The sequence below is a fragment of the Poecile atricapillus genome, chromosome 4 (assembly GCF_030490865.1).
Source record: "Poecile atricapillus isolate bPoeAtr1 chromosome 4, bPoeAtr1.hap1, whole genome shotgun sequence".
NCBI lineage: Eukaryota > Metazoa > Chordata > Aves > Passeriformes > Paridae > Poecile > Poecile atricapillus.
In genome coordinates this window covers 23,081,593-24,056,767 of record NC_081252.1, presented here as the reverse complement: position 1 = coordinate 24,056,767, position 975,175 = coordinate 23,081,593, and the positions used below count along the sequence as shown (strand labels likewise).

General features: G+C 38.6%; 4 protein-coding genes across 9 annotated transcripts; 2 read left to right on the top strand and 2 right to left on the bottom strand.

The window, feature by feature from the left end:
• Positions 1-1,578: 1,578 nt before the first annotated feature.
• Positions 1,579-612,096, bottom strand: CCSER1 (coiled-coil serine rich protein 1). 4 transcript variants are annotated; one of them, XM_058839028.1, is made up of 11 exons: positions 611,891-612,096; positions 541,048-542,406; positions 538,269-538,456; positions 492,280-492,373; positions 451,876-451,996; positions 366,507-366,717; positions 314,570-314,647; positions 273,917-274,000; positions 230,318-230,395; positions 225,844-225,952; positions 223,075-223,180 (listed from the first exon to the last, which is right to left on the bottom strand). In XM_058839028.1, the coding sequence occupies exons 2-10, from the start codon at positions 542,360-542,362 to the stop codon at positions 225,869-225,871; spliced, it is 2,253 nt and encodes a 750-aa protein (XP_058695011.1). In that variant the 5' UTR covers positions 542,363-542,406; positions 611,891-612,096; the 3' UTR covers positions 223,075-223,180; positions 225,844-225,868. The 4 variants fall into 4 exon arrangements, with proteins under 4 accessions (XP_058695010.1, XP_058695014.1, XP_058695012.1 ...); XM_058839027.1 differs by lacking the exons at positions 223,075-223,180; positions 225,844-225,952 and adding an exon at positions 1,579-2,958; XM_058839031.1 differs by lacking the exons at positions 223,075-223,180; positions 225,844-225,952 and adding an exon at positions 90,268-90,308.
• A 59,395-nt stretch (positions 612,097-671,491) lies between these two features.
• Positions 671,492-711,251, bottom strand: MMRN1 (multimerin 1). Its single transcript, XM_058839072.1, has 8 exons — positions 710,651-711,251; positions 697,811-697,930; positions 695,585-695,691; positions 690,320-690,418; positions 686,251-686,424; positions 679,806-681,785; positions 673,986-674,132; positions 671,492-672,851 (listed from the first exon to the last, which is right to left on the bottom strand). The coding sequence occupies exons 1-8, from the start codon at positions 711,175-711,177 to the stop codon at positions 672,430-672,432; spliced, it is 3,576 nt and encodes a 1,191-aa protein (XP_058695055.1). The 5' UTR covers positions 711,178-711,251; the 3' UTR covers positions 671,492-672,429.
• A 23,440-nt stretch (positions 711,252-734,691) lies between these two features.
• SNCA (synuclein alpha) lies at positions 734,692-797,526 on the top strand. 2 transcript variants are annotated; one of them, XM_058837911.1, is made up of 6 exons: positions 734,692-734,913; positions 736,348-736,493; positions 742,513-742,554; positions 749,849-749,994; positions 795,836-795,925; positions 796,894-797,526. In XM_058837911.1, the coding sequence occupies exons 2-6, from the start codon at positions 736,373-736,375 to the stop codon at positions 796,924-796,926; spliced, it is 432 nt and encodes a 143-aa protein (XP_058693894.1). In that variant the 5' UTR covers positions 734,692-734,913; positions 736,348-736,372; the 3' UTR covers positions 796,927-797,526. The 2 variants fall into 2 exon arrangements, with proteins under 2 accessions (XP_058693894.1, XP_058693895.1); XM_058837912.1 differs by lacking the exon at positions 734,692-734,913 and adding an exon at positions 734,982-735,134.
• A 119,670-nt stretch (positions 797,527-917,196) lies between these two features.
• On the top strand, positions 917,197-950,121 carry GPRIN3 (GPRIN family member 3). Of its 2 annotated transcripts, none has more exons than XM_058838626.1 (2): positions 917,197-917,675; positions 941,461-950,121. In XM_058838626.1, the coding sequence occupies exon 2, from the start codon at positions 941,553-941,555 to the stop codon at positions 943,923-943,925; it is 2,373 nt and encodes a 790-aa protein (XP_058694609.1). In that variant the 5' UTR covers positions 917,197-917,675; positions 941,461-941,552; the 3' UTR covers positions 943,926-950,121. The 2 variants fall into 2 exon arrangements, with proteins under 2 accessions (XP_058694609.1, XP_058694608.1); XM_058838625.1 differs by lacking the exon at positions 917,197-917,675 and adding an exon at positions 917,765-918,159.
• The last annotated feature ends 25,054 nt before the right edge of the window (positions 950,122-975,175 follow it).

Genomic DNA, 975,175 nt, shown 5'->3' with positions numbered 1-975,175 from the left:
ATACCCTTCTCTGGGCGAGATTTACACTTAGTATTACAAATAATGCTGAAAATACTGATACAAAACAGCTTCAAGATGACATTTTAAAAATAACCCTCACTTTCATTGAACTGTTTTTTTCAATTTTTTTTTAAGTTTCAGCTCTATAAAAGATTCTCCAAGAAAATAGTAGCATTTAAAATGCTATTTTTGAAGTCTGTAGATGGATTTTTTTTAATGAAGTGTAATCCAAAAGTCCACTTTCCCAGGAAAAAAACAACTATAGATACAGTACCTAACCTAAAACTGAAGAGGGTATTGGTTTGTTTAGTTTTGGGGTTTTGTTTTTTTTTTTTGGAACAGTACAGTACATTTATATCCTGGAAAAAAAAAAAAATTCCTTGATTACAATGTATGTTTAACTTATTTACAGATCACAAATTGAATTGCATACATCAGCTCTTGAGATGAGCAATACTGAAAAGAATTGTTAGTAAGAATTAATTGTCCTTTCAATCTACCATGACTTTAAGATATTGCTGAGAAGAAAAAGTGATTTTGAGTAGTGAAATTATCTTATTAATATTTTTATCTTGTTTGATAGACTTTAAATTATGAGTCTCAATGCAGCACTGGGGGTCTTGGATATCCACAGTTAATTCGGTAAAGCTGTGTTTGCAATTTTTGCACATTCTGTTTTGGCAGTAGCAATGCACACATGAACACAAAGAATTTTGGCAAATGTTTGTCTTGGTGCTTATGCATCCATCTCTTTGTACCAAAAAATGATCACTACAGAATATTTAGAAAAAAACTGCTCTCTTCAACATCAGATAATGTAATAAAATCAGCTTTAATCAAAATAAAATCCTCAATAAACAGAAGCCTGAAATTTCAGGCTGCTGAAATTACTTTACAGAATATCTGCCAAGCTCATAGTCTATTTTTTTTCTTAGTCCAAGCAAGACTTGTTAATGCAATTTCATCGTATTAATCCAAATATTAAGCAGTGAAGCAGATACATTTAACACTAGGTAAATTTTTGTCTTCATTTCATATACTCCATGTGACTTAACATTTAAAAGTTGCAGATTTTTAGTGGCTGCAGTAGCTTTATTTTATATGTTAAGTCACAATGGCTTGTTTCTGTGTGTGAGAACATGCTGCACCCTTGTCTTTCCCTATTAATCACCAGTTAACGAGAGAGGTGACTTGTCTCAGATCTGACTCAATTGTACTTAAATATGCCAAATTATTTTTAAACTACTAACTGCATGTGCCATTACAACTCAAACAGATTACCCTGCATCAGAGAGGTTGTAAATGAAGTGTCATGTTTCACACACGGCACATGCTTGGAGTAACTGGACTCAGAGGCTTCCAAACCTCTGAGAGGGTAAAACCAGATCTTTTGCTACTGACAGGTCTCTGTGGCATGGTCAGATGACTTCATACTCCTGTGAGACCAGGTAATAAATTAATCTCACTTGTTTGTAACCCGTCAAGACTAACAAACCCACTGAACTGGTGTAAACCAACAGGTCCTTAAATGCAGATGACACAACCCACAGAAATTATGACTGATGCAGGTTGGTTGGCATGGGTAAAAAGATTATTTTATCTTATTATTATTATGTTACTTTAGTCTTTCACACATTTTTTGGTTTGGGAAGTGAAATGAAATTATAGGATGAATTACACAGCAGAATGTCACACTGCATCATGAGTGCTACAGTGCCTGTAAAGCACAAAGATCACCACAATTTGACATGCCCTTATAGAACAGAAACACTCAAAGAAATGTAGTTAAATAAAAGTGTTGAAGAGGGAAGGTTGAGGAAACAAGCTGACATCCTCAGTCTGGGACCTAATTTACTGCCTCAAATACCTGGTGAATCTCTATGAACCTGTTAGAGGAAAATCAATCACTTCCTCCACTTGTGGCATGAGGCACTCATGGAACACATACAGCAGGAAGTGGTAACACTCTGTAAGTGACCAAATTTCACTGTATTAAAAAATAGAAGTGTAAAAAGAGGGTCCTGAAAGATTTCTGACTCCTAATTTCCCTAATGTCTATGAAATTCATGAGGGTTTACTAATTACTTATCTATTTATTCCTCACATCTACTTTAACGGTAATATTATTAAACATACAGGTTTTATTTAAGATCATCTTCTAGAACTCCAGGGAATGATAGTGATTTATAGAGGGGAAAAAATATATTTAGCCAATATTGGACTAGCAGTGCCAGCCAATGGTCCCACTTATTAAACCCATGACTTCTGCAAGACAAATCAGCCCAGTTATTTAACAATCTCGTTCATCCTTTTGCCTCAGTCCGAGGTGGGAAAACATGGAACCTACACACAATGTTCAAACTAAATTTCTTTTTTTTTCACATGAAAGTAGCAGCAGATGAGAACTGAAGAAGAGCTCTAGGTGAGCTTACATCCCTCTTTAATCACCTCTCCTTCCACGGCAAGAAAATAAGCACCTCGTTAGCCATCCTGTTGACCTAAAGTCTGTAGCTCTGCCGTGTGTAAATTGTGGTGGAGGAAAACGTTTTTCCTGCTGTACATGTGTAAAGAGATGGGTCCCCTCGGGGGCTGTCCCAGTCTCCCTGTGAAGGTGGTGTGCTGCCGAGGCACAGCGCTTTGGTCCTTCGGAGCTCCTGAGAACATGGGGAAGCCGTCGGCCGCGGGTGCCGGCTTTGCTGTGCTGGGGGCCAAACCGTTCTGCGTCACCTCTGAAGCCAGGCTTTCGTACGTGCCTCGCGTGTGCTTGATGACTTCCACGATTTCCTTCTCCTTCAGGAGGCTGCTCAGACACAAATTAGACAGCTGACAGCTCTTGCTTTCGTACGCTGCTGCTTGGTTGCCTGGTGGGTGTCTAAAAGGGTCCTCGGTGGGAGTATGTGCTGACTTTCTGTCCCTTGTGCTGAGATTTTGGCTCACCATTCTGATTGGATATGTAGTCTGGGGAAACACAACAAGACAAACCAAAAAGTATTAGTAATAGAACACAGTAGAGAAATGGTGTGGAGTACATAAACCACTCCTCACTACACATGAACAGCACATGGGTCTGGCAGATTAAAATAAAAGACAACTCCGATTGATGGTAAAACTTCCAAAACTTCATTGACATTTAATAGCACTAGGGTTGAAAAATGCTTGCTAGAGGTAACGATTTAGGCACTTTCCTTAAAAAAATAGTTTAAATCAAAGGAGGATTTTTTTTAAAGAACATAATAAATGGATAAAAAGTTTCCATGAATTTTAAGCAGATTTTCAAAAGCATTTCACATAATGAAACAAAGAGAATTTTGACTGCATAGAGTTCAACACTTAATACTCTCAAATCCTTGCAAAATTTAACATATTTTGTAAATATCTTCATGTCTCAGTTAAGCTCAGAACATATTCAATTTTCACTGTCCCTTGAATCCAGGTGTTTTGTTGTGTATTTACAAGTCAAGTACATGCTAGAGAAGAACACAAATTTTATTTCAGCTACATGGAAAAAATACAGTGTAAGAAGGATTCCAGCATGTTACCAAATCCTGAAGCTGTGCAAGCATACATGCATTTGCTTCTGTTGAGATGATGGTCATTTATCTGTGCATGGCACATCAGATCACTGCAGACTTTCAGTGTGTACCTGGTGACAGTACCTTCGTACTGTCCCTAAAACACCTGACTGGGGAGGAGAGATGATGGTACCCTTTCCCAGGGAATGGTTAAAGCAACTGGTTAACTTGAAACAAAAGTCCAGTTTGGTTCCTTACAGGTTTTCTGCAACAGAACTCTGAAAGGACACAGGAGCAGTTTCTTGACATTTACATTGACATATGGGCTCTGATGTTGCAGAACAAAGCTGAGAGAATAAAAAATACTACCAAGCCTTATAACAATATTTGGCTAAAAATATTTCAGGGTATTTCCATGATTCCACAGGAAACTCAGATATATTGTTTCAGAATGAATTGTATCATTTCACATGCATTTCTATTTTAAACAGCACAGAAAAATGATATTGTCAGTATTCACAGCTTATATCCTTTTTTTAGTGGAGGCTAATGGTCATGATTCCATGAAGAGCCATATGTAGATTTGAGTATAAGGACTGCAGTGCATTTTAGGCATCAGAGATGATATTTAAAAAAAAAAAAAAAAAAAAAAAAAATTAGGACTGGAATATCATTTTTTCCCCACTTTATTCAGTGCTGATTGCACGCAGATTTATAAATGGGAGTAGAACACTTCTGGAAAGCATCACTTCAGTTTCTACATCTATAGCACATAGGTGTTGAAATGAAATTCAATTTAATTCCTAGGGTATCATTCTTGGGAGGACCTGTCTGTAAGTTCAAACATTTTCCTTTATATTTATTTCATCTATATATTAATTATTTACTTCCATGCCAGTAAATATAAGCTTCCCACTGGGACAAGAGTCAAATTTAATGCCCTTTCAAAAATCCAAACATTTATTGTAAGGGGATGTTTCTGGAGTTACCATATGTCACCCTGTATCTTTGAAAACCTAAAGATTGATATGAAACCTTAGAGGAACTTCATGGTGGGGCCTCCATGGGACTTCTGGTTAACTCCAGTTTATCCCTCTGGACATTTATGGTCCTTAACCATCTGTTAAGGACCTTCATTGATGTAACCTGTACAGCCTTCTCCTCCAAGAATTTTTCACTATATTACTTTTAGAAAAGGTCTTCCTAATGTCTAAACATTAGTGTCTTTCCAATTTCAAGACCATTCCTTCTCTCTCTCTTGTGAAAATGAAGAAAGAATTACTGTTCAATCTCAAATACTTATTTATGTCTTCAAAGAATGCTGTCAAGCAACCCCTTAATCCTCTCTACTCTAGAATAAAAAATACCACATTGATCTTTTCTCACAGGACTCATCTGCTAGACTCTGAGTCATTCACACTTGTCTTCTATATACATCCCCTTCAGTAATTCCACTATTTTTTTCTTGAAGTAGAAGGCTCAGGAGTACAGTACTCAAGGTAACCTGCCACCATTATGAAACAGAACAAACACTATTAATTCTATGAAGGACTTCTTCATCTGCTTCTTATTAATTACTCCAGTAGGAGGCTAGTAATTTTATTTAGCAACAGCATGAAATTGTTCATTCATGTTCATCTATCTGTCCACAACAGTTTCAGGATTTTTTAATGCAAAATTATATCTAAGTTCATCAGCTGGTTATTGTCACCTATTGCTTTTTAACTTGATGAAATGCTGTTATGACTATCTAGCACTGGGGTGTTCCTTTCCTCTTCCTTATCAAGGTTATATTTCACATGAAATATTTTCAATTTAGAAAATAAATTCTAAATTCTAAAATAAAATAAATTCTAAATTCTTTAGGTCTACAAAATATTGGCTTCTGATGGGGGGAGACTGTGTGTATATGTATCAATAAATATTTAATAATACATATGTGGTTAGTGATGGTCTTAGTTTCATGAAACTGTAACTTGCTGAAATTCCCCACCTACTGAATAATTAAACAAATACCAGGTGGTGACAAATTAAGAGCTAATTTACCTACATTAAAACACCAATAGAAATTCAGAATATGCCATCACAATTTTAAGGAATTGGTTTGGCCCTGTCCCTGCCAATAAGATAGTAAGATGGTTAAAAAGGAAAGACAGACTCATTCTATCAGATGCATAGTTACACATCAAATGAACAGAGAGTTTTATGAAACATTGCCAAAACCCAATACTATTGTTGTTATCTATGATAAATTACTGAAGAATAGCTTTTAATCAGGAAAAGAGAGAACAGGTGTCAGATGGGAGTCAAAATCAACAAGAAATTCTCTCTCCTCTGCTCATCCCAATAACACTATTCTCCCTCCAAAATATTGTCAATAAATCCAGTGCTGCTTTGATTTCCATGCAAGTTATTTTTTGGTATGATTCTAACATTTTTATAAAAATGGCAACACACAATAATTGAAATTAATTAATTTTTCTTTTGATGAATTCAGATAATTTAGTTTGAAAGAATGCAGTGCAACCAAATTTTCTTGCTGGTCCTTTTTATTTAGAATCCTCCTGAATTGGTCAAAATAAGAAAAATGTCCCAGAATGAGATGCACAAAAGTAAAAGCCACACATGCCATACCAAAAAACTCCCAAACCAAACCGACTTTGGACAAACTTAAACATTTATTTTTAACTTATTTCTCCTTATCTTCCTGTAAGTGATTAACACAAATTTTCCAGCGCTGAGCTTTCAGGTACCAACTGCATTCTCTGAGCATTAGCCACGAGCGAGCAAAGCCACAGTCCCAGCGCATCTGTTGGCCAATTCGAAGGCTGAGTCCTTGTCCAAAGCTGAAGGTGGCTTTGTGCCAGTCGTGCTCCAGCCCAGCCTAGAGCAGCTGCAGGGCTGCTGTAAACTGCTGCTTGGCGGAGCTCCAAGGAGCCGATCTGCCAGCTGGTGACTGCTGAACCAAAAAATCCATTCATCTTTTTCCCTTTTATTTTTCAGCAGCTCAGCTAGAACCAACAATTTCTCTGCCCCAGAAATCCCCAATGCCACGCTATAGTCTGCCTAACTGTGGACTCAGGAAATGGGTTGCAATTAGGATGCAAATGGGGTTCTGAAATTTCTTTCAAAAGTAGCCCATTTTAAATATATGCAGCAGAAAGAAAAGACCTCCTTTGTTGTTTCAAATATGTCTTAACCTTTAAGCAAACATCTGGATTTGAATTTCCTGATCATATTAAACACACTCACAAGAAGTGCAGGCCTTCATGCTTGAGTCTATTTCTCAAAAAGGAAAAAAGAAAAAAATTATTAAAATCTGATTGGCTGTAAAATTTTAGTCAGTTTGTATGGTGATCACTTCTGTTTTAAGGTACATAAGAGTGAGAAAGGTCAAAGTACTTTAGATTTCATTATTCCACACTAGTGCTAAATAAATTAGGCTTGAATCAAAATGGGAACTTAATATTCTTAAAATATTCTTTCCATAATTTTTTTTGAGGGTTCATTTTTGTGATTGTAAGTCTAATAACTTTTTCTTATAATAAGAAGAAAAACCCAAGTCCCTTCAACGACTCAGTGTTAAATAATGAAAATGTACTACTTTTATAGAAAGCTCCAGAATGAGAAGTTATAAACAAAACACTGTAGCCATTCATCACTTTCCATTTTCAAAGCCAATGAGTGAAATATGACAAGAGTTAACAACAAGACAACACTGCTGCAGGACATTTGAAAATGAATATTGTTTCTCACTGTCTGGTGATAAAGTACTAATAAAAAATGATGGGAAAAGACATGAATTACAAAAACACCCCAAAAAGTGTGCAGATTTTTAAGATGTCTGTGCCCAGAGGCATTTGGGAGTCTTAGAAGCCTATAATGTAATTATTTGAAGTATAGCAACTTTCTTAAATCCATCATTCTGACATGAGGCATAGAGAATAAAACCAAACAAAACACGCTCTCATCAGTGTACCTGCTGCACCCTGACAACCAAACAATGGTGTAGTTCAAGAACATGGTTTTACCACCCCAAAGGATTTTACACTTTTAGAGGTGTTAATGGAAGCACTCTGTAGATAGCAATTATTCTGACAGGAACCTGAAGACTTTCTGGATTCCATCATGTTTTCTACTGCTTAATTATTTTGTGTTTGCTGATATACAAGGAATGTAAAATGTGTTCTCCAATGTAATATTTACTGCATGGCACAGCATGGTTCCCTTGGGCCCTGTCAGGTCTCAGCTGGATTGCAGCACCTTCTGCAGAACTGTCTCCATTTGCAGGCTAGCCCAGAAACCAGAAAATATAGAGCAACATAAAGGAGTCCAGACACAAAACAAGGTTCTATAGCTCTGTATTTCTTTTAAGGATGGGAAGGATGAAGCCCTTCATGATGCTTTTGAATTTATACACCTTCAGATGCCTTTTGCAGTTCTGACAGTTTATATAAGTGCAGATCTAATTTACCAAAACACAGGTTAACTCAGTGCTTTGATATGCCACATCTGTCACTATGTCAGCCTCTTAATTTCTACACCTCCTCACTTTTGTGCTTACCAGCTTCCAGGCTAGAGATGATCCAACACAAAATGTAATTTAGCTGTAGCAGGTAATTGTTCTTCATTCAAGTCTCTTAAAAATCACTCACTCTTATTGATTTCAGTAGCACCTGGACTGAGAGAGTAGCTTTTACAATCCAGACCTGCATCTATTGAACATCTGATGCTGCCCTCTGGCAACAGGGGACAAATGAAGGAAATAAAGTCCAGCATGGCAAAATAAGGCATGGACTTGCATCAACAGGTTATGGGTAAGAACCAGCTGCTGATCAATTTGTAAGCTCTGCTGTCGTCCTTTACAAGACAAATGCAGTCAACCTAAGTCACAAACATTTTTCTTTATGCCTTTCAAACGATTCATTTTCTTACTGAAAGCAAAAATTATGAGATGCTAAAATGCTGTCTCTTTGCCATAAGGCCATTTAAACAAACAGGCAAACTGAATAAAAGTTAACTATAGTGGTGAGTTAATGTCCTAAAAGAATTTTATAGTAGTGATGATACAATGTGGTAAGTAACAGACTGAGTGCTTAAAAAGGATCTTCATCTTCTCGCAACATGGAATTACTCTTGACAATTTATCTGAGCAATAATGCACAGTTAAGACAACAAGATGTAAAAGATGTAGTGCTGTTTTATAAAGCAGGAAGAAAACAAATAACTTCCCATTAATTTCTAGTAACAGTAAATCACTGCTCTGTATTCTCAATATTGCATTTCAAGGGTTAAGTGGAGGATTTTGCTCATTAGTAAAGATGAGAAGATTCTGCATTTTACAGCTGTTTGCCACACCTCCCAGATTAAACAATTGTAACTTTGGAGCTGTTGATTGCATTCCTCAAAAATACTATAAAATTTATTTAGATTATACTAACACCTTGTAATACCTTATGTTTTAAAATTTTAAAAAACTCCAAAAATACTTAGGAAAATGAAAGCCACTAAGTTGTGTGGATCCTTCAATGACAGCACTACCAAACAGCAGGACATACTATGTGAAATAATAAATCTTATGTTTCTCAGTCTGCAAATCTAGGGAAGTCTAAGTCTTCCTTAAGATCAGAAGGTCAAAACAGAAAAGGTAATGAACCTTTCTTTTACTGCAGTTGGAGAAAAAAATGGTAAAAAAGATGCAATGGACTTTTACACACATTTAAAAGATCTGCTAAATCCCTAATCTCAGAAACATCATGTCTTTAGCAAATACTAGGTCCCCAATCTCCAGCAATTCTCACAACACCTCTGCTTCTACAGAAGCCTTCAGCATCTTTCTACTGATCTTGTACCCCCTCAGGTTCTTTGGGCAGACTATTGCAGCCAACAATGAGGAAAATCTCTTCATTAAGCTCTTTTTATACACAGGCTCCATCTTTGGTTACAGGGAGCAGAGTCTAGAATAAGATGCCAAGTCAAACTTGCCCTTGGGCCTCCCAGGCTGCATTCCAGGAGACTGGATAGGCCCCATGATCACCCAGCACTTTGGGTCTCACTATCTCTGTGCAACCCAAGAGAAATTAGGGCCACTTATGCCATCCTTTTAGCTACAGCCATATGGAAAGCCATAGGTGTGTACAGTCAAGGTCCTCTTTGGCACAACTGATGCAAAATGAACTGATAGGAAAGGAGAAGTGGACCCATGGGAACATGAGGGTCACTTCAAAAGACCACAGTTTGTGCAGTGTGGGCAGTGAAGTAAGACACAGCGGTCTTAAGGAAACACTAAGGGATTTTGCTCTGGACTTACAAGCAGGAAAACTGCACAAGTGCTAATTAGCTCTTCTGAAAGTGTGTGCTACTCAGCTGACATTTACTGCTATGCTGACAGGGAGCCCTGGCTTTGCAAGCTAAGCCAGTGTTTCTGTACAGCATTTGATGTGCCATGTAGACATAATATGTTGTTCAAGGATCTCTGCCTTGTGCCTTACCTATTTTATTGATGAACAGCTGACTGAAAGCTGGGAAGTCCATTTCTAGCCTCAGGACTGACATGTGGTCACCAAAACCTGATTATTGTGCCTGTAGATCATCTGAATGAAAACTGACTTGTAGGTGGCAAGTACCTTTAACAACTACTAATACACACACACTTAGTCTTTACTAAATTTCCAATTATACACTTACGTGTTTTCTTAATCTAATACCATCTAGCATGATTTCCCAGAGTATTAGAAATTTCATATATAAATGTATTCCCTTAGATAATATACCAGCAGACAGCAGCCTTAGAAGTGGTAGTCTCAGGAAGCTTTTAAAATGCATTGTACAGCTGCTTCTATCCTATATTGCTCTATATCTGAAAAATACTTCTAGGAAAAGAAAGTCAAACTATAGATATTATGCTTACAGATGGTATGTTTAGGATAAGAATCTTAATAGTTTGGCATGTGAGGCTTTTGCTTTAATAGCTGGGCATATTATAGGGTCTCAAATTGTGTCTCTGTGTATTTTTTGTATCTTACCTTCTATGAAGAAAATAATCATATATGTCTATCTTTGAGTTCAACACTTTCTCATCTAGCTTTCAATCAGTGAATGCCACAAACCAGATTTCTAATGAATGTGTGCCTTCTGAAATAAGCACTGCTTGCTTTTTCATAAAAAAAACACACAAAACCCCAGATGGATTGTACCTAGCCAACACTTATCTTTTTTCATTACACTATTTAACAACAATAAAAAATACTTCTATTCAATTTTCATAAATGAGTTCCGTAAATTAGCATCCTTACTGTTGAAAGCCATAAGGGCTGAACTTATAACTACAGTGGGGAAAATTGCTTACACTGGCAAAGGATGATCAGCTAATGTCATACTAATCAATGACACTGTCCCCTTAGGTCAATATACAGTCTGCAAAGGAGAAATCAGTAGACCAATACAAAGGGCAAATTTTATCCTGATGACAAGGAAAGAAATCCTATCTGCCCTTAAACTGACTGGACTTCTTATTTTTATGATGAGATTAATGAGACCAAGATAGTCTAGAAGGGAAAGGGAAAATATTAATTTTATTTTAATATTTATATATGAGGGCACCTGTTTTCGGAATGAAATATTACAGAGTAGTAATTTTTTTTTTTATCCCAAAACTAAATTTTTGTAATTAAGCCTTGCCTTGTGGCTGGACCAAAAAATTATAACATAACTATAATCAATCTCTAGCCTTGTTTGGTTTAGTGTGTTGAACAAGATGAAGAAATAGACTCCTATGACAGGATGAAGCATTACTGTGCCAGAAAGATACTGAATCTCTGTGTAGGACTGAGTCAGGGAAAAAAAAAAACTATATGAACTTTGCACCACAGGACAATACTGAGTGAATCAGACTCCATTCATAACAGAAAAAATTACCTTAAAATATTTTCTCCAAAGATCTTACTATGATGGTTATAAATTTATGCTGAGTGAATCATTCCATGCCTAATTTTTTTTTAAGGTATTGGCAATCTAAGAAATAGAAAAAGAACAAATAGGATTCTCTTGGAATATGGAATATCTGTAACTTTTTTCTTTTTTTTTCTTTTTTCTTTTTCTGTTATGACCCAAGAATGTTTTGGCCTTGTTGGTATGGAATTGCTTCATATAAATTCTGTTCTCTAATCTCCATCTGTTAGTATCAAATATATTTACAGCAAGAAAATCTCGTCAGAGAGAGGAAAGGGATTCCCAGACAAGAGGTATAAGTAATTGTAAAGGAAATGTGACCTCCATAAGGATTCCACACAACTGATTTATGTGAAAGAAAACTTGCTTTAACAAAACAGTGTTTGCAGTAGTCACAGAACCACAGAATGATTTGGATTGGAAGGGACCTTAAACATCAATTCATTGAGCAATGATTCATCATTGTTCCAACTCCCTGCCACAGCCAGAGACATCTTCCTCTAGACCAGGTTGCTCCAAGCCCTATCCAACTGTTGGTTCTCAACACTTCCAGGGATGGGACATCCATATCTCTGGGCCATCTGTTCCAGTGCCTCACTACCCTCTGAGTAAAGAATTTCTTCACAATATCTAGTCTAAATCTCTCGTCTTTTAGTTTAAAACCATTTACCCTTGCCCTGTCACTATCTCTCTCTGTGTAAAAAGTCATGCTTCCTCTTTTTTCTAAGCCCCCTTTAAGTACTGGAATGAGCTGTAAGGTGTCCCCAGAGTGTTCCCATTTCCAGGATGAACAGTCACAGCTCTCTCAGCCTGTCTTCATGGGAGAGGTGCTCCAGCCCTCTGTTCATCTTTGTGGCCCTCCTCTGGACTTGCTGCCACAGGTCCATATCCTTCCCAAGCTGAGGAGCCCAGAGCTGATGCAGCCCTGCAGGTGGGGTCTGAGCAGAGCAGAGCAGAGCAGAGGGGCAGAATCCCCTCCCTCCCCTGCTTCCCATGCTGCTCTGGATGCAGGACATGATCCAGGACATGTTTGGCTTTCGGGGCTGTGAGTGACCATTGCTGGGTCATGTCCAGCCTCTCATCCACCAGCACCCCGAGTCCTTCTGGGCAGGGCTGCTCTCAATCCATCTCTGCCCAGCCTGTGTTTGTTTGGGATTGTCCTGACCCACAGGCTGAACTTTGCACTAGGCCTCACTGAACTTCCTGAGGTTCCCATGGGCTCCCCTCTCCAGCCTGTCCAGGTCCCTCTGGATGCCCTCCCTCCCCTCCAGCGTGGCAGCCACACCACACAGCTTGGTGTCATCACCAAACTTGCTGAGGGTGCTCCCAGTCCCACTGTCCATGTGGGACAGCGATGTTAAACAGGGCTGGTCCCAACACTGACCCCTGAGGTCACCACTGGTCACTGAGTTCCACCTGGACACTCAGCCATTGACCACAACGCTTTGAGTGTGACCACCCAGCCAGCTCCTTATCCAGACAGGTCCACCCATCACATCCATGTGACTCCAGTTCAGAGACAAGGATGTCATGTGGGACAGTGTGAGATGCTTTGCACAAGCCCAGGTAGATTATGTCACTTGCTCTTCCCTAAACCACCTGCAACTCTGCCACAGAAGACCACCAGATTTGTCAGGCCCTTAGCAGTGCCATGCTGGCTGTCATTAATCCATTATGTTTTAAAAATATCCAAAATCTTATTTCCTTAAAATTTCTAAATTTTCAGTAGTTGGTGGTGATAGAAAATTTTCCTTACTGTGTAATTTCAGACAAACCAAGTTTCACATAGGTAAAAAAACCCATCAGATAAGTACATGAAATAACCTCTTTCTGCCTACTCTAGCAGCTTACACAAAAGAAGAAAAATATTTCATAGCATTTTTACTGTACCTCTCTAAGGATCCATTCAGTCCAGCTCTCTTTAACCCAGCTAGGGCAGGACAGTGTTCATTATGAGACACACTACTCAGTGTCCAGGAAAATGAACTCTAACAAGGTAAAACTATTTCATGTATTTCATGCATTTTAAGGCTAGAAAATGTCGTTATAATCATCTTGTTTGCCCTTCTCTGCACTGGAAGCCATAGATTTCTCTTGGTGAATCAGGTAATCCAGAAGAGGGAGTGGAATTACAGCACGATTTAGAAGTCTAGAAGTTATGGAAAATGTATTTTATTTCTTCTTAATCCACTAAAATATTTTTAGAACAATGCTATCCAGGTCCTTAGTGGAAATGTTGCTGTATTCTGGTGACAAATCCTACATTAGTATTTGAACAAGAAAAAGTAGGAATATTACTGCTGACAAAACCGCTGCTAGGAGACAGTGTCCCTACAGAGCAGAGGAGACTAGTGCCCAAGACGTTTAGGAATATGGAATTTTTGTAGAAAGTGCTGGTTAGATTTGGAACCAAACCAGTCTGGAGAAAGTTTTGGTCATTTAATAGTCTGATGTATGATTTGAAGGCCCTATTGTCTTACATAAATGATTATACAGGATGAATGACCATGAGGAAGCCAGTACAGCCTTCAAATGAGAAAGAACCCAAAACTTCAAAAAACCCCAAGCCTACAGTACCAAGATCATGTTACATAGAAAAGTAACCTTCCTTTCTATCTTATTTTCCTGGAAATATTGGGGAAGGGTGTGTGTGTGTGTTTAAAAAAAAGGCAGTTATTTAACAATATTCAGCATAAAAGCTCCTTATTTCCTTCAGCAAAACTATATTACACAAACTTAGCAAGGGAAAATGAACAAAAGAAAACAAAACCAAACATCCACTGACATTTTATTTTTTGCCTTTCCTTCTACGAGAACTGACATAAAAAATATGGCAAAAATCCTGGACTACTTCTGTTGGTTTCTGCTTTCCTATTCCTATGCCTAGCTCAGGGAAAGTTAGCAAGATTGTATTTCGTATTATACCTCCAATTTTCTGTAAAAAAGCACATAGGAAAGCACTTACCTACTGCCTGTTACAGCAAAACCTTTCTCTGTAAAAAGTTTACTCTTTCTTTTCTTTACAGGCCATAATGTGAGTTTCTCTCTTGAAAAAAAACAACATAGATTATTTGCTCACCACTGTCACTAGGACTAAAGCTCTGAGCTGGTGCTTGGTCCTAAATAAGACCAGAAGAATTTATAGCTAAATCTGGTAAGGAATACAAACTTTTCCAAGGGGTGAGTCCTTTCACCAGCTTAAGTGGCACGACCTGCATGGTTTGCAGTCAAGCCACTCGAGCAACAAATATCTCTCAAAGCAGTCTCCAGAGGAGAGATCTGTGACCTGATCATCCGATTTTCTGCTGCAAACTGAAATCCCTTTGAATCTGAATTCCTCAATTTCGCAGTGTTATTACTGTTGCAGATCTTCTCAGTGTTTTCCCTCGCCAGCCAAAACTGAACATTGTTAAATGGCTGCTTACCTACAACAGATCCATTTAACATAAGCCACAGGCAATGAACCTGCCTTCTGGCTGAGGTACCAACAACACTTAAACTGGCTAAAAATTCAGCCAATACAGCCAAAACTGCTTCAACTCAGGAAAGCTACAAGCTGGAAAAGAAAACTTTGTACACAGACAGCAAAGCTGTCTAAGGCGATAACCCAGACACTCCAATTAACTGTACAGTGAGACATAAAAGATGAGCCATGTTTGGAATTCATGGAGGAGAACAATGTGAGTGCACACACTCACACACACCCTGAGGACTGATAAAAGATAGTCTCACATTTGACTGACATCCACCAACTCCTAAAAGCCTATAAAACATGCACAAACAACTCCCAGACTATTCCAACCCAAAGCTGGCTCTGCAGGCTGTGCTTACCACGCATAGGTGATCATTATTTGGGAGGGGATATTTTACAAGCTGCCTATCTCACCTCTGGATTTCTGCCTCTCAGCCAGTGGTAAATTGCTCCCCTCACTTTTGTAAACCTTGCAGGAAACAGGGAATACTCTCTAATTCAGTGCACACACCCACTCTGCTGCCTCCAGACATTCAGCTAGTGCATGTCACCTACATTTCGGTCTCTTCAACACAATCTCTGTTGTGATCTGGAAGATGCTTAGACACTAGTTTGACAGTTCTTTGCTCTGGTCCCAAAGTGAAATCCTTCCTCAGCTGTGGAAAGAGAGATTGATTAAGCAGGTGTCCTGGAGTAAAAACAAATATGCTGATGACTATACTGCTAGGTGTGTTGAAAAAGCACCCTTGTCTTATTAGGAATCTCACGTAGAAATTTTTGAAAATGTAATTTGCAAGCATTTTCCTATTAACCAGAAGTGAATACGATGAATAAATTTTGGGGCACTGGAGCACATTGGAACCCAACTCAGCCAATTTGTCCTAACATATATCTAATTTATGGCTGCCAGGATAGTCCCAAGATTGCATTTCCCTTTGACTGGCTGAGCAATTTCAAGGAGAGCTACGAGTAACCTCAGGAAGTTTGGCAAGCAGTAGGACACCCACCAACTGGTACCTGCCACGTGCAATAAACAGCTCCCAGGCACCCTGTCAGAGCAGTCTCAACAGCTCATCTCCACAGGCCAAACAGGTTAACAGCCAACTCCTGGCCTTCCACGTAGGAATAATTACACACTTCTCAGCAGACAAACTCCCGTGCTGACATCTGCCTGCATAGAGCTAGGGAAGGAAATTAAATGCAGAAGCTCTACATGAATCCTGATTATCCCAAATGTGCAACACAGCCCTGCAACACAGCCCAGCCACCTTGACCAGTTATCCTTTAATGCACAGTACATTGCTGCTTTGGGAAAACTCAGGTTCAAGAAGCATCCCTGTTTCATTTTTCTCTTCCTTGTCCTTCTCTTTTTCCATTTCCTCATTTTTCTGGAGGTACAGCTGCAAGGAAGAACTTACAGCTTGCAGTCGCGTCTACGCCAAAAATCAATCTGTCCAACAGTCACAGTGACAATATGTCGAGTAATGACAACAGAAAATGTTGAATGTGCCTGAGTGCCAGGCTGCAGTGCAGAGAGCTACTCCTGCCCTGAGCGCCAAAGATTTTGAACAACCCTGCCAGAAGAGGAGCAGACTATCAAAGCTGGAGTCATGCTCTTTCTGCAAGCTTGACCAAGGACATGACACCGTGATCCCCTTTCCATGAACTATCCTCTCTAGAAATGTGGGAAACACACACACTTGAAATCTTTTAATGAGATGCAGTGATCTATGGAGTAAATTGGGTTGCAAAAAACCATCAGACTGACTCTTTTGCAAACTGGGTTTGAACTGAAATGGGGATCTTAACTTTTCAGACCGCTTCCCTTTAAATTCAGAAAAGCATGTGTAGGAAAACAAGTAATAAGCAGCTGCTGTGGAGAAAGAAAAACACTCTCTTTTTAGTACCTGAAGAGCAATGCTGAAGGAGTATGTGAATATAAATCTTTATAGGTGAAGAAAAATACATCCCATGCCAATGCAAAAATGAAACTGCTTTTAAATGGCAGAAACATAGGCTATCCCTTCACTTCAGAAATTATTTCTTTGAAAAATAGTCTGCATTCAAAAAATTTGATTTTGAGATAAGAGTACCATTGCTTTGAAAGCATAATGGTGGATTTACCTAAATTTATGCTGTACATTCAACAACAAACCCTTATGAGAATCTATAACCAAAATGACCAACTGTAAGTTTTCATTAATATTAAAACATCCTCCTGAAAGCTCTAATAAGGACATATAATATTTTCTTTTTCTTTTTTTAACTTGGTAGCAGTCACTAAGCTTTATTTTAATAAAATTTAAATATCACAATATCACCTTAAAATAAGATGAAGCAGACTTTCATCTTAACATTCAGAAAAAGAATTAAAAATGATACCTACAGTACAAACTTCTCTTTCTATGTTTGTTAGATATTTACACAGAAAAAAATATTATTGATTGTTATTTAAGATTCTCCTTAATAAAAATATTTTACTTCCTTCTTGGAGCTTTTAATAATAAATAGTGTTGAAACAATGTTGCCTTGAACAAATCTCATGAATATAGAGAAGGAAAAAACTCGCACAGATATCAAAATGCAGAAAGGAAAAAAAATCCTTTACCCTAGTGAAAAAAAATGATGAATTTCTTACCCACAAGAAGTGTAAGAACAGGTCAGGTCACATTGCACAGGTAATATTTTCTATAATGTTGCTAGAAATGCTGAAATGATGTACTGGCTGAATTTGACCAGTGTAGATGTGAAATATTATATTTTATGTATGTATGTATGTATGTATGTATGTATGTATGTATGTATGTATGTATGTATCTATCTATCTATCTATCTATCTATCTATCTATCTATATGTATAGCCAGTGTAGATGTTAAATTAAAAGCACACTAAATCTAACTAGCCTACAATGCCATAAACAATACCTACTATATGTTACTTCATTCTCTTGGGAAAGAAATATATGGTAATTTGCTAAGCTATTTTCACTTTATTCTTAACATTTATGGCTATTACTGGTAGAAGACAACAACAACTTGACTTTTTAGCATGCAAAATGCATGATCTGAAAAAGACATGAAAGAAAAACATGCAGCTTCCCATTTGTACTGTGTCAGCAAAATCTTTAGGCATCCTTAGTAGAGTATCAGTAATCAGAGGTGAATCCTGGTTCTTACAAATTATCACGGGAAGACAAGGAATTGAGGTATGAGAATGAAATAATTTATAGGGGTGTGGTATTAAAAAAACCCCTTATGTCCCTATCTTGCCAAAGCTCCAAAGCCTGTTTCAGAAATGCCCCACACAGAGCTGACTCTGTTCAGACTGTGTTTGCTGCCTTAAACTGTGGTTATTGCTTTGTTCTCAAACACGAGGCTGTAACAGGATGTCTACCAAGTAGGGAATCACCTCAAGCAGGGTATAGCATTCACAGAGCATTATTTAAACTTCTACCCTGGAGACTTGGGGTTCTCTACAGGATACTTCTCTTGGGAACCACACCTTTTAAAATTACAGCAACTAAAACAGTCCCTGCTAACATGAGGCAGAACCCTTTGTGTGCAAAACCTACCCCACTGTATTAAGTTTTGTACTTTTGCCATCTTTACTGTTTAACTTTCTGCAGCCATCCCTGCTAATTCCCTTGTGCCAGCGTCAGGGTTCGAGTGGCTATGCAGTGAATTAAATAAGGACGCTGGCGTGGATGAAAACTACATCCTTCAAATCTCTATGCGCAAAGTTATTTTTCAACCAAAACAGTTCACTGATCAAATGCTTTTCAGTCACACAAGAAAAGCAGCCAGAACAATTAGCTGGAGAGAAAGAGGGAGACCAAGGTGTTTTTTTTGCCCAAGAGGGCAGTGATGTGGAAAGTGAAAGCAAGTTATGCAAGGAAGTTTGGTGGAGATCCATCTCCTCCCTGCCTGAGCTCTGCTGCCAGATGCAGAGCACTTCTGCCTCTCCTGTGCTGCGGTGCACCAGTGGCATTTGCTCCTGAAGGGAAGCAAGACTCCTGCAGACACAGGGCATTCTAAAGGATCCCAGCCACCTGCAGTGCCAGAGTTTTTCCTGCTCATAACTACAATCTTCCTGCTCCTTGTCCTAAGCCACTGCCGCCTCCATCCAGCCTCCATGGCTATTGGATCTGCCACATTCGTCTCTGAGACTTATTCCTAGGTCTGGTTTGTCCAGGCATGGAAGCAGCTGCAAGTAGTGGTTGAACTTTCTCTAAATTATTTCATTTTCATACCTCATTTCCTTGTCTTCCCCAGAAAATTTGTAAGAACCAGAATTCACCTATTATTAGCATGGTCTACTAAGAATGCCTGAACTTTTCTCTATGTGACATCAGTGGGAGTCATCAACTCTGGAATTTCCCAAGGGTACAATCTAACCTGACTTTGCTGTTAAGATACTTCATATTCACCGCTTCAGGAGGAAAAAGCCATAAACATCCAACTATCTTGGTTCCTATTAGGCTGTTAAATGAAAGCCCTCATCAGGGTAAATGTCATGTCTTCAAGTAAATGATGACAAAACCCAAAGCAAAACCTAAAATATATACAGAGCCCTTCGTTATTCTTTCTAGGATGTAAATTATTGATAAAAATTGTATTAGAATAAACTTATTTACATGGGATTTGCATGGGCTCTACATCATCCTAAAGCACTAGCTGTCAACTGACTTCCACTGAGGTTGGATTTGTTTAAAACCGGACATAATATATTGGTCTGTGATGACATTTCTAAAAAACTACATGCAAAAGTGTGAAGTATGTATATTTTCCAGGTTTTAAAAAGAAGCTGTAAAGACAAAATGTATTACTAAATTTGGGAGATAAAATGATTCAGTAAATGCCTCTGTGAAAGCCTACTGGTCCGAGGAGGATGTAAAACATTCTTGTCCATATTATGGAAGTACCAGTTGAAGGATGATAGTATAGCCAGGTATAAAGTACTTGAGTGTTTCATCTCTCAGAAGTTCAGCTTAAATAATTCTTTTTCATTTTAATGGGTCCACTCATACAAAAACTATTAATACAATTATTCTGATTACAATCAAGGGAGAAAAGGATGAAATATCAGCTAATAGACACATGACAAAGAGAGAAGGATTTCCTGATTTTACACAAGAATCTTTCTAACCCAGGACTAACTCCAGCATTCTGGATTCTAGTCCAGAAGAACATTGTTCTTACACCTTCACTGCTTGTAAAATGTACCTGCTTTTACACAGAGCAAATAAAAGGTACATAGTTTGTTTCTACAGAAGAGATAATAAAATTCTCAATGCACTCTTATCCTGCAACACCCAAAGTCCATCTGTTCTGGTCTGGCAGGCATTTGCTTTTTTTTAAAATGTGACAGACTCTTTATCAGATTATTATTTATCACCATTACTGCTATTCTCAGACACACTATTCAATGTAGGATAAATAAATCAGCATCACTTCTATGCCCTGTTACATATATTGAAAAAGGAGTTTCCAAAAATTTTGCAACTTTGAATTACTGTGATATTTCTATACTGAGAGTGAGGGTAATAAGGTTTTTGCTTATCCACACTGCTCATAACCAAGTGATGTAATGACCCAGACAAAGCCTTTTTCATAATTAAACCTTTTTTTTCTTTACAGATTTCTGGGAGGAGATCCTGAATTTAGACAAATGACTGCAGATGGGGATATAAAGCCATACAGAAGACAAATGTAGCTGTGGCTTTCGGGTGAAGCTGTTTTATGCCGAGCCCTTGTAAGGTCTCCAGAACATTTTGTTGCTGAAAATAGAACTTCGCTATGATTTAAGTCTTTTGTATGCACTTATGCCCGCTGCTTACAAAGAGCACTTGCTCAGTGGCTCTGAGCATACACCAACGTTACTCTTACTGAAGGTTTGGGGCTTAAAGGAATATACTTAAAAGGCTCTTTTGGTTGGCTGTTTGGTTTTCCCCCCCTTCTGATATCTTCTTAGTAACTGGAAATATGAGAGCAAGTAACTCCCAGATGTATCAAGTGAGAACTTATTGTCCCTGACTTTACAGATAGCATACCAGATAAGTGAGAAGGAAGAAATTGCTTTTCTTCTTTGTTATGTATATGGTGAAATGTGTATGATCAGATTTTAGAGGCAGATATTGCTATCAGAGTATATTTTAAGGATGTATTTTAAGTATTTTTTAAAGACCATTAAGGACACAATCCTAGTTTTTGAGCTTTTAGAGCAAGGATGCAAAAGGGAAATCCACCTTTACCTCCCACTTTCTCCATTATAATGGAAACTCAGCCACTGCAATAGAAGATTTGTTGCAATACAAGAATCCTTTGCTCTTCATTTTTCTGTCAAGTCTCTGAACTCTGCCCAGAAGGTGATGGAGAGGTTTCCTGAGGCCAAGAACAATTGCATAAGGTGCATGTATTCCATGTCTATATCCTTCCATCCATTGCACATAGTGTTTTCAAAACAATCCAACAGATTTATTTTGATGCCACAAGTTTAGGCTGTGAGTTTTCTGAAAACCTTACTTGAGGTTTAAATTAAAGCTCTCTGAAGACAGTGCATACATCCCTCAGTAGTCTGAACATATTTGTTGAAAACATCTTTAATCCCACCTCACATTTCTGGTTTTCTTTATACTCATCTTATTTCTTAACTTCTTCAAAATTATTTTTTTTCTGGGTTTTTGTTTTTTTTTGTTTTGTTTTTTTTTGGTATTTTTTATTTCCTCCCCCTGCCTTTCTTTTGATGATTCATATCAATTCACTGCTACTTTTACTGTCACCTCACTCATTTGGGATTACTGTCCTGTCTGAAAAGGGTAACTTCTGACCTTCTTCCCCAGCATTGCTAACTGCATCATATATATTAACTTTAAGAATTATGTAGAAAGAATCTAATTTATATTCCCAGGTGCACTTATATAAAATTCTTAAGGGCTTCAATTCAGCCCTTAAATGATAGAACTCAGTGGTTTCTTACCAAGGAATTTACAAATTAATCCACTAACTTTAGAGAGCTCCAAATTAGGCCTTTCATAATTGGAATTTACTTCTGAATGTTTTAATGTGCAGGAGTAGTACATTAGGACCCTGCTGGAAAGAGAGTTCTCTAATACTATATTAATATATCAGACATTTTAGAAGAGGAGCTCATAATGCTACTCTGATCATGAGTGATATATCCCAAGTAAGACTGAGTGCTTAAATGGAAATAACCAAAACATCATTCCTCCTCTCAAATTAACTCCATTAGTTTGGCCAAAATGTACCATTATCATGCAGCAGAACAGCAGACTGAATTTCAATAAAATCCCTACTAAAACTAATTACAGAAAAGGAGAAAAATCTCAAAAAATTTGCCTAATGATTGAGGTTTGAGCTTTGTTAACATTTTGACTAATCCTTAAAAAAATCCTTAAAAAAATGTCCAGAGGAAATATATAGGACCTTTTGCAATTTCAATTGACTGACCCGGTTTGAAAGATAGAGCATGGTATTTAGTTTTCTGAAAAGTCACAATAAAATGTAATGATGTAGTATTTAAATTCAGTCTGAAGACTAGAAACGAGGGAGTATTTAAGCAAAGAGGGTATTCTGCATTATTTTTTCCCTGTTGTTTTGATAAAGAAAAAAGAAAAGGAAGATAATTATTTTTTAACAGAAAGCTATTTCTGTATTATTTTTTATTAACTTTATTCCTGAAGTTGCTTCCTCAGAGTCAAGCTAACTCAGTCTTCACTGAAACAAATGGCAAAACCTGCCATTTTATTTCATTCCTCTTTGGGTGAGAATATCAATGGATTGCTGTAATTCTGTGGTCTTTGTTTCTTCCTTCTCCTTCAGCACAGGAAAATTAACTGGAAAAGACTGTATATAACTTAGAAGAAAATAATCTTTTGTACTCTCAATTTAAATTTGGGATTGCCAGCTCACTGAAAATTGGCACAGTTCTCTTAGTTTTACCACATCTGACAGTCAGTTCACTATGTTTTATATGGAAAACCAGTTTTATAAAGAACACATTAAATCTTTAGGATGCAAGGCAGGCAGAGTTGGGATATCATTATGTTAAAATTAGACGTGTCTAGATATTTCAGATGCTAAAACTTGTTTGTGCTCTCAAGGAAGGGACACCTACCTGCCTCAGAGGTTCTGTTAAAGTTAAAAAGAGCTGCTTGTCCTAGGACTGAAATTATGCAATGTCTGAATAATGCCAATATTAGCCATTCTTTGTCACTCACATTACATGGGATGGGGAGTTGTTTGGATTGCTGTGGTTTATGACCAGTTCCCTGTGTTCAACACGCTCTCTTACAGACAAAAATGAATATTGACCCTTTTCTCCTCTTGAAGATGCAAAATTTATTAGCATTAAAACTGTCAAGTGATTTAACGTGAGAATTTTCACTCTGAAACTGCTCAGACTACAAAATGCTGGTAATAGTAACAAAAAATTGGAAAACAGAAAAATGCGGACAAAAATGTGGAGCACTCCTATGACAAACTGCAAAAGCATATGACATCTTATCTTTTGAAATATTTATCAAATATTCTGATTTATCAAATACTAATATAGTTAGCATTACAGTACACATTGAATTGCAGATAATACTTTAAGATTCTTTTCTGAAACCACCACAGAATATTTTCAGCCCATTTCTTGCTCAGCCAGCAAAGTGTCTCATTCTGTTGGTAAGGCTACTGTACAGCAGCACAGTCAACAGTCAGCAAAAGAAAACAGCATGGATTCTAATGACAGAGTTTGTAAGCAATTTTACTCTATTTTAAGCAGTAAAGCGGCAAACCTATCATCTTGAAGGAGCCAAAATCAGATCTGGATCCAAACTTGTTTAAAACTGGCAGCTTGGAGCTCATAGAGCTCTGTGAAAAGCAACATTCAAATTTCCACTCTAACACTGTGGTTCAAATTTGCCAGGGGAAAGATTGAAACACAAGCTCTGTGTTTTCAAGGTAACAAGAAGATAGATGATAACCGACAGGAATTTATTTTGTTGTTTTATTAATTTTGCACAGTCAAATAGTAATAAGAAACATTGTAATTCTTCTGACTAATCAATATTCTGCAATGATCTTGTTCAGAACAATTCTCAAGAAGAAACAGAAGCCCTCCTTATTTTATGCTGTGTAATAAAATGGTCACAATGCACACTATTCTCCATCCTCAGTCTTATAATAATGCATTACTAGCAAAGCAATAGTAAAGATTACACTGCATTCTGGAATTTAATTAGGGAACATTTGTCTATGACTCAGTACCCCCAGGTTTTATGTTTTTCACCAAGCGACAAATTTTTATTCTAACTAAGAATGATACACCACTGTGAAGTGTAAAGGGATTGCTGGACCCCTGCATGCAGGGCTTGACCTAAATTTATTTTCAGATTAATAATAAAGTGAAACTTCCCTGGGGGGGAAGCAAAGGAGAGGGCAGTGAAGCTCCAAGCAACACACCACAGGGCACAGCTGAGCCCCTCAGTGCCTTGGGCAAAGTGTGTTTGAGAAGACGCAGAAGATGCTGGGCAGAGAGAGGATGAGGGGAAAAGCCACATACACAGTCTATGATACAAACTTCAATAACCTGGAGGGAGGGAAGGGAGGAAGGGCAGAAGGGAGGAATGGGAAAAGGAGGAAAGGGAGGGAGGGAGGGAGGGAGGGAGGGAGGGAGGGAGGCACCCAATGTGAACATTAAGAATTAAGATTCAACAGAACTTTTTTTCCATCTCTTATTCATGAAGCCATCAATTAATGTGCTTAGCATAGCTTTGCTGTTTACATGGTGCACAAAAATATGCTGAAAGCTGATCAGCTGGGCAGGTTGAGCACTTGTAATGAATAATGAGATGTAATTTTTGGTGTGTCTTTAATTCTATTTCTTTTACTTGGACATGAAAAAACATTCAGAGAAGAAACTGGCTCATATACTCCTTGAAATTAAAGAAGTTAGCAAACTATTAGCCTGAAATAATTCCTTTAGAAGTATTTTTGGACTGTATTTTATTGATGAATATTACCTTCAGATTTATTACCAGAGCCATTCAGTACAACCTGAAGTGTATTTTAGCACCTCAACAACTAATATCTTTTAGGATTTCAAACCTCACGGTTGCTTTATCAGCGTGAATAACAAAAGAACAAATAAGCTTTTCATAAGCCTTCTATTCCTGACTTGGTGGGGTTTTTCCTCATAGTTACAGAAAGTCTTGCAGCAATATAAGTACTGTGCACAGGCTTTTGTTTTCCAGATTTGTTGCCTTAAAAATGTATTTTTATTATTAATCTGAAAAGCAGTTTCAGTGTTCAGTGGATATGAAAATGATTCATAATCGAGAGGAAAATGCTCTTGGGATATGAAGTGCTTCAGGGAAGAGATGCAATACACATACAAAAAGTAAACAAATTCCCTCTCACTGCCCTCTGATGTGTTTTTTTTTTTATAAATACCTACAACACATTCTGTCAATACTCATGTTCAGAACATGTTTCAAACATGTGACATGGGAAAGGGAACACAAGAAAAACTCATTAAAAAGTATCTTCTTTTTTTTAGCCTAGACCAGGAAAATCAAGAGAATGCTTTCTCAGTAACAGATAAAGTAATTCTCATACTGCTCTGGCAGATTCACATTCCAAGAGGGGTTTTCTAATCCTCTGCAAAAAATAAACTTGCTAAGTAGAGTCACATTATAGATTATTTTCAATTCTGTTTGGAAGATAAAGAAATGACAGGAGCAGGACTACAAATTATCAACATTGCAGGTTCTAATATTATCATGGTAAGTCCCATCACAATGTCTAATTATCTAATGCTCATGGAAAATAAACCTAAATTAACACAAATGCAATAAAAATAATTCACATTAGTTAGTCACATTTGTTTTTATATTAGTTTTTGTATGATTCTATGGGGCTTCACATTCACTTCAATAGCACATCCCCAAGAAGTTTTATTAAATAATGACAGATTCTTACCAGATTAGACAGATTCTTTAGGTACTTTAGCTAAATTAATTCAGTACAGCAGGATGATATGCAAATACAGATGATTTGTGATGTTATGAGGGTCTGATACATTAGGTAGTGATGTGACATGACCTGACACTGTAAATCCTACGTGTGACTCTCAGGGCTTTCTCAAAGCTTCTAATTCCAAGTTTACTATTAGGAAAGCATCCAAGAATTTGGGTATATAACATTGTAACTTTACATGTGTTCTACATATATGTGGATATGTACTGCACACTGAAAATCAGTACATAACTAAACTTGAGGGTTTCTTTATTGCCCTCTCTGGTTCCTTTTTATTTCACAGTGCTCTTTTGATGATGAGCTCTTTCTAATGAGAAACACTAGGGGATAAACAGTTGACAAAGAGATATAAAATCTCCCGTTTGCTGACTGTCTGAAACTCACAACAGAATCCACGTGCATGGATCTGCCAATATCCATGGATCTGTCACTTTGGTGTTTAATGCACACAAATGCTAAACTACTGGCTACAAAACTCCAGGAGGACAGAAGGGTAATTTAGAATTCCATCAGTGATCTTAGCAATTCTCATAACTTAAGAACTGAGCAGAACATGTTTTACTTTATCCTTGTAATGTTATTTGCCGAAAGCAGGGGTCCTGCTTTTTCATGGTATATGTCCACTGTTTTAAATTACCTTAAAGCTCTAGGAATTAAGTTAGCTGATCAAACTTCAGTGAAGGCTATACTACAGAGAAATATTAGTCAATTATAGTCAATATTCAGGCACCTTCTACAAACACAAATAATTCTTGAAGTGATGAGGAGCATTGAGTGTTTAATTTCTATAATAAATGAGACAGTTTATAAAGGTCTTTCCATAAATTGAGAAAATCAAACTATGAAATTTTGTAGAGCTGAACAAAAGGAGACAAAAATAATATCAATGTAATGAAACAGGAACATGGAACAGTTTCTAGAGGAAGAGGTTGTCTAGTTCCTGACTTTTAAAAAAATCTTCTGACTTTTTGAATATACAGCTTTGACAATAGCAATCTCCTTATAGAAGTGAGATCTGTCATTTTTGCTGAAAGACTTCTGCTTAGCAAAACTGAATTTTCACCTTCAAGGGCACTGTGAAATATTGCCATAGAGACCACCTATTTTTAGAAAGAACTATCTAATGTGCATCTAGAGCTCTGCACTTGCACTTTCTTGATCTGCATAATGTGGAGAATACTCCTTTGGAAGTCAGAGGGGAAGTATTGTTGATATTGAACATTGAAAGGAAAATAAATCAAAGTGGGAAGGGAGGAGGTTGTATAAAGTAGGAAAGGGTAAAACAGAAGAGAGACTTGAGTTTCACTGGGTTTTAATTTTAGTGGTAAGCTTTTGTCTTCTCACCAGTCTGGAAAATGTGTCTTTTCTTCATGTGAGGAATCTTGATTTGCATAATTGAAGTTCTCCAATTCTGGCTGCACAACATGCAATCATTCCCTTGAAGGAGATAAACTACCCCTTATATGCTTGAATAGTACATCAGTGAAAGCTTTGCTATCATTTTCTGCTTTTGTTTACTTATTTATTTCTGGTTCAGCATGTGATTCCTTGACTATGGACATTTTTTCTCAGTTTTTCTGGCACCTGTTCCACTGGAGGTTGGTGGAGGAAAGCCACAAAAGGCTTAGAGAGTGTTGATAAGCAAACCTGTCGTGCTTGAAGCCCTTGCAGTAAGAAACTAGCACAGCATGATTAATTGAAACAGTAGGGCATAGCCCCTATCTGCATTGTCCTGGCTGGGTTAGCTCACTGATAGGAGCATTTTCTGCAGCTGAAAATCTCCTCTAAGCTGGTTTGTGTAACTACTCTAGATCTCTTGTAGAAGAAAAGTGATTTTCTACTCTCTATGGCATAAAAGTTTAACTTCATATACTTCCCCTTCTCCTGTAAACCAAGAACACCAATAAGGCCAGAAATAAAAAGTGCACATGATAGAAAGGTGAGGAAAAACCTGAGAAATTCCTTTTCACATTTTGTTCACCTCACAGAACTATGACTTGTGCTTGATGCCAGCTATGCCTCATGATTGGTCTGAAGACTAAAAGCTTTTTAAAGATTCATGGAATAATGAATCAAATCCATCTGTTCTATCATAAATGTCTATTCAAGAAAAGTCAAACCTTCCCCTTTCAATTTTTAGATTTTTATCACTTACATATGTGGCACATTAACATGTATTTCTTACTGGAGAGAAATACATAAAAAGATAAGACAGTTTTAGTGACCCATAACAGCACAGACATGAATTACTACTAATGTGACTTATTATTCATGGTCTTAAATAAATTCTAAATTATTATATTCAAAGCTGTCTTCACTTGTTTTGCTTTTTAGCCACCATCATCTGGACGGGCTTTTATGGTTTGACATCATTCACACATCAATAACTTTTTTATTATACCAATTCTTCCTTATGTAAAAATCCTTTTTATAGGAATTTTTAATTTCTTTCCTGTTTCAATGAGTGTTATTTATTTCAATGAGACCCCACACATTCAGTAAAGTTTTATTTTGTGCAAACAGAATACTAGGCTCCAGCTTGGGATTTTCCTCATTTCTCTCCACATACTGTGTTCAACAAGATCTGATTTTTATCTTATTTATTTTACTTTCCTTCTTTCCTGTTCCCTGGACTCCAAAGGAAAATGTTTCAAAACCAGAACTATAGTGCATGCTTATAGCAGTAAGTAATCTCACTAGAAAGTTTTTTAAACTGATGGGTTAAGAACAGTAAGACTGATTTTATTTCAGATAGCATTTCATTTGCCACAGTTAGTAAGCATTTATGGTTTTTCCCCCTTTCTTTTCAACAGGATTTGATTTGCTGTGCTGTGCTAGGGACCCATGTGTCCATGTCACACATGGAACAGGTAGTGAGCTTCACACCAGATGTTGGTTCTACTCAGCTGTGTACACACAGAGGGTGCAAGAGGGACTTTGTCTTTTCATGGCAAACAGTTCTTGTGGGCAAAGCTGGATGCAGCTACACCAGGAGGAAAGTCAGCTCAAAGAAACCCTCAAACTCACACCAAAGCTCAGAGGCGACACTCAGACACATGAGGCAGAACTGTCCCTGCAGGATGAAACTCTTGGGAACAAGACTTGGGGGTTACTTTAGCTTAGCGACAGAGGTGTTACATCATCTTGCTTTAAAAATTGTTTGAATTCTGCTTTTTAAATGCCACAAAGGGAGATGGGGTGCTTGGAACAGCTTTTCTGGTGTTTCTCAGAATTTTCTCTCCAAGTTTCTAATAGTGAATTGATTCATCCCATTCAATTGTCAGTGTGTATGAGCTACAGTATTTCCTTAACAAAAATTAAACTGCACACAGACTTTTCTTCACTATCTATTTCTAGAGAAAAAAACCCTAAGTCTAGCATTCAATAATAGTCACAGGGACACTGGGAAGTTTTGGTTTGTTTGTTTTTTTTTCCTTTCTTCCTTTTACTTTAAAAAAAATATGTATCATAGACTTATATAAGAAATCACCCTGGAAAAGGCATAATACATCAAGAGCAGTGGTAACAGCATTTATAAACCAAAACCCTAGCAGAGAAAATAGTATTTCATTACCATGCAGTACCAGCATTTATATATTGATATACAAAAAAAGCTCATTAATAAGAAATCATGAAACACGTTATTTGGAAACACAGCTGATGACATTTGCATTGCAGAATGTGCATTATAAGAATTCATACTACCAAAAGAGAAAGCAGTGACTAAACAGGTTGACAAATTACTTTTTGATCTATGGATAAATCTGCTGATTCAAACTTTCAGAAGGGTGAAAGAGAGGAGCATCTATCCTATATAAAATTCTTCAGCTTCTCATCTGAAACACCACATAATCCTCCCAAATAAGAAAACTGAAAACCTGTATTCTGCAAAGGCTGATTGCAACAACTTGCACAAATGTCAATGGTTTTTCTGCTCCATGCTGCTCTGACTCTCAACCATGTGAAAAAGTTCCAGTGGCAGCGAGCAGTAAAATCTCAAACACTTGTTGTGAGCACAAAGATAAACTCCCAGGGTTTTCTGCAGGGTGACAGCAAGGTACAAATTCAGAACCTGCTGAAAGAGCTGCTCAAGTGGTAACACATAACAGCACAGTAATAATGCTACAGATAAGAAAACCTGAAACAGCTCTTCCCTATATAACACAAAGCTGCTGAGCAAGAAACGTTTTGTGCACTAAAAACAATAACCTCTAAGGTCAGTGTGGTGCAGATTCCTCATATTCAGTAGAATTAGAAATACTAATTTAATATATTTTAGTTGTAGTTTTAACATCCTAAATTCAAAGCAATGGCTTGAATACAAGTACTCATGTTTTTTTTTATTGGAGAGATTAATAAAATTCTGAATTTTCTGTGCAAAGTAATGCTTATTTTGGGAGATTATACCTTGAGTTTATTTGGGACTAGGCTGAAATATATGGGTCTGGATTGGGCAGGATGAACACACTTTCGTATTCTAACTTTTGTGGGGAAAGTGAGATCAACCCAGCAGACTGGGGTTTTGCCTACAGCAAATAATGATTCATCATGAAGGATTTTTATGAAAAATTTCCATTAGTGCACACGGAGTACTTCAAGCTTTCCAAATGCACTCTGTTTAGTGGTAAGGTTACAACAAAATGATCGCTTCTGAAGTTTCAGCATAATTTCTACCTGAATTCACTGTCCTCTAACTAGATAAAGGAACAAATCCAGTGTAAATCATATCAATTCCACTTCATGTGTACATTAATAATATGACCCTAAGACAGCAGAGGAAAGAGAAATGGCAAGACTTTGAGAAACCATTTGACCTATGCACCTAGGAACGTCCATTGGTTCTTAAGTCACACTCAATACTTCTTATTTTTTTCATGCAAGCTCTCAGTGGACAACTGTGTAGCTTGAGTGACTCCTCCCATATCCTGGTAGGAATTACCTAGTGTAGCAAATATGTATTTTTGTTGCTGGGAACATTCAGCATTTGAACTACCATTTTTTTACTGAAAGCTTTTCTGAATAAAGACTTTCTCTCTTACTTCCCAGAACACCCACAAAGTTCACACTTTAAACATTTTATCTTGAGAAGAAGATGCTGCCATTACAGCTCCCCACCACCAGCAGTTCTTCTTTTGCCTTTGGTAACCTACAGGTAACATTTCTAGTCTTTGGAAGTAATGTAAGAGGAAGCCATTACCCTTCTTCTGTATTCCTCTTCCCCAAAACTTAGGGAATTGTATGATTGCTTAGGCATATCACACAAAGACTAGCTACTTCTCTCTTTAAATACAATACCTGAACAACTGATTTCTTTCATGACTGAGATCAATTACAGAGGCATCAAAAAGCAAAATAGATAGTATATGCTTGGGCATCAGATATAAAACAGATCAAAGCCATTTAATAATTTCATATTTCAAAAAAAAGAGCATTTAACGGTTTGATGCCACCTTCAGGAGTAATTTGTGGACTAGAGGTACTTTCTTCGATGAAATCTTTATTTTCATTTCCCGATCCTTCTAAAAGTCTCACAAGAAATAGTCTCATAAAGGTCCAGTGATTTCATGGTGCTCCATCAAAGTTGCACAGAGGAGAATCTATCTGGGTCACAATTTTTTGCCAACATTGCTTACAATCTGAAGACAGAAGCATATGAAAATTTTTAATAATTCAAAAATTTTATCAGGCTTCCAAAAACATAGCAGGTTAGGAAACTGCCTGGCTTTTGGCAATGTAGACATTCTGAGGAAGGAGTTTATTCATGTATCCTACCTGTCATATCTGAGAGTCTTGAATCAAGGCCCTTCATAGTAGCCAGTAATGAGCATTACAGATACACACACATTTTTATTTTGCAGAAAAAACTGCTCAGTCTTGTTGTATAGCAACATGTTGACCACCATATGCTCAAATGCTAGACTCACATCCACAGAATTTCTCTCCTTCACTAAAATGGAATAAGGAAATGGCCTCCGAGAAGAAATAAAGACGGTGATATTCAAGGCAAATTATGAAGAAAAAGGATTCCTGACAAGCAGGTAGAATTTTGTCTCAACTTAGTAATTAATCCTGTAATGTAAATTCCTTAAACAGGAACTCCTTGCAGAAAGGTTTTCTGCACTAGGATTTCCTTTCTGGTACATGGGACATTTGTCATGGGACATATGACCCCACAAAAATATATATGAACCAGCAGAAAGGTAAAACAAATAGAGGGTTTGACAACTGAAACATGAGTCTCTAGCAATACTTCTTCATTTCATATCTATGGAAAACTCCTTGAATTGCTACCCTGTACTTCATACCCAGCCATCTGTACAGCTACAACTAAATATGCCACCTTAACAACTGAAATGAGAAATACGATGATAGGAGACATTAATACTCTCCATACAGACCACCATGCTATATATGAATTAGTTTCACTCACTGAATCTATTACTCTAAATGTTACTGTAGTTCTCTTGATTTGTATTAAATTGTTTTTTCTTTAATGTCCTACCTAATACTATCGACAAACAAGTCAGCCACTGACACGGCGATTTGTACAGCATTATATAAATGAAGGTTTCCTCCTTATTTTTCTCTTTTCTGTTCTGGTTTTGTTTTAATGTTCTAAGATGGATGTTCACACAGAGGAATGTGTGTGCGCTCCTGTAATATACAGGGAGGCAGACAACTGTACTAGCAGCTCACAAAGACACAAAGGAGAAGATTCATCACACAAAAAGCTTTACAGATGGGGATGCCACCTATGATCTGATACATTTCATGGGATCAACACTGACAATGATACAGTCAAGCTGCTAAAGTTACATCAGCTCTTCAAATGTTGTGAACATTTTTGTACTCCTGAGGGTAAGATCATTAACAATTGTCAGATAACTTTTTTGTTCCAGTAACAACCATCACTTTCCTTCCCCCATTATTCTATGTTCAGTTGTTTATTTATTATTATTATTACTCAACAAACTCAAAAAAGAGTGCCAGCTGAAAAAGGAATTTAATCTTTGATGTTAAGTACTGCAAAAAGGGAATTATCCCAGTAGGGTGGCATTGAAACAGCACATTTCAGATGCAAGCATGAGAACAAGCTGACAAACTGCGGGAGACCTACACATGGGAACACAAATATGCTGCTCAAAATGTTATTTTTATATTCTATGCATGTGTGCATGTATATATGTATCTTATATATATATCTACACACGAAAGAGACCTTATTGTATATGCATTCATGGTAATTATCACAGGTCTGGAAATAATCATTGTATGTTACAGTACTAGCTGAGAAAAGCGCCAGACTTCTTCCTGTTTATTCTTACAAAGATAATTTTGACTTAAAAAATCTTAGAGTTCTACCAGGCAGACTGCACGAGAGTCCATCATATCTACAGGTACATCTCAGCTTCCTATGCTATAAACCTTTGGTAAAAATCCTTTCTGTAGGTATTTCCATAAGAACACTCAGCAGCAAGAGGCTTCTGGCAACTGAGATCTGTGACCTCTGACCACCAAGCAGCTTCAGTGACACTGCCATGACCAGGGCTTTGCCCCACAGCAAGCTCCAGCATGCTACTCACAGTCAGTTTGATGTTAAAGCTGTTTGTGGATTTCTTTTTCTTTCACTTGAAACTTAAACAAGGTTTTTCTTCACTTTCACCTCCTCCAAAAGTGGATGATGCATATCTGGATAACCACCTTGTAAAAACTTAAAATAGTACATTCTCCCATTATATCCATCACAAAAGCCGAACTAGGAGACAAGATACTTTAATTTTTAATTCATTTTCAGAAGGGTGGCATAAATGGGAAGACTCAAGTGAGGATGATTTCATATATTGTGTGTGATAAGTGCAAAGCAACAGGAATGTAATTAAGAAGATGAGATGCAGACAATAAGGGATTGGTCAGGAGAGTGAAAAACTAGTGGGTGTTTTAGATTGGCATTTGTATAGTGGATATATCATACAGGAAAGTGTGCGATAAGGCAGCGTTTGTGGAGGATAAGACAAGGAGAACTCATGAAGAAACACTTGGGGACATCATAATGGACTTATGCCAGGAGGGGATCTGGTATTGACAATCAGGAAAAAGTGAATGAACAGAAAACAGGAACGAGAGCAAGACAAGAAAATCACAGCTTCAAGGTACAGAGCTGAGCTTTTACAATCATAAAAGTTCATTTTGGGGGAAACTTGAAAATAACATCATTCCCGGGTATTACCTAGCTACAATCAAGTTTTAGGAACAATGCGTTGGTGCTGTTCAGGGACTAGATGTGATTTTAGATTAAAATCTTTTGTATTGTAAAAAAAGGATTGCATCTGCACTGTGTGCCAGGAGCTGCAACTATGCAGACAGCACAGTTCAATCCATTACCGTTCAAGTTCTTCACAGAGTTTGGAATAGAGAGCTACTGTGAAGATCAGTGTGACAGCAAGTTATCACCAGATACACTGCCTGGTACATTGAATTGTACAGTACAGATACTGTGTTCTTCACACAGCAAAAGATGCATTTTGTTTTTAACATACCCTGGTAAATGTCCACAGCTGTTGTAAAGTGCTGCATAGAAATCCACAGATAGTTTTTTTCTTGGACTGTCCTTTAGAATGTGTAAACTTGGGGCAAACATCAACATATGCTGAGCCTCCTGCATGGCTAATCTGCACGATTACCAGATGTTACTTATTTTAAAGGGATTCTGCGACTCAGAGAAGACCCCAGCAGAATGCTAGGTAAATGAATTATTAAACAGATGTTGAAATGACAGAAATGAATGCAGGAAAAAAACCCTCAAACTTTTTTAGAGTGGTAACATCAAATCTGCAATTTGTGCAACTGGGATTAAAGATGAGATTGAGTTAATAAGAGATTTTTAGAGAATATTGCATTCTGTGTTAGAGGTTTTACATTTAAATCCTCGTGTCAACCCAAAAACTGAGCTTTATGCTTCAACTCAAACCTAGTTTTGCTCTGCAAACAGGTTGTGTTAAAAGACAGCAGCTGGATTCATCAGTTCAAAGGCACTATTTTGTTGCAGGGGCATGACTGTTGGGGAATAGATTTTCAGAAGAAAAGCAGTGGACTGCAACGAAGGCCTAACATGCTGCCTTGGCAGCTTGATTAACCACGAGATCAAGAGCAATAATCAATTGCTGCCATGCAGGGATTCCTATTAGCACCCAGTCCAGGTTCCAGCCTCACTCAAAACTAACAGGATGAAAATTTGCCTGTTACTTTGTCTATGTAAATATAATTGCACAAACCACTGTTTTTCTTTACCTTGTTTCATTATAATAGAGCATTAAAGTTTCACGCTATTTTCAATTCCATGTAGCTTTATGTATGGGCAGAAATGTATCGATCTGGGAATTAAGCAAATGCCTGAAGAGCTGATTGAGTAATCCAGGGGAAAAAAGGGCCCATACAGAGGAAGAGGGGCTCTCTTGTTAGCAGTTTTCTCAGAGAATTGGTATCCTCTAACTGCTTCTTCCAACCAGCTCAGTCTTGCTTCCAAAGAACAGAGGTAAAATGATTAGAAAAACAAGACCAGGAGTACTGTAGCATGAGATTGGCAATTGGAAGTACATATCCCCTGAGCTGGTGGTCAAACAAAGTGCTTGATTTTCAAATCTGATTTAGTCTGCAAATCAGGAGGAAGACATTTCTGGAGCTCTAGAAACAGCCAGAAGTGGCTTGGTGGAAAATGAAGACTGAGTATTACCTAGAAAGATGGGAGCCTTTAGTGCCGAGGAAAAGTTTCAAGTTAAATGACTGTCTGCTTGCCACCTTTGCTAACATACCCTTCATGTTAGAAGTTAGCAAAAATAGAGTTGATACAGAAAAAGGAAAACACACATTTATGACTTCAAAACACCAGGTCAGTGCAGCTTCTGAGTGTCATGTAGAAAATGCTGCGCTAGGGACATGTTGTTGGACAAGGAATACTGCAAACGGGTGAGGGAGAGAAAATCCAGACAACTTAGTCGGACATAGAGTAGGTGTGATAACATCTGCTAACCTCACAATGCTAGAGAATCAACAGACTATTGCTGAAGAAAAATAACATGACATAATAAACCATCTGCTTAATGGGAAGACTAAATGGAGTCTTTCACCATTTGGAACAAAAACATTACGAGCAAGGTGAAAGAGCTGGCAAACTCCTGGCAGCAAATTTAAATCTGCAAGGTGTGCAAATAAGCAAAATTTATAACAAGCTAGAATAAAGCCAATGAGTTTCATAGATTTTATGGAGATATCCATATACATAACTGTAACATTCATATTTACAATTATCTCAGGCATCTGCTAAATAATTATCTTCTCAAAGGTAATGAACACTGAAAACATGGAAAAGGGATCCATTTTCTTGTAAGAAATAAACAGGTCATTAAGTAACTAAATATAGATACTGGTTTGTCTGAGTGGTTTTATAAATGATTCTATGATCATCCAATTCTGGAACTAAAAGCATTTGGAAAGCCGAGTTAAAAAAAAAAAACAACACATCCGCACCCTATTTAATAGAGAAGGCCACAACACTTAGAAACAGAATCCACCTCCTTAGCCGGGACAAAAAAAAGGGAAAAAAACCCCGAAAAAAAGCCAAAACCCCCAACCCTCTCCCCCCCCAAAAAGAGAAGGACAACAGCAACAACAAAAGGCTAAAATACTGAGCATGTAGGACAATGCATGCATTATGTTGGGCATAGCAAGGACAGGGTTTCACAGGCACACCACATACACATGTAAGGTATGTAAAGTTCTGTGGTTCAACCTACTGTGGCATTACATCTTTTTACAAAGAGAAGGGGGACTGACAGCAGGATGGAGTTAAAAGTGTGATATAATTTTATTCCGACTTTTAATACCTGAGATTTAACTGTAAGATAATCAGGTTCAGAGAATATTTCTGAGAAAAGAAACCAACTTTGTGTTTCCCTTTAATTTATGATTTATTACTGTCTTTTACAACACATTCATTAGATCTGTCCTAAGGCATTTATTTCTCATGTGCAGAGGGCAGTAAAAGACAGAAAAAAAATGCAAAATTAAGTTTTTTTTTGGTTTAAATAATAAAAAAGTTGCCTGCCAACTAATTTTTAAATAAAATATCAAATAGAATAATCTTATTTGCATACCATGGTGGCTTTTCTCCTTGACCTTACTGTATTCATTGAATTTGATCTAACTTCATGAACTGAACATCTGCTGAGCTTGTTCAGCGACATTTTGTTAAGTTCTACTTCTTATAAGGCTTTTATATTAAGTTGGACCATTTACTGAGAAAGTAGCATGCTTCTTGTAGCCTCTTTTGGTTCCATTCTTCTTAAAACACATTTGTTTAACCAGTTCCTTCCTGATATTATAAATAATAATTATTGAAATAATTAGTTTTAATGAATAATTAAAATTGAATACATATACAAATATTTGTCCACAAGTACTTAGTACTGAAAATGAGGAACTTTTCAAGTAAAGGCAAATCAAAATAAAGGTTGAATATTGCTGCCACACCATCTCTAGCTCCTGAAAGTATGGCAATTATCAACTGCCTATTGCTTTTTACTGGTCAACCAGGGTCATTTATTTCAGGTGTCCCATGGCATAAATACTATGAAGATTTACTGTTTGTTTGATAGATATAACGTGATGCAATTTAGTAATGACTTGTTCTCATCTAGAAAAGCGCTTAAACAACAGTCTGAAATTGAAGCCTTTTAGCTACTGTCATTGACTTCAGTCAGGCTACTTATGTGCTAAGTATTACAGTGGTATAAAGAATGGAGGAACTGAAAACTTTTGGGAACTTTTTCCTTTACAGAAAAAGAAAAAATGTATTTTCTTCCTAAAACTCATTTCGAAATTGGAAACTCCTGTTATTGCTTCTAATTGACAGAGGAAAAAATGTCAGAAATTGATAGAGAAAACCTACAGCTTGTCTAGGACTTATCCCTGTGCTAAACCACTGTTATTGCCCTACAGTAGTTCAGCTCTTCCTAAATTAAACTTCTGTCAGTGACAGCTCATAAAGAAGGCAAAATCCTTTGATTCCTCTGTAATACAGGAAAGGAAACCTGAAATATCCTGTCCTTCATATTGCTAATTCTATAAGTTGTTTCTATAAATTAACTGAATTCCACACCAGAAAAGTCAGCTGAAAAACAGCCATGGATCAAAAGCACTAAAACTCTTTGTTAACATTTACTTGTATAATAAACCACTCAATTACCATGCCAGAACAGTGCACCTATGGCTTTTACCATTCCCTGTATATTTATTGGTCTGCATGTACATTTCATAGGAGCATTTTCCTGTCCTATTCACCAGAGAAGAATATCCTGTAGCACTTTTGGTATCTAATGATTGCAGTAGCTGTACCATTATTATGCCCTTGGTACCACAGGCTCCCCCTGGCATTTTTAAAAGCTGCTGTTGCTAGCAAGCAAAACTCCCTAATGCACTACTGGAACGGAGCTATGAGAAGTCAAGGTAGAATTTTTTTAATGCTGCTACAAAGTGAAAGAAATCTCAAAGGAAAAAAGCAAACTATGAGAATAAAAGCTCCATTAATAGCCAAATAATTTTCAGTGCAAAGATAGTGGAAGTCTGCAAAAACAATAGGGTCTCTTCCTCAAAGAGCTATTTCTAATGGAGTTTAATTAAAAAGTGTCTGATGCATTTGTCTTTGAATACAGCTGTGACTTGTTTCAACTTCAGTGGCACAGCATTCATTCATGGCACAACATTTTAGAACAGAATAACTCCAAATGACATAGCAAATTCCATTATTCTAGTGCTCTTGCAGAGAGACACAGGAATTTTGGAGCAAAGTTCCTTCCCTGGTGATCCTTTACCCTTTCAAAGTCTAGGAGCCCCAGTTCAAGCAGATAGCTAAGACACAGACACGGGAACTGAAAACTTTTCTCTGCAATTGAAAACCTCATAATCACACTTGATATGCCATATCTAACATTTTGTTCAGTAGCCCCACTACCATCTGGACTACAGTTTACACATTTATATATTACAAAGCTCTTGCCAGTCTCCCTTGTCTCCTTGCTAAACAGAACCCTCACCATTATTTAAAGAGGAGACACATAAATAAATAATAATAAATAAATAAATATAGAACAGTAGAAGAATATGAAAATTAACTTTTCAGTGAATGATATTTGGAAAAAGACACAATGTGGATTTCTGATGAAATAAAATTATTTAATGTATTAATTGCTATATATATTGGAGTTGAATGGTTTCACTGATGAAAACCATTGTGGCAAGTAAAACTGCTTCCAAAACACCAAATAAAAGGCAAAGATACTACTTGCTACTGTACTGCTAAAGAGTCACTGTAGAGTAACACAGCATAGTTCACCATCCTGCTTAGTGGACTGTATTTTCTCCTTCCACATGCATTAAAAATGGAGTTGTTAGAGTTGCCCACAACTTCACGAAAATATGGTTTCACTTTTCCCTATCATTTTGCAACAAAGAAGCAAACAAAAAGGGGACACATTTATTAGTTACTATGCAGAAATATTTAAACTATAAACCTGTCATGATTCAGGTATGTAAATTGACTCCTTCTAACATTCTCCCATTTCCTCCACAATCCACAGCTTTTCTGAGCTTGTCAAATCATCCTTTTGTCCTCTGAAGTATTCTAGAACAATATCTTCTGATGACAGTGACATTTAGTGATGACAGTAGAGCTGATAAACTGATTATTGGGTTAATATCATTTCCTATTCTCCTCCCCCCTTTTCTATAAAACTAGAATAGAAAAAAAAAGTCCTCTACCTGCACTGCATTAACCGGTTCTTTTAGCCTTCCCTGTGAAGCTGAACCACCTGCAGATTGAAGAAAAATGATGCTAATGTGAACTGTTGTTTCTTGTCCTTACAAAAGTACACTCATGTCTACATTATATCAAGGAAAACATTGTGCTGCTAATATTATATTCATGAGCAAGAGATTTGTAGCTGATTCTGCTATTTAACATGTACATGTTGGTTATCTCAGTTGTCAAGGAAGAGACCCTCTCAATGCTGCAACTTCATTTGAATGGAATGGAACAGAGGGGAACGGGGCACTGGGGAGAAGAGTTCAGCACCTCCCTCTCCAGGTCCCCTCCTCAGGAAGCTGTGCAGAGCAATGAGGTCTTCCCTCAGCCCCCTTCTCTTCAAACTAGACAAACCCAGAATCCTCAGCCAGTCCTGACAGAGCTCTCAGCCCCTTCACCAGCCCACCTGCCCTCCTCTGGACACATTTAAGTGCCTTTCACATGCTTCTTAAATTGTGGAGCTCAGAGCTGCACACGGTGCTCGAGGTGATGCTGCACCAGCACTGAATACAACAGGATAAAATGTCCTCGTTTGACCAGCTGGTGTTTGATGCACCCCAGGATACAGCTGACCCACACTGACTCTGCTGCCAACCTGAAAACCCCCATCCCTTTCTGCAGGGCTGCTCTCCAGTCACTCCTCTCTCCTTTTTTATGCCTATGTCCAGAATATTTTCCATTAACTAGTCTTTCCTTCAAAATCCTTCTGTGTACCCGGTGAAAACAAAAAGTTTCTGTATCTTTTTGCAACTAATTATCTTCCTATCTTTGACAAGTATCCTTAAAACAGATACAGGAATATGCAAGCCAACTACAATTGATTTCTGCCTAAAGACTGTTTAGCTTCATATTTGCAAATGTTACTTTTTTTTTGTTTTCTACTAAGCTCAAGTTTCACTTTGTTCACAGTCAATTAGGTATAGCAGGCTGCAATCTATATTTTAAAGTCAAGTTAAAACCTGGCAAAAAGAATTTGAGAGCGTATCTTACCATGTTTCTAATAATTGGGTAAATATTGTTACTCTTCATTAGAGAAATGCAGACAGAAGGAGAATCCAACCCTTGCAGTAGCCTGCAAGTCTTGATTATCTAGAAACAGAACAAATTAATCCTAACTCCCCGTTGTTTCCAGTCTACTACATAATGCACTCGTTACCTGTACTTTCAAAGCATTTGATTAATGAGTGCATATGCAGGAGGAGACTTAATCAAATCTTCCCCTTGCTCCATCTGGGTGAAGGCACTCAAGCTTTGGCTAAGAGAACCTTCCTGCTACTTGGCACTGTCCTCTCCCTCATCAGAAGAGAGCGTTTCTCGTGAGCAGTTCCAGCAGCCTGACTCCACGGTCTTCTCGGTCAGTGCCTACCTGTGCTTGCTAATGAAAACACATCAATTTCTATCAGCTTCTAGTCCAGTCCTGGAGCTTAAACAGAAAAAAAAGTCTTCTGTGTTTGGTCATGGCAAGAATCCTAATTAGTATGAGATCTCTGTTTATGCAATGGGATATCAGTTACGAATTCATGGAAGTTAAGACTCCAAGTCTTGCCTTCTGTGAAGGCAGATCAAGATCGCCATGTGAAAAGAATACAGTATTTTTCTCTTTGTCACCATCAACTCTTGTTTCTGTATTGCTATTAACTTCTGCAGAATAAGATAAAGATAAATATAAGTCAGGATATTAAATCTGCTTCATATTTAATGCCCCTGAGAGATATTGTAACTATCCACTTTAGCAGCTCCTCCATTTCAAAAATGCTGTAAAATTTTATAATGTAATTTTCATCAACTTTGCACTTAGGAAATGGCAGCAGATGTTCTACTTCTTTCTCGTACAACAAAACCAGTAGAGTAAAACATGCTTCCCCTGTCAAAGGTGAACCATTAGGGTGCGTCCATCTGACTGAGCACTGAGTGGTCAAAACTGCAAATAGCTTTCAACATATACTCCAGGCTTTGATAAAAATGGAGTTTCCTGCATGCACTGTGTCCTGCCATCTCACTTCAGCCTTTTGGAAATTGTCTCACTTAAGATTTCCAACATGCAAGTTTCCTTTTTTCTAATAAAGGAATCAATGCTGATAATGTTTCCCCTAAGATTCTTTTCTTCTGACAAATAATAGAACATATTCTGTTTCTCAGAACTTCAATCTGTGTGTCAGTAAAACTCCCACCTCTTTAAGCTCTATTCCCCTTTTTAAACAAAACATGAAAGATGATGCAAACACACAAGCATAAGTGAAACCCTAAATGTCTTTTTACACATCCATGAAAATGTAAAAATCTCCCCCCATTTTTGTTATACTTCATTTCTCCTAAAGTCCCTTCTTACTTCCTCCTGCATCCACACAATCTCCCAGCAGTTTTTAGTATTCCACATTTCATAATCAATATACAGAGAATTTTGCTTTCTGAGAATTGTGCTTTTCTTTGAGTGAACTGGACTACTACTCTAATGACTGAAAGATCCTCCATTAATTCTTGTAAACTTGATGTGTTCCACCTGCTTTACATCCTCCAACCAAGCAAAATGACTTTGAATGAGAATTGTTCTTATTCCTTCCCTCTCTCTGTCTAATAGATTGAGAGATATAAATGACAAGTGGTGTGATGCCTACAACTGCAAAATAAAATTCGCACTGCCAGACATATTACTTTATGGCAAAAAACCCAAAACAAACCCACAGAACAAAAAAGACAAAAAAGAACAAAAAAGCTACAATCTTGCAACTACTTTGTGAAAAGTGACTAGAATCAAAACAGAGCTATTCTGGGAGTATTTGCAGCCTTTTAAAATTTACCTCTTTACAGCATTCATTGACAACATCAGACACTAGATTAAGACCTCAGCATTTATCTCTACACAATCCAACCCATTTTAACAACACTTCAATAAAATAAAAATAAAATCTACCACAGCACAGAGACTAAGGAGGTACAAGAATGCAAGCAAATTATAATCCAATAACATTATTTTACCACAACCTATACCCAGCTAGTCAAAAATGTTTAAAGAAGGGAAAGCATCCTGAAAAGGGTAGATCTGTCATTCCTGTTTAGAGAGCAGAGAAAAAAGCTGAACATAAAAGAGAATCAGATTCTTCATCAAGCCGTTGTTTGCTGTGTGACCTTGACAACTGAATGCTCTACAAAGTGCACAGTGACTCAATAGGCAGACTTTCTGAAGTACCAGAAGTTGAGATGGGAATGGTTGAGGGAACAAAAGGGCCTTGAATCTCGTTTTCTCACACGTGCCTTTTCAGCAATGATCACAGCAAATGAGTCACTCTTCTGGTAGGGAGATGACTGAGCTCTCTGCTAGGGGAGCAAGTAGCCTTCTCCATGCCCACCTGATGCCAGTATTACTCAGCACCACTCATTCTGTAGTGCTTCTATTAACTCTTGCAGAAAAGGCTTTAAATGGTAGCTCAAATGTTGAATAATTATGCTTCCACAGAAAAGGTGAATGCATTAATCTAAATGATTAAAAAAAAAGAAAAAAAAAGCCAAGAAGAAAAAAAACCCAGGAAAAATACGAAGTATTGCAAGTATAAGATTAATCAGTATAGAGACAGAAGGGTGTACTGGGCATGGTTTGTGGATATTCAATGACCACCTTTCTCAAGCACAGAGGACTCTGGGGGAGCAGGTGCTTCAGAAGGCCTAGGGTAGGTTTTACTACAGGTAAATTTGCAGGTCAGAAAGACCAGTAATTAACATTAAAAGCAAATATTTCAACTAAGTAAAATATTTCCCTAAAAACAGCACTTATGTTTTATTTTTGAACTGTAAATTTTACTCCTATCTCAAAGTACAATATCTTGAGCTGCCACAAAGACTGGTAAACAAACTGACAAAGGACATCTCCTTAGTGGGAGCCCTGAGACATCCCTGATAAGCTCTGCTGAAACCCTGATAGGGACCAGTTGCAGGACAAAGAAACTTTGATAGGTGTAAGGCAGAGATCTTGATGGGTGCAGGACAAAAAAAGAAAACCTGATGGGTGTAGGACAAAAACCTGGAAGGGTACAGGACAAAGAAACCATGATAAGGAACTGACCTTTCAGGAAAACATAAAGCAGCAAGAGTAACCCTGGGAACTGATGTCTGACATTCAGTTACACCAAAAGCGATAAAAAGTGAACTGCTACATGCCCAAAATGAACTTCTCTGCACAAGACCTCCTGGGCAGCCTGGGGCCCTGGCTAGGGACACCTGACTGACTCTGGACTCCACAATGTAGGTCAGATTTGAGGTGAGATTTTCTGTCACTGATTTGCTCCACTGCTGGGAGTGGTTTGCTGAATATCACAGCGGTAACACCTCACATAATACATAATTTATAGGTGTGCACAGGTAAAGGTTTGCAATGATATACTTGTTTCACTAGCTGGAATTTTGTAATGAGTTTTGGTACATGTATTTGCCTCTCTAGTGGTAATTTTGTAGTGGGTGGTTGGCAATACTAGTGTGTTTATATCTTTACTAATGGTAAAGATTACTAACTTGTAATAATTACTACAAACCTGGAGCAACATGTCTTTGTGTATTGCAGAATCCTGGGACCCCCACCCTCACATTCTTTACACAACTGTGGGTCAGGTAACCCTCAAAAACTGTGTCACTACAGACATAAGAAACTTTCCATCAAAAATTTGGCACCCATTTATCTCTTCATAGGGCCAGCATTTCATGCTTACACTGATTTATCAGTTTTCTCTCCTGAACACATTGTCAGCAGATCTGGATTAAGCATTTAACTTCCAAGAGGAAGGGGAGAGGATTTTTTGTTCACTGTCAATCCTTTAGCAGTTATTTCACTGTATCTTTGAAAACCTGTGGCAACGTAGTCCAACAGTAAGTTCAATTTAACAATTTGCCTCAAGATAGACTGTGAGAAACCCTGAGGTTAAAAATACATAAGTTTTAAAGACAAAAGTTATCAAAATATTATGAAAATTAGCTAAGTGAATAAATAGAGCTTCTTAAAAAGTAGAATTCCTAAATACGTATAGACTTTACTGTAAATCCTGAAATAGTATTTGTGTGAAGATGTTTATAAAATTATACAGTCTTTTATTACTCAGTATTAAACCATGGCACAATAATTACCATTACTGCTGACTGTTTGAACTGCTTTTATGCTCAACAGACAGTATTCAAAATAATCCTATCTCCAAGAATTTCCTTCCTCAAAGTGAAAATCAATGTTGCTGCTGTGTACATTACTTATTCTCTCAAATCTTTCCATTAGTTTACGGCCTTGTCTCCCACCAAGGAGCTGAGCAGCTTTCCAGAAGCTTCTGTATTCCTTCCATCTCCAACACAATGATGGCTCTCTCCTTCAGGTAAGGTCCCTCTCTTTCAAAACATTCTTTATCCATATTACCTTTTAGGCCTGGAGCTTCCTGGTGTATTTTAATACTCCCTTAACTGTCTCTGTTTTGAGGCTTCCCTCACTGTGTCCAGTTTCTAAGAGGTGGCAGCAGATCCATGAGAGCTTCCTACCTCCTGAGCACCCTGAGCTGCTGCTCTTGGCAGGTTTGTGCTGGATGCACGGGGGAGGCTCCGTCTCCAGGCACACCAGGCCCTTGGGAAGGCTCCTGCCACAAACACGAGCTCAGTGTTCTGGTGGTGTGTTCGACACTGCAGTACCTCAATGCTAAACTCAGTCTGGAATTAGGATTTGCAGGATGCAGCTCTGACTGATTTAGCGCAATGATTGAGACATGTTCCATTTTTTCTGTGCATTCATTATTATGATGGGTTTGGTTCAGGGCACAAATGGAAGCCATTATGAAATTAGAGTTAAGAGAGCACAGAAAATTTTTATTCCCTGAACCAATCTAAATGTTTCATGTCCATTAGTAAAAGATGTCGCTTTCTAACATGGAGACACTCTCTTAGGCTTGATGCTGTTACCTGAGCAACGCAGGAAACTTGCCAGAAGATCTCTGAACATATTTATCACATCAGCCTGCTCCACCAAGATGCTAGACTATTCTCACTGGTACCTCCACTGTTTTTCACCTAATTTCAGGTGGATTCAGGACATTGCTTCCATCATTTCTTTCAAGGGATAGCAGAATAGCTTTCACTCATTTTCCCTCCAACCTTACAAGATATTATTCCTCCTTACCAAGCCAGAGCATGACTCCTGTATTTCAGGCATACAAATCTGATACAAAACCCCAAACCAATCATGCTGTATACATTCAAACCCCAACTAAGAGAAACACAGCATCTCTAGTACCAGTGAAAAAGAGATATACCAGGAAAAAAAAAAAACCCAATGAAAAAACAAATACTTCTGCATTATTTTACGAAGGACAGAATGAAAATGAAAAAAATACCCCACTATCTATCCCGGAATTTCTACTATTAAATCAAACTGCTTGGAATTTGGGAGCTTTCTTCTCCCTTAATAATAATGTAAGAATCGCTGGCAAGTGACCTCACATCCCATCACAGTACATGCCAGTCCCTCTGAGATATCCCCACCATTTAACTTTGCTGGTTCTTTTAATGCCCCAAACACTGATGAAAAAAATTATCTACTTGCCAGTGTAAAGTCACTATATGGGTAATTTCTTGGGGAACTGCTTACACGAATAATGACGATTACAGTAACAGACTATGGATTTTTGTTCTCTGGGAAGACAAAGGAGAATCCAGTTGGATGAACTGCCATAATGTTATGTTTCAGGTGCATTAGGAAAGTTTTCCTATGTCTGCAAACTATATTTTTTTTTTTTTTTAAAAAAGCTCAAAAGTTATAGAAACACTTCTGTACCACAAAATGATCGGCGGAGTAGAACAATGGTGGGTGAGAGTGTGGGGAAGGGTAGAGAAAACACAATTTATACAATGTTGATTCAGGAAAAGAGGAATTTGCGTCTTGTCTAAAGACACTCTAAGTTGAGGAAAAGACCTAAATGAACTTTCACAAACCCTGGCCTCTACAGTGGTGCCCAGAAAGGCAAAAAGTTGCTGCAAGATAAGCAACAGAGTACAGAAAGGAAAGATTTTCTACACAGATACTTACAAGGCTGAGAAAAGCATGTTTGCACCAACACCTGTCTGAAGCCACAGTCTTTTTTTAGCTATATACAGCTATTTCTGTAGTTGTGTCTGTATTCATGCCAGTTGAATGCAATTTCTCTCAATGCTGATAACAAGCCAAAGACTTTTAAAGTTAATGAGTCTCGCTGTTAAAAAACATAATTTTTCTAATTTATTGCAAGTATTAGTAGTAATTGCCTTTATGGTGATTTGAAGATGTATATCTGACATGCTTTCAAAGGTAAATTTGAATTAACATCTTACAGAATTAGAGATAATATGAAAAAGAGGGGTTTTTTATAATCTAAGACTCAGAAATATTTTATTACGTTTTCAATAAGGCTTTCAAAGGAAAAGAATTGTCAACAACCCATGAAGTAATTTATCTAATTAGCAATCATTTCTATCTTTGTTTTGAAAATAATTGAATGCTTGGTATATATTTTGATGTGCAAAGATTGTTCAAAAACACGGCAATCATAAATACTATTTTTAAATTATTTTTCTGCTGTCTTATTAGTCACAAGTGAGCTTTGGCCATAAATATGGAAGAAATTATTTAAGTTGTACACAATAAGAAACAGAAATTTTTAAAGCAATTATATACAGTATCTTTTTTTAGTGTTAGGTTTGTCAAATGAGAAATGAATCCTATTCATTATCTCCAATCCAATATTGCTGCATGGACAATTAGAAAATGAAGCTATTGATAAACAAGAATTGATGCTTGAATATCACAATTCTGTTTCTTGCAAGAGACTTGCAAAAATAAAACAAATGCATATTAAATCCAGTCAGAATAATAATAAACTCACATGCAGAAAGCTAGTCTATTTTAATAATGCTGAAGTGAAGTGAATAATGTGAATAATGTGAAGTGTGTGTAAAATTAACTCTGAGCTGCCAGGTTTTCTTAAAAGTGAGCTTTCTTGCAGGCAGCTTTCTCTAAATGAATAATCTATAAAATGTTAAGTCATTTGTATGATAAAGCAAAACAGAAAAATAACATCAGATCTTCTACCTGATCTTGTACGGTTTGTGGAACCAATGATACAGCTACCACCCTTAACTGGAGGCACCAAAATGTGATTCTTTACCATTTTTATTCCACATGTTATCTGACTCTCACACACACACACGTTTATTCCTACTAATACTGGTTGAAACATTAAAAAAAAAATATTCATTTTCTCAATAAGAGCTTCCTTAAGGTTTTATTTTACCAAACCAGATGTGAGACATAAACAAATATTCAATTTTGCCTTTGAGCTGCAAGTAAATTCCCACCAAGTCATGTTTTTTTGTTATAAAAAATGAGGCAGGTAAGTGTTAAGTACAAAGAATAGCTCAGATGAACAATTTCCTTCTGTGGAAAGTTAAATTAATTGCAATTCAGCGAATTTATTATGCCTATAACAAAGGCAGGGCTATTTAAGCTGACTGGGAAATCTTGTATATGGAACATAATTTCCTTTCTCTATTGCTTTAAAGCTATATAAAATATACATGCCAAATTCATTTATTCTAAATGATGCCTTGCTGCAACCTGACAATTCTTCTGACCTGTCACTTAGGCAGTATCCTTCTTTACTCTCAGCAATCTCTCAAAGGCATGCTGTGCAATGGCCCACATGCAATAACACTTCATCTTAAACATATATTGAATTTCAATGTGTTTTACTTCTCTGCTACAAAGTAAGCTGAACATTTTATTTACATATGCAGCACTGCTTTCACTGTACAGAGAGAAGATGACATCCACTTCCCATACTACCACAACACAAAGCTTAGATTTGCCCCCTCTCTCCCAAAAAAGGTTTCTCTTCAATGCACTGTTCTAGTGTGTTCCATCAAAACACAATTTTTCTGGCCTTTTCTCTCTAGCCTAATATCCTCTGGAAAAAAAAGGTATGTTGAGCTTGGGCAGATTGATTCAGACTCAGATTGATCTATCCAATGGATAGATTTAATGCTGCTCATGCAAAAAGTAGTTGCGTGCGTCAGTACTGAGTTTATTTTAGTCCATGTTCCCTGCAACAAAATGAAAAAAACCTTCTAGGAGCCTACATACCACTTCCATGGCACTTCCATGGAAGGACAGAATAGGCAAACAATTAGAAAGCTACATTTTTGAAACTCAGAGAGTAATTTTGATACAAAAAATTAAGAATCATTATGATAAAACCATTCTGTTTTTTTTTCCCAATCCCCAAGACTAATGTGTCCCACCCACTGGATAGAAAGTGGACCCATTTTCAATTTTTGTTAGAAAATTAGTAAAGAAAATCCATGTGCTGAGCTTTATAAATCAAAACAACTATACTAAAACATCACACTTAGCTTCCCAGAAAAAAATAGAAATTGCAACTTGAACAGAGAGGTGAAAATAACAAGAGAGTAGAGGTGACGCTGCATTGCAGATACACCAAACTGGAAACATTATAAACCATTTCTGACTCTAGAAATAAATTCAATCACTGTTTCCAAGAGTTACACCCCTTACTTGCTGCCACCAAACTAAGGGTAGACCCTGATTAGCTCTCTGATAGTGCTGAACACCCACATCATCTTAAGCACTAACAGCAGGGAAATGAACACAGGTAAATGCGGCACAAGGCAAGCATTGCGTGTGGTTACAGAGGAATAGACAGAATGTAGCAAATGTGAAAACATAATTAGTAAAATAAAACATTAAAAAACCCACCCCAAAACATGGCACGTTTGATTCTTTACACTTCCCGTCTGGGTTATACGAAATAAAAGGCTATTACAAAATCATGAGGAAACCTATTTAGACAGAAGTGTTCGCATTCTGTTCATACACAAGCATATCCTTGGGTCAGCATGAAACATTTATGAAATACAGCCTTACTAACAATAAGCCCATTCTGAGTCTTGTCAAGCACAAATTTTCCTCATAGGGCTTCACATTATGCCTGCTGGTGCAACCATACTTAGAAGAAGTGCTAATACACAGTAAATATCAAGTGTCAATTCTTAAACTTATGCTTTATAAGTGAATCAATCAAAAGTCTTTTCAAACTTGGCAGTATATAATTATATTTATTCTTTAATGGAAGCATCAGATGCTACAGCTTTGCCACAGAAGATGCTTGTCTCTGAGCTCCAGAAATCTATGTGCTCAATTTCTCTTTTATTTCCATTGTCCCTTCAGAGACTACAGCATGCAACTCATACATAATGGCTGGGCCGCAGTTCTGGAGCCAGGACCTTATTCAAGTACTGCAAATATTTACCCCAGTTCTATTGGTTTGGCTAGAACAGAGTTTAACTTCTTCACAGTAGCTTGTATTGTGCTGAGCTTTGGATTTGTGACCAAAGCAGTGCCGGTAAGACCCAGAGTGATGTTTGAACTCTTGCTGAGCAGTGCTTGCACAGTATCAAGGCCTTTTCTGCTCCTCACAGCACCCCAACAGCGAGTGGGCTGGGGGTGCACAAGGAGCTGGGAGGGGACACACCTGGGACAGCTGCAGGTTCAATGAAGTCCCAACACTCAGATGCCTGGAAGGTGTTCTAAGTGAATATCACAGATGGAAACATCTAAATGGGTCACTCTGCTTTACATTATATTTTCTGTGTGAAAATAAGCTGTTGGACAATGACTTGAGGGTTACTCTAGTACACCATAGAGTGAAAGATGATCTGTGTTTCCACTCATTCCAGTCATCACCATTAGTCTAGGTCTTCTGAAGAACAGCTGATACTTGAATTCCTACCCCTGTTGACTTCCCAATGAAAAATTGCAAGGAGTTCTCTTTATCATATAATGACAAAAAACATCTGGAAAATATTTGTTGCTAGATTCCAAAAAATGAGAATACGGATATGTGCTCCATTACTAACAACAAAGAGAAAGACAGAGTCTGATTTATCAAGGACAACTTAGTATTCCTCAAGAAATGACCAGGAGAGAAATGTGGACGGAAAAGAACTAGTATGGATGGTAGCTGAAAAAGCTTCAGATGGTGAGATACATGGGGATAGACTGTTGGCCCTCAGAAGAAAGAACAACTGGCCTACAAAATTATAAAAAAATAGCATTTTAAAAAGTTGAAATGATAGCAGTGTAAAATTTGAATTAACCAAAGACATAAGAGACTAGACTGTATCTATTTGAAATAATAAGACCAGTGGGCAGAATAGCTGGAATGTGGCTAAATTCAACATGTGCATCAAACTTCAAGGGAATAAAATGAAAATAACAGTGTGTTTTAAGGCAGAGAGGAATCTCAGCAACACAAATTTTATTAAAGTAGCAGCCAGGACAGGAAGAAGACATATATTGTCAAAGCTGGGTACAGCCAAAACCATGTGGAAGCAAACAGACTGAGGCACGGAAGTAAGAATAAGTGAAAAGAGAGGAACTGAGAAAGATTAACAGAACATACAAAATAGTATTGACACTGACTACAGGAGTTAGAAAGTAAATAATACATTGCTGCAATGCCACAGCTCTGTGATATTTGCCTGGAAAAGCAGACTGACAAAAAAAAAAAACCTTACTGGAATGTATGAATATTAGTGAAGGAGACTGAGTGAAAGACATACAAACAGTAATTAAATTAGAATCTCAGCATGGATGAACAGATATAAAAGCAGCCAGTGAAATAAAAATAGCACAGAAAATAAAGATGAATTGCAAGCAAGTCTTTAAAAATCCAGGATATGAGCATGATGAAGAGACAGTAGGACCATTAAGGGACAAGAGTGACATTGTGGTGACAGATGAAATCAAATTGCAGACAGGTTGAAGTCTCTCTGCCTATTTTTTAAACAGTGAAAGCTGGAGGTGATCCCCTGAGAGAGATATCTTTCTGATGGAGAAGTGCTTTACTTACTATTTTGATTACCACAAGGTAAAAGAACACTTGATAATGGGACATGACTTTAGGCATGGACTAAATATTTAATATCCTGGAATCAATTAGAGAGTTCATTGCGCTGGTAGCCAAGACCTGAAGGATGCACTGAAACAATTAGAAGGTCACAGGCCCAGAAATTAATGAGGAAAAGAGGAAAACCTTTGGCAAGTGGATTTGTCATACACACCATCCTAAACAAACTCCAGGAGATCTCAAATATGTGCAGATACCCCCATAGGTAAAAAACCAACAAGATGAAGAAATGGTTCTGTCTTCAGCTGTGAGGACACATTTATAAGAGAGAAAGATTATATGCAGCGAAGGGCCAGCCAGCCCACGTCCATGAAAAGAGGATTGCACCTGTCAGACATGCCTGAGATCCTCCAAGCACACTACTGAACTGGGAAGCAAAATTGTGAAGTAATGGATATGATTTGTCTGAAGTGAGAAACTGTCTTGCAGTGTAAGATTCATGGCTGCAGTAAGGTTTGCTTGTGTCAGAGTGTCACAGGAGAAACGCATTATTAAAATGAATTAAAGCCCACTTACAGCTAAAAGAAAAGCTGTATTAATTCTTAGCAAGAATTAATTATTAAAAATGGAAGAAGATAAAAGGTGAACCTACCTATGCCACAAAGCTTAGTCTTGGTCTCGGGATTTTATTTTTTATGTATGAGTATTCAGGGCCATGAATATTTTCCAAGTACAATGGAACAAAGGAAGTATTTTCAAGATGGGGATGAAGTATCTTCATCAGCAAGGCATGGTTAAGAGGTGAACTGAATGCCTCTTCTAAACTATCCTAATATGCAGGTGATAGGTCTCACAAGAAAGCGTGCAGTAAAGTGAAAATTGTAACTATTGTAAGAAAAGAGTGTGGCCGTGTGTCCCCCCAGCCGGTTCTGCTTTAGCAATAGCCACCTGTGGCAGTCAGGATGGTCACATCTGGCTTAAGCTGAGGGCTGTAAATCTTTATCAACAGCTAAAGTTGGTTGACCGTGCACCAGCCAAACTACAATTGGTACACAAATATAATTCAGTCATCTCACTCCATAAATAGTGAGCAGCCCACAGCCTGCTGGACTCTCCTGCATTGTCAGTGGGCTGCACACAAGGATCTCCCCTGGAGGAGAGACATCCCTCCAGGTTGGTCCTTGAGGCTGAGAGAATCCTTATTTGTGACAGGTAAGTGAATTGGAACTTGTTAAGTGAATTGGGAATAAGTTCACTGAGACTTTGAAATCTCAGCTAAGTGAGATGAAGGATTGACTGTGCACATATAATCCTCCAGACATAAACCATTGACCAAATGTGGATCCAGACACACCTAAAATCTCCCCAGAAAAGAAGTAAGAATCCAAGGGGCTCTTTTCTGAACCCCATGACTCGACAGGAGGGTCTCCCTGGCAGTTTTGTGTGACTCTGTCCTCCATGAAGCTATCCAATCTTGTTAGACCACAGCCACATTTTACTATCAAACCATGTTTAATCACTGTTTTACACCAATAAACATATTGCTACTTCTCTCTTAAGAGTGAAGTATGTCACTGCATCCATGACAAAGAGACGTATAGAGAAACAATGAAAGTCATCTTCAAAAGAAAATCTGAAAGGTACCAAAAATGAGATTATCTTATTTCTGCCAGTTATTAACCAGCAAAGAGCCACACATACATACCCCTCCAACTTACACATTGATAACTATTTCCAACTGATAAGTATTCCAGAGTGTGGTCCTTCCTGTGGAATTCCTATGGAATGCTCAACTGAAACATTGTGCTGAGTACGTCTTGTTTTAATACATTCAATGTACCTTTGATTGGAATGAGTATCAGTAGTTGCCTAGCCTGATTCACCATTCCTGAATCACAATTTGAGCTGCTCCCATCCCCCTGATGGTTACAAACAAGGCAATTAAAGCTGTGTTCATATCTCACAGACATGCACAGCCAACGGCTATGAGACTCTCCGGTCTATTTTTTAATCCTGTCCACAAGTTTTAAATAACAGTGTAATTCAACTTCATTTCAAGCACAGCAACATTTTCAGTGCTTTATAGACAGGAGAAGGAAAAAAACCAAAAAACCTGCAAAAAGCAACAAAAGAAAAAAAAAAAAAACAAACCAAGAGAAAATATCAGCTGCAGAAGGTTTGTGATTTTCACTCATCATCCCTTAATGTTCTGTGAAGAGTTTAAGGAAAGGCTGACTGAACTGCTTGCAACTAACTCTTGCTGATTGCTGTAGGAAAGTAAGATCAATTTTAGGAACAGTCTAAATCCTCAGACAAAATAGTAAAAGAAGTGATGTTCCCCTGACATCTGATAATTTAAATTATCATTCAGATATTTTTACAGCTATCAAAAAAGGGTATTTATGTATAACACTATGTTGGTTTTAGCATAATGTAAATGTGAACAAACACTTTTTTAAAACACTTGTTAAAAACATAAAAAAACCAGATAATTTTAACATTTTTGCTTTATATTAAAATATGCAGAAGTTTTATTCTTCAGAAAATTTAATCTTATTCATCAAGTTTGGAATGGGAAGTAAAGTGTTCCGCATTTGATATTCCAGGCATATAGAAAGCACCACTTCTTCCTTGCAAGGAATGCAAATGGTTACATAAATTGGTGCAAGAAAAGTAGAAAGTATAGGCAAGAGGAGTGAGTGCAAATAAATAACAAAAGATGAACCCAAGTTACATGTCTGTGAGAAAGAAATAAAGAGGAAAGGGGAAATGGGAAAAGAAAGGGCAGGGTAAGATGACTCATATGTGAGGTGAGAGAAAAGGAAGTTAAAAAATGGTATAGCCAGCATTGACAAAAAAAAACTTCCTATCTTTATCACTCATTAAAAATCTGAGGTCTAGTAATTTATCAGAAACTCTGCATCTGCTTTATGTGATAGAGAGGCAACCACTTTTGTTTCTCTTCATTTATGTTAGCCTAAGTAAGACGAGAATTTTCAATGCCAGGCTATGCAATGAGATTACCTTACTGAAATCTCAAGGCAGAATTGTAAAAATATAACTCTGCATTTGTGAATAGAAAGTTAAACTACATTTCTCCGGATTACTGCCCCACCTTTATTTTTAAACCTTTATGTGAAACATTTTTGCTCTCACAACCCCGGTGAACACAAACGTGCTGATTTTAAATAGATAAATAGGTAGAAGTGGCCTGATTTGACACATTTCTGCATATCCCTCAAGGCAAAAGACACTGCAGAACTTAGATGCAATGTTCACAAAGTGCCTATTTTCTGAAAAGAAATGAAATCCTAGCAGCACTTTTACTTACCTACTTTTGAGTAGGATTAATTACCTACTTTTGAGTAGGATTTCCATTTGAGATGTATTCCTTTAGAAGGCCAAAAGAAGCTGACCTTCCCTTAAGTGTAGTCTACTTCTCATTTAGCAAATAATAGGCATTCTGCACCTGGACTGCTCAGCTGGGCATTAGACAGCAGAGATTTAACTTTGGCTTGTGAATCACAGTATACAACGTATGTGAGCCACCACAGATTGTTAAGTATTGATGCTGCTGTACACTGACAGCAAAATCTTGCTTTCCAAAACCAGGTGAGATTGAAAAAGGGTATTAACCCCAAATTCTTGTGAATACTGCAGTGATGGTGAGACCATTGATTTAGCAAAATCTTATCTTACACTACTATAAAAACGTCATTTATACCTGTGAGCTTTGCCTAAATGCACTCAAGCTGTCTAGAATTAAACTAAAAATCTGCTATGTTCAGCACTGAACCTACATCACTGGCTTTTGTGAATCCATTTTAACACTGCATCAACAGAGGTGCCTTCTCGTGTCATCATGCTGGAAAACATTTGGAGTTCAGAGAAACATGAGTGCTAAAATCCTACTACTGAAAACACGCGGCATGACAAACAAATCAGGAATGCTCTAGTGTCTTCTACTTCATGTGGCATAGTTGCTATAATTAAACATAATAAGCCTTTGTATACTGTTTCCCTTTCACTTCTGGCCATGTTATTTGAAAAGAAGAATTCAATTTCATCAAGAATATCATCAGCTTGAGAGCAAGTAAAACCACATTGATGGCTGACATTCCTTTTAAGAGAAAAACAGCTTGTGTCTATATTGTTCATCACTCCTTGTCTGCACAAGCCTCAAGACAAGCATCATTTTACAGATTATCACCCTGTTAGCACAAGGAAGGAGAAAGTATAATGTAGCATAGATTATAAAATATAATTAAAGCTTGCACAGAAGAAACATCATTAAAATTATGTCAGCCTGCTATAAAAAAAGAAAAAAAGCTGATTAATTATAATGAGGCAGAGAGATGAGAAGAAAGTGGCAAGTAACAAACTTATCTCTAGATGCTCTGATTAATTTCCCCCATAAAACTGTCAGTACACCATGGCACATATAAATTCCATAAATACAATTTGGATGACTTTGCAATGACGGTAGACATGAATAATGTGCACACTAAGTATGTGAGGACTGCATATGAAGATTAAAGCCTAAGGTCACAAGTTATGATCGCAGAGAAAGTACTGAATATGGAATTTGCATAAATGCTAGAATCAATTTTGAGCCACTGGTGAAGAGATGAAACTGACAAAAAGAATCCCTGCAATATCTAAAAATACATTTTCTGGCATAAAAGGTGCTTATGCACATATTTTATTATATTACAGTATGCAATATATTACATATAATCTATTCCTGTGCGCAGCTTTAGGCATTTGAACTTGCAGCAGAGCACTACAAAAGTACACAAGTACATTTTGTATGGATGGATCAATGCACAAAGCCAAACTTCCTTTCTTCCAGGAAGAAGACCCAATACAGTGGAATAATTTGTTTTGCACTAACTGTGAAAAAATGCTGCACAAATAACTGCAATAAGGAAAAGAAATACTAATGTATCAGAAAATGAAACATTCTCTAATAACCTAAAGAACTTCTGAAAGAAAATGCTTCAAATATTTATTACCACAGAATGTACCACAGAATCTGTCAAAAACTTGTCACTCACCCTTCACTTTGATTTCATTTTTTTCTATCTAGTTAAACTTACGTTAGGAACTCTTAACTTCTCCCATTCTCCATTAGAATTTCAAAACACACAACAAATTTAGTCATACACTGGTGGAAAGAGGCATACACACCACAGAAAATGCTGAACACTATAAAGCATGTATTTTTATGGTAGCCTTTTTTATCTGAGAAACTGCAGCCTTGAGGGTCCCAATCAGAGACAATGCTCATCCTTCAACCTTGGAAAAGGGAAAAAACCGGTTTAAAGTTAAAACCAAATAAAGCAACCCTATGTATCCCTTTAGGAGAAGGCAACTTTCATACACTTCCTTTTGTTCAGTTCACAATGTACTCATTCAGAGAATGGTGGAGAGTATTAAATATGTCCAGCTCAAGACAAAAAATATTTGAATCTTTATGTTAAAAAGAATGAATGTGAAACCCCTTATCTAAGCAAGGGTCATAATCACAGGGCTATACAACATTCTGAGATAACATCCAGCACTTTTCCTGTTCGTATTCTTTATGAAAAACTTGAAAATGTGCTGAAATAGGGACTAAAATACAGGCATTACCTTCCCAAATGTTCACAGCCACCTATATACACTCTTTTTAATTCCTCCACTACAAACAAGCCCATAATGTGTTTGAAAGAAAACACAGAAAAGAACCAACAGGAAAGTCTGCAAGTAAGTCACCTCTTGATACGTGATAACTCTATGTCTGGGACAGGAGATGGAAACTGGGTTTTCAAATTCTTCAGTCAAAGCAAAAATTCAATCCAGGTTTTCTCCCAGAGGAGGAAAAAAAGAGTTCACGTTAGGCTACAAAGGCAACTGAGAAGCATTGGAACAATTTCTGAACTGAACTTCAAGGACATAATTTTACAACATATAAAGACAGGTCACTACAGAGATGTATATATAAAAAAAACAACAATTACACATGCAAAAACATATTCAGAAATATGAGATTTTAAGTAAACCTTGAGAGTAAGAAAAAATACAGCAAAGTTAAATAATGCAATCTCTATTTTGTAAAGGAGTGAACAATGTAGTATTTAAATTTCAAGTCCTAAACCACCAATCTCTCCCATACAAACTTCAATCTCAAATTAAAATATGATCAATCAAACTTGTTTCTACAGCTTAAATGGAACTTGAATTGTGATCCACAGTGGTTTCTTCGGTTCAGTTTCTTACTCCCAAAACCTTAAAATTATCTATTTATTTTTAATGAAGACTATGAGAGTGGTAAGATATGCTGAGTTCAGTCACTTAGGGATCTGCAGGGAGAGAATGAAAATTCTCTCCTCTGGGGTAATACTCAAGATAATATAATCATTGATAACAATATAATACTTTGTATAATACAATCAGTAGATAATAAGCACTCCTAGAACAGCCTGCCATGTTGTTTTATGCTAAGTTAACAAAAAAAAATAAACAAAGCAAACCAAAACCAAAACCTAATCAAAAGCTGAACTCTCTCCTTTTTGCCATATGAACTATGAACATATTCCAGTCTTTCCTGCAGGAGTAGCCCTTCACTGTGTCATACGTACTTTTATAAAGCTCTCATCACAGCAGTATCCATCCATATTTACATTCTGTTTCAGCAACACCTTCTTTTCTGGAAAAAATAGAAGGCATCTCTCTAGTTTCTTCAGTGCTTCATAAGAGTTATGTTTCAAGTAGTTTAGTCAGGGACAGAAGAGAAGCTCTTACTACTTGAAGATTTCTGCAAGCACTGATAAAAACTGGAAACAGCACAGAAACTGAAGTTCAGTTCCAGGATATCAGTGCAGGGATGTAGGCATGGGAAGTTCCTTTGCTTCAACAGAAGGAAATTGCAATACTTCATTTTCTGGCAGCGCTGTTCTTTCTTGAAGCTCTTATGTGGTCTTCATGGCACTAAGATTTGAGTGGCTAACATATGCTGCACAACTGTGCCTGTCAAAGGATAAATTTTGGCTCAAGAATAATGTATTTATTATCATATTAAAAAAAAATATAAAAATTTGGGCTATAGAAGCGGTATCCTTTTATGGAGCCATGAACTGAGAATAAATGGCTGGCCCACTCAGTGTCTGCAGAAAGGAGCTTCACCAGGCAGAAAAGTGAACTTCCCCAGCATGTACCTGGATTTCTGACATTAGATCAGGGCATGGTAGCAATGCCACACACGGATGTCCCTTCAAAGGACAATGCATCCACCAAGGACTTCTCAGTACCTGCCTGCCTGTCACTTGAGATAAGAGCTTTGGCCACATCACGCACACTGCAACGACGCACAAGTTCGTGCGCAGTACTTGAAGACTTCTGCAAGAGCTAATTGAAAAAGTTCAAATCAAATCTGTGTGGTGTTTGTACACCCCTTTCTAATTGCATCAAAAAACTGAAATGTTAGAGAAGACCAGCTCCAGTAAGGATGGGAGTAATAATTTTTCAGCTAGTGATTACATCTTTGTCTTGAGAACCTCTTATAGCCTAACATCTAATAAATCATCAACTTCTGCTACTATCACCACTAACTTCCCAAATAATTCTCACAAATTGAAGGGGTTTTCTGGCAGACTTCTGCCTAACTAAAATACTTTTTGTTAAAGCTCAAGTTTCTTTGGTACATTCTGAGAGTATTTACTTCCTAATAATGATCTAAACTGAACTTGCCCTTAATTGCTGTGCTTGTCCAGCCTTGTAGCTGGACTACAGGTAAAACACCTGGTTCCAATCAATTCTTGAAAAGGTTTTCTATTTTCCATTACATCCAAAGTGCATATTAAAAATATGGTTTGGCAAACTAGTGTTTTGCTGAATTTCTCCTTGTCACACAGACAACTGTCCCTTTGTCTGGCCCAGTTCCTGCTTATGCAATGACCTACCACAGTCATCCTCTCCCAGTACTGTGAGTCTGACTTTTCTTACTAACATTAATTGACCTAAAAAATTCAAAAGCACTAGCTTATTGTTCCTATTACAAATAATTGGTGAGGAGCACCATATTCTCACAACTCCCCATATTTCCTTCTTTAAGGTCAAAAAGTACTGCTTACTTCAAATATTTGATTTATACTTATTACATGTTTACTATATTATTTAGTATCAAGAATAACCGGAAGCAGTAAATAAAGTAAAATATCTCAAAGTTGAAATGAGTTTGTCACTTTTTCTGGTGTTTTCTGGAAGACAATAAGATCACCTAAGGGGCTGGTCAGGCTGGGTTTTTGCTGGCTTTATTACCCAGCAGATGGAATGGCAAATGTGTGACATACGGAGAGAGCTATCTTATATGCCAGTTTGTTAAACAGATTGTCTTCATCATCTGACCACTGTTAGAAAGGCAATTGAAAACCACAGGCTTCTAGCTTCTCCATAATGAATGTTAAAAATGCAAATATGGAGCCATTTCTCACCCTTCAAAACGACTGTCAAAACCACACATAAAGCTAAAAACTCTACGCAAGACAAGGTGAGCCAGTATCAGCAATAATCCCTGTCCTAAAAGCTTTCCATGTGACTCAGTGAGAATTTAAATCTTAAGAAACTGGTCCTTGGATCCATTTTCATGGTATTAAGTGGGAAAAGATTTCAAAAGTCTGTCAGTGCACACCCACAATAAACACTGCCTCCAACTTGAAAATCTACCAAAAAAAACCCCAACAAAATCCAAGAATAAATGGAGGGGAAAAAAATGCTCTTCATCTCTTGGTCTGCACACAGTATCTTGGTGTTGGAAAATCAGGGGGATAACTTCTGTTGCATTGTATGTGCTGCTAGTGCTGCAACTCTGCAACTGCTACAATTGCAAGTAGGATGCAAACCAAGGTAAAGTAGCATAAGTTAGTGGTACCAACATGTCCGAGGTACTTGGTGTGTATCAGCTCTCACACTTGAGTAGACCAATGTTGTGGACACATCATATTTTGGACACTCTGCTCCCATTGGGTCATTATGATCACTGGGGCTTTGGTATGTGCTGTGGGGTTATATAAGGGAGTTTTACATAATGCTGACACCAATGCTGCAGAGACCTGGGACATCAGCAGCACTGCTGTCCTCTCACCTGGGGTCATGTTAAAGGTTCTGCCTCAAACCTTTTCCAACAGATTTTGAGACTGCCAGAGACAGCTGCACCTGTCCCGTGCTTGGGGTTAGGATTTTGTGGGTATCACCAGCCTTTTACCATGGCACTACGTTCAATTACAGATACACCATTTTTTTGGTCCTTTACATAATTACATAAGGTAATTATGTGTGTGCTGCTGCTGAATGTTTACATTCTTTTCTAAAAAGGACATTTGAAATAGAAACCCTTATCCATATTAGCAAATGTAATCTTTAAAGCTTTTTTCTTCCCATTAAGCCAAGCCCAGTTAGACAGGAAGTCCTGCAAGGAGGACAAAATGCACAGGTATGATCAGAAAGGCACTTGGCAATATTATCATGTAAGAGATGCAAACTTTCCTGCAAGCCTACAGCAATCTCTCTAATGCATATGTTGCTTAGCATGTGAACAGTTGTAATACATTTTAAATCAAGAGAATAACACTCTCCTTCCCTCAGGGAATTTCAAAGGTTACCATTGCTTCAAACACTTGCAAAGAAGCTACATACAGCTCACAGTCACTTGGTTCAGTGCTGAACATAATGCTGGCTTAAGTGTCAGTGAGATGTATTTTACTGAGAAATGCACCATTTCTTTCGACCGTTATTAAGCCATGAACACAAACAATTAGCAGAACTACAACTGCTAGAATCATGCTGTCAGACCATTTACATTAATACAGCCCAATGCCATGACACAGTTTCAGGCTGTGCCACTGGAAGGCATTCATTAATTTCCCCCTCTATGGATTCACTCTGCTCATGTGCCTTATTATTTGAATTTTTTTTTTTTCTATTTCCATACCATTGCTTTCTTTGGTACATGATTTACCTGAGCCTATGCCTTAAGGAAAAAAAAAAAAAAAATCAATTAAACAGTTAATGTCATTTTGAAACTTGAGCTTTTCACTTCATGAAGACATTTAAAACTAAGTTATACTATTTACTACTTTTTAAGATCTTTCCTTTCAGCTGTTTTCTGATTATTCACAATACTTTGATGCAATTAAATCTCATTACTCTGCCTTTAAAGAAGGGGAAAAAAGACAAAATTAAGTGGTATCTTAAGGCGCTGTCAGTAGTAACAGATACATGAAAATGAAGATAAATGAATATTTTGGAAACTTTTTTTAAACAAAAACTTAGGCTTATCTTTTTTAGAAGAAAAGTATTTCCTTTGAGCTTTTCTCAAAGGACTGAAATAATGTGGTTTCTTCTGAAAACATTATGTCCTTTCAATTTTCAGCTCAATTTTTTTAAATGAGGTGGCACAATTTTCTGCTGTGTCATGAATATGGAGATATTTTCTGCCCAGCCATGTTTAGACTTGCAGTTCAACACTCCAGCTGCTGCTGCACATTCACAAAGTTTGAACTCTAGATCCCTCAATAAAATGCATAAACACACCCAATAGCCAAATACCTTTTCTTTTGAATACTGACTGCTGCTGTATTTTCACCTATTTCCATGTTTCAAAAACAACCCATAAGCTTGAGAGTTGAGCAAATGGGGCATGTGAATGAAAAAGCCTGCTCAACCCAAGAGGAGACTGCCGGGCTTGATGCATGATGGGAATCTTTTTGGAAATCACAATGTAGAATCATCATTCATAATCTGAAATCAAAGAAAGGCAGACATCCTTCTTTTAATACAAAACAGAAAGAAAAGTAAATATATTTTTTTAAAAATAACAGCCTTATCTGGAGAACTGTGGACAACTAGGCAATCATATACCATTTCTTACTTTGACACCTTGGGTTGAACAGCTTTTGAATGTTTTACAATGTGTAAAGCTGCTGTAGTTCTGTATCAGATTCAAACCAGAAATTCTTAGTGGAGTTACAGCAGACTATTTCTCAGGTTGATTTCTACCGAATTTATTAGGACTATTTTCAAGAAAGATAATATGCAGTGTAAATAAAGATATAATTCAAAACATTAAGCTTCATGAAGAATTACTCATTCCAGTCCATCTTAACTAGTGTACATTCACAAGCAACAAGGAGCAGTAGAAATCCCCAGGATTTGCTCAAACAGCCCAAGGCAATTCAAAGACAGGAGAAGAAACCCAGAAGAACTATCAGATCAGTCTAATCTTTGATCCTAAATATAGAGGAATTTTCAAAGTCACTCACATGTCTAAATGCTTATCTATTTTCCCCATTTTTCCCCCCTTCACTTGTATTCTGTTGTCCATGAATTATAAGAGAAGTAATGCTTCCAGGTCACTTAGCTGCTTTTGCAAATCCTTGCTAAAGGCTAGATTTTCAAAGCAGCCTGGTGATCAACACATCCTAATCTCAATGAAACAAACAGCAACTATACCAAACTTCCATGGCATCCTTCAAAAACCCTGTCAGAAAATCAAAACAGTGAGTGTCAGAAGACACAAAAGATTTTTTCTAGTGAACTTCAGTGACCCATTACAACTAGTTTCCCTCAAGAGTTGATAGCAGTGCAGATCACTATCACACAGAAAAACAAAAGTTGAGTCAACTGCTATTTGCAGTTAGAGATCAGGCTAGGCATGAGGGAAGAGATAAATAAATAATTTTGTTTCTTCTAGTACACTAACTTAGTAGAGGTCTCAACAGGGAATATTAATTATTCCAAACGCAGATAATTTTTCTAGACGGAAATTAGGTCATACCGTGTAATTCAGAGGGCAGACAGTGAAGCATATGAATATTTGCCTTTTAGGTAAGTGGTCTTTAATATCTCCAACACTTGCTTTTACAGTATTATCTGCATTTTTAATTGTAAGTGAAATGTTTCTATTGTAAGCGATGACCTCTGACAATGAATGCAGTTGCAAACAACCAGCTCTTACTGCTTTGAAGCTGTTAACATAGGAAGATTTATCCTAAGATTCTGGTAAGAATGCATACTTCTTTCTAACTGGAATTTAATTGCACTTTGTCTCTTTAAAATTATATTCTGAATATTTTTCAATGGTTTAAATTAACTTGAGGAATTAAAAAAAAAGAATAAAGATCACTTAGTTCATTCATGGACACACCCCCCACCTCCACCCCAAACTATACACACAAGATTGAAAAAAGCCACCTTTGTCTCAAAACATGGTTAGAATTTGTAGTGATTTCAGTAGAAGCTGATTCAGGTCAATGCTGAAATTTGTAAATCTGACCTCAATTACTCATCATCAGATTCAGTACAAATTGTAACAGCTAAAAAAAAGGAAGAAAAAAATTTCTCCCTTTTTTAAAAATCCCATTACACCTGCCAATGAATCTTCCTAATTAATAAACATTCATTTCTTTGAATACTGTATCTTCATCAAAGCTTTTATCACAACCACATGCAGAAGACATTAACCTTTAAAATCTGCCCTTCAGTGCAGCTTAAATTACTCTGTTCATTGTTAACCCAAGGAGCGAAATATCACAAGTGCTTTAATCACTTAAATTAAAATTGGTAGTTGTGAGAAAACATGAAAAAAAAATAAATTCTGATTTTATATGCTGATGTTCTCTTATATGTAGAGTTCAACATACCATGAGAGGATTTTTCCATTGCAGCTTCCTATTGCTGCAGTACTTGGCCACAGATTTTATTGTACCTAGTTAAGTAGACATCAACTGAGACAGTAAAGCACCTCTTACTGAATCTGCAGCAAATTTGTGAATATCCATCAGAATTTTTTTAACTCAGGAGCTTGTCTTTAGACTTGCAGAGTTTACACAGGAAAACAGATGCAATAAATTTTGGACTTCTTCAATAACTTATTGCAACAAGAGAGCAGCTTGTGAGTGGGATGAAGAATGTTAAGTCTGATAAATTAACGAGAAATCTTTTTCTCAGAGTACAGGAGCCGAGTAGGACTCTTCTATTAGACCATTTATTTGTGCATTGCTTTATATTAAACAAGTCCTAGAAGGAAAGATACAGAAAAATCTGTAGGAATGTGCAAATGCCAGCTTGTTACAGGCAGGAAACTGATACACACACCAAGGATCAAATCTGTACACCTGACTGGTGTGGAGTGAAATCCTTCACATCATGTTATGACATGTGTAATCTGGTCCAGCAGAAGCAGCTATCTTGTATCCCAGAGCAGGCAACGAGGACCAAAACTAGAACTTTGACTGAGTCTAAAAGCAATTCTTCCATCTTTGCATGAAAATTATTTGCAAAGAAGAATATGAATAACCACTTGTTCAGGCTAAGGACATCCCTTCCTGTAAATAATACAACCAACAAATACTGAAAAGCTATGAAAATGAAAAGTAATTGCAATACTTCTAAGTGTTAAAAAAAATTAGTATGTACTGGTCACTGCCTTCTTCCTATAGCTGAGAAGCTATTTCAGATTCTTAAATTAGGAAGAAAAGAATAAAATCAAGGTTTGTTTGCATATGAAAAACAGCTGAAAATATACGAAAATCAATTCTTCCTTTCAACAGTGATCTTGCCATAGGCTTCTTGGCTACTACACCTGCGTGTGATGTTTGGATGACAGTGCAGAGGATGCAACAATACATTTGGTAATGTGTGGATGTGTGCTCACTGCTGCAGGGATGCCACATCTGCCCACAGTAGTGTTTTACAGTCAGCAGGAGTGAAACTCTGCTGAAAGTTACACTTAAGACATGTATACAAAGTTTTAGAGAGAAAAAAGGCATGAGCACAAATGGAATTCATGCACTCATTGCAGCGAATCACTTTAGACTGTCGCCACATCCATGCGTTTGCATTTTTCACTGCAGGCAAGTGCTTCCCACTGACCCACACGCAGGGCAGGCACTAAGGTCAGTAACATGACACAAACTGTGAGAGGCCAGGTGATCATTGTGATAATGTAATTCTCCAAAAGGATAGTATTATTTAAAGGGTAATAATTTTAAACAACTCTTATAACAGAAATTGAATTATGCTTCTGCTGCTGTCATTCAACAACAAAACATCTAAAAAGATACATCCCACAAAAACCAGCAGTAAAAGCCAGTGTAAAGACCTTGCAAATGTCTTTTTATTACTCTATCAACTGACTTTTCTTTTTTCCTCTGCCTCTGGAGGAATAAAGAATGACAGTAAATTAACTATTTATGGTTATAAAAATAGTGACTTCCATCTGCTATAACTTGGAACTGCTGTCCCAACAACTTGCGTGCTTGATGAGATATGAAGAGCAGAATATAATTAGGTAATGTGAGTGATGTATGGTCACTTTTCACAAAAATACTCTTCGAAACAAAGAATACTAATATGCCAACTTGACAGTATGTCCTAGGTATACCCAGAAAATGAGAAGACTTAAAAAAATTTTGGAACATTATCTAGAATATTCTTCCTCTTTGGAGAGCTCTAGGGGACTAATATCTCAGCATTGCCATCCACAAACGAGTACATTACTAAGACAAGCAGCAAGCAAGTTTAATAATAGATAATATTTAGACAATGATACTAAGAGTCTGGGGAAAAAGATACAAGATGAGAGTACAGCTGTTCTCATTTTTAGCCTGAAGTGTCTGAGCAACAAAAATTAAAACTTTTCAAAGTGTTTATGTGATACCTGATAGAACCATCTATTTTTCGTGTAACTGTGTTTTTTTAAAAATCTAAATAACAATTCAATTATCCTTTGTAATAGCCAGTAGAGACACTGCTGTCAAATGAAGATCTCACTGAAAATAACAACTGGCAAACCAAAGCATCTCATCATTTCCAGAAATATTAAATGCACTTTACTCCCAAATGAGCACATCTAAAGTTTGTGAAAAAATACACTAAATAAATGAGGTTCTCACTTTATCTTACCCTGAGTGAATCACTCCATTTAGGAAATTCCTAAAGACTTGTCACTTGGGGCATTTTGGGGGAAGTTGCAATGCTAGTGTTAAAATTATAAATGTTCTTCAGAAAAGATTTTTCCAAGAAACTTTTGTCAACAATATTTTTTTTTTTTCAGGTGGAAGAGGAGAAACAAAATTATATTTAAATATGCCTTGAGGTCTAGCAAATAATTTAGCTTTATTAAGGTCTTCTAGTGCTACTCAGAAAAAACTGAACTCTCAAATCTGCAGACATTATGGACAGCTCATCCATAAAGCTGTCCATAATGTCCATAACTAAAGCCAGAGGTTTTGTTTCTTTAGGAGAATCAAATCCCTTTGTTTCCTCACCGAGAAAAATATGACTTCAAATGATACTTTGAGTACTTTATGTCATATTTTCTCTTCAATTATTGTTACAATTTATTTTTCACAGACAATCAGCCTTTTTGAATGGGACATTCTCTTCTTCCTGTTAAGATATCTGTCTCACAAGTTGGTGACTGAGCGAAAGTGGAAATTCTAATTTAAATGTCGAAAGATTTTCATTTTCAGAAGAGTCCAGATGATTACTTCACTGAAACAAATGCATAGGAAGGAAGCTCTCAAGAAATAAGTTTTAAATAATCTCTTCAAGTATATGAGTACATTTCGTTTTTCTATTTAATCATTGCAGGCATTAACTCCTACAAAACACTCATAATTTAGGCAGGGTTAAATAGCATGATAATAAACACCTTTGAGTTGTTGAGGACAACAAAATCCTCCAATGTGATTTGTTTCAAATAACTGTGGTTAATCCTAACATTCACCTTTCTAGAAAAACTAAATGTGGGGTCATAATGATCCCTAAATCCCCCTGACTGCAAGGGTACTCAGGTTCCCAAATGTTTCTGACATGTGAGGAGAAACCTCTGCCTTCTATTGTAAGACAGCCTCTGATTATCTTGCCTACACTAAGGAATGAATCACTTCCCACGTTATGATTATTGAAGAAGTCCTCACTTTTCCAATATAGACAATATCTCTACAATGAAGGTTAAAAACCCATTGTTTCCCCTGCTGGCCCTCCAGAACATAATTAGCTTTTTTTTTTCACATAAAGAATATGTGAATGAACAAGTTGAAAAAACTGAAAGCTAAGGTAGCCGGAGTTTGTTTGTATTTTTTCACAATGGAAGTCAGAAAAAATGCAGATGATCTACCTACTTGCAACCACCCTGAAGCGCACCCATGAAGACATGAATCTTCCTAAATGCAGGATTCAGTGGTTCCATTTCCCACCACATTATAGCCTTTATTTATGCACATACACACTGATGTGCTCATGGCCTTTAAAGTCTGCACCCACAGTGCTCTGCAACTTCATTTTATTTCTAAACTCTCACCCTCACACTGGTGGACAGAGTTGTAACACAAGTATTTGCCTGATCAAAGGACTGCAAACTCATTTTAACAATCCATTTCAATTCAGGAGAGATGGGCTTATTGCATGCACATAAGATTTCATAAAATGATTTGTACAGATATTTTCTTTCTTTCAGTTGTTTATTTCTGATTGTATGTATCTTAGGAAAGGCCAGGCATGAAATTGGAGTTGTAAAGTAAGTCAGAATTTATTGATACAACTCTGCTCTGGGAGCTCAATAGGTGTGCAGCAAAGCAAGAAGGGTAAGGGGGCTGAATTATTCATTGAACCTTTAAGCATCAACAAATAACACTGTGAAGAATTCCTGTTTTGCAAGAGTAGGTGTGAAGTGTACACATAAAAGAAAATGATGTTACAAAACCTGTCCTTTCAGAATTCAACCATTGAATCTTTCTCTTATTAGTAATTTGGAGGGGAAATAGGACTACCAAGTTATTTACAGAAGGTACACAGCCACAGCATGATTTTTTTTTTTTTAGTTTTACTTACGAAAACATCTTGAATACTGTACCTACTGTATCAGCTTCAAGGGAAAAGAAAAACTGATGAAAACTGATAGAAGGAAAAGCCTTTCTAATCAAGCAATTACAGTATTAGCATAAACCAGCTGTTATTAGCTTAAACTTAGTATAAGCAATGAAAATGTGTGAACAACACCTAACAAACTACATATATAACAATATATAACAGATACTATAACACAAGCAAATTGTTGCTTTTAGGTTCCAACTTCCATACCTAACTCCACTTCTCTGATATTTCTAAACAGATCCTTTCAGTCAAAAATTATCTTTGAGCTAAAATGTTATTATTTTCTTATTTTTCAGATATTTAAATTTTAAAAGAATGTATTTTTTTCCTCTAATCTCACATCTGTATTTTACTCACATCACATTTTATGGAGAGAGACATTCAATTAATTGATAAAGCTGATCAAGTCAGATGGCTGCAAAACTTTTTAACAATGCAAATGGAAAGCTGATATTACACCAAAAGAGGCAATATTGTTTTCAGATTGAATTAACTTTTGACCAAAGATATTTATATTGCAGTTTTACCATTTGGTATTGCCATGGGGTGACTTTACCTTTAAGATAGCTTTGGGAGCTAAGGAAGCTGAAGCTGCTGGAGGCTGATGGGAGTCTTTTCTCCTGACCAATTATCGGTCATTACTGAGAATTGACAGCAGTTTTAACCATTGAGAAGTGAGATCAACTTGTGAACACCACCTTAAGACGTAAAGCCAGGGCTCTCTGGCTCTCTTTGGTTTCCGGCTTCTGAAGAGATAACAGGGCTCTGTCTCGGCCTCCTCCCCCCACTCCAGGCCGGACAAGGCCGCAGAGGACGGGGGGGGGGGGGGGAGAAGCAGAGCCGGCCAGCTGGGCTTAGTTTTCAGTTTTTGCTGCTGAACTGAAACCTGACACCATGAACATCTGCAGCTTTCCAAAACTTCAACTCTTTTACTACCTGGATGAGGCTTAAAGATTATTCCTTTTTCCCAGAGAGAGACAGAGAGAGAAAGACAATCAACATGAAGAAGACATCATAAAACCATCAAAAACATTGAAGAAAATAGTTAAGTTTTAGATGAAGAAGAGAAAATAAAGAGATGCTTTAATTAAGCTGAAGTATTTTTCTGTTAAAACTATAGAGATAGACAATAGTGTTCCAAAAAAGAGATCCTTTAATTCATGACAGAGTATATTATGAAGAATAGAGTGTTCAAAGTGTAGATTTTGAGCAAATAGTGAAGTGATTGTAATGCTGTGAAATACTGAAACAGAGGGGGAGAAGTAATAGTTAAAGATTTGTAGCCTTTTGAGAGGCAGAGAAAAAACTTCTGTTTCCAGGGAAGCTCACAAAAACAGATGAAGAGGACTTTTGCCTTTGAATAACTCATCCTTAAAAATGACATCCCTAGACTCATAGCCCATAACACACCTTAGAGTGATGTGAAATGAGAAGAGTAGACTAATGACAGATGAGAAGAGTAGACTGATGCCAGGCAGCTGGCATCAGAGAAATAGAAAGCTATAACAAAAATAGTTTTCTTGTGAAAAACTCCATAGATTAACAGAAGACTTCTGTTTCTCTACAAAGACTGATAAAAAGACTCTAACAAGAATTAAGACCGATTTAAACACCAAAGTTCCGAGTTTTTTGTTTCTATGTTGTCATGTGAACAAAGAAATAGGTAGTGAGAGAGAAAGAAGTTTTCTAAAAGTTATTCTGGTTTTCTTATAGTTCTGTTAATAAACTTTATTCCTTTTAGGTTTTAAGCCTGTTTTGCTCTTGTTCTAATCCATATCTCACAGCAAAAAATAAGTTTTCTAGTAATTTTTTAGTTACTGCTTTAAAACCATAACATTTATTTAGTGCATTAGCCAAAAAAACAAAATTAACAAATCTAAACCACTACAGGTATTTTTGATAGATCCAGTAACATTAACATTTCTTATCCTCAACTATCTTTCAGTGTTCATGCTTCTGATGCTTTGATTTTTTTTTTTTTTATTTCATCTGCTGCAGGCCTAATCCTAACAGATCACTGCTTTATCTTCCAAAGGACCACTTGCAGTATCATTTGGGAGAAAAAGAAAATAATATTGTAAAATCTATTCTATTACCTTTTAGTACATAAATGAGTTAAAATTTTATCCTTTTAATTTTGATTGCCTTTTGCCTCATCATAAAGATTTTCCAAGTCTCCTGCCTGCTGCTCATGAAATGGAGAACACAGAAGGAAATAGCTAAAATTGTGGCAGCCCAGCATCCTACCTCTGACTGCAGCCAAGAACTAATGCCTAGGGCAGGGCTAAAGACTCTGGGCAATCACACATTCAAAATTCCCAAATTTCCCCACCAGCCTTCAGAAGGTAGCACACAGATTTCTGCCTTGGCTTTTCTTTGTGATTCTTCAAGAATGTCATATGAATGAGTTAGGAACTGCTGCTCTTAACAAAAGCAAGACAGCAAGGCATGGGAATTTTCTTTCCTGCAGACCACATCAAAATACCACAAAGATGCTCGAGTACACTGGCCAATGCACCTGCAGCAGAAACAAAAGCATGTCCCGGGCCCAGCGAGTGCAGCTCAGTGTTGGGAGTACAGAACTGGCACAGCTGTCCAGACACACACTGCTATTCACTGCTCCTGCTGTGGCTTTACTTATCCTTCCACAGAGGGTGGGCAACACATGTTGGTAATCTCTCATAGCTGCAGCAATCACAGCAGAAAAAATAATGGTGACATTTGACATGGCAGTAAGACTATTGCATCACTTCATAAAAACACTTACAAAACCATCACCTGTATTCCAGCATGACACAGCTTCCCGCATGTGACAAAAATAATTTCCTTAGTGAATTACCATTTGCAAACATCCACGTGTGCTTTACCTCTGCCAGGCCCATGTACCATCATAAAGTAAAAGAGTTTAGAGTTTGAAGCTCTCAAAGAGTAAAACTAGATTGTGATGAATTCTCCTCTTATTTCCTAATAATATAACCCTTATGTAAAAGAAATGACTTGTCATCTTGAAGTCCTCATGAAACAAATAGTCTTTCTAGAAAGTGGAATAATTAAATTGCATTTCCACTTTTAATTATCTGCAGCAACTATTTATTATTTTGCTGCACTACAAAGAATGAGAGCTATGTATGAAATGAAATAAAAATAAAGCTTTTCATTTAATTCAATGTTACACCTTTGGCACAAGTTTTGTGAACTCCTTGATACCACGGTGAAAACAAACAGCTGAATGATTCTGTGAATGTGAGTAGAACACAGACATCTCGAGCTAGAGCAGGGTCCTGTTATTGTAGGACTTGTGTAAGTCATGACAAGGTCCATTGTTATCTGAAAAACTTCCACTTTGGTAGACAAAATGATAGAGGTACAAAAGTGTAAAGCAAAATCATAAAGCAAATTGGGGCAATATATTCACAGCTGATTTACCATTGCACCCACTGGAATGGTGGATGTGCTGCCCTTATGTTTCTAGTCCTCACTAGTAAGCCCAGAGCTGATTTTAAAAGGACCAGCTCTCCCTAGACAGCTGCCTTCTGCTCAAGAAGATGGTTCAGGACTGTATTAAGATTGACAATTATTAAGAATGTTCATATTAGTAACTGAGAGAACTGGAGCAGAAACTCTCAGGGACAAACTCTACTTTTGCAGAGGGGTGTGAATGGCCTACCACCACAGCACACAGCTCATGGTCACCGTGCTTTGGACCCTGCGTTGCCTCTGGAACACTTACAGAATAAACTGAGCTGGAACTAAACTGTAGGAAAAGGTTGAAGATCAAAATCTATCAAGCACTGCTCTGCTAGGAAGAAACAGATCCACAATCTGCATCAGATTTGGTTTTTTATATCTTTTATCTTTACATCATTTGAGGAAGCAATTAGACCCCACAAGGAGAATGCAGCCTCATTACTCTTTGCTCTCTATCACATGGATTTTACACTTCCACCTAGTCCTGTCTCCAGACTGGCATCCTGTACAGTATTTATTAACTTCTGGCTAGCAAGTGCATGTTCCCTTTTAAGTCCTTTACCCTGTGTGATTGTTATTCTGTATTTCTCTACGTGTAACTGGAAATCCATCTATCCAACTTGAAGCCAAGCTTGTCTAAATCACTCCCTACTTCATTGCTTTCTTCAGCAGTTCCAGCTCAACAGAGGATTTCATCATGTTTCAAGTTCTTTCTCTTAAATCTTTAATCACATACCAAACAAAATGCTACTTAATAGGTTCCTGTCAGGAACACAGTTGTTTCACCCCCCTGGTATCAAACTGCATCCACTCACATATCTGGCTGCTACTCTCTGACATGACCCTCAGTCCTCTGCCACAGTTTCTGACTTTTGAACTGTAGTTATTTAAGGTGGAATTCCAACCAATTATTCAATAAAGTTTCCCCACTGTCAATCCAGAGAGAAGAGATATGTTTTAACATCTCTCCACAAAGTTTACTGTATGAAATCCTCCAAAACTTCGGGGGGGGAAGGAAAAGAGGAAAAATTGCATGTGGCAAACCATCCACTGCCAGAGATGTCTATCAAAGGGATCACTCTCTAAGCTCCAGATGGCAGGTCTCTTACAGGAAGCAGCTGGTCCTTTGGCAGCATGTCCTCAAGAAGCGCCAATGGCTAAGTCTGTCTGTGGTAATTCAAGGCCACCACAGGAATTTTGTGCTGAAATTATTTCAGCTGTACAAGCCAAACTTTTGCTCTTCGGCAGACCAGAGCCAGTAGCTCTATCACAGATCCACTGCTCTATCACATAGGCCCTCCATCTCTGTGAGGGGGCACATGGGGGTACTGTGTGCTTTGAACCAATTTTAACATAACCACAAAAGTTGGTGAAGCTGATTTATTAGTCAAGCCACTGTCTGCAACTTCTTCATGCAGTGATGTGCTACTGCCTGTGTGAAACAGCCACCAAACCTATGGAAATAAGGAGTGTAAGGAAATGAACACTAGGTCATCTCTCACATGCAGGGAATGATACCCTAATTTTCTTACTAGATGGTTTTATTCAGCCCTTTAGCAAATGAATTATTCTAATTTAAGTTGAATATTACTTGTTTTATTACAATTTCTAAACTTAATATATTCCATAGATAAAAATTAACCATAAAAAGATTCTGTTTTCAAATTTCTCCTATTTCTGATCAGCATTTTTGGTGCATTAGTTCCATCTTATTTCCTCTCTTCTTGCACTGTAGCAGTCCTGTAGAATCTCTTTGGGACAGAAGATAGGTAGCTTGCTTTCCATCACACTTTTAAAGCCATAAAATGTGTAGGTTCTCTCTCTCTTTTTTTTTTTTTTTTTTTTAATAGAACTCTCCTCAGTACTTTCAAAATGTAAGATGAGCACCTAACTTCTGCAGACAGAAACCCAGCCCTGTGGGTGTCCAGCAGACTTGTTCTGCCCGAGTGTGCAATGTACTCACAGTTCACAGCAATGATCTTCCTAAACCAGCTGCGCCAGTCCACAGAGAATGCAATTCCCTAAAACTTAGAATACCTTCTATCTTACCTGAGCACAGTAATAGCTTAGGAACCAGACAATGACACACAATGTCAAGATTTCCAGTCGGGCTGCAAAGCCCTGCTCGCTCCACACATCAGTGGCACCAGCTGTAGCCCAATTAAACTCAACAGTGCACAGGTGTTCCCAGAAATGAGTAACAAAATCAAACTCCCCTTTAGGGTTCTGAAAAAAAAAATTTAAGACTTCTTTAGCTTTTTTAGGTGTCCATACACCAAATGGATTGGAAATTAGAGAGAAAAAATGAGGAATACAGAGGAATAACAATAATAGGAATTACAATTTTATGTAATTCAATATATATTTAGACTAGAAAATAACATTTGTTCATAGTTTACCTGTACAAACCGAGACTCCTGAAACATTTTATTCCCATTTTTGTTTTAGCTCTGTGTTAAAGGAGTTCATCTAACCTGGGAAAATAGTATTATTCAGAGGACAAAATGCAGTATTTCTAAATAATATTCTGAAGTTTTTTTTAATCAACATTTAAAAGCTATCTGCAGCAAAGACATTTTGGTGTAAAGGTAACTCAACTACACATCTACAAATCTGGGCAACATTTCAGTGTGTCTGTGAACAGAATGGAATAAATTAATATAAAATAGGAAATAAAAAATGTAATCATCTCATTTGAAAAATGTAAAAAAGTTTCTAATTGCAATATTCCAAAGGCCTAATTGAAAGACAGAATGAAGGAAAACAATTCCATGGAAATGTATTAATGGGAAAAAAAAAAAAAAAAAGCAGCTATATTAAATTCATGTTGGAATAACCCTTTTAAGAAATACACTTAATTTTCATGGTAAGAAATTAATCAAGCTGAAGATTTGGATAGTTTCATTCACCAGTAAAACATTATTACATTATACCAATAAACTTGCTCCAACAAAATGAACAAATGTATGTTTATTAATTAAACTACTGGAGAGCCAAGATACTAAAGCAGAGTTGTCAGCACATAAGATTCATAGATTCACATTCTCTTAATAAAAGTAAGAGAACTTATACCAAGTAATTGATCTTATATTCTTAATAGACGTTATAAAAGAAGCTGTGGGGCTGTACAGAGAGCACAAACAACAAAAATTTAATAATACCATCAACAACAGCCTTTTCAATTTAAGGCAATATTTACCTCTATTGATAGAGCGAGCCAATATCATAGAATGTAACTAGCAGATGGCCAATTGTATTATAAATTTTTCTAATACACTAAGTGGCAAGACAGTGGATTTTCAGTTCATAAAAAGATATTAATTAGTAATACTGTTAATACTCATGGAACAGAATTGTTTGGGCAATTTTATGAAGTGACAGTAGTTCTACAAAATGAATAGGTCAATAAACAAGAAGTGGGTGTTCAGAAACTCAAGAGAGTTAAAATCATAAAAGAAAATAATTCAGCTTCATTTGGTAGACCACGAAACAACATTAACTCCTAAAATAGTAATTTCAACTGCAGCATGATAATGTGGAAAATTTTTGGTCCTAATTCAGGCAGATATAATGAACTTATTAAAAGATGACATTCTTAATACTTTTGCTTATCTGACATGTTAGCAGCTAAGAAAGATAAAGAGTGCACAAACACAGACGTGGGAAAAGGGAGCAGGACCAAAAAGAGATTTTGCAAGCCCCCAGAAGTAGTTTGGAAAAGTAGTGATTCTGGCTAATAGATCTCATGTATTCAGCCAAACTCTGTGATATTTTAAGATGGAATTTAAGAATGAAATAAGGCAAGGGAAACAATATATTGTGAACAAAAGATGGCAAATGAATGACTGAGTCTCTGGGACCAGAAACCAGAATTTCATACAATTTATGGCAATGTGTATGACTGTTTACTGACTCATGCTTTTACTGCATGAAAACAAAGCACTTCCAAAGAGACAAAACCAGACAAAGTTCCACAGACCTCCTGAGAAACCTATTCACATAAATTCTTTTTATTTACTCTGGAGGAAACGCCTAACAGACAGGATTGGATTTTTCTTGCTGAGCTCAGATCACACCCTTACTTTGTAAACACCTGATGCAAATGGCAATACTTACACAAATTTCAAATCAATAGTAATTTATATTGTTTTGTCAAACTGTATGCAAAAACTATGAGGCTTCTCATTCTTAATAGGATTGCAGATGATGCTTGATGATAATTGTACTTGTGATATACTTTTTTAAATTTTTTTTTGCTTTTTTTTTTTTTTTTTTTTTCTTGTGGTTACATGGAGATAGAGACCTGAGTGTGAAAAATCTGAAAAGTTTGTCAGCAGGCTTCATGAGACTTAGTCCATTGTATCAGTTATACACTGTGAAGGTCAGTGAGGAAATCGGCCTTTCAAAAAGCTTTTCACACACTTGGCCCAGCTCCCTGCCAAGTGCCAAATGGAAAACCAGTGCTGTAGACACCTCAAAACTTCTGCCCAGGTCCAGTTTGAAAAAGAGACTTTTATTAGTTTGAGAGTAAAATTTCTGCTTTGCCAGGACTACTGTACTTTGACAAAGACTCAAATGGTCAAAGGCATTGTATACAAACATCATAAAGTCACGCCAGGACACTCAGCCATGAAGGTGAAAGCCAAGAAAAGGTGACATGATGTCACAGTTGTCATCAGCAGTAACAGTTTCCTTGTTCATGGCTTGGAAACACTGCTACACTACTAATGGGACATAGTGCTTTCCACCTGCCTTCAGGAGTCACTTAGAGTTACCAGGGGTGGAACAGCTCTCTTCTAAAAACTTGCTTAATATTGGGAAACAACTGGATGAAAACAATCAAGAAAGGAATTATTTTTTTTTTGAACATTTGAATTCATGACTTTTGCTCTGGGTAGTCTGTAAACAAAACTAGTGTTCACTCGACAGTGTGTGTAGCTGACATTCCCTGAGAAGAAAATAGAGAGATTTTCTTTTCCCTCTTTGCTAGTTCATCAGATTTTGGAAAAATGGCTGCAATCAAGCCTAGACTTGGCTATTATTTTTCAATAACACTAGGGAAAATTCTGGAGAGATTGCATTAGGGTAAGAAAGTATTTTCCAAACCAGCTCTAGGCAAATAAATATTAAAGAAAAGCTACAGGTACCACTAAATACGTCACACTTGTCAGGTAAGTATTATACTTGTGATACACAATTTATTTAAAAGGTAGATTATAAGTGACAGCAGCTGTCACATAAACACAAACTTGTGATTGCTGGGTTGGGGTTTTTTGTCATAATCTCTGAGCAAAGGGTTGAAGGAAGATAAAAAAATATGGCTCAAAACAGCTTTGCCATGACCCTCCCAAGAATGAGACTACAGTGATTACATCACTTACTAAGCTACAAAACCTTATCAATAAGAAAAGAAACAGAAGCAGTTCCACCATTAAATGTAAATCTCAGGGAACAAGGGAGCTTTAACAGACACTTAGTTCCTTCTAGAGGAAGCATGACAATTTGGTCTTAATTTCAGCAATAACCCACTATTTTATCCTAGTTTAATTCCACTGGTCTGGAGGGCTTTTCTATAAAGCTTGGAGATGAAACAGAAATAAAATAAAAATATAAAAATCCTTTTGATTGCAAGTACAACCAAGGGAGAACTTAATTTCAAAAAGCCTTAAAAGGCATTAAAATGTTATCTTTTTTCCCTCCCCTCATTATACAACAGTAGATAATCCTCTGAATTACAAATCACGTTTTACATATAGTCTTAAATTACGTTGCTAAAATATTGATACAGCCAGACCTGGTTAATTCAAGCCAGTTTTCTTCTCATTAAGATTTAACAGAGGCTGAAGCCTTTATGGTATAATGTCATGCAGATTTAGGGACAAAGGGAATACAGCAAGTGTGAATTAGATGGAAATTCAACAGCAACAGAATTACATTAGAAATAAAGAGAATATTTGATGTGGAGAAAACAATGTTCTCTTGGGCTAATGGCAGTGGATGAAGACAAGGCCAGCCACTCTCCTCAGAGAGAGGTTCCATGTTAGCAAGACTTTGTTGGCCCCTTCTCATATGCCACCATCTCTGCCCAGTGGGTACCACTGGTGTGCGTCAAACACCTCCCTGAATGTCACACAAGCCTTGCTACCTCCCAGGTGACCCCATTTCAACTCCAGCCCCCACCGCTTTAGATCAATATAAGCTATAACTTCATTTAATCCAGAAGAAACAACAGCGTGTAGCAATTGTGACAACAATAACAAATTTATACCTGAGAAGTGTTGGAAACATGTGACAAAGATGTTCCAGGCGATTGTAAGTTGCCTGTTCTATCACAGACTGCAGACCAGTCAACAGCAGCAAAATATCTTGAAAACAGGAACCTTAATGAGTTCTTGTTTTCAAGACATTTTGCTGCTGTTGACTGGTAACTTGCTACTTGTAATGAACTTCAATGAGGCAAAAATAAGCAAAAACTTTCACAAGCTCAGATCCAGTCCCAAGACACTCAGCTGAAGCAGGATTGCTGTTATGGCTGTTATTTCCAACCAGAAATTGCCTAACCTGAAGACTAAGTGGCACGATACAAACTTAAGCAAAAAAAAATCAAGGTTTTCATTCTTATAGAATTCAAGTACCTAATGATGAATAAAGTTGTTCATGAGAAAATTTGTTACAAAATACAGAAACTGGAAAATCCAAATAATTGCAGATTAAAAAAAGCACGCTCCAAACACATTCCTACAACATTATATCTCTTAACAACAACAACAAAATCCATAAATATAAATGAAACATTCAACCCAGTAGATAAGAGAACTTGCTGGTCTACATTGTGGTCATGCATTACTCCCTCAAAGTAGTTGCAAATGCATGGGAATATCAAGAAGGAAAAAAGAAACATTCTTACTAATGAACAGTAAAATTACTATTAAATTCCAGAGGGAAATAGCAAATGCTATCTTTAATAGTATGAAACTGGAATCTACAGAAATGTTGATTTGGAATTAAGTTATTTAATTTATTTAGGGAAAAAAACTCAGGTAACTTTTCTTAGTGTTTCTGAGTTTGAAAAAGGTTCCAAAACTTTCAGGGTTCCAGCAACAGGAATAAATGTGCAGTAAATCAACACACAATGTTTTAAAATTAGAAAATCTGTAATCACACCCAAACTTGCCTGTTATGGCCACTTACACATGGATGGTATGGAGTATATTTAAAATTTAGGAGTTTCAGGAGCTTATTTAAGTGAAATGACACAGCTCCAGGAAGACAGAGGCTTGCTTTCAGCAGAAAAGAAGTCCACTCCCTGTATGCAGTGACAAAACCAGAATTTCCCTGATTGAACATTTATCCTTCAGCTATCCCACTGCCTTTCTGCCAGCAGAAAAGACGAACACATCCTCCCATAACATCAGACTACACCATCCATCTCACCAATAATTAAAGAGCAGATAAATGATTCCTAGTTTTTTACTGTACATCAGAACCAGAGTTCTTAAGAATGTAAAAATCAAAGACTATAACTCATACTGGGCATACTAATTTACATTGCATTTGAAGGCACTTCCAGGCCTTACAACAGAACTAAAACACAACTCTCCAAGCTGTTTCACAAAAGGAGCTTGATATCTTAATTCCCGCATTTTTAAGTGTGACAGCTCTGCACAGCTCTACAGAGGTTAAGTGAACTAGAGACTAAAATTCTGCAAACCTTTCTTGAGCAAAAAGCTGCAGCTACAGCTTAACTGTGATGAGGTAAGGAAAATTTTTTTGGTGACACAGGACTTGTCACTTGCGCTCTTACTTCTGACAAACGCAGAGTGTATAAATAGTAAATAAATCACAATCTCTATTATTTATCATGCAGCAACCTGGAACTTCCTTCTGACGTCTACAGAAAAGTAACTAAAATATTCACAAGCGTCCTAGTTTTCAATATTCACTACAACTGTAGTGAGTAACTACAACTGCAGCCAAGCTCTGCTGGTTTCACATAGAAGTCTTAGCTGGTTTCCTCGGAGAGGAGCAAGGCAGGATTGGAACCAGGGTGTTCTCCACAAAGGCACCAGTGCCCAGCTGTTTTCCAGTTCCTCTGCTAAGTTCCTCTGGTACCTCACCAGGTAGTGTGACACTGTCATTGGGCTAAGCAAAACCGGGAAGCACTATCAATTTTTTCCTACTTCTGCATAAAGCAGAAAACCAGCTAACCTTCCCAACCTGTGTGTGAGAGATGAGAAAGAGATTTCTGCTAAACAGGAAAGAGACTCTGATACTGAAATATAAAGTAAATATAGAAGCTTGAAGACAATGAAGTTAATGCTACAAATGTGCCTACCAGGACAATGTTGAACAGTCCAGTAAAAGGCTACAAGATACACTAATGAAATTAGTATGAAAAAATGGTGTTATCACTGTCAAAATAGATTGCTACTTAGATGTAATTAAGTGAAAAATTCAGAGAACATATTCTTCAGAGTTATGGGAAAGACTCATTAAAAAGTTGTGAACAGCATGTCAAATTTAATGACAAATTACATTAAAATACTGAAAATACTATGTTAGTGGGTTTTAAGAAAGGAAACTATCACTGGATTAATACTGAGATCTGCATGTTCCTTTTACAGCTTCTTTGAGTCGTGGTTCAGACTACTATTTCTTAGTAGGTGGGAGGACAGATCCTACATCCAGTTATTCCTATTAATACTATTACCACTGTTATTATTATTATTAAATCAAACCTTGCTTTTACAGATTATCCAATGGCAGCAAAAGAGGCAACACCTCATATCTGAATAAAAGAAATGCCTTTATGCTGGCTTTATGGTACTTAAGGCCAGGCTAGTCCTGAACCAACATAAGTCCTTCCAGACAAAACTGACCTGTCAAGATTATTTGAGCCAAAGAGTGAGTTTATTCTGGACTGGCACTTCATTTGATATGACTGTGACATTTCTGATTTGTATACTAAGAGGTCTGCACACACTGTTACACTGCTCTCTTCTACTGAGGAGTCCAGAGTTTGGGTTCTGCTTTGGCGAGAACATTTAGGTCCAGGCATCATTCACTTTACAAAAGGAATTTTTTTCATCGGTCACTGCTGCCCCCAAAACAACCAATTTGCTAAATTCTCTTCCATAGACAAGGAACTGGAAACGAGGAATGATTCATCATTCAGTTCCCCCCAAAGGATTTAGTGAGATGAGACATGTAGAGGCACTAATAGACTGTGAAAGAAGTGTGGGCTGAACTAATTGAGTAGTATTGATCCACCAGTGCCAGTGAGATTATCATGAGCGCCTACAAGTCCTCACAATATGGAAGCTTTGAGAACAAGTGAGTGAATTGGGAAAAAATTCATCCCTCCAACTAACTCTCAACCGTGCACTTAGCAACCCTGTCACAGTAGTACTTAACAAACACACACTGCATAGCCTGATTTATCTTCAGAGCTTCACAAATATTAGCTAATTAATCTTTCACCATTGTAGTTTCACTCCACAGCACATCTTAATTTTTCTTTATAATTGAAGCTAAAGATTTAAGCTGGCACAGAAGTGTGCACTATTTCTAAGGAAAACTCTCAATGACCTCATCCTACTTAATTTGTCACAGCTAAAAACTTAAAAAAATGGATAGAGAAAATATGCATGTTTATAAAATGAACTACAATAATTTCTCTGATTACTATTTAAAATAAAATGCATGTTGACAGTCATAGCAGTCAGTAATCCTATTTTACTGGAAGTTTAATGAGGGATTTGTAGTTGAAGTTGGTACTTTTGCATTGCAGCCGGCTGAAGTGCTAAAATGTCAAACACTGACTGATTACTGTTTAATTACAGACTCATAAACAACTTTATATGGCTACAGAATTATTCCCCTAGGTCTTCACAGAGTTACCATCAAGACTAATTTTGAATAGGTGCTTAACTTGTGCACTATACTTGACATAAAGTTTTCTTAGTGGACTTTTTGGCATCAGCACTGTTTAAAATCTGGATGAAACTTTCCCAGATATCTTTGCAACAAAAAAGCTTTGCCTCTTGCTTCTGGTAATCATTTATTAATTTGTTTTTACTCCTAGACTTTACTTGCTATTGAAGCTGAAAATTGTACCAATAGATATGGCAATTTTGTGAATACATCAATGTTAGCTCAAGACAAGAAAAACAACAATTCACTGCGACTCAGTAGTGAAGAGATAGAAAATTTAGAGTGTGTATTGCTGTGTCACTTCTTAGAGCATTCATAAACACAGCACAATACATAATTATTATATATATATATATAATAATATTATATATAATATATTATATATGATATATTTGTATATATATATATTATTATGTAATTATTTACAAAATCCTGTAAAGGTGAGAAACCTTTCTGAGCTCTTTTGAAATCATACATGACATGACCTGCATCCCTTCTACAATATGGCAAACAGGCAAAGTGAAATTTGAACTGTGCTCAATTATGACTCTTGCCACCAGCTGATTTAAAAGAAAAAAGATACAAGTACAAAGAGCCGAAAGTGAGAGCAGGGCATGAGGAATGTGTCTTTCACTAAAGATAGGGAAAAAAGGTAGATGGTTGTTCCTAACAGACTGATTTTGGAACAATGTTACATTATGAAATCTTTGCCTTCAGCTTTAGATTATCTGACTTCATGAAATACCTAAACAACAACAGACAAGGACAATTTCATTTGGATTGAAATTGATAAAAGATTAGTGTGCCATCAACCTCTGCAAATCCAAATTGTCCCCAAGAACACAAAAACCAGATTTTAATAATAAAATGTTTTATTACTCACACATGTTTTAATAAAATTTTAAGTTAGCAATACAATTGATATGACTTTTACTAGTATATTAGCATTTTTATGAAATTGCATCATTAATTTAAGTATAAAATGACATGCTATAGTGCATCCGTCATTAAGGACACTTCTTCACCTGTTTTACACTGATTCTGTTTATTACCACATCTGCTATTTATTTCTTAATGTCTTATTAAACAGCCTATCTCATTACCTAACTATATCACACACATTTTACACCGCCACACTGTGAGGTCAATTAAAGTTTTTGTTAAAATAACACAGGAATGGAGTATATGATTTCCTTCGTGTGTACTTTAAAAGCCAGCCCCAGGTTTGTTTGATTATTTTGTGGTTTATGCAAATAATCCATTAAGCTTGCAAGGAAAATTTCACATTTCCCAACACATTTTCAATTCATTTTTGTAATCTGAAAGTGTAAACCTAATTTGAGAAGTGTACAGCTTCAGCACCACTGCTGTGTATAATGCATTTCCTTCACAGCAAAAGTTATTCTTAACCATTTTTCTAATAAATAGACTATTGTAGTTGTTGCATATTACATTTTTGTTTGTATCTCAGCATATTTTACTTCACATAAAAATAGTATTTTCACTGCTCTTGTAAGACTTCAGTAGATTTTCTTAAGAACTTGGCTGACTGAACAGCCTAAAAAATGTTGACTATTTGAAACACCTGGCCATTTCCATTGCATTCTCTACTGCTGACTGTCTTATAAATCTACAGCTTTTACCACAAAATTGCAGTTCCATGAATCTTTATACCATTATGTTTACACCTCTTTTCTGCTTCTCTCCAGGAACTGCCTTACAACTCTGGTAAGAGGAAACAAACCCACAACTGGTCTTGACTACCAAGCCCAGCAAGACAGATTTGCACGGGGTGGTGGCACCGGCACCCGCAGTGCTGTCATGACACTTATTTCCATCTTATTTAGCATGTTTTAATCTTGGCACCTTGGCTAAAGTCTCATTCAGACCTAGATCACCTACCTCCATGGTCTTTTGTACAATCTTATTCTAAGTTGGTATAAACATACTAAAGGAATGCTTTTTCTTCCCCCCTAAGGAGATGTAAAATCACTTTGGTTTTGTGACTGACAATGAAGCTGCTCAAATGAGTTTCCCACCTATCTGTCCCTTGACTGCTCATTCCTGTCTTCCGAGTGTCAAAATCTCTACCTGAGCTGTGCTGTTATAATTTATGGCACAGCTGCTCAGTAAACTAAATCCCTAATTTGCTATTGATTAAAAATAAACTTGAAATTTATTTAAAAGTTAACCCATTCAATCTGTGCCGTTTCTATGAAATGGAAAACAGATATGAAAAATGATCCAGAAAGCACTGCTTTGGCATGTTTGACAGTGTGACAGCATTTTTTTAAGATCAAAATTAATAAGCTTCTGGCTGCCACTTTCTACTATGGCCAATAATAAATGAGTGACTATCATTTACCTTTACTTACATCTTCTCTTGAAAGGTTTCATACAGATAATAACTCATATTTAAAATTTCCCACATTGGTCAGAGAATGAAGAGGAGCATTACTGCCAACAATTAGATATTCAGCTGTAGGCTTTTCAAATCTAACTTGTACAGCTATTAAAATGCCATGCTTCTCCTTTTCCTAAGAGTAGAAATGTGAATTTATTGGTTTTTTTCATTCTACACTGGAAAATATATAAAAACAACCTGAAAGCATACCATTATCATAGATTATACTATTATCACAAGTTTAGATTACATTCTGAGTTTCACTCTGTTATGTGAATGCATTGATTTACCCTGACTATAATTTCTGTGCCTCCAACATTTGGAATAAAATACGCACTTACTGCTTTCTTTTTCTCTTCTATTGCCCCATCTACTTCACAACTTCTGCAATTTTTCCTTTCTGCTTATAGAGATTTTCCTGACAGTGGCTAATCAATCATTGTCCCTTAAACATGCTATGAAGTTTCCACAGAGCTGGAGCTTCCTAAATTAGTACATAAATACACCTATTATCTTTATGCTGCTGACTCAGGACTGCAACATTTGCACCTATTAGGGTACCCCAGGGCATGGTGTCCTCTCTGGCAAGGAGGCCCCATCCCATCTCGGAGAGAAAGGCAGAAGCCTCTCACTCCTGGTGCAAAACAGGGGCAGAAGGGGAAGGCAGGCACTTAGGGGGTAATTTTTTTAAACAATATTGTTCTTATCCCCTCCTCAGCTGCATGGCCAAAGTAATTTACCTCTAAGCTCCTTCTAAGGGGCCGCTGCAGTGGCAGAGGATCATGGAGAGCAGAGTACTCACTGCTCATCCTAATGATGCTGTACCACTGTCAAAGGGGAGATTTATGGGCTCGGAAAGAACACAAGTGGTAGAGAGCATGACTGAGGATCTTTGAGGCTAGGGCACTCAGTAGACATTACTTCTAAACTGACATCACAAAGAACAGCAACCGACTAAAACCAGAAACCACATTTAAGGTAAGGCTGCCACCAGAGCTACATGCAAACAAGGACAGAAGAACTGGAAGGGGAAAGGGACCTGTTCAGTAACAGGTTGAAATCTTGATTCTACCTAAAATACTCATTAAATTATCTATAACTGATTTAATGACAACTTTTCTTTTGCTCCTCATGCTTTCAGTTTTCTTGCATCCTGTGCAGGTCAGATTGATTACAACAACTTCTCCATCACGGTTGCCCGCTGTCTTATTCCTCAGTTAGCCTCTGTATTTTTCCCCAATTATGGTTGACTGCATTGCACTGTTACACCTCTCATCCATTTCTCACCAACTTGCTATTTATTTGAAACAAGTTCTATACCTCTGAGCAGAATTATGTCTCCGTTACATTATTTCTATATGGGGTGTTTATGTGTAAGTGGTGAAAATGAGAAGGCTTGGTTAGACAAGACAGCAGAAGCACGTGTTTTCCTGGGTGAAGTATCTGAAGCAAAAAACAAATAAATTATGCTTAAGAAGTGAAGCAAAAGAAATAAAAGTAAGAGTGAATTGCTACTTTGGAAAGCCCTAAATATACAGAGTTTCAAAGGCTCCTCAGCATTGTGAGAAAATTTTGAGTGATGAAAAGGGAAAAGGCAGGACATTTTCCTGGAATAAACTTTTGTTCATATTCATCCTGCCTAAACTCCCTCGTGCCCTTCTTCAGGTAAGGTTTGAAATTACAAGCCACCAACACCTGTGGCAGAATTTTATCTTAAAATGTAAATTATTACTGAAAGTCAGAATGTCCTGCTGAGAAGCAGGAGGCCTGGGGCCTTGGACACAGATATCCCTGCCCATATTTTAAGGCTTCCTGTGGTGTCTGTTCTCCAGTGAACAAAAATCTTGTTGGCTAATTAGCAGTGTGCATAAATAACTTCTGTGGGAAAGACACGTTTTGGAAGTAGTAATTGGCACGCTGTCTAGCTCTGATTTGCAGTTATATTGCGTGACCAACATACGGCTGGAAAGAAGAAATCATTCATTGCCTCAGCCTACTGTACTATCTACTTAAGTAGCTTAGATGAGTGGAAGCGGAAATAAAGTGATTATTCCAATTATCAAAGGCTCAGAGGAATACATTGAGCCATGAGAAATTCACTCTCACTTAATAAACTGCTTAAAATTAGCACTGAAAAACAGCAGGAGAGTCAAAAGCTGTGAGAAGTTCAGCTGACCTCACTGCAGTGGCACAGGACAGCAGCAGGTACCAAGCAAACTGGGACACACTCATCTACCCAGTCTGTGCCAAAAAAACACCAACTAACATCTCTAAAGTACTCTGGCTAGACTTGAAAACAAGAAGAATGACATTTAAATTGAGTTTGAATATCATTAATCTATTTAGATTTACAGAAACATGCTGCCCTTTGCTTCCATCCTCTGGCATTTGTCCATTAAAGCTGTGTGCCAAAAGTGAGTTGTTTCATTAAAATCTGAAACAAAAGGGACTGATGTTTCAAGTTACAAAAATTAGTCTTTTTAAAAAATAGTATTTGTCAATAGAGAACATCTGATCACCATGATTCATTGTCTGCACTTAATTCCATCAAGCATTCATATTCCCAGTGCATTTCAAATACACCCAGAAGCACATTTCAGAGAAACTGTAATAGTATTTTCTTTATAAAATAAAATTACAGATAGATTTGATTTCTTGCTTTTACACAAAATTTTAACAGTCTATAATTTCAGCCTCTTCAAGAGTGGAACTACAGAGATTTCCTTTAACTTGAGTCTTTGGGGGATTGGAGTTCTTTTCAGCATTTAATATGTTCTGCATAAAACCAAAACAGACTCAGAAGAAAATCCTCCAGCAGATTTTTAATGATCTGGGTGAAAGAACACTTTGAAATCTCACAATTTCATCTCAGAATAGCATCTGGATATAACCTGAAATATCAATTATTCATTGTCTAATGTAAAAGCATAGTACTTGTGCATAATTACATGGGAATTCCACATTACCTTTACTATATGTCTTAGAAACAAAATTAAAAGTAATAAAAAATATAAAGTATTTAAATGTCAATTGCCATAGACATACAAGCTCATTGAGGTATTTCAGATTGCCGTGACAAAAAAAAAAAAGGTATTTACAAGTGAAAATACACAGAACAGAAAGTTCAGTGGCACAAGCCAGATACAAGTAGCACTCCTTGCTTAGCTTCATTTAGTACTGATTACATCTAAAAACTGTGCAATCATTTAAGGGATATTTGTGATTAGTAGTGTAATACAAACAATGTAATCACAGAAGGCTTAGATTACCAGGACTGCAATTTAAATAGCAGCAGCTAAATACATCTTTTCTTTTTCCTCAACTTACTGCAAATTCATGATCCATATGCTTTAAGAATGCTTTTGTGTGCATTGCCCTACTTTCTTACCAGCAACATACAATGCAAAAATAGGCAGAATTATTTGGTAGATTTTATTAGCACTGTTGTGAGCAGTGCTAAAAATGAGGGTTTCCTGTTTGTTCTCAGACTGTTCCCAGAAGCAAAATACAGACTTGCATATTTTATTCAGGTCCTGTTCTCCTCCCTTATCATAGACATTCACTCTAAAAATTATTTTGAATGACTACAGTTACTGAACTTTGACCACCAGGTTATGCTAAAAAAATGTAAGAAAAGAGCTGCTGGGATTATATGGTCCTCAAATACTGAAAGAGGTGTTTGAACTGCAGGAATGATCTTGAGATTACAAAACCTTAGTAGAAGTGGAATATTTAAATCTGCAAACAGATTTAAGTCTTATTTTAAGCATAACAGGTATACTGTGTGCTTCTGTGACCCAAAAGTACTGTTTATAATGTGGAATTGTGTCTAGTAATCTGAGTCCAAAAATGCTGCAAAATGACTGAGCCCACCAGTGGAATTAGACTCAGTTATACAACTATTCATCCATCCATTACATACGTCTCTAGTTATCTCAATGTTTCCAGCTATTCCTTCTCTCGGAAGCTCATTGTTCAAAACAAATAAATTTTTAATTATTTGAAGTTAAATTTGTGCTTTTGCAAATGGTTCTACAGCAGGTACCATAACAAAGCCATTACCTCATGTGATTACAACAACTTAACCACGATCCTTATCCAACGGCTTAACTGTGCCAATTACTAGATAATTTTACATCCCACATATTTTGCCTTACTAATAAGTAAGGAAAATCCATTAATGTAATTATGCAAGGTTGGAACACAACAAGGGAGCAACCATAGTTCATTTAGCCTTGACCTCACAACAATGCACCTTGCAGCTTGCATGCTACAAAGCTGCAGCTTGCATCTGTTTAGAACAGTGTCCTATTTATGCCAATAAACCTCCTGAATACCTCCAGTTTGTGAATGAGGTACTGAGATGGATCTTAGCAGCTCCAAGTGCTGTTCTCACTCAATACAAGAAAAAGTTGTACACCTAAATCCAGCTGTTCCAGAGTATTACTTTAAAAAGAAGTACTTGACACTTCTCTTTTCCTAATTTATTACCATTTACCTAATTTTTTTACCATTTTACAGTCTGAAGTAGAAGGGACAGACTAAAGACTAAATAACTAGTGTTCTACCTATAGAGGAACTGATACAGTAAGTTAAAAATATTTACATTGGAAAATGACTATGCTGTTAAAATTGTTGCAGAAACACTGGATATCAGAATGAAAAAGCTGAGATACAACTAAAAAGCCTAGAAATAGTCACTGTGTAATTTTCAACAGTTGTTTTTTCCTCTTTCAGAGAAAGTTATACCTCTAGGTACATTGCAGCTTAGAGACCCATAAGGACTGTAAGTTGATCCAAAATAAGTTTTGAACTGAAAGGACTGACATGGTGTAGAAATGGTGTATGAGATGTGTCACCATCAGAAGCAATTGGGTTGCATTAATTTTTACCAGCTTTGGATTTTGTAGTTTGCATTTAGAAGGAACACTTGTTCCTTTTTATTTCTTGTAAGAAGAATGCATAGGAAGACATGATTCATGTTCCACATGTCTTGGTATAATAAATGTGCATAAGCTCATGAACTCACAATAATGATATTAATTTTAATCCCTGAAATGCAGGTCGTAAGACATGCTTTCTCACTATTGCTAAAAACAGTTTCTTGCAAGAGCTCTTTAATGAAATTTTCTTCTGCCAAGCGCAAAAGTAATCAAGCTATGAGTCAGTGATGTTCAGAAACATCATTAAAAGTTGTAAAAATCTGCATGTAAATGAGCATCTTCAGGATCTTACTACTTTCTTAAAAAAATCTGCTAGCCATGTAGCAATCTGCAAATAACATGTTTCTAAAGGCCACATAAACGCTAAGGAAAGAAAGTTTAGATACTAGAAAAAAACTAGAACAATAAGGATGGACAAAAGCACTAATTTATCCATCTGTATTTGCCATTACAGAGGTGAGAGTATCAGGCTTCTAACATAAACCAGCAACAATCAGAATAAAAGAGAACAATGCAGCTCAGGGATTTTAAAAAAGTGAAACTTAGCAGATATTAATCCATTAAAAAGATTACAGGTTCCAGGCCATAACCTGTGGACAACCAAAAACCCATATAGTACTGCTTTTTAGTCCCTAAGAAAGACAGTACCTCTTTGATCTGGAAAATTAAACTTTTTTTTAAAAAAATACGTTAATTTTAAAAGTCACTTTCCTGCAGCAATGTTATTTCATATCGAATGGGAAAGGAAGACAGGAAGAAAAGAGGTTAACGTAGGAGAAATCTGCTAAGCACAACACTGAATAGGGTTGGGAACACACAAACATGTTTTTTGACATGTGACACCGTACCTGGTGACGTGGGAAAATGCCTTCACACGGTGGTGACGATTACACAGACTGTAATCAAGAATGCAATGCGTGACAATGGATAGATGGAAGGTAAGAGAGAAAAAAAAAAGAGAGAAGGAATGAGAATGATATTCAAACACATATAACAAAAATGAACAACTTCATGGACATACTGAAGTAACCCCTTCAACTCACTTGAGATCTCTAAACTAAACTGATCATCTTTAGAAATGTTATGTTGATTTCTGCTTACTTTCTGCTTGAAGTGGCAATAAAGAAGGACTGGTCCTCTCTGAATGTAACATTTCCTCCACTGTTAGAGTATTACAGACTGGAAACAAGTTCCACCACTGTCACCAGAGTGCAACTGGGCTTTTGTTGTTGAGCACCTTGACCTTACGTGTTACATTAGGTTATGAACACATGCAGTGAGGTGTTTAACATCTTTTCAACCACAGGGGAAAAATCTTGGCTAAATTAACAAAAGAAGAAGCATTTAAAATTTATCTTGACATATTCCAACGAGGGTTAGATGATTATAAAGAAGGTTATAAAATATACATATAAAATATACATATCAAAATATATAACAACCACCTCCACTAAAACTTCACCCTGTGACTGTATCTTCTGTTTTTGATATATCCACAAGAAGAAACAAATGTGGGGTTAGAGAAGTACAGATCACACCAAGCTGTGGCTCTAAGCTTCAGCGGGGTACCCAAGGGGAGCTAAACAACGTGGTGTGATCCACTTGCTTTCAGAAAGCCCAGTCAAGGCATTATTTGACTTTTTGTGAATTCGGTTCCCCACAATTTTTTAAGTGCTGAAACACCACTTAGGAGGTTCCTGTTGTTTGTTCCTTCACTGATGTGTTTAGGCTCTCCCCTCCTGAGCGAGGCCATCACGTAACAGAAGGGAAGGGATGTGCTGTGGTTTGAGGGAGCGCAGATGGATGGCAGCAAAGGGATGGGACCTCTCTAACCTCTGCTGGCAACAAAGCAAGGCAACATTAAGCAGCAGCAAGATTGCTCACAACTCCTATATTCAGCCTTTCAAGTGATACATGATCAGAAAAATAAAACTACAGATAACCTTAGACTCACCTGTCATTTATATCTAGTGTTTTAATTACCTTGTTGCACTAAAATTGGAATTACAAATTTTCTTATATGTTGGTCCACTAATGGAATAGAGCCTATTGCAAGATGTAATCACTGCTGAAAGCCATTCACAGAAAGAGATACAAATGAAATTACTACAGAAGGATCTTCTGTTGTTACTTATTGTATGGTTTGGGGTTTTCCTTTCTGTAAGAGTAAATAGCCAGATTACTGACTGTGGGAGAAGGAAAAGTTTAACTGCAATTCCCTCTTATGCATAGACAGTGCTCAGGATGGAAGGAGCTGAGGGACTGCTGATAAACATTATTGTGTGTGTACACTAAGCAAATTTTATGTATTTCATGTGTACACAGATCATGTTCATTTTCTGAACACTACCTAACCATGACAATTTGGAAATAAATGCAATGTCTTCTAAGATGATAAGTAAAAGAACAATAAATTTATTATAAACAATTAAACAATTCTGTTTACTAAGAACTGAGCCGGCATTCACCTTATGCATTTTTTTTTTTCTTGGAAACTTCAGGTTAAGTGCTCTTAGGGGTTTTGGTTTATATATTTGACTAGTGTAATTGGAAAAGCATGACAAATGAATAAAACTGAGAAATCAAATACAACAAAAGCAACCATATAATGATGAAAAATTGCATGATTTTTTCCTGTTATTCAGTTGATTTATCTGAGAAATCATTAATACTATACTTAAATTAATTTAAATTACATTATAAATCAGCAATAATTAGATTATAGACTGAAATCCCATGTTTCAAAGCAAAACTGCTACATATCATGGAGCCAACTGATGGTTCAAAGTGAAACGTTGGAATCAAGGCAGGCTGATTCTTTTATGCTACCATTCTCCTTAGTGCACCATCACAGCTTTCAATTACTGAGAAAATACATCTAAAAATAAACCACAGAAGTAAAACGCAGAAAGTTATGTTCTAAAGTCACATATAAATCAAAGAAGTGAAAGCCATTGTAATAACGTACGAAGTTCAAGGCACCAGGATGAAACAGCAGTTGAATCCACTGATGCAGGAAGCAAAGTCACCGTGTTATCCCACCTCTTCCTAATATTTTCATTAAAATTGGGAAAGTTTTCAGTAGTTTCAAATAGAGACTTTGCTAAAATTTTGATGGTAGGTCAGCAAAGCCATGGTTAACTGATAGAGGTTAAACATCTTCTATTACTAATTGGCTACACTAAGATCTGAAGGAAGACCCAAAACAAATGGTGTTTAACCAAGTTGACTGGAACTGAAACTAAAAACTATTGTCAAGAAATCTGTTGAGGATTGGTAACAGAGGTGATCCCATGCCATGAATAAAAATAATCCTAAATGCAAAAGACTACCAGAATCAAGATTCAAATTCAAACTGCTGAATGCAAGGGGTCCTGCTGAAGCCACACAATTCTCTTGCACACCTCAACCACTGGGCTTCATTCCTGGAATTCCACATGCAAACCCACAGTCATCTAAATACTCATCCAATTCCTAGGATTTTGTTTTCACCTTACATGTTAATGCAATTCAATAAAAAGATTAGATTGAGGTAAAAGAATAGATCGAGGTATAAGATTAGATTGAGGTAAAAGAAATGCCCACTAATTGCCCTACTCCTCCATCCTTTGCATGGAGATCGATCTCATCTTCCCACATGGATATATCAGTACTTTAGAGGGGGTGGGTTTTGTCTGCTGTTGAAATCCGCTCGAAGAGATGTTGTGTCACTTATTACTGAGTGTGGTTGTCCAGAAGAAGACCTGGAAGACATTTTTTCCTCTTTCCCCACAGCCCTACACAGTCTCGAGACACCTGCTCTCGCTGCTGATGTGGGCAGAGTTTGCAGCTGTAAGATCTAAAAGCAAACACTGATGTGAAAAGGTACAAAATCCTAAGGTGGGAAATCTCCTATAACTAAAATAAAAGTAATCCAAATTAACCAACCAACCAACCAAACTAAAAACAACCAAAACCCCCAACACCGCAAGGATCAAGGTAAAGCTACCCAGCAGCAGGATCAGCTCCAGGTGCAACTGTAGGACATTTCCCCATTCAACTGGCCAACAGGGACTGAAAACAGTAGGAGACTGGTTTCTCTGAGTATTGTTTTTTAGGTGTTGGTTGGTTGGTTGGGGTTTTTTTTTTTTTTTTTTTTTGTGACATTCTTTCAGATCATTCAGTGCATCAAGTGGCAATTTCTTTCATTAATTTCTTCTGGGTAAACTCTATTCTTCCGAATGTCATTTTCCCTTCCCTTGCACTGATTCCCATGGGTTTGCCTATGGATTTTATTCAGAATCCTTGTTACTACTGTCTCAAACTATGAACTATTCCCAGCAGAAAACATAAAGTCTGTTTGCCTCAAAAGTTTTGTTTCCTATTTTAGGAAGCAAATTAGTTATTTTCTGTATTTTTTTCATGCAATTCCTTTCATGAATATCATCAGTATTACACTTCTAGGTATGTCTTTATTTGAAGGGTTCACAATTGTCTTATCAGTGTTTCTTTACTGGGGAAGAAAAATGTTTCTGTTTGGAACCATCCAATAACCACTTGGAAACTTTCCATAAGAATAGTTGCAAAGTGAATGTTTATAAATACTTCCTTGATGCGAATAGATTTCCTGACACTTTATAATAAAACTCCAAATTGAAGACATAGCCCTAAGTAAATATCTAACATTTGGTAAAGCATTTTATATTATCTCTTCAGTAGAGCATGCCTAATAAGTCTTTTGGCATGAAAGGGAATAGTTACAATTAATTATTCCTATGATGGTTAACCAGCATGCAAGTACTGCACATTTAATCTTTCAACAACAAATTTTATATGGCAGTGTAAGAGAGAGAGAGAGAGATTTATAGCAAGACTGGAAAAAAAACTCACTTTAGTAAATTTTCATGGGGGTTAACTCCACATGTAGCAACAGCAAAGAAACTGGAGGTTAAGGAAGGGATTTGTGAGTTTGTCCTCGATGGAAGCTTTGAATGCTTGAGAGTGACAGGACACAATTTAACAGGGGCTGGCTCACAAGCATTTGTATTCAACCTTGAAACTGAGAATGAGACTTTTACATTTAGTTCTCAAAGCAAGGGATCAAAGAGTCCAGCGCAATAACTCCTCACATAAATCATGCTCCAGTACCTCACTCCGTAAGTAGATATACTGATTTTAATTAATCAATCCATTTATTTCCAGTCATTCTAGTGACTAGAAAAAAATCCTCCTTTCCAAACTCACTGACTTCCTACTTTAATTTGCTTTATTTCATAGAAGTAGGAGCACTTTGGGCCATCGAGATGCATGATACCCTTCAGCTATGCACAGTCTTGTCCTTGGCAAAAACACAACAGCAAAACAAGAGTTGGGTGCCAAGCATTGTCAATAAATGGCAAGAGAAGAATACAAATATTGTCCTCTACACACTATTTTGGCCAGTGCCCGGATCTCACATCTTCTGCAAGGCCCTGTTGGAAGCCACAGAGTATTCTGACATTGGTGTGCTAAAACAATATCTGAAACTGTTTGCTTAACTGCTTTATCAATGTTACCCTGGGATTTCTCTGAGCAAAGAACAAACTTCTTTCCTCTTGAAGCACCCAAGGCTGCTACCCAAATTCATTGTTACACAGCTGCTGCTATTCACAAGGATGAATTAGTTTTAAACAGACTTTTGTAGTGATTTCATTTTGTCAGAATTATCCCTTGCACCCTCTTAACAGTAGTACATACTTTTCAATTGAAATATTGTATCACTTCTCACCATATAAAACCTAAACTCGACAGCAGCATAATTGCAAAATGGTGTCTAATATTTCATGTTCCACCAGCCCAGAGGACAGACATGTAGGATCATATCTACCACTGGCCCATCCCAAACTAACTATTATAATTTAAAGGAAAAAAAAAGAAGCTATCCCACCAAAAATAAGACTGATTGAAGAAAAGAGGGCTAAGAAAATTGCTATTATGAGTCCGTATGGAGCACAGCATATGCCAAAACCTCCTTACACTGAAAGGGATTTGAATACCATTTCCTGCAGAAGCTCAGAATTTTACAGCGTGGCTAGACACTCATCAATGTTAATGAAATCAAATTCTTTACAATTTTCAGCAATAAAAACATGCAGAAAATCATTAAACATGCAGTTAGGTACCCTCAATACCCTAAGCTAGAGAAGCTGTAACAAAGTTAATATACTTGTGTCTTATTCTAAACTACTCTGGAGGGAAAGGGGAAGATGGAGGACAACACGCCTCTTCCAGGATCCACACTGGTGTGGACCTACTGCAGATCAACTTATGAGAAACCTGAACTTTTTTAATAGACTCCAAAAATTCATCAGACCTTGTAGACCATTAGTTGACCACGTGTAAATATATAAAAAGAAACCAACTCTGTGCCACAGAAAGATGGTCTCATGTAATGGAAACACATTTAAAAAAATAAAATGGGGGTGGTGAGAATAAGGAGAGCAGAAAAATATCAAAACTCCTCAATGATTATAGCACGTATAGGATACTCCAGCACATCAGCCTGAAGGAACGTGTGAACTTCTGAGAGATGACTTCAGTAGAAGCAAGGGACATTTGCCTATTCTGTACAGTCAACGCTTTGAAGAATTGGTCCTTGAGGGATTTTTGTTTGTTTGCTCTACAGAAAAATCCTAATTGGGAGTGAATGACAAACTGGGGGCATGAGGGATCCTAATGGGTGAATTTTGTACATTTAACTTGTACAATGTGTCTAAACATGCAGCTTGCAGCAATTATTTCATCAGCTCTAGTACAAATTTTTTTATTTTTTTTTTTAATTCCCAGTGCTAATGAATTGAGTAGATGTAAATAAAAATATATTGCCAAGGAATCAAATGTATCTCATGCTTCTCTCTGAGGGTATCAAGACAAAAAAAAAAAAAAAAAAAAAAAAGAAGAAAAAAACAATCTTACTCGGAACATTTAGCTTAATTTATGTAATTCCTTCTGGAAAGCTTTCCCCTTCCCAGACTTATTCATCTTTGCTATAGATTAAAACCCTACTTATGATTTTTAAGTTAAGAAAATTCATCAGTATTTTTTAATATTGTATTGGTCATTGATCTTGCATTAATAATTTAGAATAAGGATGGTTATGCATAACTTATATAGTTCTATAACTGTATAAAAAAAAGAACAATAGTATCAGAAAGAAAAGCGAGTGGTTTACTGGCAAAAGTGAAAAGATTTTTTTGCAGATATCTTCAAGAAGACCATAAAATAGTGTAAGACAAAATACTATTACTCAATTTCAAGATGGAAGTTTCATGCATATATATTTTAAATAATTCCATAATTGCTATGACATTTCAATTTACATGTACACACCCCCTCCATGTCCTCCTCAGAGGAGGTCAGAACATGATAATCAGTTAAGTCTGTCAAACTGAATGGTCTTATGTACAATAGCATGGAATGCTATTGGCTCAGTTATTTCACTGACCTAGAAAGTCCTATTGGATGCCTTAATTTTTTCTTTTTTTTTCACTTTCTTTGACTTTATTTTCCATGTCTGAGCTTCAAAAAGGTTATCTGGGTTTGCAAAGTCTTTTGAAGGCTAAGTAGAATTTCACTTATGGAATAATAGGTGGCGCATACTTGCAAAAATGCATGTGCAAACACTTTGAAAGACAGTCGAGTTTTTACTTCTAGTTTTCCTACTGAAAATCATCCAAGAATTATGGCAACATGTATACTGTGATTTGTACCATCTTGCTAATTCTTCTGTTCAGCCTCATGGCTAGGCAGAAGAGTTTTCAACATGAAAGTTTCAGAAATTGGCAATGTCCAAGAGTTTGAACTAAATGTCATTTCCATCCTCGATGATGCTGTCAGTTTTATGAGCTGAGGCACACACAGAATATATTGTACACTTAGAGCATGCTCAGCAGTGTTATTTTAAAACCATGACAGATGTACAGCCCCAGCAGGATCTCACATTACAGAAGCCACAGCAACCCTGCCATACAGCTGATCCCTCTGTCCAAGCAGGCAGAGTATCACCCAGGAAAACCAACTCTCCAAACCCACAACATTCTTCCGTCTCTTAGAGCTCCTAATGTATTCCAGCTCCACGTCTACCTCTCAATCTGAAACTTGTAAGATCTTTCTAAGAATCACTGAGACAATTACTGGATATACTTTTCATTTCCTAAGTGCTCATCCTTAAAAGGAGAAAAGCACAGAAGAACATCGCCCCCAGCACAGAAGATGGGTCACTTCACTTGGCATAATGTGACTAATTTTCAGAACAGGTCTGGAGAGCTCTGAAGTTCACCACCTTCAGACCAACCTTCACATATGCTTCTTTCTTCAAGCACATCCACAATATAAACCAGCAAAAAAAAGAAAGTGAGTGGGAATCCACTCTTTGTATTTCCAATGAGAATTTGATGTAATCGAGTGCCAAGGGTGACAAATGAATAAAAGATGAACTGCTATAATTGAGAGAACATTATGGTAGGATCTTTAGTTAGCATCTTTCACATACATTATATTTTTTTTTTTTTTTTTTTTAAACTCATGCCATCTTTAAAACAAGTTTTTATATACACCCAATTATACATCAAACAATAATCTTTCTGTCTCCTGGTGAGAAACATAAAGTTATGAATCTATACCAAGCAAAAATCCATATGAGAAGCATTCTAACCATCTGAAATGACAATTCTGTCATGAGAAAGTATCTATTTGATGAGAAGTAATAATTCTTTTTCAGCATTTTTCCGGTTTTTCTAGCCCAAGCAGACTTTCTCTTTTGAATTGGCTTTTCACTTGTGGCCAAAAAGTATCAACTGTCTTTGTGAGGTTATGATGTAATTTTTTATATTACAGTTCTTTTGTTGTTTTCTTTTCTTTTTTGCCTTCCACTGCTAGTTACGCTGTATATCAGATAGCCTCAGGCATGTCTGCTTACTTTTAGGAACTCAAAAGAACAAGAAGTTTTGAATTTCCTATGGAAACAGCAGGACTGGATAGGTATTTAAAGTTTTTTGTAGGTAGAAGGATAAAATATGGTTCTCCTCATGTCCCTCTTTTATGAGAGAGACACAAATATCCCTTATTGCGCCTGAGAGCCAGTGCAAATATGAGCATAACTGACCTATCAAGAGTATCACTGTTTAAGGAAGAAATCCAAAGAAAGCAGCTGTAGTCGGAGCATCTTTTCTTAGAAAGAGTGTGGATTCCAAGATCAGGATCCTTAGTTCTGCAGCCCACAGCCACATATACCATTTTAATCCTGCTGCAAAGCTCTTCCTCTAAGAAGGCAGCAAATTAGGCCAAGAATAACTTCAGTGAGAAGCTGTTATAGAGCCATATTAGCATGTAATACACACAAAGAAAATTTCACCAGAAACAAAAGGAAAGTCAAGCAATTACTCTTGCAAATAGAAAAAAAAAAAATATTAATGTTCCACTAAACAACTGATTCATAAAGTTGTGACTAATGAATAAACATCTCTATTTTTCCAAGATAAAAGTAATGGGTAATTTTCAAGCCCTCAGTATTCTAAGCTATTAATATTTAATTGTGATTTCAGCCCATTTTTCTTGCCTAGGATCGAAAGAGAAACATAACAGTGCAAAGCACTAAGGATGTGTGGGCACATTATTTCTAGCACAGAGAAAGTAATAAAAGAAGAAAGATCTGTGAATTGGCTCATGCATTAACCATAGAGAATGCTGGCAATGCAAGTAAGCAACGCTCACTACAAAAAATGGGTGAGACCACAAGTCTGATTTGAGACATCACACTACAAGGCTGTGCCACATGCTGTAATCAGTGCTTTTCTGCAGAATGCTAACTACATTGAAAGCAACCTTGGCCAAAAAAAAATTTTTACTCGTGGTCTTTTGAATGTCTCATAAAGTTGATGATAAAAGAGACTGTCTTCACTGCCCCCATATTTAAAAAGGTGGCATAAAAAGCAGCACAGAGAGTTAACTGAATAAAAAGATTGACAATATATCTAAAGCATCATGAATTTCTGTGGGCTGTTTTTGATGCTTTGTTGCTATAACAGAACTTTACATTTTAGCAGGAGGTCAAGCAGCATGGCCCAGCCCAGCACCTCAGAGTTAATGTGGCAGTGCACCCCAGTAAACTCAGTTTTAAATATACTTGGGGTATAGTTTATTCCTCAGAAAATAACCCTGTCTCCCAAGCGTACAGTAAACCAAAAGCAGCAGTTCATGAACATATCCCTGTAGCTTCATTTCTTGTTTTTTTAAATGCTCTACTGTCTAGACTCCATCTGTTTTCATTCACATCACTAGGAAATAATTACTCTTGGGGCCTGAGAAAATATCTGGACAGGGCCATCATGGGCCAGTCAATAGCTTGGTGGATAAACTTTCACTTTCCTCTCCAAGACAGAGAAATGTAGCTTATACAAAATATTTGTGAGTTAAGTCATGGCTTCACTATGTCATGACCTACAGAACATCTGAAAAAGCTTCTCCACTGAAGTGGTTATGCCTCATAAGGCTCCTGTAAAGGAGCTGGCAGGATAGAAAGAAGCAATCAGGTAGATCAAAAGGACTTAAGGAGTACTTGATCACTGGAGTATCAGTGAAATGAAATCAGGTTTCAGCAAGTCAAGCTACTCTGAATACCTGCACAGTAAGAGCAATAAAGAGTAAAAGCACCAAGACAACTGGCAGGTAAACTTTGGATGTGTCTCTGCAAGTTGCCCTAAACACTGCACTGGTAGTTTCCATTTTAAGCAAACCATTGATCTATTGCTGTTTCTCTTTTAACCAAACTCACTGACATATATTGCTGTGTCTCGTATTTAAAATACTGAAAAGTGAATTGTACAAATGAAATATTATTTATATATAAGGAGGTTCTCATTAGGTCTCAAATGCTTATAAATGACCAATTTTATTAGCAAAACAGTGGGGAAGTTCTGGAACCAAAACTAAATACTAAACATACCTGAACAGTGTATAAGTGTCTTAATATTTAAAGTCCAAACTGTAATTCTTAAAGTATCTTCCACTGCTAGTAAAGATAAGGATGGAAATGTTGAAACCTGAAATTATTGTCAGATTTAACAAGTTGTGTGAGAAGAAGCCTCCAAAGAGTAAGCATCTGGAGTTAATTTCTCTACCTTCCTTTGTGTTTAACTTACATGATAGGTGCTCAGAATTGTAATTACTAATATTTTCCTTTCCTCAGGTGTATTCAAAATAGCAAACTACTGTGTGGCACCAGAGGTAAGAAAAAACCCAAAATGCCCGCTTCTGTATCTAAGGGAACTACACCAGATACAGGTTAGTTTTTTTGCTGACCCACAACAAATCAGCCACACACTGATAATAAGTGTGGGAACAGCACGACTATGGCTAGCCCTCTTCTGTGTCCTGTGGTGACCCTAGGTGGTTTCTTGAGAGCGATGGGGGAAAATTAAGAACCATGTTGAACAGACACATACTTGGAAAACACACTCCATTGTGTGTCTGGGATAATACAGATCTGTCAAACTTTTCAGCAGTGGGTTTATTCAAATTTGGTCAATGTAGCATAGGGCGCAGTAGCGTCTGCTTTATGCTCTCCCACGGCGTTGTTCTAGACAGGCGTGGAATTGCAGAGTGCTGACATTAAGAGACATCAATGATAACTTTGATTATTTGCAATCTATAGTGCAAATATTTACTGACTATGGGCAGGAACTGACTGGGGTGATCTACCTGCCTGACAGGTGCAGTGTGTTGGTAGCGAATGCGCATGCTGGGCAAGCACAGAAACAAAATGTTATTCAGTAATTTGGATATTGTGGGTGCAACTTAGATTACTTCACTTGGTGGCTTTTAGAGAGCCCATAATTAATCACAAAATAACAGGACCAAAAAAAAACCAAAACAAGAGTGTGAGAGAACTACAGGGATCCAAATAAAGAAAGGTCATTAAGTTCCTCACAAAAAGTAGCTGAGACATGATGAAACACAGAGATCTTGTACAGAATGCGTTTTTTGCACTCCTGACTTTTTTGTATAAGAATATACACCTATAAGCTTCTTTTAAGGCTATTCAATCAAAAAGGTTATCTTTGTGGGCTTTTTTCATACTGTATGGAAAGATTATTTATAGTTCAAGATGCAAAACTCATTACAATAACTGCTTCTATCAGTAAGTTTGATAGCAATTTATTACAGTAATTAATTAGTATTTTCAATATTTTAAAAGAAATTTATTATACCTGTCCTGAAAATAATGGATTTTTTGACAAATCAAAGAAATGCTGTCACTGAAAAATATTGGTTTGTAAATATAACCATTACTTTATCACATTACTTTTTGCATTTATGATGAAGTTATTATGTGGCTTTGTAATTGAATCTTTATCTAAAAAGTTCTCAACTTCCAGGCAAAAAAGCTAAGCTGCTAGTATTTCTGCAAGGCTTAAATATTCAGGTGGCAAAACTGAAATACATACTGCATATTAGTATTTAGCTCATATTCATATTCAGAATTTGATTAGGGAGCTGGAAGTTTCTTTTTTTTCTGGAAAGATACTATCAGGTAATTCCACACCATGATCTTATTTTAAACAAATAAATTTATGGTTTTATGCAGAGATGGACCAAAAATCATGAAATTATTCCTAGGGATTAATTAATCACACCACAAATAATAGAAGGCAAAATTTCCCAGCTGCGTTCTTATGAAGAACTAAACCATGACATTCAGAAGTGATGTTTATTTGAGTCTCAAACATACCAGGTGTTTCCAGACTCTCACTCCACTTGTGGAGAGAAAAAACAAGACTGAGTGTTTGATGACCATGAAGTAAAATAAATGGTAGTGCTCCTAATCTTCCCAGAAGAAGCAGTGAGGACAGCATCACCCCCTGAAACCAACTTGTGCCAGGAGACACAAGCACAGGCTCTGTTTCCATCTCTGAGAGCACTGTGTGAGGAGCAGAAACCAGCTCATGTCCCTCTCCTGGCATCAGGCAGTCCATCAGCTCACCTCCCTGGCCTTTGTCTTGATTGCCTCTCAGGACTGATTTCAGAAATGTTAATTTCTGTTTCCTTGTGTGACCTCTGAGAAACCTGGTCCTAGCACTCTCCAATCAATGTAAAAATCCAAGAGGCCTCTAATTTTTTTTTAAAAAATATTGCAGAATCTTTCTTTTTTTTGATAAGGTACTACAGTTTAAATTAACTTAAAAGACAGCTGAGAAGTTTGTTTCTCATGGCTCATTATAATGCAGTATCTCATCCCCAAATTTTGTATTTTGTAGTCTAAGTTTTTCATGTCTTAACAGTACCACCACCAATAGCAAATTTGCTGGAATATAATGAAAAGCACCTTCCAAAAGGCCACAACATTCTGAAAGTCAGAGACTACAAAATCATCATTGCTTTATAATTGTACAGGGCTGGACTGAGTCCTTTGTGAGTCAGACACAATCCTGCACATGCACAAAGACAGGGGCTCAAAGTGAGCCAGCTCAGCTCTGGGCCCCGACTGTGCCATTTGCTCCTCCTGTATTCCTCCTTCACGTTCAGGCAGTGTCTGGCACTGTGCACGTTCAGGTGCCTGTTACCTTAACACTTTAATGCTCAGTTGAACAAGTTGTTGAGTTGTATTATTTCTGCACATGCACTGACTCAGCTGCTGGCTCCCACGGTACCTTATCCCGCATCCTCCTCACGTGCTTTGCTTTATTCATCAGATGCAATAATGACAAGGCTACAACCTGTCTGGGAATAACTTTCTCCTCCAATTGCAGTCTCTATGATGACAGATTTTCATAATGGGGCTAGGAAAACCATGAAACAAAGGAAACAATATCAGGGATGCTTTATAGACACACACAGTGTCTACATATGAAGCTGCAGAACTGCATCCTACAGCACAGCAGGAGCAGAGCACACAGCTATTCATTTGTGTCTCTCTGCTACGGATAGACTAATTGGATTAATACTGAGGGGTAAGGAATATCCTGAACTCTTCAGGCTTAACAGCTCGGTAGAGATGCTTAATCCTTCACAGGAATTCCTCTGTGAAAGGAGAGAAATACAAATCATGTTACCCTGATCGGCCTAGAACAAAACATCCTTTTCCAATTAAGAGCATTTGCTGCATTCACCAGCTGAGCACTGATAAAAGCTACAACAAAATGAAATTAAAATCCATATTTAACCCCCAGCTGAACAAACTAAAATTTGGTGGTGGTGAAAAATATATAAAACTTCAGGTGCCAATTACTTTTTTGCCACCCTACAGATCAAACTAAAACCTGCAAATTAGGTACTCTTATGCAAATGAACACACATGATTAAGTACTTCTGTTCCTGGAGGTGCTACCTTCACCTGTAGTGAAACAGGTCACACTTTTTAAGAACTACCTGAATAACATACAGCAATTTACTGTAAAAGACTGTTGGTGTCTGTACATCCTGGATGTCACCTACTATCCTACTGTGGCACCTATACCAAAAGTCACTAAACAGGTACACCTAGCACCAGAAGATGATCAGTATTCAAAGAAATCTTCCCAGAGACCTATCTTCTATAATTCAAGCAGTTAATTATCCTGACTAAGCTCACCATCAAAAACCTCTTCTGTGACAACCAATGCCTCAGGAAGAGTTTCATCATGAGTGCTGCCTGTGTGTAAAACAATATGTGCGTAATTTGTTGACCCTTTTAATCAATTACTGGCATAAGTACTTCCCAGATATTTACTTTTCTCCTAGAAGAATCTCAATTATATATAGTAACACACAATTATAAAGTAATTATTTGCTTCTTGTCTCCATAGTGAATGAAACATATTTATTTGTCTTTTCTCCTTACACACCGTTTTTCTGCACCCTTTTGCTACTACATCTTCTCTGCCTCAGAAGTATCAGTTAGTGTTCCACTCACATAAATACATGGATGCATGTCTAAAACCCATAGCTCTTGGTTTTGGTTAGAAATTGGCTGTGTCTGTGGAGTATAAGTCCTTTCATGGACTTATAAAACTGTTGTTGAATATGATGACACTTCGATTCACTTGACGGTACTTTGATTCAAACAGTGAATAAATGCTACTTCTCTTCTGAAGTTTCCCTTCAAGAACTAATATTAAATAAAGGTGTAATTTTAATGCTCAGGTTGCAATTTAAAAGGGCAAGCTCCCCTGAGAGATCATATTTTTGTTTTCCAGGATGAAAATCAATAGTGCCAGCAATCTCTATTGCTTTGCACAGACAAAGAACACAGCAGTTTATCAAGTAAGTTCACTCCAGGACCCAATGATTGGCATTGACTTTGAAGCCTTTGAGCACTTAGGCAATGCTATCTGAACATAACCTAATGACTGTATTATATCTGAACTCACAATTTTCTTGTATTAAAGTTCATATATGTCATATAATAACGTTCCACAGACACTGAAGTATTCTAAATATAAACCAGAGCTATTTCTTAGGAGGCAACTTTAAAAAAAACAATAAAATATGTCACTTCAACATTTTTTTTCCTCTTTTTATCCTATAGTCTTCTTGTATTACAGCTCTTACAAGAAAGAATGCAAACAATATCTTTTTAAATAGGCAAATTATTCCAAGATCACCTCCTGAGAGATACAACCTCCTGTGTGCTTCACTTAAAGGGAATGCTGTGAGAGATTTGGGTATTTATTATAAATAAATGATACCTAAAACATTATGGATTTAACACAGTAGTATAGTCTAGATATTTTACAGTTTTTCATAGAACTTGAACCTTGAGTAGGTTCTGGTTTAAACCACAAATAAATAAAATAAAATTAAAAACAACAAACCAAAGCAAATGTAGGAAAACAGATGAATGGCCAAAGTAATACTGTGTTTGTGAGGTCTGTTATGTTTGAATAAAAATGTATGTACTCCTTTTCTTGGGTTTTTCAAGGGAGTAGGTAAAAAACACTACATACCTGAAACTGAGGATAAGACCTCAAAGAGAAAGTGGAAGTTGGGAGGTGACTCAGCAGACAAAGTATTTCTAATTTTTCTGTATTTGCCTTATGCTCAGACATACAAAAATGACTTAAGAAAGGAAGCAAAGTGTTTTGTAGTAGTATAAAAATATTATCTAGTATAGTAGTATATAAATATTTGTAGTAGTATAAAAATAGTATCTTTGGTATAAAAATACAAATACTCAGGTAATTTCCAGCCTGCAACTGTTGGAATTAACCAGATGACTTGAAGTCAGTCAGCAAATAGTTAATGCTGATCTCAATGAGCCGGAATAGATCTGCACACAGGAATTAACACCCATCCAGACAAGTCCAAATAGAAGTAGTTGAGCATAAATAATTGCTTAAGGTTTTGATATTTGCCTGGTGTCTCAATCTGAGAACGCAGTCCTCCAAGCAATGCTCTATTTTCTAATAATAATAATGGCAATAAAGGTACTGATAGGGTTAAAAAGGTTAAAATTATAGATGAATGCATATTTCAAAAATATTTATGTAGTGCAATTTAGACTGCAATTAAGGAATACATTATTTATATATATATTTTCATTCTGCCTTCTTTAATACATTGCTGTGTACAATAGAAAGTCTGTCTTGAAATAAGCAAGAAGCAGAACTTTCATGAGAATATGACGTCTCTGGCTTGAAAGTTATGATGGATTATCAAGAAAACTAAAACCACTGAGTCCTCAGGTCAATTATTTAAGCTTCACTGACAAACAGAAATATTTCTTCCACCAAAGGCTTAAGTTGACTTCATGGAATTAGTTTAATTGGAACACTCAATGTAAGATTTCATTTTATTCAATGTGACACCACTGCTGCCAGCACAAAAATTGTATGCAGACTCTTATCTCAGACAGATCTGCACCAAGGGTATGAAAGATGTTCTTTCATCTTTTTTCTGCCTTTTCATCCCATTAAAAAACTACAGGTTAATGTATGCTTAATGGCATCTGATTATAAAGAGTGATTTATAGATCATGGGAAATGACCAAAATTATTTCTGATATCCAAGATTTTCCAGAAAAGTCATACAAATAGTCTCACTTTTTGGCCTGACCTAAGGCTGGGCACAACCTAGTAACATACATTGAAGATGTTAAGCTTCAAATAGAATTATATCCGCTACATTATTTAAAATGTGTTACTCTTCATACTTCAAAGGAATTATTTACGACCCTGCTTTGTGTAGGATTTGATGAAGCTCTTCAACTAAATCAGAAGGACACGAACACCTATATCTCTCCTTCAATTTAGCAATTCACTGATCTGGGTAGAGAATAGTCCTTCCCCAGTGCTGTCATTACATAAAATGTGTATTAACACCAATCCTATACATCAAAATTTAATTAAAATCATAAGCTATCCCCAATTATGAGAAGATAACAATGTCTAATCATTATGAGCTTCTGGTTTTAAGAAGGTAAGTAACTTCAAACCTGTGAAATATATATTTATAAACATCAAGCATTTCAAAATTACTCACACAAATGCAAACAACCAAGGACAAAATTTAACTGGCAAAAAAAAAACCAAACAAAAAACCAAAAAAAACCAAACCCTCAAAACTTAAAATGCTGGTAGAGCTAAAATCATGAATGTCAATGGACCAAATACTAAAATAATTGATATCAGTGGATCAGCATTCCACTGTCTAGGTAAAGCACCAAAGACAAGCACTTAAATTTTCTCATTGAGAAATTTATAGTTTATAATGAAATTTACAATGAACAGACAAATTCAAAGCAAAATGAAAATCTCCAAGGCTACCTGACAGAAAAGAATAAGGAAAATTTAAGCTAAGTCTGAAAATAGCTCGTAATGTTTGCTTGAAGCACAAATAAGCATTTAATACTTTTGACGTCAGGATCTCAAGGTGAAAACAGCATGCAAAATTTTGTAATGAGAATCACCCTGAAGCCTTTGCAAAGTATGTGTTGGAAATAGGATTGTAACAACTCTGTCTGGTTTTACAGATTTGCATTCTTATCACTGATTTCAACTGGGAGTGTGCATGATGCATTTTGTGTTTTACTTCAGAGGTCTGATTGGGAAATATTCTCTTTACCTGAGGGGACCTGCATTGTTTCCTTGGCAGTGGCTGATTCCAGGGGAGCTAAAATGCCATTGTGCACCACAGTCTTTTAGTACAGCTGTACTGTCTTCAAGTAAATAATTTAAGCAATCAGCAGAGTCCCTCTGCTGCCACTGTTGCTTCTCCACCAAGCATTAATAAAAACAGGATAGGGAAAACACGAGGTACCTGTGGTGGGACTCCACATCAACAATGAGAAGGATTTACATACATCATGGTTTAGATAATACTCAGTTCATACTATTTAGGCTAAGGAAGGGCAAGGTTTCACATGTCACTGACTCATGACTCATGCCTTCACAAGGGCTTGTGGATTTTTTTTGCAGCACAAGACTTGGCCACCTTAATCTGGACAGTCTATAAACACCTTTGTAGATTCATTTGGCTATTCATTTCAAATCAGCACAGGAAAGTGCAATAACTTCCCTTTGCAACTAAAACTAGCACTAGACCTCATACCTGCTAAGAGCCACATTTGGATGGTGAGGGTCAGCATATGCAGCTCCCTCAGCGGGATTAGAATGTTAATTGCTACATGCTCGAATTATTTGCTTTCAGCTACTTTAAATACATCATCCATCAAAGATAAATTACAGTATTTAAATTGCCTTATGCTTGTTGTTTTTCAAAGGGGAAAAAAATTCCAAATCAGTCGTCAAACAGTTACTAAATAGGAAATATGAAGAATTACTTCATATTTGTCTTGCTTTATTTTCCAGCTAATTCAGAAGCAGAGCAAATGGTTACACAATACATCTGAAAAACTGTAACAATATAGCACCTCATCCTGTAATTATTTAGTTAGGTATTTTTAGGGAATGTTTGTTCCATGTCATTATAAATCCATTAGGAAAAGAAATCTTCCTGTAGTGGTTGCTTTTGTATTTAATAGCTCAGTGTAAAAGTAAATGCTGAATCTGGAGTGAGGCATCCTGTGCTTACGGCCATGAAACACACGTTTGGCAGACAGAAGTACTCAGACTCAGTAATTTTCCTTCAAATTAATTTGCAGACAAATTAATACTGCAGGGTATTTTCCACATTATTGTTTTATTCTATATGACTTATTACACAAATTGCATTTAAATTTTAGCACTGAAGTAAAAGTGAACTGTAAAATGTCCAGATGTGACTCCCATTTTAGTCAGTGGCTGCATCAGACAGTTCATTTTAAAATATTTGAAGTATTTATAGTACCATAAACATAATATTTAATATCATACTCAGAAAATAATAGAAGTATCTTTTATTCTATGTATTCTTTTAGTCTTTGCATCTAAAATCAGATTCTACTTCACAAAGATGAGTATAGAAATAATTTTTCAAATCTTGAGACCCATGCTCATACTTGACCTGGACAGCAAAACCGGAATGAATGGAATTACTGCTTCCTCAAAGCTTTCAGTAGAGCAACAGCTCTGTTACTCCTAACAGAAAACTTGGATCAGTGACTTGCTGTCAAATTTCACAGCTGGATGTGAGATCTTCCAAGGTTTTGTGTTTTATAAATTAATGAAACTCCTTCACCCCGTCACATGAAAGCTGCCTAAATGCCCTGATCCTCTTGCTGTGTGGTTCTCTGAGGCGAGAGAACACACAATCAGCCAGGGGATGGAAACACATCCAGCCCTACTCCAAGAACAGAAACATTTATTCCTACATAGGAACAGTCTCACTTTCTCCTGTTCACAGCCCCGAAGTTAAGCATGTACAATGGCCCGTCTGGGTAAGAGGCATATTAGAGGAAAAAAAAAATAAAAAAAATTATTTTTATAGGTGAGAAGTGGAACACACACTTCACATACAGAGTATCCCACCTCCCACACCTTGGTGTCCTATTCACTCACACAGGATGCCTGTTGTTGAGCCAAGCGGTGCCACAAACCTATGACTACTATTGTCATCCAGTTATGGCACACCTGCATCATAAACTTCTGACACATTAGACAAAAGAAGACAAAAAGAAGAAAGGGGGGTTTATGCTCTGTCCTTCATGCTATGCTAAAGGACAGCCATAGTGCTCCCAACCTACAGTAGCAGTTGCTTTGTTTTAATTAACACAGCTTAGAGAAGTGACTCTTAGCTTGTTTCATTAAGTTAGAAAAAAATTTCAACATACAACCACTGTTACTGAAAGACAAAACCACAGGGGTTTTCAGCTAGGTGACAGCAGCCAAGTTTTACCATCTTTTGTATGGTCCAAAAAATGTCATTCTTTAAAATTTCCCAGCAAAAGAACATGAACAGACCAACAGAAATCTTTAGCTGAATCCAGTATATGCTCACATGCCATTGCCCAAGAAAAGTTTCACACAGTCATTGAAGCTAAAATAACAACTACACTGCAAGGAGAACTAAGGTACAGTCATAAGCCGGTAGGCAAGACCACCATCCATGTGCAGGCACCACCATACATGCCATAGCTGAGAGCTACCAAACAAGGTGAGGTGACAGGAGGTCTCCACGGAAGCTCATCACCTGGGAACTCTGCCCTATCAAGACTGGCCCTGGCTGCCTGCAAAAAAAAAAAGGCCTGTTTGGCCTCAGCCTCTGTGTTCTTCATGGGAGGACTCCTTAACCCTTTCTAATGAATATCAGAAATAGTTTATATTATACTGATATTATGCTGATTATAATTCATTCAGGTGAGTAGGCAAAACTGACAGTATCAGATACACTGCACATGGACAAGATAGCCAAAACTCATTTGAAAGAACTCAAACTTCAACAGCTTTCTCCAAGCCCCAGTGAAAAAAATCACAACACACTGATCATCTCTGTCAAAGTTTTGTCTACAAAAACAGTAGCTCAGAGTAGAAATTCAGACACAAGCTGTAAGCAAGTGAGGATTACAAAACAGTAGCTAGTTACAAGTACAGACCAAGCTGACCCCACAGTAGTATTGTCTCTTTGCTCAACCTCCACAGATTTTTATTTCTGTTTGAAAAATACCACTATGAATAAATAGAATAATAAGGCTTTTCACATCAGGAACTATTTTTGATGTTACAGGAGATAAAATATAGTCAGCAAGAACAGGTTGTGTTGAAAGGACAGCCCAGAAGCAGACAGGGTCACAAGATGACACTGGAACAGTAGGGAGTGTTCTGTACATAAACCCACGACTACTGCAGGCCAATCCAACCTCAGTCTTCCTGGGAGAAATACACAAGAACATGAATTCGTGCTTCTGGACTGTTTCTGTGTCTAACTAGTGAATCACACCTTTGTACCACTGCCTATGAATGTCTTTCAAACACCTCTGTGTGCATGATGGCATTTTGCCTGTTTGGAGTCATGCTTCAGTTAGCTTAAGTGCCTGATCCCTAAATTTCAATGTCTGAGCCTACACATAAAAACTAAATACAAGCAGCCCAGGGGTAATGATGATAATCTAATGAGTAAAAGAGTAAATGCTAGCATGAGGCCAACTTTATGCATATACTCATTATCCTAACAAATAAAGGTCTCTGTTAACTCTTCTTACAGTTTTTACCTGTAAAAACATGGAATACTGCATCCTTTTGCTAGAGAGGGGAAAGAGGGAAATTTACACAATACAAGTCATGGAACATTTCTACTTTCTGGTTTGCTAGTCTAGGTCTAGGGTCATTCCCAGAGAGCTGGCAGTAGACTGTGGTAGAAGTATGACAAATCCCCACAAGAGAAACTGAACAATTCTTTCAACTTGGAATTACCAGTGGGTTTCTTCAGCTATACTCTTTGTACAGAGGATAAGAATTTTCACTGCTAAAACACGTAATTTTAAAATAACTAATAAAACCCTCAAACATCTTTATTATCTATGGTAGAATTCCTTTTTTCATCTCTTTTCTTTGGTCTTTTAAAACCCCAAAGATCAGATACACAGGAAAATGTCAACATTTATAGTAACAGTAACAACATTACTCCTTTCTTTAAAAAAGTTCTGAAAGAAGTAAAGTTCATATAATATCCTATTTTAACAACCAAATGGAGACAATTATTAGCATTTTGAAGAGAAGGGATCTAAAAATTATTGTTACTCTATAGAAAAGCTTAACGAGGTTTTCTATACTGCTTTTATTGTATTTTTTTATAACAAATGCTTGAAATAGCCTCCAGAAAACATTCAGGAGATATTTATTTCCCAACAATAGATGACTCTAACAAAGCATATAAAAGCCTCTCATTCTTTTCCTGTGTGTTTCAACTTCAGCAGTATGACCAAATGACAATAATGAATTGATTTTTCTATAAAAGCAAAGCAGCGGATACTTTGCAGATATTAGAAATGAATGGATGAAAAGGAGGAAATATTCTGAGAAAAATAACTGGACGAGGAATAAATTGAGGTAAAAATATACATATAATGCTGCTTAAAACTGTATGATGCCAAATATTCGTTTTTAGCAAACCATACCGCATTAATTGTATTTATAGTTCCTATGGATGAACTTGATAAATACCCATAGATAATTCAAGCATAAGCAATGTCTTGCTCCATCACCTTAAAAACAAGTAATTCTAATTAGGGGTCTATGAAACATGTGAAATCCATGGTGTTTATGGGAAAACAATGGACTGGATCATTTGTGTAGCTTCTCTCTAGAAAGGTACAGACTGTCTCTTGTCTGTGAGGAAGAGAACAGCAAAGGGGGCATTCACATACACACTTGTGTGACACAGAGAAATGGTGAATATTTTTACTCCAACATTTAAGTCTTTTCAACCATCTGAAGCAAAATGCAAAAGAGATTGCAATAATAACTCTTGCAAAATCTCAGAAGGGAAATCTGGGACAAAAAATTCATGCCATGTTGATTAAACGCAGTGTTTTTTTAATCTATTCAATGGATTTAAATACTATATAGAAAACTGTTAAATCGTTCAATAGCTGTAGGAGAAGAATGACAATGCCATCATTCATTATTCAGCCTATACACATCTGTAGGAATGCCAAGCAAAACATTCTCATGATACCTCTGGTCACATATGTAACAACCAGCAGTGTGGCAGGAAGTGTCATTCCATGGGATCTCTCGACAGCATTTAATGGATGCTAATGGGAATGACTTGGAAACTTCTGAGCACTGACTTGCCTGTTAAGCCTTCCAGTAAATTAAAAAAACATCTTTAGCACTCCCAAATTTCATTAATCCTCTGAAGACAATACTGACCAAAACAGCGAATAAAAGAGTTTTTCACATGAGAGAAAAGCACTATCCATTATAATGATTATTCAAAAAGCAAATGCAGTCTCTGTAATTGTAAATGCTGAATGTCACCCAAGGTAACTAAAATACAAGTGTCTAGGCTATAAGTCATCATAAACTGATTTTGTAACTCCTCACATCTTGGAATAATTATTTTTTATGACTGCACATATAAATCAGAAAAACATGGGTAAATATGTTTCTTAGTTTAAATTCTGCCTGAGACTGCTTTGCTCAAGTCTTCTCCAACATCAATGAGAAGACTGGTATCTGAAGCCATGAAGTCTCTGACACTCAAAGGTCCTGAGAAAGAGTCTTTTAGACTCAGGTATCATATTTTCTGAGCAGAAATGTTCACTCTTCTTCACATTTATTCTATCAAATCCTTTCTCTATCAGTTTCTTTCACTGGAAGCTTTATTTTGAATTTCTTTGTACTCTTCCACTATCCTATTTCTATATTCTATCTCTATGTATTCTTCTACTATTATTCTCATTAAGGAGAATAAAGCAAGTATTTTTTCTTTATTTGCCTGATGCTTTTCTTATATAAAAATCTGTAACTATGTAAGCAACAGAACATTTATAAAAAACCAAACAGCTAAGCTGGTAGTAGGACAAGTTTCTCACAGCAAAATTTATCAATAAGCAATCTGAAAGCATGCATCACTATTATTACAGCATGGTAGATGGTCACTGGAGAAAGAGAATGATTTTTTTGTGTGTGTGTAAAAGTCCAGGAGCAGCAGTAACATTACAGTGGGCAAAGGGGAATCACTGAATGAGGGAAATTACTCCACTGACAAAGCACAAGTTAACATATGGCTACACTGACAATTCAAATATACCTCTAAAAAAAAAAGAAAAAAAAAATCACTGTCAGATTTTAGATAACTGACTAATCAGAAATAGGATTACTTTGAGATGTAATTTATTCAGAATAAATGAAACCCTGAATTTACTCCTGAGGGAGATCTATCAGAGATTCAATTTCGTTACTCAAAATTGAGTTAGGTGAATAAGGGACTCTTCAGTTTGATGCCTGAATTAAAGTGATCAGATCAATCAGAAATATTTTGTTAGGCCTAAAATTAAATATTACTTTAATTGAAGAATTATTTACTGTGTTAACCTTATTTTTAGAATTAAAAAAGTATCACCACGTGGAAAAGTCAATCTCATTTGGAAAACCTGAAAGCAATCATTATCCACTTAAAAAGATAAATTACCAGGTTTAGTGGCTAAAGTTTCTTAGATTAACTGCACATGAATTGAAAACAGCGAATAAACTTGAAAGAAAGATGCAGCTTCAGAGACTGTGCATTTTTTCCCTTCTTTCCATCCACAGAAGTGCTTCCCAAATTACAGACTGAGAGAAGCCTTGGCTGGGAGGGGTTTGTGGAGGTTTTCCTTCACTACTTTCTGATTGTGACAGACACAAATTCCAGCATTAGACATATGGAACTGTCAGCTCCCTATTCATGGAAAAGTTGAATGAATTTCTGTGGAAAATACAGAGCTCAGTCTTTTTAGGAAAGGAGTTATTAATATATTTAATTACATATTTTTTTCTGAGATGCTTAGAGGGAAAGAGGTCCTACAGACTTTCTTCCATTTTGTATTGAGCACAGAAAATACTAATAAAAATAATAAAAAAAACCCCAACAAAACAAAACAACTTGAGAGTGTAAACTACATCTATTGGAAGCTGACATTTCTGCTTATTTTCATGGGAACAAAGAGTTTACAAACCACCATAATATTAAAGGGTTTCATACAGAAATTACTTCAAAATAAATCTTTACTAATGAACTATATTTTATGGAGGTTTTGAAGGGAATATTTTCAGAAACATTCAATTACAGAAACTTGAGGCAGCTCAAGAAGCCCAGAGAAAGCTTTCTTTTGAAAATCTCCTAGTGGTTTAAAATTTATTTAGCAAGAGCCTCCCTAATTTCAGTGGATTACTTCAGTTTTCATCTTTTAACTTTCAAAATCAGTGCAAAACAATGTATCTCATTTTTACACACTATAAATGGCAGCGAAAGAAAGGGCAACAAGCAGAAAAAGGAGCTCTTCAAGCTCATGGCTTCCATACTCTTCCTTGACTGAGGTGTAATCAAATCTATGAATTCAAAGCAGGAATCTCGCCCTGAGAGACTATTTATTCCAAAGATGAAAGACTAAGTTTTTGAAGGGCTATTCTACTTAAACCAGACACAGTATCTGTTTTTTAATCAAATTATGGCCACAGCCTTTTTCCTTGCTCAGTGATAAGTCAGCCAAGACGGACAATGCCACAGTAAGACAGCAACAACGTATTTGCTTTCTTCTTCCATATTCAAAGTATGCAAACCAAACTGTCTTTTAACATAGCACTGCACAAAGCAGTCCAATAAATACTACTCTCCCTCTTCAAGCACAAACCGATGAATAACAGAATTATCCTTCTTTTCAATCATGGGATGAAGAAACAAAGGCAAATAAAACCACATGTTAAGCTGTCACATAAAAACCTTTTATTTCTATTTTATATCTAAGTTCTATGGTTTTTATGAGTGGGTTCCAAATTTGCTAAATGAAATCTCCAGTCTTCAATGTTTTAAAATAATCACTTTTTAAAAATTTTCATTGTGCTAATGTTTGTTCCCATGGAAACAGGAATGAAAGCAGAAGGTGCTGTTAAAAAGAATTAGAATTCTCTCCCACAAATGAAAGACTTAAAAATAATAACATATTAATAAAAAAATTGTCAGAATATACATTTTCTCATTTTGCAAAAGCAGAGCATGATCTTACATTCACTGGAGTTAATAGGGCTGTAACTTTTGATTACATTACAATTAGCCTAAATCACTAAGAACATATTACCCAGGTAAAAAAACTGATCAACAGATTATTCAGTTAAATAGATAATTTTCAGATGCATTTTTAAATTAAACTTAGGAGGTGATTGTCATATGAGGCCTTTTTTGGAAATAGCACAATGAAGAATTACAAGCCAAAAATGTAAACCAATATATACTAAAGATTATTTCTATTTACATAATTTAAATCTAATACTGTTGTTTAATTCTCTTGAAAGTGAATTAAAACCTGATGGGAATTTTTTTACAATTAGTCAGATACACTCCTATGCCCTAGCCAAACACTAATGGAATATGTATCTCTGAGCTTAATATTCTGTAGCATTTTTTCTAAGTCAGATTTTCACTCTGAAGAACTTACATTTGGCCTATGGTTGGAAGGAGGGTTTTGCATTCTTCTGTGAGTGTAAAACTTCCTTAAAAAGCTCAAAATACACTGATCTATTTTCCTATGCTTAAAATTTTTATCCAACATAGAAGAGAATTCTGATAGATAAAACTTTATTACTATGGTATGACTTTACAAACATTCAGGTATTTTAATGAGCTTTTATAAAGCATTAACCAAACTACGACTTACATCTCAGATCCATATCTTTTGATCAACTCTACAAGAAAATGACTGCCACTACTTTCTCCTAAGAGACTCTGTTTTCACTAGTATGCTAGCCTATTCATTATGAGTTTCATTAAAACTCTGAAATAAAACATTTAAAATCTTTTCATTCACAACTTATTCATTTACCACAACCACCTTGAATTTTTCCCTTCATCAGAAAACCACTCCATTGAAAAAGGCTTCTTCCTCTGCAACGCACCATGAACCAAAAAAGCGGTTAACTTCTCAGCATTTTCTTATTTCCTTGTTTTCTCCTTCTGGAAGTTTTCTCCTTCCTACAAAGAAGCTGTCTAGTGCTTTGAAATAACTTGACAGAGGACAAGAACAACTGTCTACCTTACAAACTTTACTCTCGTATTTCCGTTTTACCTATTTTCTGCTGTAATTAAAATCACCACAATTTAAAACTCTGATGTATATGTATTTGTCCTAAGTAATTAAACCTTGTGAGATTGCAACATTAAAATGCTATTTGTGAACCAACCAAGAATCCCTTATTTTTGATGCTAGGTTGTTTTATTTTTAATTTTCCATTGTATGAAATTCCAAGCCTAGAAGGTTAGTTTAGCTGCACTCAACTTCTGGTGCTTTTCTTACCATTAGATGGTATGAAATTCTTTGGATATAATATGGTTATTTCAAGCATCTGATCCATTTTTTTTCCTGTTTGTAAAGTTAATTGTCAGATACCACATAACTGTATTGATTTTTGCTGCCATCCTACTCTGTTTCAGGAACATCTATTATAGCAAGGCTCTTTCAATTCTATTTCTTCCCATTGAATTCCTCTAAATAGTGCTAATCAAAACAGGTAAGCATTTTTCATTTCCCCAACTATATGTAAACCATAATATATATTTTTTAAAACTACTACCACTGTCACATTCAATTAGCAATTATTTTCAGTCTGAGAACATTTCAGGTCAAATAAGAAAAAATGTTTGGAATAAAGTCTTTACAAAAAGGACCACAGATATAAAAACGTTAAAGCGCTGTCATCTGGTGCAAGATCCACAATGGTTTAACACACAATATAAACCTACAATCCTGACTCTAACATGTACTTTTGCAGGACAAGGGTGGAGTTTAAAGGAAATCTTGCAACAAACATATGTGCTTTTAGAATTGTGGGGTTTACCCTACTCCATGTATTTCACTGGCGCATTTGTGCTTCCACTCCATGTGATGAACAAGTGACAGGAGAAAACATGAGAGCTTTTTTCTCCCTAAGGCAATTATAGTGCAATTCTCCAGCTACATTTTGTTGTGATACTACATTTTATTTAGTCATAACTCTATTTTGTAAATCTGTGTTTTGCCTTTAGGTCAGCAGTACTCCAATGACCAAAGCTCTGTCAGACAGCTATCATTAGACTTCTGAGGACATCTATATTGACCTTGGACTCCCATTCAGTTTATCCTCTGTCCTTGCATCGTATTTTGTTGCTAATTACAGATGCTCTCGTATTTTTTGTTAGTTTGAATTGTCCATTCCTTTTTTCCCCATTCCTGGTGGTGCTTTTATTGTAAAACAGAAACAAAGTTGCAATCCATTCAAATTCAGAAAGCAAGTTTTTATCTTGTGGAAAGGAGTCATAACTCCCATATTGTAATTTATTTGCTATCATTATACTCAGTGTCTCAGAATTTATAGCCACAGTGTTAAAGTGTCCTATGAGCAGAAGATATTTATTTTGAAATGGCTTATAAACAGCATCTCAGTCTCAACCATTTTCTGCTTTTCCACATTTCACCAGCAGCTCCTCTGGACCCTGAGCTCCAGGAGCAAATGTCCTAACACAGCACTGGCACAGACGCCACTCCACATCCACAACAGCTTTGGATGCCCTGAGGTGACGTCCCAGTGACTTCCAACAGCACCACTGAGCCCCCACTGCTCACTCTGCAGGTGAAGCAGCCACAAGTGCTCTGTAGTCTAAAACATATCACATGAACCGAGATAGATCACTCTTGCCTCTTCCACTGCAGTAGAGTTACTGTAGGATCACTGGTCACACCACCTGGAAGAAAACATTCCTGCTACTTTTCAGTAATAGGACACAGCACTCGTTCAGTAGCATTGCTCCTCTGGATTGCCACACATCCTCGTTTCTCATTTTGGTACATGAACAGTAACCTCCAGTGCTTTGCAAGGACCAGAAAAGCTATCCCCAACAAGTAAAAGACAAGCTCAGGATGTTAAAGCTCTAAGTTTAGCTTCCTGTTAGACCTTCACCACAACATACTCATGGTTCTATATAACCTTTGCCCACCAAAACATATAAAAGAAGAAAACAGCTGGCTGAATTAGTTCATCTGGATATTATGACTTCCCTATTATGACATGGGGCTCTTTGTTTCCTTTTGCTTCACAGTTATGCATTCTATATATGCTGCTTTAAACTTACTTCTCACATCTCACCATTTCAGTGATGTTAGTTTTACTGTTATTTCATCAAAAAAGAGTGGAAATTCTGACCACTTCTTCCAGCCTACCCATTCACATATTTAACCCAACCATTATCCGTTCCTCTGTATACTTCAGAGTTCTGCATCTTCATTTTGTTACACAAATTTTAACCTGTCTTTGCCAGATAAAACGTTCTGTGCTTCCCACACCTTCCCTTATGTTCGAATCCCTGACATTTCATTCTGTGACAGTTCATCATTCACCTCAAACAGGGGCTCCATACAAGGAAGGAAGGAAGCTGTCAACAGTGGACATGCTGGTTACTTATAACTAAACATGTTATAGCATGTTATTGTTTCAGTGTGTTTCCAAAGTCTTTACTGAGGTTGTTAATCATGTAAATCAGTGGCAGGACTAATTTAAATGAGGGTAAGCCAGCCAGAAATTTAAATTTTCCTTTTAGCAGACTGCTAAGTGACATACATATTGGATGAAAAATAACTTCAGCATTGTTTTCCTGAAGGACGCACTGAGAATATTAATTTTTTCCATGATACCTTAAATGACTGTAATAGGAGCACAATTATATTTCATGAAGAGTGTTACATCTCAGTATTTTTTTCTTCCCTTAGATATACCCAGTGGGATAGGAACATCTTAGATAATTGCACAAAAGAAAGGACAGTCATATACAGATCATATTTTTTGTTACTTCTGCAAGACCCACACTCATAGACAAATGCCGTATGCTTTCCTAGGAATACACAAGAGCAGCGCCAGTGAATTTACGCAAGCAACATGTTTCAAGACCGCCAACAATGAAGCGTCAAACTGCACTGTATTTATGAATAAGCCTGTAATGTTATATTATAATGAATCTGTTTCACATTCAGCGGTGTGATGCAGTGCACAGTAATTATAGTAATGCAGTGCATGGCTGTAGCTCTTTATATGCACATGGAAGACACCAATGCCTTTAGGATGGACATTAACTCAAGGTAGGAGGAGAAAGACAGAAATAAGGAATGTAAGAAAGTCCTCATCTCAAAGTCTGATGGTATTCTCAGGATCTATGTATTCAATATACACACTCGCACATGAACACTGTTAATGCAGCAGAGGGATCATCTGGAATTGGAATGCAAGCCTTTATCTTCTTTTTTTTCTTTTTTTAAAATATATAGCACATTTTGTTTATGATTTCTAGGAGTTTTGGTGGACGACGGGGGAATTTATTTTAATTTAAAAGAAAGATTATTTTTTGTCAATAATTCCAATGGATTTAAGAAAAAAAATGAATGAAATCCCTTTCTAAAAGTTCCCTTTTCTCCTCAACTCAGCAGATGGACTTGTTCTTCAAATTAATTAGAAGTAAAGTCCTATAAGGAATACAACTGGTCTCAGTAATGTCTGCCTTACACTACATTGTTTGATTTTTCCATTTCTTTATTTTTTGAGGTCCAGATTATTATTTTTTTTTTTTGTCTGCACAATGGAGAGATTAATTTGAACGACAGGAAAAAGAGATGCTTTAGTTTTAACAATACTAGTCATTACTATGTTGCACACATGATCTGGTAATGTTATTCTTATTCCCCTCCAGACTTTGAGTCATTATGGTATTTTCTTCCCTGCTTGCAAGTCTATAGTGCACAGCGCAGCCCCATTTCATGATGTGTTGAACAAAACACAACAAAGAAATAAAGAAGGGGTCAATAGAAGCTGTTAGCTACAAACACATTACAGGCAATATACAACACCAGCGGTTGAATATTGACCTCAGGGCATTAACTCTAGATTGGCATGCCATGCTACAGCACATGAACACATAGTCATCTTTACAACACAGAGCGGAATTTAAGAGACTCACATAATTGCCTGCGAGAAGGTACAGGAGCACTTCCAAATGCTGTGCCCTGTAAATAAAACACATTTTTTTTTTTTTTTTGGAGCAAAGGATGTCAGATTAACAGCAGCAGCAAATGAAAAAATGACAGGACATGAAGAAAATGAAGGCAGTGAATTGAAATAGAGACTGTTTAGATAAAGGAGTTTATTATTTTCAGAAGAACTGAAGTTCCTATTTTCAGATAAACATAAATTATAGTGGAGAAGGTTCTATGAGTAATCCACCCATCAGTGAACACAATGAACCAAAAAGAGAGAAAAGAGAGAGAAAGAAAGAAGACAGAAAAAAGTATCAGCATAAGACGGGCATGCTCACACTTGTCAAAAACTAAATTTGATGGAAAGGACAATGTACAGACTGTATATTAATATGAATTCCTTTACAATAATAAGAAGGCTCAATGACACCAGTGTCTTAACTGATACTGTCACTGCTTGAAGGTACATTTCAAACAGGTAGGAAGGAGAGTGTGCGCAGTACTGGTTGGTTCCTGCCACTTCATCTTGTCTCCGTAATTCTTTTACACATCCTCACTGAGTCAGTTTAATGCCAGCTGACGAGAAACAGCTCTGTTAAATCCCTGATAAATACACATGGTACGCTCTTCCAATAGATAGAATGCTTCATCTTTTGTGTATTATGCCAGCAATTACCACATATCTCTGAAATACCAACTGTGCATGTAAACCAAACATGAACCAAATACCAAACAAGTCACACCAGTCAGGATCTGCAGGAAAATCTCTTCCCAGTGTGATCCCCTATTACCACAATATCCCTCAGCCCACTCCCCCCCAAACCAACCAATCAATCCCAGAAAAATAACAACAGAAAGAGAGAAGATGACTAGGTAAAGAGAAAGTCTAGTATATAAAATTTGAAAAGTACTGTTAAAACAATGTTGTCTCATTTTGAATCTAGATCATGAATCAGAGCTTTGAGTTGATGTCCAAGATTGCATCCTCCTTCCCAGTGTTAAAGGGCTTACTAATCATTTGGACTGGGTAGCCAAGCACGACTAATTACAATAATATTTATATCTGAAGTACTGCCTTAAAAAAATAAGTGATCATACACCTGTAACTTATGAGTCTTGAGTGGATCTTGGTTTCCATTTTGACTTCCATCATCTTTTTGAAGACAAGGCTGGGAACTGATTTACCAGACATTTAGACAGGGCTAGGCACTGGTTTTTGGAGATAATTTTCTCTTTCAGGTCCTGTGAAATTCCATTTTCCTTTGCCTAGGAGGAGTAAAGCATATACATGCATATCTAGAGACCCAGATCGAGAAGAGCCACCACTGATTCCCATACCACATTTTTAAGGAAAACCAGAATAATTAGAGATCACAGTTGTGCCGCTGAGACCACAGCTTGCCATGCTGTGGCCATATGCAGTGCAGGGCAGCTCTGCAGAAACCATTTATCTCACTACACCCCAAGCTTGTCACTCCAAGACCCCCTCCTGAAACTGCAGTAGGAGGCCACAGTCACGGCAACAAAGAATCAAAGGGGCAAGCAGGGACTAAATTGTGCTGGGGCAGCGAAAAACCCACCAGCTGCATCCCCTGTTTTCAAGGTTGACAGGCTGCCAGGAAAAGGCAGAAAGCTCTACCCCATCTTTGTCTCTAGTTAACTTATCAGAGTAGTCAAAGGACAAACTGGTTTGGGTACCAAATTCAGTTGCACATTTAGGACTTTTCTTCAGTGGCTGCTAAAGCTTTACCTACTACTTCCAGTACTTTAAATTTTTTTGAAAGCAAAATACAGTTATTTGAGATACTAAGTATATTTACCTAAACCAAAGCTAGAAATACTGAAGAAAACACACTGCATGAGGGCAGTACTACTGTCTCCCCATTCTCCAAATTCTAAGTTATTCTAGGATGCTTAAAGGCAGCTTTCTAGAAAAGCTAAGGTACCTCCTCAAAGTAGTTTCCAGATCATCATTTAAGGACATTGAAATGACTTGTGAAATCATATATACAGAACAAAAAGCACAAAGTAAATAGGTCTGACAATGGTTAAAAAACTGCTTGCTTATTTAACCAAAAGGGTTTTGGTTTTTGTTTTTTTTTTTTTTTTCTGTAATTTGAATGTGTAGCATCTGCATTGTACCCTCCATGAATCAAAAAGAAAACCTTTACACAGCCTCAACTTACACAGATCCATCAACCAAAGAATTGGGAACTTAATTATTTGTTGCTGGTTACTATCATCACTCCTGACACAAATTCTGTATCTCTAATTACATAACGCTCCTCTGAAAAGCAAGATGCCAATGAATTGGACTGCATTACTTTCTCACATTTCTGATTTCCAGCGTAATTTGCCTTCTCAAGGGAAAGGATATATACCTGTACCTTTTAACCAGGCCTTCCTTTCCTTTTCTCTGTGCATACTCCAGAAATAAATGTTTTCCTTCAGTATTATCTGGCCCAATAATAGTGTTTATAGCCAGTTTTCAGATACTCTCTATAGAAAATGCAGGCTCTGCTAGAACTCACGGCAGTTCAACTGTTTCAGTCACATACAACTTCTTTTCTGTCCTCTCTATGTCCATTCACTTAATCCTGAAAGTGCCTAGGACTGTCAGTGGTCAATACTGTGCTAAGTTTTCCAAGTCGTGTGATTTATAGAAATGCAGAGCCTTACACAAAGAAAATAATGTATCAATAATGTAGAGGCATTGTAGATGACTAGTTACCCTGTAGGTGCTAAGTTAATGGTTTATGAAAGTTAGCACATTCATCTGAAGTTGTAAGTGGTGAACCCTTCCCCATATTTTTGCTTTGCAATTTTAAGTAGGAGATAAAATACACAACATCTCTCAAATGACACTGATTTTTATACACTTTAAATGTATTTTTGAATATACATGTGAGAAGAAAATAGACAGGACTACCTGACAAGCTGGAGCTCAGGTTCCCATCAAGATCTGGAAGCCTCTGAAAGTGTCAGGATGACTCATTTATAACACCTGGCCTATTCAGAAGGCCAATGAAGGCAGTTTTTTAGGACTGCTTTGCACATGAACACAGTATGACTAGAAAATACACCTGCTCAGGTCTTGATTCCTGCCTACATCATAGCCTTTGTTATAAAATATATTGAGATTTCAGCCTGAAGTGCTTGCTGGCCTGGGAGGGCCAGAGTGGCTTAATCAGATGCATCTGACGTGCAATCAGATTCTTTTATTTAATATTTACCATAGAATCAGATGTTGAACTAAACAGTAATCACCTAATTAACTCATGCTTAGCATAGATTCCCATGTTCCCGGTGAAAGAAGGGCACAGACTAACATTTCTATATGTTCCTGTGCCATGCAGTTCAGTGCTAGTCTCTGTTCCTCAAAAGGGAAAAATAAGAGAGGCTTTTATTTTATCTTTTCTGCCTTCATGTAACATTTCTGCAGCATCCCCTCATTACTACTGCAGGAATGTTTGATTACCCAAGACAGCTCTAAAGTGAATGTGGATTTTATGCACCAAACAAGCAGATATACAGTTGTTCGTTTACATTCCTTCAGTCAGTCATTCCTAATTTCTTTTCACTTAGTTTTCAGAAATGCAATCAGAACATTACAACAAAACTCAGTTCTTTTTGAAAACACTATCAATTTTTAATCTTGTCAAGGTGAGAGTATGACACTGTTTCTGTCAGAAGTCACAGTTAAGTATTCACTGAAAACTCCAATGAACTCTGTAAGGGAATATGGCATTTAGTTCCCACTGTTGTTTTGCTTCTCACATCCTCACGTTGAACAAAAGTTACTGTCAGCTTTTCAATGTAATGACTGAAAACACCAACCACTCTAAATATTTATGACTGTAGCTATTCTGGGACAACAGTAGCAAGGAAGTCCAAGTGAAAAGGGTTCGTAATTCCACCTCTTCAACAAAGCAAAACATCCAAGTATTAGTTTGCTGTTCAAAGGAAGCTTTTCACTAAAAATACTTTACCAATTTTATATGTTTCCTACATCTGCCTGAACTCTAGAGTTATGATTTCACCTGTTATAAATTGAATATAGTGACTGAAGTCCTCTGGGTTCACCTTGAGCAACTTGAAAATTTGAGTATTGCAATATATGTAACGATCAAATAATACAGCTAAATACCCCCTCTGCAGCATAACTATACAAATATTGCTGTTCTTTTTTTGTCACTTTCTATGAGGAATCTCCACAAAGATGTGTATTGACAACAGACCAATCAATGTCAGAAATAAATAGAAGAGCTCGCTACCCATCAAATGAGTGTTTTTCCAATAAATGCCCTCTTTTCCCTTAGAGCACAAACCTACCTAGTACATGATTAAAAGGTAGATAAAAAAAAAATCAAACAACCCAAAAATTCTCAACCATTCCAACCTCATGTTATGATTTTAAAAGAGGCTAACTCATGATACAATATTTCCCCTAGAAGTTTCCCTAGCCCATAGTAGTTTGACATGAACTTAGAAAATGAACATATCCCTTTTTTCTCATCACAGAAATCAGACCAGTACCACAGAATGTTTCAGAACACTGCTAAGAACTAAAAAGCACAATCTTAGAAGACAGGCTATACTGAAGTCTTAGTAATTACCACATTAAAAAAAAAAAAGTCAACTGATCTCATAACTGTTAAGAAAGATAATTTCACATCAGTACACAATGACAAAATACCACTGTAAGATTTCCTAGAGACAGAAGGACTTGCTGTATCACTCCCACATTCTCCTGTAACAGCAGAATATGTTACTTTCACAAAGACAGTAAATATTAAAGTGGTGAGATGTGCTTTGGTGTGATGGCTTTCACTTGCATTACGCAGCACTTCACCAGCAGAGCACAACAATGAAGTGACACACAAAGTATTCTGCTGCTACTCTGAGCTCTGGAGCGAGTTCAGTAAAGGCTGCCTTGGATCTACGGATTTTCCAATGCAGTATCTCTTGAAAGGTTTTATATGTGTTAGTTAATTCAATATAATGACATGAGCATGTCTTCAGATATGGTGCCACCACATTCTAAGAGATGAAGACTTCTATCAGACTTCAGGTTCTTTCTTCAAAGTTTTAATTTTGGTGCAACAAACTTATTAATGAACACCTTCTTGATCGTTGAATTTTACTGTGCACACTCAACCTGCACTTATTTTGTTTTCAAAATTTTTACCATCTTGACAGAAAAATCTGCTTTTTGTCACATGACCTATTTTTTGTGTGAGCTGACTCAATGGGACTATGTCAGTTAGAACAGCTTTGTCCTGTTTTCTGCCTGAAATTCATACACATCCTTTTAGTCTAAACTCCATTTCTAATTAAAAAAAAATAAATCCCATTAAAAATTTTATTTAAAAAAAATCCCATTTAAAATTTTAAATGTTGAAACAACTTCTACTTATGTAGAAACCCCCCATCCTTGAGGCTTATTTTGACAAGTTGAATACAGAGAAGGGGAGATCTTGAGACTTTGGAAGATAAATCATCTGCATAAACATAAATGAAAAATCAGAGTCAAAGCAGTAGTATTGAAGAGGAACACTAGTGTTTTAAAGCCAAGCTCAAGCAGGACAGAAACTTTCTTTTTAAAGACAGGATTAGAAAATGCTAAAAAACCCCTCAATCAACCCCCTTCTCCCATTATTTTTCACTGACAACTGTTTACAACTTATTATCTTCCATAGCATTATCCAACTTTAATAATATTCAGTCTTTACATTCCCCATGATGAAATACTGCTTATCATTTGTGCCTTTTTCTTTTATTAGATTTCAGATCACAGTGTGCTTTACCTTTAACAAAGAAAGAAGAAAAAAATGTTTTGTTCCTGTGGCAGCGTAAAATAACGTAAGGCCTCCATACAATTCCAAAATATTTAAATGTATATGCAATTGAAGATGATTGCACATAATCACATACATTTATTTTCATTTTCTTGAAAGCTATGCCAGGCATGAACAAAATTACTAAAAGAAAATATCCCCAAAAACAAATGTGGCTCTGTAGACTATAGATGCATTAATATAAATATATTCCTCCTCAAAACACATTCCAAACTGAACTTATAGCTCAATAAGGAAGACATATTTCCATCTTAAAGTTATCAGTAAATATTTTACTGGAAGTCTCCTGGCACATTTTCAACTCTGACTCAACATTTACATACACTTTTCAGCAATCTGCTTCCACATATAAGTGAAGGATCCTAAAATACACTTTAACACCAGAGTTTGGATTGCAATCTCATGAGGCCAAACTACAATACTACCTTAGATCTAGATATAATCAGACAAGGCAGTAAGAGTCTTTCTGGGTACTTACCTGATACTGATAGGATGCCTGTTTCAAATGGATAGTCCAAGGAATGTTTCTGTACAACTAGCTTCCCTCCAACTTGAATGTTTTCCTTGTACTACCTCCTGAGAAACAAAAACCTGCTCAAGTTGCTTAGGTAGAAATTTCTAATAAATTGTGGAGCCCTGCATGTCCCAACATCTGCTGAAAGACTGTTCCTACATTTAAAGAAAAGTTTTTGTAAACATAACAAAAAAAGTAAATAGGAGAATATGAACTCATTTGCAGACATCTCATTCACGCTGTAGATGTTTTGTTACATTAATTGCTTATTCACTAGATCTCCTGATTCCTTCTCCTTCTGGGAATCTTGACTTAAGAGAACTTGAATTTTGCTATCCCTGCCTTCAGTTTTACACAAGTTGTTTTAAAGCCACCCTGCTTTGCTCATTTAAGTCTTTTGTGAACTTGATTTTTCAGGTCTCTTAGGCACTAATGCCTATGACGTCTTTCATTTAAAGCATATCCTCTGTAAACAGTTCAGTAGAAGTGTTCCTATTTTAGGGCTGATTCAGAATGAATTTCCAATGGGCAGCCTCAGTACTTAGCCAACTTCCACCCCTTCTCCCATTCTTCTAAGCCCCTTGCTCCTGCCAAAAGCCACCCTTCTGCTGACAGTCTGATCTAGGCTGATCCCATGTGTTTAGGTCCTCTGACGTGAACCAAGAGTACCACAGATGGCCACTTATTTGTCTTGCACCTGGTTCATAACTATGAGATCCAACTCTGCAAAATGAAGTTCAGCCACTGTTTGGCAGAACATACATGATTTCTTGAAAGACAACAACAACAACAAAGTAATTCATTGCATTATATAGCAAGTCAATTTGGCATCTATTTTAAGGACAATTAGAGACCTTCACTGCTTTAAATTACCACATTCATTAGACAGTGTGTCACAGAAGACCAAAACTTCCCACCATTTAAATTTATTTCATGTCAGAAAAATACTTTTTGATGATCTATGTTTAGTACAGAGCTCTGGACGGCTTAATGAGTCCTGGATACCTTCACTGCCTCTCAGTGCACATTACCTTTCCAGGTGGAGCAGATGTCAAAGCAACCCCTGTGGGGAATCTGATATTCCCCAGGAGCAGACACAGTGATTCTGAGACATGGCTACACTGGGCTGGGTTGTTGGGTTGTTTTGAAGGCTGTTCTTAGTAGTAACTACATTACTAAGTTACTTGCTGCATCAACTATAGGAAACTTTTTTCACTAGAGTCCAAGGGAGGCAAAAAGACAAATGATTCTGTTTGTGAAGTTAATTATTATCACATCCCAAATTTAGCTATTGTTTTTGCCTATACAACTATCTTCAGATATAACATGTGCATTAGAAGTGCATACAGAACATTCAAAAACCACTTAAAAATTACATATTGTATAGATGTGTGCACATCCTATTGATTTATTGATACACAACCCACACCATTCTAGTTGAAAGAAACCTTTGCTGGTCACATAGTTCCCCCTCCTGCTCAAAGACCCTTGTCAAAAATGAATTCTGACTTAACCACCCCTAAATTAAAAATTCAGTAGAGGTAAGGGCAGAGACCATTGGATGATTATATCTAGATCAGAATATAATGCTGCAATAAATGTTTGTACAAAGCTTAACTAAATGCCTAGGGATTCATATTCCAATTTAAATTTAATCAGAAGATAATGCTGAAGCACACATTTACAGCTACCTTTTCAGCTCAGCTCATATTTTGACTAGAACTCATTTATTTCTAAAAAATTCCCTCTGTGGTTTCATGAAAAATAATGTTAATGCTAAAAAGAAATATACGACAATGAACAACAGTGCTGGTTTTGGCTGGAGTAGAGTTAATTTTCTCCACAGTGGCTGGTATGGGGCTACTTTTTGGATTTCTGCTGAACACAGGTTCAGTAATATAGAGATGTTTTTGCTACTGCTGAGCAGGGCTTAAACAGACCCAAGGCCTTTTCTGGTTCTCGTACTGCCATGCTGGAAGGGAATTTTGGGGTCCACAGGAAGCTGGAAGGAGACCCAGACATGACTGGTGACCCAAACTGACCAAAGGGCTATTCCATATCCTATGAAATCATGCTCAGTATATAAAGAGGGGGGAAGAAGAAGAAAGGGAAGGACATTTGGAGGGATGATGTTTGTCATCCCAAGTCACCGTTACATGTGCTGAGACCCTGCTCTCCTGGGGATGGCTGAACACCTGCCTGCCCATGGGAAGCACTGAATTAATTCCTTGGTTTGCTTTGCTTGCATGTGTGGCTTTTGCTTTATCTATTAAACTGTCTCTGTCTCAACCCATGAGCTTTCTATCTTTGCCCTTCTGATTCTCTCCCTGATCTCACTAGTGAGGGAGTGGGTGAGTAGCTGTGTGGTTGTTGGCTGGGGTTAAAACATGATAACAACCTTTGAAATTTTTCTCCCTCTTTCGAACTGCAAATCTATTCACATGCCTAGAAAGTGCAGATCTGCTATGTTTGCTTTGCCATATTATATAAATCCTTCCACATACTTTACATAAATACTTCCAAGGTTCTGTATACGAGTTTCTGTAATTGTCACTGCCAGAAATATCCCAGCAAGTCAAACTAATTTTCCTATTTTTAAGGGGTGAAACTTGTACAAATCACCATAAATGATTACCAGTGCCAGTTTTGATGTGATTACATTACAGGTCTGACCAGAAGTCACAGGAAGTTTTTCTCATCCCAAAGTATATTCTTCTTGTGTAAGCTCAAGTACAGTATAGAGCGTTCTCTGTATCAATTAGTTGTCCACATGAAAGTAGGTACTCACAATCCAGGCAGAAGAATAATTGTAAAAGACCCTGTTTAATTAAATTAATTTAAATGTTATTTGTAGCAAATGATGTATGTAGCTAACACCAGTAACTCATTAATATAAATAACTCATGTTATTAAACTAATTGAATGTCTCTATTAGGAATGTGGATTATTGTTAAAAAATAATTATCTACAAATAAAAGAAATCATATGATTATACACAAATGACTAACTGGCAAGAAAGAAAAGGAAGGGTTATTACAAGATGAACTATCTCATCCATTATGATAGCAACTGCCCTTGATCAACGTTTGATGGTCCCCATGTCAGGACTCCTGGACCGAACAGGTAAATGCTCACACTACAACAAAGCACTGCTGCAGGGGTGTGGGGATGAGGTAGGCAAGGAGGTAAAAAACATTATCATTCTTACTCAGCATAAATAAAAAAAAAAAAAAAAAGATTGGATACAAGTTCTTCTCTTATGCCCAAAGCTGAAGAAAACTGAGAAAGATTTTGTTGCTGAGTGTATGATTTGTATCACCTTCAAACACAAGACTTTTTTTTTTTTTTTCAGTCTGTTGATTCAGCTTCTTTTCAAAAGCAAATTAAAATATAAATAAAACACAGTCTACACAAGAAAAGGGACATGATTCTGGATACATCTCATTTTGATTTTTTTTTTTTTACAGGCAATATGACAAGCTCTCAGAATTTAATTTCCAATTGCCTGGAACTAAACATCTTAATTTCTCAGCTCCCGAAGACAGCTTTCTTTTCTGACTATTCTTTTCCCTTGAAAAGAAAATCTTTCTTTTTTATTTTCCAAATTATGTAGATGGGAGTGTCTTGCCAGTTAAATCTTACAGGTAATAATAATTATAAAAATCCCATCAGGAAAATTAAAACCACAAAAGTTTTTATGATTCCTGTATCTAAACCACAGTCTGACTAATGTGCTTATGCTTTGATCCACTTTTTTCAACACCTGAGCTTTTGAATTGAAACAATAAAAAGTGATTCTTTGTTGAATGGATGGTCAATCACAACAGTTTGCTTTAGATTTAGCTTTGCTGTTTCTTGTCTTTGTTTTCATGTAGTTTTATACATATAGATATATGAGTTAGTTGGACCTATGTTCACCTGAGCAATAATACAGTGTTTCACCTTTTTTGGCACGTCCAGATGCAAATCAGTGATGAGAGGCACCCCTCAGGGGTCTACTGGGACCAGTACTGTTTAATATCTTTATGGAGTACTGTTTAATATCTTTAATATGGGATGGAGTGCACCTCCACCAGGTTTGTAGAGGACACCAAGGTGAGGGATGTGTTTGACATGCCTGAAGGACAGGACACCACCCAGAGGGACCTGGACAAGCTTGACAAGCGGGCCCATTGAAATCTCACTTTAACAAGACCAAGTATCAGGTCCTGCACTTGGGTGAAATCAACCCCCAGTATCATCCTGGAGGATGAACAGATCCAGAGCAGCCCTGCCCAGAAGGACTCAGGGGTGCTGAGGGGTGAGAGGTTGGACATGAGCTGGCAATGGTCACTCCCAGCCCAGGAAACCAAATGTGTCCTGGGCTGCATCCAGAGCAGCATGGCCAGCAGGGAAGGGAGGGGATTCTGCCCCTCTGCTCTGCTCTGCTCTGCTCTGCTCTGCTCTGCTCTGCTCTGCTCTGGTGGGACCCTACCTGCAGGGCTGCACCAGCTCTGGGGTCCCAGCACAGGACAGACATGGGCCTGATGGATCGGGTTCTGAGGAGGGTCAGCAAGATGATGAGAGGTGTGGAGCACCTCTCAAAGGCTGAGAGACTTCGGGTTGATCAGCCTGGAGAAGACTTCAGGGAGACCTTATAGCAACCTTCAAGTACCTAAGGAGGGCCTGCAAGAAAGATGGGAAAGATCACAGCAGGGCCTGTTGCAATAGGACAAGGGGCAATGGTTTTAAACCGAAGGAGGGCCAGTTAGAGTTAGGTTAGATACAAGGAAGAAGTCTTTTTTACAATTATGGTGGTAAAACACTGGCACGAGTTGCCTAAAGAAATTGTGCGTGTCTCATGCCTGGAAACATTCTTGACTAGGTCAGATGGGATTCTGAGCAACCTGTTGAAGATTCTCCTGCTCGTTGCAGGGGAACAGGATTAGGTGGTCTTTAAAGGTCCCTTCCAACCCAAACCACTCTATGATTCTGTATAATACAGGGCTTCCCATCAGCTTTTTACAGAAGCATTTTAGCACAGTGTTTCAATGGTATCTGTTTAAGGAATTTATCGTAAAAAACACACAAACCCACAACACAAATGCAGGGAATTATTCTGTTACCAGCCTTTGTGGTGCTATTACCATTTTTTCTGTTCCTACTTGATTTTATAGTTCTTTCAGTGTGAGGGCTGGCACACCTTTCAGACACACTCTATTCCATTTGGGTCTGCCCCTTCCCCAACGTCTATCTAAAAATAATCAGCTGAGCACTACTTTTTCCAACCTCATATAAATAGGCATTTTCAAAACAAGTGAATGCCTTGTAACTACATTAAAACATTTTGAACACAATCCCTTGCCTCTGTTGCTTGTCAGATGCCCTGATGTCTTGTTAATGCATATTTTCCTAAGAATACCATGCTGCATGCTTCACACAAAGCATGTGTGGCACAACAAAACCTAATCTGGCACAAAAAATTTCTTTCCTCCCACACTCTCCAATTGAACTAATATTTTTATGCAGTCCCAAAACAGAAAAGTCTTTTTAGTACTTAATATATTAAAATTCACTACTCTCATTAGATCTACTGCTAGCGTATATGCATTAATAAATTCCAACATTTTACTGAATGGACAGTAGGATATGAAGAGAAAAAGAGTACCTATTTTATCAATTTATTCATTTATCAATGAAGCATAAAACAAGAGAATACTATAGGTGGGGACAGAAATGAGGAATCAGAAGAAATGGACAAGCCTGGAAGGAGGCGATGGCCTAAGAGTCTGCTTCTCTTATTAGAATCATTAACAATGCCAAGTCAAGATCTCAGCTGCAGCTTATGGATGATGACGTGTGGAAATTACTTCTAATAAATGTAGGTTGCAACATGACTGAAAATAAGGCAGATGACATTTCTACTTTGAACTCCAAACTGCTGCACACATTCTGGGTTTAGGTTTGGGGATCTTTGCAATTCTCATTTGATTAGAAGTCTGTGCAGCCAGAGACACACTCAAGCTGTGTTGAGCCTTTTAACTGAAATTTCATAACTTCCCAAATCACAGGGATAACCACTACAAAACAGAGACTAGATTATTAAACACTGTAGAATTCAAACCTGAATGAAAAGACAAGAAGTTACAAGGGGTCTTTTGTGAGGGTAGTGTTAGTTACACATTTAAATACACGCAGGATTTGATACCATATCAGTTTTCAGAAGTACAACAAAAATGAGAGCAATATCTGTTTGTTTTCTATATCACTGATGAGAGTCACCTTGACTTTTCATTATTATTTTGTGATTTTTTTTTTTATTTTTAATTTTTTTAGCCTTGAGGCTACTGTCAAGGAACGTCCACCAGCTATTAAGAACAGATTATCAGCTATGATGAACAAAACTGTCCTAGAGTGAGTGTTATTATAACAAACTTGTGTTTTGAAAATGTTTTCCCTCTCCCTTTTAGAGAATGTCTGCTACAATGAGAAAGAGGTATTACCAAGAACACAAAGAATAAATGCAGCCACTTGTTTGGAGGTTCAGGGCATATTTCTTCTGTCTCGCAAATTAACAAACATATAAATTAATAAAAAGAAATCAAAGGAAAAAAACCCTACTCATCCTTCAACTTTCAATATGCTCTATGCCTTAGAACTCGAAAGTTTCTCATTCTGGCACTAACAGTGTATTTTTCACCCCATCAAAGAGCTTGTACCTCTGAGTATTTCTTATCAGTATGCATCTCATAAAAAACAAGTGTTTTACTATTATAAACAAAAAAAATATTATCACTGCAACAACTATTTAAAAGCTGTCAAGACATGATTAACAGCAACTAATGTTACATTTAGAAATCAAACTCTCATTTACATATTATCCACTGTCCTAATGATCCATCTTCAAATACAGACCCCTTTTCAATAGAATTGCTTTTTTTGAAGTTAAAGTCTTATGATTAAAATAGTGTATTTCACTACCCACTAAAAAACATTTTTGAGAATGAAAGATTATTGAGAATTTTATGGCACACAGCACTTCAATATTTTGGCACATAACCCTGTCATTAGCTTGCAGGGAAAAGAGGCACAGCTCTAACTGCACTTTGAATAACTTGAAATATTTGTACACACACACACACACACACACATACACAACTTCTCAATGTAACTCATGCTCCAATGCCTCACAAACAGGAATCTTCTTTTTCTCTAAAAGGATATATAATGCCTGCTCACACTGCCACTATGCCTTCCTGAGTCAGACATACAGCAGGAAAAAATTTCACTATCCTTGCCTTGAAAAGCTCTTCAAATTCTTTTTCATTAACTCAAGAAGACTCTGACAGAGAAAAGGCAGAGAATGAATGGTGAAGAGGTAACACTTGCCAAGAAACCAGAGTTATTATTAAGCAACCCTTCTCCTTCTCTGCCCTTCACATGGTACCTACAGTCACAGAAGGAAGGGTGGGTGGGAAGATCATCTACAGTGTATGGACAGGGCAGGGGCAGAAAAGTAGATTTGAAAGTGCTGTTCACTTTCAAATTCTACTAACCTCCAAGACTTTAAAATCTTCACAAAATCCAGGAGAGGTAGAGAAGAGAATATATATATATATTTTTTATTTTGTTTTTTTTTAGCAAGCTGTACCTCTGAAACCTCAAGAAGGAATTAAGGTGAATAAAGTATGAAAATCCTCCAGTATGCAGCATGTCAGTGGAGCTCCATCCTACTGTGAAGCACCTGCAAAGATATACTCAAACAGCAACCAGGATTGCCCAGAAAATAAGTGTTACATGGCACAGGGAGGTAACTTCAGTGACAAAAGCCCCAAAGCCCCAGTTAATATTCACTGCAGGAACCAAAGGAAAAAAGCGTAAGACAGGTGAAGAAAAGATGAATTCAGAGGTTTTGGAGGTCAGCAAAGAAACACAGCACCCACCCAAATATAAGCAAGAAAACCAGCCAAAAAGCAGTCTGAAAAGGAGAAGCACATGGGTTTGCTGACCCTCCAGCAATTGATACAGTCAAAATGGACATAAAGGATGAGAACTGAAGAGCTGCAGATCAGAATGTCAGCAATTTCCTGTTTTCTTGTGCTTTACAAATACGGATGAGGCCACCAAGGTCCTTCTTGTGTTCCCACAGAGAACCTGGGCTGTGCCCAGGACCAAGAGGTGGAAGGGTAATGTACTGACTTGCACCACTGGCTCACCACTTCCACACATATGTTCACGGGTCTCATTTGAGCTAGCTGAGCTAGTGCTAGTTAAAATGTGCCAAAACCAATTAGTGAATAAAGATGCTGCTATAGCAACGGCATCTAATTTTCCAATTAGTAATAATTGCTGAAACACCTGCCATAAAACATAAATACATTTGGATTGGGGGTCTCTGAAACAAACTTTGCTTTTAAGTTCCTTTTCTTTCTTTTTTTAACTTGACCTGTATCATGATAATTAAAGACAATAAAGAGCTACTTCTTTTTTTGCTGTAACACAATACAAATAGACAAAGTATTATTTATTTTTAAGGGAGCCCCAAGAACATGTCCTAAGGTCTTAAACTAATTAACTATGCTTAGATATTCTCAGGCAAGGGAAAATAAAAAATCCAGATGGCACTCAGTTTACAAAGCAGAGCAGTGCAATGAATGCAATATTGCAATTCCACCTGTAGGATAGAAGTGCTCTGATTCACAGAGGTCAAGGCAAAGCAGTAGCAGCAATGCCACAGCACACTTAGTGCTATGGAATGCATCAGTGCTACAGTAAACAATTGTGGGATCAGGCAATGGAAATGGGACTCACATTTGCTCTGTGTTACATCTCAGAGATTTTTAGCACCCTTTTGAATCAGCCACCACCCACCCACACATTGGACTGAAGTCAGTAATCTAATGCTGATTTCCACTCTTAGACTGCACTGCATGAGAGTGCACATGGTCTTGCAGTACTTCAGTTTTCCGTGTTTCAAACATTTACCCTCGCTCTCCACCTGTGGAGATACTAAACACCAGGGCAACTATACAATCAAGTACTTACAGGTTTCAGTGAGGTAGAAGAAAGTGTGCCACTTTTTCCTCTGCAGTGAAATGATTGATCATACAACAGCAGAGCAATTCAGCAATTCAGACTGTAAAAGACCAGCCACATACTAATTCCCTGCTTGTAAGAGCTTAAAATCACCCATAAGGATTCCCACTTAAGCCTCTTCAGAGACCCTAATCAGAGTGAACATAAGCAGTTAATCAGAAAAGCAAGTTTCCCAACAAATGTAAGAAATTCCCAAATGGCCAAGCCCAGCAGTGCTTCTTGAAACAGCAGCAGTAAACAGATGTTGTTGTTTCACACAGATAAGTTTTTAACAAACACTTGAAGACATGGCTCAAAATGTTTTATTTCTGTACCACAACGGAATGTAAACTTTTTTTTTTTTAATTATTATTTGAATAGGAAAGGAGAACAACAGTGATAAATGACAAATTTACACTTTTAGCAATGTACACTGCTCATTGCATTTACATTTGTAAACTGGTTATGCCATCTGTTGGGACCAACAGAAACAATTTGTAGACCCATTTTTTTCCCCAGGGACTTTTTAGTTTATCAAAAATAAGCTTTTTTTTAATTTTATTTTAATAAAACGATCTAAGTAACTTTTTACAGAAGTGCCCTCTCAGTTACATGCTAGTGTATCGTGCTTCAGAGTTTTAAATAACATGTTAGCTTCAGTAATTTACATAAAATCATGCTGCTCACCCAGTTCTTATTCCTGAACTCCAAAGGGGCATCTTTGGATAGAGGAACTTATCTAAAAATGACTATTTCATTAAGCAAGTCACTTTCCCATCATCTCTGAAAGGTGCTGCCACAACAACAAATACATTTTGAGATAACAGTTTGTGATAAAGGTTCTTCCAGCATTATGAATTATGCTCACACTCCAAGTGCTTAGAAATAAGATAAGCCCCTTTTATATGCTTAAACCATACTAAGGCACATAAGGTGCCATGGAAATTACTGAAAATCTTACCATTTAAATGAATGCAAAATTGTGTCAAGGTTGAAGAAAAGCCTTAGCGGTTCCATTAAACGGCATAAGGGGTTGTTTTTTCCCTTGATTTATTTCAGCCTCTGCAGAACTGGCTTTTCATCCTTACACCACCTTCTAGGACTTCTATAAGCCAAGAGAACACGTAGACAAAAGAACAAACCAACCTCTGAACAGCCAACTAACCAAAACCATCCTATTTGTTATTAGACAGCAACAGAATGCACTGTAATTACAGTTAATGACCAGCTTTCCATAGAAGGCCTCTTTCCTGTATTTCTAAATCAGGCAGGAAATTCAGTGTGCTTGAAATGCCAGAAGAACTCCTTCAACCCAACTTTTTTGGGGCAGTTTTTAAAACCATTGTATTTATGAGATTATTTCTGGCTGTAAAAGAACAGAAATGTTTTCTGAACCTTCACATCGGTGCAGGACATAAAGCCACTTGCTTTAAGCATTGGTAACATCACTGACACCGATAAAATTGCTCATGCTTTGAAAATTAAGTGATTAAGTATGTTCTTACATTTTTTTTTCTGGACTGGACCTCTAGGTAAGAGGCTTAACACACTGAACAGGCTGTGCCCAGCTTTTACATGATGGACTTTGTTCTAAAACAGCTCAATAAGACAAGCCTAATGTTTATCTCTGGTATTTCTGAACATGTTATTCTTTCAGGGGGACAAGTAAGGTGCTCCCAGGCTAGCCCAGGCTAGCATGGAAATTGAAGAGGGTAGAAGATACGCAATTACTTCACAAAAGGACAGATCGACAAAGCATTGACAACAGGCTACACTGCAGGGAATGAGATAAGGTTTGTACTGTGAATTAAGATTTAATGAGTCCCTGGGCAAGTTTTATCAAAGAAATTAAAGGGGGAAAAAACCAAAAACTGCTTGATCATGGATTAGCTAAATGAAAATGCTACGTATGTTAAAAATAAAATCTATCCAAGACAGAGTGACCTTGAACACTTAGCTACAGCACCAGCCATCAGGAGGTAAAGTATTCTGTTATTTCAGTGTAATGATGAATTGGCTGCAATGAAAATAAGACTACATTGTAAGAGTACTGCCAAATCAGAGGGGCATATCTGTAATAAGCGTTTTCTGATAATAAGAGATTGCAAATATGATTTTTTTTCTTTATGGAAAGGTTAAAAAAAAGGAACAGTTTTCTAAAACAAGTATAATAATCAGTGAAACGTACAAAATTTTTAATAGACTCTCCCTTTTTTTCCTTATTACCTCATGGAGACAGTAACCTTTAATTAAGTGGGCATCATATCACATTCAACACACAAATACAACTATCAAGAATAACTATCTAAATGATGGTAAGAGTTCAGTGTATGAAGTGATTTTTTTACTTTGATAACTACACTGAGGAACTGGTTTACAGGACAAATAGAGCAAATAGAGTTTCTGGACTGGTGCAGATTTATCATAGGCATAAAGTGGTCATTTGGACAAAACATTTCAGTTTGTCATAGAAGTAATTCCATTTCCTTTTTCCAACTGATGATAATTTTAAATGTAATTGATGGTAAATTATTTGTGGAGCTAGGAACTAGAGGTTTTAAAATCATAAATTTGAGAACATTTTTCAACAGTTTTTATTCTATATTAGACATAAATTGACACAGAGAACAGTGGTGAACATTTTCTTCCTAAAAAACTGAAGTCATCCATGTAAGGCATAATCACAGTCCAGATTTCAAGTGCCATAACTGCTGACTAAGAGCACAGCTACTAAGGAGAAAAAGTGTGATCCAATGTCTTCTGAAAGAGCTCATTGACTATTATACATTTCATAAAATAACAGCAAAAATAGCAATTTTACTCTCTTTAAGAGACTCAATGTTCTTCTGTAAAAGTGCAGGACAAAAAGTTCTCTATGGAAAGGCAAGAATTGTCAAAAAACTTAATTCTTGTAACTAGGGTCATACTCAAAGGCAAGGCCAGAGGCATAAACCTGATGAGAAGCATTAGTGCTTTTCCCCGTGAGTTGATGGAAGTCGCAGGAGTTTCTAACCATGCCCTGAAAAAAATGCTCACTTTTATTTTCTATGAGAACCATGGTCAGTAAGTTAAGAGTTCAAGATCCCCATGAGATACATGGGGATACAATAGCAAAGAGCCCCCCACTAAAATGATACCATCCCAGTAACAAGAACATATTTATACTTCTTTTCTACTCAGGACACATACTATCAAGTGAATTAAACCCCCCTAATTCTATTCAATCAATGCTAGAAAAATACTTTTTGATGCAGTCTTCAAAAATCACAAACTTTACTTACATTTTACATTACTTTTTTACATTTTTACATTACTTTGACCCTGACCAAAGTAATTTGGGTTTTGGCTTCACCTTTTGCTTTCTCTTCCTTTTCATAAAGCAGCTGCTAGCAGCTGTCCTTTGTTTCAATAAGCTTTTGGGTACATGTTCCCTATCAATCAACACCAAGACTTATTAAAGACAAACAAGGTGGAAGAAAATCCAAGCAACATGAGAGAAATTCTGATCCAATGATGCCAGCCGCAAAACTTCTATTTCTGTGTGACCAGTGCATTGTTTCTAGGCAATTCTCCAGAGAGAGGTAAAGTGGTCTAATGGTTTCAGCTCAAGTCAGAAAATGTGCAGAACTGCCAGATTTCAGGTATGACCTCGAGCAAGTCACACAGCTGCTCTCAATATTCTCATCTGTAACACACAGGTAACGAATCTGGCAAATGTACACTGCCATAAAATAGCTAAGCATGATTATTGATTTTTGCCTTATAAAAGGCAACAGTACAGAACTCAACTTAAGAACTCTGTATCCCAGAGCTAGTAAGCAGGAGAATCTGGGAGGAAAGTGATTGTCTACTTTTATAATTATTGATTTTTAAGGGGTTCGTATCACTTTATTACCTTGACACTCTTTGAATATGGAGCTTCTTCAGGAATTAACAAACCAAATACAAGAAGAAACTGACCTTATATAAATGTCTGTAGCAGACCTGCTTTAAATTAGAAAAATGAAAGAAATGCTATTAAGTAGGCTAAATGTCAGAGACTCCTGAGTGTTCAAACTTAATTAGAGGAAGACTTTGTTTTAGTAACATTCAGAATCTAAGAGAGTTCACAGCTGAATACCTGCGAAGAATAATCACCACAGATTTCTAAATTCTATGAATGTGAAAAACTGGAAAAGGCTTTTTTGTGTACGTTCTGTTGGGGAGATCTGTGAAGTACAGCTAAGCATCCTCATATATATATGTATATATGTATATATATATATATATATATATATATATATATGAATGAAACACAGAAGCTACTTCTGGGGTTTCTCCTAAAAACTAATACCGTTTGGTCCCTAATTGTTTGCCACCAGGACTTTAATCCTGCAAGGTCCACTCAGAAGGCCCAGGTGCCCTGTCCATCTGTCCATGCAGGACAAAAAAAATGAACTCATCAAGAGCTAAACTTTTTCCCCATGGAAACTAAGGTAGAAATCCACACAAGAATTTCTTTTACATTTTTTTTTTGTTTTTTCAAAGTCTGCTGAAAGGTGCTCCTATCTCCACCCTGTTCTAGTTCCTCCCTGCTCCCTGCACTGCATCATTTAAATCACAGGCAGTAATTGCCACTGTAGCTGAGCCAGAGCCTGGCAAAGAGCAGAGGGAAAAGGAAGGGATCATAACCTTTCTGACCAGCTTTTTAGAAGAGAAATCATGATACTGCTAAGTACTGGCAAATATACAACACTTTTATTGCAGAACATCAGGAAGGTTGCTGCGACTACCATTCTGATCGCAAAAAATATCAGCAACACTGACATGTTACAGCTCCATGTGGCAAGCCAAGGATCAACACTGTTTGCCACCTCATGGACAAACAGTATAATACAGACTGAGGGTATATTCACAGCTGGTAGCAACTGGAAGTGGGATTAGAGGCTTCCAGATGAAAACTTGTTCGGCTCAGATGAACAGGATTTGTAGTCTTTCACAACAGTACTGAATATTGATTATAGCTACATGTACTTGGATCTAGCATTTTCAAATCCCTTGCAAATAAGAGAAAAAAATCTGCCTTCCTGAACAGACTTGTAAGTTTCAAAAGAGGTAAACAAGAAATCAGAAAAAGAAAAATGGAGAGGGACCATTATCTAGCTTTCTAGACCAATGATGATTCTAATGTGCAATTTAAAGAGCAAGTTTACTTGCATACAGCTCAACAGAAGTAAAAATCTATACCTATGCAGAAACTCATCTCAAATACTCAACATCACAGCTTATCATAAACTACATTTTTCAGAGAAACTAACATGCATGATTATTGAATATCAGGATAAAGCATGTGCTGCAAATTCCTCTCCCTCCTTGTGCACCAATGTTTAGTAGCACCTTTTCTCTTTCAGTCTAATATCATTTGTGAGGTGCTAATCAACTGGCCCCAGATTCCCTACCCTTGTCCTAGAAAGTTCCAGAACCTGACCTGCTCCTCATTCCAGTCAGAGACTGCATAGAAAACATATGTTCAGCCTCTTGCTTTCCTTCTCAGTCTGTGACTAGATTCTTTGAAAAATCCCTCACTAAACAGAGAATTTCTGCCATTTGTCTTAAAAGGGTTGTTAGCATTAACTAGTTGCTGGTGCCATTAATCAGCATGCTAGTTAAACTCCTAGATGAAACACAAAGGCTCAACCTGAGTTTTTAAAATGTCATTATTCAGAAAAAGGATTAATTTGTAATAACTGGAAGGGATTATATTAACTTCAAATCTAAGTACTACTGTAGAATAAGAATCCACAACACATTCAACCATCTACCAATAAACCACACATTTTCTGGGAGACAAAACAGATTGCTTCATTAGTCTCTGCCTTATACATAGTTCTGCCCCTCAAAACTGTGCAAGTGTCTAATTTGGTACAATATTTGAGTAACATTTTGATTTGTATAAAAACTGGAGTATGAAAATTGAGAACAGGTGAATGTAAACTGACAACTATATGACAAATTAGTTGGAGTTACTAATTTGCTTCTACTTCTTACTGAGTATGCTGTTTTTATTTCCCATAATCCATAGTTTGGTTTGTTCACTGTTTAAGAAGTGCAGTCTGCCTCAGGCAGAGTAATTGTACTTACCAAAGATGGAATAAAAATATCCAATTTAGAGTGCAAACTGTCTCTGTCTATAACGTATGTTAAAAACGTAAACGAATCTCAGATCAATAAAACTTAAACTAATTCTTAAATTGAAACTCTGCAGATCTTTTAAACTTACATTTATATTTTGGCGGTTCACTGCACTTGGTTGCACAATTTTCTTTAGCAGGTTTTTCAGCACTTTGGAGATGGTTAGTATGACAAATGCTGAGTCTCCAAGAGATTGTGCTTTCAGCTCTTGCTCACATTCAGATATGTGGAAGGTGGCACTTTTTAAAAAAAAAAGACCCCTAGTAACTAATAAAGAAACTCACCCCTTCCTGCTGAAATCAGGACTCTAGATATTACATTTAGACCTTTCCTGCAGTATTTTCCATAGACCAGTATATTACAACTCAGTGATCTTTCCTCCAGTTCAAAAGCAAAAACAAAGACAGAATCATAGCAGGACCTGGATCTTGCTTTTAATGATAACAAAACCAAAAACAAAACAAAAAATAAACAGACAAACAATCACTTTATGGGGAAACTCATCAAGAAGAAAGGTGAAACAAATCTAGAGACCTCTTGACAAATTGAATAAAACACCTGCAAGCAAACTAGTCTGCTGACTTATTCTAATGGAAACAGAATGTAGACAATTGCTCTCTTTCCTCTTATTTTATTCATTTAAGGCCACCTTAATGATGTGGATACATTTAACTGAAATAGAAACTCCAGTTCTGAGCACAGCCAAACTGTTGGTTATTAATCGTAGTTTCCTCCCTACTCCTCCACTTTCTTTATATATCCTGAGAACCATCTCATTAAAAGACAAAATGAAACTAGACTAGATATATGTGAATTAGTTCAGTTTCCAAGTACTTTTTCCTCTGAGAGCAGAATCCAACAGGCTAGCTGGATTTTGTGCCAATTGTATTTATGCTATATACATGTTCACTACAGCTGCTGTCAATTCTACAAATCAGTTACTATTCAAATATTAAAACATTTAAAAGTAATGAAACACACCAATGCAATCACAATGGCCAGTGGAAACATCTCAAAAAATGATATCCATATCATAATGGAAGAAACAAGTCTCCTTACCTGACTCTTTCCTAGAGCTGACTCTAGACCAGTATTTCTCATAAACTGCTCATCTCTCCTTCCTTCCCTTCTTTCCTCCCTCCCATGTTTTTCTGCAACTTTCATGTCACCAGTATTATGCTTTTAATATTTTAATTATATATTAATTTTATATATTTAATTTTTAAATTATATATTAATGCTTTGTCCTCAAATCTATGTCTCAGCTCTTGGTAATGCTGAGAGTTCCCCTTTTTTTCAGGCTTCACATACCTTACCCAGACTTACTGTTGCTTTATGCTATCAGAAGGCCTGGGATGGCAAGCCTCTCCTCACTCCCCAGTGAAAGCTTTCTGAGATACTGCTCTTAGATCCTCTCTGGTGAAAAACCTGTAACTGATCTGATTTAAATTCTAATCTCCCATTTCTTTAATTTTTCTATCAACTTCCTTGCTAAACCTCTTGGCTTCTCTTCAGTTTCTTCCAGCACATAGCTGCATCTTCCTGCAGCACTAATGTCTGCAGGGTTTTTTGCCAGTCTATTAGAACTACTGATTATACTTCTTTTTTTCCTTTTTCTCTCAACTGAACATGACAAGCAGGAAAAAATATCTTAATAAAAATCAGCATAATCACAACAAATTAATCTGAACAGCATTTTTTCCAAGTGAGTTGCCAGCAAAAGTGGAAAAAAGAAGATCATAGTCACAAGCCATCACTCTGTACTGGAAGCAGAAATAACTGTCCCCCAATCCCATTTTGCAAAGAAAACCACATTAAGTGCTTTCTCAAGCACTGAAAAATATACCAGGACTGGAGTACATGCTTCCTTTCTGTTTCTAAAACTCTCTGACACACTCTGCAGGTCACAAGGCGTCATGTCATCGTGTTATAGTCTAAGTAACAGAGGAAAGCAGATCAGGACCTAAGGAAGGAAAAGCAGACTGTGAAGACTCTTTGAGTGGGGAAGAGAAGTTAGTAATAATTTTAAAAAGTAAATACAGGTATACAGCTGTATATTCAAGAAAATATTACATGAAAATAAAAAATTACATGAAAAAAAAGCTGGAATTCAAGAGCTTTCTCTTCAAAGACCAAATATCCTGCTTGCACAGGAATTTAAAGAGATTTCAAAGTTTACCCAAATATGTTATCTTACTGCTAAGTTAGGATGCTGGCTTTCTTGTCCATGTCATGTCTCCTTTTCTTGGAGAAGCACTAGGATGGCAAGAGAGCCAGAGGTGAGGCAAAAGGGATCAGTGTAGTATGGACACAGAGGAATACAGTAATGTTTGCCTGAGGAAAGAGGAGGAGGAAGGACATTCTCCACCTGTGAAGGACAGTGACCACATTGTGGTGGCTCCTGCCAAAATGCTGACACCAGCCACTGCAACCAACGACCCTTGCAATTCACTGGTCTGCATAAAGACCAAGTCCTTTAATCCCAGCAGAGCTTCCTGGTGCTCCTCCACCTCTTTAGCTGTCTGTACCGCATCAGAATTGAACAGAAACTCTCCCATTTTGTCAAGTATGCTGCTGATGCCTGTTATCCCATGATTACGGTGTCTGGAAAAGGAGGAAACCCAAAGATGTGCAGTACAATACCATTCACATGATTTAAACGTTTGCAAAATTTCAGAGTGAGCAAAGATGGTGAATCAAACTCCAGCACAGATTGAAGCTTAAACTGAAGAAAACAGTGAATTTAAGTGCGGAGGGGGAAGGGAAGTAAACCTCATGAAGCAGCCACAACACTCAAATTAATTTTAAACATTTCTGTGGAATAACTCCTGCATGTAATTTCCAAAGCTAGTTAGCACATCGTAGGTGCTGCTAGAGTAAATATGTACTCTCACATGTAGGTGTGAATTTTATGACTACAGGCTATACCTCTGAACCTGCCACTGCTGCTTTCTTGAGAGGAGCTTTCAACCGTGACACCTGGCTCCCTGTCTGTAAATGTTCTCTTCATATAAATGATGTTTGTTCTACAGCTCAGCAGGAGAGACTCCCCAGAAACAGGGAACAAAGAAGTAAAAATATTTTCAATTTCTTTAGTAGCAAAGGAAAGAATTTTCTATAGTTTTACTTTACACTTCTAGTTTACCCTGAAAAGCAAATTCTGCTGCAGGAAACAGAGCTGCTTAAAACATAGGAGCCCTTAAATGGAACAATCATCTGTACAGACATGAGTGGCACCCACGGATTCACCACTACTGATTCTAATTTCAGAAGTACAAATTTCCAAAGGACCAGTTGATATACACAATTTATAAACATTCATTTTGGCAGGATGTTTTCCAGATATGAGAATTGCTTTTTATGTCAAAAATAGCTTGATGATATCTGCTAAACAGTGCAATTTCAACCAAGACATCACGTAAGAAAAGTGGTATAAAATAGGCAGGTACAAGGCACCCTTGTGCTTTGGCATTCCTTGTTAAAACCATTTTTCATAAATATACTTCATCCAGAAAGGAAACTTTGGCCATGATGTATCATTTACAATTGCAGAGGCAGATTTATTGCAGGAGGATCTTGGATTTAAAAAAAATAATAACAAGTGATATAATGGAAAGTTCAATTCAAGCTTCAATATTGGAATAGTTACCACTGCATTATACTCTAGAGATGGATGGCTGGATAAAGAACTACAAAAAAATGCAAAAGGGCTTTATAGGAAGCCAGCCAAACACTGATGCTGGAGAAAAAAAAAAAAAAATCTAAATCTTGCTGAATTACTTGAAAGGACAGAAAACTTATCATTATGGAAGCAAGATAAATCTAAATAACAAAGATATATTAAAATACAGTACAGTTCTTTTGGTTTAATTCTTTTTCCAATACTGACAGCTTTGTGAGGTATTTATAATAAAAGTACTTTAAAAAAAGGTTATTCAATTTGAAACAACAGATCACATTCAAATCTTGTCATAATATTTCTTCTTCCCTCCAAGTCCATCATGTCTATATTTTGTGAATATATATGCAACAAAAAAAGGAACTTTCAGCAATTAAACAACTAAAACAAATACTTCTACAGAAGCTTGTCAGGGTATCATATTTATTATATTTTATGCTGCTAGCCTAATGAGACTAATTTGTTAAGCTGACAATCATTTAAGCTGGGATGAGCTAAACAATTTGGTAATTATATTCTTTAATAAAGACGCCTTTTTGTTTGGTTCTCTTGCAGACGAATCCTTACAAAAACAAGCAAGCAGCTGGTAGCCAAAAGCTACCTTGTACTGCACAACTGTTTACACCAGACAACTAGGAAATATAATGTAAGCAGTATTTCAAGCATTTACATTCCTACACAGAGTTATACACAAAGCCCTGATTAATTTTTACAAGAAAAACTATTGGTTTCTATTCACAGTTTTTTAATAATTATCCTATGCAGCAATAAAGTTGCCAAGGCAGTACAACCCCACTTTTGGAAGCACTCTCCTGACCTTCAGTCATGCTGTCCAATCCCAAAACTCACAGATGCTGAGGAAATTTCATGCTTACCTGACTAAGACAGGTTGACAAATACCATAGTTCCACCCTTTACCATCCATAAAGAACTTTACACACTTTACTGTGTCTCCAGACACACTAACCTCTAGGCATAGAAAATCACAACTGCAATGTTGGCCACAAATTCTTACTCATACAAAATTTTCAAATTTGGCAGGGAAAATAATAAAATTAGGGAGAAATGTCTTCTTTTGATTATTTAACAGTCAAGCACGAAGGGATGTGTAATTTAGCAGTGCCATAGTTACATAAGCATACATTTGAACACACGTCCAATTCAAAAACCCCCACCCTCTGGGAATCTGTGCCCTAGTTTCCCGGTAGCCTACAGCACATGCCAAATTTGAAATGGAAATATTTCCCTAATCAGCTAAATCTGGGTCAAAATGTCAACTCGGCTTAGGTCCAAGTCATTGCCACTCGTGATCTCTGGAACGGCCATAATGAATATTTGTGCAGCATGAGGGACTCCAGACGCTGACCGTGGGGCACAGCCTCCTGACAACTGCCACAAAGGGAAAAGTATACTCACACTTTGGTACACTTCCTCAGGAAACTGAGCATCAGGAAAGACACACTGCACTTGTCTCCTCTGCACTTGTCTCCAGTTGCTCTTGTGCCCCCTGCACAATAGCTCCTGTTCCATAAAAAGGCCCTTTGCAATTGTGACTCCTGCTGGGATGCAGTTAATCTGCACAGAAGCACTTCTGCATTGGAACCACAGCAAAGCCAAGGCACTGATCTTTCAGTCAAATATGCTACTTTAACTAAGATACATAATGTTTTCAGGTAAAAGACCACTTGCAAGGAAGAGTCAGACACACAACACTTAACAGGAATTGCTCAACTGTACTGAAGAGCAGGATGTTATGCCAGCTAAACTTGGGAGTTAAGCAGGTGAGTCTCACTGGCATATCCAGAGTTCCAAACCATCCACAGTCCGTGGGTATTCATATTTTGCACACTAAGACAGTGAAGACATTATTAGCTGTTGATTTTCAGTTGTTCAGTACTACTTAAAATAAAAAAGAACATTACAAAGAAAGCAAAGCTCTCACCCTGCTAACTGCCAAAAAAGATGGTGATTTATTAATTACTAAGAAAAACTTTGCCTATGCAACTACTGTCTTCAGCAAGTTATACAGAGCAAGAGGACAAAACTAAACCCAGCTCTTAAAGATAGCCTACCATCTGACTTTACCAGGTTTAACCAATTTTCACCAGCAGCATGTCTAGGTCTCTGCTATGACACTGCCCTTCCTTTAAATCGCTAATGCATAATCTCAACACTACTTTCAAATAATTCTTCTACTCTGTGAAAAGGCTACATACATTTGATGTGTATGCATACAAGCACATCCATGTAAAGACATGTTAGAGAAACTTAATTTTTAATGTGTTCAAAATTGCCCTCCCTTACCTGCAAACAGTTCCCCTTTTGATGGAATTGGCCCATTAACCAACAAAATGCAGGTTTTCCATAGTAAAATGGCATTATTTGATTGTCTTGGACTGCACCATTACACAGTCTGGAAGTAAGACACTTTAACTCATAGAAAGCTATGCCCTTCACCTAAACCTGATGTTTTTGCATGTGATACATATTGTGGGAAGTTCTCTTTTATGGGGGAAATATCTTTTATACCTGAGGCAATGCCTAACCTGATGTTGAGAGCAGCAAGCAGCTCCCCTCAGCTACAAAGAATACTGCTTCAGGGGTTAATCACCAGGGATTGTTTGAACAGAGGGACATCTGGCACACCTCCCCACAGAGACCAAACAAATAATTTCTAATCTTCCTTTACTGTATCTGGGTCTGGGTCTCATCCAGTACTAATTTGCAATTTTACTATGCATTCCATCATTTTTACAATACCACGTAGTTAAAATACACAGCTTTACATTTATTCCAGCAGAGCTTTAAACTGACAAAAGGAAGTTTATTTTTCTAAAGAACACTCACCTAGCACTATTATTGTTTTTAAGAATACATCTATGCTATTTTTCAGAGCTACTGAATTGTGCAAAACCAAAAGTGCGAAGAATAAACAGTAAAATGTGGCAATACAAAATGTATGTTATTTGAGATAATAGAAAGGGTGAAATGAAAAATGATACTCTTAGAAGTACCAGTTCTATAAAAATTTCAAACCATCAATTTTACATAGCAAAATGAACAAAGCAGCTCTACAAGCAAAGCAATTACTTATTTCTCTTTGTACTAAATGCAGAAGAAATGGAATTAAACAGAAACATTGATTTTTCACTGTGAACATAAAAGTTTGAAGTTTCCTATATGAAAAGACTTCAGGCCCTTTTTCCCCCTTTAATTATTTTTTATTTGTTCTACTCTCACTTTTCATCTGAACCCCACAAAGGGGCCACTGTGGTGGAGATAAACAGGTGAAGCTTTGACTGGGATAAAATCCATTACATTTCCTTTGAAAGATGAAGAGGTAGAAAGAAAATAAAATCCTCTGAGAAGTATATCACAAGGCATCTGTGTCAAGCAGGGTAGGAAATATGACTGTATCACCCAGCTGTGCTAAGCAGAGTACCATAAACTAATTTGAGATTCTATCTCCTAGTTTCATCTGTTAGCATATGTCCTGTTTTTCAGGGAATAACCTAATGCAATGTAATTTAGAGGTAATAAACTGTAAAAGTCTTTGAACAGATTATCACCTCAACAAAGAAATCAAGTCATTAACTATATTCAGATATATCCAGGGACTCTTTCATCATGGAGCAATATTCCTGCTATGCATCTTGGGAGGTACACTGCATTTTAAAATGTTGCTGTTCTACACTTGGACTTAGGAGGTGGTGGACAAGCAGGCTGAGTGAGGGCCTTTATTGCTGGACTGCTAAGTGGTGGCAATGCCATCACTCAGTGATGGAAACTCCACAGCCTTTCTGACATTTTCGTATTTTTACTCCCCAGTCAAACAGGAATCAGCCTAGACACTTGGAATATGAAAGACTATTTACATGAAACCTCTAAACTCAGTTTATCTCCTGGTACCACAGCTCATTTCCCTAGAAGAAATGATGACAGTGATAAATACCATAATACTGAAAACTTTATGTCTGGAAAAAAAAAAAAAATTCTGTAGACCCCGCAATATTCAGTAATTAATTAATTTTCAGGAGAAAGTGTAACTGGCCTTTGCATCTCCACAGCAACAATATAAAAGTGAGCTGATCCATGGATGTTCACCTTGAAGGGCCCTAAACATTGAGAGTTAGTTATGAAAATGTTACTGAACACAATTTAATCCATTATTTATTCATACTTTAAGCTGAGGAGGCTGAACAGAAGCTATAATAATGCGATACTAAGATTCCAAAGTGGAAAAGATAAATGACATTTGCGGAGCAACATCATGGCTTCTGTATATTTAATGATACACACTAGAGAATCTGCTAACATTTGCCAAGAAAGTGATATATTAAGCAGAAAATTGGTCAAGTTAATAACAGGAAGGGTTTGTAATTTAACTATTGAAACTTCACTATTACAGAAAGGCATTTATATATGAATAAATACACACACACATATAGCTGAATGGGCCCATACATAATACTAAGCCATACTAGTACTTGTCAGGGAAGCTAAAATACACAGTATTATTTCTGTGTAATTGTCTGCAAGAAGAAACAATTTACAACAGAATATTTACATTTCTATGGCTTTAGATACACAGCTTACTTAAATATTAACATAAGGACATTTGCAGGCAATTATTTTTTTGTCTATGCAATTATTTTTACAGTATTTTACATTATTTTTATTTGTGTACATACTCTAGACTACAAATATATTCATATGTAGGCATTAAAAATATATGTAAACAAAGACAATGTGTATTTCTATTTTACAGCTAAATTTAAGTGGGCTGGATTTCAGATAGTGTAAACTACTTACTTCTCATAAAAGAAATTGTGTTCTCAAATTTTGGCACACTTAGACAAGTGACAGTTTTTATCTTCAAACTTTTATCTGTTATTAATATGATTTCTAAAAATATGTAAGCTAATTAAACATCATTCTGACCGGAAGGTTTTTGAGCAGAACCGTTTCACTTTCTAGAACCAGAAATATCTTGGTTAATAAGCTTCAGTAATGTGGGGTCACTTAATTCTGAATTGGGGCGGGTTGTGGAAGAAAAAGTCAGTCTGTGGCACAGAGATGTTTCATTCATCCTGCCTTATGGATGTTTGCCTATACAACATTTCAGATACATTTCCAATTGTCTTATGTATCATATGTATGTATACATACATATTTAAATACTTTACACTATTGAAAGACATATTAATATTAATACTTATTAACATAAAATTTATTTTATTGTTTTTATATTATTGTATTTATTAATATATTAATATTTCTATTGACTATTAATATATCTACACAGAATTGGGAGCAATAAATGTTAATTAACTGCATTTCTAAGACTGTACAACCTCACCTTGAAAAAAAAAACCAAACAATCAATTTCCTGGAGTTTCCTAAGCACCTTCAAAGAACATGAAATTATATGTCCGTATATAATTATATATATATAAAATAAATATAAATATATATAAATAAATAAACAAAACCAAAATTTATATATTTATTTTAGATTTATATTTTATACTATTTATATATTTGTTTTATATTTATAGTCTATACTATTTATATATTTATTTTATGTTTATCTATTATATACTAATAATTATATAAATATAAATAAACATATCTATAAAAGAAATACAAATAATCTGTATACAACCAGCCTAGCAGCTAAGTCACAGCAGGCATGACTTTAACCCACTTAACAACTCATCTTTACAATTTCTACTGGAGATAGAAGAGCCCTGGAAAAGACAGAGTTAAAAGGCTATTTATAACTACAAGCAGGATTTTATCTTCTAGGAAGATGCAGATTTTTATCATCTGGAGAAGAGCCACACGGATAACAGACAGCAGCCTTGTTCTGGGTGCCACGTGCTGGTCATCAAGCCTGGCATTTTATTTGCAATAAATGTTACACAGACCGGAAAAGACCAGTTCACAACCTCTAAAAGTGGTTTGTGATGCTGCCACGTAGGTTGAGATAGAAGTAGAAATGAACCACTGAAATTTTTTTTAACAGAACCCATTTATGTTTAGACAACTCGGACTGTGCTACTGGAAACAGCATAATAGATGTCAGAATCAAAGCAAATAGGCACTTGCTCTGAAAGTATATAAAATAATCCCTGATCAGACCCCCTTACATCTTAACAATATCAAACAAAAGAACTTTCATGTGAAAAGAATTTTCATGTGAATATTTCTTGACATTACTTGCTGAAGAACAGAATAATTCTGATACATAAGCCCAGTATTATTTTACAAAGCAACACTAAGATGAACTTTATCTAATCAATGGTATCACACAGATCATGTAAATAGATTTACTAACAGCTGGAGAGATTAATATTTTGAAAGAAATGATCACTCAGTGCTTTATAGTTTTGGAAGTGATGTATTTTTTTTTAATTTCTGAAATAAAGTTTCAAATATGCCATTTTTAACAAGTTTCAAAAATTTGCTAGAAGCCAAAAAATGCATGTCATATATAAAATAAGAACATGCTTGCAATGACTTTTTTGAAACTTTAACTTCAATACATGCTATAAAAATAGCATTTTATAATGTGATTATTTTCAATGACCAAATTCTTTACTTTGTGAATTTTCTCTTTCATTAGAGCTGGATGATAATGTCACCTCTGTGACCTCCATTCTTCAGTCATCTTTTTGATCCTTATATCTGTAAGCATCAATGTTATAGTATTCCAAGTAAGGCCATAATAATGATTTACAGGTTTAATAGAATTTTCTGCATTTTTCCTGTACCCTAATCTCTTCTGAAAGAGAGTGGGAGGGATTTATACACTATTTCAGATCTTCTCAGTGTCTCAATTCCAAGTCCTTGTACAGGTATCAGAAAGAGCTAAACTCTGAATTTATGTGATAGGGACAGAATGTAAAAGAATTTTAATAATATTCAGAATTATCATAGGAATAACAGGCAAGCAAATGTTATTTCTCCTAACACTCTGAATGACAACTGTAAACTTAATGGAAACACAAAATTTGAAATCTTGTAGAGAAAATGAAACAATTAGTCCATGAAATATTATGTGATTCCTGACCTTCAAAAATGACAGTGCAAATCATCAGGTGTTTGCACTATAAGTAAACTAATTAAGCCAAGATAATGGCATGAGTTGTATACAGTAGTAGGTTGTGAGAGAAACATAAAATGCACTTATGAATAAACAATTGAAGCTGCTTCTGTGGCAGAAAGGCACTTGCCAAATCTACTAATGCTACAAAGGAACAATTCCCTCTTTCTAGAGTCTGAAAAATGCCTTCTGAAACCACAGAGAAGACACATCACACAGCCAGCAGCCACATCAACTACATCTGACCATTTCTGGGAGATTCTCAGTGCTGGCATAACATGCAAATAAACAGCAAAGAATAACCACTAGAAAGGTATCAAATCAGTCTGAAAAATCCTAAGGAAGTTAGGAATTCTTACTCTTGTACCATGCTTTGTGTAAAATTTCTGAGGAGACCAAACAGTATTATATCACTCTTAAGAAAACACTTTAAAATTAATTTTCTAAGAAAAACTCAGCATTCTGGATTCTGAGAAAAAACATGTCACCAAAACAACAATAAATAAACAACAAAACAAAAACCAAAACAAACAAAAACCTGAAACATAAATAAATAAACAGCTATTTTTTCCAGGAAGCTTATTCTGGCTGAAGCTTATTCTGGTATGAGGTTTTCTTTGATATAACCCCACCTGCAACCATGAACTGTACTTTTTATTATAAAACTAACAAGATTGATTATGCATTTCTTCCTTCAAGCTTGATATACCTGTAAAAATTTTATATGTCTCTCCATCCAAAATTGTAGTTCTGTCTTCGATTGAACTGCATCTATTCTAACAGAAAATGTGTTTTCTAGGCTGACTGTGTCTAACTATAACTTGAAATGCTGGCTTTTTCTTTTATTTTCTGTGGCACATCTGTGAGGACTAAAATGGGATTTAGATTGCTTAATCAATAACAGGTTATGAAGCACACCATTAGGAATGGAGTTTACTTGAAGGGAAGAGCCCATCAAAAGCTGAAAGTGCAATAGCATGATCAGCAGTTCACCCTCTTGTTGCCCAAATAATAAATTACTTCAAGGAAGAGGCACAAGAGAGCAACCACAGTACCTGGGGATCTACAATCAAAATGCTGGATTACTACATATTTGCATTTCACGAATGCTGGATTTTTATTATTATTAGGAAAAAAAAAGACAAGAGAAGAAAGACCTGCTGAGAAAAACAAAGCTGTCTTTCACAAGTTACAGTGCAAGAGACAACTGCAAATACCTTAATTTCCAAAACAGAACTCAAATTTTAAAATAATTATTAATTTAAGCAGCCTGCATATTTTACCATTTATAGTACATTTTGTTAATAGATTTTATTAACAATAAGGAATGGCTACTAAAGCTAAGAAAATGCCTTCATTTGTGAGTCAAAATTCTGAGGGTGTTGAATAATATCTGAGACTCAGCTATTCTGGTATAGCCTACTTCCACATCAATAAATACCACATTTTATAGGACAAATCTTGAACTAGCTCTTCAGGATGCTGCAGTGTCGCTCTGAAAACTCAGCTTCTGAGCTTGCTGACATGGTTTTTTAAAGACTTTCCCAGGACAGTAACTGTAAACATAGATATGTGTACATTCTTTCTGTTACACGTCTTGTGATGGACATCTCTCATGGCCAGTGCAGTGAGAAAGTGTTATCCTGACCATCCAATCCCTGGCCGTGGTCAGAAACCTATAAATCCTGGGAGGAAAAATAAACTCTCTCTTCCTTTCACCACACCTCAACCTGTGTCCGTGTGATCTATTCATCTTCAGCAGCAACACTGCAGCATTAGCAACAGCGCAATGGCAGCCAAACAAAGTAAATCAACTTTCCCACGGCTTTCAATAGCGAGATTTTACAACTTGTGACACCACAAGCCTTCTGGAGAAGCAAAGTGTATGTGTTTGTTTGCATGGCACTGAAAATTTTGGGTGTCACCATGATAATGCCAGCAGCAAAGACTTTTGGATTCAATCCAAGTGACAGGTTGAACTATCTTCTTTAAAAGCTTAGCATTTGCTTGGATAGTGACTACGCTAATGGGATGTGAACTTTCCTGCTGAAAATAGTTTGCAAGTGCTTCAAAAATAAGTATCTCAGCTACATCTCAGAATTCATCTGTCATTGCTTAGATAATACGAAGAGAAACACACACTTGCATTCTATTATATTTTAACTACATTCATTTGGGTTTGTTGGGTTTTTTCCTTCACCATCAGAAGACAGAGTATCTGTGAGGCTTTTGGTCTCTCCTAGAGCAGGACAGTTTGGTGTACCTTTGACAGCTGCAGTGGGATGCTACTGCTCCACCTTTTCTCCCCTTCCTGTCCCTCCCATAGATAGACAAAGAACAAGGTGGGAAAATAAAGTGATTTTAGACATAGTACACAGGCAGCTTGCAGAATACAGGACTAACCAATTTAATGTAGTAGAAGGCTGGGGAATTTGCATCCTGGCAGGGTTTCCATTAGTGTTAAAATTTGCTTCTCCTGTCCCAAGCCTGCTTACATCTGGTGAACTTCCAGGTGATTTCGTATTTTTAAAGCAATTCCCCATTTTGATTTTTTGCAAATATCTTTCACTGCTTTCTGTTTATGGTATCTGTCTCATTTACAAAGTCTCCTTTCCAACTATTTTACTAATCTATAACAATACTAAACTGTAATGGGACTGCCTAAACTCATTTCTTCAGGACAAATTACATTAGCACAAGGCAGTTTTAAAAACAGAAAATATTACAGCATGTCTTAATGCCATGCAGCAGACTGCTTTGATCTCTAAAAAGACATTTCAGCACTGTGACTCCTGTAACATAAAGCACGTTTACTGAAAGTACGACCAAAAATTGGAAAGGATCAGTTAATAAAAGATCTTCATTGTTTCAAGCGCCAGTTTCTACTCAACTTCTTTGAATACTCATTCGCCTTCTTAACCAGGGCATCCAAAAAAATAATGAAAATATGTATTTTGGGAGTGGGACAACCACAAGGTTTATATATGAAAGAAAGACTTAAAATCCCATATTAAAAAGTCCTAAAAAGAACTGAAAAATTCCTAAATCATAATTCTACAATCATTCCTGAATTCTAGCTCTCAGAGGTAGTCACTTGGATTTAAAGTTTTCTGTAATATAAACTGATAATTTAAATTGCCTCAGCACTGGCTTATTCTCTTAAGTAATTACAGCAAACTGAAGTACCCTTCAGTGTTTCTCAAATAAGAAAACAGTTTGTAGACTTGGCAATTCTGTTCATCTTTATACAAAAGTAAATGAGACTTGAACTAGAAGTAATTTCTGAAATGTGATTAATTTTATGTACATTTTACATATGAATATCTTCTATCATCCTTCCTCAAAGAACCCAGATCTAAAATATATTAGAAGGGGATTAGGAGGTAAGGATGCTGCCTGCATTTTGAAGCCAACAGAAGCAAATTTATGAGCACTGTAGAATATGCAGAATACTTATTACCTTTTGGTTTTCATGCACACACTTCAGGATCAATAGTTTGAAAAACAGTGAAGGATTCTACAATCATGACATAAAGAATATATCTATTACATATAACTTGGAAAAAAAATCCTTTCTTAGCAGAGCATAGCATTTAGATTGAAGTGTTTTACTTCATCTAAATAATTTATTAACATTTTGCTTGTCATTTCCTCTTGTCTCATAGAGTTCTCAATATTTGTCCAAGAATGGAATTGGATTTTCAAGTCATCTAACTTTTGATATTTCACAATAACTTCCTTTTAAAATAAGCAGTAGAAAAGCAAGCTGACTGTGGTCAGGAGAAAGGTGGGATGGAAAGAAAGGCTGTAACTGAGGTTATAAGCAAAGCTGGCTGTGACTCAAGAATTCTACCAGCTGAACTACTGAATTAATTGTTGGCTTGAATTCTCATTATACACTGCTTCAAAATTATACTGCCCAATTAAGCTGGCAATCTAATATTCTAACTACACCTTAGATTTTCTGCGTAGTACCCAGCAGTGAATTCCAAGAACTAATTAGATAGTCAATTTGAATCCTTGTTCATTGTTTTAATAACTTTAAATGCAAGACTTTGTTATTTGCTGCTGTCTTAACTAAAAATCCCTTTTAATTCTTCCCTTCCCTCCAATTTGAAGAAACATGGTGGGAGGATGTCACATGAGTGATATAACAATATTTCAACACATGAATGATTCACTAATTCTTGGTCAATAATTCAAAATTAGGTTTCCAACTAATGGCAGTTCTTAGCTGTACGTCAAGCAGTCTCATACGCTTTTGTAAACCACCACTGGGACTTTGTCAGAGTTCATTTGCTTTTGTAACAGCCCATCAGCACACCCTTCCAACCCCTCCAAGTTAAGTAATGGTTTAGTTCAGCACTTGGGCAGAAGTTAGACTCAATGCATTAGTCTGCTAGGGCCAACATGGTTACAAATGTGTTTCCAAATGCTTGCTGACAACATGGCAAATGCCTCAAGTCTGCTATTCAGCTTTATCACAGAACACAGAGGTTCATAATGGCACTGGGAATAAAAGGTAAATGAAAACTGTCAATTCAAAATGACTTTTCCTCATATAAATTAGACTCTGTATGAACAAATGGATTGGTACTTGTTTCTTCCACACTTGGTCAACAACTATACTTCTCAGTTCTGAGCTCGGGTGTCAAGGCTGAAAGGACTAGCAGCCTTGACAGGGAAGAAAGAAAAAAGGGAGGGTAAGAACAAAGGAAAGAATACTTGAGGTGTTTTCTCCTCTTGCATTGCTGCAACAGACCAGTACTCCAAACACACTGCAAGCAACCCTTTGCCTGTTAAGGTACCGACTGTGCAATGCTCCTCATAAAGGGTAACGTGGTAGAATAAAACCTTGGTCAAACACACAATTTAACCTAAAAATCTAGAGACAATGGTGTTAGAAAATGCAGAGAATGAAGAAAAACCCCATATACTGTATATATGAGATTCCTGGCCAAGTTGAAATATTCTTTTTTTCCTATGAATGGTTTTACAGGCATTCTATGAAGACAGTAAACTTTCACAGTCCTACTAATAATTAAACACTACATGTACAGGAGATAATGTAACATAACTTGCTCTCTGCTTTGATTAAAGTAACATGAGAATATACTCCATTCCCTAACACAAACATAAAAGCACTAGCATGTATGACACCATTGATCAAATCATTGCTCTGCTCAATCTATACTGAGCAAACATAATGAAATCTGAAAGAATTTAAATGTGAGGAGATACTAGACAGCATACGTAAGGGTAAGAGGAACTTGTTATCAGTGATTTCTCTGTAGTTAAATAGATTCCAGTCATGCCATTTCCCAGGTGTGAAAAGCCAGTGCCCAAGATTACACATAAAAACTACTCCTTGTTAAATAATCTCTGTGCTTTTGTACACACTGTTCTCTTAGACATCCACATATTTCACTTATAGAGGCAACTTTTTCTGGGAGCTTTAATCAGGAACTCTATTGTCAATTGATGGTTAGTTGTTGGGGGTTTTCTGAGGAAGGAAAGAAAGAAAGCAATTTCATTGCCAAGCTAACAATATAAACCCCTCAGCACCCAGTGCTTTAATTGAAGCTCATTTCCACTCAAGCTAGCTTGAAATGAATAGCAGAGGTACCTCAGCAGCGTTTTAAGTCCCACACAGGCTACCCAAGCCCATTCAAGTGCCTGTATACTTAGACAATGCTGTGTAGATAAGCCCTAAAACGTAAAATGATACTGAAATGATACCTTGAAGTCCCCAGGTAGTGCCTAGTAATTGACAATGCAGATTTACCACAGCAGATCCTGTACACTTACTAGGAATAAGAAACAAAAGATGCATAGATAAGAAAAAGCAGCTTCCTGCCCCACTTAATATGCTGTACTATCACTACAGGGAGATCGTGGATGTGAATTTCTCTGGAGCCACCTGCAGCTCTGCCTTCAGCCCTGCTGCTGAAAGGGAGCCACAGTTTGATGACCTTGCTCACCTCTGCTTCTCTTCCTGCACTTATGCCTCTCCCTGGAGCAGCCTGACACAGCCCCAGCCACCGAGGTCAAGCCCAAGGCTGTGTTTGGTTAAATGATGCACCCCCTGGGGCTGCCCTTGGGGCTGCTGAACACTCTGCACTTGGGAAACGTGGCAGGATATGCAGCTCTGGGTGTGTGTGCACTTCTGCACGAGCAACGTGCAGGAACACCTACGGCATCAGCTGGTCGTGCAGCGTGAGACAGTTACACTATCACCTGTGCAACCTGTGCTTTCCAAGGAATCTCTGCTATGAATTATTATCTTCCTTTTAATCCATAGTCTAGCTGAAACAAGAAACATCCAAGACTACCCAGTCCCTCTACTCCTATGAATATAAGCACGTATGAGACCCACAGACCTGACATATGGGGCAAAGGATGGAGAGATAGAATAATGAAATGTTAATTTTTCTTTTTTCGGTCAGGGCTTTGCCCCTTGTACAAAAATTAATCCGCTCTGCCACTAAGTCCTTTTTTTCATCAATACTTTGAGAATTTGCTCTTTGACATCCTACTGAATTTATCCAGCACATGAATTCGGCGAATTTATTTCAAATTTACATTCCTCTACTGATAGTCTGAAAGCAGGAGATTATTATTCTATGTGTATCATGGTTTTTTATTTGCCTGAAAACATGGAAAGTAAGTATTGAAGTTTATTTGGAATAAACGAACAAGGTAAAACATGCTTTCTTAATTTCCCTTAAAAAAAGGTATTATCATAAATTATTCCTGATTTTTTTAAGAATGTAGCTGAAATCTATCCTACATAAAGACATAACACTAAAGTTTCACCACAATCAGGATTTTTCTGCAGTTTTGCTTTTGAAACTGTACCAATATATGTATGTATATAACTTTTATAATACATTGGTAATACCTATTCAAAATTAGCACTGATTGCATCGTATTATGGGAATGCCTATGGAAAATGTAATTAATAATAGATCAGTTATTTTTCCATACATTTATTTAATTATTTCTGAATATTTTACTACCGTATGATAGTACCTGTCTCACCCTTGTATCAGGCAATTTTGATTCCTCTGTGGGTTCCAAACTTACTTATTCCAGGGTATTTACACATTTCCTTCTGAAAAAAGCATTGAACGGTGACAAAAACAATCATTGGGGAAAGCATATTTTTCCTTTCCAAGAGAAGTGGAATTGAAGTATATTGACTTTTTTCTATCACCAGGACAATTTTGAAGGCGTGTTTCTATTGCTAGACACAAACCACTTACCCAGAAGCCAGCTACTGCATTTTATACTGTCCAAAAAACCCAACAATCTGTGATCAACAAAAATGTTATAACCACAGTCTCCAATTTAAATTAAGAAATAAAAGGACCTTATGATGCAGGTATGGATACCTTGCATTCCAGGGCCAAAAAATGCAAGCCTAGCTGCTCAGTTTGCTTTCCCTTGGAAATTGCTTTCAACAGTACCTGGACCTTCCACACGCTAAAAACTCTCCATTTGAATTTGCTCAGTTCTAGTGAAAGACAATGACCCCTGCAAAAGCTCAGGCTTGGGGTCGAGCTCACTCTATGATACACTGACAAATCTGCCACACTGCAAAACTCACCAGGTCTCCCAGAGGGGTAGGATTACCTGACAGCGTGAAGTCACCTCTCTGAACTAATTAATGTACTTTGAAGTCAGCTGGATTCTGGGGTAAGAGGAAAAAAAGGGTGTGGGGTTGTAAATTCTTACAGACCATTCTGAAAATACTTGTTATTTTCCTGATTCTCTTGAGATGGTATCTCTCATGAAAGATAACCATGGGAGCAGCAAGAGATAAGGTGTATCACAGAGAATACCAACAGTGTTCTAAGAAATAACAGGAAAATATCTAAAAGAACTATTTGAAAGTGTAGCTCATTCTGGCTAGTACAGTTTGTGTTGCTCCGGGAACAGAGACAGAAATTATGAGGCACAGATGAGGGATGAATTTAGGGGACTGGGAAGACACTAAAATGTGAAACAATCTCCAAAATAGAGAAAATTCTGCTGTCTTGGATGCTGATCTACAAGCACGCCTATCTGTTGCAAACTTGTTGACTTTGAAGCAAGGCTAATCTTGCCAAAATTAGGCTCATAATTTTTAGACTGTGCTGTTCACTAGTCTTAATGGACTGCTTTCCAGGGCATTGGAAGGAAGCATTGATCACAACTGCAACATACTTGGAAAGCTGAAGCAAATCCCATATCAGAAATGATCTACAAAATACCTGAACAGTTGCCTTCTATCTTGAAAAAGCTGCAGAAACACAATCCTGACACAGACACTCAGGGCTCTAAGACAAATAATCATTTCAGGACTCCCAGCACATTGCACATAGAGACTGAAGAGAATTAGTCTCTTAATCCTGAATTCATACCAGTGACATCTTCAACAACCCCCAATAAAGCTTTTTTAAGCCTTCAGGTAGAATAAAAGGAAAAGTTTCTAATCACACAGGAATGTAATAAAAACAAACAAAAAACAAAACCAAAACAGCAACATAAACAAACAAAACCCCAAAACCAAAAAATACCCAAATCCACAAAAAAAAAAACCAAACCAACAAAACAGTTTCAGAATACCAACAGATATCAGCAGAGTGTAGACCTAAGCCACTATTCATCATATTTGAGAAGTCATGACAGTCTCTTGAAGTTCCCACTGACTGGAAAAGGAAAAACATAACCCCCATTTTTAAAAAGGAAAATAAAGCAAGACCCAGGTACCTACGGGCTGGTGAGTCTCACCCCAGTGCCCACCAAGATCATGAAGCAGATCCTCCTGTAAACTTTGGTAAGGCACATGGAAAGTAAAGACATGATTTGTGACAGCCACCAGGGCTTCGCTACAAGAAAATCACGGCTGACAAATTTTGTGGTCTTCTCCAGTGGAGTTACAGTGGTGGTGGGTGAGGGAACAGCAACTGAAATAACATTCTTAGAATTATGTAAAGTGTTTGACACTGTCCCACATGACATCTTTGTCTCTAAACTGGAGAGAAATGGATGTGATGGATGGATGACCTGGTGGATAAGGAATTGCCTGGATGGTTGCATTCAAAGCGTTGTGGTCAATGGCTGAGTGTCCAGGTGGAGCTCAGTGACCAGTGGTGACCTCAGGGGTCAGTGTTGGGACCAGCCCTGTTTAACATCACTGTTGGTGACACAGACAGTGGGATCAAGAGCAACATTCCGCCACTGGTCATCTCATGCTGTGCCAGATGAACAATTCTATCTTTTGCAAACATTTGGGTCTAAAATACAATGTTATGGGAGGCTTCTTCCACAAAGCACATGCAGAGAGTAAACAAATTAATGAAACCAGCCCAAAGCCACAGGGACCATGTCTGCACTGTGGATAAAAGGAACAACAATGCAGTTATAATACTTCTTTCCTCTATATCACCTCTCATCTGACATTATTTTCAACACATGCATTATTAAAGCTTCATAACACTCCCAGGCTTCAGAATATTTAAATTTGAGTTTGTTTTTCTACTGTAAGATGATTTGACCATTCCACAACTAGTTTCTCAAGAGAATCTTATTGCAAATTTGTTTCCAAACTTGATTTTTTAAAAGATTGCTTAAGATCAGTGTAAATGTGTGAAGATTGCCCTCTCTTTGGTGAGATGTGTTCATAAAATCCAAAGGAAGCAGTTCTATCTATTTATAAATAAATATATCTTTAGCCATAGACAAGTCCAAAATTTCTGCATTGTACAGAAGAATGTGAAATCAACAAACCTATTTCATTATCCTTGTAGATGAAGGAAAGAAACTAACTGCATAAATGAGGAGAGAAATAGTATTTAATGACATAATTAAAACTATTATCCATGTCCAACAACAATTTGGTAACTTTTTTGTGAACCCATAAATATAAAAATATTTTGACTTCAAATTTTGACTTCTGGATTAACCTCCAAAAAGATTTTATAATTTGATGACAGACTAGGAATAGCTATCACCTCATCTTCCCGTTTCTTTTGGATGTCGGAAAGAATATACAAATATGGGTTAGGAATATGGAAAATAATGGAAATTTTTTTATGACTCAAAGCCATTGTCTTCCCTGAAGACAGTCACTGTATCAGATGACTAGATTCTGTTAATTCAGCAAAAGAGAAAAATAGCTAGATTTTAAATTTTTATGCTGTATTTTAATATCATTTTCTTAACATGAGGTATATAAACCATTGAATTGAATTGTATAATAGCCTATTGTTGAAAAAAATAATCTACCAAACCCCACAATCTATAAAAAAAAATAAAATATTTTATGCAATATAGAATATAACAAACACCAAAAACTAATACTTTTATACTGAGATGGAATATTCTGGATGAAGTCTCTAAGTAAACAGATAAACGAAGTAAAAATGTACTGATGTGGACACTTAACTAATCCTCCGTATTAACCCACAGAGACTAAATGAGTGTCAAGTCAAATATATTTATTTTAGACTTAGTAATTTCAGTCTTTGCCAGTTCCTAGGCAAACTGATATATGAGATTGAGAAAGCATGAAAGTACATTTGTTGACATTTTTTACCATTAAATCATAGAATGTACATGAAGGATACACTACTAAAAAGATGCCAATTTGAGTGTTTGCTCTGCTTTAAAAGTCAAAGTGTTGACTGTTTTATAAGGCTTCAAAGACAAAGAAATTAATTAAATTATCTTCTGAGGCTTTCATCTGGTAGTTTCCACAGTCAGCTAGAGGTATTCCCTACTGTGAGACAACTATTGTTTGCAAAATTAAGTTCATATCAATTAGATGTCAATGTTCTTAAAAAGGACAACAGCCACAGCACAGAGAAAAGTGATCTTTTTTTGTGAGAAATTCCACTCCTTCCAGAGAAATCATTGGTTTCTCCAATAATAAACTGGCATTTGCTTTGGTAGCAGCAATTATCGGAGTAATTTTGAGGGCATAACATAGACATGAGCAGAATGTGGTAAATTGCTGCTCATGTCTGCCATTCCCTCGTGCTCTCAAGTAGGAGTCTGAACCAGATAAAAGGGTTAAGAACCCAATCTCTATCCACAAATATGTAATATTATCTCTTATACTGGTGCTTCAGAGCATAACCACTGCATCTTGGAAATGGCTATGTTGGCTTGGTTATGGAGAAAGAGAGCCAGAGTAACACTTCAGGAATTCAAAGATGGTTATAACAATATCACAATGCCATGTTCAACATAAAGACTACGATCGCTTTCATCACAGAGCTACTGGGATCTGATGCTACAAAGAATGAGAGATTCCAAGAAATTTAAGATATTAGCATCATAACCTGTGAGTGAACAATTAAACAATTTTACCTGTGGAAAGAGAAAACAAAAACTTGATAAAAAATTAGGGGAAGATGTAAAGGAAAAAAAACAGGTATCAAGGCTTCAGAACTTGTGAAGGGGCTCTTAAGACATTAAGAGCTCCTCAAGGAGAAGGGGTGGTTTACCCTTTACCCTATGAAGCAGGGAGAAAGCCAGTGCCAGTCTGCAGTCATCTGTGAGTCTGTAGGATACAACAGTATAACTACGGCAAAGCAACTCCTCTGTTAACCCCAATTTCTTGCTTGTCTGAAGAACACAATCAAAAAATTCAGTATTGATAACGAGAGAGGAAGGATATCAAGGATACTGCTTTAGAGCTTAGGCTAAAGCCTTGACATTTCTAGGAGGCACAATTCAGTCAATCAGCACATCCAGATGATACAAATACACAGAGAAACTTCTTCCTCCCAAAATACAAGTATAATTTTTTACATACTTCTGAAGATGACATTTAATGCAGCTATATGGAGACATACACACATGTATATACTTTTGTAGACCAAGACAATACGCTAGAATGAAAAACTGAATCAGTGAAAAGTCCAGAATTGTATGGTTTGCATTTGGTAGTCATGTTTGCATATTCTGTATGCTAAGACAACATTTATACTTGCTGAGAAACAAATCAACCAAAAAGCAACAGGCAGATAACAATACAGCCACTAATTCGTTGCTAAGGGTAAAGTCTTAGCCAAGAGGGAGAAAAAACTGGCTGAAGAATCCCACAAGAGACATGAGACTGTAAATCATCCTTTTAAAAACAGCTCTGAGTGACACTCTTGGCTAAACTTGCCTTTTTGCCATGCAATGCCTTCTCCTATAATGTTAGTGACACAATAATTGCTGGAAAACTGTCTGGGAAAGTCCGCTAATGACTAATTAAAGGGACTGCTTGTTAAAGACGGCATGATGACAGTCTGACCTACCTCCCCCATTTTTATACTTCCCCCAAACACATTGCTGTTTTTCTGATTTGTGTAATAACCATGATATCATTCAAGTATAATTATATATGTGAGAGAAAGCAATCTTTCCAAAGCATGCATAAAGACTGAATATTAAAACAAAAGCAGATGATTGCAAATTACTTGAAAGAGCAAGTGATTACGCTTAAATGCTTGTAATTTAAAAAGTACAGGCACAGCACCCTCACCTACACACTTGCAGAGTTCTCTCAAGCAAACACAAGCCAGCTCAGCTCACTAGGTATTTTTAGTGTTATTTATTCTATACAGAGCGCTACATAAGAGAAAAAAAAACAAAAACAAACCAAACAAAAAACCAAAAACAAGAAGAACAAAAAAACCCCAACAAAATAATCCTTGTTTTCTCCAGTGGCCAAATTTTGATGGCATATGTTCATGAGTTCTACATGAATACTACAAAGACCAATAAAAAACAACTTTGAACTGAGTATATGATACACATTCCTTTCAGGTTAGGCTGCTACTTGAATATATTTAAGCACTGAATTCAGTATGTCATTATGCAGCAAAATATATTTAAAGCCACACATACTCCTGAGAGTAAGAACAACAGCTTTCTCCTTCCTTCTAGTACAGAATATAATTTCACACATCACTATGCATATTCAGTGTTGAATATGATTTTCTGACAGCATTTTTATTTTTATTTATTTTTTTTTCTCTTTCTTGCAGTTTCTCCAGGTGTATTACAGGAATCCGATTTGCACACAGTACAGCAACACATAAACTGTTTGCTAACTTGCTCTGCCCTAATTACAGACTGCATCTGGATCATACCTCTCACTTGGTCCCAGCAGAATACTGTGGCAAAAGATCTGGAAGTCACAGTAATTAGTCACATTCCGACAAGAGCAAAAGATGCATTTGTTTGAAACTATTATTTTTTTTTTTTTTCTTAAGGGACCACAAAATCCCAAACACAAACTGGAACAAAATTCTCTGCATATGGGAGTTAGTTGATTATCTCTGTGGAGACACTGAATATAATATTCACAGCACACTTTTGGAAAGAAGCTCAGAGTTGGCTACAAAAAAGGAACAGGAGAATTTCAGTGGCAGACTGGGGCATGGATATGAAAATGACATTTACTACTTCACCATCACATCTTGTCAATTCTCTTTGAAATAAGAAATGATAATTCAGCCTATACACTGATTACAGTGAGTATTCAATATACAGAGAATTCAGCCTAAATAAACAGATGTGTCTGATCGACTACTTAGGACTCTAAGAAAACATTTTTCTCAGCTTCCTCCTCTGAATAAGCTCTGTGAACTCAGAGAGCTTTGTCTGTAAGTGCAAAGATTTTGAATCAAAATAAGTTTCACTTTAATGATTAAACTGCAGGCTTAGACAGATATGAAAGTCAACAGGATTGATTAAAAGTGCTTTGATTCAGCTTTTACATCCTCATCGCTAGATTAATAATGAGCTGTTTTCTTTACCACTGATGTAACTCTAGGTGTCTATGCAGAGGAACTGAAGCGCCCTAATTAGCAGATAAAGAAGCCAATCTACCATGACAGAAAGTACTCCTCAGAACTACAAATTACGTACACATTTGAAATTAGCATGAACAGTTGTGCATTTTTTTCCTTTGAACACTGACTTCATGGCTGATAACCCCAAGTAAAGGTGTAAATTGCTATGGATCTTCTTGACATGCATTTGTTATGGATCTTCTTGACAAGCATTGGAGAGGCTCTTGACCTTGCTTGGGCAAGATAATCTTACTGTTCTATCAGAGAAAGACTCACTTTTTTTTTTTTTTTTCTTTTTTTTTTTCTATTATGGAGTTGATAATGTTCAAGACTCTTGTTGCATATGTGAAATAAAAAGTGGCCCTACTCAACCTCCACTGGCTGACTTTTATTTGGTAACTTCTCTCTCTCCCATGCTTGATATTCTTCTTTTACTAAATGCTTGACAGTATTGCTGGCATACAAAGGTGTCAAAGCAAGGGTCAAAGAAAGTGGTTAAATTGCCAAAGACACTGTCACTGATATTAACATTCCCACAGAGATGCCCAATGTCATGTACCAAACCCAAACAGCCTTCAGGCTCAAAGATTGATTTTTCTTTTTTTTAAATAATCTCTGCTTTTCCTAGTTGCCCTTATCTTTCTTAAACATCTGTCAGACTGAGAATATCCAAGCACAGTAACATCATTATGGAGGTGTGAAATATTGAAGTACTTTTCCATACAGACTGGCATCAATTATGGTCTGATTTGGGGTCATTGTGAGCATTCTTAACTTCCACTGAGTTCAGGAGAGTTTTATAATGCTGAGTGTGAGTCAAAACAAAGGGGTAGATTCAGATGTCAACAGGCTTCACAGGAGTGTGCCTGTGATCTCAAACCATTCTCTACCTGTCATTGAAACAGGAAGAATGACACCTCTGAGATCATGATGTTCCTTTAGAAGACTTTGAGAAAGAGCAGAGTCCAGCTTCAATCACAAAAGTGAAACAGTGAAAAAGACTGTTAGTCAAAACCACTTGCATAGGAATACCCTAAAGATCTCAATAGTGTTCACAAAAAAAAACAAAAAAAAACAAAAAAAAAAAAAAGAGAAAGAGAGAGAGAGAAGTATTTTTTTTACATTTTCCTTCTGGAATTACTGCAACTATACAGTTGAATTACTGCAACTATACAGTTATTTGTAGTCAATACAGGCTTTTAATTTTTATTTTCTAATCTTTTTGGTAATGCACAGGATAAAAAGATTATAGGCTGAGCTGATAGCTCAGTTCTTTGTATTATTCTGGTTACTGAATTCTTCTCTATATAGAACTTTTTAAAATTGCTTATCACTTGCTAATTTTTTAATAGTCTGGGCTAGTAATTCCTGAAACTCAAGTGCAACTCTTTAAAAAATGGACTCTTAAAAATTTGAACTTGAAATAAGTTGACAAAGTTTGAGAATGGTGCCAAAGCAGAACACTCTATGGTAGAGTTCCCAAAATGACACCATTCACTCCACAATTTTATTTCCTCGGAGTTATAAGGTTAGAGAATCTTTTTGTCTGTTTCTTGGATACATCCTCTGTTTTTCTTACAGAAAGGAAACTAAATATGGGAAAATAACAAGCCACTGAAAAGCCTTCTTCACAGAGCTTCATGGAAGACATGCTATGTTGGCATTTGGCATCTACATTTTCTTTTTTTTTTTTTTGTTTCTATGTGCAAAAAAAACCTACTTCCTCAAGTCCCAAATGTGCCTACAATGCTGCAGGCAGCAGAGCAGGACTTCACTGGCACTCACTCCTCCCACCACATGTCCAGGTTTTTGTCTGCAGTTCCTAATGGGCTTTCAATCCCTTCCCTAACTCCCAATTATCCACTTGGCAGATGCTCAAGCTCTGTGGAAAATGAAAAAGCAATTGTTTTAAAGACAAGAAATTGAGAGGAAAGTCAGAAGAAAGGCCACAGGACCCAGAGTGAGAGGAGAAAAAAGAAAGAGAAGGCAAGAATAAAAGCAGAGGTATATGCATGCAGACACAGTAAATGAGGACATTAGTAAATCAGATGCAGGCTAAAGCTGCTAAATTTCACAGATTATGAAAAGAAAAGGCTACAACTGCTAGACTCTCTGTTCTGGGACAAAACCAACTTTCCTTAGTCTCAGAATCACCTGCGGAATTTCTCCAACACAAGCAAATCTCTATCGTGCTCCTTGGTGAAAAAAAAAAAAAAAGTTTCATCAGAATTCACTGAAGTAACAAATTCAAACATTGTCAAGAGAGATCAGAACCTGATAATCACACATTTTCCCCTAGAGTGCCTCTCTGATTCAGTGCCCAAGGTAAGTACTGCCTGGTGACTGATCCTGCTAGCTATACAGACCCTTGATATGGAACTGGAGGATGTTAAATAACAGATCAATGAAGTTACAGAAAAACACCTATGGAATCAGATCCTTGCTTCCACCATTAAGTTTCTAAATGCAGCAAAGCCAAAAACCCCCAAGCTTTCACAGCTATCCACAAGCCTGTTTATTCTATATTTGCAGGGTTATGTGAGGTATTTAGGGTTTAATTTAATAAAGTACAGAAAGGCCAGGATTGCAAATTAGCTTATCTGAAACCAAGTTTTAAAAATCACAAAAATAAAAACAAAGAATAGTAAAAAACCAATACAGATTAAAAAAAAACACCAAACAACTGCACATTTTTGACCATTTGAAATCTTAGCATCCCTTTGCCTCAGTTTTGCACACATGAAATAATCATACAACATTGTTATGACAAAGTCATTCTGTTTGGGTGCATTTACTACAGAATAGCACTATGGGACTCAGTTGAGGCTGCAAGAATTTTAATTCCACTAGTTCTAACCAAATTTCAAGCTGTAATAATCTCTTAGAATAGCTGTTGAAATGCAGTTTCCGAACACATCAGCATATCAAACACAATAATGTGCCATTAACCTTTGGAATCCAGGCACATTAGATATACATGCATATTCTAATAATGTCCCCTCATATGACCATCATTATATATTCCTGGAATCTGCAGACAAGAATTTAAGAGAGTACCTAAAAACAACATCCCCCTTGCCAACATTTTACCATCATAAACCTATAAAAATTCATTCCTTTTTGCAACAGGTTTTCAATGCATATGGGACATCTCTACCTAACATTTTCAAAACACTGCGTGGTTGCTTCTGAGGCCTCAGAATAGAAGCAAAGTGATTGTTTATCTTTTGGCAAACTGAATTTTATACAAACCAACATGCTTTCAGGACTGCTTAGGAGAGGAAAAAGGCTGATGTAATCTGATTAGAAATTTAATGAGATTATGCATGCACAAATGCATATGATTTCTACTTAACTGAGAAAAGAGAGAAAAATATCCATCTTGCCTCTAATTCCTATAAAGGAAAAATAATAAAAATTAGTTTTCTCATGTGCTTTTCCAAAAGCTGATAAGGAATGAGATCATTTAGCTGGCTGCAACTTCTGCTAAAGTACGAAATGGCAATACAATTAATAGCTCCTTTAACTGTCACGAACCGTACACACAAATTGCCTTCATAGTAGCAGCATCTAACATTGACTACATTCCACAAGAGCTGTGTGGAAGCACAAATAACCCAAGAACTCCAAACTTAGCACTGCATAAATGACAAAATGTCAGAGGTTCCAAGAAAAAATTTCTTGCCCTGCCTTTACAGAGTATCACCTCTGTATGAGAAGAAAATTAATGAATTTTTCACTGTCCTAATGAAGGGAGATGAAGGTGGAATATAGTGGCCCTTTGCTAATCTCTTAGCCAGGGAGCAATGTTTCAAGTGACAGACAAAGGTCAAAATGAGAGAGAATGCCCCAGAAAAAAAATAGTCTTTTCTAACAGCAATAATCAGAGCAAAACTATGATGAAAGAAATCCTAGGGCTGGGGGGCAGGGCAAACAATTAGCCACATTTTTAAATCACCTTATGGTTTTAGTTAATGATAACATAGAAAGATAAAAAATTGAGCCTTATTTTCATTCAAATGTGAGACAAACAAATGGGGATCTAAACAATCCAAATTGAAGACTTGATATAAACACCTAAGTAAAACTTAGACTTCCTCAATATCCAACTCCCTCAGTTTGCTCAATATCCAACTCATTCTGCATTAATGCCATGCCCAAAACATTTCCTTTATCAATGGTGGTCCTGAACACACATTTTGACTCTGCATTTATTTTTTCCTCAAAGTTTCATTTTGTTTGCTTTTTAGATTAAGTTTGACTTTAACCCTCTATAGAAGTAAGGGTTAGTCATTCATGTGAGATTGCATTAAGCCTTTTTATAGAGAGGGTAGATTTTTTGCTTGTTTTAAGATACGTTTGCTCTACTATAAACCTAGATAACAGTTCCTTATGGGGATACAGTTTCAAGCCCAAAAGTACAAACTTTGAAAACTAATCTTGACCGTTTTTATTGCAGATGGGCAAGGGAGGAAAAAAAAAGACAACAACAATTAATGAAGCAACAGAGAAACCAGTCAGAAAACTGCCAATTCAGAATATTCTGATCAATCAAGATAAACTTGTGGGGTGTTTTCTTTCTTAGAGGCATATCAAACTGTAAGCTGAAATCAGAGAAATCAAATAAATTTAAAATGGACATTTTAAATACAATTTTAAAAATAAACCTGCAAATTCAGCTGGAGCATCAGGTGTGCTCTACTTAAGGTGATGAGAAAGAAAACTGCAATAACACATAGAACATTAATATTCCGATTATTTCAGTACAAAGTGACTCAACATGGCTATAAAGTTAATTGTTATCCACTTAAAAAATTAATGTTACAACCTCAGGCCACAACCTCAGACTGTTTTCAAGTTTGAGCAGAGGCAGTAATCCCATTCTCTGGAACCACTTGCCTTGAAGAGCAAAATTCACATGACCCAGCAGCCTCTCTAAAGGTTATGGATAGACATCTGCTTTAGATGATCACAGCTCATCAAAGTTTGTGTTTCCTCCAAGAGAAAGTATTTTTTGAGTAGAGGAGACAGGCGAAGTCTGAAATCTTCCTCGCATAATTCCCCAAGGACTGGCAGCTAAGGAGCTTCCCCAGTTATAGAAAAACAACTATTTCCCACACTACTGCTGCTAGACAGAGCTGTTCAGCACAGACTAAGCCTTGGAACATTCCTGGATGGTAGACGAAGATATTTTGTACCTCTGACAAGAACTCCAGGAAAGATTTTCATTCATGCTTATCAAAAATGACAAAAATGACAGCATACTAATTAAAATACAAAAGGATTTTTGGATGAGCTAGTATTTGTCATTAAACTCAGAAAATGTAAAAAATCTAAAATCTAAAAAAACACCAATGTGACCACTATAATCAGAATCTTGGTGTTGATGGGAAATACTATAGATCGTGGAAGACTCTGGCTTTTATGTATGGAGATTGTTTGCATAATCCCCTTCCTAAATACACAATTAACAATCTCATACAGCTGCTACCAAGAAACCGCTGACTCTTCCACTAACTTTGGGCATGATCTTTTTACCTTTCAAAGTGTTTTTGAGATGGCAGATCACTTAGAACATCAATGTAGTATAATTAGGGATTGATATCCTGAATCGGATAAAGACATGATAACGAAAGAAGGGCTAAGATAGATGGTCATGAAAAGCACCAGTTGTGCCACAAAATTTTATTACCTATTCAATATTTTAATCTCTCAGGAATCTGCCCAACTTCTGAAATCACCACAGTACTTCAAACACAGCCAACATGACATTAGGTAAAGAAGGATTCATGTAAATAGCTGTCACTTTTACTACTGCTGTCCTCTTATTTAATATAAAATATGAACATCGCACCTTTCCTTCAGTTTGAAATATTACAGTTTGAAGCTGCTGAATTTCTATTTCCAAATGATATCATTGTGCATTTATAGTGTAGAAGGTCAGCTATTTAGAACCTAAAAGTTATTTTACATCAGCTTTATTTCTAAAATTGCTTTTAGTTTGAGTTGATATAGAAAAAAAGTAATTGTTATAACAACAGACAGTCCCAACCCAAAATATATCTTAAGTTTGGTTCCTCTCCATGGAAGGGCATCAGATGCTCTGCAAATAGTCCAAGTAAGTCTTTTATACAGAGAGAGATCTCTTTAAAGCACAAGTTTGAGCCAACAGTTCTTATGATCTTTTACTAGTTGGAAGGAATACAAAAAATTTGATTTTTTGTATCAGCTCCCAGGACCATACCAGGAAGCACACTGATATTGTCTACTGCCTCTGCTGAATGGGGATGGCTGCCAGGGCTAGCTTTGAACTCTTCATCCAAAGACTGTAGTCATTCCTCTGTCTGGGCTACTTTATCATGCAATTACACTGCAAGTTACTGGCAATATTCAGAGGTCATTAGGCCAGAATATACAGGCTTCCCAGGAAACTTTCAGCTTAATCCATCCGAATGTGACAATACAACTTCCAGGGAACAAAAAATCTTCTAAATCACTGCAGCTCCTAGAAACAGTACAAGCAAACACTTTCTCTTACAGCCCAACAATTGTCAGAGCAAGGTGTGAGTTTTAAAGAAAGCAAGTCCACTTAAATGACTTATTATTATTATCATTATTATTCCTATTATAATTATTGGCAGGAGAATATAGAATTTGCCTGCATTTATCACTTTTTCTGGGAAGCCCATATACCCCCAAATGCTGATACAAGGGAATAAAAATAAAATTTTCTATATATTCAATTTTCTGAAGACTTTTAAAAGCTCTACTTAAAATTGCACTTTTACTTGTCCACAAATTATATAATACAAATATACAGTGTTCCAAAAACTGTATTTTGGATTAAAAAACTTCCTCTATTAAAATTAATTATTTTCAGCTTTGTGCTACTTGCTGAGTTTAACATCTAGTTAAAAGCCTAGGTAATGCCTAGGCTTTCTAATGTCCTGCTTCCTCAGCTCATTCATCTGAGTCTCAGTGCTAGGAAAACAATTAATTGGTTTTCCCTCTAGCTTGTTCCTCTACTCCTGATACTCCTGCCTTCTCCTCTCACTTGTGAAGTATTTGTTAAAAGGTATGTGCTCTGCTAAATGGCAGGAGCTCTGAATATCTTCTGAGATTTACCACAAGAACTGATACTTGAACTTAAGACTTTAATGGCACACTTACAACCTCATAATTCTGAGATAATTTCATTGAGGGTAATTCACTAATATCAATCAGATCTAAAAAAAGAGTGGGAAAAGAAAAAAATGAAACTAGCAAGTAATGTACGAATGAGACTCTAAGAGAACACCTTCCATTAATTCAAATTTCTAATTAACTACTGAAAGCTTGCAAATCAGAGACAATGAACATCTACAAATCAAGTAAAAAGAAAAAAGCCACTAAGCTTGCCACGGAGACCACCATTAGGCTGTGTAATCTGATTTAATAAACTATGTGCAGATATTTCTGTGTGTGCAGAAATCCAAACTTGAAGGTCAAATATGACCAAAGCATTGGATTCTCATTTATCATTTTTCATGTCTGCATTAATTTTCATCCCTAAATTATCCCCCTGTGTTTACGGTAAGTTATGCAGAATGACTTCCAAGCTGAGACAAGCTCAGCAGCATCCCCGCTGGTTTTGCCAGAGGCAGGCTTTGTTCTGGCTCACCTGGCAGAGCTGTACCCATTCCTGTGCCTCAGGAAAACTGCAGGTCTCACCTCCGCTGTGGCAATGGGAATACGGTACACTGTGGAGTTTGTGAAGGATACTGTAACCCAAATTAGTAAATGGGCAATCAATCTCTATTAATCATCAAGAAAGGGCTTAGAATAAAATTTTCTGTTATTACTTTGCTTTGTTTTGACAACTGTAGCTTAAATTTTACCCTGGGTTTTTTTTCCCCTCTTGCACTGCCTAAAAGCAAAACCACTAATATGTAGTCCTGACTTATTCGAAATTCAAAATACGAAAGGTAAAATACTCAGAAACCTAAAGTGGACTAAGGAGAGAATAAAACTGCATTGCTCGAGCATGAAAAACACATCCAAAGCCACTACAAAAGCAACACATCTCATTGCACACAACAAACATACAGCAAGGCTCCTCTTCCTACATACACCTGAGAATGACACTGGAGAATAATTATTCCTGCTCAACTCTTAGAGAATCCCCAGCATGAATGCATTCTCTTTCCTTCCTTTCTGAAGGGACTTTGGCAAAAGGCATAGCAGCTGGCCCTAGGACATAAACTGGAGGCATCTATGTAGTTTCACAGTATGCCCGTTTATTTCTGATACCACAGGAACAGGTGCACAGTCTCACCCTGGGATGTTCCTATTTGCATAATGGCATTGGGATACTTGTAAATAGTGATTTTTTCATATAATAACTAATGTTTTATTTAGAGAACTGAAATCATATACTCTTAGGAACTACAAACTCTGTATGATAAGTGAACAGTTGTATTTTTCCCAAGAGAACAGAAAGTTGATGTGTCCTATAAAGAATAAAGTATACAGCTGCTAAAACTACGGATGATTTAATCCCATCTTGGTTATTTTTTTAAACCTCAAGAGAGAATGTGTGGCAGACTGATTTGAAACGAGGTTACCTTCACAAACCCGTGTGATCCCTTCTCTCTGTAAGTCTGCTGGAAGTGCCTTCCACACGCGCACCCAGGGGCTTTGCTGCCTGTGTAACAAGGACCCTGGCTCTGATCTCACCCAGCTGTACTGCCCTGACTCAGATGGCCAAAAAAAGACCTTTCGGAATCATAGAATGGCCTGGATTGGAAGGGTTCTTAAAGACCATCTAGTTCCAACCCTTCTGCCGTGAGCAGGGACACCTTCCACTAGACCAGGGTGCTCAGAGCTTCATCCAACCTGCCCTTGAACATTTCCAGGCATGGGTCATCCACAACCTCTCTGAGCAACCTATTCAGTGTGTCACCACCCTCACAGTAAAGAATTTATTAACATCTAATCAAAACCTATTCTCTTTCCAGTTTGAAAACATTCCCCCTTGTCCTGTCACTACTGGCCTTCTAAAATCCCCTCTCCATTTTTCTTGTAGGCTCCCGTCTGGTACTGGAAGGCAACAATTAAGTCAAACCAAAGCTTCCCATTTTCCAGGCTGAACAAGCCCAAATCTCTCAGCCTTCCCTCACAGGAAAGGTGCTCCACACCTCTCATCATCTTGCTGACGCTCCTCAGGACCCGATCCATCAGGCCCATGTCTGTCCTGTGCTGGGACCCCAGAGCTGGTGCAGCCCTGCAGGTGGGGTCCCACCAGAGCAGAGCAGAGCAGAGCAGAGCAGAGCAGAGGGGCAGAATCCCCTCCCTCCCCTGCTGGCCATGCTGCTCTGGATGCAGCCCAGGACACATTTGGCTTTCTGGGCTGGGAGTGACCATTGCCAGCTCATCCCCCAGCACCAAGTCCTTCTCAGGATCCAAAATCTGGAAAGGCAAGACATGAAGGTCCACTACATCCTTGCTAAATATAGCACAGTTCCAGATCTACTTTCTTGACATGGACCTTGGCTTTTCTGCCACCCACATTGCACAGGCGCCCCTTGGGAGGCAGCTGCAGATACTACAAGGTGAGTACTCGTTCCTCCTAAGACCTTGTTGAATATGTAAATGAGTATTCATGAGAACAGATAACTGTATCTTGATCTCCCACTTCATGAGTGACAAATGAATACAGCCAAAGAGAATCATGTCTTTTTCCACTGTCCTAGCTGCTCCTTTATATATAAGTAGTTTGAAAGGAATTTAAAAAAGCTTTATCAGAATACTGCTAACAGTTTCAAGTCATTGCCTCTACCCTCCCCTGCAAGACTGGAGTTCATAACTGGTACCGCCTCTTTGGTTTACTCACTTGTAACAGATTCATTTAATGTCCAGGGCTCATGGAAAGTTTTTGGGGTGAAGAAAGGAGGAAGAAAGAAGGTTGATGTAGGCAATGGTAGAAGAAAATTATCTTATAGGTGAGACTTTAAAAGCTTTCTATGGATTTGGATACTCAAATCAGTGTTAATTCTTACAGCTTCTTAAAGAAAAAAAATCATGCAAACCCTTTGGAAGAGCACATTCTAATTCTCTAGACATGCAGTCTGCACCACTTAATGAAGCTCAGATGAGAAACAGTGCTGAGATGAGCAAGGAAATGGACTAGAAGTTACTTTCTGATTTATCCATATGTTTTCTGTGCAAGCTACTTGCATTTAAGTCTGGACATAAACTTACATTTTTCCCTTTTATAGGTTGCAAATTTAAGCACAGGATATATGAAGACATTTTCTGTAGACTATATATTAGCCCTGCAAAAGGACAACATATCTCATAAAGATGAGGAAAATGACAGCATTCAGCAGTATAATATCACTCAGTTTTATGGTGATGAAAAGGGAAGTTAGATCACAATATAAATGATGTGATTTTAACAAATAACACTTGAAGGTACAATAATGTACTAACAACAGAATTCCTCTCAGATCCTTATGACATTATTGGTAATACTTAGTAGAAGGAATTGGTAATATGTGGTTATATCTTTACGCTTAGGAGCTTAATGAAAGTGACATGGAAAGCACTATTTAAGGTTACTAAGATCAGTATCTGCTTTTAAAGTAAATTAAATTACATTTTAATCTTTCCTTCTTCATATATGTTTGTACTCAGCATGCAGCATTTGATTTGCTGTCTAGCAATTGGTTCTGCAGGAGTATTTATTACCTGTTTAGCTGGTAGTGAACTGCCTGCTTTTATTTCCTGAGCACACTTCAGCTATTGCCATTCCTTCCAGTAAGCAAACTGAACCTCTTGTGCTGACACAGCCAGCGCTCGCCTCAAGAGCACCTGGTGAAGGATGCTTCGGAACACACCCAGGAGTACCCCTCGGGAAACACTGCAGGTTAAACTGGAGCACATCAGAGACAGTAACGGGCAATTATTCCTGCAGAGTCCTGAGTCTGAAACACAGAGTTCTACAGGGTGAGAGCCAGCCCAAGTGTCAGGCCAGAGGCACTGCTCAGCTCAGGATGCCTCCAGCAGGCTTTCTCCTGGGGCACACCCACATGGCAAGCTATAAAACTACCCTACGAGTCAGTCATGGTCCTTGAAGGAAACCTCAGACAGACCTCGCTCAGAGCAGGCCATGGGCAGCCAAGGCTTCTCCTGGAAAGACTTTGGCCAGTATGTCTTTTGGGTGTCACACAACGCCACTCACACTGAGAGCCACACTGTCAGCTACCGCGATTACAAATCGCAGCTGGTTTATGTGAGCAGTAAGGTACATCTGACTAATGGCTATTCCTTGATGAGGTTCAGAATTGACAGGAACTCTCAGGATTCTACCAGCTGAGCAACAGAGTAATTTGCTTTTCTGACTCCCTTCAGCAAATCTACCCAGTCACTATGCAACTTCTTCATGTTACATATCAGAGTAATCATTGCTAATTTCCCATAATTGAGTCCTGTATCTTCTTCAGAGCTGCTGTTCCATTAATGCCTTTTCCCAATCAAATTCAAAAATCAATCTATGAAATAATTACCAGTTATGAGGATGTTACGGTTAACATAAAAGGAAATTTTAAAATGGAAATACTCATTTGTGGTACCTTTTGAATTACAGTTTCATGATGAAAAAATCATATCCATAATATAAAAGACTTCTATGTGCTCAAAACACCAACCAAACAAAACATTTATTTTTCTTCTCTTGTCCTGACCCATTTTTGGCCTTTTTTGCCATAAAGTTTCAGTTACCTGTATAGCTATGCATAATCTCTTACCAAGATATGTACCACGGGCATTTGTACACTTTACCAGTGGCAAAAAAAGGATATTTAGACAAGGGAGAAGCAGCACCTGCAGGACCCTGCTGTGCCTACATTGGGTTTTTAACTCACCTGACCTAAGATACTGAGTCACTTTGAACAAAAGTGTAACTTGTAAATATCTATCTCCTGTAAGCAAGCACCTTTCAGCAGAACAATGACAGTCCATATTTCAATTGCATAAAATATGAATCCAGAAAATGTCAAAAGCCTGAATACATTTGAATCCATCTCTTTATGACAGCATCAACATTACCGCACGTTAACTCTCACATACGTGGATTCCATACATTGTTTGAGCCATCTTTCATGAAAGACACATGACAAACTAGGCCCTACATAAATATTGAAGTTGTTTCATCAGAAGCAACCTAATCTCACCTCAAGACATTTGGGTAAACTTACCAGAAAAAAAAAAAGACAAAAATTAAAATAAAATACAAGAAGTACATGCACAGCTGAACAATAAGGAACTCTATAATGTCAGTTCCTCTGTTCTCCCTGCTCCAAATCTGTCAATCAGAGATGTCTGGTCTGTCACATAAAACAGAACTCAATTGGTCTCTGTTTACAAGACACAGACTCTGATACTACCCAGTGTCATATTTTAAAGCCTATGTAGGAAAAAAATATTTGAAAACCTCAAGATCTTTTTCAAGGCTTTTGTGACAACATCTAGAAATAAAAATATAAAGGGAGCAGAGAATTTTTCACAGCATATTTTAAGGTGAACAAGAACAATTTTAAACAATCTAAGCTTGGGGAGCACCAAGTTAAAAAAAAAAAATAAAAATTAATGATTTGTGTGGCCTTTGGGGGTAGCTAGATTCTAATAAGGGTAACGTAAGAAAAGCTTATGTGACACTGCATATTAAAATACAGCATCTTGATACCACATACATGGTAGTGCTCATGCAATTTGGAAAGCAGAGTATTTTCTTAATAAAAGAAAGAACCTTAATGTCCAACAATTAAATAACTGTTTTCACTGTTCCACACAGACTGTGGCATTCCCATGCAATTTCACAAACTGCACTCAGTCCACAGAAAAAAAACACATCTCAGCAAAGTTGAGAGAGTAGTGACAATAAATGAGACATGCAAGGAACAGAAGAAAAAATCATTAACACTGCATTTTTATAAACATAATTATATAGTGAGGTCCCAAAACCCTAAATTACATGACAAGGTCACATGGGGCGCCTTTGGCAAATCTGAGATGTTAATACAGACACGCCAAATCCCAGTTCGGTACCACACCATGTGTAACTTTCCTAGCTCTAAGTTTATACCTGTGCAGATCTTGACAAAAGTAGTTCAAATTAAGAGGAAATGCAAAAATCATACACTAAATTGTTCAGCCTGGACAGTGTATTAGATACAGCTTATGCTGCTTTGCTTGAATACTCCTTTTATTTTGCTTTAAAACGCCCATTTCAAGGAGAGTCTATTTCCACTGCAACCAATCAGATCAGGAAGGGGTTTTATTAAATAACTCTAAGTGTGGAAAAAAATAAAATCATACATTACTCAGCCTGAGCTGATACTGTTAGCTCCTTGTTTAAATAGGCAGACAGAAAGAACTGCTCATACTTGTTATTCAGTGGGAAAAAGAGAAGAATGCTAACTTGTGCCAGATCTTTTTAAGTGTTATGAATTTACATCAGCTCAGAAGTACATGCTTCTGAACACCGAATTTTAAAGTGGGTTAGATTTTTCTTCTGTTCCTTAAAATGCTTTTTCTTCACTATAAAAATATGTCACAGAGGGAAAATGAATATACAACAGACTGACTTTTGTAATCCAGCATGCGTGACAGTTAAATCTTCATGATGAAAGCTGCAAACTGGTGTTTGCTTATGTTTAAATGACTTATAGGTCTTGTCTATGAACAACACCAGTTCTGATCATTCTGAGACAGAAACATTACCTAGATGAAATGACAGATACTGAGATGTTTCTTGTCTCTCCTCCCATTTAATCCTGAAAATAAAGTCCTTTTTATCTTGTTCCACTGCCACAGAAAAAACCTTTGTCTATTATTTACTATGCAGTTATTTCTGTAATCAATATCCAAGATGCAGTATGTCAGTCATATGAAGAGATCCAGCCAATTTGAGAATGACAGTGTTTAAAACCTTATGTATATATACACAAAATAAACCTTGTTTCTAGCTGGCATATTCATTGTGAGCATTAAAAAGGTAAACACTGGTGTGGATAATGGATGATCTAAAAAAAGAACATACTTGGTGCCAAAAACACCTACAGAGCCAAAAAGAAAACTGGGAACTGAAACCAATGGAAGAACTAAGAAATGCACTCAAAAATGCTAATCAAACAATAAATGCAACATGTGACAGGGTTAAAACAAGTTTTGTTTCCAGTGAAACATATTAGCACAACAGTGTATTTTTTGGTTTGGGTTTATTTTTGACTGGTGTATGAAGCATTTCTACATGACCAAAATTGTTTTCTAGCTAATATAGAGAATACAGCTCCCCCAAAAAAGCTATGTTGTGTAGCTGAGAGTTTTTGTAGTTTAGTATTTTAGTTTCACTTATTACAAAAGCAGTTTGTAAATACAAACAAAGTACAGGCATATGTAATAGAAACCTTCTATGTTTTTAATAGCCTGAATTGTACTAGGCTTTAGCCCACTTTCTTGGGAAAAAGGGGATGGCAGACAGGAACCCTTTCTGCACATTGCTTGCATGACAGAAGATGGGAACTGCACTATGCCAGCTGTTTTGCTCAGGAATGAATCAATATTGGCAGAAGGGTCAGACCAATATACTGAGATTGTATTTATTCTCCTATCTGTCATTCTCCTCTCTCCCCTCATGCAGCCAAACCACAGCAAAGCTGGTGAATCACAGCGAACATATCCATGAGGCTGATGTCACCAGACAACAACACAAAGCCAAAGCAGGTGCTAAAGCAGCACTGCTCACCCTGGAAGGTGCCTTCGGCTGTGTCCCTCTCCCTCCCATTCCCACACCTACCCAGTCTAAAGGAGACTCCATCTGTTCCATTTGCAGATGATCTAATTTCTGAGATCATAAGTTAGGGCAAATGAGGCTGACAGGTGATATAAAAGCACAGATTTTTTTTTTTTTCTTAAATTGCCTTTTGTTTTTAATTACTATGGTGTGGGAGTTACACTTTTTGATGATCTATTATGTTTCTATTTAGGATATTTTTATGTATTTATTTACTGACCTGAGGTCAACAACAGCTAAGATTGTAAGCAAACATAAAAATCTACAAACAAGCAACCTGTGTTGCAAAAACTAAGTAACCCTTTTGGAAGCATTCTGGTGTCAGGTAATATGTATTTTATGGCTATTTTATATAATACAATATCACCCTGATGCTGCAGGGTGACAGAGACAGCAACTCCAGATGCTTGCTTACTTACAGTGTTGAAAGTTTTTTAAGTGTTTCCACAGCTCCCCAGTAAACATGCACAGTACTATTCAGCAGATCATCTCCCTGCAGAAGCCTCTTGGAATACCTGGAATGCTGAAGGGACCACAGCTGTATGTGCACACCACACACAAGGGTTCACGAATTGTTAAGGCTGGAAATGACCTCTTGGATGATTGAGTCCAACCATTCTCCACTTCCAGGAAAACCAATGTCACACAGGGCTAACTAGTGGATGTATTCATAACATGTACCTTTGTACAGATCAGAAACCAAACCATAGGCTACGAAGATGCCTAAATTCAAACCAAAACCAAACCAAAACCAGAAGTGGTGTTTTAACCCCAAAAAATGCATCCCAACCTTCTGCTGCTATTCTGTTCTTTAAGGTAGTTCTTTTCAAGCAACAGAACAGACTTTAATCTGGAATTCAGCAGCATGGCTCCTATCTCACTCACACCATTTTTGTTCTCTATTTATTTAATCAATAGATTCATTTTATGTAACAAAACACAGTCTGGACTTTTAATCAAGTTAGTTTAAGTCCCCGCTTTAAATTATAAGCAGATAAACCATTGCAACCAGTGGAAGTTAGAAGTATAAAAGCTTAATCTGACTAATTTTCTTCCTAAACCAAAAATGTTATATTTTCTATTTTATCTTGCATTGTACCAGCCTCAGCATCTGCACACCCAGAAAATATTTTCATGTTAATATTTTAATAACATTAAAATCTCACCTAATTATAGCACCAAAGATCAGATTTTTCCTGAATTGGATTACCAAAAATGTTTCTCAAACATCACTACCAAATGGCTTGTTCAAAGCTCTACAGAAAGGGCACTGCTCATTGAGAAACAGTGTCTGATCTTTGCTGTCAGAATTATCCACAGGGGACACATTCTGCCATCTCATAATGTTTCTAAACCTTTTGAATTACTTCTGTGGTCTCATAAAGATTTCCCTTGATACCCTGTAAACAAAAGGTCAGATCTGCATTTACCCAGGTTCCACAGTTATGGGAGATTTATCACTGCATTATCTGAAGATATGGCATGGGCAAGCAAGCTGGAGCACTGTATTTCATTTCAAGCAGACGAGGCCTCCAGCTCTTATTTTGCCTTTTTTGATATTCTTTTTTTTCCCTCTTAGCAGAACTGAAAACAAAGCTCAACAGAACATTTTGGCTTGTCTTCCAGGTCACCTAAATCATTCAATTAAATAATTAAGTGATAAAATAAGCTATTCATGTGAAGAAGCACCAACAAGAAATTTTGATTCTTTTGCTAGGTTTGGCTGATGAGCAGTCTTGAAATAAACAAGCTATCTGGAGATACATTTTTGGCACAGAAATTAGTCCTGATTATCAAGCATTGAAGGAACAGTAACCGTTTAAACATCCTAAGTGAGCCTGGAGAAGCTTTACATAGTACAGTACAGTTATTCTCAATCAAATAGCAATGAAACAATATTTGCTTCCCACTTGTTTGCTTTGGGCATATGACAGAACTTTCTGTGCAGATTGTTTTCTCTGCAGTGTCAATCCTCTCTGCTGTCTCTACAGTCAGACAGCACCAGGCACAAGCAGAGGACCAGAAGCTATTTTAAAGTTTTTGCTTCCATCCCTCTTTTTTGCTTCCCTTAATTAGCTAGGTTCATGTCCACGTTTTCCCTTTAAGCTAGAAATTGCCTGAGCTCTTAGTATGAGGTTTTAGCAACAGATGGTACACTTCCCTCTGAGTTAATTCTGAACCAGTATCTCAGGGTTGAAATTGCTAGAGGTGTTATCTTTCAGCAGAGATCCTGATTTTATAATCATTACCCATCCAAAGTCAGCTTAAAAAAAAGTTGTCAAGCTCTGCTGTGGCATTATTCTGTGTCAAACAGCTGCTTCAATGCATCTAAGAGAAATATGCCAACAGAATGCTGAGTGAAACAGGGTATTATATGCAGAGTTGTTCACTATTTGCAACTGAATAAAATACCCTCTCTCTCTCACACAAATGACACCCACATTTCTGCACGTTCTTGCCAATACAACAGCTTTCCTCTACCTGGGGTGAAGGCAAAAGTATGTAACACAAAATTAGAACAAACCTGGAGAGAAGATTAGGACAATTTGATAAATTTAAAAGGGGAACAGGAGATAGTTCTTGGCCAATAAAGATAGGGAGTGCAGTGTAAGGAATCCATGGAAACCTGAGAAGATGAGTAAAACCGTGCAAGAAAGAGAGCAGCAATGGGAAGGGCAGAGAAGATGAAATTGCCCAGTCAGGAAAATGCTACTGGACCAAACTGTGAAACTGAGATCTGATGACAAGAGATTCAATAAGTTCTAGAAAGATGTTGTGAATTTAGCAGATGGATACAACAGATACATATTTTTAATTTAACATGTTTTTACAAAAGCTAGCGTGTTAGCATCATGGGTCATGAATCTATTAAAAATATGGAAATAAAGGGAAAAATGAAAGGAACTTAGTTCGGTTCTCAGTACTCTTGATGCCTTGCATGAAGAGCAAAATTCAATTGAAATATTTCCTGAGGCAAAGAAAGATTAAAAGAAAATTAATGGTACTCTATGGGCACAAATAACATTTCATAGGGTATGTCTGTGGTTATCATAGCTGAAGGCTAAATGAAATATTAAGTCTGGGTAGAAGTTTGAACATATGATATGCAGTTGCTTTTACTCCTTGTTGGCTAAATAAATTCCTTTGCACCAATGAGCAAAGAGCTGCAACTCTTTAAAGTCCTACTATTTCAGCCCATACCAAAACCTCTACATTTAGGTATCAAAAGGTTAGATAACCTGTTTGATTTGAGGAGGTTTTTTCCCCCAAGAGATGCTGAGGCTACTTAATTAACACAGAGCTCTTATACAGCAGCCTCTGAATTCTCCCACAGGTAATCTCACTTGCCCTTTAGCTGCTGTCTTTTGAGCACATTGACCTTTATCCTTATTTATGCCCAATACTTTCAAACTATCATAAAATTGTGCAGAATTTATTTTGCAAGGGATCCTTAAATTTGTCTGCAAGAAGGACATTTGTCTTTAGTAATTTAAAACCAAAATTCAACCACTTATTCCCAGTAATTATATCTGTGGAGCAACTGGGATCTATTAAAACATGTATGGCATAATGAATAACTTTTGTCCTAAACATTATTCTTTGATCTGCTCTACTTCTTTCAATCCAAATTCACCATGTCATCACTACTCACTTCAGGAGGAGTTCTCTTCATCTCCCTTCCTCTCCTGTTCATAAATTCTGTAATTCATGTCCAATATAGAATTCTGCTTATTTTTTACGTGACATATAATTCAGAAGGAATCCCCCCAAAAATACACAGAAGGAAAGAAATATACTGTTGCTTGTAATTAGCATGGACCCAATTGCTAGCTTGCTTCTTATCTTGCAGGGCCTGATAGTTTTCTACGAGCAACAAATCTCTGAAGCCATTGACATTTTGTGATATAAATTGTTAAAATAACTAAATTATTCTTGGCATAAAAGTGAACTATCCAACCATTGTTAGAAATACAGACTATAAAACATTATAGCTACGCTACAAAACCAGGAGGGATTCAAATATGCTTCATTTGCTCAGCTACATAAGCTCTTGTGCCCTTTCTCTCTAGGTAATATGAAAAGCAGGGAGGGTTTTTTTTTGGCCCTGAAGCACATATAAACTCCTGGCCTTGGAGGACAGGATTAGGAACATACCATCTGTCTGAATGAGCTGTCAGCTCATTCCCATGGGAGGTAAGCAGGGCACACAGGCTGGAAGAGAGCTACAAATCATTGTAAGAGGTTCTCCACTCAGGCAAACGGGGACAAGGGTGGCACAGCAGCAGGCATCAGTCCTGCAGGGTAGACACAGCCTCAGAGCACCAAATCATCTACTGGTGCTCAGCACTGATGTTCTATCACCAAACAATTTTGTCCAGAATGAGTTCATTAGTTTTTCTCCAAAGATGTTTACAAGATGAATAGGCTAATGGTTTATTAAATCAGCACTTACAGCTTATATACTTGCTTTTAAATTCAGTCTGTACTCCAGCATGACCATTTTTCATTTAAAATGCAAACCCTTTGGGGAAAAACAAACAAACAAAAAAAAAAACACCCAAAAAACCAAAAAATAAAATAAAATAAAATAAAATAAAATAAAATATCAAAATCCAGAAAGAATGTGGCAGAAAATACTTAGAAGTATTTTTCCCAAATCAGCTTTGATCTTCCTGTTTATCCCCTTCTTTACTTTATTTCCTAGTTGTGTATAAATTGCACAATGATATACTTCAAACACAGAACTGCATCTGTGGAGCACCAGACAACACCCCAGTCCCATCCCCTAGAAGCACTTGAGGGCCATCACAGTATGCAATGTTAAAATTAAAGTGTTTTCAATGCTTTTCTGCATATCTTATCATAGCACTGCTGAAGAAGGCTGTGATGCTCTTCAGCAGATCTCCCTAGAAACCAGATGTGTGTTGAGGTTTTAAATTGTTACTTATTGCACCATACTAAAGATTTCATGCTGTGAGAAACAACATATAATGTACTTGATGTGTGTGCTTGTCCCCTGGCATCTCCTGGCTGAACCAGGATCCCTCAATGCCTTCTTAATAGCATTTACTTTGAAAACAGCAGCAAGAAATTAAAAAAAAAAAAAATACACCTCTTAACTCATCATTTGGGATTATACAGATTAAGGAATATTTTTGTTTAGCTCTGACTTCCTTTAAAGACATCTGGGTCAATTTCTGTTGCCCTGTCCAGAGCTAGAAGATAATCAAGAGGATGAGAACTTTTCACTGAGTAAGATCCTGGACAGGAATTTATTTAATTCAAGAAACCTTCTAGCTTGCAAGTTTTGACCTCTTCTGTACTGAGGGTCTGAGTTAGAGTTGACAGTGTCTGGCCTGCAGTCAGTACAAAACAACATGCTCTACAGAACTGAGAAGCTTTCTGGAACTGTGAGCAAGTAATATTGCTAAAAGAACTATGAACGATGCAGTAAAGAGTAGCATTAGACTTCAAATCTCTTTTTTTCAAAGGCAGCAAACAGGGTGTGCATCAGTGGTGGCCATCACAGACAGTAACAGCCTGATTTAAAGTAATATTTCTTTTTGGAAGTGGAAATGCAGGAACGGAGCAATGCAGGTGGCACAGACAAACATCAGCCACAATTACTTCGGCCAGGTAGAAAAGACCTCCCAAAGTTATAAAGTTAAAACCTCTTACTGGTGGAAGTAGATAATACTTGTTCACTTTAAAATAAAGTCCACTTATTTTAATAGCAGATAACCAAAGCATTTTGGAAACATTAGTATAGAATATCTCATATAATTTTCCCTTGCATATGGAAAGCAACTTAAGAATTAAATTAGCCCAGCTTCACAACAACCTTAAAAGTAGATTTCTCACTTTGTAGAATGGACTACTTAAGAGCCAGGTTTTGTCATGAAAACCTTTACAGCTTCTTATGGCAGCCCTCTCAAGGCTAGCTATCTCTCTTCCCTGTATGTTGAACTTTTATATCTAAATGCTTTACAAAAAGTTCTGAATATTTAAACAGAGCAGAAGAACCAAGTGGACAACATGCAGTGCTTAACAACAATTTTGGTCTCAGTAGTATGTGCAACAACCTTATTCACCCTACATTTAGTGCTGCCCCAATCCTAAATATCTCCTATCCTGAAATGAACATCTCATCCAATGTTGTAGTGCATCTAAAAATCTTGGTACCTCCCAAGGGTAAAACTCACCTGTGGGTTGTGTAATGTTAGTTCCTACCTGAGAACCTTCTTTCCCTTCCCCCTTCCCATTGGCTGTGACCTCCCTGCATCCCCTAATCACCCCTGCCCCCTGGTATAAGAGATAAGACCCTGAGCATTTCGGTCTCTCTCTTGCCCCGGATGGACGACAGACAATAAACCCGGGATTATTCCAGCAAGTTTGAGCCTCCTGTGTCTAGATACTTTGAGTCCGTGTTGTATCCACTCCAGGACCCCCTCAGCCGCCTGTGCCTTGAGACGAGCAGGCTCGCACCACGGGGGGTGGGACAGAGGGGTCCCACCGAGGAGAGGGACAGCGACAATCCAACTGGTGTTTACAGAACATAAGTAGAAATAAGTAAGAAAATACACTAGATTAAACTATTTCTCAAACATCACGCGCTTTTGAATCCAGTCTGGACTTAAATTTTATTATACTCACAATTATTTCCCCCTTTCATAGGCTGACGAACAATGCGACATCTGGAATCTTACTAAGCAGAGCAAAGCAAGGGTAAGGAAAAGCAGAATGTCACAGCCTATGCAAAGGAGAACTTGGAGAATGTCAACAGATTGTTTGGATAGACTGCAAGCCACATTTAAGCTGCACAGGACAGACAAGCTCAGCTCTTTGAAATCAATCTCACCTTTCATGTAACAAGGCCTCACTTCTGAAGATGTTTAAGTACTTTGCTCCCAGTAAAATCAGAGATCACAGTAGTGCTCAAAAGGCCTTTGAGGATGTATGTGGTTGCCAGCAATCTAACGGGGTAAGCCTATAGGCTTTTTACTGAGGATGTGAAATAGGACAAATATCGGATGGAATTCACAAAAGGCAGGGTGCTGAATAAAACAGTTCTTCCAGCAGAAACTGGGAGGCATTAGCCTGAGCCCTAAGAAGTCATAACCAAAATTTAAGTTGGTAGAACATGCACCCAGAATGTGAGAAAACAGTTTGATTTCCCTATTCAGACTCAGGAGATTTGATTCTCCCAGCAGGATGCTCTAATTAGCAAGCTGTCCCCTATTGCGGAGTGGGAAGCTTTAATCTTTCCCACCGAAGCTATTTGACTTTTCAGAGAGCAGGAATGCTGCAGCTGCACTGTGCAGAGACACAAGAGTCCCTGACCCTGCTCCAATGGCTGCTCAATGCACCTGAAATGCATTAAAGCATAAACCACATCTCTCATTTCCTCTCCCAGGCATGTGTTTCAATGGCTGCAGTGACAGAATCACAGAAAAGTTTGGGTTAAAAGGGACCTTCTACAGTCATTTCCTGCAGCAAGCAGGAAAATCTTCAAGTAGATCAAGTTGCTCAGAGCCCCAAATAATAAATCCTTCAGTGTTTCCAGGGATCAGGCACTAAACACCTTTCTGGGCAACCAGTTTCAAAACCCTTATTGTAAAAGATACCTTCCTTATATCTAGTCTGAAAATCCACAGATTCTCTACAACTGCTTCAACACAGGATCTAGTTGGGAGTGTCAGGGACAGCGCATAGGCTGGTGGGTAGGTCACTTTCTGCAGTTCCTTAAATAGAAAGGTGCACAGATATTTGGTTTCCTGAATCTTTGCTATCTTAGAATATGAATGTCTGAATTTTTTACTTAGGGATTGCACAGACAAAAATATAGGAATGGTTTGACATCTCTTGATTGAAGATAAAAGGAGTCATTTGCACTCATAACATTGATGCATAAATGCCAATGACCTTTTGTGTTTCAAAAGGCAACTTTGCATACTATATGTTTACAAAAGCAAAACCAGGGTTCTCATTTTACAGCCCTTCTGACAGGTCTGGATTATGCAGACACACACATGTGCGTGGCCCTAGGGGAATTAAAACAAACAAGTATTAACTACTAACATTCACTACTAACATCTCTTAAATAATAAGCAAACACTATAGTGAAATACTTTTAAACATCACTCCATGTACTCATATTTTTGCTCTGCCTTTCCTGTTTTGTGTTATTTTCTTTTTCTATGCCAAGAAAGGGAAACTTGCTTTGTAGTTTGACATCTGAAGAGTCACTTTCAAACTTGAACTCCTTTAATTGTTATTCAACACTGTAGGAACCAACCTGGCTTGCAAAGGAGGCCAGGTGAATCCCCAAGGTTCAGAGTTCTGTTTCATTTCTATACCCGGTCACTAACTGTGAGACCATTTGGCAGCAGCAGCCTTTAAACCTTCAAATAATTAGTTCTTGCAAAGGTAGGTGGAGACTGCAGAAGGAATACTGCGTGGAAGACTACAACAAAAAGAAACCAAAAAACAAAACAAAAGCCCCAAAACTCAATTACCTACACTTCTGCAATGTGCCCAACTTGGAATCACTTGAAGAAGTTTTTCAGCTAAGTTTTTACCTTTATATACCCTCATACTCCAATTAAAAGCACTGCAAGAGTGCTTTCTTAAAAACCTTTAAGAACTGAATTGGGGTGAGAACAAAGGAAAAAACCAATTAATCTCAGCAATTAAAATTGGCTGTAAACAAAAGAGAATTGGGTGTGTATGTGTAATTTTCTCATTAAATATTCTGTAGAGGTCCACAATAGTATTTTCAAAGATCACTTTGAAGAAATGTTAATATAAAGAGACATATTTCAAAAGCATCTTTAAAAAACTTTTACATGCCTAAAAAATAGAAGAGTGGTAAGATTCTCCCATCATCAGATCTGTGGTGTGTTTGTTCATTTGTTTGTGGTTTTTGATCAATATTCTCAGTAGTCCTAAAAAACCACAGCTTTTCTGAAATCATGGCTCAGCTGGAACTGAGATCTCATCCCTGTATCTCAGACTCCGAGTTCTGAAGGAAGTGTCTTTAATGAAACCATCCCTGAGTTGAGTATATTTCAATGACAAACACAAAAGTTGAGAACTGGTGATAACAAGAACAAACAATCCACCAGCTGATCTTTACATCTTAGAAATGACCTGTGGGACCTGGGAGCAGTGGCTAGATTTTGTCAGCCACTAAGAGACTGCAGATGGGAGAAGGGGTCTTCAAAAATCACACATTTGCCTAAAAATGGTGCCAGAAGTTGGAGGATGTTCTTTGCTGGTTTGCCTGCTACCATTTATTTCAGATGTAAAGCTGGACCCAGCATCCTGGTGATTTGAAAAGACTACTGGGAGATATTCCTCTCCCATACAACTGACACTCAGCACTTGAACAGGTTCCTTCTACCCCGAATGTCTCCAGTCAGTACCTTTTTTTGTAAAAAAAGTAATTCAAAATTATTTTTCTCTATTCTCAACTTTTACTCCTCTTTCGATCAAGAAAGTATCATATCTATCAAGTTACTCCTTTCTTATTTTATTTTTATTTATTTGGTGTTAATATTTTTCTTTTAAAAATACTCTTGAAATACTTGCTTGTGAAAAATCAGAGACAATATTTGCTTGTGAAAAATCAAATTTGCTTTGATGTATCGCCAAGCTGGAAACTGCTAACTGGGGATTCTCACAGAGACCAGATGTCATAATTTTTTTCTTTTCTGTGGAAGATAATGAAAAAAGCGAAAGGACAAATACTAAAAAAAAAATATATATCTTTTCCTGCTAGTATTGTGATATTGATATGATTACATTATAATATTTCTCTTATACATTATGCAAAAATTTTTAAGTCTTTGGATAGAAAACAATGCCTCTAAAAGAAAACCCCAGCACTCCCTTGTCTCATGTGCTCCTTCTGGACCCAGAAGCTTAATGAAATTTGATAATGTTAACTTCCTTTAAATTACACATGCAATAAAAAGCAAACTGGCTCAGGGGAGGGAGGAAAAGAGTGCAAAATATACAAAAATAATGCTGCTGTGATAGAAAAGTTCTTTACTGTAAAGTGTTGACTGTTGCATTATCAACAGATGGCATTCTACCCATGACAAACTCATCCTATTTAAGTCCATTTCCTAGATCTCCTTATGCTTCCATTTATGAATGTGTCTTTTAGAAGTGCACGAAAGGTATTCTAGGTATTAACATTTCAAATTTTAATTCATGTTTAGGTAAGTTTAGGAAATAAAAATATTTCATTCTGATGTTTGGAGCTGGGAAGTAGTGAAAGGCCTGAATTATGAAAATTATACAACTTAACCCTTCCCATATATTTCACAGCTGCTAATAGCCAACTATACAATTAAACATCCTATGGGTAATATAATAAAAATTAATGCTCGATATTCAATTACTAACTAATTAGAAGCATTTACTGTGTTTAACTACCACACTGTGTGATAGCAGAGCAGTGATTTCAATGAATGCACTAACATTTTATTAATCACATGGCAATTATTGTAATAAATTTAAATAGAAGTGGTGTTAGGGGACCATAATTCCAATCACAATTCTTTATTGAAATCCTTGTTAAAGTCAGACAATTATCAACAATCAAGAGGAGATATCCTGCCTATTGCTCATATGGTTCCACAAAAATCACAATACAAGGATGAGATGGGAGCACTGCCTGCCTCTCTTCAGGAGTTTCTGAGGAGGAGGCAGCTACAGGTGGTCACAATGGCTGTGAAGTGTCTGCCTCCTGCTCCTCAACAAGGACAGGGAGCTCATCCGAGCAGGGATGAGACTCCTAATAATTTTGTGTTGCCATTGCTATCTTGCCAGGTCCAGAAGACTAAAACCACCAGCAGAGCTCCAAGAGAGCTTTAATTGCTTTGTGCCCTTTAGATCATCAGTGCCAAAGGACAAAACAGGTCCTGGAAGGGATAGGTAAGTAGCACTTCAGGCCCACGTCAGCAAAAAATACCCTGCAATAACCAAAAATTAGGCCTTGAACCAACACTTATTTTGATAGCAAGCCTTTCATCTCCATGAAATTTTGCTGCTTTTGGGTGAACGAAACAACAGATCTGGCCACTGAGCTGTGATTTGATCTTGCTTTAGAGACGGCAGAAAAACTATAGTGCTTTTAATCTTCATGAGGTTGTGCTGAAGTTCCAGACAAAGCTCTCATACAAATAAATGCAAACAATCATATTTATGCAGCCATTCCCATGGTTCTAAAATGAAGCTCTTTGTGAAGACCACTCTTTCTCTGCTAAAGAGTCTGATGGGACAGGGTCAGATTTTGCCAGCTTGAAGGCCCTTGTTTAGATGCAGGTACTTGGCAGAGTTTGGTTTGGGTAGATTCTGCAACACACAGGAAGGAACTAAAAATGCAGGAGATATTCAAAGGGACAGAAGTGGAGCTGAGCAGCTGTGTGCCATGTTCTCCCAGAGATCAGTAACAACAACACACCGGTACAACTTGCAGATGCCATTTGTTATCAGTGTGCTTTGTCTCCCATGTATCCCAGTCTCATAACTCGGCAATTAACTGAAATTTGCGGGATTTCTGCGTCATAAACTATTGGAATACCATACTGTGTAAAAAGCCCTGAAAAACCTCATAGTAGTAACAGCTATGAGCTCATAGGTCCTCAACAAAGTTGAAGAAATCACAACAGCATGGAACTGGTGTAAGCTACAGGGAGCAAAGCCCCCTTTTAAAATACAGTAATTCAAGAAGATTCATGAAAAATAAAATACAGTATTACTAGGAATATACACGCACGATTGCTGTTGTACTATAATGATGCATTCAGTAACTGCTTATGTTTTAGCATTAATTTTGCGGTAAGCATTTAAAAAATGAAATAAATTACGTGGCTTCTCTTTGTATAAAGTTTACTAAAAGCAGGATTGTAGATTCACAGCAAAATTTGGGAACAAAAGAAAAATTCAATTACTTGTTCTAAGGAACAGTTGACTCAGAAAAAAAATACACATCTTACATAGTTAAAATACTGTATTAAGTATCCATTTTAAGAAGATACTGACATTTATCTTGAGTTAACACTAAGTTTCTTATTTTTAAATTAACTAAATCTGTTCACATTCACAAACTTAGATGAATTTCTCTGTTGTAAGTGAGCAGATGCAACATACTTTTAATAAAAAAAAGCCAAACATTTTCAACCTGTGGTATATTTCCTCTGTAGTGAAGCAAATTACCTAACCCTTAGTTACACAGCAGCTGGGATTTACTTTTCTAAACAGAAATTTTATGCTGGCACCATCAGTTCTGCTTCATTTGTGACAGACCCAGAGTTTTTATTTTTCTCCTATGAAAACAATGAAAATGGAACACCTGGCAGCATGTCATTGTCAAAACAATGTATTGCAGCCTATGGCAACCTCCATACCTAGGGACTTCTTGCATAATGACATGGGAACTCTTCAGTTCTAGCCTTCTCCTGCAAGAGGACTGTAATAGTCTACTGCTCATATTTTATACATTATTGCCCCACTATTAAGCCATTCCGGATTTTCATCTATTAACAAACACTAGAGAAAAACTGTTCCATTGACTCAGATGCTTGCAACTCTTAAAAAAAAAAAGAATTGTCTCCTATACCTCTCAATTTTTGTTTTTACAAAGTTCGTAAAAACTGTTTAAAACATGTTCCTACATACAACTTCTTGGCCCCAGAAAAACCCAACCCACCACTTAGGGGTGCAGGAAAGCTCCACCTAAGAAATCAGAAAGCTAAATTTAGAGCAAGCGTGACTCAAACAACATCCCTTCCTCCGTCAGGTCAGGCTTTGGTGACACAACGTCTCTTACACGGCGCCCCAAAGCCGCTCGCTGTACCTCACACCGCGCACCAAGGCCAGGCTCTCGGCTCAGGCCTGCATCTCCCACAGTCCCAGCCCACACTGCCGGTCCCGAGCTCTCACACCTGGCCTTGGCACTCCTCACCTGGGAGAAACCCCCTTCCGTCCTGGGTAGCAAGCCAACAAACCCAAATCCTCCACCCTGGCTCCACAATGGCCCAGGGAGGGGTGGGGATGCAGGATCAATATCTCCCTGTTCTCCCCCTCCCGGAAGACAGGAATACAAAACACTTGCAGCTGGCCCTGTATTAGAGTGCAGATTTCAAAGATAAGGCAGAGAACTACCCCAGTCCTCATTATTCTTTCCTGATGACATAGCCTCCCGCTGCTATTTGCCTTAACCATATTTCTCCACACTCCCCTTCAACCAATCTTCCCCAAGGTAACACCACATTGCCCCCTCTGGGCACCCATGCCCTTAACTACCTCTGGGAGAACGTGAAAACCATCTCAACGCTCTCCCAAAGGAGAACATCAAGAAAAAACTAGTAACATAGACCTTAACACTGAAAACTACTTAGATGACTCTAGAATGCTGAAAGACAAATTCCTTCACCAGGCTCTTAGGGATAACTGCAAACACACCTGAAAGGTACCCAAAAGGTACCCTCCTGACCTTTTGAAAGAAATCAGCAGCTCCAATTGTTAAATGCAGTTTAGAATTTAAAATACAATTGAAAAGAACCAAGTGATATTACTTTGTTCAGTACTAGGACAATACAGTCTGACATTAATTTAAAGTGTGCAAGGAAATTCTGAGCCACATTAATGGACCTTTCAGCAAGAATTTGAATTCCTAGTTGTCTTTGTTTCATACATTCTCTCACTGATATTTCCCCCATGCGCAAAGAGACAATATCTTAAAATGTGTTTGCATAGGGCAAAGAACAAAACACAGTACAGAAAATAAAGAATCAGACCTCAAAAATCAGAATTATCATCTAAATTCATTGTTATGTTTAGAGGCATCAGCAACACAAATCATTCTCACTTTAGCATGACACCATTCTAATGTTCCCTCCCATGCTCTTCTTGCTCTGATGCCAATACAATTAGCATCTAACACAATAAATGTTTCACTCATTGCTGAATTTCAAACTCCTCTCTCCCCTGCCTTTGGCACATATGATTTCCTTAATCCAACATGCAACAGATGAAACAGGAAATACTGCTTCTAACCCTCTGCTGAGTTCCTTGATGAAGTATCTGGAACAGTGCTCTCTCTTGAGAACATCAATCATTTGACTGATACTCTGTCAGAAAAACCCAGACAATTTAACCTACCTTATTATCCCATAATTTTGACAGAACTGATTAAAAAAATCCTCAATCAATCCATACATGAACTACCCTACTTTCTTTTACTTTATAAACCCTTAAATGAAATACCTTCCGCTCATGAGATTAAACTTTCAGGAATTCCTGTGTATTCCTGACTCACCGTGTACATTTGTAATACAGATGTGCTTTAGCCTCATGACCTTACTGGGGCAAATTTCCCAACACAAACCCACTGTAAAATCCAACACCATCATCACCTTAATAAGGGAACACATTGCATCTGTAAACACAAAAAAAGCTTGATTGATATAAGATCCCATGATGGTGCCTTGGCTATGCACTCCTTTTCTATAACAGATATCACACTGATACACAAAATATTTAAATTATGAGATCCATTCATTGTATTTTTATTTTTTCCAGGAACTGAAGACATGGTCAAGGACAGCTATGTAAAGTACTGTATATTCCCAACAAGTGAGACCTCATTTAGTTGAGAGGAAAAGGGAGATTTCTTAAAATTGATGACTGCATCAAAAAGGAAGTTTAATGAAATTCTCTCACTAACACATGTATCAGTCTTTTTTTAGCAGGTGGCATTAAAAAGTTTAGCTAGTGTTTCTCCCATTTACTTCACAACACTGTTATTTTAAAGTGGCAAAATTGCTTATGGGACAGTGGAATGAGAGATGGCATTTTGTTATGTTATAGCAGCATTTTATTTCAAACAAAGGAAACAGAGGATAGAAAATAAACAAAGAGGGCAGCATCCTACACTAAAAATATCTGTGGTTCATGGATAGATACATGATCTGACAAGAGATTTATCTGCACTTATGAAGATTGAGTAACACTGCTGGGGCTACCCTCTTCTGCACAGTTAGGCTCTGGAAAAAAAGATAAGAAAAATATTTTCTTTTATATTTCAAATTGTTTCTGTCTTATGCCACAATCGATTATTAATCTTGGCACAATATAAATTGCATTTTAATGAGTAAAAAAAAAGTCAGAAAATATTTAGTTATACTATGTACAATCAATAATGAAAAGGTTAAATATATGTTATCAAAAAAAATCAAAGAAATGTTGAACCTACTCGAACTATAGTAACATAGCTAAATATTTAATTTTCATGCTCTTTTTGTAGAGCTCTCAGTATGGATTTTGTTCTCAAAGTAGTAATCTGATTCATTGCCAGCCTCATTAGTAATTTATTACAGATCTACTTTTTCTAAAGAATCCTGATTTCTTGATCAGATTAAATGAAATGTTTATAACTTTGATTAAGCTTTCATTACATGCTTCTGAATGACAATTCTGATTATAGGATGAGAAACAGAGAATGTCACAAGATCCATAGGCTAAAGATAAGAATTTATTAGAAATTAAGAACGCTCTTCATCTGTCATTGATCTAGGATAAGTAATTTACTTTATCTCTACCACTATTTAACCATCTGTAATAATGTTTGTCTGTATGTATTCACAAATTTCCTTTCATCTAATCTTAGTTTTGTAAATCCCTTCTGTGTTTTCCTTGACATAATTTGGAGATACTTCTAACAACTGATTTCCTCCCCCAGGCCTATAAACTGTATAAATTGACAAAATATCTTTAAAATACCGGGGGGAAAAATAAAAAATAAAAAAATCATCAACTTGTACTTGAATGGAACACGCAAAAATAAAAAAAAAATGCATGAAATTTTCCATGCTAAACACGTCTTCAACTTTGCCTTGTTTAAGAATAGGACTAGGAAAGGATTCATCAAGTCACTCAAATTAACACTTTAGTGCTTTCTTACACTGTAGTACCTGGGCTACAAACCTTCCTTTACTTACACGTGTGAACAGTCAATGCAATCCAATGACAGGCCATGGAGTCCATCATTTCCAGAAAGCATTATTTAATAAAAACATGAAGTTAATGGGATCACACCAATTGCGTACAGACTTTAGGCTTCAGCCCTCAAATGGGGAAAACTAAGATGCAGAACTACAGTGTGTTCTGCAAAATGATGTTTATACAACTGTTCATGCTGCTGTCTTCAAGAAGAACAAGACATGTACCAGCCTGTGAAACGTTCCCTTTTAGAGACTGAGGTTTATTTTTATTTCTGTGTTGTAGTACATCTTGAAGAATAAAAATAATGTTTGCTAAGCTCAGAACTGTTCTGTGCCAATTTATTTTGAAACAGGTCCGAAATGAAATTACTGCCTAATTTATCTCCTAACTATAATTTCCAGCTTTGGGGGATACAGTCCTTTACAAACACACAGTATTTGTGATACAGGGAATATTTAGATGCACACATGTGCATATATACACCCACACATCCCCACTAGGGGACAGACAGACCAAATCTGCACAAGACTAACAGGGTAAAAAAATCTCATTTTGGAAAGTCTAACATAATTAAAAAAATTAGAAACCTCCTTCACATCCCTTCAAGTGAAGGACAGTTTTATGGTTCCTCATACTCTTCTGTCCTTGTCCTTGCCTTGCAGATAGGCACAGAGGCTGCCAAAGGCTGGCACCGCATTGCTGCCTACAACAGAGTTACACAGATTTATTTGTGACCTCCTGCTCTTCAGTTCTTTCCCTGTTCAGGGTTTTAATTATCACTCCTGTGCTCATGATTGGAAAATTCAGTCCTTCTCCATCGTCACTGCTTGTACATTATTTCTCCATGTTTATAGCTCAAACATAAATTTTATAAACATCCTGCCACCCAACAACCACATTAAATTATAACAACATTGCAGTATGTATAGTGAGGTAAAAAGGAGCACTAGATAGTGTGTTTATCTGCTAGCATTATCTGACCTGGGGGAAAAAAAAAAAAAAAAGCTGCAGAAACCAAATAGAAAGAATAAATAATTCTTTTAATCCCACTCATCAATAAATTTCAAATTAAACTGAGTCATGCAAAGAAAATGTTTTTGTTACTGTTTTTCTTCCTGCAAAACATATTAATCATCTGATCATTCCTTTCATTCCAAGGTCTACAATACAAGTAATTAAGTCCCCCTGTTTTTGAAAATACTGCATTTCAATTTTTTCCGTTCCGGAGTAACTGCGAAGAAAGCCTTGCCATGAGTTACTATTACCTGCATCTTGATCTTCCCATTCCTTAAGCTAATAATGCATTTCTGACACACTAAAATGTGTATTAAAGATAATTAAATGACTGCCAGTGCTACTTTAAATTCATTCCTTCTAGACCAAACTCTTATCTTTCCAAAATTGGTAATTTCAATATCAGATCTTTTGGAGACTATCCCCATTACATTCACCAGAACTGGAGCTTTCTGCATCCATTTGCTGTGCACACAGAAATAATCAGAGAACTATTATGAGCATGAAGAATACAAAAAAAAAAGAAAAAGGATTTTATACTACTGCAACACCAAATGTGGTTTCTGCAGTGCAAATAATATAAATAAGTAACTAGATAAATAAATAGTATTTATAAGCTTTCCCTCTGTGTGGTGAATTTTTTACAAACTATTAGTAGTTGCTAAAAAATTTGTGGCTCAAATGCAAATAGAAAAGAACCACTACTTTGTTCCTCCCAACAAAACAACAAAAAAAAAAACCCTTACTGTTAATTTCAAATCCCTCTCTAGAGGTTAGCTTGTATTCTATTCTGCCTTTTTCTTTGAAATCTATTCATGAAATGGGACAAAATGCAATGAAATAAAGACCCTTTTCCAAAACCGTGCTGAAGGAATGTTATTTCCATGACTTCTCATGCTTGATGCATCACTGCCAGCACATTTCACCGTAGGTTAAAAGGACACATGTGAAAACGCAATTATAGGGATTTTTATTATAAAAGACAGCACTGTTTGGATACACTGCACTAAAAGACTGCAGTACCATTGTACCTGTACCACTGGATATTTACCACTTCACTGCAGGTGATGTCCAGAATTGCATTAAGTCCTACATCTATGCCGGGGGGTTTTAGGATATATTGTGGTGACAAACCCACCCACGGAAAAGGTGTGACAAGGAACTTGTAGGGACATCAAAAGCACAGGGAAGGCATGCTGATCTGAGATCAGGTTCACACAAGCTGGCCTCCAGGTACAAGCCAAACACATGCTTGAACACTTCCTCCAGGAAACGAAATATCTTCAACTTTCATCATTATTACCCAATAAACTATTCTTTTTATTACACATATCTTCCAGCTAATGGTGTGCAAAAACATGGCTTCTCACTTAGAACAGGAGAGTTTAAATCTGTTTAACAGGCTTTAGAACTTTATGATAGGTATTAACTCAGGAAGTACTTACAAAGTTTTAAATTTTTACAGTCGGGTACAACAGAGGCAAAATAAAAAAAATTGACCAGTCAGTATATTTGTTGCTGGTTGCTGTTGGTCTTTTTTTTACAACTACTTGAATAAAGGCAGCTATAGAATCTGAAGCCCTGCAATCCCAGGCTGTTGTGCTAGCAATGCTTTAGGGTTATGGACTGTGAGGTCAGAAGGACACAGTGATTTTACTGTGAGTGTTTAAGCAACTACCACCATTTCAATATGTTGAAGAGAATATGTGCAGTATGAAAAGTATATATAATTAATTAAATTTCTCCACTGGCAAATCCCAAATAATCTACTACTGGTGCAGTATGATATAGTCAAAGCTAGATAGTTCAAAATCAAACATGATTTGAATCAAATATGTTTTTGGGAGAGAAGTTCATTATATGCAAGTGGAAGATAAAAACACACAGTGACTGAAAAAAATTAAAAAGTACATCTCTTCTCTTCTTTGGATAGTACATCTTGGTTAGCCATAAATAAAGTAAATGTGAGGGATGATGGTTATCTCTTAAGAGCCAAGATAATGTTCTAAAGTATTATGGCCCCATTTCTAGCTCTGCTATAAATTTCCATTCCTGCCTGAGGATGGAGTTTAGTGTTTCCATTCCAACTCAACAAAACTCCAGTGTGTGTACTTCTGCCTAGCTTAGGTTTCTACAAAATGAAAATGGGTTATAAATATATCAAATATGTTACTGAATTACAGACTGTTTCTCAGAGACCTCTCCTACCTCTCTGGGCCTTTTAAGTACTTAATGAGCAAGGATACATGAACACCCTCAACCCATCCAAGTGTTCATACATACATAACTGAATAATCATTTTCTCAGAGAAAAAGCAAGCATTTAACGTATCTGCAAGACAGAGAAAAAAATGCTGTTTCAAATTTAGTATGCTGTACCTGTTAAAAAAAAAACAGAAGAGAAAATATTTTAGGAACAACAAAACAGAGAATATAGACATAGCTGTGGGATCAACTGTCCTTATTTGTTCGAATCAGATTTCTTTTAGTCAGAAGAGAAAAAAAGGTCCTACAAATTCTGGGAACCTGCACAGGCTGCACCAATGCACAGTATTTACAAAAGATGCATTTCAGTGAGATTCTCCATTTTCCTGTATTTTCTCAAGTACATACTTAGAGTACCAGTATTAAGACAACAAAAACAGCCTGGAAAATTTTTGACTTCAAATACTTCTAAAGCAGTGATCAGGGTCACTGGACTTTAGACTTTTTTGGAAGACTTCTATCTACAAAACCAGATTTTTGTATTTGATTTCTAACTTGATGTTTGTAAAACGTTTAATTTTCACAAGTCACTTAAAGCAATGCAAAAATCTCTGGAACTACTCATGTTCTTGTTCTGAGACATTTTATTACATTTAATAAAGCAATGCAATGCGGCTGGTAAATCGTGTCCGGAAGTTTAACAACAAGATTGAACTAATTTGGCTTTAATGTATCACTAGATGAATCACAACCAGTGCCAACTAATAAGTAAAACTGATGGTAACAGAATTTCACCAAGTGTAGATGGAACACAGCCTACTCCATGATCAGCTAGATGAGTGTTAAAGCTTCACCAGACTTCTACTAATAGTCATTAAATGAAGAAGCCATTAATTAAACCTGCAAATGATGCAATATGTGGGAAGAGTTTTAAGTGCTAGACAGATGAAAAGAAAAAGTGGGCCTATGTTAATAAGAATTACCAAATTGAGAATTAAAAAATGCTACTTAGTACCTCTAAGGTAGATAAGTTAAATTTTATGTATATAAAAGGTATTCGCTTTATGTTTCTATATAAATGTACAATAGCACTAACAATGCACTGAAAGACATAAGATTGAAGATAAAACCAGCACCTACCCCACCTCTCTCCTAAATATTAAAAACTGCAAAATCTGCAACAGCAGTTCCAAAAACTTAAATTGAAACTCTCTAGCAGACTGCTCCTTTGCTGTAGCTTGGAATACGTTAACAAGCTTCCCTACAAAATGTGGTTGTATTTCTCAGGTTACCTGAGGAACAAAAGTTTAGAAAAACATTGGCTGCCCTCCTCTAACTTCACCTCTAACAGATTCAGACAGACTGACTTCTGATAATCACTCCCTGGGAGGTCTCAAGGGTATAGTCAAATACAAACGGTGGGGAGGAGTAGTTCAGCCCTCAAATTTCTGTCTTCACCAAAAACTTGTACTGTTATCATCAGCTAACGAAGCTTTATGAAAACCCTGCTGCTGCTTACACTGTGCTAGATACCGATAGGATTGCAGTGGCATTTTTTTCTGAGGATAAAGTGAACTATTTTGATATATGGACAGGCTCTCTGTAGATCTCCATACAATCTACAGATCTAATATAAACAACCATGAACCAAAATTGCTGTCTTTCCGTATGGGAAATCAGTTAAGTGTTTGGTTTTGTCCTTTATGGAATACAAACTACTGGATCTAAGTAAACAAATTACCATAGCACAGAAAATAATCCTAAGTTTAAGTTTTCTGTATATAGTGGGGTTTTCATTGTACCTTTGTTTTTGTGTGTTTCTTAAAGCAAAGTAAAGATTTATTTCCTTTTATTTTATGTTAATATTGCTGTCTTTTTTATGGCCTAACTCTGATTTTACAGTGTTTTTATACATAAACATTACTATGCTGTGACTCAGGAATAGCATCCAGATCTTCAGCAATCCCTCACAGTGCCTTACATAAAGTTGCATATTTTATTTAATCTTCCTTTCCATTGATGCCCACCCACATGAGACACATTACTCAGATCCAAAGATTATAGCATTGTTATGCTGATGATACCTTGATTTATTTCCCTATTAAACATTAATGATGTGGTATCCTGGCATAAATTCTGAGTGCATTTTCAGATGTACAAACTTGAAGACAGCCATGAAATATATCAGTTTTTCTGCAAAATAAATTTTATACTGTTAGTTAACTGCTACTATTTTACTTTGTCTCTTTGAAATAATTAACCAAGAAACCACATTCATGCTTATATTTTCAGCCATTCCTGGTTACACTGTAAATCAGATGAGAAAAATAACAGAAAATAAAATACTTTACAGGTATTAATACTTATATAAAGATGATACAGAAATGACTTATGTACCACTTACAGTTGTACATAACTTGAAGCTCACTCTCCTGTTGGCATATTTTCTCCTATTCTTTCAGAACAGAATGAGATTTTTAAAGGACTGACATGTTTGCAATGCTTTTTTTTTTAAAAATACCCATGTTATCTATCATTCAGCACATCTCCCACAATTTAAACAACCTGCTGCCTCAGCAAATGGTTGGTTTGCAGCTTACAGGCTGACTTTCACAAAGCAGCTCATGTTTTCCACCATGGGATCTGTATCCTACTGGAAAAGCAGAGATCCTTGAAAAAGCAACAGCAAACTCAGAGGAAAAGTGAAAAAAGATAAATAGATTGCTGCCCCCCACAGCATTTTCCATTTTCTTTATCCCTAGCAATTCTGCTGCAGAGGTCAATTTTGGAGTCACCACTTGCCTGAATGAAACTCTTTGATGGATAATATTTCAAGCAAATGATACAATTCTCACTAAACTGGCTGTTACATTAAGACATGTACGACTACAAAATGTTTTTAAAATACACAAGTACAACTAACTTTGTCATAATAGACAATATTTTCCTCGGGACCAAATCCTCTACAGTTCTCTGTATTATAATGACTTCTTGAAAGCATGGGGGCAGTAAGACATAAGTGCAGGTATTAGGGTTTACAATGTTTGCATTTTACTGAAGTAATGATATTCAGAGTAGCCAAGGAAGGTGCAGTCTGAGTTGGCTGTGTTTGGAGACACCAAACAATTTCTTCTACACTTCAAGAGGAATAAAACAAACCCAAAGTAGCACTACTGAATGGCTTGCAAAATTGAACTTGGTCCAAGTCCTTACAAAGTAACCCGCAGACATGTCTATCTGCAACCAGAAAGTGTTTAATTAACATGCCACCTTATTTTGCTGATACGTTACCGAAAGAAAATAGCAATCCCTACATCAAATCCACCAGAAAAGCGGAATATAAAATTGCAAGTCAGTTGACTGATCATCCATAAAAAAAAAAAAAAAAAGACAGTAAGACTCACTGATTCCAAGAAAATTCTGAATTTTTGAATTGTATTTCACTTTTTCATCTAAGTGTGATAATTTAGAAGCTCAACCTTGCTGTGGAATAGAAGGCTATGGCAGCCCACAGGGAAAATTAGACACATCAAGAATGATGGATTTGGGAACATCACAAGGCTCATGGGATAGGTTGCTGTCCAGCTGGGCTGTATTTTGTGATTCATTAATCAAAAGTGCATCAACTACAGTAGAAGTTAATCCCATCATGGCACAGTAAAGCAGAACAAGGCTCCATGTCATGCTCCCACACACCTTCAGTAAAATAACACCACACACACCACTGGAGAATCCTTCACATGTGCTTAACTGTGATTCGTGCTAAATCAAGGGACAGGTATTACAGATATCAAGGGAGCTTCCGGGGCAAGTGTGCAAAAGGTATTTCTGCACATGTACTTATAGAAGACAAATATGAAGGGACTTTTTATTTTTGTTTGTTTTGCAATGAAAAACCTTATTTAATAATCAAAAGTTTCAAAATTAAGCATCCAAACCCACATAGGCAATAATCTTCACCAGACTAAGTTCTAGTTTTAGAAACCTGTCATTTTTCCAGTAATGACAGATGAATTATATTTTAGAAATCAGTATTAATCTCAATACCATAGAATGTATTTTCAGATTAAAATCCTCCAGATTTATTAAAAAGTATTTTACCTCAGTAGCAGTAAAACAACAAACCATATTGCAAAGTATCCAAATATTAGCCCTTCTCCTCCTGACAAACGAACAAATAACAAATGGCAGAAAAATTACCCAACAAAAACTTTTGGGTAAAAGCATGTGAGTCTCTGGTAAGTATTCCAGTTCAAACAAGGAAAAAAAAGAATAATTTTGATGCTTCCATTCCTGGATTGTTGAAAATTTATGATTCACTATGTATCTCGTTGCACTATTTTTCAAGTTATGTAAAGACAGGAAAGGGTTTTAAAATTGCCTATTTTAACTGCTAATAACAAGCTGAATAAATTTCGCATCATGAACAATCATTTTTACTTTGAAATGCTGACACAAAGCCATCATAGCTGTTACCTCTACTGAACTGAGAGGATTGCAGTAAGACAAATATAAATATTTTATGCAAATATCAATTGAAAAAAGCTTTTCATAAATTATTATAAATTCATAAATTACCTTTTCATAATAAAGAGTAATTTTGAACATTCAGAGAATTCAAAGCACTTAAATGGCGAGTAAGGAAACCAAGGTAGAGAAAGGAAAAATGTCCAAGGTGAGATCACACATGACTTCAGTGGGAGAACGGGGTCAGAAAACAGGTTTTCTGAAAATTAAATTTGAGAGCCTCACTGCTAAATCATGCTGTGATAAGAAAAAATAAATAAATAAAAAGGCGCAGGTACAGAAAGGTAAAACAGAAATTCCAGAACAATACTTAAAACACTGACATTACAATTACATATATAACATAAGACAGCAATGAAGATAAAGCAAAAATACCAATATAAATGTATCATTAATTCATCACTCCTTTCAGAGGTCTAAAAGATATTCAAGCATTTTATCTTCAAGAAGTACCTAATTACCTAGAACTACTATTGTATTTTTTTCAAATGCTATGAATTGGTTTGAGTGGTGAATGTGTAGAAAGTATAATTTTCATGTATGGCATGCTTTAGTCACAGCACCTACAACTCAGGCATGAACTATTTCTGTTATGATAGACTAATTTAGACTCATGTACCCTTTTAAGATAAAGAGAGGTGCTCTCAGCTTCAGCTGCACCATCCTATGACTATCAGAATCCCTCATTCTGATACTTAATCTTTTTAAAATAATACTGTGTATGTTTATTTGGGTGGTGTGTAAATGGGTTTATAAGCACCACTTTTCAGTATCATGTTTAAATGTTTCCATTTCTCAGAAGGAATCATCATGTCACCATCCCATACCTTCAGCAGCTGCCCATAAAAGATGAGATCACCAAGAAGCACCTGTGTGTGCTTCCAGTGATACTCACAGCACACAGACAGTGGGGGAAGCCAAGTGCCAGCTTGTCTAAGTTTTCCCTCTCACAACTACAAGGTGGTGCATTTTGCCAGAACCAACCTGCTGCTGCAGGGGCAAGCTGCACTGAAAGCAGTCAGCGGGTTCTTACATGCCTTCACTCATTTATGCCAGCTGTAAAGCTCAGGGTGCTGCAGGACAAGCTGGTGCAGATGGAGCCCTCTGACCATGCACACTGACCTGCACAGTGGCTCCACGATGACCAAACCCAACGCTACACAGAAAGCTGAACCCACTCCAGTCAGCACCTTGCTGTCAGAGCGCCGTAAGCAGTGCAGAACGACATTATTAGTGATTGCTTTTCTTCCTTCCCTCCCTCCTCCAGCCTACAAGAAAAATATTCATCTTGTCCCAGAAGATCTAGTAACAGTTGACTGAACAGCCATCAAAAAAATAAAGAAATCAACACTGGGAACTAATATACTATGTAAACATCTTCTCACTCCTATACTCCAGGGGTTGCAGGATGCTAGATTAAGGATAGAGCACAAAGATACTTCAGCTGAGTTTGGGAATATATTTAAGGATGGGTGCTTCTGAAAACATTATGATAAATTTGTCTAGATGAAATATTGATGAACAGATATTTATTTCTCGCCAGCCTTACATTAATAGCAATGAGTTTTTCTAGCAAACATAAAACTCCATCTTTCAGGCTTCCCTTTCAATAGCTTCAGGGTTTCAGCATTATGGTGCATATGGTAACTGAACTACTTTTAATGACCCAATTGAGAACACAGTTAACAAAATTAGTATTTTTACTTCCATTTATTCAGAAAAGCAAGTCCATCAACTTACTGCATTATGTGGAAGTTTGAGATTGATTACTCATGATTTAAAACATTTATGAAGACTGGCAAGAATCTATACTGCAGGCACAACCCTGAGTATACCCATACTCCTGTTATGGCTTGAACTCCAGCTAATTCCACCCCATTTAAACTTTACACCGATTTCCACTTATCGCTGTGAATTCTCAAGCCTGAGTCATGACTTCTCTGACCCCACATTGAAAAACTTGTTGGATCAACTGAGTATTGGGTTAATTTTTAGTTCAATTCTTTACACCAGTGAGAGATATTACTCTTCCAGAGCACAAAAAGTCAAAGTTTGGACTCCATGATCTTGTCCTGCAGCCCTAACCATTCTAACCCAGGCAGCAGCAATTCCATCACATATTCCTCTTGTGGTGAGATCCCCAAGACAAGGGGCCATGCAAACATCTGAAAATCACTGTCCACTATGGGGAAAAAGGAAAAAGCCATTCTCTCTTGTCCCTAGGCCTTCTGCTTTCATGGAGACCTTAAGTGCTACACCAACCAGCTGTAGCCTGCAGCAATGGTATTGTTGGGCCTCCTGCTGTTCTTTTCTTAAAAGCACCACTGGTTTTACACCCCAGGGAGCCTGGGCAGGACCTCAGGAAAATCCGAGAGAGAAGGGAGTGCTGTCCTGGATTGCCTCTCTAGGTTATCTGGGGAGAGCTAGTGAAAATTCAGTGTCAAACTGTCAATAACAGGTTTAGCTGGAGTGACTCACATCTTCCACGAGGTGCTAGTCTTCCCTATGATCACCTACTCTTCCCAGTTTCATGATATTGATCTTCACACTGCCACATCTGGCTTTAAACAGTTCTCAAACTGAGGCAGCTAATAGAAAACTGCTCACTTTTTGAAGTGAAGATGTAAATTCATAAGGTAAGTGATGACTTTCAGCATGACTGAAATGGGCAGCAGGAAGTGAGACGTTCACTCGGTGATGGAACTGAACCCCAGGGTGATCCATCTCAGGTAACCTCAGATCTGTATCACTGAAGGCTGCTTTTGCTAATAAATATTTTTTTTCCTTCCCAGGTTTCTATTAATAAAGAATTATTGACATTTTCCTCTTTCCCACTTAGCTTTAACTGTCTCAACTTTACTATCATTTATATGCAACATTAAAGCTGCAAAAGATCTGACACACAGTTTTTGCAGAAACTCTAAGCTTAGAGATCCATGTCAGTCTCTAGTATGGCTTTCCTTAAGCTATTCAGATTCCAGCTAATTCTCTGAACAAGAGATGGTTTCTTGTCTTTTGCTCATCTCCTTCTAGTTCCTTTGGACTTTCACAAATTATTAATTTCCAGTCTTGAAATGCTGCCCCAAAACACAGCAACAATCCTAGGAAATCCTAGGAAACTTTACCAGCACCCAGCTGACAAAAAGAATTATTTTGGGTGTCTTTGGGCCAAATTTCTGATCTACTTGTGTGTATACAGATATATACAAAATGTAGCCCTCCCTCCTGACAGGTAACTGGTGTTGCCACTGTAATCACTTGGCATTCTTAAGGCATTGAAAAAGATGAAATGTTTAAACATCACATTTAAGTAATTATTACAGTGTAAGTGAATACCTAAATGAGGACACATGTGGAGACTAAAAATTACCTTAGCAGTGATTACTTCCAGCCCTTGCAAGTCCCTGGCAAACACTACATAAATTACTGTTGGATCACAACTTGTGGACAGCTCTTGAAGTTCAATAGCGATTTTATTTTAAGAACAACAACACATAAATAATGCAGTTTAAGGTTTAAAAATAATTGTGAAACAGGGACGTACTGAATAACTGTATACTATCTTAACTGAACCCCAGTGAAGGGAAAGTTGTTCTATTTCTATTACAGGGTATTTTAATTTTGAAGACTTTTGTCCAAGAAAAATCCTTACACAGAAAGAAGCACACAAATTTTAGAGTAACAACTGTCAGAACTCAAAGATCAGATCTGTACGCGTGAATGAGATCTGTCTCTTTTAAAGATAAAACTTTGAGGAAATTACACACGTAATGTGAGATAGGCAAATGTACAGAAAACTGCCAAAATTTCAGTGACACAGCAGTGTGACAACATATGAATATGAATTAAACTGCTTTTTGTAGACCTGTAGAATTAATAGGAGGTTAAGAGCAAAGAGCTTGGTTTCAGAACTTAAAAGAAGGGAAGCGACAGTCTGTGGAAGGTTAAATAGCTGTAACTAGCAATGAAAACTTGCATAAAGAGGATTGGGTTCAAGTTTTCTGAAGTAAATTAAAACATTTAATTAAAACATTTGAGAGGACCTCGTCTTCCTACTTTGATCCCAATAATGCTTTGTTGTTGAATATAGAATACTGGTCTTTTTCTGGCCGAAAAAAAACACAAACAAAATATTACAATGAAAAAAAAATAAAAAATATGCATTAAAGAGTGTGGTTGAGTCTCAACAGTCACAGATGGATCATGCACTACTGAGTAATCAGATCTTCAAATACCAGCTACGCCCCAGGAAGTAAAAGAGCATTTATTGTTCTGTCCAATCTGTTTGATGTGCAAAGAATCCCCCTCCAATGAAATCATGTCAGAAGCTTTCCTTGGAGACTTTTTTTTAACAATTAATAAAAAACTCAAAGGCATATGCATGTAAAGAGCTACAACATTCATGAAAAAAATCACAAAACTGTTCCTTAAGACTGATGTCCATTTTTGACTCACAAGAATCAGTAAAACACACCATAACCTGAAAAAAATAAAGATAATAAAGTTGGTCATTTTAAAAATACTACCAAGTGTAATTACAAGCCCCAAAAGTGAAATTCATGGACTTACTAACACACAGAAAAATGGCCCAAAGAGAAAAGACACTGGATAGTCTAACAAAAGCTATCACTAGCTTATTTTAATAACATCCAAGTTAGGCTTACTGAGGTGTTTCAGTGAGTTTTTATAAATGTAACTTTTCATCAGTCTGTATTGCAGCTTTCCACATATTGAATACAGATAATTTACCCACTACCACAGCATTGAATTATGTGACCAGAGGTAAAAAATAGGCTACATCTCTGACTTGCATTATGTCTCACATTATAAAGCCCAATGTTAAAACTGGCAGCAAGGTCAAGACCTACTCTGGAATCCTCCATTTATTTAAATTAGGAACTTACACTAGTAGTGTAGAAAATACAGCAACCAAAATAATAAAATGATTGAGTTGTCTGAGATCAAATTTAAATTTAAATAAATATTTAAAGTCTTTACCAATAATTTCAGGTTTACTTATTTATACTATTGCTGGCATATCCAATAACCACAACAACAACATAGCCAAAACCAACAAATATTTCGCTAAGCAGCATATAATCACCAATTACTGTTAATAGCTATGATTCTATGAGATGGTTGAAGTGTACTTTTTACCTACTGATAGTAAATGTTTATAAAAAACATTTTTTGACTCATGGTAGGGAACCAAAAAGTTAAAATTCTTCGAAAGCAGTGAACAGATTTAAATACAAGTTAATGATTGGGTTTCAGCTATAGGTTTTACTTTCGTTTAGAAAGAGGTAGTTTGTAAAAGACCAGCTGCAAAAATAATATCTGCTAGCTTTTATATTTAGCATATCATAGTTGAAAATTAATACTTTGCTTTAACTACCACATTGCACAAATTACCCATTTCATCACAACATGTATATATACTTTTTAATCTGCCTCTGGAAACAGAACCAAAAATTAAGGCCTCTGAGAAATTTTTTTCTCCTTGAGAATTTTAGATTCTTGTATTTATGAATGGGCAAAAAGTGTATATATATAAAAAAAATCTAAGGTATTTATTATTACTAAGATATTTATTATCACAAGAAATTGGTTATATTGCACATGGACCCATGCATTTTTAGCATGCTGTGATTAAGTTTATTACTACATAAAGTTTTAGCTTTCCAAGAATAAAATTCATCAAGATATTAAAAGGGTAAAGGTTGAGATTTTCCTTCCTTTTTAAGAATAGGCAAATTCAATTAAATCTATAGCAATTGTTAATGCCACTATTTCAATTCAACAAAAGATGAACCTAGGTAAAAAATCAGGAGTGTAATGTTTATGTTATTTTTCTCTGTTCACAGAGCACTAAGATGAGTAATTAGAAAAAAACTGTTTGCAAATGCAAATACAATGAAGCAGCCGTTAATTAGCACATGCAAATGTAAGTTCACAAAATTGCTTATTATCTACAATTATTTCAAAATGTTAAGTTCTATTTATACAAAATTAGAGATTATATTCTGTCTAATTAGGTGTAAATTTTAAGGATATGCATTAATTATAATTTGTCTTTGCAAATAGGATTAATTAGTGTTTGCAATAAGCACATGCAAGTGAAGATTAACCACGAATCACACTTGCTCAAGTAACGGACTAAATGAATCAGCATCACTTTTTAAAAAAAATAAATTTTTAAACAAAGAGAACCATGTACTTCAGTATCATTTCAGAAACTTCCACAGCAAAAACACACAACGGGCATGTGATCGTGCCCGTAGAAAAGGCAGAGCAATGCACGTTGCTTATGATGGAGCAGAATTCCCGGGTGGAATGCTCCCATTTTGCACAGACTAGGATCCCGGGGTTCAGTGTGACAGCTCAGAAAAGGTGACAGAATATTCACTTCCCTTTGCCTCAGAAGTGACAGAGCTGAACACTCACACTGTGTCCCTCCATGTAAAGCATGGTTTCATCACAAAATGAGGTCTGACCAGAACCTTCAATACAGCACAAAAGCCATACAAAGCCAGAGCAGGGCCTGAATTATAAGTAATTTTTGAATTTGGAGAGCCAAAGAAATAAAGCATCAAGAAATTTCTGTCCCACATTTCTTACTACCTGCAAATAGCTTTTACTTCCATCTTTGCATATGCATTCACAGGAACTGTAATAAAGAAATAAAAAAACATACTATTCTATTTATGTTCATGCAAATAAATGACCATCATATTCAATTTCAGATCCCATTAGAAGAAAAAAAGGAAAAAAAAGGATGGTTCCCATCTCTGGCACCCTTTATAGCAGCCTTTTAAAGGCAAAGCATATTTTTATTCTAGTAATGGTGAACCCTCTTTCAGGCAAACACAGTGACAAGTCCCTGTGTGTAGGACATGACAGTTTCATGCATCCATATAAAGTGACACAGCAATTTATACTCATCAATACAAGATGGAAATTTTAGCACCTTTCACATACAAAAGGTCCACACTGGAAAGCCTCCATTGTGCTAATAGAGAAAACAATGATGGACAAAAGGAGTAGCACTAATGAAAAAGAGCTCTTTTAAGTAAGAAATACAAAAACAAACGAAAAAAACCCAACCAAATACCAAATACCATTCTCCGGACTTAAAAATAATAATTATTTCCTCTACAAACCTACAGCTCCTCATATTTTTATAAAAAGTTGTGCCTGGGTCACTGACATTACAAAGATTCTTAAAATTCCAACAGCTATCTTAATACAAATCCATAATCAACATTAAGGTTTTTGAAGGATGTTGACTACAACTGGTAGCTAAAAATGGTTTTGCACTCAGGCCAACGTGCAACAAAATTCAGAATGTAAAGGCATCTCCTTGTAAGTTCCAGGTAAGGATCTGTGTAGTTCATCTGACCTAGTTCACCGACTAAGATACTGTTCAAAATGGAAGTTTATATTTTGCTAAAAGAAGGCCCTAGATCTTAAATATAATTTAGTGGTACCTTAGAGCCTAGTGGTGTATTACACAGCTAAAACTAACTGTTCTTCTGAAACAAGAAAACTACAGTTAGATGTTATCAAAGTTAATTTACTGCAGCAAGCAACTTTACTCTTCTTAAAGTATGTTATTAAGAGAGACCCAAGAAAAAAGCCCCTTTGGCTATCTTACTTTATATAAGCTTTAGAGATCCTTTGACACTTTACGCTGTGATTTGGATTTTGTTTCCATTTAGGGCTAGAGATGAAATGGTAGTCCTTATGTAGGTAGTATAATCATGTACAATCACAAACTGGTTTCCCAACTTTGCCTAACCTCAGGTCTCATAAATAATTTAAACAACAAAACCAAAAGTTTTCAAGCATGGCTATTCGTCTATCTGTAAAAGCCAGAGTTACTACTGGCCAATTCCTACCTTGGTAAATTGAAATTAAGAGCTGTCAACACCAGCACACTGCTTCTTATAATCATGTATCACTTGATCAGCTACTTTGGAAAGGTTGCACTGAATTCAAAGCACTTACAACAAGGCAGCTTTTGTATATTATGGTATGTCTAGTGCTTGTGTGCCATTTTTAACATGGAACAATAGCAATTGGTGATTAAATAAAGCAATCTAGCTAGAAACACATTCTGTGGCCTTTTTCTAACCAGGCAACAGTTTGAATCTAAGGATGAGAATCTAAAGTGCCCTGTGGATTAAATATTCTCTCTCCCAAAACTTCTCCTATCCCCACAGAGCTCAGCAAAGTAATTTTAAAGGAACATTTTAAAAGAAACGCTACATGTTGGTTTTCTTGATTATTTTAGTTCTGACTAAAGATAAGCAAAATATAAATCAGCAGGAAAGGAAGTGGTATAAGCTCCTGAATTTTCAAGGGTCACTGCCATTCTCTGACAGCTCTGCAGATATCAAAACCAGGCCTAACTGGCAGAGCTTTTCCCCACAGTGCAAGGACCAAAGCAACACTATTTAGACACAGAAACATCTCTAGCAAAAATTATGATTAAAGTGCAGAGCCCATCATGTAGGTCCTCCAGTTGTCAGCTGCAGCTGAAACTTGCCACAGATACTGACTCTGTAGTCAGATACCGGCTTCTAAAGTCAAAACAGGTGAAAATGATAGCAAACATAGGAGGAAGAGTCAGAATATTTAAATATCCTCATTATTATTTCTGGAGTGCCTGTGCACCAGTCAAAGCTTACTTGCATCAGTAATACTGATGTGCTAATTCAATATGCATTCAGGAAACCCACACCAGGTGCAGTAACTCAACACTAACCAAGAGCTTGGAGAATTGCAGGGGAAAAATAAGTAAGTAAATAAACAAGGATTTTGTGACAATCTTTGATGTAACTTATTTTCATAACATGGCCACACAACCTACTTTGCAATAACTGATAGAGATGCTGAGTAAGGCAAAGAAGTGTTAGAAAAATTTACGCAGTAACTTTTTCCAATTGGAAATTTCATTCTACAGTCAAAAGCTTTCCCTCCTGGCTTCACTGGTACTTCCATATAAACTTGAATTTCAAGACTTGAAACTATTGGTTCTGCACTATCAATATGACTCTGAAGAAAATAAAAAAGACATATTTCAAGGAGAGATGCTGAGCAAAAATAGAACTGCAGATGGGGAAGATGACTTCACAAATGAGCACAGAAGTAGCATGGAAACCAAAGTGCTGACAAAGAAAAAGTTTTGGAGGAAAGGAAAAGGGATACAGGGAGGAATAGAGACTAGGGAATTAGAGAATTGTAATGGGTCAACGAGGCAAGCTTACAAGACAAGGAAGTGAAAGCACTGGAAGTTTCCAGAGAACATTTCAGAGAAAGATAGAAAAAATATTAAGAAAAATTGAACACTCTATGAAATATATTGTAGAGTTTTCATCCCTGATTCCCTCCCCAATGCCTTTCACACTTGCACTTTCCAAAAGAAAATAGCTTCCTGTAGGCAGCAGACCTCTTTCAGCAATAATGCATTTGTTAACCTGTGAGAACTGACCTAGACTTCAGTCTTGGGAGAGCTGTAAGAGAGAAAAAATGTCATGTGCTGTGGGAGCTTTCCCTGCTGTTTACTTGAAATATCAACATCAGCTCTTACACACACACACACACACACACACACACACACACACACACAGTGTAACAAATTTATGCAAATAAGGGTTGGAGGACAACATTTCACATTACTGTTGAGGTTATATTTAATGAGTTTTAGCAAAAAGGAGGGGGAAAAAAAAGCTTAGTATGTGCAAAAGAAACTCCAGATAACTAAGAAAATGTGCAGAAGAGATTTTGAAAGACTCACCCTAAAGCCTTGGGGTAGTTCAATATAATGTTCTGGCATCCCAAACTGAACAAGGAAATTGAGTCAGGCTGCTTACATTTCCTTCTCCGTCAATCAAAACAGAGCTTCCTCTGGCTACAGGTATTGAGCTGTACACTGCAAATATTTCTGTAGTTTTCTCAGTCTGATTGCTAGGAGTCTGAAGCAGCAGCAGGCTTCCCCTGGGCAAGAATGACCTAGACAACAGGACAGTTCTATAACCTGGCCTTTAAAAGGGCTCCTGTGAAAAGGAGGTGAAATCCTGCCATGCAAAATCTTGATTGGATATGATTTGCCAGGTACATTTAATGAGATTTTTATTTGGTCCTGCAATAATCTGCTCAAATTAATACAAGAACAAGATGAGTATTTTATGAACACATGGCCCCAAGTCTTTGAGCATGTTTTTTTATGCTAATGGAGAAATACTGGTACTAATCACAGATTAATTAACTTTATCATAAGTAAAGGAGCATATTATATCCACTACTTACAACTGAAGGGCAAGAGGAGCAACAGCTGGAACAGTGCAGGATAGAAATGAAGCAGAAATGAGTGTCCTCCGAAGGAAAGCTGCCCAATGTTGTAAAGATATTAAATTTGCCTATCTTTACCATAACATGAAGTAACTCATCCAGACTTCTAAAGAGCTTCAAGAATTGAAGCAATCTTCTTGTTGTGCAACAACAAAATCTGATGCCTGAAGATGTGAGATCTTTTTTGGTCCAGGCCAGCAATATGGACAGCAAATATCTCACATTTGTCCTCTTTGCATCCTCCAATTTACTGCCCTAGAATCTTCCACAAATGTGTGGTATGACCAACATGAATAAATCATTCTGTATTTAGCCAGAATGGTGGCTGAAAATCCAATACATTATGGGTAACAATGTATTGGTAATAATTTTACTAATGTAAAATAAGCCTTCTGGGAGTCTAAAAAGTTTTCTGTAGATCCCAAAAAGAATCTAAAAGCATTTTAATTTATTTGTGCATCTTCATGGTCAGCTAAAAATGTTTTTTCTTTATGCAATCCAAACTGACAGCACATAGTACAACTTCCCTGGTATTCCTTTCAGAGTATGTTACAAATAGTTCAAGAAAACCAAATGGTGGATAAACAAGTTTTACAGGAATTTATTTTTTGGAATAAGATAGAGTAAACCAATATCATTTTCTAGACAGTTAAAAATAGATAAATAGAATTATCTTAACCTCCATAGAATTGAAAATGGCATTGTTTTCTTTTCACAGATTTTGAACATAGCAACTAGCATTTAGAACTACAGAAAAGGTACTACCTCCTAGAACCCAAGAATTATTCTGTATGGGTAGTTTTGCTTTAAATGTATTTTTCTCGCTTTCCTTCTGCCTAAAAAGAAGAAAAAGACTGAGGCAAAACAGAATTTACAAGGAAAATTGTGACTTTCCAGTTTTTAGTATTGTTGAAGTTTTAGAAGCATGCTTTATGGGCGATAAAAATCATGTTTTATAGAAAAGAAAGGAAAGGATGAGCCAAATGGGACTGTAATGTGGAGAGAGAATAAAAACAATACAGCAAGATAAAAGGAAATGAGCAAAGGAGCAACAGCAGGGGAAAATAATGAGCCAGAACAAAAGCCCCACCACTAACAGAGTTTGCAAATATTTCCAACAGCAAGAGAAATTTGCAGACATGGAAACAAGAGAAAGGAAAACAGAAAAAGCTGATATTTAGGAATGGAATCAACCAACTAATTTCTTCCCTTCCTCCTAAAGTGATGCAATGCCCAATTCCTGCAGCAAAAAAATAAATCTCTTGGCCTGGAGCACCAATGGGAGTCAATGGATGTATGCACAGCAGTCATCACCAACACACCAGTCTCAGTGGATCCAGGCATTTTGGAACAGAAGTAATGTAGTTCCACTTGTTCCTGAATTTGTTAGGGACCTAAACTCCCACCTCTAACCAGCCACTTGATAATACTCATCTCTCACATGTTAACAGATCTGTAACTCCATGAAAGTGTTTTCCGAACATAAAAAACAATTTTAATATTATTAATGTTCATCCCATTCAGGTCAGCTGTAGGGTTATGCTTTGCCTTTGCTTTTCCATGAGTTTATGTGGCAAGGTGCTGGCAGTGAGAGAGCTGCAGGATGGCCTCTGTGGGAAAAGACCAGACACAAATACGCTGCCAGGCAGCTCCACAATGAACCCACACACAGGACACAGTGAGCGTCACTAAAGCTGGTGTCACCTCTCTGAAAACATACAGAAAAGCAAGAAAAAACCACCAGGATGCAGAGAAGTGAAGGAAAAAAAGGTGAGGAAGAAGACTGTGAGCCTCCAAACCAGTGAAGAAGGACAAGATGGTGTTCCAGGGACAGAAGAAGACACACACACTGTGGCCTCTGGAGAGAACTGGACTGGAGCAGATGGATCTGCCCTGAAGGAACTACAGCCCATGGAGAGCCCACACTGGAGCATTTCCTGAAGCACAGTAAGACACTCAGTCCCAGATCCAAATTAAAACCAGGAAAGCACAAATGACACAATCTCTTACCCCTGCCTTGAATTCACTGAAATGCTCTCATAATTTCCTGAGTCCCAAAAGTAACATTACCTATGGCTTCAGCTCATTTTATATTTAGATTTGCAATACAGCAAGCTTCTGACACAGAAAAAAATGGGGTCACTTCTGTCCAGGTATCAGAATGTTAGAATGATTAAAAATTCCTGTATTTACTTTGCTATACATATATAAATATATATATGTATATATGAACTAGAGTCAGAGGACAGTTCCACAAACCTTCAAAGAAACTTGTGATGGTGGGAGCATGAGCAGATACAAGAAAATGTCTGAAAAACCAACTGTTCATCATTGGTCTCACAATTTTTGTTCACGTTCAATTTCTGTTCAGTTACTTGACTGTTTTTCAGGCTATCTGGATGCTTGCAAAACATACATGATCTCAAAAGCTGACTTCATTGAAGTCTGACAGAACCACTGAATTGGTCCACTTTGTAATTTTGCCTCTAACCAGTGAAACTTTCCTTTTTTCACGTTCTTTGTTTCTGTAATATCTGAAATTTGGCAATTTCTTAGAAGTCCTCTTGGCAGAATTTATTTGTAACAAAACAGGACTCCAGTAGTAGATTTATCTCTGCGTTTTTTTCTCCTGAATCATTTCACAGACTGGAAAATGAAATAATAGACATACACACTTACAGAAAGTTATATTCACACAGATGCTTTTTAATACTTGCACATTGGGAAGTTCTTGTCTTTGATGTGTGCACTTAAAATTGTTTAATATGTTTGAGATACAAAGATCCTACTGTCTCCATCACCTGTTTCATGCAGTTGTGCTTTCCCCATTCTTTGCTTAAAATGTATTATGTCAGTGCAGGTGTTGGCATTTCTCTCCCAAATAGTTGATAGTATGCATGCATCATTACACAATATAGATCAAGCCCCTCTATTTTAGTATCAAATACAAAGCTACCACTTAATTTCACCATTAAGCTTATCATTAACAGCTTTTCCTTGGTATTTTTAGATGAATTAAATTCTCCCTGAAAGTAATGAAGCTGGTACTGATTATAAAGTTGTGATATGGTATCTAATTCATGCACTTTCAACTCCAGCATGATTTAATAGGTGCACATACAAAAATATATCTTTGCAAGGTTTTTTTTGGTAATGCATTTGCTAGCAACCAAACAGAACTTTTTTTTTCCTTTTATTGCTGGTATCCAGTAGATTTTGCCATCAGTTTAATGCCTTTTTGTACAATACAAAAGAAACATATTACTACTTCCCAAATCTCATTTATAATCCTTTCTCTTCATGCTCCTTCTTGCTGTTTTATCATTAATGTTAATGTTCTGTTGACTCTTAAGAAGCAGAAGCTTACATTACTAAAAATGAATACTAAGAGAGCACTGTTTTGAAATGAAGGTCGAGTACACAGCCTGGACATAGTTCTCACTGCAGTTCTATTGAGGAAGAAATAGTAATAGGTCAAGGACAGGAATGGCACTTACTGTTTCTTTAGTAAAACATCTATTATATACTGGCTTTAGCCTCCTAAGTTTTAACACTTAGCTAAAATTCTAAAGCATACTGAGCAGTTTAAACTAGTGAAGTAGCCAAATTGCATAAATATACCTAAAAGCCAATGGTTAAAACTGGGTAAACTCAGTTTCAGAAGAAAGGCCACTAATCTCCTGTCTACTCAAAACCAACAAAATTTCCAGCCCTTTCACCATTCACACGGTACCCACACCCACAAAAAGTCTCAATGATCACATTACAAATTATTTTAAATGCATTTTATAAACATAACAAGCTACAGGAATTCTTTATTGCTCCAAATGCAATTGAGTTACAACAGAATAATTCCTATGCCAGTATTCATACTGCTCTGTGTTTTCATATTGAAACTGCTTCAGAAAATTATTTTTAAAAAACCCAAGAATAAAATTCTGACTGAAAAAAAAAAAAATCAGCCTTCAATTCAAGCAGGATGTAACCTTTCTGCCTCTCTACAGTACCCCAGGTTTTTTGAGGCTTGTCTGCCTTTTGACTGCTCATAACTGTTAAAATCATTCCTGTTCCTTCTCAGCCTTTCAACATTTATCACAGAATACTTGCTCTAGCTGTAACATTCTTGCACCTGTTACTGTGTTAAGCGTCCATTCACTCAACTTCTACCTTTCCCCCTCCTGTGCTGCACGAAACAGCCTTGCACTCGCGCATTCAGAAGTCCCTGGAGGAAAGCGCAGAAAGCAAACTCAGGTTGTCTGGTACCACTTGCAAAGCATCAAATGGAGATAAACACTGTGCTAGGTAAAATAACAAATCTCTGCACCTGTTAAATGCCAATGCTCAGAATGAAAACAAAGTATTCTGCTAATACTGTTGTAGCGCTCTATCTCTGTTAACACAGTGTTACCATTGTTTGGAAAAAGACACAGCCTTTGGATCAAGCTAATGACATGGGAATAATTTGTTTTTGCCTGGCCCACTTGGATATTTACAGAAGACTATGTATGAATATTTACAGGATAATTTACTTAAGCTCTAAAGGGCAGTTACCAAATGACCAGGTTACTATTACTCTTTTTGCACCAGCTGTTCAGTATTTTATAGCTATGTGGTGTAACACCTTTTACAGAATTTACTTGGCAAAGTTTTGGTGGTGGGGAGGGGGGCAGGTTTGGCTTTGTCAGCTAGATGTTTGTGTCTTACAGGTACCAGTAACAAGTACTTACTCTGTGAATGATCTTCCAGTAACAAGCAGTCCAGCTAATTACTGGCAGTGGATGACAGCAGAGGCTCCATGGCTATGAAGTTATTCAGCATCAAAGGAAAGAAATCTTTGGAGCAGGGTAAAACCAGTCATAAGGGTTACAGGAAAGTCACATGCACTTGATATCAATGGTAAGAGCAAGGTGTACAACATGTTAACAAACATATAAGAGAGATCCCAACTGGACTGCAGAGTGAGGAAAAAGAAATCAATGTTACTATCAGACTCCTACAAGCAATATTAATAGCAGATTTACTGCAATGCTCCCACAACTGACCAGATGCCACTGACCTTCAGATCCCAAATGGCTGTGCAAGAGTGAGCAGTAAAATACATCATAGAAAGAGATAGGTACTAGGAATATTATAGAGATTTAATTTTTGACTGTTCGAACTAGATGTGCTGTGTCACTGCAATAATAATTTTTTTTAAAAAATTCTTTGATCAGACTGTTAAGACTTTAATTAAACTAGCATTAAGTTCTTGCCTATGCATACAAACTATTGATTGTGTGTCCTTGAAGTCTAAACAGTACCTGTCAGTCATGATTTTTTCCATATAATTTAAATGCTAGGTGAGCAAAACATCAAACTGAGAAATTTTTATCGGTTGATAGTACTTTGTAAAGATATACAAAAATGAAAGGAAACCAAAGAAATTTAAAAAAAAAAAAAAAAGGTACTGTAAGTTATGGGTAATTTAACAGCAAAGTTAAAAATCCAACTCTTACATTCTATCCCAAAAGCCAAAGGGCTGGGTTCAGTTTTGCATTGAAATGATGGCTGCTTGCAATGTCTCTATGATATACAAATACAGAAATAAACTAGCTCTTTGAGTATTTTAAAGCGTTCTTTCACAGACTTTGGAGGAACAGGCAAAAAACTTCTTTATTTAGAAAGTGAAACTTGCTTCTTTCTCACTGGAATCCTGGAAACATTTTTTTAATTCTACTATTCTTCTTTCATTAACTTACACAATTTTTCACAACCCTCTCCATTACCCATATATATTTCTTTAAGTGAAATACAGATCTCTGTGCCAAAAAATCACAATGAAAAACGTTCTCTCTATCCTCTTCCAAAGAACAGTACCTGACAAAGACTGAAAATATTACCATAATAAAGAAAGTGATGAAAAAAGAAAGCATGACAGATGGAAGCAATAGGTTGGCATTTCTACACTTATCAGTGATTACAAAAAAGATTTTTGTCCAAGGAAAGGAGGAAGAATGGTGAAGTTCAAAAAGGAAGGTGAAGTTCAAAAGCATAATATGCACATGCTTGCTTCCGTTATTTCCTCAGGTTACACATTTGCTACTTAATTGCTTTTACAAGATACTTCCAACAATACAGTAAGCACTATGCAATTATACACACAAAGAAATTCCAGGCAGCCTGACCAAGAGGGCAAGAGAGGATGCTGAAGGATGACTGTTAGGATCAAAGAGAAGACAATGTAAGACTGAGAAACAGTAATATCATGTTAAGTGGTGCAGAATCAGCCAACATAATGCAACATCCCCTGTGAAGAAGGTTCATTCACTTTAAAGACTGGCATGAATATTTAGCTGAATAATTTTATTTTCAGTTTCAGTAAATGTTACTTTTGAACTAGTGCAGTATGTCCTCTGTTTGAAACTAAAGCTACAGGTGCTAAACTGTTGCTCCAGTTGAGTAACTGTTCATATCACATGAAGCCTGACTGAAATGGCAGAATAAAAAGAGTCAAGCATTGTTTATTATCAGTAAGAAAATATGTTAGGAGAAAAGGGTAAAAGAACACTGCTGGCACAAGCACTTTCTTATCTTACCTGGCAAAGGTGGGTGTAAAGTACCTCCTGGTGAATGAAGTCCTTCCTGAGTAAGGTTACACTGAAGCAACAGACAGTGTTGAACTTCATTGGTTTCTTGCTGAATAAAACCCTAAACTTGGAATTACCCTTCTCCCCCCACCCCCATCCCACCCCCTCTGGATAACAATTATGATCCACTCAAGCAGCACAGTCAATTCCAGCAAACACGACGCTTACTTCGCCCCCATGGATGCTCTCTTAGCAATGTCTCTTAGAAGCAGGAAAGTTAGATAGAAAGCAGAGTAAACTATGGTTCTAATGTATAAAAAAATCAGAGTGTATGTTTTTAGGTTCAGCTCTTCTGTTTCCTGGGATAAAGCTGGGTAAATTCTGGCCTTCTACAAGCTTGCCAAATACCCTACAGAAACGTTTCTTGAATCCCACGTAGAATTACGTACATCATTATGAACATTTATAAGACCACCACACAGGTCCTGACCCTGTATTCACAGTGTTATTCTGAAAAGGTAAAATACACATTTTAAAAAATAATGGTTTCCTCAGGTTTCCAGCTCCTGAAGACATATTTTTTCCATCTCAAGAGACAAGCATGACTGAAGGATTTTCTTATTTTCTTACTTGAAGTGAATCACCAATGGATGACTAAGTGCACAAAATGGTAAGAATAATTTTTATTTCAAATAATAACTTTGTCATAGCTTACTAATAATTTATTAATAGATACACTTAATAATGAAGATACTCCTCCAAAAAATTATGTTTGACTGTTCATAATACAAATATTATCTTAAGATTTTTGTCAGCAATGGTAACTCGTAGCTCATTTCATATACAGCAGTATTTAATTATATCCGTAAGTGCAGAGTGTCCAGATGTTGCTTTTTAATTTAATAATGATGGAACCAATGAGATGCTGATAGGTTTGTAAACTAAGCCTTCAGAACATGGAGAGTTCCACAGGGCCTTTAAAAACAAACAAACAAACAAAAAAAAAGAAAAAAGAAAAAAATGAAATTAAATGAAATGTTAGTGATGTATGGTTTGATGGCAACACAAAGCAAATGAAAAATGACTGTTTCTGCTGTATGCAGTCATGCAGGCAGCACATAATAATAAAGCTTCTTTCACACTAATGATCAACACAACAATGAATTAAGTGAAAATGCAGAGAAAACCAGGAATATGGCTGGTCAGCTTGTGTGTGACACTGTTCTAGTCAGAAAATCCTTATGTACAACAGATGCTATGTTTTTACTGGAAAAAGGTCACCAGACTGAACTATGCTAACGGAGGAAATCTACATGCAACATGCACACAACATTAAAACATTTCCACGTTACAATAAAACTGTGTAAGTAAATAATTCTGTAATAAAAAACAGTCACCCTAAGTATACTAATGTAGCAAAACCCCTACACATTGCTTATCATGCTGAGATTATCCATGCTTCATTTCTCAATTTTGTTTGTTGATCTTTTCTTCAAGGTGAAATCAAATTTTTCTCCATTTTAAGAAAATATACTCAAGGCCTATTGCAAAATGCTGCTATTTCTCAGAATATTTTGATTGTTATTGAAGGTATATTACTAAAAGGTTTAGTGCTGTTATTTTCTGCCCTTACAAGAAAGACACTGCTAGTATTCAACATAATGCCTGAACAGAGTCAGCAAGGTATAATCTTGTGGACAGCTTTTTTATTTCAATCAAATAAACCTATTCAAATATCCTGTTTGTCAGTGTCCTACTTCTTTCTATCCTTAATGAAACAGGTCAGAGTGGCTATAGAAAGAACATGCTATTAATTCTAGGGCTAGCTGTTCACTCAGTTCCTACTGAGAGCAATCATGAACTTCTTGGTAGCACCTTTACAATAGAAATAACGCAACTAGAACATACTGAAAATACACTACTGCAAATAAACTTTGGTAAGTCATACTCATAAGTATAGCACAAAAATTAAAGTAAGAAATAAGACAAAAAGGCTAGATGGACAATTTAAGTGAAAAAGCAAACTTCTGGAGAACTCTAAGGAGGAGATAGTGATGGAGCTAAAGCAGAAAAAGTGGGAAGAGTTCTATCTGAACCCAACAGAACTTCCAGGATGAAAAATTAGGAATATCTAAACACCTTTCTTTGCTTCTCCCCCTACTCATCTCCCCTACCCCAAGACACCTAAGCAAAAAATTACTAAGTTTGGGAAATACTTCAAAGTACCTCATATTTTATTGCACTTTCAAACAAGACAGCAGCAGAATAACTGCAGATACAAAGACAGAGGGTTATGACAGAAAAATGTAGAGTAAGTAGAAAGATTTAAAACATTGTACTGTTAATGAATATTATATCAAAGGAAAGCAGTGTTTTTTAAAGATCCAGAGACTACTAGTACTATATTCATTCCAGATCTGTGAGGAAACTCAGTTATATCATCATCATATTGCTACAAATATATAAACAGCACAGAGCTTATCTGTACAACCTGCATGCCACAAATCAAAACTGAAGATCATTCATACCAACTAAGCATCACTGCAGAATGCAAATTTTATTGTTCTTTACTCCTAGAGATGGCAAAATTAAATTCAGAACACCCTGTTGATAACCAGCCACAGAATGAAAGTCTCTTTTTTTCATATGGCACACCTCAGTTTCAGTTCCAGAATCCATTTATTGCTGAAGTTTATGTGAAAACCTGTTTTTTATATAGCACCACAGACACCAAATCCTCATCACAAGCATTTATCCTCCGGCGAATTTGGCACCAGTAACTTGAACTGTTTTTCTTTGTCACAAGCAGGTGCAACAATTCATTCCTGTTCATGACTTGGTGGTTAAATAATTCAAACACCAAGTATGTATGGGTTTGATGGTGTAGCAATATGTTTCATAAAGGTTGGTGGAAGGCAATCATTAAAACTAAAAGAAGTATCATCCCAGTTTGACATCATCAAAGCTTGATAATTTACACACATAACACCAAAAAGAATAATAAAGAATAAAGAAAGCATCATAGATTTTAAAATGATATTTTGAAGTTGTATAGTAAAAAATGGAAATTGCAAATGAGAAGAAGAGAAAATGAATGCTAAAGGAAGTTGTAGGAATGGATGTAGCATATTAAGAACAACTGGGATATCCAGATATGAATAAGTACACAGACATACAATCAAAGCAAATACTGAAATGGTTAATGGCTGATTTGATTTCTAAAGGTATTTTTTAAAAAAAAGTAATTATGCATGACCAAAGGGTATATTATGCACAAGTTTTTATTATTTCCCTGTATATGTGAGACAACAAACTCAGAGAAGAAATAAATAAATGGAGAAAAAATAACCTAGTAGTAAAATACAACAGCAGACGCCCATCAGCCTCCAAGGGAAGGAGCACAGGCAGAAGTAGGATGTATTTTCCAGTTTAGGCAGCAAAACACAACACATTTCATGCTGTAGCAAACCACACAAACACTTTGGACAGGAACATGTTTAGACTGGAAAGTTCAATAAGTTCAAGTACTTCAGTATTCCGTTCCCTGCAAAGACAGTATCCATAATTTGTGCTGGCTGGCTGCTGGGGAGGAGCAGGAGCACAGCAGGGAGGCGGAGTGGAACAGTTAGAGTACCCACCTCCCTGTCTTCCACTTCCTCCTAATCAAACACAGAGGCTCTGCAGGAGGCAGCACCCAGGTTTTGAGAGGTTAAGGGAGGCATGCTGTCCAAGGTAATGCAGAGCGAGCTACAAAACAAATACCGTAAAATATGTATCAGTACAGATTTTAATATTGCATGATTGTACAGGTGATAAAAGTCAGTGCCTTCTTATCTGTCTCACAGCACCACTGTAAACACAGTGCTGGTGATCACCATAGAAAGGTAATTTTTGTCTGTAGCTGTGCAAACCAAACTGCAGCAGACTGACAGCAGCAGTACACAAGTTTGTTGCCTGAGACATCAGAAGCATCACACAAACTGTAAGGACCACTACACTGGAAAGAATGTTCATTAAACAGGGAATGAATTTAGGACCAGTCCAAAACTTGTTTACATCAGCTTTACTCCCAGTATGAAAGACAAAGAGCAAAAAGGATAGCAGTTCTCAGATATGAAATCTGTAACACCAGTAGAAGGCAAACATAGAAAAGACATTGCAGAAATCACATCAGGTCTTAGGAATTTCTATTTTGTGGAGAATAAAATTACGTACAAACTCTTTCAATCCAAAGGCTGATAAAGATTGACAAAGTGGTGCTGAGTTGTACTTCCCTTGCTGACAGAAATAAGAATTGTCCTGTGATTGCTTAATTCTGTTTTGAGACACATTTTAATGAAAACTAACCAGCAGTGGCAGATGCTGCAGAGTGCTTGTGTGATGCCTGCATGATACTTTGGACTACCTATTTAGCTGGCAGCCATTATTAGATTTGTACCCGTTAACAAAATCTTGTAATCAGTCCCAGTGCCAGCTGATTGCATCTATTCCTCTTCCGGTCCACCTTAGCAACCTGATTGACATGAACGAAATTATTCCTTGATCTCTCAATAAAGGAAGACTTTGAGAGCACAGGAAGGTGAAAGAGGTTAAAACTGGCATTGATTGTTGAAGACACATTAATAATCTATTATTTAGCAGCCTCGATATCAATCTGTTGTGCATATGGCTCTTTCTGCAAGACTCCCAACATGTTCTAAATGATTCCCAGTACACATACTGAAAACCAGAATAAATTCAGGTCAATTACAAGATGAAGATTCCCTGACATGCTGCACTAAAAAGCGACTAGCCTTTATGGAAAACATGAGTCCCTTCCAATGTTTTCCCTGGAATACTGTTGTTGTGTTGATATTTTACTTTCAGTTTCCTCAAGTAGCAAAGTCGTCAAGTTAATCACTTAAGGACACTGAAGCATTTCTCATCAGGGAAGACCTTCTTTTTTCCTTATCCAAAATGATTTTAAACTATGTTTTAATTCCATAATTAAGTTTTGCATTAGGCCATTTTAATACAGAAAAGACATTAAGCAGTTTGCTATCCAGTTCAAACAGTTCTTTATGAGAAACATTATCTTTACTGCTACAGACTTTATCTTCTACATGCTTACTGAAACAGTACTCTAAAGCAATTTCCACTGAAAAATCTCTGTGCTGTATGGGGAAAAACCCAGAGCTCTATCAGAAGTATTATCTAACAATTCAAAGGTATTGCAGGAGATTGCATCATCCAAATTTTACTGATCACCTTGACAGTCAGAATCTGACTGTAATTACATTATAGCCACTAACCTAAAATAGGCTGTAACAACTTCCATTCTGGTAACTGCTTACACACTTACCAAAATGCTCATTCAATACTGTTTATGCTTTTTCAGAGCAGTCCACAAGAACAGGAACATTTCCTCTCTGTGAAACACTGCATTTCCTCCTTCTTCACCCATTCCTTCCTAAATATAGACTCGCCTCCAGCTTTATTTCATTACTGTACACCCTACGGACAAAAGGCTTAATTCCTCATCTAAGTCAAAGTCAAAACTTCCATTTACTTTTAATGACACATCTAAATGAACTCCAAGACTAAAGAACTGTCTCAACTATTGGAGATGTCCAGAAACAAAAAAAAAAGCCAAGCAGTGCTTTATTTTGGGGACTAACCTTTTTTCAAGTTTTTTCAACTGCAAAACAGGTAACTCAAGATTGCACAATGGAACACAAGAATATATGAGAATATAAACCAAACTAATCATAGAGGCATCGTTTTAAGCATTTCTGAATTAATACACTGTATAGTGTATATCAATATTTGTATTACATTTATGAAATAATGCTATGCAAATTCCTGGTAGCACTTTTATCCAACTATTAGTAGCTTCTAAATTTGAATTAAGGAAAAATAAAAATGTGAGGGGTTTTGTTTGTTGTTGTTTGTTTGTTCTAAATGAAAGCAGCAAGTTTGTAATGATGAAATGAAGTTAAATTTTTTGCTTATCTCTTAAACCAGATCAATGTAGATCATAGTATTCAATGTATACTATTCTCAGAATGTGACTAATGGGGTGAAAAATACATCTTGTATTGTCTTATCTGTTTTCTATTATTTTATTTAATTGAATTTCATATTAGCACAATATTCTTGTAGTTGTATGCACTTACTGACATCCTGAATAAAATGATGTACAGATACTAGCCACAGTTATAACTTGCTCTTTAAAATCTCACGCAAAAGCAAAGAAAGTAAATGTAATTGCCACTTGGATTCAACAGAAACACAGCTCAACCAACCATTAATAGCTATCCTTCACAGAAAAGCTACACAATCTGATAAATAAAAGAGAAAAAAGTTTAAACAATATTACAAGAAGTGTTAACACTATTTATTTGCACATTCCTCCTCGATGAGTTCCCCTCATTGTGATCACAGCAGGCATGTGTTATTTCTGTAAATTCATTCAAATTTCTCTGCAATCAATCCCTTGCAATGGAATTTTCACAAGAACTCTGTACCACATAAATACAGGTGAAGTGCTCTTCCATAGAAAAAGCATTCAACATTTCCTTCTGTTCTTGCATTACAAAAGCCTGTATGAGATAATACATTATTGCAACCGTGACAAGGTGGGGGCATTTTACCAGGGATGTCTCCAAAGTATTAGTTCCACTAATTGAAGAGAATGCTGCTAAAAAAAAGGATTTATTTAACTTATTGTTGTTATTATGACATTTAACAGTCAAATCTCAGCCAGAAAACTGTACCTGTCTGGGGGAGGAGGTTCTAATGCTATTTTTTACTCCCCACCAAACTCCAAGGGAACACTCACTAGAAAAGGGCAAAAATATGTAATCTACTGACAGTGTGAATTCCTGCAGCATGAATACTACATATTTGATTTGGGAGAAAACAACCTAATGCGTAAGTCACATCTGCTTAAAAAAACCTCAAGCAAACAACATAACCCAAAAATAAATGAAACAACACAAAAAATCCCCCAAACTTTACATATTTCCTATTACCATTTTCAGTGGAAGAATTTTATTTAACATCTAATGTATAAGAAAGTATTGTGAAGGATAATTGTCACAGAAGACGTGGGTAGAGATTGCAACATACGAAAATGATTTAGTATTTTTGAATATTATGGATTTTTCATCAGTAATATATACACACCTTGGAGTTCCAGTAAATTCCACCAGACATGCCTTCACAGACACAGTAGAACGTAAGGGTTCATGTTTGGTAACCCACAAAAAAGAAGTTAGTGCAGATAAAACTGTTCATACTAGAATGTGAAATTTTGATGTTTCTATCCTCAGAAGACAAAATTTTAAGGCTCCACCGACACAAAACTAAAAGGAAGGTTTCAAAGCCTGCTTTAATTCCAGAGTTCTTTCCATAAATTTGAAACAGCATGTTGATCTATATCAATGCACAACCATAGCACTACTTTGCAGAACAGTTTTTAAGAATTTATTGTTAGACTTTGCAGAGGTCACAGAATGGAACCGTGCTAAATGTTCCACAAAGATTATTCAAGAGGCTCATGTTGGCACAAGAATCTCTTACATACATTCAAGCAACATTCCACAGACAGAATACTTGCAGTTAGAAGAAGTGGGGAAATAGTATTTCTACAGTTAAGGAATCTTCCTTAACTGTATTCTTGCATGAGGATACATACTATCAGTACAAATTCTAGGAGAAATTCTGGCAGATGCTCTTTAGGGAACAGAATTTTAACATCACTTGGCAAAACTGTACTTATTCCATTATCTTTCAAATTTCAAATCCTGTTTGGACAGCACATGACAATTCTAAACATAATGACCTCATTAACTGTCAGTAAGTGTGCAAATAAATACTGAAAAAAACCCCAACTTACAAAACACTAATACATACCATTCACATTCATTTATGCAAATTCTCAGCTCTTCATAAAATTAACAGGGCATTGGTGTGCTGGCAGGTAGCTGTAATTATCTTCTCATGTTTCTGAAGGTACGTTAGAATCACCAAATCCATGCACGGACACAACAACAGCAGAGGCAAACCAGCTGACAGAAGTCTGAACACCCACAAAGATGATAAAAAATACTGTTTGATACAGCTACTTACATCATGTCCTACGAGTTCTGTCTGTGTGGATTTATCTGCTTGGGAAGCAAGAGCCTTCTGAAAGCACTGAGCCTTTTCCTGTAAAACAAAATAACATTGCATAGGTGAGTCATGTTTTTCCTCACTGGGCTTTGCAGCTCCAAACATCCAGAGAAATTCAAAACTCATGCATGGACAGCTGGTATGAAATAGATTTATTATGGCACTATTCACACTGGGAGGTTTATTTCCTTCCTATTATATGCTTTTATAAATTTATCTTTGCCTTACACAGAGTAGACTCAGCCAGTCTAACTCTGTGATAGAGAGGGACCCACAAGAAGCATGTCACTGGGGCAGACACAGAGCCACAAACCACCAAGCAGCTGTGGGGAACACCAGCACCACTCCAACAGCAGAGAAATAATTTACTTTTTAAACATTAAGAAAATTGCAGACCACAACACTGAGATGACTTCTGCCCTCCCCTAATGCAAACATGTTAGCAAATCCTAAGCATTTCTTGGGTGTTACACTGGTTTCTGCTTTTCCCATCCTTGTCCCTCTGTAGCTCAGTCATTTTTAGAAGTGTCGCATGGAATCAATGAACAGGCTTGAGCAAAGATATCCGGCTGCTTTGACACAAAAAACCCTGGATTCTGATACTTCATTTGAATCTCATCACTAAACATGCTAATCCTCATCAGGGCTTTGAGCATACTATTTTAGTTTCCAGGAGAAGACATTTTATAAAACAACTGTAAATATGTAGGTAAGGTATGAAACGGCACACAGGAGAGGAAGGAAAATGCAAAGTTATTTACTTCATTGATTTATGTTTTCCTGTTTACTGATTCAGTTTAATATTTCAGTTGTATCTGTAAAAAATACTTACCTTGAACTCAAATTCTTCAACATCTACAAAATATAATTGAATGCTACTGACAGGCATGTATTGCAACAAAACAGAATTCGTTTAAATTGAATTTCAAGTTAATTGACTCTCAAGTTCTCATATTATTTGATTCACGGGAAGGTATGCACATCACTTAATTGAGTAAACAGCAGAAAGATTGTGATTCTCATCTCAGTGATTCTCATCTCCAGTATTTCAACTCTTCAAGTACAGGGTGGGGAAACAGAATTCAGACTGATCTCTTCACTTGTACAAAACTCCTGAGCCCAAATTTGCTGATGTAAGAACCAAGTTAAAATTGAACTCATAGAAAAGGAAATCCTAGTTCTGACAGAAATGCTTTGTCCTCTTGAGATCTGAATTTACTAGTCCACTGTCCAATGGACTTTTACATGTTTAAAAAATAAGCATTATTATACATCTATCTTATTTAACCATATTTTACTGCTCAGAAGTTCCATTTTCTAGCTATAAACTGACACTGACAGATATTGGGTGTTCAAGTGATGTAGTGATTGGAGCAAAATCAGCATTAAACTGTGTATCTGATCAAATTTAACATTGTATGGATTCACAAATACATGTTTTGAAAAAAAAAAGAAATTGAAAAGCAGGGAGAAAAAAACCCAACCAGAATAAAGCCAAATATTCATTAAGGCAAAAAATTAACTGTGAAAGCTAGAAAGGTTGGAATAACAAAACCCTTTCCTTTTCCCAGAGCTGCTCATTTAACTCGGTATATGCAGTGAGATCCATTTTTAACATATCCAAGCTCTGGTTCTACATTAACATGGTAATATTTTTTATTTACTTTTAATGAGCTAACTAATAAAACGGGAAAAATTGAAACTTCTAGATGTCCAGGTACCGGAAAAGAAAGTTTGGAACTAAAACCCTCTTCTATTTTCTCAAGTATAGCAAAAGAGAAAATGGAAGATCTTTACAAGCCAGGTAGCATGTTTAACCTTGATTCATAACGAAGAAGTTACCTGGACATCTATTCCCACAGCAGCCTTCTACTACACTCACAGCATTACTCCTAGGAATGATTACAATTATAAGGTAACATTGTAAAGAAATTTTTCAAGTTTTTTCAAGTCCTGAAACTTCCTTGAGACATTCTACAAGACAAAAATGACCTTCTTTCAGATGCTTTCGAATGAAATTGAAAAATTATTGACTTTTTCCATATGTGACCCAGTCCTGCTTTCTGCCCTTCCTCTGTGTATCTGAGAGGAGTCAACTCCCCCTCTTCTAAGATACTACCTAGTAAAAAGATGCAAATAGATTTTTCCTTATTCTTTTTCTTTACAGGGTAAACAAAACAGGTATCTTTGCCTCTCTAAAGACCAAGAAGGGACCAAATAATTTATTTAAAAATATTTTTAGGATCAACCAAAGTACTTCGAGGTGACTTTTTTAAAGTGAGAGCATTAATGAGCATCTTCTCTTACCATTCTGTATGTTGTTATTGCCTCTTATTAAAATAAACAGCACAAAAGTACATTTGCAGGTGACACAGATAAGAGCATGAAAAACTTTTATTTCCTGGGTTCATCCTAATCAGCAAAAAGGCAGGAAGAGCTGCTGCCCTTTTTAACAGCAACACTGCCAGGAATATTCAGTGCAGCCCTCTCTCTGATGTACCTGTGTGTGTGTATCACAGTGTGTGTTTTGAGGGGGGAGAGAGAAAGAGAAACTACATGGAAGGGCATGTTCTCAATCATTGCAGTTGCTTCAATTACTGAGATCACTGACTGTGGTATTTCAACAACCACAGTGCAAAGCATTAGACCATGACCAATAAAGATCATGTTCCTGTCTGTTTCTTCCCATGGGAATAAGTTCACACATAGTTTGTATCTCAAACCAGCTCTGATACAAGAGTGTCACGGTTTGAATACTTAGATTTTATTACTATGCTTGTAGTAAGTCACCAAAAGGTGCTGAAATAGGAAGACAACAGACATTAGCTGAAAACTGATGCAAGGAAAAATAGTACAAATAAAATAGAAAAGTGAAATGTGAGATAAAAAAGTGAGAAAATTACTTAGTCTTCACTACTGAAAGACAGTAGGAAAAAAGTAGTCAGTTACCTAGATTTAGGCAGTCAGTAAAGCCTGATACATCTTGAAACACTATACTGGTTTTCTGAAACATTCCTTCACCAAACAGATGAGCATTAAAACAATTTTCAAAGCTTTGACTGTGCACATGTCAAAGTTATTTTTTGTGACTGTTTTCTTATCCCATTCCCTACCAGTGACACCATGGTGACCACTTGTGGTGCTTTGTTTAATTGCAAATTCCAAAAAGAAAATGCTTGAAAATTACTTTGAATGCTCAAATCAAAGAGCAAAACTTACTGCCTCAGGTGTTTTGGAGGACTCAAAACTTTACTGTCCAGTACAGCTGTGGCCTTCATCTCTAAAGAATGTATTTTGTCTAGTCGATAGCATAGTAAAGACTTTTTTTTCCCTTAATGGCTGTTTCACCTTTATTGTTACTTAGATTAAAAAATATAAAATCTCATAAATTAACCTTTTACCTCTGTTTCCTACAGTCTTTACAGATTATTCTAAAACCTTATGAAGATAAATGTGGTGTTTTGTCTCAGCATACATCCAGAACAGCCTTCAGCAGTCACCAACATTGCAGTCAGGTTTGCAACTCACATGTGATTGTTTCCCTTGCTTCAGGCATGAACCCCACTGTGAATAACAACTTATGTTCACCATAGAACTGGGGCAAAAAAACAGTTTTTCAGAAGAGCTATAAAAATGTAAAGTCTTTTAATTCCAATGTGATTTGGGATTAAACTTAATCAACAGCAGCAGTTAGGAAGAGAGCAAAGGGATAACAAGTAGGAAAAAACCCGCTTTCCACCATCTATTCTACCTAATTTACAGACTACAATGAGCTACAGAATTTACTTTATGACAGCTATTTCCATAGAAATTGAGTCCCTATTGGTTTCAGTCTCAGTTTGGGAAGAAAACATATCATATACAGCATAGCTCCAGTGATCAGCTGCAGTACAGCTGAGTCACATCACACTTGAAAACACTTTGTGAAGCCCAGCAAAAAGCCCAGCTGTCTCTTGAGCACAGCATGAGAAAACAGCTAGAACTTGGTTCAGCTATCCATACATAAATGTACTAAGAACTGAGGTGCTAAATAGCAACAATAAATTTAGAGGCATTATTCTGCAACCACAGTAACAAACAGGTGTGACCATCCCCAAGGGAACTATCCCATTGATCAGGAGAAAAATATGAGAAAACTCGGTGGGAATGCATCCAAGTATGCACAAATGCAGGTTTCACTGAGGGTTATAGTTCTGTCAAATCACTGTAAACAACACCAAAACTACATGGAATTTCAGAGAACATTTCATTGCTTTTGTTGGAGTCTGGAATACAGAGTGTGCACCCTTGTTTCTGATACTTAGTTCTAAGATCCAGAAAAACAATGAATTTCATATAACATGGAATTCATGAGCATGTTTTCATGGTGATACATGAAAACAACTGTTAAAATTAGATAGAAAAAGCTAAAAGTGTAGGTGTGTAGATTAGAAAGTTTTCTTAAATCACTGGGTGAAAAAGTTAGAGAACAGGAGACAAAATGGAGGATTTAGGGTGCTGTCTCTTGTCTTTCTTCTCTCTTCTTCATGTTCTTCTCCTAGAGGTTTTTGGGTAATAGTAAGTGATTGGATAGAGAATGCCGCAGTGCAGCACATAGGTAAAGGGTCATTAAGAAAAATAATATACATGTCTATTGTTAGTTAGGTAAAAATAGGTATAAAGATAAAAGAACTGAATATTTCGGGGTCATTTTGTGCATCAAGCACAGGGTGAGCCACAAGACCTTGTTGTACCAAATGTACCCAATTGCAAAGATATAACCTTGTGCACTTAGCCTGGAGAGACCTGCCAAGTTTTGTGATGACCTTCTAATAAACATGAGAAACAAGGTTGTAACGAGCTCTGGAGTTTTCTTCAAACCTAAAGAACTGATATAAGCAGGGCTCCCCACAAGGGAGGATCCCAAAAGAATTCAGTCCAAAGGAGGCTGAGAAAACCAGAAAGAGAAAGAAAAATACAGAAGAAATGCAGCAGAAACAGAGAAACACAAAAAGGGTTTTTTAGAGAAAAGTTACAGCTTTCACATTGGACTCTTACACAAAACAAAACAGTTTTTCAGCTTTTACGTTATAAGACTTTTGTAAAACACAAGGCAGATTTCTATGCATATGGTCAGCATGTGGAATCAAAGACAGCACACCTGCTTTGATTTCCATCAAAACACGATATCCAGGTATGAATCAAGAAAGGCTATGACAAGCCTGTCTCCAAGCAGTTTGCAATACCTCAATAATTAGCTACTGCTGAGATTTAACATATCTAATGAAAAAAGACAGTTTCTAAAAATTCAATCACTTCATGATAGGTCTTTGAAGATCAACAATACCTAGCATAGTTTAAAATCTCTAACAGAGTTACGAGTCCTGCTGTAGACATGGCAGCTAACCTTCCAGTACTGCAAAGGTTTACTAGAGCCTAACCAGAGAGGGTTTATTACTGTTTCAAGTTTTACAATCCTTATAATCCCAAGTTTTGTCTTAAACTTTTCATCTCCAAGTTCCGTAATATAAAAACTTTCCTCTTTCGCTGAGTGCTGTATGACCTTACCAAAAAAATATGACTCCTGACTTTGAGAGCCCAGTCTATCTAATTAGAAAGAGAAAACACACCAAGAGTGAATCTCCTAGTCCACTGAGCTGACAAATGTCAGAGACAGGAAAACAGTCTCAAAAATGGTATTTTCTGACTCATTTATTTGACTGGACAGTGCTGTACTGTAAAAATTGCCATTACCACTCGTGTATGTGCTGCAAAATTAAAAATAAATGTTTACAGGTATGTGACACCATCTCAAAATTTCAGAACAAGGACTTTGCAAATGTACTTGAGTTTTTAAGTTATTTTTCAAAAGCATCCTGGGAAGATGTTTTAAAATATAGCATTAAACGGTGGGAGGTATCTGTTTATTTATCTGTTTATTCCATGTGAAAAAACCCCTACTGCATTTCTTGGATCAGGAGAATTTCTTGACAGTAGATGTATTTTGATTAATTATTTACTGTTTTATATGTTGCATCAACAGAATGCTAAATTGCTATTAGAATTTATGATTTACATTTTAAAGCCATACCTGAATATTGTTTATTTCTATCATTCAGTCATTCAGTAAATTTGAATAGCCAACTGTCATTTCCTTACTGATTATGGCTCTCATGGCTACTTTTAGATATACACCTATGTAAACATGTCACTAAACAACAGAAGAACCTTTTCTAGTGATCACATCCCAAAAAAAAAGAAAAAATCACATACATATGGCCCAGACATGGCCATGTGTGCTCTGAATAATGCAATGCAATAAAAATTTTATATGGTCACACTCTGTGAATAATATGGCCATAACAAGTGATGCCAATCTTAACACCCCAACAACAAAAACCAAGACCTGAGAAAGTTACTGGAAGGAAAGGAAAAAACAAGCAGCTGTGCAGTCATAACCCTTCAAAAGGCTGACACATCAAGCACAGGAGTGCATGTAGAAATTATCTCTACAAACAGTCTTGAACCTTTAATAAACATGGTTGTTAGTTTTAATTTGTGTTGTGGTTGCACCCAGATGTCCAAGGTGTTATTACTAAGTCTTATAGTAGCTCACCTAATGGAGAGGATGATGTGAGTTAACCATGTCTTTCAACCCATATATCCTTGGGTTATCACTGCTACACCAACTGCTAGGACCACCTAGACAAATAAAATCCTGTCCCAAAATATAAAACACCCAACAGACAAGATGAGGAGACAGTATTACCCCAGTTTGATAGCTCAGAAATGGTGATACTGGGAAACCAAGCCTTACAGCAGCAAAACACAAAAAACCCTCACATTAGCGCTATTGACTTGATCATTCCACAAATATTTGAAGAACAACAGTCAAGAAGTGATTTATTTTTCAATGTCATGTGAAGCTACATGAAGAGTTATGGTGTGCTGCATAAATATGTAGTCCAAATCTCGTGTCCTTGAAAGGCAGACTTCCTCACACCATTAAATTCAACACACTCACTTTAGCTGGGAATTTCTGGGCTCAGTTAGAGTCTCAGAGCCCACAACAGAGCAACATTCAGTACAACACTGAATTGGAAAATTACTGCAAAGAAGAGTTACACATTCAGATTCGAAGATCCAACTTGCACGCCATTGATTCACAGTACTTTTACACAGCGTTTTTATCTAAATGGACATCACAGACAACGCAGTGGAATGCTCTTCAATTCGTGCTCTCATTTACTTAACTGAACAGTATTAAATACCTCCTCTTAAGATACCAAACAAACTTATTGGTTTTATATACACCAATTTTTGACCTTTAAAGAACTTGATCATCAAAAAGAAGCAAGTTTAAATCCACGTAAGTTCTGCTTCTCTTGTATTTACTAGCTGAAAATAGAGATGAGACAAACTCTCTAATTAAACTGCTTGCAAACTCATGTTCAGGTTTTTCAGAAATAACTGCAACTTAGAAAATAATACGTCTTGAACAAGGATATAAACGTATTTATTTCAAGTATTTGTCTCATGGGGCAGCACAGTACTTTTCTCACAGTCTAGCATGAACTAAGAACCTGGAGTAGGAAAAAATGAATTAGATTATTTATGCCCTTTTGCTTTCATTGCAATATACTGCCACAACATCACCTCTAGGTGGTATGCTCATGATTCAGGCTGGCAGTTGTGCTGACACACACACACATACACACATAAAGCTAACATGTAAATGGACACAAACCTACTAAATTTAGTTAAGAAAGGAAGCACCATTTATAACTTTAAGGTTTTTTCTTCCTTTATCCCTTTCCAGAACAACCACATTTACCACTTTTATGGTGTACATGACTTTAAATGCTGCCAGGTTCTGCATGGGTACACAAACAGAATTTCAGTCTGTTCAGAACATTTGTTTTGGAAGGGTTGGAGTTATTTTTTTGTAATTTCTCTCATGGTTTTCTTGGTGATGATCACTATTCATCAAAGGAGGAACTCTCTGCTTAAACAAATACAGTACAACATAACAACATTATGAAAATCCTGTAGCATTACTAGAAGATGATGCTACAAAACATTCAATGTAAGGTTTTACTTGGAGAAGCTGTTTAATTAACTTTTGAAATTATCAAAGGCATTAGTTAACTTTTTGTTATGTTTTTCTTCCCTACCTACCACATGAAATGCTAACATCCTTTAGGCATCTAAGAGGAGACATTTATGTTCATTGTCTGCCAGATATTTCAAATATTTCAGCTGGTCTGATGCTTCCTCTGCCTCTGTGCACACAGGGACATTGGTGGGACGTGATTCACGTCAGTGCCAGTCACTTGACACAGAGATTTAACAGAACATGCATTAAACAGAGTACAAGAATCATTAAATCACCACAGTCCAAATTGCAACTGTTGTTTATTGAAGGCTTCTGGCATTAATTAAACTTCACACAGCTAAGTATTTGCAATAATTTTATAGATTGATGTCCTGAGGAATGAGATTCATGATTGTGGCATTAGGAGCATACAGTACAAATGAAATGAAAGGGTCATTTTTGAGTTGTCTCAGCAGCAACTGCATGAGGCAGGCAGATTTTGATCATTTGTTGGTCAAATGAATAGAGAAGAATAATCACATAAATCAAATAAGTGCTGCCATCACTGAAATCAACAAATCCCTGGACCAATCTCTGTGCTAAATAAGGCTGCAGTTTTATTCACTGATATCAACAACATATAATCCCTGCATCATTGTAAATAAACCCAGCAATATTGAAAACAACCCACAGCTGCAACTCTGAGCTGTTGTCCCTGTGACATTATGTCAATTACTCAATAAATTTTGGCAGGTGTTTTGGACAGAACTATCAGTTTGGGTTTAGCACAGAACTGGCCAGAACAGGACAACTCTGACTTGCTTTTGTCCTGCACTCGTGTGCAGCCCATTAAATGTACACATTCAAATGCACACACTGGAAGTGATCATGCTGCCTTGTCCTTCAAAATTATTTTTTTACAGTGGTCAATACTAACTGGTCCAAGCAACAGAGTGAGTTTCATGAAAATCACTCTGGACAGATGAGAAGGGCGTCAGCTGGCAAGGGGCTTCAGCAGGAGCTTCAACCTGAAAGTCAGCCCAGAGGCAACCAGCAGAGAGCTGCACAGCACCTTCTGCCCAGGTAACCCTTTGTAGCCCAGAAGGGTTTGTAGGGATTTTATGGAAAAGTGAGGCATGGAGAATTACAGGGAAACAGAGAGCTTCAATAAAAGACTAAGGAGACATACTCAGAACAGGATTTAGTGGCACAGCTCAGGAAAAAGCTTCAGTCACTACACCAGGCACTCAGACTGCAAAGACTTTTTCCTGGGCAATTAACTGCTTAAGCAAGGACCAAAAGGCACTTTTACCCTTTGTGAACCTTCTCTCAGGGGAAGTCACAGCATGGTTTTTGCCAGTAATTGACACTGGAATGTTATTAGATAGCTTTTTACTGTGAGTTCAGGTTCATCATTCATGCCCTCCATTTTTACACAGTCACCTCAACCGAGACACTGAAAATTGAGTATGAAGCACATCATCTTCAATTCACTAAGACAAAACCAACACACTTTAATATGCATTATCAGGTATTCCAAATAGTATTGCAGGCTCACAGGTAATTTTCAGCAGCTTTGTATTACTCTGCTGAAGCAGAATAGTTGTGACCAGACAAGAAAATTTTCTTTCACTTTTACAATACCAAAGCAATCCAGAAGAGAGGAGCGTATCAATCTCCTCTTCTTTCAGACATGTCTTTAATTAATTCAGAAACTTCCCCAATAATGTGAGTTTGACTTTGTGAGAGCTGTGAGACTGTTACAAATTCTACAGCAAACCATTTGAGTGCTGTGACTTAGTCAAGCACTTTAGCAATGACATTTTGACTTCAACTGGTGAAAAGAACAAAATTCATAGCAAAGTGTTTTCATTATCATATAAAAATTGGAGCTTTCCAAGCACCTGCAAATGATAATAACAAGTATTATATTGTACAAGGAAAGTAACAATTACATTCAGATTTTTGCTGTGATGGCTATGCAAAAAGGCAACTGTTGCACAGAGAATTGAAATAGGATTTTTCTTACTATTTCCAGAAGAATTATAGGATCTTTAGGAAAGAGTACTGAATAAAGATCCATCATCTTTTCTTCCTTCTTAAAATATAATTTCTCATCATTTAAGGAAATGGTTACTAGACCTTTATTTCCCACTGACATATTTCATAAGCAAAACACGTTGCTATGGTACCCAGATTGCTGCTGCAATCAAACCAAAAAGGATGACTTATAATCATGACCATAAAGCAGCTGTCACTTAAAACTATTCAAAGAGGGAAATCTCAACTGAAACTATGATATATTCATAAAAACATGAGAATTACATTATACATGTCTAAAGAGACACCCTGATACTTCTTATAGTGTATTTCAGACAAAAGAAGAATAAATTCTCATTTTGCTTCAGAAAATACGTGAAAAAGATATGAAGGTGAATCTACAGCATTTGAAAATCATTAGTAGTCAGTTTATGCTGTAACATAAACTCACTCTACCAAATAAACCATCATTATTGTCTCATAATCAGCCTGTTGGTACACTACTGCTGGTAACAACTGTTCTGCTAAAATTTTTACAAGTGCTTTTTAATGCTGTCCCAGTGCAGTCTGAGCTCATTGTGTACACCTATTATCAAAAAAGGATTTGTTTGCAAATGCTGCTTTTTGATAAGCCAGTGTTGCCTAGGAAGATGCCTCATTTCTCAACATATGCAGAAAGAAGATGAATTCTGTCTGTTGGCCAAAGACCAGGGACTCCCTCTGATATCCAAGTGTAAACAAAAAAACAGCTTGGAAACAAAAGCACTTTCAATCCAGGCAGGTTAAAAGATGCAGTGAATGGCTGCAGTAGTAGATGGAGCTATAAAACTACAAACACTGTCCAGTTGGACTGCACCAATGAGCAGCAGAAATCCTTTAGGGGTTAATAAACAACCACGTAAAAAGCATTTCAGGAGACCCCTTGAGCTGCAAAGTGATGGACTGGGAGAACATTGAAGAAAATACTGAATTTCTTCAAATGCCAGCTTTTCTGAAAGCAGCTGCTTGTGGCCACCACTGGAGACAGACAGCTGAAGGGCTGGATAAACCCTTGCACTGACCCAGTACAGTTTTTCTTACTTCATATTTGAAAGACTAACCCAAATCCACTATGTTTTGTAATACTGCAATATCAGACTCGCAAGAACCCAGCTCATATTGTTTCAATGGACAAGAAAATTGGTTTCCTCTGTTTTTCATCCAGTTGTTCCTTGTTCCTCAATAACCAAAAGATACTTTGAGTAGACACAATAAAACCCTCCTTTTTAATCTGTAAGAAATCCAGACAACCTATTTCAACCTGTAACTCTTCAGGATCCATATGGCAGCTCTCTATCAACTTTCAAAATTTCAAGCTGAATGGAAATTATCAAACAAATAAAAAAAAAACAAATCAAAAGAAACAAGTGACCTATTAACATGGAAGTGAAAAGAGACTCTAAAGAACCCTCAAAAGTTGAATCAAAAAGGTAGTGGGAAAAGAATTTACCTGTGAGACCCTGCCTCTACACCCTACTATTGATATTTGGTTCAGATTTCTGTTTTCCTCAGAAATTTCCTGCACTGTCCTCTCTAAGATATCTGTGGATTTAAGAATCAAGTATCACCTGGAACTACTAAGTGAAAGCTGTGCAAAAAGCTAAGCCCATTTTTCATTTTTGTTCACGGTTGATTTAATAAAATCAAAAAAGGTAAAAATCTTGATTTTGCTCTGTTCCTTAAATGGGTTTTGCAGAACCCAAATTAGACTACGTCTTTTTGGGTTTTTGGTTTGTTGGTTTGTTTTTTTTTTTTTTGTTTTCTTATCCAATTAGTCAATTCATTTGTCTCCTGATTTTCTGGTATTGAAACCCGAACTGGTTCAACAGACTAACAACTCAAAACATCACTGAACTTTCAAAGTCAGATGTATGTGAATAAACTGGTTCAGATTGCTGCCTATTTGATGATCACAGAAGGTTTGACATTGTCAAGTCTTGAGCATTCATGGCATGTTATTCCATTCACAGTAACCAGAGTTCCATTCCTCCAAATCCGACTCATCTACAAAAGTCTGTCACACGTCTATTTCCAAACTGAATAAAAAATGAAATACAAAAGCAGAAAATAAAACAGAATTACTTGAGCAAACATCATTTTTAAAGCACAGATGTGGTAGATGTATCTTGTTTTCTATGGAAAATTAGCTGAGTTTTTCATGAATTCTACAGAATTTCTCAAGCAGACTGTCTTAAGCTTTCAAGTTCTTCTAGCTATTTGTTCAAGTAATACTGCAGAAATAAATGGACTTGTTATTTATAAGCACCACTCTATATCAAGAGTGGAAAGCTTGAAAAGTAATGCAGTGTTGGTATTCCTAAGAAGAGAAGTTCAGTTTATTCTGTTTACACTGGCTTTTCTAGCATCACTTACAGAGACAGTATTTGCTTTCCTGTCACAATATGCATACAAGCAGAAGTAAAGAAAGCACCTATTTTTTGAAGTGCCCAAATTGCACCCAACCTGCGAAAGAATAAATTGCTTTTGGCAGCCTAAGTCTCTAATTCTACCACAGTAACTATGGTAGACATTATAATCAGGAGAATTTTCCTTTTTTATTCTTCTGAGTGCATTTCATTTCTATCCTAGCCTTAGCTTGTTTTCCTGAGGCATTCTAGAGATCTTCCATGACAATTGATCCTATATATTCAGCTCAGCCCCACTCATATGCAAAGCTTTACCTGCTGCTCAGAATATAATGTTTCATTATTTGTTTGTTTTGCTTATTTACTGGTCCTGGTGGAGGTCACTACACAGACTCTCAACTAGAAGGAAACGAAGTCATGCAGAGACGTAGTCTAAGAACCTACACACACCACATGGAATGGGCAACGCAAACAAATCATTTGTTTGCCAGTGGATCTATAAACTGGGATTATAAGAGAACTTCAGATGACCATCTTTAGCCCTACAGCTGGTCTCTCATCAGCTCAGGTGGTACTATTCAAGCTCAGCTTTCTAAGGCTGGTGTAATTTGTGTAAACTTTACATTGCTAAAGAGCCCCAATAACACACTTTATTCCACTGATAAAAAACAAGGAAAAGGAAAAAAATCAACACAGCCCCCCATCCAAAATTACACATGCAGCTTCCTCATTATTAGTGATCAGGATAGCTAAGAATTGGACTCAAATGCTACAAAACTAAAATTCTGACACAAAATTCTCAGCTCTATTCATCTGAGTTCAAGTCCTCTTTTCTCTTTTCATCTGCACTAGATTTGAGATGATCGTCTCTTGTATTCCTTGTTTTCCACTCATATTATCTCCTTGTAGACCTGTTCCTTCCTTTGTAACTTTTCCTGGTCCTTTCTTTCCTTGCTACGAAATGGCTGATAAACTTTGTTCTTTTGCTGCCACTGACACACTTCACTCTTCCCTTTAGACTTCAGTCTCTGATAGGTGCGACCCTGAAATCCAAGGTCTCTCCCCATTGCTGTAACTTCAGTTCAGGGGCAGCCACAACAATTGGCTTCTGAAGTGTCAGGGCTGCCACCTTTTGCTAAGTTCTTTCTAAAGTAGTAAAGGTGTTGGAGAAGGGACAAAAAATGGAGCTCACTTCACTGCAGAAGTTCTCTCTGAACTGATACTTTCATGGCATTAGAACATCCCAAGGCATGAAAATATAAACACAACATCTCTGTTATTCTCCTTACCTTTTTTCTTTTTTTTCTCAGCAGGGAGAGCACCTGTTTTCTCCATCAGAGGATAATTTGCAAACTGAGCATATTTGGTTTATATTATGTCCTAAATGTGGATCTATACTAAGAGCCCTTCAGAGGGCAGGGTGATGTCCCTCACCTTCTGCTTCCTCTTCCAACCACTGCCTCACATGGGATCTTTTTGTTCCTCCATCTGGCCAAGCTCCAGGGAAGTTACCCTGCAACCAAGAGTGGAGCTACAGCCGAGTGTGTAGCTGGGACTCCACAGTATCATCCTGAGTACAGACTGCCCAGTCACACTAATGGCAGAGCAGCACAGCCTCCACCACACTGCACAGTGCCAGTCTTCACCCTATTTTCCTACATCTTATCCACTCCCAGAACTCTTCTGCCTTCAGCAAGGCAGCCTGCACAGCTCAGATTTTACAGAAAAAACTGAGCCAACTGGAACATTAAATAGGTCAATGTGGAGGACATAGCCAATGCACCTTGTCAATACACGCTCCTGCAATACCAAGTTCTCAGTAGAGAAACCAAGACCACCCTTTTCATTAATCTGCTGTACCCAGAGCTGGCACATTTATCATATTGGGCTTCATGAGAGACAGGTAAGAATGCTTTTAATGAAATGGAATCTTTTATGGATCTTGTCCTAGGAGCTAGTTGATATTGATTCCTTAGCTTATTGTGGCAGGAAAAAATAGAGCCCTTACATGCTGACCTTACATGGTTCAAAGTAGAAAAAGAATACATTTTTAAAAACTTTCATTAAATATATGTTTATGCACAGATGCCAGAGTCAGTAAAGGAGGGGCTGGAGGTGCTCCAGCTGCTGGAGCAGGGATTCCCCTGCAGCCTGAGGTAAAGCCTGTAGTGAAGCAACTGTGTCCCTGCAGCCCATGGAGGTCCATGGTGGAGAGACATCCACCTGCAGCCCCTGGAACACTCCATGATGGAGCAGGTGGATGGGCACAGGAGCCTCTTACTCTGTCTGAAGCCTGTGCTTAGAGGAGAGACTCCCAGCAGGACCTGTGGCCCCATGGAGAGAGGAGAGCACACTAGAACAGGTCTGCTGACAGGACCTGTGACCCTATGGGGCACTGACCCTGGAACAGCCTGAAAGACTGAACCCCTGTGAAAGGGATCCGTGCTGGAACAGTTTGTGAAGAACTGCAGCTCATGGGAGTGACCCATAATGCAAAAGTTGGTAGAGAACAGGTCCCCTGTGGGTGGGACCTGATGCTGAGTGTGAGGAAGCTTCCCCATGGCAGGGAAGGAGCCACAGAGACAGCATGTGATGAACTGCACACAGCCCCATTCCCTGCCCCCTGCAATGCTGTCACAAGGGGCTAGAGAAAATCCAGAGCAAAGTTAAGCCTGGAAAGAAGGGAGGGGTGAGTGAAAGGCTTTTTAAAAGATTTGATTTTGTCTTTATCCTGATTTTATTGTGAATAAATTAAACTGACTTCCACAAGTCAAGTCTGTTTGTGTCAGTAAGGGGTACAAGACCTCTCCCTGTCCTTATCTCAGCCCATGGAGCCTTTAACTACACTTTCTCTCCCCTGTCCAGCTGAGGAGGGGGACTGATGGAGCAGCTTTGGTGGCACCTGGCACCCAGCCAGGGTCAGCCCACCACACTTGGTTAACTGTGAGCCTACAGGAGATGTGCTCTGCAGCTGATGTGCCCCCAGACAAGCAGAATAAAATTTTACATGTACCAGCAGCACAGAAGTGTATCACTGCACTGGGCCTTTACTGCTAGAGGGCAAAATGACTGAAAACTCCATTACAGCGTCCAAAAGAAATGTTGCAGAATCTCATCATGTATCTCATAATACATCAATATTACAACAGTCTCGAAGTACTGAAGTTATACCTCCTAGAGTGTAAATAGCTGCCTTGCATTCTAGAAAAAACCCAAAGATTTTGAATTTAATTTAACACACATTTTTAGCAATTCATTTTCAGGCAGGAAAAAAAACCTAAACCGCACTGCCTTTGATGCTACCCTTTCAGGGAAATCTTTAAATTAGACGTAATGAGAGATCCAAGGTCAAAAGGGAAAGGAGATGTGATGTACCATACCTCTCTCCGAGATACCCTTTCCTCTTCTATTTTCATTCATTTTGCAGTTCAGAAAGGTAGTCACCAGAAATTCAATGTTCTATATCAATGATTCTCACCAAATTGCCTTGCAGTACAGGTCACACAGTTCATATACTCCCCTCTGTTCTGTCTGCTCATGTGTTTCAGCTGACTGCTTTAGACAGGTGGTTTCTTTATCCGTATCTGAATTTCTATTCCCTATAGTTACTGAGTGGTAGTCTCGGATGCTACTCTGAAAGAACAGTAATTCTGATTTTCCCAAGTGTACTGTGTTATTATAATCTGTCAGGTTAGCATATCCAGCTTATCACTTCATTCCTCATTCAAAAAAGAAGCTCCAAAATAATGTATACCCTTTAGACTTTTTTGCAAAAGTAAACCATGAGCACATCATCATGTTTTACTCACAAGCACAATGACAGAATACATGAGTGTAATATCAAACTAAACTTTGTGGAAAATCTGGAGAAAAACAGTAAGATCCTGCTGCATGCTTGAGCAAATATTATTTATATAATTCAGAATGTCACAAAATTAGTTGTCTAGACCTTGTAATCTACCATGAAACTATCTTCTTCATGTGAAACAATGTGGTAGTAGACACATATTTTTTAAAATGCTTTGGGACCTGTGGGAAATCAAGTACAGTCAGACATTACTTCAAACAAAATATTCCAGTGAATCAGGTTCCACAGATGAAACAAATAAAAAACCAAAAAACCAACACCCCAAACCACAAAAACCAAAAAAAAGTAAGCTCAGTTATATAGCAGGAAGTTGTCAAAATGTTTGTTTTGTATGTCACAGACACAACTTGCAGTATTATAAAGATCACTGTTTTCTAAGTTCTCGGTGGCTTTTCTGTTTCGTTTTGAGTTTTTGAACTCATTTGTTTTAATAGAATACCACCATATAAGCATATTGTCCTCTTATTTGTCCCTTAATAGTAAAAACTTTACAAAACACTGGGCAACATTTACTGTTTCTCAAAAGGGATAGTTTTCCCAAAACAATAATTTCAATGAAGTTCAGCCCTCTCAGTTTTTTGGTTTTTTTTTATTAAGAGTTATTTTATCTTGGGATTTTTTTTTTTTTTTTTTTTGTTTTAGGGTTAAGTGTTTAATTTGTTATCAAAAACTTAATCCATGTGAAACACAACTTTTTAATTGATTTCTAAGGCCTCCATCTTCCAGCAGCAATTACTGGCATGAATGGGCAAATTTCCAAGGCTTAGAGCTCACAAGGAATTACATTTTGTATTTGGCAGAAAAGAAAAAAACAAAATCTGAACTGCAAAGCACACAATGACTATATTAAACACAATAAACTCTCATCAGAAGATTAATTTCTTCCTCTTTTAGGGGCTGGGGTGAGGAAAGGGGAAGCAGGAAGCTGGCTCATGTAACTTTAAATTTTATCACTGCCAGCAGGAACATGAGCAGAAACAAAGCCAGTCTTCTGTACTTCCCAAGGGAGTGCTTTGCTTTGCAGCCTTCATTTTCCTTCAAGGCTTTGTAATTATATTTCCATAACTTAGCCACATAAACAATATTATGACTTAGGTACTTCTTAATTTTATCCCACAAAAAGAGCAAGTTTGAATTTTCCACTTATCACTGTAATGGCCAACTTATTAAAAACATGCAGCAGAGTTAAGTGATAATAGGATATCCTTTCTTTCCAATATTTCTTTTAGAAATAGCTTTTACATATCTCCTTGGAATAGAGGTACTTGAACAGTATGGCTTTCTTCACTGCAAAGTGACTCTATCAAAATGAAATTCATGTAGCTGGTTGATGGACTTCCTTGTGAAACAAAATTGTAAAGTTCTGGGGTGGGTTTTTGGAGGGGTGAGTATGGACTTCTGTTTTTGTTTGGGGATTTCATTTGTTAGGTTTTTTTATTACAATGCAGTTCTGGATTAAGCTGTTAAATCCATAAATAATCAGTTTTTCAAATGCTAGAAGTACACAATTATCTGTATTAGCTTACATGAGGCTCTCAAATACCAACTGTATTTGAAGACTTATGCAATTTTCAAGGTAAGGACACAGAAACCAAAATTTCATGAGAATAAAAAAAATACAAGATAAGCACTTAGTGTCCAAAACTTGTCTGTATGATAAATTCATGCTCTTACACCAGAAAAGCAGAGAAAAGGGAGTTAAGTACTTTTCTTACTACAGCATCTAACTAAACTAATTTTTATATATTAACAAAACAAAATTATTTCACCAACTGAATTAAGTTTTGAATGGCCAGTGAGCAACAATTGTTCCTGTCAAGTTGTCAAGTGAAACTAAATTTAATGAAAACCTTAAGCATCAGCACAGAAGTAAAGACATTTAAAAATAAATGTAAATACAAGAAAATAAGTTGCAGAAAATGAAGATTATTTCAAAAAATACTATGAAAACTAAATCCTGGGGATTGAAGAATGGGTATATTGAGTGTGAAACTAATTCCAGAGAACAGTTTGGAAAAATTTAGCAGATATTATTTCTTCTATTTTGTAGACTGAAATAGCCAATCAAATATCTACTTAATCTACCTTGCATTTCTTACCAATACAGTAACTTTCAATTACACTCTCAATGATTAAAATTGTTAAAAGAATCAGATTGAAAAATGTTTCAGTGCTGTACTGCCTTTGGTCATTAATTCAAGTTATGGCAACAAGTCTTGAATTTACAAAGGTTGAAGCCAATTAAGGGTGATATATTATAAATACTGAATTTGCACCACATTTCAGCTTGAGCATCGCAGTGTGAATCCAAACATCATCAATCAAAATTGCTACATCATCACCATCGTAGCTTCAGGTATAAAACAGGACAAAAACCTGTATTTAATCTGACATAAGCAATTCATCACCATATTCCTAATACCATTTCAGTATTAATGTGGAAAGAGAAACTTGCAAGCACTTGCAGTTTAAGCAGAGGCTTTACTTTGCAGTCAGAAGGTTTTAGTTTCTCAGTAATTATTCCTGCTATGCATTGTTACACAGTGATAGTCATGAGATTTTAATATTTTCTTAAGTTTCACATAAAATGGCATATCTGGGGAAAACTAAAACCCATACTTACTTTTGAAAGAGCAAAGAAACAGGCATGCAGAAATTAAGTACAGAAGCAGCAAACTAAAAAAAGTTGCTCTAATATAATGGGGGAAAAAACTTGAAAAAATTATTAAAATAAGTATCTGGCAGTTTAGGGAGCCATGAAAGATGGTAATGAAGGAGATACAGTCACTGCTTATTAACAGCATACATAAAGGCATTCTACCAAGAACACCAGCTGGTGGCTGCACCTCCCAGCAACAGGACTTGTAGGGACCTTGCTTTGGAACAAAGAGCTCCTGTATGAACTGGGATATTTCACTGGGTCAACACAGGTACCACAGATGTCAGAACACTGACAATTTAGATCTGAACATCAAATGATGAGAAAGGCACGGTTCAAACTTGTTTATTTTGGTGAAGAAAGAACATAGAGTAACTTAACTATATTTTCTAAACCTCTGGAATTATATAACCATGTAAGAATATATTTCTTACAAGAAATACCACCAGCACAATCCTGAGACAAAGCAAGGCAGTAGTTGGAAAGCATTGCAGAGAACCAAACTGAACCAACACATTTCTGCCAGCATTTCTTTTCAGTCTAAAGCCTAGGGAGGGCTTGCTCCTCAAAGTACAAGTCATTATTTTTGGTATGAATCAGTTCAAACTCCTCAAGCACACAGAACATAGAATTACCTACTACTTAGGTGAGTGAAAACTGCTGGATCAACATATATATATATATATACACACCAAGTGCAGTTCCAGATTAATTACCAGCTATATGAATTTTTGAGGTATATTGAAAAGAAATTCTGCAGAGAATTAGAGCATTCAGTATGAAACACACTATATTTGGCAATATGCCCAGCCTACCTTCATTTCCTTCGTGGCAGCTCAATCCAATGTTTTTCTATTGCACAAATATGAATTCTTAACACTACACTCTCACTGAAGAGATAGGGAGCAATGGCAGGTGCTTTGCATTCCAGACCTTTTAGATGCACTTTCTTAGACAACCAGAAACTCAGCCACAGATTAGGTATCTATCTCTAGATACCTCTTGTTCAAATAAGCAATCCCCTAAATGTGAACGAGGTAGCAGCCATACTGTGTTCTCAAAAAACAATTAAGTTTAAAAGCATACACAGATTAGAAATCAGGATTATGAAAGACATATTTATATGTAAACATGTGCAAAAGAATCCAAGAGTTTTAACTATCCAGAAGAAATTCTAGTTTTAACTGCCTTCTGAAAATCTGAGACAGTACAAGTTTGACTCACTTATTGTACTGCAATACTCTGAAGCAAAACTCATTGAAAATACCTTGCTATCGGCTCTACCCTGCCAAATTCCATTCCTCTGTGCTAAATTCCACAAAATACATTTAATATATCCAAATAAAGGAAATTTGCAAATCACTAAGCATCATGTGCGTTGACCTTCGCTCTTCTTTTGAATTTGCAGTATGGTTCATTTTAGTCAAGCTGTTGAAACATTTGTGCTATAATGCATCAAATTAAAGCAACCAGCTGTGATGTTTAATTTAGGCTAAAAGTTTATGATCTACAACTACACAGTACCTTAGGGAATAACTGATATTTCATGTTACTAAGCTAAATGCACTTCAAAATTGTTACAATCGTCACCACGTTCTACACAGAGCACATTGTCATTTAAGCTTTGGGTCTGTAAACAGTACAGGCATTCAGTCAAAGCTGCATATTATGGAGAATAAATGAACAAACAGTTCTAGCCTTTGCTGAAAACACAGTTTCAAAGCCTTCTGTCTAATGTGTTGTTCGATTATGGCTATATTTTATCCTTTATTATGTGTAATGGAGTTTCTCCATTTGTGAGAAAGAAAATTAGGAAAAGTCATTAACTATTTTGTCACAATGCATTTTTAGCAGATATTTTGTTCAAACAAATACAGTACATAGAGCTGAATAGTTAGAATGAAACAATTAAAAAACCACAAAGCCAAGCATTTTCTAACTATGAAGCACTTGTGAAAGAAAATCCCCTCCAACAGTGGTTAAACTATTTTCTTGACAATGGCAATGTATAAAAGGAGAAAGGAACAACACTTTCTGGATGATTAAATAACAATACCTTTTGGAATGTCTTCTGAGATTAATAAAGGAGATAAAAACTATGACATGTATATTTATCACATGCAAAAAGTGTGAAAATCAATGCAATGGAAGTTAAAACTTCGGGTTAACCATTTAGAAAGGAACTGATTCAGCAAAAATATTGATATATGGCAAAACCATCATGCACCAGCTCACTATTTGGTTCTATGGGTGGCTAGCTATTCTTTTTAAAGATTTAACCTACAGATGTCATGGCTTATAAATACAGGACACCTAACACACATATCGTAACTAGAAAGACACTGAAAAATTTCTGACAATGTGCCTTCCAATGTGGTTTAGAAACATGATTCTCACTGATTCTGCGGTGTTCTTGGTAGCTCTTTCACTTCAGCAATCTTTTGCAGAGCCAAGGCACACAGAAAATGCCAGTAAAAGTAACAAAAAAAAAAGCCCCAAACAAAAAAGCCACAAGAAAACCACAAAATAAAAAACCACAAAACAAAACCCAAAATAAAACCACAAAATAAAAAACCACAAAACAAAACCCAAACAAAAAACAAACACAAAAACAACCAAAAAAAAAACCCCAACCAAGAATCAAACCAAACAAACAAAAAATAAAACCATCTTCATGCTTACTGCAGCCTTCTGGAAAGAAGCTGTGTCATGGGCAAAGAGATTCAAAGATAAGGATGGTCCGTAATGGATGCAGCTCCAGTACAGGGGTGCATTGGAGCCTCTGGCTATTTTTTAACTAGCACAAAGTCCATATGAAGGCAGGAAGCTATAAAAGAATAATTAAATCAACTATTTTGTGGATTCATTTTATTTGGGTTAGTGCAGCTTCCCTTTTTGGAAACTGGAAAATTACTACTAGTTTAGTGAAATCTATTCAAACTCACCGCAACTAAAAAGGGAAAAAAAATGCCTGTTATTCTTGTTACTGCAAGAACAATGAGAAACTCTTCACCTTTAACGCTCAGATACTCACAGCAATTTTAAATATATTTTAATAAAATAGAAGTCCATTTTTATTTCTCTAAATTCCTTTTAATCATCACTCTGCTTCCCCACCATATTACACTCATGCATGATTGCAGTGGGCAGTTTCATCAAACGATCATGCGATTGAGAAAGGCTACTTGAAAGCTGATTACAATACCAACATGTTCGTGACAAAACCATTGCTTTCTAGGGAAGGGTAGAATCTGTTACTTTCACTACTATATTCTGTTTGATACCCCTCTGGACTCAGAAGTCTCCTGTACTAACATTAGAAATCTTCAGATTACCTGGTATAAACAAAAATTTGAAATATTATTTCAGAGTCTTTCCTTTAGATTCAGAAAAAAAACACCCCAAAAATCTAAAAATTAAGAAAGCCAAGCCAAGCCTTAGGATGGTTTATAACGTTGTCAACAATTATTTAGAGGATTTTTAAAGTGAAAATTCCTGGCTTGATCCTTATTAACACAGTGATAACACAACAACCATTAAAACACTCACATAAAGGTTTAGGCAAACCCTGTAACATCCATATAATCTCAAACAATGCAATAATTTGCCAGAGAGTACTACAAACCATGAAAAAACAAAGTGCTTTTAGTATACAAGATATTGGAAGTCATTACTCTAATATAGACAGGATTTTCAAAAGATTAGAATCTGTCACTCAAACAGACACTAGCTACAACTCAGACAGGAACAAAATAAACCCAACTGCAAAATAAAGATCCATAATAATTATATTTAAACACAAAACACTTGACAGTCCTTTGTTTGCCTGCCAATACTGAAGTCAGAATGTTACGTTACTCTGGTAACTGCAAAATAGATCAAGTGTCCATAAAAGCAGGCTTTAAATTTTGTAGTAAGAATACACTAGATCAAGATCTGTGGAAAAAAAAACAAACCAACAAACCCAAACAGAATAGGAAACAACAACACAACAGCCTACCCCAAAAAACCCTCAAAAACCCAAACTGCAAAAAGTTATTCCTTAACTTATAATTTTCAAGGTAAAAAAAGTCCTGAGTTGAAGCATTTTGTCATTACGCTTAAAAACACCAATAAAATTTTAATAATGAACGATTAATAGCTAACAAAGTGTATTTCAAACTCAGTAGCACTTTCCTTAGTGGTCTTGTAAACACTAGGAAAATGTACTGAAAAAAAAATCTGACTTTTCTCTAAAAATCAGCTGTGTCAAGTCTTCCTGGAGTCACTGGCATCTTTAAAATTCTTTTGGAATCCTTGCAGGGAGGGGAACCCAATGGTGCTTTGCTCTGATGTTTGCTCTTTTTTTTAATCAATAAAATTCCTACAAATATTACTTCTTTATTATTCCAGGTTAGAAGTTCATGTTTAACAAGAAACATATGACAGAATCCCACTTGAATTTTATTCTGGAGTTCATTTTATCTTCTCCTAAAGTGCTGATGACCAAAATTGGTGTAACTTGCAGGAATAAGCATCTAAAAATGTAAAATTATCTCACTACTGTAATCGAATCTATACATGCAGTATGTAACTTTGAAATGCTGCTTACAAATGTTGGACTTGGTTGAATATCACCTGAATTTGCATTTTGTAGCAACATTATAGTACACAAAATGGTATTTTCTGTCAGAAGAAATTCAGACCTGCCAGCATTGATAGATGAATGTGTCAAAGTCTGGACAGTGCAATGGAAGTAATACGCCTTCAAGAATCTTAATATGAAAAATAGTGTTGTTTGCTATTTTGTCTTGTGGAACAGGAAAAAAGCAGGCAAGGAAGCTTTCCAGAAGTAGTTTCTATTCTGCAACTCCTACTGTAATATTTTGCTGAAGTATTACCTATCAAACAATAGTAATGTTCTGTATTCTATTCTACAGCAGCTTTGCTGACTACAGGTTTCCTACACATTATTTTCTGATAGATTAAACATTTCAGAAGAAAACAATCCTTTTTGTAATTCTTAAAACTTGATGTTTATTTTTCCTAAGGATATGTGTATAATTCCTCAGAAGTTTTCTTTTTTTGACAAATCAGTGAGGAAAAAAAGTTGTTATATTTTGCAAAGACAACTGTTAAATAACAACAGTTAAGATCTGAGCCCTTTTGGAGGCAAAAGGAGCAGGGGAAAGAGGGTAGCAATTCTTGTGTTTTTCTACTAATCAGAATTTATCAGCTTTACAGGAAACAACAAGGATGGCTCATGGAAATGTAAGTTCTGGTTATACCAAGAATTATATTGCCAAAGATTGCAGGTTAAACACATTTGGAAAGTATTTAATTTTCCCACCATGGACTATGCTACAATCAGGATAGAAATACATGTCAAAACCTATGCAATCTTTCTAAAACACACTGGCAATGTATTCAATTTTTCACATTTAAATTTTTCCCAGACAATCTCAAGAAAACTAGAAATTCCTAACAGCTCTCATCTAAAACTAGTCAATAAGCTTTTTAAAGACATAATCATAGATTTACAGCTTTAGAACTGTATGTTACAGAGTAGATTCCTGTGAGGAAAATCCCCTTTGATCCTAAAGTTTCAGGACACTACCAAGAGCGAAACTACTTCAGCAGTACATTCACTAAAGACTCTAATGGAACGATGGAAACACACTTTCTCCCTTCCAAAATAAAAGCTTTGCTCGTCCTTAGACTTTTCCTTGCATTGAAGAGATTAATAAATGACTTTATAATTACAAGGAAGTCTACAGTTTTATGGGTATGGAAATGTTTTTGGAAGAACAGTGTTGTTGTTGTGTTAAGTTTGATTTCCATGGTTGGACAGCCCTTCCAGACATCGAGTCAGTCACTTGCAAGCCACGGCACCTCTGGCTCAGCAAAACACAGAAGGTGCTATTGTCCATGAGGAAAAGGGTGCAAAGATGCCACACTTGCTCCTTCCATAGTGCAAGGAGAACAGGAATGTCCTGAAAGGAGCAGGAATGAGCTACCTGTGCTTCCAGGGACTGTAGAGGAGACCTGCACAAGCTTCTGGGGGAAGAGAGCAACAGAAGCCACAAATTCCTTCTGAGCAGTATTGGGTTTACACACCCAACAGTGCCATGCCAAAGGATCACAGACATTTCCAAGCCCAATGTAACTGCACAGCCTCATCAGCCTGTGAGAGCTGTATCACAGTGAATTGCTGATACTGAGGTGCTGACTTTATTCTCATCCACAGATCTGAAGGAAGACTTAAAATTTATTTATCAGATGAATACTTATGAGACTTAGAGTACATATCATTACCCATGGAGCCAGTGTTAGTTTCTTAATTCTGCATTAAGGGAAGCAAGGAAATGGAAAGTGACACAAATTAGTCATGTTGAATACTGATGGATTTTGGGTAGGAATATGAAGTAATATTAAAAACATTTGTATATGTATGTAAATGAATAAATATTCTCATCTAGTATATTAGATAAAATGATCCAAAATGAAGCAACTAATTAAATTTTTATACAGTTTATAAAATATTAACACCTCAGCAATTTTAAGTAAATGCATTTTGTTCATATTTAATTCTATTATGCTCAAAATATTGAAAAATAAATTAGTTAGTAACAACCCATTTTTTTTCTTTTTTTTATCTTCCAACTTGGGGATATTCTATGTTGCTAAATAATGCCTCTCACAGATAGAACATATTGTGGATGCAGAAAATGTAGAGTGTTTTAGAAATTTATTTAGTGGAACTGGAGAAGGGAAAAAAACACCATCAGTGTTGATAGGACATAAAGATAAAACTTAACTCAACTGCTCAAAGACAGAAAATTATGTTAAAATGGAAAGCTTTGTTAGCAAAACAGTAGTGTAGTATCTTCCCCAAGACATCTGCTACTGACTATTAGCGATAAGGCTTGGTATGAGACAAATAGTTCAGCTGAACCAAAGGATGATGTTTCTCATAATTTTAGAAATATGTGAATGTTCTTATACTCCTTATATTTTTATGGCCTTACAGAGAAATCTGCAAGCATTACAATGGAACAGGCAATACAGCTCACAGTGAAATCTTAGAAAAATTAAAGCCTCACTTTCGGCCAAGCAGTTAAACACATGCCTAATTTTAAGGTCATGAATAATTCAAGTCACTTTAAAAAAACCCTAAGTATTTAAATCACACATACTACTCAAATGCTTTGCTGCAGCAGCAAGAAACCCAGAGGATGATAGAGAATTGCTCATACCCTGCCTAACTTTTCAGCTTTAGGCTCATCTCCAGTTTATTATAAAGAAGAGTTTCTGCATACATTTGACTTGATGAGTGTCTTAAGAGTTTGGATACACCTTTACATACTTGACATCACCACTAATGCATTTGAAAACTGAACCAAATATCTCCAATGTTTTAATAAAGCTGGATCATTGAAGTCATTAAATGAGACTATGAAAGGCATAATTGTGGTTAAATATGGTTAAAATAGTAATTTAAAAAATGTCAGTGTTAGGCTGTTCATCTGTAGTACCTCATATGTAACCTAATGAAAATGAAGTTTTACTTTCAATATATATGTGTATTTGGAAGTAGGTGCTTCCACTTCACAACAGAAATAAGCTACTGAAGCAAAATGTTCCCTTTTGTGTGCTACAAAACAGGCACTGAATATTAAATTTAATATTTAATATTAATATTACTGATTGAATATTAAAATTATTTCCCTTAACATTACAAAATAGAAACAGAGTTATGGAGATGTGAGAAAACTGTACCCAGAAAATACACTTAAATAATTTCAGTGTGTTTCTGTACTAACATTTCTGTGGCAAAATACATTTTTCTCTCATTTATGATCTTCTACACTGTCCTATATGGCAGTACCTTTGTTATGCTCATAGGACAAAAAGGAGATGTCGAAATACCTCTCCGGAAAAATCAATTTGATCCTACTAATGATAGCACTTGGTAATTTATTAAACTTCCAACATCAGGTAAATCTTTAACACAGTAATTGAAAAATACATAGAATACCCTGACAGAGCCAAATGGTTCCTCAGAACAGAGGCTGTAGATTGCTCCATCTTTCAGACCTACTCTTCAGAGACTTCTGCATGCTCACAGTGCAACAAATAAACTCTGCTACGAACACTGCATCACTCACAAAGCAATCTCAACTGGCATAAGAGCTTTTGAGCAGCAGTAAATAGATCCAAACCAGGACTTGCATTACATAAAATTATACTTAATGATTTTAAAGAAGAAACTGTAGGAGCACAACAAATTTTCAAAGCAACAGCCACCTCTATCTTGCAAAACACATCTGATTTGGCTTAAATTGACTGCACCAGCTGAGTAGATCAGCACAATGCATGAAGAGTTAGATTATACTCTAATGCCCTTGCTATTCTTAATTCCATAATCATAGCCCTTCAGCTCAGGGAATTTGACCAAAGTATAGGTACATCCTGGTAGTGCTGACTCTTAATGAAATAGTCCATTCACAGCTTCCAAAAGAGCTGCTTCCCACTCATATAAAGAAAAAGAAACACGCTTATAACCGCAAAGCAACCATCTTATGCTTCACATATTAAACTAAACACTGAAACAGTGAGGAGAGAAAGCTCTGTTTTTTAACAGGTGGCTTAATGGAAAATCTCATTTAATGGGAAGACAATTTTCTACCCCACCAACTCATTTTTTTCAGTAATTCAGGACCCCTGTTCCTATTTAATGTCAATTTACATAAACAGTTCCCAATTTAATGTCAATTGAAAAACTGAACTTCCTGACTGTGACAGCAGTTAATGTCAGGTACTACATGTCACACAGATACCTTTTTTCAATCTTTCAATAAAATATATGCCATCTATTTATGGTTTCATTCAAAGTTATTTCAGTGAAGGACTAGAAAATAATAGTTTCAAAAAAAACAGGACTGAGAAAAGCACTATATAGTGATAATTGATAAAGTGAGGATAAATGGCTAAGTGATATAGTGATAATGCCTTTATAATCACACTTAAAACATAAGAACAAATAGTCAATTAAGAATCCTGCATAGTATAAAAAAAATAATCCTAAAACATTCTGGAAATCTCTTCAGATTACGGGAAAAAACTTTCAATTTCCTTCAACTTTTTATAAAAAGAAACAACTTGTGTAACTACACAAGTATTCTGACAAGAAAACTGCAAAACCTTGGGACAAGAAACATCTTACCCAAAGGACATTTTTTAAGATTTTGTTGAATCTTCTGAAGGCTAGTAAGACTTCTCATAACAGCACTTCAAACATAAGGTGATTGGAATTATGCCAGTGTTATTAATCCATGTGAGAAGTGACTTTTTTCGGAAGCACTTCCCAAAACACCGAGTCTTTCTCAAATTATCAATAAGGACTTAGAAGAAACATGCACAGCATTTAGGACAAGGTTGTCCTGTTCACTGCTAACACAAAAGTGATTTTACTTTCTCCATAATTTAAGGTTTCTAATGCTTGAGAGTGTGGTCAAGGATAAATCTTTCTAGGGTGTGACCTCTCATTCCAAAGCTGTGAAAAATACACTAAGAGCCACACTGTCAAAAAAATCCTCTTTAGGTGCCTGGAGATCGAGTCCAAGTTATCCAAGTGGAATAAACCTATTCAAGGTTTTGGTTTTAATGTTTGCGGGGTTTTCCATTATGTTTTGCTTAAAATACGGATGCAGAGATCTAAAAATTCATTCTGTACAGCAACACACTCTACACATATTATCAATTCTGGAAGTGAGCATCACTTCATGTAAATATGGAAATCAGATGTTGGCTTTGAAATTTTTGAGAACTAAACACAACAGGGATACAAAAGATGTTTTAATCAATAAATTTAAGGGAAATGCATAGTGAGACACACCATCCAGTGAGATAACAGAGATAACCACACAAAATTGAGGTTAAATGTGAGCAAAGCCCAATAATGAAGCATAGACCTCTTCCCCAGCAAATTCAGTTTCTTTGTATCCATAACCATATGGAAAAAAATCCGATCTAATCAAACATAACAGAAATTCTGACATCAGCTTCTAGAAGTGACTGGTATCTGCTTGTCTGAAATTGTAGAATTGCAGAGGTTTTTAATATGATGAAACACTCAGAGATAATCAGAGATAATTAAATTAATTCTGCACTGCTTCATTCATAAACTGCAAAATTTTATGCTATCACCCTGTATTCAAAATCTCATTCTCTCTTTAGATCGACCCTGAAAATATCACTCTGGCATGAATGCTACAAGAATGGAAATAGCAGGATTTTTATAAACTGTTTAGGAACTGAAAGGGACAGATAATTCGTCCACTTACAATCTGTGCATCTTTAAAGGAACTCACAGTCACCAAAAAAGCAGAAAAACATGGAATTTTTGTGAATTTCAATAATTTCTTAGAGAAAGAAGAAGACTTCGAAACACTATGATCATTTCATGGTACTTTTTTCAAACATCAAGTAAATTTTTTAGTGCTTACTGGCACATGTATGTGCCTACACCCAGAAGTGTTGCAGAACTCCAATTAAAAAAAAAAAACAAAACCACAAAAACAATCAAACAAAAAAGAAAACCTGGTTTGTAATGGATGGCTTTTTAAAGCAGGCCCAGAAAAGAATCAATACTTACTGTCTGTATCTGAAATGAAAACAAGCTCTTCCAAACCCCTAAAACTAACAACAAAGCCAACATTATTTTTAATAAAAATTTTGTACTACATAAAAGGTCGTGGCAATAAAATAAAAAAAAATTTTAGAATTGCAGTATCCTGACAACAGGAAGTGAACAAACTTTTCACTTTCAGAAGTAACCTGCAAAAAATTATTAATCCTTGCTGGAACTGCACACAGAAAGCTTTAAACTGCTGAATTTTTATTCCTCATGAAGAGAGGTCCCCACAGTGGTTTAAACAGAGTTCATCATTATTTTAAACAGCATTTAAAAAAAAAAAAAAATAGCCTGCATGGCACTGTATGTTCAGCCATACTTTAGGAACAAATAAAAAAACCCTGTGTTAAATAGACTGTAGGGGGTTCTCAGATGGAACCCCATCCTCTAAAGCTTAAAGGGTAATGTACTGTTTTAAACCTCTGCAACACCATATTGCATATCTCACCTTAAAAACTACCTTCATATCTCTCTAGGTACTCAGCACACTATAATCTATCTATGTACAAAAAATGCCCTATTTTTCCCCTCCAATAAAGTTGTGGTTTACCAAAGTAATGAAGAGAATAATTTAGTTCTGTTAAGCTTCCTTTGGATGACCAAGGAAGGTGTGAGATACCAAAGAACACAAACATTCTTTCTTCTGTTCATGGTAAATCTCCCCCAAGAGGGGTAGACTTAAATATATTTAATTCCGCTATTTCATCACTAAGAGAGTCTGCAGTAAAAGCAGTGTCCAATTTCTTTTCACAAAAAAAAAAAAAAAAAAAAAAAATTCATATAATATGTAGATTTTGGTAACTCCTTTGTCAAGGTTAACATAATTCTGATTTGGAAAAACCTATTTTTTTTTTTTCCCTAGGACAACCAAAATACTCATTTAAGCTGACGCTAGTGCCTAAACCCCTCTCAAAGCCAGTTCCTTCCTATGCTTCATTAAAGCTTAGACATATTCTAATGTGTTTCTGATTCCCCTTGGGGGCAAAAGAATTACAGGATTCACAGCTGTTGAAGTGAAAAGAACAGTAATGATCACCTCCAACAGCCGACCTTGTCAACAGAGATTTTCTAGAGCATTCTAGCGCACAATTTTTTTCAAATCTTTCCTAACAAGGAACCATTCTGGTTGATTTTCAGATTGCACTCTTACAGCTGTGATTGTGTCCTTTAGCCACTATAAACCAGGGAAGTCTCAGAAAATAGAAGAAATTACTAGACCTTCAAAGTTATTCTCTTGTTTTCTTTGTTTTTATCACAGCAAGTCTATGAAAAACTTGCTATTTCGCTTTAGAAAGATTAGTTTTCAATTTTCTATAGAGATAAGGGTGTGTGGGTGTTTGTGTGGGATACCATATGGTCCTGTCAACTCTTTCCTTTCTTCATTTCCATCCTGATGTTAAAAATAACACCTTGTTCTTTTTGGGTATTTAATTAAGGAGGTCACACCATAAATCATGAAGGGAGGCAGTCAGCTTCATTAACACTAGCCCTTCTTGCACTTTTCTATTTCCAATGCAGTGCACAAATCATCTTTAAATCAAAAGGCACAACCTGATCTAATCAATGGCAAAGTAAATTGCCAACAATCTTTACATGGGAGGTGCTACATTAATATACCTGTCTACCAAAAGCATGTTAAGCAAATGAACCGTTCTATCATTCTCTTACAAAATGGATATTTACACTGTTCCCCTCTAGGCTTACAATGACAGACCTTGATGTAAACCAGCATGGCCCATCAGCACATCATGTAGCTATGCTTCCACATGGCCACTACAGACTTACCCCTTACTGAAAAAGAAATCACCATGAGCAGAAATTAGAGCTTTCTTTCCTCTTACTTCACATTGAAATCATGCAGAAAAAAAGCATAAGCCACAAAAAATATATTTTCTTTTTTTTTTCCTACATGATAAAATGGCTTAATTGTGCTTATGGTACACAAGATCTCACTTTGAATTTGTTTTGCTTATTTGGTTCTTTTTTTTTTGAAGACTTTTTGCTTCTGCTAAACAACATACGTGGGTATTAATGCAAACAAAGATAGTTGCCAGAAATGAAGCCTACACATGAGAGCTTTCATGCCATGATTTAAGGCACTTCCCAACCTTGTGTAAGAAACAGAAAACAGTACTCTGGGGCTGGCATAAGTGAATGAGAAAAAGGCTGAGTTATTACTTCAGTTATTACTCCAGTGGAATAAGAGATTACCTGGTTGGAACCCTAAAACATGAATGGGATGCCATTAACATGTTTGTGCATTTACATTCAAAGCAGACGCAATAGGGAATCAAGTCCAAGGTAGATGTTCATGTATGGCTGAGAGCTGAGATTAATAAACACTTTTTTCTTTTTTTCTGCTTTTAACAGCAAAGAACCATGCACAAGCCTGTCCATGCAAATCTCTCACAATAATTACATATGAAAAACCAAAGCAGATGTTTCACAGATAAAGGAAGGATAGCTACTTTCACTTATTTTAGCATAAAAACAGAGGAGCTGTGAAAGCTGTCACCTTGTACATGATCATTCTCAATAGCATGAATTAGTCATAATTATAAAATTCTACTCCCTTACCTTCTGAAAACATAATACAACTTATAGTACAATTCAGGACCTACTTCACCCAGTGTAGGAGACTAGCAACATTACTGGACTCTGGAATATTCTGTGTTTTATTTATTGACATCATTCCATTACAGGTACAAGGACTCCAGCACCACAAAACACAAAGAGGGATGTTAATAGAGCTCTACTAAAGGAAAAGTGAAAACCATGATGAAATGTCAAATAATGGGGTTTGACATGTCTCTAACATTCTTCACCAATAAACATTTTTAATTCTACAGCCTGATGTAATGACTGAGAAAGCTGATCAAGAAACACTGAGGCATTCATAGAGCTAAACTCCTGTAACCTGTTGATGTGAGGCCCATGAGAGCCCTTTAAAGATGCTGTCCCATAGGTTTGATGTATGGTGCAATACAGGTGTGAAGAGATGATCAGCAAACTAAACGAGCAAACCGCCATCAACATTTTATGCTGACATTTTCAATGTACACCAGTCTAAGTAGACAAAAAAGCCTGAAAAGCGTTCCAGAAGTCACCTCACACAAACCCCTCTCCTGTGTAGAGCATTTATCTAGGCAGCAGCTCTCCAGGGAAAAGTGAATAGATTCCTCACCCTTCTAAACAAACTTATTTGTCTTGGTGAAGCCTATTAGCCCAGGATGTTCTTTCTATTAATTATATTATACTAAGTCAGAAAATAATTAAAGTACAAAGCATTCTGTGCAAAAGAAGGAGACTAAATTAGAACAGCAAGACATAACCATTAAAAACTTGGGTTTTTTTTTTTGAGCAGTGCTTGCATGACTATCTATGCATACTGAATAAACTGGTAAAACTAAAAGCTATGACAGTAAATTTTATAAACTGTATTGGTCAAAGCTGTGAGAAAAGAAAGTGAGAAGTCTGCTCTGAAAAGTGGTCCTTCAATGCCTTCAATACCTTATCTGAGGAAGAAAGACTCATTATGGAGTAATTGTATGCTGTTCTTACTGAGACAAAGCACAGCAACATCTAGTTGGTGCACCTGGTGCTCATCTGATACTCAGTTACATGCAGAACCGAAATTGTGAGCTGTAATCACCCTACCCACTTGTACTCCATCATTTCATCTATTTTAGCTTTATACTCCCCTTGACAAGAAAAATGTTTTCCCACACACTATTTCCCTAAAGATATATCCCATTTAAGTGTAGTTTCTCAGGCATTCCTAAGGATTCAGTTTAACAGAGGCAATGCTGAGTTCTCAGCTCTATGAAGTATCTTCTACTGGGACAGTGGTGATTATCCCAAATGCCAGTGGTCATGTACAGATTCTATGTAAATATATGCCTTCTTGGGATACTTGGAGCCAAGATGTAGGACTAGGGCACCCTCTGAGGTTCTTCACTCCTAATTTACCTATTGTCTTGTTACCTGCTTAGGTTCTAAAAAAAATAAAATATCAAAACTGCCTGTATCAACAACTCTCTGGCAACACAGTCACTGCTAGGCTTTTGCTGTTTCTAATACTTCTTATGCCAAATTCTATGTATTCCTTATCAGACCAGCCTTCCATGAAGTTAGGGCCTTCATATGTATGGAAGGTTTTAATAACTCGTGAAAAATAAATAAAATAAATTATCAAAATTAATTTAAAAAGGAAAAACAAAGCTGAAATGGAAGTAAGATAAAAATTCTACTGACCTGTTTCATTACTGATTCTGGTAATTTTCCAAGTCTTAGCCTTGTTTTTGTCGCACTTTTAGGGTTCTTTCTATGCAGACAAACAGGCATGAACACAACTTGAAGCTTCCTGATTCCCAGGATCTTACAGGTTAAGAACAATTGCGCTTCCCACTTAATTGTCACCTTACAGTTTAGAAAGTCATTTTCTCACTCTCTCTCTCTCCCCCCCTCAATCTGCTTACATGATTACAAAAATCTGGTTTGACACTTCTCTAACATTCTTCACCAATAAACATTTTTCTGCAGAATAACATACGTGAAAGAAACTCTCTGCCTGGATACTCCTTTAATTTTGCTGGCTCAGCAGAATGGTCCATCAGTTTTTAGGTTAAAGTCAAGACAAACAGATATAAACATTACTAGCTGTGATTTGACAAATAAAGACAAAATAGTACTAGAGCAGATCTCTTAAGCTACTTGTGGTTCATTAGCTCCTTTCTCTGTAGCCTCATCACCCCAGTGGCTCTGAACTGGAGGGACAAAAAGAAGCAAATATCTTTGTCACTTAAGAACTGAATTCCATTTCCATAAATTGAATGAGTTGCAACAAGATGACTTCTAAAAAATTGCAGAAAATGGCCAAAGCTTCCTTATTCACACTGGCTAAATGAGGATCCTTTGCACAGCATTTTCTATTTATTTGCACAGCAATTTTCTAACCATGCCTCCGTCTGCAGTGTTCTTACAAGGTATATATCCAGGGACAACCCAAAAATCCTGTCCTCTCTCTACCACTCTTCCATTCAGAGCCCAACACCCTGCTCTTGAAAGCAGTATGATAAACACACAGTTCAGCTAAAAAACAGAACAAGTTGTTCAGCTGCTTCAGATGATCCTTTAATTGCACCACTTCGTATTTTTCAAGCCTGTTAACCTGAGCTCCACTGCAAGCAGCCCCACCAGACGGGTGCAAGTTTACACAGTTTTATTCCTTCCCATCACCATACTACCAGCACAATAGCTCCACTTGTTTTTTCTAAAGCCATAATAATAGAGCATCCTATTTCTCAACTAGCTTAGTTGAGTGAAACCCTCATCTATAAGCCGAAACACAAATATCACACTTGGAGAAAGTCTGGTTTTATAAATCCCTGTGCTAATAATCAGTGAATTCTGATAAATACCACAGCCTGCAAACTCTATTACTCTTCTGGCAAGTCACAAGAGCTCCCTTTGAGAAAAACAATATCATCTGTAAGTCAAATTGGGAACTGTAAGATAAATGTCTTCCATTATTACCAGAAAACGCTAAAATACGTTAAGTACATTTCAAACGTACTGAATTATTCATGAAGAACAGCTCAGAAAAAAAACCTCACCAATCAAGTCAAAAAAGATATATTTTCACTCTATATTCTCTAGTCAACAAAGAATATTAAGAAACAGTTCATTGCTTTTATTTTCCTAGCCATACAGAGCAATCTAATGAAAAAACAGTCAGAATTGAGTACTGAGAATGCAGACAAACCAAATAAATGTACAAGTGAGATTAAGCTGACCTAATATTAACCAGTACCTTATTTTCTCCTTGTAATTTAACTGTAATATGTGGCTAAAAGTCAGTAAGATTGGTGTTTTATTTGATTTTTTGATGATGACCATATACTATTGTTTTATTTTCTTCTAATCAAGATACAAAGGAATATAAAATGTTCATTCCATTACACTCAGAGGAGACAAAACAGGAAAGGAGATTACTTGAGCAATAATTTTTGGAAATAGCTTACCAATGAAGGTAGAAATTTGCAAGCCAGCTAGCTCTCTGCTAGGACACTACTCAGGCTTTTGTACATAGTCTTGTAACACACTTTTGTATCAATGATATCCCCACAAGGGGGTTTTTACTACCACTTGGCATGAATGCATTACAGCTCTTCAGTCATCTGCCTCCTCCCTGCAGGGCGATGAAGGGCATTTGTACAGCCCACTGCCTATCTCAGCAAACACCCAGCCTAAATACAGGGTAACCAGCAGGTAATTTCTGAAAGCTTTGCTACAGAACCCCTTCCCTTCTTGGTGCATTGGGATATTGATAAAATCTCATCAGAGCCAAAAATATTACAGCTGTGCAGCACTACAAATGCCTAAGCTTGAAAAAAGTCTCTACACAAAAACCAGAAGCAGGCATCAATAAGCTTCTGGATAAAGAATTGATAAAACATGCACAGGACATTAAAAGATGTGCTGACTGCATGTGGTTTTTATAGAAAGAAAGAGGGGAACAGTATTTCAAAAGATGAAGAAAGATGCAGGAAATCAGAACAGCAGAAGAAAGAATCCAAGGGGAGCATTAGAGACCTGGATGGAAGAAAGAGGCTTGACACTGTGACCAAAACCTACCTCTTGTAAGATTGCTATTCTGATTAAAAAAGAAAAAAAAGAAAAAGGCATTTATCTAACATCTCTGAAATAAATGGCCACTTCAGCAGCTCTCCAGCCCCAGCATCAGTCCCACCCTTCCTAGGCTAATAACAGAGGTAAGAGAGGGCTTGCAGTATAATGATTAGCTGCTCAAATTTAGAAGCTCAGTAGTACCGTATTCTATTAATTCACTTCTCCAAACCATGGGAAACAGCTATGGTAAAAGGCATTTTTGCTCTTCAAAAACTGGAAGGGGCAACTTTCCCAATTTCAGAGCTAAAACCTCACATGGATGAATTAGGTAGGAATCAGAACTTTCCTGTGGGAGTTCTACTAAAACTCCACATACCCACCCCAGCTCTACACAGAACTTAGTCACTAAAGAATGCGTTTCAAAGAAGGCAGAGCACCTGAGGAAGTGTTTGAGCATCCTTCAAACCATGCAACATTCATGATGCCAAAGTACAGAAGGTATCTTCAGTGAGAAAGTGCTCAGTCTTTGAAAAATAATTTGAAATGGATTCTTTGTTGACTCTCTTAAATCTTGTTCATTTCAAATAACAAACAAATGGATAATGGAGCAACAAAAAATATACTTGGAGAGGATCTACAGAGTCAGTCTCTGAGAAGCAATATTAGTGAATGCATGAAATACTTTAATACAACTCATTTCTTGTTAGGTTACTTAATTTAGGAAAAGAACAGATACTGCAGTTCAGCTTTTTGGTGTCTTAGGAACAGTTTATCAATTCTAACATCCAAGTATTTAATTTTATTTTTTTTTCCTAAAAATGCCCATGTGTGAACAACAATGTGTTATTTACAGACAAAAATATACGATGTCTTTAAATTCTGGAATATACTGAAACAAATGAAAAAATTTTCATTGACAATGAAACCTGCATTACACCCTTCCTCAAAAAACTTCACTAGCATGCAAAGAAAAAATATATTTTGGTATTAAAATGCAGATGATTCTTCATTTTTGATGACTGCTATACTAGTGTGTATGTACAGACTTTTGTGTTAATTATGGCCAGCTATGGCAAAGAAAACTGGGCATGACACTAAACTAAGATTGAGGGGAGAAAAGAAAAACCAAACAAAACATTCTTTTTCTATCAGATCCTTAGCAAATTGCACAGACAGATATCCCCACATCATGAAAAGCAAAAATATTTCCCCAATCAGAAAACTAATTATTAGAAGACAAAACACTACCAATTGATTCATTAAACACTGTAGTGCAGAGGTGAGGATAATGCATTTATCAATCTGAAAGTCATCCATCTCAGACAATTACAATAAAAATGCATCACACGCATGCTTTTAGCCACATACTAAAGGTGTTAAGTCATAGAAATTAAACTGTTGATCTTCAGAAGCAAAACAAGCTTCCCAGCATACCTACATTTGCTTTTAATCAATATTACTTTTCTCTGTTCTCTTATAAGCACATACATAACAGTATTTCATTAGATGATACCAACAGCAGTCATTTTCATGCCAGCTCAAACTTGAGTACTTCTTTGAGAATTTATCTCATATCACAAACTTGCAATCAAGCAACAATGAATTTTAATACTGTTAAGCCAACTTTCATCCTACAAAGGAAAACATCTACAAAGCTGAACTGCAACACACAAAAGTCTTCCTTCCCTATACATCCCCAAGATGCCGTTTCCATTTGTCCTGTTGTCAGCTGTCTTTACATCTCCACTAGAGTAAAAATTGGTTAAAAATATTAAGTGAAAAAGAAAGGAAAGGTGACATTGAGACATACATTTTGTCCTTTTCAGACAGATCAAAAATTAAAGTTTTCCTAAATTTTGGCCTAAGGCCAGATCAGAATTTCCTGCTTATACTAGAAGGCCCATCAGAAAAACACTGCACATCTCATGAAGGCAGCTGCCTACAAGTGACACTCCTGCCAAAGATAAGCACACAAGGTGCATTATTATTGAAGGAGGGCAAGCCTTGGCACTGTGTCTCAAGGGAGACTTTGGACAAATTTTATATTTCAGGTCTGCTCATTCTGCAGTGTTATTTTTATAAAATACTCCAGAGCAGAGCCTCAGTAAGACCAGGAACTCGCTCTGTGCTTGAGACCTATTTTTTTATCTATGCCAAACGCCATGATACAATGTTTTGTAGTATGAACTTAAACTCATATGTAGAATCGCCTCTAAAAGCACCCATGAATATTAAAGATCCTATCTGACTGGCAGCTTTTCATCAAGGGACTGGTGTAGATAAAGAGTTGGAGCCTAATCCCATTGTGGGTTATAGGATATTGCCATTTTCACATTCCATGTCTGTCTTGTGGAACTGATTCAGAGAGTAATTACTGCTCAGATAAGCCTCTTCTGGAATATGTGCAATTAATTCTCCTGCAAAAAAGGGGGAAGATGCCTGACACTTTAATAATGTTTAAGTACACCTAATCTATTTCTTTTCTACTCCTAATTTTTCCTAAATATGGTGAAGAGGATTTGGAACTACTTACAAATGCTGGTTCTTATGTAAATTATCCATGGGTCTATAATACCCTCTCATAAAAACAGCCAACATGAAATAATACTACAAACTGAAAGAATGTAAAGCAAATGGGTAATTAGTGTAAAGATTAATCTAGATTTCTTTTTCCAAAAATAAGGACTATTATCCTTTCCAAATGGGAACTATCTAATACCTTTAAAATTCCAAGGACAGCTGTTTTTAAAATGTTGAAAGTAGCCTGGACTAATGAAAATTTCTCTTTTTCACAACAATTCAAAGAATTATTTTCCCCATGTGTTCATGACATTTTTATCTGCATCTCATTCTCTGCCTGTCAAAAGAAGTTGTGATGTTAAGACTGTAAAATTCAAGGGATCTGTACTGGCATAACTACATTTTGAGGTGATTTTTACACTTAACCTAAGTGTCTTTCGTAAATAGTTCATCAGCAGGATTCAAATGCATCTAAGGTTTTCTGTTACACTTCAAAGCTGAATAACAAGTACTCATCTTCACCATACTTCAAAAATTGAGCAATTGGCTAATTGCCCACCATTACTGAAATCAACCTACAGGAAACAACTAAGCTTGCCATTGCCATTGCCCTCCAGGAATACACTGTATTTAGGATACAGCAAATAAATGAACAAATGCGAAAATCTGCTCCTCACCAAAAACAATCACCCATCAACCCCTTCCTCCCAAACCACATCACAAGTCCCATGCCCTCTCAAATAATTTAAGTTTTGGGCAGGGAGATAGAGCTTGTTTATGATTTGAAAAGATGAGAAAAAAAGTTTAACAAATAAAAATAGGGTAGCTGTGTTTTGTTGAGCTAACTCCAGAGGATCTAGTCCTAAAGCAGTAACTTCTGCTTGAGGTAAAGCCCACTTAGGTAGCACTGTACCTCGCTATTCCATAAATGCACCAAGTCCAACATTTGATAAAGAGCCACCTCCACAGCAGAAAAATATCCCCAACAGCTGGCTATAAGGGGGATTAATTTCCTGACCTAACTTTGCCTCCAGTTCCACTCAGAATCCATCCCAACTGCCTCGCTACATTTTTCATTTTGGTGGTACAACATACGACTTAAGTCACACAGGGAATCAAGGTTGAAAGGATAATGTTGTTAAGACTCATTTTTCAGCATGAATGTTGCTGTACCAATGACAGCAATAGAATAAATGTTACTGTAAATAGCAGTCAGTTATTTTTGCCAATACAGCATGAAAATATTTTCTGCTTAAGTCATTCTAAGTGCTCACACTGCAGCGGAAAAAGATCGATTTGGGAAAATATATGTAAAGATGCAGTTGCAAGCTGACTCGGGTATGAGACAGCTGAGGTTTCAAACATCTTCATGCCCAATGAAAACTAAATTATTCATTTATTTTGGTTATTTTAGGGGGAAAAAAAGAAGAAAAGAGAAAAGAAAAGCACATTCCCAGCAGAATGGATATGCTTAATTTGATTTCTTGGATAATATTTTCACAAATGAGTACAGTTTTGAGACAAATGATAGTTTGAAGCCAAATTTTCAATTCCTCCTGAGGTTTACCATTTCCAGGTACCTCTAGAACAGGTTTGGGTGCCCGACATTTCCAAAGCAGGCATTTTTCAGGAGATAATGGAAGCGTGGAAAAATTAATTCCACTTCCTTACCAACCTGTATTTATTTCTCCAAAGACAGACACACTTCTGGTGACAAAGGGAGACAACATAAATTAATCACTAAAAAAGAGAACAAACAAAAAATCTGAGACTATTCTGTTCTTCTTTTTTTTACTAGGAGGTAGATGATGGCTCCTTCCAGTTTATCCTTTCTACCTGAGTATTGTAGCTGAGCATCTAAACCCCTATTTTCATTTCTCTAGTATTTAGCCTTTTCTCCATAAAAAAGGTATGTAACAATTACAAGTTCTGAAGCTTCCTCAGCTCAACTCAAGGTTTCCTTCATAATGCACTCTAATGAGGTAGAAATGCTTTTTTAAAAAGTATTTAAAAATTAGGAAAAAAAAACAGCAGAGGGGAAAACTACTAGAAAAGTCTAGAAAATCTAGAGGAAAACAAGAAGCAAAAGCTCCCAGAGAGCCAAGATTTACTGAAGCTCACTTTCAGTTAGCTGAAGAGTTTTGCTGTAAAACCAGCTAAGCAAGGGTTTTACATCTACATGCAAACATTCAACTTGAATGCTGGAAAGTACAGATTTTCACGTACTTCTCAAGAAGCACAAAACTGACTCCTACTCAAATCAATTTTTATGTGCTATTTTTGAATTAGCATTATGATGCCATGATTTCAAGACAGGCAAGTTGCATTTACAAATTTTATATTTCCATATTCAGAGTGACAAAGGGAACATAGGCTGCCCCAAGACACAAGAACAAAAGTTCTAGTTTTCTATTAAGTGAAAATAGTCTATGCCTGTAATAAATTGCAGCAATGTGAAATCATGCACAGTTTCATTAGCCAAAAATGACTGCTCTTAAGTTGTGTAAACAATCACTTTCAAAATATTTAGTCTTAATAAATAAGTCTTACAAACACATAAGTAAACATAGCAATTGCAGTATATTAAAGCATGTTTCACATCAATTTTAGGTGAATTTTATGCAAGCAAGGAAAACATTATCAGAATTTCCTGGAAATCATTAAAAATTTAATTCAATTTTAACAGCTCTAAGAGACAGCTTACTTTCCCTCAAGAGTGCACTGCGAAAAGTTTCTAAGAGCATCTCACACAATCAGGAGCCAACTTCATGAAGTGCCTCGGTGGCAGAACCCAGGGCACCTCCAGAAAAGGGGCACTGGATGTGCAGTATTGCAGAAGATGCAGTAGAGATTTAAAAAGTACATCTATGACTGTACTTAGACAACTCAAAAAAACCCAACAAAAACCAAACCCAAAAAATAAAAACCCACACCACAAAAAAAACAACAAGTACTTTTTTTCCTATGTTGTAGGTACCTAGTCATTTTTTTTTCTAGGTTTCATAAACTAAAATAGTTTTTGTCGTATTCACTTTCCAACCTGGCTTTATTCAGTTCAATCAGGAGTAAACCAGTTCCGCTGAGTCCTTTCAAAGCTTAATGTCAAATGACTAAACATGGTCTCAATAATCCCACCTGCACTCCTTTACAAGACTTAGAGTGTCAAAACTGAAGTCAATCATGGATACAAAATTTGTATAATGGATTAAATCCATGATACTTTCAATCATACAGAAATCCTTATTTCATGGTCCTGGGAAGTTGTACTTTTTGTCTATTTTGACAGTTCCTTGTGGGTCTTTTTTTCTTCAAATGTCGTATGTACAAATGAACTTTGGCAACAGTTAACAGCAAATGAGCTACAGCTCCCTGTATCAATATGGGTAATTTTACACTGACAAAATTGTCCACCAGTTAAATAGCATATGTTCTGAACTAGACAGATATAAAATTAATGCTCCAGGATTGTGGAGAAGCTTGATGCACCCTGTGTCCCATTTTGTCATTTAATTTTAGATAATAATTACACAATACATCATTTCTTAATGTAGCCAAATACAAAGCAAAGAATATTGATGATGTGTATTTTTTTTGCAGATGCTAATATAGCAAAGAAATTTTTCACTCTTGGGCAGGATTACATTTTTCCCATGGAACCTGAAATTCAGTTATTTGGCATAAAAGTGTACTCCTGCTTTTAGTGAGTATCAAAAAACGCAGTAATAGCTAGACCTGAATTAATTTTGTTTGAGTTCTGAGCTGGCAGGAGAGGCACAAGAGAGAAAGGCACAAAAAACACTGAGGTAGATCAGCTAATTAAGATCTAATTAGGGAAAAAATCCCTTGTCCCAAAGGGTGCTTAGACAAAATCTTAGGTGCCACACAGCTGCAGCTTTCATGGAAGGAATGTATGTGCTGAATGTCCTCCTGAATGTGGTGACCCTACAGGATTTCTCTGCAGTGTTTAAGTTCTCTGCTGTGAGAGCGGAGGTGGAAACTCCCTCTCTATTTAAAAATACTGAAAACATCCATGCTTTAATCACATTCCATCAGAAAAAGAATCTTAAAATTCTGTTATAACGAACAGCCTTAACAATACAATAAAACACATTTTCATGTGCTTAGTTTTTTTTAATCACTGTATCACTTATTTAACTTCAGTCACTGGAAAATATTTTGCCAATCCTTAAAGCAGCAGTAGCCAAGCATTACTAGCTCATATGCTAAGGAAAGGTACAGCAAGTGTAAGAATATTTCTTATTTTATGCAAAGACATCTATTATGGAGAAAAAAATGTATTTAATTTTCTACTAAAGGATCTCAAAGATGTGAGAAGCAGCTCATGGAAAAAGTAGTGACAGTTTATCAGGCATGTGCATGGCCCTTCAAGATTGCTGGCACATGTGCTTATCTGCTTCTGATCAGACAACTGTCAACACAATCTCTTCAAAGAAGCCTTTACAAGCAGTGAACCTAGACAGTAGCCACTTCAGAGGCTGACAAGTCCCTAGAAAAGTACAGTCAGTGTTATCAGTGTTTAGCTGAATGATTAACATAGCCTTAGGCTAGTAATTCTATAGCAGGTGTGAAACTGTGTATCTTTAATTTCAGGTCTTGGAGTTACATTATCAGGTAAATGAACCCAAAACCACCACCAAAACTCCCCCCATTGCTTCTCTCGCTTACCAGCTCCTCACGAAGCTGGGCTATGAGTTCGTCTCTCTCCTTCAGCTGCAGCTTCAGCAGTGAGCATTCATCTTTTATTCCATCCTAGAAAAACATCAAAAGAGATGTTATAATAGGCTTAACGCTTCTACTTTGCTCATGACAAGAAAAGGCTGTTTCACATAGTGTGAGATAATTACATTCAAATAATGAAACTCAATTTTCCTTTGTCATGTGTGGTATTTTCAATAACATTTTCTAAGTTGCAGCATAAACAAATTAATGTATCCAAAGACATTGCATAGAAATTTGAATAGCTCCCTGCACAGAAGTCCATTTCATTGTTTCCTGAATCTTTTAACTCTTTTTACTGAAGATCCTATCAGGTTATTCCTCCTCATTTGAGAAACAGCTATGAAATGTTGTATTTTTTATCATACAAAACAACATTAGAGAAATATCAATTTAGAGCATTATTGCAGAGATGTTGATCTTGGAGAGATGAGAAAGAGCACAACAGACACACACAGGCAAAGGAAAACACCCTCTCCATCTTTTGTCCCACATCAGGTAAACCAGCAGCAGTTCTGGTATTAACTGGGGGAGGAAAGAATACAGTTACCACTTAGTGAAATAATCACTGTAAGTCAATTTGACCTACACAAAAGTGACCCTAATAGCTAAAACTTTAGCCAAACCCATGTCCAGGAGATAGGCTGCAAGCAGTCCCCAGGAAATCTCATGAGTTCATGTAAGTCTCAACATCATATTTGAAGAAGAAATATCAATCATGTAGTTTTCTGTTGTTCTGATAGACATCCCAGATGATAAACTCAATTCACAGACAGAAATGTTATAAACTAAAAACCTAGCAAACTAACCAGCCATCTAGCTGGTTATACAGCTGTAGCTGAAGAACTCTATTTTCACATCCTTCTAGCAGGGAAACATTTAGTTTGGGAACTTTATTAATCTGGAGTATTATTATTGAAATTAAAAAAAACAATGTAAACCCACAATACATATATGACAAGAAAACTTTTGGAAATCTGGTGGTACATTCACAACACTTATTGTGAAAATAAAAAAAAACTAGACCTCTAGTTATCAGCTAATAACAGCGTAAGAGTGCAGAAATTATTTTGATTGTGTAGAGTTAAGAGGTGTAAAGGGCATAGCCAATATGATAAACTTGCACTCTGCCAGTACTAATGTGTTTGTAAATCCAAATAAACACAGAAATACAGGACAAAAATAGTAGAGTGTGATCCCATTTTCCTCACAAAAAAAGTTGTTATTATTATCTTTCAAAGTAATTATATTGCTCATCATCTCCTCTAACAGAATTGGAAGAAGAAACAAGACACACATCAATATTGCAAATATTTAAAACAACTGCAATAGAAAGAGTTACACCATTTCTGGCCACTTACACACTACTTCAGTGCTACTATAGATCTTCTGAAAGATACAAACTTAGAAAAAAGCCAGAACTCACATTATTTCTGTTAGGGAAAAACTCATGGAAGTTTTCTCAATTACATGCTATAGAAGCATTTTACCATCTACTAGGAGATTGATGTTTAGGCACATTAGCTGAAAATAAAATTTTAGCGAGTGCCAGAATACAGCCCGCAGCACTGAATATGCTATTAGTACATGTTTAACATTACTGTTAGCCAAAATATCTGCTTCTAAAAAAATATGGTTTTAAGTATCAGCAACTATTATTTTATCAAAATGAGGTCTTTATCTAACAAAATGGTTTTAAAAACAGTGTGGCATTAGCTACGGTACCTCAAATTTTTGTTACATTGTTCTGAGTTCTTTTTGCCAGCACAGCTTTACACTGTTGCTACCTTTTGAATTTCTACTTTTTAACTTAGAATAAAACAGTTCAATACACAGTGGAGAAAGAAAAGCATCAAGGTCCCATAGTCAAGACTATTTCAAAAAGATCTTCTGGAAAGTATACCCAAGAAAATACAGCAATGAGGCCTTGTAACAGCGTGCCTCAACCACAGCAGGAAAGATTTTTGAGATGAGCTTTGGCACTAGGTTTTGTCTAAAAGGCGAAGCAGAACTCCCTTGGACTAGTGAGAGCCTGAAGAAAGATTCTGCCCCACAGAGCTTCCAAAGACTTAAAACCTCTCCTGGCAAAAAGCAGTCGAGCAGCCAGCTGGATCTTCCTCACGTGTGCAAGGCACAGTTCTCCAGGCACTTAACTTCCATATTCCGTGCAACAATTGTCACATAAAATTTGGACTGTAACTATCCTTAGAGCTTGGAGAAAAGCATGTAGGGCTAAGGTTTTTCCCTTGCATTGCTTCATTTCAGCACAACTCTGATGCACACTTCCAGTGGGACGTGGTGCTTGGAAATCAGTGCACAGCATTATCAACTCCTTATTATCAATGTGCAGGCTACCATGGCCTTGTAAAAGAGCACTCCGCAATTTCTGCAGTACTTGAGACTCTTAGGTTTGGACTCCACAATGATTTTGGCTGAGGTAGAGTTAACTTTCTTCACAGCAGCTTGTATGGCACTGTGGATTTGATTTGGTCTGGAAGCAGTGTTGATAACACAGAGATTATTGTGGTTTTTCCAAGCAGCAATTACACAGCGTCAAAGCCTTTTCTGCTCCCCGTGCTGCTGCTGCAGTGAGGAGAGAGGGGCGGCACAAAGGAGCTGGGAGGGGACACAGCCAAAACAGCCAACCGATCCAAGGAACATTCCATAAAATATGGCATCATGATGGGTACATAAAGCAAGGGAAAGAAAGAGGAAGGAGTGATGGTGCTCATCTTCCCAAATCACCACTACACACAATAGAGCCCTGCTTTCTTGGAGCAGCAAGATAGCTGTTTGTTGTTGAATGCAGAGCAGAATTAGGATTTTATAATCTCATTTTGCTGCACAGTATCTGCAAAAGCATCAATCTTTCTTCAAATGCAAAAGCGTGAATAAAAGAAAGAAAACACATTGTCAAGCATTGACTGCAAAGAGGTTTGGGCAATTTCAATATCCCATACACCTGTCTGAATGTAGCACTAACAGAATAAAAAATGCTGCGGAAAAACTATTGCAAAAACACTGAATATAGACCCTCCAGAAAATAACTACTGAAAGCTATGGCAGGAGAAGAGGCTTGGAAAATCCTTTTGTCATGCATGAACCAAAATATTTCAGTGAAGGATTGTGTGAATGATATCGAAGAAATCACGTTACTGAAAGGTGTGGAAGGCAGCAAAAACTGGTGGAATGCTGCGCTATTCATTAGTCTGTGGGCAAACAGCAATGTATATCTGATAGTGTGAATTCAGGAATGGATCATTTCTACTCCTTAGGAGGTCTGAAATGCTTCATTATCTGCTGAGAAACTATAATACAGGGCAAAGCTGCTGTGAAAAGACCAAAAATTTTTTTAAGAAAAGCTTCTCAAGGTGAATGAGAAATGGCAGACACAGTCTGATGGGGATTTATAGTAAAAAACACAACAACAAAATAAAGCCCAAACCCAAACCTCCCAAAAAACCCAGTAATGCCACCTAATGAATTGTCACAGCAACAGATCATGAAGAGGAAATAACTTGAAAAGGATGGCCTGCTTTTAGGAAAGCATGCACTCAGTGTATGCTAAATCTACACTGCAATTACTAAGCTGAAAAAAAAACATTTCCCTCATAAAGTAGGGCTTTCTAAATAGGATTTGAATACTCTGGGGCTGTGAGAGCTGGCCTCTTAGCTATCTCCACATTCTAATAGATAACTGACCATGTATTCCTTTGTTTAGAAAAATAAGCCAAATTATAGTGCTGGCATGACCACATTTGCAAAATATGTCTGCTCCTTACAATATTCATAGAGTGTAAAAGAGCAGACTGTTATATAAATGGCGTTCAGAAGCCAACTAAAAGCAATTAAATGCCCACAGATATAAAAGTCTGCTAGGTGACATTTACTCTTGTATTTACTGGACCAATACCCTCTGCCACTTTGATTTCTTATGTTTCTGCAAAATGAGTTTCTGCCAATATTTTATCAAGGCTACCAGTCCAATAAGAACATGAGTACTATGAAATTATCAGTCCAAATAATTCAATCTATGCTCTAGGCATGTTTTCAGAAGCTACTCATACACACTTTAGCTTTCAGGCCATTTTGCAGAGCTTAATAAATTATATATACTATATATTACATTGTCATTATTATTCTCATTGTTTTTTATGAATGCTGTTCATTATTTTATTAAGAAAAAAAGGGTAATAATTCTGCTTTCAATTGTAGTAAGCATGTCCATGACTCTGGAAATGCTTGATAAAAAGTCAATTAACACCTCATTGTTAAAGAGAACTGTCAGACAGTATAATCTGTAAATAGTACATCTTCAATCTATTTTTATTTTATTAAATATAGATAATCAAAGCAAGTTTTGCAGACTAAATTCCAAGTGTATTTCATAAAAATGCAGAAGTACCTGTGTGCAAAAAGCTATCTATCATTTTCCTCACTTGTATCCCCTGATACTTAAACAATCCACTATTTAGGTGCAAGTTCATGATAGATCTGCTGTTATTATTGCATACACTTATGGTCAGAATATTCTTCAAATTATCACCCTTTTAGTTATTTTCAGCTGCTAGCTATGACAGTGATTGCTATCTCTCAGCGCCAGTATTTTCCTATTTTAGTTTAATTCTGCTCATTCGGGAAAATAATAGCAAATCTGTTTCTCCTCATATCAGGTCACAAGATGAAAAACTGTGCTATGTGTGAAGACAGCTGCAGCAGGTTATGCATAAGTGCCAAAAAGAATAATCATTTTAATTTGAAAACCTACGTTATATTTCTTCATGCTTTGGAACAAAGAGGCATGACGTGCTTACTGTAATCAAAGTGCTATAAACAGAACTAACCAAGTATTCTGGAAGATAAATTTGGTGCTTTTCCTCTGATACTAAACAGAATACATTTCCAAAGAAATACCATAAAATTAGAATATAATAAAACTCATTTGATAAATGTGCTGAATTTCAGATGCTAAATAGATTGTTTACCAACTTGGTACTGCAAAAAACAATAAACACTTAGAATATAGTGTCTTAAGAAATAACCCTGGAATAAATAAAACTAAGAAATTTAAAACTGAACATCAGGTCCAGAAAGGCACACAAATGCTGCAACAGTTGAAGCTTCCTCCAAGTTATGCATTAAGCAGATGTATGCATTAAAATTAAAAAATTTCTGGATAACTGTCTAGAACATTCAGAGAAAACACAAGGTTTAACACACACAGTATTTTTCTGTGAACAGCATAGGAATCTAGACTCAGGATTGTGGGTATCTTCTATGGTTCACTTTATACCACCTGAAAAGCAACAAGTAGTTTTGTGGATCTCAGATGAAATTTGCAGAGGAGCGCTAGTATCTTTCTCCTAAGACACCACTTGTGTTAACATGTTTTACAAAAGGAAGAGCATCTACCTATTTGAGATTACATAAGCAGACTGCTGGATATTACAGACCATGTTTTTAGTAATCAGTTTTCAGTCAGACCATGAGTACTTGCAGTGTTCATTGTTACTCTTGTTTTAATGAGTCTTAAAGACCCTAAGATTAGCAGGGAGACCAATTCTGCATTATTTGTTTCAAGTGTCAAAATGAAGTCACTGCTCTGGTCCCTGCTGTAAGTACACCATAGCACCTCACGTACACAAGTGTGTCTTTTCCCATTATGTGCTCTCTTCTAGCTCTACCTACAGATCACTTCGTATCTGTTGTATCAATTCCTTTCAATCACACCAGGAGAGAAATGATTTGGCTGGCTGCATTTCTTCACATGTGCAAGGCACATTGATTTTGTTCCTTTGGCTCATCTGCTGTTTTGGTGCCTTGCCAGACCAGTTAGTCTTGGCTGGAGTCCCAACGACGCTCCCAAAGAGCATCCCTGCTGACTGCAGGCAATGGCCACACTTAACTTGCCTGCTTCTCATGTCACACTGCCCTGACAGCTGTTGCTGAGGCCCAGAACAAGGGTGAGAGCACGTCCTTGCTTCAGAAATTCCCATTAAAACATAACACAACATCCCAGAGCCATCTCCCACGACCACCTTGACCCAGCATATGCAGTGTCACTCCAAGTTACCCTTCCATTAGGAAAACCACAAATAAATAAAATCCTTAATCAACTTTGTAAACCGTGTTCATGTCAGAAAAAGACATCATTCCACACAGCTCCAGTATTTAAATGACACTTCTAAAGGAACAGCTCTCTACTTCGTTTCTTGATCAGGAAATCAAATGGAGTTTGGGGATCACAGGATCTGATCTTCTAATGATAAATAAGGGTGATTAACCCTAAAAAAAAGACCTATGCAATACTATAACAAGTTCAGTTACATGTCAATAAATATTTTACTGGGTGAATTAGGGCAGTTATATCAATTTAAATACTAGAATTCAATTGATAGCCTACTGTGAAGGTAACACTCAAAGAAGCTATATAGACTATGCTACTTTGACTTCAGACATTTATGAGTAAAAAGCCAAATTAACAGTGTTTTCTTCATAGTGAGCCAATTCTGTTAACTCTGAAATACAGATTGAGCAAATTGATTTTGATTTTTTTTTTACTCCAGTTGAAATTTTCTCTCTTTCTGAGTGATAATAAAAAACATTAAGTTTAAAAGAATGAAGCTTGATTAATAAACTGTAGAACATAAAAACTGAATGATTATACCAGGTGAAGCCCAAGAAATAACCTAATCATGAATAGCAGCCAAGAGTATAACAAAAGAGATGAATGAATTCTTCCCAATATAATCAATCCACCTATTCTCCTTTTATGGCCAGAATTCACATACACAGTACAATGTCTCCTTTGGTGATATCCCTAAATAAATTCTACATTCATGTAGAGAAAACAAGTGAAACAAAACCCCTTAAACTTTTTCTGGTTTTCAGCCCGCTGTGGAACAATGTCATTGTTCCTGTTTCCTTAAGACAAGACAGGAGTATTTCCTATTCATCTCCTCCATGACTTCCATTGTTTTATAAATCCACATGTGTACTGCCTAACTACTGTTATCTCTGTTTGAAGCTAGCAAATATCTTATTCCTTACATAGGACATCCTGTATCTCTGATCAAAACTTATCCTCCACTCTTCCCAGTTGGATTGTGTCATTCCTTTGAACCAGGTAATCAGGATTCTACTAAGAATAAATGTAGTGTGATGAAATTTTTCTTCAGCATTTCAAACTCCATTTGAATTCCGATTATTCTGGACCTTCTAGAAGCAGAATTCTTCCTTTAATAAATGACTACTTATGTCTTTTGTACTGTACACCTAATCTGCCATTAATCCAAAAGAAGACTTTTCTACTCATCTTCTTAGTTTTTAAAAGCCCTTGATGAAGGGCTTTGTTGAAAGGTTTTTGGAAATTGATTAAACTACAGAAAACAGATCACCCTTACTCGCATGCATGACTCTTCCAGCAGACTTCTGAGGTCTGACTAAAATCTCAGGTAGTCAGCTCTGCTCTTCCCCCTTTATTACATTCATTCATGGTCCAAGCAAATCTGTTTTCCAGAACACTTTCTACTAGTTTAACCAGTAACAAACTCAAAACAAAAGAACTGTTTTAAATAAACCCAACAAACAAAAAAAAACCCCACCAAACAAAACGCTGACATTCAGCAACAAAGACCAGAGCAATAGAGAGCAGGCAGGAGTTAGCAGTTCAACAATTTCTCAGATCAGTCTCAGAATGAGTAGCTGGTGCAAGAGATTTCCTATTCTCTGCTGTTCCATTACTATATTCTCAGATATCAAACTGGCATCTCAAGACTCATTCCTCGGATTACTTCCCCCAGTGCTGCGGTGCATCTATTGGTGTGGAAACAAACACCACATTTTTAATTATACTTTTTCTTCACTATAGTATTTTTTGCCAAAAAGTGCTTCCTTAACCACTGTTTTTCTTCCAGCATTGCAAATTCTCTGGAAGACCTCATTGCACTTACTAATTTGACAAAAGGCTTCTGTAATCAGGGTGGGGTTTTGTTTGTTTGTAATCATATGTTTAGAATTTTAATATTGTCCTATCAACTCTCATTATCATCAGGGATAAAATATTCATATCTATTTTTTTCCCTAATACCAAATCAGCAAAACCAAAACCTCTTCACACTTTTACAGACAAACAACCTTATTAATCATGTAATACACATAGCCTGTGTTACAAGAAAAAATACTCATAAAATCGATAACTTTGTGCAAATATAATTTAATTTACAATGGAAATGCAGCCACTTTTCAATTTGTATGTCAGTTTCTTTCCACCAAGCAGCATGATAGAAAATGTTCAGGCCAAAAAAGTAAAGTAAAAATATCTGCCAACCTGCAGCATTTTGCAGAAGTTTCATTATTTTCATTTACCAGTAAATGTATTTCTTCATATTTGGAGAAAATGACCTAAACAAAACCTCATTTGTCTAAACAGAAGGAGACAAGTCCAAATTGGATCCTGGCTGCCCTGTGAGTCGATCAATAGAAAAGTTTCTCCTAGCTCCAACACGGCACAGGCCACTAAGCTCAAATATCCCCTGAATCCACTGCAGTATTCTACTATCAGCTTGTATATGTGATACAATTTTCACCATTTTATGCTTAATTCAATATATCAGCTTTAAAACATTCTTTGTCCTGCCTCCTGAAATCACAAGAAAATTTCAGAGAGGAGGAAAGGGAAGTGTTATGAAATAGTGACTTTGGTTCTTCCAGTTGTGAGGAAAAACGCGACAAAACAACATCTTGTGTGCAAAGAGGACAGAATATATATTTTTTTTATTTTACTATTACTGCTTTTAAAGCCAAATCAAGTTTTTCTTTAGGATCTGAATAAAAATATATAAAAATAACTTTAGATTGATGAGGATGATTCAGGGAAGAAAGCGATGAATATGTTTTTAGATCTTCCAAGTACATTAGAATTAACAGAAGTAATCTTATTAAACGCTCTCAAGAGTGTAAGAAAGGAGAAGAGATCCAGCCAGCTCTGATTGAAGTTATAAATTTTAAAATAATGTGTCATTCCAGGAAAGTCTAGGATCACATACACAAATGCTTGCATGCATGGATATCATCTGCAAAGTACAAATAACTTTTCTTTGACCATCTTTGAGTACAGCAGCCTAACTAATTTATTCCAAAATGTTCCCTAGATCCAACATGGTAACAGAGAAAAGAAAGAAACCCTCATATTTAGATAAAATGAAACCTCAGACGTTCCACTGACTCTGTTTATATATATATATAATGAAGGTGTATTGAGAGAACATGAGGTCCTCTATACTTGTATATATATATATATACTTGTATTTGTATATATGTAATATTACTGACCCTTTAAAGAAATTATGAATGAATAGCAAAATGATTCACAGCTGGTGAGCAAATCAGCAAATCATTTTGATATTTCAGAACACATTGCTGCACTTTATGTAAAATTTACACATATAAAACGTTAAGATTGTTTCCTGCTTTATCACACTTGCCAAGCACAGTCAGATTTGTTTCTCCACATAAAAACAGTTGTATCTCCTCTTTCACCTACAGCCAATTAGTCGACTGAGCTCTGACACACAGTGCTTCTCAAGAACCACTGAGGTTTTATCTCTTCTTATCAGTAGTCAAGAACAGATTCCAAATTAGAGCAAATGTAGTCCACTGTAGTGAAGTCAGCTCAGCTTAACTAGACTGTATGGTCAGCAGGACTCCCTCCTCTACTGCATATTCAATTACCTACTGACCTTAAATGGAAACACATTTTTTCAGCTGAGAATAAACTCTTGTTCAACCAATAGGACATTTTGATGCAAGTTTATGCAGATATAGCAATCTTCAAATACCTTCCACTTTGCATACATACAGAAAATCAAATTTCTGGACTAACATTATGGTCATTGCAAAAGACAAGACTTGTTTGTCTTAATGATTTCTTGAGGGGAAAAAAGGCTTTTGAGAAAAACAAGGCTTTGTCAAATAACATAGACAAACAAAATTCAGCTATCATAAGACAATTGTCCTATGACAGCATAACTACAAAGATACTACAAAATTTAAGTCTCTTCAGACAATAAATACCAAGTATAAATACCTACCTAGTTTGGCAAGTATAGAAAATGGTACAGTCTAATTAATACACCACTCACCAGCATAATGAACATGCTAATACACAATAAGAGCTGCTCTCCCTGTTTCTGAGCTACCCTGTAAAGAAACATATAAATGCACTAAGCCAAATAGAGATAAAATTCCATGCATAAACTAATATAAAAATATGCCTGTGGGATTTGACATAAGAGCATTGGAATGCTAGTAAGAACCAGGTAATTCCATTAGTTAGCTGTGATTTGCTATTACTAGACTTTATCTGTTACAGATGGAGAAAGTTGTGGGGTTCGAATCAAAGAAAAATAGGCGTTTTTTCTAGATGTATATTTGCATGAATCATCTTTTTCCACTCATAAATCTTATGGCTTAATTCTCCAATATTTGTCATTACGAAATTGGTTATGAAATAACCTTGTAAGCTCTTCTCTGCTCATTTGGAGCAAACAAAGAAAAAAGCCAAGAAACTCAGCCAAAAATGAGTTTGATGTTATTTTCTTTAGGCAGTTTCCCCAGAGAGCCAGTTACTAAGAGATTTTTTTTAAAAATCATATTTTATATGATGTGTATGTGCCACAAAAGCATTAATTATTCTATCACTTGCAGTGCAATACTAGACCTCGTTAAGTTCCTGCATGATTCTTCCTTCACCACCATTAGAGGGACTTAGCTGCTCAGCCTTTCCAATTCTGATTATTAAAAAGCATATTCCAGTTTGAGCATACCTCTGCTTTCTCCTGTTTTTATGTAAAAAATAGGAAAATAGATGCATTTCAGTGTCCATTCTTTTCCTGGGCATGTGTTCCATCCTATACTGCCAGAGAAGCTTAGTCAAGAGATGTGGTGAGCAAGACTGGATAGATTAATGAGCTCATTATAATTCATTAAAGAGTGATGTGGGGATGACTGCCCACTTTAATTAGTTTTATTACTCTAGGAAATTGTTTCATATGCCAAGCTCATCACCAAGCATGCCGGGAAAATGTTAGAGTAGTAATCAGACTTGATATGAGAACCTTTCATTACCCTGCAAGGCTAAAGGCACTTATCATGACAAGGAAAACATTAAGAAGATGGACATGAGAGTGGCTAGCATAAAATAATTTATTGTGCCTAATAATTCAGTGATAAACTTCACAACTGTGATTTCAAGTTAAAAATTTGGTGGAACAGCTGTATTTCCATAGCACACCATGTGATCTTCCTGTAATCATGACATTAACTGACAGTAATAGATTTAGAAGGTTTAATAGGTCAGGTTTGCTCAGATAATAAATCCTAATGCAAATTAACTATGACTCAAATATTTTAATGAAAATCTTAATTGGTAACTGGATTTTCCTCAGGAATACGTGAGCCTCTTTTCCCAGACATGCCTCAGATTAGCAAACACATTTCCACTCATTTTCTGACAATTTTAAGTTGCAGGTAAACAGGTAAAAAATATTTGTAGACAAAGACAGATAAAAATATGCAGATCAAATTGTAGAAGATTTAGAAGAAATAGAAAAATAGCATGAGTTTTGTTCAGTCTGCAAAAGCCCCACTGAAGAAAGGATTATGTTCAAGGATCCATATTTTCAATGTTTAAAGGCCTAGAACATACTCACAATCAAGGTCTCTCAACATTAATCAAATGGTTTAAGGTGTCATCTCTGTAACTTCAATAATTTACTCCAATCATGGCTACCGTATCATTTTAATTACACTCTCTTTCACTCTAAGCAACAGTAAACATTTGTAAGCCCTACCTTCATGATTAGTTGCATTTTGAATAAATTGCTTAGTATTATCAGGTTCTATAACTAATCAAGAGTTTGGCATTTGTTTTAATACAAATGCTAAGGAAATACCTATAAGTACCCCTGTTCCATTCATGAGCAGAGAAAGTCACAAGACTATAGTATAAATTAATAATTTATAAGATCGTAGATGATCAAATTTTTCAACAGCATATTGTAATGAAGCATGGCAAATTATGGCTGAGCATATCTTTAGTGATAGAAATTCTTTCCATTTTAAGATAATTTTTGGGTGGTTTTAGAGTGGCATATTGGAAGACTCCCAATCTCCCACTATGTGAGGTAATTAAACAGTGTACAAAAAAAACTGCTTCCCAGCTCCCAAACATACCATTATATTTTCATGCATTATGTTGTTGAGCCACTCCAAACGCCCACTACCTCAAAGCAATTCTTTCATCTCAAATTTTCACAAGCAAAACACTAGTTACTCTTGAATTTTCTAGTGCAAAAAACCAGGTTATCTTTCTGACTTCACATCAGAGCAACTGTCCATTGTTATTTTGCCTCGTATGAAAATCGGTGTTCCTAGTACCTCGTCCTTTGCAACATTCCCCTCAGGAAGTGACCCCACCAGCTATTAGTTGAGTATGATACTACTGGGACTGACAGGGCTAACAAAAACAAAGCAAGCCAACACACAGATTTTGGTAAGAATTCTTTACAGTTCTGTGTGCTAAAGGCAGTTAGTTCTGTGTTATCCTAAAGTTAGTTGTTCCTACTGCACTGTGGCTCAAACTAATGAAATAAACCTCACAAAAGCCTTCTGACATAGGTCATTGTCATGATCTCAGAGAATAACAAAAGGACAGTGAAAAAGATCTCAGACTAAGACTCAGGTTTTTCTTTTCCATTTTCTGCCATGACCATAACTCGACTGTCTTTTGCTTGTTATGGCTCTCAGGCCCCTTAATCCTCTTTAACCTGTATTACACCTGCATCAGGCATAATTAAGGACTTTATAGTTTTCCTAAGCCGTGCTGGTTTTGAGTCAGGACTTCATACTCCCAGAAGTTTTTCAGGCACTTGAGAGTGGGTAGGGTGAACCTAAAATTCAAATTATTTACCACAGAATTCCTGACTCTACTTTCAATCATTGAAATAGATGGAAGGACTTTTGCATGTCCTGTTTTAGGATTGATTAATACTGATTTCCCAACCTGTTAGAATTTGTATACTTCTCCCTCTTGTACATAATCTTTTAGAAGGTCAACAGTATCCCTAGCAACTATACTATGAGTACCTAGTCAACATGTGAACGGGGAAACATTTTATATTTTAATAATCCAAAGTAAGGAAAAACATTTTCTGCAGTTTGAGATGTGAAACAGTGAAAATAGAAACGAAACAACCCCTGCCCACCATACAAGCCCCTTTCACATCCAGGTGGGAGGATTTGAGCTGATGTTGGCAGAGTCATCTGACAATTGTACACATTTTATTTTTATAAGGCTACACAACCAAACTATTTGTGCCTTTAATACATAAAATTCTTGTGACAAACCTGTTGTTTAGATGTTTTGTAAATTACTATGCTGTACACAATAAAGACATAGTAGGAAAATGATATCATTATGTGTGAAGAGAACACTTCTTTAGAACACTACCTAAATTTTTCATCAGTATAACTCATTCATGACAAATGACTTATGCAAATAACATCACTGATGTTTATCAATCTGTACTAGAACTCAGTCTTCAGGCCTCCCACTTCAAAAATGTACAAGATCTCAGTCATTCACTTTTATTCTTTTTTTTCCTTTTTAAAAAAAAGTATTTACTGTCCTATAGTTCGTACTCTTCCTACATACATTTTTAAAAAAGCTTGAACCCAAGCATCAGCCCCATTCATAAAAAGAAATTATGAGGTAGAGAAAAAAAAATTAAGGGAACTAAATAAAAAGTATCTGCAAAACAAGGCTAGAATATTAAAGATCACACGTTTATGTGCTTAAAATAAAAAGCAGATTCTGCCTACTAACCTGGACCCTGATTTTCTTAGCACATATATGTTTAATAACTGTTAGCATTGAGTCCCTCTCATTTAGCTAATTGTGTGTTTTTATATTTCAAAATTCTTTGTCTTCTTGCTGAATTCAAATTACACAGAACAATTAGCTTATGTCAGGAAGAGAAGAAAGCGCTATTTTCTCCTCAGTTACACCTCTTGATTGGAGATGAAATGCAAATGTGAATGAAAGAAGCTGATGGCTCTCACTCTAGCTGGTAGACCCAGAGTACTGGGAAGCTCCAGTGAGGATCTGTCTGCCTTTGTCAATGCTTTAAACATTTGTCATTCAAAGATTCCCAGTTTGACAGAAAAAAAAAGTGGAATTTAGGCCCAGCTATTAGCTGCTGCTATATTTATACACCATTTGTAGTAACTTTGTCCTAGAAAAGTCAAATCCTATCCATGGAAACAGAAAATGGCTGATTTTGCAGTAAAAAGGCAGAAGTTTTTGCTAAAATTAATAGGAAAAAAAATCATTGAAGTGTGAAATTTGCTGTGGTAATAATACGCATGGTTTCATGTGACTGCCTTCACCCCCAACTCAAAACTCAGATGTGTGAAAATCCTATGACAACAGCAACAGAATGACTTAGAAAATTATTTAAGTCCTGGGGACTCTCCTTCAGCACCTTTCACACATTGGACGAGTAGTTTAATTAAGGCTATAAACTAGAGAGAGGGGTGACATCCATATCTACTATATATGATAAAACATCATATCCCAGTGAGGTCCTGGTCTTTAAAAATGGTATTAAGCACTCTCAATCTTACAGGTTAAACCTCTGAAGCAAACAGTAAAACTGACTTTCATTGTTGATTAAATGACTCATTTTCACAGAAGTTTCCATCCCATTAAAAGGTATCTCCAAAGAAATCTCTTTTATGCTATACTGAGACACAGCTTAGGCCTTGAAAACCTTAACACCACAGCTGTGACCTAAACCAAAGAAACCAGCCACATTCAGTGTGGGGCATGCTCACACCTTGAAGCAAACTGCAAAGCATTGGAACACTTACTGCCATTTTAACAGGCTTAAGTAAAACAGAACCTAGCAAAGGTGAGGAACTCAATCTTTTGTTGTTGTTGAAAACTTGAGAATTTTCAAGGGTAAAGAAGTTTGCCTGTATATTTAACAGATACAAATGTGGTATCCAGACATAACACCACTGAAGCTGCAGCACAGCCTTTCTTCCATGTACACAGAAGCAGATCATGCCCAGGTGAACACTGCTGCAATTACTACAATTGTGCAAAACAATTACTTTTGCACAAAATTCACCCTCTGGCTCTTCACCAAAAGGCTCCTGTCACAATATTCATGTAATCAGATTATCATCTTTATATATCTCCACAGCTGTACAAAGACAGATGATGATTCTCCCTATGCATTTTCCCAACCCGTAAGAACGGGCTTAACACTTACTACTAGGTGTTAGGAAAATTAATGGAGCTATGAAAATTAGAAAGCCTGTGTTATACACCTACAGGAGTGAACAGCAACTTTTTATATCCTGCAGAGAGATGAGTATAGTTTTCAGAAAACTAAAAAACCCAGACTGATTTCACAGAGGTGTCAAACAGAATGAAAACCCCAAAGGAGAATTTTTTCATTAAAACAGAGGCATAGATTTTTTATTGATTCAGTGGAAAGAAACACCTTGGTTTATGGTATCATGAAGATCAATCTGGGAAACCCCCATTTTCTCCACAAGAGCAATGTGTGTTCTCTTAGGTATCTTACTGCCCAGCTAAATTATAATTTTTTTATTCAAATCCCTTTAACTTTTAACATTGTTGATATGTAGTCAAACCTGTTGACAAAATGATGAAATTATTTCACTCTTCATAAAGTATCAGATGAATTATTTAGCCTTTAACCCTACTTTCAGTGTTCTACTAAACCTCACAACAATGAAAATCCTTTTGCACAGGTACTAATCAGCTGTTGCATAATCTTTACGAATGCTATTAGCCTTTGTAATCCAGTCCATTAAAAGCAAAGTAGTCTATATGCATTAACTACAAATGACATCAAAAGGCATTAAACTACTCACCAAAAGTAAAATCCTAGTCTATTAGAAAAAGAGCTATTTGCTCATCATTTTCTGCACAAGAAGTTTGCTGGCTGAATTTATTCTGACTTTCTCAATGCTAAAATTCAATACAATATGGACACAACTGAGCATGAAAATTTATATAAACCAGCTGATTTTTGAGAGAGAAGCCCGTTATGCACAACAGAAATTCACGGATTTGGATGCTGATGTGAGGTGTAGAAACCTGTCCCGTGACAGGTTCATGAACAGCTGCCAAAGGCTACATTGACAGAAAAGCTCAATCCCAGTTCAGACAAAGTTTCTTATCCAGAAAACCTGCTGGCTGAAACTGGGATGGGAAAGGATTAATCTTATTTTCAAAGTGATGTTTTCTCCTCTGCTTATGCAGAACACCAGAAAGCCTAATAAGTGTCCAGGCTTGTGTATGTGGTGGCAAAAACAAACCCTCCAATCTGTGAAAGAAGGGTAAATGATTAAATAAGACACCACGAAAAGAAGATTACATGAAAGAACAAATAAGGAAAATAATGAAAGACAAATTAAGCTAGAGGAAGTTGGCAAAAATAATGGAAGAAAAGTTTACAGTTTTGATAACAAAATATGATTAAAATGAAAGATAAACAGAATAAATGCCACAGAAAACCTGAAACTTTTTTTTTTTTCTGCTACAATTTGCACTGATCAACATCAGAACAGTTTCACATCATGTATAAGCAGAATCTAATTTTCTTGTACAAGAATTTCAAATGAATGTTTTAGGAAGTGTCTGAACTTTTGATGTGCTAAGAAAGTAATTTGCTGAAAGACTTGGTGCAGTATTCATCTTTCGTTCTTGCCTTGAAAAGCATGCACTCCTGCAGAAATCGTCTAGAAAAAATAATGGCTTAAGGAAGGAAGTCAGGGTTACATGAAAAAATGCCAAGAGTTGAAAAATTCTATGTATTCAACAATTTTTAGAGGCAGACCCATTGAAAAATTGCTGTTCCAGCAGAAAAAGAGACAACGAAAAGGGAGAAAAGGACAAAGAGAAGAGTTCGATGTTACAGACCATAAGAGACAACATTTTTGAGTTAGGAAAAAGCCCACAAAGATCAACTGGATCTTGAGAAGACAGTTCATCTGGACAGGAACATAAGCTAAGGATCATTTCCCATCAGGGGAAGCTGAGAAATACAGACAGAAAATAAAGAGCCAGAACAAATGACATGGCAGAGGAGAACCTCTGGATGCTTGGTGGGAAGTGTGGGGCTTGACAGAAAGGAAAATATGCCTCATATTTTCCAGTCTAATTTTTTTCCTGTTCCCTGAGAAATGCTATGGTAACTATATATTTTGGTAACTATATATATATTGGTAAAAACTATTGGTATAGCTTTCAGTCTCTGGATTCAGATAAAAGTCACCTCACACGTGGCTGGCAGAGCACTTGATCTCTGCCTCTTCAATTCAACCTGTATCTTAAATAGCCACATACTGGGCTCATTCTCCTCAGAAAGAAAGGATGGATCACCAACTCATGCATGCTTCACTAGTTAAGATTTCATAAATGGTTTATGACTTTATATAGCACCTATTCCAGTATCAACAGAATGGTAATCATAATGAATGTGATTTAATGGAGGAATGTGTATATCACTAGACAGAATTGACAGAAAATCATACAAATTTACTCTAAGCTTCATATAATAATCAAAATTAAATACCAGATGGCATTGTTTTTGCACTGACAGAAACATTCTCTCTGTGCTTTATGGCACTGTAAAATTCTCTGTGATAGAAAATGAGTTAACATATTGATTACTCCCCCACTCCTTTAATGCACAGAAAACTACTATAAGAAGGTATCTGGCTTATTTTTAAACATAGAATGACTGAAGAGACACCTAACTAATCAGAAGATAGTACCAAGATCCACAGCTTAAGAACCAAGAAAGAAACTATACCTCATTGTATTCCCTTTTTAAGCTTTCCACTGATGAAAGCCAGGATAGTCATGATCTTACTGTTCACCAACGATTCTGACATTCTTAAAAGCACAGTACAAAAAAAAAAAAAAATTAACTAACAATTTGTTTATTACAGAGGTCTTCTAAATTGACCAATCAATAGCTTACATCAGTAATTTGCTAAAGGATAAGTGTAAGAGGACAAGAACACTTTGAAAAACAGGTTAATTTATATACAGAGAACAAAACACTCCCACCTGCAACAAAAGGCAACACTTTCCTTCGGGGGTTTGTGGGGTTTCAACCAGACTGCTGGGCAGGATGGTGAGATTAATCTCATAGCATTTATGGGCTAGAAGAGGTCCCACTTGGGCTGCTGAACTCAAATTGCATATATCAGAGCTGAGAACCATGACTAGAAAGCTCAGCAAGAGCTTGTTGCAGTCACAGGAGAGCCAGTAAAGGGAATACTGCAGTCCAGAGCACAGCCTACAGGGAGGGCAATGAAAGGGTGCACAGTCATAAAAATGTACAGCAACTAAGAATGGGGTGGAAGAAGACATTAATCCAAGGAGTGACTTCCTCTTTCATGAGAGTACTTATTAAAAAAGGCTACTGTTACTCTGCCCAGAAAGAAATGCAATGAGAATTCAGATTTCTAAAATAGAAATAACCCCAAACACAGCAAGTGTGAGAGACTCACACTAAAAATGTCACGACTTTTACAGTAATTGAAAGGATAAGAGATGTGAAAAGATATGGAATTTGGGTCCAGAAAGACAGCACAAGGAAGTTTGATTGTTTCAGCATGGATCTAAAAGCCAATGTGGGGCTTTTGCTTCATAAAGCCCACTGAGTCAGGAAGGCACCCCTTGAGAGAAGGTGGGGAGGATGTATAGGCTTGAAACATACTGAAGGTGGAGTGGCTTTCTGTAAACTTCTGAGAGAGAATATTACACAGATCAGATGAAGTACAGGACAATTTCAAAGTGACGAATGCTCTGGTTTACACCCTGCCACAGCCAGACATAAAATACGTCAAATAATTTCTAAAATTTACAAGTTTATGATCAGGCATAAAACTTGGATCTTTCATTACATGAGCTACAGCTAAAGTACGTGTAAAAAACACTTTCTAATTCAGCTGCTCAATAAAATATTTTAAATTAAAATTAGATTAAAATATATAATTTCAATATGCAATTACAACTTCTCAGAAGTGCTAATGCTATGCAACCTTAGCTAATAAAGCTGTAATAAACACATGATCAAACCAGGGAGATGCCAGTAGGCTGTATGTGAACAAATAAAACAGAAATTTATCTTTTCCTAGGCTCTACTAAGAGGCTTCATAAAAATCAGAATATTTACTAAGTCTACTTAGTCAAAGTTATCTGACTCTCATCAGGTAACTAATGAAAAGAAATTGCGCTCATTTACACTGTCATTGCAAGCATTTTCTGAATATATTTTTTGGCTTGAAAAATCTTTCAAAATTAATAATAATTTGACAGAATTTCATCTGTACAACTATATTCTTAAGGCATGAAACACTTCATATTATTTGATAAATGGCTAACCCAGTGCTCCGGTACTTGTGTAACTTTGCACCAAACAAAAAAGCAACACGTATCTATTTTGGAATACCAGGTTGCAGCTATATCACTATCAGAAAGGTTAAAGAGATTTATCTCTCAGGTACAGATTGGATGGTCTTGAGATTCATCAAACATTCCTCGTGGGATCACAGATCTGTGCTTTCTTTCAGCAGACACTGATTACTGTGCACTCACTTGGCAGATGCACAATATCCAAACTGCCTCGTTGCCATGTGATGGCAATTCATCCCCAGCATCAGCTTTGCGGGAATGATTTCCCTACATATCTGAGGGCATGACACCACTTCTGCTCCAGTATTTTTAAGCTGTTTGTACAATAGCACTCCCACATAAAGACATTGGCAGTAAAGGTAGCAGAACATCACATTTCATTCTGAATTTGACATGCCCACATAATAAAGGAATGCTAGATAAATCCTGAGGTTCTTTTGGTTTTTTTTTTTAAAGGAAAGAATCGCTATCACAACATCACTTGAAACAGAATACTATTGTATTATGAATATGCAAAAGATTTTCAGTTGACTTGCTTGAGCGCTGTTGAATTCTGCTTTTACGTATTGAGTTCCAGCAGCTGAGACCACTGCTTAAGGAAATGTTCAGTATGGCTGCTTTCTTTTTGAAAAGCACACTTTTAATGACTCTTGAATTTCATTTCTCCAGCACTGAAAATACCAGAGATGTGCATTAATGAACCCAAGCACCCATGCAAAGAAAAACATATGCTATTACACCTTCTTTGAAGGAAGCTGTTGCAGTTAGTTACGTTTCTCAAAATATTTTTTACTTCAAGGAGTGCAGTATGGTAAAGTGTCTTGAAAGACCACATGCAGAAATCCTATGTCTTCAGCAAGACATCAGAGGTATAGAAATAACTTTTCATGAAAACTGAAAGATACTTTTGGGAGAACTACTGGAAAAATCAATATATTGACAGAGGCATCAAAGTTATATGGACATTTCTTGCAGCATCTTAAAATTCAGTTGATAAATTTATTAAATAAAAAGTTGAGAGCAATTTAGAGATTGCACTTTAAACAACAGGAAAAATATATGCACTACAGTGAATATGGACTTGAATAAGCTTTTCAAATAGAAGGGAGAGTTTTATAGCCTTACTTCTTTAGAAATATATTTAAAGTACTAAAATAAGTAGGTGCCTTGTATACCACTTTGGATATATATTTGGGTGTGCATTTTACAAACCGTGTACAATTCCCAAATTCTATTTTCAGACAATTTTAGTTCTCCACATGCTGTGTAAATGACACAGCTACTTTTTATAAGGAAGACTTCATTTATATAAATAGCAACCATGACCAGAGTAAGCTTTCTTCTATTTTAATCATCATCAAAGATCACATTGATCACATGAATGCTTCTAACTCATATTAAGCCCTTTTGCATATTCAAATGAATCAGTAATGGATCTGACAGTAACTACTAGAAATATTTTGGAAGACTTTGAGAACGTGTTTGCAGACAGCCCTCAAAGATAAAGTCATAAGCTACCTAAAACATAAACTACTGTCAATTTAAGCTTAAACACCATAGATGAGTATGCTGTTTGTAATTTCCAAACATTAAACTGTACTAAGTTCTGTGGCGTAGCAGGCACAAACTGCTCAGAAGAGCAGATTTCTTTTTCGTACAGATGATGTTTACCAGTGGCTCTTAAGTAATCTTTAATTTTAGGTAACAGCAACCCTAAAGAGACTTGCCTTGAAGAAACTACTGCGTATTTGAGTGCAAAATACTATTCCTTTTCAGGTCTTATGCTAACAGTATAAAACCTAAGGAGCTTACATCTCTAGGCACTCCTACAAACCTCAGCTAAAACCAGCCAGTTTTGAGCAACAACATAACTACATTTGAAAGGACTACATTTAATAAAGAATGTCTTTCCTGAAATCACACCATTTATGCTTAGGCTTCTTCGCTTTACAGACTCTTAGGGGTGGATGAGGGAAGAAGAAGAAGAACCAAACGAGAAAAACAACTATTTTGTTTACTTCTGACAACCTTGAAACCTCTGAAACTTCAGCCACAGCCATATTGTCCTGATTTATTTTAGCACTGAACTGCACACTTGACTCTAAATATCCAATTAATCTCCTGTCTCTCTCCCCTTCCTCCCCCATGGAAACTCCAATGATGGAGAAGTGCATTTTCACGTTAGGAAAAAAAAAAAATTTAGTGATTTTCATTTGATCGGGCAGAACTATTTTTTTCTTAGACATTGCTGATGCATTCTTTCTTGCACAGGCGAAATTTCACAAATCAAATACAATGCTTTCCAAAGAGCAAGAGAAAAAATGTTTCTGCAGAAGCTTACTCTAACAGCTCCTGGAAAGGCACACTGAATTCATTAGCCTTTCTGAATACATAAGATAGTTTAAGTGGGATCTTTACCTTCTTAGTACAGAAAAAATATTCCAAGCAATTTGAGAGGAACTGGACAAAAAGCTGAGGAGAGATTATTTGGCATCACGCAGTGTTGAAAAGATTTAATAGAAAATGGCTGATGTGATTATAAAGGAACGACAGAATTTTTCCTCCCTTTCCATCACCACATAGAACAGGGAAGATAGCTGCAGTATGCAGTTGAATTACCCAGGAAAAGCTGAAACCCCCACTTCAAATGCTCTTTGTCCTTTAACCTTCATTGCTGCAAACAGGGTTGGCAACTTCTGTTCAAGTGGATTTTGGAAAACCTATCATTTCCCAAAATACCAAGCAGGTGGCATACTCCAAATAATGGAGAAAGTAGTGGCAGCTACAAGACCCACCAATGAGAGTGCCTGCAGCCCAGTGAAGTCACAGAAACCCTGCTCAAGCCTCTGCCCATGAGTAAATTCTCATGCTAGCACAGATCCCACCTGAAATGATCCTCTTACATAGCCATAGCCTTTTCCACAGAAATTACCAGAGTAAAACTGCCTCCACCATTGTGAGGGATGCTGTCCTCCAATCCATCCAGCAGTCTCATACTTGCTCCCTTCTCCAAAACTAGTCCTTGGCAGGAGCTTCCCAGCTCTCCAGCCTCCTCCTGCCCCTATAAAGAGAGTCTGAACAGATGGGAATTCAGCAGCAGAAAGCCATCTACTTCTCATTGTAACCTTTGCATCAGGAAACTAACCTTGTTACCCTGAGTCCACCAGGACAAGCTGGCACTACGCAACTGCTAAGCCATGACATTTGGATACAGATTGGTCAACAAGCTTGAGAAGGCATCAAGCCCTTGACTTCTCTTCCTGAAGGCAGGGTATGGCCCATCAGCCATTTGGTGGGCATCCCTAATTTAGGTATCTTCTACTACTCTTTGCCTTGTGGTTTTCTTACTACTTACGTTTCTGCTGTTCTCAAAAAACGTTCATGCGTTATGAGGTGTATGATCCCATGACACCTTTAATCTTTCCATTATGGCATTTAAGGTTTTCTTTTATCTGCATTCTGTTAATTGCTTTGCTAAAATTTAATTTCAGCTAATTGAAACACTGCTATCATACTCTAATAGCTACAAAAATTTGATAGATATATTTAGGAGTAATAAATTAGTGCTGTAACAGAATTGAACATGAATCTGTCTTCAAAGGCAATGTCTACTGAAATTGTATTCTTGTTTTTCATTCAGAAATTCTATCTTCCTTTCCCTAATGAGTGAACAATCATCTCTGAGCTTATTTTCTACCAAAACAAACAGGACCAAATCTTGTGGCTTTGAGTAGTTCTTTTTGTTTTATATTACATAATTGGAAAGATGAAACAGTAGTGTCATAGTTATAATTACATGACATTTTTACTCATCTACCTGTTCCTAGTCTCTCATTCACCTGCATGGCAGGAAATGGAAGAATAAAGCCAGTTATTTCTTTAAAGGAATTTTAATTATTATTAGAATTTCGATTTCGTTATCTGTTAAATATTAAAGAAGTATTTGTTTCCTCTTGTGATATAAGGGAAGGGGAAAGAGACTCTAGAAGAGAGAATAATCGGTTTGGAAATATTGCTTAGAATTCAATGATAAAGATTCTTATCCTAAACTTTATGACATTATGTAAATTATGAAATAGATGACTACTAAGAACTTAATAAACAAACTTTTAAGACCAGCAGCCATTTGTAAAATATATTCAATCTTATATTTTTTATGACAGCTCTCTTGATCCAAACTTATTTATTAGGGGCAATGTGACTTAGAGGGGAACCTGATTTTCACTGAAACTGTCAAATATAATGTTTTCTAATCTCATCATATGCATGAGATTAAAAAACACTAGAGCAAGGTGATTTTAACATGTTTCCTGTAATGTAAGGTGTCAATCTTTCTGAAGCTCTGTTACGTCCATAGTAGGAAAAAAACTAATTAAGACACAGCACAGCAGATAGTTATTATAGGCAAGATATTGTCCATTCCTTTTATGGATACCAGATCTAATCTTACCAGCTCAATGGAACATCCTCAGACATGCCACAAAGCAGTAATTAATTCACAGCATTCATAAAAGTCAAAAAGTCAGATGCCAGTGTAGACTATTTATGTGAATGAATACGATTAGCTCCCCCAGGTTTTCAGAATGCAGCCTCTAGGATCATGTTCACTGCCCTATTTTCACATATTTTGGCATCTAGAACACTTGCAAGAACCAGTATTTTGCACATATACCATGGCAGCCTTCTGAACACTTAAAAGGATTAATACAATTAGTCTGACTATGCCACTAAAAAGAATAAATGTACTCTGGCAGTTCTGCAGATAGAATTTAAATCACCTAATTTCCCCCAGGAAGATATGCTGTTTCTGGGCCACAAGTTCTGTATCCTCCGATTTTCAATTTTGTACCTTAAACCCAAGGCCATCTTTCTCTATAAACCACTAATACAGCACAAAGCTTGCACTAGTTGCAATTTAAACACATTTTTTGTAATTCACAAATGGAAATTTCCACCCCTCCAATCGTCTGCCTTTTGTACACCCAGAAAGAGAAAGAAAAATCCAGCATTCCTTTTGGACAATCACAGGTATATTCAACCCTTTCTTCTCCTGGGGCTCTTGATAAGAACCTTTGATTGGCATTTGATTTACTTTTCCTCCCATTTTCTTTTAATGCCTTTTTTTCCTCATGAAACAAAGGAGAAAGAGAAGATGAGTAGGTTGCTGTCAAGAGCTACACAGATACAGCTCTGAACAAAAGCAGTTTTAATTAAAAAAAAAGCAACCAAAAAATGACAGCATGTTTACAGTAAGTGTGTCTGTAAGAAATGTATACCTGAGTCTGTGGGTGGGTAGGTATCAGGGTGAAATCAGTTCCCCAGGAAGCCTGCTAGTAAACCTTATACTAAATACACTATATAATAAACTTTCTTAAAACTCCATGAAGTCAACATAGTCTTTAATTCACACAGCTCAGAAGGTCTGCTAGGATTAAAACAAAAACATGTAACTTTTCAAGCAGAGGAAAGTTTTGAGTTTTCTAGGGATGGCTGAAGAGAACCACAGTAACTCCTCAGCTGCCCCCCTTTGCCATGGGAATTGTCTTGTCCTGGCTTCAGCATGTCCCATAACACTCCACTACCTTCTACATTCTGTCATTAAACTGAATTTTCTCTGTGACAAGAGCAACCTGTGTGTTGCTGGGTTTACCCCAGCCACACACACAGCCACTCAGTCCCTCACCAGGAGGAGAAAAGAGAGGATCACAAGAGAAAAAGCTATAAAACTTGTGGGTTGAAAGAAACACCAGTTTAATAGGGAAAGCAAAATCCACATACACAAGCAAAGAAAACAAGGAATTTATTCAGCACTTCCAATGCAGGTGTTCAGCCATCTCCAGGACAGCAGGGCCCCATCACAGATAACAGTTATTTAAGAAGACAAACAGCATCACTCCAAATTTTCTCCATGTTCCCCTTTCCCCCTCCATTTTATACACTGAGCATGACCTCATATGGTCTGGAATATGATCCTTAGATCAGTTTGGGTCACCTGGCCTGGCTCAGTCTCCTCCCACCTCCCACACACCCCTAAATTCCCTACCAGTACAAAATGCAGAAAAGGCCTTGGCCCTGTGCAAGCCCTGCTCAGCAATAACACAAACATCTCTATATTATCAACCCTATGTTCAGCACAAATCCAAAACACAGCCACACACCAGCCACTGGGAAGAAAATTAACTTTACACCAAGATGAAACCAGCACACAGTCATGAAAAATTGAATTCTCTCTTCTATTCCACTCCTGTCATCTGTAACACATCTTGGCTATGTCTTGTGGAGCTTCTTTGTGAACCAAAGTGCCACCATCCAAGAAACTACGCCCTCATTCCAGGCACCTTTGATTTACACTGGTTATCCTTCCAGTGGGAGCATATTCTAGTTGAAGCTGTAAGCTAACATGTTCTTGATCAGACCAGATCATGGTCACCCATAGATTTACTGATTGCTGTTTCATTCAGATAATTTTGCTCCAGCTTTTTACACAAGGAAAAAAGTTGTCATGGGTTTTGGGTTTGGTTGGCTTTATGGTTTTGATTTTATTAAACTAATTATAGAACTTACTGCAAGTAAGTTGTTTTGATCTTATAGTTCAATTAATAATTAATCAAAATCAGCGTGTGCTGTGCCAAGAGACCAGGTCTCTGCCCTTTCCTCAACCCCACCTCATTTCCCACCTGTATGCAAGCAAGCAGAGTAAAACCAGAACAGAGATCTCTCATACAAATGTGATGACAAAAGAGAAGCAAGACTGGAATGTGACTACTTCTGGAAACCTACCACTATACCAAGTCTGAAAAGAGATTAAGCCAGAGAAGCAACCAGTAACAAACTGGAAGATCATGAGATCTGGATCTGTCACTGACAAACTTTTTATTGAAGTCACAGCTCAATGCTGCACTCTTCCTGTCTCATTTTTACTTTAAATTAGAAAAAAATCTTTTTTTTTTTTAAAAAAAAGATAATAATCAACTTTTTATAGAAAAGAACCAGGGAGGTTCACACCTCCTGGGGGATTTATGACCTTGAGAAAACCACCCAATAATTTCATGTCTGCAGAACAGAGCATGGCAGCCTATCTGCACTGTAGATACATTGCTGCAGTGAGTTTTTAAATACTCTTAAAGAATTTCACACATTTAATAAAGACTGACAAGCATACAATTCATTCTGCAGGTCATCTGCTACACAGATATGTTTTCCATCCCTTCTCTGAACAACTTTCTTTTGTTAAAACAAGGTCATTTTGGATTATCAGACACTATTCTGTATTACCAAATTTTCTCAGTTGAAATTATAATCGATCCATGATCCTCTCATCTATTTATGAATTTGTAGCATTTTTCACACAACTCTAAAATTAAAGAAAGTAGCCATATTCCACCTCTGTGGGAAGACTGCACAGGCCTTTTACAAAACTGTGGATCCTTGCTCAAATACCAAGAATCCAGTGTTACACAGACTCACTGAGATGACAGCTGTCATACAAACAATATTATCTCTACAAGTAAATTGTTCTGCTAAGGCTGCAACATTATCATATTCTTAAGTAAGTGACTAGGAGCTCAGATCTTTTAATATCTATTTTGTAGTCATTTTACCATTTAGACTCTTACAGTGCTTTTAAATCAATTTACAGTTAAAGTTGTAGCTTAAGTAAGTGTCAGCAATTTCTGTGTTTCTTTGAATTGCATTTGTTTATATCACCATGATACCTGTAAACATTAATTTTCATGCCAAATGTATTTAACATCAGAAATGGTTATCACCATTTGTTAAGAGCACTGAGACAGTTCTTCTTTGATCAACAGTGTAACAAGGGGCAATCAACCTAATCTGCAAGCGGCTCCTAATAACACCACTGGGGACAAATCTGTACTGCTGTATTTCCTAATCACAGTAGGAAATACAATCAGCTCACTGTAAAAATCCCAACAAGCCTCCAAATCCTTATTTTTAAAAATTCAATTGCCTAAAGGACTGTGAAGGAGTAAGAGTCAATCTACAAGAAGCTTGTTTGACACAGTAAACTTCCCCACGATGCTCATCTTTTTCACATCTTTTTGCAATGGCACAAGAGGAATCCTCAATTCATACTAGCAGGGTTTCTCATCATGTACCACAGAAGGACTTTAATTTAAAAACAGGATTAACATTAACTGTATTTGAACCCTCTCTTAGGTAAAATATTTATAGAGGAGAGATTTTTCCAGTGTTAGCCATGTGATATTTTGTGCAGTACCGTTGTTCTGTAGGAGTTGTTCTGTAGGAGTTGATATCACAGAGACAAAAATTGACTCAAGAAGACAAAATTATGAACGTGCTGTTATTTAAGGAAGGAAACAAACAAGAAAAAAACCAACACCCAAACTATCATGCAACCAGATGGAAAGAGCTGCTTGATAAACTGAACTCTTGCAGGGAAAAGAAAGATGGCTTCTGTTGATTGAACCTAACAACTGACCAGTTCTTGAAACATCATTGTTGTAAACATTTTGGTTTTCCTGCCAAATGCTGTTTTGCTCCACAATATAATGCTGCATTAACCACAGTGTGACAGTCAGGTGGGTTTCTTCCACCCTCATGACAGCCACACACCGAGAAATGAAGGTGTTACTTGATTCATTTAAAGGAACAGAACTTCCTTAACCCAAGTTCCTTTAGCCATCCCTAAGCCTAACTTCTTTTTATGAAAACTATATCCCAACTGGAAAAGAAAACAAAAAAAAAAACCCAAAACTGATGAGGCTGGCATGGCTGAAGAGTACAAAAAGTAGCACAGCACAGCTTATGTACATTATATACCTGCAGGGGTATCTTTCCAGATGAACCCTTTGATGAATTTCCCTGGCAGCACTTTAAGTTTTGGAATGTAGAGAAGTCAGGTTACAAGTATCTCATCTACATTAATCTGCCTTTAGACTAAGGCAGGCACAAAGAATGGTATTAGTCACATTGATTAGGATGGTAATTTCAAATTAATACTGCAGTCACTGGACTGAACTATAGGTCAGTCCTCTATGTGCACACAGGATGCTTTGGAATGGACCTGAGGAAGAGTTAATCCTTCATTAACAGGGAGACAAGTGGCATGGTCCATCTGACATTATCCATCCATCTGTCCAGCCATTCATCCATTTTTAACTGGACACCTCAGAAAGCCTGGAATTGCAGGGCTCATGCTCCCTTTCACTCTTGCTGAGTGACATAATAAGCCCCAAACTCTGGCCCACAAGAATCTACAGAATCACCAGACACATAGAGCAGGTGCTTCATTTGCTTCTGACCTTTTCTTTAAGTAAAGTGACTGTTTCTTGACTACTTCTTTCTCTGCCATTAGGCTCACACTGCCATTAAATGCCAGCTTTACTAGCAGTCACCTCTTTCTTACCTTTCTCCTGACAAACTATCCACAGTCAGAGGCACAAAGGCACCTGAAAAAGTGATCAGCTGCACTCCAGTTCACATCCCCACATTTAGTTATTTTTTTTTTAAACTGCCAGTAGAGCCTGAAAGGATGAAGCTGCTGCAATTGGGCAGTCAAATGTAGATGCATCACAGAAGAACATCTGATGTCCTTAACATCACTATCAAAAGCCAATTTAAATTAAAACTGGTGAGGGAAGCACTTACTTAGATTCAGTTTCGCCTTTTTGGACCCTTCTGAATCCTCTTTCAAGGTAATTGCAGCACAAAGCCTGCTTGCACTCTTGCTTTGGATGATTCATAGAGGCTGCAGGACATTTGTATGTACAAGTAACCATGATTTCCATAAGCCACAAAATAAACGCATGAATACACGAGAAGAGGGATTAAACAATTACACCTCATCTCCTTGAGCCACTAAATTCTTAGTCTGCCATTTATGTTTCCACACTTCAAGCCCTTGGCATGCAAATACCCAGTGGGGAAAAAAAAACTTAAAACAGAAAATAAAGGAACTCACTTCTTTATGAGATGAGAAGGACTCCATAGATAGAAAATAAAGAACTATATGAAGGAGTATTTAACACTCTGCATTTCCCATCAAATAATATGTTACGTATTTGTGTGTTTGTATGTTTGTATATACGAATTATTTTTCATGTTACCTTTCTGTTCCTATAAGCAAAAAAGTTTCATTATAATACAGAGAACTGAAGCATCACACAATACCAGTGACTTCTCTGTTTAACGCTGTAATGAAATGAAAGCTATCTAAAAAAATAATATATATTCCTCAGATGCCACTTCTTTATTTAAAGAGAAATTATCTTTCCCTGCGCTGGACTGTGAATGGGAAAATCTGTTTGCAGCGTGGGCTTCACTTCCCAGAGCTGCAGCAAAGGAATTGCAGAATTCTTCTTCTGAGTGGGAATATTAGCTCTTTGAGTAAGACACAGGTCAGTGAGGAATTACAAACAACTGGAAACTGAAGCCAGGAAAAGCAGGATCAGTTCCCCAGCCCAAGACCAGGACAGCGCACAGGATCACTGATATGAATACCTGAAGCCTCTTTCTGTGAAAGGAAGATAACACCTCTCCACCCTATAGGAGTGTTACAAGGATTAGTGTTTGCAAAAGCCTCTGCACCTCAGAATTAATTAATATTTATGATGATCAGTCCCATCAAATTTGCATACTGAAGACATCTAGTTAACATGTGAGTAGCATTTATTTGACTGTGGTACTGACACATAAAAAAATGACAGCTTCATAACATTTGTTAATTTTTCCCCAATTAATTTCATTTACTCTAAGGACCTCTCTCTGTCTAAGAGGTGAGCAATGCTTTATAAAATAGATTAAACCCAATATAATGCTGACTTAATTTATGGACAGCTATTTCTATGGGATTTTTTTCTTGTTATGATAAGGAATTATCATTTTGCTAACAAATTTGCATTCATCTTCACACATCACTAAGGATAATTATGGAAATGAAGAGTACTGGAATCATCCATTCTGCAGCTGTAGAAGGGAAGAGGACAGAGATATTCAGAAGAGGAGATGAAAGCAAAAGGTTTAAAGAATTCATAACTTAAAAACCTATATATATTATTAATTCAAAACATTTATAACCATGGCAATAAATATCAAATACACAAACTTGCAATTGAAGGATCATCCTCAAGAATACAGCAAAGCATAAACAAAATACTGAAGATAGAAGAAGCCACAAGTAGCATTCTGGCCATTTCTGATCCTGACAAATACCTCCCTATCACAGCTAAAGACTTTGCTGCTTAGAGCTGGGCTGGCCAAATGACACACATTATGATCTGCCTGTGTCATTCCAGGCCACAAGAAAATACTGGCATTCATTCCAGGTCCTGAAATATTTGGCATTTCCATGGTAGAGGAAAGCTGTTTCTTGTCCAAATTTAATTGTGTATTGATATGACAACTCTCATTTAAATGATCAAGTTGTATAAAATCCCTCTTTCCAGTGCTGCTCAGCGAGCAAAGCTCACTATGGACAAAGTAGCAAACCCAGAATTGCCTACACAAAGATGCCAGCCTATTAGGCTTGCAATGGCAGGAAACGTTTATATCCAAAGAGACTGAAGTTTTGATCAAAGAAAACTGACCTAGAGGAATCCAAACAATCCCTGAGAAATATTAACAAAGTCAACTTTATTGTCCAAGTTCTCCACTCACACAGTATCCCAACTTCATCCTACTTCACATCTGCAATACCAGAATGAAACCAATATTCAACAGCTTTAAACTTTTTCTCTCATAGTACTAAAAAATTGATACTTTGTGTGTGAAAATCTCCTACATTCAGTAACACTGGCATGCCAAACTATTTTAAACTTCACTGTCACCAGTTTTCTTATTTGTTTTTTCCCTTGGTTTCCATTGCAGCTGTTCTTCTATGATACATAATTATACCCTGCAGATTTCCACTTAGACTACGTTTCCTAAGCATTTTAAATTTGATGCAGACATACCAGTCTGAAAATGGTAAGGCTTTAGGCATTTTACTGAACAGCAAACAAAAAACTTCAGGAAACATCTTTGTTTCATGTTGCTTGTAAAAACTATCTCATCTTCATTCCTAAATTTTCCCTTGGTTCAGCTGTAGAGAAACATTTCCCCCACCCCCGAACTTCATCTCTTTTCACTGACTTATTGAAATAAACTGGCAAATCATTAGAAAAACCAGAAATAAATATTACTCTGTACAGTTATGTGGAGGATGATGTGCTTCTCCTGTTCACTTAAATATGAAACTGTGTAGAAAAAACCCAAATAAACAACAATCAGTCCCGCTTGTTCATTCCTTTCTTGGTTACTGACAACATCCAGCAATGTGATGATTATAACAAATGGTAATCAGATATGTACCTAAAGAAAACTTTTTTCCACTGCGCCCTCCTTAATCTTAATTTAATCTTTCAGAACTCTGACGACAGATGATAACTCTAATGATACAATTTTCACAAGGCTACCCATAACAGTGTATCACATAGCTGTACAAGTCTAAAATGCTAAGAAAATATTATACAACTTAAAAATTTGCTATTCCTTCTCATCCGTAGCATTCAGGCCTGCTTGAAAATATCAAAACTAAAAAAACTGCTGAATATTTAGCTCATTACTCACTAGGACAAAATGAAGTGATTAAGTCTTTTGAGGGGCTTTTCCCCCCTTTATCACTCCTTCAACCACAAAAGTTGTGCTTTTTCCCTTGGTCTGCCTTTCACTACCAATAATCAAAGTATTGAACCATTATAGGAGCAAGGAGAAGGGCAGAGAAGAAACTGAATGCACATACTATGGTTTAAAATCAGAGTACACAATACCTTTCAAAAACAAGAAATTTACTCCAGTACTACCATAATGATGTTATAATCTTTAAATACAGGGGAAAGCATTTTTTTTCTCCAAACAGAATTAGCTTTAATGTTATATAACAACGCAAAGATTGGTGGAAACAGGAGCAGCACTTCAGAAGTCTCTGCCTAACAATGTAAGTCACCATTGCACCAGGCAATCAAAGCCTCCCAGACAAGCCACGTTCCTCAGTAAAATTAAACAGCTCATTATTAACATGCGGTTCACAAAGGAGTTCATAACTTACCAAGAGGAAAAGCATGACCAAGTGACCAACTTAAACGAAAAGAAACCAGGAGCACAACAAAAATCAAACTACAGCACAACAGCTTTCATCACCTCTCAACACTTGGCTCCGCCAGAAAGTTAGCCAGAGGAAAGGCAGAATAGACCTTTCAGAAGTGGCTCAAGGTGTGTCTATGTGTCAGCAATTAGATCTTGCCTTTCATTTCAGTTAATGGCTGTCTAAATTGCCCACAAAAATACCTGTTTCTTTAAACTCTCGGTGAACATTTTCAAAATCATCCAGTTATTTTTAGTGTCATAATTTTGAGACATTTAACTTGATAAGGATTTCAAAATGCCAACCCTCAATTTCGTACTGTAATGGATTATGTCTGAAAACACATGGCTGGGTCATTAACATTACTCAGTACTAGCAAAGTTGTTTATACATGTTCTAATGGAAGAGTCAAGTATCAGATGCTTTCCATTTAAAATCATTAATTTGACTAAGTCAAAACTTTTGGTCAAAAAACATGTCAAGTTTCCACGCCTATGATTTTCAGAGGCTTTCTGGATGAAAAAACAGTAGTCCTTGGCCAGAAAAGGAGAGAGAGAGAGAGGACCTGCTACAGTGAAAATACATATCTAAGATGTATAAAACCCATTTTCAAGTCCCCAGTTTAATTTATTCTAGGAAGAAAACATTCATAACACATACTGCAAAGTGAATAATTATTATTAAATAAACTCCTGTATTGCAAACAGTTCTACATTTTCTCTCACCATAATTTATGAAAGCACTTGAATTTTACCTCATTTACAACAACTGCAGAAAGTACTCTTGGGTTGAAATGGTCAAAATGGGTTTACATTTTCACCTTTAAAATAATTGAGAGGGTTAAAATGGTCAACACAGATGAACATTTTCACTTCTAAACTAATTGATGCCTCTGACATAATCCACGCCATCCATGGCCTGATGGCACATGCCACTACAGTCAGTGGGCATTGTGCCATTGATTTAGATGAAATTTTACTCCAAAAACTTTATAATGATTCTGCTCACTAACAAAAAAAAACAACCCAAAAAATCCTAAAAAAAAAAACCCAAGTGAAAAATAAAACCCATTCATCATATTTTACAAATGCCTGATAAGAAAACATCCCTGTTTGACCATCCAGGTGCCCCTCTGGCACTACCTGAGCTGGAACTTAGGAGCTTTTGCAGCTACACCCTCCACCAGGTTTCCCAGACCAGTCTCAGAGTTCCAGACCCTCAATACCATTTAATCACGCTGCAATAACAAAATAACAAGTAACAGCTCCAGCTGGTGCCTCCAAGGAGCAACCCCAAACAAAAAAAATCCTGGGCTTTTACACCCTCACAGTCTAAGTGCAGTCAAGTCTGGAGTCACCAGCTCCTGAGTGCCGGGTCCCCTGGCTGGGCAACAGGGACCTTTGTGTGTCTCCTGCCCAGGGTTTGGGCTGCTGCCCCCAGAGCTGAACCTGCAGCTGCACCCTGAGCTGCCTGCACTGAATGGATTCCTCAACACACCAATGCACTCCCCCAGATTTACTGATGCCTATCAGTCCCAAGACAGGGAAATTAGGAGGATTTACGGTCTGTACTGAGATGATTAGATAAGCACTGTAAGTGCTCTTAGTGGGTCTATCAGAATCCTCCCACGGAGTTTCAAGAAAATCTTTTTTCATAGTCTTAGTGATCAAATCTTGTCAGCAACCTATAATGTTACAAGTTTTATGACTTTTAAATATTGGATATAGAGTACTCAGCAGGAAAAGCTTACTTTGTAGGTACGCATCAGGATTCATTGTGTGAGCATGTGTCTGCCTGAGGGAAGGAACCGGAATGAACCCAATATTTACCCTTGCAGTGCTGATTATATAAAACATTAAGTTACATTGGAAACCCTGTTATCTGAAAAAAGTGATGATGATCCTTCTGCATGCCTTTGTTGAAGCATCACTTGTGTTTCTAGTCGCTTTTAAAGATTTTGGTAAGACATACATTAATCATTTTCCTATATGTGGCTCACTAAGTAAATAACTGAATTTATAGCATTAAAAGCCTCAGTTTTGCCTAAGATAGGAATTGTAATTTTGGAATACTGCATTAGCGGTCAACCTATGATGAAAGCTTCAATAAAATGAGGGTGAATACACTAAAAAATGCCTGTACAAAAAAAATTGGAAAGAAAGGAAACTATGATCAAGGCACAGAGGCACAAAGAAATTAGACAATACGTGTGTAGTTCCCAGTCTCATTGCTGATCCTTTCAGTCATTACTAAATATTAGTAAATATGTTAGTATTTAGTATATATATCAGTGACATTCAGAAATTACAGATATTGTACCTACACTCTCCAGAATAAAAATAATGTTTTATTTACTCATTAAACAGGTGATGTGGTTCTAGTCAGACAGACTTCCTGGCAGAGCTCTTTTTCTTAGGAAAAATGTGCATAGAATTACTGAGAAAAGGGAAAAGACAGTGAATAAATGCACAGAAGCTTCTTGTAACAGGGTCCATAATACCTACTTCACACTCCTCCAGAATCAATTCAGTGCTTTTCAAGATCTCATATCCTATGATGATAAACACTGTGAAACAAATCAGATGTATTAATTTTTTTGAGAAATGACAAATGGAAGGCTTGCACCAAAGGCAGAAAGCTGCTGTGCTGACATGACTTTTAAAAGTCTGTGCTATACCAGTAAGACATAAGGAGTCAAAGAAAGGAAATACTGACATGGGAAATAACAACTCAGAGTGGGAGGAATCGATTAAACCACTGAAGAATGGTGACAGACTGGTTTAAAATAGCCTGGAGATTGAGGCAGCAGAACAGTAAAGGTGGGGTTGTGTGAGTCATACTTCTACAACTCTACTCACTTTACTAGAAATATCAAAAACATCTCCAAAACAAACAAAAAGCCAAAACCACTGAGGCTTCAGATGCTTCTCAGCAGAAGCAGCAATTCAGCTGGAGGGTGGAATGAGAGGGACAAGAGCTAATGAGGCCTCCAGCCCACTAAAGAGCATCACTGAACCCTAACCCACTGTACCTGCCATGGGGTCACAATGCCTATGTGATTATTTCAGTCTGTTCTGAAAACAAAGCAGTGCATTAAAATCTTCTTATTTAAGGAAGTGTCAGCAAATACTTCAAATATTGGAAAAAGTGCATTTAAAGTAGAGAGAGTAAATAAGCTGGCTGTATCAAGCAGCATAGGAAGCCTTTGGAACTATAGGCCCAGCTTGCTGCCATCATTGCTGAATAAGTCAGGAAAAGACCTCATTCTACACCTAGAAATATAAAGTCACACTCAAAGATGAGTTCCCTGAGCTAATGAGTGATCATTATGTTGACTTTCATATTGATTATTCCAAATATCTGCAGTAAAATTAAATTGTGATTACAGAGCAAATGGAAAATGTATCTCTTGCTAATTGTAGGCACAAATGTAATGAGCTGCCAGAGTCATGTGCATAAGTGACTGCAATGATTTGCATTTCCAGAGCCTGTAAAGCTGCAGGATGAATGGCAAAACTCTAAGTATAGACATTATTTAGTATAGATTACACTTCACTAGACCTACACCAGTCGTAACACTACTGAGGAATGCCAGCTTTTGCTACTTGACCTGCCACTTCTGTTTTCTTACTCAAAGAATTTGCATCAAGGGTATTAATTACAGAAGTCAGAACACAGTGAAACAGTGAACACTGACGGAAATTCTCAGCTCCCTCAAAGGAGAAAGGAAATAATGTAAGAATTTTCTTCTTCCATTTAATGCCAATTAGCAAAGCATGGTTGAGATTAATCATAGAACTGAAACACAATTAAACATCACTACAATAAATTACTATTATGGTTATTATTTACAACTTGGCTGTGGCTAATAACCAGTGAGACTGATGCTCATTACAACAGATAATGTATAATTAGCTAATATTAGATATTTGATGTACTAAATGGCTGTCATAGATCTCTTCTTAAAAGACTGTCACTACATTTTAAAGTTACTTAAAAATAATAAAATACTATTAGAATAAAGTACAGCATAATGAGTAGGAGAAAAGAACAGGTTCTAAAAAATGGATGAGACATTGCTTGGTAAGTTGACCTTTTAGAAATACCCACTCCTTCACTTATCTTCTAAACGAAAGGCAGGATTATTTTAATTCCAGTTAATGAGAGCAGATATAAGTGCTCATAATTAAAAGTCACTCACATTTGAGCCAGCTACACTTTGCTATTATAACATAGAATAACACTTCAGTTAAGGTTGCATGACAAATACAATTCTTCTCTGTTATATTCCAAATCTTCGTTCCGAAATATTTAAATTGTGACATAACTTTTTCCCACAAGACAGAGACATAATTCTTCAAGAAATATTATAAAGGAACAGAAGAAAAAAACTTCTGTTCAAAAGAAGATCCTACCTACATGGAAATTTAAGTGCAAAACCACCAACAGTGTCCTTTTCTGAGAGGAGAAACAAACTTCTTCCACAATATAGGAGAAGATCTTCCTAAACTCTTTTCTAAAGAGTTTTAACCATGGAAAAGAGCAGAGAACTGAAAGCTGGAATATGACATAAAAATAACGCTCACTAAAAAGAAATGTCTATGATGGCTTTATCAAAAATGGTTGTAGAAAAGTTTTGCAAAAGTGTCTGTGTACATGGCTGAACTGGATTTTTCCCTAATATTCTGAAGGGCACAGCTAAGGAAGACTGCTCTGAACATCTGGGTATTGCTACCTGCACAGGGAGAAGGAACCCAAAGCCACACAGAAATTTGCTGTACTGGCTGCTGTGCTAAGTTGTTCCTTCTTCAAGGAAAACCAAATCTACCATTTACTACACTTACAGGGGATAGGTTGCTGAATGGCATTACCTATATGTTTATCTGGTAATTTTCTCATGGTCGGTTTAGGATTCCACAGCTCTGGAGTTGGCTACCTTTACTTCTTACCCGATTGTTTTGTACTCCTTTTGCTGGGTATCAGTGATAATCTTTTAAAGGTGCTGTCCTGATGTAAGTAAAGCCCAATGATTCAATTAAAGTAATGGTGTATGATGGATTCACGTGGACTATCTCTTGCTGCACTGGGAAATATCTTCCTCCAAACACTCCTGAGCAGGGTCTTATCCGATTTGGATATTTCTGCTACAAGTCACAGCACGTGCAATATACTGGAAGAATGGCAGCTGAGGTTGGTGTTAGCAAAGCTGAGATGCAACTTACAAGTATTTCCAGGGAAATCTGGTTTCTAACTTTCATTAGATTAAATTCAAAATCTTACAATGGTTTTGTGCAAGCTTAGGTTCTCCATATTTTTCCAGCACATATCCTGTGGGACTAAAAATGACAGGCATCTGCTTTGGTGAAGTTAGATGTGCACAAAGCCTACAGTGACAGGATTTGCATTCTTTCCTTATGAAGAAATGCAGACTTTCTTTTGAAGGAGAATTGTTAAAACCCAAGGAAGGACAGTTCCCTTTCTTGGTATAAAATGAGATATGATTGAGAACACAGGCCTGGTTTCATTTCACAGTCTAATATAAAAGCTCATTAGCTCAGAGAACTTCAGCTGTCCCAAAGAGAGGCAGTTTATAGGGCCCTGCTTCGTTACACCTGTGTTTTCAGAACCACAGAATGGAATTTCTTTTTCATTCTCCCTCTCAACAGCAAGGATGTAGGAAAGGTTATTATCATGTTGCTAAGGGAAATGCACCATCACATCATCAAAAGCCAATATTATTGACTGACAGTATTCGGAGAGGGTTATGGCTTGTAAAACCAGTCATTCACATTACAACTGGAACAATAGTGCTCCCTCTTGGCATGAGTGAAGGAGAAATAACAGAAAATATTACGTTTTATATTATTTTTATTTCTACTAAATGCTGTGAAATGCACTTAACTTTTTCCTGGTCTGACCTGCGTTTTACTTGAATTGCAAAGGAAAATGTTTCCTGGTTTGAAAACTGACTGAAAATGAAAGATTAAGTAATGCTCTCTGCCCTATTTTTCTGTTTCTTTTACCATTTCTACCATACTTTTAATATTAAAAAAAAATCTTTATTGCTTTGTTAGAGCAACTATTCCGCTTCAAATAAGTAATTTTCAACCCATTTTGGGTTATAGGAGCACCATTTCCTTCAAAAATAAAGGCATTACAGTGTACTGTAGTGCACGCAACACAAACAGAGCAATGTTTGATTACCTCAGCGTGAGAATTATTAAGTTAGATTTTCTTACCTCTTACACCTTTATCTGAGCTGAGCAGCCCATTTCTTTGTACATGTCATATCTTAGTGGTTTTCCAGGCACTGGGAGATTCAACTACTGAATCTGACTTAGAATGCTGAGCAGACTTCAATGCACATTTAAAGTGGTGTTCCAAAGAAATAAAGATGCGTACCCTGGTATCTTCGCACAAAATTGGTCAATTTCAGCCAAATCCGACTGAGATGGGTCTTAAGAGTGTTAAATCCGAAAGAGGAATAAGAATCAGTGAATAGCTGATCACTGATATCCAATCTGTACCTCCACTGATGAAACAAGTGAGCAAGCACAATCCTCAACCCTTCTAATAGCAAGAATCAGCTGGCTGGTTGTACAACTGTTGCACAAACACTGAAAATATGGGGGAAAAAAAGGAGTTTCTTTCCTGGGCTTGGCCAGGTCTGAAGGACACTGTTATTTTTTGCGCTGGAAGAAGTTCAGGGCACACAGAGACTTTCCATCATCAAACTTCTTTAATTCCAGTTACTCAGTTTTAACTTAGCATCATCACAAAGCGACTAAAGCTCAATCCAGTCAACTGATTGTATGCACACGAAATGTGCAAACTTACTTGGGAGAGGCAAAACTTTAAAAGGGATATTCCTGTGTGTTGCTCTATTAAGGAACGGCCAGAAAGAGATGACACAGACTCTCATGGAGTCAGAACAGGAGAATTCCTTAGTTTATTGCTTCAGCTATGTTTTATAGACTAGTTCGTGGAAAGTACAGAAAGGAAACTCTTATTGGTTAGTAAACTGCTACATCACCATCATTGGTCAGTGGTGAATAACACCCTCTGACTTTCTCTTGCAAAGACAACAAGAGACAGGAAAACAGCACCTAGCAGTTGTTTTCTGTCTCTAAGAATTGTTTTGATTCCTCCTTAAAACTTCCCAGGCTACTTTCTCAGGCTGGACTTGAGAAAGCTATGGGGCCTGCAGTTTCTGCAGCTCCCTGCAGCCTGTTCCAAAGCTAGCATCCACACCTGTGAGTGTAACTTATGACACCTACTGAGTCAATGGTGCTGAAAACCAAAGTTCCTCTTCCTTATCTAAGCAAACACCTGGCAAGGTGACCTCTTTGCCAGATGATGCAGCACTGCTCTGAGTACCTGGGTGGCCTCAGGAGACCTCTTCCACAAGTTAGGATTTTCCTAAGGCTATTCTGCGTCCCAGGGATGGATACCATGGTGTCAGCTGAAAAAGTGACACACGGCAACTCACTCGTCACAGCTTAAACCTCATGAAGTTGCGGACATCGTCCCAACATTTATTATTAACTAAAACTCCAGGCCTGTGGCTTACACTTGACTCATGCCAAAACTGTTCTTTAACAGACCTTTAATGTCTCCTGAATCCTTGGAGAAACTAATCATCGTTTTGTTAAAAGATATAGGTGAAATACAAAATAAAGAGAAAATCTGTTGACGACACACACTTATACAGGAATGCACATATCCAAATGGGATAATGGATAACAATACAGTCTTACAAATAACACTTCACAGCTGTAGTCATCTGGAAAAATATTCAAAACCAACATTGTATTCTAGGTATTTCTTGAAAATTGCATGGACACAGAACATCTTGTGACATCACAGTAATTTTAAGAAAAGGAAGAATAATAGCAGTTCACAGTATAGCAGGTAACATGATAAGCCAAGATTAATAGACAATATTTATGATTAAATTAATTAACTGTACCTTGAAAAACAACGGCTCCTCAGGAAGCGGGCTAACAGGGAGGGAGGTTGTGCTACTGGCTGGACTCATGTCTGTACTCTGAAAGAAAAGCACACAGGAGTTTGCATTTTCAATCAAGTTCTATGGACAACTTTTTTACATTTTGGGGGAAGGTGAATGAAAGAGCTTGAAAACAGCACTGAAAATTCAATAGAATTAGACTGACAACTGCAACCTGTACTTTATTTGCTTGTAATTAGTTCAAGTATTTCACTAATGGGTAAGTACTTGCATTTTATTTTGAATTAACTCCCCACTCAAAGATGGAAACACATGCACAAGTACACAAACACACAGTTCATATTTGTTCATATAGAAAAATTTATTCTTCTCGAAAGAAAGTATGACAAAATTTTAAATTACTTTTGGGATGGCTCAATAGTATATTTAGAAGGAAAAATTAAGAGGAAAGCAATATATTTCAGAAAAATATTCTGTTCAATGATTAAAAAAAGGTCCTATTCACATGAGTCAATACACCTTACAAACAAGCACTAATACAAGAAAAGAAACAGTGAAGACCAAAGTTAATAAAAATAGTTCAGCATACTTCAATGGATCTGTCAAGTCAAAATGCCTGAAAGATTGACCTAGAACCCCCACCCTCTTCAGATCATATTTCAGTAACTCATTGGTTAGCATAGTCATTATTTTTACAGATGTGACATATTAAAACCGAGTATGTGACTCTTAACAATACAGAATGGTAATAACAGAAGAACAAAATCTGGAGTTTAAAAACATAAACAATATCACAATTGTTCCAGAGACAACTAGAATAAGGCTACTTCTTGTGGAAAAAAGTCCCGAAGTGCTAAAATGAAAAAAAATCTACCATGACCACAAATAAAAAAGAAATTAAGAATATTAAAAAAAAAAGTCAACAAGTTTGCAATTGCAATGTAGAACGATTTAATAAATTCAACTTGTGCACTTGACTAATCCAATACCTCTTTTTGCGTAACTATGAATCAATTCTAAATCCTTTGATAAATGCAAATTCTCCAAGTGAAGCGCACCGCTCCACTCAGTAATTTCTAACAGCTCATTCATCAGAAGATGTTTATGGACAGACACTGCATTTTACTCAGCCAACTGGTAGGGGATGATAAAAGACAAAATTTTGGGTACGAAATCTCTGTGTCAAATCCAAGACAGGGCACAGAGACTTTGAAGTTAACACCCTCTGAGAAAATGTGAATTAAATTAGATACCTATCAGTTACACCATAGCTGAAAGAAAAGACAACAGTTACTTGCTAAATAATAGGGATGCAAGTAAATGAGAAAGAAGGGGATCATGGTAATTATATCTTAAGAAAGAGACAAGTAATTTATAACCTACAGAACACAGAGATGATGTTGAGGAATAAAGAGAGATTACAGCATGTCAGAAGGCCAGTATCTTTGTAGAATCCACTGTATTCAGAAACATTACGAATTTTAACCTGGGCTCCTGCACCTCATCATCAAGAAAACTGGCCAATAATATTTAGAAAATGAAGTGCAACTTAGATGTTCTACATTAAATACAGAGTGCAGGCAAAACTAGACACTTCTGTGGGAATGTTTTGCCACGAATTCCAGCAGCTCAGCAGAAATTTTCCTTTTAATTTACATGGAATAGGAAAAAAAAAACAAAAACAAACTAAGATGGGAAAGAAAAATCAAGCATCTGATTTCCAAGCCAAATTGAATGCCCTAATTTGTAATGAGAAGTGTGCAGGAGGGCAGACCCATCTTTAAGCATTGAAACAGCATCACTACAAAAATCTGCAAAGCATGAGCTGCACGTTGTTCAGGGATAGCTGGAGTCTAAGGAGGGTTTAACAGCCCTGAGGATGACGCTGGTGTTGTCACAGAACATCTCAGGGCACATCCACAGGGTGGCCTCAGAAAAGCATCTGCTCTTCTGTGCTGGCTGGACAGGAGCCAGTGCAGCTCTGATGTCACACTGCACCAAAAGGACTCAGGGGGGAGGGAGGTTGTGTGCATTAGGAGGGGCACCACGACCAGACTGGCTTCTGGACTGAAAATAATTTGAGTCTGGCCAGACAGGAGCACTGGCAGAAGAGCCTGTGTCTGCCTAGAGCTATCCACATGTACATACTCTCAGTGGCCCCTTCAACACCTTCAGTAATTTTCCTCTCCAAGGAAAGCAGAGCAGTATCTGTGCCTGTGTAAATTAATTAAACCCAGTGGCACTAACACAGTTTATTATAGTGGAGAATTGAGTGAGACAGTACCAAAAGGGTTGTTTCTCGAGCTATTAAAAAACCCAAACCCTTACAAACTAATCACTGCTATGAAAGATGTTGATAGCTTGCCCTCCTGAAGCAATATACTAACAATTTCAAACAACACCACACTCCCTGCTTAAATTTGCTTTCTATGGTGTGCTTATCATAATCACACTTTGCAGTCTAAAGTACATATACATGTACTCCCCATATATATATTAGAAAAAAAAAAGAAATCACTGTGAGGAATTTACTCAATGGAGACTTTTTATTTGATCTTGTCTAAACCAATTGTGTTCTCATAAAAGCAGCCACTCTCTTCAAGTCCAGCATAAACTTGATAGGTTTTGGTTATAAATTAACAACAAGATGCTATACCATTAGGCTATAATTATATCTTGTAAGTCATTGCAAATGCTAAATAAACATAATTTGTATCTTAATTCAAAATATTAGGCAAAATTAGGACATCTAATTTTGCAGTACTTTGCTGTGCAACTATAATTTTAGTATGTATTTTTTATGCACAAAATGCACAGCTGGGTTTTGTTGACTGAGCCTTTTCCATGTGTCACTGGAAATCTCTCCGTTTACCAGAGGGCAGAAAATTTGCACAGCTTTAATCACCTAAACTACATTTTCAAAATATCTGAATACCAAGCAATTCAAGTATTTCTCAGAACAACAGTTTAGAAAAATACTGTCTTGCCCACATGAAAAAAAACCCTGTGAGCTTTTCTCTCAGTGCTTCCTTCTAGGTAATTTTTTTTTTGTTTGTTTGTTTGTAACAGGCTGTTAATATCCAGAAAACTGACATTATTAGAATTTTGTCAATAATTCTTCCATAATTGCAAAGATCAATGCTCGAGTCTTATTCTAATTTCTAGAATCAGTCTAAATATACATCATCCTTATTGTGCAGTTGAACAGGTACCCTGGAGTCACTGATAGGCCATTTATGCTTGGAGAGCAATGTTAAAACATTGATTAGGAAGCTTCCTGATAATGAGGCGAAGGAAGAAAACAAGTCTAAAAATACAAACTTTTCCCATTTCTATATTCATTTTAGAGATCCAAGGTCAGGATCTTGTTTGAGGACAAGTTCTCACCATTTGAGCTAGATCAAAATGAAAGCAGCTGTTTCTAGAGCTCTTTTAAAGTAGTTACAGGTTTGGTTTTGTTTTATTCCACTCATCTCTACGTTCCTCAAAAGCAGAACGTTTCACAAAGCTATGTTACAATGGAAACTGTCTAACAGCAGATTAGAGAATGTAGTCTGTGGTTCTCCACAAGAAGGTATGTGCAGAGTGTTAAAAACACTCTGAAACTCTTGAAAAGGACTCTTTTTTTTTTTTTTAAGAATCATCTTCCAGTCTTCAGCAACTCTTCTATAAATGAAAGCAGATTCACCTCTTAAATTCAGATTTTTCTTGCTACAAACCCTTGCCTTTAATCTGATGTTCTTTAGGAAGAGGCCTATCTATCAACCTTCGTTAACTGTGCCATAAAATAAGGACCATCCACCAAGAGAAGCCAATTTAATTTGCTACAACTGCCTTTCGACAGGTAAACATGGCAGTGGTAGCTGGCACACACTCAGGAGATCAGTACAGCAATTTATTGATCTGAGGAGTTAATACTGACAGAGAAAACCTTCAGTGGATATTAGAGCTAGAGATCCAATAAATCTTTATAATAACTGAAGAAAAGACAATCTGTGTACTTTATAGCTTTTTCTAAGGGGTAGCGGATGAGTGTTGAAGTGACTTTCAGAGTGATAGTTTTAGTTGTATCATAAGTTATGTCAGAAAATATCATTTTATAATCTAGAAGTTGAGTAGAACTAGGAAATTAAATAAGTGCAGTCAGCAAGCTCAGTAGTGACATTTTGATATACTGAGGGTAATCAAAGACCTGCAAATGGATTTATTAATGGGTCTGCACAGCATCTTTATGAAATATTGTACTTAAATATCATTATCCCATTTTATCCATGAAAGTGAAAAAGAAGGAAAAGTGATTTGCTCACAGCTATGAAGGGAGGTTAAAAACAAAGACAGAATCATCCAGTTATTCATCCAGGGTGTGCAATGCTCTCCTACACACTTTTGGAGTGCTCTGATTTCCGTAATATCTGTATTATTTAATGTCATGAGGAGGTTTTCATCATACATATGCTTCCTGCAAATAAATTTTCTATAAAATAACTGAGGCCAGAAAAGTGAAAACTAGTTTAGATTTAAAAATATGGTAGAGACACAATAAAAGCTTTCACTTCCACCCTCCATCAGGTTTGAGTAACACTCCCCAACATCTCCCATCTCTCTCACTAAGAATGGAGTGAGAGCCTCCTTAAAATGTGTTTTGCAGTATCTATGAATACAGTTTAGGTGGTTATTTATTAATCCATGTCATGTCTCCTTCCTTAGAAGATACAATTAAGTATTCTAATTACTAATGCATGCAATTAACAGCTGAGACATTTAAGTATTATTTTCCAGTATCTGCCTGGAGCTGGCTGCTCCCATAGCTAGGAAGGCTGCATGGGTCTTGCATCTGACCTCAGTTATTGTAGCTCCCATTCCAGGGGTGAAGCCTAAATTACAGCTACTGTGTCTTGCTACCTCTTTTTATGCTACATGAGGTACAGATGGCCAAGTAGGTTTTCAGCGGTTCAATTACTCACTAATTCTCAATCAGCAATTAGTATACAGGCACACAGATTAGTCCCGATTCCTCTCACAATCTAAGCAAAGCCTGTCACCTGGGGAAGCTGGGAAATCTCACCTCATGAAAGACAAGATACTGATCTGTCACTTAGCAGTATTTGTGTGTCCAGTACTGTTTACTCTAGGAGAGTCTGAGTTTTCAGGATGTCTTTTAAATCTAATACTTAGCACAATTATTTTTCTTCCACTGAGGAGGGGTTAGTATGAAGAAAACTGTGTTGACTGATATTTATTTCCATTTGGAAAAATAGCTGAAAAGATGCTCTTTCAACTTTCTAATTAGGCTAAATCAATTATAAAGCCCTTACCCAGCAAGTAATAAAGTGTACATGGTTTGTTGAAAGGCTATTGTGTTTGAAATAGTTTAGACTCAGACTATATTTTCACACTGCTTTATATTTAACATAAACTTAATTTACTCAAATATTTAAATTTACTAAGTTACCTATACCTCTTCTCCTTATATTAATTGTGGAAGTGTAAGAACACCAAAGCACAAATTACTATCTGTTTTTCACTTTCTAAAATGGCAATATGAAATTACTTAACATAAAAATATGTTGGTAGGCCGGACAAGGACAACACCTTCATAAACATTTTGAAATTTGTAAAGGAAGTAGAAAGCTGAACTATTGAGAATGGCAGATTGCTGGTTTACAATTGAGTACATACAGAGTGGGGGGAAAAGTCTGTTTTTATAAGCACAGAAATACCACATTTCTTACAACAGACGATGACATACATGTCATTACATAACTAACACATTTATTTAACAGCAAATATATCTTCCTTTCTGCTCTTTATTTTCACCTGGATTTTAATCTTGCTCATCCTCCCACTCTGCCTTTTCTCCCTGCTTTCCTCCACAAAACTTGTTATAAACAGAGGCACAAGTTTCCCTGTCAGACAACCTCCTGCCACAGAAAGGTTACACCAAGGGCCCATTAATATGTAGGAGAAAACCATTTTTACCTTCCCAACAGCAAATTCACTGCAAGTTAATCTCTAAAAACCTCCTTCACTTCTACTGTAAGCAGAATCCAATTTCAGAACTAATTTGGACAATGACTTTGGGGTTAACATCTCTTAGAGAGGAGACCTGCGGGATCATCAATGACTGTCACTCTCTCAGTTGGGACTGCTACCATGACACACAATATCAAATGCAACTCCAGTCATTTTTATCCTAGTGAAAACCAGGGGGTTGCTTTCAAAGATGCAAATGCTTTGTTGACAACACAGTGGAGAACTGATTTCCTTAAGCAAAACTCTACTCCCTCTTCAGTTTCTATTGTTTCTCTCATACTTCATTGACTGTACTATCCAGCCTTGACATTTTGTTATTGTATATTCCTCCCTAATAATATCCTATAAAATCTGCTTTTTCTGCTCTTTCAGCAGGCAATTGAGAGAACCAAGTGCTCTCCTGGGATTTTAATCTGCAGGCTGCCTATTTCAATTGCTTTTCTTTCCTTGCAGGAGATCTTTCAGGTTCAAATGTACACATTTTTTTTCTCAAACTGCTTTCAGCTTTGTAGAAAATATGGCTGTTGTCTCTCACAGTAGGTTCGGTGTGTTGTTTTTTTTTTAACTCTAATCACAAAGACTCTTTCTCCAAAGCCTGCATCACAGCACTCACAGTAACCACCTGATACTCCACAGCACAGTCATAATCTGAATCTGAAAGAAAATGTCTGGTCTGCATCCACTCAAAGAAGAGACTATCAGCAGAGAATCTCTCAGCTCCCTCAAATTCTACACCTTCCCTGCACAGAAATCCATTGTTTTCCTGCACTTCCAAATAAAACACTTAGAACAGAACCAATCAATTAATCAAACTGAGAAGGGTCAAATCGCAGAGAAGAATTGACTCCTCTCCCTCCCTTCCACACACAGGTATGTTATGCATCATTACATAACATACTGGGACCAAGATACAAGGTGGAACTAAAAAGGATTAGATACCAATACAAACAATAAATGCACCTATAATTACATTAAAGAGGACAAAAATATAAATAGAATATACATTTATTTGGTGCTGGATATGGGGAAGCAACTGGCTTGATGGGTTAGGAAGAAAATGCTCCCCAAACCAGGTTGTTCTCAAAGTTCCTCTGAATTACCCACAGACAGCCACTTTTGGAAGCCAGACATGGATTTAGGTGCCAGTTTCAGCACAACAGTTCTTATGCTCACAATTCACTGCTCTTCATGAAGCTCTGAAAGAAGTTTGTGATCTTACAGCCAGTGTAATGTCTTTTTTTAGTCTACAGAAGACACGATTCCTTCAAGACAGAATCTATTTGTACTTGCTATTAATGAATATCTTTCTTTAAGGCACACATTTTAGCATACATCAAACTCACATCCAAAAACTACACATGCTTTACTGTCCAGTATATCCCTTTGCCCATAAGTACATAGAGATATGGGTGGTATCCCCTCCAATATTTTGGTCAGTTAACTGACCACAGTTTCCCTGGTTTACAGTGCTTTCATTTAAATGAAGACAATGTTTCATAATATTGACAAAACTTATTTTTTAAATTTAAACATAATGAAGCCAACCTGACTTTCATTAATAATTTTCTGCTAAATTGTCCAGTTGTTTCCTACATTTATTTTACTTTGTAAGCATCATGGACAACTTTGCCAGAGTTTCACAACTGTGTTTTAATCTGAGGCTATGTTTTATTTTTCTGTGATTCCCAAAAAATATTCACACGACTTCAATTTCTATGCATTTCATTGAGGTTTTAACAAGCTATTTTGCACTTCCTAAATGTTGTGATTGCAATTATTCTCACTTCTTCATCAGTTCTCAGAAGGGTTTTTACAATTTCAGTATGGAACCACTCCTGACAGGGTATTTAAACTTATTTAGATGCAGTAGCTTCATTCTCAAAACTGTCTTGAATTACCCAATAACAGCTTAAAAGAAACATTTTAAACATCTGTATGTATCTGCTACTAAATCAAGGAAGACAGGCTGGGTGTTTTTTCCATGCTACATGAAAAGAAACAAGTGACATTTTACAATTTGAAATACATTTTTCCTGGCTGCAGTACTTGTTCTTGCTCTTCTATCAACTTATGTTGATAGAAGTAAAAGCTAAAAAATTAGTCAGTTGCACTATGTTATTTGCTTCACCGTGTTTTCAATAGTAATGTTCTCCAATGACTTTCGAAAGTTGAATCTATGTGGCATATATATATATATATATATATATATAAGGCAATTTATCTTCTGAAATGTAGAAATGTAGAAATTCTGATTGCCACAGACAGTTTCTAGAATGCTAAGCCCACTTTTTTAGTTTAAGAAGAAGATTCCACAGTGGAGTTGGTCAAAGCAGAACAAAAATTCCTGGATTTTGTAAAAATGTGATATGCTAAGTTTTCGTCTTCACACACCAGCTTTCATTCTTAAGGGAAAAGTTAAAGGTAAGGCACAACACGAACTTTGACTCCCACCCTGTCAGAAGGTTCAGTGTAGGTTTTGTCAACAGTACAGTAAGCTCTCCACAGTCCTTCCAGCTCCACTTGTATTCCTTTTTACTTTCCAGTGCTAAATGATATCTTCTTGTGCTGGGACCCCAGAGCTGGTGTAGCCCTGCAGGTGGGGTCCCACCAGAGCAGAGCAGAGCAGAGCAGAGCAGAGCAGAGCAGAGCAGAGCAGAGCAGAGCAGAGCAGAGCAGAGCAGAGCAGAGCAGAGGGGCAGAATCCCCTCCCTCCCTTCCCTGCTGCCCACACTGCTTTGGATGCAGCCCAGGACATGTTTGGCCTTCTGGGCTAGGAGTGACCATTGCCAGCTCATGTCCAGCCTCTCATCCCTCAGCACCCCCAAGACCATCTTCAAGACTGTCTGCTCCTTCTTACTTCTTAGTTTACTTGCACAGCATCTCCCATTTCTCCCACTCCTGCACCCATTCCATCACCAACACTAGCCCACTTGTGCCATCCATCTGAACCTGAAAGTATTCCCACCTTCTCTACCTTTCTCCCTTCAGCCAACACCTGTCCCTTTCAGTCTGCATGGAGGCTAATACATATATGAAACTACATCTAATATATCTAAAGCATATACAGTGTATATATATATATACACACAAAATTGACTAAAGGAATCTTTCTGTAGCTTCTGTGATGTAGCTGGCATAGAATTAGCTTGCTGCTGAAAAGATAAATACACAGTGAAGCTGGTAAAGTAACAAATGTGTGAAAAAGTTGTAGGATTTTGCTACAGAGAACCTTAATTTTGACACAACTCAGCCTCAAGCTCTGTGAAGTCTGGGGAGGCCAAGCTATGCTGTTTAAGAAACTGATACCATTTGCAAAGAAACAGAGGAGTTCAAAGCTGCTGTACTAGTACTTAGGCAATGCATTATTGTTATTTTTAGAGCCCTCAGCTGAGCATTTTTTTCATTTTTATGTTTTGCAACAGAATTATATACTAAATTTGCTGAGATATCTAAATAGTGTTTTATAAAGCCATTATCAATAAAATATTCATTTTTCATTTATATTATGTCCAGGAATACAAATGAGCATAATTTCTTCCTACCCTTCAACATTAATAGGGAAACCAAGGAGAAAAATTAAACTCACCTTTTGCATTCATTTAACTACAATAAAACATAAAGAGCCTTTCAAATTAAAAAAAAACTTAAAAATAATACTGTCTATTTTCTTTGTAGATACTGTTACAGGCATCTCCACTATTTTATTAATGTATTTTATTTTATTTTATCTAGTTTTGTAATTCCACAAGGCAAGGATAAGGTACTGGCTCCATCAATGTGTGATACATCAGTATTCCTTGAAACAGCTTTGGTAAAACTACAAAAATGAAACATCAAGAGACAAAGGAAATGAGGAAACATGTTAACTCCTAAGCTCATGCTACAGGCTAGGAGTTTATCCATAGTCACTTTACGCCATGGAGCAATTGGCATTCTGGCTTATCTGACGGCAGCCTCTCTACATGGCTCCAGCGAGTTACTTTTATCTGCTCCTTTTCCCTTCCCTTCCACCACTATGATTTTAGCTCTCAGCAGCTGCCACTGCTTACACAAGAATCTCTGTAGGCTCAGTTATGGTAAAAACAGAAGCTTTCCTTGGCAGAGTCGTTGGATCTTTCCCTGCTCGGCACCACAGAGGTGATGGCAGGTGCTAACATCTCCTGGCTGCTGCACGGAGGCCCTGTGGTTGTCACTGCTGCCCTCCCACCTGCAAGCAAAAGCTGGTCCCCCCTCTTCTTCCTAAAACCCTCAAGAACTCGGAAAGAAACTAACATCCAAAAGTATATAAAACAATCCCCTGAGAGATGGCAGGTAGCAGCAATGTCCTGGGTTTAAATGATGTCCACCAGCAGAGCTGGCCTGAAAAGGCTGGCTTACAATTATTCCTGTTGAACTCTATCTCTTACCCTACTGCTGCTCTCAACATTTCAGGAGCGAGAAGTTCAGTACAAAAATTTCACCAGTCTGCTTTCTCATGCCTCTTAAAGTTGGGCCAATTTACTATGTCTGCATCAGGTACTGCATACAATGAAGAATCTTGAAAAGGAGGAGGTTGCCCTGAGAATAGTGGGGTATTTTTGCACTGGAATACAGGAAACAGATAAAATATAAGAAACCTCAAGCACATACACCAAAGACGCAAAAACATACTTGTGGAACACTGCATTTTCAACAGAAGAAATCAATATTGAGGAAATAGTAAAAGCAATATCACCCATGCCTATCTATTTCACTGTAACTTCCATTTAATAGCCATGGACCTTTTTTGCCCCAAGTCCTGCATCAATCAGAGCACATGATGATGGCCTTTAAAAGCTTCTCAGTACTTTTTTTAACATACAGGACTCATATTGCAGCACCAGGATATTGCAAAGGGTCTGGAAGCTGCCCACATGTGATCAGACAAAAATTCTGCTGCCATGTTTCAATCTTTTCTAGTCTAATGCTCCCATTTCTTTCACTCAGTTCTGATTACTCTTCAGTAGTATAAAGTCTAAATGGCTCTTGCATTAAAGGGCAATGGACAGCTGCCCAGAAGCAGTTTTAATCCTTGCTCTCAGCAGAGAGACAGAGTTTAGTGCCAGGAGCTCTGAAAAAGCCTTACATTAAACAAAACCCCATCAATACATATTTTTTAAAAATAATTTTCAACTTTTACTAATAGCTCTTAAAACTGAGATAGTAACAGTGAATACAAATGACTTTTACATTACTTTTCCTTGTTTGTTTGCTGCAAATTAGTGTGTCATAGCTTGAATGCAGGAAGAAGAAAAAAAAAAAAAAGCCGTGTTGTAGCTTTTTAATAGATGCAAGCAAAAATCCAACAGAAAAATCCTCATCATTTAAGTATGGTTTTCCTGAGGGAAAATGAAAATTCTCATAGGATTCTCATTGCTTTAAAAAGGTTTCAGGCAGGTACCTGAAGTAAAAATTCTGTGTTCAAGGAAGCTATTTGCAGGTACATATTTTTCAGAGGATTTCTACAAAATCACACAAAATACACCATTAATATTTTTAATTTCCATCTGTTTACTCAAGTTTCCTAAAACAGAAGTTGTTTGTTTTCACAATGTCACTAGTGTTTTTACAATGCCACTAGGCTCCAAGCTGCAATGTGTGACAGACCCACTGGAAGGACAGGATGCCATTCAAAGGGACCTGGACAAGCCCGAGAGGTGGGAACCTCCCGCGGTTCAAGAAGGCCACGCGCGAGGTGCTGCACCTGGACTGGGACAGCCCCAACACAGGCTGGGGGATGAAGCAACAGAAAACAGAAAGGTTGAGAGAAGTGGGTTTGTTCACCCTTGAGAAGGCTCCAGGGAGACCTCACTGAAGCCTTTCAGGACTTGAAGGGGGCCTGTAAGAAATATGGGGGAAGGGGGTGCTGCCCTAGTACCAGGAGTAATGGTTTTAAACTAAAAGAAAGTCGATTTAGCTTAGATAAAAGGAAGAAGTTTCTTACTGTGCAGGTAGTGAACTGGAACAGGCTGCACTGAGATGTGATGCTCCATCCCTGAAAACATTCAAGGTCAGGTTGGACAGGGCTCTGAGCAACCTGATCTAGTGGAAGATGTCCCTTCAACTCATTGCAGGACTAAATGACCTTTAAAGGGTTTGATATATATATATTTTTTTTTCCCTTGAACACAAGATATCACAGAATTCCAAATGTTCAAAAAGGCAAGCGTGGGCCTTCAACAGATTTCTGCAGCAGCGACTAATGCCCAATAGTCACAAATTTAAGTTACTGATGTTCCTGTTTTTCAAGCCATTTCAAGCAGATGAAGAGTACTGCCCGCATGGAGTGTCATGTATAAATGGGGCCTGAAATAATGAATAAAAGTTCAATTTATGGAATCAACAGCAGTGGAAAAATACAAGGAAAAAATTATGCAGGAAAAAAATGTAAAAATGCAAAAATGCATGAACATCAAAATAGCATTGATAACTTTATTTTCTATTTTCTATTTCAAGCAGTATGATCACTTCTGCAGTCTAATTTGAATTTATTTATAAATAAAGCTGATTAATGCTTTATAGTATAAAATGAATTCAAGTTTCAATTCTTACGATAATTTAAATACTTTTCAAGAGAAACATGTTTTTCTTCAGCTGCTTCTCATTTAAATCTGTGCCTCAGGTGCACAAATTTAACCTTTATCTTACAGCACTTGTATAAGCAAGGCTAAATTAATCTATGAGTCAAAGCCAGCCAGTTCTTCCGGGACAAAAGTATCTTCTCCCCACAGACTGCACAAGTAGGGAGCTACTACTGCAGTTAGTCAGGACATGAACATACATAAGGAATGATCTGTTCTGATCTAACTTTCCACAAGAGAACTCTTCACACAACTGCCAGTGTGAAATACAACTAAACTATTTAAAAACTGGAAGAAACACACTGCTCCGTAAATGTAAATTGTAACTGCGCAATAAGCACCTCCTCTGGATAAAAAACAATTTCCTCCCATGCTTTACATTTATAAAGCAAAATAGGGAATCTGGAGATCTGAAAAGGTCAAAGCCTTTTGTACATCATCATGCAATTCTCCAGCTAAGAGTACAGTGTTCTTAACAATTCAGCCTAAGGTTTGCCAAGTGATTATTATCAGAATAATTTCTAAAAATAGCATCAATTGCTAGATGCTGTGAGGAAAGAGAAAAGGGTGTGATTGCTGAAAAATAAGCCTGAAAAAAGAGAACTTATGCCTTTTGTGCTTATTTTGACACAATCTTTTCAGCATTTGACTTGCTGAATTTCAGCTGCCTACACAAAGATACACCACTCATCCAATATATTATGTTTAAAGAAAATTTCCCTTATTTTTACATGTTTTGTGAAATATGGAGTCTGAGGTATTTTATGCTAAGCATACTAAAAAATAAAATTCAACAGCATGCTGAGTGAAAATAATAAAATACTGAGTTGCTATAGAAATTTCAGAAATTGAGGATGAAAGTCAGATTCCAGGAGTATATTAAATACTGACAGTAATTTCTATAAAATATAGTATTATTTTTCATGCATTAAGAAAGTCACAGAACAAATCTCAAAAACCACACACCTCTCAAAAAAAGATCTGCCCTACAACTCAATCAAGAGCTAGAATGAATTGTCTACTTTTTGTTTACTCCTTATGAAGAATGGGTGGCATCAGGCTTCTAATGCTGCATGATTGCCTTGTGAAAACAAATCACTCTTCAGATGTGTTTTTTGAAGGCCAGCAGACAAGAACAGAGACATTTTGTTTCTGGTTGCCAGGGGATACAGAAGACCGTTTTCACACAGTGCATCATCGCTGCTTTTGAAAAATGGCGTTAGCAGGAATTTCACTGATGTGCGGATGTCTCCTTCTCTTTCTCACCTTCAGTGAGACTGCAGCGACCTGCAGTCCTGCAGGATGAGGTACCTGAGGGGTTTTAATATTCAATAATTATCTATCCCCATGGCCTTTACAAAGAATATACTGCCATTAGCACATCCAAAACTTATAAGCATGATTATACAGGGGCTGAAACACTTCTTTGGAACAACAAGTTGTGCAATTCACAACCTATTCAATTGTCTAATAATGTATACATGCAGAGTAAAAACATTTGGTATGACCGAAGTCTCACATGAGATAATTTTCACCTAGTTAAATGACAACTAAAGACTTCACAAACAATGGGACAGCAGTGTCTGACAATTTACTCCAGTGGTTTCAGTCAGCATTCTGATGTGTAGGTTTTGTGCAAATCCACTTGCACACCACATATGGGGACTGCCATAAAAAGCAACATCAGTTGCAGTTAATTTCCACTGAGCAAGAGAAACTTGGAGGAGGGAAGGGAAGCCTTCAAAAGATAATTTCTGTCATGAAAAGTATGTCAGGCCAAAAATAGACTTTGCTGCTTACTAAAGGATTGTGTCAATAAGACAGCTCCTGAAAAACATCTCAGCGGCATACCATCAACAAGTTTTGTATCTTCCATCAGTAATTCTGTACATTTTTCATATTTTATTTTAAGAAAGCCAAACAATACGTTTCAGAATGCAAAAATTAATAGAAAAGTCATTATTATATCTTTATCAGTTCAGCTGATACCTGAACTGCTTGCTCATGACATGAAGAATCACCCAGAAGAACTGAGAACTAAAGCATTTTACTGGCACATTCTTGTAAGAACATGAAAAAATCAGGAAGCCGAATACAATGGCATCCTAATGGTGTCACTGATTCCAGAACAGTGCACATAATTAATTTCAGAAGCATGTTGCAAGATAAAGTTAGGATGGATTGATATCAGGGCATCAACAACATTACATGTGGCTATACAGGGGGTTTATCTCTGAGCCCATTCGGATCTGTTTTCAACAAAACAAGAACTGGCTGTAGAAGATTATGAAATCCCCAAGTTAACCTTTTATTTGACAGATTAATGTAGTCAGATGAGATAATTCAGTGAGGTGTGAATGAAGCAGAAAAGGACACTGATGTGATTGATGGCATCCGACAGTGTGCTGGTGAGAGAGCCAGGGCATTCTGTACTGCAGAAACCACTCAAGAGTCAGAAGCAGGAGAGACAAACACCCAGTGACGCCAAAAAGGACAAGACTTGAAGAAGAATGTCCTGACATATGTAGTTGGCAGCTCTAAAATAGTGGGGACGGAGCAAAGGTTTTTAAGTGAAAGAGATGATGGAAGGACTTAAGGAAAGGCTGACAGGAGAAGCACAAGTCTAAGCACAGGATTCTCCATAAATCTGAAAGAAGTCAATAAAGTGGTCCCAAGGTTACCTGCAGTTACCTCAGAAGACATTAAAACAGACCTGTGTTGTGACAAATAAGGCTGGGGAGAACAAGTAGGAGTATACACTTGCAATATGTTTCCTGAAGAAAGCTAATCAAAATCCAGGGTCTGACCAGGGCAAGTGGGGAGACTGGAGAGCATGAACAAGTGAGGATCTTGGTACGGCCTCAACATACAGCCCAATGGAAGCTACAAAGGAAAGGAATTCCACAGAAGAGGATAGTAGAAGAAGGTATTGCCCAATTTCTTATCTCTAAAGAGGGCAAAAAACACAAAGAAATAAAGCAACACAGCATCCTCAATACTTGGTTTGTTCTTCTTCAGTTTCACAGTGAAAAGTCTTCCTATTCCTATCCCAGTAACAGATTTCTTGTACCATTTCATGCGTGTGTTGTATTATGGTTTTTGCATGTAACCATAGTACTGCTAGATCTGAAAATAGAATAAAATAACAAAAAAGTGACAAAATAAAGATTAAGCACTAAAATCAGTCTGAGACACTAGCCAGTAAAAAGGATAAAGTCATTTCATGTGCTTACAAAGAAAACCAAACCAAATTATATTAGAGCAGGCTATATTAATGCAAGTGTTTGTCACCTTGTTTAACAATTTTTGACTAAGAAAAAAAATACTATGGTTGTGTCTCTACCTATTCATCCATCCTTAATGCACTTACTCAAGTACTTAGGCTTCACTCTCCAACGATGCTTAAACAAAAAAAAAAGTGTTTTTACTTTCCTGCAGGAGCACCCTAAAAGACACACGAAAACATAGACAAGCTATGATGTCTTGTGAGATACTTTACAGTGCCCAGTGCAATATACAGTGTGATACAAATGCAATTAACCATGTAATTAGACTGACTTCTTTTCCCAGAAGAGCTCACCATTTGTTTTTTATTCTCAGACAATTCATTGATATTATATGCAAACCACCTAGTTTGTAACACATATGGGCCTGGAACAGAATATTTTCTTGAAACCCTAAAAGGAACTGAAATGTCAATTTAAGATCAAGAAGTCTATCAGCGAAGGAAATGGAAAGCAGAAACCATGATAGTTATTGATGTATTTAACAAAATAAACCTAGTAAGAGCACCAAAAAAAGAAACTACCCACAAGTATCATGTAAAACTCTTCATCGTCTTGCAATATAACACTAAACTTATATCAGACCACTTCCCATGTTTCATTTTGATGGTTTTGTTCTGACACCTGAAGGGGAAGCATGCAAATTAAAGATCTTACAAATACTGAAAGATTTCAGTTTGTCTTACTGATTTGGCAGGCACACAAAGTTATGTTTTAAGTTTTAAGTTATGTTTTAAGTTAAGTTTCAAGAAATGTCTGTCTTGGAAACACTTAATTGTTTCCGAGATTAAGGCCCCCGGGTACACAGAAGACAGCTTGTAATGACACCTACAGGCAGCCTGCCAAATGTTTTTCATGTTAAAGAATTCCTCTGACCTTTTCTTCAAAGCTTTCATGCACCACTCTCCTCTGCAGGTCTTTTATATTTAGTTCAGAAAACAGCCTTGAACTGAAGAAGTGACTTTTGTCTCAAGAAATATTGCTGAGGTATAAACCACTTAAAAGTACCATTTCACCACACTTTTTTCACATTCCCTGGGAAAATGTTGGCAGATTACCTAAAACACTAACCCATCAAAAAACTTAGCTCACTGCACTATTGAAATACTACTGTGTGCTACTGAATCCCTAAGGGAATAGCTGTGAGCTGTCAGTGGGAGGAAACTGCCCATCTGCTGTATCATACAAACCAGTTTCTATCAGGAAATAAAGAACTTTCCACTTGAATTGAACCATAAAGTGAAATCTATGGACACACACACACAAAAAAAATCCTTAAAATGAAATTTTAAGACACCACACGAGATTATATGGTTTGACATGTGATCTTTATCACCTAGAACTGTAGTAGCACATACCAGATGCAACACCTACTTACAAGGAAACTATTCAGGATAGTCATTCCATCAGGTTCAAACTGTCAAACTGTTTACATTTCAGTTGTGCCTCCTGACTGCTGATGTAGCTGACAATCACAGACATGTGGGCAGCTGCTGTGAGAGCAGGCAGGAGATGCAGGAAGTTCCTGAGAATTGCACATGACATGTACAGGACGGTGGAAGCAAAATGTGCCACTGTATCTGCCAGCAGAATTACCAGTCCTCATCTGGTGGGATATATAATATATTTTCTGATGCACATCTGGGAACATGGGAGCAAATTCTCTGAAGATGAAGTGCTACAGCAGTTCCTTGCAGGTTGGCATGGGAAGATACACAAGTTGCTTCGGTTTGAAGGCCAGCCCAGGAAAAGACAGCCATGCATGGAAGCTCTCTGTGCCTTAATACTGGTGACCCTCAGATCAACAGCAGCAAACAGAGCAGTTTTGTCTTAATGCCCCTGCTCTACTACAAGGCCATCATTTCACAAATAAAGTGTTTGAAAGTCAGACACCTCAACTGTCTGATAATGTTGTTCAGTCTCAAAATGCTGGCAAAATAAATAAAGACTCAAGAGATCTCACGTAACCTAGATTAATGTCATGAAAACAAAAAAGAACCATAGAGCTTTCTTATTACAATTTAACATTACTCAGCAGTCATTAGCAGGCATGTTTATTCAGCACCCTGAATGTTCTTCCTGTGCTGTTCAAACACACTAAAGAGATTAGCTATGACTCCTTTTCAAGATGAAAGGGGTTGCTACCAAGTCTTGTCTGTCAATCTGAAGCCAGAGAGTGAGACTCAGCTCTGTGCTGGCTGAAAAGCAAGCTTCACCTGATCCAGTCATTTTTCATCTCAAGTGACCAGCTTTCTGGAAGCATCAGTGAGAAGAGGGACACAGGAGCACAGAATGGAAGCCTGCACCAGTGATGGAGATGGATGGAGGCTGTTACAGACAGGCCACACAGACTGACGTGGTTTTCATGCTCATTTGCACAGACAAACTCAGCAACGTGTAGGCATTGAGTCTGTGTGTAACAGGTATGCTAAAGCCATGGCTTCACTCACTGCAAAGGAAATGGTTATTGGCACCAGGACAGTTTTGGCAATGGCATTTCATCTGATTAATACTGCATGTTGCCTACTCAAACCATCGTCCTTGAACCTGTGAAAATTAGACTAGAATATGCACCCTTTATGCATATGTATTTTTAAGTGCAGGTGTCTGTAAGCTGGTCTGTATAACAAATGTGCAGAATACTAATCAACAATTTTTCAGTTAATTTTTTTGAAGTTGGGAGTTCACTGCCTTAAAATTACAATTCCACTTAAGCAACAAGCATTCCCGATGAACTTCCCCTGTAGTGGTAACTACAGGGAATGAAAGAAACTGAAAGCATTAACAGCAGTCTGCAATCAAAATTATAGTATGTGCAATGTGTAACTTTTCCTTTTTTTTCATGCTTCTCAGAAGTTCTGGGGATTTCTTCAGAACCAAAAGAGGTCAACGGGAAAAACATCCAAGTTAGTACAGTAAGCCTTCAAAGCAAGCAGCCTCAAGTGAACCAACACAAATCACTGGTTTCAGAAGAGGTTTTGATGCTCTAGTATTTTTGGCCTATAAAAATTGCAGCGAACAATTAAGTGTAAATGTGGCAAGTTTAGAAGCAAACAGAGCCCAAAGACCTGCAAATCTCTACTTTTGACTGATTCCTCCAGCATGTCTAGCAGCCTTTCAGATTTGCTAAAATAAGATTTAGACTCAAGTATCAATCATGGTATTCAAGCACTTTTGGCTAGTGCCAGGGAAACAAAGAGGATGTGCCAAACTGGTTATTATCCTCATCAGTGCAGATCAACTCAAACTGAAAAACAGCTGCTTCAGCTGAAACTTATTGAGCAAACACCTTCATTCTGCTGCTTAGCTAACCAGCACTCCCTGATTTGTGTCTGCAAATCAGACTCAAAACCAACACCCCCCCCCCTTACCGCTATGGACAAAGACAGTAACACAGACATGTACCGTGTTATATCACAGTGATAATTAAACCCAATACAAATGAATTCATTTTGCCAAAGGTCTACCATGCAAAAAGCAAAAAAATGGCCCAAGAATCAAAGACCCCATTGCTGATGCAGTACTAATCTTATATTTGCCAGTGTCTCAAATCAGAGCTTCACCCACATAATCTTTTTACACCCTTACTGGCTTTAATCACTTGCTCACAAACCACAAAGAGCTTACAAAGCAAAATGAACCATAAGAGTAATGTAAACACATCATTGCAATAAAAACACTTTCTTCCTGAAAACAACTTATTTCACAGAGGTTACAGGCTAAATCAAGAAACAATAAAAGAGAGTTGAAACAAATTCTACGAAGCTGGGAGGAAAAAAATGAGAAATACAGAAACAGTACATGTTAACTAGGCACTATGATGATAATATACTTTCACATCCTACTATCTCCACATGGCATCAGAGTCTTCTGTAAGATATTGGGATGCTTTTTACTGCATTTTCAAAATTTTAAAGTGATAACTAAAATTATTGTTGGCACTGTCTGAGTGGAAAAACTAAATCACTGATATCTATCCCTGATTTGTCATGGAACAAAAAGAACCAAAAAGGAAGGGACTAGAAAGCACTGTAAGCCCTTCATCTCCTGCTCAGCTCACAAAGCAGCTTGCTCAACAAGCAGTTAGGGAATGATATGTTGCATTTTTCTGCACCACATATGGTGAAGAAGTTTTAAAGAATGACAAATTTTGAGCTTCCAAACTCAAAAGACATAACCCTACAAACAGTAAAAGAGGACCATGCTGATTCTCATCTCAGCAAATCCAGATACTTGTAAAGCTAACATGAAGTGTGCAGCCTTAATTTGAAAAGGGTGATTAGTTAGCCTAAGCTCTTTCCAAATTATCATTGCACAATATCACAATCACACACCAATTTTGTCAGACTTTGGCATGACATTCTGCATGGTTCCTCCCAGGGCTTGGCAGTCTCTTCTCCAGCACCTGTTTCTAGTAAATTGTAAAACTCCTGTTCTCCTCTCTCTGAAGACAGTCAGAACCCTGTTCCCAGCATTCCGTGTCACAGATGTAGCAGAGCCTTTTCTCATACTCTCTCCTTATTCACAAGCAGTTCTGATTTTTTAAAATCCCTCTTTGTTTACACACTAACAGTACTTAACCATTAGAGCAGAACCAACCCAAAAAGCCCAAATAAAGACTTACACAAACACACTACATTATATAAAAACCATGAACTCTAGTGACTTCTTAGCACAACACAAGTAGGTCTGAAAAATGTAAGGACACAAAGAGGAAAAATAAAAGCAAATAGCTTTCATTATGGGAAGTCCTGATGCCCTAGGGGCTCTCTCTCCAGTGCTTTCAATTGCTGGTGCTGGTCTTAAGCATTTATTGTTTTGAATTTCAAGAATGGCCCAAGAGGCACATCAATTTAGGATTTAGGTGTCTTTGATGCAAATCTAAAGTACAAATATTTGGGACAGATGCTTCCTCTCAGATTTTTAACATATATCTCATTAAAAAACTCCTTTCTCAGCAATGTTAAAGGCATTTATAAACTTCTCTTTCATCAAAATTTTCTGCTCTAGATGTGACACTAGTTTATCAGGAATAAATGCAATAAAATTCAGTATACAGGAACACACAAGGAGTGCCATATCAAATGCAATAAAACCCCACAGTTGGGAGTACTTAGTCTCTTGATTTACATAAGTCATTCCATCCCTGTCTCATGTTTAGGGATACTCATGATACAAGCTCAGGAGAAATAGTGTGAATGAAGTCCTTAACGGCAAAACTTTACAATAAATTGCTACAGAAGAGGAGAAAGACCTGAAGAGAAAGGCAGAATAGAAGAAAGGAAACCAAGTTCCAGATATTTTATATCTTGCAGCTAAGTTCCTTACAAAAACACAGGCTTCCAGAAGGAAGCAGAGCATTTATTCCTTTAATTAAACAGCTTGGCTCCCAACTATTTGTAGCTGTTCATATTGTTATTAAGATTTTATTTCCCTACATCATCCTAATTTTTAATATTTGTACTGGAATTAGATGGCAAGGTTTCAGTAGAAGGGAATAGCACTTTAAGGGGGCTTCTGTGGGAAGAAGAGCCAATGCCAGCCAACTCCCAGACAGACCCACTGCTGCCCACAGCTGAACTCATCAGAAATGAAGGCGCCTCTGGGATAACAGATTTAGGAAAGAGTAAAAAAGGCTGTGCAGCATGCAGAAAGAGGAGTGAGAACATTTGAGAGAGACAGCTCTTCAGACACCAACATCAGTGCAGAAGGAAGGGCAGGAGATGCTCCAGGTGCAGGAGCAGAGATTCCCCTACAGCTCCTGGTAAAGCCCTTGGCGAAGGTTTAGGAGGGGTAGGTTGTGTTTGACCAACCTGGTCTCCTTTTATGACCAGGTCACCCACCTGGTGGATGCAGGAAAGGCTGTGGACATTGTGTACCTGGACTTCAGCAAGGCCTTTGACACTGTCTCCCACAGCACACTCCTGGAGCAGCTGGCAGCCCTTGGCTTGGACAGGAGCACTCTGGGCTGGGTTAGGAACTGGCTGGATGGCCAAGCCCAGAGAGTGGTGGTCAATGGTGCTGGATCCAGCTGGGGGCCAGACACCAGTGGTGTCCCTCAGGTGTCTGTGCTAGGGCTCTGTTCAGTATTTTTATTGATGACATGGATGAAGGTATTGAGTCTTTCATTAGTAAATTTGCAGATGACACTAAGCTGGGAGCGTGTGTTGATCTGTTGGAGGGTAGGAGGGCTCTGCAGAGAGACCTGGAACAGTTGGATGGATGGGCAGAATCCAATGGGATGAAGTTTAATAAATCCAAGTGTTGAATCCTGTATTTTGGCCACAATAACCCCCTACAATGTTACAGGCTGGGGATGGTGTGGCTGGACAGGGCCCAGGCAGAAAGGGATCTGGGGGTGCTGGTGACAGCAGCTGAACATGAGCCAGCAGTGTGCCCTGGGGGCCAAGAAGGCCAGTGGCTGCTGGCCTGTGTCAGGAATAGTGTGGCCAGCAGGAGCAGGGAGCTCATTCTTCCCCTGTATTCAGCACTGGTGAGGCCACACCTGAGTGCTGTGTCCAGTTCTGGGCCCTCAGTTTGGGAAGGACATTGAGACACTTGAGCGCATCCAGAGGAGGCAACGAGGCTGGTGAGGGGCTTGGAACACAAACCCTGTGAGGAATGGCTGAGGGAGCTGGGGTTGTTCAGCCTGGAGAAAAGGAGACTCAGAGGTGACCTTGTCACTCTCTACAACTCCCTGAAAGCTGGCTGTGGGCAGGTGGGGTCAGTCTCTTTCACCAGGCAGCAACTGACAGAATAAGAGGACACAGTCTCAAGCTGTGCCAGGGGAAATATAAGTTGGATGTTAGGAAAAAGTTTTTCACAGAAAGGGTGATAAAGTATTGGAATTGTCTGCCCAGGGAGTCACCATCCCTGGATGTGTTTAAAAAAAGACTGGATATGGCACTTGGTGCCATGGTTTAGTTGAGGTATTAGGGCTTGGGTTGGATTCTATGATCTTGAAGGTCCCTTCCAACCTTCTGATTCTGTGACGCTAGTGTCCCCCTGCAGCCCAGGGAGGTTCACATCAGAGAAGAGTTGCACCTGCAGTCCACACTGGATGATGTGGAAGTTACCTGAAGGAAGCTGAAGCCTGTGGAAAGTCTACACTGAGCACTCCACTCTTGCAGGACTGAACCCTATGACCAGAACCCACACTGAAGCCAATTCTTGAAGCACTGCAGCTACTGAGAAGGACCCAGGATAGAGAACTTTGTGAAGCTTGTATCTTTTAGGATGGACCCCATGCTGGAGAGAGGGAAGAGCATGGGGAGAAAGGAGCAGCAGAGATGAAGTGTTATGTACTGACCACACAACCCCTATTCCCTGTTCCCTGCGTCACTCAGGGCTTTTGCAGGGGAGAACAGGAGGAGATAAGAGGACTGAGCTTGTGAAGAAGGGAAAGGTAGGGGTAAGGTGTTCCTAGTTTTTCTATGTTTTTCTCTATCCTACTCTATTACAATTAATTAGCAATGAAATAAAAACAATTAAATTAATTTTCTCAAGCAAAGCCTGGTTTGCCCCCTTCAGTAATGAGTAAGAAATCTCCTTGCCCTTAATGGTATCCATGAGCTTTTCAATGCATATCGCTCCCCTGTGTCATGTCCATGAAGGTCCACCAAGAGTGGTGGTGGGCAATTAGCAGTCAGCTAAGGTTAACACAAAGGAATAATGCACCATGGCAAAACCATTAGCATTAAGAACCTGCAGAGTTGAAAAATTCTGATTTGCTGTAAAAAGATTAGATGAGGCCCTCTTTATTTGGAAATCTCTTTGACAAAGCTACAAATGACAGGTGTCTGCTTTCACCATCAGCTACACAGTAGATAACAACAAAATAATATTTGAAAGGAACTGTGACCAAAGTGGATGCAATATTGAGCATCCTTCCAAGGGAGATTATCTGGACAGATGGCCAAGTATGCATGAGTGAAATGGACTGACAACCTGATATCATAAAGAGGAACATAAAAATAATACAGATAAAATTTCAAAGACTTGAGATACTGTTCCTCATGAAAAATGAAAATTAAAGGCACTATTTAAGAAGCATAATGTGTGAAAACTGAACATTAAAATGATGAAGCTTGAATCCAAGTGCAAGTGTGTACCTTCATAACTCATCAACTGAATCAGAACTCATTTCCACCAGCATACTTCAGGACACCACTCTTGCTAACTACTTTTAGAACTCAGACCCTCAAATGCATGTTCATAAGGCTCCTTTGTTAGAGTCACTGGAGAGGCAACAAGGACTGACTGTAGGAATAAGCCACAATATTACTACAGGAATCTATAATAATGGACTAAAAAGATCAGGCCCTCAAGTAGTTAACTAAAATACTGTGCACACAAAGATAAAAAAGGAATGAAGGCTTTTAAATTGTCATATTTCAGAAATTCATTGCTTTAATAATGAGTAAAATAATCCTGCATTTTCCACATCAACTTTATTAGCAACTACAACCATCTCTATTTTAGAACAGTCTAAGCCCAGATAAGTAGTCTCAGACAACTACATCTTACACAGAATTTATAGAATATATACAGTATATACAAACGTTAAAAACCACATCAGAATGTATAACAAAATGAAGCTGCATGTCATGTAACTTCCATAAGTCATATACCAACAAATAAAGGGACCAAGCTACTGTATAATGTGACATTGCCTTGACTCTGCCTTAAAAGAATAATGAAAATTCCAGTTAATTTTTCTTTCACATAACCACATTCATAGCGCATTTGAAATCCAGCTTCTACACATTGATCTCTTATTCCATACTTCTGCTACATATTGTTTATCTTAGGGTATATAGCTTATGGTTATTGTTTTTGATTTTTCTGTTCAAGTACAATACACCTGGAAGACTTCCCAGTATTTACTGGTCCTAGCAATAGAGCCCAAGTCCTAGGCAGGTCAGCTTTCATTCCCTCTGACTCTTAAGCTGTCAATTCTAAAGCCTTATGTCCTGCAAAGAAGATTGGGAAGCGAGTGATGCAATAATAATTAAGTTATTTTTCTAAAGACATCTAAACATATTCTAACATGGAGCAATATTAATTGTGCAAATGTCCCAAATATTCCCAAACTCACTTAACAAAAACACTTTATTTCTTCACCAGAAACTTACTTGGAGGAAAGACACAATTTTCCAACTGAACAAAATGCAGTGTTTTTTCTTCCACATAAGGATTTTTTAAGTGGACATCTACACCCACTTATTCATGTTAATTTTTGGTGAAGAACAGTGACCTTAACCATGATCAACAACATAAAGATGGCCAGAAGAGGGGAAAACTACACAATAGAAAAGAAAATGCCTCTAGGTTATAGGAACCAAAGAGGGAGAGTGTGAGGGAGGAAAGGAAGGAATGAAAGAGTCAAGCTGCTGCCAGTGGCATTGAGGGACATAAATATGAAGGAAATTACCTAAAAACTTACCTGCTTTATAATAGGAGGGGGAAATCAATAAAATTAGGAACAAATACTTCCATAAAAAGCACTCCTAGGAATTGCGGACTATAAAGGTTCCCTTGGCAGGACACATCTTAGAAAGACAAATCATGAGCTTCAAATCACAGGGTTTAGCAGAGGCAGACTGTAAAAGGGAGGCTTTCTAGCTCTTTTCAGTCCTGCTTGATGCCAAGCACTCCTGGAATTTCCACTGGCAGTCTCTCCATTTGTAGTTAATGCATTGCAAGATGGTTTGCAGACAGTGTTTGTGGGTTTCATATAACCTGCCCACAAAAGTAGTGTGCATTGGGCAACAAAGTTCCCCAAACTGTGGAGATTCACATTTCATCAAGGAAAAGCTTATGTGGATTACAAAGAAGGGGAGAATTGATCCTGAAAATGCCAAGTTGTCCATAGATGACAGATTCTCCCTTTCCCTTGTGAGGGAAAGCGAAAATACTTTTCAATAAATTTGTATGCATACCTTACTTTATCTTCTTCAAATTGTCTTGAAACCTTTAGTCCTGTAGGCTGCCCATTTTCTAAAACCTGTATATCACTATTACATCAAAACAAAGCCTACGACAAGATTTCTGCTGGTTAATACAGAAACTGCACGTTATGTGATATTTTTCACTTCTTTAGAAACCTGAGATTCAATTTCAGTGACCAATTTAATGCTTCAGGCCAGAAGAAAAAACAGTAATTCTCCCAGAATTGATGAAACTGCCAAATGAATGAGCATATCAGCTAGAGGCATCTCTCCTTAGGTGGAAGTTAATGAAGCCAAGATCCTGACTTTGGTATTAGACTATGTTCATAATACATGACCTGCAGTTTGCTAAGTGCCAAGGGAAAAACCAAAAGGCAAGGCAGACCAAAATAATATTTTCCAAGATCCCTGCTTAGGAAACTCAGAACTTACAACTGCTCTTCAAAGAATTTGATTTATGTGGTATTTTTTGCTTTTTTGTTATTCAGCTGACTGAAGAAGGCTTTTTAACTTCCAATAGCAGTATATTAATATATATTATTCATAATACCAATATATTAATGCTTTACTTAAAGCCAGCTGTCTGCTTTCCACATTAGCACAGTGATCCAAAATAATTTCTGCAATACTTTAAATTACTCCAGCATTTTTTATATAACTGTTCTTGCTATGTTAGTCATTCCCAAGAATGACTCGAATGAATTTTCATTCAAAAAGCACTGCATTAAATACAGACATACTCCCAGGATCCAGTGGGGGGGGGGGGGGGGGGGGGAAAAAGACATTTCCTTCCTAGACAAGTGTTGAACAAAGACCAATGCAAAATCACCCTCACTGATATATAATGATTATTGTTTTTTTCTCTCTCCCCAAGACAATTAATCTTCGATACATTTCTGCACAGAGACACAATATTGGAAGAAGAAATAGAGAACATTTACCTTCTGCCTTCATGAGCTGCTTGCCCAATTGCCAGAAGTGGGTCTGAATTTACTTGGGTGCAAGAAGAACGTAATCCCTCCCTAACATAATCCAACATCCCTCCCACCCTGCTGTTGTGAAAAAGGAGGTGCTGCTGCTCCCACTTTCTATGTCTGCTTGCTAAAAATCAGTGGGACTGGTGAGGACACCTGGCTTTACTGACATTCAGCAAACACAACCACAAAAACACGTACAAGAGAGTCCCTTGAGTGCAGGTGGATGAAGAGACAGTTCCCAGCCTTGAGCCAGACTCTATATGAGTAAGGACAGCATTCTGGCAACCTCACAATAGACAGCATTTGCTAGACTCCAGTTTAGCACTTCAGCAACAACATTCCCAAGTCACTTTTAAATGATTGAAGCTTCTTTGAATCCAGACCATTAAAAGTTCTGCATGATCAGTAAGAGTTAGCTTTATAAAAATAGAAGTGCTTACAACTAGATGAACATGTTTGAAAATGGTGAAATATATATGTAAATATCTGTCAGCACCTAATCAAATAGAGATTTTTGCTTTTCCACATCACTGGCAAAATGCACCAGCCATTTGGCAGGGCACATGCTTGATTCAAAATATGCCTACATAATCCAAACACAAGTATGCAATAAAAATAAGTTTAGTAATGCTCCCAGTTGCAAAGTTACCCTCTTAAAATGGGTAATACACTTAGAGCCAAAATAGGATTTTCTAATATTCCCACTGTACAAGCAATATAACCATCACTACATTGCTTTTTACCATAATTTGTAAGAACATGATTAATTTTCCATACACACATACGGATAATGCATGTTAATACACACATTTACAGACATGAATACACATACATGCTTAAACTATGTTTTGCATACTTCAACATATATGCCATTTATAAGCCAAAAATGCATGTTCCTTTATTTTAACACAATTCAGAAACTTGAAATACCTCTTGAAGTTACATCTAATAACTTCGATTGCATTTGTTTTTTTCTTTTTGTCAACAATAATTATGTAGTTAAACTCTTTTGAATGTCACTCAATTATATCTCAAGAGACAGATTCTGTGCTTTGCATTTAATTTGATGGAAAGAAGTTTAGATTAAAATAATTTATTCTTATGCCAGTAGATACTCCTTTAAATAAGTAACTACCCACTTACATACCTGCATCAAACTTCTGTGATACTTTTTTCAGACACATTTTGACTTTATTCTTTTGCTGATCAGTGGATCAGTGATCAATAGCCTGGATCGATCTGAACCCTATATTCTTTAAAACAAAACCTGAAATGAAGATAAGTCTTCTTTCTAATGATAAGAGGGAATCAGAACATCATGATTCCCATATCTCATATCATTCATACAAGCCACAGCTAAAACTAACTTCACAAAAATGACACTCTCCTGGAGGGCCATGTCAAGGCAACTTCATCTCTATGCCACCACAGGGCACCACAGTAGTATGGAGACCTGGTTGTGAGCTGATGGAAGTTCAGCCTGGCTCATTTGAAAGGTTTTAGAACCGTCAGTGTTTTGGCTGGATGGTTCAGAAGGAGGTGAGCACAGGGTAGTCTACAACATGCTCAAGGCGTTCTCCAGGCTGGATTAACAGAGTGATGCATCAAGCTCTGCAGAGAACAAGGTGGCAAAGATCACTTTCACACACTTCTGGGAAAAAAGAAAGGCCTTAAAATCTGCCTCCTTTTCTGCAGGGGTGTTACTTAACAGTCATTAATCTATGATGTAAGTAATAGTTATTTGAGAAACAAAAATGAGAAGCATTTCAGGGCTAAAAAAGGAAGAGTCACTTTTAGCCTGAATATTAGCATCACAATTAAGAATACCTTTCATTGCCTTCAAAGATTAAGCTCAAGGTAGACAGGATAGGGTTTGGTTTCTTTCTTGAAAGAAAGACTGTTGTAAAGAGTGACCAGCTAGTACAAATTTTTCCTGCTCCTCTGGGGGATTTCACAATGCATGTGTAATGCCCTCCACTTCCAAGCAAATCAATTTTCCATCAGGTACCTCTTCACATGCTATACTTACAAACTCCTAATAGTAAACTGCAGTCACTGGTGTAACTGCAATGTCATATTCTCACATCTTCAGATAGCATGCTGAATTTTTAGATATGGGCAGATTTGCCTGTATTAACACATTTACCCTGATTTCAAACAATGTTTTCTCACAAAAGATGCTTCACTACTGACTTTCTGAACACTAAGGGAAAAAGAAAATATGAGACTCTAGGTAGATAATTAGGCCAATAAGCAGTCCTTCCTCTCCTCCTTGTGTTATATTGATCCTTATAGGCTGCAGCTGAAGCGAGATGCTTACAGTATTGATGTTCACATAAACAGATTCTTGGTTTCTAGGCAGGCCTTTCCTGCACAAAATCAGGAACTGAGGCCCCTGTTTCAGAATAAGAGTAAAAAAATCACTACCACTGCTCCCTCTTTAGACAAATACATTCAATCTATGCAGGCGTTTGCATTCCACAGACTTCCAAAATACCTTAAAATGTGCTCAGATGCTACTTTGAGGAAAAGCTTTTTTTTGAGAATTGCATGGAATATACATGTGGCTATACAGCTGGTAAGGGACATTTAACTGACTTCAGTAGTATTTAGATCATGCCCTACATAACTCCATGAATTCCAGAGAAGACATAAGAGAACAAATCAGGGTTCGAGTAGTTATTCCAAGACTAGCTCACTATCACAGCTGCACTGACTTTTAATTCTCTCATCCCAACAAGATAATGAAATAGATTGTTGTAAGTTAAATTCAGTATGACATTCAGCTCTGTCAGTAATTCAGGAAGCAAACTAAAAGGGTCTTTGGTACTTAAACCTCCACTACATAGACTATATTTTCAACAGAAGAGTCTGAATTCACAATTCTGCAGAATATTAAGGAAGAGTAAGTAAGCAAAGAGATTTAAAAGACAACGCAAGAGGAGAGGTAGCTAGGAAGCTGTGAGGCACACAGGGTGAGTTTATGGACAGAAGCTGAAAATCTATATCTACATGTTCCATACAGCCAGAAGAAAGTTAAAACCTCCTCCTGGTTAGTAAATACAAACCACCACTGAACTATGTTTGCTCTTTCAGAATCCAAATTTAAAGACTCCTAAATTATAATTAAGGAGGCAACTGAGACAGAAACCTTCTTTAGCATGAAAACTGTATATATTATTTCACAATGTTTCTATTTGAGAAGCTTTGCTGGCATTTTTCTATGTGCTCTTTGATGCCACATTGTCATTCAAAATGTAAACCACTTTTTCTCTCTTTTAGTAAACTGCACAAGATGAAAAGTGAAGGTATAAGGTAAGAGACAGTTTCAGGGCTTCCTGACAAGCAAAACTAAAGCCATGATTTCTTAATTTTCCCATACTGAAAATGATACAGGCAAAGAAAAAGACATCCAAGCTATTATTGTGTCACATTGAATTATAGCAAAGGGCACTCTGGAAAGCTGAACATAAAATGAATCCCTCATTTCAGCAAACAAACCTTATTTAGTGAAGAAAATGTGATATCCTAACATAACACCAGAAATGAATGAAAATGATTCTGATTGTTCAGGATCAAGAATCAAAGATGTCATCACAGAAACACAGCACCTTCTAATTTATAGTAATTTCTACCCACAACATCCAGATGGAGGATGAAAAAGCTTTTCTGTACACATATACCAGAAAATACTGTTGCCAAGTGCTTCCAATTTAATTTGATTTATGGGGAAACAGTCTATTATCCTCCAGGATCTGCTATCCTGAAACATTAAAAAAATGAACTGTCCAAGGTATCTATCTTGCCTACATGCATAGTATGAGCCTTGAGGCAAACTTAGTTAACAAGAATGGGGGGGGGGGGGGGAATAAAAAGGGCAAGGAGCAAAACCTCTAGAGGGGATGAACCGAATTAAGGGAAAACCAATGATCTGCATCATTCCAAGTGTTACTCCTCAGATTGCTAATTCTTCCTAGGTACCTATCAGGCACTGGGAAAGAGAAGGGAAAAGAGGAAACTAGAACGGAAGACTGTGGTCTCTACTTGTCTCTATTAATAAAATAGAATGAAAACCAGAACACAAATTCTTTCAGTATTTTAAACAGTGTAAAAAATCACTGCCAAAAAGCAGTTTTGGTTCCAGTATTGCCTATGGAATAGGGGTGGCAGAGCACGTCGTGTGGGCACATGCATGGATGTAACTCAGGAAATGGGATGTGGATTCCCACTGCCTGATGGCCCCACTGTGTCACAACCTAGCCTGCCTCTCCAGCTGGAAAGCAGAGCATTCTGGAAAAGAGAACTTTGATGGGAAATGTTCCAGTCTTCAGACTCTTGGTGACAACACATCAGTATTGCTGCAGTTCCTTTAACCACCCCAGACTGATGGTTCCTTGCTAAGCTGCAGTAGCTGGAGCAGGGAAGGTCTCCCGGAGCCCCCTGGATGTTACCACAGCTCAGAAACAGTCCCAGCTCACAGAGAGCAGCTGAAAAACCAAGTGCTTTTGCAGAATGCCAACTGGTTGGTTTAAAACCACTAATTCACTGTAAAAAAAAAAATGGCAAAAGGACCTGACCTCAACTATGACAAGACAGAGGATGGGACAGGCCAATTTACTTCTTCAATAGCTTGAATTCTGTTTTGATTTATCAGTTGTAGTTTTTAGCCTGGTTTCTGGCCTTCACCCAAGCTAGAGGCACATAAGCTATTTTAGACATAAAATTACTTCACACTACAGGCAATTAGTGAGGCCAAGAAGCCACCAGAGAGCTGCACGTGATGAATGTAATTGCTAGTAGGAAATCCTTCAGGGTTTTTGACCTCGTTGCTAATTTTTTTTTTTCCTCTTCGGGAATACCCTGAAAAGATCACACAGCTGGGACAACACTGTTACCTCAGAAAGAAATGATGAGGTAATTTGCTCATTAAAGAATTAATAGCTTCAGAGGCCAGAGAGTTTATGAACAAGATCATTAAAAAGATCTTTGTACCACTACATAGGAAATTTTTAATAGCAGTCTGTTCAAGTTAAAACCTGACAATGTTCATTGCATAAATAGCTAAATAACTAAATAAAAAATGTATTTTCAGTAGAAGAAGAAACAACAACATTCTGCAGAAACCCAGACCAAAGGTAGAGAGGTGGGAAGCACCTGCTGCCTTCCAAGTAACACCACCCAAAACACAAAGAAATAACAGAATTGAAGCAGCTGCAATGAATTTGTAGTATTTGCCTTCATATTTCTTTCCAAAATTTAAAAGAGCAGTTCCTTAAGCCAATACAGCATTGAAGCTATAGTGAAGGATGTACCAAAATCACTGCTGCTCAGCAGGACACCTCCACACCCAGCATTCAACCAGCTAAACTGGGAACTGCCAGCAAGGAAGCTGGAGTAGCCTGGAGTTCACACCAGCACTAAGAGCTTTAGAGCCTTACTCAAAGACACCAGTGGCTTTTGAAATTTGAAATTAATGGTGTGGCAGCCACATCACATTAGTCCAAGTCTACCCATACAAGCTGCAGACACTGCAGTGCAGATATTTGCTGCGCTTGCTCCTTTTTCAGCTCAGTGTTGACAGCTCCCTTAGACAGGTTTGTATCTTTGGGATGTGTAGAGAGGTGCTCTGAGGAGGTTAAGCCTCCTCAACAGAGGGAAAGATTAACAGCCAAGAGTAGTGCTCCTTCTCTTGCATACAGAGAAACTGATAAAAAACAAGCACTAGATTAAAAAAAAAATAAACCAACCAAAAAAAAAGCATCAAAGTCTAACAGGAAATGTAATAACACTCCTTGGGTAATCGCAAGGAATGCTCTGAGCTTCACTGGAGTTTGTCACCACATACAGTGACAAATATGTATTCACATAAATCATTATGCCCACGCTGATGGATAATACTTTACTCCAGCTGCTTATTACACAGAAGGCATTTCAACATCCTCTTGCAGAACCTCAATAAAAGGAGCATCAAACGGAAGGTTTAATTTTTCATCATCACACGAACACTCTGATTCCCACGGGAGTGCTCTGAGCAAAGGCAGGTGGATTGTGCCATCAGAGAAACGCAGCAGACCTCTGCCTTATAATGAAATCAAACAGCTCACTAAATCTAATACACACTCTAGCTGGAATTTGAGCTTCAAAAGCAACAGCCCATAACTTCAGAAATTAAACCTAGCAGAAAAGCACTGATGGCACTCTTAGATGTGCTATTTTAGTGTCGTTCTTGCCTCACATGAAAAGTTTCTTCTGAAAGATAGAGCCAAGCTGTGTGGGCTTGATACTGCTATTAAGTCATGTAACAGCATTATTTCATTGCATGCTTAACAATGCTGAAAAATGGAGATTTAGGTTTTCTTGTCTAAAGGGCAAGGAGACTTCCACATAAACCGAATTTAATGGTTTCTGCTTGTGGATTGATTTTTTTTGTTTTGTATGGGGCTTTTTGTTGGCTTTTTCACATACCTGTTCATGATCTTGTTCTTAAAAACATGCTGCAAGAATGAAAGCAGTTTATCTTATTTTTTAATAGGGAAAACAGAATGCACACCCCCACACATGAGTAGCCCTAGCATAGCAAACACATTTAGAACTATCATCATTCATGCTTTATATTCTATTGCTCTCTACAGTATTACAAAAAGGCAACAACAGAATCACAGAATGGTTTGTGTTGGGAGGGACTTTTAAAGTCATCTTGTCCAATCCCTGCAATGATTTCTACATCCAGATCAGGTTGCTCAGAGCTCCATCCAACCTAACCTTGAATGTTTTCAGGGATGGGGCATCCTCCACCTCTCTGGGCAACCTGCTCCATCACCTTCATTGTAAAAAATCCCTTCCAGTAGGTTGCAGTTCCTTTAACCTGTTTGGTTTCTGATTTGAGGTTGCAGGAGCAGGTCAGTTTCCTAAATGTAAGTATCTCTGAGAATATCCTAAGGTGCTTCAGTAGAGGGCAGGAAATATGACACAGGACATGGAGGAGACCCTCCTAGAGCTGGAGCTAGAAGCTGGATGAGATTACCATGCAGCATATTCACTGACACTCAACATTTACAGTAAGGGAACTGAAATGAGCACTTCAATACTTAAACATATTTACTTTATGCCTTGCTAGTGTACTTGGAAGAGTGCAGTTCCTAGTAAGGTAGAAGTTTGTAAGAATGTCTGTAGGAAGACTGGATTCTTCCCCTTAAAATACCCTGAGCATGAAATGAGGTTTTGCCACTTCAGGAAGTGCAACTTTTGAAGCTCTCATCAAAATTGCTGACCTTCAAGTGGAACCTTAAGAATAGTTTATCCAAAAGAATAATCTTTGCTGAGGTTTATATTGAATTATTTATTTATTATTTGTCTTCACCTGTTCCTTTTTTACTTCTTGATATGTATGGAATTATGAAAATACAGCATAAAAATCTCATGTGGCTCATGCAAGACTCACATTACACTCCACAAGCCACTGAAGGCTCTCTGGCTTTTCTGGATGAAGTTGAAGGCAGCTGAACAAACCACCATGGTGTTTGTTCAAGTCTATATGGTTTTGTTAACAGTAAACCATGATAATTCCACCCAAACCTGAGTCCCAGCATGACCACATAGTGAAAGAGGCATTAGCACAACACTTCTCACCAATGAACTCTGAATGCCATTGTAACTCAATTATATAAGACACTACTTTTTACTTACAGAAGTAGTATGAAAAAATTTCATGGCACACACTACCACCCCTAATCTTGTCCTTCTTCAGAATTCAGTGTAGTATGTCTGAAAATAAACAAGCATTTCCAAGGTTCTTATTATACTTTTACACTGTTTTAAAGAAATCTCTTTCCATTCTTGTATTCTCATATCCTTCCTTGTGTACATATTAGCAAACAGATTCAGGAAGTGTGCTCCTATTTCCTCATATTCTGTTATTGATGGATATATCTAATTTTCTGTTTTCCACACCTTACCACTCATATCCAGGGCCCATAACACTCTCTTGCCTCTCACATACACACACCTGCATTTTCTTCTCTAGTCTGTCTGACAAAGGGACAGTATTATACTCAAGACCACACCCAAATGCTTTTATATCTTTGGGAGACTCTTCTCAATGAGGTAACAGCTGCAACAACAGCCTTTACTGTTCTTGAACCTACCATTAAAAATAGTCAATGAAGATCTAATTTTACATATTTGGGGTCTTTTAGGAAAATGTTCATCTCCCATTTCTCACCACAATTTTGATTAAGTATCAAAATTAAATATCCTTTCAATGATCTTTCACATTGTCTTCCAGACAGCAGTACACATTAGCCCTTCTCTCTCCTCCCTGTACTTCTTTATTAATGTAAACTCAAGGTCTCCTGCCCCCTTTCATAATTTCTAATTACCTATATGTAATATAAGGAATGTCCATTAGCATAAAGATTATTTTTGGCCTGAGAAGCCACATTTTAAGGCTATCAATCTTTTTCGAAACTGAAAATTATATTTTTTGCCACCTCTGGGTTTTACCTTACAGCTTTTTAAAAGCAGCATTCCATGCAGAGGTTATATTCACTGCATTCTCTTTTAATTTTATTCACAGCTATTTTTATTCCACTACATTCCAATTTTAAATTGAAGCTTGCTATCACTTATAATGACTGACAGAAATTTAAAAAAGGATAATTTCATCTTTTCTTACATTCAGAAACAGTGTTTAGAGTTTGGTCTGTCATTCTGTGAAACTGGCTTGGATCTGCAATCTGCAAATGTACTTCTAAATACCAAAAAACATCTCTGTGAACATCAGGTAGAAAACAAGTTCACCATTTGATAAGGCTTGTCATTTGAAAATATAAGTAGGACATATGTGGCTCATAAATGCAAGCCTTCCTTGTAGGAAGAAATGTCTCGTTAGTTTTCTGTTCAAGCTCATTTATTCTTCAATATTTAAAGGTAAACCTGCACGTGACAAATATGAGAACATTCACAGAGGCATTGTAAAACACACGTGCATGCTTATATTACACATTCAGTGGTAAACTAGGAAACACAACAACTCATTGCTTGCTCTGTGTGTTTGCAAAACGCCAGTAAATACTGCTTAATTTGAAAATAAAGGCAGGCGTTTTTTGGTACATGGAAACTGCAGAAGGAAGCCAGAATTTACCAGTGTGCTCTCAGCCACACAAACTGCCTCCTCCTCCAACTTTACTTCTATCCAGAAATTTCTCTGGTCTAGTGACTCCCCTGGTGACTGCCCAGTGGACTCTCTCTTCCTACCACTGGGGTGCTGAAGATGTCCATCGAAAGAACACAGAGGTTTAGTTGTCCTGAGTTGTAGTCAGTGCAGCAGAGTAGGCACGAGGAAGGAAATGAGATGACCTCTTGGAAGAGCTGTACTAGTTCCTTTATCTTTCCTGATCTTGCCTGAAAGAACAGCAAGGCAGGAAATGAAACATCATTTCTTCTCTGGCCTCCTCTGAGTAAGAGCAGCAGTTACCAGCTGCTCCTGGTGCTGACGTGTGCTGAAAGACTGATGCTACCCCAATCCGTGCACATTCTCATAAGGGAATGAGAAAGCACCAGATTAAAATCTCCTGGATTTCTATCACATTTTTCAGAATGAAAAACTAAGACTACTGGAAATATTTGCTAGAGGTTTTGAAATGGAAAGAAACAGAATACACCACTAAGTTCTTGCCATTCCATACATTGTCTGTAAAACGGACAAAAATTGTCTGCTTCTGCTCCCTGAACAGTGGTCACTGTTAACAGCTGCTAAGCATGTAAAACTATCTACTTTAAATGCCTCTTCGAATTTTTCCAAACAACTTGTTCATCTTCCACACAAACACATTTAATAATAAAAAAAAAATAAAATCTATTTCCACCTAGAAACAGTTCAGAGGTAATCTCAGGTACCCCAAGAAAGCTTTTCTCTGCATGCCATCAATCTTAAATCCTTCTTTGCAAAGCTGTGTTTGCCCTTTCTTCCCAGGTCTATTGCTTCTGATAATCTGATTAAGCCACCCTATTTATTAAGAAAACCCCAAAACCCTACCGCACACAAAGACAAATAACTGCAGATTTTTCAGGTGCTACTAAAATTCTTGAAGATTGAGCATAAGCATATGATGAGCATATGATTTCATTTGAAACTATGTATTGACTCAGAATATATTTACAAACTATTATTCTGCTTTTACTGGAACTTAAGATGACCTTGTTTCTACTTCCAAAAGCTTGTATCTATATAAAAATGCATGCATTTCAAAATCACTTCAGTTACATTTCTGAAAGCCATCAACACTACATTTGTATAACAAAAATATGTAAACATTTCAGCAACAGGGCTTGCAAAATCTAAAAATCATAAATACTGTACAAGATGTAGTAAGCATGTATGTGCCCTAAACAGAGAACTGTATGACCTTAGTGATTTATATTTGTCTTTTAACAAATGAAGGTGAAAACACAACAAAGCAAATGTATAGGGTTCCACAAAAAATATTAAATTTTTAATAGGCCTTTCGGGTCCTAAAAAATTCTGTAGTAACTGTACAGTAATCTATTCAATTTTAGAGGATAGATAAAAAACCCCTAACAAACACCTATCTTTCCATATCAAACCCTGCAGAATTTATTTAAAAGGAACTGGAAAAACTTGGAATATCTTCTCAATTGGCACCTATTCAACTAACCTTTTGTATGTCAGATGGACACAAAGATGGATATTAGAAAAAGTTATATGAATGTATGGAGCAAGAGGCCAGTGACAGCAGCAGAAATTTGTTATGAATTAATCAGCTTACTCCTGGATGGAGTAAGAAACAAGGAAAATACTGGTGTCTCACAACATTCATGGGACACAAATGCTTAAAAGACAAGTGACAAATGCAGATCAGGAACAGTGTCATCCCCATTCTCTAGAAGTAGGTGTGAACAGCCTTTTCTTCAGCTCCTAGCTGGAATGGGATGGCACACTGGAGGTACAGGTGAAACAATCATGAACACACCTTTGCTAACACCTAACTTCTGAAATTGAATTGGCTTTAAAAAGTCTTAATGTTTCATTAAAGCATGACAATATTTATTCTAGTTACAGGTAAAGAATTGTTTTGTAAACAGATTTAGCCTGCACTAACCTAAACTGTAACTCTTCTGTGCTGCAATCAATCAAATGACAATAATAACAACAAAGCTTTTTAATTTCCACAGCCAAGAATCTTTTCCCTGCCTAGTCAAAGACAAAACAACTGCAATAAGCAGACGTTAAAAATAAAACTGATGGCTGCACAAATCCCCGTTAGTATGCAGAAGAACGGAGTGACAAACCTAGCACTGATCAGGATACATCTGTGCTGCACAGAGACACAGAAGCTTCTTCTGTGCCCACAAAGGCCTTGTATGTGAAAACTCTGTCAAGCTGTTCAGATCCCTGGCTCTCAAAAATTAAACTAGGTTCTTCAGTGCTTTCTTTCTTTTTTTTTTTTTTTTTTTTTACCCTGTAGGTGAAGAACCTTTTGCTGATATCCAAATTAAACCTCTCGAGTCACAGCTTCATGTTGCTGCCTTGGGTCAGGAGAGTGAAGAGATCAGTACCTGTCCCCCTGCTCCCCCCTCCATGAGGAAGCTGTAGACCATGATGAGATCTCCCCCCTCATACTCATCTTCTCCTGGCTGAACAAACCAAGTGACCTCAATCTCTCTTCCTACGGCTTCCCCCCTAAACCCTAAATGTACCTGCAAAATCATACTGCCATCACTTTCTTTACTGCAACAGAAGCATCACAATCACCAGTGTAAGTCCACCATTCAGTGTTACTGAAATCTAAGGATGTGCTTAAAAACATTAGTTTCTACACAGAATCTGTGTAGGAAAAAGTGCCTGTTTCCAGAAGTTAGTTTTAGTGCCTACATTTTGCTTTACAAGAACAGAAGTGGGAGGTTTTTTTTCCCTAGAAGTGCCCACTGTGCAACAAATGACAATAATAATGACAATTATTTCATGTCAACTTGCCTGATCCATGGACAGCTGATCCAGGCTGGGTCTTTATAGATGGTCAGTGCATGAGGAGTGCCTGTGTAGAGGTTATTTTAAATCCAAGCTGCCAGACTGACTTTGTGTGTTTCATCAAGGTCTGTGTATCATGATGCAACTGAGCTGCTGTGCATTGGAGTCAAGTAGAAAACTGGAATTCAGGCACCCATGGCAAAAACTGTGCTAGGTTTTGATTATCTGATTATTTCTGCTGCAAGACTATGACTTGAAGCAGGATCAGCACTTGAAACTGAAAAGAATGGCAGATTTCAGATTTGTTCTCAGTCAAAATTAAAACTGTTGAAATGAGTTCACATAAAAACCAGAAAAATACACAAACTACAGTTGATGCTTGAGTTGACTTAAAAATTTAGCCCTGCTTTCATTAATATCATTATTTTAATTTCAATTGTACTTTGCCAATCACGGTCTATAACTGAACAGTGCTTTGGTACAAGCCCCCTCTTTGCTGCTATCCAGGGTTCAATATATCTTCTCAAACTGCCAGTATGACAAGCTACCAGTGCTTTTTGCTGGGCAGAAACCTTTCTAAATAAAGCTCTGACTTAAGCCTTAATACAGGAATAAAAAAGTTAAGTCTCACAACCTCATTACCATCACCCTTCTAAGTCAGAATAAATGCTGTGCATTATACAATTATAAACACTTTTTTTTTTCTCTGTCCTTTCACTCCTAATGTTTTTTCCTTCCAAAGCAGCTGAGTGAACTTCTTACCATAGTGGCAATGAGCAAGAAGAACCTGAAAAATGTCATGGACCAAAGCCATGAGGATTTCTTTCATCAGACAATATATGAATATTTTATGCTACTGCTCCAAAAGCCATCTGGAATAATGGATATCCCAAACCTTAGTCCTCTTACTTTCCCTTGTGGTTGGAGCTCATAATCTTGTGACAGCAAACTGTATTAACCCCCCATCACACCAAAAAAACAAAATAAAAAAGCCCTAGAACAAACCAACCAACAACAACAACAAAAAAAACCCCACCAAAAATAATTAAAAAAACCACCAAAAAACAAAACAAAAAATCTCCACCACCTTAGGACAGCTAAAGAGCTCAGCTGTTTGATCTTACTTCTGGATTTCATGTGTAACACTTGCTAAAGTGTACACACACAAACCACAGAAGACAGATGATAAGAAGACCCAAAACCAAGAAATTTAGCATATTTGTCCTTAGAAACAAGAGACAAAATGTTAACCTTAGTGCAATAGGATGCTCGCAGTACTGGCAAAGTTACTGTCAGGATAAATGAGTTGCTTCAGCAAATACCAAACACAGAAGCAGGCCTGCCAGGGTGCCAGACTAGCTCAAACAACCACCTCGCTCCCAGCAAAGCATTTCTACATTTAGTTCATATTCTGCCACTTTTCTCCTGTTCCTGTTTTTGCATCTGTGCCTCATTCCCTCTCCCTTTTGCAGCTATATTCCAGATAATGGCAGGAATTTGTAATTTGACATTAAAACCAAGATGGAATAAATGAAGGAGTTTTTTTTTTGGGTATAACTTGCACAGAGAATCCTTTCTGAATGACACACAGGAGTAAAGCTATCACTGCTAGTATTGCATTTCTCCAAAAGATCTGAATGCAAAAGTAGTTTAAAGGTATGTAAGTTTTTATTATCCTGACACATTGAAACAGTTCTATAAGAAAAAGGATTTTCAGTTTCCAGCATGTCCAAAAAGGTTCATTCCTATCTCTATTCCATAAAAAATAGAATAAAGTTCTGCAATGGAACCATGGCACAGACAAAACTAAATGAAATCTTAAAAAAATAAAAATCAGCACAAGAATAATATGCTCTTGAAGACTCACCATATATCTATCTATACATGGATTCTACTACATGAATAAAAGTAAGCACTAGCTTTGAAATTATCACCCTACTACATGTTCTTGAACTCTAATGGAAACATTCCATAAGACACTGTATCCAACTACTAAAAATCTCTTTTTTTTCCAATAGGCTCTGGAAGACCACACTGCATTTCATTTATCTGTCCACAGAATATCACTTATAAACAGTACCCATTTAAAAACTAAGGACACAGCACTATGCAATGACAACATTATAGGACCAAAGTTCATACAAAAATTATTTTTTTCTATGATTTAAAATACTGTCAAAATATTTTTAAATGCTTCTGTAAGATCCTCTGCAGCATTCAGATACAAATACATAGGGGAAGGAAACTGAATAATATCAAAATTTTCAAAATAATGAGAAGAAATAATGAGAAGAATATTCTGTACTAATTCTAATACTAGTATTCTATTTTATACTAATTCTTACAAATCCTAGCCAATTAAGCTGCACATAATACAAGTCCTGAAGTGACTAGAATGTGAGAAAATAATTTATCCGAATAATACTATGTAATTCTATTTTCGTAAAAGCTGGGATATAAATAGTGACAAATTGTATTTTGAGCCAGTAAATCACCCTAATAAATTGTTCAGTAAGCTAGAAAAAGATGCCATAAACACAAGATAATCAGAAAGATGCTTAAGTTGTGGAAAAAAAAAAATCAATTATATGAATAAACAAACCAAGAGCCAAACACTGTGTTGTATCAGCAAACGACAGCATATGGTAGAATATGGCCTACAAAATATAATGATGAATCTTGCACTGTCAAAACATAATGGCATCTTAATAAAGACAGACACAACTTAGAAAAAGCTTAATCACCAAAGTCAAAAGAAATACATTAAAAGTTCATATTCATTAAAAAATCACTTGTGAAAGAACAATGCAATGACAGAATGATGCAGGTTAGGAAAGCTCAGTATCTTAACAACAGCCTAAGAAACATATTTTAAAAATGCTTTCTACTGGAAGTTACCTAACAGATTTTTGGTATGGATTCACTTTTTAGCAGCAAATTCAATGCAACCATCAGTGTCACTAGCAAGAGACAGTGGTGTATTTTAGGTATATCTGTGAGAACTGTTATTACACACATCAAAAAAAAGCACATGTATCTCCCTGAGTAATTTATTGTAAAAATGTATAAATACTACACAGCTATATACCCACAGACTCATACACACATCATACAATCACAATGAAAGAGGCTGTCAGGCCCACCAGAATGCGAATTATAATCACAACCACATGCAAACAGAACCTGTGAGTGTGAATCCATTTCAATGTCATTGTTGTACTCCTTCAGGAGGTCCAGAGCTCACTAACATCAAAGCAGAGCTCTCCACTGCCTCAACGAACTTTGAAAGAGAGCTTTGCTGAAATAAAAAACTAGACAGTAAAACTTATGATAGTTGACTGGTTTTACAGAAGTCAGTATGATCCACAATATTTTTATCATGGGTTATCTAAAACTCTACCTTGAATGATCAGTTTGAGTACTCCGAAGAGGCTAATCTCTGTTTCAGCATACAAGCAATCTACACAAAAGGAATAAAAAGTTCTCCTTTCTGATGGGGCAAATGAGGAAAGGTCCTGCTCACGTGGGAGATCTGCACACTTACTTACAAGTGATGATTGTGGTTAAATCTTTTAGCTAGCTATAAAACATCCAGACCCACTCAACAGTTTGTCTCTACATGCACCCTGCCAGTCTTAATTTTGAAAGCAATTGTTGTTCCATAGTACTGTGCATGAGGGTAGGAGCACAAGTTTAAGACACCAACGGATTCAAAGCTGCATCACAAAGCGTAGAGGCAGAAAACAAAAAGGGGCTGGGGACTGGTGAGGAAAATGCTCATTTTCATAGCAAATGACTGACCCAAACACTGCCTTCTTTCTCTGTCCTACTATCAGAAGTTTATTAGCAGCAGAGGTCTTACAGAAATGAGCAAGGCTGGCATGGCTATACACTGGAGATACAAGAACTTATTTCACCACTGATATAATTTAATACCATAGTTTAAATGAAATGTGAAGAACCATCTTCAGAAGAGATTTCTGCATGGGGTGGCAAGTAATGGAAACTGCTCCTCTATTTCCACAGTGGCAGTTTTTAGATGTGACCAGAAATTTGTTTTCTTCATATAATAAAGCAAAAGAAAGAGTTTAAGAACAAAAGTAAACAGCCCTTCCCCCCCCCCCCAAAAAAAAAAACCCAAAAAACAAAACCAAAAAAAACACCACACTGATTTGCCCAGAAGGGACAGGGGAAATTGTGCCACATAAGAGAAATAAAACTCCTAGGGTATAAGTGATCTTTGGCTAGTCATTTATTCTATTTATTCTGCTTGAAAGAGGTGTAAGGATACAGTCTGACAACTTTCTTGGCTGCTTTATGACATGCTGAATTTTTACTGAGGCAACATCAGTTATCTCTGAACATGTATTTGTTCCTATTTAGATTATCTTCACAGAGATCTGACACAAGAGCTGTTCATGAAAAGAATAATCTTTCTCTTTAGCTTGCAAATGAGGATATTGCTTTTACCTGACAACTCTGCAGTACTTTTTGTTGAGTCCAGGAGGGAAAACAGAGGAGAGTTTTCAATTAAAATTTAAAAACAATTCCTAGCATGAGTAACTTTGCATGAAACATCCAGGAGCTCTTCATTACGTGGATGATTATTGTCTCTCAGAAAGACACTCACCATGAACCCAAACATGCATGGAGAAAGAAAGATGAAGAGAGCAGCATTCTGACAAGGCACCCAGTACCAGCTGGATTAAATGTACCTGTGCTATTTTCCACCCAGCTGAGGCTCTGACCAGAGGCAGAGAACTGCTGTATCTGCAATATTAAGGTACGTAAGGGAGTGAAATGCAGTCAATTGGACATACTGAATATTTCTTTAGATACACTACATGCTCATGAAAAATACGTGTGTCTACCAACTGGCTCTGGACAATTACATAACCAGGTGCAGGATATGTCCCTGATGTGCAATTTCTAAGTCCTTTTCCAAAAAATGTTTATTTTTCTGTCACTGGGATTCATCATGTAAGCCGTGAAACAAACAATTTCATCTTTATAAATTCAAGTGGCACCAGACTGCACAGAATCAGCACCATTATTTTCTGTCAAAACCATAAAATCATAACAGTCCAACTGCTCTGCAGTGACAGAGATGACATCTACTAGATCAGGGTGCTCAGTTGTAAGCATGCTGTATCAGCATTTCTCATATCTTTTCTTTCTTCCACTAGAAAAATAATCAGGACTGTTCTGATAACTGGGCTGCAAAGTAATAGAATGCAGGGTGCAGAGAAAACATTGAACAAACCTACAGCACAGAGCAATGCCAGGATCCAGCTGCGCTACAAACTGGGAGAATTTCTCCTGTGACTACACTAGCACTTGCTTCAGATATTCTGGATTATCAAGGCACTAGATATAATTAAGAGATCAAATTTAAATTTCTGCAGAATCATTCTTATGGTCATATATGGACACAAATATTGAAATGGGTAACTACATGTACAGTTGGCACTCCACTGCCTGAGTATTAGACCTACATTCTTATCTGTTACCTTTTACTCTTCTTGGACATCCATTTACAGCAGCAACAGCTGCATATTGCCAGTTTTACTGCTTTATCTACAGAACCAGTCATTTTTCAGTGTCAGGAAAACTCTGAAACCTATCATGAGGAATAAAAAAATCCTAACATGTAGAGGGAATACCGTGTATGGCTTCAGAAGTTGAGAGACTAGTTAGATGAAGACAATTATTTTTGGTTTTAACCTACTGGACTTGAAGATAATGGCACCAGCTACAAAACTCATATGAAATGCTCTTTATAAATTACAAAACAGTTTGATGAGTTGGTATTTTCATAACAATAATAAATTTGCAGGGAAATAAATTAAAATGAAGCTTTGGTGCTATGCACTCATCTTCAACCCAGTCCTATTTAATTTTTTTTTTCTCTTAAAAAAACTGGGTAATTGGATAACTGATTGGGAATTTTTTTAGACCTGGCAGCATTGTGCATTTTTTAATCTGAAATTCTTCCATCTACCTCCTGTTATTTAACTCAAATTACTCATGAGCCTTAATAACTTAGTATAATCAATTTCTTCTATAGACTCCTGCAGACATTCAGGATTTCTTCCCCTGCTTGCTCATCATTGTGCAATGCACTTCTTGCTATTTGCCAATTTATCACAAAATGCAATTGGTGCGATCAGCTCCATTGGTGGGATTTACCTGACTGACCTGCAGCACCTGATCAAAACCATGGAAGTACTAAATGAGAAAATGGTTTCAGTTTTGCAACAGTTATAATTTTATGGTGTTCAGCCACAGGTTAATCACAGCCAATTGCACAGAAGTGCTGATGTAGCGACATTACATGTTAACAGGGTTACTATTTTTAATGCCTGTCTGCAAGGTACTGCTAAGACCTGGCTTCTTGAGGAGGCTGGGGCACAATCTATGCAAATTTTTGCTGACCTGGAGCAAGCTGCCCTGCCAAATGAAAATGTTTCACTCAGACAACCACAGGAGAAATAAGAACTCTTCACTTGCTTTCTGAATATTTGGAGTAGACACTTCTATCACCACCACCTCTACATGTGGAAGAGAATTTGTTTCATGGTAAAACTGGTTTGAGCCAGGCTGCAGCACATTCATATAATCACACATGTAATCTACAAAGACTAAGCCACTAAACCAGTGGCAGAACGAACAGAACTGAAATTTTCCATTTTGAGTATTAAAAACATTCTGAATGTAGCCTTCAAGAGAACTTCGATGTGAGCATGGGCAACAACAAACTGGTAACTGAGCTGAACCAATTCAAAAGGTCTTTTATTGAGCCAGGATCAGTGTGCCTCCACAGGGGCCCAGAGCTGTGCGCCCATCCCAACCTGTAAGCTCACACTCTGAAGTACCCAGAGTATCAGCAAATGAATAAACTGCCCAGGATCATCTGTTTTAAGGTACAAAGATCCTTAAGAGAAAAGGAGTCCAGGAAGGTTGTACATTCTTCAGGAAAGAAATCTTAATGGCACAGGAGAAGCCCATCCCCATATGCCAAAAGACAAGCTGCAGGGAAGATAACCAGCATGGCTGAACAGCGAGCTTTGACCAGAACTTTAGGAAAAAAAAATAAATAGAGAATTTGAGATCTTTGCAAGAAGAGGTAAGAAACTCAGGAGGACTAAAAAGACTTCATGAGGTTATGCTGGGAGAAAATTAGAAGGGACAAAACCCAAGTAGAACTTAATTTGTCCGCTGCCATATAAAATAACAAAAAGAGCTTCTATAAGTACATAAGAAACAAAAGAAGGGTTAAGGAGACTCTCTATCCTTTACTGGATGCAGGGGAAAACAAAGTGACAAAGGATTAGGAATTTAGTGCTGTTTCATCATCCATCTTTAGTAGTAAAATAAGTTGTCCTCAGGAGACAACTCAGAGCTGGAAGACAGGGATGGGGAGCAGAATGAAACCACATAATCCAAGTGGAAATGGCCAGCAGCCTGCTAGACATGCACACATCTACGGGGCCAGACAGGATCCACCCAAGGGTACTGAGGGAGCTGGTGGAAGAGCCCACTGAGCCATTTTCAGTCATTTACTGCTGTCCTGGCTCACAGGGGAGGTCCCAGCTGATTGAAGGGTAGCAAATGGGATGCCTTTGTACAAGAAGGGCTGGAAGGAGGCAGCCACAGGCCTGTCAGCTTGGTGCCAGATCCACCTGAGTGCCATCACATGGAATGGACAGAATTGCTCCTGTACATGAAGGATGAATAACTAAATAACTGGGTTTGCTCTTTGTTATTAAATATAATGGATAATCTTAGAATAAAACATCTTCACTAACAAAGTGAATACCTGATTATATCCACTTGTTCCAAACATTCTCTACTACTCTGGCATACACTCCTAGGAAAAAAAAAACACAGAAAGTGCAACAATGGGGTGTCATGTGTGGCTTTGCAACCAGCTGGGCATGGGGATGGAAATGTATATTTCCGAGTGAAAAAGCCAATTTAACATGATAAATTTAAATCCTATTACTAAATCTAGTACATTTTTATTATTAGTTAGTTAAATTTATGAGTATATGCAGTGTCAACATACCATGAAATGAAGGAATTACCAATTTCCAGCATGAATTACTTGAAAAAAGGGACTGTGTTAGATGCAGAGCTGTTGAATAAATCAGCAATGCTACAGTGGTTAATTACAAAGTTACTTAAAGGAAGAAAACCTGCAGTATTTTACAGTGTATTAAATTTGCTATTGGTTCCTAGTGTGGCTAACACAATATTAGAAATCTAATACATTTCATGAAGGAAATGCCTTAATGCCTGTAAAAACCATAGTTTAAGGCCAAGTCCATATTGACCAGCAATCAGACTACAAAATATCCTAACAGCAATTAGCTTTTTCTCAGCACTTTCCATCAGTGGACTGCAAGTGTATAAAAGGGGACTCTATAATTATGCTTATTTTACTGATGAGGTGAAAGATGCATGGGGAGAAGTAATGCAGCCAGCGATATCTGACAGACTAATTGCAGCCTGAGTGGTATCACTCTGCCCCTCTAATCTCAGGCAACCTTAATGGCCAGTCTCACAGCAATTTTGACATAATTTTCCACATTTCTCTTTTTTTTTTTGAGGTTGGTTTTTTTTCCAAGTGTAATCTAAAGACACTGTATTGGACACATTAACTTTTAATGACAGCCACAGGCAGCTGCAATTTCTCTCAGTAAAATAAATGATTAATTAGTAAAACACAGTATGCAATATATGTCCAAAGTGACTTAGTCCTATTGCTAATTGTAGCAATTAGCTACAGCTCCATAGCCTGCATGGTGTTTTGCAGAGCTCCAAAAAAAAGCATGGGCTGAATAATTTATATTCCAAATTACACAAACATAGACAACATATCTTAATTTTCTAGATTAGCAACCAGTAAGGTCACTTCCAATAGCCCCATAAAAATCCCTAAAAGTAGAATTATGCAGCTGGTAAACTATATATTTCATAAAGAATACATGGAAAATATGACCTTATTTCCTTCCACAAGCCTGAAGATTTTCTTTTTATTATGGTGCTCAGTAAAATTAATCAACAAGCTCAACAACTAAGGGTTGAACAAAACCCCATTATCACTGACTAAATGGATTCCTTCCCAATACAACTACATTTTTCCATTATGTTTATTTCAGCATAAAGACCTTCTCTTGCAAGGAACAAAGCCAAAACCATACAAGTTTTAGCTCACATGTTTGTGCCTGAAACGTTCGACCAAAAATTTTAGAAAAGGCAAAACCCTTAAATGTCCCCTCAATTACCCAGACTTCAATATTGCCTAAGCCAGCTATAACTCAAGCCATAAAAAAGTTAACAGATGGAAATAATTTCATTCTCATCTGGAAGAGTACAGGAAAGCCAACATATTGCTTGGTTAAGAGGCATTATATACTCATTATTGCTGATAGTAATGAGTGAGAGTGAAGCTAGTCTAGTTTTCAGAAGCTCATTGGCTGAACACAATCAGTTACCAGAAACATTATAAAACATAGAAAGTATAGAACATCAATTACTTGATACTTTCCTCCTGCAATGGGGGAGAAAACAAATGACAGATTAATTGAAGAAGCATTCAGAGCAGAGAGGCCGGTCTCAAGTCAAAAGGTACAGAATCAATTTCTTAGGAGTGGACAAAGCTCCCAAATTTCATCCATCCAACTCCTTATTTTCTTGTCTTCTCTCTTTCAAATGAGAGGAGTTACTACTGGCAAAAAGATCAGTACTATAAAGACTGTGAGAAAAGAAAAAACCAAAAACCAAACAGTCAAAATAAACATCCAAGAGCTGCAGAGAAAAGGGAGACCAAGACATCACGGACAGGCTGCAAAACAGCTTGCATTGTCTGTTGTGCTGAAGTGGCTTCTATCAAGCTGCCCATGCTGGGTAATATGGGTAACACTCTGGTAGTACTTGTTTGTGAAATTCTGCATCCCACAGGTGTTGGTTACACAATTCATTGCAGATTTGTCTGTCAGAAATGGAAAATCCATGAGAAAAAGTTGCAGATGAGATTGAGAGAGATCTTCCAGAGCACTTGGAAAATGACTGTATTTCCTCACATGCCACGGCCCTCCAGACTGCTCAGCTTTGTTCAGTGAGGTTTTCCAAAACATTGGGGAACAATCTGCCTTATGAGCCTTACATGGCCAAACCCATAAAGAATTATCAGTAGACATTCTCAAGGCTTTTTCACTGAAAGTGAAATGGTAATTAATTCTCTTAATTGAACGATCATTCATTAGCTTTTTACTAAATAACATTCTCAATCTTGAGAGTTACTGCCATGCCTTCTATTTCCCTTTTCAAGATAAGACTAATAACAAGCCTCTAAGTCTGCAGCACAGTACAGCATACATTGTATGCAGTTTTTCCATTTAGATTCTTCAATTACAAGCAACTGCAACAAAAAAAAAAGCTTATTTTACTAGCTAGTATTAAATTTTGGCAGATCATAATTAAATTATTCCTTAGAAGCAGTGCTCAGTGCTTAAGAAGAAGGATTACATTGAATAACAGGGCTAATATTTTAACTCAATTAGCATGTTATTTTTCAATAAAGAGGTACACACTACTATAATTCCTTCTTCAATAGGTAATATCAGCTATAAAACAAATAGTGCAACTTCTTTTTCTGGTAACCTGTTTAATTTTCCCCATGAAGTTTGTAGGCTTTATATTTTTGAAGTGGATGAAAATACATGACATATTATTACTTTTATAAATATATAATCTTATTTTACACACTTGCAAGCATAAAATACTTCCATTCTATAAGAGACTGCCAGAGACTATGTTTGACTACATCTAAAAATGCCTGAGCATTCCATGGTAAGGAAAGAACTTTTCTTTTATGTCTTTTGTTCTGTACCGTTCTGAGTTTGATTTATAATATTGGTTGGGGCAGAAGTGATTTTTGGATGAAAAAATTACATCTAGTTGCAATGGAAGTAAAGGATCCTCTCCATGGAAACTGTCTGCTAAATATGCTCACATGACTTATTTATCAGATTCTTCAATGCAATATTTCAGTTTTATGGAATTACATTTTCCTGTAATCTTTCACTAAAAATTTAAAAGTGACAAATGTATAAATATCTGAATTTCTGAAGATAATCAAGTGATGTCATTTCAATATAAATTTCCAACATATTTTACGGTCATGTCCTTGGTTGTTCAAAGTAGCCACCTGGGTTCTTTTGAGGTAAGTTACAGCACATATGGACATCCAAATGTAGGATTAGGAAAAGGCCATTTTGATGTCATAGGGCAAGAGAAGAAAACTACAGACACACACTGTGTCCCAGTCAGCTGAGGAGAGGAAAATGATACAGTGCAAATGAACAAATAAGTAAAAGAGTGAATGATTGCGATGAAAAAATAAGATCAATGAGTTACATAAGGAGGTATTAGTAACTGGACATGAAACTCCCATGAGTCACATGAAATACCTCATGTTCCTTTTGTGGAGATCACCTGGTGAATGTTTTTAAAGATGAAGTACTGAAAGGTACAATGTATTTCCAAACAGAAAATAACAGTAGTTTCTTACACAAGTTTAATGGAACTCTAAGTTAAAACTAAAATTCTTACGCTTACCATCATGGTAAGAAAGACCTTTTCTGAGCATTATAGACTTATCCACACTAGAAGCAATAGAGAATGCTGCCAATATCACCACATGAATGTTAGAACTGCTATGTCATATAATATTTGTTATTTATTTCCAGTAAAATTAAGTTACAAATCCTTTAAATTCACTCTATATTCTCACATTATATAAAAAGCAACTAATGGAGAATTAATGATTTCAGTCCTGGATTCAGTAACCCAGAAGTGCATTACGGATCCATACAGCACAAATCAAGCTTCTGATGAAGCTTCAGTGAACTGAAGGAAACTGGAAAGCCTGGGGCTCGCCAATGAGCAAAAAACATGCTGTTTAGGAGCATTAATTGCAAGCTACCATGGGTAAACCTTGGATAAACCTTTTCAGATAGGACAACAGTCAGTTGAATTTAGATACAGATCATCAGGAAGTGAGCAATAAAAGCCCCCCTATTTATTTTTAGTCTTTATTATATGAAGCTTCAAGAGGAGAAATTCTGTTTCAATCTTCAGGAAAGAAGTTACAATGATGTAGTCACATACTGGAATGGTTACCCAGAGATGATGTGGAGACCCCATTAAGGTACCAAAAGTTTAAGTCCACAAGGATCTGAACAACCTCTTCTGAGGCAGCCTTACTTTGAGTAGAGAAGATGGACCTCCAGAGAGTCCTCTGAACATAAATTATTCTGTATTTCTATGAACTATATATATAAAAACAAACTTTCTTGTAGATCGAAGTAATGCAAACTGCAATTTGCTAACAACAAGGATGAAAGTTCACAGTGTATACCTGAGTAAAGGCTCCACAGCTAGAAAGTATAAAAAAAAATTTCCAAGTAATTTTATTTCTCTAAAATTCTAGAAACAGACACAAAAGAAAATTTTCAAAGCAACACCAGCAGTCTATAGAGGAAGAAGGAGAGAATATAGCATGACAGGACAAGCTAGGACTCTTGAAATTGTTAGGAATGGCCCAGTGAATGGCACACAAAATCAGATTTCAGCAATCATTTACAAACTCACACTGGTAACCTTTTAGAACTGTTTCTTAAGAGTTTGTTTTGGTTTTTTTTAATCTCTGCATTTCTCCTCTAAATGAATTGCATGCAACTTCATAATGCGTAACAACTGTAGTAAGAAAATTGAAAAGCTCTGAAATACTGGAAGAAAACAATACAGTGTATTTTGACCTGAAGCAGCTGGCCTCCCCTGTCCCCTTTTCTGTAAAAGCACAAGAAAAAAGCATTACACTCTGGACACCAAGATAGCAGGATCATTTAAATTCTGCTGAAGAATAAACTTTCCAACCTTCACCATGTTGAGGCATGACTATTTATACTTCTGCATCAATTTCTTGTATTCAAGACATATTAAAAGACATCAAGTCCATAAACTTTACTGACCCTTTTCTGCTGCTTAGCTCATTAATGCTTAAATATATTAATCTGACAAATAAGTGGGTGATTACCTCTTGAAGAACCCTCTTCATTTTCAGAAGCAATGTCTTCACAGCTGTGCAGTCTTGGAGCATCAATCTGAAGGGCAGAGACTCAATGCCTCCACCTTCTTCCAGACCAGTGAAAGGCCACTCCACAGATGGGCTGCCAGCCAGCTGGCTGACACGAGGGTACCTGGCTTCCCCTTGCTCCACCTCCTTCGACAGCTTCAGGGATAGATTCCTTGTGAGAGAAAACAGAAAGGTCAACACTAAAATATGAAAAGGAACTAATAAGTTGGGGGGTGGTAATTCCTCTGAGCTTAGACACTTAGGCATTTGCTTTTTGAGCCTACTAGCATGAACAGCCTTTAAAACACACATGTAGCGTATGGCGTTAGCAATAAAATATGCATTTATAAAGGGAACACATTCTACAGGAATTAAAGCCATGCTCTAGCTCACACCCTACAAAAGAAAGCCATTTTCTTAAAACAAAATATCCTATGGGCAAAACTTCTACAGGTCTATTTTATTTCAGTTGAGCTTTACAAAAAAAAAGAATCTGTCATGCACTTTCAGAAGCTAAATCAAATCACAATCTTCCATGCTCTTTGACTTAGAACTCAGAAAGAAAACTGCAAAAAAGAAGACTCCCTTCTGGGCTGGCCCAGTGACATAAGATGAACCTGTCATATAAAAGAGAATATGGAATTTAACTAAACTGCACTAACGTTTAGGTTTAGTTACTACTAAAGCTATATAAGCAGAGCATGAAACAAAACAACAGTATGTTGTGGCTGAGAATGCATTAAAGACACAAATATTTTGATGGGCTTTAAAGGCAATGAAAGACCATTATTTTGCTGCATACATACTATCTTCCTTTAATATCAGAGCAAGTTATCTAACCACTTTTCCCATGATGAAGAAAGGCATACAAAATTAACTCAGTACAATTAAAGCTGCTAGCATAAGCAGTGAAGAAAATCACAACTATTATTATTATTCTTTTAAAATATTATTTCAATTTACTGTTCCATTTGAATTTTTATGCAACACAAACTGATTCTGCCATAGTTTGGAAGGACAAAGAATTTTCCCACATGAAATTTTTCCTTAGCTTTGGTTTATAGGATCCACAGATAAAACCAGATTAATATGATTTCTTAAGATAAATAATTCCCACTGCCATACTAAAAAAAAATGGAAATTAAGATACTATATTTTATGGAGGGTTCATCTTTATATTTTGAAAGTTATTCAATATGCAGTAAATAAAACATGTTAGATCAAGCAATGTACCACAGATTACACACATGGAGAGATCCTCATCATGGCCAACGGAACTAAAATTTCAGGCTCTTCAAGATTCATAAAACAACAAAAATTAGTCTGTTTTAATTTTAAAATGTGTTTAAACATCTTTGCATAGAATATTTTTCATCCTTTAAAATAAAAATATGAGGTGGATGTTAAAGTTCCTTTTGATTGAAGGATATTAAACCACTGCTGTTTTATAGCCTTTAAACAAAACCCAGGTATAAATCATGCAAAGAAATAACAATTTAGGAAACTGAAGTATCATAACATAGGCCACTTTAAAGGTTTATAAAAGAAGCCATATTCAAACTATTGGAATCTACACTTGCATATGATTTATGTACCCAGAAAAGCACATTATTTAAATTAAGATGAAACAACAAGTTTCCCTTTTTTCTCCCACCCAGTGCCTGCATATTAGAAGATGGATTATTCTTTAGAATATTCTGCGCATTCACTTTGTAAGTCTCACTGAAGTTTCATCTTCCCCACACTCCTGGTACAGGCATCCTGTAAGGGTCCCACCCTGACCCTGAGAAAGGACCAATTTAAGATGAACTGTCTCCCATAAGAAGTCTTTTACTGCCCACTATTAGGAAGAAGCACCTGGTATCACCAGCCATGCCCTGCTCCCCGGTGAGGAGGAAATAAGTGGTATTCTTGGAAAACTATCCTCCTCTCTGGAAGAGATACTGTGTTTATGTATAGGCTATAGATGTACTGGAAATACAGCAATTCTGAATTTCAAATAAAGAAAATATTTTCAGTTACATCAGTGGGCTTTACATTGATATCACAGCACTCAACACACAAAATTACCATCTTTTCAAACACAGAATCTTGTACTAAAGTATGAAAAGCACCATAATAACATATTACCACTCACAGTCTTAAGAGTTTAAAAGCTGACTCAATTGCTACTTGAAAATGGTGACTCAGAGTTAGTTGGTATACAAAGAGTAATCAGACTATACAGTCCTTCCTGATAGTTCAGAGGTGCTTTAACTGATCTATGACAGAAAAACTCTGCACTTCCTGATACAACTCATCCTACATGCTGCAGAAAAAAGAAGCTCATTTAAAATTAATTCCAGAAATAGTATTTCATTAAGTTCCTTATTAACAACATCTAGGTGGTCTGTTACATTATTATTATGGTAATCCACTGCAATTCATCTCAAAGCAGCAGTCAAGATTCAGAAAGGAAAAAAACAAACCCCATTCTTCCTAAATTAGAAGTTTCACTTTATTAGTAAAACATCTCAGCCTGCAAAGTTGGAGTAGGGACTGGTTCCGTGGCTGGTAGTGCAGGAGGTCCTTACAGATGGCCAGACCCTCCACCTTCCCAACATGCATTCACTGTAATAGAAACATTTCACAGGCAAATATTATCTGTGACAAACTTAAGCCCTTGGAAAAAAGCCTCAAAAGGTCTACTTTAATGACCAAAACCAATGTATTTCATCTGAGTGACAGCATTAAATATATATTATCAACATCCAGTATTTCAGAAAACCAATTTGGCTACTTTTAAATACATGGCTATGGCCTGAGCTCTAAATTCACCTGCCATATGCTCAGACTAAATTCCTACTTTAATAAAAACATACCTGAAAATGTTCTGAGCACTGCAAGTCAGTCTCAAAACACTTCTAAAATGGTTTGACCACTCTTTTCAATGATTCACTGGCATGGTTTGGTTATCACTACAGGCAAATTGGATGGCACCACTCCATTCTGGAGGATGTCAGTAGTGCAGATGAGCACTGAAACCCCATCCCATAGAAATGTCTCCTCAAATCCCTGAGCCTGGTCATGGAGCCCTGAATGGCAACAGAGAAAGGGACACAATGTTAGTAGAATTACTGCCATCATATGGTCAGAAAATCCACAAAAACATTGTTACAAGTCTGTAACCATTAAATAGGGTGAAAACTTGTGCAACTCAAAGGTATTTCCAGCCTGCTGGCTTGTTCCTTATTTATCTGGACATATCTACTGAGCACTACAAATCTATTTCCCCATTTCTAATTGATACTAAGAATCAGAAGCTGCAACATCCACAGTCAGTAAAATGGTAGTGCCATTAACGCAGATTTCTATTTCAAAAGCCATCTTTACTGAAATAGTATGCTAGCATTAAAATAATCAATCAGTGGCTTGCAGCATTTAATAGCCTCCATCAATCCAATGCAACCACATGTTAAGTGAGTAAGAGACACAGTTGTGCAGCTCCTTTGAAAGCTCCTTTTCGTTAGGAAGGTAGAACAAAGCCAATTTTCTTATACTAAAGAATTCTTGAAGTATTTTATTAAAAAGAAATAGGAAAAAAAGGGGGGGGGGGGGGAGGGAAAAGAAAAAAAAAAAAAAAAGGACCCAAAGACATGGATTTGCAGCTTGAGCTTAAGTTATTCTTCCCTTCTTACTGATCCTCAGATCAATGACTTAAACAGCTTATGGTAATTTGAACTTCACTTACATAAAGATCCCCAGATTATGTGGACTTTAATCTTCTTAGTTTTCATCAGCAGTGCTCAAGATGTTGCTAAAGCAGAATTAGCCTAAACTAACACAATTGGTTCCCCTGAGTCTGCTTCTCTTGATATCAGCTTAACAGAGGAGAACCCGTGTAACACTGTTGGCATCAGGAAGGCTCTGAAAGCAGAGCAAAAGACCCCAGACTCTATGAGAAGAGCTGAACACACCTCCTTTCTTCCCTGAGGGCTCATCTTCTAAAGCAGGGTCTTAGAAAAAGCCTTAAATCTCTAATTTTCAGTGTTTCAGAATGCAGCTCTCTGTATATATATTCATAAATAAAGATACCATATATATACACACACATTTTTATAGCTGTATATATATGTATGGTTATAGAACTCATATACATTTATATATAAACTCATAAAAATTTGGTCTTCATAAATTTTTCAGAAAAACAAGTAGTTCTTATTTGTCCATTGCCTGGCCCATCCTTTTACATTTGAAGAAAAATAGTTTTAGTTTCATACAGGTTTTATGTCCTGAAATGCTATTTCGTATTCATCTAGAAAGCCTTCAAGTCATATTTATTTTTCTTCACAGTAAATAAATTTTCCTCCATCAGAAAATTAACTAGTTACTATTCTGATGAAGATCCCCCAGCTGGACCACCTAAGACACACAAGAGCAATTGCTTCTGATTTTTAGAGGAAAAGCTGCCTACCTCAAATACTCCCAAAATCTAGCTCGAAGCACTCTGTGGCACCACTAAATGAAGTACATAACCCATGAAGCCCTACTATCATCCCATACTGAATCTTAATTCCTGAGTGATCTTCTACCAATCTCATCTAGCAAAGAGACATGTTCTATCCCAAACAGTGGACAACTGAAACACAGGGACATCTTTTGGAAAAAAGAAAGGCCCCTCATAATATTTAACAGAATTAAGGCACAGACTTGAAAAAGCACGTTCCTAAATATTACAATGAACATATAAAAGAATTCCCTACTCAGTGCCTAAATGTTCTCAAGCTCTAGTCAAGGAGGACAAAAAAATAGGCAAATTCACTCAGTTCTTAAAACACAGGCTTTGCAATACTAAGATAAAAAGCTAACCAGAACTTAAACACTTGGCTAATTACCCATAATAGCATTCTTTGTGATCAAAATTTCTACCTCTGTCTCACACAATTTCTAACCATTGCTTCTGTCCTAACAGAGTGCTTCAGAAATTGTAGGGATAAGATTTTGGAAACTTCTGCATCAGTGTGTCATAAGGTACACGCTGTTTGACATCTTACAGCTTTTAGAGCTGTGTATCCTTTATTGATGTTATGATTTTTCAAGGTCAGCCTTTTAGAGAAATTATGTCCAGTATCTGTCACTATCAAACTCTCCACCCACACTCTAATGGCTGTGGCTGCTCTAAGTTAAGAGACTGTCAACCCTTTTCATTAAAACTGCTTTTCTTTCCAAGGTTTCTATCACAAAGACATCCTTTGGGCTAGAACATGGTGATCAAGAAATACAGAATCAAATTTTTAAAAAAATGTAAAAGAGCCCTCGATCTTTCAGCTGCTGGTAAAGTACAGCTGTTAAGGGCCTGTCAAGCATTTCTTTCCTTTCTCCAAACTCCACAGGAATTAAGAGCTCTGTTTATATCCCCTCATCTATCACACACCACTTCAAACTTCAGCTCTTTTCTTCCTCCTGGAACCTATTAGGAAAATTTAAATGTGATAAAAAAAGATTATGCAATGAATAATCAGATAAAGTGCAAAAAATAGCTACTTGGAAAAGACCAGTGGGGCTTTTTCACTTTCAAATATTAACAGTGCAGTAGTAAGTAAAGCATTAAAGACAAACCAGCAAAAGCAAATGAGACTGGCTTGGCACTAAGACTTTGGTAGCTTCAGTCTTTTAAATCCCCCTCGCCCCCCAAAAAAACAAGTCAGCTGGAGATCATTTTTGAAACCATTTTATTGCTATTAATTAACATTATGTCTCTGTTCAGGATATTAAAAAAACCCAAAAACAATCTTTTCTGTTCCTGTCCATGGCAGTGGAGTTGGAACTAGATGAACTTGAAGCTCCTTTCCAACCCTGTGATTCTTTTATTTGGACAAAGGCTACATTCCCCTGCAGACACTGCAGTGTTTGTAAAAACCACCCATCTCTGACTGGCTGCTGCCTCGGTACAGACCAGGATAGAGACACTTGGTGTTCCCTCTGAATCTCACTCCAAATGCACTCCACAGAAGGGATCAACTCAGCTCATCTGGCACTAGTACCACAACATTTTAATCTAACCTATTAATGTCAGGCACTGAAACGTGTCCAGAAAGTTTGATACTATTGGGGGAAATGGGAAAAAAAATGACGAGGGAAATCTGTTTTGTCACCGTCATCTTCTAGATCAGAACAACATTTCTCTTCAGGTTTGCTCTAAATGCTTCAGTCTTTCCTTTAGAAAATGTGCAGATGCAACAAAACTTTCAAGCTTTTACTAGATAAAAAAAACCCCTTGAAAAATCACAATGGACACTGGATTTCAAGCACAAGTAGTACATTCCCTTCATTCAGTTACCAAACTAGGTTTCATTACTTAAAAATAAATTGTCAAATGCTTCCTACTCCAGGTAGTATTTTTTGCTACCAAAACTTTATGAAGTCCTGATCAAAATTATCTGTATTTTAAATGAAAGAAGAAAAAAGAGGCAAATAATTTTCTGTGCTCAATTAGAAAGTACTGAACTGCTACTACAGTCTTTAGTGGGAAGACAGGTATGCTAATGGAAAAGGTTAAATCCACTACAAGACAAAAGGACTGCAAGAATATTTGCTTAATGCCAAGCAGAATTCACAGACATGGGTAAGACAGACAAAGATAGACTTACAGTAAGACAGAAACTTAAGTGAAAAATTCATATTCTTTATAAAGGAGACAAGCCACTCACTTCAAGACCTATCTGAATTGTTTTTTTAATACCTGGGAAACACCTAATCATATTATTATTGCCTAACCCAAGATATTATCTTTTGATGAGCTATTAGCATTAAGAACACTTCTGTGGAGCAAGCAAGCAATTCATTATACCTCGTATTGGCCAAGAGGTTCATCTAAGATATATAACAGATTTTAAAAACATCTAATTAACATTTACTAAAGTACCTTCTGCATTCTGCTAACTTCCCCTACATCCCAAACCCTGCCTGACTCCCCACTCATCAGGTCACTTAAGGAAATCTTCCTGGTTTGGGTTCAATTATAAAAACATCTAGGTTTCTGACCATGCAGGGCTTAAAACCAGATACAGACATCTAAATAATCATCCTACAGGTTATCATGCCACAGCCACACACATTCCACCATTAGCAAAAATGCACATGCCTACAGGATTAGATGGTGGAGACTTAAAGAAAGAAGAATAAAATGTCAGAGGAGCTGAGCAGTTAAGGGATGTCCTGTAAAACAATAAAGTAGTTAGAACTGTGTGGGTGTGCAGGAAATTCCAACTAGTGACCCTAAAATTTAGCACTAACTCTACATTTTCATATAGTGAAATATAAAGTCAGTAACAGAACATTAACTCCAAAATACTCACTAATTACAAACACAGCTTTCTGAGTGATAATACCTTTCAATACTCTCCAATGGAATCAACACAGCGGACTTTTATTTTGGTGAAAATATAAGATTAAACCAATGTATCCCTTCTCACTGCCCTCTAATAGTATTAGAATAAGGAGTAGAAAACAGTGTCATCTAAATTCAGAGGATACCATCCATCTATAGTATGTAGCAAACTTATAAATATGTCAGGAGCAAACTGCAACTTTGAAACAAATCCTTGTCATTATCACATACAACAGCTGGAACCTAATGTTAAGACTAAAAGAGCTTTTATGCTAAATCCTCTTTTATGACCAATAAATGAAAGCATGTAATAGATTCAGGAACATAATTTATGACCAGACCATGTATGTAACTACATATCCTTTCTTGAAGATATCAATCTACCAGCAATTTTTTTTTCCCAAGGTTATATTGTGTTCTTCTCAGAAGTTATTGGGAAACATTATGGAAGCCTGATCCACACAAGAATAACAAAACAACACAAGAATTCCAGTACCAGTGCTAGTTTATTGCTTCAGTGCAAACAGCTCACACTCCATCATCTTGATATAAAAGAGTCTGAGAACTTCACAACCACCAAGATTTCTCCAGAACCACTCACCTCCCAAAGGCACAAAAACCTCTCCTCCTCCCCTGAGCACTGCACAGCTCCAGACACCACCTTACAAAAACTGCCCCCAACACAAACAGATGCCAAAAACTTCAGAAAAATTCCCAGCTACGTACATGAATGAAAACCTTTAAGTTGTGGGACCCCTGGTGTTCTTTCCTTGGGAATTTCCTCTCAAGCAACCAGAGGGCTTAAATTAACTCAGAATAGTTTCACTTACAAGGCAGGTGTTTGCAATGTCTGCACTTGGAACCTAATTAGTGAAATGAAAGCCCTGCAACAGCACATGCTCAATTTTTTAAACAAAGGCATTAAGAGACCAAACAAAAAGAAAGCAATAAACTAATTAATGTGTAAATTAGCCTAATTGCTTTGTTCTCACATGAGGTTATCAATCACTAAGTGCCACAGCAAAAACATGTTATTTTATCATATGGTGAAATTAGCCCACCTACAAGAGATTTCTTTGACTTTGCCAGTATGGTCTTCAGTGTTTTTATTTTTGATTGTAAATAACTCATTAAAAACAATGAGAATATTTAATTTCATTTGACTACAGCATTGCAGTAATGCTTCCATACTGTTCTTTTGCAGAAGAAAACTTTCTTGTCCCTTCTCTCCCCCATAATGGGGCCTGCTCTGAAAAAGGAAATCTAATGAATTCTCAAACTGAGGCCAGAGACACATGAAAAAGACAATGGTTTTTGGTTTGGTTGACTATGAAGGACCTAAGCTCAGATCTCTAAATCATACTGAAATATCTCCAAATATTTATTTGTACAGCAGCACAGAGGAGGAAATAAGCATGCTAAACCTTCAATAGTAGCTCAGCTCTTCATGGTTACAATATTTTTGTTCGACAGGTAAGTGCCTACAGACTATGTCCCATCAGAAGCTTTATTCTCTCTGCAGTGCCTCCTGCCTCTCTTCACTTTGAGGGCATCAGCTCTGCTGTCTTTCAAGACAGGGTTTTGAGACTGTCATACTAAAATTCAATGTTTATTTCAGCTGTTTAGTCTCTGGCTGCTACAATCTCTAGTTTGGGGATTCTGCTTGAATTACCTGAATATTTGGGGTTACTGCAGCAGCTTCTAGTTTACAGTGCCAGTTTGCACTTTAAGGCTCAGAATAACATGAAGAGCAATATTGTGCAAAACTACATAAGTCTAGAAAGGCTGCATCTCACTGAAAGCACACAGCCTGTGATTTCAGTTTGATGTCTCATGTCTGAATCCTTTTACACTGCACATCTTCAAATTTTAAGCAGTAAATGACAGTTAAATTTAGAACACAATTTCTCTTAATTTAACATTACTGCGGTAACTTGTGCCATTAATTTATTAAAGCTTGCAACAAATATGGTAAAAAACACACTTGTAAAAGTTGCTGTAAGGAAGTTATTAAAAATTTAGTATGATTATTAATTTATAATAGAATTTGTAGCATTTCTTCTGTGAAACACTAAATGTACATTACATAATAGCATAATTAATAATTTTAGCTACTGATTTTGCAAACTATTTGTCAGGAGAGCAGCCCTAATAATTGTTGGAGCGTATGTTAAAACTTGCTGTCCGCAGCTCCATCTAGACTGAGATTAAAATGGAACTTGCCACCTCATTTATTTTCAAAGCACCTCGCAGTACCAGCCCAGCTTTTGGAATAAATTCCATTTTTAAAAATAAAATGCACAAAATGTCAACTTCTGGCCCACACTGTTGCCAGATACAGCATAACATTTTGATCTAAGCTCAACCTATAGATTTTGGACACAGAAAACAAAGCACTCAAAGGATACACCTGTGCACATATGCCTCTTTGAGGTTCAATACTGCTTGACTTATGAGTCTGAACCTTTTGTGGCAAGGCCACTCTCCTACCTTTGCTTTCAGGGACCAGAGATCCATCAGCCACTTGGATTGGCATGCATATTACTGGCCAGGCTATTGTTGCCTAAATCTGACACAGCAAACCTAAAGAACATGCTAGGATGTGAGTGTATTAATAGGGAAAATGTTGTAAAACTACAAATTAGACATGGACAGACAAGAAGAGAAGAGTCACAATTCATGGTCAAGTGGTAATGGAAGCATGAACAGGAATTTGCCTGCTATTACCTGAATGTTGTGGTTTTCTCTTTGACTTCAATACCTTTTTCTGCAGGGGTTTTTTGGTTGTTTTTTTTTTTTTTTTTTTTTTGCTGCTGTTGTTTGGTTTTTTTAAATTTTGGGGGGGTTTGTTTGTCTGTGAGGTTTGGGGGGTTGTTTGGTTTTTGGTTGGTTGGTTGCTTGTTTGAGGAAAAAACAAAACCATCAATTTGAACACTCAATGAAATATTTTGAGAATAGCCATCAAATCATAGATTGTTTTGGGTTATAAGGAATGTTGGATAGTCATCTACACCTATCTACCCACAACGTGCAGGAACATCTTCAACTAGATCAGGTTAGTCAGAGCCTCACTGAGCCAGACCCTGAATGTTTCTATTCAAGGGATGGGACATCCATCACCTCTGGGCAACTGTTTCAGAGCCTCACCACCCATATTCTAAAATACTTCTTCCTTTTATTTAACATTAAACCTTGTCCTATCACAACAGATCCTGCTAAAAATTCTGTCCCACCACTCTTAAGGGAACTCTTGATGTTGCAAAAAAATAGATAAACCAGTAGCCTTCACTTAAATACACAATTCTTAGGCCCCAAAAATCTGAATGTCATCTTTTAGTCTGCATCAAGCCAGTTATGAAGATTTTTACCACCTAACCCAAAGTTGTTCTTACTGGTTATAACAGCAAGTTGATGTGAAGTGTGATCAAATCTTCAGACAGGAAAGAGAGCACTGAAGTCCTATGGAAATGCAGAATGCCTATTTTTAGTCACTTCTTTGAGTGGCCAGGAATTTTTCATATTCCTCTGAAGCAATATCGAAGAGTAGGGATAGCTGTCCTTGAAATTTTTTATTCCATCTCACCTGGTTGGTCTGCTCGTGTGCCTGCAGCCTGTGTACCAGCATGTCCCACCCTTAACATCTGGCAGCAACCTCTCAAAATTGCTAAGGAGCTGTTTCCACATAGGAAGGAGATTCTCTCCTCTGACACACCCACAAGAGGCCACCAGCTTTCCCATGAAAGATTTCATGCAGGCAGCGTAAAAAACTGACATAACTGAGCACAGTCAAGCTACACTGACAACAGGGTGGTTGACCATCAGTAGCACGAGGGTTTCAACAGAACTCCAAGCATAATCCGTAAGCTTTTCTCCATCCCAGCAGAACGACTGTCCATTTTTTGCTGAAATACATTTTCAGCTTGGCCAGGGTCGTATGGCAAAACACAGAGTTTGCCAGCAAAATCTGGCAGCAGAGAATTAAATAAGTAAGTTTTCCCTTAGAGACATTTTTATTAGTTCTAGAAGCAGAATTTTGAAATTTCACTGTCATTTTTCAGACTAAATGAGCCCTGGTGGGCAGAAGCCAGCATTTCTTTTACACAACATCATTTATCAAGTTTTCTTGTTTCATTTTCAAGAACAAATGCGATGTTGGGAAAAGACAAAGAAACAGAAATGCATAGATCAGAGCACAGATTAAGCAAAAATCTCTTCTAAATTACTTTCTAAGTCCTGTAATATTACTAATTGTTTGTAGAAAACAGAAAATACAGTAAGAAATAATTAAGCTAAAGCAGATTTTGTTCTCCTGAATAAAGGCTGTCACAAGAACGACTAAGAGATGAGTGAAGCAAGTCATTTAAATGCCAGCAAAAGCCAAAAGACAGATGACTAACACTTTTATCCATGTGCCAGAAAACAGAGACAAAATAATCCAAGCCTACTGGACCTCTGACTGGCATTTGTAAAACTCTCACCAAAAGGCAGGAGATCTTTACTCTTCCTCCTTAGCATAAGCTAGTAGAGGTTTTGACATGCAAAACTTGCATGGTACAAGCCATGTTCTCTTGACACAGCAATAATAAAGAGGAGAGAAAATGTAAAAATATAAGGCTGATGCAACAGGAATATTAACTTCATTTTCCAAACAAATGAAGTGAGGACAACCAAAGAAATAATTGCAATTCTCACGCCTTCAAGTGAGAGACTAGACTTTGCATTTTCCAAACTGTGATCATCTCACTACCAACAGGGAGGAACCCTGTGGATCCTACAAGGACAATTAAATTACCCAGGAATAAATGATCATCCCTTCAGAACATGAGCCAGAGAATTCACTTGCATATTTACTGCAGACACTGCAGTATCAATGTAAGTGTTGAGGCAGCCACTGAAACAAATAAAAGTTGTAAGGAAGAAAGTTTTAGATGGTGTATCTTTATTAGCCTCTACCATTCTTTGTTTTCATCTTGCTTGGCTCACTAAGTGAGACAAGTGGTAATGCTATTTGTGCAGACAACACGTTTCCTCACAGCATCATCTAAAACAACAAGCATTTTATACTTAATTACTTTCTTTTCAATTGTTTGTGTGCTACAAGTTTTAAAAAAAAAAAAAAGTCTGGCATTTTAATTGGCTTTAAATTCCAGTACGTCAAGACTCAGTGGGTAACTACAATTGTAAAAGGCAAGGAATAACAAACACGATAAAATAGCAATTCCACACCTTGCGTGATATATTTAGACCTGTCTCTTTAAATCTATCTTCATCCCTGAAGAGTTAAAACTGTGGAAGTTTGGAAAACGCATACATGTTCTTAATTCACAAAATTCGTGGAATTTAGCCAACTAAACCAAACCACAAGTGCTTTTGTTTATAGGCCAAAGGTTATCAATAGAAACAGGTGCAAAATGAGTATTAGAGAGATCTGGTAGCTGGAAGTTTTGTTGTTTTGCGAATATCTGTACATGGTCCCTCTTGTATTCTTGATATTCACAGCAAAAAAAATGACAGCCCTGGATAAGTGCACTTAACTGCTTATTTCAGACACTTAAGTTAAAAGATAAAAACCTATTTGCCACTGAAATACAAATTTCTCTTTCTAAACTAGGAAAAATCTCTTCAAGTTTTTGAACAGCGCACTGTCCAGTTTAAAAGCAGAAATTTAGAAGCATCAATTACAAATAACGCCTGAGACTATTACTCTTACATGAGAAATATTTGGGATCTTAATAACATAACATAGGCAAGAATTCTATTTTATATCACTGCTTAAGCTGGCACATTTTATCATCACACTAAACTATTCCTTAAATAAGAGAAGAAAGTACAGAGCCTCTCATTAGCACTGCTGGCTACAGAGGAAGTCATTTCATGGCAGTCCTACATCCAAACGCTGGTAATAATACATAAAATATTTCTTGAGAAGTTTTCAGAGAGGAAGAAAAATAATGTAGAGTGAACATAGAAGGATGAGGTACTTGCTGAAGGACATCCTCTTCCCAGCCTGGGGGACGCTACTTCACCTGTGTTCCTGCAGTCTACCTCTGTGTATGTTCCAACTAAGAGGAAGATCAAACGCACTTTCATATTCTGCTGAGGCATTTCAGAGCTTATCACACTATTTGTGCAACTTCTGCTGTGGTCTCTCCTGACTCTCTCCACTGCATCTCAAATTCCAACATCTAAGTGGGAAAAAAGTCCATTTTCAGGTAACTCGCTGTCAGTATTTGAGTAACAAAGCAGAGTTTAGAAGGGGAACTTTTGAAAAAAGTCTTCTACTAAAAAAACCTGAAGAGTAGGGGCAGCTCTTGCTCTGGGATCTGTAGGGCCCATCATCACCAGAACAGGTCAGCTTGGTCAGGTATTGCTCAACCATTTTACCCTTGTATTAAAGGCACAATGGACATGGCAATGCCAAACCCAACACTGCAGAACACCACGACCAAAAGTGTATTTTGCCTCCCTCTATTTTGTGGTTGTAGAAATTAGAATGAAGATTTAGATACGTAAAAGAAGGAGCTCCATGTAGCAGAATGCTGATCTCTACCTGATGTGGCAAAGGCTACTGCTGATCAAGGGAACATTTTAGATGAAAAAACAACTTTCATTTATGTGAAAGTATGAATCTTATCCAAACTATCTCAGTTGATTTACTTGGATTTAATGCATGGTGTAATTAATGCTGACCCTTGACTGATCCAAGATTCCCAGCAGAGGTGAACAAACTGCACTTCAGTAGGGGAGAGCGGGAGGAAGCTCCCAGCCACAGCATTGATGCAGGGGCTCAAGTGAAAACAGGCAGAACAAGAGAGAAAGGACATAAAATCAAAAATACTCCCTTCTTCAAGGACTTGTGTGGGAAAGCAGAGGGTATAGAAGAAAAATTATCACCTCATTTTCTGCTGCTAATCCCCCAACCTATCCTTCCAAACATATTCCAGTAATGCCAGACAGATGGCAAAGAGTAATTTCAGTGGTTCCAGGTGAAGACACCTGGCTAAAAGCTTTATTATTCATTTGTTTCCTTGATTCTACCAAAGACATCCAAGAACAATTTCCCTTGCTAGTGTTTTCTAACATTTCTTTATACTTCCCCCATTGCACTTGCTTGCAAGAGACAACACCTTGCAAATAGGCAGAGTGACTTCATTTAAGGCAATACAGTCATAAGAAAATAAGAATACTGTTTGAAGATCTAAGTGATATTTTTTCCTGCTCTTTAGGGAGACCTGCTTGGAAGCAAAGAAGGACAACAAAAGAGTATTTTTGGCTGCCCGAATGCAAAAATCCAGGAACTTCTGTTCTGGATATTCTTGCCAAAATGTTATTGCTCTGTTTTGAAAATCCTACCAAGCATCAAAGCCCAAGAGCCACACCAGATTACCAATCCACTTCTCATGACTGTTTCCTAGTAGAAGTAATGATTGGAAAGACAAATAAACATCAAGACAGGCATTTCATAAGGAAGTGAAGTGTAGAAGCTGAAATAAAATGTCTCAGTGAAGCACTAACAAATAAATAAATACAATATGAACCAGCTCTAAAGAGAAAATCAATACCTAAGTATGAGATTGACAGTAAGTGCAATTTGACACAGAGAATGATGGCTCTGAAAAGCAAGAGAAAGAAAGTGTAAATATGTACAGTATCTGGAGTACCCAGTGATGAGACACAGCTGGTACAACACTCACAGTTGTACCTTACTTAATCACTCAGGACACCCCCAAAATCCAGAAAGAGAGAATGGGAACTGTATTTTACAAACTACATGTCCTAGTCACACAGTCTAAGCACATGTAACGGGACAAATACTAAATATAAGTATTTCAAGCTCCACTTTGGTTTAGCATCACCTGTGATATTAAATAGTTCCAAGCAGACTATGAACTATAAGGTAAGAATACAGCTGCAGGTAAGTCCTGACTGACAGCCAAGAATCACTGTCACCCACACACAGATGAAAAACTCAGGCATAGATTTACGTTTTTCATCAAAACTGACTTAAGCAGTGCCATATTTGAACCCCAACTGGCACCTAAGTACCATGCTTAACCCCCCACCAGTGGGGCAGGAGAGATAATTGAATAATTTGAAGTGAAAAAAAAACCCTTGTGGGTTGAGTTAAAGACAGTTTAATGTGTAAATCAAGAACTGTGCACACAAGCAAAGCAAAACAAAGTAAGGCATTCATTCAGTGCTTCACATGGGCAGGCAGGTGTTCAGCTATTCCCAGGAGAGCAGGGCTCCATCACATGTAAAAAAGCCATCACTCCAAACATCTCCACTTCCTCCTTCTATCCCTGGCTGTATATGCTGAGCAGATGCCATATGGTCTGGGACATCCCCTTGGTCAGCTGGGGTCACCTGTCCTGGCTGTGTCCCCTCCCAGCTCCTTGTGCACCCTCACCTCCTCACCCTTTCCAGCACAAATCCAAAACATAGTCCCAAACCAGCTACTGAGAAAAAAACTAACTCTATCCAAGCCAAAACCAGCACAAGAGCTTTTATATCAGATCTCAAAACAAAAACCAAAGCATTTCAGTGAGAAACAAGTTACTCTGTTTAACAAAAATTTTGCCCATTTGTATTTGTGCATGAACAGAAACAAAAGGAGAGTTTAACTGGCATTTTAATACATTTTCATTAACAAAAAGAAAAGAAAAAAAGAAATCCTGATGAGATCCTGAAATTCAGAACGAATTTATCCAGATTTATTACTTTTATGAAACCATCATTCTCAGATTTATTTGATTTCACTACACATTCTAGAGTAATTACAAAACATATTAGCTTGAGCCTAGAAAACAAAATTAAAAACAGACTTAAAATTCAGCATGACTGGTTCCTTGTCTAATGTTCCTTTGCTGTAATTTTTTCAAGTTACAGCCATCACATTAATCTTCTAAATATAGTATTTTTAGCTCATACCTAGAAATAGTCTTTTTTTTTTTTCTTTAAATACCTTCCTACACAGTAGAAATAACATGTTACACATCATTCTTGCACATGGGGCAAAATGGCAGAAGTAGAGAAGTAGATGCTCAGCTGAGAAGTTTTAAAAATAGAATAATATGGGGAAAGAAGAGAAGAAATAAATATAGAACACAAAATATGCTGAGTAGAAAGGGACTTGCAAGACTTGTCGACTCCAGTGCTTGGCCCTGCAAAGGACCATCCCCAATAATAATCTTAGAAATTTCAAGTATTACCTAATTGCTGCTGCAATTCTACTTGTATGATCAGTAAAATATTTTAATCTGATGAAGAAGTTAAGGGAAGATTCTCTGCCACACAGTGTTCCTTTGCAGACCTGACATTTACAGCTATATGTTTATATCCTTGTAGCAAAAGTGCACAAAAGCAATAGGTGAATCCAGTCACTCTATACAATCTCATTCAGAATAAAATCTAACGATTTATTTCACTTAATGTGAAAATCATTTCTAACGATTAATGTTTTCATAAAGAGTTCCATCTCCACTGTCAGAAAAATTTAAAACCCAGAGGGAACTTCTGAAGCATAAACAGGATTAAGATTTCTTGATGCTTTTTATGTAACGCATTTCATACCCCAGGATGAAAAATCTTCGTGTATGAATGTTCCCATAAGCCTTTTCTATGCAGATGCTTTTCTTTTTTATCCCAAAGCACGAATACAGTATAAATAGCAATGACAGAGTTTCAGCCTTCATGATGTTAGCTTATAAAATAAATATTAAAGATCGCATAAAGGGACACTTCCCATTGTAAGAATGTACAGCAGGCAGCAGGCTTTGGTTCTCTCCCTATGGAAAATGTGCCAAACATGCTCTTCTGTATAAAGTACATAACTGAAAAATTCAAATTGTGAAACCTTTGTTCTCCTGCATTTAAATTGCCTTCTCAGTATTGCGTGCCAGAAGGGTTTGTTATGCCAACAGGAAAGCAGACGGGGAAAGGAAACAGCAGGAAGTCAGATGTGAATTTGGTGTTACTCTAAGATGTATAGAATACATTTTAAATATGAAAATCAGTAAGACAAAGAATGAGGTAAGCTACTGCTGCAGCTACCAGGTGTGGCAGGTATCTCAGAAACTGAGGCAAGCTTGGGAAAGCTGCTGCAATTCTTACAAAGCAAGGTTACTGGGGCAATGGCCAGGATGACCTGCTTGAAAAACACAAGAAATGGCTTCCTCAAGGTGATCTCCTGGCCTCCTTCAGCAACACTCCATGAACAGACACCTTTATATCAACTATTTTCAACACAACACATTCTGAGAGACCTCAGCTCTCCAAAAATCTACCATGCTGGCTGCACTTAAAACACTGACATAAAAGGGTTCACCTCTCACATAAATAGTTCATCTCTGTGTCAATTTTATCAGTCAGGTCAATATTATCTTTGTATGCTTTCTGGATGACATTGTGAACCACTGTTAAATACAGAACACCTGAAACAGAAAAATTAAACACTAGATCTTCTTTTATTGCTCAGTTGTTAATTCTACTGTTAATTCTACTTGAATTAACTAATTTTTCACTGTAAAAGCAAGCATTCCAGTTTGACTTGCAAACAAACAGAGCTAACTTTTTTACTAGAAATGAGCCTCTTTTTTACTAGAAATGTTAAAGAAAAAAATTTCAGTATTGAATCAGAATAAAACATACACTGAAAAGTCCAAGGCAACCCATGAATGGAGTCTGCTATGTCCTGTTATCATCATTGCTCTGGTGATATGGAAACAGTAACTTCAGTGTGTAATCTAAGTTTCTGCTTTGGACTACAGTAAAGCCATTACTGTAAAGCAAAGTAAGGAACCAGCTTCAGAGCTTGAAATTCTTTGCATAGCTTTTTTTTTTCTGCTTGTTGCAGAAAGTGAGACTGTGTTTTCTTTCCTTGACGAAACTGTTGGTATATTCTAAATGGAAAGCTCTCTCTTTGATAGTACATTTTTAGAGGCTGTTTGCACATACAGTCTAAATTTTAGTCAATGGCATGGGCTATACATTTATAGCATCTAAATCCTCTCAGAAACACACTCACACTCGGACAAGAGTTTAGCTCTCTCAGTGTGAATTTTGCTGCTCTTGGTTTCAGAACTCTCAAAAGTGTTCAAAAGTCATGTATTTTACCCTTGATCAGTGACATGCTATCCCACTGCTTATCACTACCAAGCCTGGTTTTATCCCCTTCCCCCTTCAAATCTAGTTTCAGTCTATTTCAGTAAGCTCTGTTAACTCTTACATGAAATCCTTTTGCCCCTTTGACACTGGTGTACCCTGTCTCTTGCCAGCAGCCTGGTGTCATGTAGACCAACCCATTAGGAAAGAACCCAAAATTCTCCTGGTGACAGCAGTCACCAAGCCTGTTACTGGTCAGCAGGGTCTGCCTGCTCCTTCCAACATCACTCTCTGCAGCTGGTAGGACAGAGGCTTTACTGCTTGTGCTCCTTACCGCTTAACCAGTCATCCCAAGGCCCTGCCTTCTCTTTTGATTGCCCTTGGACTCCTTACTGCAGTTTCATCACAATGTGTGATGCTCCAGCAATAAAAGTAATAAGGATCCATTTATATCACATATCAGGAAGGGTAATTTTCTCAGACTTGTAACAATGGAAAAGTAAGAAGTTGAACATTTACTCAAACACAGACGGAATGACAGATAATACAACATTAAATCCAAGAGAAAAGAGAGAGATGACTTTTTATGACTGCAACTGTTTGAACTATTTTTTCCTGTACAGGAGTCTATGTAAATGGAAGAGCACAGTGCATGTAAACTTTGCAGTCCATATGCTTTTTTTAATGGGTGAGAATTTGAAAAGTTTGATTCAATGCAGGGAAATGTATTGAAAGAAAACCAGAAAGTAAAGGTTAACCTATGAACTCCATGCCATATTTATAGCAGCTCCCTTCCAGACTATGGTACTAGTTTGTGGTAGAAAAAAAAATTGACTTTAAAAAAAAAATAAATTTCTACATGAGTGAATGCACATGAAAATATTACAAAGAGAAGTTTGGAGTTTGTGTGCTTTTAAAAAACAAACCATAACAACAGCATTGAAATTACAACTTTTTTTTTTCCACCCCTCCTGTTGTCAAGAAAATTCTGGGGTTTTTTTCCACAGGAGATATTAGACAGTGGTTTGAAAGAAACACAGCTGAATGTAGCCAAATAATGCCCAGTGAGAGGTGGCAAATCAGTTGCATCCCATTTGCCATTTTGAGGCTTCTGAAGAAGAAATTAATAAGATGAATTTGTGCCAGGGAAGAGGTTAATCCCTAGCCTTATCTTTCCAAGTTCAAAATCCATTTCTAGGCTTAGTTCCTTAGGTTTGGACTAATCACCTCTGCTTTAAAGTACTTTTGTGGTATTATTTCTTTTACCTTAGTTTCCTTCCTCTTCTACAAAATCTACATTGTCTACTTTCATCAATATCCTTTTGATTTCTTCCTTCATCGTTTCCTCATCTCCACCTCACAAAACATAGCATTTTCTCTTATATTGCCAATCTTTTGCCATCTGATATCTTTTAAAAAAAACATACCATGGAAATTTGTTGATTTGTTACAGACTTCCTATCAGGTGTCTGACATTTTCCTAGGCCTGACTGAATCTGTAACACTTAGTGATTCTGAAACCTTTAATTTCACTTTCTGCTGCTGTTCTTCTCATACCTAAAGCTTTCACCTTTAAAGTCTACAGATACTTTTCAATTTGAACTCGAACCCTCTTCTTTCATCATTGCATCCATTCTAGACTCAATCAAAAACTCCTGCTCTGCATCTTGATATGCCTTGGTTGCATACCCATTCCTTTTAATTTAGTTTCCTTGCTTCAGCTTCTGCACATGCTTTGCTACTCCAAAATCTACAAAAAATGTGTATTATTTAAACACAACTTGGTGACTTTGTATACCATTTACTACACTGCCTTTTCCACCTGGTATACATGAATGTAATTATCAGTGAGGGGGGAAAAGCCTCCCCTATGCCTGGTAAGGCCCCAAATGTGGCAGTGACCAACCAACACCTTCCTCCTACCTCCTAATTACCTACAGAGATAACCTGCACCTTTCCTACTACCAAACTCTCCTTACCAAAGGCTTCTCCAAAAACCTTTATTTTCCAAGATGACAGGCTTGCAATTCAGCACTACAGAGCTCAACCACTCAGAAGGAAGCACCTCAAGAAGTACAAGAGTACGGCATAGATTTTCTGGATGCAATCTGCAAACTGGCAAAAAATCAGTGCCATAAATTTCAAATTATCTGGGGACAACAAGTACCAGCAGGATCTTGTCACAGCACCGTAAGAGGCTGAGGGAATGACACAGTGTCATGTAGTGATTGGCAAAGCAACTCTGCTAAGAACCTCCTGTTCCAAAATTTCTTGAACAGAGAATCTGCAGCTCCTTTAAGATCCAAATGCTATGCTTCTTTCTGATGAGAGCTTTAATGTTAGCAGACCACTGGTCTGCAGTGCAATTAACATCTTGCTGTGCTGGGTTCCACAGTTACTGTATCAGGGTCCATAATTACTGACATGGCATGCGGCATTATTTTAACATTATGTTTTGTGCACCGGTTAACAGGCACAGCTCAAAATGTGTGCACAGGAAACTCTTTCATCATGGATTATCAGCACAATCTGCTCCCTGTCACCAGTAAAAAAACAGGGGTTTCAGACAGCCAGACAGTCTTGTCTACGTAAAGTGGTTTATCAATGCCTAGGCCCCAGGCTGTAGGCCGCATATTTATTTTCTGTGAAGCATTCACCTCAGCTAATACGGTTGTGAAGCTGGAGAATGCTTCCAAGAGCAAATCAAACATGGTATGAATTGCCATTCATTCAGCACACCTAGGTAAGGTATGTAATTTTATGAAGGTTTTGAAAAGGCTGTTTATTTATTTATTTATTTATAATACTGACGATGGCAGGGAGGAGTTGCTTCCTTTTGTTTTCTATGAACAGGAGAAAAAGTAGGTTCAAATATTGATTGTCTACATACCAATCTATTGATAGAAAATAGAAAAGGTTTACTAGCCACTAGCACTGAGAATAGAATTCAGCTACAGAAAATTCATTACACTGCATCTCACAGGGGAAATCAATTAACCTAGGAAGGATCTCATACTTATTATGGTGCTCAATTTTGATGTGAAGTGCCTCACAGTGCAGCAACTGCTTTTTTTTTGGCAGATCTCTCTGCTAGTTTCTTAAATGTGCCTCTCTACAATGAAAAGAAATTAAACAGCAAGAAGCATAAAGTGAGTTGTATCAGCAGTTTGTGAGAAAACAGCACTGGAAAGTTACTTGAGAATCAATATTACAGAAGCAGTTTCAATTATTCAGCTGCTTATCAAGAAGCAACAAAAATTTGAATTGCATTGCCTAACACTATTTTGGGCTCATGCCTGTGTGACAACAAAAACCCTTAAAAAGCAAGCTTAGTGCCCATCTAATTTAGATTTTTTTCATAGTCTTAGTCAAACAATATGAATTAAACCAAATGGCTTTTGTTTTACAAAAATCTTCATGCAAATGATGATATAAAGCCAAATGTTTCGCAGTTAGAAATTTAGGGCCATGTATCATTTTATTGGCACAGTAAAAGGCTACAGCCATATTAACATCTCCGTGTATAAAGTGTCAATTTGGCTTTTAATGTCTATCCTCCTCTATTGAGAACCATGAAAATCAGTCTTTTGTTGGCTTTTGAATAACTGCTGACTTCCTTTGGCTCAAAAACTTTCATGTACTTCCTTTCTCACCCACATGTGGGGCCAGCCATAAAATGTACAGTAGAAGTTGAAGAGTGGAGCACCTGAAGGGTTATGGAGACTATTTCCCCATCTCCGTGCTCACTTCTGTGCCTTCACACTTCATTTGTGTGCCACTACTAAGGTATTATGAGGTTTAGTAAAACTGAACAGCATAATAACAACTGACTCCAATGTCTGCGGCACAAAGAAGGGAAGAGCTCACATTGCTCAAGTGCTTTGAAGCTTGGCTCTTGATACCCAGAGCCAAAGCTCTCCTCTTTTGTTGTGCAGTGAGAAGGGTGAGGACACCATCAGATCCATGGAATGCCCTACAGCCCCAAGGTCCACTCCTGACAGATAAGTACTCACCAGAAGTCAATTTATTCTCCTTCCCCTTCATCTGCCAAGAGAGATTTCTGCTAGACCTCTGGTAAAGCCCCGTCTTTCTGCTCCCAGCCCAACTTTATGGATGCAAGAGGTTTCACCTGATCCCAAGTTACAGGATGTACAGTGCAGCTTTTGAACCCTTCAGAAAAGCCTCCACAGCTACTGGGAAATATCTCAGCCTCCTACCACTTCCAACAGTAACTGAGCCCCTCGTAGAGCTGACAAGCCGTGGGGTAAATGAGACTTGGATAGCAATGATCCTAAGAGGAATGGTATTGGAAGAGACCAATACCACAGGCAGTAATGTGATAATCTACTGTGCAGAAGACGCTGTACCACAATTCCTGTGTGATCAACTAAAAAGGTCACAAAATGTAATGCTAAAATTATACAGTAATTTTCAGTTGCTATTAGTAAAATTATTGCTTTAGGAAAGTACCTAAGAAACAACCATTCAAAGAAATGATAAAAAATGATGGCTTTGCAAAGCTGGAATCACTCTGCTCCATCTGTCCTGGGGTGAATTAAAAGAGAACACATTTCGCATTCCAAGTTTGAAGTATTAACAGCCTGGAAAGCACCATATGGATTTTGGCATTCCCTAGTTAAAAAAAAAAATAATTAAAAAATAAAAAAATCATCAACTATGAATTGTCAAAAAGACTGACTGAGGGGTTTTGGGTTTTTTTATCTTATTGTGAAATGTAGGCCTACATGATTGAAAATGTTTAAAAATAACAGAAGTTGTCACATGCCATGGTTACTCTGAAATAATCTTCCAAAACCCCTCAAATTTTCCTTCTTTTGCCTTTTATTAAATTTCTGCAAGTACTAGAGCATTTTAACAGAAAAAGGCAATTCCAAAGTAAAATCTACTTGGTTTTGGTATTTGGTGTATAAGTAATCTTGTCAATAGAAGATAATAAAATACATTTGTCCTTAGAATTCCATTTTGGTTGAGCTTCAGAATAGGAAATGCATCAATATGATGCAGATAGAGACTGAATACTAAGAGCTGAAACCCTCAAGAACAAAATCAAAACTTATAATTAAGGCAGCGTAATAAAAGCAAGTGACAATTTACATTTGTGAATTAAATTCTCTTCTCTAAGTAGCAAGAAAAATGCAAAACTTATTCCAGGCAGCACTATTCAAATGGATGTTTTTTACTTTTTTTTCCCCCAAAAATTAAATAGAAGAGCCTAAAGCTAGTAGCACACACGACTTATTCCTTGAAACATCTCTTGAAACAGTGAAATACAGTATTTATGATTTGAAGCAGTTCCTGTAATATATTGTAAAAGATGTTATCGTATGCTATAATCAATTAGAGAACAGGATAGAAAGGGCACTTTGCTTCATTATCATTGCTTATTATTTATGGTGGAAGAAAATGAAATTTGGAAGAAAACCAGGATCAAACACGCTGAACATGACAAATATACATAACAAAGAGTGCAAATAGGAGCAAAATCTTCATTCTACAAGCAGTAACAACATTCATGATGAAAATGGTAAACTCTGGTGTCATTTGCATGTTTTTGTTTTGGTGTTCTGCAGTAAATGACACTTCTTCAGATATAAACTGTCTTTTAAAAATAAAACAGAGAAGAATTTTAAATGCAAATTTTTTATATCTCAGCACAAAAACATCCTTCATTAGAGATGGTACTGGCATCAGAAATGATAATTATACCACTGCTTGTTTTTGCAGCTTAAGGAGTTTAGAATTTCTTGGAGTTGTTTAGCACTTTGCAGTGTTGGTGTCAGGCTGCCTGACTTTTCATAAAAGGAGATTAAGCACTAGGCACAGTGTCTCATACTAAGGATTATCACTGAATTTCAGAGAATGGTTTGGGTTGGAAGGGAATCTTAAAGATCATTTTGTTCCAAACCTTTGCCATGGGCAGGGACACCTTCCACTAGACGAAGTTGCTAAGAGCCCCATCCAACCTGGATCCAACTGGAATACTTCCAGGGATGAAGCACTCCCAGCTCCTCTGGGCAGCCTGTTCTAGTGCCTCCCCACCCTCACAGTAAAGAATTTCTTCCTGATATCTAACCTAAACCTACCCTGTGCCAGTTAAAGCAACTCCCCCTTGAATGCCTACATGCCCTTGTGAAATCCCTCTCTGACAGTCATGTAAGCCCCCATTAGGAACTGAAAGGCTGCTCTAAGTTCTCCCTGGAGCTTTATCTCCTCCCAGCTCACTCAGCCTATCTGCAGGGGAGACTCTAATAGGTATTAATATGAAACAATTTATAAATACAAAATTAAAAATATAGACTGATTCATTCATTCCTGCTCATTACAGATTAAATTACTGGCATCCTGATGCCTTTCCAACAGTTCGTGTTCTCTGTTCTAGTTTTTCTTACCCTGAGACAGCACATCTGCCCAGCAAAATGAATATCACAAAAGTTGTTGTTATTCATTTTGCTTCCCAACAATCTAGAGGAAGCGTGATCAAATATAGTTTTGAAAATGAAATATGGTATATGCTGCCTATGATACCTAACTAGATTGGAAAAAATGAGCTTAACATAAGTAAGGGGGGGGAAGCTAAAGTCTAATTTTTTCCTTCTTAGAATGAAATTAAATACGCTTTTAGAGCTAGATAATTAAATGGCAATATAACACAAATATATCTCATAGTGAATTCCAACTTGCAAGGCCCATTTCTAATATAAACCACCAGTATTACTGTGTCTCAGAAAGGGTGAACTTTAATAATGTAAGCTGATACATTATTTTTTCATCCTGTTCTTTTCTTTTTCCCCAAAAAAGGGCTGGAGATAAGACAACCACTAGGTCTTGCAAATAACCTGTTCATACTTGCCTAAATCGATCACTTTGTTCACAGACATACCTTTTGTTTGGAAGTGACATAAAGAAAAATTTGATTTTTTTTCCTCATAATGGCTGTGGAGTCAACCTTTATTTACTGAGATATATCAGAGAGATTAGGAAATTAAGAAAAATGCTTAAATTAATTCACAGTTTGATTTTTAATTTACTATTATGTGTAGCATGCAGTGCATGGAATTTCAGATAGCACTGTCATAAAGATGCAGAAGACAAAGACAGGAAATACTATTTTGTAGGAATAGTCTGACTCTCTTACTTCACTTTGTTGACTTCTACCTTCATTGCTATAACTCTTACCTGCTAGTTTTATTCATTTTAGACATCTAAAAACCAAAGCTTTACACACCCAAATAAAATAAGGACAGTTAGCCAAAGAATTACAGGTAACAAGCTACTGATATTATTACCCCCATCAAAGCCTTTAATCTGTGGAAGGTATCATCAATATATGTACTAAAACTACTTCAGGTTTTCTCTAGAAAATATACTTCAGGTGTATTACAAAAAGTATGTTTAAGGAGCTAAGGACACATAAAATGTGAAACTAAGGAGACAGCCAAGTTTTAAATGTGGTCACTGTCACCACAAACACAGAACCAATTCTTTCCTACAAAACACATCGATAACATGAAATCCAGGTTTCACCTACCTGCTATAGAACAGAAATTTGTGTTGGTCTGACATAGTTTTTTAAAGGATTATTCTGCTTTTACATGCATGTGACTGAATGCATCCTCACTGACAACATCTCTACAGATCTCTGAGGTTCAACTGTCCAGGCTTGGTGATGTTTTCAGCTTTTTCATAAATACAGTCTGAAGCACTCTTCCCTTGTGACCTGCCAATTCAAACTGCAGCTCTTCAGATTATCATTTGTACCAGAAGATTTCCCAAAGTGAATGAAGTTTGATGCAAAGAGGGAAATCTTTCTTCAAATACAGATGTTCTTTATATTCTTCTTTCTCAGAATAGCAGATGCAGAAGCAAAATAGCATAAATTATGATTGACCTCAGCAGGAATAATTTATGCTCCCAAGCCACTTCATGTGCGTTGCCAGGAGGGAGCTGTCTGACTGTATGAATTTTTACACATCTTTCAGCTAATTTACAGATCTGGTGTAAAGCTCAAGGACGTCATAAATATTTGTGCCATCCTCTAAAGAACTTCGGGTTCATAAACCAATTAATCTATTACAATGATCCACAAATTATCCTCTTCATCTCCAACAGAAACAATCTTCATTTCACTGAAAAACAACATAGGAGAGGGCAGATCAAGGATGTTTTTTTCACTGTATGAAATGTGTCTCTTTGCAGCAGGAAGAAATCCACATGATGACCTTTTCTAAGACATACCAAAGAATTTGTAACCACTTCAGTCAAATACTGGAAACCAGAGTGGGGGCCATGCATTACTTGTCATCCACTGCAGTTATCAGAAAGTTAGTATCTACTTAGAGGTCTCCATCTGTTAATGGAACTAGAGCTTATATTTTGAACTTCTCACCTTCCAGAAATTCATTTATTTTTAACAATCACTAACATGTCCTTCTTAAAAATTACCAATGTGTCGTTTTATAAACAATAGGGGACATCTTGAAAAACAGGGTCAGACCTCACATGGTTTAATTATCTAAACTCTGTCAATTTTCATCTGAAGAGGCTGGTCTGCAGTACTAAAAAATTTGGATACTAAATTCAAAACACAGCATGATGATAAACAACCATTCTTGATACAGGTATGCTGCCACAAAAAAAAAATTGCCCACAGATGGGAAACTGTATTTCCAGACATCATCTTGCAGAGAGTCCCACAGTCTGCCAATTGCAGGAATATTCTCGAAAGGAGCCAAACTCAGCACTAAATGATAACAAGAATTTAAATGCCCACAGAGAATATATTCCCTAGTTTTAGAGTCTCAGCCTCTCTCACCCTTACATTTTTAAGTTATTTATGCTCTATTTATTTTACTTAGTAACTTACAAAGAAAAACTGCAATGACAAGAAAACAGAAAGCAATATGCAACAAACGTATTTATTTTCTTTTGCAGTGCTGACAAGTATTATTTGTTTCAGGTTAAAACATTTCAGAAAAAAAATATTCTACGCTTCTCCATTAAAACCACTGAAAAAAACCCCAGAAACAGTTTAAATTTTGTTGAGTCTTCTGCTGGCAATGCAAAACATGGAAATCAGTATTATTTCCATCAATTTTACCAATTCAGTTTTTCACAGATACTTCCTCACTCCTCCACTGAACTGTGGAGCAGAACACATCAGTGTTGCACAAAAAGGAAACAGTTAATTTCAAGCAGAATTTTATCAGATGAGACAAGTGGGAAAGTATCATACAAACAACACCTCTATCACCATATTAGATTAGTAGGGTAATGGAATGACAGCCTGCATTCATTCGGTAGTCACAATATAATTACACAGCACTCTCGAAAGATCCCACAAAGGGCCACATTACTGAAGCCAAGGTTATTATAAGAAATAGCAGCATGTGGTTGTGGGAATGTAAGGTGAAACAAGTTAATAACTTCCTATTATCTACTGGTAAAGCTGCTACCTCCGTATGTGAAAATAAATTACATGAGAGAAAAGCTAAATTAAACAACCAGTAATTTATGTGAGGTAGAAATGGAGTGCAGATGGTGATCCTAAGTTGCACATATCACAGCAACAGTAAAAATCACTTCCTTCTATTGGGAAAACACTCATTTCAATGGCTTCTTTAGTGAAAAGCATGCTAAGGTAGAAAGCCCTTAAAAGCATTAGAGAAACATTAGGGTAACTACTCTTACACATTAGCAGAAAACGAAACCATGAGCTGCTAAGCCTCTTTATTCCACAGCCTGATAATAAGAATCTGGGAGAACATTCAGATGTCCTGGACTCAAATCCCTCATCTGCCTCAGGGACTTTTGACCTACATGTTTCTACTCCTCCTCATATTTCAACCACAAAACTACAGGGAGTTTTTCAGGAAGTGTTGAATGCTTCACTGATTTTCTGACCAATTTAAACAGGAGAGCTCCAGCAAAACTGATGGAAATATCCTCAGAATACTAACTTAATTCAGGAGCTCTACTTGGTTCTAGGGCTTCGTGTCTTCTATGCTAGAAAGACTGAAATAGAGTCTTCTCAAATATAGTCCAATTTTCAAGACACTGACCTACTGGATAAAGCAGAAGTCTGATTCACCTGTTCCAAAATTTCCTGTCACGCCAGCTAGGTTTTTCTTTTCCAGCACAAAAACAGTGTTCAAGTGGAGAAACACATGAGAATCAAATCACTGAGAAACTGGTAGAAATACTTTTGTCAAGCTAAAAGAGGTTTATGTGAGAGAGTTGATAAAACCAGAAACTGCTCCTCCATGTGTTTTCAGTGGCTTTTTGAAAGAACACTGTTAGCATCCTTCTAACATCTGGTTCCACAGGTGAAGAAGTCAGGGCAATGCCTATTCTATGAATCCCAAAGGAGATGAAAAAAGGAGGCAGAAGTCAAGATAAACTGACTTTGAGCATATCTAGAGGCATACACTTGGTAACCACAAATTACATAAAGATTTTGTGAATAGTGAAAGTGTCTGGAAGTTCTTACTTACATTTTTAAAGCTATTAGGTTACCTATATTTCCCTAGCCACTGTCTCAAGTGGACTTCTTTCTATACATTTATTTCTGACTTTGATATTGCAAAAAACATTATTTAGTTCTATGGGTGTTTTTTTAATTCTGTAGGAAAGCCGTAGCGCTTGTCTGAATTCTGCAGAATTATGCACCCAAATGTACAAGATGTTAAACATTCTTTAAAAATATTATCAGTAGATTTGTAACAGATTTTGCAATATTTTTACTTAATTATATATCTAATATTGCACAAATATCTACAGGCTTCTCAATTCAAAGCCTGAAAAGACTGAAATGCATGTTGCCTCCATTGTCATGTAGGCCAATTTAGAGGAGTTTTAATCCTTTGCCACTATGTTCAGAAAATCACTTCTCTTAGAAGAAGCATGGCAGGAATATATCACATGTACTGTTCAACTAACATAAACGTTTCAATGGGAATTTCCATGAATGCGTAATGAAATAGCTGTGCAGAATCAGAGCCACAGAACATCCTGAATTGGAAACAAACGGAAAGGATATTGAAGTCCAGCTCCGGGCTGTGCACACACAGCCATAACCACATCTGTTGTCTAAAAGCTTCTTGAAGGCTGGCAGGTTTGGTGCTGTGACCACTGCCCTGGGGAGCAGTGCCCAAACACCCTCTGGGTAAAGAACCTTTTCCTAATATCTAACCTAAACCTCCCCTGACACAACTTCAGACTATTCCCTCAGGTCCTGCCACTGGTGACCACAGAAACAAAATCAGTGCCTTCCCCTCCTCTTCCCCTCATGAGAAGCTGTAACTGCAGTGAGGTCTCCCCTCAGCCTTCTCTTCTCCAAGCTGAACAGTCCAAGTCACCTCATCCTCTTCTTGTAAGGCTTCCCCTTCAACAACTTGCACTACCTTTTTATCTCTCCTTTGGATGCTGTCTAATAACTTAATGTCTTGCATTGTGGCAACCAAAACTGCCCCCAGCACTGGAGGTGAGGCTGCCCCAGTGCAGAGCAGAGCAGGACAATCCCCTCCCTTGCCCAGCCGGCCATGCTGTGCCTGATGCCCCCAGGGCACAGCTGCCCCTCCTCTTCCCATAAGAATCCGGGTGTGGTAGCTACACAGGTACAGCCACCAAAAGGAGCAGTCTGCAGTTATCCCAGCCACAGAATACAGACACACACATATATCCACTGCAAACTCTTTAAGTGATGTGCCCTACCTTTATCTTGCATGCTTGTATCATGTCAGCACAGCTTGAGTCCTAATATCTCTGATAAGGAGTTCTCAGCGAGACCTCTTGCGGTACAAAGACAATAAAAATTGTCCAAGACAGACCAAAAGAATTTCAAATCACAATTTAGAAGTGAGAGCAGCAGCAGAGATCTTGTATCTTCTTTTCAGGAGCATAGAAAGAGACAAAAAGTCAAACATGAAATTCAGTAACTTATGTCCTACAGAAAAAAAAAACAACAAACTGCTTCCCTCTCGTAATATTACATGATATTACAGATAGCAGCACTGAGACAAATGGTCTGTCAGCATATAAAGAACACTGGAAATCAGTGGGAAAAGTTAAGCAAAGTTTTAAAAAGCCATACACATTTCCATTTAAACAACCATCAGGTATTTTCATTCTCTGTAACATTTAAGATATATATCTAGAATAATTAACTGCCTCTGAGAGATTCAGATTAAGAACAAGGCACATAATCCTTGCTTTCTACTTCCACTAATGGCTGGAACACTCCACGAGAATAATCAAAATTGAACATTTTTATCTCTATCTAAAAATTATCATTGATTTAATGACATACACAGTCATACAGTTGTTTCCAACAGCTTTCACCTCACAAAAAGGAAAAAAAGAGGTTATCTGCTAAAAATCAACAGAGCTCTATATTCTTCTCAAGAAAACAGCCCAGATTGCTGCTGCACAAATAGGTTCGTGCTGTGTCTGCTCTAACTTAGCTGCTTTTGTCAAGATTTACACACCTCTTCACATGAACTTGATTCTTCCTTTATTAACTTGCCCTAATGCCAAGTAACTATGGAACAGTGTCTACAAATTAATCTAGCACTAAGACAACTGTGTTAAAACCCCATCACCTATACTGTGGAAGGTTTCTGTGATGCTGCTGGGAGCATCTGCCAGGAAAGCTGCTCTAGATTTTCCATTCCAAGCTGAATTTTATATGCCAAGCTTTTTGAACCTTGAAGCTGACATCTACCAAATGAGTTGTCAAGTTCCAAAAGAGATTTTCAAAGACATTCAGAAAATACTGTGCTTGTAAAAGAGTTGTTTCCAGCATTCAGAAAACCCTTAGCAACAACTAATTCACTTCATTGCAAATGTATTCCACCTCACTTTTGATTTAATTGCCAAGTACTTCTCCCTCTTATCTTATTCAGGCTTCTGTTACCTTTAGACACCAAATTCTTTTGCTCAAAGATGAAACTGTATGACTTCCCCAGACACCTACTAATAATATGGGGATTTAAAAATACTTCTACAATATTAACACTCATAAATAACAAATGATATCCTGATTTTAACTTCCACCATTGATTTCTGTGTTTTCCTGGATACATACAAACGATGAAGTTAGTATTATCTTTATTCCCTGTCTACCCTTCTGTTTCTATGCTCTTTGTCTCCTGGAAATAGAAACAGAGAAATTAAACCTCCGGTAGCATTTCCTCTTAAACACACAGTACAACCCTACATACAAAATTAGGACTCAAAAATGCAGTTTCCTCTTGAAGAACTTAAATTCTAAATGGTTTTAGGGAAATCACTTACTGATCTTCTCCATATCACAATATTCAATTAAAAAGTAACAATCAGCTAATTAATACTGTCTAGAGAACCACAAATTAAGCTAATTTCTTTCACAGCTCTATGCAAGATGATGAGTCTAGTAGGGTTGAGTGTGATCCACTTTTGCTATAGGGATTGTTCCACTAAGCACTGTCTCCTTTGAGGGCTTGAACAAGTAATTTTATACTGCCAATAGCACTTACAGAGCAAAGAGGTGCTGCAGAGTGGCCTCAGATACCTAGAACTCTGCTTTAATACCACTCACTTTAAAATATGTAAATACCACACAAAAAAAAAGAAATTAAATACAAAGGAAAAATGTATAGTAAGAATTATTAACTCACAAATTATACTGCATTCTTGCTTCTTTAAAAGTAGTGTCACAATGCTATGATGAGTGTGGTTTCTTTTTTTCCTGGACTAATGATGCTTTAGCACTCTGTCCTTAAAGCTCACATTGCTGGGATGAAGTCAATAGCAGTATCACAACAATTCAAATTTGTATTACCTACTGAAATGTCAGCATTATCCTTTATATTCTTTCTTCACTTGCTCCCAGATTTTCATCAGCCTTTTTAAATGCATAATGTACAGTGTAGGTCCTTTCAAAGGAAAAATCCCAACAATCCACGTGGTGGCAGGTGCAGGCTTGCTGACACAGAGTGCTCAGGCTACATTCAGACCTGTGTTCCACAGTCACACTTTTCAACAGCTGACAGGAGTATAGGACTACACAATAAAAATGTTTTACTGGTAAAAATGATTACTAGTTGTGAACAAAACTATTCCATAACACCTTGTGATTGGTGTCTTGACATTTCCCAAATCACTACTCTCCATAAACCCTGAATGATTCACAAAAATCAATGGCTACTGGCAGAACAATATTTTACAGAGGTGACAGGCAACAGGCAGTGCAATGTTATCCTTTCTAACCTGTGTGGCAGTACAGACGATATTATTGCTGTATTTTTAGGCATACATGGCTCTTAATACATATAAATGTGGCTGGAACCAAACAAGTAAATAAAGAATAGTTGTTGAATCAATGGGATTAAGGACTGAATGCACGCACACCACAGAGGAGTAACAACAAGGAAAATAAGGTTGAGGGTAGAGAGAATAAACACTAAAATATATGAACACATCACGGCTATCTTATGTATTCTAGCTTTTCACAGGAAAAATTTAAAAAAAATACGTTTTGCATACACAGGGACTATTTGCTTACGTATGAAGAAAATGGTTACCTACTACTAGCATTATTTGTTCATGTAATCATAGCCCAAGATGAAATCTAATACCCATCAAAAAAGGGATGACTGCTTCAGTCATTATTTCTGGTACAAAAAGTCTTAGCCCCTGCTCTATGAGATCAATAAGTGCACTGTCTTAAACCCTATGTTCACAGTAATGAAAATCAAAGGGCTTTGTTGGAAATATAGGCCAGAAGACACAAGAATTAACTGTATCTCAAAAAAAAAAATAAAAAATAAGAAAAGGAAATACAGAGTACTGAAGAACAGCAATGAAACAAGTGAGATATTAAAATAATAGCTTCATAAATAATTGAAGAAAAATTGGTAAGAGGAGCTATAGGACAAAGTTAAAATACTTATTTACAGTATCAACTCAAAATTAAGTAACAAATTATAATTCATATGCACTCTGATTTTCCAGGATTCTGCATCCAACTTGTGGTGTTATTCACTGTTGTCAGATGCCTGGTCTCCTTATTGCCTCCAAAAACATGAAGCACTGATCATATAGAGCAGAAAAAAATGTTCATGTCTGAATAGAAGCATACCAAAACTAAGGATCTAAATAGTGCTTGCTGCTTCCCTTATCTCCAGAGCATGTCAGTACAGTAAATAAGTTCTAGCTAGCAGTAGATTTTTGAAAAATACAAGGATGAAAGACCTGTGCTGCAAAATTAAGTCGTTGATACATGAGGGAATGAATTTATGCTGTGAAGCCCTTACCCTTGGATCTGTTCAGAAAAGAGAGTTACTGAGAATAGTCAAGGATATTCTTAACGGCACTGACACAGAGAGGCAACCCAAACCAGGTCACCTGGAGTCAGAACTACATTCATGGAGTAATTCAGTCTGGGAAGTAAATATAGAAACAGAGAAGTTGCAGAAGCACTTCTTATATGAGGGGTTTCTCCATATTATCTCCTTGTTTACTTTTTACTTTCCACAATAAAGAACTTTTCTTTGCATTTAATCACCTATGAAAAGATAACCGTGTTGGCTTTTAATATCCTTAAGTCCCAAAAGCTCCTTCTTATCAAAAAAGTTTGAAAATTCCATAGCTGCTTCGTTGATGTTAACACAGGAATGAAGCCATCAGACTCCAAAAGGTGTGTTCTTCAGCCTTTCTTTGGGACAGGCAGGAAACAGGCATGAGTGGGACGGGATGAAAATACTGCATTTGCTAAACCTAGAGGGTACAAGCCAGAAAATAATAACTGAGGCTGTGCTAGTCACAATATTTAAAAAACACCACTCTGAACTTTCTGTTTTCTCTTGTAGTTTATACAGAAATATAGAAAAGCACTTTGCTGCCCATGAAATGGTGAAAAATTGTTGGGGGGCTGGGAAGAGGCCAGAACCACTACAATAAAATTCAAGAACACTTTTACTCTCTATCCTTTTCATTTCAATAAACAGAGGAGCTGATCACTTATGATGTTCAAGATTCCCAGAGAAGAGGCTGTAAGAAACAATGGGAGAAATTAAGAAGCTATTTGAAGTAAAAAATTTTCCTATGTTCTGTAATTTAAGGCAAATAGATACTTACCCTAAACTTCACTAATGACTGCTTCTAAAACATGAATCATTACTTCTAAAATATGAAATATACAACCTATATCTGAAACCAAAAGTTTTAATTCCAGGTTTCAGAAATTATGACCCTTTATGCTGTTACTACCTATCTGTGACCTCTACTAACTCTTTCTGCCTCAACCAAGGTACTGCTAATTTTCTTGCCTTCCTCAGGCCCTCTATATGTTACCCAACTCACAGTTTAAAGTTCCGTGATGGTTGAAATAAACTCCTGTCTGTCTCACATAAAACATCCTTACATAAGGGAAAGTGACTAGATCCACTTTCACTGGACTAGCAAATCCATTGAACTTAGTTATAAGTATACCTTGCTATAATATTCTTAGTACTTGAATGAAATTCTTGTTTTTATTTGAAGGAAGAGGTCACACATGAGGACCTGCTGATCCCAACCAGCTAGGGGAATCTATGAATTATTTACTATCTTTACTGTATGATCAGAATTCATATTTTTTACAAGTTCTACGGTTGGCCTTGGTTTATTTATGCCAAATACATAAGAATGAAACTCAAGGTATCAGGGGTTTATACTGGCATGAGCAGTAACATAATGAAACAAAAATCTGTACACTGGAAAGCAAACAGGTCAGATGCCAGGTTTCTAAGCAGGAATTAAATCCTGCTGTAATTTGAGGTCATAACCTAGAACTTAAAATCTCATCAATATTCATTAATCTTGTGTATTCACATAGAGGGTGTGGGGTGTGCGTGAGAAATCTCCAAAGAGGCTTCATCTAGTCAAGATTTCTCTATTTGTGTTCTTCTGATAGAGCAGACAGGATAGCATAAAAAAAAAAATAGAACAGCTTCCTCTTGACCTACAAGATCTAACCAAGACTTTTGACTGAAAATTATGTGAACTGACTTACTGATAAAACTAAATCCCTATCATGCTTCATAAAACTAATTTCTTAGTTCTAGAAAAGATGCAGAAATATAAACAGGAAGTGTGCCCTCCTATTGATATTTAGTTAGACAGACAGTTTTATGAGAATTAAAATAGTAAGGGAAGTTCATTCTTCTCACAATTTCCTTTGCTCTAAGACATATTTATTAAGATATTTTGATTGAATCCCAGTACATTCACTGCTTGCAGCCATCATCGACATCTGCAAAAAGCTACAGATCTTTTCAACAGGAAATACTTCATTTCTAGCAGATCTTATTTGCAACTTTGGCAAATTCCCCTCAAGCCAATGACTCACATTTGTATTTGGCCTCACTCTAGTGCACTGGGAATTTTACATTCTAGTCTGTACTCACAGCCTGTCTTTCACTATTTAGATAAAAGAAAGCAAACTGACAGCACAACAACGTGAGTATTTCTTGCAGTGCAACTATAAAGTCTCAAGGATTACTCCTCAGCAAAGAGAACTGGAAGCTGCAAATCAATGTGGCTGAGAGTTCCTAATATTACAAGTAGTAGGGGATCACTAAGCTCTCAGCAGCATGGGGCTATAAACAGCCTTTTGTGAACTGTGACAACCAAATATGAACCTAGAAGTCCTCATAGGACAGCTGGAGTACACAGTATTGTGTGTGTGCCTGCCAGGTCTTCCCCTCACTGGTATAGGTCTCAGACATCTATAAATCCATGGCAAGAAGATACAGGTGTGCAACCATTCCCTGCACTACGGATACACCTATGCACTTGAGTTCTAGTCCAGCATAACCTATTAACCACCAATTTATCAGTGACCAGCAACCTGATCCCAAAAACCAAGCCTGATATCAAATTTTTGAGAAGAGTACTGTCGGTATTGATATTGGATTCCAAAGTCTTCAAGAAATTCAGCATTACAGGGAAGCTGACGGGTCAGAAAGCAGAAATGGATGACATCAATTTTCCTCGTTATAGCTTTCAAGTGAAAACTAGTTTGTCAAAAGTAACTTTGATGAGGTAATCAGTCTCACTTTATTAAAATACAAGAATTATTTCCTCCATCCTTGTATTTATAAAAGAGCTTGTTATATAAGGACTAAAGTACCAATGCTATTATGTACACTGCTAAAAATAAAAATGGGGGTATAAATTTTACAGCTTTATTGGAACTCGGTTGATATAAGAAGAATCCACAGAACTATCAACTCAAGAGCCACCATATATAGCAAACTAAGAAGGATTCCCTTTCAAACCTGTCCTTTTGCAAAGAAAATCAATACCATTTTATGATTGTTAGGCTGATTTAGTCTCCCTCTATATTCAAACACTATCTATAGTTCTTTATTTACATAATCCATTACAGTATTGACTTTTCCTCATTTCAAACTGCCTATATAAACATCCTACCATTCCTGACTATTTCAAGCATGCCTACTGTTATTTCATAAAGAGTGGGTGATGTATCATCTCTAGTTTAGGCAAAGCACCATGTTTAATATGGTATGTCAGAATAAGTTCTATTCTGCATGCAATTACTTTCAAATATGTTCCCCATCTCTTTTAATAGTCAGTCGTAATCGGTTTTCTTGCTTGTGTCTGACTTTTGTATTAATTTTAACTTTTTTTTTCTGTGTGGGTAACTTCAATATTCCAAGAGAATTATATCCTCCCACCTTTTGAGTGGTACTGAAGTCATACTCATTCTCTTGTGCTTTATCAACCAGATATCATCTTTTTGTTCAACATTAACCTGTGAGCCACCATGCCTAAAAAAAGCCTCTAAGTAAAATAAAAAATAAGGCACTATTTTACTTTATGTTACTGTAGCCTAATGCATCTTACATCACACAATTCTTGTTTCTCTCATATGATCTAGTTCAGATGAATGAACAGTGAAAAGATCTTCCAACAAATTTAATTGAACTTTTGCCCTTCACATAAATGTAATAAATAATTCACTTATGAAATAAGTTGGTCCTTGTCTACCAGTTGACAAAGACAAATACTGCCATTTTTAAGCAAACTGCAATTCTTTAAATCTAAATTTAACAATAGCCAACTGAAGACTCAGGGCAAAGGCCAGAGGGAGATCAAAAGTCACATTTACCAACTAATCCTCCCCAAGAGATACTACATCTAAATTTTTACTGAAATATTCTCTCAGTGATGTTCTTTAAATTTCTTCTAGATTTAAACTTCATAGAACATTATGGTGTTCTCCTTCCCCCCCACCTCAAATTTGCATCTTAATAAATGTGGACCATAATGTACATGTGTGTAATAACACTGAAGAGTACAAACACTGCATTGAACACATTAATTAATAATTACTTAATTAAGTAATAGTTACTGCTACTGCTGGTGGTGTGTCAACTAAAAGACTGCTATGGCTGACCTCACCACACATGAGGACAATCCCTGCTTCAAGACATTACAGAATCTTCTGTAATAATGAATTAACAACAATAATTACCGAAGCCTTAGGGGGAAAAAAAAGGTTGCTAAATTCATCTTTTTTATATACCTTTACTTTCTTTATACCGTAACAAAAGAAAAAACAGATGAAGGGATTTTCTGACAGTGGGCTGTGTCTGGTGGATTGAGCAACAGCAGCTCTTCTGTGAAAATAATTCTCCTAAGACATTTTTTCCTGGCTGACTGATGGCCTGGTACTATGACTTGGTTCCAGGAACAGGGAGAAAATCCAGATTCATAAAAAGGATAAAAATGCAGTTCTGTGGTATATGTACTTGGAATTTGTAATTCAGTTTTAAAATCTGTTTTAAATATGTACATTAACTCAAGCATATATACATTAAATCAATTTCTTTGAATTCAAGCCAAAAATTCCATTTGAAAGTTTTCATAAAGTGTTTAGAAGTCTGGCTTTATTGAATACAATAAGATTTTGACATTATTTCTACTGAATTACAGATTTACATGACAGCTATTTTATAAATTTCATAATACTTCGCTCTATTTAAGACTTTAATCATAACTTTCAAGGATTTTCTTTCTCTTCACAAAAAAAATCTGTACAACTTGTGCTGACTTCTGTGAGAATGAGTAATAGGAGAGGGAGAAAAGCCCCTCAGCAAGCAGGGTTTTTGTTCTGTTTCCCATCTTATACATTAATCCACCTTGAACAAATGCACATAATCCCTCTTTTCCCTATTGAAAACTCAGTTTTTGAGTGGCAGAGGTGTTTGGGTGATGAAGGTAACATGGCCAGGATTTCTGGACTATTGACCAAAATAAATCAGGGTATGTGGATTTTGTGCAGAGCACAGAAGACCCACAGTACTCAAGTAGGACAGACGATGCCCTCCAATGCCAGACAACAGAATTTAGGGGCAGACAAGGTGCACTTTTGGAAAGCGAGTTTTTACAGCAGCAGTCTTTGAGCAGAGATGTGAAATCTTCCATGTCAAATGCAAAAGAGCAATGGAAGTTCTAGTATGCAAAACAATGATTCAGTACAAGCAGGTTTTTAATTCTATAAACTAATTTCAATAATTATCTCCTTCTAGCATGAAATTCTGTAAGCTTATTCATCACTCTGAACTTTAAATAATAAGTAGAAATTTAAAAAAAGCCCAAAACATTCAACATTTTTTCTTCTGCAAAGAAAATGTAAGATTTTAAACGTAATCAACGTTTCAAACCCATGTTCAGATGAACTCTATTCATCAGCAGATCCACTGCTAATAAACCCTACAAGATCTTACAAAGTAGTCTGTCTGAGAAATGGTATATATTGGTAGAAAAGACACAGCAATAAGTAAGTGAGAGTGCTGAGTAGTAAAATATTTAAAATTAAAAAAAAAAAAACAATCAAAAATCTTAAGAAAGATGTCTCTTGACTAGAGTTGATATGTTCTTACAGAATGCTGAATTCATCAAAAGAAGCCTCACGCTTTCACTGCTGTAAAGAATGTCACATTCAATATTTTATTTTCTCCAGCAGTTGAAACACCACATGATGGGATTTAGAGTCAGTCACAAACTTAGTATTAACCCAAGGCAATTGATTACCACTGGGTCTGGTCTCAGCCCAGAGCTATCAATGGGCTTCACAAATTAATCCAGTATAGATGTTTGTATTATGTAGAGTTGTTCTCTCTCTCTAGGATAATATGGAATAAAATGTTCAAGCACTGGACTTTATTGATAAAGCGTAAATATTGAGTCATCCAGAAACAGGGAAAGGAGGAAGTTTTCACTTTGTTGAGTCAAGTAGTTATTAACACACATCACAATTTCAGGAGATGACACCTGTTCACAAAGCAACAGGTATTTGTGTCTCCAGTGAGACATGCTAGTTCCTCCTTTAGAAACTTGAAATTATGCAGAAATACATTGTGGGATTCATTGTAGAAGGTCCCTCCCAGGTTACTGTGTAATCACTTCCCAGATTCACAAGTCAAAGGAAAGTCTAGTAAAGGAAACACATGGAAAATTTGAAATTTCTCCATTTTTCTAAGAGCTGCCTACAACTTCCTCAAACAAAAAAAGATGGAATAGGCAGGGGAGCTGCTGCAGCTCTAACAGCACCACAGGAGCGTGCAATGATTGCTTCCATTGCTACTGCAGGTAACCACAAATAACTGAGCAGGTTGATGCAAGAAGAGGGATTGCTCTGGGGCCAGGAACTCATGGCAAAACTCCTGCAGCGAGTACAATGTCCAGAAAAGGACCATGTAACCAAGTAAGTTACAGAGATGGATAAGCCTACACACATACACATTCCAAGGAGGAACATGAAATCTAGGCATTCTAAACATACAGAGGAGCCAGAATTTTGGCTCTTTGATGCAGACTGTAAAGCTACTGCAAGGAAAACATTCTTTGCCTACTCAATTTACCTCCTCAGCCTTCATTAAAAACAAAAAATTAAAGGGCAAAGAAACTGCTCTAGTTTTACATGAACGCAAAATGGATTCTATCGAACGGAAAAAGAATTACAGCTCCAAGCAAATTTTATTGGAAATTCTTTGAAAAAATAGAAATAGTTAGTCCTTATAATTTAAAAAAATATGCAATTTTCAGTTGGAAGGAAATCTTGTTACTAAAATAGCATTTTATTTTTAAAAAGGCCAAGAGAAACCATTAAAAGTTTGAAACAGAGCAAAATATTTTGAGGCTATCCAGCTTATATTCAGTTGCACATTTGCCAATAAAGGCTTTAATTCCAAATTGGAAGAAAATAGTTTTAAACTGCCGAGTAACCAAAGCATAATAATGCAATTGCATTATACTCAGGCTTTCTGAATTGCTTATTCAAACCCTACAAGCTGACTATGAAGAACACCGAATGTTGTAGAAAACAATGAGATTTGGGTAACTTGAGTATTTAAAGATCTTAAAGTGAAAATAAATTTGAGATCGTTGTTCAAATCAAGCTACATATCAGCTCATCATATGGAAGTTACAAAATTGTATTAGTTACAGGAAAACATCACTTATGGGCTCTCTCAGTCTAAGAATAGGCAATGAAGGCAAATAGAGGCAAATTTAAATTTATACTAACTTTTAATGCAGCATAGAACTAGAAAAAGAACTAAACAACCTGTCAGGTTACTGGTTAAAACAGAAAGTGCTCAGTGTTAATAAAATGTTAGCCTCTTCTCATCTGTCTTCATCAGAGTGCTGTCCACACTGCTGTTCTGCTTTTAAAACTGACAGGCACAAAGTAACAGAGTGATGTCATTTTTATTAATGCAAAGAATGCAAAACGCTAAGATTCTGGATTTAAATAGGGTTAAAGATACAAGCAGAAGGGATTTCTCCATCTTCAGAACCTAACAAGAGCTTTTACTGGAAAACAGGTCTGAGTGTTTGGCCAGCCAGTACCCTTTCCAATACCATCTTCACTGAAACTTCTCCAGATGCAGAGGCCAAATCTGACCACTTACACACACAGAAACAATTTCTTCCATGCCCAACAGACAAATGCATATAGTGATATGAGGGTCCATCACGTTGCTGACACAGACTTTAGCACTGTGTGATTTGCAATATAAAATAGCAGAGCCGATTTACTCTGTGATTCTCAGACTCTTTCTTCAATTTAATTAAGAAATACCACCCACTAAGAACTTGAAAAGCTTATTTTCACTGATAACTGGGTTTTCTATACCTTTTCTCTAGCCAAAACTTTTAACTGTAAGAAGTCAGCCATCAATTCACCATTAAGTACTGCTGACCTGCATACATAAGAGTTAATATTTGTATTCTTCAGAAGTGCAGAATCACATGCCTGAGCCCATTACAGCTTCCTGGGCAGAAATGAAACATTTTACAAACGCAACTATGAAAAATGAAAGTTTAGCTTTAAATGGGTGTGAAGCTGGAAAAGAAACCACTGGAAGCTCCTTGTTAGAACTGTGCCAAGCGTTGGTGTTTTACAGAATATGTTGAAGTTTACTGTCTTTCTACATGTTGTTAAAACCATCTTTATCAGAAAATGTAAACCTATAGGCACATAGAAATTATTGTAAGAAGTCAGACTTAACTATTAAAAGATCTGATGGTGCCAGCCAGCTAGTAGGTCTTTTCCCCATTTTCTCAGAGTCTGTCCCTATGGCCCCACTGCTCTGTTTGCTGAAACTACCATTTGGTATCTGCAAATTTCTCTCTAAAGTAATAGAAACTGTCCTGTTAAGACAAAGGCTTTTAGGGGAACATGCAAGCAAGCAGAGAGATGCAAAGAAACACCCCCCCTCTGCTGAACAAATGTAATGTTCCAAATTTATCAAGGGTAACCCTGAGGGCACTGCTTGGCTTCAAAGGAAATGCCCAGGAGGAGCTGTGGGGGAAGTCTGTCCAGTTGCCTGTGCTTCAATTGAACCACGCCAGTATAGCTGGTGATCCTGAAGCATTTCAGGTTTCATTTAAACTACAGTTACAAAATTATGTTACTCTAAACTTAATCAGTGCCCTTTAAATTGAAAAAAAAAAGATTAATCCCCAAGGCCATTATTCAAGAAGGAGCTCTGTTTTTGTTTTTTTTTTATCTTGCTCTACCCACTTGCTTTCCAGTTTTGATTTATCAGGTTTCCTACTAAAAATTCTCTCAAATGAGAAACTAAAACAGGTGAACCATACTTGCATAAAAACAACTTAACTAGGGTGCATGAAGCTTAACTTGATAGCTATTCTATGATTGATGCAATTGTTACCAGCAATAGGGAGAAAAAAGGGGAAACAATTTGTGAGAGAAAGAGCAATGTCTATAAACTTGACTGGCATAGATGCTCTTCTCACTTTCTTGTGTGAAGATTTGTTTTCATCTAAACTACAGAATATTTCAGAGAACTGAATGTGATCTGACAGCCAATCTTAAATTGTGTCACTATATAAAAAAGGGGAGCAAGAGAAAGTCCACAGACACTACATTATCTATCATATTTTGAGGAAGTTTTATAGGGCTGAAGCAACTCTCCCACAAAGACAGGCTGAGAGAGCTGGGGTTATTCAGTGTGGAGAAGAGAAGGCTACAGGAAGACCTTTTTGTGGCCTTCCAGTAGTTAAAGGGAGCCTATAAGAAAGCCAGAGAAGGGTTTTGTATAAGGGCAGGCAGTGACAGGACAAGGGGCAATGGCTTCAGACTGAAAGAGTAGGTTTAGGTTAGATACTAGGAAGAAAATCATCACTGAGACTGCTGAGACACTGGAGCAGACCGCCCAGAGAAGCTGTGGCTGCCCCATCCCTGGAAGTGGTCAAGGCCAGGTTGGATGGGGCCCTGGTCTAATGGAAGGTGTCCCTGCCCACAGCAGGAGGGTTGGAACTGGATGGCCTTTAAGGTTTCTTCCAACCCAAAACATTGTTTTCAAATCTAATACATAATGTAAGCATTTACTGAAAAGGCTGCTTGATACGTTCTGCAGTCTTTCTTGAGATCCATCCTATGGAATTCCTATAGAATTGATATTTCTGCTGCGATGAGGAATTATCAGGCCCCTTTCTCAAGCTCAGAGTACATTTACAGACAGGAGTCTCACTGTCCCATGAAGAGATCATTGAGCAAGATGCCACACAAATGCCTCTAAACACTGTGCCCTCCATGGCACGCTAGAATCACTTCCCCCTAAACCACCTGGGGCTTGAATGAACTCATCAACCAAAAATTTCTACTGAATATGCCCAGCCTTCAATTTCACAGGCTTTTGTTTTCAGAATCGAGACAAAAGCCCTTCAAGGAGTGTGGAGCGCAGTGACAGACATTGCTCCATTTGAACACTGCAGCCACAAACATCAACTGCTCAAAGAGCAAAGGTCAAGTGGTTGACACAAAGTCTCCTCTGGCTTAGAACAACCTTATATATATTTGCTGAATAATATAATAAATATAATAAAAACATTTTAAAAATTTTAGGCATTCATATAAGGTGTCTAAAATAAGAGAGATCCCAGGTAAAAATCTAACAATTATTCTAATTCTTTGCCCACAATCAAAACAGCAAAAGATAGCATTTAAAAAATCCTATTCTTTCTTTAGAAGTTTGCCTTTTTATCAATCAAAATTCCACAAAGTTTCAATAAGACTGACTGGACAATCAAACTTTAAAAACTTTGAAAACAGATCTTCTGTTTCCAAAAGTACTCAAGTTGGGTAGTAAACAGAATCTCCACACACCTAGAAGCTTGGGTCTTTTGTAACCTCCCATTCAGCCACAACACACGTTCATGCTAGTATGCACCCTAATCATACGTATTCCAAACTTTCTTGTAATTGAAGAATTACAGTCAGCTGTCATCTAGGCTATCTGTGCACTGTACACTTCACTGGGTGCAGTGAAACCTAAGAGCTTGAGTTTTTGTAGCAGAAACATTTGATGTGCTTTGCACTTACAGACACTTCGGAAAACAGTTCCTTCTAGCAAATGTAATATACATTTTATCCTTTTATTTCAACATCTTATTTTAGTAGTATTTTTGAAAATTAGAGGGATTTTTAACATCAGCTTTTTGGAAGAGGTTCTTACATCAAACCTTTCTGCATTTGATTTTGAAATCACAACTCTCTTTTGGACAAAATGCTAGTAATACAGAAAAGACAAAGCTGGCTGATACTAATAACAGGGAGTTTGCATGTAATACTTGCATGTAACACATATCTAAGGCCAGACTATGAAGACTAGGAAGAGATCTACAAACCAAACACCATTTTCACTAATATCATGTAACAAGCAACTTTACTACTATAATCAGTCTTTCTTACCTAGGTTACATGTTCATCAAAATATTTTCCTGTGGTTACCAGTTTTGAACACTCCTCTTCAAAAGATTTGTTTCAATTAATGCCAATCCTGCTAGGATCTGTCACAACAAAACACACCAACTTCATAAATTCTTTTGTTCGTAAAAGACCTGGTAGACAGCATTATGAAACAGCATTGCTTAAAGTTTTTTAGAAAAGCTATGGCACAAGAAAGGGTGGCATTTGCATTGAGCAAACTCTTGTGAATGAGGTTCAGTCTCCACTATAAGGTAAGACATCTTGCCTGTTGCCAGATTAATAGTTTACCTGTGTAGACCTCCAGATTTGCTAGACTACCTCCTTTTAATTATTTTTTTCAGATTGTTCACAGTGATACATTTAATCTGCAGCCAAAGATGGAAATAAATCATAGAAATAGACCAAATGCATTCTGGAGCCGATATATGAACTATATCCTAACTGGAAGCCATTCAGGTTTGCTCTGAGATGCACAGGTCACAAGTAAATAGCAGCCCAGATGCCATTTGCAGTCAGTCCTGGACCACTCCAGCATTTGTGCTTAGGTTTGATTTCCACAAAAACCACGGCACATTCAGGAGGACAGGGGTGATGTGTACACAGCTGACACAGCTGGAGAGCAGCCTTCCCAGGAAAGCGCCTTTTTTTAAGCACAACTTTCTTCCCTCCACAAGCTAACCCCAACATTCACCTTTGACTCTCCCTTGGGCGTGGATTCTGACATTTTGAGAAGCCTGGGTTGCCTATTACACTCAAAACAGGGACTGCTTAGATAACACCACTCCTCTTGGCATTTGTTGCTGAAAGGCTTTTCATTCCCTCAGGGCTTTATCTGGTTTAGGTTGTGCTCTAGAGGACAAGAGAAGCAGTAACTGTTCATGTATTTTTTCATTATTTCTTCTTTAAGAAACTCGATCTTAATACTACACTCTTCCTTTCTCTTTACACAGAAGACTGCTTCTGCTTATTCCTCTACTCCCTAAACCAAATTAATCTTGGAGATCCTTTTGTACTTCAGCCCATTCTAGCACTAGAAAATGAGGGCAATTAATGGCTCCTGTTTTGGATCTATTCTAACACTTTGCTTATATCAAAGAAAAAAAAAATAAAAAGAAAAAAGTGAAGTCCTAACAAAAAATCATCTGAAAGTCAAGATTTTAAAATGCAAAGCACAACATTTCAGTATGCCCAGCAAAAGAAGGGTCTAACAAGGTGCCTACAAAATCTGTTTTCTATTATCTGTTCATAACTATAACCTTGGCACTTACACAGATTATGGAGACACTGTAACTCTAAACAGGAAACAACAGAAAAAAAAACCAAACACACCAACAAACCTGATCTAAGGTAGTCAAAGTTTATTCACATAAATAGTGATCCAATCTAACTTGTCAGTATCTAAAAAGCACAATAATTCTTATCACATCAGTTTATTAGTCTGCCAGTCAGCTTTGTCTTATTTTCTACTAGCAATGGCAATGACTGGGTTCTAAATGTATTTATTTTCCTTTGACAGCTCTACATATGCACTTGCACATTGACATCATTGTAAAGAACAAAAAATATCCAGCTATATGTGCAAACAAATAGGTGACATATATTTGTGAGGAATAATGGGCACTAACTTGTCCTGCTAGAGAGAAAGAATTATTTACTCTCATGAAGAGTCAGCCAAATCTCACAGGAAATACGCTATGATAGATTGTGATTTTCAGCTTGCTATCATAGGAAGTACTTCAATGCAGGAAAAAGAATAAAAGGTATGACAAAAGGAGTAAGATCAACTTGATGATATAGCATATATTTTGAATCTGAGGTATGAATTTCATGCAATTAAGACTGTGATTTTAAAAATATTTGACAAAGCCGTTCTTTGGGGCTATTCAGATACTTCATTTAACACGTACTCTCTTCACAAGCATTAAACCAGAAAAAACAAGCTAAATATGTCAAGTAAATTATGCAGAGTGATCCAGTCACTTGTGGCAAGATACAAAAGACACTTAAAGGTTGTGACACTGAACAAGGCAACAGATGCTGAGAACCCAGCTCCTTGGAGCAGAAAGCACAGCCCTAACTTGGGCACCTAAAGTTACTGTAAAGTGGGTAGAGAAGTTGCCTAAAAGTAGAACAGGCTCAGAACAGAAACACGTAAACAATCCACAAGAAATATTCACAGAAGACCTTCTTAAATCTTTTCAATTTACAATGACTAAAGTGGATGTCAGAGACATCCCAAACTGGAAAATTGTAACCTGCGTTGTCCAACACCTGCTCTGTTACAGATTACAATCGTCAGACTGAGACTCAGATTTTGTTTATTGTGTTTAGGCATCTAAGCCATGAGAACATGCTCCACCCTTATTTTACCAAATGAGTGCAAGCCAGAAGAAGGAAGCAAGGATGGAGCTGTTTTCCTGTCCCCAAGATTACACCGGGCACCAACACAGCATGGGCACAGACAAGATAAAAAACTGCTTTGCACAAAAGAACTTCAGACTCCTGGTGGACAAGTGAAGAGTGGTCAGAGCATGTCTTCCTTACTTCCTTGTGCCTCTAAGGATTTCTACTGTGGGAGCACATAAAAGCAGATAAAAATTAAGGGCTAACCACTCAATAGTTTGTATATGGTACAGAGTTGCTAACAGTGAATATTCACTGAATCATTTTGATTGGCTTACTGATTAATAGGAACATATACACCATATGTAAACACGTTAAGAATCCCAGACAACTCCTAAAATATGACACTCAAACTAAGTTTAGACTGCCAAAAAAAGATTAATTTACACACCACTGAAATACCGCTAGGTTGGAAAAATATTCCTGTTCTCGCTCTTAAAATAATAACAGAGATATAATAAAGCAAAGACATAAAAACCTAACTGAATAAAGCTTCCTAGTTTGTGGTTTCTAAATCTGCAATTACCTGAATCCTTTCCAAAAGAAAATAAGTAATAAAATATATAAGGTAATACTTAATTTGTTTTACAGGTTTGAAATTCTACGTGCCAATACAATTTCATTCTTATCTTAGGAAAAAACTAACTGCCAGATAAATACTGGATGTGTTTAAGAGAGATACAATGTAGTAGTAATATTCTCAATGTGAAAAATTGAATTATTTATCTACAGTGTTGTTTCATAACCTTGATAAAATACTAAATTAAAAAAATAAAATGCTTAGGCTTTTGGAGAAATTAGTTTAATATATCATCCCAAGGAAGAGATAAATAATCAAGCTACAGCATTTTGGAAAAAAATCTGTGAAGTGAATCTGTAGCTCTCAAACAGTAGCAAAAAATGAACAGTATGAACTGAAAAATATATGTGACAAGTTGTAGACCTGAAATATTTGGATATATAAATTTTATTTTAACATGGCCAGGTTTTGTTGGCAAATCTTGCAACAAGTTGACTAATGCTCCAGCTGGTATCAATGACAGAGCTCTCACTGATTCCAAGCAACTGCTCCCATTCAGAGAAACAAAATGCTTTCCCAGCCCAGGGGCATATCTTAAATTCTTTCACAACATACATAAAAATAGAAAGAAACAAACAGAAAATAAAACCATAACTCCCTTTGCTTTTCTCTGCATACTCCATGCAGTTGTTTCTCCCAAATCTCCTTCCAAGTGAGTTTAATGACAAGACTACTCAACAAAACCAGTAAATATTTAGGAAATTCAGAGAAAGTAAGATTATACCATGTTAACACAGCCAAATATAGAAGAGGAACAACTGAAACACACCATTATAAACTCCACAAATCAAAAATCAACATCCCTTGCCATTCTCCAACAGGTACTGAAAACCCTACCAAGCTCACAAAAGCATTCAAGAGACACAAACCTAGATTCTTCTATCACCTATAAATCCTGTAATTTATTAACTTAGCTCCTTCCACCATGACTTTTGATCACAGGAAAGGAAACCAGTAATTGCAGGCATTAGAATCTTGGAAAGAATCATGCTGTTTTTATCATGATAATTTACTTACACTCATCTGAGAATGGTACAGTACTGATAAATTAAATAAATCCTCATAAAAAGGGGGTGGGTGGCAGGGGGAGGGGAAGAGGCAGAAGAGCAAATCAACATGCCACAAAAGCCAGCTGAGTCTACAAAGGGATTTATTTCAGTTTTCCCCAGCAAGGAATGCCTTCTTTTAACACCTTTAGGTTTTCAAATTGATGACTCAAAGACCTTTTCCACCACTAACTGCTGTCAGCTGAGACTCAATAATTTAGCACTGGTTTGTCACATGGCTCTGACAAGCAATGTTTGATCTTCACCATCCCGTCACAGGATGCCATGAGACGAGACGAGCACACAGTAACATGCTAAGAAGTTAAGAAATGACAAACGCTTCCCTCTGTCTCAAGTCCAAAGGAACTCAATCATGATCTTGCACAAGATATAACCTATTAATATGGAAAACAGAATATAGCTACAGAGTCAGCTCATACTGATGACAAAAACAGGGACATTGCCTCCAGCACATGGCTGTGCACCCACAACTCTGCACTGGGATCAAAAATAACTTACATGAAAAAGTTCCGCAGTTTTGACCCAATGGGACGAGTTTGTTCCACCAGTCCAGATAGTTCTGTTTTCTGAGCTACGGCTGCTAAAGCCAAAATGTGACACTGAACTGTTAGATGAAAAAATATCTTGAAAAATCTTGAAAAATTAATTCTCAGAGAAGTCATGTAAGTGAGAGGTAGGAAATACATTGTGACAGGTGTGCAGAATAAGAGGAGCTATCTTTTTTTTTCCCCTCATTATTTTTATGCATACTAAATCTTCTGCACTGCCAATGACCCAGCATTTCCTACTTTGCCACCTTATTACCTAGCTGCTAGATCTCTTTAACCCTCTACTTAAAACACCACCCATTTCACACAAAACTCATCTCCATTATTAAAATTTCAGTGCTTTTTATATATTATTTCCAAATGCTTATTTCCATAGCTGATGAACCCTAGGATATTAAAAAAGCACCTCTATTTCACTAAGCTAAATTTTATGCTGTTGTGGCTTTGTGAGATAACAGTCTGTTCAAGACTTACAAGAGGCAATGACAAACCTTTTCATTAAATTATTGTGGCAGATTAGGATTCCCGCTTGAGTATTTCTATTTCATAGTCCACATTCTGCGCCTCTATCTAATTACTCAAACAACCGATGCATATTGTGCAACAGAGATGTACACCTCCACGAATCATTAGTTACATATATACACCCTAACACACAGTGAGCTCAAAATTAATTTTAAAAAAATTGATAAAAGATATGCCATTTTATGTGTGATGGCAGAATCACAGTAAACCGCATTAAACTGGTATTCAAATGGATGAGTTAAAAACAGTTCAACATGCAGAATTGCCTGACTGGATGCTTATGGTGCTTCTGTAGAGCTAATCCTGCCAAGGAAGAAAATTATTATTCATTTCATCTGAGCAGCTAAGCATAAGGTAATATAATGAGGAAGCTCAGCTAGCAGACTACTTAACTTTTCTTCCTTGAAGCACTGAAAACCCTATTAAATTTCTGTACTGAGACTTAAGGAAAAAATCTAAGCACCTTATGATTAACTGGTGCTTGCTAGAGAAAGCACTGTAAAATCATCAACTGCAATAGCACAGCAGAGGAAGGCTTTAACAAACAGACAAAAGAAACCTGCAATCAGAGCTACCACTTTTCGTCAAGATCTGCATGCACAGGTCAAATACAATTTTCTCCTGTAGTCTTAATGCAGCAATAACAATTGATTTTTAGGATGCTACTGTTTACTTGTAGGGCATAATAAGGCTGACCTAAGGTCTCAAGCAAAGGCTGTCTTCTTCAATGAGCCTTTCTGGGCAACATGAATTCACCACTACTTTATAAGGCACTGCTCATGGACAAAAGCAGTTGGTGGAGGGCACAAACTTGCAGGAAAAAATGGGAAACAGGTTTGATGACAGAAAAACTAATTCCTAATGATTCATCTTTGGCTATGATCACTGAATGATTAATTTTTGTTTTCAACTTTCATCAATTCTTTCAAAGGGATTTAATCCTGGTCAGGACAGCTCCTCCATGAATTAGTTTGAAATCATCTCTCTGACTTGTGTGTATTCACACCATCATGGGATTTGAAACTGTATTCTATCAACATTGAAACATTTTCCCCTTAGAGAATTCCCTAGCCATGTGTTTGCTGTAATCCTGGGTGAATTCTGACAGCTCTCCAGAAACCCAGAGATTTGCCTGGTCCACCCACTTTTGACTGGATACCTGCAAAATGAAGCAGTTTTGTTCTACAGCTGGAAAAGCACAGCATGAGCAAAATACTAGTTTTGTGCAGTCACATTCAAACTGAGAGGAACTAAAGAGAACTGAGGTGATCCCAAAGCATCGCAGTTTCTTTAGCTGAATCTGAAAACACATAGCTGCTTATTCCGATCTTTCCAAAACCATAAAGTTCCGTCATAAGATGAATTTCTAGTAAAGACTCACATTGGTGTTTTCTGTCTCAGTATTTGGCAGGAACATCAACAAAAAGAAAATACAGCCTCACCACATTTTGGCTTTTGCAATTGTCATCCTGTCCAAGAAAGCAACATAGCAGAGCACAGAGCAGTTTTAGAATCTTCAAATAATCAGTTTTACCAATGTTTCTCAGTAACATATGACATAGATAGGAGACTCATCCCTCCACCCTGAGCACCAGCTAAGCATCTAGTGACATGACAAAGCATTTATCCTCTGGAACAGTAGAAACACAAAAAGCAGTGGAAAATAGAGTGAAGTTCATACCACTAGTCTGGCTCTACCAGCAAATCCTCAATGGCTGTGCCAAGCTGCCATTTATTGTAGCAGACTAAACTCTGCAGGCACAGTTTGGGCACTGTGTGCACTACAAAAAAAAAACAGCCAAAATGGTAAAATACCAACTTGACTTTATTAAGGAATTATTATTTCTAAGCAGGACAAGAATCTGTAAATGCATTATCTGGTACACAATGGTATCAAGTTTTGCATTTATCTTGTTCCCTCTGGAGTAAGCAGGCAGAGTTCCATGCGTCAGGCTCTTAAAAAGTGACTGGTGGACTGCAGAAGGTATTTCTACTGTCCTGGAAAATTACATAAATCAAATGCTCAGTGATTTTCATTTTCCAGCTAAATGCTATTATAAATAACTGTTTATATGGACTTAACATTTTTTTCCTACCTGTCAGCTACTGATAAAGATTCACTCCCTAAATCACGGTAATTTCCTTTTAGCTGTCAGAAAGGAGATTTAATATGGTGAAAAAGAAATACATGAAAACAAGTGTGATTTACTTTCTAGAGCAGTTATGTAATTTTGTGTACCTGTTTCAAAAGCGTTGTGCTTTTATTTCTTAGTTCATGTCCAAATAATGACACCAATTTATTGTAATATATGTATAATAATCTCTTTGCAAACTTTGATACAAATAACTTCATAAAGTTTCTTCTCCCCGCTCATACTTAGCACAAAAAATTAGTTTGGAAATAATGTCTATTATCAGGATGTTTTAAAATTGTTTAAAGTAGAATCACAAAATCAGTCTCTCATAATTTTATTAGAATTAGCATTCAAAGCTGAATATGTCATCATTTGAAATATCACAGAGATCAGCCTAATGGATTTTACTCTGAGTACCTGAAAACAAAAATTCTGTCAGAGCCATAAGAACTCCTGAATTCACATCTAATATCACAGTAGTATTAACTGCAAAGACTATTGTGTGAATGGCAAATTTGAGGGGTAAAAATTAGACAGACAGAATATATAAGATTTGAATGTAAGAAATTAAGTCTTGCTCAGTTGTCTACAGTTCCACTTCTACATTCTCCCATGACATCACGAAGGATGGCAGGAACTGGAAGTGGAGAATCTGGTATTTTTTCCATCTCCCTAAATAATAAAATTTTTAAATCTAAAAATACTTTTTAAAGTAAAACTGTGCAAAACTCATTACAGTAAGAAATGAAAATTGCAAACAGGAAAAGGAGCCCTTCAGATAGTGGTTACCAAACACAAATATACAAAGATATTGTGTTGATCAAGAGTTTTAAACAGAGGGAATGATATATTTCTACGGGTAAACAATACCTTTGAGTTGTGATCACCCTCTGGCAGCATTGAAATGGCATATGTAATTGCTAAAATCAACAGATTTTCTTCAAGAGCTTTGCTGCTTATGTTTTCTATCCAATTTTACAGAGATTAGTTTCACAAAACCAGAATTTTTATATTACAATATCCCCAGGGGTATGCAGTCATCAGTTTGCATAATGATATTTTAGAAGATAGAAGAATAGTAAGAGTCTCACAAAGAAATAGAGCTCATCCTTTTAAAAATGTACACAAAAGAAAACAAAAATTTAATCCAGAATGTATTCATCTTCATTTCCTCTCTTTTCTGATGGTTGAAAACAGAAATTTTCAACCACAAATGTTACTTTTGATTTTTCAACAAATAAAATGGTCTGCTGTGGAGAATGAAAATATTCATCTTTCCAAAACACAAGTTTTTGTGTCTGGCTTCATACTTAGAAATTAAGATAGTTCAATGCTGCCATGGCAGACACAAACACCAGTGATGTCCTGTGCTGCTCCAGGTGGGAATTCTGGGGTGGTTAAAATGGCTATTTTATGTTAGCTTCTTTTCAAATATCATTTCCCAAATCTCACACCTGGTTTTTACACCTGCACTTGGAAATGACAGACAACTGGTTTTGGTGTAAACCTTCACTGTCAGTAATGTTTTATACCTGATGCAGGTTTATAAACCAGCTTTTCTTGCAATGCCTTCCTTCACTTCAGACAAACTCTCCCTTCCCACAGCCTGGAGGTGATGTATGGCAGAGGGCAGCCAGGCAGACTCTGGCTTTATGAGGACATTTTCACTACTAACTTCCCAGGTGAACCATTTCAGTCATGAAAGAAGAACATTAAATGAACTGACTGACAGATCCCAACAGGCAGAGGTAAGGGCAACATATGTCTTCCCAACCTTTACTTGCTCAAACTGCTTTTTGTCCTTCCAGCATCCCTCAACTTTACAGGATAGAGAGTTCTTAGCCAACTTCTTTCTTTGACAAATTTTCTTCCTTCCACAGATAGGGTCAGTGTTCCTGTTATGCCGAGAAAGATATATTGACCTGACTCTGGATAGGTTTTCATCACAAAGGAGTCACCAGTCATCACTTCAACCAAGCAGATACCACTGACCCTATCTGAAGAGGTAATCTTTTACAGTTGAATTTATTGGTGTTTTTTATTGATGGCACCAATATAAACTTGAGCAAGGCCTTGAAAATAAAAATTAAATGTTACAACAGCTCCTCTTTTTCATTGTCCCTGTAAATCCTATCAGATTTAGTATTTAGGCATTTGTGGTAACGAGTATGATTCCCATTGGGCTTATCTGACTTCACAGACCTGAACAGTAAGTGAACAGAATATGTGCGGATATAATGCACATTTACCAGAGATTTTCCTGGCACACTGAGGAACAGTGCTTTCAATTCTGTTCTCGACTCTGTAAGCAAAGTTTAGTATTTCTGGTTACATCTATCCAGGAGTCACAACAAGTATTTTTTAATGCAGATTAAAACCAGACTTTCCTCTGAGAACAAAAGACTCAAGGAAAAGAGCCAAAAGTGGACAGATGTCAATAATACTGTTTGTTGCTTTTGTTTTTTTAGTTTTCTGGATATTTACTAGATTCCTGAGAATTACAAGAAAGAAATGTGCCCTGTTACTTTTCCATACTAAAATCAGTGAAGTCTCACATCAAACCAGTTGCATTTCAGAACAATAACCAGTTTTTCCTTATTTTATTTCCTTATTAAGTTTTCCTTTATTTTTCCTTTCCACTACTTCTCTCTAAATGGTAGAAAGTATTTTAGTATTTCTGAATTTAATGCTGTAGCCATTTTCTGCATTTTAATATTCCAGCACAGGGTCCATGTAAAGAAGCAGAGTCTATATAATTTTCTGTAACTTCAATTCAATGTTATTTAGAGGAAAAAAATTAAAACTCATCCTCACAAAAGCATAAAGGTTTGTCATGCCATTAAAGGACTACAGAAATAACTAAAATAGTCCTTTAAACAAGTACAGTGATCAGATTTTTTTTCAGTAGTTCAAGGATAACCTGATGTTTGGAGCAATCCCTTTGAAATGGATGACACTGTTTTTGCATTTCCTGTCCTTCAAATGATTCTGTGTGTATCCATACCATAATCTGTTGGAAAAGGGGTTTCTGAAACGTTCTTTTAAGGAACATGAAATTGCCACACTCTCACAGCATTCTGTGATTGCTGGTGCTATGATGAGGCTTACTTCCCTCTCCAAGTTTAAGTATCCAAAGGTTGATTAAAATAAAATAAAATCGACATAATGCCAGATTGGTGAAAGGAAGGCAAGAAGAAAGAAAAAAAAAAGGTTTCAAATTATAAACTTTAAAAAGCCATGTAGTCCTCAAGTTCACTGTATCCATCTGTCATTATTCAGGCATAGGTACAGTGAGCTAATTAAATGTTAATGAAATATAAATAATCTGCTGGTCGCAGAGCATTAGCTAAGGAGCAGTAACTGCACAACAGCTGCTGTAGCTCACTGAAAGTGCTCATGTCAGCACCTCAAACAGCATCTAAAATCTGGCTTCTAAACATCTGAATGAAATAATAATGACTTCTTCATGTAACTCATTTCAGAAGACCTGCAGTTATTTTTGTTTAAGACAGAGGTTAAAGGTCCATGTGAGAGCAAAAAAGAGCTGAACAGTTCAGCAGAACTGAACAGAGCAGAACAATATAATTAAATGTGGGATTTTTCATCTTCTGTTTTGTTAAAATCTTTATAAGTCAAGCACTGTGTCTTTAAAAGCAGAGTTGTATTGGGATGCTAATGAAATCGATAAAAGAAACTCATGCCAGAAATACTGTTAGAGACACAAAGCCTTTGCTCCTCTTCTGTAGCATGATGGTCAAAGATAAGTGCATTGGACAAAGATAAGATTTAAGCTCACTCCTCATTTAAAGCCTGATTTTTTTTAATGCACAAACTTTCTCCTAGCTTTCATCTTACTGGAGTCCAGCTGGAGTCCATGAGGAAGACAGAAGGGACTGGGCTGTCCAGTGAAATGTCACACACCCAACATGCAAGAAGGTCAGCTGGAACCTGAGACAGATCACAGGATATGCAGAGAACGAAGCACACTACACCTTATCCATCACAGGCAATTTAAACACCAGCCCCAAAAATCTCATGTTTAAAGTTCATCCTTCAAATTCCTTAAATGGAAATCTCTCTCAGGAGCGTTGGGCACGTTCCCTCAGCTCAGGCTGCACTCTTACAGCCTCCTCCTGCAAGCCAGAGACTCAGGATTGAGTTTGGGGATCCCATATGGGCACAGTTCAGATGGTCCAAGACAGGTGCCTGTGCTCCCTAGCTTGCCATAAACAGAGATGCCATTTACAAGGAGGGGATTCTGAACATCTTGTTTGAAGTCCTATGGTGTCATAACTTAGGAAGAATCCTTAAACTCTCAAAAATTGCCAGTTCACAATAAGGCAAATTCTTTTCCTCCCTTGACCTCTTGCTGAGTCAACCATTTGACTTCACCCTAAGTCAGATAAAGGCAGTGTTCCCAAGACAGCAAATCACTTCTCCCCATCTTTAAGCCCACCTGTGCAAGAACAGAATGGTAAAGAACATTTTGTCTTCTCAGACATGAATGAGACATATTTATCAAAACCACCTTTGGTGTGAGTGTTGTGTGACAGACTTTATAGCTGCCTTCTATCCCATGTACCTGCTGTAGCCAGGTCTCCACAGAAAGCAAAGCAATGCAATGGCTGGAACCTGCTAGGATGGACTCCAGCTTTCAGTCTTCAGTTGTGATGGCCAAGGGACTGTACTTTATTCCACCCCACTGCCTAGACACAGGCTGTGAGATGAAGCTCAGGCTCTTCCTGCCAAGGCCAAATTAGCGCTGTCACCAAACTCCTTGAAAACAAGCAGATCCATCATTGTCTGCATGTTTACAAGGACAGACACAAAATCACATATAAATCACTCCACAAAAAATTCAGCATGCAATATTAATGCAGGCATTCCTATGCGCACACAAACACACAACAGCATGCATTACAAAATCACGCCTAATAACTAGGAAAGGTTATTGACTGATGGTTTCTAGGGGCCTTCTAAGCAAGCTATAAATACAAGGCTGTTGATTGAAGCTCCTCATATTGACGCAGTATCAAGAAAAAGGGTTTCTACTCCATACCAAAAGCCATTCACCCCAAATATACACAATTTTACTGCAAAAATGTATTATTTTCCTGTAAGAGGTACAGCAAAAATATTCTTGCAAATACAAAGCACCCATACATAAACTCTCTCTGTTAAATGCCATAAAAGTCCATCTGACACATAAGTGTGACTCTGAAGCTATAATGGAAATGTTTCACTCCACTGTTGAATAATCTGGCATCTCTTCACCCAGGAAGAAATTTTCTGCAAATGAGTTGAGAATCTTGATCATCGGGTATGCTAGTCACATTCACCCCTTTCAAATAATGCACAGGAATATTAAACAAACTACATTGTCACAAAGAGACAATGCCAAAATCAATGGAAAACTTCAGATTCCTTGTTCTAAAATCAGGGGACCTCTTGTTATATTCTAAACAGAAGTAGTAATTCTATTTACTACAGACATAGCACACCAATCTCTTTATGCACGTGGGCACACGTATAAACATTGGCATTTGTTACACAAGAAATCTACACTTCTTTGTTCAGATACAAAAACTGAACACAAATGGTTTTGAACCATTAGTCAGGAATTTTCCAGCAACTTGTGGCATTTGGAAAATGCAATCCCTTTTCATCTCCTTGACAGAGATTATTACATACATCACCAGTCACCATCACCACATTATTGCATACATCATCAGTGTTTATTACAACAGGCCAGACATTTGTCCAGCATATGTAAATTCACACTGCCTGTGTTGATGCTGAAACTGTAATCTCTACCTAGCAAAAGCATCCTTTTCCAGATGAATCCAGAAACTTCTGACCTAACTAGCAAACAACTTAGCTCTGTGCTGAACAGCAATCTCCTTCAGGCTGAAAACTATGGGCTGAGCAACATCAAAGCAACTCATACCAGGGATTCAGAATGGGAAACAAGGAATGTCACATCTAACCAAAACTCCAGTGAGAATGAAGTAATCACCATGCAACTAACAAAAACTGAATTTGGCCAGGACATGAGGGTATATCCCCAAAAGCACCGTGGGATCTTTCATGGCCACAAATGGTTAGAATCATGTTTTTACACTTTATTCAAAAACAAGACCTCATTACTTTGATCCCTTAAGATCTGAGTTTGCAATCAAGTTCAGAACAACACCTGATAAATCACCAGCATCAATCTCCTTTTTCTTTAGGAATGCCTCACCCAAGAATGCATCTAATCAGAATTATTTAAAAACATACATCATAGTATCTGTAGTTATTGTGGCAAAAAGTAGAAGAAAATCTTGCTCATATTGTGTTTCATACCACAACTTATCTACCCCTAAAAAAACACTATTAGGTGATACCGTCATTCCAGATTTCAAAATATGTTAGTATGAAAAAGATGAAACACAATGGAAAATTACTGTCATCTTCAAAGTTTTCCTACTTGGGGAAACACAAAGAGGTTTCAAGCTTTTCTCCTCTTTTTTTTTTTTTCCTCTAACATTTAGATCATATCTTTCATCTTTTGAAGATGTCATTATGCTCTTTTAATCTTTTATATTTTGCTTCTTTTTAAGCTCTTGTCCATACCCAGGGAGGCAATTAAGGACTGGTTTTTGTGTGCAACTGCAAATAGATAGGTTTAATGAGTCTCTCACTTACACCACGAAGACATATTCAAGAATGCATTAGCCTAAGCAATATCTAAGGACCATTAAAAAAACACCCATCACACTTATTTCTGTGGAGAAAATGCAAGAAATGTGGTAATATCAGTGTTTTATTCTCATTCTGTATTCTGAATTTTCAGAAAACCCCAAAAGCTTTCCTAACTTCTTCTATCAAAGGATACAATAAGAAAAGTCAACATAGACATGACAGGCCTGAAGCCTCCATTATTTCCCCTAAGTATGGTGAAAATCTATGTCATTCAGGGAACCAAAAGCCAGAAACTGACTTCTGGCTTTTTACCTCTCGACCTGCACTCTGATTACTAACTCTGACTATTCTCTATGCAACTAAGTGAATGCAGCATATATTGGTCTAAAAAATTAGTCATCTGATTAAAAAATAAAAAATCATGAAAACAGGATCCTCTCCATTGTAATTGTCTGGGAGCTTTTTTTCCTCCCTCCCTCTCTGAAATGCAGTACGATTCTTTGACAGGCCATCGCTGGAGAGTAATCTTGGATGCACGTCATGAAGCTCCAAAGCCTGTTCTGAAAGGATGGCATCAGGCAATTTCCCAGGAGAGACAGGTTCCTAAATCTTAATTTGCTGTCTCATCATTAATAAAGACAAAATACTTTCCCCATGATCACTGTATACTCCAGTACACAGTGGAGGCTTTCAAGAGCAGCACTGGAGTAAACTAGAACGCCCTTTTTGCAGAATTTCAGTATCACACTCATCCTGACAAGACAGCTGAAGGAACATTAACTGATGAACTGGCATTCCAAACTCTATCTATACTCAGCACATCATTCCTGTGACATACTTGGCACAGAAATTTGAATGTGAACACCAAATAGTTTGAAGCAATATATACAAATACACTTGTGAACACATTAGAAAGTATCAATACTTTCTGTAGCACCTCAGTTGGCATAGCCACTGCTCATTAATTCATGCAGAAAACAAAGTTAGCTAGTCTGCACTCTCATTCTCCAAGACACATACTTTTAAAGAACTCCCTATTAACAAAAGTTTTCCCCTTTTTTGCCCATGTTCTGGTTTGCTTGGCTGGTTTTTTGCATTCTTCATTCTATTTTATGGGTGTATTTTAGATGTAGAAGCAAGAAAAAAATGTAACTATTGCTGATATACAGCCAGTGCCAGGAATGACATGGGGATAGGAACAAGAATAACCACAGCCAGCAACTCAGACACGAAACTGGTGTTTCATCATGCAAAGTGCTGAATAAAACACAACATAGTATCATGTGAAGAGACAGGACAGTGGGATTTAAAAAGCTACACTAACCAGATTTCACTCCAGATTTGCCCCTCCAGCTGTTGACTGACTGCACATAATTTACAAAAGTTCAAAGTTCATCAGTTCAAGTGAACAATAATGATGAACGAAATGCTAAATTGTGGGCCTTCCCCAGATTTTGAGATAATTTTTGTTACTCCTTCCTTTTGTCAGGCTCATGTAACTGAAGAGTGTACTTAAAACAAACACAACAGAGGCCTTCGATATGCTTTTCCTTCCAGACTAAAAGACTGTCGCTTTCTTCCCTACTATTAAGAACTACATGGCAACAAGGATAGAACCGTAAGAAAACTGTTTAAATTCCAGCCTACTGTGAGATTAATAAACCATAGAGATGTGACATTACTGCAGATGCAGAGTATTAATTCCTTTTGGCAAAGCCTACAAAAACATATTTGGTAAAGATATAGACAAAATACTTCATTTTATATGGGGGAAAGGGGTGGCATCAATGTTTGACTTCAAAAGTAACTGCTGTTTCCTGAAATGCTACCCCACCTGTACAGTGTAGTTTTGTTCTATTTCAAAATAATTGCAACAGAAATGATCACTGAGAAACACAATCCAGTATGTTCAAGTCAACATATTTAGGATTTTCAGGGTATCAAGACCACTCCCCAAGGCCTGCCCGTGTGCCTACTGTGCCACCACCCCCAGCTGAGCTGTCCCCACACATCTCCCACATCACCACATTCAGCTACTGCAGCTGCTCTTGTCTACTCGTCCACAGCATCCACCCTTCAGCATTTGCTACATTCAGCTTCCATGCACCATACGGATGGCTGCTGCCCAGTATAATTAATTTCCTAGGCTTCTCTGGGAAACCATCCTGTCACTTGGCAAGGAATGCTGCTTTCCATCTGACTCCTAACATGACTCAAGATTACAGTGCAGGGAATAGAGTTCACGCTTTCATACAGAATGATCTGAAATACAAAAGTCACTATATGTTGATCCTCAAGCTAAACAGCATTGGTAGTGTTTTTTCAAAGTTGGGAAAATAGATATCTGTAAATAAGGATTACATTTAATTGCCATTACAAATCATAAACATCAGTGTATAAAAAATATCATATAAATATCAATGGTAAAAATTCTACAGTCATAATCCTTTTAGAAACCGGGGTCCTCAGTGCAAACATAACAACAGTTGGTGCAATTTCATAGCATCAGCCTCCTTCAGGCACCCACCAAGGCAGAAGCTCTGGTAAGGTGCTGCTGTCCCAAGGAGGATTCTACCAGAACAAAAGCACAGGTTTGATGTGTGGGCTTCACTTCCACCCTTCACACTCCAACACGTACAGTAACACCTTTTATGTCCAGTGAAATGAAGATGACCTGCACAAGCTAAGTCTTCCTCATTCCCTTTTGGGAATAAACTAATTTCAGAGTCTTAAATATCAGCAATATGACCTGGCCAGATGGGGAGGAGCTGAGAGGCAGGGCTGGGACAGTGAAGCTGGGCAAAGGCAATACTCAACTGTGTATGTACTCAACTGTGTAAGTACTCAACTGTGTAAGGTTGCTTGGCACCTGAGACTGCCGGGCTTCTAAAACTGGATTTTAAACATGGGGTTGGTGGCTGGCAGCAATGGTTTTGGTTACTCTGGATGTGAGTAGGCAAAGGTGTGAGCAAGGAGTTCACACAAATTACATCTGTTGTGAGTTATGTGGTGTGGTGGCAAAACTCCGGTTTAGCACAGCCATAAGAGGAAAAACACAGAGCTTGCATCTAGAACTGGCTGAATCTTCAAGAAAGAGGGCTGTGGGCAGGAACTAGGGCCAAAGTAATCATGAGAAACAGGAGAAACCTAGTCAATGGGAAATCAAGTTGATTCTCATCTTCAGTAAGGTTTTACCACCTGGAGATAAAGATCCAGCTGTGTATTTGCAGTGAGAAGGCAGCTTGCAATTAGCCATGTTAGAGATGGATATTGAGGGCTCAGTGATATATTTTATGATAAAGATTGGGATTTTTCATTCATTTTAGCTTCACTATAGCAACTATTATCAATTGCACATGGCAATTTGCACTATAATCCATTAAAGTAATATGAAATTGCCTGGAAATCTCATATTTTTTTATTTATAGAACTTTGCAGTACTATTGAAATACAGAGGCAACATGAGAATGCAGCATAATATATGATACAAATACAAATTTAAGAGCAATAAAATGTTTCAGTAATAAAATAAGACTTCTTGCCAAATCACAGATTTGACAGCAAAAAAGTAATGGTTTATTTATCTTCTGTGATGTTAATATTTGTTGATATTCCCTAAGGTCAAATATATCCATGCAAGCTTATGTTTTTATATGAAACCATAATATTGCACAAGAGATGATCTTTTACATTATTTTCATAAGGAGGAAAAAAGGAGGCCCATTTCAAATTCTCAATCATTCAAGTGAATCTTCAACAGTTTACAAGGCATTGTATATATCCAAACAAAGGATATTACACCAAGGAGTTTTATCTGTGTAGGTATCTGTGCATGCCTGACCAAAGGCAGAGGCCATTCTTCACATGATGTATCTTCTCATCATACACCCACAACTTCTAAATTCAAGATATACAAACCTGAAAATTTTAATCTTGCATTAGATGTTGCAAATCAGAACAGAACATTTTCAGTTTTCCATGGATTCCATCTGCTTACACTGCTCATTGCCACATTGGCTTTGAACACCCTAAATATAGTCTGCCCTGCTCAGAATGAAAACAAAGAATTCTTGATAAAGGACAAGATTTTTCTCTGGAACTTGATTAGATTATACAGCTGAGCATTTCAGATTACCAAACCCTAAAGCAAATGCACAAAATCCTCATGTAAGCAGGTAAGCAAGCTAAAGGCATTGCATTATGAGAACCAGCTTCCAGTGGAGGGACGGAGAGCACAAAAAGTATCCAAAAGCATTTTTTCCAATACATCATTTTTATATGTATCATACACCATCTAAAAATCTTGTGCAAAACTAATGAAGTTTTTTATATTTTGCTACATTTGGTAAATGACTTCTCTGCTCCTCAGATCTTACACAGTACTAACAACACTAATATCTTTCAAAGGAACATTTTAACATCTCCTCTTGCATGATGATATAATTCAAGTAAGATTCTTTTTCTTCAATGTGTTTATAATAAAATGTTTGCAACAGTGAGAAAATTGAGATTTAAAGCAATATTGTTTGGCTTCAAACAGCATGAGTTCACTGGAACAAGCAGAAAAAATATCTTAACCTAATCACTTTGCTTTAGCAAGCACTTCATAAATTCGGATTAAAAAACAAACAAACAAAAACAAACAAACCCAAAAGCCCACATTCATTTTTAGATGGCGATCACAGTATTTAAAAAAAAAAAACAAAAAACTGACCTGTACAATCAATGTTCTTGTATTTTTCTTTTCCCCAACCACATTTCAATTCTATAAACAGAACTATACATTTCTATCTCCTTGTGCAGTGATATTTTAAGAAACTCTACTTGTTCAATTGCTTCCAGGAACACTGGACATCACCGGGAGCTTTGACCAGGCTGTCACAAATGAACCTCTACAGAAGAAACATTAATAAGAGTGAGAGGTCTACCCTTCACTAAGCAAAGACAATGTAACAGCTACAGCTCCTGTAACCAGTGGTATTTTACAAGTGGAAATGCAGACTTGCGTGAAATACATTGCACAGGAGGCTGAGAGAAAAGGCAGCCATACCTCACCCTTGCAAAATCCCAAGATGCTATTACACTGATTTTTCAGTGTTAGAGTTAGTTGTATAAATCAGAGCAGTTATTTGTATAAATCAAATACACTATGGAGTTCAGTAAATGAAAGCAACCAATGGCTGAACAACTAAGGGGGCAGGGAGAAGTCTCTGCCCTAGTAACAAATCATCTCTTCTGAGATTGTTTTCTGCTTTTATCTGTGTCTTGTCAAATATACTACACTAGGCAAATGAAGATTTATGAATTTTGAAACTACTGAATGCGACTTTTTAGCAACCTTTGTTTTTTTTCTAAAAAAAGCATATTTAATAATCTCAAAATAGTTTTGACTGATAAAAATTTGGTATTTTATTATCTGCCTAACAGGATTCCATAGAAGAGTCTTTGGAGGAAATGTGGAAGGATTGTCCCTAACATTAAGGGTGCAGATTAGTTTCCATATGCTCTGAGCTCAGTAGGAATAAACACTCCCTCAGGTTCTGTTCTTAGGCTATGCCGAATACAGACCATTAGATTTCAGAATAAAATCTGGATTTTATTCTGGAAGAAAAAATCAGCCTTGAACCAGCTCAAAAAGGCTGCATTATTTGGGTTAAATGGTACCACTATAACTTTTAGAGAGAAAGATGGCATTACATTCCCTGTTGCATCCCTTAGAAAGACAGTCCACGTATCATACTTTTATAAGTGTACTCACAAATGAGTGAGTTTCCAAGAAAATCTCACAACAAAGTGTGATAAATATTAAAAGGAAGATATCAAGCTTTTAAAACCTTAGAAATATTTGGAATAGCTTCAAATGCCTATCTAAAAACTTAGTTAATAGAAAGGCATGCTGTCTTTGGCTGACACTTTTTGAACAGGGCTGTTCTTTCCTACAACAGTATTATATTAATTTTAGAAATTCATTAGTACCAGAAACTACAAGTCAGCATTAATTGAAGTCTTCTATACAGTCTATTCCAGGTGTAGATAAAGAGCCAGGGTTAGACATCTATCAATGCCTCCGGCCCCTGACATCCAACAGAGTGCTGCTATTCTTTTATTTAACTAGATTTGCTCATTCTTGCATTTTAACAAACAGAGATTAGATGTGGTTTGCACTCAGACCACTGCATTTAATTAAACATAAATGGCTCATACTCAGACCTCGGGTATGCATGGGTAACTCCTATTCAGCTGAGCCACTGATTTCAACTCCCATTGATCAATTTCCTTTAATTTGAAGAACAAAACAATGACCAAAGAACAAGTCCATATGAGGCAGAAGTGAAGGAATATGACACACAGTGAATACGAACACTGCTTCTGAGAATTCGATCCAGAGTGACTACAAGATGCTTTAGGATTTTGATGCAACAGAATTTTTTTTTTAAGTGAAGAATTTTCTGTCATAAAAGATGTACCTCTAAACTATGTCAGCATCAGTATCTTTTTTGAATAGAAAAGACAAACATTTGTCACTATAACTGCACAATACACATGTAGCTCAAAGTTTCCACTGTACGGACCTGTAGCTGTACACCAAGATTTTGGTATGACTTCACACTTCTCAGTTCTCTTTCAAACAGCATCATGGAAAATCAGCTAAGGCACAGTGTTCACGGACAGCTGTGTTATCAGCAGTTCCCACAGGACTATCGTGGTTTAACCCCAGCTGTCAAGTAAGCACCACACAGCTGCTCACTCACTGCCCTGCTAGTGGGACTGGCGACAGAATCAGAACAGCAAAAGCTACAAAACTCGTGGGTTCACATAACACTTCAATGGGTAAAGCAAAAGCTGCACATGCAAGCAAAGCAAGGAATTCATTCAGTGCTCCCCATGGGCAGGCAGGTGTTCAGTCATTCCCAGAAGAGCGGGGCTCCATCATATGCAACAGTCACTTGGGAAGACAAATGCCATCATGGTCCAAACATCCCTCGTTCTTCCCCCAGCTGTACAGACTGAGCAGAAACCATATGGTCTGGGATACCCCCTTGGTCAGTTGGGGTCACCTGTCCTGGCTGTGTCCTATCCCAGCTCCTTGTGCACCCTCAGTCCCCTCAATGCTGAGGAAGTAAGAGAAACAGGAAAGGTTTTGATGCCTGATTTTTCTTTTAAAAAAATTACCTCATCTTCTGTTTTCAACCTGTATACTAAAAATCCTAATGAGCTGAGACCTATTTTAATGAGTATTGAGATTTGTTCATAGTTAAGATTTATTTTAATGGTTGTTCCTAATGAGTTGCTATTTGTTTCAATGATTGTCACAGAAGGATTAGTTTTACATAGCAAGTATAAAGAAAATATGTGAAAAGCGGTACACTCTACTGGATATTCTATTTTGTTATTCGAGGGCAGGGACTTTCACTGGGATGGGTTTTACAAAAAGTCCCACTTCTGTTAATATCTACTGCAGCACACTAAATTTTCTCCAGACATTCATTCCTCTCCCTCAGTTGTCTGTTTTGGGTTTCTGCTCTCAAGTGATGCTGAAGCAAGCAGGCAGGTGCTCATCCCAGCCCCACCTAATTTCTAAGTGGGTCTGGGATGAAGGACATGCTGCAATAAGGCAGGCATGAACTTTACTTTTTATGATCCATAGCTGAGAGTAACTATGGCCTAAGCCAATGCTGCATGAACTCAGAACACTGCTGACGGTTTTCAATTTCCAGTTCAAGCAAATTGTGCCACTATGTAGAAACCTCTACCTAACTGCTCAGGGGTAAGATTGCAGGTTAAGACTCCCTCACTCCTGGAAGGTTTCACTGCAGTGCCGATCACCATGAACAACATTTGGAGCCTGCAGAAGGTGACGCTTGGGAAAGCTTCTGTGCAAGGTGTAGAGCTACCACCTGATTTAACTGGACTATGGGAATAACTTCTTGACTTTTTCAGAACATGATTTGGAACCTTTATCCATCAGGAGTGTGTAAGATCTAGATTAAGCATCACCATCTGGAAAAAGTAGGATCTTAAGTACCTAATAACTAATACTTACTTAGAACTCCATTACCCTGAAAGATTTGAGTCTTCCCTAGTGAAATCACTACGGGTAGCAAATTGAATTCTAAGTATGATTAATATCAAAAGTGAATTTTAAATGTACATGTAATGAAGGACAGAAAAGGTAAGACATCACCAAATTTCTTTTTAATGGTCAAAACGGTACAAGAGATTTTATCACTCTACAATGTTCACCTCAAAAGAAAGAAATGGTTTAAAATATTCAAAATGAAAAGAGTCCACTCTTTACAAGGGCACTACCTTCATCTGTTTGAATTTGTCCTTTGTATTTTCCCATAGCTGAAAATTTCTGACTAGTTCTGTTAGAAATAAGAATGCTTTTATCTCTAATTTCTGTGTTTCAGTACTTATTTTCCTAAAGTTCTTTAAATATTGCCATGCAAATGTACTTACATTTACATTTCACAGACATATATCATCCCAGCTACTTTGCTGAATGAAAGAACATTGGATAAAACAGCACAAGCTTGCCACAAAGACTTATGCACAGGCTTAAATTTCAATGGACCAGTCATTTGCTTAAATTTGAATAACTATGCAGATCTTCACAGTACTGTAGCTGAATTTTTAACATATATTAACTTCATTATGACAGTTTCAGACTTCCAATAAAAGTGCATTTGTGCTAAGTTAGTTGGGTTCTGCAAAACTTAATACATCAGAACCTATGACTTTCAGACACAGAAGTAATAAGAAAAGAATTTTCAAATCATCTCCTATACTTCTGTCTTGCCAGTGGGGGGTTTGAGCATTGAATCATGCATATGAACCTGACAGATTCTCATGAACTTTGTTGATTTCACAATGTTCTAACACACAGAGCCGCTGTATTTCAGCAAAAACAAACAAACAAACAAAAAACCCAAACAAAACCCAACAAAACAACCTCTGCTATTTCCACAAAGAGAATAAAAATCAATAGCTACTTGATTTCTAAAGGTGCTATTCAAACATGCTGAAGGCCCCCATTTTACAAGCACATATGCATATAAGGGTAAGTTCTCTGCTGGTTTTTTGCAGAGCAGCAGCACTACTCCTGGCCAGTAAAAATTACTGGGCAAAATCATCCAGCATAAGGCAGTATCCGGCATTTTAGCATTAAATACATAAACCTTTTAATGTCAGGAAATTAAATTTTACATAGTAAATCTCAACTATTCAACTGCTTTACCACTGTATGTGCATTAATATAGGAAAAGGGAGATTGTAATTAGTCTTTTGAAGACAGCAAAGCAGCTGCCACATTTATATTTATGCAGCTATTTAATTCATGGTTTAAAGTTCCTACTTTTAAATATCTTAATTCATCACTATCTGGAGGAAGTAGCAACTTCATTACAGGCATGATCTTCTTGAATCAAACTTTCCTAATAAATTTTGGCTGACCAAAGGTTTTCCTTCATTTCTGTTTTGGTAGATGGATAAAGTCATTCTGAATAAACTTCTAAGAACCACAGCCTTTGACCAATACATGATGTGATGTGCTCACACAGCCACCAACAGGCATCCAAAGTGACAGATCTTTAGAACAAACATGAATTTTTCATAGGTGTGCTTGAATGAACAAGTTTATCCCTGTGTCATCAATCTACAATGGGATTCACAGCCCCAAGAAACCTGAGGAGCAGACAGCAAGACAGCAAACCTGCTTCCTGCTCATCGGCATTCATAGGATGCACAGGGCTGAACTGCATGTTTCCAGCAGCACTCCTGACCATATTATACACAGCATTGTTAGAAAACAATGTCCTGATGCAAGCAAGTACAGATTCAAGATTAGATGCCTCACAAAACACAACAGCTCTATCAAAATGATCAAATGCTAATTCCTCTTGTAAAAAAGCAAGACTGAACAAAGATTAACATTTGTTTTTCTGTTCACCGCCACCAATGAAGAGCGTTGACATGATACATGACTCAGTATGACAGATAAACTATCTAGTTCTATCTATATATACTATAAACTATCAAGTTCTTTCTTACAGAATCTACAAAGTTACAAAAAAAAGGAAAAAAAAATTAAAAAAAAAAAAAAATCTAAACCATACTTGCCAAAACCATTTCTTACACTGATTTATTCTATCAAACAAAAAATAAATTGTTAAAAATAATTGATCCGTGATTATTTCCAGGCAGCTAGTTGACAGTATATCACTACTGGACATACTCCAATCACTTTAGGTAGCATTTGATTCAAGGTACAATGGTCCATGTTTCAGTAAAGCTAACAAGTGAAGAAGAAATTAAGTTAACTCTTGTTTCTGCAATCCAAGGAAGGTTGCTCACCTGTTTTAGGCTTCTTGTCGTGGCATTGTATTGAACCACTGACACCTACAGGCATAATTGCATATAGTTATTCAAGAAATATCTGTGCAGCTTCCCTGTTATGAGACAAGACACCTCTGAGGATAAGCAGTGGAAGTGCCTTGGACAGCCTGATTTATTGGCAAGGTACGTATGAATCTAATGCAGATGGCACAGGCATCCCATTGCACGTGAAGTATTTCTCCCCATTCACCCCAACAAAACTGCAGCTAACAAGTAAATAAAATTCTTTCTGCATTACCAGGGGTTCCCTAAGCCTGTATCTTTATCCTGGTTTTGCCTTGATATAAAGAATAAGTAGGCAACACAACTGACCTTTATGAATCTCACATATGGTCAATTAAAGACCCCCAAAGATGCACTGCCTATGTATCTTCCCTGTAGATTTGAAATTCTTACTGCCTCCAAAAGCTAGTGCTCTGAGGATGATCACAGGGTAGTGTGATGTATTATTAAGTAAACTCATTTATAATCTCTGCTCTTACATTTGACTGTTTACTACTGACTTTATTTCATTATATATAATAAGGAAGCTATATTTGGAAAATATACTAGAAATTATTCAAAGCCTAGGGAAAATTAGTTTGAAATTAAAGAACACTGCCTACTTCACCTAACTTTAGGCAAATTGCAGCATAGAAAAGTAGCCCTATCCCTCAAGAACATGTATGATAATCATAAATAACTATTTTAAAGACAAGATTTTAAAGAATAAATTAATTACCTGGACCATTAAGAATGACTCTACCAAACTTTCCACAGAACTATGCTTTCTTTATAGCCAGTGCCAGCAGAAACAGGGCACAAAAGAAAGCTTTCTGAATGATCCATTTTGCCCTTTGCTAACTTTGCAAAGGTTATTTAATAAAACACATAAATGTAGCAAATCAGGCCAATGCCACCTGTAAGATTAAGGGATACAAGGTCTCTCTTACTTCATCGAAAAGAAACTTATCATTTTATGAAGTATTGACTGCCCCAAATACGAATACAGAGCACCTGTAAGACTACTTATGAAGCCTTAGCAGTGGCTAGTCTTGAGTCAGCTTCCTCCAGCCCAGGTGAGGGAAGCAATCTATAAAAATATACTCATTACCTCTCCTTGTCTAAAGCCAGGCTTCTTGTCTGTCTTTTATTACTTTTCCTGACACGGTCTGAGGTCATCTTTGGAGCAGCCGTCAACAAGCCAAGATAAACAGCCCCTGCCTTGTGTCAGTGGCACAGAACTTATTGCCCAGCCGGAGGAGCCCATCCGTGCCCCTTCCAGCCATGTACAGGCTGTGCCTGCTTTCACTGCTCTTTTCCTTGGTTATCAGAATTACCACCAGCCTAGATGATGGGAAACACAGCTCAGGCAAGGATTTCAAACAGGTACTGCTGAGCACCAAACTCACTTCAGTCCTGGCAACAATTTCTCTGCAGACAGCACAACAGATTTGTCTCAGTCCCCATTAAAAGCAATTTCATCCCCTTTTCAATATGGCTTTGAAAAGGCTCAGGATGGCAGGAGAGCAGCACATGAATATTGTGGCAGCTACACATTTGGAGCCTATGCCCCCCCACAGTGGGGTTCAGTGGGAATTCCACAGAGGACTACTGACAGAGGTCAGCACAAAACCATCAGAAACACAACTTCCTGGCCTCCTTCTTCATGGAGGAGGATGTCAAGGCCAATGAATATCTGGGAAGTTGAGAAGGTCACTGAGCTACCCAGCATTACCTCACCCTAGTAGTTTTCTATTCTCTTGTTCCTGACAACAATTTGAAGTTACAGGTTATTAAATGATCTAGACAAATGAGGGTGAAAGTGAAAATCAGTTATGAAGAGATATGTTTTCCCCAAATGCAGAATCCAGAAAGGTTCATTTTGTAAATGAAATGTGTTGCAAGATATAGAACACATCCTTCCTTTTTAATGATGACTTGTAAGAAAACAACACCTGTATACACAAGCAAAATAAAGGTCTCAAACAAACAAAAATGGGTCTAAATGTAGAGACTTTCCCCTCACCTATGACTGTACACACAGATGTCAGTTACTGCCAGGTCTCTCAATCGGGATACAGAAGGACTGACTTCCTGCAACAATAAAGTCTTTTTCTTTTTCATATACAGCTGTGAAAAATACTGTGCATCAACCTCATAATAAATATTGCATCCAAAAAGAGTCACGACTTTTAGTGTATCTCCTTAGTGCCCCTAAACATGTTTTTCTCAAAATATAGTACTCTTGCTTCAGTATTAAAAATAAAAGAGCTGTATGGTACTTAGCATCACAAGGTAGGCACTCAGAAGTAAAGCACAGAAAATTAGATGACAAATTTAGCATAATTTATGTAACTGCTGGATTGTAGTTCAATGTCAGCATATTCCCACATCTGAAGTTTGAAAGATACACAGAAATAGCACAGTATTGTTTAAAACATATTTAAATAATAGCTGATAACACAGCTTTCAGACAGCTTATTTCTTTTAAAAGAAATCAAAGAACCTTCTCCATGTTAAACTGACTGCCATGTCATGAAAATAAATATGCTCATTCACTTGAGCTACTATTTATTTTATTCCAAGGGACCACATTTCAGATGATTCCCAGCCTTGCAGATTATGCCAGCTTCCATGCAGGGCTGAGCATTCCTGATTATTAACCTTTTAAAGTTTCACCAATAGATAAACACACCCTCTGATTTAGATCAAGTATAAAATATCTAAATTATATTATATATAAATAATATCTAAATTATATTATAAATAAATATTGTATATTTTAACATTTGGTCTACTGCAAAGTTGATGCTGTAATTAGTACCTGTCTGATATTCTTTTATTTTAGCAAATACAAAAAACTGATGAAACAATAATAACTAATAAAAAAAAAGGCAAAACAGAAAAGTGTTAACACCTGCCTGAGCAAGAATATTAAGTACAGCATACATAACATGACTGTGCAACTCCATTAGAAAGCACTCCAGCTTTAGTGAAATACAGAGTTGATAATTTTCCCCACTTTTTCCTCGTCTAACTTGTGTCTTCATTACTTCCAGATTACGAGAATAAACAGAAAATACGTGAGAGAAAGTGTGAAACTATAGTACAAATGCCTTCACCTAGGCAAATTTATGAAAAAGGATTAAATCTCTTATAAATAGACCCAGAAATAGAATAACACATCCACGTTGCTCTTTCTTTCACTAATCCTCTTTGCAAAGCACTTTTTGCTGCACAACTCAAAAAACCTCTAACTCAAAAAAATTAGTGGCAGAAAAACGGGGAAAAAGCAGGAAGAGAGAATACAAAACCACCAACATATTATATAGAGATATTTTACAGCTTTTGTTTTAAATATTTCTTATTATTTAGCCTTTTCCTTGAAAAGCTTTCATAGCTTCTTGGATTCAGAAGAACATAATTTCTCTTGTATACACACAGTCGCTTGCAATACTGAAAAACCTTTCTTTATCTGTTCCCATAGTAACCCAAACCATTCTTTGTATTTAATTGTTGCCTTTTCAAATATTATCTGTTTTTGTAGCTAGAATCAGTGTGTTCTTTTGTCATCTAAATTATGGATTCCCTGAAGTCAATCAGGCATTCATTATAAATTCAGGTTTGCTTTCATTAATTTGAAATTTAAGGCACTTACTACATTTAAGTATGAAGTATTACACTAATAAAATAATTCAGGAAGAATGCAGATACAGCACAAAGCTGGAAGCATCAAATATTGTTTTGAACAGGTGAATTTTAGTAAGTTCAACTTCAAATACGAGGAAAACCAAAACTTGCTAAAGCTCATATCAAAATTCCCTACCTGAATAGAGATACGACTCCTTTTTGAACTGTGGCTCAGCTTTGTGATTCATTCCTGTTACATATATGGACTGAATTCCAAGCCCTGTGAATGTATGCCTGGTTTTGGGTGACATCTTCGAAAAATAGAAGTAATTTCCCGGAGAATAAATCACAGAATGATGATTTGCCTGCTTATGTTTTCTTAAATTTAATGTTTTGTGTTGGCACTGTATTTATTCTCTGGCTTGAATCTACAGCACAGTTAAGAGTAGAGAACTTTCAGATAGCATTTGTTACTACTACTACACACCTTAGTTGCATTGTTCCATTTCAAGTCCATCTGGTATCAAACACTGGTTTTATGTATATTTGTTCTGACAACACCAGCACAGGCTTTAGAAAATAATAGGTAATCTTAATTCTGAACACCTGTGCTTTCTCACTGAACTATAAATGTTATTTTCTATCTCCTCCATAAATTATCCCAAATAGAGTGCACTGTTCCTTGGACAAGAAAATGAGGGGGGTTTTATTTACCCATTTGTGCTGAAGCACACTTTGTCAGAACTAACAACAAATAATCAATATAGAAATGTTTATCTAGACTGTAGCTCTGAAAATGTTTATACAGAACATTTAAATTTTTCCAGTCAAAAGTATCAATAGCTTCTATTTACACAGGTCTAGATAAAGAATACAAAAATAAGATTGCAACATTAGATTAAGTTTTAAAAGGGATTACGAAGAAAGGGCCTAAAAGGCAGCCCTGTTAATGGAGGGCTCTTGTAGGACAAAATAACTTGACACCACCTTACCATTTAGTTCATCTGTTAAAAATGAATTGTTTCTTCTGCTCTGCCTTTAAACTGTGTGCATGTGACCTTTTAGATAGATGTAATTAAAACACCAAGAAATGTATTCTAAAATAAAAGGATGTTTTTCATTGCTGGTTCTCATAATGTTTATTCCAGGTTGCTTTGTGGCTCTGACTTGAGGTCTCTGTCATTTTGCACCTATGGCTGCAAGGAGAGATGAGCCCTGCTCAACTTCATATGTTCTAAAGCAGCAATCTGAGCATATATTAAAATTGTATGCAAATATGTCAATTTTACAAAAGGTCATAATAACTGGAAGTGAGGCTGGAATGTTCCTGAAAAATCAGTATTAAAAAGTTTGAATGAAGCGTTGGGGATAGAGCAGTAGATCAGTACAAAAATTAGAGCAACATTACCATATTTTTGGATGAATACTCTATAGGCTTTCTGCATGAACAAATCGACAGATAGAAGAAGAGTTTTATCAAGAGTGTAGTTTATAAGCATGACTAATTAAAACATGGAGATGTTTACCTCAAAGCTACCTCACTTTTCTCCCCACCTGTGCTTCCCTTGGTTTTTCCCAGTAGTTCACTCCTGGTAACCTCCTATATGTATTCCTCTCTCCTACTTGTATTGCTCATCACAGGAACTCTCTTGGTATTAGGAGGATGTACTGAACACACAAAACAGCTGATCTGGGAGAAAAAAGGGGTTGTAACCTATCATATTTTGATGTATATCTGCTTGCTTTTGAAAACACTAGCTCACATATACGATGAAAGCATTGGTCTCTTTCTTTCCCCACTTCTATTTTTTGAAAACATTTATAAAAGCTGTACACAAGCTGATGTTGTGGGCTGCTGCGATGAAAGCTCTAAATCTGGATTATTACTAATATTAGGTGGATATATCTGGAATACATGCTGCTACACATTTATTCAATGTATTAGCAGTGAGTATTTTCTGATGTGAAACAAAAGCTACATACTACTCCTTTATGTAATGATTAAGAGAGGATTAAAATATCAAAAACAAAACAATTGGAGTGAAATCCTAACACATCCACAAAGAATTAGTAAATGGACCTGGAAGCACATGAAATATTTTGAGCTTCAGCACAGGAAAAGAAAACCAAAAAGTATTCTTCCCTCACCAACATCTTTTCAGATGGTGGCTACCGCAGCTATTGCTGATAAAAAGCAGCTGGGCAAAGTGATGTCCTCAGTTTAACAGAGCTTAATCCTTCTCCTGGAGCACAGGAGGAAGAACTTACATTTGTACTCACTTCATAACTATACAAATAGTTTTTGCAGCATTTGGCTTTTTTAAATTCACTCTTATTTGGTACAATATTTTGTCTTTATGGCTTAACTCTACCGCAATGTAATTGCAAATTTATGTCTTAATCCAACTGCACCAAAGCTGCCTGTGTCCTAGTGTGATGATGCACAGTCTTTTCACTTTTATTTCCTCTGCTTCCCACCTCCCCATTTCCCATCTTACTTTTCATTGGGTTTTTTATGCTGTAGGTGTTTTATATATCCCATATGGTGGCCAATGCAGCCAATGTATTGACTGGTAAAAAACAGGAGGGTGAAGTCAAGATAAAGAAAGAGCAATAGTACTACTTCTCCTTTTTTAGATATAGTGTTTCACTTCTGCTATCAGTAAATCCATGCAAGTAAAAATAATGTATTCAGTACTCACTGAAACATAGTTTTTGATAGGTTATTAAAATTACTGCTCCAATGACTATTCACAGATATACAGAAAAATGTACATTGTAGAGAAAGAGGAATATTGCCTCTATTTCTTTGTTACTTCCAGGAAAAAAAAAGTAAGAACAGAACAAACTTGAGCTAGAGGTGGGGCTAAGGAGATTGTTTTTAAAATTATTTCTGTCCTTCTCTAATATCACTTTTTTACTCTGTAAAACAGACCAAATCTTGCTCTTCAAAATACTAATATTCAGATTATGCACACTTCCGGAGCATCCCTCTGCATTTAATTGTGCTAAATAAAAAGAAAACTCCTCCTGATAGTATGTGAAACATAGCATGAAGGTACAGATATTTTTTCACATAATTCATTCCCTCTAGGATGCTGGTAATCTCTCAACCTTAAGCACCAGGAAGCACTCTATATATTTTTAAGCAGTATGCTGATTGAACTTTCATTTGCTGCAGTGGTATTCCTATTTAAGTCACGATAATATGACTCAGGAGTAGTATATTTTCTAACAAAGCTAACTCTAATACAGTTACTGCACAGGATGATGGTTTTCAGGAATGTTCTGCAAAATACCTGGTTTAGAAAACCCCTCAATAAGCCAGTAATGATTCCACAATAATACCATTCTTTTTCACCCATCAGATTCAAAAGAATACCTGATAATGCTTTCACAGGAATCATACAATGAGCTTTGAAACACAAATAGTCCAATAGTTACACCATGCAATTATAAATGCAAATCTACCTAGTTTTTCCGTGACATCCCTTCTTTTCCCACCTTCCAGTGACAGTAAGAAATAACAAATGCTGTTCTTTGTTATGCTTCAGAGAAATTATTAAATTACTGTGAAAGTGAAACAAATACATTTCTGCTATGCACTTGAATTGTTTTTTCTGGTTTTAATCTACAATACATTTGTCTAACCAAATAAAGTACTTTGCAATCCTAGCATTACATGTACAAGTGTATTTTCTTCGTATTTTTTCTTTTTACGGTGCTTTAATTGTTCACAAGTAATAACATAGTTGATTAATTTTTATATTTGATGTTGCAATTATGTTTTGAAATCTAATTTGTAAGAATTGAGGCTGCACTTTAATACAAACACCACAGGCTTCTAAATTAAAAACCAAACGATCCCCTGGTGCCTCCTCCCCCACCACCCCACCCTCATCTCCTCAACATTTAGGTAATTCTGCCCCAGATCGATGTTTCTGCTGCACAAAGGTATACAGACTGCCTTAATTTCCTTGAAGGATGATAAAATACAGCCACTGGTCTCAAACAGAACTTCAGTTACAGCTTAGCAACAACCTATGCTTTTACAGACTAGAATAGAATTCTGTTTCTTGAGTGGTTCCCAAGACTGAGCACTTCCACTTAAGTTAGTGAAAGGTTGAGTAAAAGAAGTTTAACAACTATATTTGTCCAAATTTTACAGCAAAATAATTTCTGTATACTTTCAAGATTTTGGACGTACAAGAAAAAGGAATAAAATGGGCACAGCTAGTACTTCTCTCCTTATTTGAGTGAAGTGGGCTTGCTCCCAAATCTTTGGTTCTGTACTTTAAAAGCATCTTCCCTTGGTGAAGCTTCACAGCAACTGTAAATTCTCATTAGGCAACACCAGGCATCTTGATTAACAACAGAATCTAACACTGCCCTCCCAGCTGATAGAGGATGTTACAAGGACTGGTTATTGAAACACAAATTCAGAAACTGCTATATGATCTAACTTTCTAAGCCTATCTAAAAAATTTCTTTTTTGAAATGAAGCAAAGTCCAGTAAAGCCATTATTTTGAGGATTCTTCGTGCTGCCCCAGAATCAAGTGCCTTCAGCCCCTTAAATATGTACCTGGTAAATAAAAACCGTGGATCTCCTTTAACACCTGAAACTGAGAGCGTAACAATAATTCTTGTTCTGAGTGTCTACACTGGACATGAATTTAGGCTGGATGAAATTGAAGTCTGTTTTTTCTTTTAAATCTGAAGTAAATGAGTAAGTCATTTTCCACGTGTCCCACCCCAGCCCTGTCTCTGAAGAACATCATGCTGGGGTGGCTTTGCAGTCATCCCAGCAGATGATGGGTGTGCTCTTCAGAGCTTAGGCAGCTGCCACATGAGATAATGCAAAATTCTCTAATTTTATTAGAATAACAAAGGTTGTGAGTGACCAGCACTACAACTTAGAACAGCGGCTCTTCAGATGGAGATGTCCAGATAAAATAATTTATTTTCAATTTCCTAAGCATGTGTCTGCTTGCATTACCTACAGTAATTGAATCAGATAAGATTTTATTTACTTCAACTACATCTCCTTTTAGAATTGTTACTGACATGATGGAGTTTTGATATATATAAAAAATAATTTCTATTTCATTGCACAGCAAAAATCTCAGCCCAAAATTAATATTCAAAACTGTGTCTTATGGTTCATTCTTCTAATTAAAATGTACTTGCCAAGAATATTTTGCAATGATTACTCAAGGCTATCAGTTTAGAAGAGTTCTTAGTTGCCAAGTCTGAGATTGCCACTTTGGAATTAAGTTGCTATTGGTGGTCTGACTCATAATTTTCAGTTATGCAAATAAAGCAGACACCTCCAGACACTGCAGTGCATACAGGATAAAATCTGCACTCTGGAACCAAGTCTACCTTAAGCACCTGGCCATATATGTATGTAAGAAAGGCATATTTTTAAATAATCTCTATAACTGAATAGTGTAAAATTACTTATATTGACGTATTTCTTTTGGGGAAATTTGCAGACATGAAGGAGAAGCAAGTCATGTAATTAAAACTTCCTCTATTGCAGAAACGCCCAGTGGAAAACATGATGATTTATAGAAGGATGCAAGGGAAGGCACAGATTTTAATTTAATTTACAAATTAAAAAAATTTCTCAGATCTGATAAATAAATTGATCATCTTACTCCAAATAACATTCTTTTTAGGGTGATGGCCAAAACCAGAATGACGTTATGGTATCATAAAGGTATACAATTTAACGCATGTCAAAGAAACAAAGTGATCTTGCTGTAGGCAAAGCTGTTTTCTAAATGTCACTGTGATTTGGTGACAATGTTTTTTCTTATGACAACTGAGATCTAGTTCAGAAACTGTAGTTGTAGATGCAGTTATGTTGTCCAGTGCTTGCTGTTGAGGCAGAGGAAATTTGTATTCCCAATTACCATAACTGCGCTGTCCTTTGTTTGTGCAGCTCAGTGTTTCAAATCAGCTTTGGCCACACTCTGCCAATGTACATTACAATAACTATTTTGACTCGAAAAGTTCTATCCAAATTTTCACCATCTGGTGCTCAGAAACATCAGCAGCAAAGCTGTATTATTCCTATATATTTTTATTTCCTCAGTTTTCTTTTATTAATAAAGACCAGCTACACAATGATACAATGCACTCACCTTATTTTGAAGTTACAATTATCTCAGCTAGAAAATTATGTAGTTTTCTTGATCCTCCACATTTTGATTCAAAGTGGCCTCATTAATTACCTTGCTTAAGATTCCATCCCTGTATCTTTTTATCAAGTTGAGTTCAGTCACATCAGTAATACTTTAAGGGAAATGATTGAAGCATTCATAGTTGATTGTGTATTAGAAACCAAATCTCCTCTCATAGGAAAGAGGAAGCTTTCCAAACAATGACTATACTTGCAAAGTGTCAAAGCTTCCTTGGTAGGGCTATAGATAAATCTACATGGCACCCTTCCTCCACAGGACAGCTGCCATCATTCCTCTGCCTCCTGCATTATTCACCACCACACAGGAGGAAAAGATAGGAGTTGAACTACAAAATATTGAAAACAGTAAGTGCAGTAACTGCAATTATTTAGTGGCTCTCAAAAACCAGCTTATTCAACATTTGCAACTCATGATCAAATTAAGCTGTAAAAAACTGCTTAATCCCTTGGCTGCAAACAATTGCCTAAAATATTTAAATTACGTTATGTAGATTGCTTTCCTGTCAATCTCTCCTATAAATTCATGGTTACAGTGACTGAGAAGGAACATGAGAACTGATAATACTCCTGTTCTATAACCAGATATAAGGTTTCTTCTATACTCACTTTGCAGTGCAATTTTATTTCCTTTGCATAACTGTTACTTATAACTGATTTTACAAACTCATTCTCATTTTTGAAGTGGCTGGACACAGGGAAAAAATAGAAACAACTGAGTCTGGTTTAGTGGGTTTTTTTCCTCAAAGCAAGAAGAAAGAAGCTGTTTGGGCAGCTTAGACAAGAGGCAATGTCAGGTAGGAGTTTCAGCTAGTTAGCAGCCAATAGAAGAAGTGTAAGTATAGTATTTTTACTATTTTCTGAAAAGATTCCCATTTCAAAAGAGATAGAAGTACATCAAAATAACTTGTTTTTCCATTATGTGCAAAAAGCAATACAGGATGTACAAGGAGACCACCTGACAGACAACACAGAAAATAGAAATTTTCAGTTCCCCTTGAAGTTGCTAAATAGAGCTTAAAGACTAACTAGCAAAATAGATAAAAGAATGTAGAAGTAGACCACTGACAGCATAAATGCTTTGCTTATGTTTACTCCATTTCAAAGTATCTGCTTTAAAGAAATGGATATAAATGCTACCTCTCCTATCTGTCATCACTAAAATGTAGTAGCAGCGAGTATACTGCAATCTAGCTGATGTCTCGAGTTTTTCAGCTGAGCTGGAACCACAGCTTTCAAAACATGGTCTATAGCCCATTGCCCAATCATCCAGAAACTGAAACAGTACAACCATCTTTTATCCACTTTTCCAAACAAGTGTGAAAACCCTTCCTGTTTCACATTACTGAAAGAAGCCTTTTGAAAGGGATGTTAGAGCAGACATGAATTGTGATGTGGACACCACCACCTGACAACCTGGCTGTTTTAGAGACCACACTTCACATCACCACTGAGGGGCTGTAAGGACTTAAACACTGTTTGAGACAGGGAAATGTGATTTTAACACCACAGAAGCATTTTGCCATGAGATAAGCACGGGATGGAGTTGCAGGCTGGCCTGGCTCATCCTAGGTAATACTTCCAGACAAGGGTTCCCACTTCTGTGGAAACTGTGGAGCAGCAACTGCTTGTACACATATTGCTGTTATCACCTCAACCCTTTGTTTACACCTTAATTCGGGCAGAGGCATCTCTCAATAACAGGATCATAACAGAAGCATCAAAAAGTACAGAGGTAAAATAACATCACTGCTGCTTCAAGAGGAAAAAATCTTCCTAGGGATTTATCAAAAATGAAAAAAAAAATCATAGGGAAAAAAATGAAAAGAGAATCCACAACTGAATAAGTGAAGAATAATACACAATCAGCTTGGTTTGAACTTCTTTTGAAAGGAATTAGGCAGGACTGAAGGAGTCAAAAAGGATTACCAGTCTTCTGATGTAACAATTACACATTTACAACTTGAAACTCTGAGAGAGGAAAAAAAGCTCCTATATTTTGGAGTATGCTTTCTGCAGCTAATAAATTTAGTCTATATATGCACCAAAATCTTCATAGATTCCAATCTGGATCGGTACCAAAGTCCTGGGTTAGCATCTGCACTAATCAGTGCTGTGCAAAATGGCGTTAGAGCTGTAACTCTCCCCCTTAGCAATCTGTTTCCATCAGCAAGCACACAGTGATTTCAAGAAGTTTTCTCATGTATTTGAGCTCACACTTAAGAATCTTGCTCAGGTAAGTACAAGTTGCAAGGTACAAGTGAAACAGCTTTGGCACAGACAGAATATTAAAAAGACTCACTACATAGGCTCATTCAGGCATTTATCAGAAAAAATCTGATTTGATCTTAAGAGCCTGAAGAGCTGTCAAATGATCTGTGACATTTAGAATCTTAAAATAAAATCACAGAATACATCTGAGTTTGAAGGGACCTTTAAAGGCCACCTTATCCAATCCTACTGCAATAAGCAGGGACACCTTCAGCTGGATCAGTTTGCTCAGAGCCCCGTCCAACATCCCTTGAATGTTTCCAGGGATGGGGAATCCGTGACTTCTCTGGGCAGCATGTTCCAGTGTTTCAGCACCCTCACTGTAAAAGCCTTCTTCCTTAGATCCAGTCTGAATTCACCTTCTTTCAGTTTAAAAACATTACCACTCGTCCTATCATTTTTCTAGGATCTTCATCTGTAAATCTCATCTAAAACTCAGGAAAATATTTCTGACACGAAAAAGAGCTGTCAAATTACTGTGTCTGCTTCATGACATAACAAGAACTGTAGCTCTAAGAGCACTTCAACAGCAAATAATATCTTTAAGTAAAAATCAAAATCAGAAATATGACAGCAGTTGGAGTACTAATGCACGAATCACCTTTAAATCAGCCAGCTCAGATGGCTGCAATCACCACTCTGAACTGCTGGGCAGTCATACCCAAAGAAACACATCAAATGAAACATACAATTATCAGCTTAACATTAAATCTGATTAAAAAATGATGCACCTGAATTTCATCATACTTTCTTCATGCACCAATAGCACATGAATGGTTTTCTGTGTTTACCTATGAGCATCACAGAGCAGCAGAACACTGTCTGCTCCAGGACTCATGTGTCTTTAGACACTTCTTTTCCACACTGCCCCTCGTAGGCTGACCTTTCAGCCAGGAGTTTGCCCAGTGAAGCTGAAGCTAAGTTGATTTAGAGCATAAAATACAGTTCCCTGGGCCATGCTTCCTCTCCCATGCTGCCTCCTAAGAACTTCAAATAGAAGTGAGAATTCCTCATGCCATTGCTCTGTGCCAGCAGCTGATTTATTTATATTTGAATTCAGATAGGAAGGATCAAAACTGGGACTCCAAGCAGAATTCACTGCTCAAAATGTTCCAATTGTTTTAGCATCTGGGCACCTTTGAGAACAACTGACTGATGTATCACTATGGCAACACAAAGAGGCCTCTATAACTTGAACTATTAAGACAGCAAGAGGTTTTTAAGACTTGTATTTCTACAAAATATAGCAAAGCTAATGCAACATCCTAGACAAAGTAGAAGACCGAGAAGACAAAATAAGGGAGAGCTCACATTTCCTGTTTTTCACCCCAACCTCACACTGACCATGCATTTCACTGCCTCCGTGGAGTGGAAAGACAAAAAGTGAAAAGGCACACTCTTCCTCTTGCCAAATTCATTCCTGGTGAATAACTGAGGTAGGGATTTTGGTCAGTGCCCAAGCAATGAGTCAGCAATTACCTGAGCATCACTATGAAATTACTCCCTGATGAAATGGTTTGAGCTTCCAAGAAGAAATACAGAGGGGAAAAAAAAAATTGGCCCTTTACTCCTGCAGTCCTGATACGATCTAATCATGGACACTTAAAGTCTCGTTAAGATTTGCTGCTACCACTTCTGGCACCATTTGCTGCTTACAAAAAAAATACATTAAGCAAATACATTATTTAAAGCCACTAAACAGTTTCTTTCTAGGACAAAATAACATTATTAATCAAATATTATACAAGTAGCATTGAAAGCTTTTATTTTTTTTTTCTGACCAGTCTTCACAGCTTGTGTCCTGAATGTCTTGGATGTAATTTTACTGTGGCACACAAGATAATTATTTTTAGCTATTTGTAACTGTTTAACATTTTATTATCATTAATATGCATTTTATCTGGTTTGGATTACACACTCTCTCATGTAGCTTTAGAAAGCATTAGTTATCCTAAACATAGTCTGTCCCTGTAGGGCATGAAGGCAGAAACTTCTCCCTACAGGACCTGGATGGCTGGCTACTGCTCAGCCCTCTGTGATATGCACAATTTTTGGACATGCAAGTCAAAACCATGTAGATACACAAAGATAAGAATAAAAATCAAAGCATCAATGTTGTTTTCCACATGAATTGAATACCAATAACTATAATCCACACATGCACACCAGCTCATACATGGAGTCTGCATTCCAGTCAATGGAATTCAACAAACGCCAAGGGCACGTCTGTATTGGAGACAGATGACACTGGGATGCTTAGACATGGGAATTAGGATCTGTTATGCTTCCATTAACTGGATATGAAGAAAACTATCTGCATGTAGAAAGCACAGGGTGAAATGCAAGATCAGTATGCTGATGTTTCATTCATAATGATGAAGATTTTCTTGACGCTGCATCCTTTCACCTCCCTACAATTACTCTTAAGGTTTCTACAAAATTTACCAAATTCCAGTTGCAAACCTTTTCCAGCAAGATGGTTCTTTTTAATTTCAAATATACTTGTCAGAAATGTTGGCTTAAGGACACTTATACACTGATACAGTTTCATACGGAGAAGTTCAAATAGGTTTAATCTGTTTAAGCACAAACTTATTTCTAGTTTAAAGAATTCCAGAGGCACAGGTTGTATTTTTAAACATGAGTATTGGAAGAGTAACAGAGGTTAGAGCATGTTTCTGAGACCTCTGAGTGCTTATGAAAAGTTATGTCTGTGTTCTTAGAAGATAACACTAATCAGGCTGTAAAGAAAAAATAAAAACCCAAACATGCCAAAAATCTGGGAGATGGCTTCATTCAGCACATGCTAACCAGATATCAATTTCCTAATTTGAATTCATAAGAGATTATTAAATGCTGAATCTCATCATAGTAGACAAAAAAGCCAATCAAACAGCAGTGCAGGTTTCCCTTTTAGTGAAGACAAGAAAAAATGTTCTATGCTGCTTTGAACTAACCAGAAAGATGATTCAGGATATCAGCACAGTATTTTACAGCCCATTGCCTTTCCAATCTCTTGGCATTCAGAGCGCCACACAAGGGAAGCACTACAACAATTAGATGCTCACAGCACTTTAAACACAAGGCCATGGCAGTAACACCTGGATAACAGGTAATGCACAGTGTTAAATTTTAAGTACAGGTAATTGAGATGAAAAGGGTTTATCACCACCTTGAAAAAGATACCACAGCCAGATACAGACTTAAGTCATAGATCTGTAGCAAGATCACAACCTACCTAATCTACTCTAATCCACCAGTGGTGTTTTGGATGTTTCAGGGATTTTGGGGAAGTGAGGGAATGTTTTAATTTTCTTACAGTAATTGGCATGCAAGCCAGGACTCCACGGATTATTTTAAACTTGTATATACCAAGGGAAGCAGAAAACTAAACAGAAATGGTAAATACACAAGTGATGTTATACATTGTCATGTTTTTTAATACCTTCCACACTTTAAAAAGTACAGACCTCAAGTCTGTGTTGTGGAAAAGCCTTACAATTGTGTTTTCTTTCTTTTCATGTAAACAAAACTACCTTTATTTCCCAAAGACTCAATCATTAAGAAATAACCATCCTGCCTGGTATTGCAAGGCACATGTTACTGTACACTCTGTGGTTATGATCTTTATTTAATGCAAAACACCAAAATACACTGTAATTAAGTAGACAGAATTTCCCTGGAAGAACACACTACCACACTTTTGAAGATGTCATTGTATCTCGCATCACAGAGGTAAAATGGTCCCTGAAAAATACTGAAATATATCAGATGAGCTGAGTATTTATCAATCACCTCCTCTATAAAAATCAACTACTTGCAAGAATGAAAGGACTATTCAAACAAAAAGAATCACCTTATCAAATCTGTTAAAAAGTCAGTTTCTTGGCATATAAAGGCCCTCAATATTCCCTCTATAAATGTCATTACCAAAAGTCTTGGGAAAAAATGTAGGCTAATGAACAAAAGCAGCAGCTTAGCCTCAGGCCAGTTTCTACTTTTGGAAACACCTATGAAAGCCCTGATGAAAGAGAAAGGAGGGTGTATATACATATCCATGAGAAGGAATCTGGCCTGGTGTTTAAATTGCACTGGTAAAAGATCATGTTATTTGAATAACTCACTGTTTGGACACATCAGGCATTATCATCTGCTCTTTTTTCCTTGTATCCACTGTCGTCTCCACAGGGGTAAGTACTACAGCAGCACATGACACTATTGACTGGTATGAGTCCTCCCGGCACACTGCAAAGATAAAAAGCATCAGTGTTAAACAGTGAACTCAGTTTCCACTTGAAAGGGGGAAAAAAATAAAAATATTCATACTGTGATAAACACAAATGCAGATAATTAATCAGGCTTTACTGTGGCTACATGCAATGAAAATGCCATTGTTTTTCACATTTCCTAATGGGCTCACTTTGCATGTTTTTACCATTGACTGATCATTCACTAAGTTTTACCTGGCATAGGATCTGTTGTCAGTCTGCTCTAGCTCATTGGTGTGGCTGAGTCCTATAAAAATTTGTATTTCATAAATGACATCAGAGTTTGATTCACTTCCTAGTTCTTTTTCATCACAGACTGAAAATAAGGGTGAAAATAATGGACTCTTTCAGGGCAAAACTCGCACCTTCAAAAATTTCACACTTTGTAAGAAAATAGATTTAAGAAAATCTAATTAGTGATTACTTTTCACCTTTAACTGTTATGACTCACTTTACTCAGAAAGTCTAGAAGTGGTATCTGATATATTGACTCATGCTTTCTTTTAATAAAAACTGTATCTGTATTGCTGTGCTGAATGTTACAATTTAAGACAGTGTTTAGAGCCAGAAAAATGATCACACATTTGAGCTGAGCATTTGGCTCAGCACTAATAAATGAATATCCAAAGTTTCTGACCTCTGAACAGACAATTATATATGTTACCAGTCATAAACATTCTTAAATTCTAAATTTTAAGTGTCACTAGTAATTCAGCTTTTAGTAGCAACCACTCCTACTGATTTTGAAGCTATGGATTTCCTTTACAGCTAAGGCACATCTTTCTGAAACAAATGAAAGCTGAAATCAAGAGTTAATTTCATAGCACAAAGCATGGCAGCTTCTTATTTTACATTTGGTAATGTATTACATATAATCAAGAAGAAATGTTTAAACAGAAAGACACACAATATTTTATAACATACAGAACCCTTTCATGACAGTGAACACATGCTCACAGACCCAATAACATAGCCTGTAAAACCAGAATGACTGTGGCAAATTCTCAGCAATTCAAACACATTTCACAAGTACACACAATCATGCAAGATTGGAACTGGGAAAGTTGAACTGCGACTTTTATTTATTATTATTCAATTTTTCACAATCATGCCCTTATCATATCCTTATTGCTCACAGATAACACACCTTTGGCACAGCCTATACTCCCCTTAGAAAAGAAGCAAAACTGGAGTAAAATTTCACCCATACTGACCTGACTGGGTCAAGAACAGCTAATTGTGCCATTTTACCCCAAGGGCATGAATTACCTTCAGCCCAAACTCAGCAGAGACCAACAGGACGCGCTGGTGCTCCACAAACAGCCTGAAACACTAACAGGAACAGGTCAGGTGGGGACTGGGTATTTCTGCAAAGGTCTCTTCTTGCTTTCTGAGCAGTTCTGAGCCACTCAGCAAGCAGCACAAATGGCTGGAGCACGGCAGCTCTATCAGGAAGGAAACCTTTCATGGAGTGCTTGTAATTGCATTGAATTCATCTGATGTTGTCCAGCATTGTTCATGTTCTTATTTTAAATATTAATGTACACACTGTGCTAAATGACTAAGCCACCTAAGATGCTTGGTATTGAAGCCTTACTTTTTTTCCTTTGGAACCAGCATTACTCAGTATTTTGTCCCTATCATAGACACACGTCTCCAACAGATAGTCATACACAAAGAGAACTTGCTATATTGACTGCAGGCAGGCAAGTAGGATTTATGTTATAGCTTGATGCACAACAGATTAAGATGAAACTAATGCAAGATACATTGAACTAAAGAGACAATATAAGAAAAAATAGAATTTTAGGTGATTTTACATCCTACTGTATTATGTACAACCAGCAGACCGACCATCTACGAGCACGATTCTGCATGGTAGGCACCAAGTAATTTACGAAACAGTATTTTCTCATTACAACCAGCAACTGAGTATGTGCAAATAAGAACATTTATGTCTCTTTGTCTCTTTATTTACAGTCAAAGAATTGAAAAAAAAATAGGCTTGTCATAATGCACCAGTGATATTCAGTACCTGAATTTTAACCAGAAACACTGATAAAACAGGGGAGCATAAAGGATGAAGCAAACACATATTTTTCTTCAGAAGACCTGTCTTATTACTAGAATATCAAGTTATTACTTTAGAACTCGTAAAAGGTCTGATGGCAAGCATCACAGGGGAGAGTTTGCCCTAGATCAGGCACCATCCATCAGAGCAGTTACAAAGAAAAATAAAAGAGGTAATCACAAGTAACAAAGAAGACACTGCAAATCTCTCACTCTTTACAGGAATTTCATGAATGAATAAAACTGTGAAATTGCTTTTATTTAATAATTAATGCTATACAGGAGTTGTATAATCCCCTAATTTACAGCTGAAGAAAAACCCAGTGGTCATCCAGTGATTGGAGCTCATGGAATGTATTATCCCCCCATTTTAGGCAGCAATACTCTTTGGTCTTGCTTTTGAAAATCACTACAATTCCTCCTTTTTATCTCAATTCTCTGTGCACAGTCGTAAGTCATTATTGGACAGTATAATTAACTAAAATGTCATGAAATGGAGATGGCACAGCAGCAAGTAATTTTCATCTACTGGAGTGAATGCTCTTACTATCTGTTCATAACTTGCACTGAAGTAATGAGAACCTGCTTGAATGTGGACTCTCAACTTTAATACTGATGGGGATGGGCCGTGTTCACTTAAGATTGTTTCCATTTTACATTCCAAACTCAACTCGTAAGTGTAGCTTCATTTCTACAACTTCATTTTTTAATCTACAAATGGCTAGCATTACCCCAAAAAAGATCATTCACGACGACCACACACTGTACTCTTCATGAACTGAAATCTGTTCAAGCCTCAAAATATCACAATTACTCCAAGGGATCGCTCCTTTTAATCATAAATCCTCTCACACATCACACTTGCTTCTTAACATCCAGCAAAAACTTAAAAATTTAGCCTTCCCACATCAACTGGTAAGGAAAGCAGTATTTTCAGTCATCTGAGTTAGTGTTTGGGAAAGCCATCAATGTAATCAGCTGTCTCAGCCTACAACATTATTCCTGATGCACACATGCAGAATGGTAGAAAAAACTGTACAAGTTATCAACAACAAGGGGAACAATCAGCCAATTTTATACTTCTTGTAGCAGTTTCTTTAAGAAACTAGTATCTTTAGTATCTCAGAATGAGTTATACTGAATATCTGCAGGAAAAAAAAAAGCAATTTGAATGCAAGTGAGATGGTATTTTTCAGTCCTTTATTCACAATTCAACCATTACACCAACAAGCTAACAATTGTAATGAAATAACACAACCAGAGGAACATCTACATGTTATCATTAAAGAAACGTATTTTTCTTAGTGAAACAAAAGATACTACCTACAAATTACAAGTCATGTAAAGGAGAACTCTACAGAAAGGGAAAACAGTCTTAACTTCATAGACTACTATTATAAAAGATCTGTACTACTTTTGAAGCTGCATGGTTTCTCCCCAGATCCTTCAGTTTAATGATGCTTGCAGCTTGTTTTCTTCCATTGCCAAGTGTTTTAAAAGTACCCCATATATTTATCACTAGGAGTGCTGGCTTGGATTTACCCTAGCTGGTTTAGGCAATCCCAGAACATTATTCACTATCAAAACAGATCTTTACATCTGGAGAAGAAAAACATTAGGTTCTGTTTTTTTTCCTTGCCATTTCTTTCAAGAACAATGAAAGTGACTAATTAAACATTTTTCTTCTACTTTGAACCAATCAGTGAAAAATTTTTAATTCCCCAAATAGTAGAACAATAGGAAGCCTTCAAGAGCTACAGAACAGAATGTGTTTCTCCAGAGAATAAAATGATTTTTAAGCTCTAGGGATGTCATTTACATCATATATTTCAAACACTCAATTGTACACACTTCCTCCCCCCCCTCCTTTTTTTAACTGAGGAGAAAGAAAACCTGGTTATCATTTCTTGATATCAAAATAAGTCTCCCTTGACACAAGATGCAAGATGAAATTAGCAACAAGTACTACCTGCTTAGAGAAAACAGAAGGGAAATGTTCATATGCAGTGTGCAATGAAGCATAAGGGAATCATGACACAGGGACACAAAAACAGTGAAGTATTTCTGGATTTCAGAAAGCTGGGCACTTATCCTGACAATCCAAAGTATTTACATTTATGCCTATGAAGTTTAAAATTATCAGCTCTCATCATTCAAGAGACAGATCAAGTCTGGAAACAGACGCTGTTTTATACCAAAAATCCTTCTGCTTTGGTAAAAAACTAGGCAAGGAGCCAGGAGCATGGAAGGCACCTAAATGCATTACTCTGAAAGATCAGTCAGCTGCCACTGTAGGAGACAGGCAACTAGAGCATGAGGGAGCAACATCTGGGTCCCAAGTATCCAACCCCACATCCCTTTTACTACTGAAGGCCAGATGTTATGTTTTAATAACTCCTGAACACCAATTCTCCTTGCAGGCACTGAGAACATTCTGGCACATGGTTTCCTAAATACCTTTCTGCCATTAAAAGGCTCAGGAAATGAGTCAACCTCTGAATAGCTCTGAACAAAGGACAAGAAAGAGCTAAAAAATATGTAACCATATGTAATATGTAACAGGTTCTTCAGACAAGGGAAATTCAGGACCAAGAACTGTTACACTTAAAACAGAGCTTTTGCTAAAACAAACAAATAAACTAAACCCAAACCACAAACACACCAACCAACCAAAGAGGAAGAGTGGATACACTGTAAATTCCTTCAGTATATTAGAACAAGTGAAGAGCTGAGGAAAGAAAAAGAACACTTATAATATGCAACTCAAGTTATTTTGCCAGGAGAGCTGCTGACATTAGCAATAGCAAATAAGAGAGGATCTTGAAATCCAGTCTATTAATTCTGGTATGTCCAGGAAGAACTGTGACTAACCAGCAAGTTAATCCCTTCCTGACTGCACAGATACAGCCTCTGATAGTCCTGGGCCACTCAGAGGGCCCAGAAAAGAACCAGTGTTCTGACTTGTTACTCCATCAACCCTGCATGAAACACTGCAGCACAACCAAGTGTAGGAATTCAGTTCCATACCCTCTTTCTCAGATCCAGAAACACAACAGTCTTTTTCTACTTTGTTATTAAACCCTAAAGCCCAAGGAGACTTTTGGTCTCTTTAAAGCAACACAAAAGGTCAAGGTACTTTATGTGAAAGCTATTTTTGCCCATCTACTTATATTAAAAAAAAGCTCAATATTAAAAAATAATAATAACAAGGCCTAATTTTCCTGCTGCTTGATCCTAGATTTGATTATGGTCTTTGGAGAAAAAAAGAAACTAAATGGATCTCTATTTTTTATTAGTTCAACAGTTATTCTAGGCCTCTTGTTCCCTAGAAACAGCTACATTTCACAATATTGGCCAAGTGAATACTTAAGAGAATGAGTGTATATGCTCACAGTCCCCAAAGGGTTTGCTGTAATAATTCTGCAATAAAACCACAGGCCTGGTTCTTAAACACAACATAGTCACAATCAGAAATTTTGTAATAGCAACAATTACAAGCCCATTATGGGCAAATGAATTACTTTCTATCAGGTTCTTATGTTTCATGGCTCTTTTATACAAAGGCTGCACACACATATTTGCTTTGTGCTATCTACACTGGCACACAAACACGAGGGGTACAAAATGCAGCATTAAGCAGGAACTAGGGAATTTCTCTAACACACTAGCAGTTCTGCAGTGATTGTCTGTACCCTTGCTTTTGTATCCTAAGTTTGTTTGTTGTCACAAGTCACTGTGATAATACAGTAAGAGCCACAAGTGAAATCTGGGTCTGGTGACTTGTACTTCATGTATAAGAAATTAAACTGTAATTTTTCAACGTTCATGCATAATGGAATGCTGAATGAAAGGGTATGCCCTGATCACCTAAGGACCTATTCTACGGACACAGCAAGTGATAGAAACACCAATTCCTAAAATAATCTCAATGACAAAACTGATGACCCACTTCTTGCATATTTCCTGTTAGCTTCACTGTATTGAGAGATCGACTGCAGTTTGGTTTCTCCTGAGACAGAAAGATGACACAGGCACCTCAACTCCTGATCAGACTTCTCAAGCAGCCTCCCCCAGCTTACAGTGACTTGCAGACTTTCTTCTACAACGTGGTTGTGCCTGTATTTACTAATCCCTCAGGGATTTTATGAATTTGTTCAGTTACTTATGTTCTAGCATAAATTTGTAGCATCCACAATGTCCTGTAAACCTCCAAAGCTGAATATATGTTATGTGAAGAAATACTCCCACCAGTCCACTTTGAACTTGCCACCAGCTTCTTTCATCTGACTCCCCCAGTTTAAGTCTTGGAGAGGACAATGCACAAATACCCCTTCATCTTCTGCTCTGCATTTTTCAGACTTCTTCTGGATACTTAGCCAGCCATTTCTTTTACAGGCTTCATTATCTGCATTTGTTCCTATTTAAAACCTGTTCCATAAATCTGGTCACCTTGCTGACCTCTTCAAAACCAACCATTCCTTGCTGCAGTTCCTGCAATGATGGATCACTGTAGCAAGGCCAGGAGAAACTCTAACTGCATTTGCAGAAAATTAAGTGGGTTAGTTTTTCCACTGTAACTACTGTACACCTAAAACATTCTAAGTACATCTATTTGTGCTTGAGGCTGCTTCTGAGATACTTTTTTATTCACAGTGAAGTACTTAAAACAAATATTGTTCCAAGCAGCCTACACAGGAATTGAAAAATCAACCTTTAAAAATAAAGGCATATTCTATATCCAGTAGGTAGATCTCGCTTCTCAATGTCAAAAAGCATTGGCTTACAGTTAATAATAGAACTTTTAAAATGACTACTAAGTTTCATTAGCTTTTGGCAACACTATCAGTCAGGATGATGTCACAGGCTTGTATTTTTAGCCCTCTAGCCTATGACTTGTTTTGTGACAAAAGCATGAATAAGAACTGTGTGCATAAATACATAATGCTGTGAGGGAAAGGTTATAATGAAAGACTAATGATCTGAATCCTACCAATCATATCTAATTCTGCCAAATTCTAATTCATTCTAATTCCAGGAAGTCTCATAATATGAACATCTATTAGAGTAAGAAGTAGAGGCTTAGTCATTTAGTCTAGGATGCGTGGTGCTCATCACCATGTGGCCCAACCAAGTGCATTCATTTCTTCCCAAAGAGCCTTTGAAGACAACCGGTTAAATTCATTAAATTAATTTATCATACAGTGCAGCTGCAGGTTGGTTCATGGGGGAAACAAGGCTCACCCAGACCTCCCGTTCTCGTAGCCTCTGCCATTCTTGGCAAGGCTGCCTCACTGGGTAATAAGAAAGAAAAACACCACAGGTCCTGGGTGATAGAAGGAAACAGAACAGCCCAAAATTCCAGCTTTCCAGTAAGAATGGAAAAGGTAGTGCTGAAAGTGCCAGTTTCAGGTGCAAGCCTAAAGCCATGCCCTGGCAATAGCCAGAAGGTACCATAAACTGGGAAGCCTTTGTCTCTTCCCACAGGGCATGGAGGAAATCCCAACAGGGATGCCACCAGCTGCAAGAGCCATCTGCCTCAAAGCTCCTTTTTCAGCCAAGAGAAGAATAATAGTTTTAGTTCTGCTTTTGATCACATTTGGGTTTCTATTTATGTTATGTGATGCCTTCAAGAAAAGGAGAGAAAAAGGAGTGACTGTGACACTGGCATCTTAAACGAAGGAATATGAAAAGGCCTGCAGGGCATTTCTGCAGGCATAATACAATCCCCTGAAGGAATGACTACTCTAACAACAATATCCTCGACTGTCACTCACTGCAAGTGAAACTGTCAAAACTCAATAGCAAGTGTTTTCAAGAGCACAGTCTCCTGGCTTCAAATATTATTCCTGGCCTAGCTGAAATAAAGACTGACAGGCAAGCAAGATTAATTTATTGTGGTTTGTACTGAATGGCTGTAGTCAAAAGACATTTACTTAAACAATTAATACACAGATAAGCCTCCAAAAGTACAGTTTCCCAAGAGAAATTATTAAATAAAATCACAACATGAAGTTTCCTTGCCTATTCGAAAAGCTCACTAGGAAAATTACACAAGGTATTTTTGTTTTGCAGGAGTATGAGGCTACTGGGTTTTCTATTACAGCCATGCTGGCAGTCACTAGCAGGAGCACCAGGTACAGCTGCCAGGAGAGCTGTACATCATTCCAGCTGTAGAATGACAGCTTTTGTCAACCCCAGTGACAAGCAATTCAGTCCCTACAGCAGCACATTGGTCACAGCCATTCCAGACTCATTCCTGCCTTCTCAGAAGTCACTCACATAACAACTATTAGAAATTTACACCAGACATTGAAACGAATAGAGGATCCGTAACAAAGAAGATCTCACTCTTTTCTCAGGGGAGATATTTTCCATATTTGTTATAAAATACAAGCCATTTATTTTGTATCTTTGCTCTCTTTAAGGTGATACACTCATACAGGAAAGCAAATTCAGCCCAAGTGTCTCTGCAGTCATTTAACAATCCTGTAAACCAGCATGCATAAGCAAGCGGCTGGCTACTGCTCCAGGGTAACCACAAAGCAGGGGAGAAATGAGGAAAGTAGGTGGGTTATCACCCACAGTCTTACCACTCAGCACTCCCACAGCAAAGGGACGGGCCAGCAGGAGCACCTAGTGATAGACCTCTGAAGCAAGAGGGGAAATGGAGAGGTTTAAAGGAAGAGAAGGTTAAATGATGGGGTATATAGAGAATACATAATACCTTCTTCCTGTGGGCACCTATGGCAGGCACCCACCAAACCTGGGTGTGAAGGAAGAACACTTGGATGTTCAAAGAGCGGCCAAGTAAAGGCTCTTCACAGGTAGGTTGTGACAGCAAGCAAGGGATGGACTCCAGAAGATAATCAGTACGGCAATTTCCTAGGCTGTTCACACAGCTTTTCATGCAATACCAGGGAAATCACCTTCACAGGTTGGCTAGGTGACAAGAAAGGTTAGTGGCAGTTGTACAATGATACAAAGCATCCCATGCCACAAAGAAGACTGGGGAAGAGAATACTATTTGATGTACCTGCAGTTTTAAAAGTCTACCCATTTGCACAGCTTGCAGATTTTGCTATGCTTTGTACTTACTGCATATGATTTACTAGACTTCAAGGCCAAATGAAACTACTGGGATCATCTGATCTGACATGTGGGACAGGCACATCCGGTGGTTCTAAAAGTTCAATATTACAGTGCTGATGCAAAACTTTGAAGAGTACAGGTCACTGCTATGCCAGGCTTGTGAATGATCTGAGGAGTTCTTCCAATTAATGGTCAAAATAAGAGTGCAATTTTTCCAATTGATCTGCAGAAGTACAGACTTCTAGCCATACATCTATGCTGCAGATAAAGCATATGCCAAGTAATATATATGCATCTTTCTGAAAAGCAATAAAACAATCAATCATTATGCTGATGCCTTCTCACACTTTCTCTAAAAGTTTCAATTATTCTAAAAAAAAAAAAAACAAACTAAATTCACTAGGGCCTGAAATCCAACCAAGTTTTGAGAGCAATATATTTTACCTTAAAGACAAATAAATTGCAATAGGAATAGACTGTGTTTGGCAAAAATGGTCAGGATCAAACTGACAGGAATGTGAGACAAGCTCAGCAATCTTGAAGAGCCATTAAACCAGATAATTATAACAAATACTGTTTAAATGGAGCCCAGTGCAGGATTACAGAAAGAAAGAGTGCAGACTATCATCACTATGCCTCTGAAGTACAGCTTTGGTTCAGAGCAAACTCGGTGTGCTGCCACTGCAAAAATGTCCAACATAAGCACTGGCTATACAAAGATGGAACTGGTGAACCAAAGTCACTGAAGTCATGCTCAACTTGGTTACCATTTTAACTTCTCAAAAAGATGACTGAAAGATACACTACACTGTATGTGATCCAGCATGGGTGGAAATTCCAGTCCTCCCTAAATAAGCTGAAGTCAAACTGGAGGATTAAAAGTAATTAAATTATTGGGGAAAAAAAACCCACACACACTCAAAATCGGTGACTGTCTGTCTAGACATATTTAAAGATTAAAACCAAGATGTGTGTTTGTCAAGTATGTATTTTGAAGTTGCACAGCACAACTTGGCAAAGTATAATCACCTTGCTATTTGGGAGATTAGACTTGATGAACTGAGGTCTCCCTCTGTTAGAGTCACAAAAGTTGGCTGGTCCAAGTCACACTTCAAGGGTGTGACATAGATGCTCCAGTTGTACTGACCTTTAAAACCTGGTGTTTTTAATTATACAAGCAGTCATGGCAAGCCAAATAGCCTTAGCATATATAGAAGCATTTTGGAGGCTGTTTTCTTTAAGAAAATTATCTAAACCATTTTCCCCTAGCCCTAATTTTCAAATCTGACATTGATATTTACATTGCAGCCCCACAGAACTCAATGGAGGAAAAGAAAAATCACATATTAGGAAATGAGATATAAAACTACATAGGGTTAATTTCTTCAAAAAATATTTTCCTCTGAATAGGTAATAACATGAAGATGTCTGTTAAGTGACCACGTACTGACACAACCACACGAAAAAGTCTGAAAAACCTGAGAGCAGACCACCACAGGACAACAATGCATCATTCATACAGACTGATGCTGCAAAAAGAATAACCAGAATTCAGTGGCAACCACCCAGGTTCGTATTAGATTTGCTCTAACCTCATTAAACATCAAAAAAAATTAACAAAGAGTAATTCAAATTCCTAACATGAATCAAATAAAAATTTAACTTGCAAAGAAATTCAGTTGCTTCTCTTCATGCTATGGGTGAAGTTCTCCACAGAAGGAGTCATACAAACCTTTGAAGCAATGCAACAGATAGAGCCAAGCCATTACAAATTCATCAGCTTCTGTTCAGATTCTACCAGTCATACCAAATGCAAAGCAAAGAATGAACAAATAAGTCAGTTTTCTGTTAGTGACAAACAACAATTTGGAGACTAGATAATAAGAAAATAAACATTTGCGTATTATTCCTCAACTTTGATTTAAACACCTTTCCTCTGGTTTTGGTTCTGAAAAGGAAATAGTGCCATTCAGTGGTCAGGTAGATTTGCTGCACTTTCTAAACTGAATGCAGTAGTGCACACTGACAATATTAGCATGGAAATTGCAAATGCTGAGCATTGGCACAGTCACTAATACTGTTATTTTTACTTGAGGAAATACTGTAAATGTTTTTTTGAGAAGTATGATGTTTTATTCAAAGCATGATTTAGAACCTGCACTAAATCTTTTTGCCTTGTCTCCCTCAAGAGCAAAGAACTACACACTTTTCCTCCTGCATTCCACCAGGTGACAAACAAAACTCTAAATTTTATGAATACAGAAAAGGATACTGGGAAATCCTGTAAGAGCTGGCAGGAAGGTAACTCAAAAACCTGTTCCACAGAAAAAGTCATTATGTTCTAAACCAGCAAAAGATGTACAGAAAATAGGAGTAAAATCTACATTACTGATTTTCACTGAATAACACTCCAGCTGAAGATAAAAATAAAATTGCCAGATTCACTGGGACCTTTCTCTGGATTCACCAACACCAGAATTTCTGAACCCAAGGTGAACTGGTTAAATAGAAGCAAAAAGAAGAAAGCTCAATTCTCAAATAGCACCATTTGTCAAAGCAGCTGAAGCGTTCATGAATATGGAAGACTGGTTGGGCATCTGTGAATCCAGCAAAATCTGGCCTAATGACTATTTAAATAGTGACAACACATTCACAGCCCCACGTTCACTTTCCCTTGAGAAATCTTCGATCTTTACTTCAGATGTCATGCCAGAGGCATCCAAGGAACCAGTCAAGTACAACAGATCCTGCTGAAAGTTAGCTGAGTGCAAGTGGACCAGATTTCTAGAGGTAGCTAAAAATTAAGACAAACCACTTTTTTTTCCTAATCCACAGTGATTCTGGAGTGATTTTTTTATATACAACTGCATCTCAGGAGATGTAGCCTCATAAAAACTCAGCTATATCCATCAGCCTTCACTGCTTGCTTTCAAGGGAGACAAGACTCTACTGCACATTTATGCAGCTGGCTCCTAAAGGGTGGCACACAGAAACAACACATGCACAAAGAGGTCCAGGCTCCAGAAAAGTTGTAACCTACACAGAGAATCAGAACAAATGGGCTCCAAAGTTTCTAAAATGTGGAGCACTCAATGACACTGCTCCATTCTCATCCAAATGTCAACAGCCATCCCCTGCACGACGCAATTTAAAATCCTGGCACTCACTGGAAGGAGTCCCACTAACTTCAAGAATACTCCAGACACCAGGGCGCAAAGGTTACCCTTGTCTCTTCAAAGGGAGGGTGACTAATGGGATATTCAGCATGCAGAGCGCTTCCTTGCACTTCGGAGCACATGGCCACCAATTCTGGAAGTTCCTTCCCACCACTTCTCTAAGCCATGCAATACAAGAAGGTTAATTTACTTCACTCTCTACTGAACAATTATGCTCTTAGCTGATTAGAATTTAAGAGCAAGCCTAAGATTAACACTTGACATTTGCTAGAAGCCCTCAAATTTAAAAACAAGAATTATTTGGAAGTCACCCAATATTTGAAATATCATATGTATTAATCAAAATAAAACTTCACTTCTGAGAAAATCTTCAATATAAATGTTATGTACTGCAGTTAATCTACAAAAATACCCAAAATACAAAGATCCAAAAGGTGAAGGAAACACACTTAACACATCATCTTCCTTAAAAACACCCCTTATAATTGTACTATACCATTAATTTTTATCCACCAGTGGCATTTGAAGTAGCTAGATGCTTTATACACTCAACAGCATAAAAAATATGAGAAATCAGCTATCTAAATTATCTTTATTGCATTTGAAAAAGGAATTCCTGTACTCTGATGTGGGAAGTCATGCATAAAATGTGCTAAAGCACCCATTTAGATCTAAGAAGTGGGCAACACATTTTCTACCCAGCAAAGATTTCTCACTGTATGCTTTTACTTTTTCTTCATGTATTCACTATCTCTTTAATAATGGCTTTGATATCAGAGGTACTGCCTAGTCTACATAAAACATAAAGTACTGTTATGAAATAGCTGCAATCCCCTGGGATTAAACACATGACCAAGGTTTCATTTGAGTACCTCTCCCTGTCAGCCTCTATACCAGTGCTCCAGCACTATGGATGGCAATGATTATGTACAGAACTGCTACCCACATATGAAAATGCTAAGGAAGACCAATAAATTAAAATTTTTGATTGATCCTACTTCTGAATTCCCAGCATCTAGTTTGATTTTTAGATCTGCTAATGGATTTGTTACCGAAATGTGTTTATTAGATGAAGCAATACACTAAACATTTTGCAACCTGTCAATGCTGAGACAGCAGAAAGACTGTTCAATCTAACTAGCAAATGATTCCTAGAGCTGTACTGTCAGTATTAATGATGCCAAAACATAAAACATGAAAGGAAAGAGTGATTTCTTTACATAGCCATCGTTCCTTCTGATAGAGCAGGAAGTGAAGGTTGCACAGCAAGGTATGGGTTCACTGCAGCTTCACACAGGATATGTGAAGCCCCTCATCCCACAAGAAAGGTCAAGAATGAGAGAGGAACAGCACTCCTCAATCCCTTGGAATTCAAGTCACAAGTAGCAAAAGGCTGAAAAAAAAAAAAGAGGAGTCAGGATGACTGTGGGATCAAGGCTGACCATGGAGATCTCAAAGACACACATTACTGTGGGATACATGAAAGTTTCTTTCTTAGATAACTAATTTAAACTATTTATAAAAAAAAAAGTCAGCAAGTGGTGTATTTTCAGGATGGTGGAAATCAGGATTTCTGGCTCTGTCAGCCAGAAGAACTAACAGTCCTCAGCCTGGTGTCTGACTTAGCAGCTAAAACCTGTGGGGCAGGAAGTTTCTATCAGTTCTGGGGCTCTCAACACTTACGTTACCCTTTTCGTTTTTTCTGTTGACATAGCTTTGAAGAACACAGCTCTGAAGAATCCAGTTGAGAGCAAGAGAACTGTTTGTAAACTAGAAGGAGTTAGCAAACCAGAAAGAAACTGTGAGTTGATACAATCTCTACTTCAGCTTCTTTGTTCAGAAAAAGGTTTATGTTAAAATCACCCAGTTATGCCTCTGAACAAAAAAAAAAATAAACAAAACTGCAGTGAAAAGGTGTCTGCAGAGTGTATCCAAATTAAAACCTTACGTAAAATCCGGGATACAGCTGATGTGCCCAGTAGCTATTCTGAATAGGAGTTTCCCACACCTCAGTTAAAGACTAGCACGAAGATGTGGGGCCTGCTGTGGCACTTAAGCATCCATGAGGTCCTGCTGATGTATAGAGACTGTACAGACAATCATGACACATACTGAGCTCTGTTCTCTCTTCCTGGGTGGTGATACATTGAAAGCAAGGGAAGTAACAACCATTTGGGGTTTTATACTTTCTCACAGGACAACGAAACATCACAAGTTTGTGGGCCAAGACACTACTACAACTAGAAGCATCAGAAGGCACTCAGTCAGACAGCTACATCCCCAGTGACATGTCCTTGGAAGATGGAAAAACACTGCCATCTTGTCGGAATTTTTGGGTAACATACACCGATACTTACACAATGTCTTCTAAACAAGTACAAATAGAACTGAAGAGATTATGAACTGATGTGAAAGAGAAAGGGCTCCCTTGATAGGCTAACCATGACTCAAGAAATTTCTGCAGTAGTACTGCCTTCCAGCCTCCAGCTTCTTACCTTGAAATCTCAACAGAACAGTTTTGTTTGCAGAGCCAATGAAAGGAAACACAAAAAAAAATTTTACAAACCTGCCTGGTTTGCTAGTCAATATAAGGTATGAAAAAAGAATTCTTTTGTTTTGTTTCTTAAGGGCTTAATACCAATTAAGTATCACTTACTCAAAAAGGGAGTATTTTTTCCCTTTCGCAAGAATAGTGTATTTATTCAGGCTCTCACACAGAGACTCAATAGTGTTAGTTTACTCACACAAAAAAAAAAACAAAAACACCCCAAAACAAAGCAAAACCCCCTCTAGTTTAGGGATTGCAACACTACCAGATACAATCCTGGTGCAGCACTGTACTGCTCCAGACTTATCCTAGCAGAAATCCCAGAAGACAAGGAGGACTGAAAGGGACCATGGGCTCCACCACACACTGCAGTGATGCTCTGGGAGGGAAGAAGGTTCTAGGTGCTGGGTTAGAGCCCTACCCTCTAAGATTTTCATGCTGACAGAGTATCTGATCAGCAAAGTTACTGCTAATGTCAAAAAGCCCTTTGGTTCACTAAGAGAAAAAACACAATCACGCCTTAAATGTCAACTGCTTTTCAAACCTTTTCAATGCCTAAATTTGTTATGGACTTCAGATACAGACCACTGCCTTCCTCATACAGCAAGTCCATGTACCATGAAGACCTTACACTGTTAAAATACCCCACAGGGAGGTTTTATGCAAAGGAATAAGCAGGGCCATGACCCTGATATTTAATGGAACAATGGCAGAGGTATACTTTGTAGAAAGATTTGCTGTTTAAGAATCTGATTAACCTTTATTAATTAGGTATTGGACAGAGAGGGACTACCATCCAAATTCTCAGTACCTTGTGTTGATTTTACAGTGATAAGAGGAAATTTGTAATTGCTCTACATGAAATATTCCTCTTGCTTTTTGTTTTCATTGGTGTGGCTTGTTAGGCAGACTGCTAAACATGTGAGATCACAGTCTCTGCACATGTAATTACCTTCTCACCAGGTTGCTAATTACTGCTGAAATTACTAGTGTCATATAAGATTTTAAAACAATTATATAAGATGCAGGTAAAGACTAAATTTACTGACACATGAGCAAATAAACACTATCAGAATTCTTCTGCCTATAAAACACTCTTTGTGTCCAAGGTCACAGCTTAGGACCGCAAACTGTCCCACCAACAGGTTTTGGAACTCACTGGCATCAGATACAATAACAATTGTTGTTTTCTTGTAACAATTGTTAATTATTGTAACAACAATACAAAAACAATTTTGGTGGAAGGATCAGACGGGACATGTAGAAGGATAAAATAATTTCTCCACATTCTCCCATATATTAGAAAATCAAGCTGAACAAATTTTCCCTAATGCTTAAGAATACTATTGGGGTACAGAAAATTAAACAAGAGATGAATTTGGCATTTTGTGCTGTTATTTTCTTTCTGGTTTTGAGTAAAAAGTTTGAGCATATGCCATGTTATAATAGAAATAGATTAAGTTCTGCAATATCTTTTCTACAAAAAGATGAGTTTAAATTCTTTTTTATTAAGGTCTCACAGGTAAAGACTGGAGAATGAATGAGAACAGACATAGTTCTAATCCAGAACAGAAACTCCCAAGTTACCATGCTATTCTGGCCTTTTTATAATATTTTCTATATATAGGAATTCCCTGTTCTTACAAATCAATTTTTATGAAATGAATTATCACCCCTTTACTGAATTATTTATATCTAACTCCTTATTATCCCAAATGTAGCTAGACAACAATCACAGGTAGGGTGAGAAATAAAATAATTAAGAATTATCAATTTCTACCAAATGTGGCCTTAATGTTGGTATTTCAAGCACTTTATAGCCAGTGAATTGCTTCTTCCTTAATTCACATATTCAATTTAAGCATTTTACAGCCACTGAATCACAGCTTTCCTTTAGACCTTCATTTTCCAATCAATGCTCATAGTTGAAACTGTATTTGCAGGAGCATAAAAGCATATTTCTCTGCATTGTAATAAGCTGTTTTGAAATACTATTTTAAGCTTAAGGATTTGTAAAAGTAGTTAGGCGTACAAGGTATCACAGTCAAACTGGACATTTTGAGTGAACCTTGAAATAACCTTCTTCAGGTAAAACTGGAGTGCAGATGAAGAGGCTGGACACAACAAAAAGTGGCCATCATTCCTAAATCCATCACCAGTTCAGCAAAACTCCTGTGAGTAGATAAATGTGCACATGTTTTCTGAATTTCAGCCTCCCATTCTGTCCATTGTGTACAAAAGTAAAGCTAAGGCACAGCTTTTTAACACAGATGTGCATGTTGCTTTGCTGAGACTGTAGGACTTAACTGAACCAAGCTTCAGTAGATACAAAAGTTTTAACAAGTACAAAATACACCACCTCGCTCTCTTTGGATGCTTCAGTCTGATCTCAACAGTCCATCAGTAGTTCAACAGGACTGTCTAATCAGTAATTTTGGTAGCCTGGGAACACAAGCAGTTGAAATCTTCCTAGAACCAGCAAGAGCCAGCCTAGCTAGTTGGAGCAGGTATGAACAATAACGGAGTCCCTGTGTAAGACTGATGTCTCTTCATACACATAGAAAATTAGCTGGGGTGGGGTTGCTCTGCTTCTAGTTATCCTCTTAGCACTGAGAATTTTTTGAAGTAAATGTTAATTTGAATTTTAAGTATCATCCTCTGAAGCCACCATTTATTACGCAGCTCAGTTAAGGACAGCTAACACCTTAAAATGCTACAGCATTAATTATCTACATAAATCACTACACAAAGGACACGCAGCTAATTTTAATCATTAATTAATTGTTTGCTGTTTTCGTTGCAAAGACCCAAGGCTTAATTAAGTACCACAGGAATAGTCTTTCATGTTCTCTGACAGACACTGTCATAGATGAAAGTGTTCAGAGACTTTCTTCCTCCTCCCAATTAGACTGGCATCCTCCGCACTCATCCTGCCAATTCAAGGCACTGTAACAAAGTGTATGAAGACACCTCACGGAGACAGGCACGACAGAAGCAGCTACCTGCAGCTGACCACACACCCCCAGAGCTCTTCCCTCAATGCCTCTGAGGCTCTATTGAGTACTCACTCAAACAACTGAACACTGTCATAACATCATTTATGCTGCACATAGTGGAGATACATCACTCATTTTCCAGCTACTCTGAAGTTTTCAGAGACTATTAGAGAGTCTTAGATGGCTGAGGCTGCTTTTACAGTTCAAATTTAGTGACTTTGGAGACCTGAACACCACAAGAATCAACCCACACTGTGCTGTTCAGGCAGTTTATTGAAAGGAGTCACAACCTCTTTTGCTAGGGAGGAAAGGATAAAACTGTGCTGACACTTATATATGAAAAAGAGCTTCAGCAACAGAAGCAATAGTTAATTTAAAATAAAGCAGTGCTTTATTTTAAATTAACTAATAGTTAATTTAAAATAAAGTTATGCTGAGGTAACTGTATGTCCATCTATGCAGCAGTTATGCTCCTCCAGTTTCTAAATGAATATTCTGCCTGGTAAAATTTATCATACACAGCCTTATGATAGAGCCTCAGATAAAACTTCAGTCTTCTGTCACTAAGAACTTTTTGTAAGCAGTTAAAAGCTAGAACTCTCTTAAAAGCTACAGCTCTGGATAATCTGAAAGGAATCTTACTTGTTTGCTAAAATTTAGCTTGTTCACACTATAGTTGTCAACGTAAATCCTTCAAGCTGCATCCCAGTTCTCTTTTACAACAAAGATCGTACAAAGAGAAACGTGTAAAACAGAGGGAGTTTGTTCCTATTTTGAAAGATCATCATTTTATTATTTCATAGCAGTTGTATTCATTCAGAGCAACTGACACCAAACAGAAGATACTAAGGATTATGGTAAAGAAACATAAGTTTCTTATGTTTCTTATGAGCAGCTGCTGCTGAGGAATGTGTGATCCTGACATCCTACACATCTTCACCTTTAACCCTGGAAGCGTGCTCACTACCTTTAATACCTTCCAGGATCTCCTCAGTCATAACATATTCAGGAGTCTAACCTTTTCTTCAACCCTGAGACACAGAAACTGAGAACTGAACTGAGTTCTGTTGTTATTTGTTTTTCATGTAAACAAGGAACATTTTGGGAAATATACTTCATTTAATGACACCCAGGCTGAGAATAACAAGTTACCTTTCAAGAGCAACATGAGCACCAAAATCAATCTACTGAAACTGGTACTATTCAAGCCCATATTTATTAGGCACCTTGTAATCATTCATGGATGGTCAAACAAAGATGAAGTGCAGACCTGAAAGTTCAAGTGCAACTTCAACTGACCGAAGTGAAACCACTTGCCTTCTTGGAGGGTTTCAGACACAAGAATATTTGTATTACTTTGGGAACAGGTGTATGTACTCACTGAAAACATTACCCCAGCGTGACTCTGTGTGGCAGAGTCTCGCAATGCCCTGCATTTATTCTTAAAATAATTCCAGAGCAACTATGTTCCATTTATTACCATAACCTTTTATTTTCCCTCATGGGAACATCAGAATGCTTAACATGGCCTCTGGGTTTCTTTTTAGGCTAATGAACCATTGCTAATAAAAATCAAAAGCAAGTCACAGTTCTGTTGATTGAAAAACCTGTTGATTAGGAACAAGAAGAGAAAAATAGTTGGCTTTTTCCTTTTTATACTCTTTCTTCCACTAATTATTTCAAAGATTAAATGCAACATACAAGTCTAGATACTCAGTTTTGCCAGAAAGTGAGCAGATTAGAATAAGAATATGCTACAGAAGCTAACTTACTTAACAAGATGGTATTTACCTGGACATTTTCCTTACCAAAATGAAGAAATCATATTGTTTCATGGAAATTATGAATGAAAACAAATATAATGTGGTAACTGACTGTATTTTTAGCTCTGTGTGTGTTAACAGACTGAACTCAATCTCTTTTTCAATGAGGTTTAAGCTATCAGTTGATTAGCACATCACTTAGATCTATGAATGCTAAATAAAAATCGAAGTAAGAAAAACAAAACAACATGGAAAACTATCAAGGCAATTGGCTGTAGTTTCATAACTGAGATAACAGAAAGCTGATAGGAAACACACTGTAGGAAAAATCCTGTACTGGCAGAAAAAAAGAAAGAAGAAAAACAAACAAAAACCAACAAAAACAAATGTGCCAGATGAGGTAATTAGCTCTTCCCATCTGTAACTTCTGTGCTATCAAACTCTACTAGGTGATCTGAATGCTGGTGAGGTGATTTGCAGTGAAAGAGGTAAAACTGGCATGTAAAATTTCAACAGTAAAGCTTGAGGGTTATTTGCCTACTGTTGGCAATGGACAGTTTATCCTAGCTGGAGCAATAACGACAAATTCTTCTTCAAATACATTGGCTTTCACTGCAGGTATTTGGAAATAACCCAGCAAAATGAGGCTTGTTAGACATAGCTGGAGACTGAGTTTATCTCATATTTAGGAAGTCATCGCCAGAGTTGCTGAAGTTAGCAACTTAATTTGCTTTGAATTTAAAAACTAAAATTAATGACAGCAAAAGAAAACAATTTTCAGCTCAATTTCAGCATAATGAACAGGAGCTGCATACATAAACAACAGAAGTGGTCTGCATTTTAAAATTACATGGTGAACTTGATTCTCCAGCAGTTCTTCAAATGGAATTCCCATTTCAGTCAATTACAGATTGTTTACTTCATTGTTTTTTGAGCCTTCAAATACCACTGCATTTAATTAATTAAACAAATAAGCAACAGTTTGATTAATCAAGTATATAACCAAAAAGCCATTAAAAATCAGGATCAAGTAAACTTTCCCAGCAACTTCAAGACTCTTTACAAGATCACATCAATAATGTTTTGTCAGGAAAATAAATAAAAGATAAATAATAGCGGTGACATTCTCTAGATACACAATTGCATGTATGTGACTACAGCTGTACCACAGAACCTAAGAGGCATCTGGTACTTCTCAAATACAATCCAGCTGTATGTGTAAGCAAAAGCAAGCAACTGAAATAATTTTAAAATGCAGAATATAACACATGGTGTAAGAGGGATGCGGAAGGAATACAAACATACCAAGAAAAAAACCCAAAACCAAAAACATCTCAGAATTCCTGTTTGCGTAAATGACTGACACTAATTATGACAATGACATGAAACTCCAGTGCATGAAGAAATATTCATCCTACAAAAATGTTTCACATTAATATAATTAGGCTACATTCATGTATCAATAATTGACACTACTTATTTCTTCCAGCTAAGTGATTTCAAATTACTTCATAGAAAACACAATGAATATAGGTTACTATGGTGATCAGTGTAATTCAGGAATAATTGGTTTATATTTTAAACAAACACATTTGGTTCTTCAACCTGAGGCTCAGAAAACATTCAGTAGGCACTTTGAACTTCAGCTTTCCTGACCAAAGTCCATGACACAGTGAGGAAACTAAGACCTCCTCCAAGAGAATAACGCATTAAAATATTCTGCCCATGATGCTAAATTATGTATGAAACCACACCATTCTGCCAATGATTTTTGTTGAGCAATGATATTTGAAACTTACAAAAAACAATTACCAGGCAGTTTGCCTGCAAATTGATATGACTCCATTTAAGTGATCATTTTTCAGGCATAATATTCCAGGCAGCAACCTCCCCGCCACAACATACACTGCATCAGGCAGACCTGATCAGCACTTAGATGAGGAAGCACTGGAAGAGCAGGAAACGCCTGTGTCCTGGGGATGGGTTGCTTCTTCAACAAGAGCACTAGTTCCCTGTCCCAGTACCAAACAACATCATACTGTGCCTTTTAACAGTTACAGCATCGACAGACGCTTAGTTCGTTAACACAAGCCAAACTGCTGGGGTTTTTTTCCAGAACTAAAGCAATTCATATCGGCTCATAAAATCTGTGTTCATTGGCTGGAGGAACAATGTCAAAATATTTTCACAAGGGTATGGATGGTCAATTATGTGTTCTTTCAAAATTTCATCATCTGATTTTGAAAGAAAGCATTTCTCTACTTCTGCAAATAAACAGATATTAGAAATATCATAATTACTAAGTTCTACACTAGAAGCATCTAAAATCTCAATACTAGTGGATACAAGAAAACAGTACAGAGAAGGTCTAATACCCACAGAATCCAGAAAGTCACAGAACAATCCCATCTATGATTTGGTATGAAGCATTCTGGTAAGTATAGTTTACAAAAAAATGGCTCAGGTGGTTCGTAGTATTTTTGCCTTGTTGTAGTTTGTTCTCCAAATTGTGCTTTAAACCAAGAATACAATTAATGAGACAATTCCATAATGCAACTCAAAATGTTATTTTGAAATAAAATAATTTGAGATTCTTCAGGATGCAGAGCTTCAGTTAAAATATGGCTGCATGTACAGAAAACATATTTGTGAATGAAATACACTTCACATATTGGTAGGCTATGTATGATGAGAGCACACCTATAGATCTGCCAAAGACAGAGTGACAGCACAGGGCACTGGAGCCCTTGGACCAGCCCCTTCCTCAGTACAGACTCGTTATGACAGCCTGAGGATGCAGCACTTGATGCTCTTCATTCCTGATATTCCACATCAAAATCTCCTGTTTGCTTCTATTCACTGTCAATCAAGACACTAAGCTCCCTGTGGAGCAATTTGTTTCATCACTGTCAATTTGAAAGCTATTTACTTTCTCTTTTGTTGAGAGTAAACCTCACTTGCAAAATTACAGCAGAAGAAGGTGTAAAAAGAAATTCCTTAAACAATCCAGTCAGTATCAGAATCTTATTTGCAAAACACTTACTGCAAGTTATTAAATTTCAGGATACATTATAGCACTTGGAATCACAGTACATGAAAACCTATGAAAAAAAAAATGCATCCCAAAAGGATCCTTATGTGAGAGATAAATACTGATGAGCAGAGTACCTTGTAGAGGATTATACAAGACAACCTGTGGCACAGACAGAAGCAAATCTCAAATTTCCTGAAGCGAGACTACACACTTTTCTTGTCAGCTATATGATTTATTTTTGCTTGCCCACAGTACATCTGTAATTATTTTAAAGCTTCTGGGAAGGCCATAAAACATACCCTAAAAAAACTGTCCAGGATACAAAATACAAAGATAAGTGGGAAGTTACTGATGGTTTGATTTAGGTTATTTATAAAGTAAAACTAGTTTAAAAATATATTCATTCTTTGTTAATGTTTACACAGCCTTTACCTGTACACAGTTTATTAAAAAAAATAAAAATCAAAACTAAGAAGGAAAACATTTCTTCCCTTCTCAGTGACTCTTTCCTTTTTTCCTTCTCCAATACCAGAAATCAAACAAAGTAAACCACAACATTTCTGTGACAGCCTAATTATTGACTTCTGGATCAGAAGAGCTGCAGAGAATGCACAAATCTGCACAATACCCTTGCGTGTTAGATGTCTCTGCTAGAATTCGTCTGAATTATGTGAAAGATATACGAGATCTCAGGTTTGTTACCAGACAGTTCCCTATTGGGTCCAAATGAGAAGAGGATCATTGCTCAAATGTCACTCTCCCCAAAGTCACTGTCGTAAATTCTTTCATCTGACTCAAGAGTCAAATATTTAAAATAATAGTCCTTGATTCAATAAATCATCACAACTATCTTTTACTTTGTTTTAGCATTTAAAACACACTGTATCTCTAAGGAAGCTAACAAGTCTACACTAGAAGAAATGAGTCTTCGAAACTCAGGTTTATCCTTCATCCTCCTCAGTTTCTTTAGAGCTGAACCAACTCTAACATCATAAAACACTAAGGAAGACAGTCTGAAAACATAACATAAGCAAGGTGGTTTGCATTTCTTAACTGGAGCAAAATTACATTTTTACCAAGCAATTTGCTAGGGTTACTTTCAAAAGCAAAGCCAACCTCTGCATTCATTTGGAAACTGAAATCAAGTTCCTAACACAAATTTTTTTTGAAGTAAATCTGTTTATAAAATTATAGGGACCACAGAAAACACTTGTTGTTCTCAAAGCTGATATGCAACTAGAAGTTTATCACTATCTTAGAAATGTTTTATCTTACCAAAAATGCTGAGAAAAACAATCTAACATAAGAAACATATTGAATATTACATTCCCTTCCAAACCATTCCCTAAATACTGAGAAAGTGCTGCAGGGCATGAAGAGGTCCCTAGATCACAACCGCAAAATCTCATTTGCCACATTAACAGAAAGAATTGCTCCTTGAAAAATGACTGAATTTCAGTTACCCTTCACTGGAAACTCTGTAACTCTCACACTGTCCATGAGAATTCCCTTTTTACAACATCTGCTGCGTCACCTCCAGAACAGCTGACAGCTTCTTCCCACTTGCAAGTGAAAAACTGTGGAAGTAATACCCAACAATGAGTCAGCAGCATTGTGTAGCTGCCATGTCAAAATTAAGAAAATAAACAAGGAGTTTTAAGTATTTTCAGCATGCAGGAAGTCCTGTTTCTCTAATATTGCCTCACACAAACATGCTTAGATCTTCACAGACAGTACTAGTTTAGGGAAAGGGTTTGAGAAAAGAAAAAAAATCACAGAAAATAGTCCAAAGCTGTACAATGTATATTGTACATTGCACAATGTAATGTACATTGTAATACTCATTACAGTGCTTCCTATGGAAAAGACAATTACAACTTTTTAAGCTAATACACTAAACCATAAGGTGAAAGACTGAAAAAAACCCAAAGAAATAGAAGTTTCTAAATCCTATCCTCTGCTCAGAGGGCACACCGGCTTTAAAATAATTAGGTGCACTAAATGCAGGAAAAGCTATTAGCTTATTCTTGCAATCTGAACAGCTATACTACACAGAATAATCTGTATGAATTGCAAGATAGAAGAAGGAAGAAAAACAAAAACAAGCCACCAAAACTACTGAGATCACGAAGAAGCAGAAATCCAAGTTGCACTGCACCAGCACATGAGAAATTACAGCTCACCACATTATTAACAACCACACAATGGCTCCATAGACCAACTTCTTCCTGTAAGCAGTCTGTACCTAACCTCCCTTATTTTTCCATCCAGGCATATCCTACTCACTGCATGCATGCAATGAATCAGATAAAGAAAATATGGACAGAGTTTTCATTTTTACCAAATCGTAACACCTTATACTTGAGCTGTCAGTGCCCCGTAACTCCATACAACCACTTTAATCAGAGCACAACACCTCAATAAATTATTTGATTACTTGGTACCTGAACAGCAGGGGAAGGAGTAGAGGTTAAATCACTTAATGGCACAGACTACATACTCACGTAGGAGTCAAGACGCCATTAAAACACATTAGAATTAGCCACTGCTTGTTGAGAAAAAAAACGCTTTTCCTGAAATTGTGATTTGATTCCACAACACAAAAACTCTTACAAAGTAATCTCCAAGTCTTTCCCTGGGTTTTGACTAATTTTTCCCAGTGGGAGTATTCTAGATGTTAGCATTATATCATGTAAGAGATGGGAAAGCTTATAAAAATCCTGTGCTCAAAAAATCTTGTGTGGAAGAGAGCAATTTTAGTCACCTACTGGGAAAATCTATTGGAAACTACATGCTCAAGATACAAAAATCAGAAATTAAACTGTGAGATGATGGTCTTTGATTAGGTAAGAAAATCAAAAATCCTCATTAAGAATCCCATATTCAAATTTATTATTTTTTTTATTCCTTTAGTTTTTTAGAAAGCTACATATGTGATCAAGGCTGCCAGGAAAAACAAAGTTAGACCCAGACCATTCAACTTGTTAGGCTGACAGTGGAAATTACCTACAAGTAAAATAATAATTTCTTCTGATAGATGGAAAATACCAAGGCATCATATTTATGCAAAAGAACAAAATTATTTTAAGATCAGAGATAGCAAAGTACCTAATCAGCTTCTTACCTCTTTCTACTTTATATTAAAGAACCAGTCTCACAGCACTTCTAAACAGGGCTGTAGTGGGTTAAAAGGCATGCTGAGATTTTAAATTAACATCATCTAAATTAACCTTGAATAAGTTATTTTTGCTGTGGGTTTTCTTTTTCCTCCTCATAATTGCTTCCAAGGTCTGATCAGACTATTGAGTGTACCAAGTCTTATAAAAGAAATAAATCTTCTTAATAAAAATTTTCTTTAGGAAGAAAGCCTTCTTACTACCTATTTCTACAGCGCTTGGATGATTAAGAAATAGTCAGAAATTATGTGCTCATTGTTTTGGGAAAATAGCAGAGTTTGTATGGACTAAGACTCGCTAGGGAGGAGTATTTTCTGAAGGCTTTTTTTCTCAAAAAGATATTAACATTTTAATTTAAAGAAGCACACTGTGCTTTGCTACCGATTCTAATTTTCCTTGCAATATAAATAAAAATGCTGTGCTATCTTCAAATCTTTCTTTCAAATCCATTCCTAGAAAAAATTTGAAATTAAAGAGACATGGCACCCCCAAAAAATAATCATTACCCACAATATGACCTTTTGTTCCTCTAAACGATGCTGCTGTTGCTAATAAATCCGTCCATGCATTAGCTATAACTACAAATTTCCAATACAGTTTACTCTTTTACCATATGTTAGCAATACTGTACTCACATACACTTTTAGCCACAGCATGATTGTGTTTAAGGCAAATGACAGAAACTGAGTAGCTATAAAAAAATCAGTCTCACGGGAGGCACTGGATGTACCAAGCCCAGGCTCCTAAGACCAGGGTCACTCATGAATGAGCTTAAATCAGAAGTCTACGTTCCCCCTGCCTTCAGTGGAGCTACCTATATGCCTTAGGCTAAATATACTCAATTCTCTACTGAGATATTCTCACAGCAAATTGTTGAAGCACCAAAAAAATTCCTGTTTCCCAAAGGAAAAACATGTTTTTTCTAGAAATCGTTGATACACTAGTAATGTTTTTCCCCAAAAATAGAGAACATGCATTTATACAAATGAGTTAAGACACAGAATACATTTGAATCCATAATGAACTCTAAAAAGATAGATCAAAGGGGTAAGTGGTAAATGTAAAACATGCTGAATCATCCTTCATTGTAGATAAGAAGTTGAACACAACAGTAAATGCGATGACCTAAGCCCTGATAAAATATCAGAATTTCAAATATGTTTTTGCAGCAGTAAGTGTAAGGACAACTTATTCCCACATGTAATTAGAAAGTATTCTAATCTCCAAGGACTTCTGATGACTCCAGAATGCCTAAACTGTATTTTATAAATACAACTAGCATTATTAAATAATCATGGTAATTCTATTTTACATCTAGAGTCTACTGGGAGACTGAAGTCTTCATTATTATAGCTATAAAAATCTGTCATACTTATCTCAGCTGTCTGGACTTCTAAGCCTGAAAGTAAGCAAAACTCACCACCTTTAACCTACAGTTTCAAATATTACTGTTACCTGAATAAACTTAACTGAAATCAAGAACTAATCAAAGGTTGAAAATATACAAAATACAGAGGCTGTCTGCATCCCACTCCTCAATACGAGATTTAAACAAGAATGTACAGTAGGAAAAAGCCCATCAAACCACAATTCTTTAATAGAAAGCAAACAGAACTTGGCCAAGAGAAGGACTAAAGATGAAAAAGTAATGGTTTTTTTTTTTTGCATGACAACTCCAAAATGAGCTGAATTTGCAAAAGTAGTAACTGATTTTATAAAGCTGTAATTGTAATAAATCGTAAAAAATCCACAAGCCATCTAAGGTGACATAGGCTCCTACTATTTCAGGAAAATACAGAAAGCCTGGCAGGTAAGAGAGGAAAAGATGTGTTAAATGGGACTGTGGAAGGGGAAGCAAAACAACCTCACTTCTAGTTAAGAAGAAAGTGACAGAACTGGAAGTGTGTTTCTTTACCTACAATTTGAAAATATGGGAAATATAAATTCTCCCACTGGAAGAAAGTGCAGTCTTTCCTGTCACCTCCTCCGGCCTTGCTGCGTGTCCTTTGCAACCCACTGAGCTGATTCAACAGCTCATTATTCCCGCATTCCAAGGGAAAAGATCCTCAGAAGTTTTTCTTGCAGATGAGATAAGAGAGCAGGCTGTTGTGAAACTAGATGTACAGGCTAACATCCAACTCTCCATCACTCCTTCCTCTGTGTTTGCCATGGGGATGAGGGGGAGCAGCACATGCAGGAGGAACACACGTGCTCCAGAGAGCCCCTGCAGCCTGAGAAACACAAATCACCCGGGTTTCTTTCAACCTCTTGACTTCTTTTCAGAAGAGAGGGACAGAATTATACTTCTGTGAGAGTCTGAAAAATTCATTTAAGCTGCTTGTTCTATATTATTCTGGATGAAGTTTAGAGAAACTTCATTCCAAACCATGTTATTTTTCCCAGAAGCTAAAGGTGAGCTTTTTCCACACCAGTTTTCCTTCTTGCCTCTATTCTTTTCCCCTTCCTGCCTACCTCTACTCTTTACTACCTGTGTTAATTCAGTGTCAAAGGATCACAGTGTGGGTTTCCACAAAAATTCATTACAAGGCAATGGCTTTTACCTGGTCAACCTCATCCCCCAACCAAACCCACCCCTTCCAGATGCTCAATGACACACCCAACAGTTTCTCCATGTAGCTTCACACAGCTCTGCACAGCCCATCTGTGAACACAGATCTGCTGTATTTGCAAACTGAGGGGTTTGACTGAATATGCTCAGAACCTGGAGCTATTTGCATTTAATCCAGCACATGCTGACAATAAGATGGTTAAAGTAATGTATTTATGTAATTCTAGCTTAAACCCTGTAATTTACAAGTACATCACATCAGTAATGTTATATTAAGTAGCATAAAGAATACTTTTTCCTGAACTCCCAATCCTGCAAAAATCTCCAAATGAGTCAAACAAATTAAAGATTAAGTAGGGAAAAAACAATGAAACTGAACCTTGGAAATAGAGTTATTTCATGTTTTATTAAAGAAGAAAATGCATTAGAAATACAGAGACTTGTCAAAACTATTTTCTGTGAAATTAACAGCTTTGGGAAAAAGCACAAAAAATAATATTACGACACAGCTGTGCTTTCATTTTATCTACATCCTGCTTTTCAACCTCCAAATAAGTATATTTTTATAATAAATTGCTTTTTTTTATGAAGAAAAATCTCTGTGAGAAAAAACTGGTCAAGTCAGGAAGATCTTCAACAGGTTAATCATGGTGCCTTGGCTTTTGACAGTCAGCAAAATCAATTTATTATAATAAAAAGTTTACTACCAACTTTTTTTTTTTTCATAATAGTTTCTCAGGCCTTAGGGCCTCTCTGGTTTCCTTAACCTTTGCAAAGACATTGCTGTAATCCTTTTTTTTTTCCTAAAACATATGAAGAGAAAATGAGCGCATTATCCATCCTGCAATCAAAAGGCACTACACTTATTTACCATCAATTTCCTGTTTCCTTCCTCACCATTCCAGATTCAGCATCTACTATGTTACAAAGAAGCATCACTATCAAAACCTGGATGTAAGGAATTAAAGTATTTTAAACACTGAAATAGCTCAGAGGAATGCCTTTGGTCTCTCAGGTCTCTTCCATGTTTGTGTACATGCTAGTCCTTAGGCACAGACATTAATGCAAAGGTTGTTTTAGGTACATGCACACAAAGCACTGTGGGCTGAGGGATGCTGCACGGGGCCAGTGACTCCAGTAATCAGCTTTTCACAGCCACTTTTTAGTGTATGGCTCAGCAACTCCTCAAATATCAAACTCACAAATGCTTAGCCCTTTGTCGAAAAAAAAAGGGAAAAAAAATCATTATAGGGATACCCATAGCTTTAGTAACACTGCAGTATGTAATGTGTAATAACAGTTTGTGCATGACTTGCTATTTGCAGATCCATGCATATATGTGTCACCCATCCTGCAACAGAGCACTTGTTTCTTTGCTCTTGAAAGTGCATTCGGAATACCTCCCACTGCAACCACACTGCCCTTTACATTTTAATTGAAAACAGACTCTATTTCCTGAAGACATCACAACATTACAAAAACAGGAGGGAAAAAGAACCCCCAAAACCCCACAACACTGATGTGACCCCCAGGAGGCCCAAGGAATGCACTGTCCTGTGATGAAGCTGCTGGAGCAGTGGCAGGCAAACTTTGCTTTGACAAACTTTAACGGTGAAGCTTTGACAAACTTTCAGTGTAAAGCTGTTCCCTTCAGTAAGGACTGCATGGAAAAATTCTGAGAACTGGAATGTGATAAGTAGATTGCTGGGCATTATTCACTTTGGGTCAGATGGAATATTCCTAACATAAGCCTAAGTAGAGAAGGTACAACTGGAAAATTTCTTCAAGGTTACCTTTTAGAGTTTTATGTCAAATTGTTCCCTTGGCAGAGAAAAGTGTACAATGTCCTTCTTACTGCAGAAAACTAGCTAAGCTATACAAACCAAAAGCACAGCCTTCTTCTAGGAGTCCCTGAGAGGACAAAACATTCTCAGGAAGACCCTGTATCCCCAACCAACCTCCAAAGCATTTGCTACCTCTTGATCCCCCCTTCTGAAGCCGAACCTAGGCTGCAATAAATTTCAGGGTTTACTACCTGCACAGCATTTATTTCTGAATTCCTTCCCCCTCAAGGGAAGTTGGAGGTGAAAACAAAAATGAAATTCAACAAAATACAAGCAGTATGAAGGATTTGATAGAATACTCACAGGGATGAAGGAAGAGACAACAGGCTCTCTCATCACAAGACATTCAGGTAAAGACATACAAAAATAAAGTCACCTAATATTTTCAAACAGTACAACCGATTTGACCCAATCTTTGAGTAATGATGGATTTTGGGAAGATTTAAAAAGTAATTTATATTTGAGCCCAGGCTTTAGTTGATTAGTATGACAGGCTTCTGTAATATTTTTTCCTCCTGGTGTATAAAGAAACTTGTTTACTTTGTCATTTTTTCTGCAGAAGTAAATAAAACAATCACAGGAGCAGTAACAGTAGTGATACACCAGCAACAGCAGTGGCAGTGTCTGTTCCACTTCCTGTAATGACACATGAAGAGGCACAAACCAGAACATAATTGGCCTCTAAAGACTGAAATTACTCTAGTTATTACAGCAGCTCCATCCCATTGGTATCATGAGTATCTCTCAGACTTTAATGCCAAACCCCCATGACTACTGGAGTACCACTTATGTACTACAAATAAATTAAGTGATGAGCCCATGGTAACACTGGAAATCAGCATCAGAGAATCCAGCTCAACCCAGGAGACTTACACTCGAGTTTTAACCACAGACTATTTCTTTTCTTTACCTAAGAGTGAAGCTACAATGATCCCAGAGATAAATATCTCAAAAGGTCAAAAGCCATCACTAACTCACAGTTTCAGTCTGACCTTGAAGTAGGATCACTGCAGAAGTTGTATGGAAGGAGCAATTGTTTTTTATATAAACAGAGTTATGGCTGTTCTGTAAAATAATTATAAGCTCATAATTGTTTTTCTTGCTTCCTAAATCTCTCACAAAAGTGAGAAGACAGGCCATACTCCTCTGAAGTTCTCATCACATTTTCATTTTAGCAAGACATCCAGTCCAGATCTTTGTAAATTTACAAAGCAGGAGCGAAAAGCAGTATTTGGCATCCTACTTAAACTTTGCCATCTAAAAGTGAAGAATTGCTTTAAATAGGCCACTATGCTTTGATTTGTCATAATGTTTATTATTGCATTTATTTTCTGCCTGCAGATATTATTAAAGATGATGTTTCATCTCAATGTATGTATAAAATCAAAGGAATGAAGAAAGGCAATCCGCCTAATTTAATTACTGTCCTGGTTCTTTCAGTAAATGATGGTTAAGCATACCAATATGAATAAGGATTTGTAACTAAATGTCACACTATAATTATGAAGGAACAGGAAATTTAGATACAGACTCAGAATCTAACTGTTCTATGATAATCATACAAATGCATCTCACTCAAGTATTCTTTAATGACCCTGAAGTTCGTGACCGTGCTCTTTTGCCCTTCTTGTCCATTAAGGAAAAGATCTCTTGGTATCTAAATTGTAACATGATGCTGTGTGATACTGCTCCACTTAACTGAGTAGGATTTACAAGTACATATCACTAAAAAATATGTAACAGTACGATAGGAATCTAACATCCATACATCATTTGAATATCTCATTCCTTCACCACTCTTCACACCAAAACAAAGAGCTAAAAATACCAGTTTGCTCAGGAAACTGAGTATTTTCCTTGATCCACTGAGAACACACAACACAGGCAGATTACCTATATCCCAGACATGTTTTAAGCATATTCTGAGGAAAGTGTAGCTAGAAACTAGTCTTACATGCTTCCTGTGGCTCATCAACTAGGTTTGGTTACAGTTCAACTTTTAAAGTAAAATCTAAAAGAGATTGAGGATAAAGTTAATTTGGTAGCAATTCTAGGCTGTGTTTTGATTTTCTCAATGAAAACTGAAATAAGATTGCACAATTCATTTACATAAATAAGGGAACAGAAACAGTGCATTCAATGGAGTATTTGTTTTCAAGAATATGGACAAGGGTGCTCGAGGATGCTGGAAGTCTAAACTTACATTAGCCTAGGATTTCTAACTAGTTCCATTCCACTTTAATACTAACTTCACTATTTCTTCTCCTTCTTACTCTCAACAGTTTACACTTCTAGTATCCTAAGGCAAGCCTAGCCACAAGTGTGCAATGGTTATTTGCAACTAACACAAATATGCTCTTTTTATTTGATACTGCCACACATACTTCCACTTGCAAACCCAGCAAAAATCCCTTTCCTCCATGCTCAGAACTCTTTCAGAAGCTGTAGATCATGGTTAGAAGAGTTTAGAAGAGGCCAACTTTTATTTTGTTCCCTGGAGACCTTAGGTTACTCCATTACTGGGCAGTATTTATTAAACAATGCTTCAGGAGAAAACATGCAGCTTAGTAGAACAGGTCATGCTGAAACTATAAAAAAAGCCCTCTCTTATAACTTTTCCTATATATATATATATATATATATATATATATATATGGAATATATATGTATAGTGGCATGTGACTTTCTACTCTATATTTCAAATCCACGCAGAAGTTTGATGGAGGAATGGCAGGCATTCATTCAGCAAGACTTCTTCTCTTGCAAAACTGAAAACTAACATGAACTTTCCCTTTTAACCGGTGTTAGAATAGATGTTTAGTGGTATAATTAATTCAGTGAAGTCACACATCACTTTTTCTTTTGTTCATTATTAGCACTGTGTACTTTTTCGTTACCTTATTATCCAAAATGTGTAGTGACAAGGCAAGATGCTAGTTAGCTAAATAATCTTTAAACCTGCTCTTTGGCAGAGATACAGAGTTCTCCACCACTTTACTGTCACAATTTTTATTCTGTTCAAAACCTTTAAGTACAAACCAAACTGCTTATTACACATTTCAAACAGAAATCTAAAGAAATGCTCCTCTAGTTTAGTCTGATCTGTAACACATACAACTCTAAAAGATGGCATTTGGCAATGATGAGGGTTTCAGAAATGCTCAAGGAGCTGTGTCCAGCTACAGTTAAAAATCAAAATAGGTCATTGTTTGTAAACACAGAAACATAATCTGTTGCCAAAAACACATTCATGAGCAAAGCAATACATTCAAATTACTTAAGTATTTCTTCTCTAGTTCTAAGTTTTATCTAGTTTGATAAAAGTGCATAGTTACGGTCTTTTTTTCCTATTATCTATTTAAAAGCAAATTGGAACCTTTGAAAAATTTTCTTTCCTTGCACTGACAAACTTATGGTCAAAAAAAACCCACCAAAAGACCAAAGGAGTTTCATCACAGCTCAGCACTCCTACCGCCTACTAAAAAATTAATAAAAATAATTAATACATTGAATTAATAAGACACAGGAGGAACTCCAAACTCACCACAGAATTTTCACACAGTTTATTCATCACATTCAAAATACCTCAGCAACTACCTAATTAATATCACTGGGTCATTACACAACAGTTCAGTTTGGGTACTGATGGCAATTGATCTTCAGGTTAGCTGGATTTAAAAGAAACACAACACAAATGCCAGACCTTCTGCTTCCTAAAAAAACAAGTACACTGTGATTTTGTTGGTGAGGCTGCTAATATCTAATGCAGTGATGTTACTAAAAGACCATATTCTGATATAATGAATGACTCTAATTTGATACTTATGTAAGTATTCTCATGTGTACACCTCAAACCCTTTCTGCCTTCCCCTCAGTCTGCAAAACCCATGCTGTAATCCATCATTTCATTCATAAACCTTGAGCGAGAATCAAAACATGCATTACCACAGCATTTAGAACACACTTAAAATGCTTCTAACAGACATAATCTTAACTTAGGTTTGATCAAAATCCATTCCATCTCTAAAAGTGTGTGTTTTTTTAAGAGCTAAAAGATATTCTGATGAATTTGGATGGATTGTAAAGTTTCATATTCATATAAATTTTCATATTTCCACTTTTTTGTTCCCATCAATTTAGATAAATAATTTCACTTCTGAAATATGCTGGGTGAAGTAACTATGCTTCATGTATACACTGGGTCACAGCTTTTCAGGTGAGGCTGAGGCATTTAATCCAAAATGGCTAAAGCACCAGCCGAAGACAAATCTCTCCTAAAAATTTTAGCAAGTTACATTATTCAAAACTATTCAGCAAGCATTCCAGCAGCAACATGATGGATGCACGGGCCGGTACGGGTACACAGCTAATCAATATCAAACCCATGAATAGTCAGTGTGCAGTGTGTAACCTGATGGGGAAGAGACAGGAGCATGTGCTTAATATTCAGCACCAGGAGCAGGCCCCCAACTTCCAGCCAGACCACTTGCTCCAAATCCCAGCTACACACACACATCTTTTACACCTGTTTATGCCACCCATGGCAAATAGTTAAGGAATTACCAAAGCCCTTGGATAGCTGTGCTTCACTGAACTTTCAGAAAAGGCTACTATTTACTGCAGTCCTGATTTAATGACAACCACATAAAACCATTTGTTTTTCAAGAGGCTATGGCACAACACCAGCACACAACACACGCACATTAATGTGCATTACTTGAATAAATTCCCCACTGCTTGTATCACTGAATATAAGGTCTTCCTCATACATTTGACTAATCAATACTTGGAATCAAATACACTGCATTTCATGAGGGAAAAGGAAAATGAATGAGGTTAAATTAATGCTGTCACTTTCTATAAACCTGCAATGATTTCCCACTATAGAAACCACTGACTTCATTATTTTACAGCTGGAAATCAAAGATGCAGCATATTTTAAAAGCCTAATTTACTCAGATTAATAAAAAGGCACCCTCAAGACTCATCATTTATGTCATATTATGCTTTGTTTTAAGCATTCCAGCTTAAGAACAGTGTGCAAAACTCTCTGCAAATCACATTGATTAATACTTTGAATTTGTATGCAGCAGCGCACTGCACTCACAAAGTACTATATAAATATTATTTTATTAAATTTCAAAGCAATTGTGTTAGGTGGGACAATAAAATGTCTCTGTCTTACATCCTTTATCTCAACAATACAGCCTTTAAAACAGAAGCAAAAGTAGTAAACTCATAAATTTGCATATGGAGGAAAAAGTTGGGAATGAGAGAATTCCAGACTTCTAAAGCTGTGCTAAGACCAGCAAAGCACAGACATCTATGTCCAAAGTAGAAGCATCTGCCAGAGGTTTGCAGATGTCTCCTATCTTCTGTTGTATGGTGGGAGAAAAAGGTAGGGATATTTTTCAATTCCCTAGTACTCAAAAGCATTTACAGCATCTTTTTGGAGGAACCTCATTTCATGAGGATGCTGCTGGAGGGCAACCAGCTCATTAGGGAAAATCTGAGAGGACAGAACAAGGACACAAGTGAAAAATTAGTTGGAGTAATAAATAAATAAATTAAAACCACCACATATAACAAAAAGAGGTAACAGATCTTTGTCTCTTTCTCCTTTCTACCTCTCTATTTTAATTAACACAGCAGACCACTTTCTGAAACGTCTCCTTTCCTACCAACTGGCTTGTAGCTCCTCTTGAAAGCTTCTTAATAGCAAATTCTCCCAGAAATCTTTCCAATATAATCTTATTTTCTATTCATAAATGGTCACTAAAACAATGGTAGATCACTGTAATACAATTATTTGTTAAATTAGTATTGTATTGTAAGCTTCAGTACAAAGTCGGAGACATATCCTCACACTAACAAATATTGTTCTTTAAAAGTATGGCAGCTAAAAGCAGAGACTATGGTAAATAATGTCTTAACTATCAAATCTCTAAAACCCTGGAGCACCTAATGGCATTTAAGAGAATTTCTCCATTTGCCATTAATCGGCTCATCAAGAGTGTTTATTAATTGGGGCAGTACCCTTCAGAATTGTTATGTCTAAATAATACAGCTTGATGTATACAGCCTCCTCACCAAAAAGGTATAATTTTTGATATTCATGGTAGAAACGTGATGTTAGCCCTTGTACTCATGTAATTTGCCATTAGAAATGTTCATAGTTTTTTAAAGAATAGTTATTTCTAGCTATTCCTTAGTTATCCCTCTGTAACAACTGAAGAAAGAACTGAATAATTTTCCAATTATACCTCTTCATATTCAATCTATTTGTTAAAATACTGAACAGAGGTTCTCTTGGAACATTTCTCCCCACAGTAATCCCCCACAGAATTGTTTATCAAGAGCCAAATGGGGCATAAGTGAATGCCAATATGGCTCTAGGACTGATGGCTTTAACCAAACAAATGCTGTAATCAGCATCAACAAATAGGACATCAACAGGATTTTTACTGTACTACAAATAGTCACAGTACTGCTAATACCTTTGACTTCTGGAGGAGCATAATTTTAATGTTTCCATTCAAAAAGCAGCATTTTGAGCAGTATTTTTATACTCATGAATGCCTTTATTTTGATAACAAACTAAGAACACATGCATTAACTCTCAGTTGACTTCAGTATGACACACGTGTGAATGTCAGATACACAGATCCCCTGCAAGCTTTAGAGAAACATGAGGAACTTGTTAGGAAGGTAAACAAATACTACAATAAAATGGATTAAATATGTAAAGCTGACATAACACAGGGCTGAATCTTCTATAGAAGAGACAGCACATCTAACCTCCAACTAAAGGAGGCTCACAAATCTGTACATCTGCAATTGTCTTGACCGAATTTTACTGAAGCGAGCCATAGGTAAACTCTCAAGTCCATCACTTCAAAGAAGCCTTTACCTGTAACTGGCAAAAAATTACAGAAAATCATCTACTTTTCAAGCAGTCATATACTTGAGAACTAAACAGTCCTTCAGTTTAATTCAAAATCTATTAGAATAATATATTCTGCAGCAATATGTGTATGCCCAGAAATATGACCAATTTCAATCTCATGAGTTTATGAAAGTGTAAAGTTCTTCATTAAATTAACTGTATGTCTTCAACATGATCACCTGATCAATTCTGTATTCTGGTGCCTGAAGAAAAAATTGCATCAAAAATATTTGGTAATATAATTTAATTGAAGAAATTTAGAAGAGTTCTATTTAGGTATGAACCGAGATGCCTCCTGGAAAAAAAACTAAAAAACAAGCAAGCCCAGAAGTGAAAACAAAGAATGGATTGATTTGGAATTACTGAAAAGAATTTTTGTTGTAAAGTCTTAAATCCTGGAAGCTGGCCACAACTTAAACTTTCCAGAGGAATCAGAAATGTTGTTGTTGAAAGTGTTTAGATGTCAGTATCTAGTTCAAGGCTTTTATGAAGTTCGGTGGTATTTAAATGCTAAATCAATAAAAGTCATGCATACTACCTCAATATCTTAATGCAAACTAAGATGATGACTTACAACCATATTAACCATTTTGTGCCAGATCCTCATGCAATATAAAGACATCAGCTTTATTTGGTGAAATTGAGTCAACTCCATACTGTGACTCTGTCCTTCCAAATCTTTCTTCCAAGTGAATGACTTAAAAAAACAGTGACAGCTAGGAAAAGCCTACATTTTTTTCAGCTAGATTTACCACCAAACAAATAAAACCAAAGAGCAAATATTACTAAAATAAACACATTTGTGTTTAAAGACAATGTGCATACTGCACTATGTGTCTTTACATTATTACTCAGAATACAACTGGTCACCATTCTTCACAGGACAATGTAGCATCTCATTTGCTCTGGATAATGAGCCAAGAGTGGGAAGATTATGTGTCATTTCACATCTCCATCTTAATTACTTCTCTATCAAGTATGTCATTCAGACTTTATGACTTTAGCTGTTCTAGAAGCTGCTACAAAATCTTTGTAATCACATACATGTCCTAGGGTGACTTTATGATGCTTGTATCCCCAATCATCTGTTCTATTTATGCTGGATATTAAGTTCTACACTATGGAGGCTAGCTTTGGAGCAGGCTGTAGGCCCATGGCCTGTCAGCCTGCCTGAGAAGCTAGCCTGGGAAATTCATGGGAGGATTCAAAACAATCCTCAAAGACAGAAAACAGCCTGCAGGTGCTGTTTTCTGATTCCCGTGTTTTCCTTGCAGGAGAAGGTCAGGGGGTGGTGAACCCCACTGACCAATGATGGTAATGTAGCACTTTACTAACCAATAAGAGTTTCCTTTCTGTACTCTTCACGAACTAGTCTATATAACATGACTGTAACAATAAACTAGAGATTCTCTCCTGTTCTGACTCCCTTGAGAGTCCGTGTCGTTCTTTCCGCCGTTCCCAATTAGAACGACACTACACCTTTTTTTTCCACTTTTCTCCAAAGAAATCTTCCCAAACCAGCTGGGGGAGAGGCCACTTGCATCTGCTTTCTAGAGGCATCCCTTCAGAAGTTTCCAGGATGCTGGACATAACATTTTTTTCAGTGTTAATTCAGTAATTTGCAAAAAAAAAAAGAAGGAAAACAAAGGTCAGGCAAAGTGCAACACATCAGAGTTTATTTATGGAAAGCAGTTCTGCCAGTTAATGTATTTCTAACCAGTCCAGGGAATAAACAAGTCTGAACCTCATATGATTTCTTATAAAATGCAGTGTTTGTTTTTGAAGCTTTTTGAAACCACATTTCTTTATCCATCATTTAACTTTCTGTTAACTGTTAACAGCACTATTCAGAACGGGTTTGAAAGGGCCTTTTCTCTGCAGTTCATTTACCGCATCCCAGCTTCCAATAATTTAGAAAATTATAATCATGCACATATTTCTGCTGCAACCCTCCATACTCTCTACCGAAGAAAATAGGTGTTCTATCCTAAAAGTAGATATGCAAACAGGTTTAAAAAGCACAATACGATGGTTACACAGAATTATCAGAGATAATTCAGATATGTTCACAGAATAATCATACATAGAAAATATCAAACAGGAGCACAGTTCAAGAAGTTTCTCTGTAGCCATTGCTAAATTTGCATCTATGAAGGGATCAGAACTGAAGATGATCCACACTAGACAGAACATGTCTCCAAAACCCCACTTCCACACGAGTTTGCAAGGATGTGCACTATGTGCACCTACGTGGGCAAATGGAGAAACAGATCAGGGAACAGCAGATAAAAGAAAAGGTGAGAATTACTCTGCTTAAATGCATAGCACTGTCAGAATAGAGCATCAGAGCAGAGAACAAACTCAGAACTCTACCTGGGATCAAGCACAAGTCCCATATAGGTTTGAAGACTCTCCAAACCCTGCTGAGTTAGCAGGACTTCAATTCACAGACCCCTGCTGTTCCACATCCCAGCCAGAGAGACTGCAGCATTCCTCACTGCAGGTTCCACAACTTACCTCACATAACCCAATTATAAAATGGCCATAAACACAATACATAGCAATAGTTTACTGCTATTAATCAAAGTAGTGCAATAAGACTTTAACCAACCATGACAGAAACCATCAAGTTACACTCCTGCTTCAAACCAAACCTTCTTTATTTGAAGAATATTATTCTAGCACACACAAAATGTGATCACAATTATTTCACCAATGCTCTTTTGTTAAGTGCCTGGGGTAGGCAGCAGTCATTTTAAGTATTTAGAAAAACAGATGGGTCTGCCCTTGGTACTGAAATTCTGTAGCTGTAAAAATCACTTCCATTTCATAACTGACCATATGAAGTCCAAGTGCTGTGTAAATAGCATTTTTCTGATTAATTACAAACACATCCAGAAATAACTCTAAAAAAGGAATACCATACCACTCTCCTCCTTCCAAGAAAATTACTTCTTTTTATTTCCAAGTAATTGCACTGAACATATTTGCTTTATATTTCTAGAACAACAATACATCACTGAAGACAGACAGCATTTATCTGACTTACCAGAACGATGGTGATGTTGCTCTTCCAGGAACTCCAAGTCAAGCATTAGGTCATCTTCATCCAACTCACAGGAACCCAAGTTATTCAAAACATCCTAGTACAGATTAAAAAAGGAAAAGAAGCATTAGAAGCATTTAGACAGATCTTTTAGACAAATTGCTCAGCACAAAATGATTTCTAATCACATTTGGAAAATATGTTTAAGGAGGAGCTGCAGAAAATTTTTCTTCTAACTTTAGACCAGTGAGAAACAGTATGAAACAACTGCCTAACCTGAAACGTGTGTCACTGTTGTCTTTTTAGAGGGTATCAAATATTTAACAACAAACCCTAGAAGTACAACTAATACCACCTACCTTTTTTTTTTTTTTTCACTGTTCAGTGATGGTTTTGTGCCTTTGTAAGCTTAACCAGAACTTTTTATGAAGAATAAAAATGTTATTTTTAGCACAACAGTATCAGTGAGTGTTTTTTATTAAATTTTGGAATTCTAAACGCTGCCTGCTCTTTCCAATATACTTTGAAGAGAGATTGACTGTTCTATTGATCCAAAGAATAAAGACACACAAATTTAGCATGAACACGAAATTCAGGCATGAATTATCAACTTGTGAATTTTTGTGGCAAAGGCTTACATAGACAGAGAATTCTGACTCTTAAATGTAGCTGCTTATGACCCCATTACCTTTGTTTGCCAAGTCTTAACCACAGACAGATAAGGCAGGTTTACAGACAGGGATAGTAATAATTCTCCATTTTCTTCCCATGTGTATTTTATTCTGTGGTCATTTATTTTGACCTGGTACTAATACATTGATTTTCTCCACAGTCACCAACACATAATCCAAGCTAATTTAATTCCTTGTCCAGCTGGCATTTTGTTTGCTGCTCAACAAGCAGGGCTCAATTCTTCAGTCCCTCCACAGGCAAGAGGCTGCATGGGATGGATGCTGGCACCCACCACTGCACATGCTCCCAACACTAATGCAACATAACAAATCACAGTAAAAAAGGCCAGGTTATTGTCTCAAAGCATTGAACTGTCTGGGAGATCCCTGCATGGCAATCTGCTCTATAGAAAGTAGTGAAATACCACAGTAGTATACATTAAACTAGTAAAAGCCCTTCTTGACTTCAGTTCCAACCTTATTTTTTTAGGTTCCTTCTAATTCTTTAAAGTTTTTTCCCACCACAATAGATGTCACCTCTCATTCCTACTCACCACTTGTACCTATTCAACCCTTCGGAATAATTATTTCTTCAAACCCTGTTTTCTTCTCTTTCACACAAGCAAAGGATTAGGCAACACAAGGACTTTTTCTTGCATTCTTTCCCTGACTTACCATCAGCACAAGAAACCTTTCATGACATACAGAACCCCTTGCTCAGGCTGTTACGATATTTTTTGCTCCCTTTTAAATTTAGATGCTATTATGCAGGCAAGCTGAATCAAATGGTAAACTCAGAGAATGTAAAACATATTTTGTTTATGTATTGTTTTTACAATGTAACAAAAAAAAAAAAAATTAAAAAAATAAAAAATAAAAATTGGTGAAAATATCCAGAACAATCCCTGCAATTTTTGAGCAATAGCTGGGAGTTTTTCATGCCAGTAGAGGCAAAAGGTAAAAATGTTGGAGTACACAGGTTTGTTCTTTACCCTAAAATTTTTGTCTATTCTAGAGCTGACCAACTGAATCACATTGATATCAATGCTGAGCATCCTTTGATAAGCTAAATTAGCAAGGAGCAATGAATTCATGCTGACCATCTCCTACATCTTGTGCAGAAATTTATGTGTGGTCTGAAATCCTGGGAGATTGCCTGCAAAAACATAGTGACTCACAGTCTTCATCAAGAAACAAATTCCATTTGATTTGGAATTAACAAACACAAACAGAACTTTCTGAACTGAAGAGCTGAAGAACTGTGTAAGAGGGACCAAAAGAAAAAGTCTGTATTCAACTCTTCTCCTGCTTATTACTGCTTTTTGGGAAGATGTTCACTACCTGAGTAACTCTCCAAGTGGAGGCAAACCATGGTCTGTCTATCCTCTCTGTGCTGCAAGGCTGATGTACATCCTGCTCCACGCAGCAACATCTCTTCTTGTCCACCTGAGCTCAGGGCTCTACCAGCTGCTCTCCCAAAACACCTGTGATCCCCTTGCCTTCCCTTTCCTACAGCCTCTTCAACTGCACCAACAACAGCAGGCAACCTAAAATGACAAAGAAAAGCCACTCTGTGTTTATTCTTTCCTAAGTACCTCCTCCAGGGAAACAGTCTCCCTCTGCTCCCAAGAATTGACTTTATAAAGGGACAAATCATAGGACTGGGACCAAACAAATCAGAGCAGCTACTGTCCATCATGGCAAGAACCAGGGTTTGATAGGATTGCTCCACCTCCAAGGATGTTAATGATGGCAGTGTCCAGCTGATTCTCTGCTCTGCCAGCTCACCTGTGGGCAGTGTTCTTCCATGGACACAAAACACAAATGAACTCATGAATGCATAAAAGCCCACCCAAGCAGAGAGCATCAGTTAGATTCCCAGGGCTATTCCAAGTAAGCAATATTTTCTGAAAACATATAATTAGAAAATAAGAGAGCCAAGCTCCCCGACTGACCTGCCTAATGTCACAGCACAGCTCAGAGATACTGCTGCGAGTACACACCAACATCCTCCACCCCTCTGCCTCCTCACCAGGATTCATTACTCCTCTGTTGCTATGACAATTAGCGAAAAATTTAATTTCCTTTAAAGTTTAATATCTCTTGACCCTTTGCCCATTCTTCCCCTCACCACTGCCACAGCAGTCTTTGAAGAATAACACAATTAAATATTAAAAAAATAAAATAAGAGAGAGATCGAGCCCTAAAGAGCATTCCAAGTGAATAATTTCGAGGCTTTTCTACATAAACAAAAAAGAAATTAAATCTTCCATCAAGGTCTTAAGGAACCATTGGTTGTCTATTTAGGGCAGCATAGCTTTTACTTATTTTAGGAGGCAAACCATTTAGTTAAGGCACAACTTTGCAGCAAAAACCTCTTTATTGAGCCTGTCATAGCCCTACAGAAGCCTTAAGACAAACTTCCTACTTCCAGGGTCTGCTTGACTTCTACTACCATTTTGACTTTAGAACAGACTCAAAATTAATATGATGGTGGTTTTTTTCTTCTAATCAATCTGCAAGTTGATCGTAAGCCCTGACAAGAACATGTTAACCCAATCAATCATTTACCCACACATCTCAGATTTTCCAGGTCAACACAGCCTGCAAATAGTTTAAGAACTAATAAATTCGTTTTCCAGCCATACTTTCCACCTCTGACTTGGCAGACTACCACAGTTATTTTAAGAAGTTTCTATTCACACAATGATTCAGCAATAATAATTTAAACATTACAAACACAGAATGAACAACAGCAATTCATACAATTTCTCAGGATGTGTTTGATAACCAATAATGTCTATAAGCAGAACAGCTTGCTAATCTAAGACTATTTCAAGGCATCAGTAAATTCTTATTAACAAATTTCCTATATAAAATTCTTTCAGCAACCACAAGAAGTACAAACTGCTATTTTCATCCAACTGGGTATCTTATACCAGACTCACTGAATTCAATGGCACCCAACTTAGTCTGGGCCTAGTCACAACTTCCTTAACATTCTTAAGAAAAATGACCTATAAATAGTTTTAGTATCAAAAGGTACCCAGTGATTTACATGGGAAAAGTTCAGAAACAGCTGAAAGCTTTTAGTAATAAAGATGTACCAGGCACACAGTTCCCCCAGCCAGGAAGTTTAGTCAGGCTTGTTGAAGGGGATTTCCTTCCTACACCTTAGCTCCCTCCCTATCTCCTTTCTCTCTTCCCAGTTTCCCTTCCTAAGAACAGAAATTCAAAAGAAATCTAGTGCATAATACATAATTTTTGTCCCTTTCCAGAATAACAAAGTATTTAATTATTTTTATTGCTGTTCAGTTCAGAGGACAGCACTAAAAATGAGTTTGAAAGCTGAAATAAATAACAGCTTCAGCAGTAAATATAAAATGTCTAAGATAACAGGTCTCAAACTTACCATTGAGTATTAAGTAATAAAAAGTAAATAACTTCTCTTTATGAAGACTTCTTTACTATAGGGTTTTTTTTCTAATTATTCCAGGTAACTAGCTTATACATATAAATACCTAGTCAAATTACTGTTTATGCAATTACAGCATAGTCCTCTAAAAATTGACTACTCTGCTCTTCAAAAATGGCAATAAAACACACATATGAATATGCAAATACACTAATGTATATTATTTTGTTAAGCAATGATATTCAATTCCACATGGACCAAGCAAAACTCTATTAATTGCGTAATATATATATGCCAAGCAGGCTAAACCCATGCAGAATTGAGTATTTACAACTAATAGATAAAACCAAGTTTAATAATTTGGTTTAGGTAACAAATCTCCCCATTTGAACCAGCCAGTAATCAGTGGCACCAATCAAAAGATTAATTTCTTCATGTTTTCACACAACTTTATTCTATACTTCTTGCTCTTCTAAACCAAGTAACAGCCAGATCCCAAAGGCTGCAGACACAGATTCCCTGTCATAACCAGCATTTTTGTAATGTTTTATCTGTTATTTTGTAATTTTTATTCTAATTAGCATGCAGTCCCTGGTCAATACGATATTCAAACAACTTTGGTATATTTTTCAAGTGCTATAGTGGTAATCTTGAGAGAGATTCAGCCCTGATAAATCTTGCTTTGCTGAGCAAGGGGGTGCAATTTTTTTTTTCTGCCTAGTGTTTTTGGTTACCACACACAGGTTGATTTCCAGGTTTTTTCACACAGATTGAGATTTCCATTTCATTGCTGTATTGTGTTACTGCAACAAAATCTTGCTCAGAGATTGTTCAAGGGCTTTGCAAACCTGAGACCCAGGAAACTTAAACTACGAGACTTAAGCATTGGAATGTTTGCAATTACTCAGTTCAAAAATATTTCCCTGAAACACATCCATGACTGAAGAAAATATACACAAGTTAATTCTTGTTATAAATACATTGCTATAACCTTACTGTCACGAACATGAACATATCAACTACGTTTCAATCTTTAATGGATCTTTTGGTCAAGCTTTGCACTGTTTGACACACTTTTGTCACTGCAGTTACTCTGATGCTTGCCTTGCAAAATTCTCACTGCTGCTGCAACTTAAACTGAGCAGATGAGATTTGGTCATGGGCATCCCTCTTGGAAACCTGCATCTTGTACACACACTCACACACACAGATATTTTTCCTGTCTGTAATTCTGCCCCACTGCCTCTTTAGACTGTGTCAGGTAAGCCCTAAACATCAGGGGAATAATTTTTTCCCCAGAAATAAGAGCAAGGGTCTCATTTGCATGCTTATACAGTGATCACTGGATTTTCAAAGATATTTTTAGAACTACAAGAAGTAGTTCTAAATTGAACTCAAGTGAGTTCAATTTTGCTTTCCTTTCCTCTCATACTGGCCTCTAGACATCTTTCTAATTGTCCTTCTCTGTGTTACTGCTCTTAACTATTTTCTAAATACAGATTTTCATATATTATTAGTAGGAGAGGGAAGAACATTTCCAAAATGTAAGGATTTAATGTTTGTGCCTCCCCATTGAAATGATGTACTAAATGTGGTTTGTAAAATTCCTCTCAGAGTATAACAGTATGTTAATATTTAATATTATAGATTCCTTTTTTCCTTCACTGTAGAAATATATGTAGGAGGCCATTTGAGATCAATGCCTTTGCAAGAGTATATAGAAAACACACTCTAGGGAGAATAATTTATTTTTTGTAAAGTCACATGTATGAAAATTCACCTGTATCAACTGAGGGTCACTGAATATCTGATGCTGGAGAAGAACAGAATTAAATACTTATTTCAAGACTGAAATGATTTCTAAAGATTGCCAAAGGATAGTAGTACTTCATCAAAATTGTATTCAACAAAGGAACATGGCATACAATCAGCATAAGAATGAAAACTGAGACATACTCAAGGAAAAAGAAAGACCTTGAGCTATTTAAAGTAATGTTAGCTGCTAGAACTGTACCTGAATAATTCATGGACATAATGAAGTATTTCCCCTTCTGCTCTCTCCCACACACTTCAAAGGGAAAATGAAAGTACATGAAATCCAGCAAACAGAAAAACTTTAAAAACATAGAATCTCTGCCAACAGCCTCAAAATCTTTGCATCAAATGTAAAGCTTATGGATTACTTTCGTATACCAACAGCAGCTTAAAACTTTTTTTTTCCTGAAAGCCACCACCCAAAAAGTGTATTATTCCCTACACGAATAAATGGAAGATTTTTGAAAAGGAAAAGTAAATGTTGCCATGGTTGGTAAGAATATCTTCTGTAGCTAGAATGTGAAAATCCAGTTATATAATCAATTAATGTGCCCTTAAGAACCAAAACCAGAAAATTAGCAGTGGAGGGAACAGTCTAACTACAGAGCTCAGACCCATCATACTATTCTTCAAAATATTTTCTGCATGCACTCTTTCAGCCACGTAAGGGAAGAGCAGTACTTTCCATGTGATTGCTGCTTCTGCCCTTTCGATTCTCTCTGTGCATTAAATCGATGTCTGCAATGATGCCCCTCTTGCCTGAGTGATTATAACTAATGGATTCTCCCAACAGGACTCAAGCTGGCACTCACCCACGCAGGGCTCATTGTGCCACAGATCCAGCCAGCTCCCTGGAGCCACACAAGGGGAATACAGACAAGCCCAAGCCCTGCTGGGGGCAGGAACAGGACCTGCCCATGGCTCCTGTCCTGCCACAGAGTCACTCAAAAATAGAGGGACAATAGCCAGTGTTTTGGTAGCACAGGAAAGCCACCAATAGTATAACTGGTAACAAGACAAAAGTATTCCTGCTAAGCACAGGAATATGAATAACAGGCTGTTCCAAAGACTCAAACAGAGAATAGTGCTATATTTGCACCAACCATGTGTAGGAAAACACACAAAAAACCTCAGAAATATGATAACAAAGGAGGTGTGACAAGCAAGAGAGAGACAAGTGATGGAATCAGAACTAGTCCGCATTCCAAAAATTAGATAACCTATAGGAGAGGTGGATAAAGTCCCCTCCCTTTCCTTTTTGGGGTGGAGGCTGGTAAGAACAAAGCCATCAAGGATGGGTGTGCAAAGATGAGGAAGGAAGTAGCACACTTCGGATCCAGCTTCCAGTACTTGAGAGAACAGAGCCTGGCCTCCACAGACCCAGTGAGGGCAATGGCAAGGACCAGCCCAGCAAGACTAGCCTTGCTCCTTATCTCCTAAACAGTCCTGTTTTTAGTTCAGCAGCTGTCTTTAATTCATACACGTGTGTACGTGCACACAGCCACTTGCAACACAGGCACAGAGAAACAGCTCTGGAGAGAGCTGGGAGGCAACAGGTGGCTTCAGCATTTAAGTTTTAGTTTTAAACAATTTTAAACAAATTTAAACAATTTTTAAGCATCCATATTTATTTGTTATTATTAATTACTTATAAGCATCTATCTATATTTTAAGCATTCTAAATCCATGGTCAAGTCAACCCTAGATGAGGATCAGCTCTTGACAGACCTGATAAAAGACAGCAGTCACCTAATCCTGAATTCACTATTTGTCAAGAATTTTAAATTAAAACCCACCCTGAAAATGTGCCAAAGCTTCTGTGCAGCAGAAAGCCTAAGGACTGTATCTGTGAAAAAAAGGAAAAACTCTCAGACAGAGAGGTGCTCTGCTGAATGGTTGCCACTGTTACAAATAATTTTAGAGTGTTGAGATTCATTTTGGTTGTAAACAGAATCAAGAAAATGGGATTTTGTGTGTTCAAAAAGGTACATACATTTTTCATACATCAATCTGCAATTTCATTAACAGAATCCTAGGGAAAAAAAAAAACAAAAAACCACTCTTAAGAAAGTATGAAAATACAGTTAAAGAAATGTAATAAAGCTTAAAGGGACCAAATAAAGCCTCCTTAAACAGATTTTTTTTTTTTTTCTCCTTACTCAGACACACATATGCTTTCCTCCCAGAAGAGGGATACATCTGCAACATGTAATCTGCTTTGTGGATTAGTTAATGTTTTTACAGCTTTTGTAATAGGCAAAGCGTTATGCAAGCATTCTAGCGCAGTCATTATCAGCACACAGCTTTGGGAAATTTTTTCTATTCTCTTGCCAGATTTTTCTGCCAAACACAGAAAAAGCTCCTTGAGCATCTCTCTCCTGCATTTATATAGGATATAATTTAGACCAGTCTGTGAAGCTCATTTGTATATATCTTAGAGATGTGAGTTCATCTAAACAGTGTCCAACAGGTTATTCAACACATGGATTGCTCAGTTGTTTTTTTCCAAAACCACTCAAATCACAAACATAACTAAGATCTAAACCTTCTGTCAACTGAAACTTCTTCGTCCATGTCCTGAAAACACCCAAGTCAGTGCTTCTAGCCAACATTTAAAGGATCCAAATTTGCTTTATGACTTCTAAGGAATCTTGAATTCTGTTTTTGCCTTTTCTCAACCAGTAGTACAGAAAAGGGAAGAAAAAATAATAACTGTAGAACTAGTGAGAACCTGAGTGCCATAACAAGAAAAATTTATTACCGGGGATACAAGAGGGAGAACCTCAGTATTTACAGTCATGACAAACCCCTACCACTCCTGTGTGAAACTCTTATCTAAACAATATCATTGTTCTGACAAACTACATCAGAACAATTCACCTATTGTTGCAATCCAGCACCAGCCACAGTAATCTGGCAGACACAGTTGAATTCAAACTCCTTTCCCCAACCAGGTACATACCAAGCGGAAGAACTGATTGATTTTTCTTGCAAATAAAAGGATGTTCCAGTTCTAGTTATATCAGGAATGCTGTTGGAGTCAGCACTTTTGGATGCCAAATGAGGATAATCTCTTTTATGGCTTGAGCATAATTTTATTTTTAAGAAAAGACTAAGAACTTTCTGCATATCAAAAACCCAAAACTTGTTTAGACATATGATTAAATAAATATTTTTTTCCTTCCCAATACTATTATAAGCCAATTAAGGCTGAACCTTCCATTTCTAATTTTAAATTCTAGCCTCCAATATTGGTAGATAATCACTGAAAAGCGAGGCTTGTAAACGGATCCACAAGTGAGCCTTTGGTATAGTGTCATTAATGCAATATATAATCAATACGCTATGGCTAATATTATTTGAATTCTTTCTGTTTCCATGGCAACTTTGGCCTACGGCTGCTCTGGTAAACAGGGATTTAGAGCGTTCTTTGAGAAATTCTTCTGCTCAAATGGCACTTTACCACTACTGCAAACTTGTCTCCACTTTCTTCGGTTTAATTTTTGTTTAGATTTCTTTTTTATTGGAAGAAAAAGTGTAATGTCAATTATTGGTCCAGAAGAAAATTGTTGTAGTTTTTGGGGTTTTTTTTAAATTATTATCACAGTTGAGTGGGCAGTGAATTGGGAACTTGAAGAAAGGCAAACTTGTACAAGCTTTGACTAACACCAGCAATACAAAATCCAACATCCCATCTTGGAGAGTTATCAAAATCACAAAGACAGAAACCATAACCACTTGCTAGAAATCCTACATTGCAGCCATTTGACTGGCTTTGTTATTTCTCCCCTGTACTTTCAAAACTATTTCATGCTTAAGACACCAATCTCTTTCAGCATCCACATCTGCATCATCTTCTAACAAATATTTGGCTCTAGACCACAGAATGGAAGAACAGCATCAATATCCATGAAACAGTGTCCAATTTGTTCCCATGATTTACACAGGTACTTCACCTGCACAGAAAAATCTGGCATGCCAGGCATCCCAGCTTAAGAACAGAACACTGTATGTGGGTATCAGAGTTCACCTGGCTGTTATGTCTGAATTCAGAGATGACCAAAACTTTACCAAAGCTGCCACTCACCTTGCCAACCACAACAAGGGACAACAAACAGAATCTGGCTGTGTCGCAGCATTCGCCTCCCCAAAAATATGTGTGTTGATGAAGTCATTGTGCAATTAAGAGGGTGATCTCCTTGACAGAGCAAAGGGGAAAGGCCTGAGAACACAACACTCTTGCAGAGGTATAACATATCTTGAGCCAGGGAAGCTAATTAGGCTAGCTTAAAGCTTTTGGGCACCCCTGCCTGTCCAGTGATAAAACAGCGCTAGTTTTATCACTGCTTCAGAGCCTAAAGACGAGGCTGAAGAAGATCCTCTTCATAAGGCAATGACCTTAGTTCATTTTAAGTACAACATAACCCTCAGCAATGCTAATTGCCTCACCACACTGTTACATGTTTGCAGGACATTCAATCCTTCAGTAATTTGAGTCAACACAGCAGATTTAAAATCAGACTGATGTCAGGCTTATCAGACTGAGAAAATGTAGTTGCTGATGTATTCCAATAATTCAAATTTAATGTCACATGAAACATATGTGTTATATATATATGCATATGGAGCACAAATGTCATACAAATATTGTAGAGATTGGATCAGCATCTGGATCAGAAGAGCACAACATTCTAAAACATTAGGTATATGATTTATCACAAAGCAAAGCAAAAAACTCGTTCTTCACTCTGCTTACAGGTCTTTTACCCCCAATTCTGTTTCCATTTCTTTCCATTAGCTGTCTGTTTTTTTAAATGATATCTGCTTTTGACAGATTATTATTCTTTGACAATTCCCATTCTTCCAATAAATGTAACAGAAATAATGTGCATACAATATAGAATAGCAAAGAAATAGCACATTTTTGGCTTAGAAGGGCAGTGAGTGAAAAAATGTAGTCACTGAATCAGCAACTCTATATTTAAAGGTCTCTGGTTTGCTATTAAATATCATACATGAAATCACAGAATTGTTCATCCTGAGCATGTGACAAGCATGGTGTTTGAACAAATGGAGATGGGTGGCTTATTACACTGACAAGTTAGACCTCAGACAGTCTAGAAAGGCTCAGCTCTGCTAGGAAGTACTCCAAAGACATTTTTCACTAATCAACATTTATGCATCTTCAGTCTAGAGAGCAATTTAAATTCTTTGAGGTCATAGTGACACTGGCAGAAACTTTCTCAAATCTCAACCAAAAAAGACTGTCATTATAATGATTTTTACTTGCCATTCATTCCCAGCTGCCTAATTTAGTATGGTAGAAAGCAGTCCCCCCAGTACTAATTGGAATAAATTTTTAATTTAATAGTCTAATGTGCTCCAGTTTGTTTTTTTTTTTCTTTCATCGAATCAATGTTCTTATTATTTGTTAAGAGCTAGGAGCTCAGGGCAAATTGTTAAGAAGCCTAAAAAAAGGCAGCCTCCTGGTCAATAGTCTGGATTTTAAGAGGATCACAAGGTAAGCTACAATTTTCTTTCAGAACTAAGTAAAACAGAGTCTTCTGATTTGAATGAGGTAGTGGCATTTACAGGTTCAGATAACAAACTGTTTCTGTTTCATTCCCACTCTGAGTAGGCAACACCACAAAAAACCCCAGACTTGCTCAGTGCTGGTCAGGTTTTTATCCCATAATATGAATGACATGAATCCTCATGGACAAAGCTTCAGTAGGTCCATCACAATGAACTTATTTAGAAAATACTTGCCACAAAACCTTATTCAGCATATAACAATTTTTAAATTTATACTGAAAAGAACTTAGTCTCTTAAGTGAGTGAGACCAGTCTTCCATGTCTATATAGTCAGGACTTACTAGACAATAAGCTGATGTTTTAAACAGAAATATTTTCTGTCTTAGAATTGACAGACTGCCATTACTTTCAAACGTTTACTAGACTGAGGAAGTCTACTCGTACTATACTTTTGAGTATCTTACTCTGGAGTATTGCACTATATCACTACTACTCATGTTAGAATTACTTACTCAACCAGATTCGAACCTCGCTTCAGTCCAACACCACTTTTTACAAGGATTAGCAGACATCTTCAGACATCCAAAATAAAGTGGCATGTTGCTTCTTCGTCAGCATACCTATTTTTAAGATGATTTTCTGTGTCTAAGCTTCTTCTCCTAGCTGCTGCTGCTTTTAGTGCAAAATAAAAGCATAGAGGTAAAGAGGTTCCAGAAATAGGCAGCAGAAGCTACACACAGACTAGATACTACTAAATGTGCTGAGCAAAAAAATCTGATCAAATATCAATGCCCATCCCTTCTGCAGCCTTAATTCTGTATGTATAGACCATATTAAGCAAAAATTAGGTTTTGTTTCCTTTCCACTTACTGGAGTCGTAAACACAATCATTGTAAAAAGAAGCCAGCACACGTAAAGACCGTTCTGGAGTTCAGTACTATGCAGTACTATTATTTCCAGGTCTGCAGTGAAAGAGTACAGGAAATTTACAAGCAACAACTTATTAGCCTACTTTCCTAAAGAATAAGGATGATGCCATCCTATTGTCTAAGCACTTTTTTTTTTTACCTTTCCCTGGGAAATTTTGAACCTCTTTACTAACATTCACTAAATTGGAAAGTGACAGTCTCAAAGGCATAATGCAGAAGCTGAGCTACAGCAGATATTTGGAAGAGTAAGATACAAGCACCATAATGGCTTCCTTCAGTTGCAGCATCCTGGGCCTATGCAGAATGACAAAGGTGTCTTTTAATTGGTATCTCTATGTAGGGTTAAACAGAGAAAATTCACACAGTATATTTTTTTCCATTATGTCATATTGCATGAAATTTAGTTTTTTCATTTGGGTACAGTGCCTATTACTAAATGATCCTTTTCTGAAATGTCTTGAGACAATGTATAGTGAAAAGGAAACCAAGTCTGAAGTCTCTTATGCATCGATTCAGTAGGATTTTATTTTCCTCTCCATACAATACCTGCATTTCTACTAAGCAACAGCTCTGAACAATTAGATACTCTCACTCTGCTACTCAAAAAGCTCAAAATTTGTTTTACAGCTAGTTGATGTTTACAGAGGCAGAGTAAAAGCATGCTGAGCTGGCCTGTCCATCACCTCACTGAAAGCTCTCCTCCACATCACAAGAAAACGCCTTAGCCTGCCAGCTGCCCAATGCCTTTAAGCATCTCTTCCCCTTAGGCAACACCACGGAACTCTGAAGTTGAAGTGACCTTGCCGAGCTCCAGCATAAGGATGTCACTTGCCATGGTATTCTTCTATTTGTCAGGATTCTTTACTCCTCAAAGATCCCATACCCTTCCCAACCCCAAGGACAAGGCACTGCCAGTTTCTTAGCACTGCAGGGTTACAGCTCCCTGGTTATGACAGTGGCACCATCAGAAATAAAAAGCTCAAAGAGGTTTCCTTGCCGAGGGCCTTACCTGCCGAGAAATCAAAAGAACCCTGCTTGCTCTCTTCCCAAAGCCTCAACAGGGTTTTCTACACTGCAGAGTGGCACACTGCTCCTAAATGCTCTCCAAATATTATCTGACTGCTATTTGTATAAAATAAGGAAAACATAAACCATGTTTTAATCAAAAGGCTTAGCTATCAGACTACACAAGAAATCGAGCAGCCTTCTACTCTGAAGCCCGGCAAGTTTTACAGCAGCTTTACATCATTCTGAAGAAGCCTAGTGCCACCAAGTGGCTGAGTGGAAAAATTAGCTCCTGGGTAAAATGCACTGTATCTGCAGAAAGCAGACACATTTCCCAAAAGAACGACTTAGAATTGCAGTTGGCAGTCAGTTTGTGTTGAGAAAATCAGGTAATCAAAAATTAATTTCTAGGCAAAACAGTCAACAGACAACTTCATGGATCTGTGAATGAGACAAATGGGCTACTGACACGACAGAATAATTGCCTTCAGTTTTTGCATCAGAGTTCTAGATTGTAAATTTAGAGTATAATGGAAAGGTTTATACATTTAAATATTAATGCTACTCAGAACGTAAGAAGTACAACATAATTGCTGTTATCAGTGGCAGACCTGATAACTTGCTGGCACCCTGTAAAATTAACTCTGGGTGCAGAAGATACAAGTGCATTCTCTGTTACACTTGTATTCCAACCAGCCACACATATGCTTTTCCTTTTAAACTAAAACCATGATAATTTAGTACTCACTGCCTTTTCCCTTGATGTATATGAACTTTATACTTCAAAATTTCACTGCAAAAAAAAAAAAAGAGTTTCTAAAAAGTGAATTGAAGGAAAGTTATGTCAAACAGGTGTTTTTTTTAAATCCTGCAAAGAAAGTTCCCCTTAAAAAAAACCAAACTTCAAGTAGTGATAGACAATCATCTGTCACACTCCTTATTTCTTCATGGGAGTTCTTAAACTGAGTATAATCTTGTTATGGGACTCTGGCCCACTGCTGGTGATTTGAATAACTACAAAACATGGTACAAGTTCTTCAGTGGCAACTTGTTATTTTTTCTTACTGACATTTAAAAAAGCTCTAGTATAATAATCAACCTAATATAATAATCATACCAGCTTTCTGTATCCATATAAATCACATTACATATCATGTAATACATTACACCATGTAGATATTCTTAATTTCTCTGTTCCATTGTCAATAAAAATAACTGTTCAGGGTAGTAAACACTGTTTCCTGTTCCATGTGATATACACAACTAGTTGATGCTTTTAACCCAAGCACAAAGAAAAAATTATGTTTTTTAGGTTTATTTCTGTACATCTGAAACTGCCTCTACTCAGGTCAGAGAAAATAACAGCCTCTGACATACGCATTCTTACTGTACTCTAAGTCAGCAACGTGCAAGAAGAAAAGCTGCTAAAGACTACATTTCTTTTTGAATACTGGGTGGTGGTGCAATTCCATATCAAGATAAATCTATTCATAGATTGTCTGTGCACTCAGAAAAGAGCTATTAATTTAATCTCTACACTATAACTAATAATCTTTGCCGCTTTAGCCGATAATACAGCCTTTAACACAATGTGATACAAATGGAACTAAAAGCAGCCATCATTAGTGTTGGGAAGGTCAAGGAGAAGACAGAAATAGGCTTTTCACAGTACTGCATGGCCCAGAGGACAAGAGAGACATAAACTGAAATGAAGTTTAGACCTGACATATGGAGAAACACATTCCACAGGAAAGCAGACAGGTACTGAAACACTTCCTTGAGGCTGTGTGGTCTCAGCTTTGAAGACTTCCAAGACCCAGCTGGACCAAGCCTGGAACAACTTGATCTGCTCTCATATGTGGCCCTGCTGTGAGCAGGGGGTCAGACTAGAGACCTCATAAGGTCCCTTCCAGCCTGAATGACAGTATTAGTACAAAACGCTATTCCTTCATCAATGGTTACTGCTTGACGTTATATTGCTGTTTCTGACATGATCATATTCCAGGAGTGATAAGGTGATAAAACTAGAGTTTTTTTCTCAGACAACTCTCACATTAAATACATGTAACAGAAGAGGTTCCCATTTGTAGAAACCCTGAGACTTTTCTGGAATTTATTAGGGCAAATTAAATGAGATTTCTTATGAAATAACATAGTACTTTCAATGATCTCCAAGAATTTGCAATCTTTGGCACATCAAATTTCATCCTATTCTTTCACTCACCAGACTCCTTATGTTACACTTCTCTTTTACTGATCAGTCACATATTGTGTTTACATTTAAGAGAAGCCATTCCTTTTCTACTTATGTGTAAATCCTGTAAAAGCTTGACTTCTAGTCAGGCAGCTGGTGAATGTTCTTGGTTCCCAGCTCATGGCTGGGGGTCAACCAACAGCAATTATAAATACAAATGATAACTATTTCCCCGAGGACATGGTACAGAAGGAGAGGTTAATTCACACAGCATTCAAATCTGCAACCAAAGCATCTTCTCCATTCTGTGGCTATTTCATGCACTGAATATTTTTCTATGGTTGTGTAAAAACAGTCTCCCCTTCTGAATCAGACTCCAAATTTTTGAGTTATGAAATTACTGTATGACACCACAGTTTCTTATTATAGTACTGCTGAAGAAAAATTTCTAAGTCATTTGCATCTGCTGATACAATATCAGAGGATTATGTTTTGTTCTGACAGATAAGGCAGTCATTACTACTGCCAAATTTTAATAATAAAAGTTAGCAATTAAAGATAGGTTTTTGTAATTAATTTTGATGCTTAATTTGAGTCTCTGAACAGTAAACTCTAATGAGCAGCAAAACTCCATGCGAAATCTAAGTAACATGAGGTCTGTCCACATGTGTACTCAGAGCTCACACCACAATAAGTTCACAGCATAGCAGCACAGTAAGTTCAAAGCATATCACCTTTATCCAAAGGTGATACCTCATGGAATCAGCTGGTTGGCAAAAACAACAAAGCAGCCATGAGTTTATATGCTTTGTCCCTCGGACTGTCCTTCTATCCCACAGACTTGCAAATTAATCAAACACCACCCTAAGAACATTTTGAACTATTCCTTATCTCATACTCCTTTAGACATAAGCTGTTCTCAGAAAAAAGGGTTACATTCTACCAGCTTGAAATGCAAAGCTAAGCATTGAATAAAAGCAGCCAGGAACAAGACCAAGAAACGGCACTTCTGAATTTGTTCACTTATGAATGAAATTATTTCCCCAACAGTGCAGTCTGCAGTGAAAAACACTTCTACCTTTTAAGGAGCAAGTGAGCAGAAATGCGTGACTAACAGCTGGGCATGAGTGAGATTATTTCAAAGTGCTTATTCTGAAGCAAGCCTGTAACTGAGCATCTTAGCATCACTGCCTCTCCTAGATGTTTCACCTGGGCCCTTTACTTACTGTTTTAGTCTGTTCCTTGGCTTCACATGGGTTGACATGGAATGGGAGTGCTGTTTAATAGTTTTGCCAGCCGTGCAAGCCAAAATGCTCTTCTCATTCTTTGGAATTTAAATTAAAAAAAATTTTAAAAGCTTAGCAAAAGAGATTTTTTTTGTGAAAGAAGCACTAATTAATGCTTCTAATAAAGTCCCAGAAGCTTAAAGTATGTAAATTCAGTGAAATATAATTTCTTTTAAAACAAACAAAATCTTGAAACCTCCTACCTACATTTCACTTTAGCTGGACCTTCAGCCCTTCTTTCCCCAGGTCCCTGACAGTCTGATAAAATTACAGGAGAAATCATGGAAATACTAGACAAATCTTGCATGAACACAAACCAATTCCGTATTATTAGGAATCAGAAATTTTGACCTTTTTAGCAGTGTCCAAGGTTGTTGCAGAGAGATATAGCTGCCTTATAATTTTCACAAGTATAATTTGACCATATGGAATAATTCACAAAAGTTACAGTTTTGATTCAGCTGGTTTTATTACCATCCAAACCTAGTACCAAATCATCAACACTCCTGACCAAAGCCAAGCTTAGCAAGCATCAATGCTTTGCTCTTCCTTCATTTCTCATCTCAGGATCCAAGATAATTCAGCACATGGACTACAATTAACAGCTAGGCAAAAACTGCATTTCTCAAATGTCTTACTGACATCACACAATTAAAAAAGAAATGCAGTCACCATTCCTGTGCTGCAGCCAATTCTCCACATGAGTACAGTTCTATCAAAATGGGCCTACCAGCAATTCTTTATTTCAATAAAGTAAAACCTCCAACTACTGTATTAGTACTAATTCTGTAGTGTTAGGCTTCAGACCAAGATAAATCCTCCAGTGAAGACACAGAATAAGTATAAAAAATTATTCTTTCATCAGTGGTCATCACAGATATAAACATAAGACAGGGACTACCTCAATGCCCAGCAGATTTTTGGGGGCTGGAAGAACAAATGACCTACATACAGTATTACATCAGCACATCATTAAAGTGCAGTTCTCATCTGAAATTAATCACATTCTTATAAGGTGGCACATTGACTAATAAGAAAAAGTACTTGCTGGAGGCTGCAATTTTTTCCTGTTAGTAATGCTTCTGCTCATCCCAATTATTCTCATGAGCACCATAGCACAGTATTTAATCAAGGGTAGAAAGAGAAAGGGAATAGAAAATGAAGTGGTAAATGGGGAAAATGACGGGACACCCTTAGCAGAGCTATCTTCTATCTTAAAATACTGAATATTTTTCTTCTGAACTACAGTTAATATATTCAGTGAATACTAAGATATCATTTTAACTACATAAAATGTAAGTTACAGGATAAATTAATTGCTGCAGGAATTTCAGACAATTCTGTGACATAAAGAGAATGACCTACCACAGCAATTTTTTGTGTAGGGTCGGGTGGGAGGGTTTAAAACAATACTCCATTCCCTGAAAAGTTTGCCCATTGTTTTTGGGGAAGAAAAATAATGCCAATTCTACTTTCGAACACAGGACAAGTTATCCCTTTTCCCCTCATTAATATAACTATATAAGAATATTTTCATACACAGTCTCGGTTTCAGATTGCTTTAATTCCATCTAAGTCACTCTACCAAGTATTTGCTGTTGCTGTTTGTCTCAAGGATCTGCAGTAGCCAACAGGAAGCACTAAAGACAGAAGAAATTAGTGGAATTTAAGATGACTGATCCTTGAAATGCTTCAAACATCTCAAGACTCAGAACAGAAAATGCTGCCCCTGGAAAAGAGAGTGGAATTACATCAGTTTGGTAGACAAAATGGGCAGTTATCCTTCCAGCAGCTTGCTGATATGCCAGCATTCCTTGGAATGTGTAACCAAAGGAATTTTGCAACATGTCACTGTAGAAATGTTCATAGAAATATCCTGGTTGCCAAAGTAAAAAAAAAACCTTTAAGACATTTGTAATGTAGTTTTTCAGAGTGATTGTGATGCAAAGAAACACATCCTGTGAGTTTCTGGACATTTGAACTCATGACAAATTCCTGTACTTACACATACATATGCACACACGAGCCAGTTCAGAACAATTAATGTCACACACAGATATGCCCTCCAGAACCTCTCTCAGATACAAGATACGGATCCAGTTAACAGACCAAACACAAAAAATACCTTCAGTTAATGGTGATCTAATAGTGCTTTCTATCCACTGCTCATCTAAAATGTTCTTAGAGAGATTCACAGTGATGTAGATTCCACAATACATTTATTATTCAGACTATCTGGTTTTTACCACCCTTACCATCAGAAACCATTTCCTAATACACTTCCCTTGTCCTTCCTTAATGCAAATCAAATTAATATCAAGAGGAACCTCATCAAGAAACAAAGGCACCAATAACCAGATGTGCTAGAGTACACTTAAGTTAAAATGGAGGTATTAAGGGGAAGGTAAAGACAAGTTCCAGATGCATAAGGAAAAAGCCATGGAAAGGTGGCCAATTATATGCCTCCTGCTGGGTATTTCTGGGCTGCCACCTATGAATCTGTATCACAACTGTAACATGAACAACACTAGAGAAAGCTGAATTTCAACTACTTGCATTTTAAACTCTTTTATCCCGTCACTAGTACTTGCCCATGCCTTTCATAGGCACAGGCAGTTCTTCCCAAGTTAGCATAACACACCAAACCAGCTCATTAGTTTTGGAAGAATGCTACCACTAATGAACACAAATTAATATGTAAAAACTCATATATATTTCAATACAAAAGGAGACTGCAGTGCATGCAGGTGGACATACCAGCAGAGGAGCTTATTTCTTATTTCCACCGCTCTCTTCCCCTTATGCAAGAAGCAGAGTTGGCCCTGGCTTTTCAGACTCTTCTCCTGAATATAAATTCAGGACAATTTCTCCTCCAGTGGAGGAGACAACCTCCAATGGCTCAGACTGCCCACCAGCAATGTGTTTTTTTCTGCTGGGCCAAGTTTAATATAACTGAAAAATTGTGTTCTAAAAAACACTATTTCATGCCTTGAGCCTGAAGCAGCAATATTTTTGTAGCACTTTATTTATCCACGACAGGCTATATGGAGCTCAGCATCAGTATCTCTTAATCTATAAAAGTGTGTTTTATTATCGTGCTGGTGAGTGAGAGACCAGCTACCTCACTGTATAATGTACTCTCAGCACTGCAAATTCAAACTTGGGTTTCTCATCCCCAGTTCTGCAGGCTGAGCTGATCTGTAAGATTAGAGCAGAGCCCAGCCAGGGACGATTGCTCCCCTGGTGATACAGAATTTTGTTAACTTGATCAAGGGTTGTATTAAAGCATTAAGTAAACCTGTAAATCACTGCCTGTTGCAGCTCTTGCAGAGACACTCATACTCCTAAAATGTATTACTATGGGCAACCATATCAATAAAAACAGCGTATGAACACACAACAGCAAGTAAAATATAAAATTGCTTATCTCAGTGAATGCACAGAATTAACATCAGATTATTCCTCATTCCTCCACAGAAAACTTCAAGGGATTTTTTTTTTTCCCCTCTATTTTAACATTTTATGCACTTTCCTTTTATAAATAAATACATAAAAATCAAGAACACCAACCCACGGGTATCTGTACACAGCAGATGAAATATTTACATTCAATACAATAAGAAAGTTAAATGCTTCGTTCTGCCTAACTGTCCTTACAGTATGATTTAGACATCATTATTTCATGTCCATAGGTAAAATTACCAAAAGACAAACAAATGAAATACAGTATTTCAAAAGGAAAAAGCAAAACCCACCACCTGTACTCGCCACTGAAGTACTGCTTGCAACAGGATCACTACTGGTCACAAGTCAAAAGGAGAAACGGTTTTATCCAAAAAAGTCTGGAGAAAATCACTCTTCCACTTGGAACCCAGAGAATCAAGTCAGCCTAAATTCAGCATTTTTCACACAGGCTACTAAAAAGTTCAAAAGTGAAAGTGGAGGGCAATTTGTTTTCTAGTTACATTAATAAAGCAATACAGTTTTAGACTTCTACCATGGATAGCTGCTTTCCTACTCCTACTTGACATACAAAGTAACACTCCAAGGTTTCCAGAAAAGCAAAACTCATACTTTAACCAAGTCTGACTGCATACTCCCAACAATTCCATTGAGGATCACAGTTCCTAGTGTCTCAGTGAACTGCAGTCAAAACACATCTTAAGTTTAAAATGCAGTAAGCTTCAGATGCACCCTTCAAATTGTTTCTCAAGAGAAACAATTTGAAGCATTCTGGTAAGGCCCAGTTTTCAATTTTCAATATTCTTTTTCAGAATACTCATTCTTATGCTGAGGTTTTTTGCATCCAAATTGTTGTATACTCTAAGGTGACCACCATGTGCCTCTATAGCACTTGGAGAATTAATGGCAAATTTTAGCACTATGTTTATCCAGAGAAAAAGAAATGCAAAACCTAATAGGAGGTAGTTCTAAAAACCAAAGGGCTAGTGCCCTCACAAAGGGTACCTCTGTCACAAGTATGAAAGCCTCTAATTGCCAAACAAATAGATTATTAGTTTACCTGCACAATATTTTGCTGAATTTCCCTTACAGGTCTCTCTTATCAAATGTATTCTACATACATGTAATTTTCTGCTCCAGATAAACAGCTTAGGTTCATCGTAACAGCTCAGCCATGCTTGCAGGCTAACTGCAGTCAGAGTTTTCATTTTCAACCTAAGATTGGATGCGCTTGGCCAGTCAATGCACCACAAACCTCATTTTTTTCCTCTAGTAATATAAACGCAATAAAGGCAGGGAAGTTAATGGAGGTTTGCACTACAGTAAAAAACAGGAGAACAGGTTGGCTGGGGAGATAGCTGGTTGATTTTTAAGTGCAATAGGAAGGACACAAAGTTAACCTTCTTCCCAGATTAAGGAAATCTAAGATTTTCCTTAAGCATGTCATCAAAGTATCTCCTTTTCCCATGTGAATAGTAGTTCTTGAAATAAATGTTTTACTGACATAAAAGGGTGATTTTTGCTTACTGCTTGTAATGCTAACAGGAAAAAAGAAATTACTTTCCTCTTGACAAATATCACAAGGCTGAAATGTCAATAGCCCCATAAAACAGATTGATACCTATAACTTTACCTGTGACATTTTTAATGAATTGAAAATTAATTCTGAACAAAATAATAGCAACTTGTTAGTTAAGTCAACATTTTAAAGTCTATTTCCAGCCCCAAAACCACCAGTGGAATTATAGCAATAATAAACTGGAGAATATAACATTAAGTAGCTACCTCACAATTACAAGCATAAATCTTTATCTTTCTTTTGTCATGCATATATGCACAGCTGCTTTCAACGCTATTCATTACAGCAAAATCCAGGGCTCACACAGGCCTTTAGCGCTGCCATACATTCAGACACTACACTGAAAAGCACAGATTAGGAGATAGCAAAACCCTTCAGTAAAATATCTTTTATGCACCTAGGGAAGATAACCCCTCATTACATCAGCATCTTCACAGCCAGCAAGATGAGTGTATTTTTTTTCCAGTTGGGGAAAAAATAAGGTAACTTAGCTCAGGCTATGCAGTGAGCCTGTGACAAAGCCTCACAGTTACCATCTCCTCATCTTTTTACAGCTAGGCACCACAAATCAAAGTTCTTTTCCAAAAAATAAAACTCAAAAAAAACTGTTCAGCTTTTACTACCCCTTTTATATCCCTTCACTGTGTTATCTGAGAAAAACAAGATACATTCATGCTATATTCCACCTTATGTACAAAGGGTATAACTAACAGGAAATACTCTCTATTATGGCAAACAAACCTGTACTACCCAAAGATCTGGATGAAATTATCACAGATATTTTCAAGTTTGTACAGCATTCCAAGCATACCACAAGCTTTGTACAGAGATAACAGTAAAGCTGTGACTATAAAGAGTATTCAAGTTAAACAGATCAGACACATGGAGCTCTCCAACAGTCCTGGACACAAAAAAAACTGAAATGGAAAACCAACATGACTGATGATAGCCGTTAATAACCATGATGGAGGGTTCCAAGCAAGAAGACTGAATAGGAAGAATTCAAGGTCACAGTGACTGCAGGATTTTCCAGAAAGAAATGGGACAATATAATGATCAGGCTATAACTTTCTATCATAATGTTAAGCTCCCTATTTATAACATATGTATTTGTGTTAAAGAGCTAAATGCCTGCACATAACATTGAAGTGTGACTGCACACAATGCTCTGAGTATTACTGGGGGAACCAGCTATGCACAACAACCATCAATGTATGTTTATTTTTCATTATTTGTCATTACAACGCACTGTTGATCCTTCTACTGTTCTTACACAGTGCTTCTATCATTGCAAGGAAGGACAGAAGGAAGAAGCCTCTAATCCCTAAAGGTCCTATTTATATGAGTTGTCAACATGCAAAGGCCTACAACCATTTTTCTTTCTTAGGAATGTAATGAGTGAAATGTAGTGCATCAAGCCTAAAGCAGATTTTACCCTGGAATCAGTAAGCAGGAGAACTGAAGTAGATGATAAAGTGCTATGTAATATGCATGCATTTAGAAATAAATCCCAAAGAGAGCAGCAAACCAAACTACCATAATACATCAATCAACAGAGGGAAGCAGGTAATGCAAGAGCATTATCTGCTCTTGAAATCTTAACCTGTTATCTCTGATCTTTTATTTTCATATTCATTGTTTCTACCTCCATCTCTATTGTCAACTTATCGGCTAAACTCAGATTAAAATTTGCTTTACCCTACTAGGATATTTTAATACCTGTTTACAACCCAGTAATCCCTTTCCTATTCTTGTTGCACGCTTTTTCAACTCTCTATGAGGGGGCATTGACACAGCAAGCATTTTTCATCTCAGTTTGTTTTTTTTCTCCAGCAGTAGGTGCATTTACTGTAACAAGTACTTGTCAGTCTTTTTGCAAAAATGAGAAGAGAAAATTCTTGTACTACCACAGGCAGTTTTGAGAGCAATGTTACTTTTTGTTTTTTGTGACCATGTTTTCCAAGATAGTGGGTTAAGAAAAAAGGGACTTGAAGTACTGTTTTGAAAGCATGTTTTTATTTTCTCAGGCAAAAAGTAGACTACTTGCTTGGTGATTGACATTTCTGTGTTGATGATATTAAAGGTTTATTTGCTCACCAGAAAATCTAGTGTGCTCCTTCACTCATTTCTCAGGTCTTCAATTCCAGGATCATAAAATAAGAGAGTATGGTATCACGTCAATTCTTGTAAGAATTCATAAAAATGTAACTTCATTACAAAGAAGCCTTTTACTAAATTTGTACTATTTTTTTTCCAGACTTCAAATGAAAATGCCATACTGAGAAAGGGGTTTAAATGGATCCTAAAGTAAGCAATCTAAACTTCAGGTATCTTCCACTTTTTGACAATGCAGTTTATATTTTAATGCCATGAAGAATAATGGTATGATCTTGGCTATATCCAACCATTTACACCATATCTTTCCTCATGCAAAATTTCAATTGATTTTTATTAGAAGTTCCCCAATACATTTCTTCTAGTCTAATAAAAAATACAATCATAAGACAAAATGTCAGGGACTCTGTATACACTGATGTTCTAGGAAATTAAAGAGGGAGGATATATTTTTTCCCAAGGTAATAAGAATCTTATTTCAGATAACACTAAGAACTAAATCTCCTCGGCATGCAGTTTGAAGTGTTATTAAAAAAATGCTAATCAAATCTAAGAATTTCAGAGCAATAGCTGTAGAAGTCAGTCTCAGTTTCATCTTGCAAGCCTGAAACAAAGTATTTATCTCTGAGATTGACTGACATGGGTGAGGCCAGGATGAAAAGTATGTAAATGTGTAGTAACCACAGACTGCCCAGACTATTATATTCAAATGCATTTTCAGGTATGAATATGGTTTCTTGACTTCAAGGAACACTGAGTTAAGGGAGGAAAGCTGTACTTAAAAAAACTGCTGTAACTTGGTGGTTTGTTTCATGGCTTATAGTATTTGTGCTGAAGGTTAAGCCAAATCATGTTTCTACCATTTCTGTTAATGATGAATAACACCCTACTGCTGGACACAAGAATATCTGGATGAAATCTGCTCCTTAGTAAATTTGTCTTCCATCTCCTCCCCCTAAGTCAATCCCTTTACCAAAAGACTTCTAAGTGCAGCAAATTAAAACAAAACCTCAAATGAATTCTTTTCCCTGATTTGCTGCAACTGTTAGGGATGCCCTCTGATACCCTTGTAGCCAAGATTTCTGGATTTATTTATTTTTTTTATTTAACAACAAGGCTAAGACAAACACAAACAAACAAAAACATGGAAAAACTGTTCTGAACACATTTCCAAAGAAAACACAAATCCAAAGCAGGGCAGCATAAAAAAATGCTGGCTCACATCTATTATACATACCAGTACCAGTCAGTATGTGTAAGAAAAAGGCCACTGTAAAATCTGACAGAGTATTTATTTAGCTACATTAAACCAATTCCTACTTAATGAAAAGGGAACTACCAGTGTACAGAATCTCAAGTGGTACTTTAAATGATATCAACTAGCTCAGATCGAATCAAGTTAAAAACTTAACCAAAAGCCCCTGCAGATATTTAAGAATCTAGCTAACCCAACATGACAGAGAGACAAAGGGACAAATCTATCAGCTGAAATGGGTAACTGTTGGCTGGATCCACACAGCAGAGGATTTGTTAGCACAGAGAAAAAAAGAGCAGCCAAACTGAGTCAAATGCTTTAGTAGTGAACCAGCCCAATGATGTTAATCTCTGGAGGTCCTCTCAACAGTCAGCAAGGGAGAGCAGTGAGGAAATCTTCACATGGTTTAGAAAGGAGGTTAACATTAGCTAATCTTACCTTACCTCCTAGAGGAGCCTTTTTCTCCACTGACTACAAAATCCACCTCCAATATAAATCATCCAATAAAAGTTTTACAAATAGGTCCTACAGGTACTTGCTATACAAGATTACAGGGAACAAATGTCCAGTGTAGAGAGATGAGATATGCAGTCAAAATAAGGCAATAGGTAAGTAATTCATTTATTACACTAGAGTAAATACAAAACATTCTCAAGAGCTAGCTGAAGCTTCTCTTTCTTTAGCTCTAGCCTCAAATACTTTCTCTGTAAGAAAACAGATCTTTTAAAATATTTTAAAAAATCTTCAGTATATAAATGATAAATGTTGGGCAGTTAGGCAAAATATGATCAACTTTGCTTGCAAACTGCAAGATGGCCCAGAAGGAATAAAGCTGCTCATGCCCATTCCTCAAAACACTTGGTCAAGGCCAGATTCACTAAGTCTTCAGAAAAGACAAGTGAAAAGCAGACAGGGAAATACTGAATGTCTGAAGCCCTGCAAGAAGTTAAAAGCATGAGCAGTCCTTCAGCATGGAAGAACCAGTAGTTAGTGATATTTAGAAGTCAGAAGGAAAATATGTGGGGCCAACACAGACTTGAAGCGATGGCAAATAGGCTCCCTCTTAAACAGGCTTGTGCGTTCACAAATGTATTTATCTTAAAAGTGGGGACCCCTCTGAACTCACAAAGAGAGAACTAAGCCAATCTGCCACCAGGACAAACCAAAGCAAGTTCCAGATTACGGCAGCTACCAGACAGGGACAGCTCTACTCATCCCCTTCACAAGCTCTTTTTTCTAAGGAAAGGAAGGATGGCAACCCAGCACAATAAGAAATTCAGTTGATAATGTCTTTGTTCTCTATAGAGGTAATCAGAAACAGCACAAGGAAACCAAACAGCCCACAGATTCTCAACAACATCAGGTGCAGAAAGCTTAATCTTCAGGAGCTTCAGCATCAGGAGTTTTTCTTGCCATCCTTTTACATGGCACTATCAGGTAACTACATTTCTTCATTCCATTTCCTTAGCATTTATTCCTGTGGATATCTACATAAGCTTTCAGCTGTCGATAAATAAAAGAAATGTTTTCAAAATACAGTTCTGCAGCCATCACATCCACAACTGGGACATAAGGCTGAAGACTGGCTTTCTTAATCATGAGGGATGGGCTTGTGATTAGCAGAGAAACTTGCAATCAGTCCAGCTATATCACACACCTCTCAGTTGTTCTCTCCTGTCCACTTCTCTTAGGAGAAACAACCCTGTCAGAAAGGACCAAGGAGACAGCAGCAGTCTCTGCAGCTATCACACTAAGATATACAAAGCATCGTTAATTACAATGCAATCAAAGTGCAAGTCCCTGAGCTCATCACTTCCACTACGTACAAATGAGATTTTCTGTTACCATCAACTCCTTCTATTAGCTTATGTCACCTCCTGCAGCACCTCATGAGCAAATGTTGTAAGAGCACTTTACAGGTTGACAGTTCCAGTTAACAAGTGTAGAGAAAATAACATGACAAGCGGGTGGAAATGACACAAGTATCCCCCTGGTGAGCTTAACCCCCTAATAGGGCTTGGCAGCTTTCACCTACAAATGTAAATGATGAAAGCTGACAAATTAAGAAATGCTCCATTTTCTATTTCTTTTAAATCCAGAAAATAACTACAAAGAAATAGGAGTTTGCAGTGAATAGCTGCAGTGGGAGATAAGCAACAGCATCACCTTTATAAAAAGCAGCTATACAGAAAAAGTGGATAAACCACATATATATTTTTAATTTTTCTGATCTATTACTACTTTTCCAGACTTTTCAATGTCTGAATGACAGATAGCTTACATTCTGCTTGTGTTGGTTGAAAGCACCTAATACCAGGGAGATGGGCTGCTGAAAAGCTACATTAGCAGAATTGTTGCAAGCATGACTGACTGAAAAACTAAGAAAACCAAGGTTTACTAGAAGAAACAGTATCTTTTACCAGGCCAGTTTTACAGCTAGAAAAAAATAGACGTATTCCCTAGACACAAACACTTCTTCCAAGATAATTACTTATTACCTAAGGAACTGGCCCTGAAAAAGGATTTCTGTAACAAAAGCTTGTTCATTTTTTTTCCTGTTTCAATTAGACTAATAAATTACATTACTTGTACTGCTCACGTCTTTCTGCACCATGATACAGCACATCTCCTGACAAAAAAAAATATCCCTTCACAGCATCTGCGGAATTCAGTGCAAGTGGATGACAGATGAAGAATAGTCACCTAAAGGCTGACAGACATAAGCAGTTATGATCAGCAGCCCTTCCATAAAAAAATATATGTAGTCCTCAGGCAAATAAAAACCATTAAGAACAACAGCAACAAAGAAAATCCAAAGCAAATTATTTCCTATAGCACACTGGAATAATTCCCTACGTCATCCTACTGAGCTACAACAGGACTCTTGCTTCAATGAATACAACTGATAACACAAAATGTGTGTTACTGCCTATACTTTGTTTTCTTAAATGCATATATAGTTGCATCACCCTCACAGGAAACAGCAGTGGAAAATTATCAGCTCTGCACAAATTTACAAAGAGCCATTTTCTTTACAGAGCAAAATGCTTTATGAGGGACTAGATATTCATATCATTTGCATGAGCTAACATCCAGGTGAAGTCAATACACCTTGCAGCAAACAAATTTATCTTCTTGGGAGGTGCAAAATTAAGATATTTATTGCTAATGTAGCTATTGACTATGCAAATGAGTAGGACAGGAATGAGATGGTGAATTTTGTCTTTCTGTACCAGTTTATTTTCACAAATATTTATTTTTTTAGAATCAAATAGTAGGGTTTATTTTTTTTCCTTCTGCTTAACCTACCCTCCTTAAAAAAATTTATGAAGCCAAGTAAAAATCATAAAACCCATAAAATTACTCAAAATGTTTTGCAAAGTAAGATATGTAAAGATCTCAATCTGCTCAAATACAAAGAAGAAAATACCAAGGAGGTAGCTTTATCATTTACAAGTAGCTTTAATGGACAGAAATATTCCACTTACTAAAAGATGGAGTTAAGTCTAGACACAGAAGACAAACTGAAGCCTAATGGAAGTAAAAACACAGCTACCATTAATTTAGGAATCAGGCGTGGTTTTCTCACAGTCTGTTTTTGGTGGTTTGGTCCATTGGCTGTTGTTTAGTTTGTTTTGTTGTTTTTTTTTTTAAATCTCACATCTTTGAAATAACCTACCAAGTGAAGCCCATTTATTCCATCTCTTCCTATTTTTCATTCCTTATTCCAACAGAACTCATTGTCCTTGACCCAGAGGTAACTGGTAGCCTTTTATGCCGAGTCCCATACAAAAGGTCTACCAGAGAATGGTCCTTTCCAGTTCTAAAAAGTTAGCAACCTTTTTTTCCTGTTGAAACCTGTGGGCACATACAGGCCAGACATTTCTTTGATATCCACACACAGCCAAGCAAATGCTCTGTTCTCCTCTACTCTGTGATCCCAACATCTCTTTTAATTCAACACACAGAGGACACAGTGCTTGGACACAGCACTGCCACTTTACCATCAGCACTCTACTTAAAAACAAGTACAGAAAACAAAATGGCCTGCTTTTGGTCCAGAAATAGTGTTAGTAAAATAATTTCCAACAGTGAGTCTAAGGGGGAAAAAAAGCAAAAATAAAAGGTTTCTTAGGCAATATTCATGGATGTATTTGACCTATGGCTATTCCCTATAAATACCTACTAACATTAATAGGCTAATTGGCTTTTGTAATGCTAGTGGGAAAACCTTGTATGCAGCAACAGAGTATCAAAATGGAACTCTGATCTTAAATGAAATCCTAATTCATGTTAGGATCTGCTAAACCCTTCTGGTCACCTTGAGTACGAAAATAGCTTGCAATACATCAATGCAAAAATGTTCTCTCTCTACCTTATGCAGAATATGCAGAATGTATGAAAATTGAAATTTATTTTATTTGCCAAACAATTCTAATCATAAACAAAGCCCTTGACGGATTCTGCATGGTTAGCACTATTTTTGGAAAATAGATAGTTTCCATCACAGCACAGAGGCAGAAAAGAAGTGTTAAGTTTGCTCACCACCTATTATAATATGCAACAATGATCAAAGTATCTGATCGTGAAAAAGTTTTTATTTACCATTAGGAACATTGGCTTTTCTTTCTTTACAACAACAACCAGGCTCACAAACAATTTCATTTTGGCAGTTTCATGTGCTAGCTCCAAAATGGAGAGCTCCATTAAACAAACTGAAATGCATATTAGAGGGACAACAAAGCATCCTAAAACCTTTTTAACTGACACCCTGCTGCATGGAGTTTTTTAAAAAATAAATATTGAACAACAAGAGATATCTTTGAACTCCTCTGGTTAATAGACCTTACAGGCCTCCCACTGAGCAGCAATAAATATGCCCCAAGAAATCAGTCTTCATACCATTTCTTCATACCATTTAATAATGCCACAATTGCTTTTGTTATGCAGACTGTATAGACGGGTGAATGCTATCTGAGAGCAAAACCATGCATTCACAGGGCTTTTCTTTCTTGTGTTAGCCAGCATAGCATCCCTTATTCAGTCCTATTCTCTTCCACCTGTAGGTCCTTCCAGTAGACAGCTGAGTCCACTTGAAGAATCCAGATAGAATAGTTTGGCATCCACTTTCCCAACTGAAGTTATTAAAACGAACTACTGTGATTCATGAACCATGGCTGAGTGGTTGACTATTCCTTTCACTTAGGTTCAAGATTTTTATTCATGTATCTGTATCTCTTTGAAATAAAAACCTCACAAAGACACCAACACGCTGAGATTCAATGTCTCATCTTATCAGTGCCTAATAGTGGCAATGAAGTATCTGACATCCACAACTCCCATTCTAAATCTGTCTGTTCTGACAATTTCATTTGCACAAATAAGCTTTGTTGGTTGCTTCTCAATGGAATATTTTATTCTTGATTTTGTGTCTGGGCACAGTAAAGTAAGAAGGACATTTTACTTTTGTACTATTATTTATTATTAACATTCTTTTATGAGATCTGGTCATATCTTCTTACTAAACTACTGCTTTGAGGAATTAACTTTATTTCTGCATCCCTTCTGTTCTTAGAACCTGGAAAGCAGTATGAATAGCTTGACAGCTTGTCTATAGAGATAGTTCTCTGTCACTGATGATTATTTGGGTTTGTTTCAAAGATATAGAAATTTTCCCACTGTGATCATATCACAGAAAATAATCCTTTTTTTGTTTTTAAAAACTTTAGAAGCGACTCAGTGTAAAAACAAGTTAACCTATGCATAATTTGATAGACTGAGAACTAACTTTAGTTGGGCATTTTACAACATCAAACCACACCCTTAACATGTGCCCAGGAGCAAGCAATATCTGAAGCCCCATGATGATTTCTTCTTATGTTCCTTTATTCATTTTTCTTTCTGCATAATCTTTAATGATTGCACACACTTCCTCTAGCCTAGGAATGGGGAATACAAAGGATATCGCAAACTATAAGGAAAGCAGAAGCTACCTTATCTCAGACACAGGGAAAAATTGTCCTGATTCTATATCTGTGATGACTAGTGCAGGTGTGAACAAGGCATGTTACTCAGGCATCTCAGAAAAACTTTGTGATTTAACTTTAACCAGAGACAACATGAACGGAAGTTACATGCGTTAATTTTTATTCATAAAGATGCAAAAATATTCCTTTTCCTTTTTTTTCTTTTTTTCTACAGGCTGAGAGAAGGCAAAGACAGAGGAAAGACAGAGTTTTGATAATAATATCAAATTGCTTTCACCGCGTCACATATGTCCTTAAAGAATAAAGACAAATATGACAACTTTTTATTCTCATCTGGAGGAAAAGCTCAGCTGAAATGTGGCTAATGAAAATACTTAAACTATTGTGCATACTGCCACACTTTCTGCAGGAAAACTGCATTACTTCCCTCTTCTAGCTGAAATGCCTGACAGCTTTGTGCCAACAATGCATATTTTAGATGCTGCTGTATTTTCTTCTGAGTATCATCCCCTATAGGGAATATTCCAAGAAGATAAAACTACTGAATTTCAATGTTTCAGGTAACAGAAGGATTACAAATTTCTCTTGACAACCAGTTCTGTAAGCTCTTGACCTCCTTAGCTCCCAGCTTCTCCCTCAATTCCCAACGGATTAATAAAAATATAGATAACCTCTCCCATCTTTCCAGCTTCTTAAACTGAACTACTTCCCATCCTCTTAACTTTCAGATCTCCTCGACAAAAATTTCTCATGAACTTTTTTCCTTCCTAATGCTTCACCTCTTCCTTTTCCATAGCACTGGCAGTGAAGTCCATCCCATTCTTAATGACAATTTTCTTATATTTAACTCTTCCTTTCTTATCAGCACTTCATAATCCCACCCATTTTCTAATGGGAACACAGCCCAGTCTCAGTTATGTCCTGCCCTTTATCCTCCTTGCTTCTCTCTGGATCAGGTTCTCATTTTCCCTATTGTACTTCCTCCACTCCAGTAAGGAGACAGATTTCCAAAGTTGGCAAATTTAGAAAGATGAAAGTCTTCCAGGATAACTGTCTGCCAAGGCAACAGATTTATAAAGACAATTTCATTTAGCAAAGTGTTCCCTCCCACTATTTACTCATGTTGCTTCACATAACACAAGTTTCACAATGCTTATTTTGGGATAGTTTCTTCAAAATATACTCCCAACACTTTCAATCTAATCATTTTGGTTAGAGTGACTAAGTCAAAACTGCTGGGTTTTACTTCTATCAACTAAAAGATGCCAAAAAAAAAAAAAAGATGACAGGAGACTTCCGATTTTTGGAGCAGTCAAAACTAACCTCATTTCCTTAGTTGTCCTAAAAAAAGTTATTCAGTGAAGAATCTTGTAGGAGCCATTTTTAGGAGACAGGAGTTCTACTACAGTGCTGCCTGTTGCACAGCATCAGACATAACAGGGTGGGTATGTGGGAGTAACTTAAAACACATATAAACAAAAAACAATTAAGAAAGAAAAACTGAAGCCCTTTCTATCCAAGATATCTGTCTAAGCAACAGAAAGAGACTTTAGTGAACAACCTCCTATTAGTTTTCACTTGATTAAAACTCCCCATCCTGTTGCAGATGTTCAAGATCCTTGTCATGGGGTGACTTTACCTTTAAGGTGGTTTTGGGAGCTAAGGAAGTTGAAGTTGCTTGGGACTGACGGGAGTCTTTTCTCCTGACCAATTATTGGTCATTACTGAGAATTGACAGCAGTGTTGACCATTGAAAAGTGGGATCAACTTGTGAACCCTACCTTAAGATGTAAAGTCAAGGCACTTTAGTTCTCTTTGTTTCCTGGCTGTGAAAGGTAACAAAGCTCCGGCTGGCCTCCTGTTCCCTGCCCAGGCCATGGGGCCCGGGAGGGGGCTGGGCTGGGCCCAGGGGCTCCCGGCCGGGAGATGGGGCCTGCGGGGCTTGCCCCGGGCTCTGGCCGGGCCAGGCCGGTCCCTGGCTCTGCTGCAGTGACGGAGTTCACCAGGGACTGCCAAGTAAAGAAGGAGAAAAAACTCAGAACCTGCAGCGAACTGAGACAGCGACTACACTCTCCAGAGCAGTCATGGGGAATTTTCTATCGCAGACGGCTCCAGCTCCTGCACCGGCAGAAGTCACGGAACCATCTACAAAACCTGAGCAAGATTTTAACCCTTTCATTACCCAGATGAGACTTGCAGATTAATCCTTTTATCCGGAGAGAAGAAAAGAGAGTGATCAGCATGTAAAGGGACTTTATGGACTGTCAGAGACAGTATGGAAAGAGAGAATAAGGAGATGCTTTACAGCTGAAATATCTTTCTGTTAAAGCTATGGAGATGGACAATAGTAGTTTAAAAAAGCTCCTTTAATTCATGACAGAGTATGGGGAGGAATAGAGTGTTAAAAGTGTAAATTTTGAGTAAAAAGTAGAATAATTGTGATACAGTGAAGTGCTGGAAGATTTGAAGCCTTCAGAGGCAATGAGAAAACTGTTTTCTAGTAGAGCCCACAGAGACAAATGAAGAAAACTTTTGCCTTTGAATAACTCATCCTTAAAATGACATCCCTAGACTCATGGCCCATACACACCTCAGAGTGATGTGAAATGGGAGGAGTGAGCTCTGATACCAGCATTTCTGAGCAGCTGACATCAGGGAAATAGAAAACTTTAACAAAAATAGTTTTCTTGTGAGAAACTCCATAGATTAGCAGAAAGAGACTTCTGTTTCTCTACAAAGGTTGATGAAAAGACTCTAGCAAGAATTGGGATTGTTTTTAAAAACCAAAGTTCCAAAGTTTTTTGTCTCTGTTGTCATGTGAACAAGGGAATGGTGAATAGTATGAGATAAAAAGGGTTTTCTGGAAGTTTATTCTGGTGTTCTTATTATTATAGTTTGTTAACAAACTTTCTTTATTCCTTTTAAGTTTTAAGCCTGTTTTGCTCTTGTTCTAATCCATATCTCACAGCAAAAAATAAGTATTTTTTTTTTTTTTAGTTACTGCTTTAAAACCACGACAATCCTGAAGCAGTCTGTTACTAAATACCCTAACTTCCTTCCTCACGTTTTCTTTGGTATCAAGGCATTTTGTGTCATGCAATGAATTGCTCCACCTATTACTAACAACTACTTCTCAAGTACCAGCATTCCTCTGATTACCAGTCAGCTCCAAATCACAACAGCTACCCAGACTGTTGATGCAAATATTAATCTTACACATTTATCCAGCACTAATACCCTTCAAAGTCCAAAAAGCCTGTCATAGAACAAAATCACAGAATGTTTGTTACTTTATAAGAATTTAAATAAAAAATATACATTATAAGTGTAATAATTTTGGAAGGTTTGTGTTGTCTGGGGGGTTGTACGCAATTTGTTCATGAAAACATCTACACAGCAACTATGAAAAGTTTACGAGATAGATACTAAGTTATTCACCAGGTCTATGTTTTTTCAATTAATTTAATTAGTTTTAGTGAATGAATGCTATGAATACAGAAAATTATCTCAGAGGAAACAAAATGTGGTTTAGCATCTCATTCCTTTCCTGAATGATACACTCTTTCCTACTCCTTCATTAAAATGTGAAGGAATCTAGATAAACATTCCCAATCCTGATTTCCATGTATCAAATCACAAAGGGCAATCCTGATTCTTTCATGGGCTAGCATGCACTTGACTTTAAACCAGAAAAATCTCCTGTTCTAAATGGCAAGCCTCAGGGCCCACAGCTAATTTTCCAGCCCCTGCCAAATCCCTAATCCAGGGTTCATCTAGTATTGTCTCCAGCAACACACTGGCAAGACAAGGACTGCAAATACAAATGACCTAACAAGTGACCCAACAGAATTTCCATTTCTCACCCCATTACCTTCTTTTTATCAATCAAAGGGATCAAAGGCCTGGAAGAATAACCCAACCCGGAATTGCTATAGCCTGGGGAAAAAAAAATACTGTATTTATTCTGAGTTTATTCTCACATAAGCAAAAGAATACAAATAGGTAGCTTAAAGAAAAGCATTCCAGAACTGGCACTACATAACCAGTTTATGGACACACTGTTTGAGGGACCCACACAGCAGGAAATTATGTGTATAAGAAAGGACTAGGGCAAAATAAGTCACTCTAAGAGCAAAGCCAGGGCAATTTTCCATTTTTATTTTCATAAAAAGTAAGTTAATGCTAACTATCTATGAATCATCTGACTTACAGGATGATAAACCCAAGATACTGATTTCTTTACACTAGCCATAAATTTCAAGTTCAGTGAATTAGCTGCCCATTAACTGTCTACCTTAGAAAAGTCCTCTAAAAATTTCAGTTTTCCTACTGCATGTATTACTTGCATATGCTAACCCAAGAAGATATACCACAGCTGCAAAAATACTGCCCATGCTAAGGGCATCTCCGAAGATTAAAGACATGACTAATCTTCTAGGGCATAGCAAACATTCAAGTAAGGTAATTTACTTTCTTTTCCTGAGGAAGTACTTTCTCTTACCAATAATGGATAGAAAGATTTTTCCACTTAAGCATTACTCATTGCACAAAGGCTCCTCTTTTATTTAAAAATCAAGTGTAATAAAATACCAACATTAGATCAGTCACACTAGTTCAGACAACTCTCTAACCTATCTCCACCAATGGTAACTTCCATGTTCCCCTGACCTCTGTCCTTCTGCAGGGAAGAGATCCCAGTATGCAAGCAGAGGTTGCATCAGGTTTTGCCACCTCTTACAATTCTTTCAGAAACACTTGTTCAAGTCTGTTGTGGTTTTAAACCAGTAATTAACAAAAAGGGGAAAAAAAAAATTACTTATTTCTTGTTGTGAGATATGGATTAAAACAAGAGCAAAACAGGCATAAAACTTAAAAGGAATAAAGAAAGTTTATTGACAAATTACAATAATAAGAACACCAGAATAAACTTCCAGAAAAACCTTTTCATTTCTTACTGCTCACCATTCTTTTGTTCACATGACAACAGACAGAAACTTTAGAACTTTGATGGTTTAAACAGTCCTAATTCTTTTTACAGTCCCTTCACCAGTCTCTGTAGAGAAACAGAAATTCTTTTCTGTTAATTTATGGAGTTTCTCACAAGAAAACTATTTTTGTTATAGTTTTCCGTTTCCCTGATATCAGCTGCCCAGAGCTGCTGTTATCAGAGCCCACCCCTCCTATTCCACATCACTCTGAAATGTGTTATGGGTCATGAGTTTGGGGATAGCATTTTTAAGGATAAGTTATTCAAAGGCAAAAAGTATTCTTCATCTGTTTCTGTGAGCTTCACTAGAAAACAGTTTTCTCATTGCCTCTGAAGGCTTCAAATCTCTCAGCACTTCACTATACCATAATTACTCTACTTTTTACTCAAATTTACACTTTGAACACTCTATTCCTCCCCATACTCCATCATGAATTAAAGGAGTTCTTTTCAGGACTTTATTGTCCATCCCCATAGTTTTAACAGAAAGATATTTCAGCTTAATTAAAGCATCTTCTTAATTTTCTACCTTTCTTGAAGCTTCTTTTCTTTCTTGCCACCAGTAGTTTATAAAGTCTTTTTTCATGTTGATCACTCTCCTTTTCTCTCTCTGGATAAAAAGATTAATCCGCAAGTCTCATCTGGATAAGAAAGAGTTAAAATCCTGCTCAAGCTTTTGTAGATGGTTCGGTGATCTCTGCTGAACAGGAGCTGGAGCTGTCTGCGATGGAAAGTTCCTCATAGCTGCTCTGGAGAGTGTGGTCAGTGTCTCTGCTTGCTGCAAGCTCAGAGCTCCTCTCCTTCTTTACTCGGCAGTTTTCTGGTAAATTCCATCACGGCAAAACCTGCAGCCAAGCCAGGAACCGGCCTCACCCGGCTCAGCCCGGAGCAAGCTCCCGCAGGCCCCATCTCCCGGCCGGGAGAACGGCAGGCCCAGCCCAGCCCCCGCATGGCCTGGGCAGGGAACAGGAGGCCAGCCGGAGCTCTGTTACCTTTCACAGCCAAAAAACAAAGAGAACAAGAGAGTTCTGGTTTTTTACTTTAAGGTGGGGTTCACAAGTTGATCCCACTTTTCAATGGCTAAAACTGCTGTCAATTCTCAGCAATGATGGATAATTGGTCAGGAGAAAAGACTCCAGGCAGTCCCCAGCAACTCCAACTTTCCTTAAAGGTAAAGTAACTCTATGACAAAGTCCTTGTGGCCTCTCCACCCTCTCATACTTCTACTTCCCACCTGCCATCACTGGATATCACAGGAACTCCCTATAAACCATCTCCTTCTCTGGCACACCTGCTCCACAAAGTAGGATGGGGAAACATAAGAGACTGTGTGTCTCTTATGATCTCAGTTCCTGTGACTTCATAATTTCTGCCCAACACAGCACATTTGCAGGCAGAATGACTGGGCAGAACCCAAAGGCAGAGCAAATGAGTTTGTAGCACAGTGGGGGGTGTCAAGAGAGCTGTTTAGAATTCCTTTTCGCTCCCTATCCTTCAATACTGGACTTATCCCTTCTCAGTATCCAAGGCCTTTGAGAATCTGACATACAAGGGTGGTCATGGGTGTTAAAGACAGAGCCAGACTCCTCTTAGTGCTGTCCAGGGAATAGAGAAGAGCAAACTGAAATACAAAAAAAACCCAAGAAATAACTTTGTTCTTTTTTTAAACCATAAATCTGGATAAACACCTGGACAGGATACCAAGGGAGGCTCTGGAGCCTCTACCCTCAGAAACACTCTAAATCCAACTACACACATCCCTGGGTGAAGAGATGCCATCCCTGACCCTAATTTGAGCAGAGGTGTTGGACCAGATCATCCTCAAAGGTGCCTTCATGCATCAGTGACTCTTTCTCTCCTAATATTGATTAACGTACCGTGAGAGCTGGCAGCATCCATTAGATTTTTCACAGGATTGATTCATCCTTGGTGAATCCCTGACCTCTTTCACAGGTCCACAGCGTGACAGGCACTGAGCAGAAGGTAGGTATCTTCACCACAAACAAGTAACTTCTTTGGTGATGGCATGATAGGTGGTGACAAAGATTTTAGTAGCCCACATGCACAAACAGACTGAGGGGTTGACTTCAAGAAGACTGCATAACAATTTTGCTGCAGCACTCACCTATATTCAGAAGGTTTTTACTGAGCATATGGAAAACACAGTAATGAACAGGAAAGTAAAACGTAAAAGTCATAATAAAACAGGAAAATTACCAAGCTGCTTTTGCTTGACAATTGTATCTCTCTATTTAAACAATATTGATCCCTAGGGTGCATTTTAACATATTACCAGATATTTCTGTGCAGAAAAGTCTTTCCCTTCATGTGGAAAAAGAAATCCATAAAAATATTATCAACTCTAAATGATGAGCAGCTTCAGAACAAGCTATCTTTTACATTAACTGGCAAAACTATTTGGGGGATTCAACAAGACTAGCACAGAAGTGCATTTTGTTAGAAAAATCCATCAACTGCCTGTACTTTACACTTATATTTTGAGTCTCAATAAATAAATAAATGTTTTTTTCTGAAAAATATTAAACCAGAAAACTAGACACAGTGCATTACAGGGGACACCCACCTATAGTTTTACAAGTTCAGTATCCTGTAAATTAGTTCAGACAACACTTAGAGCAAATATTCCTGCAAGTCTTCTAAAAAAAATATCTGCTACCAAATTTGTACTGGTTTTGGATGAGACAGAATACCATTTTTGTAATTATAAAAACTGAATTACATTTTTATGGTGCTGTACTGTATATTTGTGACCAAATCAGTGTTATCAAAACAGCCATATATGCGTTAGGTATTGCTGAGCAGGGCTCGCACAACTGTCAAGGCTTTTTCTGCTCCTCACATTGCCCTGCCACCGAAGAGACTGGGAGTGAGCTAGAACTTGGAGGGGACACAGCTGGTACAGCTGACCCCACCTGACCAAAGGGATCTGGTCATATGCTGAACTGTGTTCAGCAGTTCAAGTTGGGAAGGAAGAAGGAAGGGGGAATGTTTGCACTCTTGACGTTTATCCTCCAAAGTACCCACTAGGTGTGACGGATGGACGGATGGCTGCATATCTGTCTGCCCCTGGGAACTACTAAATTAACTCCTTTGTGTGCTTTGTTTGTGTGTGCAGCTTTTGCCTTCCCTGTTAAATTGTCCTTACCTCAGTGTGCAAGTTTTCACACTTTTACCTTTCCACTTCTCATCCTGCCAGAGGGAGTTTAGGCAGTGCCTGAGGAGTGCGGTTCACCCACTGCAGTTAACCCATAAAAGCACGGGAAGAACTAATTCTGTTCTATTTTTGCTACTCAACAAAGACATCCATCCACTGCCATGATGATTCTGGATTTAAAATTGCCAACAGCTCTACCTTCTACCCGTATTAACATAACAATACATAAAATTCAATTTAAATCATTACTCCAATGCTAGAGTAACAGTTTATCCTTTTCTGGGCCATGATTATGTCCTTAAAGAAGATCACAGAACATTACAGCATAAGCATTAAGTCACATCTAAATTAATTTCTGTAACTTGATCTCAAGAATTAATTCAAAGTGTCTAACAACGGCAATCTGATTTTCACAAGCCCTCCATTTGTTAAGAAACACACATTACACTACAGACATGAATTTCCCACAGGGTAGTTACCCAAAAAGCTTCTAGTTGAGTCAACCTAAAAATCACAGCCAAAATGCTTCAATCCGTATCTGCCATTTCCATTTTTTTATCCTATTAGGATGTGAAAGGCTCCACGCTAAATTAGGAAGATAAGGCTCAAATTGCTAAGTACCTATAGTCAGCAGTTTATTCCTATCTAGATAGCACTGTTCAGCCTTATAGTATCAAAGTAGTCCTGACAGTTCTTGCTTTAAGTGGCTTCAACAGTTTCTTTTCACAGAGGAGCCAAATGCCAAATTCATTGCAAAAAAGGGAATTTTGTTATGTTAGTACAAATCTAGTTATAAATTAATGCTGTCAAGTCCACTTTCCATGAAGGGTGAACCACTGCCTTACAGGGTTTGCTTGAACAGTTCAGCAACAATTGATGCTCCTAAATATTCTCCCTCAAGAAGCCCAGCATAGCAGAGATGAATCTGAATTAAGCAGAAATACTGTAATTCAGTGACACAAAAAGAATGGCATATCTATTTTAGCCATGACAAAGCTTTCATGAACACCACAGATACCTGAGATAATACACCCTATAGCAAGTTAAAGAAACAGGTTGCAGCAATTCAGAGCACACATAACATTGCTAGTTCTAAAGAAGGTTGCACAGAAGACAGTAAAGAAATGTGTGCATTTTGCTTATCTAGTTCATATTTTTGTAAAAGTCTTGGCATATCTAAAAAAGGCAGTTTTGTTTAAGGGTTTTTTTCAACCTGAACTGAAGCCCTGAGCACTCAAATCTTCGCTCTAACCTTTCATTCACTGCCTTTCCAGGGCAGGCTGTTAAGGCATTAATAATTAACACCAGCCTGTAGAAGAAGAACATATCCCACAAGGTTTTATCAGGCCATTACAGGTCACATTTATGGGTCACAAAAACAGCCACATTCAACTCCACCTTCAAATCTACTCATTGGTCATCCTCTGAAACTTATTCAACTCAAGAATTTTCAACAGCAGCTTCCACCTCATGTAATAGCCACACACTCCAAAAATCACAGCTTCCAGAAGGTCAGTGTTGAAGTAACCTCAAGCAAATATGACAATTACTTCAATTCTCTCTAGACTAGCAGCCAACCTAGTCTGATTCATACTCTGTGCTTAATAATACATCAGCAAAATATCATACAACTCAGCATGGGCAAGAGGAACATAAAAAACATTTTAGCCCTTATTCATGTACATTCACTGAAGTCCATAGGGGCAAAGGATCCTGCTGTTTCTGTCATGATGTAGCCACTGGATTAAAACTGGTGCTTGATAATAAATAAGGGTACTCAGGTAACATTAAAAATAAATCTATCTGTGAGAAGCAATAAACACACTTTCATGAACTACAGGTTTTGGTGTAGCCTGATAAGGTAGAATATCAAACACAGAAAGATTTTAGTACAGAGGTTTGGATAATTGCTCCAAGTTCATTGCAAGTACTACTTCTGAAGTAAACTAGAAACTGGACTATTAACTTCTAAGTCACCCCAAATCACTTAGGTAACAAAACGGAGGTAGCATTACACACACACAATATCCAGGACACCAGCCACAATTTAGACACCAGCTGCTAATTGGATAATTATCACAGATGTTCTTGCCATAACATACTTTCATTAACGACCTCTGCTTTGACTTTCTGCTCCCTCCAAACACACTAGGAGTCTCAAATATTTGCAGTTATTCTCTCTTTTGCAAGCATATGCCTGTGTCAATCATTTACCTTTATTCTATATTCCCAAAATGTCAGATGGCCCCCTCAATACTGTTATTAAATTATTATTTTTTTAATTTAATGTTTAACTAACATACTCAATTAATTCCATTATCAAATTGCATTCCTGCCCATTAAATACTGTCCTGTATTCTGACACGTGGTTTAGCATTCACTGTTCATAATTTATGCTGTAAGTACGTTTACCAAGATGTTCAGTACTTGGAGCATCCCCACATAACAAGCATAGGACAAGTGTGAGAAAAGGGGGATTTTGGCTGAGCATCAGCACTGGATGGCTAAGCCAAAAAAAGCTCAGTAAAAACCTTAATAACACAGTACCAGCATGCACCTTGAAAATTTATCTTTAGGCAAGGCAAAAAAGTAAAGTAAAAATTGAGAAAGGAAATGAAGCAAATGTTGTGGTAACTGCAGTTACCCAAGTGCATGATAGGCAGTATGGAAGAAAACACAAATGGAATTATTTGACAGCTTGGCAACGGGGCCGCTCTTAAAGCCGAAGGGGAAAAGGCCAGGATGTCCTTAGGCCTCAGAAGTCCTTGGTTTTATATCTAATAGATAGGAACCACAGGAAAGATCAAAGAAAGAAATGGCACACTCAAAGCAACAATCCAGAAAAATAAGTTGTGCTGCTCTAATTGGGCTGGCACAGGCGGCAAGGCTGCTTTGCTCCAGGCAAAGGAAGCTGATGATGCAGCACTGAGGGCAAGCACAAAAGTTTTTACCTGCAAGGGTGAAAAGTTGAAGCTGAATTTAAGATGCAAGAAATAGACAACACTTAGAAAAGATGCAAGTATGAGAAAATGAAGAGAAAACAGCTAAAGAGTGGCCAGAGAAACAGAGTCCTGCAGAACATAATGTTCACCCACGGAGACAAGAAGTTGAAAAATAAGGGGGTTTTTTAAGTGGTACATATGCTGATAGACAAGTGTGGGCAAGGGTGCAATTGTAAAGACAAATAACTATTTTTCTTGTAAAGAATAGCAGAGAGGCAGAAGGGCAGATCTGCAAGAGCCAAATATAAGTGGGCAGTCTTGATCCACTGCACATATGCAGCCATATTTCTAGGCAGAGTGAAAACACATGTATGCATACAGCACAGTGTAACTCACATCTTTAAATTGGGCAGTGTGATCTAGGTGCTCCCACTATGCTCTTGTCCTAGTTTAGGGCAAATTAGGGAGGAAAACTCCAAATGGGGATTTCCCCAGAGAAATGCCCCCTCCCCACCAACTGGTCCGGGAAAGGGAAAAAAATTCCTTGGAGAGAAGTGGAAAAAGCTGTTTATTTAACAGGAATTGTATAATACTAAATAATAAAACCTCTTGCTGTTTGATGGGATGGCAAATCTAGGAAGAAAAGTCCTTTTCATGTGGTGTAGCTCGGCTCACTCAGTTTCTTATCAGTCCCTCCTGCGCTGGAAAGTGCCAAGGCCCAGGCCCCGGTGGGCCACAGGCGTGAGCTCCTGGGGTTTGGCTGGGTGTTCAGTCCAGAGCAGGCTTGCACAGATCCAAGAAAAAAAGGAAAAAAACAAAGGTCCAGGGAACTCCTCTGCCTCAGCTAGCTAAAGCTAACTAAAAACCAGAGAGAAGCTCTGTGCCGCTGTCTGTCCGTGCTGCAGACACCACAGTCCAGGAGCGAGATGTGTGGGAGTGATGTTTTTCTTTAACACAAACTGCGCGCTTCTTCTTCCCCCTCTCTTGCCCTCAAAGCCAGTCTTAAAGGTGCAGAACTTAATATATAACATAAACCAGACGATTGGGGATACCAGTATCATAAAGTCACCCCAGGACAGCTCTCAAGTTTGGTTTTTTTAAACTTGACGTACTGCACAGTTACTTCCATTCATATCATCCTTCATGACTATCTGGTCTTAATGACTTTAAGTTTCTAGCATTTAAAAATCTCTACCATACATTAAAAACAATTTAACTTTTTGTCTCTGTACTGATAAATGTGATATTCCATATTGGCCACTACTATGAAAAGTGATAGATAATTCTGTTGCTCACTCATATCTCACTTTCTCTTAGTACCAAGTAATGTTACACATCAAGTTTTTTTTCCCTGCTGTTCTGTCTCCTAATCCCGTTAAAGAACAAACTTGATGGTCTGATCGTTTTTTGGTGGTTTTTTTTTTCCAGTGTGGTAAATCTAATTCCCACTGAGTCAACTACACACGTTTACACTTTTCACTGGTCTTGCAGGACTACATATTTCAGAGCATTCAGGTCTTTTGCCTGTGCTGATTCGCATTTTTCTTTCTTCTTGTCTCTCTTACACATTGGAAAAGAAGAATCACCTAGTTAGAAACAGTAGGTGAAACAACTTCTACCAACCTTCTGAGACATAGTTAACTAGTTTATATGTTATGTCAAAAGATTACAATTTGTTTAATCATGAGTTCATTGCTGGAGCATTAGAATGACGAGTCATTCCAAAACACTCTCCAAAACCATTTCTGGTGAAACGGTGCCCTCTTGTAGCAGAAATCGGCCACTGCAAGAAGAGCAGCTTTGTAAACACATAATTGGCAATCCAATACACCTCAAGTGTTTGTTCCACATCATTATTTACAGTATTACGAAATTGGCACGTTTGCAGAGTTATTTCAAAAGATTTTTTTCTTCACTTACTTTCATTTACAAACAGCATTGGTCTGAGAACCAAACTTTTACTTGTCATCTTCAAAAAAACCTGACAATTATGCAAGCATACCCTGCTGAGAAAGATGTTTAGGATAAAAAACAGCTTCTCAGATGCTAACTTTTTTTTTTACTTCCTGTCTCCTGTGAAAAATCTTGCATCCCTTCAGCAAGACATTCTGGCTCCTCAGTCCCAGTCCCTCAAGTAGAAGCAGCTCACACTGCCTGCCAACAAGGAAAAGAATACAAGCCAGCGAAAATATACAGGTACACAGTTTCTTCAGCTTAACAAGACACCTGGGTGACGCCAGAAAACCTGCATCAGCAGCCACAGCCACTCACTCAGTGCCACAGAGCAGAACCGCGCAGCAATGCTGCCCTTGCCACAGGGGCCTCGGCTCTTCCCTAGAGATTTGACATCCCTTAAATGTTTGCGATACATTTTTCTCCAGAACTGAACAAAATTAATACAGACAGCCATGTGACTCATGCTGTTCTAGCCACGTACGAGAGTTAGGTTAAGGCTTTTCACAATACTTTGTGTAGTAACACCGATTCTTTACCTAATATTTATTCTTCATTAGCATCATTCATTGGTAGCAATCTGCTACTGTAGTGTTAAACATTAATTGATTGTGACAAGTATTTGAAGAGGCCTTTTACCATTCAAATACGTATTACTCTGAACCTTCAAATTATTAGTATTTTTTTTTTTTCTTTTGCTTCCAGAAAACTCTGGTTTATTCTTTTGTCTTCTGGTTGTTTGTGGGGAGGAAAGGGTGGAAAAGGTGTTTTCAGGTTTGGTTTCATTTCATTTACTTCCTAAACCTCACTTTTTACTAAAAATCTCCTTTTTCTTAAGATGAGAAGATAGTATCCATACATACTGGGGGGAAAGCAAGAATAATTCTACCTTCACTTATGAGCCTGCTCTCTAATCCTGTTTTAGAAGTCCTTGGTGTGTGACTGTAATGCCAATAAGCATGAGCAAATCATGTCAATCTGTGGACAATTTTGCTTTTTGCTAATGGCAGTGGGGGAAAAAGCTCATAGATTTTATAAACAAAACACAAGGAAGAGATCAGATTACCACCTAATCCCATCCACACGTTCTCTACTTCCTGTTTTTCCTGGATTGTCACCTTCCCACTTCCACCATTAATATGGAGCTAAACAGAATGAAGTGCTACAGCATCAGTGTAGCCTAGTATTTAAATAAACACAAAGATCTGCCTAACAGCTTTGGTCTAACAAGCCAGAAAAGGTTCACAGGCCTGAGCAACGGTTAACCAGTATTTTAGGGCATAAAATGCATTTGTGTAATGCTTTGTATGCCTACATGAAACAGCATCTTTAAAGGTTATCACATTCTTCCTGGCTCTAAAAAATTACATTTAATTCACTTATATTTGGATGCAAACTTCCTGCAAAAGCAGACAAACGTGAAAAGCTCCATGCTTTAATAGCTCAAGCAAATCACCAACACATGTCACCAAGAAACTCTTCCCAGAAAGTACACAAACCTTTTCACAGCGCCACATCCTGCAAAAAATGCTTCCAATACCTGAAGCTGAGCCTAGATCACATTATGGAAGCCTGAGACAGCTCCTGCCCTCTTTATTACTGTTAAATCTGTGAAGTCACTGCTTCTCACTATAGCTACAGCAATCAGAGAAAAACATCAGCTTAGGCATGTGGGAATAAAACTCACCATGCTGTTCATTTTGGAAGACGATGAGCTTGCTCTCTGCTTCCTTAGGCTGTTAAGCTCTTCTGCATTTCCATCCCTTGGTTTTATGATCAGCCGGCTGCCCCCAGCTGTACCTTCTGAAGAGGACCTCAGCCGTTTCTCAACAAATCTGCCTTCCCGGTACGGACTGAGACTATTGGCAAGATCAACTACAAAGAGAGAAGCAACCAGCAATTGTTACAGGGAATTGCTCTCTACAAATATTTTCCTAATCAGAACACTGCTTTGCTTGAAATAATTACACTGAAATGAGTTCACATGAGAAACGTTCTGTGGAAAGCAGACCGTGCTTACCTAGATAAAGGTGTCACCTGGGCCCTCAGCTCACTGCTCAGCCCCAATGACAGGCATGCTCAGCACACTACAGCCCACTCCAGGACTCCCCATAGAATCCAGAAGGACTCTTTGCTCCATCCTTTTCTTTCTCCCCTCACCATGGATACTTCCAAATTGCTGAAAACCTACCAGAGAAATTTGTCCAATGGTGCCAAAAAACAACCTGCCTTACCCTATGCCCAAAGGCAAGTCCAGCTTTTGAAGGGCCAGGTGACAACTTTGTTAACTCTGCATAAGACAGGGATGCAAATCAGTTTCCATTTCTGTTCAGCATTCCTAGTTTAGCCTTACACCTGCACCCTCTAAACTCAGTCTGCAGTCAGTGGGCAAAATCACAGTCCAGTTAAAAGAATAACATCAGAAAAGAGGAGAAAAAAATACATTTTGACATGTTAAGGCAGATTTAGAAATGGGGAAACATAAAAGCATAATAGCATTATAAATGTCACACATACAGAAAATCTTATCTTCTTTTGGCTTTTGCAAGAGAAGAGACATTTTCTCTAAGAGTTCTCAAAAAAAAATCTGTATCACATTAAAATGCATAAAGGTATATACTAAGAAATATATGGCACATCAAACCTGCTCATAAATTAACGTCACATTCACAATGCTATCTATAATGGTATCTGCTATGAGACCAGGTACAGAAGAGAAAATATCTATTACCAAAGAAAATGCATAGAAATATTTTGTGTTCAAATCTAGGTTTAAATACTGTTTTAGAAAACCAAATGTTCAAACCAGTCTGTTTGCAACAGGTGTAAGTATTTATAACCATATCTTACTGAGTGCCATAAAGGAAGCTTTTTCTGTATTCGACTCATTTCATATGGTAGGATTTTATCTTATTTTCAGTGGTTCCCTTGTACACTTGGCCAATTTCTAATTTGGAACACATTCTTCACAACACTAGAAAAACAAAAAGTATTTTGAACAGCACTAAAAAACCAGAACAATTAATCATCAGCTTTTACATAGTGCAGTATTAGCTTGAGTGTTTCTGTGAACATGAATCAAATTTACACAAATCCTCTTGTCATGATTTCAACTTCCTTTAGCTGCTTTACTGAAATACAGATTAAATATCCAATTGCCAATGCATGAGTCTGAAATACAGTGTGTATTTCTAAACATCCCCCCAAGCTGCTCACTTGGTTTTTCTGCAGTACACTCTAGCAAGGCAGATTCTGAATAAGAGCTCATTCACAGATGAGAAAATGTGGCAAGGAAGACAAACTGAGTGCTCAGGACCAGTAATATAGATAAATGGATAGAACAGATAAATAATATCTTTTTTCCCCAAAGTGACTGAGGTTCCAAGGGAAAGAGGTTCCCTCTGGTGAAAGCTAATTCAGTAGATTAATTTGACTTTCTATTGCCATTTATGTACAAGATCTGCAACTAAGCCTAGCAGTGACTAATAATTCAAAAAGCAAGATTGCTTTCGACTGCTTATAATCTACACGCCTTGATAAATATTCAAGTAGAATGATGGGTGTGAATCTATATGAGTTTATACTTACCATCATTCATCTTCTAATACAATCACCAGAAACACTGTCTTGTTAACCCTCAAATTCTGGCCCACCACATACCGCCTCAGAATTAAGCAAGAAAGCACCAGTCATTAAGCTGGCTCAAGAAAACAAACTGTCAGAGATAAATGTCTTCTGACAGGTGTCCTTCACTCAAGGGCCTGGTGCATTATTTATCTGTATCTCTATAGACTGGGATTTCTAGGAACAGTCTTTCCACTTAATCTTGTTAGTATTTCCAAATCACTCTTCATAAACTAAAGACTCAGTGTGAAATTTAGATGGTAATTAACTCCCTCAGTTCCATAGATGACAAAATGAGAATTTGGACACTTATTTCAGATGGAGCCAGAAACAGGGTATCTCATACTTTGACAAGATATCCACTCTGAGTTACTCTATAAAATCAGTTGAATAGACAAAGCAAGACTCTAGAAATGTTTAAACCCAGACCAATATAAACTCAATTGCATTATTTCCCATAATCAGATTACAGGAATGTTTGTTTCTCTGGTGATGCTTCCATCACAAATTATGCCACCCCATGGTTCAAGTCTAAAATAGTCATGTCTCAAGAAATCACAGCTTTGCTGGGAGTCAATACTGGCATTCCTAATTAATTTTCTATTAAATAAAGCATAGCCACAAATAGCAATGATGAGTGTTTGCAAACACTAAAACACAAACTCAAAAGACTGATAAACTTTGCCTTTAACACATAAAAAAAAAAGTTCTACTTTTTGAACATCATAGCTAGCACTTGAAATTCTTAAAAACACTTCATGACAAAACAACCATTATAGAAGAAATGAGGCCAGACCCCCAAAACCCACCAAACTCAAAAATGAAAAGACCATGAAACATACCTTTAGGATGGTTTGATTCATAACCCTGTTGGGTTTTAAGGGACTGAGGTTCAGAACATGGAACAGTCCTGGACTCAACTACAGGAATTACGTCTCTCACGTGCTTGGATGGAGTGCTTTCATCTCTGCTCTCACTTAAGGTCTGTGCCTTTGGAGAGAGTGTCACTAGTTCTTCACTACGCTGTAACGTCAAGGTTTCTAGATGTGCATTTTCTGAGTTAATTTTTTCTGTGTGCCTGGCATCATTTATATGTAGTCCATTGGCTTGCAACAGCACTTTTGTTTGATTAGGAACTGAGGTTTTGAATAAGGTACTGGATTCCACGCTGCAAGAGCTTGCATGACTCACAGGAGATACACCAGCAGAATGGCCAGTACTTTGTACAGTATCCATCTCCCTCGCAGGAGCAGCAGCAGGATTAAAGAAGATCTGAGAGGTAGAGACATCATGGCCAAAATCCTCTGCAAGCAGTGCCCCAGGCCCACTGCTAGGCAGGGCATCAGCCTCTGAAACAGAGTCCTCGGTCAGAGCGACAAAGTCTGAGGGGGTCTGGGCAGCCGTGAGGTCAGCCGAGAGCAGCGGGGACTGCAGGGAGCTGCCCATGCACTCCGTCGTCTCAGCCGAGCATGGAGGAGACGACTTGGCCATCACAGGTTCGCTTTCCACGTAGGATTTAACTTCCAGAAAGCACCTGGGCTGCTGCACGGAGGAAACTGACTGACTCTCTGGAACTGGTTTGGAAAATTTGTAGTGTGATGAAAATGATTTAGTAAGAAGTTTTCGTGTGGACTGTTTGACGGAATATCGGCTTCGCTCTTCTGCAAAGCCTGAATCATCACCCTCATTCTTCCCAGAGCTTATGCAGTTGATAAAGACATTCTTATTAGCAGAGGGCTCCTTTCCCTTTTCAAAATCGTCTGTCAAAGACCTTGTTATCTTCTTGTTACGGGAGCTGCCAAAGCCAACTGAATGCCTTCCTCTGCTTTTTATGTGCTCGTCTAAGCTGAGTTTTTGAAAAGTGCTAAGAGAGGACTGGGCACCATTTGAGATGTTAACATTCTGACTTGCTGAGTCAGGCTTCTGCTCACTGCCTTTCTTGTTATGGAAGCTAATGGAAGGAGTGCGGAAAATACTCCGGCGCTTTCCTGTGCTCCCTGAGCTGGAGTTAGTGCTGGATGGAGAGGAGGTGTGGACACCAATGGCATTGGCAGAAGAAGGCGAGGAAGGCAGGGAGTCGTGTCTCCGGCTAACGCTTCTCCTGAATATTGGCAACCGAGACACAAGAGTCGCTCGTCTGGATCCCGAGTCCCCCATCAGGACACAAAGGGTCCGTGGCTCTTCACAGCCAATAAAATAATCTGGGATGAGAGAAAAATAAAGGGGAGGAGGGAAAGAAAATAAATTATTCAGCCTCAAAGACTACTCAAATAGATTTGTCAGTCAGCCTGAATACACAAGATGTCAACATCAATTTGTTGCATACACATTACTGAAGACTTTCAGCATTTCAAAGCGATGTTCAACACCCTGCACTAAGAATTGAGCAACATGTGGCTGAAAATATTCTGCTAACAAAAGATACAATTTTATATGTGGTATTGTACAACAGTATTGTACACTGTTACACTGGGTAATGGTATAAAATCTAAATGCCAAAAGATATACAAATATATCACCCAAGCATCCTTGTTTTTAAGTTACTATAAAGCGTAAGCACTCTCAGCAAATAGTTGATTTTTCATTATCTGAGTAGAACAACTCACTATTTTGTATTTCTAAATACTGAGATTTTTGCATGAAAGAAGAGGATTTAAATTTTACAACCTTCACTGAACTTTCAGTTGGATTTTAATTACTTTATGTGTTTCTGTTAAAGGCTGTATGTATCACTTCACAGTACAGAATATTATGGCATTGCAGTCCAGCCAAAATATGCAACACCAAAAAATCTTCCTAAAGAACTGTAAGTTCAAAGAATTTACTATCAAAATACAGGATTATATTTCTAGATTTGAGCTGTAATGTTTCCTTTGAACACTTCTCTGAAATCCTCTCACAGCTTATTTGCTTATAATTAGCTAATTTTTCATGTTTTTTTGAAATTAGTGATAAGTGCTTCCACGCACATGCACTTGGCGTTTTTTTATAAACATTTAAACAAAACTTATTTTGATCAGCACTGCAGATGTACTGGAAGAATATTAATCTTTATGAAATATATGCCAGTTCTATCTCCTTTTTGTTCTCGTTACAATAAACTACCACTGTGAAAGACAGGACCACAGAGAGAGAGAGCAATAAAAACGTGTAATATATAATCACAAGAACACGAGAGGCTGTACGAATTTTGCCCCAATGTAACTTCATGAGCTGCTGGTGTTCAGTACATAAAAATAAACCCGAAGTCATTTGTCTGGACTATGTTTGTATGTCAAGTGCAAAAAAAAGCAATTCATCTAATGAGCAATTTAATATGTATTATGTGGCTAAAGCAAGTATCTGTGAGCAGTATTATGCATTTAGGTAGTGTATACATGCACACATATACATATATATATATAAATTGAAACGGAATTTTTAATTATTAGTAAACCTACATATATGTTAAGTAACTGTGAAAGGAAGGGCAACAAGTAAGTTCAAAGACTGTTTCTGACTAGAGATAGGACTGGACTTTCTGCAGTTGACATTTTTTATAAAATGCTAGTACAGCTCCACTCCAAACATACAGTGCCAAGCAGCCACACTATTCACAAACACCAGGAATCAATAAGCAATTTTGTAGTTTAGGATGAGAAAAAGAGCTGGAGAATAGCTACTAATTGCTAGAAGTCACTGGTGACCCCTGATGGCAAGCTAAAGCCTGACCTAGACAATGCCCAGGTTCTTTGATTGAAACCCCTCCATGAATTCAGTCTAACTGGGGGGAAACCGTCAATACAGGACAGGAGTTACCAGAATAACTTTACATCCACTGGGAACTGAAGCACAGCCAGCTGCTCCATTCCACTGACAGCTGTGAAAGTTTGCACTCAGACCACTGTATAAGAGCCACTGCAGGGGGGCACAGCGCAGAAAATCCCAGGCCCTGTGAGCTCCCCCAGGAGCTGGTGTTATCCCAACTTGTTCATCTTTCCGTAACTCTACCTAAAGAAAATTGCCTTTTTGAAAGCCACATGAAACTCTCTTCATCCTTCCCCTTCTCTGGCTTCTATAACCACTTCAAGACCCTAACTGTGTCAGGGTTTCTTTGCTGTTGTGAATCTCTATCTGCAGGCTTACTGGTATGTATGGATAAGCACATACACACAAGATTTTTAGAGATTGTGAGGGTTCTTCCCTCACAAGGTATTTTAAGGAGAGATCATAATTGCTGAAACAAAGACTTTATAATGCAGTTTAACAATAGCAGTAGATAAAGTAGTTTTTTGAAATACATTAAACTTCTATACACATTTTATGGTTGTATAAAACATTTGCTGCCACTGTTCTCTCTCCAGCCCAGAGCTTAAATTGTCACTTCACTGAAGAACAAGTCATCCTAGTTTATAACTACTAAATTTTCCAAGCTGAGAGCAAAAAGAAACAAAAAACAGAGCAAAAACCCCAATGTAACTAGCACTGGGAATGCAAAGACTGTGTCTAAATAAGAAGAGATTATTCCTAAGGATTGACCCTGAATAAACATAGCCTTAGCCTTCCAGGTGGTAATAAATTTTAATATAATACATTGCCTTTAACAGCAGATAACAAAATGGCATTTATTCGGTTGATTCCTCCTTTCCTGTCTCTTGAAGGAAGAAAACAAACTGTCAGCATTCCTCTTATTGTCTAAGCAGCAGAAATCCTCACCCATAAAATATCAACTAAGCACGATATACTGCTCTTCCTAGGTCTACAATTGCCACCAGAAAACAGTCTTAAAACATACAATGTTGTACAAATATACCTGTATATATATGCATGTCCGTGTGCGTGCACTGTTTGAATGTTGTAAACGTTCTAATAATATTTTTGATATTAATTAATTAATTATATATCACTTAAAAACACACATACATTTTGCATTCTTAAACTGCCAAAGTTTAGCACAAAGTTAAAATGACAACTTTTCTACTTGTAACACAAGGAAAAATAACTAGTATTTCAAGGTACCAATACTTTCAGATACTAATGAAACCTCACCTTCCATTAATCTTTTTTCTTACAGCAGAGGAGTTATAAACTGTCATATGACTTATCAACATAGGAGGTGTTTCCTTTCAGTCTCCACATTTAATGTATTTGTACCTACAACTTTATAGCAGTAACCCTTATTACAGAGTGAAATTCACTCCAGCTCCAGCTACATCTTCTCTACAAAACCATCAATTTTCTTTATTTATAGGATTTTCCCTTGTCCCTACTGGCATCACTCTTAAAATCTTCAACAGAGGAAAAAGAAAAGGGCAGAGAAAGACACCTTTGTTTAGGCTTCTTTCTTAGTACAAAATATAATAGCACATAATGAGAATACTCAAGAAAACAGTCCCACTATTCTGTATGGAGTTCTGAATCTTGATCAAATACACAACCATTACTTTGTAATACTTTTGAATTCTAAAATCCAGTTACTGCTGAAACTGAAGTGTTTACTCAGTGCTGAAAAAGACAATTTTTACTTTTTATGGAATGGATTTTTGATGCACATTTTTGCAGCTGGCATTACACAAGACAGAGTTTGATATAATGACAGAAAATGAGTAAGCTGCTTTGAAAACAATTACAGGCAGAGTAATAGTGGTTTGTTTCAGAATCTTCTCTTCCTCAAGAGCTTGGCTACAGCTCAGAGTTTCTGAACTCCTGTGCTCAGACCAATGGAATTGAGAAACCCAAGTGTGAGCAAAATACTTTCCCTCTCAAAAGAAATTAAAAAAAGTTAACCAGATGGAAATAGCCTCCTTTCATGTTGGTCTGCGCCAAGATATTGCAAAATGCAAATTAATCTCAAAAATATCTTAATGTCACATGTTTAATTGCCAGAGAAAACCAAGGAGTCAAGATTTTTATACTTTGGCCTTATTCTTTCCCCACAGGAGATCTTCGGAGGAACAATTCAGCTAATATTGTAATATCAGGCCTTTATCTTGCCTACAGAAGTTGTCTGACTAAAAAAAACACATAGGGTAAAAATTATACAAGCAGCTCTGTACTGTATATATTATTGTATCTTGTCAAAAGAGACAAATTGCTCAACTTTCAGACAGTGAATGTAACTGCAGGAAGAAAACCATAAGTGTTAAAATAGGCAATATTTTCAAAATATTACACCAGTATTTCCAGAGAAATCTATCAATTCACCAGCTTAAAAATAAAATGCAGTACTTTTTATTTCAACTTTTGACTAGCAGCTACTCTCACAAGTGTGCCAGGACTCAGTGCTTTCAGTAAATAGCAATTTCTTGTGCTTCTGGTTTTGAACCCCAGCAGATGGAGCCATGGATCTACTTTCTCAGTAACTGCAAAGATGAAAAAGCAACAGTCTGTGCCCACTAAATTTCTCATTGCCTTTGAGGCGAAATTTAGGAATTGAATTTATTTGTGAACTTTACCATTATCATAATTACATGTACATGCCAAAAGATAATATATGTTTTTTCAACGCTGTAGTGTGTAGGGGAGTGCAAACACTCCATAAATAAACCAACCTGCTACTATCTCTCAACACTTTCTAAACAAAGCTTTCCTAAAGAGATTCTCATTAAAAATGCACTTCCTAGAAATATTAAACAAAAAAACTTCCACACAAAAAGCAAAACTGAATTAGCTATCAAAGTTTAAACTGGGAGATGACGTAACACATAGCTGAAAGGCCTCAAACCTTAAATCAGAGCAGAATTATCAATAAGGATCTGGAAGATTGTTTGGTTTCACTCATAGCTGAATGATGATGATACATTTTCTTTATTGCTTAGAACTGGGAACCGTACAATAAAGCAGAACACACAGAACTAAGATGTGCATTTGCACTGTGAATATTCCATCCCTCACTACCTACATGAGCATTACCACGCAGCAGGAAGCAAGGACCACATCGGAGATACGGTCTCTATAGATCAGCTGGCTCCAACCTTACATTGAAATTAAATTTGCCCCAGGATACTGCAAATACCCACAAAACTACATGAAAATAAGTATTTTTAATTGTCATTGAATCAACAGAAGTCCTGATGCAGCTGAAACACTTGTAAGAAGCAGTCCTTTGGTCCATGGGGTAACCTCAAAGCCTGTGGTTCCCACCCAAATTGCTGTTTCCATCTTTTGGATTGCAGCACTGTATTGTCCTCAGCATTTAAGCATTACTGCCTTCAATACAGTTCTAGTTCAATTCTAGCAATATTTGTCTCTCTAGTACATTTGTGACTTGGTTTTGCCCACACAGCTCCCAGACATCACTATGTGTGATCAAGCCTGTCCATGAGGACAAGGTAAGAGTCTAAAAAAGCCATTAAAAATCAGTTTACATTTAAAACAAAAGCAAACAAATAAACACCAGATAAATACTCAGAGCTTTAACAGTTACCAAGGACAACGTAAGCAAATTAATAGGATCTTATTGAAAACACCAGCAAAGCCAAAGACTTGAACAACAGAAGGCACTAGCTAGGAAAGGGGAGACTGAGATCATGAAACTGTGATCCTGAAACAATCTGGGTTTGCAAATTAAATGAGCGGAACTCCCTCTAATACATAACAGCTCCACTTGCTTGTGTGAATAACACTCTTCCCTTTTCCTTCCTTCTGCATGTAACCCTTGTGGCACGGTACAGAGCTAGAGAGTTTATTCTGTGGAACAGCAGCCACAGTCACAATTCTCACAGTGAATTTTTCTAAGCTCCTACCACGTCCACATCTGCTTGGAGGTCAGTTTTCCTGAACAGGTTTTATAAGCAACAGTAGAGTACCTAACAAAGGGCACCAGACCTTTAAAAGTTATGTATGTCTATACATGCACACATGTACAACTCCACCCTCTTACTCCCCTCTGTACTGAAAAACTAATTGGGCAAAGAAAGCTTTTATGTATCTAGGAACAGCTTTTATATATCTGGAAAAAAAAAAAACAACAAAAAACAAAACAACATGAACACAGAATCCAAACACTGAATTACCCTAAGGCAAGAAATGAGATTTCTTTCAGTTTCCTGCATTCTGCAGCCCAGGCCTATCTTTATTTTCAAATACTTCTGTGCTTTCAGGAAATGAGAGAGGATACAAGCAGATAAATTTGCAATAAAGAAGTCTGAAGCCACACAAATACATCAAAAGCCCATCTCTCATTTTGACTGGTCTTGTACCAGTTGAAGACATTGATTTCATATATCCATTAATGCTATTCTCAGTGTTGTGATGAAATTAGAAGTGCAACAATCATTCAAAGACAACAACTGTAGATAAGTTATCTATGTATCTTTTTCTGACTTTAAATTAGCCAGAAGGCAAACATTAGCATAGGACAAGTTACACACAAATCATTCTATCATTTATTATCACTGGGTATGTAAATTTATCCCACTTGTACCATGTGAATGAAGTTGTACTAAAGGAGAACCAAGGTAACAGATCTTCAGAAACCTAGAGGGCACGGTTCTCTCACATTTGAACCACCCCCTCCCTATTTCAAATGTCTGTGTCACAGCTAAGGTTATCTCAAAGCACTTCAGTATAATATACAAAATAACAGAAGTGAACCAATCTTATTGTTAGTCTTTAGATACACCCAGCAGCCAGCTGCTCTTCAGTAAGAGCTGGGAGAAGCTACTGGCAAATAATTGATTGCATGAGGAAGATAATTCACTTTCACACATTCAACAATCAGACATAAAAAAGGACAGAAATGGGGTAAGGACTATACCACATTGAAGAAGCAGTCACATTCATGTTTTGGTGTTGTGTTGCTTTTCTAATGGAGAACAAACAGCACCTCTCTCATCTCTGTTGCTCATATGGATTCTGGAGAAGTATACAACGGATTTCTTACAGTATCTGGTATTCCCAATATTTAAGTTTAATTAAAAACAGTTACAAGTATAAGTAATAACCTGGAAATGCAAGCATCAAAGAGCATGAGCTTACTTTGTGATTCGAATGCCACGGCATCAACTCCCCCAGTTATCTTCCTCAAATATGCTTACATGCAATGAATTACTCACTTTTAACAAGTGAAGGGGACTTACACAGGTCCCTAAGTATACATGGGAATTATACCATGAAGAGACAAAGAAAAATTGAGTAATTTTGAGACATCTTGGGTGGACAGAGATAGCAGTCTGGGGACTGGGAAGGATTCAATAGGATTAAATGTCATCCTTCCTCCCTCACATCTTTCTCTCCTCTCACCGCATTCTTGATGCCCATAATTGTGTCTCTACAGTGCTTAGAGATAGAAGAAAAGCATGTTCAAATAATATTTTAAGGAAAATAGTTATATTTGTACTTCACACTAAATATTAGTATTTAGTCATAAACATAAGATGTGCTTATATATAGACAGAAATTTGACTTCTAGCTGTGCTTTATTTTAACTAAAAGGGAAAAGCAACCTACAGACAATCAAGGGTATTTTTTTCTTTCATGCATGAAAAATAGCTGTAAGATGCCTACTAGAGCACATTGAAAAACAGCAGATCTAGCATTTGCCTCAGCCCAGGACATAAAAAGAGGAAGAGACTTCTTGCCAGACATTTGCTCTGGAATTCGAGTGGAACAGATCACTACTGCACAAGGCAGTTGGTATTCTCGAGAGGAAAATACCAGGAATAACACAGCCCTAGCTCTGTGCAGTTCAGTGCATAAAATCTGTTGGCAGAGTGAAGCAAAGCACCAATATTGGCTACTAGTCCCACAGGTATTCAAAGCATCTCTATCAGTGCTGTCTCCCCCCACAAAAAACACCACAGTAACAACCACACACCAAAAAAACAAACAAGCTTCCTGAAAAAATCCTGCTGTCTCACAAGACCACAAGACATCATAAGGGTCTCTAAAGCATAATCCATTTGATTTGCACAGTTAGTAGTCCATTCAAGTTCAGCTTTCATGTGCTCCTTCTAAAATCTGTCTCTCTTGCTCACTTCAAGCAACCACCTCACAACACTGTGCGGTCCCAGCAGAGCTCCAAGTCTTTGTTCAGTGCTCTCTCTCTATTCCTCTTACCTTCCTGAATCACAGCTCCAATGTCAGCAGCAATTCACTTTTTATGATAAAGCTCCCTGCACATTTCCCAGTCTGGCTCCTTTTCGGTCTCAAGTGCTGCCTGCCTCTGCTGTGTATATGGCAACCACAGTGACAACAAGGGTTGGGGTCATTTATTACCTGTCACTGGTTCAATGTGTGACCTTAACTGCATTAAAAAGGACCAAATCCTCATCTGCTGTAAATTCAACAGGCTCCAGTGAAGTGAATCATGCTGATTTAAACCATTTGGCCTTTCATCCTTATAAGCCTCTATCACCCCATCTGTAATTCTTCATTAACTCTTGCAAAAGCAACACTTGGACATGCATGATCCAATCAGTCCCAGTGCAGACTCGTATTTTAAGTAGATGGAAGAAGGGATTTCTCTGTTTTCTTTTTTTGTTTTCTTTTTTTTTTCTTTTTTATTTTTAATGCTGACCAAGGACAGAATCCCTTAATGGATTTCAACGAAAATTAATAAAACCCTAGCAAATTAATCATGCAGTTCTGAAGAGCCATACTCCTGTTCCAATTCCAGCTTTTCCCTATGTGTCTGCTTAGAGCTGTGTTAAAAACAGAGCACTGAGACAGACAAAGACAGCACTAAAAACTCTCACAAGAATCCACTGCAATTATGTCCCATTGAAGTCAATAGGACCACTCATGTCTTGAAAGACGTATGTGCTTTTGAAGGAAGTGATTTTAAAAATACAACATATCTGTGGCTATTAGTATTCATGAAATAAACTGTGAAAACTCTGCCTAACACTAGGCATTTAATTTACAGACTCGTCCTCAATTAATAAAAAGATAATGGCAGTATATCACTGTTGCAGCTGTTGACTGCATTACCACAAAATAATGTAACAGCAATGCTCTTTTCCAAATTCCTCTAAGCTAAACAGAAAAGAACAATTCCCAACTCATGGCTTGAAAGAAATCTGGTGATGCAAAATGAACTGATAACACTCAGAGTGAGGATCCAGATTGACTGAAAACTTCCAGGCGAGCTACTCACAGCTTACTAGCTCTAATGAATGGGAACCACATGATTCCTGCTCCCTGCAGTTTTTACCACACATATGATGTGTGCCTCATGGGGATGAGTATTAAATACATTCATAATTACCATCCTCAATACTATGCAATTTCATTATTTTAATTGCAAACTAACTGCTTACATTTATTTATATGCTGATGTGCTCCACTGGACACTGCTTGTAAGAAGAACAGATATTTAGGAATCGATCATACTACACTTAGAACTAAATAATGATACTTATGTTCTACCTAAGACTTCCATGAACCTCAGCAAAGACTCAGGCAAGACCCCTTTTGTTATATTGAAATTATAATTATTTCTAGATTAAATTTATCACACTCACTTCCACCTTTCTTCTTGCTAATAAAAACAGTGAAAGAGAAGAACACTAGACAAATCCATATATTCATATACTCAAACTCTAATTGGAAGTTGTTAATTAAACATTAAAACACAATGGCTCACATTTCTGTAGCATTAAGTATAGCAACCTTAAAGATAACCAAGTGCCATAGTAATGACTGGAACCACATGTACAAGTTCACACAAACACAGTACAGACCTGCATTTTGTTTTGAAAACTGAAGGTTAACAAAGTCTAAGCATGAAAGTGAGCCCACAAAGCAAGCATAGAAAGAAATAAAAGAAACCAACTTGAAAACTCAGAGCTGCCTAAAGAGAACAAAAACACCATGGAAGTTTTAAAAACTCCAGAAAAAAAGAACACTTAGTTTGTTTCTCTGGGCTTAAGAACCCAATTATCTGGCACTTCACAGCTTGTAGTCACAACTCAACACAAACTTCCACTAATGTTAGTATTCAACCCTAAGTTCAACACAGAAAGTCTACAAAAAGATAGCATATCCCAGTTTCCATATATCCCAGGTATTACATAAATATCCACGTGTTAAGTGGAAGTGTAAAGGATGCCATCAGCTGTGTTTCCCCTACTTAGAATTCACCTGCTCAGTAACCAAGGGACCCATATCCCTCTCATCAGAATAACAGGAATATTTTAACCTAATAGGTATTTTAACTTCATGTTTAGATTTTAGAGTCCTTAGATACAATAATTTTTTCACTGTATGTTCCTGAATATCTCTGGTGTGCTTGGTCACTGTTAACCACTGTACAGCTTCCAAAAGATTTTAATCAGAATCCATCATTATGTCCAAGTTGGTATCATTTGCTCCCCTTTATCACCAAACCTAACTCTCAAAGCTAGTCTGATTTCTTGAAACATCAGGGACATTAAGTGACAGCATTCTTACAAGAACGGGTGCTTTATGCCATTCCTGGAAGTCCAATCAAATAATTACCTTCTTAACAGGGGTGCGTTTCATTTGTCTTCTGCCTCCTGGTCAGGATGACAGAAAGTAGAGATTAATTACACCATGCCTAGAAGTTTGGTAGGAAGACAAATGTCTATTTCTTTACAACATGTTCCCTCATATCTAAGCAACACAAATCACATTTTGCCTCCAACAATTTCAGCATATACAAAGGATGAACAAATAGATAGAAACAGAAATGTCGTGAGCAAGGATGCCAATTATCAGTGGAGCAATATCAATGATGGTAGCAATAACCTCTAATATCAATTTAGAGTGAGCAATTTGGAGACCTGTCTCCCAACAGGAGAGATGCCTATGTAGATACACAACTGCTCAGAAACTCAAGCAAGCAATTCAACTCACCTCTCAACCTAGAGAGAAGATAAATGTCTAGAACAGAGAGGTAAAGAAAAAGATGTCAGAAATGCAAAATACATTTCAAAAGTTAACAAGAGACAAAAATTGAAATGAGAAGTTTGATGATAAAACCATGTCTGAATGAGGACGAGTCCTAAAGTCATCCCAATTTATTTTTTAATTCCATTGAAAGCTACATCACAGTATATGACTTAGTGCATAATGACATTCTCTCAGAGCCAGTCAATCTCAAACTGGAACGTACAAAAAGGTTCAGTTTTTCTTGTGCTAACTCATAGATGTTAACTAATTCAGTTCTACCAAGCACTTAAGCACATGCTTGACTTTGAGAATAATCTTACCCCTATTCAGTAAAACACTTAAAAGCACACACTTCTTCTAAAACATAAGTGATCCCATTGACTTCAAATGGGACATAAGCACAATGCCGAACGCTTTGCTGGATCAGTGCACAAAGACATAATTTAGCCCCCTTCACTGGATGAATTGGACATCCTGTGTCTTGCCATTTCATAATAAAAGACCAAAAAAATGCAAAACAAACCTTAATGGGTCAAATTAACTACGTTGTAACGTTAACCTAAATTGTCCTATTCTGAATGCTTTTTATGGCTATTGTGAAAGCTGAAATGAATTCTCACTATACTTTATATACTAAGAACAAATGAATGCATTATTTTTTCAAATTTATGCACAAGCCTAATTGCTATGCAGGCACAATTAAGAAGATCTAAGAAATGCAAAACCAAGATACCATATGGTTCTCAGTTCCAAAAATCAGACATAAGAGCAGATTTCACACACTTGTGTGTGAACACAAAACTCAGATTAAAAGACAGCTAAATGCAGCAGGTCTCCAGTCTTGAATGTATTAAAGAGGTGTCAAAAAAACAAGTACAGATATTTCCCAATTACCTCAATAAGTAAACAGTTTGCACAGTAATTATTTAAAGGCTAATAATACCAGGTTTAAAAAGATGGATTCAGAGGGACATGTTAGTTCATTTCTGCATGTATACTTACGAGATACCAATCCCTGACCTCTGATTCCACACAAATGTGAAATATTGCTGATTTGGTTATGGTCTTTTGAGGGAAGTAAGATGAGCGGTTTTCACATATTTCATTTTACACAAGCATATTTTGTCTGCTTTAGTAGCACAGGGTGAGTCTGAACAAAGTTGAAGGGGAGAGATAACAGAAGAGAAAATTTGGAAAATCAGGCTGTGCAATCTCAGTGACTACATCAGCACTTAAAACTGTGTAATTACAAGCTCACAGCTGAAAGTTTTGGACAGCTTTAAGTTTTAGCTCATGACAGTGTCTAGTCATGACTTACTCCATCACATCTAAGCTCTTCAGTATTAAATAGAAATAGAACTGCCACACTCTCAAAGTTGCCTACAAGTATCAGAGGGCATATTATGAATGCACATGTATAGTCTCACAGTGCTCGCAAAAGCAGTAATTCAAAACCCATCTTTCTCCATGGCCCACAATGATCAGATAACAAAACTCACTCCTGGCTGTAAATATTACTCCTATTGCAGCTGGTGTTACACAGACTAGCCTTTCCCATTTTAAAGGCTTGCTTTGACATAATAATTTTAGCTCCTTCTGCTTAGTTGTATCTTGTTCAAGTGAAAAATGTCAGTCAGAAAGCTTTACTGCACCTGAAAGTGAAGCCAACAAATGATTTATCACAGTCAATAACTCAGTGTCCACATGGACACCACCAACCACTCATGTTCCTCAAGGTTTGCACTGGGACCAGTGTTACTGAATATCTTCATAAATAATAAAGACAGTGAAAGCAAGTGCACCCTCCACAAGTCTGTGGATGACACCAAGAACAGCTCTAAAGTGGAACTATGTTGGTTTAGATTAAACATAAAGAAGAAACTTTTTATGATAAGAGTGGTAAGACACTGGAGCAAGTTGCTCAAAAATGCTCCATTCCTGGAAGTGCTGACCAAGATGGGTTGGGCTTTGAACAACGTGGTAGAGTGGAAAGTATTCCTGCCCATGGCAGTGGGGTTGAAACAAGGTAATATTTAAAGGTCCCATCCAACCCAAACCATTCTGTGAGTGTGCCCAACTGCCAAAGCTGCAGTGTTGAAAGGCACCTAAAAGTTGTCAGCTGCATAAAGCCTGCTAAAACAACTTTCTAAAGCAAGAGACTTTGCATACTGATGACAAAGGTAAATTCCTCAAAGGTACCTCAGAAGTGATTTTGGGATGGGTGGTGCTACAAAAGTCCTTTAATGAGCAACATGAAAATAAAAAAAACACAGCCTGCACCACAATTCAGATTCTGCACACCAGGAGGAAAAACATCTTCTGTTTAGAACTGCTTAACACAGCTGCTGAACCAGGCCCTCCTACACTGCAGCACAACATGTCAATGTATTCCCAAAACACAGCCCACTTACATCTGATTACAGAAACATCTACTGATAGCCACATACTCTAATTCTCACATCTCCCTTGATCTTTTTATTTGTTACATAATGAAGCTTTCAAACTGGAACCAACAGGTAGGTTAAGGGACTTTTAAGCCACTGATATTGCCAACTTCTATGAATAAGAACTCTTGTTACAAAACGAAACGAGCAACAGTGAATCTCTTTGCATATTTGCTCTCCTTGTATTTTCATGTATTTATTTTCCAAAAATGGTATGTGTTCCTTGATTATTCTTCTTTAGGAAAAAAAGAAAAGACAAAATTATCTAACCAAAACACTCTGCTACTTGTTAAACACAAACATGGAATGTTCTGTGAGAAGATGGGAACTGCAAACAAAACTGAAAAGAGCAACATCACCTGAATTCCAACAGCAGGAGTAAGATGAAGAAATCTTATTTTGAAAACTTAAAGCATGTTCTGAACCCTGGTAGAATACACCTACTTGTTATTCTTGTGAAGATATACATAGATGGCATATACAGATAGGCAAAAATACAGACAGCATGAATGAAGAGCAAGCACACACTGTCTAGAAGTCTCACTAGGATGGTGAGTATATTAATACTTAATCTAGTAGCTCTTCTTAGACAACAGGCAGTCACTTTGCACTTTTAAATGCCTTTAAGCAAGCATCCTGCTTGCAGACTGTCTCTGCACACAGTAAAAACACTGGTAACAAAATGACACAGAGAGATGGAGTTAAAGTCCACAGCGGGGATATAATCAGAAGCAATAAAGAAGGGGTCTGTTCCTGGACAGCAAACTGCCAGATTCAGTGCCATCAAACCTTCTCCTTTAGCAGAGCAGGATATATTTTACATGAAAGTTCTAGAACTTTAAAAGTGTTACCAAGAAATTCAACTAGTGACAGCACCATGCCATCCACCAGCTTGGATGAAATGTTCCAAAACATCTGATGCACAGCAGTCTTAACTAGTCAATCTTGCTGAGATCTTTTGAAAAATCAAAACTCTGCGCAAAGGGACAAAGAGGACTTCTAAAAATCTACTGTATCTGACTACAGCTTACACAGACAATAGCAAAATAATGCATAAGCTTCTTGAGATAATTTCCCTGACTGTTACATCCAATGTCTTTATGTTCAGTGATGACAGACGATGACAACAGCAAATCTCCCTCATTTTCTTCTGTCAAGAACATATGTCTCAAAGGCAAGTACCACATGCAGGAGATGTCTACGAAACGAGGCAATAATCTTCCAGCATCTGACAGCAACCAGACAGTGCAACTTTAGTAGAGTAAAACACTGAATAGAAATGAAGTCTTTTTTTAAAAAGAAAATGCTGCTACAAGAAGCTTCAAGATAGTTTTTCTACTTCAACTGATAAAAATACCTTGTATTAAGAATAAAAGGAGCTCCTTACTTCAGAAGCCATGTATTATTTTGACTAGATCAATGCTTGTAGGTCCTGTCTCAGTCACCCTATTTATTTACTCATACCCACATTTAAGAAAATATGGTCAATACTTCACTCAGCTTCAAATTCAAATACAAAACAAATCTAAATATGCAAAGGTGAAGGATGAAATTTAAAGGACAGTATAGAAACTGGTCATTTTGTCATAGTATAAAGTTTTCTCCTATGGTTCTAAATTAGTCTTAAAAATATGGATTACACATTACATAGACCTCTGATGGAAATCAGTAGAAATTGGTTCTATGCTGCTAATTTAATGCCCAATTATCAAATCAATTTTAAAAAATTATTGTAGTTGTTTCACACTTATGAAATTTTAAATTTTTATTAATGTTTTTGAAAGATCATGTATCATATCTGCGCCTCTCTCTCTTTCTGTCTTCTCTCTCCAGCTGCAAAGAGGATGGAGTTCTTTAATTTTCATCCCATATGGAAAATTACACAGTGGCTGCATTACTTTTCCCTTAATATCAGTATATTAACATCAGTTAATATCAGTATATTATTATTATTATATTATTAATATTATAATATTAATATATTATTAACAGATATCAGTAAAATTAACATCTCTCCTTTAGTCCTAAATTCCCATCAAAAAGAGCATAGATTGCACCCTCTATTACCATTTAAAGTCATTACTACTCTAATAATTATGTCAAGGGTTATAACATTTTTTGGCTGTGAGCCAAAGGCCGCCCTGCAAAATATTACGGTGTATTCTCTTCCAGTGTCTTTTTTGGATCCTATCACAAACAATTTCAGAGGACACAGCCAGCTAAAAAATGGGTGTCGCTTCAGTAAAATCCAACAGCAGCCTCATGAGTTACTTTACCTTCATTATGTACCTGGCATAAACATAACCCCACAATTCTTCATCCTGCTGAAATACCAAATCTATGTATTTTCTTAGATTCCTACGGTCAAGCTCAATTTCTCTCTTAGATTTATCTCTGATTTAAAGCAATGGGGCAGGCTTTTCTCATGTCCAGACTCCAGCTGACTGCTTTTGTGCTCTATCTCATCCTTGACTCAGAACTCTATGAGTTCTTCACAACAGAAGGTAAAACAGGCAGGTACGACATGCACAAGTCAGGTAAGACGGACAGCCCTCTCCATGGCCACTCTCTTCCCAGCAGCTCTGACCTCTGCAGCTGTCCCGCCTGGGTCACGCTCACGTAGGACGCGCCTCGCCGGGACCTGCAGCGGCAAGGCCCGGACACAGGGAGCCAGTCCTGCTGTGCCCAGCTGGCTGTCACCAGGAGGTCCTGGCAGGTGGCCTGCTGGAGCAGCTCAGTGAGGTTTGGCTCCTCCCTGCCCTTGCAGGAAAGCCAGGAGACACTCGAGAGCGCTGAGCGATGGGGCTCAGCCAGGTGGGACGGTGCCAGGCAGCTGCGAGCCAGGACCCGCCCCAGCCTTGGGCCAACAACATGCAGGGCAAGGGCTGAGAGCCCACGGGGAGGAAAAGCTTGGGCAGGCACCAAAGCTGCTCTGCCTCCTTTGCCCAGTCCCAGGAGGTAGAGGTGGGTCTCAGCTGCTGCAGAGGAAACCAGGATAGGCTGACAAACAAGGGGAACAAGACAGAGCCTGCCTGAAGCCTTTTCCACATGGGACAGCCCAGCGAGGCCTGAGTTTGTCCCAGAGAGGCCAAGCCCAGATAGAGAGCTCTCAGCCCCTTGAGACCACACTGCCCCTTGCATTTTGATCCCTTCCTTGTGCCTTCTATGAGATGGGCCAGACACCCTCAGCTTCTCCAGGAACATGCTGCAAGGATGACTGCTCCTGCAAGAACTATGAGCTATCTGCTGGCTTTATGAAAACCCTGACTTGATGAAGAGGTACCTAAGGCATCTGCACCATTGCTACCTGCAGGGAGACATTCTCCATAGGAAAAAAAACAAACAATGGGAAGGCTTGGAAGAGAAAGAGACATTTGTCTACTTGACATACATTCACAGCAAGGCTTGGGGGGGGAAAGATACTGCAGGCAACATCACAGTTACTATAACTGTGTCTTTGACCAATTCTTGCCAATTTAAGTATTGCTATGAATCAACGCAGGGATGTGGGAACCCGTCACTGAGACTTCCCATTGCGAATAAGGAAAACTAATCCAACTTCTGCTCAAGACAGAGGATAGAGAAGTTATAACCACAAGATACCCTATGGTTTTACCTGTGAGACCACGGAGAAGATGTGAGCAACCGGGATGGAAAATTTCTCAACCCTAGAGACAAAGGTACATGAATTGCAAGGAAAAACAACCACAAATGGGAGTTCCTTCAGGAAAGCTGCTGCTGCTGCAGTCTGCAGGAGGCAATCTCCCAGGCACAGAGGTAAAGCTGACTTTACTCTTGATCCTATGGAAAGAAATTATTTAAGATATAAGTGAAGCATCCTACAATGAGTATTAGAGGGGTCTTGCCTCCAGCCAAGAGGATATGAGGGACTGTTGTGAGGTGCCTCTGGGAGGCAAGGATTTAGTTTCAGATAAGCATTGTTAACGTGGGAGGCATGGCTGTAAGCCAAGCTAGTGAATTTTGACCTCCTGCTTTGGGGGATGGGCGTGTGAACTCTGGATGAAGTTGACCCACCCCAAACCCCTTGTGAAGGGCAGCCCAGGAATTCTGATTGGGTTTGAGTCCCTGGGGGTTTCTTCTTTGCTGTGTTCCTAGTGGTCCCTGACCCTGAACTCCATCCTAGTTCTGTCCCTCAAAACCCATCACCTGCCTTTGTTCGAGGCTCTCTGTCTCTGAAGGAGTTTGTTCCAATGCTGAATAAAAGATTTCATGAACAGAGGGCCTTCTCCTTCATGTCCCATGCTGGTTCTCAGTAACCGTAGCTTCCCTGGATATGATCCTGCAGTGGCTGACTACAACAAGGGACAACTGGATTTACTGGACTGTGTGGATCCAGTGGCTTGGAACATCAGAAACACAGGAGTACAAGGCTCTAGCAGATACCAGTACAAAGGGTACCCTGATGGCATTGAACTATGCCGTGGCCTTGTACAGCTGACAAAGGAAATTAAACAGCTGTCCATCTTGCCTGGTCTCTCGAGGACCCTCCTCTCATGGGATTCCTGAAGGCTGAAGGACCACAGGTACTGATCATTACCATTAACAGTGCACGAGCAGCAATGTCACATCTACCAAGACCCCATGCTTCTCATCCACAAACTAAGTCACCAACTGGATCACCAGAGTCATTAGTAGGAACTGCTCACTCGTTAACAGCCCCATATGGCCAATGGGAAAGTCTGAGAATGGCAATTAACAGCAGACTATCGTGACATGACTGAAATCAACCTGCTGCTATACTAGATATGCTTCAACCTTAATTGAGTCAAAGGCAGCCCAGTGGTATATAAAAACTGGTACCACTAATGTGTTTTTCTCAATCCCTTTGGCAAGAGAGCTCACTTGCACTTGGAGAGGTGCCCTGGAATCCCCCACCCCTGGGGGAGGGACACAGCTCTACCATCTGTCATGGACCAATCCAGGCTGCATTGGAACAAGGAGAAGCTCAGGAACACCTGCAGTAAACTGATGACAGTTGTGGAATAATACAGCTGAAGAAGCTTTTGAGAAACAGAAAAAATACCTCAAATATTTCTGAAAGTTGGTTTTGCTGTTATACAAAGTAAGGTCAAGCGACCTGCACAGGAATGAAATGGTAAGACAGAGTTCACTAGACCCCAGTGGGTGTGATCAACAATACCACACCTGCATATCCACCAATTACTAAGAAACACACACAAGCTTTCTTAGGCACTGTATGTTTCTGGAGAACACACATTCCAAATGACTGATTGCCAGCTCTCTCTATCAAGTGATCCAGAAGAACAATTTCACACGGGGCTCTGAGCAACAGCAAGCCTTCAAATAAATCAAACAGGTGACAGCTCATGCAGCAGCCCACAGACCAGTTTAGACAGGACAAGATATAAAAAACAAACAAAACAGCCATGGAGAGCCAACCTTATTGGAGGCCCTGGCAGAAAGCACCAGGGGAGCCCTGAGGTCAGCAGCTAGTGATTTGGAGTCAGGAGCACAGAGGATCTGAGGCCTGCTATACTCCAAATGAAGAAATACTGCCAGAGAAACTGTTTTGAAAAGTTTTGGAAACAGTTTCCAACTGTTTTGGAAAGTATATTGTGCTAATAATAAGGAAAGCAAAGTACTCAAGTATATGAAAGCTGGTTACTCCTGCTGAAAAGATGGGATGCCGTTCTTCAATAAACAGCTTTAACGAGAAATGGTTTCATACTGGTAAGAGAGCTGATAATTTTCAAATTTGAAGCCTGGGAGTTTCACTTTTTCATCAAATAAAGTGATTTAGACTCAGAAGAAAAGACATGGAAGAAAAAGAGATGTGTTCCAGAGCCACAGCTGACTATCCTGCAAAAACATAGAACAAGACGAAAGTGAACTGATGCCTGTCATAAAGTCATGGAATATCCTAAATTTGAAAGAATCCAAAGGATCAGCAGTCCATGGGTCCTGGCCTGCACGGGACCAAGAATCACACCATGTGTCTTTAGGAGAGAGGAAAGTTAATGACACAGCAACTTTCTCACCCTCACAACACCTTAATTTTTAACAAAACAGACCTTCATTAAACTCCATTCATTTCTATTAACAGTCAGACTGAAACCTCTGCAGGGCCAGGATTTCATGTTTGCACCTAATAGAAAGTCAGCTTAGAGCAGCAGCACATTGCTTGTATATTTCCTGCACTTTTAACTCCTAGAGGAAAATCAGAGAGGTTGGACAAGGAAAAAAAAAAAAACCAACCTTTCCAGAAGCAAAAAAATTATCATTCTATGAATGCAGCTGTAGAAAACTGTAGAAAAACAGAGGTAGTGAAGAAAAAAATCCCTTAATTTAGGTGAATCTTATAACTGGACAACTCAAAAATGAGGTCAACATCCCTAGAGGCAGTTTCAGGAAGGTCCAGGGCAAAAAAAGCTAACAGCATGGTATTTCCTTTGGAAAAGATCTGGAATGGTGTCAGGAACTACAACAAACTGAAAGTGATTGAGAGGCTGCTTCTTCAGCTCCATTAGAAAAAGTAAGTCCAACTGACAAGATGTGCTGAATGCTAAATTTAATGACTGTCTTCATAGAGAAAATAATACCAAATATTCACCACCAGAACTACAGTCCATATCCCAGGAAAGAAAAGAATATTAATGCAACTAGCTCACTTTTCTGATCACTCATCCAGATCATTAAGAAATATCACTGAACAATGGACGGATTTTTTTTTCCTTGTATTTTACCCTCCAAAGACACTTTGAATAATGTAGTGACCCAATAAGGCAAAATAATTCAAATGGCAACAAATAAATCTATTACAAGTTTGTCTGTATACAAAACACTTCCCATTTTCCCCCATTTACTGCACTCTTCATAACTTTCTGCATAACAAAGAAATGAGTCTTCAGCTTTGACTCATCCTCAATTAGATAAGGGATGGAGATCTAACATCAGCCTGCAAAATTACTACTAAGACAGGATCTGACAATTATTGATTGGCTTAAGCAGAATTAAAGGAAAAAAAAACAAACAACAAAATAGGTCATGAACTTGTAATGAGCTGTAAATAAACCGTAGAAAGATACAACAACACTTCATAGGGAACAGATCAAGTTTCACACTTGACAAAAGTACTAAAATGCTTTTAAATGTAATAAAAAATAGTCAATAAAAACTAAGTGTTCTGCTTTCCTTACAGCTTTGCAGCTATTTTCAAGAACTTAAGAACCAAAGTCCCATAAGACTACATGTCTCTCTAGCCAAGGGCAATGCAAGAAGGTTACAAGATCATTAGTTTTCCAATGAAGGAAATATTATACACATTTCTACACATTATACTCATATTGGATATTTTTTCATAGAACTGTAAGGCTGAATTTAAAAAAGGAAGTAAATCAATACATTTCTCAGGAGGCTATAAAGGTTAACATACTACTCACAACAAACAACACAAGACCACTCTTAAAGAACATGACCAGACAGGAACAATTTTAACTGACACTTTAAAAAAATATATCCTATTACAGCCAGACAATCCCCTTCCACTTCCCAAAGCAAGGCTGATTTAGTGAACTTTTAATTCAGATTATATTCTACTCAAAGCATAAACTGACCTATCAAAACTTGCAGTGCAAACTTGGTATTTTCCTCTGGTTTAATTGTCTTGCACCCTGGTCCAACATAACTTTATACCTACCTTCCACAGTATTAGAAAGCAAGCTCCTTCTATGAGTAGAGAATACTAGAATTACCATCCAGCTTATGTAATTCCCTTTATTAATGAAATATAAAGTATTCAAAAGAGGTAAAGAGAGTGAGGAGACAATGTCTTTGAGCACTGCCTTCAAGGTGGCACTTTGTCATTCACCAGATGCCATGCTCTTGGCTGCTCCCCATCGACCCTCCAGCTGTGGCTGTCTTGTCAGAAACATCAGTCTTGAAGACACCAGTGGTGCCCCCTGCATTTCTGTGGTGCCTGGTGTGATCTTGGGGAAGCCACCTACTCATCCAAGCATTAAAATGGATAATGCCTTCAGGGTTATTGGATAGTTATAAGAAAATGTCTACATTAGAGTTCTAAAATCTTTAAGTGACAAGACCTTCTGAAACAAATAAGCACAGCACAGTAGGGAAAAACAGCAAAAAAAAGAAACTGCCTTAGAAATGCCAAAGATTGATTATTCATTATTTTAGTATTATCCCAAACGTTCAAATGGGAAAGTTCCATTGCTAAATGTTAGACTGTACATCTGCTGCTTGTGGAGAGCATATGGTGCAATTTTAATGGAACTGCTGTCTAAGGGAATACAACACTTTATTTGGAAGCACTTTCATTGTTCATCTTTCACTAACCACATAGAAACTCCTCTGCTATTCATAAAGCCATAGAATGGCATTAAACAACACCTTTTTACGTCATCTACTTCCAACCCTCTGCCATGGCAGGGACACCTTCCACTAGCCAGGCTGCTCAGAGCCCCAGCCAGCCGGGCCTCGAACATTTCCAGGGATGGGGCACATCCACAACCGCTCAGCTTTCTGCAGAGTGCCTCACAACCTTCACATTGAAGGATTTCTTCCTAGTATCTAATCTAATGCTACTCTCTTTCAGTTTAAAGCCATTTTTTTCCCCCTTGTCCTACCCCTACATGCCTTTGTAAGAAGTCCCTCTCTGGCTTTCTTGTAGTTCCCTACAAGATATTGGAAGGTGGTCTATCATCTAATCAGAGCCTTCTCTCCTCCAGCCCGAGCAACCCCCAGCTTACTCAGCCTGAGAAGGAGAGGAGCTCCAGCCCCCTGATCACCTTTGTGGCCTCCTTTGAACATGTTTTAACAGGACCAGGTCTCTGGTGTTTGAGGCCCCAGAGCTGATGCAGCACTGCAGGTGGGGTCTCACCAGAGCAGAGGGGCAGAATCCTCTCCTTCACCCACCTGGTTACACTGTTTGTGATACAGTCCAGTTGTGTGTTTCAAGCACACACTGACAGGTCATGCCCAATCTCTCATGCACCAGCACCCCAAAATCTTTCCTTTCAGGGCTGCTCTCAGACCATTCTCCACTCATTGCATATCAGGATTAGGGCACATGTTTGCATGGCCTTGTTTTGAATTTTGAGTTTGATACATATTATGTATCTATTTTTTTTTTTTTTTTTCTAAATATGTACCTGGGACAAAGTCACTCAATAGATTAAATAATTCAAAAGTAAAGAATATCTCTCACCTCAGTCAAGCTAAACTCTGGAGAAAAAAAGTAGTTTCAGAATTATCTTTGTTTCAGTAATTATTTTTTTTAAAGAGTCTCCAGGTGACAGCATCAGACTTACAATCTGTTCTGGAAGTTTACAACAATTTCTATATGTAAAATAAGCCCATCAAAAGCCTTCTAATTTCTGTTAGATTAACTAATTTAAAATGTATAGGTAAATGTAAACAATTTCATATTCACTTGAACTTGTTATTACTCCAGTTCTGGAGCACCACCTACTCTTCACCAAGCAAAACACTCCTGTGTGTATTTGAGCAGATGAATTGCCTAATTTGACACAAAGGAGAGTGTAAATATTGGACACTATGGATTAGTCCTGCTGTCTTTCATCTGCTTTCAACAGATAAAAGGGATATTCAACATCTTACTGCTCCTTTTACTAAGACTTCTGTTTTCCTTACATTCTTACGATGAATTGTAAAATGCGCTTTCCTCTTATTCAGCTTTGACAAATTAGCAGTCTGAATTTGCCAAGCACATGGATTTGGCATTCTATACTTTATTGTATGAGGAAGTCATTAACAGATCAAAGCTCAAATGCTGGTGTGCCTGTTTAAAGCTATTTGCATTCTTACACAAATACTTCACAGGCATGCAGTGCACACGGCACTTTCACACACTCATTCCTGGCTGGTTTGAGGATACCATACACAAACAAGTATTTGCAATATTCAGGCCAATATATTAACCATTTATGGTCTCATCTTTATGGATTCTGACTGCAGCTTTAAGAGTCTCCATTTATAAGGAGGATCTGAAGAAAATTACAAACAAAATGCTGACACACCCATGAAATGAAGACAACAGCTAATGATTCAGTCTTTAAACTTTGATCAGGAAAATGGCTGTTTGAATACAAGGAACAAAACGCATAGGAATTGTAAACAGAAAATACAAGGAAAGTGAGATTTAGGCACATATTAACTAAAAATGGAGGTGGATCCAAACTCTCAAAGTACTAAAGATACACAGCAGATAGGTGTGGACAGACAATTCAGATTGTAATGAAAATGTAATTATAGTCATTTAATAGAAGAAAGTACTACAGATAGCACATTACAGCCCAACACAAAACTTTCAGTCCACAAAAAACGAAGGATTATTAAGAATATCCACACCAAAGACACTGACAAAAAAAATCCAGAAGCCTAATGCCAGCCTTACTACAGCTAATTTTAAGCTATTATATGTATGTATATGTACTTGCAATACATGAATTTGTTCTTTAATCCAGACCAGCTGAAGTTATATGAAAAGAGCAAATCATTGAGTGCTAACCCTGCCCCTGATCACCCAGTTCTTATGTGTCATCTGCAAACACTAAAGATGTTGTGAAAGAATAAACTTGTTTGAAAGAAGAGGTGAATCCGTATTCTTTTTCATTCTCTGTTCCCACAACTCCTGCTCTGGCCTTATTCTCTTTAGGATAGTAGCTTGTGTTGTGTAAAGGTTCCAAGCTGGGGACATCAGCACAAGGCACGTACCTGCATGGCTGCCCCTGGTCTGGCCCTGACACCTGTCCATGGCTCCAGCAGAACTCTCACAACTTGCCCAGGGACCTGTTCCAAAATTCCCCAACTTCAGCCTGTAACATCTAAAAGACCTCCAAAAGCTTCCCAAGTGAATAGCCAAAGTGACAGCTATTATCCTCAAGCTCTGACAAATAGAAAAGACAGAAGAACTGATCAAAGAGCACAAATCCGGGTTTCCCTCTGCAGTTTCCAAAACTGAGAATACCAGGCAGCACAGTGAGCTTCTGGAAAAGCAGTAAATGCAGAATGTGCTGTACCAAGGCAAAAGCAATGCCTCGAGACACAAATTCCAGGGCAGTGTGTACTATGTACAGATGACAGCATTATAACATAACATTATGTCATGCTTGTGTCACTCCTCTGGAGCTTATGAGAATATCAAGTCTCAATGCTGTGAACAAGAGTGCTGAAATACTTAAGGCAGATCCACTGAAAGAGTTAGATTTTATAAAATGTCTCCTCCATCTTTTTACACAACTAAGACCATTTAATAGTTTCAAAGGCTACTGTTCCCAGACATAAGTAAAAGGCAATGTTGAATGAGAGAAGAAAAGGCTTGCAAGGTTGGTCAGGAATGCATACTTGAGTCATTCCCCCATTTAGGAATGAGCTATACAGGAGTACAATACCAAACAGGAAACATTTCCAAAGTAAAAACTGGAAGAGTAGCTGGAAACAATTCCCTGATGCTCTCTTTTGGGCTACATTAATTATTTTGTGTTTTTATTTGAGGGAGACAGAAATACTTGAGAGAAATAAAAACCCAAAGACAAGCTCCCATTTGATAAACTCACTTTAAAGTGCATGGGAAAAGCCAACTGAAAGGGTTTAATTGATTTGGTCACTAAACAGTCAATTCAACTTCTGAGAATGTATTTCCTCCTTCCCACTATGAGGAAGGAAGAAACATTTATTGTCCTGATAAATGTCTGAGCATAACAAGCCAGGTGCAGTGATGGCACAATGATATAAACAGCTACAATGCTCCCAGGAGACGACGGCCACAGCTGAGTCACAAGAAGGTGACATCTCACATCAGCCTAAATGACATCAACCTGACAGGATTCAGCTGCAAGGGTCCTGTGAAGCTTCACCTGTAAACACAGTACACAGCTCACAATCAGAACTGCCCAAGGCACAACAGGTCCCACAATAACAGTGCACAACTCATACTACATTAGAAAAAGAAGGACAGATTATACCCAATTATATCTTGCTTGCCCATCTACCCACTTAATTTAATGTTAATGTGTTATTATATCACTGCTACTTCAAAATCTGGAAAAGTTTTATTTTGTGTCCAGGCTTTACTGGACTCCACCTGAAACACAGATGTTCATTATCCATTACCACAACAGCCTGTCTGCTGATTAGGTAAGAGAAGAAGTGGGTTTCTGCAACATCTTTGTTTAATGCTGGTTTTATCAGTAAGCTGCAAATAGCACCCATCGCAGTCATCAACACAGGACAAACACAGGAACAGTAAGAAAACTACACAGCACTTGTCTGTTAGTGGATATAGGACACATCACAGCTTTCACTTCGATGTCTCTTTCGGAACTGTTATTTTGGTGGCATTGGTATCAAACCACTAAAAATGACTGACTGCTATCAAATGGAGCAGGCACCCACAGCCCCTAGCACCTAAAAACCAGTACTGTTATTTAGGTTAGCAACAAGGAGCTGCATACTGTGCCCCCAGGCCAGACTCCAGGGTAACCACTGCTTTCCCACTGTTTTTTGTAACAGCATAAATATGGATGCGAGTCAAAGGCAGCTTGTGGATACTTCAGAGGGCTCCTCAAGGACTTGACCTGAAGAAGCAGCTGTCTATGAGAATGCGGCCTATGACTTCAGGCCTTGCACCTTTATTAAGCATTTTCCAGTCATTATTCCTCCCAAACAAATGTCAGCAGCAGATGACAGGTGGTAGCATCAAAACCAGACAGTGGCCTTCTTCTCATTTTGTAACAAAGAGGAGACTGCATTATGCGGCATTAGAGCCACGTTTATGAATCCACCGGCAAAAAACAATGAGTTCCTTTCCCCTCCAAGAAAGCCAAAGAAATTGTTTCAGTTAGCACTTATCTGCTTACTTTCAGAAAATAAAGAGAATTTTATTTCTTTGGTTTTAACTAATGAAGTAATGTAAATTAAAATCTTATAATTACTGAATAATAAAACTGATTTTTTATAATACTGCTTAAGACTTCTTTATTCTTGCTGACACTACAATACTTGAAAATAAAACTGAAGTTAATTTTATGATGACTTACCCCAAGTGTTACTGAAGCACAGTATACATCTCAGTAGCAAAGTGATCAATATGACCAGTTGAAGACTTTTCTGAAAAGCTGTTATTTTTAAGAGAATTGAACACACACAAAACACTATCATGATTTATCTCAAATTCCTTTACCGTACAAAATTATTCAAAAAGGTAGATTTTCATACCATATTGAAAGTATGTTTTTAAAAAAAACACAGACAATCAAAAAATAAGTTTGTGTTCATCAGCAATCTTTTTCATCTTTTTTCTAATCTGAAAGTCATGTTACAGATGAGCCTGACAGTTAAAGCCCAATTAAATCAACTTTGAGATGGACAATGACAATTGAAGTTTCATCAGTAGCCCAACATGAAATATTTTTAGAAACAGAAAAACAGAGAAACAGAATAGCTAATAATCATATACAAAAGTACCAGTTGCTCATGAATACATTTTTAAGTGCTAAAAAACATAATTCAGAAATATGCATGCTAATTATCAGGTATTGTACTGGCAACATATTCATGAGCCAGAAAAAAATCTCCAATTACGGGCAATTGCTGGAGACTCAACCGTGGTTCATCTACCTACGGTGTGACCCAGTGCTCACTCCTAGGCTGTTCACCTGGGAAAGGATTTCTTCCACAGATCAACTGTCAGCACTGGATATTCAATGCCAGTTCATGGCCCTTGTTCTCAACAAGTTAAACTTTATGAACTGTTTTCTGTAGTCTGAAGTAAGCAAGTTGAGAAAGTGTTTTTGTACTGACAGTAAAACAGAAAATGGGTGGATCTCGATAAATTGGGTCATTGGTGCATCGTACTCCATATGCTGTGTGGGCAAGTATTGCTAGGAAGACTTTGCTGCTATAACCTATGCATAAATGAAATGCCAATGCTTCTAAGTGCTAAAAAGATATTTTTAGCAAAAAAATAGTAATTACTATTCTTAACAGTGCTAATACTTCCTCAATTGCCATGAACAACAGTGGTTTTTCTCTAGTCTAAGAATGAAATGCTTTTTTTGTTTTAAAGAGGCAGAAATAACTGCAAATGCACTAAGACATACTTTCTGTGCAGCTGTAATGATAGGAAGACAATTTCATACATTAGCTAATGTGCTCATTGAAAAGAGCAGATGCAAGTCCCCCTTGAACAGCATTACATCACATTTCCACTCAGAAAGGGATTTTTGTGAGCTTGGGTTCAACAGCTGACACAGCAGCTCAAAAACTTGGATGCTGCCTTATTATTACAGGTTCTATTATAATCACTGTAATTAAAGAACTGACAGCACTTTCATTATGAATTCTTATCCAGGGGTTAATAATTGAGCTGTAAAATCTGCTTTGGGATGGAATATTGCATCTAGGTATGAATGCCTTTCTCATTCCATGAAGGAAAAAAAAGGGTCTGTGATTTTTCCACTTTTCTCTGAATACGGAGAATTATAATGCCTAAAAACATTTAAAAGCATTCTGAAATACAGTGCCTGTAACAACAGAGAAGCCCTCCCAGAGACTTTAAAGAAAATTATTCAATAAAAATGTCTTATTTTGGTCTGTGGCCATAAGACAGAGGTTTATGAGATACGGAGTCCAGCCAGTGGACACACTTGTGTCTTTAGACAGGTAATGTCTCTGTGCTTCACCTTCCCTGTCTCTGGAAGGAGAATAATGGGCATAATGATCTGCACATGAAATGCACTCATTGAAACCTCAGGAACGCGCTGTGTAGCTGACATGTCTATTTTAACATAATACATGACTGCTGACCCTTGTACAGCTGCAAACTTTATATTCTTCCTTCACATGGATCCACACAGATCCTGTGCACGCAACAAGTCAGACCACCTATGAACATCTGATGCCAATTTCATAAATACACTTGTCCCCATATAATCAGTTAGGGCTAATATCAGAGTTTCAAGATCCTGACTACACCTGAAAGTTGAAGGCTTAACTGCAGGAGTCCAGAGAGCTTATCATGCATACTACAATAGCCTAACTGCTTGTAAGTACCCACTTAATTTACTCTACACAGAAATTTTTTCTAAGCTGTATAATCAACCAGGAAAAAATGTGAATGAAGCTTTAGCTTACTCCAAGATTTTAACACTTATTACTGATGGTATTACCTTTTGCCATCTCCCTCCATATACCTGATCAGAAATCTGTGTTATAAAAACTCATATTTTTGAACTCTAAAGAACCTCTCAAAAGCAGAATCTCTCATATGTGAAAGGTAAATCAACACCAGAACAGCTTTTGGAAGTAGTACCATTAGAAGAACTGCCCTACTTTCAAAACTCTGAACAAATTAACTCTACTAGGCATGGGTACATCTCTTCCCTGATGTTTTTTAAACAGAAGGATTCACAGCAAGAGACATCAAGTCTGATGCTGCAAGTGATGCCATCAATAGAATTTCAAAGCAGTTTGCAAACAGAGATATTGCAGTTGTCAGTCTCTTCAATATTGTATTTTCTCTGCTTGACTTGATTCACAGTCATTGAGGATTGTGGTATCACTATCCATGGCATAATACTGACCAGAATAAAGTACTGTTATAGCTGTACAGGGAAAATGAGCTTTAGGCTTTAATCCTCTGACACTACGTTCACAATCATTTAATACTTCCAATGCTACTTCTCTAAGACTATAATAGCACCCTTAAAAACATTAAAAAAGCTGCACCATAAGTAGTTAAGGCATGAGCTAAATGACAGCAGAAATCAGAACACGTGAAATAGCTGAAATTAACACTTCATTGTACCGGTACCACTTAAAATGTACACATGTTCTCTCTTTAGATATAAAAGCACAGTATTTGTTTTTAACAGTATTGGTTTTAACTTGAGGGAACATTAAAAATTGCCCTTGTATCACTACAAGAATTATATTATTCCTTCAACTAAACCCAAATAAGAAAAAAAAAAAAAGGCCTTGTTTTCCTGCAGGTAAGTGGCACCAACACAATTTCAAACCATCAACATTAATTTCTTGCTGACATCGCTAATGATGTCAGTAGGACCGTATGAAAAGACTTGGAATTTCAATCATGAGAATTAGATTGTGTGAACTGCAGTGCAGTACCTGGGAGGCTGTTACCTTGTTTGAGCCTCTTCAGCACTTTACCCAGCACTGAAGAGGAACAGGAAGAGCAACTCCCAAAGGTCTAGTCCACAAGGAGCCTGTACCAACAGCCTGTCTGTCTCTCTCTACCTGCTCTAATGCAGTTAGCTTACCCAGTTTACCAAACGCTGGAGCCCATATTATAATCAAACAAGATGACACAGCAATTTACAGCCACAAAAAAAGGTTTCACATTTTACAACTGAAATTAGATGCAGAAAAAAGTTGGCAAGCACCAAATAACCTCCAAGAAAAACTACTACCAAGAAAACCTACCTAGAAGTAACTGTGCGAGGTCAGGAGCACATTTTATCACAGTTTTAAATACTGTTTCAGGAAGAGAGAAATTAAAAATACAGAAGAAACAAACAAAATCAACAAAAACACCACCCTCAAACCTCAAACTGCTGCTTTTACAACTACATTGTAAAATCCTCATCCATTTAAAGACCTCTCAATCTTTTCATACAAATACCGTGGTTTGTAGGTGTTGTCTAAGCCACACACCCATCTTACACACAGTGACATTACAGAAGGATAACACAGACAAAGGATACAAGGCTCTCACTGACAGTCAAGTATCAAAACCCACAAACATGGTAGTTTTTAGAATGAAATTTGTTCATTGTTAAATTAAGAGTATGTGTACGTGTCTGTGTAGACCTCCAAATAAATCTGTTCCTTGTACAGCGAAGTACATTAAAATCTCCATTTTTCAGTACCTTCCTTCTTCTAAGAAAAGGTAAGAGTCTTCTCAATCCTACTGAGGGTGCGCAAAGTTCAGACAGCTCCTTTACTCTTACAAACTTCACTACGAAATTACAACTGCAGTTGGAATGAAGAAATGAGTCAATATGTGCTGCTTTGCCTTTTCCATAAGCAAATAAGGTAAGAGGTTTATCTCTCCAAAATCAATATTGACAAAGAAAATCCATACCAGCAAAGAAAGTTAATACCCTGTTGATTTAACCAGGTGAAAAATTACTACATCTTCATTTTTTGCCTGAAAGAACATAAACCAATTATTTGCAGAATGAGTTGTAACTGGCATTAGTCAGCTGCTAAATTTTGTACGCTGCTTCACTCTCTCTTAGTAAATACACAGATGTGTAAGCTGCACAATTCCACAAATGGTAACTACTCAACTGTCCCAAAGAAGCCAATTTTGTACAGCAAAATTTTACTCTGCCTCAAATAAGAAAAAGAGCAAAGGCCCCCAAAGATTTACTGAAAATACTGTCATATGATACCCTTAAAAATTAAAAAGTCTTGTGAGACAAGGAAATAACTTTTGAACTACATGGCCTTACTTCTTAAGCATACTGTCTGTCATAGGATTCACTGCAAAATTCAGCAGAACAGGATCATATATGAAGTAAATTAACTGGAATCTAAACAATAGTCATGGGGAGAAAAATTCCTATAATTGGTTTTAAATTTAAATGTAATTTTAAATATATAAATAAATGAAGAAGCAAGACATGGAAAGTTATGCTACTGCATTTCCGGTTCACACACTTCATTTCTTATAGGTTTTTTACAATGAAATACAGCATTTCATGAACAAGATGCACCAGCAGTGTTCTCTTTATGGCCACCCTAAGGCAAGCAGGCTAAGAACTGTTCATCCAGGTTTTAGCTCCAGACATTCAAAGGTACTTCTGGGTGGTGCCAGATAAGTTTGTAGAAATTGAAGGGTAAGCATCTGAAGCACAGTCATCGATCACAAGTCAGCAGGCAAAAAAACAGCAGAGTTAGCAAGAAAGGTTACAGCTAAGAATTCTACAAGAACCCTGAGGAAAAGAAGAAGACTTGGGAAAAGATAAGGGAAAATAAGTTTTGTAGATGAAAGTGAGCTTACAAAGAGGAGAGTGAGGAATGTCAGAAGAGACAAAGACTATGACATTTGAGAGATGGAAAAAAAAAACCAACCTTACTGCTAAGAGAAGTGCAGAGGCAGAATTTCGGTTCCCTCGTTCTATTTTTGGAAGCTCAGCTATCTTCACTCTGCCTCATTTCAGCTGTCTGTGCACAGATCCCAGGACTTACATGGAGCTTGCACTAATTTAACTGAACACTGCACTTTTGCATCTGGGCACATTAGACCAAAGAAATGAAGCCTGATTAATTTTCTAAATGGCACAGTAAATTGATCAATTTTAGGGACATGAAAGGCATTACTAAAACTGTATTAAAACATTATTAAAACAGTGTAACCTTACTTCATAATTCTGTATCATCAACCTCTTCCCTGTTCACTTGCTACATATACCCATTTCCTCCCCTTCATCACAAGCCTACACCCCCACAGCCCAATAGCTTTTATTAGTCTTTCATTCCTATGTCCTTTAATTTCATATTCTGAGTGGTCTTCTGGACATGACTCTTCTACCAGCAACTGCATGGCTGTGGAGGTTGTAATCTTTTAAAGTAAAATCAGATCAAAATTCCTTTTTTAAAACTTGTCCACTGCCTCGCAGGGAAAACAGGAAGCACTGCTCACCTCACAGATTTTCCACTTTCTTCAACACCAATAAAAATTCACCCACAGTCTGTGTTGAGCCTCCTACCCCTTCCCTCTTGCTTTTCCCACAGCATCATCTGTGGTGGATGCAGTCACCCTGCAGGTGTAGCTGCTCAGGTAACAGAAGGAGGCAGAAAGGTGTTGGGACAGGGTGAAGGACCAGCTGGCCCTTGGCAAGGTTCCAAGTGCCTTCCATGAACATGAGCCAAATCCAGCTGCCAGGGACAGAGAAAAGCAAGGCCACAGTTTCCCTCTCTGCATGAATCCGAACAGACATGTGAACCAAGGACTGTTTTCCAAGCACTATCACTCTGACAGGGTGTAGTGATCCTGGGGACTCTCTACATCAGTCTCTCCTGTCAAACCAATTCCATTTTGCACCAAATACAAATATGCACTCAGCAGGAGAAAAGAAAGAAAGTGAAGTGAGTGATCCCAGAGTCACCTATCTCGCAAAAGTCAAATCAGGACACCTGAGAGAGAAGAAAAGTATCAACAGTCCTATTTTTTTTTCCTGCAAACCCCGGGAACCTTAAATCTTTTCTTTCTACTCAAATGTGGTCAAGAATCATAATAAAATAGTACTTTTTCTGTCTTAAAACAATTTTTCCTGGTTTACTTCAGTCTGCCATATAATGGAGCAATAATCTTGACTAGCTAATGATTTTTTTTTTAAATTTACTTTATAATTCAGCCTCCAAACTAAACCTCAAAAAATTTCAGATCTCAGCCTTTTAGTACCTCAGTACAACTTCTATAGCTTTCAAGGATTAAGAATCTAGAAACCAAAGATCAATAATTTGAAAACCCTCCACCTGTGTAACAGCCCATTAATTTTTTTTTTTTTATTTGATTTAGGCATTTTTGCAAGAAGGACATTCTATAATAAATTAAAAGAGAACAGGTAGACACAATTACCCAAGAAGTGTAAAGAAGTATAAGCAACATTGCTGCACCAAATGGTAACAGAAACAATTCCACTTCATTCTTAAAACCTACCAGTCCTCTTGTACAATTTTTAAAATACACAATGCTCATTACACACAAGCACTGTCAACATTCGTAAAAATACACACATTACATTCTAAATTAGACTTAGTAAGTGCAGTCCTATTAAACAGAAAACAGCATTGCTGTAACACAGGCTGGGATAAAACTCCCTTTCTACTGCAATAATGTTTTCTAGAAAGGAGAAAAAATCTCAAATAAAATTAAGTGGAAAGGGCCACATGATGTTTTTATATGCAATTACACTTAAATCAACCAGCTGCAATATGCAGAGTGTTAGATGTTCATGTGACAAATATGGTAATCTTAAATTAGTCACATGTACATAGATACTGAGATTAGCAAAACTGTTTGTACTGTACACATATTAAAGAAACAGAAAACAATCCTCAATCTTTTCCATTTCTCAGTACAAGTATCACATAATGTATGTGTAACCGTGAAGCTGGTTCTAATGAATTAAAGTAAGTTAAATGAACAGAAGAGTCTGGCACCAGGAGAGTTTCAATATACGTATGTACAAATGTACCTTCCTACCCTTCCTAAATAAATGTGGCTTCAAAATACACCTTCACACTAATCCAGCAGACCTTGCACTGAAAACAAATCATGAACTGGGGACTGACATCTCAGAAGTGCTATATAATTTTGTAAGTCTTCAAATTGATCATGGTGCAAACTGTACTCCCACTACAAGGCTCCTAAGGAAATGTACATGTAAAGATCTGTCTGGGAGACAGGATGAACCTCACATTCATCAGCTACATCATCCTGTCGAAAACAAAATTACACATATTAGCTAACATATAGAATACAACCAGAAATCTACTTCAGAGAGATCCCACTTCTGACTAAAGTGTTATGATTTTGAGATTTGCTCTCTAAAATCAGGACCTAGATTTCTCCCAGTTTAGAAATTCCTCTATTTCCAAAGATGTAAACTGCTTTTAATCTTAAGAGATTTTGTTTGCTGAATTTACACGGCAGCTGCAGCTTTCGGTTACAATAAAACTGCATGTAGCAGGAGCATAAATCACCTCCTTCCTAGATATATTCACAAAAGCTGGAAACAAAGATTTTTTCATACATCAACAAACAAGAAATACATATTCTTAAGTGAATCATTTGAATCTATTAGAAAAGGAGGAACTTTAGCATTCACTTTAGTGATTAATCTAAGAATCATCCAAGTGCTAAAAAAATGACATTAAGAGTTTTACCTATCCATTTATGCAATCTTTTACATGTTTTCCAAAAGCTATTTTTCCTCATTCCTTTTACCATTCATGCATTCAGGAACATGCTTTCTGAGTTTTAATTTGGAATCTCTAATAAGGGTGAAACAAGAGACTCCAACTATCATTTATCAATTAACATTAATCACAGAAAATCATAATGCAGCTGTGTTTCAGAGAGAAAGCATTTCCATGGATGAGACAAGAGGTAGCAATTTTAATGAAAAAAAAATTCATAAGCATCACCACCAAGCTTAATGCACATTCTGAGAATTTAATAAGGGTGATCTCAACATGCAGTAGGTCTGAACTACTGAACTGTAATTAGCAAAACAATTTTCAAATGTGTATGGATAGAAAAAGACAAAGAATACACACCAGATGGAGAGATGGGACAGTGTAGCTATGCTTTGTAAAGTAATACATTAACTGGAAAAATACAAGAGCTAGCTCAAGGACTTGTTTACCAAGTGTTAAATACATTTTACACAACTTCACTGGGTTGTGGAAAGAATTCTCAAACGAAGCAATGGGAATTCTACCTGTCAGCAATGCACTGGCCACACAGAACAGTCATGCCCTCGGCAATGCTCTAAAACACAAAAGCACAGGTCAGACAGGCCCTTAGGTGTTAAGAAAGGAAATTCCCCATGGAGCCTCACAAAATCCCCTGCCATCCTTCACACAAGAGCAGCTGAGGGAGGGGGTATAAAGACCGACATGTAGAAAGTGCAGTCCAGTCTGAATTGCAGAAGGAGTCAGAACAACATCTGGGGCAGGAGGTGCAACCTGCATCCTAAGCAATTCAAGCTGCTTGGCTGCTGCACCAGCACATCCAGCAGCAGCTGGAAATTCCTCCTGGCTGTCACACTGCTGTCTGGACATGCTGATTTCCATCGAGATAGCTCTCCATCATAAATGTGTGTATCCCAGCAATATTCAAAAGTAAAAGGATAGTAATTGCAGACCAAATCTAGCACTACAAATTTCATCTTTGTTCTCAGTATTGGAAGAAATGCATTTTTTCTTTAATTTTCCTCCTTCGTAGTTATTTTGATTTTTTGTTTGGTTGGTTGGTTTTGGTTTTTTTTGTTTTCACACCTGTCAAATTACCCCACAAACAGCTGAGAGACACTTCAAACCATCTTCCCATTGCAAATAGGCTCTGACTTCCTCTCCCACTCAGCTGGGACTCACTGCACCATCACCCTTTCCTCCAGGGATGGGTGCAGTTAGAGCACAGAATAGATCAAGTTAGAGAATTTAACCATTGAAATCTAATCAGACACAAGCAGAGTGATTTCTCCATAAGCTTAATTATGATGCTGTTATGATGAAGAACAGACACACAATGAATGCTAAGGCCTGGGACAAAAACAATGGTAGAATTATCCTTATGGTGGCAGCATGGACATCTGAGGAATTTAAGTAATTCTAACCATAGCTGCAACATGTAATAATGTTTAGCAGTCAAAAATGAAGTGGCAGTACACTGTCTTGATATACTTTTGCAAAGTTTAATTTTACAACATGTCTCAAATGGTTTGTTCACCCTGATCCTCTAGGGGTAAAGTAAGGCTTTGTCAAAAGCACTAACCATCAGTATTCTTTGCTTCTAATTTGCTACCCTTATAGAATGCATCCTGCTCCATCTTAAGCCAGTGACCAAGAAAAGTTTTGTAAGAAAACTAATAATGCTAATGTCAGAAATCATTCACTATAGATTAAAAGGTGATCATTACTTCTCCAACTTCAAGCCCAAGAAAAGCTCATTTTCCTATTTGGCCCCAGAAAATGCCCAAAGATATGCAAACCTATACCCTAATATATGGATAGCTCACATTCCATCCAGGAAACACCTGCGTACATGTAAGGGAACTCTACCATTTCCGCTGAGTTTCAAACAAATTATTCCTTCCTTCCTTTCTGAATGAGTGGCTAAAATTTGTTCTCCTGTGAGCTGACTAAAGGATAACATTTTAACCTTTACACATTTCCAAATTTTTGCAGGAAGCTTTCGCACTGCTCTCACCATCTCCTTCCTGTAACCATAAGGCTGAACAAAGACCTCTCTTCTCCTTCACATGTATTCTGCAGCAGAGAGACTTTTGCAAGCTATTCTATGCTGGTTTGCCAAGAGAACTTCTCTGCAGACAGGAAGACTGCCCTGTCACCACAAATAGTGTTACAGGTACAATAACTGTACAGCCAGCACCAGCCAAACCTAGGACGCGCACATCCTCCCACTTCTCAAGCATCCTAATCTGAGCTGCTGTCAAATCTATCCTACATTCACCTTGCACCCTCAATAGCATTCTGACTAGTTCCAAGGAGGGGGAAGACTTCACAGATTTTCACATCATTTCCTATTTAGGCCAGTATCTTCTCATGCCACCTCAAGAGAACAGTATTCCCTTACACACAGTGTTAAGAACCAATGTATGAGGGTTTGTGATAATTATTACATGTCTTCTATCCTTCAGGGATGAACACAGGACAAATTTCCACCTTCCAAGTCTGATTTTGTGCCTCATTTCTTGTGATCCCTCTATGGAAAGAAACTGAAGGACTCTCCAGAGCAGTTCCGCTCCCCGGATTTGAAGGAAAGAGATACATATTGTCTAATGCTAGATATAATTTCATAAAAGAACGTATATTTCTGGAAAGCTTTTAGGGAAGTTCATTCCTCTACAGCCTCTAATTTTAAGCCATCCATAGCCTTCATTTTTGTATCTTGCAACAGCAATTTCCACTAGTCAGAACAGATGAAGAAGCTGGTTTATTACATTATACCAGTTAGTTTTCCAAAACAACCACTTTTGTGCTCCAGGAAAATCAGTTCTCTAGAGAAAAAGAGGCACCACAAAGAAAAACAACATTTGCTTACACGTATTCCAAAATACAATTCCCTCCTTCTCAACCTTCCACTGAGCTTTGATAAGAGATATATTTGATTAATTATGTCCTGGCTCTGGGTCCAAAGTACAAATGAACGCTATTTTCTTGAGGGCCATGTGCCAGAGAAAGTAGGGGAGGCGGGGAGGAAACCTGTTCTTGTCAGAGCTTCAGCTCCCCTTGGATGATGCTGAGGATGGCAGGAAGATGGCAAAAGAAAGATCTGTGTCAAACAGATTTCTGGAAACTTTTATCACATTACTGTTAGAAGCAAGGCAAAAAAATGCTCCAGAATTGAAAGAAAATATCCTGAGGATGCATCTTTCTCCTCCTGTTCTATTGCTACTAATAGAAGTAAGAAGTTCTAACAGAACTTCTCTACAGTTTTACTGAATCTCTAAGGATAATCAGTTTATTTACTGTTTATATTTACACTTATTGGTTTGAATACTTCTTTCCACGCTACTTTCAATAAATTAGAGCAACAGAACCAAACCAAAGACAATTCCAAGCCCTACAACCATCTCTTTAATGCATTGCCCTTTTTTTTTTCCCATGTCTTTCTTTTCCTTTTATTTTTTTTAATTCTAAATCCATGCAAGGTTTGCAATAAAATGTAAGATCCTTGTAAATTTTTCTTTAGGCATGTTCTATCTTACTTAGGAGTTCCTTTTTCTAGCTGTAAGAAGACATAAATTTATCGCACTTGAAGCTATTTCCCTCTGAACAGGGAATGCAGGAAGGCACCAGTTGTCAGAATAATAAAATAAGATCCGTGAATGCCTCTAAAAATATGTATCAATTAAAATTAATGTTTTCAATATCAAATTAACAGTACTCCATCCTGAGACTCTTTCTTTGTACAGAAAAGCAGCATCTACTGTGACAGTGCCTTTAATTTTAGCATTCACCTTCTTTCTGAGGGAGAGTTCGTAGCCCTGTGACTGAAGTGTCTGTCACAATGGCATTTTCTGTGAAGCTGGAAACTGAGAGTTGGTTTAACCCCACCAAAGAATTGCACTAATTGGAGGATCCTGCTTTCAAACAAACACCTTTCAATTGTGTCAAGAAATTTCAGTGAAATAAACATATTAGAGTGATGTTTGAGAAGCCTGGTGCTCCCACCAAGTGGCTATAAAATGTGTGTCATTAGCTACATTTGATCAACCCCCACACCTCACTGTGGTGTACCAAACAGAACTGACATCACTTGATGCAAATGCTTCTTGAGGGGGAAAGAATCCTGCAAAGGAATGGGTTTGGAGTTACAGGGACTGAACAGAATATTTAAAACAAGCTGGGCTCTGCAGAAGCAATGTTTCAACAGCTCCCATGCTAGCAGCACCTCTCCTTTGAAAGGCAGCACCTGAGCTTTCTCTGCCTGTAGTGCTGAAACACAATGCAGCTGAACAGCTAAGTCTGGAGCTGACTTTTATTGATTCTGGACCGTTTCATCATCACACCTCTGTGTTCAGACTGCATGTTAAATTGCTGTAACATATACATCTTTGTGATTGATTGGGAGCACTAAACAGAAATCTAGAAGGTCACAACATGACATTAGTTTTTCACTCATTTTCTTGAGAAGCTGAGAAAGAAAGCATTGAAGAAAAGGCAACTTAATTTAATAGACACAGCTTTAAACTAAATGAATATGAGAAAAACTCAGAAATAATTCCAGTAAGGGGATTACAAATCACTTTCAATTGCATTTTAAATTCTCTCAATCTCAACAGTGGCTACATATGTTCACAGATGTGATCTGATATGCCACTTCAAGCAGGGGACAGATGCCCTCAGGGTACAAACATTCACATTGAGTCTAATTTAGGCTTTATCAGAATCTAGCTATTGCTTTGGGAAGGTCTGGTCCTGCACTGCAGAGAGAACATGCTTGTAGAGATCGGACTCATCTCACTGCCTGTCTCTCTATGGTTCAGAGGCTTTACATAGCATACTCACACAGAGGAGGAAAGGATTAAAAAACTTCCATGAGGGCAAACATTTGTTCAGCAGCTTGTTCAGTAAAAATGTGTTGAACTCAAGACACAGCACCAGGATATGATCATCCAGTTAGATGTAATTAATTCTGCTAATCATCAACTTTGTAGGCAAGCAATATCTCTACCAGTGAATATTAACAGTCAACCAGGCATTCCAAAATCTTATTGACAGCTAATCTATAATACAATAAAAATATTATGCTTTCTTATAAATTGTGACACTCTTATTTAAAAAAAAAAAAACCATCAGCTTTTCAAAACTCTCTGATCTTCAAACTAAAAGCAATAAAAAAGCTTGAACTCTTTTCATCCTCCCAGCTTTTTCCTTTTAGAGTTGCCACAGACAGAATCAAGTGAGAAACTTGGGTGACTTTGCAATTCATTTTTACTTGTGATTTTTTTTTTAATGTCCCAAGTATTTCTGGCACACATTTAAGAAAATATATCTTTATTGATTGCAATGAGAGGCACGTATAACAGTTTGATTTTTACTCTTGAAAACAGAAGTATATGTGTATGACTAAGCATGACAGAATATAATTACCCCTGTTGTTCCCTGTTCTGTCTTCAGAGACTGGCACAAAATAAGAAGCAGTCTATATGATTCAATCTTAAATGGACTGACTATGTTTTCATAATGAGCAGGAAATAATATTCCACATGTGGGATAAAATTTTCCACTTAAATATTCTCAAAGTAATGAGTTTCAAAGTCAAAATATAATTATTTGCAGAAAATACCTGTTCCTAAGCAAATACTAGTGTTTTAAACTGACACTCTAAAGACAGAGACGGCTGCTAGTCTGCCTTCATTTCTATTAAAACAACAGTTTTTCATTTTAATCTAAAGTAATTTATTTTCAAGTAAAAGATGAAAATATCCATAAAACTTTTTGTCAAAAAAAAAAAAAATACATAGATTCCATCAAAACACTCTGTACAAAGACACCACTGCAACCCAAACTTGTACCCTGTTCCATGTTTCAATACAGCAAATTCTATTATCAAGTCATTGAAAAAAGACATGTTTTTGTGACATTTTAACAGCTGCTGCCATGACTGTGGGAAGCAGCACATAGAAGCCACAGCAGCTGGAGCTGAACCCTAAATGGAGCCAAGCAAGGCTGTGCTGAGCTCGCAGGGGCATTGCTGCCTCCCTGAGCACTGAGGTCCAGATAAAGCCCCACTCCCACTGCAGGGCTCTCCCACCAGCTCTGAGGATGCCACAAGTCACTGCCATGCTGCTCTCTGAGCTCATTTTTTTGGTGTCAAGTTATTTCACAGACTGGAAGGATGCAAAGAACAATGCTAAAGCCTGTGCAGTCTGTAATTAACTCCATCCTCTAACACAGACAGCAGCTTTCCTGGTTTGAATTCCCTACATTTGCAAATCTGTGCTTCTGACAATGGAACAGCTCTTAAATTTAGTCATTGAGATACTGTATTTTTATCTCCAGATTTATGTATTTATTATTCTCAAAAGGGATGAAGCCTTGCAAGTCCACTGCACTCACTAGCCTGGCATCATATAAATTATTCTAAGACTATTTTATTTATGTTTGCCTTTACTGTAATCCCAAATATTCCCCAGAAAGAGTTATAGATCATTAAAATATTTTTCTGGTTTATGTCCTTTCTGACAAGCTTGACTTGTCAACTGAATGTAGCACTCTCAGATTTATATGTTTGATTTTACTTTCATTATGGGATTATAAAGCGATATGTATACATATTTCAAACCAACAACATCATTTTAAACATTTTCTCATTTGATACTGTTCTCTTCTAATGTCAGCCAAAGTGTCTTTGGCCATTCTGCTGCTTGGCATGGCACATTTCTTTTGCATGAAAACACCCTGTTTGATCAAGAACACTAAGAATATGCTACTGCAAGAGATAGAAACAACAGACAGTACATAAACACTGTCAGCTTGGGACTACTTTTTAACATTTCTTTTTTCATATGAAAATCACTGAAGCAAGAAGCTCCAAGAATGTATTTTTGCATTTCAGTATGTTTTATTTCAGCTGAGTGAGAAACTCATTTCTTACACCAAGGGAACTGAATCAAGATGCAAATATTCATAAATTGAGCAACTTTATGATCTCACTGCAGCAACCTTTGGGCTCCTTTCCCAGGCCTGGCCAACTGAACACTGTCTCCCTGGTTCCCATGGCCTCCTATCAGGCTGAAAGTCCCAAGGACTAGGAACTTGCTGTTTGTACTTTAAGGAACATAGACTTGAGAGAAGTCGCCTCATTGCCAGGCATTTGCTAATAAATTATTTCTGATTTTTCTTTTTGAAAACAAACAAAAAGAATACAACAAAAAAACCAAACCAAACAACAAAGCAAGCCCCCCTTGAATTGAAAATTATACAAAGTCAGAAAAACAGATAATGGTGAGTCGAGATGGGATCCCTTGAGGAAGTGAACGCTGACCCTGATCCAACAAAGCACTTTGCCAATGATTAACTTCAAGTACACAAAGTGATCCTAATGCAGCTCTCACCAAGCCATTTAAAAAATCTGCATGTCAGCCATAGAAAAAGCTTGATTGCTCACAATTATTCCTGCAATTGCGTGCCAGTTCTGCAGGTCAGTGATGGAGATCCAAAAGCAGTACTTCTGCACATTGCAATTGTTACCATTTTAATGTATTAGTAAGTCAGATAACTCCAAACACTTGTGCCACACACAAGAGAAGTTTTACACAAAGTCGCTCAACTAATTACTTTGTATCAACCCCCAAGCACATGTATAATACTTAAAAAACTATCTCCGATCATAACTCCAAACTTCTCATTTGTGAAACGTCCAAAATTGAAATTTCCCAGACAGCATTAAGACTATTTTTGCAGAGAAAAAATCACAGATTCATTACAACAAAGTTATTTTTGTCACCCACCCACCCCCCCCGCATTGTAATAAATTTTTTTAAGCGTGTACCACAATACTTTATTATCCCATCTTGAATGAGATGTTTGAAAGCATCTGGAGTTTGTCACTTTCCAAGACATATATAACACATTTTGAAAATACCATTTCATAGTAATTGCAATATTTGCTCTTTATCACCAATCTTTTATGGAAAAGTTTGTCTAAAATGTAAAGGAATGATACCAAATTCCAGGCGGTTTTCCACCACGTAATGCAAATATTAGTGAAATTGGGTAGAGGATTTCCACCATACCTGAGAAAGTATATCATGACTTTAGCTTCCCTAAGCATCCTCTGCAAAGTACAGTGGGCTCCAGAACAAATCAAGGAAGTAATCCAATTTAAATGTTCTGAATTGCTTTACAGACAAGACTCTCAGTGTTCACTAACCACAGAGAAAGAACAGACTTTTAATATAAGAATCTCAGTTATGTGGCTGAAGTTAGAAGATGTGGATGCTTCTTCCCCTCAAAAATTCATACCTTGACAATCAAAACACATTCTGAAATATAACTCTTACTGCTTGATTAGCAAAACTGAAGACACATCTTGAAAACATGAATCCCTATGTCACATCTCACTTCCCCTGAAGAAGAAACCAACTGGTGTTGCATCCCCCACTGCTATCAGTGCTAACGGGACCTGTGGCAATTGCAGGTACACAATTCTGCTCTGAAACACTGTAAATAACCCACAGACCAGTTCACTCACTGGCTTGTAAGCCAAGACAGCAGTTGTCACATTAAACCCTGCTTTCTTCTCCAAGCAGGTAAGACAGGATAAGTTTTATACTATCTACACTCATGTCTCACTAGTACCACTGGCAGAAATGCCATTCTGACCTGTTCCTCACTTCACATGGGCCCCAACATGCAGCAGAGACAACAAGAAGCCCCCTCTTCTCCACAAACATTGTCTGAAGTCACTTGGTTTTAGTCCAATAAAGCTAAAACACCACCAGCAATCTCACTGCCATTGCTGTGATAATGCTGTAATAAAGCACCACGGCCCTGGAGAGGTGCAAGCTCAGAGCCTCTATTTACTGACACGGGAGATTAGGAAGGGTTATGGAGAAAACATCACTTCCAGGAGCATGTTCAACTAATGTCAAATTATTTATTATCTACAATGCAATGCTATGCAGAGGTTACCTTAGAAATCTTACAAATACAGTCCACCATATTTTGAGGGTAGCAGAAAATACTCCAAAGTTTTCCCGATGCATATTAGAAGATTAAACCCAGCAAATTAACCAGTTTGGTCATATTAAGCTTAGTTGGCATTAAGCTAACCATCTGTTCTTAATCAATAGGAAAAATTAAACCACAGTCTCAAATGAAAAAAGAAAAAAAAAAAAAATCCAATTTGCAAAAATGTAATGAAATATAGTCCATTGCAGCAAAGTTTGGAATTGTTGCCCACACAAAGTATTCTCAGTAAGGTTTTTAAAATGAAACATTGCTACTGCCAGAACATTTAAATTAACAACTTTAGAAACACAAGGAAATAGAATTCCTTGGTAGAAAATGGTAAGGTTTCCATTCCAGGGCTGTTTCTGTGTAAATGACACACAATGAACTTCATGTCAATTTTCAAGCAACAATTTCACTTGATTTTTTTGAGTTTATTTAAATGAAAAACATAGCAGCAGATACTTTAAGACGAAAGGAAAAGGGGAAAAGTTGGTGTGTTATTTTTATTTCACCTGAAGCACAAGCTAACAAAGATTTTTTTCAAACTGATGTTCATACTATAACTTACATGTTGACTCTGAGCTAGTAATTGACAGTTTTTACCAGCTGTACACATTTCTAGAAGCCAGTTTCTTTCTTCAGAAATGGTAATTCCTGTAGATTAAATTAATGTATCATACAAACCACTATAAAGCAGGTAGTCCTTCCTGGCAATGAACTTAAAAAAGCATTACAGGTTTTACTGTTTGAACACTAGGCTGGCTTCTAAGTGAGGCAACCACGCCTGCATTTTAATCCCTGGTCAGGTTAGAAGAGATGAGAACCTTCTAGCCCATGTGCCACCAATATAATTTCCAAGGGAAAATTTACATAAGAAGCTTAGTAATCATCCTCAGCAAATTCTAAATAAACTGCCGATAGTTACTACTCTTGCAACTTGCATAGTCTTGAAATAAACTTCTCTTGCACAAGTCTGTACCTAAGACACTGGATTAAATCTTCTTTATGGAAGAATATTTGGCATAAACAATGAGAATGTCATCACCCATTGCAATAACTAACAGAAGTTCTACTTCGTATTTTCCAATATTAATACCATAGCTGCAAGAGCAAAAGATGCACACTTAGGAGTTACATTTTCATAAATACATAAATACACCTGTCTTTTGCTCTTTCCAAAGCTATGCCATACTTTTGTCAGAGTAACTTCACTGTTCCTGGATAAATCAGTTTCTCCCTTCCTGAGGAGCCATAATGAGCATGAAAGACTTTTCAATTTTTAAAGCCATCTTTTTAATCATCATTTCCAACTAGCTCTCACAATTAAAGAGAATAAAAGTGCAAATATTTATAGTATCTATAATATTTATAGTATCAGAGGATGGCGTGTAGAAATGCAGTCACACTCAAAACCAAGAATTCCTTCTGTCTCCTATGCCTCTAATCTAAGAAATCAAATTTAAAAGGTCTCTGCAATTTCTAAGACTTAGGTAAAAACCTTGCTGAAATGCTGATTTCTGTGCAGCGTTCCTGACATTTCACATCGGCACCAGACAAACTACATACTCTCTGAGAGCTCAATCACAGCTATATAAGAAGTCATTTACTGTGTCCCATAACAGACTGCTAGACCAATTTCACATGAGAATTACAGTAACCACCAGCATGAAAAAGGAGTTAGATACTCAATTAAATAAGTGGATTGTTTTTTCCTCTGCAGCTTAAAGTTGAAAAGAAGGGAGGGAATCCCTCTTACAGGCAAGCTTAAGACATCTGCACATCCCCAGCTCTTATTTTGTGACTACAAGATCAAAAAGAGGTGGAAAGAGGGGGAACCCTAAGTCCTCTGCAATCCTCTGCAATCTAAATCATTAGTCTTCTGTAAAATGAAACAAAAAAACTATGCATTTTTTTCCACTTAACCATTAAATGTGCAGAGCATTAAAGCTTATCCTATTCACACATCAAGTCTCCTTGAATTATCTCTTGATCAGGACAGTGAGTAATGTTAGGTGGGCCTGTAGCCTCAATGCACCAAATGATTACAACACATGCTGCAGAGCAATAGCCCACAAATGGCAGAGTATTGTCTTCAATAAAGCATCTCAGCCTAGGCAGGTTCCAATTTTACAGTTAAATTTGCAATGAGGGATAAAGTTCAATTCTAAATGGCTTGAGACAGAATATAGTTGGGTTCCTTTGATTATTGTTTTTGTTTGGTTTAGTAAAAAGCCCATATTTCAGTTTACTGCAAGGTCAGTACACAGTAAACAAATATTCAACACCTCCAATATTCCTTCATCACCCCATCAATTACGGAAATGTGAAGAAAAAAGGAAATGTAAAGAAGAAAACAGACTCCCAGAAAAATGTGAGGAGAGGAACAGATAAGGAGATTAAGTATTTTGAGTGACAAGCTAACCATATTCTAGGCCAACAGCTCTCCCCTTAAGCATTCAAAACCTAACTATAAGGAAATCCTCTATATACCAAGACTGGTTATAAGAGTAAAACACATTTCAGCACATACTCAGCTGCTGGATCAGTGTGTTCCAGCACCAATTAATTTCCAAAGAACATGGTACCTTCTGCTCAGTAGTCTTTCCTAAAGTCTAGATCAACAGAGAAGATGCGTAAAAATTGCAGCCAATCCTGAATAAGGAGATATTAAGAAGTAGAATGTTTTTTTCTCCCAAGCTGACTCCCAAGGTGCATGTACCCTGCCTCCTCTCATATCACTGACTGCAAATTTTATCTAAAAAGTATGATAAAGCAACAAACAATAAACATTTTACTCACTTTAAAGTTCAATTTTTATTCTATGCTTCCTTGTATGAACTTTTTCAGTAAACAAACAGATTAAAGCTGTTCAGCTCTGATTTGCTCCTGTAATAGTCTCAGTTCTACCCACCTTTTCCAAAAAGCTTACCAGATTCCCTCTATCGAGGTATCCATCTGTACTGACATGGAGATTAAGAGTTCTTAATCCACTTGTAAATTCTCTAACTCATACGAAGCTGCTCCTATTCCTTTACCCTAAATAATGTTGTGGACAATAGTCACCAGAGCACTTTATCTCTCCATGGTGCTGCACCAACCCTCTTGCAACATCTCTGCATTTCAAGCATCTCACTGGAATAGATAGAATGATGCAACATCCACTCTATAAGCTGAGATCACTGAACTTTTAAATCTACTATTTCTCTTTTTACAAAGGTGATTCAGCTCTAAGAGAGCAGCTCTTGTGCTGCTCTAAAGTGAGCAGGGAAGAGACCCCACAGGTCCCCACTGGAATCAGCTTATACAGCAAAGCATGATTATCTTTGCATGCCTAACTGCTAATGCTGTTATGGGGTATTAAATTATCCAGCCCTGCTAGAATCCAACTCCCATACTTAACTCACTGACCTCAAGCAGGCCGTGTGCAATGACATTTCCTGCTAGAAAACATCCCACGATTTAAATTGCAAAAATTGCCTGGGTATGCAGTGTTTATGCTCAGTGCTTCCACAAGGAATGTCCCAGTACAGATGCAAAAACACCCATCTCACTATCTCACCATTAAGCTCATAGTAACATCCAGACAGCTAGAAAAAACTGGCTGTTCTTATCACTCTTTTTTGTCCTATATTCATTCATGTTTTAGTACTTAACCATGAACATCAACATGCTTGATAAAGCCAATCATCTTTCAGTTCAATGGTTTCTAGTCTTTTACTGAAATAATTGGATAATCATCTGTTTGGACATAAACACAGAAAAACCCTACTGTCCTTTCCAGTTACCACAGGGTCAGCCTAAATTTGAGATCAAATTCCACCCATTATCAGTATTCCCACTACCTGAGGTGTTCCAAGCCCTGACTGACCATTGATCAACCACATTGTACCTACTTTGATCCTAGAAATCATAATATGACTTGTATATGCAATAGCCCAAACATGTTTTTTGAGATATCTGATACTCAATCTACTATCCTGGGATGTATATTATGTATATTTCTAGGCTGCAGAGATGTTTTAACTTCTGTTAATCTTCTAGGGTTACTATGCACAACACTATTCTGGTAATTTTCCAAAAAATTGTACAAACAAATAGGATCTGATATTCAGGAAATTAAAAAGCTTAGGATTGCAAATAAGAGACTTCAGCATAATGTCAATTTTTTTTTTAATTACTCCTAGCTAATATGGAAATTCAGCCTTCTTAATAAGCAGCAATTAGAACCTCACATGTAAAAAAAACTTCAGCATTCCTTCCCTGATCACAAGATTCACCATTCTTGCAAGAACCTCACCTGCTAAAACAAAGAGAAAATCCTATGTTCCAAAGGTAAGTTTTTCAGTGTAAGTAGATAGAAAACAAAGCAGAGTTATTTCTCTGAATTAAGACCAGAAGTATAGGCCTATGTGTAACAATGCTCTGCTTATATTCATATAAGCAATGCATGAACTTTGTAATCCAAATATCTACTTAAGAACTTCACCAGCTCACTGCTCAGATGAGATAAAACGTTCAGATAACATGTAACCAACTGTGACCAGACACAGTGCAATAAGATACCAGAACAAGAGTAGAATTGCTGCCTATGGAGGTGACAAACTGGGTGTTTAATTACACCTACTGGGACCAGTCTTTTTTAAAAAAAAAATTATTAGCTACTTCAGCTTTCTTCCAAAAAAAAAATACTAAATATTAGTATGTACTATGGTAGAGAAGGCTATGCACATAAAAATGGAGAGGACTTGAAGAGAACTGGAGAGCATCATTAAGGAAAGAGGAGTACTAAAACTAAAATCTAAAAAGCAAAGTGAGCTTTTATCTCCAAGTAACTTGTGTATCTATACGTTAACTTTCCAGTTGGTTACGGCTTTACTACAACAAGGTGCCTCTAACAAATATTCATCCAGCCTTAAGTGCCCCTTGAAATAAAAGCACAAACACACCAACACTGAAGATAATCTGTGCTAATTATGGTGTTTAGAGTCTAGCTGCCTTTTTCAACTGAAAAAAAAAAAAATCCCACTGTCATTTAAAGGTCAGCATTTTGCTGCACACAATGATCAAAGTCTGCAGTTCTACTGGATTTTAACACACTTTTAGGTACTTCACAACACAGTGATTTATGTCCCCAACTCCCATTTCTTGAGAGTACGAAGAATTGCAGATACCTGCTGGCCCATTACCAGCTGTAAAGGACAGAATTCAGAATGAAACAAAAATTGTGTTTAACTCCAAGAAGAAAATGCTGATGGCTGGAGTCTTTAATGCCAACATCCTGCCCAAATATGTTAAATCTCAACTTTCAGGGCCTTTAGCAAGTCATTTATGACTTGCACAAAGGGACAAATGCTCCTGAAGCAGGCCCAGCAGAGAGTGACAAGGATGATTAAGGGGTTGGAGCATCTTTTTTGCAAGGCCAAGGGAAGCTGGGCCTGTTAAGCCTTGAGAAGAGACAGCTAAGAGGGAACTATATCAATGTCTGTGAGTATCTGAAGAGAGGACATCAAGAGGATGGATCTAGGCCCTTCTAAGTTGTGCTGAGCAAAAGGCAATGGGCAGAAACTGAGGCACAGAAAGTTCCATTTGAACACAAGGAAGAGCTTCTTTAATGTGTGTGACTGTGCACTGGAACAGATCGCCCAGAGAGGCTCAGGAGTCTCCCTTGGTGCAGATATCCAAGAACCACCTGGATGCAATCCTGTGCCATGTGCTCTAAGATGACCCTGCCTGAGCAGGGAGGTTGGACTAGATGACCACACTGTTGACCCTTGCAACCTGACCAACTCTATGATTTTGTAATCAATAGTAATTATCATCAATAGTTACCTTCAATGACTACAGCCTATTAGGAAAGAATGGGATCCATCTGACTAGGAAAAGCAAGGGAATGTTTGGCAGCAGGCTGGCCAACTTGGAGAGGCAGGCTCTAAACTGGTGGGCTCAGGGAGCAGGGCCCAAACTGGCAATACTCATGCCAGTGCACCCAACTGGGGAATACGCCAGGCCCACAAGAGCAGCAATGAATGGTCATTAGCTGCCTCTCAAGAACCAGAGGACGCCTAGGGAGATTCTCATTGGACACAATTGGAAAATTTTTCACAATGAGAACCATCAGCCCCCAGAATAACCTCCCAAGGGAAGTGGACAGCTATGCAACATTGGACACTTCCAAGAATCAGCTGGACCAGGTGCTAGGTCATCCTGCCTGGACTGTGCTTTTGATAAGAAAAGATTGAATCAGATTATCCTTGAGGTCCCTTACAACCTGGTATTCTATTACCCTGTGACCATTTCAGATGATTCTCGATAAATAATCATTTGTCATAATTATCAGCTTATCAAATTTCTGTTTCTAAAAGATCAAGAAAAATTGTCTTTAAATAGGAAGCCAAGCAATTTTTTGTTTAAATGCCAATACCATTTCCTGAATCTGTAGCAAACATTCTCCTACAAAAAAAAACTACCTGTAGCCAGTAGCACATTAATACAAGATTAAAAAAAAAAAAAAAAAAAAAAACTCTGCCTCATTTGAATATTAATTGCCTTCCCTTAGTTCCATTAGTTCATCTGAATTAATTTCCTCCTTTCTTGGCACCTTCTTCCTTTTCCTACCCAATCTTTTAACTCCGCATTCCTGTGGGATCACTGGAAACGACATCCTGTTCTTGGACAGGATGGGGTAAGACACAAACAAAACCAGCACACTCAATCCTGCAAGATGCAGTCCAGGCAACTAAGGCAGATCAGAGGGAACCCACGGCACACGTAATAACCACACCTCACCAAACACACAGAAACACAACAGCAAGGCTATGCCTGTAACTGGCAGCTGCAGGTGAGGAGACTCTAGCAGCAGCAGTCCTGCTTTTGATGTACCAGTGAAAAAAGAGCACTGGAAAGACGCATTTCAGCGCTTCTGAAGTGCTCAGAAGGAACACAGGTTAACGTGCTTGGTAACAAACTGGGATTTAAAGAGATTTGTGCTGACTCCTCTGCAGCCAAAATGCAACACACAGTCCACTGCAGTACATGGGTGTGGTCTGAGACAATAGTTTTGGCTGTTGCTGCTCAGTTAACTTACCAGGCCATTGCTAATTAATCTATTAAGGAAACTAAATAGCAATTAATTTCCACAAAAGTTCTCAGGTGTATGCACTCACTATCTGACTGAGAACCCAATTCAACATGCATGGATATTGGCTTTTCCTTTTCTCTGACTTAAGCGTGGGATGTGAAATATATTCCATCTCTTAACTCCTGTTATCTTACTCTTTTTCATAATTCAAAGCACTTCTGTTTTCCATATTAAGACAATCTTATTCATTCACTTAAAGAGAAGCTATTTGCCAGAAGTCCAATATGTTATTTCCAATTCTGTCTTCTCTGAACTTTAATTTTTTTTTTACATCTCCAAAATAGGGAAATGTCAACTTCATTAGACTCCTCGAATCACTATTTGGAAAGCACCACGTAAATGCTAATCACTGCTCATTTGAGAAACACTATGTAAATATAGCAGTACTAAATGTTTTCCAGTGAAAATCTTAGTGGGCCTAAAATGATACATGATGCAAGACTTCAAGGTGTATTCTCAGAGGAGAGATTAATTAAGAAATATACAGGGTGGACTTCTCCAGATAAGAGCTGTCAAGACGGAAGGACAATGAAAGGTGGCTGACACCATCTTTACACCAGGAAATAATGAGGTGTAGCAGGACACACAGCTCTGCTGGTCTGGCTGTCCCCAACTGCTCCCACCCACATGTCTGCACAGTGCAGCTTTTCCAAGAGAGGAAAACAATTAATTAATATATGTAAAGTGCTTCTGGAAAAGTCAAGCACTGTGTAAGCACTAAAAAGAACTTATATCCTATGGTAAGGAGATGGGAAATTATTTAAACAGCTTAAAAATGTATGTTTTTTTCTTTTAATACAGCATTATTTATTCTTATAGCAGAACAGGTACTTGTTCTTAAGTTTTAAGCCACCTTTAACTAGACCACAGTTCACAGAGAAAAGTAAATTTAAAAAAACCCAACTATTTCTAAGATCACCACTGCAGAAATCCTGACAAAAACATTTATTCAAACTGAACATAAAATTTTCACCAGGCAGTAATGAATATCTTTATCATAGAAATCATTTATGAAAAAGGAGTGAAGCTTATGTAAATATGTACATTTTGCACAGCATATATGCACAAACACAGCGTGAGTTATGTTTGTTCAGAATTTTTCCCTGATAAAAAGAGAAGGGAAGCAACATTCACTGTCAGCTATCCATCTGACACTGCCTTTTCTACAAAAGCCTCTGCTGGTGTCCAGCTTAACTGGTTAATTTTGAAGAGCTACAGCTGTCCAGCTGTGATGTGGCAAAAGGAGCATAATCCAAGGTCAGCAGTTCTACTGTCATGCCCTAAAGACAATACCAAGCTCCTAGCACACAACCTGTACACGTACACCCAAAACATCTCTCTTCCCTTGAGGCCAATTGCTCCATTTCCTTCTCACAAGCCCTTTAATTCTGTCCCTCTCTAGCTATATCACTCATTGTCCACACTTTTCCATAAGGGCACATTTCCATTTCTCTCACAGGCACCACCAATGTCCTGAGAATTCCTCTTTTGCTATAACCTGAGCTATGGTATTAAAGAGGATGATCCACACCAGTCCCGGAATTTATCCACTGCAGCTGACTGGGCAGAAACAAGGACAGTCCTTGGAGCAGGGGAACCCCACCAAAATCCCTCAGTCAAACAATTACAAGCAACCTCTTAACCAGAAACCAGTGCTCCCACTCTATAGTCTCTTGCTATCACAGTGTAACAGCAGTTTTAGCTGATGCACAAAAGGCAGCCTTTAAATACACCCTTTACTTAAAATTTCCTAAACATCTCAGGCTCAGCTTTGCCACAGATGCTGTATTTTGTGGTTTTGTCTTTGTCATATTTCATGAGCACAGATTAAGTATTAAATAATATTTTAATAAATAAATGGATGGCGCTTTACACTTCAAGTCATTAAAACAGTGAATTTCTCTCTATGTCATTAGCTGTATATGTCTGCTGAGTCTTTAATTGTATTCTGAAGAACAAGAAATCAGACATGGAAACCACATGAGAGAAATGGCCTCAATCCAAAATGAAATCATGTATAATCCTAAACTACATAACTCAGTAGTAGTTTAATGATAGCTTATCTAATTATACCTTACGCCACTTACTGTGCAATAGTGTAGCATAAAATCAGCTCTCATCTATATTTATATACACATTCACACACACAAACATGCATCACCTATATAAAGCAAGCATTATGTCTTTGCTGATACACAAGAACATCACAAGTCCACAGTCTGCCAACAAACATGCCATATGTCCTCCATAACTTTACCCCATGAAATGCTTCCATTACAAGCTTCTGAAATACGCAGCTGCAGCAAAGTTGATGACAACGTACAGTATTTGTCGAGTACCTGCTTTTTCAGTTTGTGTCAATATGTTTGACAATAACTCTCAGCACAAATATTTCTTTCAAAGTATGAAGAAATAAATAAAGAAAACATATCATATGCTAAATTTCTAAAAATACAGTGGATCATGGTGGAAATAAATTAAAGAGACCTGGTTAAATTAGGGTGTATGTATGGGATGGCTCAGATAAAAGACTGGTAATGCACACTTTCATTTTCCGTGGATTCAGATTTACAGGTACCGCAACTAGATATTCACTAGAGTCCAAGAAAATATCAATATGTCATAACATACTATATCAATGTTCGTAACAGTTTCAAGACATGTACTGACTGCATGAAGTTTCTTATGAAACTCCAGGTCAGCACTGAACCCCCCTGCAGAAACAGAGTCAATACACTAATATACAACAAAGTATAAATATTTCCCTCCTTAATCTCCAGATGATAATGGACTTTATTAAACAGATGCCACCCATCTTTCATTTCAGTTAGCTGAAAGAACCAATTAGATGCACATTTTCATAATGAAAATGTGAATTCAATGTGAAGCTTTGTCTAACAACAAGCTTGTACAGCAAAGCCTAAGCAGAGCTAAGCCATGGTCTCCAAGGGCTCCTCCCGGCACAGAATGCTAATGTGGGATAGAGACTGACTAACTGCACGCACCCACAGATGTAAAAGGCAAAAATCCGGCAGATAACGTGGAAACAAGTTGGTTATGAGTGGGGGAGAAGAAACACACGTTTCTGGTTAGAAAAATCCATAATCAGTCAGTTTCTAAGTTAGAAAGATACCTGATCTTTTTCATTCAGCACGCTCAGCAAAGCAAGGCTTTTAAGTTGCTCATCCCCAACAGCATTGTAAGCTTTTAGAAAACCCACTCATGCCAGCAGGAGAAGCCACCATGAGCACTGGCCAGCCATGTGAACCATCCAGAGAACAGCCTGTGGGCTACACCAGGCACAGGAGACATTTCCATCTGGCCTGTCACCTGCAGGAGACATGGAACAGCTGCTCAGTGATCACACACATAGCAGCTGAACACCTCCTCTCCAGCACGGTCTGGCACACGACATGGGTGCCACTTGTGCAGTGGTCTGGGGATAACATTTGCTGCCAAGGATGGAGGAAAGCACTTTTCAGGTTCAAAACACATCCCAAACTTTTCAGGTCCAAAACACTTTCCAGGTCCCAAAAACACGAGCCATCCTATCCCTTAGGCCACATCAAAGTAAACTCCTCCAAACAGATTTTAAGCCAAATTCAACTCACTCTATTAGGCTTATAGAAAACAGCCTTCTATGAGAAAATTAGCTGTATCCATATTTATTTTTATAACTCCCATGGAAACCAATTAAATTAATTAACCTCTCTCCATCAAATTTTCTATTAAGTCTGTCCTCATGTGTAAGAACATGAAGATTGAAGAGGCTAGATCATTTCCCTACTCTAAGCTGTAAAAAAAAATAAATTAACGGACAGAGTAATCAGCATGTAGAGTGAAAACTGCTTCCATTTTTAAAATATTTTCAACAGAAAATGCCTGGGCTCTCCTAAAATAATTACTTTTTTAATCCATCCATCACAGAGTCTTAAAATAAAATTTACCATGTGATTGTGTGCATCCCAGCAATAGTTCTATTATTCTCAGATTTTAAGGATGAAGTAGCCAAAATGAGGATTGCTTCTGACCTCTGATCTAACAGTATACACAAATTAGTTCCTTCATATTCATATTCCAGGTTTTATAGAAGCACTTTTTGTACTCCAACTCCTAAAAACCATTCTATTTCAGGAACCTTCCTCTCACCTACACTTGTACTTCCATATTTGTATTCATCAAGTTCTTTTTCCTCCTGTTAAATCAAACAAGCAGACCTTTTTTAACCCCTCAGGGTAGAACATTTTCTCATTTTTGAATAAGCTTCCCTCATTTTTCTTTAAATCCTCCACAAAAGGACATCCTATTTTTCAATGTAAGACACCAAACTGACTTGTTCCAGCAAGCCTCGCCAACAAAACACACACCACAAAAACCACCTCCTTTATTTCTGCTCAGTAGTTGCCCATGCAGAGACACACTGCAGCCTCATCTCCTGTATGACAAGGGGATTGGTAACCCACTACTCCAGTGAGTCACTGCTTTTCTAATGTAGTTTAAGAGTGACCTAAATCTTTGCTTCCTATTCGTTCAATGTTTCATTTAGCTTATTAAAATGAACCCTGTACAAGTGAGCTCATCTTATTATGCAGCACAGATCACTCTGCAATTGAATTCCTCTTATTATGTATACACCAACAACCTTTCTGTTCACGTAGAATCTCAAAGTTTAAGAACTAATTTTTGAAAAGAAGCGATGCCAGTCATGACCGCAGTGCTCTTCACACCTCTATCTATTAAAGGGTCAAAAAAACGTATTAAAGTGGATGTGTGACACACACACTATATAAGAAAGTAAGGGAGATCAGATGTAAAACACAAAGACCTCTAGAGTGAGGATTTTTTTCTTCCTGTGAATAGAGCTGAGAAGCTAAAATATCATTAGCTATGAGAAATCTAATGTTAATCTGAAGTCATGTTACAGAATCTGAAATTAATTCAGCTGCCAAGAAATTGCTGCTATCATTAGATACGTAGAAAACAAGATCTCTCTCCCTTGTTTAGCCACGTGGGACAGTGGATTATCAAAGTTCAAAAAACAAAAATATCAGCAGCATTCCCTGAGCTCACAGAATAAGACTGTCAGCTCATGCAATTTGCATTACCTTGGGCACTGCAGACATAACCAGCTCTCATGGAGACTTTCAGTTCTTAATTTCTACAATTTTACACACTTTTGAGGATGCGTTGTGAAGGCAGAACTTGAATCTGGTGCAGCCATTCCTACAATGCAGCCAGGCCACACACATGCAAAATCTTCTCCTCAGGAATAATGTAAGATACCAACCCCCCCTAAAGTATTCTTCCTACCATTTTCATGCCAGAATTTCTGCATACTTGGTAACACCAACTGGACTTCACATCAACTTGTCCTGCATTCCCTTTAGAACACATAGGCTTTTAAAAATCAACACACATTTTGGCATGAAGCTTCAAGTTTACACACCCTCCGCATGAAGGAGGGTGTGTAAAAATGAAAAAAATTCATTTTTTTTAAACTGGCTACAGCTACTTTCATTTGCCACAGCCAGTGATAAACAATAAACAAAAATAATGTATTTTAAGCATAAAAAAACATTACCAATACCATTTTTCACACCACAGCTGATCCAGAGAATGTATACATTGTGGAGGCAAAAATTATTTAAGCCAAAAATCTTTAAAACTTGATGATTATATTTCCTAAGAGCACTCTTTCCTACCTTTAAGCTGTGTGAATAACTCCAAAGCCCAGCCTTTTCTCTGAAAGCCACAACTTTATTATAATGGATTTTCATCATAAAATTAAAATCTTTTAGGTCTCCATGCCTAATTGTATCCAAGCAGTGACATCAACAATTTCATATCTTGAAGTAATACTTAATTTCATTATAGCCTAAGGAGTAGAAATAACAGCATACCTGAAACCTCTATCATAACCCAAAAAGATTAGAAAGAAAAATCCTAAAATGAGGGAATCACTGAAATGGTGTTTTAAATACACTTTAAATATTTAAAATATTTTGCTAAATTATTCATTGAATGTTTAAAAATACAGAGATTCGCTCTCAAATTTGGTATCTGTATATTATTTTCCTGATCTCCATCATTTTCCTGGTCTGCGCTTTCTAGGGAAGAGTCTTGAAACCCCATTAGCAGCCTGAATTACTTTTGGATTTAGGGAGAATTTGACCCAGCTTTTCAGCAATGACAGTATCTCCTCAAAAGCCATGGTGGTTGTTACTAGCTTTTAATAACATAGTGTTTAATAACATGAAGTTTATTACACTCAGTGCATGGATAAAATGTGATTTAGATGAATGAAGTACTTCAGCATGAACAACATCATTGTAAATCGTGCACCCTCCTCAGCTCTCCCAGAGACATCAGTCTGTTCCTCCAGACAATCACAAGCAATCATATTCCTTTCAACTGCACTAACTCATGCACACCAGAAAGCAGGCTAGGAGCTGCAGGAAAGCTATTGTCCTGCTAGAAGTATATGCTATCCCCCTCCTTCTGCGGTTTCAAATCCAGGCAGATCTCCCCCACAGACAGAAACAGTGAAGTGTCAGGTGAGGACAAAGGATGAGCCTGATGCAATGTGCCCAAAGGGTGCAGTCATTTACATGGTGGGGATCTGGAGATGCACTCAGCTAACAAGAAGATTCTGTGTAAAACCATTCCACAGGCACTAAAATCCCAAGGATGAAGGAGCAGGAAAACACACTGTTCCTCTTGCTAGAAAAGACCTAGAAGATCTCTTCCTTGTGATAACTCCACTGCAAGCTGTTGTCAAGAGGTACACAATAAAAAGAAGGTCCCAAATTCAAAGCTGCTAGGTTAAACAACTGAAGCATAGGATATGAGGATCTGCATTGTTCCGGTAAAACAGAAGACCCAGATGCTGCTCCATTTGAACAGAGTCCAAAAGAGAGACAGAAGGTAAAATCACCCTAAGAGGCTGCTAACCTCACACGGGGAGGCTGTCTAGCCTCTCACAATACATCCTTATGGTAAACGAACGGTAAGCACCAGGACAGATGGCAGAAACTTTTAAAGCCTACCAGAGGCCTTTTTTTCTTTTGTAATCAGATGTAGCTGAACAGCTTAGTACAACATTGTACACAGTTTGAGGATTACACACTGAAATTCATCTCTGCATGTATCTACTCCTAAGCAAATAAACAAACACAAAACATATTCCATTTCATCTCCAGCCAGGTTATGCTTTCATCTTCCATCAAACCTGACCTCTTCAGTAAATCCCACTCCACTGGCAATCCCTCAGGGCATTATAAGGGACAAAGTGAGGCATGCAAACACTCTGTTGTAGCATTGAGGAATACACCTGGTGCAGGTAGCTCGGCTTGCAAGCTGCAAGATTGAAATGCAGATTGAGGTCTGGCTGGAAACCCAGACAAGAGGCCATGAACTGCCAACCCTTGGGATAACAAAGAGCATGAAGACGGGTGACACCAGCCAGCTGGATGGAGACACAGGGTAGCAGGAGCCTAAGACTGAGGAAGAAAAGCAAAAATACCCCTGAAATAATTTTACCTGTACATATCCCAGTGACTTCCCTTAATGCCATGAACATATGCAGAATATTACTTTGTTCACTTATACAGACTTCACTAGGAGAATACTTTGAGAAAGGATTGAAGGACGGGAAATAAAGAGAATCACATTTTGCTCATAATAGCTTTTGACTTGGGAATCCAGAAGACATCCATGCAGCATATTCTGGTTAATTTATTTTGATATGTGAAGATTAACCCCAGGGAAATAAAAATAATACAGTCAAGGATTCTTTCTACCACCCCTGTAATTGTTTCTATTGTCACAGATTCATTAAATCCCTCTGGTAAATCCATAAGTATTACAAGCTGCTGTATTCAAGATAATAAAGTAGCCCATGAAATAACTTTCTTCAATAACCATCATACATAATAGATAAAATACAAAAGGTCTTTTTAACAGACACACAGAGTAACCAGAGCTTGACTTAAGTCCAACCAGCACTGTCTGAAGCACAACTAACAGGAGCAAAAGCAGAACTATCACAGTGCCAAAGGAAGAATCCCAGCTTAAAATAGAATGGCTCACCCTTGAGTCACTTTACTGTACCCTTCATAGCAGTTTATCTCAGCTGAAATTGTCATTCCCATAAACAGGTGCATTTTTTGCACACAAGCTCAGTAAATGTTTTTTTACTTGAACGCAGAAACACCTGCCTGACAGAGCAAACCAAGCTCATTTTATATCTGAACATGACTTGAATAATCACAGTATTGCCCTGCTTTCCAAAATAAACAAACACATGAAGGGGGTTTTGATGTTGTTACTGTGCCAAACACTTACACAATATCATTATTTTTCATAGTCACTATCTACAACATTTTTCTGTGCGTTCTTCACCATAATTTGTGCTCAGGTATAGTTCAGAAAAGTAATATGCTTTCTAAATCTTAGCATAAAGACTGAAGTACTGAAAGGTAACATTCCCTTAAGTTTCTTATGACACAAAAACTCCCTTGCTTTCTTTCTAAGCTCATTTTCACAAACTACTTAAAACACCTCAGTAGGAATGCACTCTATTTGAATACAAATATCTGGATTCTGCATTCACAACCAATTGCTAAGCATTTTTGCTATTGCACAGAAAAACAGATGCCTCTGAAGTTTTCTCCTACTTCCCTATTTTTAACAAACCTTCTCAAACCAGAGGTACCAGAGAGAAGCTGAATGGCAACAGAGCATAAATTACTGGTTTTCCACCTTCAGGTGTGTATCTCTAACTGGGATCTTTCCCTCAATTACACTGTGGTCAGCCAGCCCAATACTCACTTCACTAAGCAGGCACAGATTCTGTCCGTTCTTTCAAGCACTCACGTTAGTTCAAAGCAAAACCAATTCAACTGCACCTTCTTCACAGTGGGGTTTGTTTGGGCTTTCCATTCTTTTCTGACACCACAGAACAAAACCAAGACTGGCCTTCTTTGCTTCTGCCAATAGATGAGCTGAGTGTCAATGTGAACAGAACAATTAAAAACACACAATACGTGCTATCTTTCCAGTCAAAAGCTGAATAAAACAAAAGGTTCATGGCTGTAATGTGCTTGCTTGAGGACTTCAGGTTAAGTAAGTAATTAAAAAAAATGAGAAGCTAATCTTCAGGTGTTGTAAATGGATACAACATAAGGGCTTAAACAAATCAATTCTCATCAAGCAGGCGTCAGTCCAACACCCTGAATAAGTGCTCCACCCCATACTTTCAAAAAAGGTGATATAAAATAACCCAGAGGAAGGGAGGAAGACCATTAAGAAAAAACAAATCAAGCCCCAAACGAACAACAACTTCAGAAAAGCACTCCAATTTTTTTTTTCGTCATATGCCATTATGAATGCCAGACCTAACAAGGCCTAGTTGCCTACAGATTTGCATGTTGTGGTTGGTTCATTTCAATGTCTAAGAAGCTCTGAGCAGCCAGCTGGGACATACACAAGACTCCTCTCCTAGGTAGACTCTTTGACACTGATCATAAAATGCAGCCCTTCTATCAGCCAGAGAATTTACATGAGTGTCTCTCCTCCAATCTCTCAAAACTTAATAAAACCTGAATTAATTTTTGATACTTACAATCTTTTGTCAAATACTGCTGAAAGCAACTAGGAAGTTCAAAAACATCTGGTGCAGCTTGTGCAGTAGGATCCTTGGAAGGTAGGATAAACAAGTATTGTTTCCATAGAAAATGAGGATAAATTGTTTTCTCTGTAATGTGTTTTCATTTTTTGTCCAAGCAGCATAATTTACCTAAGGTTTGCAAGCTTCATTTTTAACTACTAGGACAGAAAACCAGTTTCAAGAGGAACAGAGGAGAACCAACAACATACCAAGGAAGGGATGCTAGAGGCACTGCAGATCAAAAGCTATTGCATTTTCTGCCTACTCCATCCTTCTTACACTGCCATCAGCAGCCACTGCTCAGCCTAATAAATAAAAATAGGAGCTACAAGCAATATATGTGTTGAGCTCCATTGAAGGAAGCAGTTCTGTAGCAGTAGCTGAAGATCAAGAACCACAAGTACATTTAACAACAGCTTTAAATTCCTTTCTTATTTATTACCAAAAAATCTTCTGTAGATTTCATATAGCTACTGTTTTTATTATCTAAATTACAAAGAAATAGTGGTTTCTAAAAACCTACTAATAAAAAACTTGGCAACAAAAGGGGTTTAAACTCCCTTTTTTTTTTTTGACTGAAGGGGGTAGGCATCTTCACTGTCCTTCCAAGCCTTCCAAAAATCCTTCACTTGAAACAGTTGTTTAATTTCTCACAGTTCCTCACCTATAGATCTCATGCCTCTCTCAAGCTGTTCTGTGTCATGTCAAGTCTTGTTTTGTTTTAACTATACAAACTCTTTATGACAAGGATTTAGTCTATATTTAGAAAATGCTGAAGAAGATATAGTGCTGTGGAAGTGTTGTACAGTTTCTCTGGTATTCAAATTCAGCATTTTGGAAGTCACATGCATTGTCCTATGCAAACTATAAGAATCGTTACTGTGATTAGGGAATTGCTTCTTTTATACATACATTTTTTCCCCCCTTAAACTATTTTCAAAGCACACAGAATCACAATGAAATATTTAAAATGCAGAACATAAAAAAATTCAAATAAAAGCATGAGAAAAAAGACAAAAATCTAAAATTTTCACACCCTTTTCCAACCGTAACTTCTTGCTCACCTTCTTTAATAAACAGTACCATCCATCCTAAGGCCGTCTCAAATCAAGGCTACAAATAACGTGTATATTGCAATAATAGAGCTTTGAGAAGCATCTCACCCACAACAAAATAAACTCCTTAAAACCAGGATAAGTAGCATTTTATTTGCTTTTGTTATTTTCTGCCTACCCCTGCCCCCAGTTATTAACTACTTGGATATCTGAGAGTGGACTTCTATTCCAATTTTGCTGTTCCTAAAGCAATAAATGAAAGAAATCCCTTTTTTTTTCTGAACCATTCTCTCTTCCATATTAAAAACAGTGTAGCTTTCAACTGAAACCACCACTGATGACCATCTTCCTTTGAAAAATTTGTATTTTATACACACACACACATATGCAGTATACACCCCAGAAAATTTATCTTCACAGTGCCTCAGGAATACTACATATTCCTGTAAGCAACTCACAGGATGGGTTAGCTAAAAACTTCATTAAAAGCATATTAACATCCTAGTCTTCTTCACCTGCTAACACCCTGACATCGAAACTATTACAGGTAAAAATGATATGCATCTCTTGACAAAGAGGATTTAGATGTGTAAGTTATTATGCCTTTAGCTAAGCCATGTAAGGTGGTTATTTGCAGGTTCTTAGCTCATGCCAAATACTAAATGAAAAGAGCTAACTAGCAAAACTATTAACAGTGTAAAACAGCCTTGTAGCTTCTGGTTCTGATTTCTGCTTGTAAAAAGTTTAAATCTGTAACAAAACCTATCATTAACAGAAAACTGTACATTACTCCCTTATTAAGGAGTAATGTACTAACATTGTAACATGTATTATTGTAATATGTAATATGTATTAATGAGCAAGTACTAAAGACTAGTGTAAAACTTGCTGAAATGCTTCCAGAGGCAGACACCAAAACCATAATTGACCAAGATCAGGATGCTGGGACAAGGATTTAGAGACAATAGAGATTACCTTGCAGCTCATGTGACTAATCCCTAAATTTCTTCTAATACGCTTTCCGTGGTTGAGGCAGACATGGAAGAACAGAACTACTGATCTTCCCTTAATTCCCTACCACCTCTACTCTATGTCTTTTTCTTTCCCATCTCAGCAAATGCCTCAGAGTTTGCTAGCTATAAAATAAAGATCAGCAGATAAAAAGAAGTCATTTGTGGTGTCAGCTCTTATCATTTGACAAACTAATTTCTTCATATTTCTTTTATTTCCTCCTTATCTACTCCATATGCATGTTTTTCACAACTCTCCAGACAATATTATTTTGAAATAGCTTTCCCAAATCTTTTATTCTTACTTCTACATTCCCATTATTCCTCTATTTATGAAAATTTTAAATCTAGGCAAACATTTTAACTACCCTAGTCTTTTGAATCTCTGCTCCAGCTCGACTTCATAAAAATTAAAAATGCCATGTGTTGTCCCCTTGCATAATCACCATTAGTATAAAATAGGTACCTACAGCTACAAAGCCATTTGTTTTCAGACATTGAACTTATTCACATCACTTGTATTTGCAGTCTTAAACATTCTAAAATTCCTGTTCTTTTGGACTTAGTGTAAGAAACATTCTTATAACCTAATTTTTAGAAGTACTAAGAATTTAATGATGTAACAAAAAACATCAAAACAGTACAAGCTCAGTAACTTTTCAAAATCAGTCCTTGATAAAAATAAATGTTGTACAAAGCAAACAGACAGACAATAAAATACTATTTAAGGGTATAATCAAGGCCTCATTAAAACCAGTAGCAGTTTTGCCACTGGGCTACAGGGCCAACATTTGTCTCTGAGCTTGCAGCCACTATATTGAAAAAATGGGTTCAAAACTGTAACAAATCAGGATGCTTGAGAGTCCTACTCCCAGTATAATCTCTGTACTAACTAGATAAAAAACACTACATAGTTACATAATTCAAAATTTACATTTCCATAAAACAAAACCATTTTATTTGGCTATTCACAGAGATGGCTGAGCCTGCTATCACATTCCTTATACCACAACTACTTTGACATAGGGAAACAGCAAAACCAGAAGAAAACAGAAGATACGTATATGGCTCTCCCAGCCCAGGATCCCTGACAGCTTATTAACCTCCAACAGAAGAAATCAACTGGAATGCCTTTAAAGGCTGCCTCTGGAAGACATGCAGGTGTGCCTTCACATGCTGGGTGGGCTGTTTTCGAAACAGCCACAAGTAAAGGGTCTGGAACATAAAACCTATGAGGAGAGACTGAGGGTTATACAGGTTGGGGAAAATGAGTCTCAGGAGAGACCTTTTCACTCTCCACAAGTACCTAAAATGAGGCTGTGGGTCAGCCTCTTCTCCCAGGCAACTGGGAGCAGGACAAAGTTGAGACAGACTGAAGTTGCACCAAGGGAAGTTCAGACTGGATATTAAGAAAAAATTCTTCACTGGAAGAGTGGTTAAGCATTGGAACAGTCTGCCCAGGAAAGTGGTGGAGTCACAGTCCCTGGAAGTATTAAAAAAATTAGACACGGCACTTTGTGATATGGTTTAGTGGGCATTTTGGTATTTGACAAAAGGTTGGACTCAATCTTGGAGATCATTTCCAACCGTAATGACTCTATGATTCTATTATACTACGATGCTTGTGCTTCCACACGCAAATTGACATCAACTTGGACATGCCATTTCCTGCAGATGCTGTGTGGCCCAATTTAAAAAATACTTGGTTTAAGTATCAAGAAATATTAAAAGCTTAACATGCCACTTTAAGCACAATTTACACCTTACACTCACAGCTGAAGACATGATCTGCACTCAAAGCATTTGAGAGGTCTCAATGAATGTGAAAGAACGTACATCATCTTGCAACATCCCTTTAAACAAATATGGAGAAAGCCACATCATTTTTCCTATTGCCATTTTCTCCCACTCACGTCCCTTCAGCAAAATCAAGAGAAAAAAAATGAATATATTATTGCAGAATTTGCTTTTGAAGGCAGTTTATTAATATTTCTGAATACTCCAAATGAAATTAGCTTCTTAGCGTTTTCATCCTTCCAATATATACACTATATTCTTATTTAAAGTTTCCGTGTTAACAAGAAAATAAATATTCTTGCACAGAATAAAGTAATAAGTGTGGTGACAACTAATAAAAAAATATGAAAGGCAATCTATTCTTGTCAGGACTGTAACTCTATTTCCATTGCCTCTGTGCCACAACACGTTCAGTTGGTCATCAAGAATCTAGCCAGCATATTTTAATGTCATAAAACCTGACAAAACAGTTATCAAGGCTCCTATTCCAATCAGTAGCAATTCTGCCACTGGCCAATACTTCTTCAAGGATAGATGGTAAAACTTTGCTCATCTCCTCTCTCCTTGCCAGTCATTTAGTAAAAAAAAAAAGTAAGACAAAACACTTTAGATTAATAAAAAAAAGAGCCAGGGCAGTTCTGAAATATAGCCCCACAAATTGGCACTGCACTAAATTAAAGCTAGGAGACACTGTAGAATTTGGAATTAGTACCCAGCACACAGTTACTAATTCCTTTTTAATTGTACAAAATACAAAGCACAAACTGCTGGTGTATTGGGATATTGGCAGAGTAGGCAGAGACTGCCACTGCCACCTGAGCTCAGCATACCTCTCTGACCACATTTCAGATGTACTGGGTGACTCCATCTTTCTCCCAGTATGAGATCTGGCTGGCATGGCACAGTGACAGTTTAACATCATTGGGAAGTGACATCTGAACAGATGTCATTGCTTCTTAGGTAAATGACAAGGTTTGGACTACACCACAAGCAACACACAGTTGAAAAACCTGTTCAGGACCTCTGTACTCTCACCCAAATCTAAATCCCACTGTACTATACAAAATCAGTACATCACTTAGAGCTGTTATTTTCTTACTAAAATGTTTAAAGAGATCACATAAAGATGGCACAAAGTAGGATCAGTAAAGGGGTCCAAAATAAGCATGAAATCAGCAAAAAAAAATGAGAGCTGAATATGTAATGGAACCAATTTACTTTCAGAAGCAATGATTTGCACTACCAAAATTTATAAAGAAGTGATTTTAAAAGCTTCCCACCATCACAACTGGTTTTTTTACACTGGAAAACAGCTATGGTCCTCAGAAGCATTACTGACTGAGCTGGATCTCAAATTCCTGATATGCTAGATGATTATAAAAAATTAAGTGGTATTTCCTTAAATAATGTAAAAGCATCACTACATTCTACGAGTGCAGAACTGCTTTCTCTCAAACTTAACAACACAATGAAATCCAGGAAAAGCTCTTTTGCCTAGACTGAAAAAAGTCATCTGACAGTAATTACTCTATGTTGAGAAAATGCTGCATAACTTTACACACAATCCTGTAATTGGATCTGTAAGAAGTTTCCACATCTATGCCAAGTTACCAAACAAACTATATAAACACAGTTAATCCATTAAGACTGTCAGACGTTCAGCTGCCTTTATCACAAATCAGCTGTGTGATTCCCCCATATCACTGCTTCAATGTCCCATGTATGAGGAAAAGAACTACACGTCCATACCTCAACACTCATGTAGGCCTTCAAAGCAATAATCAGGGCGAAAAAATAGCACCATGTATAGGCAACATACAGTGCTTGCATACAAAACCATCATCACTCAGATGTGGAAATCCCTCTTAACAGTGTGGTTTTAATTTTTAGGTTTTAGTTTTCGCAGAATTACAAAACACACGCAACAAGTCTGCAGTGTGCATTTAACAAAAATCTTGCTTCTTCCACATCTAGGACTTTACTACTCTTACTTATTGCCTGTCTGTAGCTTCTTTTCCCTTACTATAAACCAACTATCCTCTATAGGACAGTCACATTTCAGGTAAAAGCAGCAGACTTCACAGACAACCTTATTACTACTACTATTATTATTATCATTACTAGTATTATCATTTCACTGCCATACAAGAGAGAAATTACACTACAACCTTCAGTCATGGAGTAAGTTTGTATTATCTAAATGACATACACCATGATGTAGTAGAGTGAGAACAAGTCATGAAGCAGTAAGTAAAAGTAACCACATATTTAACTAGCAAACAGCTATAGAGGTTTAATACTGATGCCTGTAAAATACACAGCTGAATCTTCCATACTGTTAAAGTAACAGGCCCTTGCTAAAGCACAGGAATGTGTAAGAAATCTTACCAGTACAAATGACAATACATATTTTAGGTACTTGCAAGTTCTGTTATTTTACATGCCATCTGTCCTGTGGCCTCTCACACAGCCAGTATGCTCAACAGTAAAGTGTAATACAAAAGCACTTTATCAAAGTAACCCCTTATTTACTTTATCAAGGTAACCCAGTTTACTGTCACTGCAGAAAACTGCCAGAGGCAATACTGAGAGGAAAAACCTAACAAAACTGCAGTCATTTTTCAAGAAACAAACACAGCCCCTACTTGCCATTATTTATGCCTGCATTTCCTTTTGTTTCCCTCCCTCCCACCTGGTGATGAGCCCCTCCAACTACAGCAAAACTATTCTCAAGGGGAAGACCTGAGGCACTGACTCTTATAATCAAGAGTAAATTCTGCAAGATAGAAGATAAAGTTCAGTTCCTCATCACAACAAGCTAGTAGCTATTTAATTTGACTAAGTGTTCATAAAGATTTCTTTTACATTGATATGTTCTCTGACACATGTTAAGTTATTTCATGTCTTGCTTTACTAGTATCAATCAACTTCAGACAAATCACGTGCAACCAAGTGCAACATTCACTTCTTCCCTTGCCTCAAGGGAAGGTAAACATGCAGCCTCCTTTTATTAGGAGGCCTCCAAAAGTACAGTGAAAACAATCCAATTAAAGTATCATGGTTCTAGAATATGTAGAGAGAGTTACAATTTTTAAAAACTATCATTGAGTTTAATTTTACAAATTAAATGCTCTTTACAAATTTACAAACGCTCTTCTCAGTAACTTACTTGTATCTCTGTAATTCCCAACATCATAAAAAATGCAGTGGCATTATTCTTGCTAGTACTCCAGATGGGCTAATCCAACAAAGCCATAGTATCGTCCATGAACTTTCATGGAAGAGTGAGAATTTTTCCCCATGGAGCAACTTCTCTACATCTCTTTTTCGATTTATGAAACACTAGCAAAATAAGCTCCAAAACACTGCCAAATCTAACTTCTTCAAAGGCTCATGTGACTTAGGTTTGAATCAAAAAGGAGAAATCCAGCCACACACAGCTTACACAGCACAAGAGATTGTGCTCTCACACAACCACATGCACAGACCTGAGGATACAAGATGCGTCTTCTGTGACTAACAGACTTAAAAACCAAACATTAACCCATCAGACATGGTACGTGCCCTATGTGCTGTTTCAGGTCATCCTGCTGGTACAGCTCCCCATATCAGTTGCCCTACTCAGGCCTGCACTGAGCTTTCCAGAAGGCAGGCCACACTCAAGCCACCAGCTACTCCAAAAAGGAATAGAGCCAAGGATTAGAGCCAGGGTTACAAGACTTCACCCTGTGGGCTGGCTTTCCCACTGAACTAAATTCCCTCACCAAACTATGGCAGAAAGCTGCTGTACTTACTTTTCTTACAAGCCAAACTGGGGAAGTTACACTATGGGGAGCACTGCACTCCAGACTCAAAGAGGTAAAGGAACCTCAGTTTGCAGAAAATACCCCTTGCTTCTCTGTCTCTGTTTCAGCAGATACTGGACAGCTGGGTATTATTACCTTCTCCTGAGCCAGTGCTGCCTCTTTATGGGATGTTGCTCTCTGGGATGCAAACAATGAATAATATCTCAGTCGTCATCATGATGTTCCTAAGAGGACCTTCCAAGACTAGTTATTCCTCTGGGTTATTCCAGGTCTGAGTCAGCCCTTTCCATTTATATTTCCAAGAAAGCATTCTTGAAATATTTTTTTACTGTTTTTACTGTTTCTGAAATAAATCCTTTATAATCGCAGCTAAAGGAAGCTACTCCAGAGATCATCATTAATGCCAAAAAAATCCCAAATGTTCTACTGCTACTTACAGCTAAATACAAACGTTAAATCCTTTATACCAACTGCATTTGTAGTACAGGCACACATACAACAAGAGCTGTAAAGAGGACAAGAACCCTCCTGAATGATTAGGCACAATGTCTTTGCTATCTGAGCTTTTTCAGTTCATTAATATTTCACTTTTATATATTCCTCAGCCGCTTTTACAACATGTTTCTTTCTCTCCTTCTTAAGTATGAGCAAGGAGGATTGTTTGAAGTAACTAGTAGACCTTGCCTCACATCCCCACCTCCGTGCCCCCCGAGAGTTTAACACTTCAATTGCAATATATACTAGATAGAAAAACACATCTGGCATAGAGACGGATAAGAGAATACTCTGAGTCTCCTTTCTAGTTACATTCAACTAGAAAGGTGTGTAGTAAGAAAATAAAGCACGCTGCAGTTTGTATATGCCAAGACACTTAGTGCTTTCAATCCCAAAGGAGAGACAGAGACATAGAGGTGGGAGGGAGGGGGGATCCCTTCCCTGTGGAAGAGCAAAATAACCCCGTTCCTTTGCAAGACAACTTGCAGCAGCATCCTTTCCTTGCCAAAAGTCAAAGACAACCTCCTTAGCTAGGAGAAGCAACACAAAAACTAACTAGAGGAAATAAAGGATTTCCATGAACCTCTTCCATAATATAAGCACTACCCTCACCATCTGCTCCACTTTTTAAGCTTGCCATGCGATTTTGGAAAGCACACGCAGCATCCTCCAGCTCCTGCCTCCAAATCCATGGCAAAGGTCACACATGACCGCCAGTGGCCGGGCCCTACCCGTTCCCATTTCTGAAACCACTTCTCATCGTTTTCACAGGTTAACTGCAGATTGTCTGTCTAACACACACGGAGGAAAAGCGGGGGAAACGGAAAGAACAAACGCCAAAAAATAAACAAAAAAAGCATGCGATTTCTTCCCTGTCACCTGCAGCAGCGAGGCCAGAGCGATGGCCAGCGAGGTTCAGCCGCCGGCTGCCCGTGCCGTGCCCCCCCAGGCCGGGCCCGACGAGCCCCGCGATGCCCTCAGGCCAGCCCGGCAGCACCGCGGCCCCGCTGGCGCTGCCCGTGCCCCGGGCTGGGCCGGCCCCCGGGTGACACCTGCGGGCGCGGAGCCCCGGCCGCCCCGCCACAAAGACGCCGGTGCCGCTGGCCCCGCGCCGCCCGCCCTCGCTCGCAAATCCCCGGCGCTACCGGAGCGCTGCTGCCGGGGATCAGCGCGGAGCTGCGGCACCGGCAGCCCCGATCCTCCGCCGCCCCCACCGCCGCAGCCGCGGGTCGGCGCAGGGCGCCCGGCGGCCGCCGCCCCGCCGGCGGAGAAGGCGAGGCCAAGGCAGGGGGGGCCGCCCGCGCCCCGGGGCGACACCCGCCGGGGCACCTCGGCACCTGCCGAGCGGGGCGAGGCGGCCCCGCCACCCCGGGGCACCCGCACGCCGGGGACCCGGCGGCGCCCCGCGGCCTGGCCCGGCTCTGCCCGGCGATACCGCCCCGCAAGGGACGCGTTACCTGGCCGGGCTCCTCCAGCGCCCGACGCGCTCGCCGTTCGCCGGCGGGGGCTGGGACCCTCCTGGCAGCGCCGCACCGGCACCGCCCCCGCCCCGCTGGGTCGCTGCGTCCGGCCGGCGCGGGGAGGATAATCCGTGCGGAGCGGCGGTGCCCCGGTCTGTCAGTCTGTCCGCCCGCCCGTCATGTTGCGGCCGGTGTGTGTGTGCGCGGCGGGCAGGGAGGAGGGAGGGCGGCAGGAGGAGGGAGGGATGCGGGGGCGGTCCGGGGCGGCGCTTCGCGCGTGTGCCGGTGCGGGGCGCGTGTTCCGCGGCGGGAGCGGGGCTGCCTCGGTGTTTGCGTGTGCAAGGGATGATGAGCGTGTGCCCGCCTGTGCGGGTGGGCCGCTGTGTGCGCTGCGCCGGGTCTGTCCGTGTCCGTGTGCCCCCAGCTGGAGCAGCTTCCCCGGCCTCCTCGGGCGAGAGGCGAGCAGCGGAGAGAAGAAAGTCCCAGTGCCCCGCGGGAGGAACTCAGCTCCGCTCCGGTGTGCTTACACTCACCATCTGCTATGGGGTTCTTACTTATTTTTCCCTTTCCCGAAGGGCGGCGGAGCCCTCTGGTTTCACTTCCTCGTCCTCTTTTCCAGACATGTGTTTTGTAATTATTTCCCAATTGTTCCGTGGCCATCCCGGTGCATTGCTGGTCCTAGGCAGGGAAAAAGGAAAGGAGACTTAAGAAGCAGCTCCACACCAAGGACAGTTCTCGGCTGCAGCGGTCTAGGATCAGGAATGATTTCCCTGGAATATCCGGTGAGGGCAGAGGTCAATTACATGGCGTTTAGATGTAATGAATTAAGTTCCTTATTTAATTCAGAAGGATAAGGGAAAGCAGAGAAATAGCCGTGTTCTCAGTAACTAATACTTAAGGAATATGAGTTTTCATACCCAGTGTTTTTTTGGCCAGTGTATACAAGATCTCTCCTGTATCACCCACCAAAGTGAGCTACTTTGCCTCATTAAAAACAATTGAGTAAAATGAGTGATGACTCAAAAGTGACAGGCTGCAGATATGTGCCGTGTCCTCTTACGCCAAAAAATAACAAGCATAAAACTCCTGGTACTGAAGAAACTCATTGACTTTGCAGACTTCATTCTGAACAGGAGTAAAATGTGTTCATTCTGTAACATTAGTGCTCGTGATGCAACTGCAACCCAAAGAACTTTCAACTGTTACGCTACAGAAAAAATGGATCCAGAATGGAGTCAAAGAGAGTTTTGAAGAATTTTGAGTAAAACAGATTTTGACAAAATGCAGCTACAACTTAACAGCAACAATGTGGTTCCACTGAAATTCTGAATAAGAATTGTGTGAGAGTGCAGAACTCAGTGTCATACTTGATATGAAAGTATCAAGAAACTGAATGCTTATAAATGTCTTTACAAAACTAAACTTTCAAACAAATGAGTTCACCAAACCTAATTATTTTTAAATATCACTTTCAATCTGTTCAACACGTTCACAAGATTTTTCAATGAAATGTGATAACCAAATCTGAAGGCATTTCTGTTTCTTCTTGGGCAGGAAAATAAACCTAAACCACATAAAATATTTTACAGTCACAGAGGAAGATTTGGCATATGCAGCACAAAGCAGTAGCACAAAAAATGCTATGTGGAGAGAACTATTTTTAGTAACCTGTCATCTGCATTTAAAATGCAAAAGATCTCATGTGACACAGCCCCAAGAGTGTTCATTATTGAAAGTACCTATCTTCACAATTTGGGAATTTCAAACCAGAGTATGCAGTAACTTGATGACTTTACTGAGAGGTGGTTTACAAAGTATTTTCACCTGCAAAATGTTCAAGCAACTGCATGGGCATGAGCTGTCTCAATGAAGATGAGGGTATTTGTCACAAGTAAAATTATAGGCCTACTTAGCCGCTTTGTTAAGCTGAGTCAGCCTTGACTGTAGAGGCAGAGGTATCTGTGTTTTGCTCCTGAGAGTGTTGCATGATTTTTGAACTCCATCTCCCCACCCTCCTTCATCCTTGTACTCAGCAGAAGATTCACAGAGCCTTCTAATGGTTAACTCTGCCTCTCCGGTTTCTGTCAGTTCTCTTTCCTGCCGTTGCCCTGAAAGGGTAAAAAAGCCCCTGTGATTAACCAGAATTTCCAGACACACTCACAAGTGATGCTTCTAGTGAAGCTGTCAAGGCTTTGATCAGTCCAGTGTCACATACAGACAAACAGCAGAGACAGCAGCTAGAAGTTGTATGGGACACTGTCACCTTTTCCAAATTCTAGGGATTAGGAGGGACAAAAAAATGCCTAAAGTGGTCCTAAACTTAAGCCTTGAGCATATAATAACTGTTCTGAAATAGATTTACTACCTGAGGCCCCAGCAGATAGCTATGGGGGTTACTGGAGGAGGAACACTTGTGGTCACCACACCCCAAATCTCTACAAGCATGTGTAACCTAATTCTCTTTTCCCTCCAGTTTCCTTCTGGTGTGGCCCTGGTGACTTCAGCAGAAAGCCTCTCTAGGAGGCTAGGACAGGGTGTTTCACCAAAATCTTCATTAGGTTTTGCTAGCACAAGGAAGCCTTAAAAGAAATTATCAGATTGAGAGGTGCAGGTTCCTGGTGATTCACCAGGATCAAGACATTCTCATTGAGATAGGTGTTGTGAAAGTCAATACAGCTGATGCATCTAATTCCCTTGCATCATTTGTCTGGACTTTGTATTTTCTCTTCTGGCATTCATTTCTTGTTGCATGAGCAAGGATTTCACATAATCCCTGTGCTTGATGCTGTCTCTTTCCAAAAAATAAGAGGAATTCATGTTTTTCGCACTTTTATCCCTTTGTGGTTTTGTTTCCACATGTGTGGATCCAGCATAGACAGGCACAGGGGAAGCTGAAATATGTAAGATCAAATTGGTTTCAAAAGCTGTGTCCATCAGGGTTGAACATGTATCCCTGTGTGAACTTCTTCAAGGTCTCAGCCCTTCACCTTTTTATTCTTGAGAGAAGTCTTGAGGCACAGAGTAGCATTAGTCTGTCTTGTTCAGTCGACCAGACATGCAGTGGTTGTCTGCCTAAGTGATCCTAATTGCACAAATTTTGAGTCTGGCCAGAGCTATAAACAGTCCGTGGGGGTAAAACAGATTGATTTCTGTTTTGTAGGAACATTTTATGACCCTGAAAGGAACCAGTTTTGGAGGACAGCTAAGTATGCCAAACAGTGCTTCATGACCACAGGCTGGGAGAGCGACCTGACCTTGGCACTGGGGTACACAGACAATCTTGGGAGTCTAGGGGACATATGGGTTTCATTAAATGTTTTTCTCTCACAGTACTGTTTGAGCCAGGTTGGCATTAGGGGTGTTGTCATACCATGGTGAGCATGGAGCACTCTGGTCAGGTCCTGGTTTACCTTACCATCAAAGGAGAAAGGAAGCCTCCCGTACCAAATTGCTTCCGCTCTCCTTTCAAGAGACATCTGTTCAGTGAAGCATTGTGACACTAATCAATATGTATTGGTTTTGTATTGCATATGATCATATCCACTTACACCTTTGGAGCAAGGATTAATTGAGTGACCTTCCCCTTATTGTATTGTATGTTGTATGCGTATGTATAACGTACTGAATGAATTCTGGAACCAGCTAGTTTGTTAATATCATGCTACCACTGAAACCTCAAAGGAAGTTGAAGTTCACTTTAGTTAATCATGAAATAATAATAATACAAAGGCAGTTTTTGAATTAAGGTTCATGCATTTTTTTTCCCTGCTTTTAAACAGGCTGTAAATTGATTTATACTCTGACTCTTGGCTCCCTCATCGCCAATGGCAAAAAAGACACCACTTTCTAGAACTATAACCATCTTCACTACTGAAGCCAGAAAGAGCAGTTACAACTAGAAAAGATAGAATTTCTATTCATGCAAAAAGATAAATGCTCCTTACACTTCAAAATTCAGTTTAGTAAATTGAACAAAGAAAGGTTATTTGACTCCCAGTTGTGAGAGAACTGACATGGATTTATCTTTGATGAAAAATCTCCAGTTTGGCATTAAAAAAGGATCAATCCCCATACCTGTACTTTTCTCCATGTTTAGTCTGTTAGAACAGCTCATCTATTTTGGCTTTACTTTGTCCTTTCAGTTAATGCAGATATCATCATTGCTCATTGCTGGAAATTGTGATGCCAAGGAATATATAACCACCATAGAAGAACAGTAAAAATGCTTCCCTTTAACAAAACAGCTTTGTGAATATATTTTTCTAGTTAATCTGATTTCAAACACCCAGTATGAAAGTTTCTTTACTGTTATCAGTATAATCAAAAGCATAAAAATCTTATTAGTTTTGATATTCATATAAATTAGATTAGTGGTAAAGTTTGTTTACAAGTCCATAGAGAAACATGCCATAACTGGAGAACAAAATTTTGTTTATTTAATTCAGTGTTTCACTGGCAAAACTGTCTTGGTGAAGAAAATAATGCTTCTAACTCAGAGGTGTAGTTCCCCAGTAAAATCTGTGTACACTGGCTGAGGATCTAATCCTGAAGTAGGTGAGCAAACTTCTGTTTCTTCACTGTAATCCCCAAAGCTCCACATGGATACACAAACCTGAAGGATTCCAAAGGACTTGAGCATTGTATTTTCACAAACAGCAGCTAATAAAAGCCTCCAATAGCTGCCTTGTGTGTTTCTGTGCCTTTTTATTTGAACAAAGGAAGTCTGCATGAATGCAGTTTTACTTTTCATTCTGAACTCTTCCACTTGGAGGATCCCCATGACAAAATATTTTGGTTCTGCAGGCTACCAGGGTTTATTTGTAAATTATCTGTTCATCTTTCTAATCTTACTTAAATTGTGGAAATATTTTGGTTTGCCTAGGAATTCTTTTTTTTGTGATTATTTTTTATAACATTAACATGTTTGGCAAAACTGAAGTTATCAAGCATTCTTTTCTGCCTTGTAATTTATCCATTGTACAAAATAGGAAAAGGAAGGAAATCTGCTGAAAGGAATAACTATATTTCTGTTTGTAATAGATTGAGTGCTAGCATTGAAAACATTGTCTGAGGGTGGTATTCTGTACCAGAAAATAGAGGATTAAAAAAGAATAATATGTGCTGTATTTTATGGTGTCTGTGACTCCAATACATCATCACAGCAGGAGCTTTCTTCAGTATCAGTGAACCTGGGGGGGCTGAGAAAATTCTGCATTTAAGTCTCATTAATTTGTTTTGCCTTGGGCCAAAATAGCACCTCAAGTTGTTCATTTGGCACGGAATTATTAAAGTTTTCCTTGTGTGTTTAGTGAGAAGCACCTTCTCTGCAGACGAAAGATTACAGACAAAAAACCCAGGAAAAAATCAGGTAGGCATCATATGAGATTATGTAGAAAAATGTAGAATACCCAGCTGTAAAAATTAATACACCAAAACATATAAGGTGCACATATATATTATGTAGAGTAACACCTAAAAGGCCAGTTACTGGAAAGGCTTCCAAAACAGGTGGGCTTCTATTGTTGCAGCTGTTACAGACAATCCATTCCACAGGATTTGCTCAGTACCATTCACCCATGCAGAGCAAAGCCAGCTTTCCAGCACAAACATCCCAAATTCTCCCTTTTACTTCTCCTGCTGTACTTTTAACTTCTCTCCTGAAATGTCCATATTCTTCATCAGCCTATCAACTGATCCAGACTTCACAGAAAACATTCATCTACTCCTTTAGCTTAGTAAATTAAAAAAAAATTAAAATTGTCTCCTAGTAAGAACCTCTAGATAGCCTTCAAACATTAATAAGAATTAATGTCAAAATCAGAAGAACATGTCATGAATCCTATATTATTCAACTGGCTTGTATGATCAATAACCAGCCTCTTGGCAACACCCAGAAAAATGTGTAAGCTCATTCACTTACTCATGTTCTTCCATGAAGCCTTTCAGCCTGGTGTTCAGGAATAGGAATCTACCTAAAAAATAAGACTAGAAATAGATACGCAATAACTTCTAGGTTCTATCATGCATTGTAGCTACCATGCAGTTGTCACATGAGCAAGAATTCAGAAATCTGAACTTGGATGGTCACCATTGTTTTTTCAGGGAGGCAAAGGATTTGGTCTTTGCATAAAACACCAGCTCCATATTTCCCCAAGCACAGGAAAAAACAGTTTTTACATCTTTAGTAGTCACACAAACCAACCTGTAGTAGGCCTCAAATGGTAATACAACAGTAAAGATACGCCCAAGTTAAAATTAAAGCATTTTAGACTTAACCAAAACCTTGATTTTTTTTTTATCCAGCAGAAATATTGTTTGTGAACTATTGCACTATGGTGTGCCTGGATAATCAGCATGCACTTTCCTGAGTCCTGTCTGAGGCTGCAGCTAGAGAATGGACTTATGGGACTAAAAGAACTGAGAGTATTGCATTGGCAGTCCCTTGCTGAATTGGGGCTAGAGAAAAACACACACACACACACCCCACCCCCCAAATGAAAAACCCCACAAAAAACCCAAATAAAAAACAAAACAACAACAACAAAAAAAAAAAACAAACAAAAAACAAACACCAAACAAAAATACCTTCTCAGCCTGGCCTCATTGCCCTTTCCACAGCACCACCCTTACTTGGTATTTGCTGCAATGCACACTGCGGTCTGAGGCAGGTCTATGTAAATGTGAAATTGCATTTTTACAGAGCACCATTTGCATGGAAATTTCCAAATCAGCACCAAAGTCTAAGAGAGGTTAGTGCCCTGCATTTCACTTCAGGTTCCTATTACAGCAGGGATGGGTTTGCCTCATCTGCCACTGCAGTGGCTTGTGTGATCACAAGGCTCAAGGAGAGAAGGCATCGAGCCACCGGGCCTCACAATGTGCAATCAGACTGAGGCACAAAGACACGCTAAGATGCCTCCATTCCCACATTCATGTCTATTATACCTAGCTTCATATTTAGTATTTATGAAAGCAAGGGCATTTTCTTTATTCAGACATCTCATTTTAAAGTCTGTTTCCAAGTCTCCATCAAAGACAAATGCATGTTGTGATTTTGATGTAAGTGCAAGGTCTGCTGCTAGGGGCTGGAAATCTAGTCTGCTTAATGAATTTATTAGGCTTTGCCTTAAATCCTAGTGGATATTTATTACTCCATTGCATACTCTATTATTACACAGTATTATTTTGATGAACATCACAAATACCTGTGATGTATAGCTCTACCCTAGTCTGTAAGAAAAAAAAATCAGCACACTTCCCCAAATATAGAAATGCTGAGTGTTGCCTCATGCACTGAATATTTGAACAGGCTCGTATTTTGGCTCAGGTCCCTAAAGCACATATCCCTTCCTAGGAAACATGCATCTGGAAAAGATGATCTATGTTAACAGGACAAGTCTGGTGTTCAGAGAAAGGCACCAGCTCCCTGCTGCACTTCTCCCAGGGAAGTTCCTGTTCAGTTGGTGATGGGTTTAAATGACCTGAAGGATGACACCAGCAAGGTCCGTTGACATTACCCTGGGTAATTTCTTAATTTATGCTATTTATAGTCACATAAAAGTGATAACTGCCATTAAACAGACACATTTTCAGTAGTGTGGATTTCAAAATCTTTAGCAAATGCAGAAGCATAGCAGATGCATGGAGGAAGGTACCAGAAATTGGTGGAGTTCAGTAGAGCCCAAAGATTACCAAATAGATACTCTTCACAAGCCAATAATTAAGAAAAACTGTTTAAAACACAAAACTTGTTTCACTAATATATAATGACAATAATTCACACAGCATGTTTTATGACCTTCATGTCCCTATTTACTCTTCCCTGAATATATTTCTATATTTATCAAGACAATCTTCAAAGCATATCCAGACAATAAATAGGATCCTTCTGAGATACACGTAGAGAATAGTTATGAAATAGACACAGATATTTATCACTAGCTCTACTTCATTATCAGGTTTTCAGATTACTTTAACACATCAGTACCTAGGCCATAGACATTTTAGTGCCACTGGAGCTGGCATTAAATAAAAATGGAAAACGAAAACCTGAGTGTTGCAAGTAAAACATGCAAGTATATTAAATATGTGTTCATTAACACATACACACAGAAGTGCAGTGTGTTTTTCCCTCCCAAGGGCAACAGTAAGTTACGCCTCAACAAGCAGCATGGATTTATGTCCCTAAATGCTTCTCTCTTCAATAAACATTTGTGTACCTGCCATGAAACTTGAGGAATCATATGTCCTTTAGCTAATTCCAAGATACTGAATTAATCTTTGAATAAAAAATGTATTAGGTAATTCATTTAATTAATTAATTAAATGAGGAATTAAATAAACCAAAACACTATAGAAGGACAAAATATCTTTTTCTAGAATGTAAATGTAGGACATTTTTAACACAATCCTGTGGTTTCTGTGCTTTGACCGGACCCTACCTTTGAAGTAATATATAGAGGATTCTTTCAGGCAGAAACTCTAACTGGGTCTGTGGTTTAGCCCAGCAGGATTCTGGTCTTCATTGCAAATCTTGGGGAATAAATAAGTCAGAGATTCTGGAGAGCATATAGGAGCTAAGGACCTAAATCTTATTAAAATACCAGGATACTAACTCCCACAGACTTCCACAAATATTCCATCTGAAATGAATGTTCTTTTCAAGACTACACTTTGTTTTAAGTCTGTATTTCCTCTTGCAAAAGTGGGACTGCTCAAAATAAAATTATGCCCACAGATTTTAGTTAGAAATTATCATCATCATCTGATTATGTAAGACCACAACACTTGAAAGACAAAGAGAAAGCTTGCTAGGGAAGCTGATAAGCAAACATTCATGTATTTTGCAAATACCCAAGTGGAGAACACAAACTTATGCATATGCTGAACATGATAGCAAAGGTCCTAATAATTTTTGTAGGAGTAGCACTGGAGTCATATCACTAGGTGAATTATCTGTAACTACAGTACTAAACACATCCCCTATGTAAGGTGAGTACATTTTTAAAAGGTGAGTACATTTTTAAAATCCCAAGAATTTCCCCATGCCTCTTTGAAAATAAAATGGAATTTAGGCCTTAGCTAATAGGATCAGAGCAGGGCTTGGAGCTGTATATTTTAAAGCATCCGTAGCATTAATAGCTAGAATATAAAATCCAGATGGGAGGATGATTACACTTTAATAGCTTTTATAAAAAGCTAATTACACATATTTTGGGGCCTGATCCAAAAACTGTTGAAAACATGTCAAGGAAAAAAAAAACAGTTGTCTGCAGAAAGCACCTAGAGTTACTGAGCTGCCGTTCCTTCAAATTGCTCCCACAGTAGTGAATGTGGCAATAAAGATGACTTATTAAAATTTGTTCTTCTGTAATGTTGGCCTTTTAATTTTAAAAAAGGCATAAAAGATAATAAAATGTCTTTAAAATAAAATAAATAAAAAATGTCTTTTAGAACTCTATGTATTCTAAATCTACAAATACATAGAGCCCATTTCTGTGATTAGAGGCGGAATTTTATCCTATTGCAACTTTCCACAGCAAGCTTTTCCACAAGGACACACTTTCAGAAGCACTAAACAGAACAAATTATTTACTATTTGCGAATGGAGAAACACATCTTTAAAAATTACTTAAACTTGCCATCAAAATGCATGCAGAAATTTCTGAATTATCATTGATAGGATAAGCTGTGTTCAAACAAAACTCACTGTTAGGCTCAACTATCAACACCACTCTGCTTTAGCTCTTAAATAGTGTGAAAAAAGAGGGTGGGAGAAGAAAGGCAGCAGAAGTGCTAATGCAATTGTTTGATGTGTGTCTGTGAGAGGCAGTGAGGAGGAGGCAGCGTTCTGCTAGGCAGGCTGCTAGCAATGGGAATCGCGGGCTTTGTGCTTCCCCCGCACCTCCTTTAGTGGGAAATAATTACAGCTGCACATAAGAATCACACTGTCGAATTTTATTGGTCTAATGTTGCTATTACTTATCTCTCCACAGAACAGGCCATTTTGCACTGAGTCTCTTTCCTACCAATTTCTGTGCGTTGTAGCCAGTGAAGAGCTGTGAGCGCGTCTGTCCCTGCGCCATTCCACATGGCAACGTGCCAGGGAGAGTGACTGACTTCACTTCAAAACATTTTCTGTTTAATTAGTGTGAAAAAGCCCAGCAACCCAATTATCTAAAAGGACCTCACAGGTTCTCTTCACAGTGAGGGAAATAATGCCACTGGATGCTCTCTAGTGTAGAAATACCGAGGTTGTTTCATCAGAAGAGTGATCAGATATTTAAGAGTGTATTCCTAGAGAAGCCAGTTTGGCTCTAGAGTCTTGAATTCCTTAACTAGCCTACAAAGAGAATGCTGCTTTAGAGTTTTAGCCCTTAAATCCTGGGTTCAACCATTTTCTTCCAGCCTGCTGCCTGCTCCTTCCCCGTGCCCTGCGCAGAAAATAGGTGCCTGAAGCAGGTATACCCTCAGCACAGCACGATTAATATAAATCAGGTTTTTCAGCATCTTTCTTGGCTCTAACATCCTGTATTGACCAAAATCAATTGGAAAATTACCTTTGACTTCAACATTGGGCTCACTGCAGTCTAATTTTGACTTGGACTTGATCCAGATTCACTTATTTGAATTCCACTCATATTAATCTGGCTAAGCATGTGAGTCGGGCTGAGGGCTGAAGCTGCTCTTGCAGAAGAGTTCTTTTTATTGTAATGAAATTCCGGAAAATATTGTTTTTACCTTTCATATAAACTAGTAAATTGATTTACAATTAAAGTGCATACTTCTTAATGCATACTGAAGCATTTTACTCCTGAAAACCAGAGGGGGAAAAAGCCCAAACCAAACATTTTCCTTTGCTGTAGAAAATCCATTACATCAATGGAATTTTATGTATGCATGTGTCTAGAAATTCAGAGTTTTACATAGCATTATTTGGATCGATATTGCCATATTGTGGGAATATGCTCTCACCTACTGCAGCATACATTTCTAGAAAATCAGATTCTAGTATTTATCCAGCACTTAAAGAAAAGATTTTATGTTCAGCACTGGTCATAAAACACATTTGTGTCCATAACTGCAGTATTTATAGAAGGGAGTCTCCTAATACCATAGAGTTAGACTTTCTTTCTTGAAAAAAACCAAAACAAAACAAAATAAAAACAGGCAGAAGTCCTCCTAGACCTCATGGTGGTCATGCCAAGGGTGAGATTTGCCAGGAAAAAGGAGGGCACTTTTTAGCTTCACTCAGGGATTGCTTCTATCCCTCGGTGCTGGGATGGCTGCTACCGTGGTTTGCAAACATGGTTTTGACATTGATAAGCAGTTTTCAGCAGATATAGGGATGTTCCCTAAAGCGCTAGAGAGCTTTTGAAGGTGTAGCAAATACCAAAAGATCTACTAGTGCAGTGAAGCCAGCGAGCCACATCCAGGTGCCCCTCAACCCAGCTGCTTGATTCAGGTAAGCATGCTAACCAGAAAGCTATTGTCTGTTCTTCGCTGTGTACACTTCATTAATGACTCCATATTTACTGACCCAGCCTTTTGCGTCTGCAGGAAATTACAGTAACCTATGGAGCCAACAACCAGCTGTCTCTTTGTCGAGGTAAACTCCTCCAAAGAAACCAAAGGAGACCTGAGCTCTCCGGAGTATCTATTAACCTGTTTGTCAGGATAGCCCCTCAAGGAGTAGAACAGAGGGATTCGTGTTTTCGTGAAACAGGCAGGACAGGACTATGAACTTGGGTCTCTCACATGCCACTGCTTTAATCACAAGCCATGGGAAGCAGGGCAGTGTTGTTGTGTGCCCCTCCACCCAGTTCCTCCTGGGCAGGAATTATTTAGTTCAGAAGTGACCTCAGAAAGACACCTGGTACAAACCCTGCTCGAAGCAGGGCTGTTAAAAGATGCATTTAACTAATGCCACATTTGGAATAAACCCCCAGAAAAGGGTCACACTTGGGACCCCAAAGGAAGAGGAGGGTGGCACATACATAAACTCCAGTTCTTCCTTTTAATATTCACTTCTTAGCTGTTACAAGCAGTATGGGTTTTCCTGCTTTGAGAGGACTCCTTTCTCTGACTTCTTAACCTTTTCTCCAAGGAGCCCAGATGCCCAGCTGAGGCCTGAATGCTGAATACATGGTGGAAATAGTTCAGACACAGGTGGAAAATCCTGATGAGATGATGGTGCTGGGAGCCCTGGCTACTCTGCAAGCCCTGCAGCACCCTGGAACATCTTTACTCTGACAGACATTTGTCTGTGGACCCTCTAAAATATCAAATCAGCCCCTGCCAAAGAGGGATAGCCTGATAAAATCACAAGGCAATGGAGAGGAAAATGGCTTTAACATGAGAGCTCTAACATTGCTTTTATCTCTGGCAAACTACTGCAAATAGTACAGGCATCCTACTCAGTTTTTCACAAGGGATTTTAAGAAGCCCACTGCTTGCTGATTATCCATGTCAGCTATTGGAAAAAAAATAAAATCTCAAATCTAAAAAGATCTTTACAATGGAAAGTATAGACAAACTTCAGCTAAGAGCTACTCTTCTAGAAACAGGCTCAAACAAAATCCCATTAGCATGTGAATTATTACCTGAATAAAGAAAAGGCAGAAAATCATATGAGTAAAGTTGATTATGGAAGAAAAAATACAGTACAGGTACAGTAAAAGAAAGTATGACTCAGTGCCAGTCACCCTAACACATGACAGAGCTTGTGATGTGGTAGAGAGCTGTGGGGGATAGGCTGTGTACTAACCAGCCTCTTCACAAGCTGGCAAAAATTCTTAGGAAAGTAAGAAAAATGAACAAATAAAACTATTTGAACATTAAAATGGTAGGTACACAGAAAATTAACTACAATGGGTTAGGACCAAGCAACAGGAAAATTCTAACTTTAACAAACCTTGCTTTTCTAGTCAGAGATCCTAAACAACACCAAAAGGGTCAATGACCAAGGGGTAGTGATTCACCTCTCAGTTATAACTACAGCTAGACACAGCTAAAATTCGAAGTTTAATCAAGCCATGCTGTATGGCATAACATTACATGAGTCAGTTGATCATCTTGTTTCACTACTATTTCACATGGATGCCTGAAAATCTGAGATTATTTAATCCATAAAACCTCAAAAATAACAAATATTCAAGAGAATTAGATGTCTTTGATCATTACAAACTAATTGGTAGAGAAAGCTGGTCTGCTAGATAAAAGAAAGACTCTTTTCCCAAAAGGTATGGTGAGGGTTGTTGACATCTGGGTGGATCTGGGGTTATTGCGATGGTCAGAGCGCCCATCCATGCCCTGCTGACATACAGCCACAGGAATCTCTATCAAGTCTTGTGCCAGAAATAAACATGCTTTGATCTCTTTAGCACACAGACCGTGTGAACCAGGGCAGAACCAGACATTCAAGTCTGTCCACCTGCTGGGAAAGCGAACACCAGCCCTCTGGCTGGCGCGCCTCCCATCCCCGTGGGAGAGGCCAGGCTGAGTGCACAGCCAGGTGCTTGGGGAGAGGAGAGAAGGGTCCTGCTCAGCCCAAGGGGCTGCTTTGCCCTGATGGACTCCCAGTGTTTGCTCTCCTCTAAGCACCCATCTGACACAGGCTGAGCACGGTTTCTCACTGTCCCGCTTCTTCCTTAACCCCGAGGCGCAGGTTGAGGACAGGACCTGAGGCAAGCCCTCCAAACAAAATTTCACAGTGGTCCTCTGCAGTATTTCAAGTGTATTTGCATCCAAGGAAAAGGCACAAATCCAGCATCTGCAGGTAGGAGCTGGTAAGCAGCGCTCTCACACCAGCCAGCCAGCACATTGCTAGCACCCAAATAATTTCTTATCAGCAGGGAGAAGTGGTGTGTGTACATCATGAAAACATTCTCTTCGCACTGTGACAGCAGTGTGTTGGCAAACATTTTACTCTATTTTTTCAGTTGTTCCCTGGCTTCTTAGCAGCTGAGGAATAAAGGCCACAAGGCCCTCTGAGTACTGAAGCTGGATGAATGGGGAACATTCCTGCCACATGTGATGGGCTCTCCACAAGTCCTCCAGCCATGGGGAAGTGACCCCACACTCAGAGAAGTGAAGAGCGAGACAAGGAGGCCCTTCAGAAAATCCTGGGAGCAGGCCAGAGAAAAAACTCTCGCTCTGGTAGTTTTTTTGTTAACAAAACTTAAGCAGTTCAAGCTTACCTTTCAAATGAAGTAAAACTTGTACATGACCTTTCATCTTCTCATTCCTTGTTAAATGATATAGAACACGCACCCACAAATCCAATTTATGAAATAAAAGTTCTTCCTGACTGTGTCTTTCTTAGGAGAAAAAAAATTCCTAACAAATACTATATCAGCACATCAAACTAATGCAAACCCATGTTTATAGGTGACCTTTAATAATAGCATTGCACATCTGAGATATTTCCTTCTTTCTGCTAACCACAATGTGGAGAAAATTATGTCTTATCATACAAACAAAAAATATCCTAGGAAAGGAAAGCATATATATTTAGTTATTCTTTGTTGCTGTGCATTCAATCAAGTCTATCACAGTTGACAAGGCCAATTTTGCACCTTCCTATTGTTTTGTCATATAAGACTGGGATGTCATTCCACTGGGAAAAATAATTACCAACAATAAAGAGGTTTCTATGACATTCACGAAGATATTGCAGAAAAAATACCTTTAGTATGGATCACTTCACCTCACCAAGTAGGATAACTGACTGGGAACTAAGCTCTAAAGCTCAATGTGCCTAATATGAAATTGCAATATCTACATTCCCCATAGTTTAAAGGAGGACATACCCCCTGCCAGGCAATATATACATGCACACATTCTGCTCACTCTGCCTCAAGTTCACACTGCAAGGTAACAAATGGCTGTTCATAGACACATAAATTTATTCTTGGTGAAAAAAAAAAAAAAAAGAAAAACAATGCTAAGATCAGGATTGACATGTCTGCAATATCAGCATAATTGTTTGACTGGTTCAGAAAAATAACCTTGAAAGTCCAGTGACAGTGAAAGCCCATTGGTAGCTCCATATCCATAAAGATATGGAGCACTCATGGTTAAAATAATCTGTGGCATATGGTAAATGTCTCAAGGCTAAATAGGCCTTAGGGGCAGAGGGAAAAGGAAGCTCAGTCACATTCCCTGACCTGACTCTCATTTTCCAGCACTGCACATAATGTGTTCCCAAACAAAAGACACAGTTTTGTAGTGATCTTGATTTTCCCTAATTTCATGAGAAAAATCATTACACATTAGGCTGTGAGGCACATGGTTAGGTAGTTTTTCAGTGGTTATCTGATAACGTGTGACAATTTACACTGATTGTCTTCGGAGCTAAACGCTTGCAGTGTCATCAAAATCAGTCAGGGAGGTTTTATTTGACATGCAAATTAAGAAGCTTGAGGAAATTAAGAAATACACCGCAGAATTTTTTTGAAGAAGAATGCTCAGGCAGATGTAAGAAGAGTCTCAGAACAGTGTTTCATCTTTTTCTTTTTTTTAAATCATCAGCATGATTACATTATACATGGGCTTCCTCAGCCTATACAAGAATAACTTAAACAACAGGGATTATTTTCAGTGCCTTCAATGCTGTACCAATTGGACTGACTCAGCTGGTGCTTAGAAGGAGCAAGAGAGATGACATCCTCCCTTCAGTTTCCCCTGATATTTGAGGCTCTCAGAGACAAACCTGCCCTTGGTTTCTACTGCAGGTCCTGGGAGCTGATGGTTGTTTCAGAATCTGTGTGATTTCTACCCATACCAACTCCCAGCCCACTGAAGTATCTTTTATGCCTGCCTGGAACAAGAAGGAATAACTGCAGAAAAAACAAACCCCTGGCATCTCCTCCCATTCCCGAGCAAAGTAGGACCTGCTTTGTATTCTGACTTACAGAAGCTGTGCTAAATGCCTTGGTTTTTTTTTCCATCTTCTTTCCCAATTTGCTGCTGCTTTTGCTCCACACTTTAGACAACTGCATCATTAGCAAAGTTCAAGTACCAGACATATTTTTCTTACAACTTAACATCAGTCCTTTCCCTGTGAACTTTATTGCTCAGCCAACTTCAAATAATCTTAAATAGCTGCTGCTTCTATCTAGTGTTTTGTCCACATTTAAAAAAAAAAAAAAAAAGTCTTGCAAATACCAGCTCATGATGAGCAAGGCTGTACCTTGTGCCAGGATTTTCTTTTTAATCTGCATGTCTGTTCAGTAGTAAAATGTTGCACACACATTAGTTTGTTTTTTTTTTTAAAAAGGGAAGGAGGAGGTGTTTCCATAATTCCTCTCAAGACACTTTGCTGAAAGCTCAATCCTTAATTTTTTTCCAGGTTGCTATCCATCCATATGTATCTATTGCAAATATCTGAGGTATTTAGAAAGTTAATGTAAGGTCAGTAATAATTAAAATTAATTGTGGAACCTAATTACAATGTAATAGAATAAACAGCAACAGTAATATCTGCATTAAAATATACTGTCAATAGCTGTGTGCACTTGAGGGCTCATAAACAGACTCAGATATTTCTTGTAGCTGTGTATGGATTTACCACATAAGCAAATCACAGGATGTGTGAATTCATGGTAAACTATTTGAAAGTGCAGTGATTAATGCCACTAGATAATTGCACAGCACAAAGGGCTATAATGACAGCGCTCATGTAGGCACTGAAGGGAAAGAAAAAGATCATAACTACTAGTACTGTTACAGAGCCATATCAGATTAATTCAGAAAGGGGATTTAAATTGTTATGCCTTATTTATGATTTAGATATAAAATTCACAAAACAAATAAGTGCTTATCCTTGGGATTCATTCCACTCAATATTCTGCTTTTCATAAAGCCCAGTTTGTCTTTGTTCATGAACTATCCATTGCAAATCAGACGGCACTCGACAGAGCATTTTTGTATTTCATCTTTTTAGCAAAGCAGAGCAGCAATTGCCAATAGAGAATGCACACAAATGAGACCAAGTATCCACAGAAAATGCAGTCAACTGCTTCTATTGTTATTTCAAGCACATAAGAAGATGGGCCTGCATCTCACTTAACCCATTTACACTCTATTTTATACTTATAAAAATGAGCTGATGTGTAGAGACGGCTGCAGGGTGATTTGTGGTTACAAGCACAAAAAACGGTCCAGAGGTCTGGACTGTCAGTGGTTTTCATGGACTGGGGGTACTCATACCTACGTTTATAGTTGGTCAAAAATACTGCCTCACATTTGAACATACTTCTCTGGCAGGCAATTTTGCATTGATTGAATTAAAGTAGCAGCAAAAAAAAGTCAAAATTCCTCCAGTTTTTCTCTTTTTGGGTGGGAAATTGCATAAAAGAAAATCAGCCAAGGTTACTAACTCGGGTAGTCCCACACGCTCATGGGTTGCAAATATCCCACTATACAGACTGAACAAGTTGAAGAAATGGTACAAAAACACTTTTAAAGCATTACAAGGAGCTGGAAGATGAGAAATGGAGTCTAATTTGGCTTTTTCCCCGGTTTATTTTTGTCTATTGAGAACTACTGAGCAGTTTCTTTTTTATCTATCAAAAGAAGACATAAGAGGTCTGGAAGTCACTGTACCCATTAACAAGAGATAATTCTGCATGTGCTTACTCCGCCTCTGCTATAAGACAGTTTGGTAGGGGAAACCAAAGTGAACAACTGCACTGTCAGATGCAGAGAGCTGGATAAAGTACTGACCCACAGGAACAAGCTCAGGGTAAGCTGAGCTGCCTGACTCTATACTTACCCAAGAGCAGCCTGGGAACATCACAGTGAGCCTAGAAAACCTCACATTATGAACAGAACTCTCCTCTTTAGCAATGTCAGTCATTCATGAACTTCCCAGGGCAAGCTGACTCCCAGCACTCTCCAAGGAGATTAAAAAAAAGATAAATTAAAACTGCATCTTTAGCCCATCAGACTTCCCCAGGGCTCTCCCAGAGACCAAGCTTGGAGACTGTACAACAGCTCTGCCTCAAGCATGACCCCTGGCATAGCCAGAGGCTGTCCCTCAGATCTCCAGCAATGAGGCACCTTGAAAGAGACACAGACAGACACTGGCAGACAGACTGTCAGCACAAGGTGCTGGGAGGCTGCAAGGGAGCCCTCTGCATTGGAGGAGGTTGGACACTGAAGATGCAAGTCTGCAGCATTTCTTGCTTCTTGCTGTAATCACTGTACCCACACATAGGTAATTCTGATAACACCCATTAGCAATGTTTACAGAAGCATAAGTTTTTGTTTGCTTTATAGAAGTCCTGTTCGTATGAGAGACCAAAGCTGGGAGGATTGGTTTGGGATGATGCTTTATGTCTGCAGATGAGATACATGGAACAGGGAAGAACTGGGTTTGTAAGAAATGCCTGGGTCCAGTGGCAAGCTGCTTCATCAGTGAGAACCTATGTTGTGCTTGAGATAATTCTCTGCTGCAGGGAACCCGATCAAAAAGGAAGAAGTGCTCTAGGCACCTGCTACATCCCTTCTGCCAAAGTACACTCAGCTTCTTCCCAAATCTGCTCCAGACTATCACACAGGAATAGTCACTTTTTTCCAGCTCTCACTGGATATGCATTTACGTGGCTTGGATTTATTTCACCTGATACATTCAGAAATCAATCTACCGGTCAAAGAACCATGTCAGCTCTAACTATAGATGCTATCAGACAAACATATGATAAACCAAAAATTTCCTTAATACAGTTCATTCAGGAGCAGATGGTATTCAGTACAGGAATAAAAGCACAAAAATAATCACCCTGAGCCTGGCTGCATTGCTGGATAGAAATGTGCAGAGAAACTGAGCATTTTGTCTACACAAAAGAAAACTAAATAATTTTCACATCCTGTAGCTTAAGATCGACTCCCCAAGTCCTCCCTCTCCACAAAGCTGTCACAGCACTGGCACAGACTGGAGGACATGGGGAATTTCAACACTGAATCTCCTCTGCCAGCTCTCAGAGAGGTCAACAGCACATGAAATAGTGACAGCGTGACACACAGCAGTGCTGACATAACACAAAGGAGATTTTGCATCTCATTCCACAGGGACAAACACCAAGTATCTTTAAAATTCCTGTCACCCCATCTGAGCCATCAGGTACTCACTGATGAGCAGGATTTCATAACAATAAAAAAATAAAAATAAAAAAATTGCCCAAATGGGGTCCAGAAAAAGTAAAATATTTCAACTAGGCAACACAGTTAAATCAACCTTTCTGAACTGCAAAACATAATGCAGAGTTTGTTACAAAGCCTTTAGTTCCCAAGCTCAGGAAAGCCTCCTGCATTAGCCAAAGCCATCTCACATGATACTTTTTCCTGTTGAATCTTGAGTACAGATAATTGGTTTTTATGAGATTTTCCTGACCACAGTAGATGACTACATCTTTCTGACAACTATTTTCATTAGAACAGGAAACAGCATTTAATCCTTCTCCAAGAGTGCAATCTGGTGGTTACCTTCACTGATCAAAGAGCAAAATGTTACCACTGATAGGTCTAAATTCACTACATAAGAGGTGTTGTTATAAATACCTTGTATGAGCTCACTTACTTGACTAGACCAGATTAAAACCTAATCTAGAGATGCCTACATTAGAATTAGCTTTTGCTTGAAGCGTAAAACATATATCCAGATCTAAAGATGTCAAATGAAGGAAATTTTTTTTTTCTCTCCAGGCATTTTTGTTCTAATGACTAATTGCTCTTAAAAGTAAATACTAAAATTCATAATTAGCTTTCTTGATTACTCAGAATACTTTGACCTTTATGTTATTCATTTTTCATGTTACATTTAATAAGCAATAGGCAGGGGGCTAGAGAGGGAAAGAAATCTATGATTTCTGCAGGAGAAAGGAGATGGAAATGAGAAAACCCCAGGAAAACAGAGATTCGTCACTGAATGGAAAAATTTTCACAATGTAAAAACCTAGAGAGCTCCACTGAGCTCATTAATTGTACCAATTAAGTCTAGTTGATAATGGGATCTTATTTTTAATGCTTAAATCTTTCTATGTTGACTTATCAAGTCAAAGGACAAAGTATCTAAGCAGAGTCTAAAGAAAAGCTTTAACCCATTTCAGTGATAGTTTCATAGATTGCATAGAGGGTCTCCCAAGATCCACTTACATTCACTCCAGGTCAAAGCTTTACATTAAGATTGGCAAAAGACTCTTGCTCTTAATATACAGAATACACAAAATACATTCACAGCCATAAATCAAGTCCAGCATTTTCTAACCATTTATTTCCTCTTTTCCTGTACCTGCAGAGAATATCTTCTCACATATTACCCTAACACATCACTATCACAGACAGATATTTGATACTCAGTTTTATGAACTGTTTATCACCTGAAACAGAGAGTTTGATTTTTAGAGCCAGCATCATCAAAATGCCCAGCCACCTGGTAGGAAAATCTCACATTTGCTGCTTAGCTCCTACCTAAATTCCCTTCCAGCCTCCAAAAGGACAACTTGGCAACAGTGGCAATGTCTGTCCCCTGTGCTCTGAGGGGCAGAGAGGCAAGTTTACTGGTATCAGAAACCCCTTGGATTCCTGTGGCAAGCCCTCATTTTCAGGAGCGCTGAAGTAATCACTTCCTAGGTACCTCTCTGATATACCTGATATATTGGTTTACTTTTTTTTGTTTCTGACTGTGGATTCACAGGCTTCAAATGAAGACAATAAAACAACTGGTCTCTTTTTTTTAACTCTATATTTTCTTTACAATGAAGATGTCATCTCATGAAATTGACCTTAAAATATTGATAAGAAATAATTATACCCACATGTATATATTTAATTGTCAATCATCAATCAATCTGTTAGGCTGAAGAAACTTTTCTGTAGAAAGTAGACTGTAGCACAAAGGTGCAAGTGGGTAACATCATACACAGTAACTTACCCAGAATTTTTAGGTAAGTTAGTATTTCCTGCAGCAGCTCATAAGCTAAAATTTAAACCACTAGGAAAAATAAAGAAAATCCAGCTTCTCTGCCTGGTAGGGTCTAGTGCAACCTTGCCTTTGAGCAACAACAGCACAGCAATACAACAATTCTGAAATCTGAGGACTCCTTGGCAGAATATGGGAAGACATGCACTGTGACCCTTTATTTGCTGACTTCTTGGACCTCATCTATCCTTGGAAAGAAAAATGTTGGCACCTTCTAGTAAGCACTGACACAGAGGAACTGTTTTCATGTGTTCTGTAAGTTCAGTTTTTGCTTTGGCAGTAAGTTATATTTCACAATATCTCTGCAGAAGTAATCTTGGAAGAGAGCAATAATTTCCTGGAAAGACATAATAGATAATAGTGACCCCTTCATTACTAGAAGTGGAATCTGCTAAATAAGAATTTATCACTATCATAGGATACACATATCTCAGCCAAAATCACACCTTTTTACCCTGGGTGTGATATATATATATATATATATAACAAAACAATCTATCTTTAAAACAAAGCTTAATAGGTGGTAGCATTGCACATCTGAAATATGGAACAGTAAGGAGGAAGTTTTAGAGAGAGCTAGCAAACATCCTCTCATTGTCAGTTTTCTGCACAAGCATGTTCAGAAAGCCATGCACATCCTTCATTTTAGACTTCATCACCCACTGCATACACCCTGGGGAAGGAGAACAAATGAAGCATGCAAGGGAAAGGAAATCCATCAAACCCCTGAATGCTGGGAGAGCTCTTCTGCTGGAAGGAGTGACAAGTTAGGTAAGGAGACCCTGGGGCAAAAACCCTTGCTTGAATAGTGTGTCTATTGATGCATATAAATAAATACAAGAATCTACACATACATATATTGTACACAGCAAACATATTTTGTATAGGTACACATTTGAATCAAAGAATAGCTATCTTCTCATTCCTTTGCATTATAGGGTATGAGAACAGTTAAAATACCTGTGATCCAAAACATATGAATTCCCCACTATTTTGTGGGGAACAAATTCTTGGGAATATTTGTTTGCTCAACAAGTGCTGCATAGACACAAAGCACTTCATCTTCTAGATCTAGACTTTGAAATCTACTATAGCTATATTAATAGTATTAACTACATGGGAAAGGCTTCTAATTGCTTCTGCAGAGAAAGGAGCTTAGACATCTCTTAATGCACAGCTGTTCTCTAAGCTGACTTTCCAATACCTAGATTTATCTCTTGTATTTCAAAAGCAGTTTGTAGGGCTAGGATGTTAAGAGACAACACTTCCCACTGGTTCTTTTCTAGTTTGCTTTTGTGTTCTTGTTTCAGTCCTCCTAGATAAGAATGCATTTTAATTTTGTATTTTCCTAATTAGATATTATGATAACAAGCATATTATGGATCTAGTTAAGAATATACCGTGAAATTTCATTTCTCTCCAGTCTACCAATTGAACTGCTAGTCAGTCACTGCATATCAACTGTGCAAATGCTGCAAACTGAAAACAATTTTACACAGATAAATAAATGCAAAATTGTCTTTCAGGAAGACTATTTGCTGTAATCATTTTGTTGCAGTTACAATCCAGTCCAGGCAAAACAGCGAAACTCAGCATCTCTCCCTTATTCCCTTTCTGCTCAGCTGAAGAAGCTATTTTCTCTTCATCACTCTAGACTTACCTTTGCACTGCTGCTTTAGCCTTTGAAAGAAACACTTTGAGACCAGGGAGACAAAGCACTTGGCTGCTTGGAGTTGTAGTTTCTGGATGCTGAGAGCAGTCAAGGGGGCCTTTTCCCAGTTCTCTTATATTTCCTCCTTGGACCTCATTTGCAGAGGGCACAAACACATGTGAATAGAAGTACCTGCTCTGACTATTCACCATACAACTCACATAAGGCACCTCTCTTGTTTAGGATACGAGGCAATGAAGAAGAGGAAGATCTCTTTTGGCTGGCATATATTGTTAGAAACTTGTGATGTAGACATGTGTTGCTGGTAAAGGCCCTTAAAGAAACAATACTAAAACTCAATTTCCATTAAAAAATAACAGAAGACAAATCAGAAAACTAATCTCATTATAAACTGAAATCAAACTGATCTCCTGACTTTTTCCAGGCATCTCAAGCTAAAAAAAGGTGGTGTATTTCTTCCAAGACTCATCATTCTGTTTCATTCCACCTGAGATTTGTTACAGGACTTAACAAGCACAGGACAATAAATGCCAGAGCTGTTCTACTTAGCCAGACATTTTCTCCACATTTTAAACAGAAAAAATAGTATAACTGCACCTGCAGACAAAGAGAAAAAAAGAAAATAACAAGCCTTTCCTTGTTTTCCTTTGGTGAGGCCACAGGAGCCCTTGAATGGTAAAATATAAATTCTTCTATGCCCAAAAGCAGGCCCCAGGGGCTTCTTCTCACCTGAAGCAGGACCCTGTTTAAATCTCCCAGCTGAACTGATTTAAAAGGGCTTTTATTTTTATTACCAAGCAGGGTTGCCTACTCAGCAGTGACCATTTTTAGTGTATTTCAGGTGTGGGTTTTTTCCCGTGAAGCTGAATTTAACATAATTTGCTGTAAAGTTGAAAAGGAGAAGTTGTTTAGAAAACATGGAAATTTTCATACAATTTAAAATGGATATAGCATGTTCATTTCATTTACAAAAATGGCTAACTAAGCTGAAAGTGAAAATCTTTATTCTGCATAAAAGAATTGTTCTATATTAGACAACACATTTATTCTTAATTTTTGTCAAGACATTTGAACAAATGCCTTTTTTTAAAAGGGGTGAATTCTAAGATCAAAATAGGAATAAGTAAAAGGGAAAAGAATCAGATATTACAGCAAGCTGAGGGGGTGAGGACTAGAATCTCATTATGCCAATACCTGGGTGCATTGAAAAAATTAATTAATTTTCATTGCATTTTTTGTGAGTTGAGGGGATGATAGTATCTCTGTTCTACAGAAAGGAACTGAAACACAGACATCTTCATCGTGGCGATCTGGTTTGATTGCTGTAGAACATGATGTTTCAGAGCATACAGTGTTACATAGCACTTGGCATGATTAAAGTTCAGCACTTCCACACAATTTCTCTAAAAAAAACAAGTACAGCATCATCAGTCAGCTCTTTGAAACAGTATGTTCTTAGCATTCTCATTCTAGAGTATGAATTGTGAATTAACAGTTAATAGTAGAGGGTTAAAAAAATAACAACAACAATAATAATTTAAGAATCCCCTCATAGTTTCTGTAACACCTGAGATTATTAGCACTTTATATAATAAATCTTTATAAGAACAGATAGAAACCTTTGCAGTTAGCATTGGTGTGTGTATGGGAATTAATGTGGAGTGGTCTATTTTCAGTGTCAGCTACTCTTCATTTCCTGAGACCCATATCTGATGTTAATGATACAACAGGAGCTAATTAGTGAATAGTCAATAGTGAATAGTCAATAGTCAAGAATACTAGAGAAATCCTACCTTTTTCCCCTACTTCTGAAGGTAAAACTCATGGCCATTCCCTGCTAATTGCATTGTATGGATTACTTAAGTGCCAGCGTAAGGTGTATGAAGAAGATAACCGCTAAATTGGGAGATAAGCAGAAAGGATCTGACCTTCTTAGTCAAGGTCATTGATAGTGCAATTATTCTGATAAGCCAGGCATAATGATCTCCTGGACTATCAAGACACCCAGGCTATTCAGTTCAGCAAAGACATGCTGCAGTTTCCAGTATAGTCCATACTTACGCTCTTTAAACCTGTGTCATAGGTTAAAGCTACGCATTCTAAACTGCTTGACCACAGGACTGTGTGTCAGGGTAAAACTGCCAGTGGAGAAAAGAAAGGTGTTGGAAAGGTTTGTTGCATGCAAGGCTGTCCTGGGTATCTCTCCTATTAGACAGTCAAAAACAGGAGGACCCAAGTTTCTTGGTTCTAGAGAGGAACCTTTTGCCCTGTGAGGTTGGGGGTGTGAGTGGCACAGGAGAGCAGCCTCAGCCCTTGCTGCAAAAGAGCCCAGTGTTAGTGTACAAGGTCTGGGGAGCACCACCAAACTCCCCAGCGCCTGCAGCATCCCAGAGTAGGATCAAACTTCAGGTGCAGGGCTATTTCTTGGGAGAGGGCCAAAGCTGAGAGGAAGATATCTCACGGGCCACACCAGAAATTCTGGCTAAATCAATTGCTTTTCCTTCTGTGGAGTCAAACGTTACTGTCCCACCAGCACTACTGAAAACTTCAGGGGGAAAAAAAAAAAAGGAAAAGGAGAAATCTATTCTCTCCCACTGACCTGTGTTTCTAGAATCAGATTAAATGAGTCCATGTGGGCTGTACAGCAGGGTGCAAAGTTTAGAGGGAATTTCTCTCTTTCCCAGCAAACAGCATGCTGAAAGCAAGCTCAGCCCTCATAATAATCAGTGAATTTGAAAAACCCTTAATCATTATTCAAGAGGTAATCCCTTATGCATGCACAATTGACAGGATAAAATGGAAGTTTCATTGAACTTCAATCTGGCTGCACTTACTTCTTTTTCCTTCCTTAGGCTCTACAGATAAACTTTACCATATCCAGGAGGAACAGTGTTATATCACACAGGTTCCTATGGAATCAAGACAAGGATTTTTGGCATGTAGAAAACACACCTGGCCTGTGACTGAGACACTTGAGCAATGCAACACAAACTGCTTGTATTTAACACATGAACAACCACTGTGGGCTGTTTTGTGTGACTGGCAGGAAATTCTGTACCCACCCCACTGGGACAGCTACTCCCCACTGATCAAGAGCAGATGGGGAAAGGCCTGGGCAGCTCTTGGGAAGGCAGCACAGGAAAGGCTTCAGAAGGAATCAGCCCTCTGAGGGTGTGCAGAGCCTCCTGCCAGAGCTGGAAGCAGATTTGTGCCTGTCTGGGGAAACACAGCTGCAAAGAAATAATCCTATAGTATTAAAACTAAATGAAGTCGATTCCAACGAACCACATCAGTGTTTCAAGATCCTGAAGTTCTACCACAGGTCACCTGTCTTTTGGAGCCCTTTTTGTGCTGGATTATGTATTTATTTGATAAGAGCAAAGTCTTTGTGGTCTCAGAGGGGAATACAGTGTTCCCCATTGCAGATATCACAATTTTATGGTGGTCTGTGCCTTGTTCTGTGTATCTGTTGCTCAACAATATCGTATGCTCATTAGCTTCTGGGCTGGGGTAAATGTTTGTACTGCCACACAATCTTCTAATCAGAGTGTCATCTCTGCTCCTGGTTTTTTGTTCACAGGTTTAATATAACTGTAAGTAAAGCAACAGAGATGTAAATAATTAATCCTTAAGATAATTAAAATCATCACGTTGTAGTGATGTGATTTTTTGTGCCTTTGCATGTATTTCATTATCCTACTGTCTATGGCATAACACAAACACAGAAGTTCAAAAGATTTATAAAATATGCAAACTGATGGACAGGCACATACAATGGAGAATAACAGAGAATAACAGAGAACATACCTTCCTATTCCAGAATAACTCCTAAATCATAATTTTCTTCTGTTACAGATGTTCACACAGAATGTTTTTGTTTTCACAACCACTGAGGCTGGTTTTAGGGCTGAGACTGAACAGCTCGGAAGTAACACTGGAGTGGTATTTCTATCTTATTTCCAGATCTAGTTCATCATGAGTCCAAGGCAAGAAAAGTCAAACAAGCACTGCGAAACAACGTGATTTGGGAAAGTAATCTCCTTGACCATTTAATTGTCACTTAACTACAGTCTCAAAGGATGAGATGGAATGGTTTTGTCCTCAGGGACATAGCCACTTTAATCCTTGGCTACAATCTTTCAGCTTTTCTTTTCAAGACTAGGATATTTGTTCTTTGACTCTGCAATACCATATTCTTTCATCTGACTCCACACAGGTACGTCCTTTCTTCTCGATTTCAGGTCAGGGAAGGTGCTAACTACACTCTGCACAATAGAAGTCACTGAATTGCTATGTAAGCTGTTGCGAAAATTAATGTATTCAAGTCTCTGCAAACCTCCTTCTTCCTTAATCCCCATTTCAGGGTTGGCAAATCTTCTTTTCCTTGGTGACTCTACCTCTCCCGTGCAATATGTGTCTTTAATTACATTTTGCTACACATAATCCAAGCCATCCAGGGTTGTATGTGTGACAACATAGAAAATGGTTTGGAAGCTGGGATGGCAGTAAGGCTGAGGGAAGGCTGTCAGGAATACAAAGAAATACAGTGTGTTGTTTCCTGCATTTTGAAAGATTCAAGGGTCATAGGTAAAAACAAAATGAAAAATCAGAAGTGTTTTAGGTTTCACTAATTTCCCATTGTTACACTGTAAATAAAAAAAAAATCAGCAAACAGCCCTTCAAATCTAAAATATCTTAAACTCTTTATATTCACTGTCTTTCTAGGTTTATACAAATCACTTTTCTCCTGCTTTGATACTCAGACAGAAAGCTTTCTCTGAAAAAGAAATGCCTTTTCTTATGTGTCTGTACTGCATCCTTCACAAGGTTCACAGCAGCTGTGGAAAAATAATCAGTTAAAAACTATTGCTTTAACAGGAAAAGCACACTCCATAGCCTTTCATGCAGTAGTCATCCGCGGGACTAATTTGAATATATGAGAAAACAAAAGGCTTCTGAGGGCTGCAGTCATAATCAAAGGAATTGCCTGGGTTGGATAGGGAATCAAAAGCAAGGACGCTCAGTACATGATGGAGCACTGCCCACACAGGCCAAGGATGATGTTTGAAAGTTGCTTTTACAGCTGCTAAGATGATGACAGACTGCTGTCCCAGGTGAGATAATGTTTCTTGAGTGTCACTCGGGAACAAGCAGACCCTGCATTTGCCTTGTCCTTCGGCTCATGCAGTATCTTCCGCCAATCAAGGCCAGGGTGCCTTGATTTTTTCAGTGTATCTTGCTCTGCCTTGCCATAATTATGTAATTGCTTTACAGAGTCATAAATGTCATCCCCTTTGTAGGCACTGCAAATTGGACAGACAGGAAAATCAAGATATTCCTAATAACTGATCATTTTCAAAACTGTTACCCCAAGTGCTTTTAAAACCAAAACCATGTTACAAGTACATTAGCAGTGCCAGGCATTTTTAGAGCTCCCTTGGGTCTTATATGCCATTAAAACATTTGATTGGAGGTGCCTCAAGTATGGTCCTCCTGTTACACTGTCTGTTGCTGTATTTCTGCCCCTGTTAATTAAGCAAGAAATTTCCTTCCCCCCCCCCCCCTCCCGACTTTAGTAAATTAGACTGCTTGCTTTAGTCTGCTCCATATGGTCATTAGTTGAGTTATATTTCATATGCAGGATAAGAAGATGGGATTTACTGTAGATATCCCACAATTCCAGATGTGGTTGCATGGTCAGGGACTGAAAAAGTCAATTGTCTGCCCTGCCCCCACTCCATTTCTGTGTCAGATATTGCTTCTTAGTAGTCAAGTTACACACCAATGCCATCTGAGAGGGGGCACAGAAGAAGAGAGGGGGCACCATATAAGCAAAATTAATAAAAATTCCAGTTTTCTCCTATAAAAAGAATAAAAAACCTGTAAGATTATTCTCAGCTATGGGGAAGCAAATATAGCACAAGTGAACAATAAGCATGGATGGAAGGATTACAGATTCCTCAGTTCCAAACAAATTATCTTCATTAAGCAAGTCTTTCTTCTCTCTTCATCTCTCCTTTTTTCCTGCAATTATTTTACTCAACAATGAATATTCTGCTCAGTCTGCTATACACTAACGAAAAAGAGCAGCTGCATGTCTGTTTCCACAGCAGTCAAAGGAAAAGGCAAATAATCTTTTTATTTCCCTTTTCCTTTTGCAATCATGCATTTCTGATACGAGCAGTGGGGTTTAGACATTTAGCCCAGTGCATGTCAAGAATGCTACAGTGATTAAATATTATCTTGTCACATCTGTTCAGAAGCAATACATAACTCTTAAAATATCTAGGTTGTTATTGCTTATTAACCACCTATCTATGAGGGCAAGATACGGTATCTTAGGTCAGATTAAGACTCATGCTGAGAAAGAAAGTCAAGGAGCAATGTGGGAGTAGTTAATAGGTCTGAGAGGAAACCTCAAACCTTGTATTTTCAAATAAAATCTCCTTTAAAAAAAAAATGAAATGGGGAACAAATTCACGCTGAGAGGATTAAGCAAATAATGATCCTGTTATAAGCAAGGAGAAGCCATGTCATAGTTTGCGGTACTCTGCAGAAAAATTAAGAGCAGGACATGTTTCTGGTAAGAGACAACAGAGTGTGGGAGCTCTGGGTCAAAATCTTTCATATGGAAAGTTTCTCTAAAACTGTTCAGTGTTCTATGGAGTTTATTTTCTCTAAATTTTTCACTACACAGAATTTCTCTTTATGGTTGAGGTCTACTAACAAGACTATACAAAACAAAATTATCATCTGATTCTGATGGACGTTGAAGAGCATTCTGATGGGTGTTGAAGAGCATAACTAATTATAAAATTTAATTTTCCAGAAATGGGAACTAGAATTATGTTCCCCATGACAACTAGCATGCTAATGAGCTGTCTGTGTAGTCCAGGTTACTCTTCTGATCATGGTACTCTGTAAATGATGAACACAAATAGTACAGAAACATCAACTTCTGGGTGTTTTCAAGTTTTGGGAGAGGTGTATTCTTTATTTTGTGCATGTTTCACTGCAGCATCCTTGAACAGATGGAGGCAAATGTGCAGTTGTTGCAGTGAAGAAAAGTCCAGGTGTAATTAAGTGTCTTTGCTCTGTGTTTCCAGCCATCAGCATGGAAACATTTAGAAGAGACAGAGTATGGTTGGGAGATTGTTGCCATGTTTCCTATGTCTTCTTCCAGGTGTACAGATTTAGAGAGAAAAACTGGGTGGCTCCTTGTCCTCTACAATCCACATACCCACAGATCAGGTAAATCTGTGTTTGCCAATACTTTCCTGTATTCTGCTTCATGAGATGTCAGCTACAAATCCATGTAGCATCCTTGCCTCAGTTTAGGCAACTGATCTTTGTTTATTTATCATTAATCCCAAGCTCCAAATTACATTTTTATATAATTTGTCAAAACCTCTTGCAATCTTCCCTCGGTTTAGGTTACAACCCAACGTGTGTGAAGGTGGACACCTGTGCCTGTCTGGATCTGTATGGAGGGATGGCATGGCCTGGAGCCAAGGACTGTAAACTGTGGATTTTTATTTTGTTGTATGGTACATTTTGGATTTTCAGGGTCTTGTCATAGAAAGGTATTAATTAACAGAGAAAACTACAGTAGAAAGTAGAATAAGCGCTTTGAAATGGTGAATGAAATTCAAGAGTTAAAGGAACCAGAATTTACCTATTTGGATTTTAGCCAGTAATTTGACTAAGAGGAACTCTGAATAAATACAACACTAAGAAATCTTTGCCAGTAATACATATTTAAGTAGTAGAGGCTGATCTGGAGCACAAATCCAGCTGATACAGCTGATTGTGGGTTTTTCTTCCATTTCTGTTGTGGGTTTTTTTCTTAGTTCGCTCTTTTATGATCTGTTCTTCCCCAGCTAACAATTTTAGAGACTGGGAGGTTTTAACATGATGAGAGCTCCTGGGAAATAAGCAATCAAATTGCTTATGCCATTTCTTTTGGGAATGCTTTTGTGTATTTCTTCTAATCCTAGTGTTTTGGTCACATAAATAGAGATTACATGAAAGAATACAAAAGATGGTAAGCTACAGAATCTCCTCCCTCTTGTGAGCACAGATGGCAGTACCTTGGCTGGAAATCTTTCAGATGTAGGAGTCCAGGGGAGGGTAAAGGAGATTTCTTTTGAGTGATGTAGGCTGGGCTCCTTTTCCAGATTTCAGTCTGATCACTCAGGTTAACAGCAAAGAATTAGCAGCACTGAAGGGACCAATCTGGCGGGAAGCTTTGGCAGCTGCAGTTCTGCACCATGTGTGTTACGCAGCACCTGTCATTGGTAGTCAGTTAAAGCATATTGGAAGCCAAAAATTCAAGCATGCACTTACAAAGGAAGTGTGTGAAATTACAGGGTGCAGGAAAACAGAACCTTGTACCTGTTTGATGGTGTGGTGGCAGAGCTTCAGGAAGAGCACAGTGGTGACTTCACCAGCAGCAAAGCTCACAAGGCCTTCCTGTCACATTGAAACTAATGGCAGTTTTGCAAATTAACTTGAATGAGAAGCAGGTGTTTTGTAGAAGAAACTTGTGCAGCAGCATGAAATATGCCACCAAACACGATGTGCCAAAAGAAGTGACAGGATACTGATGGGAATTTCTTCTTTCCTCCTTCCAGCATAAATGCACCTCTTCTGAAGTCTCATCTTTGCAGTGGTTGATTTGTGACACAAACTAATTTTCAGCAGAAATAATGAATTGAGTACATATTTTGTCAAAAGTAGAAACAGCTTACTCCTGAAGCTAAAGTGCCCTGGACCTCTCCGAAGGGAGAGGTGGGAGAGCGAGGGAGAGCTGCAGAGGAATGTGTCATGGGCACACTTCATCTCTTCATACTTTCAGAACCACCAAAGAAAGGGAAAGAACCACCAAACCATATGTGGGTGTCTAAAAACATACACGTGCTATTGCTTCATAGAGAGTTGCAAGGAAGAGAAAGTCCTGAAACGGGAGGGAAAACAAGAACAGAGCAGAAAATAACCAGCAGTGAATGAGACAAGGTGGAGAAAGGCAATGGGCTATTGCTAGATTACAAAGCTAAGGGTGATAATAAACACCTATTTAATGGAGCAGGCATAAAAGAAGAACCAGGGACCAGCACTGAAAAGCAAAGAATTTTATAATAGTGAGGTTAATGACCTGCTGTCTTTTATAAGTCACCCAGAAGAGGAAAATGATAAAGAGGTATGAGACACTACGCATTAATGAAGACCTAGACAATAGGGAAGAAACAAGTTGACAAGTAATGGAATAATGCTGTGGAAACTTTAGGAAGACATTTTAGTTAAGTGATAGGAATAATAAAAGTGTGTTGAAATCTCCATAGCTGTTCAAATTTGAGCTACAAAATTTTCAGTAAAGCTAAAAAAATTGCTGCTATGCCAGGGCCCTATTTAAGGGCTGATGCAGATAACAGTGTCCATAAACACTCAGACACTGTTTTCTTGTCCTTTATGGGCTTGGATTCAAATCTGAACAGGTCATGTGGGGTGCTTAGTCGTGCAAAGTGGAGAGACTCTGGACTTTGTAAAAAAAATTGCTTCAATAGGCAGTAAAATTTAAAGTACAGAAGTTGCTGTCTTATCTGCCATGTGATTCTGAAGTTGCTCCTAGTTAAGCACTTGCTTTGCTCAGCCTGGACTGTATCACTCTGCAGTTTTTAAGACTGACCCCTTCTGAATTTGGTGTTTCCACCTTTCCAAGCTCTGCAGTTGGAACTTGGTGGTACCCAATGCGCAGGAGCTGCCCTGTTTTGCAACATGCATTTCCCACAAGGGAAGGAATGAACTAGATCCATAAATATGTTGTTACAACAGAAGAATTAAAATGAGTGCTATTTCTTTTGAAGCGGGGTTATCCTCCCCTGTGTCCACAGTGGAAGCCATTAACTTCTGATCAAGGTAAAACACAGTAAAAGAAGTAGAAAGTGACTGGTAATCATTTCTTTTAGTAATAGTCTGCAAAACAGCTGCAGTTCTTGACACACATCATCAGTGAATTCCAAAAGCTGCAGTTTCTGTGGGCATAGGTTTATACTGTGTAAAAAAAAGAAAATATGTTGATACTGGTTTAAGGCGTTTTCACACAAAGGGATTTCTGCATTGAAATTAGAAATGCACAAATGAAAGTGGGAATGAAAAGTCTGCTTTCTAACTTGATAAATACATGTAGAATTGATAGACAGATTTGTGATTGCTAATTAGAAAGGGGCCAATTCCTTAGTTAGGAAGACATTTCTATTCAAATTCATGTATTTCTGCATTAAAAGAGGACTAAAAAATTATTAACTTTTTAATGTTCCAGTTAGCAATCATATATCCTAGCATCTCAATATTTAAATTTAAAATATTTTTATGTGCTGCCTGGAAAATTATTTGTATAAGTGCTTTTTCTTTTAGAAACTTTATTAAAAGTAGGGCAGCAAGACATTCTGCTGTTGGCAAGAGGCAAATCAAATCATCACCCTCACAGTCCTTCTAATCCAGTTATGTGTTTACAGGGAAGAAAGTGTATGTAGGTACCATGTGCCCCCAGCAGGATAAGGCTGCTAGAATTGGAGGGTGGTTTGTCTTTGGATTTTGGCTTTTCCTAAAGTGTGGATTTTCCTGTAATGCAGGAGGGTGCTTATGAAAACAGATTTCATCCTCCTAGAAATCTCAGGTTAGTTTAAACTTAGCTTTATGTGAGATATGAACTCTCTAGGATTGGACAAGTGGATAAAAATTATGTAGTTCTTTTTACTTGAGCCTTTTTGAAAAATAATATAATCATTTCATTCTGTATGTGTTAAAAATGTTACAAAGCACTAACTCATTTCTTATCAGACTAAGAGAAGTGTGCTTATTTAAATCTGTAATATTTCAAATGAAAGATTGCTCTTCAAAAATCTGTTCATCTAAGCAGTTACTCCTTCCTTCTCAACATGCCTTCTATTTTTCAGTCTCCTGATAAAATGATTGTATTATTTCTCTGTTGAAATACTAACTCATTTCATCTGACCTGTCTTCTTTTTTTGTCAGAAGTGCTGTCAAACACAATCTCAGAAATTACTTTTCTTACTAGAGGGGGAAAAAAATAAAGAGCTTTCACTGACATATGCTACCTGATCTGAAAGCAAAGTGTCACTAGATATTTTTAAAATAAAATATAAAGAGGATTTATGTATTTGACTCTTCTCAACACTGTTGTGGTTTAACACCAGATGGCAACTGAGCACCAGACAGCCACTTGCTCACTGTCCCACTGGTGGGATGGGGGAAAGAACTGTAAGAATAAAAGTGGGAAAACTCATGGGTTGACATAAAGACAAATAGATAAAGCAAAAGCTGTGTGCACAAGCAAAGCAAAATAAGGCATTCAGTCACCACTTCCCGTGGGCGAGCAGGTGTTCAGTCATCCCTGGAAGGCGGGGCCCCATCACATCCAGTGGTGATGGGAAAACAAAAGTCATCACTCCAAACATCACCCCCTTCCTTCTTCCTCCAGCTTTATATACTGGAATGACACCATATGGGATGGAGCATCCCTTGGGTCAGTTTGGGTCAGCTGTCCTGGATATCTCCCATCCCAGCTCCTTGTGCACCCCAGCCCCTCACTAGTGGGGTGGTACAAGGAGGAGAACAGGCCTTGACACTTTGCACATACCACTCAACAACAACTAAAGCATCCCTGAATGTGGTACTTCCATTCATGTTTTGGAAAATCCCTACGTCCAGGCATTGCTTCTGTCCTGATTCTAAAATATTTGAGTCCTCCTTCTTTGTGATACATTCAGGATATTCAAACATCAACATTTCTGTAAAGAATACAAAATTTAAAGCAGTATTTCTAATACATAAGAAAAGTACTGGGTGCTATACATCTAGCTTTCCATCTTCATCATGATAATAATTCTTATGAAGATAATTTTGGCAATCTAGGTTGGACATCTTACAATTTCAGAAGGAGTCCTAAATGCAATGGAGTAGGGAATACAACGGCATGACCTCTGAGGAGAGACGCTAATAAGACAGTGTGTGTAAAATGTTCACTAGAGACTGTATTGATCATGAAAGATCATCTTAATCGTAGATGAAAGAATGCCAATACTAGTTAAATTCAAAGAATGATTGGGGTAATGTGTGTGCTTTTGTATATATATTGCATAAATATATAAATCAAGAGGTCTGGAAATTCTGCATTAGTGTGATAGTAACTGTAGAGCAGCGGGAGCAAGCATTTCCAAAAGTACCTACCATAAGAATTGCAGAATTGTGATATTGTGCTGCTTCTGTGTGCTTTTTGTGCCTCTAGGGAAAGAGAAAAAGCAGGGCTGGGATAACAATGCAACAAAAATAAACTAAACCATCAGCAAAGTGAAGGTACAGGTCAAGATGAGGACACATGCTCGTGTTTACAAGTCTTGTGTAAGAGTGATAGGGATGAATGTATAATACAAGGTCTGTCCTGCTGCTGTCCTGCTAAAAGTCTAAGCCAGACCAGGTTATTGGTGCATTGGCCGGGAGACTCAAATTGGTGAACCTAAACCACTACTCCTGGAAAAACGATGAAAATATTATTTTTCAAAGTCTAAATATAATTCAAGATCTGCCTTGGTTTCAAGATGAGTTATAATGAAACACGGTGGCTTCGAAATCTCTGGGAAAGAAACATTCTGGGAAGACGATTATTTTACTTGGAAATCCTTTTTTTTTGAAAACCAAAGGCATTTAATTCTGAAAATATTAAAATATACCATAATAAAGAACTGACTGAAGTCATTGCATCTATAAGCAATTCATTTTGCAATGTCAAAACGGTACCAAGCTTTGCTTCTTTTAGTATCAGTATTGGAGAACAGGAGGGTAGCAGAGGTTTGAGAAAGGGACAAAGAGCCTCTGCTCTAGATGGGGAATGTATCAAGAGGAACAGATTAGAGGGTTTCTGACTATGCCATCAGATGGGTGCTGCTTTCTTGGAAGGGCAGGGTTGCAGTATCAGAACTATCAGCAGAAAAGCTCTGTTTTGTCCTTTTCCCTCAGTGTCTCCCCCCAGCCTTCCCCCTGTTGTGGGTTTAGCGTGTGTGGTGGGCTGCCTCCCCTCACATGCCCTCGTTAACCACATCTTCAGTTTCTGCTTCCATTTCTCGCTTGGTACACTTGCTGTCACCAGTAATATATTCCCTTTGATTCCCTTCCTCACTTTCTTCCTTCCATAGCCCTCCAGAAGACATGAGGAAATTTGCATTTCCCTCTTAACAGTGCGAGACTGAGGAAGAGCGAAGATAACTCCTGACACACGCAGCGGGGAACGGCATCACAGACAAGTGTTATTTGACATATATGCAGGAGTGCCCTACATAGCTCCTTTGGCAAAGCACTGCTCCCCAGCCAGCCTGATTCCTCTTGTGATAAGAGCCATTCAGCTCACATTTTCAAAGACATCTCCACACACGTCTAGCAAAACGGGAGATATCAGTGCTCCTACCCTCCACACTCTCCAACCCCCTCAGCAGAGATATTTGCAAGGAAATAGATTTTTCTCAAAATAAGCATTCAGAAAAAAAGTGCTGGGAATGTCAACATATTCCCATCACACACATTATTGTACACTTTATGTCAAGAGTAGTTTCAGCCACGTTTCAACTGTATTATTCTACACGAGGTGCTTGCTAGGTGGAAAGCTACTCTTTGGTCTTTCTTGTGTCCCTTATTTTTTTCAAGAGAAAACAGATGAGTTTGTTTCAACATTTAGTTTTTAAATACTGCATGAGTGATTGTTTTGTCTTGATACATGATTTGCTTTAGAGGATTTTTCAGACTTTGCTGGTTGTATCCAAAGGTCTCCTTGGTCTTCCAAAATACAGCTAATGCAACCAAAGCATTCGGTCACTCCAGAAGAACTGCAGGTGTGCCTAAATTTAGGATTATGTTTCATGGTTTTTGTGCCTATATTATATATTATTATATTACATGTTTAATATTATATTATATATTTGTGCTTTTTTTTTTTCTGGCAGGGCACAGAGCACCTCTAAATATTAAAGCCACAGATCCATCGTTCAGGCTCTAACAGCTGCTTCTCTTTAGATTGTTCAGTAAAATAACAGACTTAGCCACTCTGTTTCTGTGGTGTTTGCTGATGAATTTTTAAAATAAAAAGATTACTGGAATAATGTCATTGTAGTTCTCAAATTCACCTTAATATAATGGATTTATTGTTAGCAGAATGGAGCAGTGAGTCACAACTGGTCTGACAATGGGGAAAACATGCCAGCTTTATAACAAGGGGATTAAATCTGAGGTGTTCCTGTCTTGACCACTGAAAAGGATTCTACTGTAGATACCACTCAGATTAAAAACACAACCTTATAAGAAAACTGAAGACAAAACCTGTGGTTAATAAAACTTAGACTTACATACAGCTATCCAGTGTTTTAAAGATAAAATTCTAGTTCAAACACTGTAGATGAACACACTTGAGTTCAGTGCAAGTGTAAAACTCGATTATATCAACACACATAGGCCCCTAAAGGACAACAAGAAGAGAACTTCTTTCTGATCACAATTAGCAGCTGGCTGACATCCCTCAGCAGGAAGACCAACATCCTTTCTTAGATTTCATTCTAATGAGTGCAATGGTGGAAATAGCATTATTATTTATGTAGGCCCCAATCCAAGACAGCACTTAATCTTATCAGCAGGAATTTTAACCCCACCATACGGCTGAGGCAAAGAGGTTAGTAGGATTAAAGAGCGATTAGTTGTTCACAGCCATGGTTCAAGAAAGTGTTTGTGTGTGCAAAGAGCACTTCAGCATTCAGGTCCTAGAGACAACCAGCCCAAGCTTTTTTGTTGACTTCCCCCTGGGAAGGCTGGAGGAGTAGGGACAGCATGTGACAAAGGGGGCAGCTTCCCTGGGACACTACAGGCTCTTGGGAGCAGCTGGAGTAGAAACAGACTAAACCAGCACTGCCCAAAGCAGCAGTACACAGCAAGTACTACAGCAATGGCACAATAATTACTTTCTTTTCCTCTCCCTTTGCTTGCCCTGCCAAGTCCAGCTTGGCTGTACTGACAACTTTCAATGCCTCAAGAAGCTGTAGTTCATGCTACAGAGACTTTACATCTTGCTCACTGCTTGGAAACCTTGCAGCAATGCAAAGAAATCACCAAGAAAAAAAATACGGGCCTTTACACTTTGGATATGGAGAGTATATATTGATATTAAAGAAAAACCTGATGGGAAAAAAAATGAGAAATGCAAGTAAAGCCACCCACTGCATAAATTCTCAATTGGTTTTGGGGGTTTCACCCCCCTTTTTTTAAAAAAAAAAAAAAAAAAAAAGTTTAGTTTTCCCTTCTTTGTGTCAGTGTCTCCTAAAGAATAGCATATACCTGTGGCTTCAGAAAGTCTCTCTGCTTTAATTGCTGTGCTTTCCAGGACGTGCTACAGGTTTCATATTTTCTTCCTGGAAATTGGAATCCTTCATATCCATTGTTTTTTAATTTGCTGCATGGCTACCTTTACTGAAACTATATTAAAAAGGATGTATTGTTAACTCCTTATGTTTTAAAACTTTTATCCTGATATCCACTGTTTCTATGTGTGTTTTGTAGCAGTAATATTACACTTTTGCAAGACTTTTAAAGTCCTTAACTTTGACCTTGGAAAATTCTTAGCCTTTGGTTTTAAAGTTGGTTTTTTTCCATTTTTTAAGCAAGAAAGACAAAAAATAGTGCAAATAGAGGGAGAGTCTTAAGCAAATCATGTGTCTTGTTACTTTAGTCTTTGATACAGCTTGGCTGTACTACTTGGAAGCTTTCATCTGCTTTATGAACATTCATGATTATTTTAGAACAGTGCTTTATTGCCACCTCCCAGCTAAGCAGCTTTTCTAGGCCTGTGTGAAGGCTTTGAGGCTACAGAGAAAAGTTAGCCAGATTGTTCTAAAATGCCTTCAGTGGTGATTCAACTTAATTTGTCCCATTATCTTGAAATAGGCCACATTCCCTTAGTCCATCAGGACATGCTGCCCCTGGGAAGAGTGGTGACAGAGAGTGGTAGAACCAACTTCAGTTTAGCTACACCATCACAGAAAGACAAGTTAAATTACCTTCATGAAACTATCAATATTCCCATTCACTGATCCACCCTGAAATGGATTTCTACTGCCATTTTACTTCCTTTTCTCTTCAGGGAATCTATTCTATATGTTGTCATATGTATGTGTGGCATACAGTATTTGAAAGAGTTTGTATTGTGTTTTATTTCTCTCAAGCAAAAGAATAGTAGTAAATAACCTGTACAGCTATGTTGAGGTCAAAGCAATATCTCCTAATATAATTACAAGCCCATAAAAGCCTGAGGCACACATGCAGGTCCATAAGACAGCATTCATCACCACAATAACTAATTTAGAGCTTCTTGTTGATTCTGCCTCCCCACCCCCCTTACAATACCTAGAAGCATCTGACTTTTTATTTTCCTATGCCTATGAAATCCATAGACCTGCTCTGGGCTGGTGTCTTCTGCCTTACTGGGACACAAGTAGAAGGTCACATTTGTGGGGTCCTGAGTACTCAGTGTGTATTACTTATGGCTGATGTGACCTTAAGGCACACCAGGTTTTAAGCTGCATGTACTGAAATATTACTTCTTGCAGAACCAATATTACTTAGCCCTTAAAGAAATGGTGCATCGGGCAGGTTAAATCTCCTCACTGATAAGAAAAATCGCATCAGCCAAGTTTGGTAAATGAAGTGTTCACCCTTCCCCTCACCCACCATTTCATAATCCTCAACTCTAAAATACAACATTTTATCTTATCTTTTTGCCCAAGACTTGAATGGCATGTGCTGTTCTGTGCTCTGCAAAGGCTAAATTGACATTTTTAAGTCATCACCTTGAGAACAACTGAAGGTGCACAGAAACCTTGGCACACCTTCCCATATCCTTACGGCATTAAAAAACAAATGTTCTTGACACAGAAAGAGCAGGAGTCACATGCTGTGGTTGCTTAAAAGATATAATAAGGTGTGCCAGTCATTTGGCATTTCTCAGAACAACTGAGACCAGCCCAAAGCTATTATTTATTGCTTTCACACCCTATAATCCCTTCGCCCTCCCTTTGCAGAGAGATTATAATTGTTTTAAAAACACCTGTATTAGAGGCAAATTCAGCTCAGGTAAAAATTTGATTTAGTCTTCTAAAAAGGAGAATTTGGACTGGAATCAAAAACACAGCATTACAAACTGTCGCCTACCAACCTCACTAATCAAGACACACTTTACCTGTTCTGTTCACAATACAGACCAAAGTCATCTGCACTTTTCACACCAACATTATCAGCCCAGCTTTAATATTTATTGCTAGTGACGTAAAAAAATATGAACACATCAAAGCATTTTTTTTCTCTCTCAAACTCAATTTGCAACATGGTCTGCAAAGCTGACAAAAATGTAATTTTTTTCTTCCCTATGGCAAACTGAGCTCCCACTGGATTTCTGGCATTTTCTTCCCTCTGTTTCAGAGAAGAATTGGGGTCTCCCATACAGGTTATTTGTGTAGAGGTTTTCATCTCTGTCAGAGCCCCTTCACTTGGGTAAATTTCCCTTGAGTCCCAGCTGGGGGTCCATGGAGGAAGCCTCATACCAAGTTGAATTGTCTTCCTCATGGGGTCTTTAAAGGGACACAGGAAAGGGACCTCTTTAAGAGCCTGTGTTTGAAAATCTGCGTGTGCACACTCCCAAGGGCCTGTCCTAGGTGATTTTGAAAACCATGGGTTATGCTCAAGACAAGGAGAGCCTTGTGAAAGGAGATGTCTGGTGTCACCATAGGTGGCCACTGTGGTCCATGGAGCAAGAGTTTAATCCAAACTAGAGATATGAGTTACTGCAGGCTGGACTGAAGTGTCTGGGGTAATTTTGTAATATTCTTCTGTTCCCTAAGTATCAGTCTCCAAAATACATCACAGGACTAGAAGTATTTTCAGCCTTAGTCGGAAGGTTACTGAATAAAATGGATGGAGTATTGCCATTCTCTTTTTCCTTTCCACATATTTCAGATTCCCCCCCCCCCTTTTATTTTGCTAAGAATATGCTTTACTGCTAATACACATATTGCTGATGCTATAGAAAAAACGCAGTTCCCAGACTCCTAAAAAAATAATTTTTTTATTGATCAAAGCACTGCAAATATTCTAAGAAGGGTTCATTTTAAATTATGCAGCACAGAATCAACTTGGAAATTTCAAAGTGCATCATGAGATGCTTTGAAAATGCTTCAATCAACCCTCACATAGCTTAAAAATCCCTCTGTTCTGATTTTGCATAAACAAGCATGCCCTGTCCTTACTGATGCTGTGAGCACTACCAGCAAGGTGCTAATGAGGATTTTTGTGTGTGTGTGAGAGCAGGGATGTATCTCTTAACAAAGAATTGAACTAATCTGACAAGGTCACTTCTATATAAGCAGCCAAACATCTGTCAGCCTGTAATGACTTCTTCTGATCAATAGTGACATGGCCAGATTTGAAACTGGCAACCTGGAGGCAAAAGGCTTTGTACCCTGTTACTAATCTCCTGAGCTCTCTAGCCCCCTCCAAGGTGCCGCTTTCTAATGAATACATTCTACATTCAAAATGACAAATAGCTTCAATTAACAGGAGATCTTGGGGAAAACATTCCCGCTGTTGAATGGAAGACCCCACAGCATTACTCATTTATTCTTTTAGGCCACTGGAGTTAATATGTCAGTTCTATAAATTAAAAATTTCTATGTGAATTATGAAGAAAGATGCCTGGGAGCTGCATCACCTTGAGACACGAGCCGCTCCTCCTGTGCTCACCAGGAGGTGGGAAGCATGTGCTGGGATCAAGAGAGATGCACCCCTGAAAATGTCACTAGTGTCCACAGAATGGAAGCCCTGCCTCTCAAGACTTTGCAGTGGCTTTTAAAATACAGCAAGGATTGCAGACACTGCAACAGGGAGGAAACTGGGTGAGCTCAGTTATCATGAGGGGAAGAACTCGCTGTTTCCCTCATCACTGTGAAGCTGGGTGGAAGAGGTAGAAAGGCCAGCTTCTGCAAAACTGAACTTTAACAAGAACAATTATTTGTCATGCCATTACCTACAACACAAGCGCTTTCTTTCAGCCTTGGTTGCTGGCAACAGATGGAAGGCTAGCACAGGGGTCTAAGTGCACAATTGCCTGCTTTGTGCACCCCACAGACCTTCTGACCACTTTGACGGTGCGCTTTTCAAAGTTAAGCCTTTAATTCAGATATTCAGAGTCTGATCCTGATGTTCCTTCTGAAGCCTGAGGTCAAGTGAAAGCTGTGCAGTTCATAATGTTCCTCACAGACATGCACACCAGGCAATCCTGAGTCCACCTGAGCTGCAGAGCAGCAAGTTCAGGAGGTGAGGAGGAGAGACTGTGCTGGAAGAAATCTGTAAAAAACCTTGCCTTGATTTTAAACAAAATATTATAGAAGCATATATAGGTGGTAGGGCAATAAGAAATGCAGTGAAGTTTATTGGATCACATAACTCGATTAAGCTTAAGCTTTGCTGCTTAAGCACTCTTGAGGGAGCTGAATGAGGACAGAGGCAGAGACGATAGAGCAGCCCTGAAGCTTTTTGGCCTGAGCTCTTCACTGCTGAGTCTTACAGAGGATTTGTATGCACCCTGCAGCCCCCAAATCCCCTGAGCCAGGCAGTCTGCGATCAGCTATCCCAGTACAACTTGGACCAGCTCCACCAATTTACATCCCACTCTTGTCTCACAGCTGGATGCCTCAGGAGTGGCTTCACATGGCCTGTGCTGCCCTGAGCTCTGTTGTGCAAAGAGGCCCTCACCTTGCTCTCTGCTACAGCTGCCCCTCTGGGATCCCTCTTTCAGGTCAATATTTCAATCTCTGATGGTTTGTGACCAGTTGCCTCTACATTAAATTCCACCAGAGGCAAACTGGGCATGAAGTGTGACCATGGGAGCTCTTCTAAAACGTCTCCCTGCTACTTCTACTGGCACGAAGGCACAAAGCAGAAGGCAGCAGGAAATTAGATCAGGAGTTTTAAAGTGGTTAGAAGCTGCTCCAGAGGATTATATTGTCTGTAAAAAAGAACTCAGAGGCAGGAAATCACACTACTGCTTTGGAACCTCTTCTATTCATGACACTGCTGTGAAATATGAACTTTCCCTTCCTCTCCCCAAACTCTTCAAAGAGTTTTCTCTGACTTGACTGAAAGGTCATCTAGGTGGTTGGGTCCAGGAATTCCAATCTGTCATTTTTCAGGTTCAGGGGTTACCAACTCTACTTGTCTCAGCAATTTGAAAAGCCTTCAGATACTATTACCTTCAGTTCAGACCAGTGAAGGTTTCTGCTAATGAGCTCCAAGAAGAAAAAAATTATTGTCTCATAAGGAAATACTAAAATGACAAAGATGATTCTTCTTGTCAACTGAATAGCTAAAAAAAGCCCAACACAGCTGAACTGCTGCAGTTCTGGATCATGTCTGTGCTCATTTCTGTAAGACTCCAGGGTGTAAAAGTACCCACCAGTTCAAATGAGAACCTGATGAACTGAAATCCTCTAGACCTGATTACACAAAAAGTTCAGGAAAATTATCATCTGCAGGCCTTGTTCATTAGCAGTGATGCCATTGTCAAAGAAATTGTGAAAGGGGCGCAGCACATATGCAAGTTGAATGCCTGCAATGACACAAAATTAGATGTTATCACAGCATATCCTAAACACTTACGCAGTACTATACAGTTTTCACAAGTACAAAATTACCTGCCTTCACTTTCACACTAAAAGCCATTGCTGCCATATCATCAAATTGCAAAAGTGGCTAGTACAAAAAAAAGCAGTGAACTAATAGTAAAAGACCACTCACCATAGCCCTGTCTTAAGTGTATCTTGCTCTGTGCCTTGAAACTTCAGCAAAGTCAAAGCCACAATAAAGTCTCTCGTTAATTATCTAAGATGTGACATGGCTGAGGGATAGCCAGTTTGGCTTTTGGCTGAATTCTGAGCACATTCTGGGTACACCTTTAGTCTGATGTGCCTTATACCTACAAAAATGTTCAGTTTGTACACACGCGGTGATTATACCCTCTGCCATTATCTGAATCCAGGATACACAACCCACTAAACTTCACTCTGCATTTACAGGAATTCATTTAAATGAAGCTTTCACAGGTCCATTCAGCCATCTAGTGTATCGCTCCATTTAAAGTCTATTACACAAAGCATAGCAGCAGGCAGATAGGAAACTTGGCCTTCATTTTTTTTGGCTCTGATCTTGAAGATCTGGAACTTGAAATCCATCCTAGCAAGATATCTGTGCGATAATTTATTTTAGCTTTGTAACAAACATGAATTCTCTGGTGCTTCTCTCCTACTGTATGAAATGCTGAGGAGTCTGTTCAGATTTACAGTTCACTGATCTGTGCTTAAAGTATCTATTACAATAAGCAGAGGAATGAATGGAAGGGAAAATTGTCTATCAGCACTCTCAGAGAGGTGAAGTTTTCAAGAACAGCAATCACAAAAGTTATGAAACAACTCCATTTTGCAAGTGTAGCTCTGAGAACATTTCCCCATCAGCTCCAGTAAATTGCAACATGGCTGGGTGTATCAGTCAGTATATTAATGTCACTATTAGACACCTGAGAGAAACAGGGTGTCTGCAGAATTGGAGAGTGAGAAATGAACACCAGCACTTAAAAAGCAATTCAGTGGTAATTGCCTGTGTTTTCACTGGGAAGCAGCTACACAGAGCCAGCTGAACTGCAGTTCAGGGCTGTTGGGAGCATTCAGAGGGCTTTAACCTGAAGAAGCACCAAATGTCACTACAGTTACTTACATAACTGTCCAAACTGCTTTGTAACAAGTCATTTAAGGGCTTAAGGTATTTTAAGGATTTTCTTGATAGTTACACTGATGTTGCCACGGCACTTACTTTACAGTTTGCTAATATTTTTGATAAAATTTTTATAAAGATTCAAAACTCTAAACAATAGCCTAAATTCAGGAAAAAACCTACAAAACAAAATCAAACAACCAGATAAAACCCCATATGATCTATGTTAGAAAAGACAAACTTTTATGTCAGTTTCAGTACTGTAGTTTTCTACTTCATGTAACTGGTATGATTTGAAGGTCTAAGAGGAAACTCGCCTTGCTAGCAGGCTTGCCTATCTTCCTGAATACATTTCTAGTGAGGATCCAAAGGGCTAAATTACTTTGAAAGAGTAATTTATTCTTACAGGTGCTGCAGAAATATTATTATTAGTAATATTAGTATTATCAAAAGAACATGAGGGACTCTCCTGACCCCTACATCCCATCAACACTAACCAAGCACCATCTGTAGGATCTTCATCAAGCCCAAATCTGTAACTCAGCTGCACCTTAGCACCTGGGGATGAGGATTATTGGTAACAATTGCTGATTCATTTCATTGTTTTCGTGCTTGGGGGTGGCACTGCCTCCTTTCATGTCTGTCAGCACTCAACAGACAATAACAGTTAATTGTAATTGGTAAACACCACTAAACCTGTGCCAAAGCCCAATTTGACTTCAGATTCCTGGCTGAAATACTAGAAGCATGTATAAACTGCACACATTTCACTACTCCTTACTCCCCAAAACAGCGAGGCTTTCTGCTTTTCTGGGCAGGATCAGCTGGAAGATCCTTAGTGCTCATGAGATGTAAGGACCTAGATCTTATCCACCCGTTCTTTCTTTCTTTGTGGGCTGTAAAGGCTGCACCTCAGCACCAGTCATGGCAGCTCACAGAGGTGGCAACTTTGTAGGTGCTCTCCTTTATCACTGGCTCAGGCTTTCTTGGCTCCTCCAAGCTACAGCAGAAACTTCAACCCAGTTTCCCTAGGATAAATGTCATCATCATGAGTTATCACAACCAGCATCAAGTATTTTCAACACCCTATAAAAAAAACCCCAAACAACACAGGGATCTGCAGTGCAGGATTTAAAGTGATTCTGCCCTGTGCAATGACTTAAGTGTTGAAATGTCTCAGCATGTCAGCTCAGACAGCCAACACAATGTCATCACCCTGCTGAAAAGCAGGGTTAGCCACCATGGGAAAAGCAAGGAAGAGTGGGATAATACTCCAACTCTCATGCATCATGCTGAAGGGCTGCAGCCTGTGGGAGGCATGGACAACACCCGCTGTCAGCAACCTGGGCCTGAAACACCCTGAAGTTAGAGGAGTACCTTTGCCATCACATAATTAATGCTTCCCTTCTCTCTTCCGTTTGCTCACAAAGTATCTTGGGAAAGACAAAGTGGTGCAGCTGAAGTGGGAAATACTGCTGCTGAGGTAAGCGGGCACACCAGCTGTTTCAAACAAAGAGCTGGACCAAAAGGAAATGAAAAGTGGCAAGAGCAAAAATTTTACAAATTGTACTTCAAAGGGCATGACAAGCCACCACAGGGGAGTCAGTATCCAAAGCTGCATTGTAGCTCATGCATCAGTACCCCCACAGATTCACAGCTCACTCAGAGGTAACTGGTTTTACTCAGGGCTTCAAAATCCCAGTGGGAAAGAAGTGGTTGTGAGTGGATTCCTGTCCAAAATAACAGCTGGGTAACAACTGAACTGAAAGTCCATGCAGGTGGAAGCTGGATCACTGGAGATAGCCCTGAATGGTCTTGCAGCTAGCTGTCAGGGTGAGGGGTGCTACAGTCAATGTAAGACTTGTTTTCCTAAAAAAACAGAGCTACAATATATACAGCCATCAGGGAATGTGGAGGTGCCTCTTGTTTTATTTAATTATAGAGCAGCCTCTTATTTCTTACTGCTTCTGGCCGGGTGTGTGTGTCTCATCACCTGGAGTGCCAGTAGCTCCTGTTGGAATGTCTCACGCCCTCCAATGCCCAGCTCCTTGTGACCACTGCCATCTGCCTGGGCAGACATCAAGTGCTGATTGCCCAATACCGCTCCACTCCCCCTCTCTTTAGCCTCATTGGGTGTGTAAAAGAGAGAACTCCTATCCACAGCCTCCTCATTACAGCCCGCAGTGTGGTGCCCTTAAATAGCACCTTTTTTGTTTGGGTCTAATTGGCCAATATAGAGTGGCTGCCATTGGCTCCTCTGAGTGCTTGCACAGTGTGCTGGGCATGCATGCATGTAATTTATCATGTCAAACTCATTTTCTTCTACATGGTATTGTCCCTGCCTTTCTTCTTCCACAGAGTTATTATTCTGCATGAATTTCCTTTGTAATTAAGTGGCTTGGTTGCCATTCCTGGCTCTGGAAAAATGACAAAGGGAAAACACGAAAAGCTGCAGCCTCAAATTGGTTTGCATTCAGCAGGGTTGCCTGCCATTTGCGGAGACCAGCAGATGTCAGCCTAAATTGAAAGATGGAAAAGAAATACTGTATCATAATGTTAGCATCTCCCATGCCAGATGGGAGCCTTACAGAATATGGCAGGAGCAGTTAGCCAGCAGTGGTTAAAATTCAGCGTTGGAGCAAGTATGGTTACGCTGCATGCACCAATAGTGTATTTTGATTATAGAACTTAATTGTATCATAGATCAATGATAGTTTAATTTATGAGGATTGATTTTGTTAATTCAAGCAGCTCAAGAGGCACTGTTAAAGTTTCAGTTCATTTAACTATATCTGACTTCAGCTTTGCTCATGCTATCAGAAGATAAATGACTGTATATAATCTAATAACCTCACCTCCCTATTTGTATATTTATTTCAGCATCTGTCACTAACTGTGAGTTACATTTAAATGTAAAGTGTTAGCTGGGTGGGATACAGCACTGGGCTTTGAGTACTTAAATTCCAGTAACAAAAGTGGCACATGATTATTTGCACATGAACACTTACCGGTTCTTCTGATGATTTATTGTTGCTATATCCCTGATTTTCATAATAGATAATTGTTGCACTCGTACTAAATAGCAACAGGACAATTGTGAATGCTGTGTCAAGCAAAGAAACATGGGAAAGCCTATTTGAGACATGGCTTATATAGATCACAACTCACCAGATGTGAAACATGAACCTGACGTCCAGTAAAAGTAAACACACTGTTAAACTCCCAGCAGTCTCACAGGACCTTTTTTGAAGATCCAGATCATAAAACAAGGGTTTACATGAAAATCTTGACATTTACTCAAAACTGACATTTCCCACCAATCCACTCCACACGCTTTTCTCTCCCTGATTTTTTGGCCAAAATAACTGGGAGTCAGAAAATCAGGCAAACAAAATCCCCATGAAAAAGCCATGAATTAGCTTGGGGCTTAATGATTTTTATGCAAGTGCAATTCATTTTCTAACCCATGAGAATTCTCACCTGAATGTGAAAGCAATTTCCTGAAATGAGTCAAATCACAGGCAGGAACTGGTTTGTCAGCTTTAAATCAACAATTGACAAGGAAAAGCAGTCATACATGCACCTTAATTTCCCACTGACTTTTGCATCTTCCTTTGGTTCTGGCTTAAACGGATAAAATCAGATGAAACTTACTCCACCCTTGTGCTGCCCATGACAAGCCAAATCCACAGAGGATGCACCTTGCTTCAACCTCTGCACTTATACAGTGAGTCTGAGAAGATTTTTGTCACCACAACCAGGCAATCAATAAACATATGTTTCCACTTGTTTGTTTTAATCCTTAATCCCATGCTTATCCTGTATCGCTTGTACTGGAGTGGAGGGAAGGAATAGAATCATAGAATATCTCAAATTGGAAGGAACCCATGTATTGATCTTATAAGAAACAAGAAGAGGAGATGCATATTTCTCAGAGACCCAAACAATCAGGAAGGCTTGCCACCATGTGACTAGCATGAGCTGTGCAGAGATACTCGAAAAGCAAATAAATTATCTTTCTGTCAACAAAGTGCCATATCACAGGAGACTGCAAAATGGAAAGCTTTTATAATATCTATTCTCATTCTACAGCATTGGTCAAAAAATGAGAAACAGAATAATATCTATCACTATTAATTTTGTGTGGTAATGTTAGGGAGAAATTCCTCTTCCCTTCACTGCACTCTAATATCAGCCCTTCAAGCCAGCTTTGCTTCACCTGTTTAGAATTCAGTGGAGCAGTGCCAACTCAGACCATCTGATGCTTTCTTGAGATTTTGGGAGATACGGCAGAAAAGGATTCATTATATAGTTGACAATCGTAGCACCAATAAAAATACAAATTACAAAATTAAATCAGAGCACAAAGAGAAAATTTCACACAGGAAAATATTAAGCCACAAATTGCAGGTGGCAACAACAGTGACAACCAACAAAAGGGATAAAAACCAAAATGAAAAAAATGGTCCAAAACACATATTGTGTTCATCCCTGTGCCCTGTCTATTCCTTCCATATCTTTAACAATTAAAGTCAACATACCCATAGCCAAGTTGTGGCTCCAGGGATCTCTCAACACTAATACACTGACAGCAGGTGCTTTCCCAGGGCATGTCAGCCACTGTCTCCTTCCCAGGCCAAACATTCCCGAACCTCCTGAGCAGGGGCTTTCCTGTCCCTTTGGAACAGGGAGCAGGACATGCTCTAACTAGGTCTTCACGTTTCCTTTGCTGGTTTTAGGGTTTCTCAGACAGATTTTCGTTTTACAGCAGAGGTGGAGAGAGATCAGACAACTCTGAGCTCCAAAAAGAATATCAACTCTTCCTTCCAAAGCAGCAAGAAAGTGTTCTTGATTCCTAATCAACAGTCAGTCTCCCCCACATCTCCCCAGCAAAGGGATGTTCTTTCCTTGGAAATGGCAAATTGGAGGGGACAAAGCAGAGCAGGTGGCCTTATCCTCTTACCAAGTTTTCCTATTTGAGTCAAGGCACTTTTTCAGAAAAACTGTCATGGGCCCCAAGGTGTTTCATCTCTTTTCAAGCTTTACCTTTAAAGAAAGCTCATCCGTTTTCCATTCTGAATCCCCCAAGATTTACTTTGTCTCTCCCATCCCTAATTCATTTAACAAAAGCTATAATAACATATATTGGTGGGGAAGAAACCAAGCAGTAGCAATTTGTAATAGATTTCTGCAGAACAGCACAATCACAAATTGATCCAGTTTAAAAGAGCAGTAGTGTATGAAAACATGCTCTGCTCATCATAAAAATCTTTTTGTTCTTCCACATATGGCATTTGGTATTAAACCATCAAACCTTATATAAATGCTGAATTTTGGTCAAGGGGGTCGGCTGACTGGGTACAATGGCGCTGCCTACCTGAAATGCTTGAGTCACACAGAAAGAAAATCAGTAGTAGGACAAAAATACTTTCTCATTGTCTCTCCTGCTCTTTTTTTATCTTGCTCATCAGATGGATTCATTCTGCCTTCCTTGAGGAGATCTGAATCTATTCTGAAGCATACCATGAGCAGAGTTTCAGCCCTCTGGAAATCACAGAGACCCCTTGAGTGTTAACTAATGAATCACTGCCTACTGTTATTTTACCCTTGTATTTTCTTTTGTTCTTAATCCTGCTGCTTCAGTATGTCTCTTGTCAAATACCTCTGTTCCTTTATTTCTTGCTGCTTTCCAGTTTTGGATGCTCTTCAGCAGCATGGCAGCCTTCATGTCACAGTACATGTCCCCTTTCCCCATGAGGTATTTCCCTAGTGCTGACTTCTCTCACTCCAGGAATATAATCCCTGTCATTGTTATCAGGACTCATCTCACACCTAGGCTTTTCAGGGTTGCATATTCTCAAAACAGTTCCTCCTTTTCTCCCTCTCCCACTTTCATTTTCTGGTGACATTCCCAGGATTGGATCCTGTTGTGCAGCCCATTGTTGGAAAGCAGAAAACAGGAGCCTCTGGGGACTGGACTACAATGTTTCTCTGCTCAGTGATATTATGGCTGTGGGCAGGTGGTGTGCCACTCACTACGGCACACACACAAATGTGTTGGACTGGTACAGCATTAAAACCATTCAAGGGATGTAGATCCTGTAGGAGAGAGATTGGAAATCTGAAACAGAGCCACGTGGTTACCAGCAGAACATAAGTGAACTCCTGACAGTGTAATTATACTCACTAGAGCACTCAAAAATAATTGCTATCCTCAAGAATCAAGCTGGCTTGTTTTAATCTTTATGGGGAAAACTGTTCTAGAGAGTATTGGTAGCAAGGAAGGAGAGGCCAGACAAAGCAAGATGCTTTCCTTTTTTTTTTTTCATTTGGTTTGTCTTTAAGACTTGAATTTTTACCCTTCTGTACATCTGCAAAATACAATAATTATCAAATTAGTTGCCATCAGTACTCATTCCATATGTTTGGATAAAAGGATCATGAGGACATGGGAAATAAAGAAATTTAATTAGGAGGATTCTAGGTTGGGAGGAATATCTGGTAATTCAGGTAATACTGACAACATACAGTTAAATAAGAGTAAGCTCTCAAAGCAAAATGTCATTATTTTCTGAAAGAATATAACAGCTCAACAGTCTGAATAGTTTTGTGGAAAAATGGGTTCTCAGCTCCTAGGAGAATATGGGAAATCTTTGTGACTTCAAACTGTGCCATTTTGATCTGCCAGCTGAAAGGAGAGTTAGTCTCATAATGAAACAGGGCATGAGTCAGAGGGGACTTTAAAAAGGGTTGCAACAGTTTGTGTGAAAACATTTTTGTATCTACATACTTCAGCAAATTCTTTTTGAATTCTGAAGTGCTTCGCTTCAAGTGTTTTGGGGACTCCAGAAGAGCACATATTTCCAAGCTAACTGTTTGAAATGCTGTGACAAATAGTCCCTCTCCAAGAAGAAAGTATTGGACATCAAAGTCATCCCAGGAGGAGGGTAAAACAGAATCAATCAATATATTTTAAATTACTTTTCACCATCAGAATGAATGAAGTCATGTATGATGCCAAATAAGGAGCTAAAGCTTCTGCAGTTACCAGAAAGTGTAGTTTTTATTGAAATTATTTTTTTATGCTGAGAGACGCAGCACTTACTCATTTATTCTCAGCTGTGGGTGTTTGTGGCATTTTTTTGTTCCATGTAAAACCCTGCTCTCAAGTCAGTTGTCCCCAGGCCAGGCAGGAAAGCCTGAAATTTTCAATTGCAACCCTTGTCACAGAAAGAGACACAAGTGCCTGAGAAACAGGGAAGGGAAATGTATTGAAGTGCAGCCTTGAAGGGAAGCTACCTCTAAAGAAGAGTTTAATTTTTTAAAGCCCACCTGAATGAGTTTTCTGGGAGAAACCAAAGTGGTAAATGCCCAGACCAGACCCTAAAGAGCTGCATTAGAACCAGCCATGTTTTTAAAGTTCATGAGACAAAGCAGATCAGAGAGCACAACACACACCTCCTGAAAACCAAACACAGAGGTGTACTGAGGTGGGAAAGAACGATGCTGTTCCCAAGGCAATTTCTTTAACACTCCAGGATTATGGAAGTAATCGGATTTGAATGCAAATTCCCAAAGCAAGTACTTGGTAGATAAAACAGTGAATCATCAGCATAACAATGATGGTGGAAAATATATTACATGTTGCCTGCTCCAAAGAAATGTAAAAACTCAAAACAGCATGGATGTAAAAATTGAGCCCCAGTGAGTCTCCGGTGTGTCTGGAGTCAACTGGCAGGAAATAAAAGTAAGTTAAAAGCATTAAACTGTATGGGATTCACTACAGCAAGATTGAAATGTTGCAGAAGTATTGACCACTTGAGAGGTGAATTGCTGTGATCAGTCCTGTCAGGTTTGAGAGACAAGACCAACATCATCAGTGCGTGCAGCACGCTGTTCTCAGCACGCACAAGTGCAGGGCTGCTGCTGTAACTCTGCAGAGGAGAGCCACCATGCTGAGGGAAGACCAAAAGTCAAACAAAAATTTCTCATTAAAGATGATTGCTGGAAAGGAGTTGTCATTGCTGGCACTTTGGAAAATAATTGTGTAAAGAGAAGTAGTAAACCAGATGGTGATGAAAGACTACTCCAGGAAAGACCTTTTCCCACCAGACATCAATATTTTAGTCAGTAGTTGTGAAGCAAGATCTATCAAATTTACAAAGACACCTCCATAAATGGTTATAGCCTTCAATTCATCCTGAGATCAGCAACCCACCCTAACTCTCACAGTGGCTTTGACAAGGTACCAGTCCTCACTGGTTTGGTGATATTCTCCAGAGATGGCAAACAGATTTTTGCTGTTCTTAAAATGCACTCTGGTTGCAGGCTCTGAGGCTCACAAGCACACCTTAGATTGGCCTGAGGACCAAAAGGTACAGACACAACAGGAGACTGGCAAAAATCTTGAGCAGGAGCCTGGCCCTCAACCTGTTAATGCTGTCAGGCATTCTTCTTTGTTACTTCAACATTTTATATGCCTGTTGTGTTAATTTACTTCTGTCAAATATTTCTCTATATTCTTGCAGCAGAGTACTTGCTGTGCACGTGATTCTCCATGTAGCTCTATTCCATCAGGTAGGAGGACTGACACACACACAGCTTGATACTTATTGCTATAACCTCCTAAGCCTGAGATTTAAAAAAGAATTGCCACAATAATACTGCCACTAGCACTGCTCTCTGTATTCAGGAGGAATTGCTCTCCTCCCTTCTGCACGTTCAATGCTGTTAGCAGAACTAAAGGGCTGCTGCAAAACCAACTCTGCATTTTTATCTTCCCTCAAATTTACACTGAAAAACTTATACTGAAAAGAGATGTTGGACATCTTCTGCTGTAGTGTTTAAGTATATCTTGGGATTTTTAAATGCAAAATGTAGTCTCACTATTTTCTTAAACAAATATTTTGTAATTACTTGGCTTAAATTCAACTGAGCAGTTCTCCTTCAGATAAGGATTCAATCTTTTTCCACAGTAAGTTATTGCAAGAGTACTCAGAATTGCAGGCAGCTGACATCCAGGTAATTTGACATGAGATAGACACTTCACTCCATGAGTGTATTTCTATCAGTGCTCATAAGCCAAGGGAAGCTCTGTAGATACACACCAAAGCACCAGCTGGGGTTAGGCTGGTTACATACCTATACCCAGTTTTCCTCTAACACTTGAAGATGGCACAGTAGCACCTGAGATGGCCCCAGGTGCCCCAGATGGCCCCAGCTTAACTCAGTTCTTCCCAGTAAGAAAGCCAGCACACTGTTCAGACCCACCCAGCCTCAGTTGTGCTGCTCCTGTTGATGGCCTTCCTGCTGAGCTTCAGAAGCTGCATGATTCTTCATTCTCACTTCCACTCTTAGGTGGGCATCAAGACCTTCCTTATGTTTAAATTCTTCAATGAAATCTCCTTTTACAGATCTATGTCTTGCCATATGTTCTCTGTCTCATATGTTCTCTGTCTTCAGTAAACAGGAAGTTTTTCTGATCAGCACAGAAGAGAATTTTTCATCTAACTCCTCATCTGATCTGAGCAATGTTAAAAAGTCTTACAAGCCTACCCTATGCGTTGAGCAACAAATTCATACACCAACCCTTGACTACCTCTTTCTGCAATGTTTTTAACTATTCTCTGGTTTTAACTGTCCTCTTCTAACTTTGTATCTTTGAACCTGCTTCTATTCCTGTTTCAAAAGATAGATCAAAGTCTGCCTGATGGCTACAGTCTTCTGCTGGGCAGCATTGCTGGGTGACCAGCAGTGTACCTTAACCTGAAAGTATTTTTATAGCAGATGGATTGTTTTTCACTGCTGATACAGGGCCTTTGACATACACATGTTTTCACAGTCACTGGAAAAATGGCCTGAGGTAGTACAACCTGCAGGCAGAGCTGTGAAACTGGCTACCAAATGAGTCGAGGGATTGTAAATACACCTGTAAAAAATGAAAAGCATCGCATGGAGCTCAAAATGGGACACTAGACAGCTTCTCACCCATGTGCACTTTTTTCTCTAACTAAAGTGTATATCACCTGGTTGAAAAGTAATCACCAGATTTTCCTGTTCTTGCCTGAAAAAAAAAAGGTATATATATATATATATACATATATATACATATATACACACACACACACATATATATATATATATTTATTTATTTATTTATCCTCGAAAGGCAACAATGAAATACTGTATTTGTGTAGAAATAGATTCAAAGAATGCTCTATCCCTTCTTCCAAACAAGCTTTTTGGAGTTTTGTTTTGTACTATAACGGAACTAAAATGGCAGTAATTGGGGTGCCCGTAACAGTTAGCAAACTGAAAGTAACAGAAGGAAAGAAAAATCTGTCCTTATTTTATGGCTCAGAAGAAATGTGGTGCAAGGATTTTGCATCACAACCAATTTCCAAAGTCACTGCAGTCTGGTCATTCAAACAAACAGCAGGGAAGCAGGAAGAAATGCAGGGTAGGAGACAGGGAAGGCAGAGAAAAGGCAGGGCTGTGGTTCAGTCCCAGTGAATGCACGTGGGTGCTGTGAGAGCTGGGAGAGTAATCCCTTTCAGCTGGGCATTTTAACTGTTGACAAAGACTCATCTCTTTTAGTTTATTTTCCTCTTCATTCTTATTTAGTAAAGCAAGTGTAGTGTTATTTATGCATTTTCTTACAAATATGTCCTGCATTATTTTCCTGATTTGTACCTTTCTCTCACAATTATTTAAGCATCTGACCCTCCTTTGGGGCCATAATGACCATACGTCCTTGCTAAGTCAAAGTCCAAACTGTACAAACAAGGTAAGCCCACAGACAAACTGAAGGGTTGTCCTTGATCTGCATCTCCTGCTCTAGAAGCTAGGAGTTTCTTATAGCTTTCATCACACTTCAGTTTAGTTCATGCAAATAATTTCACATATAAAGGAATGAAGTTTAGCAATTTTTGCCAAGGTGCGCTGTATTTAATGCACATTTGGCCTCTCCTCCCAGGCAACTGGTGACAGGACGAGAGAACAAGGCCTCAAGCTGTGCCATGGAAGGTTCAGGTTGAACATCAGGAGGAATTTCTGCATGGAACATTAGAACAGACTGCCCAGGGAGATGGTGGAATCACCATCCCTGGAAGTGTTCAAGAAATGAACAAGGTGACAACTGACAATTGACAAGGTGGCGATCAAAGACTGGACACAATGACCACAGAGGTCTTTTCCAACCTAAATGATTCTGTCATTCATTGCTGATGACATTCCAGTTTCCTTTCCTACATTTTACCTCTTAGTGAATCTCTCTCCTTTTTTTGTAAGCACAGTTTCTGCTTTTCCAGAATTAAATGTTTTATGATAGTGTATACCTATTAAGAAGCTGTAATAATGCCAGGTGTTAAGGCCAAGGTAACAGCGATTAACTTAGACCCTAAAAATTATTGATGAAAACTACACTTGAAACCTACTGTGTTCCCCTAGAATGTGTCTAAATGCTAAGCCTGAAAATTGTCCTTGCTTGAGTAAGCTGGTAATGGCCCTTTCTCTGAAAGGAAATAATAGTACACAATTTTCTCACGTGTATTTTTTCTCTTCAGTAAGTAGCAATAAGTAGCCTAGCAATGGATGGCTGAACCTTTTTTTTTCCCCTTCCAAGGCAATTTGCAGAGAATTCAGAGACATCACATAGAGCTGAGGATAATTCTTTTTCTAAACAAGTCTGTCATTTTAGGATTTTGTTTTGGTTGCCACCATTCTTGACTTTGACATTCATCATGCTAAATCTGTGTGGATGTGAGACATACTAGTTTCCAACGGCTCAAGAAGAATTTAGAAAGCTTATCGTATTTATAAAGGACTTCTGGGAACTTCAGATCATTTTTATGGCATCTCCCAACTCCTGCAGATTTGAACAGCAAGCTTTCTGGAAGTAGTTGCTCACTGTTTGTAAACAGCCATGGTCTGTTTTATTTGCAACTTGCTTTTTCTAAGATAAGAATTTTCAACAGCAGACACGGCAATCAATGTTTTCAGAAACACTTTGGTTTGTTTATATGTAACATGTGAGTGCAGAAGACTGTTTTCAGCTCACAGCCACCACAGATTTCTGAGGATGGGGGAGCAGGGCAAGGAAGTTCATTACAAGCCAGTGTGTTGGTTGTAACATATCTATAGCAACTTCAGCTAGGAAGCAGCTTGCTGATAAAGCTTTCCTAGCATGCACTCTTGACTGGAGCCCCATCTGAACAGAGTGTTTTATTTTATCTCCCCCTTGAGAACTCTTCTGCCGTCGGGGCCATCATACAAAGGCAGCCTTGCAAAGAGAAAATTACTGCAATGGAACTGCTGTATGTTTTAGAAACAAAGTAGTGATAAATATTTGTACTTCTTATAAAACCACTGAAAATATGATTACACCAGATACTTTACTAAGTACAAAAACTTCTTTCACAACAATTAAAGAAGGTTTCCATCTTCTGCTGTTGATTATACTGTAGCATGGGAACAGGAGTATGTGTCTCAGGCTTTCCAGCAGTCAACTAAGGATAGGAAGAAGTATGGATAAATAAAATTAAAACTGAATGAAAAAATCTAGACATTGTTAATTCTTTGTGACACACCTGATGGCCTGAAGGAGTTAATGAAAGGCATAGAGCTGCTAGGCAATTGTTTCTGCAGCCAGGTAGCAGCCACCAGTGACAGATGTGCAAAGCCATGGTGAACTTTGGTTCTTTGGAAACGTCCAAACTGTTTGTGTGCTGTCTTATTTTGTTTTGCACTCTCCTGCTCACCTATCCAATTGAGCTGCTAGGGAGATTCAGTTTTGCAATTGCCTCAATGCACTTATTATCCCACAGTCAAAGGTACTTAATCACCAGGTACCCACTGATTTTGGTGAGATTTAGCTGCAGTGTTGCTCCTAATAGCTGTTTTCAGTCACTGCCTGAATTCAGAAATAATGGTTTCTTTCCTGCTTGCTGCTAATGTTGATGTTATTATCACAGAGAAAAATAATTGAACAAAAACATCCCAGATGTAGGGACAGACAGCAATACCCACAAGACAGACCCAGGCAGGTCTGGGTTAGTAGTGGAGCTTGGCACGAGCTGCGCTGGCTATGCAGCTAGAAATGGTACGTGCGGAAAACCAGTCGCTGTCCTCAGTGTGAATTCTAAGCGTATGAGGGGCTGGGTTCAGCCATAACTCACTTGGTATAGGTGAGGAAATGATAATACAAACTCTGGAGTAAATTGGATGGGCTTGTCAGAGCCAGACCAGACAAAATGTTGCCATGGTTATCGAGTCTCCCAAATAAAGAGAACACTGTTCACTCTGAAGTACAAAGGCTCAGGCTGGCTTTGTGGTCCCTCACAAGGGCTGTGGGCAGAGATGAGCATTGAGATCTGCTGCCTGCTGTTATTAGGGAATTCAAATCAGAGCATGAAGATGAAAGCAGAGGGGTGACAAAGTGCCTCAGGAGCCACCTATCCTGGTTGATGCTTAAAAAGTTCTCCTGGGATTGCAGACTGATTGTTTCCTATTCTGCATAATGGTAGGCTGACTGATCTTATTGATCCTCACTTATTTTTCAGTGGTTCGCATTGTGAGTCCAGCCAGCTCAGGTACAGCCACAAGCCCATAAAATAAGCTTCAGTGACATACAAAACTATTTTCATAGTGAACAATCATATTAGTTTTTAAAAATAAACAAAGTCAACAGTAATTAGTTTCAAGACATCTGAAGAAATATTCAAATGGATTGTTAAACAGTAAAAAAATGAGAGTATACTTTTAATACCATTTTAAAGTATTATTTTTTTCCCATATTTTAAATACAATGAGAACTCATTTCAGTAGTATTCCTATTAGGGAAATCAGTCTTCTAAGTGTTAGTCATACATACGTGGTGTTAATCAGAATTCTTACTTTACCCCAATGAATCTGTTGTTTGTGAGAGGAGAAAAAAAAAAGGGGGGGAGAAAAGAGGAAAGAAAACCAGTACAATGACACAGAAATTATATGATTGCTGGAGGAAAACAGTGCCTGTGAAGATGAGGACCCAGCTTGAAGGATTTAGTGGGAAGGGCAGCAAGGGCAAAGAAAGTCACATTAAAAGCGAGATGCAATCTCTGGTGGGTCATTTGAATTTCATCTTCAGAGTAATTTTCATGCCATTTAGCCATAACAGCCATAGCAGGAATAAAGGGGACTAAACACATTAAAGTGGCAAAGTCATACAAGGAGGGATTGTGGTTTATATTCATTTGGTAACATTCAGTGATACAGTAAGCTGAGTTAGTGCCATATCAAAGATACTGAGTATTTACAGAAAAAAATATGGTATGCAACAGGAGAAAGGTCTGTAAGCACACTCATTCAGGGTCCACGGTACATTAAGAACCCATTAATTACAGAGAAGAAAGGATTCCTGGCCTCAGAAAAAACCTCAAAAAGAAGTGGGTTTGGATTGAAAACCTTCATCAGTTCTTAACTGTTGGTGCTTAACCACAAGCAATGCTAAGATGCCCCCTGAAGTTGGAGGGACACTGCACATTTCTGTTGTTCAGGTAGCCAGCACCCAGAGGCACATGGAGACAGTTCAGCACCACTGCTTCTGGCAGGGAATGCTCATTTCCGTTTGGAACAACAAAATGCACATGTATGCATCTGAGGGAAGATATTGTGGATTCTCTTATCCACATACAACATGGCAGGAACTCAGTCATTTCATGGACATTCATCTTTAGATCTTGTAAGGTACGTAAATAATACTAAGAAGAGACCTGAAGATTCCCACGTGTTTTTCAAGAAAAGTTCCTGATAGTGGAAAACAAAATAATTCAGGGAGCTCCAAAACATTCTGTGCTTCAGTAGATTGGCATAGATCATAATTAGATTTTTCCAGCTGTTAAGAAAAGGGAGTGAAACGAACACAGAGACACAGAAAAACCTGGTCAAATATCGTTAACAAAGGCAATAACCAGAAACAAACCTGACCAGTCACAGCAGGGAACAGGATATCAAGAAACTGCAGCAGCCTGGGACTTTGCAAAGAATAAGAATAAAAACCTGAGGGTTTGTTTTTTCAGACAGTCAGGCATCAGTTCAAAATATTTGTTTATTGGATTGGTGGTTGAAAAATCACACGCAGACTGAAGTTCATTTAATCTTGCCATAGTCGTTAGTGAATATAATGCAGAAACAAATGAAATCGTAGATTTATAGAACTCAAACTGAGAAAATACTTTGGTTATATCATTTAATCTTGTGTACTTTATAGGTCAAATGCTAAAATCTGTGTGAAGCCAATATAACAATGTTTTCTTAAAACATATCACCCAAGGAAAATCCAGCTGTAGTTTAAATATTTCAAGCAGCAGAGAGAATCTACCAAATCCATTATGGTGTTTATCCTATGACAAATTAAACTACTAAAAAGACCTTCTTTCTAATCTGAATGTATTCCTCTTGGGGTTTTTGCTGCCAGATTCAAAAAACCTAGTTTATCCTCATACTGGTTACATAAAAAAATCATGAATCAATTAAATACTGCCATATCAAAGTATGTGGTGGATAATGGTAGGCAAAATGAAAAAGAAATATATTTTTTCCAAACAGAATATATACACATGATTATCAATTGATATAATGAGCTAAGTAGTAACCCAGCATCTGAGTCATCAAAATCTATCCATCACTTGTGATTTACAGTCAGGGTGTAAAGGAATGATCAAAACAAGCTTTCTCTTGAGACGTGATTCTCAGCCATCTTGTCTAAGTATGTCTGTGCAATGTAACAGCAGAACAGAATTAGATTTGTACTTCCCAGTCATATTAATATGAGGAAGATGCTTTGTTTTCCCCCATCTCCAACCTGTGGACTCCTTGGGGTTGTGCACATGGCTACAATCAAAGAACATCTTGGAGGACCAGCACTAGAAAAGCCATTACATTGGGAAGCTTAGTGCCGTTAAAGAAGCAAAGCATTCAAATTCAAAGTTAAATTCACCCACAGGTTGCTTCATTTGACTACCAGCTCACATTTGGGACTTAGGTACGATACAACAAGTAACCACTAAATGTAGTTACTGGTGGATACTTGGCTGGTATAGAGCCAGCTGCCAGTCTGAGCCAGACTTCCTGACCATAATTTAATTCTAATAAGGCATTTCCAGTAATTACTCTGTCAGTGTACTTGTTGTTATTAATATTTTCAGCCTGAAAAGTGAGTTTGTCTATTCCATCAATGACCAGATAGCCAGAGGCACGTGGACTAAATGATTCAATGGTATATTCAAAAACATAGACCCCCAGGTATGGAACGTGGAACTTCCCTGTTGCTGGGGCAAATGAGGCACCGTAGTTGACATCCAGATTGTTAAATCTGATGGGTCCTGGAGTTGTCATTCCATATGTATGAGAAGCAAAAAAAGCCACCATAGGTGCATATCGGTATGATCCTTTTGAAAAATCTGGAAAGGAATAAAGAACAATTTCAAGTGATGTTACATTGTAGAAAGGCAACTTGGACTAGCCAGAAGACCAAATGCAGATTTTCTGATGTCACATTATCTTGTGGATGACAGAACTTGAGCAACTGAAACATAGTATTTCTGCATAAACACATCTTCTTATATTGTATAAAAAGTAATTTTCTTCACAATTAGTGCTAGGTGTATCCGCCAGCGAAAAATTTAGCAACAGCAAGTGAACTTTATGTTAGTATATACTATGTTATCATTAAGGAAGCTTTCTTTCCACCCTACACCCCCTCCTAGTTTTTCCCACCCCAGGATCTCTTTCATTGTTCTTGTGAGTGAGCTGAAGCCAGGAATTTTGGCACAAATCTTAGACAAACAGTGAGGAGGTTTAGCACTCATCATGTTAAATGAGGGGATAAAAGTATATGGGTTTCTCTTCAAGCTGAGCCTGTACGCTATCATTCCCTGCTTCTGTAAAAATGATTTCATTCACTATTCATATGCTGTCATGAATAAAAATCAGGCAAATGACTGCTGAAAGATGCATAAAATTCACATTCCGTGTGGCCTGGGTGGAAATTATTTATTTGTTTTCTGGACTGAATAAGCATAATTTTCACTTTTTTTTTTTTCCTTTTCTTTTGAAATCTTTCAAGGGTTGCATCCTTTGTTGATGAAAGCCAGAGGCAGGCCTAAAATGATTCCTTGAGGGCACAGTCCCACACATCCTGGTAGCTACTAGTATTTATAGAATATTTATGGCTGCATTGAAGTTAGCATTTCCCAGTGATGTGATTTTACCTCCCCCTTCAAAATCCATGACATCGTGTTCAAATCCATCTAATGCACGCCCTCCCAACTCTGCACATTTCATCAGGGAGCTTTCCAGCTATTATGGCAGGTCCCAAACCAATTTAATCCCATCATCTGGTCATATTAAAAAAAGAGATCACGAGTCACCCATGGGGACTGATGTCTTCAGCACCAAAACACAGGGCTCTGCTGCTTGAGTTGTCACTCATCAAAGTGAAACGTGAGACCTCTGACCAGCAAATGCTCTGTAATTAGGCCTTGGGGCAGATGCCTGGACTGATTCTGTATTGCACAGCTAAATTCTGTACTTGCCAACACTCAGGGAGTTGTCATTCACCAGCTTCACGCTACAGTTGACTCCTCCAAAGGGGTGGCGACAGGCACAGACAAAACTCTGTCTGTCATTGACACAGGTTCCTCCATTCTGGCATGGAGAACTGGCACACGCTGAAAACTGCCCTGTGAAAGAGAGTGAGGAAAACCAACAGCCTCAGTTGTAATGTCGTGACAGTGACACCTCCTAAGTATGCAGTATTTTGGAAAGGCTCGTTGTCAATTCACAATTTCTGCTGATGTTCTTTGTGAAGGCCAACTTCAGATCCAGTCCAGCTTCCCTCTTCACCTGAACACAGCATACCCCCAGCTGTCCTCTAAGATATTCAAGATTAGCTGTAAATTCTGAGTTCTGGTGGTCTCAGAGCATCACGTACATAGAAGATCCTCCAAAGAAGTTAGATCAGGCTGCTCTTTCTGGACTGAGACATCTTATCCTTGGCTGAACTAGAAGAGATTTGTACTGCTGGTGCACAGGTTGGACTGTTTTGTCTATGACATTTTTCACCCAGGCATGTAACAAACATTGCAGGAGAGTCAGGGTCCTGGTGATGAAGGGTCCTAAATGCTATACCAGACACTTCAAGTACTTGTCCATAAATAAGTCCCTAATTCCAGTATGTCTACAAAGGTTGATGCAGAAGTTTTGTATTGCAAGCAAGAAAAATTATACCAAACAGGTGACTTTGCAGAGCACCCTGACTGAGGATATCCTAGCCTCTGTCCCCAGTCAGGTATGAGCTGGCCAAATTACACTTAACCAATACAGAGAAATCTTTCAGGCCAGTGCTGCTGACCTCTGAGACAAAACTACTGACTGTAATTGAATAATGTGTTGTCATAGCAGTTTTTTGGGGGGGAAAAAAATTCAGGTCACATTAAAAATTAAATATTGCTATGAAAATTCTGAACACAAGGCATTCCCAAACCACACATTTATTTTTGCTTTCTCTTGGTTTGGTCAAATAAAAGCCAGATATTTTAGAAAACAAACCTTTTCTTTGCCAGGAATTACGAGCAGAACTCTGGAAAGAGAACCCCACACAGTCCTGTTAGGGAAAATCTAACTTTGGTTGGTCAGAAATGAAGAAGGTTTGCATAAAGGCATCTAGTTATTGCCAGGAAAATGCTGACCTGGATTTCACATAGATAGTTCAGTAATTCCAGTGTTATCTTCATTTTCCCAGCCTGATATTTCACAGACTGCTGCATTAAGGCAAACTGTTTCTGTGTGATATTTTTGTTCAGTGAGCAGAATGCTGAGGCACATTGTACAGTGGCACTTGAATTTGCTCTGATATAGCATATGGATTTATAAACACAACAGTCATTCTTTTCACAGAAAATTATGTCTATTCTGTAATGCCTGAAATAAAGCAATTTAGGACTGTCATGACTGGGGTCACAGCACAGGCAACTGGATATGAGAAAATAATGGTTTCCTTCTCAGATTTGCTACATCCTTCATGGAAGTTATTTTTCACTCACATTTACCAAGCACCCACAACATTTCACTGATATTTACCAAGCATCCACATATTTACCAAGTGTCAAAGAAAAGCAGAAAGGAAGGAAAACAGCTGATTGTGCTGACTGTATCATACTCCCAAAATACAAAAGCTTCCTGTAAGAACACAGCAGTCTCTCTGCTAATTGGCCTCTACTTATCAAAAACAAGAAGTAAACCCAAGAAACAGGAAAAAGATCACTAAAGGAAATGATAATGAGACTGAGACTAGCATTTTGGAAGTCTGCTGTGGAGTGATTCTGCCCGAACTTAACCTTGGAGTTAATTCAAATTCAGACATAGCTTTATCTACATTAAATTAACCCTCCCGATGAAGCACTGCTTAACAGCAACAGGGAAGCTCCTCCATTTCCTAGAATAGAAGAAGTTGTGTGGGGGTTTGTGTCAAATTAGGATTTTCAGTGCAAGATGCAAATGCTGCAGGTCTGCATTGTGCCAATCATCTCTTTGTAACTATGCTACAATAGCATCTTTCTGCTATCATTTCTGGCTTCCCCTCTGCCCAGTATTTTCTCTTTTCTTGCTGAAGTGTCCTGAGAAACTGTATCTGAATTATCTCCTTGGTGTAAAAAGGCCAGAAAGTTCAGATTAGGAAAGGATCTCCCACTAAAGCAAATATTTTACTGTTAATTAATGTTTCACAACTTGGTAGTACAGATGAGTAAAAGAGAGAGAAACTATAAATTAAAGGCTTGAATTGTCACTATTACTAGCAGAAAATAAAATGTAGTTGCTAGTTACACTTGGTATGGTAGTAATGAGAAGAGCCAGTTAATGCTCAGTTTTGCTACTCTTTGAGAGGGCAGACAGCCAGAGGCTCTTTTGGGAAATAGACTGCCAATGCTGTGCAAACAAATCTCAAACAAATAATGAAGCTCTGTCAGTATCTACTGGGGTGTTGTTAGAAGCAAAACAAATATTCAGCAATTTAATGGTCTCCTTATGGAAAGGTTTGACTCCAGTAGCTCAGTATGGAAATTCTTCTGACCAGAAGGTAACCTAAAAACATATTCTCAGCATTTAGTTACCAGTACCTGCTTCTCAGGAAGCCCTAGGAGACTGGAAGAGTGGGGGAATCTACTGAACCACCCTGCTTGCACAGGGTCAAACTGCTTGCCAGCCTATAATTAATCACCTCTGTCTCAGCACTCTGACAGTGGGCAAAAGGCAAGGAGAGGGCTTGCCCTCCAGTTTTGGGTGGGGCAGAGTGTCAGGGCCTATCTGAGCTACTTGGACTTTAGCAATGCTGCTTCTCTGTTAAGCAGAGGTATCTAATTATTCCAGTGTGATGATTTTAGGCTCACCAAATTAAAAACAACACAACAGTTTCATCAACCCATTAGCCTAAAAAGTAAATATGTAAATTTGAAGTGTATGTCACCAAGCTGAACTGGAATAACCATCTCATTTGTGCAGTTAAAACACAAGATGGAAAACATTTGAATAGGCTAATTTCACTTGAAATTAAGGCTTGAATGATAAAGCAACAATGGGAGCTTGAATTTCTGTTAGGAGTTAAAAATCTTGTGAAAACAAAATTAGAAATAAGACACAAAGAAAGTGAGAATGAAATGAAATTACCTCTCACACAGGTGCACTCTTTAAAATACATAAATATAACACATCTTGACTCTCAGTTATTCATGTTGATGGGAGGGTGGCATAATCTGAATAAAGCAAAATCCACAACTAACACAAGACATGCAACAAGAGAGTACATTCACTTTTGGAAAGCACAGCAGCCTCTAGATTCACTATAGGACAGCACTAATAGCAACAGGAAAATAGGAACTGAGCTAAACTGCCCTCACACTGCACCACACATTTCTGCAGGAGAAGCACATTGGAAAGTAGGACCAGTCATAACCCAAACTCAAGACTAATTAAGAGTTACTTTAATGTTGTCATCTCCTCTTAGATATTTAAACTATCTTAAGAAAATCACTTTTTTATCCACCCTGACTTGCTGTTAGAGTCAGTGTCAGGTGAAGTGTATTTGCTTTCACCCCTCATACACGTATTGCAGCCTCTACTTGACGAAGAACCTTTCTTTAGTTCATTCCACAATACGGGAAGTCTGCAAGGTTTTATACCCCTGCATATGCAATGCAAACTCACATTGCTTTCTTCTGATTTCAACTAATTACTTTGGAAAGTATTACATCAGGGTCAGATCCTGAGCATATTAAAGCAAATTAAACCACTAATGTGTTAAAGTTCAAATATTGGACATATTGGAGTCAATAAAAATTGTCATTCACCTCTTTCTAGAATTTTATTCTTTTTTTTTTTCAGCTGAAAAAGGAAATCTAAGATTGAATACATTTTATAATTAGCCAATTATGCCTTAGAATTTCTTCAAGAAATTTTAGCAGAGGCAGCACAAATCTCTGGTGTCCTAGAACTTGCGAGAAAAAGCTTTTATGGAGAAGTAAAATCTACCCAGGCAGAAGATGGATATTTGTTAATTAGGGTAATGGTCTTGCCTCTTTAACTTACAGAAATATAATGTATGGCTTTGCTAAGCATGAAATTTATTAAGTACAAAATCTCATTACCAATGGAAAAGTCAGCATAAACATTGCTATGTAGAAACCTCATATAAAAATAGGGCTTCTCAACATCTGCAAAGAGCTGCACTTCCTCTAAGTGAGCATATACTCAATGCTATCAAGAAAGTTATTTGTTAAAATTGAGTATAAATAATAAAAGAGAAAGACATTAATTCAACAACATGAAGTGAAAACCAGAGCAGGTGGCACCTTCCTGTGCTCCAGGCAGGTAGCACCAGTGATATTTTCCAACGAAGTACGTGGTGTGGAAAGGATAAAAGACATCTCTCATTTTCTCTTAATTTCAAGTTTGAACAAAGATTTTGAATTACCATCCTGTGCAGTGCCAGTAACAGACATAAAACAAAAATGACTGAGGAAGAATTGCAATTCTGAATACCAAAATATTCAAATTACTTCATGCATTCTTAAGTGTGATTGCCTCTTCTAGCAGCTGTGTCCCCTCTCTAACTGAAAAGATAACCAAGGACTGAAATCCTTCAGTGGGAATGACTCATCAGAAACCAAGCTACTCATGGGATTATGGCTTTACAAAGGATCCTTTGCATTGATCACTGAGAAATGCTGTCCCTGAGACAGGAAGAGATGTAGAAGCAAAGTGAAAAGGAAAGAAAAAAGCATGTAGAGGGAAAAGGGGATCTCCCATGGCCTTAGCACATGAACAAGATTAATAACTTTTACCACCTCTACATCTGCTTGCAATAGGGACCAAATACTGGTTTAGAAATGTTCATAACTTTAAGAGCATTTTACCAAAAATATCTGGATCTTCAAGAGTATCTGGACATGTCTCTGTCATTAAGAAATCTGTCTAATTTTAGTGTGAATTAGAGTCATCTCAGTATTTTGAATCACTCATCCACCCTTAATTTCTGTATTGTGCCAGAAATACTTCCATAAAACATTATCTTGTGCTATTGATTTTCACTCAAGTATGATTGCAGAAGTCACAACTCAAAGACTTTGTACTTCTGTGAATTCATTCATAATTCATTTCACATGATGGCATTTGAATTTAACTTCAGAAGCAGATCACACTCAAAAGTTTCTTTTTAAGAATGGCAGCTCCTGCTTAGCTGAACTGCTCTCCAGGTGGACTGGAGCCAAATTTACTTTATTGGCTGGATTCCTGCTTTTTCAGGAACACACTGCTGTAATTGCACTTCTCAATGAAGTCCTGAAGGAGCCAGCAAAAGCCTCATTACTGTCATTTTTGTTCCCTTGCTTCAGGTTTTTGATACCTTTCTTCCCTGCTGATGCTGCAAAGTACTGACACAACTCCATATTTCTCTCCCAGCTTGCATACTTTTTTTTTCCTACTGAAATTGCTAATTGAGATTAATTGTTTTTTAGATTTTGTCCAAACAATCATAATTATTTGTCCAAACAATCAGTAACTTTTCAAAGGTCAGATTCTCAGCTGAGAACATGTATATCTACATGTGTGTGCATGTATATATACCTTAAACTGACCAGATGGGAATCTATTAAGGAAAATTAAATGGAGTGCAAAATCTCACAAGCAAAATAAATTCTATTGTAAGCAAGAGATTAATCTCAGGTTCCTCTGAAACGCCCTTTACAGCAGTCTTTAGACTTTTTATTTACTCAGTCAAGTTCTGCCACTCAGTTCATCACAATGGTTACATAAGTCTTTATAAAACATACCTTGACTTTTAGTAGAGTAAAATGCATTACCTGGATCTATTGCATTATCTGTATTTCTCTGGCTTCGGCTTGCCAGGCTCGTGGTGGCATTTCCTGCCACTTTTTTTGCTGGGGAGGGTTTCTTTATAACTGGTTTCAACTGCTTCTGAAGTTTGGTGATATTGTTCATTGCATTTAGCATTGATGTGTCAACATGCTGGGTTAAATTTGTCAAAATAGTTCCTGCTTTTACTTCAAGCACAGTTTCAATGAGCTCCTTGAGGCCTCTCTGCAGCAGGGGGATATCTGGCTGAGCCAATTTAATTAGCACAGGTATGCTTGCATTCACTTTCTGGATGCTGCTGTTGGCATCCTGGCACAGCCCCCAGGCCTCATGAGAAGTCTTGTTCACAAGTGGAATGACATTTGAGAAACGGATCGACTTGGCTTCCAGGGCCTTGATCCTGGAACTCAGTGCCTGGAGCTGAAGTGAGAACAGCTGTTCTTTCTCTGTTGAGGCAGATTTGGTTGTTTTTATTGAAACACAGTTGTTTGCCAAAAACTTGGAAATTTTTGACTCTACATTCAGAAGGCGAACTTCATGGTCCTTTGAACCCTCCACAGAGTCAAGTAGTTTTTCTTCCAGGAGGCTGATATCTTGTTGCTGCTTTTCCACTTTTGATGATGTATCATTTAAAATATAGAAAACTCTACTGAAATTGTGGAGGATAGTTTTGTCAGACTCTTTGTAAGGAAGATCAGAAAGAGATGATGCTACTTGTGATGTAATTTGGTGTCTCTTGCTATAAAGCAGTGACTGGAGGGATTCATTCAACTGTTGGAACTGGGGAATAAAGGCCAGGAGGCTGTCCAGCTCCTCAGCTCTGCCACAGCAAACTTCAGTCTCATTTCTTAGAGCATGTAGCATGTCTTTCAGTGCATAATTATCTTGAATAGAATCAATAGCACTGTTTACTACTATCATGGTCTTGTTTAATCCATCTTCTATTTCCATGGAGCATTCATTAACACGACTCTCAAACAGTTCCTGATAAGCCTGAGATTCATTTTTGAGTCCTTCCTGAGTTTTAGAAAGTTCCTTCATTTCAGAGCTGATTCTGTTAATGACAATAGTAAGGTTTTCAAGCTTCTCTTTGAATTCTTTAGCTTGGATTTGTTGCTCATACTCTGAAGTCAGAGTAAAAGGTATCCCTTGTTCAATCAAGGGTTGCAGGATCTCCATATCATAGCACAAGTCATTAATTTGCTCATTCATTCTGTCCATCCTATTGCCCAATGGAAGGAACATATCAGAGATACTCTTGTTTAGAGCAATCACACTCTCTTGAACTGCTGCCAGCTGTGCTTGGAAATCTGTCCTGCTCTCTGACAACATGTCATCACAGACCCCCAGAACAGAGTCTCTCTGAATTTCCAGTGCAACACTGAGATTGCTGATCTTGCTATCTTGGACTCTTAAGTCATCATAGATCTCCAGCACCATCATGCCTTGTCTCTTAACTTTCTCATGCAATGTGATCATGTACTCTGAAATGTTGTACTCCATGACTTCGTCTACTGAGGGGAGGTTTTGTATTGAAGACTGCTCAGCTGATAGCAGTTGTTCATGAGCTTCTCTCATTTCAGTAAGTGTCCTGTTCAAAGATTGATAATAAATTGCACTTCTGGACTGTTGATGCTCCAAGTGAACTTCCAAGGACTTCTGCTTTTCTTGTAAAGCTTTCAAAGGCTTGTCACAAGTGAGGGCCATTTCCTCTCTAATCTGCACCATATGACTCTTCAGCTCCAGAACGTCAAGCTCTGTTGGCCCACTATCTTTCTCCTGAGCAAATTTATTTTGGGTTTCATTCAGTTGCTTGACTAATTCTTTTGTATTTTCAAGGTCACCTGACATACTAGACACAGTCTTGAAAATTTGAGCCATGCTCTCTTGCATTTCATTTTGAAATACTTGAAAGTTTTCTCCAACTATGTCTTTGATTAAGCCACTAATACTTCTGGATTTGGGACCTTCAGGGAAAAAGAAAAATATGGAAACAGTCAAATCAACTGTGTTAGTAGCATCTAAGTTTTTCCCACAGTGTGAGCAACCACAGTGCTGCACAGAGATGAAACACATTCCTGCCCCAATTTACCCACATATGAGTAAAATATGCAGCTGAAGAATGTAGAGGATGCTTACAGTTCATATACAGCTATAGTGTTTGAGGATTCATCCCTGTTTCTACTGAAATCAATGGGGCTTTTTCTGTTATTTTGAAAGGGCAAACTCAAACTCTCCATGTGGTATCAACTTTGACCTGCTACCTAAGCTTTTTCTGAGCACTGAAAGGAGAAGATATGTGTGCTTCTGTGGCTTGCTCATAAAGACTGATGTGTCCTTTCTCCACTAGGAAAGTAAGGCAAAAAAACATCTGCTATACAACATTATGGCCAAGAAATGAAAGCAGATATTATTTTACATTCCTACTGTATTGTATATGCCTAGGTGATGATGCAACACACTATTGTGAAAAGGAAGCAAAATAAAAAGAATAGGTTTATTGAACAGCTAAAGCCACAACGGCTGCAAAATGCAGGTATTTTAAAGGTAGAAACTTTAAGTCTTGCATACTACAACTCCTTAAATAGCTCCTAGGAATTCTGATCCTGAAAAGCACTAGGCAGAAGTGAATTCTGCCCCAACGAGCAACTTGAAAATATGTTTCCCATATAGCCTTATAGAGGTCAAGACAAGCATAAAAGTGTTCTACATAATATATTTCAATCAATTAGAGCAGTAGTTCTGCTCTGGTGTGAGATTAGAAGGAATTTTATTAATTTATTCTCCAAAGGTAGCACCTCTGTCCAACTAAAACACTGAAGAATTCCTTGCACAATTTTCATAAACCCAAAGAACAGACTGTGATATAATGATTCAGCTCTTCAGCCTCTACTATGTCTCAGTGACCACAGGTTCTCTGATTAAAACTGTATTGATAAAGGCAGAAATTATATGTTCCTTTCTTCCATTTTTTTTCTCAATTAATTCTACGTCCTGGAATTTATTTCTTTAACTCTAAAACACTGAGGCATGTTTTGAAAACTTACTTGAAGGTACATTCTCAGCAAGTGCAGTAAAAAATCAGACCCAAGTTTGCTAGCCCAGGAAAGAGCCACATCAGACATCTAACATGAAGTTTCCTAAGAATTAAATTCCATTATTGTCAACTGAGGTCCAAAATGTCCCAGCAATTTTACATGAAGTGTAATAAACAACAGTGATAATACTGACATTACCTTTATTATCTTCCTTTTATCTACCTAAAGAGCAAGTCAATGACTAGACAGATGCATGTACACGAATATGCACGTGTATCTGAACACTGAAATATCTGAGAATAAAGGCATCCTGGCAGCTGGGAGGAAAAACCAAGATATGAACCAAGGTAAAAAACTGACACGTAGAAAAACCATTCCAAGAGATGATTTGGTCAGGTTACTTTATGATGCTGAAAAATGTTCTGTGCTCTGACACACAATGAGCTGTGAAGAAAAATTTAATGGCTGTGGAAAGAACCAAGATTACTTTAAACCTTCTGTGAGGAATCAATTAAATTTGTTCATCTCAGCAACAAATCTTGATAACAGACCATTCATCTGAAAGAGGTGTTCCAGAGGGTCTATACCAACCTTTTCTTTCTGTGACAGCCAAGAAGGTGCCAGCCTCTCTGCTATTCCAGCTCCATGTAGTTGGATAGTAAGTGTAGTACAGAGCTCAGCTCTGGTTTTCAGGTGTTCCCATTCCCAGGTGAGTGTGGAGCCTGATAAACCAGACAGCTTTGGGTTTGTCTCTACCCTGCTTTCTGGCTAGGACAACTGGGTTGCTCATAAACAAAGTGCAGCAGAGGCTATGTGAGCACACTCGTCCACACAAAGACCTGACCCAGACTTGGTGACAACTGGGTCATTATATTGTTAAGCTTGAGCTGCAAATACATGTGTGCACTCATGGATATAACTCAATTTCTCTGTTGCTCATTTTGAAATAGAAAGGTACAAACTACCTGTGAACGTTAAAGATCTCTTGCACTTTTTATGAGATAATAAATTTTAATGTTTGCTTCCTGGCTGAAAACCAAAGGGTGTAATTACTCTGTGTCAACATATATTCTCTTTGCAGTTTCAATTATTTGAAGAATAATGTGCAAAAATAAATGTATGTACACAGGAAACTGGACTGCGGTTATATATGCAGCTGTAAATGACATTTCTGACTTGGAAGTGATTAACACTCCATTATTGAGTTCATTTTGAAAGGAGTGTACATTTTAATAATGAAGAGGAAAGGTGTGTATTAAATACAGAGTTAAAGGAGGAAGAAAAGAATAGCTGGAAGTAAGTAGAGTTTCTTAAATTAAAAAGAGCACAAAATTATTTTCCCTAAGTAACAAAGGGGAACAGCTGAGTACTGAAGGCAATTTTTAAAATGCCCAGCAGCTTTCATTAACAAAATAGAGAAGCATATCAGTTACTCCAGTGAGTGTTGCCCTCTAGCAACAGATGACATGTTTGTGTCACCAAAGTCATATATGGAACCAAGAGTTAAAGACTTTTTAAACTGTATTGAATTGTTTGGTCACAGAATCGCACCAAACAAACCCTGATAAAAAGCTGGGCAGAATATTAGAATTTCTGTGATAAGAAAAAAGGTGATGTATGGACTGTGAGCAAAGGACCTGGCACAACAGCAGGAAAGTGGAAAAGTAGGTGAAGAAGGAAAATATCTGAATAGCATGAAGCAACATGCTACTGTTAGTTTTAACAGACTTCACTGTGCTTCAAAAGCAGGTTGCTTCAGGATGGCATTGGTACTGGGAAAGTTGTGGTTTGCTTCAGGTGAGCTTCTAAGAGTAACTTTTAGCAAGGTAGGGAGGCCAGTGTTACAGGACAGTATGGAAGATCCTTTCAGGTCCTGCTACTCTGGGATGCTGTTTATGCATTTGAATACAACAGACTGATATTTCCTGGACAGAAACTGCACTTGCCATTTGTCAAGCCAACAGACACCAACCTTTCCTTTCTCCCCTCCTTTTCTGCTGTTTACCTATGTAGAAACCAAGAAGTACCTGTGCTGGAATGCTCATAAACTAGAGCCAAGAAATGTAGTTGATAGCACCTTTTTCATTGGAGCTACTTGATTAGGAGATAGACTGAGAAAATAAATCAAAAAAGGGACATGAGCTGGAGAAACAATAAAGGCTTGAAGCACATTTTCAAAGAAGGGGGCATTTTGAACAGCACATTTTAATTAAGACTTTGACCCTGAAATACAGTTAGGGAGTGCAGAAGCAGAAACACAGGATGCTAAAAAACACCTCTTAGACTAGCATGAAAATAACAGCTAGAACAAGTAAAATATAAAATGAGAATGAGGAGAAAGCAGAAAGGAAATGGAAAATATTCAAAGACAAATTAAATGTGCATCCAAAGGTCAAGAATGCCATCTAGCAATATGTGGAGAGGTGAAAGCAGGTCACCGATCAAGAGACGGAATAAACCTGCATACAAGAGAGCCATCTAGCATGTGGCAGGAACAGCTCAGGAGACAGAAGACTGAAAATACAAAACATGGGGCCCAACTTCTTAGATTTGAGGAAGATAAAAAAAAACACTTATTGTTTCATTAAGTTTTATCTCAATGCAAAGAACTCCAGAACATCTGTTCTATTTTTAAATAATAGAAAAGTCCTCTGGATTCTCAAGTGTAAAATACGGTTTGGGGAATATTCCTGAAAAATGAGAAAAATATTGCACATTGAGGAAATAAAAGTTTCAGTCTGAATCCACTTGTTAAGCAACACTTTTAGCTGGGTAACACACAGATCTTGCTTCAGCACTCACAATGGATGGATGCATAATTCTGCTGCTGAGGATCTGCCCAGGCTCCTGATCTCTAGCTGTGTCTTTCTCATATACTGAACATGAGTACAGGTGTTTATCAAAGATAGCCTAACACAATCAGGGACAAATTATTCAGCAGAATTTTTGCTGTATTATAAATACAACCATGAAAGAATTCCTTATAGTTTGCCCTGGGTGTGTGTGAATTATGTATTAAAGTACGTTAGTTAGACTTGGTAACAAAATAAATACTACATCCTTTAGTGGCTGCCAGATAAACAAAAACAGACATAGGAATATTTGCAGATGCTCTAAGTAAATGAAAATGCCTTGATAGTGGCTTAACCCACCATATAGTTGATGAAACATCCAAGAATATATCTTTTTTGTCACTATGGAAGGCACCATAGCAAATGTTGAAATAAACAATTCCCCTCTTATAAAACGAAATTTTTAAAATGAGTTCTCCCCACAAGCGTTCAGTTATAGAAAAGGACAGTCTAGGAAAATTTTTAGTTTTTTTTTTTTTTTTTTTTTGTTCCCTGCCACATCTAACAGAGTGAGTGATTACATTAATTTATTTTTTTTTTACCTTTTAGAAAGGACTGGAAGTCTCTGCCCTTATCTTCATTGATTTTGCCTTCCAGAGAAGAAAGCATCTTGCTCACATCATTCATTGCAGCAGCAATGCTGTCAACCTTCTTCTGTAGAAAAGTCAGTTTCATCTCCTGACTGCTAATCTTCTCGTTCATTTTCTGAAATAGGGCTTGGTCAGGAAACAAAATGAGAAAAAACCCAACAAGTATTGTTAAACATTGTGGAGCAAATAAAAAAGAAGGTATAATTGACTGAGAGACATTAGCTAAAAGTGGGGTGAAAAGTTTCTGAATTTTTAGTTTTGAGTGAATCATCTTGATTTTTGTCATGTATCATGTATTAGTGAGATTCAGCAGCACAGCAGTTACTAATTACTGAAGCATATGTATCCATTATAAAGTATTTATGATTCTACAAGAGTATTCTGAATAGTTAGCTTATTTTAATCAACATCATTCCATTATTCCTTCACCTAGCACCCTACAGGGTATTCAGTTAACTCTCATTTAGTCAATCTCCTTTAACACAATCACAAAAGCATTAATTTTTACTTAGCATTTATAACACAACTTCATGAATTTGCAAGGCTTGTGTCTCAAGGAATACATCTTCTTTCAGTTGTTTGGTTCTAAATAAAGACTTGTTCAACACAGCAGCAAGGCAGAAAAACAGCTAATAGATAAATCATTTTGGAATAATGATTAGTCTATCATTAAAAATAGAAGCTTAACCTACAAAATCAAGTTTCTTTTAAAATCTACCCAAATTGTTCTTGAAACCCATAGTCTCCTCAGAAATAAAAAGGCCTAGATAGATGCTTTAAAGATAGGCAATGGTGCAGTGTCTTGATGTTGAAAATTAGGACTCCACATGACTTCAGCCAGTCAACTGAGTTTGATGGGTGACAGGTATCAAACTTAGTCTGGTGTGGGAAACAATAAAAGTAAGAAGACTTTCTGAAGCTGTGAAAACAGGCCTCAGAAAAGAAAAAACAGAGCACTTACAGCTAGCTGCAGCTGCAAAGCCGGAAAGTAAAGAAGATACAATAATACAATACACAAGGACATGAAACAATAGTTGAGTTTTTAGGCTTGGCTAAGATAGACCTTAAGGCTGCAGAAAAATATGCTTACCAAGATAGAAGAAAGTTTTAAGCTTAACAACGGAGTATTGTGTATTGTTAATAGAAAGCACACAAACAAGCATTGTTTGAAGCAGGTGTATGTGTGCTCTTAGTGATTGGCTAGAACAATTGTCTGTAAGCTTTAGCAATATGTTACTGGCTGAAAAACTTTTAAAATGTTCTGTAACAAAGAGATCTTTGGCTGCTTGTGGCAGATGTGAGCTTGTGCCATCTTCTGTGTCTGTAACTGAGACTGGTGCCCAAAATAAAAGCTCGTGATGCATCACCCAGCAGTCACATCCCGCGTGTGAAAAATTAACCTTCAACAGTCTGGGATTTTCAGAAGATGCTGATAAAATTAGATGTTTGAATTCCTGTAAGAAAAGCTAGAAAACCTCCAATAATTCAGCCTAAATGGCCTATGTTAGGCATATGATCTGGGTTACACTATGAATCAAACTGCTATGGAAGAGATTCTTTAGCATTGTATACGAATATTTATTAGTGTAAGTTTACAGTATTGCTATTGATCCTTTGTCACTTTTCATTACAGCATCAGTGTCTACTGCTATGGCAGCAAACAGCTCTAATCAGAAATCCTGTCAAAGTACAGGGGCCTAAAGGCTTCAAAAACCCCAAGCAAGTAACATGCAAAAAGGCATATTCTTCTGATGACTTGTATTCCTTAAAATTCTAATATGTAGAGATACATACAGATGCAGATGAAGCAGGCTAACACCCATTAGAATGCTCTCCTGTAGAAGCATGTTGGTTGTAAAGGCCATTGAAAGTGAGAGCCTGGAGAGTAAGGCCCTTGTAAGTTAGGACCTCCAACTGTACTCTCTGCCTAAGGTATCTACTTACACAGATACTAAATTGTTTCTAACTCAACCACCTCGTTTAGACTCTGGCAATTCTTCTGACTGTCCATACAAAGACACAGGCCATTGACAGACCTTTGTCTTCATAGTACTTTGCGAGAGACAAACAGGTCTGGACACTTCTGCTTCTGGTTGAATTGCTACTATGAAAAAGAGATTTGAATTCATTAGTTGCTCATGCACAGTCACCCAAACTGATAAATAACCTGCAGGGTGTAATGCTTTTTTTAGCTTGGTTTCTATTCTTTCCCACTGAGGGAGGAAGAGAAGTTAGATGAACCTGAAGGTGAGGTTTTGTGCCTGAAAGTGGCTGCATTGTGGGAACTGGAATCTGGCTTGTAGAGCCACAGCAGGTGCTGATGGAATGACGGACCAAGGCAGTCAGTCCTGGCCCCAGGCCGTGTTTGCCAGGTTGATGGCCCAAACAGGTATCTTTCTCTTTCTAGACTTACCCAATTTGATTTAAAAATAACTGAAAAGCAATTAACATGGAGGTTAGAGATTCCAATTTCAGATTTATTTCTCAGAGCAGAATTCCTACTAACAGAAGTGGCATGTCTTAGTGCTCTATTGATCAAGCTCACTTTTTCATAATAGCTCCTGTCTGATTTACTAAACATCCTCCTCCCTTCAGCCCTGAGAGACTTGATTGCTCACACAGTATTCACCAAGGCACAACAGCCTAACTCCCTTTTGAAAATACCATTCTATATCTCCATGACAGATTCAATCTTTCCCTTTCTTTTTTTTTCTGTCTATAAAGATCTAAAATAAAGCACATATGTGCATATAAGCACACGCATGTGTAAAATCTCCATAAAACTCTGTGGCAATCTTAATTATGACATCCTGTTCTCTCAGCCCACAAAAAGGTATTTAAAACAGCAAAACAAAGACCTGGGAATACAATATACCTCATTTATTTGCTTCAGTAAAATGTTTCTGGATATAGGCCAATAGGTGAATGACAACAACACCACAGCATGGAACAGATGATGGTTATACAAAAAGCCGATGTAGACAAAAATAGCAGAAGCATCAATAGATTCAAAAGAAAAGGAAGGTAGTAAAAAAGTTCAAGGAATATACTCCCATTAAATAGTCCTTCACATCAGGGCCATTTTTGGCTCCTCACCATGAATAGTACATTTTTCAAGTAGGAAAAGGCTGACAATCGAGACCCAAGTCACATGCTGTCTCCAAAAATCATGAACATTGCAGGATTTCTCCCAGAACAAAGCTGCCAGCAATTAGCAACCAAAATGTGGAGTTTTTCAGACTACAGTCATCTACAGTCATCTAGTTCTTGATATAGATCACTATTTGAATAAATTTTTTTTGTTACTAATCAGCTCTTACAAGTCTAATTTTTATGTACTTACTTCTGTGAGACAACGCTGACATTATATTCCAAAAACATAATATCTAAATTATATAAAGTAAACACTATAATGAGCAAATGAATAAGGCAATAAGAAATACTCTCAAGCATCTCTGGTATTAATGTGTAAACTCTCGCTGTGTTTCTTAGTTATTTGATTATCCTAGACATGGTAGCTTAAGACAAGCCTGAGTTGCTCTTGTTAAGGTTTGAAACATCTTTGTACTGATTTTGAATAAAGAACCAATTTTGGTAAGAAAATATATGTAATCACATATTCAGATAGTCAATAACTTCATTATATTTTCTTCTATGTGCAATGCTGGTCTATACTACTCCTGTAGTTGGGCTGGGGTTTTTTCCTTTGTTTATCAGCTTAATTTTCTTTTTTTTTCCTCCATTAATTTATTGTATTCAATAACATAATATTTAAACATTTCTATACCAAATACATCCCTGACTTTAATTTAGGCACAAAGCCATCTGTAATGTCTAACCTCTAGTACATTTAAATTCAGTATCTTCTGCCCATCTTTATCAGAAGAGCAAACCACTGCACCATGACTGATAGAAATTGACATTGTATTCAGGTTCCCTCAGTAAGCAGAGATTTTCCTCAAATTGTTTTTGCAGTGATCTCAGTGACTGGGTAGAGGTGAGAGCAGTTTTAACAACTGACCTGGCCCACTGGGGTCCTGCAGAGCTCCTGGTGTCCCCTCACTGTCACTTCTGCTGCTTTCAGCCTGGTTGCTGTGTATAACAGATTGCTGATCTTGAGCTAGGAAAGGGAGAAAAAGGAAAGCAAAGGATGTGAATGAACCACAGAACATGATAATTGGGATGATTACACAACATTTTTTTTTCCTTATTCTGTACCAAAGCCTAATCATCCGCAGTGACTCTTATCTGCTTCATGCAGTGTGGGACCACATTGCTGAAGATGTTGACTGGCTTTATAAAAGTCTTCTCAAGATTGGCAGGGGCTGGTGTTAATATTAAAATGTCAAAATTTGCTTTATAATGAAGAGAATTTTTAAATGCCCAGGGCTAAAAATTCTCCAGGAATATATTAGAACAACATAAAACAGCAGTTCGAAGACAATATAGAGATTGTCAGCTGTAAAATTATTTAGGGATTTTTAATGGTTACAAAATTAACCATGTTTGTTGAAACTGATTTTTGGGTTGGTTTTCCTTTGTTGTTTTTTTTTTACAGATTACACAGATCTTCAACCACAGAAATCTTACTACTAAAGGCAATGGTGATACTACATTTTTGCAGCACCTAAAAAATAAAAAACAATTTCAAAACATAATCAAATTCTAAGTTCCAACAAATAGCATCTGAGATTTACAACTGGCACACATATAAAAAAATTCACAAAGGTGGCAATTTTGTAAGTCTTTTCTCTGGTGATGGCAGATGGGATTATCTGTGCTTATTTTACATTTCAGTCCAAAAGATCTGAAAGCAATTTTCAAATAACTGGACTAACATTATTATTAATTTAATAACACAGCTGGGGAAACTGAAGTCTAGCAAGCTAAGTGCCTTCACTCACAAAAAGTAATGAACTGATGAGATAACTGGGAACTAAACTGAGATTTCCATATTCCTGACATACATTCTCTAGCCATCAGGCTTAATGTTGTTGTTTTCATCTAATTATTTTTTTTTAAAAACAAAAATATGTGCAAATTAGGTAACAAATTTTCTAGCGTAAATTGATACAAATTTTTATATACTTGCTCAGTTCATGGAACATTTTGAAGTCAATGTTCCAAGAGGAGCATATCTAAGGAATACCATTAATGAGATTTCCAACCTCTAGTACAGTACAAGCAGAATAACTTGGGTATGGTGACATTATTTTACACTTCAAACATAAAAATCTAGTTTAGCCATAATGTGAGTTTCCAGGGAAACAGTTTAAAATGCTGAGTCAAGAAATTCCCTGTTCCACATAGTTCATTTGAAGATAAATAGACTACAATTAGGACAAAATAAGGTGTTTAAGTTTTAAATTAAGGGTGTTATAAAAATTAGGATAGGAGCTCAGAGGAAATTATCATGTGGACCAATAGTTTGATAGACTCTTTTGAAATTGCCTGATAAGAAATACAAAATCCTTAAATGGTTGTGATTTCAACAGCTTCTGTTATCTTTCTGTGGCATGGCTATTGACAGAAGCTAAACTCTTGCAATCAGCCCAACTCATTACACAGGATTTCTCAGGTGGTCTTGTGATAATACAATCTATGGCAAGGGAGTCGGTTACTTGCCTGTGAACAAGACCAGCTGATCACTGTCCTTTTATTCTTTCATTTACTGATCTTTCTGTTGCTCTAAATGCATTCACTGACACAGTGGGTTCTACAGACATCACTTTTTTTTTTATATATATATATATACTATCCACCTAATCTTTCATCCTCCCTAATAAATCAATTGTCCCACGTTCTAGAATACCCAAACCCTTACAGTTTTATTCACTCCTTAAGTTCCAAGAATACATATTTCCTCCCGTGTTCTTGTTTCACTTATGCTTTAAAATTGTTCAGGTAACATTATGGCTGTAAGACCAAGGACCTAGCATCTCTGTCAGAGCAAACCAGCCATGGAGTAAGCACAAAGTGCACTGCACTGCCTCTGACAGCAGCAAGGACTGGAGCCAGTGATGCACACACGCACAAACCTCACCCACAGACCATCACACGTTGTATACTTATTAAATTTCACAGCAGTACAGGAAAGGTACTCTGCAAGTAGCATTAGAAATTCAGGCTTTTCATTTGTGAAACATTCAGAGGAGTCACTGGCAATATAGCTTCTCCTACATCATTCTTCCAGCATGGCTCAGGCATTTTCCAAAGGAATCACTCCAGGACATCATATGGTGATTACATTTATGTGCCACTTATTCCCACAGCTGAGATTTCCCATTGTAGATGCTGGATAACAGCAGGTGTGATGGGAGCACCAGACCAAAAACCTAATACACATACTTTATAGGGTAGAAATAGCCATCAAATGAGTTACATTTGAGATCTTTTAAAAATTAGATATGTCATGATCAGTTTAAACCATAAAAAATAAAATATGAAATTCAAATTAGACAGCTAGACCCACCTTAGAGGTGCCATTTGCAATAACAAAACACCACAAACAGAAACAAAATCCTGAGCAATAGGTTCTTCCAGTTGTATCAGAAAAACAGGCAATGCATACAGAAATTTAACATTAGGTGTCTAACATCCAATATATTGGCCTAGATGTATAATTTATTGTCCCATGTATTTTTAAACACAGCACTCAAAATCACTTCACAGAATATTAAAAAAATGGAGATCGGGTCCTTTTGACTCAATACGTCTTTATTGAAGCAGGAGTGGCTGAAGGGGTTTTTCCCAGAGATGGGATTAGGTAGTTTCCTGTCGTTCCCTGTGTCTCAAGGCCAATTGCCACCTTTTCTGTGTGCTGCTCACCGCACGGCCATCTGCTGGAGAAATGGCATCCCTGCCACGCCAGGGAATTCCGTGCTTCCAGCGCCTGGGGCAGAGACGGCTGCTGGCTCTGAACCGCATGGTTCGGTGTTCCGAATTGCACATGAGGGAACCGGGATTTCATTACTACACACACGAAGTTGAAATAAAGTTGTGTTTAGTAAAAGTGACGTGTCATGAAGTCTGCAATTCAGAATTTAAGTGTCCTTTTGTTTTAGGGGTTTTGCTCCCAGTTAAGCATTTGATACTCCCAGGTCAAAATGATGATACTTTAATTGTTGAATTGTCCATATTAAGTTGTCTTGTTAGACTTATAATAAATTATGTCTACATTTTTTCATTCTTATAAATTTTCTAATAAAATTGCATTGTCCATGTTGGAATAGGATCCACATTTTAGCCAATTTGGTCATGTGTTGCCATAGGGAAGGTAAGGTTAAAAACAGTGATCTGAACACATCACTTCCATCTCTCTCACTACTGCACTATCTTGAGAAGCATCTGTAACCAAGCGGTTACAACAGGGCTACCAAATAAGACTTTCAGATGTCTGGTAATAACTATCAGGTGGTGGTAAGTGGTTCCTCCTGCCTTGGCTATCAGACTGAAAAAGCTACATATGACTTCACTCTGTCTGAGAGAGAAGTTAAACCAGAAGGAATTTAAAATGAGCATTTACTACAAGCAACCCACATCACACTAACAGTGCCTTTCCAGGATCTAAAGGATTGTCAGAACACCCCAGTTCCCATGGCACAGAAACCCTTCAGTAGCAGTTCTGTAGTTGAACAACAGAGAGGCCAAGTGGGAGGCTCAATGACTCAGGAGAGCCCCACTCAGCACTCTCAGTGTCTCTCCCCTGCTGTTGAAGAGCGCAGGAAGACAAGGCCATTGGGCTCCCAGCTGTTCAAGTTCATTAGCCGCCGTCCCTCCATGGGAATTGAATAATACAGGCAGGCTTGTGCTGGTGGTCTGCTCCTCATGGGAGGCAGGATTCCAGAAGCAAGGAAGAAAAGCTTCTCTGACATAACACCTTTCATCCCAATCTCTTTAAGCACTTCCACAAGCATTAATTAATTAAATATCCCAGTGCCCCTGTGAGATAAGTGTCATCTCAATTTTCTAGATGGGTAAACTTGGTTATGCAGATTATAAGTGGCTTCCCCGAGTTATTCAGCAAGCCAGAAGAGGTTTGAAAAATACAGCCCAGGAGATGTAACACTCACTCCTATAACACTTCACAGCACTTTCCTTTATTCTTGTTTTTTACACAGATGCCACTACAAATTGAGTTATACAGCTTTTCTTCCTGGTCAATGTTTGCCTGTTATTTTGATGCCATTTCAATTTTAGCAACTGTGACCTCCCCCCTTCAACGCTACCCTTCCCGTTTTTTTTAATCTATTTTTGCTAATGCTTGCTTTTTTCTGTAAGGAAACATATAAAACACTTGATCCATCCTTACTGGACAGCCCTGCTGACTGACTGTGCTCTGTTATATCTGTTAACATCTGGCTCCACACTCTGCTGTGCAGAGGAGAATTTTGTGCCTGCCAAGGTTCTGGCTCTTTGGCACTGAAATTTCCCTCCTGGATGTGAACAATAGTAATTTTTCTTCATTCCTCTACATTAATTTTTAATCACAGCCCTTTACTTTACCACTGCTGATTGAATTCCCTATCACATCTAATAGCCTCTCTTGCAATATTCATTCATTTAAAACCTTTATGCTGATGCCATATCTAATTTTTCAAGGACTGCTTGCTTAAGGCCAGCAGCAAGGAAATAGCTATTATACAGATGTAAAACTACAATATGATGCCACATTATGTTTGATCACCAGGGCAGAGGTAAAAGGCTCTTCTGTAAAAGAGTGCACAATTATACAGGGATCATGTGTAAAACCTAGAAAAATTCAGTCACTGTTGAAATGACAGCAAAAGAATCACAAAATTCAGAGAAGTAAAAAAAAAAGTTGATACATTATTTTATCACAAACAAAATATATTCTTAGAGCCTGAAACCAAAAGGCAAAAGAGTAACAGTGCTGCAGAGGAATATTACAACAAGTATTCAGTAGAGGACCTGGATTTTATATCCCCAGCACTGCAATACTTAATAACTAAAAGGTCAAAAGTAGTGACACACCAAATGCAAACTCCATATTTTAGCAAAATTAAATATGGCTGGAGAGGCATATTTTATGAGCTTTCTTTAGAGTGGAAGAGGGGAAAGGACATTTTTCTTAACTGTTCTGGAAATTCACATGAAGGGAAGAGCCAACACCCCAAAATATTTTAATTTACTGTGCATTTTTTCTGGTTTTAAATTAACAGAAAGCACTGCATTGGCTTTTGACAGAGCCATTTGCTCACAGATCAAACTTGCATTGTTTTCTTTTGCTGAAGTGAATAGCTCAGACTCTCACAATCCTACTCACCTTTGGGTTGGCAGTTTTGCCCACTGTACCCAGGACAGCACTTCCACTCCAGTGATGTCATTATTTTATGCTTGATTCTGTAAGCCTGGTGTGTTGTTGTCTGGGACCTGTGAAAAGAGAAAAATTTAAATCTATTTTAGGTAACCAAAGAGGAGCTGTAAAATACCTGCATAACTACATTAAATTATCTCACTTTTCATATCTATCCTTCCATTACTGCTTGAAATTCTAAGTGAATTCTAACCAGGGTTTGGGGTTTCACTAGAAAACACAGCATTCATATTGCAGCCTTCAGATTATCTGCATGGATTTTAAAGACACTTGATGACTATACAGATTTCTTCCCAGAATATCTTATTCAGGATTCAAATAAAGCAATATTAATTGTAATGTCTTCCATAAAAGAACGACTAAACTGAAAAGTGAGCCAAAAATACAATTGCCATATACCGCTTTTCTTTGAAATTGGTGGAAAAATGCATTCATAATAAATTTACGCCACATCAGCACACATTAAGGGAACACTGGAAACCTCCCCTTCTGATTATTTTAAACAAGATAATACAAACATTAATCCAATAAAGTGTGAAAAATTCCACTCTGGACTTCAGGGAAAGGAGGGCCTGGATATGCAATTGGGAGGCCTCTGTTATCACTTTTACAGCATGCAACTGCAGAGGCAGCAGCAATTTTATTTGTGTTCCAACAGATTCTGCATGTCCTGGCTACCCCATTGCTTCTCCTAGGTTTCTTAATGTCACAGAGAAGTCAGTTTAGAATGAATATGCTGCAGTAGGGCATACAGAATAAACTACAGCAAATCTCCTTGCCCTTTTAAGATGTTAAATACAAAAGTTCAAATAAAAATAATACCACACTCTATTACTAGTTACTGAACACTAACACAAAGAACACCTAAAATCTCAGAAGACATGATGATGAAACAATTACTGAATTGTTTTGTACTCACAATATTTGTATAAATCATTCCAGAAGAAGAGACAAATTTAAAGGCTGTCACACCAAAAAATATCTTCCCAATGCATTAAAAAATGCCACCATATTTTACACTCCAGTTAATGTTGTCACCCCTTCACAAGGGACGTAGTATAATATATATTAAAATTCTCATAGCAGCTGGCAGGAGCTTCACATATGTCCCCAGCCAGCTTTGGCTCTAAGAAATGGCTTTTTCAGCAGCAAGAACTCAATAAAGATTAAGGTGATCTGAATTCAAGAGAGGATTCAGTTATTTTGCTGTATGGATGGTCTTATAAAAACACCTTATTCTGCATTAGCATAATCTATTTCTAAAACTACTTATAAAAATGAAGTGTCCATGAAAGGAGTTAATCAGGAATAGCAATTTCAAAAATAATCCACATAAAAAAATCCATATAAATGAGTCTAATTTAGAAATTTATGTGGCAGAGCATTATTTATAGGAGCAGTACAAGGACCTAAAGTGATTGACTTAGGAAAAAGCTAAAACAAAATAACAAAACTGGTAACATTTCAAGCACAGCGTCCACTCCACAGTTTTGCCATGTAATCGACTGCATTCCAGAGTCACCAAACGCTAAGGACGCTCCATTCCCAGTTTCAACTCAAAGCTTTAAGCGTGTTCTGGCATACCATCTAGAGGACAATTCTCAGAACAGTCAAACTGACTTTTAAGAGGCTTTTAAAATTTGTCAAGGGGAAAATACATTACAATCTCCATTTTGTTGGTACCGTTTCAGTTTATCATTTTCCAAATTCATGCATTAAAATCTAATTTCACTTATGACTGAAATCCAACATTTGGAGAATACAATGAGGCACCCAAACCACAAAGGACAACCTGAATGTTTAACAGAGGTATTATTTACAAGTTCCATCCAGGCCAATTGCTTGTCTAGGTTCACTGCCTGACCAAAGCTGTGCCAGAAAGAAGCACTCAGCAGAGATAGTAACAAAAATATTTATGCCTCTCAGGGGAAACCTTTTGCTTCAACAGAGCATAAGTTTGGAAAACTGCACAGAAATTATTTTCTTCCCTGCACGTGCTTTAAAGCTTTGTTCTTGAGCACCTCTCTTTGACTCGAAGACTTTGAACTGACTGGAGGGTACCAGAGTGAGGGCATGTTCCCTCTTGTTTCCCTTTTAAAGTTATAATCACATTTATGGTGTATTTGGTTGTAATTAAAGTACTTGAAAGTACTCTTTCTTCCCAGTTCTCCATACCTCTGAGCACAGGATCCAATTTGCCAAGTGCAAGGCTTTGCTCTGCCTGATGAGAAGGTTTCCAGGTTGTCCACCACAACTGTAGGTATGAGTCTGGTATGGACATAAGCACACCAGTTTCTGTAGAACAGAGAAGGTAAAATGATTGAAAGTACAAATAACATTTTCCACCATATGATGATATATGACACTTAATTGTGAAAGTTAAAACCATAATTTACAAATAGGAGTAAGTTACAAAAATTAAATTTGTTTCACTCAAACTGCTGATGACGTCTTGGGCAATTACTTAGTCTTTGTGCTTCAGCAAAGAAAACAGATAATAATTTCTCCATCTCTACATACATTCATACTGCAAATCTAAATTTTAATTTGTAAACATCTGTGGAGCTCCAAGAAGAAAGAAGTTCTTCTAGACTGCAGTAATGACAGGTTTTAAAATACACCTACATTTCAGACTACAGAAACTGTTTATCCAGAATTCAAAGGATTGTTCATTGAGGTTTTAAGTCACCCACGGCTTTTACTTTATGGACAGCTATTCTAGTGTTTCTCCCTTTCCTCAGCAGTACTGTGACTACAGTATTGTTTTCCAGTGCACTGTGTGGTCAAAGACACACAGAGCAAACACATGGCTCCACACCTCCCTGTACCTCTGGATGCCCATCCAGAGGAGGCAGTCACATAAAAAAACAAACTCTAGATCACTGCAGCGCAGGGGACCACAGCTGGTGTCTGCAAGTGCAGGCTTGCTGGGTTTTTTTGAAAATGTTTTTAAGGAGGTTGAAAGCAAATGCAAACTGTTAAATCAGATTTTGAAACTTGGCTACAGTAGAGAATAGAATTAAGTCAGGTTATAATGTGAAAAATGGCTCAGGACAGATTTGTAGTGGGAAATTATGCCACAGAGATATATTGGTATTCCTTGAATCAGAAGCAAGTAGATAAATTTGTGATTTTCAGAGGCTTTTAACAAGGTCACTCACCAAAAGATATTGGGGGTGGAAGCAATCTATTACATAGTAAGAAGACAGATCCTATTATAAATAAATAAGGCATTAAATCAGAGAGATGAAAGACTAGTTTGCTTTTTCAAGAAGCAGTTTATCAACACTCCCACATTCATCTGTAATAGGCACTATATTCATTAACTAGAGGAGAAGCAAGTAAACAGGGGGATGGCAGGGTTTATACAGAATTTTACAAAATCATTTTGTCCAGTAAAAAATGCTGAACTTGAAGAATTGCAGAATTCTCGTGATACTGAATTTCCACCTAAGCGCGTGTCAGAAAAGAATCTTGTAATGCAGAATCAGTCACAAAGACAGGCTTACAGAGATAATATCACTACATAACTTTCATCAGGTGAAAAAATTTGCGTAATCATTAATGGCTCTCTGAATAGGCCAATTTATTGGTTTGCCCTAATTAAGCTAGGTAATCAAATACTATAAATTATTAGGGAAGAACTAATAAACAAACAGGAATCACCACTGTTTCAGTACATCAGCTCTTTGTTGCTGTATATGAGTTTATAAACTGTTGCAGCAGAGAATTAAGGTTTCATCCTACATCCTAAAGAGTGGTGGAAAAAAAGACAAATAGAAGAGCAGGAGAGATATGAAGTCATGATATTAATTATTCAGTTGGTCTTGTTACGATAAATGGATATCAAAACAAAACTGGTTTAAATTAAAGAAGACAAAAATGAAGGGTCAAGCAGCATTTCCATAGCCATAGATTGTGCTGAATTTGGAAGACAAAAGGGTTTTAAAAAGTAGTAGTACTATTTCATGAAAAAAGCATGCCATTAGGGTATTATCAGTTTGGTTTTTGTAACAATCATTGAATTGTAACTATAACCTTTGTCTCAGGAAGTCTCCCAGCTGTAGACTGGAAGGCATCCTGAAGTATTACTGTGTTTCTGCTGGTGGAACAAATGTTTAATTGGCTTAGTGCTGACTTTTCTCTTTCATCTTTAACTTAGTACAGCCTTTCTCAGGATCATGCTATTCCCTTGTGCATGCTGAAACATATTTAATTTTTGACTTGGCAAGTTAGTGTCTAGACATTGTTTCAGTTGTAGGATTTGTGGAGCTGCAAGGACTTCCAAACAGTGTTTGCATATGAGAACTTAAAGTTCATCTTTGTGTGTTGTGCTTTTCTGCTAACACTTTCTTCCAGTTGTAGTAGTTCTGTTCATGTTTCATGATCCAGTAAGGGGATATATATATTTACTCCAGAAGTCATATCTTGCTATGGGCTCCTTAGAGTGGAAGTCAAAATACAATTAAGACCAGATTAGTTCCACTTACTTAAGTGGCATTAGTACAGATTTACAGTGCTTCAAACATGAACAACAGCACAAAACAGTATCAGCATCTATCCTTAAGTGATTGTTTTTGTCTACTGAGATCCTACCAGTGTATGCACATTATGTGTATGCTCAATAGTCCTGAATTCTCAGGAATCCTGAGAAAAAAGCAGGATACGCCAGAAATATGTTAAAACTAACAGATTATCTCTACTGCCAATATTGCAGCACTCCCTTTCACAACACACATTGTTTATTTGAGGAATAATGTGCCTCATATAAAATGGGCTCTTATTGAGTGCCTTTGATCTGATTTTGCTCACTCACTCTCCACTTGCTTGAGAGTTTTCATTAAGATAGTATTTCTTCTTAATTAGGTATAAAAAGGCTGTGCTTTTTTTGATGTTTCCTTTACGTTCTCACTCCTTTAGTTACCGTCTTTTATCTGTGTGTATTAATTAAAGACTCCATGAATATTTTCTAAAAGTTAAATGTAGCTATCAAGCTTGAGCATAGAGATTAGATACTCTGCTCACTTTCTCTGGGGAAGTCAGGAGCAACTATATACAAGTTTGAGACACATAAATTTGGCAAAAACAAGAGGAAATTTAAGTCTTTCAAGTTTTGCAGAGGAATAATGAAGTTACCCACCCCTCCAGGTGGGGCATGTGGGTTCTTTACAGTCTCCTGTATCACAGAGTGGCAGTAGTAACTAAAGCATAATGATATTTGAGTTAAACACCAGCAGCAGTAAGCCAGAGACAGAGTTTATAGCTGCATCTCTTCCAGCACACCTCTGCAGCAGCAAGGGAGGACAGGCATCCTCTCTCGCCAAGAGATCAACAGGAGCCAGACACAGAGGGGACTTGGGGCCCTTGGAAGCACTGCCAGGAAAACAGCTCTTCCAGGGGGCTTCCTCACTAAGCATCAGGCAGCACAAGAGTGGGGTTTCTTCCTAAGAGAAGGGTCAGTCACACAAGCCAGGCACTGACCTCACCAGCAGCAGAGCTAGCACAGCAACAGGAACCTGCAGGCAGCAGTGGGGTTGCAGGAACAGGTCAATGAGCAGCCCACCAGGAACCAAGTAAGGAGCCAGGTCCAAAAGGACTGCTAGAGCCAAGCATCCTCATAAGGAAAATAACATGAGCTCAATGCCAGCCCAGGGCAGGTGGAGGCTACGAGTGGGGTTGCTTAGGACCATCAAAGCTTGTTATCCTGCTCAGTACAGGCATGAAAGGTCTTCCTTTTCACAGATGTGGGGAGGGTTCTGCAAATTCATACCCAAGATTAAAAACTGGTTTTTTATCCTCAGAAGTGTAGCACAGAGATTAAAAAAAAAAAAAAATAAAAAATCTCAGCATATGAATGGGATACTAAATATTTCTTAACAGATGCAGGAAGTGATTCTGGGCCACACCGACACTGATCTATTCAGGAGGAGCTCTGACTAAGCATGGGGATTTGCTTACGATTTAAACTAAGTATAGAGAATGTAAACATCTAAATTCCTAAATAATTCTCAGCAATTAACTGATGGCATATAAAATCTGCTCAGAAAACCTCTGAAGCAATAATGCCATCTCTAGCTGTTATGCAGTAGCACATGTGCTTTCCTGTTGCACATTAGCTCTCTAGAAAGTGAGGAACTAGCGCTTTGGGCAGCTGGGTGCTAAGCATCCCACCTTGGAAAATAAGTTAAATGTAGGGGTCAGGTTTTAAAATCTGCTCCACAGTATGGCAGGTGAGATTAGGGACCTGGGCCTGTGGCTCCCTAGCCTGCACTTTACCCTTGCCTGCAGATCTGACAGCTCACCAGAGAAAGAGATTAAGCAGAAGACATACAACAATATTGTCATTGATAACCTGTTCTGCAGTGCACATGCTTGGGGTATGCATTCTAGTAACTGAGAGCCATTTTACACCTGAGCTAATGCGGTCGATGAAAAGATAAAAGAATGAAAACAGGCATTAAAAAAAATTGCAAAAGACATGAAAGCACTGGAATATAGATTTCAGTTAAGAAAACAAACAACCCTACCCCCCAAAACCTTTAAAAAATTCACACTCTTGTTGTTATTATTATTATTATTACTATTACTATTATTAAGGGTGCCTAGCTTTGAGGAACAGCTATTGGAACTTGTCTGTTTGGAGATGCCTTCCAAAGGCAAAAATGTTACAGTACCCCCCAAATGTTAAGGGTGATTCTTGTTTTTTAAAGACAGTCTGAACTCAGCCTCTGGTCTCTATCAAAACTGTAACAAACTTGAGCAGATTGTTTCCATTTAAAATATTTAACTCATTCTTAATGTACATGAGTGTGATGTCTGAAGCTGTGGTTCTCACACAGCCCAGCAATCTTTGATCAGGCTAAATTGGAGGAAATATTCACAGCAAAAGAGCCCCTGGTGTGACTCGTAATTAGGTTTATGCTACCAATGAAATAAGCTCATTTAGAGACGTTAAGAATGTAAATATAATTTTGAAATCAAATTGTCTGAAAAAATGTAGATTTGGAAATAGAAGATGAAGCGTGGCGGAAGAACTATGACAGGCTGCCTTAATGCAAAGGCAGAACAGAAGACAACTGATTTGCATAACAGGACTTTAAACCTGAAAATCCTCTTTACCCTCCCTGGAATAATTTATTCCAGATCATCAACAAAGGCTTCTAACATGCAGATTTTGATGAGAGCTGGAGGAGCCTAGTGTCTCTTTTGCATTGAGCCTGATTTCAATCAGGAAAGCCGTATTTAAAAACAAAACAAAATCCTCACAACACACAACAGAAATCCAGGCTGGAAAGAGCGAGTCCTCAGCTGGCATAAAGCCCAAGTGACAGGTTTCATCCTCCTCTTGCATGTCTTGGCCAGGAACCTGCACTGATGGCAGTGTGTGGGAGAACCGTCAGGCCTTTGAAGCAGCCTCCTTGATGTGGTATTTGCTGCCGTATTTTCAGCTTAAATCAAATTATTTCTAGCCCAGCTCTGCACTCAGCGGGGTGCGCCTGCACCCAAACGTGACATCCCACCGTGAGGGCTGAGGAAGCAGGGCACGGTAGCAAGAGCAGCATTTGCTTCTGCTGGAAGCTGTGAGCACGCCTGTCCGCTCGGCAGCCTCGGCAGCCAGAGCCCCCTGGGCCCAGCGGGCACGGACTCACCAGTGACACCCAGCGCTGCCTTTAAGCCTTTCTTTAGCTTTTGGGATCCCTGCCTCCTGGCTCGGGGGACACTCGAGAGCCCTTGAAGCCGCCTTTGCGCTGTCAAAGCCTCTCTCGTCAGCTCTCAGCCGGGCCCAGGCCGGGCCTCGCCCGCCGGCAGTGCCGCGCTCGGCTGGCAGGGGGCGGCCGCAGCCCGCGGAGGGGCCGGCGCTGGAGCACCTGGTGCTGCTGAAAAGCGAACTACAACCCGCTCCGGTTCTTCCAGGGTCCCTGCAGCCCCCCTTCCACAGCACATTTCCCTTGTAAAATGTCCCGTGTCCATTGCCGAGGAAAAAAGCAAAACCTCGCAGAAGGTGTCGGCAACGCCTGTACGTGATTGCTTCCTCTGCTTCCTTTTAAGTGGTCCTAGAGCCACCCCGCGGGATCACCAATGCTAGTCGGACCACAAAGGGTACAGAATCAGTTCTGGCCCCTTCATATGGTATCTGAAAATGACTGATTTTTGTCTGTGAGTAAATTAGATTACCCGGCTTTTAATAGAAATGCTATTGAATCAGCCCAGCTGAACATCACTGAATCCTGAAAATGAGATTACTCTGTTGTTGATGGAATACAAAAGGACCCAGAGCTGGGGCTCTCGTCAATGTCCATGCCCAGCTTGGTGCTTGTGCCTCATTTTTGTTGCATGCAGCTTATTAGTATTTCGCAGCATAGTTACCGAGTTACTCATCTTGATTCTACAAGAGTTTTAATTTTATATTATCCTTCACGTCTGAGCAAAGGGGATGTAGAAAGATGCTACAAGCATCTAGAGTCACGAGATGCTGTCTTTTCAATCTGCTTTAAACAACCTGCCAAGTTTGGATGAGGAGAGATAATGTTGACTGACACAGTGTAAACACTCAGATTATAAGGATAGCAAGCACCCTCACAAGGTTCTTTTTTGCTATTGCATGGGAGACTGGTTTTAGCAATTTCCTTTAAATTCCACTAGGTGACCACAGAGACTTCTCACTGTGCTATAGTAAAGTCTATATCTTTAAGTGAATGTCGGTCATCTTTCAAAAAGATAATCTCTATTTCAAAGAGAAATTATAAGCTTGAACCAAAACCAGTTAATTCTTTAGTTAATTCTGCCCAACTTCCTTTGCTCTGAAATGTATGAATCTGAGCTGCAATAAAAACTCAGTACTCACTAGGGACTGGCCATAAACAAATAAAATTGGAAAATGTGTTTTACGAGCTGGCTGGAATGGAAGAAATGAAAAGGTGTATATGACATGTAATATAAAATATTGTGACATGTAATATAAAATAGTATGTGAAAATATGTCATAGGATATGTTTTTACCCCTGAGAAACAGCTGACTTGTTGACACTGACTGGAGCAATAGGTGTCACAGATTTGTTTAATGTTTTTTTTTCAGGACTCAGTGTCCTGACATTTTGTCCTGTCTATTACAAAACACAAATTCTGCTCTCATCATTCATTTCCTATTTTTTTGTATTGCAGTGCTGAAGCCTTGGACTGCAAACAGCTTCTTTGTTTCATCTGAATTTTTATTTACTGTTTGTCCTCCCTAGTGCTGCAAAAATTAATTCACAATTTCCACTTATCTAGCACTTCACCAATATGTTTTAGCATTTAAAATGTTCTCTAGTTGCAAATAAGATCACCTCTTTGATACATAATTTTCCACTCTGTGTTCAGAGCCCTTTAACAAAATCAAACTTTTCCAGATAGAATTTAGACTTTGGAGAAGATATCTATTAATCTCAAATCTTTAAGAATTATCCAGTGAAGCACATCTGAAAATGCAGACAAACTGCTCTTTAAAAAGGTCTGAATTCTGCCTTTTTACTTCTGGAATATAAATTTATTTTCCATCTTCTAATCAACCCAGAGTATAAAATTCATTAAGGATGTTCTGGTTTAGTTTACTGTCAGTGCTTTTCAGGTAACCTTCAACGGTATTGGTTTTCACTGCTTTTTTATTGCTTTTGTGATCTACAGAAAAGGAGATTTCAGTATGTCAGTGATAGCTTCTCTACTTTGAGACATACTGACAACTCAAAAAAAAACCCTTTGTAAGTGACAAAATTAAAATATAAAAATTAACATCCATTACAGTTTCAGGCGGAATTTGTCCTTGTTTATAGTGTTGTTTTGGGCCGCTTCTCTTTTCTTGCTTCCCTTCATTAAACGATTAAAAACCTTGACAGTTTCTTTGTATCTGAATTGCCACTTAATCATACAGATACATATCTTTATGCTGTCACTGTCTGATCTTACGGGGCTCTTGAACAGAAAGGATCTGAGCCAAAATCCATGAAATTCAAGGTGATTTTTTTTCCACAGGCTTTTCCTCATGACCAATGGTGTTGCTTACCTGGAATATGATGCAGAATAGATGCTCTGTATCAGATTTGGCAGGAAAATTGACATTTGAAATACTTGCATTCTCTATCTGGCGACACAGATAAAGCCTTTGGAAAACATATGGGACACCTTGTTGCTGTCCTCTCCTTGCCAAGTCTATTCTAGAATTAGGGTCAGTTCTCTAAAATGTTAATTATATTCAGATTTGTAAGAACGCCTATTTTCTGTGCATACCCTAGCAGATGTTTAAATGAAATGCCACGAAGAGTTGACTATTTGCAGTGGCTAGGAGGAAAATCCTAACACTGTGTCTGGTTTGGCACAGTAATCCTGAACTATTCAGAAAGGTGAGGGGACACTGCAGGAAAACAGTTTTTTCCTAATCCTTGCTGTTCCCATGGCAGATGAAACAAAGAACAAGAGCAAGATAAGCATGAGCATTAAGGCAATAGTTAGTGTAATGAGACAAACAGAAACTTTCCTTACCATCCTGAAAATGACCTCAGAAATCATCTGTATGGTGGTGTCTTATCTGATCACAGAGAAACTAAACAATGAGACTCTGAGGAGGCTAAGTATTTTGCGAGTGTCTCAAAAACAACTTTGCTGAAGAAGTGATCTTTCTTTTTTCGTGGTGCTGTGTTTCCTGCTGAAAACAGTCTGTCATGACTCTACCAGCAATCATTGCTTTGGGACTGCCATGGGAGTAACACTGAGCATGTGTAGGAAAATTGGATTGTGGGCTTACAGCCGAGCATCAGAATGTATTCAAAGTGCTGCTGAATGAGAGTGACTTATTGCAACCACCTTCTGCATAGCTGTAGTACAACATTCTGGGGACAAATATTGTCAAACACACCCTGACACAGCCACCAAGGCAACTTCAGGCCTGTGTAAGAGCTTCTTCCTTCTAGGTCACAGTGAATATACCTAGTGAGGCAGAAAACTAAGCCATGTGTGACTGTGTTTTTTTGTAAATGCACACTGATGCAAAATCTTAGGAAATCGATTAAAAAATTGTTCTCTCTGCTCCATTAAAAAGTGACAGGATGAAAAGAGACTGTGAACCTTACATTAACTAGGCAGTTAAATCAGGTTTCTATGTGTCTCATGTATCTGAACCGTCTGCTGATCTTAGCCATTCATTTTAATTTGTCAGTACACTAGATTCCTACCAAGCTGATACAGGCAAAAGCAATTTCCAGGGAGAAATGCAGACGTCTGGTCGTGAGAATGAAATATTTCAGCACTCCTATCACATGTGACAGCTAAGCAAATCTGTCCCTGATGCTGACTCTATTAAACCCTTCTGTGTTTAGTAATAAAATACTGTCACCTCACCACTACCCAAGGTAATGGTAAAGGAAGTCAATAAAAACCCTCAGTGGCTTCAAGATAACTGGGAAAGGTGTAATGCACACATAATAAGAGAAAAGAGTAATGTAGAGCCACTCAGCAATGTGAGGATACTGTGCTTAATTTACAGCCTGAATGAAGGTCTCATGTATTCGGGAGCTTCCTTGGATAGTAATTAATAAAATCAGGTTCAGAATGAAAAGATGAGTGTGCTGGTCTCAGGACTCCACCTGAGACTCCATTGCACCACTGCTGTTTAAGCTGCTTTATGCAGTGAAATACTGCAATTGTCTCTCTCCACAGGCTGAAAAACATGTATATCAAATGAACTCAGTTGAAAAGAATGTATCATAATTTTTCTTCTTTCACACCAAATTGGCACTCAGATTTATGTCACTGAATTTTGGAGAAATTCTCTCACTATAGGTTTCCATTATTTCTTTATTCACTGATATGGATTGCATAAAACTTTGAAGATAGGTAGAAATAGAAAAGAAAAAAAAGCATATTTATAGAAAAATTAAGTTTCGCATTTCAGAACATAAGTCAAATTCATTACTAGGAGTGAAGAAATTAATTTTCCTTCAGCTCAGACCATTGCAGATGTGTTTCCTATGAAGTTTTCTTATCCTCATGAAAGCTTGGGTGCAGACTCTGCCTGAAGCAGGGATACCTCACCACAGAAAACATTCTTCTTAACTGGTTGGAGAGCAGACAGTGACAAATTGTGTTCTCTTGTACTTATTCTAAGGTTAATTGTAAAATTGTTACAATGTGAAGGAAAAGGATTTAATTGCATTTCTGTGCCAGTGAAGAATAAGGAAGAGATTAATGTTTTTAGAGAAAAGGATGTGTCCAATATTTAGCCCTTGTAATACCACATCAGGATGTGATAGAGAGAGGTTCAAAGCCTAGCCTAGTTCTAGAGTGCATGTGATAAGATATGGGTGCATAATACTGTCCTCACATAACCTAGGGTAGCAGTAGTAAGGGAATTATCTTTGTGATTAAGCCATTAAGGCACATGGCCTCCTTCAGAAAGTCGTATTTGGCCAATTAAGTTTGTACAATGGATGCATATTGTACATAATAATAATTGTGGATAATCTGACAGCCTTGCAGACTCTCTAACAAAGTGTATGCACTGGCATTTTTTAAATTAGAAATATGTTTAAAAATAAATATTCACTCTTGTCTGTTTTCCTTCCTCTTGTCTCTCACAGATCTCTCTCTATTGTTCCTTCTGTATGGAGCCTCCTAACATCAGCATCTCTGCACATATGTGAGCACAATGGGTTGCCATAAAGGATTACAGAGTCATGCAGTTCCTACAAGGTCACTCAAAAATTCAGGTTGGAGTACAGACTATAACCAAAGAGGCTGTCTAATTCAAACTAAATTCAAAAAGCAAATCATTCTTCCAAATTTCCTCAGAGACAGTACACTTTACAGCTGTGGAATCTGCTATTGAATCATGCTGTGCTCAGGCTTCAAAGAATAAAACCTTGACGAAAGCTGTGTCTTTAATGGAATTCTTACAGTATCTTTTTCACTTCATTTGTGATAAATATTAAAAAAAAAAGAAATTATATGGTACAAATTATTTAGGGTGTAGTCAATGGCACCTACACTTAATAAATAAAAAATTTTATCTTCTTATGCATATTTTCTCAGCAGTAGCTTTTCAGGTGTTTCACAGCAGTGATTGGTAACAATGAGCACCCTAGGTATTTTCTCATGTCTTTGCTGAAAAAGAAAAATTATTCACAAGCAAGTTTATTATTCATCCAGGTCTAATCCATAAGGAAAGGAAGATGGAACAGCAAAGTCACTTAAGTTGTGGTCCAGCTCATGGCAAAAGTGGAAGGAAAGTTCAAAGCAGCACATCTGATTGTAAAAACACTCATACACTGTGGGAAGACAAACTTTGCAGCGCAAGAATCTTACTGTGAAAAGGACTGAGCCACACCTAAAACTGTAGATATTTGCTAGAGAGGGAGAGGTATGTAGCTCAGCAGTTTGAGCAAGAGTAGGAATTCAGCATTGGATTTTATGCTGGGGTTTCATGCTGCTACACATTCCTGTAGATTTGATATGCAATCCTGGCTTTATTGCTAGCTGGCTCAGTGGACATATGCATGTTGCACAGCAGGTTGTTCCTTGACCATTCATGAAATTTGGTGCTGGCAAATACAAGATTTGCCTCTCTGCAGTTGCAACCGTGTATTGTTATGATAAAATAAGTAACCATCTTCACCAGAGACTTTTTGCTATTTGTATTTATATCTCATGTAAAAGGTAGAACTCTGCTAATTCACGGAGTTTTGCTGAAGATTAATTTAATTGGAATACTGTTCTTGAAGAAAGCTGTGAAAGTTAAAGACCAAGGTTAGCATGTATTAGGATTTATTTCAGTAGAGATTTAGCTATCAGCAGCCATGTAAAAAGAGACTCCATTTAACTCAGGTGAACTCAGACACTCTGTCAAACCCTGTGGTAAGGTGGTATAAGAGATGACTTTCTGAACTTAAGGAGTATGCTGGGAAAGCTGTCTGGGAAACACAGCTCCTTTACTGGTCTCTCTCTTCCAAGCAAAAAGAGCCAAAGGACTCCTTTGCTTTGGGTCCTTATGCATTCCTTCCCTTATGAATCACCCAAAACATGCTCAGGTTAATGGGAATCTTTTCTTTCACTTGAAGGAACATTAACTCCCAGCCAAACAAAGCAAGATAATTGTAGGAGGGATGATTTATTCTACTTTCCAGGAATTTGTATGCTACCATGTGGGAAAGTACTATCATAAGAATAAATGTATATTCTGAAAGCCCACTCTCCATAAATACTATGGAAAACAACCAAACCTTTTGTGTCTTTCATTTTTTACCAGTATCTGATTATATATCAGCAATTAAGGGAAACTTGCAATATCTGCAAAGTCAGTGTTAATATCCCCATTGGGAACTGAATACATTTGGGAAAAAAGAAAAGAATTGAGTGTTCCAGAACTATAAAACTAGACAGTGCAGTTTGATATACTCTTTTATGCACAGCTATTGTGTATTGTTATAGAGCTCTGAATGCACGTTCACCTACAACATCACTATTCATAAGTATGTAGTATAATTATTTTCATAAGTAAGTAGTATAATCCTAAGAATAGGATGCTTCAGATTGTCAGACATTGATGCATTTTGTACATTTAATTGCTTGTATTTTTGATTTACTGGAGAAGTTTACAAACACAATATTTTTTAATGGGTTTAAAATAAAATAGTGCATTTGCAATTTCTTTGCAAAAGAAAGAAGAAAAAAAAATCAACAGCAGTTTACTGTGCATAAAACAGGGGGCCATCTACTGTAGTCCTTTCCTACCCATATATGATAATGACTTCTCTGTTGATTTTGAGATAACCACCCTAAGGAATAAAACATTGCTGCATTTACTCTGTTAGAAATGTTACCATGGTAAGCCTGAGTAAATGCTGCCAGTTTGGTCCCTTGCTTGTTTTAGATGGTCTTTTTAAGGTCAAAAAATAATTGTATTGAAATTGCTAGGACTTTTTCCATTTATGTCACTGGAAACAGGAAAATAAGCAGTACATAGGAGACAAGAAAAAATACATAGCTTACTTTCCCTTGGTAGTTTCAAAGCTGGATGCTTTGGAGTTGGCATTCTGCTGGCCCCTGATGATGCCGGTGCTGCGAGAGGATTGCTTGACAGATCTGTTCCCTGTAGCTGTATCCAGGCTTGTAGTGACTCCTTTCTGGAGAAGGATCTCTCTAGCAGTGCTTTGTAGAGTTGTCCCTTTGCTGAAAGATGAGCTTCCCATCTTGTCTCTACTAGAGTCACCATCACTGTGTCCATTTGATTGACTTGCAGGGGTAGATATTGTAGGGCTGGAAGTTTTCTTCACTGTTGTCATTCCCAGTGTCTCGCCTGCAGATGCAAAAGGAGGTCCCTGTGAGGCACTTGCTTTGGCAGCTTGGATTTCAGAATGAGGTGAACCCCTAATTGTAGTGAAAGATGGAATTGAGTCTGAATGATGTGTCTGGGTTTCATCGCCTTGTCCTGTGGTCCAGAGTTTTCCTAGAGCGTTAAATCCAGTGCTGCCCCTGTGTAAGTACAATAGGAGCAGCAAGAAAATTATCTCTTTCATTCTGATGGTTTTTAAATACTACAAGTTATCTCACATTTATCTCCTAAACAAGAAATCCTGTAGTTTCTCCCTCCTCCTGGGCTGCTGCTCAGATAATGAGCCTACCCAGAGGATGCCCTGACAGGCTTTATATCTGTAGAAAGGAAACAGGTTTTGGTGTTTCAAAACTGACTGAGGAAGCCTGGCTTCCTGTTTCTGTGGATCCCTCTTCAACCTGTGACCCCTTGGAGAGCAGGATCCTGGCAGCCTATGTGGGAGGGAAAAAAGAAGTCCACAGAAGGCACAGGATAAAGATTAATGGTGTGATAGAAATGTGGAAAAATATGTACTGTGAAGCAATCCTGAGGGATAAAACCTGAAATTATTAGCTAATTTTCCTTTCACATGTACATGGACAGACAAGTGACTTATCACATGTGCCCTTTGGATGGGTCAAACTTATGACCTTGTTATTGGCAAAACTGGTGTGCTGCACAAAGCTCAACATTTGCTGTGTCTTCTCTTTTTTCTCTGAACATTTAAGCACACTCTGCTAACAGTGCAGAGATAAGGAAGAGATTCACACTGTATCTGTTACCTCTGTCTCTCTTTTCTTTGCCTCCTTTGGGCTCTGTTCTCTGTGGATATATCTTTTCTTTAGTCTCTCAGCCTTCTCTGGGCTCAATTCTCTGTGAATACAGCTTTCTATAATCTCCCAGCCTCCTCTGGGCTGAATTTTCTGTAGATACAGCCTTTCTATAGTTCCCCAGCCTTCTCTGGGCTGAATTCTCTGTGAATACAGTTCTTCTCTAATTCTCCAGCCTCCTCTGGGCTGAATTCTCCCGGGATCCTCCCTCGTGGGGAGTTCCACTTATCTCAGTTCTCATTATTCGAAGTAAACTCTGGAGCTCGTTAGAATCTTGTTTCTCGTGTTTATTGCAGGATCCTTACAAAAGTTAACAGGTTTCTTCAGGCTGGTTACAAGGTTAATCTTTGCAATTTGGTACATTTCTTTCTTCTGATGGTACAAACAAGGCCTTGTGGCACACTTCATGTCTGATACACAAAATGGCCTCGAACTACGCAGTTCTTTTATCTTTATACTTATTTTTATCCAATTAACAATAGACACGTATATTATTTTTCTTAATGACCCAATGACCCGTCACCTCTGTGATGCACTGCGGCATTTTCTATCCAATTACTAACTATTACCCAAAAACCTCCAGGAGAAGGACATGAAGAAGAAAGAAGAAGGACAAGAGACAACACCCTAAATCCTCCATATTGTCTCCTGTTCTCTAAACTACTTTTTCACCCAGTGATTTAAGAAACTTTCTAATCTACACACCTACCTTTCTTATCTAACTTCAGCATTTGTTTTCATGTATCACTATGAAAACATGCTCATGAATTTCATGTTATATGAAATTCAGTGTTTTCTTGAATCTCAGAACTAAACATTAAAAGCAAGGGCACACAGTCTGTATTTCAGACTCCAACAGTATCCACCACTAATCTCCATGCCTGGAGATATTCAAAACTTGACTCAAAACTCCAAGACAAGACCCTGAGCAATATGATCTCAGCCCTGCTCAGAGTTGGATTTTGGACCAGATGACCTTTGGATGTCTTTTCCAGTATACATCACTCTATGAAATTATGCTTAGTAAATTCAAGGTTGAACACTGCTGCCAGGAAAGAAGAGATGAAAGCTTTCCTCCTCTACTGCCATTCTCCAGCTCTCTGAGAGTAAGGCTGCTCTGCTTAGTTTCTTGTTGAAGGAAAAGAAAGGGAAAAGGTAATTGCTGAAGAAATTGCATAGAGAAATACTACATGAAATTTTAAAGTGGGTACAAAGCAGCAACAGAATAGACCTGTCAAGAGCCATATAGATCTGAGAGGCCATTGCACACCAGTTCAAAAAGCCTCTGGCAACTGACACAAGTGCTGTACTATGGACAAGACATCCCTGAATGCAAGATCCCACACCAGCAAACAGAACAGCAGTTTCTGGGTGTACTTTATATTACTTGAGGATCACCTTTTCTCAAAAACAGATGCAAAATCCCCATTCCATGGAAATCTAATGACTAACAGGGACACAGTGGAAAAGCTGGTAAATTACTTGCATATTTTTTCAGAAAATACTTACAAAAAAGCCCCCAAACCAATAAAACCAAGAGCAAAACAGCAAACATGGGGGATAAACCAGCAGCTCTTGTTGCATTCAAATAAATCTCTGTGGTGGTTGTTCCTGTTTAGAAGATTTGGATAACAGTGCCTTGCTTTCAGTTTCCAGGTGAACAAGTTCAGGTGTGCTAAAGGGTTGGGTTTTCCCTCTCTTATGGTTTATTTTTCTGTTTTATTGTCTTGGAAAGCACGGGCTTCTATTGTGTAAGAAAACCAGATGCAATTTTATGATACAACACACTAGAAAAGATATGAAGTTGTGCTTTCTTTTGGAGACTATTTCCCCTCTCTTTTTTTCTTATTCATAGTAAAACCCATACAAGACCTTTGAATGTAGGACACAGGAGACAATCTAATGAGCCATTTAATTTAAAGACTAACACAAGAAATTTCATGTGAGCACTTATCTTTTTGAGCTTTATTTTTAAGATTTTTGAGATTTTGAATTAGTACCATTAGTACCACTACCTGAATTAGCATATGGCATCCCATATTTTTTTTAGAAATTCCAAGACAAAGGGTAAATTAGTGTTGACTGTATTTGCAACTTAAACACAAGCTGACTTTAAAAATAATATATACAGCAGCTACATACTGTGTTTATTTATGCAACAAGAGTGTCTAATAGCAAAAAATCCTTGGATTCTGCTTTGTGTCACTCCACTGCAAGTGTTAATTCTACCTCTAAATTCAGAGGAGTGACTTCAGATTTCCACTGGTGCAAAGAAAAGTAATGCAGAAGAGTCTGGCTTTTGGTGGTTGGTAGATTTCACTACAGCAGTGTTTATTTCCCTGTCTGAATACTCCAAAATGAAAATCTATTATTAATATTACTTCATTAGCACATGCCTGGGCTTTAGATTAAAAGATAAAATTGTTTGAAGGCTGCAAAACAATCTTGGCACTGTAAGAAACTCATGATATCTATTTTCAGATTGTTGTATGTTGGATCTGAATCCCAAGCTCATTATAAGTCTTGTTTCAGCACTAGTTCACATCCAAGTGCTGCTTGTCTTGGTGCAAACTGAACCTAGGAAAAGATCAGCACTTGGATGCATTTGATGAAACTTGGGTAGAACTAGATTCAAAATTATCCTGATAACTCCCACTCAACATGTTGCCCACTCCAGTAAGCATAAATCCATAGGTGCCACTTTTTTTTGTATCAGTTGCATATTCATGTTACTGAAATCCCTGCATGTTGGGCTGGCCTCATGGGTTTTTCTTGGAAATTTTAAAAGTTGAGCTTTTAAAGTTGAGCAGAGGCAGGATCTCAATTTCCAATCAGTATTAAGTGTCCATATTGGAGTCTACGCTCATGCATGCTGCTGAACACATATTCTTTCACTCAGTGAGGTTTAACTCTATAGGTATTGGCACATTCAGCAGGAGTCATGGAGAGCCTCTCATCACCCATGAGAGCACAAAATAGTAAAATAAGATGTTTTCTGGGAGGTGGAAATTGATTGTGAAGATGCAAATGCATTCCTGGGGGAGTCATGTAAGTCACCAGGCTACATTATATAAAAAAGCAATATCCTTCTGCTCACAGAAGAGTTATCCCTGTTCTGTACTGCAGAAGAGCACCATTTATTTTCAGGGTCACAACTGTGGTGCTTTAGACAAGGCAAATACTTTACTAATGCTTGAGTGAGCTGACCAAAGACTGTGATTTTAGAAACACTTTTATATTTTACATCTGCTAGCAGCACACACTCATCACTGTGACTCCAGACAAATCCCTGAACATCTCATTGCATAACCTCAGCCATCTTCGAGAACTCTCCCCAAGCACTGTAAGGGGAGCATCAGTTACCAGACTGCATAGCCACCGTGGCAGAGTTACTGTTGATCCTCCAGATTATCTAACAACTTCAATAAGATCACCATAGCTACACAGCCACAGTCCACCATCCTCATTCTTTGAGATTTACCAGCAGAAAACCTATTCCCAGTCTTAGGCAGAGTAGTCTGAATCCATAAGGATTAGTCACCCAGAACTATTCAGGCCAAGGACTGCACATCCAGATTATCTCCCCTACCTCTGCTGGCAGCAACAGCATCTGTAAAACACTGCTCATTCAATGGGCTCTCTGTCTGCTTAGCACCTGGGGTCACAAGTGATAAGGTAAAAAATGAGAGTTTCTATGCGAGTGTTGTCGTTCAACCCCAGGCAGCAAGCAAGCCTCACACAATCTCTCTCTCAGTCCTTCACCAGTAGGATCAGGAAGAAAATCAGAAAGGCAAAAGGTAGAAAACTCATGTGTTGAGATACAGACAGTTCACTAAGAAAAGCAAAAGCCACACATGTAAGCAAAGCAGAACAAGGAATTAATTCAGTGCTCCCACAGGCAGGAAGGTGTTCAGCCATCTCCAGAAAGCAGGGCCTCACCATATGTAATGGTTACTTGGGAAGACAGCTGCCATCATGCCAAACATACCCCCTTCCTCCTTCTTCCCCCCGCTCTATACACTGAGCATAATCCATATGGTGTGGAATAGCCCTTTGGTCATTTTGGAGTCAACCATCCCAGCTGTAGCTCCTCCCAACCTCCCACCCCAAAATTCCCTGCTAGTGTGGCAGCACAAAAAGCAGAAAAGGCCTTAGCTCTGTGCAAGCCCTGCTCAGCAATAACACAAACATCTCTATATTATCAGCCCTGTGCTCAGCACAAATCCAAAACACAGCCACACACCAACCACTGGGGAGAATTTTAACTCTACCCCAGTCAAAACCAGCACAGTGAGAAAGACGTTATTGAATAGCTCTTTATTTCGCTAGTGTGCTTACTGCTGGGAGAATTTTGCTTTCCCTTGCTCCAGATCAAACACACTTGTATTTGACATAAATTCTCACATTTCCTGCAGTGCCTCTTGGTACCAGCTGGATGGTCCAGTGAAAAAGCTGCTTTGCTTTCCTTTCTCATATACAGACGCACAGGGCAGCACTTAAGACAGCAAAATAGGCACCTCAGGATAAGGAAAATGAAATCGCTTCTGCAATAATTCAGAAAATTCCTGTCAGGTTGTGAAGAGCTCTAAATAGCTCTATATCAAAAGAAAAAGAATCTTTTTCTCATAATAATTTTTTCTCTGTAAGGTCCAAAAGCATACTGAAGACTCCTGAGCAATACCCACACTTACTCTTTGGTTTGGTTTGAGTTTTGTTTTTTATTTATGTTTGTTTTAAGTTTTTGTTTTTTATTTAGGGTGGCTGGCTAGCATGAATTAAAAGCAAACATTACAAAATATGCTATCATGCTTAAGGTGACCATTGCATACTTAGAAAATAATAGTTCTCTATGTCTACCTAGGAAGTTCAAATTTTGCATCTAAAATAGGATTCCATGAATCAGTAAGATTTCTTTAGGTTTGTCCTAATTACATAATAAAATAATTCCTTTGAATCTTAGTTTGCTTAGAATGGTAGTAACAGGACAAACCATTACTTTATGTAAAAAGACATAGCAGCAGAAGGATTTTCCAGTTGAAGGTCAGGACATGAAGTTTGCATGATTACAGCACGAACTCTTAGTGTTTCTAAAGGCTCAGCTGTGATTGGGATCCAGCTAAGGCAAAGAGTCCTATTCCATCATCAGCATCACTCTTGATCAAACTAAGCAAACAAAATACCCTACAGTATCTGAGTACACTTTTGCTGAAGTATCATGTAAAGCTTTGTTTTTAAAGTGTATTCCAGTATATTCTTTTCCTTTGCCTGTGGGCATGTTTTTAGCCTTCAGAGGCATTTATGTATTCTTTTTACTTGGGAGCAGTGGCAGCTGATGAAGGAGATTGCTGTCTGCTTCAGACTATCCTTGGGGCAAAGCTGACATCAGATAAGTGGCAACTGGCAATCATCTGGTTACTTTAAAAAAAAACAAACCCTATGTGAGCTGCTTCTAGCATTTCTTTTCTAGAAATGACTTTGATAGGCAAATAAACCAAAGAACACTACTTTGTTTTTTTTCCTAGAACAAAAGAAATAACTTCTTGGTGCAGAGATCTCACTTTGGCCTTTTTTTTCACAGCATTGTCTCCCAGGTGTGATGAAGCCACCAGTCTTTGATGATCATTGCAGCCTCTTTTACCAGCCTCAAGGTGATGGTGCTATAAACCAGTTTAGTTGAGGTATTGCTCACACTGTTCTGAAGACCAAACCATTCCCAAGAGCCAGGAAATCAGCAAGAGACCTAGGAAAACAAGTTACCTATAGAGGCTTTAAATCCAACACTAGGAAAGGCATGGCTTTATCTTCAAGAAAATGTGGCAAGCTGGGAAATAAGTAATGATCCCTGAAGGACAGAAACTTCCTGAATGCACTTTTCATCTGTCTGATAGTTTCACTAGCAACAATCTGTGGAAAACAAACCTGTGCTACTGACAAGCCCCCATGCCAGCTCATTCCCCGGTGTATCCATCAATAACATTCTGTGGAAACTAGAAAAAAGCCAGGACTGTGACAAAAGACCAGAGCAGCAAAAATTTCCTCTGCTGGAAGCACACATCCATGTCTGTGCTGGGCTGCTCTCCTGCAGCTGAAGGTGACTCCACAAGGTGACCAACCCTCCTGAAGCACAGTGCTGCATGTGACTGGAAGAGCAGCATTTCCCTGAACTCTGGGAGCAGCCAAACCCCTTGGCATTCCTTAAGGGCAGGTGCTGTGAATTCTTCTGGAGTGTGTACCATACTTGTTCTGTAGTGTCGAGGGCTAAGGGACAGCATTGACCATGTTTATCTCTCTCCTTTGGCAAAAGTAGTTGCTTCATTTTGTTCACATCAGTAGGGATGAGAAGGGAAACTGGGATGTTTCCACTACACCTTTGGTAGCAAAAATAATAAAGAAAGGAAAGAGAGGTGACTGAAAAGGAAGAGGGCATCAAAGGGAAAGGAAACTGGTAAGAGGCAAAAACCAGGGAGATGATGACTACAGAAGTAGTGACAACCCTGGAAAGGGAACCCTGTGCTAAAATTTGTGTTTGTTACTTCAATTTAAGCTTTCTTAGACCCTGGAAGTGATTTTAATGTCAAGTTTTTCCTCATATGTGTGGAAAAAAAAGCTTCCAAAAGCAGAATACCAGAACTAGGCCTGCACTGCTTTGTCTTCAGGAGGTGTCCAAAGAAGTCCCTTTCCTTCCTTATAGTGTGTGCCTCTACTAGGATGTAAAGAAACAGGCAAACCTGTGAATGAAATATGCATCAAGGCAGCTGCTGGCCTCACAAAAAATGAGGTGAGTGTCCAGAGTAAGGTGAGAGCCTTTTTCACTCTTTCCACTTAATTCCTTATATTTCCTAAATATTGTAAAGGATCCCTAGGACATTTCAAAAGTAGCAGCCAGAGATGACCCATAATCACCCAGATAATAAAACTAGAGGGTCTGTCAAGCTGCATGAGGAGCAGCCTACTGTTAGCCAGTTTGCTATGACTGCATTTTGCAGAAATGCAGACTGAAGTGATAGTTGATATTCCTCCCATCACTGTGTTTCTTAAAACTGCTGTTTCCATGGCAAATATACAGACTTAGCTTTCTACAATCACAGTCTTTTACCACTTTTCTTGTAGGTATATATTTAACGGGAAAATATATGTCTTCTCCCTTCCCTCTTCCACTCCCTGCAAGCAACTCAGTCTGGAGTGAGAGCCACAGATCCTTTAAAGGATGGTGAGAACGCATTTGCTTCTTACTAAGGAGAATGAATGTTGTGTAAGTTATGCAAAGAACAAGGCTTTATGGAGCCAATCAAGATTAAAAAGCTGCATGTGATTTCCTAAGACTACAGGAGCTTTGCTCATGATGTTTTGTTTTTCTGCATTTTGCTCTTCCAAGACATCTTTGGGTCAATTTCATTTTTGCCATTTTATACACAGAATTCCTCTTTCCATTTTTCCAGCAGTGAGGCCCCAGCAACTGGTAGTATGCAGATAGCCGTGAAGTTCTTCCATTACTCATGAGCTATGGCCTGTTGCCAAACTCTGGGGCATTTGGAAAGGCTTAGTGGGACAGAAACCTAAAAGGGAAGGTGATAATACAGCTGTAGACATTTCAGTATACATAAATTTAAGTTTATGCGTATTTCTGTCTCCTAATTTTTGCTGCTGTGCTTGAAATTTGTCCAGGTTTGGTTGGATACATGACCAGAGCTTGTTGCAGTTCTCAGGGTGAGTGTATGTAATGCACAGGAATAAATATGTCAGTCTCTAGTTTTTGTAGTGACCATGGTGTTCTAGTTCATTGGGGTAAGAAATTTGATTTTCTGGGTGTCCCAGCTGGTATCTCTGTGATTTGAAGTGTATTGTGTCAGAATATGGTAGTGTCTTATTTCCTTCAGATATGACTATGGGGTAAGTTAAGTCACAGACCTAAACCAGTTCAGGAGGATGTAAAAATATCTCTCCAAAGACTGGGGCAGTCTGATGGCAGTTTTGTCTTGGGTTTGCAAGCGGGTTTTTATACGAATAGGTTTGGTAGAAGAGCTAAGGATGTGGAATATCTATACAAGAGAATAACCTGATTCACAATGTTTAGTTGGTCTCAATTTCCAACACTGACTTTGATTTAACCTGCTCAGTTTCTCTTACAGAATTGCTTGATCATGTTGTTCTCCCTTTTACCCCACTTAAATAGATACTTGGGGATTTATGTTCCTTAAGACCTCATTTAAAGGTAGGACAAATTATCTACAGATTGACCAGTGATGATGTGTTTTAATTCTCCAGTCAGAAAATGGTGTATAAGCATGGAGAAGCCAAGGATTTGTCAGAAAGGAGATTCCAAACCCACTCAAATTTACTCTTCAATGTAGCCTTTAACACAAGAACTTTGAAATTATCCTTTTCACTCAGATTTAAAACCTCACATTCAGCTACTGTGTGGATTGCTACTATATGGAGCCATATTTTGTTTTCCTGGAAGGCTTGATAATATGTAAAACTAATCTACATTGAAGGCTTCTCAAAATTCTCTGATCTTGCAACAGAAGGAGGTTGCTCCAAGCCCTAGGAGCAAGCTCTCTGCTATTTACAAAGAAGCTTTTTCTATCGTATGGAAAATAAATTTGAGAGAGTTTTCTCTGGCTCACACGATTAGTTCTATTCCTAGAAAATTAGTTAGCAGTCTTGACGTGCCCTGGGAGAAAAACAAAGGGAAGGCAACACAAACCTCAGTGTGTAATCTTCTATTAGAGCAAATGTGGGTTATTCGTAGTGACTAATTTTTCCCTTGGAACAAAAAAGTGAAGGAGGGTAGAGTAATGTGTGATGCAATGGTTGCTGCAGCTGGGAGTTTAGAGTTGGACTGGAGCCTGAAGTGGCTTCATTTAGAAAATAAAGAGCTTTAGGAGCAAGTACTAAATCTAAATACATGCATGTGTGCTCATGTATAGCAGCCATGACAAAATCAGTGCCAAATGAAAGCTTGGATTTTGAAAGATATTGGAAGGATTTCTTAGCTGTATCAGTAAAAGGAAAACTGGAGGTTAAGAGAGTGTCAGAGGAGGTCAGAGCAGGCCGTAATGACCACCAGCAAATTATTCCAGTTGGAAGAGCTGGAAAACCTAGTACCAAGTGTGTAAGCATGATTTCTTACTTCCCAAATTGCCTTCTTTGACAGGAGCTTTAAAGGACAGGGAAAGGATCATGTCAGCACACTCATGACTCAGCACTGGTCAGTTGTTAGAAAGAAGATACAAATAAGTTATCAAAGGAAAGCAGCCTCAGCAGTATATATATATATATATATAACCAGTTCTAGTGGGAAGGGAACAAAAAATTACTATATAACATAAGCTAAACTCACAAATGAAGGTGCAGCATGGTATCACAGACCAAGGTAAAAAGAGCAGAGCGTAGATGCTCTTACCAAATATAATATTGATCTCAACCACTGGTCCTGGTTTGAGAAGGGAGAAGCAATATCCCATTCCTCCCAGGGAGGAGATGCTGAGTGTGCTATAACTCCCTGTCCATGGCCTGGAGGTATCAGCATTCATACCCAGAGGGGCAGTGCAAAGGTGAGCACAGTAACAGAGAACGGGGAGAGGTTCTAGGAAGTTTGTGTATACGTCATTTCTAATCATATTTCATCTGAACCATGTAAGTATCATTGTAACTGCACCAAAAATAATTATTTAATTCCATGGTTTAGAGTTTCATTAAACTAAAAATAAGTTGTTCATTTTGCATATAAGGTGTTCCCCTTTTTGCTCATGAATTTGGAGTATAATGGTGGAGAATTTAGGCAATGCAGTCTTTGATACGGATGCATCAAACTGCAGAGCAGAATCTGTACTGTGAGAAGCAGACTGGAGATAACAGAGGAAAACCCATCAGCGTGTGTTGCAGTCCAGGACAAGCCTTGCCAGTAACCTGGGCCACTTATCAGGGATGTTTCCAATAACTGGAGGGAGAGCTTCATTGGATTAATTTTTGTAAAATGGCTCATTGTCAATGACATGCGATTCTGGTGAAAAGACAAAGAAAATGTCACAGAACAGGGCAGGCCAGGCTGTGCCTGGCTTCCGATGAAGCTCCATGGTTCTATAAAATGGGTTGTATGGTTTGCTGGGAAATGCAGGCTTCACCAATTTATGAGGCGCAGTAAAATAAAATGATTAATGGCTCATTCCTGGCTTTTCAAACTGCTTGAACTGAGCAACACATTTTCCTGTCATGTGGGGGTAGGGCCTAAGAGGAGTGCTTATGTTTCTGTGCAAACTGCGCTTACCCTCTGCAGTAATAAAATTTTCGCTATGAGCCCCATTTCAATTTCCACATGTTTCCAGTGTTTTTGACACTGCTGGCTGCATCTACTGAGTTTCAAACAGTCCTAACTGATAAATATCTGAGCTGGAGGGGTGGAAAAGACAGCTTTAGTTTGGGATAGTGGCAGTTGCTGTGCAAGAAAATACGTATACTTAAAGCAACAGTCTAAAGCCTTCCTAAAGCCACTAAGCAAGGCACTGTAGGGTATATAGAAGAATATGGGAACACTTGACTGAAGGTGCATTGTGATGTTGAGTAACCCACAGTGGCAAGTGTGTAATGAATCTGTTTAATAGACAGGATCTGTGTATGCTCTCTTTAGTGTGCATCAACATTCAGCCTCACTCTTGTCCAGATCAAGCGTGTGGTGTAAGAGAACCATGGCTCCCCCATCCTGAGTGCCAGATCTCCTTCTTAGGGCCACAGAAAACTAGTGGAGAGGTTGGGAGGTGACTAGGGACCATCTTTTCTGGGCTGACCAGGTTATATTTCCATGGTTTTTTCCCTCATTTTGCATTGTGACTTTACATTGGTAAAAAACCAATGAACAGTCCATTTACTCAAAAAGAAGTAGGGGGAATCTCAGACAGACAATCTGCTGTGTATTAATAGTATGTTTCCAAAGGAATTTTGAACTCACCCTCTGCAGAATAGCTATGAGGTTTTGTACATGGGAGGTCAGCCAAAGGATGAAGAGGATGAAGGCCCAGTTACACCAGTCAGAAAGGTTACAATCAGAGAGGTCTGTATTACAGCCATTTGCAAGAGGACAAAAGATGGGTTAAAGTTGTAGGTGATTTCCTTTCTAAAGAGAGCAGAGAGCCCAATAAGCCAACTAGGCTCAGCCCATGGGAGCATCTGCTGCCTCCCTGGGACCTGCATTAAGGATATCACCAAGAAACCTCCTAGCCTGGTGCAGCCCTCAGAGTACCCCAGTACGTATCTCCTACACAGGGGGCAATGAAATGGCAACACGTAGTCCAAGGGCCATCAAAACAGGACTTCAGGGCCTTGGGACATTTGGTAAGGAAGTCTGGGGCATAAGTTATATTCTCTTCCAGATTTCCAGTTGAAGGTAGCAACACTGGAAGAAACAGACAGGCTGAGTCTATTAATACATGGTTCCATGGCTGATCAATATTTTGGGGGTTTTGACAGTGGAATGCATAGCACCAAGCAAGCTGGCATCAGATGGGAGTCACCTTTCTCAGCAAGTCTTTGCTAAGGAACTAGCAGGAACTGGCAGAGCTTCAAACTGTGTGTGATAGGGGAGTGACAGACATGGCACACAGCAATGTCAGGATTGTTCCTGGGGTGATATGCAAAGGTTAGAGGGACAGGGTACCAGCGAAGCCCCTCTGCCAGGGACTCTGAAATGTGTGAGCCACACTAGAGCATACTTCCTGTCTCACAGGAATGAGTCAGGCATTCCTGAGGTATAGGACCAACAGGGAAACAGAAAAAGCCAAACAACAGAGAAATACCTCAAAGGTATTAAGGGGTGTTTCCCTAAGAAGGTGACACAGCCAGCAGCCGAGCTGAGGTGTCTTTACACCAAAGCATGAAGCATGGGCAACAAACAGGAGGAGTTTGTTGATTTCAGCAATACAGGAGGAGGTTAATGACATTTTTTTTTGGTATTCTGCTTTTTTCTTGCAAGATGCTCAGAAATGTTTGAATAGTTCAACTCAATGAGCAGACAGGGATCAGGTATATACCTGAACTATAAAATGTTTAGGCACACTTCCTGCCAAAAATGTAATCTCTATAAAAATTTATGGAAATTACATTGAAGACAAAAATCTCAATCTACTCTCTTACAGGTGTAGAGCTGAAGAAATTGCTAAGAACAGAGGAAGAAAAGGAGTTGGGCAGGAGATGAGCTGGAATCAGAGCTTATAACTGAACATATACATTGCTCCATTTCTTTATTTTGTCTCATCCAGTGTGGTGACTGAGGCGAGTGTGATGAGCTCAAGACATGAAAGTAGAAACTCCAGCCCATGAGCAAATCTGAGACCCAAAATGATGAAGAAGAGTGGGGAGAGGAGAAAGCAAGTGCAGTCATCTTTATTATATTAAGCATTACAAATTTTGTCGAGGGCTTTCCAGCAACACCTAATCATTATTAAGCACTTAGCAAGTAAAATTTCCTTGGAATTTTAAGGAGAGCAATTTATCCTGTTGATTAAATAAAAATTAAACAGTAGCCCTTTCAAATAAAACGTAATAGAAAATTTTTTAGGTTTTGGTTGGGTTGGTTTTTCCCCCTTGGTTTAAACCTTGCTGACACATTTCAAATGGATTATAAATCTACTTTTTTTTTCCCTTGATAGAATGTGTTTGAACTTGTGCTTCAAGAAGGGTTAAGTCCTTTCTTTGACTGAAGTTTTTAGAGTTTGAAATATAACTTAAAAAGTATGATGTCATTGCAAGACATTTTCATGTGATGACTTGGGGGAAATGATTTGTCAGAAAAGGACTATTAGCACAGAATATGTGCACATGATACTGAAGGATGAAAATCTAACATCCATAATACAAGTTACATCCTCAAAGTGCATTTATGATAGACTTCAAGGAAAACTTAGTATTGCGACAACTCAAAAGTCCTGGAGACAGTAATTTATAGAATATGTATAGAATATGATGAGTCATATTGTCATATTGATATGTTGAGTCATATGTCAGGACTCTTGTCTACAAATTGAGCATTAAACGTGTGAAGTCTGGCTTGCTGCTGTGCATACTTCTAATTTAAGAACATGCTGATATACACTGTTGAATTGAGGAGTCTGAGCTACCAGTGCTCCATAAAGAAAAATTATTTTTCATACAGGCAGATCACCATAAAAAATTATTGGAATGTAACAATTTTGAAGCCTTATTGTATTGAAAGATAGTGCAGAGTTTGGTGAGACTTTTACATGTCTAAGCATTGAGAGTCTTGTCACTTTAACTGAATTTTGAAGAGTTTAATTTTTCTTAAAAATCTAAAAATCTGAAGTCCTCCACTGAAAATTATCACCACATTAATGTAGAATGTGACAGAATCTTTTCTTAGGAGGAAATTGAGTACCTCTTATCAATTCTGCTTTGGTGTTCAATAGCTTAAACATGAAGTTATCTTTTTGATTGAGGTAAATTTAAAAAGAAAAACCCATGCAATTTGGCAGGAGAGTTGCTTGCTATCTGACAATTTCAATTACTGTTGGAAAACAGGCATATACAAATTCTGTGTAATATATGATTTCCAGCATAATTTTTCAGTGAATATTCAGGGTGGAAATGTGTGTGGAAGAAGGAGGCACTTCAGATGAAGACGTAACTTGAGAAGTGCATACACTGGTTGTTAAGGTAACAGAAGAAGGAACAAGCAGAAGTTTTCATCAAAGACTAACTCTTATTGAGCTCAACACACCCTGGCTGCCTAGAGAGTTCAGTATCTAAAAATTGGAAAGAGCATAGCAAAAGGTCAAATACAGAGATGTTTTAATCCTTTGGAGGAAATAGTTGATGAGTCTGCTTGAGTTACTGAACCTCTTCTTCAACCACAACATAATGACACGCTCTTCATGTCCCCCAATGTGAGCCTTGTACCTTAAAAAGAGAGAGTGTAACTCGCAAAGTATAACAGGATAGGAGAGCTAGTGACACAGCAGAGCATCTCAGAGAAACAGGTGTAGAGCTGAGCTTCTAATATTAATGGCTGCTCACGTGGTTGAGAGAAAGTCTGGAAGTTTGCAAACCACACTGAAAGCCTATTCAACTGAAACTAAGTGTACTGGTTTATCTGGGACGAAGTTAAATTCCTTCATAGTGGCTTGTATAAGGGTAGGTTTTGGATTCATGCTGGAAACAGGGTTGATAACACAGGGATGTTCTAGTTATTGCTGAGCAGCTCTTACACAGCGTCAAGGCCTTTTCCACCTGCCACACACCCCACCAGCAAAGAGGCTGGGGCTGTAAAAGGAGTTGGGAGGGGACACACTGGGACAGCTGAGCACAACTGACCCAAAGGGTACTGCGTACCATATCGTGTCATATTCTGCAATAAAATCTCAGGAAAGAAGAAAGAGGGCACATTCCTAATTATGGCCTTTAACATTCCAAGTACCCAATACATGTGATGGAGACCTGCTTTCTTAGAAAATGGCTCTGGAAACGGAAAATGGAACACTGGCTCGTGGATGGGAGCTAGTGAATGAATTCCTTAAGTGTGTTTTGCTTGTTTGTGCAGCTTTTCCTTAACCTTTTAAAGTGTTTTTATCCCGATGCACAAATTTCTGTACTTTTACCCTTCTGATTCTTCCCCCATCCCACTGTGGGGGAGGGAGTGAGTGGCTGCACTCACTGATCACCAAGCTTAAACCATGAAACAAGGCAAAGCTTGAGAACAAGACTAAACATGCAGGAGGCATGTGAGCTGAAGTATTGATCTACTCTATAAATGAGACTCACTAAGATTTTTATAGAAGATGCAGCAACATAGACGAGCTAGCTAAGCCTGCGGAGGCAGCGTACCCTTGGCTAGAGAGGGCCCTTTTGTTTCCATGAATTACATTGATTGGAAGCTGTACATCACACTGAGCTTCTCAGCAGAGCTGAGTTATGCTATTACAGCCTCCCAGAATGATCTCACTTTCTTCCAGCAGACTGAGGTCTTCCTACACGTGCCTATGCAGACATGTTGTTGAGAGAAACACATTTGATCTTCATCATATTCTCAGCTAGAAAAAATAAGTCTGTCTTTGTGGACTTACACAGATAGGGTTTTATTGCAAGAAATATCTTTCTCCTTACAATTACAAAGGAATACTGCAACAGGATCCTGCTGATCTATTGATTAACACTATTCTGCTGTTTCTACAATGAATACTAAATGCATTGCTCTCTTCTTTCAAGCATCTCTGGCTCTTACAGTTTTCTCCCTCTATCATATGTAGGCTGTCTGTCTGAAATCTGCAATCACAAAATCTCAAACAGACTGTGCCACTAACACTTGGGTCAATGCTCCATGCTAAAATGTCATTTGCTTTCTACATGCTCAGACCATCACCATCATCAGCGTGGGATTTCAGTTCAATATCTGACCTATGTAGTGTCTCCAGATTTACAAGGGTGCACGACACAGCCGTGTCTGCAACAAAGCTCTGTCTGAACAGGATATAACATTTAAATGAATAAATGTTTTGGATCTCAGGCTAGCCTAAGAGGGTGTGAATGCTTTCTTGGTTGATGAGAAATGGCCCAAGAAGACTGGATCAGGAAGACTTCTGAGAAGGCAAAAAGAGATTGTAACCTCTTTAGCAGAGTGGTAAGGGAGGGAAGGTCCTATGGCAGGGCCATACCGCACCACCTGCAGCCAGAAGCCTATAGCTCACAGAGCTTGTGGAATGGCACTGAAGAGCAGAGCAGCTCCCTGGCCTCAGGTGGGGCTGAAGGACTTTCCAGGGACCAAAGGGCGACATGCAGGGCTTGCTTGCTGCAACTCAGAAAGACAATGAGCTCGTCTGGAAGCACAAGCTTCTGCCAGAACACGGCAATATGGAACAAAGTCAAGTATAAATATTTTTATTTTCAGTTGGGCTAATTACTTGGTCTGATCTAACCTTACTTCACTAGAAAATGTTGTTTATTTGCTAAGATTCTACTCAGAATCTAAGAAAATACCTAGCTGTTTGAATGTTTTGATCTATTGAGACAGGGACAAGATAGATCCACCTCATAGCTTTGGCTGACTCAGCATCTCATACCAGGCCATATATAAAGTAAGTTCTGTGGTCCCAGTGTGGAATCAGTCTTCCAAAGAGCTGGTCTAAATGGCAGCCCAAATCAGACAGGTAAAGTCAAATAGAGATCATGGAAATAAAAAATAGGAGAGGGTGGTTTTCGGTGACTACACATGAGATATGTCAAAACTGCAAAACTGTAACATTGTGATAAAAAGGTACTGGATGGGAGCAACATAGCTGACTTATGAAAAATGTTAAAGAGACTGAAAAGGCTGTTCTCAGACTGAGATGGCTTAATGAAGTGTCAAGGTCTCATTTTCTCATTCAAGCTCTTAGTACTTTGCAGCACAGATGACCCCTGCAGAGTAAATGCTGTATTACTCACAACAGACAGAAGTAGCAGTAACTGAAGCACAATCTTTTAAAATCACTAAATGTATATATAATACTCAACATTTCTCTAAGGTGTTCAGCACAATGATTTTAAGTGAAGAACATTAAAGTTAATTTAGGAATTGGAATGTTCCGTTTAAAAGCATGTAGTCAGACATATTTCAAATTGAAGCTCAAGTTTGCTGATGATAGGAAATGCCTTTCTTCACCAGAGCATTCAGACTAGTCATAGAATAATGAATTTTGCATTTGGGTCATAGAGAGCAAGAGGAAATTCTGATTTATGCCTATTTCAAGTAGTTCTACAAGAGTTTAATTTTTGGAGGAAACTTCATAAGCACCTGGTAACTGGGTTATGAGGATGCCAGCAGAAAATACTATTGATGAGTATGCACCACAGGTACAAAGAATTTACTGCTACAGAAATGTCAAACTCTCATTTCACAGGGCAGTTGGTACCTAGGAAGGCAGTGATCTGTGATTATCAGTTACTGTGAACAGTTCACCTGTTTCATTCTCACTACTTCTGAAATTCTTCATTTGTGCTTTATTCCCCTGTTGGTATCTTGTCATGAAACCAAGATAAGATAAGCCCCTTTGAGCCAAGAAAATTGTCTGATCATGGCTATAAAATATCAAGCCTGGGGCATTCATCAGCAGTTACAAGTAAAATGAATATCAAAATATATTGATAGGGGAAAAAAAGATTTTATTTTTTGAACATTTTGAATGTTTCCTGTAGATTGGTACCATGAGAAGAAGGTGAATTCCCAAGACACTGATTCTGCACAAATTCTACATCTCTATTTCAAATCACAAAAGGAAATCTTCACACATGAAAAGTCATTCTCCAGAAATCTGCACTTAGCTCACTGACAACCTGCAATCTCTTTCTGGACAAATCCCTCATTGAGATAACTACACAAATTTGACTTGGGTTTGACCATGGCCTTTAATTTTGACCACTGCCACCCTGTTTGCTGCTTTGTCTTCCTTTTGTCTCTTACCTAACTGTCCTGTCTCTTACTGAAGTGATATTTTGAGTCTTTTTCTCCTGCCTCTTGGGCATCACTGCAAATGTGAATGCTTCAAACTGCTTGTGAATTGAAACAAATTGGAGAGCACAACAGAAATTAAATGTTTCTAAGGTAGGGAATTTTTTTTCCAAGGTCTAAGCTTGAGGCTGTAACTGGAATGGTAATTTAAATTAAATTTACAAGTACATTTATTTTGTGCGTGATTATGAGGAAAAGTAATTTTATTTTTTTTAATTGTCTATATTGCCCAAGTCTGAGTCTACATCCCCTTGTGGAGAAATCTGAAATGGCTCCCCACAGTTATTCTGTGCCCTGCTTAGTGTTCCATATGGATAGGTGTTAATAGCCCAGGGTGTTGCCTTAAAATTAAGAACTTTAGATCAAGAAAAGTTCCTCTATGTTTTGTGGTAATACAAACATCAACAAGAAGGCACAGGCCTGTGGGTTGGAGATTGCACGAAAATAGGATTTCAGTAAGTGATTCCATGTAATAAATAAAGGAACCAAAGAAACCAGAACAGATAATAATGTGCTTATAGTGATATTTCCTTTGCTATTTTTGGTTCCCCTGAGTCAATCTCTGGTTTAATGTCAGCACGAATGGGAGTTGAATTGGACCAGTAGCTGGTGTTACAAAAAAAGTGCTGGCAACTGAAAACAGTGTTACGAGTTTATGGTGATTGGAGTGGCACCAGCAAAAATATCCAAAGGACAACTTGACTGGGAAGCTAGAACGTAGGAATCAGAGAACTGAGAAGAGAATCATGTGTTACTAGAGAAGACTTTAGTTTTTCCCTATGGGTTAATATCTGAATGAAAATCTCTGCTGTTCTTTTATGTGATGTTTACTTTCCTTTAGAAATTACAGAAGACAGTTTGATAGAATGAAGTATGCTCCTGTTTGGGTTTTCCACCTGTTCAAACAGTTTTTTGGTAACTAACTGTAGTATCTAATTAAAGCTGCTGCCTTCCTGGTGCACCTCTTGAGAAATGCTGCCATCCAGGTAATTAATGCGCTGTGCCTGCACTGGCTCAGATGCCTATATTTGCAGCAGGCTACTTTAGAACATGCTGAATTATCACTGACCTTGGAGACATCTGGTGCTGGCTTCTCAATCAAACAGAACCTGGGACAAGACAGGCATCAGACCTGACTCTGGTTTGGTGATTTCCACTTTTTTAGCATTAGCATTTTCAGTTATATGAGGTTCTGATAACACATCACATCACATGTGAGGAAGGTGATTTTTCCTTCAGGTAAAATCAATTCATTGGCGCTATGCAACTTGGCCTGCTCAGACTGGAGGAGATTGAGGGGAGACATTGGAGTTTACAACTTCCTTGTGAGGGGAAGAGCAAGGGTAAACACTGATCTCTTCTCTGTGGTGACGAGTGATAGGACTGAGGGAATGCCCTGAAGCTCCCTGAAGCATCAGGGAGATTTAGGATGGGTATCAGGAAAAGGGTCTTCACCCAGAGAGAGGTTTGGCACCAGAACAGGCTCCCCAGGGAAGTGGTTGCAGCACTGAGCCTGCCAGATCAAGAAGCCCTCAGACGATGTTCTCAGGCACATGGTGTGACTCCTGGGGATGTTCCTGTGCAGGGCTAAGAGAAGGACTCAGTGAGGTCCCTCTCAACTCAGCATAGTCTGTAATTCTGTGGGAAACATCTTGAAGAACAATCAACACTGATTTTGCCAGGCATCCTTAGGTCAGCCTCATCTGACCTACTGGCTGTCTCTGAGTAGAAACATGCTGCCAGATGGCTTCCTTGGCACTCAAGATACTGCTTTTCAGAGTAAAGCTTTGCTTAACATTCCAGGTGCAACAGTCAGAGTTTCTGTGCCCTTCAGGACTGAATTTCTAGCCCAGACAAGTAAATTATTTTAAGAAATGTTACCATTGCTTATGAAAGCTGTGACGGCTCTAACTTCACCATTGACTGCAAGTGAAGGAGAGGTAAAGGTCTGGAAGGCTTTGCCTGTAACAGAGGTGGTATAAAGCTGTGCACCCTTCTGCCTGGTGGTTAGAGTCATGTCAAGATTAGTGCAGCTGAGCTGAAATCCACCAAATGAGAGACATACATCAATCTTCCTGAGATATATGTATATGTACATCTTTGTGTGTAGGTGTGTACATCCTTCCAAGTACTCCAATACGATGTATATATGTCATACATGTCTATATCAATTAAAACTTTTTTCATCAGTTCTATTTGCATCCCTTGGCAATGGTTACGTGACACTGGACATCCAATAACCCAGCCCATAATGAGCACCCAGTTATATCTATCAAAACAGTTCACAAACAGAAATCTTTGCAATGGGGGACTGAACTGGAAAGGACAACTGCTGCATAATAATGAATAATAATTTTAAATTAATAAACAGAATGTTTCCACTGGGAAATTAACTCTGATATGAGTTGCATCTTGATTGTATAAAGGCTTTAATACACATGTGCTTAACTTTCAGTTGAGTAAACATCATGGGAACACAATGCATGCTCTAGAGTGTTAAATCACAACACTTATGAGCATGGTAAGTATTAAGATAATGGTTTGCTAAATCTCAGGCTTACCTATAAGCAAAGATGAGGTCTTCTTTATTTTTTTATTTTATTTTTTTTTAAATTGAGCTTATTTTTGAGTCCTCAGAAAGGGGCCATGCACACAGGTAGTTATAGCATTGTCAGTAAAGACAGCAATGATCCACAGAGGGAGCTGAGTGGGAATAGAAATGCAGATGTTATGATGCAAGAGTCTAGCAAACTGATCTGAACTCCCAGTTGCCTCTAAAGCAATCCACATAGTAAACTGATCCGTAAGAAAGCCGAAGACTGGACTATATATGCATAAAGAGTTCACAGTTTCTCACAGTTAATGTATTTATCCAATTAAGACCATTTTCAGATTATCTGCAATCAGCAGAAGGACCTTGCAGTGGAGTAATCAATGTTAACTGTGAACAGACTGCCCCAAAACAGCTTCCCTTCATACTGCAGCTTTCAGGTTTTCAAAGGCACCTTTCCTCTGAGGAGCATCACCTATGAATTCTGTGGTAACACAGGGAGCCTGTGTGAGCCAGTAATCCAAAACCAGTAAATTCTGATCAATTTTACTCTGCAACTTTTTTCAATTGTCCAGAATTGTTCTTTTCATAGTGATTAAGTAGATATACTTGATCACTAGCAAGTAAACCAATAAGTTAGTCTTCAAGGCAAGAGGGATTAAAGAAGATTTTAGTACTACTTAATTGATTTTTGCTTTAGATGCTCCTGTGAGATAAACAGTGTCATTAAATAAAGATTTGTTTTAAATGTGATCAGTGGGCAATCTGTTTGCTACTATCCTTTCTTCAGACAGAAAAGGCTTCAGGGGAGAACTTACTGTGATACTAATAGTACTGAAGAGACAACCTAAAAAAAGCCCCAACCAGCTGTTGTAGACAATGTGGTTTAAATAGGAATTGCCTTGGAGATGCAATGCCCATTCTCTACCATATTTAATTCTGTTTTCCACTTAAGTCCCATTCATTTTCAGAATGAAGTATTTCTTGTGTCAACATTTGTACTCTATTGTTTCTTACTGTGCCTCTTACCCTATGATTTAGAATTTAGCAGCTGCCTAGTTTGAATACTACAGTTGAAATTTTAAGCTTTACTTCTGCTGTGGCAACTGATCCCGCTTGCCTTTACCTCTCTATTTCTAGCTGCATGATTTTTGTTAAAGGACAAGCTGTTACTTTGTTTAACAGCAGAACATAATGCCTGCCTTTGATAAACATAAGGCAAAAAAAAGACTGCTTGCAAAAGCTAGGAGTTGCAAACATCTGAGCTCTTCTTTGTAAAGTTTTCAGAAATAGAGCCATAAATGTACAAGGTTGTTAATCATACTGGATTATCTGTTTCTCCTAACATAATTAAGTACAATAAGTCTATCTAGATTTATATCAACAGAAAAAAAGGCAACATTTCATACTCATAGCCATTTTCATGCTGGAAAAACAAAAGCCTTCTTTAAACCTGGAAGATAATACTTAGATAAGGAGTGCAATATTCACTTTAATTCTAATTTGGGGTCTAAGTTTACTGCTCAAGGTATTAGAGAATGACTGACAGAAGGGTTTTCAATGAACCAAATCACGTACTAAGATACATAAATTGGGCAAGTTAGCATGTGCAAGGAGTATGATTTTGATTAAATTTTATTTATTGTCTGGAACTGTACCTATTGTCCTCTTGCCAAAACAGGAAGAAAATAGAAACACACAACTAGCTGTTGCTCTGCTATCTATGAATGTGTTGCATAGGATGAATGAGGGGGAGATACCTTATGTAATTTAATTTCTGGGCTTTTTTTTCTTGACGGCAGAATTATGAGAAAATGATTTGTATTATGAGTCTGAACATACTTATACAAAGAAGTAAAATCTACTGCCTAATGCTTGGTTGATTAAAACTACTTACTAGAATGAAGCAAAAGCAAGTTTACCAAACAATACAGAAATATTATGACTTACAAAGAAACCTGACAAGAATAAGATCTTGCACTACATGTTCAGCATGGAAACAAAACCAGAGATGCATCAGCTGTCTGCATGGGATGATGGATGAAAGATGCTCCTCGCAGCTCACAACCTTGTATCTCATCTATGCCACGTTCTGTTTCTCCTTTTGGAGTGCAATAAAACCCAATCTGTTTCTGTAAGTCTTGCAGGATTTGAATTGATGTACTGAAGCTGAAGGTCCATCTGTTCTAGTGCCTTGTCTCCTGCTGATCTTGGCTTCTCATGCTTAAATTCTGTGACCAAAATAGACAAGTTTGATAGGTTTCCCTTTCTGGGGAGAAAGTGACTTCTCTGCATGAGCTTAAGATTCAGGTGGCAGCGGCCACCGGTGTGGTGGAGGATGCCAGCAGAGGAGTAAGGGTTGGGCAAATCTGGCCGCACTGCTCTTCACTTGGGATGAAAATTCTCGTATGTGCGTGCAACAGAGTTAAGACTCGAATTACACCTGCAAGAGCACCACCTCCCGTGCTTAAAATGAGCTGGAATCATGAATCTTGTGAGAACAGTCACATTGAACTGCAGCCATTCAAGGTGGAAGATTTGGAAGTAGATGAAAAACCAATTAGAAGCTGGGGGAAATTTTCTCGGGCTTTGGTGAAGTGACTCGGGGCTGTGCCGCATCAACAGCTCCCTTACGCTTCTAAGATGAGGCGCTCCAGGCTTTGGGGGGAGCGGTGACAGCGCGGAGTCCCAGCGGGACCAAGTCGCCCGGCCTGCCTCCTACCCCCAGGGCACAGGCGCTCCTGTTTGTCACGCCTCCCACCTCACTGCCACGGAGGACGTGGTGGGGTGGGCGCAGGGGGCCGGGCGGGGGGCGCATACTCAACAGGGAGCCAGAGCCTCCGCTCCTCCCTCCCGCGGCGCGTCCTCCCGCCCTCGCCTCTCGCCGGCACTCGCCGCCTGCGGGGCTGCCGCCGGGGTGGTGCCAGCAGAGCCGGCCGGCTCCGCTCCTCGGCATGTGCTGAGCAGGGGCCGCTCCCCGGGGCCGCTCCGCGCCTCGCCCGCCCGCAGCCCGCGCCGCCCCTCGCCTGCTCGGAACGGGTCGCTGGCCGGCGGCGGAGGAGCCCGGCGGTGAGTGCGGGCAGGGCGGGGGCGGCTCGGGGGGCAGCGCGACTGTGCCTGCGGAGGATTAGGGGTGTATGTGTAATGCCGGAGATAGCCGGCTGGATACATCCCGTTGAGCCTTCTGGTGTGGGCGCGGGGGAGGGAGGAGAAGCCGGGCGCCGTGTGCCGACGGCGTGTCCGCGGGAGCCCGTGGGTGCCCATATGGTCGCGCCGCTCTGCTTCCCTCGGTAGGTGCCTCGCTGTGTGTATGTATTTATACGTATGTCTGTGTTTGTATATGTACAGCTACATACACACGCGCGTACATACGGGCGCGACGCCCCGCTCCCTCTCTCCTCCCTCTGCAGGTGCCCGTGTGTGGTTTGATACACACCCGCGGTGCCAGGTGCCCCAGGGCCCCCCCTGGGCCGGGGGACGCTGCCGGTGCAGGAGCCGGAGGGTCCCGCGGGCGGTGCTGCCTCCCCCGGCGCGGTGTGTAAAGCCCCCGGCCATCCCCAGGGCAGCAGGTACCGTGGGCAGCTTGGCTGGAGCACAAGCGCTGCCTTTCTTCGCACGCTCGTCACGAGTTCGTGGAAAGCTGCGACAGCCCAGATGCCTTCTTAGACATCCATTCCTCCTACTCAGCCTCTGGCAAAGAAGAGGAGATAACAGGCGGCACTTCTGTCTGTGTGGGTGGAGGAAGAGAAAGGACTATTGATAATGGATTTGTTGAAGGGACACTGATTCTGGGTTTTAATTACTGTTTCGGTGGTTTCGGTGTAGCACTGGGTTGAATTGCTGCCAGAGGACTCTCTTGGTAGCTTTAGTGCAGTGTTTTTAAAATCCTGTGCTCTTGCTTTTGCTTTTTAGTAAAATATTTTCTTTGCTGTGATGCAGGCAAGGAACCCATTCAGGAAAACTCAGTTTCCAAAAGAATGATGTGGACTGTGTGTAAAATGCTGGACTAATGGAAATGCAGCATTTTTTGTTTCTCCCAGTCCCAAGTTGTAATGGCATTTTCTTAAAACAAGTGAACATTTGTCATTTATGTGAGGTTTTGGTTTGTGTGGTTTGGTTTTCAGGTTGGTCTGTTTGGTTTTTTAAGTTGCTGGTATTTATTTAAGTTGACTTTTTTTCTCTGGATGAGAATCACAGGGCTAAATCTTGCATTCAGCACATGAGCAGAACTGTCCTTTGGGAGAAATGATGCCTTGATAGGCAAGAAGGCATTTATATCAATGGAACTGTCTTCCAGTCAGAACTGCATTTTTGACAACCTCTCCATAGGATTCTGTGGAAATAGGATATCTGTTTCATATAGCTATACAATTTTGGGGTATAAATAATATCATTTAAAGTCATTGTGATCCCATTCAGTTAGAATATTTTTTTCCCTTTCTGGGATAAAAAGCTGAAAAAAAACCTTACTGAAAGTGTGTACTTTTTTTTTTTTCCCTCTAGAGCTGTGTGAAGAAAGTCTTCAGCCATGGATGTGTTCATGAAAGGGCTTTCCAAGGCAAAGGAGGGAGTCGTAGCAGCAGCAGAAAAAACCAAGCAGGGTGTGGCAGAGGCAGCAGGAAAGACGAAAGAGGGAGTCCTCTATGTGGGTAGGTGGGCAGCAGCCAGCACGCTGCTGGTCGGTGCACCCAGACGTTCACATCTGGATCCTCATCAGACCTATTCTTCTGCAAAAAAATATGTAATTGTTCATAGGAGACCATTGCAAAGGGAACAAGAGGCAAGCTGTGCCTTCCTGAGCTCCGGTTCTTTGAAGCCAAGTGCCTTACAGTGCAGGTCATTGGCTGGCACTCCATGCAACAAGTTTTCTAGATCAAGGCTCAAGGGTGGTTGGTACAGTAAAAATAAATATGGAAAAATGTAGAAGCTGGAGGTGAAGGTGGCTTCGCAGCATTCTACAGAGCATGTGGGGCTTGAATAGGATTTCAGGAAGAGAGACTTGAGAGGTTAGCTCAGGAGTTGAGTAGTAGACATGCCGACTGCTTGGTACATTGACAGTAATGTTTTGTACGGCAAGGTGTTATCTTCTGAAATTAATTTCATGTTCTGTAATTACTATTGCAAATTCATGGCAGATATTTTCCACGACCTCTCAAGGAAAAGCCTCTACAGTTGATGAGGCAGGGCAGGTAGACCCCAAGGTAACAAAGCAGTTGTTAGTGTCTTATTCTAGGCCACACAAGTCTTGCATAGAAAGCCTGGGATAAAATTCTTTTCAGATCCCTGACTGGTTCTTCAATGCATGATAGTCATCTTCATTTAGCAAATATTGGGCTTTAGAAGAGTGTCTTGCAAATGCTGTCATAAAAAATTCACAGAAAAACAATCTGCCAAGACTATATGAGCAAGTGGTTATTTATAAAAAAAAGATTATGGATCTGTTTCTCTTATTCATCAAATAAAGCTAGTCCATAAAAGAATGGAGGGGGGAAAAAATAGCCTTGTCTTTAGGTAGTTTCTGTTCTGTTGATTTTGCAGTAGGTTAGTTCTGTAATGCACCCTGTGTATACTGAGGGAGATGTGCACACGTATCAGAGAGAAGTTAAACAGAGCTGAAAACCATAGGCATTTCTTTTCAATGGGAGTACTGAGGTCTCTGGTATTCCAGTGCCTTTTTTGGATTCCCTCTATTGTTGCAGGCTAGTGCCAGTCTGTAAGAAATTATTTCTGCTCCAGATAGTGTGGACTACTCATTTGGAATATGCTTCCCTCCCTTTTAAGCCATAGCAAAGCTCAGTGCTCTTGCCAACAGGGATGGCAGTCATTTTGAGCACTAATTGTAGGATGAATCTATTTTAAAAGGAGCATCTGCTCATTTTCAAGATATTGAAATAGATGTTCTTCCACTGTATATTGTGCTTGATGTTGGAATTATTTTCCAGCAGTAGGACTTTCTTTTATTTTGTTTTCTTGTAGTCCTGGCCAAGCTTCTGGGGTCATCGATTTCTTTGTATTAGAAACCTGCATTGTGTGCTAAATTAATCTTTGTGTCTGACCTGTTCTCCAGACCATAATAACATTTGAACCTAGTTCTGTTCCCAAAGGCAACAGATTTCCTATTGTCTTCAGAGATGCTTTTGCTGAGGTTGAACTTCGGAGGGCAGGCTTTCTATTTTTTTCAAGAAATTACTGGGGACAGCAGAGCCCTGAGCCATGATAGGGACCTGTGCATGTGACTGTAGTAACAGTGGAGGATCCTTCTCCCACCAGGTCCCTCCTTTTCAGGAGGCACAGGCTGTGTGCACGGTGTGTTGTGCAGGGAAAAGAGCCTTTGGTTGGAAGCTGTCTCCAGAAGCTCTGGCAGCTTGTGTCCAGTTGTGTACTTGCCCATACAGGCAGGAGGTTTCAGCAAGTTCAGATAGGGAAAGGAGGAGCTGGATGTTTCTGTCTACTTCCCAATCACACAGCAGAGGTGTGTCTTCCCCTGTGCAGCATTGGCAAAGGCCAGTGTGATACTCTCATGTTCTGCAGGCTGATAATGATTGTACTGAGGAAGGTGGTTAAAGCCCCTTTATGAGCAGAGGAGAGGAGCAGCACAATTCATTAGAGCTCATGAAGACTTCTCAGTCCCTTTTTATATAGTTGGGTTTTCAGATTTGAGATTCACAGCCAGATTATACTGTGAAAGCTGCCTGACATATTGCAAAGAAGAACCTAACAACACTGGGCTGAGTGGGACCTGTTAATCATTTTCAGTTTCATAACATTCAGCCTCCAATTGCTGCTGGAGAATTAAGAAGATGCAGAGTCTTTGGTCCAGATCCCCTAGGTGATGTGGTTTCCCACTGAAATCAGTGCAATTTAAATCTGGAAAATATCTGGACTTTTCTGTCCAGGCTGCTGTTAGCTATTATGTGAAAGACTGTAACCTAATTCTACCTGGTAAGAGTTCTATTTACAACAGCTGCTGTTTGGGATGAAATGTGGTCACTGTAATTCTTTTATTCTTGTTTTGGTTTTAGCAATTTTTTTGGCACAAGGAAAATTTCTCTTGACAAAGGGAGAAACTTAGAGCTATGTAGGAGAGCAGTATATTGGAGGATTAATTGAGGATTTTTTTTTTTTCCTGTCCATGCTGAAGTCTAATTTCTTCCCTCAGTCCACTGTCAAGCCTCCTTTTGAGTACCCAAGATCCCTTCAATACAGTCTACAATGTGTTTTTCTGCTTTCAAGGTTTTTTTCTGCTTAAGTTTCTCTGCCAATGGGCTTCAGCATTGGCTAGCTGAAATTGGTGGTTCTCTCTTAACTCTTTCAAGCACAGCATCAGGACCTTTCTTGATGTCAACCAATGGCCTGGTCATTGTTTAGAAAGGACTGAGGCTCAGCAGTCCTGTGTGTGCTGTAAATTTAAAGCTGCATCTTTCTCTATCCTTCAAGAGCTGTTAGTGTGAAGCAGAGAGGAAGTGAGTGGCACTACTTAATCCTCTCTCGCTTTGAAACCAGGAACTGAGTAAGAAGGATGTGCTCACACACTCTTGGCAATGCAGTGTGCAAGATGTCTGTGGAGCTTCATGTGTGCTTCCAGGGAGCTGGAGTTTTTGCTCAGATTGACTCTTGAGTGCATGTTCGGTGCCCAGGAATGGAAGTTTCCAGTCTGATCGTTTTTGGTTTGTCATAAGCTTACAGAACAAAGGAATAGTGGCTGTACTATGGCTGACAGTTGTTTACTACTCCCTGTGCTGGTGCATGGCCTTAGAGTAGAGTATAGCACTCATGACCTATTTGGCAAAGCCATCCAAATTCCTCCACTCCCTTTTCATAATCTTTCTTATTTTCCTTTGGTAGTATAAAAGCCAGCAGAGCAGTTGAGGGACTCAAGGTCGGTATGGTGGAATAATAGGCTTCAGCACTTGGAAGCAAGTGTTTTCCTTAAACATTGATGGCCCCTTCCTCTGATTTGGGTTTATGTCTCCCAGTCTGTAACCAGTTCTGACTAAGCAATATGAACAGTCCATTGGTCTCTCAAATAGTCCAGAAACGAGTGTATTTGCAAACTGCTGATATACTCCTTCGTTCTGGCACAATGACAGCAATGATAATAAATCATGAAGAGACTTTATGGTACTTTTTATAATTGAAAAAAAAAAACCAAAAATGCTGTTTAGTATTCTTCCTCCCCTCACACAGATGTCTACTATAGCTAGGAAAAGTAGCATTACCATGTACTACTATTGCTTCTTGGTTTAAGTTAGAGCCATGTTCCTTGCTCTTTATATTATCCCTACTTGGATTCCTCTGTTCCCCTTGTTATGCGGGGTATAATGAGCAAGACTGTTGGTATTTTGGGAATGCCAGGATGAAAGACAGCTAGTTTCTCCCAGAAACAACCAGCTTTCCTTCATGGCCAGCCAGAAGTCGTCCTACTGAATTCAGCTGTTGTTATTTATAGGCCTGTTCTGGCAGATCCTAATGTGCTTCTAGATGCTGTTGTAGCTGCGATGGCAGGAACAGCTACTTGCATGCAAGTGTGCAGCAGTGGGGCAAGTGCTCTTGAGCTCTAACATATGCTGTAGGGTCTGGAACACCAATTGGCTGGTAGTTTGCTAATTAATGGATCTGGCTATACATACCCCTGTTCCATATGGGTCTGTGAGCTTTTATTTTTTTAAAGAAAAATCTGTCTTCCACTAAAGAGACCGGCATTCCTGTGCGAGTTGTGCTTATAGCAGTGTTTTGTCTGGGCAAGTGAGGTGAGAATCGACTTGGAATAGGTCCCTCTGGAGGTGTGTGCATTGCACGGGTCCTCAGGGAATTCTGGCCATCCTTCCCTTTCTGGCCTCGGGGAACTGAGTGCTTGCTAATTCACAGGTTTCCATGTCTTTAATGGCTTGGCTTGCAAACAGTCATTTCAACAACATGAACGAGATATTGGCCAGGTCTAACAATAACTTTAAAAGCATGTGCTTAATATTGAGTATTCCAATAGACACACTGTAAGCCTGGAGTGGTGTTTAGTTGCTAGAAGTCAGTAGAACCATCACCTGCTTGAATTCCAGCATGTGCTTTGCTTCTTCAGGTCTCATGGTGGTACAAAATTGAGAACCGAAGTCCTAAAACAAGTCCTTAGGTGGGAGCACTTTACACATAATGAAACTTCACATTGTTCAGTGGTAAACATTTTTCAGTGAGAAAAAGCAAACTTCTTTAAAAGATAAAATTGGAATAAAGAGGGAAAAAGACTTCTCAGCTGTTTAACCTCATCATTAGCTAAAGGAACATTTTATTTTACTTCATGCAGTATTTTTTCCCTTGTATCTATCATGGGTTAGTATTCTACTCTTGCTCATGAGTAAGAGAGCCTTTTCAATCATGTAATCAATCTAATAGTGCCAGAACTATATGGCTAAAGTTCCATAAATTTGCAGTAGTAGTGAGTAGGACATATTGATGAATGAACTTATATTGTGTTTCTGTGTTTAATTGTATTTTTGTAAACAATTTTGGACAAAAAGTTGGTTTTTTTTTTCTAATATTTTTCTGGTTATGCATTTTCTTCTAAGTGTAAAGTTAGAAGTATAAATTATAATGTCTCAAATACTGAATGACAGCCAAAAAATTGCATTACAAATAAGGTCATTTCTATGTTGGTAAGAAAAATAAAATGTCATTCTATCTCTGCCAGACTAGGTAAAATGATTAACTAGGAGCCATAAAGTCTGTTAATTGCACATTGTTAAGCATCATAGTCCACAGATGGATACAAGTCCCTGAAATGTAGCCAAATTATGGAACCTGACAAGGGCAAGTAGAGGGCTGGTAGGGAAAAAGACATCCGGTTATGTTTTAAACAGCAGTGCTAATTTGTTTCACTTCCCCTTAAGGACACAGGAGATTGTTCGCTTTCATGCAGCATGGTCAAAAGTCATGGGGTTTTTTTTGCAGGGATGTTGCAGAAATCAGTTTGGTCTTCAGCGTGGCAGAGTTACATTGCTTACATAGTTCTGGTGTTGTGCCTCAGTTTAGCACAAGCTCCAGGTTTCTGCCTGCAAATCGTATGTGAGCTGTGGCATGTGCCTCTGACAGTGGATGCAGCAGACCTTGGGTGTGACCTGGGGGGAATTTCCATGTTGAAATCCTATCTACTGCTTAAAGTTGTTCTTTTGGATTAGTTGATGTCTAAAACTGGCTGGCATTTCTATCTCCCCGTGAATTTAACCTCTTTGTGTAGTTCAGTAGTGATTGTCAAGCCCTGCAAGCTGAGATCTGGCAAAGATGAAATTTTGATGATCTTCTGGAAACTGTGGCTCAGAGCTTCTACAAATGTGTACATGATCCTCCTTGGGACATTAACATGATTTCTGTGCAGAGTCATTTGTGTGAGTTTGCCATGTGGGAGACCTAACACAGCTATTCAGAAAATGGCGGGGAAGTCAGTATGTACTGCAGAAGTGTTTCCAGTATTATTCACCTTTCCACAGTTGATACCCATCCATGCATGGTTTTGCCTCTTCCCTTAGACTGAATTCCTTTTTAATTTCTTTTGATGGCATTGGAAAATACTGTATGCAATGGTATGCAGCCTACATATTGATCCCTCTTTATCATCTGTCTAGTCTTTACCAGTACTTAAGAATATGTGTTTTCAACCTAATATTTTTCTTTGTTTAGGTTCCAGGACCAAGGAGGGAGTTGTTCATGGTGTTACAACAGGTAAGATAATCATCTCTTGATTTTAGCTTCTTTCCTCCGTGAGATTAACCAGCCATATAGCTGTTAAAAATTCTGTTTTTTTGAGACCACTACAATTTATGAAAGATGGAAAAGCATAGGCAAATTGAGAAATCTGGTTGGGTGGGAAGACTGAATGGAAATGGCTTACAGGAAAGAAACAAATTTCAGAGTTTTGATTGGAATTTGTCACAGTTATGAGTGTTTTGAAATGCTGTTTTTTTAAACTGACTAATCTTTCAGTAGCAAGAGTACTTTCAAACTTGGAATTTGATGCCAGGCATGTATCTTTACAATAACATTTCTACACTAAGAAAGAGTGAATTTGCATTTTAAATTGATTTTCAGGGTTCATCTTAAGTATGAACTGAAACCAGTAACCAATAATTTGTTTTAAGGGGAAAAATGAATGAAAGTCTTTGATATCTGTGGAGTACAGAAAAGCCTTAGTTGACCACAGGGCATTGAATAAAATGTATAATTTTCTGCTGTAGAATGTGGGAGTTCTGGTGATGTGAAGAGAATGTATGGTCAAGAAATTTAAGTTGTTTTTGCCCTAACACATTCAGAAACAAATAAGAGAGTAGAAAAGGATTTCTTTTTCCTCAGTGTACAGCCAGTGTGTCATTCAGCTCACATATCAGTGTGTCATGCTCACATAAGCCAAGGCAAAGGATAAACAGTGGTAGGTAAACAAATGTCAGTACTTAATACACAACCCACGTAAGTGGTTGAAAAGTGAGTCAAGAGTGTTTCTAGTAAGAAAATGGAGCAGAATATCGAGGCTAGTCCTTCAGAATTTAGCCTCAGCATGTGTGCTGCTGTTATGAGATTTGAAATATCAGCTCATTAGACCTCAATTAAGAGAAATATTCAGAGGGATCATTGCTATGACCAGTAGAGGATTGCAGCAGAATGAGATTTGGGGCACATATACTCAATATCATCACAGATGTGGGAGCAGCAACTGAGAGCACTAGGAAGCGAGTTAATAGAGGTGATGTTCACCAAGCTGAGATGTGGCAGGATTGAAGTCAAGGGCATTTTGCACATGGATGAAATTTGCTGAAGCAGTGGGATTCTAGTGGGCTAGCTCAGTAGGGGACTTGCTCATCCTGGAAGAAACTACTGATTTCAAATGCTGTACCTCTCTTCATATGATGGCCAGATATTTAGTTCGCCAGGAAATTTTCAGTAGGTAAATAGAATTTTTAATGGATTTGAAAATATGTTAAATTTTCTTCTGGAAGGTATAAAACAGACTGTAAACCCAAACATAAGGGGGATGTATCTGTTATGTGCTGTGCCTGTAAATAGAAAATTTGAAAAAGTTATTGTTGATTTTAAGCAAAACAGTAGCTGCTCCTCACACACTTTAGGAAATGGGTGACACAAAGTGAAACACCCAAAACTTGGGAATAATGGGTTGTGTGCTGCAGTTTGCTTCCTTCTGACCTTTCAGGCTGTTTGAGATGAGTTTGGCTGTTGAATGAAAATGGAAAATAAACAGGGAGTGAACAGGTTGAAATGTGGCAGTGGTAAGACTTCAGGCAAAATCTGAGAGATCACGGCTTCCAAAATGAAACAATATGGACTTGCTAATGTAAGAAAGGAGGAACTGCTTGGAATATCATTTTAAGAATAAAGAAATAAAAATAGTTGTTCTGGCAATAAGAGAAGGTAGATAAAAACAGATTTGGATTCACTGTAGTGATTCTTTGAGGTATAACATGAAGACAGATGCTAGTGAAGTTGCCGGAGAAGTCAAATCCATTTAAATCAATACTGTTAAAGTTGATGCGACAAAAATGCCTTTTAAGTCACTTGTAAAGACCTGCTTGTCTCTTTTCATATGACTGGGAGTTCACAAGTTGTGCTGGTCTTATGATATGAACTCCCCAGTGCATCATTTGAAACCTCAGGTGAAGTAAACACTTTGTTATGTAAATACAAATGGTTTGAGAGGTTGGAGACAGTCGGGTACAAACTAGAATCACAGGTTAAAATGAGTGTTTATAGTTTTGCAGTCAGTCTTCTTAATGTCTGGGTTCCGAAATCTTGATATTTTTGGTGTCTTTGAATAAGCTGTGATTTAACCCCTTATGCTGGTGAAATGACATACCTTAAAGAGCTAAGAAACCTAAATGCATTCCTCAGTCAGTTAATTTCCAAACCCAGAATTACTGGACTGAGGTGTTTCTTGCTTTAAATGTGACCTGATTGTACCATGACATCAGGATACTGTGAAATGAGGATTCCAGGCTGTGATTCACAGGAATATGGTGAGTGTGTTATTTGTCAGGTCACCCTTTCTCTGACCTTCTGATGATAAAGCAGCTTTGCTTATTGGTTTTATGGGGTGTATGCTTGTGTTTAGATTTGCCTTCCTAATTAAAATGTCTCCTGGCCGTTGACTGTAAATGCAAAATTCACATATCTTACTTATCTCCCAGAAATGAACAGTATCAAAGATGAAATATTTACAATCCATCTCCTGATATTCTAAATAAAGCACTATTTGTAAAAAATTCAGGGCAAAAAAGCTCTTAGTCCTTCAATCATGTGAGTGAAGGCACAATATTGATGGTAGTAACCACAGTCACCTGTCTTGCTTAATTCTTTTATCTGATTATTCTTGTTTTTCTTAACATTCTTAGTCAATGGTATTCCTGCTCTTTAACTCCATAAGGTATCTTACCAAAAAATTGCATAAATTAAAGAACCACCGTATTTATGGCATCTTCATAAGTAAATTCTTCAAGTACTTAAGACAAACTCACTCTTTGAAATACATACTCAAAAGCATATTTGTAACAATGAGAGTAAGTTCATTAATTCATTAATTCAGAGAAATTTTGTGGTTTGAATCTACTTTTATTGTTCAAGGTTGAAAGTAGCTAGTTATTATTTTGAATTGCTCCAGAGGTTTTACATTGATATGCTACCCAGTTGTTTGTAATAAGTAATGAAAAGGCAACTGCAATGCCAATACTTTTTGCATAGTTCTATAGACAGAATTTAAACTCAAAGTTGGCCTTGGTGTGGTGATTGTTCATTGTCCCAGGGTCATTTAATGGAATGGACAGTCTCTGCATAGATAAAAGAAGTAATCAGGCCATAGTACAGCAAAGCTCTGCAGAAGCTGGTTTGCTCTGGTTCTCAACAACATGCAAAGCAGATATCAATTTTACAAAGACTTATGGCTTAAGATCATTAAGCAACCTGGTATTCAGATAAATTTAATATGTTGGAATCAACCCCCTGCATTCTGAACTGATTTGTTTGTGCACACTTAATGCTTTCCCCATTACTACTTAGTGTAAGCAATAAAATACAAGAGACTAGAAATCTGTTTTGGTTTTTCTTCTCCTGTTGTGGGGATTTTCATATCTGGAGGGTCACCAGGCTGGAGCTCATTATCACTCTGGCAATGATGTTGTCTAGTTATTCCTTAGAGACAGGAAAGACAATTCTCTCCTTACTATGAATGCTTTTGCCAATCTGTGCTATTTATGTAGTTTACTGAATTTATCTTCATGGCTCTGATTTCTGAAGCAGTGTGTGAGAGATCTTCCATGGTAACTCCTTTGTCAGCTTTGTCTGTGTGCTGGTTTTGGCTGGGATGGAGGTAATTTTCTTCATAGTACCTGGTATGGGGCTGTTTGGGATTTGTGCTGGAACCAGTGTTGATAAAATAGGGATATTGTAGTTACTGCTCAGCAGGGCTTACACAATGCTTACAGCATTTTGTGTTTCTCATCTCACCCCACCAGTGAGGAGGCTGGGGGTTCACGAGGAATTGGGGGAAGACACAGCCAGGACAGCTGACCATAAGGTTATTCCACACTGTATGGCATCATACTGGGCAGTAAAACCATGGGGAGGGTTGGTGGGGGTCATCTGCTTGGGGACTGGCTGGGCATTGGTTAGTGGTGAGAGTAAAATTGTTTTAATTTGCATCACCTGTGGGATTTATGTCTTTATTTTCCTTTTTATTACTATTATTGTTTTATTTAAATTCAACCATACTTAGCCTATGAGTTTTCTTACTTTTACCTTTCCAATTCCCATTCCGGTGTGGGAGTTCTGGAGATGTTCTCCCCATCCTGCTGGGGGAAGAAGTGACTGAGACCTGTGTGGTGCTTAGTTGCCAACTGGGGTTAAACCATGGCTGTCTGAAATAGTAGCAATCTTAAGTATGCTGTTTTTGTTACTACTTTTATCAGTATCTTGCTGTTGTGCAAGTAGCGGTGTTAGTGGCCTGATTCTTTCCTTTTTCATTTGGGTTTGTATGTACTAGTCCTTTCCTAGGATAATGTGTTTCTGGGAGGAGGAAATGTACTTCAGACAGTGCCTTCCCAAACTGCTGTAGTATTGGGAACAGCAGCAACTGTAGAGCTGCTCTTGTTAGGTGGTTGTACTGGCCCTGACAACATATAGTAAGAAATGTGAGTATAATAATGGCATTGAGAATCAGGTGGCTTATACTGCAGCATCCACAGTGCACTCAATTCCACTGTTTCTTGGTATTTTGGGGTGCAGTTGCTTTAAGAGCTTGAGGTAATGAGATTAATTGTGCCTGTGACAATCAGCACTATACAACCATGCTTTATCATTTTATCAGAAAGGATGATGCTCAAGGCCAACTGAACCCTTGTCAGCATCAAGTCTACTGAATTTGTCTTTTACGTGTTCTGCCATTCAACCTTTTTTGGAAAGGGCAGTTTTCAAAACAAAGTGTGTCACTTCCATACAAGAAAATTTAACAGGATGAAAGGACCCTGAATTAAAGATTCATAGAAATGGTTTGAGTTGGAAAAGACCTTAAAGATTATCTGATACTAGCCCCCTTACATGGGCAGAAATGCCCATGCCAGGGCAGGTTGCTCCTGGCCCCCTGGCCTTGAGCCCAGAGATGGGGCAAACCAAACTTCTCTGGGCAACCTGTTCCAGTGCTTCACCACTCTCATAGTAAAGAATTTCTTCCATATCTAAACCAATTCTCTTTTAGTTTCAAGTCATCCACTTCTGCCCTGTCCCAATATGATCCTGTAAAAATTCCCTCTTCACCTTTCTTGTCGGGTTTTAGGTACCGGAAGGCCACAATTAGGGTCTTGCCAGCTCTCTGTCTTCATAGGAGGGATGCTCCATCCCTCTGGTCGTCTTGGTGGCATCCCCTGGACTCACTCCATCAGGCCCATGTCTGTCCTGTGCTGGGACCCCAGAGCTGATGCAGCCCTGCAGGTGGGGTCCCACCAGAGCAGAGCAGAGGGGCAGAATCCCCTCCCTTGACTTGCTGGTTTGCTGCTTTGGATGCAGCCCAGGAACTCTCCCAGAAAATGAATGACACAGAGGAAAAACAAAAAGCAGTACTGAAACGTACCCAAAACATATCTCCACTTCTTTTAAATTGTTTAAAATTTAAATATTTATAGGGAAATTGGATTTTTGAATCTACTTTTGTAAGGTGCGATTTATTTTTTTAGAATTCTTTCTGCCATTTGGAGCAGCATGAATGAGTTTGTTTCATAGTTTCTTTCTGAAAGACTCCAAGCAAAACTGGGTCTCACTAGGCTTTGCAAGATACAGCGTGTTATGAGGACACACATCTTAAGATATATGCTTGCAAGAACTAGTGGAAAGCTTCCTATATAAATTTCATGCATAGCATCCAAAGCTTTTTGTGGTCTGTAGCTGGTAATAATCAAATGGGACATCTTAACAGATGTCTTTTTGCACTTGCTAGCATTAAGTCAAACCTTCCCTGAGGGCAACATTTGCTTTTCAGCAAAACCGACTTTAGATTATCTTTTTTTTTTTTTTTTTTTCTGAAAAAAAGCATGGCGGTAGAGTAATGGATGTGTACGGTAAAATTTCTTATGAACTTTTAGATTGTTAGTGTGTATACTGTGGGAGATATTTGAAAGACTTTTTCTGTTTCCAATTTCAGACAATGTTGTTCTACTCATTAATGAAAGCTCCTGGTCATAATAGAGATAATACTTAATTAGTTACTAACTTTTTCCTCTAAATTAGCTAGAATGAGCATTAAATTATCTGCCTCCATTTCCAATCAGCAGATATTTATAATTTGGGTCTTCAATAAAAATTGCATATTAGTCATGTTGTTTAACTTTCTAGCTTTTTCCTAATTTTTGCTTTTTAATATCAATCATAGTAATGCATGCTGCATGCCCTTTAATATGGACAACTGATGCTCTTTTATGTGAGGAATTAAAGAAATGTAATTTATCCACAGAAAGTCTAATTTTCATATGTGCTTTTTCAAAAAAAGACCCAGAAATGGTGGCCTAACTTTCAAGAAAAATCCATCCCACACTCATAAAGGATGCAGATAAGCTATATTCGATCCATTTTATTTTATCCATTTTATGGATCAGATGGGGACTTAGCCTGAGGGAGAGTATAGGATGAGTTAGAATGGCAAAAACATACAATGGATGTTTTTGGAGAACATTCCCTGGTTTAGAGGAGTTCATGTGTGTTTTGCTAGAAATCTGGGTATGTGACTTCAAGCCATGAAGTCATCCCATCCCTTTTCTTAGAGCAGTTTCACTGTAGTTCAAGCTGCTGTCAGAAAGAGCCCTTGGGGATGAATGAGCAGAAAATCCCCAGTGATATTGTGAAAGGTAGAATGGCAACTGCTGATGTATATGTGGGCTAAATGAGTTGTTTCCCTGGGGCTTGGAAGTTGGCTATTAATCCAGTTTGCTTTGGCATTCAGTCTTTTTATAAATTAGTATATTATGTTTCAGCATTGGAGCAAAAATCTCAAGTGAGTCAGATAATAGGTTCTGTTTGGAATTCTCTGGTTGACCATTGACAGATCTGCTTTTTAATGAAATATATATTAGAAAATAAAAAGATTAATCAATTTTTTTTGAGTCTAATGCAAAAAATCTTGTCTTCCATGCCCTGTATGATGCAGCAAGTGTTTGGTGGACTGATTGGAACGCTTTTCCAAACTAGGATATATTATACAATGAGATGCACGTCTAAAGTGCAGTTAGACATGAATGAAAATGTCAGATGTCTTTCACATAAAAGAAATTGAGCCCCAGCTGAGGCTTATTTTTACCTCTGCTGCTCCAGTGTTACCAGATGGATAGTTTAATTTCTGAAGATCCACTTGGGGTACAGAAAATATAATGGCCTTATGGCTTTTCATGATGTTGGGCTGTCAGTGATAAATTCTCTGAGAAACTTACAGCTCCCAGAGGCATAATGTGTTTTTCCATCTTCTGCTTCTCCTCAGTGGCCGAGAAGACCAAAGAGCAGGTGTCTAATGTTGGGGGAGCTGTGGTGACAGGAGTGACAGCAGTGGCGCAAAAGACGGTGGAAGGAGCAGGGAACATCGCCGCAGCCACTGGCTTGGTGAAGAAGGATCAGTTGGCCAAACAGGTTTGTTTATTTGCAGCCTTTTCCAGGTGAAGAAGTGAGCAGCAAGGGGCTCATGAGCTGAGAGGCAGATGGAGTGCTTTCTGTCTCTCAGCCGTATGAAAGCAGGATGAATTGTGTTATGCCAAACGAAGAGCAAAGAAGATGTCTGCTGTTTATAGCTTGTATTTTGAGTGACTTCCCAGGATCTGGGAACTTGAGTAGGATTAGGCATGGAACTTTACTGTTCTGTAATGTCTTAGTTAATTTGGATCATGGTTTAAAAGCATGATCTAGTGGTGGTTCTGAACTCAGCAGCCTCTGGCGGAGGCCAGCTGCTGTAGGGATAGCTGTATAGTTTTGTGGAAATAAAACTGGTTTTCCCACTAATTTAGAATTGAAAAGCAGTCTGCTAGTGCTGAAAGGTTAAAGAGCAAATCTCAGGTTTAACAGCACAAGTTGTATCCTCTCTGGTTGTAGAGAGGAGGGTTTGTGTACCAATACATTGACTGGTTAGACACATTGCATCTAAAGTCAAAATCTAGCTGGAGAGTCACTGTCTTCCATTAATACAGTGACACTATCTCAAAAATGCCTCCAAATAGCCTCCAGTATTCAGACTAAATATGCCCTAGGTCAGCCTGTAAAACACTGTAGGTATTTTTATTCATACACTGTATTTATATTCTTCCACTGGCACTAGGTGAAAAGTGACCCCCAGCTGGTGGGAGCAATGCTTTCCAAAATGTGTATAGTGGTTTTTTGGAGACAAAAATAAGCCAGAAGAGACAGATACCTCCTTTTGTGCTCTTTTCTGTATGAACATTTAAGAGTCAGACAAAAACAGGATTAGGAAGAGTATTTAGTATTTACACAAAAATATGGCTGTCATGGAATTTAGCATGGAGTTCTATTGTGTATCTTATTTGCAGTTAGTGTTCAGGGGAGCTGTAAAAATTGACTCCTTAAAAACTAAAGTTTTTTATCCTTCCTGAAGTGTAGTCCTGTCTGCCTGGCAAATCCTACTGGTGCTTTACCTTGGGGAGCAAAAATGGATATTACGTTATGCTGGGCATTCATTTCCCTGTGGTGGATTGTCTTGAAAACATCACACAAGCCGTTTTATTCTCTTTCAAATCAATATTCCTAGGGGATTTTTTTAGTCCTTTTATTCAGCTATAAGTAAAACATTGCTTTTGATGTGGTCATGGACCTTTGTAAAAGCTGTGTGGGAAGATTTGCAAAATGGAGAATCTAATGAACTGCCAGGGGATACATGAATATGGCATGGTCACAGTAGTCTCTGCCCTTCGTTTCTGCTAAAGCTCTTGCGTACTTTTGTGCTGAGAATATTCTTTTCTGTTCACAGCTCTTGAAACTCAGTGTAATATGGATCATCACTGCTGTAATGCACAATTACCCCCTTTAGTATTGACCATAACTAATGCCTTTTTATCTCTCTCTACAGAGAGAGATCCCTGTAATTATAGAGTATAAGACAAATGTCTGCCGACTTTGATTTAAATCTGTTCTCTGTATTGTAAAGCTTAAATATGTCGTGATGGGTGTAACAGAATAAAATCACATCTGAGAAATGAAAGAACGTCCATAATGTACATGCATATTATTCCTATAAATAGCAATATTATTCTGAACTGGTGCTTTGTTCTTTAGATATGTAAAATCATTCATTTGAGACTTGATACCGATATTTTTAGACTGAGATTCTCAGTCATCTATGCAGTATGGCCATGTAGCTGATGAGTATCTGTGGCTGCTCCTGGACTGCCTTGCTTCATCTCTATCTTATACTGGTTTTGCAAGGGATGAGTAGCCATTTTGAAAATGTTAATATCAAAACTGAGTCACATAAACCTATTTTAAAATCTAGTGGGTTTGCATTCCTTTGCAGCTCGGAGGCACATGAGATAGGTTTTCTTTTTTTTTTGCTTGGATTTTCCAGGTAAACTGACAGTTGGGTAGGGCAGGTGTGGAAATCCAGAATAGCAGTGGGACACAGGTCCCTTGAAGGAAGCAGGGTGAGTCTTTCTGAGATAACAGGAGGTGCCAACCAGGCATTCAAAGTATCTCTGTAAGGTTATGTGTATTAAGGCTGCCTGCTTGTGTGAAAGCCTGCAGTCTTGCCTGATGACTGGCATTTTTCTTGTGCCATGATGGAAGTTTGTGCTTTGGAGCATGAAGCACAAGCTTAAGCAGCCAAGTGAGGCCAGGCTGGAGGGCTGCTGTGACACCCCACTGTCACCCACCTGCCCTGCAGCTGGTGTAAGCAGGCAGTGTGGAGTGACAGCTGAGACAGTGAGAGACAGGGACGACTTGAGAGTGCCCATCTGAGACTGCCTGGGGGAGTTCTGCTTTGGCAGAAGCTCACTGCTAAACAAGCCAGGGTAGTGGTGCTTAGTAGGCTCAAATTAATTATAGAAGGGCTAATGTACTGTCAACAGTATTTTACTGAACAGCAAAACATTTACCGTGTCCCTGTGTGTTTTTACTTCTGTGTACAGTGTGTATTCTAAATAAGTTTTTGAAATGTAAAAATTATTGATAGTTGCATTTAATACAGCGATGAACATGAATGTTCTATTTGCAAGTCAGCCTGAAGGTATGGATACAAATGGCAGGGAAGTGTACCAGCAAATGAGTATTTAGTGCATAATATTGTGTGAAAACAAAATATGGATTGCAAAGTTTATTGTTTTCAGATAGGTAATTAATAAATTGAAGTTCTTAACCTCACTGCATCCATGTCATTTGGTTCCCTGGCATCTCAAGAATAAACAGTTGCCAAATTCTACGATTTCCATGCTGAGTAATTTTATTTTTACTGTTCTAGCACCAAAATTCTCAGTCAAGCTGAAACCTCAAGGTTCTTTGAGTGCCCTATGATGCTATAGTGATATGGATTTCATGTGCTGTAGATTTTACTAAAGTAAATAGATGAACAGATCTTGTCTTCAGTATTTTTTGGGTTCTGTATGGATCATGTTTGGTATTTCTAAATCCTTTTGTTTCTATTGTCTCTTAATTTAGTGCATTTGCAGTAAATAGCACTGAAACCACAAAATTACAGTAGCAGGTAACAGGTAGGCGATACACTTCCAGAGCAGGTAGAACAACTCGTTGGTTTAATTATGAAGCTTTCGGTGAAAAAGTCTCTGTGTCAAGACTGACGATTTATGCATTTGTTGTTTTCTTCTATAGAAAATATGAATTAACCAGGAGCCCTTGCTAATTGTATTTAATGTGAAAATCAATATAGAAGAGCAGTGTGAGGCTTGCTGTATCTCCCCTTCCCACCCCCTGCATTTCCTGGCACTCCTTAGAATTCAAGCAGTGTCATAGCATGAACATTCAGTGCAGTGGAACCCAGAGGTTTAGAGTATGTCTTGTCTTACTACGTTTCTTTTCTAGAACAGCTGATCTTGTGGATCTTGTGAACAACCAACATTTTCCACAGACATTATATTTTGTTCAGAGCCAGGGTGAATGAATCCACTTTGGGGAATCACCATAATCAAATATAAAAATATGTAGAAGCCTTTTTGATCCTTCTTACAGGGAAGCTCCATAAGACATGGTGCAGTGCTGAGACTAAAGACATGATGGAACACCTTTTAATTTTGCTGAGAGCAACTCAGTTGTAAGACACCAAATATCACAGTGAACTCCAGTCATCTGTTACTTGTTTATTTGGGAAATCTTACTAGTAGAAGGAATGCAAACCCTGTGAGTATCTTTGCAAATTTGTCTTTCAGTGGCAAAAGGAAGAATAGATTTCTACTTTATTATGCACCAATTTCTTAAGTGTAAGTGTTACCACTTCTTTCAAATATTTGATTTGTCTGGTTGCAAATTGAGATTCCTGTGTCTTCCCAAAGAAGTTTTGAATACCATCTGTAGTTTAAAAACCAAAAAAAGCTGAATATGAAGTCTTGAGGTTTTGCACTTTACACATTGATTTTCCAAACAGAAATCAGTTTAGAAACACTTCTGTAGAAATCTTAAGCAGAAAAAACTTCGGGATGGCATTTGACTTCAACTTAAGTTATTTCTTGGGTATCAGTCCCCAAAATATGAATAATAACATTAAAGTCTCCAACACTGCTCTAGTCCTCTCCTTGTTACCTGCATACAATAAAAATGTCTAGCTTAGTAATTGAAAAGCTTCAACAGGGATTTTCTTCTTTTGTCTCTTTTTATCTTTTTGAGAGCTATTTAGTATATTTTCTTTGCTACAGTGCCATAATACTGACATGACACATGGAAAATTCCTGAAACTTTTAAAAATAATTTTAATGTGCTTTTTTTGTTGTAACTAAGATTCTAGAAGTAGGTCTAATCATTGCAGAATTTGGGTGTAGGTGGAACCACATATTTTGATAGAGTAAGATGATCTGCTGGTTCTCTGACCATCTTACTGTTCAGTAATACTGTACAGGATGCTTGGTTTATTGAAGGATCACCATTTCCCATCTTTCCAGTCTATCCATTAGTCAATTGATTTTGAAAAGCTTGGCTAAAACCACAGAGGAAAAGCTGTGGAGCACAAATGTCCGATTTCCTTCTTCAGAAAGAGAATTAGAGAGTTTTTTCACCTTTGCATTCCATTTTTTGCTATTTGCGAGATGTGTCCCAAAAGGCTAATAGACCCAATGAAAAGCAGGATGGTAAGTGCAAATTGCATGAGACTTAAACTCTTGTTCTTTAGTTGGAATAAGCAGATTTCCCAGAACATTTAGTACGAGCAAAACATTAAGCCTTGATTTAAGCAAGGAAACTTCAGTAAGATTTTGATGTGCCAAATGCAGAAATAGCCTCCACCCAATTAACTTCTGGAGTTAAATATTTTTTGTGGATACTGTGGAGCAAGCAGGCTTTAGGGGTACAATATCTAATTGCCCTCCTCAACTACTTCTTACCTTTTATGGATCTAATAAAAGTCACAGTAGAGAATGGGTAAATTTGATTAAATATAATAAAAAATCTAGGACCCTAGCAGGCCTGTCAGGCAGTTTTAGGTCTAACCCTTTATGCCTTGGGCATAAAGCAGTGCCAGTTTGTCTTGTGCAATGTAGAGATGGGCTCTCTGGTTGTTCAGGGTGGGCCTCACCATTGTGCTGATGTGACACTCCTGGCTGGTGTGTGGGAGCAATTACAGCAGCAGTTTGGAAACATAAGATTATTTGGGTTGGAAGGGAGTTTTAAGATCACCTAGTATCAAACCCACTGCCACAAGCAGGGACACTTTCCACAGGGCCAGGCTGCTCCATGCCCCATCAACATGGCCCTACAGGATTGTGTGGTGTGGTTTCTGGTAGGGTAACTGGCACACAGTCAGTCTTCCACAAGGAAGCCAACAGGGTTTAGGTGTTTTTTAGGAGAAGGCCTGCTCAGACAGTCACAGCTGAACATCAGTGCTGAACATCAGTCAGACAACACTTGCTCTCAAACTTCTATTTGCATCATAATGTGCAGAGCATATCGTCTGGGGCAGGTGTTCTTTTCTCCTTATTGTTTTATTCTCGATCTATGCATAATGTATGAGTGACTGCTGCAAAACAAAGAGGATCTTTAGCAGCTATTAGCAATGTTTCCTTTTTTAATGTCTGTAGATTGATTGAGAGTGGAAGAAGTAGGGATAGATTTCCCATTAGGGGATCCACACTGCTCAGGAGCTGATTCACAGAAGACCCTCTTAAGAGAAAGCCTTTGTTAGCTGTTTTTTTAAATTCTTGAAGGAATTGGAACTGTCAGTGAGCTGACATACCTCTTTGGTTGGAGCGTAGCTGGACTGATTTATTCTGGTAGAGCTTTTCTTACCGATCTCAGAATTGATGATGGCGTGTTGTACTAAAATATCTGTAACAAATTCATTCTATAAAGCAAATCCATATTCCAGAAACAGCAAACTCTGATTTGTTATGAATTGTAAGGCACCCATAGGCAGGTGATATTAAAGTTCTGAATCTGCTTTATGTATGCAGTCCAATCTCCTCCTCATGACAGCACATGTATATTTTTGATGGGAAAGCTCATGAATCATCTAGATTGTACAGAGCTATGAATGTCAGTAGACCTGTGAAATTGTGTTACAATCCAGTATGAATTCTGAGTGTTGGAATGCAAGTGGCTTTGATTTAGTGGTTTGAGTTTATTTTGGAAACACATTGCAGTTGCAACTGAGGCCCCTTAATGCAGTTCTGTTTTCTTTTGGTGTTTCCACATGGGCAAGCCACCCATATGTAGTTTAGTATATGTTGACACTGCCTATTGGCACGGTAAAGAACAGTGTGGAGTGTGTGAACGAGATTCCAATGTTTACAGGAAGTTTTATTTGATGAAATGTGCTAATGATGCCCACAGAAAATATGCTGATTAATAGGAAGGGTACAGAAGTCGCAAAGCCAGCAAGGAAATAGAATGTTTTTCTTCTACCTTTCTTTTGCTTTATAAGATTTTCTTACCCGTCACTTCCCTCTTGGCAGGTATGCGCACATTTTGGTAGCGCTTCTGGATGTGAGGAGATTAATTTTATGTCAGTTTGAACACCACTGTTTGAAATACTTAAAATTAGGCTGAGCAATATAGAAATGAATATGCACAGAAAATAACAATACTTGGGGGAAAAAAAAAGAAAGTTGAAAATGGGTGACTAGGTAGAAGTGCTAGAGTTTTTGTGGTTGTTGAAGAGTGTGTTGAATTGCTGATAGAATTCTAAATAGCAACTTCTGCTTGACCTCCCTGGTTGAAAGAGAAGATACTTTTCCTACTGTGGGGAATGTTGCCAGGATTTTTTCTCAGAGGGCACAATAGCATTTGAAGGAAGACCATGTTCTCTCTGTGAAAGCATTTCCATGAATTCATATCTGTGACTTAAGCAGCACCTGAGGAAAGAAAACTTGTAAGGTGTTATAAAAATATCCTGGAGGTTATTGCTCTTCATTAATTCAGGAGCAAATGTCAGTGTAATAGAAAGGTCTTGCAAGTTTTCCTGTTTTCCTAATGGCTTCCATGCTGAGAGAACATTTTAGTGCAGACTGATGTTCATGGTCTACCTGCTGCCTTCATGACTTCTGACCATTATGGATTCCTAATTACCTGTGGAGAGATGGAGTTAAGGAGCTTTTGGGTGGCATCATATTGTTATTTGTTTTCTAGCAATTGCTTAACCTCAGATTTATCTTTGACTGTGGAGAAATTAAGTACCCCATCTTAAACTGAATATGCCTGTCTCCCTTGGTCTCAAAGAAGAATTGTTTGCCAGCTGATAGGAGGGTAAACAAGTTCTCCACTAGGAACTGTTCATGTCATGCTAATAAGATAATATTTGTAAAATCTACAGATAGAACATAATTTTTAATTTCTTTTTGTTTGACTTATGAGGGAGAAGCAAAAGGTATTCCCCATCCTTTACCAGGAGTCTGCCTTTTGCATTTATTACAAAGGTTTGCTTGTCTGCAGTCTGCTCTGTTTCCTCCCTCTTCTTTAATCTGGTCTCCCTTCTACCTCCTATATCCTCCATCTCCTGTTTCCATGTAACTCACCTAATATGCCCCCACAGTACATTCCAGGCTTCTGTGTTCATCTCCCCTGTGTAGGTATGGACATTGCATTATGGAATTCTCTCAGGCTAGCTATGGAACCAGTTCCATTTCATAGTGTTGCAGTCTTTCCTATGCATCCATCTATGGGATTTCATGCAGAGCTCACAGAATTTTTTATTTTTTTTTTCCCTGTTCTAAATAGTTGCCAATCCTATGCTAAATATTCAGGAAGGTGCTACTTGGTGAGAGGAATGCTTTTCAGTTCATTTGGGGATGATATATATATTCATGCCAACTATTCCTGTTCTTGCCCACTTTGTGAGAAAGATTCAGCAATTTCCGATGGGAAATAGTTTCATGTAACCCATGATAGCTGGGAAAACTGTAATGCAGCGATTTTGTGCAACATAAGGTAAGAATTTTACAAGCTTCCAAATATTAGCAGGTTACTGTAAGTGTCTCCTTAGCATCTTCTGCCACATTTCAGTGCTCCTTTCCTCTGCTGGCCAAGAAGGAGAGTGTAAGCCTTGGAAGGTAAGAAGCTTAAACATGATTCCTTCTGTGCCTATCTGGAACTCATTGTCTCTGGAGGATTTGTGATGGTAGCTGGTTGCTGATGTTGTAAAAGCCAAGGACTGCAGCTGGCAGGTTTTTTTAGCTAGCAGTGAAAGTTTATGGTGCTGAAATGACGTTTTGGCAAAGCACTGCAATGTGTGTATATGTCTGCCAGTCTGTTCAGCAACGCACTGCAGTGGGATGTTTAATAGGCATGAGTAGCAAATTGGGGTCTTGGATTGATGTGATGATGAGGTTTGTATAAACTTCAAGAACTGAAATGTGGAGTAAATACCTGTCTGTGGAGATAGAGATTAATCTATATTTTCAGAATGTCAATCCAATGTCATCACCCTCCCAAAGAAATCCTGTAGGTTGAGAGGGAGGATGAAAGTAAGGTGGGATGCTTTATTGGGACTACCTTATTACTGGCAGTGCTGTTGTTACTTTCAGAGGAAAGGAAGTTTGTATCAGAGTACTGGTGATGATTAGCAAATATTAGTGTCATATGATACATGCAATTTTTGAGGCGATTTTAACCACTGATAGAACTTCCTAAAGGATCTGTGGAGTAATAGATAAAAGCCTGGACATAGCCTGCAGATGTCTGTGACTTTTTTTCAAGATGCTAGGACATAATGAAAGAGAAGAGATGATCCTGATCCATCTTTTCTACAGTAAACTGTTATTAAACTCTGGCTCTCACCTGCTTTCAACTGTGTTAACGTGTTTGTTAGAGGAAGTTAAGTGGCATGGATAAGGATGAGTGGTAATAGTTTTTCAGTTTTTAAGTACTTGTCTGAGTGTTTCAAAAGTTTCCATGATATATCTGGACACTGGAATTTTTTACTGGACAAAGCTACCTTGAATGTCTCAGAAATGCATCTGAACATTTAGACTGCAAACATCTTTTTTGCCAGTGGCTTATCTAATGTGAAATATTCCCTGTGAGGAAACTGGAGGTGTAAGCTGCTAAAGTTGTCCTTCAAAAAAACATGCTTTTTGCAAGACTGAAGCAGGCAGAAAGCCTGATTCTCAAGTGTATTGGACATATTGATCGTCCTCCAAGCTTTTGGTGTTAGCTTTCAGAGCTATTTCCTTGTGCTTTATTAGCACATGCCCTGGAGGTTTGCCAGGCTTGGGTCAGAAAAGTCAAAACCAAGCTCAAGATGAGGAGGTGCAGCCAGTATAGAACTACTTTTACCCTGCTTGGTGGGTTAGCTAGAACAGAAAGAGGAGCTGTCTGTAATTGCCTCTCCTTCAGAAGCACATAAAACAGGATTTGTGCCTTTGAAGCACCTAATCCCTCTGTCCCACCTCCCACTCCATCCTCTATAGAAGGGGCATCACCTAGAGCAGCTGATACCCTGCCAGTATTATGTCAGCCATACATATTTCTTCTCAGGGGCTGTGGGATGAAGCAAAGGCTCTGGGCTTTTTGGCTGACCTCTGCTATACCTTTTAATTGTGTAATTAGTTCTTTCTTCATGTGCCCCTATATGTAGGAAAGATATGTGGGTTTTTTTTTTTTCCCCTTCTAATTCCCTGTAATAGTTTTAAGGCCCAGAGTGTTCATTCTGGTGGTCTAAATGAACATGCGTTGCCCTGGAGTGGTGCCCTGGTGAAAAATTCAATTAAGGTGTCAGGTTGTGTGTCAGTCATGAGAAATCTCTACTTATCCATAGAGACAGTATTTCTAAGAGGGAATATCCTTTCAAGATGAAGAAGGCAAGAAGCAGTGGTTGAAACAGGCTATCACATCTAAAGAAAATTATTTTTACACCTTGTAATGCAAAATGTGCTTGGGGGAGGAAATGACAACAGCAACTGAGCTGGGTTACAGAGCATTTTTAAGACTTGTAGGTCCTCTTGATTCTGTGTGAGCCTTCAGGAAGGAGGCTGGAAGCTGTAAAACCTGTTGGCACCTCTGGTGTTGAGAACTCGCTGTGAGCTTCTGATTGCTTCTAATTTGAAGTGTTTTTAGTTATTAAGCTAATAATTTGTAATAAGTTAATGCTTTAAAGGTATTGAAATGTGTGGTTTAATTGTAAGTGTGTATGCAGTTGCTGGCCAGTTTGGTAGAATTTATATCCATAATGCAGTTTAGAGATGATAATGTGTGCATGAAACACTTATAATTTGCCTAATGAATATACTTATGTCAATTAAAAATAATAACATTACTCTGGTGGCATCAAACACTTCAGTTCATTACTTAACAACCAACATATCCTAGCCATGTAAGAACTGCACTCCGAGATGCTTGTTTGACCCCTGTCTGACTTAGCTAATACTTAACATGGTTGATCTGAATAAATGATTCTGTTCAGATTCCTAGTAGCATGAGCTTTAATGGCTGGGTCATTTTTAATTTAGTGCATGTGGCAAATCATCTTACAAGTCCCTCAAGATACAACTGACTGAATTCAGACATACTGTATGCAAATTGTTTTGTAGAGAAAGGTCAGAGATCAAATAGAGCTGGAGGCTGAATTAATTTCCCTCTCTGGAAAAAATTTTCCAACAGGTCAAGAGTGAAGTCACTGGCTTTGCACAGGTCTTCAGATGGAAGAAAGATTTCCTCCCTTCTCCTTACCCCTACTGTGGTCTTAGAATTTTTTCTGAAGTGCGTTTGTTGTATTTGATGATGCTGGGACAATGTGTTTAGAAGCTAAACTCTCTTCCTTGTCCACAGCATGGAGACAGGCTTTATAAGCATATTCTTGCATAGCAAAAGTTTAAAAGGTGAAGGCAGAAAGGAGGGATTAGTGATGGCTGTTGTGATATAATGCAGTGCAGCGTTGTCAGACCAACAGGTGGAAGATGGAAACTTTTACCAGGAGCCTCATGTCAGCCTTTTGTTCACATGGAATTTATAAGACAGCTTCTTGAAATGAAGGTACTTTTCTTTTTTGAGAACCACTATTTTCAATAGATTCCATGTGTTTACTTTCAAAAAAAAGCCTAAGTAATAGCTCTTCCAGTAGCTTTGAAGGAGGGCATGTGTTCACATAGAGCTGACCTGATGTCTGAGCCAGAGTAGTGAGCTTGCTTTTTCACAGTCACCAGCATAATGTTTCCTCTGTGGTCTATTTTTGGAAGGGGTGGTGTACTCATCATTCACAGGAAAGGTAACAGATTTAGCAGTGCCTCTTTCCACCTCCTACACACCATCTATGAGATGGAATTTTTAAGTCTTAGCTGTCTCTGTAGATTTTTCCCAGAGCTGCATTTCGGATGTACGCTTTATAATGCGGCTGGTTGGACTGCTGTAAATCCCAGCTGTTGTCCAAACTGAGAAATAGGGGAGGCTGGGAGAAGTAATGAAACCACTTCAAAAAGCAAATCTTAGACCTTACTCTGAAATCTATTTGGAGTAATGTAAACATCTTGGTGACAGTTGAGTAGTGGTGGATTTGTTTTTGTTTCTTTTCCTAGCCTGTGTTCCTTAGCTCAGCTCTATGCCTCTAGAGTGTGTGTGATACATTATGGGAAGGGAAGCCTTTGCAGGCCTCCTGAAGGAGAATCAGACTTGGGAATCCATCCCTGGTATGCAGGCTACATGAAGAGAACCTGGAGACCTATTGGTTGTACTTGAAATAAAATGGATGATCATAGCTGGTCAAGGTGTCAGGTTAATGTGTTCCACAGAGACCTAAGCATATTCAGTTGCTTCAAGTTTTCTCTGTTTATCTTGGATTTAAAGTTGGCCTAAGAAAACAGTAACTTATTTGACTGAGACAGATGGCAAACCCAACCTTTCTCTGCATCTTCAAGTTAGCAAAAGTCTGTTTGCGGGATCAAAGCCAATGGTGGGGATGAGCTGGGTTTGGGAAGGATGAAAAGACTGGGTAGGGGATATTTGATCATTGAGGAGAAAAGAGTGGCCATATATGAGAGAAGGTAGTTCTTGACTCCCCTTGTGTTCAAGCACCATGAGGCAACCGTACCATGGGGTATGGGACGCTGGCACAGAACTCGCTCTCCAGAAATCTCTTTCTGCTTCTGAGAACTCAGAAGAAGGGCTCAAACTGTGATATGGGATGTGCAGTGGATTCCACCTTTGCCTTATACCCAGCAGCTTTTGCCAGCAAAATAGTGTCTGGGAAGTTGAGCTGCCCTGGAACTTGAATATTTCAGCCTGATCTTTTGCCTTTTTGGTGAGCATTGATAACCAACACGAATCCTTTGGGAAGAAGAAATTGCATTTTAGATTCTTTTTTTTTATATAAGTGCTCTGCAGCTGTCCTAATGTTGATCCCTTTGCTAATTGCCAGAAAACTTATTTGTATTAGAGCTTTGTAAGTGCTGACTGCTTTTGAATACCTATCCCAGCCCCTAAAATTTGAGTAGTTTGGAAAAGCGGGGCATTTGAGTGGTTGTTTCAAAGGGACATAGATTCAGCTAAGATTTCAAATTATCTGAATGGATCTGTATAGGATTTATCATGTCATGTCCTCTACTTCTGCTTGCATGTTCCACCCTTCAATGCCTGAGGCATATTTTGAGCTCTATGCTAGCCATCATATCCACCCAAATGTTCCTGGAGTGTATGCTGACATCTCACTAGCTCACCTAATTAGTACCCCTTGCCCCAGGGAGAAAGAAACTTCTCAGATTCTGAGAATCTTGAATTTGGATGGGTTTGTATGCTTGAAAGAAGGACAAAATGAATTTTTAAAGATTATTAAGTTTAAGAAAAATCTACAGCCATGTGCTTTGTGTTTATTGATTATCCATGTTTAAGATAAAATCAGAATACGTTCTAAATTTTCCAATGAGTTAAAATCTGTCCAGTGAGCTCTATAATCTGTTAAAATCTGGGCCTTAGGTCCATCTGTCCTACAAGTACTCTTTTATCCTGTAGAGGAGCCCTGGCCTTTTGGTTTCCCTCAGGTGCACAGTGTTTGATCACCTATTCCATCAGTCCAGTACAACATCATATTGCTCTATCAAAGAATCATGGAATGGCTTGGGTTGGAAGGGACATTAAGGATTGTCTGCTTCCAACCTCCCTGCCATTATCTTTCCTGGTCCTTTGCCAGGATCTCTGCAGCAGTCCTGTGGAAGCAATGACGACTGCTGTATGTTGATAGAAGCCAATATCCCTTTTGCCAGGATGGTAAGGGGAGCGACTGCCTGTCATTGGGCGTGATACTGACACTCGAGGGAATGCCAACTCTTTCAGCAAAGTATGAGGAATTTACACAGAGTGTTTGTGATGGGCCCTTCCTGCCCCGATCTCCCAGGCAGACTGGTAGGAGATCAGAACCGGATTGGTGCTTTCCTGCTTTTCTTACAAATCATCAATATGCAAGTCAAGGTAGGCTTTTTATTACCCTCATGCTCATGCTCCATTTTTGTAAATGAAGGCTACCTTGTCCATGGGTAAACAGTGTAAGACTTTTATCCACAGTGGCTATGTAGGAGAAATTGAGTATGTAGCTTGGCTAGATACATCTTTATTAAAATATAGCAATGATCCAGGAGAAGTAAGAGCTCAAGTTGACTTTTAGGGGTTTCTTTACATTTAGCTGAACATATCTGGCATTCAAGGAGAGAAACAAACCTGTCATAGCATTTACCAAACATTTTTCAGAAGGAAGAAAACTTGAAATAATTAGTATTTTTTTGTTTTGACATGGACTGTCGACTACTAGCAAAAAAACAATGTAGCTGTTGAAATCATGACTTCCTTTCAAGCTACAGTATGTAGCATATTTATGAAGAGCTTTTGTGTTGCAGTATCTCATCTGTTATGTCCTTTATTGTAATACCATGATGTAATTTCTGATTGTGATATCTGACATGCATTGGATTGTTTGGCATTTTTAAAATCTTTTCTGGAGAGAAGGCAGGAATTTGGCTGGCTCATCCCCAGACATTGTGGCTTGTCTTTCAAAACACCCAACTATCTGTTGATCACTGTCTCTGTTGAAGAACACACTGTGCTTTCACAAAGTGTCATTCTGTGTGGCCAGCATTTGAGATTGATTTGAGAAGTGGGGGCAAAGAAGTGCAGAAATTCAAGTTATCTTTGACTAAGAGGAGCTAATCTTCCTCACTATGAGACATTGCAGGGATGTTCTTTCCCCACTTGTTTTGGATGAGTAGCTAATAGAAGCTTGGAAGGGCTGCTGCTAGTAGGATCCAAGCTATACAAGGAGTGGGGGAGATAGCCCAAGAAGCTCCTGTTTTGGCTGATGACTTGATCTGTTTCTCTCAAGAATCACAGGTTGCTTCAATTCCAAAATCAAAGCACAGGAGTGCAGCACCTGCATGTTCTGTGGACTAGCACGGGGAAGACTTGGGATGTGCATAAGAATCCTTAATTGAAAAAATATGCTTATGCTTGAGTGCATTATTCTTGTGATTGTCTTTGTTCAGGAATGCTTAACACGATTAAGTGCTTTAGTACATCTATATTAAAACTAGAGGTGCATCAAGGGTAAGATTCTTTTGTGCTTCAGCCACCCAGCAGTGCTTTGGTGAGCAGGTAATCAGAACTGCAGCCACTGAGGCCTCTCAGAAATGCCAGGGAGGTTTGACAGGTGATTGCAGGAAAAACAAGCAGAAGTGAAAGGGCATGTTGATAACATAAAATAACATGTGCATCTGTAGAATTGTTTAGGTGAAACTCTAATGTATTTTAACAATGCTGTATGTAATTCCGTAGTAGGCTTTCTCAGTCAGGTCTCTAAGTGAACTGGCTAAAAGGAGTGTGTGGTTTCATTAAGACAGCCCTTGGGATGTTGCCATATCTGGGCTTTTTTGAACTCTGTATTTGAACAGTTGAGTTGTTTCTGCTTATCTTCTACTGTTGGAGCAGTGCATGCTGCAGTGTTCAGATTTTTGCAAATCTCAGCCATCATCTGGTGAAGTTGTATATGAGAGAAAAAATATAGTAATTGTGCTTGACAAAACAAAAAACCAAAACCCTGAGAGTTTTGCCACCAGGTTTTATTGAGTAATGGTTAAATAAGTCTCTAGTGAGTGAAAATAAATGGGATGTGTAATTTTTCTGGCTTTAAATGTGACATGAAAATGTTTTGTTCTTTATTGTTCCTTGTTTTGTTCTCCTCAGCATCTGGAGCGTTATCTTCTCCATTGTGGGAGTCAGCATTAGTCATCTGGGCAGCTGCTCTTCCAGAGGCATCAAGCAGTGGGTGGATAATATCCAAATAGTACAGAGCAGCAAATAACATCAGTGTCTTAAGATGCAAAATGGTTTTGGGGTCTGTTAAATTCATCCCTTCTTCCTATTTGATATGTTGGGCTGCATGAAGAAGGGCGATTATGAGCCTGTCAGCTGTCAGGTCTGTCTTGTACTCTTCATCAGCCTGATATGCCTTCTAGATTGGCAAGGTTTGAAAGAAGCTAGAATTGACTAAGAACAAGAGGGTAAGGCTGGTACAGTGACAGCTGGTGGCAGTTAAGTTTTCTTACTTCCTTTGACAGTAGGTTTTTATTTCACTGCTTGTTCAGCCACCTCAGTGTGGACTGTCACTCTTTGACAGCAAGTACAGCAAGTAAGGATGATCTTGTCAGTCAAACCTACTCAACAGAAAACTTGTTCCATTTACTTGGTGTTTGATTTCTATTTTGCCTTCTATTCAAAATTGTTCTGGTCTTTGAGTACTTCATTATGCCATATAAATAGTTCTGTTTTTCAAGACTATGTAGACGGAACATCTGAAAATCTGAGATGATTTGGTTCATAGCCATATTTCTTACTGAATACTTTATTGTATTTCTTGGTTATCAGTAGTAACGTAATTGGGATATTAGTAAAAAGTACAAATGCCAGGCAGCAGGATATTCATGTCAGGGAGACTGCTTCTTCAGCTGTCAATATATAAAATAATGATCAGTCGAGCATTGCACAGAAGTGCTTTGCAATTAAAAAACGTAGCACAGATGTTAGCTATGCTCTTGGACAGATCATCCAGACTGTCATCTGTTTGTTTTCCTGAAGTACTATTGTATCTATATGCATTTAGTCTATTGTGATGGCATATACTGCCTTTTAACTCTTTTTCCCTTCTGAAAGATCACTATATTAACTCTGAGGTTAAGTAGTAATAATTTACAGCTGTCTTTTTTTTTTTTTTTTTTTTTTTTTCTTTTTACTGTTTTCCCTTTCACCTTTTCCAAGCCAAGCAGTTTGGTTCTTCATTGCCTTAGACTCTGAAATACAGTAAGCTATTAGAGTCTTCTTTATACTGCCACAGAAGCAGACAATTACTGTGAGGTGATGGCAGTTTTTCATTTGATATGAGATAGCGATCAGAAGGCTGGTGGCCTTTGAGCTTTTAGTTACTTTATGAAGCCAGAATGGTAGAATAGCCTATCCTTTAGTCCCTGCCCATGTCCATCGCTGGGAAAAAAGGTGTTTAGGTGGAAAATTGAAAAGGGGGAATTTTGTGATTGCTATGGAGTTTGGATTATTTGGTTTGGTTTTTTTTCAGTCTTATTACTGGTAATCAAGAATGAAGATGTTTACAACAGGGGGTCTTTTAAGAGGAGTAGACATGCAGCTCTTAAAATATCTGTGGGATGTGTAAAACTTTGTACAAAATTAATTACACTTTTAATTTCAGGGAAAGAATTTTGCCTTGCTTGTTTTTAGCATGCCTTCTAGTGCATGTACTAGTTCCTTCCTCCTTGTGATTTAAGTCTCATCTTAGTAGTTGGGCTGTATTTGAAGTATTTCCTACCAGAACATACATGCAGTAGCATGAGATGTGATAGCAGTGCCATTCTGTGCCTGTTTTTCTCAACAATCTCTTCCTTCTGTGTCACATTATTTAGACAGGATTGGCTCAAGTGCCACATACAAATATCTATTTCTGTTTGAGAAAAGAGGTGGGGAACTGAATTAAGCGTTCAGTGCCAGATACTGATACAAAGATGCAGTTAAACAGTATGTATTTAGACTACCTGAACAGGCATCAGTCCAGATATGATAGACATAGATGCTGCAGAAATAACTGTATTTGCATGGCCCTAGTCCATTTTAGAAGATGGAGAGCCCATGAGTCCTAGTGGATTTCTCAGCATTAACTACATTACCTTCAAGTCCAATCCTTGCGGAGAGTAAATCATCTCACCTCTTGTATGGCTGGGGAGGAGGATGCCTTGTGCCTTAGTGGATTGCATTGAAGAGGAACACACACAGACTGGTGTTGGCCTGAAGCTTCTGTGTTGATACTTTCCTTTTTGTACTTGTAAGCGTGGGCCAGACCCACAAAACCATGTTTCCGAGTCACAGGGGTCGTCCTCTAAGCAGCCACAGTGCTCTCCTCACATGCAGTCCAAACTGTAAGTAGAACACAATGTTTTTTTGTAGTCCTTGGGTGAAGACTCCTGTAATGATTGTCTGAAGTCACGCTGCATCCAAAAGAGTGTAGTTTGGATAGAAAGAGTGGAATACCCCTCTCAAGGCTTTGCAGCTGTACAGGCTTTGTTGCATTGGGATTTACTTGTATTTTATCCAGGAAAAAAAATGTGACAGAAATGTAGCTCACTAGAACAGGATCCTGAAACATCCAAACTGACAAAAATCATTAGTCCTTACACTCTGAAAAGCATGGGGATTATTTTGAAGAACTTAAAAGCAAATGTCACTTTTCATCTTCAGAACAGATGCTTCTACTCTGTTGGAAGTGCAAGGCAGGAAGCTTGGATTTCTCTTGCTGTTTGAGAAGTAGAAGAATATGAGCTACATCGAGTCCTGTTAGTAGTGTTGATGTCAGAGGTATGAGCCTGAATTGGTTGACTGTCTGCCAAACATGGACATGTAAGCACAGGTTCACTACCACAATATTGATTTAGACACCTTCCGGGAGTGTTTAAAACGTTGATTGGAGCATCCTCTGTGGCTTCACCTGCAGCTATTTACTGGTTAATGCACACCAGCACTCCTAAAGCATTTTAGAAACTGTGCTTTCTACAGTTTCTGAACACTGAAAAAAATCTTAATGCCATCTGTCTAGTTAGGCACAGCCCAACCCAGATGAATTGCTTGTCCTCTTAGATTTAAATTAATTAAAATTTTAGTTGGGTGATGACTGTCCTCAGTTTTTTTAAAATAAAGTTTCTTGTAGTAACAGGAAAACAAATTTTAGTGGCATCTCTTTGAACAACATTATTATTTAAAAGCTTCTAATACAAAGCAAGGGAGAGTTGCAGAGAGCAGCATGAAATTCAAATGTGACACTGAGTTGTTCGGATTCAGAGCTACATCTTTTGATATTGCTGCTTCAGTGCTCAGCATTGGGCCAGGTTTCCAGTGTAGATTTAAGTTGTCCATTGTGCTTTTTGAAATTACAACCATCACTGAAATGTTTGAAGATTCTTATGATGTTATTATTTTGCTCATTTTTGGAAGGAAAAAAATGGGCATTAGATGTCTTAGTTATTTAGTTTATAAGTGCATCAGGTAGAAGAAACTAAGAAGAGTGATAAAATTGATGTAGCATGTGAATCTCATCTGGAAGATGCAGGACATGCAGGGTATGGTCTCGCTCTTCCCGTGCCAGGAGGGATTTTCAATTCAGGGACTTCCTAACCAGAGGTGTCAGAACCATTGTATGAAAAGTACTGTTTTTCATTGTGGTACCTCTCAACTTGTCAAGCAGTTGTTTGAATCTGTGTAACCCTCTGCAGCTGGTGTCCCACCTGAAGATTTTTATTGTGGCACTGGTGGCTGTATTTGATGTCCTTTTTTTTTATCTGTGAAAACAGCTGATCTATCATTCCTTATCTCTGTGCTGTTTAGCAGGCAAAGGTCAAGTTGATGATCAAAGAAATATCAAATCTGAGCTCTTTGAGATGCTCTTCATCCTGATATTTTTTAATGTTGACTGAGTTTTTATTTGCACTTCTTGAAAAATATGCACCTTGCAATTAAATGGGAAAGGGGAAATCCTACATTTTTATGTAACTTCCTCATCCAGTAGAGCTGCGCTGTTTTTGTCTTAGACTGAATGATTATAAGAAACTGGGAAGGGCAAAAAAAAAGATAATCTTCCAGTCTTGGTCCAGGTAGCTATCTTTTCTCCTGTAGTATCTTCTAATACTTATTTCAAAACTTTGTTTTGCAGAGATTTTAGCTATTGTGTCCATAAATGATGTGTGAACAGATTTCAATTTCCATTAATTTTCCCATTATTCAAAATTATTTGGCTGTTTCAACCTATCAGTTACTCTGTCTGTTATTTGCACTGTGCGTTTGGTCACTGATTGCACAGAATGTTCTTGCTCTTGGATAGAAAGTCTTCCAAGCTCACAAAGCCCTTTTTGAAGGAACTGTGCAAATACATTACTGCGTGCATATTTGCAGTGGCTTCTCATATGTATGATAATAGAATGTAAATAAAGGGAATGAGGAATGTTGTTGAAATGGTTACAAGAGTTGTGTTTGCATGAGTGTTCTGAAATATTTCGTAATGGCTTAGTGTGACTGTGGCTTCTTATGGATACTTATTAAAATAGGCATTGTAAAGACAGTGTCTTCAATTGTGGGTATTATGAGCTTTAGCTGGATGCTGGTTTTGTAGCAAGACTTACTGAGATAGTTTTGCTGACCTTTAAAGCCTTGTTCTTTGTTTTCTGACCTAACAGCCAGAAGTGAAGGGGAGATGTGGCATCTCTGAGCTGTCATCTGGGTATTTTTGGGATTTTACATGTGCATGTAACAGTTACACTTGGCTCACGCTTTCAAGATTTCCTGCTACAAATAGTTGGGGTTTTTTTTTTAAGTGAACTTTAAGCTTATGAACAAATCATTTCTGGGAAAAATTCTGGAAGTTTAATGTTTGAAATGCAGTTTTTAGAGTTTTGTGTTCCTGTTTTGCTGCCAGTAATCAGAATTTCTTCAACTTCATTACCACTTCTAAATCTGTGACTAGTACACTGTCTTTTCTACCACAGATCTTTTAAGGAAGATATTTTTAAAAAATCCTTTTAGTAACTGATGAGACACCTTCCTTCAAACTGAAACACTGTCATTTGTTGTTATTCTCTCTTTACAGCTTAAATTCAAAAGGCCTTGTTGTTTTTGGTTTTTTTCAAATCAATTTGAGTTAATTTGTAAATTAAGATTTTTGAGGTACAACACCAGTTGCCTGGGTAAAATCTAACTAGATTAATTTAACTGTGCACCCATAATTGACTAGTTTTATGATTCTGTGCAAAAGAAGCAATCTTGTTGGGCAAGATTTGCTCTGGTGTTTTATTGCCTGTGCTTCTGTTTCCGTCCAGGAGCAGGATTTTCAGCTGTGTGTAGTTGTTGGCCCTTGCAATCAGGGCGAGAGTTACTGATTTTCCCTGTGAGAGCAGCTTTAGTGCCTCTGGTGCAGCTCTTAAATCCCCTAACTGTTCATGAAATGCCAATGCTTGTCACTTGACTTTCATCAATGTTCATTTTGGACCACCTAAACATCTGGTCAAGTATTTGGTAGAATATTTGGTCAGAGGATAGCCAGACTTTCAAAAAATCTTAAGGTATTTTACTTCTAGGGGATTGGGATTTTTTTTTTTTAACTTTGTGTAGGCTTGTACTGGTTATTTTATTCCTTCCAAAACAACTAGGGGGAAGGTTTCCTTCAAATGTGATGCTCTTACTCTAAGGCTGTGAAAGAGAAGCAATGTTTGCATGAAAAAAATGGAATAACATACACATTTTAGCTTTTTAATGATGCAGTTCTCTCCCATCAACCTCTGCTTTCTGTGCAATGGGGGCCTGTTTTTGGCAGTGGAGAAGCAATTCAGTGAAGATTTATTTGCAGATAACTCTTCGATTTTGACTCTTTCCCTGTGAAGGAAACTGAAATTGCTTGTTGTCCTGTTCAAAAGAACCAACTAATTACTTTGTTTCCCTCTCAGCAGCAATAAAGTAGATTATATCATTTGAGCATTAAAAATTAGGTCAGTGTCCACGGCAACTGTTGAGTGACCCATAATTAGGATTCTAACTTCAGGGTGTGTAATCTGAGGTTACTTATTCTGAAATAGGTGTCCCTAAAGTCCTTCCAATAGGGCTTCTCAGTGTTACTAATTCTGAACCACTCTTAAATGAGCACAGCTTTGGCCAAAATGTCCAACAACAAAAATTCCTCCAGCTGGTGATTAAAACCCCACACTCCACCCAAATGCGTGCCATAAATAAGTGACATACTCCTACCATGACAAAATTAGTTGAGGAGAAAAAAGACTCATGGTAAAACTCATAAATGTCATCTTTGTTAGCATGGGACATGTAGGAGCCTTTTCTGAAAAGGAGGGTTCAGTGCTCTGTGAATAGATGAGTTCAGACTCGTGAATAACATAGTAAATCTCAGTGTCTTGCATTATGCAATGTGATGTTGGGAATGCTGTTTCTCACTGCTTAATTTGTAAGACGTATTGTTCTTGCCAGCTACAGCACAGCACTGAAATTAGTGCTCCTTTGGGGAAAAGGAAATGAAATAAGGTCACTGGTTTCATTTGTTTGGGCCTCTGAGAAAGATGGGATTTTGTAGTGTTCAAAACAAATGTGGTGTAGAGTTGTCAGGGGGTCTGGGGACTCCAAGTGCGTAACAGTGCGAGTACAAATGAGGGCAAGTCAGACAGAAACCTTATTTACTGTGGCCCTAGAGAGAGAGAACTGAGGTGGCATCTCCCCCTCCCTGGTATTACCCAAGCTCATAAATGTTGGGAGTTGGAAACCATCATGGGCTGCTCGCTTTTAGTCCAAAGGAATGTTCTTTTAGGTCAGATCAACTTCTTAGCCAGACCATTCCATTTTAAATCCTAATGGTTTTGCCACCACAGAGTGACTGAGAGAAAGCAAGGAGCATGTAAAATTCAGATTTTTCTAAAGGCTGTAACTGTAGCCACTAGGGCAAAAGGAATGATTGTGATTTTGGAAGTTGAGGAGTTGAGCTTTTCACTATTGTTGGCTTAATTTCCCTTACAATTGCTTACAGTTCAGCATCTTTTATGTTTCAAGTAAGTTATTCCCTGTTAAAATACAATTTGATACATTATTCTGCAAGTTTTATTAGGCTTCTTAGTAATTTTTCTGAATGACCTGAGAAACTCTTAAGGAGTCTGACTCAAAAAGAAACAAGACAAACTGAGATTTAGAATGGGGGTAGCAGGGAAATAAAATATGGCCACAATGTTTGTCAAAAATCTCATTTGTGAAGATCCTAGTGATGAGTTATGACTCCTGCTGGAAACTGGCAAGGAGATCCCTGCACCACTAAAACCTGGGACTGCATGTCCAGCCATCATAACCCTACTGTGAGCAATTTGAACTGAGCATCAGACACCTGGTGAAGCCTGGTCCTAGAGCTTTGCTTTCATGGCATGGCCACCAATTGTCCCAAGGAGGAACATGCAGCTCACAGGTGACAGGCTTAGCTACACCTTGAGGACCCAACTCCAGATCCTGCTGGAACAGAAAATAAACCCACATAATCGTTTCAGCAGAAGAGAAGCCACGGATGTTGCATGCTCTCCACCTTCCTTTTTCTTCTCCTAACTAAGGACAATGAACAGAAGTGCCAGGGGTTACAGAAGGAATGACAGGTAGTGTAGTTCCTGCAAGCATTTAGTGACTGGCTAGTTTTCTCTGGTTGAAAGCATGGGAGCTGAATGAATATCAGAGTTTGTAAATTACATGAAGTAATGAGGGGAATGTAGCCAAAACAGAGATACACAACTTGTGGCTAAGGTAATGATGGGAGCTATATAATTGGGAAAACAATCTCTGTTTTTTCCAAACAACATAATGTGAAAATAATTTTAAAAACATTAGTTCAACAGGAAAAAAGAAATTGAAGTAGTGTCAGCATATAAAGTGATCAGCAAAGATCTGGCAAGGTATGCAATGCAGAGAATGTGGCTGAAAAACAATTTAAGGCTTCCTTTTTCTTCAGGAACAATAGGAGTTTTGGCCAAAAACAATAATAATTAAAAAAAATGAATGTTCATCCTGATCCACGTTATTTGGGTGGTACAAAATTTCATGTGGCTCCCACTGAAAACCTGTTTAAATGAGGAAAACTTCATTCTACATTTTGGATTATGGGTTTATGTCCTATTTCACTGCTAAGGACTGGGAAGGGAGCTGTGTGTGTGTGAAGCACATGCCAAGAGGGTTCTCTTCAGAAATAAGGCATTCAAAGGATAAGGACGATTTTTCATATGGTGAAACTGGGGAAGATAGAATATGTGAAGGCTTTGTCAAAGCATCTTTAGATAAGCTGGAGTGTAGTTATGAAGCTGGTGGATTTTGTACATGTGATCATTAACAATTAGATGTTCTGTCCTGGTAAACACTGGCAATAATGCAGGGTAACTTGCTTGATGACAGACAAGCACGTAGTCAAGAGAAGCTCCACAAAAATATGGGAGGTGACATTTGCAGCTGGTGACCCCACAGTGAACTCTGTGCATCCTCACAGATGTCAGGAGAAAATCAGAAATTAATATATTATGTTGTACTGTAAAAACACAAGTAATTTCCCTGAATTGTTCTGAGGGAAATGGGGACAGTGATACTCAGTTAAGGATTAGCGCAGGAAGCAGGGAAGAAAATTCAAGTTTGGATTGATCAAATAAAGCTTTTTCCAGGTTCTTTCAGTACCAGTTGTAAATGAAATGGCTGATACTAAGCCCAAGCTGCCTCTGTAACAAAAAGGATCACTGAAGCAACTTCTTATGAAAGTACAATTACTTAAGGGCATGTTGCTAGGCAAAATTAATTTTTTAACTCCAGAGCTTAAAATGCCTTGGATGCACTTTGAGCTACTTTGAAATTTAGATCCATGGACGGAGGCTGCTGGAGAAGTAGGAGGAACGTTTCTGGTCTATCATAAACTGGCTGCAACTTTGCATTTAATCACTGACTATCTAGTAAGTCTGTTTCTCTACCTGCAGAGCTGGTAGACTGTTTCTGCCTTATCTGTGTAAAATATGAACTTGGCATGCCATTGTAAGCAAGGGGAAGACTTCTGCAGAGGTGAACATCAGCACACTGTTTAGTAAAGCAATCAGAAGGCTGAAAATCATGGATGTGGCTGACAGAGGTCTGTAGACTTTGTTTGATCTCCCTTTAACTCCATGACAGAGGTTGAGCTCCACTCTTCCCAAAAATCATTCTTATGCAAGACAGGTTAGGTCTGGATATTTTGTGCTGAGTGATCCGTTGGCCAGAAGTTGATTAAGTGAAGTTGGAGTCTTCCAATAGCTGGGGCTCATAGGTAACACAATGGTAACGTTAGGAAAAAATTAAAAATTGAAGCATTACATGGAAGTGATGGGGTGAGGGATTGAATGTATGTCAAGCTGTCCTACTGGCTTTGGGGTTTTGCTTTTATTTATTTCTTTATGGGTTTTGAGTAGTTGAGAGATCCCTTTCCTTACTTCATTCGCATATTTTCTATCAGAATCTCTAGAGAAAGAGAGCAATCAAAAGCATGGAATAATGGTTTCATCAAACCTACTGTGAGACTTTTCCTTTCATTAGACAATGGCCATTGGATGAGTAATGATACCTTTTGCTATTTTATTTGTTTTTCATATTGATTTAACCCAGTAAGATCTTAAGAGAATAAATATTTCCTGTGCTATTTAAATATTTTGTTTACGTATATTTTTTTATTTTATGCCAAGTTATTGGATGCCAAATAGCATAGAATTATTTTCTACATTTAAGTACATAATTGTTTTAAAGAAGGAAAAAGGTATAAGTCTGTGAACTTGTGCATGTCAGAATAAATTTCATCTAAAAAATATTACTTTGCAATTGGTAGAAGAAGCTACTTTTCCTCTTTGTTCCTCTTTGTGTTGCTAGGAAATGGTTATATAGGATCCCTAATTATTCTCACTTTGCAGGCAACAAGACACTTGGCTTGACTTTTCCAATCAGGAAAAGTTACTACAGAAAGATAGGACCATACTTTTTTGCCTGTGGAAGAGACTCATTAATGGTTTTCCTCACATGGTTTTCCACAAATGGTTTTTCTTCTGTAGCTGTTTGCTGGTGATTTTTGGACTCTGCTTACATGGTTACTCTTAAAAACCATGCTCCTCTGCTCCTCCTCACTGTCCACATATCCTCTCTCTCCTGGGACCAAGGCTGTGATTTCCTCATGGTTCACCACAGGGTAATTGAAGGATCTGGGATGTGGAGAAAGATACTGCCACTGGCCTTTTCTTCAACTACTGTATGCTTCCTGAAATTTTGATACCTTCTAATATTACTTCCATTTCCTACTTGCCTTCACCTGCACTAACATTCAGGTTAAGAATTCTGGTAGTGCTAGATCAGTCCATATGATGTAGATGGGTTAACAGCATCATATTTTGGTTTTTATTATCATTTCTAAGCATCCAAGACTCCTAAGCCTACGATACAAATGACAGCTCAATCCAAAACTAAGTTTTTGGCAGTTATGGCACTGAATTTGGATCTGAGCCTTCTGCTTAATGCCAAGTATGTTAGCTCTATATGGTTTTGATCAGGTAAAATATAAACTTGAAGTGTCAATAAAAGAGATGTTGGAAGCTGGCTAATTAGTTCAAAGATGCCTTCTAGACATGTATTGCTGACTACTGTTAATGGCAGCTGTTGATTGCTGCTGAGGTGGTCATTTGGTTTGATTTGCAGTAGGTTGAAAAGATGGATTCCTGCATGTGTGGATGTCTGTCTGCTTCCCCCTAACAGCTCTGCTGGTAGTAGTGGCCAGAGATCAGCCAAGCAGATCGTCTTGTGAGCTCTCCTCTCATTCTTAAAACTAATGTCTAAAAACTGACCATAATTTAAATGTTTGATTTAGATGATCTGCACTGGCAGACACACAATTAAAAATCTGACCTGGTTTCTGGAAGGACTAACTGAAGAGGATATTATTTGAGAAATAAGTTTCTAAAATTTGTCTTGTTTTTAATATTCAACCACCCTCTAATAATTCATCCAAAAAGAAATCCCTACAGGCAACTTAAAATTTCTTGTCTCTACTGTCAAGAGTTACTTGCAGTGTATAAACTATAATGATATACGTGTCCACTGCTTAAGGAGTTTTGCTTTACTGTGCAGTTAAATTATATTGCTAAATATAGTATACCCTATAAGATTTCAAATTTTCTATTTCCGCAATATTTTACACATTTTGTCTGTGCTTTCTTAATCTAGTATAATATAAGAAGGAACTCCTGGGTTTGGTGCTGTAGGTTTTGTTTGACATATCAAATAAATGTTTTAATTTTAGTACTGCTGTTCTACCAATTTCTGTATTTCCTGCTGTGAAGAAACATGTCTTGGCCCACATGGCTCTCAGGAAACCTCTGTGCACAAAACTGTGTATTAGAAATGCCAACAAAAAAAAAAATTGCAATTTGGAAAATAGACTGAGGCTTGTTGCTGTTGCAGCAGGAAGGCACAAAACTCATTAAGTAGTTAATGAGCTGGGTGGTTTTAAATGTGGGGGAGAAATGGCTGTGCTTTATTGAGGCTGGAAGGAGAGAGGGAGGTGACTTTGTAAGAAACATTCAAATGTTCTGAAATCCTGGTTTTCCCCTCTCTCTTGACAGGGGCAGGGAGGAAACTGTAACAATAAGAAAATTACAAACTTTGTTGTTTCACATTGAAAAATACAGATCAGAAAAGACATGAAACTTTGAAAAATGCATTGCACAAATCAGAGTGCCAGAAAGACCAGGACTTGATTGTGTAGAGGACCAAGTGTGTGCTCAGGTTCATTCTTCTATGTGTGTATATGGACTCAAGTGTGTGTATGCAAAAAGTCCTGAGTGGGATTTGGGTACCAGGGTGCTGTGGTTAAATTAAGTTCAGGGAGGTGACTGTTTTCAGTTTATTCTTCCTCGTGGGACCCCCAGTGCTTGGGCTGAGTGAGGGTTGTGGGGGTCAGGGCAGCATCATCTTCCTTTAAGTCTCCTTGTGCCAGCTACCTTGGCTTGTGCATATTTCTTCTTTAATACACACTGCATTAAAATAGCTCCTAACCTGAGGGCAAGTGCTCTGTTTTCTGGCTGTGATAGATGCTGCTGGTGGTACAGGTCTCGCATGAGTCAGACGTGAGTCACGGAGCCTCCCGCAAAGATGCAGCTGTAACATGCCTGCAGAGAACAGAGCTCGTTCACATGGTGCAGCCCCTACTTTCCAGTTCAAACAGGAGAAGCAGGACCATGAGGTTAAAGACTTGGGATCTTATTAAATGCCAAGGATGAGGCTGAGGTTTTGGCTGGCACCTCTGCTAGGGATGCAATGGGGAGAGAGAGCAGGGCAATAATGGATTTGTTTCCCAGCTGCTGGCTACATACAGAGGAGCCCAAATCATTTGGGTCCCAGCTCAGCTGTGCTGAGTTGTTGAAAAACACCTGTGAGCAGCATTTCCTTGGCTGCCCTGGTCTCAGCAGGCAGTGGCAGTGACATACTTTGTGTTTCAGAATAGCAAAAGCTTTCTTCACTTTATATAAAAATAAAAGCTGTGTGAAGCAGCTGAGTAAGATGTAATCCTGACAGTGTAAAGCTGGCAAGAGAGGCAGAGGCTGCACTTCTTCTCCTGGGTGCCCACATGAGGAGATAATGAGACTGTAATCAATATGGGGCTCAGTGTTTGAGTATTGCCTGGCTTCCAAAGGCACAGCGTTTGGTTGACTTCTCTGACTTCTGGGATATTCTGTGGTCACAGTTAAAAGCAGATTTTTTGGGAGTGTGTTACCCTGGGTTTTAAGTGTGGTTATCCCTTTGGTACCCCTGTGGAAGCTGAGCTACTCGGAAAGATAGCCCCTGGAGTATGCTTAATATCATTACAAATTTTAGCAGTTAAATTCTATCTAAACAGTGCAAACTTTCCTGCTTTTCTGAGCTGCTGACTTGCACTAGTTTTCCTCAGGCATTAAGCATATTGGATTTTTTTTTTTTAGTTTATTTTAAATAAACTGCTATTGTATAATTTTTATTATGGAAGCTGAGAGCATAAGAAAAACACCCAACATCATGAGGAGGGTGACTAATGTTTGCAACACTGGTGATGCTGATAGACATTAGAAGATAAAAGAGAGCAGATGGTGTTTCATAATTTTCTGAGTGCTTTGCTTATCTTTGCATCTCTAATGCAGTCTTTTGAAGAACATTACCTGAATTTAAACCTTTTCCTTCTCTCACCAAAAAAAAAGTTATAATAATCATATTTTTTTCAAAGCAGAGATGCTGTTATGGTCACATCTGGTACCTAGATTACCTCTGCATGTGTGCAAGCATATGTGCTTGGAAGGCACTGCTTTGTATCAGCAGTGAGCATTTTATTTTTTGACTTTTCTCTCTAAGGCTTCCCAAAGCAAACAGAAATCACAAGTAAACATGGCACACCCTTGACTTCAAACCCATGGCAATCCTCTGGGATTACTTTGCTTTGTAGCAGTGTGAAGCACATCACACTTCCAAGTGAACCTCAAGAAACAATCTGGGAAATGGAGAGGTTATCCAGGGAATGGACTAGGAGCTGGTTCCTGCTGTGCAGTTTGTAAAGAGAAATCATCAGAGGGGCTTTTTTTTCCCCCCTTTTTTTTTTTTTTTTTTGTTTGTACTTTACAGATTTTGAAATAGGCTCTTTCTCAGCAGTGTTGTGGTGCTGGGAGACAATAATTAGCTACACAGTCTAATAATTGATGGGAAAGGACATAAATGTTGTCAGAGAAGTGCTGGCACATCTATACTATTCCCAGTCTGGCAAGTGCAGAGTTAAATCTGTCACTGACTGTACAAAAAGCTTGAACAGATTCTGTGTGTATCATGGGAGGATGTGATAGATGTCTGAAGAAAGATTATATTTAGAAGGTAGACAGATATTGGTAGAGCTCTCTGAGGAACTTCATCCCAAATGTCAACAAAGCTTTTATAGTAAAAAAAGAAAAAAAAATGGAGAAAGTTTTTCAGAATATGCTGGTGGAAGAGCTGCATTGCAAGGATTGGTGTGGGTAGATACAACAGAGGGCCCTGGGACCTGTGGCCCAGCCAGAGCTCTGGACACTCAGGGGCACAGCAGGAGCTGCTGATTCCATACTTTCCCACCCTTAGACTGTGAGGCTACAAAATCTCAGGGGCTCCTTTGTTCTGAGGCCCTCCTCAGAGGCACCAGCTTGAGCTGTAATTTTGTTATTTTACCATGATTAAGGTACTTAAAAGATGGAGGCATCTGAAACTGTTCTGTGGGAATCCTGGGGTCCAGCCAGTGAGGAAAGCTGTTCTGTGTGAGCGTGGGGGGTGTTGCTATGCAGGGGCCTCAGTCCCAGCTCAGGTGGGATGAGAGTGTTGGACATGGAAGTGTCCTTAACAAGCTCAGCAGCTGAAGTTAGTTGCTTTAAGTTGCCATGTAGAAAGACAACTTTTAACTGCCATTGATTCAGTTTGGGCTTTTGAACAGTGTCAGATTGCCCTGACTTAAAACATTGTGTTGTGGAAGGAAATAAAAAGTTGATTTATTTGAACTGGAAAGCTCCTTCAGTATTTTCATGAGTACTCTTACTGTGCTGGCACGCTCAGACAGCCACTGGATAGTTTACTGAGATTTCAAGTCTTTGAGTCAGTTAAAATGCAGAGTTGATGTGATGAAGACACAGCACTGATGTTGCTCAAGCTGGAGTGCTGAGTGGTGTTATAGGTTCAGTCAGTAGTGCGTTTTAGCAGTTTTCAACTATTGGGCCAGTGTTATGGAATTGCACTGACAGCCATCCAGCAACGAGCAGGGCTTGGAGCAAGGCAGGTAGTCCTTTGGGGATGTAGAGGAGAGAAGCTTCATCCCTTTGAAAAGTCTGGCCCCTTCAGCCAGGACATTTTCCCATGTAACAGAAGAGCATTCCTTACACGGGTCAGTGCTGACTGGCCTTGGACTGCTCTTTCCAAGGTGAAAAGCACAGCAAGATGAGGATGATGATGTCCTCTCTGAGGGGCCACTCACCAGAGGAGCTGGGACTTTGAGGGGCAACAACACGTGGTTGCTGGGCTTGCACTTAGTAATCTTAAAGTGCAAAACCAAAACAAGAAAAAATCTAAGGCAGACGGGGAAACAAAATGTATTTCAGGCATAAAAGCAATGCTGCCTATGACATGGGCTCAGCTGATCTGTGAGTGTTGTCAGGTGTGGGCTGCCCCTTTGCTGCCATGAGCTCAGGTCTCAGTCTGTTGTCTTACAGCAAAATATATTGCTCATATGTAGCATGTCTAAAAGTAGGGTCTTTTCTGTGCCAGAAAGGTACTTATTTTCAGCAGGCAAGGGAAGAAGGAATGAACACTTCCTTTAGGGTAGCTGCAGACACTTGTCCTGTGGAATGAAATTGAGTAGTGTTTTCAAGATACAAATCTGGGGAGTTACCCACATAGCCTGCTACATCCAGCCTTAATGGTGTTACAGGCTTTTGTAGGTTCAATCTGGTAGTCCCAGTCAGGGAAGAAGCTGTCCCCTTCCTTTGTAGAGGGAGCTGTACATGAAGATGGCTGCTTTTGGCTTGGATGAAGCATATCTCTTGAGCTGAAGTTAACCAGCTATCTGGGAATTGGTGCTCCAGTAATACAAATTGGTTGATAAGGAATCTGTTGGGATGGAGAAGTGATCAGTCATGGGGTCTGAAGTCAGTGCAAGTGCTCTGGTATACACCTGCCAAATACGTGGTTCTAGCTGGATACCCCATATGTGGTATCTAGTGTGTATTTTAAGGTAGTGATGTGTCAAGGAGTGGTACAGCTTTGATGCATTGCTTACATATCTGTCAGGTTTCTGATATATATCTACCGTGTCTGGGATCTGACCTCTGTATCAAATGGTTCACCCGTGGAATGGTGTGGCAAGTTAGAAGAGAGAACTGTTCTTTTAGTCCCTATGGTGAAGCCTCTCACATTGTCTACATGATTGACAGGTGCTTTGACATTTTATAAGAGAAGAAATTGATGGGCTAACCGGTGGGTGGACATAAATTTACATCAGTTAGTTTAGCTGTTAGTTTTTGCTAACAGCACACTTTGCCCTGGAGTTTATTTGTGTGAAACCCATTTTAAGCTAGAGTAGGAAGTTGTATTACTTTGTAGTTAGCGTTAAAAAAGGTCATCTGTAAAATGGAATAAAATGAAGTCAGTACAGAAATAATTAAGAAACAGTAATTGAAATCCAAAGAGATGTAAAAAAGGAACTGTGAATGTAATCTAGTGGTGGCTGGGATACAAGAGAAAGTGCCCACAGACCATGAAAGGTCAGTGCTTCCTTGTCACAACCTGCAGCTCTTATCAGTGGCTTTCCCATTCTCATAACACATACAGAGCCCTTTTCAGCATATTTTGAGAGAATTTGTTTCTCTTCCCCTGAAGGATAAATCAATTTGCAGTACAGTGCATTCATTCTGTACTTTAGGTTTTTCATACTGTTGGACAAGCTAAGTCAGTGTTTTTTCTGCAGGAAAGGTGGACTATGGTACATGGCTAGTTCTCTATCTGAGCCTATCCCTGGGAATACACCAGCAGTGACCAGTTGGCCACCCACACAATTTCAGAATCACATTTCGAACACAGTTATTTTGGCTCATAAAAAATATCCAGGAATTACCCAACACTGGGTTGGAAAAACCAGATTCTGACCGTAAGGTATTTTCTGTGAAGCTGTAAAGTCCTTGCTGAGGGCCTGACCCACAAACCCCATTGCTGTGTTTGTAATGCTGAAGCCTGAATTAGCGGGGACTCTGAGCAAACCGCAGAAGCCAGTGCACTCAAGGTGATTAATGAGAAGTCTGAGCTGGTGCTTTACGATGAAGATGAGTCATTAATATAACAGGCATGCTAACAAACACGGGAGAGGGTTGGTGTGGGAGGCTGCAGGAGCCATCTCTCCTCAGGCTGCTGGCAGAGTTGAGCCAGAGCAACAGGGCTGCTTACAGCTCAGTGCTCCCTGGGGCTTAATTTCAGCTCGTAGGTTAGAGAGACGCATCTCCTTATGGAGTGTGAGGAATACTGTGATGAAAACAATCACGTGTACTTCAGTGGGATTAACGGGTTCAAGTGCAGTAGAGAGGTATTGGTGCCCTCAGGACCAAAGCCCTGCACCTCTGAAGAGGGTAGTGGCAGTGCTGCCTTCAACAAGTTGAGCATGTCCCCAGCCAATATTTGCAAGGCACTTAGTTTTGAAGGGGACAGGGTAATTAAAATTTATTTTTTAAACCCCTAAGATGTACATGTGCTCTGTGCATGCAGATTATCTAGCTTGTGGAGTTCACAGCTCTATCTTCTGTCTGTTTATATTACTTATGTCTTATTTTTTCATTAGTTTAGAAGTCAGATCAATTTTTAATTGAAGGGATTTTTTTTTTTCTCTAAGGAAAACGGTAGGCAAATGGTGATACATTGTATTCACATAAAGGAAGCAGTATAAGATTTAAAACCAGATAAACCATCACAGAAGGGAAAAAAAACCCCTTCTTCCTGACTGCTAAATATTTAACAGGCCACTGATCAAAGGTCCCTCTAGGATTTTAAAATGACAAGATAGGAGCGAGTTTAAATTCCCCAACATTTGCATTTGTGACAGAAAGAATGTGAGAAGCAATGTCAAATCCTTGAAGTCCTCCCACTTGCACAGTGATCACTGAGTCATTTTACTGATAGAAGCCAATTCAGAATACTTTATCCCTTCTATAAATGTTGAACCAAACTCAGCTGGGAAATGGGAGCATCACCCACACAACACAAAGCACTAGAGCATTTTCCCTCTGCACAGGGTAATCAGCAGCAGTAAAAAAAAATCCTCAAGTGCTGAAGGGATTCTGTTCCTGCAGTGAATAGTCGTTGGGGGAATGTTGTCTCCTAAATTTGCTTTGCCTTGAATCTTGGTTTCCACGGGGTTGTTGGAACTGGTGTTAGGAACACATTTTGTTTGGATACTGTCTCTTTATATCTGAATCTTAGTGCTCCTATTGTGATGAGGGTACAGTAGAAGAGCTCACTTATCACTGATTTAATCTGGGAGATTACAGATGGATGGATACATGCTGAGTCTGTCTCCTGGATGAGAGTGGTTTGCATCAAATTTCCAAGATGTCCTGCCTTACCATATTAAGTAGTTTGCTTTTTGGCACTTGAAACACTTTGGATATCTTAAGGTCATTCTTGATTCGCTACAGCATTCTGTTAGTATTAAACCTGTGTAAAAAGCTTTGGCTTCTGTACAACTTATTACTTGCTTAAGTGTAGGCTTGAAAATCTTTTGCTGAATCAAATGAATTAATTTAATGAATTTACAATGAATTTAAATGTTTAAAAATAATTTAAGTTGAAGTAGATCAGCTTTTGAGCTTTCAGTAGTAATGTTATTTCAAGCTTCTCTTATCAGATTGCTTCCATATTTGTCATGGTGTAAGTCCAGCTGGAAAATAAGTACCATGTAGCCACACAATATGATTTAGTTGTTGTTGTTGCAAAGAATGCATTGAACTTTTCTGCAATAATCTGCTCAGAAAAATTGTTCTGGATACTTGGGCACTAGTTCTTCTTCTGTAAAAAGATTTTGAGGGTGCTAAGTGGTCCAGAGCACATCCTGGCAGAAGCAACTTTAGGTAAATGTAGCCCACTAAGCATCCACACTTCACATGTTTGAAATGTTACAGGTGTGGGAAAGAGGTCAATAACATTAGAGCACTCAGCTGTTGCTTTTTCCAATGCTACTGCCTTTCTTGGATAATTCCAGGCAGATGAGTAACTAAACCAGACAAGGACCAGTTGGTTTGTTGCCTGCTTGTATCAGAAATGATACACATGTGCAAGAGAAATCACTGCAATATTTCCTCATTGAATCTGTTTGTTGAACAATGCATGTCACGGAACAGTAAACACATAATTTGTGTTTACTTGACTACAAAAATTATCATACTTTAATGAGAGCCATTGCAATACCCCTATTGAGGGAATGCACAAATACCTATCAGATAACTGAAACAAAATTATTTGGAGGCTGTCATCAAAAGATGATAATACAGCATAATGCTGAATTTCATTTAGTTTGTTTGTTCATGTCAAAGTACATTTACTCTTAGCCTTGTATTCCATAGAATATTTTCTATTATGAGTTATTTCTAAAATTGTGTTTGCCCGTAAACTCGCCAGCTGAGGGCCTAACTGATACTGCTTGAGCATTTAGAAGCACTTGGACATCCAGCTGTGGCAGTCTTTCAGGTCAGTTGGGTTCAGATCTGCATGGGTCATTCTCAAGATCTGGCTCTGATTCTTGTCCAAATGTTCCTCAGGCAGCAGGTATAGAGAAACATCTTTATGGCTAGTAGCAGATAGGTTTTTGTGTTGTTTTTGAACTACAGGGAGTCATTTTGTAAGTACACATCTTTTTCTGAAGCATGGACTCATCCTGCCAGTTGTTTTGTTTCATCCTCAGTTCTGAAAATACTAAAGAACAGCATTTAGGTTCTCAGTGTGATGGAGGAAATGTTGTATTGCTTCAGGCAGTGTATTGTTCAGGAACTGCAAGTATGGCTTGTAGGAGAAAGAACTGTACCAACTGTAACTAATTTGCTCCATGTGTTCTCTCACTCCTTCTGTGTTTTAACTGAACGTTCTTCTCTCTCATAGAATAAGCATTGTTGGTAATCCATCTCATTGATGTGACATACATGAAATTGTTCTTCCTCAGCTTGATCTGAGCTTCCATAAATCCCATGTAGCTGACTGTTATGCCATGAGTTCTAAGTGGTTTCGTTTTTCCTATCTATCCCCAAAGTAGATGGTATAATGGGTGCAATTACTAAGCAGTATTCCACTCAAAACTTCCTGGCAGAATTATGGTTTTACCTGCTATTCTGGACGTTGTGAACAGAATAAATTCTTTTAGCTCAACTACTTTTTTGTGTGCTACCACTATGGTGTGAGTGCATCATTTTTTCTTCTGGTATGCTTAAATATAAATGGGATGAGGGCTGGAGTATGATTAGAATCCCCTCTCTCAAATCAGAAGAGTAGATGTGAAAAGTTATATTTCCCTTTTGTTCCTGGTGTCTGTGGGACTGACTGCTTCCTGTGAATTCTAGCAGATTATGGTGATAACTTCACTGTGACTTAAATGCATTCCAGGGGCAGCCCCTGCTTTGCTGGTGAACTTTGGGGAGCTATTGTGATTAATAATAAGGACGAGAGGGAAAGTGTAATTTTAACAATTCTAATTACTAATATTCAATGCTTTGATCCTTTAAAAGCAGCTCTGCATTTTAATGCCAAATGGTTTAACAGAGTTTATTAATAGAAGGCTCCTTCTGGTAAAAATAGTGCAGCAGTAGCTCCCCTTTGAAGTTTCATCTATGTCTGAAATCATCATCAGTTGATGCTGGTTCAGGTAGTTTTTGGACTTTTGGCACCATTGGGGCTTGCCCTTCTTTTTCTCCTCAGCAACATGCTGAGCAGCATCTCTGCCCCGCTTGACTCTGCTCCAACACCAAGCAGCCACGTCCCAACTCTAGCAAGGTATAACTTGTCTGCAGTTCTCATAAATGAGTACCACAGGTACAGGGTAGTGGAGGCTCCACAGGTTGTTCCTGACTGTGTTGTGTGGACAGAAAAAGCTGGGTTAGCCCAGAGAAGATTGGAATGGGTCAGGGTAAACTGTTTTTTTCCCAGTATCAAATGTTTGTTACTTTAAACCTTTGTCTTTTCCCAGACATTTGTTGGGAACTATGTGGGGAAAGCTGCCTAAAACAGAGGTGCAACTTGTGTGACTCCTCAAAGGCCATCCAAACTTGCACTCTTCATGACTTCTCATATGTGAAGCAGCAGTGAAGGTTTTTCCGGTGTTCATCCCTTTTGGGACAGCAGCAGGTGTCTGAAAAGGGGGTCATAAACCCAGGCTGCTCTCAGACATACAGGTGTAAGTATGGAAGTGGCTTGGTGAGGGGGAGAGCTACACCAGGCTTATACTGACTAAGAGCAGAATTTGGCCTGGGAAACTGTTGCTTTGAAATCCACTCTCATGCAGTGTAGAGGATGGCAGACTTCAGTCTGCTGCTTTCTTGCATCTGAGCCAGAAGTGAAAAGCAAAGAAAACAATAGCAGTGCTGGGGTAGGAGAGAAAGACAACACAAATACTTCTGTATTGTATATTTAGGCACTGATACTTTAAGAGTCTCCTTGCATACTACACCTTACTAAGTAGACTTTATTAAAAAATTCTTTCCACTTAGTTAAAAGGAGTTATTTCTTCTTCTATGGGAGAAGAATAAGCTGAAGAGATGTTCATGATATTTGTGTTTCATGCCACTGAACTGTGAAGTAACCTTTCCCAATCCAGTGAAAGCTCAGAATAGTTGTGTACTTGCTTCTAGATGAAGAGTGTCGCTTCAGGAGTATAAAATTTAAAATGCAGGCTGTCTCTCTAGTCTTTTGTAGTGTTTGATCTGCTGCTGAATAGATCACAATTGCAGGAAATACTCCTGAAACTTTTGTCATTCAAATAATTGTTGCAAGGGCTTTTTTTTTAAGTAAGTGCTGGTTTACTCTGTAGAAGAAATATATTTTAAAATTCCCCAGCTGGGTAAAGTGCTGTAATAGGTTGGAATTGAAGGAATGCTTTAGAGAAGATGCTCACTGATAATAACTGAACGGTGACCACTTAATTCATAGCGTGTCCTGTCAATCAATTCCAGCCTTTGAAGGTGACATCCTACCTGCCACTAGATCACCTGTGAGCCCACAGCTCAGTGTGATGGAGAGTACAAGCAAATGAATCAGTTCTCATTGCATTAGCTTGTCTGCTCATACTGTAGGGAAAAGCAAAAGGGAGAAAAACCTGCCCTCTTCCCACTGCCTGAAGAGAGAATCTTCCCCTTTCTTTAAGAATTTCCTTGGGAGTGAGTGATGTTGCTTCAGTGCTTTGTGACTACAGTCAAAGGAGACAGGATACAGAGCTGAAATGTGTGCTCCCTCTGGGGCCATGTGAGTGGGAACTCATGCTGTTCATAATGCCAAAGGGTGGCTGGGTCTGCAGCTCTGTGTACAGGACTTTTTCTAAGATTAGGAGAAGTAGCTATGGTTTAGATGTTGCTGATTTAGGTAATACAGCTTTGGATCAACTGTTTGTGTAACTGGAGAATTCTTGAAGAGGAAATTAATTTTTCTCCTTTAACTTTTTTTTTAGAGAATATATGCTCATGGAGTCTATACAATAACTTCTGGAATTTATCTGTACTAAAAATTGGAATTAACATTGAATTTTGATTATGATATTCAGACTTTTAAATAAGTATGGTAAAATAACATTGGAGTTCTGGCTGAGACCACACTATTTAAAATCATCTTTACTGACCTAGTAGAGCCAAGTCTGACCAATATTGCTCATTTCTATGCTGAGTTCCAAGCTGATGTGTACCATTCTTCTAGTTAATGTGATCCATCAGGGTCATGTGCTGTGTTCTAGTTTTATTTAATGAAGGTTACATTCAGATACCATCCTTGGAGGTTGTTCTTGGTAATGGGTTCACACAGAATGGAGACTCCTCCATTACAGAAAGGGACAGATGGGTTTAGCTAATTCCATGGAGCTCCTGACAGACATAGCATCTGACAGATTCCTTCATTTTCCTCTCTTCAAGGATGTGATCATTCCTGCTGTTCTCCTTTGGGATCTCCCAACATCCCCAGCCAAGTGGATTGTGTAGACTGAATTCTGTGTTCAGGAGAAGGCTCCCTGGGGCTGGATAGGCCTTCTTGATACATGAGAGAATGGCTTCCCTTTTTTTGCCCTAAGGTGACATTTTTGGCTAATGTTACTCTTTGACTTTGTAATTCTTTTCTGTGCACTGTTTGCCCATCATCTTTGATTTGGTGAGGGCCTAAGTGACACTTACTTACACATTTTCCTATTGAGGTGCACATTATTTATTTCAGTCACTCAGTTTTAGCAAGGTGTCTCTGAGTTATATTGTAAGAACATAAAAATAAACTTGGGCTGTTTATTGTTCCTTCTTACTGCATAAGAGCAAGCAAACAGTTCAGTGCAGTCTTTGGCCCCTCTTCCAAATCCTTATTGGAATTAGTGCTATTATTTGACTGGAGATTTTAGTGGAACTACAGTCTGAAATTTCAGTCTTGAGAATGTAAATAATTAAGTTGATAGTGGCTATTTGTTGTGTATAGTAACAGATATACTTCGAGCAGGTCTGTTACTCTAAAGTATTATTATTACCTTGTTCAGGAGAATAGAGGCAGAGAGGCAGATCTGGGCCACATCTCTGATGTGACATTTAGTTAACATCACTCCCCCTATATTGCAATTAGAAATAACTTCAGTCTTTCCAAATTATGTGCTCTAGGTTTTTCTTTCTCATGGAGTTTTCAATGTCACCACGGATTTGGGATGCAGAAAAGGATGAAGCTGAAAGGGCTGCGTGTCCTGGATGCATTCACACGTGTTGCTGATGTCACATTGACTCAGGCCCTAGGCAGCCTCTTACTTTAAGTCACCTGGAATTGATGCACATGTCCATCTCTGTAGAACTCATAAGAACTTCTGGTCTGGCCTCTGCAATGAGCAGGTTCTCCATGTAATCATCATTTATCAACAAGTAGCAACATTCCAGCAGCTCTAATTATGAACTTTACCAGCCTGGTTAGTGCAAATATGAATCTGAGTTTCAGCAAATTTGATTTCTCACAGAAATGTTCCTGTTGTACTCTGAAGGCATCTTATCTGTACAAGTAATACTGGGGAAATTTAAAGAAAGGAAAGAAAATATATATATATAATCTATGTTGTACTGAAATTTTTTTTTCAAGGCATTTACAACAGTTTGTAAATTGTTGTAAACAGAAATTATTTCCACCTATTTGTAGACACCAAGGTGGAACTGTGGTTACAGGTTACCACAAGCACTTTATTCCTCTCTCTGTAAGCCTCTGTTGTTTTCCTTTTCACTTTTGTCATTGTCAACTGAAAGGCATAAAAATGCAAATCAGAATGCAGCTGTAGAACTTGCAGGCAGTATTTTAGCCTTTCACTGGAATTGTGCTAATGTTGATACTTATTTGTTTAATTAAATGTCTCTTCTTCATTTCAACTCTCCATTTGAGGAAAAGGAGGGAGACAGTCTCATTTCATTATTGGTACTCTAAATGAGTTGTGCACTGGAACAGCTAGTTTCTTTCACACATAATGCTTCCTCATCATTTCCTTCACTTAGGTGTTCTGCTTAGGGATAATTAAAACAGTTAACTTTATTTCTAGCTAGTGCACAGATACATCTCTATCTCTGGAGTGAAACAACTGGACTGATGATGATGCTTTGTCATTTACAGCTGAGTCTTGGAGGCGCTGACTATTGCAATGAATGAGCAGGAGCTTTAAAGCATCCTAAGCTGACCTGGCAACTCAGTTATAACTGTATCACTCAGTCAGTCCCATGAATATAATATCTTAGGACTAGGAAAGTAAATGAATTGAGGCCATTTTAAGAAATCTTCGGTTTTCCTTTTGTTGGATTTTTTGTTCTAGGGTTTCTTTCCCGTCCAGAGAAGTTGGGCTTTATGGTCAAAATATCTGTAAAAAATTATGTACAAAATGGGGAAGACAGTTATTTTTTCACTTCAGTACAGTATTCAGGTGGAGTATATTTTGGAGGAGAAGGAATGCAAATTATTTTATTTTCAAAGGGGAATTTTAAACCCATAAGCACAGCAAATTGTTAATCAGCTTGTAGCATGAGGCAAATTTGCACAGGAACAATAACAGCTGCACTGGGGGTATAAAAAGGAATCCCAAAATTTTACTTTAAACTCCACCATATAATGACTGACAGCTCCTGGCAAAGGCTCTCACAACGTGGGTAATACTAAAATGAAATGGGCTTAGTCAAGCTGTAGGGAAATGGAGCTTCCAGTTGTAAGGGCTTGAGGCAGCCGTGTCAGTTGTAGGTTTGGGATGCGGTAGCAGGCACAAGACCAATAGCTTTAGGGATAAACAATTTTATCCCTAAATAAATGCAGACAGATTACTAGTGCAATCATCCAGACTGTAACAACAGCAAATTCAATAATTCACTAATATTGGGCTGCAATTAACATCTAGGCTCACAAAGATGTACACGCCCATGGCTGGCAGGCAGGTGTTACTCTATCAGTATGTGATAACTTTTTAAGGTAATCATGCTTTTAGATGTGTGTTTTCTTATTTTGAGCTCCCACAGTTACCAACTGCTGTGTATGTACAACAGATTGGACTGTGTTAAACTGCTTTGCATGGAACATTTTGTTGGGGTCTCAAAGGACTTTCCAGAAGATTACCTTGTAAACCAGCTTTTTTCCCTATTCTAGTTCACTGCTATTTCCATAATGCCTCTTGTCTTGGTTCATAGCTTTTTTTGATTCACAGTTTTAATTTCATTAATTTACACAGATTTAATTCAATCAAATTTAATTGGTTCACAGTTTTACATTATAAAACACTCAATAACAGACTGGCAAGTGATGTAGAGTGACCAGTGCTCATCGAATTTTAATAATCTGTTTTGTTGAAACAAACTATGATTTCTCAGTTTACATTAATCTTTTAGGTGCTTGAGGCAAGCCTCACCTTATTTATTGTAGGTCGTAGGGCTTTCAGCTACAGACAAGGTCCTCCCACAATATCTGTATGGGAAATTCCATACATAAAATCAGCAACTGTGAAACATGAATGTGAGTTTCGACGCAGGGGGGGAAGTTTATCAATGAGTGGGGGTGGAGATAAAGGAGATTGAACCAGGCTTTTCAGTGGTGCCCAGTGAAATGGCAGGGAGCAGTGGGCACTAAATGAAATGCAAGAAACTCCACTTAAATGCAGAAAAAAGGTTTTTCACTGCGTATTCAGTTGAACGTTGGATGAGGTTATCCAGCGAGGTTGTGGAGTCTCTGTCTGTGGGAATGGTTAAAACTCTATCAGGAGTGGCCCTGAGCAAGGTGGGTGATTTCTGGAGGTCTCTTCTGACCTCTGTGGTTTGTGGCTTCCAAGGTGATTGCCTCTTGCCAGTATCAGTGTTTTAAGAGCAGACAGTTTGGTAGCCTGGTTTATTTATCTCAGGATGTAGAATCACTCCAGAAGGAATTAGTCTACAGTAATCATGAGAATTATGCATGACTTTAAGAGTCCATCAGTGTTCATAAAGGAGAGAAAAAACATGATTAACCAGGGAGATGGCAAAGTATAGTGTTTAGATCAGCCACTAAATTGCAATTACAATGCTTCCTTTTGAAGTTGCTCTTGTCTATGCCATGGGATAAATTACCTTCTTCCTGATGGGAATAACTTGGCATTACAACACCAACACATCACCAAGAGGACAGAATGCACTCTCCTTAAAGTGACCCTTTCACTACAAGGTGCTGGCATAGGAGCAGTATCAGGAGTGGACCACTTGGTCAGTTTTCCATGGATAGGGGATCTTGAACAGTCTCTTCCCTTCCACCAAGAGTGTTACAAGGTGGGAAAGAGAGTGAAGGGAAAGAATGAGGTGCAGTTTTCACCAAAAACACTGAGGTAAGAAAGACCTGTTTGGTGACATATCCATGGTAAAAGGAAGAGTCTTGAAGTTTTGTCAAATATTCTGTATTTTAACAGGGTCAGGTCTTCAGGAGGAGTTTTTAATTAGCTTGATTGCTGTTTTGTTGCAAAACTGTGTCATTTCACACTGTTGTGCACAGACCTTAGCAGGATTCATTACCATAGTAAAAGAGGAGGAATCAGTATTTTGGAGCCATTGCAGCAGTTCTGCTTCATGCTCTTGTGAACAATTATATTCATACCTGTTCTTTGAGTTACATCTGGTGCCCAGGGTCATGCAAAAATGTCACTTCACAATGGTGGGACACCATCTCCCCTTTGTTTATAAAAGGACCCAAGTTGCTTGGTAAAATGAGAGCTCATGAAAGAGAGGGTATACACTGTGTAAAGTTGCCACAGATTCCTGGGAAAAGGGTGGGTGGGCTTGCCAGGTGTCCTGGAGGCACATGGGCTTTGTGCAGGTCTGATGGGCACATGCAAGCAGAAGTGCTGATAGCACAGTGACACTCCTGTTAATGCCTGAGAATGGCAGTGTGGGCTACTCTGCTTGGGATAGTGCAAAAGCTTTTTTCCTGTAACATGGGGTCTGAGGGCACGAGATTCTCTGGAGTCAAAATACAAGACCTACCCAGAGTGACCATGCTTCGAACTGATACATAGGTGGGTATTCATTTTTCTTCAAGGGAAACCTTAGGGGACAAGCAGAAGTCCTCACCTCACCATTCTTCTAACACAGGGTTTATTGGGTGAGTTGTAATTTTCCCTTTTAAAAGTGTTTTCCCAGCAAGAATTCATGCTCCCCAGTTAAAAACTGCCTTCATCTCTGAGAAGCTTTAGTTGAGCTTTTCAGATGATCTAATATAAAAAAATATTTCCCTCTGGAAATGCCCTTCAGTGTGGTTGAGAGAGGTTGCAGCTTCTAGAGAAAAATGTATCTTTTGAACTAAGACAAGGATTGGTCTTTTGGGTGGTTTTCCTCTTGCATAACTGAATTAGGATATGGAATTACTGATCATGACAATGTAAAATTGCATTTCTTTGCTTTAAAGGAAGTAAATTATGATTTAAGGTGTACCTTAGATGGCTCTGCGTTGCTGGGTGGTTTCGTTTTGTGATACCCTTACTTTGGGGGACTGTACATCAGAAGCAGGGCATGCCACCATTCAGAATGAGGTTGTCACATTTGCTATACATTTTTATGTAACAGACAACCTTGACTAATGTCATCCTCATCTGAACTGCAGTGACATCAACTTGAGAGGTGGAGTTTGTGTTGCTGTTTGCAGCTGGGCAAAGGCGATAAACCTTTCCCAGGCAAGGAGTTCCCTTGGAGGTTTGTTATGGTTTTTGATTTACTTCCTTTGAAAAAATAGTGGTGCTGTGGTTGATGTTGTGTTTTTCTAGTGCTGCCGATTGTTTTATTTGAAGCTGTAGAGAAATCTCTGTCCTGAACTTCCTAAAGGGACTTGGAAAGATGATAAATTCACTCTTTCAGGCCTTGTGTCTCAGTAATCCTGATGGACAGTCCAGATCCATTGCAGAAGTTCCTAACAAAAAAACAGCATAGAAACTTTGAAGCTCTTATTTGAATTTCAGCTGGAAAGTGTTTTTCCTTGTCATTAATAATGTCCTGGCAGTTTCATTTGCTTTTTTTTTTTTTTTTTTCCTGCTACAAATAACATTAAGCTGCATGCATGCTTTCTTGTGCACCCTCAAGCCTGGTTTTGGGCACAGTTTACTTCATGAACTGATTGTTAGCTGAAGCTGTTCCTTAATGATTGGGGGAAGCAGGAATTAAATTATATTTTGGATTAAGCAGGAGAGCACGTGCTGGGAGCTTTAGGTCCTTAGAGCTGGTCTGTTAGATCAAGGGCACAGTAACAGCTGTAAAATTTGCATTGCACACTCTATTTGGCTATTTCAGTCAAAACTAATAGGGATTGATGCTACTTTTCGTAAAAGCAAACAGGCATAAATGCTATTAAAAATTTGTTTAGAAGCTAAGGTAGGTAAATACTGAAATCAAGTAATATGAGGAGATCAAGTGTTTTAATAAGATGAGGCAGAAGTGTAATTGAACCTAGTTTTTCCTCATAATTTCAAGACTGAAAAATTACCTTTCATGTTGAACACCCCGAATTTTTTGGCAGTTCAGGAAGATACCAGTGCCTATTCGATATCTAAATAAAGGTACTTGCAACGTTATTCATCAGCCTCCTTTGGCTTTTTGGAATTTGTCCACGTTGTCTCTGCCAGAGAGCAGCTCAGGGTGTTGACTCAGAGCAGGGTTTGCCTGGAGGGAACTTGGCAGAGCAGACTCCACACAGACTCTGCTGCTTACCTCCAAAGGAAAAAGCACATCTGGCCCCACAGAGAAGTAATAGGACCAGATATCTCCTCATACTGGACCTTTTAAAGTCTGAAATAAGAGCTGAAGAGAAGAATCTATATTATGGATATAAATTCTGCACATCGTAAACTTCGATGATGAGGATAAAAAATAAGCATACCTACACATGTATCAGATAGGTGACTGATCCAAGGAAGAACAGGGTTGGTATCTGGTAGATGAAGTAACAGTTTGAGCTTGGGGTGGTGCAGAAAGTGAGGAACAGAGTGTTTTGACTAAGGTCACCTGGTTAAACCAGAGAGGGAGCCAATATGTGGCAAATGGAGAAGCACAATAAATACTGTGTGAAGGTAAAGAGGGTTTAGTGCCACCTCTTTTGCATTTTATAATCTATATTGTGTTAAGCTTTCAGAGGTGGATTTCAGGTTTAACTTCTCTTATCCTCATTTTGTCTGTATCCTAAATTTAATTTAGCACCACTATCTTATAATTTGTAGATTTTGAAGAATTACCTCATTAGTCTGGTTTATGATTTACTTAATTTTGTATTTCTGTCTATTCTACCAGGTGGGGGTTTTAAAATTAATTTCTTCCTGAGTGTCTGTAATTGGTTTTTAGTGTGTTTCTGTCTAGATTGACACCTGTTATAAATCAGCATGGTCACAATAGAGCCATTGAGACACTCTGCCTGTTTTCATATCAATTTTCTTACAGTTCAGGGTGAACTCCAGCAGCCTCTGCTCTGGCAGCACTCATGTTTCTTCTCTGTGAACTTCTGGAGTAACAAGTGCAAAGAGGATTGACCCAATTAAAATGTTGTGGGTTTTTTCCTTTGTGTTTGTTTCATATGGTGCAGAGTATCCGTAGTTCTAGAATAATCTTCCTTTAGTAATCTTATTCAACATGTTATTCCTCACAACATTACCATCTTGTTAATTCCAAGAATCTCTTACTAAAATTGCTGTGTAAAATAGAAGTGTTCCTATAATAAAGAAAAAAATGCAAGAAGCTGGGTAAAAGGTACCATACCATTTTTCATATACCAGTAGTGCATAGAGTAACATGCTGGCTGACATAAGAAAGCATGTAAAGGTATGACCCATTAAAGGAAAAAAGCATTTTCCAATACAGATAAGTTCTAAAACAGAGGGAAAAAATCAGCATATTTCCCCCTTTCTGCAATGTATTGCAAAATTGTAAGACTGACACTTTAAAATAAACAATGGTTTACAAGACGATGGATGTGTCCCTACCATTAAAAAATAAATAATTGAATTGCTGTTTCATTTGTGTGTCTTGATATTGGCCTGTTTTTACAGGCATTTTTGCATACTGTGTTCCCCAAAGCAGTTAAACGTGAATTAATAGGTGATAACTTAAAATGATACTTGAACTGTTTGTGTGGGACTTTGTTTCCCAGATCAGTTTCTTAAGACACAAAACACATTTGTTTTGGTTTGCTTCATGACTCGACTGAAGCATTTCTGTGGGCTTGAAATATTTTCCAAAGATATTCAGCAAGTTGGTGGTGGTACTGTTCTTTTATTCAGATTGACTTCTTGGCCTGTCCCTGACAAGGGAAAAATGGGGTCTCAGCTCTTCAAAAAGATGATAGTTGTCATTCCCATGGAGATACCCCTGTGAATCATGGGGAAGATCTCTCTGCAGCTAATGTCCCCTCACTCCCCGCAACCCTTGGCAGCATCCCACAACCAAAGGACAGGCCAAGAAGTCAACCACTGATGGGGAGGAAACTCACACGGGTGGAAATGATGAGGCAAGCAGTCACTGTCACTTTTCTTTCCCTGTTTTAAATGTAGAATGAAGAAGGTTTCCTGCAGGAGGGAATGGTGAACAATACAGGTGTTCCTGTGGATCCTGAGAACGAGGCTTACGAAATGCCTCCAGAGGTAAATCTCTTGTGGTGTTTTCTGTGGGTGCATGTAAGAGAAGGACACAGGAGGAGGCTGCATGCTCGAGTTACATGACCCTGGTCCAGGCTGATGCTGGGAGCTGCAAGTGCACAGAAGAAACAGTCTCTCTGGCCAAGATCTGCCAGAGGTATATTGCTGGGAATCAGAAAATTAATTGCTTTTTTGATAGTAAAGAAGTTAAATGGGAAAATATTTTGAGTGTTTCAAAACACTTGTTCTGGGTTTTGAGGAATCCTGTTTTGTGTGTTTAATTGGGAATCCAGGACAAGCTGAATCTTCATAGATTGTTTTAATAGTTTGGCCACTCACCAATGCATTGTGCTTTGTGAAGCATGGTCTTGAGTTAATGCAATTATGGGAGTAAATTATTTTGTTGGTTTTTATGAAAGGGCTATTTAAAATATTACTACAGTGTCTGGCGTGATACACTGGTAGTTGCACTAGCAGTTTTATGGTAGAGCAGATAATAAGACTGGAAATGAGAGGTATAAAATAATTTAGGCCATGATCCAATAAAAGACTTAAAGGCTTGAATACAACATCTTGAATATCACTGAAATTATGGATGCTTCTCATGTGGCCATAGTTAAACCCTCTTTTACATTATTTACTGACTCATATGAGGATGTGCAGCACCTGGTGTGCTGTTCAGCCCAGAGGCAGTCCTCCTTCCTCTCCAATTGAATTGTCTTGGGTGGGCTTAGGAGTTCCTGTCAGCATCAGCTGAATGACGTGTTATTCACTGTAAAAGTCTAATTCTTCTCCAAGTATCATGACAGTACAGAATCTGGGAAATGTAACAAAGTCCAAATATGTTTCGTATCTTGGTCACATAAGAATCCATAATATTTGGGCATTGATTCCACCAGGAATAGAATAAATAGAGAAAACAGGATGTCTTTATCTGAAATACCATTTGTGTTGATTTCTCTCCCCCTCAATAGGAAGAGTATCAAGACTATGAACCTGAAGCATGAGAGTCCTTTCCTCCCTTTCTATCACCTGAAATCAACTAACTACTAAAGACGTCCCATCCTGTACAAGTGCTGAGTTCCAATGTGCCCAGTCGTTAAATTTTTTTACAGTTTTTACGGTGTATTTTGAAGTCTTCCATCAGCAATGATTGGAGTTTCTGTGACTGCATCCACCTTGTTTCAGCATTTCCCTCCTGCTGAAATGAAAGCCGGTTGGCAGGGTCATTGTTGTGCTGTGGATATTGTGGCTTCAAGTTTAAAAGTTAAAAAAGAAAATATTACGTAAAAACACCTAAGTGTCTACTGCTTATTTCTAATTCTGTACATGTTTTGTTGATAGGCTGTCAGTAATTTGATATTGTTTATGATACAGTTTTTATTTGTTTCCTATGACTATTCTTTCTGTGCAGAGATGACTTATTGTGAGAGCTTTATATATATGTGTATGTATTATACATATAAAAAAAGTAATTGAGCATGAACTATGCACCTATAAATATTAGCTGTTGAAATTTTATTGTTTTGTGATGTGTTTTATTAACTTGTGTCTGTAAATAATGGTGTTCAACTGAAGCAAATAAAACATAACCCATTAAAAATTAATTTCTAAATTAGTGATGATTTCTAACAGCACCTTTCCCTTCCAAAAGCCCCTGTTGAAGCATTTAAGCTGTGTTGCTTCTTTTGAAGGAACTGGAGGAGCAAAATCAGAAAATGGATGCCCAGTCTGTACAAAAAACATGGTGAAGAATGAGAAAATCAGGGCTGCTACTGCAGCTGGGTGCAGCTTTGCTGACAGATTTGTTTGTAGGGCTAATAAACTTGCTGTTGTAAGGACAACCTGAAAGTGAATGAAGCCATTAATAATGGGCTGCAGCAGATTATCAGGAAATCATGAGGTCCTTTGAAAAATTGCTGTTGCAAGGTTGTTAAAGTGCTGGAATATACAGTGATGGCTTAGTTGCAATGAATTTGTCTTGTATGAAGGCCTATTTTGCAGAAGTACAGTCTACTGGCCATTTTTAGACATGTGCTGCCTGGATATTTTTCCATATAGAAAAAAGATTTAAATGTAAGATGGTTTTGCTTCTGTCATGTTTTATTATTTGTTATCTTGGATCAAGTGTCACCTCTAACCTGAAGTGGTTTTGTGTTTAAGGTTTTGAACTTGACTTGCAGCTGCTCTTTCCAGTGTTCTAAAACAGGTAGATAGCGTTGTCTGGTTTTGAAAGTGGGGAAACTTAGGCACAACCACATAATGTGTGTTACTGGTATGCTCAAAAAGAGACACAGACCCATGGAGGATGAGCTCTCCAACTTGTTGGAGCTGAGCTCCTTTCTGGCTTTCTGTAACCTTCCTGGTACAATCATGCCAAATATGAAACAGATCTTTCCAACTGTGTGCCCATCCCATCAGGTAGACAGTGGGAACTGATGATGTAGTACTGTGTACCAAAATCACATGAACACGCTGGTTTCATGATGCTTAGAAAATCAGTGCTTCAATTTCCCATGCCATCACCCAGTCCCTACCCAATATTTCTCAGGGATTTCATTTATTTCAGAAGAATTGCTATTGAGCTCTTTTTTATTTTTCTTCAAAGCAATGAAAAATCCCTTTGATCATTTTAAACAATTTTCAGGTGTTTTCATCAATAGTTTAATTGCTTGATGAAATCTAAAGTCCTGTGGTTTCTTTTCAGAAGTCTTTCATGGTAATCTGTAGCAACCTGCCAACAGTTTGCAGTCTCCTTCACAGGTGATATGTCAAAGGAGTTTCTTGACCTGGACATCTTTACTGTGAAAAATGAATGCCTCAGTGACAAATCTATTGATTGCATTCCTGGAAAATTACATTGTATTATATCATCATTGTATTATAAAATTACAATGTAACATACTGCTTTCATATATATCTTTGTGTTGTTTAAGGATCTTTCTATTCTAGGAGAAGGATTTGGAAAGAAAAGCTCAGTGCTATAGTGTGATTTTTTTTTTCCCCCACTATGGCAGCAGGGAATCATCCACCAAAAGCAGCAACTGAGATGAGTCTTGTGCCTGGTACTTCAGAAAATAACACTGGAAACAGCAGCCTAAATAGAATATGTATTTCTGTTGCTCATCTTTACTTCCACAGCCCACAGGTCTTGATTTCTCTATTGTTTCTTTATCAGGAAATCAATTTAAACTGGCTGTTCACTTGTTGCAAATAAGTTGTGCACATCTTAAATAAGCTGTGGGGAGCGTTATATCACAAGGAACAGTAATAAGTTTCTTCCTGAGACTGGTCCGTTTTCTGAACATGTAACAATTAATTTTTTTTTATTGGTAATATCAGCAAATCATTCAGAGATTGTAGGTCATTTAAAATGTACCAAAGGCGATGGGTTTGGTTCTTGTGTGCCTCTTGCAAACATGCCCTCAGATGGCCCCAAAAGTCCATGGGATCCTGGTTACTATGGCAACACAGTGTCATGCACTGCTCTGGTAACAAGCTGCATTTTAATTAGATTCCTTTAAGGGCTGCCTGACCATCCTTTCCAGGTAAACCAAGTGTCATTGTGTCTTTCTTGCAGTGAGATGGATACTGGCATGCAGGTGGCAAACGTCAGAACTGTGTTGGGTGCTAAAGCTGAACTAAATATTACTGCTGAATTCAGATGCTTCTGCTGGTGTGCTAAAAATTTTTTTAAACAATGTCTGCCAGAGAGGAATATAACTCGGAGCTCTTTTTTTCTAAGAGCTTGGATTTTAACTCAAAAGCAATCTTCTATTGTCTAATTAAGAGTTAATAATGAGTCTCACTGTATCCTACTCCTCCAGGGGAAAAACACATGTTGCTTTTTTGTTCTGTTTTGACAACTTTAATTGTCAAATTAATTGGTCTTGTGATGGTTCCTAATTAAACACATTGTAATAATGTTTTTATTACTGTAAATCATAGTGTTAATACTTGTGTTACATGACTTTCATATAATGAATTTCAAAAGTTTCCTCTCCACACCAAGACTTTCCTTCATTCCCTCAAGACAGTTGTAGGCAAATGAAGGTAAATTGCTAAGTCATAAACTCAAAGAAAAGTAATGTGCCTGTATCTCTACGGGAAGCACAGATTTTATTCATCCTGGTTTTCATAGCATGGGCAGTCTAGGCCTAGGGATTCTCATGTGGGAGAATCAGACATGGGCAGTGGGTCAAACAGCTGCAGCAAACTCAGAGACCTCTGCCTCCAAGAACTGGGAGACTGGAAGATCCACAGCTGTCCCCTTTAATGGCTGAAATCATTCCAGGAGCACAGCGAAAGACAGGTACAGAAAGGCTGCCTACACATATTCATAAAATCTTAACATACAAAACAGGACTACTTAATTGCCCCTAAGATTTGATCCGAAGTTCACTGAAATCTGTGAAAAGATTCCTACTGGCTTCACATGGATGTGTTATGACAGCTGTAGCTCCTGTATACATTTGATCTTCTCATACAAATTGTGTAGCAGTCTGCACTGACATGGTGAGTTTCCAGTTCTTTTCTGTATGCTTTTTTTGGGAGAAAATAACTGCTGAAACTCTTGATTCTAGAGTTTCCTGAGGCACTGGCTATACAGCATTTTTTTTGTCAGAGAGATGATATGTGGTGGAGGTGATGCTCCCTGATCCCTAAGTTGCTGAAAGGAAGTTCTTTGCAAAATATCTAAGAATAGCAAAAGTAGCAGGAGAAAAAAAAAAAAAAGAAAGAAAGGATAGAGACCTTAATAATCCCATATCTTAGCCCTTACCAGACTTTTTCAGCATAGCTGTGGTGCTGTATGCTGGCAAAATATACCTTAAATGCTGGGTTTGAATGGGGTAGTTGCCCTTAAGTACTACAACCTTTGAGTTAATTATTCTTTCAGGTAATTGATGTTTATTCACACATTAATCCAAACTAACTCTTTGTGTGCTGCTCTGAAATAGCTTAGGAGGTAAGTGGGAGAAAACAGGTGGTTCCCTGTTAGTGGTTTTGGATTCCAGTGACTTTACCTAAATTACCTGGTAACTTTTTTGGTCCCTAGTTTGAGGCTTTCAATATTACTAGAGAAGACACTAACGATGAACTTCACAGGGTGTGGTCATTCTGCTTGGATGTACAAAGGTCTGAAATAATAGTATGAGTTTTCACACAAGCAGGGCCTACCTGTGAGTTGCAATAACCAAGTGCAAATGACATCTTAGCCTTTAGTGTCTCCATAATGCACTTTTAATGGAAATATCGTCTGTTTAAATGCAGACATAAACAACTTTCCTCCAGCCTGCCTGACATTTAACGTCTAACTCAGAAGTTTCCTCTGATATAAGAAAGACTGGCAGATGGAGAAACAGCAGGTGGAACCTCAGATGAGACAGCCAGGAGGTAACAAACAGAATAGGAAACTAGGTCAGATGAGATTTCTCCCATGTTGAAATAAATGCTTTCACAAATGCTTCCTCCAGTGGATGCATTAAAGTGGGGTTTCATGATCTTCCACTAATATTCACATCTCTGCATAGGTCAGAGTCTACCAGCAACTGATATATCTGTAGGGTACATTTCTGCAGAAAAGGTGAATGTCTGAGATTACAAGTATGTGTTTTTCAGCTGCAGCATGGGAGAGCTCTTCACAGGAAGCCAAAGCACCCATGTGCTTCTGATGATTAATGTGAGATTTAACTAGAATAATGTTTTATGAAAAGGCAGCTGCTGAGATACCTCAACTTTTCTTTTTCTTTCTCTTCATCACTATCCCATGGTTTCTTTATCTCCATTAATCTGCTAAGTTTTCAAAAGTTCAGATCTTACCCTCTACCTATTGCTGAGTGTCCATTTTATTGCAAAATTTTACTCCATCCATTGTGTCTAATACATTGTGATGAGGCTGTAAGCATGCCTGGGGGGCTGGGGTTTTTACTCTTTCATCCTCTCTCTGAAAAGAGGACAGTTTGTCTCCTCCTTGCTGTGCTTCATCCCTACTGCAGCCAAAGACACGGCAAGGCAGAGGCAGTGCCCGAAGGGGAGGCTGTTCAAGGACGGCCGAGGAGGCTGGAGAAAAAAAGCCAGTCATGAGAGCCTTGCTGAGAACTGGCTGGCATTCATCCTGCCTCCCTCCCCCAGGCACTGCTTCTGGTGTCAGAGGCTAATGATAGAAAATAGTCCATGGCTTTACAGTGCTTCCAGGGACTGGTACCTCGAGGAACCAGGTAAATTCAGAACAGGGATGCTTCACTCTCCGTGAGCCAGAATTCCTGTCCTGTCGGAGGAGACCTCGCTTTCTATGCTGAACTTCCTTTTCTATTTTTATGTTTTTTAAATCCTCTGTACCAGCAAAACAAAAGCAGTTGACCGAGGAGTGCACTAGATTAATAAATGAAAAACAAAATATGAAATCTGATTTTATCAGTCTTCTAAACAGAAGAGGAAACTGCACAATGCTCTTAGGATTTTATCCTCTTTTTTTTGGCCTGGCATTTTATTCACGTGAATTTCAGTTGTAAAATTCCATGAATCCTTGTAAAAACAACAAAGATGGTCATCTAATGTTAGCAGTTGTTAAGACAGCATCCTGCTGAAATTGCTGCATTGCCTACTTCCCAAAACCAGAAAAATCTCAAAAGAAGCAGCCTTAGCACAAAGGCATAACAGTGCTGTTGAGTAACACAGGAAAACATGTTAATGGTGAGAATATAAAGAACAGTGATTTACAAGCAATACATAATAATGCCAAAAAGAAATGAAATCTGTGATCTCAGTCCACTAAGTAAGTGTCAACTTTGCTTAGCAGAGGAAGGTGATGGCATCTCTGACAAAAACCCTTGAAACAAAATTCCTCCTATTTATTCAGCTTCCTTGTTCCAAAACTTGAGTTCCTTTCTGGCCCAGATTTTTGCAGCAAGAGAATGATACCTTTTATTTGAATAACTGAGTGCTCTGAGGTGTGAAATAAATGGACTTTTGAAAGCCTTCAATTTTCATTCTCAGTTTTATGAAAGCTCAACAAATTCAAATATAATGATGATTCCAGTCTGTTAGTCTGTGCAAAGGCAGTTGCTGTTCACTAGAGCAACAACTCTCCTGTACTCTGCATTTCACAGACAGATGAGTCTTTTCTTGCTGTTAATTGTTGTTCAGTATGTGAACATACTGAAGTATGATACACATTCCTGAGTATGTGTATCATTAGATATCATTGGATACCATAAGTGATACTCTTTTAATAATTGTCTTCAGGGGTGAGGGATTATCCCAAATTCAAGGAATCCATTTTTAAGGCATTTAATATAAATACTAGGTGGCATACTTGAAAGCTGCCAAATTCAAGCCTCACAATGAACAGCCCAAACCTGCATTAGCAGAGTTTTGCAGGTATAACCACGTAACTGTATAAATCCATATGTGGTTTATCTTACCTGCAGTGCAGCATTACTGACATTATTTGTTCCTTTATATTGAAATACACTGTGTAATAAAGATGCACTGTTGCTACTACACCTCTGGACTAGGTACTCCTGATGGTACAGCTCCATCAGCTGAGATTCATGGTTTTTCTCCCCCACATTGTACTTAATGCTCTTTCTGAAGTGCTTGTCATAGTGCCAGTTCCACTCAAATAAGCTTGATAATAAAAGCACCCTACCCAGACACCCTGGAAATTCCTGGTAACACATGGAATTTTTTGGCCAATCTTCTGCTCCTAAGAACAGCATGGCTTTTCTGAACCCAAGTGCCAGCAGGACACTGGCTCCTCTGTGGCTGCCAACAAGCTCTTCCTATCAAGGGCAGGCCATCGTGCAAACAATCACGCTAAGTCGAGGTAGTCTGTCTCTCTGTCATAAAGAGATAAACGATGCTGCTTAAATAAAGGGAATTATCCTGAGTTTGACTATGCAGCTGAATAGATGAGGGTCAGCAGAGCAGTTCTGCTACGGAGCAGCTTGATGGCAAGGCAGCTCTGGGAGGATGTCAGCTGACTAATGCAAGTCAGTCCAGAAGTGAGAGCACAAGTGCTCACTCCCTCAGGATCCAAAAGGCAAGAACTGGTGAAGAGAGGAGAGCTTTCGAGGACAAACTGCATTTAATACGTCGATCAATTGCCCATCTTTTTTTTTTCTTTAATCACTTTTTCTTGTCTTACACATCATAAGGTTGCTGGAAGGAAAGGTCATTGCTTCTTCCACAACTGTTCAACAGGACCTCAAATACTACTGAAACTTAAGTGAAGTAAAAGGATAATAGTATTAAACTGGAGTTCAGGAAAATGGAGTCAAGTGTGTTGCCTCTGGAGACGCTTTTGAAATCTTCAGGAAAATGGTACAAGTAGTGTTGGAGCAGAGTTCAGCTCTCAGTCCCTGTGGGCTACTTCAACCCATTGTAAATTGTTGCCTAAGTTCCTGCCAGGCTTCTCATTAGACAAAGCACAGGTACTGTCATGAAAAAAGTTTGAGTTTACCCAATATCAAAGAATTTTGCATTGTTTAAAATCATGCATCTGTGTGTTACCAGCTCCATCTCCAGCTTAGTGCCTGAACCAGCTCCGTCTCCACCTGGCTGACAGGGATGTAGATTCCAGAGAAGATTCTGGCTTTGAAGTGGGATTTACTTTAGCTCAGAAACTGAAAAGGGAAGGGAAGGAAAGGAAAAAGAGTGTGTGACTGCAATGTTGTAAAAAGCAGATGCTTTCTAGAGGTAAGTGGGAAGTATTGCTTTACTGCTTCTTTAGTACCTGCAGAAGCTATATAGGGCTGTGCCTTCAGCTTTTTGTGTCTGTGATGGGCATGAAGGGTTTCAATCAGAAAACTAAATCAATGGGCAAGTACAGATCACACAGCACTGGGACAACAAGGGTGTCCTTCAGTAATGGAAGATAGAGAGGCAGACTTTAATTCAAATTCTGCTATTTGCTTATGATGTTGTGGTAGGGAAATCACCTCAACTGAACTTAAGACCCCAACTGTAAACCAGAAATAGCTGTTCTTGCAAAGTGCTTGCAGATCTAAGAGGTGTTGTTACTGCTAGTTCTGAAACTACCCTGACTTCATTTAATAATGCGGACATAATACAGCAGAAAAAGATAAGAAAATGGAAATTAATTTGTAGCTAGTTGCCATAGTTCAATGTTTCTTTTCGTCTCTTCTCCTGTCACACTTTTTATGTCTTTTACCTAAACAGCTAAACAGCTCTCATGACTTTAAGAAACACAAGACAAAATCAACTAGAAAGTGTAAAAGAATGAGTTTGCAGGTTTCCCTGTTGTCATGCAAGTATTCCTGTTAAAATGACCAAGCCATATTATTTATAGATGGCTGTTTTTTTTTTGAAAGGAAACATTACCAAAGTGTTTTGCTTTGTATTTTTTAATTACCTCATTTATCATTCTGTGGTGGAAAAGAGCAACAGCAGGTCTTTTCTTCCAACTTCTTAATTTAAATTGAAAACAAGGAATAGGCTCAGTTAGATGTGAAATGCAAACAGTTCTCTATTTTTTTCATTAAATAAACTGGAACATGAATATTCACATGGACATCATTGATTTGCACAACATCAGTTTGCAGGCAAGGTACCTGAAGATAATTGTTTTTCCATCTTCCCTGGCTTGAGATCATGCCACAGCCACGTGCTCATCCCAAGACTGGGGTTTGTACCCCAATGACACCTGGGCTAGAGGAAAACTGTGACTTGCTCTCATCAGCTCTGAACTTGTCAACTGGGACAGCGAGAGTCCAGTCTGAGCTCTGGCACTGTGTGCCCAAGTGTCAGGAGTAGGTGCATCCTTCCTAGACTTTTCTTTCAGGATTTGGGAGGAATTTCACTCACACACTATTTCCATCACACTCTTGCCAAAGAACAATCTATTCTCTCTTAACTTTCATCCTTGTCTTTCTGCTGATCTTACAGTGTTCACTTACAGCATTACAAAGCCCAAGATATGTTGACTCTCAGGTCACAGCCTTGCACATCCCCAATTCCCAGTGGAATCTCTTTAAAGACAGAAAGTGCAGGGTTAGTACAATGGACATGTGCTGATTTTTTAAAAGCAAATCTGCTCTATTTTTGGTTTTCTTTCCAAAAAGAAAGAAAGTCTTTCAAAACTAGATGGTTATGAGTACGTTAATTTTTCTGGGCACATTACTAGACATTCAATTGGAGTCTTGGTTGTCTGAAGGGAAATAGAGCCACAGAGATAGAGAATGGAAACCAGCACTGCAATGGCTTCTCCATAGGCATTTTTCTGTGTCAGTGATTTTAGTTACACATCACAATGTAGTGCAGAGCCTAGAGGGAACTTTGGAATAAATGGCCCAGGTGAGAACCAGGTGTGAACATGCACCAGAGGAGCAAAATCTACTTTCAACTATAGGGACAATTAAAAGTCAGCCAGACCTCAGAGGCCAGATTTAATTCATCTGCTCATTGAAATACAAAAAGTTTATTTCCACACTTGTCAATCTGATTTCCAGAAGGGGAGTCACCTTGCTGTTGCTTTTGAATCCCACTTTGCACAGTGTTTTGCTACACAAAAATCTTAAAATAAGTAATTTCCTTCTCCTGCTTCACATTTCTGCTTTTGGGCTTCAGATTTCTGCCTCTCTCTATGCTGATGCTTATCAGATTTACCTTTAAAAGTAACTTGCTACAATTTTTGTGGATATGCAAGGCTTCACCTATCACTTAAGAAAAGCTTGCTGAAACACTGAGGGACCTATCATTTTCCTGTTGGCTTTCACCCAGCTTCACAGACTGGTGTATTTCCAGTGCCATTTTTAATGATACTGGTTGTAGGAAGATCAGTGTTTGTGACTGTCATGTACAGTTTATCAGCCAGCTTTCTGGTGTCATTTTTGTGGGTTTTATGAGATTATAAATACTCTGGAGAAGTTGGCAGCCTGTTTCACCTCTCAGTAGTTGCATAAATTCCAGGGGCTTCAGTTACTATTTGTTGCTGGTGATAGGAGAGCATCCTCAGGCCCTAGACATGATTGGGCTAAGGGGCTCAAAAATACTTGGTTGGAGAAACAAACCTGACAAAGAAGGTAAATGCATTAGCTGCTATTTACAAAGCTGAAAGAGAGGTGAGTTTTTGTGTCTTTTTAGAACATCTGGCATATTCCCAGTGCCATGCAAATAACATTACAGAGAAAGGCTGTGAAATACTTTTGTTTTAAATGGCAGCAGTCCCCTATTTGCCACCAATCACATACACCTGAAGGTGAGGGAGATTGTTTTTCAGAATCAATTGGGAAAAAAAGCCCTGGCTTGTAGACTGACCCACTGGGGATTGCATTCTGACCTCCAATGCAATGTTCTTGCATTTGCTGATGAAAGGCTGATGTGGGCAGTTCAACCTCAGGTATTCAGATAAGCCAGCACTCAGCATGCTCCTCACTTTTTTAGGATGCCACCAGAAGGGCTTCCTCCCTTTACCTCCCTCCCCCAGCAAATTCTGTTAATTTGTAGATTTATCACTACTATTAATTTAGATGAACGATCCCTCCCTCCCCAAATGCTGAGTCTAACCTTGCTGTGGTTAGAAAAACCATCATCACCTTTCAGGGCCATGTCTGAATATACTTTAAAAGCCCTATCAAGAATGTTTTTCATGTGTCATCATTCATGTTCTGTTTTCAAATGAATTCTTATTGAAAAGGGCTTAAAAGAACCACCAGAATCCTCTCATCTGATTTGTAGCAGCAACATGCCTGGTTTTTTCTTTTCTTAAACACAATTTGCCATTCAGGCTGTCAGACAAGGAGCTGAGGAGCATTCAGTCTGCTTAGAGCAGAGACCTTTGAACAATTGATTCACCAGATAATAGCATGCTGTTTATATTCCAGCTACTCCAGTGACAAAAGGGTGTAAAATTAATTCCAAGTGAGGCAAGGCAGTGAGTGCATCTGAATCACGGTGCCTGCTTATCTCTGCCTGACTGCTGATCCTGCTCTACCATTTTCTCCTTCCTTTGGCACATGTGCAGATGCAGCCTGAGCTGTCTTGTGCAGCTGAACAGGCTGATCAAGCCTGAGGAGTTTCCAAGTCAAGCCTTTAGTGGACACACAGAAATACAAATATCAGGGTTGCAGATAGATGCAACCTTTTGTTGGATCATATTTCCAGGAAGTCAGGGTTACTGTGCTAACACCTAAAATGCTTCACCTCTGTATTTAAATAGCAGCTTTGTGTAAACACTTTTTAAAATCTGGCTTCACAGGTGTTTAGCTTTAGAGATGTCAGGAGAGAAGTCAGTGCAATGGGCATGACTAGGAAGATTTTTTTGGTTTTTCCTTTTATTTGGGAGCAGGTTCTTGTCTTTGCAGCCTGCCTGGTACTTTTGGGCAGTCATACCACACAGACTGCTCTTGATTTTTAAATTACTGTTGATTAGAAGTCATCATCCTTTGGTCTCTTGTAGGCTGTGACACCGAGGGAAACATCTACTAGAACGGAAGAAAAGAGTATAAAAAGTAAAGCAAAATTAATATGTTCTGTTTAAGCTGTTCTAAAACCGGACATTTAACTTTTTTACTAGATATATCTCATTTCATATTAGTGAATATGTATTTCTTGCATCAACTCTGACTTTCAGGAAGCCTCTTCCCTGTTGCACTCACCTTGGACTACCTCAGCAGTCATTTTACAGGGGACAGAGGGTATATGCTTTGAGGTGGGGAATGCTTTTGCTATGCAATTTTTAATTGTGTTTTTAATTTATTCTTTCAGCAAGTTAAAAACTCAGTGGCAAGTCCCCAAGGAAGGTGTGGGAGTGAAGCCAGTTTGTTCTCTTCCAATCCCTGGAAACAGTATAGAAATGCTCAGCAAGGGACATCCTCCAGTCTGTCCTATTCACACCAGAAGCCTCCTGGGTTTGGTTTATTTTTTTTGTCTGCTTGTGTACTACCTGTTTCTCTTCTTACCCAGCTGCAGCTCAAGGCAGTCTTGGGTGTCTGGGGAAAGCCCAGCATTCATACACTGATACTTCACAGTATTCTGCTGGGGCTTCTAGGGAATGGTTTTTATTTTTTGCACCAAGCATGCAAAGGCTAGAAGAGAGGAGACATGCAGAAATGCTGAGAAGTTCTGTTGTGAGGAAAGGGAGAACAGGGAGACAGTGACTCTGCCTTATTCTCTGTCCATAGGTGCTGGTAGGTGTGCTCTGTTTGCTTGAAAATCTGGGTCTTCCCTCTCAGAACAACTGTGGCCACTACCATGTCTAGAAATATAAAAATAAGTTGCTGCTTGGTAGCGGTAACATTGATGAACTGAGGCAGGACTCAAGCTGATGCCTCAGTGTAAAATAGCCTACTGTAATTATGGCCTGCCGTTTGTTTTGGATCCACCTGCTGCTGCACGTTGTTTATTTGTTTAATATTGCTTTATTCATGCATTGCACCACCACTCTTATCCATCCTTTGCCAAAATTATATTGCTAATGATAAACTGCATGTGGCACTCCTGCAGTGGGGTGCTCAGTACTGGGTTATTTTGTGCAGTGCTGTAGCAAAGGAGCGAGTGAGAAAATTCAAACCTGGAAAAGCAATAATTTGTTACAGTAGAAATGAGCACAGAATGAGTCACACTGCTGACAGATTCTGACATACAACCAATTTATTAGAGGTCTGCTCTTGTGCAAGACTTTCTTGCTCTCTCTGTTCCAGATGTGGTCTTCATAAAGGCTGCATGGACAAATATTTGATACACAGAAAAATATTTCCTATCTTGAAGCTTTCTGTCTCTTCTTATCTACAAAGGCTTTTGAAAAAAGATCCTAAACCTGAAAATTGTTAAATGTGTGAAAATGTATCAGGACTTTTCTTATGATGATTTGATATTGTTAATGGAAGATGAATATTAACACCAAGTATTTTGGGACTATAAAATACAGCCTGGAAGGGATAGCTACCTGATCTGTGAAAGGCTATTTGTGTTAGTCAAGTTTTTCCAAGGGATCTGTGTCTGGATTTTAGGGCATTTGCTCACTACTAAGAGATGAAAATTTAGGTTAAGGCAGCACTTTAAGGTGCATCTTTACTTCCAGATTCATACTATAAATACTGGATCAATCATCCTTTACCTCTTAATGGTGGGCAGTCTTCCTAAAGAGTAGGGTATTGAAACCTGCTAGTATTTCCTTTGGGACTGAAGGCTGTGATTTACTGTGTGGGTGACCCTGCCCAGGCAGGTCGTGGAGTCTCCATCCCTGGAGATATTCAAGAACTACCTGGGTGCAATCCTGTGCAATTTGCTCCAGGGCACACTGCTTGAGCAGGTAGATTGGACCAGATGACCCCACTAATGCTCCCTTCCAACCTTTCCCATTCGAAATTCTGTGATTAGAAGCCTTGGTTATCTCCCTGTCTACAGAATAGTTCTTCTTTCTTGATACAGAGCTGAGCAAAGGGGCAAAAGGCAGGAATCCTCTTGTGGAAACTGCTGCCTTCTCCACAGATAAATGATAGGTATCTTGCATGATTAGTCAGCCTTCTAAATCCAAAGAACAGCTATATTTTGCACTGTGGGCTGGAGGGGGGCTGAAGAATGGGATTGAACTTCATTAGTAATCCTTATGTGCAAACAGTTTATGAATCTCAGCAGGAGTTGCTAAGAAAACAGTATGAAATAATACTGACAGTGACAAGGGCTGCATAAAACTCTGACACTTCCTCAGCCCTGCATTATTCCTTAAAGAGAAGCAAAATCAGCCCAGGAAAATGGTAAATGCTTGATTCTGTGCATAAAGATACAGACAGAATATTGAGAAACTCAAGCAAATCCTTCTGAGAAGAATGACTTCTGCTTAAATTTAGTGTTCATCTGCTAGCTTTAGTGGTTTGTCTGGAGGAGGTAGGCTTGTTGTCTCCTCTGATGCCATCAGAAAAACTGAGATGACTCAAACCGATGAACTGTTTAATAGGTGCCCTTAGCAGAGGCAAAGAGCTTTTGTTGCATTTTGCATCAACTTTAAGTTGTTTTGAACATGTATGTTAACCTGGCCTGCATTGCTGGAATCATAAAAACTGCTTCTTTAAGAGCTTGAAGAATCCAAAATATTCTTTTTTGTGTGTAATTGTTTTTGTGTGTATTGGGGTTTTGCTTGTTTGTGTGTTTGATGATGATGGTGGTTGTTGTTGTCATTATTTAATATCCTTTGCTAAATGTTTGGTTAAAAATGTGAAGAAAACTTTATAAAATATCTGCCAGCCAGCTCTGATTAGCACCCAAAAGCTTAAAATTTTTGATTGATGTCTTGCAGACTTCTATTGCAAATAATAAATAGGATTATGTACTTCTCAACTGTGCACCAGAGTTATAGTCAGTCTTGTTTCTCAGAGGATTAATGCAGTGTATTTCTTTGCCCAGGTGAGAGAGCAGTATGGCAAATGTGCTGTGGGCCAGTGGGACCTCCAGGGATTTGCTCATCAGTTTTATCATGGAGAGAGCAAGGAAAGGGGTGAAGATGAAGCCTGGTAAAGATGCTACAGAAAGTATGTTTGGGGCATTGCATTTCAGTGGTACAAACAGGCACAGAAATGAGCACAGCAGAAAAGGTCATGACCGAGTCTCTGAGAGTGTTTTCAGCAGACACTTGACTTAAGGGTTTCCTTTGGTGGCTGGAAGGTAGGAGGGAAGGCAGCTCTGCACATCTGCTGTATGCTATGTCCTCGGTGAGTTCAAAGAAGGGGAGGTGAAGAAGCAGCAGCAGGGGTGGGCCCTGGCATGAAGTCATAGGCAGTGTGGAGACAGAGCTGAACCTCTTGGTTTTAAAGCTCCACCAGCTTACATGGAGCTGTTAATGGGCTGGGTTTTGTGTTTGCTTTTTTTAAAAAAACTTTTTCTGAGAAAACTGTCCTGTTGCCAGCCTGACCTTATTGTCTGGAGAGGGAATTAAGGCAAGGCTCACTCTGGCAGACACAGCTGGTGGTTCAAACAGGGCTTTCAGGAAAGGAAGCTCTTGGCTTAAGCTGCTTCATCTGCAAAGGCTTTGCTTCCCACCAGAGACCTTGGGTGCACAGTATTTTAAATTTAGCTGTGTTATTAACAATAGCAGACTGTAAAAGAAGAGGAAGCAATCTTTACATCCTGGCATGCATGGTTATATGTACTCTGAAATGGGCCTTTGGCTTTGGCACACAGTCACCTCCTGTTCTTAAAGCTCTGGCAGACTTCCATGCACAGGGAAGGGTTTTTAGATTAGCCTTGAAATGGGATCTTTGCTATCCCTACAGCAGTGGCTGTGTATATGTGCAGTCTGTGCTTTCAGCTGCCTTTCTGTCTTGCACTAGGAGGTGGAAGGTGTTGGGTAAGGTTGCCTGCATCTCTCCTACCAGAAAGGTTTCTGGAGAGATGGAGAAACAGGTACAGTTCTGTCCGTCACTGCCTACAAGACCAGGGAATGGATTCTGTCTGCCAGAATTTTGCCTATGGTGTGGTATTATTCCTGAAAAATGTTTTTTAGCTGCAGCTAAAAAACATGTGAAGACTGGAGATTGGAGAATGTTCCCAATGGGCAGGAAGAAAGGTGTAACTGTTGGTATTTATTTGCATTTTAGCTCTCAAAACAGCTTGATGTCTGCACCACATACAGTTATTACACGACTGGAGAGGATGTTTTGTGGTGAGTAATCAGTATTGGAGCATGGATGGTGGGAGAGCTGGAGAAGTGCAGGGGGAGCAGAACACTGCTGCATAGGCCAGGCAACGTGTCCACTTATAAGCACTGGTAAGAAAGGATTCATACAAGTGAAATTAATCACTACAGTAGATGTAGCACCTCTGCGGACTGTTCTTCAGTGACTGGAGGCCAGTGGCACCAGAATGTTTCTAGCATTAAAGGAGCTGAGGTCAAGTCTCTTTGGCGGTCATTTGAATTTTAAAAAAAACCCAAGCAAACAAGCAAAAAAGATTTTCTGGTGCCAAGAAGACTTTCTCCCCCGGTACATGTATATTCAGATGTAGTTCCTTTATTTTCCTGTAGGGAATCTATTACATGGGCATCATAATGGTAAAGAGTTTTAGTTTTGGTTTTAATTATCTTTGTTTTCTCATTGCCTCCATAAAACTCATTATTTCTTCCCCAGCTTTTTATGTCTCCCTTCTGAAGACAGATGCTGTTTATGGGTGCACTGTTGTTCTCCTTCCCCTTTATACATTTTTATCACTATTTCCAGTTTCAGTGAACAAGTTTGTTTCTATCTAGAGCAGGTGCAGAGGGCTGGAGAGTTGCAATTTGCCTTTTAATTTAATTTAACTTTTTATTTAATAATAAATGCCTTTAAACTTCACAATTGAAAATTTGCTGATAGAGCATTTGATGTCTCAGGTCCAAACTGGGTTCCAGTTCAGTATAAGAACTCAGTTCTGGTTGTTGCCTTGTCAATGCAATAGAGATTATCTTAGAATTGTATCCAATTCCCAGCAATGCCTGGGCTGGAATTTATTTTAGAAAAGATGGAAACAAATGCCTTCTTTCTGCTCATGTTTACAGATCTTTCACAAGCTACCAGACCCTGTATTACATTTCCAACCTGTGTGGCTTCCTGAAAATAATAATTAAAAAATAAAAATAAAAAAAAATAATAAAAAAGATGTGATTAGGCCAGCTTTTGGAACATTGCCTATAAAGTATAAATGGTAAATCAGCTTTCCAGACAAAGCCTTTGAGGAGTACAGCCTGCTTTTCAAAGCACTGGCAAGGTTCTCCTTCTTGCCTCTTTAGCTGATGTGATGTTCTGTCTTGGCTGCTGGTATTTTTTCTTTCTGGATCTGTTTTTCTCTAGTGTTGTTTTTTTCATGAGAGAGACCTTAATCAGTTGAAATATGGGAAGCAATAGCATCAGTCATCATTCTTCTCCTTTCTTTTATTTTTAAAAACATATATTTCACTGTTGGCTTTTTCCTTTTTCTAATTAAGATCCAATCATTTATCAGAAGTTTGTCCATGATGCTCAGCTTCAGTTTTTTTGGAAGTGCTTGAGTTTTTCTGTGAACTAATGATATCTTATTCTGTGCTCAATAATCACAACCCATTGATACTTCCTTTTTTGGTCCTGGGTGAAAAATATTCTTAGTCAATGGCCCTTAAATACTTAGACAATTCAGAGCAATGGAATGAGAAGCAGACCTGCCTTCCATTCTAGTAATAGAACATTTTTCAAAGGAACTGGCAGCATTTAGATACCTAGAGGCTTTGTACTGCAATTTGTTTATTTTACTCCAGGTAAGACTTCAATCTTCTTTTAGTGCTTCAGACACAACTCCAAGCCCAACATGAAGTGATGGAGTCTGCCTCTAAGGGAACTTGCATCAAGACAAAGAACTAGTTTTATTGATGATGGTGTCTTCAAACAAAAAATGACAAGTTGCTTTTAATAATCCATTTTTTTCCCCTACCTGTTGTGGAAAAGTTTCTGTCCATAAATTCTATGTCTCTTGTGCTACATAAGGCTTTATTCTATTGAAAAATTTCCATAACTTCTGGCATTTAAATTATTATTAATGTATTTCTGTGTACTGTCCATGGGCAAAGAAAAGTACAAATTTTTGCTGGGATGTAAATAGATATGCATGTAATTTATTAGGCATCTGTTTTTAAAACCAAACTGCTCACATGGGGGCTTGCACATCTTGTTTGACTGTGTGCAGTAGTCTTCTACTCAGGGCAAGGTGGGGAGCTGGTGTATAGATGCTGTTTATGTGTGTATTTTCCTGCTCCCTACCTTTTAAATCTCTGTGTGACCAGCCTGCTCCTCTGCTCTGCACAAGTTCTGTGTCATCTGGTGCTGTCCAGGGCAATCCAGAAAGAGTGGAGCTTGTGAATCCACTGCTCTGAGTGGGGGTACCTGTGCCCAAAATGTGTGCTTCAAGCTGGGGGAATGTCTTCCCTGCTTCCTCCTGCTGAAGTGGGAATCCAGCTCAGAAAAGTGTCTTCAAGCAGTGCTACATCAGTATTTCAAAAGGCAGTATTTCAAAAGGATTTAGATAACGGAGTTAGGTCCTTGTCCCTATGTGTCTGGTTTTTCTACCACAAAGATGACAGAATGATATTCTCAGCCAGGATTTTGAGGGAAAATCGACAAAAGAGCATATGAGCACAAAAAAATGAATGCCTTCAAAATCACCAGAATGTTTTGTGTGTGAAAAATCAATCACCTCTGCTGAGGAATAACTCCCAGTACATATGAAGGAATTTCCAGAAGCTGTGAGAATAGAACAGCACAAAAAAACACCAGCAGAGATCTCTTAGGTGTGAGAACAGCAGAACCTCAAGGAAGGCAATCCTATGAGAAGTTCTGGATGCAAGTTTCTGTCAACAGATGAAAGCAAACCTCCCAGGAGATGGACTGCTTTATGGGGAAAGGAAAGCAAAAGCATTTCTGTCCCCTCTTGCTCATTGCTTTCCTGAACAAGAACTGTCATTTCCTGGGCCTCTTCATTGCCCTTCTATTATGTTTATCCACAAATTGTTTAAATTGCTCCTTCTGTGACCCACAGAAGCACTATGACTACTCTGCTACCAGCTCAAGTGCCTCCATGTGCTGGATTCAAACACAGAGTTTGGAAAGACTCAGGACCTGGGGAAAGGTGCTGCCCTCCCTTAGGTGTAACAGAAATGCAGACTCAGGCACAGGGATACATGCTCTGATTTGAAGTTACCAGATGGAAATGTGGTGATAAAAGGAAGTCCAAACAGGATCTTTCTCTTCTAGATGTATCCCTGCATTGAATGGTATATAAATTTTCAGTGAAGAATAGCAATTTTGTTGTCTTTTGGCACTCAAATTTTTTATCTTGCTATATTGTAGTACAGCTTTCCTTTTCAAACCAGAAAAGAATGCAACATCGTTTCTTGTAAGACAGAATGCTTGTGCTTTTAAAAGATTTTAGATTAATAACTGTATTTATCTGCCGTCTGTTTTTTTGCTTCTTTTTCTTCTGCCCATCATTTTTGTAACTATGCTGTTGGAAATGTTATTATTAGAGGTAAATATCAGTACAAATATGAATGCACCTGTGTTTCCTGATACCTGACTAAGCAAGGCTTTCTTCCTTCCATTTGTGAAGAAATTCTATTTCTTTTAATAATTAGTTTTAGGCTCATTTCCTTTCTGCCATTCACAGTTATTGACTGTTACTCAGGAGGGCATATTTACCATATTCTTATATTTCCATAGCAACATGGTCAGCCTGTGTTTTAATTCTTACTGTTAATATGGTTATTAATTGTTGGGTGGCAGTGTCTAAGGGTTTCAGCCTGATCAAGCTTCAAAATTCTCTTGTGCTAGGTGCTGTAGAGTCATAAATATACATTTCATGCCCCAGATTCTTTCTAATTGCTCATAATTTGGGTTATTGCTAATAATTTGGGTTATTGTACTGGTGACTGATACCTAAATTTACTTATTGCCATTGTTTATATTGGAGAGATCTTTTGAAGAGCCAGGGGCTACACTATTACCAGGAATCAGGTAATGGCAGGTGTTTACTTTTCACAGTATTTGAAGGCAAATCTCTGTTAGCACTTACTGTTGCCTTGTAACACTTGGAAAAGGAAAAAATGTGTCACGCTAGTCTGTGTACACAGTGAAGGCAAGTGTTCAAGAAGTTGAATGATCATTTATTTAATTTATTGAAGCTCAGCAGGTTTGATGTAATATATTAAATGTCAGGTGTAAACAAAGCTGCAGAGATTTTCTTTAGGAACACAAGTTTTTGTCTCTCCTGGGAAGCTGTATGCTCAGTGTGTCTCTGAGGAAAAGGGAGGTGCTGCAGAGCTTGGTGATGCCTCCCTTGGAGGTGCTGGTCACTTGCCTGCTGAAGAGTATTCCTGTTCTCTGCCCACAGCAGACACTGCCCCTCTGGGTAATTGTTGCCTGGTTAAGGCTTCTCATACTTCAGACTGAGAAAAATACATTCATGTGACATTTATGGACAGGCCTCAAATCCACTTGATATTTCAGTTTTGGCACAGCCCTGGGTTTGGCATTGGGTTGGTGTCGGTGAACCTCGTTAATTCCAGTGGAGGGGGAAAATCTGACATCAGTACTGATAGTTTCTGATCTGTCATCTGCTTAGAAGTCCAGGTATTAAGAGATCTAAGTAACTGGTGTCTGTATCACTGGCCACTGTCCTTAACTTGTCACATATGGGGCTCTCACTGAGGCATATGTATAGAGCAGGGCTGAGGTGTTCTCTGCAGAGACCTGGAAGCGAAGAACTCCGGGTTCAGCTCTCTCCAGGAGGACATGGTGTCTTTGCATTTCCCATGTCTGGGCCAAGAAATGAGCATGGACAGCGTTGTGCCTCCCCTGAGTTGTTGTCACTGACAGCAGGGAGATTGCATAAGGCACCTTCAAACACTATTCCGAACAAACCTGACACAGTGCTGCCCTGCTAACTTCCCTGACACCAATGAAGGCTAGAGCCAGGTGTTTGGGAGGTGTTTTGTGGCAACCTATTTACAGTACAGCAGCTTTCTTCTACTGTCCACAGAATGTATCCTGAGTGCCTGAAGTAGGTAACAACTTGGGTCTTTGTGAAACAATAGTATAGATATTAAACAAGAATTTGCAAATATTCTTGCTTTCCAAGGTAAAGATTTTGCTGGCCTCTTATTGTTTGGTGGGTTTTTCAGTAAAATAAGGTGGCAAGAGTATCTTTTTTCTGTTCTCCAGCTTGTGTATAGGGGCTACGAACTCTCACAGGTATGTGTGGCACAACAGGAAGAATTGTTGCATTGGCAAAGAACTATTGGCCAAAAATTGAGTTTGTGTAATCAGAACTCTGCTAGGTGTTCCATAGATAGCAGTTTTTCCAATCTTTCCCTGTGCTGTAGGCAAGACTTCACAGTGAAGTTTGTCTGTGGAAGAGGCCATTGCTGCCTTCCACCCCTCAGGCAGGATTTGTGAAATAGCAAAATGTATTCATGCCTGATCCCTGTTTGTCCTTTATGCTCATCAAGGTGGGCTTTGGAGCACCGCCAGCATACCCTTACTAGTGTAGGACTCCAAGAGGAGTTAGGAAGATGAGTAAGAAAGGGATGGGGAAGTGTCTCATACAGATGTCGAATCTCTGCTAGTCAGGGGTCCCTTGGTGGTCCTAATTGGTTGTCACAGGTTAGAACAAGCCTAGATTGCTCTGGCTTATTGCCAGGGCCAGGACTGGAGCCAGTGGCTGAGAGCTGACCTTGAAGACTCCCACTGTACTTTTGTTAAGATGCTGTTTAGTCAGGATCAGAGCCAGCTCCTGAACCTTCCCCTGGGGAAAAGCACAGGGAAACCTTGCCAAGGAGGGATTAGCCAAGGGGTTGGAGGTGCAGAAATAAAAAGCAGTGCAGTGGAGGTTAATATAAGTGCATTTAATCCACAGTCCTCCTCTCAGCATTCAACATTTCCATCTGTGAAATGTGCTGCTGTTGCTGTCAGAGTTGTTCCTTGTCCAGCTGGCTATTGCTGCTTATGCACATAATCCCAGACATTCCCAGAAGCCAGGATCATTAATGCCATGAATCACACAGCCTCAGCTGGCTCCAGGGCTGGGCTTTGTTTCAGGGACCTTTGTGTCTGCACAGTTTCTGTTTTCTTGCTCATCTTGAGAAATGCAGCAGGGTTTAGGCTGTCATGCTTACCCTTTTCCCCATGTGATATTTGATTTGTTACCTGTTTTGCTATTTTAATTGACACTTAGCAGATCCACGTGAATGCCACAGGAATATGTGAATGCTTCTTTCCGCTTGTCAGTAAATTTGCATCTCTTGCATCTGTGCTATTTAATTTCTGGGGATAAGGGATGCTGCCTTTTGTTCTGAGTTTATGAAGCACTGAAGCAGTACGTAGTGACGTGTTCAGGCCCTTGAAGTCTGCTGCAGGACCTGTTTTTCTTTCATACCATGACACAGAGACTTCAGGGTGGGATTTCTGAATATTGTGGCAGTCTTCCTTGAGTTGCTGCTCCAGAATGGATATTGTCATCTTCTAAACTTGTTCTGTAATTTGTGTGTTTAAATACAGTGCTTTGCACTGAAACCTGTTAAAATGAAAATTTCATCCCTCTCAGATTGTCTCTGTCATTTTCTATGACTGCTTGTCTGTCTTAATATTTTCATTCTACTCATCATTGTAATCTGAAAATCTGATCATCAAAGTTTTTAAAAATACTTCTAGATGCCTAATGAAAATTATTGAGCTATATCAGATCTAATTTACTTCAATCCAAAAAACAAATCTCTAGAAACAATGTGATTTCAATTGTTTTCAATAAATTTGTGTCTGCCAGTCTGTCAATTCATCAAATCCATGTATTTGAACCAGTTTTTATCAGAACACACCGCAAAGATTAACTGAGCACTTCAGCAAGGTCTATGTATACTATACTATATTATACTAAATTATATACTTATATTTTCCCCCATTAAACAAACCATACATCCCTAAGGATGTTTCCCTTAAAACTGTGTTGATGGCATTAATTGCATCCTTCGCTGGCTATCAGTTCAGTCTTGTAATAATGTCCCCATGATTTTGCTTGGGACTGATATTAACTTAATTTCCCTAGGTCATCTTCATTTTTTTTTTTAATTTTTGGATGGGAAAATTCACTAAATTTGCATGCCAGAATTAATGTATAAAATATTTTTTTGAGTTTCTGGTATACCTGGTGTCCCAGGTATAAGCTTTTACATTACTCACATGAATCTTAGGGACATCAGTTGATTTCTTGCTTCTCCTGAAAATGGATATAGATTAACACTTAATTTATTATTAATTAATTGCTTGGTAGTCAAACAATTGATGTATGTTTGTCTATTTATTTGTTTAAAACAACATCTGCTGGAGAAAGTTCATTGCATTCTTTGTAGGAGCTGAAAAGAAACTAAAGTCTTCATTAGCTGAACACTTGATTTTGTTATTTTTCTGGTATGCCCATATTGTTTTCTTCAGTAGTTCTTTGACAGAAGTTGCCAGGAATAAAATATTGGCAGGGAAAAAATCAGGGACACTGTAGGGTCAGCAATAGTGCCTTAATCTGCAGAGGAAAAAGGATTCTGTTTGTTTAAAATTAAGGATATTTTTGCTGATGAAAATATATGCATTTTAGCAGTTTTCTTTGTCTTTTGGTCACCAGAAAGATTACTATTCTATTCTTAGATGTAAGAACTTTTAACATTAATTGTATACATGGCTTTACACTGCCTATTGATTCTGATGCCATTGGAATTCTCTGGGCTCTGATGACATTAGGCTGCTCCTGACTGTGGCTCATTGGAGACTGAGCAGGGGTTTCAAAACTTCTTCCCTCAACTTCTCTCTCTTTTTTTTCTTTTTTTTTTTCTTTTTTTTTCTTTCTTTTTTTTCTTTTTTTTTTTTTTTTATAGAAGGTGAAAAAGTATTAGTACTTACACCATTTAATTTGTTCTGCTCCAGGTCTTCAGCTTTGAGTTGCTGTAATTGCATTTGAGAATTGAAGTCTCTCATGCTCGTATTAATACCATTTTTCACTTTAGCTTTTTTATTCCTAACAAGTAGGTACATGCAGAAAAGAAAATAGATCATAGTACTAAAATTATAATCTGAAATTTTCAGAACATGGACGCTATGGTGTGCGAACAATAGAGATCTTTATTTTCTAACAGTAACTATAACTTGAAAACTATTTGTAACATCATTGGCATGCAAATGTGCCAACTGAGAAATTAAAAAGGTGCTTAATGAATAGAGCTTGACTGATTTTTATATTTTTCAGGTTTCATGGATAATTCCCAGATGATTAGAAGGTTTGTCAGAACATGCTGGAGGTGTGTGTTTAGGTTCTGGAACTTAATGTTCCTTTGTTTCTTTTTTTCCCTTAGTCTGACCGATTCCATGTTTGGGTATACTCTGTACAGTGAGAATCCTCTTAGTCTGAGCCAAAACTCATCAGAGTCCAGTCCAACATTTGCAAAGACCTTCAGGTTGTGTTCTGTTTTCCCCCTAATGTTTTAAAGGTTAGTAAGAATCTTGGGTATGACATAGAAATATACTTACTCTGCAGATGAGGAAAATATTCAGTGTATTCAGTGTATCAATTGCATGTGAGAGCCTTAGAGCCTTACCGAGTTTTCATGCCCCCACCACAACCCTCCTTTGTATTCTTCGAATACTCAGTTTATGATAAAATGAAAAAAGTTCATAGGTCTTTTGGCTAAGAGCACTCCAAAGCTTCTTGGGTCCAACATATCTCAGTATTCAAGAGAGGTGTCTTTGCTCCCTTTGTCATCTAGATACATATTCTAGTGTTTTACAGTTCCTAACTTAATGATCCAATTTGCTATGGATCTGAGAAAGAGGATGAGGCTGCTTAATGCCTGGGAATTAAAAAAAAAAATAAAAATCCACAAGGTAGAGTGTGGATATAAATAAATACAATAAATATAACAAGAAAGAAAAAAGAAAAAAAATAAGAAAATAAGAAAAAAATCCACACAACCAAACCATTGCTTTGGCTTGCACTTTATCTCACTACTACCAGCTCTTTTTGTACTCAGATTAGGCAAGCAGCATGTTGACACAGTCCAGACTGCATGTTCTTACATGAAAAAGCAGCATTTTTAATTAAACACAATTGCTGCTTTTTTTCATAGTGACAAGCCTGCTGCAGTTTACAGTGTTATTCATTCTATTGAAAACCGAATTTCTTATCTTTTTTTCCCAACCAAGAGCTTTTTTTCTCAAACTCATAATTTTCTTTGTCTGCAGTATTTGCCTTTGTTCACAAGAACAGTGACATATTAAGGTTCCTTAATTTTCCCTAGAAATTATGCATCTGGTGATTTTTCACTTCACCCATTGCAGTGAGTCCAGTGTTCTCTTTTCCTCTCCTTTCCATCTTCAGCCTAAGGTACACACATTATCTAGTGGATTTAACCAATTAAGTTGCATGCAAGTATTGCAAATTGCAAATGTCTTAAGTAAGATTAATACAATTACATTACAGCCAGATGTTCAATTAAGCTATTAATAGGAATAATGAAATGGGAGAAAAACTACCCCACCCTAAAACCCCTTTTATATCCCACAATGTTGGTAAGTAAACATTTAGCAAGCAGGTTGAAACATAGGCAGAATATTTATGTCCTTCTGTTTATTGCAGCCTTTTAGCTCCTGCTTAGGGATTAACAATGACAGCAATGTCTTCTTGGATTCATTTTCTTTAAATTATATTTACTCTTTCTTGGAAACATTTTGGTATGAGACTGATGTTACCAGTCCCTCTCTGCCTTTTGTAATGAAGTAAACAGACCCAAAGACCACTCCTAGCTGTGCAAAGGCTTTTGAGAAAAACATTTTGAAGGCTGTCTGACAGCCAGGGTAACTTGAACTGCCAAGTTTAATTTTTCCAGGAAAATCTGGAGCAAATGCATTGCAAAGTTGTTCATTTGAGGTAAGAGTGCTTCTGGGCTTAAAAGTAAATCCAGCCCCAAAACAGTATTGATGAATCATAGTCCACAGACATCTGTCAACAGGGAAGAAAGGCTGAACAAATATGTGTTTGCAACTTCTCTCCTTACCTCTAATTTATATAATTTAAAAAATGTTTACTAGAGTTTTAATGGATCTAGTAAATCATGTCAAAGATGCCTATGGAGCTAATTTTCTAAAGCAACTGAAGATGAATATATTATTTTGTCTTTGTTGTATCACTACTCCAAATAACATCTCCAAATTGCCTCTAAATATGGAGGAAATCATCACCAAAGGCACTGGCTGATGTTCCTGCTGGAATCAAGTTCTTGCTTAGGGGGTCTGGGCACCTCCTGGCTTCAAGGGTGTTTCATCACAGCAGCCTTTGCTGGCTCCAGTATCTGAGCAATTACTGATGGTGTTCACCACAGACGTTCTCTAGTCACTTGTAATTTTGTGGGTTTGGGGGCACTGTACTGTTAAAGCTTTCTCTGGAGAACAGGCTGGGGTCAGACAGTCAGGTGCACTCATCAGGAAGGCTGTTCTTAAGTGCAAGCAGTAGGAGCCTGTTCTCTTGCTGGCAACAAGGAAGAGTGTGCTGAGTTTCTGAGGCCACGGGAGTTCTCATCAGGTAAGGAGAGACTGAGCACCACACTTTGTATTGGGACAGTCTTGGCCATTTCATGAGAAAAGTGATTTCCCACTCTCCCCATCACTTCAGTCAGCCTCAACGATGAGACTTGGCATCATGGGGCCAGCAGGCAGCAGCTGGGCAAATTCCAGCAGAAATTCCCTGCTGGAATGCTGCCAGCTGGCTCCCTTTCTCCTGCAGCTGGAGCCATTCTTCCCCAGGTACACTTGCACACAGGCAGCTGTGCAGGTCCTGCTTTTATGGCCGGTGCTGGATGTCACAAGCCCTGATTTCTTTGCTTCTGGCATGGAGATTTTGCAGTTCAAGTTGGCTGCCTGCACAGTAAGATCCCCGTTCTGCAGAGAAACAGCAAAGTCCTGCTCTAGGAGCACTCCAGCAGAATAAGAAAGATGCAATGCATTAGGCTGATGAAATTAAACCAGGTGTCTGTGTCACTAGGGAGGACAAAGAACATGAGAATTATGATGGAAGGTTTTCTAAAGTGTTTTTGGGGGTGAAAGGGAAAGGCATAGGTTTAAACAAAGCTGCTGTGCTTTGAGCCTTTGGGAAAGGCAATGTAGGAGAGAAGTTGAGTATGGAACTTTTAGGTGTTGGGTGTTAAATATGCCACCTAAAGGGCTTTCACTATTCTTAACCCTAATGCCTTTTGCCCATGAATTTGGACATGTTTAAGTTTTGGTTGTTGCGTCTGCAGGTGAACAAATCCCACCACTTGGTTCATACAGAAAAGGAATACATTGTCCCTTCAGTTCTCTGTTCCAGAATGGAACTGCTCTGAAAGAACTCAGTGCTGCAGCACTCAACATTGACCAAAGGCTCCTTCCTGGGGCTGGATCTTGCCAGAGCCATGCTACTCTGTAGCATTAGAACTGGCTCCTGGAATGAATATTCCAGGCTGAATAGTTCCCAGAGGACAGCTGGATGCTGTAGTTCCAAAGCTGTTCCTGATGAGCCGCTGGACGTCAAAGTTCCCAAACACCAACTGGCCAGCGCTACAGACTGCTCTTACTTCAAATCCCAGAGCAGGGGGACTGACTGCACCTTTCTCCTAGTGAAATCCAGGATGCTCTTTCCCTCAAGGCAGGGAAACCCCAAATCCTCAATAAATGCAGGAAACAGAGAGTTAAAGACAGCAGGCTTTTTCAAAGAAAATGGGCCAGGGCTAGTCAGTGAAGTGTCATGATTATGTGAGATTTTATGTATCAATAACCATTGAAGTGTAGTGATATTAACAGCTGCACATTCTTTCTGCTTCTGTTCCCTCTAGTGCAGAGCCAGGAGTTGTTATTAGCTGTCCAATTTGCATGGACTATTACTCAGAGGTAAGGATGCACCTCTTGTCATCCTTTGTGCTTTGTGGGAGGAGGAAGAAGCCAAAAGGGGAAGTGCACAAGTCAGCTGGCTGATGTGAGCAGCTGGCTGGAAGCACAGCCCTTGCTGGGAAGCTCCACAAGTCCCTTCTTGCTGGTGAATGTAGAGGGAGAAGCCCTTGCCAGGATGGCACTGGCAGATGTGTGGGATTGCAGATGCTCTCAAGTCTCATTTGCCTGCTGCCAATAGAGCAGCAAACTCCAATTCTTTCCTCCCAATACATATGGTTGTTGTTTTCTTTCTTCCAGATTGTGCAAAGTGGACGATTGATGGTGGCAACTATGTGTGGCCACATGTTCTGCAGCGCGTGCCTCCCCGTAGCCCTGGAGACCACCGGCATGTGCCCAACCTGCAGAGAGGAACTCGATGTAGAAATGTATTTTCCAATTTATTTATGAGAGTTTCTGCTGCTCAGGGCAGTCTCAGGTGCATCTTGGAGAAGAGGAGGAGTAGAGGCCTGTTTCTTTATGTATATAGTTTTTTCTGTACATAGTTTCATTTTTACTGTGTTCAGTTATAAATAAAGTATTGATTGACTTAAATCTAGTCTGTCTGCTCTTCTGTGTTGGACTGTGCTGATAGACAGAGACGTTGTTTAACAGATGGAGATAAGGCTCTTGGTTTCAGCAGTCAGAAGCTCGTTCTTTTCATCACACCATAGTCACTGATTTGGGGGAAATGTGCTAAAGCCATGGGCTTTGGAGTCCTTCAGGCCAATAAATAAGAATTGAATAATAATTGAATAATAATTGTGGCTAACAAAGTGTGTGTTGTACAGGGAAAAGAAAGAGACGCTGCTTGGGATGCAAGGTCTTGTACTTCTCAGGCCACCATTGGGTGGATGTTTAGGTGCAAATGTCATGATTTCAGTGCTGAGAAGATGGAGAGAGGAGCAGGTTGTGCACACACCCAAAGAAAGGAATTTTCTTGGAGAATAACTGGCATGTGAACAAACTGCTGCATTTAGTCTTGCAAGGTTTCATCAGAGTTCGAATCTGGAGTCTTTGCTGGGGGTTCTTTGTGGGGTCCTTTGGGCACAGGAAGGCTCCAGTGATGCTCAGGTGCCTGAGGCTGAAGGCAGCGGGAGGCGCAGCTGTGCCCGTGAGGCCGCGCGTGCGGAGCTGTGTCCAGCTGGGCCCAGCAGGAGCGGGATGTGCCTGTGGAGCAGGGCTGGAGGCGGCCCTGGGCATGTCTGGAGGCCTGGAGCAGCTGTCCTGTGCAGCCAGGCTGGGAGAGCCGGGGCTGTGCAGCCAGGAGAGGAGCAGGGGCCGGGGAGGCCTGACTGTGGCCCAGAGGGGGCAGAGAGCCATGGGGGAAGGGGAAGGTTGGGATCTGATGTTTGCAAGAGCTGGGAGGGTGCTGAGCCTGTGGAACAGGCTGCCCAGAGAAGCTGTGGATGCCCTGTCCCTGCAAGGTTCCAGGCCAGGCAAGACAGGGCCCTGAGCACCCTGATGGAGCAGGTGGCAGCAGAACCAGGCCATGGCTGCGGTGCCTCCATGGTAATGAGAGATTGCCAGCTTATTCACGACCCTTCACAGGAGTAAAAGTGAATGCCGTTTATTTCTAGGCTTAGCACACCTTTTATAGGGTTTTACAGGGTCCGCAGGCAGAGCAAGCTATTAGCTAACACACACAAGTTTACATTTTTTCTCCTACACACAAGGATATTGTTTTGCTTTACTCTCTCTTCTGCAGGAAGGTTTCAAGGACTTTAGCCTTTAATATCACGACTTATTTCAAAGGCTGGTTTGTGCAGACAGGCCTTTATGAATATATCAAATATATCAACACCATGGCTTTCTGGAACTCCATGGGTGAGCAAAGCGCAGCCCCGTTAGCTGGGCATGGAATGTTGGCACCGGTTGCCAGGGGCACTCCTGCTCCCAAGGTTCTGTTGACACGGACTCTCTTGAGCCAGTTGACGGATTCTCTGCTGCGCATCAGACGCGGAGCATCCGTCTTCTCCATCCTGGCTGGGAATACACAGACGTCTGTTGAGCAGCTTTCTGTCACACCAAAAACACCTGCAGTGGGCTACCCAAAGGAACCAAAGGGATCGATCCCATCCCTGAAGTTCCTTTTTTGGTGTTTGTCCCACTTCCATTGCCGCTGCTTTTAGATCACAAATCACCATGAGCTCAGTAAGTACATTGCTACTCACTGCTGATCTGAATCTTGAAATATTTTATGGGATACATCTAGGAAGTATTTCAAGAGTTTGTAGTAAAAGCACAAGAATGGAAACCTTTGAAAACTTTATGTAACGTGATATTCTGGAATGCTGAAAGTTTTGGATGTCTATGGGTGTTAGCTGTAATTCAAAAAAGCTTACAGTGTGAGCAGCAGCCTGCTAGAATTGGGAACTGGTCTCCTCATTTTCAAGCCATTGGGACAGGCTCCTGCTTGGTGAGGAAGCTTGTCAGAGTTCAGGGCTGATGTCTTTTCTCTGAGGAGATGCACTTAGGTGGGAATGGCCCATAGCACCATGGGATGCATATTGCAGCCTTTGCAGGAGTGTTTTGTGTATCCTTGTGTGCTGTCATTGGGGTGGCAAAAACCAAGTGCCACGTTAATATTAGTGCCACAGAAAATGCTAAGGCTTTGTTCTCTCTCAGGGTGAGCGAAAGCGCCCTGGAGAGGCGCTGGATTCCGGTCCAGCTCAGAAACGGAGCAGGCTGCTGCCCTCCAGAGCTGGTGGAACTGTGCAGACAGAGCCAATAGAGCCTGGTAAGAAGAGAAACTGCTTCTGGAGGGTTGGAGTTCATTTGAACATGTGTTTTTGCCAGTTCAACGTGTGGGGGTATGTCAGAAAATGGGGGTTACTTGCTTCAAATCCCAGAGCAGGGGGACTGACTACACCTTTTTTCAACCAGGATCCTTCAGGGCAGGGAGACCCCAAATCCTCAATAAATGCAGGAAACAGAGAGTTAAAGACAGCAGGCTTCTTCAAAGAAAATGGGCCAGGGCTAGTCAGTGTAGTTGCTGATTATTTGAGATTTTATGTATCAATTACCACTCAAGTGTAGTGATATTAACAGCTGCACATTCTTTCTACTTCTGTTCCCTCTAGTGCAGAGCCAGGAGTTGTTATTAGCTGTCCAATTTGCATGGATTATTACTCAGAGGTAAGGATGCACCTCTTGTCATCCTTTGTGCTTTGTGGGAGGAGGAAGAAGCCAAAAGGGGAAGTGCACAAGTCAGCTGGCTGATGTGAGCAGCTGGCTGGAAGCACAGCCCTTGCTGGGAAGCTCCACAAGTCCCTTCTTGCTGGTGAATGTAGAAGGAGAAGCCCTTGCCAGGATGGCACTGGCAGATGTGTGGGTCCCTCATTGTTCTAACTGATTGCAGATGCTCTCAAGTCTCATTTGCCTGCTGCCAATAGAGCAGCAAACTCCAATTCTTTCCTCCCAATACATGTGGTTGTTGTTTTCTTTCTTCCAGATTGTGCAAAGTGGACGATTGATGGTGGCAACTATGTGTGGCCACATGTTCTGCAGCGCGTGCCTCCCCATAGCCCTGGAGACCACCGGCATGTGCCCAACCTGCAGAGAGGAACTCGATGTAGAAATGTATTTTCCAATTTATTTATGAGAGTTTCTGCTGCTCAGGGCAGTCTCAGGTGCATCTTGGAGAATAGGCGGTGAAGAGGCTTGTATCTTTATGTATGTAGTTCTTTTTGTACATAGTTTCACTTTTGCTGAGTTCAGTTATAAATAAAGTATTGATTGATTTAAATCTAGTCTGTCTGCTCTTCTGTGTTGGACTGTGCTGATAGACAGAGACGTTGTTCCACAGGTGGAAATAAGGCTCTTGGTTTGAGCAGTCAGAAGCTCGTTCTTTTCATCACACCATAGTCACTGATTTGGGGGAAATGTGCTAAAGCCATGGGCTTTGGAGTCCTTCAGGCCAATAAATAAGAATTGAATAATAATTGAATAATAATTGTGGCTAACAAAGTGTGTGTTGTACAGGGAAAAGAAAGAGACGCTGCTTGAGATGCAAGGTCTTGTACTTCTCAGGCCACCATTGGGTGGATGTTTAGGTGCAAATGTCATGATTTCAGTGCTGAGAAGATGGAGAGAGGAGCAGGTTGTGCACACACCCAAAGAAAGGAATTTTCTTGGAGAATAACTGGCATGTGAACAAACTGCTGCATTTAGTCCTGCAAGGTTTCACCAGAGTTCGAATCTGGAGGCTTTTGAAGGAATGTGTGTTTGAATGGATGAAGTTGGTTCCTGACTTGGAGCTGTTAGCAGTACACTGTGTTGTAGCTCCATTTCCTTCAAATACAGCAGTGTAATCCAAAGTTACACTGAAGAGAAATGCAATTGTCCAGAGATATAATAATTGGACATAAGAGAGGAAAGAAAATTACTTCTGTTATATAAAAGTAAAAAAGAGACAAAGGCAGATCTCAGGTCAACAATGCAACAGGGAATTCGTTGTGCCATGAAACAGAAAACTCAGATGACCAAATTGAACTAAGTCCTCTAGGTGTAAAAATTGGGTTATCTGTGTGGACATGCATCCTTAAGTTGGGGTTTTCATTTTTGTCTTTATTGTGTTATATACCTGCATCCTCAGTCATACTTCAAGATGTCTGAGTATTGCCATATTTAGGCAGAGGTAGTAATAAACAAGGTTCATTGTAGCCGATAATTTTGATTTAGTTTGATCTTCATAAAAAAACCCAAAACATTAGTATTAGCCTGATAAAGTGATCTTTTGATTTCTCCTATTCATGACAACTACTTGAGTTGTCAAAATTACTCCAAGATAACACTTCAACAGACACTCATCAAATGATTTACTTATAGGGTAGCTATAAAGTTTAGACCAATGTTTTCTGTTTCTCGGTCTTGCTCGACTTTGAACTTCTTGGTGGATGCAATGACAGTAAGCAGAAATGTCTTTTTAAATAGCTTTATTCATAGGTGACATGCTATGCTAGGTATTTTCATTGGAAAGAGCATTTCAAGAAAGCATTTATGGTCAAGTAAATTTGATCTTAATTAACCTGCAATAAAATGGCACTCAGCTGATTTTATCAGAAGTTGAAACGGATGTTGGTTTGGCTCAACAGCATCAGCTGAGGCAGTTTTCTTTTCAAATTTTTGGTGTTTTAAAATTTAAAAAGTTTTTTCAATCTTGGTGCACAGTTGTCAGCAGAAGGAAAAGCACATTTTCAGCTCATTCCATCATTGATCTGTAGGCATAGAAGAATTGAGGTTTTTTCAGCTTCAGAAGCCCAGAACAGAGAGACAACATATTTGCACTGTCCATCTCTCCTATTCAGTGCTTTGGGACCCATACAAGGAGCTTAATTATTCATGTATTAAGTGTATATTTGGAATTGCTTTAGCATCTTAGCATTTTTCTATAAAGCATTGAATCTCCTTTAGGCTTTTTTCAAAAAATGGAAGAGTCATCCCCACCCATTCTTCATCACTTGATTACCTAATTACCCAAAAGGATAAATTGTAGTAAGAGAGAAATTTTTGTAAGAAGTGAGGCTCCTCATGTAGAGCACGAGTTGAACATATCCTTGTGCTCTCCACAACCCTGGATCAATTTCCGCTGTTCTCCCCACTCCAGAGGGCACCCAACCAAAGGGACCAGGGGCTGAGGAGCACTCCTGCATCTGGCAGGGCTGACATGGGTTCCCTGGTGTCCTCAGGAGCCCCAGCCCATCCTTCTCAACACAAGTCCCGTCACAGAGTGGCTAGAAGGAAAACTGATTATTAATTCTGCTGTTTTGCTGTGTCACCTTGGAGAGCAGAGCAGGGCCTCAGGAGGGAGGTGCTGTCCCTGGGAGCAGAGCAAAGCTCCTCAGGCCTGTTGGGAAATTCTAGTAGAGGAGTAGTTCAACACCTGACAATGTCAAGATTTCAGAGACTTGAAATAAGGATCTGAATGGTTAGATAGTTGCAACAGTCTGAGAAAAAAAAAAACTCCAACAAACTTGGATTCTGTTTTAATTGCTATTTACTCACGTTCAAGTTAAAGCAGTCCCATAAGAGTTAAAGCAGCAAGAGACCAATAAAGCTGGAGGAGGAGGGTTAAGGAAGGGCTTAAATTTCTTTTTGCTTTGGAGAGGTGTGGTTTGCTGGGGGTTCTTTGGGCACAGGAAGGCTCCAATGGTGCTCAGGTGCCTGAGGCTGAAGGCAGCGGGAGGCGCAGCTGTGCCCGTGAGGCCGCGCGTGCGGAGCTGTGTCCAGCTGGGCCCAGCAGGAGCGGGATGTGCCTGTGGAGCAGGGCTGGAGGCGGCCCTGGGCATGTCTGGAGGCCTGGAGCAGCTGTCCCGTGCAGCCAGGCTGGGAGAGCCGGGGCTGTGCAGCCGGGAGAGGAGCAGGGGCCGGGGAGGCCTGACTGTGGCCTTCCAGGGGCCAGAGGGGGCAGAGAGCCATGGGGGAAGGGGAAGTGTAATAAATTCACTCAAAGAGAGTGATATGACTTAATTAAGAAAGAGTTTATTAATTATAGCAAGCGAGCAATAAGCAAAAATAACAGCGCTGGACGGCCGGGAAGCGATCCCTCTTCACCGATGCCGTGCTTCCGTTTTCCATGTGTCCTCTTTTAATCGGTCCGGCTCTCCGATGACGTGTCCTTTCTCGGGTGTCTCTGCGAATGCGTCTTCATTGGTTTAGGGGTCTTTCTCTGCCTTATCTTCTTAACCTTTTTCACTGTTCTCTTTAAAGGCTTAGCTCAGAAACTTTCTGGAATTCAAGGAATCTTAGCAAGGCCATAATAATTATACAAGCGTCAGTAGTAACCTTCAATATAATCTTGATTTTACAGAACATAGCATTACAGAGTATCATATCTGCATGTTTAGTCGAACAAAAGGGTCTCTGTTTATCACAGGAAGGTTGGGATCAGATGTTTGCAAGAGCTTGGAGGGTGCTGAGCCAGTGCAACAGGCTGCCCAGAGAAGCTGTGGATGCCCTGTCCCTGCAAGGTTCCAGGCCAGGCAGAACAGGGCCCTGAGCACCCTGATGGAGCAGGTGGCAGCAGAACCAGGCCATGGCTGCGGTGCCTCCATGGCCTTCTGGAACTCCATGGGTGAGCAAAGCGCAGCCCCGTTACCTGGGCATGGAATATTGGCACCGGTTGCCAGGGACACTCCTGCTCCCAAGGTTCTGTTGACACGGAGTCTCTTGAGCCAGTTGACGGATTCTCTGCTGCGCAGCAGACACGGAGCATCCGTCTTCTCCATCCCGGCTGGGAAGAGAGGCGTCTGTTGAGCAGTTTTCTGCAACTCCAAAAAATCAACAGTGGGCTACCAAAAGGAACCAAAGGGATTGATCCCATCCCTGAAGTTCCTTTTTTGGTGTTTGTCCCACTTTCTTTGCCGCTGCTTTTAGATCACAAAACACCATGAGCTCAGTAAGTACATAGTTACTCCACGCTGATCTGAATCATGAAACATTTAACGGGATACGTCTAGGAAGTATTTCAGGAGTTTGTAGTAAAAGCACAAGAATGGAAACCTTTGAAAACTTTATGTTACGTGATCTTCTGAAATCCTGAAAGTTTTGGATCTCTGTGGGTGTTAGCTGTAATTCAAAAACGCTTACAGTGTGAGCAGCAGCCTGCTAGAATTGGGAACTGGTCTCCTCATTTTCAAGCCATTGGGACAGGCTCCTTCTTGGTGAGGCAGCTTGTCGTAGATCAGAGGTGATGTCTTTTCTCTGAGGAGATGCACTTAGGTGGGAATGGTCCATAGCACCATGGGATGCATATTGCAGCCTTTGTGGGAGTGTTTTGTGTATCCTTGTGTGCTGTCATTGGGGTGGTAAAAACCAAGTGCCACGTTAATATTAGTGCCACAGAAAATGCTAAGGCTTTGTTCTCTCTCAGGGTGAGCGAAAGCACCCTGGAGAGGCGCTGGATTCCAGTCCAGCTCAGAAACGAAGCAGGCAGCTGCCCTCCAGAGCTGGTGGAGCTGTGCAGACACAGTCAATAGAGCCTGGTAAGAAGAGAAACTGCTTCTGGAGGGTTGGAGTTCATTTGAGCGTGTGCTTTTGCCAGTTCCTAGGCCCTTTCCTGGGGAGGAAGGGAACCTTGGAGTTGATGCCTGGTATGGCATCTCTAAACCACAAAACCAAAGACAACCATTTTGGTTTGTTACTGGACTCTGTCCATTGGCCTCTAGTGGGAGATGGGTTGTGTAGCCAAGTCCCCAAGTGCTGCTCATACACCTGAATGGGTGCACTGACGAGCTGGCAGTGACTGCAGCTGCCACAGTGGAGGTGGCAGGCTGAGTTTGGGATCTCCCAAGCTGGAGAAAGATGAAGAAAAGTTAGTCATTAGCTGTGGCCCATTCTTCAGGGCAGCATGGATAGCATGGTACTTAGAATTAGGATCCCCTCTAGTTTTGATATTTTTTTTCTCCTGTGTGCTAAACATTCCCCCATGCAAGAGGAATGATCTGTTGGTGTGAAGCTCCCATAAGCTGTTGTCATCCAACAGTACTTGTGAGGAGCTCAGGTGCTCTTCCTCTTGTTTTGTCCCTTCAGGGGACAGGGCAATGCTCACCAGGACACATGAGGCAATGCACAGAGGACAATGCTCCCTGTGGACTGTTGAGGGCAAAGCTTGAGTGAAACGTTGGACACATTCCTGAAAAAAGACACCTTGGGCACAGGAAATCCAAGCACAGTCTGTTCCACAGTGGCAGCCCATTTCATTCCTCTGCAGTTTCTGACCTCAGTTCTAACCTTCTCTTTTTCAACTGCTGAAGAAGTCACAGATCTCACAGGAGGTTCTCCGGAGCCTGAAGTCATCACTACCAGTGACGATGAATCTCCTGTGGTAAGTAGTGACTGGCACACTCCTCTCCATGTTGCATCCATACGAATTTTCTTGCCCTCTGCAATCTTGCTAAGTCCCCTGGCCTCAAAGGTTGAAAGATGGCTCTGATTTACCACTTTAGACACAGTTCCCAGTCAGTCCCAAACACACTCCCAAACACATCAGCATGCCTGAGGATCAGTTGCAGATGAACAAGCTAAAAGAGGTTGTTGCTTCAGTGATTCAAAAGAGAGCACAGGAAGTCTTTGATTTGAAGAAGTGTTTTAGCTGCAGCATCAGTTTAAGGTCCCCCTGTCACTGAGGTGTCAAAAGCAACTGCAGCTGAATGGGGTACACACTAATTCTCTTTCTTATTCCCCTAAGTCTTTAAAAGGGGCACATTTGGGATTTTTTCTTTTTCCCCAACTATTTTCAAAGAATATGCTTTGATGCAGCCCTCAGAGCAATGTGTCTGCTCAAATTTGGGATGCCTCTACTGCTGTGCAAATCAGATGCATGCAACAAACACTCCATGGCAATTATTTCCTGACAGGGTTGTTCCTGAACCCATGCAAAGAAAGGGCCACCAATTTCACAACAGACCTTGCATGACCCACCTCCACTTACACCAAACACAAGAACACGTTTGGGGCTAGGGGTTTTTTTCTCTTCAGCAGCTGTTCCTATAAAAAGTAGTGCTCAGGCTATCACAGGTGAACTTGCCAGTTGGAGGGAGGAAGAGGCAAAGAAATAGCTCTGGCCCAAATCCAATTAGGGAACTGAAATGGGGGAGCAGGAAGTGTCAAGTTCCACTGCTTCCTAAGTGTGTCCATTTCTATCCCGTTCTACCCCTGTAGCAGAGCCAGCAGCAGCCACATCTTTCCAGGGCCTCAGAGAATTCAGCTGAGCCACTGGAACAGAACGATGGAGAAGAAGCAAAAGAAGATGATGGGTATGTGAGAGAGAAAGTGTCTATTAAAACTCTAATTTCATATATGTGATAGAAAGAGGTTTTTGCCAAGCTGTTGGGTTCTGCAGAACTCTGTGCAAATACTTCAGACCTGCAATATATTATCATGTATTATATAATATATATATTATATATAATATATATAATATATTATATATATTATATATATGATATATAATATACAGACCTCCTCCTGGTCTGCCTGTGGGAGAATTAAAATAAACCCAGCAAAATCCAGCAGAAACCATCCTTCTCTGTTTGTAAAGCCTTAGCTTCTTAGAAGCGGTCCATCTAAATTTGAATGTCAGGGAATGGCACACCAAAATGCTTGCAGTACATAAGAATTCTTGCAATGGTTGTGTTTCTGGGGGAGAATGTTTCTTATTCAGAATAGGGGATGTTTTAAGTAGCAGCATTTTCTTTCTTGGGAACCCTTGGTGCCCAGGGAAATTCTTGGCTCCATGTTGAAATGCCTGCATGTTCTTTCTGGTCCTGTTCCCTCTAGGGCACAGCCAGCAGATCCTGCTAGTCCTCTGAGTAGGGAGGATGACAACTCAGAGGAGCAGGACAGGGAGCAGAGTCAGCTGTACACACAGGAATCCAGCAAGGAAGAGACTTCAGCTGAGCTCTGGCTGAGTGAGGATGAAGAGGAAGCAAGAGACAACGATGAGTATGTAACAGATGATGTGTCTTCCCAAAGTGTCATTTCTGACATACGGTAGACACAGGGTTTTGCCAAACTGCTGGATTCTGCTTGATTCTGTGGGAAGGAATCTGATTTGCACCATAGTATACTGTCTGGAAGGGAACTAATGGATCCCAGCCCCTAAAGCCCAGCAAAATCCAGGAGAAACCTTCCTTCTCCATTCCGGAAGTCATTATTGACTGTTTCTTTACATTATGGATTGTGATACACTGAAATGCTTGCAGTCCATTAAAGCTCTTGCGCTGCCACTGTTTCTGGAATAGGATGTTGCTAAATCAGAATAAGGGATTGTTTCAATTTCTGCCATTTTCTATCTCTGTGCACTTTGAAATTGATGGCTGCATGTTCTTCTGGTTCTTCTCCCTCTAGTGCAAGGACAGCAAGTCTCATTAATCCTCTAATTCCTGAGGATGACACCGCAGAGGTCAGGATCCGTGGCCCTTGCTGGGAAGCTCCAACTTGCACGTCCCTCCAAGTCCCTCCTTGCTGGTGTCCATAGAGGGAGAAGCCCTTGCCAGGATGGCACTGGCACAGCTGTGTGTTCCTTGCAGTTCTAGCATTGCACATACTCCAAGTCCTGTTTGCCTGGTGCCAATAGAGCAGCAAACGGGAATTCTTTGCTCCAAATTCCTGCTGTTCTTTGTGTTCTTTAGAAGCTGCTCGTCCAACATGAAGTGTTTAGACAGATCATTGGGCCTTTTTGGGGAGAAAGAGGGAAAGAAAAGACTCCAGCCCAAATCCATATAAGGAGCTGATACACAAGAGCAGGCTGTTCAGGAATTGTCAGGCGCCTCCTAATCTCTGTCCATTTTTACCCCATTGCTGGAGCAGAGCCAGGCATACCCACTCAGTTCCAGATCAGTAGAGGATGCAGCTGAAGTCCTGGCAAATGAGAATGAAGAGGAGCCACAAGATATTGAAATGTATGTGACAGATAAAGAGTCTCTCCAAAGTCTAATCTCTGCTAGATGGTAGAAACAGGCTTCTGCCAAGCTTTAGGACAGTTCTACTCTGTAGATGTAGTCTTAGTTGAAGGTATCTTTCAGTAACCCTTGAGGGACACTGAAGAGTCGGAAGTACATAGAAGTAATTGAAATGATTGTGCTGTTGGGCTGGAATGTTGCTAAATCAGAATAAGGGATGTTTTATTTTCTTGCACTTCTGTAGCAGTGACAACTCATGCATGGTGAAATTAACTGGCTGCATGTTTTTCTGCATCTGTTTTCTGTAGAACAAGGCCCTCTGGTAGTCTCCTCTGTGTGATTTGCAGGGGTTGCTACTCACAGGTAAGAATCCACAAGCTGTCATTTCTGCTTTGTGGAAGGGGAGGGAAAAAAAGGGGAGCTGCACAACTCAGTTGTCTTAGGTGAGTGCTACAGGCAGCTGGCTGGCAGCATAGCCCTTGCTGGGAAGCTCCAAGTTCCTGCAGCCCATTCCTGCAAGTCCCTCCTTGCTGGTGTCCATAGAGGGAGAAGCCCTTGCCAGGATGGCACTGGCAAATCCATGTGTTCCTTGTGATTCTAGCATTGACTGATAGAGTTCTTTATTGGCAAAGCCTGTTGTGGTTTCCTTTCTTCAGCAGCTCTTCCATCTAACATGAAGTGTTTAGAGTTAAAATAGCAGAATTTTCCAGTTTTCGGGGAGAACAAGGGAAAGAAACAGCTCCAGGCAAAATTGAATTAGGGCACAGGAAGAGGGGAGGAGGGAGGAGGGTTTTCAGGTGCTTCCTAAGCTGCCTCTGTTTGTACCCTGCTGCACCAATGAGAGCAGAATCAGCAGCAGCCACTTGGTTGTTTTCAGGGCAGCAGCTGTTTGTGCTCTGGCTTTGAATGTTCTATAGCCAACTTGGAGGGTGATAGCCTAGCCTTCCTCACTCCTCTGCTAGAACTGCTTTCTGAGCTGAGGTTTGCATGCAGCACAGGGGGCTCACCCAATCTAATTGTATCTTCTTTTCTTTCCCTTCTCATGTTATGCATCAATGGAAGCTTCTTCAAGGTGAGTTGATGTTTGACACTTGGTAATGATCTAGATTTGATCTAGAATGTAATCATGACTTTTGTTCTTTGCCAAGAACCTGGAGCAGCAGGGCTTGGAAGTGCTTGTAGTAAAAGGCAGAGGACAGGCTGAAGCTGCTAGCCACTGTCTTAGAGAATGGATCCAGTGTGTGTGTGGTGGCCTCTATCAGTCACAGTGGAAAATCCCTGCCAGAAAAGTTGAGGCTGAATACTTAGGCAGAAGGAACTGGAATTTGGTGACGCTTCCTACACTTTTCATTGATTAGTGAATGATTAGTATCACATGGAGAATGGAATTGCAGAAGTCATTGATGCCTGCATTTTCTGAGAGTTCAAAAGCAAGCAGCATTTCTTGACCCTCTGACTCTAACAGACCAGGCCATTTTAAATTGATCTCTCTTGAACTTGGTCAAGATGTTGCCCACAAAAACTGGATTGGTTACTGGGTTTGGTGCAACAGGTCAATAGTTGTACAACTGGGAGAGACATTGATTGTTTATTTCAGTGCTGCACTTTCAGTCGGGGTGCTCAGTGTTATTTCACCTATCAGGCACACTCACTATCCAAACTTGTATTATTTACAAATTTGAAGAAACAAAGAAATTAGCATTGATTGGTTACAAGTGACACTGTCATCTTCCTAATTAGTCTTCTGTCTTCTTTTGGTGAGACCAATTGTCTCACTTCTCCCTAGAATTAGACCAATCAGTCCATTGCTCAGTCTCTCTCTTCTTTTGGGCTGGGCAGTTTCTGGAGTTGCTGCTCCTTGAGTCGGTGCTCGCAATCTCCCCATGCAGGAATTACTTTTTACCAGTCCAAAGTGCTTTCAGGAGAGTTGCGTTTCTTAGTTGCTTCCTAATCTTGGGAGTTGTGTTGGATGTCCTTTTGGCCCCTCAATTCTGCATTCTTTGTGTCCACTCTCAGTGGGCATCCTTCTACTGAAGCTTTGTGAACCTTCCCCTGGCTCTGAGCTCCTTGAAGCATGCCAAGGCCTGAAGCTTAACAAGGCAATTCTACCAACAAGGAATTTGTTTTTCTAACCCATGGGCATCACTTAGAGCTTGGTTGTTAGTTGCTGTCTATTTCATGGATTAAATCTCCCTTCCGCTTGATTTGGCTTGAAAATATACAAGGATGGAATAGATCAATAGAAAGAGTATCCTTCCTTAAGAGCTCTTTTATATGTTCTACATTTTCTATCCCATATAACTTACAAAAATTAAATTTCAGTTTATGACCAGCAAAGGAGTAATTCCGCCCTGAGCAGATTCCAAGAGGTGGATGGCTACAGTCATGGAACTGGAGCTAATGCTGCACCTGTGGCTAACACACGCCCTGCAGGACATGGAGCAGAGGAGGGAATTGCACGTTCAGAGTATGTATGGCTCATGCCCCACCAAAACCAGAATTTTTGCCTTTTTTCTTTTCAATCTAGAACTGTTATGTTGCTCTGCCTGGTTTATGTTTGAAGCCTTCCCTACTCTACTTATTTCCCTCCTTCTCCCATGTTGCATGATGATGAAATGATCCCATTTGCATTTTGAGAGAAAAAGGCTGCCCAAGGCAGATGTACAACTTTGCACAGAACCTTAGAGACAAGTGTGGGGGTATGTCAGAAAATGGGGGTTACTTGCTTCAAATCCCAGAGATGGGTGACTGACTACACCTTTTTTCAACCAGGACCCTTCAGGGCAGGGAGAGCCCAAATCCTCAATAAATGCAGGAAACAGACTTAAAGGCAGCAGGCTTCTTCAAAGGAAATGGGCCAGGGATAGTCAGTGTAGTTACCTGATTATTTGAGATTTTATGTATCAATAACCACTGAAGTGTAGTGATATTAACAGCTGCACATTCTTTCTACTTCTGTTCCCTCTAGTGCAGAGCCAGGAGTTGTAATTAGATGTCCAATTTGCATGGATTATTACTCAGAGGTAAGGATGCACCTCTTGTCAACCTTTGTGTTTTGTGGGAGGAGGAAGAAGACAAAAGGGGAGTTGCACAAGTCAGCTGGCTGATGTGGGCAGCTGGCTGGAAGCACAGCCCTTGCTGGGAAGCTCCACAAGTCCCTTCTTGCTGGTGAATGTAGAAGGAGAAGCCCTTGCCAGGATGGCACTGGCAGATGTGTGGGTCCCTCATTGTTCTAACTGATTGCAGATGCTCTCAAGTCTCATTTGCCTGCTGCCAATAGAGCAGCAAACTCCAATTCTTTCCTCCCAATACATATGGTTGTTGTTTTCTTTCTTCCAGATTGTGCAAAGTGGACGATTGATGGTGGCAACTATGTGTGGCCACATGTTCTGCAGCGCGTGCCTCCCCGTTGCCCTGGAGACCACCGGCATGTGCCCAACCTGCAGAGAGGAACTCGATGCAGAAATGTATTTTCCAATTTATTTATGAGAGTTTCTGCTGCTCAGGGCAGTCTCAGGTGCATCTTGGAGAAGAGGAGGAGTAGAGGCCTGTTTCTTTATGTATATAGTTGTTTTTGTACAGAGTTTCATTTTTGCTGAATTCAGTTATAAATAAAGTTTTGATTCACCTAAATCTAGTCTGTCTGCTCTTGTGTGTTGGACTGTGCTGATAGACAGAGATGTTGTTCCACAGGTGGAAATAAGGCTCTTGGTTTGAGCAGTCAGAAGCTCGTTCTTTTCATCACACCATAGTCACTGTTTTGGGGGAAATGTGCTAAAGCCATGGGCTTTGGAGTCCTTCAGGCCAATAAATAAGAATTGAATAATAATTGAATAATAATTGTGGCAAACAAAGTGTGTGTTGTACAGGGAAAAGAAAGAGACGCTGCTTGGGATGCAAGGCCTTGTACTTCTCAGGCCACCATCGGGTGGATGTTTAGGTGCAAATGTCATGATTTCAGTGCTGAGAAGATGGAGAGAGGAGCAGGTTGTGCACACACCCAAAGAAAGGAATTTTCTTGGAGAATAACTGGCATGTGAACAAACTGCTGCATTTAGTCTTGCAAGGTTTCACCAGAGTTCGAATCTGGAGGCTTTTGAAGGAATGTGTGTTTGAATGGATGAAGTTGGTTCCTGACTTGGGGCTGTTAGCAGTACACTGTGTTGTAGCTCCATTTCCTTCAAATACAGCAGTGTAATCCAAAGTTACACTGAAGAGAAATGCAATTGTCCAGAGATATACTAATTGGACGTGAGAGGGGAAAGAAAATGACTTCTGTTATATAAAAGTAAAAAAGAGGCAAAGCAGATCTCAGGTCAACAATGCAACAGGGAATTCCTTGTGGCATGAAACAGAAAACTCAGATGACCAAATTGAACTAAGTCCTCTAGGTGTAAAAATTGGGTTATCTGTGTGGACATGCATCCTTAAGTTGGGGTTTTCATTTTTGTCTTTATTGTGTTATTTACCTGCATCCTCAGTCATACTTCAAGATGTCTGAGTATTGCCATATTTAGGCAGAGGTAGTAATAAACAAGGTTCTTTTTATCTGCTACTTTTGATTTGGTTTGATCTTCATAAAAAAACCCAAAACATTAGTATTAGCCTGATAAAGTGATCTTTTGATTTCTCCTATTCATGACAACTACTTGAGTTGTCAAAATTACTCCTAGATAACACTTCAACAGACACACATCAAATGATTTACTTATAGGATAACCATAAAGTTTAGACCAATATTTTCTGTTTCTCGGTCTTGCTCGACTTTGAACTTCTTGGTGGATGCAATGACAGTAAGCAGAAATGTCTTTTTAAATAGCTTTATTCATAGGTGACATGCTATGCTAGGTATTTTCATTGGAAAGAGCATTTCAAGAAAGCATTTATGGTCAAGTAAATTTGATCTTAATTAACCTGCAATGAAGTGGCACTCAGCTGATTTTATCAGAAGTTGAAACGGATGTTGGTTTGGCTCAACAGCATCAGCTGAGGCAGTTTTCTTTTCAAATTTTTGGTGTTTTAAAATTTGTTTTTGATCTTGGTGCACAGTTGTCAGCAGAAGAAAAAGCACATTTTCAGCTCATTCCATGATTGATCTGTAGGCATAGAAGAATTGAGGTTTTTTTGAGCTTCAGAAGCCCAGAGCAGAGAGACGGCATATTTGCACTGTCCATTTATCCTATTCAGTGCTTTGGGACCCATACAAGGAGCTTAATTATTCATGTATTAAGTGTATATTTGGAATTGCTTTACATCTTAGCATTTTTCTATAAAGCATTGAATCTCCTTTAGGCTTTTTTTCAAAAAATGGAAGAGTCATCCCCACCCATTCTCCAACACTTTGTACCTAAATACCCAAAAGGATGAATTATAGTAACTGAGAAATTCCCCAGTCATCTTTGTGTGCCCATAGTGCCAGTTTTCACTGAGATGCAACTGAACAAGAAGCAGAAATTCTTTAGGGCACAGTTCGGAAAACGCAAGGAAAGCAGCAGCATGCCTATTGTTGATCCCTGTAGATGTTTACCAAACCTCTTCTTAAGGGAAAACCCGTTGATTAAATTCATTCTCTTCGTCCTTCTTTGCTTTGCTAAATATTGCTGCTGGTGATCGTTTTTAAATTAATAATTTTTTTGAGTGAAAGCAGTGATGGATCAGAGCTGTAGTTCCTTCTACTCCCACTTCAGATATTGTTTTAAAGATTCTTGCATTTACTGATTTTGGCAAAATTGTGTATAGTTCTATCTTGTGCAGATGTTAAGGCTGAAGTTACTTCATGCTCTTTTGGAACTAAGGCACGCTGCAATACAGCTGTACCAAGCATCCTTGTTATGGTTTTATCCACCTGCAGAAAAGCAATAGGAACTGTCCTCAAATAAACTTTTATTCTAGAGAACAGTACCATATGGAGATCACTGAACAGCCAGGAGCCACTGTTTATGAGACATTATTTGATTCTTTTAATTTGATTTCTTCCATTTCTAGCAGAAATCTGTGAACCAGAAATCAAAGAGAACTGCATTTCAGAAGCACCTGAATGTAGCATATTTGAAGAAAAATATTTTACTCAAAGCTGCTCCATAATATTCTTGTTGCTGGCTCTGAGGTCTGTGAAGCAGCAAGGGAGTCCCTGGTGTGTTCGTCCCATGGGCATCCCTGCTGTATAAATTGCTTCAGAGCAGCCCAAAGCTTCCAGCTGCTCCATCCCAGCTCTTTCATGGGAACACTGGCATTTATTAGGAGCCCTATGTCCACCTCTTTTAGGATGTTATTACCCTGGAAGCAGGAGCAGTGTGGTCAGATTCTGAGCCTTGAATTCATTAACTCAGTACCCAGGGACCCAGAAGAGTGTTGAAGAAATCAAAATCTCAGAGTAACTGGACTAAAGTGAAATGTCAGACTTACATTCTTCATTACTTGTTGTAAGGTTCCTGCAGACAGCATTTTAAATTATTTAGCTTGAGACAGAATTTGGATGCCACAAATGGGGAATGTTTGCACAGCTTTAGACGTATCAGGCATAGCTTTTTATTTTCAGAGAGATTTATAAAACAAACCAATTACCTCCAAACATGACACAGCAGTATTGACTCCAAATCCTTCCAACTCATGCCTAGCAGGCTTGACTTTGATTTAAAAGGTAATTCTGAAGAATGGTTTAATTTTTGCTTTCCTTCCTGTAGATACGCTGCAGGTATTTGACAAAAAAATATTCCTGAGGTAAATGTTACTACTCACAGTCCCTACATTGTCACTGCAAATTATTCACGTTTGTGTATTGTGAGAGTGGTAAAAAACCATTGGAAATTATATCAACATTTTCTTACAATAGCATTGTACATCTAATTCCTCTCTTCCTGGTGACATTCTCAGATGTGTAAAGTGATTGGATCTTTTCCAAGCCATTCTGTAGAGCTTACAGAAATCTTTTCAACAACTCAATACTGAATACAATAAGCACGATACATTGATTAGACTAATAGTTGGCTTGGACTATAATTTACATAGTTTCCTACTTTAATTTAGATGCATGCAATATGGAGTGTAACAGCCACACAATTACAAAGATTCTTTCTTAGAAATTGCCCAGCAGGGATGGATGATCCCCATTCAAATTTTCTGTTGAAAATTACAAAGATACAGGAACTGCAGTTTTAGATTTTTTAAATTTTTTTTTCCCCAGCTGAGGAATTTGTCTGTAAGCCTCAGGACACATTCATGTGTATCTGAATGTATCTTTTTTTGTGTGTGTGTGTTAAAAATTCAGCTATAGAGCCAAGTTGAATTTATACTACACAGTAAAACTCAGAGATATAACAGTACTGATCTCTGTTGATGTCAAGAGAAATCCTGAAAATGTCATAGGACTGAACTCTGAATAATTTGGGACCCATTCATATAGTTCTGGAAATTTCATGGGAAAATCATAGTCTTAAGGATAAGAATTCTACTGGCTCCATGATGTAAAACTGCTGCATGTTCTTATTCTTCAGAAGATGATGATTGAATATGTAATTTTATTTTTCAGACTAGAATGTTCATAAGACAGCTAGCAAGCCTGCTTCAGATTGATCTGACTTGCAAGAACATCTTTCACATATTTTTTATTTCATGGCTCAGGACATATTTGTTCTCTTCATCTTCTGGTAGTTTTCATTCTGGTTCTAGGCACAAATGAAGAAACAGTCTTCCAGTAGAAAATCTGATGAGTCTGATATAATCTAGAGAGGGACTTGGACGCCTAGTCCTGCCTCACCTGTGTATGCTTTCCCAGCCGAGCTGGGCTTCTGCTTCTAAGCTATCAATGCAGAGCAGATATTGTCAACAAACTAATCAATAATCTACAGGGGATGGGTGTCCCCTCCTTTTCTGTTCTTTATATACAGTTCTGCATTTCAGTGATGTGTCCTTCTGTGATGTTCAGCACACAGTATCCAGTTTTATCTTTGCAACTATTACCTGGTTGATGATTTCCCATTGCTCTGAAAAGGCTAAATATTTTCTTCTTTCTCCTGAGACACTTTTACTTATTATCTTTTCAAGCTTCTGCTTTGAGCTGAAACCCCTCCAGAGAGTTCTTAGAAGGTCAGGTCTGGTTTATTTTTAAGAATGCAGTATTCAGCTAATTCCCAGCAGTTGTTTAACAGTTGAGTACCTTTTTTTCCCCCACTCAGGCCTGCTCTGGCCCTTTCTGTTCATTTCAGTCATGGGAATGCTGAAATTTGGGGGTTGGTACTCAGGTTGCACCAACAGTGGATTGTGATATGAGTGTTCAACAGACGCAGATGAGGGTCACAGAATAAGCTCTCTTCACCTCTTCTGGGATTTCCAGGCCCTGGAAGCATCTCCCTAGTGGTCTGCACAGGTGATCTAGAGACAAATTGCCTTTAGCTGCTTATGTACCAAGCCAACCACTTTGGTGCCACAATATCACCAGGCCAATATACAACTGGGTCTTGGTTTTAAACCCAGTTGCTCTTAAAAGAGTGACAGGTTCTTCAGTTGCAAGTTAAAAAAAAAACAAACAAACAAAAAAAAAAACCCAAAAAAAAAAAAAAACCAAGACCTAATAATTAAAAAAAGTAATAAAACAAAACCTACCACTGACAGACAGGTTTGAACTTTTAGGGATGACTTTTACTTTTGTTTAGGCACATGAAACTCATCTCTTTAAGGTAAAATAAACATGAGAATTTTTATCATCTGCAGAGCAAACAAGACTATTGTACATTTGGCAAGCAAATTTCTACTTCTAAGTCAAAAACTAATTAATCTAAAGACCTAAACTGGGGGTCACAACTTGAGGAGGTAAAATGTTGCAGAGGTCTGTGTTTTCATGCTCCATGATGGCATTTACAGCACCCAGGAACTGGATGTACCTGCTGGTGTCCCAGATGCTGGCATGGACAGACTTCAGAACGAACTCATGCATACTCCTGAAATAGTTGCTTTGATGTTGACCTAGAGAAGAGTTTGGGCTTGCTTTTAAGTAGAGCTGTAATTGTGAACACAGCTCTGTTAGTAGGTTTGGCAGATAATGGGCTTGTTTCCCTCCTCTTCAGTCAAATCTAAACTCTCAGCATCTAATGAGCATCTGCTCGTTCTTCTTTGAACTCTGTAAAATTTCAAGGTAGGTACAAGTTTGCCATCGTGGCAACTTCTTTATTTAATGAATACTACTGACACAGACTGAGGCATCGTGAAAGGAAACCCAGACAGACACCGAAAATAAAAATTCTCTGTGATGTTAATGCTCTTTCTCCTGATGTCGTCCTTTTCTTTCCCCACCTGCACCTCAAACTCCCACTCTATAGAGGCTTCCTTTGTGCATGATTAGTCACAGCTTCTTCCTGCCAAAATAAACCTGCCTACATTCTTATTGTTATCATATCTGAGTGCCCTGAAATTCTCTGACTTTCTTTGTTTGAGCAGTTCATCCCTTCTCCTTTCTTCCCTTCTTCTTGCAGGTAGAAGGTGTTCATTAAAGGGCGTGAGAGGCCAGGAGAGGTCAGTGAAAGTTGTAGGTGCCTTTTCACTCAACTGTTTATTAGTGGTAGGTAACATTTTTGCAGAGCTGTGCTCAATATGAAATCTTTTCAGGGCAGCTTTAGAAATTGTGCATCTTTTGTGATTTTTTCTTTGCAGAGCTATATCCAGCAAAACTGAAATGACTAACAGAAATATTTCATCTTGTAACTCTGAAATTCCACCCATCATATGGTTTTGATGGGAGCTTATGGTTACAAAAGTACAGCAGAACCATGCTGCCTCAGAGAATGCAAGAAAAAGCCCATATTTAACTTAGACAATATTTTCTTTTAAATATTATGAAAATTTCTTCTCATTTCCCTCCGAAGAAACAGCTCTGAGTGTTCTAGCTGAATTACAAGTAGTTGCTGGGCTCTAAGAGATGGAAAGGATTGACACAAGTAATAACACACTATAGAAATCTTAGTGATAGACTATAGAAAATTAATTGAGTCCTCATTGTAGATAGAGATGGAAACTGCATTAACATTTTTTAATTCATATATCCTTTTCTCAACAGGCGTTATTGCTCAAAGGTCTTCCAGACTCGGGGAATATGATCTGAGGTTATTGAGTTTTTCAGAACACAGACAGAAAGTCTCCTTATAGGGGAGGAAGGGTGGCCCAATACAATCTAAGCAGCTCATCTGAGAGTACTGGAGATCTCTGGTTGTTGTGAGTCACTTCCAGATAACTGAATGGAACAGTCATCCAAAGGAATTCTTAGGCTTGAGTATTCTTGTTGCCACATCTCAGCTGGCCCAAAGGACTACACAGAGTCATAGAATAAACTGAGCTGGAAGAGACCCACAAGGATCATCAAGTCCAACTCCTGGCCCTGCACAGGAGTGTCCCAAGAATCACACCCTGTGCCTGAGAGCACAAAGGCTTCTTGAGCTCTGTCAGGCTTGGTGCTGTGACCACTTCCCTGGAAATCCTGTTCCAGTGCCCAAACACCCTCAGGGTGAAGAACCTTTTCCTAATTAACATGCAACCTAAACCTCTCCTGACACAACTTCAGGCCATTCTCTTATGCCCGTCCACTGGTGGCCAGAGAGAAGAGGTCAGTGCCTGACCCTCCTCTTCCTCTCACAAGGAACATACATACTTATTGCAAATATGCAGATAGGGTGTGTGCAGGAAAATTTGCTGTATTTATTAAAGATTTTAATATTATATATATATATATATATATATATTATTTTAGAAATAGGTGGGAAAATAAAGTGAGAGACAAATGTCAGGAATAAATCTTGCTCCTTTCTGAACAGGATCTACCAGCTCTCACAGTGGTAAGTAGAGATTTACCTGCTGAGCAGTGGAGGAAAGCTCAGTAAGGAACTGCCCGACATTGTCCCGTACTAAAACCACCAGATGTGCTCGGGGGAGGGCGGTGCCGGCCCCAGGGATGTTCTCCAGGCCGGGAGCATCTCCCGTGGGGAAGCTGCCGGGAGCGCTGGCTTTCGCTGGCCGTGCATCGCCACCTGGTGCCTGGCGGCGAGAGGAGCCTTAGACCCGTCTTTGGCACCGTGGTCGCTGCCAGGGCATCTCCCCCTCCGCTGTGCCCCCTCTGCCAGCCGCGAGTCCCTCTCCAAGGCCCGCAGCCGGGGCGAGAGCAGGCGGGAAATGCTGCTAAAATGCCGCCGATAGCTTTGCAAGGGGTGTTGCAGGTATTAGTTGTGGCCAAGGGGGGGTGATGCTCTTGGGCTCTAAAACTGGTGCTGTTTGCTGTCCTGTCCTCCCAGTTTAAGGATCTTTTTCTTCTGTCAGCTTTGAAGATGGTATTTTCCACATTCATTCTGTGTCACCAAATCTAGTTTTTCCCTTAAAATGTGGGGGAGAAGTAGGGAAATGTAGGGGAAGCTGGTGATCTGAGAAGTATAAACATTATATATATATATATACTTGGTGAAGCATTGCTTAATGTTGGAACAAATCCCTTTTTTTCACCTACATGATCTTTTTCTTTGTACAAAAAGGCACAAATAATGTAAGAAATTAAGTGAAATTAAGAAAAATTATGTCGTTCTGCTCATGCATCACAGATGACGGCACAACAGAGAGAGACAGAGCCCAAGTGAATCGAGACATTCAGACTGCAAGATGCTCAGTCTGACAGGGGGAGGTGGCCCATTCTAACTACCAAAAATACTCAGGATATCTTTTCTTTGTTCAGACAGACAAGCAAACTAACAAACAATAAAAAACTAGCCCAGACTTTAGCATATTAAGATGAAGAAATCATTTAAGCTTTAGGAAGTCTAAAGGAATCGCTAGAACCAGGAAACACTTGATACTGTGGATACGTAGAAAAGATACCTAAGACCTCAAATACAGTAGCTGAATGGTTATTTTTGCCAAAAGTATCTAATCTTTGAGAATGAAGGAAAAACTCTTTGTGGGGTAAAGTTACTATAGTTAGAAGACCAACTATAGGTATAAAATATATTTATACATTGATTTTATCTACATAATGAGCAGTATGAAAGCTCCTGATGTTAATTGCACTTCACTTTGAGCACATTAATTACGCTAATTAGAAAATCAGCATGAAAAGTCTTATTAACAAGTAGCAACATGTTTTAAAATTACACTATTTTTTAATATTAGTTTTATATTAATATTTATTATATTACGTAAATAATCATTTAAAAAATTTGGTCTGAGCCCCAGGAAAACTTCACATGTGGGAAAATTAGCTATGATTATAGATGTTTAGCTGAAAGGATTTTCTGGAAGTGCAACATTAGCAAATCTTCTTTCTTTTAATCTGGCTGAAGGTCCTGTAAACACTGACCAGTACAGTGCTCAGTGCCCACTCCAGAAGTTTAGAATAATGGTCAGTGTTTCATACACCCTTTGGGAAATCAGGTTGTATAAGCACGAGGCTACAGCAGAAGACAGTTGTATTGTGCAGAGCCAAACAAAAGAAAGATACCCTTGGAGGAGATTAATTCTAGACTCAAATGAACTAAGAAACCATCACCTGTAAGGAATATTGTTGCTTGAAAGAGAGGTGCATCCGTTCATTGCCTAGAGGCACAAACAAGTAATAATGGTGGTCAAAAATCTGGTTATATAAATAAAAATAATCATTGAGGGAGCAGTGAGCAAAGAGCCACAGCATTTCAAGAAATCTACATAGTACTGTAATTTGTACATATACTGCTTAAATCTGTAAGTCCTGCATTATTTTAATGGCAGATAATAAACTCAATCTATAAAAGTAACAAAAAGCAAAATTATTTTTCATTCCATAAATTGCAAGTCTTAAAGTAATCAGAGCATTACATTTCAAAGATGAGTAACTACAAAACAGCTTCTACTGAATTAAAAGAACTTTAAGTATTTGCAAATACACTCTCGCCTGTTTCTATTTACAATTCTGGTTTTATAACTAATTGGAGGCTACTTTTTTTATTTTTCCATACAGAAGAAGCCAAGAGAAATGGCTTCTGTAAGATACCTTGAAGATTAAAGGTGAGTGGGCTGAACCCTGTCCATGATGAAGAGTGAATCTGCTAAGTGAATGGATGATCACAGACCCAGGGAGGCTCCAGGGAGCTGGATGAAGGTCACCAGCACATCATAGCTTGTCGTGCAGCAGGGCACATTTCTCAAGACCTGTCTCCAAACATTACAGAGGTTTAGTAGTTGAGGAAAAAATTATTAAAAAAATAAAGTTTAAAAAAAAAGTTTAAAAAACAAAACAAAAAAACCCAAAAAACTCCTGCATGTAGTTTATTCAGCAAGTTAAGTTTCTTTAAACAGCTGATCACTAGACTCAACAAAAGAATATTGCCTTCCCCTTATTGCGGGTTAAGCTTATAAGGCTACAAGTAGCTGCAGTTAAATTAATTAGACACATTGTACTGTTTGGTACCATCTTTTATTTGTACTAAGACAGAATGCAAGCCAGGTCCCTAAAATGTTTCCCATCCAGTCTGTAGCACCTGTTAGGGTTCCCCTGTAACCAGTGTCCTTTCCATTCCTTGGTTTTACTGGCACACAAGCTGTGATTGAAGTGTCCATACATGCAGATGTCCCACCTCCTCCAGGAGAAGAGAAATTGATTACACACAGAAAGGCACTTTCTGCTCTTAACAGTACCCACAGTCTGTCATTTTCAGGTAGTTTTGGCTGCTCAATTGCCCAGTCATCATGAGCCTAACAAAGTGGCGGAGTACTTGTGTTCCTTGGACAGAGCCAGATGTGCTCTCCTAGGCCACTTGCTGTTCTCTATTTTGCTTTCTCAGTTGTTTTCATTTCACAGCTTTACTTTAAGTGTAATTGGGTTTTACTCTCTTACTGCTGGAACATCAAGGCATGGAAAAGACATAGAAAAAACAGAATGAAATAGCTGTTCAGGAATGAGACTACAAAGTTCCTTTTCTTTTTCTTTTTTTTTCTGTTCTGTTCTGAAAGGGGTTCCTACCAGGTAAAGTTTCAAAAAGAAAAAAAACAGCCTGCACAAAAAGCAATTAGGGCTACTCTCTGAATATACATGCATCTTAGAAAATCTCATTTTAATGTGTAAAGAAACTGTCCTTTGAGCTGTTCATAGCCCCATGACTCTCGCTGCTTTGCTGTTGGCAGATCATTCACTCATGGTAGTTTTCTTCAGGAAAAACCAAAAGTACAGTATTGCATGGCAGTGTCGTGGTGTGGCACAGGTCTTGGGACAGGGCCTGCAACCCTCACCTGGAGAAACAGCATTGCTGACAAAGGACAGCTGGTGGATTATCTGGCTTTAAAAAGTCTGTGCAGATTACTACAGCTAGGAAGGCTGTAGTTTCTATGGCCTCAAGCCTACCTCATCTTTGGGCTAGCACAAATATTTGTGTAGTCAGGTGACAGGTGAGACTCTTGGAGCTGAATAATAGCCTTGCCACAACCAATGAAGATATTAATTTTTCAGTCTTCTCAGTACTGCAGAATATTCACAGAAAAGCTTGTGCTAGCAGAATGAAGGAGTGTGGAAACAAACAACAGGGGAGAAGGGCAGGAATGCCTCTTTTGGTAGCTGTGCTTGCTTCGGTAGGCTGCATGTGTCATCTGAAGTACAGCTAAAGGCTACTCATCTGAAAATGTTTCAGTCACTGCACAGCCCAGCTTGATTCCCTCTCCTTTAGAAAACACAACTCAGGCTGTCAGTGCTGTTAAGGAATCTAAAATTTGCCATGTTTCCCCTGTCTAGATCCTTACTTTGGGAGGTAATCTTGAGTAAATCTGGGGGGAAAACAATCAGACTGGGTGACATGCCACCACTGTTGGTTGTGTTAAAGTCTTTTTCAATTTAGCACACAGGGAAAGAAGATCCTTGAGAGGTTTGGCTTTGCCTGCTACTGCCACTGAAATGGGAGCAGGTTTGTACACACCATGATTTGCTTATGGCAGCTGGCTCTTAAGGCCATTAAATCTTGACTCATTTCTCTTGCTGTGATGCTTAGGAGAGGGTTACATGGACATTTCCTCATTGAAGAGAAGGAACTGAGACCTAGACATTTGTCTGCTCTGATGTCAAGGACTTTGTGAAATATCTGCAGGAAAGCTGTGATACTAACTGTGTCATTAACACAGAGGTACTGTAAATATGAATGGGTTGGTGTCTATCCACCACAAAAAAAACCCAAAACCTTATTTCAGATGTACTGATGGGATAAAAGCTTATATCTTCCTTTAGCTAAGCAGGTATTTTCTCTAGCTTAGGCTATAGAGGTGCATGTTTACAGACAGCTCTTTAAAGTGTCATTTTTAAAGGTTACCCACTACCTCATCTGTCCAACCTGAGAGATTACCAGTATGGAAGGAAAATTATAGTGCTAGGAATGTTTTACTGTATGACATTGTGACCAGACCAAAGGTGTCTGCTGATGTTAATCCATGTGATCTTGTAATAAGTATCAGCAATGAGTCAAGCAAAAAATGGCTAATGTTAACTGAAGCCAGTCAGACCTGGTGGGCAGCAATATTTAGCAGATCATTGCAGAAAGATTGCCAGAGGTGTGGAGGGTGTGAAACAGCTGCCTGACATACAGGAAACTGCAATGGCAGCAGAAGCAGCAGCAGCAGCTGGGAAAGCCACTGAAGTACAAGCACTGACAAGGTCTGAGACAGGCTGTAGACATTTATAATAAATTAGTCTGGGATGAAGAGATAAAGAAGACCTTGTAAAATCACATCAGAAGTCAGAGCATACCATTCCAAAGGGAAGCAGTACCTGCAAGTAATGTAGTCTAATCTTAGCAAGAAAAAAAAACAAAATCAAGGTCATTCTAACTTGCAGCAAAGGTTTTCTTGTTTTAAGAAAGGCAGCAAAATACTTTGTGTGTGAAACATGTCAGAAAGGCTTTGACAAAAAGTGTGAAAGGAAAAGTCTGTTTACCTTGAGCCAATGAATAGGGACAGGGCTTACAAGGTCAGCATTTATTAGCTACATTTATAAAGTATGATCAGAAGTGACAGAGTTACACAATTTGTCATCATTCACCTCTTAACAGTGGTAACTCCTGTAAAAGTTGATGGGCATTGCAGCCAATGGAAAATAAAGCTCACACAAACACAGTGAGGTAATAGGCAGAAGTGTACCCACATAAGACTAAGCTTGAGCTGTATCCTTAGGTACCAACTAACCAAGATTGATATTTAATATTCTAGTCCAATAGTGATGATTTTCCTGTTACCTTGAGAGTTTATGGTTTAATTGTCTGAATATATACAAGCATACAAATCTAAAGATAAGGCATGATATAGCCCCAGGGCTTCTTCCCAAACATATGTTCTCAGTAAAAAGCAAAAATTCAAACTAAGTTTATCTTTCAGAGTCTGATTTGGCACTTGATTCTTCCAGCACGTTCCAGCCATCAACCAAAAGATATGACCTTCAGTTGCCTTCAAAGCAACCTGTTCAGGAGCTTTACAGATTTCCAAAGGTAATAGAACTTTAATGAAAAATGAAATACATATTGCTGCCAAGTAAAGTGGTTGATGCTGAAGAGAGAAATTCACTCTTTTTTTCTTTGGGGGGAGGGTGTATTTTCATAGATGTGGACTTTCCAAGAGCTTTCTACTTCACACATAGGTGTGAAGTGACATCTAAGAATCCAGAAAAGTGTTGGGCTGGAGGATGCAGAACAAAAAAGAAACATCCATTAGATGAGACATTGTCGCTCTATTAAGGAACGGCTGGGAAGAGACGACACAGACTCTCATGGAGTCAGAACGGGAGAATTTCTCTAGTTTATTACTTCAGGCTTGTTTTATAGACTGGTTCATGGAAAGTACAGAAAGGAAACTCTTATTGGTTAGTAAACTGCTACATCACCATCATTGGTCAGTGGTGCACAACACCCTCTGACTTTCTCTTGCAAAGAAAACAAGAGACAGACAACAACACCTGCAAGGGCTGTTTTCTGTCTTTGAGGATTGTTTTTAAATCCTCCCATGAATTTCTCAGGCTAGCTCTCAGGCAGGACTGAGAGCTATGCGGCCTGTAATAACTACAGGCACCCTGGTTCAGATTTAGCATCCATAAGACATGTGCTTAGCTCTGAACTCATACCCGTTTTATGCTGTGTTAGTCACCCTTAAGTACAACACCTCATGCATGCCTCATGCACGTTCAGTCAAGCCCCTGTTGTGTCCTCGGAGCACTTGACAGTTTTGGGCTACTCTTGCCTTAATTTGAAGTTCACTGAAGATATGTTAGAAAAGCTGCTTTTGTTTGTCTGTATATGTGGAGAAATACAGCCCTAGCAAGAGTCACCATGGTATGCAGAAGAGTGCAAAAGGATGTGTCTGAGAACTAGGCTGCAGAAGAGCACCAGAATGCTTCCCTTGAGAGGGGCACAGGGTAAGACAAAGCTGTCCATCCATTACAGAAAGAATCAGAGCAGGCTAAGCTGGGAAGACTAGAAGATGTGAAAATATATAAAACTGGGTGTAAGTGTTAATCAAGAGCTAATTACCTTCAGTAAACAACTGACTCACAGATGTTCTGAGCCTCACAAAAGGAGACAGGAAATTGTGAGGTAACAACAACAGCATTGCAAAACCTGTGTTACTGTCTGTTGCATTTTTGTGTAAATAATGCATTTTACTTTTTGGAAAGCAGACTTAGAGAAAACGAATTGTAGCTGCAGTGGAGAATTACCACCAGTTCCACTTTGTGACTGAGATGGCTGGTGCATGTAGCCAGGCTAAGGCTGCATGGAGAAATGCAAGTGTGGAGCCTTTTATTTGTTGTTTCTGTTTGAATTTATGAATTTTCATGTGGAATCATAGGAAATGTCAGCACAGGAAAAGGAATTGGGCAACTGGTAATGTGAACTAATAGATCGAGAGAGGTCCTCCAGTCAGTTGGGGTTACAACGCTCCATGATGAACCTTTTACTATAGTGGTGGTAAACACTCTTTTAATACTACTCTGGTGAATTATCCTCATGCCCCTGATGGAAGACTATTCTGGAAGCTCAGACCCAGCACTGAACCCTCAAAACATCCAAGTGAAATTAATTTATAACTGCTTGGTGCCTGTTCAATTTGCTGCCAGTACAGTCCAGTAGTTTAAATAGCATTCTCCATTTGTAGCAGCTATCATTCTGCAATTTTCCTGAGGAAAAATCCTACCCTCTTCTAGGTTTTCTTTTGGTAGCTAGATAAGCTATGCTCTTTCAGTTTTTTTCTCATAGGCTGCTTGCAGGCATGTAAAACTTCAAGCAAAAATACAGTGAAAACACTGAGAAAGAAAATTTCTATGCAGTGAGAAAGGAGTGGAAGGGACTGTTTCAAAAGAAGAACAGAGGAGAAAAGGAAACAAAAATGTCTGGACAGAGTTGTATAAGGCAATGTGCAGCTGACAAATTTGGCTAAACCTTCTAACCTAACCTGATTTCTTTGTGACCTGTTTAAAAAAAAGAAAAAAAAAAAAAAAAAAAAGAAGAATTTTGTTGATCTATAAATCATTCTTCATAAAATTGATAGATGCAGAATTGTGAAGAACTGTTTTTCATCTTTGAAGGAGTGATCTGCCTCTTCTGCACCATTTTGAGAAACGCAGATTTCCAAATACTTGCTCAGAAGACTGCAGTGAAAGGTGTGGGTATGGGTGTAACTAGAAATGGTTGCTGTTTGTCTGTAGAAAACTATTGTCCTGTTCTTCACCATCATTCCTGTACTCACCTGCCAGCCAGATGTGCTGATGACAAACTTGTGTTAGCAGACCCTACTGGAGCTGATGATGTCTTTTCTGATGTGATACCAGAGTCATTCTGCATCCATAGAAAACCAAAAATGCTTTCTTGACTGCTTGCCATTGTTCAGAAGCAGGAAACAAAATGGTAAGCTGATTCAGTACCAGTGCTTGTTGCGCTCTCCATATTTGTGCTATGACCAGACTGCTCTGCAGCAGGTCCTTCAAGTATTTTTGAAGATGCAATTTGTTCTACGTGCATGAACTCGTGCGTTTGGGCTGCAAGGTCTGACTATGATAAGTGGCAAAGCTTTGTGTGGCTCAAATTAAAAGCAGACAGACTGGGCTATGGACTCAGACCCTGCTTGGTTTTTTGCATATCATGCTTCCAAAATTGTTGATATGGTCCTGAACTCAAGCTGTGCTCTGTCATCACTGCATTGTATTTGTATCAACAGGAAAGAATTACCTGGGGGTATTAGTATTGCTTGAAAACCAGAAGAGAATTCAGGAAAATTTAGGCTTTTTTTTTTTTTAATGTGTTTTGATTAAGCAATAAAGGTTATAGAGGTCCTTCTAACATTAAAATGAATGTCTGGGAAAAAAGACATTAAAAAAAAATAAGACGACTCATTAAATAAATTTTTAACAGAGATAAGCACTACCTAAAATGCTTGCACAAATGGAAAATAAAAAATAAGTCCATATTTGGAAGTAAATACATCATGTAAATAGATCTGTCTCACACTGAGACTTAAATTTCTGGTTTTTACACAGAAGTTAACTACCTCTTAGGCAAATTACATTTCCAGGCAGAAGGTGTGTCACAAATGTAAAACTAACCAAGTACAATTTGCATTTTGAACAGGTAACATGAAAGAAAAATTGCATTTCAATGGCTTATTCAACCTTTGTCAGATCTTTTGAGGCTCTTCAGACAGCATCAATGTAATACCATTATTTTCTGTAAATGTGCTATTTTCCTCTGCAGTTATTACGAAGAGTTCACAAGAGAACAACAAAATGATCTGAATATGCCTTTTTCAGACAGTGTTTTATTCCACCATGAGGCTGCTTGCTGGGTAGAGATGGAAAATCGTGAATTTTGCTCACAGTGCATATAGAGCTTCTGTGATTTACCAGAAAACCCAGTAACTGGTTTTGTTTAACATATACTTAAATGCATGTCAAGCAGAGCAAAGAAAGCCATTCCAACCCTTCTGCTTTGAGGAACAATGCAAAGTCCCTGACCGTCCATATATGGGGAAAGGATTCCTAACCTGAACTCTTGGTTGAAGGAGGTTGGTAATTTGGAGAAAAACAGGCTGATGATGGCAAAAATGTCACAATAATCTGCCTGTAAAATGGCATTTACCTTTTATTTCAATCGTATTTGTCTGCTTATTCTCTTTAGAGAATTTATAAATTTATGATATTTTAAAAATTTAATAATAATGATATTCTGATTGCTATTTATTTTAGTAAGAAAGGATAATAAAAACTGCACTAGGGGGATATTAAAAAGGATATTAGGAGATTATAGAATAATGATAAAGTAAAAATTGCTGCTGCTCAGGCCATGCAAAGGAAATTGGAAGAGTCTCACAGAGGAAAAAAAGAAAGGGCACAATGGTGTAAAGAGGTGGATCAAATTCAGCACCGTTGGCATCAGTTTTCAATGAAGATTGCAGCAGAGGCTTCTCTGGCCTATAGAAATAAATAATTGAGTATTGAACTGGGTAAAAAATATTCTACAGGTTAAAAAAGAGGAAATAGGATAGAGCTCCATATCAGAGCTCTGGCCCAAGGTGTCAAAGATTTAATTTTTTTATTTTAAATGAACACTGAAACAAGATGCCATAAATACCATGACCATTAAAAAGCAAATGAATAGCTTTTTTTATTTTAAAGAGAAACCTTAAAGAACAAGTTGCACAAACATTGCATCCTGTCATCTGACCTCTGAATGCACAAAACTCTGAAACCTGACAGAGAAAAATAAAAGCCTTGAGCAGTGGCCTATGGCAGATGGAAGCAAGATCCATGAGATACATGATTATTTTTTCTTAGAGATGAGAAAGCAGAAAGTAGTGTCATCTACATACACTTAGAGCACAGTATTTGATTTCATACCACCAGAAAAAAAAAAATATTTAAACTGAGGGAGACAAGATTTAACAACAACAACAACAACAGCAAAACATATGGATATGGATATTGATATGGATATGGGTATGGATATGGGTATGGATATGGATATGGATATGGATATGGATATGGATATGGATATGGATATGGATATGGATATGGATATGGATATGGATATATATAAAGCAGATAAACTGCTCGAAGGACACAGGGCAGTGAGCAGTCAGGAGACAGCCTGGCTGGGGAGGTAAGAAGGAGCAGGATTGGGGATGAGGAGTGTGGGCCTTCATGATTGTTCAGATGAGCTGCTATCACATAAGCTAACAATGATTGCTAAGCATTTGGTACTGCATGACATGGATTCTATTTGTGCATTCCAGGTGCTCAGGACACAGAGATGCTTGGGTAGCAGGTGGCATGTGTGGCTTCTCTGGTGGCAGTGCCACGACTGGCCACATGCATGTTCTTCAGGGAAGCTACACAGCTTGGTGGGACTTGCTGGCTGAGTCCAGAGCAAATGCTGTGCTAAACAGCCAAGCTCTTAAGCTCAGAGCTGCTTCTTGAGCTCCGTGGAAAAGCTGAGGAATGTGAACAGCCTCTGTCTCAAGACAGGTGAGACACAGGCGACTCTGAAACAGAGCAGGCCAGCACTGTCACCAGAACACGGAGCTGGGCAGATTGCAGGGTCCACACTCTGCATTTAAATAAGTCTTTGTGATGCTCAGTTAGTAGCATTTTTGTGTGACTGGTGTCCCTTAGCAAAATGAGACAAGCATCTCCCCAGATATTGTCCCTTTTCCACACATTACAACAAAGTATGAGATTTTTACCAATCACTTCACTTGGCTGAACAAGATGATTGCAGTGAATGGCAAATAAACAGACAAACATAACAAAGAAAGGATTCTGTAAAGTTACTAGCACTGAGTTTGAATTTTAAGAAATGTAAAAATAAGGAGAAGCAGCCTATTAATTCCATCTAAATGACTGGCCTGATTTCTATTCTAAAAATCTTTTTTAACTCCATGTAATCACAATATTGCATTGATTAGCTCACTGAAATGTAATCTTATTAGTGGTTCAAAAGGTTACATTTAATCTAGCTGATTATGCTAGCGCATCTCTGAGTAGTTAGTTTTCTATTGCTGTGGTTCCTAAAGAACTGACTGTGCATTAAAATTCACCAAAAAAAAGTTACTACCTAGCTTATCCTTTTTTTGTTCTAGTGTTCTGCATACACTAGTTGTTTGTCCTTTATTTGAAGTCTTATGCAAACTTTCTATTGCTAAAAAGGCACCAAATTCCCATATAGCATATGCTTTCTGTATGTCAGGATGTATTTGTAGTCTTCATAATTAATAACAAATAAACAAACAAACAGGTTTTCTTTCCATGGGTACCAGTGTAGTTTGTTTCTGCACTCGCTCTGTTGATTACTTACTCGATGAAGAGTGCCTGACTTAGTAGCTTCGCAGTTCTATTTGCAGAAAGAAATTACAGCTGCAAGACAGACTTTGCAGTGATTTCATGTTCTTTCAATGCTTATTTCTTACATTAATCGCTATTAAGACAAGTAATTGTTTATAGAGAGAAGCTTTAATAGCAGTGCTAAGTTTTTTTCACTCAGCCTTTGCTTGTGTATTGAAAGCCACTCAACTGTGAAAGATTACATTTCCATCTGGAGACTTGTGCCGAGAGAAAAGGAAGGTCATACCTCGCAAATGGACAACAAAAACACTTCAGGCTGCAGTGGCTGGTTTGCTACAAGTGTTAAAAGCCAGGACAATGGAGCTGTGGCTGGTTAGGAAAAAGAAAATGTCGAACAAAAGAACAATTTTAGCCTGGTTATAAGGAGGTTGCAACTGAAGCCACTGTAATTACACCAGGGCTGAATTGAGCCATGCTCTCTTCAAAGAAACAAGCTGTAGCTGGGAAGAATAAAAAAAGTGTAAGTATTTGGTACTTCATCAGAGAAAGTGTTTGGTACAGCCTTTTGAAGGTGCATTAGCTGAAGAGTAACATCTTTTGCCATCCCTCTCTCAGCACCCAACACCACAGAGATCTGGAGAGTGCAATGTATCCATCTTTCTGCTGCCCTCCTCACTGCTGGTCTAATGTATCTTCCTGGAAAGGACACCCTTGCCCCTGACCTGTCCAGATGAGGCTCAGCCTTGCAGGTCTCTGTGATGGGGAAGAGTGTTGCGAATCTAGAGCGTGCAGTGATGCTTGCACACATTTTCCAGATGTTTATTCCCTGTGTGTTTAAAGCAGAATTTGCTGTAAAACTGCATCTGAAGCTGTTCAAGATACATCTGAGGGGATGAAGAGATAACATTTAAATGGCAGTTTGCAGTTAATGAAAATGGGGAAAGGACTTAGACTTGGGGGAATGGGCTGTTTTTCTACCTCAATCTCCACCTCCACCTACCAGTGTGAGATGGCCTAAACTGCTCAGTGCTTCCTCACATCTCAGGGGACTCTTGATTATGAAACACTGCCAGAGTGATACTCAGTGCACCCTCTGCTCACTTGCTGAGATGAGGCATGTGTTAGCAGCACTAAAACTGCCCAAATGCTGTGTGTCAACATACACCTACATTTGGCACCACCAGGATGTGCTCCTGTGCACAGTGGTTGTGTGGTGTTAATGTGCATTTTGAGCGCTCAGACTTTTTTCCATCCATCTATCAAATTGAGCGTGACCAAAAAGGCAAGAATCATTACAGCTGTTGTTAAGGTGGTATAAACCTAGAACTGGAACTGAGGGATGTAAAATTGCCTGAATTTACTGCTTGTAATTATTATGTAGTTAAAACAGATGCCTTACACTAAAGGGTGAATAACAGTTTCATAATATCTGTGTGAGCCCCCTCAGGCTAATTTTGTTTCTAGCTTATGGTGATGGGAATAAGCAGCCAAACCTTGCATCCATCTCTAGGCCACCCTGTATACATACTCAGTGAAAATACTATCTCCTTCTCCCTGAGTGAGGAGGCTGTGAGATCAAATGTAGTATTATCATATTAGACATAAGCTGCCTCTGAGGTCACAGTTTCTTGCTGAACCAGACATTCTCTGTGCTGTAGGAGCAGCTTCAGATGTAAGCAGACAGCCCAGAGGCTGGAAAGAAGGAGCTTCTGCTGTGTTATCTACAGAGAAACAGCAAGTGGACACAACAATAACAGTAATAAGCTTGTTGGACAACAAATCACAGAGTGGCTGAGGCTAGAAGGGACACATGGAGGTCATCTGGTCCAATCCTTCCTGCTAAGCAGACTGCCTGGGATCACATCCAGATGGCTTTTGAGAATCTTCAATGATGTAGACTCCACAAGCGCTCTGGGAACACTGCGCCAGTGCTCAGTTACTGTCATACTGAAAAAGCTGTTACACTTGGCTTCTATGTACTGGGTCAGATACTTAACTGGAACCATCCTTGCAGTTGATTTAGTCTGCAGTCCACTCTTCTGCTCTGTACTGAGTCCTTTCAAGACCCTGAATCTGCCATTCTCTTCTTGGGGTGTTAGGGACTGCCCCAGGCTGACAAGATGAATGAAAGTTTTCAGAGTGGAAGAGAATTTGTGTGGGTTTTTTCCCCCTTCGTCCTACATGTTTTTGAAAAAAAAAAACCTAAAAATCGTGACCCAAAGTCTGGGTAGCACAGTGTGGTGCCACGTGGGGAAACCAGAGTACCCAACACTGCTTCTGCTCTGCATTCTGTGTGAATGCAATGGACCACACTGACAATTAATAGCAATTGATTAACTTTGCACATAGTTTGTAACAGCAGCCTGTGCAGGAATAGAGATTTTTCAAATATAAGTTTTCAGGAGAAAGACAGCCTGTCTTATGCCCATCACTGTGTCAAATTTTCAGGAAAATTGCTGTTCTAGTTCCCAGTTTATGTAACTTTATGTGATTTGGTGCCACCAGCAATTAAAAAAGGACAACGGTTCATGATGGTGCTTCAGCTCCCACATCCCCTTTCCAAGCTCCATGGGAGAGGGGAGCATTCATGGGACTATCAGACACATCAAAGGTTTCCATTTCCTGCCCCGTGGCAGTGCTGCCGCAGAAGTGCCGAGTGTGTGCTCCATACATGCCTCCTGTCCCCGTGACTTCCCACTGCTCCACACTGGCTCCCGACAAACAGCTTCCTACAGGAGCAAGGGAAGCTACAGCTAGGAGCACGTCTCTCCACCCTGATTAAATGCCTGCTTTTCATTCATGGCTCCTTCCTCTCTGATAAACATCAGAAACAGCCTAATTATGTTTTTCTCTCTGCCCAACTTGTGTTCATTAATCTTATCTACATGCATCTCTGCATTGTACCATAGAGACTTGGAGTCAGATTTTTCAAAGGCTTTTAAGCACCTCGTACACGATGATTTCTATCAACCATGACATGGGCAATTTCTATAAATTCTCATTTTCACCAATCAATGTAAAGAAAGCAAGCAGCCTAGAAAAACATAACACAAATTATCTGAGGCAAAGTGAGGCAGAGAATGGAAAGTCTGATTGTCTGGGGTTTTTCAGATTTCCAAATTAAGTTTCATACTAAACAGAACAATGACCTTGAAACCAAATCAATTTCAACACTCTGTATTCCTTTATACCACAGGAAATTGCTAAATAAAACACCTAAAACTAAATTCTTACGAAAAGTGGCATGTTGTATTATTGTTAAAATTCTTTCCCTCTCAGGCAGAGTTTTGCCAAATTAGTACAATTTCATGAAGTTCAGTTTCAAGAAAAATGCATTTTCAAGGGAAATTAAGATCTTGATCACAGCACATCCAGCCTCACCTGAGCTGTTTTTTGTATCAGTTGAGCATGCCCATGAATTCTTTCCTGGGTTTCTAATGAAAACATGACTTAAGTCTTCCCTCTGGGATTATGTGAAAGTTCCAGCTCCAGTTCCGTGTTTTGGTACACTCACTGTGCAAATATGGACATTCTTCTTTCTATGAAATCCTCATCTGTAGAAATACCTTGAATAAAGTTGATGAGAGATGCTTTTTAGTGGAGCAGCCATCAGGCTAAAGGTGCACATCAATTCCATATGTCAGTGATATGACAGACAGCAGAAGAAAACTGTGCTGTCATGTACACAGACCTTTTAACTGGGCCTGCTATAGGGCAGGTTCGGCTTTAAATGATTTTAAGCTAAAAGAGGGCAGATTCAGACTAAGATATAAGGAAGAAATCATTTACAATGAGGATGGTGAAACCCTGGAACAGGTTGCCCTGAGAGATGGTAAATGCCCCATCCCTAGAAACATTCAAGGTCAGGCTGGACAAGTCTCTGAGCAAACTGATCCAACAGGAGAATTTGACTAGGTGACCTTAAAATGTCCCCTCCAACCCAAACCATTCTATGAGTCTACATTCTCCAGAGATACGTGGCTGAGAGAGAAGTTATAGATCTTCTCTCAAGCGTGGCTGTCAAGATGATGAATATCCTCAGTTACAGAAACGAGGAGGATCACACGGACAAGCTGCTGCAATGTTCTTTGGCCTGCCTGGAGAGCCTTTCCTGCACTGTTGCTGGTTTGCATTTGATGTTCTGCTGGAAATCAGCTCCAGGAAGGGAATTTAGTGCTACCAAAAGATATTATATTTAGTAGCATGGGGAAAACCCTGGAAATCCTGCTACCAAACATGAAAACAAATAAATGCGTATTATTTGTGAAGTGAGACCTTCATGAACAGGGAAAAGCCAAGAGCATCTAATACCACAAAGGCACTGAATATGGCAGAGATTATCAGAGGAACCATTAATCTTGTACCCCATGTCCTTTTAATAAATCTGATTGTCTTCATCTACTTAGAACAATTTTAGATTATTTGCTATCTTTTGAGACAGCTGCATGAATGTTAACAGACTTCGGTGTTCAAAGTGACTTTGAAAGCTAAAATGGCTGAAAAGTCAAAATGGCTGAAATTATCAGTTACTACAGCTGAGGCTGTTTTCAACTATGTTGTTTTGTTGGGGGTTTTGTTTGTGTTTTTTTTTAAAGTTTTTATGTCACAGAATCCAGAAAAAAAAGACAAAACCAGAAAAAATCTCAGGCACACAATTTATAGCTATGTGCACTCTTCAGTGTTGAGGTAAAATGTGTACGTAATACTGAGCCTAATTTTGATAACAATTACAGAAAATTACATAAACTGGGAACTAGAACAGCAATCTCCTGAAAATTTGACACAGTGATGGGCATAAGACAAGCTGTCTTTCTCCTGAAAACTTACATTTGGAAAATATTATTGTCCAGGCTGCTGTTATAAACTATGTGCTACGTTAATCAATTGCTATTAATTTTCAGTGTGGTCCATTGCATTCACACAGAATTACCAGCGCAGAACATTGGATTGGTAATAGCCCAAATAAACAGATACTTTAGACAGAGAGCTTTCTACAGCCTTTAAATTACTTTCCTGAGACAGTGTCTTGGGGACACACTCTTGAGGCAGCAATTTCTCCTAATGAAATCCTAGCTTACAGATTTTCACTCCTTTAGGTCCCTACGGAGTATATTTCTTTGTGCTTGAGTAAGCCAAGGAGAAAACTAGCCTTTGTCAGGGAGCCAATAGACAATTTAATTTAAATGCACCCCAAGCAATTCTGTGACCCTGACTTCTGTTTCTTCTCAGAGCCATCTGCCCAAGCCTCTGTGTCTGGCAAGCTGTCATGAGTGTCCAGGCTCTCCATGAAATTCCAGGCTGTGGCTGATGTGGTGCCACTGGGGAGAGGAACTTGCATGACCCATGACTGATTTTGTTCACTGACAGATGCTGTGAGCTCACACCTCACCAGTGCTGAGCCTTTAAAAGCTAAATTACATGTTCAAATAATATAATTAAATTTCCTCATGCTTTGAGTCAGGAAGCAGGAAATAAATTATAAGCACACAGAACTCAGAAGATTCTTACCATGTTCAAAATATTGCCACAACATGATGCCTGTAAGTTGGAAAGATTCTGTATGCTATTTAGATTTAGTGTTAAATCCAGATTTCAGTGCTACATGTGACAGAGATGATGGACTTTGGATGGTTTTCTATCTCCAGGTTTAACTCAATGTCCCAGATCAGGGGAAGACATTGGGAGGATACCAGCATGATACAGCATGAAGTCCCAGGGAAGTTTGCTACCGAGGCAGAGAATTTGCTGGCTGGAAAATGAAGTGCCTCAAGTCCCAGTTTGTTGCCTTACACAGTGATCTCCGTGCCTGAACTGTGGTAAGCTGAAAACTGTGTCTCCCATTTTAGGCCCTTACAGAGGATCCTAATAACGATGTTGTGGCAGAGGTGTAAGTTCAGTGGTGGAAAAGCTGCTCTAACACTTGAACAAAGCCTAATATAACCTTGAACGTTGCTGGCATAATCAGTCAGTGACTAAAATCCCATGTGTTTGGACAAGTGCAGTGTCCTCTGTCATGAAAAAGCTCTATGTGTTCTTAAACTGCTCTTCAGCTGAGCCTTCTGTCTTCAAAGGAGCCTCTTGGTGTGCCCACAGCACTCACAGCACCAGATAAACACTGGGGAAAAAAAAAAAAAAAAGAAAAAAGAAAAAAAGGAAAAGCTTAAAGGCTTTATATATAAAGTTATGTGTATTTTGATCTGCAAGGAAAGGAATCCATGAAAACATTTAGAGTTTAATGGGGACTCGATGCTTATTACTTGTTCCTTTGGGGGGTTGCAGCATTTTTCATTACCAACCTTGGACCAGCAGAGGTGGACAGATTGCCAGGGGTGCATACGAATTTTAAATTGTCCCCTCAGTGGGCAACTGCAGAGTTACAGAAGCAGGGCTGGGAGCAGGATTTAGCTCACGTAGCCTTCCAGGGAGCAAGGAGTGGGGAAACACAAATGGCAGTCAACAAAGCCTCTGGAGGAGGCTGATGTGAGTGGATTGCCACTGCCACTGGCTCAGGAGCTCAAGCTGTGAAACAGAGTGACAGAATACAAATCCAGAGATGGCAACCAGACACACGCTATTTTGCTTTATAAAAAAAGATGCCACTCGGTCTGTAGATGCTTCTTAATGAGAAATAGGAATGAAAATCTGTCTTAGAATGGCTTGTGACAGTGGACAGAAGAGTTGGATATTTTATACCAATCTGTCTTTCTTGCTGATGTCTGTAAACACTGGTTCTTAGTTCTTGGAATTCCTATTTATTCTGTTCTGGTATTATTATCTCTCCATCATTAGCAACAAATGTGGAGTTAGCCATCTGGAAAAAAAAAAAAATAAAAGCACATTCTAAATTATGTTTCTCTCTCTACTGTCATGTGAGTATTAACCCAGATAAATGAATTTAAGCTGTTCCTGGGCCCATTTTCAAACCACTGGAGAATGACAGTAAATTACTCTCTAGCTTTTTAAAAAACATTTTGAGATCTAGGTAGTAAGAGCATCAAATAGTAATTCACCTTTCTGAAGAATAATACCAGTCTTTACAGCACCTGTTCTCGCACTTTTATCTGTGAGTCAGAACTGCAGCTTGCCACAGCTTTTCCCCATGATCTACAGGGAGAGGTGTTTGGGGGGAAATGCTTTTTAGTCATTACGAAATGGGTCATATTTTTTCTGACAGCTCTTCAGAACTGGTATGAATTTCTTTCAGTGCCTGCCAAATTTATTTTACTGCTGACCACACATAGATATTAATTGCATCTTGCCAGCATGTTTTTGCTCAGATGAAGCATAGCATTCAATGAGATTCCACAGATACAACTCTGAAAAGTAGTATTTCATGATTTAGCTGATAATTCTAGTAGAGAAAATGGAAAGGGCTGCGTTTCATTCAGTTTTAGAAACAGAAACTCTGCACAGCTTTTGAAAGAAAGAAAGTAATGCTGCAGTTATCAGATATAAACATGAAAAAAACCTGCTGACTCAGAAAAATCCATTGTGAGACACTTAGTCTTATTTTAGATGAGTATTTAGGATGTCTCTTATCTGAGTCATGTACTGAGATTTTGGGAGGGTTTTGCAGGTACTTCAGAGAAGTTATTTTTCAGTAACATCATGTTTACTGACATGTGTCTAAATTTCCTTATGAACTATCAGCCAGCCTTTCAAAATTGAAAGTGAACATGTTTCCCTACAATGAATTGAATTCTTTCCCTATTTATTTTCCTTTTGTTACTTTTTTGGGAATATATATTTTCCATATATACTTTCATTTTAGATATACATATAAAGATAGTTTGTATAATACAGGGATATTATGCATTTTTTAAATATATATATATATATGTTTGGTTTTTTAATATCATATAGCATATACCTTGTGTATACACTCCCCCAGTGTAATGCTACAGTGACTTGGGAATTGTACAAAGTGGCCCATGGTTCTAATCTTAGCAAAGCCATAAGAAATGAAAAGAAAGTACAAATTGTAAACCTAAGGCATCACATTCTCTTTCATTACATCTCATGGATTTTTCTGCATTTTAATGGGCCTCCAGGGGTCTGCACAATAAATTTTACATAGGTTTTGATATGAACTCTTCTGTAAGGAGTCATGAACATTGTAGCAGTTCTCTCATTAGAGATCAAAGCAAGGGAAGATGCTGTGAGAGTTTTTCTATGAGCCTGACTGCCTTGTCTTCATAGATCTTGACAAAGAGTGTCCATCATTTAAGTTAATGTAGAAACGGGTAAAACTCTTATTTTTCAACTCTACCAGAAATCAACATCATCTTTTGAAAAATTTGATCCATATCCCCTGACTTTCTTATTTTATGGGGAAAAGGGAAGAGGGATTTCTTCTTCCAAGAGCTTGTGTCTATCTTACACCTTAAATACTAATAATCCTCTTGCCTAACTGAGCTCTACTCTTTGTAAGTGTAGAAAACCAGTTAAGCTATTCCTTTATGCAATACTCAGTCTTTTGGTGGATGTATCCACAAGACAAACTATTTTCTGGCCTTAGTTTTGCAGCAGTATGATGACAGCAACATTTAGTCTCCTCCTCTTGTCAGGGAAAACAACAGTAAATAAAGAAATCAATTTTCAAGTGAAACTCCTAGTGAACTAGTAGAGAATGCTTAGTGAACATAAAACCATATATGTAATTTCAATCTTGGCTGTATCTAGCATAAAAATGCAGAATTAAAAAACAAACCATGAATTAGATTGTTTGCTGTAACTAAATTATCAGGTCCTGGGTCCTCTCATAAATCAAGGATTCATATAACAAGGCCATGGGATGTCCTCTACACCCCAAGTCTCTCCTTCAGGCTGTCCTTCCTGAAAGAGATTACAGGGGTACACCTGCTTGCATGGGTGCCCTTCCTACCTGCATTTTGTCTGGTGCATGTCTCTGGCTCCCACAGATCAGATTTCCTCCAGTGCCCTGGAAGGGTTCCAGCATCTGAGTGACAGCTCGCATCCTTCCTCTTTCACCCACTCCCATGAACAGACTAGGACTCCACATCCCAGAAACTGGATATAATTTCACTAGTGTAATAACTAGGTCCAGCTCCAAACTTTACCAACATTAGTGAATAAATGCTATCACTGTGGGGCCTTTGGATAAGCTTAGCATTTAAGGGCAGAAATTGGCAACAGTCTTAGAATGGATGGACTTGCTGGTGAGCATGTTTTATAGAGCACTTCTATTCTCCCCTCCACATAAACAGTGGGCTGAAATTACCAATTTATTTTTGCTGCTGGCGAAAGGTCGATAGCTGTTCTCCTTCATTTAGTGGAAAGAAACCAGAAGAAGGACTGTGACTTAGCCCTTCCATCTCTGCATTAGATTAATTATAGCTAAAATGATCAAATTCTCAAGTCCACAGGCAGCATTCACTTGAAGGGGAAATCATCTTCCTTGCTGTTTTTTGTATGAAGGTGTGCTAACCAATATTTTTAATATATTAGAAGTTGGGTTGGTTTTTTTTTTTTTTCTATAATAGCAACTTGTAATAGTGAGAAAACTAAGTGAAGCTGTGCCAGTTCAGTACAAGATGAAAACTCAAGACTTTCAAAGGGGAATTATTGAAAATGCAAATAGTTGTCTCTAATATAGTTCTTCAGGTGCTAAGCCTCCAAGATTTTTGGCAACTTCCAAAAATGATGAATAGCATTGATTTATTTTTTTTAAATTGGCTGGGGAAAGCAAGAATGACTCTGTAGGCAACTGGCTGCTGATGGGATGCGGACACACTCTGCAATTGGATTCCTTGTTGATGCAGAGTTGCTAAGATACATGATTCATTCCTGGCACTGTGACTTGCTGTCACCACGTAATTCCCACGTCCTGCCTAATGCCTGAGGAAGTAATGAACGTGGTGAGTCTCTCTGTCTGATGACTGTGCAATTACCATATACAAAATGCAACAGCAAGAGAAATTAAGGCAATTCTGCTACAGGGTGAGATAGGGAAATATGTAGAGAGAAATTACCTCAAGAAGGGGAAGGAAAAGTAGCTGAGCTTCTGGCATCCCAGACTATTAAGTCAGTAGCTGAAAGACCAAGGTGTTGCAGTAGGGTTCACAGAAACTTCTTGAATACATGCCAGTTTTGACACCAGAGACTAGGCAGGTGGAAATGAAACATCTAGATGTGGAGCACCTCATTGCTCTGCACTTTAGAATCTTAATTGCCCTGGAATTTCACTGGTGAGAGCCCTGATCTGCAGAAACCTTACAAACCCTGGGAGGCATGTGGTCAACAAGCAGGAGAATGAAGAGTTGACTTCTCAGCTCACACTGGGCTTTTAGGCAGTACTACAGTTTCTATGTGCTTTTGTAGATAAAGTGCTCAATTAAATATTATTAATCTAGTATAAATGGGGTTTTTAATTCCTATTTGGATAATAGACACATTATTACAATTGATTTAGGGAAACTACAGCCCTTAATACTAAATGGTGTCTGCCACTGTGTGTAATATTAAGGTCTTCAAATTAGTAGTTCATCTCTACCTACCTTAGAAGGGTGTGAAAAAAATTTCTTAAATGTGTTGGTTTTAAAACAACGTTACGAAACAAGAAAAATAAATAGATGTACTTCTCTAATTAAATGAGTGAGGCAACCTCTACTTCATTAAAAAAATACAATATCAAAGGAAAAATCTCACAGTCAATAATTCTACCCTGGGAGAAAAGAGAAGCAAAGATTAATATGAAATTCTGTTAGTACATGCCCATATATATGAGTGTGAGAGTAATTACCTTCTATAATGAGACTGGACAAAATTATACATTTCTGCACACAGTAGATGGAAAAAAAATATGTCTCTAATTCAAATAAATTTTCAAAGGCGGCAAATTAGTGCATTCCTAAATAATGTCTGAGTAATATTTCTCTATAATCTATTTTATAATTTTCTTCTGTAATATTTATTCTTACAGGTTTCCCTGTATATTGTGTAAATGTGTATATCAGGTTTGTTTGTATATTTTCTTATCCAGGATCAGAGGAAAGAGTCACATTTCTGAGCATGTCTAAAACAATTATCCAATCCTATTGTAAAGGGAGCCAAACTTTTGGCCTAGATGAGATGGAAAAAATAAATTGCATGTGTGAATTTTCCTTTCATGCAATTCTTACAGTTCCCTGCTTCTCATATAGCTATGGGATGACCCTGAATATAGTGAGAAGATCACAGTGCAGGATACTTTATTAACCAAATGTGTGTCCTAAGTTTGCTATGCCATCAAGAAATAGGAATGTTGTTTCTGCATCAGGTCTTTTGCTGTCTTTCCACTCCATTTCCTTCCTGCCCAAGGAAAAAAACAGAAGTGAAAAACCAACAGAAATATTTACTTCTGCACTAGTCTGCTTGAAAGAATTTTGGTTTGTGGAGTTCTCACAGAATATTTCAAAACTATTCCCCCCAGCTAATGGACCTGAAAACTGCTGAGCACTGGCTGCTGTGCATCAAAGCATGTGTGCAGGTAAGTTTAAGCATGTATTTAAGTGTTTTGCAGGATCAAGGATAGAGTTATCAGCACTTTGTTGTACAAAGGATAACAAAGTACCTAGTCCAGCAAAGGAGCATTGAAAATTCAGGTTTTGGGCATCCACTCAAGAGCAGTGAAAGGAATCAGATTTTAATCAGATACATTAAATACATTAAGATGTAGAGGGTTGATCTGTGGATAGGAAGCAGACCAAGGTGTTTTCCCAGAGAACAGGGCTAATGGCAAAGAAAACCATTCTTGAGTTTTGCACCTCTTTCTGCAGAATTGCAGGTGTTCATGACAGAACACAGTACCAAAGTCTCAGCTGTCTTAGATGAAATAGGAGCTGCAACATGCTGACATTTTTAATAGCCACTATTTTTCCAAATAGGTGAGTACCCATTGGGAGTACCAGGAAGAGAAACACAAGCTTTCCATTCTTCATTAAAAGATTTAAGTCACCTAAAAACTCCACCCCATTCTCTTCCTCCTTTTCTCTTTGTCTTGTTTTCAAACCCACCTGATCCTAATAATAAATAATTCTAATATGGGCACATAAGAATAGCTGTCATGCACAATTTTGGGATTTTAAATCTTTCTTTCATAGATTTTTCACAGGACCTGAGATGGGAATAGATAATAAACTCTCTGACTATAGAAATTTTCTGGCAATGCATTACACGGTCTATAAATTCTTGTTGAACTGTAGGGATCAAAAGTAATCCAGGAATACAAAAGAGCTACTTACCTTATACTCCTGGAATTCATTTGCTTGCTCCAAAACCCTGGCTAGGAACCAAGGCTGTCATTTCAGGACACTGGAAGGATGAAATACACAGCGAAAATAATTAATTCTGAGATTTGTGACCTGAAGGGAATTGAATCATATATATCATACACATATTTATGTGTATGATATAATATATATATCATATATGATATATGCTGTTATACCCATATTTAACATTTAGTTTTACATTCATTTCTTCAGCATGCTAACACAGTTTATAACTGACTTCTAAGGCTGTAAATTGTTCTAAGGCTAATAATTTGTTTTAACACATATCCATCTGGTCTTCATGTGTCAACCTGAATAATAATGATGACAATAATAATAATAATAATAATAATAATAATAATAATAATAATAATAATAATAATAATATATCATTGAACCTAAAGACAATCTCTAAAACCATTTTCATTCCACAGGCTTGTAACAATATGCTACTTATGACAAGAAAGTGCAAATGGTATGTTAAATGTAAATGGAAGTCACCAAAAATTTCTACTGCAGTATCTAGGAACAGCACACCATCAGAAATAAAAGAAATTGAAATGATCTATCCTTATGTCCAGTGCAGGAGTAAAGGAAACAGAAGATTATGTGAGATGTCTACAGTATATGAAGTGGCATACTGTATCCACACTACCAGTGGAAGGAATCCCTGCACAGGAATTATAATGAAATCTAGATGTATGTTTTTCATTTTCTCAGAACCTGTTAAAATACTATCTAGGACAAGCCAAAGGTAAAAATCTTCCTGAAGCAAACATTTTCTTTGAAGTGTGGAAGAACAGCAGCAACAGTTTTCCATGTTGCTGGTTATAGAAAAAGAATCAACGCAAAATACCAGGAGAGGTGAGAACCTTTATCCCACGTAGACAGATTACTGAAATATTGGCACAACACAATTTGGCTGCACTTTGCTGCTTTTCCTGCAGGTTCACAGCCTTGTTCTTTCCAGATCCTGCACACACACTGTTGTTACCCTCACACACAGCTGTCAAGGGAAATTAGTCCCCTGTCAGGGTTTCTGGGTATCCTTTTGTTGTACTGAGTGCTGTGTAGCTCAGTGGCAGAACTCCAGTGGTTGAGAGTTTACAGGAGAGTTCAGGTTGCAGAAGTTAATATTGTGATTATCCTGTTAGCTGTGAATAACCACTGCCCGGCCTGAGATAAAAAGTGTGGACATGTTGATATTCTGGCAAACATCTGGTTTGCTTAAATACAGATGTTTACATGGGTGCTGATGTCATTTTCCTAGACAGCTAGGATCTTTTTCCTTCCAGGATATCTGAGCTGACATGTCCAAATACACTCAAACATATGGATACTAATATATAAATGCTAGCATACTAGTTTATGTCTCTAATATATCCCCACAACTAAAACAGTCTTTCGTGCCATTTGACAAGGTCACGTTTTCTGGAAATTCTTGCATCATTCTTAAAAGAGGCTTCAAAAACTTTTTTAAATGTATCAAAATTCATATTACTAAAATATATCCTTAGGAATGTTTCAAAGGCATAAATGCTTGCAATTAATGAAAAAAAAAAACAAAAACAAACAAACAACAACAACAAAAAAAATCATGATTTTGCACTTCATTTTTTCCTTTATAAACATATTTATAATTGTGGGTAAATTAGATCATTTTGCTTGCAATGTGGCAATGCATCGGGGCAATTGCTTTCACACCATGTTTTTTCATCAGAGAGTGAGAACAGTGAAACAACAGGCAAAACCTAGTTTTTCTGAGTGAGAGGTGAATCTCATTTGGCACCTGATCTGACCTTCACACCTAAAATATCTAAGTGATTCCCATTCTTTAATACATTTATCCTCACAATTTATCAATCCTTGTGATAGGACACAATCTCTCTGTCTTATGGAACTATGCTTCAGCAAAGTTAAAATATTGCTCACATAACAGACAGGAGCCTGCTGTGGATTTCCTCATTATATTATCCTATTCACTTGGTGGACTGGATATACCTACCCAAAGTAAAGCATTTGAACTTCCTTCTGCATAGAATTACTCTGGTATCTCTGAAAGACAAAATTCCATGGACAATCATATGCCCAAGAAACAAATTTCTTTTTTACATTTTGCTGAACTTCCACTGCTCTGCTACATTTGTATGAAGCAACACTGGCTTTGCAGACCAAGGATGCTCTGCCTTTCTCTCACAAATGGCAATATCATAGGAGAGGGGGAACTCTGCCGTTAGGACATCAACATTTTGGTGTTCCTGTGAGAATTGTGATGCTTGATCCACCAAATACAGATCAAGCAACAGCGTTAGAATAGAGGATAGCACCTAATCCAGCATCACAGAACAAACATTTTCCCATAAACTCTAGTTGTGTGCATCCCCCTGCAAAGTCACCAGAACAGTCTGTTGCAAGCAGATTTTCTATTTCACAGTGACACCTGCAGTGTTAGGAGGAAAGTGCCACTAGCAAGAGCAGTGCTCTTCAGTTGTTTGACATTAAGAGACATGCTGATTAGCTTTGAGGGCTGGATCACAGGCTTGAAGGACACTTTCCAAAAAGCACAGGTCCACCACAAGTTCATTTATGGGCTTGATTAAGAGCATGGGCTGATTACTTGGTGTTACTAAGGAAGCCACAATTTTACCTCTCCACTCTCTGGAACAGGGGGAAATCACATCTTGTGAAGATTTGAAGCCTTCCTGAAGGATTTCAGCTTTCAGAATCACAAAATGGATAAGGTTGTAGGGGCCCAATGGGGATCATCTAGTCCAACATTCATGCTCAAGCAGGGCCCCCTAAGAGCATGTTACTCAGGATTGTCTCCAGACAGCTTTTTGTCTCCTCAAGGAAAAAGAATGTGCAACCTCTCTGGGCACCTTGTTCCATTGCTCAGTCACCCCCACAGTGAGCTCTTCCTCATGTTTGAGTGGAACTTCCTGTGTTCCATTTTCTGCCTGTTACCTCTTGTCCTATTACTTGGCATTACCAAGCAGAGCCTGGCTTTGTCCTCCTGGCACCCTCCCTTCAGCTACTTAATGACAAGATCCCCTCTCTATCCTCGTAAGAGAGATGCTCCACTCCCTTAATCATCTTTGTTGCCTTCCACATGGACTCCAGGAGCTCCATGTGCCTCTTGGCCTGAGGAGCCCAGAGCTGGACACAGCACTCCAGGTGAACCTCACTAGAGCTGAGTAGAGGGGCAGGAGCACCTTCCTTGACCTGGTGTCAATGCTCTTCCTAATGCACCCCAGGACAGCATTGGGCACCAGGCCACTGCTGGCTCACAGACAGCTTGTTCTCCACCAGGACCCTCAGACAACTGAAATAGAGATATACCAATCCAAAAATCCTCTGAAGAAATCAACACATCAAAACAGATGTTTCAGTACAATACATGCAATCTACATTGTGCAATTTCCCAAACTTCTTTCAAGAAACAGTCTAGTTCTTTAATTTTCATATTATTTGCTATGAGAATTCCTTCCTATGATTTTCTTCTATAAGACAAGTCACAAAGCATTAAAAATTCTTTCATATCATCCAAAGGAGGTTGGGGGTAAGGTGACAGATAGGGATTTGGGAAACTTGGTTATGCTTCCTGGCTTTACTGGCAAACCTTTCCATTGTGTTGAATGTCATTCAAGCCTTCTCCACTGCTGCTTGCCTGTCCTGAAAGCCCTAAAGTTCAACAACACCTTGCATGTTTGTACAACACTCAGCATTCTACAGCCCTTATCCCCATCTGTGTTGTGAGATTCCCTATCAAACATTGCTTACCTGCAGGGCCTCTCTGAGAGCAGCTTGGACAAATGTATACTCCTACAAGGTGCTAAAGGACCTGGTTTAATAGAACTTTGTAAGAATTTTCCTGGTTTTCCTACATAAAAGTGTAGTAATTCTTGTCCAGATTTTGATCAGCTTTCAAAGCTATACTCTAAGTAGAGCAGCCTCTCTGTGCCCCTCAATTAGATCTGTCTGATGATTCAAACCATACAATTTCTGTGTGACTCAAAGCATGAACCCTTTTATACCCCTTAACATTTTTGTATTCACCAATCAGCCCAGAAATCCTTCCTACCTTGTGGTCCCACTGCATTCATTAACTTCCATAGGCTATCTCGAACAGGGACCATTGACACATATTGTCTTTGATAATTCTATCTAAATATCTAAAATATTAGATCATTATCATCATCATCATCATCATCATCATCATTATTACTTTCTTTCTATTACTACTCATTTACCCAGTTACTCAGCCACATTTTAATTTCTTGTTTTGCAACATACACATAATCTTCCACATAATCATCTTTCACAGAACACAGGGCAATTTTGATAAATATATCATGAATCAAAATGTATATATGTCTTGTCTACTGATTTGACTTTCAAGTCAGTGGTGTCATTTCTTACCTGGTGCTGACTGAACCTGCTTTTCTAGTCTGTTCTAGTGAATAACCACAGCTGGATTTGACATGGTAAGGCAGGAATAGCTACACCTAGAGGAGCTATATCATCTTTTTCAGGTCAGAATTCAGCTGAATATGTATAAACCATCTGTCCTTTGGTTCTGAAGTTATCTTGGTTGGAATACTTGCGTGATCTAATCCTTTATAACTTAAAATATGCTCTGCTGTTTTCTACAGGTCTCAGATACTACAGATTAGACTAAAATGTGAAACCCTTGCTACTTCAGCAGTGTTTCACTTATTCCCAGAAGTATTTCTGTTCTCCTGGGGAGGCTGAGGTGGGGAGCCAGGCAGGTTGTGAGGACAAGGGATAAAACGAATCATTTGTTCTGAGCACGTTGCAGAAATCCCATAAGGAAAGAGAATACAGAGAAAACTCAATTATCTCCTGCATGCTGTATGCCCTATTGCTCAGGACATGGATAAAAAGACAGAAGGATTTAACCAAGTTCTAATAGTTACTGAACAAGTTAATAACAGTCAGAAACAGATCTTGGCCCAGCACCTGGAGCACATGGGCAAGGTGGGGATGTCAGCACCTCAAATGCAAGCCTGTGAGACCCTGACCTCACCCCCTGGATAACCAGGAGAAATTACATTCATTCTGGATGTGCAAAACCATCTTCTTTTTTAAAGAGTGACATGGAAGAGCTCTCTAGATTTGCTGTGAAAGCGAAGTAAAACTTAGAAAGTAGAGCAAAACAAGCAGAGTAAACTTTACAAAGGGGCCTCCCAAACACATGCTGATTTTAAAACACAGAATATGATGCTAATGGATTACTTCTTGTAACAATAGGGTTTTTTTTTTTGCTTCTACTCTTCTTTTTATTTGTTTGGTTGGATTTGGAGTTTTTGTAGCTAGACTACAAACAGTGTGGGATAATGGTTCTGGCAGCAAACATCCTTCTCTGACACCCACTTGGTAACAGTCATCTCCTGCCAGAAAAATTGACTGTTTTTCTGGAGCCACTCAGCACTGCTCCACAGGTTGGTGGGGACAAAATCAAGAGCAGAGGGCATCAAAACTGAAGACAAGTAAAAAAAAAAGTGGGCTGTATAATTTTCATCTGATGATTTCAAACTTGTGAGAACCTGGGAAATTCCTTCATTTTTTTCTTACAGCAAATTGGACAGACATTTTCTCTACTGATTTATGGCTCACATCTTTGATGGTCAGAATCACATAGGGAATTAGGATGCCTAAAAGAATTGTGCACAGCTGAGAGCACAGTGTTACTCTGGTAATGCAAAGGAAGGATGTAGGCAGCCCATCAGCTTTGGATGGCTCTCAGTTGGAGGAGACAAATGTGAACCAGACAGGCACATGGGACAGGAAAATCTGAGGATATAAGGCTGAGCTGGCCAGTTCAGGGGGTGAATAAAACCTGAGGTGTTTTCCTGAGCAGGAAAGGAATGAAGGCAATATTTTGCATCAATTTAACACTTTTAAAGATTAAATAAGTAGTTTCAGTCACTAGCAATATTCACCAACTATTTACCCAATGCCTCTAATTTTTAGGCTGCAGCTTCTGTTTCATGTTAATTAGTATTAGTGTGCTCCATTTTGACCTCACACCAAAAGCCATGAAAACCATCTCTGCCTGTAGTCACTGGTAGCTAGATATTACAGCAGTTTCCTTTGTGATGCTCTACATGACAAAGCAAAAAATAAAAACAAACAAAAAAAAAGGATGAAGCCCCTGCTTCATATAATAACAGGTGTCTCTGTCAGCAGTAGCCTGGTATTTGGGTAGGGATGTGCCCTTGTTTCTGTAAATCACACCTGGATGTAAATTGAACGCTTAAAGAAAACACATTCAGTAGTTAAAGCAGCACATTTTAAAGGCATTTAGTGTAACTCATACAAATCCCCTCTGTGCCTTGGTGCTGTGCTGGGAGGAACACCAGACACAGGGGCTGCCAGGAGTGGTTTTGGCCCAGGAGCAGGTCTCAATGTCTGGCTCCTTCAGTGGCAGCCCGGGGCTGCCATGAGCTCTTTGGAGAGGCGCAGGAAAATGCCTTTCAGATTCCTCTAGATGGCACAGCACCTTGACAAATCTGAGAGTGAACATGCTTGGCAGATGGTGAGAGCCATACAGCCTCCTCTCCTTTCCAGAGAATGGCTTTTCCTTCTGAATTGAGGTTATTTGTTCTAATTCTGCTGTTAGGATGGCGCTTCTTCTTAGGGCAAGGTAAGCTTTTGTGCCCAAAGTCTTGCCTTCCCCATCAGCCTCCCAGGTATGCAGGCTTTTTGCTGCCAGCTCTGGGCACTCAGGCAGGGAAAGGGCAGGGATGTAACATCCCACTGGAGGTTATGCCTTGTGTAATGTCTGGAAAAGATGAAGTCAAAAATTTTGGGTGGTGTCTCATCCTTACTCTGCAGCTACGATCAGAATTCAGCAAAAAGCTGTTATTTGGTCAAACACCTTGCTCTCTAATACAGGCAATCTTTTCATGAACAGATTCCATGAAGCCACTAAGTGGCATTGCTGTCCTGTAAGAGTAGACCTGAGAGAGAGACACTGAATTGTTCCTACAGAGCTGCAAGCCAGGTTGCTCCTTTTGTTACTGAAGCAAAGCAGTCAGACCAAGCACATCCAGCTTTCAATAACATGAATAACATGACCTCTCCAATGCCAAATTCCCTTCCACTGGTTAGGTCATCTGCTGAGTCCCTGCTCTTTCTTCTGTAGCTTCTGTCTCTAAGGGTGGATCACTAATTGCTTCAATTCTCACCTTTCTTGTGAGGACAGAATAGCTGTGGGTTTTTTATAACCTCTGAGCTGAGGACTGATCCCAATGCCAGAATTTCTTGGCTTTATTAGTAAACCTGCCTGGCACTTCTGCTGCTTAACACTGGTGAGCATGTAACTTCTTTTATCTCCTAGAAAAGTTCTACGGACTGGTCCTAATTAAACAGTTAGCAATTATATATTTGCCCCCCTGCCAGGCTCTTTGCCTTCCCAATATTTTGTTTATAGTTAAAGCCACAGTAATCTGGGAGAAAGATCTTACCATACAGCAAATGGACTAAATTATACCTCCACTGATACAGAGCATGGGAGATTTACAGAAGACTGATCAAATTGAGATATGCACCAAAGGGGAAAGTACATTTCCCTTGACCACACAATGCTCATCAAAAGATAATGAATATGCAAACGACTTTTGACATGCACAGAAAGTTGTGGGCCCCAATTGCACTGGTTGTACTCTAGCAGCCTTTTCCTCCCAAAGTCACCTTGGCCACTTTGCTGGTCTGGGAATGTATAAAAATACAAATGAGAAGAGTGTTTTTCACCAAGGCCACTGCTGTTCTTTAACATGCAAAATGTTATAGATCATTAGAACACCCTGCTTCAAGCACATGGTACTTTTAGATGTAATATTTCTCAAGGCACAATAGATCTGGAATCAAAACCAAGCAGAGGTTTTTAATTTGTGATTGAGCTGGCTTCCTTTTGAGTGGCAGCTTGTTAAGGTACAGACTCTTGATGTGTGAGCTGAAGTGTGAACCAAGATCATCATGCTGCTTGTTTCTAGTTTACTCAGTTTTCTTGTTTTGCACTAGATGTGCTGCTATACAAGCACAGAGAAAGAAAATAAATTCAAGATAGGCAGGAGAAGAGTGACTAACCAAAGTCTGCCTACTTTGAGTGATTGCAGTGTTTGAAGACTTCCAAGTTTTACTGCACAAAGGCCTCCCTTTGAGTCAAATCATATTACCATTTGTACTTACAGCTTGTAAGCTAAAACAGAGTCATGCATTTTCCTGTATGGTCTGCTGCTCTCTGGTTATAGAGAGCCCCATCTGCTATAGCACTTTTCCTTACACCACATAATGATGGTGTATTAGTAATCAGAAAGCAGCTATGAGCTGTCATGGCAGGCACCACCTGTTTTCAATCATGTATAGGGAGATTTTGTATAAAATGAATAATTTAAATGCTCATCTTCTTGTGTGCTGCAGTCACCAAAGCCCTTTCTCATTGACCTTCTCCCTCAAGGTGGCAAAAAAATTGGAAGGACTTTCAGTACTTAAAGGGGTCTTTAAAAGATAGTGTTAAAACAAGGCAGAACAGTCCTAAACTAAAAGAAGAGAGATTTAGATAAGATGCTAGGAAGAAAATCATTACTGTGAGGGTGGTGAGGCACTGGCACAGTTTCCCAGGGAATCTGTGGATGCCCCATCAATGGAAGTGTTCAAGGCCAGATAGAAGGCTGAGTCTATCCTAGTCTAGACTGGAAATTCTATGATTCCATGACCTCTGGATCAGGACTTCCAGCAAAACTGCATCAGCCCTAGTAGCAGAAGAGAGATTCTCGAGGGAAAGCATAAGTTTGCAAAGTCTAACGATGTCATCCTGCTGTTGTGTATAAGCCTGCTCTGTGTATACTACCACCAGTAATTCTGAGAAGTGAAGACCAGTGTGACTTCACTTGCAAGATTAGTTTTGCATCTGTAATTGCCCAGGTTGCATGTTGTACAAAGTCCTACGGCTTTGGAGGGCTCAGCCCACCGCCATATAATAATCTCTGGATTATTAAAGGGACTCAGGGGTTTAAAATCAACACTACTGCCAGAAAGCTTGCACCTGTTATTGCCGTAAGGAACAGCTCACATCACCCAGGCAGGGCAGCAAACACTGAATCAGCCCATGTCAGGCTCTGGTGAGTGAACAGATGGTTTTCAAGCCTCATTTGCCCCTACTTGCTTGTCTTCCACCACGCATTGCTCAGAGCCATCGTACAGCTGAGACTCGCTGGTTTTATTCAGAGAGGAGCTAAGCACAGAAACACAGCACTGTGTTTCCCCTCTGCCCCCACCCCGAAGGCATCAGGAGAGCTCTGTATCTGTCAGGGTTAAGTCATTCATGCCATTTACCCGGCAGGGATAAGTCACTAACATATGTAGAAACAGCAGTGGAAAGGAAAACAAGATGGACAGGTATGTGCTGCTTTGGCATAACTTTGACTAGAAAGAAAGTGGTGCTGAACTGCTGAAAATATTACTCGCTAGCAAAGCAGTTGTGATGGGGCATGTGTTTTTTGTGTATAGTCTCATTCTTGCCTGATCTTTAGCAGTACCATAATAAAATGGATGAATAATTAAAACTTTATCCCAATACACATTTATAGTTTCAATCCTATGCTAATCCTAGCAGTACAGTCTATTGTACCTGAGAGGAAAGGGGCAAAAAATCCCAACCCTGGCTACAAGCTAAGTAACTGTTTCCTCTGAAAAGGTAATTAACAGCTGGTCTCCATGGAGTCTTTATCACAAAATCAATAGAAGTCAGTTCTGATTTGCCTCATTCTTCTCTACTTTGTGTTGATTTCACTGTTTATAAAAATGTTTGTAGGTTTGGCTGATGGACTCATTGGAAAACTGAGGCTAAGAGGGTCGTGTCTACTGAGTGCATGAAAACAAGTAGGTTTGCTTTGTTCAGAGAGGTATTGACAGACAGCAGAGAATCCTTTCAGGATTTCACCCTATCTTCACTTTCCTGAGCCTTCTATTGCAAACTGCCATTATTATCTCCCTTGTGCCATCACAGAAATTATATCAGAATTCTGACTTTATATTGATTCTAAAATCAAAAATACAACATGAGACTCTTTTTTCTTTTAAAACTTCTGTGGCAGCAGGTGTCCAAAAACAGAGGAAGATTTAAGAGTAAAGCCAATGTCAAAGTGGAAGATGGAGCTGTTTGTACAGCTGTTCACACAGCTTAGGCTCCCTCTAGGATCATCTGGAAAGGCTTTAGAATCCTGAAGTGGCACAGTCAGCATGACTTGTAGATCTCTTTTCATATCTCTTCCAAGAAAATAGGACTCTTTTATCTTGCACTGAGTCCACAGAGGACTCAGAAATTGTCTGACTTCCCACGCCTTTCCAGATCAGCTAATGATTTAGATTTTCTTTCTCACTACCATTTTCTTGGCTCTTCTAATTCTCATTCACCCTGACCTTCAGAACTGTAATAAGAAGGGACTTGAAGGTGGAGTATGTTCTCTTATCTGTTGGCTGCATCCCAAGAGAGCAGAGCTGCCTGGGAACACAGGCTTTATGGGGTACCAGGGTGTTAAATATTTATTCTATAGTGTGCAACCTACACACCATAAAGGCCTTCTTTCCTTCCTGTCCCCCTTTCCACCTGCTGTTTTCACCCCTAATAAACTTACTTAGCTACAAACAAGAAAATCAGAACTTAAAGCAAGCTCTGCTGCTCTTACTGTTATTGGCAGGGAGCAAACTGTTGTCGATAACAAAGCAGAATTATATCAGGGGGACTTCTTTCTCACATGCAGTGTACAGTGCCCTGGATTTTTTTCCTATGGATTCTGTATCGGTTTTTCCCCTGACTGTTTGTAACAAAATGGGGAAATGAGATTAAAAATTCAATACTGAATGCAAACAGGCCATTATGTTATACTTTGTTCAGTAGTGCTCCATGTTTACTTTACCGATATAACCTTTCCAGACATTAGCCCCTTCTGGTATGATAAATAAATATTATCTTTAAAATAGAAGCCTTACATCACTGCATACGTAATAGGTCTGAGAACACGGACACTTTCTAATCACCATAAATAACAAATGGCCATTTATAGGTATTGAGCTGCCTGTCAAGTGTGAGCTTTCATACACACAGGGAGACAAAGAGTGAGATGAAAAGTGAAAACAGGCTGGCCCAAGCCCCACCTGTAAAAGCACCATCTCTATGGACTCTGAGGAAATAAAAGCTCTCTAGAGGAATTGTCAGATATGATGGGTTTTTTAGGAGCTCAGATACTCCTTGATCTTCTTTCTGCAATATAAATAAATAAATACATAAATAAATAAATAAATAAATAAATGGACGAGTCACCATCGTTCCAGAAAAAATACAGAAAGCAAATGCACCTCTTTCTAGATATACTGATATTTTAGGAAGAAAAAAGTAGCAGCTAGTCCAAGCTGGGCATGAATAAGGATTTCTGGGTCAGGGTCCAAGCTGCCACCATACTTGGGAATTGAAACTGGGACTGAGACTCACTGGGGCAAATAAGTGGTCTCCTTTTGCCACTTACCCTCGATCCCAGGAGTTTTTATCCCAGCACTGTCAGTCAGGGGGTTCATTTTAAGAAATACTAAATATCAACAAATTAATTCCTGTCCCTTCCAAAGTCAATAAAAATATGTATTTAAATAATTTAGTGTAGCCAAGTTGTCACATTGCATTGAGATGAATTGAGATTACTATTTCACTTTCATCTCTATAAATTATGGAGAATTTTTATAAGGTCATCTCCAACCATGCAATTCTGCAGGATCTGAAGGTTTTTCTATACTCTTGGGTGATTACTTAGCTCCTAATAATATGCAAATATTATGTTTCTTTCAACATTATAGGCACAGTACTAGAACAGTCGCAATCCTCTGTTTGATATCTGCAAATATCTTCGGCTAAGCAGGTAGCTTCTGAAGGTGCTGAGTGTATAGCTGAATTTTCTCAATTTGCTGGCAAAACTGGCAAATGACTACCAAGATGCAAGAATATTAGCAAGAAATGTAGCCAAAAAAAAAAAGACTGAGCATAGTAATTCACAGATGAAACTGAGGGAGAAAAGTTTTCCTTTATTCTTGTTTACCTGCTGTGATAGGGTGGCTACTCCCTATACATTAACTGTATGAAGTAATGAAATTAATTTTCATGTCATGGAAAGGATGTCTTATTTTCTTTTCTGCTGAAATTACTCTCTCCCTACTCTTTTCTTATGTCATACTCATTTGTGTTCTGTTTCAAGACAAGCTCTAAGAAACAGATGCTCCTCTGGAAGAGACAGGTTCTTTATTCTTCCAATTTAGAGAGTTCCACAGAAAAAATTTGGATTTTCAGTGTGTAGCTTCTGGCTTGTCTATTAATTCAGCACATCTGTGATGAATACCTGGGCTAGAATCAGCTCTGCTCTGTAGATCTGAATCTGATTTGATATTAAGTTTGCACTTTGCTTAATTCCACTCATAGTTTTGGATCTTCTGACCTTAAACACCAGGCATGAAGGTGGTAAAGGGCAACATACTATTGTAGTTGTTATTTTTAGAGCAACAGCAAAGTGAATTTTAAAAGCAATGTGAAATTAGATGGAACAGCAAAAAAGGCAAAATATATTTTTATCTATTGACTCCCTTTCAAGATTTTGCAAGGATAACTTTAAAAGCAACCTTTAGTTACTGTTTGTGAACAGCAGCTCATGTGGGTGCCTAGGGGAGTCCAGTTAAGGCAAAAATTCATTTGGTTAAACACTTTTGTCTGGCTGTGTGACTGTTTTATTTCAAACAAGTTTGGCTGGAATGAATTAAGTCTAATTTTGTAGGAACTATCAATTGTAAATGAGATTTTTAAATGCCAGAACCACATGTAAACTGTCAATCCAGTTTAAGCTCATTTAGCTGGTTGCTATTTGAAGAGCTACAGAATAAATGATCATGTAACTATACCTTAGGAATCAGTTTGAGGAAATAATTTCCTACAGCAAGTAGTAGAGATAGCCAAAGTAGGCATAGTATTTGCTTTTCTCTTTACATCATTGTTTGAACACTGAAATACAAACAATCTTGGTAGATAATTGAAGCAATTTTAGCAAAAAAATTTTGCAAAGGTCTTCTTTTCATCAAAATTCACAATTTCATAACCAAATTTTATTAACATGATATATTTTAAATTTTTGAATTATCTTAGAAAACATAAAAAGATTCCCATTTAAATGAATGAAGATGACTGCCCAAAAACATGGAAAATGTGCAGCCTCCATTAAAAATTGTTACAAAGATTGAGGAGCAAGAAATCACATCAGTACAGGGAAAAGGGAAATTGCAGCCCATTCCATGCAGTTACAATTTGGAATGCCAAAACGCTTAGATTGGAAACGAAAAATATTCTCATGTTAGGAACTCATTTCAATTTGCTCTCCTGATGCTCTTCTTGACAGTGTAAGTGCATGAAATCCTGACAGATTGGGCTCTTTAGCAGGTTTTGGAAACGTCTAGGAGATAGCTTTGCCTGGTTCCACCCACTTGAACAGGCACTGGGAATCCCTGAGGCAGCTTTTACAGTTTTGCTTTAGGCTTTTCTCTGCCTCTCTAAACAAATACGCTGGGGCTGCCATTGCAGGAAAGGATGAAGTAAACGACAGACACAGAGTGTCAGTGTTGGTCAAAAGTTAAGGTGACCCTGAAGCCCTTGCATGCCTTGGCAAGCGTCACCAAGCAAAGGGCTGAAGCGGACACTTGATGGAGACAGCAAAGACTTGGAACAACTGCAGGTGTGCAGCACAGAGGAGAAGAGCTTGGGCAGCTAGGGACACCCTGAGATAATCAGCCTGCAAGGGATAGCAAAGGTCCCAGTGCTGTAGAGGAACACCATGGACAAGGAGGAGGAGATGGATCTCTCCCGGTGCCTGTGTATCTAAAGGTTCAAAATATTCCACTGAGCCCTCAAGCAGCAGCAGCAGCAGCAGCAGCAGCGACTCAAACCAGAGCTGCATTCCCTTAAGTGAGGATGGCAAAGAGGGGATGAAAGAATGGAGGTGTTTACATGGCTCTTGAACCAAGCAGACTGTCCAAATGTGCAGGTTGTCCCTCTGCTGCCTGCTGTGACTCCTCCTCCATGTCTCCGTGGGATTGGAGCATCCAGCAAAAACCTTTCTTCTCTGTCTGTGGAGTCCTTATTGAATGTATCTTACACTGTGGCTTGAGATATGCTGAAATGCTTGCAGAACATAAAAGTTCTTGGAAATACCGTGTTTCTGGTCTGGGATGTTGCTAATTTAGGATAGGGAACATTTCTATTTATGAGATTTTGTTTATCAGTAACCCTCATTGCACAATAGAATGAATACCTGCATGTTCTTCTGGCTCTGCTCTCCCTAGTGCATGGTCAGCTGGTCTGGGTAGTTCTCCACTTTGGGTGGATGACAACTCAGAGGTGAGGACTCATACGTTGTCATTCTTTCTGTGACAGGGAATGGAACTGAGAGGGAGCTGTGCAACTCAGCTAATTTGGAATGATCTGTGCAGCTGGCTTGAAGCACAGATGATGCTTTGAAGCTTCCAGAGTTATTTTTTGGTGGTGAAGGTAGAGGGAGAAACCTTTGCCAAGATGGCACCGGCAGATATGTGGGTCCCTCATTATTCTAACAGTAACAGACTGAGTTCAGATACTCCAAGTCCTAAAGACCTGGTGCCAATAGGGGCAGCAAACTCAAATTCTTTCCTCCCAATACATGTTGTGATTTCCTTATTTCCAGGTGGTGCAAAGTGAATGACTGATTTTGTCAACCCTGCTGTGGCTGTGCCTTCTGCATTCAGTGCCTCTCTGTTGTCCTTGAGACTGCCAGCATTTGCCTAACTTGCAGGACAGAACTCAAAGAATGTGATCCCATTTATAGGTGAGTACTTCTATTTCTCAGCACAGACTCAGGTGGATTTTGGGGGTTAGGCAATATAAAGACTTTTCCTTCATGTATATAGTCGTTGTTGTATATGGTTCCATTTTTCCTGAACTTAATTATAAGCAAAATACTTATTAATTTAAATATAGTCAAGTCTGTCTGCTCAACTGTGTTAGACTGTTAGTAGACAGACTTCTTCTAGCAGGTGAAAATGACAGTCTTGGTTTGATCAGTCAGAAGTATGTGTTCTTTTCATCCCACTGTAGTCATTGATTTGGGGGAAAAAGTGCTAAAGGCATAAGATTTGCCACTCTTGTGGCCATTGTGTGTTGTAGGGGGAAAAGGAAACAGGCCCTGCTTGGGGCACAAAGCCTTCTGTTTCTCTGGATGGGTTCAGGTGGATGTTTAGGTGAAAATGTCATGCTTTCAGTGCTCTGAAGATCGAAAGAGCAGCAGGCTGTACACACATCCAAGAAAACTGTTTTCTTTGAGAATAACACGTTGGAATCTAGACAGCTTGTTTACGGTCCAAGCTGCTCCTTGTTGTGTCCATGGTTATAATGTTCCTTTGATGACTGCCAGCTGATGACAGGAGCACTGACAGTTTCTCTGAAACTCTTTCTCTTTTCCAAAGCCTGTAAGCTTAAGGGCAATCTGAAGAGCATGGCAGTGTAAACCGCTGTGTTCTGCATTTAGCCCGCAAAATGGAAGACACTTTAAGTGGTGAGATAAAGACATTGAGTGACACCTGGGGAGCACAGCACCACCATGGTCATCACCCTCACTATCATCTTCATCACCACCACCATTTATTTTTCCCACTGCACTGTAGCTATATATTTAATGGGGCAGATGTTATCTATTCCTTGCTCAAAAAGTGAATTCATGTTGAAGTCCATGCAATGTTTCCCTGAACAAGACCAAGGTAGAGTGTTTGTTAGAGCCTCACCAAAACAGTATTCAAATTAATGGTCACACTTTAGTTGAATTTCAGGGCACACAGTTGGGTGGTGCATGTAGTGTGAGAAGCATCCTCAATTATTATGACTTAAAATCACTGCTGGTAGCTAAAGTCAATTTGGCTATGCCAGCTTGTGCCAATAAATTCTCTTCTCTGTGTGGAGATACAGGAATAAAATACCTTGCACATGGAGAGAGCCTGTAAGGCCACACAGGAAAATAATTGGAACTGTGGGAGGACTGTAAATAATTTCAGCAACTATTCATTAGAAAATAGAAAATAATATCTCCAGCTCATTATTTTCAAGCAGTTGCATGCTGGCCTGTGAAAAGATGGGATATTTTTCTTTTAAGAAAAAGATGTAACACTAATACTGTTACATCCACCATATACACTGCAAGTATTAGAGTACATATTTGAGAGAGTTGCTTAAAACAGGAGAACTGAAGGTTTTTCTATATACTCTAAGATATTTCTCCTTTTATCTGGAGCTAACATATTTTCCAAAATCAGATATTGATAACTAAATAACTGTTTGACCATCCTATCATTCTTACTGGGGAAAAGTCAAGTCACTCTGCATGGAAACTGTATCTCCTGTGTAATAACGTTCAGAGAAAAACCCGGTCTATACTTCACTCAAGGCAGTATTTATTTGGGGTATTCATGTTGGCTAAGCATAGCCTAACACATTCACTCCACCCAACCAGAGGCTGCATCCTTGTGAGACTCTTGCCCAGGTAAAACACCTATTGAAGTTGTGGCACTTCTTTAATACTTTTTAAATAGTCATATGAATTTCTGCGCATCTTCAGGGCTTTCTAGCACCAGCTCAAAACTCATCACAGTGACTACAAGGAACACATGCACAGTGATGAATTAGCAGTTTGGGATCACAGAGCCTGATTTGGGACAGCTGTGGGTGTCCCCTATCTGTCAGGGAAAGGGATGTTCTCTGCTTTTGCTAGCATTGTTAGCACTGAGTGTATGGGGAGAGCTACATCTTCTAACATGGCCAAATTAATCATGCATTAAGTGTGATAGGTTTCTGAATGCCAGTGGAATGAAAAAAGTGCACAAACAAAGCAGTCTAACACCTGTCTTACAGCTCTTCGCAATTCCAAGTAAGCTGTGGTCAGAGCGGATTCCAACAGGGAGAGCCACAAGAGCAGCAATGACTTCCTCTCTTGTCCATGCACACTATGCAGGCACAGCTTGGTCCTGATCCCAGTTGCTGGCACACTGGTCTAAATACCCCTCATAAGGACTTCTTCAGCTTCCCAGCTGTCACGGGAGTGGCATCCCACAGTGAGGAGCTGGCAGAGGAAACTGAGGCAGATTGCTTCTCAGACCCTTCCTCATCCAACAGGCTTCATGTCCTTGTGCTTCTCTGGAAATCTGTCTGCATCTCCATTCCACAGCAGGGAATAAAGAGGGGCATGTTATCTACAATTCATTCTTTCATGGCTGTGTACTACGACCACTAAAATCTAAGGGCAAAGCTCTTTCCCTTACCCCCCACAAAAGGGAAACATGTGCTGAGGCCTCCATCACCAGTGTGTCTTGTTTCCAGCTCACACCTTCCCACTCATTTTCCTACAGCCTTTCCACTGCTTTTCCAGCTTTGTAGAAACACTTCAAAAACCTGTCTCATCTCCGTACAGCAAGTGCACAGCAATGCCAGGACTGGCCAGGGTTAGCAGCAGGAAATTTCAAATCCTGCACCAGATGGCTGAGAGAGTCTAGCAGCTCCTAACAGTGGGGGAGGCAGAGGAGTGACAGCCTGGCATGGTTATAAGGAAACATTTCTTTGCTCCCCAGCACACTTGTCTCAGCATTTGCGGAGCTGCTAAGCCATACGGTACTCTGTAAGGAGAAACAAGCTTTGGGGAGGGAAGCAGGGAGCACCCCTTCAGACAATGGGCTGCCTTCCTACAGACAATTTTTACTTCTCTTCATCCCGTTGCTTTCCTTGCCTTAATGCTGGCTGCTGTTGAAGAAAGGGCTTGATGAAGGAACCTTGCTGGTTCCTGAAAACGGGCTTTTTTGGTTGCTCTTTTTATTTTATTATGGGCTACATTGAGGTTGGGGCATGTTTCTGAGTGCTAGGAAAGGGGCTTGCCAAGGACAATAATTTTTTACCTTCTATTATAACAGCTGCCAAAAAGGGGTAACTGATTCTACACTCTTTTTGTTCAGCCTTCAAAGCTTTTAAACTGCTCCATCTCCTGCCTGTATTGATGAGACAAACTGCAGCTTGTCACATTTCTGAAAGTGACCTCAATTACATTAAAGCAGACCACAGTATCCTGGAGGAGCTTGATCCCCACATCACAAAGCCACTGTAAAACATCAACCCTTTGTGCCACCAGGCTGCAGAAGTATTGAAAGGTGAGTATGTGCTGCAGAATGTAGGAATAACTGAACTAGATGAGATCTTTTCTAGTAATATCTGAGCTGTAGAAGCTCTGTGCTTCTGGCTACATGATGCCAGGCAGGGTGTGGGACTTGGTACTGACTGGGTTGAGCTACTCAGTGCTGATACTTCAGGGCAGCCTGGATATCTCCCTCCCCTCTCCACTGCAAAGGTGCAGCAGGGATGTAACTTTGGAGGCTGCTCCTAAATCCAAATGTTTAAAGTCACATCAGACAAAGAGAAGGGTAAGGGAAGTAGAATTTACCCACTTCTGCAGCTGATCTGGCTGCAGTTGGGTAAGGTTGTGCCTCTGTAGCCTGTGCAGAGCTAGAAACAGAAAGTCACATTCTCAAGTCCTGGCTGGTCACTGTGCTTGACCAGAAAGACAAAGAACATTGGGAATGCCAAAGCTTCACAAGGCTGCTGACAAAGACTGTGTTACAAAGAAATGGTCTCCCAGCATATTCATAAGCAAATACTGCCATAAAATGAAAGTTACTCTTTCCTGCAGCAGAGCCTATCAATCTGACAATTCATGTAACCAGATTTCGTTTATGCTTCCAAACTCGCACTTCGAGCAATTTCCCTGTATTTTTTTAATTGGCTGCACAACCCTAATGTGGACTGAGCACAGATGTAGCAGCACTTCAAATAAACAGGCTCTCTGCCCCAAGACAAATTCACCACAGTGACCGTGACCTACATAATTCAACTGATATGCTAGGGGAACCGGAGGTGTGTTCAGCTCAAGATGTGCGCTGCTGTGGCAATAACATTAGCGGCTCCAAGCCAAGAAAGTAAACAAAATGATGAAACCCTTTGGGATGAGCATTAATCAAAACCTGAAGGAACCTGGGGCAGGTTGAGAGGAGGATCCATGCTCTGTATGTTAGACCCCTTCTGGCAGCCTTGGCGCTGCTCCCACGTAGCCATATTGTGACATTACAGATCATCTGACAAGTGGTGGATGCCATACAGGCACAGCCAGGAAGAGCACTGTTCCCTCCCCAAAAGGTTATGCAATTCGTGGTTTTCCTTTAAAGCTTGCCACTACATTCCTGTCTCCAGCATGTAAGTGCCTTTTACCTTGAGCCTTACCATCCCAGGACTGATTTTTTGTCATTCCGGCCCACTCTTCTTTCCACCAGGATTTCTCGGCCTGCAAAACATAAGTATGCTGAGATACCTATTCCCACAGGGAATGCCTTCAGTCCCAGACTGTGTACAGCAAGCAGCATGAGAGCTCATGGCTGAGCAAGCGTACTTCTGGCATGAAAATAAAATGTACTTCTCCCTGGTAGAGTGGCCAGGAAGAAACAGAGGCCTGTAGCTCCACAGAAGTTGTAGAATCAGGCCCCTCAAACCTCCCCTGCCCACTCTCCCCCAGGTGACAGAAGTCTCATTGGGATCAAACATTCTTTTCTGTTTTCTTTCTGTTCTCAAAAACCCTATGAAATTTTTGGATAGGTAGAGGTTTCCCTACATATCTAACCAGAAAAACAGTATTTGCCTCTCTTGAGATCACTTTCTTTTCTTCACCTTTCAGTGGTTTTTTTCAGACAACCAGAGAATTTAAACAGTGTCATTTTATAGAGGGTATTGGATCAGACCACCTTGCAAACAGAACAGCTGGAGCAAATAGCACACATTCAAACTGTAAACTGGGTTAGGTTTACATTTGCATTTATAGCTGAAAACTGAACAGTTGTCCCTAAGCCATTCATGCACAGAAGAAAAGAAATGCCATCAAACACATTATTTTCTAGAGAACACTTACTGACATTTATTTTAAAATCAGTCTTTAAAAATGGAAACACCATGAAATTGTGAAACACAGGATAAGAGTAGGTGAAACTTATTTGACATTGGAAGTGTAATTATTGTTATTTTTCTCTAGGTATTTATTACATGTTTAAAATAATTTGTTTTCTGCCCCTTAAGTCATTGCAAAAACAAACCAGCAAAATTGGTGCTACTATTGCAGTAACAAATACAGACAAATAAAAATATCTCCTCTCATTTTAGTTAACTAAATGAAGTTTGTGGTTAATTTCTAAATAACTTGGACCTAAGAATGATAGTGTTGGTAAAAGGAAGGAAATCATTCAGTAGATGACAGCTGATTAAATTATTAGAATGCTTATGGCAGCAAAAGGAGCTTATGCTGTAATGCATATACCCAAAATATACTGGAAAGAAAAAACACAGCCCTGAATGAGCTTGTTCCTGCTTGCATTAGAAGTTGTGGCACACCAAGTTGAACTCAGGTCTTCTGTAAATGGTCTGGTTCTGTCCTGTTTTGAAAGCACAGTTTGAGGCTTAGGGTGCTGCAAACCTGCCTGGGCATTGTGGTGAGCTGGTCTGTGAGCAAAGAGATCTCCAGCATGAGCAAGGCAATGACAGGGAATTTTCTTGTTCTCATCAAGGCCCTGAAAGCAATCACAACAGGCTCTGGGATTCTCAGGTCAGCTCTGGGGAAAAGGAACCATAGCCATTTTTTGTCACTGATAATTTTTATTTCCATCTCCAGCCTGCCACCTTCATGGTCTGCTGTCTTGGGCTATCATGTACCAGGATTCCTCTCTCTAACTGGGATCACATCAAGTTATGAACTTAAGCCCAACTCCTGAAGTGTGAAGAACTGATTATTTGGCTCAGTTTGTATTGTACCACTGACAGAAACCAAATCTCTTTTGTGCTGAGAGCTAACCAAATGAAAATGTGCTCCCTTTCCCTGCATGTTCTCTTTAAAATGACTAGCTCTCTTTTTGAGTGGAGTGGTTGTATTTTCTGGAACATGCAAAGGGTAAGAACAAACATTTTCAGATTAAGAAATAAGTGTAGCAAGTCTTCAGTGGCATTTCTTAATAAGACTGAGGTTGGTGCAGCTTAAGAGCTAAGGGGAAGAGACAGCAGATGAGCAGTGAGAGTGAACTGCAGTATTTACAAACTGCTATGTTTGTGTAGATAAGCTCTGCAGGCACCTACACTCTTGTTTCATTCTGCACTTTGAGATGCACAGGGTTATTCTGTAACACATCTAAGATGGTAGTAGAAGGACTGAGCCAGAGCTGGGGATTTTCAGTGCCAGAAACACTAAGAACAAAATGGCCTTAAATTCTGCTGCTTGGCCCTAGTCATGCTCATGGCAGAAGCTGTTATTTTGCGTTTTGGCCCTCTGCCTACAAAAACTAAACATGCAATTAATTTTAAAAGGAAAATGAGATCAAACTAAGATATTTTTCCCTGTGGACCTTTAGGATTGAAAGGTTTTTCTTCTTCTATTTTAACAGACTTTGGTGCAAAGCCAAAAAAATAACAGGCCACTGACGTGGAGCAAAAGTTAAAGCCTTATACTTGACAAAGTAAAAAAGTTGAAAACAAAGTAATATGTCCTTTTTTATATCCCTTATTATGCCTAGAGATGGGAGGCTGGCAACAGGGTGTTCATTCATAGACAGGAGCCCCTTTTGCAGACTGCATCAGTGATTATTTTGCATCCATTGCCTTATTTTCATCTTCTACATCATGCTTTAATATATTGCTTGTCAGCGTCAGGGTTATGGACTTCCTGCAGGTGAATGCTAGCAAGTGTTATGTATTTCAGCAGTGATTTATTTTCACTTTAAAGTACGAAAAAGGAACATTGACTGCTAGCTTATGGGGGAAAAAAAGGAAAAATCTATATTAGATTAAATCTAATATGACTGGAAACATTCCACAGTTTCCTTTAGCACTCACAATCAGACACATCCTTGTTGTTTCTATTTCATTTGCTCACAGTGATGTAGGATATCACAAAACATTTTCACATTCTTTGAGCTAAAGGAATTGAAATACAACAGAGACAACACATGAAATCACCTATTTTATTCCTTTCCCCAGTGCCCCTGGACCCACAGTTGTAATTTCATCTGGTCAAAATGTGGATGTCTGGCTCTGCCCCAGTTGCACCAAAAGAGGAGGAATGGCCAGCCAGGGCTGCAAACATCCTGTGCAGGAGTGCAGAGGAGTGGGTGTCCAAACCTTCCCACCCAGCTGGTCACAAAGGCTCTGGTGGCTGCAGAAGGTGTGCTCTGGCTGTACCTGAGCCTGCCTCCTCTTCAACTGCAGTGCAGTGAAGCTGGCCTAAAGACTGCCTCCAGCCTGGAGCTGTCCTATAGCTCAGTGCCACTGGCATGGGGTTAGCTGAGAGAGGCCAGTGGCATGGCTGTGCTTAGAAAGACCATGAAGGGTCAGAACAACCATCCAGGTCCTTCATGATTTGAATAATGAGCTTTTTTGAGATTCTCTTTACCTGCATTTGGTATCTAGAAAAACCTATCATGGACCAACAGCCTGGCTAAGGCATAATTTTATTCATTTGGTTAAACAGTTCTGTCTGGCCATAAGATTGCTTAGTTTTAAACTAGTTCAGCTGCAATGAATTAAGTCTCATTTTGAAGGAACTATCAATTGTAAATCAGATTTAAAATGCCACAACCACACGTAAACTCTCAATCCAGTTTACATTCATTTAGCTGGCTCCTATTTTTACAGCTATGGCATCAAGGATTGTAGAACCACAGCTTAGAAACCAATTTGAGAAAAAATTTAAAAAGCAAACCACCAAACAAACAAAATCATTTAGGCCTTTTTCTCAAAATTGCCTTGTAAGGTATTTAGGTAAAAGGCAAATTGCCAATCAAGAGACCAGTTCTGAAATCAGCCAGCCAAGCCCCCAGCACTGATATGATGCTTACCGCATAGGTAAAGCATGTAGAGACATTTTGTTTTCCAAGTCAAACTTCATGTACTCTTCAGTAAAGATTTCCTACAGCAAGTAATAGAGGTAGTCAGAGAAGGCATAGTATTTTCTTTTCTCTTTACATAATTGTTTGAACATTGAAATATTAACCATCTCTTTAAGCAATTGAGGAGATTTTAGCAAAAAAGACCTTGCAAAGGTCCTCTTCTGGCCAAAATTCACAATTTCATAACCAAATTTTATTAACATGATATATTTAAAATTTTTGAATTATCTTAGAAAACATAAAAAGATTCCCATTTAAATGAATGAAGATGACTGCCCAAAAACATGGAAAATGTGCAGCCTCCATTAAAAATTGTTAGGAAGACTGAAGGAGCAAGAAATCACATCAGTACAGGGAAAAGGGAAATTGCAGCCCATTCCATGCAGTTACAATTTGGAATGCCAAAACGCTTAGATTGGAAACTAAGAATATTCTCACATTAGGAACTCATTTCACTTTGCTCTCCTGATGCTCTTCTTGACAGTGTAAGTGCATGAAATCCTGACAGATTGGGCTCTTTAGCAGGTTTTGGAAACGTCTAGGAGATAGCTTTGCCTGGTTCCACCCACTTGAACAGGCACTGGGAATCCCTGAGGCAGCTTTTACAGTTTTGCTTTAGGCTTTTCTCTGCCTCTCTAAACAAATACGCTGGGGCTGCCATTGCAGGAAAGGATGAAGTAAACGACAGACACAGAGTGTCAATGTTGGTCAAAACTTAAGGTGACCCTGAAGCCCTTGCATGCCTTGGCAAGAGTCACCAAGCAAAGGGCTGAAGCAGACACTTGATGGAGACAGCAAAGACTTGGAACAACTGCAGGTGTGCAGCACAGAGGAGAAGAGCTTGGGCAGCTAGGGACACCCTGAGATAATCAGCCTGCAAGGGATAGCAAAGGTCCCAGTGCTGTAGAGGAACACCATGGACAAGGAGGAGGAGATGGATCTCTCCCGGTGCCTGTGTATCTAAAGGTTCAAAATATTCCACTGAGCCCTCAAGCAGCAGCAGCAGCAGCAGCAGCAGCAGCAGCAGCAGCAGCAGCGACTCAAACCAGAGCTGCATTCCCTTAAGTGAGGATGGCAAAGAGGGGATGAAAGAATGGAGGTGTTTACATGGCTCTTGAACCAAGCAGACTGTCCAAATGTGCAGGTTGTCCCTCTGCTGCCTGCTGTGACTCCTCCTCCACGTCTCCATGGGACAGAACCATCTGCCTACTCTGCCGGTGGGAGAGTCTGGCTGTTAAAAATGATGCTCCTCAATGCGTACCTAAAGGAATTTATCTGAGGTATTAAAATGTCACTCTGTTGCAAAATGTTCTGTGTTTCTACCACAAATTACATTCTTCAAGTAATTATAGGTCAGGATACTGTGCTATTTTTTGCTGATGCTTTTTGAAGACTACTACAATCCAGAACTCATAAAGTACCATATTTTTGCACTTCATACCTTTACCTTGTAAGCCAAAAGGCCAATTATGATGACCACATATATTTTTTTCTTGTTAGGACTAAAACCAGGCGTATTAAATAATGTTACTGATTGTAAAATGAAAGCCAGTATCCCCTTTGCAAAATGACAGTTCAGTTTATACAAATGAAATATGATGAAGGCAACAAATCCTGAGTAACATGTAGGAAATAAGCAAGACAAAGAGGTGTGTTGTTTGCACTAAAAGCTTAATGAAATTGCCATTTCCTTCCTCTGCACAGCATGCAGACGTAGCACTGAGCAATTAACTTGATATCTTTGGATTACTCCCAAACTATAGTTGACTTCATTACACACCCACAGAGGAATGACTGCTTCTGCTTCCACTGACACCAGCAGCATGCAGACAGATCCAATACTCATCACATGGATCACAACAGGTCTTTCTAGGATCTTGTACTGCTAGTGTATTCTGGAGTTGTAGTTGTTCTCCTTCTTACAAGTTACCTGCTCTTTGTCTTGGCCCATCCACAATTCATTCTTGGCTGAAAAGTTATGGGCCAGCTTTGCTAGGAAATGAATCTTTCAGAAGAGATGACACCTTAGATTTCTCTGCCCATGGCCTATATGTGGGGTTTATATAATGTATCAACCCTGGAACATGTGTAGGAGTCTGGGAGACAGAGAATAAAGTTCTTCTGGAGAAATTCTTGCAATACAAAATGAAGAAAACTTCTTTTGCACATACTGCGATACAATATCCATTGTCCCAAGACCAACAGGTGGTTCAGTCATCACTGACACCTGATTTAAATGATACCAGATAAGAGCTGGAGGTTCTGGTGGCCTGCATGCCAGCAAGTGATAGAACCACAGGGCGCAGGGTCCATCTTGATGGTGATCCCTGTGGTCAGTGAAGTGTGAGCTGACCCAGCACAACAGAGCTCCAGCTGAGGAGAGGAACAGACCCACTACCCAGTGGGTGAACAAACGTCACATTTGCAAAAAATCGCATTTGCATCTGACAGTGGCACAGCTGGGTCTCTTGCACCATAGAGCAATCTCAGATTTGGGTGCCATTTGATTCAAGGGAAAGATGTCTGTGTTTCTGTCTGCCTTTTTTACTGGCTTTGTTTTGTTCCAAATAGTCATTAAAAGCTCACGGCTTTGTTGCATGTGCAACAGAGAGGACTCCCAAGGATTCACAAAATGAGAAAAATCATTCATGTCCAAGGAATGTCCCATTGAAATAAGAGAAAAAATTCTAAAAGTAAGAAAAAATAAAATAGAGATAATTGCTGTGGAAAAAATAGCCTACAATGTTACCCTGTGAGGAAAGCTGAGAACATGATTTGAGCAATTTTCAGAATCCCTGTCTGTCCCACGATACAGTTTAAAGTGCTTGCTTTGCTGGAACTTACATTTTCATCCTCAAAAAAAAGGACACTTCATTAAATATGTGAGTGTTTCCCCTATGCTTAAATCAGAGGGAAAACTAATTATATTTGTACTGTCTCCTGAGCAAGAAACACTCTGAATTAAATAAAGATGGTAGACCCTGCCCCAAAAAGAACCACAAAATACTTGGTGTACCAAATATATTTTCAGGTCATTTAGTGTTGGTATGTTTGCAGTCAGATTTCTCCTTCCTTTGTAAGAGGAAGAGTGAAGAGAGGAATGCTAGAAACAGTGAGAATACCTACTAGTTTGTGTGGTTACCAGATATAAGAATACGGAACACTTTACATTTGTTTGAGAGCTTAAAACACTATATTAATGAGCATGAGGCCTATTTTCTCAGAAATACAGGAATTGAGGTTATCTGTGCAATTAGATCCTTGTGTATATCTCTTGTGTTAAATCCTTAGCATCAACAAGGAAGCCTGCAACTAACCCAGAACCTTTGACTCGTTTTGTAATGCTTTCAGCCCAGAACAAACACTATTTGTGAAGAGTACAGACCAAATCAGAGGAGCTAACTCAGGATACCTGGGTTTTACACAGAGGTGACAGGAAGAGTCCGGTGCCTGTCACACAGCTCAGAGAACCTGCATGAGCTGTCTCACATCACCTGCTGAGTGGGAAACCAACCTGGCGTGAGTACAAGGTAGCTCAGTGTCCCACAGGCAAGAGCTGCTTGACAGGCAGTGCTACAAGCTGGCTTGCCCTACATTTGTATACAAAATGTCCATGCACATATGCATGTATTTCAGTCTGTACTATACATTGACACACACAAAAATGGCCTCCTCTTCCACACCATGTGCCTTTTTTTTTAAACCTATGAGCCCTTCCAGTCAGGGGTTGTCTCATACACTTGCCATCGGGGTGTTATCGGAATGAAGATTAGAATAACCCAGAGCTGTGCTGACAGATGCTGTTGATTCTTGAAATCTTGCCATGATGCCCAAACCAAGTTTTTAGTTCCTTTCATCAAAAATACCTCTTTCCATTCTGAGAGCAAGGCAAGGCTAATCATTATCATTATCCTGTAATGGAGTGATAAAACCCAGTGACACACACGAAGCAGCTGTCACAGCTCCTCTCAGCCAGCCCATCAGCCCTGTCTATTTTTTATGACAGTCTTAATGACAGTGATGTGCTGATGTCAGGGACAGGAAGGGCTGTAGGAGGGGCAGAGCGTCACTTATGTTGCCCAAGGCAACTGCGTGTGACCAGACCTTTGAAAATATATTATTTTCATGCCCCTTGTCTTGCTTAATTATCACTTCAGCAAGATAATTTCATTTCTTCCTCCCCCCATCCATGCTTATTCTTTATAAAGATCTCTCTTGAAGTAGAAAAGGTCAACTATGAAAAAAGTCATAGCAGAAACCAATGCTAAATAAAGGTTAGATTATTTGGTTTGTTCTCCTGTGTAAACAGCAATTGTGTTTTCTTCTTTGTGATTTATTAATGAGGGAATAGACAGAAATGTCTATATTTATATTCTGTGAAAAATGTCATTAGAAAGGGTTCTTGAAACTTTTTCTTTGCTTGAGTAAGCCTGCTGCTTGGCAGAAGGACTGCCCCATGGTGGTAGAATGTCTCTGCTTGGCTTATGAAGCTCTGTACATCTTTCACCCATGGGAATATGTATGTCCAAAAAGGTACATGGTGCAGAGTCAAGGAGAACATCTCCTGAAGTCAAAGCTGAAGGGTTAATCCAGCCAAAGTGGTCAACAAATTTTAGAGATATAAGCTCTCCACTTGCTGGGAGAGGACATTAAAAATTTCTTTATCTCTGTTCTTTGACATCTGATAAATGGAAATTTTTCAATGGATGGTATCCTCCATTTGATTCCTGCAGGACCAACTGCAGCTGTTCCAGCCCTAACTGGTTTATAAAGAATATCCACTTAAGGGGCTAGAAGACAAAAATAGAAAGGAACTTTGCTTCATGTTCTGAAAACACAGAGACATACCTGGAAAAACATAAAGCTTAAAGTTAGGTGCTGAACTGTTTAGGACTCCTGTTATTTGTTTTTCACCTATTACACCTCCATCTTCCAGCCAGCCAGCATGTGAAGCTGTAAGAGTCCCTCACCTCCCACTGTGTGTGTTAAATGGTACAGTACTTACTCCAGCTGCCATGTCACCTTCCTTTTGGTCTATTGAACTGAACAGCCTGGAGCTCAGATGGTCTGTCACCACTCCAAATGTCTGCAAAATAAAGCCTCTTGGATAAAGGTGCTAGAAAATAATAAAGCAAACAAGAAGCACAGGGAGTTGAAGGAAAACACTTACAGAAACAGAGTAGGGCTAAAGGGAGGCTTTTAAGGTATAAGGTGGGAAGAGTAAGGCGGCTTTATTTCAGCTGCAACAGGCTGAATGTTGTTGATGAGTACCAGAGAGCCAGACAGTTTTCACAACAGGCTTTTGCCTTTTCCTGTCTATTTGTATGCAGCACATCACACGTTCAAGCTGGTGGAGAAAGTGACCTTACACAAGGGAAAGCGAGAGTGAGCCCAACTGCTGTGCTGCTCCAAGGCAGCCAATCCACAGCCGATGCCTTGTTGCTAAATTAAGCAACAGGCCAGGGTCTGAAGCAGACATGGACTCAGGGCTTCATAAATCAAATTTCCCTGCAGCAATAGAAGCTTACAGGGAAAAAGCAAACAGTGCTCTTGCAAACCCATTCATGCATTTCCAGACTGGGCTGCTTTTTTTTTTTTTTTTTTGGCCATTTCTGAATAGTTCACAGCTATTAGTAAATAAATGTTGCAACAGATTTTTACTACACGATAATAGACCATTTATACTATTACTGAAATATTTACTGAAACGAAGTAGTATTATGTGTGCAAAACCCAAATCTCGTCTGCAGGAAAACTGAAACAGAAGCAGTTTAAATATTGGATCATAATTATCCTTAATTGCAAAAGCTTTGAACTAAAAAAGAATTGAACCCTTCTACTTGCTGGGCTTGATTTAGCACTTCATTAGTCAGATTTTGCACCAGTTACAGAGCTGCTTTGGAATTCAGCTGGAGTAGCACAGCAGTGAATAATAGGCATGCTTTACAGATGTACTGCTTGTGGAATTGGAGATTTTAGGGCTTCTAAGGTTAACACCTAGAGGGCTGCCAACAAGCCATCACCTGAAGTTCCTCTCAAGGGAAGAATCTGAAAGCTTTTATTTTGTGGGTAAAACTTGAATGGTATGTTCAGCTTATCAAGATGTCAGGCAGGGATGCCCGACCCACTTGAAGTTCTCAGATGGAAAAGCTTTGGTGAATTCTGTACAGACACTTGCCTTCCAGTGGCAGTCCAATGAAAAGTAGGCAGGGCCCTGGATCCATCTGCCTGATTTTTGCAGGAAACTTTCCCACTTTTCCTGTTCAGCTGCTCTGTGTCATATTATGGTGTTACTTATGCAGCAACAGAGAATGAGGTTTCATTGGTAAAGCTTTGTGCAAATATGGAATGAGGAATGCTGTACACCAAGTGAGATTACAGTACCTGTCTCAAGTTACTCACTTGTATGGGACCATGCAGCCTGTCCAGGACAAACTGTTTCTGTCTCCACAGTTTTTCATAAATTCCTTGCTTCATTAATGACTGCTATGAGGTGAGATCCATTAAAGCATATTTTAATCTTTCAAAACTTGAAAAAGTGACTCTTCCTATTTAATTAAAGCTTGGGCTATGACGGCTTATTTTAAAAAGGGCAGGTTTTTATTTGTAGAAACTGAAAGGCCCACTTCTTGTTTCTGAAGCAGAATTAAAACCAATTGCTTTTCATATCAGCATTGTAAAGAGAAGTGGTAGAGGAGTGCTGGGACCTTATCCACAGTGTACATACAGTTCCACAACAACTTAGGCCATGACTATGATCTGGAGGTTTCACTTCTCTTCCTACCTTTCCCTTGAGGTGGCTGGAGGTCCCTGTACACCTGTGGTAAGATGGTTTGGAGAGCTGGTATAGATAAAATTAATAATTTGGAGAGTGATACTTTTTGCCTTCATTAGCCCTCTCTTCTAGCTCACCATAGAGGCAGGGAAGTGTTTATGCTGGTCTGAGGAGAGGCAGGAGCGTGCAGCTGTGAGGAGGAGACAGGCAGGGCACTGAAAACTGCCATGAAACTACATTCAACCACATCCTTCTGGCAGTCCTCAAGCAAATACTGTGTCTGTGGCTCCTCTGCTGCAAGATGAAGCCAAATGTCATGGAGCAAGCAAGCTCTATCAAATTTTGTAAATTTTTGTGTCCTCCACAACGAGGTGATTTGGCATGGACTTGGAGCATCTGATCTGCCAGCCAGCCAATCACAGGAATTTCTCAGCAGAGTGCTAGCTGACCCTGGTAAAGTGATGAAATACATGAAGGCACAATGCTCTCATCTAGCAGCTTACATCATCCTCCTGGACCCTCCAGGAGTCTGAACTTTGATAAGCATTAGTTCTCCAGAAAAAAGTGTTGTCCAGCTGCATGTACTGTATGAGCCTTCTGGGCTGCATGAGGATCAGAAAATCCATGTAAGGGAAGAAAACCATCTCAGGTGGCTGCTTTTTTGCCCCTCTTCAATCCCCCTCTGCACCTTTATTTTATGTGTCCAAAATGGATATCCTTGCTTCTGTATCATTCAGCCAGGGAAAAGTCCTTGATGAGAAAGGGCCAAGTCTGAGTTCAGTGGCTATAGATAGCAAGCACATTGTTATCCTCTGTGGAGAGACAATTAAAATGAGTCAGTAAACAGCACATGCAGCACAAGAGAAAAATCCACACACTGCTGACTTATACAGAAAAGCAACATGTTGGTTACTGTACAAACACACCACATCCCTTCTGTGTGAGAGACTTGAAATTAACTCATTTGTGTCCATTCCCTCCACAAATTTCTTTAACCTCTAAGGAATCAGTAACCTAAAGCTGGCATATCAGTGCTCAGTATATGGGAGAGGCTAAGCTGAATTTTCCAGAACTTTAAACATTTGAAAAACATAGGGGTTTAACATTGTTGTGAATAATTTCAAATGGTTGAGGTTTTTTCAGAGGTTTGGGTGATGACATTTTTTTATTAGGGACTCAGTTTTGCTCTTTCTGGAATATTACATAACTCACAGTGAGTTTCAGAAAAGGAGATGACTTTGTCTTATCTCTCCCTAGCACAGGGTGCATCTTGCACCTTCTTTTCCCTTGGATGCTCTCCCTTTACACAACTCTAGCCTGCACCAAGCACTCAAAAAAACTTTAAAAAAAAATTTTAACTTCAACTTTGGCCATTGCTGCCTTGTCATCTGAGTCCTGGTGAACAGTGTGGTGGCACTTAATGGAGGCCACATGGGGCAAACAGGTAGGCACAGAGTGTGCAAATTCTCCTGTGCCCTGCTGCCAGAAGGGCTCACATCTGTGACAAGGAGGGGACTGTCCTGGAGGTGGAATGGTTAATCTCTGCAGTTCTGAAATACAGCTGAACACAGGAGGGAATATTGCTTTCATTTCTCTAGCCTCTCCTCATCAGTCTTGGTAAATAAATAGGTTTTTCTCTTCAGTTCACCTTTAACTTAAGAAAATGAGACTAAAAAGAATCTGTTTCTGACTCTGCTGATTCCCTTCTTAGGAATGCCAGTGAGATCAGAGGAGCATTGCCAACCATTAAGCTAGAGTGAGAGCCAAATAGGATCCAGCTTTGATTACAATTTTTAATAAAAAGTCTAAACTCTTTGATGGATTCTTTAATGCTTTTGGGATATTATATTTTCTTCTATTCCCCACCTCTATTTCAAGAGAGTAATTCAATGCATTGGTGATATCCAATTTATTCTTCTAGATGTGAGTAATATCCTCTGTTAGCAGTATAAATTGTACCCATTGCCCTTGGCAGAATTCTCAACAATTCTCCTGCTGCCTCTTAAAGTGGTTTCTTAAATAGACACACTTCATTAATATACACTTTTTAGAAGACCAATTGAATTTTTCCAATATATTCCTCAGCAGCCATTGAATTATTTAGCTGCTGTGGATGTGTGCAAGCTCATGGGCAGGGATGCTGAAGAGTCACCAGTGGCTAAGTACAGGATGTGCTCTGCTTATGTGTTGGTTGAAATGCTTCTGAAGGCCACACTCCTAAGAAAACAGGCAATGTAGGAAGTTCTTGTCAGCATCACCTTGTGACAGTGATGCTTGTTTGTGGGTCAAAAGACTTGATAAAATCATCTGATGAGAATGCACTGGGACAGCGAAAGGCAAACCTAAGCTGAGAAAGGAAGGAACAGTAGCGGGCTCTATGTTCAAAACCTGGCATGGCATCATAGGGAGAAGGAGATCCTCTGCAAAAGTGTAGATTGCACTGTAACCTTTGCTAGAAACCTTGGCAACCCAAGATGTCCTCAGAAGTATTCTGCAGTGATGATAAATTCAGTGTTCACAAACAGGTAAATGGCATAACTAAAAGCAAATGCAGGGAGTTGGTGCAGGAATAGAAAAGGGAACCAATAGGAAAAACTCCAGCGCTCAAGACAGGCACAAATTTCAAAGTTAAGCAAGATAATCACTACTCCTACATTAAAACTAGCATAGAAAAATGCATATCTGAGTCTAACAGGAATTAATTAAGAAGTTCTTGGCATAGGTTTATCTCTAGCAGAAAAGAGCCACTTTAACATGTGCAAAAGGTCTTTTAGCATGATCTCACGCAGAGTCCCAACAAATGTTTTCAAGGAACTCAAAAATGGACTTGCAACCCTTTCTGGTGCAAGTAAAGTAGGAATTCACTTCTCTGTTGCTTTTGGTTTTTTTTCCACTTCCTCCTCTGCCTATTCCACTCCCTTACTACAGCTTACTGTATGTAGAAAGAAGTAAACACTGAGAAAGGTTTCCTTAAGTGCCTGAGGCTCCAAAGATTTTTATTGAAATTACAAGATGGCTTTAAGTATCACATACTTAGCTCTCTCAGACCTGAGGATGGCAATTCCTGCAGGGAAGGATGGATCACAGGAAGAAGTAGCTTTCAATTACTCAGTGAGGATTTCCAGGGTTCATTTAGAAAATCTCCCAGCAGCCTGCCATTTATTGTAGCGCAAAGGATTCAGCTCAGTCAAAAAAATAAAAAGATGGGCTGAGTCAGGTGAACAGAATCTGAAGTGAGTTTTCTTCATGTGTGACTAGCTGATACAGTTCTTCAGCTAAGAAAAACAGATTTTTAACATATTTTTTTCTTTTTTAATATAAAATATGAATTCTTTATATGCACAATGGACAACTGTTTAAGTGTACAGGAAGATAATCCTACAGCCATCAGTATTAATAACAAATTCATTCACTTTAGTGGAAATGATAAAAAGAAGACTTATCAATACTGCCTTCATTAATTACTGAAGTTTCTTTTTATTTTTGTCTGTGGTAAAGTTTGATGCTGTGCTGATTTCTAAAGGAGTTACATGGGGCAGAGTTTCTTCCAAGCGGCCTACCAAGGTTTAGGCTTTATTACAAGCTGTGTTATCAACATAGCTGTACTCTATCTGAAACTGGCTGCTGCCTTTGTGCCCACTAGGATAAATCACTCAAAGAACTAATTTTCTATGCTGAAGAGAGTTCTCAGGCTGCTGTACCAATGAGCAAAGGGACCCTTTCCAGAAGAGCAGCAACATGTGAAGTAATTGCACACTGTTAGAAAACTGGGGACATCACTGAAAAAAAAAAAAAAAGTCTCTTTGGTGACTTCTGAAAGAGGGTATTGGTTTCTCCTGGAAGGAGGGTACTTCTGGACATACATTCAGGTTAAAAGGAATTAGAGCAAATCTGCGATGACTACAAATAACATTCACCATATACAAATCAATTTTTTCAGTTACACTGAAGATATTAGCAAAGAGCTCACTGCCTTAAGATATTCTGGTTTGAAAAGTAAGCCATAATCCAGTAAATTTTAGTGGCCACAAGCCTCTCATACATCACAAAGTTCTGTAGAGTATATGGCTTGTACGGTAGTTACATCAAAGTCAGGTGAAAAAATAGGCAGAGCCTTATCTATCCTTTGCAATCTGGCAGCTAATGTACTACAGATTCATGGAGATTACCTTAGTTTGACTTACATCTCCCAGACACATAAGGTTGTCTCACAGCTAAGCTTTTCTACACAAGTCCCTTAACTACAGGAATGTTTCCCAGGGACTAACACAGTAAATCTTTTAGCTGGGGAATGGATAGGTGATAAGAATGTCAAGTCATATTTATGCTTTTCTTCCCCTGTAAAAAGGAAAAGTGATTTATATTCAGCAAAGACTGATATAAAAAGACCCCTATAAATTTAACATGTTTGTTATTCCAGTGACATAGAAACATATTTTATTGGAAGTAAGAAACATGCCCTCTCTGAATATTACAAAAAGGTAATGCATAGAGAGAGTTAATTAATTTACGATTGTTTTTGAAAACTGAGGAATTTTTCTGACTGGACTTCTATGTGTCCTCCCAGGACCCAGCCTGGTTCGTGCCAGCACCTTGTTCCCCTGCTCTTTACAGCTCCCAATGCCCAGCAAAAGCAGTTTCACAATTACTTTGTGGCAGCCACCTACTTCATTTCTCAGGGGTTTTGCATCAAACAGGGAATTGCTGTATCTGTCAGTGCCATTCTGTGAGTCCCAGGATGCTCACTTAACCCTGAGCTTTTAGCTGAGGCTCCTTATGACAGCTTTCTGGCTGCTGAGGATTGCTCTGTCTTACTGTACCTCTGACAAGCATCAAGGCTTTCCCTCTTTCTAAAGGCACATTCTTACCTGTTATAAATTGCCAGAGATTCACTGATTTCAGTTTACTGATAATGATTGCTTCTTACAGTATTGCCAGTTGGCCTCGCTTTGATCAGGGTGCTGGCCCAGAGCACTCTGGCAAGAAAAAGAGGTACAATTTGCTCATTTAAATCCAACCTGGCTATTATCTAGGGGACTAAGCATTAAAAAAATTGAGCGCTCCAGCTCCTTTGCAGCAACCAGTCATACAGCATGATGTAGGCATGGAAAACCTTATCCTGGGTTATCTATTTCTCTCTGTGTGTGTTTGTGTGTATAACCACAAACACTGGTCATAGTGGCTGAGAAATTTGCAGTTTTACATCTATTATATAGAAGCAACAGAGGAAAGAGAATTTTTATTTGCTTTATACTCTCACTGCTTTGGCATCCTGTTCAGTGACTACATCCAGGATCTCAAGTCAGCCAAATCTGATGATGAGCAGGAAAGCAGGACTAGTCCCAGGCCCCTGATTTTGCAGTTATCTCATCAGGATGCCATCACAGGAGGGGAAAAATGGCAACTGACTCATAACCATTTATCACAAATAGGAAAAAGCTAGGAGGGTGAAAGGTGCCATCACATAAGGGCCAAGGTCATTCCCAATGGGAGCATGGAGGAATGTGATCTGGTGGAGATTAATAAGGGTGAGAGTGCCTTTGTGTTCAACAGTGGAGTGAGAAGATAAGGATTTGTGGCTATTCTAAAGGTAGGAGACAGCAGGAATTAGCAACTGGATTGGGGAAAGCCACTAGGCTGTCCTGAGCGTTTTGTCAGCCAGGAAACAGTTCTGTGCCATTTGACAAGGGAACACCATGTCAATATGTATCCCATAATACCAAGCAGCTGCTTCACCAGAGCACAGCAGGACAGATTTTGTCATGCTTGTTCTGTTTTATTGGCAAAAGGGTGATTTCCTTTTGCAAAGTCCCAGAGCATCAGGCTGCCAACAGAGCAAACAAATCTGGAAAAGATTTTATCAATATAAAATCCAAACAGTTCCCCTCTTGTAGTATTTTGGTTTTAACATTTTTATTTCCTGGGAGACAGTAGATTATTTATTTCCTAGGAGCACCTTAGGATTCACATGTAAGGAGATCAGTCAGCCTTCCACAGGAAGAATGAGGGGGAAAGAAAGCTGCTCTAGTGCAACAGAGGTGTGTGAGATCCTCAGCCTGAGCTGCCTGGCTTCTGTCATATTTGCCTTGTGGGAAGAAATGTCAAAGCCCAGGAGAATCTGTCAAACACTATTATTCCTTAAAAAGGTGCCACTTTGTACATGATACAGGTTTCAGGTAGTCGCTATTCCCAAATATCAAATCTGCGGATTTTGTAAGCTGTTGACTGAGAATATGGCTACCACTGATTTTTCTGTCTCTTCTTCTTGTTGTGGGAGCAGGTATTTCACAAAGCAGATCCTTAAGAAACTTCATCTAGGTTTTTTTATTGTGCCCATACATAGTATTTTTATACCCTTCTGACCCCATAGTGCACCCCATCCCATTGGCCATCATCACACCACCTCTCAAGTCCATTGCTGGAAACACTATTCTGAGAAAGCATCCTCAAAAATCCACAATACAGATAAATACTGTTTTTCCATGGTGTTTTTCGCAGCACAGATGTTTTCTGTTTTGTTCTACCTTTATCTTCTTTCTCTTCTTCTCACAGACACACAGGAACCTTGCTGGCTTCTTCTTTCTGTCTACTCTTTCATCTGACCCCCAGCCCACTGTGGGCCCTCTCCACATCTTCCTGTTTCACAAAATACTGTCTCAGAAAAAGCAAACCTAAACTGAGTCCTCCCTGTCAGCTCTGGTGATCACAGTACTCAGGTATGTCCTACTCCACTGCAAGTTTGGAGAAGAAGGGAAAAAATCTCTAAAAATCTGGCAGCCCTGTTTTACAGAGAGCTGTCTCCTTTGCTCCAAACAGCTCCCAATTCTGTTATTCTTCACCAGTGCTATTCTTGAGCAACTGTAAAGTAAAGAGAACCAAGGCCCTAAGGGTTTGACTAGCACCATGAAGGAGACCTGGGGTTATGCTTAAATGGATATTAAATCATGTTAGAATCCAGCGCTCCAACCACTGAACCATTTCTGTCTTTCTCATATTTGTAAAAGAAAAAATAAATAAATAAATAAATAAATAAATCTTTCCCAAAGTGCTTGAGGCTGCCTTGAACATTTCTTAGCCTAGAAATTATTCCCTAGACCAGGACACCACCCTAAAGTGCACTGAGACACTTGGAGTCCTACAGCTCCAAAACACTCGAATTTCTGTGCCAATTGAGAATGTTCTGGTGCCTACTCTGAAAACTGTAGTGAAACCCATGAGTGCATCTTTAACAAATTTATTCTAAAATATTCAGCCTCTCAGATGGTCATCTAGGTAATTTGTTTCTACTTTACAGTTTTTGGGGTGGGGGAGGTTCAGCGCTATTGATGGTGTCAGCAATTGCCTTTTAATATCTCTGGCTACACACACAGCATTGATCTTAACACTCTTTAGCTACACAGAGTAGCACTTTATATTCAGCTCAGAAGAAGGGCAAATAACAATAGTAAGGGATTAAATGAAAGACAGAGCCAGGCTTGTGTATACAGTATATTTTCTAAAATATTATATCTTTCTGGAATCTGGGGAGCTTTCACCTCTACAATGCTTCCTGAGACCAATATAATAAAATTTACAACATGGTGGGGATGTTTTTTGTCAGGTATATCATAAGAATTAACATTTTTTTGCCTTACTGCTATACCTGGGACCAAAGACATGAAATCATTTGGTCAGCTATACTAACTTTATTTCACAAATCCAATAGTAAAATACTTTTTCTTCTTGTGCCATTACCTGAAATATGCCCGAAACACTCAACAGAACAGGCACAAAAATAGCCTTCCCCCTCTATCTGAAGCAGAGAGGTGTTGTGGTTCTTGCTCCATCTGGCTATGCTGTAAAGTGCATTTGTATTCATGGCCAGGTGAGAAGACTAATATCAGTTGAGAAAAACTTTGATACTGTTTTCAGAACAGGTTAGAACACCTTGACTAGTAGAAGGTACAACATTCTACCAATTCTAGAGGGAGAGGACAGAGGGAGTGACTCAGTGTTGGGTTAATGCTTGGCCTTGATGTTTTAAATGTCTTTTATACCCTAAATGAGTCTGTGATTCTAAAAAGAGAAGTCTTATTGGTTTTTAAATTATTCATCTTCTGGAGATAAGCTAAACTCACAGATTATTAGTTTCTGAGTTTAGAATGTTGCTAATTAATCAAAGTTTCTGTCATAAAGCAATGTGACATCAGATGTAGATGGAAAATTTACCTTCTTTTTCCATGCTGAGCACTATTCAAATATCTTATCAGTAGGCAAGATAATATGAAATTATTAGAATTAGTTTCAGCTATTTCTCCCTGCCCTTTTCCCTGGTTAACAGGAGTCTGAAGATTTTTTAGCTCAAAGAAAAGGTCAAGTTCTTCTGAAATTATATTAAGGGATATTGACTTTAAAGGGACAGTGAAACATTTGTTCATCTGCCATCTGTGACTTATTCCATTATTTTTGCCTTGTCCACTGAGATCAGAAGTCACCTAGAAACTTCAGTGTCTGTTGTGTTGAGCTCAGAGACAATGTTTCGACAATACATTTTCTTAGCACTGACAGAAAAATGTCTTGTTCTGCAGCTGTGAGACAGGAATCTTCCCAATCTCCCTGTGAACCACTGAACCTTGACTAGCTCATATTCTGGAGGGAGGTCTCAAACTCCAGAGGAAAAACCATCTTGAAATAATAATAATCATCATCATCATCACCATCATACAAAACACCTTGTGATAATCATGCTTCTACCTCTAATGCCATTCACCAGAAGCTAAAATGGACATGTGTTTTGGTAGAACTGGAGTGGGAAACAGTGCTGGTCTGTGCCACAGCAAGCGTCTCAAAACGCTTTCCTGAGGTTCACAGGTCATAAAAATGATGAAATCATATAGAACGGGCCCTGCACATATCCCAGTGGATCAATTTAGTCCTGGCTTGAATGATTCACGTTCTTGGTGCTAGGAACAGCATTTGGATGATCCCTGCAGCAAGGAAGGCCTGTAAAGGGAGCATAACCAAGGCAGAGTGGAAAATCAGCCTAGCAGAAAGAGCTACAAGGACAAAGAGGGAGGGAGGGAGAAACTCTCAGGCAGACCTTGTCCATTCAAGTGGCACTAAAACAGTGCAATCCCCGTGGTGCAGCCTGGTCCAGAGAAGCCCATGTGGCAGGTGCAATGTGTCCATTTGGGCACATTTGTGTCCATTTCCATGGGGCTGGCTGAGTCTGGAGATGAGGCTGTCCAGTGTGATGGGGTGAGCTGTTTACAACATGCATGAAAGCTCAAACAGAAAGTAGTCTAGACAAACATAAGACATGGCCTGACCTACTTTAAACTGAGAAACTGTAAAATCATTTGGTTTGATCAAGTGGAGGTAATTACTTATATGGTAAGAAAAGAAGAAAAAAAAAAAAAAGACAAAACAGGCTTTTTTAAAAAAATCAAGCTGTGCTTCTAGAAACAACTACACGGAGTACAACTGAGCTACAGCTAAGCATTTTCAGCCAAAGATATAATTTCTACATATTCAGATAAATAGAGCAGCTATTACCTGTTTGTGATACCAATAACTTTATTAGAACCATGGCTGGGCAAGAGATGCAATAGATGCATGAAAAGGCAACAATCTGTAAATGTTTGACTTCTTATTTTAGATTTAAAAAAATAATAGATATATGACTAATAGATACCTCATGATAATAGATACAACATGAAGAATGGCCAGAAGAAAGCAAATCAGACATTTTCATACAGCACACAAGAATAACGTGTAAGAATAATGCACAGGCAAATTTAAAGAGGATAACAAGGAATGTTGTTTCACAAAGCACAGTTGCATCACAGGCCAGTGAAGACCATACATCAGTGGGATTCTAGTGAAAGTTAGTAAATATATCCAGGAAACAGAAACACCTGAGGTTTCTTCATCTGCCTGGAATTAACATAAGGCTTTCTGTCCCAATGGAGAACTGACATGTTTAGAGATCATATGATCATATTTTTTTTTCTTTTTGGACGTATGATTCTACACTGACTTACTGCATATGTAGTTATTCTTGGGTTTTTGGCATTCTTTATATTTAAAAAAGAGCCTCTGCTCTCTTTATTTCTTTTTATCTCCACTCTTTACTGTTTGTGGTACTTACCCTCCATGCTTGTACATATCCATCATTTATCTACTCACCTTGCAGCACCTACTACATTTGCTTTTCATCTTACCTGTTGTATGAATCAACATAAAAATCCATATTGTAGGGGGAAACTGTGAGCCATACACATCTTTTGTAGTGGTCCAGGGAATGGTTCTTTTGGTAGCATGAGGAGAAGTTTCTGTCTTGTGCAATGAAATGCAAGGGTATGAAATCAGCTCTGATAGCCCTGTCAAAGGATGTTCCCCTCTGGAATAGCACTTTACACAGCCAAGGAAGAACTAACCTGTGATCAGAACAAACAGTTTCTTAAAGTCAGTGGAAATGTACAACTGTAAGAGTGATTCCATATCACAGAACTGTATTGGGAGAGTATTTCATTTACATTGACCTTCAGCACTCACAACCACTCCTTAAAAGGATCCCTGACTGATTTTCTTTTTTCCTGAAATTCTGAAAATGTCAAATGCTTTTGATATATACATAATTTAAGTGGAGATGGAGCACTGAGTCCAGAGAACCCATGTGTCTGGTACTGCATTAGCTTAATTTATTGTTCCCAGTAGGCAGTGGTTGTCTGAGCAGATAGATTTTCCAGTCATATTGTTTGACATCATTACAGCTGAATATGCACCAGAATACCATGTGGTGACTACGTAATAAATCAGCTCATTATGTCTATAATCATTATGATTATGTGTTGTTCCAGGTCTCAGGATTGTTGACATAAAAGGAGGTAAACAGTACAAATTACTGACTCATCAAATCGTTTGTTTTAATTTGTTGAGAAGGGAGAAGGTTATTTTTTTTGTGTGGCCTGCTTCACATGTAGGAGCACAGTAATGAATACATAGAATGTGTTAAATGGGAACAGCAGAGTGTGAAATGAATCATACCCAATTGTCCTCCTCAGAGTCTAAGGGTGAAAACAGAAGTTTTCACAGCACATTGGCCAAAAGTTCGTCATACCAAAGGAATCACAGAATCACAGACTGCTACAGGTTGGGAGGGATCTCTGGAGGTCATCTGGTCCAACACCTATGTTCAAGCAGAACCACCTAGATCAAGCTGCCTGGGACTACATCCAAATGGCTTTGGAATACCTCCAGGGATGGAGACTCCACAGCTTCTCTGGGCAAGTGTGTCAGTCCTTGGCCACCCTCACAACCTTTCAGATGGGCAGCCCCAGCATGTACCAATGCCTGGAGTTACTCCTCCCTGCACTTCCTTTGCTGAAATGCCTCAGGTTTCTGTCAGCCCATATCTCCAGCCCCCTGAGGTGTCTCTGGATGACAGCACAACCCTCTGGTGCATCAGCCACCCTACCAGATCTGTGCCATCACCAAAATTGCTGAGGGTGCACTTATTACTTAGTATTATTTAATACTATTAATATATTAACCCAGTCTTCACCCCAGGATATACCACTAGTGACTGGCCTACAATTACACTTCTTGCCGCTCATCACCACCCTCTGGACACATCTGTTCAGCCACTATTTAATCCAGCTTGCTGTTCATCCAGCTCATATTTCCTCCTAGAGGAGTCAGTGCCAAAATCCTTCCTGAAGTGTGGGTAGACAACAATCACTGTTCTCATATACAAAGCCAGTCATTTCATCATAGGAGTTTATCAAGTTGGTCAAGCTCGTCTTCCCGTTGGTGAAACCATGTTGACTGCTCTGGACAACTGTCTGATCCTTCATGTGCCTGGAAACAGTTCCCAAGTTTAACTACTCCATCACTTTCCCAGGATTGAACTGGGGCTTGCTGGGTCCTTCTTCCTGCCTTTCTTGTGCATGTCCGGTCTTAAATATTTGCCTAACCTGTCCTTGTCCACCAATGCTATGTCTTCTCTGATACAGAGATTCCCCTTTTTACAGGGACCTGGCATTTCTGAAGGTCAGTCTTGCTAGTAAAGACTGAGGTGAAGAGGGGATTCTAACAGCCTTTTCTATATCCTGTCTCATTCAGCAATGAATTCATCCACATCTTCCCTTGTCTTCTCTTTGTTACCCATGTACCCCCAGAAGTCCTTCTTGTTGTCTTTGGCGTTCCTAGACAGATTAAATTCCAGTTGGGCTTTATCTTCCTTAACTTCAACCTGGGATGCTCTGATGATGTATCTCTATTCCTCTCAGGTTACCTGTCCTTGCTTCATCTCCTTTCATCTCAGGGACTAGGCTCCCTTCTAGTCCCTGAGATTGTCTGGGAGCTCACTGTTCATTCACGCAGAAATTTTGCCTGGCTTCCTCCTCACTGGGATAGATTGCTCCTGAGCTTGGAGGAGGTGATGTTTGAATATTAACCAGCTTTCTTGGGCTGCTCTTTCCTCTAGGGCTTAATTCCATGGGACTCTACCCTTCGAAAAGGCCAAAATTTGCTATCCTGATGTACAGGGTTGTGAATTTGCTTTTTTCCCTCCTACCTCCTTTCAGGACCCCAAATTCCACCATCTCATTGTCACTGCTGCCTTTAACCCTCACATCCCCACGAGCCCCTCCTTGTTGGCGAGTAGGAGGTCCAGCGAGCACCTCTCCTCTGCTCCTATCACTTGGATGAAGAAGCTGATGTACTCCAAGTTCCTCCAGAACTGCCTGTGTCCTATGTCCTACAGTGGTGTCCCTCCTGTATATGCTGGGGTGGTTGAAGTTCCCCATGAGGACCTTCACAGATTAGACAGAAGCAAAAGCTGTCGAGATGTGTATGGCGAGATGCAAAAACATTTTCACAATGCTGTAGAAGTTCACGTTTACATATTTTTAACTGAAATTTGGCATAAGTGCCAGAGGTACAGCAACTACTTCATGGATGCATAGGGCATTGGGACTACTGTGAAAAACATCCCAAATACTGTGTTACTTCACAGTGGCATACTATTTGTTTCATGAAGTTTTCTTTATATCCCTTTTATTATTATTTTTATAAAGACCAAAATGTTTAAAGGAAACATTCTTAAATATGACCATCAGAACCCATTATTTCTAGCCATAAACTGTGATACCAGTCCCAGACTAATGATCCAGCAGAGTTATTACCGTGGCTGAACAGTGCATCCATTTGTGAGATGCCTGGTACAGCCCATTAGGTGTGTGAGAGGTAGAGAGAGAGGGAGATGTTGCGTAACACATGCAATGAGTATTTACTCTGCTCTGCTGGTCAGATGGAGAGTGCATGATCACAAAACACCTGCACCACATCCCCTTGTGTATGGTACGGTTTTCTTTCTTGATACATTTGTCTCTAATGATACAGCTGTCAACTGCAGCTATCACACCAGAGGATCTGCACCTTTTTTGGCTCAGCTCTGGTCCCAAATAAATATATTCATCCAGTCATTTCAGCTTCTTTTTTACATTAATGGAAAGTAAACTTATAAGTGCCTTCACATAAATGTTAAATGACTGTATTCACAAATTTGCTCTTATTGCCCTTTTCAGACCAATCTCTAACTGAAGTTTTGCTGGGGAAAAGATATGCTTCTATTTACTTTTTGAAGTATTCTTAACTTCTTTTCCTAAAGAAGCCATGAAAGAAATTGCATTAAAATAATAAAAAAAAAGCTTCTACACAATTTAAATTTTCTATTAATATCATCAAAACTCATCAAAATATGATAAGAAATATGGTAGAAGCAATACAACAACAACCTAACAACAACATGTAGCCTAATCCACACCAATGTATATTTGCCTAGCACTACTGAAGTAAACGAAGCCACACTAGTTTAGGCCAACTGTACATGTCCATTTACCCTATTAACAAATGCCAAGTAAATTATTTTTCGTAGTGACACAATGACCCAACACCTGTGTGCTGCACTGTGGCATTCTCTATCCAATCACCCACTGCTACCCAAAAACCTCTAGAAGAAGAAGATGAAGAAGGAAATGAGACAATGCCCTAATTCCTCCATCTTGCCTCTTACTTTCTAAACTAGCTTAAACCTTTAACTTTCTCACTCAGTGACTTAAGAAAACTCTCTAATTTACACACTCACACTCCTAATTTTCTATTTAACAGCTGTTTTCATGATGTTATATGAAATTCAGTGCTTTCTTGGATGTCAGGGGCAGGTATCAAAGATAAGGACACACACTTTGTGCCTCTGACTCCAACATGCACATCGTCTCAACATGTTATACCACTATTCATTTTGATAAACCATCAAATCTATTTAATTTTTTTTCAGCTAGTAAGGAATTCTTTTCAGCCACAGTAAGGAATTTCTTTTAGATAGATAGCAATACAGTTTGAAGATGAGATTTTAAAATACTCTACAAAAGTCAAGGGCACTGCAGAAGTGTGGTTGTCATTCTGATGGCTAATTGAACTTTGACAGCTCCTAAAATCCCAAGTTCCTGTTGCCCTGAGCTCTGGTCGAACACATATCAAAAGCTGAACCCTCTGCAGCTACATTTATGCTTTCACCTCAGACAATACTAGTAAGTTAAAGAGCAATTGTTTTCTTCTCAATATTGTTAAGACCTATGCACACACTTAATATTAAGCATGCTCTTCTGACTTTATTGAAAGTGCTAAGTACAGTGCCTAAAGCTAAGCAACCATTTATGTGCTGCCCTCAGTATGAATACTTTCTGCATTGAGACCTACAAAAAGCGAACATAAACCAAATGCATATAGCTGTAGATTGAAGCAGAAAAAAATATGGATAAGTAGTAGCAAATTGGCCATGACTCACAGGTGATTATGGGGTTAAACATTCAGATAAATAAATCAGAATTATCTAAATCTCTAGTTTGCATTGATATGGTGACACACTGATGTGTTGAAATGTGATGATTTGTCTTGACAATTGGAACAGCGGCTGAAGCAGACTTCAGAGCTCATAATGGGATTTAGAAAAATCCTTTAGAAGTCTTTAAAACCAATATTGCCTAATGTACCAAATGAAGCCATTACATGGTAGACTGTGGTTCAGGGAAGAGTAAAGGACATTGGGGGAAAAAACAGGTATGCGAGAAGAATTCATAAACAAAGTGGCCGTGCCCTGAGTGCATCATCTCAACCGGCTTCTGCAATGACCTGAATCTCTTTAATACCTCTTCTCAGCTTTCCCAGATCATCACTGCATCTGGAGGTTAAAACATCCATGCCCTTCTGCACATGGGAAAGAGATTATCAGCTGAGCATGACTGAGTATTTCAGTCATACTACTGTCCTCTATTCTCTTGGAATTCCTTGTCCATCAGACACAATAATAGTAGACGCAGTGCTCAGATATGACTGCTTGAGAGCAGAGTGGGGATTCCCAGCAATTTTGTACAGACAAAATAAAAGTTTATCTGAACACAGCAGGAAAACACGTGGACACTAGTTTATGAGGTGCATGAGCATGCAGGGACTTGGAGCAAAAAAAGCTCCCAGTTCTTCTCTTTTTTTCCTCAGAATGTTAATTTCTCACAGGTTCGGGGCCTAAATCCTCCACATGCTCTGAAGGTGCTTCACAACCCTAAAATGACAAGGACACAATAGCCCATTGAGAAGTTTCCTAGTCTTTCCAGCTGAATGTATATAGCTCTTCTTGCTGTGACTTTCAAGGCTGGATTGTCAACAGAAAAGTCTCTCAAGAATCCAGATAAGGAGTCTCATGTTTAGGAAGGTTTATGAAAACAACACTAATTGTAATTGTCCCTTGCTGAGTAGCCCGTGAGGTCCCACGAAGTCCTTGCAGCTGCAAGGTCTGTAAGTGCTGACAGCTATCTCTTCATAAAAGTGTAATTGCTGACAAAAGGAAATTGCATCATCCAGCCTTTTCCCCTCTTTATCAAAAAAGGGGAAGTTCCACTGTAGTAATGCTAATGGCAGGAGGATTAATTCTAGGAAGTTTGGCAATGTTTCTTTAAAAATAGGTCATTTAGCAGAATAATGAAGAGCAGTTGAACACTGACTCAGTTTGCCAAGCTGACTTTGTATTCCTGATTCAGATGCAGGCACAGGGGGGACCAGGCTTTGTTCAGCCCTCCAGAGCACCAAAAAAAGTAGCAAGGTTGTGAAGAGAGCGAAGTAAAGAAGAGCTACTGAGAAGCCTTGGATGTGCCAGTGCTGTAAATCTTTTCCTGATAAGGTCTGATGCTCTCTCCAATCACCTTTGAGTGATGGATGCTTGGGATGTTCAGGCTCTTAAGAATACTGTTGGTTTGGCTTTGGCATATGAGAAAAAGTGGTTATTGTATATGAACACTGAAAACATATCTTAAATTTTCCATGCTTAAGTAACTGTCAGAAAGCCACATTTAGGAATGGCTACTGCACAAATATGAGCTGATTTTAGTGGCTGCTGTTGGGGAAGAAATTACATTTGATATGGTAGGAAATGTAAGGTGTTTTTCATGATCACTTAGCTCCTGAGTAGAGGAGATCTAGGACCAATAACTGAGGCAGAGGGTGTTTAGTAAAGCAGTAAATAAAATATGGGTCCATTCATAAGGATCAAGGGAATATGATTCACTGATGCCTACAATGTTTAGGGATAAAAATTTATTTTTTTTTAGATACTCTAGCCACCTGTTCTTTTTTCCCCTCAATTTTTCCATATTGCAACAGAGTTCTCCTCACAGCTTGTCCTACAGTTGTTTTTTGTTTTTTTAAATCCTGCTCCTATTCATCCCTAAAGGATTGCAGAAGAGTTAAAAATCTTCCCAGTTGAAAACCTGTACTTGACTTGAGTCTCCGGGCACTGCAGAACCATTTCCTGTGATTGCAGCATAGAGACATAAAATTCCACTGTGGTGGGAATAAACCGAAATTAGATCAAAGATTTCCGGATAATTAAGAGTTCCAAACCAAAACTGCTTTTCGCTTGACTACTTTCTTTTTTCTTTCCCAAGCAAACAGGACTGTGCTTCACACAGGAAGCCAAATTTGCCTATCAAAAACAACAATCCAAATTGAAAGCGTGACAAGAGCTGAACCGCATTTGCATCCACTGCAATTCCCCGCGCAAACCGGTACCACCCCGCAAGCAGAGGGCTCAGGAGGTGCCTCGCTGGCTGAACCCTTCCTCCGCGGACGCATGCACGGCTAGCACAGGTGGATGGAACTGGCGGATTTGGGGTGTGAGGTTCTAGCTCTTCTGCCGTGAAGCAGCTCGGCGCCTAGTTTTGGTTGAGGAGCTGGAGAGAAGCCGGCTGGCAGAGGTGGCAATACAGAAGGAGCCCGGGGCTCTGGCACGGCTGCCGAGTTCTCCCGGGGGGCTGCCGAAGACAGCCCGCTCAGCCCCATGCGCCTGATGGAGGACAGGAGCCGCCAGCTCCCGCGCTATAAAAGCCAGGAGAGGCCCAGGGTGGGGCTGGCGTCAGCGGGAAATGTCTCCCTGGAAGCAGGTACGTGTCCGCGCCCTGCGCGTTTGGGAGGGCTCGGGGCGGGGTGCGGGGCCGAGCGCACCGGGGCTGCTGCGGTCCCTCCCCGCCGGCGGGGCCCGGGAGCTGCCCCGCTCTGCTGCGGCCGCGGGGGGAGCCCGGCCCCGGCCCGGCGCCGCAGCCCCGGCGCTCCCCGCCTCCCGAGCCGGCCGGGAGCCGCAGCTGGCAGCGGCCGGAGGGGCAGCTCCGCGGGCGGCGGCGGAGCCTGAGCGGGCTGCCCGCGCCTCCCGCCGCCGCCGCCTCGTCGGTGGTGGCACGGATCGCCTCCGTCCTGCCCCCGCGGCGGGAAGGGCCGCCCAAGCGGAGCCCTCCTCCCTCCCGCCCTCCTCCCGCCGCCGCACACCCCGAGGAACGGCTTGTTTTCCTGCCCGGATGATGGATTTCTCCGCAAGGTCATCCCTGCCCGCGGCGGCGGTGTGCCCGCGGCTCCCCAGGCACCGCCGCGGAGGTAAGGGGCGGAGGGAGCGGAGCGGGCACCTACACGGTGGGCACCTACACCACACACACACACACGGACACACACGTTCGGCGCCGGAGAGCAGCGGGGCAGGTGCCGGGGCGAGGCGGGCGTGCCTCGCCCTGCTGGCCGTGCCCGGCGCGGGGGTCGGAGCCGGGCGGACCGAGCCGCGCCCGGGGAGCGCACCCCGGGGAGCTGAGCCGTGCCCCGCTCCGCGGCGGGAGGGGCTGCGGCCGCCCCGCCGAGCGGGCACCAGCGGCTGGGAGCGGCCGGGCCGGCCCCGAGGGCGCCTCTCTCACCCTCTGCTCGTTTTTAACGGCGCTTGTAAAGCACTTCGGCTCACGCGTGGTCCGGGAGAGGGGAAAACTTAAGAAAAGAAATAAAAAAGGTGGAGGGAATAATGATGAGATGCCCCCCACCGCCGGGACGGGCCGGGAAGATGCGCGGCGCGGTCGCCACGGCAACGTGCCCGCGGCCGCGATGTCGCAGCGGGGAAGATGCCCCGGAGGCAGCCCCCGACGCGGGGGTGACCCCAGCCGCCGCCTTCGGCCGCCCGGAGTGGGGCTCGTGGCCAAGGAGCGTCCCCCGGGCCGAAGCCGGGCGGGCGCAGTGGGGAGGGTGAGCTGGGGTACCCCCGGGTGCTCCCCGGACCGTGGTGTGGAGGCTCTCGGCCGAGGGCGGGAGGATCCATGAGGGTTGCGAGCTGGGATGTCACGGTCAAGGAGCATCGCCCCGTGAGGGTCGGCCAGGTGATGTCCCTTGCCTGGCTCAGGGCGTTGGGGTTGGGCACGAATCCCTCACGGCCTTTTCTTTCTTTTGCTATAGTTGGTGACAAAACTACTGATGATGTCAGCTCCTGATCTGTGGCTTGTGTTGTCCATATTCATCTTGTGTTCTGTGCCCCATACAGGCCTTGGCTTCATTAATGCTTTATTCTTTCATCCTTTTTTTTGGCAAGGAAGATAACAATGCTAGTGGTGGAATTCTTAGTCATAAGATATTAGTATGATCCCATAGCCTAACCTCTTCCATAATATAAAGCAGAGACTATTCCCCAGTGATTCTAAGGTCTGGCCCAACAGGCTCTTCAAACAGTCTTGATTTAATGACTTCCAACGATGGGAATTGACTACATTCCTGGATAATTGGCTCCAATTTTTAATCGCTTTGTTAAACGTTTGCATCTCCTTTCCTCTTTGAACTTTTTTGACTTCATCTTCCAGCTACTGGATCTTGTAATGTTTTGCCTGTCAGATTAAATAGCTATGTAGTTTCAGATCATCTCTCTCTGCTCAAGTATTTAAGGGCAGTAATTAAATAGCCACTTAACGTTGTCTCTGATGAGATAAATAGACCTGACTCTCTTGGTCTCTCTCTGGAATGCAGATGCTCCCCAAGAGAAATGTCTGGGCTGCTCTTCTCTGAGCCTCCACCACCGTCCTTGTTTTCCCCCGGTGCTGCACAGTGAATTCCAGGAAGGCCCTTGTTAATGTCACGTGTGGAGATAATAACCTTGTGCTCAATATTCCCCTGTCTATTCACCCAATGGTACAAACTTTTCTTTCCCACGACTACATGGTGGGAACTTCTGTTCCATTAGTTACAGGCAGTGATCCCTGCACTTCGTGCAAGCCAAGGTTTTCTCAGAAGCTGTCCCGTAAGGAGCATTTGAATTAAATATTTCTACATTTATACCTTTGGATCTGCCTGTGGTAGAGAGCTCAGATCACCTCACTTCCGTGGGAGTCTGCAGCTCAGGAATCACACTAGACCTCTGGTGTCCTCTAGAAGTCACAAGGGTTTCTTTTTCCGGGACCTCCCCCCTAAAGGTCTGTCTTCTCCCCCAGCCAACTTCCAATAAGTTTAAGGTCACCTGGAGTAAATGGTACCAAGAAGTTGTGCTGAGTAATATGCAAACTGCAAACTGAAAGTGCCTATTACAGTGAATTGCTTTTGTAACTGGTTTTGTTCAGTTATGCCTCCAAGTATTGGTGAGAGAAAAAGAGAATTGCTTTTCTGTCTTGAAGAGCTGTAAATCCCGCGGCTGGCTGTGATGTCTAGGCTGACATATAACATGTCATTATTTTGCGAGTCTTTAACTTGAACGTTGTGAGTTGCTCTGAAGTGTGGTTAAGTCTGGACTTAAGCTCTTCAGACAGCACAATACCTAAGAGTATGGGCCAGAGGTAGGTGGCTTTGACAGAATATTGACAATTTTTCCAGCAGCATGTAGCATCTTGAATCTCAACAAAATGATGAGATTGAGTAGTCTAAAGACACCTTGTGAAGGAGATGGTACAAAACAAAGTTCTTTGAAATTAGCTTTTTGGGGTTTTTTTGTTTGGGGGCTGTGTGTTTGTAACCACCTTGACTTGCCCTGTCTATGAGCTTAATGCGCAGTGAGGGGGAGTGATGTAAGAAGTGTGGAATCCAATCGAGTAAGTGATATGATGATGTCTGTGAGTAAGGTTTGTTTGCACAAATAATGATAGCAGATTTCAGCCTTTGGAATGACCTGGTTGTCTTCAAAGTGTTAAAATTAAGCAAAGTACATTCTGATTGTATAACAACTTAAATGTCACAACAAAGAGTATTCTTGAAATTTCATGAAGTTTTTTTTATTACAAGTCCCAGAAAATGTCTTTTCATAAGATTTCATGAAGTATAGACAGTGATGCACTAAATATAAACAGTGATGGGCCCTTAAACGGTCTGAAAAGTCATCACAGAGCTCAGAAACCATGTCTGGTTGAATAGAGCTCTAGAATTCTGCTGAATTTTCTACAGGCTGGTGTCAGCATCTTAGGAATTGTTTCTCAATTGTTTGTCCAATTGTATGTCTCCCCGATAAGAAATTCTGAGGTGTTACTACCTGAGAGGTATCTTTCCCTCACCCATTCAAACTCGGCTTCTGTCCCCCAGATTGGGCTAATATCTCTGAGTTTTTTCAACATATGCCTTCCCTTCTCATGGTTGCACCTTTTCTTCAACTCCTTTTGCAATCAGAAGGATACGTGTGTGTTTCCTTAGGGTGGCTGGTCCCAAAATTTACACATTTCTGAATTATGAAGCCCATCCAGAGTCAGCCCAGCATTAAGAATAGTTGTTGGTAATTAATTCTACAGGGCCAGAACAGAGAGAAGATAGTATTTTTGAGTCTCAGACTTGCTGAAGACTGTCCAGTGAGTTCTAGGTTAAACAGATTTCACTAGCAAAATACTATGTCAGTGGTAAAATTTGTCAGATTTGGGTCCCAAAACTGTTACTGATACCACTATTTTTAAGAACATAAACTCCCTCTGTCAGACTCAGCCAAAGCTGCCTCCAGTTTGTGAAATCCTCACTGCTGTGGGAGTACAGCCAATCTGCTCATAGTCTCACAGCTACAGACAGAACCCAATTTCATAACTGAGAATTATGCTCCTAGCAGCACATCACTCCTTCATTTATAAGTCACACACTAAAAACAGTTAGGATGTAGGCTGAATCTGCTGCCTTTGTGGATTTAGGAGCAATCCTGGATTAAGACCTGATGTTACCTGATTTAGGTTAACATCACCTTCTTGAACGAAAAAAAGATGGATAATTTTACTAGAGGAAAACAAGTTCTGGACATGTTCTGAATGCAATTAAGTTACTGTTCAATAGAAAAAGGTTTTGAAAGTGTATCTAAACACAGTTTACTTTTACAAATAGTAAAAATAGAAAAAGTCTATATGTATCTGTTTTATTATATATATGGACTTTGAACTTGGTAACAGTTCTATAGAAACAAAGACTGGTACTGATGAAAAATTTAATCACACATGATCAGTTACTTATTAACATCGAGTTATTTGTCTCTTGGGAGTCTGTGGCTAGGAGCTCACATTTGTAAATTGGCAGCAGATCCTAGAGGGTTGAGGTGTCAGCATGATGCTGAGTAAATAAGGAAGAAAAAGCAGTGCCAACACCTGCAACTCCATGCAAGCTGTGGGGGAGAAAGGCAAATGAAAAGGTGGGCACCTACATAGCAATGACTGGGGACCACCGTAATACCACTGGGAACCTATTTGTCAGCAGTGGACACATACACTTGATGAGAATAATTAAGTGGAGGGAAGAGTGCCAACAATGACATATTACCATGCACTGTGGTAGAGTTCTACAGTGTATTAATAGAGGAGAGATTCAGTTATTTCCCCTCATCTCCCCCATGCCTCTAAATCCATGATCCTGTGTAACAAAGCTTGGTGGCAGGTATGGAAGCTATTATCACAGCCACTATCAGCCAGAGATCCAGGAAGATAGAGTATCTATTAAATTATCCAGGGAAAAGTGTCTGTATCTATTATATCTCTGAGAGTAATTGTTAGCAACACATTACTTCTACTGATTGTTTTACTGTACTTATTATACATTAGTAAAACATGGTGGTAACAGCTGAGTTTGTTAGTTTCCTCCCTCTCCTTCTTTTAGAAGAACAAGGAGTTAATCAAGGGGGATGCAGACATCCCAGTGCTGTGTTAAGCTGTTAGTATCTGTGCTATCAGCATCACTACATGCTGCTGGTGTCCGTGTCTGACATAGTGGAGACCGTCTCTGAGCTGATGCTGAAAGCTTGTATCACTTGGCAAGTGGTAGCAATTAATTTTCCAGTCTAGGTTATATCACTGTTGTCTAGCTTTAGAGAAGAAATATTATGCTGAGGGAGTGGAGGAAAAGTTTTTTAGAAGAAGATCACAAGAAGTATGTGTTCTGAGATATTTATCATCTCCCTCTCAGGCAACCCTCACAGTTAAACTCAACTATGATAAAACAGATATGAAGAGCTTTGCTAGACAGGAATCTTCACTGTGGTGTGGTGACCTCTTGATCCAGGAAGCAGCAGCATTGCTAAGTTTAAAATCATTCATATTGTCTGTGGATTGAACACGGTTACATAGTAATAACACCTCCCCTCGCATTTGTGTGCCTGTGCATTCATGCACACACACAAGTTGGGGGAAGAGCAGCATTCCCTGAAGCATTGGTAGCCTGGATGATTCTGGCAAGAGCTAACGAAGTTATTTTAGTGCTTCACTTACCTACAACTGTGAACTACAGCATAGGTCAGGACTGAAGTAACTTCTGTAGGACAGGTTGCCTGGAGAGCCTGGAACCAAGAGTATTCCTGTTTTCTGAAGAAAACCTGTACCAAACGTAACCAGAACATAGTGACCAAACATTCAGCTTTGGAAAGACAGATCTAACTTATCTTCCCTATGTTGGTGGTTTGTTGGTGGTTTTTTGGTGTTTTGTTTTTTTGGGGTTTTTTTTTTGGCTGGGGGAGGTTCTGCTAAATGGACAAGATGTTTCTAAAATATTGAGAAGTAACCAATGTTTGCTTGAATTCTCACAGTGACACCTCTATCCTGAGATTCTCCTGTAGCTCAGTGATGGTAATTGTCAGCTCTTCAAAATCATCATGCAATTATCACCAGTTGGCATTTTTATCTGGATGAACAGGATGGCTTTCTATATGCACATGTGCCTTCCTACTTCTTTTGGAGAACATTGAACAAATATTGGCTACTGCAGTTGGAATCCAAGACTGCATTCTAATGGTGAAAATCTTTTTCCCAGTGATGCTAATGTGCAAACAAACAAAGTTCAGTTTTTAAAACAGAAGTCAAATGAGAAAAAAGGCAAAATGAAACAAGATGTGCAATTATTTTTAATATTCTTTATGCAAAAACCCAACAGATTCAAACAGAAGGCATGAATACTATGCTACATTATGACTAATCCTAAAAGGATACTATAAAAAGCAATGGCTTATCTCAAATGATGACAGTGAAGTCAGTGAAGAATTAATTCAGGAATTTTCTGGTGACTCCAGGACCCCTCTTTACACACATGAAATAATCACTAGAAAGCTGAGAAAATCATTCAAGATGTTATCATGGAAACAGTGTGAATTTCCAGCACAGGATAACAAAGTATCTGATGTTTATCTTAAATTTGCATGAACAGGAGTCAATTCACTAACATTTATGTGAAAAAATAAATAAATAAATTATGCAGTTAGGCATAATTTTCAGATGAATGTATTTTTCCTTTCCAGGGTGAAACAGAGAAGGAAAAGAACAGTAGACTGGTTACTAATCTGATTTTACATGGTTTTGGGAAAAGATGAGTGTTCCTCTTGGTAGCAAGTAGAGCTGGCACGTGGTTTCTCTGGCCAGGGAAATGTGAGCTTTGGGGTGAGCAGAGTCCCTTAACCTGAAGCCAGCCTGACTGAAAGTTATTTTCGACATGTGGGCAGTCATTTTGTCTTAGTAAAGAAATTGTGAAATATTTTGAAGTCCAAGGACTAGTGCTTTACTTTTGGTGTATTGCCAGTGAGATCTTAATCCAGAAAGTAGTGTGTCTGCTGAGTGCTCAGAGAACAGTCCCTGCCCTTCCATAGGGCCCCAGGACTCTGTGGAGATTTGCCAAAACCAGGGTCAAATAACAGATTACGTCTGTAAAGTTGGTATAACAGAGCAGGTGAGAAGTTTTCCAGCAAAGAAGGGGATGTGGACTGGGCACTGTTGTATTTTAGCAAGTCCTTGTTTTCTTAGACTACTGGACCTACAATGCAGAGCAGCTTCTAAGGTGGCCTTTGGGCACTGAGGAATGAGTTAGGTATCACCGGGTCCCAACTTCAGGAAGTGGGGAGGTGTAGAAACCATCTAAATCTTCCCAGCTCAGCTCTCCTAGAAGCAGTCTGGCTGTTGAGGACTTAGCCTGCCCTTTTGCTAGAAAATGCTGAAGAATTATCGCACTCTAGTGTTTAACAAACTAAAGGGTCACTTTCATTACAGTCACTCTCCTTCCTCTGAAGTATCAGTTTCATGAAAAACTTCACACAATTGAAAGATTAAGGTTGAGATGACTCATTAAGAAAATTATGGAATATAATAAGCACACTGGGGAGTGTAGTAAGGGGTAGAAATAATAGTGATAAAATACTTGTCAGAAAGATGATAGTCTTGAGAAGAGCTGTATGGAAACAAGATGACAGAATTATTCCACTCTGAAAGGCTGGCATTTCAGAACTCTTTATAATACTGCTGCACACCACAGCCTCTCCATGTTAATTAAAACAAAAATGTTAATCTTGCCCTTGAGGTTAATAGTTAGGAAATATCTGTTGAAAAGGCTGTGAAGATTTGCATGAGTTTGAGGACCCAGATTTCTGCTCAAGCTAAGCAGTAGCCTTACAGGATCTGCTGTTTCAGAACTCCATAAAATAGCATCAGTTTCCCTCTGTCCATAGGGGTAGGTATCCCATCTACAAAGTCAGTGGTAACATTTGACAATTCTTAGTTGCAGCACCAAAGGCATTTTCACAGAAAGGGTAAGAGGTGTTTGAAAGGGTCACTTCAAGCGCATGGTATGGCAGAATAAAGTGACCAGGCTTTCAGGTACCTGTCTGCTGCCCCATTATTCAAATAAAATCATTCATGCATAAGTGATAGCATTAGTATCTACAAATGTGCTTTCACCTACCTCAGCCAAGAGCTGCTTACACTTGGAAGACCATACCTGTGTGTGATGACTTCAGGTCAGGACTGTGTAGAATCTGTGCTGTTATCTCATGCCTGACAGCATGGGGTTCATCAGCTGAATTCAGCCTGTAGTTTTGGCCATGTGCTAGTGGTACTAAAAATGCACGCGGATGCACTGCAAAATTTGACTGAGGAATAAAAGTGGTTCATTCATTTCCTGAGAATTCAAGCAAGCTGCATCAGGAGCTGCAGAGAAGTTTTAACAAATGGGTATTACAAAAGGATTAGCTTCATTAATTTAGCTGCTTGTGCTTTTGGCACTCAGGATTTAATCCAGCCTTTATTGATTGTTTTGAGTCTCAATTAGCTTGATGCCTAGGAAGGGGAAGGGACAAGCACTTTCCTCCTGCATATAGCAGGCATGGAAACTCAGAGATGGTCTTTTCTTTGGTGATAAAAGAGGTTTTTACTTCCTCTCTGGGTTCAGGGTACACATCAACTTAAAAGGAACAATCCAAACCTCAACTCGTGGGGCCACAGTGCAATAAAAGCAGATAATATCCTATCATAAAGCCTGGGAGCTTTCCCTCAAAAATACTCTTCTATTAAATGGTCTATTTGAGAATTGCTTCCAGCTGGACCATGCTTGGCCATTATCACATAAACATGTGAGTTGATATTGGGAAATAGAAGAACAGTATTTATCCAGTTCAAAAGATGCTCTTAATATGAAGGGCCTCAAGGGAATACTGCTTGGAAAACAAATTTTCATAATAAAATGACCTATTTTAGAATTACAGTTTTCCATGCTGTAGGGACAGGAAGGTAGCAGGATGCTTGCCAAAGAGGTGGACAGTAAGCACACTCACACTTGCTCTCTAATGAGAAGATGAGTGGATTGAATGTGTTCATGAGATAGTACCCTTGGGTTTTGGGGTGGTTTTTTGTTGTTTGTTTGGGGTTGGGTTTTGGTTTGGTTTTTTCTTATTTTTTTTACTTGATTTCTGAATGCAGACTATTTGTATTTGTTTGCTGTATCCAGATTGGCATGCCTGCGGGAATATGAGCAGACCTTCCTACCAGCAGCCAGCTCAAACATGTAGTTGACAGGGAGAAAACCCACACAATGTCTGAGCCATTCCTTAAAAAGCCTTAGGAGAATAAAATTAAGTAAAAGGACAGCAAAGCTAATAATAGTTTCGTTAAGTATGTACCAGGAAAGCAAGCTTCAATTACATTATGCCTCTAATATTATGATCCCAAGAAGGGAGCTCTGTAAGAGGTGTTATTTGCTGTTACTCATCAATTCCGTCTGTGTGGATGCTCCAGGACAATTCATGTGGTGGTGTTCCTCCAGGAGCAGAGCCTGCCTTCTAGTGACTAATGAATGCCACCTACTCAGCCTCACTTTGTCTCATATTTGTCTCTTAAAACCCTTCTTCTTTTTCAATGTGATCTATAATCTCGACTTCAATCAAAATTAGTCTTTAATGACCACATGAGTTCAACTAGTTGGCAATCAGAGCCACACCTGTTATTGTAAAAGTCATATCAGAGTCAGTAGCTAACATGCTGCTCAGAGAAGGAAACTTAATTAGATGGGAGAAATTTGACCTTGCAGTTAAAGGCTGTAATTCCTTTGTCGTTTACAGGAGGTATAAATCTGGCCTTTTACCAAAGGTATCTAACCAGAGATATTAAATGGATATGAAATTGTTCCAAATACCATAGTTGCTATTCTGACAGGATGCCAAACCACATCATCCTTTCAGTCATCCTGTCTTAGATGGCTGATTCATAATGAATATAGGGCAGATGAGGTAGAGATGAATGAGAAGTGTCTGTTTTCTAGTAGACCATATGATGACTCTTTTGTACTGTGGAGTTAGAGACACAGTTAAATCTGTTTTGGGGTAAATCTGTTGGCTTACATTTGGAGAGCATTTTTAAGGAGAAATGCATGTGATTATACATCAATATGCATCACCCATTGAACTAAACCAATATACAAACTATATACATTGCCCTTTGAATTAATGTAGGATTGACCTTTGTGTATTGCGTGGGGAATTTCATTCATGGGCTTCTGAGCTCCAGGACCAGAATTTAGGTGGGATAAATATCTTGAGGTCACCTAGCACTGTTGACACTTGTGTCAATTGGTTATATACACTTCATGACTGATTCTGTTTTGAGAGACCTCTGTTTTTCTGTTTGTGACTGAAAAGAGGCAGTCTTTGGGAAAATGGACATTTCCTTTTTCCCCTTATGCATATACACATTTTTTTTAGCCAAGTCTGTTTGGGTTTTTTTGTTTGTCTGAAGATTTCTGGTGCGGATTTTTTTTTTCTTTTTATATCCCTATACTCAGAAAAATACTTTCGGTATGATCAGAGAGTAGCTGTTTGAATTGTGTTTGATATTGGTCATCCATTAAAGGAGAGAGACATAATACTTTATCAAGAAAACCCCAGGAAATGGGAAACAGTGCTCATCAGAGGCTTAGAAAGACAAAGCAATGTTTACACCATTCAACTTGAACATTAAACATGAGGCAGCAAGAGATAGGAACATGGTCGACAGCACAAATACTTTAAACTGTCTTTCAAAAATCATGCTATACCATGGTGCAAAAGACAATTTTAAATTAAAAATAAAACCATTATTAAAAATAACCATTTATAAACCGTTTCCTGGCCTTGAGCGATATGAAGCTGTAAAATGGTCTGGCAAGGAGTACACAGTAAGAGACAGATGGGGAATCGGTGCTGGAAGAGCATTCAAGCCTAGGTCCAGGAGGCAGAGGGCCAAGACATTTCTGTTATCACAGGGACCAACCAGCTTACTTTCCTCTGCACATCCTCTTTTATTTTTTTCTGAAAGAGCAGGTCTCCCCTTCACCCCTTATCTCCTCCTGCCTTCTTTCCCAAAGAGACTTCATTCAGCAGTCGTAGAGGTATGTCATCCTTAAAAATGGAATGAAGTCACTGATTTTGTATGGGAGAAGGCTGGTCTTCCCAAGGTCAGCATTAACACTAGTTTGGTGGGAGAAAATTAGGACTGAGGCAAGCTAACCTTGAAATTCAACAGCTGAGCCATTTCATCTAGCTGCTGCCTAGAGAGGTCAGGGGCCTAATTAATTCTAGGTGTTGCAGTTTCTCCCTTAAAATAAAGGCAAAGTTCCCACACATGAGGGGAAAAGAACACATTTTCTGTCCTCGTGGAAAAGGGTGAGAGTTTTGAAGTGGCGATGGGGGATTTTTCAGCCCATCTGCAGCACTAATCAGACATCTGTCTCTCAAACCACCTCACATGGCAGTCTGCATTTGCAAAAATATTTTCCTCCTCTTGACTTGGAGTAGAACAAACCTAACAGTTTTCCTGTGGCTGCCCACACCTGTGACTCAGGATTGTTAATAAATAGATGAGGGACCAGAGTGAAGAGAGCTGAGATAATGAAAATGAAGCGACAGTAATTACCTGGACTGTGCTGACCAGCAGCTGATCAGGGATGGAGGACAAGGCTTCCCACCTTACTGACAGCCAAGTTTCTTGGAGTGTGGCCTGGGTGTTTGGTAATATGGTTATACAATGAACACCTGATAAATTGCTCTTAGTTTCCCAGCTCTGTTGCCTGGCATTACTTGATCCTCTGACACAATCTGCCACTGTCCACTTGTTACTCCCATTTGTTCTTGGTCTGCTCTGAGTTCACTTGCTCTGGCACACAGGCTACAGGTTTATAGGAGAGGTGTTTCAGAACAAATTGCCAGCCTTGCTTTCTGCAAGAGAAGCAGCTCATCTGTAAGAAGATGAAAAGATAATTGAGTTGCTGGCTCAGTATCTCATTGACTGCTTCCCTGTTTACACTGGATGTCCTGTTCTCTCTTGTCATATGTTCATACCCCATCTGATCCCATGCCCTGCCTGAGCTTTCTGAAAAGCAAGAGCAATAACAGAGCCCTTTCCAAAAGTGCTTACCTCCTTGTATGAGCACTTATGAATCTGCAGTGGTTGCAAGTACTTTTCTTGAGTGGAGTATGTGCAAGTACTTTTCCTGGGTCTGTAACATCCTTTGCTTATTCAGCTTTAAGGTGGTGGTTTTCCGGGGTTTGGGTTTTTTCTTTGTAAATGCTAGCAGCAGCATATTCTGTATGCTTCTTTTGTTTTCTGCCTTTCATTTAGCAGAGGTCTCTTTCCCTCTTTGTAGATTCAGGACTCGAATCTAGAAAGGGAAGGAACTAATTTGTATATCTTTTTCAGTAATGTTGCAGAGGTGGATCATTAAAGCCAGAATTGCTGGGCTTGTGATGGCGCAGCTTTTAGCAGTAGATTATGAGATGTAGAAGAAAGGTGTTCTGTAGTTAAATCCAGTGATTAGACGTTAGACACTGGCTGTTGCATAGCTTTCTCTGTGATCTCTACCTGTGTTAGATTGTATTGAAGAGGCAGAAAAAGTAGAGGTTCCTACCTTTACCATCTTTTCTTCTTAAGTGATGGAAGCTTAGTATCTCTATGCTCACATGTAGCATCCAGCAAAATGGCAGAGTATGTTAGAACCTTCTCGCATTTCTTGGATAAAAACAGGAGTAAAAAATTGTATTTTCAAAAATATTCAGCGACTTTTGAATCCTAGTGGCTTTACTGGTATTTCTGATTATTCAGCACTTTTGATCATCAGACCTCTTTTATTTCAATGCCCAGCTTTAATCATCCAGGCTAGATGACTATCTTGGTTAGCATAGATCAGATTTTGTATGTATGTGTATGTCTGTCTTCAATCATGTAAGTATGAATTTGTGGTAATTCAAATTGTATTCATAAACAGGATGTCAATAAAAATAAATTGTGGTCAGAAGACTGCTGTGTATTCACAGCTGTCAGATGACTGGTTGAAGTATCTAGTACTTATCTTGAAGAAGGTCCTATGTAGAAATAAACCATCTTGTCTGGATTTTCATACTGGCTCTAAGGTTGCCATGCGTTTTCTCACTCTTTCAAGTGTGCCTCTGTGCATGGGGCATTGATGTTCAATGCAAGACCAGTGATTAAGCCCTAAGCCGTGAATGATCCTTTTTCATGCCCTGCCAGCTTCCACTCCAGCTGACTTAGAAACAAGGACAAAGCTGTCCCACAGCCCTGCTCCCTCACAGCTGTGCTCTAGCAAGGTACAGCTTGACCTTAGATCACTTCTAAGATCTGCAGGTTAAATATGCTGGCAGCTTGAGCAAGGATAGCTAAAACTGCTCCAAAGAGGAATAAAAAGAAGTGCAGCATGATGGGAGGTGCTGGGCATTAGATGATAAACTCAGTAATTGCTTGGGGTGCCACTTTTTTTTTTTTTTTTTTTTTTTTGAATGCTTAGGGGCATGATTTGCTTGCAGTGTGTAGCCTGAGAAGCTGGAAGCTGAGCTGGAGTGATGGCTGTCAGGTGAGTGCCAGTCACACTGCCCATGGGGATGTCTCCTTTGGGCTTGGCCAGGTGGTTGAGGCAGCCAGCTCCAGTAAGCCTGAAACTCAGTTGAACTCAGATGTGATATAACTCCTTTGAGCTGTAATTTTAATTAATGCTAATTATTCTCATTAACCAATTTGGCAATCATCCTAAGGGACAGTGATTCAAGTCAAAGTTAAATGTTCTTTACAAGTGCCTTCATCACTGCATGCATTGCTTCAGTCACCTGATAAATGCAAATGTGACTCCCCCTGTCCTAAATGCAAAAGAAATGAGGAGAAGAGGTATGCCCAGCAATGGGCTCAGTGTAAACCTTGTACTCTTAACTGGGAAGATGCCAGCCTTTGGCAGGAGTGGGGGTGCCACATTAGCCTGGTATAAGACTTGCAGGGTGTCGACTGGACCATAAGCCTACTATGGATAAGGCAGAGGTCTAGGGTATGGATATGGCTGTACCATACTGCAGTGGGCAAAGCTTTGGCTTACAACAGCTGCTGTGACTCTGTTTCTAGCCTGTTTTATTGAACTAGTCTCCAGATTTTGCACTGCTACCTCTTAAATATTGTCTGTTTTGAGGAAGTGATCTTGGGCTTAGTTTTGTTCTGATACATATGGAACTTCCCAGGTCAGACACTAAATAAGGATTGATTTTAAGAGCACTGCGATTTTTAAAAATTCAAAAGCAGAGAATGTAATTATTCTTAAGCCTGTGAAAATAATTTTTGAATCATGGTATAAAATGCTGCAGACAATTGGATACCTTAGCCCCCCTTCTTGGGGCTAGAAGGATAGAAGCACATTGAATGTAGGGATAAAAATACATATTTTGTATAGGCCATTGTTAGGAAACAATTCTAACAGAAGTGAGGATGGTTCCTGCAATTGTTAGCATGAGAGATTTTTGCACCCCTGGGCTCCTTGCAAGGGCAACATTAAAAAGCTATTGCCATCAAACACCTGTGGGATAGACTGCAAATAATGAGTTGTTCCTAAAATATGCCATTATACAGCACAGCTGTTGGTGTTTTTCTTTGCTGTGGGAAGATGGAGGTGTTGAGAGAATGACTTGGTGACTGAGTTGGCTGCTTCATCTGGAGGAAGCATTGCAGTCTCTTTATTCAAGCACATCTAAGTACAGGATGGAAAAGACTTACGAGCTTTTCTTTCTCCCAAAGATCTCTGTGGCTACATAGCCAGAGAATGTCAGGACCCAATGTTAGTGATGCAAGATTTGGGAGTTGATTTTTAGCAATGCTGAGTTGGTATCAGCGCCTGTACTGCCTTTTGCTCAAGTCAAGAGCCAGAGCAGTAAATTTCTCTCAATTTTACCTGATCAGCTCTGCCATAGTGGCAGTTGCTGTCATCTGTGAGGTTACTCAGACGTGTCTTTCAACACCTTCTGTCAGCTCTGTCTGGAGACCAAAGAAAACCTGATGTGGTTTATAGCTGTAATATTTTACCACCATTTTCCCATCTGGTGTTGACCTTCATTAGAGTCAGGTGTCTGGAAGCCATCACCCACCTACAGCCCTTTGGGTGCTGTTAGGCTGTTCCATCATTTCTGTATATAAAGAACAGTGGTCTCACTGATTATCTGCAGTACATGACAAGTGTTGGTTCCCCCATATCCTACACATAGTTCTGCACCATTAAGCAAATCATGACTGAGGCGCTGGTGTGGTCCAGTTCCACTAGGGTTAGCGCTCAACACAACAAAGCGTATAGCCTCAAGTAAAGAAAAAGAAGAGGCTGAGATGACAGCGTTTTATGTAATGGTCTCACTAAAATCACATCATAAGCTTGAGTGACTGAGGTGAGCAGCTTAGAGTCCTTAGCTGGACACACAGGTTTGAGTCATTGCCCTCAAAAGAGCATTTACCAGCATTGTAAAGATACCACAGAATTGCTCAGATTTTATCCCTGAACACCGAAGGCCTCCAACCTGCAGCCATTTGGTTTCCTGCAGAGCCTCAATACATCAGACAAAAAGTGGCCCAGTACATGGCACTTCCTCTTGTGGGTTTTTGAGAAGGTGTTTAGCAGGAGGCAGTTTGCTAAGGAGATTATTTTGTTCTTTTTGCTGCTCTTACTGTCAATGACAGCCAGCAGCAGAGCAAAGTGACAATGTGAAAAAACAGGAAGCAACTGCTGAGGTGGCAGCAGGAAGAAGGCAAGATATTTTTAACTGTTGGGGTTTTTTTTTTATTAAAAAAAAAAAAACAACACGGTGATAGCTGTTTCAGCTGCCAGCCTCTCTATTCACATGAGTTGTGTTTTCTGATAGCCAGGAGGCAAGAGCAGACATGGTGAGATCATCATCATGCCTTTCTTAGGTTAATCACACGGTACAGCAAATTTCTGTTACAGTAATGACTGGGTAGGCACTGCATCCTTCTTCTCTAATTACATGCCATTTGGAGTAGTTCTTTTCTGTTAGGATAACGCCTGTAAATGACAATGGATACGTCCCTTGCCAGGTGCCTGTTATGTAAAAATCTATTCCCCTCTCTAATACTGAGCCCAGCATCTTCATTAAAATAATATGATCTATGAGGAGAACTTAATTTTTTCAGACGGTGCATGAGAGTTAAACATTATCATTTTTGGGTTTTACCTTATGCAAAAGACATTGATCCTGCTGTCAGCTCTTCCAAGGCAGAATTTCCTTACTTGCAAGGTTGATTTAAAATAAGAAGTGCTGCTATGATAAATTTCTCTGGGCACTGATAATATGGTTATTCAGCAGCAAATCAGGCCTAATTGTCTAGGGTGGTAACTCTGCTCCTGTGGATGCTTCAGCTGCAAGATGAATGTTTGCATTCAGTGCTGTGGGGGGAATGCTCTTAAGGAAGTCATAATGAAATCCAGGAAACTTCCTTTTGAGTACCTGAAAGCATGTTAGAAGTACATAACAGCCTTTGTCCCGCCCTTTCTAAGACACACCTACTCAGCAGTGGCTATGTTTTTCTGACCAGAGAAATGTGATTTTGGTATTAGTCCAGCTTCCCGTGGATGGATGTCCACGTAAACCACATCATCCTGGTTGTTGCAAGTTGTCTGGGCAACAAAGAAGAATTGCAAGAATTGCATGGGCAACAAGCCAGCATTATGCTTTTATCCCTAAAGATGATCACTCTGCTTTATGAAGTCATGTTGGCATTGCTGTGTAGGAAAAAGGTATTTATTGTTGGTTACTGCTAAACTGCTCTCACCAAAAGCTCACAGAGGGCTTTAGTTTGTCAGCTGTCAGCATTCAAATGCAGTCATCTGCATAATATATGTTAATGAAGGGTTAGATTTCACTATGCTTTTATCAGAAAGATAGCAGCATAGGTAAGGAGTGAGATTCTCATTGGTCATTAGAAATTCTGTTGCTTTCGACACCAAGTACAAAAGTGGTGTTTGAGAGGTCCATATGAGCCTCCTGTCCACATTCCTCTAAAACCACCTCTTGTTTTTACCCAGTAGTAAGCTTAGGAAAAATAAGCAGTGGCAGTGAGTTATGTGGAGTCACCTGCCTGATGTGAACAGCAGGTTGCTGGTTTCTTCTCACGCACATGTGTCAGGAGTGTGCATGCAGACTTCCTCCTGAAACATGGAAGTCAGGCTACATTTCCTTAAAAATTACTTCCAGGGTCAGACACTGGAATAAGAAAAAAACTGCTGATAAATAATGAGGCTAAACATAATAACATGCAGTTAAACAAAAAAAAGGTATGTCCTGGTGGGTTTTACCTATGTGTTGCCTCCCCTCCAGGGTGGCCCAGGATATGAGGTAGGAACATTGCTGTAGCTTATGCAACTGTTACAGCTGGCTGCCAGTCAGTGTAGTTGTTGTTTGATTTAGCTGTTTTCATAAAGCCCTTTATCCTTCCCTTTCACCTTGGAGGAGAAAGACTGATGGGCTCTTTGCAGTGCTCTGCAGCAAGCCCAGTGTTCAGCAGGGGTTTTTGCATGCTTACATGCCTCACCGAAGAAAGCTTTTTTTATCTGGTGCTGTAGCCCTGGGAGGAGGTGTGTGGGGAGAGAGCCTGTCCTTGTAGCCCCTGCTGCTACCCAAGGCCCCTGTCTGCAACTGGGAGCGTGCTTGGGAGGGTGAGCTGAGTGGGGAAGCAGAGGGGAAGGATGATACAGGAGAAGAGTGCGGAGGTGATGGATGTTCAGGCTGTCATCCAGTCCTCCTGTGGTTCCTTCCCATGCCACCCTCCTCTGATGATGTGTGAAGCTCTTTGGAGAGATTCTAGACTCTGTGATTACATAATCTGAACTTTTCATGGAAAAGGCTTTTAATCTGTGAGAATGGAGTGAACTTTGAAGACTCAGAACTTCAATGGCAGGAGATGATACCACAATTCTTAATTTAAACCAGGATTTTCAATCTCCTTGCCAAATGTTGTCTTCTAGCAACCTTCTCAATACTGAATTTTCTTTAACTTCTAAATACTGTTTTTTTCTTGCTTTAAGAAGTTGGAGTGCAAGGTAAACCCCTTTTCTGTCTGGAAACGTGGAAGAATTTTGCTAAACCATGTTGCACCTGTAAATCCATAAACAATTGATTCCTACTCCCACACAAACAAGATGCTCTTGCTGCACATCCACAGCACATAGCAGCCTGCTGCCTTTGGCCATGGCTAGAGGACAGTGACATTTTCAGCAGGGGCAGCCCAACTTTTGGGGTTGAGTTGCATCATGGCATTGCTAACAGTGCATGGGCTCCTGCCAGAGCTTCATCAGCAGGTGCCAGAGATGGATGTGGGAGTTGCTGCCTGTCTCTTGGCCAGGGCAAGATGGGGGTGCTGCCCACAGGGAACAGATGGGACACAGGCTGGAACATCCTGTCTCGAAGCAGGGCTGTATTTCCTTTTAGATGGACATCTTTCTAATTGTAGGGTAACTGCCAGCAGGACGGTAGAGCTGAATCATGCTTGATCACCACACAGTTTTCATTCTCCGTGCCTGCCTATTAAAAGCCAATTGCAGATATTCTCACACATCTGTCCCTGAGTGACCGCTGAGGTACCCATGTGTCCCTGGACTGCTTTGAAATATTCAGGCAAGGTCCTGCTCAGGGCGCTTGGCAGGATGTACTTAAGGTTTGCTGAAAGCTGAGAGAAATGAAGGAAGGTGCAAAGCAGTTTCCTTTGCTTTGTATTAGTCCCAGGGGCTACTGTACCATTTGTAGGACTGGCTTTACGCATTTTCTCATCTCTAGGTTGTGGGCAACAGGTTAAACTGAGCTTTGTCCTTCCAAAGTGGAGTTCCCATGCTCTGCACGCTGTGGAGTTAACCTCTATACCTGAGAGATGGGAGGAGTCAACAACCAGAAAAATGTGTTTCTTCAGCATGTACACATATTGCTAGAAATATCTTCAGTAGGTATCAGGCTGATTGACAGCCATTTCCTTTTGGCTGAAAATGGTAGTGCATCTTGCCCTTGATTTTTACATGATTTTCCTCTGTTTTACTACCATTACAAAGCAAAGACGAGCACTTAGCCTCTGTTTTTGTGTTTGGAGTTATTTCCCATTTTACCTTCGCCATTTCCATTTTTCATTGTGTCATGACACCTTTCTGAGCAGACCTGATGGACATTGCTGGTTGTGTGTCAGCATCCAGGAGGAAGAGCTCTGAGGTTTGGTGAGGATCTGGCTGGATCTGGCTTCTCCTCAGGGCTGTTCACGTGGTTCAGTTGGTAGTTCCAGCTGATTTAGTGCTGTGGTGTGCGTACAACCACCCACTTTGCTTCATGTCTGCACCAAGGGTGCTGCAGCCCTGTGCTGCTGAACGTGTTGCTTCTGCTGTCCGGCTCTCTGCCTGTCTCTGGCACAGGTTCCTGCTTTCTCTGTAGGTCTGACCTGCAATAACATGTGCATTCCTGGACTGTAGAAGGGGAACTGGGACTTGGGGCACCCTCTGCTTGAAATGTCAGCCCCATCTCTGGTGGGAATCACAGGTATGCAAAGTATCTATAGGCATCCCCACGACCTCTTCCCTCCCTGTCATTGCAGTGAATAATTTGTCTCCTGTCAGCATCCCAAAACACACTGAAAGATGGATGGTCTGTGTCTTGTATCTTACCTCTTCAGGCAATCTCTTATGTATTTTAATGAATGTGTCCTTGTTTTGTACTGTCTTTCATTTGTAGTGCCAATCTTTTTGATCCCACGGATAATTAGGATAAAATAGCCCATAAAGCAAATTTTTCACAAAAAAACAGAATAACCAACACCCTTTGACATTGAAAAGAGGGTAAAAAACCCACTGGCTGCAGAACTAGAATGATGCAAGTGCATTTGTATATTTAAAATTTAAAGAAATACATTTTATTTTCTATATATTTAGTGGTCCAACATGAGTTCAGATGAGCCACTGTCTTTTTTCTCAAATCAGAAAATGAGAACAGAGACTGAATTCCCACTTCAGCAGATGTTTATCTCTCTTCTTAAGCAATGTGGCTGTATAATGATTTCTGTGATGATCTGAGAGATCTTGTAAGATTAGAACTATTAAGAGCAAATGTTCAGCTCTTCCATTTGCAGAGACAAGGTTGAAGAGAGGGCTCAAAGAGCATGAGACTCAAGGAATGGAAAGGTGATGAGAATCTGGAATTGGATTGGTTTGGGAGCTGCTTTTTAATTGTTTTTACAGTTGAGGGTAGGTGGAGATGCTGAAAGTCTTATTTGTGCTTTTGCAGATTTTCAGATTTCTTCTCTCTTCCAAGAGAATAGAAGGCAGAATCATGTAGGAATTTCCTGAAAATTTATTGGTTTATATTATGAAACATGCAGACTTTCTGGTTTTGTTGACTTTCTCATAAGCAGCAAGAGTAAAAATTGCAGCATTGTTTTATTAGGGGTTAGGTATTACCAATAAGAAAAAATAAAAAAATAGGAAAAATAAATAAATAGGAGTTTCTTTACATTGTCAGCCTTGAGTTGCCTGGAAACTTCTTGGTATTTGGGGTTTTTTTAAATAGCACATGAAAAAGTCCTACTCAGTTACAAGAGTCTGTGAAGGTCTGCTGGCTGCAGAGGGACCCTCAAGGCCATTTAAGCCAAACATAGACTTCACCAGTTAGAAACCTCTTGTTGTTAAAGGTCCAGAATAAATCTTTGTTGAGATGAGATTGACACAGGCAGGCTAATTTGATCTGCAAGAATAAGGGTAAGGAGAACTCTGTAGCAAATCTGTTCTTATTACTAAAAATTGATTTTGACCTTTGTAGAGATACTAATTTCACCTCCTGTTAAAATAAAACTTTGGATGATTGCTCCAGGTCTGGCATACAAGACTTGAAAAATTCATCAGCGATCTTGATTTGTTTTGACATGTTTTTTGGCCTTCTACTGAGTTTTAGATTTCTGTTTTTCCTAAGTATTTGCTTGCAGGCAATGTTGTTTGTTTGTTTGAATCCTCACTGTCTTAGCAGTTGAGTAGTGTTGCCCACAGGTCCCAACACTGTTCTTCTTTCCTATATAACAGGACTCAAATGAGACAATAATCATAAATGAGATTCCAATAATAAAAATGCCTTTCCAGTTCTGTAATCTGTAGGACTTCCTTGCTGCTTTCTTTCACAAGGCTTTGCTTTTTTCCTGATTTTTATTCATTTATAAGTTAGACTATTTTCTTAATTTACCATGCTTGTTTAGACTACTTCAGTGCCTTTGGCTCCTGTCATTAGCATGGCTTAGTGGCAGTCTAGAAAGTAGTTCCCATGACTTTGACAACAAAGTCTTTATAGAAACCTTATTCTCATAAACTAACTCATTTGCAGTCATTCCAGGCAGAAGAGTGGTCCACCCTCCACCCATATTCAAGGGTCAAGCAAAATGTCTGGACTATGCTCAGTTGTCCCACATCAGAGAATAGGTCCAGGCAAGAAATTCTGGGGCAGAATTTCTTCTGCTGATGTTTTGTATCAAGAACTGGTAGCAAAATCTCTTTTAATTACCATATGAGGCAGACATTGAACTGTGTGTTTCAGGTAATTCTGGTGAACAGATGGGGAGAATTCATGCAAAATTCAAACCAGAACTAATTCATTTAATTGAAAAATTAGGAATCACTGCCCTGTTGAGTGGGTATGAGTTAAAAGATAGTGCTCCAGTATGCATATTACCTTGCCCAGGTTTTGTATAGTGAAGAACCAAACAGATTTTTCTCTGAAATCATTATTTCTTCTGACACATTTTGCTAACTAGTACATCTCATCCTAAAAATGTGGATTGATTTTGTTCCAATATTTGCTTGATTTTTCTTAAATAAACTCTGGATCTAAAGAATAAGGAAAAAAGATATCTGACCTCCCAAGTTGTATACACTGCTTTGGTTTGCATTGATATTTGGAAAAGGAAAGAAGAGAGTAACAGAATTTAGTCTGGTGAATACCCAAAGCCATCTGCTCCTCTCCTCGCAGCCCTTAGATTTTTATAGCGTGACAGGGTGAACATGGAATGTCTGTCCTTCCTTCAGGACTATATCTGCTGTCCTTAAAGTGAGAACAAAATGAAGGCAAGACATGTTGTGGGCAGCCACAAACTTCCACTGGTTTGTAGCCTGGTTTACATACTCTCAGTACTTCCCAAAAAGCTTGGCAATCCTTAGCCCTCCTGGAAAGCTGTTGTGGGGTGATGCTGTGCTGCTGTCAGAGTGCAGCTAAGGAATTTGGGATCCTTCAGGGGCATGATTACAGTTTCTCAGGGCTGGCTTAACCCAGCAGACTGTATCTCTCTGGTTGGACAGAGCCCAAAGAGGCAATATAAAGTAATACATTTTTAATACCTGGAAGACAGAAAGCTTAATGAATAAGTGATAAGTTGCAGCACTTTCCTTTTCTTAGAAAAAATAGACTGGCTGTATTTTTTTAAATTTTCCTTCATGAAGCGTTTTCCTCCTGTTGCTCTTTTAAAGTATCCTAAAATGCTGAAATTTGGGACCTATTTTAGAGAAACTAAGGAAGTTATACCACTGCCATCCAGGCTGAGAAAAGGAAATCAGAGATTTTTCTGGAGAGAGCTTTTATTGATTTTGCTAGTGGGTAGGGAGGGTCTGGAATAGATGAGTGATTGCTCCACTGCTTCCAACAGCATCTCCCTAGTAATGTAGCACAGGAGACCCCTAATGTGTGCCTGCAGAGATGGGAGCACACAAACAGGTACAGCAATGCTCTCATCATCAGGTTAACAAAACTTTGGTGTCTCCCAGGTCTCACACCTGTGTTTTGCTGGCAGCATAAGCCAGTGAAAGTTTTTTAAACAAGCACAGTTAGTCTGCAGTTTAAAAAGAAGAGTGGGGGTGGGATTTTATCACTGACCACCAGCACTCTGCTGACATGGGTCCCATCCTTGATCTCTAGCAGTATCCAGGCTGGGCAGTGCTAAGCCCTTTGGAAATCCAACAACCACGTTTGGAGATCACCTCCTGTTTGAAAGGGTGGTTTCTCTGCAGTTCTGGCATGATTCCAACCTGGATAACTCTGTTCTACCTGCTTAAAATCCCTCCCGCACATTTTCCTGGGTATGGCATGAACCCCTCCTGTTCTGCATTGCTGCAATGTTCCCCTTTCAATTTCATACCACCTACTTGTAAGTTGATTTCTAGGTCATCTGTACCCCCATTTATTAATCAAGCTGGCTTCCTTGTAATTATTTCAAAGGATCTAAGTATGATAGCAGTAAGTATGTGCACAGCCCTGGTGTGCAGTATCTCCTCTTGGTTTCTATCTGCATCACCCAGCAGGTTGTGATCCCTCCATATTCCTTTTACCAGTGCGGTTTGGGTTCATCCACATTAGTCTGAATTGACCTGTTTCCCTCTGTGACTGTGTCCTTGTTAGTAGTAGAGCTGGAAAGACTGTCCTTGAGAAGAAGGGGGAACTGGTGTTCACTGAAGATGTGGAATCCACTCAAAACCTAGGGATCTGTTCTGTACATAGGCATTTCCTTCCACAGTTGGCTTGCTAGAGAATATTATCGCAGAGATTATATTTTGTGACTCAAACTTCCACACAAAGTCTGTACCTCTTCTTTCATTTCATATTTATTTTATTTTTTCCTCCCTCTTGGCATGTCAGTCTTTTCATTAATGCATCAACAACACAGGAGCTTTGTTGCTTTGTCACCAGTATTGTTTTCTCCACCCAGACCTGAGAGCTGGAAGATCCTTGAAATCTGTATCTTTTCTGTGACTTTCAGGCAGAATTGGGTGCTTCACTTTCCCCCCTGACTGCAAGTATTTCTCTTCACACTGTAAAATCAATTAGTTCTGGGTACTTTTTCTTAAATCTGACTGCTGCTAACACTGTGTTTGTTTCATTAACAGATTAACTTCACAGGAAACCTGTTGTCGAGAAACCTGACAGTGAGAAAACTCCAGTGAGAAGCTGAGGACAAACAACATCTCGAGGACAGTCCATGGGGACTGTACCAGATCCTCTGAGATCTGCCAAGCTTTCCCTGGTCTCAACTGCTGCAGAGGAGGAGCACCTGGGAGACCTGCAGCGTGCTAAGCACCAGCCCCCCAGTGGTGAGAGGGCCAGCAATGGCATCCCCTGCACACCGTCCAGCTCAGCTGGGGTTTGCTTGTTCGACCTGAACTGCTCAGGTGCTGCCAGCACACAGAGGTGCCAGCAGTGCCACACAGATGATGACAGCCAGCAGGAAGCCTTTTCTCCCAGGGTGGCCAGCACAACTGCAGAGGGGCATCCTGCAGATGTAAAGCCTACTGGTTGTTCCCAGCCAGCTGGCATCCAGGCACCGGCAGCGCCAGCTCTTGCTGCAGTGGGAGCCCTCTTGGTGGGGCAAGGGCCAGAGATGATGCCAGCCCCCCAGAGCTCCCGGCAGTTTGTGCAAGGCAGCCAGGCTAAAACGAGCTCCCTGACACAGATAGAGGACTCTGCTTTGAAACCTCAGGGAGCTGATGATCAGCCAGCGCTTGAAGTGTTAAATTATTCTTCCCCGGGTGATCCTGTCGGGGTTAATCAATTCTGTCATACTTCTCAGGCAAACCTTCTGCAAAGAGGGGAAAAAGGCAGGGCAGCAGAAAAAAATGGTTCTGCTGTGTGTCAGTCAGCCTCGTCAGCAAGGCAAACCGCAGCTGACCTGGGGAGAGACCCGCAGACCAGTCTGGAGGCAAACAGCGGGACTGCAGACACGGCGCAGTTGCATCCCCCAGATAAAACTGAAGCAGTGCAGAGCAGCGAGGCACCAGCCCAGTCTGGCCATGGGAGTCCACATCCTGTACACAACCTGGACCCCATGCCTGTGAGTCCAAGCCCCACCCAGCTTTCCAAATTCAGAGAAACAGGTACAATGACAGCTCAGCCAGAGAGCAGCCCTTTTACTCAGGAAGCTGTAAGCAGGACATGGCGGGATGCTGAGGTTCAGGCCGTGGCTACTGTGGAGAGCAAATCAGCTTCCACCAGTCCCAGCATCTTTCCTGCCTTCTTAAAAGGGAATCCTCCTCCAGAGGAGAAGGAAGAACTGCATGTAATTTACCAAGGAGGTATGGGGCAGAGCCAGGCTGCACTTACTGACAGTTTATTCTCACAACAAAAGTTCCTATCTTCTCCTGGTATTACATCAAAATCAACTCTTGTGGCCGTGACTGCTTCAGCCCAAACCCAGCCTGTCAAACTGCCCGGGGTCCCATCTGACGTGGCATCTCCGGTATTAGCAGATAATGCAAAACCTGTTCTCCCCTGCTCCCCTGCAGCTGTTACCTCCCAAGGAACATCTGTGGGTGATGCTGAAATGACCAGTACAGTCCGTGATGTCAAGGATGCTGCTCAGCTGCCAAAGGATGCTCCAGTCCCACCAAAGCCCACCCCAGCTGAGCAGCTTGGAGTTGACTCCAGTAATCACACTCCATCACAGTCTGGGACTGGCACTGGTGAGCCAAGCACCGCTTCCACTGATGCTATCCCAAAAACTCAGAACAACGCGCGAGATCTCGTCCCTCATGCAGGAAGCAGCCGCTCACCTTTACTCTCTGACAAGGACAGTGAAGTCAAGCAGCAGGAGGTCCTGGGCAGCTCTGAGCAAAAGCCTGTGCAAGGCAATGCTGCGAGTCAAGGGCAGGCCAGTCCTAATCAATCTGTGGTAAAACCAAAGGAAGAAGACTTGGTGGTGCTTGATTCTAAAGGAAGATTGAATGTTGGCAGCCATCCTGCCACTGTCCATGCAAAGGCATGCTCACAGGATGCAGGTGAGGAGAGCAGAGGCCACGGAGACAGCGGCCAGTCTCAGATGGCTGGTGGCCAGAACCTGCAGGCAGGACTGATGCCCGAGCTGAGTGTGAGTTCTGCAACTCTTGCCCCTCCCATGGCAGCATCAGCAGCTCCCCAGCAACAGGGCCCCCAGGCCAGGGAGTCCAGACACGATCTCCACACTGCAGTGATTCCTGCTTCCTCTCAGGCTGTGCCAGTCCTGGGTGAGAACAAAAAGCACTCCACCCCAGCCATGGAGGCGAAAGTACAGGTGAAGCAGTCCAAACACGTCAGGGATGTTGTTTGGGATGAGCAAGGAATGACGTGGGAGGTTTATGGCGCTTCCCTTGATCCAGAATCCCTGGGAATTGCCATCCAGAACCACTTACAGAGACAAATACGGGAACACGAGAAACTGATCCGGGCCCAGAACAGTCAGACCCGGAAATCCATTTCCTCAGATACATCATCAAATAAAAAACTGAAAGGGAGGCAGCACAACATGTTCCAGTCCATGCTGCAGAATTTTAGGCGTCCTAATTGCTGCGTCCGACCTGCTCCCTCTTCTGTGTTAGACTGACATGGTTTGCAGGGGTGCCTAAATACCTGCAGTGGAGAGAATCCCTCCCCTCAAGTCCTGCTGTTTGGTTGTGTCATTGGGGTTGTGATGAAACAGTGGAAAATTATTCCCCTTTGTTTTCTGACTAGCCACATGCTCCATTCTGCCATTATTATTGTCACAGCTGGTGTATTTCCACATTATGCCCCAACCTTGACTGCTGTCAGATGAAAAGCTAGGCACTTAGCAAAAGCACAAATTTCAATTGCCACCTTGCTGCAGGGAGAGCAGCACCTTCTGATAAAGCAGGAAGCAGAGGGATTGTCAGAATTATGGGAATTTATTTATGTGCATTGTGAGGTCTTACTCAAAGGGATGGACTGGGGGAAGCTGAGGGAGGTGGAATTTAGGTTCAACAGCTGTAAAGACCTAACACAAGACAACTTTCCTGGTTTGTAAGTTACCTGTGCTGAGGCAAGTCCATGAACAGGCTACGGACACTGATCACTGAGCAGCCTCCCTTCTGTCGATACTGTGGGCTGCTGTTCTCAGATAAGCCCCAGGGAGCCCGGTCTTCCCCTCCTTTTGAAATGCAGAACCAGGCAAAGAATGAGGATCAAGACTGAAGGATTCTCTTTGGGAAAAGCTATGTCAGTGGGATGCTGATGGCCAGAAGGGGAAGTGAGAGAGATGCTTTTTGTCCCCTGCAGTGGCCACTCTTTAAGGTATAAGCCGTTCGAGGCATGGGAGAGCACATCAGTAGATGGACCTGCATCCAGCAGGATGGTGCCCACCCTTACTCTGGTACTCCTGCCAAGTCTTTAAAAAGCAGGGAGTCATTCCGCCTCCTCAGGCACAGTGGGCAGTCCCTGCTCCCAGCCTCCCACAGCGCTGAACACCTCTCTTCTAAATCACTCTTCAAATAAAGTGATGTGGATCTTTCTTCTCTCTCCAGAGATGCACAGTAATGTTTTCCCATAGCAGCAGGCGTTCCTGTGCATTGGGGTCCATGAGCCTCTATGTCTAGTGTGTTACACTGATACTATTTTTCCCTTTTAAGTACTTAGCCAACTCTACTGGGGTTTTTTCAGTATTTTGGTGCTTTTCTTGCTGCCTTTCATAACCTGAATACCATTTATTTAGTCTGTGTGTTATTTTATTTTACCTAATGCTCTATATTATGAACCATTACACTGTTAACTTGAAAAATTTGCAGCAGTACCGAAATCTTGAGACAATCTTTGCTGTATTTCTGAACTTAGTTGTAGAAACTGCTAATAAAAGGTAGCTTAGTGACTGTTTCTCCAGAAGTATGATATACAATAATGTCTCAAATATATGTTGGTCTCATTTCTCAATACTTTTAAACTTGGGAAATGTGTTTCCCAGTAGCTTTGTATTTTGTCCACTAGAGTTCATTATGGGAGGCTGGGGAACTCCTGCAGTTTGTAGAAAATTTAGTTATAAATCCTGCAAAGCACTGATTATTTGGATATTGTAATCCTGCAGAGTACTAGAGTTAAATAGGAGATACTTTTAGTCCATTAAAGATTTTTCATGAATCATGATGATAATTTATTTCTGTCTCTAGTACCACACACCTGACTTACTCTGTAGCTCTTACTCTTACAACTTACTCTAAATCTTACAGGTTTACACCATGTAAATGAGTATTAGGATCTTTTTTATTTTCTTTTTTTTTTTTTTTTGTCAGCCTGAAGTGGTCCCTAGTTATTTAGGAGGCCAGACTTCTTGAGTATATCAACTGCCAAGATTTCATAGTAGCTATTTGGGGTCAGTTTTCCCCTAGCAGAAAAGTAAAATACTGTAAAATACAACATTTTAACCCACTGCAATGAAAAGTGTTGCCCCTAAGCATAGGACTGAATTGACTTCTAGTTTTCCTCAGATATATACCAGGGGGGTTTATGTCACGTCCTTGTTCAATTTCTGTATGTTGTTTCAAGTCCTCTCCTACTTATGGTGCTGAGTTTTTAATTCTGAAGCACCACACATGAGAGTGTCTTCCCATCTCTGCTTACCAGGAGGAAAGTCTTCAACATTTTTTCTGTTAGTACTGCCCTGTTAGTTAGTTTCCACCCCCTTCCTAGCAGTGTCTGAGATGTGAGTTTCATGTGAAATTTTGTGTGGGATTAATATTGACAATATCATTAGGTCAGGTTAATTGACAAGTTCAGTGTCTCTTCCCACATTGTGTCCGTGTCAGCCCTGACGAGGTTCCCCAAGTTGTCTGCAGTTTTTGCTGTGTCCTGTCCAGGTCCAAGGCTCTGTGCTGCATCTTTTGCCTCCCTTCTGCCCCTTCCCTTGCTAGCTGTTTCCCAGCCTGTCTTCCTCTGAAGCTGTGTCCCTTGGCTCAGCTTGCGTCCCCCTCTGCATTTCCCTTGCTGTAGCTGTGAGCCAGCTTACTCTGAACTGTCCCTTTACAAATATGCTCAGTCTGGATATGCAAATGGATTGTCCTATTTTTTTCTTCCAGAGGAGAATAAACAGCTATTCACTGATTTCCATGAATTTTATCCTTCAGCTTCAGCTCTGCAAAGTATTTCTAGGACATGTGTATGTGTTGCTTTATTGAGACCAAACTAGGCTTGGCAATGAATGAGCTGGGGCAGCACTGGACTTACTGCTTTTTTGCAAGGAATGAGAGATATCTCCTGGTTCCTTGCAGCTTCTTTCAGCTGTGAGTCTTCAGTCTCCCTTCCCCACACCAAATGACCTTCCTTCTAGGAAAATTTCACCAGTGCATTCATACTACAAAGCGCCGATGGACAAGTTACTGAGTGGGCGCATCTGAACAGCTGCATGGGCCTAACTGAAACAAAATGAAGTGCTCAGCCTGTGTTCTGGGCAAATACGAGTGCAGAGATGGAAATTGTCCATGGCACTGTCTGCTGGCTGCAGAAGTCCTGCAGATGTGTGTTGGTAGCCAAGCAATAAAGTGCCAAAAGCCAACACATAAAAATGAGTCGATAATCACCAGCACATCTCATGGAAAATATTTTAGGTTTTGACTGTGCCTTGCTAGGGCAGACTGTAGGCAACTCACTAGTTTAACACTGGTGATTAGTGCTTTCTCTTGCACACAATGTCTACGTGACAGTGTGAATCCTCACTGATGACAACATCTTTCACCAACAGCAAAACAACCACGTTTGGGGGTAGCAATTAGCAAATATTGCATTTGATAGCAATTATGCATTTGAGTGGGCTTGTAGCAGCCAAGAAAGGCTGTTCTGGGTGTCAGTCTCAAAAATGAAAATGTGCTTGTAGTAGTGATATGGTAGATTAGGGGGAGATGATCCGTGTGCCACCACCCCTTTATTTTTCTCTGCCCAATGACTCAGAATCACATTGCATTTGGATGGGTAACAACCAAAGATATCCATTTGGGCTAATAAAAAGAGGGTCCAGAACAGAAAATACTTTGTCATTCCAAGGAGCAAATCTATATTTAAAAAAAAAACCCAAACCTGCCTAGCCAGTTGAAGTACTCTTAAATTCATTTCTTTACAAGATGAGAGACTTTGGGAAACAAGCTCATTGTCAGGAAACCCCTCCCTGTTAGTTGCCTCTTCTAGGAAGGCTGATGTAGCAAGAACCATTAGTAAAAGAAGTGAATAAGAATGGAAGATTTGCTTCTAGTTTCACTTAGGGGGCTTTCCACTAGCTAAGATGAAAATAAGCACATTTCAGTGTTACCAATACATACCTGAGTTGAAGGAGCATCTCATTGCAGGCAGTTTGTAATATAGTCCTGGATTTCATGTGAGGCTGTGATATCCATGTGAGTATGACAGCCATGTGTGCTGCCAGTTTTATGTTGTTTGGGCACAAGTGCTGAAGTTCTGCCTCATTTCTGCTGACTTGGTTTGGCGAAAAAGAGTGGAGAAGGAGCTGAAGGGACAAGAAGGGGAATATCTGTCTTCTCCATTTCAGGAGAAGAAAACATTATTTTGAATACAGAAGAGGAAATTACTGAGAAACGTGGGGAGGGAAGGACGAAAAGAAAAGTAAAATAAAGCTGGTGTAGGTGCTTCACAATGAATTCCCATTCCTATATTTGTTTTGCCCACTTGTTTTCTGACCTCACCTGGCTTTTTTTGTTTGTTGGTGTCCTGTGTCCTTTAGGAAAATTAATATTTCCAAAGGCTGTATATTTTGCTGGTATTTATAGATATATCCAAATAGGATTCAAAAAAACCTCTAAGCAGTCAACTTGTTTATTACTGCCACTAAAACAGAAGAGCTTGTAAAATGCACTGTTTGAAGTATACTGAAGGGATTCAAAATTAATATATGCTCTAAAGATAGCACTACCTTTTCTCTTGAGTTTCATTACTATGTCGAAGTGTTAAAGTTAGAAGTGGAAATCCAAATGAAAATGAGTTTTGATGAGGAATTCAGATTGGTTTTCAGTTTGGAAACTTCATGGAATGTACCGTACCAGTGTTTCATTAGGTAGCTCAGTATGTGCAAGGTTTGTATGAAAGTACAAATTTTGTTGACTTATTAGCTCTATTATCTTGTTCTGTGTCTGTCCTTCTACACTTTTTAAAAATTAACACAAAATGCTACCACAACAGAGTAACTTTCACACAGCTTGTGGGAATGGCTGCTCTGAATGACAGAAAACTGATTGTCAGACTCTGTGGGCTCTGGTCAGAGGGAAACTCTTCCCTCCTTTTCCTGAACTCCCTGTCTCAGTAACTAATCTTGGTTAGTTTATTTTTTGGAGTCTCTGTGATGCCTGTATGAGTGGTCAGTGGTCCCAAAGACATGCAGGTAGATCCAAATACTGCACACTACAAAATATCTCTGGTGCTATTGGATGCTGTGGTGTGACCCAAAGGTCAGGTCCTTTTACTTGAACTAGCTTAATATTCTCTTACGGGCCTAAATTAATTAATGGGATTAAAATCTCACTTGAGTCACTGTAGATATTTAAAAGGAAGACTGAAGTATTACAGCTGAATTGAGCCAAACTCAAAAACTTTTAAACTCTGAGATTTATTGTTTTTTCTGCTTTGTGTTTTTCTGAGTAGCTCTTCCTTCCTAGTTTATAGTGTGAATTTTGCATCAAATCCTGGCAAAGAAGATTTTGCAAAGTGAAACCTACTTTTCACCATTCAGGCTTCTTTAAAGAAAATTGATGTTATTACTGAGACAAATCACACAGAGAGGAAATATTTTTTCCTCTGGGAAAACTTCTGATGTAGGTAAGCTTATGTGTGTGTGTCCCTGTTTAAAAGGTGAGTATATGTGTGCAGGTCTCATGCATCACTCATGCTCTAATATGATTTTTTCCCATTTCCCTTCTGATTGAATGCTGGAGGCTTAGCATTTTCCACAACCTTGAGGCAAGTTTAAATCTTTCTCCTTCTCTGGTCTATAAACAGCAGACTCTGGGTGATAGGAAGCATCTGATCTCCTTAGGAACAGAATCACATCAACTAATCCCCATTTGAAATATCAGACCTTAAGTTTTTGTTAGCTTTCTGCTAAGACTGACACTCCTTGGAGTAGAAATAAAAGACAAATCTGCTTGCAAAGTCTCTAACAGTTGTCTGCTGCAGAATACAAGTCTCTCAGATACTTCCCAGCAGCTCTGCTATAAGAGGCGATCCTTCTGCTGGAGGGTCCTCCTGACAGTTCCCTTAGCTCAGTTCACAATCAATAGTTTCAAGTACATCAAAAGCAAGTTTAGACACTGCCCTGAAGAATTTCCATAAAATGGAAGAGAACCATTTGTGTGTGTCTGTGGCACATAAAATCACCGAGTCTGCATTGTGAAGTAAAGGTCTCAGTGACACTGAAGAGTATTGGGAGTTTCTACCCAGAATTAAAGGTGGGGAGCGTATCTGAACTTTTAATTTCAAAAAACTATGGCCATGAGTCAGCCAGCATCAGAAAAAAAAAAAACAACTTGGAGGCTTCTAACAACAGCTGTTTTTGTGGCTTTATTAAATTTATAGTTACACTGATTGAACGTGATGTACTGTACAAAATAAAGCTAGTCTTAGGCTACCAGGTGTACCATGGCATTCATTTGAGACATACCAACAGAAGTTTGCATGTGAAGTCTTAAAGTGATACTAAAGCAATGTTACCCACCTGATTGAGTCCCTTAGGAATTTAATGTTTTGCTGTTTTACATCTGGTTTCCATGCTGAGTACAATAAAATGAGCACTGTCTTAATTATTCTGGGTCTCTGTTTGTAGGCTGACATGGGAAAAGAAAGGACTTTTAAGGATGAACATTCTGCCTGAATTTATGAATGTGTGTAAGAGCAGCTATGAAGGGCTTTATGGATTCAGGCCTGAGATCTGGCACCTCGCACAGCTCAGCCTGCTGGTGGAAGCTTCCATGTGCAGTCCCTGCCGGAGAAGAGACCAATCTGCTTCCTTCTGTGTAAGTGCAGTCGCCTTTGCACAGCTGCTCACGAGCACAGGCTCTTCTGCATCAGCTGCTGCTCCGCCCTTTTGCACAAATTCACTCAGCCTTTCAGCAGCCCCCTGCCACACAACACATTGCTCACCCAGCACAGCCACCCCTGAGCCATGCTGGAAAAGGCAGCGTTTTAACCCTGCTGTGTCACTGCTGCAGCAGTGTCTGCACACCACACACAAAGCCGAGAGCATCGGCATCACAGTAATTATTGTTCGACCCAAAACAGGGGAAGTTTTGTATTGTGGTACAAAACAGCATAAGACAGCAGGTTATGGAAGTATTTTGACCCAGTGCTGTAACAGATCTGGTGTATCTATGTACCTATCTTCTAGAAGGCATGAGGACTCCACCTTGGCAACACTTTACTATGATGAGAGGACAGGAGCAGAACAGACTGAGATAATGCAGTTGCATGGTGCCTCTGCTACCACAGATGTTCTGTCTGCTCACCCCAAGCTGGAGACTATTCCCAAAAATAGTTGTTTGTGTTTCTCTATTTGTGCCTTGTAGTTGTCAGGGTGCTTCAACTAATTGCCCAGTCCTTCTGGCAATTGCAGAAGGTATTTTATTAATGAGCTTTGCTGGATTCCTTGTCCTGTGGTTCAGATTCCTGCATGCCAGTGTCTGCCAAACATTAGTCCCCAGGCTGCCAGAGTGGGGTGCTTCCCTGTGGCAGTCTGGTTCATTCAGCTCTGTGCTGCAATTGTTAAGGTCTCCTAGTAGGCAGGAAAGCTGAGGTCTCCCTTTTGTACTTCATCCTTGTAGCCTTGCTGCAGTAAGGAAAAAGCCTAAAGATCCCTCACCCTGAGGGGACTGACCCAGCAGAAAAAAGATGAGTGCAGAAATAAGCTACCATCCTATCAAACCAATGATGACCAGTGCACATTTTCTGGCTGATGCAGACTTTGTCATGTAACATGGCAGTTTCAGGGAGATGGTGCCTTCAAAAACGGAGAATAAGTCTGGCTTCTTGTTCAAACATCAACTGATTTACTGAGGATGTGAGCTTTCCAAACAGCCACACTACTTCCCTGGGTATCTATTTCACTTAACCTGCTAGAGAAACCGTCATGCCCTTAGGGATTCAAATGTCAGCAAAATCTGTGGAAGGTGTTTCCACTCACAATAGGCAGTATTATGAGGGAAGAGAGGATTTCCTCAACAAATTTGAAATTACTCCTATAAGAACTATAAAATTACTAGTTTGGCTAGCCAATGTTTTAAAACGTAAGCACTTACATCTGCAACTTGAGTATTTAAAGAAATACGACCTCATTGGTGAGAAGTGTAGGGTGCTCTTATCTCCTACTAAGGCCAGGTCATGGAGACCAGTGGATGCTTGAAATGTTCACAAAGCAAGTCGCTGTTGATGAGACACCTATATCCAGTGTGACAGTAGGTAATTCATTGTAGGTAGCTCTCAGTAGTAATGACAGTGCAGACAACCAACAGAAAACTGCCAGTGCAAATTAGGAAATGGTGATTGTATGGTGATTATATGGATGGTTAGCAGGACTAGGGAGGTAATCACTCCCCTGAACTCAGTGTTGGTGAGGCTACACCTTAAGCGCTGTGTTCAGTTCTGAATTTTAAAATGTCCATCGAGGTGCTGGAATGTCGGGAAGGATGAAAATCTAATGGAAAAGTTTTACAGATATGAATGCTTAGCGGAAGGTTCTCTAGAAATGAAAGCAAGCTTTGATATATGAAAGATGATTTTAGGGCCAGTTGTTGCTGAAACAGCTGAGAGAATAAAGGTTTAGTCCTGTTGGAAGGTTTAGAACACAGGCTTAGTCAATTTGGAAGGAGGTTTTATGGCTAAGGTCCAACAGGTTAAGTGGTCTTTGAACAAAGCATGTTTTCTACCCTGTAAAAAAGTATAGGTAGATAGAAAGATATTTTTTACCAAAGCAAGAATTTTTGACTGCAAAACAAGTTTCAGAGTTTAATATGTAACTACTAACTCAGATGATTGGTTAGTCACTAACATAATACGGTAATTTTAGCAGTTTTGATAAGTTATATGTAAATGTAAAGGTATTGTGTGTCATGCTGATTGGTTGTTATGTATTAAGATGCTCAGCAAAGAAAAATAATGCATTGTAACCAGAACTAAAGGGAGCTTCAGGACACACAGCTTGCCTATAGCCAGCAGCTGTAGGCTCACCCATGACCCCCAACTGCTGTAACCTAGTCTATGCAATAAACAGCATTTTAAAGAAGAGCTGTCTGAAGTCCCCATCTCTCCGTCGGGCTGTTACACTGGAGCATGTCTGGAGAAAGGCAAGAAGGCTTGTGAAAGGTCAGAGAATACGTTTTATGTCTTATAAGCAGCAGCTGAGGGAGCTTAGGTTGTTTTGTCTGGAGAAGGTTCAGGAGGCACCTCATCCTTCTCTACAACTCCCTGAAAGGAGGATGTAGTGAGGTGGGAACTGGTTTCTTCTACTGTGCCTGCAGTGTGAGGACCAGAGGAAATGGCTTTGAGACACAGGAGATTCAAATTAGATATCAGAAAAATATTTTCCACTGTTAGGGTGGTCAGGCACTAGAATAGGTTGGCCAGTGAGGTGATGGAGTCATCATCTCTGGAGGTGCATCTCACAGGTGTGTCTGGATGTGGTGCTGGGTGATGATTTAGGAGTTACCATGGTAGTGCTGGGTAGATGGTTGGACTTGATGATCTTAAAGGTGTCTCCCAGCCTTGATGATTCTAAGACTCTGTGGTATGCCCCATTGTTACTCATATTTCAGCAGTGTTTGTTGGAGTGCTTGTGTCACAAGGCACATCTCTTTCTAAAGTGTCCTTTGCACTTACAATAGACAAATTAAGTGGGATCAGCTGCTTGGGAGAGTGGGTGCCAGCCTACAAAAGCATTTGCCTTTGCTGTGCCATCTTAGTGATGAATTAACTTTCTTTTTTAAAAAAGTTTTCTAATAGCCTGCTGTGGACTGCAGCACAAGGAAGGGATTTGGGTCATTCATGCTGAGGTTTTGCCTTAATTCCATAATGCTTTTTAGTTCTTTTCCTAATTAGAAACCTGCTCATGGCAGTGTTTTTTCTCTCAATCCACTTACATAACATCAGACATAAGTGAGCTGAGCAGTTAAGGACATTTTTCTCATGGGCTGGTGAAAAACACCCTGGCAGCTGGAGCACAACCACTCGGCACCCACCTTTCCCTCGGCACTTGGTGGAGAATGGCTGGTGTGCAGGAATGTCTGCTGGGTTCTGCAAAGCCCCCACAAAGTCTGGCCTGAGCCAGGAACTGCTGGACTGTATCACCCTGGCTGCAAGAAGGAGGAGAGACCAGGTCTGCCTGGGAACTGGCAGAGGTGAGGCCATCCCCCTCCTTCTGGGGTTTGGGAGCTCCTCATGTTTCTTCCCTGTCTCTTACTTCTTACAGCTACTGGGCTGCCAGTCAATGAGAGAAATTGCTTAGGTTTAGTAAGTCTTGAGCAAGGGAAAAGCTTCTGGGGAGATACTGTCTCCATGCATTGGATTATTCACCCTCCTCAAACTCCTGGGCTCCCCTTAAGGTTGTGGACACTCTGAGTGCCTGCTCTGTAGGCAGAGGCTAGTGGACAGGCATTCCCTTTTTTTTTTCTGGCTGCAGAAGAGAAAAAATGGGGAATAAATACAGTTGACACTTGCTCAGGTTGTATCCAAGTATCTCCCTGCACCCTGTGTGACTTCTTTGGCTATTTAAAGGAGAATTGCTGGCTAAGGAAGCTAAGATATGTAGAGCAGTTTAAGTAAGCCCCCTGTAACGAGTCCTACAAACTACATAAGGCAAATGCAAAATATGCTCTAATTTTGGTTCATTACATGAAATATCCTTTATTACAGGTTTATTTCTTTGCCTTCACTGACATGGCCTCACTGCATGCTTACATATTTCCATGCTGGGAAAGTCTTCCTGGTATTCACCCTAACCTTCCTGCAGTGCAGCTTGTGCATTGACAGACTATACCTCCTTCCTGCCCTCATCTTATTTTAGAGAAGAATAATGCACTCACTGTAGCTGAAGCTCTCTGGAAAGCACTGTCCTCTGCATTGTCATCTTGGGCATTATTATCCTGGGAGCTGACAGTACTGTCTCTCCTCCCAAACTCACCTGCCTTTCCAGCTTGGCTCAGCTGATGATGAAGGACAGCTCAAGAGTGAAGTTGTTGGTTTTCCACTCTCGTTTGCTCCTCACTTGTCGGACATTGCTGTGGGTGATACTGGCAGCTGCCTTGCATTTCCTAAGTTACATTCCTGTGCTTTGGGGACATACCCTGACATCACTGAACTGAGTGCAAGCTACACGGTCAGTACATGGCTTCTCCTTCCTGGGCTGGATGTAGGTAGGTAGCCTCTTCCCCATCTGTCACTCATCTCTCTGCCCTTGCAAAGCCAAAGTCAGGTTCTCTGTTCACTTTGGGTAGCACAGGTGGAGCAGAAAGCAGTCCTATTTATTCTTTTTTTCACTGGATATTTCCCTGAGGATATTTCCCTGCACACTTTCCAAAAGCACAAACTGCAGTAACCATCTCATAATGTCCATTCCTTTGCTTTCAGGAAGAAAATCTGTGCCATTTCATTTGTGTATTTTCTTTCCAGCCTGGCTCACATACAGGCTGGAATAACTACTGCAGGCTAATTGATGGCACTGTAGAGAGAGCCTCCAAAATTGAAGGCAGTCCCTAAATGATCCTAATTTCTTCTGAACTAGAAGCTGAAGCTTTTGTAGAACCTACCCCTGACAAAAGGAGACCTATATGGTATAGATACAGCTTTTTTTAATAGCTACACATAGGAAGGTTGTGTCCAGCTTCAGCACAGCTGGTCCTTTCTATCTCCAGTGTAGGCTCAAATAGAAAATGGGAAAATACCTTCATTGAATCCTCCCTCTACTGGGGCATATTTGTCTCTTCTACTTGTCCACGCACATACATAGTGGCACAATGTACACAGTGCTTTTTTCTGGCAGTCTGCTCTGATCACACACTTTTCTATTATTGTGAGACATTCAATACCAGCCCCAGAAAGAGCTTTCATACTTCTTTAACTTGTTTGGCAAGTTTTGCTTGAATAAATTATTTGAGTCTTTCAGGGCTATGACCTATTTCCTTAAAAGGTCATCTGCCCAACCAAAACTGCCACAAACTCCTACATTTCCTGATGCTAGGAGAAAAAGGACGCTTGGTTTCAGTGTCCTTGCCTGAGAGTGTAGCATGTACATTACATTTCTTTCTAATTACAAGTAAGTGTAATTAGAAGGAAAACCATGGTGCAGAGCTTTGCTTGGATAGTAAAGAGAAAGATCTGTGGAGAAAGGAATGGGCTAGTTTAAATGCTCCTTTTCCTGGGATGCTCCTTCCAGACAGATGAGCTATGTTTTGCAAAGGCATTTCAGCACTGTTAGAACAGTTTGGCTTTCAAAAATCAAGTGATTGACATGTTTTCCAAGGTGCTGCAATGTACATGAAAATGATCTACAGCTCATTAAAAGAAAAACATCAATTTAGATGAAAAGCCTCTGAGCAGCTTTTCTGTAAGATTGGTTTCTAATCAGTGGTCTTCGCGGGTTGGACTTTGCAAGGACAGTGAGAAAAGAGGCTCCCATCTTTCCTCATCTTTGCGAACACGAGGTGTATTGGTGATGAGCATTAAGCTCAGGTGGCAGTAGAGGCTCTGAGATGTGGGGAGAGAGATGGGGCACAAGTGTTCTTCATTACTTGAGCAGGAGATAGGAGCCAGGAGCCTAAAGGCACCTGATGAAGATGCAGTGAGTTGTAGCAGAGACTTAGGTATTACAGGGGGCTCCAAAGATCCCCCTCAGAAGAGACGGGAAAGCTTCCAGACAAGACTGTCTATGCTGCAGAACAGCTGAGGTAATCAGGGATGCTGCAGGTAAGGTGCAACATGAAGTTCTTGCTTCTGTGATGCCTTTATTCAAGGTTGGTTCAAAGGGTTGTGAAACTTTGTCAAGAGGAGAGGATGGAGGGTCTGATTGAGAGGAGGGACCCGGACATGGGATACTGTGCTGTATGGAGTGTATGGTGTTATTGATGCAGAGCAATTAAAAGCTTCGGGGAGAGGTTTTGATTCTCAGTGCAGGAATAAGGTGGTTTGAAATGTTTGGCTGAATGTATGGATCTTGCTTTGCAAGCCAAGAGTAAGAACAAGTAGAGGAAGGTCCAAAGAAAAGAAGGACAAAGAGCTAAGATTGCAGCAGTTGAGCCTGTGCCCCCACCAACCTGAGCAGCCCAGGGAGTGCAAAGTGGCTCAACTGTGTGGACTTACCAGAGAGGCACACAAAACTCTGCAAGGCCAGGCTTTCCCCCAGAATTTTTACTGCTTCCCTCTCTTTTCCTTGCCACGAGACACAGCTGTAAAAAGAAGTAAGAAATCCCTGGTAGATTGTTTGCATTGGTTTTAATGGGAGAAGAATGTTTTGACCGAAGTTTGAGAGTTAGAAAAGGCAGATGTAGATTGATTGGGTAGCTTCCTAGAGTATTAGAGAAATGTGACACAAAAGCTTTTTCCTGTATAAAAAGGTATTGTCAGCACTTTTTTTAACATTAAAGCTCTAACAGAAGAACAAAAGGGTGCTCTGATATTTTGGATGTTCTTGGCAAGCTGTATGGAATTGCCACACACTTTAAATGAGATCTCTTTTAAACAGAGCAGAGTTACTGAGTCCTCTGTCTTGTAGCTCTCATCATGGCCCTGCCTGCTGTGTTTACCAGGGACTGAGCACTGCCTGCAGGTATACAGAGCACACATCGATTTTCATGTTGCACTAACACACTGCACACAAACTCCATGACAGCTCCTGGCAGCAGCAGCACCAGCCACGGTGTCACATGGATACTTAACTCTTTCTCACGCTGCGCCTTTGGCATGCTGGGCCTGCAGTGGATCTGCCCTTGTAAGAGTCCATAGGGGGAACCAGTTTGGGTGGGGGGAAATGTGAGGTTTGGCTCTCCAAGCTGCAAAGATTGCCTGAAATGCTGCTTTCAGCATAATCGATGCGGCTGTATGCCGTAAACCTGCGTGTAGCTCTAAATCTTTTCTTGCAGTGCAAATTAGTATCTGACTGGAGAATCAATTTTAAAGCTCTAAAAGACTTTTGGCAATAATTGTGCACAGAGCTGGGTCCTCCCCTGCTGTTAGCTATGGTGCAGCACAGAAAAACTGGGAAGAGTGAAGGTCATTTTTTCTTCATTGTTTGTGCAAAAGGGTAAGCCTCTACGCTTTGCTTCTAAGTGAAGCAAATCAAACCCTTTTCCTGTCCTAACTTTTAATGAGCTGTCAAAGCTTGACGGAAGTCCAGAGGAAACAGCTGATCTTGGCAGGACTCTTGCAGTGCACTACAATTTATAGTAAAGAGGGCAGCTGTGTTGGCCCAAGGTTTAGTTCTCACATGTCTCATTCCAGTGTGCAGTGCTGTCTCTGCCTGCTGAACCAGCAAGGGAGGGGTTAGTCTCAGGACTGTGTCACTTTGTATGAATTCCCCTCAAAATAGCCAACCTGTCAATTGTGGAGGCAATTTTAATTTTTACTTGCTTAGATGCCACTTTTATGGTAGGCAATTCCGAAGCCATTGGACATCAGGGAATCTTGGGGACTACTGTGTAGGTAGGTTTCAGCTCATGATTTATGCACCCCAGCATGGGTCTTCTAAGCCTTGCCCCTAATGTCTGAGAGAGAGAGAGAGACAGCCTTCTTAATCGTCTAATTACCTGCAGTGTTTAGAGAAAGTCTTTGCTTCCATGTCGCTTGTAACAGAGGGTGCAGCGTTTGTTCCTCTTAGTCTAAGAGACCATTTTTCTCAGATGTGCTGATAGCAGGGGAGCCAGAAATGCTGCAGCCACACTGCAGGATGTTTTATAGCTTCTATACTGAGCCCAAGCATTAAAACTTTATTCCTTTCAATGTGGGAAGTGCTCAGGTTTGGGGGTTTTAAAGCCACCAGCTGTTCATCGGCTCATGGCCTGGACAAGGTGCAATGTATGCAACAATGCTGGCTGTCAGATATCCCAGTGTCAGTGGCAGAGCCCAGGAATATTCTTCAGTTTTAATCATTTGGGAATGTTTCACACAAGACCCATAAGTTCCAGCTCAGTCAGCTGGGTGCAGAAATTAGTTAACATGTGTTTTCTGGCATATATTAGACAAACAAGCTGTTCAGGTGGCTAAGACAGTGCCTTCTGATGATTAAACCTGCAGAAGACTTTCTTGTCACAGGGGTTTGCCATGTCTCAAAGGACACAATCTTACAGAAGATAATTCCTTCCAGAAGCTGAGCTTGCTCACCTCCCACAGAGCTCAGCAGGGAGCAAAGGCCTCGGGGTTGATCTCCAGTAAGCAGAGACAGACAGCCTTGGCATCCCTTTGCTAAGCAGACAAAATGAATGAATGAAGGGGGAATCTCTGCTGATTAAATGCATTAAATAATGATGCTTCCTCGGAAGAATGTGTAAACCAATGCTTGTCTTTTGATTTGCCCAAGCACCTTCTGTACAAACCTTCAGTAGCATCACCAACAGCCCAGTGACACACCTCAGTGGTGGCTGTGGCACCTCCCCATCTCTGGTGCTGTGTGGGCACACTGCACAGCGTGTCATCTGCAGAAGGGTGAGTGAAGCACAGGCCAGGCTGCCCTCAAGCCGTTCATGCTTTGGTTACTCTTCAATGTCAGCTTACATTCCTGCCTGGATCACTAGGAAAGGAGGTGGCCATGACTTTTCTTGACAGAGAGCAAGGTTGTGGGAAGCCTCTTGGAGCAAATGTCCTGTTGCCACAATGTTGGCCTTTGGGCCAAGCTATCCCTTTGCAAGGTGGACACAGCCTGGCAGCTGGCCAGCAGCCAGCTCTGCCTGGGATTTTTTGCCTTGCCTGAGAAAGCACAGCTCCCTCTTTTCCAGGCCAGGTGTGATGTTATGTTAATGTGGTACTCTTCTTCGGATCCCATGTGGGGCTTGTAGAGAATGGATTTCTTTTTGGCTTAATCCTACCTCTACTTTACCCTTTCAGTTAGAATTTTCTCTGCAATTTATCTCTAGCTCTGCTCCTTAACCTTAAGAGTTGATAAGACTAAAGAAGTTCCTGAACTGTGGTCACTCCAGGAGAACCTTGGGCACCAGAGCACAGCAGCATTGCTCAGCAGAGAGATTCTTACCAGGAAACAAAATTAAGAGCTTTAATTCCCCTCTGAAAGGCAGAGAGAATCTGCACTTACCTATTCTTCAGCATCCTATTTGGCTTTTAGTTCAGCCAGCCCCTGGACTGCAATTGCAGCGCTCTGGGCATTGCAATCGACTCGGACGACTGCCCTGGAATGTAATGAGACTGCAGTGTATTGAGAGTAATAATTCACATCTTACTCCTCAGCTGCACTGCATTGTCCTTTTGTATTAAAGGGCAGGGACTCTGGTTTATGTAGCTTCCTCTGAAGAGTCATATTGGGTTTGACCGAGTTGGATTTGAAAACAATAAAAAAGCATAGCTGTTAAACATATGTGGAAAAATCACCTCTTTCTTCCTGTTCTAATCAATGGGCTGTCCACAAATGCATCTGCAGCTTCTCATGTTGGCTTTTAGTTGATTAAAGATTTGTGTCTGAATCAAGCCCTAAGGGCCAAATTATCAATTGGAGTTAATGAACATGGCGCTATTGACTTCAACGAAGCCTGATGGCCTTGTTGTCCTTTATAGCTGCTGATGAATTAACTTTGAATCTGAATAACTCCATACACCTAAGGTCTGAATCTTGACCGCTGTCCTGTAGGTAGAGTGAGCTTTGTCCATTTTGGAGGAGGTTAGGCATACATCTTGAGACTGAATTTAACCAAGCCTGTGTGAGAAACTTCATATTCAGAGTTAACAGAGCTGAATTTATTGACTATTTTTTCACCTCAAGTTGTTTTGTTTCACTGTTCTGTTTTGTTACAGACTTCCCGGGACTGCAGATTTGGAGAGGTGTAGGGAAACCACCCCAGGCTGTACAGTTCCTGGTGTAAAGGGGCCCTTTCCTCCTGAGTGACCTTGCTGTTACCTGAACACCGTCGCTCATGAGAAGCTGACAGAGCTGTTAATGCCACCCTCTACTGAAGTGCCCTTGATTTAGTTAGCTGTTTTCTTGTCATAGTGTTTATATTCAGGAGTGACTGGGGGAGTTTCTGGTTTGCTGTAGCTGTTTCCACATCTGGATATGATTTTCACAACCCCAGCTGGCAGAGCCAGAGCCTGTCACCTCAGCTCCCTCTGGTTCCTGGAGTCTCTTGGGAGTTTCCTTCCTCAGCACGTGCAGGGCCCAAAAACACTGCTGTGGCCACGTGGCTGTGCCTTGGGGTCCTGTTGCTTCCCCTCTGCTTTGGGAAAGGCTGCACTCTTACACGCAGCCCTGATGTCAGTTTTGTGCCTGGTTAACACATGCACTTCTCCATGTAAACCCAGTCCAGCAATGTGGTCTTACCAGGAAGGCACAGGAAGCTCCTCATAGCTACTATGTATGGGGTTGCTAATAACACTGAACAGAAGGCTTGGGGTGTTGCTAATCACCATCAAATGACCTTTTCATCCCATTCTCATCAATGTAGATTGGGTTAACTTTTCATGTGCAGTCCACTGCTGTGGGTGAGCACATTACATCTCTAGCAGTGCTTTGAGGGCAGCTCATTCCCTTCACCACGTGTTGTCAGGGAGTTAATTGTAGTGAAAATCTATGGTAATGGGCATTTGGCATTCCAAATTTCATGGGTCTGTTCAAGCAGAGATGGTTTGAGAGGCAGAGAACATCTGCAAATTCAAGCCTCTCTCTCTGAAGATGTATCTGAGAGATAATGATGATCAATAACATAATAGCTAATAACAGCCTGAGGCATCTGGACTGATAAGAAACAGCCCAGCTGTGGAGACAGAGCTGGCATTGCCCGTATAGTCACTTAAAACAGGTGGGGGGATGGGGCAAACACTCAGTTTACATCAGTGGATCTTTTGTCTCTATGCATGCAACATCATCGGGAGATGTTAAAGCTCCAGTTTTGTCTCCTGGGTATTTTTTACACCCGACTTGAGATACAGGGAGTAATGGACTTTATTGGCAGCTCTGAGGGCATGAGTGCTCAGGGTCTGGATGTTTAAGCAATTAGAGGATTATGCATGTGGAAGCAAGAGAGCTCCTCATCAGGAGAAGTCATCATTGTTTCAAGGTCAAGCATTTCTTCCGTAGTTTTTCAGTATCTCCTAGTTTCTGCCTTCTGATTTCTAAAGCTTCCTGTCTTTTACAGCAGGTCTTCAGCTTGTTGCAGGGGAGGTGGCTGTCATCCATGATGGTATGTGGAAGAGTATTTCATGGCTGAACTATACTGCCACTCTGCAGTGGCATTACTTGATCATCAAACATTACTTGATCATCAGTGTCCATTTTTTGCAGTTTGTTTCAATGACAAGGAAAAAGTGCACTGCTGCCTTAGCTCTAAGCAGTATCTCCTTAAATTTACTGTTAGCTGCAACTTATGTTACATGTAGAAATAATTAGATGAGTGAACATATGCTAGTTTAAGGCTTTAAGAGCATATTTTTACCTCCTCAGATGTACCCAGATTCAGGGATAAAGGAGAAGAACAAAAGGAAGTCCTGTGAGTCTTGACAAGTCATTATGGATTAGCTTTTTTAGTTTTTTTTTAAAGGACCAGCTGAGACTGTATTTTTAGTGTTGGATTTAAAGCATAAGCTATAAGGGTCTGCTCTGCACCACTCCCTTCAGGGAATTAATGAAGCTATCCCAGTGCTTTAATACCTAGTTTTGTTCCTATCTGCCAAATCTTTATAAAGAATAAATGTCCTGCAGTGAAAATGTACTATGAAAATAGCAATTTTAAGGAGGTTATAAGTAACAGCAAGCCCATCATTTTCACCAGGCAGCTTTTCACTATGCTGAAACTGAGGTCTCAGACAACTGCATTTAGATTAATTTGTAATGTTATTCTTTCTGGTAAGTAGGGCCTTGAAAGGCCAGAAATGGATACACGAGGAGCAAGCATTTTGCTCAGTGTTTATATTTATACATTGATTTCACAAGATTTTTTTCCTTGAGGATCATGTTGTTTTTCCCTCTAAATTCCCAGCAGAAAGAAACCCATCAGAAACAAGTTTATGCCAACTTTGAGGCCCAGCTAAAAAGCAGGATACCTTGTCAGAAGCATCCTACAGGGACAGTCTTCAGGTGTCTGTCCTGCTGTGTTTGCAGGTGGGCAGCAGCACGTCATCTGGGTAACACATTCCTCCAGCAGCAGGCTAGGCTGAACAATGTGTGGGTCCCAGAGTAAAAAGCCATCACCGTGGTCCCTGAGGACCTCTGAGACCTCAGCATGGAGCTCAGAGTGACAAATAAGTGTCCTGACAAATAATATATTATAATATGTTGTGTTGTATTATATATATATATATAAAATATTATATTATTTAACATATTAATCATATGTGTGACAGATGTCTTGTAATAACACAGGAGCCATCTATCAGCACTGCCTGTCCACTATTGTATCTGAAGTGCCTTTGAAACCAGACAAAATGTTTTACTGTGATAGAGAAACCCAGAGCAAAATTACAAGTCTCTTATGATTTTAACTCAACAGAGTTAAATAGTATAAATAGAGCTCAGACCTTTTCTCATTATTACCAAATCAGACTCTTTACTCCTTCCTGATGGCTTAGGTTGTTTTGCTGTCAACATGATTTTCCTGAACCTTTCCACAGGTTTTCAGGTCTGGTCCAAGAAGGATTTAAAGACATATTTAGTTCTAATGCCAAGGTTTAAAGTCCTGTTACTTCTATTTGAACTAGACCATATGTGTTAGCAATAGAATCTCTTACACAAACCAAGCTGAGAGAAGTTGGTGGGTTTCTTAGTGGGAGAAGTATGATTTGACTGCAGAATGCAAATGCTACCAAACCATTCAGTCCAGGAAAATGTTGAACAGCTAGCAGATGTTTAAGAACTCTTCTTTCCAAATGAGTTACACAAGCAAGATATCAAGAACTGCTAAAATTTTCTACAGGTGCAGTCTGGCGGTGCTTCAATTTTCTCTCCAATCCTGGAAACAAGAGACACTGGCAGCAGTGGGCTGGGAGTGTAAACACCTTCATTGCTGATTTTTAAATATTTGGCATTTAAAATTGTGAAGTGATTGATGCAAAAGCCCTCCAAGGTTATAGAGGTTCTGCTCACTCCCAACTCATTTCATTTTGTTCACATAGCATCAATACCTGAGAGCAGCTGTGGGAGGTCGGTGTCATCCAAACCAGGTATTTTGGCCTTTGGTTTGGCTGTTGAGAGAGCAAATAATACTGTGATTTAATGTTTTATACATATGCTCTTGCAGACAAAAGTGGTAATAAATCAGCATTGATAAGAAGAGATTAACTTCATGGTTCAGTGGAAAGTGTGTCGAATGGGTATATAAAGTAATAATCTGAGCTATTCCTCTTTTGTTTTCCATTGAGTAACTTTGTGTCAGTACTGCCTATCTGAAATATTTGAAACATCACCAAAAATGCCAACATCTTCACAACAACACATTTAAACTATTTACCTCTGTTTTCTGATTTTTACGCCTCTAGGATTTTTGGCAAGTAGCCAAGAGATCCAGAAACTTGTAATTAGGATGTGGTAAAATACTGTATGTAACAGCAAAGCTGCTTTGAACACTTCAAATACTGTCAAATCATTATTTGTATTTTGTGAAAGGGTGACACGTGGGCTCTGTAATGCTTCTCCAAATTCTCCTTCATTTGCTGCAGGAAACTTCAGCCCTATCCTTCTTTCTATGGAAATTACTAGCTGAAAATTAGGTAAAAACTTTCGAAGACAAATCAACAAGGGGTAAAACACCCCACTGATGTTTTTGTGCTGATCAGAAGTTTTGTTGGTTTCCTATTGTGAACCTCAGTACTGTTCTCATTTAGTACCTGGCAGGTTGCTCCTCTCAGACTGTAACTCCTGACACAGAGTTAGAAAACAGGTTTTTATGTTGCTGGACTGACTCCACAAACATCTACTACATCAAATTCAGGCTCTGTCTAGCCCTGCTCAGCTGTGATTCAGCTTCTGCTCTGTGTTGTCAGCAGAGTCAGATACAATGCATTTGGTTAATGAGCATGTTTCTGTGCCAATTGCAAGAGTGGGGCTCAGCCTGGCCCTTCCTTTTGTTCTGATTTGTTTCTATCGCTGGGAATGCAGAAGGAAAAAATTTTTCAAAAGACAAACTAAACCTGGCAGAAATTTTTCCAAACTTTCACCTCTTGTTTGAACTAAGTGGAAAATGAGGACAGTGTTCACAACAATGAATACTTTCTAAAGTGAAAGGTAGCTTAAAACAGCAACTCAGATTTTGGCCTGTAAGTTCCAAGGTGAAGAAAACCAATTTTACTGACTTGATCTCAACACTGCTTGAGGTTCCAAAAAAAGAAAGCAATGTTGGTGGTACCAGATGAAGTCTCCTCCTTGTAGAATGGTCACCTCCATACAGTAGGAGTGAGAGCTGCTGTTTGGGGTGTCTGGTTTCTGTGGCTGTAGTATAGCAAAATCATGAGCAACTCTGCAACAAGTAATGGTGGATGACTCCTGTGCTAGCTCCTAATGGGAAAATGAAGCTGTTCATATGGTTCTCTAGTGACTGGCTTTTCTGTACATGTTACCAACATTTCTTGCTTTCCCTTGGTCTGTAGATGTTCCTGGATTTGATTCTTGAAGAAGTAAATATTGATTTAAGTAATTTTTTGCTAATGTGGAAATTGCCAAGATACTAGTTTGATGTTTCTGCTGCTGCAAACCTTAGCACTGACAATAACAGAGTATGTGTGCACTTATTATACTATAGATCATGGAGTCATTTAGGTTGAAAAAGCCCCTTAAGATCATAGAGTCCAACTGTAAACCTAGTACTTCTAAGACGACCACTAAACCACGAAGATGTTAGAATTAACATCTGAACTGAACTGGCATGACTGGAATATGGCTGAAATGAGTTTGATGGTAGTCATTGAAGTCTGTCAAATATTAATACTGGGTTCTTTTCCACAGCAACCTTCCTTTTTTTCTTTCCTGCAATTTTTGTTTACTTGATCATTTAAACACTTCCCCTGGATGGTGAGAGAGGTCAGCGAATCTCCTCGGGCTGCAGAAGACTGATGATTAGTCAGACCTGTGTAACTCAGTCTTTGATTCACCAGCAGAGTCAATATTTCTAAGAGTGTTTAGGCTTCCCAGCATCTTGGTGCTAATATGGCTTGGCCCGCACTAGAGGAACCATAAGTGTTCCAGGAGGTTCGCTGGCATACGCTGCAAGTTTAAAATGCATTTTCTGCTTTTGGGACAAAAGAGGAAACTATGGAGAAAGCCTTACTTAGAGCAACAATTTAGTTGGCAACAGAAAGGACTTTTGCAGGAGAGCAGGTGTTTTTAGTGTGCCTGTAACTTTGGAGGCAGAAGTTAAAAAAGGGAAAGCAGATGTAACTCCATTGTGCTAGGTTGTATCTTTTATTTATACATTTTAGACTTGAACCAATGCTGTCCATTTAGATTCCAATGTAAGCACAGTAGCATTGGAAAAAGAGTAAAGACTAAAAGGTTAGCTCTGCAGAAACCACCACTTGTAGGATAATTGGCTGTTAGTGCCTTTGGCTTGAGTATATTTTAATGACCATTATTTCATGGTTGAGCTGAATAAGGCAGCTGCACTGCTATACTTTAAAAGTTTTATTTCACTCACCAGGAAAAGTAAGATGAAAAATCTTAATGTAAATCTGATTTTAGCATGGGATCTGTGGCAGCTGCTGCTGGACTGTCTGCTGAGATCAACCCCCAGGCTCAGAGCAGAGTCAGCTAGAGGAGGTTTCTCAAGGCCATATCCAGTTGGTTTTTGAGTACCAGCAATGATGGAGAAACCTCTCTGGGGAACCTGTGCCAGTGTTTGACCTCTCTCACAGGAAGGGGAAAAAAGTATGTCTCATTCTGTGGTTGAATGGGATTTTATGTATTATATTTGTGCCTATTGGATAGCACTGAGTAGAGTTGGGCTCCACCTTCTCTATCCCTTCACCCCATATCAGATATTTTTACACATTGATGAGTTCCTCCCTCAGCTGTCTCTTTTTGAGGTTGTACAGACCTAGCTCGCAGTTTCTCCCTGTATGACAGACAGTTCATTCCCTTCATCACCTTCTGGCCCATCCCCAGGTTTCACTCAAGCAAATCCATATTTTCCTTGTATGGGGAGCCCAGGCTGGACTCAGCACTCTGTATGTGTCTCACCAGTGCTAGAGGAAGGATCACATCCTGCTGGCAATGCTCCTTGTAATTTCTCTTGAAGAATTTGGTGGGCTTCCTTGTTGCAAGGGCATGATGGTAACTTATGGTCAGCTTGGTGTCAACCAGGATCCCCATGTCCTTTGCTATACAGCTGCTTTACAAACACTTGGCCCCCACCAGGTACTGATGTGTAGGAATGTTTATCCCCAGATGCAGGAGGAGTCTGCACTGTGCCTTGTTGAACTGCATGAGGTTTTGTTCAGCCAACTTTGCCTGCCTGTCGCGTTCCCCCTGTATGGCAGCACAAGCCTCCTGAGTATCAGCCACTCCCCTCAGTTTTGGGTCATCAGCAAACTTCTTAAGGGTCATGAAAACCATTAATTAAAATGTTTAACAGTATTGACCTCAGCACCCTCTCCTGGGATGCAGCACCAGTGACTGGCCTCCAGCTGGGCTGCATGCCACAGCTGGATTTTGTGACCATGACTCTGAGCCTGGCAGTTCAGGCCGATTTCAATTGACTGCCTAACTTGGATTTCTTCAGCTTGTCTCTGAGAGGTGTTGTGGGAAACAGTACTGAAAGTCTACTTCAGTCCTTGGAACAAACAACCAGAGTACTCTGCTCTCCCCTCACCAGCCATCTCTTCATAATTGGGTTGGTCAGGCATGCTTGTCCCTTCAGAAATCCTTGCTGACTACTCCATTATCTTGTCCTTCATGTATTTAGAAATTTCTTTATCATTTTCCCAGGGGTCAAAGTGAGGGATACGAGCTTGTACTTCCCCAGTTCCCCTTTATGGCCTTTCTTGAAGACAGAAATGATATTTTCTTTCTTCCCGTCCTCAGGAGCCTCCTCCAAGGAACACAACCTTCCAAGTATCACCAAGAGTAGCCTTGCTGTCATACTACCTGCTAGTGCATTCAGTTCTTGTGGGTGCAACCCATCTAACCTATGTCCAGTTTGTTTAAATATCCCCTAACCTGATCCTATTCCACCACAGCTAATTCTTCCTTGCTCCAGTTTCCAGGTCTCAAGGTCTTGGATTATTTAAGGGTAGTCTAACCTGTAGAGAGTGAGACAAAACACACTCTGTTCCTCAGGGTTCTGTGTTCTTTGTCACCAGGTCCTCATTCCCTTCCTAAAATGTGTTGCCAGGTAATGTTCCTCTTGTAGGTTTATTTTTTTAAGAAAACATGTAATCTCATGAATGTCACTTGAGCAATTTGTATTGTCATCCAGCTGTTGTGCAGCAGTACAGCAAAACACATGACTATCCCTTTGCTTAACTGCATTGCTCATATGCCCAAAGTTAAGCAAGTATTTAAAAGCTTTGGGAAATGGACCTTTAATTTCCATCTACATGGAAGGCTTCAAACACAATCTGCTGCTATTTGAATCTTCTCTGAGACATTGACAGAGTAAAAAATTTTACATGTTCAAAAGATCAGTGTAAAGAATTGCTGCTGACAAAGGAAAATTATAGAAAATACTGGAGATTTTGAAGTGGACCAGGAGCTGGACCAGACTGATGTTCTCATGCTTGACATGTGTTTTGCAGAGTTGGATGTGTGTTTGTATGCACTTAGAAAAGGGCTGTGTACAGCCTGAAACGTTGATTTTAAAACACTGAAGACTTAAAATATGCAGAAAAACTTAGACTCCTCTTGGCTCTGAGCACCTCTTTTTCACAGATAAGGAGCTGTCTTTCCTATGAGCACTGACACTTTCAGCTATAGAAATTTGACTCTTGGTTTTATGAGGCATTGAATGTTTTCCACAAAGCCTGGTAACACAAAGCACACTGCTGAATGTCTTGCTAAGTCAGCTAGTTCAGCATCCTTTTGCTTTGCTTTGTGTTTGGCCAGTTCCTTTGTTAACATCTCTGTTAGGATGCATGGGTTGTGACTGTAATGACAACTTTGTACAAGGTGCAAAAGGAGTTTAGTTTGTTCCTGGAAATATGACTGATCTGGAGTCAGAAATCAGTGTTGCCAGCTTTGTGATACTGCTTGTGTAATTTAATTTCTCAGGGTGGAACAGTTGCATTTGTAAATTGTTTCCATCAAGAGCTGTATCTTTGCACCATCTCGTCCCCCCTGGGAACCATGGCTTTTGCCTAAGCTGCTACTTTGAGACTAATAACAGTCAATTATTGTAATGGGACCAAGATCACAGGTTCCCATTCTGAGAAGCAGTAGATAATCAGTGCTGGCTTTTGAGAACATCTCTTCCCAAGAGATAATGGAGATGGTAACCTGACCTCAAGTTGTTAAGGGCTCTCTTGTGAAACTGAGATTAGTTTGATTTATACTAGCCCTGCCAGATTCCAGCCTCACTTGTCTGCATCCTTCTTCCTGAAATTATCTTTCAAGCCTCAGTGGGACTTGGAGTAGCAAGGCTCTTTGCCATTCACCATTGGTCTTCTGTCTTCTCTCTGGAGCAGGGTCTGTGGGCTCACACAAGAGTGGCTGCACTGAGGTTGAACATGAACTGACATAAAAATCCAGGTTTTAAATTTTGGCAAGTGCCTTGAGGTTCCTTGAGATGATGAATATGAGGAAAACACAAGCATTTAGCATTGTTCATCTAGGGATACTTTTACTTGATTAACATATGCATTAATAGTGCTATCAATAGCACCATCTACTGCCTTTGGGGTAGCAGGACACAAGATCTGCATTATAACAGCAGACGTAACTGGTAAAATGGGAAAAGAGCACCTAGAGAGGTTTTTCTCCTCATCTCCTGGCAGCAGTGATGCTAGAGAGGCACTGCATCTACCCGTGTTTCAAGGCAGGCAATCTGCTGTGAGTCTGCATGGCATTAGTGCTCTGCAGGTCTGTTTCAAAGCTGTTGGGGCCATCTTTTCAGATGTGTGTCCCCAAAGCATCCTATCTGATTTGGTAACAAATACCAGGAATATTCTTCCTTCCAGTGCTATGCCAAGTCCTCTCCACCTACCTTTGTTAGACCTTAAGCCAATTTGGGGGCCAGTATCACTTTCTCATCTTCCCTGCCAACCCACTGCATCTGCCTCTCTGCAAAACCTTCACAACATTCCCTTTCTCCCATTCCCAACATACAAGCAGTGGATGCTCCTGGATACTAAGCCAGATAAGGAGGCATGGGTCTCTGAGCATTTAATCTCTTCATCAGCTAACCCAGACTATAATCATGAGCTGATAAAAGTCCTTGTGCATTTTATTAACAATGCAATTTACATGTTTAAACTGGAGACTATAACAGTGCACAGTCTGAATAGCTGCCTGAACTTTGGGGGATGACAAGATCCCTGTCCTTTGCACAGGTCAGATTAACGGCAATCTGCATATTATGCAATCTTTAATTTCTTTTCCCCTCCCAGGATACCATGAGATTTTGGACCTCTTGGCTCTTCAGAGTCCTAATCCCTTTTATAGTCCACAAAAAGGGAGTTTTATCCTAAAGAGAGTGTTTTCAAGATCCCTGGATGCTCCAGTCCCACCCCTGATTTTGGAAAGGAATCTCCTTATTACGCACTCCCGCTTTACCCTCTTGCTATAAAGAACAAACTTTTCTTGTTCCTCTGTTTGGCTTTTTCTTCTTTTTTTTTTTTTTTTTTTTTTTTTTTTTTCTGTTGTTCCAGGACAGGATGTCTCACTTAGAAATCTAATTTTTTTATTTTTTTTTTTACAAGGAATTCAATTTCTCACGCTGCTGCAAGTTGCTCTCCAGCATTCACAGAGCCACTGCTCTGCCCCAGGGAACTGAATGATTTCAAAGAAAAAAAAAAAAATCATAGGCAAGGAAACAGAATAATTATAAGTGGCCAGCATCAACATGGGAATGAGTACCAGAAAAAAAGCAGTTGTTTCCAGTAGTGCGGAGCCAAGGACACCTGAGGGTATGGACATGGATTTTAAGGGGGAGATACTGGTGTGAGCCTACAAGTGTATTAAACCTGCAGGAGGGCATGAAAATTACCTCTTTCCCTTCCTCAGCCAAGTTATAGGAACCTAATGTCTCCCAGGCTCCCCAGACTCTGGCAAAAAAAAAATGCCTGGATTCAGCAGTGATTGTGGTTAGGGCAAGGGCCAGGGTGGGGTGAACAGAGGGGTTCATCCCTTTTGCTCCCCTGACTGAATCTTCTGCAGGAAATATGCCAGCCTGATTGTCCAGCACAAGGCTCAGGGTGAGACACTCAGCAGCAAAGATGAAAACACTCCTCATGTGGTAAATTGCCAAGAGGTTCTCTGAAGAAAAGTACTGTGTAATTGTGTCATTAAGGACTATATAATGATGTACCTGCGTTTGGGGTCAAGTTAAAGCCGTACAGACAGCCCTCCTTAAAGCTCCTTCTCAGTTCTGAGTGATGCAGATTAAACAGTGTTCTTTTGCTGCAGAATTTGGGGGTGTTGTATAAATTTATGCCATAAGAAAGTCAGTAAGTCACAGCAGTTTGAAGACCTGCTAAACAGAAAAGTAAAAAAGAAAAAGCAAAGCCAAGCCAAATCATCAAGCAGTTGAAGAACATATAAATTCTGTCTGGATTTCAAGATTAGACAGCTTCATATCTACTATGAAATAGGAGAAGAAAATTTCTGTGCTTACAAGACACTCAGGACTATATCTGAACATGAATTATGAAGCTGACTGAAAAACTAAAGTGTTTTTATTGGCTTAACTGTAGCAACAGTCTGATGGGGCAGCAGTGATGGTGTGAACAAGCACCTTAGTCCTTGGGAAGGTCAGGGATCCTACTTGTACTCATCAATTAACAGGTTAACCTATGATTCAACACGTCTAAACCACTGACAAGTGCTTGTGAAGTATTTCAGCACTTCTGAAGCACTTGGATGTTCACTGTAGGCAACAGGAGGAAAGTTTGTCATTGAGTAGTTCCTGGGCTTGGCAAGACCTCACTCTTCCTGCTTCCCCATCTTGCACCTTCCTTTCCTCCCCACCACCATACACAACCTATTTTTCAGCTCAGTACCTTTCTCCAGTCCCTCTCTGCTGTTGTCTTGTGAGATCCTTAAACACAAATGCATTTAACTGGAATTATCCTAGGACCTGTTAGCCTTCACGTCATAAATTTGGCTGCCCATGAATCAGGGTGGCTTGATAAAGGTGATTTCCTCCCCATGGCCCTGAGCTGACAGGCAGAGCCCTGGTGCTTCTCTCCTCAGGAGAGCTTTTGCTTTCAGTTCCTGATGGGTGCCTGTTTCTGTCCATTGCCAATCTCTGTAAAAAGCAATTGACAGCAAAGATCAGCTTAGTTGCTCCAAGGCAAACTCCAAACCTCTACTTTGTACTCCTGACAGGTGAAAATGTCTTCAGTCTTTTGGCAGTGACCTGTAAATTTTCTCTGAGACCCCTGTGCTGGTAGTGGGGAGCGGCCTTTTTTGGCCACTTTGAACAGTGGGAAAGGAAGAAGCTGTTTGGGTAGGGAGAGAACAGAGTATGGGCAAACTGATGAGGCTGCATAGATGAGACCTGCAATCGTGTGTACTGTGTTCTGTAAGGAAAGCAATCATTAGCAAGTACTCACAGCAGGACAGGGCCAAGAAAATCACCTTGTTGCTGCTTTCTCCTCCTCTGAATCCTGACCCTACTCTAAGGGGACTGATGAAGACAGATCCCAAGAGGGTGAAGTCCACACACTGGAGTGAGTAGTGCGCATCAGCGCTGTGATCCTGTGCTGTTAGGTACCTCTGTATGCTGTGTTGGCTTTTCACTGTTGATTTAGCATTCCCAGTGCCAGAACTGCTGTGTTATATGTATCTACAGGGTACTTAAATTCATACTTCTGGGAGCAAAAATTGCAAAAGAAACTTATGGAGGCCTTGCCGGAAGGGCACTGCAGGATGCATCTATTCCTTCACTGGGAAATGGGGATTGTGCTCCACTCCTGTCATGGTTAATACAACTGCTCAAGCAAACTGGGCTTTATAATTGTTTCATTTACTCCAAACTGCTGTTTTCACTGACCTTGTCTGATGCCTGTATGACCCTTAATACCCCTATGGGCTGTGAAACGTAAACACAATTATCAGTTAATGGAGACTATCCTGTTTCCATTCAGGACAGGCCCAGCAAGTGTCAGTCATTCCCACTGCTTTATGTTCCCTATTATAGGCAAGGGTGCTGTGACTCCAAATCATTAGGCACTGTGTGGGAGCAATACAGTAAAAATGACCTTACAGCCTCTGAGCCAGCAAAAACACTAAATCAGTTGTACAGTTGGCAGCTACAGCAGAAAAAGAAGGGTGTGGGAAAAAAAACCCAAAAACATAAAACCCAAACAAACAAAAAACCTAAAATTCAACAAAACCCACAAGGGTAAATTGGAGCAATCAGTCATGTCTGAGTGAGATCTGGGCACATTCTTTTTTGTTTGGCCAGGCTGTGACAAGCAAGGACACACTGGAGGAGGGCTGCTGTCTCCACTGCTTCTCCACAGAAACTCCCAGGCAGGAAGAATCCTTTCTTTCTGCAGCAGGAAGAACACAGTGTGTGTGTCTATGCATGCAGGAATGATTCTTTTATTTTTTTGGCTAGCTGACTAGCTGACATTGCAAAGGAGCTGGGGTACAAACCAAAATTATGCACTGTACTCAGAACTCCTGAGGTCTGGGCAATGTAAGATCATGAAATGAATGTGGCTGAGCACCCCCTGCACATCTTGCTGATAATCAAGCTCTTAAAAAGCTTTGTGAAAGAGCTGAGCTGAATTCTCTGCTAACTCAAGCTTGTTGAACAGCATTTCCCAAAAGACTTGTAGGTGGCAAAAATATGGAAGACCTGACAAAGGATTCATCTTCTCCAGGAAGAAAATTTGTTATTCCACATACATAAGATATACAGAGTTCTGTAACTCACAGGATGAGAGAAGAGGCAGGTAGGACAGAAGGGTTCAGCTGCAGTGGATAACACTTGATTTCTTCTTAAAGAGAACAATTTTGTAATGGAATCATTGAAAAAAAAAACCCAAGCTTTTCAATTCTACTTTTTCTCCTCTTAGAATATAATTATTTTTTCAAATAATTACATGATTTTCAGTATAGCCTGGGTTCCTGAGATGCCTCCTGTTTCATCCAGCACAACACTTGGCTGGTTTATTGAAAGCAATTGTTCATTGCTATTTATTATTGTACCCTTTCATTCAGCTTTATTTCCTTAAGAGCTTGTGCATTGCAAAGTCATGTTTGAGTTTTGTATGGTCAGGTTCATTGTATGGTTTACATCTTTGCAGCATTTCCTGCTCCAACCCAGCTGCTGAGTGCATCAGGGTCACTCGTGCCCTCTCCTCTCACAGACAGTCCATGGAAAGGGGAGATGGCACAAGCTGGATGGACTCCCTACTTCCCTCAGCTGGTCATTCTTTATCTGTCTTGCCAAGGGTGTTTGACACTGAAGAAATAAGGAGAGGAGGCCATTGCCCAAGGGGTTTAAATGCAAGCAGATATTAGTGCAGGGGCTACTTGTAAATTTCCAGATGAATGATTTCTCAGTGGGAAACATCTTCTTTTCCAAATGAGCATGTTTGTGGAATGTGTCTGCTTCCCCTGCATAAGTCTTTTGCTGGAAAAGGGAAAGTCCCAAACTAAAAAAAAAAAAAAAAAAAAAAAAAAATCTGGACACTCAGTTCCTGTAAAACAGTGTGACCCAAATTTGCCACATCATGTATTTTCCCTATCAGGCCTCCCCTTGAACCACAGATGGGAAAAAAATCTACTGGATCTCCAGAACTGCTTCTGACTGCAGCAACATTCCCATCATATAACCCACCTTCAGCCTAATTAGGTTTCTGGCCTTTATTCCTCCATACAAAAGGCTACTTCAGATCCTGAGTAGGTTTTAAATATTTTTTTTATTTCCACCCTTGAAGTTACTAACAAACCACATAGGTCATTTTCACTTTTTGCTAATGTTCCATAAATTACAACTCTTTCCTCTCTCTGTAAAAAAAGTTTTTATTGTACTGTAACAATAAACAATCATATTTTCCAGTCTTCATTTTCCAATATGAAACTGAATTTTCTCCTCTCTGATCCTACTGGTTCTTTTCTGCATTTGTCTTCAACCAGATTAATGTTTCATGAAGCAGGACTGAACACAGTGAGTTTATGGCCATACCTCAAACAGCACAGCTGATATTTCTTTGATTGAGCTGGAAACACAGCATATCATAGATCCTAGGATTTTCATCAGGGTTCACTGTCATGCTGCAGCCAAAACAGATCCTGGAGTTTGAGCTAAAGAAGAAGATAGGAGAAGGGATCATCTGGCTGGAAAGTCAGACGTGGTGGGGAAATTTCAGACTTGAAATAATAGCTTTTTAGCCAAAATTGTGTGTGCTAATATGTTACTGATAAAAACTTATTCTGATGAACTCTCCTTTGTTTCTTCCTGCTGAGAGTCTGCTGAGCTCTAGATCTCTCCTTGGCACAAGCCTTCCAGGCAGTCAAATAGTCCTGTGAAACCTGGAAAAAATAAGATTCACAAAATGTAGAGT

What these genes read in the sequence shown, in the direction of transcription:
- GPRIN3 (XM_058838626.1), top strand. Translation starts at nt 941,553, where the DNA reads ATGGGGACTGTACCAGATCCTCTGAGATCTGCCAAGCTTTCCCTGGTC.
- MMRN1 (XM_058839072.1), bottom strand. Translation starts at nt 711,177, where the DNA reads ATGAAAGAGATAATTTTCTTGCTGCTCCTATTGTACTTACACAGGGGC. An exon ending in TTTGAAACTACCAAGGGAAA is followed by an intron (nt 697,931 to 710,650) that starts GTAAGCTATGTA and finishes TCTGTTCTACAG; the next exon opens with AAACTGGTGTGCTTATGTCC. An exon ending in GCAGGACCCCAGTGGGCCAG is followed by an intron (nt 686,425 to 690,319) that starts GTCAGTTGTTAA and finishes TTCCTGACCAAG; the next exon opens with CCCTATTTCAGAAAATGAAC.
- SNCA (XM_058837911.1), top strand. Translation starts at nt 736,373, where the DNA reads ATGGATGTGTTCATGAAAGGGCTTTCCAAGGCAAAGGAGGGAGTCGTA. An exon ending in AGGATCAGTTGGCCAAACAG is followed by an intron (nt 749,995 to 795,835) that starts GTTTGTTTATTT and finishes TTTTAAATGTAG; the next exon opens with AATGAAGAAGGTTTCCTGCA. An exon ending in CTTACGAAATGCCTCCAGAG is followed by an intron (nt 795,926 to 796,893) that starts GTAAATCTCTTG and finishes CCCCCTCAATAG; the next exon opens with GAAGAGTATCAAGACTATGA.
- CCSER1 (XM_058839027.1), bottom strand. Translation starts at nt 542,362, where the DNA reads ATGGGGGACTCGGGATCCAGACGAGCGACTCTTGTGTCTCGGTTGCCA. An exon ending in CTTCCAAAATGAACAGCATG is followed by an intron (nt 492,374 to 538,268) that starts GTGAGTTTTATT and finishes AATCTGTACTAG; the next exon opens with GATGTTTTGAATAACTTGGG. An exon ending in ATGCCTGATGTGTCCAAACA is followed by an intron (nt 366,718 to 451,875) that starts GTGAGTTATTCA and finishes TTCTCTCACAAG; the next exon opens with GAATCTATCCCTGAAGCTGT.